The sequence below is a fragment of the Monodelphis domestica genome, chromosome 1 (genome assembly GCF_027887165.1).
Source record: "Monodelphis domestica isolate mMonDom1 chromosome 1, mMonDom1.pri, whole genome shotgun sequence".
NCBI classification, from domain to species: domain Eukaryota; kingdom Metazoa; phylum Chordata; class Mammalia; order Didelphimorphia; family Didelphidae; genus Monodelphis; species Monodelphis domestica.
In genome coordinates, this window is record NC_077227.1 from 273951798 (window position 1) to 275105230 (window position 1153433).

General features: G+C 36.7%; 10 protein-coding genes, 1 long non-coding RNA gene, 1 other non-coding gene and 2 pseudogenes across 51 annotated transcripts; 8 read left to right on the top strand and 6 right to left on the bottom strand.

Annotated features, from left to right (window-relative positions):
- Positions 1-53018: 53018 nt before the first annotated feature.
- LOC100010663 (twinfilin-1) lies at positions 53019-56071 on the bottom strand. Its single transcript, XM_016426873.2, has one exon. The coding sequence runs from the start codon at positions 55992-55994 to the stop codon at positions 54942-54944; it is 1053 nt and encodes a 350-aa protein (XP_016282359.1). The 5' UTR covers positions 55995-56071; the 3' UTR covers positions 53019-54941.
- A 140128-nt stretch (positions 56072-196199) lies between these two features.
- On the top strand, positions 196200-612973 carry SYNE2 (spectrin repeat containing nuclear envelope protein 2). Of its 8 annotated transcripts, XM_056810866.1 has the most exons (121): positions 196200-196694; positions 255184-255251; positions 259480-259610; positions 296273-296334; positions 297158-297253; positions 297354-297431; positions 297524-297616; positions 299040-299221; positions 300182-300378; positions 306122-306222; positions 308048-308149; positions 308745-308882; positions 315458-315622; positions 317720-317832; positions 318750-318912; positions 320318-320396; positions 322143-322330; positions 323107-323271; positions 323909-324061; positions 327306-327479; positions 330000-330158; positions 332378-332551; positions 337039-337173; positions 338529-338684; positions 343987-344204; positions 344560-344647; positions 345280-345389; positions 346925-347051; positions 348355-348512; positions 351168-351315; positions 351899-352509; positions 356523-356702; positions 357441-357591; positions 361331-361489; positions 361933-362094; positions 363739-363840; positions 365224-365424; positions 367226-367397; positions 368834-368946; positions 370957-371159; positions 372364-372480; positions 372590-372875; positions 374203-374354; positions 375206-375515; positions 378514-378678; positions 381215-381556; positions 382583-382717; positions 384943-385082; positions 387204-387354; positions 388658-388810; positions 401622-401777; positions 402748-403013; positions 406448-408548; positions 410704-411026; positions 413719-413863; positions 416060-416278; positions 421086-421351; positions 422029-422197; positions 427133-427288; positions 429632-429772; positions 434611-434793; positions 435225-435362; positions 439581-439769; positions 441167-441289; positions 441485-441667; positions 444616-444747; positions 450628-450807; positions 452034-452108; positions 453179-453289; positions 459780-459896; positions 469209-469439; positions 476729-476911; positions 479248-479373; positions 480867-480988; positions 484884-485022; positions 488319-488450; positions 489999-490151; positions 490257-490466; positions 491429-491530; positions 491653-491772; positions 495267-495467; positions 496795-496968; positions 501033-501164; positions 503840-504036; positions 508547-508679; positions 509359-509541; positions 509971-510117; positions 511998-512174; positions 514760-514915; positions 519077-519229; positions 528140-528310; positions 529039-529169; positions 530847-531051; positions 535646-535825; positions 536609-536728; positions 539264-539418; positions 539882-540026; positions 542537-542631; positions 545165-545399; positions 547336-547530; positions 555696-555821; positions 560096-560251; positions 565680-565838; positions 567761-567927; positions 580185-580347; positions 587091-587278; positions 588359-588509; positions 589510-589692; positions 591602-591739; positions 593302-593496; positions 594566-594848; positions 595430-595498; positions 596423-596562; positions 598864-598975; positions 601912-602123; positions 604202-604402; positions 606021-606155; positions 608395-608586; positions 610578-610667; positions 611287-611333; positions 611694-612973. In XM_056810866.1, exons 3-121 carry the CDS (start codon positions 259532-259534, stop codon positions 611923-611925), a joined length of 21321 nt encoding a protein of 7106 aa, XP_056666844.1. In that variant the 5' UTR covers positions 196200-196694; positions 255184-255251; positions 259480-259531; the 3' UTR covers positions 611926-612973. The 8 variants fall into 8 exon arrangements, with proteins under 8 accessions (XP_056666844.1, XP_056666849.1, XP_056666845.1 ...); XM_056810871.1 differs by lacking the exon at positions 604202-604402 and having other exon boundaries at positions 196457-196694; XM_056810867.1 differs by lacking the exon at positions 595430-595498 and having other exon boundaries at positions 196457-196694.
- On the top strand, positions 453810-453918 carry LOC130456695 (U6 spliceosomal RNA). Its single transcript, XR_008915744.1, has one exon. It is a non-coding gene; the product is annotated as a U6 spliceosomal RNA (small nuclear RNA).
- Positions 612974-617204: 4231 nt separating the features above from the next.
- Positions 617205-721023, bottom strand: ESR2 (estrogen receptor 2). 3 transcript variants are annotated; one of them, XM_001377800.4, is made up of 9 exons: positions 720038-721023; positions 697376-697858; positions 688832-689007; positions 683363-683479; positions 675844-676143; positions 654706-654844; positions 636020-636153; positions 628068-628248; positions 617205-626389 (listed from the first exon to the last, which is right to left on the bottom strand). In XM_001377800.4, the coding sequence occupies exons 2-9, from the start codon at positions 697807-697809 to the stop codon at positions 626197-626199; spliced, it is 1674 nt and encodes a 557-aa protein (XP_001377837.1). In that variant the 5' UTR covers positions 697810-697858; positions 720038-721023; the 3' UTR covers positions 617205-626196. The 3 variants fall into 3 exon arrangements, with proteins under 3 accessions (XP_001377837.1, XP_007473054.1, XP_056666852.1); XM_007472992.2 differs by having other exon boundaries at positions 688832-689010; positions 720038-721022; XM_056810874.1 differs by lacking the exon at positions 720038-721023 and having other exon boundaries at positions 688832-689010; positions 697376-700213.
- A 25485-nt stretch (positions 721024-746508) lies between these two features.
- On the bottom strand, positions 746509-808199 carry LOC100027601 (coiled-coil domain-containing protein 170-like). 5 transcript variants are annotated; one of them, XM_001377815.4, is made up of 10 exons: positions 807919-808198; positions 806138-806504; positions 793667-793795; positions 768177-768433; positions 766212-766356; positions 755851-756165; positions 754787-754987; positions 750703-750945; positions 749027-749245; positions 746509-746835 (listed from the first exon to the last, which is right to left on the bottom strand). In XM_001377815.4, exons 2-10 carry the CDS (start codon positions 806282-806284, stop codon positions 746659-746661), a joined length of 1833 nt encoding a protein of 610 aa, XP_001377852.2. In that variant the 5' UTR covers positions 806285-806504; positions 807919-808198; the 3' UTR covers positions 746509-746658. The 5 variants fall into 5 exon arrangements, with proteins under 5 accessions (XP_001377852.2, XP_056666856.1, XP_056666855.1 ...); XM_056810878.1 differs by lacking the exon at positions 754787-754987 and having other exon boundaries at positions 807919-808199; XM_056810877.1 differs by lacking the exon at positions 793667-793795.
- A 12932-nt stretch (positions 808200-821131) lies between these two features.
- LOC100027618 (purine nucleoside phosphorylase-like) lies at positions 821132-821999 on the top strand (annotated as a pseudogene).
- A 9878-nt stretch (positions 822000-831877) lies between these two features.
- MTHFD1 (methylenetetrahydrofolate dehydrogenase, cyclohydrolase and formyltetrahydrofolate synthetase 1) lies at positions 831878-912677 on the top strand. The gene is made up of 28 exons (XM_007473015.3): positions 831878-832454; positions 850746-850830; positions 852864-852923; positions 853576-853629; positions 856453-856589; positions 856699-856799; positions 866637-866773; positions 867388-867499; positions 870385-870512; positions 872842-872939; positions 873097-873270; positions 874620-874756; positions 879384-879430; positions 880144-880251; positions 880384-880458; positions 881856-881958; positions 887169-887245; positions 888038-888178; positions 891194-891262; positions 892060-892171; positions 894047-894186; positions 896447-896488; positions 898094-898194; positions 899733-899910; positions 906640-906747; positions 907463-907615; positions 912321-912414; positions 912526-912677. The coding sequence occupies exons 1-27, from the start codon at positions 832414-832416 to the stop codon at positions 912408-912410; spliced, it is 2808 nt and encodes a 935-aa protein (XP_007473077.1). The 5' UTR covers positions 831878-832413; the 3' UTR covers positions 912411-912414; positions 912526-912677.
- On the bottom strand, positions 840811-842096 carry LOC100027669 (heterogeneous nuclear ribonucleoprotein A1-like; annotated as a pseudogene).
- A 4325-nt stretch (positions 912678-917002) lies between the features above and the next one.
- AKAP5 (A-kinase anchoring protein 5) lies at positions 917003-936055 on the top strand. Its single transcript, XM_007473013.3, has 2 exons — positions 917003-917305; positions 926649-936055. Exon 2 carries the CDS (start codon positions 926985-926987, stop codon positions 928347-928349), a length of 1365 nt encoding a protein of 454 aa, XP_007473075.1. The 5' UTR covers positions 917003-917305; positions 926649-926984; the 3' UTR covers positions 928350-936055.
- Positions 936056-950085: 14030 nt separating this feature from the next.
- Positions 950086-976656, bottom strand: ZBTB25 (zinc finger and BTB domain containing 25). Of its 20 annotated transcripts, XM_056810890.1 has the most exons (8): positions 976326-976449; positions 973500-973617; positions 970781-970934; positions 968201-968301; positions 966738-966875; positions 960198-960377; positions 954926-955869; positions 950086-952417 (listed from the first exon to the last, which is right to left on the bottom strand). In XM_056810890.1, the coding sequence occupies exons 6-8, from the start codon at positions 960368-960370 to the stop codon at positions 952365-952367; spliced, it is 1170 nt and encodes a 389-aa protein (XP_056666868.1). In that variant the 5' UTR covers positions 960371-960377; positions 966738-966875; positions 968201-968301; positions 970781-970934; positions 973500-973617; positions 976326-976449; the 3' UTR covers positions 950086-952364. The 20 variants fall into 20 exon arrangements, 19 of the variants coding, with proteins under 19 accessions (XP_056666868.1, XP_056666869.1, XP_056666860.1 ...); XM_056810891.1 differs by lacking the exon at positions 968201-968301 and having other exon boundaries at positions 976349-976468; XM_056810882.1 differs by having other exon boundaries at positions 950086-955869; positions 976349-976468.
- Positions 976657-976682: 26 nt separating this feature from the next.
- On the top strand, positions 976683-1002967 carry ZBTB1 (zinc finger and BTB domain containing 1). 2 transcript variants are annotated; one of them, XM_056810880.1, is made up of 2 exons: positions 976683-976749; positions 999467-1002967. In XM_056810880.1, the coding sequence occupies exon 2, from the start codon at positions 999487-999489 to the stop codon at positions 1001626-1001628; it is 2142 nt and encodes a 713-aa protein (XP_056666858.1). In that variant the 5' UTR covers positions 976683-976749; positions 999467-999486; the 3' UTR covers positions 1001629-1002967. The 2 variants fall into 2 exon arrangements, with proteins under 2 accessions (XP_056666858.1, XP_001369529.1); XM_001369492.4 differs by lacking the exon at positions 976683-976749 and adding an exon at positions 977551-977886.
- A 16761-nt stretch (positions 1002968-1019728) lies between these two features.
- Positions 1019729-1022519, top strand: HSPA2 (heat shock protein family A (Hsp70) member 2). 2 transcript variants are annotated; one of them, XM_001369522.4, is made up of 2 exons: positions 1019729-1019997; positions 1020215-1022519. In XM_001369522.4, the coding sequence occupies exon 2, from the start codon at positions 1020220-1020222 to the stop codon at positions 1022125-1022127; it is 1908 nt and encodes a 635-aa protein (XP_001369559.1). In that variant the 5' UTR covers positions 1019729-1019997; positions 1020215-1020219; the 3' UTR covers positions 1022128-1022519. The 2 variants fall into 2 exon arrangements, with proteins under 2 accessions (XP_001369559.1, XP_016283569.1); XM_016428083.2 differs by having other exon boundaries at positions 1019842-1019997; positions 1020219-1022519.
- A 7649-nt stretch (positions 1022520-1030168) lies between these two features.
- On the top strand, positions 1030169-1058170 carry PPP1R36 (protein phosphatase 1 regulatory subunit 36). 6 transcript variants are annotated; one of them, XM_007473017.3, is made up of 12 exons: positions 1030169-1030511; positions 1031291-1031355; positions 1033447-1033515; positions 1040309-1040395; positions 1041928-1042025; positions 1042121-1042187; positions 1044081-1044179; positions 1051139-1051273; positions 1055176-1055218; positions 1055783-1055961; positions 1056055-1056246; positions 1057917-1058170. In XM_007473017.3, the coding sequence occupies exons 1-12, from the start codon at positions 1030341-1030343 to the stop codon at positions 1058101-1058103; spliced, it is 1392 nt and encodes a 463-aa protein (XP_007473079.1). In that variant the 5' UTR covers positions 1030169-1030340; the 3' UTR covers positions 1058104-1058170. The 6 variants fall into 6 exon arrangements, with proteins under 6 accessions (XP_007473079.1, XP_007473080.1, XP_001377999.2 ...); XM_007473019.3 differs by having other exon boundaries at positions 1030393-1030915; XM_007473018.3 differs by lacking the exon at positions 1051139-1051273.
- LOC130456324 (uncharacterized) lies at positions 1034336-1039872 on the bottom strand. The gene is made up of 3 exons (XR_008914997.1): positions 1039274-1039872; positions 1038330-1038414; positions 1034336-1037312 (listed from the first exon to the last, which is right to left on the bottom strand). It is a non-coding gene; the product is annotated as an uncharacterized LOC130456324 (long non-coding RNA).
- Positions 1058171-1153433: the final 95263 nt, after the last annotated feature.

A 1153433-nucleotide genomic window follows, 5' to 3' on the forward strand; every position in this document is an offset into this window, starting at 1 on the left:
TATTTCTGTTTGTGTCTGTAGAATTTCATTCTGGAGTATCTCCAATGCCTCTTGAACCACCTTTTCTGAAGCGTTTTACTTCATGGGATCCTATTATCTTTCCTTTTAACCCTTTGAAATCCATTTCTCCCATATTTGAAATGTATGTCAGACTATGCTCAGATTTCCTCCTTCTCTATTACAAATCATGAGTTTCAACTCACCAAGTCTCAAAAATAACTAGGAGGTCAAAATTTCTCCTTGTGTTAGGATGTCTAGTTCTTCTCTTTTGTTACCTAAACTTTGGACATTTTCATAGAATTACTTGAGACTGTGGATTTTACCATTGGTTCCTTTCTTAGATTTTGACTCTGTGAATTTCCAAGCCTAGTTATTAATATGGGAATTGGCTCTATATTGATCTTCAGAAGTAACATCAGGACTTTTGAAAGAAGTTTAGGGGACAAATAATGATTTCAGTTTGGAGATGTTGAGTATAAGATGTTTCATGTTAAACTGGACATCAACTAGATATTTAGTTTGAAATGTCCAATAGGTAGCTGGTGATAATAGAATAAAGCTTAGGAAAAAGATTATGGTATGAGAGAAATATAGATAGAAATCTCTATCACTACATCTATATCTCCAGTCATAGTTTTTCTCTATGGTGCAGATGTCCCATTTCATATAGCATTCCCTTCCTCTCCCTCAACCTCTTCCTCTTCCCCTTCCTTCCTTCCTTCCTTCCTTCCTTCCTTCCTTCCTTCCTTCCTTCCTTCCTTCTCCCTCCCTTTCTTTCTCTTTCTCTCTTTTCACATATACATACATATTTTCATATATATATATATACATATGTATATATATATATACCTATATACACATATATGTGCATATGTCTGGGGATCATCTGCATAGATGTAGATGGAGCTTTAAGATTTATAAATTGTTTTTCATATAGTAGCTCATTTAACCCTCACAACAGCCCTGTGATATAGGTGTTATTATAATCATTTTGCAATTATGAAAACTGGAAATGAGGATGAGAAAGTGACTTGCCCAGGGTCACAGAGCAAATAAGTGTCTGAAGGCAGAATTCAAACTTCAAGTCTTTCTCACTTCAAATCTAGCACACTATCCACAGTATTCATTTGAAAAATCTCACAAAGAAGGATGGTGGATTAGGAATAGTATTGTGTCATAAATCAGAGAAAAGCAATGGAGTATACAACCATTTAGAAAAATTCCTTATTCAGACATTAAAATAAGCAAAACCATTCCAAGGGCATTTAAGGGTGAAAATGGAAAGACAACAGACTGAAAAACATTTCCTTATCTGATCACAATCACCAATCATTTTACTTCTCCCTCTGCCTTCTAATCTCAAACCCTGTTCATCTGACACTCTGACATCCAGTTCCCCCACCCCTTCAATTATTTTCCAGGCTGCCAACCCTGCACTAACTATGTTCTCTACTCTTCACCATATTGACCCCTTTGGTGACTTCCCCCTGCCTTTCAGTTCTACACTATCTTCTTTGGTGTGCCTTGCCTCTCCTTATAGTACCTACCAACAATCTTGCCCTGCCTTCAGCCTTGGATCAGTCATTCATTACCTTTACTCCCACACACATCAATCAATCAAACATTTATTATGAATGATGTAGGAGAAAATTATGAAACTGTTTACTGGACCTACTACAAATTTATGTAATAAATCTTCAACTGGATCCTCACCAATGCAAGGAAATCCTTTTAAGCCTCCTTAATTAACTCTATCCCATTCACTTTTCATTCCTTCTTAAACTTCCCATGGATCTCCTTCTTCACAACCTTCTACTTGAGAACTTTGAATCATATTTTACTGAAAAAAAAAATGAGGTCATTCACTGACAACTCCCTTTTTTATTTCCTTTCTCATCTCACATCACCCAGATTCCTTTTACCACTATCTTAGCTTTCATCTCTGCCTCATATAATGAAGTAGTACTTCTCCTATCAAGGAAAACCTGTCTGTGTGTGCAGTTGAACCTATTCCAACTCATTTTCAACAGAAAATTTCCCCTTTTTATCATTTCTACTCTCTCACTTATCTTTACTCTTTCCTTGTGTATTGACTGCTTCTCTTATGCCTTCAAACTTGCCTTTATCTTCCCTACCCTGAAAAAATCCCCTTGCTTTATCCATTAATTTTTCACTAGGTATTATCTTATATCTCTCCTCCTTTTTTTTTGTGGCTTAACTCCTTGAAAAGGCCATCTGCATTAAGTGCTCCTACTCCCTTTCTTTTTATTCTGTTCTTAATTCTAAAAGTCTGGTTTCCCTCATCATCATTCAATTGAAACTGCTGTCTTTAAAATTACTAATGATCTCTCAATTGACAAATCTAATGACCTTCTCTTAGTCTTCATCCTTCTTGATCACTCTTTGGCCTTCAGCATACACTATCACCCTCTTCTTGATATTCTCTGTATGTTTTTGTGGCATTATTCTCTCCTGATTTTCCTCCTGTCTATCTGACTTGTCCTTCTTAGTCTCTTTTGTTGGATCCTCAATCAAGTCATGCTTGTTAACTTTCAATATGCCATAGGACTGTTTTCTTTTCTCTACTGTTTCACTTAGGAATCTCATTAGTTCTTAAGGATTCAAAGATTATTTCTATGCTGATGATTCTCAGATCTCCTTCTCCAGCCTTAATTTCCCTATGACTTCCAACCTTATACCTCCAACTGCCTATGTTAGAAGACATCTTGTGATGTCTCATAGAATTCTTGCACTCCAAAAATAAAACCATTATCTCCCTCCTAAACTCTCTCCTCTTCCTAATTTCCCAATTACTATTGAGAGTATTACCATCATCCAGTTCCCTAGTGTCATAATCTAGCTATCATCTCTGGCTCTACTCTCTCACCACACCTCCATCCAATCTGTTGAGAAGGCTTGTAAATTTTACTTTTGTAACCTCTCTCAATTTCCCCCCCCTTTTCTTCTCTAAAAATGCTACCACTTGGCAAAGAATTGGAAACTAAAGGGATATCCTTCAATTGGGGAATGGATGAACAAAATGTGGTGATAGAATACTTTTGTGCTATAAGGAATGGTGAACTGAATGATTTCAGAAAGAACTGGAAAGATCTATGTGAACTGATGCAGAGTGAGATAAGTAAAACCAAGAGAACATTATACACAGTAACATATTTTGGAATGATCAAATGTGATAGACTTTGCTTCTAACAGCAATATCATGATCCAGGACAATTCTGAGGGACTTATGAAAAAGAATGCTATCCAACTCATAGAGAAAGAACTATTGGGGCATAAATGTGGATGAAATAATATAATTTGTCACTTGTTTATATGGGTATATGATTTGGGGTTTTGGTTTTAAAAGATTCTTTACTTACAAAAATAAATAATATGGAAATATGTTTTGTTTGCTAATACATTTATAACCCAGTAGAATTTCTTGTCAACACTGAAATTTATGTGGAAATTTGTTATTAAAATAAAATAGAGATAAAATATAAAAAATAAAGTAAAATAAAAATGTTATCATTCTGGTGTAGGCCCTCTCTCAGCACGTTATGCTTGCCATAGGTTGATCTCCCTCCCACAAGACTCTCCATTCAGCTGTCAAATTGATCTTAAAATGCAGGTCTGACCCATGTTATTCCTCCCTATTCAATAAACTCTAGAGGATTCCTTTAACTTATATGACCAACTATCAAAACATTTATTAGCATTTAAGGACTTTCATAACCTAACTCCCTGTACACCTTTCAAGTGTTCTTACCTCCAACTTTAGGCATTTTCACTGTTTATCTCCCATGAATGGAATGTTCTCCTTTCTCATCTCTGCTTCCTGGATTCCCTAGCTAAAATCTTACTTTCAGCAATGTATTTTTGATTAATATATTATCTTTATGGTTGCCAGGTATTAATTCAAATCCCAATAAAAATACTCAAGTTAGTTTGGGAATTTTATGGTGGTTTAATTAATATAGAGGGAAGGAATTAAGAAGAAGAGAGAGGGAAAAGGGTATAAGATTTCTCTGGCCTAGCCTGAGCCAAGGGGAGTTCAGAAACCTTCCAGCCATGAGGCCTCCTCCGCAATGAGGAGCCTCCTAGGAGGATGGTGTTTTTAGGAAAGGTAAAAGAAAAAAAGGAATCAGCCTAAACTCCAAGAGAGCTCAGGGAAGACCCCTCACCTGAACCACGCTACTAAGCTTCTCCCAGTCACCACATCAAGGATGCTCACCACCAAACCTGGACAATAGCTACAGCCGCACCAACATGCCAAGATGCCCAGCACGCTGCCATCAGCCACCTCTCCACCAAAAAAAAAGCCAGAGAGAGGAAGTGATGCAAAATATATAGACCATTTTTTTACAACACTTCCTGTGTCTCACATGTACCAATGGTAGCTTAATCTTGACTTAAGACAGCCCAGGGGGTCTGTCAGTTGTTTCTGATTTGTTACTTGCTAGCACATGTCTGTCTTAGGCCATTCTTCTCAACACTTAATCCTTAAGTAGGGGTGTAGACAGTTCTGTTTGTTAGACTAAGCAGGGTAGAGTAAATCTAAAATTCACAATAAGAAGCCTTTTTTGATTTCCCCTTAATATTAGTGCCTTCTTTGATAAATTTCCAACTTATTCTGTATATAAGCTGTTAACATAGTTGTTTGTATATTGTCTCCCCCATTAGACCACGAGCTCCTTGTGAGCAGCTACTATCTTTTGCCTTTCTGTTGCATCCTCAGTGCTTAGGACAATGTCTGGCATATAGTAGGCATTTAGTACATTTAGTAAATGGTTGACTAAAAGAAAAATTGAAAAGATGTTTAACTATTTTTTTCATCAAAAACAATGGGACAAGGGTAATTGGGGGCGGGGAGCTCAGTGGATTGAGAGACAGACCTGGAGATGGGAGGTCCTGGGTTCAAATCTGGTCTCAGATACTTCCTAGCTATGCCTTGGAACCAATACACATTGATTCTAATATGGAAGGTCAGAATTAAAAATTTTAAAAAACCATAGAACTACCACACTAAGATCCTAAAATCAGAGTCTCAAATGTGCTTATAAGGGAGGGGGAAATGGCACTAAGGAGGATAAAGACAATAAAATCAGCCAGAGGGGACCAAGAGAAGGTCTATGCTGGAGGTAAAGCAATTCTGAGAATACAGAGGGACTAATATACAAAATAACTAAAGTAGGAAAGCATATTAAAGGCATGGAAAATTGTTACTCCTTATTAATAGCAAAAACAAACAAACCAAAAGACAATTAAGAAAACACCTATAACTACTGATCTATATGCCTAATCTCTCATCTATACAAAATTTTTATGAAAATTATCTAAATCAAAAGTAAGGGCATCCTTGATGAAGGGGAAAGAAATGGTAAGGAAAAAGAATTTTATCCTTACAACAATCCTATAAAATAGGTGATGTTGCTATCCCCATTTTACAGATGAGGAGACTGAGGCAGTCAGAGGTTAAATGATTTTCCCAGTCAGCTATCTAGTATCTGAAGTAGATTTAAACCCAGAGCTCTCAACCTATTTTGAGCAGGTTTTTGAAAACAATATTCAACACCTTTGCCACTTTATAACAAATTGAAAAAAGAGAATATTGTCATTGTGTTTGTTGTTTCAAGTGTATTTGATGTGACCAAGCAAAACACTTTAAAAATCTCTTTGTCAACAAGGTTTCTATTATCCCTACATCAAAATCATTGGATATTCTATGAAAGATACTGAATATACTAAAATGGAGATGCCTGCAAGTCAGAGATATGTAACTAAAGCTCAGGAAAACGATCCATGATTATGGTTTAAAAATAGCTGGATAGGGGGCAGCTGGGTAGCTCAGTGGATTGAGAACCAGGCCTAGAGATGGGAGGTCCTAGGTTCAAATCCGGCCTCAGCCACTTCCTAGCTGTGTGACCCTGGGCAAGTTGCTTGACCCCCATTGCCCAGCCCTTACCACTCTTCTGCCTTGGAGCCAATACACAGTATTGACTCCCAGACAGAAGGTAAGGGTTTTATAAAAAAAAAAAATAGCTGGATGATTTTGACAACGTATTTGATAGTACAGCTTTACAAAGTTGTTATGGAACAAAATTCATTCTCATTCATTAGATTTGATTATAGATCTGTTTGTTCATAGAATCTTATCTAACATAAATCTGGCTTGTACTTCCTTTTCATAAAATTAAACTCGTGTTCTAATTTACTGTCTTTCCTTAGATTATTCAACTTTGGAGACTTTTGTTCTTCAAATAATTAGTTTCCTTCTTGTCTTGTGGAAAATACTTCTTTTTTATAGATCTTTCAGGTACCCTAGATTTTTGACAGTTCAAGAATCCTCCCTGCTAAGAGAATTTCCTCCTAAGGAAATTATACCACAGCAATACTTAATGGGGTGGGTTGGAGGTAATAGTTATAATTTGTCAAAAATTAGTCATAAATTCTTCTGACCAGAGGTTGAGTGACTTCAATTCAGTGAACAAATCTTTCCCTTGATTTCACTGCTTTTCCCCTATAATTTGTCTATGGTTGTCTATATCAGAGGAACATGACAAGTCCCAAGATATATTACTACATTTTAGAGTTCTTCTTGGAATCAATTTCCTTGACTCACTCCTTACTTTGAATTTTTTATATTGCAATTTTCTTCCTTCTCAGAATCTAAGCTTTCAATGCATATTAACTAATTTTTCTTCTACTTTTCTCAGTGGATCATAAACCCTTGCTCCTTTCTGTAAAATATTCACTCAGTAAAAAAGTATTCACTGCTAAATGGCAGTAATTGTTGCCACTCAATGGGAAGTTCCCCCTTACTGATGCTAAGTCTGTCTTCTTTTGAACATATTTTATTTCTATGTTTGATAGAAATAGCATAACAGAATTGGTTCTCCACCCTGCAAGCAGCAGTTTTACTTGGTGTAGAATATGTAAATATGTAGGTATTAATAATAAGGATACAATGAATAATAATATGTAATAACACCTACAAACCCATTGCTCTCCTTGACCCTGAAAATCCCTCAGACAAAATCCAGACCCAACTGTTCTAGATATCTCTATAGCATGAGACCTCTCTTGAGAAGGCAAAAAGAGTGCAGCAACACCGTTATCAGGGGTTGTTTAATTCACACTTCCCTTTGGGACTGGTAATCAATTTTCTATATAGGACCTTTGAAATAAGAATATTGGTTCATCCATGACAAGCTAAAATGTTGGATCCATTGTTAACTAAAGGTCAGAGGAGTTGGAACTTCCTTGTTTCAACTGTCTGTTCCTTGTTGGGGATCTTCTACCTTGCCTGGCCACAGATAAACCTTCAAAGAATGAGTGGAATTGGTAGACAACTCCAGTAAGAAACCATCCCAATCCTTTTCACTATGACTTTGATCTTAACATTCTGCTGTCACTTCCTCTCTAAGCCCCCATTCTAAAGCCCTAGGGGTTCCTTCTAGCAGGGGAAAGGTTAGCTGCAAAGGCAGGAATGTTGTATTTCTCAAGCAACCCTTTTGTTCAATGCACTAGGCTAAATACCGAAATAAATCAAACATAGCCCTGCTCTCAAGGAATTTATCCATACTTCACTAGCCTTTTGGACCTTTGTACAAACTACAAATGATCAAAAGAGGCTGTAATATTCCATTCCAGGAAAAATTATTCTAAAGAGTGTCATAAATTGGCAATTATATGAAATTGAAATAGTACTTAAACACTGCAAGATGGCCTTAGGCACTTTAACTTCAGTATGAATCTGGTTCCAGAAAGTTGATTAAAAAGCCTTACCTAATTCTTATCAAACTTTAAACATATCTAGTAAAATATTTCTTGATAACAAGTTATCTTTTTGTTAATCTGATTCTATGTAATCTGACAAGCATTTGTTAAGCATCTACCAAGTATACTTCAATGGGTTAGAGATACAAACACAAATTTAAAAATAAACAAATGAACAAAATGGACAGAACTTTTGTCCTCAAGGAATTTACCTTTGGGGCGGAGGCCTGGAAGGGAGTAGAAGGGCTATAAATCTTTAAGAGTTTTTTTTGTTGCCAATGAGTATTTATTAATCATTTATTATATGCCAGGTATTATGCCCTAGACTAAATGTAATGAAAATTCGACAGTTTTCTAATACAAATGCTAAAAAAAAAATGGAGTCAAATTACTAAAAACTTACTAGGAAACTATTGAGTGTAAAGCTGTATAGACTTAGTTTTAAAGGAAATAAAAGGTTAAATAGGGTATAAATTCTACCTTTAAGTTATCTACAAGATCAAGACACTGGAGGAAAAGGAAGAAGGGAAGGATAAGTAAAATCTGGAGTCCAAACTGCTTTATTTCAATGCTGCCTGAGAGTTTTCTTTAATGGGCAGAGCAGAAATGTTTCTGAGCTTAAAATCAGTCAATCAGTTCATGAGCATTTATTAAGTTTATTATTTATTAATTATTATTCACCCCATTTATGATTTATTTATTGAGTTTATTATTAAGCTTATCACATGTCAGATAGTGTTAAACTGTGAGGATACAAAGAAAAGTAAAAAAGTCCCTGCCCTTCAGGCACTCATATTCCAATGGCAGAGCCAATATGCAAATTATTATATACTCTAGATATATACTGAGTAAAAGATGGGTAATCTAAGAAAGAAGGCACTAACTAGCAGAAGGGTTGGGGAAGGGCCTTCTGAAGTAGATTGGATTTGAGTTGTCTTGAAAGAAGTTAGGGAAGCAAGAAGTTGGAGATGAGGAAGTTTAGCATTCTGGTTATGAGGGAGAGTCTGCATAGGCATGGAGTCAGAGGTTAGGCTGTATGCAAGGAACAAGGCCAGCCTCCCAGGATTGTAGAATATGTTAAAGGAAATAAAATGGAGGAAATCTAGAAAGGTAGAAAGGGGCTAGGTTGTGAGTAGGTGTTTCCTTCTGTTCCAAATTCTTTAGGATAAGAAAGATAAGAAAGTCACAAGGGCAGTGGCTAGAGAGCCAGGCTTAGAGATTAAAGGTCTTAGATTCAAATCTGGATTCATAAACTTCCTAGCAGTGTGACCCTGGACAAATAGCCCTAATTGCCTAGCCCCTCACTGATTTTCTGCTTTGGAACCAATAATTCTAAGATGTAAGATAAGAGTTTTGGGTTGTTTTTTTTTAAAGATGTCCCACAAGTCAGTAGAAGTTCCAACAGATTTCAGAAACACCAACTCTCATAGATCTTTTACACCCCTAGTCCTTTGGATCAACCAAATTCTAAGACTCTTTTCTTTCTCTAAAATGAAAGCATCTAATTCTACATAAAATAAATACTTTTACTACTATTACTACTACTACTACATGGCACCCTTTTGTGACAAAGGCAATGAGATCCTCCAGGGTTACCTTCTACCACTTATATGACCTATAAACAACTCTGTGTTTGAGAAGATGCCTAATATAGGCAGCACTGGAGGAAGAATGTTATGTATAAAGAAAAGATGTAAAAATATGTCATTTTTAAAATAGGGCTATGATATCAAGGGAAGTTCATAGTAAGTATAATGATGTAAAACAGAAGTTGCATCCAGAACATCAGGACCACAACACTAACTTTAATACCTTTGATCAATCAGTGATACTCACCATAGATAACAAAGGCAGCTCTGAGGTCATAAACCAATTGTATGCAATCAATTGAGTTCTGAATTGATATAAAGACTTGCCTCACACTGGAACCCATTTCACGGTTCTCTAGCACACCAGCCAAATCCTCTCCTTCCCTAAGAGCTCTCTCAGAGGCAGGATACCTGATTCTTGCCCCTTTAAAGGACATTACTAAAGGATTGTGCCCTTCCTTAGGGACTGATTAAAAAGATTCTCTCCTTCACTTTATCCAGGGGCTCAGGATTGCCATCAAGTTAGCTAAAGGATTTCCTTTCTTTTATGTATTTTTATATCCCCCATGTAAAAAGACAATTTCACATCCTCACAATAGTGCCTCTCAACAATTCCACTACTAGCTTTCCCAAGCCCTTTCTAGGAGACATGTCTATTAAGGAGGATAGGAACCTTTTCTCTAGGATTTATAGAACCTTCTGAGGAAACAAAAGCCTTGAGGTACAGAAAACATCATAGAAGGGAATGAACAAAAATGGTTTGCAGGAAAATTGTCTGGGACTATGTCTAAAAATAGCCTTTTAGGTATATCTTTCTGGAGGCTAGAGTCCCCCAAACCCTGGAGTAGTATCCTCTTCTTTTTTATTATGCTAGTGTTGATTAATCCTAGATGCAACATCCAGAATATGTGATACCCAGTACTGACCATCAGGTTTAGGAAAATGGAGGTGTTGTTTTAAGTCTATTACAGAATTCAACCAATACCAGATCCCTCAGGGTGATATGGTAGATGGAAAGACCAGTGAGCATAATGGTAGTAGGCCTAAACTAGGTGGCACAGTGGATAGAATGTTGGTCCTAGAGTCAGAAACACTCATTTTCCTGAGTTCAGATCTGGCCTTAAGATACTTATTAGCTATATAAACCTGGGCAAGTCACTTAACCCAGTTTGCCTTAGTTTCCTCATCTTGTCAAATGAACTGGAGAAGAAAATAATAAACATTCCAGTTTCTTTGCCAAGAAAATCCTAAATGGGGTCATGAAGAATTGGACAAGACTAAATGACAACAGGCACAATTTCAGGCATACTTTATAGTAATAGGTATAATGATCAGAGGCAATGGTGTAGGCCCACTAAGAAGGATACATTTTTTTAAGAGAGTTGAAAATGGCTACTGCCATGGCAGATTTTAGGGAAACTGCAATGCTCTATCATGAATAAATATCAACAGAAATAAGAACAAGCCTCTTGCTCTCATATAGTGAAAGAGAGTCAATTTGAATAATTTGCCAATCATATACAAGGTCATGCCATATTGATCTTTAATAAATGACTTTGTTAGCAAATGTTGTATCACATATGTCTCATCATTAGTGAGAGGATCCCATAATCCTGCACTTAGTTCAATATAACATGATCCTTAAGTTCAGATTGGTAAGCAATCAATGCAGTGGGAAGAACTGGAAAATTCCCTCCATTGTTCCAGTTTCCAATGGAAAGAACCCTTGATTTTCTAACCCTATTCTTTTCAGACCTAATATCATTTCCCCATACCTAGGCTACCATTTACAAATCAACATAGATGAAAATTCTAGCTCTCTTATTACTCAAAGTCCTTTTACATGCCAATCATATCTGTATCTTGTAATTCTGCCCAGTTGGAGGACTTGCCAAGACTCTAAAGTCTAGACCTTAGGGTATTTCCTATTATTGCATTAATGGTGTAAGACCCTGACAAGATTATGACTTGTTCATGAAGTGTACTAACACTAAAGGGACACCTAAGAAACACAGTCTTGAATATAGCATTTCCATTTAACAATATGAGCCTCCTGTGTTCTACCCATTTTATTAGAGGGATCACCTTGTATCATACAACTCACAGTTAGCAACTTATGATGAAAGGCAATGGTATGAACCTCTACAATCCAGTAGTACTTAGGGCCCAGAAATAGTTTTTCGAAAGGGAAAGAAGGAGAAGATGCTTTGGGGGGCCTTAGGGTTCTGGAAGTCTAGCTGTTGTTTAATCTGGCAATCCTTTGTGCTTGCTAAAGGCTCCATTCAGCCTAGTCATTATGGACAAATATTCCTAGAAACACAGGCTCCATAGGTTCATAAGGATTCAGGAGAAGAGACTTAATAGCTTGTTTTCAATCCTTTTTTTTATTGAAATTTTTTAATTTAATTAATTAATTTAGAATATGTTTCCATGGTTACATGATTCATGTTCTTTACTTCCCCTCCCCTCCCCCTATAGGTGCCACACGATTCCTCTGGGTTTTATATGTATCATTGATCAAGATCCATTTCCCTACTATTGATAATTGCCCTATGGTGATCGTTTAGAGTCTACATCCCCAATCATATCCCCATTGACCCATGTGATCAGCTTGTTTTCAATCTTAAAGGTTTATGACCTATTCTGGGTCTCACTGAAAAGATGAACATGTGTGTGACATGGTAAAATGGAACCATCAAAATACCCATGTGAAGAATGTGGATAGAATGCAAAGAATTTAAGAAGCCTCTCAGATTCCTTTTTAAATTTGTGAGAGAGAGCAAGTATCACTCAATTGCTATGAACTATATCCAGAATCATCTGAGTTCTCCCCACTTGGTGTTCCCCTAAACATTACTAAGAGGGCTAAATCCAAAAAATTTGTTAGTATTGATCTTGTATTCCAAGTGTGACTTATAAATCATCCAATCTAGGCCTCTACCATTAATGATGGACCTGTTTGGCCTGTCAACTTGGGATTACAAGATGATACAATGGATATAGTGCCAAGCCTGGAGTCAGGAAGACTCTTCTTTATGAGTTCAAATATGACTTCAGACACTTCCTAGCTTCATGTTCCCAGTCCAGTTACTAGCCCAGTTTACTTCAGTTCCTTATTTATAAAATGGGCTGAAGAAGGAAATGGCAAACCATTCCAGTATCTTCACTAAGAAAACCCCAAAAGGAGTCAAGAAGAAAAGTGGTGAACATCAATGGTCTCAGGAAGTAGGGCTTCTTTCAGTAATCTATCTACCCAAATTTAGCAATTTCCCTTCCTTGCTGTGCCTCCTACTCTCCTGATTTTGCTATCATGACTCAGAAGCTTTTTCACCCTGGAAAATCCCTTCATCCCTTCTCCTATTGGTGAGTTCATTCCAGGGTCTCCATTTGGGTGATGAGCTGAGACTGGCCATGCTTCATTTCCCTTTACTTACACTTGAAGCCTATTCCTATTTGCATTGCCCTTTATACCTGTGCTACTTAGTAGTAAGTCCATAAACTGCTCCATCCACTCCCTGCAGGACATGATCCTTAAGAAACAAGAGTGCATTTGTCTGTCTCTAATTGTTGAATGCTTGGAAGAAAATTTATTTTTAAATTTCTGTATAATGGTGACCTACCTTTTGTAAAACTCTTAGTAAGAGTCAGGGAATGTTGGCTTATGCAATATTTTTCTTCTGGTCAGGCCACCTCTCTGGCTAATCCCATAAGGTCTGAGGGAGCTCTTTTATTATCTCATTGAGAGGTCCCCCCCCCCCCATGCAGTTAAAATCACTACAGCCAGATTATCAGACTCTCATATATCTTGTCATTCAGATCCAGAGAAAATCTATTTTCTTGTCTCTGCTTGGCCCTTCCCTAACTTTAACCACAAAATTAACCACCAAGGGGTCTAATTCTGCTGAATAACAGCAAATATTTGAGACTGGTCTTGTAATTCAGCCTCAGAATTAAAATTTGGTGAAAGATGCATGCACAATGAAATGCAATGAAAATCACTTTAGTTGTAATATAGGATTGAAAGATATGAAGTCAGCAAACTCTAGTTATCTCCCTCAATTCTAAATTTGCCATGACAACCATACTAGATCAATACCATATTCCACAGAACAGTGGAAATTTGAACAGACATCAGGATTTGGTTTTTTTATACCCCTAATCCTCTGGATTGTAAAAATGGAGACTTGAACCCGGGACTCCAATCCCCAGAAGTCCTTGCTCACTTCCCAGAATGCTTTGTAATCTCACTGAGATCCTGACCTGGGTGAGACAAAAAATTTCTATTTAAACTGGTTGTAAAGCCAACTGGCTCTCTTTCCTGTTTCCGCTTGCAAGCAGAGGGGTCTTTCATGCTGTCAGTGAGGTTGAATGGGCCTCTCGGCCCACCTAGACACGTGGTTTCTTACTTGTATTTTCTCTAATTCTTAATCTTAAATAAATCTCTAAAAATATAATACTTCTAGAAGAGAAACTAAATTTAACTGCTACAGGATAAACCAAATCCTGAGGATGACCTCCTTGTTTTCCTAAAGGGAAGTCATTTAGTCCATGTGAATAAATAAATGTTATTCCTACCACAAATAAAAAAAATTGAGATGAAGTAGTTTAAAGTAACTCATTCATACAACCAAGTCAGCAGTAAAACCAATAAGAGAACCATTAATAGTCCCTAAATCCACTACTCTTTACTAGACCATTATACCTCCTTTATATATGTTTTTGGTATATTAGGAGTAGGGTAGAGGATGGATGGTAGTAATAGAGTTGGAAATGGAGAATTTATCACTTACTACATTGTATTAAATATTCTGGTTATGTGTGGACATATACAAATGCATGTGCAACTTTTTATTATTTATTAGAAAACATGTAAAGTGCTTAGCACAGTGTTTGTCACATAGTAGATAATAAAAAAAAATGCTTGTTCTTTCTCGAATTCATTCTGTGTAGGTGGAAAATTTGCCACACCTGAGCTACATTCCCAGCATTTTTTTAAGTTATGTCCTCATTTTACATAAGGATGCTTGGGAAATAAATTTGGCTGAGACCCATGCTATAGGGTTCTCTTTTTTCAGAGCTTGTGTGAGTCTCTGGCTCTTTTATTCTGCTTACTTGAATGAAGAACTTGCTTTTTCTTTACTCTCTCTCTTTTATTTTATTATTAAAATTTCTATATATTTTTCAATACTAGTTATATTTATTTATTTTTACTCCTACAAAATTTTTGGCAGACCATGAAGTGATTAAGAACTAGAGGAACCAGATTTCTCCTCCTGCCGTAATTTTCCCTTTCCCCTCTCCCATCTCCCCTTTTCTTTCTCCCTTCTCCCTTCTCCCTCCAGAAAACACTTCAAAGCCTTCTCAGGCTCATTGCCTACACCTGCCCACCAGAAGAGAAGGGTAGCCAGGTCTCATCCTCACAGTGGCTGTTCCTGCTAACTCCTTCTGCTGTCACTGCTGCTTGCTGTTCCTGCTATTGGTAAGCTTTAAATTCCCTGCCCCAAACCCCAGCCCAGTGGAGGGGGATTCATTTTTCCTTTTCAGGGGGGTACTGGTCTTCTTTCCTAACAAGGTCCTGTTCTAAAAAACAAACAAACAAAAAACAAAACAAAACAAAAAAATCTACCCAGCTTCTTAAACTTCCTCTAGCAAAAACAAAAACAAAAACAAAAATCCAAACTCTTCCCACTCCATCTAAAAGGAGTCCTCATCCCTAAAACTAGCCCATAATCCTTAACTTAAGCCTTCTCACCCCTGCCAATAGAGGCTAATATTGAGCACTCAGTATTTTCCCCCCTTTTCTGCTGAACTGCAGTGCTACCTTTCTGCCAATAGAAGCTGCAGTGCTACTAAGGGGAACACCAATTAAAAATATATATATATATATATATATATATATATACATACATATATGTATATACATACATATAGCCATATCATTGTAGAGAATAAAAACAGAACAATATGATTGTTTCTCTACAAGAAAGTCTTTTGGCTTTTGTCAAATTGGAAACCATTAAGGTTTCTGAATGGCTCTTTTTCCAAATTCTGCTAGGAATTCTTTTCCTACTTACTAATATTGAGAAGCAAAAGGCTGAAAATCAAAAATTACAATAAAAAATACAAGCAGCAGTACAAATTCAATTAGAAAATTTCAAATGCTCTTTACATGATCCAATTGAAAAGGAGGATCCCAGTCAAATGTCTAATTCAAATTTTTACATGCCTGTTCCCAAACTACTCAGAGAGGAAAATCCCATTCCTTCTGAAATACAGATGAACTCTTCTCATATGTCTTGGATGGAAAACATCCTCTCTTGTTTTGAGCAACTCTTGGCTTAAATTCCCTCTTCTGCACCTTCTCTTGATGCCCCTTCCTGCCCTGTACCTTCTCCCACCCCACTACCAATCCCAATTCCCAAAAACCCTCGTACCCCTACCATACAGGTTCTTACTTGTACTAACTCAGTGTCCACATAGACACCTCCTAGAAAACCATAAGCACTGACTGATTCCTATGAATCCCTTTTCCCCTAAGAGAAGTGCCCACATTAGCACCAAATGAAAATGTCTTAACATTAAGACAACATAGACCTTGCATACCACAGAATATTAAAGAATTTAAACAAGATGTTCCCAGTTATGAAGATGAACCTATCCTTGTCACTAAAAAGATGGCTGATATATTCTTTCATTTTGATCTTTCTTATAAGGATGTTGAACAATTGCTCCATGCCTTTTTGACAGAATGTGAGAGGGATAAAATCATCTCACATGTTAATAAGGCCCAAGGGCACAATGTGCCACACTGGCCACCTGTAGATCCTCATATAACAATCACAATGAACATATGCAACTATGATGTGCTAGGGACATAATTTTAAAAGCAATGAGGGAGTGTTCAGAAAGACCTGATCGTTGGACTAAATTTGAATGTTTGAAACAATCTGATGATAAGACACCCTCCCAATTTGTGGATAGGCTCATTGAACTAGGAGGTAGGTACTTAGACCTTGAAATTTCTACAGAAAGTGGTATTAGACATATAAAAAGACATTTTGTAAACAATTGTTCCACAGTACTCCAAGATTATTTTAAAACAAATTACCCAAAGTGCCCTGAAATGGACATTGATGAGTTAAGGTGAACTGCTACTTATGTCTTCAAAGTGAATAAAGAAAAACAATAAAAGAAAAAACTAATGATCTACTAGAAAAGATCCAGAAAGAATTAAAATCTTTAACTGAAAGAATTGATAAACAAGAAAAATGGCACGATACTCAAACAATGCCACTTTCCCCTGTCCAAAAACCTAATTATCTATCACTTACCTGCCACTTCTGTGGAAAGAAGGTCCACATAATGATGGATTGTAGAAAGTTCTTCCAAGTAATCAAAAACAATAAAATGGAATAATAGATTTGGAAATTATAATAACAACAATGAGTTTAGAAATCATAATTTTATATCTGATAGCTTTTCTAGAAATTTAAATAAAATAACTGATAACTCAAGTTAAATGACCCCTCCACAGTATATTTTAAATGGAGCTTGTCCCTGAACTAATTGGGGTGCTAATGCCCCTCAGGGGAGAACCCAAGGAACTACCCAAAGATTATGAAGGTGTATGGTGGGGTGGATTGGGTTGGGACACAGGAATCAAAAGTTTTAACCTTTGATTTTCCAGACCCTGATGTCTTGCTACCCGCTATCCCTATTCACTGCATCCCCCGCCATAATGATGAGCCTCATGTGACTTTAAAAGTTGGTAACACTTATTATGACTGTCTTCTGGACACAGGAGCCTCAAGGTCTGTACTGAGGAGCACACCTGTTTCAGATTGCAATTCCATCGGCTCAATAAATGTAGTGGGGGTATCAGGTACACCCCTAAAGGCTCCAAATCTTTCCCCTAGGATAGTGTCTATGGGACCCTTGTCAGTGGAGTATTCTTTCCTCTTGATGCCTGGCTCCCCTATAAATCTTCTGGAAGAGATTTACTATGTAAACTGAGAGTGACAATAAATTACTCTCCCAATGTCTCTATCTCATTAGAGTTGCCAAAGGAAACCTTAACTTTGTTTCTGGTCCTTCTTTTGGACAATCAGGACATACAGGAACCTCTTACTTTTCAAATCCCAAATGATATACCTGAGCCTCTCTGGGCCACATCATCTTCTGATGTTGGCCTACTTAAATTTGCTGTCCCTGTCCAAATTCAAACAAAATATAGCCCATCTCCTTCAATTCCTCAGTATCCTCTCTCGAAGGAGGCAATTAAGGGCATTACACTGGTAATAAATTCTTTAATTGACCAAGGCATCATAATTCCCTGTAAATCTGAATAGAATACTCCAATCCTCCCTGTTAGGAAACCAAAATTGGGGCTTGATGGCAAGCATCTCTATTGGTTTGTCCAGGATTTTAGAGCAGTTAACAATCACATTATAAAGAGACACCTCAGGAGACCAAGCTATCACTCTTTGCAGATGATAAGATGGTTTACTTAAGGAATCCTAGAGAATCAACCAAAAAGTTACTTGAAATAATCAATAACTTTAGCAAAGTTGCAGGATACAAAATAAACCTGCATAAGTCATCAGCATTTCTATATACCTCTAACCCATTCCAGCAGCAAGAATTAGAAAGAGAAATTCCATTAAAAATTACCCTAGGGGGAAGCTGGGTAGCTCAGTGGATTAAGAGCCAGTCCTAGAGACGGGAGGTCCTAGGTTCAAATCTGGCCTCAGCCACTTCCTAGCTGTGTGACCCTGGGCAAGTCACTTGACCCCCATTGCCTAGCCCTTACCACTCTTCTGCCTTGGAGCCAATACACAGTACTGATGGAAGGTAAGGATTTAAAAAAAAATTACCCTAGACAATATAAAATACTTGGGAATCTATCTGCCGAGATAAACACAGGAACTATATGAACACAACTATGAAACACTTTCCACACAGTTAAAACTAGATCTAAACAATTGGAAAAACATTGATTGCTCATGGATGGGACAAGCTAACATAATAAAAATGACAATCCTACCCAAATTTAATTTACTTATTTAGTGCCATACCCATAAATAAGTCTAAAGCTTCCCGAGGTAGGAAGATAGAGGAAGGATAGAAGTTTTGGATACCACGAGCGGGATGGCGGAGCCAAATTATAGGTATGAGTTGGCAGGAATAGTATGACAAACCCAAAGACCCCAGCTTCTGGGACAAAAATCCATTATTTGATAAAAACTGCTGGGAAAATTGGAAGACAGTGTGGGAGAGATTAGGTTTGGATCAACACCTCACACCCTACACCAAGATAAATTCAGAATGGGTGAATGACTTGAACATAAAGAAGGAAACTATAAGTAAATTAGGTGAACACAGAATAGTATACATGTCAGACCTTTGGGAAGGGAAAAACTTTAAAACCAAGCAAGACATAGAAAGTCACAAAATGTAAAATAAATAATTTCGACTACATCAAATTAAAAAGCTTTTGTACAAACAAAACCAATATAACTAGAATTGGAAGGAAAGCAACGAATTGGGAAGCAATCTTCATGAAAACCTCTGACAAAGGCTTAATTGCTCAGATTTACAAAGAGCTAAATCAATTGTACAAAAAACCAATCCATTCTCCAATTGATAAATGGGCAAGGGACATGAATAGGCAGTTCTCAGCCAAAGAAATCAAAACTATTAATAAGCACATGAAAAAGTGTTCTACATCTCTTATAATCAGAGAGATGCAAATCAAAACAACTCTGAGGTATCACTTCACACCTAGCAGATTGGCTAACATGACAGCTATGGAAAGTAATGAATGCTGGAGGGGATGTGGCAAAGTAGGGACACTAATTCATTGCTGGTGGAGTTGTGAATTGATCCAAACATTCTGGAGGGCAATTTGGAACTATGCCTAAAGGGCGACAAAAAACTGTCTGCCCTTTGATCCAGCCATAGCACTGCTGAGTTTGTACCTCAAAGAGATAATAAGGAAAAAGACTTGTACAAGAATATTCATAGCTGTGCTCTTTGTGGTGGCAAAAAATTGGAAAATGAGGGGATGCCCTTCAATTGGAGAATGGCTGAACAAATTGTGGTATATGTTGGTGATGGAATACTATTGTGCTAAAAGGAAAAATAAAGTGGAGGAATTCCATGGAGACTGGAACAACCTCCAGGAAATGATGCAGAGCAAAAGGAGCAGAACCAGGAAAACATTGTACACTGAGACTGACACACAGTGTCACACAGACATACATTCGAAGGTAATGGACTTCTCCATTGGTGTCAATGCAGTGTCCCTGAAAAATCTGCAGGGATCTAAAAAACACTATCCACAAGCAGAGGATAAACTGTGGGAGTAAAAACACAGATGAAAAGCAACTGCTTGACTGCAGGGGCTGAGGGGATATGACTGAGGAGAGACTCCAAATGAACACTCTAATGCAGATACCAACAACATGGAAATGAGTTCGAATCAAGAACACATGTGATACCCAGTGAAATTTCACATCAGCTATGGGAGAGGTGGGTGGGGGGAGGGAAGAAAAGAAAATGATCTTTTTTCCAATGAATAATGTTTGGAAATGACCAAATAAAACAATGTTTAAAAAAAAATAAAGGAAAAAATAGTCTACAAAAAAAATAATAAATAAAGAGACACCTTGTAGTTTCCAACATAAACACTACTATTTCTTCTATTCCTAGCACAGCTATATACTTTACTAGAGTAGACTTGTGCTCCACTTTTTTTTCTCCTATACCCATACATGAAAATTCCAGGCATATCTTTGCTTTCACATGGAAGGGTTCCCATGGACTTGGACCTATCCACCCCAAGGTTTTGTGGACAGCCCTAAATACACAATTCTTAACTGCTGATTATGATGCCATTAAATTTAAAAACAGCCATTTAATAACAATATATGGACGATTTACTCCTGGCATCACCTAATGCTGAAGTATGCCAAGAGGACAGCAAACATCTCCTTTTGGAACTCCATAAGAGAGTCCACAAAGTCTCCAAAGACAAAGTTCAGTAGTCTCTCCCCAAAGTACAATATTTAGGTTTTATTTTAACTGCTTGGTGCTGTCTTATTTCTCCTAAACATATTGAAAGTATCCAAAAATTAAGTGCTCTTACTACTAAAAAGCAATTGAGGGTGATTCTTGGAGCAACAGGATTTTGTAGGCAGTGGATCCCTTACTATGGGGAAATCACTAAGCCCCTTGTATCATTCACAAAAACTTTGGTCCCTGAACCACTTAAATTTGAAAAGGAACATCTGACAGCTCTTTCAAATCCAAAACAACCTATCCTGTATGCCCCTGCTCTAGGCATCCCAAATTACAACAAACCATTCACCTTATATGTCCATGAACAGAGGGGTAGCTTCAGGTGTTCTAAATCAATTTTTAGGACATGTTCAATGCATGGTAACCTATTATTCTGTCCAGTTGGACCCAGTTGCTTCAGGAGCACCGCCATGTCTTAGGGGAGTAGCTGCCACAGCTCTGGTAGTAACCAAATCTGCTGATTTAGTAGTAGGATGCCCTCTAATCTTAATGTGCCCGTGTCAAGGCATTATTATTAAGACATAGGACACAAGTATTTACCAATCAAAGAATCATGAGATACAAAATAACCCCATTGAATAATGAACAAATTATCTTAAAATGCTGTGGAGTTCTTAATCCTGCAACCTTGCTCCCCAATTTGCCAACTTCCAGAGAACCATTTCATGATGGTACATTTAGGTATCCATTGCTGATAAACCTTGTAATGATTTATTGGACATTTTATTGGACAAATTATACTTTGGATAATTCAGAATTCATATTATTTACAGATAGTTCTTCATTTATGAAAGATGGCGTGTGCTATATAGGAGCTGTGGTAGTTACTGAATTTACCACTCTCTGGTCAGCTTCCTTACCCTCAAATATAATGCACAAGGTGCAGAACTCACAGCTCTAAAATACGCATGAGTCATTACAAAGGATAAGAGAGTCACGATTTACACGGACTCTCGTTATGCATTTGGCATATGTCACACCGTTGACCTGCTATGGCTTCAGAGGGGATTCTTAACATTAGCTGGAAAATGTATTGCCAATGCAGACCTTATTACGGACCTTCTTTTTGCCCTCCAGCTCCCTGAAGTCATAGCTGTTTTTCATTGCTCTGCCCACACATGTGGTACTGACACTGTCTCTAGGGTAAATGAATGAGCAGATGCAGCAGTGAAGCTAGTGGCTTTAGAAGGGCTAAGTTAATTTTGACCCTAACAGTTACTAATGATTTAGATCCATCCCTTTCCTAGAATGAAACGGAAATGGGAAAATGGGGAAAAAATTTTTAAGCCAAACAAATTAATGGAGTATAGGTATCATCAGAAAGCAAACCCCTATTCCCTAGAAATTTCTATAACCAAATTTGTCAATCTATCCATAAACATGGTCATTTCAGTACTCAAGGAATTGTAGACTGTTTAAAAAGTATGGATAGCACCTGCAATAACTATAATTGCCTCCAAAGTATGTACAGCTTATCCTAGCTGCCAGGCCTTTAATCAAAATGCCTTTTGAGGAAAAGTCTTTGGTGAATGCCCTCTCGCTTACACACCATTTGAACACTTACAAATTGATTTTATCTCTATGCCAAAATCTGGACAGTATAAATTTTGTTTAGTCATAGTTGATAAACTGACCAGGTGGCCTGAAGCATTTCCTAGTGCTTAGGTCCCATCTGCTTTTGTTACCAAAATTCTTTTGAAAGAAATTATTTTTTGTTTTGGCCTACCAGCACAAATTGATTCAGATAGAGGAACTCATTTTACAGATTTGGTCTTATCACAAATTTATTCATGTTTAGGATAACTCTTAAATTTCATATACCATCCCATCCCCAGAGTTCTGGCCAAGTCGAACGAATGAATAAAGAACTTAAAACTATGATTGGAAAATTGTGTACAGAGACTCATTTAAAATGGCCTGAAATTCTACCTCTGGCCCTATTTTATCTGAGAAGCAGATCCAGAGGTGATTTACACATCTCACCATTTGAGAAATGCTATTTAGACATCCACCTCTTCAGGCACAACCATTTACCCCTGCCTATACATCATTGTTAGGAAGGAATTCAACCATTGCTACACATATCAGACAATTACAAACTAAATTATGAGAAATCCATGACTGGAGCTGTTGTTTAAGCAGGCCCCATAGACTTCTTGTTTCATGATTTAAACCCCAGTGATAGCGTCTACATAAAGAATTTCAAATGTACTTTGTCAACTGAATCTGCTTATGATAGCCATTCCAAGTCCTATTGACTACACCAACAGTCATTAAAATTGGGGAGAGGGACTCATGGATTCATTGCAGCCATGTAAAACATGTACCTTCTGTTGATAATGAATAATTGACTGTATTAATTTTATTTGACTATTGATCGTAATAAGACTTCCCTATTGCTGGATCTGTATTATTTTGTTGCACTCAATTTAATCCTTCTATTTGAACAAATTGTCCTTATAGAACAATACATATATTACCTAAAAACTAAACAAACAAAAACCTATATTAGTAACTTATATTGACCTGATGTGCCTTTTATAACATTTTGTGCCTTCTGTAACTTTTTTAAATGTGTTATTGCTACTATACTTCCATTATTTTATCTACCTCATTTACACTCATACTCACACAATCATGGCAAGTTAAGGAGGAAATGAATCTTATTTTTCAGCAAGTAGCCTCTATATTTTACCTCTATAATTGTGAAATATATACAATTTTAAATATTTTTTTCATTATTGTTTTTCTTCCTGCATGTGCAATATAGGATTTAAATTTTTTCTCTAATTTTTTATATTGAAAGCACATGTAACCAATATTGAAAAGTTTTTTTTTTAACTGCTTTACTTTTTACAATAGAATAAGCTAAAGTGTTCATTTGCCTAGCATATAGATGCATACCCAAAAAACTTTGGACTTTCAACCTGCCACTAACTTATATCATGAGACTTTTGTTCAATGACTATGTCTGAATCAAGGAAAAAATGGACCACAAAGGAGCACAGAAATTGACGTGCAAAAGGCCACATAAGCTAAAAGATAAAAAACCAAACTAATCTAATGGGAATTGATGACATTCTGTGCAAAGAGAACAAGGACTTTATCATGTGTGAGACCAATCCTTTAATTGTTTTTTCACCATATTACCAAACAAGGCAGTCTTAATGATGCAAATAGACTCTAATGATAATTGTATTTGCATATTTGTAAATATTGAATTTATAGGTACAGTACTGTAAACCTTAAAATTTCTTAGACTTATAAATGTTGGAAATTTCCCCATTGGGAAATTTCACACTTGAAAAAATTTCCTACTGATAATAAGAACTCTATTGGAATGTGAAACTCCTTGGCATGGGAGGATCCTTCTCTTCCCTACTTAAGACTACTTTAGGACAGAAACCTTTTGCTAAACAATGGAAAGGGCTTTGACCTATGCTTAAGCATAGAACAGGAAGTTCTTTGAGTCATGATTGATTTTAGAATTGATACAATAGAGATACTTCGAATGACAGAACCAGGTCTTGGAAACTACAATCTCCACCCTACTCAGAGTAACTGGATTTAGGAAGGGCTGCAGCAAAGATCAAGATTTAATTATTTGAGAATATGACCTTCAACAGACATGTGCAAAGGGGACAGACCTCTGGGCAGTCCTGGGTTAAGCTAGAGCCACCATTGGCACAGGGGAGACATGGACAGTGATTGGTAGATTGAGAACCGAGGGGAGGGAACTTAGATTGTTTGCTTAAAGATAGCGGGGTCTGAGGTTTGAGAAGGAGATTTTTGCTCTGAAGGAGGTCTGAGAGGAGAGGTCCTGGAGGGAGAGTTCCTGGAGAGATTTTGAAGGAGGCTGTGGAAGGTGAACTCAGGAGGAGTCAGGAGGAGAATTATCTGGAAACATTTCTTGAAAGGAGGCTCTCTTGAATGTGGAGCCTGAGGTTGGCATGAGAAACCTTACCTAGAGAGATCTTGGGTGAGTGATAAAACCAACTGACTGATTTATCTCTTAGGACTGAGGTCTAGGCCTTATTGGCTTGAGGCCCTTCATTTTTATTCCTTTCTTACTTTCTCTCTTTTTCTATTGATTAATCAGTGTATTATAAATTAAATTTCTCTATAAAACCCAGTTGGCTTGGGTATATTCATAAATTGGGAATATATTCCCTGGCGACCATCTTATATTTATATAAACCCAAGACACAGTAGAAAACATATTTCAGCGGTCATAATTGTTATATATATTTCCCTTGCTCCCAAACATTTTAATTATCACAGTTTATGGCTCCTACTCTCTTATCTACAACAATTTAACGCTCAAAACTATTTTAAATCTAACAGTACCCACCTGTATTATTACTTGGTTCCTGACTTTTTGCTGGTAAGGAAATTACTTATTGAAATTTAGTTAAATTCAACAAACATTTCTCAAGCATGTCCAGTAAGTCAGTATAATGTCTGAATTCTCAAGAGCCAGTATTTCTTAATTCTTAAGTTAGTTTATTAATCAGTTGCTCAATAAAATCCAAACTAGCCAATAGCCTATCTCTATAACCCAATGAAGACCAAGGTGCTCAAGCAGAGGAAAAGGGGCAAAAGAGACCTTCATCAAATGAGAGCAGCTGGGCAAGAGAGATAGAGTCCCTGAGGGAAAGTCCAATATATACCCCTTGTGATGCCAATGCTCAAGCCCTCCCTAAGAATTCTCTGATTGAAAATTGTGATTGAGAAGGTAGACAACAAACCCTCCCCCATTACTTCATCATAGGAAGAGGACAGTCTTAAGGACATCAAAAAGTATTTTCCCCTCTACCAGGTGACTGGGTCACTGCAGTTCAGAATGGCAGCTAGGGCTAGCTGATTTCATCACCCAAGAGAGTTCTTGCTCACAGATAAACAAGGATCAGGCCACCACCCTGCCTGTAACAAAAGCCACTCCAGTGAATAGGTCTGGGAGTAAATTACTTTAACTTGGAAACTTCTAAATCTTCTGATCTTCTAAACCCCAGATTTAAGAAAGATCTTGTATAAAAAATATTACAGTTCAATATTAATTTTCCATACCACTGAGTGGGGATACAGTGACAGTAACAATAGTAGCTAACATTTATACTGTCTCATTTGATCCTCTCAACAATTCTATGAGGTAGATATAATCATTATCCCTATTTTGCAGAAGAGGTACTGAGGCAGTGAGAGGTCTAGTGACTTGTCCCGGGTCACTCAGGTAACAGACGTCTGTTTTGGGATTTAGCAACTTCCTGACTCCAAATTTAATACTCTATCTGTGATATTACTTAGTTACCTTATATTTTAAGGGGATGGGGGAAATTTTGTCCTGATAAGTAAAGAAAAATAACGTGAAATAAACTTCAACAAGATGTCAAACACTTGAGTAAGGTGGAGGGGTGGCAGGAACAGGTCTTTTGTGGGAGGTAAGACTCAAATTGGGTTTTGAAGAGAGTGATTCTAAGAGACAGAAATGAGGAGGTAATAGCAATTTTCAACTTAGAAAATAAATCCTTGAAAGAATTGAAATTATTGTATGAGGTTTATGCTATACAAAAAAAATTGCCTCAAAATGGCAAGTCCATCTTGTACAAAGATTGCAATAAAGATTCATGTTAAGGAGAATACTGAATTAATATTCTGATGTAGTGATGAATTTATACTGAGCATATACTGAGTCATGGCATATTACCCCTAGAAAAAAAATAGAAATGATCTACCCAATCCCATAACTATGATGTGTCACCACTCTCTTCAGTGGTGTACCCTATGACATTTTAGGGAAAGAGGATGATAATGTGCTAAGAAAGGTGCCATGAAAATGACAGGTGTTTTACGTATAAAAGAATATATATTATTTGTAACTGGAGTATTATAGGGGAGTAGCCCATATCATAAACATTCAGGAATGGACTGGCTGCATTTCCTTTGTAGTTTTGAAATAGTGCTTTAATTAGCAGGGTATTACGTTTGGATATTTTTCATCAGTCAACATAAGTAGGAGTAGGAATCCATTATTACAACCACATTCTCACGATGTTGAAATTATTATTAGGAGAGCCATTTGGAATTTGAAAAGAGAATTTGTCAGAATATCAAACCTATTCAATTCCTCCCTCACTTTTTGGTATTTTATGCCAACACAGAAAGGTTTTGCCATTATGAAATTATTCCACCAAACACAGAGGGCAACCTATTTGTGTTTTGTTTTTTGTTTTTATATTTTATTTGATCATTTCCAAGCATTATTCGTTAAAGACATAGATCATTTTCTTTTCCTCCCCCCCACCCCCCATAGCCAACGCATAAATCCACTGGGCATTACATGTTTTCTTGATTTGAACCCATTGCTATGTTGATAATATTTGCATTAGAGTGTTCATTTAGAGTCTCTCCTCTGTCATGTCCCCTCAACCGCTGTATTCAGGCAGTTGCTTTTCCTCGGTGTTTCTACTCCCATAGTTTATCCTTTGCTTATGAATAGTGTTTTTTTCTCCTAGATCCCTGCAGATTGTTCAAGGACATTACACTGCCACTAATGGAGAAGTCCATTACATTCGATTATACTACAGTGTATTAGTCTCTGTGTACAATGTTCTCCTGGTTCTGCTCCTCTCACTCTGCATCACTTCCTGGAGGTTGTTCCAGTCTCCATGGAACTCCTCCACTTTATTATTCCTTTTAGCACAATAGTATTCCATCTCCAACATATACCACAATTTGTTCAGCCATTCCCCAATTGATGGGCATCCCCTCATTTTCCAATTTTTGGCCACCACAAAGAGAGCAGCTATGAATATTTTTGTACAAGTCTTTTTGTCCATTATCTCTTTGGGGTACAAACCCAGCAGTGCTATGGCTGGATCAAAGGGTAGATATTCTTTTGTTGCCCTTTGGGCATAGTTCCAAATTGCCCTCCAGAATGGTTGGATCAGTTCACAACTCCACCAGCAATGAATTAATGTCCCTACTTTGCCACATCCCCTCCAGCATTCATTACTTTCCTTTGCTGTTATGTTAGCCAATCTGCTAGGTGTGAGGTGATACCTCAGAGTTGTTTTGATTTGCATCTCTCTGATTATAAGAGATTTAGAACACTTCTTCATGTGCTTATTAATAGTTTTGATTTCTTTATCTTAGAACTGCCTATCCATGTCCCTAGGGCAACCTATTTGTAAGGGCTAGGAAAAGCAGTCTCTTTTTGTTTTTATGTTTTTCTATTTCTCAATCTTTTATGATGTTTTGGCTTCTGACATTACCCTTCACTGAAACTGCCCTTTCCTTGCCAATTCTCTAGGGTATTTTATTATAACTAATGAAATTCTCTGGCAGTACTGTAAATTACATTTAAAAATTAGTTTACTAAAAGACAGCTCAAAGAAATCTAACTAGCTAGGGGACTCCCTCCATAGTCTGAACAGAAAACAAAGAATAGGAAGAATCCAACCTGGGAAAAAAGTGAGACCCAATTGTGAGCAGCTGGGCAGGACTGCTGGGTGACAGAGAGAGAGAGAGAGACAGAGAGAGAGAGAGAGACAGAGAGAGAGAGAGAGACAGAGAGAGAGAGAGAGAGAAGTGGGGGCAAAAGGGAACAACTTTCTCTGGTGCCCCTCTTATATACACCTTGTGACATCACTATCCAATCCCTCCCAGACATTTCTGATTGGAAAATAGTCACATAGGAAGTGGTACTCAGAGACCTCAACTCTCCCCTTATTGCTTCATCACAGGAAAGAGCTGGGCAATGTAAGGATACCAACAGACTAGGAAAGTGCCAACATACTCTACCACGTGGCCTGCCCACTGCATTCCAAAATGGCAGCTGCCTAGTGCATGCTTAAATCAGGATTTGAATGGCTGGCTCGTATTGCCTTTAACCCTCCCAACAAGGATCTAAACAAAAGAAAGGAAAACTCAACCTAGTTTCATAGCCTGGAGGAGAAACTTTGAAGCTTAGAATCAGAATGTTTCACCCTGATCCTGAGAGGAGGAGGCAAAGAAGAAAAAATAATTTTACAAAAATATCACAGTTCAATATTAATTTCCACATTATACTGTTTATCTTAAAACCATATAATTAGAGCCATGAGGGATTTTAGAGATTATTCTTTATTTTATAGATGAAGAAATTTGAGGCTTCATTAAGTAACAAGTTACATAATCAGTTAGTGTATGAAGTGGGAAGTGTTACAATTAAAAGAGTGGTTGCCATAAACTGTGACCGCGAAAATATGGCTTCAAGACTTTTAATTGCCCAAACTGTAAAGATAATTTTTAGTGTCTTAATTTTATATTAAAAATAAAGTGGTTGCCATGGGAAAAATTCCCAAATATGAAATACCCAAGTCAACTGGGTTTTATGGAGATTTTTAATTAATACAAATAAAGGAATTAAGGAAAAGGAGAGAGAATAAGAGAAATATAGTATGAAGGGTCTAGGCTAACATGGCCTAGGCCTTAGCCTTAAGAGAGAGACTAGTCAGTCTTTTATCAACTCACCACAAGATTTTGTTCCGAGCAAGATTCAGAGAGACCCTCCAGTTTAGCTCAGGAAGCTGAACTTAAGTTCAGCCACTGAGAGAGAGACCAGCCTCCAATTCAGCTCCAAAGCTGAATTTACTCAGAGAGGCCTAAACCCCTTCCTTTTAAAGAAAAATTTCTCCTATGTCACATTCCCTAAATTTCTACATCTACCAATCACAGTAGACGTTTTCCAAAGGACTGACCATTCTTAATTCACACCTGAGTAGACTAAAACTTTTGAGTAATTCACACCTGAGTAGACTAATCTTGTCTTTTGCAAGTTGCCTGATTAATTTGATCTTCATAGGTACTTAGCACCCCTTTGTATTAGATTTAAAAATAGACCTAGTTTAAGGGTTCTTGCTTCACTTTAAGTATGGGTTGGAGACTTTTCATTGTTCAATCAGGAGTTTACAACTTTATCTTCCCCTAAAGTATGCCTAAGTATGGGTGGAGTAATGTTAGAGTTCCCACCTACATTCCTGACTAAAGTCCCTTCATTGTTTTAAAATGGGGAATGGTCCTAACCAAATGTTCTAAGATAGAGTCTGAGAATTTTTAAGATTCACAAGTCTGAGAAATTTTAAGATTCACAGAAGTGAATCTAGGTCTTCCTAACACTAAGTCTTGCAACCAGTCTATTACAAGATGCTGACATTTAAAGAATGCTAAAATCATTTAATATATATTACTCCCATATAAGGCAGCTAGGTGACTCAGTAGATAGAGTACTAGGCCTGGAGTCAGGAAGGCCTGAGTTCAAATATTGTTTTGAGACACCTATCTGTGTGATCCTGGGTCAGTCAGTTGTTTGCCTCAATTTCTTCATCTGTCAAATGAGCTGGGTGAAGAAATGGCAAACCAGTCCAGTATCTTTGCCAAGAAAATCTCATGGACAGTATGGTTCATAGGGTCACACATAACTGAACAACAAAAACACCAGTACTCTCCCTTGGTTCTGACATCTCAGTCTCCCACCATTTCCCATTTCCTAAATTCTGTTGTACTCTAAGACTATTGGCTCTACCCCCCTTCCTTCTTCTCTCACTTGGTGACTTATTTACCTCCCAAAGAGTTTATCCATCTCTACTACCAGCTCTATAATTCCAGCCCTAGTCTCTCTCTTGAGATTGTTATGCATCTCCAATTGCCTGCTGAACATTTTGAGTTCAATGTCCCATAAATATTCCAAATTCAACATGTCAAAAACAGAACTCATTAGCTTTACCCTCAAACTCACACTTACCATTTCTTTTTTTTTTTTAAACCCTTACCTTCCATCTTGGAGTCAATACCATGTATTGGCTCCAAGGCAGAAGAGTGGTAAGGGTAGGCAATGGGGGTCAAGTGACTTGCCCAGGGTCACACAGCTGGGAAGTGTCTGAGGCCAGATTTGAACCTAGAACCTCCCGTCTCTAGGACTGACTCTCAATCCACTGAGCAAATGTACCACTATCACTCTCATCATCTAAATTTGCAACCTCTGTGTTATCTTCAATTCCATGCTCTCACTCATTGTACTTCTTATGAGTTGCTGAATCGTATCTATCTCCTTTATAATATTTGTCTTCTTTACTCAGGTATCTAGGGGCAGCTAGGTGGCACAGTGGATAGAGTGCCAGGCTTGGAGTCTAGAAATCTCATCTTCCTGACTCAAATCTGACCTCACATACTAACTAGCTGTATGACCCTGGGCAAGTCACTTGTTTGCCTCAGTTTACTCATCTATAAAATGAGCTGGAGAAGAAAGTGGCACATTGCTTCAGTGTCTTTGCCAAGAAAACTCCAAATGGGGTTAAGAATCAGACTTGGCTGGGAATGACTGGGCAATAACACCCACAAAGCCCCTGACTATTGCCTTTTTTCCTTTTCTTTTGTCTTCCCCTATTAGAGTGTAAACTTCTTGAGAATAGGTACTATCTTATTTTCTTGTATTTGCTTCTCCAGTGCATAACAGTACCTAAAACATAGTAAACCCCTAATGAATTCTTTGCCTATCCATCATCTTTCACATATTGCATTCCAATTTCCCAACTAGGCCTTGGCTATTCCCCATGTTTAGAATGCTTTCCTTCCTCATTTCTGCTGCGTTACCTTAAAAACTCAATTTATTTTATTTACTTATTTATTTTAAACCCTTATCTTCTGTCTTAGAATCAATACTGTATATTGGTTCCAAGGCAGAAGATTGGCGAGAGTTGTATAGTTGGAAAATATTGAACCTATGAACTATGAATTACATTCCCCAGAATTCCTTTTGCATCTCCCAGTATCCCTTTCCCTGAATCCTCACGTTTGCATGGTTACATGATTAGTTATAAGTTTGCTGTAACTCCTTCTCTTTCCTCTTTTCTTTCTTGTGGCTTAAGTTAACTCCTTTTTTACTCAATTTTTTTTATTTTAATAAATCTTATAAATATAATACTTGAGTTATTTTATATTAATTTTAATTCTCACAGTTAGGCAATGGGAATTAATTGACTTGCCCAGGGTCACATAGCTAGGAAGTGTCTAAGGCCAGATTTGAACCAAGCATCTCCTCTATCTACGCCTGGCTCTCAATCCATTGAGACACCTACCTGCCCCCAAAACTCAATTTAATATGGAAATGCTGATCTTATTTAGCATTTGTTACATTCAGAACTGAAAAATAAAATAACTTTAGGTAAGCACCATCTTCTCTATTAAATCCTTGTCTCTAGCTGCTAAGGCCTCATTTACAAAATTACTTTTTTCTTGATTTTGCAAATGCTTTTATATGTCCATAGTATCTCCATCCAATAGAATGTAAGCCCATTGAGGTCAGGAGGTGCTTCATTTCTGAATTTGTGTCCCCAGTTTGAGACATAAGAGATCTGTTTGAATTAAATTTAAAGGGTTATTCTGACAGGCTCACCTCATGAGGCAAGATGCCCTTGAGTCATGTGAGTGAATGCTGGGCAGCAGTTCAGGTCCTGACCAGTGGAAGTCCCCAAGGGAGATGTGTTTGGAAGTCAGGACTTGTACTGTGGACTTTCATGTCAGGGAGTCCCAGTAGAGTGATGTCATTGGCTTTACAAGAGGGGGTACCAAATTGTAGCTCATTCTTTTTTCCCTCTCAGGACTCTCTTGCTGGCTGGACATGCCATTTGCCTTTCTCTGGAGCCTAACACTCCACTTGAGCTTCAACTAGGAGCTGGATCTGGGGAAGCCTGGAGCAGCTTAGAGACTTTCTTTAGTTAATGAAACCTGGTGATCCTTCTCTATCTTTCTCTTTTACTATAGAATAAATAATTATAAATTAATATATAATATCTCCAGAGAGATTTTCATCAACAGATGAAACAGTGCTTAGTAAATGTTTTTTGAATGAACTTAATAGTGAATCAGATAATACATGTATGACCAAAATCAAATTGCTTACTATCTCTGAGACAGAGGAGGGAAGGAGACAATTTGGATCTTATAATTTTGGAAAATATGTTTTGGAAATTGTTATTACATGTAATTGGGAAAATAAAATATCTTTGAATAAAGAAAAAGAAGAAATGGTAAAAAAAAAAAGATAGTGAATCAGAGCATTGTGAGAACTTGAAGTTGTTAAATCCCTGATTATACTGCTAGATCAGAGATGGGATCTGAACCTCAGGTTAAGTCTGGGCCTAAAATGCTAACTCAAACCGTTCTGTCTCTTGGTTTGCTGTTGTCATTGTTAAATCCGTTGATGATCTATAGTTCTTAACAGCTGACAAATAGATTCCTTACAACTCTATGAGATACATAATGCAGATATTTATATTTCCTGTTTTATGAGTTAGCAAACTGAAGCTCAGATGGGGAAAGCTTCATTGTTGTAACCTGGATTCAAATCCAGGGCTTCCAGCGCCTAGTTCGGTGCTCTTTCTGCTTTACTACAGCAATGTAACTTGATCATAAATACTTCCATAATTTAGAATTGTTTCTATTAGCACTTAACATTTATTAAACATTAGTGAAGTACAGGGAAGAACATAAACCTCCATCATGTTCAAGCTAGATGAGTTTGCCATTTAAACAGCTCCCAGCTTTGAGAAATTGCTTGGTTTTCATGGTCTATGCTTCTTCAGAAGAGGCAATTTGTTATAACATGGGAGAAGAGAACAAATTATCCCCAAATAATCAGACCAAAGTAGATAGAGACTGAAGTCTCATCTTCCTGAGTTTTTGTCTGGCCTCAGACTCTTACTAGCATTGGGGCCCTGCGCAAGTTACTAAACCCTGTTTGTCTCAATTTCCTCATCTGTAAAATGAGCTGAAGAAGGAAATAACAAACCACTCCAGCATCTTTGCCAAGAAAACCCCAAATGGGGTCATGATGAGTGGGATACTACTGAACTACAACACACACACACACATACACACAGACAGACAGACAGACAGACAGACATATATGTTGTGGTTTGTCATTTTTTTTCAAAGAATATAAATATAAATATATTTACTTATTTAATTAAATATATTTTAGTGAGGCAGACTTGCACATAGTTGTCAACTCTTCCAGAGTTATCCAAGACTAGTGGCAAGAAAAATGTTAAATGCCTGGAGACGGTCCTATCTGATCACACTCTAAATGTTCCATAGTACCTGCTTCTACCACCTTCATGACTTTTGGAGGTGTTGACTTGGAAAAAACACAGAACTATTCAATAGTCAGAAAAATCATTCTTTAATCAAGGAAAAGGGGTTCAGTGTAATAGTAGACCTCCATTCAGAGCTGCATGCTAACAACCACACAGAGTGTGAGCATTGAACTCTGGATGCTCTGGACCTTGACCTCTGGGAGAGCCAACAAAGCTAGATTGACAACTCCAAAGAACAAAAGAATTTGGGGAACCTATATAGCATTTGGGGGAAATCTAGGGGCAGGGAAAGATGACTGACATTACTCTAGCTACAAAGAAAATGGGAGTGTTCAAACTAAACTGACAGAATACAATCAAGTTTGGGAAAAGAATCATAGCTAGAGGCTCGGATCTAAGGGAAGGGGCTGCTTATAGTGGATAATAAAAGGGTGGTCCCTGCCCAGGTGTGGGTCCTCTTGGGAAAGGGTCTCTAATACAATAGGGTTCATTATTCGATCTGAAACAGCTAGCCTGAGATTCCCTTCAGGGTGGATTCTCACAGAAACTGGGAACAAGTACAAACTTTGGGGTCTCCAATTTACAATCTAATCCTAAAATTTGGGGTTTATCAGATCTTACTAGGCTACAAGTTTGGGGTTTCTAAATTCTATGTTGACAGAGGAAATTGTTCTTATACTCCCATTCTGCCAGGCGAAGTCTTCACATACTTGGGGCAGCCATCCTCCTAACTGACCAATGGCTTTGAGGCCTGTCAGTTAATCTCAGTTTGGTTTAGCTCATCTGTTCAGATTATTTACCATGGTCTGGCTGCTGCTGTACACATTCATTACAGCTACTTGGAGCCACATGGAAGAGTTGAATGCCAGGTAGATACCAAAGGTGAATGGACAACCCTGAAAAAGACTCATCAAGATATAAAGTTCATCCTCCTTGAACTCTCATACACTCCCTCCTATATACAATAAACATTTATATGATAATTATCTAGGCAATATATACATATTAATTTTATTTCCTCACTGTAATCCGATAGATAAACACATCAAAGGCTAAGATCAAGTGTTTGCTTTTGGTAATTTAAGGCCAAAGACTGAAGAAAAAGAAAACTGTGTAAAGAAGGAGAATTAGGAAAGGATCTATCTCAAATTTCATCTCCAGAAGACTTTCATTGTTTACTCTTTCTGAATTCTTTAAAGGCTAAAGCAGCTTAATCTGTTTGATGTGGCTTTCTGTGAGTGCTATTAGAAAGCACCTCTTTGTTCTATATTTCCTCTCAGGATTTTCTTGTTTCTCTTCTTGTTGACTTTGCTGACTTAGTTTCTTTTTTTTATTCTTTATGGTTCCCTGCCTAGTTTTACAGAGCCTTCTTTGTTGGGCCCTATCCAACTCTGTGAAACATTATCCATTAAGAATCTTAGAGAAAGGTATTCTACCAGAGATGAAATAGAAATCACTTTTAAAAAGATTTTTTTAATGTACATATCGTTTTATCAAAATACCCAGGTAAATTCCTCCCTCCCCTTCATCCATTATACTTGTATATCTGAAACTACATCTTGTTTATTTCTGCTTATCAGTTCTTTCTCTGGAGGTAGACACTCACAAGTCATTCTTCAAACAATATTTCTGTTGCTGTATATTATGTTCTCTTGATTCTGCTCACTCCAGTCATCATAATTTCATGAAGGTCTTTCTCTGTTATTAAAAAATTAAATTGCTCATCATTTTTTAAAGGGCAGTATTCTATCACAAAATTGTAATGGTCTATTCATGTTTTTTGCCCATTTATCAATTGGGTGATGGTTTTTACTCCCATAAATATGCCAAAATTCTCTATATATTGTCAACGTGAAAATCTAGAAGTCCCCAATTTATTTAGTTGGGAGGTAGAACCCCAGGTTTTGACCTTGTCACAGGAGAGGCTTCCCCCTGAGGGAAGGTCCCACTTCACCAGACAATAGACATCCCCTTCAGCTTTAGCACAGTAGGTAGCACATCACTCTTGCAAGCTGAAGGTCCGGAGTTCCATCCAAGGAGGGTGTGATATGCTGGGAGAGGCTTCTGGAGACAAAAGAGCTACTTGACTTCTGATGTACCTCCCACCTAAAGTGGATGTCTATTGTCTGGCGAAGTGGGACCTTCCCTCAGGGGGAAAACTCTCCTGTAACAAGGTCAAAACCTGGAGTTCTACCCTCAAACTAGATAAACCGGGGACTTCTAGGTTTCCACATTGACAATATGAACACTTTTTTTTAACCAATCACTTTTAAGGCTCAATATTAAATGTTAGCAATCATTGTTAGTTCATTCAAGCCAGGGATTTGTGAATCGGAAAAAAAAAAGACTCCAAAAGGCAGGGACTGTTTGATTTATTACCTTTGTATCTCCAGGACTTAGCACAGTACCTTGTAATAATTTATTTAATAAATGTTTCATTGTTAAGTTGAATTGGGGACTTTAATGTTGCTTGTGCAGCTGGTTAATCTAAGAGCAAGAGAAAATCCTGGTTCAAGCTTCACCCTGGTCAATAAGGCAAACTCAGGAAAAGAAAATAAAAGGCTTTTATTGATCTTACCTAGACAGCAAGCATTTGTGTACCCAGTGGCAGGAGAGCCCCAGGGTGAGATGTCTGGAGAAGGAGGGGCTGTGAGGAAGATGCTGCTTAAACACTTAAACACTTAGAGAAATGACTGGGGGGAGCATTGTGGGAATATGGTGGAGTAGAGTCTGAAGCTTTCTTGCCCTTCTAAAACCCCCCACAAACAACCCAAAATAATTTTATAAAATTTAAAAACAGAGTGGAACTGAACAGTTAGGGATAACTAAAGAGACAGGTTTCTACAGAAATAGGTCCTAGGCAGGAACAGACCTGAGAGACTTCACAATGTTGCCCCAAGGGAAGGATTAGCAACCTCACCTTGCTTAATGAGTCAATGGAGCTCTCGAGGCCCCAGGATATCACTGGAATCAAAATCTAAAGGCATGGGGTCTAGTGAGCTGCTGTGTTAGCAATGATCTTTGGCTGAGGAGACTCTGGTTGGCATATACTGGGGAATAGAAGGAGTTGGATCCTACTGAGTCAGCAGGTACCATGCCCTAAGGGTGAGAACTCAAGCCTTATTGCCAATACATTGAGGGACTTTGGAGGCCCCCAAAACTCAGACTGGACACCTGCTTTGTCCAAGGCTGTGACCAGAATGAGGAAAGAGGTTTCACTGGTGAATGTGTTTGCTGAAGGATAGGACCCCCATCAGCTGTGGTTATCCCCAGGAAAATGGAGTCACTGGTTGTTGCCTCAGAGGGAGGTAGACAGGCTACTTGCAGTTGCACTAAGAACTTTCTGTGGGCTTTGGTTGGAGCACCTGAGATTAATCATGGACAGGGACTTGAGTGGGGGAACAGCAATTCCAGAGAACATTCAACTCTGGACTATAAAAACCACAATAACCAAATGGATTCTGAAAAAAAATAAGCACAAAAAAATTCTGAAACCTGAGATAACATACAATAACACAACTGGAAACCTGAGAATCAAGAAAAGAGCTAATAATTAAGTCTATTGTTCTGGTCACTAATATTTAAAAAAAATAAAAATGAGTAAGCAGAAGAGAAAGAACCCAATTATTGAAAGTAACAATGGGGACAGAGACCTTGGCTGAAACTCAGAGGACAGTGAAGTTAAAAAAACATCTACTTCTAAAGCAGCAAAGAAATACAATCAATGGCCACAAACTCAAAAAGAGCTTTTGAGAGAGCTTTGAAAAGACCCCAAAAACCAAATGAGAGAGGTGGAGAAAAATTTAGGAAAAAATAAGGCAATGCAAGAAAATTATGAAAGAAAGATCCCCAAATGGAAAAAGAGATCCAGAACTTATAGAAGAAAATAATGTATCAAGAATTAGGACAAGGAAAAGTTAACAATTTCCTAACACAACAAGAAATAATAAAGCAACATCAAAAGAACGAAATAATAGAAGAGAATATGAAACATCTTATAAAGAAAGTGGCCTGGAAAATAGATCAAGGAGAGGCAATATAAGAAGAGTTGGACTCCTGGTATGTTATGATCAAGAAAAAGAATTTAGACATCATAATACAAGAAATCATCAAGGAAAACCTCCCAGAAGTTCTAGAAACGAGAGTAAAATAGAAATGGAAAAATCCACCAATCTACACCTTAAAGAGACCCAATGATGAAAATGCATAATAACATCATTGCTTGATTCTATAGCCCCCAGGGGGTTAAGGAAAAATTACTATAAGCAGCAAGAAAAAAAATTAATATTGTGGAGCTACAGTTGGAACAATACAAGATAGCAGCTGCAATATTAAAAGAATGCAGGACATTGAACACAGCAATTTGCAGAGCAAAAGAACTGGGCTTACAAACAAGAATAACATATCTAGCAAAGATGGGCGATTATAAAAGGGAAAAAAATGAATAACAAACTAAAAAAGTTTGACTATTCCCGGAGAAAAACCCACAACTCAACAAGTATTATCTATTAGAAACTTACACAGGAAATGAGAGACTAATAATAAATAAACCAAAAGGTCAAATTGTTTGATTCTGGTATAGGAAAATGTCATCTATGGCTCCTGGGAATGGCATCATTGCCTGAGTATTTTGAAGGGATTGATATGGATGGAACCCTCAACATCTAGGTGAATTTAATAGAATGAGCTGCAATGGTAGACCAGGAGGACACAGGGTGGAATGGCTATCTCATGGAGGATGAATGAGTGGAGGAACTGCCTTGGAGAATGGGATGAGGGGCTGGAGGTCTGAGAGCCCCCAACACACCTGCATGAGATTAGCAGTAAAACAAAACATTAGCATATACATTAACCAAAAATTGTTTCTTGTGGGACAACAATGGCTTAGAGAGTATAAAAATTCTGTAAAAGTCTTACTTCAACACTCATACTATGGAGGTAATTCTGCCTCCCTGAAGAGTTGTGGCTCTGGAACAAAAGTTCCACTGGGTATGACCAACTTGGAAAGATTTATTTTGGAAAGAGAATGATCCTGGTAACAGATTGTCTCTGCTGCTAAGGACTAATTTAATAAAATATGGTCCTGGTAATAACTGGGAAACAGATTAAATTAAGTGTTGACAGGAATGTGGAAAAACAGGTTTAATATTACATTATTAGAGGAGTTGTGGATTTCTTTTTAGAAAATAAGATGGAAATTTTCATTAAGGGCTATAAAGCTATTCATGCTCATTGACTTAGAGATTCCATTATGAAGGTTAGGCCCTTGTAAGATTTAAATTAATGTCCAATAATTCCAAGTATTAATTTTATAAATTTTATTAATAATCACTTTAAGTAGAAGGAATAAAATCTAATTATCTAGCAAAAATAAACCACGTGAGTAAATTCTCCTGCCACTCACCCACCTCACACCACCTTCACAAAACTTGATTAGGAAAAGAGAGCCAGAGGCAGGGTTTTGTTAGTGCTAAACATGAGAAGCAACATGGAATTCTGAGAACTGAAGTCCAGAGGAATAGGTTCTAATTACATACCCTAAGGGCATTCTTGAGAGGGTAAAAAGTTGTGTGTATATGAAAGTGCTCATGGTAGCTTTGTTAAGACAAAATAACTAGAATTAACACAAATTAAATGAATGGAAGAAATGGTTAGATAGATTGTGATATTTGAGTATAATGGATTAATATTATGACAAATATTGGAAATGCAAAGAAAATAAGGGAAATATATGAAGAGATGAAAAGATAAGAGAATAAGAATAATACATACCATGATTATATTATAAAAACTAAGAGCCACAAAAAAAAAAAGTATCCAAATAAAACAAATTCAAAGGGAGCTCAAGAGCAGATGTCTATATTAATATACTTTTATTATTTACTTATTTTAACAAATTGTAAACAATATAAAGTTTGTGGTTTTGCACATAATTTTTAAAAATGCATTTGTTTAATTAAATTTTGTTTTTGTTGGTGGTGATGGTAGTAGTTGCTAAGTATATATTAAAAAAAGAAGAGAGAGAAAGAGAAATGCCTAGATGCAAGAATAAGGAAAATAGGGAAGCAAAAAGCAAACACTTCAAAGAAAAGGAAGAAGTTGGTGAGAAATATAGGGAACTCAAATTGTGGAAGTATGTCCTGGAGCAGGAACTCCTAAGCAATCATTAAGAAACTGAATTTGGCCAATCTTGCCCCCAGAAAACCAGATTAGGATTTAAAAAGATATGTGGCAAAAAAATTGGAAAAAAAGTAGAGAAGAGGTCAAAGAGAATCATGGCAGAGCTAATTCAAGAAAGACCTCGAGGTTGAGAAGATGACTGGCACCTGTGGTGGAATTTGCAAAGCAGGAAGAGAGTGAATCAGATTGAAATCATCCTCTCCTTAACTCTTGGCCACAAAAGACAGCAGATTGGACCGATCTTTCTAGGCTAGTGATGGAGGTTCACCCTCCATCTTGATTTCTAGAGTGACTTCCACTATGGTAATCCTTTTAATGCCTAACTGAATGCATCTTAGAGGCTGCTATGGTTCAGTTGATAGAGTACTGGGCCTGGAGTCAGGTAGTCATGAATTCAGATCCAGTCCCAGCCACTTCTATCAATGTGACCCTGGGCAAATCACTTAACCTCTGATTGCCTGAGAAAAGGATCCACTGAATCCGTTGGAGAAGGAAATGGCAAACCATTCCAGTATCCTTACCAAGAAAGCCCCAGGGAGAGCTATGGTTGTGAAGAGCTGGACACAATTGAAAAACAACAAGAGTGCATCTTAGAGCATATTTTAAAGGTGTGCTTGAGAATATGTCTACTCTATGATTACCATAATCTAATTTAAAAAAAAAAGCCATAACATGATACATTAGTGAGAGCTTCTTTACTCTTAACAACATATCAACATTTTCTACCAATTCACAAGATGACATATTCCAAAGAGTTGTTAACATCAGTCTTTATTGACAATAATGAGTTTCTGTAATAAAATGTCAGCCAGGAGGCAGTTGAGTAGCTCAGTGGATTGACAGCCAGGTCTAGAAATGGGAGATCCTGGATTCAAATCTGGCCTCAGACACTTCCTAACTGTGTCACCCTGGGCAAGTCACTTAACCTCCATTGCCTGGTCCTTATTGCTCTTCTGCCTTAGAACCAACACACAGTATTGATTCTAAGATGGAAGGTAAAGTTTTTTTTTTTAATTTTAAACATTATTTTATTTGGTCAATTTCAAACATAATTTCTAGGATACAAAAATCATTTTCTTTTCCTCTTTCCCCTCCCGCCACCCCTCCCATAGCCGGCACGAGACTCCACTGGGTATCACATGTGTCCTTGGTCTGAATCCATTTCCATGTTGTTGGTATTTGCACTGGGATGTTCATTTAGAGTCTATATCCCCAATCATATCCCCTTGGCCCCTGTAGTCAAGCAGTTGCCTTTCCTTGGTGTTTTTACTACCACAGTTTTTCCTCTGCATGTGGATAGTGTTTTTGAAGGTAAAGTTTTTTTTTTAATTAAAATAAATAAAAAATAAAATGTCAGACAAGGTGATCAAATACTGCCCAATTGGCAACCTGATTCAGGACAGGTAGGAGGTGATGGTAAGACAAGGAGCAACATTGTTGTGTATACAGTATATAACTACATATATATTTTAGACTCTTTCTAATTTTTAGAGACAGACCAAATGTGTGAAAGAAAATTCTCTTTTCTATTTCCTTTTGTGTGTTGTCTCTGCCTTTAGATTATAAGCTCCTTGAGGGCAGGGACTATATTTCTTTCTATTAATTGTGTCTCTAGTCCTTAGCACAGTACCTGGCAAATAATAGATACTTATACATGTTTATTGGATTGAAAAGTCCATTCTGTTTTTTGGTCTCTGACACATTCAGAAAGGAAAACCAAAAGGAAGAAGGCAGCCAGGAATTTGAGGTACAGAAACTCTCCTATCAGGCCATTGGAACAAACACATGCAACTAACTATTCACTCCTGCCAAGGAGTCACCATCCTCTGTACCCAAGGGGAGAATATTGCATTACTAGAATTATTCTTGAGCTGAGCTCAAATACATGTTGATTCTTACCATGTATTTTTATTGAAAATCACTACCAATTATTCCTTGATCTAGGAAATTGCCCAGGGCTTAGACTCCCTGCCTTTCTTCTCCCTGTTCCAGATAATGCAGGTCTACTCAGCTGCTTTTGGATCTATCTTTTTAGTTGCAAAGTGAAAGAGAGCTGAACTTATCTTGCAGCTTGCTTTTACATACCACAAGAAGACTCCTCTAATGAAAGTTGATCCCCTCTGTGCTCTGTTGGTAAGGCACAAGTGGGTGGGCATGCTCATATTACATGGGCATTTAATATTTAATTTTGATGAGTGATTGCTGGTATTAAAAACTGAGTGGATTTCACATGAAATTTCTTTATAAATATCGAACCTCTCTTTTTTAATGCCACAAAAGATCCATGATTTCTACCTTCCCTTCTATACCATGTTTTCTCATGTGTTGCAGTGGCCAAAGAAATTCAGTATACGGCAGCTGATGATGAGCCACTCTGAACTTAGCTACTAGCTAGGCTGATCCTGGGACATCAAGAATACAATCCAATCTGGGCCATACTGGAAGTCTTTCTAGTACAGTAAGATCTAATGTTAGAACATGCACTTTCATAGCATAAAGAACACAGAGTCATCTCTATGCCATGATGACTTAGCTTCAAAGTGAATTTTAAGGAGTAGTGAGTTTCTCTGGTAGAGTAAAATTAACTATAAAAATTTTGATTTGTACTCAAATTTTCAGGAATACATTTATTAACTAAAGAAAACTATGCTTATGGAAAAATTTCAAAATAAAAGTTTAAGAGAAGCATATTATCATAGGTTAATGCAGATGGCCCCCAAATTATGAATAGTTTCCATAGCAAATATTTATGTGTGTCAGTTGTTTAGAAATTGGAGTAGGAAGCAGCTAGATGGCTGGGTGATGAGCCAGGTCCAAAGATTGAAGGTCTTAAATTCAAATTTGGTCTCAGACACTTCCTAGCTGTGTGACCCTGGACAAGTCACTTAACCCCATTTGCCTAGTCCTTACTTTTCTTCTACTTTGGAACCAACACAGAATATTGATTATAAGATTCTAAGGTAAGAGTTAAAAAATAAAAGAAATTGAAGTATTTGCATTTCTCTGATTATAAGAGATTTATAGCACTTTTTCATGTGCTTATTAATTGTCTTGATTTAACTGAAAATTGCCTATTCATGTCCCTATTTATTAATTGAAGTATATTTTCTTATAGGAACAATATATAGAATGGCAGGATTTATTTGCAATAAAGTGATCATTTAAAGTCAACATCCCCCATCATGTCCCCATTGAACTATGTGATCAATCATATGTTTTTCTTCTGCATTTCTACTCCCACAGTTCTTTCTCTGGTGGGCATAGCATTCTTTCTCATAAGTTCCTCAGAATTGTCCTGGATCATAAAAGCAAAAGATTTTAAAAAATACTTCATCTTAACATTCATTTAAAATTTCTTTCAGTTCCCAGTTCTCTTCCTTCCTTCTGTCCCTCCATAAATCCTTGAGAAGGCAAAAAATATGATAGCCCTTATACATATGAAGTCATGCAAAACTCATTTACTTATTAACCATGTTACAAAAAGAAAAAGAAAAATCATGTAAGTGACAAAAAGGATGCTTCAATCTGCACTGTCACATTCATATTTAGTAACTGTATTTCCCTTCATTCTATTTTCTTCTCTTTATCCTTTCTTTTCCCCCCTATTGCTTCTGAAAAGTCTATTTTGCTTCTGACCATGCCCTTACTATCTCCATTGTTAATTTCCCCTACTCTTTAGAGTAGGGAAATTCTAGAGAAATGACTAAATAAGTAATTGGGGAAATAAATGACTCTGGGATATAATTATTCTTGGGCAGATGTCATTAGCCCTAATAAGACTTCTTTTTTCCCTTTCACTGACCTGTAAATAAATCTGTTCATTCTTTGAAGCTTGCAAACAATGTACTTGAAGAGAAATTAGTGACTTTACCCTTGGTGGTGTTAGATAGTAAAATGATCAGGTTATGTGGGATGGAAGCAATGAGCCAGAGAAGTGAGAAATCTCCCTTGTGGTGATCCCAAGCTTAGCAAAATGAGTACTATCCACAAATTATACCCAGATCTTTTGTGTCATTTGAGGATTGTCTTTGAAAAAGCATTTACTCTTGCATGTAAATTGAGTGGAAAAAGACATAAACTGCCCCAGTTGAGAAACTTGTTTTATAAAATATATTTTATTTCTCAAGTTGTTGTTCAGTCTTTCATTCAGGTACTGGAATAGTTTGTCATTTTCTTTTCTAGTAAATTAAGGCAAAGAGAGGTTAATTGATTTGCCCAGTCACACAGCTAGTAAGTGTCTGAGGCCAGATTTGAACTGAGGACTTCCTGACTTCAAGTCCAGTATTCTATCCTTTGAGCTATCTGCTGGCCTTATTGCTCAAATTAGATGCAACAATATAATGATTTACTTTAAAATTTTATATAACCATATCTTCTGGGAAAAACATAGGATTTGAACATTTTCGGTGTTTGTCTTTTTCTGAGTTAGAAGAAATTTGAATTAATGGAGATTTTCTACAAATATTATATATATTATATATATATATATAAAATCATCACAAATCAAGAAACATGGCATTCTTTTCTTTTAAAGCAAAATGCTTCCTTCATTACTGACAAATATTGTCAAAAAACCAACCTTGAATGATTTAGATATTGAAATCAAAATCAAAATCTTACTCTTTAAGACAATTGGCTAAGGTCCATCCAAGCCTCAAAGAAATGTGTACAAGGGCCAACCTTTCCTTTTCTACCTAGGAGAAAAACACTAGAGCAATATTTTTCACATTTTTTTCAGTCTGGGGATCATGGTGAGGATATGGGCTCTATCATCCATCTGTTCCTATTTACCATAGTTAAAAAAAACAACCCACTAACTGAGGGCAGTAGGATGGGCTAGTGTTTCAGTTCAAGTCTCCGTCTTACTTCACTTTCATTCTTGGCTACTTAAGTGTTATTTTATAACAAGGCAGACAGAGAGACAAGACCCAAGGTATGTGGTGGTGATTGTGTCAGAGAGAATAGGAGCAGAGACTGTATAGAAAATGTTTTCATATTCCATTTGGTGAATTTCTAACTATAGAATCACTCTCAGAAAATGGCTCTTTTCTCCTCATCCCACAATGCACCAACACATGCCATTCTTTCATTTTGGTCCAACCCCTCAAACATCTGAAAGACTCGTGCACTCTGCTAGTGAACCATGAATGTGAGAAATAAAGTTTTAGGCAAACTGGTAGAAACAATTTTAACCCCCGTTATTTTTTATGAACCTTAAGAGGTAAGGAAAACTACAGAATCCACTGTTTTTGGAAGCCTTTATCTTCATTCCTGCTTCACACTCTTTACTGGGACCAGAATAATTTTTTGTGGTCTCTGATCAGGCCATACTCATAATCAAAATGTCTTTCTTATTATAGCTTAGTCACTTTTCTGAACTATTCTTTGAGAGACCTGGAGCCCTCTGTCACCCAAACTATGTCTCTTTATCCTTGACATTCCTATGGTTCAAACTATTGACTTGGATATTGACCTTTATCCCTTGCCCAGCAATAATTCATTATCATGGATTTCTTGGGTCTTATCTCTCTGTCTGCCTTTCCTTCCTTTGTGGTATTTCTGTGGCTTTAGATTTATTGCTGTCTACCTGATTTTGACCTATTACCTGACTGTGTGTCCTGAGTTCAGATTTATTTTCAAGACCAGAGGTTCTTAACCATTTCATAGACAGACTCCTGTGGGAGAAGGTTTTTTTTCAGAATAATGTGTTTTTGTAAAATATCCCTAACCTTCCATGTTAGAATCAATACTGCATATTGGTTCCAAGGCAGAAAAGTGGTAAGGGCTAGGCAATGGGGGTATAATGACTTGGCCAGGGTCACATGGCTAAGAAGTGTCTGAGATTAGATTTGAACCCAGGACCTCCTGGCTCTCAATCTACTGAACCACCTCGCTACCCCCAAAATAATGCTTTTAAATGAATAGAATAAAATACATAATATCATAAAAGAAATCAATTGTATTGTCAGAACATTAAAATAAAAGCTCTTGGAATTGGGTTAAGAACTTCTGTGGTAAAAAGAAATAGTAGAAAGGAGTGTAAAAAAGCAATGGAAAATGAAACCATCAGCAAACATCATCTGCAATGGGGATAAGCTTTCCCATTAAGATCAGGAGTGAAACAAGGATGCCTATTATCACCTCTATTATTTAACATTGTACTAGAAACACTAGCAGTAGCAATTAGAGAAGAAAAAGAAATTGGAGGCATCAAAATAGGCAAGGAGGAGACCAAGCTATGACCCTTTGTGGATGATATGATGGTTTACTTAAAGAATCCTAGAGAATCAAACAAAAAGTTATTCGAAATAATCAACAACTTTAGCAAAGTTGCAGCATACAAAATAAACCCGCATAAGTCATCAGCATTTCTGTATGTCTCCAACCCATTTCAGCAGCAAGAATTAGAAAGAGAAATTCCATTTAAAATCACCCTAGACAATATAAAATACTTAGGAATCTATCTGCCAAGATAAACACAGGAACTATATGAACACAACTACAAAACACTCTCCACACAATTAAAACTAGATATAAACAATTGGAAAAACAGTAACTGCTCATGGGAAGGATGAATATAATAAAAATGACTATCCTACCCAAACTCATCTAACTATTTAGTGCCATACCCATGGAACTTCCAAAAAAATTTCTTTACTGATCTAGAAAAAACCATAACAAAGTTCATTTGGAAGAACAAAGGATCAAGGATATGCAGCGAAATAATGAAAAAAAAATATACAAAGGAAGGTGGCCTTGCAGTCCCAGATCTCAAACTATATTACAAAGCAGTGGTCATCAAAATAATTTGGTACTGGCTAAGAGACAGAAAGGAGGATCAGTGGAATAGACTTGGGGTAAATGATCTCAGTAAGAGTCTATGATAAGCCCAAAGATCCACTATTTGATAAAAACTGCTGGGAAAATTGGAAGACAGTATAGGAGAGATTAGGTTTGGATCAACATCTCACACCCTACACCAAGATAAACTCAGAATGGATGAATGACTTGAACATAAAGAAGGAAACTATAAGTAAATTAGGTGAACACAGAATAGTATACATGTAAGATCTTTGGGAAGGGAAAAATTTTAAAACCAAGCAAGAGTTAGAAAAAATCACAAAATGTAAAATCAAGAATTTTGATCACATTAAATTTAAAAGGTTTTGTACAAACAAAACCAGTGCAACTAAAATTAGAAGGGAAGCAAAAAATTGAGAAAAAATCTTCATAACAAAAACCTCTGACAAAGGTCTAATTACTCAAATTTATAAAGAGGTAAATCAATTGTACAAAAAAATCAAGTCATTCTCCAAATGATAAATGGGCAAGGGACATGAATAGGCAATTTTCAGTTAAAGAAATCAAAACTATTAAAAAGCACATGAAAAAGTGTTCTAAATCTCTTATAATCAGAGAGATGCAAATCAAAACAACTCTGAGGTATCACCTCACACCTAGCAGTTTGGCTAACATGACAGCAACAGAAGTAATGAATGCTGGAGGGGATGTGGCAAATTTGGGACATTAATTCATTGCTGGTGGAGTTGTGAACTGATCCAACCATTCTGGAGGGCAATTTGGAACTATGCCCAAAGAGTGCTAAAAGACTGTCTTCCCTTTGATCCAGGCATAGCACTGCTGGGTTTGTACCCCAAAGAGATAATAAGGAAAAAGACTTATACAGGAATATTCATAGCTGCGCTCTTTGTGGTGGCCAAAAATCGGAAAATGAGGGGATGCCCTCCAATTGGGGAATGGCTGAACAAATTGTGGTATCTGTTGGTGATGGAATGCTATTGTGCTCAAAGGAATAATCAACTGGAGGAATTCTATGGTGACTGGAACGACCTCCAGGAATTGATGCAGAGTGAAAGGAGCAGAACCAGGAGAACATTGTACACAGAGACTGATGCATTGTGGTACAATCAAATGTAATGGACTTCTCCATTAGTGGCAATTCAGTGATCCTGATTGACTTGGAAGGATCTAGGAGAAAGAACACTATCCATATTCATAGGAAAAACTGTGGGAGTAGAAACACCAAAGAAAAATAACTGCTTGATTTCATGGGTTGAGGGGGATATGACTTGGGATGTAGACCCTAAATGATCATCCTAGTACAAACATCAACAACATGGAAATAGGTTCTTATCAAGGACACATGTAATACCCAGTGCAATTGTGGGTTCGGCTAAGGGAAGGGTGGGAGGAGGGGAGGGATAGAATATGATTCTTGTAACCAAGGAATAATGTTTTAAATTGACTAAATAAAAAAATTTTAAAGCAATGGGAATATAAAAGAGAGGAGAAAAAAAATAGAAGAAGGGAAAGTGGTAGAGAAAGACAAAGGAATAGAAAAGGATCTGAGGAAAAACATGGCAAGAAGGAAGTGGAGATAGGAGGGGGTACCAAAGGAGAAAGAAAACAAGCATTTATCAAATACCTACTCTGTGCCCTTTGTTGTTCAGTTCATCATGTTTGACTTTTCAGGACCCCTTTTGGAGGTTTTCTTTTTTCTTTTTAGTTTTTAAAACGTTATTTTATTTGGTCATTTTCATACATTATTCATTGGAAACAAAGATCATTTTCTTTTCCTCCCCGCCAAACTCTCCCCCCCCTCCCACCACCTCTCCCCTAGTTGACCCACTATTCCTCTGGGTATCATAAGTGTCCTTGCTCTGAACCCATTTCCTTGTTGGTATTTGCATTAGAGTATTTAGAGTCTCTCCTTGATCATGTCCCCTCAACCTCTGTAGTCAAGCAGTTGCTTTTCCTTGGTGTTTTTACTCCCTCAGTTTGTCCTCTGCTTAAGGATAGTTTTTTTTTCTCATACATCCCTGCAGATTGTTCAGGGACATTGTAAAGCCATTAATGGAGAAGTCCATTACATTTCATTGTACCACAGTGTATCAGACTCTGTGTACAATGTTCTCCTGGTTCTGCTCCTCTCACTCAGCATCACTTCCTAGAGGTTGTTCCAATCTCCATAGAATTCCTCCACTTTATTATTCCTTTTAGCACAATAGTATTCCATTACCAACATATACCACAATTTGTTCAGCCATTCTCCAATTTAAAGGCATCCCTTCATTTTCCGATTTTTGGCCACCACAAAGAGCGCAGCTATGAATATTCCTGTCTTTTTCCTTATTATCTCTTTGGGGTACAAACCCAACAGTGCTATGCCTGGATCAAAGGGAAGACAGTCTTTTAGCACTCTTTGGGCATAGTTCCAAATTGCCCTCCAGAATGGTTGGATCAATTCACAACTCCACCAGCAATGAATTAATGTCCCTACTTTGCCACATCCCCTCCAGCATTCATTACTTCTGTTGCTGTCATGTTAGCCAAACTGCTAGGTGTGAGGTGATATCTCAGAGTTGTTTTGATTTGCATCTCTCTGATTATAAGAGATTTAGAACACTTTCTCATGTGCTTATTAATAGTTTTGATTTCTTTGGCTGAGAACTGCCTGTTCATATCCCTTGCCCATTTATCAATTGGAGAATGGCTTGATTTTTTGTACAATTGCTGTAGCTCTTTATAAATTTGAGTAATTAGACCTTTGTCAGAGGTTTTTGTTATGAAGATTGTTTCCTAATTTTTTGCTTCCCTTCTAATTTTAGTTACATTGGTTTTGTTTGTATAAAAACTTTTTAATTTGATGTAGTCAAAATTATTTATTTTGCATTTTGTGACTCTTTCTAAGTCTTGCTTGGTTTTAAAATCTTTCCCTTCCCAAAGATCTTACATGTATACTATTCTGTGTCCACCTAATTTACTTATAGTTTCCTTCTTTATATTCAAGTCATTCACCCATTCTGAGTTTATCTTGGTGTAGGGTGTAAGGTGTTCATGCAAACCTAATCTCTCCCATACTGTCTTCCAATTTTCCCAGCAGTTTTTATCAAATAGTGGATTTTTGTCCCAAAAGCTGGGGTCTTTGGGTTTGTTATAGACTGTCTTGCTGAGGTCATTTACCCCAAGTCTATTCCACTGATCCTCCTTTCTGTCTCTTTGCCAGTACCAAATTGTTTTGATGACTGCTGCTTTATAATATAGTCTGAGATTTGGGACTGCAAAGCCCCCTTCCTTTGTATTTTTTTTTCATTATTTCCCTGGATATCCTTGATCCTTTGTTCTTCCAAATGAACTTTGTTATGGTTTTTTCTAGATCAGTAAAGAAATTTTTTTGGAAGTTCCATGGGTATGGCACTAAATAGATGAGTTTGGGTAGGATGGTCATTTTTATTATATTGGCTCATCCTATCCATGAGCAATTAATGTTTTTCCAATTGTTTATATCTAGTTTTAATTGTGTGGAGAGTGTTTTGTAGTTGTGTTCATATAGTTCTTGTGTTTGTCTCGGCAGATAGATTCCTAAGTATTTTATTTTGTCTAGGGTGATTTTAAATGGAATTTCTCTTTCTAATTCTTGCTGCTGAACTGGGTTGGAGATATATAGAAATGCTGATGACTTATGTGGGTTTATTTTGTATGCTGCAACTTTGCTAAAGGTGTTGATTATTTCCATTAGCTTTTTGGTTGATTCTCTAGGATTCTTTAGGTAGACCATCATATCATCTGCAAAGAGTCATAGCTTGGTTTCCTCATTGCCTATTTTAATACCTTCAATTTCTTTTTCTTCTCTAATTGCTACTGCTAGTGTTTCTAGTACAATGTTAAATAATAGAGGTGATAATGGGCATCCTTGTTTCACTCCTGATCTTATTGGGAAGGCTTCGAGCAAATTGTTTGCTGATGATTTTAGGTATATACTGTTTATTATTTTTAGGAAAGGCCCTTCTAGTCCTATACTTTCTAGAGTTTTCAATAGGAATGGGTGTTGTGTTTTGTCAATGGCTTTTTCTGCATCTATTGAGATAATCATGTGATTTTTGTTGGTTTGCTTGTTTATATGGTCAATTATATGGATGGTTTTCCTAATATTGAACCATCCTTGCATTCCTGGTATGAATACTACCTGATCATAGTGGATAACCCTTGTGATGACTTGCTGGAGTCTTTTTGCTAGTATCCTATTTAAGATTTTTGCATCTATATTCATTAGGAAGATTGGTCTATAGTTTTCTTTCTCTGTTTTTAACCTGCCTGGCTTTGGGATCAGTACCATGTTTGTGTCGTAAAAAGAATTTGGTAGAATCACTTCTTGGCTTATTCTGTCAAATAGTTTATATAATATTGGGGTTATCTGTTCCTTGAATGTTTGATAGAATTCATTTGTGAATCCGTCTGGACGTGGGGATTTTTTCTTAGGGAATTCTTTGATGGCTTGTTCAATTTCTTTTTCTGATATGGGGTTGTTTAGGTAATTTGTTTCTTCTTCTTTTAGTCTAGGCTACTTATATTTTTGTAAGTATTCATCCATATCATTTAGATTGTCATATTTGTTGCCATATAATTAGGCATAGTAGTTTTTAATGATTGCTTTGATTTCCTCTTCATTAGAGGTGAGGTCTCCCTTTTCATCTTGGATACTATCGATTTGGTTTTTTTCTTTCCTTTTTTAATTAGACTGACTAGTACTTTGTCTATTTTATTTGTTTTTTCAAAGTACCAGCTTCTAGTCTTATTTATTAAATCAATTGTTCTTTGACTTTCAATTTTATTAATTTCTCCTTTGATTTTTAGGATTTCTAATTTAGTCTTCATCTAAGGATTTTTAATTTGTTCACTTTCTAGTTTTTTAATTTGCATGCCCAATTCATTGACCTCTGCCCTTCTTAATTTGTTTATGTATGAACTCAAGGACATAAATTTTCCCCTGAGTACTGCTTTGGCTGCATTCCATAGATTTTGAAAGGATGTCTCACCATTGTCATTTTCTTCAATGAAGTTATTAATTGTTTCTATGATTTGTTCTTTAGCCGGTTTTGGAGAATCATATTGTTTAATTTCCAATTAATTTTTGATTTATCTCTCCATGTACCCTTACTAATTATTATTTTTATTGTATTGTGGTTTGAGAAGGTTGCATTTCTTATTTCTGCCCTTTTGAACTTGTTTGCAATGATTTTGTGCCCTAATATATGGTTAATTTTTGTAAATGTACCATGTGCTGCCAAAAAGAAGGTGTATTCCTTTTTGTCCCTATTTATTTTTCTCCATATGTCTACTAACTCTAATTTTTCTAAGATTTCATTTGCTTTTTTGATTTATCTAGTTCAGATAGGGGAAGGTTCAGGTCTCCCACTAGTATAGTTTTTCTATCTATTTCATCCTTGAGTTCCTCTAGTTTCTCCTTTAGAAATTTGGATGCTCTGCCATTTGGTGCATACATGTTGAGTACTGATAATTCCTCATTGTCTATACTGCCTTTTATCAGGATGTAATTATCTTCCCTATCTCTTTTAACTAGATTTATTTTTCCTTTGCCTTTGTCAGATATCATGATTGCTACTCCTGCCTTCTTTTTATCAGTTGATGCCTAATAGATTTGGCTCCATCCTCTTACTTTCACCCTATGCGTATCTACCTTCCTCATGTGTGTTTCTTGTAGATAGCATATGGTAGGGTTTTGGATTCTAATCCACTCTGCTATTCGTTTGCGTTTTATGGGTGAGTTCATTCCATTCACATTCGGAGTTATGATTACTAGCTGTGTATTTCCCAGCATTTTGATTTCTACTCCTGGTCTTGCCTTTTCTTCTTTCACTATTTCCTTCTATACCAATGTTTGTTTATAGTCAGTCCCCATAGTTCCCCCCCCCTTATTTTACTTCCCTTTCTCCCCCCTCCCTTTTTATTCCCTCCCTCATTTCCCCCTGTAGTCTTTTTATGATTTCCCACCAACCCTCTCCCTCCCTTGTACTGCTTCCCTCCCCACCAGTCTGTTTGTTACCCTTCTACTCCCCTATAAGGCGCAAATCTATTCTCAGCCCAAATGGATTGGATTTTTCTTCCCTCCTTGGGTCAATTTTAACGAATGTAAGAGTTGAGTATTTCCTATCTCCAACCTCTTTTCCCTTCCAGTGTATCGATGTTCTCCCCCCTCCCGCCATGAGCTTCTTTTTGACATATAAATTTACCCCCTTTTGTTTCTTTTCCCATTTCTTTTAGTATTAACCTCTTTTTTTTCTTTTAGCTCTGGTCATACACACACACACACACATGTATATGTATTTATGCCTGCATATATCTATATACCTATTTATGCCTTGTCCTTTCATCCTATACAGTTTGTCACTGTTCCCTCTAAGTGTAATTTTTCTAGCTGCCCAGGTGATAGCAACAGTTTTTTTTTTTTATGAGAGAGGAAACGTTTTTATTGATATAAAAAGTACTTATAAAAATTTCACAAGAGGAATATAATTCTCTGCTGCTGTATAAATTCATTAGTTTTTTAAAAAAAATTTGTATTTTTGGTAAACTTCTACCTTAAACATACTAGAAGCCATCATTATGCTCTAGGATATATGCATTTAAAAATTTTCAACAATGACAACTAGAAAAAATTACCTTAAGACAAATTTATATCATATTCAAGAATATTCATTTACTTTCATGTAGGGTAAGTGGAATTTATTTTTTTTAATTCAGTGGAAGTCTTATTAATGACATTTTTAAATTTGCAAATCAAATTTAAAATTCATCTTTACTGTGTATAAACCAGTGTAGCATGAATGTAAATTATTTAGCATATTTAAGTATTATAAACTGAACTATTACCTGTAAACAAACAAAACTCCACAGACTGCCCTTTTAGTTTTTAAGTACTCAACTGGCCAGCCTATAAATTGTCTCTAAGACACCTTTCTCTACTGGGTCTCACTGCTGAAAAAAATGTGTGCAAAAAAGGGTTTAACTATGTGCAATAAAATTTAGATCCCTAGAAATGGAATGCTTTGCATTATATATGAAATGTGTATGCCTACTGATTGAAAATCCTGGCTCACTTCAGTTAGAAAATAACTGAATCCAACTGAAAATTATGGCTCTTGCAGCAATTTTTTAAACATATCAAATTCAAAACAATGTTCTAATTCCTTTCAAATTAAGCTCCAAAGTTCTAGAGTTGGAAATAAACTGCAAAATCATTAGCTGATAATTGTGTGTCTGTTTTAAACAAGATAGAGGACCAAGCAAATATGCTCAAATCAAACTTTTAAAAAGCTGACATATTGGAGTGTGCAAGTACTGTAGATAATAAATTAGAAAACAATTTGTTCAATAATTTTAAAATAATCAAATACTATGTTAAATTTAAAGCTTTTCTATAGATAAACTCAGTATTAGTGTTTTTTTCCCCAAAGTTTGGGCTTAAAATTTGCTATCTTCTTTGATTTAATCACATTAACTTTAAATTCAATATGGATTTTAATCATTTGGCTCCTTCCTGTAGCATAGAATAACTTGATCAGCTTGGGGGAAAAATTTTTTTTTTAATGTACCAAAATGGTTTAAACTTAACATTTCAAAACATAAGGAGAAATCATTCACTGCTGAAATTTACTAAATGATTTAAATTTTTCAGTCAATCAATCTGGTGCAAGAATAGTATTAACAAAGTACAAGTCAAGTAGAAATGTAAACTGTTACAAATTTCAAAGGATCATGAATGTATCCTAGATTTCTATAAGAGCTAATATTATTCCCCAAAGTGGATATATTTCTACCTATCAGGCACAAACCAATGTTTCCAAAAGAGTAAATAACTTTTTACTTAACAAATTCATTAATAGACATCTTCTCTGTCTTCTTTGTTTTTGTTTTTAAAAAATGACTCATATGGATGTTCAAATTGGGGTGGGAGAAGGGAGTATAGGCTATTTTGGAGGGAATGTTAGGAGAGGTTGGAAGTTGATTTTCTTTATATGTCACTAATAAGAATACACAGATTTAACCTACTTGTATGAAATTTCAAGCATTATAGAAAATGGAAAGACTAAATTGGGTGATGCTAATTAAGTGCTGATTGGAAATTCAATGTTCTAAAACTGAAATGCTACCATGTTTTTTAGATTTAGGTTGAAAAGAATAGAAATAATTCTTTTAGTTTGTCTTGCTGAAAATTAACAAGTAAGAGGTACTGTTATTTTTTTAATAATTTTTTTCTGAACATTTCACATTAGTATGCAATGATTTCAGTTCTCTGGTACTAAAAACTGGATTTTTAAAAAGCTGGTCTTGTAATACTTAGTATTACCAGGAATGTATTTCACTCAGTAGTAGCTTCAGTTTCAGCTGGACCCCTAATTAGTCTTCTAATTCCTCTTTTTCCTGCAGGACCTTTTGGTTTAGCAAAACTCTGCTTATGTGCATGTTGTTTTGGATGTACTTCTTCATAAAGGAAGTCTGCAGTTAATTCATCTCCATTATCTATTTCAATCTTTCTAATTATATCCATCTGTAGTTTTCTTTCTACAATTTCTAGCAGAGTACTTTTGCAGCTAGAATAAAGCATCCGTTCCTTTATGCTGCATGTGTACCCAGGCATTGAGTAAATAAAAACTATAGACTCCAAATAGTCTCCTTCATGGGAATGTTTATACAGAAAGAAATGATAACGTGCCGAGTCCTTTGGAATCCTTTTTGGCAAGTCTTTTAGCTCTGTATTTGTTGTGTTGGCCAAAATAATAACTTCATTTTTTATATCTATTTCCAACTGTACATAGTTGAGCTGTCTATTATTCAATTTTTCCAAAGCTTGAAGAGCTTCTCCAGCAATAGGGAATGCTACTCCTTGTAGTGTTTGATGCTTAGTGTCCACACCAACATCAGTTTGGACCTCATTAATTTTAATTTGCCGTAATTCTTCCTCAGCTGCAGTCAGTGGAGCTGGGGAGGACTGAGATATCAAATATTTTCTATATCCATTCAATGAAACATCTTCCTTCACTGTCCCAAATATTTCATCTTTAATATGACCACCTCCAAACTCCTTTTTCAGAGTTGCTCTGGTTGCTGCATACAACATTTTTTGACGAACGTGAGAATAGTCTGGTGACCATGCAATGAAGATCCACTCATATCCTTGTGCATTCTGAGAATCTAACCTGTACAATATGTAGCATGGTTGCTTCTCTTCTAATAGTGGTAGAATGAAAGTATCATAATCTTTATCCCAAGTCTCTGCAGGCTGACTAGAAGATCCAACTACAAGTTGTTCATCCTCAATTGAAATCTTTAGAAGTCTGTATTTCCCGTTTCTTGCTTTGGCAAAGATACCTTTGACTTCATCACTTGCTTGGATGCCAGTCTGGTGGGACATAGTGGCGAGGTCAGCCCCTGGCGCCCACCCTTTCGTGCTGTCTTGGGGATAACTAGCGGCCTCGGCTGGCGACTCCAGGAAGTCGATAGCAACAGTTTTTAAGAGTTACCAATGACCTCTTTTCTTATAGGGATACATATCATTTTAACTTATTGAGTCTCTTAAAAATTTGTTGTTGTTGTTGTTGTTGTTTCCCTCTTTTTTAATTACCTTTTGATGATTCTCTTGAGTTCTGTGTTTGGACATTAAATTTTCTGTTCAGGTCTGGTCTTTTATTTATGAATGCTTGGAATTCTTCTGTTGTGTTGAATGACCATACTTTCCCCTGTAAGAATATAGTCAGTTTTGATGGGTATTTTATTCTTGGTTGTAGACCTAGTTCCCTTGCTTTCCGGAATATCTTATTTCCATGCCTTCGGTCCTTCAGTGTGGATGCAGCCAGATCCTGTGTTAACCTCACCGTGTTTCTATGGTATCTGAATGGCTTCTTCTTGGCAGCTTGTAATATCTTTTCTTTCATCTGATTGTTTTTGAATTTGGCTATAACATTTCTTGGTGTTGTCAGTTGGGGATTAAATACAGGGGATGATCTGTGGATTCTTTCAATCTCCACTTTCCCCTCTTGTTCTAGGATCTTGGGACAGTTTTCCTGAATAATGTCCTCAAGTATTATGTCCAGGCTTTTTCTTTTGTCGTGGTCTTCTGGTAGTCCAATGATTCTTAAATTGTCTCTTCTTGAACAGTTTTCTAAATCGTCTGTTTTGTGAATGAGATGCTTCACATTTTCCTCAATTTTTTCATTCTTTTTGTTTTGTTTTATAGTGTCCTGCTGCCTTGTGAGGTCACTTAATTCCAGTTGTTGTATTCTGGTTCTTAAAGATTGGATTTCATCTTTGGCTTTTTGGTCATCCTTTTCCTTCTGGTCTAATTTTCTTTGAAGATCGTCTTTCATCCTCTTTACCTTGTCTTTCATCTCCTTTGCCTCATTTTCTAGCTGGTTGATTTTGGTTTTCAAGACACTATTTTCTCATTTTAGTTCAAGTGCCTCTGTTTCCAGATGACTTATCTTAATTTTTAAGTTCTTTTCCCAATTGTCTTCAGCTTCTCTTAGTTGTGTTTTGAGTTCTTCCACAGCCTGTATCCAGTTCGCTGGGATTTCTGATTTATCATTTGCTGATCTCTCCCCCTTTGTTCCATTTGCTGAGTAGAAGCTGTCTATTGTAGTTTCTTTCTTCTTTTTCTGTTGTTTGCTAAAATCCACCCCTTCTTTACTCCCCATATTTGTCTGTGCTCTTGTTCCTCTCATTTTTTTGTTTTGGGGGGGCTTCTATCAGTCTCCCCTCTTGGAGCTTTAACAGAAGATCTCTCGGTGTAGTCTCTGGGGGAAGGTTGTTGGGGGTTTGAGTTTCCCTGTCCTCTGGAGGCTTTCGATTGGCTTAAAGTCCAGCAGTCAATGAGGATGGGTGGGGAACCTGGGCTTCCCTGAGTTCTGGAAACTTTTGATGGTATTAAGTTCAGCTTAGTTGGGCTGGGTTTGCTCTGAGCCCTAATCTACCTGGAAGGCTGGAGCAAATATGGAGGATCTCCAAAGCTCTGGCCAGGCTGCCAGGTCTATGCTCTCTCTCTAGCTCCTTCCCTGCCGTCTGTGTTGACACTCTGAACTTGGCCAGCCCTGCTCTCAAGCTTTGCCCTTTAGACCAGCACCTTTGCCCACCCAGAAGTTCCCGCTGCTGCTGGAATCTCAGCTCTGTGGGTGGGAGGTGGGTTGGGTCCTGGGACCTTCCTTCTGTCTTCCCCTTAAACCCGAGTGCTCTCGGATTCTGGCTTTTCGGGGGGAGTACCTTTTGAATTAAGTCCAGCAGGAGGGTTCCTTGGCTCTGTCTTGTTGTTAAGTTTGGTTTTTCAGTCCCCTGGGAGCATTCAGTTTGTGATCAATAAGGAAGGGTTTTCAGAGTCTGAACTTCTGCTCCTTCTAGGCTGCCATCTTGACTCCACCTCCTGGAGGTTTTCTTGTAGAAGTACTAGAGTCATTTATAATTTCCTTCTCCAATTCATTTTACAGATAAGGGATACTGAGGCAAATAAGGTTAAGTGATTTGCCCAGAGTCACACCTCAGTAAGTTTCTGAGATCAAATTGGAACTCAGTTTTTCCTGACTCTAGACCTCCCCTATCTCTCTCTAGAATAATTGTGGTTTGGTCAAGTCTGATTCTTCATGACCCCCTGGGTAAAACGGTTCATGAGGTTTCCTGGGTAGAGACACTGGACTGATTTGCCATTTCCTTCTTTAGTGGATTAAAGCAAAAAGGGGTTTAGTGGCTTGCCCAGAGACATACAGGTAATAAGTGTATGAGGCTACATTGAACTCATGTCTTCCTGATTCTAAGTCCAGTGCTCTATCCATTGAGCCACCCAGCTGCTTCATTGTGTTTTTGTTGTTTTAGTTATTTTCAGTCCTTTATGAATCTTTATGACTTCTTTTGGGTATTTTCTTTGCCAAGGTACTAGAATGGTTTATCATTTCCTTTTCCAGATCATTTTATAAATGAGAGAACTGAGGCAAACAAGGTTAAATGACTTGCACAGGGTCATGAATCTAGTAAGTATCTGAAGTAGGATTCAAACTAATGTCTTACTGACTTTGGTTCTGGCATTCTATCTACTCCAATATCTAGTTTCCCAAGAGTAATGATAACAATAATTATAATTGACATTCATATAGCAGGTACTGCGTTAAGTGCTTTACAATTATTATCTCATTTGATCCTCACAACCCTAGGAGGTAGGTGCTATTAATATCTCCATTTCACAGTTGAGGAAATTGAAGCAAAGATCAAATGACTTTCCCAAGGCCACATAGTTTAGGAAGATTACTTTGATGCTTGAGTGGTGGATGGACAAGAGTGGGACAAAGCTTCAATTGGGGAAATCAACCAGCAGGCTATGGTAAAAGTCCAGGCATGAGTTAATGCATTAGCTCATTGTGTAACAGAGTGGTGGCTATGTCAGAAAAGAGAAAGGGAAATATTCTTCAGATGTTACAAAGGCAAAATTTATAGGTCTTTCCCTGGCAACAAATTGGATGTGGTTGGTTATGAGACCAACTTAACTTGGCAAACCCTGGGAAAGTTCTAAGCATATTATAAAGTCTAGAACCTTCAGAAAATGTATTTGCTTCAAGAAAATAAAAAGGTTTCTGTCAATGTTCCCATTTTTGTCTGACTTCTTATCCCTGTGAAAAATTCTATCCAAACTATAATAAAACTACTGAGGCAGAACTCTGAGCTAATAACCATTTATTAAAGAGATCTGGCCCCCTTTAATGAATGGGACCTAAAATCTTCCTGATTGTTTTAATATTCTTCCTTTCTATCTCTCCCCTTTTTTTCCTTCTCCCTCTATTTTATCTCTTTTACCTACTTTCCTCTAGATCCCTTCTTTCACCTAGATCATTATTCTCTTTCCCCCACCTCCCCAAGGATGTATGGAAAGTCAGGGAGGACTAATACCTCTGGTGTGTGAGCTTGCCCAGCTCTTTTAGGACTGTTCACTTACCTTTGGTGTTTATCTGTCATCCAACTCTCACCTTTGGCTCCAAGAAGCTGTAGCAGGTACAGTGGTCACGTCTTGGTCAAACCATCTCAGCAGATTAGCTAAACCAGGTTGAGGGTGACTAACAGGCTTTACACCCATTGGTGAGTTAGAATGATGTCTGCCCCAAGCAGGTAAAGACTTCCGACAGAATGGGCAGAAAAGAGCAATTGGATCCAATGGCAATGAAGGGGGCTGAAGAAGTCAAAGGGAGCACTTAGAGCTTGGTCCAACATTGAATAAGCCAAGGTATCTATTCACTGCATGCAGGGCCATTGCCAGTCACTTTGATGATTCGGGAAAAGAGAGTGAAACACAATTCTTTCTCATTAAAATCTGGTTCACAAGCAAGCCATCACTCATGATGCTTTTGTTTTTTTTAAAAATGAAGGATGAACAACAACAGCATCTCTATTATATTATTTCTCAGACCGGTTAATATGATATGCTTCAGACTTGCCTCTCTCTTTGATGGGATGTAGTGATAATAATAATACAGAAAAAGCCATGTTAATGAGGGGTAAGTTTACAAAATATTTCATTTTTTGGACTATTATGATAACAAGAACTCCTAGCCTTTAATCTGAGGAGCTTGGTTTCTAATCTATAATTCATGAGCTTGCAGTGGTGTTTTTCTCACTGATATCAGGTTGCAGCTTCAATTAACTTTTCCAAAAAGGTTTCTAGTTGGTGTACATAGTGAGAATAGTTAGTTCAAAGACAATCTCCCCTCCCCACCCCCAGGGCAAAATGAAATCATATTCATTTCCCTGGCACATTTAGTGTCATTAGGGAGAATGGGTTCAATCTTAGAGTAAAATGATGAGGTATGCATATAAGGATTACATGTGGCAAAAGAATAAGGTTTTGGTTATTCAAAGTCCTTTTCTCCTTTTATAGAGTCCTCATGAAATTCCTGTTGGTGTGATTCTTTGCTAGGTTCCAAGAATTGATGCCTTTGCTGTGTCATTAACCTGCATTTCCCTCTCCCTCTCACCCAAGAAAGGCAGCATAGGAGGGGCTTTACAATCCTTGAGCTACTTTTCTTCAATGTGTCTAGTCTGTCCTTGGTGTGTTAGCCTGATGGTCTTACCAAGGTCTCTCTGACAATGTGTACAGGATATGTAGATTCAAATTCCTTAAGCATGTATGTATAAGCCTCCTGCCAACCAAGCTGCATGATTTCAAACAACTAGGTAATAAAGGAAGCTTCTCGGAATGGATTCTGAGGTCTAGTCAAGGGATCGATATTACATATTGTTTTTAAAAAACATTAAAATAAAATAAAAACTCTAAGGTTCTACTCCTACCCCCTTGCTGAGAAAACTAATGTATTCTCAGAGCTTTTTATTTGTATTATTTTAGGAATCATAGTCACAGAAATTCTTTAAAATAGAAGAAAGTCATAAAGAAATGCACTAAACATTCCTATATGTAATCTTTACCTGATCTCTCCCTGCTTTCCACTTCCTCCCACACTTGCAGGTGATGGGAAAAGGGCAAAGATACTTTGGGGACTTGGTACTTTCATAGTTGGGGTTTTCTCTAGGGAATGTTGAGAAATGGGTCAGTTTCTCAATCTTCTTATCAGCTACTGAGGTTTTCAGAAGCTGCTGTGGCTCACTACCTGCTCCACATACTGAACTGGTTGCTCTGGTTTCCAGTCAGCTGCTACAGTTGCAACAATAGTAACAGCAGAAGGTACTGCTCCCTTAGAAGTTCTGCTTCTCACACAGGTCTCTCACAAGTTCAGATTCTTGGGGGAAATGGAAAAATCATTGGAATCTCTCTCTAATGCCTGTACCAAATTAAATGGTTGACAGCGAATCTCTTGTAACACCAAAGGAAGAAGAAAGCAGTGAATTCTAGGAACCTACATGCCAGCATCTAGTCTACCTGTTCTCTGGTGCCTCCCCAATCTGTTTCTCCTAGTCATAAATCTTTGGTGGTGAGGAATGAGGAAAAGGGTAATTGATATATAACAGTCACACCTTGTCCCCTTTAAATGATCATTTTCTTTATCCCTGGGCTCTAGGGAAAACTAACAATTCAAAGAGAGAATACTTAGAATAATCATTTTCCATCTTGACTTGTTGATATCACAAGATCTAGGTGGAACTTAAATATGAATTTCTCCATGAAGTTTCTTATCCTCAATTTGGAAGGGATTTTTCCATCTTCATATATATTTACCATATTTTAATTTGGTTTATATTTACCTCTGAAAATGCAATCACATTCAGTGGATTGTAAGATTCTTTTTTCTTTCTTTTTTTTTCCCATTTGAATTAGTTTATTTAGTCAATTTAGAACATTATTCCTCGGTTACAATAATCACATTATTTCCCTCCCTCCCCTCCACCCACACCCCTTCCCACAGCCCACCCACAATTTCATTGGGTATTACTTGTGTCCTTGATCAGAACCTATTTCCATGTTGTTGATGTTTGCACTAGGATGTTCATTTAGTCTACATCCCCAACCATATCCCTTTGATCCACATATTCAAGCAGTTGTTTTACTTTGGTGTTTTTACTCCCACGGTGTTTCTTCTGATTGTGGATAGTGGTTTTTCTCGTAGATTCCTCCTGGTTGTTCAGGATCACTGCATTGACACTAATGGAGAAGTCCATTACATTTGACTTTACCACAGCTCGTCCGTCACTGTGTATAATGTCTTCCTGGTTCTGCTCCTCTCACTCTGCATCAATTCCTGGAGGTTGTTCCAGTCACCATAGAATTCCTCCAGTTGATTATTCCTTTGAGCACAATAGTATTCCATCACCAACAGATACCACAATTTGTTCAGACATTCCCCAATTGATGGGCATCCCCTCATTTCCCAATTTTTGGCCACCACAAAGAGCACAGCTATGAATGTTTTTGTACATTTCTTTTTCTTCATTATCTCTTTGGTGTACAAACCCAGCAGTGCTATGCCTGGATCAAAGGGCAGACAGTCTTTTGTCGCCCTTTGGAAATAATTCCAAATTGCCCTCCAGAATGGTTGGATCAATTCACAACTCCACTAGCAGTGCATTAATGTCCCAAATTTGCCACATCCCCCTCCAGCATTCATTACTTCTGTTGCTGTCATGTTAGCCAAACTGCTAAGTGTGAGGTGATACCTCAGAGTTGTTTTGATTTGCATCTCTCTGATTATAAGAGATTTAGACCACTTTTTCATGTGCTTTTTAATAGTTTTGATTTCTTTAATTGAAAATTACCTATTGATGTCCCTTGCCCTTTTATCAATTGGAAAATGGCTTGATTTTTTGTACAATTGATTTAACTCTTTATAAATTTGAGTAGTTAGACCTTTGTCAGAGGTTTCTGTAATGAAGATTATTTCCCAATTTGTTGCTTCCCTTCTAATTTTGGATGCATTCGTTTTGTTTGTACAAAACCTTTTTAATTTGATGCAATCAAAATTCTTGATTTTACATTTTGTGATTTTTTCTAACTCTTGCTTGGTTTTAAAGTCTTTTCTTTCCCATAGATCTGACAAGTATACAATTCTGTGTTTGCCTAATTTGCTTATAGTTTCCTTCTTCATATTCAGGTCATTTACCCATTCTGAATTTATCTTGATGTAGGGTGTGAGATATTGATCCAAACCTAATCTCTCCCATACTGTCTTCCAATTTTCCAAGCAGTTTTTATAAAATAATGGGTTTTGGTCCCCAAAACTGGGATCTTTGGGCTTATCATAGACTGTCTTGCTGAGGTCATTCACCCGAAGTCTATTCCACTGATCCTCCCTTCTGTCTTTTAGCCAGTATCAAATTGTTTTGATGACCACTGCTTTATAGTATAGTTTGAGATCTGGGACTGCAAGTCCTCCTTCCTTTGCATTTTTTTTTCATGATTTCCCTGGATATCCTTGATCTTTTGTTCTTCCAAATGAACTTTGTTATGTTTTTTTTTTCTAATTCAGAAAAAATGTTTTTTTGGTAGTTCAATGGGTATGGCACTAAATAAGTAAATTAATTTGGGAAGGATTGTCATTTTTATTATGTTAGCTCATCCCACCCATGAGCAATTAATATTTTTTGAATTGTTTAGATCTAGTTTTAGTTGTGTGGAGAGTGTTTTGTAGTTGTGTTCATATAGTTCCTGTGTTTGTCTTGGCAGATAGATCCCTAAGTATTTTATATTTTCTAGGGTGATTTTAATTGGAATTTCTCTTTCTAATTCTTGTTGCTGAAATGGGTTGGAGATATACAGAAATGCTGATGACTTCTGTGGGTTTATTTTGTATCCTGAAACTTTGTAAAAATAGTTGATTATTTCAACTAGCTTTTTGGTTGATTCTCTAGGATTCTTTAGGTAGACCATCATATCATCTGCAAAGAGTCATAGCTTGGTCTCCTCATTGCCTATTTTAATACTTTCAATTTTTTTTTCTTCTCTAATTGCTACTGCTAGTGTTTTTAGTACAATGTTAAATAATAGAGGTGATAATGGGCATCCTTGTTTCACTCCTGATCTTATTGCGAAGGCTTCTAGTTTATCCGTATTGCAGATGATGTTTGCTGATGGTTTTAGATATATATGGTTTTATTATTTTTAGGAAAGGCCCTTCTATTCCTATAATTTCTAGTGTTTTCAGTAGAAATGGGTGTTGTATTTTATCAATGGCTTTTTCTGCATCTATTGAGATAATCATGTGATTTTTGTTGGTTTGCTTATTTATATGGTCAATTATGTGGTTGGTTTTCCTAATATTGAACCATCCTTGCATTCCTGGTATGAATACTACCTGATCATAGTGGATAACCCTTGTGATGACTTGCTGGAATCTTTTTGCTAATATCCTATTTAAGATTTTTGTATCTATATTCATTAAGGAGATTGGTCTATAGTTTTCTTTCTCTGTTTTTAACCTGCCTGGCTTTGGGATCAGTACCATATTTGTGTCATAAAATGAATTTGGTAGAACTCCTTTTTTCCTTATTCTGTCAAATAGTTTGTATAATATTGGGATTAGTTGTTTGGATGTTTCATAGAATTCATTTGTGAATCCATTAGGACCTTGGGATTTTTTCTTAGGGAGTTTTTTGATGGCTTCTTCAATTTCCTTTTCTGATATGGGGTTGTTTAGGTAATCTATTTCTTCCTCTGTTAGTCTAGGCAATTCATATTTTTGTAAGTATTCATCCATATCACCTAGATTTACATATTTGTTGCCATATAATTGGGCATAGTAGTTTTTAATGATTACCTTAATTTCCTCTTCATTAGAGGTGAAGTCTCCCTTTTCATCTTGGATACTGTCAATTTAGTTTTCTTTTTTCCTTTTTTTAATTAGACTGACTAGTACTTTGTCCATTTTATTTGTTTTTTCAAAGTACCAGCTTCTAGTCTTATTTATTAAATCAATTGTTCTTTGACTTTCAATTTTATTAATTTCTCCTTTGATTTTTAGGATCTCTAAATTAGTCTTCATCTGAGGATTTTTAATTTGTGTGCTTTCTAGTTTTTTTTTTTAATTTGCATGCCCAATTCATTGACCTCTGCCCTCCCTAATTTGTTAATATATGAACTCAAGGATATAAATTTCCCCCTGAGTACTCCTTTGGTTGCATCCCATAGGTTTTGAAAGGATGTCTCATCATTTTATTTTCTTCAATGAAGTTATTAATTGTTTCTATGATTTTTTCTTTAACTAACCGGTTTTGGAGAATCGTATTGTTTAATTTCCAATTAATTTTTGGTTTACCTCTCCATGTACCCTTATTAAATATTATTTTCATTGCATTGTGATCTGATAAGTTTGCATTTATTATTTCTGCTCTTTTGCACTTGTTTGCAATGTTTTTATGCCCTAATACATGGTCAATATTTGTGAATGTACCTTCTCTTACCTCTTTCTTATTTATTTTTTGGTTTGATTTATCTAGTTCAGATAGAGGAAGGTTCAGGTCTCCCACTAGTATAATTTTTCTATCTATTTCATCCTTGAGCTCCACTAGTTTCTCCTTTAGAAATTTGGATGCTCTGCCATTTGGTGCATACATGTTGAGTACTGATAATTCCTCATTGTCTATACTGCCTTTTATCAGGATGTAATTATCTTCCCTATCTCTTTTAACTAGATTTATTTTTCCTTTGCCTTTGTCAGATATCATGATTGTGACTCCTGCCTTTTTTTTTTATCAGTTGATGCCCAATAGATTTGGCTCCATCCTCTTACTTTCACCCTATGCGTATCTACCTTCCTCATGTGTGTTTCTTGTAGATAGCATATGGTAGGGTTTTGGATTCTAATCCACTCTGCTATTCGTTTGCGTTTTATGGGTGAGTTCATTCCATTCACATTCGGAGTTATGATTACTAGCTGTGTATTTCCCAGCATTTTGATTTCTACTCCTGGTCCTGCTTTTTCTTCTTTCACTATTTCCTTCTATACCAATGTTTGTTTTTATTCAATCCCCCTAGTTCCCACCCTTGTTTAACTTCCCCTTCTATTCCCCTCTCTTCTTATTCCCCACTCCTTATTTGCCTTGCAGTCTTTCTAAAACTACCCCTACCCTCTCCCTCCCTTGTACTGATTTCTTCCCCACCAGTCTGTTTGTTACCCTTCTACTCCCCTATAAGGCGCAAATCTATTCTCAGCCCTAATGGATTGGATTTTTCTTCCCTCCTTGGGTCAATTTTAATGAATGTAAGAGTTGAGTATTTCCTATCTCCAACCTCTTTTCCCTTCCAGTGTATTGATTTTCTCCCCCCTCCCACCATGAGCTTCTTTGTGACATATAAATGTACCCCCTTTTGTTTCTTTTCCCATTTCTTTTAGTATTAACCTCGTTTTTAGCTCTAGTTGTATATATATATATTTTTTTATATATGTATATATGCACATGTATATGCATTTATGCATACATATATTTATATACCTATTTATGACTTGTCATTTCGTCCTATACAGTTTGTCACGGTTCCCTCTATGTGTAATTCTTCTACCTGCCCAGTTGAAAATAACAATTTTTAAGAGTTACCAATGTCCTGTTTTCTTATAGGGATACATATAATTTTAACTTATTGAATCTCTTTAAAAAAGTGTTTTTATTTTGTTTTGCATTGTTTTTCTTTTTTCCCCCTCTCTTTAAATTACCTTTTGATGATTCTCTTGAGTTCTGTGCTTGGGCATCAAATTTTCTGTTCAGGTTTGGTCTTTTCTTTACAAATTTTTGGATTCTTCTATATGACCATACTTTCCCCTGTAAGAATATAGTCAGTTTTGCTGGGTAGTTGATTCTTGGTTGTAGACCTAGTTCCCTTGCTTTCTGGAATATCATATTCCATGCCTTTCGGTCCTTCAGTGTGGATGCAGCCAGATCCTGCATTATCCTCACTATGGTTCCTTGGTATCTGAATGACTTCTTCTTGGCAGCTTGTAATATCTTTTCCTTGGTCTGATAGTTCTTGAATTTGGCTATAACATTCCTTGGTGTTGTCAGTTGGGGATTAAGTACAGGAGGTGATCTGTGGATTCTTTCAATCTCCACTTTTCCCTCTTGTTCTAGAATATTGGGGCAGTTTTCTTTTCTTTTTTTGGGGGGGTATTTGACATTTTAATTTAATTAGTTAATTTAGAATATTTTCCATTGTTACAAGATTCATGTTCTTTCCCTCCCCTCCCCAATCATATCCCCATCGACCCATGTGATCAAACAGTTATTTTTCTTCTGTGTTTCTATTCCCACAGTTCTTTCTCTGGATGTGGACAGCATTCTTTCTCATAAGTCCCTCAAAATTGTCCTGGGTCATTGCATTGCTGCTAGTGGAAAAGTCCATTACATTCGATTGTATCACAGTGTATCAGTCTCTGTGTATAATGTTCTGGTTCTGCTCCTTTCACTCTGCATCAATTCCTGGAGGTCCTTCCAGTTCCCATGGAATTCCTCCAGTTCATCATTCCTTTCAACACAATAATATTACATCACCAACAGATACCACAATTTGTTCAGCCATTCCCGAGTCAAGAGACACTCCCTCATTTTCCAATTTTTTGCCACCACAAAGAGGGCAGCTATGAATATTTTTATACAGGTCTTTTTCCTTATTATCTCTTTTTTTCCCAGGTTTTTTTTAAAATTTTATAGTATTTTATTTGATCATTTCCACGCATTATTCATTAAAGACAAAGATCATTTTCTTTTCCTCGCCCCGACCCCCTGTAGCCGATGTGTGATTCCACTGGGTATCCCATGTGTTCTTGATTCAAACCCATTGCCATGTTGTTAATATTTGCATTAGAGTGTTCATTTAGAGTCTCTCCTCTGTCATGTTCCCTCAACCGCTGTAGTCAAGCAGTTACTTTTCCTCAGAGTTTCTAATCCCAGGGTTTGTCCTCTGCTTGTGGATAGTGTTTTTTCTCCTAGATCCCTGCAGATTGTTCAGGGACATTACACCGCCACTAATGGAGAAGTATTCAATCTGGCACTTAAAAATTATTAAAATATTTTACTTTTTTGTTTCCATATCTTGCTTTTAGATCTTTTAAAATAACATATTTTTATATGTAAACACTAATAATGCTTTACTGAGTTCATAAAACAGAATATTCTGGGCTCCCTCTGCTGGCACACCAGTTTTATTTTTTTTATTTTAGAATTTAAACAATAACAAAAAGCTCAGGATACAATTAAATCTCTCTCACATTACTCCATCCTCCAACTTCTCTGTTAAATTGATCTCTTTTTTTTCCTGTATGAAACCTTAATTCTCTTTATTCCACATACTCTAATTTCCGAACAAAATAAACATAGCCTATACTGCACAACACCCCAGTCTCCTGATCAGAGAAGGAGGAACAGGGACTCTTTAAGGTCTGCCCAATACACAGGAAAACGGAAGAAAAAAACCGGCTAGATATTGGTTGATGGATCCAAGCAGGACAAGGATTCTACTGCTGTAGTGAGAACATTGGAAACTATAAAGAAGCTCTGATGAGAGATTTGTCTATTCTGTCTCCTACATGCAGGATACATTTTCATCGCCCTCAAGTTGGGTAATCTTATCAGGAATAGCAGCACTGGGATCTTCTGCTGCCATTTCTTCTTCATGTATTCCAAGATCTAGCTTAATCTTAGGCCATCTAGGTGTTGACTGCCAGATCTGGGATCAGGATGACTCTTCTTCAGTTCAAATCTGTCCTGAGACACTAGCTTGTATGACTCTTGGCAAGTCATTTAACTCTATTTGCCTCAGTTTCCTCATATGTCAAATGAGCTGGAGAAGGAAATAGCAAACCACTCCCATATTTGGGTAACTAAGAGTCAGACATGACTTTAAAAGGACTGAAAGCTTAACCATGCAGCAAATTTTATTTCAGTGAATCTGAGGATCTTCAAGGGAGCAGCTAGAAGAGAGCAGAGCTATTTCAAAAGCAGCAACACTAGATCTTTCATAGCCTTGTTATTCTTGTAAGCTTCAGCCTTCTGGCTGAGAATCTTCATAGGTACTTCTAGCCATCATGTAACCTATTGTAGAGTGGTTTCTCAATACCTGAGCCTTCATGATGCATTCCATATTGACTCTTAATCATTATGTGCTAGTCACAATGCAACAAGGTGAAGACACCAGTTGATTAGAGATTATGACTTTCTAACCTTTTTATCCAGAGTTTCCTTAATTAGATTACACAAGTTCTCAAATTTTGCCTTGCTTTCCTCCATTTTTTTCTTTTTTTTTCTTTATCCTCTAAAAATTCTAACCCTTCCTTAATAACAGAGACTAGGTCTTCCCATCAAATTCCTTTAGGTGCTACACCTGGTACTAATCAATGGGCTCTGTCACATATACTAGTTCAAAACCACATTTCCATACCCATTCCATAATAGAAGCATTGGCCACCTGTTCTTTGCTCTCATCAGTGATATAGTAGATATATTTCTGGGTTTCTCGATATTATTCTAGGTATTATCCCAACTAGGAATTCATCTCATTTCCTGACCAAAATGTGTGATAATCTAACAGTTCAGAAAGATGGCACCTACTGGTTGAATCCTCATGTATTCCAAATTAAAGTTCTCAAAGATTTTTTTTTCGAATTCTCTTTGTTTTCTGCTAGTTCAGAAAAGAGCTCTAGACGCTTCATTTTTATTTTATTTTTTACATTTCAATATTAAATAATTGTTTTGTGATCCATGTCTCTCTTTCCCTCCTCTTTTCTCCCCCCTTCCCAATATGGAAAATAATATGATATAGATTATACCATGTGCTATCATATAATACATATTTCTATGTTCATCATATTGAAAAAGAAGACTCATATCACTTATATGAGAAAAAAACTCATGAAAGAGATAAAGTAAAAAAAAAGTGGTTTGCTTCAATCTGCATTCAGATTCCATCAGTTCCTTTTATAGAGGATAGCTTTTTTTTGTCATTAGTCTCTTGGAGTTGTCTTGAATCCTTGTTTTGCTGATAATAAAGTTATTCACAGTTGATTATTGTACATTATTCCTATTGCTGTATATAAAATGTTCTCCTGGTTCTGATCACTTTATTTTGCATCACTTCATAGAAGTCTTTCCAGGCTTTTTTTTTTTTTAATGATTGTCTTGTTCATCATTTTTCATAGCACTCATAGTATTCCATTACAACCATCTACCGTACTTTGTTTAGCCATTCCCATTCCACAACTGATGAACATCCCTTTAGTTTCCTATTCTTTGCCACCACAAAAAGATTTTCTCTAAATACTTTTGTACGAGTAGGCTCCTTTTCTCCTATCTTTGATCTCTTTGGGATATATACATAGTGGTAATATTGCTGGATCAAAGGGTATGCACAGTTTTATGGGCCTTTGGGCATGTTTCCAACTTGTTCTTCAGAATGGTTGTATCAGTGCACACTAGCAGAATATTAGTGTCTCAATTTTCCTATACCCCCCACAATATTTATCATGTTCCTTTTTTTGCCATATTAACCAATCAGATAGATATGAGATGGTGCCTCAAAGTTGTTTTAATATGCATTTCTCTAGTCAATAGTGATTTGGAGCATTTTTTCATATGACTAAAGATAGTTTTAATTTCTTTATCTGAGTACTTCCTATCTATATCTTTTGAACATGTATTAATTGAGGGAATAACTTGTATTCTTATAAATTTGACTCAAATTCTCTATATATTTGAGAAACAAGACCTTTGTCAGAGACACTTATAAATTTCTTTCCCCCGGATTTTTGTGTCCCTTTGAAACTTGGCTGTATTAGTTTTGTTTGTGCAAACCTCATTGATTTTATTTACTTAAAGTTATCTATTTTACAACTCGTAACATTTTCTCTGTCTTGTTTGGTCATAATTCTTTCCTTATCCATAGATCTGACAGATAAACTATTTTTGTATTCTCCTAATTTGTTTATTTTTTTTCTAAATCATGTATCTGTTTTGACTGTATTTTGATATATGGCATGAGATATTTGTCTATCCAGTTTCTGCCTAGTTTCTACCATACTCTTTTCTAATTTTCCCAACAGTTTTTGTTAAATAATGACTTCTTCTTCCAATAACTTAGATCTTTGAGGTTGTTAAACACTAGGTTACTATGGTAATTTATTACTGTATATTGAGTGCCTAATCTATACCATTGGTCTACTACTCTATTTCTCAGTCAATACCAGATCTTTTTCATAGTTGCTGTTTTATAATATAGTTTGAAATCTAGTACAGTTAGGCCACTTTCTTTCATATTTTTCCCCATTAATTCCCTTGATAATCTTTGCCTTTTGCTCTTCCAGATGAATTTTGTTTTTATCTTTTCCTAGCACTATGAAATAATTTTGGGTAGTTTTATTGGTATGGCATTGAATAGGTAAATTAATCTAGGTAGAATTACCATTTTTATTATATAGGTTCAACTTTACTCATGAGTAGGCTCTAGACACTTCCTTTTTTCCACTCAAACGCTTACGTTCTAACTTAGCACAGATACTATGTATTGATGTCAAGGCACAAGAGTGGTAAGGGATCAGCCATTAGGGTTAAGTGACTTACCCAAGGTTACACAGCTATATTTGAACCCATGGTCTTCCATCTATAGGTTTGATTCTCTATTCAGTGAGCCACCTAAATGCCCCACTCTAGGCATTTCGTGACAATATTCTTTTAGATGATTTTCAGGATCTTACTCTGCTGCAACATCTCTCTTGAAATGATCAGGAGCAGATCATCACAACTATACATACAGTTTAATGATCTTTTTGTTTTCTTTTTTTAAAACTTTCTTTTAAAATGCATTTGTTTGTTTGTTACATTAAAGTACAGAGGTATTTTCCTCCCTCCCACCCCTGCACTTGAGAAGGCATCATCTGAAAAAAAATATATAAATCACAGCTGAATTTTTTGTTGTTTAGTAATTTTAGATGTAGTATAGTATAGTGGTTGTCTCTCGGTGACCGAGAATGACTATTGTCTTTGTGCATTATCATCTATTGATGTACCCTCATGTGGCTTTGAAGTCCAAAGACTGAGGCACAGAGTTTGTGGCACATGGGGCATGGGACGCCAGTTGTTATGGGAGGTGCGGTTGTGGCCTGGTGTCAGCGTTCACGCGCAGCGGCAAGACGTCCACGTCGCTCATCTTCAAAGGTGATGGCGGCATGGCTAATGTGGGTTCACCAGCTGCTTCTGTCAGAGGCAGAGAGTTCTAGTTGCTTTGGTGTAATGCCAGCCGACTTCAAGTTTGACTTTAGCTGATCCTTGAATCTTTTCTTTGGTCGGCCTTGTTTCCTGAGTCCAGCTGACAGTTCACCATAGAATACCTGGCTTGGTATTCGCTGTGGGTCCATGCGGATGACGTGTCCAGACCATCGTAGCTTGGTTTTGAGGACCATGACTTCGATGCTGGTGGAGTTGGCTCTGTCGAGGACTTCCTGGTTGGTGATTCGGTCCTGCCATTGGATCCTCATGATTGACCGGAGGGAGCGTTGGTGGAATTGCTCCAGCCGTTTCATGTGCTTCTGGTACAGTGTCCATGTCTCACAACCGTACAGGAGCGAGCTGAGGACCACTGCGTTATACACTTTGAGCTTTGTCGTGGTGCTTACACCTCTGTGCTGGAGGACTTTGGAGCGCAGCCGCCCAAGTGCCTGGCTGGCCTTTTGGATCCTGGCATTAATCTCGTGGTCTAGGGTCCCCTCGTTGGCAATGGTGCTGCCCAGGTACTTGAAAGTGTTGACGTTAGAAAGCTGCGTGCTGTTGATTGTAATGCACGGCTGGTTAGTTGGCCTCCCTAGTGCAAGTTGGAACAGCACCTCTGTTTTATTGAGGCTGATAGTCAGGCCAAACAGTTTTGTTGCGGTGGAGAACCTGTCCACAATGGTTTGAAGATGATTTTCTTGGTGGGCCATGAGAGCACAGTCATCTGCAAAGAGAGCTTCCAGGATGAGTCTCTCTGTTGTCTTTGTTTTTGCAGTCAGGCGGCAAAGGTTGAATAGTGAGCCATCCAGTCAGTATTTGATGTAGATGCCCAGGTCTAGATCCATCACAGAATGTCGTAATACTTGGGTGAAAAATAGGTTGAATAGTACTGGAGCGAGGACACAGCTTTGTTTCATGCGATTGGAGATGTTGAAGCGATCAGAAGTCTCTCCACCAGATAGGACTTCCCCTGTCATGTCGACATGAAAGAGCTGGATCAGTTTGATGAATTTTGCTGGGCAACCAAGCTTGCTGAGGATCACCCACAATGCATCCCTGTTCACTGTGTCAAATGCCTTTGTCAGGTCTATGAAGACAATGTAGAGACTCAGGTTCTGCTCAAGGCATTTTTCCTGCATTTGCCTCACCATGAAGACCATGTCGATGGTACTGCGATCTGGTCGGAAGCCACATTGTGATTCAGGCAGGTTCTGCTCTGAAACAGATGACAGGAGTCTGTTGAGTATAACATGGGCGAGGATCTTTCCAGCAGTGGAGAGTAGTGAGATGCCTCTGTAGTTGTCACAGGCTGCTCATGAGCCTTTGTTCTTGTATAGGGCTATGATAGAGGCATCTCTGAGTTCTGGGGGCATGTCTTTCTCTTCCCATATGCTGGTCAGCACTATGTGGAATGCTTGGAGCGCCTTTCCATTTAAGGCCTTGTACACCTCGGTTGGGATCCCGTCTTTACCGGGTGCCTTGCCTGCACTCATTTGTTGAATGGCTTTTTGGACTTCCTCTATTGAAGGAGGGATGTCAAGTTGTTCAATGGTGCGGTTTTGGGGGATCTGGTCAAGGGTGCTTTGGTCGACTGAAGAGGGTTGGTTGAGAAGCTGACTGAAGTGTTCTTTCCACCTGTTGCTGATGCCTTTTTTATCTTTTATGAGAGTGTCACCGTCAGAGGATAGCAAGGGAGTGGTGGTGGGTTTTAATGGCCCATAGACAGTCTTGAGGGCACTGAAAAATTGTTTGTAGTTTTTCGTATCAACAAAACTCTGGATTTCTTCTGCCTTTTTTCCCCACCATCGGTCTTGCATCTTCCTGATCTCACACTGCACCATGGCTTGGAGAGACTTGAATCTGTCCTTTATAGGAGCAGAGTTTGGGTTATTTTGCCACTCCATAAAGGCTTTGTTCTTTTTGCTCGATAGGTTTTCAATAGCAGTGTTGTTCTCGTCGAACCAGTCCTGGTGGTTGCGTTGTTTGGGGCCTAGGACTGTCTTTGATGTTTCCTTCACTGCATCTCTGAACTGGTTCCATTTCTTGGTTGAGCTTCCAATGAGTGGTCCCTTGGCAGACAGCTTGTCGTCCAGGCAGGACTGGAATGTTTGCAAATAAGATGGATCTCTAAGAGAACTCGTTGTAAAATGCGCGAACTGTCTGGGCGCATTTTGGATGGCGAGGAGCAATGCGCATTTGAAGAGTCACTCTAACCAATTGGTGGTCTGTCCAGCATTCAGCTCCTCTCATGACTCTGGTGATCTTTACATCCTGGATGTCTTGCCGGCGTACAATGACGTAGTCAATGAGATGCCACTGTTTTGTTCGTGGGTGCATCCACGTTGTTTTATATTTGTTCGCCAATCTGAACACAGTGTTCGTGATAGTGAGTTCGAACTCTGAGCATTTGCTGAGTAGCATTAGGCCATTGTTGTTCATTTTGCCCACGCCGTGTTTGCCGAGCACTCTTTTCCATCTTTCATGGTCCTGGCCAACATGGGTGTTGACGTCTTCCAGTAGTATCAGCTTGTCATTTGTGGGCACTGAGGGCAGGACGGCACTCAGGTCAGAGTAGAACTGCTCAATGGTGTCCTTTGTGCTGGTCAGTGTTGGGGCATATGCGCTGATGATTGTGGCATACCGGTCTTTGCTGAGAGGCAAACGGGTCTTCATGAGCCTTTCGCTGATGCCCACAGGCAAGTCTGGCAGCTGTTTGAGCAAACTGGTCTTGATAGCCAGGCCAACACCGTGGATTCTGTCTTCATATGAGGCTCTACCTTTCCAGAAGAAGGTGTATCCAGTGGTGGGTTCACTGAGTGATCCCTCTTCTGGTAAGCCTGTTTCACTTAAGACTACGATGTCGATGTTATATTGCGCCAGTTCTTTACCGATTAAAGCTGTTCTTCTCTCAGGTCTTGGGGTATTCTCTCTGTCAAATAATGTCCTGATGTTCCATGCTCCTAGTAGGAGTTTCTTTATATTTTGTTTCTTTTGATTTTGACCTCTTAAAGGGATGACCCGCCAGCTGCGGTGTGCTGACCGGGTGTTTGTAGAGCAGGCAATGTTTGGGACACCTTTTCTAGTCCCCTCCCTTGATTAGGGTGAGCAGTGCTGTCCCAGAGAGGGCTGCTCAGTCGCCCAGGATGCTGTCAAACATCCCTGCTGCCCACAGGGCCGAGCGACCACTGGTCCGTGGGCCGCCTACGTGCAGGATCGTGACTACAACTGCCAGTGGTCACCTCCACCTGTTGCGTCACCACCCCCCCATCTCCGCAGGTCTTGAAGAGGGTGGACGGGGTCAAGATAGATGAGTGTGCACAAAGATACTTGTGCACACTCATCTATAATTTTAGATGTGTCCAACGCTTAAAGATCCCATTTGAAGTTTTCTTGGCAAATATGCTGGAGTGGTTTGGCATTTTCTTCTCCAGGTCATTTTATAGATATGGAAACTGAGACAAATAGGCCTAAGCAATTTGTCCAGGGTCACACAGTATCTGAGGTCAGATTTGTACTCAGGGCTTCCTGACTTCAAGTTCTATACACTGTGCCACCTAGGGTCCCCACAGATGAATTAATAACATTTATTAAGTTCCCACTATATGCCAGGCATTGTGCTAAGTGCTAGGGAAGCACATTCAAAAAAGGAAGGCAATCCCTACCTTCAAGAAGCTTTCAGGCTTAAAGAAGTTCAAAATGTGTGCTAGTAGGTACAAAATGAAAAAAATGTTTAAGATCTCAATTTTCTTGGACTTATGAAAAAGATGGCTATTCACCTCCAGAGAAAGAACTGTCAGAGTCAGAATGCAGATAGAAGCATATATTTTATCACTTGTTTATTTGGGTATCTGTTTTAGGGTTTTGGTTTTATAAGATTATTCACTCACAAAAACTATCAATATGGAAATATGTTTTGCGTGACAATACATGTATAATCCAAATCAAATTGTTTGCTAGCTCTGGAAGGGGGGAGGGAATAAGGGAGGGAGACAATTTGGATTATATAATTTTGGAAAACTCAAGTGGAAATTTATTATTTAAAAAATTGAAATAAATCTGGAACAAACAAACAAAAAAACAGAACTCAGTCCTCTTCCCTCTACTTAAATGGAGGTGTTTATGGCTCCTCTCTTCAATCAGAGGGGCAGAAGGTGCCTGTGAGGTAAGAGTGCAAAGACTGATTGGATCTTGCATGATGCTGAGATTTCCCCATGATGAGTTTACAAGGGGCGTGGTGGAGAACCCAAAGAAGTCTCAAGTGACTGCTGCCAGTGGAGTTACCATTCTATAATGCCAGTAGGAGTTCCAGTACCAGGAATCTCCTACACTTTGAAACCATAGTTCTAGACCTTTCCTTCATCTAAATTCTGCCTCCCCCAATAAATGAACTAGTACCCCTAACAAACCATATTCACAGATTGGAAGCTCCTCACCTCGTTCCTAATTTTTAAAACAGCTTTCTATTTTGCTACCTCTCTAAAAACAAAAACCTTGTAAGGCTCTCCGTTGACTGTAGGGAAAAAGTCAGAATTCTTTAGGCTGGCCCCAAGCCATGTTTCTTGCCTTATCTCTCATCATTCACCTGTAGAAGCATTCTGTTCCAATCAGACTAACCTACTCACTGTCCTTTAAACAGACAGAATTCTGATCTCTAGGCCTTTTTAGTCAAATTCCACCCTGTTCAATCTCTTCCTTGTTGCTCCCTAGATCACACTAGCCTGCAGTAATCCTTCACTCCTCAAAAATCACAGAACTAAGACTCTATAGCTGTACTACCAGTAATACCAAGAAGATTCACCTAGTTTAGTTCTTACCCAAAGTGTGATGACAGACTGTTTTTCTTTATGCTTTCTTTTGGGGTTCTCATTAGCTCTCAGGGATAGAGTTCTGTGATTCTGGTTTTGTTATCAAGACCCTGTAGGCATAGACCAATTGAGCACCTGGCAGCAAAGTCCTTCATTGAAAAATGATTTTTAATTTAATTTAATGAGAATTGTTAGGAATATAGACTAAAGGGGAAAGGTTTAGCTCAATAATGAACATTCCAAATTTAGCATAAACTAAGACCCAGAAAATATATCAGCAGATTCAAAGCTGAGTATTATATTAATCTATCAAAATGGTTACCATACAGAGAAAATAGAATCCTTAGCACAAATCCTGATAACCTAAGGCACATATTTTTTCCCCCAGAAAGAGGATGACAATGGATTAATAATTGATTCCTGTCCTAGGCCAAGTAGATATAAGATGCCTAAACTGTTATAGACAAGTTTCATAGTTAATAATATACTTTTGATTTTTCAAAGCAAAAAAAAAATCAAACATTGTTTTTTTTTCTTCAAGGCAATATGTTGACAGGAAAGAGAAAAAAAGTCCTTTCCTTAAGGGAGCTTAAAAGGGCAAAAAAAACCCAAACAAACATAACATGGCCACAGAGACATAAATACGGGGTAATTTAAGGTGAGAGAGAACATTAGCAACTGTAAGAAATCAGAAAGGGCTTCAAGCTGGAGTTGGTATATGAGTAAAGCCTTGAAGGACTCAGAAGTGGAGATGAGGAAAGAATGCAATTATAGGCTTGAGGGCACAGTCTGTGCTAATGTACAGAACCAGGAAATAGGCTATTTAATTTGAGGGAACAGCTAGTAGTTTAGTTTAGCTGAAAGGGAAGCCATGCGAAAGAAAAGCAATCTGGAGCCAAATTTGGGAATTGGGAGAAGAATGTGGGGTGCTTAACTGCCCGACTGAGGAATTTGTAGTTCCCTACAGATGATAGGGAAGCACACAGAAAGGTTTTGAGCAAGGTCCCACCTGAAGCTTTGGAGATAGAAGTGACTGGAAATAGAGGGAAACAGTTATTCTTTCTTGTTTATCGTCTGACTTCTTTTAGAATGAAACTTCTTTTTTTTGTCAATTCTTTAGCTTGTGAACTCATGTTAGTTATCATGCTGTTAGTGAAATAACTGATTTTTAAAAAAACCCTTACCTTTCGTCTTAAAATAGGTACTAGGTATTGATACCAAGGTGCAAGAGTGTTAAGGACTAGGCAATTGAGGTTAAGTGACTTGCCCAGGGTCACACAGCTAGGAAGTGCTTGAATTTAGGGCATCCTTTCTCCAGATCTGGCTATCTACTGAGACATTTAGCTACCCTAAATGATTGATTTTTTTTTTAAATCAATGGAGGTATTATTATGAATTTTGAGGTCTGACACAATAAACAAGAACTAGGATCTCATTTAATCTCTTTAAACTTAGAGATCTGGATCCTAAGGAAATTGGAGTGGGTCATTTTAGCTCTATAGAAGAGCTAAATGTGGGCTAGGAAATTGACTCTATGATCTGGCAGCAACTATAAAGAGTATTTTACTTACCAATACATTCGACAATTTTTAGACCATCTCTGGTTTATTTCCCACAGTAACCTCTTTTCATCCCACTTTCATAATATTCCTGACCCACAATAAAGAAACTACTTCTCAAATATGTTAGTCAACAAGTCAATGAACATTTATTAAGTAATTGCTATGTGCCAGGTACTGGGCTAATCACCAAGAGGCAGCTAGGTAGCCCAGTGAGTGGATAGAGCGCCAGGCCTGGAGACTGAAGGTCCAGGGTTCAAGTCTGTCCTAGCTGTTTGACCCTGGGCAAGCCACAACCCAGATTTCCTAGACCTAGCTGCTCTTCTATCTTAGAATGGATACCAAGACAGGAGGTAAAGGTTTAAACACACACACACACACACACACACACACACACACACACACACACACACACACACAAAGAAAACAAACAAACAAACAAACAAACTAACAAAAAAAACCAGTCTCTTCCTTTAAGGATCTTGTATTCTAATGGTGAAGACAACACATAAAATAGAATGTAGAATCAGAAGAGGAGATCTAAGGGAAGAAGGCGCCATCATGGGAAAAAACAGGAAAATGGTAGTGACATCCAGAGAATGGAACATAATTGGCTGAATTCCTTCCTCAGACTAGAAGTTCTTGAAAGAACTTACCAATGTTAGAAGAAAACTGCAAGAGGAGAGAACAGGAGCATAGATAGCAAAATTATAATATGAAATAAATATATTGTGTTTTATTATTATGAATAATTCCTTGATAAGCAAAACCCATGACAAGGAGTGAGGCATAAAGGAAGGATAGAGGCTGAATATGGGTCCAAGAAGATCTTGGTTCAAAGCCTGCCTCTGAAATGTAAGTATCTGACCATGGACAAATCACCAAAGCTCTCAAAAAGCCTCAGAAAATTCTCCAAGATTTAACAACTAAGTTGTGGTTGTAATATATGTTGCCATACCTTCAACAGAACCAGAGTTTGGTCCCCTGACTCTAAATCAAGATTCTTTTCACTATACCTTTGAGAAGGAACACTGTAGATATCTCCTACTAGTAATGGTAATTTTGTACATGAGAAAAATTCCTTGTGTTTGATTGTGGATGAAAAGATCAATATAATCCTGTTCATAGCAACTAGACAGGTTGCAAACACTTCTTTCAGGGAGTGTTGACTATCTGTATCTGTAGTTCTAATTCTTCCTGCCTGACGGTAAGATGTGTTACTTTTGTTGTTTTTTTAAGTTGTTTCAGTTGTGTTTTACTCTTTATGACCCTATTGGGAATTTTCTTGGCAAAGAGACTAGAGTGGTTTGCCATTTCCTTCTCTAGCTCATTTTATAGATGAAGAAACTCAAACAAATAGGGTTAAGTGACTTACCCAGAGTCACAGCTACTAAATGTCTATAGCTGGATTTAAATTCAGGTCTTCCTATCTCTTGGACCAGCACTCTGTCCACAGCATCACACACACACAAATTTGTTTTATTTTAATTCAGTCATGTTTGATTAAATTTAAAGCATGAACATAGAATGAGAAGTGATGACCACTGGCATAAGTATTTTTTAAAAAGCAATTTTGAAAAGTAACAATAATAGCATAACAATATCAATGATAATGCCTTATTTTTCCACAATTTGTAAAGTTCTAATTATGGAGATTGCTCAAAAGTTCTTTATGAACATCTTTATTAAATTATGGTAGATTCATTCACTCAACAAATATTCACTGATAGCCTACGGAATGGGAAACTTCTTGTACAAGGCACCAAAGGATATAAAAGAGGAATGGTATGACCTTTGGCATCCAGGAACTTATAATGCTCTTGTTAGGTAAGAGGTCTTTGGCCTTCAGGAACTTACAATACTCTTAATAGGTAAGAGGGAAGAACGTATTAGCATCTCATATCTGGTATGGCATTTTTAAGGGGAGAAATTAGTAAATAGAATAATGATAGGGAAATTTTGTCCTCAGTGACCACAGTGGGAAGAGGACTTGTAACTGATCAGAAAGGATAACATATAATTAATGACTTCAATGTTGCAATCTGAAATTCAACCCAGATTGCAAATGACAATTAAATAAAAAATTGGCAGGTCCTTGACAGAGCACTTATTTTCTTTTTGATGTTAGGTCCTGATAGCCTTTAGCCTCTTGTAATGCCAAAACTTTTAGCTATTCATAGGAATGGTTGCATAAATCCTGAGGTAACTATAACCTTTTAAAGATGTTTCTGATGATAGTTAGCAGGTGGGAGTCTCTGAACTCATTAACATGACAGCCTTTGTCCAACACTTAGCAATATATATTCCAGTTCATCTATGCAAGTCTGACGCAGAAATTCTAGGACAAGAGAAAGAAATGAATGCAGATCAAAGCATACTTTTAAAAAACTTTATTTTTCTTGTTTTTTTTTTGTCTGTGTTTTCTTTTACAACATGATTAATATAGAAATCTGTTTTTCATGACTGTACATCTATAATCTATATCAAATTGCTTGCCTTCTCAATGAGGGGAGAGGAGAAAGAAGAAGAGAATTTGGAAAACAAAAATTCAAAAATAAATGTTAAAATCATTTTTATGTAATTGGAAAAAAATTAATTATTTTAAAAAATAAATAAATTCAAATCAGTTCCTAAGAAAGAAAGAAATTCTAGGATGGATTTCCCTTGCCTTTGAAATCTTTAGGTCTCTTTGGTTCTCTGTCTCTTTTTATCAATGCTGCAGATCTGATTTTATTAGTGCAAGGAGTTCCCAGAAAGGAAACTTCCTTTATCAGTGCATATTGGCAACCTGTTCTGCAGCTTATAGTCTGGGAAGTTTGTCTGAGGCAATGAGAGGTTCAATGTCTTTTCTATGGAGCCAATATGTAGCATAGGCAATAGTTTAACCCAGGTCTTCTTGGCTTCAAGAAGAGCTCTTTGTCCATTATGCCCTCTTCCTCATACCTGAAATCTGCCAGCATTAGAAAAACATCAACTAGTTTAGAATAGTCATAATAAAGTTATTGATAACAAAATACAATTCTATTTTAGAAACTTGAAATAGTTATAAAAAGGGAAAAGGCAGAGCACTCTTTGTTGAGGGGAGGAGTTTATTATTGCAAAAGCTTTGGGCATCCCTAGTCATCTAGGTTCTCTGACTTCAGAATTGACCTTCACCTAGAATCAGGAAAGAATAATCACAAAAGAAGCTGGTACAATGCTTTTAGGGACACATGGGTTCACAACTGCTCGGAAAAATCTCAGTAAGAGTAAGATGAGAATATTGACTGAAATTAGATATCAATGCTGTGTCTATGTTTCTGTGACCATCTATCCTTTCCTCTCTCTATCCACCCTCATCAGAACAAATTAGAATATAGAAGAATAGAATCTAAAAGGTGGAAGGGACCTTGCTCAATTTTATTTGTTTTTTAGAATAGGAAACTGAGGTCCAAAATAATTTAGTGGCTTGCTGAAGATCACATAGCTATCTAGTCAGTGGGAGAAACTGGTAAGTCTCCCAACTTCACTGTTTTTTTTGTTTGTTTGTTTTGGCATCATACCACACTACTCATTGGCTAGAATTGGTTCAAGTCCATGGGTTTAGGGATGCAGTGTGAACCATGGACCATAAGAATATGGATATATTCAAGGAAAGTATGTTGTTGGAGGAGTCAGGTCCAGGAAAGGGAGAATGAGAAGAAATCTGAAAGGGATATTGAGCTAGGAGTGAATGAATGGTTGATATCTATGGGTACAGCATCATGAGAATGAGGTGAGCCGTTTAAGAAGGGATGGGGTCTTGGACAGGGGAACACTCTCTTACTGGAAGACCTTACCTAATCTGATTGTTTTCTCAAGACCAATTGCCACATCTTCATTCTGACCCCAGACCCTACCCAGCTACCAAGAGGAAAGCAAAGGGGCAGAGGAGATTGACAGGAGGGCAGAAGCGAAGATTTAAACCTTTTCTTCCATGCCTTTTGGGCTTTCTCCGGAGGGCAATATTCATATGTACTTCTCTTCCCTCCCTCCACCCCCTTCCAATTTGCCAATTGTACAAGAGAAGAGACAAGAAGAGTAAAGAGGGTGCTTGAAACTTTGGAGAGCTGTATAAAAACAAAGACAAGGACCTAAAACTCCTCAACTTGTAAAGACAAATAGATTATCACTAGATGTGGTATGGCTTCAGGCCCAAACAAGAATCCTAGCATCTCTAATTTCCGTGGTCCAACTCTATTTTATTGAAGCCAAAATATAGAGAAATTCATTCTCCTCTTTCTCCCAAGATTGTTTTTTTAAAATGAAAATGCATTTATTAAATGTTTGTATGTGGAAACATACTGTGCCAAACACTTAGTATCCAAAGACAGTCTAAGCTCTTGAGGAACTTACATTAAAAACATTGACAAACATAAACAATCATAATTATTTCCATATTCAAAGAAGAGCAGAAAAAGATTATACATAAAACCATGAATTTTCTGCTAGAGTACAGCTTGTTTTTCTTTTCACAGCATGTCACAAATTTAGCACTATAGCCCTAAAACTGTTCTGCTTGCTTGTCTCTTTCTGAAAGACAATGTAAAAAAAGTTTCATTGATGTTCTTTTTTTCTTTTCTGCTTATTTTGAGTATCATTGTTATTATCTCTGCAACTAACTCTCCCCTAAACTTGCAAACAAACAAACCCAGCAACAAAAACTTTTCTTTTGTAACAAATAAGCATAGTCAAATAAAATAAACATATACATTAGCCATAAACATATGTCTAATTCAGAACTACAGTTCATTACATCTGTGTCAAGAGGTGGGGAGCATAATTCATTTATCATTGGCCTTTTGGAGTAAAGAGGATCATATATTTAGATCACTCACTCCCAGCTCAGTATCCCTTTCAGATGTCTTCTCATTCTCCCTTTCTTGAACCTGACTCCTCCAACAACATACTTTCCTTGAATATATCCATCATTGGTCTTTTGGAGTAAAAAGGATCATAGATTTAGAGTTTTGAAAGACAGTTAGGTGCCAGAAAGCTCAATCACCTCATTTTTAAAGAGGGAAAACTGAGGTACCAAAAAGTTAAGTGACTTATCTAAGGTCACATAACTAATACAGCACCTGAAAAGAATTTGAACCCAGGTCTTCCTGACTCCAAGTCCATGGACCTATCCACTATGCTATGTAGCTCCATGGTTGTTTATTGCATTTCTCAGAATTCTTATTTCTTTCTCAGTTCTTTTCCTTTGTGATATGTGACAAGGAAATCACTTTAAAAGACTGATATTGCCATCCTTGTATAAACTGTTTCCCTAGTTCCACTTATATAACTCTGTGTCATTTCATACAAAACTTACCAAGTTTCTCTGAATCTCTCCCTTTCATAATGTCATAATGGCACAACAATATTTGAATATTCACATATAAAGTCTTCTATCCTCTCAGTCTTTGAATCTTTGTTTCTGTATAGTTCTTGTGAACAGCATATCTTTGGCTTTTACTTTCTTTTCCTGTTTTATGACTAAGTTACATTCCTTGCTATGTTGTTTCATTTCCTTCCATCTTATCTCCAAACATATTCCTTTATTTGTCCTTGACTTTCCTTTTTTACAAAGAGGGGAGTTAAAAAGAAATATGATCAACACTAAGTATACTCTATAATTGAAGTAATCTGTTCAAATTCCCCTTATCTTTTATGTATACCTTCATAACTGATTCTTACACTTTATTTACTCCTTTACAATCTACCTTTGAAGTTAAAAAAAATTGCAACTATTTCTGCCACTACCCTCTTTCTTTTTTTTCCCTTTAAATTTTTGGAAATTTTTATTTAAATAAATAAATAAGTTAATTTAGAATATTTTTCATGGTTACAAGATTCATGTTTTTCCCTTTCTCCCCCCAGCTTCACCCCCCCCCGAAGCCAACACACAATTCCACTGGGTTTTACATGTGTCATTGATCAAGAGCTATTTCGATATTATTGATATTTGTATTAGAGTCTACATCCCCAATTATATTCCCATCGAATCCTGTGATCAAACAGTTGTTTTTCTTCTGTGTTTCTACCTCCACAGTTCTTCCTCTGAATGTGTATAGAATTCTTTCTCATAAGTCCCTCAGCATTGTCCTGGATCATTGCATTTCTGCTAGTAGAGAAGTCCATTAAGTTCGACTGTGCCACAGTATATCAGTCTCTATGTACAATGTTCTCCTGGTTCTTCTCCTTTCACTCTGCATCAATTCCTGGAAGTCATTGCAGTTCACATAAAATTCCTCCAGTTGATTATTCCTTTGAGCACAATAGTATTCCATTACCAACATATACCACAATTTGTTCAGCCATTCCCCAATTAAAGGGCATCCCCTAATTTCCCAATTTTTTGCCATCACAAAGAAGGCAACTATGAATATTCTTGTACAAGTCTTTTCCCTTATTATTTCTTTGGCACTACCCTCTTTCTTAAATCACTATCTCCCCTTTCCTTGCCCCTGCATATTTCTCTGTTGAGTTTAATGTAGTCCTACATGTGTGTTCATCCCTTCTTTATCTGGTTGAGACAATAGTGGAGTTTGCAGGATGCTTACTCTACCCATTTATTTATTTATTTATGTTTTTTAAATATTATTCTTCTTGTATGCCTCAATGATGAGAACCAAATTCTTCCTTCCTTATTTTCCCCTTCCATATTTCTTTCTTTTCCTCTTTTCTTTCCTCCCCTAAAAACAACATAATAGAACAAAATCAGAAGTACGTCCTTTATTTATCTTATTTAACTCCTTCTGTGACTCTTGAAGATAGTAAAGTTCCAAAGAGACATTTTATGCAGTACATCATTATCATTTACTCCTTTCCAAGTGCTCAAATGTATTTGTTTCCCATTGCATTTTAGTTTCTACTCGGTCTCTGGTCTTTTTGTTAGAAATACCTAAAAGTTCTTATTTTACTAAAAATCAATTTTCTCTACCTACTCTCACCTGTTCCCCTTGATAGGAAGTAAAGTTATTGGTGACATTTGGCTTTTGCTTTTTTGGAATATCTAATTTCAATATTTTTGTTCCTTTGTTTTGGTTGTACCATAAATCTTGACTATGGTTCTTTGATGTTTGATTTTTTTTGGTCATTTGCAGCAATTTTTCTTTGATCTGGCAGCTCTGGGTTCTGGCTTTGACATTCCTGGCTGTCAACAATCTTGGGTCTCATTCTAGAGGTGATTGGTAGCTTCTTTTCAGTTTGTCAACTGGTTCTAATAGGCTATGAAGTATTCATTTATAATTTCTTGAAATATGCTGTGTTGTTGAACCCATGGAAACATGTTCAGGAGGGGGCTGTTCTCCTTCCCCTCTCCCCGATGCCTGAGGACATTTCTCACATCATCCACCCTTCTGCCCAGCAGCCCAATAGGAGCTCTTCCTCCTTCTCCTGTCTAGGGTAAGGAGGTAGCTGACATGCAAGTGAGGGTCAGAGTTTGGGCAATTGGCCTCTAAAAGATTCGCTATTCGATTTGGAACTACTCCCAAAAGGCTTTAAAAGACTGCCTGCCCTTTGATCCAGACATACAACTGCTGGGAATATAAGAGAATATAAGGAAAAATACTTGTACCAAAATATTCATAGCTGCCCTCTTTGTGATGGCAAAAAATTGGGAAATGAGGGGATGCCCTTCAATTGGGGAATGGCTGAACAAATTGTGGTATATGTTGGTAATGGAATACTATTGTGCTCAAAGGAATAATCAACTGGAGGAATGCCATGTGAATTGAAATAACCTCCAGGAATTGATGCATAGTGAAAGGAGCAGAACCAAGAGAACATTATACACAGACTGATACACTGTGACACAATCAAATGTAATGGACTTCTCTACTAGCAGTAATGCAATGATGCAGGACAGTCCTGAAGGACTTATGAGAAAGAACACTATCCACATCCAGAGAAAGAACTGTGGGAATAGAAACACAGAAGAAAAACAACTGTTTGATCACATGATTCGATAGGAATATGATTGGGGATGCAGACTCTAAATGATCACCCTAGTGCAAATATGAATGATATGGAAAATTGATCAGTGGCACATGTAAAACCCAGTGGAATTGGGGGTTGGCTATGGGAGGGGGCTGGGAGGAGAGGGAAAGAACTTGAATCATGTAACCATGGGAAAATATACTAATTTAATTAATTAAATGAACTTAAAAAATAAAAATAAAAAGTTCACCATAGCTGAAATATGGTAGGTGGGTTTTTTTGGTCTTCAGGGAGTCCTATAAGTTTTAAAAAAGCCAAACACCTTACTTTCTATCTTAGAAATCATCATCTTAGAAATCTATCTTAGAAATATCAATACTATTTTAAGGCAGAAGAGTGGTAAAGCTAGGCAATGTGGGTTAAATGACTTGCCCAGAATCAGACAGCTAAGAATTATCTGAGGCCAGATTTGAAAGCAGGTCTTTCTGACTCTAGGCCTGTTGCTCTATCCAGTGCTCTACCTATAAGTCTTAAATGATCTTTATTTAACCTATGATCCAGGTCAGGTTTTTTAAGAATAGCAATTATATTATTATATATTCTCCTATTTTTTCCCCATTCAGTTGGTTTTCTTTTAATATTATTGTTTCATGGAGTCACTGAGTCCTGTTCTAATTTTCAGGGAATCTGCTACTTGGATAAGATTTCCTACCTTCTGTTTCAAGCTATTTATTTTCTGTACAATTCATTCTTAAAGAATTCCAATTTTACTTATAATTTAATTTAAAACAACAACAAAGAAACCACTCATATCTTTTCTAGCCACAGTCTTCCCCACCCCTTCCTAAATATAGGGTCTATTTGTACTTGTGGAGTTCCACTCTTCATATTTTAACTCTTAGGGATCTCTAGATCTATACTATTTCCTCATTGTAGTCTGTGTCTTCCTCTGTTTACTCATATTTTCAGCTTTAGTTCCTGGTTTTGGACTTTGTGCCAAAGCCAAGCTCTATTTAGTCCTGTTACTCTTGGATGGATTGATGAGATCCTCTCTAGTCCTTATCTTAATGTCTTGGACTTTGGATCCTGAATTCCACCCTCCTAATATGTTTGCACTTAGATCATTGACCAGTTTCAAATTTCCCTTATTCATCTCAGGTCAGATTGCAGAAGTCTTTGAGCCCCCTTACAGAATCTCTGGGCTGAAAACTGCTGATTTCTGCCTACCTCCCTTTCCCTGAACTTCCCAGTGACTTTTGCAGGCTTATACTTCCCTCCCAGAGACTCTCTGGTTAAGAGTTTCCATTGCCAGAATCCTGCAGAGTTCAATTTCCTCTGGACAATGCCAGATCAGAGTGCTGGCAGACTTTTCTCCTATTTACTTGTACTCATGCTGGTAGGACCCCTCTCCCAATATCTATATACTACTGGTTATTTTTTGACTGTAGTCTTGGTATGGATGAAGAAATGTGTTGTTGATTTTTTAAAATTTCTTGATCTTTTTGTTTAATATGTCACCCTCTATAAATATTTTCCTGGAATGAATACATGTCATGTTTTGACTTCTCTCTGATCTTTCATATTACCATCTTGACCAGAAGTCTTCCCAAAGCTATTTTGTTCATTTTAGAAATGTAAATAATTCCTTTCATTTCACTTTTCCTAGAAAGACAGCCCCAAACTTCATAGATACCAAGCACTAGAGATTAAAGGAGGGAAAACAGGAATACAGCTGGATGGTTTCCATGGAATTGGCAGCTGTTTTTTTTTTTCACTCTGCTTTTTGGAAGATGCACAGACTCTGACGCCATATGTTAGTTTGCTCCGTTTATCCAAAGTTCAGTCCCAAAGAGATTTGAAATAGATCAAGCTCTGCTCTGTTCCAAGTCTCTCGAGACTTACACAGGTGGTATAAGTTTTGTGTGGGGAATTTCTGTTGTAGTTTTCTTTTTGGATTGTTATTATATTAGAAGTTCTCTCAGGGATCAAAAACATTTCATGTTAAAAATAAAATTGTTTACTGGAAAATAGCAAATGTTTATAAAAATAGTATAACATAAAAATGTTCATATTTTGAGTGCAAATTTTAAGTTGCTTCAAACTGATTTTATCCTCATTCTGTCTTCAGAAAAACACATACACACAATATAGGCAAAGGCATATAAGTTTATTTACACTAGTGATTCATCATTCATTCTTTCTATGGCTTCATTCTACAATGCAGCTGTTTCCTAAGATTGTGGCAAAGACACAAGGCTAAATGGAAATTTTTCACATCCACTGAAGTAAAGGATTTCGACCAGATCATCTCTAGGGTATCATTCAGTTTTAAATCATATCTCTATATAAAAGGAAAACTTTTCAAGAAAAGATCAATTATCTCTAGGTCATCCATGCCACTAATATTACAGCCACTAATATTGTTCAGGTTCTATCTTTCACCTAGGCTATTGCTATAGCTTTCTAATGAGTCTTCCCACCTGAATTCTCTCTCCCCTCTTAAACCCATCTTCTATACATCTGCCAAAGTGATCTGCCATAGTGCCAAAGCACAAGTTTGGCCATGTCATTTCCTTATTCAAGAAACTGACACGAGGTTCAGTGGATAGAGAACCAAGACTGGAGATGAGAGGTCTTGGATTCAAATTTGACTTCAGAGAATTCTTAGCTGGGTGACAAGCCATTTAACTCCAAATGCTTAGTGCTTACCACCTTTCTGCCTTGGAATCATTACTTAGTACTGATTCTAAGACTGAGGGTAAGGGTTTTAAAGGAAAAAAAAGAAATTGTTATGGTTCTTGAATTTATTATAAACACCCAGGGAGTTGATGATAAATGTTTAACAACTAAATTATATATCTGTGTGTGTATGTACATATATATATATATATATATACCATACTTTAAGTTTAATCTGAATTATTAACATTTTCTCTATCAATTTTATTTCTCCTCCTCCCCCCCTTTTTTTTACTGTTTTATAAAGCACACTTCCATATTGGTCATTGTTGTAAGGGCAAACTCTTACATAACCAAAACCCTAAAATAAAACCAAAAAGTATATTGATGTTAAAGATGATTGCAACAGTTCTTTCTCTGGAGGTGGAGGTGGATAGCATTCTCTGCATAAGTCTTTTAGTATTGTCCCAGATCATTGCACTGCTGAGAGTAGCCAAGTTTTCACAGGTAATCATTGTCCAATGCTGCAGTTTTTGTGACAATATTTTGCCAGTTCTACTTATTTTACTCTGCACCAGTTACTGCAGATCTTTCCATTTTTTTTCTGAAATCATCTTGCTTATCATTTCTTATAGCATAATAATATTCCATTACCAACATGTATCAAAATTTGTTTAATCATTCCCTAATTGATGGATATTCCTTTACTTTCCAATTCTTTGCCATCACAAAAAAAGCAGGTATAAATATTTTTTTGTACAAGTGAGTCCTTTCTCCTTTTTTATGTCTTTGGAATACAGACCCATTAGTGGCATTATCAGATCAAAGAGTATGCACAATTTTATAGCCCTTTGGGTATAGTTCCAAATTGTCCTCCAGAATAGTTGGATTAGTTCACATCACCAACAATGCATTAGTGTCCCAATTTTGCCACATGCCCTTTGACATTTACCACTTTCCTTCCCTACCACATTGGTCAATCTTATAGGTGTGACATGGTATCTCAGAGTTGTTTTAATTTGCATTTCTCTAATCAAGAGTAATTTGGAATATTTTTTCATATTATTATGATAGCTTTTATTTCTTCATGTAAAAATTGCTTAGAAATTAGACCTTTATCAGAGACATTTCATATAAAATTTTTCTTCCCTATTTGTTGTTTCTTTTCTAATTTTGGTTAGATTAGTTCTGTTTGTACAAGAGCTTTTTAATTTAATATAATCAAAATTATTAATTTTACATCTTACAGTACTATCTCTTGTTTGATCATAAATTCTTCCCTTCTTGAAAGATCTTCCAGGTAAACTATTTTGTATTTCCCCTAATTTAGTTATGGTTTCATTCTTTATAAATCATATATTCACTTTGACCTTATCTTGGTATAGGGAGTGAGATATTGGTCTATACATAGCTTCTGCTATACTGTTTTCTAATTTTCCCAGAAGTTTTTTTTTTTTAAACAGTGAGTTCTTATTCCAGAAACTTGGATCTTTGGGTTAATCAAACACTAGGTTGCTAAGGTCATTTACCCCTGCATATCGTGCATCTAATCCACTTGATTGATCTACCATTTTATTCTTTAGCCAGTACCAGATGTTCTGATGATTGCTGTTTTATAGTACAGTTTGAGAGCTGGTACTGCAAGGCCTCCTTCAGTCACATTTTTTTTTCCATTGGTTCCCTTGATAATCTTGATAATCTTCCAGATTAATTTTATTATTTTTTCTAGTTCTATAAAATAACTATTTGGTAGTTTGATTGGTATGACACTGAAGAAAATAACAACTTCTGGGGGCCGAGATGGCAGGTAGAACAGAGAAGCTCAAAGTCACCATGAGAATCCTCTCCAACCAATATTAAAATAATGCCACAAAACAAATACATGAGTGAAAGAACCAACAAGGAGACAGAGTGAAACAACTTTCAAGAAAAGTAAAATCTAAAAGGTAGGCAGAGAACATCTGGGGAATGGGGGTGAGAGGGAAACACAGTTAGCAGGAGGTTACAGCAAGGAGTGAAGAGCAAGCCACATAACTCCACCCCATTCCTGCTGTTCCAGGTTTAGAACCTAAGTCGAAGCCAACATCCAGATCCTGAGACCCTGCCTGGGCAAATAGAGGTGCAACCAACTCACAACCCTTAAAATTCCAAACCTGTGGTTAAGTCCAGAATCCCAGCCCAGGGTAGTCTGTGCTGAAGTGGGTGGATCTGTGTGGGACCAGAGTGAAGCCAGGGGTCCCATTCTGGACTTGTGGCAAGGACGTAGATTTAAGTTTGGGGTATTTGGTAAACCCAAAGGGGGTTCTGATTGGTTTTCCAAAAGCTGAGGGTAGAGCCCGAGGACTGGATAATCTACAGTTTGCCTGATAAGATCAAGTACACAGTGAGACTAAAAATTTCCATCTAAGCCTAAGTCTAGAATTTGAACAGTCCCTGACCTGATCAAGCATAGAATGAGACCAAAAGCTTTTGCCCAAGCCTGAGGCAAGACTTGAAGCTATTAGCATCTCAAAGGCTAATTGAATCCATAGTGGGAGGTGACCCTCAAAGCTCTCAGCCCACAGATCATCATACTATCTTGGAAGACTGAAACTGGCAGAAACCCAGAAATAAAGTTAAGGATAGAATCAAGGAAGGACTGAAGTTTAAGAATGGTAGCCTAACCACCCAGAGAACAGAGCCTACCTATAAAAAGGTATAAAAAATGAGCAGACAACAAAAAAAGAACCTAATTATAAAGAATTTTTATGTAAACAAAGAGCAAGATACAGACACAGAAGAGGGCAGTGAAAGCAAAGCAAAACAGATTACATAATATAAAGAATCATGAAAAATTATTATGGATAGGGAGGACAATGGTGACAGACAATGCTTAAACTTTAGTCTCATTGTAACTGGCTCAGAGAGGGAAGAACAAATATACTAATTGGGGTATAGAATTCTATCTTACCCTACAGAGAAGTAGAAGGGGAATAAGACAAGGGAAGGGCAGGTAATTGGAGGGAAAAGGAAGTTGGGGGTGTGATAGAAAGCAAAACACTGGTGAGGGGGGATGGAGTGAAAGGGAATACAGCAGGATCAAAAGGGGAAAATAAGTTGGAGGGTTAGTAATCATAATTGTGGATGTGAATGGGATGAACTCACCCAAAGAATGGAAGCAGATAGCAGAGTGGATTAAAAACCAGAATCCTATTATATGTTGTTTACAAGAAAAACATTTGAGGAAGGGTGACACACAATGATTAAAGGTAAAAGTCTGGAGCAAAATTTATTATGCATCACATAAAGAGAAAAAAGCAGGAGTAGCAATCATGATATCAGACAAAGCAAAAGTAAAAATTGATCTGATTAAACGAGATGAGGAAGGAAATTACATCTTGCTAAAATTTACTATAAACAATGAAGCAATATCAATATTAAACATTTATGCACAAAATAGTATAGCATCTATATTTTTAAAGAAGTAACTAAAGGAGCTTAAGAAGGAAATAGATAGTAAAATCATACTAGTGGGATTTTAGAAACTACTAGCAACAAGTAAGGAAAGTGAATGAAATATGAGAATAATATATAATTATATAACATATAATATAAAAGAGTTAATAGATATATGGAGAAAACTGAATAGGGATAAAAATGGTATGTCACTGACTAAATAAATTAATTTAGGTAGAGTCACCATTTTTATTATATTAGCTCAGCCTATCCATGGCAATTAACATTTTTCCAATTGTTTAGATCTAAATTTATTTGTGTGAAAGTGTTTTTTAATTGTGTTCATACAATTCCTGTGTTTGCCTTGACAAGTGGATCCCCAGGTATTTTATATTGTTTAGAGTAATTTTGAATGGAATTTCTCTTTCTAACTCTTGCTGCTGGACTTTGTTGCTGATATATAGAAATGCTAATGATTTATGTGAATTTATTTTGTATCCTGCAACTTTACTAAAGTTACTAATTATTTCAATTAATTTTTTAGTTGGTTCTCTAGGATTCTCTAAGTACACCATCATTTCATTGGAGAAGTGATAGTTTTTCATAGCCTACTTTAATTCCTTCAATTTCTTTATCATTAAGCTAGCATTTCTAATACAATATTAAATAATACTGGTGATAATGGGTATCCTTTCTTCACCCCTGACATTATTGGGAAGGCTTGTAACTTATTCATTTTGTAGATGAGACTTGTTGAAGGTTGTAGATCAATACTACTTATCATTTTAAGGAATGACCCATTCATTCCTATGCTTTCTAGTGTTTTTAATAGGAAAGGGAGTTGCATTTTGTCAAAAGCTTTTTCTGCATTTGTTGAGATAATCATGTGATTTCTGTTAGTTTCATTATTAATATGGTCAATCATGCTGATAATTTTCCTAATATTAAGCCAGCCCTGCATTCCCTGTATAAATACCACCTGGTCATAGAGAATGATCCTTGTGATATATTTCTCTGTTTTTGCTGGTATCTTATTTAAAACTTTTGCATCTATATTCATTAATAAAATTAGCCTATAACTTTCTCTGTTTTTGGTCTTCCTGGCTTAGGTATCATATTTGTTTCATAAGAAGAATTTGGTAAGCTTCCTTCTCTGTGTATTTCCCCAAATAGTTGATATAGTATTAGTATTAATTGTTCTTTAAATTTTTGATAGAATTCACTTGTGAATCCATCTGGCCCTGGAGGTTTTTTTCATAGGGAGTTCATTGATGGCTTCTTTAATTTCTTTTTCTGATATTGAATCATTTAAGGATTCTATTTCTCCTTTTGTTAATCTTGGCAATTTGTATTTTTATAAATATCCACTTCACTTAGATTTTCAGATTGTCATATAATTGGACAAAATAGACCTAACGATTGCTTTAATTTCCTCTTCATTGTGTATGAGTTCACCCTTTTAATTTTTTATACTGATTATTTGATTTTCTTCTTTCTTTTTTTTAGTCAAATTAACCAACATTCCATTTTATTTATCCCCCCTGCCCCATAAAACAAACTCATAGTCTTATTTACTTTTTTTTAAACCCTCACCTTCTATCTTAGGAGCAATACTACGTACTGGCTTCAAGGCAGAAGAGTGGTAAGGACTAGGCAATGGGGGTCAAGTGGCTTGCCTAGGGTACCATAGTTAGGGAGTCTCTGAGTCCAGATTTGAATCTTGGACCTCCTGTTTCTAAGCCTGAATCTCAACTTACTGACCCACCCATCTCCCCCCTACCTAGTCTTATTTATTAGTTCAATGGTTCTCTTGCTTTCAATTGTATTAATTTTCCCTTTAATTTTTAGGATTTCCAATTTAGTCCTTAAATAAGAATTTTTAATTTGTTCTTTTTTTAGTTTTGCATATCCAATTTATTGATCTGAATTTTCTCTATTTTATTCATGTACGTGTGTAGAGCTATCAATTTTCCCCATAGTGTTGCTTTGGCTCATCCTATAAATTTTGTATATGTTGTTTCCTCATTGTAATTCTCATTAATAAAATTATTGATTATTTCTATATTTTGTTCTTTGACCCACCTTTTTGTTAGCAATAGATTATTTAGTCCCCAATTAATATTTTTATTTATCTCTCCATGGAGCATTGTTGATCATAATTTTTTATTGTGTTATGGTCTGAAGAGAATGCATTTATTATTTCTGCTTATCTACATTTGGTTGTAAAATTTTTATACACTAATATATGGTCAGTTTTTGTGTAGGTGCCATGTACTGCTGAAAAGAAGGCATATTCCTTTCTATTCAATTCTCTCCAGAGATCTATTAGTTTTCTAAGATTTCATTCACTTCCTTTACTTCTTTTTTGTTTATTTTTTGGTTTGATTTATCTAGATCCAAAAGAGAGAAGTTAAGGGCCTCCATTAGTATAGTTTTACTGTCCATTTCTTCTTGAAGTGCATTTAATTTCTCCTTTAAAAATTTGGAGGCTATACCATTTGGTGCTTATATGTTTAGTATTGATATTACTTCATTGTTTATAGTACCTTTTAACAAGATGTAATTTCCTTCCTTATCTCTTTTAATAAAATCTATTTTTGCTTTACCTTTGTATGAGATCATGATTACTACTACTTTTTAAACTTTATATGATGTATAATAAATTCTGCTCCAGCCCCTTACTTTTACTCTGTGTGTGTCACCCTACCTAAAGTGTGTTTCTTGTAAACCTATAGTAAGATTCTGGTTTTTAATCTACTCTGCTATCTGCTTCCATTTTATGGGTGAGTTCATCCCATTCACATTCACAATTATGATTATCAATTGTGTATTCCCTCCATCTTGTTTTCCCCTTTTGATCCTGCTCTTTTCCTTTTATTCTGTTCGTCGTATTAGGGTTAAAAATTAAAGAGTTGAACTAAATATATAAAAATGTTGTCACCAGAAATTATCACTCAAATCAGAATGATTTTATAGCAATTTATTTATAAAATAGAAGGAAAGAGTGAAAGTAAGGAAATGAAAGAGAATATTTACTCCAGCCCAGTCCAAACCAGGCAGGGCTTCAGAGGCCCCAGCAAAGGGGACCCAGAGATAAATTAAACAAGGGTTTTAGCCATGAGACATTCTCCAAGATGAGGGACCTTTATAGAGGCTAGTACCTCCAGGAAAGCCAAGAAAGGGCTTCCAAGACAGAAGAGTGGTAAGGGCTAGGCAATGGGGGTTAAGTGATTTGCCCAGGGTCACACAGCTAGGAAGTATCTGAGGCTAGATTTGAACCTAGGACCTCCTGCCTCTAGGCCTGGCTCTCATCCTTTTTACTCACCCACATGGTAATTCTAAGGGAAAATCAAAGAGTAGTCTGAGGTCCCCAGCTGGAGCTCCTTCAGGGCCAAGTTTGAAGGTGAAAGAGCTGCTCACATGAAGTTCTTGACACTTTTAAAGACCAATCCTTTCATTACTTCCTATGCCTTCCTTCCACTTTACATAGAGCAGTTGCAGCTATAGTTTTTTTTTTTTTAACTCTTACCTTCCATCTTGGAATCAATACTGTGTATTGGTTCCAAGGCAGAAGAGTGGTAAGGGCTGGGCAATGGGGGTTAAGTGACTTGCCCAGGGTCACATAACTAGGAAGTGTCTGAGGCCAGATTTGAACCTAGGACCTCCCTTCTCTAGGCCTGACTCTCAATCCACTGAGCTACCCAGTTGCCCCTTGCAACTATAGTTTTGCTTAGGACTGCCCGGGGGCAGTCAGTGGGTTTTTGATTCATTATTCACTATGGCATACATAGGTCACAGACCTCCCCACTTAAGGATGTATATGCTTTTGGTGATTAAATCTAAAAAGGGTCAGGGAAGAGTTAATCCCATCTTCAAATTCCTCACTAGTGTTTTGCTTTTTATCTCCCTCAACTTCTCCTTCCCTTGTTTTATTCCCTTACTGCTTCTCTATTAGGGTAAGATAAGATTCTATACCCTAATGAGTGTGATTTTTATTTCTTCTCTGTGCCCATTATGATGAGAGTAGAGTTTAAGCATTGCCCATCACCACCCTCATCCTCCCCTCCACTGTAATAGTTTTTTATGTCTCTTTAGGTTAGATAATTTACCCCCATTCTATCCCCTCTCTTCCCTTTTCTCTCAGTGCAATCCTCTTTTTCAACCCCTTGATTTTTTTTTTTTTGCATATCAGATCATCCTAATCAATTTACAACCCACAGTTGCCTATGTAGAAAAACCAAGTATAATTTTTCAGGGGGAAAAAATTGTTATTCAGTAAAATAGAATATTTCCAAGCATTCCTGAGAAAAAGGCCAGACCTAAACAGAAAATCTGAAGTCCAAACACAAGACCAAAGAGAAGCTTAAAAAGGTAAATGAAAAAGAAAAAATTTAAGGGACTCGATAAGGTCAAACTGAAGAAAAACATGATTAATTATGTGGTTCAATAGGTATAAGATTGAGGATTTTGACTTTAAATGATCATTCTAGTGCAAATATTAATAATATGAAAATTGGTTTTGAATAATGATACATGTTTAACCCAGTGGAATTGCTAGTCAGCTTAGGGAGAGGGGTGGAAAGAGGAGAAGGAAAGAATATGAATCATGTAACCATGGAAAAATATTCAAAATAAACAAATAAATAAAATAAGGTCAAACTGTATGTACTCCTACATGGGAAGTGGATATTTGTGATTCTTAAAAATTCTTTTTAGTAGTAGAGACAGAGGGTGGGGAAGTAAACAAATTCTAATTTTTATAGAATCATTTCCTTCCATCAGCTTTTGAGCCTTCTTTTTCATTTGGTTCATTTCTTCTTGCATTGCATTCATTTCTGTTCCCCATTTTTTTCTGCCTCTCTTAATTGATTTTTGAAATCCTTTTTTGAGCTCTTCCAGAATATGAGTCTAATTCATATTTTTATTTTGGACTTTGTGTATTTGGCTTCACTTTCACTATCCCCTTCTTTGTCACCATAAAAATTCTCTATCTTTTTTTGTTTGTTTGTTTTGCTTTTGGTCACACTATAGGCTTGATCAGGCCAGGCAAACAGTACACAGCAGACTGCCCTGCCCTGGGGCTCTGTTCAGCTTTGACAAGGGTTAGCCAGTGTCCTTCAAGTCAGCATCCTGGGGATTGCTTCTGCCAGGGAAGGGGAGGGACAACTCTAGGTCTGACTTCCCCAAACTGGGATCTGTGTCCTTACCACAAGCCAGGACTGGCTGCTCACTCTGGGCCCACACAGATCAGGCTGGGCATCAGAGAGTTCCCTTGGAAATTTAAGGGGTGTACATCAAGTTGGACTGCTATTGGCCCAGGCAGGGTCTCAGGGTCTGGATGTTGGCTTAGACCCAGGTTCAGTGATGTCCCTCATTCACTTTTAAACAAAGGACAAACAATATAACATGGACTGAAGTGGGAGAACAATTAGTGTAGTGATTGAGGACATGTGTGGGAGGCATTATGTTGAGTGCTTAGATCTGAGAGCTGTTGCAGCTGCATATAGAGAGAATTAGCCTGATAGTGAGATTAGTGGTCAGGGAGAAAGAGTGAGATAAGAAGGACAGGAAAGGTTGAGGCCAGCATACCTGAGAAGGATAGAGCTGAAGAATCATGGCACCATGATTGGGGGCTATGATCTTTGTTTATTGTGACGAAGAGAAAGACTTTTATACAGATTAAAATATTAAGCATTATAACATTCTTGAGGGGGGGGAGTGTTACTTTCCCACAAGATGATATTTATGAAAACAACTTCACACATGAATGTTACCAGAGTTGCTATTACAGATATGAGCAAATTGAGAAACAGTGATTGCTAATCTGTTCTTAGGGAAAGGTAGGTTTGATTCTTTCAGTCATGATGTTACAAGGACTTCTTTGCTCTTCAGAGTGAGGGAGGACTCAAGGTTTAATGATGATCTTTCACTGAGAGCAGCAATGCATTTGTGTAAGAGATTGGGGCCCTGCCAGCAATTTCAGGCAAGCATGACTGCTTTACTCAGTGGGCCTCCCAGTGTAGGATCATGCAATAATCCCAGTGAGAAGTTATGATGGCTTTGACAAAGGTGTTAGCTTCCATTAAAGAGAAGGGGCAGTATTTAAAAGATGTTTCAAAGGTAGAAATGGCAAAGTTTGACAACTGTTTGGATATGTGGTTTAAGGAGATAAGAGGAGTCAAAGGATAAGGCTATAAACCTGGGACACTAGAAGAAAGGTGACACCTTTGACAGGAATGGGGAAGTTTTTTTGGGAGTAAAGTGGGGTTTAAGAATGAGATTTCTTTCTTTTGTTTTTTCTCTTTTCCTTCCTTCCTCCCTCCCTCCCTTCTTCCCTCCTTTCTTCTCTCTCTTCCTTTTCTTCTCTTCCTTTTCTTCTTTCTTTCTTTCTTTCTTTCTTTCTTTCTTTCTTTCTTTCTTTCTTTCTTTCTTTCTTTCTTTCTTTCTCACATTATATCAAATTTCCACAAAAAATTTCCTAAGTTATATGACTGCACTTATTTCCCTTCCTGCTTTCTCTTCCCCCTTTCAGTGCTAGCAGGCAATTTGATCTGGGTTATACATGTTTTGTAATAGATAATCTTGGAGGGGGTATATTAAATGGATAAATGATAACTAATGGATCAGGTAGTTGTCTTCTTTTGCCTACTCTCCTCCCTTTTATACCTCCCTTCCTCCCTCTTCCAATATCTCTTCCTTCCCTCTTCTTTTCAGTTTCCCTTTCCCCCTTCTTCTTTAGCCTCCTTCTAAGTCACTCAGGGTGAGCTATGATGTTTCAGAGGAAATACTCTTTTCTCTTCTTTATCTCAAGTAAGGGTTTATTGGGGAAAATGGGAAAGATGGAAGATGGAGGTAAGAGGGTTGAGGTTTTCCCTATTATCTACAGTGAGTCTTAGATTGGAGGATATTGAGAGAAATGGCAATTCAATCACTACCATGAAACAACAAGTCAGAGAGATATATGGACTATTGTTCTTCTTCTTCTGTCTTCAAATCAGTCAGGCCACCTCCAACTTGATTACCCCAAGTCCCAGAGATAAACCCAGCTTCTTTCTTCAAAGCCACCACCATCAGCCAAAAAGCCTTCAGCCAAATCCCCCCAAATCGGTCACCATTGGCTTGGCTCCAAACTGCATTTCCTGGTAACATTCCAAACAGAGTCTTCATTTGACTGACAGCTGACCCATGTCCAGCTTCTGTCCTCTGCATGCATGCCTCTTCCACTGTATTACCATGTAAAAACATAAGAAATTGATAAGTTTGAAAGAGGAATAGAACATGTTGAATTTGAGATATCTCTGAGATGTCTGATAGACAACTGGTGATGAAAATCTGTAGCTTAGGAAGTACACTAGGTTTTGATAGCTAGATCTGATAGTTATTTACACATAGATGAAAATTAAGTCCATAGAACCTAATGAGTTTGTTAAGAGAGATAGTGTACAAATGAGGGGGACAAGATAGAGCTTTATGAATGCCCAGTTAGGAAAAACCATATAATTTATGAACCAGCAAAATGGAATGAAAAGAAGCACTATAAAGTTTAAGAGAAAAAGCAGGAGAAAGTAGTATCAGTAATACCCAAAGGAAAGTATTTAGGAGAGGAGGATGGGTAATTGTTTTAAATGCAGCAGATAAATCAAGAAGGATGAAGACTGAGAAGACACTGTCAAGTTTGGCAATTAAGAGAAGAGTGATCATTTTATAGGGTGTAGAGATATAGGATGATAGCTTGAGAGCATCATAAGCTCTTGTGAAAAAAATTCTTAAGAATAAGAGGTAACTTGGGCATGTTTTAAGGAAGTAAGGAAGAAATCAGTAAATAGGGAATAATTGAAGACTAGAGAGAGACACCAATTAACATGCAGTTTCTTAGAGAAGATTAGATAGAAGAGATGGTATCAAATGTCTATCTAGTGAGGTTGGTCCTAGCAAGGAAAGGGGTCACCTCATTGTCAGAGACTGGAAAAAAAGAGAAGAAAATGGGGAATAATATCAAGTGGTTTTGTAATAAAGTGGAGGGTAGAAGAGGGAATATATTGTGAATGGCCTTAATTTTCTCACTAAAATTAAGGAATTAGTTCCTCAGCTAAGAGGAGGAGAAAATGTGGTAGACTTTAAGAAAGAAGAAATGGTATAGAATCATATATGTAGAGAGTGAGATAGGGAATAAATTAGGGAGGAATAAAAGGATTACCTTGCTGCAATGAAGGCTCAATTGGAGTTGGAGGAAATAAATTTATAATTTACCTAATCTGTGTAGTTGTATGACATTCTGCTAAGTGCAATATGAGTAGAAGAGGAGGAATCAAATGAAAATAATCCAGGACTGAGTTTTGGCAAGAGATGAGCAATAATAGAATGAAGAAATTAAGCCCCCAAGTTGAAAATAAAATAAAATTGAATTTATAAAATATCTGCAAATGGATGACACATATGATATTCTCCTTCAACATATTAAAGAGCTGTGGCTAGGTCTCTCACTTGATCATTCGAAGCTGTGTGGAATGTGATTTTCTCTAGTGAGGGTTGGATTGTGCAAGGGTTTTTAACAAAGTCAAGTTTTGTTGGGTACTCTGAGATGAGCTCATTTCAAGGCTGACATGAGTGAGTGAATGATGACAGTGTCCCAGGTCCTGGGCTTATATAAGTTACACACAGTTGACCAGTCTAGAGTGAAAGACTCTCTAACAGTATTCCTCTGGTATGGATTAAATACATCACTAGATATTCATAGTGCTTCTTTGTGGAATTTTGGAAAGAAACATGATTGGATCAGGTTATATTTGTTAAATCAGTGCATGATGATTTTTAACTTGTCTTAAAAAAAAAAAGAACCATGTATTTGGTATAAAGAAGAAGTTCCTTTTATTTTGCTAAAAGATATTTTCAGAAAAAAAAAGATACTGTAATTCTGGTGGTGGCCATATATTTTCAAGCTTATTAGTGTTGCAATACTTGTAAAGTGCTTTGTGAACTTTACATTCTTATGTAAATATTAGTAGTAATTATTATGTCATTCACAATCTTCATGTTGCTACTACGGGTAGGGAGCAGCTCATCATGTGTTGTGGGAAGGTCATAAAAAAATTGATGTTTGGATAAGGACAATGACTTGTGCAAGAGTTCCGTGACTGTTATCAGGTGTAGTATCAACAATGATCCTAGTAACCTGAGACAGTTCCTCATCAATATTTTCTAACAAGTTTTTCTTCTTCATGAATCATTTGTTATTTTGAATTAGAAAGTCCTGCTTGGTTATCTGAAATGAATGTTAAAGGTGTGGAAAGGAAAACTAAAGCAATTTCTGGACTTTCTGCCACTGAGTTGGAACTAACAATAGGTGGAATGTTAGAGAGAAGATACTGACAAGACTGACAGTTGGTGGGGGAAGGGGAAACTGGGAGTGGGAGTTGTTCTTGTGACTCTCTCACTTCCTAGACCTGGAACTGGAAGGAGCCTCTCTCCCTGTCTCTGGATAGAAGTGCCTTTATTCCTGAATTTCCCAACCTGGATCCCCGTGATCGTGTTCATTGGACAAAAGGACTTAAGGGAAGCAGTTTGGACTGTAAGGCTGGTCTTTGGGGGCATCAGCCCAAAAATACAGGCCCAACCAGCTCTGAAGGTCAGAAGTTTCTTCCTCTTGCTGTCTACTGCTAAGGCTTTAAACTTAAGAAAACTAGCACAGATTAGAATAGACAGGAATAACAGAAACCCTCCACCAGCCTATGAGGCCTGGCCTGAGGTTCAAAAGCTGAGAGAGACTCAAACCTCATCTAGGGAAATCCCTCTTCCCTCTTCCTTGATACTTCCTCAATCCAAACTTGTTATTAAAATTTATCTTTATTTGAATATTGCAGTCAGATAAGAGGATTAACATTTCAGGGGACATAGAGGGAATGGAACCTCAGGACAGCCATTCAACTATAAACGATCCTTATTGGACCCCTGCTGGGTGACCTTGGTCTGGGTGGAGGCTTGTCCCTCAGAAGGGTCTGTGCTTGCCTGCTTTGGGGTATCTGAAACATCAATCTATAGAGAAGAAGTCCCCTCAGGATGTCATAAGTGACCCATTTCTCAGGAACCCCATTTTTCAAAAATAGCCTCTCAGCAGAGGGCATCTCTCTCCTTTTTACCTCATCGGCAGCCATATTCCCTCTCTCCCTTCAACTCCTCATTTCCCTGTTATAAAACTTTTAGTATCCCCAGTTTTTCATATCCCACCTATTTTTCACTATAAATATGACAAAGGGCTCATTAGACATCTGAGGTTGTTTAAAAAACTCTGTTATATAATTGGAAATTAAAAAATATGATTTTCCCAAATCGGTTAGTTAAAGAACAAATCATAGAAACAATTAACAACTTCATTGAAGAAAATGACAATGATGAGGCATCCTTTCAAAATCTATGGGATGCAGCCAAAGCAGTACTCAAGAGGAAATTCATATTCTTGAGTTCATATATTAACATATTAGAGAGGTCAGAAGTCAATGAATTGGGCATGCAAATGAAAAAAAACTAGAAAGTGAACAAATTAAAAATCCTTAGATGAAGACTAAATTAGAGATCCTAAAAATCAAAGGAGAAATTAATAAAATTGAAAGTAAAAGAACTATTGAATTAATAAACAAGACTCGAAGCTGGTAATTTAAAAAAACAAATAAAATAGACAAAGTACTGGTCAGTCTAATTAAAAAAAGGAAAGAAGAAAACCAAATTGATAGTATCCAAGATGAAAAGGGAGACCTCACCTCTAATGAAGAGGAAATTAAAACCATCATTAAAATTATTAAAATTTATTATGCCCAATTATATGGCAATAAATATGGCAATCTAGGTGATTTGGATGAATATTTACAAAAACATAAATTGCCTAGACTAACTGAGTAAGAACTAGACTACCTAAACAACCACATATAGAAAAGGAAATTGAACAAGTCATCAAAGAACTCCCTAAGAAAAAATCCCCAGGTCCAGATGGATTCACAAATTAATTCTATCAAATATTCAAAGAAAAACTAATCCCAATATTATACAAACTATTTGACAGAATAAGCAAAGAAGGAGTTCTACCAACTTCCTTTTACGATACAAATATGGTACTGATTTCAAAGCCAGGCAAGTAAAAAACAGAGAAAGGAAACTATAGACCAATTTCCTTAATGAATATAAATGCAAAAATCTTAAATAGGATACTAGCAAAAAGACTCCAGCAAGTCACAAGAGTTATTCACTATGACAAGGTAGGATTCATACCAGGAATGCAAGGATGGTTCAATATTAGGAAAATCATCCACATAATTGACCATATTAACAAGCAAACTGACAAAAACAACATGATTATCTCAATAGATGCAGAAAAAGCCTTTGACAAAATACAATACTCATTTCTATTGAAAACACTAGAAAGCATAGGAATAGAAGGTCCTTTCCTAAAAATAATAAACAGTATATATCTAAAACCATCAGCAAACATCATCTGTAATGGGGTCAAACTAGAAGCCTTCCCAATAAGATCCAGAGTGAAACAGGGATACCCATTATCACCTCTATTATTTAACATTGTACTAGAAACACTAGCAGTAGCAATTAGAGAAGAAAAAGAAATTGAAGATATTAAAATAGGCAATGAGGAGACCAAGCTATCACTCTTTGCAGATGATATGATGGTCTACTTAAAGAATCCTAGAGAATCAACTAAAAAGTTGCAGGATACAAAATAAACCTACATAAATCATCACCATTTCTACATATTTCCAACACATCTCAGCAGCAAGAATTAGAAAGAGAAATTCCATTTAAAATCACCTTAGACAATATAAAATACTTAGGAATCTATCTGCCGAGACAAACACGGGAACTATATGAACACAACTACAAAACACTTTCCACACAATTAAAACTAAACAATTGGAAAAACATTAACTGCTCATGGTAGGATGAGCTAACATAATAAAAATGACCATTCTACCTAAACTTGTTTACTTATTTAGTGCCATACCCATTGAACTTCCAAAAATTTTTTTACTGAATTAGGAAAAAACCATAACAAAGTTCATTTGGAAGAACAAAAGATCAAGGATATCCAAGGAAATCTTGAAAAAAAAATGCAAAGGAAGGAGGCCTTGCAGTCCCAGATCTCAAACTATACTATAAAGCAGTGGTCATCAAAGCAATTTGGTACTGGCTAAGAGACAGAATGGAGGATCAGTGGAATAGACTTGGGGTGAGTGACCTCAGCAAAACAGTCTATGATAAGCTCAAAGATCCCAGCTTTTGGGACCAAAGCCCATTATTTGATAAAAACTGCTGGGAAAATTGGAAGACAGTATGGGAGAGATTGGGTTTGAATCAATATCTCATACCCTACACCAAGATAAACTCAGAATGGGTGAATGACTTGAAAATAAAGAAGGAAATTATAAGTAAATTAGGTGAACACAGAATAGTATACATGTCAGATCTTTGGAAAGGAAAGGCTTTAAAACCAAGCAAGAGCTAGGAAAAAATCACAAAATATAAAATCAATAATTTTGATTACATCAAATTAAAAAGTTTTTGTACAAACAAAACCAATGCAACCAAAATTAGAAGGGAAGCAACAAATTTGGAAACAATATTCATACCAAAAACATAAAAACTCTGTTATGATCTATTTTTCTCTGATCACCTGCTTAATTGATTCATCTCTAATTAACTGGTTATACCACTCTCCACAGCAGCTGTTCTAAACTTCCCATTCCTCCCCATGCTCTCCCAGCTTAGCCCATTTGCTCAGTTTTTTTTTCTCCACATGGGACAACATTTTCTTATTTTAATCACATATCATGATTCTGAATGGGTATGTATAAGTAAGCATTAATCAATGTAATTATGATTTGATTTAAAGAGGTCCGATAACAATAGTAGTGATAACATAACACATCCTAAAGAAAAAATATTGTAAAACTTTCTGATTTCACAATCTGCATTTTAGTATGAGTATTAAGACATAGTAGTGTTCAATTCAGGAAAGTACTGCAGAGTGTCATGCCACAATCAACTTGATTCAAAGAGGATCAGGACTTTTAGTTTTGTTAATCAAATGTCAGAATATATAATAGCTAATTGAGATGGATTTAAAAGTGATTTCACTGGAGAAGGGAGGTTCTAGGTTTAAATCTAGCCTCAGACACTTCCTAGTTGTGTGACTCTGGGCAAGTCACTTAACCCCCATTGCCTAGCCCTTCTCACCCTTCTGCCTTAGAACATATACACAGTATTGATTCTAAGATGGAAAGGAAGGTTAAAAATAATAATAAATAAAAAATGATTTCATTGTGGAAATTAGCATAATTGAGAAAAAAATCCAGATAATCTTCTCATTTGAAGTTACCTTGCCAGGCAATGACTTTGGCTTTAGGTAGGAATTCTTCCTAGTACTTTATCAGCTATTGTTGTTTGTACTAATGATTCCAAGTACTTGATAAACATAATTTTAAAATGTTTCACTTGTTCCTTCTCAAATCTTTCAACTTCCTTTCTCATCATTTTGGAGATTAGTTCAAAGTCTCTCTCCTTGCTGAACTTTGGCTTCCCACTCTCTGATTTCATTTTTTAGCCTGCTACATTTTATCTGGTTTGTTGGCAAGCACTATTTTTGCTTCTGCTTCATGTTTTTCCTGCCAAGTCACCTGAGCATCATCCCATTTCTGCCAATATTTCATCCAATGATCAAATACCATTTTTACTGTGGCAATAAGACAAATGTAGCCCCTAAGTAGTTCTGAAAACACCTAACTCTTCTCTCCTCTGCCTCCTCTTCATTTCACACCATTCAGGCATTTTCTTCCTTGAACTTCTCCTTCACTCCAATCCCTTCTCTTAGCCTAGGCAAATTCCTCAAAGGTACCCTAGGTCCTATGCCCTTGCCCTTCAATCTTCTCCAGCAAATTGGCCCTATTTTCAAATCCATTCTCTTTTTTTTCTCCAAAGTTATCTATATTGTTACATCTTTCAAAGATGTGTGGCTTTAATGTGTATGTAACTCATATTTGAAAAAATTTACTTAATCTCTTATGATTTTTCTTAGATCTTTTGGATGCCAGAAGAAAACAGTAAATTAGGGGGCAGCTGGGTAGCTCAGTGGATTGAGAGCCAGGCCTAGAGATATGAGGTCCTAGGTTCAAATCTAGCCTCAGACACTGCCTAGCTGTCTGACCCTGGGCAAGTCACTTAACCCCCATTGCCTAGTCCTTATCATGCCTTGGAGCCAATACACAGTATTGATTCTAAGGTGGAAGGTGAGTGCTTACAAAAATAATTAAATAAAAACAACAACAACAGTAAATAAAGCCAGGAATTCTATTCTACATTGAATGGAGATATTTTTTATTTTATTTATTTATTTAATTATTTTTTAAACATTATTTTATTTGGACATTTCCGAGCATTATTCATTGGAGACAAAGATAATTTTCTCCTCCCCACCCCTCCACCTATCCCATAGCCGACGCATGATTCCACTGGGTATCACAAGTGTTCTTGATTCGAACCCATTTCCATATTGTTGGTCTTTGCACCAGAGTATTCATTTAGAGTCTCTCCTCAGTCATATCCCCTCAACCCCTGCAGTCTAGCAGTTGCTTTTCCTCGGTGTTTTTACTTCCACAGTTTGTCCTCTGCTTGTGGATAGTGTTTTTTCTCCTAGATCCCTTCAGATTGTTCAGGGACATTGCATTGACACTAATGGAGAAGTCCATTACCTTTGATTGTACCACAGTGTGTCAGTCTCTGTGTACGATGTTTTCCTGGTTCTGCTTCTCTCGCTCTGCATCACTTCCTGGAGGTTGTTCCAGTCTCCATGGAATTCCTCCACTTTATTATTCCTTTTAGCACAATAGTATTCCATCACCAACATATACCACAATTTGTTCAGCCATTCCCCAATTGAAGGGCATCCCCCTCGTTCTCCAATTTTTGGCCACCACAAAGAACGCTGCTATGAATATTTTTGTACAGTCTTTTTCCTTATTATCTCTTTGGGGTACAAACCCAGCAGTGCTATGGCTGGATCATAGGGCAGACAGTCTTTTATCACCCTTTGGGCATAGTTCCAAATTGTCATCCAGAATGGTTGGATCAATTCATAACTCCACCAGCAATGAATTAGTGTCCCTACTTTGCCACATCCCCTCCAGCATTCATTACTTTCCTTTGCTGTCATGTTAGCCAATCTGCTAGGTGTGAGGTGATACCTCAGACTTGTTTTGATTTGCATCTCTCTGATTATAAGAGATTTAGAACACTTCTTCATGTGCTTATTAATAGTTTTGATTTCTTTGGCTGAGAACTGCCTGTTCCTTTCCCTTGCCCATTTATCAATTGGAGAATGGCTTGATTTTTTGTACAATTGCTGTAGCTCTTTGTAAATTTGAATAATTAAACCTTTGTCAGAGGTTTTTATGAAGATTGCTTCCCAATTTGTTGCTTTCCTTCTGATTTTGGTTACATTGGTTTTGTTTGTACAAAAGCCTTTTAATTTGATGTAGTCCAAATTATTTATTTTGCATTTTGTGACTCTTTCTATGTCTTGCTTGGTTTTAAAATATTTCCCTTCCCAAAGGTCTGACATGTATACTATTCTGTGTTCGCCTAATTTTCTTATAGTTTCCTTCTTTATGTTCAAGTCATTCACCCATTTTGAATTTATCTTGGTGTAGGGTGTGAGGTGTTGATCTAAACCTAATCTTTCCCACACTGTCCTCCAATTTTCCCAGCAATTTTAATGAAATAGTGGATTTTTCCCCCAAAAGCTGGGTTCTCTGGGTTTGTCATATACTGTCCTACTGAGGTCACTTACCCCGAGTCTCTTCCACTGATCCTCCTTTCTGTCTCTTAGCCAGTATCAAATTGTTTTGACGACCGCTGCTTTATAATATAGTCTGAGATCTGGGACTGCAAGGCCCCCTTCCTTTGTATTTTTTTTTCATTATTTCCCTGGATATCCTTGATCCTTTGTTCTTCCAAATGAACTTTGTTATGGATTTTTCTAAATCAGTAAAAAAATTTTTTGGAAGTTCAATGGGTATGGCACTAAATAAGTAAACAAGTTTGGGTAGGATGGTCATTTTTATTATGTTGGCTCGTCCTATCCATGAGCAGTTAATGTTTTTCCAATTGTTCAAGTCTAGTGTTAGTTGTGTGGAGAGTGTTTTGCAGTTGTGTTCATATAGTTCCTGTGTTTGTCTCGGGAGATAGATCCCTAAGTATTTTATTTTGTCTAAGATGATTTTGAATGGGATTTCTCTTTCTAGTTCTTGCTGCTGAGCTGTGTTGGAAATATATAGAAATGCTGATGACTTATGTGGGTTTATTTTGTATCCTGCAACTTTGCTAAAGTTGTTGATTATTTTGATTAGCTTTTTGTTTGAATCTCTAGGATTCTTTAAGTAGACCATCATATCATCTGCAAAGAGTGATAACTTGGTCTCTTCCTTGCCTATTTTAATGCCTTCAATTTCTTTTTCTTCTCTAATTGCTACTGCTAGTGTTTCTAGTACAATGTCAAATAATAGAGGTGATAATGGGCATCCTTGTTTCACTCCTGATCTTAATGGGAATGCATCTAGTTTATCCTCATTGGAGATGATATTAGTTGATGGTTTTAGATATATACTGTTTATTTTTTAGGAACGACCCTTCTATTCCTATGGAGATTTTTTAAAAGTTATTTGCCTTATGGACAGCACCAGAAGAAAGCCATAGGAAAAGAGAGAGAAAAATGTCTGACATCATTGAAAAACAACTTGGAAAATGAACTTTCAGCAGGAGTTTGTGGGGGAGTAGTGCAAACCATACAGAAAAGACTGCATTTGATCTGGGATCCTTCAGTGACCACTGGACTCCATGTTTCACCTTGGCCATCAGCCAGGAAGCAAGTTCCATCTGTGCAGAAGTCATGCTGGAAGGTTGCCTATAACCATGTGATGAAATCATTCCCTTTTTCCACTTTGATATTGAGGTAGTTACTCTTCTACAAATGGCCCTTGGGCACATCTCTTCAGATCTTAATGAAAATTGCTATAGCAACTAGACAGTTCACTAAGGGTGTGTGTGAGGGGGTTGGGGTTTGCCAATTTTTCTCCTTGATAAGTATACCCTAACTTATCCATCATCACATGGTCCTTTTGGGGTCACATGAAGTGGGGAAGATGAGAACTTTAATGGATGGAGTGGATCTAAACCAAATAAGTTATGATTTCCATATTTAATAGAACAGAAATATTTTATTCTAATAGAAATAGAAAAGTGGATTTCCTATTCTAGCCTAAAAGAAATCAGAACCCTAATTGAGACATTAAAGGAAAGGACAGGTTTAGGTTTTTAGCATACCATCTAGTGGCATAACCAAATATAGCACTCAGCAGTGAATCCTGCCCTTCCCATTGGCTTTTCTGTCCCTTTCCCAGTGTAAGGAGGAGTGCTCATATGGAAAACACCCCCTCTCTCCAACTTACAAATATCTACCTTGCCACCTTGTTGGAAGAGACCTTTTCAGGAATTTTGCTCTACTGAATAAGAAGCCTTGTATATAGTCAACAAATTATATGCACAGTGACATTGAAATTGAAATTGGTAGGCTCTGCCCTAAAGGAGATTTTATTCTACTACTGGATACAACATAATTTAAGGGAAACTACAAGGGGTCTTGGGAAAAATAAGAAATGATACAGCAGGAAAAAGCAAATAAGCCATGATTGCTGAGTGTGTTAGGGTCCGAATTGCAGACCACCCAAGGAGCACACGAAGACAATGCAATTCAAGCAAGGGAAAGCCTTTATTACTAGCAGACTATCACTAGCATGCTAGGGGAAAGCTCAGCCAAGCAGTTCCATCCTCCCAGAGTTGGGACCCTACATATATACCTCACAATATTACTTAATCTGGATGATTGTTTAAACCCTAGAGCACTTTATGGCTAGTTATTTCGCTGAAATGTTGCAACAGTCCTGAAACACCCTGCAGTCAGCTATCTGCTGAAATGTTTGCAACTGGGCAGTATAGCTGGAGGATGTGTTTATCATATGCGTTGGAGGTCCTGTGCCCTTTTTCCTTTACTTCAACTGAAAGGGATATGAACATGAGTGACATTAAATAAATCAGGAAAAATATAATGGAATCAGACTATGGAGGGCTAGTTTGATAAGTTTGCATTTTATAATAGAAACATAGAGAAATAGTGTGGATAAGAGAGATACAGACTGCAAAGCAAGGACTTACAAAGGATTTACAAGGAAACCTCATGCAGGAAGGAAATGGAACTTTGCTGGCAGCAGGGGATGGGACTAGAACCTCTAGCCAAGAAAAGCAGATGGACAGTTGGAAAAGGGTTCTTTTTCTTTTCTGAACTGAAAGGGAGAAGAGCAACTTGCTGAGTTTAACCTGCTGCAATCTCTCATTGATCTGAAGAAATCAGATTAGCCATCCTTCCTCAGTAGTAGTGGATAGAGTCTTTTTCCCTGTGGGGAAAATAAGAGACTATCCACCCAAGAAGATTTTCCATTGATATCTTCAATAGCTGTATCTCTCTATATTAGGAAATTACACCAGTCTGACTCTACAACGTCCTCAGGGACTCAGATTCCCAGGCCTGAGCTCTCAACACCTGAAGAGAATTTAGGTTGAAATAGAATTAGAAAAAAATTCCTATTTTCCCCTCTTCCCTAAACCTACCATTCCTGAAATCTCCAAACAATAAATAGATCTTATTAATTCAGAAGAACTGAATTATCTCATTCTTCTAATGTATTAAGGGGATCAAGATAATATCCATCCAGGGAAGAAAACAAAAACCAGAGACTGAAGGTAATTTCAGCTCTGGACATTGATCCAATCTCACCTTCTTTTATATAACTCTGCCTGGGAGAGGAAGTGGTGCTTCTATTTATCTGTTCCCTCCCTCTCTTAGACCTTTCAAGCTTTGGTTCCTGATCCCCAGATAGTGCACTAGTAGAGCTTTTCGAGGAGGGAACAGTCCTTTGCCCTCTCTATTTTCTCTCTTAGAAGTCTCATTTACTATGAGGGCTTCAATTACTACTTACATTAATTAGTGCAAACCTTTATTTCCAGTCCTGATCTCTGTTTAGAAACTTGAGAATTCCATTTCCAAATGCTTTAGAAGATTATCTGTTTGAAATCCCATTAGTATCACAAATGCTGCATGCCCAAAATCTTGTTTATTTTCTTTATCTATAATATTGCTTATCATTCTAATTTTACTGTTTCTATAGCTTAATTCACCTGTTCTCCTGTGTTTGTGACCTTGAGGTCATCTTTGCTTCTTCCCTTCTCTTCAGTTGCAATAATCCATTATAAATGCCTGTTAATACCATCTCCACTTTTCTAGAATTTGCGCCCTCTTCTCATTTTCCCAAGACCCCTTGTAGGCTCCTTCAAATTATGTTGTATCTAATGGTAGGATAAAAGCTCCTGTGCTCACTGTCACTATTATAAGTCCTCATTATATTTCTACCTGCTTGAACTATTGTAGTAATTACATTGTAAATCTTCCCATCTCCACTCTTTCTCCTCTGCAATCATCCTTCATGCCACTGCCAAAATCATCTTTCTCCTGTATAGCTCTACTCAAATTATTTTTCTGCTCAAAAACTTCAGTATTTTTCTTAGTGCTGCATGGCATCAAAGACCTCTTATGATTTAATACCTTCTTTCCTTAGTTCATATTTCTCTTTCTCTTTGCTATCCATTCCTGATAAATGATCTTCCTCTGCCCCTAAATATGAACTCTTAAAACCTCAGTGACATTGTTCATGATGTTCTCTATGCCTAGAATGTCTTCTTTTTCTGTTTTCATCTTTTAGTTCCTTCCCATTCTTTAAGGTTAACTTCAAATGCCACCTTTTCTGTGAAATCTTCCTTGATTTCCTAGTTGATAATAACCTTCTTCATGTCCCATCAATACATACATGCTAGACATCATTTTTTACATAATATTGTGTATTTTAACTGTGTGTATTGATGTTTCATTGCCCTAATAGATTAGAATCTTTGAAGGCAGGGATCGTATTATTTCTAATCATTTCAATCTTCATATCACCTTATATAGTTTTCAATAAACAGCAGATTTATAAGGTTAATTTTACATGAATCCACTTAATCATCTTATCCATGTCATATTCCATCTAGTCTTCAGCTATAATGTAGGTGAAATAGAATGAAGCAGGGAGTCAAGTGACCTGATATCTAGACCAGGTTCTCCCTGGTAAAGCGCCATGCAAATTTTGTGTCCATTTCATTTCTCTGGGTCTTCTTTATAAAATAAAAGTATTTTACTAGTTGACTCTAAAGACCTTTCAGATCTAAAATTCTGTGTTGTTTGTCCTTCATTTTCAAAGAGGATCAGTGACATCACAGGGCAATATCCTGACTTGTAAGTTAATTGGATGTAAATGAGGCAGAGTTTCATAAAGTCATCAGTCTCATTCTCCCTTCCAGAGTCACTAGAATCCAATGGCAAGACAGAAATCAGGCAACTAGTAATGTCTGGAGATGCAGTGATACATAACAAGCTCTAAGTGTTCCACAGTGCCTACGTCTTCTACCTTCCTATTGTAATGTAAGAACCCCCTGGATCTCTCTTTCTTACATTACACTATCTGTTGGAATTAATTGTTCTCATATGCCCATTCTGACATGAAAAATCTTCACACACCTAGAGTAGACCCTTCCCTGACTCACTGATGGTTTTGAGACCTGCCAATTACTTTCAACCTAGTTTATCCCATTTACTGAGATGGTTTACTAGGGAATGGCACTGTGCATCCTACAGTTTCTTGGAGACACAGGTGAGAGCTTGGTGGTAGGTGGTGTGACAGAGGTTGGCACTAGAGAAAAGTGCCAGGCTGAAGAGTATGTGAAATTGATCACCTTGACGGGAGAGGGGCCAGAGGAGTTTGGAATGTTGAGGAAAAGACTCTGGCTGAGAGAGTTGTTGCTCTCTCTCCGTCTTGAGACACCGAAGACAAAAGGTGGGACAAAGACTTTCTCCTGAGGGTTACCCACTTTTCCTGTTGGTGACTGGAAATCCTTCCCCCCAACACTTCCCAATTGAAGGGACTTTCTGAAGAGAAACCTGAGCAGATTTTACCTCAGCTCCTGTTGACCAGGGGTGAGTCAACCTGACATTCTCTCAGGGGACTTAGGCTGCCAAGTCCTGAGTTCCCCCCAAACTTGAGGAGGGAGGAGAAAGGGTTTAGACAGAGACAGGAACCCCTTTTCCCCACATTCCTTTTCCCATTCTTCCCTGCCTGTTATTCCTTTTGTATTACCTGATTGAGTTGACATTAAAAGTTATCTGTTCCCCAAGCTGAGTGTGAGTGAACAGATCAAAGGGAGACCCTTTGGTCTTGAGTAGTAGATGGGGGGACAAGAGTGAATTGGGGAGAGCAGCTTTAGCTAAGGAGGGAAGGCAGAAGGGGGAAAATCTTCAAACCCCCTCTCCTCTCTCTGAGTCAACCCTAAATATCAGCTATCTCCCCTGAACCCCACTTTGAGAAGGGGGGGTTTCCTCTCTTTTCCCCTCTCAATACTGAAAGTCTTAATCTTTTTTAATACAGTGGACACTAAAGGAGGAAAGCAGCCCTGAAAAGGGCTCATCAAGCCCTTATACCAGAAATACTAGTCTTCTCTGACCACCTCTTACATCCCTAAAATTCTATGACTACAACATATTTGAAGGTTATCATGTATATAAGTTTATGTGTATTTCATAGTGTTTAAAAGGAAAAAAAGTAACTACCTTATTCATTTTTTTTTCATTGTACAACTGTTGCATTTCAGCTACATTATGGTTAAATAAGATTTTATGCGTTGTCTTGAAACCTAACAACCATACATAAAAATGTTATTATGTATTAGGAAACATAAACAGAGTCACAAAGAAACTGGGATAGACATACTGTAAATGACAAGCTATCAATGATAAGCCTACAGTTATGCCCTGGGGGAAGAAAAGATATTATTTTTAGCAAAATATAAAATGCCATGGCAGAATTTTACTGATGCCAGTAGTTGTTAAAAGTAACCATATTGATGTAGTGGGTCAGAACAAACTACAGCATCATTCAAGGACATTTCATGGAATGAAGATGGTGAAGGAGTCCCTTGGGCTCAGGGAAGCTTTCATATCTGCTTTGTTATGAGATTCTCTTCCTTATCTCCTGCCTGAGTTTTGTGTAGCCTCTTCTGGAATCAATTGCAGATGTGTATGTGCAGGAAAGTGCATTTCTCTCTAGAGAAATTCCATTCATATCTTCTAGTAACATCTAGTCATCTCATAGCTAGATCACTGTGAGAATTCTCTTAAGATAACTGAATCCAAGTTCTATTGGCTAACATAACCTGGAAAGTGTATTCTCTGAGGCTTTGCTTCTCCTGTAGTTAAAAAGCAATTATAGGGGAAAGAATTTAGCTGTTGACATGGATTTTAAAAAGTTTAAATTTCCTTTTAAAAATTAAATAATTATTACAAATATTTATTTCTGTCTTACACTTTCCTCCCTACTGAACAATAAAAAGAAAAGTAAAATTCTATCAAATATGTACAATCTAATAAAACAAATTCTCACATTTGTAATTTCCTAATTATATGTCTATTTCTGCCCCCCCAATTTACTTTACAAACTATTGACTTACAACTCACCTTTTAGAATATGACCCAATTATAAATTGAGGTTGCCTATATGAGAATTTGACCTATATCAAAATTAAAAGCTTGCCCTAGACATGAACTTGGTGCCCCCTCCCTTTGTTTTGTAATATTTGTTCATAAATGACTGAAGTTATTTAATTGATCTGGAGATATTTCTTTCTGTTGTTTCACTTTTTATTTGTTTATATTTAAACTCTGAGTTTTCTTCTTCCTTAAATCTTTGATATTTTCAGTCTTTTTTTCCTCCTTATTTTACTTATCATTCACCTTCTGACTCTCTCATATGACTGTAGTTTCCTTGGGGCTGAATCTCAAAGTGTCTCAAAGTCCTACCACAAGGGGCAATTCATAATGCACCAGCCTAATTCTTTGCTCCAACCGACTTTTAGGTGGTCACAACTGTCCTTGTTTGGGTGCTCTGCTCTTTTCCTCATGTTTAAAGGAATGTAATATGATGTGTCCCACTTTCCTCTGTTCCTCAGTTCTCTGGCTTGGTACCAGCAGTTCTGAGCCTATTTTCCATGGTACTGGCAAATCAGAGCTTGCAGTATTAGTACTTTTGGGTTGTAGTCCCTGGAAATCTTTTACTTCTAGAGGGCTGTGGTCAAACTGGCTGTGAAGGCCGAAGAAAACTGTAGCCAGGAGTTGGCACCTTCATGGCACTGGAAAGAAGGATGGAAGAATGGGGCACAGAGTTGGATTTTAATGTAAACCTGTTAATCTCTGCCCCCTCCCCTCCCACTCCATCTCCCAGAGGAAAATTTTCCTTTTCATGGTTCCGTTTTTAAAATATACAAAGTAGCTCTTACTTTAGAATTTTATAGCAAAAGTCCACTAGATGTCACTATTGCATCTGAAACATTTCTTGTATCTAGCAAGAATTTGTATTGTGAAAAAAAACTTTTTAAAGTTTTTAAAACTTCCTCAAACCTCTTAATGGCTTATTCCTTCTTATGATACTAGAAGAAAGAGCAAGTTACCAAAGTTACCAAGTAGATGATTTTTTTAAAAACCCTTATGCTCTATCTTAAAATCAATACTGCGTATTGGTTCCAAGGCAGAAGAGTGGTAAGGGCTAAGCAATGGGGGTCAAGTGACTTGCCCAGGGTTACACAACTAGGAAGTATTTGAAGACAGATTTGACTCTAGGACTCCTATCTCTAAACCTGGATCTCAGTCCACTGAATCCCCTAGGTGATCATTTTTACAGGAAGTTTCACTGGTCTTTTTTTATTTTATAATATAATAATTTCCCATTATTTCTTTCCTTTCTTCATAAAATCCTCCCTTGACACACACACACATTATTCATGTGTGTGTATATAATGTATACATATGTTTATATGTATGTGCATGTACACATATACAGAGGAGAAAGAGAAGCAAAATTGACAAAACAATATCTGTGTTGTGAATGAAAAATTCTATATCTGAAGGACATCACCTTTCTAGGGAGAGAAGGAAAATGTATTTATTTTTTCTTCAGAAATATAGAAATGTAAATATAAAATATGCAAAATAAGCACAAGATAGTTTTGAGAAGGAGCTGGGATTGGAAAAGATTTCATGTAGAATTTAATGCTTGAGCTAAGACATGAAGGAAGTAAGGGATTTTACCAGGGAGAGGTAAGGAAGAAATGCATCTTATGCGGAGGTGATAATCATGCAAAGATGCAGTGATAAGAGACAGAGTCCCATGTGTGGGTAAAATCAATAAGGACAGAATGGCTAAACTATATAGTGGTAGAAAAGGAGTGATATATGATGGGGTAGCTAGGTAGTATAGTGGATAGAGTACCAGGCCTGAGTCAGAAGACCTGAATTCAAATCTGGCCTCAAATACTTCCTAGCTATGTGATACTGGGCAAGTCACTTAATCCTTTTGCTTCATTTCTTCATCTGTAAAATGAACCAGAGAAGGAAATGGCAAACTACTCCAGAATTTGTCAAGAAAACCCCAAATGGAGTCACAAAGAATTGGACATGACTAAATAACAACAAAATATATGATGAAGCTGGAAAGGTAAATAGAAACTAAACTTTTGACTTTTAAAAACCAAATGGAAGTGTTTTTAGTTTATCCTAGAAGCAATAGGGAGCCAATGGAGTTTATTGAGTAGGGGAACTACATGGCCAGACCTGCACTTAAGGAAAATCACTCTGACAGCTTTTTGGAGGATGGACAAGAAAGAAAATATTAATTAGAAGGCAAGAGGCAGAAGCAGAAGCAGAAGCAAAAGAAGCAGAAGAAGCAGAAGAAGCAGAAGAAGAAGCAGAAGCAGAAGAAGAAGAAGAAGAAGAAGCAGAAGAAGAAGAAGCAGAAGAAGAAGAAGAAGCAGAAGCAGAAGAAGCAGAAGAAGAAGCAGAAGAAGAAGAAGAAGAAGAAGAAGAAGAAGAAGAAGAAGAAGAAGAAGAAGCAGAAGAAGAAGCAGAAGAAGAAGAAGAAGAAGAAGAAGAAGAAGAAGAAGAAGAAGAAGAAGAAGAAGAAGCAGAAGAAGAAGCAGAAGAAGAAGCAGAAGAAGACGACGACAAGGCAAGGGGTAATGAAGGCTTGAACTAAGATCATGGCTTTGTGAGTAATGAGAAAGGGACATATTCAAGAGATATTGTAGAAGTAGAAACATCAAAATTTGGCAATCGATATGTCTATTGATTATGCATGAAGGGTTGAGAATAGCACTGAGTTTACAAATCTGAGAAATTGGAGGTATGATGGTACTCTTAACAGAAATAAAGAATTTCAGAAGATGACTTTTTTGTGGAAAGAAATAATGGTTTTGTTCAATTTGAATTTGAATTGATTATGGAACATTCCATTTGAAATATCCAATAAGTAGCTTATGATATGGGATGAGAGTTCATGTGAAAAGCCAAAACTGGATGTAAAGATCTGTTAGTTATCTGCAGAGAGATTATGAAGCCCATGGGAACCAGTGGGGTTGCCAAAAGAGAAGACATAGAGTAGAAAAGAGCTTATAACCAAGCACTGGGGTAGAGTCACAGTTAGAGGGAATATATGGATGATGATCCAACAACAGAGACTGAGACAGAACAGTTAAAAAGGAGGGACTTCAGGAGAGAGAAGTACCAGGAAAACCCAGGTAGTTGAGTATGGCTATGAAGAGAAAGTGATTAATAGTGTCAAAACTGCAGGAATTACAAGAAAAATGAGAACTAAGAAAAAAAACCCATTAGATTTTGTCATTGAGTAATTATTTTAATCATGTTTTCTAAAAAGAAAAAAAACTTCATAGAATGAGCAGAACATTCAACTAGCAAACATTCTAAACAACAAGAATGTGAGAAAGTGAAGTACAACTATCAAAAAAAAAGTACCGAAATTGGTTGTTTTACATATACATACATATTAAACACATACAGACTGACAGAAGACAGACAGAGATAGAGACAGAGAGAGATAGAGGAAGGAAGAGAGAGAGGTTATCTTTTTTTTTTTAAGATAAAAATGAATCATTAAGGAATAAAGAAAAGACCTAATGGGTCATTGTTTAAGTAAAATGAGGGAAAAAAGAGAAGGCAGAGGAACAGAATAGCAGCATCATGGACTCACCTATAGTTGAATCAATCAATATTTTTTTTTGTGGGACAGAACTGAGGGACAATGGAGAATGGGTGATACACCCTTGCTAACTCCATAAGTGAACAATAAACACCCTTGCTAACTCCATAAGTGAACAATATAGTTTTTGGTTTGTAGTCTCTTGGGCAAGGAGAAAGATGGGTCATAAGAGAATTGGAGAAGCAAGACAGCATAGAAAGTGTCTGGGAAACTGAAAAGGAGAGTCTCATCCCATCAGAGGGAAGAGATCCTAATGAAGGCCATTCTCAAGAATGAAGAGGTAGATGTCTGTAATGGGAGACTGGGACTGCATGGTAGGTTTACATTTGAAGTGAGTTGGTGCATTTGGAGAATACTTTCTCTGAGATAGTGTTGCTCCTCTAGGAAGAGCATCCTGTTTCAGGGAAAAGGATATGGGAGCTCATATGAGACAGTTGGCATGCAGATGATTGGTGGTGGAGACATAACTTCAGAGATGAAAATAGAGAGTTCACTTTGAAAAGACATTTGATGAAATTATTACAGTACCATGTTGCCCAATCTGGAAGATAAGTTTCTATTCCAAAATCATTCTTCTTGTCCAGTGTCATTGATATTTATAAAAAGTGAAAAAAGCTGGAGAAATGGGACAATGGGCAAGAACTAGAAAGGAAATAACATGGAAACTGTTAGGTAAGGAGAACTCAAATCTGGTGTGTCAAAAACTAACACTATGAGGAACACAGTGAAGCTTCCCAATCCAGCGAGAAGCCTTAAGGTAGGAAGATAGAGGAAGGATAGAAGTTCTGGATGCCGCGAGGGGGATGGCGGAGCCAAGTTAGAGATATGAGTTGGCAGGAATGAGTCAGAAATCCAGGCCTTATTAATTATCAAGGAGCCACAGCAAAAACTCCAATCAGTGGACTTCTCAGAAGGCTTATACCCATCCAAAGATCCAAATTTAATACCACACAGGTTGGAGACATGATAGAGAGAATAAAGTGCCTGGGCGAAAGCCAGGTCCCAGGTGGGAGAGGTAGATAAGGAAAGGAATTAAAGATGGAGCTTGGCCTCCAGCAAGGACAGAAATCAGTGAGAGCTGAGATCCAAGAGGAAGAGAGGGCAGAGCTTGCTGTGGCCCTGTATTTAATCTCTTTGATATGCAAATATACACAATATATAGGGATGATTATCATTGGTCAATGACAAGGTATAGGTGTGGTTTCTCTTAGCCAGGTGAACACAAAGAAACCTATTTTCCAGCCTAACCTGGGGGAAGCTGGGGTCAAGGGTCAGAGGCTTTCCCAGCCATGTGCAAGACTGAGCATGCTCTCTTCTAAGCCACTCTGTACATACTGTTTCCCTTGCCCATAGCTAGGGGTGGACTGCTACACACAGGGAGAATAAAGAAGGAAAAATATAGTTATATCTTATGAATCAGAAAATGAAATTTCAGAATAAACTAGAATAATAAAGAAAAATTTAGGCAAAAATAAAAGAAAATAATAAAAATAGAAAGTTGGAAGGGAGATTTTTAAACTAACCATTTACTGAAAAGAAAAGAAAAAGGGCAAAAATAGGGGAAAATAGATGAATAAATAAAAGAAAGAAAAAAGATAATGTCAGCAAATCTAAGAACTAGCCAAACAGAAGAATGAAAGGAAGAGAAATCCTTTGGGAATATATTAACATCAAAGTAGGTTGGAGGCAGCTAGGTGGTTCGGTGGATAGAGTGCTAGAACTGGAATTAGGGAGACTTGAGTTCAAATCTAGCCTCAACACTTCCTAGCAGTGTGACACTGGGCAAGTCACAAACTGTGTTATTTCACCAGAGAAGGAAATGGTAAACCACTGCATTAATTTTGCCAAGAAACCCTATGGACAGCTTTGGCATGGTTTGGTTCATGGGATCACTAAGAATCAGACATGACTGAATGACTGGACAACAATAAAGTTTAAACAAAATTAATTGCAATGGCAAAATTTTAAACAATATTAAAGAAACAAGTGGAGGAAAATGCAATCCCAGCACTTATAACTTTAAATGTGAATGTGGAGGCAGCTCTGTAGCACAGGGGATAGAACTTCAGGCCTAAAATCAAGAGGATCTGCATTCAAATTTGATCTCAGACACTTCTGAGCAATGGGACCCTGGGAAAGCCACTTAACTCCTATTGCTTAGCCCTTGCCTTTCTGTCTTAGCATTGATACTAAGACAGAAGCTAAAGGTTTAAAAAATGTGAGTATACTAAACAATCCAATGAAAAGAAGACAATAAAGTGACTAATAAAACCCAACAATCAGTTGTATTTTAAGAATGCCTCTGAGTAAAGACATATACAGAATCAAAATGAAAAGCTAAAAAAAATTTCTTATGTATCAGGGAATTACAAAAATCAGGAGTTGAAATCATGTGATCAGATAAGGCAAACATAGTTAATATTAATAGAAATGAACTTCTTTAAAAGACAGAGTACATAAATTTATAAATTTTTAAAAAATAAATTATAATAAAGATAAAGATAATAAAAATAATAGTAGGAAACTTTAATATTCCTCTTTCAGAGCTGGAAAAATCTAATAGACAAGGAATAATACTGAATTGAGAGTTTAGTGCTCAAAGATATGTCATCTTCTTAGTACAAACATAAAAGAATATACATATTTCTTAGTATCATTCTGTTTTTACAAAAATAGGCCATATATGAGGCCACATAAAATTATAAATAAATGTAAAAAACACAGAAATGTAAGGCATATCCTTTACAGACCATAATGCTATAAAAATAGTAGTGAATTAATGGACCACAAACAAAAAATACAACTCTAAAAGGGGGATGCAATAACAACATCCTGGCTAATAAGTGAGTGATAAAAGGGAGGGAGATCCTCTGTTGGTTGTTGATAGAGGAGTAATCAGGTATTTTAGGCAACCTGACTGGTTAGGGTGTTCCCTCTCAGAGACAGAGAGCAAGATGTCTCTGAGTTAGGCCAGAGCATTGTGGTGGGCAAACTATTGTAGTAATCTGAGACTGGATAGAGGATATCTCAGAAAAAAAGAAATAATTGATTGCCTAGGAAGTTTTGCTGGACCTAGCCTCTGCTACGAGGTCCTCTTCTGTACAGGAAGCTAAGAGAGAGAGAGAGAGAGAGAGAGAGAACAGTAATGGATGACCCAGGAGTTTAATGTAACCTGGCCTAAGAAAGCTCTCCCTCCAAGATAAAGCACCTCTACCCACCAACCTTCTTGAATCTTCTTTATTTAGATATGACTGCTTATTATTTAACAATAGATATTTATTTTGGATAGGACAACAAAGGTGAGGTTAGGAAAGAGGGTCAATAGGGTTTCTCTAGCTAAAACCACAGGCTGATGGTCCAATCAGCCCTTACAGGTCTTGAAATCACAAAGAGTCAGGATCAGTAAGGAGTCACAGTGGGCTTCAGATATGACAAGAAAATTCTTAGGATTGGGTTGTTTCAGTCCTGAAGTGGGGCTAGGAGCTGTTTTCTCTCCAGGGATCAAAACTGAACGGTTACAGAGTTTGTTACTCTCCCAGAAACCCTTGCTCCTGAATATTCCAAGTGTTCTTTCCTGTCATCTCTGCTTTTCTAGCATTCCATCTCGTCTCTGTGTAAAATCCTCTTTTTCATGGGTCAAAAGACAGATTATATAACTATATCAACTACAATGATTATGATGAAACAAGATACCAAAATTTGTGAATGAGCTTCTCAGAGGGAAAAATTAGGTTCCTGATAATATATACTTACAAAAAAGAAAAAAAGATAATAAGAAAACAAACAAATCCAAAATGAGCAGAAGAAATGAAATTTTAAAAATTAGAATATATAAGTTGGAAGATAACAGCCTATAGAAATGATAAAACAAAAAGGTAGTTATTTAAAAAGGTTAGCCAAATTAAATAACTTTTAGAATATGGTAATAAAAAATAAAAATAAAGTGAATAAAGTTTTTAAGTGAACAAGATAAAATTAGAACAGAACATTTTTTAAAATTATCACTTTTATTATAGACATTTTTATCACAAAATAGAGAATTTAAAAAAGATTGTCTACAAAATATAAACTATCCAGATTAATGGAACACCAAATAAAGTTCTCAAATAACCCAATTTCAAGAAAGGAAATTAAACTACTTGTAAAGGAACTACCAATGTGTGTGTGTGTGTGTGTGTGTGTGTGTGTGTGTGTGTGTGTGTGTGTGTGTGTGTGTGTTTGGATGACATCTAGATGAATTTACATGAAAATTATATCCAACTTTAAAAATTAATTAATATTTATAATTCATAAATTATTCTAAAAAACTGAGTTAGAAAGCATTCTTTCAAACTGAAAAAAACAAATGCAGTATATATATATTAAACCGAGAAAAGTTTAAAATGAAGGAGAATAATAGAACAATGTCATTAATGAATATTTAAATGGATCTATAACCTCAGTGATTTGGATGTTCTCTTTAATGATGCATATCATGAATTCTTTGGTCATGCTTTTCTATCCTGCACAAATTTTGACCATGTTTTCTCTAAAGTTCTTCTTGAGTGCCCACCCACTGTGTCAGAGTTCTTTCTCACTTTCTCCTAACATTCCATTAGTATCAGTGGAACACTGGCTCTCTAGGTGCCATCCGTCATTCTTGCCACAAAACCAATTATTTTTCTTCCTTTCATATTATTCCTTGATTATATTCAGAGTTATGTTGAGCCTTCCCACACATACAATGAACCTCTCCATTGCTCTTTGAATGATATTTGTATTGAATTTTATAGAAGTAATGGCCATATGATAGATAATACTGAAAGGCTAGTATTAGGTTTTTGTTTTCATGGAAAGCTTGTGGTGAGTAAAAGAGCTTTGCCAAAGCAATGCAACTGACCCTCTTTATCTTGTTCAACTCTAACTTGGTTCATTATCTGATTGTCCCAGAGACATATATGTTTGCATAAGCTCTGTTGAATGTCCACACCAATGGATGTATAAATCCGAGTTATAGATATCCTTTATGCAGTTGTCTTTCTTGTATGGATGACCAGACCAAACTCTTGTGATTACAAATCTCTTCCAGGACGCTCTGAAATTCCAAGTCTTGGCACAGTCAACACATTGTGACTCAAAAACAGGAGCATTTGATATAGAACCTCATCATCCCTGGTAATTCTACTTTCATCCTGAACTCTATGTTGGATCTATTCCACTAGAGTAGTAAATACCTTTGTGAAGCACATTTCTCCCTATATTTTGAGCGTCACTCAATATTTATTATCAGATGATCATTGAATAAAGTTGCCTCTGTTCCATTTTCCAAGGAATCTGGAATAACTTTATATATGTGTGTGTGAATCAACATTAGGAATACAGTTAACACACAGACTTGTAGCAGACAATTATGTTTTCATGATGTGAATAATATAGTGTGGTAATAATGGTTCTGAACTAAGGAACTTCTTGCTATTCTCCCCCCCCCCCCCCATTTTATAACCAGTTCTATATTCTTGATTTTGACTACTACCTCCAGAAACGATTTTCTGCAAAATGTTACCCTATTGGGACTCTTGGAGGTTGCTCAGATGGAAACAACCTGGTTAAGAAAAAAAGCTTCTCAGACATATTTGTCCAACAGATGCAAAGCTTATAAGTTGTTTGTCTTATTTCCTGCCAAACTGAAGACAAATACTAATAAACTTCAACTTATTTGTGTGTCTGACCAGTGAAATCTTTCTGATGATTGCAGTGCACCTTGTCAAACAACTGAAGTGCTCAGGCTAATAACATATCCTACTACTCCACTTCTTGAAATGTGATTTTCTTTTTTTGAGAATTACCATTTATTTTGATTTTAATATGTAACACAATAATATGTAATATGATACATATTTGTTATGAATATGCAATAAACTATAGTAAATGTGCTTATCCAAGAGAAACAAATTCTCACATTGGCTATGTTCAAAAATCTGTGTCTTGTTCTTTCTACTTCCTTCTTTCCTTCCTTCCTTCTCCCCAAGAAGGCAGATAATATGATATAGTGGAAATTTGTTTTTAAAAAGTTGATACAACAAAACTTTTAAAAATGCCTATTATGTGCTAGACTTGGAGAAAGATACAAAGATGACGTTACAGGAGAACTAGTAACTTTGCCAGTCCTTTCATGCTCTAATAAAATGTCATCAGTCTCCTGAACTGGAACAGACTACAGTAGACCAAGGGGACTAATATCAGAAAATATTTGGCATATGGACTTTGAAAGTGAAAGACAGAGACCAAGAGGCATAATGGCAACTGAGGCATGTGTGCCCCATAACTGTCACTCTTACATTTAAACAATCAGGTGATAATATATTGACATTAGACTCTGAAGCAGATCAGCCATGCCTTTTTTCAATGCTAGACTGAAGATGAAACAGAGTATCAACAGATACCAGAGTAAAAACCCCAGAACACTGAATAGTGATTCTGTGTTTCTATTTGCTCATGCAGGTCCAACCTGGGGAAATACCAGTCTTGCTCTAAAGGCAGATGTAGTATCCATTTTAAGAAGCCAAACTTCTCTTTGAGTTCTCTCTGCCTTCCCTGTGTTGTGACTGAAACACTGAAGAGAGAGGGAATAGACTCATTTCTAAAGGAGTTTTGACCTTTTACAGTGTCTGAGTAAAGGGATCGAATATAACATATAGTCTATATGACATGCTATAAATGTCACCATTATAAATGACTCAATTGTTTAAATTATGACTGAGCAAAGCAAAAGAAATGGATTACAGAAGGAGGATGGCTAAGTAGATGGTGGTCAAGACAAACATTGAATGAATGTTACTACTCGAATCTGGGAAGTAACAGTGACTTAGCAGTAGGAGTAGTTTTTTAAGAAGTTTCCCCCTATCCAGAGTGCAGACTATTCAGAAAGCCCAAACTGTACTTGTAAAAATAAAGAAGACCAAATTTTAATATAATTATATATACTATAATAAATAATATTGATTAAGATGCATATTTTAAATGTAGCAGGCACTTACTATTTAAGAGTGTCCTGCTCCGAACTTATAAAAATCATCCCCTAATGTATAAATTTTACATACCTCTGTTTCCTAATACAGATTTGCTTTTATATCTTACATTTGTATGAGGTTCTAAATTACTGTAATTTCAAAGTATTTTCACATTTTTTAAATTTTTGCCATGTTATAATGTGAAATTTTGGAATTGAAACTTACTTTGTTGGTCATTTAAACTAACTCCTGCATTTCACTGATGGGGAAACTGACATCCAGAAGTGCTAAAGAACTTATAGGTATTAGTGTCTCCATTTTCAGTAAGGAAATAGGGTGGCTAATGATACGGAAAATATTTGGATTATAGAAAAAGATTAAATTAGATGTATGTTCATGGAAACTAATGAAGAAAAATATTTCAAGAAGTAGGATTCCTATTTATAAGAAAGGTTGAAAAATGCCTAGCAGAATTATAGGATATTCTTAATTTATTTGGGAGTTGATTTTCTAGTTTAATTAACTAGGATCTCTGTACCTCTTTCTCTTTTCTCTGACTACTAGTGTTTTGTTCTTTTCTTCATTGTTCCTTTGCAAATATGGGGCATTAAAGGAGGTCAAATACAAATTGATGGAATTTACTGCTCATTTGCTTTGTCAAAGGTTTTATTGCTCTTTAGGGAGGGATAGAAGTTCAATCAGTTGGCTAAATGAGGGTTTGGGATTATCTGTGGATTTCAATTGCAGTATTTTACTTCTTAGTTACCAAGGTTGAGAGGTAGTAGAGTATTTAACTAGGTCAGGAAAAACCCAACCTTGATTTTTTGTTCTGATACTTGCTTGCTATATGATTCTGGAAAAATTCTTTATCTCCTTGGGGCTCAGTTGCCTTATCTGTAAAAGAGGAAAATGATATTTAGATTGCTTATTTTACAGTGTTGTTATGAGAAAAGAACTTTGCAAATTTTATAAAAACTAAAGTGATGAATTATTCACCACCCAGATACGTGAGTCTGTTGCTTTTGAAAATGATAGCCAAGAAGAAATATGACCTACATAAAATAGAAAGTTTTAAAATTGTTCCTCTAAAATAATAAACAACAATTCTGATATATCTCACACCTTGGTTGACTAAAATGGTTGGAGAAAATGACAAATGTCTGAGGGAATGTGAACATATGAGGATGCTAATGTACTGTTGGTAGAATTGTAAACAGATCCCAACCATTTTGGAGAGCAATGTGGAATTTTGCCTGAAGAATTCTATAAAATTATGTAAACCATTAGACCCATCAATAATACTATTGGGTCTGTTTCCCAAGGTGATCAGGGAAAAAAGAAAAAAGAACTTACATATTCTAAAATATTTATAGTAGTCATCTTTGTCAAAAAACTGCAAATTGGGGTGATGCCATCATTTGGTGAATAGCTAAAGAAGTTGTAGTTGTAGTACATGATTGTGATGGAATACTGATGTACCATAAGAAATAACAGGCAGGTTAATTTTTTTTTAAAAACATGGAAAGATCTACAGGAAATTATGAAAAACAAAACAAGTAGAACACAGAGAACTTTATATAGAACTACAGAAATAATGTGTGAAGAATAACTTGTGAATGACCACTTCCAGAGAAAGAACTGATAAATGGAAAATTGAAAGACTATATACCTATGTACATATATACATATATATATATTTGACAAGTTATGCCTTTTTTAGTGCTCGGAGAGGAGGGAGAGAGATAGCTGGGAATTTGAATGTCGCCACAAATAAATAAATATATTTTTAAAAATAATGAACGGTCTAGAAAGATAAGTGGGAGAAGGAAGCCCTGTGTTCCAATTTGCTTTGTAACATGGATTGCATGTACTTATATGTATGCTAAACTGGCATTTGACCTCTGTATTTCACAAAGATGCTTTCATTCAATTTGAGAATATAGTGGGTGCTTAATAAAGATATATTGAATTGGATACTTTTATTATTGTTCATTGTAATGTACAAACAATTTTTATAAGTTAATGTCTGTTTTTACTAATTTTGTCAGGCAGTGGGCTTTAGTGGAAAAAGCTTCAGATTTGGAGTCAGAAGAACTACATTCAAATCCTAATTCTGCTACTTACTATATGTATGCCATTTGACAAGTCATTTTACTACTCTGAGTCTCAGACTCCTCATTAGCAAAAGGAGGGGATAAGAGTAGATAATTTCTTTTTTTTTTAACATTATTTTATTTGGTCATTTCCAAACATTATTCTTTGGAAACAAACATCATTTTCTTCCCCCCCCCCCCACCTCTCCTATAGCTGGTGCATGATTCCACTGGGTATCACATGTGTTCTTGACTCGAACCCATTTCCGTGTTGTTGGTATTTGCTCTAGAGTGTTCATTTAGAGTCTCTCCTCAGTCATATCCCCTCCACCCCTGTAGTCAAGCAGTTGCTTTTCATCGGTGTTTTTACTCCCACAGTTTATCCTCTGCTTGTGGATAGTGTTTTTTAGATCCCTGCAGATTGTTCAGGGACATTGCATTGACACTAATGGAGAAGTCCATTACCTTTGATTGTACCACAATGTATCAGTCTCTGTGTATAATGATTTCCTGTTCTGCTCCTTTCACTCTGCATCACTTCCTGGAGGTTGTTCCATTCTCCATGGAATTCCTCCACTTTATTATTCCATTTAGCACAATAATATCCCATCACCAACATATACCACAATTTGTTCAGCCATTCCCCAATTGAAGGGCATCCCCTCATTTTCCAATTTTTGGCCACCACAAAGAGTGCAGCTATGAATATTTTTTTACAAGTCTTTTTCCTTATTATCTCTTTGGGGTACAAGCCCAGCAGTGCTATGGCTGGATCAAAGAGCAGACATTCTTTTATCGCCCTTTGGGCATAGTTCCAAATTGCTCTCCAGAATAGTTGGATCAATTCACAACTCCACCAGCAATGAATTAGTGTCCCTACTTTGCAGCATCCCCTCCAGCATTCATTACTTTCCATAGCTGTCATGTTAGCCAATCTGCTAGGTGTGAGGTGTAGAGTAGATAATTTCTAAGGACCTTTCTGAATAAAAATCTATGATTCTCTGGCTTATGCCAGTTTGCATTATATATTTCACTAAACTGAGCATAGAGCCGATGAAGAATTTGGAAAATGGAAACCATTTTGAATGTACAGCATATTATTACCTCTACCATGCTACTAGATAATTTAGTAATAATTTAATATTCTAAAGGTATGTTATTATTGTATATCCTTCCTACAAACAATTAGGGTTTCTTAGGAAGATTTTTCTTGTATGTATGAGTTATGAATACTAATTGATTCTTTTTAAAATGTTCATTGCAACTTGTAGATTGATTTTTTTGGAGGTTGAAATGATATTCAAACATTCTAATCAAACAGAAAGTTGGAGCAGGAAAATCAGAAGCAAACATCCAAATGTGAAAGGGATAACACAGAAGAAAGGAGATCTGGGGTACAAATATTTACAATAAAATATTGGCATAATGCTTTCCAGGGAACAAGGTATTTGAAATATTATAGGAGGAAACAATATTTTAAGCCTTTATCCTATTTCTCTGCTGACAACAGAGTTTTGTTTGTGCCCAGTTAAAATTATGTTCATTGGGGTTTTTTGACCCTTGCTTTCCATCTTAGAATTGATAGTAAGTATTGGTTTCAAAGCAGAAGAATGGTAAGGGCTAGTCAATTGGGGTTAAGTGGCTTGCCCAGCATCACATAGCTAGGAAGTGTCTGAGATCAAATTTGAACCCAGGACCTACCATCCCCAGGTCTCACCTTCTATCTACTGAACCACCTAACTGCCTCTGTCCATTGTTTTTTATGTTACCATGTGGGGTCAGATTTTCTTTAGCTTTAAATATAGTAGAGATGTTGATATTCATATTATTGTAATGGGAATTTTGGTTATCAGTAGTTTCAGATGTGAAAAGTATTTTTAAAAATACAAGTGAATGAGAAGTAAGTTCTAAACAGGAAAAGGATTGACCAAGCTAAAATGAAGTTCTGTATAAACTTAACTCAATAGATAGATATGAAGCATCCATTGCATGCTTTAAGTGTGCATGAACTATTCTTGGGCTGTGCTTTTATATATATAAGATGGAAGATTTGTTTTGGGGATCAAAAGAGAGACTAATTGTTTATGACAAGAAGGATACCATTTAATGAGCTTTTCTAACGAGGTCAGAATGGGAGAACTGACTAGGATAAAAATATAGGGTGTAGTAATTAACACAAAATAAGCATTCGATCAATACTTATTATATTGATCTTATCTGAAAATGATATAGGGAATCCAGCTACCTAAAGTTGTTATGTTGTAGAGTAATGGTGCCACAGTGGAAGAAAAAGATGGAAATGGATTCTAATCCTGACTCCATCCCTTTTTCTGTAAACAAGGAAGGAAGGAAGAAATGAAGGAAGGAAAGGGAAGGAAGGGAGGGAGGAAAGAAGCATTTATTAAATGCTTACTATAAGTCAAACACAGTAATAAGTACTAGAGATACACCTACAAACCAAAAGAAAGACAGTTCCTGTTGTTACAGAACTTACATTCTAATGAGGTAATACACAAAAAGGGATGGTTTTGAAGTAAAAAAACAAATCTCCCCAAAATGGAATTTCCAGTGGGAACTTACCAATGGGAGAAGGGGGGCAGATCTTGTAAAAGATGTTCCAGGATGAACAGGAAATTTGCTTCATTCTCCTGGGGAATTATTTTCTCATCTGTAAATTGTGGTTGTAGCTTAGTAAACTGGATGATCTTTAAGCACTAACATTCTATGATTCTAAATGCCTGAGTCCATGGCAGAGAGTATCCTTGGGGAGAGGCTATATGAAACTCCGAATAGAGTTAATAATAGATTAGAAAACAACAAGAGGGGAATTCAAATCCTACTCTAGTCTCTTGAGAGCTGTGTGACCCTACCCAAGTCACTTTATTTCTCTAAAAAAATTTTAAAAATGAAAAAAGCACCTATTTCATGAGTATGAGGACCAAATGAGATAATGTATGTGAAACTTCATAAAACTTAAAACATTTTATAAGTTTCAATTATTAAAATTATAATTGTCATTTCTCTATTACTCCTCATCTCATTAATTGCCAAGTCTTGTCAATTCTACATTCAGAACATATTGCTGAATAATCTGCTGCTTTCTTTCCACTCACATACTCATCACCTTATAACAGACTCTTATTATATCTTGCTTAAACTATGAGAATAGCTCCTCAGAGAGCTTCCTGATTCCAATCTGTCCTCTCTGTAATTCATCTCTACTTAGCTACTGAAATAATCTTCAAATTAAAATTTAACCATGTTAAAAATAATCTTCAGTAATTTCTGATTGTTTCCAGATAAAACAACAGCTCCTCCTTCTGGCATTTAAAGCCCTCTGAAAGAGTCTATTGTACCCTTCCAAATTTATTTTATATTACCATTCTTTATGGCCTTTATGTATTTCCTGTGGTCCCCAATTCCATTTCTAATTTCTATGGTTACAAGAATCATGTTCTTTCCCTCTCCTCCTTCCAAACACCCTCCCATAGCCGACATGCAATTCCATTGGATTTTACATGTGTCATTGATCAAGACCTATTTCCATATTATTGATATTTGCCCTAGGGTGATTGTTTAGAGTCTACATCCCCAGTCATATCCCTATTGAACCATGTGATTGAGCAGTTGTTTTTCTTCTGTGTTTCTAGTGAATGCGGATAGTGTTCTTTCTCATAAATCCCTCAGGATTATCCTTGGTCATTGCATTGCTGCTGGTAGAGAAGCCCATTCATTACATTTGATTGTACCACAGTGTATCAGCCTCTGTATACAATGTTCTACTGGTTCTTCTTTCACTCTGTATCAATTCCTGGAGGTTGTTCCAGAGAAATCAAGTTTTAAGTACTCCTTGTATACCCCAAACAAATGTAATCCCCTTGAGGGCAGTAAGGACAAGAACTATTTTAAAAAATTTCTTTGTATCCCTAGCACTTACCACTTAGTGGATACTTAATGAATATTGGTTGTTATGGAATATAAGATCTAACTCTTCTGAGAGTGTTTCTTCTGAAGAGTTATAGGGAAGATGCCATTTTTTTTAAAACTATAGACTCTTTTTAACCCTAGGAAAAGAAAAAGCTTATGCCAATCAAGTGATTGTTCAGAGGCTCCTCAGCTGATCTGTTATCTATTGTTCTTTTGTCCATCTGAGAAATGTAAGGTCTGACTGGAGAAGAACCATATCTCTGTATCCTACTATAGTCCATCCAAATAGGGGATATATTTCAACATCTTATAAATGAATTATTTTATTGGTAAAGGTAACTCCTTCCATGAAAGTAATTTAATTCATTATTTATAAAATGTCTAACTGAACAAGGGACAGCTAGATGGCACAGTAGTTAGGATACCGTGATTGGAATCAGGAAGATTCCTTTCCATGAATTTAAATCTGATCATAGACACTTACTAGCTGTGTGACTCTGGGTAAGCCACTTCACCCTGTTTACCTTAGTTTCCTTATCTGTCAAATAAGCTGGAGAAGGAAATGGCAAACCACCCCAGTACCTTTGCCCCCCCCCCAAAAAAAAACCCAAATGGGGTCACAAAAAGCCAAACAATTGAAAAATAACTAAACAACAAAACTGAAAAAGGCATTGTAGTAAGTAATGAGAAAGAAAGTTGAAAATGGATTTATTTCTTAGAGAGAACTCAAAGAACTTACAAACTACTGTGTCTGTGTGTAATCTGATAGGGATAAATTACAAAGCAAAATGTGCCAAAAGCAAAGTGTAACTCCAAAAGGAAAAAAAGAATTAATATACAATACTGTGTATTTATCCCAAGGCAGAAGAGCAGTAAGAGCTAGGCAATAGGGGTTAAGAGACTTGTCCAGGGTCATACAGCTATGAAGTGTCAGAGGTCAGATTTGAAACCAGAACCTCTCATCTCTGCGCCTGGCTCTCAATCCACTGAGTCACTGGGCTGCTCTCCAGAGGAAAATTTGAAGAAGAAGAGATAACCTATAGACAGAGAGTCCAGAAAAGTCTTTGTGGAAGGAGTAACATCTGGGAAAAAAAAGGTTTTGAGCAAATGTACCTGCTCAGATCAGAAAGGGGTCTTGTTCAGGAGTAGGGAATTGGCTTGTATTCTTAAAATGAGATGGGAGAGAATAGAACAAGAATAGGGAAAAGCTGGTGGTTTAGTTTGGCTAAAATGTAGGATTATGATAGTTTCACTAGCTATGTTTTATAAAATATTTTTTCCCTGTGTAGGATTAAAAATGAATCCATATCTATTCAGGATTGTCTTTTATATAAGGAAACTTGAAGAGCACTCCCACCTGTTTTCTTTCTCCTTTTTGGAATTATATAATTTTATTTATATTTTGATTTTTTAAAATAGGGCTTTACATATAAACTATTTGTGATTTTATTCACTTTTTATTTTATAATATACATGCACAATGGATGGGTCATATTTTTCTCCTTGCTTTAACTTCTCTGAATCCACAATCAAAAGAATAAAAGAAAGGAAGAAAGAAAGGAAGAAAGAAAGAAAGAAAGAAAGAAAGAAAGAAAGAAAGAAAGAAAGAAAGAAAGAAAGAAAGAAAGAAAGAAAGAAAGAAAGAAAGAAAGAAAGAAAGAAAGAAAGAAAGAAAGAAAGAAAGAAAGAAAGAAAGGAAGGAAGGAAGGAAGGAAGGAAGGAAGGAAGGAAGGAAGGAAGGAAGGAAGGAAGGAAGAAAGGAAGGAAGAAAGAAAGGAAGAAAGAAAGAAAGAAAGAAAGAAAGAAAGAGGAAAAAATAATTATTTCCAAAGTACAAGTTTGTCACATCTGATTTAGTTTACTTCTAACAGGAAGCTATGTGTTTGTTTTGAACTGATTTCAGCTTGTATTCCAGCAATGTTGAAGTTTGATCCCTTTTTTCCCCTGGAAGTCCTTCCCTTCTTATGTCCTGCTTAGAGTCTAAACAGACTTTATTGTATATTATTTTTACCAAATGACTTTATTACATATATTTTAAAAAAGGAACCTAAGTACTGACTATCAACTGTGGTTCTTTTGGGGGACTAGACTAAAAACTCACTTTTAATTTTTGACTTTACTATTATTCATTTTATGTTTGAAAACAGTCATTATCACAAGGCTTTGAAACCTTTAGCCTTTGGACCACATCTGATTCACAGATTGATTTCAGGAAATCAACAAAGAAGAACATTATTTTCTTTCTTTTCTCTGTTTAGGAATATATTTGGACAAGAAGGAATAAAACATTGGATAACATGAAATTTGATATAAAAGAAAAGTAAGAAGATAGTAAAAAAATTTCACTGCATCTCAGTAAGTTCAAATCACTAGGCCTGGCAAAATAGATCCTAAGGTATTAAAATAAATGACAGACTCATTATTGAGCTGCTATCAGTGATCCTTAAAACTTGAGAATGGAAGAGGTTCTACTGAACTGAAAAAGGCAAATTTAACCACTCTCAAATTGAGTCACCCATATGAACTTGAATTAAATTCTTGGTGAAATTCTAACATATTATTAAAGGAATACAATGTAAGTATTTAGAAAAGGTAGGCATTCTACCAAAGATATGACAAACTAAGGTAATTTTCTTTTTTTGACTGAAGAATTAGACTACCAGTCCAGGGGAATACTAGGGAATAGAAATAGCAGATCTATAGTTCTGTCAAGCATGTGAAAATGTCCTTTATAGTGTCATTGTGAACAAAATGGAGAGATTCCAGGATAATTGAACTGATTGATTTGGACTTTGTTGAATGACTAGGCACAAATATGAATGACTAAGTCAGGATTCAAAAGGCTAGAATGATGGACAAAATCTAATAAAATTAAATTTATAGAGATAAATATAAATTCTTGAAAATGGGTTAAAAAATCAACCCGACAAGTACAATTTTGGATTGTCATTCTTATTTTCTAATATTCAACCTATATAATTAAGGAGCAAAGTTTATTTTAAAATTGACATAGTTACCTGCAATACTTATGAACTAAACTTTATAACATCTACAGATCAATCAATTATTATACGGGAGGAAAGGGGACTAAATTGCAGAATGGGAGGACATGTAGACTCAGAGAGGGGAGGAAGAAAATAGAAGGAAATGTGTTATGTACCTTAATTAAATCAGTAGCAAACAATTAAGGAAGAATGACTCCTATGGTCTCTCACAAGAACAGAATAAATGAGGTGGTAAAGAGGATTGAAATAGGAGAAAAGTAAAGGGGAAACTTCATTCATTGGTGGAAGTGATTCTGCTAAAGAATGCTTCTATTAGGAAGAAAACAGCTATAATCTGTAGGGATTTGGCACAGAAGAGGGGCAACTATTTCTGAGAGAATCTTATACTTCCATGGATAAGTATCCTACTTCAACAGAAGGGGAATCAGTGCTCCTAGGGTCAGCTAATATTCATTATTGGATTGGGATCAGCCAACTTCAAAGAGTGAAGATCATGGAGTAGAGAGATTTCATAGCAAATGAGGGGGGAAAATTATCATCAATAGGGCAAGGGGTAATGATGAAATTAATAATTAGGACAGAAAAAAATCATTTTATGACAAAAATATAATCCTAAATATATGGCACAGGAAAACTATACATGGATATTATTAGAGTATGTAAATTCAAAAAATTTTAATAAAATCCTATAAAAAAAGACTATAGCAACTCATCTAAGAAATCATTAGGGCTAATTTGGATTGAAATAAGAGGTGCAAGAATTAGTCAAAAAATAAATATAATTAATCATGTTAAAAATGAAAACATCTAAAATCACATTATAATCATATCAATATATATATATTTAAAAATTTGACAAAATACAACATCAATTTCTACTAAGACAAATCAAAAACCAAAATCAAAAGCCTTCAAAGTATAATCAGTGGGGATCCTTTCAATAGAACCAAAAAAAACTGCCTAGAACTAAAAAGGAAACATATGCAATGAGGAAAACTATTAACTTTCATAATTAAATATAGGAGTCAAGCAAGGATGTCTACTCTTCTATTATTTATTATAATTCTAGAAATGTTGGCATTAGCAATAAGCAGAAGAGAAATTAAAGGAATAAACATAAAGAGAAGATAACACTATCCCTATTTTCTGTCATGATAGTTTACTTAAGAAAATCCCAAGGAATCATCAAAGACTAATTGAAACAAATAATAGTTTCAGCAATGCTATAGGCTACAAAAGAAAATTTAAAATAAAAAAACACATTTATACATAATAATAACAAAATCCAAGAGGCAATAATATAAAGAGAAATATCTTTTAAAATAACTACAAAATACATAAAATATTTGGAAGTCAATCTATCAAAGCACACAAAATAATTATATAAATTCAATCACCAAGTTCTCCTTAATGAAATAATGAAGAATAGAAATAACTGGAGGTGTATCCAGTACTCATGGATGGGCAATGAAACTATAATAAAATACTAATATTGTCAAACTTAATTTACTCCTTTAATGCTATTCCAATAAAAAAGAACTCAGTAAAATAATGAAATTCATTTGGGGAAACAAAAACTCTATAATGTCAATGGAAATAATGAAAAAAAGATAAGGATGAAAACGGAAAAGCATTTTCAAACCTCAGACTATATTATAAAATAGCAGAACAGAACATTTGTAACTGATAAGAAAATAAAGAAGTAGATCAATTAAATAATGAAGACCAAGGAGAATCTAACATTGGAATTAAATAATCTGGTGTTCCATAACCAGAAAAATACAAGTTCTGCAGGAAAGAATTTCCTATTCGATAAAAAGTGCTAGGAAAAGTAGAAAGCAGCCTGAAAATTTTGGTCTTTTACCCATTCCTTATACCATATTCCTCAAGAAGTTTAAAATGGAAATGTGATTCTAATATCAAAGATCATTCAATAAAAACATTATGAGTGAAGCAGATCATATACCACTCACAGCAGATATATTATTTTTTTGTAAAGATATTTCACTTTACTAATTACTGGAAATAAAAAATTTCCACAAAGCTTCTTGTTGTTAAATCAATCAAATTATCACCCTTCCTCTCTTCTCTCCTGCTTCCCAGATCTGATAAGTGTTTCCATCTGTGTTATACATATATTAACATGAAAAATACTTCCATATTGTCCATTTTATAATAGAATACTCATATAAAATTAAAACTCCAAAATAAAAACCCAAATAAACTAAAGTGAAAAATCATATGTTTTGATCTTCATTCCAACTCCAACAGTTCTTTGAGGTGCAATGTGTTCTTTGTCGTAAGTCCCTCAGAAATGGCCACACAGGAGATATATTCTTAATCAAATATGGGATAGGGACAATTACAAAAGATAAAATGAATAACTTTGATTATATGAAACAGAAAATCTGTTATCTAAATAAAATTAGTGCATCTAGAATTTGGAAAATAGTTTTATGGGGAAAATTTTCAGTTCAAATTTCTCATCTAAGAGTTCAAGATTCAAGATAAATAGATATTAAACATATATGAGCAAAATGTATGTGATTAAAATACAAGAATAAACAGTTCTCAAAAAAATTAAAAAACTATTATTAACCACATGGGAAAAAAGGTTCCAAATGTGTAATAAAAAGAAAAATGCAAAATAAAACAGCTTTGATATATTAATAGAATGAGTCCTATGAATGCCTACTGCACTTCTGTGGGATACAAGAATATGCCCATATTTGAAATATTTTCATTCTCTGTAATAAGATTTTAGGAGAGTTGTTGACAAGCAAGATGGTGAAAAGACCATGCCATAAAAGGATCATTAAGGAAGTAGGGATGTTTAGCTTAGAGAAAAAAAGGCTTTTGGCAATATGATTAATGAGGTAATCAAGCCTACTATGTGTTGAGCATTTTGATAGGTGCTGGGATACAAAAACAAAAATAAACTAATCCTTGCCACCAAGGAACTTACATTATATTGGAATGAGGGGGAGGCAAAATGTACACATTTAAATAAATATAATATATATAAAGTGATGGGGCGGGGGGGCATCTCACTAGCAACTCAGAGACCAGGAAGAGCAGAGGATATGAGCTTTGAAACAATCTTGGCATTCTAGAAGACAGAGGTGAAAAGGGAGAGCATTCCAGGCCAATGACCAAAGAGAAGAGATGGAAGGTTGTTTTTGTGGCCAGTTTGGAATGTAGAATATATGAAGGAGAGTTCAGGGAATAAACTTGGAAAGGTAAGCTGTAGCCAGATTTTGAATGGCTTTACATGCCAAATTGAAAAGTTTATAATTCTATCCTAGATGCAAAAAGAAGCCATTGAATATTTTTTAGCAGAGAAGTGACACATTCATTCTTATACTTTGGAAATTTGGCAGCTGTTTGGAGGATGGACTGAAGAGTGAAGAGCCCTTAGGCAGGGAGAAAATTAAGAGGCTATTGAAAAAGTTAAGGTGATATGTGATGAGGGCCTGAAGCAGAAGATGACTGTGTTCATAGAGACTTAATATTTCAGTGTTTTGTAGGTGGAATCAACATGACCTGACAAAAGATTGAGAAGGAAGAGAGAGGGAACATTTGAGGCTGAGTCACTGGAAAAATAGTGGCACCCTCAACAGAAACTGGCAAGTTAGGAAGATAGTTGGACTGTAGGGATGGAAGCATATTTAATACCTCCTTTCTATTTCTCTAGAAATATTAAGAAATTATTATTTTTCAAGGTTAAAAATTCTTTCTAGATGTATCTCCTTAAAAAGGTAGGTAATGGGAGAGGGGGAGCAGCTAGGTAGCTCAGTGGTTTAAAAGTCAGACCTAGAGATAGAGAGTCCTGGGTTCAAATTTGATCTCAAACACTTCTTAGCTCAGTTACCATGGGGAAGTCATTTAACCCCCACTGCCTAGCCCTCATTGCTCTTCTGTTTTGGAACCAATATACACTATTGATTCTAAGATGAAAGGTAAGATGAAAGTTTTTTTTTAAACTAAAATTAAAATTAAAAATAGGTAGGCAGTGGGTTAAGAACAAAAGGTTTTCCTAAGGAAATAGGATTAGAGGGGGGAACCAAAACTAAGAAGTAAAATTACCTTTTGTCTAGTTAAAATCATTGGTGAGCATAAGACTTATCTAAGAACTCTTTTTAATTCAGAAAAAAATTAAAATATTGGTCATTGGAAGGGGACTTTTTTCACTTGTTGAGGGGAATGATTAAAGAAGAAATTGATTAAAATTTTTCAGTCATGCCTGACTCTCCATGACCCTTTTAGAGTTTTCTTGGCAAAGATACTTATGCAGTTTGCTATTTCCTTCTCTAGCTCATTTTACAGATAAGGAACTGAGGCAAACAGGGTTAATTGACTTGTCCAGGGTCACATAGCTAGTAAGTGTCTGAGTTCAAGTTCTGAACTTAGGAAGATGAGTCCTCCTGATTCCCAAAAGCCCAGAACTCTATTCACTGCACCTTGTAACCGCCCTCTAGTTGAAGATTAAGTAACTACACATTGTTAATGACTTGTTCTAGAATGTTAACATAAAATTGTATTTTAGTATATTAAAACCTTTTCCTTGTTCAACATTTTTATAAATGCCACCGCAAATAATTTTAGAATAGAGAAGTGTCTGAGAGCATGGTATAGGGATGACTATGCAAGTATAAACATTTCTCTAATTAAGAAAAATGTTTCTGGAAGATTGCCTAAAATGCAGAATGAATTATTAACATTTTTCTAATATGTAGATGAAGGAATCCACAAAAAGAAAACATTGAACCTGTGTGAGTTGATAAGGTCACTGAAATATAGAATGTAGAGAGGAATGGGCCCAGGATTAGGTGGGTAGGATAAAGATCCAATAAAGGAGACAGAAGGAGTGGGTAGACTTGGAGGAGAACCAAGAGAGCATTGTTACAAAAATCCACAGAAGAGAGAGTATTCAGCAAGAAGGGTGATGAGCAATGTAAAATGTTAAAGGATTGAAAAAGAATAAGTTTTATCTCAGATATTTTATAGTTGTGTGACCCTGGGCAAAGCACTTAACCCTGCTTACCTAGCCTTTGCCCTTCTATCTTTGTTTTTTTTTTTAATTTTATTTAGTCATTTTAGAACATTATTCCTTGATTACAAGAATCATATTCTATTCCTCCCTCCCCTCCCCCCATCCCTTCCCATAGCCCGTGTGTAATTCCACTGGGTATCCTTGATCAGAACCCATTTACATGTTGTTGATTTTTGCACTAGGATGATCATTTAGAGTCTTGTGAATCTTAAAATTTATCATAATTGTGAATCTTAAAACTTCTCAGACTCTACCTTAGAACATTTGGTTAAGACCATTCCCCATTTTAAACAATGAAGTTACTTGATCAGGAATGTGAGAACTCTAACATTACTCCACCCATACTTAAGCACACTTTAGGGGAAGATAAAGTTGTGAACTCCTTACTGAACAATGAAAAGTACTCAACCCATTACATAAAGTGAAGCTAAAACCCTTAAGCTGGGTCTATTTTTAGATCTAATACAAAAAGGTGCTAAGTACCTATGAAGGTCAAATTAATCACTAAAAGTTCAAGCAAGCTTAGCAAGAGGTGTGAGGTTTTAGTCTACTCAGGTGTGAATTAAGAATAGTCAGTCCTTTGGAAAACGTCTACTGTGATTGGTAGATGTAAAAACTTAGGGGAGGTGACATAGGAGAAAATTCTCTTTAAAAGGAGGCCTTTCTGGTCTCTGAAGGTTATTCAGCTTTGGGGCTGAATTGGAGGCTGGTCTCTCTCTCTCGGTGGCTGAAATAAGTGCAGCTTGCCAAAGCTGAACTGGAGGGTCTCTCTGAACACTAGAATCTTGCTTGGGACAAATCTTGTGGTGAGTGGATTAAAAACTGACTGGTCTCTCTTAAAGCTCAGGCCTAGGCCCCTTTCCCATTATTTCCTCTTACTCTCTCCCCTTCCTTAATGCCTTATTTGTATTAATTAAAATCTCCATAAAAACCCAGCTGACTTGGGTATTTCATATTTGGGAATTTTCCCCATGGCGACCACTTTATTTTTAATATAAAATCAAGACACAAAAAATTATCTTTAGTTTTGGCAATTCAAGTCTTGAAACCATATTTTTGTGGTCACAGTTTAAGGCAACCACTCTTTTATTGGTAACAGTCTACATCTCCAATCATATTCCCTCTATCCATGTAATCAAGTAGTTGCTTTTCTTCTGTGTTTCTACTCCCACAGTTTTTCCTCTGAATGTGGATACTGTTCTTTCTCATAGATCCCTTCAGGTTGTTTAGGATCTCTGCATTGCCACTAATGGAGAAGTCCATTACATTCGATTGTACCACAGTGTATCAATCTCTGTGTACAATGTTCTCCTGGTTTTGCTCCTCTCACTCTGCATCAATTCCTGGAGGTTGACATGGGCATTGTATCCCCAGAAACTCAGACAAACTATTATCAGGGAAATTCCTTTGCTCCCTTACATCCTAGTGATTCCTAACCCCAAACATCTGATGACCCCTATAGGACCCTGAGATGATTATCCTCCTTTCATCCTCCTTTAGATTTAAGATGGACAGAGAGATGCACCTCTAGGCTACACATTGATACTATCGGGCTGTATCTCAGACATCTGTTCCCTAAAACTAAAGAATCTTTTATGAGGGTCATTCCCTATGTCTCCAGGCAGACCCCAGTCAGATAACCAATCCCCTGACTGAATGCCTGAGGGTTTACCACTCTAGAGTCACTTCCTCACCATGACACAGCATCCGTGTAAAGAGTATAAAATTCCCAGAATTGATGTTGTTAAGGGGACAGCTTTTCCATTCATGCTGTCTTCCCAAGGAACAACCTTCCATCTTGCTGTTCCACCTGTACTATCCTCCTGGCCATTCTCAACATTACTTTCTAAATTAATAAATTTCTCTTTTTGTTTTTAAGCTAAGTTTCAGAGTCTTGCATTCTTGCAAAAGATATCCTTCCTGAACCCCAGGGGTGCACCTTTTCACCCCCATAACAAGGTCATTCCAGTTCCCATGGAATTCCTCCACTTTATTATTCCTTTGAGCATAATAGTATTCCATCACCAACATATACCACAATTTGTTCAGCCATTCCCCAATTGAAGGGCATCCCCTCATTTTCCAATTTTTTGCCACCACAAAGAGCGCAGCTATGAATGTTCTTGTACAAGTCTTTTTCCTTATTATCTCTTTGCGATATAAACCCAGCAGTGCTATGGCTGGATCAAAGGGCAGACAGTCTTTTATCACCCTTTGGGCATAGCTCTAAATTGCCCTCCAGAATGGTTGGATCAATACACAACTCCACCAGCAATGCATTAATGTCCCAACATTGCCACATCCCCTCCAGCATTCATTACCTTCCTTTGCTGTCATGTTAGCCAAACTGCTAGGTGTGAGGTGATACCTCAGGGTTGTTTTGATTTTCATCTCTCTGATTATATATCTTAGAGTTTCTAAGACAGGAAGTAAGAAGGGTTTTTTAAATTTTTATTTTAATTTAAATTTTTATTTGGTCATTTCTAAACATTATTCATTGGAAACAAAGATAATTTTCTTTTCTTCCCTCCCCACCCTCCCACCACCTCTCCCATAGCCCACATGCGATTCCACTGGGTATCACAGTTTTGTTTTGTTTTTTTTTAAGAAAAGAAAAAGGATGAGTCTTGGGGGGGACATTGGATTTATCAATTAAGGGTTATTAGTTAACTTGGTAATTGGGCAGCTAGGAGGTTCAGTGGATAGAATTCTGGGGCTGGAAGTAAGGAAGATTTCAGTTAAAATCCTGTTTAACTATGTGACCCTGGGCAAGTAATTTAATCACTATTTGCCTCAGTTTTCTCAGTAAAAAGGGAATAATAATAGCACCTACCCAAAAGGATTGTCATGAGAATTAAATAAGGTAAATAATATTTATAAAGCACTGCACACTGCCTGGTGCATGTCATCAATGCTTGTTTCCTTCCTTCTTTTGGAGAGGAAAATTTCAATAGTGAAATTTCAATAGAAAATTGAAAATTTCAATAGATCAGAAGCTAGATTGCAAGGGAGAGAGACAAAAAGAAACGTAGATCAACAGTAAAGACTTTTCCCCCCACTGCAAAAGGGAGAAGAGTCAATAAATATTTATTAAGTGCTTACTATACGCCAGGAACTATGCTAAATTCAAGGGATACAAGAAAGGCAAAAATAGCCCCTGCTTTCAAGAGGCCTCTTTTCTAATGGAGGAGACTAAGTAACTGAGTATATACCAGATACATACAGATTAGATTGAAAGTAAGCTTGTCACACACACACACAAAGTGTCCTCACAATCTGATCTGTAAAATAGAAAGAGCTTTCTTGGAAGGCAGTGAATTCTCCTTTTCTAGAGGTCTTTGAACAGAGGCTGAAGGTCATTTATTGGATACATTTTAGAAGGAATTCTATTTACATATGGATTAGACCAAATCACCTATCAAGTTTCTTCCAACTTTGAGATTCTGTGATTTACTTAATCCTTGAAGCAATACTTCTCTAGCCATAGCAGGTTCAATTCAGAAAATAATTCATACAAAACTAACAAAATAGATAAACCATTGGTTAATATAATTTTAAAAAGAGAAGAAATATGATCAAAATAAATAATAAAAATGACATCAAAAATGAAAAAAGTAAATTTAGCACTAATGAAGATAAAATCAAAGTAATTATTAAGGTTATTTTGCTCAATTCTATGTTAAGAAATTTAACAATTTAAATGAAATGGAAGAATACTTACAAAAATATAAATTGTCTAGACTAATAGAGGAGGAAATAGAATATCTAAATATATTTTAGAAAAAGAAATTGAACAGGCTATAAGTGAACTGCCTAAGGGAAAAAAACACACATGAGGACCAGATGGAATTATAAGTGAATTTTATATTCAAATTTTACATTAAAACATTTAAAGATATTTTAATTTAATTTAATATTAATTCCAATATTAAATTATTTATTTATTCTTCTTTTTAAAAATTTTATTTAATTAGATGATTTAGAATATTTTTCCATGGTTACAAGACTCATATTCTTTCCCTCCTCTCTCCCAAACCCCTTCCCATATCTGACCTGCAATTCCACTGAGTTTAACATGTGTCAGTAATCAAGACCTATTTCCATATTATTAATATTTGTACTAGGGTAATATTTTAGAGTGTACTTTCCCAATCATATTTCCATTGACCCATGTGATCAAGCAGTTGTTTTTTTTTCGGTCTTTCTTTTCCCACAGTTCTTCCTCTGGATGTAGATAGCATTCTTTCTCATATGTCCCTCCAAATAGTTCTGGATCATTGCATTGCTACAAGTAGAGAAGTCAATTATATTCGATTTTACCACAGTGTATCAGTCTCTTTGTACATTATTCTTTTGGTTCTGCTCCTTTCACTCTGCATCAATTCCTAGAGGTCATCCCAGTTCACAAGGAATTCCTCCAGTTTACTATTCCTTTGGGCACAATAGTATTCCACAACCAACATATACCACAATTTGTTCAGCCATTCCCCAATTGGAGGGCATCCCCTAGTTTTCCAATTTTTTACCACCACAAAGAGCACAGTTATGAATATTCTTGTACTTCCCTATGATCTCTTTGGGGCACAAACCCAGCAGTGCTATGGCTGGATCAAAGGGCAGACAGTCTTTTAGTGTCCTTTGGCATAGTTCCAAATTGCCTTCCAGAATGGTTGGACCAATTCACAACTCCATCAGCAATGCATTAATGTCCCAATTTTGCCAGATCCCCTCCAGCATTCATTACTTTCCTTTGCTGTCATGTTAGCCAATCTGCTAGGTATGAGGTGATACTTCAGAGTTGTTTTGATTTGCATCTCTCTGATTATAAGAGATTTAGAACATTGTCTCATGTGCTTATTAATAGTTGTGATTTCTTTATCTGAAAATTGACTATTCATGTCCCTTGCCCATTTATCAATTAGGGAATGGCTTGACTTTTTGTACAATAGATTTAGCTTCTTATAAATTTGAGTGATTAGACCTTTGTCAGAGATTTTTGTTATAAAGATTGTTTCTCAATTTGTTGCTTCACTTCTAATTTTGGTTGCATTAGTTTTATTTGTACAAAAACTTTTTTAATTTGATGTAGTCAAAATTATTTATTTTACATTTTGTAATTTTTTCTAACTCTTGCTTGGTTTTAAAATCTTTCCTTTCCTGACAAGTATACTATTCTGTGTTCAACTAATTGACTTATAGTTTTTTCTTTATATTCAAGTCATTCACCCATTCTGAGTTTATCTTGGTGTAGGGCATGAGATGTTGATCCAACCCCAATCTCTCCCATACTGTCTTCCAATTTTCCCAGCAGTTTTTGTCAAATAGTGGATTTTGTCCCAAAAGATAAGATCTTTGGATTTATCATAGACTGTATTGTTGAGGTCACTTACCCCAAGTCTATTTCACTGATCCTCCTTTTCGTCTCTTAGCAAGTGTTAGATTTAAAATAGTTTTGAGCATTAAATAGTTGTAGATAAAAGAGAGTGGGAGCCATAAACTGTGATAATTAAAATGTTTGGGAGCAAGGGAAATATATATATCAATTATGACCACTGAAATATGTTTTCTACTGGGTCTTGGTTTTACATAAATATAAGATGGTCACCAGGGAATATATTCCCAATTTATGAATATACCCAAGCCAACTGGGTTTTATAGAGAAATTTAATTTATAATACACTGATTAATCAATAGAAAAAGAGAGAAAGTAAGAAAGGAATAAGAATGAATAAATCAGTCAGTTGGTTTTATCACTCACCCAAGATCTCTCTAGGAAAGGCTTCTCAGGCCAACCTCAGGCTCCACCTTCAAGAGAGCCTCCTTTCAAGAAATGTTTCCAGAGAATTCTCCTCCTTCAGAGCCAGCCTTCTCTCCTGGTCCTCCAACAGAGCAACCTCCTCAGTACTCCTTCAGAGCCACCTCCCTCAGAGCAAAACCTCCTCAACTTCCCCCTGTCCTCAGACCCTGCTATCTTTAAGGAAACCATTTAAGTCCCCTCCCCTCAGTTCTCACATCTACCAATCACTGTCCATGTCTCCCCTGTGCCAATGGTGGCTCTAGCTTAACCCAGGACCACCCAGAGGTCTGCCCCCCTTTGCACATGTCTGTTGAAGGTCATATTCTCAAATAATTAAATTTTGATCTATGCTGCAGCCCTTCCTAAATCCTGTTAGGCTGAGTAGGGTGGAGATTGTAAGTTCCAAGACCTGGTTCTGTCATTCCAAGTATCTCTAGTGTATCAATTCTAAAATCAATCATGACTCAAAGAACATCCTGTTCTATGCTTAAGCATAGGTCAAAGCCCTTTCCATTGTTTAGCAAAAGGTTTCTGTCCAAAAGTAGTCTTAAGTAGGGAGGAGAAGGACCCTCCCATGCCAAGGGTTTTCACATTCCAATAGAGTTCTTACTATCAGTAGGAAATTTTTTCCAAGTATGAAACTTCCCAATGGTGAAATTTCCAACATTCATAAGTCTAAGAAATTTTAAGGTTTACACAAGTACTATATTGTTTTGATGACCACTGCTTTATAGTATAGTTTGAGATCTGGTACTGGTGGGCCCCCTTCCTTCACATTTTTTTTCATTATTTCCCTGGATAACCTGGATTTTTGTTGTTCCAAATGAACTTTGTTATGGATTTTTCTAATTCAGTGAAAAAGTTTTTTGGTAGTTGGATGGGTATGGCACTAAATAAGAAAATAAGTTTGGGTAGGATTGTTATTTTTATTATGTTAGCTTGTCCTACCCATGAGCAATTAATGTTTTTCCAATTATTTAGATCTAGTTTTAATTGTGTGGAGAGTGTTTTGTAGTTGTGTTCATATATTTCCCGTGTTTGTCTTGGCAAATAGATTCCCAAGTATTTTATATTGTTTAGGATGATTTTAAAGGGAATTTCTCTTTCTAACTCTTGCTGCTGGGATGAATTGGAAGTATATAGAAATGCTGATGATTTATGTGGGTTAATTTTGTATCCTGCAACTTTGCTAAAGTTGTTGATTATTTCCACTAGCTTTTTAGTTGATTCTCTAGGATTCTTTAAGTAGACCATCATATAATCTGCAAAGAGTGATAACTTTGTCTCCTCATTGCCTATTTTAGTACCTAATTTCTTTTTCTTCTCTAATTGCTAATGCTAGTGTTTCTAGTACAATGTTAAATAATAGCAGTGATAATGGGCATCCTAGTTTCACTCCTGATCTTATTGGGAATGCTTCTAATTTATCCCCATTGCAGATGATGTTTGCTGATAGTTTTAGATATATACTGTTTATTATTTTTAGAAAAGACTCATCTATTCCTATACCTTCTAGTGTTTTCAATAGGAATGAGTGTTGTATTTTGTCAAAGGCTTTTTTCTACATCTATTGGGATAATCATGTGATTTTTGTTGGTTTTCTTGTTGATATGGTCAATTATGTAAATGGTTTTCCTAATATTAAACCATCCTTGCATTACTGGTATAAATTCCACCTGATCATAATGAATGATTCTTGTGATCACTCGGTAGAGTCTTTTTGCTAATATTCTATTTAAGATTTTTGCATCTATGTTCAGTAGGGAGATTAGTCTGTAGTTTTCTTTCTTTGTTTTTGATCTACCTGGCTTTGGAATCAGTACCATATTTGAGTCATAAAAGGAATTTGGTAGAACTCCTTCTTTGCTTATTATATCAAATAGTTTGTATAATACTGGGATTAGTTGTTCTTTGAATGTTTGATAGAATTTACTTGTGAATCCATCAGGCCCTGGGGATTTTTTTCTAGGGAGTTCTTTGATGGCTTATTCAATTTTTTTTTCTGATATGGGGTTATTTAAGTATTCTATTTTTCCTCTGTTAATCTAGGCGATTTATATTTTTGTAAGTATTCATCCATATCACCTAGATTGCCATATTTATTGCCATATACTTGGGCAAAGTAGTTTTTAATGATTGCTTTAGTTTCCTCTTCATTAGAGTTGAGGTCTCCCTTTTCATCTCTGATACTATTGATTTGGTTTTCCTCTTTCCTTTTTAAAATTAGATTGACCAGTACTTTCTCTATTTTATTTGTTTTTTTTCAAAGTACCAGTTTCTAGTCTTGTTTATTAATTCAATAGTTCTTTTACTTTTACTTTTATTAATTTCTCCTTTAATTTTTAGGATCTCTAATTTAGTTTTCATCTGGGGATTTTTAATTTGTTCACTTTTTAGTTTTTTAATTTGCATGCCCAATTCATTGACCTCTGCCCTCTCTAATTTGTTAATATATGAACTTGAGGATATAAATTTCCCCCTAAGTACTGCTTTGGCTGCATCTCATAGATTTTGAGAGGATGTCTCATCATTGTCATTTTCATCAATGAAATTATTGTTTCTATGATTTGTTCTTTAACTGATTTTGGACAATTGTATTATTTAATTTCCAATTAATTTTTGATTTGCCTCTACATTTACCCTTGCTAATTATTATTTTTATTGCATTGTGATCTGAAAAGGTTGCATTTAGTATTTCTGCTCTTTTGCACTTGTTTGCCATGTTTTTATGCCCTAGTACATGGTCAGTCTTTGTGAATATACCATGTGCTGCTAAAAAGAAGATGTATTCCTTTTTGTCCCTATTTATTTTTCTCCAAATATATTAACTCTAATTTTTCTAAGAATTCATTCACATCTCTTACCTCTTTCTTATTTTTTTTGTTTGATTTATCTAGATCTGATAGAGGAAGGTTCAGGTCTCCCACTAGTATAGTTTTACTATCTATTTCCTAGTTCAACTCCTCTAATTTCTCCTTTAGAAATTTGGATGCTATACCATTTGGTGCATACATATTTAGTACTGATATTTCATCATTGTCTATACTGCCTTTTATCAGTACGTAATTACCTTCCCTATCTCTTTTAATCAGATCTAATTTTATTTTGTCTTTGTCAGATATCATGATTGCAACTGCTGCCTTCTTGCCTTCTTTTTCTCATTTGAAGCCCAATAGATTTTGCTCTAGCCTTTCACCTTTAATCTTTGTGTGTCTATCTGCCTCATGTGTGTTTCTTGTTAACAACATATGGTAGGATTTTGGTTTCTAATCCACTCTGGTATTTGCATCCACTTTATGGGTGAGTTCATCCCATTCACATTCAAAGTTATGATTACTAACTGTGTATTCCCCAACATTTTGATTTTCTCTCCTTGTCCTGCCCTTTCCTCTTTCACTATTTCCTTCTACACCAGTGTTCTGTTTTAATCCATCCCCCTAATCCCCACCCTTATTTTACTTTCCTTTCTCCACTCTCCCTTCTTATTCCTCTCTTATTTTTCTTTTTGGGGTATTTTTAAGCTACCCTACACACTCTCCCTCTTTAGTATTGCTTCCCTCCCCACCCTCCCTTTCTGCCCCTCCCTTTTTATTCCCCTTTTATTTTTTATGGTCTATTAAATTCCCATTCATCTCTCTCCCCCCCTTTTAAACTCCCTGCCCCACTCCCTCACTTAGTTTTCCCCTCTCAATTTCCCTATAGGATAAGATAGAATTCAATGCACCAGGGATCTAGATGCTCTTCCCTCTTGGAATTGATTCCACTGAGAGTAAGGTTTGAGTATTACCTTTTAGCATTCTCTTTCTCTCCTTCTTATAGTTGTATTCACCTCCCCCTCCCATGTGCCTTTTTGTGTAGCATAGATTATCCTATTTTTCTTATTCCTTCAAGTTTTTCTTAGTGTCATCCTCCCTCCCCCACACCTTTCTTCTTTTTTTTAAATGACTTTAAACCACTTAGTACCCCAAACTCTATCTATGTATAATTCTTCTAACTACTATAATAGTGAATACAATTTTTGACAGTTACAAATAACATTTTTCCATATAGGAATACAAACAATTTAGCCATATTGAGGTGTGTAAAGAAAAAAAATAAGACTGCTCTCTATCTTATTTATGTTTTCGTGTTTCTCTTGCTTTTGTATTTCAATGTCAAATTTTCTGTTTAGTTCTGGTCTTTTCTTTACAAATATTTAGAAGTCTTTTATTTTGTTGAATGCCCATACTTTCCCCTGGACGTATAAGTCCATTTTGATGGGTAGGTGACCCTTGGTTGTAGGCCCATTTCTCTTGCCTTTCTGAATATAGTATTTCAAGCCTTGTGGTCTTTTAGTGTGGAGGTTGCCAGATCTTGTGTAACTCTGATTGGGGCTCCTTGATATCTGAATTATATCTTTCTGGCTTCTTGTAACATTTTCTCCTTAACTTGGAAACTCTTGAATTTGGCAATTACATTCCTGGGGGTTGACTTTTAAGGATTTAGTGTAGCAGGTGATCTATAGACTCTTTCAATGTCTATTTTGGCCTCTTGTTGCAGAACCTTTGGGGAGTTTTCTTGGATAATTTCTTTTTTTTTTTTTTACAAAGCAAAATATTATTTCTATAATTTTTACAAATATTACAAAGCACATTTTCCACAAATCTCTGTAAAGTAGGCAGTGCTAACATCTCATTTTTTTCTTTCTTTTTTTTTCACTTTAAACTGTATTTTATTTGGTCATTTCCAAACATTATTCATTGGAAACAAAGATCATTTTCTTTTCCTCCCCCCACACCCCTTCCCACCACCTCTCCCATAGCCAATGCACGATTCCACTGAGTATCACAAGTGTTCTTGGTTTGAACCCATTTCCATGTTGTTGGTATTTGCATTAGAGTGTTCATTTAGAGTATCTACTCAGTCATATCCCCTCAGCCCCTGGAGTCTAGCAGTTGCTTTTCCTCGGTGTTTTTACTTCCACAGTTTGTCCTCTGCTTGTGGATAGTGTTTTTTCTCCTAGATCCCTTCAGATTGTTCAGGGATATTGCATTGACACTAATGGAGAAGTCCATTACCTTCAATTGTACCACAGTGTATCAGTCTCTGTGTATAATGTTTTCCTGCTTCTGCTCCTTTCACTCTGCATCACTTCTTGGAGGTCGTTCCAGTCTCCATGGAATTCCTCTACTTTATTATTCCTTTTAGCACAATAGTATTCCATCACCAACATATACCACAATTTGTTCAGCCATTCCCCAATTGAAGGGCATCCCCCTCGTTTTCCAATTTTTGGCCACCACAAAGAGCGCAGCTATGAATATTCTTGTACAAGTCTTTTTCCTTATTATCTCTTTGGGGTACAAGCCCAGCAGTACTATGGCTGGATCATAGGGCAGACAGTCTTTTATCACCCTTTGGGCATAGTTCCAAATTGTCATCCAGAATGGTTGGATCAATTCATAACTCCACCAGCAATGAATTAGTGTCCCTACTTTGCCACATCCCCTCCAGCATTCATTACTTTCCTTTGCTGTCATGTTAGCCAATATGCTAGGTGTGAGGTGATACCTCAGAGTTGTTTTGATTTGCATCTCTCTGATTATAAGAGATTGAGAACACTTTCTCATGTGCTTATTAATAGTTTTGATTTCTTTGGCTGAGAACTGCCTGTTCATGTCCCTTGCCCATTTATCAATTGGAGAATGGCTTGATTTTTTGTACAATTGCTGTAGCTCTTTGTAAATTTGAGTAATTAAACCTTTGTCAGAGGTTTTTATGAAGATTGTTTCCCAATTTGTTGCTTCCCTTCTGATTTTAGTTACATTGGTTTTGTTTGTACAAAAACTTTTTAATTAGATGTATTCCAGATAATTTATTTTGCATTTTGTGACTCTTTCTAAGTCTTGCTTGGTTTTAAAGCCTCTCCCTTCCCAAAGCTCTGACATGTATACTATTCTGTGTTTACCCAATTTACTTATGGTTTCCTTCTTTATGTTCAAGTCATTCACCCATTTTGAATTTATCTTGGTGTAGGGTGTGAGGTGTTGATCTAAACCTAATCTTTCCCACACTGTCCTCCAATTTTCCCAGCAGTTTTTATGAAATAGTGGATTTTTGTCCCAAAAGCTGGGATCTTTGGGTTTGTCATATACTGTCTTGCTGAGGTCACTTACCCCGAGTCTATTCCACTGATCCTCCTTTCTGTCTCTTAGCCAGTACCAAATTGTTTTGATGACTGCTGCTTTATAATATAGTCTGAGATCTGGGACTGCAAGGCCCCCTTCCTTTGTATTTTTTTTTCATTATTTCCCTGGATATCCTTGATCCTTTGTTCTTCCAAATGAACTTTGTTATGGTTTTTTCTAGATCAATAAAGAAATTTTTTTGGAAGTTCCATGGGTATGGCACTAAATAGATAGATGAGTTTAGGTAGGATGGTCATTTTTTATTATATTGGCTCGTCCTATCCATGAGCAGTTAATGTTTTTCCAATTGCTCGGGTCTAGTTTTAGTTGTGTGGAGAGTGTTTTGTAGTTGTGTTCATAAAGTTCCTGTGTTTGTCTCGGGAGATAGATTCCTAGGTATTTTATTTTTGTCTAAGGTAATTTTGAATGGGATTTCTTTTTCTAGTTCTTGCTGCTGAGCTGTGTTGGAAATATATAGAAATGCTGATGACTTATGTGGGTTTATTTTGTATCCTGCAACTTTGCTAAAGTTGTTGATTATTTTGATTAGCTTTTTGGTTGAATCTCTAGGACTCTTTAAGTAGACCATCATGTCATCCGCAAAGAGTGATAACTTGGTCTCCTCCTTGTCTATTTTGATGCCTTCAATTTCTTTTTCTTCTCTAATTGCTACTGCTAGTGTTTCTAGTACAATGTCAAATAATAGAGGTGATAATGGGCATCCTTGTTTCACTCCTGATCTTAATGGGAATGCATCTAGTTTATCCCCATTGCAGATGATATTAGTTGATGGTTTTAGATATATACTGTTTATTATTTTTAGGAACGACCCTTCTATTCCTATGCTTTCTAGTGTTTTTAATAGGAATGGGTGTTGTATTTTATCAAAGGCTTTTTCTGCATCTATTGAAATAATCATGTGATTTTTGTTGGTTTGCTTGTTGATGTGGTCAATTATGTGGATGGTTTTCCTAATATTGAACCAGCTCTGCATCCCTGGTATAAATCTTACTTGATCATGGTGAATGATTCTTCTGATCACTTGCTGAAGTCTTTTTGCTAGTATCCTATTTAAGATTTTTGCATCTCTATTCATTAGGGAGATTGGTCTATAATTTTCTTTCTCTGTTTTTGGCCTGCCTGGTTTTGGAATTAGTACCATGTTTGTGTCATAAAAGGAATTTGGTCAAATAGTTTGTATAGTATTGGGGTTAGTTGTTCTCTGAATGTTTGATAGAATTCACTGGTGAATCCATCAGGCTCTGGGGATTTTTTCTTAGGAAGTTCTTTGATGGCCTGTTGGATTTCTGTTTCTGATATGGGATTATTTAAGAAATCTATTTCTTCTTCTGTTAGTCTAGGCAATTTATATTTTTGTAGATATTCATCCATATCACCTAGGTTGGTATATTTATTGTCATATAGTTGGGCAAAGTAGTTTTTAATGATTGCCTTAATTTCCTCTTCGTTGGAGGTGAGGTCCCCCTTTTCATCCTTGATGCTGTTAATTTGCCTTTCTTCTTTCCTTTTTTTAATTAGATTGACCAGTACTTTGTCTATTTTGTCTGTTTTTTCAAAGTACCAGCTTCTAGTCTTGTTTATTAGCTCAATAGTTCTATCACTTTCGATTTTATTAATTTCTCCCTTAATTTTTAGGATCTCTAGTTTGGTTTTCTTCTGGGGGTTTTTAATTGTTCATTCTCAAGATTTTTGATTTGCATTTCCAATTCATTGATCTCTGCCCTCCCTAATTTGTTAATATATGCACTCAGGGATATGAATTTTCCTCTAAGTACTGCTTTGGCTGCATCCCATAAGGTTTGAAAGGATGTCTCACCATTGTCATTTTCCTCAACGAAATTATTAATTGTTTCTATGATTTCTTCTCTAACTAACTGATTTTGGAGTATCATATTATTTAATTTCCAATTAGTTTTTGATTTGGCTCTCCATGTACCCTTTCCGATCAATATTTTTATTGCTTCATGATCTGAAAAGGTTGCATTTATTATTTCTGATTTTCTGCATTTGTGTGCCATGTTTCTGTGACCTAGTGTATGATCTATTTTTGTGAATGTGCCATGTGGGGCTGAGAAGAAGGTGTATTCTTTTTTGTCCCTATTTATTTTTCTCCATATGTCTATTAACTCTAATTTTTCTAAGATTTCATTCACCTCTTTTACCTCTTTCTTATTTATTTTTTGGTTTGATTTATCTAAATTTGATAGTGGTTGGTTCAAGTCTCCCACTAATATGGTTTTACTGTCTATTTCCTCCTTCAATTCTCCTAGTTTCTCCATTAAAAATTTGGATGCCATACCATTTGGTGAATACTCTTGGATAATTTCTTGTAGTATGATGTCAAGATTTCTGTTTGTTTATAGGTTTTCAGGTAGGCCCATGATTCTCAAATTATCTCTCCAAGATCTATTTTCAAGGTCAACCACCCCCTCAATGAGATATTTTGTGTTGCCTTCTAATTTGTCATTCTTTTGACTTTGCTTTATTAATTCTTGCTGTCTTGTGAGATCATTGGCTTCTACTTATCCAATTATAGTTTTTAATGACTGGTTTTCAGCTAAGATCTTTTGATTTTCCTTTATGGTTTGATCTATCCTGCTTTTCATGGCTTCCAGCAGGCCATTTCTAGTCTTCAATTTGTTTATTATTTCATTTGATTTCTGGGCTTCAATTTCGAAGTGGGAGATCCTGTCTTTACTGTTATTTTCTTTTTGAACTATTTCCCACTTTTCTTGACACATCTCTTCCATTTTTCTCACAATCTTGGATTGAATGTCTTGAAGATCTTGTGACCAATTTCCATTTTTTTCCCCAAAGGTTTGGGTGTATATAATTGTCATCTTCTGCTATGTCTTCTTTAGTTTGGGTTTTTCTGCATAAAAATTATCAAAGATTAACATTTTCTTCTTGGTGTGTGTGTGTGTGTGTGTGTGTGTGTGTGTTTGTAGATTTTAGTTCCCGGGAGTTGGTGGCCATTGCCTTGTTCCTTCCTGGTCAGATGTCTAAGTGAGGAATTTGGGTGAACTTTGTATTGGGCTCTGGAGAGGTTTTTGTCATGAAGATATTTTTCCCAGTCCTCAGCAGTGTCCAGCTGCTCTTACTGTCAGGTCCAGCCCCCAAGAACTCAAAAGATTTCCTCATAGAGGTCTGGGCGTGGAGTGTAGGCAAGTCTCTCTATTGAGAGCTGGACAAGTTTTTGCTCACAGGCTATTTTTCAGGTCTCTGTGGTGTTTTGCTTTGAGCCACTTCTCTCTGCTCAAGCTCTGCCCCCTATTTCCACATTTCCTCAGCCTCCTGGGATACCTAGCATTGCTGTTCTTACAGGCAGGTCCAGCCCCTGAGAACTTAAAGATTGCCTGGGAGAGGTCTGGCTGTGGAGTGTCGCTGGAGAGGTTTTTGCTCAAGGGTTTATTTTTGGTACTCTGGCATTTTGCTGTATGCTGCTCCCTTTCCCCAAGCTCTGCACCCTATCTCAATGTTTCCTCAGCCCTTCAGTGTTTTGAGTTTAGTTTCTCTTAGGGGTAAGTCTGTTTTGACCTCAGTCAGCCTCCTTCCTAGAACTTAGAAGTTTGTCTCATGCTTGCTGGGACTTTGGAAAGGTAGGTGAAGTGGGGGAGGGGTGATGAGCTTGCCCCTTGGTGGGGGAAATTTCTCCCCCTTTAAATGTGGAAATGCCCTAACTTTATGTACCTTCCATGCTGTGCCCTACCCTGGAACTCCTTTGCTCATTTTACTTTGTTTTTTTCATTTTGAGGCACTCTCTTGATTGGTGAAGAGGAGAAGAAGAGCTCTGCTTCTACTCTGGAGCCATCTTGACCTGGAAGTCATTAAATAAATGATTTATAACAAGTAGTCCTGCCAAACTCCTTTTGTAAAACAAATACGGTGTTAATACCTAAACCAGGAAGAGCCAAAAAAATTTTTACATCAATTTCCCTAATGAATATAGAAGAAAAATCCTAAATAAAATGTCAGGAGACTACAACAATATATCACAAAGATATACAGCATTAACAAGATTTATAACAGGTATGCAGGAATGGTTTATTATAAGTAAAACTAGTAACATTTCATCAATAAAAAGTACAAAAATCATATGATAATATTAATAGATGCAGAAAAAGCTTTTGACAAAATATAACATGTATTCTTATTATAAATTCTTGAAAGCATAGGTATAAATGTTTTTCCTTAGAATAATAAGAAATATATACTTATAACCATCAGCAAACATTTTCTGGAAGGGAGATAATTTAGCCTTCCCTATAAAATTAGAAGAAAAACAAGGATGCCCATTATTACCAGTATTATTTAATATTATATTCAAAATGCTAGTAACAATAAGAGAAAAAGAATTTGAGGGAATTAGAATAGGCAAAGAGGTAATAAAACTACCTTTTTCACAGATGATATGATGATATATACATAGAAAATCCTAAAGACTCAACTAAAAATTAGTTGAAACTATCAATAATTTTAGCAGTGTAGCAAGATATAGCTATCTTTTGCTATTAATTGCTATATTAATACTCACCTCAGAACCTAGTGGGAGTGTTATTTTCTTGTTCTTCCCTTCTCTTCTTTACCCACTTTTTCTATCTTTCTATTCTTAATCCTTCTCTAAATGCCTCTGTTTGCCCAGTGTTTCTATGTCCTCCCCTAACCTACTGCTTCCCTCTTTGAATCTCTTTCCATGTTTGTTCCTTTCCCTATTCTTTCTCTCTTTTCCCTTAACTCTACTCTAATTTTCCACTCTTTCCACTTTTACTGGTAAGAATAAGGAACAACTGTTTAAAAAAGTTATTTGTACCATTTTCATTTACTTTTTCTCCCTCACTAGATTATGGGCTCTTTGAAGCTTTAAAATGTCTTTCTTCGTCTTGGAAATTCCCATCACACATCTCACAGTGCCAGGCATCTGGAAGACACTCAGAAAACATTTTTTGATGATGCAATTTCCACTGAACTGCTTTAAAATTTAATTTTTTGAAAGTGAATTATAGAAAACATAATCTTTTCAGAACTTTTGAATGAATATATGTGTAAATGACAAAATTAGAACTGTTTTCATTGTGGGAGGCATTTTTAAAAATTCAAAGATATTTTATTTTCTCAATTACATGTAATAATCTTCAACATACATTTTTCAAAATTATAAGATTCAAGCTGTTTCTCTCCCTCCTTCCCCCCCCCCCCCACTCAGACACAATAAGCAATTTGATCCGGGCCTTATATGTATCATTGGCCAATGTTGTAAAAGGATGCTCATACAAAACCAAAATCCTCAAATAAAACCAAAATAAACTAATGTTAAAGTTAGTATGCTTTGATCTGCATTCAATTCCAACATTTCTTTCTCTGGAAGTGGATAACATTCCCTGTCATAAGTCCTTCAGAATTGTCCCAGATTATTGAGTTACTGAGAGTAGCCAAGTTTTCACAGTTGATCATCATTCAATATTGCTGTTACTGTGTACAATGTTCCCCTGGTTCTGTTAATTTTGCTCTGCATCAGTTCATGTAGATTTTTACAGCTTTTTTTCTGAAAATATTCATATCATTTCTAATACCATAATAGTATTTAATCACCAAACATGTACGATAATTTGTTTAGTCATTCCCCAAGTGATGGACATCCCCTCAATTTCCAATTTTTTTGCTACCACAAAAAGATCTGCTATAAATATTTTTGTAAAAGCAGGCCCTTCCCCGCTTTTTAGGATCTTTTTGGAATACAGACCCAATAGTGGTATTATAGGATCAAAGAGAATGCTCAATTTTATGGCCCTTTAGACATAGTTCCAAATTGCCCTACAGAACGGTTGGATAAGTTCACAATTTTACTAACAATGCATCAGCGTCCCAGTTTTGCCACATTCCCTCCAACATTTATAACTTGCCTTAACTGTCATATTGGCCAATCTGACACATGTGAGGTGGTACCTCAGGATTGTTTTCATTTGCATTTCTACAATTAAGAGTTATTTAGAACTTTTTTTCATGATTGTTGAGACTTTTGATTTCTTCATATGAAAATTGGTTGTTTATATCATCTGACCATTGGGGAATTGGCTTGTATTCATATAAATTTGACTTAGTTCTCTATAGATTGGAGAAATTTGACCTTTATCAGAACAATTGTAAGATTTAAAATAGTTGGAGCCTAAAACTGTTGTAGATAAAAGAGTGGGTGAGTAAATTGTGACCGCAGGAAATATGTTTTCGCTACAGTGTTTTGTTTAAAATCAAATATAAGGTGGTCGCCAGGGAAATATTCCCAATTATGAATATACCCAAGTCAACTAGGTTTTATAGAGACTTTAATTAATAATACAATGAGGAATTAAAGAAAGAGAGAAAGAGTAAGAAAGGAATAAGTATGAAGGGCCTTAAGCCAACATGGCCTAGACCTGAGTCTTAAGAGAGAGAGATCAGTCAGTCAGGCTTTTATCACTCACCACAAGGTCTGTCTAACCTAGTGACACCAGGCCAGCTCCGTCTCAGCTGACTTCACCAGCGAGAGTTCCAGCCAGAGTCCTCCTTAAAGAGTCTTCCAGCCAGAGACTGTTCCAAAGGGCCTCTCTCCAGAGCCTCCAGAGGGACAGAGTCCCCTCAGAGGAGCTCCAGCGAGACCTCCTTAGAGATGGTCCTCCAAGAGCTTCCCTTCTCCAGAGCCTCTCTCAAGAGATTCTTCCTAAGTGATCCTCATAAAAGCTTTCTCCAAAAGGATTCTCATAAGAGCTTTCTTCTCAAGAGATCCTTTTTCTTATATAGGGGGTTTTCTCCTATGTCACCTCCCCTAAGTTCTTCCATCTACCAATCACTGTAGATGTTTTCCAAAGGACAACCCATTCTAAAAACACTGCTGGGTCAACTAATCCCTTTAGGAGAAAACCTCTGAATAAGTTTTCACCTCTTTGCTTCTGGTAAGTTTACAAGTTGCCTGACCTTTAATAGGTACTTAGCACCCCATTGTATTAATTCTAAAAACAGGCATGGCTCAAAGAACTCCTTGCCTCATTATAAGTATGGGTCTAAGTACTTTCATTGTTTAGCAAGGAGTTTTCTCCCCTAAAGCAGTCTTAAGTATGGGTGGAGTAGAGGTCCTCCCATTTCTGATCCTACTAGAGTTCTCACTGTCAAAATGGGGAATGTTCCTAGTAGGGAATTGTTCCAATTGAGAATTCCCCAGTGGGGAAATTTTTAACATTCACAAGTCTGAGAAATTTCAAGATTTACACAGTTTGTTATAAAATTTTTTCCTAATTTGTTGTTTCTCTTCTAATCTTGGTTATGTTGATTCTGTTTATGCAGAAGCTTTTTAGTTTCATATATTGTATTCATATATATTATTATTGAATATTATATTGTTCATTTTACATCTTACTCTCTAACTCTTGTTTGTTCATAAATTCTTCTCTATAGATCTGTCAGGTAAACTATTCTATGTTCCCCTAATTTAGTTATGGTATCACTCTTTAAATCTAAATCATATAACCCATTTTGACCTTGTTTTGGTATAGGATTTGAGATTTTGGTCTACACCCAGTTTCTGCCATGGTTTTCTAATTTTCCCAGCATTTTTTGTTAAATATTGAGATCTCTTATCCATAGGTCTTTGGGTTTATCAAAAACACTAGGTTGCTAAGGTCCTTTACCCCTGTATATTATGTATCTAATCTATTTCATTGATTTACCATTCTATTTCTTAGCCATTATCAGACTGTTTTGATGACTTACTGCTTTATATATAGTCTGAGATCTGGCATGGCAAGGCCACCTTCCTTCAAAATTCTTGTCAGTAGTTCCATTGATATTTTGAACTTTTGTACTTCTAGATGAATTTTGTTATTATTTTTTCTAGTTTTATAAAAATTATTTGGTAGTTTCATCAATATGACATTGAATACATAAATTTATTTAGATAGGATTATCATTTTTATTATATTAGCTTGACCTACCTATGAGCAATTAATATTTTTCCAATTGTTTAGATCTGAGTTTGTCTGAAAAATGTTTTGTAATTTTGTTCATATAATTCCTGTGTTTGTTTTGGCAAGTAGATTCCGAGGTATTTTATATTAATATATACATATATATTTTTATATATACTTATGTATATGAACTTATTTTAAATGGAAATTCTCTTTCTATCTCTTGCTATTTAACTTTATTGGTAATATATACAAATAGTTATGTTTAATGAGGTTATTAGTTATTTCAACTAGTTTTCTAGGATTCTCTAATTATATCATCATATCTGCAAAGAATGATCATTTAATTTCCTCATTGTCTACTTTATTCCTTCAATTTCTTTTTCTTTCTCATTTCTAAATAGCATTTCTAATGCAATATTAAACAATAGTGGCGATAATGGGCATCCTTTCTTCACTTCTGTTCTTACTGGGATGGCTTCTAACATTCCCATTGTGGATTATACTTGATGATGGTTTAGTTAGATACTACTTATCATTTTAAGGAATGGCCTATTTATTCTTTTGTTTTCTAGTGTTTTGATTTTTTTTAACCCTTATCTTCTGTCTTGGAGCCAGTACTGGCTCCAAGACAGAAGAGCAGTAAGGGCTAGGCAATGGGGGTTAAGTGACTTGCCCAGGGTCACGCACCTGGGAAATGTCTGAGGCTAGATTTGAACCTAGGACCTCCCATCTCTAGGCCTGACTCTCAATTCACTGAGCCACCCAGCTGTCCCCTGCTTTCTAGTGTTTTTAATAGGAATGGGTATTATATTTTGTCAAAGGCTCTTTATGCATCTATTGAGATAATCATGTGATTTCTGTTAGTCTGATTATTGATATGGTCAATTATGTTGATAATTTCCCTAATACTAAACCAACCCTATATTCTTAGTATAAATCCTACCTTGTCATAGTGAATAATACTTGTGATATATTGCTGATCCATATATTGCACCTTGCTAGAATTTTATTTAAAATATTTTCCTCTAGACTCATTAATGAAATTGGACTATAATTTTCTTTCTCTGTTTGTTTCTCCTCCTGGCTTAGGTAACAGTGCCATATTTGTGCCCTAAAAATAATTTGATAGAATTCCTTCTCTATTTTCCCAAATAATTTATATAGTATTGGGATCAATTGTTCTTTAAAAGTTTGATGGAATTCATTTTTGAATTCATCTGGTCCTGGGGATTTTTTCCTTAGGGATTTTATTGATTGTTTATTCAATTTCTTTTTTCTCAGATGGGATTATTTAAGTATTGTATTTCCTGCATTAGAAAAATATGTGATCAATCATGTAGTTTGATAGGGATATGATTAGGGTTTTGATGTTAAAGGATCACTTTACTGGAGATATGAGTAACACAGAAATAGGTTTTGAACAATGATACATGTATAACCCAGTGAAACTACTTGTCAGATTTGGGAGGGAGGAGGGAAAAGTGTGTGTGTGTGTGTGTGTGTGTGTGTGTGTGTGTGTGTGTGTAGGGATCATGAATAATGTAATCATGAAAAATTTTCTAAGGAAAAAAGGGAAAAATAAAAATTAAAAAATTGAAAAGTATTGTATTTCATCTTTTGTTAATTTGTACAATTTTTATTTTGTAAATATTCATCCATTTCACTTAGATTAGCAGATTTATTGGCATATTGTTGGGCAAAATAGCTCCTAATTATTGCTTTAATTTCCTCTTCATTAGCAGTAAGTTCATCTTTTTCATTTTTTATACTGATTATTTGATTTTCTTCTTTTCTTTTTAAAATCAAATTAACCAATGCTTTACCCATTTCTTTTCACAAAACCAATTCCTAATCTTATTTATTAGTCCAATATTTCTCTTACTTTTAATGGTATTAATTTTTTAGGATTTCCCATTTATTCTTTAATTGGGGACTTTTAATTTGTTCTCTTTTCTAGTTTTCTTAGTTGCATGCCCAATTCTTTGATTTTTTCTCTGTTTTATTGTAAAAATTTAGTGATAAAATTTCCCCCTACATAATGCTTTGACTATGTCCCATAAATTTTGATATTTTGTCTCTTCATTGTCATTCTTTTTAATGAAATTATTGATTGTTTCTATAATGTTCTTTGACCCATCTGCTTTTTAGCTTTAGGTTATTAGTTTTCAATTTTTAGTTGTCTTTTCATGGTCCATTATTGGTTGACTATAATTTTTATTGCAATATGATCTTATTCCGCTTTTCTACTTTTCTGAATTGATTTTTGAAATCCTTCTTGAGTTTTTCCAGAGGCTGAAACCAGTTCATATTTTTCTTTGAACTTTTGCATATATTTTCTTTGCTTTCACTGCCCTTCTTTTGTGCTCATACCTTGCTCTTCTTTATTTCTATAAACATTTTCTATGTTTAGGATTTTTTTTTATGTCACCCACCCTTTTTCTTGACTTTCACTTTTATTTTAAAGGTGGGCTCTGTTCTTAGGGTAGAAGGGTATTTTTTTTTAAAAGTCAGTTTTTCCTTGCTGCTACCAGTAGCTCTATTTCTAGGTTTCTGCAAGTTTCAGTTCTTCTAAGGTGTTTTGATGGCCTTTGAAAGCTTTGAAAGCCATCTCCAACTGCTTATTCAATCACCTACTGGGACTGCTAAAGGCTTATGGAGCTCAGAGGACTATGAGCTACCCTGTGCTGGGACTTAAAGCCTAGACTAAGACTTGACCAGGGGCTTTTGTTCTTATTCTGAGCTTGATTAGATCAGGAACACTCTGGAGTGTCTTGCTCTGGGGTTTATAACTTCAGCTTGAGCTTGGGTAGGGGCTCTGAGCTCATATAGCCCAATCCCATTATAAGGATTGCCTTGTACTGGGGTTCAGGTCCTCACTGCTGAGGAAGGCATTAAAAAATCTATAGTTTAAATTATAGGAAGACTGAGAGAGCATTTTCTAAAACAAGTCAGTATTTCTAGAATCCCCTTTCTTTACTGGTCCTATTAAATATGAATAAATATATCTAATTGTAAGATATAGCTATTTGTTTGGCATTTCTTATTCCATGGATAATTTTTCCTTTTCAGACCACTGAATTTTGTGTGATTAGATAAAATATGGTTATTATTGTATTTATTTTGCTTTTATACCTGGCATTTAATTTGGTAATGAACACATTACTATTTTATAAATTGAATTAATAAATAAATTTCATAGAGCACACAACAAAAGTACTCCCCATATTTTCCCCCATAATATAGCTTCTGGAATATCCTAATCAGCTAAATAGCTATTATAATAATTTAAGATTCTTAGAACAGTAAAAGCCAAATGTTCTCAATGAAATTTTGATAGTTTGATTATGAATTAATTAGCCAGTGAAGGCCATAAGGAAATGTTAATAAACTCTTTTTTCACAAGTTAATAGAAAATATGTCAGATGAAGGAGTTACTGCTGCTGTGCACTAAGGATGAATTTAAGGGTTAAGGACAGATTTTTTTTTTTGGTTCTGCTAGTTCCCACTCTTCAAAGAACACCAGGGAAATAGCAATGCTATCCATGATGGTTTGTCCAACAGAGGGCAAAAATGATTCTTACTTGGAGGCCAAACATGGCTCCTTTAGATATTTAAAGAGGAATACACACACAGTCAGAATCACTAGTCTTGCATAGTTTATGGCCTCAGAATCCTTGGAGTCTCATAGATGGTTCAGAGGTAGTTTATAATTTTAAATTTAGTTAAGTAGATTAATAATAGTTTCAGTTCATCACCAGGTTGCTAAATGATACCTGAGTTATAGAATCATACATAGTTTTAGAGTTGGAAAGGGAATTTAAAAGTCATCTCCCTCATTTTGTAGATGAGGACCTAAGGTTCAGAAAGGTTATTGACTTTGCTCAAAGTCACATGGGTAATAAGAAACAGTACTGGATCTATGATTTTTTTAGTCAGGAAACTCCAGGTGAGAAAACTCCTCAGTGCTGACCTGTAACTGTTTTGTAATTTGTAGTTATGGATTGCAAAATGTCCTTTGACAGTTAGTTGAAGTCAATGGATCCTTTCTCAGAATAATGATTTTTAAATGTATACGATAAAATACATGGGATTACAAAGGAACCTAATTATATTGAAATATAGTTTTCAAAATAAGTTCACAGACTGCAGATTAAGAACCTCTGTTGCTAGAGGATTGCCTGGGGCACATTAAGTGACCCACTTAGTCAAATAGTATATATATATATATACATACACATATACACTATGTGTATATGTGTATGTATATATATAATATGTGTATATAATATATATATAAGAAGTGTGATTTGAACCCAAGACTTTCTGGCTAAAAAGCCTTACCATGTTTTGCCAAGGAACTCTTGAAACTTAAGAGTTCTTTGGTAAACTTGGCTCCTTTCCCAAGGACACTTATCATAATTGCTCACACATGACAGCAAGAGCATGCTCTCATTGAAATTATTTTGAGACTAGACATCTAGACTGTTCCTGCTTCTTTTGCTTTGTGTTTCTTTTCTTGAGTACAGGTGACCAAACAGGATTTCAGAATTTCTTCTGAAATTATAGCCTTAGAATATACTTCATGGACTCAAGAGGTATGGGCATTGTGGATCAGTTCTGGCACTTCTGACCTTTCAGAGGTACTGGTTCTCATGTTCTAATCCTAAGAAGCTACTGATGATGACTAGAATTGATGACTAACTACACTTTTGCCATGGACTGTGCTGCCCCACTAGCAACTTTATTAAAATTACCTCTGATGCCATCTCCAAAACATATAGCTATCTAACTCTAGATTTGTGGAAAGAAACTTTATTCACTAAGTCTCTCTATCAGAAATTTACCAACCATCTGGTAAAGATTCATACTTATGTGTAGGTCCAAAGGACCCAGGCAGCTGCTTGAGTATCACCTAGATTTTGGATTTGTTTATTCATTCCCATTTCTTAATATGATCATAGTGAGATTTCCATTTTTTGGGTTATGTTTCTGTTTTGTATTATTAAACAAATTGCATATTTAGTCATATGCTTTATTCTTGGTGTTAATTGTACCATAATACTCCATCTCATGTTGGTACCAAAATGTATTTAACTCTCCTATTGTTAGATATACCTGTTTCTTCCAGTTGTGTGTGTGTGTGTACACACACATGTGCATATGTTTTTAATAATTACATATAAAATTGGTACAAAAAATCTTTGAACAGAGAGTTCTGTTTTTTGATAACACAGGGAATGTTGACAAGAAGAGCATTATTTGATCAAGGGGTGTAATTATTTTGGTAATTTTTACTATAAATTGCTTGTATGGCTATAAGAATGTGATTGGCTGCAGAAAATTATCTGTGAAAGCCTGAATGCTCCCATACATTATTTTCATTCATTTCACTCATATATTTATAACCTTTGTATTTTTCTCATATCCATTTTGGGGTACTGAGGCGGTAGAGTTCAAATTTCACTATCATTACTCATGAGAAAAGATCACTTTACAAAATCCAGTAGATTTTTTTCCACTTGAAATCTGTTTGCTGTCCAGTTTAGCTGAGTTTCATGCCAAACTTTCTTCAGGGTTGTTTACTCCTCAGTTTTTGTTTGTTTGTTTGTTTGTTTTGCTGTTCTGTGACACTTGTAATTGTCAGTCATGGTCCTCCATAATATTTTGCAAATGAGCTTTTCTCTGAACAGATGTTCATACCCTTATATACCATCTCTCCATTTGACAAGGAGAGTAAATATCTGTTGGTTGAAGTTGTTTCTGGACTTTTTTTTTTACCTGTTTTAGAGGCATTTTAAAAAATCTGTTAAAATCATTAGAAATTACTTTGCCCAATTATATGGCAATAAATACACCAATTTAGGGGATATGGATGAATATATAAAAAAATACAAACTGCCTAGACTAACAGAAGAGGAAATAGAATTCTTAAATAATCCCATATCAGAAAATGAAATCCAACAAGCCATCAAAGAACTTCCCAAGAAAAAATCCCCAGGGCCTGATGGATTCACCAGTGAATTCTATCAAACATTCAGAGAACAGTTAATCCCAATACTATACAAACTATTTGACATAATAAGCAAAGAGGGAGTTCTACCAAACTCCTTTTACGACACAAACATGGTACTGATTCCAAAACCAGGCAGGTCAAAAACAGAGAAAGAAAACTATAGACCAATCTCCCTAATGAATATAGATGCAAAAATCTTAAATAGGATACTAGCAAAAAGACTCCAGCAAGTGATCAGAAGGATCATTCACCATGATCAAGTAGGATTTATACCAGGGATGCAGGGCTGGTTCAACATTAGGAAAACCATCGACATAATTGTCCACATCAACAAACAAACCAGCAAGAACCACATGATTATCTCAATAGACGCAGAAAAAGCATTTGATAAAATACAACACCCATTCCTATTAAAAACACTAGAAAGCATAGGAATAGAAGGGTCATTCCTAAAAATAATAAACAGTATATATCTAAAACCATCAACTAATATCATCTGCAATGGGGATAAACTAGACGCATTCCCAATAAGATCAGGAGTGAAACAAGGATGCCCATTATCACCTCTACTATTTGACATTGTACTAGAAACACAAGCAGTAGCAATTAGAGAAGAAAAAGAAATTGAAGGCATCAAAATAGACAAGGAGGAGACCAAGTTATCACTCTTTGCAGATGACATGATGGTCTACTTAAAGAATCCTAGAGATTCAACCAAAAAGCTAATTGAAATAATCAACAACTTTAGCAAAGTTGCAGGATACAAAATAAACCCACACAAATCATCAGCTTTTCTATATATCTCCAACACAGCTCAGCAGCAAGAACTAGAAAGAGAAATCCCATTCAAAATCACCTTAGACAAAATAAAATACCTAGGAATCTACCTCCCGAGACAAACACAGGAACTATATGAACACAACTACAAAACACTCTCCACACAACTAAAACTAGACCCGAGCAATTGGAAAAACATTAACTGCTCATGGATAGGACGAGCCAATATAATAAAAATGACCATCCTACCCAAACTTATTTATCTATTTAGTGCCATACCCATTGAACTACCAAAATACTTCTTCACTGATTTAGAAAAAACCATAACAAAGTTCATTTGGAAGAACAAAAGATCAAGGATATACAGGGAAATAATGAAAAAAAAAACACACATATGATGGGGGCCTTGCAGTCCCTGACCTTAAACTATATTACAAAGCAGCAGTCATCAAAACAATTTGGTACTGGCTAAGAAACAGAAAGGAAGATCAGTGGAATAGACTGGGGGAAAGTGACCTCAGCAAGACAGTATACGATAAACCCAAAGATCCCAGCTTTTGGGACAAAAATCCACTATTCAATAAAAACTGCTGGGAAAATTGGAAGACAGTGTAGGAGAGACTAAGAATAGATCAACACCTCACACCCTACACCAAGATAAATTCAAAATGGGTGAGTGACTTAAACATAAAGAAGGAAACCATAAGTAAATTGGGTAGACACAGAATAGTATACATGTCAGACCTTTGGGAGGGGAAAGACTTTAAAACCAAGCAAGACATAGAAAGAATCACAAAATGTAAAATAAATAATGTTGATTACATCAAACTAAAAAGCTTTTGCACAAACAAAACCAATGTAACTAAAACCAGAAGGGAAACAACAAATTGGGAAAAAAATCTTCATAAAAACCTCTGACAAAGGTTTAATTACTCAAATTTATAAAGAGCTAAATCAACTGTACAAAAAATCAAGCCATTCTCCAATTGATAAATGGGCAAGGGACATGGATAGGCAGTTCTCAGATAAAGAAATCAAAACTATTAATAAGCACATGAAGAAGTGTTCTAAATCTCTTATAATCAGAGAGATGCAAATCAAAACAACTCTGAGGTATCACCTCACACCTAGCAGATTGGCTAACATAACAGCAAAGGAAAGTAATGAATGCTGGAGGGGATGTGGCAAATAGGGACATTGATTCATTGCTGGTGGAGTTGTGAACTGATCCAACCATTCTGGAGGGCAATTTGGAACTATGCCCAAAGGGCGACAAAAGAATATCTACCCTTTGATCCAGCCATAGCACTGCTGGGTCTGTACCCCAAAGAGATAATGGACAAAAAGACTTGTACAAAAATATTCATAGCTGCGCTCTTTGTGGTGGCCAAAAACTGGAAAACGAAGGGATGCCCATCAATTGGGGAATGGCTGAACAAATTGTGGTATATGTTGGTGATGGAATACTATTGTGCTAAAAGGAATAATAAAGTGGAGGAATTCCATGGAGACTGGAACAACCTCCAGGAAGTGATGCAGAGCGAGAGGAGCAGAACCAGGAGAACATTGTACACAGAGACAAACACACTGTGGTATAATCGAATGTAATGGACTTTTCCATTAGTGGCGGTGTAATGTCCCTGAACAATTTGCAGAGATCTAGGAGAAAAAAACACTCTTCATCAGCAAAGGATAAACTATGGGAGTGGAAACACTGAGGAAAAGCAACTGCCTGAATACAGCGGTTGAGGGGACATGACAGAGGAGAGACTCTAAATGAACACTCTAATGCAAATATTATCAACATAGCAATGGGTTCAAATCAAAAAAACATGTAATGCCCAGTGGATTTACGCGTTGGCTATGGGGGGTGGGGGGGAGGAAAAGAAAATGATCTATGTCTTTAATGAATATTGCTTGGAAATGATCAAATAAAATATAAAAAAAAAATCTGTTAAACCTTGTAGAAAGAGGGAACTTCTTTACTTTCAGCCATTTCCAAATTTCAGTCAATAACTTCTTTAAACAGATTGAATTGGTGCTGTTGTGGTTATGTAACTTTACACTTTCTCAAATATAATTATCTTCTTTGACCTTTTCTCTCCAATACTGAAATGACTACTTTATCTATAACTAGTATTCTCCTAACTATATAGTCCATTTCTTTCTTTTTAAAAAAAACTTCAGGTATATTGATCTATTGTTCAGCACTGTTTCATTTATTACATTGAAGAGAATATGCATTTTTTGTTACCTCAGTCTTGGACTACTGCAATATTGTTGTTGAGTTGTTTCAATGGACTTTTCTTTGGGGTTTTCTTGGCAAAGATACAGTAATGGTCTGTCATTTCTTTTTTCCAGCTCATTTTACATGCGAGGAAACTGAGGCAAACAGGGTTAAATGACTTGCCCAAAGTCACAAAGTTCATAAGTGTTTGAGGTCTTCCTTACTGCTGAGTCAGATCTTCCTGACTTGAGGCCTGGCACTCTATCTACTATGCCTTTTCCTTGGTGTCCCTGTCTTGGATCTTTCCCCATCCTAATCTATCTTCAATTCACTGTCAAAGTAATTTTCTTAAAGCATGGATCTGACATTGTCATCCCTCAACTCAATAAATTCCAATTGTTCCTTTATACTCCTAGAATCAAATTTAAAATTCTGTTTGGTGTTCAAAATGTTTTATGATTTATCTTTACCTCTCTCCTACTTTCCATTTTTCTTAAATGTTAAACACCCCATATGACACTAACTCCTTAAATGAGACTATCTCTTGACTCCAGGCCTTTTCACTGGCTCTCCCTGATACTTGGAATGGTCTCCCTCCTCATCTTCATCTCCTGGTTTCCTTAGCTTCCTTCAAGTCCCTGCTAAAACCCTACCTTCTGTAGAAAGGCTTTGCTGATGTGCTTCAATTCTAGTATCTTCCTTCTGTTAATTACTTTCAATTTATCTTGTATATAGCTTATTTGTACTAGTTGTTTGCATTTTCTCCCCTGGGACGGAGTTACTTGAGAAAAGGTCTGTATTTTATCTTTTTTTTTTTATTCCTAGTGCGTAACAAAGTGGTTAGCACATAGAAGGTACTTAATAAACCTTCCATGTCTTCAGTCTTTTCCATTTTGTGATTCATAATCTTTATCCCCCACAGTCTTTTCCATCTTTCCCTTTTTTCTTTCCTTGCCTTGTAGCCACTGTAACAGAGGCTGGCACTGGAGAAAAAGTGCCAGACTGAAGAATATGTGAAATCAATCACCTCAATGGGGGAGGGGCCCCAGGAGGGAATCCTGAGGAGGAGAGACTCTGGCTTGGAGAACAGTGAGGATCTCTCAGTCTTGATAAACTGAAGGGAGAAGTTGGGAAAAAGACTTTCTCCTGAGGGTTACCCATTTTTCCTGCTGGTGATCTTTCCCCCAACACTTCCCAGTTGAAGGGACTTCTGAAGAGAAACCTGAGTAGGCTTTACCTCAGCTCCTGTTGCCCAGGGGAGAATCAAACTGACTTTCTCTCAGGGGGCTCAGGCTGCCAAGGCCTGAGTTCCCCCAAACTCAAGGAGGGAGGGGAAAGGGTTTAGATAGAGACAGGGACCCCTTCTCCCTACTTTCCTTTTCCCATTCTTCCCTGCCCATTATTCCTTTTGTATTACCTGATTGAGTTATCTGTTCCCCAATCTGAGTGTGAGTGAACGGATCAAGGGGAGACCTTTTGGTCTCGAGTAGTGGAGGGGGAACAAGAGGGACAAGAGCAATCTGGGGAGAGCAGTTTTAGCTAAGGAGGGAAGGCAGAAGGGGAAAAACCTTTGAATCCCCCTCCTCTCTCTGAGCCAACCCATTATATCTGCTGTCTCCCGTAAAACCCTGCCTTGTGTAAGGGGGGTTCTCCTCCCTTTCCCCCTCTCCATACTTCCAAGCTTCCCAGTGGGCACAAAACTTCCCTCTTTTATCTTTTTTTAAATACATTTGGCATCCTGGATTTAAAAGAACCACATTTATTTAAAAAAAAAAACGCTTTAGTGACTGTCATCAACTGTCATCAACTGTCAGTTGTGAAATTGTTGTCCATTACAACTCCTGAGGCTAGCAGCCTTTGTCACCGACTCTAGCAGTTTCCACACAGGATCAAAAACATCTTGATTACTGGTGGGGGGGGGGCAGAGAACAAGTCAGTTACCAACTGCCACTCTGGTTAGTTACAACACTGAGGGAGAGAGTCTATTGTAAAAGGGAAGTTGTACTAATGCTGTTAGCAATAGGATCTAGCCATCTTGGATCCTATCTAGCTAGAAGGAAAGCTTGTGGGGACTACAACCATTTTCTAACCATTAACTCCTGCCAGTTAGAACCTAGAAAAGATCTAATGGGAAACATGTTACAACTAATACTTTGGTCTTCTGGGCTCGAATAATTGTCATTTATTGGGGCTACTGTATCATTTATAATACAGTGGCAGGGATGATAGACAATGTTCTGAGGACATTAACCAATATGACTATGGAATGGACACAGTTGCCAATGAATTATCTAGATGTAAATTACCTCTGGCAAATCATATTCCAAGTCTATGTTGTGTTCTTGGTAGTGACTAACATCTTAAAAAATATCAAAGCTGGTACCAACCTGATTTTTCAAAAGAAAACTGTACATGCTCTAGTCATTGATAATAGATTAGAGACATTGTTTGGTCAGATCCCTACTATAACTGAGATGTACCAGGATTATATGCAGAGAGAACAAGGCATGGGGAAGGGAACTGACGAGGAGACTGGGGATGTGATGAGACAGACTAATAAGGATGATGTAATTACTAATACTAATACTGGGACACCATTAGGTGCAGTAGGGAGAAATGACCTTGCCAATAACATACAGGCACCAATCTGCTAACAATCTTGCAAATGCATCAAAGGCTCAAAAGATTATGCCTTTGCACAATGTAGCTAAGGTCACTGATAACTCTGGCATTTTACATGCAAAGGTTCATAAGTCAGTCACCACCCATGACTTAGAGTCTTTACATAAACATATACCTAAATTTTTATCAGAGCCTCATCTCACAATTAAAGAACTAAAGATAGCATTTCGCCTCTATGGATCAGATTTTGATGATATAGAAATTCTTTTATTTGAACTTTTTACACCCCAGGAACACAAAAATTTTATTGAGCAAACTAGAAAAGATTCTTCACTCACAAGCTGGCCAGAAGTTTTTGAGGATCTGAATTTTTCTAATCCAAGATCAATGGCTTTTCTAAGACAATGCCATGAGGATCTATTGCAGGGAATGAAGCAATTGTCAGAAAGACCAATGCATGGGGAAAATTTGACAGATTATCCCAAGACAAAAATGAACACCCAAGCAAATTTATTGATTGCCTTATTGAAAAAACTGAGGGACTGTTAGGTTTTAGCCTTGATTCAAAAGAATCAGAAGCACACACGAGGAGACAATTTCTTAAGGGCTGTGATAAGCACTTGAGAGATTTCTTCAGGAAGTATTGCCCTAAGTTTGACACCATCTCCCTTAATGAACTTAGAGACACTAACACCTATCTTCATGATAACAAAGTAGATCAAGAAACAGAAAAGAATGATCTAAAGAAAAAGCTACAAGAGACCTCTGAAATATTAAGGCAGAAAGAACTAGAGGAGGTTAAGAACCTGGTTACAATTAAGACATTTAACAGACAAGCCACACAGTATAGACAGACACCCTAAAGTCAACAGAGGGTGCAAAGAGATACCAGAACATGCTATTTGTGTTCTCTTCAAGGGCACTTAGTAAGAAACTGCCTGATGAAACATCACCATGAACAGGGCCAAAATAAGAGATATGGGAAAGGTCAAAATGCATATTATTAGGGAAAAGTATATAGTAACAAAAACTATGGGAGACAGGACTCTAATAGCAAGCAATATTGCTCTCACTGCAGACTTAGAGAACAGGAGACCCCATACCTTAAATCCATGGAAGCAGCAATAGCTTCTGGAGCAAAACCTCCTTATTCAGAAGTTTGATGCCAAGCTCTAGCATTATCTAGTAAAAAAGAGATGAATTTAGGAGGTACCTCAGGGAGGAAACATGAAGGCATAAGCATAAAGGGGAAAAAAGGAGATGGTAGAAAGGAAAATGAAAACTTTAAAATTTTAGTGGTGGAGAAACAGATAGTTGGTCAAGATGCCAAGGGAAGCAACTTAAGTACAAAACAAAAGTCTAGAATTGAGGTGGAGAATGAAATTGCACAGATAATAGCAGACATGGAACATGACATTTATGGTTCACAATACATGGGTACACAAAACTGCATGGAGAAAAGCAAGGAACAAATTAAATCCTTTTTGGAAAAATTTTTAGCTTGCAGAATGGATCTAGCCAGTGGAAAATCAAATGGGGCTAGCAAGTCTTTCAAACAGCAACTTATGTATCCAGACCATTCTGACAAAATAGCCAAATGAGACATTGTTACAAGAGACTTTGGAGCTGATACATTTGTACCTCTAAAAGGGGGAAAGAAAGGAAAATGAGGGGAGAACTAACTTAAATCCAAAAGCCAAAGACTTTTACCCATGAAATCCTATAACACTCAAAGATACCAGTCCTGGGGATGGGTTTAGCACAGATCAATATCAAACTTCCAATGACTTTATATTCCCTGAACCAGAGACTGCAAAACAATGTAAGGGAGTGGGAACAGAAAAGTCTTTGATAGAGAAACATCATCCAAACAGTTCTCAAACTGAAATTAATACAAACACAAACCTTTCCTCTGAGCAAGCTGTTAGCTCACAGAGAGCAGTGGTCCAAAGTGATACAGAGCTAGTTAATAATAGTGTATTGAATAGGGTTGGAATAACTAAAAAGGGAATGATAGATTGCACTATAACATCTACAAAACCTGAAACATCTACTAGTTATACAAGTGCATTACAAACCCTGGGGCAAGAAAGTAAAGATGATGATGGGAAACCTGTGCATGCAAACAACACAATAGCTACTTTACAATATGAGGCAGAGATACAGGAACCATATGTATGGATCAAAGTGGGAGAACAAAATTACAAGACTCTCATTGATACAGGGGCAGCCAAATCCATTTTAAAGTCATTCCCAGGGGGCCCCATGATAGAGGGTTTGGTTTCAGTGGTAGGTGCTATGGGACAGATAGAATGAGTCCTGCAATTGAAATCTAAGATGGTAACGTTAGGTCCACTTTCCATTGACCATACATTCCTTCTTTTTTTTTTTTAAATTATATTTTATTTGATCATTTCCAAGCATTATTCATTAAAGACATAGATCATTTTCTTTTCCTCCCCCCCACCCCCCATAGCCAACGCGTAAATCCACTGGGCATTACATGTTTTCTTGATTTGAACCCATTGCTATGTTGATAATATTTGCATTAGAGTGTTCATTTAGAGTCTCTCCTCTGTCATGTCCCCTCAACCGCTGTATTCAGGCAGTTGCTTTTCCTCAGTGTTTCCACTCCCATAGTTTATCCTTTGCTGATGAAGAGTGTTTTTTTCTCCTAGATCTCTGCAAATTGTTCAGGGACATTACACCGCCACTAATGGAGAAGTCCATTACGTTCGATTATACCACAGTGTGTTTGTCTCTGTGTACAATGTTCTCCTGGTTCTGCTCCTCTCGCTCTGCATCACTTCCTGGAGGTTGTTCCAGTCTCCATGGAATTCCTCCACTTTATTATTCCTTTTAGCACAATAGTATTCCATCACCAACATATACCACAATTTGTTCAGCCATTCCCCAATTGATGGGCATCCCTTCGTTTTCCAGTTTTTGGCCACCACAAAGAGCGCAGCTATGAATATTTTTGTACAAATCTTTTTGTCCATTATCTCTTTGGGGTACAGACCCAGCAGTGCTATGGCTGGATCAAAGGGTAGATATTCTTTTGTCGCCCTTTGGGCATAGTTCCAAATTGCCCTCCAGAATGGTTGGATCAGTTCACAACTCCACCAGCAATGAATCAATGTCCCTATTTGCCACATCCCCTCCAGCATTCATTACTTTCCTTTGCTGTTATGTTAGCCAATCTGCTAGGTGTGAGGTGATACCTCAGAGTTGTTTTGATTTGCATCTCTCTGATTATAAGAGATTTAGAACACTTCTTCATGTGCTTATTAATAGTTTTGATTTCTTTATCTGAGAACTGCCTATCCATGTCCCTTGCCCATTTATCAATTGGAGAATGGCTTGATTTTTTGTACAGTTGATTTAGCTCTTTATAAATTTGAGTAATTAAACCTTTGTCAGAGATTTCTATGAAGATTTTTTCCCAATTTGTTGTTTCCCTTCTGATTTTAGTTACATTGGTTTTGTTTGTACAAAAGCTTTTTAGTTTGATGTAATCAACATTATTTATTTTACATTTTGTGATTCTTTCTATGTCTTGCTTGGTTTTAAAGCCTTTCCCCTCCCAAAGGTCTGACATGTATACGATTCTGTGTTTACCCAATTTACTTATGGTTTCCTTCTTTATGTTTAAGTCACTCACCCATTTTGAATTTATCTTGGTGTAGGGTGTGAGGTGTTGATCTATTCTTAGTCTCTCCTACACTGTCTTCCAATTTTCCCAGCAGTTTTTATTGAATAGTGGATTTTTGTCCCAAAAGCTGGGATCTTTGAGTTTATCATATACTGTCTTGCTGAGGTCACTTTCCCCCAGTCTATTCCACTGATCTTCCTTTCTGTTTCTTAGCCAGTACCAAATTGTTTTGATGACTGCTGCTTTGTAATATAGTTTAAGGTCAGGGACTGCAAGGCCCCCATCATATGTGTGTTTTTTTTTTCATTATTTCCCTGTATATCCTTGATCTTTTGTTCTTCCAAATGAACTTTGTTATGGTTTTTTCTAAATCAGTGAAGAAGTATTTTGGTAGTTCAATGGGTATGGCACTAAATAGATAAATAAGTTTGGGTAGGATGGTCATTTTTATTATATTGGCTCGTCCTATCCATGAGCAGTTAATGTTTTTCCAATTGCTCGGGTCTAGTTTTAGTTGTGTGGAGAGTGTTTTGTAGTTGTGTTCATATAGTTCCTGTGTTTGTCTCGGGAGGTAGATTCCTAGGTATTTTATTTTGTCTAAGGTGATTTTGAATGGGATTTCTCTTTCTAGTTCTTGCTGCTGAGCTGTGTTGGAGATATATAGAAAAGCTGATGATTTGTGTGGGTTTATTTTGTATCCTGCAACTTTGCTAAAGTTGTTGATTATTTCAATTAGCTTTTTGGTTGAATCTCTAGGATTCTTTAAGTAGACCATCATGTCATCTGCAAAGAGTGATAACATGGTCTCCTCCTTGTCTATTTTGATGCCTTCAATTTCTTTTTCTTCTCTAATTGCTACTGCTTGTGTTTCTAGTACAATGTCAAATAGTAGAGGTGATAATGGGCATCCTTGTTTCACTCCTGATCTTATTGGGAATGCGTCTAGTTTATCCCCATTGCAGATGATATTAGCTGATGGTTTTAGATATATACTGTTTATTATTTTTAGGAATGACCCTTCTATTCCTATGCTTTCTAGTGTTTTTAATAGGAATGGGTGTTGTATTTTATCAAATGCTTTTTCTGCGTCTATTGAGATAATCATGTGGTTCTTGCTGGTTTGTTTGTTGATGTGGTCAATTATGTGGATGGTTTTCCTAATGTTGAACCAGCCCTGCATCCCTGGTATAAATCCTACTTGATCATGGTGAATGATCCTTCTGATCACTTGCTGGAGTCTTTTTGCTAGTATCCTATTTAAGATTTTTGCATCTATATTCATTAGGGAGATTGGTCTATAGTTTTCTTTCTCTGTTTTTGACCTGCCTGGTTTTGGAATCAGTACCATGTTTGTGTCGTAAAAGGAGTTTGGTAGAACTCCCTCTTTGCTTATTATGTCAAATAGTTTGTATAGTATTGGGATTAACTGTTCTCTGAATGTTTGATAGAATTCACTGGTGAATCCATCAGGCCCTGGGGATTTTTTCTTAGGAAGTTCTTTGATGGCTTGTTGGATTTAATTTTCTGATATGGGATTATTTAAGAATTCTATTTCCTCTTCTGTTAGTCTAGGCAGTTTGTATTTTTGTATATATTCATCCATTTCTCCTAAGTTGGTGTATTTATTGCCATATAATTGGGCAAAGTAATTTCTAATGATTGCCTTAATTTCCTCTTCATCGGAGGTGCTGTCCTCCTTTTCATCTTTAATACTGTGAATTTGCTTTTCTTCCTTCCTTTTTTTAATTAGATTGACCAGTACTTTGTCTATTTTGTTTGTTTTTTCAAAGTACCAGCTTTTTGTCTTATTTATTAAATCAATAGTTCTATCACTTTCGATTTTATTAATTTCTCCCTTAATTTTTAGGATTTCTAGTTTGGTTTTCTGCTGGGGGGTTTTAATTTGATCGCTTTCAAGTTTTTTCATTTGCATTTCCAATTGATTGATCTCTGCTCTCCCTAGTTTGTTAATATAAGCATTCAGGGATATGAATTTACCTCTGATTACCACTTTGGCTGCATCCCAAAAGGTTTGAAAGGATGTCTCGCCATTGTCATTTTCCTCGATGAAATTATTAATTGTTTCTATGATTTCTTCTTTAACTAAACGGTTTTGGAGTATCATATTGTTTAATTTCCAATTGGTTTTAGATTTGGTTTTCCATGTACCATTACTAATCATTATTTTTATTGCCTTGTGATCTGAGAAGGCTGCATTCATTATTTCTGCTTTTCTGCATTTGTGTGCCATGTTTCTGTGACCTAATGTATGGTCAGTTTTTGTGAATGTGCCATGTGGTGCTGAAAAGAAGGTGTATTCCTTTTTATCCCTATTTATTTTTCTCCATATGTCTATTAATTCTGATTTTTCTAAGATTTCATTCACTTCTTTTACCTCTTTCATATTTATTTTTTGATTTGATTTATCTAAATTTGATAATGGTTGCTTTAAGTCTCCCACTAATATGGTTTTACTGTCTATTTCTTCCTTCAATTCTCCTAGTTTCTCCATTAGAAATTTGGGTGCTATATTATTTGGTGCATACATGTTGATTAATGATATTTCCTCATTGTCTAAAGTCCCTTTTAACAAAATATAATTACCTTCCCTATCCCTTTTGATCAGGTCTATTTTTGCTTTGGCTTTATCAGATATCATGATTACCACTCCTGCATTCTTTCTGTCAGTTGAGGCCCAGAAGGTCTTACTCCATCCTTTAATTCTGACCTTGTGGGTGTCAACCCGCCTCATGTGTGTTTCTTGAAGACAACATATGGTAGGGTTTTGGATTCTAATCCATTCTGCTATTCGTCTATGTTTTATGGGTGAGTTCATCCCATTCACGTTCAAATTTATGATTGTCATTTGTGGACTCCCTGGCATTTTGATATCCTTCCCTAATTCTAACCTTTTCTTCTTCGGCTCTACCTTTTAGTCCAGTGATTTACTTTGAATTAGTCCCCCTTGTCCCCTCCCTTGATGTTTCCCTTTTTAGTCCCTCACTTTTTGTTCCCTCCCCTCCCCCCTCTCTTTCCCTCCCTTTTTGTTTTCCCTCTCCCCCTCCACCCCTTGGTTTTCCCTTCTCCCTACCCTTGTTGGGTAAGATAGAATTCAAGATCCCAATGGATCTGGATGTTTTTCCCACTCAGAGTTGATTTCCCTGAGATTAAGGTTTAAGTAAAAAACCCTTTCTTCCTCTCCTTCTTACAGGAGTTTTCTTCCCCTCCCCTTCCCATGTGAATCTTTGTGTGAGAACCATTATTCTATTTGATCTTTCTTTACCCCCTATTTATACATTACATTTTACCCACATGTTAGTATACATAGATTGATAGAGATGTAGTCCTTATAGAAGAGAGTTTGAGTAAAAGAAGAAGATAACATTTTTCCCCTTTCCTTAATATTTACCTTTTCAGGTATTCCTTGCTCTTTGTTTTTCGGTATCAAACTTTCCACAGAGCTCTGGACTTTTCTTTGCAAAAAGTTGGAAGTCTTCTATTTTGTTGAATTCCCATACTTTCCCTTGGAAGTATATAGTCAGTTTTGCTGGGTAGCTGATTCTTGGTTGAAGACCCAGCTCTCTTGCCTCTGAAGATCATGTTCCATGCCTTACGATCATTCAGAGTAGAACTTGCAAGGTCTTGTGTGACTCTGATTGGCATTCCTTTATATCTAAATTGTCTTTTTCTGGCTTCCTGTAGGATTTTTTCTTTTGTTTGAGAGCTTTGGAATTTGGCAATTACATTCCTGGGAGTTGTCTTTTGGGGGTTTAGTGTAGAAGGTGTTCTGTGAGCTCTGTCAGTGGCTGTATTACCCCCTTGTTCTAGAATCTCTGGGCAATTTTCTTTGATTATATCTTGTATCACGATGTCGAGTTTGGTGTTTATTTCTGGCTTTTCTGGAAGTCCAATTATTCTTAAATTATCTCTTCTCCCTCTATTTTCCAGATCTGTCACCTTGTCGGTGAAATATTTTATGTTCTCTTCTAATTTCTTGGTATTTTGGCTTTGCTTTATTAATTATTGCTCTTTTACACGATCGTTGTCTTCCAGCTGCCTGATTCTGGCCTTTAAAGCCTGGTTTTCCTTTTCACTTTGGTCAAACTGGTTTTGTAGATGCGTGAATTTCTTTTGCATTATTTCCCACTTTTCCTCCCAGAAGGCTTCCATCTTTTTGGTCATTTCTGATTCAAATTCTTCATGTGTTTGTGGAGAGTTTCCATTTCCTTTGGAAGGTTTTGGAGCATTTTCTTGTGCATCGTCTTCTATCTCCTCTGTATTTTGTATTTTGGTTCCATAGAATGTGTCCAAAGTTGCCCCTTTCTTCTTATTTTTCTTGGGATTTTGGGGCTTCTGTGCTTCTGTGGAGTTTGCCATCTCTGAATGGGGAGGATTAGCTTTTCTTATCTCTGTCTGGTGTTCAGAGGCTTTAGTCCTGGGCAGATTGTTGGTTCTATGAGCTTTCCCTGGGTTAAATTGAGTATGCCTTCCGGCAATGACTTTCACTGGAACTGGAATGGAGGGGTCGGACCAGGGGGCCACACTCTCCCCTCGCTCTATCTGCTTCCCTGCTGCTAAGGTGCCCCCTCGACTGGACTGGGTCGGGTTGCTTTTTGGAAGTTGCCTTCAGAATAGCTGTCCCTGAGGCTGTTTTGTTGGCCCTGAGGGTTGCTGTTGTTTTCAACGACCCTGCTCTCTGCTGGGGAAGGAGTTGCGGCTTCCCGGAGCTCCAAGGGCAGTGACTTTCACTGAGACTTGGATAGCAGGATCCAGCCCTTGAGGCTATCTTGCCCACCCTGAGGGTTGCTGTTGTTTCAGACTACCCTGCTCTCTGAGCAGGGCGGGGCCACGGCTTCCCAGAGCCTTGGACTCTGCGCTCTTACCCCTTAGGTCCAAGTGATCTCGGGTTCTGGCTTTTGAGGGGGGCCATACCTTATGAGTCAGGTCCAGGTCCAGGAGGAGGATTCCCAGGGTCTATGCTGTTGATTGTTTTGAATTTTGGCGCCTTAGGAGCTTATAGTTTGAGATCGGTCGGGAAGGGTTTTCCGGAGATCTGAACTTTAGCTTTCTCTAAGCCGCCATCTTGACCGGAAGTCCCCATACATTCCTTCTAATACCAGGGTGTCCAGACAACCTTTTGGGACATGATTTTCTTTGTAAAATTGGGACAACTTTACAATGTGAGCAATAAGGGAACATATACCTCCATTTACCAAAACAATCCCTGAAACATTATCCTCTATTATTTTGGGGACAGATTTGATATGATCACTGATCAGCAGCAGGCTATCACATCTCTTTAGGACATTCCTACAGATATTCCACAGGGTGTATGGACAGCACATAAGAATGATGTGGGAATGATTAAATCAGTACAACCAGTAAAGATAGAAGTCAAAGACTATATACCTCTGAAGATCCCTTAGTATAAGCTCAGCAAAGAAGCTGAAGAAGGCATAACACCTATTATCAACAGCTTGCTGGAGCAGTGCATATTGAGACACACAGTGTCAGAATATAATAGCCCAATACTAGCTATTAAAAAAGAGCAAGCCAAATTCTGATGGTACAGTAAATTGGTGATTTGTGCAGGATCTCAGAGCAATCAATAATATAATCAAGAAAACCCATACCACCACACCATCTCCCAATGACATTATTTCTGAGATTCCTAGCAATGCATTATGGTATACCATATTGATTTAAGCAATGCATATTTTAAAGTTCCTCTCCATCCCAATAGTCAAAATATATTTGCATTCTTGTAGAAGAAAAATAAGCTCTGCTGGACTCATTTAGTGCAGGGCTGTTGTGAGAGTGCATTGATTTTCTGCCAGCTGCTGAAAAGAGACCTAAAAAATATAGAATTCAAACACAGCAAGCTAGTGCATTATGTGGATGATCTACTTCTGGCATCCCCTGATGCAAAAACATGCCTAGAAGATTCAAAGAGGCTGCTAATAGTATTGTATAAAAGAGGACATAAGGTCTCAAAAACAAAGTTGCAATGGATTCTCCCCAAAAGTCGAGTACCTAGGTTTTATCCTGGAAAAGGGTACCAGGAAAATGTCCAGTAAGAGAATAGAGGATATACAGAAACTAGGTATTCCACGTATAAAAAGACAACTTAGGGCATTCCTGGGCACTACTGGGTTCTCATGTCATTATATCTCAGGATATTCACATCTTTCCAAATGTCTCACAGATCTGACAAAAGATAAGATTGAGGAGACATTGAAGCTCACAAAAGAATATCTACGTGCTCTGTCCACTTTAAAACAAGCTATCCTAACAGCTCCAGCCCTTGGCATTCCAAATTATAAAAAAGATTTTCTTCTATATGTCCATGAGGCTAAGGGTATAGCTTCTGGAGTGCTAGCCCAATATCTAGGATTGAGTTTGAGACCTATTGCATATTACAGTACAATTTTGGACCCGGTGGCAAAATGCACCTGGTGCATTGTCCGTGCAGTGTTGCTGCTGCTGCCCTCATGGATAAAAAAGCTAATTAATTAGTGCTGGGATACAAGCTCCATGTTTACTATGCACACCAGATAGAAAATTGCTAAAATCACAGAGTAGGCAATCATTTACATATGCAAGGCTTTCTCAGAATGAAGTCATTTTGCTGGCAAATGACAATTTGCCAATTTGTTTTAACATAGATGTGCACCATTGAATCCAGCCACATTAATCCCCAACCTACCATTGGGAGAAAAGCCCATACATGATTTCATATAGACTGTAGAAACAGTACATAGAACCAGAGAAGATCTGAAGGACACACCATACTACCTTCAGATATATTTGGATGGTTCTTTATATGTCTTCAAAGGCAAAAGAATCACAGGGGCTGCAGTTGTGATGGGGGACAGGACCTCTGGCATGCATCATTACCTAGTCATGCCAGTGTGCTCAAGGAGCCGAGCTCAGAGCCCTCATAGAAGAGCTGGTGCAATCTAAAGGCAAAATGGTGAATATATATCAGGATTCAACTTATGCCTTTGGAATTTTATTTGCCACAGTACAAACTTAGAAGAATAGGGGATTTGTCACAATATCTGGAAAAAGGATAGCATATGAGAACCTCATAAACCAACTCTTAGAAGCAGTGAACTTGCCAAAGGAAGTGGCAGTGATCCATTGCAAGGCTCACTCCTCTGGCAAGGATGAGATATCCCTAGGAAATCACAGGTCAGATGTAACAGCAAGATTCACAGTCAGATTTGGTCATATCCGTGTTCTGAATTTCTCTCTAAAACAAGCATACTGCCAAGAGGAGATCCAGTAATGGCAAGAACATCTAGGGGCCAAATTAGTCAAAGGAATCTGTCAAAATTAGTCAAAGGAAGGAAGCCCATCTTGGCCAAAAGGCTGTACCAACATCTATGCAATATGATTCACTCCAGAGGTCATTATGGAGCGCAATCCATGCTGGATTAGGTCTGCTGGTTTTGGGAAGCTCCAAGGATATCAACAACTGCTATAAGAGTGTGTCAGACTTATGACATCTGTAGAAAGTTTAATCAAGGTCATTTCAAATGCAAGGCATTGGGAGGACGGCCCCTAGCTTATATGCCTTTTCAGTGTCTGCAAATTGATTTTATTAACATGCCTTGGGACAGGGGATATAAATATGTTTTAGTCATAGTGGACAGACTCACTCAGTGGACAGAAGCATATCCATCAAAGAAAAACAACACTGGCATGTTATTGAAAACATTGCTTAAAGAAATGGTTCCTAAATACAGCATTCCAGATGCCATAGACAGACAGGGGAAGTCACTTTACATCTAGCATTTTACAACAAGTGTATGTCTCTGGGAATAAAGGGTAATTTCCATAATGCATATGGACAACAAAGTTCAGGACAGGTAGAAAGAATGAATAAGGAGTTAAAAACCATGATAGATAAACTCTGTGCCCAAACTCATCTTAAATGGACAGAGGTTCTTCCACTTGCACTGTTCTATCTGAGGACAAAACCCAGAGGAGACTTACATATTTCTATGATAATTTGTTTAGAACTTGTAAAGATTTTTTATAGTATTTTTCTGCATCTTTCTCTGCAATGGATATTGACAAATAAATTGGAATTATTTTCACAAAATTTTGTCTATGTTTATCTCACCCAAATAGTCTATAAAATAATGTTTCTTGTTACTGTGATCCACACAATGAAAAATAGTCATATGTAAGTGATATTATTTACCCCTTTGAGAAAAACCTGTAACCTCACAACTGTCCTTCCATTTGTAGGCAATTTCTTTTTTTTTATATACACTGAAAAGGCAGAGATGTATATGATGTGTCAACCTGTTGATCCAGGAGACTTTGGTATAGTGATAGAGCAGAGGATTTGGCATTCAAATGCCACAGAAGGGAGACATTCAAATCTTTCTTCAGACTCTTAAAAGGTATAGAACCTTTGGCAAGTCATACAATATTTCTCAGCCTCATTTTCTTAATCTATTCAATAGAGATAATAATAGCACCTATTTCTCAGGTTTGTTGTAATGATAAAACTCTCTCTCCCTCTCTCTCTCTCTCTCTCTCTCTCTCTCTCTCTCTCTCTCTCTCTCTCTCTCTCTCTCTCTTTCTCTCTCTCTCCATATATATATATATATATATTGCTTTGCAAATCTCAAAAGTTCTATATAGATGTTAATTTTTATAAGACAAATATCATACAGGACATGTCAGCAGTTAAATCAACATTCTAGATTAAGAACTGCAAGATTTTTAGTGCTCTCTCCCCATACTTGAACCACTGTACCTATTGCTTGCATAAGTGGAACTAGTTTTTAGGACTCAAAGCCCTTTTGTATTTTTGCACATTTTGGGTTTTTTATGACAAAATATTTTGACACTTGGTACTTGACCCTCTGGTGATGAATATCTCTGAATTTAGCAAGACTAGTCCTTATCTCTTGACAGAATCATAATTAAAGCATTTCTAACTGGTAGGATCTGACACGTCAGGGGGACTTTCATACCATAATGAAATACTAGAGTGATACTTTTGAGGAGTATATTTTGATTTTGTGTTGCATGAGTTACTATGACTTGATAATAAGTCACCCAATTGCCAATTTATCGATAATGAGCTTTTCCATACTTAGCTAGATTAGTCATAGGCTCATAGATTTAGATCTGAAAGGGAGAATAGATAGGTTATCTAATCCAAAGCTTTCATTTTATTAGTGAGGAAATGGAGACCCAGTCAAGTGAGATGAGTTGTTAAGGTCACATAGGTAATAAATATCAGGATTTGAATCCAGGTCCTGTGACTCTAAATATAGCACCCTGAGAATTGCAATACTTTGCTTCCTTTGTCTTGAACAACATACAAAGTTTGTCTTTTGAACCTTACTCAAAGCTTTCCAGTTTGGTAGAATGTGTCAGAACATGAATTTGCCTGGCATAGCCTCAAGAATCCAACATCACTTCCCACATAAAGATGAAGTATCTGAAAAAAGACTTTTGTGGAGTTATTATCCTGTAATCGTATGACTGGAAAATGAAATAAGCTTGTTTTCTACTAAGAAGCAGAAATGACTACTGCATATCATCATCAGTGTTACACTTGTAAAGGCATTTTTTTTTTTAAGAAATTGGGCAAAACTAAGGTCAATAGAGGCAAAAATAGAGGCATTGAAAGAGTTGCCTTTTCAGATGCAAAGGAAGCATTACATATTTTGGAAGGGATTTGAGGCTTGAAAATCTAAACTCCCCCCCCAAAACCCACAAAGGCAGTGAACTTGACCTCCAAGGCACAGATTGAATATCAAAGGCACAGAATGCACTACAACACCTTGATCCCTAGCCAGTCATTTGCATAAAACTTCAACAGGAAGCTGGGAAATATAATTTGCTGATCTTCACAAGTAAAGGTAGGGACCCTCATTGAGGGAACCTATTTTGGAAGAGGAAGAATTATTAATTAGGAGAGACTAGACCTCTACTAACTCTTTCTTAGAGGTGACAAGCTTCAGGTCCTGGAAGCGTCAAAGAGGAGTGGGATCTGCCAATTCTAAGAGTCATTGTCTTTGCTGAAAGAACACAACTAGTCTCTGGCTGAAAAGATGTCCAGTGTTGGCATCATTCCCTGCAAGATTCAAGCACAGATAAGCTACCTGTCCAGTAGAGATGATATGTTGTGAGAAGAACTAGTCCTGCCTACCAGGACTACTATTCATCACTGACACCAAGGCAAACTTTGAGGAATCTCCAGAGAGGGGAAAAAAAGTATTGCAGCCTTGCTGTTCCAACTTGGGAGTTACTTTAGTCATGCAATGTATTGCCCACATGGCAGTGTACTATAGTGAGGCGCTGCCTTACTACCATTGTGCTTTTGTGCCTACTTTCTCCTATCCAACAGAAGGAAGAGATGGCCCCTACTCTTTAAAAACTTATATCTATCCCCAAGAGAAGGAAATATTTAATTTAAAAGTTGATTTAACCTTTGCTTAGGGGATTATTGCTATAAGGATTTCCCAGCATTTACTAGTAATATGATGATAGGTCTACATGATGTAAAATAATGATTATCATGTTTTCTTAGATGGGAATAAAGATCAATGAGTTCCAGTGTCAAAAGTGAATGAATACACACTAAGACAATCAGTAGCCTCATAGTAACTCTGATTTATTCTTCTTTCCCACTCTTTTGAAAACCCATTTGCTACTGGGTAAAAGAGTATGGAATGATATAGGAATATAGGATATTGGGAAAAGAGTACTGACTCAAAAGATTTGGTGAAGTTCAAGTGCTGGTTTTACCATTTATTTTGTGACTTTAGGCAAGTCACTTGCTCTTTCTTTCATTTTCCTAATAAAGTGGGGGTAACAAATGAGGATAATAATTCCGTACTACTTGTATGGAGCCAGTGGCTCTGTGGAGAGAGCTGGAGTCAGAAGGACTCATTTTTTTTAATTCAAATGTGGCTTCAGACACTTACTATCAGGGACACTATGTGACCCTGGGGAGGTGTCTTAATACTTTTTGCTTCAGTTTTTTCAATTTTAAAAGTGGTCTGGATACGGAAATGGAAAACCACTCCAGTATCTTTGCCAAGAAAACCCTAAATGGGGTCATGAAGAGTTGTACATGACTGAAAACAACTGAACAACAACAATTATTTATCTCACCTGGTTTGTGAAGATCCCATGAAATAATATGTGTAAAGTACTTTAAACTAATAAATGCAAAATAAATATGTGCTACTTTATTATTATGGTACTAGAAGATATGGTATCACTGGAAGAAATTCCTAGCCTTTTAGGGTTTTTCTTTTACTCTAAGGCATTCAATAAATATTTATTAAGTATCCTACTATGTATTAGGCACTAGCTAAATGCTGCGCATTGTCACAAGAACTACCACTGATAAATAATGCAAGTCTAAACCAGGTTGATGATAGCCTGTGAAGGAAAATGATACCATTACTATTCTTTCTGAATTAAAACAATAACATACAAATATATTTTATGAGATACAGTTATATTCTAATCCAATGATAGCAAACATTTTAGAACTCAGGTGTGCATGGAGAAGGGGAAGGCCAACCTTACATCCCTCTGACTTTTTAGTAATGAATTCTGGCAAACTCTGTGCTGGGGTGAAGGCATGTGTACCCATGGAGATGGATCTGAATGACCCCTCTGGCTCATGTGCCATAAGTTCACCACCATGATTTGAATTTGTCATATCCTGTACCATATAAACAAAGCTGAATTATAGGCTCACCCATCATCAATAGAGCATACATTTTGAATTATTTTTTCAGTATTACTCTTTTTGTTACAAGACAGTTGCGAAAATTGTTTGGACATTTGGTTAAGTTTAAGGGTGCAAAATACAGGCATGATTTTTTCTTTTAGTTGTTAAGTGAACCATAGATAAATCTGTGGTAATAATTTACATATGTATATATGAATATATGTATATATACACAATACACATATGTGAAAAGAATATTCTGTTTTGACTCACAGGATCAGAATTTGAGCCCTTACCTTCACCTTCCATCTTGGAATCAATACTGTGTATTAGTTCCAAAGCAGAAGAGTGGTAAAGACTAGGCAATGGGGGTCAAGTGACTTGCCCAGAGTCACACAGCTGGGAAGTATCTGAATTCAAATTTGAAACCAGGACCTCCCATCTCTAGGCCTGGCTCTCAATCTACTGAGTTATCCAGCTGCCCCCTTAGTTTTCTTAATTATAAAACAGGCATAATAAAACATGCTTTACCCACTTTTTAGGGATGTTAAAATATCATATCATCATAATAATACATGCAAAATGCATCATAAATCTTAATTATAAGAATGTTAACAATAGACTGTTTCTTCTACCAATTATCAGTTCGATTCAATTCAACAAAAATGTATAAAGCACTTTTAGCAGGATGAGCTGACTATTACTCCTGGAGATCTGGGTGATGAGACAAGCATTTTAGTTGTTTGGTAAGGGACATGTATGACATAGTCTAATAGGACCCCTTCCATTCAAACAGAGCAGGTTCAGATTCTCTGCCTGTTTCTTGGTAACTTCAAGGTAGCTATTTTGGGGGAAGAGGGCTTTGTGCCTCTGACCTCTGGTTATCTATCACTCATTTCTGGATTGGGTTCCCTGAGAGGCTGCTGCTCTAACATTCCAAGATATGCAACAGTGGTAAGAGGCTCTTCAACTTCTCTCTTCTTTTTGAATTAGAAGCATGATGACATCTCTGAGTTGTCTAAAAGTTCGAGTGTGTGTTTGTGTATGTGTGATGGCTTCTGTCCTATATCCCACCACCTTGTCACAAGCTCTGAGCACATGTCCTGCTTGGGATAGAACTTCTTTTTTATGCCTCTTTTTCCTTTGTACAGGGCTTTGTGAGACCTCAGAAGGACCGGGGCCCTATGGCCACAATATATCCCATTAGTAAGGTCACCGCTGTAGCACCTCCTCACCCCTACAATGACACTAGCACTGTTCATCTTTTGGGGTGGATGTTGCTCCACTGGTGTCAAGGCTATTGGTGGCCGATGAGCACCTAGTTCATAATAATAATAATAATAATAATAATAATCTGTTTGGGGTTGCCACCCTGAACATCTTTGCTTTAGTTTGATAGGATATAGTGGCTTCCTGATAAAAGCAGACTGATAGCTCTTTAATGATAGCCATTATACTCAGCTAACAAAAACTGCCCTAAGGGACCCTAGGTTAAGACTATCTTATTCTTTTTTTTTTTTAATTTCTAGTTTGGACAGAGATTGAAGCCATCTGTTACAGATCACTGGCTGGTTTAAGGTAAGACATTTCCAAGATCCCTTCTGGATTAGCATGTCAGAACAAAAAGTAAGGAGTCATAGTTAACTGCTCACCTATCAATCAATTAATGAGTACTTACAATGTGCCAGACACTGTGCTAGGTGCTGGGGGTACACATTCAAAGAATGAAACCATATCTGCTTACATAGGACTGGGATAGATAATAAATAAATGGCATAAATATAGAGGTAACAAATACCAAGAAGTACCTGGAGTAAGAATGACTTGAGTTCAACTCCAGCCTCAGATACTTTCTAGTTCTGTGACCTTGGGCAAGTCACCTAACCTCAAATTGCCTGACAAAAAGATCTAAAGAAGAAGGAAATGGCAAACCATCCTAGGATCTTAGCAGAGAAAGCCCCATTGATAGCTATAATCCATGGGGTCACAAAGGATCAGACATACCTGAACCAATGAACAATAACAATAATACATCCAAATATATGAAGTAGTTAAATATAAGGTAGTTAGGAAGTGAGGGTGGTAGCAATTGGGGGGAATCAGGAAGGTATCATACAGAAGGTGATGCTTTAGCTGTACCTTAAAGGAAGAGAGGGACTCTGTGACATGGAAGTAAGGAGGGAGCTCATTCCAGGGAAGAGTCAATAACAACCGGTGCAAAGGAAGAGAGAAGAAAAATCATTTATGAGGAACAGAGAGGGAAGTGTGACTGGATCACAGAATGAAGGAGGGGACAGATGATGTTTAATGAGACTGGGAAAGGTAGGAGCCAAGGTAGTATAGGGCTTTAAGAGCTAAACAGAGGAGTTTATATTTTATCTTGGAAAAAAATTGACACCACTGGCGGGTCACTGGTCAGGTTTTCATTTAAGGAAATAATTTAAGAGTAAGGAGACTCCTGAGGCAGGGAGACCAATTGGAGGTTGTTATAATAGTCTGCTTGAGAGATAATAAGGGCCTGAACTAAGGTGGTTGCTGTGAAAATGTTAAGAGGTTGGATGGAAGAGGTATTATGAAGGTAGACATTTCAAGATGAGGTAAGAAAAAGGCTTTTAAAAGAATGTCAAGATTTTGAACCTGATACCCTAGAAGAATAGTCTTTAATAGAAATAGGGAAGTTTGTAAGAGAAAAGGGTTTAGAGAGAAAAATGAGTAGAGCTTGGGGCATTCTGAGTACATGATATCTCTAGAAGATTCAGGTTAAAATAAATAATAAGCAATTGGTGATGTGGGCCTGAAGCTCAAAGTAGAGATTGGGTCTTGACAGCCTTAGTTCTTGCCTTTATTATATGTATCTTTCAGCAACAAAGTCCTATTAATTTGGTGGTATATTTTTGTCTAGCAAAAAACCTCATTATCTTTGCATGTTCTCTTATCAGTAAAGAATTTTCAGTCTCAGTAAATTTCATGGTTTGGTAGGAGTAGCATCTGTTTCATGGACGATAGTCTAATTTTTCCCAAAAGGCAAATAAATTGGCCTCTGGATTTATTAGGTCCAGGGGAATAAGACTCAAACTATTGGCAGAGCTTCTTGTTGAGGGGCTCATTATGCTTGACATTCCTTTTTAACTGGACATGTCAGGCAAATACATGGGCAGAGAACATATGTACCCACTTAATCAAGATTGGCCCATCTGAATCAATGTCATGTAGTTGTAGAATATTCCTTCTATTGTTAAATGAAGAAAGAACTAGATGGCAAGGTAGATAGATAGAATGCTTAACTTGGGCCAGAATCCAAGTTCAAATCTGGCCTCAGACAATACTAGCTAGATAACCCTGGGTAAGTCACTAAAGCTACTTTTTGGGGTTAATAATAATATCTATGTCCCAGAGGGTTGAGAGGATAAAATGAGATATTTGTAAAGTTCTTTGCAAACTCAATAATCCTATGTAGACGCAAGTTATTATTATTATTAAGAAATAGTTTGGAAAGTAATAATTCAACTGTTATCCTAAGTGATATCATTTGATAGAGAAACTGAGAAGACAAGGGAGATAGTTTGAGAGAAATTGTGGAGAAAAACAAAAAGTAGATGAAGAAAACCTCTTTCCTGTTAGAAGTCTTTTAACTTTTATCTTATGAAAAAGGATGAAAAGAATTCTTCAGTAGAGACTTGTTATCTTGAGTGAATTGAATGATAGGATTTCATTTTTAGAAGTCAGATTCTGTTATAATGGTTTGAGGTGACTTTAGTGTGATCTTTCTTATAGCTAAAATATAAATAATTATGGGCTTTTGTTACTATTGATTACTTTATAAATATAAGTAATAACTTTAATCTTGATTTAAATCTTGGAAATTAGGTATTTTTCTATCTCTTTTAAAGGAAAGAGGCTTTTCCAATTAAAACTTATATGAGATTTTAAGCTTAATTGATTAATTAATGAAAAATGCTTAATTAATCATAATTTAGTAATTGATCAGGAAATATACAAATGTACTCTTGGATTACCCAGGAATTAGGATGATTAGAATGAAAATGAGGTTAGGAGTTATAGCAGACAGAGTTAAATAATAGTAATGTAAATGTAAATTGAGTGTTACATAAGTAATCCTTTCAGATAGGAGTAATGTTTTCAACCCTTTGGGCAAGGGTTAAGCTATTTCTTTTCCTTAAGAAGTAATAAAACTCTTGTTGAGATTTGATTGGTTCAGGAGACTGGAACAGGTTATTGGTGTGTCTTCCTGCTTGTCTAATTACAAAAGGCCATGAGCTCCAGTCCCATTTTTGAAACATTTTACTATGGAATGACAGCATGAATAACAGGGAAGCTAAACTCAGCTGAATCAATGTGGTGTTTTGATTAAATAACCTTGATGATTGTCCTTCCTCTCCCATGGCTAAGTAAATCTTTTATTAACTATTGAGTCTTAGTTATTTCTAGTATCAGACCTAAGCTACTAAACACCTGGCCTAAGTCAGGCCCAACCCACAACATCTTCTTTTTGTTAAATGTTAGATGGCATATTTTTGTTAAAAGTCTAGATCTTTATTTCATTCTGATCCCTATTCTGAACTACTGGTCAGATCTGTTTTCTTTTAAGACCTAGGTCAAATTCCACATTTCCCCCTCATTTTTCCTTCTTTCTTCAAAGAATGGAGAAAGGTGAATGTTAGAAAAGAACTCTCTTTGGGATAGCCAAGCTTTATCATTTTATAGCATTCAATTTTATTTTTATTGTTCTTTCTATTTTATAATGTTGTAGTCATTGCACATATAATTTTCCTGATTTTACTTTTTTTTAAACCCTTACCTTCTGTCTTAGAATCTGTGTATTGGTTCCAAGGCAGAAGAGTGGTAAGGACCAAGGCAATGGAGGGTTAAATGACTTGCCCAGGGTTGCACAGCTACGAAGTGTCTGAGGGCAGATTTGAACCCAAGACCTCCTATTTCTGGGCTTGGCTCTCAATTCACTGAGCTACCCAAGTGCCCCCAGTTTTGAATTAGTTCCTAACAGTTTAGCATTTTCTCTGATTTGCTCTCCAGTGATTGACCTTCAAGTTCAAGAGTATATCCTGTGGGGCCATTCTCCTTTTGTTTCTTCTTAAAATTTTAACAATTATTTATCTATGGCAGGGATGGTGAACTTTTTAGAAATGGAGTGCCAGGCCCCATTTCCACCCCAACCCTCGGACCAAGTGCTGTGCTCTTCTCTCCCACCTCCTCAGAGACTTCATGCCATGCTCCTCTCTCACACCAAGTTCAGGGCACCCCCCCTTTACCCCACACAGGGGAGGAAGGGAGCACTCCCATTGGGCTATTGGGTGGTTGAAGTGAGTCTTTATCAGATAAACCTGCTTATAATTTTTTAATATTACTTCATTGTCTATTTTTTATACTTAACATTTTAAATTAAAAACATTTAACAAAATGTAGTTTCCCCAATTATCTCTTTTAATTAGGTCTATTTTTGCTTTTGTTTTGTCTGAGATCTTGATTACTGCCCCTGGCTTTTTTTAGTTCAGTTGAAGCATATGAAACTCTACTGCAGTCCTTTATTTTAACTCTATTCATCTGTCCATTTCAAGTGAGTCTCTTGTAAATATTATTGTTAGGTTCTGGTTTTAAATTTGTTCTTCTATCTACTTCCATTTTATGTTTGAGCTCATTGTATTCACATTCACACTTATGATTACTGGATATTTCCCTCCACTGAATTATCATCATCATCATCATCATCATCATCTTCTTCTTTCTCTTCCTCCTCTTGCTCCTCCTCCTCCTCCTCTCTCTTAATCCTGTTCCTCTTCAAAAGTCTATTTTGCTTCAAATCAATGCCTCCCTTAATCATCAGTCCTTTAAAAAAATCATCCTCCTTCCCTTTCTCTTATTCTTTCCCCCTCCTATTTCCTTATTGGGTAAATTACTTTTCTATGCATCATTAAGTGTGCATATATAGGGTGTATCTAGATGGCTCGATTGATTGAAATCCAGGCCCAGAGTTGGGGGAAGGGGGTTATGGGTTTAAATCTAGCCTCAGACACTTCCTAGCTATGTGACTCTGGGCAAGTCACTTAACCCCCATTGCCTAGCCTTATTGTTCTTCTGCCTTAGAATCAAACCAATTCTAAGACAGAGGGTAAATGTGTATAAAAGTGTGGATATAAAATCTTACTTCTTTGAATCAATTCTGAGAGACTGAAGTGTAAGCATTGTCTTATATTCCCTGAATTTTCCTGTCATTGTAAAAGATCTTCCTTGTTTACCTCTTTTACATGAGAAAACTTTCCCCATTCTCCCTTCTCTTTTCCCTGTTCTCCCAAAGCATCCTTCTTTCTCCCCTCTTAATTTTTCTTGGAGATTATTTGAACATAATCCAGTCACTCCCATGTCTTCTGTATATGCAAATTCATTTCAGCTGCCTTAGGAATAATAAAGTTCTTGGGAGCTATATTTATCATCTTTGAATACAGGAATATAAACAGTTTATTGAGACCCTTATGATTACTCTTTTATATATACCCTTTTAAGATTCTCTTGAGTTTTCTGTTTGAATGTCAAGTTTTCTATTCAGCTTTGATCTTTTCATCAAGAATATTTGAAAGATCTCTATTTCATGAAATATCTATTTCTCCTCTTGAAGGATTATACCAAGTTTTGCTGGATAGGTGATTCTTGGTTGTAATTTTAGTTCTTTTGCCTTCTGCAATGTCATATTCCAAGTCTTCTCCTTTAACATGGAAGTTGCTAAATCTTGAATGATTCTGACTCCACAATATTTGAATTATTTCTTTCTGGTTGCTTGAAGTATTTTTACTTTGACCTGGAATTTGGCTATAAATTGTTATTGTTAAAACATTGTCATTATTATTATATCTAGCTGTTCTGTGAGTTACTAGATTAGCTTGAAAGTGCCTGATTTTTAAATTCAATTGGACTAAACTAATTTGGTCAGCTTGATGGTCTCTCTGTCTCTATTTCTCTCAGTTATAGGTTATTTTGATTCAATTAATCATAATTTATAAAGTACCTATTATGTATGGGAAAATGTCCTTGGCACTTGAGGGGATATAAAGTTTGCAAAATATAACAATAATAACTTACATTTAAATACTACTTTAAGGTTTGTAAACTTTACTAATAATAATTCTGTGAAGAAGCAGTATCAAAATTTAACAGGTTAACAGCTGAGATTTGAACCTGGGTTTTAATAATTTAACCCAGTGATCTTTTCAATATCCTAAATACACATTCTCTGTCCTTATATGACTTAAATTCTATCATAGAAATAAGACATATAACTGTAGTACTGTTTTAGAAAGGTTATGGGATAAACTGTTATGTGAGGTGTGAGGGGAAAAATTATTACTGTGAGAGGGAGAATCAGAGAAGGTTTTCATGTAGGACAGAGTGTTTGAGATGGAATTTAAAGGATGGATATGAAATCCACAGGCAAAGAGGGGAAAAGAAGATTTTTCAGGCATAGGAAACATGGACAAAAGTCTAGACACAAGAAATAGAAGATATGTTCCTGGGACACAGAGTAGTTCTGTTTAGCTAAGATATATTGTAAAAATCATATGAAGCAGTGCTATATCACGGAGAACTTTGAATAACAAAGAAATGTGAACTTTTCTCAGTGGCAAAGTGACCTCCTACCTTTTGAAGACTTTTGAGCACTGCAAGGACCTGACCAAATTAATGCAGAAGAAAAATTCTTTGACCAGTCCCATGAGGGATTATTGTATAGAAGAAAATGCAAGTAGTATGAGTCCATTAGAGCTTACAATATGAAGTGGTGATGAGGTCTTGATATCAGTCAAATGAGAGAGAGAGAGAGAGAGAGATACAGAGAGAGAGAGAGAGAGAGAGAGAGACAGAGAGAAAAAAAGGGGGGGAACTAGATGTGATAAATGTTCTTCTCTCTTGTCCCACTTATATCAAGAACTCATCATCACTTCATATTGTAACCTCTAATGTGCTGATATTAGATTGCTTGAGAGCAGGGTCTACTTTGCTATTTTTTTTTGCATCTCCAGAATTTAGTATAATGCCTGGCATACAGTAGGTGCTAATAAATGTTATTGACTGATTAGATAGGAGAGGTGAGGGAACAAGAGGAGAAAAAGAGAGCCCCAGAGTTATTATCATACCAGACTGGAAGAATGGTAGTATCATAGATACTAACAGTAAAATCAATAAGTAGGTTTGGGATGAGCAGTAAAAATGATTTTGGAAGTGGCAAAATTTGAGGGACATATGGAACATTTCTAGTTGAAGAGTTAAGATGCAGTGGAACTAAATCCAGAATAAGAAGTTCTAACTGAATACTCAGTATTTCAAATGAGATAATATTTATAAAACCAGTCAATCAGAAAAGCATATTTGGAACATAGTAGACAATATATACATGCTTAAGTATGTAAACTAACTCCAAAAATTCATGTCAAAAACTCTTCAAAAGAAAACCTTGCTGAATAGTTGCATGAGTTGGTATAGTAAAAAAAAAAAAGTCAGTATTTGGTAGCCAATCTTCTGCTGAAGAGCCTCTTTAAAATTGGAAAGGAGGGTTCCTCAAGCCCCTAAGAGCACATGATATGTTGACCTAGGTCAGTGATGGTGAACCTTTTAGAGACAGTGACTGGTCCCTCTGGCTTTGAACTCTGATGGGAACTGCAGGTGTGCCCACAGAGAGGGCTCTGTGTGCTCTTTTTGGAACATGTGCGATAGGTTTGTCATCACTGACCTAGGTGGTACCTGCAAGACCTTGTACTCTCTTGGCATAGCCTCTGAGCACTGAGGGCCACTTCTCTGAAATTATGTGTTTGTTGTAGAATGACTTGAGTTTAAGAATTAGGTAATAAAAGACAAAACTTTGCACCAGAAGCCAGAGTTGTTTAATATCAGTGTTTGTTTATGTAGAAATCTAGATACTGTGTATCAATACAATATCTTTCTATAATGCTGTTCAGAGTGTTTTACAATTGTGTTTTATTGGTAGGAGGAACCTTATAGGGAAGGGAAAACTGGGAAGCAATTATCACCATCAGAGAGACAGAGTGACTTGATCTAAAACCGAATGATATTGCATCAAGAAAAGGGGCAGGAGTCCCCAAGTGTCAACTCTTAGTCTTTTTTTTTTTTTTTAGTCCAGGAGAGTTCAGTAAACTCCAAGGAGTGGACTCCCTGAAATAAGCCCTATCCGCGGGCCTAGGGTGCTTTTGGTTATATTAGGGGACACAGTTTGCTGGCAAGGCTCACATGTACCCCAGGCCCTTCCACTTACTCTGGGGCTTGACAGAACTGCAGTTTTGACTAAACGTAAAGTTGTCCCCATCTCCGGCGAGCTGCAGAGCTGGAGTTTCTTCTTCGGAAGTCCTGACGCCCTGAGCTTAGGAGTGAGCAGCCATGGGGCGCTCCGCCTCCCAGCTCCCTACGGACATGCTCTAAAGTGGACAGGGAGGGTGGTGCTGGCAGCGGCTCTAAGAACAGGAGTCTAGGCAGCCCGGGGCTGGCGGGCTGGCGGGCGGGGAAGGCGTGGGGCGTGGTTTACCGCTTTCCGAGCGCCAAGGAGCGGAGCGGGCAGTGTAGCGCCGAGCGCCTCGACCGACTGCACAGAAAAAACAAATGAGAGAAAGGGAAAGCTCGAGCCCGGGAGAAAGAAGAAAGGGGTGCTCAGAGCTGTTGCAGCGCCTCCAGCCCCGCGCCCTTCGGCTGGGCGACGGACTGGTGAGTGTGGCCGCACTGGCTCTCCAAGCCTCTGAGCGTTGCGCCGCGGGTTTGTGGCGGGGAGAGAGGGGAGGAGAAAAGGAGGGGGGGGGGGCGGGCGAGTGCTAGGGATGGAAATCTTCCTGAGCCCCGGGAGGAGGAAGAAGATGGGGGGAGATGAAGAAGAGGGAAGGCATAGTAGACCAAGCAAGGACTACGGGGCTGGCCTAGAGGCTGCGGGAAAGTTTGCCTGGGGGAACAGAGCAGGATATACTGGGGGCGCAGCAAAGTTGTCAGCGGGCGGAGCGCGCAGGGGTTTGGAACGAGCGCCCGGGCTTGGCGTTTGTCTCTGTTTCTTTGTGTCACCTTTGGGCCGCCTGCCCGCCTACCTCGGAAAAGGGGTAGCCTCGGTGGGGCTCAACCCATAGCTACCACCAACCTGGAGCTTAGACTTTCAGCCTCAGGTTCAAGCTTTTTCCTTCCTCTTCATTCCCCTCCACACTTCCCCCCCCCCCCCCCCCCCAACCCCAAAGCTCTCTTGTATTAGCCGATTGTTATCGTTCCTCTCGTCATGCCTGGGCGGGAAAGAATTTGAACACTGCGTGCAATACAGCTTTTGGGAAAAGCTGCAGAGAGATTGCAAAATCCCGGGCGAGGAGCTATGTCCGCCTCTGGGTACCAGGATGGGGTGGGATGGGGGCAGTTTAGATTCCCAGGAGGTGGGTGGGTGGGGGAGGTGTAGGTGGGTAGGAGGCTGGAGCTGGTAGCAAATCCATCTCCGCGTCGGTGGCTGGTAATACAGCGCGGATTATAATTCCATTTTGATTGCTTCGGGTCTTTGTTGTCTGAAATTGTCTTTGCGTTCTGATTGTAACACCTTCTTGGGGCAGGTTGTTTTTTTCCTTTAAATAAAAATGGGGGGCGCACGAAAGGTTTTGGAAATCAGATCTTGTTGCCCAGAACAAGGTTGGAGATCTTATTTTAGTGAAGCCAGAAAAGTACAATGTGGTTTTTGGCTTTGTGATCGGTTATTATTTCTTTTAAGTTATTTTTTTCCTCTCCTCCCTTCCCTTCCCTTCCCCCCCCCCCCTCTTCCTTTTCTTGAACGGGAGCGTCTGAGATACTAGGAGATGCAGCTAATACAACAATCAGCAAGTCATAACCAAGACAGGATAGTTCATTCCAGCCCTTCAACTAGATTACTTTATGTCGTACCTTTTCTACCATCGAAGTTTGACTTCATGCTAGGTGTCGTATGTTTCTCTGAGCACAGCGCTAAAGGGCATCATTGCCTAACTCCTGTGGTCATGCTGGGTTCTTGATTAGGTTCAGTTAACTCCATGAAAATTTTAGGAGTGGGAAGTGTAATTAGACATACTCTACCTTTCCTACCCAACCCTTAACATTAAGGCAGTTCCGACAGGGACATTTTAAGTGATCTAGGATGGGTGTTCAACTCCCCTCTTCCCCCACATAACAATTCTTGTGCGTTTATAGTTTTAATGCATGACTTCTTCACTGATTTCTCTACAGTAAAACAGCAGAAGGCTTCTCATTAGCTTTTCTTAATATATTTTCAGAGAAGCTACTCATTGGGAAGGGTTTGAACAAGTGGAATCATGTGTGTATGAGTAATATTTTTGCTGTGAATGGCAGAGACTGTCTCTAGTATGTACCATTTAATCCAAAAAGCATTTATTAAAAGTACACACTATAGGCTAGGCAGACCTGGGGTTGCTATCCCTCTAACCTGTATCCAAGGTTTAGTCCCTATCCTCTGTTCACTTTGTTGGATCTGGAGATACAAAGACAAATGAAATCCCCTGGTCCCTCAAGGAACTTCCATTCTACTGGGTTGATGGCACATGTAAATATTAGACTAGGGATAGGGGCTGGACCTGTGATTTCATTGGTTTAGGAAACTCCCTCTATCAGGTGAGAAAATTCCCTTTACCCTTGGTGATTTGCATCTGCTCTGCCTGCAATTTATAGTCTTATCCATTTGCCTAAGGCACTGGGATCTTTGTCTTCCCCACATTCACACATGCTCAGTGTTTGTCAGTCTCCACACTTGAACCCTGGTTTTCCTGATTTTGAGCCCAACTTTCTTTTACCAGGCCCAGCTACCACTTAAATATAAGCTTATATATAATAATTGGAGGAGGAGGAGGAAGACAGTAATAACAATTTAGGAGATCAGGAAAGGCTTACTGTAGCAGATGGTAAGTGAGCTGAGCCTTGAAGAAAACTAGGGATTCTGGGAGTTAGAAATTAGAAGAGATTGCATTCTAGTTCTGGAGAAGATAATTGTCTTTTAAGTATTTGAGGGCTGTCATTTTTTAATGTGTTAGATTTATTTTATTTGGTTTAATAAGGCAAGACCAGAAGAAACAATGGGAAGAAATTGCAGAGGCAAATTTATGGTTGATGTAAGTAAAAACTTACTAGCAATTAGAGCTGTCCGAAGTGGAATGGATTGTTGTCCTTGGTGGTGGTGGTAGTCTGCCTCCTACTTGGGGGTCTTTAATCAGAGCCTGTAGTACCACTTTTGGGGTATATGTATAGTGGGGATTTCTTTATGTATGGGCTAGACTAGGTGGCCATTGAAGTCCCACTTAATTTTGAAATTCTATGATTATATGTAGAATAAGGTGGTTGGCTTAGACCATCCCTAACGTTGCTTTTCTCTCCAAATCTGAGGATTTTTGTGAACTCAGAGATCCAGCAAGACATTTGTTTAATTTAAATATTGAAAAAAATGTGATTTGAATGGTATGGGTTTGTGCTTGTAAACTCAGATTTATGTTTTTGATGTTGCTTTAAAACTCATTAAATAGACTACCCACTTAAGAAATGTCAAGAATATTTGTACAGATTAATGCAATTTGAGACAAATTTGAAGAACTCAAGTTCTCTGTACTCATTTTAGATTTTTGCCACACAGAACTAAAGGTGTCTGTGTAATATAAAACTCAGTTGCTGTAAATCATTATGTGGCATATCCCTGTCATGTTTTAAATGTTTTGGGATAGTCCAAAGGTAGGCCTGGGAGTGCAAACCAATTGTTTTGCATATTCCTTTTTTATTAGTCATATGAGGTATTAAGATATAAATTTTAAAATTTCTTAAAACCTCTCATAAACAAAAACAAGGTTTTGATTTTCTAAAGTGACTATATTAAAATTGTTGCAAAAAATTTAACTCCATTCAACAAAACATTTATTTAGGACTTAGAGTGTTGCATGAATTACTTGGGGGGCAGAGTAAAATCATAAGCTTTGTTAATTTACACAATGTACTCTGTTTAGCAGGGGAAAAAAGAGAAATGAACCCAGAGTCAGGAAGACTTGAGTCCAAATCCAAACTAAGACACTTCCTAGTTGTATGATATCAGGAAAGTCACTTAATTACTGTTCATATTTTCCTTCATTTTCCATTTCCTCATCTGTCATATCTCCCAGGATTTTTGTGAGGGTAAAATGATATGATGTTCATAAAGTGCTTGGCAGAACTTTAAACAATGTATAAATGCTAGTTTCTTATAATAGCTTGATAAACTTTCAATATTTAACAAATACTTTATCTACACTTGTACATGATTTAGCATTGAGGTCACAAGATTTTGACTCATGATTTTTAATCCTTCATCACTTAATCAGATTTTATTCACTTTAGATATTAAGTGTACCTTTGAAGAACCATTTTTCTAGGTCTAGCTTGATTATACATTTTTATTATACATTTTTTAAAAACCTTATTGGTTCTAAGGCAGAAGAGTGGTAAGGGCTAGAAAGTGGAAGTTAAGTGACTTATTCAGGGTCACACAAATAGGAAATATCTGAGGCCATATTTGAACCTAGGACTTCCTGTCTCTAGGTCTAGTTCCTATCCACTGAGCTACTCAGCTGCCTCCTGATTGGAGCCTTAAGCAGATTGTTTGACATCATTTCCAAAAATGACTGGATTTGAACTCAGAAAGATAAATCTTCCTGACTTCAGGCCTAGCATTCTATCAAATGCACAATGCACACCAGCCCCCAAATGTAAATCTGGTCATTCCTCATCTATTTGTGAATTATGGCCCTTATTGGTACCAAGTGAGAAAAGTAAAATCATCCCACCTGAGATGATGAGCAAAAAAGGCACTATATGGTACAATGGATAAAGAGACCTAACTCCTCAGTGTTCAGAAGATTACTTTCTGGCATATATTGAATGTTTGACCCTAAGAAAGTCACCTAACCTCCCCCTGACACAGTCAACTCAATGGCTATAAATTGGGAGGCAAATGGAGTTCATTGGTAAAAGAATTTCCTTACAAAATTAAAATAAAATCACAGATCTTGTCCAAAAACAGTAACAAGGTTAACAATAAACCTTATATAATCCAGAAAAATATTGAAGTTGTATTATTACTACATTCCTTAAAAATGAATCTGCCAAACTTTCAAAAAGAAGGACATCATTTCAGAATAAAGACATTTAAAAATATGATTAAAATATATCTTCTGCAAACTTTGTGTTTTGCCTCTTTTTCTATCTTTGGTACTTAACACAATGCCTGGCACACAGCCAGGTACACTAAATGTCTTTTGATTAACTCCGTAAATTTAAAAATTCTATAGCTATTTGCAATAACTTGCTCTCTTTCCCCTAGCCTTTGTATTAGAATAGAGACCAAAGGGGAAGAAATCAAACCTATGCTGACCTTTTCATTGATCTTTCATCCTAATATTTCAAAAGTATTTTATCTTTTTAGTGATTTTAGAAGGTAAATATTCTACCTTTACTTGATGGTGATTGCTCAGGAAATTTTTCTGTAGGTTCAGATATACTTTATTTGTTGGTGTCATTTAGTCATTTCAGTCATACCACACTTTTCATGACTCTGTTTGGGGTTTTCTTGGCAAAGATACTGGAATGGTTTGCCATTTTCTTCTCCAGTTTATTTTGGAGATGAAGAAACTGAGCCAAATGAGACTAAATGACTTTCCCAGAGTCACAGAGCTAATAAAATCATAGAAATCCCAGGTCTATTGATCAACTTGGTTCCATAGATTTTTAACCTTTTATATTGCTTCCAATTCATCAATGAACATTTAAATATGTTACATGTACATATAAAATGCATAACTAGGAGATAATAAGATAAATATTGATAGAGAATCATTGATCATCAGAATTGAAGGGTAATTTAAAGATCATCTAGTCCATCTATTTTATTTTATAGATGAATGAGAGTAACTCAGTTAGGTGGCTTAGTGGATAGAACTCTTGGCCTGGAGTCAGGAATACCTGGTTTCAATCCAACTTCAGTCACTTATTAACTGAGTGTCTTTGGACAAGACACTTAATCTCTATTTACCTCAGTTTCTTCAGTTGTAAAAATAGAAATAATAATAGGACTTTCATCCCCGGGTTTTTGTGAGGATCAATCAAATATTTACAAAGTGCTTAGCACAGTGCCTGAAAAATAGGAGATACTTATAAATGCTTTTTTTCTCCTTTTTAAAGATTAGAGAGAGGATTCATCCAGGGTGAAGCAACTAGGCCTGGTTGGGACTCAAACTCAGGTCTTCTGACATCCAAATTTAGTGTTTTTCTCCCTAGTATACTTTGTTGTGTTTCTCATATGTAAAAGCAGGACATTGGACTACATGTTTTCTGTGTTCCTTTACAACTTTAAAGATTTTACTGTCTTAGAAATGTGATGGTTTATATTGTTGCACGAAGCCATTGGTTAGTATTAATGATTCATCAGATGATTGCATTAATTGTGATATGAATATAAACATAGATGTCAAAATAGTGGTATTATATGCTGGGGTTAAAACAATGTAAATATGTAATGTAAAATGTTATTTTTTATATTATAATGTTAAATGTAGATTTTTAAAGTGTAATTGGAATATGTTCCTGAGATATAAAGATATTATACAAATAAAATTGAAATATGATATTTCAAAATTTCCCCACAAAGTGGAGGCAAAGGTCATATGGAAACTTATTTACCTAGTGTACAGGTAAGGACAAAGAAAGACTACAAAACCACAAGTAGATAGTTGTCAGTGTGAGTTGATGAAGAACATTTTAAGTAATGACCTTCTTAAATTATATATTGTCATATTCTATTTATATTATTTTCATGACAAAAATGCTGGGGTTTATAAAAGCCATATTTAATTTGTGTAGACAGATATATTAATATGTAGCATATTTTAAATCATTATGAAAAGGATAGATCCCAAAGAGAAAGTTGAAAAGTTTCTAGGAAGTATCAAATGGGTCTTGACAGCGGAACTAGAATTCTTCCTCTCCTTATCTCCCTCCACCTGGCTTCTTTCATGTCTCAGCTAAAATCCTACCTTCTATAGATAGGAAGCATCTCTTAGTCTCCTTGAATGCTAGTGTTTTCTCTCTGAGAATATCTTAAATTTACTTTTATGATTTGTCCTTAGCTCTTTGAATGTTGCCTTCTCTTATTAAATTATAAACTTTAGGGCAAGGGCTATATTGCCTTTCTTTGGTATCTCCAGCACTTAACAGAGTGCCTGGCTTAATAAGTACTTGCTATTTTGACTTGAATTGCTACTAGTTGTTGGGGGAGGTTAGTCACAAGGTTTAATCAACAAGTATTTTTGAACTAGCTTTTAGTTATTTACATTTTTGAATCTCATTATTGTATTTTAAAAGTCATAGTGTTGCAATTAAAAATGAACTCCTTTGGAGATTTGTAATAATAACTCATGTCTGTCTGTGACAAATCATGTGATCTTTTCTCAGTCCCCATCCTTCTTGATTTCTTGCATTTGACATTATCAGTCATGTCTTTTCCTTGATATTCTCTCCTCTCTTTGGATTTTTGTGATACCACTGTCTCTTCTTTGCTCTCCTACCTGTCTGCCTGGTTTTTCTCAAGCTCTTTTGCTGGATCATCAACCATGCCATACTCAGTTTGCATAGGTGTAATCCCAGGACCATATTCTGAATCTTTACTTCTTCTTTTTTTCTATAATCTAAGCATCTACATCACCTCACATGGGTTTAGTTACTTCTGTGTAGATCACATCTAGATCTATATAAATCATTCTTTTTTAAAGAAAATTCTTGTCCTTTGTCTTAGACAACAAAGGCTAAGCAACTGAGGTTAAGTGTCTTGTCCCAAGGTCACACAGCTAAGAGGTTTCTGAGGCTAGATTTGAACCTAGGTCTGGTGCTCTATCCACTGTGCTACCTTGCTGCCCCCTATATAATCCTTAGTCTTACTTTTGAATGTCTTGCATCCCAGCTGCTTATTGAGCATCTGGAACTGAATGCTCTGTGAACATTTCTAGTTCAATAAGTCTAATTGTCTTAACACTACCACCCCCCCCCCAATGAATTTCCCCCTCTTCCTAACTTCCCTATTTCTGTTGAGGATATCACCATTGTTCCAATTATCTAAGTTCACAACATAGGAGTCATTGATTTTTTTTCACTCTTTCACCTTGGACATTCAATCATTTTGTCAGTGCCATCAATTTGATCTCCACAGTATATTTCAAGTCTGTTCCCTTATCTCCAGCTCTACTTACCTCTAACACACAATGGTTAGTCTTACTGTCTCTACTGCCATCCTGCCAATCCTGTACATAGCTGTCAAATGGATATTCTTAAATTACAGGTTTGACAATGGCACTATAATTTGCAGGAATGACTTCTTTAGGTCTATAGGATAAAATATACTGTCCAATTTAAGTCCTTTACAGTATGTTTCCAGTCCACCTTCCCAGGATTACTGTGCATTACTCTCTTTCACACTTCTTTCAGTCTAAATGGCATAGTTAAGTCAAGTTAACAAGTGTTTAAAATCGTTTCTCTTTTCCTCCAATTACATGTAAGTACAAATTTTAGCATTTGCTTTTTTCAAATTTGAGTTCCAAATTCTCTTCCTCCCTTCTTCCTTGAGAAGGAAAGCAATTTGATTTAGGTTATACATGCATAGTCATGCCAAACATATTTCCATATTATTCATGTTGTCAAAGAAAACACAGATCAGGGGGCAGCTGGGTGGCTCAGTGGATTTAGAACCAGACATAGAGATGGGAGGTTGTAGGCTCAATTCTGGTCTCAGACACTTCCCAGCTGTGTGACCCTGGACAAGTCACTTAACCCCCATTGCCTAGCCCTTACCATTCGTCTGCCTTAGAACATTGGTTCTAAGATGGAAGGTAAGAGTTTCAAAAAAAAGAAAGAAAAAGAAACACAGCCCAAAAAAACAAAAATAAAGTAAGTTTTTAAAAAGTATGCTTTGGTCTGCATTCAAACTTCATCAATTTTTTTCTGTAGAGGTGGATAGGATTTTTCTTCATGAGTACTTTGAAATTTTCTTACATCATTGTATTGCCAAGAATAGGTAAGTCATTCACAATTGATCATAGTATAATATTGCTGTTACTGTGCAAAATGTTCTCCTTGTTCTGCTCACTTCACTTTGCATTAGTTCATGGAAGTTTACAGATATTTCTGAAAGCATCATTTCTTATAGCACATTAGTATTCCATCACAACCATATACTACAACTTGTTTAGCCATTTTCCAATTAATGGGTTGTCCCTCAATTTCCCATTTTTATCACCACTATAAAGAGCTGCTATAAACGTTTTGTGCATATAGGCTCTTTTCTTATCTCTATGGAATATAGAGCTACTAATGCTATTGCTGGGTTAAAGGGGTATGTCCTTTGGGCATAATTCCATATTATTCTCCAAAATGGTAGGATCAGTTCACAAATCCATAGTGTTTTACTGTCCCAATTTCTCCATATCCCTTTATTAAGCCTATACTGTGTACCAAGTACTGGATATTATACATTACACCATGCCTGGAATTCATTCTCTCTTTTTCCTCACTTTGGTTTTACCTAATTTCTAGTTTTCTTCAAAGCTCAATTCAAGTATAACTCTCCAACAGAAAGCCTCTATTAATTCCCCTCCAGTTCCCAGTTCCCTTTTCTCCCAGAAATTACTTTGTTTCTACTGTGAAGATATTTTGTATTGACTTCTGTGTACATGTTGTTTTTCTGCAACAAAATATAAGCTTCTTGAGGAAAGGTATTTACATTTTTGAATCTCATTATTGTATTTTAGAAATCATAGTGTTGCAATTAAAAATGAACTCCTTTGGAGATTTGTAATAATAACTCATGTCTGTCTGTTAAGCGACAAATCATGTGACCTTTTCTCAGTCCTCATCCTTCTTGATTTCTTGCATTTGACATTATCAATCATGTCTTTTCCTCGATATTCTCTCCTCTCTTTGGATTTTTGTGATACCACTGTCTCTTCTTTGCTCTCCTACTTGTCTGCCTGGTTTTTCTCAAGCTCTTTTGCTGGATCATCAACCATGTCATACTCAGTTTGCATAGGTGTAATCCCAGGACCATATTCTGAATCCTTAATTTTCTATAATCTTCTTCTAAGTATCTACATTTTGTTTAGCTGGGTGCCTTGTATGCAGTGAGTGCTTAATATTTATTAAGCTTGTTAAATGAATTAAAAAGCACAAGGTTAAGTGAATCTTTTCTTCAGGGCTCTGGAAGATATGTTGTATCCTGATACCCTCATTTATATAAATTTAAAAATCTCAACTAAGTTTTAAAATGTGAATTTAAAATGTTTTTCATATTCATACTAATACCAAAAATCATGAAGAGCTGCTTAGCATTACCAAAATACTGTATCTAGGCTATTCCCCCCCCCCCCCCATAATAATGATGGCTTCCAGGTCTCCATTTTCAACTTAGAATATGGGGAAGTTAGGTGAAGACCTTACAAGTCCCTTCTAGCATAGAAACCACACATGCTTCAAGGGGATTTATTTGATTAGTTTGGCAGTATTAGCATGGTGAGGAACATTCATTCACCCACAAAAAATAACCAAAGTGGTGTGATAAATTAGATCTGTTACAAGAAAAGTGATTAAAACAAAAATCCCAAATCAGATTTACTAGAAGAGATTGATGCCTTGTGTCTCTTGTATTGCTTCTAACATTTTTTTGGGTAGGAGTCATTCTCCTTATCTAGCTTTAAAAAATGGCCTGCTAATAAATTATTAGAATTTAGGTAACAGTTAAATTGATAAACAATATTTAATCTAGTTTGTTATCTATTTAGTTTCTTGGTTATGTTAAGAAAATCCTACATACTGCAAAGAATTGTAGTCTTTGATAGCTTCTGTTTTAGAAGTTTTAGAGTATGCCTGAACTTTCTGTGAGTCATCACACTGTATCTCTATTTGCCAGATTGTTTTTCTTAGCAACTGCAGCACCATTTCAGGTCTGGACAGTGAAAGTATTTGTAGAAATGATCCAAGACATTGTTTCAGTTTGTTTGTTTGGTACACCTTAAAGCAATGGCTTATTTAGGGCCAAAATACTGTTTTCAAAATGTTCTAAAAAAGTTTATGAGTGTACTAAGCTGATAGAATGATCCATTATGAACTTTCTACCTATCTAATCTCTATGTATGTATGCATGTATATGTGTGTGCATGCATATGTGTGTGTGTGAGAGAGAGAGACATAGAGAGAAAGGGGAGAGAAAGAGAGACAGACAGACAGACAGACAGATAGACAGACAGACAGAGAGAGAGAGAGAGAGAGAGAGAGAGAGAGAGAGAGAGAGAGAGAGGAAGAGGGAGGGGAGGGAGAGGGAGGGAAGGAGGGAGAGAAGAGCCATTATTCAGAATAGACTCCAATAAAACCTGCTTGGACTTGCTGTTCTGTGGCTGGTACAGAATTATACCATCTTTCAAGGTTGGAAAGGGTAAAGTTCTTTTACTCAGAGTTCTAGTTCTGGCTTATTCATCTTCTATTATATATTCCTATGTAGGAAGTGCTCTGAAAAGGGTATAGTTCTCAAAGATTAATTATATTCCAAGAAAAGGCTTTAGAATTTATATAATGATTACATTAAAAAAATTTTAACATTCAGGGATTATTTATAAATATTAATTATCCTGAAGTACATTAGTCAGTTTATAGTTTGGTGGGTGACACTGAACTATGTTAATTTAAAGGAAGATTAGGGAAGGGAGAATTGTCAAAATTGTAATGTACTTGGACTGATGTAGTTACTTTTATCAACTGTTATAAGGGACTATTAGCCACTGAAAAAAATTTAAACATTTATGTTGCTTATAGTTTTTTTCCCCCACAGTATACTAGGTAACAGTGGTTTATGCAAAGATATAAACCTATTTTAGAGGGCTTATCCATATATTCCAGAGGATGTTTGATATTATTTTAAAATTCAACTTAGTTTCAGGGCCCTCAATATTTTATCTTTACTTATCATTAACCTTTTTTCTTTTATGATGAGAGACTCTCTTTCCCCTTATTTCTCCTTTCTCTTAATCTCCAATTCTTCTAGGCTATGAGCTCCTATTGTACATCTTCCTACCATGAGAATAGGATAGTTCTACCATAGAATAGGATTGTGGTTGGTCTGCTGAGTTGATGATGGGCCTCATCTGACTTCCAAAGTCTGTTTCCTATATAATGTACCTACTAGGTATTAGAACAGTTTAAAAAAAATTCCCCCTTTACTTATGATCATCATATATAGAATTGCTCAGTTGGAAGAGATTCTTCAAGTTATCTAGTAGAACCACTATCCAATTCAGTCCAATAAATTTTTATTAAGAACTCACTGCCGTGCTCTCAGGAAACAAATATTGTACTTGACCCAGGGGATACAGTGATAAAAATGAAATTCCTTTCCCTCAAGAAGTTTATATTTTAATGTAGGAGGAAGGAAAAACATGAAGGGAAGTAATGGTAACATATAAACTCCAAGGCATAGAACAAGCTCCTGTTCAGTGTTCAGCCTGAAGAGAATAAATATTTATTAGGTGCCTACTCTGTGCCAGGATCTGTGCTAAGTGCTTTGCAAATTGTAGCTCATTTGATAGTAGACACTTAATAAATGCTAGTTTGCTGCACATAAATTTGTGCAAAAGTAGAATTGGTTGCTTTGAGATGCCAGTGGTTTGGCCCTCATTGAATGTCTTCAAACAAAGAATGCTTGAAGCAGGTTGACCACTTTACAGGGATATTTTGAAAGGGGCTCTTTAGGTATGGGTTGGACGAGATGGACTTTGACTCTTCTTACTCTCAGATGCTATGATTCTGTGGGCTTCAAATGTCAGGCCAAACAATTGCATTTTTTCCTACTAGCAAAGTGGAATTTTAAAGTGAGGGAATGGCAAGACTAGACCTGTGCATTAGGAAGATGCTTTTACTAGCTGAATGAGGGTGGAGTGGAATAGAGGAGAGCTTGGGAAGCAGGAAGAAAGCTCTTATAATAGTTCAGGTTAGAAGGGATTGAGGAACTGAAGTCTTGAGAGTCGACTGTGAATGGAGAGGAGTTTTCATAGGTGGTTTAGGGAAGAAGATGATGAGGTCAGACAGTTTGGAACATGTTGAGTTTGAGATACCATCAGTATAACCAAGTGCAGATCAATGATGATAGATATAGAGCTGAAGGGACTTCAGAGGTAATCTTGGACAAACCCCTCATTTTACAGATGAGGAAACTGATTAGAGAACTAGGGAGAGATATATAAATTTTGAGAGTCACCTGCATAGAGATCATAACTGGACCTCTGAGGGAACAAAATCCCCAAAGGAAAAGAAAATGTAAAGAAAGAGTAGCAAAAAAGGATCAGGACAGATCATTATTGGGCATCAAGGTAAGGAGCAGAACCAATCATAAAACTGAGAAGGATCTGTCAAGATAAAAGGACAACTAGAAGAGAATAGTGTCATGGAAGCTGGGGGAGAAGATTATATCCAGGAGGCAGTGTTGAAAGTTCTCAAAAATGTCTTTTCTAGGGGATGGGATGGGGTGTAGCCTGAGAATGGGATTAAATGGGAAAAAACTGTTAAGAAGTTTTTGCAGCTGTACTATTTGCAATTCCAAAAACTAAATGAGACCTAATGTCGCACAATGAGGGTCACAGTTAATTAAGTTGTCATACATTATTATTATAAAATATTAAGATATAATTAATATCAACATGTATGAAGAATATAGAGAAATCCAGAAAAATCTCTATAGTGCAGAGTGAAAAGAACAGAATCATAAGGATAGAATATACATTTATTATGACCACTTAAAATGAAAAGTGAATGGGAATGATGGGTAAAACAAGGAAACTTAATGGAAATTTGGAGACTGTAACTGAAAAGTTATAACATTTTAGTCATATTGATTTAATTAAATTTGAAACAAGTTCAGTTGGTTATATTAATGTTTAATTTAAGAAGTTTTTTTGGTTATTATGAATTTAGTCTTCAACAGACATGAATTTCAATATTCAAAGATGAATCCTCTCCTGAAAGACTATATGTGCAGCATATTGAAGTAAGAGAGCCTCACTTCTAAATAGATGTTATAGGGCCTGGCCAACTGACTGCCACCTGATTCATTTCTTTTATTTACTTTTATTGTTCCAAGTTCTAGAGTGATCTAGGGATGTTCGGATAATTTATTTCTAATGAATAAAATTACAATCTTTCTCATTAATTAATTAGCTTGATCCCCCATATAAATTAATTAATTATATTTTTAACTGGAGAAATCTCATTTCCCATGAGTATTTTTCTTTCTTTCTCTATAATTATTATAATTTCAGATATATATTATTCACAAATAAAAGCTAATAAAGCAAAATACATATAACTATATAACAATATAACATTTATGTATTGAATGACCTCAGATCCTCAATATAGCATCAGATTCATCTCTGTTTCTTAAGGAATTCAGTCTTACACTGTTTAGTTTTTTCCCAGATATTGATTAAATTCTCCAAAAAAATCTTCTTCATATTTTCCCTCAAGATAAGAGTTAAATTCAGCTTTCTATGAAATAAGCAAGTTCTTTCTGTCTTTTATTTCATAGGCACAATAAATAGAATGCATGGTATTGTTTATCAGGTGAGAAAACTTATTGCTAAGGGCTGAAGATTGTGAGTCGTTAGGACAGTAAGAATAACAGTGAAAAGGAAAAGAGAGAAAAGATATGATTTGAGGGAATGTCAGGGTCATGAGGAAAGATAATCATATTTGTGGGCTTACTGAAAATATAGATCCTTTTCTACAATATTCTTTGCATTCCCTGGTTTCCATGTGGACAAACAGCATGGTCTTGATGGCTCCTGGCAGTGAGACTTCAGTCCTTCACTTTTCTATTTGCTTTTTTTGTTCAGTAATTTCAGTGGTGTTCAACTCTTCTGGTGCCATTTGGGGTTTCTTGGCAAAGCTCCTCAAGTAGTTTGCCATTTCCTTCTTCAAATCATTTGACAGATGAGGAAACTGAGGCAAATAGAGTTAAGTGACTTGTCCAGGATCACACAGCTAGTAAGTGTCTCAGGCCAAATTCAAACTCAGGAAGATGAATCTTTCCAACTCCAAGCTTAAGACTTTTATCTCCTGAGCCACCTAGCTTCCCTTTCTATTTATTAGCTATTTGGTATAGAATAAGTCATAACCTCTTTCTAAATCTCTGTAATATGGGGATAATAATATTTATACCACCTTCCTTTACAGGTTATTTGTGAAGAAAGGGCTTTGTAAAGAGTTAATTCTCATATAACTAGGAACTCCTATTACAAAGCAATTTGTGTATTACAGCTGATTTAAATCTTTACTACAATCACAGTAAATTAAGTAATACAAATATTATTATCCCCATTTTATAAATGAGAAAATTGAATTTCAGAGAAGTTAAGGGATTCCTAAGATCATAAGATCAAACGGTTTAGTGTTGTAATGAACCTTCAAGATTATCTAGTCCATTGTCCTCAGTTTATAAATCTTGTGGCCCAAAGACATGACTAGAGATTTGATGAAGGTCACATAGGTGTTAAGTAACAAAGCTGGAATTTAAATCTCAGGCTCTCTGATTCTAAATCCAACATTCTTTGCCCAGGAGGTAGCTTGGTAGGTCAGGACCTGGAAATAGGAATGTCTGAGTTCAATTCCAACCCCAGACACTTATTATCTGTGTGACCTTGGGCATATCATTTAAGCTCTGTTTGCTTCAGTTTTCTTATCTGTAAAACAAGCATAATAATATTACCCATATCCCAGAGTTATTATGGGGATAAAATAAGATACTTGTAAAATGCACTTTGCAAACCTTAAAGCACTATAGAAACACTAACATGCATACACATGTATGTGTATATATCTATATATATACCTACAGTTATCTATCTACCTACTTACTTATTTATCTATATCTATACCATGCTTGTGTGTGTGTGTGTGTGTAAATCACTCAACTAGGAAGTGATATGGCAGCTAGGTGGTATAAGTGAATAGAGTGCCAGACCTGGAGTCAGGAAGACCTGAATTCAAATCCAGCCTCAGATATTTACTAGCTGTCTAGTATGATGTGTGATCCTGAGTAAGTCACTTAACCCTATTTTCCTCAGCTTCCTCATCTGTCAAATGAGCTGGAGAAGAAAATAGCAAACTGTTCCAGTAGCTTTGCCAAAAAAACCCCAAATGGGTCATGAAGAGTCCGATACTACTGAAACATCCAAAAAACAAGGAAGTGATAGAATAGTGACTTATAAATTCAGATTATCTGATTCCATATTGGTATTGTATAATGTCAGAGTTTGAAAAATTTGCTTCAAACTCAGTAGTTAGTGCAAAAATTAAGGAGGGAGTCATATTTTTATACTTATAAGTCAATCAACTAGAATTTATTAAGAGTCTATCTACTATGGGAGGCAGCTAGGTGGCTCAGTGAATTGAGAGCCAGGCCTGGAGTCAGGAGATCCTGGGTTCAAATATGACCTCAGACACTTCCTAGCTGGTTGACCCTGGAGAAGTCACTTAACCCCAATTGCCTAGCCCTTACTACTCTTCTGAATGAGAACCAGTTGGTTTTCAGACAAGATAAGGGTTAAAAATAAAGAGTACTATGTGCTGGGCACCGCTAAGTCCCTAAGGATACAAGAAAGGCAAATGATAGTCTCTGCTCTTAAGGAGCCTGTGGTTTAATGGAGGAGACAACATATAAATAACTATGTACAATCAGGCTGTATACATTATAGATTTAGGGTATTATCATAAGGAATGTGTTAAGATAAAGACAGAAGGAAAGGGGTTTTCCTATGAAAAGCAAAGCAAATGTGGCATGAAGAGGGAATATATTGACACATAACACCTCAGTTCCCAATTTTGAGTCATCTCAGATTAAGACCTCCTCAGTTTTCTAGAAAGGTATTGAAGCTATCTAGAAATCTATTGAACCATACTGTGGCACACTTCTCTATAGCAATGATTCAGTAGATTGGAATGGGATCAAATATGATATTTGTCAGGAGACTGATTAAGAAGTAGCCCTTTCAATAAATTTTACTAAGTAAAATAAAATGAGAGAAATGTGATGGTAACTCATTTCAATTCAATTCACCAAAAATATACTAAATGTATTCTTTCAAAATACCAAGGGCAGTGCTAAGTGCAAGGGATAAAGAGATGAAAGCCTTATGATACCCAACCTTTCTATTTGTTTATATTGTAGTGGGTGGAATGTACTATTTATTCACTATAAGTCAAGGTAATAGCAGTGTCAGTGTGTTTTTGTCTGTTTATTTGCTTGTTTTTAAGATAAGAGTGACCTGTGAATGATTGTAGGTGAAGGAGAAAACTCTGGTAGAGAAGGAAAGATTTAAAAGTTAATAAAGAGGGAGAATGCTTTATGTATAATGGTCCTACAAGAGGTAAGAGGTAATTGGATGGTGTGGCTTAGGGATTTTTTCTAGCAATACTTGATAGCCCCAGAGAGCAATGGGAGAAAATAAATAATGGGAGTTAGCAGAGTGGTAAAGTAGAAGGTTGGGCATGGCAGAATGTATAGGTTATGAAACCTAAGGTGTAATTGTCTAGTTTTGTTTCTTTTACTTCTGTAATATATTTAGCATTGAACCTTTCTCCACTTTCACCTTAAGCAGTCTAGTTCAAGTCCTTACCTTTTCTTACCTAGATTATTATTATTTTTTTGCCTAGATTATTTTAACAGCCTTCAACTGTTATTTCTTGCTATCCATCCTCCCATTGTTGCCCAAGTAATTTTCCTAATCATTCTAATCACTCTTTCATTAATAAATCCTATGTAGTTTCTCAATTAAGATATACATTCCTGTCCCTAGAATCCAGGGTCCACCTTTTTCACATTCAGGAAGATGACTTGGTCTAAATGTATTTTATACTTCTTGTCACATATTAAACATCCTAGCCAAATTAATCTCTTGTTACATCTATTTATTGAAGTTCCTCCCTTCCTTCTAGATGGAATTCAAATACCATCTTTTTTGACAAGCTTCCTTGTCCCAAGGGCCCTTCCTCCACCCACCAAAGTGTTTCATGCATCCTTGAGTTTTTTCTCCTTCCTCCTGTAAGATTTAAATTAATATCCAATAACTCAAAGTATTATGTTTTATAAGATTTATTAATAATCACTTGAAGTAGAAGAAATAAAAGAACAAAAGTAAAATCCTGAGTAAAGAAAGCTTTCCTAGCCACATTTGTGGGAAAAGAGAGAGGGGGTGGGGTCACGCAAAAATTTTATCTCCAAAACATAAGGATGTAACTTGAGAATGAAAGTAGGATGTTGGGAGAGAGTGTCTTGGGGTTCAAATTCTAATTATACCCTTTATTATAATTATAATTATATTATTTATTATATACCTTTTTCTTTCCTTCCTTCCTTCCTTCCTTCCTTCCTTCCTTCCTTCCTTCCTTCCTTTCTTCCTTCCTTCCTTCCTTCCTTCCTTCCTTCCTTCCTTCCTTCCTTCCTTCCTTCCTTCCTTCCTTCCTTCCTTCCTTCCCTCTCTCCATTCTCCCCTTTCTCCCATTAGATTGTGAGCTACTTGAGGGCAGGGAATACTTTCTGCCTCTTTTGTATCCCTAGTGCTTAATATAGTACTTGGCACATAGTAGGTGCCAACTAACATTGTCTCAGTAACTTTATTACCCACCACAATTTTCTCCATCTCATCATCTCCCTTTGATAACTCCAACTCAAGTAATATCAATGGATCCAATACCTTGATACTACATATTTCAGAAGTTTTAAAAACTATTTGAAAATGGCTTGAGAGGAAAGGGTTTACATATTTGTAATATGTGTTACTGGGAGATGTTGAAGAAGAGTCAAAAATTATATTGTGGGAAGTGTTTTCATAAAGTGCTTTTTGGTAGAAGCAATATTTTATTTTATCCCTGCCCCATGCAAGTTAGCCTAGTTTTTCCTTAAAAGGTATACTGAAATTATCCTTGAGATTTGATTGACACAAGGGACTATTGTGAACATTTTGTGAGGAAATGTTTGAAAAACAAAAACATTCTCAGGTGGACCTTTCTGGGAAACTTGGGCAAGGGAATGTCTTTCAGCTTTTCTCAATTCACATCTTTGTTGAATATCCTTCTCCTGCTATGGTCAAGTAAATCTTATTTTATAAACTGTTGAGTGATTTATAAATCTCTCATTTCATTCTAGTATCAAACATAAACTACCAGGAAACTGGACTGAATCATGTCTGTCCCCAGACAAATTTCTTGTTAAAAAATTTCAATCAAATGATTAGCATTCAGTTATCAAGAGTCAAGAAGATGGAAGTTGTTTTTAAGTTATTTTAAGTCTTATACATATTTTGTCTTGTTATCAACAATTTTGACTAGATCAAGTCCTACAGTGGAAATGGTACAGAACTTAGTGTACAATGATGTCTCATATTCTTTCTCTGAAACACTTGCTTCATATCAAGTTTTGAATGTGTGTCTTCAAAGTTGGCAAATACTGTTATCTCTAGGGAATATACAAAAGAAATATAAAAAATTCACTTCCTTCTAATCTGGTTAGAATCTTTTGATTTATGGAAATTAAATAGAAATTAAATTGGATCCAGTGTTGCTTAGGCTTGCACTAGATCAAGAGGGGAGGGGAAAGGAGAGAATATTCATTAAAAGTCCTGTTGCCTTTAAGCACTTTACAAAGTTTATCTCATTTGATCCTCCCAACAGTCCTGAGAGGTAGATCCTATTATTAACCCCACTTTACAGATGAGAAAAATGAGACTGATGGAGGTTAAGTGACTTGCCTAGGGAAACCCAGCTAGTATCTGAAACTGAATTTGGACCCAGGTCTTCCTGACTCTGGATCTAGCTCTCTAACCACAGAGGCCACATCCTGGACATCCATTTTGCTATTTTTTTTTCTTTTTAGCAATCAAATCTTTAAAAAAAATTTTTAATGGAATTAAACTCCTTTGCTCTGCTGCTTTTTTCAATGTACTGTACTCAATCAATTTAACACCTGTTGAAGAAATTCATAGTTGGCCACCACTCTAAAAAAGTAACCTTTCAAATCCCAAACCAGTGGATCATTTCTCCACCCCAAGAAAACAATTCTGATTCTAATGTCTCTTGTTAAGATAAGACAAAGTGTCAGGTGTTTAATGGAATCTGTCCACTTAAGATTCCAACTAAAGAGCTATGATTCCTCTTTCTTCTTAAGAAAGATAAAAGAGAAACACAAAACTCAGAAAATAAGTAACAAAGAACAAAATAGTTACTAGGTGACTTGAACCTTAAAAAAATCTCCTTAAGCAAATGTTTCCTCAGCATATCGGTGTGAGGATTCACAATCAAAAACATAGAATTTAAAAAATTTCTTCTCTTTTGTCTTAGCCAAATCTGTTGCTAGATTTATAAAAATCCATAACTTAATTGAAAAAAAAATTTCTTAAGCATTTATTCACTCAATACATCTGTGCTGGCCCATTTTCATTTTGTATTTGATGATTGAAAGGGGAAAATGCTACATTCTCTAAGAAATGACTAGGCTATTAATACATGATAGTCTATAAGAAGTTTAGGAAGTTGATTACTAATTAACATGAATTTATAAATAACAAATTCTCATCCTGGTCACTAACATAGGCAAATTGTATGACATGGAGCAAGTCACTAATGTCCCAGTGTGGTCATCCTATAAAGCCACTTGGAAATATAACTAGATAAAATATTATATCCTTATTTGGGCTACTTAATTATTTTCCATGAGTATGACTGTGCTTCTGAGAGGTTGTCAATCTTTTCATACTGTGTTCCCCTAGTCAAAAGGAGGTAAGAGGTAAACAAGTATGTTAAAAAATATCAATAAATCACCACATTTGAAGGGGAGAATTAAAAATGCATTTATATAATAATTGACAGTAATTGGATTATTAGTATCTTTTTGGACATATATAGGAATATATGTTAACAAGGAGAATAATAATTATGTGTATATAATAATATTTGGGATTCAACCATGGTAGTAGATAAAAGGATGTAAGATCTATCTCATTTTAAGCCCTATCTCTGACACCTACATACCCATGGAAGAATTTGAACCTGACTCTGAGGTTTCTTTGGTCCTCCCAACAGGATAGTACTCTATCTCTTATATCAGCTGGTCTCTCCATCAATTAATATTCTTCTGTTTTAGGACATATTATGAATGAAAGTAAAAAAGTAATTTTCTGGTATTTTAAATGGCATTCCAGCTACTGCTGCCATGGTGGTTTTCAAAGGTACAGTGGAGAAAATCTTCATTTGATTTCCTTTTGACGTTTGTAAATGCCAGTTTTTGGAGGTGGTTATTGCTCTCAACATGGCCATCCAATGCAGCTGAGGAAGTCTCCAGGTGTAACGATTTTTCGTGCCACTGAACCCAGGCTCCCAACGCCAAGACAGTGGGACTGTCTCTGTGCATCGACTTTTCCACTTAAATCTCCTTCACGCACAAGTGTCTTTGTGCACACTCATCTATACACAATAGATGAAAATGCACAAAGACAATCTTCATCCTTGGTTACAGAGAGACTACTTCTAACTATTGCTTTCATAGGCTTCCTGACTGTAAGGATGAAAAGAAACCTGATGCTTTGCTTCAGCAAGCTTGCAGTCATTGTGGTAGAGATATAAAGTGTGGTGGAGTCAGCTTGAAGAGTGGATTGTTAGTTTTTCAATGTGAGGACTTACACCTTGGAAATTGACTAAGGCTATGAAGCAGAACTCGGTTTATTGTTTTGTTGATTGACTAGACTTAAGAAAGTGAAGGAGAATAAGTTAATAATGCAGATTAATGCCATGACACTTAAAAAAAACTCAGAACATTTGTTAAACATTTACCAGTACATTCTCATTTGTATTATAGTTATTTGTCAAAAGTGCATAGGGTAGATTTGGGAGGGATGACTTTTTACTAGTTGGGATTAATAAAGGCTTTATGCAAGAAGTATCTGATTGAAAGTTTAAAGGATTGCAACTTGTAGCCCTGGATATGAGTGTTCTTTTAAAAAAAGAACCAAATTGAAGGGCCATCTCAAATGCTTGTTTCTCACTGGTGAACAGAATTTGAGAACTGAACTAATTATGTGGATAATCAATCCTAGATTATTCAGTTAGTTGTTAGTTTTGTTGTTAGTTTTTGAGATTAAGTCAGAAAAAGCATATTCAAGGGAACTCCATCCTTTTTTTTTTTTGCTGTATGGATATCTGTTCGTCCCTAGGATTTTGTTGTTGCTTTTCCTTGCTTTTTGAAGAGTACCAATGAAATCACATGGTGAAGTCTTGATTTACTGTGAATTAGGTTTAAGTGAGGCACAAAGTCATCAGGACTTTCCTTTTGGATTATCTATCCCAAATAATCCCAATTGCACTGAAATGAGACCTTCCTATTAAGAATATTTTCCTAGTTTAAGCCTAGTTTTATTCTTATTTTCTTCTCTTTCAATCAAGCACATATAGAGAGTTGTTCATCCTTCATCACCAAAGACCAATAACATCAGGAGTGAGTCTTGACTTGCCAGTGAATTAATTGAATTTAAGTGAGACAAAGTTGCACAAAGTTGTCAATCTCATTCTCTCTTCCAGAGTTAGAAAATCCAGTGACAAAAGTTAGGTCACACTCATGGGCTGGAAAGAATCCCATGTGGATTAGGAGAGTCTGAGGTCAAATCCCAGCTCTGACACTTCTCAGCCATAATTTCACCTCACATATAAAATTAGGGGGAAGGACAAGATCATCCCTAAAGCCACTTCCTGCTCTGACATTCCATGATTTGTATATAAAGTGTTGGAAATTTGTTCTTTTTAAAAAAAATGAAAACTCCTCTCCAAAAGAAAACATTTACTAAAAGATAAAAGTCGTTATACTTTTAGTCACTGGGAGATAAGATTGTTGCTACCCCAAGACTCTTTTCTTCCTCATAATCCCTAGGCATTATCTTCTACTTTGAAAACCTTTAGTTACCAGCCATCCCAGCTCGCTTCAGTTAGTGAACAGGTCATATTGTTTATCGCTCCCTTGCTCTCTACCCCTCCCCCTCCTTGTCTCTTTTGTTGTTGGGAACCCACTGGGGCCAGTAATTTTCAAGGATATTGCTTGTGGAAAAACAAATCTTTGATTCTGGGGAGAATCTCTAACCCATCTGAGATTACTTGGCTAAAAAAGTCCTTGTTTCAACTAGGCTGTAGCAGTTTTTCTCTTTGAAAAAAAAAAAAAAGCCAGAATGCTGTTTAGAAGAACGATACTTTTATAGAGGATGAAAATATTTCGAGTTTATTTTCCATAATAGTACTTTTAGAAGAGGAAAATCAGAGGAATTTGACTGGAAAATCCCAAAGGATGAACAAACATTTTTCTAAATAAAATTGCAACCCAAAAATATGTTTGAAGCAAGCAAGCAAGCAAGCAAGCAGGGTTTAACTGTTTATCTTAATTTTTAACTGCTAAGATAAGTGAATGGGGCCACATTTGTCCAGGATTTCTACCCTCTCCTGCCAAATACAATTATATTTTTGATTTAGAAAATAAAGCAACAAAGGGGAAAATAATAAAAGATATTTTTATTGTTTTGCTAGGCTATGGGGGAGGGGGAAGGAGGAGGAGGAGGAGGAGCAAATTCAAAGTCCTTAGAGATTATTTCCCAGTTATTTTTCAGGTGTCATTCATATTCGGTTTTAACCTCCTTTATCCTGACTTAGTTTAAAAGCGACTTTTCAGTCCTCTGGCTGCTTACTCTAAGGACTTTATTAGTCTGCATAATAAAGGAGTATGGTTTCATTTTTTAAATACAGTATTTTTCATATTGAGAATTTTCTTGTGGCAACCAATCTATTTTGCTATTGAGAAAAATGTGTAAACTAGGGCTAATATGGTTCTCTTCTTTTGGGAAGGAGTTTTAAGTAAAGATATAGTTGAAAGCTCTTTACAGATGGAAAGGTCTCTTTAAATGTTCACGAATAACAATGATCTACATTGTAGGGCTTTCTTCCAACCCTATCACTTCCTCCTTCTAAGGGGAAATAGTCCCTGGGTGTGGGACCTCTCATGGTGTTTCTGGCCCAGGCATTCAAGCTGCCTCCTCTTTCGGTGGAATTACAGATCTTTCTGGGACTGGACACAATGGAACTGTTGAAGTGAAAATACTTTTGATTGATTTCATTCTAACTAAAAGAACGACAAAAATAATGAGGGTAAGAAACTCATATCAGTGGTATCCAACAGCTGGAAAAACAATAACAAAAGGCTCTAAAGTCCAGAACAACAAAGGAGGAAAAAAAAAAGACCAAAATTTATAGTAAATTTCCTTTCTGAGGAATTTTTTTTAGCATGTGGATTTTATGCAAATGTTTTTGAGAGATTAGTGTGTGTACCGAATAATATGACTTGGCCTATTTGGTAATAGAATAACCCCAAATCCCCTTGAGGGTAGTGAATCCTACAGACCAATCACACTCTCACTAGTAGTCTTCATCTTTCTCCCTTTCCCCCTGCGTAATAGCTAATATTCACATAGCACTTTAAGGTTTGCAAAAGTGCTTAATATATGTTATCTTACATATTTTATCTATATATAAATATCAGATCATTGTGAGAGAGAGAAAGCTGCCCAGGGACTAAAGTGTCTTTGCTAGGGGATGCATCCCTATCTCATTTTTGGAAGACACTGGGCACAAGATTGTCCTAGGTTAAACTAAGGTAGATCTAGAGGACCTCCCATTGTTTTATCTTCTGTTCATCTTTTCATCTTCATTTTGGCCCCCAAAATGATATAGAACATTCCTGGTTTAGGAATTTAGAATTAGTAGGTCATTTATTTATGAGTCTCTTCTCCCTTTTTCATATAAGAATTCAAATACAAAATTTTTTTAACAGTTCCCTGTTTTATCTTTATACATCAAAATCAAGTTAATATTCAGTGTCATTAACATAAATTCTCCGTGAGGAAGTCATTCATTATATTTCAGACTATCCTACCTTAAATATTTCTGTGCAAAAGAATAGCAGAGATCAGTGGTTCTGACCTGAACTGGTAACAGATTATGCTGTCAAAGATAATGGGTATGTGGCAAAAATTTATTAGCTGAGATACAAAGAATAACAACCAAGCCTCCAAGCCAAAAAGAAAGGCTTATTGAGCGAGGACCAGTCTCGCAATAAAGCCAGACTCCTTTTAGCAACTAAAGACCTAGAACCTTGAGAGCAGACCCCTTATATAGCCCTTTTGAGCCAGAGCTATGAATAGATCATAACCTTTATATGCCAAGCCAAGAATGGATCAGAACCCTTATATATAGGGAGGAGGAGTCAGAAGTGATATCAGAAATACAATGGGATTCCACACATGGTTTTTGAGCTATACCGAAGACTCAGGTCCTGGCCCATTAGCTGTGACACAGGTCCTTTGACCCAATGTGAATGAGATCAAAAGTTAAATCATGGGAGGAGGAGGGACAGTATCAGAATAGACTATATGAAATATTATAGAATCATATGGGGTCATGGGGATTTCACATTCATAGGCATGTGCAGATGCCTGGAACTACCTTGATTATATTGAAACTAGAAATCTGCTAAACCCTTGGATAATCCAAGACCCATTCCTCTGCTATAGCTCCTTCAAGTCTGACCTGGTTTAGAACCTGGAAATATGTAAGAGCCAATGCAACTTTGCCAGCCAAGAACAAAAAGTAGGGCAACTTCCTTTAGTGCAGTAGACTAATGCTCATAGGAAACACAGTGACAATTGGTCATACATTGAACTTTTTGTTGTTGTTATTATTGTTTTTTGTCCAGACATAATTTTATTAGCATGGGGATATGGAATGTCTTGTGAGGGAATTTCTGACCAAGCAGATAGGCAACTGCTCTGCAATTTGTAGTTTTCTAGAATTGAAGACACATATATTAAGTGGCTTGCTCATGATCTTACAACTGGTTATTTTTCAGAAGCTTGAACCTGGATCTTTGTGACTCTAAGGCCAAGACTCTGTCTACTATACCACAGAACTTTTTTTATTGAATGGTGGGGAATTACATTTGATTGTTAAGCAGTCTCTGGGGGATACCCAGTGTCACTATATGTGTTCGCTTGATACATAATATCCAGCCTTTAGAAATATTATGCTTTATCTAGAGATTTTAGATGGGTTTATGGAATTTCTGTATGTCAGTTTGATAACAGTGATGCTTTTAATTCTTTCAGTTTTTATTCTGTTCTTTTAGACTTCCTTGGCTATTATCTTTGATTAAAGAAGCCTAGAAGATAAACTGGTATTTAATGACTTGTCTTTGACTACTAATAAAATTAGTGCCAGGAAAAAAGAGTTAAAACACTTTCCTGAATACTCAACTATTTAGTTTAAAGAACCATGTGGCTATGGATTAATATTGACTAAGGAATAGGGTTAGATTGTTCATGGCTGAAATTAGTGTTCATACCTGGTCTGAATGAATCCGGTCTGAAGAATAAATAACTGTAATTATTAAATTAAATTAAAATTGACCCCGAGGTCAAGGACATTACATTCTCCTTTGGAAATGGGGGGAACAAAATATCTAGATAGATAAATACAAAGTACTTTATACAAATACAAAATATCAAAAGCAGCTTTTGAAGGAGTTTGGTGATAGTGTGGTGAATGCTAACAGCAGAGAGGTTCAGGACAGGCCTCAGGTAGGAGGTTGTAGGAATCTAAAATCTTTGAGTTAGCTTGTGGAAACCAACAAAGATGTCCACAACCATGGAAGGCACGCTTTTGCTGAGATCTCTAGCAGTCAGCACCAAGCAGTTTCTAGCCATACGGCTGTGGCAGCTGCTAAAAATGGAATTGTAGATTCATTCCAAGAAAGACTCCCCAGGGGCAGAGTGTACAAGGGGAGGGGACAGACAGAATGGGGAAAAAAGTCAGTGTGACGAAGGTTGCAAACTGTACAGAGAGGGATGTTGATAAGCTAAAAGCTTAAGAAGATTTTTCCACACAGAAGCCAACTACTTACACTTGGGTAGCTCCAGAAATAAGGAGGAATTTACTAAGACTTTTCTTGTGATAGACAATTTGTAAAACCTTCAGCATTGAAGCTCTTTTACCTCTTTGTAAAATAAAAAGAACTCAGTGCTGGGAACAATCAAGACAATGTTTTAAGTCAAAGGGAAAAATTATCTAGATAAATTAGCTCATTTACCTACAGGATTAAGTCCCCAATATAGCCATCAGAATGCAAGTAGACACAGTTTCTTTTGATAGGGATGAGGTGAGAGGTAGGAAGCCATAACTCACTGCATGTGATTTAAAATGCAATATCAGATTAAGTGCTTCAAACCACTTGAGAAAGCAGTAGAGGCAAATACAGAGAAGCCATAGAGATCTGTGTAGGGGCAGAAATATGACTGCTCATTACTAGTCAGCAGAACTTGGGGGACTGTAAAATAAGGAACTCAAAACCCTGAGGGAATTGACGATTCATTTTTAATTTTTTTCAATAACCACAAACCACACACTTAAGGGGCAATATTTTATTTCATGTTTTTTCCCCTTGCTATATAGATGATACATTTCTAAATTTACATTACAGTTTTTCCTTTGAGTAGCCTATATATAGATATATATCACAAAGGATACCATGAAGGTTTTTAAAAGTTTGTATTAAATACTTTTAGGAGAATTAAAAAAAATTTATCCTAGTATTTCTTGTGGGAACTCTTTATTAGAGCTGTTCTAATCTATTGCATTTTTTGAGGGATTATTTATGGAAGAAGAAATTGACCTCCTCTGTGGCTGATGTTGTATTGATTAATTTCTCCAAGGAATTAGAATGAAAATATGAATTCATTTCTGACTTAAATGAATGGGATTGCATCATTCGACAATTTATTGCTTTATTCCCTGCCTGCAATCTGTACTGGGATTCCATTGTTTATCTATAATGGGGGAAACACTGGCTCCTCACAACCTTCATACTGTGATAATGGAGAAGTGTAAGAGAATGTTAACACCTTTCATTTGCAAGATGACTGAGAGTTATCAATAGAAAACAATGACCTTACAATGACTGGAAAGTCTGATTATCTATGGAACTATTGGTTTAATGTCTGTTAACATAGTCATATAAAACATAGGGTACTATGAAGATTTTTTTCTTCCTTCTTAAAAATAAAGTTTAAATGTAATTCCTAACATTGGAATTAGATTTGGAAGAGATGTTTTTCAGGCAGGATACAATTAAAAGCCAGTTTTCATGGGGAAGAACAAGAGCAAATTACCTAAGATTGCAATGAAGTATTTTAGAATTACATTAAAGTATTTGGTATTTTAAAAAATAAAAGTAATTAAAAGTAAAACTTGTAAGGGAAATTTAAGCCATTAGAACTGGAAGGGAAATTAGAAATTAACTTAAAAGTTAGAACCTAGAAAGGGAGAAAACTAAGCCTAAATAAATTAATTTCATAAAGAGCTATTTGGATAGCTCTGGGCAATGCAAAGAGAACTGGCTCTGGAACAGAGTGTGGACTTGAATCTGGCCTCTGATGCTTCCTATTTCTGTGGAGTTGCTAATCACTTAGCTTCCCTGACCCTCAGTTTCACTGTTTTTATAAAGTGAGGGAAATGGACAAATCTGTTCTGTGTTCACTTCCAACTCTAACTCAGTGATGCAGGGGAAATACAGCTGTTTACTTAGTTATGGAGTTTTGTCAAGCATACTATAGCAAAATGCCTGTTATTCAGGATGGATTCCGAAATAGAAGTTGAAGAAAAGAGGCCATATGGAGCTTAATCATAGATTTAGAGAAGGAAGGAAAATCAGATGCCTCATGTAACAAATAAAGAAACCAGAGAAATGAAGTGAACTTTCTCCATGTCACACCAGTTGTAAATTGAAAATGCCAGAATCGCTGATTCCAAATCCTAAGCTCTTCCCTTGGTACCATCCTAAGTCTTTCTAAAATACAACAGAACACAGATTCAGTGATATTGAAAATATACAATAAGAGCTATTCCCCAGTTGATAAGTGGTTAAAGGTATAAACAGATACTTTTCAAAGGAAAAAAATCCAAGCTATCAAAAGCTATAAGAGAAAAAAAATGCTTACAACCACTAATAATTAGAGAAATGCAAGTTAAAGCAGCTTTGAAGTCTTACCTGATACTTATCAGATTGGAAAAGATAACAAAAAACAATGACAACTATTAACACGCCTTTGGAAAAATAGTCACATTAATGCACTGTTGGTGGAGCCGTAAATTGGTATAACCATTTTGGAAAGTGATTTGGAACTCTTCCTCCACAGTCACTGACTTGCCTATACACTTTGACCCAGAAATATTTGGATAGACTTTTTTGAACTGATGCTCAAAAATATTAAGGAAAACAATTTACACAGTAACAACATTATAAAACCAAATAACTTTTAAACACTTAAAATCTCTGATCAGTGCAATGTCCAACATGATTCTACAGTAGTGGTGTTTGATTCAAATAGAATGGGATTGTTGATGCAGAAAACCAAAAATTAATATGACCTATCTTGTATTATATTTTATTTATTTTGTTAAACATTTCCTAATTATAATTTAATTTGGTTCACAGCCTCAAATTTGAAACTTCTTTCTAGAAGGTTGATAATGATTTATACTACTTATCTCCTAACAAAGAAGTGATAGTCTCAATAATCAGACTGAGATCTATACATCATACTATTGCTATTATTATAAAATTAACAATAATAACTAGCATTTATATAGTTCTTTAAGCTTGGCAAAGCATGTCACAAATATTATCTAATTTTATTCTTATGACAACCCTGGGAGGTAAGTGCTACTTTTATTCCCATTTTATAGTGGAAGAAACTGGAGTAGACTGAGGAAAAGACTTGCTCAGGGTCATTCAACTACTAAGTCTCTTAGGTCACATTAGAACTCAGCTCTTCTTGACTCCAGGTCTAGCATTTTATCCATGGTACCATCTACTGGACTTTCAAACATAACTAGTATTGGAATGTGTTTTGCTTGAGTATGGCCAATTGTTAAAAGGATTTTGTTTTTCCTTCCCTTTTTTTTTTTAAATTGAGAATTGAGGAGAGAAAATAAATGACTGTTAATAGAAAAAAAGAAAGAAAGAAAGAAAATATAATAGCCCAGAAATTCAAATCATAACAGACTTCACAATTCAGTTTTTCCCTAGCCTTAGGTTGGGCAAGAGAAACTGCAGAACCTCAAAAAGTAGTCAAGGAAATCCAATCAATGAATCATATTGGCACCAAAGGGAGTGTAAAAGGAGGGCATTGTGGAATTTACAACCAGGGAAATAATTAGAGTACTCATGTGTGAATAATCCTGGCATGGATCTGGAGATGGGGATACAATTCCACTTAAAAACAGTTCTCAAAGAATGAAGATTTTAGGTAAGAAAATTGAAATCTAGTGAGATTGAATGATTTGTCCAAAGTCACACAGTAAATTGGTGTTAGAGATAGGACTAGGCTTCAGCTCTTTAAATCCCGTGATTACTAGATGTCAAGCACTTTCCTAAATGCTGTAGATACAAAAAAAAAAGTAAAATAATGTTTACTACCAATTTTTGCTTTTTTGCATTTTCTTTTGCATTTATAAGGCAATATGTACACAAAGACCATATATTTATATTTTATACAAAGTTATTTCATGGAGCACTAGCAGCTGAGGGAATTATGAAAGACTTCACTTAGAAAGTGGCAATAAGATGAACCCTAAAGGAAATTGAGGATTTTAAGAGGAAGAAATGTGCCTCAATGATAATGTCATCTCCAAAAGATGTAGGAAGTAACCAGGTTAACTGCTTCTGAGCTTGTCTGACCAAAAAATAAGATTACTGGAAGATGACAGGAATCTTAGGGGTAAATATCTGCTCCATCATAAATTTCATAATATTGGAGAAGGTAAATTACGCTTAATCTGACACACATCTTAGATTTTGGGACAACTGATTTAGAAAGGTTCAGAGAAAAGATAAATAATATCCAATGACTTATTTTTTGAAAAGAAAGTCAGCTCAAGAATAGCTAGCATTTATACAGTGCTTTAATATTTGCAAAGCACTTTACAAACACCATCTCATTTAATACCCACAACATATATTTTTATTTATTTTGTATTTATAATGTGTACATATTGCTATGTCTCTTCTCTCCACAGCAGAATATATGATCCTTGAGGGAAGAGACTTTTTGGTTTTTGTCTTTGTATTCCCTAGATCAGATCCTGGTGCACAAAAGGAATTTAATAAAAGCTTGTTGATTGATTTGATAATATAAACTTGTAGTAAACCCAGTTAGTCTGCTGATGTGTAGCAAACCCAGAACAATCCATTGCATTCCCATGAGGGTAAAGAAAACTAAAATGATGAGGAAGAACTGAAGATTTTTTTACATTATTTTCTTTTTAAAAATTAACAATCAGTTATTTCCCCTTCCAAATTTCCAAATTTAAAAGAAAACAAAATTGAAAACATTTAACATGTTAAATACACATAGTCAAGCAAAACAAAATCTCATAATGTCCTTGTCCAAAAGTATTGATTGATTACCTCTTTTTCTGGAAATATGGAGTAAAGGTAAATATCAGTACTCTGGAATTGTGGTTGGTCATTGCATTAATTAATAATCTTGAGCCTTTAAAATTGTCTTTATAGTGTTGTTACTGTATAAATTGTTCTTATGACTCAGTTCACTTTACTCTTCATCAGTTCATACAAATCTTTCCACTTTTCTCCAAAACGGTCCCTTTCATCATTTTTTATAGCACAATGTTATTCCATTACTTTTATCTATGTAATTTGTTTTTATAATTTTCCAGTTGTATGCATCCCATAGTTTCCAGTTCTTTGCCAGAACAAAAAGAGCTGCTACAGACATTTTTATACATGAGTTTCCTTTTTCTTTGACTTCTGAGGTATAGACCTAATCAAGTGATTAACAGATTCATGACTTTTTGGTCATAGTTTCAAAATATTTTCTGGAATAGACATATCAATTCACAGGTTCATAAAGAATACATTAATATGCCTATTTTCCCCAAAGGCCTCCAACATTTATTTCCCTTTTTTGTCATGATTTCCACTCTGATGGGTATGATAGGACCTCGTTGCTGCTTTAATATGCTTTTTCCTAATTATTAGTGATTTGAAGCTCTTTTTTTCTTATGGCCATTGATAGTTTGGATATTGTCCTTTGAGAACTAGCTGTTCATATCCTTTGACCAATGATTAATTGTGAAATATCTATTAAGCTTTTACATTTGAATTTTTCCTTATCTTTCTTATAAATGAGATCTTTATCAGAAAAATTAGTATAAAATTCCTCTCCCCTACACTCAGTAAATTGTTCCCCTTCTAATCTTAACTGAATTGGTTTTGTTGGTGTGAAAACTTTATAATTTCATGTAATCTTGTCTGCTTTATATTCTGTGCTCATTTCTGTCCCTTGTTTGGTCATGATATCCTGTCACTGGATAAAACTTGAAAAGAAAACAAAGAGCAGGTATAATGCACTGAGAGTACAGAGAATGGAGGTCAGTGAGGATGGAAATAGTTTACAAAAGAGTGAGAGAAGTAGTAGGCTAGACTTTTGTGATCAAAGAGGGGAAAAAAGTTTTGATCATGAGTTAGAACACTTTAAAATAATGATGAGATCACTCCTGTATGTGGCTAAAGTGGAGTGAAGGTAAAGGGAATGGGTGTTAAGGATGTTGTTAACATGGAAAGTTAGAGTGTTTAAAAAGATATCAACGTGCTGGGAAAATTGGAAGACAGTATGGGAGAGATTAGATTTGGATCAACATCTCACACCCTACACCAAGATAAACTCAGAATGGGTGAATGACTTGAATATAAAGAAGGAAACTATAAGTAAATTAGGTGAGCACATAATAGTATACATGTCAGATCTTTGGGAAAGGAAAGATTTTAAGACCAAGCAAGAGTTAGAAAAAAAAATCACAAAATGTAAAATAAATAATTTTGATTATATTAAATTAGAAAGGTTTTGTACCAACAAGACCAATGCAACCAAAATTAGAAGGGAAGCAACAAATTGGGAAAAATCTTCAAAACAAAAACCTCTGACAAAGATCTAATTACTCAAATTTATAAAAAGCTAAATCAATTGTACAAAAAATCAAGTCATTTTCCAATTGATAAATGGGCAAGGGACATGAATAGGTAATTTTCAGATAAATAAATCAAAACTATTAATGAGCACATGAAAAAATGTTCTAAATCTCTTATAATCAGAGAGATGCAAATCAAAACAATTCTGAGGTATCACCTCATACCTAGCAGATTGGCTAACATGACAGCAAAGTAAAGTAATGAATGCTGGAGGGGATGTGGCAAAGTTGGGACATTAATGCACTGCTGGTGGAGTTGTGAATTGATCCAGTCTTTCTGGAGGGCATTTTGGAACTATTTCCAAAGGGCGCTAAAAGACTATCTGTCCTTTGATCCAGCTATAGCACTGCTGGGTTTGTACCCCAAAGAGATAATAAGGAAAAAGACATGTACAAGAATATTCATAGCTACACTCTTTGTGGTGGCAAAAAATTGGAAAATGAGGGAATGCCCTTTAATTGGGGACTGGCTGAACAAATTGTGGTATATATTGGTGATATACTGGAAGAATACCATGGGAACTGGAATGACCTCCAGGAATTGATGCAGAGTGAAAGGAGCAGAACCAGGAGAACATTGTACACAGAGACAGATATACTGGCACAATCGAATATAACGGACTTCTCCATTAGTGGCAATGCAGTGATCCTGAACAACTCAGAGGAACACTATCCACATCCAGAGGAAAAACAATGGGAGCAGAAACACAGAAGAAAAACAACTACTTGATTACATGGGTCGAGTGGGATATGATTGGGGATGTAGACTCTAAATGATCCTTCTAGTGCAAACATCAACAATATGGAAATAGGTTCTGATCAAAGATACATGTATTACCCAGTGGAATTGCGCATTGGCTATTGGAAGGGGTGGGGAGAGGGGAGGGAGGGAATGAATAACCAAGGAATAATGTTCTAAATTGACTAAATAAAATTAAAAAAAAGTTATCAATGGATCTAATTTTGAAATCCACCAATATGAGGGAAAGAGTTAGGAAAAAGAGGAAAATGATGAAGAGGGTTCTGAAATCCTTGAGGAAGGAGGGGAAGTGACTTAAATATTAGTAGTGAAATAAATATAGATGATCTGTTGAAACTATTTTTGGTTGTGGTAAATGGGTACTCTGGCAATGACTAGAGAGATACTAGGGGAAACCCTGAGTGCCTAGTTACAATGGAGATAGAAGTATGTCTTCAGAGAGAGAGAGATAGGGAGATAGAGAATTGCTGCTCGAGGGGTTACTTTGGGGTACACTATGGGGTTGCCTATTGATCACTATGAATTGTTAATAGATCAAGATTATTTCCTATCCTTCCTCCTCCCTTCACCTCCCAGTTTCCACCCATGGCCTTCTGCCTCCCTTTCTCAACCCCCCCCCCCCTGTCTTAGTCAACCACCTTCTAAGGGGAACTATGAGATTTCAGAGAAATATTCTTTACTCTTCTTTTCTCAAGTAAAGGGGTTTATTGGTAACAACAGGTATGAGGTGAGAGCGATGAGGTTTGTCCCTAATCTACAAGGAAGGGTTATGAAGGTTTTATGAAATGTCAGTCTTGTCACAACTGTGACTCAGGGACAGTCAGAGAAATGGAGGACAACTGTTAAATCTTCTTTCTTCTTCCAATTACACAAAGCCACCAACAAAAGTAAATTTCTTTTCAGAACCCCCCCCCCCAGGAGGACCCCAAGGTCCTTCAACTTAGGACAGATGAAGCCAGCCACCCTTGGTCAGTAACCCCCAGAGAAGAAGTTTTTTCAGTTCATCTTCCCTGGCCAGCTCCAAATGCCTTTTCTGGGAACATTCTGTTTTGGAATGAACACCTTGATTGACAGATCAGGTCCTTTACTTTGGTTTGCATGCTTGTCTTGTTTTGTAAATCCTCTCTTCATGCCTCTTCCACAGTAGATAACTGCAAACATTATCTGATATCTAAGGCAATACAAACAATTGTAGTGAACCTCAAGAGAGGAGAGGTTACGAAATGATAGTAGCTGATAGAGGATCAGAAAGTTGCAGTGAGAAGCTAGGAATATGCCTTTTTATCCATTGGGGCCTGAGAGAAGAAACTTTTGTTACTGGAGAGAATTGTCATACATTCCCTACCTTTGGAAGAAGGCTAGAATCCATGATTGCAAGAAATTGAAGAAGTATGAGAGGAAGAAATATAAGATGAAGGAAATTTTAACAATGGAGTGGAGTTTCTAGGAGCTGGAAGAAAGAATAGGTAAAAAGAGACTTGGGAAGGGTAAAGGTAAAGTGAATGGAGATTGGGAAATAGAATGTTTCCCCTGGAAAGCAGGAGATTGAGGCTTTTTCTTGAAATAGCCTGGGACTTAGAATAACAAGGCATATGAATCACAGAGAATCAGAGATCAAGAGGTGGGAGGTTGCCTTCCCTAGATAGGGGCTGTAGTACCATTTGTTTTGGGTTGTTGAGATTAAGGATAGCATGCTAATGAAAGGCAGTATGTCTCTTGGCCAGGGAAGATGGGAAGCAAGGTCAGAATCTGGGTCAATAAATACTTGATGATAAGTTCCCCAGAGGTCTGACTGAATTCTCATTCCTTTGTTTGATTTCAGTAAGGCAGGGGATGTTGCAGTTAGATTTCCTGCACATGCACCAAGTTTATGGCTCCTGGACTATGGCTTATACCTGGATGAGTTCCTGCTGGCAATAGTTCTGGTGTCTTAGAATCCAGAGGGTACTGTCCCTGGTAGCTAGAGGTCTTATGTCTGGGTGTTTGATCACTATGGAAAGCTGAGACTCAGATGATTTTCTAAGATGTTTGGTGAAGCAGGGAGGAGTCTAAAGAATCTTTTCCTGGGGTAGAGATTGTGTTTCCAAACAGGGCAGGAGACTCAGGATTTCAATGTAGCCCTTGGGTATTCTGGAGTGAGAGACTGAAGCATCAATAATCAAATAGAGCAGAGGAGTCATGTAGCCTCCATAGAGTTCTAGAGCCTTCTAAAACCTATCCCAATAGAGGAATCTATAGCACTACTTCCACAGGACCAGTGATAGAGAAGCAAGCACTAGGTGCTCAGATAGGAACTTTGTTAATGGAACATCTTGCCTGGGTTTTGGATGATAAGTGGAGGGTTATGGTGTTGTGATGACACAAGGTGAGTAGATACTGCTTCCAAAGAGGGCAATAAGTCTTATCATTCCAATTTTTCCCTTCTGGTATTTTCCTTTATAAACTGCCTTCTCCTAATCATCATTTCTCAATCTCATGCTCTCTTCTTCTGTTAAAAATTCCTTGTTGTCTGATAATCAGAGAGATGGAAATCAAAACAACTCTGAGGTATCACCTCACACCTAGCAGATTGGCTAACATGACAGCAAAGGAAAGTAATGAATGCTGGAGGGGATGTGGCAAAGTTGGGACATTAATGCATTGCTAGTGGAGTTGTGAATTGATCCAACCATTCTGGAGGGCAATTTGGAACTATGCCCAAAGGGCAATAAAAGACTGTCTGCCCTTTGATCCAGCCATAACACTGCTGGGTTTGCACCCCAAAGAGATAATAAGGAAAAAGACTTGCACAAGAATATTCATAGCTGTGCTCTTTGTGGTGGCCAAAAATTGGAAAATGAGGGGATGCCCTTCAATTGGGGAATGGCTGAACAAATTGTGGCATCTGTTGGTGATGGAATACTATTGTGGTCAAAGGAATAATAAAGTGGAGGAATTCCATGTGAACTGGAATGACCTCCAGGAAGTGATGCAGAGCGAAAGGAGCAGATCCAGGAGAACATTGTACACAGAGACTGATACACTGTGGTACAGTAGAACATAATGGACTTCTCCATTAGTGGCAATGCAGTGATCATGAACAACCTGAAGGGATCTATGAGAAAGAACACTATCCACATTCAGAGGAAGAATTGTGGGAGTAGAAACAGAAGAAAAAACAACTGCTTAATGACATGGGTCAAAGGGGATATGATTGGGGATGTAGACCCTAAATGCTCATCCTAGTGCAAACATCAACAATATGGAAATAAGTTCTGATCAAGGACACATGTAATACCCAGTGTAATTGTGTGTCGGCTATGGGAGGGGTGGGGGAGGAGAGGGAGGAATAGAAAATGATTTTTGTAACCAAGGAATAATGTTTGAAATTGACCAAATTAAAAAAATAATGTCTAAAAAAATTCCTTGTTGTTATAGGCCAGGATATTGGGAAACCAGGAAGATAGGAGTGTGGCTTCTCTCCAACTCTTTGTCACTCCCTCTGACCCTGTGACTCCTCCTTCCCCACTTCCACAACATCAGTCCAGATTACTAGTGGACATCAAAACTGTGGAATAGAGATCTAGACAGTTTGTTTTAATTTTGCTCCAAGTTGGATTGGTCTGGTACTCAACTGTGGACCATTTGGGCAAGAAGATAAAAGCAATTTTTGGGACTTTGGCAAAGGGCTCCTGGACTACAAGGAATCTTTTTTGCCAGGAGCTTTTATTTTTTAAATAATCTTCTTTAATTGCTTTTTACAAGCTTAAGAATTGCTTCTACCTGGGAGTATTAGAATGTTTTTAGATAAAGGACTATTTTTTTGAACTCGACTTTGAGTGATCCATTGAATCATATAGTGAAGTGAACACTTGCTTCACACCTTTTCCCATACCTGGAAAAGACCTAGACTATCTTGCCTCCATCTCCATCTAGAAAGCAGCATATTATGATGAGAGGAGCATTGGATTTGAATTGGAAAACAGACTTATCTAGAATGCAGCCATCCTAGCTGATTCAAGACAAATGAGTCGTTAACAACATTGTTGGGTTCATTTCATTATTTTTTCAACCATAACCTTTAAAATTCGAGGTTACTTAAATGCTAGTATGTTTCTTTTTATTTCAAGAGAAAACTTAGAAACAATCAAAATCTCAGAAAGAATAAGATAAAAGTAAGATTCTTAATTCATTTTATCCATGTCCCAGGTAGAATAAGCTAACATTAAGGTTCTTAATTCATTTTATCTATGTCGCTTCTTTTATTTAACTTGGTATTATAATGCACAAAATTTGGTTCTCCATTGTGTGCTATTGGTACTGATTTTGTGGGCAGAATTTCATTGTTCCTTTTTGACTACAACTAAATTTAGTTTACAAATAGAATATGACATAATCAGCATTCCAAGAACTCCCATTTGCCCATGAATCTCTGTGGGCAGTTTTTGGCCTTTGATATTTAGAATGAGACTTGTTTTGACAAACTTTTTCTCTTTTCAACAAATCCTACTCAACTGATCCTTGAATAACTGAATTAAACTTAAATGAGAGTAAATGAAGTAGAATTTATTCTGCTATGTATGGTGTGTGTGTGTGGTAGCGGGGATTGTGTAAATTCTCAGTTATTCAGGGACTGATTATCCATTTCCTTAACTTTATGTACTTTAGTTTTTCTTGCCTCCTGCCTTTTGTCTATTTTGTTACTCGAGTTTTTGAAAAAGAAATGAGAGATATAGCTTAATACACAGTATTTCTTAATCTGCAATGAAATGGACAAATCTAACTGAATCTTGGTGTAGCTGCTTGATGTTTATTTCAAGCATGGAGCTATTGTCTCATTAAAACAATATATTATCTTGTCTCTTCTTCAGCTATAACCTTAACATCTCCCATATTGCTGCCCTCCTTGACTTCATGACTTCCAAAAATGTTTTATCTTGCAGGATGACATTAACTCTAAACCCTACCCCTAAAACCCCATCTCTCCCTCTAATTGGTGAAGGTGAAAGGTGGACATTGGAGATCTTCCACAATTTAAGAAGGTACCCAGGGCATTGACCTTATATTTTCCCAAACAGCTCCAGGATTTGATTCCATCATGCCCTTGTACTGGGTATCTTTCTTTCTACCCCCTTCCATGATTTTCTGCTTCTTTTTTATATGTTACCTCCTCCCATTAGATTGTAAGTTCCTTGAGGCTAAGGACTGTCATATCTTTGTGTCCTCAGTGCTCAGTTCAGTGCCTGTGCTTAACAATTTTTAAAATTAACTTATAGAAAGTATTAAATTTCACTTAATTTTGTTGTTTGTTTACATTGCTGTGGTCATTGTATATTTTATTTTTATTTTTCTGCTTCATCAGTTCATATGAATTCTCCCATGCTTTTCTGAATTCTTCATATTTTTATGTAGCATGGTAATAATCCATTATATTCAGGTATCATAATTTGTTTAGATACTCCCCAAGCTGAAATAATGATGATTCCCTTATGCTGGATATAGTGATACCTAATATCTTTTCTGTAATGTCTTTACAATGAAGTTGTCATAGTTCATTGGACATTTGGACAACCAACTCTGGGAGAAATAAGGATATAGGTGGAATGAAAATGGAGGAGGGGGAGGGGGAGGTTAGAAGTCAGAATATAGCCGTAACATTCTAATTAAATATATGTATATAATTATAATTTTAATTGACATTAATTTATTCCTGTTCATGTATCCCTCAGTAAAAGATTAGCTTCTTGAGGCAGGAATTATTTTGTTTTTATCTTTTTTTTTTAAATCTGTATCCTTAGTGATTAGCACATAGAATATACTTCAAATTTTGTTGAGTTGAATTTGTAAGTATTAGTGATAATTCCCTTAATAATTAATGGAAGTATTTTTTTTAACCCTTACATTGTCTTAATATCAATTCTAAGACAGAATGGCAAGGAGTAAGCAATCAGGGTTAAGAAACTTGCCCTGGGTCACACAACTAGGAAGCGTCTGAGGCCAGATTGGAACCCAGGTCCTCCTGAATCCAGGTCTGGTTCTCTATCCACTATGTGACCTAGCTGCCCCATGGATGGGTTTTAAAAAACATTTTAAAGTGCTGATTATGTGCAAGACACTTTACTTAGTGCTGGTGACATAAATGGAAAGGTTAGATAGTCCCTGCTCTCAAGGAATTCACATTCTAATAAGGGAGACAGATATGGAAAATTTCAGCGGCAAGCTAATTGGAAAGGCCCCATGGTCTTTGAGTTTTACATAGCAATGACTTTTCTTTAATGTCTTTTCCATTGATAAAATCATCATTTGACAGTGCTAAGGACTTGGTGAAAACTTTCTTTTCTAGGTTTTCAGTGACTGTACCCACTATTGCTTTTGCTATGGGAGAAATTCCCAGGATGTTGAGTGTATACACTTGGCTGGAAGCATTGCTACTTCCAGTGTTCTTTAGTTTAGGGTGCAACCTTAATGTCTTCTTTGATGTCTAAGAGCAGGTGGTTGTCAATATAGTAGTAGTGGTTTGATTTGCCTGGCACACCTTCTCCCTTTCTTTGTCCCAAAGAGTGCCTTGCTGCTTCAGCTAGGCAGACTTGCCTGCCCTGTATGTGACAGGTGGAGAGAAGGGCTGCTTCCTTATTGATTGAATTTGCTTCCCCTGATGTTGACTGTGAGGGATGGGATGGAAGTAGGACTAGTGGTTGAGGGTGTTGCCACTGGCAGGGCTGTGCTTATATTCCTGTTGGTAGCATTTGGTCAATGTAAGTTGTTAGTTGTGGTAAGGAAGGTGATCCCTTTCTCCACAATGATTTCTCCCTTCAATGATGGCTTGCTTTATATACTCAGACCTTGAGGTAAAAGACAAATGATGAAAAAAAGCCCCCTTTTTTTCTTAGAGGCTTGTCTCCTATTCAAGTCCTGCTCTTTTACTCTATGTCCCTCAAAGTTTTGTCCTGAGTCCTCTTCTGTTATATTTTCTTTTGGAGATCTTATTAGCTCCCATTGGTTCAGTTGTTTCTAGCAGATGACTCTGAGATTTATTTATACAACCCTCACTTCTCTTTTGAACTCCAGTCTTGTATCACCATTTGCCTTTTTTGTTTCTCAAACTAGATATTCCATAAACATTTAAATTCAATCTTCATGTTCAAAACTAAACTTAGTATCTTTTCCCTGCAAACCTTCTCCTCTTTCAAAGTTACCTGTTACTGTTAAGGGAATCCGAATCCATGCTCAGAACCTCCGTGTCATCACCTGTGCTTCAATTCACTCCTCCACATACCCAATCTATTTCTAAACTGTACCATTTCTATTTTTTCAAAAATTCTTGTAGGCATCTCGTCTCCACTCACATAGTCATTTGACTCATTATTTCACACTTCTTCTTATTTCACAGCTTTCTGGCTGGTTTCCTTATCTCAAAGCTCTCCTTACTTTGGGGCATTCTTTACTTAACTGCCAAAATGATTTTCATAAGGCACAGGTCTGACCATGTCACCCCTCTACTCAATAAAGGACAGTGACTTCCTATTACCTTCTGGCATTTAAAATCCTTCAAAACTCTGCCCCTTTATTTCTTTCCAGTACTGTTATATTTTATGTTGCTCTACATATTTTATGATCCAGGAATGCTTTCTACTCCTTAAACAGCTGGTCTCTGTTTTTCATACTCCTGGAATGTTCTTCCTTCTTACTGATGCCTATTGGCTTCCTTGAAGAGTCAGCTCAAATCCTACTTTTTAACAGGAAGTTTTGATGGTCCTTCCCACCACTAGTACATCATTCCTCCAGGATAGTCCTTCATCTACTTTGTTTATATCTTTTTTTGGATCAAACATTCATTAGAAACAAAGATCATTTTCTTTTTCTCCCTCCCCCTCCCAGCACTCCTCCCAATGGCGATGTGTGATTCCTCTGGGTATCACAAGTGTCTTCAGTCCAAACTCTTTTCCATGTTGTGGTATTTGCATTAAGGCGTTCATTTAGAGTCTCTCCTCAATCATATCCCCTCAACCCCTGTAGTCAAGCTGTTGCCTTTCCTCGGTGTTTCTACTCCCACTCTTTGTTCTCTGCTTGAGGGTAGTGTTTTTCTCTCCTTGATCCCTGCAGATTGTTCAGGGACATTGCATTGCCACTAATGAAAAAGTCCATTACATTCGATTGTAACACAGTGTATCAGTCTCTGTGTACAATGTTCTCCTGGTTCTGCTCCTTTCGCTCTGCATCACTTCCTGGAGGTTGTTCCAGTTCCCATGGAATTCCTCCACTTTATTATTCCTTTGACCACAATAGTATTCCATCACCAACAGATGCCACAATTTGTTCAGCCATTCCCCAATTGAAGGGCATCCCCTCATTTTCCAATTTTTGGCCACCACAAAGAGCACAGCTATGAATATTCTTGTACATGTCTTTTTCCTTATTATCTCTTTGGGGTACAAACCTAGCAGTGCTATGGCTGGATCAAAGGGTAGACAGTCTTTTAGCGCCCTTTGTAAATAGTTCCAAATTGCCCTCCAGAAAGGTTGGATCAATTCACAACTCCACCAGCAGTGCATTAATGTCTCAACTTTGCCACATCCCCTCCAGCATTCATTACTTTACTTTGCTGTCATGTTAGCCAATCTACTAGGTGGTACCTCAGAGTTGTTTTGATTTCTATTTCTCTGATTATCAGAGATTTAGAACACTTTTTCATGTGCTTATTAATAGTTTTGATTTCTTTAACTGAAAACTGTCTATTCATGTCCCTTGCCCATTTATCAATTGGAAAATGGCTTGATTTTTTGTACAATTGATTTAGCTCTTTATAAATTTGAGTAATTAGACCTTTGTCAGAGGTTTTTTGTTATGAAGATTGTTTCCCAGTTTGTTGCTTCCCTTCTAATTTTGGATGCATTAGTTTTGTTTGTACAAAACCTTTTTAATTTGATGCATCAAAATTGTTTATTTTACATTTTGTGACTCTTTCTGTGTCTTGCTTGGTTTTAAAGTCTTTCCCTTCTGAAAGGTCTGACATGTATACTATTCTGTGTTCACCTAATTTACTTATAGTTTCCTTCTTTATGTTCAAGTCATTCACCCGTTCTGAGTTTATCTTGGTGTAGGGTGTGAGGTGTTGATCCAAACCTAATCTCTCCCACACTGTCTTCCAGTTTTCCTAGCAGTTTTTGTCAAATAGTGGATTTTTGTCCCAAAAGCTGGGGTCTTTGGGTTTGTCATAGACTGTCTTGCTGTGGTCATTTACCACAAGCCTATTCCACTGATCCTCCTTTCTGTCTCTTAGCCAGTACCAAATTGTTTTGATGACCACTACTTTATAATATAGTTTGAGATCTGGGACTGCAAGGCCCCCTTCCTTTGTATTTTTTTTTATTATTTCCCTGGATATCTTTGATCCTTTGTTCTTCCAAATGAACTTTATTATGGTTTTTTCTAATTCAGTAAAAAAATTTTTTGGAAGTTCAATGGGTATGGCACTGAATAGATAGATAAGTTTGGGTAGGATGTTCATTTTTATTATATTGGCTTGTCTTACCCATGAGCAGTTAATGTTTTTCCAATTGCTCAAGTCTAGTTTTAGTTGTGTGGAGAGTGTTTTGTAGTTGTGTTCATATAGTTCCTGTGTTTGTCTCGGGAGATAGATTCCTAGGTATTTTATTTTGTCTAAGGTGATTTTGAATGGGATTTTTCTTTCTAATTCTTGCTGATGAGCACTGTTAGAAATATATATAAATGCTGATGACTTATGTGGATTTATTTTGTATTCTGCAACTTTGCTAAAGTTGTTGATTATTTCCACTAGCTTTTTTGTTGATTCTCTAGGATTCTTTAAGTAGATCATTATATCATCTGGAAAGAGTGATAACTTGGTCTCCTCCTTGTCTATTTTGATGCCTTCAATTTCTTTTTCTTCTCTAATTGCTAATGCTAGTGTTTCTAGTACAATGTCAAATAATAGAGGTTATAATGGGCATCCTTGTTTCACTCCTGATCTTATTGGGAATGCATCTAGTTTATCCCCATTGCAGATGATATTAGTTGATGGTTTTAGATATATACTGTTTATTATTTTTAGGAATGACCCTTCTATTCCTATGCTTTCTAGTGTTTTTAATAGGAATGGGTGTTATATTTTATCAAAGGCTTTTTCTGCATCTATTGAGATAATCATTTGATTTTTGTTGATTTGCTTGTTGATATGGTCAATTATGTGGATGGTTTTCCTAATATTGAACCAGCCCTGCATTCCTGGTATAAATCCTACTTGATTATAGTGGATGACCCTACTGATCATTTGCTGAAGTCTTTTTCATAGTATACTGTTTAAGATTTCTGCATCTATGTTCATTAGGGAGATTGGTCTATAGTTTTCTTTTTCCATTTTTGACCTGCCTGGCTTTGGAATCAGTACCATGTTTGTGTCATAAAAGGAATTTGGTAGAACTCCCTCTTTGCTTATTATGTCAAATAGTTTGTATAGTATTGGGGTTAGCTGTTCCTTGAATGTTTGATAGAATTCACTTGTGAATCCATCAGGCCCTGAAGATTTTTTCTTAGGGAGTTCCTTGATGGCCTGTTGGATTTCTTTTTCTGATATGGGATTATATACGAATTCTATTTCTTCTTCTGTTAGTCTAGGCAATTTATATTTTTGTAAATATTCATCCATATCACCTAGATTAGCATATTTATTGCCATATAATTGGGCAAAGAAGTTTTTAATAATTGCCTTAATTTCCTCTTCATTGGAGGTAAGGTCCCCCTTTTCATCTATGATACCCACTTCATGTGTGTTTCTTGAAGACAACTTATGGTAGGGTTTTGGATTCTAATCCACTGTGTTATTCGTCTATGTTTTATGGGTGAGTTCATCCCATTCACATTCAATGTTATGATTGTCATTTATGAATTCCCCAGCATTTTGATATCCTCCCCTGATTCTGACCTTTCTTCTTTTGCTATAACCTTTAAAACCAGTGGTTTACTTTAAATCAGTCCTCCTAGTCCCCTCCCTTGTTATGCTTCCCTTTCTGGCCCCTCCCTTTTTGTTCCCTTCCCCTCCTCCCTCTCCTTTCCTCCTTTTTTGTACTCCCTCACCCCCAGCCCCCCTTAGTTTTCCCTTCTCCTTTACCCTGTTGGATAAGATAGAATTCAAGATCCCAATGGATCTAGATGCTCTTCCCTCTCAGAGTTGACTTCATTGAGTGTAAGGTTTAAGTAATGCCAATTAGCACTCTTTTCCTCTCCTTCTTATAAGAGAATTCTTCCCCTCCCCTTCCCGTGTGTATCTTTGTGTGACATAGATTATTCTATTTAATTTATTTCTATTTCTTCAAGTATGTCTTAGTACCATCATTGATCCCCCCTCCCTTTTTCTTTCTTTTTGTTTTTCACCCCTCCAAATCATGTCAATGCCCCGATCTTTCCCTATGAGTGATTCTTCTGATTACTCTCTTAATGCATACAAATTTTGAAAGTTACACATGTGTATATGTTAGTACATATAATTCGGTCTAATTGTAGCCCTTATAGAAGAGAGTTTGAATAAAAGAAAAAAAAACACTTTTCTCCTTTTCCCTTTCTTTCATATTTACCTTTTCATGTTCCTCTTACTCTTTGTGTTTGGATGTCAAACTTTCCACTGAGTTCTGGTCTTTTCTATGAAAATACTTGGAAATCTTCAATTTTGTTGAATGCCCATACTTTCCCTTGGAAGTATATAGTCAGTTTTGATGGGTAGCTGATTCTTGGTTGAAGACCCAGTTTTCTTGCCTTTCTGAATATCATGTTCCAGACTTTGCGGTCTCTTAGCGTGTTCACTGCTAGGTCTTGTGTAATCATTATTGGCACTCCTCTATATTTGAAGTTTCCTTTCTTAGCTTCTTGTAAGATTTTCTCCTTAGCTTCAAAGCTCTTGAATTTGTCAATTACATTCCTGGGGGTTGTCTTTTGGGGATTTAGTATAGAGTATGTTCTATAAACCCTTTCTATTTCTATTTTTCCCCCTTGCTTGAGAACATCAGGGCAATTTTCTTCGATGGTTTTTTTGTAGTATGGCATCAAGATTTTTGTTTATCTCTGGTTTTTCAGGTAGACCAATGATTCTCAAGTTGTCTCTCCTTCCTCTGTTTTCCTGGTCTGTCATCTTGTTAGTGAGATATTTTATGTTTTCTTCTAATACATAAATTTTTTGAGTTTGCTTTATTAATTCTTGCTGTTTTGCAAGATCATTGTCTTCCAGTTGCTTGATTCTGATCTTTAAGGACTGATTTTGCTTTTCAGTTTCATCTGCCCTTCTGTTTGAGGCTTCCAGCTGTTTTTACAATTGTGATTTCTTGTCTGTCAGGCTGTTGACCTCTTTCTGAAAATTTTCCCCCATTTTTCTTGCCAGAAGGTTTCCATCTTTTGGATAAGCTCCATTTTGAGTTCTTCCAGAGCTTGTGGATAATTTCCATTTTGGGGGGGGGGGCATGTTTCTGATTTTGTTAGAATTTCATCTTCTTTTTCCTCTGTAGCCTGGTTTTTCCCTCCATAAAAGTTTTCAATAGTCACCTTTTTCCCTTTCTTCTTGGAGGGTTGATCTTGGACAGTATGAGCCATCCCTTTGGTGGGTTTCCTTTTTCCTTTTTAGTCAGAGGTCTGAGTGAGATGGGCGAGATTTCTTTGTTGCTGTGGCCTACTGGAGAGTCCCTCCGTTCTTCCAAGGATGGTTTTTATGCTCTTTTGTGGTAGTATATTTTGTTTGGTGCTGGGCGAGAGGAAGCAATTCGCGTCTAGATTGCAGCCATGTTTACCTGGAAGTCTTCTTCAACATGCCTCAGTGACTCGACTCTTCACAAACCGGTAACTCGCCAGTGGGAAACTCCCTAGTAAACCCTACTACCCAAGGTTGAAAATAGAGACTGGCTAGGTAGGAGTCTTCAAATCCTAACACCTCTTCCAGATATGGTAATCCCAAATAAAGAGGACTATCTAAGTAGCAATAAGGAGAGATTTTGTTCAGGGTTGGGAGAACTGCAGTTCCAAGTCTCCACAGAGTATAGGAGTGCAGGAGTCTACTTTGTATATATCTTGAACATGATGTAGTTTGAATGTTGCCCCTCCCATTAGAATGTGAACTCATTGAGAGTGGGGATTTATATATATATATATATATATATATATATATATATATATATATATATATATATATATATATATATATATATACATACGTATGTGTGTGTGTGTATGTATATGTGTGTGTATGTATATGTGTATATATATATATATATTCTTTTTTTTTTTTTACTTTCTGGCCTAAGGAGAGAGCAATATGATTTTACCCTGTATTCTTACTTCAATATCCTCAGCACTTAGCTTAGTGCCTGGCACAAGAAAAATGCTTCTTGGGTACTTATTCACTGAATGACAGAATGACTCTTCCTAAAACTGAAGACTGACCATTTGACTACCATGCTCAAAAAATTCCATGGTTTCCTATAGCTTTTAGGATAAGACTTCAGCTTGACATTTAAAAGCTCTTGAGAATCTGTCTCCAATTTACCTTTGCAAGATTCTCCAGTACCTGGCACAGGGCTTGTAAATAGCTGAGAGTTCCTAAATGCTTTGGATATTGAATTAGATTTTTGCTCAGTTTCCAAGCTTTCAGCTACAAATAGGAGAGGATTCTAAAATTGGGCTTTATGATGATGAGGTTCCAAGGTAGTTTAACAATACAGCATCATGGGGTTAGTGCTGGAAAAGACTTAGAACATCTAATCCAACACACTGATTTTTCAGATAAAGAAAATGAGACTGGAGAGGTTAGGTGATTTACTCATGGTCATATGGTTAGTAAATGCTGGGGGTCAGGATTTGAACTCAGATCCTTTGGCTCCAAATCTAATACTCTTTCTATTTATCTATAGTATATATAAATAACCTTAGAGAGTCCTACTAAGTAACTAGTTGAGTATGCTGACGTGTGGACTTATAATTTATATTATAGGTTTATATTTACAGCAGCCCTCTTAATAGCAAATAAAAAAGTTTTCATGTAATAGAAATATGTTAGATATATTATAAAAATTAAATCATTTTTGGCAAAGTATTTGTATGATTTTGAGGAGGTTTCAAAAATTGCCCAATTATATGAATATAATTCTGGTCATCCATTGTTATTAGAATATATATATGCTCCAACTCGTATAGAAGTTATCATATTTGAACTGATCCTTTTATAGTATACATTTCAGACCAAGGTGGACATCTTTGGCCATTGAACTGAGCAATCACCTGGCACATTAGGACTTGATTCAATTCAATAAACATGATGCTATAATATGCTCCTAGATATCTAATAGAGTATCCTCCTGATTTATGAATTATAATTTTAAACAATTTTAAATTTAATCTGACTAAAAGACTCAAGATAGGGTGGGGTTATACTGATAAATGTTTAAAAACTGTCTCTAGGAAAAAAATACTTCATGATACACTTTTAAGTTTAATCTATATTATTAACATTTTCTCCCTACCTTTGAGTCTAGAAAATAAGAAAAAACAAATAAAGCCAAACCAACCAACTCCTGATTTGTAGGATTTGCCAGTTTCTAAGGTAGAAATAGTCACTCAGTTCTGATGGACCCCCATACATACAATGTACAATGAAGAAAGAGCTCTTCTTATCCTAAAGGAAATTACAGTGAATAACGGATAAAGTTGAGAACACTCAAATCACCACAATGAAAATAGCATTTAATAAGAGTAAGAGAAAGATACAAAATACTAAGCCAATGGAGAAGCAGGGAAGATAAAATCCATATCAATGGTCTTGTGAACATAAATTTCTTACTAATTTAGTGAGTAGAATAACTGACAACAGAGCAAGAAGAAAACTTCTCTATCCACTCTAGTGCTAAATTTTAAAAGGTGGTAGGGTGATTAAACTTTCAGTGTAAGTGGATTCTATTTATAGAATTATATCATTTTAGGGCTGGAAGGGTCCTTTGAGCCATCTAGCTTAATGTCCTCATTCTAAAGTAAAGCACAGAGAAGTTGTGATTTTTCCAGGGTTAGGTAGCCAGTTAGTTGTAGAACTTGGATCCGAATTTTGGTCTTCTGGCTCCCAGACCAGATATGACCAATGTGTGGAATTGCCTAGCTTGTCTATGCTTATTTGTTACAAGGGAGGGCATCATTCCCTGCCCCCCATCTATAAAATGGGGATAATAATAATAACACCTGTCTCCCAGGGTTGTTGTTGGGTTCAAATGAAATATTTGTAAAGCACTTGGCACAGTTCCTGCCACATAGTAAGTATTTAGTAAATGTCTGTTTCCTTCCCCTTGCTTGTTTAATTTTTTAGGTTCTTAAAAAACTGTAATAGAGATGAGAGGTTTCATATAAAAGCCTTTGTTTCTGTCCTTTTATAAGGAAATGTTCATTTATGTTGAGCTTATAACAATAAAAATTATAACAAAAATTATAACAATAAAAACAACAAAAAAAGAAAATCAGGATGTTCAAAATGGCAGTGTTGGAATGGATGTGCAAAAGTGGGAACACTAATACACTGTCGGTGGAATTGTGAATTGATCCAACCAATTTTGGAGAATAATCTGGAATTATGTCAAAAGTGTTACAAATTGTGTATAACTTTTGACCCAGCAATACTATTATTAGGTTTGTTTTCAAGGATGATAAGGGAAAAATGAAAAAAGAAAGGGAAAATGTTCTATAATATTTATAGCAGTTCTCTTTGTGATGTCAAAGACCTGGAAATTGAGGGGATATCCATCAATTGGGAAAAGGCTAAACAAGTTATGGCATATAACTCTGATGGAATACTACTGTGCTATAATAAATGATAAGCAGATTAATTAAAAAAAACCATGGAATTATATAAAATCATGAAGAGTGAGATAAGCAGAACCAAGAGAACATTATATACAGCAGCAGAAATATTGTTTGAAAATTGAGTTGTGTATGTTCACCTGCAGAGAAAGAACTGATGAATAGAAATAAATAATTCACAGTTTTATATATACATATATCTTTTAATCAAATTGATGCCTTCTCTAATTGGGGAACAGGAAGGAGATCCCTGGGAATTTAAATGTAACAAACTAAGTAAAAAAAAAAGAAAAGATGCAAATTTAAGGAACTGATCTACTCTCTGTCACTGTGAAATATTCAATTTATGAATACGAGATATTTCTTCTGTCCTAAATTTTCTGAATAATTGGGCAAATGCTCCTTCAATTTGAATGGAACAATTATCTAGTTCTAAATTTCAAGTAATAGCCATCCATCTACCTATAATTAATATAAATAGTGTTTATAGCACATGCAAACCCAACTGATAGAATACTTACATGCAAAAAAATAAAGTGAATTTTTGGTCTTGCTTTACAGCCACTTGGGTCTAAATCTTGTGGTTCAATGGATTTAACATTGGCATTAAGAGTTAGAGCTTACAGTTAGAATCATGTCTCTACCACCTATTTAAGTTGCTTACCTTTTTTGACCCTCAGTTTTATTATCTGTAAGAAGGTTGCACAGGATGAACCCACAAATTCCCTTCTACCTTTAAACTAATGATCTGTTATCTGTGATACTTTTCTGGTCCTGACAAATGAAACATATGTAATCAATACCCAAGAATTGTGGTCAGCTGATTCTGAGTGGTCTATGGTCTCTAAGGCTAGCACCATTTTATACATAGTTGGGAATTGGAAGCTAGAGGATTTGCCAAATGCAAGAATCTTTGGTAATCAGACATCATCCCCCTCATCCTCATCTTCTCAATATACCAATTAAAAGTAGACTAGATAAGGATAAACATGAGGGTTAGAAGAATTACATTTCTGTGTCAGGGGATGCTCCCATGGGATAATCAGTCATCCTGGCTCCTTATATGCACACTTCTTCTGAGAAGGGGTCTAATCTAATCTGCCTCAATCAGCTGGGAAGGGGGCAACTCATTTATGCCCTGAATAGTGATTCATAGATTGAATAGACTGATTTGTACAGTATGCCCCACCTTTTCCAGTCAATTTTTCCAGCTTGGATTCTTCTGGTCTTAATTGTAGGGAACTGAAAATTGTTCCTTTCATGTGAATGATAAGCCTTGTAGCATTTAGGCAACAAGAAGTATAAAAAGTATTTTGTCTGGAATTAGCATCACATCTATATAGACTATGGGTATCCATGTAATATGCTTATCCTATATAATGATGATAAAGTAAACTCCACAGATCAAATTTGCTGCCAAATTAAACTTGGAGCTAGTCAGTCATCACAATACAAAACCATTTTCTGTTTGAAAAGGTAGATAATGGTGATTAACTCTGTAAAGTCAGTATCATTTGCTTAAGAGGGAAAATGGATTCTGAACCAAACATCAGCCCCAAGTCAAATGACTCTGAACAGGTGATAGAGCCTCCAATGTTGCCTTCACCATGGGCCAAGAAGAAAAACAACCACTATGAATTTGCCTACTTTTCATAGCATACCACCTCCTCAACTCCTGTTATAATTGGCAAATGTTTCCTCAGATAAATAGCCCATTTGTGAAAAAAAGATTCCAACAACCATAAAATGCTTTTTTGGCTGTTAAAAGATGTTTTCTGGCAAGCATATCATGGTAAGAAATGTTTCATTTGAATGTTCTGCTGGAAGTGATAATGTGCTTTGATTTTGTCAGGATAGCACATGCTTCTTCAGTGAGGAAATGTTACCCAATAGAAACATTTAAAAAATGTTGGTATGCTTACATTCCTTAAGAAATTTTGGCAAAACAATACTTCTGTGATTAGGGTGCAGTCTCATAGCTATTTTTATGAAGCATCTCTTAATCTCCCTTGCATAGAATTTTGCTAGTGTGAACCTTTACTACCTTTACACTATTTGTAAAATGTTATAGCCTCACCCCAATCCTGCAGACATAACAAAATCTCATTTTTTCAGATTGGTACCAGTAAAATGCTCTAAAGAATGATTATCAGGATAAGTAGAAATTGGAATTTTATCTTTAGAAGCTACTATAAAATCCAGTAAGGAATACTTACTAGCTGTGTGACCCTGGACAAGTCATTGAACCTTCTTGGATTTAGTTTCCTTATCTGTAAAATGAGCTGGAGAAGGAAATGGTAAACCACTCCAGAGTCTTTGCCAAGAAAACCCCAAATGGGGTCACAAATTGGACACAACTGAAAAATGACTGAACAAAAAGAATAAATTATTGTTATGAAGCAAATAGCCAATGTAGTCATTTCTTAAAACAATTCTCAGTGATTTACAGATGATGTGGCAGCATTCCTACAACTTGGTATCTGCAGTTGAGCATAGAGTTCATTGGCCTCTTCAAGCTCCTTGATTTCCATGATTTCCATGTTCCTTCACAGTTAGGAGCATGATACTGATAGGGATGTTATAAAGGTGTCTATTAGATATGCTTAATTCAATTCAACAAATATTTATTTGTTGAGCCTATTTTGTGCAAAGTACTTTATAAACTGCAACACTATACAAATATGTACTATGACAGTTATAGCAGAGTGAGAAGTGTGCTAGACCTCAAGGTAGGAGAGACCTGAATTGAAATCCCACAGTCATCATCTCACAGTTGAGGGATTTTAGACCAGTCAATTAAGCTCTTGGTTCATAAGCATTTTCTTCAATCTGTAAAACAGGGATAGGGCTAGTGTGAGGCACAAAAGAGATAATTGTTTGCTAAGTGCTTTATAAATGCCAGCTTTTATTATTTTATGAGTTGCTAGTATTACTTTTTTTTTTGCCAAGCTCACCAGTTTAATGCAGCAAAATCTCATTTTAAAGGACTTCTTACCTGGCAAGAAGATGCTAAGGCACAGAGAATTGCTACTGTTGAGGGCATTGTAGGCAGATTTGAGGAAAACAGAGTTGGTAGCACAGTGGATTGAGTACTTGGCATGAAGTCAGAAAGACCTGATTTCAAATCTGGTCTGAGATATTTGTTGGCTGTATAATCCTGGGCAAGTCACTTAACTGTTGGCCTCAGTTTCCTTAACTATAAAATGAGATGGAGAAGAAAATGGCAAACCACCCGAGTACTTTTGCCAAGAAAACCCCAAATGGGGTCACAAAGAGTTGGACACAACTGAACCAACTGAACAACAGGAGCAATGTGGACAGTATATTAGGAAGGCTTTGCTTTATTTATTTTTTAAATTGAAAAATTTCATTTCATTAACTAATTATTTTTCCATAGTTATATGATTCATGTTCTTTTCCTTCCCTCCTCGAGCACCCCCACACCCCAGATGACGTGCAGTTCCACTGGGTTTTACATGTATCATTGATCAAGACCTATTTCCATATTATTGATAATTGCATCAGGGTGATTGCTTAGGCTCTACATCCCCAATCATATCCCATCGACCCATGTGATCAAGCAGTTGTTTTTCTTCTTTGTTTCTACTCCCACAGTTCTTTCTCTGAATGTGGATAGTGTTCTTTCTCATAAGTCCTTAAGAATTGTCCTGGATCATTGCATTGCTACTAGTAGAGAAGTTCATTATATTCGATTGTACCACAGTGTATCTGTCTCTGTGTACATTCTTTTTCTGCTCCTCTAACTCTGCATCAATTCCTGGAGGTCATTCCAGTTCACATGGAATTCCTCCACTTTATTATTCCTTTGGGCACAATAGTATTCCATCACCAACAGATACCACAATTTATTCAGCCATTCCCCAATTGAAGGACATCCCCTCATTTTCCAATTTTTTTTTTGCCACCACAAAATGCGCAACTATAAATATTTTTGTACAGGTCTTTTTCTTTATTATCTCTTTGGAGTACAAACCCAGCAGTGCTATGGCCAGATCAAAGGGCAGACAGTCTTTTATCGCCCTTTGGGCATAGTTCCAAATTGCCCTCCAGAATGGTTGGATTAATTCACAATTCCACTAGCAATGTATTAATATCCCAATTTTGCAACATCCCCTCCAACATTCATTACTTTCCTTTGCTGCCATGTTAGCTAGGAAGGCCTAGATTTAAATCACCATGGCTGCTTGTTAGCTGTGTGACGGTGAGTAACCACCTCTCTGAGCCCGTTTCCTCTCTTTGTAAAATGGAATCTATCATAACTTTAGTATTTATTTCATAGAGTTGTTGTAAAACTCAAGTGAAATAATATATAGAAGTGTTTTGCTAACTTAAGATATTTTTTTTAACAAAATGACAGCAAATAACATCTGTTTTTTATATGAGTTTTAAACTGTATCTTAAGATGATATCTTGTAAAAACTACAATTTCAACATGGAATGATTTTTATTGTTTGTGTAAAAAAATCTTTGGGCCAGAAAATGTTTCTCTAAGCCTTCCTGATTCACCAGTGTCATGGTTTTTGTCCTATAGGAGGGCAGTCCTCTGAATATCATCTTTCATTGTCTGTGTTGTCTTCTGCTTCCAGGCTGTTCAGGGTTGGTGGAGAAAATTCCATAGTTTGGAGATGAATATGAATTGATGAATATCAAATAAGGCAGAACCAAGAAGAAGATATACACAATAACTACAAAAATGTAAATGACAAGATCACTACGATGAAATGACCTTTGAGTAATTGTAAAATCAATGAAGACCTTAGGGATTAGATAATAAATCTTCTTCAAAATACAGTGGTAGGGACCTATGAGGTTAAAATATTTTAAAGATTGTTATAATCTCTTTATTAGAATTTTAAAAATCATTAAAGTCATTTGTTGTTACATTACATGAATTTCTTCATATGTTCTCTTCCCTTCACAATCCAGTGAACAATCCCTTGCAACAAATTAAAGAAAAACGAACAAAACAAAGGCAGCTTCCCAAAACCAAACAACATATCAATCATGTCTTGACAGTATATGCAATATCCTCACCCATAGTACTCTACTACTTGGATGAAGGGAGAGAGGTGGATTTTTTCAATTCTTTTCTCTAGGCAAATTTGGAAGTATTATTATGCAAAGTTAATTTTTTCGTCTGTTTTTATTGTAATCCTGGTTCTGGTTATTTTACTCCATATCAGTTCTTATATGTCTTTATGAGATGCCTTTGCTTAATTACTTAATTATCTTCATCACAAATGATAGTTCAGTCAAAAGGATGAGTGGGAAATGAACGTGAAATAGAGGCAAAAAGGCGTCATTAGATGTTGATTAAAAAAATGAGTCAACTGCTTGTTGAATGCCTTTTTTATGTTTATGCTATTTAACTTCAGATGTCCCCCATTATTGCTGACAGTCCTTTTTTTATTATCTCTGAACTCACTATTCTACTTTCCAAAGACTCTCAGATCTTTTCTGCCATCTCCAGACTTCCACCTTTCACTATGCAGAAGTTTTTGCTTAATTGACACTCTCCTATCTTAAAATTGCTTCCTTTGCCATCAACTCTATAAACTCTTTTTACATAACACACCTCTCTCTTGCATCTTCAACCTTTTTTATTCATTTATCTTCACATATTTCTTCCATCTAGGCATTTTATAACTGCATATTGAATTAAACTGGAAAACCTTTGCCTTTTCCCACCTATTCATTTGAGCTGTTGTATTCTTTGTCTTACTTTCCAGACTTCTTGACACAAAAGTATTTGCCCTTGTTTCTTTGCTTTTTCTTCGGCCATTACTTAACTCTTTGTCTTCTAGTTTCCATTATTATCATGAAAGAGCTACTTTTTCAAAGAAATCCATAAGCACCTGATCACAAAATCCACTGAGCCTTTCTCCCTTCTTATCTTTCTTAATCTCTTTGTACCATTTGTCACAATTGGCTACTCCTATATTGATATTTTATTTTTCTGGGTTTTTCCAATCCGGGTTTCTCTTTGTTCTATTTCTTTGCTGATATTTTTACTACTATTGCTGCCACTATTTTCTCTTCCCACCTTCTTTTCACCTTTCTCCTTTTACTGTTTCATTTGGTTGCACTACATTTAACCATCAACTATTATGTGAATGACTCCCAAATCTTTCTTTTCAGAACTGAACCCCTGGCCTGAATTCCAGACCTGTATTTTGAAATATCTTTTGGGTATGGCCATCTGAAGATTCAGATGGCACCACAAACTCGTGTCCTAGGCACTATCATCATCCTTCTTTCCTGAGGAACAAAGCAGGGCAATGCTAGATTGAGTACAACTCAGGAATAGTTTGGTTAAAGAAGGTTCTAATTATTTGAGAAAAATCTCTGTGGTTAGTGTTAGATTTCAGGATTGTTGTGAGGATCAAGTGAGATAACATATGTTAAGAGTTTTGAAAACCTTAAAATACTATATAAAGGTTATTATTACTATTATTATTAAAGGTAATACCACTTAACAGCCAGATTGTACAACATACCCACTATTTGGTTAACTAATTAAGTTATAGTTTACTTTTCTGTAGGTTGTTATTGCCTTCAGGTGTACAAACTTTTATACATATCTACAATATACTTTAAAAATTTATATAGATAAATTAACTGTATCATTCATGTTTCTATTTGTCAGCTATTTTTCTGGAGGTAGATATTTACAAGCTATTCTTCAAACATTAATTCTGTAGTTGTAGTTGATATTCTCTTTGTTCTCTAAATTTTGCTTTCCATAATTTCATGTAACTCTTTAAATGTTTTAAAAAATTTACTTGCTAATCCTTTCTTATGGTGCAGTAGTATTTCATCACAATCATATGCCACAAGTTGTTTAGCCATTCACAAGTCATGAACTAAGGTCATGCCCTCAGTTTCCAGTTCTTTGTTACCACAGAGAGCTGTCATAAATAATTTAGAACATGTAGGTACTTTTCCTTTTTCCCTGATCACCTTGGGAAACAGACCTAACAGTGGCATTGCTAGGTTTAAGGCTATATACAGTTTTATAACTTTGGGCAAAATTCCAGATTGCTCTCCAAAATTGGATTGGTTCACAGTTCCACCAACATTATATTGCTGTCTCCCACAATGTGCTTTTAAAAATTATGTGCCTCTATTAACTTTTACATTTACATGTGTTATTTTACTGTCATGTAAAATATTTTAGCACATTTAGCAAAATGCCATTTTCTTATTTAAAGATATGATTCAGAGTTGTTAAGAGATCTTTATTGTTTACCTGGCAGAGTCAGATATATTTTGGTGGGTCATTGAAAAAAATTTTAAATGTGTTATTGGTGTTTCATGACTAATTCACTAAGAGTAGATCTATAAATAATAATTAGAGAAAATAGGGAAGTGTTAGGATTTGGGATTGCTCTTTCTCAGGATAATCTCACATTCAGGGCAGCTACTAATTTGTTCTGTCTCACTCCTGTCAGATTTCAGATGGCCAGTTAGCACCACTTCCTGAATGCCTTTGCCCTGGTTTTTACTTAGATCTCTGCTATGACCACTAGACTTTGTCAGTTTCTATCTTTGCTTGTCTGTTATGTTATTCAACTTGTCTGGTCTACAGCAATTCTGTGGCCATGGCAGGTACCATAAGCATCAGGTGGTAGAGGGTCATCTGCTCCAAGAAGGGCTTCTGGCTTCAAATGCTCTCCTTATGGCTACATGGAGAGAACAGAATTAAATAGGGGACAGAAAGTTACTTCTAGGGCAAAAAGAAAAGGAACTCATGGATTCTGGGAAATATATAGTTGCAAGGGTGTGCTGGAGCAAGCTTCTGAGTAAATTTCTAGTGTGAGCATTTATACCTCAGAAATCAGCAAACACCACAAATCAAGGGTTGAGCTATTGTTTTATTGATTGTATCAACTTAAGAAAGTAACAGAAAAATATTAATAATGCAGATAATCTCAAAAGTGTATCATGGGTACATTTCACCTCTGGGTGGGTTAGTTGTTAAACATTTACCAGCACTCCCTTGGTTATGCCTCCTAGATTTCTGTGGCCTTCCTGATTTATTTTCTCCAGTCAGCTTCTGGGAGGCATTAGAAATTCCTGTAACAGTCATATGTCTTCTAAGAGTAAACATATGACTTGAAAGAGCCAGGATTTCAGAAAGTTATTAGCTGCCTCTTTCATAGATTGTATGAATTTACATTAAAGGTTGAGGATATGGATGTTTACAATGTTCTTGACATAGTTCTAAAAGATTTACCTCCCCCTTAATCTGGGCCCCTAAGTGTAAATGATAATCTCCCTCTAGAAACACTTTGTTATTAACTTTGAATTGCTTAGAAGGCCTCACAAAAGAGGCTTTTTTAACATATATTTTCTCACTAGCTGTTTAACTATGAAATACATATTCTAGGTATTATTATTTCCATTTCCCAGGTGGGGGAAACTAGCATAGAGAATTAAGTGACTTGCCTTCCTTTGGTTCCACAGGTAATACATGTCAGAAAAGAGATCTAAACCCAAATCTTCCTTAATGAGTCCAACATTCTATATATTTTGCCTTGTGGCTTATAGTTACAAGTTAAAACTCCTTTACATTTACCTTTGTTTATTTAGTAAGCATGTTACAAAATTCCATTGTCAAATGGTGCTTTGTTTTAAAAATAAGCCTTATTGCCTTTTTTTACATCATAATTTCATTCAATATCCTTTTTTCCCTTCTCAGAGAGTCACCCTATATAAGATACTTTGAGTTTAAATATGAAAAAAAATCTACATAATTTGGTAGTTCCTGCATGTGCTTAAATACTAAAAGTAGCAGAGGCAGCATAGTAGAGGGGGAACTGGGCTGGATTTGGAGTCAAAGGATCTTGGATCAAATAAGGGCTCAGACATTTACTACTACTGGTCTGGGTCTCTGAGATATGCTCACATATGTTAACCATTTCTCTGAAAAACAAATGTATACAAGCTTCCTTTTAAGTCTGAGATCCATTATTAACACTTTATCCACTACTTTAAACAAATAGTTAAAATAAATCAAGCCCTGATTAATAGCATCATCTGATTTCTGAGGTGCAAATACCCACACTAAATATTTAATAGCTGGCTTTAACAAAAAAACAAATTACAATCATGGGATGACACTGTTTCTTATCAATAAAATAAGGGAGTTGGACCGGATGGTAACTGAGATAACTTCTAGTATCAAATCCTGTGATTCTTTGGTATCTTAAAATTATTTACTCCAATCATCAGAAACAATAATAATTTTCCCTTTTTATAAAAATGTTTCTTTATATTAAATCTGCTGCATAACTAACATTTTAAAGCTCTTTACCCATTAGCTTTTTTGAGCCTTATACTATTTAGATATGCATTTTCATTTCTTCTTCTTTATAGATCAGAACGCTGAGATTCAGAGAAATAAAAAGGCTTGCCTAGTGTCCCACAGCTAGTAAGTGCCTGAGGTAAGTGTTGAACCTATTTCATTTTGATTTCTAATAAAGTGTTTCTTACCATTACAATATACTGCATATAGATATTCATAGACTGAATATTACAAACTATACATATTGTTTTCCTGGAAAAATTAAACGAAATTCTTTGGGCAGGAAAAAAATATAAAAATAAATAATTGTTGGATATATTTCTACAAGTATACCTTCCTACTTTCTTAATTAATATAATTTGGCCTCTTGTTTGCTCAAAGTTAGAATGTTATGATGACAAAATCATAGAATTTTAGAGTTTGGGAGGGACGCTAATGGATATCTAGTCTAATCCTTACCCAAAAAGAGTTCCAAAGGCTTGATCTAGAATCCCAATTTTACTGCCTAATTGTGATTTGACCTTGGGCAAATCATTTAATCTTTCTGAACTTCATTTTCCTCATCTGTACTATCTACCTCTCAGGGTTGTTATATGGCTCAAATAGAGAGCTATGAAAACTATAAAAATGTAAGTTATTTTTATAATCATCAGGTTTGTTTTTTTTTATGATCTAACACAGTACAGAAGTACAGTAATGCCTTCAGAAGTTTTTGAGAGTCGTATTATTGTTTGTTCCTACACCAAATGGGCTTAGCTTTTCTATGGTTTGAGCTCTTAGTTCGGCTTTGTTGTTGTTGTTGTTGTTGTTGTGCTTGGCAACTGTAGCAAGATTTAGAACAGCCCTAAGGGAATGCTTGGAATGGTCCCTAATAATTTTGTTAAAAAATTATTAGAAAAAAATCATAAAAGAACATCTAGAAATGGTTTGCACAAGTATCTCAAACTTTTTGTTTTGAGACCCTTCTGAGTATATCAAAGTTAATAGCAATATGTTGCTAGGACAAGTTTATTGTTTATTTTTAGGGGCCCTGGCTAAGGGGAGAGAAACCCTTTAGAAATTCCTGGTTGATCATAAATAACAGTGATACTGTAGAAAAGTAGGAAAATCAACAAGGACAACCTTTCAATGAATGAAACTATAATTGCTTAAAACCCTTTAAATTATCATATTAAAGAATGTCTGAATAACATCAAAAGAGAATGTCTTCTGATTTTTTGCTCATCTCTGTTAATCATCTTTTGAGTACAAAATATGTGATCTTTATTTCCACACACAGTATTTTTTCCCTAATACTTCTAGATGGTGATGGTTAGCTTTTACTAACAAAATGTTGCTCTCAAAATTTTTTTTTCCTAGCAATCCTTGAGAAACTCAAACTTTTAGGTATTAGGTCAGTCTTTACACTTTGTCACCTTCATTATGAAAATTAAAACAGTTCAACTAGCTGCAAAGTTCCTGTATTTTTCCTACATTTTTGAACTTAAAGAATAGATATATTCCAATTATAATCCCAAATGATATTTGAGAATTTATCTGTAAAAGCAGAAAATATAGGAAAACATGTTTCCAGAAATGATCACCAATCCATCAGAATCATATTATATAAGCTTTCAAAGTTCAGAAGGCTATTAAACATATTTTATTTTCCACAGATTCTGTTAAACACAACTGTGCAAATTAACTCTTGATCTTTACCATCTAACATGGTCAACTCTCAGTTAACTGCCTGAATATTGTCCTCTCCTTGTTTTAAACAATAGGATATGTTAACTGCAAGATCTATTGTAATTCAAAATCTACAGTCTATGGCAACTTGGTATATTATGGTGAACTTTTATTTTAAAAAGAGAAGTCAAGCTGTCAGAGCCCTCTTTTACTCTGAGTAAATAGAGGGAAATCATTATTTCTATATAAGGAAGCAGCCCCCATTATTCTTCACTGTTAGAATGGCATTTCTCTAAGGACAGGCAGAGCACTAGTAATTAGGATAGTCCTTTGGGGATTTTAGCTGATTAGAGTACCCCAATGACTAATGCCAATTGCCTGGTTCAACCTTCCACTTCTCCATATGCCTTCCTCTTTCTACTGTCCTTTTAGTCTATTTACACTTTTGGGAAATCTCACAAAGTTTTCAATTGCTATCTTCTACCGGTTTTCTGTTGACCTTATGAGGCTTTCAAATTCTTTGGAGATGTCAATTCATTCCTTCACCTCCATTCCAAACCAGAAACAATTATTATGAAGAAATAGCAAGTCATCAAATATAGTCTGATCAGCTATTAGATCTTCATTTCTCTGCAGCATGACTTTTAGATAAATAATTCCACTAAGGTTGAGATCCGGACCACTTCCAGGTGGTTTCATCTATTTACAGTTTGCTCTTGCTTTTGGCATTTTTCTCATTAAGAATTGTTTTCTAATTATCTTATTATTTTGTGCTAATAGAATTCCATTGGTTAGGTTTAAGAAGCAAAAAGTTCCTAAGCATATTACTTTAAAAATGAAGTCATGTTATTTTTAAGCCAAAATATGTTTTTTTGCTGTCTTAATACTTAAAGAAGTTTGCATTTGTGTTTTGCATTTCACACAGAAAAATGAGTTTTACTCTATCACCAGCAAACTATAAGCCATGCTGAGAAAGGTTTCTTGATACTGTGAGAAACAATATCAGTAGATTTTTCTCTACTATTGTTAATTTCTTATTTAAAAAAAGATGAAGCACAAATCAAATGAAAACCTTTCCTCTAGATTATTTCTTTACATTGTTTTAAATAACTTAGGATAAAAGGTTGGAAGTAGCATTCTTGTCCAGAGCTTACTTATAATGATATGCTAGCCCAGTAATGGTATGGTGAATGCCTATAGGTCTTTCTACTGAGGCTGGTACATTGCTTGAGTTTTGGAGTTCTGAGCTGCAGTAGGTCTAAAGATGACCAAATGTCCACACTAAGTTTGGCACCAATATAGCAAGCTCCTGGCATAGAGAGGGCACTAAATTGTTTAAGGAAGGGCAAAATGATCCTGGACAGGATTGGAGCAGGTCAAAGCTTCTATGCTAATCAGTAAGCAATGGAATTGAACAATGAATATAATAGTCACTGAACTTTCTGCCTGGGTAAGACAGAGAAACCCAGTCTCAAAACAAACCAAACAACTAATAGTATACTTCTTTCTTTTCTTTTTTTTTTAAACCCTTACCTTCTGTCTTGGAGCCGCCAAGGCAGAAGAGTGGTAAGGACTAGGCAATGGAGGTTAAGTGACTTGCCCAGGGTCACACAGCTAGGAAGTGGCTGAGGTCAGATTTGAACCTAGGATCTCCTGTCTCTGGACCTGGTTCTCAATCCACTGAGCTATCCAGCTGCCCCCTATACTTCTTTCTTAAAGTGAAATTTCAATGGCAAATGATCTTTTATAATAGAAGCATTTGATATCAAGGACTATTAAACAGTGTATTAATGATTACTTCTAACTTATATTGATAAACATAAAGATATACCATTTAAACATTCAATTTAAATACTGCTGAAGTGAAATAAAATACTTCATCAAATTTATGAAGTGCTTTTGCTAGTAATTTGGATTTTTAGCATCTTCTTCCACTACATCAAAAGTTAGAAAACAAAATAACATTTTTTCTCTGTTCTTCCGTATTCAATTATGTTCATTAAACACTTTTTAACCAAGCATTGTGTAACCAGGTGGGGTGCCAGGCATTGTGTTGTCATTAATACAAAGACAAAAATGAAAATAGTCCCTGCTCTCAGCATTCTGTACCTGTTTGTTAAAGACCTTGGTATATGTGCTGCTGAAGTGAGAGCACTGTTAAAGACCTTGGAAAAAGGATAAAAGATAATGGAAAGACAGAGTAGAACCATTTTGGCTGAAATATTGTTACTTTCATTTCTCAAGTTCTCCAGGCTTTGCTTCTGCTGTTTCCTGTGCATTATAACAGCTATTGAACAAGAAACAAATTCATTGAGATAAATGTAGCCAAAATAGCTAAAGAAATTATCAGCTGATGTCAACCTCACTTCCTCCGGTAAACCTACTTGCATCTTTGTAATTGCTGGGGTTTCCTTCTCATGACAAGTAGTTTCAGAATCTCCATTCTAGTTCTTTTGGGAATTCTGCCAGCAGTTCCAGAGAACATGAATAGAGTCATAGGGCAAAAACTGGATTATTATTTTAAAAAGAAGGCGTAGCCACTTTCCACCTATAAACTAAGGAAACACCTTAAAAGAAAAAAATGTGTTTCTTTAAGACAAGAGGCTTTTCTCTTACTTATTTGGTAGTGCATATTTTTTACTAGACATTCCAAACTGTGATGTTATTAATGTGCTTTTTTCCCCACCCCTTTTTTTCAGCTTGCTTTTTTTAACTGAGGAAGATATGATATAATCTCCATAGAGTTAAAGAATGGCATCTGGGCCTATGCCTCCTACCAAAGATGAACAACTTTCCTCTGGCATTGATGATCTTCATTTTTCATTACAAGGTAAATTAAATGGGTATTTGATGAATTTGTTTTAGCCAGTGAACCCCAGGAAGCTATTCTTTTCTATTCAGAAGTTCTGTTGATTACTGTCTCTATGTTGAATATTGTCTCTACTTTTGAGATTATAGTTTGCCCTATGATAAAAATTTAAAACATGTATGTTAGGTTTATTATTTATGAAACAGTTGATGAGAAAAATAGGGAGTGGACAAGAGAAGCTAAAAATCTTTTAGTATATTGCATGTAGTTGATTAACTATTTTTTTAAGTCAAACAGGAAAAGTTTGGTGCTTATAGTTTCCTTGTCTTTTTTTTGTGTGTGATGTTCTTTTCTTTCTTTTTCTCATTCTTAAAGCCTTATCTCCCCATCTGTCTCTATATAAATATACTTTGGTCAGTTTAATAAAAACACAGACTTATTCCATCTTGACAACCTGAGCATTTAAAAATCACTAGGACTTTATGCAAAGTGGATTTCTAGAGATTTGTTTTGTCTTTTGTACTGTACCTTGGCAGTATTGGTAAGGTTCATGTTTGGTTTTGAGAACTCAATAGCTGGAATCACTGTCCTTGTTTTGCTTCCTTGTTAACTACCTGTTTGATCCTGTATTTCTTTAACATGAAGAGGTCAGACAGAAATGTTAGATTGTGTGGATAAAGCACATCTTAGAGTTGGGAAACAAAATGGTATCTAGTATAGAAGAAATTAATTTATAGGACTTTTCATACTCTAGGAGTTTTTAACCTGGGGTTCATGAATTTGTTATAAAACTATTTGATAATTATTGCAATATACTTGTTTACTTTTTAATACTGTTGATTTTATTTTATGCCTTTAAAAATATTGTTCTAAGAAGGCTTAACTAGACTTTTCTTTTTTTTTAAACTCTTACTTTCTGTTAGAAACAACTCTAAGACAGAAGGGCAAGGGCTAGGCAAACAGAGTTATGTGATTTGCCCAGGGTCACACAGCTAAGAAAGGTCTGAGATCACATTTTAACCCAGATCTTCCTAACTCTATGATACTAAAAAAGGTTAAGAACTTTTGCTCTCATTTTCCTTTTTTTGATGGTGAATTTTACACACACTGATTTATTTTTAAAATTGTTGTTTCAAAAGTTGATAATCAATATCCACTTAGGAGATGCTTATAGCATATGCACAATGACCCCAAAAATATGGATTCCAAGTTACTGACAGTAAGAATGAAGAAAATGAGTATTTTTCTTATTTTTTACCCCCGTTGGACATTTCTTTTGATTAACCCAGATATTTACCTTAAAGTGGAAAGGCCAATGAATGCTTAGCAACTAGTTATTTTGATGCAAAGCTGTGGTGTCTTGTAAATTACTGTTTGCATAGAGCAATGCGATATATAGGCAGTTAAGATGTATGGTTACAGAATTGGATAGAGATTAATTAAATTTTTTTTGATAATTCAATCCACACAGGATTATATTTAGAAACAGAATCCAGCTTCTATCTTAATTGAAAGATAGCAGAATTTAATGAAGATAGTGGTTATGCACCTCTTTGATCATCTTTAATTATAGCCGCCTCTTGGATTTTAATGCAATGTGGGGCAGTAACTCATGTAACAGAATGTATTAAGCCAAGCGAAGATTTACAATATATTTCCTAATCCCAAAGCATTTCCAATGAATGTTTTAGGAACACTTTCTGTAATTCTCAAAAATAGTTAAGATTGAAGATCCTAGAGAATGGGGGTGGTCAGATCAAGTCTTCAGGTGCCATTTGTGGTAGCCAGTCCTGTACTAGGAGCATAAGCCAGTTTTATTAAAAATAGTTTCTTTACATTTGAGATTCCAGATCTATTCCAGCATTTGAATAATTACTAATTAAACTGAGAGAAATGATTTCTAAATTTGCCACTGCTTACTTTTCTATTAAAATTTGAAAAAAATTACAAGTTTATACTCATCAAAAGGACATGTGTAGCGAATAAGGCTAAATGATATTAATATGCAGGAAGGTTAGCAGTAGTTCACAGAACAAGATTTATAGAGTTCAGCTTATTCCTAGTGAATATTTGGTTAGCTCTATGTCTTTTATTTATCTATAAGTATAATTAGATCATTGTTTGGTGGTAGGAAACCATAAAAAGGGCAAAGCATTTTTTTTTTGTCAAAGTCATAAACTTGTTTATTCCCCCCCTCAACACACATAGATTTTTAAAATTAATGTTTCATTTAAAACAATCAATACAAATCAATTTTTCCAGTCTCACTACACTATCCCATTGAGGAGAAAAGGTCTTTAAATGTTTTGAATCACATAAGCATAGTCAAACAAAACGAATTCCTTCATTGGCTATGGAAAAAAAAACAAAACCAAAACAACTCATTCTTTGTCAGATAGTGCATAGCATGCTTCATCATCAACCTTCTGGCATCATGGATGGTCATTCTATTGATCAGCAAAGCTGTTTATCTTTACAGCTCTGTTTTTATTGTTTAAAATTTTTATCTGGCTTTGCTCATTCCATTTTTCATCATTTTATAAAAGTCCTTGATGTTGTTATGATTAAATTTTTTTCCTGGTTATGCTTTCTTCACTTGGCATCAATATATGCAAGTCTTTCTGTGATTCTTTAAATAACTTATTTCCTTATTTCTTACAGTCTAAAAGTACTGTGCCACATATGCCAAAAATAAATAGAATTTTTATACATTTAGGGTCTTTCTCTCTTTATTTCATCTCTTTTGGGCATAAGTTTAGCAGTAATAATTAGTTTTACCTATTACTTTAAATGGATAAAAAGGCATGTACGGGTTAGCAACTCTTCGTGTATAATTCCAAATTGCTTTCCAGAATGGTTGTTCCCATCCAGGGGTCCTCCAATAGTGTATCATATTTGGTAGTTTTTTCTTACCTCATAGGTGTTGTCCCTCAGTCATGTACCCTTCAGTCATCTTCTGATGGTGAATAGACAGAGACAATTAGGTGGCACATTGGATAAAGTTCTGGACTTGGAGTCATTAAGATGTGATTTCAAATTGGTCTCAAACATCAACTAGCTATGTGGTCTAGTGCGGATCAACTTTTGTCTCAGTTTCCTCAAGTATAAAATGGGAATGATACTAGCACCTACTTTCCAGGATCCTTACAAAGATCAAATGAAATAATATTTGTAAAACTCTTAGCATAGTGCCTGGTGCATAGAAGGTGCTTAATTATTGTGCCCTTCTGTCCTCCCTATGCCTTGGCTATCTCATCCCCTTCTGTGGCTTTAAAGATTATTCCTTTTCAAAGGACCCTCACATCTCTCTCTATATGTAGCACTAAGGCTTACAACTGTCTTTTGGACATTTCCACCTACCTGTCTCATTATCATTTAAATACATACTTCCAAAGCTTAGCAGTTGATCTTTTCCCCAAATCTGCTATTTCTCCTCCTTATTTCTATTAGTATTACTCTCATTTATTTGATCACTGGTGTATAAAGTCTTCTCATCTTTGAATCTTCTTTTTCCCTTACCTCTTTTATGTAATCAGTGGTCACATCATGTGTGTGCATGCATACGTTCAGTTGTTTCAGTTGTTTCGGACTCTTTGTGACCCCATTTGGGGTTTTCTTGGCAAAGATACTTTGCCATTTTCTTCTTTGGCTCATTTTACAGATGAGAACTAAGGCAAACAGTGTTAAATGACTTGTCCAGATTCACAGAGCTAGTAAGTATTTGAGGTTTGATTTAAACTCAAGAACATGAACCTTCCTAATTCCAAGCCCAGTGTTCTAACCATTGCACCCAATTTATGGAGTAACATTTATTAAATGTTCATTTATGGAGCACCTACTATGTCTAGTATACTATATTCTAGGTGCTGGTGGAGTTAAAAAACAAAAGATAAAAGTTTAGGTGATTCATCCATATCATCTTAGAGATTTTAAGTACAAAATTATATAAGGCAAATGCAGAAGATAGGTACAAAAAGTGCTAAAGTCTGAGGGGGAAAGAGGCATTACTGACTAGGGTTTAAGATATAACTTCATAATAGAGTCCACAGACTTTTAAAAAAATTCTGACAGTCATGTCAATATAATCAGTTTGTTTTGTAGAAATATATATTTTGTTTTATACATTTAAAAGCCTTATTCTGGGGAGGTATCCATAGCCTGTATTGGAATGTCAAAGGGGCCCAATGCATTGTCAAAAATGTTAAGAATCCCTGATTAAAGGGGCTACTTGGAGGGGGGTGACATTTAAGCTGTACATTAAAGCAGAGATGTCAAACATGCAGACTGTAGTCTCTAAGTGAGACCTGAGCCAAAGGAAAATCTCTTTTGGAGATAACATTACATTTTAAAAACTAAGTCAATATGTGGCCTCCAGGAATCCTTGATGTGTAGTTTAGTGGCCCCTATTTCTATTTGAGTTTTACCTCATTGCAAAATTATTGTTGATCTGGGTCTAACTATGTTGACACATAGCATATGATCAGCAAAATTTTTTCCATATAACTCTGTGGATGAGGAAATAACATTACTCGGAGGGTAGAATGAAAGCTTAGCCATAAAATGAATTATTCTCCCCATCACTACAGAATTTTAGAGTTGGAACAAACCTTTGGGGCTACCGTGTTACAACTCATCCTCAAAATATACCTAAATGGTTCATAAGTCCATAATGTACCTAACAAATGTTCCAAAAATTCTCTACTTAAAAACTTCTAGTGAAGGAAAAATTAACATTTTCTGAGGCAATTCATTCCACTTTTGGATGTTGTTAGAAAGTTTTCTTGACATCAAACCTCAATTTGCCTCTTTATAACTTCCACCCATTGTTCCTGGTTTTGCCCTGTGCAGGCAAACAGTTCACTCTTTCTTCCCTATAATAGCTCTTAAAACATCTTAGAAAAGGTATCTTGGAGTTTTCTTTTCTGCAGGCTAAACTTTCTGGTTTTTTTCCATCTATTCTCCTATGACATAGTCATAATGCCCTTCACAACTGTCAAAGGACTCCTTCAGAGGGACACAGGATGAATACTGATTACATCCTAGTGATATATAAGTACCAAGACTGATTAAGTCTTGCAAGATGATTGAGTTTCCCAATGACAAGTTACTTGGGGCAGGAAGGCATGATGGAGAAATCTAAAGAAATTCAAAAGCAGTGTAGCTGGTGGGAAGAGTGCCTAGAACATAGTGGTGCTAATTAAATACTTATTGACTGACTGAGAAGAATGTTTACAGGCCTCCTCATTCCTAAAAGGAATGCCTCTTTTTAATGATCTCTTAAGATTACATTAGATTTTTGGCTGTCACATCACACTGCTAACTCTCCTTGGGCTTACAGTCCACTAAAACCCCCAGGTATTTTTAGACTAACTGTTCCCTAACCATCTCCTCCATCCCATATTAAATAAATTGATTTTTTAAAAGGCATTTGTAAGACTTTATAATTATATCCATGGAATTTTCTTTTTAGATTTATCCCAATGTTCTATTGTTTTTCTGGATCTTGACTTGCCATTCAAAGTGTTAACTTCTGTTCTCAATTTTGTGTCATTTGTAAATTGGATAAGCTTACTCTCTATGCCTTTATCACAGTTATTAACAGAAATGTTAAACAACACAGGACCAAATACCAATACATGAGGTACTCCATTGGTGACCTTTTGCCAAAGTGACTTAACAATTATTCCTTGATTAGGACCAATTCAACTAGGTCCCATCCATCTAATTTTATTATTTAAACCACATATAGACATATAAGAATAATATATACTTTGCCAAATGTTTTGTTAAAATCTAGGTAAAGTATATCTATAGCAATCCTTTAATCCACTACTTTAATAATCCTGTCAAAAAGGAAATAAAATTAGTCTGGCATGACCTGTCCAAGATGAAGCCAAACTGGCTTTGTAATTAGCACTTCCTCTGCTAGGTGAACCATTAATGAATACTTTTAGAATTTTCCCAGGAATTGAAGTCAAGTTATTAGGATTAGGATTTACAGATTCTATATTATTCATTTTTTTGGAAAACAGGGACTAAATTTTCCATTCTTGAAACTTGTGGTATCCTTCCATTTTCTATGATCTTTAGATATCTCTGGCCATATTTTGGCAGTCACAATTACCAGTTCTTTCCATGTTCAAGGATATGGTTCGTCTTTGTAGTATTCATCAAGGACAAATAGGTGATGTCTTACTACTTATTTATTGTGTCAACTTTCTAGTAGTCATGACTGTACATCTCTGCTGCACTTAATCCAATGCATGAGGAAATCAAGACATCTCCCTATAATGTCAGTAGTCCTCTTTGAAAATGAAGTTGAACAAGAACAACAAGAAGTCATGGGCTTTGAATGGTACATGCATGGGAATGGGTTTATGGGGCTCTTCCAGGAAGCATGCTCTAGAGCTCTCCTTGGAACTGTTGGGTATTACAAAGTTAGACGTGCCTTTCATTTTGGGATCACTGTTCTGTTACCTATGCTCAGAGAAGGAATTCCTAAATGGAAAAACATTGAGGAGCTCCAAGACTCAGACTTAGTTCACTTAGTTTGATCTAGGTTCCATGTAGAAATAGCCACCAGTGGATGAAAAGATCATTTCTCTTCTGGCATTTTAAATATCCTCTAAGATGATTTCTATGCAGGAAGAGAAAAGAAGAAGAAGGCATGGTGCTCCATATTAAAGATTCACTGAACTGGGGCAGCTGGCTGGCTCAATGGATAGTCTTCCATTCAAATCTGGCCTCAGACACTTCCTAGCTGGTTGACCCTGGACAGGTCACTTATCACCCATTGCCGAGCCCTTACTACTCATCTATCTTGGAATTGATACTTAGCATTGATTTTAAGACAGAAGGTAAGGGTTAAAAAAATATCCACTCAATCAATGGCTCTTCCTGCTCAGTGGCCAATATTTGACATCTCACTGATCACATCTCATTGATAAGGGTCCCTGCAATATCTAGTCACACTTGCCCTTGGAGTCCCTAGAAATTTCTAGGGGAGTTTATTTCATGCTCTCTTGCATGACCTCTATAGACTGTTTGGCCCTTTCTAGTACAAAGATCATTCTTCACAACAGAGAAAATCAAATCAGATCAGATTTGTGCAATTTAGCCTTCTTTCTGTTGCTAGTAGTTATCATCATCCCATCTGCTTTATGAAGTGTCCTCTCTTCTGTCATCCTGTCACTTTCCTCCAATATAGTTTAAAAATCCCATCTCTTTCTTGTTGCCCTTTGCTTGCCTCGGCTCAGCATTCCTGATACCAATTTTATAGGATGGTGCAGTGCTCGTATAGTCACCGTTTTATCTGCATTTGCTTCTATCTTCTATTCTCAACTTTTAAGAACTTGAGGCTGGTTGGTGAGTTCCTTGTGAATCCACATTGGTCTTCCCTTAAAAGTAAAAGATAGTAGTATGGTAGTTGGAAGGCCATAAGCTATTTTCTTTCATTTTTTAAAAACCCTTACCTTTTGTCTTAGAATCAATGCCATGTATTGGTTCCCAGGCAGATGAGCAGTAAGGACTAGATAATGGGGATTAAGTGACTTGCCAAAGGTCATATAGCTAGGAAGTATCTGAAGTCATATTTGAACCTAGGTTTGGCTCTCAATCCAATCACAAAAAAAACATTCTGTATACTCAAAGGTCAAGCTTTTGATCAGGTCTTCATGACCTACTCTATCAGTATTTTTAAAAATACAGAAAAAATAAAAAATTTTTAAGAGCTAATCTTCTTACCTCTCTCAAATGGAGCTAGCCCTGTTTGCATTCATTTTAATGATAGCCTGACATTGAAAGTGGAAACTTATCTCTTATCTAAATTGTCACACCCAAAGATGAATCCGCCCTGATTTGGCACAACACACCTGGAAAAATAAAGGAATGTCTGACTTAAAAATAGTGATTCATCTCCCTGATGAATGATGAAAATTGCTATGAGGCCTAGAAGAAATTAGGGTAGCCTGAGAAACAAAGTTAAAGTGATAAAACTCAGGTAGCAAATCGAGAAATAATTACTTATACTTTTGCCTTTCCTTTAGCTTCATTTTTCATTGAATTTTCATGTGAGAAAATGTGAGTTGGGGAGAAAATTCTGAATGCTTTTCTTTAGCTAGATATTTGGTATCTTCTCCAAGGAGAAAAGCATTATAGTCAAAAGTTGAAAGGGATGACATTGATGCTCATGAATGAGTCAGTATATTTCTGGCCAAATATAGGTTCTTTTATCATCTGGTGATTTTTTTAAAAAATAAAAAAATTACAATGACCATGCCCCATTTTTAAGTAAGCCTGATATATGAAAATGATATACAAAATAACAGTTCCCTAATTTATTTACTTGACAAAATAAATCTTTGGTTTATAAAAAAAAGTATTGGTGATATGATTCACTGAAAGAGTCCTTGTAGTGCATTTTAACAATTAATTTTTTAAAATTAGCTTACACTGGATTTCTTGGGAATGTATAAATTATATAAAATAACAAGATAACTGGAATTTGTAAGGCTTTTATTTTAAACTGGTATAAAACATATAGACAGTGTCAAAATTTGTTTTGTGCCAACTAGTCAGTTTGGTTCAATTGAACTATTTAATATACATGTAAGTGCCAACATTATGAAGAATATAGTAGACTAGGGGATAAACAAAGAGGGGATGTGGGTGTATGCATTTGTTTGTGTTCATTCATTTTTAAGTTGTCTGACTTCATGACCCCATCTAAGGTTTTCTTGAAAAATATATTAGAAGAAGTTTACCATTGCCTTCTCTAGCTTGTTTTTACAGATGAGAAAACTAAGGCGAACAAGATTAAGTGACTTGTCCAGGGTCACATAGCTAGGAAGGATCTGAGGCTGGATTTGAACTTGGGAAGATGAATTTTCCTGACTCCAGGTCTGGTGCTCTATACCACACATCCCTGCCCTACTGTATTTTTCAGTCCAAAAGGAGACTGTGACACTTAAATAAATAAGTGTAGTACAAAATAATAGGTAATGGATGCAAAAGGAGAGACACAATGACAAAGTAGCTTTGGAATCAGGAAATTTGGATTTAGGTTCTGCCTCTGAAATATATTTGTGATCAGAGAGAGATACAACTTTGTGCCTCCAGGAAGTTCTCTAAAATTGTAAATCACATATGAATTATAATAATGATGATGATGACAATAATAGGTAGCATTTATGTACTTAAATATGCCAGGGACCATGTTAAGCACTTTACCAATCTGTTTTTAAACCCTTACCTCCCGTCTAAGAATGAATACTGTGTATTGGTTCCAAGGCAGAAGAGTGGTAAGGGCTAGGCAATGGGGGTCAAGTGACTTGCCCAGGGTCATATAGCAGAAGGATCTGAGGCTTCATTTTTCATTGAATTTTTCATGTGAGAAAATGTGTGTTGGGGAGAAAATTCTGAGTGCTTTAGCTAGATATTTGGTATCTTCTCCAAGGAGAAAAGCATTATAGGCAAAAGTGCTTTATAGGAAGTGCTTTACCAATATTATTTCATTTGATCCTTAGTCTGTGAGAATTAGAGCAGAGACCAAAGACATTTCAGGTCCCAATTCTTCAATACCATATCCCTCCCAAAATGCATAAGAAAAGTAAAAGCAAAATGATGGATGAGGGAGAATGAAGTCATGAAAAAGAGGAATGAAAAAAGGGTCATCACTGTGTAAGAGAGGAAAGTAGACTTCTTGAGGTGGTAGCATTTAAAGGACAGGTAGGGGACAGCAGGCAGGAATATCTCACAAATTCTTCCTTTTTTGGAGGTTTATTAATTTACCTCTGCAAACTGGAAGTGATTACTAAAAGACATTATCATAATTATTGGATAGAATTTAGGTGTCTCCCAAAGAGGCTATTTGCTCTCTCTCTTTTTTTTTTTTTAAACCCTTACCTTCCGTCTTGGAGTCAATACTGTGTATTGGCTCCAAGGCAGAAGAGTGGTAAGGGCTAGGCAATGGGGGTCAAGTGACTTGCCCAGGGTCACACAGCTGGGAAGTGGCTGAAGCCAGATTTGAACCTAGGACCTCCCGTCTCTAGGACTGGTTCTCAATCCACTGTGCTACCCAGCTGCCCCCTATTTGCTCTCTTTTTAATGTTAGAATAAAGTCTTATATCTACAGCTCCTAACTTTAAAATGCCTAATTTCTTCTCTTGCTGGGACTCTTAACCCCTGACAGAATCCACTCTCCCCTTGCTCTGGGACCTATTATCAAGGAGGGTAGAGCTTCTTTTAGATAATAAGATTGTCCAGAAATGGATGAAAGTTAATAGTTGTGAAAAGTAGTTACATCTTAGGCCAATTGCTTTGGTTGAGGAAGGGGAAGAGATTTCCTTCCATGATCTGTAATCCCATAATTTAACAATTGATTTGGGTTGAAAATGATTTAAGGAAATATTCATTTTAAAATTATTACTAATGAGATTTAGATTAAAAGATTACTTCTTCCTAACATTTATCTCAGGACTTAGGACATAGGATTTTGAATTTGAGGGGGGTCGCTAGGGAGGTAGATAATTTTTTAGCAAGGAACACAGTCTAGGATAGTAGGAGTGGGTAGGATATTATAATGGGAGATTTAGAATAGCAAGAGACACCGGAACACCTGGGAACTTGGAAAAAAGGCACATAGAGGTGAAAAGGGGGTGGAGAAAGGAATGGGGAAAGATGCCAAAGACATATTTCATCTATTTCAAAATATTGCCTCTAGGAAAGGTAGGGGAGCCTCCTCTTCCTAATATTCTTCCTGTTGCTCATCATCTTACTTCTTGTATTGTTGTCTCAGGAGGTAGAACTTAGATGATTATTATTAATATGATAGTTCTTTTATATTTTGGATTAAATAGGATTTTGAAGACTGGATGATTAGGGAACTAACATTATTTAAATGGAGGAATGAAGCCTAGGTTCCAAATAACTGACAACAATTAAAACTTTGTTTTTGTTTGAGTCTTTTGTTTATTTTTTTTTACTGATTTGTTGGTAGAGATTGGGTCTCTCTAACTCACCCAAGTTGGAAATACAGCTGCCATTCATAGGCTAGAATTATCCCATTGCTTATAGGCATCATCCCGCTTTGGCTAGCCTGATGTCCCTCTGTTCCTGAGGGCTCACCACATTGATGCCAGATTTGTTACAGACATCTCAGCTTTATTGCAGTTCAGAAATCTTATGGTCAAGCAGTCAACCAATCTCAGCTGCCTTCAGTAGCATGGACTACCAGCATATGCCACCACACTCAGTATGATTGAACTTTTGTAACATGATCATTACCTGGATATGCTCACTTTGGAAAAACAGGACTCAAGCAAGCATCATTATTTAGTTATTGGTTATCAAATTAAAGTTTTTACCATGTTATTTTAAAAATTATTTTATTTTTTAACAACAAAAATTTGCCTTCTCTCCCTCCTACCTCTTCACAGTAAATGAGAAAGAAAAAAGAACCATTCCATTATAAACATTTATAGACTAGCAAAAAAAATTCCCACACTGCCCATGGCCAGAAAAATATGTCTAATCTTCACCTATTTTTCAGAATATGGGTAGCATATTTCATCATGAATCCTCTGGAGTCATGGTTGGTCATTTTTTTAATCAGATTTCATAAGTTTTTAAAATTATTTTTATATTGTTATAGAAATCATTTCCCTCATTATTCTCACCTAGTTTATATGAATATTCCTGAGTTTCTCAGAAACCAATGCCTTTATCATTTTTTCCAGAATTTTTTTTTTTGGTCAAGGAAATTTACTACAACGATTCTTAAATTATCTCCCTCAAATCTGTTTTCCAAGTCAGTTTTTGTTATGAAATACTTTACATTTCATTCTTTTATTTTTTGAGTCTTTTGATTTTATTTGAGTAACATGATGTTTCATGGAGTCATTGACTTCATGTTAGTCCATCCTAATTTTCAGAGGGCTTGTTACTTGGGTAAAGTTTTTTATTTTTATGGTGTCAAGCTATTAATTCCTTTCTCAATTCTTCCTTCCATAGCACTGATTTATTTTCCAATTTTTTTCTCCAGTGCCCTCATCTCATTTATAAGTTTTTTCAAACTCTTATTTCATTTCTTCCAGGAATCATGGTTTAATTTATGTCCAAGATCTGTTTTTCTTCAAGACTTTGCTTGTAGATGTTTTGGAGACAGTTTCTTCTTCTGGAGTTTTCCATACTAGCTTTTTATGATGGGTTTCTTTTTTGTTTATTTGCTCATTCTTTCAACTGTGTTTTATGATTTTGGACTTGATATTTGGGCCAGGCTTTATGCATTTCTGGATGGAAAGTGTGCTCTGGTCCTGTTGTTGCTTTCTTGGAGTATTGAGTGTTGAATTATTCTAGGGTCTCAGGGGCAGTTTAAGGTACTCAATAGTGGTTGAATCCAGGGCAAAGTCCAATTTGGGGCCTTCCTTTCTAAGCTTTGAAAGTTACTGCCTTGGGTTTAATATGAATAACATACCTCTGGGCTTGCCCAGTTAGAGACCTAATAGGTGTGGAGAAGAAAGAAGTTATAAGAGACTGTTGCTGGACTCAGATACTTTTAGCCAACTGGAAAGTTCTGCTACTTAAGAATAATATAACTGAAGACTCCTCTTTGGTCTGGCATTCTTGCCATCATTATTCCACTGTGGGCTTCAAGTTATGCTGGGACCAGGAACTGAGACCCTACTCCATTCCTCTGTTCACAACCAACCAACCAACCAACCAATCAATCAACCAATCAATCAGCCAATTAATTCACATTTATTAGATGCTTGCTATATGCCAGACACTGTGCCAAGTGCTGGATATACAAAAGGAGGCAAAAGATGATTCCAGCCTTCAAGGAGTTTACAATCTAATTGGGAAGACAACATGTAAACAAATACATAGAAAGTACATCATATATGGGATAAAGAAGAAATAATTAATAGAGGAAAGATTATGGAATTAGGAGGGCTAGGGGAAGGGTTTCTGTAGAAGGTAAGGTTTTAGATGGAACTTAAAGGAAACTATGGAGGTCAGTAATTGGAGAGGAGGAGGGAGAGCATCCCAGGCATGAAGAATAGCCAGAGAAAATGCCTGAAACTGAGAGATGGAGTATGTCATTTGTGGAACATCCAGAAGACTAGTGTCACTGGATCAAAGAGTATTTATCAGGGAATAAAGTATAAGGATATCTGAAAGGAAGGATAGGGTTACATTATGGAGAGTGGTGAATGCCAAGGAGAAATGATATGATTGGACCTGTGCTTTAGGAAAATCACTTTCATAGCTCAATGGAAGATAGGTTGGAGTGGAGAAGAGATGAGGCAGGGGGACCCACTGGCAGGTTAGTTCAATAATCCAGGTGTGAGGTGATGAGAGCCTGCACTTTAGTGGTAGTGGTGTTAAAAGAGAGAAGGGGGTGTATCTGAGAGATGTTGCAAAAGTGAAATCTGCAAATCTTAGCAACAACTTAGATATGGAGAGTGAGAAATAGTTGAAGGGTCCATGATGACTCTTAGATTGAAAGCCTGAGAAACTAGAAGGATGATATTCCTTTCTACATTTAAAGGGAAGGTCAAGGATGAGGTCAGAGTTAGAGATATTAAGTTCTATTTTGGACATGTTGAATTTAAGATGTCTATTGGACACCCAGTTCGATATTTCTGAAAGGTAGTTGGAGATGCAAGATTGGAAGTGAGCTGCTGCTTTCTTTTGAACTTGCTCATTGTTTTGTCTGCAACTTGCACCCCAGATTACTCCTCATCCTGGGATGCCACCCTTGGGCACAGAGAATCCCTCCTTTGTCAGCCCTGGATCTGTGACCTGAAACTAGGTAGTGAGCAGCAGAATGGCCAGTTGGCATCTGTTGTTGAGAACTGACCCAGGTTTGCTGTATTCAGAATCTCTTTTTGTCCTGGTGCCTCTCCCTGTTTTGGGGAGAGGAATGGAATGCTATGTGTGGTCATTCCTGGCCATACGCTATCCTCAGTGCCATAGACCTATCTGTCTCCATATACCCACTGGGGCTGGAAAAATGACTTCTTTTGATTTTTGTCTTGGATTTCATGATTAGGATGGGAGCGTGGGATGAGTTGTACTCTACCATCTTGGCTCCTCTCACTTTTAATTGTTAACATCTTGTGCTTCTGTTTTGCTTTTAGTATTTTGAGTGTGGTTATATGACCAATGTGTGGACTTTCTGGATAGCCAGCTATATGGTTCCAGATTACTCTTGGGTTGATCATGTTATTCATGAATTATCAGTCAATCAGTCATCTGATATTTATTAAGCAACTACTATGTGACAGGCAATGTGCTTCATGGCAGAACACAAAGAAAAAAGTGAAATATTCCCCACCCTTAGGGGCTTATATTCTATCATGTAAATGATACACATCAATGGATAGAGTGTTGGCTTTGGAGTCAGGAATACCTGAATCCTACCTCAGATACATATTAGCCAGGAAGTCCTAGAGAAGGCCCTTAATTAATCTCTCTCAGCCTTCATTTCCTCCTCTATAAAGTGGGAATCATAATATCACCTACCTGATAGGGTTGCTATGAGGACTGTAGTAGATGACATAAATAAAGCACTTTGCAAACCTTAAGGTGCTATATAAATACAACTAGGTAGTACAGTGATTAGAGTGTCAGACCTGGAGTCTGGAAGGCTCATCTTCGTGAGTTTGAATCTGGTCTCAGATACTTAGCTGTGTAACCCTGGGAAAGTCTCTTAATCCTATTTGCCTCAGTTTCCTCATCTGTACAATGAGCTGGAGAAGGAAATGGCAAGCCACTCCAGTATCTTTGCCAAAAAACGAAACAAAAACAAAAACGCTAATGGGGTTACAAAGAGATGGACACCACTGAAATGACTGAACAACAACAGCACATATGAAAGAATATACAACTAATATTGAAACTCCAGTTCTTTCTTCTTTTTAATTTTGATCTGGGAACATTTCAGTCTCATTAGAGGGGAAATAAGAGCAGCTAAAATTCAATTTAGTCTATTTTGTACTTCTGATAAAATATTTGGTGAGGACAGGTTTAAAATTTCTTGGTTAAAAAATGAAGTATTTGCATTCACTCTGGCAACCATTTATGTCTGTTGTTAATAACAATACTTCATAGACATTATGTATATACATAAGCTTCATGATACACACACACAATTATCTTATTTGATCAACCAAAGGTTGGTAACTTTCAGAAGTAGTGTGGGAACCTTCCAGGGATTCCCTCTGGCACAGTGGGTGGGTGACTGTCTCTTCTGAGCATGTGGAGATCCTGCCTAACCAGCTCATCTAAGCCAACTGAAAGTATTCTCTTAAGTAACAAGCTTCCAGCAGCCCAATATATCAAGTCCAAACTCCCAGGGCATAGCAGATGGTTGGAGAGAATAATGGGTGGCAGGGGATGCTTTCCCCTGCATAGCTGACTTGCTTGGCCACCACATGTGGCATTTGTAGCATAGACTATGATCTACAACAAACCACTCAGAGTTGGTTGTTCTTTGTAATCTTTTCTTACCTAGTCTGATGCGAAAGGGAGAGGATATATTCAGAGTGCATTTAAGCATAACTGATGCATAGCCAGTTGGTTTCTGGTTATAAGGGAGTGTTTAACTAACCAATGGAAGCAGTCTTTCTGTGGGAGAAAGAAAACAAAGTGAAATCACCCTGGTTGTAGCTCTATTGTAGGATTATTAACAACTCATTTGTTTATAGCAGCCTTCCCCTGAGAGTCTGTTTTGAGAATACTTAAAAGGATGGGGAAATCTGCTTTATAATTCAAATGCATACTACTTAGAATTAATTTGTTTGAAGTAAATTTTCATAAATAAAATACTTTTTGAAAGAATATTCTCCCCACCCAAACTTCCTTCAGCTAATAGAAAGTTAAAAACATGATGCTGTATATACCTGTACCTTTTTGCCAGGTAAATGACTATTGAATAGAAATAGTCTGAGAAGCTTGATTCATTTCTAGAAATTTTATAGAACAGCTTTTAAGGCATTTAAAAACATTTAGGACTTCATTTATGTTTCAAATTTTGTCCTCCCCTCTTGTTCACAAAAATATTGTCAATAAACACTATTTGATATTTTTTATCTTAAAAAATCCTGTAAGTCAATAATTTTCAACAGTAGCATTTTGAATACATTGTTGTCATTTAGAGGACACAGCTACCAGGAAGAACTTGTATCCTATTACTTCTGCCACCACTCCAAGAGTTTCCTTTCATGAGATCCTGCCAAAAATGCTAGTGAATGATTAACAGACTACAGGAACCTGTCTCTAAAGCCATGTTGGGCCTAATTACTGTGCAATTTCAAACAATGCTTGTATGTTTTATTTAGTAGTGTTATCTTCTAGATGACATTTTAGGATAATTAAAAAAAATGCTTCTCTTTCTATGTAGATAATAGCATTGCTCTGAGGGGCTCAATAGTGAAACATGGGTCATTGTAGAGAAGTTATTACTACATATGTAATTCATGTATTATTCACTGAGTATTTACCTGAAGGAAATGATATAATTTGTGTATTTGAATACTTTCTTTTGCCATATTTGCTATTTTTCATATTTTTATGTTGAAGTGGTGTATGTGTCATTTTGGCAGGACTAAAAGAAATGGCAATATGAACAAGTCAGAGTAAAATCAGAAGTGAAAATGACCCAGAATGAGATTTAATGTTCCTTACATAATAAAAAAAGTTCTTAGCATAGCAGAATCCTATATGTGTCTTTGTTAATGCCATAATCAGCCCATGGCAAAGGGACATTGATCTCCGGAAGGACATGCTTCTTCCCCACTGCATAAGTTGTCCCCATATCTTCCCTCTCAGGTACAATGCAGTAGTCGCTGACCCTGGAAGCCAGAATCCCTGACTTCTACCCCTGGCTACCATTGTAGTGATAACATTTTTCTTCTAAGTCCTCTTCTATTCAGACTTTTTGGGGAATGGGCTACCAGCTCTGCCCCTCTGCCTGATCCCAAATGTTTTTTTTTCCAGTTTAAGGAGTTCTTAAGTTTCAATACCTTACCTATAAGTTACACCCCAAAATTACAGAAAAACTCAATTGCTATATAAAAAAATACTCCTGGAGTATAGAATAATTAAAGCATAGAATTGCCTGTTTTGTTCATTTACAAACAATCCATACTTTGAAAGAAACCCAGAATGGTGAGCAATAGAAATGCTCACTTTGTGGTTATACCTTACTATTGAATAAATTAAAAAGCAAACAAATGACTTAACAATAAGGAAAGGACCCTAGAGCCTAGAGCTAGTAGTGTGAGTTGGCAGTGACAGAAATGTGAGTCATATGGGATAGGAATATGGCTTTTTTTTTCCCCCCTAGAGGTACTGAGATAGATGTGACAATTACTTATAGTTACCAAAGAGAAGTCTGTGAAAGAGAAAGGGGGTAAATAAAAGGCTTTTGTTTGGAATTCCCACCCATTTGGCAGAAGTATGCCTTTCCCTAAGGTTGCAACAAGAGATTCTCAGCAGGTGTAACTGGGATGAAAAGGAGGATAAGAAGGACATAGGCTGAATAAATGGCCTCCACCCCCCAACCCCCAGTGCTGGCTATTTAATTAGTCAGAAGAAACATAAATCTTTCCAGACACCCTTTAGATTTATTTACCTAGTTATTGAAATATTTTATATATATATATATTCTATTTTCAAGAAGTGGCAGCCATATGGTGCAGTGGTTATAGAGTGCCAAACTTGGAGTCAGAATGATTCATCTTCTTGAGTTCAAATGTGATCTCAGACTCTTACAAGCTGTGTGACTTTGGCCAAGTCACTTAACTCCATTTACCACAGTTTCCTCATCTGTAAAAATGAGCTAGAGAAGGAAATGGCAAACTACTCCAGAATCTTTGTTAAGAAAAGACCAAATGGGGTCATAAATTGTCAGGCATGACTGAAAAATGACAGAACAAAACAATACATTTCCAGGAAAGATATAGAGTGGCCTTTTGGATATTTGAATGATTTTGTTCAAATCAAAGTACTGAACTTTGATTGTAAATTGACTTATATAGTGTGTTCTGTTGACATTAAATTCTCCATATCTTTATGATATTATTATACTTTTGATTGACATTTATTACTGTTTTCTTTAAAAGTTTATTATACTTGATTGAGATAAATATATTTTTTCTTCACTGATAATATGTTATTTTTCACATATACTAATAGATTTGAAAGCAATAGCTCCATAAGTATATTTTCAGTGAAGTAGTTAAAGGGAAACATACTTTTTTTTTCCAGATCGGATTTCTACTTTGGGCTTGGGAAATTTGACTCTATTCTTGCCATTTTTGGGTAGCTTGCGTTATTCTGGGTCAGTAACATTTAGAAAACCAGGGCAAGATAAATCCAGGGTCATTTAGCATCCTGTTAAAGTGAGTTAACAAAGAATCCATTCATCTTCCTATGAAATAGAAAGTCCTGTGTAATTAATCACATGAGAGATATGGGACTTTCTAAACTTTTTTTGTTGTAATTCATTGTGCCTTGAAAGTAGTATAATATGGACAAGTCCACACACTCTAAATACTTTCTGAATGAAAATGTAGGCATTAGTAGACACATTTATAGCTGCATGGTTAGTGTACAGTGTAGTTTAATGCACAAAACAACATTGATGAATCTAACTATGGGAACTATAAGAGAACTTCTAAAACTGATTTTGTTACATATGGGTCCTAAATGTGGGACGTTATATAGCATATTTTAACAGTACTGAACCAAGTCAGGAGAATAGGGTTAGAGTTTTTATTCTGCCATTTAAGAGCTGTTTGACAGTTCTGGCAACAATATATTACTATGCTTTTCTTTCTACAATTGCTAGTTTCTCCTCCAAATGGAAATATTCCAGTGGCAAATGATATTTTAAAACCATTTAAATTCATCATTTTTTTTACTAATTTACTGGATATAAGTAAAACCCAAAATATTTTGGTGTGCATTTCTCAGATTATTAGTGATTTGAGGCAGTATTTTACGTGGTTATTAGAAGTTTGCAATACTTCTTTTGATGAGTATTGGCTTATATTTTGGAAAGAATGGCTCTTGGTTTTATATATTTGTGTTTGTTCCCTACATATCTTACCTATCAGACCATTATCAGGCATATTTAATGCAAAGATATTTTTCCAATTAAAAGTATGTTTTCTTGTTCTTGTTCTATTGACTTCATTTGTGTAAAATCTTTTCCATTTCAAGTAGTCAAAATGATGTATTTTGTTTTCTGTGATAGTTTCTATCATTCATTTGGCTAATAATCCACTTTTCCCACATAATTATGAAAAGTTCCTGAATAGATTCTCTTCTAATTTATGTGTATATATAAGTATGTTATATGAATATACATTTGTTGTTATTGTTATTTAGTCATTCACTTGTATCTGACTTTATGATTCTGAGGATCATAATGTCCATTGAGTTATCTTGGTGAAGAGTACTTCTGGAATGGTTTGATATTTCCTTCTCTGGTGGATTAAGTAACTTGCCCAGGGTCACACAACCAAGCACTGGAAGCTGGGTTTGAACTCATGCCTTCTTGAGCATATAGTGTTCTATCTACTGAACTAACCTACCTGCCTCATGTACATGCATAAATATTTATAATATATTAATAAAAATGCAAGGTAGTTTGGAGAAGGCACTAGCTGCTAAGGGTACTAGGAATGATTTCCTAGTCTGAGGTGCTATTTGACCTTAGCTTTGAGGTAGAAGGCTAGGCTGAGAAAAGAGTGCATTTCAGGCATGGCAATTATATATCATGTATGAGAGAAACAGTAAAAAGCATAGTATGGCTGGGCCATAAAATATATGAAGGGGAAGTAATGTATAAAAGTGAAAAAATAAGATAGGAAGGAATGTGTAGGGCTTTAAATTCTAGAAAGAGCTTTACTTGGATACTAGAGTTGATAGGAAGCTACTGGAGTTTATTGAGTAAAGAAGTGAGATAGTCAAACCTATATTTTGGGTTCATCACATTGGTAGTTAATGTGGAGGTTAGATTGGAGAGGAGGAAACACTGGAGGCAGGTAGCCCAACTAGGATGCTATTGAAATAGTCCAGGAAAGAAATGAAGAAATCATAAACTTGAGTGGAGTTGTGAATTGATCCAACCATTCTGGAGGGCAATTTGGAACTATGTCCAAAGGGTGCTAAAAGACTGTCTGCCCTTTGATCCAGCCATAGCACTGCTGGGTTTGTACCCCAAAGAGATAATAAGGAAAAAAGACTTGTACAAGAATATTCATAGCAGCACTCTTTGTAGTGGCAAAAAATTGGAAAATGAGGGGATGCCTTTCAATTGGGGAATGGCTGAACAAATTTTGTGGTATATGTTGGTGATGGAATACTATTGTGCTCAAAGGAATAATAAAGTGGAGGAATTCCATGTGAACTGGAACAACCTCCAGGAAGTGATGCAGAGTGAAAGGAGCAGAACTAGGAGAACGTTATTCACAAAGACTGATACACTGTGGCACAATTGAATGTAATGGACTTTTTTTTTTTAAAACCCTTACCTTCTGTCTTGGAATTAATACTATGTATTGGTTCCAAGGCAGAAGAGTGGTAAGGGATAGGCAATGGGGGTTAAGTGACTTGCCCAGGGTCAAACAGCTGAGAAGTGTCTGAGGCCAGATTTGAATTTAGGACCTCCCATCTCTAGGCCTGGCTCTCAATCCATTGAGCTACCCAGCTACTCCCTTAATTCGACTTCTCTACTAGCAGCAGTGCAATGATCCAGGACAATTCTGACAGACTTATGAGAAAGAACACTATCCACATCCAGAGAAAGAATTGAGGGAACAGAAACACAGAAGAAAAACAACTACTTGATTAATGGGTCAATGGGGATATGATTGGGATTATAAACCCTAAATGATCACCCTAGTGCAAATATCAATACTATGGAAATAGGTCTTGACCAATGACACATGTAAAACCCAGTGGAATTGTGTGTCGGCTATGGGAGGGAGTTTGGGGGAAGGGAGGGAAAGAACATGATTTTTGTAATTCTTGAAAAATACTCTAAATTAATCAATTAAATAAAATTTTTTTAAAAACCTAAAAATTTTCAAAAAAACGCCCCACCACCACCACCACCACCACCACCAAAAACAAATACCCAATGTGGGAAGCAGCTACATGGCTCAGTGGATTAAGAACCAAGCCTGAAGATGAGAGGTCCTGACCTCAAATGTGGCCTCAGACACTTCCTAATTGTGTGATCCCATTGCCTAGCCCTTATCCCTCTTCTGCCTTGGAACCAATATACAGTATTGATTTTAATATGTAAGGTAAGGGCTACACACACACACACACACACACACACAAAACCAGGCATGGGTGGTTGCCAGAGTTTTTGTCTATCATCATAAACTGTTACATACATTTATCCCATGAAGGAGGGTACTCAGGAAGCAACCACCATGAATGCATCTGGGCTGCTTTTGGCTAACATCTGGCAAAGTCAGACCCTTGTCTTCCTTCTGGCTTATCATTTCCTTAGGAAGCAGGGTTGCGGTTGTAGCAAATATCCCATCAGTTCTGGTTACCAGCATCCTGCAACCTACTGTAAGTGCCGGAAGAGATGAGTGGGAGGAAATTGACATTTAGGAATCAGACAAGCCCTATCAAATTGCCCACTGAACTTCCTATTTGACTAATGCAAGATGGACATTGGGTACATTTTAGAGCTAACGCTTAGTTGAGAAATGGGTTGGAGACTTGATGTCTCTAAGGTTTTATCTTTCTCTAACTAAACATGTTTTCTATCTTTTTCTTCCTTGTAGTGAGTGGGAAACCTCACTTTACAGATGGCAAGGTGCACATTTGGAAAGTGGAAGGCTCCCCAACTAATGTTCCATCCTTTAAAGCCCAGATGAAATTATCTCTTCAATAAAACTTCCCTAGAACAACCTCATTCAATCAGAATCTTCTCCCTTTCACCCTCACATAGAATGATGTACATTATTTTTATTATGGTTATTTTTGTATATCATGATCCCACTTTTAGAACTTTTAGAGATCTCTATGAAGGAAGAATTGGGTCTTGTCTAAACCTTGCATCTTCCTCAGCAACCATCACAATCTATTCTTTTTTTTTTTAAACCCTTACCTTCCATTTTAGAATTAATACTAGGTATTGGTTCTAAGACAGAAGAGTGGTAAGGGCTAGGCAATAGGGGTTAAGTGACTTGCTCAGGGTCACACAGCTGGAAAGTGTTTGAGGCCAGATTTGAACCTAGGACCTTACATCTCTAGGCCTGGCTCTCAATCCACTGAACTACCCAGCTGCCCCCCATCTCTTCTTTATAATAAAGACTCAATAATAAATGTACTTTAGAGAATCTAATTTGAAATTCCAGCTTTACTTCATATGTGTTGCTTGTGTGACCTTGAGCAAATCATTAGTCTTTCATTTCCTCACTTGTTGAGAGGTTGGATTAGATGACTTTTGAAGCCTGTTCTAGGGCTAAATCTCATGCCTCTATCTATAATCCTACATATTGAATTGAAAACACATATTTTAACAGAGACGGGTGACCTCAGATGATTCAGAACAAGATGCAGAAAGGGAAAGAGAAAATAGAACTCTCGATACTAGTTAAGCATTTTATCTCTATTATGTGATCCTTCTCAAATGCTAGAAATATGAGCTTTCCTTGCTCATAAAGCCAGGAGCAATGTTCCATTGAGGATCAAAACAAAGCCTCAGTGTACAAAATCTACAGGGTAATAAAAGGGTGTGGTTCACTCAGGTTATAACTTGAACTAGCCAGATTTCATTACTAATGCTTGAAGTCATAATTGTTTGCTTATGTGTTGTTTGTTTGTAAAACAAGCCTTATTATTAAGTATCTGAAAGTAATTGGAAAAAATCTGTCCAAAATTGCAGTGAATAAGATAGTTAAGATCATTTCTGTAGCTTAAACATAGAAGCAATGTCCTTCAGCTAAAGAAACGACCTTAATTCCTCAGTTCTTCATATAGGACTCTCTTATTTGACTAAATACTTGCCCTTCTCACAATCTTGTAGCAGATTTCTGATAGGCAAAAAAATTTGAGTCTTAAAAGAACCACATCATTTTTAATACTATCCCTTCGATTGTACTTCCTCTTGTAACACAAGTTAAGCAAAACAAACTAGCACTCAATTTATGTCTAAAAGACTAGGCTTCATTCTTCACCTGTATTATATAAGTTTTCTACAAAGAAGGAGGCTTTTCATCAGACCCCTGAAGCCAATATTGATCATTGCATTGATCTGAGTTCTGATGTCTTTTTAGTGTTTCTTTTTTTGAGTGTGGGGAAGGAAGTAGTGGGAGCTATTTCTAAATCATTAAGCATAGCTGGCTCTATTGACCTTTTACTGCTCCACCATCTTACAGGAAGAATTTATTTGACTTATTTATTCAATTTTGTTTACAAAAAATTCCCCCTCCTTTTTTTGAGCTACCATTTAAAAATATATAAAAATATTCTATGTAATATAACCAGTTGGCTTTTCCTGTTTATCTTTCCTGACTTTGTTGTTATTACTTGCTTGCATTCTCAGAAGGAGCTATGAGAAAAGACACTGAATTATATTTAGTTCAGTGGTTAATAGCTAGCAAAATGTTTCAGTGAGGAGAAAGTTTGTGATCCGGGCTAAAATAAAACTTTGGATTACTTTTAAAATAGTTTCCCATACCCCTCCTGTCTTCGGTTCTTGAAAGCTGGCACCTAGGGCATGATCTTGGGGTTTCTTTAGTAGGTGTATGTCCTTTTATTCTTGTAATTCTAGCAGAAAAAGGAAGAGGCAGAAGAAACTACCCTGTTTCCAGCTGAGTGATCTGAGATGTTATTCTGCTACCGCCAAAGTACTGGCATCTCCATATGAATGTTATAGTGTTGCTCCTTAGGGATGATATATTCTGTGTGACTTGGCAAGTGAGGAAGTTAGTTCCCTTAGTATCGCGTTGTTTTGTACACTAAAGAAAAGACACTAGAAACATAATGATAACAGTAGATAGTATTTACATAGCACTTTAAAGGTTTCCAAAGTGCTTTACAAATAGTGTCTCATTTTATGTTCACAATCCTAGGAGGTAAGGGCCATTATTACCTCCTTTTTTATAGGTGAGGGAAGTGAGGCAAATAGAAGTTAAATGACTTGCTAAAGATCATACAGCTAGTGCCTAAGATTTTATCTGAACTCATTTTCTTGATTTCAGGTCCAGCATTCTACCCAGTGCATCCTAGGATTCAGAGTGGGAAAAAACCTAGCCAACCCCTCTAATTTTGTATGTGAGGAAACAGACTCAGAGACAGAAAATAGATTGTCCTTGATAAAAAATGGTACATGACAGGATCAGGACATTAACCTGGGACATATTCAGTCAAGAACTATTTAAATAATGTTTTTTTCTGCTACAGAAAACTGACAGGGATTTAATTTTCTTTTATAATATTAGTAAGTTTGATTATTGCTGTCAAATATATTTAAAATTAATTTACTCATCCATACATCCGTTTGCTCAATTATTCAAACAATATTTATTGAGCTCCCATTATATGCAATGTATTATTCTAGATATGGGGAATTGCAAAGATGAATGACATCTCTCTGCCCTCAAGATGCTTTTGTTGTTCAGTCATTTTCAGTTATTAACAATTCTTTGTGACCCTCTTTGGGGTTTTTGTGGTAAAGATCCTGAAGTGGTTTGCCATTTCCTTCTCCAGCTTATTTTACAGATGAAAAAACAGAGACAAATAGAGTTAAGTGACTTGGCTATGGACCCACTACTAGTTAGTGAGGCCAGATTTGAACTCAAGAAAATGAGTCTTCTTGACTCTCAAATAGTACTCTCTCCATTGTACCAGTTAGCTTTGCCAAAAAATTTAGTCTACTAAAAGAGGTAAGACATATGAATATTTTATAATTTAAGGTAGAGTGTGATAATAGGAAGTGTGGTACAAAAGAGGAAAAGGGACAAAGAGGGTGGGGCTTGGAGTCAGAGATCCCAAGTTCAAATCATGGTTCTGCTGTTTGCTACTTGTGTGACTTTTGAACAAATTACTTAATCTTTTTAAGCCTCACTTTACTTATCTGTAAAATGGAGTTGGATTACCTCTAAGGTTCCTTCTAGCTTTAAATCTAATGATTTAGACATTCTACAAAATGCCACAAGCAAGGATTACAATTCAGAAGTGATTACTTATGATTATGGGCTGACTAGGAAAGATTTTATTAATGATAGTTTACTTTGAACTGGTCTTTGAAGGATGAGGAAAATTTGGATAGGACTAGAGAAGAGTAGTCTAGCTTTATGGAATATCATGAACAACAATTGAGAGATGAATACATTCATGTCATAGAGAACAGCTCACATTAATTGGAGTGTGTGAGAAATGTAAGTATGGTGGAGGAGTGAGAAAAGTTATTTGGGATTAGATTAAAGGAGGGTCTTGGATGCAAAGCTGCAGAATTTTTACTTTACTTGGCAGTAAGAAGTTTTAGGAAGATTAAACTAAGGGGAATGAGAGGAGGGAAAGGGAGATAACAGGGAGAGAGATTAGGAAGTTGGAGGCCAGGAGCCTGGTTAGATTTGCAGCATACCAGGAATTAGTATAGGGGCAGTAGGGGTGGAAAAGGGAATAAAAATCCACAGTCAAGGGAATGAAAGTCCATCTGTAATATTTTTAATAGCCTACAGTCTTCATAATGCCTTGTTGTGAAAATGTTTTGCCATATAAATTAAATGGAAACTTATGAATTCTTTGTACCAAAACAACTATTCTGGTCTGGAACTCCACTGCTAGTATTGTTTTTTTGGAGTCAAAACAAAGATAATAGTTTCTCTGCTGTTGGATCTTGGTGGCACCATTGAGTAAGAAGCATTTTGTCCCACACTGGAGTCCACACCCTGAACTCAAATGGCTTTTAAGTGCCCTTCAAGCTATGTGTTCTGGTTGCTAGCTCTCAAAGGGAAGTTTGAGTCACAAGGAACTCAGGGATTAAATGAGATTTTTTCAGTAATAATGCCTAGATTAAATGCCCTTTGTTCCATGCATTGTACCTTGAAAATTACATTGTTCTTCAAAATGACAAATCACATAATTTTCTTGATTGAAAATTGGGAACACATAGGTAGGCCTAAATAAATACCCACAAAGTATGATTTTACTTTTTATTTCTCTTCCCTACACAGTATTAAAAATTAGGATATTAGGGAGATGACTCCCATTTTGTTTGTTTTTTTCCTGGTGTCATATAGAAATGCATAAAAACAATTGGGTCCTTTCTTATCTGATTTCCCTTTTGACTTCCCCACTTTCTTCTTATTAGAATACATTATGCTTTTCAATGCTAGGAAGAGGTAACAGAAGAAAGCTACCTAGTAGTGTTGCCCTTGGGAACTTTCTGTGGCTCTCTTTGTAGAATATTTTGTTTATTCCATTTAGAGTATAGGTCATAAAATGTTTGTGGATTTGAGCATTTAAAGAGCTGTGAACGGTAGCTAATAAGGTAATCAACATCTTAAAGAATAGAAAATTATAATTGATACCACCTATCATTGCATTTATGATATAAAATATAAATTATATTACATATGAGATATATTATTGTTAAAGTGGGCACAAAACACATATGCAGTATCTTCAGATGATATTTATGGCTTCAGGAAATCTTGAAGCAATATAGAGAAAATTAAACCTTTTGTCATACACTCTGTATGTTAGTGGTGTGTGTGTGTGTGTGTGTGTGCGCGTGTGCGTGCGCAAAAATGAGAGGCATCATGGCCTAAAGGATTATAGTGAATAGTGTAAAGATAATTTTATCATTGTGACCTAAAATATTTTTAATTATTGGTCACAAAGAGATATCCCAAATAGTAAAATACCCAAGTCAGATGGAAATTATGGTGATTTAAATTAATATAGAGAGAAAGTATTAAGGAGAAAAAAGAGACAGAGAGGAAAGAGTTAATTTAAACTGTTCCAGCTTAGGCAGAGCCAGGCAGGAGTTAAAGGCCCTGGCCAAAGGGGCCTCCCCAGAGTGCTAAGAGAAAAGGAAGTCAGTCTTATCACTCCTCACGTGACCGTCTCAAGGAAGGTGTCCGAGGGAGCTACTCCAGGCTTGAGTTCCAGGATCGAACTAGCACCCAGGACTGCTCACAGGAAGTTACCAGCCAGATCCACCTCTCTGGGGAAAGAGAGCGAAGAGAGGAAGTGTCTCGCCCTCTACAGACAGTTTTACGTCACTTTCCTGCATCTCATCTGTACCAATGGTAGTTTAGCTTGACTTAGGACAGTCTAGGGGTCTATATAGGAGCATCACTTTCTCTCTTCATTCTCTTTCCCCGGAGAGGTGGATCTGGCTGGTGACTTCCTGTGAGCAGGCCTGGGCACCAGTTTGATCCTGGAACTCAAGCCTGGAGTAGCTCCCTCAGATAGCTTCATTGAGACAGTCATGTGGTGAGTGATAAGACTGACTTCCCTTTCCCTTGGCGCTCAGGGGAGGCCCCCTTGGCCAAGGCCTTTAACTCCTTCCTGGCTCAGTCTGAACCGGAGCAGTTTAAATTAACTCTTTACTCTCTCTTTCTCTCTTCTTAATTCTTTCCAGCTGACTTGGGTATTTTACTATTTGGGATATCCCATGGCGACCAATAATTAAATATAGTTTAGGTCACAATGCTAAAATTATCCTTGCAATAGGGAGTTCCTCTGACATACTGGCTACATGACCTTGGACAAGTCATTTATACTCTCAATGACTCAGTCTCTAAGAGTATACTTAACTAAACAGATGCATATGCATATAAGAGTTCCTTGAGTTCCTCACTGGGAACTAGCTCTCTGTGGTGATAACATTAATCTGCCTTAAAAATATATATACACTTATGGAATAGCCATATACCCACATATATATACATGTATATATACATATACATGTATATATACATATATATACATACACACACACATTTGTCCAAACCTGTTATTGTATCAGTGTAGGGAACTCTCAGTGCAAAAAATCTCTCTGTAGCCAAGTTACTATAAATCTTAGAAAGTGAGTTGTCTGTGGCACTGAGAGCTTAAGTGACTTGCCCACACACAGTCTCATAGCTAGTAGATAGGATTCTGAGGATCCAGGATTCAGAAGACTCTCGATTCAGAAAAATCTAACTTCATATCTCACTAACTGTTTGACCTTGGGCAGTTCACTTAACCTTTTTAGTTCTCAGTTTTCTCATCTGTAAAATGAGGGGGATGGATCAGTGATGATGAACCTTTTAGAGATGGCATGCTTCCTCCCCCCCCCCCAAACTGAATGCTATGCCCATGCCCCTTCAGAGACTGCATGCTGTGTCCCCCTCCAAAATTATCAGGCATACCCCTTCTTCCCCACTTACCCCACTCCGGGGAGGGAGAAAGTGCTCCCACTGGGCTGATGGGCAGAGGAGCAGGTGAAATGAGGAATGTCCTCAGGGAGTATAGAGAGAGGGAGGGGAAGAGCCTGAGCGCTCTGTTCCTCTTCAGCTCTACTGTCTGTCTTTCCCCCAATGTCCTCCCATTGAGCTGCTGGGCAGAGGGGTGGGGATGTGAAAAAATGTTGTCAGATACATTGGAGAGGGGGAGAGGAGCAGCTCTTCCTGAGTCACTCTGCCTTTCTAGTAACCAACTTGGGGTGGGGTGGGGCGGCTGCCATTGTGTGTCCACGGAGAGCACTCTACATGCCATCTTTGGTACCCATGCCATAGGTTTGCCATCACTGGACTAGATAGACTCTGAGATTCCTGTTGGTTCTAGATTTGCAAGCCTTGTCACTGGCAAGAGAAGAAGTCAGATCTTCCTGACTCAAAATTGACTCATTCTACCTTGCTGCCTCTCATAAATATTTTAGGTTAACATCAACATTTTCTTGCTGGATACCTAAACATACCTTATAGAACACATAAAATCACATTATGTAGAGAGTTAGAAGGGACCAGGACAACTTAAAATAGAAAATATATAAAGTATATTACATATTACATAATAATTATTATATCATTATTAGAGCGAGTGAAAACACACATGCAATATCTCCAGATGATATTTAGATGGTTTAGTGCAACTTTCTCCATTAAAAAATGTGGAAACTGAGTCCTAGAGAGCTTATTTTATCTAAAGTCACATTGGTAGTGAATAGCATAGGTGGGCTTCAAATCCAGCTTTTCTCACTCTACACAGACCAATTTTCTCTAATCCCTTTACTCCATCAGTCTACTTTAATAATATTGCAGATACTGCAACTATCAAATTATCAGTAAATATTAGGTTATCAGTGGTTTAGCCAGACTCTTTGTGTGTGTGTTTTTAAAAAGACTTGGACTAGTTCAGTTCCTATTATTAGGCTTTTTGTGTTTAGCATGAGAGATTAAGTGAAAGTATTCCCTGAAAGAGCATCATGTCTTAGCAGAAAATAGTACAAAATTAATTCTAAAGTCACTACCCACTCTAACTTTCTGTGACTACATGATTCCATAGTTGACTTCTGTGAATAGACATTGGATACAGGAACATTCACTCTAAGGCAGAAGTTCTTAATTTTTGAGTGTGCATGGAGGGCCCCTTTGGCAAACTAGGAAATGGAAATCAATTATTTTTATCAAATTATTATAATACAGATTATTGAATCATTAAAACTTGCTCATGGGCCCAAAGTTAAGAACTCCTATTCCATGCAGATAAAAGCATGTAATTTTTCATTTTAGCTTGCATCATTTTTTGTTTTGAGGTTTTTCTCTATGATTATTCTCTTACAAAAATGATCAATATGGAAATATGTTTTGCATTGTAATACATGTACAACCCAGATCAAATTGCTTGCAAGCTCTGGGAGGGTAAGAGAAAGGAGAGAGTTAAGTAATTTAGATTATATAACTTTGGAAAACTTATGTGGAAATTTGTTACTACATGTAATTAGTAAAATAAAATATCTTTATAATAAAAAGAACAACTATTCCAAGTCAATAGGTACTTTTTGTTGTATGTTTTATGCTTCATTTCTCTTATTTATCAACTCTGATGACATCTCATATCCCTCAAGGTCATTTAACACAGTGTCATTTGTTCTGTTATTCCCTCTGGCCTCCTACCCTCTTTCAAAGTGTTGTTTGTGTCTGCTAGGAAGAGTAGTATTACTAATGAGATTCCACCTACCCATTCCTAAATTCTATTTATTCAGAATTGAATGAGGTATCCTTTGAACTATATGGAACCATCTTGGGGACAAGAAAGAAGTTATTCCTTTCTTTAACTTTTAATTTTATCATTGTAATTTTTTTAATACTTCAAGGAATTTTTGTTATTTTGTTATGGGTTATTCCTTCAATGATGCAGTCTAAAATCTCACTTTTGAGCCTTTTTCAAGAACTTAATGAGTTTCTGTGACCAAACAAAATGATCACTTGCTAACTAGCCATTTGTTGATGAATGTACATGTACTTACTTTGCCTGGTCCTGGAATGACAGACATACAATCCATTTCCTGTCTGTATTTAAAGTCTTTCCAATTGGGTAGGACCTGCTAGAGCTTGTTCTCTTCTGGTATTACTTTTGAGGACCCAGTGTTATCTTCATAGAGAAACCTTAGGGAAAGGCTAGTTTTTCAAATTATAACTTTGAAGCAGGGTAATAATTAATAGATTTCCCCCTACTTTTAGCCTTAGCTTTAGTTAATATAATTCCATTATATGACTTCATCTTGAAAACATGTAATAAAAAGAAAAACACTTTCTCTCCATTGTTAGGAGAATAATGTTCCTACTGACTGAGGAAAGCAATGAGTCCCCAGTGTGTGGTTTAGTACTTGTATGGAGATATAGAAAAAAGACTGTCAAATACCCCCAAAGACATAAATCTAATAGTCTAAATTATGGAACCAGATTGTCATGCTACATAATTACTTACATTCTCTTAATGGACTTAATTATGGATAAGGTCATTCACATTTGATATAAGAAAGGTGATATTCTTCATATTGCTTGTTACATGGATACCTAAATTAATTTAATCATGTTACTTAAAAAAAGTAAAAGAAATACAAAAGTATCAGAATAGGTTAAATTCATATTAAATTTAATAATTTGCATTGTAAATGTAATACATGGTAAATACTAAAATCCTGTTGAATCAATTTATGATTCAAAATTGTTGAATAAAATGTTGAATCATTTATTAAGTATTTACTGTATCTTATGCTAAATGCCAAGCATTAGAGATACAAAGACAAAAGGAAAATAGTAGGGGGCAGCTAGGTGGCTCAGTGGATTGAAAGCCAGACAGAAGTCTTAGGTTCAAATTTGAACTCAGACACTTCCTAACTGTAACCCTGGTGAGTCACTTAACCCCTGTTGCCTAGTCCATACCACTATTCTGCTTTGGAACCAATACACAGTATTGATTTTAAGATGGAAGGTAAGGGTAAAAAAAGAAATAGCCCCTGCCCTCAAGGAGCTTACCTTCTGTTATGGAAGACAAGCTATATATGTATAGCTGTATACTTATTCTATATAAAATGAATGGTATTCAATTCAAGTAACTTTGAGACACAGGAAATTAATAGCTGGGAATATTTTTTAAAATTATGTATAGAGTAGCACTTGTGTTCAGTTTTGAAGAAAACCAGAGCTTCTAAGAGGTGGCAATGAGGAGAAAGAGCATTCTAGGAACTGCATTCTAGTACATAAGAGGACTACCAGTGTGGAGGCATAGAGATGAGAGATGAATGTCATGTAGACATGTCTGAGACAATCTTAATTCTTAGTTCAGTTTTGATGCTGAGACAAAAAATGATGCACTCTAAAGCCACTGAACAGTTAACAAAAGGAGATTTACACTGACCTAATACTGCAAGTTTATGCAATAAAAGATAAGGTGACAATTAGCTATTCTGGTTGAGATATAGTTCAGGTCCATATTTAATCTTGACTGGTCAGTAAAGCAGGAGATGTTGAATTAGGTGGTTTTCAGAAATTCAAATGAGAAGAACCTCAATTCTACATGGATGGGACTTAAAAAAATGTCCTTAGGTGACTAGGAAGCTGCCAAGGGAATCAGGAGCCAATCAAATTCCAGGGATAATTTTGTTGCCATTTAGGGAAAGCAAAACTCTATGTTGGGGAAAAAGAAATCTTCATTCTACTACAGTGCAGAAAAAGACTCATATGGCTTGACAATAGAGGACATGGAGTGGAGCAGTGTGTAAGAAGCCTGGAAAGGTGGTAAAATAGTAGTAGTAGTAGTAGTAGTAGTAGTAGTAGTAGTAGTAGTAGTAGTAGTAGTAGTAGTAGTAGTAGTAGTAGTAGTAGTAGAAGTTAAATTTTATATGGGGCAGGTAGGTGGCATGGTGAATAAGGTGTCATGCCTGACATCAGAAAGACTCATTTCCCTGAGTTCAAATTTGACTTCAGACACTAACTGGTTATCTGACCCTGGGCAGGTCACTTAATTATTTTCCTCAGTTTCCTCATCTGTAAAATGAGCTAGAGAAGGAATGGCAAACTACTTTAATAACTTTGCCATGAAAACCCCAAATGGGACTACAAAGGGTCTGACACGACTGGACAACATTTAAATACTTATTGCTAGGTGCCAGGCTTTGTGCTAAGCATTTTACAATTATGAGCTCATTTAATTCTCATAACATCCCTGAGAGATAGGTGCCATTATATCCCCATATGAACTAACGATAATAATAACTTATATTTATATGATGCTTTCAAGGTTCCAGGCACTCTGATAAACACAGTAAATTATTATCTTATTTGATCCTCACAACAACTTTGGAAGGTAGTAGATGCTCTTATTATCCCCATTTCACAGCTGAGGAAACCAAGACAAATTGAAGTTAAGTGACTTGTCCTGGGTCTGGAGTTAGAAAGTATTTGAGGGGGGCAGCTAGGTGGGTCAGACTAGAAATAAGAGGTCCTGCATTCAAACCTAGCCTCAGCTATTTCCTAGCTGTGTGACCATGGGCAAGTCAATCACTTAACTTTTATTGTCTAGCCCTTGCCACTCTTCTGCCTTGGAATCAATACAGTGTTGATTCTAAGATAGAAGGTAAAAGTTAAAGAAAAAAGAAAAATGTATCCAAGGCTTTATTTGAATCCAGGCCTTTGGAAGAAAGGGGGGAAAGATTTAAATGTTAAATAGATGAATTAATTTTTGATCTAAGAGATAATAAGGACCAACTAGTGTGTATTGGAAGAGGCAGCTATGTTCAACATGATCAGACCTGTGCTTTAGGAAAATCTATTTCTTACTGAGTGGAAAAAGAACCTAGAGATAGCAAGACTGTATCTGAGAGGGTCTAAACTATGATGGGTGGCATTATGAATATAGATGAAGGGATATATGGAAGAGGTATTAAGGAAAAACCCAAACTAAGATTTTGTAACCAATAATTTACGAGGATTGCATAAGAATAAGATAACTAGCACAAGAGCAGAGATGCATATCTTCTTGATTGGACGCGCCGTGGTACATTTGACTGTAACAGGAAAGTTCAGAAGAGGGATTGGTTTGGGGAAGAGCATGTTGAGTTTGAGATACATACAGGACATCCAATTCAAAATGTCTAATAATTCATGATGCAGGACTGGAGTGCGTGTACTTTTCAGTATACTCTTCTCCTACCCCTTCCACATACATCCCTCTCCATAATCCCTTGCTGCTTTCTAGTACAGGGACAAGAATCTATCTCCCAAAGTGTTCTAAAAGCCTTAATTTATAAAACTGTATTTGGTTGTTTCTACTGGAATCTTGTTCTTTGATATACCTAGACCCAAAGATGTGATAATTCCTTCAACCAGTCTCAATATATTTCATCACTGTATTTTATCTAATGGTCCTTCACTTTTCCAAACAGGCTTATATCTATGATTGATTGATTGATTATTTATTAGAAGCATCTAGGAATTATTAAAACCAGTTTACATATTGATTGATTAATACTATAATTCAGTTAAAGAGATTTTTTACCTGATGAAGGTATTAGAGCTAGTTATAATATTTGGAGTTGAGGTCTGTGAGACCCTCCTCTTATAGTAATAATTTTTACTTAAAATATTTACATAGCTATTGATAGCTTGGATTTAACTTTGAGAACTGCCTGTTTGCATTCTTTGACATTCATCAACTAGGGAGTCATTCTTGTTTCTATACAGTTGTATCAATTCCTTATATATTTTGGATATCAAGCCTTTATCAGAAAAACTTGGGGAAAAGACTTTTTCCCCAGTTAGTTTCCTTTCTTAGTGTCCCCACTCCACACTTTACTAAGAAAATGATGAAAGAGAAGGAATATAATTATCACTAGTGGTTTTTTTAGATCTGAGGTAATGTACTTTGGTTCCACTGACCCTCCTCTTTTCCTCTTGATTATCATTGGTTCCTGCCAATTCTTTTTTTCCTTTTACTTTGCCCATCTGACCTCACTCTTGGAAGCTGGTTTGTTTTGCTTACAACTATTCCCTACCTGATGTTACCTTTCCTCTTAATGCTAACTTTTCCTACTTGACTATTTCCCTGTCTAGTTTGATGTATTACTATGCCAAAATCTTGTTGATGTGTATGTGTATGTGTGTAAATATGCATTCAACCTCTTTTTGTATGTTTCAAATAAGATTGAGGTTGATCCTGTTCACCTCAATCCTTCTCTGCTTGCTGCTATTATTTGTATATATCTGATAATGAGAAGTAAGTCCTACCTCCTTTTCCCTCATTTTTACACTAGTGTATTCCTCTTATCCCTTACTTTTCTGATTCTAACACTTCTGTTTATCCTCTTAAATAATCAACCTATTTTTAGATACCATATTTCTTATTTAACTCCTTTAGGGTCCTTTGAAAACAAAGTTCTGAAGAAACACGTGTTTCTTCTCTTCCCATTAGAATGTTTGTTAGCAACATTGTCTGAACCTTTCCAATTATTAATAAAAATATCTTTCTCATTTCTCTTTACACTTGTGTTTGCATTTCAAAATTTCTATTTAAACTTTGCTCTTTTGTTCAAGAATGCTTGAAAATCTTGATTAAATTTCAGAAAAGTTTCATTCCCCCCTATAGGCTTATACTCAGCTTCTTGCTTGTAAACTTGTAAATTTCTTGCCTTTTGGAATACTGTATTAATTTTTTATTATTTATAGTGCTTGCTGCCAAGTTTTATGTGATCTTTACTGTGGATCCAAATACTGTGGTATTTGAAGTCTTTCTTTTTGTCTACTTTTGCAGAATTTTTTATTTTTATTTTCTTACCTAGAGCCTCTAGACTTTGGTTAGAACATTCCTGTTACTTTTTCTTTTAGGGTTTTAGGAAATGGATAGTGGATTGGTTCTAGTTTCACTTTGCCCTTTGGTAATAATAAATCTTCATAATTTTAGTTTATTAAGGCTTAAATTAGTTCTCTTTGACCTGTTTTCTAGGTGAATTTAAAAAAATTGTAGATACCTTACCTTTTATTTTATTTTTTCAATCTTTTTGTTTTGTCTCATGGTGCCATTGATTTCTCTTGTCTGTTCTAATAATCACAAAGTTTATTTCTTGGGTAAGGTTTGCTTCTTTCTTTTCTAAGCTATTTGTTTTCTTTCTATACCCAAATTATATGGTTGCCTCTGCTTGGCTTTGACCCAGATCATCTGGGTTCCTGTAGTTGCATCTACCTCCTGGGTTGTCTCTATGCTAGTAGACTTTAGGTATCCCTGGATCTTTGAGATTCACAGCTCTGGATCTTTAGGCTCCTCTGTAATATCTGAAAACAAAAAGAAATAGTCCTTGGAACCTCTGTCACTTACTAGTCCAGAACTGCTTATTGCCATTCCCTGAATGGCTAATGTCATTCTAGCACTGATCATTGCTTTTGCCAGTCACTTTCAAGACTCTAATTGTGGATTTGTGATCACCCTAGAGCTTTATGACAGGATTGTCTGCACTTATTACCTTTATTTACAGAACCTCGTTAACTATAGGTATTTCTGGACTGCCTTTTTTATACTGGGAGGCTTCCATCAATGTTAGCTTTCTGATGGGTATTCTTTTGCAATTGCCCATGGCCTTCTGACTGCCTTTTTGTTCAGTTATTGTGTGGATGAAGTCTCTTCGTATAGTTTCTCATTGGATTTCTTGATTCTAATTGAGGATGGTATTGCTTTTAGGTTTTTTCTACATTAGGTGTGTAGGAGCTGGTGTGTCAACTTCCATTCAGACAGCCATCTTATCTGAACAAATATTAAATTCTTGATATTTAAAAATTGAAAAGTTGTGTTAAATAAAATATTTTTTCATGTTGTTCAGTTAATCAAATTCTATTCATAGAGTCATGTTCTCTGTGAGAAATTGTGAGTAGATAGAAATAAAAAATTTTAATTGCTACTATTCCATGAATATCTTTATAAAAACCATTATTATCACAAAATCTTGATTTTCTTAAACAGTTATTTTTTTCTGAAAATCATTCACTATCTTTCTGAAATACTTTCTTTGTCCTTTTTACGATCAGGCAAAATCCAAAAGTGGCATGACTTTGAAGCTTTAGAGTAGTTAAAAAGTGTATAGACTGGCTTTGTGGAAATTTTAGTAAGTTTACAATTCACTTTTTATTTGCTGCTTTTTTTCTTTTAACTTATAGCTGAACAAGAGTACACCCAGAAGAAAACCTTTACCTGCTGGATAAATTCACAATTGGCAAAGGTGAGCAATAAAAGACAAAATAAATTGAATCCTGAAGGGCTTTTTGTGTTTTATCATCCTGTTTTTCCTGTGAACAAGATTTCTAAAAACTGATTGGATGACAGGTTGTGGCATGCTTTTGTTTGACAAAAGGTGCTGAAGTGACTATGACAGAGATCTTTTATCAACGTTTCTGCTTCTCTTTTTAGCACAAGAGGAAAGTGATTCATGATCAGATTGAGGGAGGAGGAGTTGGGAAAGGAGAGAGGACAGAGTGTAGAACACTTACCCTACTATTTGTGAAAGAATAAAGAAAAAAAAATCTAGAATCCAATTTATAACTGGAAAAAATCTTTTAAGGCATTTTCCTGGCCATTTGGCCCTGACAAATAGTGACATTAAAAATGTTTTAAGTTGTAGTTTTTTTCCCCTCTTGATCCCATTATAGTAAAATGGAATGCAGATTTTCTACATGCCACTTTCTCCCTGTGTACCTATCTTGTGTTATTATTCTAATTCCAAAAGGAGTTTGGAAGCACTGCATAGCATTCTTTTTTCATGAATATATGAATAAAGATGACTCTCTTGGTATTTATTGGCACAAAAGTGTATATTTTTCACCCTAGTCAATGCAAGCTCTATTCCTGAAAGGAGTTTCTTTATTCAATTTGTTACCTTCTCTTGTATTGAAACTTTTTTTAAAAAACTAAAATAAGTAGAAAATGATTCCTTATTAAATAGCTACTTAATTTCTACCACCCCCACCCCCTGTCTCAGATTCTGAAAGATGTTCATTTTCAAACTGAAAAATTCAAGTAACCATTTTCCAAATCTTGTTTTTCAGCACAACCCTCCCTCAGTCATAACAGATCTTTTCACAGATATTAAAAAGGGACAGGTTCTTCTGGATCTTTTGGAAGTACTTTCAGGCCAACAATTGGTAAGGTTTTCAATAGTAACTGAAATTTTTTAGTTGACAATTTTTTTCAAGACAGAACATTTTTCATATTTGTGAATGTCATTTCCTTTGAAACTGACAGGCTCGAGAGAAAGGATCTAATACCTTTCAATGCAGAAGCAACATAGAACATGCTTTGACATTTTTGAAGAAACAATCAGTGAGTGTAAATTTTAAATAAAACATAATAATAGGAAGAATTCATGCTGGGGGATATTTTTTCTCTTTTAACCTGTGCTCCTCTTTTTCCAGATCAAGCTCATAAATATTCATGTGACTGATATTGCAGAAGGAAATCCATCTATTATTCTTGGTCTAATTTGGACTATTATATTACACTTTCATGTAAGTACTTTGGTTGTATGGAACAATACATCTCCCTTCAATAATAGCTTTTACGAAATAAAATAAAAAGAATCTGAATCTTTACTAGTCAAACTCCTGAAAACATACTATGAAGTCCTCACACTTAAGCAATGGTGTAATAAATATTTTAAAGTTACTAATAATAACAATAATATCTATAGTAATTTTGTTTGTTTTTCAGTCATTTCAGGCATGTCCATCTCTTTGTGACCCCATTTGAAGTTTTCTTGGCAAAGATACTAGAAGGGTTTGCCTATTCTTCTCCAGTTCATTTTATAGAGGATGAAACTGAGGCAAACAGGGTTAAGTAACTTGCCCAGGATCACACAGGCTAGGGAGTATCTGATGCCAGTTTTGAAATCATGAAGATAAATTGTTCTTACTTCAGGACTACCATACTATCCACTATCCACTTAGCTGCCCAATAACAACAATAAATAGCCATTTATGTAATATTAGGTTCATATCAACTCAATGATTCTAAGGTAGGAGTTAATTAAAAACACTATAAATATTATGATACATATATTTAATAATGTTGGGCACAAAGCCCCACAAAGATCTTTAAGCTAGAGCAGGATTTCTTATTCTAGGGTCTAAACTAGACCCATTTGGAAATAGGATCTGTACATAGATTTCAGGAAGTCCATGAAAATGGATAAGACAAAAATTATTTTATTTTAGTATAATTTTGGCTTCCTTTATAATTCTTTGAATTCTATCTATGCATTCTGAGAACGAATTCGTATACTTCACAAGACTGCCAAAGTGGTCCATGACATAAAAAAAATTTAGAAGAGAAGTTGATGCTTAGTTTATGATAGACCTAATGAATTTGCTTGACTTAATTCCTCTGCAACTTCTCTAAAGTGAATGAGATTAGTAATTTCCTGGTGATTCTAGAATAGAGATAAACCATGTCTGCTCTGGAAAGAAATAAATAAACAGAGAGCACCTCCTGGCCCTGCTTGAGCTTTCTAATACATTTTCCCATTATCTGGCTCACTCTAGATATGTTATTTTCAGTCATTTCAGCTGTGCTTGATTCTTCATCACACTATTTAAGGTTTTCTTGGCAAAGATACTAGAGTGATTTGCTATTTCCTTCTCCAGGTCATTTAACAGATGAGGAAACTAAAGCAAACAGCATTAAGTGACTTGTCTAGGGTCACACAGTTAGGAAAGATCTGTGGCTGGATTTGAACTCTGGTCTTCCTGACTCTAGATCTAGTGCTCTATCTACCTACCTTCTCTTGATGTAAAGTTGATTTTATAACACTCTTCTGTTTCTCCCAGTTTACAATTGTCAGCCCATTTGTTCCTTGGACAAAAATAACATTAAGCCCTTACTAGGTGAAGACAGAGATTAATTGCTATTAACCTTACTTTCTCCATTCCTTAGATTGAAGAAGTGGCTTGGACTCTTTCTTGCAATTACAATCAACCTTCTTTGGATTGTGTGAGTGTTGTGGACTTGTCTCCAGCTTCAGGTCCTCCACCTAAGAAACGCTCCAAAGCACAGGCTAGATGGAAGATGTCAGCCAAGAAGGCCCTTCTTTTATGGGCCCAGGAACAATGTGCCATGTAAGTTGTTTTCCATCATCTGGCATAATTGATGTGGCTCCTGGTCCAAGCTCAACCTTATTTCCAGGTTGAAGTGTGAAGATGACTAAGAACATCCTTTATGGAGGTAGAGTCTTCTGTCTTGTAATGAGAATGTTCTTGGCTTTTCTTTTATCGACCATACTGCCCTTCAGTCTGTGCTTGGGGTGCCTTGTTTCTTTCTTGATGAGTGGAAGAAATTAGGTGGCAGTCTTTACACTTTGTCCTAGTGAATTTGGACTAGAATTATACAAGAAGAGGCTGGTCTTTCCCTAAAAGGTAAGGAACCTTCCTCAAGGACTCAAACTAGGTTTCCTAGATTCCTGGGTCTTCCTGGTGGTCTCGATTCCAGTTTGACCATGGCTTCCTGGTCTCCTCAGGACATCAATAGAATTGGGGACCCCATCTAGAATTGGGGTCTTTCATTCTTAGGTTTTGTCTTACCAGCCATAACATCTGTTTCAACTGAGCAAATTATTTCTATATGGTGGTGTTATATCATTGGTGAGCATCCTTTCTGTGTTATGGTTAAGTAAACCTCCTTTTATTACTTATTGAGTCACCAACAAGTACTGCATTTAGTTTAAATATTGGGACTTATACTACAAGGAGATTGGCCTGAGTAAGACCCATCCTACAACAGAATTTTGCGTGCATTCCTTGAGAGCAGGGATTATCTTTTGCCTCTTTCTGCCTTTCCAGCCCTTAGCAAAGTATCTGGCACACATTAGGGACTTAATAAATATTTATTGGTTGTTGATTGATCCTGAGCCTCACCCAACTTCTTACCTGGATTGAGAAAGCCCAAATAGAGATGATTTATAATATTCTGTGAATAATAAATAATGATTCATTTTATTTACTGTTGATTAGAATGGGAAAGTTTCTGATAAAGGTTTGTTAAAATCCTTTTTTTTGTATTTTCTTTTCTATTTGTGATAGGCATGGATCTGTGAATGTTACAGATTTTAAATCAAGCTGGAGGAATGGTATGGCTTTTTTGGCTGTCATTCATGCTGTGAGACCAGACCTAATTGATATGGACAGTGTAAAGGATAGATCCAGCAAAGACAATCTAAAAGAAGCATTCAGGATTGCAGAACTTGAACTAAACATTCCTAGACTGTTGGATCCAGAAGGTAAATGATCTCTCTCTTCTTTATCATCCTATAATTCTTTTTTAATAACTTTTAAAAATTGAAGCATAAAGCTAATTTTATGAAATCCTTACTCATGGTACAGAGACTCCATATACCTACATAGATGATACCCCTTCCATATTTTAGTTGACAGTCTTCATGAATGGCATAGACAAGTCATTCATAATTTAAGAGAAATAGCAGGAATAATATTTATGAAAGCTAGGATGATTCACTTGAACTGTTTATTGATGTTCATAATATAAGCCAGTAAGTAGTCCCATGGGTTTTAACAAAACAAAAACAAAAACAACAGGGGGCAGCAGGGTGACTCAGTGGATTGAGGGCCAGGCCTGGAGATGGGAGGTCCTGGGTTCAAATCTGTTCCCAGACACTTCCTAGGATTGCCTAGCCTTTACTGCTCTTCTGCCTTAGAACCAATACAAAATATTGGTTCATTGGTTAACCCCCCCACGCACAAGAAAAAATCCCAATAATCTTTACCTTTTATCTTAATATCAATTCAAAGGCAGAAGAGTGTCAAGGGTTAGGTAATTGGGGTTAAGTGACTTGCCTAGGTTCACACAGGTAGGATGTATCTGAGGCCAGACTTGAACCCAGACCTGACTCCAGGCCTGGTGCACTATCTACTGTGCTGCCTACTACCCCTATCATGTGCTTTCAAACTTCAATAATTTTAGGGTCTTATAACTAGAGTTCTTTTCTAATTAACTCATCATGCTATGGAAGGGGCTCTAGTTTCTTGAAACAAAGAGCAAAGAGTAGTTGTTCGTGGTTCAATGCCAATCTTCCAAGACATTTGCATTGTAATACCTGAGATTTGCTCTTGTCCTTGTACTGTTTAACTTTTTTCTCATTGTCTTTCATATTGGATAGACGACATGCTTTTTGAATTTGGAAATGACTCAAAATTAGGAGGGATAGTTATCACACTGGGTAAGTGGGTCAAGATCCAAAAGCTCCTAATGGTCAAGAGCAGTGATGGCAAACCTTTTAGCAACTGAGTGCCCAAATTGTATCCCCATGTGGCATGTGAACTTCCTGCCTTACTCCAGACAGGGGAGGGAGGAAGAATTCCAATTGGGCTTCTGGGCAGAGGAGTGGGTTATGTGAGAATCGTCTTGAGGGGAACATGTGGAGAGAGGGAAGGAAGCAGCCCCCTCTGGCATTCTTCAGCACATATGCCATGGATTCGCCAGCATAGGTCTAGAGAGAGCAAAGCTCTCAAAAACATAGCTTGTGAACTACATGAAGCCCACAACATTCCTGAGTATGGTTTGACCCAGATTAAAATATATTTGGGAAATATTTTATAAAACAAATAAAAATATAATAAATCATGGATAATAGTATTATATAGTTTTCTAAGTGAGTATGTTCCCTGTAGGAATCCTTATGTATGGCTTAATGGCCTCTGTTTCTATTTGAATTAGATACCACTGCTTTAGGGCATTGGTCTGAGTCTTATAAGATGGAATTCAATATTGATAAATGGAAAATCCTACACATAAATGCAAAAAAGCCAACTTCACAAGTACATGAGTGGGGAGGCATACCTAGTGTTTTGTGACAGGATTGGTGCAGACCAGGCCAGTCCAGAGAGTTAGGCTCAGGACTGGAATTCAATGAAACATTTTTGAAACACATTATAAATAAAAATGACTTTTATAACAAAGAAATAAAAGTAGGTACAGCACGCTCCTTTCAACTTTGAATTCTCTTGGGCATCTATGCTGGCTTCGGAAGCAATTCCACAAGGCAGTTAGAAATCTGCTATACTCAAGGACATGAACTCCTTGTAGGTAGAACTTTTTAATACCCATATTATTCTGGACCAGCCAAATCCCAAGGACAGCTTTCTTGCCTTATTAATGGGACCATTCTAATTATATAAAAATAAATGTTATTCCTACAAATTATGGTTGAACAGGGAGCTGAATTCTGGAGAAGCTTTGACTAGATGCATGGATTCCAAGCTCAGTATGAGTCGTCATTGTGAGGTGTCAGTTTCATTTGTTTGCCATCTTTTCCAATCTGATGGGTGGAAGGTGAAACCTTAGGGCCATGTTATTCATAAAATTTTGACACCATGTTGGTGAATAATTCATCTAATCAATTAGTTTATCAATATATCTACACAGAGATGATAATTAAACCCCTGGAAGCTAATGAAGTTATATAGAACAGGCAAAGACAGAAGAGACACAGAGCCTTGGTATATACATACACACAGTTTAGTGATGTATTATGGATAATATTCTAGCAAAGGAAAGTAAGGAATGGTCAGGCAAGAGGAGAAGAACTAAGAGAAAGCATTATCCTTAAAACAGAAAGGAAACGATGGTCAACAGTATCAAATACAGAGGTCAATATGGATAAAAATTGAGATAAAAGCTTCATATCTAACAAGAGAGCATTGGTAATTTTAGAGAGAAGCGTCTTTGTTAAGTGATGAATATGGAAGATTGCAAGGGAATGAGAAATAAGTGGGATGAGAGGAAGTGGAGACAATGAGCATATACAGCTTTTTCTAAGAGTTTGGCTATGAAAGAGAAGAGAACTACAAGATGAGAAATTAAAGGTATGGAAGAGTCTAGGAAAATTTTAAAGGTTAGAGGAGCCATGCATTTTGTAGGCTTAGGCTTAAATCAGTTTTAATGATTTCTCTACCTAGATTTACACAGTAAATGTAATATGGGAATAAAGTGGAATCCAGATTCTAGGGATATACATTCAACTCTGTTATTGGTCATCTGTGAAACCCTGGAAAATGATCTATTTTTTACTTCATTTTCTATCTTTGCCATTTTCAATGTCCTGTTCAGGGGATAGTGTTTCTTTTTATCCATTTTATTGACTCTTTTACAATCTACTATTTAGTATTTTAAGCACAAATTTTCTTCTAAGTGATATATTTTTTCTTCTTTTATCTCATTGTTTTCTCTCTTCTGCTCTTCCTCTTCTGGCCTGTCTTCCTTTCCTTTTCTTTATGTTTCTCTCTTTTTTCTGTCTAATTCCTCATTTCTATTGCTTGTTTGCCACAGTCTGGCTCCCTAAATCTTCAATAGCATAAAACAATTTAATATTTTTGTATCTTAAGACAATTAAGAAACTAATGAAATAGTCTAATAGAGGTAATTTTCTCATTGTGTGAATGATAGTCCTTGGTTTACTACAATGAACACAGTGTGAGGACCAGTTAATTCAGTCATTTGAAATGCAACATTAGTTACTGATGTAATCTAAATACCATAGTCATTTGAGAATGTATGAGTCATCTCTTGACTTAAATAATTTTGTAAGTTTGTTGACATGTCTACTTGCATATATCATTTGTAGTTTCAAAAAGGGGTAAACTTGTGAAACTGTTATAATTATTTATCTCTGAGATCTAGCTATTTTTCATTAATTAGTATGCTCCAATTATGTGAAGCTGGATTATTGTTTTTTTTTTCTTATAATCTCTGATGGTTCTTTTGACAGCTTATCCTGGGATATTGAAAGATTACTTATGATTTATTCATTATTTCCCACAATTTTATCTTTATAGTATGGATTGAGTTCTAGTTTATTTCATTTGATTGAAATGTCTAAGCTGGACAGGATAGCTTCAGAGGCCTCTTCTAGCTGAGGATGAATGAATGAATGAATGAATGAATGAATGAAAATAATAACCAGTATTTATATAGTGCTTTAACATGTGTAAAACTTTTCATGAACATTAGCTCACCTTATCCTCACAACAATAGGTAGTAAAGAAGCCTATACTCTTTTTTTTTGGAGGAGACAAGCATGTATAGGATGCTTCTAGCTCCAGGATATAGGGAAAGGCCCAGGAGTTCTTAGGAATGTTGTAGGTTCTGTTATTCTGTAACCATGGTCATTATAATTTTTAAAAAAATCTTTTAAGTATGTTTTGACAGTTTTCTAATCATATTATGGCACATATATAAATGCCCAAATACTTTTATCCTTATCTTGAGTAAGATTCTAAGGCTCTCATTCTCCTGATATCTACATAGAAGTCCCTGGGCTCAGTCCCCCACCTTATTTCTAGGTGGAAAGCATTTATTCCTGATACTGCTTACACTATTAGACATAGGGCACATTCTTGATCTGGCAGAAGGGGTGATATCTCCTGTGGGAGATTCCATGTAGGATGTGGAAGAGGAATCTGGGTTCACTATAGATTCTACCACATATAGTTGTTCCCCTGAAGGAATTTGTATTAGTTGTAAATTGGCTCTGCATGCTTAAAAGATATCTGCTCTGTGGACAAAAATAGAATTTGCTTCTTCAGTAGTGAAAATTTTGTGACTCAAAACCATTGGCTGCCTAATATGTCTAGGATATAATCCTGCAAGCCAGCTTCTTATACAACATTGTGCAGTAGATAGAGCTTGTTTTAGGTACCTTCTCAGCCTTTTCTCTCTCTCTTCTCTACCCTCTGTTTTCCCTTTAAGGACTAAATAGTCTCTTAATGGCTTTTTATTGGTCAAGCCTTTCCTGCTATTCCTGGTGTCCCTTACTTTGACTACTTCTCCTACATCTTCCATTCAAAATCTTCTCTCATTTTGCTTTCATATTGTAAGGGATCTGGCTACCTAATTCATATTAGGAAGTTAATGACACTTACTGGCTTACTATAATATTATACAGTTTAGAATTGGGAGAGTTTTCATATATTTTCTATTCAAATTCTTATTTTACAGATGAGGAAAAAACTAAGACCGATAGAAATCGATTGCCCATTCTCTAGATTGTATGTGTTTTAACTGAGTGTAACACAAAAAATCTCTGTGGAATTTGAGGCTTTGATGGAACTTTCTTAAACATCCATAAAAATCATGCTAAAAGAGTGTTATTTACAGCTTGGAGCCCAAGCAACCAGAGAGCTCCAGCAGTTTTCATGAAAACAGGCACATCCAAACATTTTATGTTCCTTCCAGATACTAGCATAATACTTAGGAAAATTAATATATTTTATCAAGACCACTGAACATAGATGCAAAAGAAATAGTGAGTTCGGACAGAGTAACATTTGATTTCTCTACTTTGCAACTAACCTAATGGCTACTTTGGCATGCTATTTCCCTAGTTTTTTGTTGTTTGGGAATAACTGAGCAATGGTAAATTTAAGCTTGAGCTGTTTCCAAATCATTATAAATTCAAAATTAGTGAAGTTCAAAGGAACATGTTTTTAACAATTCCAATTTCCTACTTCCTGGTTTCCTAGCCCCTGCAAGCCAAGAAAGTCTTTGCCTTCTGCCACTCTTGGCTCTTCTCTCCTATTTCTAGCATAGAACATCTAGTATGGGCAGCCAGCCAGAGACTCTTAGGGTGAAGAATATTTTGGGATTATTGTTGAGATTGCTTTGTAGCATAATATAGTCTAGTGAATGAATTGTTGTTAAGCACAAATCTGATGACTATATTTTTGTTGATGATCACTTAAAATATTTTTTCTTTATTATTAATTTAAAAAATTTTTGAGTTCTAAATTCTTACCCTCCCTCATAATCCTCTCTTACCCATTGAGAAGATAAGCAATATGACATCAATTATACATATGAAATCATGCAAAACATTTCCATATTAGCAGAAAGCAAAACTGAAAAAAATTATATTTCAATTTGTACTCAGAATTGTCTTATGACCATAATAAGTTTTATGCTCAAACTGGAAACTGATAAAAGAACTTACGGTATTATCTGTGTTACAGATGTTGATGTTATCAACCCAGATGAAAAATCAATCATGACCTATGTGGCCCAGTTTCTACAGTATTCCAAAGATTTGCCTGTGGCTGGAGATGAAGTTCGGGTAGTTGTCTGTCCTGTCATTGAAGTTAATTTTATTCTCTACTTATATAGTTCTTTCAAATGAAAAAAAAAAACACCTTTTCTTTGTCATTCTGGCATCAAGTTGTCATGAAAATTATCAGAATACTATTATTTAATAATTTCATCTTTTCTTTTGTCACACTTGTCATTCAGATGCATAATTGGGAGGTTGAAACTTCATAGGTCTAAAAGAAGTGTACACTGAGGCTTCCTCCATTCTTTCCTTGGTTTCTTTTTAAATCAGGAAATTTTAACCTTCATTCTGAAGACTTGGGAAAGAAATATATTTTTAGAACAATTTAATTGTAATTGGTTTCCTTTATAATTCTTTAGATTTAATTTTTGCATTAAAATATTATTCAGAGAAGGAGTTCATAGTTTTTACCAGATTGTCAAAGGATAAGTGAGACATTTAAGAACTCTCCACTTATGTAAATAAACTTATGATTCCCCCCTCCCCAAAATAGTCATCTTCTTTATTTTGAAACTTAGCCTTAGCTTATTTTTAGTCAGTCACCATTTTGTAGATATTAAGCCAGAGGCTTACTGAATGTGGTAGAAAGATGAATTCACTCTGTAGTTGAATTCAACTATTTCTGACCTGGTGGAGAGCTACTATCTCCTTGATTTCTTAGTTAACTTTTTAGAAACAAAATTTGGGTGAAGAAACAAGATTTAATTATTCATGTTGCAGAATGGAATGAGAGAATATTACTTTGGCTTAATAGGAAAAAAATCTGTATTATAGAGATTAAATGTTAGGAAAGTGAAAAATAAATTTTAATTTTGCTGATGTTGCCAAAATGTGGATTTTGTGTTTGGACGCAAGCAAATGTACCATCTTTAAGATAATCAAAATATCCAAGCTAGTTCATATCACTTGGTACTGTGATATGATAGCATTGTGTTTGGGATTCCTAAATTGTTCAATCAGTAAACCAGTTAATAGAATTTAAAGGCATTGGGGATGAGAATGAGAATAATTTCTACTCTCAAGGAACTTATGTGGAGGGAGTTGTCAAATACTTATATGATTATTTAGAGAAGAGAGCACCAGATGTTCAAAAAGAGGACATGATTAAGAAGGCAATATGCTTGGAAACAGAAATGGAAATGGAATCAAAGGCTCTTTAGAAGGGTTAGCTTTGGTAGAGAGGAGGTCCATCTCATTATCAGAGCCTGGAGGAAAGTGTCCAAGGGTAGGGGGTTCAAAAAGGGGAGAATAGGGAATTTATGGTAAATTCCATTAGTTTTCCCAATAAAGTAAAAGTTGAAAAGAATTATAACAACTGATACAGAGTGAATTCTGTATTTATCATAATGGTAATTTCTTATTTATTAAGCCAGGCCCTGAGTTTCATTTTCTAGTCAATGAGCACTTCCAATTCTTTGCTATCACAAAAAGTGCTGCTAAGAATATTTTAATGTACATGGAAATTTCTTTCTTATTAATGGCTTCCTCAGGGTGTAAGTCTAGCAGTGGAAGCTCTAGGTTAAAAGAATGGACATTTTAATTTTAGTGACTTATTTGTATAATTCCAAAATACTTTTCACAACAGTTATACTAATTTAAATTTCCACCAACAGTGTACTAGTGTGCCATAAACTCTCTAACACTGATTATTCTTATCTTTTTACATCTTTGCTGAGTTGTTTTGATTTGCATTCCTTTTATTATTAGTCATTTGAAATATTTTTAAAAATATGGTTGTTAACAATTTGGCGTGCGTTTGAGACTATCATCTATCTAATGACTGGCCATTCAGTAACCGTTATATTTTTCTTCTTGTTGTTCTCACCATTAGGAAAAGGTGAAAGATGCCACAGTCTGGCTGATTTCACAAGAAGAAAAGTTGCATAAGTTACAGATGGAATCAGAAAAGGAGACATACTTTAAAAAATCTCAAGTAAGTGTGAAAGTTATTGACTCAAATAGCACTATGTTTGATTCACAGAGTACTTTTTAGCTATCCTTGAGGAAGGTTACTATGTGAGCATATTTATATATATTTATAAAGTAAAATCGTTTAACTATAAAATTCTCTTCTGGTTTTAAGAGTTCTCTTTCCTCAGAAGAACATTGCATAATTGATCACTAAACACTGATGAAGGGCCTATAAGGCTAAAAAGATTATTAGAAACAATAATGAGATCATTACATATTCCATAGATCCTCATTTTATTTCTCTTCTTCTTGCATATTGAGGTGGCTTTATTCCCATTCTACTAGAAATGCCACAGCACTGATACAGTAATATGTAGCTCAGGTATATTTATCTTTATGACATCCTCAACATATATGTCACCATCATTAGTATCCATGACTCTAGGGTGGAGTGAGAAGAAGCATCTGGGTAAGTGAAAGAAGACTAAATTTAAGATCATTATATTAGTGAACTTCTTTCTAGTCAGAATGGATTTCATAAAGAACATACAAACAACAATATTTAGCTGAGATTTATAAAGGATACACTTTAAATTGCCTCTTCATTCAAATTGTAGGGCATGAGAGCTTTTGTGGAGTCATTCAATGAAGAAAAAAAAGCCTTTTTGGATGTGCTGTCCTTAAAAAGGAATGTGGTTGGGTTGGTGGATGATCAATCTCGATTACGACAAGCATGGGATAAGCTCACTAATCAGGTGACTTCTATTATTATTGATTTTAGAAGCTCTACTTGATTTTGTTTGGGTTGGGCAAGGCTTTGTCTTTAGTGAATGACCCTTTTTTTTTGACTTATGTTAGATTTCCATGGAAAAAATCCCTAACCAGAAGGGAAAACAACCAGCAGGTTTGAACATATGATGTTAAAACAAGTGGAACAATGAAAGTATGTGGTGCCTAAAATCTTCATATTCCAACTTTTCTTATCCTTGGAGATCCATTATGATTTTCCATTATCCTAAAGACTTTGATTTTTGTCTTTGTGCCTCCAATATCTAGTGCAGTACCTGGCACATTATAGGTGCTTAAGATATACTCATTGATTAGTAATATATATTTGTTGATTGGTTGGCATTACAGATGAAATTATGGAGATAATTGTTCAGTGATCCACTGAATACTGCCTTCAAATGAGGTATGAAACAGGGAGACTTTTTTTTTTACTTAGGTGACTAGATGGCTTACTAGTTTCATAGATTTACACAAAGTTCAATAACGAGTTACTCCAAAAACTCCTTTCTTAGATTACATTGCACTAACCAAACCTGGAACAACATGAACAGTGAAAAACATTTGTTAAGAGCTTGTTTTATATATATATAAATATAAATATATATTATATTTTATATATTTTATATATAAATTTATATATATATATATAATTTGTTCCAGGCACGATACAAACTGCTTTTTTCAAATATCATCTCATTTGATCCTTACCACAATTGTGGAAGGTAGATACTATTATTATACCTACTTTACAGTTGAAGAAACGAAAGTGGACATAAATTAAGTGGCCTGCCTAGGACCATGCAACTGATGAAGTTCTGAGACTGTTTCCTGAGCCTGAGTCTTTTTGACTCTAGGCTTAGCATTTTCTCCACCAAATCATGTAGCAAGCTACCAATTCTACTCAATTCCCATTCCAGTAGAAAACCAAAGTGCATGAAAAAGTAATTGCATGTGGAAATGGGGAGCAGTCTGTTGAATTAATAAACATCAGTGCTTCTAAAATTAAATGCTTTGAGAGGATTGGACTTTAGTTGCTGACTTTTGATAGTATTTTCAATAATTTCATCATCACTTATTCACCCCCAAATCTCTCTCTTTAAAATCATTGTTGTCATAGTGAGACTCTGTGGTCATGAAATATGGGACATTGTGATCTCAAAAGAATTAAAGTTATAAAAAGCCCAAGGAACGTGGGAAGGTCAATTTTGGGCATAAATAGTTTGAAGCTTCTTACCACTGATTATTTGCACCAAAGAAATAGCATTAAAGACTTAATTGATAGCAAGTGTAACTAAACCAGCAGGTGGGTTGGCTGGGTAATGAGAATGAGAGACATTACAATGTACTGAACATAAATTCACGATTTCTTGATGATTCAAGGTCAGCATTATGAACAGTATTATAACGTTGTATAATGCAATGATGCCTTCAGGGCTACTGGTTGTATTGGCCTTAGTTTTTTCTTTCACTTATTATCCCCAGGTTACTACAATATTTTAGTTGTTAATGTTATTTTCTTTTCACATTTTGAATGCCTCCATTTTCATCTTAATGTTTTTATGGCCATACCTTTTTCTGGGGAGGCTGTGAAGCCATTTGGATCTCATTTTCTCTTCCACAGTGCTGCCAAGTCATTTTCCTAAAGCAGAGATCTGACTCTTCTACTCAATAAACTCAATGGCTTCCTAGTGTCTTTGGAATCAAATATATAAAATCTTCTGTTTATCTTTTAAAGACTTTTAAAACCTTGCCCAAACTATCTTAATACCTTCATTTATTCATTACTCCTCCTCCTATAGCCTGTAATACAGCTAATCTGGTTTCCTCTCCATTTCTCATACATGACAATACTTCTCCCATCTCTGTGTCTTTTGCTTACTGTCTCTCATGCCTGAGATGTATTCTTTCACTTCTGCCTCATAAAATCCTACTTTTCCTTTAAGATATTGCTCAAATTACTTTCTTTTACCTGTAGTCTTTCCTGATCTCTTTAACTTCTAATGCTCTCCTTCTCAAACTACCTTTTGTCAAATGACATTGTATTTATTTGTGTGTATTCTACATGGTTTTTGTATGTTTGTGTGTGTGTGTGTTTATAGATAGCCACATGTGAATGAATATCTCTTATCTGTTTCTATCATCCATTTCATCTATCTGTCTCTCTCTCTGTGTCTGTCATCTTTGTTGCCTCTCTTAAAAGCTTTTTTTAATCTGGAGTGTTTTATTGATTGTATTTGTATACAATGTATACCTAGTGCCAGACAATTGGTAGTTACATAATACTTTTGGATTTTTTTATATGGTGTAAAATATTGATACAAGTATAATTTCTGCTAAACTGTTTTCACAACAGTTTTTGCCAAAATGAAAATAACCTTATGCTAACAAAATCATAGATTAAGTCCCTATCTCTGTCACTATCTCAGAGAGCTTGGTTGATTTCTACTTATAATATATTTTGAGATCTAATAATGCTTTCTCTCCTCTTTTCTTCTTTTTCTTAATATTTCTCTTGTGATTAGTCTAGACACTTTGTTCCTCCAGATGGATTTTGTTATTATTTTTCTGAACTCTAGAAAGTAACCCCTTGGCAGTTTGATTGGTATGGCATTATATCTGTAAATTATTTTTGGTGATATCATCACTTTATCATTTTATTGACATGGTCCTATTATGAACATTTAGTATTGGTCCAGTTTTTTGTCTTCCATTATGTGGGTAAAGAGGGTTTTATAGTTGTAAACATATATTCATGAGTATCTTCTCTTCAGCTTTTTTATGATATTTAATTATTTTGAATGGGATTTTTTTCTCCTAACTCCTCTTGCTGGATTTTGTTACTAACAGGTCAAAATTGTCTCCATTTGCTACTGCTAGTTCTCTCTGGCTATCTTTTGTTATTTTCCTTCTATAGCCTTATAACCTCCTGCCCAAATCTATTCCTGGTTGTAATTCAGAGTGAAACTAAGGTTAAATAAAACAGAACGACCTACATTTGAGAAATTAACTTTGTGATAGCTATTTTTGTTGGGGTCAGATAAATTTTCACTTATTTTTTATTTATTTTTGGGTTCCAAAATATTCCAAAAGTTTGAGATTGTTGGAAGTCTATGAGGCTAATGGAGTATAATCTATATCTTATTTATTCATTTATTTTAGGGAAGAGGAGACAGAGGAGATGTTTTCTTTTTCCTTTTGACCAGGAATAAATGAGAATTGACTATAATATTTATTTTTATTTTTTCAGCATATGATCCTTGCAAACAGCCATTTTCCTTTTCTGTGAAAAGAAGGAATTGGGTTAACCTCAAGGGTCCCTTTCCATTTTCTATGGTTCTCACTGGAGTTTGGAGGGTTTGGAACTCTGATTGTATTACAGGCTTTCTGGATGGTGTGAATAAATAATTGACTCTCTTGGGATCAATCTGTTTTCTAGGGATGTTGGGATAAAATGTAATGCAAATTACTGTTGTAGTAAAAATGAGTTGTGCATTCTAATAATCAAAAAGAATAAAACTGTACTTTTGTTTTAGCAGAAACAGCATGGGTGGGAAAAAAGACTGAATGAGTTAGAAGACCCGAATTAACTAGTTTTGTAAATTGGAGCAAATGACTTCCCCTTTCTGGGACTCAATTTCCTCATTTAGAAATTGAGAATGTCGAACTAGATGACCTCCAGTATCTTTTGTCAGTTCTAAGCTTCTAAGACTGTAAAACTATAGGTTGTGCCCCCACCCCCAAGAAATAGATGTTGACACTGGACTTCAAAGTAATGGCAGATTTTCTTTCACAATCATTAATTTTAGAATCTTCAGTTTTGATCTTTCAGTAGAAGTCTTCTTTCTCACCATTAGTCTAGTCAATAGTCCAAAATTTCTGGATTACCTAGCTCTTTCAGGTGAGTAAATCATTTCTTTGTAATCATGGACTTTTAAAGGTAGCTCATTCATGACACTGGAATGTTATTTATTAAATCTGCTAAGTGCTAACTCAGTTGCTAACAAACTAAGGTCCCTTTCAAAGTGCAAAAGATAGCTCTATCCAATAAAATAGCTAGAATTTTTACCAAGGTTTAAGGTTTACCAAGCATTTTGTTTATGTTTTCTCATTTAATATTTGTAATACCTTTGTGAGTTAAATATCATTATTATAAATATTTTACATATGAGGAAAGTGAGATCAAGAGAAAGTAAATGCCTTATCCAAGATCAAACAGCTGGTAAATGAGGTTGTGTACAAATGTTTTCCTGACCCCAAAAACTTGCACCCTACCCATTTATCAGTCAGTCAGTTGATAAATATTTATTAATCATGTGCCAGGTACTATATTTATTAATCATGTGCCAGGTTCTATGTGAATGCTTATTGACTATTGGCTGACTATCTAGTGTGCCATCTAAGTTCATGCATCCTCTTGAAATTGCCAAAATATTCTTCCAAAAGCATGAATCATTGTAATTTCCTCCTCAATAATCATTGGTGGTTCCCATTTGTATCTAAAAAATATCAGCTCAACAATTTTGCCTCAATTTACCTTTATAGTTCAGTCATTTTTCAGTCATTTCCAAATCTTTGTGACCCCATTTGGGGTTTCCTTGGCAGAAATACTGGAGTAGTTTGCCATTTTCTTCTCCAGTTCATTTTCTAGATAAGGAGACGGAGGCAAAAATGATTAAGTGACTTGCCCAGAGTCACACATCCAATAAATATCTGATGCTAGAATTGAACCCAGAAAGATGAAACTTCCTGACTCCAGGACTGGCACCCTATCCATTGTTAAGTATCTTCTCCAATCTGTGCAGCAGCCAAACTGACATACTTTTTGTTTCTATAAGTTAGCATCTTCTCACCTTCTTCTGTACTGTTGTACAAGTGAGTTGTTTCCTGTGCCTGATTACTCATTACCTCAATGTCTTAGAATCTTTCATTTCATTTTTGCTTATCTCAGATATTGCTTCCTATAGAGAGCTCCTCCTGTCTCCCTTAATTGTTACTTCTCTGTACCACCTAAAACAATTTTTTATTTACTTTTTTTGTCGATGATGTGTTTTCCTGGTAGAATGTAAGCTTCCTGAGAAGTAGGATGATTTTTGGTGGGAGGGGGTTTGTTTTATGTTTCCATTATCTAAGACAGTGCTTTGTATATTGTGGGTATAAAAACATGCTCAATAAAACTTATGAATAAGTGTATGAACTAAATGAATGAAAAAGCATTTATATCTGGTCCATTGTGTTGCTCCAATACTTTTTACAACTCTGAAATGATACATATTGTTTCTAGAAATTCACTGAAGAATACGTGATCCTTGTTAGGTTTTCCCAATGAGAAAAATGGGAAGTTGAAATCATTATCCAGAAGTTCGACTTTTCCTTGGGTCTTGGAGACCTGATTATAGATTTAGGGCTGGAAAGGATCTGATTGTTGTTATTGTTCATTTCTTTCAGTCATATATGACTTTGTGACCCCATTTGGGGTTTTCTTGGCAAAAATATTGGAATAATTCTCCATTTCCTTTTTCAGCTCTTTTTTATGAATAAAGAAACTGGGGAAAGCAAGGTTAAGTGACTTCTGCAGTCACACAGCTAGTAAATTTTTTAGTTCAGATTTGGACTCAGATCTTTCTGACTATCCACTGTGCCATCTAGCTGCCTTTAAGAAGGAATCTTAAGAGACCATCATGTCCAACTCTGATTTTACTGAGGCAGCTGGGAGATGCAGTTGATAGTCAGTAAGGTCTGAGTTCTAATCCTACTTCAGACAATTACTAGGTGTATGACCCTGGGCAAGTCACTCTGCCTCTGAGCCTCAGTTTGTTTTTCTATAAAATGGGAATAATAATAGCACCTATCTTCTAGGACATTGTGAAGATTGAATAAGATAACATGTGATATGCTATATAAATCCAAATATTATTATTTTTATTTACAAATGAAGAAATTCTGAGGCAGGATTGAAGCCCAGGTCTTCCTGACTTTAAGTTCAGTTATTTGCCAGTTTTGATAATTGAATCAAAATTTAAAAGATCAATAAAAACATAGAATTGTGCAGAATACTGGTAGAAAATATTCAAGTTAAATCATCAATTTGAACAAGTTGTAGCATATGATTGTGATGGAACTATGGCATAAGAAACAGTGAGTGGGTTAATTTAGAAAAACATGGCAAGACCTACATGAAAGTGAAATGAGCAGAACCAAGAGAACATTATATATAGCAACAGAAATATTGTTTGAAGAATGGCTTGTGTATGCCCATCTCCAGAGAAAGAATTCATAAATAAAAATAAGTGGCATAGTTTTATACATACATTTATCTTTTTGTCAAATTATGCTTTCTCTAGTATGGGGAAGGGAGGGAGGTTAGGTGATACCTAGGAATTTTAACGGAATAAGCAAACTAAATAATTAAATTTTAAAAGTCATTAATAAAATCACATTTGAATTGCCTTTCAGAAATTCCTTACATGTTCTACATGTTCATTCTCATCAAATAGTTGACAGTAGAACACCAAATACTGAATAATTTTATTTTCTCTTTAAGATTAATGAATGGACTGCAAAGCTGGACCAAATCCTACCCCCACCCCTGGATCAAATTGAAGTCTGGCTCCAGGAAATAGAACATCTTATAGCAGAGGATTTACCAGATTCCCAGAATTACAATCAAACTATGGCTCTGATCAAAGAACGAATCTCTTCATTTAAGGTTCGTAAGGAAAAAGAGAAAGGAAAGGAATATTTTAGAGACATTGTTCTTGAGTATAACTTTATCCTAAGAGGGGAGTGTACTATTCAAGGTGATCTTTTATGATGATTGGGTCCATTTCTTCTGGGAGATAGTGAACTATTTATCCTAGGGTCATATTGAGAGTTTGTATTGAGAGTACTGATTGAACCCTCTTTTTTGGGGGATTGGATATTGGGAGCAAGGAGAGGGGTATAGCTGAAAAATTCCCATCCAAATATGGATCGTAGTCATAGAAGTGGATACTGAAGTCTAGATCCAGGCAAGTGAGAGGCTGGGTGAAGTAGTGGATAGAACATTGAACTTGGAGTTAAGAAGGTATAGTTATTCAGTTATTTTCAGTAATGTCTAACTCCATTTGGAAGTTTTTTGACAGGGATACTGGAGTGATTTACTATTTTCTTCCCCAGCTCAGTTGACAGATGAGGAAACTGAGGCAAACAGTCAAGTGCCTAGGGTTTCACAGCTAAGAAGTATCTGAGGCATGGCACTCTATTGTACCACTTAGTTTTCTTGGCTTTAAGAAGCCCTGGGTTCAACTATGTCTTCAGACACTAGTTGTGATTCCTAGGAAAGCAATTTTACCTTTCTAGCCTCAGTTTTCTCATTTGTAAAATGAGGGTTATAAACTCAATGATCTCTAATATTACTTTAAGTTCTAAAGCTATCTTCCTCCGAGTTGTGGAATTCATGTTGAAGAGGCAGAATGCAATGTCTTAAGTGGAAGCCAAATCATAACAAGAACTTATGTCAGAGCCTGAGAGGGGACTACCAAGAAGCGAAAGTCAGGGACTGTATTATTTGGTGCTGGGCAAGTAGCCTCCTGGTCAGTTTAGTTTTTTGTACTAATTTGGACTGTGAGTGCACACATATGCAACTGACTCTGATAATCATAAAACCATCTCACTCAGCAGATGGGTTAAACCAAGTTGAGGGTAACCAAAAATTAAGGGGATGTCTACCCCAAATGTATGAAGACTTCCTCTGGTGGAATGGGCAAATGAGAACAATTTATTCCAACCACCATGAAGGCAGCTAAAGCAGGATCTATGGAGTGCTTAAAACTTGGTCAGCCATTGAACATGTCAAATTCATCCATTGCATCCTGGGCCATTTTCAGTTGTCCTGACTTTTGTCATGTCACTGGACTTTTGATGACTTTGGAAGAGAGAGTGAGATGGACAACTTTGTGCAACTTTGCCTAACTTAAGTCACATTTATACACAGTTTTAAGACATCACTGTGATGTTATTGGTCCTCTGTGAAGCGAAGGATGAGCAATGATAGATGAAGAAAATTAGTCTTGGAAAGGATAAATGTCTTGACCAGGACTGGACAGCTAGTATCTGAACCTAGTTCTTCATGACTCCAGGTTTCACACTATGAAGTAGGCTACCAGTTTGTTGCTGACACTCTTAATATCCCTAGCATTGATGGAAGCCAAGGGGCATCAGTTAATACAATTCGAAAGATGGCCTAGGAAGCAGCACTTATTGAACAGGAGGGTATATTTAAGTTTGAATTAAGGGGGAAAAATTCCAGGGAAGATTAAACATTTATAAAGACTAAATAATATCTTATGTTTTCAAGGTATTCTTTTAGAATCAGAAAAATTTAATAAGATAACACCTAAAATGTTATGAAAATATTTTAGTATCATATAAATGCTAGTTATTACTTTATTATTATGAGGTATATACATTTATTATTAAAATTTTACTATAGTAAGTTTTTAGCATTTGGATCTTTGTTAAAATAAAAAGCATATCAGAAAATTTCTGTCAGAAAGGGAACTTATGTTTTCATCAAAGAAAAAAATGTTTTGATTTATTATAGAATTTCTCAGTTTTCATCACTTGTGATTGAATTCAACTGAATTAAGATGAAAATATTTATTTGCAAGACTTTACTTTCACTTTTCAGACTCTGTAGTAGCCAAAAGAGAAGCTTTAATGGTTATCTGGATATGATGTCATGTTTCCTGGAAGTGAGATTAAGTCTTCAGTTACAGTTTCTGGCTGCCAGTCTTGGTTCATACTATACTCATTCTCTTTGCAGAGTCTGATGGATGAGTTTGATCGTCACCTGAGCAGTCTCTTGAAATTTGAGAATAAAGATGAACAACACATGCCAATGGTCCCACCTGATAAACTGGAGGAAATGAGAAGAAGGTTGTAGGAATTCTAGCATTCCACATCTGGTGTTATTATTTATGAACCTTTGGGCTAGCAAGGGCTTAGGGGTTGTGGAGAAAGCTTAGATAGATTAATTTGGGTTCAGTTTCTGACAAGTGTAGCTTGGAAAATTATGTAGAGTTGGCTCTGAGGCTATTTAAAAGAAACTACTTTAGAGATTTTGTAAATTTGGTCCTATGCCATACCAATACATGTCCTTGAATCTCTTCAGCTGATATGAATTCATTACATTACATTTGTTTTTTCTACATATTAAAAAGCTTACACATGTTAATAAGTCTAGCATTGATTCTATAATTATTTTCATATGCCAGATATTCACATTCTGGCAAGTGAATATTTGACATTTTTCTATATTTACTATAGCTTGTATGCACATATGTCCATAATACCACATAATACCATAACTTGCTGTAGTAAATTGAAAGCCCCTTGAGGGCACATACTATCTTTTGCTTCTAAAAATATATATAAATATATCCCATATAGTATAATGTCTAGTATATAGTAGTCACTTAATAAATATTTATTGACTGAATGACATTTTTCCAATTTTTTTCCCCAAATATAGTCAAATGTTTCAAAGATAATTTTTCATTAGAATATGTTTTAGCCAAAGTGAATGTTTCTTTAGAAAACATTCTATGGCAGATACTTTGGCTTGGAAATATTTCCTTCATTTTCTGGCAGTAGGGATGATTCTTGTAACATTTAAAATATTTTTATACTACAATTTTTCATCATTCAGATGGGAGCTCATACCTCTGGGATTTAAGTGCAATAGATTTTAAAAAAAGAAATAGCTAGTGGTTTGAAGGTTGCTTTTTGTCGATAGATATTTCACTATGCCAGGAATATTAAAAGTAAAATTTAAAGACTGTCTTGTTTTCCAGATTCCATAATATTATGGGGACCAACTTCATTGGACTTTTAGAGTTTCACTACTATTTGTGCTCTGTCTTGGGTTTAATAGAGGAAGTAAAATCAAAATTGAATCTCTGGAATATCAAATATGGGACTCGGGAATCTGTGGAACTACTGTTGGGAGATTGGCATGTAAGTTAAATTGTATGTTCTCTTAGTGCATTTTCATTTTTGATAACCTTATTGACAGAAGTTAGCATTAGTTTTTTGAGTTCTATCTTATTCATCTAGGAATTGTTTTTGTTCCATTGTTTAGAATAGATACTTCTACAGAGGATAAACTGAATTGGGTAAAACATTATTGTGACCCCCCCCCCTTGATATTCCTTAGATTTTGTCTTTTTTGCCTTCTTCATAACCAACTTATATCATCCTGGATTCTTTTCCTGTATCTTCAATCCTTAATTTATTAATGTTTGTCTTTAATTGTCTTGAACTTACCATTGCTCGTAAATAAATCCACTCTTTAGGAGCAATGATCTGAATAATGCATATTCAAATCTGTACTATATCTTCTTGGGCCATTAACACAAATATGTTGAAAGTTTTTAGGTCTTGTTTGTATATGAACTGACTGCCATATCTTCCACCTTCAATTGCTTCAGAAGGCTGGCTGTGGTTTGGTCTGCTTCCATTATGACCCCAGTCCTGAAATATGGATTCTATGATAATGGAATTTACATATGTTGGAAATTGTGATAACTTTGATTAGTGATTATTTAAATTTTTTTTCTAGATTCATAAGCATGATATCCATTTTAAGGCACTATTATTATAAGTAACTAAATGGCATAGTGGATATATAATATTCTACTTTAGAGTCAGGAATTTTGTTGTTAAGTAGTTTCAATCACATCCATCTCTTTGTGATCCCATTTGGGTTTTCTTGACAAAGGTACTAGAGTGATTTGTCATTTCCTTCTCTGGCTCATTTTATAGATAAGGAAACTGAGCCAACCAAGGTTAAGTGACTTAGGCTCACACCAAGCCATCATTTAATCCTTCTTAGCCTTATTTTCCACACTTGGAAAAATATAGATAAAATTGTATCCACCTCACATGGTTATTGTGAGGATCAAGTGAAATAATATGGTAAAACATTATCTATCTACTGCTAACTCAGTAATATTTTTCTAAATGAAGTATAAAAATAAGACATTTGTAAGGTGAGGAGAATTTGAAATGACTGGAAATTTGTCAGCATTTAGCATTTATGTTTATAAAACACTGTAGTTGCTTCTTCCTGACAAGTTTAAAAATTATTTTCCCCAGTAAATCAAGACCAGCAAGTATTAGAAATAATTAAATAAATAATAAAAAATGGTATTGTCTTAGTCTTTAGTTAGGCTTCTATCATCTTCCACTATCTCAAATCAGAGTTTTATTTATGCAGATATCATCATATATTTTTGTCAGCAGAATTTTATTCATTTAGGTACAAAATATATTCAAATTTGTGTCATTTTCTCTTTCTTGTCCATTTTATTTAAACATTTTCATTTATGTAAATCTTTTTTCTTCTTTCATGTGTGGGCAGAAATTTATTGAAGAAAAAGAATTCCTAATTCAGCTTGAGAGTTCTTTTAAAACATGTGAAACAATGATCAAGAATTTAGGTAAGAATATAAATAATAGCTTTCTTTGATTTTTAATATTATTAATGTATTTTGTTTTTTACATTACACTTTCCCCAATATGCCCACTATTGAATCTTTCATCATAAGAAAGGAAAAAAAAACAAGAAAGTAAAGTAATTAACAAAGCATTTGTAACATTCTGTACCTGTAATTTTCTGCCTCTTTACCAAGAGGAGGGACCTGTATTCACTATTATCTGTAGCCATAATTGGCCACTATAGTTAGTCAGAGGGTACCTATCTTCCATATTATTATATTATATTATATTATATTATATTATATTATATTATATTATATTATATTATATTATATTATATTATATTATATTATATTATATTATATTATATTATATTATATTATATTATATCATATCATATTATATTATGTTATGTTATGTTACGTTACATTACGTTACGTTACGTTACGTTATATTATGAGATGAGATTGTATTGTATTGTGTTGTGTTATATGATATATGATATGATATTATATTACTGCAGTTACTGTATATATATATTTTCTCCTATAAATATGGAATTTTAAATTATATTTCAAGGCAACTAAACTGCTTACCTCGTGATGGCACGACTGGGCATCTACTTGAAGAAAGTAAAACACAGGAAAAAAGGGACCAAAACATGATAAAATATTCCTAACACCATTCATTCTTTGTAGAATGATAAAGCAATTTCCCTTCAGCTGGGGAATGGCTAAATATAGCTATCATAAATAAATGAAATGGGATATTATTGTACAATAAGAAATTATCAATATGAGAAATTTTATAAGAAATATGGAAAGATTTGTATCACTGATACAGAGCAAAATAAGCAGAACCAAAATAGCAATTTACACAATTATTCATTGAAAATAAAAAGTTTTCTAAGAAGGAAGTATCTACAATTTTGAGAAACTGAAAAAAAATTAAGCCCCCCCCAAAACAAATGAAATATACCTCCTCCATTATAGTAGAGAGGTAGGTTGCAACTAATACAAAATACAATATATGCTGTCATGACATTGTTTTATTGGCTATTATTGATTGTATGGTTTTTTTAAAAAAATCATAGTGGAAGGCTTAGTCTGGAAGAAAATGTGGATGGAAAATGATTATGCAATAAAGGAAGACAATAATGAAATGAATTTTAAAAATGAAATATTTTATTCATGTCTTCTTTTATCTTAAAATGCTCCACTGAAGGGCTACCACAATGCTGCATTGTGGAGTTAGATGACTGAGTTTTTGAAGGCTAAACAAGAGCAAGCTGTGGCAGGTCCTAACAAGCTAGAAAAACTCTGAATATGGGCCATGCGTGTTCTGTGTTCCCAGCCAAATAAAATTCACAGAGGCTTATCACTAGGTTGGCCACAGAATTATGATTTTTTTATGTATAGCAAGTCTTGAAAGTTATTAAGTTAGAGAAGATTTATGATCTAAGTTGGTAGGCAAACTCACATAGATGAACTGACACATCCTGAATGGATTATATATTTAACTAAAAAATACTTTTAAGTTTCCTTTATACACTGGGAAGTTTTGTGTGCATATATAATATGCATATATATACATATCATAAATATAAAAGTAAAAATATTATCTGTTTAATATTATCATAATATTAAATTTTTCCTTTGCTGCACTTGAACAAATGTGTTCAATTAAAGTCTTTTAGTCACATTATGATAATGTTTTCTAAGATTCTTTTCTTTTGTTAAATATTATAGCTGGAGATCCTCAGAACATTAGCAAACAGTTTAAGATGGTGGAATCTCAGATTTCTATGTGTAAAAAATGCATGTATAATATAAAAACTACCCTGCAAAAAGTTCTGTCATCTTGGACTACATATACAGAAAACCTTCATTCACTCAAGACTTGGTTAGAAGAATCAAGAAAAGAACATCCAAAGCAGGTATATTTTCTTTCTTGACTGAAGGTTTTTTGCTTTTATTAGTTGTAGTTATCTATCCATCAGGTCCATCAGGTATGATTTGCCAACTTACAAATATTCCTACCTCACTGCTTGTTATGGTGATTAGAATTCTACAGTTAGGAATTTTTTCTTTGGGGTCCTGATCACTTTCCCTTTTCCAGTAATCTCCTATTAAAATGTAAATAACTCTGGAAGGAAAAATACCTTAAAGAAATAGTACCTTAGAAGTAATTATCAGATGCTTTCTAACAGTTTCATCTAGCTAAGTCCAAGACCTTCTGACAATGACAGATAGGCAAGCCACAACTGAGAAGGGAGAGAAGAATGATGAATGGGAAGCTGGGACTGTACTGAAGAAAAATTTCTTCTACTTTCTAGCCTTTTTTCCCCCTACGTAGTTCAGTGGATAGAGTTCTGGATTTCACTTTAGGAAGACCCAAGTTCAAATTACATCTCAGTCACTTACCTAACTTTGTGTCTTCAGGCAAGTCACCCAAGTTCTCTTAGGTTCATTTTCCTCATTTGTAAAATAGGGATAATAATACCACTTACCTACTGGGGTTTGGAAGAGAAAAAAAAAGCTAATATTTGTAAAGTGCTTTGCAAACTTAATATACTGTATAAATGCTAGCTATTATTATAATTATTATTACTATTAATATTTAAGTTGGTTGCTTTGCAAAATTTAAAGTACTCTAGCTATTGGTTATCAGAAGGCCAAAGATCATTTCATTCAATTCTTTTATGTTTTGCAGGTTCCTTTTGAGACACTAGCAAGTTGGAATTCAGTACTTACTACTATAAATGAGGTTGGAAAGTTTTTAATTGATGTTAGTAACCAACAGGTTGGATCGTCTATTAATAAGGAACTGAAAAGACTTAATAAAAGATGGGCAAAATTCATTAAGAAAACTCAATTCGTAAGTCATGAAACCATTTTGTTTTGTTACAATTTTTGCTGAAATTATTTCTATCCTTTCCTATGCTCATTTCCTTGCTCCTTTCTGAATATTTTCTTTTTTCTTCTATTTGCTATTACAACACAAAATCGTCTGAGATGATAGTGTTAAGTCTGCAAAACGTAGAGCCATTAAAAAAATATTTCCTTTCCATTGCCTACCATATTCAATCACTTGTCTTGTCCTCTGGATTCTATCTTCATAGTAACTCATTCATTCTTTCTTCTTCTTCACTTATACTAACCTCCATCCTAGTTTGAATCCTCATCATTTTTCACCAAACTATTGTAATAAAATCCTAACTAGCTTATTAGATAACTTGAAATTATTATATTTAATGAATCCCCAGCATCTCTCCACTCCAGGGGAGCTTTCAATATGCCTATCTACATTATATATATGTATATATATAATTTTTACTTTTCAAAAACTATTAGTAGTTCTCCTTGTTTATAAAAACCATTACTAAATAAGTTAGAATGTGAAAAACTTTTTTGCATATGCGAAGACATAATTTTTAAGTTTTTTTGTTTTTACAAATTTATTAGTTAAAAAATACAATTAAGTTGAAATAATTATACCATTAATTTTTTAATAGGAGATGAAACTGCTTTTTACTCAAGAACAGGAACAATCCGGTCTTGATGGCACTGCAAATAATAAGCTATCTTTAGAAAAAAACTCAGCTTCCTATAATGGTTCAACAGATATTTCAGCTGAAGCCCTTAGGAAGCACATTCAGCATTTAGAGGTAAGTTACAAGATTTTTTAAAATGCCTTTCAGAGCATATAGGTTCAATTTAGGTAAAGAAAAGACTTTTTATGAGTGTCATAAAATTGAAGTTTTTATTATTAGCAATGATGATGACGATGATGATAAAATAACAAGCAATATGACTATGTGAAATCAAAAAACCTGGAATCAAAACCTACCTCTGACATAAACTATCTTTGTGATGCTGGGCAAGTTATTTGACTTGGGGTGAGTTAGTTGTCTAAGCAGTTCCCAAAGTGTAAAACTTTTAAAAAATCCTTACCTTCTGTCTTAGTATGAATTTTAAGATAGAAAAGTATCAAGGGCTACGCAATTGGGGTTAAGTGATTTGCCCAGGGTTGCACTAGCTAGGAAGTGTGTGAGGACAGATTGGAACCCAGGTTCCCCCAACTCCAGTCCTGGTGCTTTATCCATTATGTTACCTAGCTGCCTCTCAAAGTGTATAAATTGTAAAGTAGATGCCAAGAGAATTTCTTCCCTAGGAACTTCTCTATTCCATGAAATCACCAGTCTATTCAAATTATAATAATAATCACTTCTGCTTTTTTCCTTTGAAAAATATTGTTGGTTATCTTATGGGTATATGTGGGGAAGATCAGATACAATTTAAAACAAATAGGTCCATGGAAAGATATTGTGTCATTCAGTCAACTGGTGTTTGGGTAAAATCTTTTCTGCCACTGGGAGTTTTGAATGAGGATGACATTTCTCACTGGAGTTGGAATCTAACTGATGGAAAGATCTAAGATCTGCCCTGCTCTAAGGAAGAAGGAGAATTAATATGATATTTATGGAAAAGGGAAATCCCGAGAATGTCAACAGATAACTCCAGAGACAAGGGATTAAATTTAAAGAGTTGAAGAATGTGAAATCAGGTCCAGAATCATCATGGAATAGTCAGCAATAGCTGGAAGGTTTCAAGTCCCTGAAGCCTGCAGACTTTTCTTATCTATCGTCTTTCCCTCTCTCTGCCTGTTAATCCCCTGCAGCAATACCCATAGTGAGAGTGCTCTTCATTACCTCTGTTACTAAGGTCTTGTTTGGTTTTACAGACACTAAGCTATTGATTGCTATTATACTCTAATTATTACTAATGAATGGAAACTTACTGAGTGGCCTGAGGTAAGCTGTGTTGTCACAGATTCTTAGCCTGTGAAATGAGAATAATAATGCTAGCCCTATATACCTCCCTCATAGCTTAGTGAGAGAAAGAAATGAGGTAATTGAAATAAAAATGTCTAAAGGAGTAAAATGTGTCCAGGAAACAGTAAACATTTTTTCAGTATACTATAGTACTTCCAAAAAAAATGTGATTGAGACCCATCCAAACCTTAGTAGTAAATTCTATGAATTACTCTGGTCAAATCAAAATTTTAATAAAGTTTCTGGTGTTCTGATGACACTATTCTTGAAATTAGCTAGTTTGGACTTCAGGCAAAGTCTCTTGTTGAGCCTCTACCCCAAACCTTTTTTGCTTGAATGGTGGTGGTGGTGTTCTTCAGTTGTGCCTGATTCTTTCATGACTGCATTTGAAGTTTTCTTGGCAAAGACACTGGAGTGCTGCTTCTTTCTCTAGCTCTTTTGACATAGGAAGAATTGACGCTAACAAGATTAAGTGATTTGCCCAGGGTTTACAACTAGTAAGTGTCTTCAGCTAGATTTGAACTCAGGAAGATGTCTTCTTGACTTCAGGCTCAGCATTCTCTCACTGTGCCTCCTAGTTGCTCTGAAACTGCCAGAACTTGAGTTCAGTTAGAGTGGCCTTAATCACTTGAGTGACCTTAAGCAAGTCTGGGCATTTATTGTCTCATCTGCAACAAGCGATATCATTCAATTTCTCCTTCCCACCTTACAGATTTCTTGTAAAGGGTTGAGTGCTTTGTAGATGTGTAACATTTAAGAACCCAGGTCACCTTAATGCCAGTATTATCCAAGTTCACATAGGATCATCACCAAGTATTTGACTCTATAGGCAAACTTTCTTCAACTTAGTCTTTGCAATGTATCTCCTCTAGGACACTGTTGAATACTTCTGCCTGTTTTATACTTCAGCTGATGTATTAGTGATTCATTGAATGTAATTATCTGTGTGGATCTATCTTTCGCGAAGTCATGCATAATTTTGTTTTATACACAAGAGACAGTTTGTTGAAAGATTATTTTAATGGTACACCTGATTGCCTGAGGATTTATATACCAAGAGCATGTGATTAGAGTAGAAAACACATTAGAAATGATTGCACAAATATTAATAATATGGAAATAGGTTTTGAAAATGATACATGTAAAACCCAGTAGAATTGCTTATTGGCTATGGGAGAGAGGAGAGGAGGAAAAGAATATGAATCACGTAATCATGGGAAAATATCATAAATTAATTAATTAAATAAATAGATTTAAAGAGAAGAAATGATTGTACAAAAAAAGTGCTCCTTCCATACATCTGGCCTCTAGACTCAAGTTAAATCATAGAACAAAGTACAGATTTCTGTTTAACATAGTGATACATTTTCTAAATATTTTGTTATTCAGCTCTAAATAAGTTTAGTAGGAGATTATGTAAATAAAATATAATTATCGTTTTTTGTAAATATGGCTTTTTGGAAAGCAACTTCATAACCATAGTGGAAGTAGAAATCATTAATTAGCCAGGGAATTGATTAAGCCCCGTGTTTTTCCAATGTACTAACTACAAGTATGTGCTTACTATGTATCAAATACAGTGTTAAGTGCTGAGAATACAAATACCATGCCCTCAAGGAGATTATATTCTCACAGGAGAAGAAACACATAAAAGGAAACTGAAGGAGGAATGGGGTGTATGAGGGGGGAGAGATGAAGGTACCTGACCCAGAACCATGGTAGAGAAAGTCTAATGAGCCAAGAGCTCAAGTAGCCTGGAGAAGAAGGAAGACGTGACTGGTTTGGGCATCTTCCTTAAAATGAAGGTTCTGGAAAGAACCAACCAATCAGAGGGAGAGGCCAAGATGAGGAGGGTTTTGGGACAATGTAGAAAAAGAGTGGGAGAGGAATAAAGATGTAGTTAATCTGGATGACCTTAAAATGGAGGTTCTGTAAAGAATCAGCCACTCAGTCGTGAATAATGATTTTTTTGGCCAACTTTTAAAAAGAAAGTTTAAGAAATAACTTAAATAATAAGCATAAAAAGGATAATTCTGAGATCACTACTTTTTTTCATACTCATGCTTATATGTTGTAGACTGGAAAAGAAAATGAGGCTGTAATTAAAGAGTCCACAGAGATCCTGCAAATGCTTGAAGAAATGGAAGAATTCATTGATCAAGTGGCAACCTGGGAAACAGAAATCAGACCTGTTCTGGATTTTATCAAACAGCAAGGTTATGTGGAAGCTACCATGGAAGAATCTTTGCAGGTAAAAATATAGAAAAGCAAAATGCCAATTTTACAACTGTGATCTTATATTTCAACTTAGATCAGTGAATATAAAGGAGATTCTAAGAAACTTGTTTTTCATAGCCAATATCATGCTGTGGTTAGAATATTTACTGCCTACTGTGGGCCCAAGAAAGCTGCCAAATCTATTTGATTTTAATTTTGTCATTGGCTTATTTTATGGCCCTGAGATAGGGAAGTGCTTCCTTTGGAAGCCTTTTCTAAAAGGATGAATTCCCATGTGGGATGATTGATTGGTTATGCTCCTTTCTACCTACAGGGGGAACTACTAGAAGTAGGCAAAAAGTTCTCTAAAGTAGACATCAAACTCTAGCCCTGTGGCTAGATTAAAATATAATTGGCTGTGCTGTTAGGTGGCTCAGTGGATAGAGAGTCAGGCTTGAAGATGGAAAGTCCTGGGTTTGAATGTGGTCTGAGACATTTCCAACTGTATCACCCTGGGCAAGTTTTTTTTTTTTTTTGCCTAGCCCTAACTGCTCTTTTGCCTTGGAACCCATGCTGATTCTAAGACAGCAGGAAAGGTTTTTTAAAAAAATGAAAAATATTTTTAAAAATAACACAATGTAGAAAATGTTAATTTGTGGTTTTCTAAGTTAATAATGAAGCTTTTGGGGCTCTGTTTCTATTTGAGTTTGATGCCATTGCTTTAAAGGATATCTTAAAATTGTTTTTTTTTGTTGTTGTTTTGTTTTGAGGAGTGGGGATTGGATAAGGAGTCTGGGTCTCTTATCCATACTGAAGTACATTGACCACTCACGGGTTAAATCCTATTACTGATTAGCATGGAAATTTTGACCACCTTCATTTTTGCTTGGGCCATTTCTTCCCTTTGTAGGCAGCCTGGTGGCACTTCATTCCCTGAGGTCCACCATATTGGTGTTGAACTAATGTTGGAAACCAATTGACTTTTGCCCTCCTAAAGCTGAGAACTCTCAAGCTTGTGATGTACCAACCCAAGCTTCCCTATTCACAGGGATTGTAGATGCCCAACCACCATGTGCTTGGGATCTTTAAGATTGTAAAGATGAACTCATTGAAACTCTTCATTTTATAGAGGAAGAAACAGTCTCAATGATACTAAGTGATTTGCTCTAGGTTAGCAGAAAGATTTAAATCCAGTTCCTTTTAAATATAAATTTAATGCTTTTTCAATTACTTCAGGCTGCCCCCTTTTACCAATCTGTAAAATGGAGTAGTGATATGGTGCTTATTAGTAATGAGTAGAACTGAAATTATCTTCCTTAGTATCACAGACTATTATGCATCACCTTGTCTGACCAGTGCCTTTGGTTTTGAATTTGTTTTCCTATCTAAGGAATGGAGATGAATTAGAAAAAAAAATGGTATCCATGCAGGAGTGCAATGAGGATGAGTAGGTCTAGTTTCCTATTGTATTTGGAAGTGCTATTTGTGAATTTAAAGCATTGTCAACTGTGTATGGAAAACTTAGCCATGGATTTGATACCTAACCAATTCTGGGGAACCCTACTGCTATTGGTAGAGGAGCATAATCCCTTTTCCCCTTGGGAATCAGTTCTGCCTTTATTTCTAAGTAATGAACACATTGAGAAGCAGGGAAGTGAATAGTGGATGTTTTAGTATGCTGCAGTAGCTATTGCACTTAGCTCTCTTGGGGAAGAAGTAAAATTGAAACTTTAAGTTTGTTTCAGCTAACTCATAAAACCATTGAGGTATGAGTTTTGACAACATGGAAAATTTCTACAATACGAATAATCCCTTTGCAAATACCCATTTCTTAATTTTTATATTCAATCTATCTGTCTTTTCTATGGTAAATATGGGGAGAATTTGTATAGCTTTGAGAACTGTAGTCTGAAAAAGTCACTAAACTTCTATGAACCCTAGTTTTCTTGTCTGAAAAATGAGTGGATTGGACTAGCTGGGCTCTCAGGTCTTTCAGCCCTAGCATCTATAACCATGTCACTAACTACCTGTGTGACCATAGTCAAGTCCCTTTACTTGTTTGGGACCTGGTTTCTAAAGTTAAGAGACCATGAGTTTCTAAAATTAGTTTTAGCCTTAAATCACTGATTCTAGAATTAATGTTGATGATTTATCTTTTAAGTAACATTATTTTACTTGTAATTAGTACCATATTGATATATCTATATTATAAAATATATAATTTTGAGTTGATATATCATTAAAAGGATCAGGATGTTTCTCAGAACCAGAATAATACAGATCTATTTTATAAAGATATCTTTAAACATATTCCTAATTATTAATGAATAATTCCTTCTTATAAAGTAGTATATGGTATTTGCATAAGATGAATTTGTGTTAAGACTATATATTTAGGCTTTCATAAACTAGAAAATGTAAAGGATATTCAGAACATTTATTATGTAAACCTTTACCATTTTGGATTTTAGATTCATCTTTTATGGCTTTGGATTAGAATGATTTTAATTCAGATTAATGTTGAACATAACCATGCTGTCATTTGTTTTGATAGAACCTGATTGCCCGAGGATCTAAGTACCAAGAGCTCGTGACTAGGAAAGAAAATGCACTAGAAATAATAGCAAAAAATATTTTAAGCCAGGTGCAACTCCAGCATTTCCATACATCTGGACTCCAGACACAGATAAAAGAAGCAAAAGATAAAGTTCAGGTCTCTAATATAGTACATTTTCTAACTATATTATCTTTAGCTCTTAATGGTATGAAAAAGAAGATGCCACCATTCCTTTAAAATTCTATGCATAATATTATTTTCACATTATAGTTTGTTTAAATAATTATTGCTTTGTTACATAAAATATATTAAAATCTATATAAGAGAGTGAGCTACTATTTGAAAGAAATTTTAATTGAACCAGTAAATTTAACCAGTTTGTATGTCATTTCTCCTGAGAGATTGTCAGCTCGTCAAGAACAGAGATTCTAAAAAATCCTTTTTAGTATATTCAGTCTTTAGAAAAGTACCTGGCACAATACCAGTTACAAATCACCTGATTTCCCTGGACTTCTAATTCCTCATTTGCAAACTTAGGAGGACCATAGTTCTAGAGCTGGAAAAGACCTCAGAGGCTATCCAGTCCAAACCCCCTGTTTTACAAATGAGGAAACTGAGACCCAAAGAGGAGGGTAAGTGACTTGCCCATGGTCATCTACTCAGTATCTGAGGTAAGATTTGAATATAGGGCAATTCTGTGGTGCAATAGATAGAATTCTGTGCCTGGAGACAGTAAGATTCATTTTCCTGAGTTCAAGTTTTGCTCTCAGACAAAGAGAAAGAAATGGCAAATTACTCCAAGATCTGTGCCAAGAAAACCCCTAAATGGGGTGATAAAAATCAAACACAACTAAAAAGACTAAACAACAACTAGTACTGAAACTAAAATCAGTGCTCTCCACCCCCACCCCACTCCCATGCTAGACTCTAATCTTCATGGTGTGGACTAACTCTAAACCTCCATTTCCCCCATGTTCCTATGTTTCCCTTGTCTACTATAAACCCTAACCTGTTGAAGTTCCCCCTTTACTTTAAGCCAGTTCAGAAGCTATTTCCTCCAAAAAGTACCACTCTCGGTACCCATTCTTCCTCAAATTTTTGCTGGTATTTAGGTTGTGGATCTCTTGTATCTCCTCTCCCTCTCTCCTTTATAGGTTAGTTATTTGTGGACTTATTGTTCTCTCTCACCATTAGGTTGTAAGCTCTTATATTATCCACCTTTGTAACACTAATGCCTATCATTGTGACTTGCACAGTTTTTGGCCTCTGATTTCATTAAGTAGAAATTCTCTCAACTGATGCAGATTGGCATTGTTTATAATATATAGTCATCACTTGCCTGGAGTATGAAGAGTTTAAGTAACTTGCTAGTGGTCACAAGGGTAGGGTATATGAGAGGCAGAACTTGAAGCCAAGACTTCCAGACTCTAAAGCTGAACCTGAATACATTCCATCAAACCTCCTTTCACTGTGCAGCTGGCCATTAATTAAACATTAATAAGAACCTGCTATGCGCCAGGTACTGTCCAAGAACAGAATATAGAATAAGATCTTGTTTTGTACAAATTCAGCACACTCAAATTCAGTTATATGCAACTGGCAATAAAAAAAAGGAAAGGCAGGAAAATATGTACAATACAAATTTTTGCTTATGTACTCAAGTAGAATGTAAAGTCTTGAAAAAGTTTGCCCAGTGATGCTCACTCTCACAGTCAGAAGCATTAGTATGAGTCATTAAATCATTTTTTTGCCAAACAGTTTCCAAATCAGACTTTGTCCAGAGTTTTCACTTGTAAATAGTCACACCCATGTCAGAGTAGGACTTCTCTTTGTTTCATTAATGCCAGTTGGTTGTTAATAGTGGTCTCAAAGTACAAGAGTAGTGAAGCTGGTGGCTCTGATAACCCCAAGAAAAGTAAAGTGCCCAAGTATGTTTGCATAAGAAATGCTTATTAAATAATGAGATTTGCTATTCTAGACAATTTTCAACTTACATGAAAGATCTTTATTGGTTGCATTAAATGAGGTCTTGGTGTACGAAGAACAGTAATGAAAGTCTCTTCTTGAGGAGCTAGCTTATAATCTATTAAAGAGGAAAACATGTAAACAATAGTGTACTGTAAGCAATGGACAGAGTAAATTGGAAATAATCAACATAGATAAATCACTAGAATTAAGAGGTTTGGGGGGAAAAAGGAGAGATTTTAACTGGTATATGAAGGAAGCCAAAATAGATACTTTTGTTGAATTGATTGTGCTGAGTCCTGGAAAAGATATAAAGTTTAGATGAAAAACTTGTTCTCTTTGTTTTCTTTGTGAACCCTTTAAGAAAATGGGTGAAATGGGAATAATTTTTAAATGTTTTTTTTCCACAGAATAACATGGCAGAGCTAGATGCTGTCTTACAAGCCTCATATGAGACTTCCCTAGAAATAGATGTTAGGGCTAAGTTTGAAAAGTCACAGAAGGAACTTGAATCAGATATTACAAAGGCTCAGCAACTCCTTAGATCAAAAGGAAATCCTGGTAACCTGGTTTCACAAAAAAAGGTGGGAATTTATTACCATAACTTGCAGAATATTTATTGGTATTCATTTTTCTCAGAAATTAAGATACAATAAAACCTTATGTTATTGTGCCATTATATTATTTTAACCTCTTGGAGTTTTCCAGAATCCTTCTTTCTTCCCACCCCATTAAATTTCATTTTATTTGATTATGTCTAATTGAATAGGATTGAAATTCTTCTGGATCCTGATTGTATAAACAAATATTAGTTTTTCCTTGCCTTGCTCATGGTCATCCACAAATTCAATGAGTATATGATCTATGCCATATTAAATTATTTGCAAAACTGCTAAACTTCATAGATCTAAGGAGAGATTCTTGGGTTATTCCATTAAAGAGTTCCCTTCCAACTTACAGGTGTATGTTAATAATTGTTTCTTATGTCTAGGGTGAATTTCTTTCTGAACAGTAGATAAAGTGGCTTATAACTACATTTATTTAAAAAATTTTAAACAATAATTTTTTTAAGTTTTAAAAATTTAGATTTTAATGTAACCCTTTAAAAATATTGAGTGGAGCAATGGAAAATAGCAGTGGAATAGCATTCAGAAATCAGGCAACCTGACCCATAGTCTTAGTCCTATCTTGAAATTGACTATTTGACCATGGGCAGGTCACTTCATTGTGCTTTATTTCCCTCATTTGTGAAACAGACATAATAGGATGAACTTTTAGAGCTGGAAGTCCATTTAGTCCACTAACTTCATTTTTGTGGATATTAAAATTGAGGTCCAAAGGTAAAGTGACTTGTTCAAGGCCATATAGGTAATAAGTAGAGATGATATTCTCTTTCCTACCTAACTCACAAGATTATTGTGATACTCCAATGTGGTAGTGATTGTGAACATGCTTTATAAATGTGGTAAGAGTTATTATTCAATCACATTAAGGAGAGCCACTTAAAATGTCATTCTTGCACTTCAATTATGATTTCCTTTATTAGTAATAAATGATTTTTATATAAAAGCTTCCAGAGGCCACATTTAAAGGCTTGAAAAGCTTAAAAAAGATTTTTATATTTTATCCTAGACTTAATTTGGAGTTTATTGGTTATTGAGTAGGGGAGGCATGTAGTCACACCTGTAATTTAAGAAGATAACTTTAGCTCCTAGATGAAGGATTGAGTGGAATGGGGAGAGACTTGTTTAGGGAGATAACCACAATGCTATTGGAGTAGTCTAGGCATGAAGTGATGAGGGTCTGTAGCAGGGTAGTGGTTGTTTAAGAGGAGAGAAAGGAACCTATCTGAAAGACATCACAAAGGAAGAAATGACAGGAGGTGGCAATAGACTGGATATGTGGGATGAGAGAAAATGATGAGTTGAGAATGACACTTAGATTACAAGCATGGGTGATTGGTTATGATTATGCCATCAAAAATAATTGGGAAGTTAAGTTTAGTTATTTTTAAAAAACCTTACCTTCTGTCTTATAATCAATACTATGTATTGCTTCCAAGTTAGAAGATCAGTAAGGGCTAGGCAATAGAAGTTAAATGACTTACCCATGGTCACACAGCCAGGAAGTGTCTGAGGTCAGATTTGAACCCAGGACCTCTCATCTCTAAGCCTGGCTCTCAATCCACTTAGTATCTTAGCTGCCCCTGTAATTGGAAAATTTAGGAGAGGAAAGGGTTTAGTAGGAAAGACCATGAGTTCAGCTTTGAAATTTTGAATTTAAGATGTATATAGGCTGTCTAATAGGCCATTGGAGATGGGAGAATGGAGATCAGGAGATATATTTAGAACTGAATAAATAGAACTGAGAAAATCTGCATAAAGATGAGAGTTGACTCCATTATCAGAGCTGATGATAACAACAAGTGAAATAGTATAAAAAGAGAAGAGAAGCAAGCCAGGACAGACCCTTAGGAATTACCTACTGTTTCCATGATCTGGATAGAGATCCAATAAGGGAAACTGAAAAGGAGCAGTAGATATAGGGGGAGAATTAGGAGAAAGCAATGTCACAAAAAGCTACAGAGGAGAGAATATCTAGAAGAAGAGTGTGATTGACAGTGTGTGGCTTCAGAGAGATCCAGAAGCAGGAGGACTGAGAAAAGACCATTAGATTTAGCAATTAAGATATCATTGGTAACTTTAAAGAGAATAATTGCAGTTGAATGAGATTTAGAAGCCATATTACAGAAAATTTAGAAGAGAATGAGAAGAGAGAGAGTAGAGGCAGTGATTTCAGAGAGTATTATCAATTAGTTTAGCCACAAAATGGAGATGATATACAGATAAAAGCTAGTGATGATAGATGGATTGAACGAGGGTTGGTTTTTTTATTTTTTTTGAGATGCATGAGAAATGAATGAGTTTGTAAGCCACAGGAAAATCGCCTGTAGAAAGAGAGGAATTGAAGATTAATGAGAGAATGGGGATAGCAGAAGGGAGTAATTTGATGGAAAAGACAGGATGGAATGGGATCAATGGTGCATGTAGAATGGCTTGCCTTAAAAAGGAGGACCACCTCTTCCCATGTGATAATGGCAGAAGACATCTGGGTGATGTGAGATGGGTTTTGGAGAATTGGAGCTCTCAGCTAATGGCCTCCAATTTTTCAGTAAAGTATCAGGTTAGGTTATCAATTGAGAAGATATGGAAAGGAGGAATCATGGCAGGTTTGAGGGAAATTGAAAAGACTTGGAATAGCTGCTATGATGAATCAAGGAGTGTATCAATTAGTGAAGATTATCTTGTTGCAATGAGGGCACAGGTAGAATTCTGTAACAAATTTATGCTGAATCCAGTTTTAGTATAGTTTCATGATTTTTCTCTAGTTTATTTCAATAGCACATGAATAATAGCAAATAGAAGTGGATAGTGGAAGTAGTCCAGTTTGAGATGGGCAAGGCATGACTGGGAAAAAAATTCAGGAAGCAAGAGACACTAGTATAGAGGGTTCACCATGGTGAAGGGAAGAGAGTATTGCCACTCTAGGAGTAATGACCTGGGAAAGTACTGAGGCATGAGAGGATTAGAAGCCATGGTAAAGACTAATAATAGATTTGAGAGTAATGAAATAGGGGGAGGAGATAGAATGAAAAAATTATGATAAGATAAAGAAAATTTTAAGTTCATGAGCAGAGAAATGGCATACTTGTGGATTATGACAAGTTCAGGGATATGGCCATCTATATGGATAGCTGAGAAGGAGTAGAAAAATAGGAATTGGAAATGAGTAAGTTGAGGAAGTAAGAAATTAGGATGTTTGAGGGAATATCCACATGTATGTTGAAGTCTCTTTGTATGAAGGCCAGATTTGGGGTAGATAGAGAGCCTGAATTAATGTCTGAACTCAATGAGAAAGGAAAGAATCAGCAGATCAGAACTCCAGAATTGTAATTGGATGAATACCGATTGAATGAACCACAAAGGAAGAGAGGTCACTGAATAATGGTAGTATTGGGAGAATCCAGAAGTGTCAGTGGAAAGCAAGGACTAAGATATTCCCTCACTAGACAATGTTTAATATCTAGTGACAATGAGGAAAAATGTGAGTGGAAAATAGGAAGATAAGGGTAATATGTGGAAGAAATAGCCCAAATTAAAAATTAGATTATATTGGCATTGTATTGCCTGTCTGAACTCTCTATTAGTGTAACTGCCACTAAACCAGTCCTCCATTCATTTATTCATAATTTCAAAAGCTTAGAGAATATTATCTGATGCCTTTCCCATCCCTTTCTTTTCTCTGATATAATATCACAGTTATATGTTTAATTTTCCACAGGGTTCTTAAAATTCATTTCTTTGAATGTTATGATGTCCCTTAGTATTTTTCCTGTTTCCTAACTATATCATTTTAGTAGAGAAATGAGTATTTTGTAGAAAGAACCTCCTCTAGCCTCATGAGATATAATACTGGCTTCTCTTTACAAAGAGAAGTATTCATATAATTCTTCCAACATGCTACAGGTAACATCCTCTGACAGTCTTCTTGAATTTAAGTACTGACTTTTCTAAAAACAGTAGATATTGATAGCAGAATGGCTTTTTATGTTAATGTCATTATTAATTTATTTTAATTTTTTAACAAATCCTTACATTCTGCCTTAGAATCAATAATGCATATTGAGGGAATAATGCATATTGATTCTAAGGCAGAAGAGGCTAGGCAATGGGGGTTAAGTGACTTGCTCAGGGTCACATCTCTGGCCTGGCTCTCAAACCACTGAGGCACCCAGCTGCTCCCAATTTTAATTTTCAAAAGAAATTTCTAACTATGAATTTAACATTGTCAATATGAGGATTTAAAATACAAAGAAAAAGCTTTTTTATATACAATTTGTTTTTATTAAATTTGGCACATTTGTAAAAAAATTTCCTTTTTATTTGTATTCCTTTCAAGGTATCTTTTTATTTTCTTTTTTTGTTCTATGGTTTAATGCTTTATTGATGCTTTTTTATTTCTTTTGCATGTAATGTGGTTTTCATGTATTTGTTATATGCTTTATTTATAGGATATTCTAGCCATTTTAAACAGTAAAAACTTGGACAAGTTTTTGAAAACTGCTGAACAACTAAAAAATATTGTACCTCCTGATGAAAAACTATCATTAGAACAAATAAGCAGAGAACTCTCTAAAGAATGGGAGGTGAGATATCCATAAGATATGTCATTACATTGGCCAAAATCACATTTTTTTCATTTTTTTTAAATAAAAGGAAAATATCGACATCATTTGATATGGAATTATGTGTAGTCCTTCCTAAAGAAATGGGGATGTTTTTACTTTAGCCACCTCTTAGCCCTATGATAATCATGATAGGTTTCTTTTTAATTTGTACTAGATGAAAATAGTTTAAATGTTTTTAGTGTCTGGGATTCATTTATTCATTCATTAATAAGTTTTTATTGAATGACTAAAATTTTCAATTATGTAATTAAGGTTGCTTGGAGAAATATTAAGAATCTAAGATATATAGACTATACCACTCTGGTGGCAGAAAGTGAAGAAGAATTAAGAAGCCTCTGATGAGGTAAAAGAGGAGACTAAAAACTAGTTTGAAGCTTAACATAAAAACACCCCCAAGATCCTGAGCAACTGACCCCATCACTCCCTGGCAAATAGGAGAAGAAATGGAAGCCTTGTACTTAAAGATCACTGCAGATGGCAAGTGCAGTAATGAAATTAGTTATTCCTTGGAAGGAAAGGTCTGGCAAATCTGCATAGCTTACTAAAAAGCAGAGACATCGCTTTGCCTATAATGGTCCATATAGTCAAAGTTATGGTTTTCTAGAAGCAATGTATGGCTCTTAGAGTTGGACTCTAAGGAAAGTTAAATACTGCAGAATCAATGCTTTCAAATGGTGCTGGAGAGGACTTTTGATAGTCTTTGGATATCAAGGAGATCAAATCAGGAGATCATCAGTACATAAAGAAATTAAGTCCATTCTCGGGAAGGTCAAGTACTGAAGATGAAGCTTAAATACCTTGGCTACATAATGAGAAGGCAGGATTCATTGGGAAAAGACTCCAATGCTGGGAAAGATGGAAGGCAAAAGAAGAAGGGAATGGCAGAGGATAAGTTGGATAGTGTCATAGAAGCAACAAGTATGAGCTTGGACAGACTTTGGGATATATTAGAGGATAGAAGAGATTGGCATGTTATGGTCTACAAGGGTCACAATCAGACACAACTAAACAAAAATTGTGCTGTGTTATAGAAAATACCAAGAAGAATTAGCCCCTTATCTGTCCTTGAAGAGCTTACAACACAGGAGGGGAGACAAGGCATGTCCACAGATAACTATATTATGGGTTAGAATGTAAAGGTGAAAATATTAAAGCTACAAAGATCTCAACGAGTTCAGAGGAGGGAGATGTCACTTCTAGCTAGAGGAAGGGATCCTGGAGGGAGAGATTACACTCTAGCTGACCTTTATTAAAGTAGAAATTTGATGAATGGAGCTGACGGAAAGAAGAATAACTTTTATTTTATTTTTCAGGTCCTTCATCAAGAAATATGTTTATATATTTATCGAATAAAAATTGAAATTGAAAAAAGACTTACTGAAAATATATCAAAACTTGAAAAGCAACTAAATAAAGAAAAAAAATTACTCAGTAAAGGGAAGACCAAAGGACTCATTGAGGAACATGAGGTAAACTTATTCCTATTTACCTTGTCTAGTACTTTATTTACTTTAAAAAAAATAGAATTTATTTACAAGTTTCTCACCCCTTCTTTTGCTTCCCTGCATTATAGAAAGTATCTTCCAGGAGACAGATATGTATATGTAGAGTGTATCTTTCATGTTTCCATTTTTCAGTTTATTCTCTGGATGTGACAGTCACAAGTTATACTTCTAAGCATTAAATCTGTAGCTGTATGTAATGCTCTCTAGGTTCTACTTATTTCAGTGTTCATTATCCCATGTAGTTCTTTCCACAGTTAAAAAAAATTAGCCTGCTCATCCTTTCTTATGTTGCATGATTGATTCTTTCTTAAATATTTTAATTGTGTCTGAGCTCATACCTTGACATGTTAACTTCCTTTCTGGGCATGGTTATCCATTCAGATTTATTCCTCTATAATTAATGGCATTAATTTGGATTAAACAATCTTAAGGAAATCACTTCCAAATATGTCTTTCTGTGAGTTTATCATTTCCATTGTGGAAATCTGCCACTGCACAGAATTGTCTAATTTATTTGTAATGAAAATTCATTCAGTAAATAATATTTAGCTTCTCTTGGTTTACTAGCTATGTAGGAGTTAGAATGCTTGTTATTGTTTTTGAAGTAGACACCGTGACCTTTGAATGATTTAAGTGTCCAAGGAAAACATGATGTGCTTCACTGGTAGGCTTTTACTGATTAAGCACACCGGACTTGGCCTTGAAATATTTGTGAAGAAAAGCATGTCAGGACAAAGTTTCAAACAAGTCAGGCTGAACAAACTTTTTAAAAACTACTCCCCATCTCAAGGATCATTTCTTTGAATTCCTACAATGTTAATCTAGTGTCAGTTTTGAATTTTCCCCATGGCCCTTTCATTGAATGGGCCACTGCATATAGAGATAGTGGCACACATTAAGTTATTTTATTTTGAAGAAACAAGGGTCCTCAAACATATTTTTTTTAACCCATTCCTTTTGACTTAGTATTCATTCTAATACAGAAGAGCAACAAGGACTAGGCAATTGGGGTTAAATGACTTGCCTTACACAGTTAGGAAGTGTCTCAGGCCAGATTTGAACCCAGATCCTCCCCATACCAAGCTTGGTACTCTAGCCACTGCATTACCTAGCTGCCCTCGGCATCTAGTGTTTATACTTTCAAAATCCTCTAATGTTATGGGAAGTAACTGATGATAAGAACTGCCAGTACACCAGCAGCTAATTGATGCCAAGATTTTTTTTTTAAGGTTCTAAGTAATGATAACATCGTGGAATTCAAGAGCTGAAAGGGCTATCAGAAATCACTTAGTATAGACTATACCTGACCAAGAATCTCCTCTTATAACATGGAGCTTACATTACAGGAGATAACATATACAAATACAAGAATATACAAAATATAAACAAAGGAATGCAAGTTAATTTCGGAGGGAAACATAAAAGCTAGTGGGGTTGAGAAAGGTTCTAGAGTGGCCCCTGGGCCCAACTTTTCAAGAAAGCAGGGATTCTAAGAAGTTTAGGGGAGGAGAGAGTAAATCCAGACCTGTGGCAGAGACTATATAAAAGCAGAAGGATGGGAGAGGAAGGGTCATGAGTGAAGAACAGCAAGAAGACTATTTTGATTGGAGTGTAGAGTGTCTGAAGGGGAGTAATGTGTGATAAAGCTGGAAAAAAGATATTAGAGTTAGATTTTGAAGGCCTTTAAAAACCAAACAAGTGAGTTTGTGTTTGATTCTAGGAATGACAGGGAGACACTGGGGTTTGTTGAGTAAGGGAATGACATGGTTAACTAATGCTCTGGCTAATCCCTTTGGCATGTGTGGAGGATGGATTGGTGAGGGGAGAAAAAAGACCAGATAAAGGCCAATACTTCTTTGACATTGTTTCCAATCTTTTTATCATCACGCAATCAGTCTAGTTTAGGGCCCACATCATCTCTTGCCCAAATTATTACAAAAGCCTACTACAAGACTTTTGGGTGCCCAGGCTCTCTCCCAAACCACCTCCAGTTTCCTTAACTCAATTTCTATACAACTACCAAATTGGTATGTCTAAAGTATGGGGTCTACCTATATCACTTCTTTGCTCAGGACACTTCTGTGGCCCCCAGGTGCTTCTAGAATAAACTCCAAATGCTTCTGGCACTTAAAACTCTTTGAAATCTGGCTCTCACCTTCTAGAGACTCCTTACTCAGGCTCATGCATTCTGCATTCCAGCCAAACTGTACAAAACTTAGTTGTACCCAAGAACATCATTCCCTCTTCTTGTTTTTGCAAAGGACAGCTCCATGCTTGAGATGCTGTCACTCTTTACTTCTACCATTTGCATTCCCTTGTTCCTTAAAAAACTCAGTTCAAGTGCTACTTTCTACAAGAAACCTTTTGGAGCTCCCAAGCTTCTAGATCCCTTCCCCTGGTCCACCATTGTTTTATATTTACTTGTGATTATATGTGCCTGTTGTACATTCCAAGTAGAATGTGAGCTCATTCTCAGCCCCTCATCATTGCAACCATGGGAGGTAGGTACTATTATTAGCCCCATTTTACAGATAAAGAAACTGAGGCACATAGATGTTGGACAACTTACCCAGCATCACATAACTATTAAGGGGGAAGGGCTGTTTTGTTCTGTTTTTCTTTTTATTGCTCACACCAAGCATACTGGCACATAGTAGGAGCTTAACAAATGTTGAGGTGAAATAAATGAACTCATTATTCTTATTCTCTTTAGAATTCATTCTAGCTTGTTTTTAATTCATTCTTTTTCACTCATATCCAACTTTTCATGACCCCATTTGAAATTTTCTTGAGAAAAATAATACTGTAGTGGGTTTGCCATTTCCTACTGTCAGAGTTAAAATAGTTGGTTTCATAAACTGTAGTGATTAAAAGAGTGGAAGATATAAATTGTAGCACATATAAGAGTGGATGTAAATTGTGACCACAGAAAATATGTTTTCACTACAGTGTCTTGTTTTTAAAATCAATACAAGGTGGTCGCCAGGGAAATATTCCCAATTATGAAATATACCCAAGTCAACTGGGTTTTATAGAGATTTTAATTAATACAATGAGGAATTAAGAAAGAGAGAAAGAGTAAGAAAGGAATAAGTATGAAGGGCCTTAAGCCAACATGGCCTAGACCTGAGTCTTAAGAGACAGAGATCAGTCAGTTCTTAATCACTCACCACAAGATCTGTCCAAGCAAGAATATAGACACCAGTTCAGCCAGCCATCCTTCTCCAGAGAGGGATTCTTCTGATTGTCCTCAAGAGACTGTCCCAAGAGCCTGTTTCCAGAGCTCTCTCCCAACAGTCTCCAATGGAGAATGGTCTTAACCTAACCTTATGAAGTAGGGTCTGGGAATTTTTTAAGGTTTACAATCCTAACCTTATGAAGTAGGGTTTGAGAATTTTTAAGGTTCACAATACTCCAAATCACTTTCCAAATGAGAAAACTGAGGCAAACAATGCTAAGTGGCTTCTCTAGGTCATACAGCTAGTAAGTGTCTGAAGTCATGTTTGAATTCACAAAGGTGAATCTTCCTGACTCTGGACCTGGCCCTCTATCCAGTGCATCATCTAACTGCCCACTCTAAATTATATATGTATTTTTTTAATGTGTCACTTTTGCTTCTGGAGGCAGTTGAACAGTTAGGGGAGAGACTGAGATGTTGGAGGCAGCTAGGTGGTGGTGCAGTAGATATAGAAGATTGGATTTGGAGTCAGGGAGACCCCAGTTCAAATCCAGCCTGAGACACTTCCTCACCATGTGAACCTGGGCAAGTGACCTAACTAAGCTCTTTTTGCTTCAGTGTCATTATCTGCAACAGGAGTAAATTATAGCACCTACTGCTGAGAGTTCTTGTGCAAATCAAGTAAGATAATATTTGCAAAGCATTTTGTAAACCTTAAAGAGCTATGTAAATGCTAGCTGTTCTTACATTCAAAAGTCCCTTGATGTCTTCATAATACAACAGCATTCCCCCCTCTCTTTCTTTGCCAACGGTGGGGAATATAATTGTAGAATACTGCCTATACTCATGCACAGCTAAGTGGAGCAGTGCATTGAAGGATGGACTAGTAATCAGGACAGACCTTAATTCAAATCCAGCCTCAGACACTTAATAGTTGTGTGATGCTGGGTAAGTTGTCTAACATCTATGTGCCTTAGTTTCTTTATCTGTAAAATGGGGCTAATAATAGTACCTACCTCCCATGGTTGCAATGATGATCAATTGAGATTATAAATGTTTCTAACTTTAGTTTTTAATTTTCACTTCCAAATTCTCTCCCTCTATCCACATCTTCCTCTACCCATTAGGAAAAGAGATAGGAAACAAACAAATAAACAAAATATATATGTAGATAGATATATATGGTTATGAGGAACACATTTCCACATTACCCATGTTTTGAAAAAAAAGCAAGAAAAATAAGTGAAAAACACATCCTTCAATTTGCATTCAGAGTTCTTCATTTCTTTCTCTGGAGATGGATAGCATTTTTCATTATGAATCCTTTTGGAATGCCATGAATCATTATGTTAATCAGAGTAGCCAAGCCTTTCACACTTGATTATTATTACAATATTGCCTTTACTATGTAAAATGTTCTTCTGGTTCTGTTCACTTCACTTTGCATCAGTGTCTTATTAGGTTTATGAAATAATAAATGTAAAGTACTTTGTAAATCTTAATGCTGCCTCTTATATTATGAAACTTAGATTATGTGTGTTTAATTTTTTATTATGTAATTTAAATTTTTTTATCCTTTTTCTAAGAATATTTTCTCCTTCTCATTTCCCTTTTACATGCTCTTTAAAAAAAGTGTTTACATTAAAACACCCAGTTAACTCCCTCCCTCCCCTATAAGGTATCATTTGATGAAAAAGATATATGTATATGTAAAACTGTCTCATTTCTATTCATCAGTTCTTTCTCTGGGAGATGGACATACACAAATCATTCTTCAAACAATATTTCTGTTGCTGTATATAATGTTCTCTTGGTTCTGCTTGTTTAACTTCATGATGAACTGCTTTATTTCTCTCTCTATTCTTTGTTCCCAGGGATGGGTTGCTGGGTAAGGGAGGAAGGACACATTTAGATCGTAATATGATATAAAAACAAGAGTATCAGTAAAAATTAAACGTTTCTAAAATTAGATAATAACTTCTCATCATTATGAACATCCATTAGTTTCTAATCATTATGGGGGAAAATCGTGTCAACTCATGTCAACTCACAATGAATGCTTGTCTGCTGTTTTATTTCTTTAATTAGGCATGCTTTTTCGATGAAGGGAGCCTGTGTCAGCTGGATCTCCACATGGAAGCCTTGAGGGAGTTGAGTGAAGAGTTGACTTCAGAAGAAAGTCGACAAGAAATAAGGAAAACAATTATAGATTATGGACAAAGACAAAATGAAATTAAGAATGCTGCTTCTGAGATTTATATGATGCTCAAGGCTGTTAATGAAAACACTCAGATGCCTCGAAAAAAGTTGGTATTTTATAAGAACATGAGGAATTCCAGGGAAAATCTTTATAAAAATTGTTGGCAAAAAAAGTCATATAGTATTTGACGTTGATAGTATTGCTTTGAGCAGTTAGGTGATTCAGAGGATAGAGAGCCAGGCTTGGAGACAGGAGGACCTGGGAGCAAATTTGACTTTGGACTCTTGCTAGCTGTGTGACCCTGGCAGAGTAACCTCAGTTGCTTAGCTCTCACCACACTTCTGCCTTAGAACCAATCCAAGGCAGAAGGCAAGGATTAAAAAAAAAGAAAGAATGTTGCTTTTTTGGAGGTTTGGGTTTTATAATCACTCTTTTCGGTGGAAATTTTTATTCCTTCCTAGGAAACCCCTAAGTACATCTGAAAATGGTGGAAGAGATGCTGGGAAGATGGTACAGCCTTCTGAACCAAATGATGCTACTTCTGAAGAGGTATGATTTGGATGATGATGATGATGATGATGATACCAAAGTTTACATGTGTTTTCTCATCTGATTTTCACAATAATCCTTTAAAGTAGATACTGTTATATTTACCTAATTTGTTATTTGCTATTTACTTAATTTATTATTTAAAGTTATTAAAATGAGGGTAATAATAGTACCTACCTCCTAGGATTGTTGCAAGGATGAAATGAAAATAATTCTAAAGTTCATAGCACAATGCCTGGAACCTAGTAAGTGCTATATAAATGTTAGCTATTATACAAATCTTAGTTATTATTTATTAAGCTGAGGCTAATCTGTGAGGACCAAAGTGAGATGATATTTGTGAAGTACCCAGCAAACCTTGAAGTATTTATAGAAATTCCAGCTGTTCTTATTTTCCCTTCCTGGTCACAGGCACAAGGCTGGGGGGGGGGGTTCCTTCAGTTTGCTGAGTCCCCAGTTATAGCCAGATGTGCTCTCTGCTACTGGAGAATGAAGTCTCAGCTGCCAACGCTGAACGATGTTACTGTACCTCCTGGTTGGCATAAAGAATCAGTAACTGGTCCAGGCGATGTTTTTAGAAGATGACTGGTATTTGGGTAAGGCTGTGTTGAATGTTTTTCCTTTTTGCTTAGGCTTCTGGATCCGTTAACTTTGACTTAGAATACTTCAGCATACTAAAGCATCACAAAGAAGAAAGGGGGACAGAGGATGGCAATGTACCTTTTAAGAATTTACTGGAGAGGTAAATTATTTTAAATAAACTGCCTATTTTAGAGGTAGTGAGATATACTGGAGTCAGGAAGACCTGAATTCAAATTTGGTCTCTGACTCTTCCTGGATGTATGACCCTCAATAAGTCACTTAACTCTGGTCTGCCTCAGTTTCCTCATCTATAAAATTGATATAATGATATCATCTGTTAACTTGGAAATAAATACAGAACTTCCAAGTAGTCAGAAAACCCACTTTTTAGTCAAAATAAAGGGATAGGCTTATTAATCTGGGTACCACGCAGAGTCATAAATCAAATTCCATACAGAGCCAAAGGCTCTGATACTCTGGGAATCGTATCCCTGGGAGAAGACACAGCTCTTAGTGCCAACTCCTCCTTGGGAGATAACACCATACTAAATGTTAACTCTAAAGAGATGCTGAACCTGAGAGTCTCTGTATACCTTTGGGAAGCCTACAGAGACTAACAACAAACAGGTGTGTAAACCTAACATTCAGCATCTATGGCATTAAAAAATGGTTGGCTATCACAAATTAAAGATAAAGTTCAAATTCAGGAGCTGGGCTTCCTCAAAGGAAACTTCCAACCAACAGAGAAGCCTCCATAACAAAAAGGTGCTTAACATTTAAATCAAAATAGGTGTGCTTAGTACTGGAGTTTCTCAAAAGTAAAGGGAAACTGAGTCATTCAAAAAATTGACATCGACACATCTCTCTCCCAGGCTTGTTGTTAGGATCAAATGAGGCAATATTTGCAAAGCACTTAGCTCATTGCTTGCCTTAAGAAACATTCTGACCACTGTGGAAACAAATACATTAGAAAAATATATGATTGGTCATGTAGTTCGATAGAGATATGATTGGGGTTTTGATGTTAAAAGATCACTCTATTTCAACTATGAATAACATGGAAATAGGTTTTCAACAATGATACATGTATAACCCAGTGGAACTGCTTGTCAGCTTCAGGAGTGGGGAAGAAAGAGCAGGGAGATGGAGGGATCATGAATCATGTAACCCTGGGAAAATATTCTAAATTTAAAAAAGCAGGAAAAAAAGAAACTTTCTGACCTATTTAAAAGCACTGGTTTTGGGGGCAGCTGGGTGACTCAGTGGATTGAGAGCCAGATTTAGACAGGAGGTCCTAGGGTCAAATATGACCTCAGACACTTCCTAATTGTGTGACTCTGGGCAAGTCACTTAACTCTCATTGCTTACCCCTTACTGCTCTTCTGCCTTAGAACCAATACACAGTATTAATTCTAAGATGGAAGGTAAGGGTTTAAAAATAATAATAAAAGCACGTATTTTGAGCAAGAGATTAATTGCAAAAGCTTTATATCTTAATGTGCTTTTATTTTGCTTTATTCATAAGTTTGTAAGTGGTCCATTTCCTCTAACAAATAACTCTCAGTTTATATATGGGATTTCTTTATGTGTAATTGAAAGTGACATTCATCTTAAGCTGTGTCTGTGTGTGTTCATTAGCCTCAGTAAAAATCAAAATCACTTCTCTCTTCATTAATGTCAATTCTTCTTTCCTAGATATGATGCACAGAGAGATAATCTAGAGTTGCAGTTACAAAGCAACAAAGTCAGAGTTCTTTCTGAGTTTCCTAGTGAAAAAGAAAGGAGCATCTCTTGCTTAAAAGATAAATTGACAGATTTACAGGTAAATAGTTGGGATCAGTATCTCCTTCTGTCCCCTTTTTGGTAGGGAAAAGAAACTCCCATTGTCCTTGATTATAGACTTGGAGGATTCCATGTGAACTTCCTCTGTTTGGTGAAGGGTTGACTGATTTCTCCAAATATTTACCCACGTGATAATGTGTCTTCTTGTACTATATTTATTATGTGATCTTATATCTCAAAATGAGTTGTGGTCAAGGGCAGTAGCCAGAAGGAATTTCAAGATAAAAATTTGTGGGTCCTAATGACTCAGATAGTTTTTAATTTATTGGTAACTTGAAGTTACATGTGAGAAGCAAGGTTAACAGGATTATTTAAGAAATGTGTAACACATTAGTTCATAAACTCCCTGAGAGCAGGAAGAGTTTTTACTTTTCTTTGTCTCTAGCATTTAGCACTTAGCTCTGGAGTAAAGTAAGTTTTAAAATAAATGCTTGTTGACTATATTGGAAAAGGAGGTGGCCAAATATGGTTATTTCTTTTGTCATGATTTGCTTATTTATTACTAGGAAGAAGGGAAATAGAGAGAAAAAGGGGAAAGGGGAAGGAAAGGATGAGAGAAATAGAGAAAGAAAGAAAGGGATAGAGAGATGGAAGGAGAGAGGGAAGCGCAGAAAAGGAGAGAGAAGGAGAGCATATAGACATGAGGGTGCTGGTAAATGTTTAACAACTAAATCTCAAAAGAAAAAAAAATCTCATACAACAAATTTTAACATTTTCTTTATCACTTTCTTAAATCTAGACAATTAAAAAAAATTAAGCCTTGATTTTGTAGTATGTAGATGTAGATGATCCAACTGAAAACTGAACAGTTGACTGTCATCAGACAGTTTGATCTGGCTTCAGCACACTCCTGAATATAGTTAGCATTTACAAACTAATTTCATTCATTTGTCACCTGTTTCACATCTGTTTCAGTATAATCTAAGTTCCTATTAGTTGAGACTATATAGACTTACTTTTTTTAAAGGGCAAAAAAAGACTATTGATGCAAATACTAATATTTTCAAATCATGTCCCTTGTCTCAAGTTCAAGAAAAAGGTGTATACACCTGGAAAGACATATCATTTACTACTTTTGTATTATAGAGAGCAAAATTTATCCTATTTTCACTGAAATATAACTCACTTATAAATGTGTTGGGAAATCTTTAAGTCATTATTCCTGTACATTTTGCTAACTTTGACACTGTGCCCAATTAGTAAAATATGAAATTTTGTAATGTGGGATTATAATTATGCCTTTATAAAAATATATCCTAAATCAATTTTTTATTCTACTTCAGGTTTTAAAAAATGAAACTGATTCTTGCTGGACAGAGTTTGAAATTACTTCATCAAATTTGGAAAAGATTGTGAAGGACCCAGAAAGATCTACTCTTTCTCAAACAAGGGAAAAATTAAAGCGAAAAGAAGAAGAGCTTCAAGTGATTCTAAGCAAAAGGTACAAGGAACAATAAATCTTCTGAACACATGATAATTTTGAATTATGATTATGACTATTATATGACTACTGTTAACAGCAAAAGTATACAGTTTCTGAATTATAATGAACCTAATGAAAGAAGCCATCTTAACCAAGTTATGATTGTATTTTGTAAACTACAAGTATCTGTATAGAACAGTAAATAATTTTTTTCTGGCATTGTTCAAGAGTGAATAGTATTTAAAATTTCTGTCAAGAACCTTATTTTCTTTTTTATCCATTAATTCAAGTCAATTAGAATATATTAAGCACCCATCGATGCCTAGGCATTGATGGGACATAGATGAAAAACAAGCTACTTCTTTTTGAGCTCTCAAGGAGTTTAAATTCTCCATGGGGATCAGAGTATACAAATAGGTTAGTAAATTGTTGTTGCACAGTGTGATCGCTTTTGGAGTTTTCTTTGTAATGATACTGGAGTGGTTTGTTATGTGCTCCTCTAGGTCATTTTACAAATGAGGAAGCTGAGACAAACAAGATTAAGTGTCTTGTCCAAGGTCACATAGCTAGGAAGTATCTGAATACAGATTTGAACTCATTAAGATAAGTTGTCCTGATTCCAAGCCCAGAGCTCTATCTATTGTGTCATTTAGCTTCCCATGAATTTGTAATTCCAAGATAATTATTCCAGACATAAGGAACAGTGTGCAAAAGCATGGAGACAAGACATTGAATTTTATGTTTGGGTGGTATCATTTGATGAGATCACAGAGTGTATGAAGAGAATAAGTGTGAAATAAGCCTGGAAAAGTAGGTATTATGAAGGAACTTAAATGCCAGAGGAGGAATTTGCATTTCTTTCTAAAGACAGCATGGAGCTATTAGAATTCTTTAAATATGAAAGTGATGGCCTGACTTATGTTTTAGGGATATGATTTTTGCTAATATGTGGAGACACTTAAAGCAGGGAGATCATCAGAAAGCTCTAGTCTTGCTAAGAGTTGATGAGTATTCAAACTAGTTTTATGGCTATATGAGTGGAGAGGAGACATACACAAGTGATACTATGGGTGGTAGAAAAATCAGAAGTTGGTATGAGGAGTTGGGCGAGAGTGAAGCAGGGAGCATGATTCCAAAGTGGTGCCCTTATGCTAGAGTAAGGTCTTTGAAGAGACTGTCATCTACAACTGGGTGTTGGGAGTGGAGGTAGGAGATTAAGGAGGAAAAAATAAAGTTTTGGAATGACTTTTGGTTATCATGATAGGATTAGGTTATGCTCATCATAATCTATTTAAAATGGCAGGACAATAAATGATGGCAAGGATGTGGCAAAAGTGGGACACTAATACATTGCTGGTGGAGTTGTGAATTGATCCAACCATTCTGGAAGGCAATTTGGAACTATGCACAGGGGGCTTTAAATGACTGCCTTCCCTTTGATCCAGCCATACCACTGCTTAGTCTATATCCTAAAGAGATAATAAGGAAAAAGACTTGTACAAAAATATTCATAGCTGCTCTCTTTGTGGTGGCAAAAAAAAAATGGAAAATGAGGGGATGCCCTTCGATTGCAGAATGGCTGAGCAAATTGTGGTATCTGCTGGTGATGGGATACTATTGTGCTCAAAGGAATAAAAAACTGGGGGAATTCCATGTGCACTAGAAAGACCTCCAGGAATTGATGCAGTGAAAGGAGCAGAACCAGGAGAACCTTATACACAGACTGATACACTGTGGCACAATCAAACATAATAGACTTTTCTACTAGCAGCAATGAAATGATCCAGGACAATTCTGAGGGACTTATGAGAAAGAATGCTATTCACATTCAGAGAAAGAACTGTGGGAGAAGAAATACAGAAGAAAAACAACTGCTTGATCACATGGTTCGATGGGGATATGGTTGGGGATGTAGATTCTAAATGATCACTCTATTACAAATATTAATAATCTGGAAATCAGTCTTAATGATACATATAAAATTCAGTTGAATTGCTTGTTGGCTATGGGAGGGGGCAAGAAGAGGGGAGGGAAAGAATATGAATCATGTAATCAAGGAAAAATTTTCTTAATTAAATACAATTTTAAAAATAAAATAAAATGGCAGGACAGTGTAAAATGCTTTTTAGAAAGCTTTCCACCCCAATGGTTAAAATAATTTTTTTAAATTTCTAGGTAAATCTGACATTCTAGAGAGCATAGGCAGGAACAAATAAGATTCCAAGTTAGTCTTCCCTTTGCTTCTTGTATTAGCCGCAGTAAGTTTTTCTTAGTATCTTGCTTCTGGCTCCTTTTTATTCTTTGAACTTTTCTATATACAAAGACTTTAGACTCCTGCTTATGGTACCCTGACAATGCTTTAGATATTAGAAATTAAGTCTATTCAAAATTATTTATTGTCTGAGTATTAGGAATAATGTAATGTATAATGGACTCTCTGTATATTATAGGCAAAAGTATACTCTTTGATCAGTTAATAAAAAGTCAGATCTTTAAGGGCAGGGACTTTTTTAGTTTGCCTTTATAAACTATTACCTAGCATAGAGCCCTTCCCCAAAGTAGGCACTTAAATGTTTGTGGAATTAAATTAAACTGAAACCGTCGTAGCATTATTTTCAAAGAGAGACTTACTATTGTGGTTCTCTCTTATCCCTGTGTTTCCTTTTCACATAGGATGAAATCCTTAGAAGCTGCATTGAGAATTGTTTTACCAGTAGAAAAAGAAGCTTTTCTCCTTGTTGACTCAGAACAATTCCTCCATAAAATAAACATACAAGAATTTAATCTAGCTGGTGTTGATGATGTCTACCAAAATCTAAAGGTAAAAAAGAAAAGTTTTCTTAGAGTTTATTTATAAAAGAGTGACCTTTTCTGGTAGATTTATAGATATTGACATGGTCTTTTGCCCTTCTTTGTATCTTCAGTACTTAGCATGGGACCTGGTACATAGCAGAAGCTTGATAAATACTTGCTGACATTAGCATCATAAAATCCTGAACACGTTGGCTTAGTACTTTTTTTTTTTGCCTTTTTATTCTTTGACTTATCTAAATTCTTCTAAATCTCATTTTATCTTAAATGGTGGTGTTTTATTTTGGTGGGGAGAAGAGGACTGGGAGGAGAGAAGAAGAAAAGGAAATTGCTCTGTAGTTAATGAGAGTCCCAAACATTTAAGCTATATTGCTTTTTACATTATTGATGTATTGACTTTCTTTCTACTAAGACTATTGGAGAGGTTACCACATGACCAAATTAGAACAATCCATTTAGTCTACTCTCTCAGCTTTGTTTAAATTCTGGAGTATTTTTCTGGTCCAAACCTAGTTGCATAATTTGGATTGTTTTATTACATGTCACTTGTCTTTCTTTGCCTATGTCCTAAGATATTTTTATTCTTATTTCAGGATATCCAGAGGTGCATAGTGAAACAAATTGAATTATGTAATAACTTGGAACCATCAGGCAGTAGTGCATTAAACGAATTTAACTGGATCGATCTTGATGCAATTCAGAGCATTATAGTAAAATATAGAGCACAATTTGAAGAAATGAACATCAAAATGCAGAACAGTGAAATGGCTATTAAAGCTCTTGAAGACTTTTTGGCCTTACTGAGAAAAGTTAAACTTTCTCTTCAATCCACAACTGATTTTTCAACATCAGACATACCTGAGATGCAAGAAAACAGCTGGACAATAGAAGACGTGCAGAAAAAAATTTCACTAATGAAAGAGGAAGCTAAGTGTTTGGATCAGCGTATGAAAATGCTTGACATAAGCTTAAAAGATGCTGAGCAAGGTGAAGATACTTGCTGTGAAAAACTTGTTGAAGTTTTCTCAAAAATGATAGATGAGACACATGGTCATAATGAACATGAGGATTTCACTGAACAAGTCCAGTTACAAGAAGTTTTTGTTGCCAAAAATACTGATGTTCTTAAAAATATTAAATATATTCAGGACCAGATTAATAAAATTGGCTTGAAAGATCCAACAATTCCAGCAGTAAAACAGAGGTGAGTGGAAACCTATTCGAATCTAAAAAAACCTTGAAGGCTGATGGTTTAACACAAAGAGTATGGAACTGTAGAATTAGAACATGTAGATTCAGGTCTCAGTTCTGAAACTTACAACTGTATGACTGAAACTAAGTTATTGTCTCTGAACACCAGATTTTTCATCATCAAAAGGGGGTAAGAATATTTGTATTATCTACCTAATAGGGATGTAGTGAGGGAAGTGTTTAGTGAGCTTTAAAATACTATGTTTTATGTGTGTATGCATATATGTGTGTTATCTTGTAAGTATTCTCAAATAGCTATTGGCTTTATTTTTTAAAAATTTTACCAGGAATAAGAATCATCAATAAATATAAATGACTTCATATGCAAAAAGGACTAGAAAAAGAGAATAAAATATGAAACCATGAATCTACTATACACAACTTGTTTCTTTAATGTATATATATATATGTGTATGTATATATTTATTTAATGTGCATATGTACACACAAATATACATACTATACCAATATCCTATTTATTGTACTGGTGCCAAAATTGCCTTGCTTGTCTCTGTCTACTTCTGAACTATTTTCAATGGATTTTAAATGTTTCATTGGTGTAAATTTCTTTCATTTTTTCTTTTTGTCTTCTTACTCTCACTTCCTCTCCAACACTCCTCTGATATACAATTAAAAGCCCTCCTTTATGACAAATAGGTTTGTTCAAATAAAACAAATTTGTATTGTGTTGAAAATTCACCAGTCAACCATTTCTTCTCCACCAAGAGATTGTAATAATGTCTTCTGGAGACATCGTTAGTTATTACATTGATCAGAGTTTTTCATTCTTTCAAAATTGTTCATATAGTGTTTTAATAGTTATATTACTAGTTCTATTATAGATATAGATCTCTTAGTTGTTCTCTCTTTGCTCTCAATTATTTCATACAAGTCTTCCTATGTTTTGTTGAATTCATGCCTTTCATAATTTCTTTTGATGCAATAATGTTCTACAAAAATAACCCAATTTATTTTCTAATCTTTTGCTCTAACAAGAAAAAATTCAGTTATTTTTGTACACATGGTCCTTTTCCAATATCTTTGATATTTTTGTTTACCAGGATTATCACTAAGTTAAAGCATATGCACAGTCTTTGTGATTGTACTTTTCAAAATCATTGAACCACTTCATAGCTCTACCACATTGTACCAGTTTGTCTGAGTCTCTCATAACCCCTTCAGTAATTGCCATTTAAAAATTTTTTCAACTTTGCCAATTGCATAACTGAGACAGAGCCTCAGAGTTGTTTGTTATTCACATTTCTTTTATTTTAAGGAATTTTTTTCATATAAGTCTTGATAGGTTAAACTTAAGATCTGCAACTTCTTATCTTTTGACCATTTTTTGGCTATCTGCGATACTATAAATATTCTCCCTTAGTAAATCATTTTTCTTTTTTTTTCTGACTTACATTGCTTTTGGTTTTTTCAAAAATGTTTCAATTTGCATGTGACAAAAGTTGCCCGTTTTATCTCCTATGATCTTCTCCTTTGGCCCTAACCTCCTTTTTTATGCAGAATAATAAAACTTTTTTTCTCCTATTCTCTTCTAATTTATTAAATGATCTTTTATATTTGGGTCATGTATCTATCCATCTGGAGCTTTTTGTGCCATATGTTGTGAAATGTTGATCTAAGCCTAATTTTTCACTATTCTCTATTTTTCCCTTTTTTAGAGTTGAATTTCATTTATTACAAAATAATTGATTAAATCTATCTAGTCAAAAAATTTTAATGAATGTTTAAGAAAATTGACATGTAATAAAATATACTGGAAAAATAACTAATTTGAATCTGGTTATTTTTTAGTATATTTTTATTACATGTCAATTTTCTTAAACATTCATTTAAAAAATTTTTTTGAGTTGCAAATTCTCTTCTTCCCTCCCCCTCCTTGAGAAGACAGATAGTTTGATATTGATTACATATATGAAGTCATGCAAAGCATATTTCCATATCAGCCATGTTGCCAAAGAAAAAACAGACCAAAAAAAGGAGAAAAATAAAGAAAATAAAAGGCATGATTCATAATGCATGCAGAGGATCATCAGTTTTCTCTCTAGAGGTGGATGGCATTTTTCATCATGGATCCTTTGGAATTGTCTTGATTAGAATAGCTAAGTTTTTCACAATTGATCATATTTAGAGTGTAGTCTCTTACTGTGTACAGTGTTCTGGTACTGCTCACTTCACTTCGCATGAGTTCATATTAATCTTCCCATGTTTTTTCTTAATTCATCTTCTTGTCATTCCATATAGCACAATAATATTCGATCACAATCATATACCTCAATTGATGGACATCCCTAAGTGTCCAATTCTTTTCTACCATAAAAAGAGCTGCTATAAATATTTTGTACAAATAGGTCTTTTTCTCTTTTCTTTGATCTCTTTGCAATATAACTCTAGCAGTGGTATTGTTGGAACAAAGGATATGCATAGTTTTATAGCCCTTTGGGCAGAATGAGATTAAACTAAATCATTGTTAATAATACTAACTTATCATCATAGCATACATGTATTTAGCCCTTTAAAGCTTACAAAACACTCATTTTGTAATATACACCTAATCTCATTTTATTTGAATTGGTGCTTCTGTCACCAGCATCTAGTCCCACCAGTGGTGTTTCATGTATATGGGCTCTGGGCCAGCCTCTATCCTCATGTCACAGAAATCTCTGCAACTACATAAGTTTGAAATAGAAGAATGCCTCTGACCTTTTGTTGGATATGCCACTCAATTTGATGTTATTACTTTAAAATTGTTTGGAGGGGAATTTGGGGAACTTGGCTTAATGATTTCTCTACTCTGTCATCTTCTTGAATTTAGTTATAATTTTAAACTGTGTCCATATATCCATTCCTGTTAACTACTTCACAATATATGCTGTCTCTCCTTGTCCATTTTTACATTAAATTTCATTTTTTTAATGAACAAAAAATTTTTCTCTCTGGCACATCTCTTGCCATTCCCAAAATAGAATGGGAAAAAAAAACCTCTTGTAACAAATATCCATAGTCAAGCAAAAAAAAATTCTTTTATTATTCATGCCAAGTTTTTATCTTTTGGTTTACTGAACATTTTGCATCTGTGCTTGGTTGTTTTTTTATCTTGTTTTCCTAATCTATTTTATTGATCAACTTTTCCATTTTTAAACCAGTACTAAATAGTTTTGATGATTATTGCTTTGTATAAATAGTCTGAGATCTGTTGTATTAGACCCTTCCTGTTCTATCTCAAACAATTATTCTAATTGAAATTATTGACCTTTTATTTGTTAGAGGAATTCTGTTAGTGTTTTGAAGAGGTCTATAGAATAATCCTTTAATAGTGTGATTCTATAAATTATTATGATTTTGTTACCTTAATTCTTTATTATAATTTTTATTATATTAACATGCCCCAACTATGATCTGCTCATTCCAATCCAGTTATTTGGTAAAGAGTATTTTGTAGTCACTTATATATAATTTTTGCATATGTTTTAGACTCCTCAGTATTGAGGATATATATCGTACAGTATACATCTGTAGTAAGTTGGGGTGGAACAGAACCTATTTCTGCTGGGTTTTATTGGTAATAAGCAGAAAGTTTGATGATTTGTGTGAGCTTATTTTATATCTACAAATTATTAAAATGATCAATTATTTCTTTAATCATAGTTTAATATCTAAATAAGTGGATAGAACACTATGACTGGAGTCAGAAAGACCTGAGTTGAAATTCTACCTCAGATACTTGTTAGCTATGTGACCCTGAACAATTGCTTCATCTCTGCTTGCCTCAGTTTACTTAAGTGTAAAAGGGATGTAATGATTTCAAGAACCTCACACGGTTTCTGTGAAGATTAAATGAGATTATATTTGTAAAGCCCTAGTATACACTATGTCTAACATATAGTAGTACTATATAAATGCATCCTTTCTCCCTTCCCTAATCAGTAACAACTTTCTTTCATTACTAAGGATAAAATCATTAACAAAACTGGAGAAGGATTTGGATTACTATGCAGAGGAGATAAACTACCTCAAAAAAATGGCCAGTTCTCTTCCAGAGTTAAAAGATGGAAAAGGAGAAACCCCAAGTCAACAATGCCAAGAGACAACATGTTTATGGGAAGATGTAAAATCCTCTCTCGAAGAATGGTAATGCAAGAGTACCCTTCCAAAACAGAAAATATAAATAACCTCACCCCCATAAAATTATGTTTGAACATGGATCTTACCAAAGAACATCCATAATGCACAAAACTGATAATGAGTTTTATTGCAGAAATTCTTTGAGAATCTAAATTAGCTAAAACTAGATTGTTTCATCTTTTGGAAATGACTGGACCTGAGTAGAATAATTATAGCCACAATACCACAACACTGTTTGGGATAATTACAATTTAAAGAAATGAAAGCATACTCTTAATGAAACATTTCAGAAGTAACATCCTTTGGCAGCCCATGTGTCTTGCTATATAATTTAGCAAAATATGATTACTAAACACACCTTTTTCTCTGTGAGCTAATAGGAAGTTAATCCTGTGAGTAATGCTGAGAATTTATCATTTTTTAGAGAGCTTGTATTTTGGATAGAAAATGTAATCAGATTTATCCTCTGGTGTTTCTCCTTGAAGTTAATAGCAAATGATCATCATCACCTGTATGATTCCTCTGGCAAAAATGTCAGTGAAATGGTTCATTTTGGAATGTTATGCAAATACAATTACAGTGATTTTTAGGTTAAGTTGGTAGAACTTAATATGGTGGAGCTATTTGAACAGGAAAATTTCTTTTTACTGAGTAGCTCTTAATTAATGGTTGGGCATTTGCAAAGGGAGAATTATAGCTTGTTAATAAAAATGTACCTTAGTATAAATGCTTTCTCTTTCACAGCCTTGAGCAATGCCAAAGAGCAATGGATCTCTTGAAGCAATACCACAATTGCAAAAGTATTTTGACCTCTTTGATACACAAAGAAGAAAGTGTGATCTCATTGCAGGCTTCTTATATGGGAAAGGAGAATCTGAAGAGGAGAATAGCAAAGGTGAGCTCCTAAAGAATGACTGATCATATTAATTTTTGCAAGCTGACCAAGGATAGCCTTTTCTTCTTAAATCAGGGGGCATTACTTTGCCAAATTTCTCCTCATTTTCTTTGCTTTTCTTTGCATTTTTATGTAAAAATAATCAAAATGAAAATGGACACTGACAGAGAATATTAAACTGTTAGTACAAGGGAAAGGGGGACCCCAGAGGATGAGATGGATAGTGTCATGGAAAGAAGAACATGAACTTGGACAGAATTAGATAGATAATGGAGGGTAGAAGTACCGTACTTGGAGTGCTATGTATGGTCTATAGGGCCATGAAGAATCTGACATGTCTAAACACAAGAGTGTTATAAAGAGTAAAGAGCACATTTAATGTCCCAAAGACAAGAGAGGTGCTTGATAAGTTCTTACTAAATGAATATAGCTCAATGGTATCATTTTAGGATCTTTGGCTTTGGGAATGTTATTAATGAAGATATTTGTAGGATCTCCAAATATTATTAACTTTGTAGGTAGGGTTTGAAAATGAAATCCCAGTAGAACCCTTGGTTTATGGGAAAGAACACAGAACTTGGAATCAGAAGCCCAGAGTTCTGATCCTGTTTCTGTAAGCTTGCTGTCAGGATGACCTTTAGCAAGTGATTTACTTAAGCTTTCTGATCCTTAATTCTTCTATCTCTAAAATGGAAATAATAATACTTGTAAATTTCAACTCATGGCATTATTGTGAGTCTCTAGGGTAGTGCTGGTGAACCTATGTTATGCATGCCACAGTGTGCCAAAGGGGGCTGCTCCTTTCCCCCACTCCATGAATGCCTGAGGACATTTCTCACATGACCCACCCCTCTGCCCAGGAGCCCAATGGGAGTGCTTCCTCCCTCCCCTGTCTGGGATAAGTGGGAGATGGGGCTCCAATGGGACATGAAGGTTGTAGTTTGGGTACTAGGTCTCTAAAAGATTAGCTATCACTGCTCTAGGGTGTGGTTGTGATTTTGTGATTTATAAATTGATCTCAAGCATAAGTTATGACTATATCTATTGGCTTTGGTTCTTTAAATGAAGGAAATAATGCAGTACTATCCTGTGGTTTCTTTGTTTATGTGTAGGTGAGGTCACTGGAGATGATTGCTAATCAGCAGCCAAAAGCAATAGAGTGAAAGTTATTTCCCACTTGGATCTTGATTTCACCTTGTTCCAATTTAGGGATTGTAGTTTTTGACTAAGAAAAGTTCTAAAAACCCAGGTCGAACCAACATCTTCTTGGGGACATCTGTGGTTTGGAAGACTTTTAGAGGTCTAGGATGCCTCTAAAGTTGTTCTGGGTATGTGAGCCATTTCATGATGGATAACATCACTCCTCTTACCTCCTTAAGATCAAAGTCATTTCTATATTGATCCGGCTCTGATCCTCACCCACCCCCAGTTCCCAAATGTGGCCTGTAATATTAAGTAACTACCATCAAATTTTTCAAAGAGCAAAAAAAATAAGGATAAAAATATTTATCAACCCTGAATAATTCGGGGTTTATATTTTGCAATGATTTACTTCAACTTCATCTCTTAAGTCTACCTCTAATAACTATGGATGTTTATAGCCTCATTTTTATACTATGAGGAAAACATTATGGAGCATAGTTTTGCACGGCAGAGTATAATTTACGTAATATAAAACTACATAATAGCCTACAGTTTTTCATCCACAATCCTTTCTGATCTTTGTGTAAAAAATCATTTACATTGGTATTAAAAGTTCATCATAAGAAGAAAACTTATATTAAAAATAATGCCGTAGAAATTTAAAATGGGATAAAATGGGAATTTCCTTGACTGTTTAGTGTTATATGCCTGGAATCTATTCTCCTCCCTTCCCTCAATTTGCCTATATAGTTCTTATCTATTTTCAAATTTCCTCTGTTAATTCTTTCCCCATTTGGAAAGGATTTTTCCTTTCAAGGATCTTCAGTAGGACTTTATTTCTACTGTTCTTCTTAATTATTATCATTTCTTACATATTGATATTTATTTGTGTTTTGTATCTCCTACATTCTGATGAGGTTCTTGGCTCCATTCTGGAGGTCTTTCCTCTCCAGTGCTGTCTTGTCCTGACTTCTCTCTTCTCTCCCTTTCTCTTTCCTTCCTTTCCTCTCTTCTCTATTCCTATTTTTGCTCCTTCTCTTCCTTTCTATCCCTCCTCTCCTTCTGTGCCTATCACATATCACATAGGCACTTACTGAAAGGTAAAACCTTATTTAAGGATACTTTAAAAATGAAATAGAATCTGTAAACCTCTTTTAAAACTTAATAAATTTCTGGCTTCTATTATTGGCGATATTTCTTTTTTTAAATTAAAAGATATTTTATGTTCCTAATTATATACATGTAATAACAATTTTCAACATACATTTTCTGAAATAAAAAAGATTCAAACTGCCTTCCTCCTTTTCTTCCCTCTCCCCCCTTAGAGAGGGTAAGCAATTTGATCTGGGTTATACATGTATTATCTTGCAAAACATCCTTCCCTGTTGGTCATTGTTGTAAGAGAATAGTCTCATGGAAATTGGTGATATTTCTAACCCTCCACAGCACTGCAATGCAAGTGTTATTATTAACTTGTGTAGATTTGGGTATTCAATTCTATTGAATGGCATTTTTTCTCAGAAACCCCCCACCAAGTTTTCTTAATTTTTTTGAAAAACTTTTTATTTAATCTTAGGATAAGTCAAACATCATTTTAAATATAAGCCCAGAAAATGACTAGATTATCATGCTGGTTTGCACCAATGTGACTGAAAGTTGATATTACTGTGAACTTCTAGTCTTTAGAATCTTAGAAAGAGTGTTTGCTGGTTCAGAATACCAAATTCTTAATCTCATTGAGAGAAAGAAGAGCAAAAGAAATACTAGAAAGAGAGCCAGGAGATTAGCAAACCGTAGGAAATGTCAGAACAAGCCTTTTTTGGCATTATGTAAGATTTTCATTCATTGCAAAACAAAAAGTGCAATTCTTTCCTCTCTTTAAAAGTTCTTTATCTTTTTTAGCCATCCTTTTCTCTTAGGAATTGACTATGCTTATCAAAAAATAGGCTCCATTGTCTATAGAAAATGTTATTTGTTTTGGTCAGGTTATAGGCACTAGGTGTCAGTATTTTCTAGCTTTACATATTGGTAACCTGTGAGATTGTTGGATTGAATGGAACAATTCCCTGAGTGTATTGAATTTACTAGTGTGTTTGTTTTGCTTTTTAGGCTCTTAATGGCCTCTTTCTGGTAAAAGTTATGTACCTTACTCCCTAAGTTATTTTCTATTTTGTAGAAGTTAAGAAAAATCCTGGGAGGATTTGTATTTCTTACCTAGATTGCCAGGAAGATGAGATGTCAATCATTTTTGGTGTTACTGATTTTTTTCTTAGACAAGAATAATAGTTTTATAAAAATTACAACTATCCATCAGGCACAGCAAAGAGAAGTTTGAGGTTGGGCTAGAATTACGTTTATTATAAATGATATATCCGTCATTTAAGATATCTGATGAATTTTAGAATGATGGGCAGAATCTTTACCATTCAGTGTTATAACAAGTTGAAATTCCATTACTACATTTAAGGCTATGAATAATACTTTCATGATGTTGCTTTTATTTTACCAGCTGATAAATGTGTTAAAAGGTATAATTGAAGGTTATGATAATCTTTCACATATGGCCTTTAAAAATGTGTTTGTCTTTTTTTTTTAGATTGAAGTAGTCAGAGAGGAATTTAATGAACATTCAGAAGATGTAGAAAAAATAAACCAAATCTGCAAAAATTTGCAGTTCCAGCTAAACAAAATGATAACCTTTGAGGAGCCTCCCTTTGAGAAAGAAGCTAATGTTATTGTGGACAGATGGCTTGATGTATGTGATTAGTATTTGTGAATTCTACTTCGCTGTATTATTTCAATTTTCTTGAAACTATTATTATTTAGAATAAATTGAACGTTATACCACTTCTACTAGAATAATAGAATATTACATATATGGAGGTTAATGAAATAAAATTGAGGGTATTCATATATATATTTATAGAGTTTAAAACTAATGTCTTTTTTATACTTATTAAATTATGTTCAGCTGCATTGAAATTCATTTCAATTCTAGCAAATCAGCCACAATTTTTTTCTTACAGAAATGACTGAAGAAAAAAAATCAAGCAGATAATTTTATGCATAAATAAAATAAATTATTTGAAGAGTGAAGATAATCCCAAGGTGTTATTTTAAAATATTGTTCTGACTAAAATGATGTTTTTCCTGTTGTTTCATTACTGAAAATATTATTTTGTGTTTGATTTCTGGCAGATAAATGAAAAGACAGAAAACTATTATGATAATCTGGTCAGGGCTCTAGCCTTGTGGGACAAACTTCTTAATTTAACAAGTATAATTGATGAGTGGATTGAAAAAGTGCTTAGAAAAGTTGAAGTCCACAAGCTGAATGATGCAGAAAGAACACAGGTGCAGGTAACTATATAGAAATAAGAAAAGGCTATTTGTGAGATGAACTTAAAGCAAGATATAACATGTAAGCTATCGGTGTGAAAAATGAATTTTTGTAACAACAATTTTTATATTTGCTTTGCTTTATCTCCATGGTGAGATGGAAAACTATTAGGAAATCATTTATTTCCTTGATGACCCCCTATGTGGATACTAACATAGAAGAGGTGTGGTTAGGAGGAGAAATCAAGATTTATTTATTTTTAAATAATATTTTATTTGATCATTTCCAAGAATTATTCATTAAAGACAAAGATCATTTTCTTTTCCTCCCCCCCCACACCCCATAGCCGACGTGTGATTCCACTGGGTATCACATGTGTTCTTGATTTGAACCCATTGCCATGTTGTTAGTATTTGCATTAGAGTGTTCGTTTAGAGTCTCTCCTCTGTCATGTCCCCTCAACCGCTGTAGTCAGGCAGTTGCTTTTCCTCGGTGTTTCTACTCCCACAGTTTGTCCTCTGCTTATGGATAGCGTTTTTTCTCCTAGATCCCTGCAGATTGTTCAGGGACATTACACCGCCACTAATGGAGAAGTCCATTACATTCAATTGTGCCATAGTGTATCAGTCTCTGTGTACAATGTTCTCCTGGTTCTGCATCACTTCCTGGAGGTCGTTCCAGTCTCCATGGAATTCCTCTACTTTATTATTCCTTTTAGCACAATAGTATTCCATCACTAACATATACCACAATTTGTTCAGCCATTCCCCAATTGATGAGGAAATCAAGATTTATTAATCCCCAATTGTGGGGTAGGACCTGTGCTCATGTGCTTTACAAATATTATTTCATTTGATCTGTAAAGAATCCACCAGAGACAAGTTTTGTAATCATGGTGTGACACAGCTAGAACTTTCTATGAATGGGACATGGGTTTTTTGGGGGGCAGCATAAACAAAACATTTCCTCAACAGACCATGAGATTTAAAATTTGAAGGTCAAAAGAATTAAGTATCTGAGAGCATCCAAGGCTTAATCTTTTGCATTAAAACTTAGAATTGGGCACAAAAATTTTTGGTGTGATAAAGTTTTAAAAATATATCACAAGAAAATAATCATTTAGCTTTTTGGATTTAAATGATTTAGAAACAGGGGTGTTAACTTTCCCCTCATATATATTATATTTATTTAAAGTCATATACATGATTGGTTAAGTATTGTAGTCTATTAACATACACACACTCTTTTGCCAGCAAATGCTTTGAGAAATATGTACATATTTTCTAAGTTAAAAGTCATAATCCAATTCTTCTCTACTTTAATGGCACCTAGGTAGTATAATGTATATACTGCTGGACCTGGATACACAAAGACCTGAGTTCAAATGTGATCTCAGACACTTATTACGTGACCCTGAACAAGTCATTTGACCTCTGGCTGCCTGTTTTCTCATAAGTAAAATGAGGATAATAATAGCACTTGCTTCCCATGGTTAGTGTTAGGACTAAGTACAATAATATTTGCAAAGCACTTTGCAAACCTTAAAGTGTCCAATAAATGCTATGTGTTATTATTGTTGACAATTGCTACCGAATTTTGGAAGATATGAATAAAATTCAAAAGAAGGAAGGTTAATACCACTATTTCTTTAAATTGTGTTTTAGGAAGAGCTAAAAATCCAAGAGCAGAACAGTGCCAAATTTGGAGCAAGGTTAGTTGAAATAGAAGAATTTCTTCAAATCAGTGAACCACCTCTCGAATTACAGGTAAGATAATTATTGTTTAGAAGTCTTAAACATGTATCTGCTACATCGGTATTTATAAATTTTTTTCTTATGATACATATCTTTTCTCTTTATAAAAAAGAACATAAACTGGAATTATTGTAATATGCCTTTTATCAGATGATAAAAAATGTTGAAAATATATTCTCTTTCATCAAGCACATTATTTTCTGTGATTGCACTTTTTAAAATTCTAAAGTCAGGGATTTTTTTCAGTGCCCCTTGTGTGGAAGGGGAAGTAAAATTATAACATAATTTTATAACAGTAATAGTTAATATTTTAATAATGCTTCTGTAAGGTTTAAGGTGTTATATTATTTTATTCTCCCAGCAGGTAGATAGATACTACAGATATTACTATTGTATCTTCATCTTATAACTTCCTTTGAAAATTTGGGTAACTGCTCCAAATCCAAACCTCTTTTCATTACTCTGTTTAGAGGCTGCTATATGATGCAATTCAAGGAACACTTGAGTCAGTGAGATCTAAGTACAAATTGTTCCTCAGACACTGGCTGTGTGGTCTTGGATAACTCGCTTCACCTCTTCTTGCCTCAGTTGCATCATCTGTAAGATGAAGATAATTGTTCTTACCTCCAAGGATTTTTCTGAAGCTCAATGAAATATTTTTAAAGTATCATGCAAGACTTAAAGTACTGTTTAAATGCTACCTATTATCACGTCGTTTTTTATTTAAAATAAATAGCAATTCACATAGAGGAAGTATTTGGAAGTTTACAAAGCATCTCCCTCAAAACAACTTAATGAAATAGCATAAACATTTTGATCTCATTTTAAATGGAAAAAATCCAAACAAACAAGACAGGGAGAAATGAAGTGACCTATCCAAGATAATGCTGGTTTTTTCCTAACTCTGACTATTACTATTGCTTCCATAGACAGCTTTATAAAGCCTCTCCTAGAAGTCACTATACTAGAATTTCTATTTGGATAAAAGATTAGTTTGATCCATTTGGTTTTCTACTTTTTCAAGAAAAATTGTATAATTCTATTTGTCCAAATGAGAATGTTGATGAGGGTATCTCAGGTAGTGGTCTAGATAAAACTAATCCTTAAGTAAATGTTTCATGCATAAGAAAGAATTAAAATGAGCTGTTCAGAGAAAGAAATGGTTAGGATGTTACTTTATGAATTTTTTTTCTTTTTAAAGGATATCATTTTGGGAGGCTGTGTCTGTGAAGAAGAAAAATTGAGACTTTGGTGGGGGGGTAATAAGATCTAATTTTGAAGACGTATTTAAATCACTTCATAATGAAAATCTTAATTCATTCCATAATAATGCCATTGCCATGAAATATAGTTGGAAAAATACTTTCTATTACTTGATGTTTTTCTTAATTTCAGGTCATCAAGTCATCTCTTTTGAACAGAATAGAACAAATAAAAATGCATTTAATGGATAAATCCACTCTGAGTGAAGTCAATGGGAGTACAGCTGAGCTAAAAGAAGATCTTGACCAGGCCAAGACACAGATTGGAATGACTGAATCTCTCTTAAAAGCCCTGTCTCCTTCTGACAGTTTGGAAATCTTTACAAAATTGGAGGTACTGTCAACTTTACCTCTTCTATAATTCAGACTCATTTTTGCAGTTAGTCTTGGTCTATTTAGATTAATTAAAATTGATAGGAGGAAAATACCAAAGGTCACTGGAAAGATGAGAAAAATATTTCATGCATATGGAGTGTTTTCACCTTCAAATTGTTTTACAGATGTTAACTAATTATTGCATCTTAAATTCCCTCAACTTTAGATATTTGTCAGCATTGATAAATCAATCCAACAATAAAATTTTTTAAAAGCAATTGAAATTCATCTTTTTTGCATCTATTGAGCTTTTTTCTAAGATCTCTCAATAAACGAATTAATGGATGGCAATGCATTTCTTAAACACTTGCTATGTTCAAGGTACTGTGCTAAATACTGGGGATACAATTATAAACATGAAACCTCTTCCCTCCCCAATTTTTTTCAGCTTCTTTTTATATATTGTCTTCCCTCATTAGAGCATGAGCTCTTTGAGGGCAGAGATTGTCATATGCCTACCTTTGAATCCTCAGTACTTAATCTGGCATGAAAGGAGGTGCTTAATAAGTGTTTATCAGCTCTTACTCTGAAAAATCCTTGCATTTAAGTCTCTTACATTTAGAGAGAGAGAGAGAGAGAGAGAGAGAGAGAGAGAGAGAGAGAGAGAGAGAGAGAGAGAGAGAGAGAGAGAGAGAGGGAAGGAGAAAGGGAGAGGGAGAGAGAGAGAGAGGGAGGGAGGGAGGGAGGGAGGGGAGAGAGAGAGAGAGAGAGAGAGAGGGAGGGAGGGAGGGAGAAAGGGAGAGAGAGAGAGAGAGCGAGAGAGAGAGAGAGAGAGAGAGAGAGAGAGAGAGAGAGGGAGGGAGGGAGGGAGAAAGGGAGAGAGAGAGAGAGAGAGAGAGAGAGAGAGAGAGAGAGAGAGAGAGAGAGAGAGAGAGAGAGAGAGAGAGAGAGAGAGAGAGGGAGGGAGGGAGAAAGAGAGAGAGCAAGAAATGGAGAGAGAGAGAGAGAGGGAGAGAGAGAGAGAGGGAGAAAGGGAGAGGGAGAGGGAGAGAGAGGGAGAAAGGGAAAGGGAGAGGGAGAGAAAGAGGGAGAGAGAGAGAGAGAGACAAAAGATTCAGGAAAATTGTGATCACGGAAAGGAGTTGAGGGCTAGATATTTGGTGAAATGACAGCTAGGTGGCTCAATAGCATGCTGGGCCTGAAGTAAACTCATCTTCCTGAGTTCAAATCTGGCCTCAGATACTTACTAGTACTGTGGACAAGTCACTTAATCCCATTTGCCTCAGCTCCTCATCTGTAAAATGAGCTGGGAAGGGAAATGGCAAACTGTATCAATATTTTTGCCAAGAAAACCCCAAATAGCATGATGAAGATTCACACGTGACTCAAAAATGAATGAACAACAGCAAAACCAGTGACCTGATTTGTAAGGCATTGCCATGTCTTTTCCAAAACAAATGGCAGTATTAGTTTGATTACTATATTCAGAGCAAAAGAAAAAGTAGAGGGTATGATTGTCAGGATGGAATGTGAAGCATGGTCTGGGACCTGGTAGGTATGATGGACTAGTAGGACAGTTTATATTTACTTATTTATCAGTCAAAACAGCTCAGCCACAGAGCAAGTGTTCCAAAACTAATAGGATAAACTCTCCAGGGACTGAGGATATGGTTTCTGTAAGTACAGCCTGAAGGACATTGTTCCAGGGAGGGAGAATTGGGAGAAAGGGCAAGACACATGGCAAGATAGCTTATGTGAACTGTTGGATAGAAGGTGTAGCCTAGTCTGAGATCTGTCTGTCTTTCTGTCTATCTTCCTAGGAAATACAGCAGCAAATTCTCCAGCAAAAACATAATATGATACTACTTGAAAATCAAATAGGTTGTCTGACTCCTGAACTCTCTGAACTGAAGAAGCAATATGAAAGTATCAATGATTTATTTAGTACTAAAAAACGTACTTTGCAAGACCACTTTTCCAATCTGTTGAATGGTGAGCAAAACAATAATAATGCAATAACGTTTATGTAATGCTTTGAGGTTTTCAAAGTGCTTTAATTACATATACTGCCACATTTGATGCTTAAATTAACATTTTACAGATCAAGAAATTGAGGTTGAGCCCAAGGTCACAATTGAAGTATCTGAGGTCAAATTAAAAAATCATGTATTCCTGACTCCCAAGTCATATTCTACCCTGTGCACCACTTAACTACTTAGGGATCTAAAATTTTTTTATTCAGCTTTGGTACATCTTAATGTATGTCTTATAATTTAAATGGATTTAAGACAGACATTTAAATGGAATGTCTGTCTTAAAGAGAGTCATCCAAAATACCCAAGACTGAGGTGATCATTTTATTCTTTGGGGAAAATGTGCTTGAGAATTTACTACATTGCTTAGTAGTTGGTGTTTTAATCCTTGTTCAGTCTTTAACTAGCAGTGTGATCTTGGATAAATCACTGCATGAAGCTACTATATCCTCAGAGGCAGCTAGGTGGAGCAATGGATAGAATGTTGTCACTGAAGTCAGGAGTCCCTGAATTCACATCCAGTCTGGAATACTAGCTGTGTGACCATGGGCAAGTCACTTAACCCTTTCCCCTTCAATTTCCTCATCTGTCAAATGAACTAGAAGAAAATGGCAAACTACTCTAGTATCTTTGTCAAGAAAACCCCCAAAAAGGATCACAAAGAGTCGAACATGACTGAAAATGATTAAGCAACACTTATTTCTTCATGTCTAAAATGAAAAAGTTCTATTAGGTAATTAATGATCCTTCTACCCATAATCTTCTGGCTTGTTAGACATATAACATGACCTTTCCATTCAATAATATAAGAATCATAGCATTTAAAACCCATATGCATATAAAGCTGTGTTCAGTGGATCTTATAGATTGCACCATGATCATCACACTTTAGCCATGATGTTTTAGTTCGGTTGGATGATTAAAGATTTTGGCAGAGAGGGACAGAGATAGAGACTCAACCTGTGGATTCATTGTTAAGAGGAATTTCAAGTAAAGGATCTCCTTCACCCAAGGGACCCCAGATGTCCTCAGTTGGCAACAAATCTTTTCAGTGAATGTGCTCAGGATGTGCTCAGTGCTCAGGATAATACAAAATTTAAAAAAGATGCTGTAAAGTATGATTTGTATTTGAAAGTTTTTTACACAATTGTTTTAGTCTCTTACCCTATCCAACTGCTTAGAAAAATCTCTTCATTATAACTCACAGGAGATAGAAACATACAGAGATAATTATAATATATAATAATGCATTATGAGTATATAGAATCCTTCGACAAGTTCTGTTTGTACCATTAGACTGGGAAGTATGGTTCATGTTCATGGTAACAATTAATATTAATTACTTCTTGCATATATATGTATATGTGAAGTAAAAATTTAAATGTCTTTCTGCAGATCAGTGTAAAAAATTTGATGATTGGTTCAGCAACATTCAATTGACCCTTAAGGAGTGTTTTGAGTCACCAGAAACCAAAAAGTGTATGGAAGAAAAGCTCCAGAAACTTAATGTAAGGCATGAGTCTTTTTTGGGGGGGAGGTGCAAAATGATGGAGAGAAAGGTGAAAGACTTCTATGCTAGGTATAAGCAGATAGGGGTAAGAAATATGGTACTTTCCCTAACCTGCTAAATGAAGAACCTTAAAAAAAATCCCCCATAACCCTGACAGAGTAAGACTAGCAGTAATAATCCAAAGTCTGTTTTTCCTTCTGAGAGGCAGTTTGAATATTAACCAGTCACTAGTTTCTCCTTGCATCTCTCTATCATGAGTTAATATCAGTCCTGAACCTTGACTGACACCCAAAGACCAAACTCCTTTAGTCTTGCTTGACCCAGATAAGAACTTTAGTAAAACACATCCCACTTCTCCCATATTGGACACCTAACTTTATTCAGGTCTCTAGAGGACTACCCTAAGTGTATCCATCTTTTTGGAGCACCCCCCTACTATGTGAGTAAACTTACCCTCAATAAAGGTCTTGTCTTGTGTGACATTTGGGGTTTGTTCTGTGGTGCAGCTATCCAAGGCTGTAACAGGTGGTTAAACATACCTAATTAACCAGTCTTTGACTTGTAGAATATTGAAAGCAAGGACTGAATCAGGAACCATGTGCTTTGATGCCATGCCCCCCTCCTTTCTGACAAAAGAACTGAGTTCCATAAGGGTTTTCCCCCTGACATTTTAAGTGACAGAGAGAGAAGATTACTGCCTTTCTCTTTAGGGGACTCTTCTATTCCACACTTTCCGGGTCTCTATTAAGACAATAGGCTGGTGGTGATTTCAAGTCAATCAAGCAAAAACTATTTATTTCTCACCTGTTATGTATTAGGCTCTGTGCTAGGAGCTAGAGATAGCAGTATGAAAGGTAAAAAACCCCTATGCATACTTAGCTTATATTGTAATATTTTGACATTTTTTGATCCCATCAATTACTCCCTAAAGGGTAGATTCCACTCTACCCTCCCTCCCCCCAACCAGGTACTTAAATATAGATTCAGTCCCAAACATGGAGGTATCAGATTTGCTTTCTACAGGTACAAATAAATGTCTGAGCCCTCTCTATGAATGTCATGAGCTACCACTTCAATTTGGTTTTGATTATTTTGTTGGGTAGGTCAAGGTATTCTAGGATTTTAAAATTGGGGTACATTGTAGAGGTTCTAAATCACTCTAACTCCTTTGAAAGATTATACTCCATAACTTCTTGTCTTATCTCCATGCCCAATGGCCATTTTTCTTCCCTAACTGGTTAAATTTTTAAAAATTAAAGTTGGAAGAAATTATTTTAGACAATAAGGATGAAGTTATAAAAACACATAATGTCATCGACTCATGATTTTTCCTGGGTGGGTTGGCTGTATTACAGATTACATTTGACAAATGATGCTTTCATATTTCTCAAGAGCACTTGAGGCACTCTGCTTAATTATCTGCCTCAGTAATATCTTACTTGTGAGCTTCTTTTATTGAAGTAATCTATTTTAGAATCTGCAATGGCATGTCATCTGCACCTCAACACTTGAAATCCAAACACTTAACCACAATATCTGCTCTAAGGAAAGTTTTATAGAAAAGAGCATTAATTAATTTTACACACTGACATATTTTCTAGAATGTCAGAAATGCGAACCCATGGTGAATTATTAGTATAAGAAACCCCCTATATCTAAGTAGAAGTGTCATTTTAATTATTTACCATTTTCAAGTATTAGCATCTCTGCCATACTCTGTTATGTAAAAAAGAAAGAAGTATAATTATAATATAGTGGCCTCTTTGGAGATGGTTCTCATCTATGGACTGTCCAAGGAATAATGATTTGCCAGGGGAATGAAAGAGGAATAAATACATAAGCAATTTCTCTCTCTCTCTCTCTCTCTCTCTCTCTCTCTCTCTCTCTCTCTCTCTCTCTCTCTCTCTCTCTCTCTCTCTCTCTCTCTCTCTTTCCCCTTCCCCCTCTCTTTTCCTCTCTCCCTTTCCCTCCTTCCTTTCCCCTTCCCATACTTTGTGTCTTTTTTAAGGATTCCCTGACCTTTGAGGGAAAAACCAAGGACATACAAGAAGTACAAACTGCATTGAATAATGTAAAAAGGCACCTGCCCAAGGCAAGTGTCAAAAGACTGAGTAACTGGATTGTGGCCCGGGAATTGGAATTACAGAAGATGAAGTTTTCATGTCAGATGCAAGCCAAACAACTTCATGATTGCTTACAACAGTTACTTAGGTAGTAAAAGAAGTTTGTTTCTTTGTGTGTGTTATGATTATATAACTGATATTATTTAATCATTCTCATTTAGATGCCCTCTAACAACATAGTAATTCATAGGGTCAGCCGAGATGTACAGAGACCACGTGATAGGAAAAAAAAAACACAACCCACAGTCCAAAAACTGTTCTTTTTAAACTGGAGGCTGACTCTGAGATATTATGGCAATTTGGAAGTTCCCTTATCATTAAAGAGTAATTCATATGCTGAGAAGCTTGATACCTAAACCTTTTGGAGATGCATAGCTGCTCATGTTCACCAGGCAACTCATTTATTAATTCCTAATACATTCTTCATTGTCACTTTATATTGTAAATACATGACAAAAATGGCTACCTCAGCTGTCAATGTTGACTTTTATTGAAAGTTTTTATTTTACTTCTTTTAAAAAGAACTTATTGGTGGGACAACTAGATGGCTCAGTAGATTGAGAGCCAGACCTACAGACAGGATGTTCTGAGTTCAACTGGCCTCATACCCTTCTTTAGCTGTATAACCGGCCCATCTTGCTCTAAGCCTGTGATGGTGAACTTATTGCACATGTGCCAGAGATGGCATTCAGAGCAAGCACTTTTTGTGAGTACGTGTTTCCCCCAGTTTGTTACTAGTAAGGCAGAGGGACTCTGGCAAAGATGATCCCTTCCCCTTCTGTACTATGCCTGATGACACTCTTTCATATCACTCAACCCTCCACCCAGCAGCCCAGTAGGAATGCTTCCTTCCTCTACTATGCTGGGTGAAGGGTCCAGGGAACAGAGTGTGGTCTCCAAAAGGTTCACTATCACTGTTCTAAAGCTTAGCATTAATTAATTTTAAATTAATTTATATATAATAATTTATATATATAGACATATATATAATTTAATTAATTAATATTAGTATTAATTCTAAGAGAGAAGGTAAGGACCAAAAAAAAGCTTTTGAAATTTCACTTCCATCCTTTTATAATGTATCTATTTGATGCTAATTGTTTTTAATACAATACAACACAGCTCATTATTCAGGTTCCATTTGGCTTCAATTTAAAATAGTTTTCTCCCTAAATCTACTTGTGGGAAGTCTATGACATAGCTTAGCCATACTTTTGGTGTCATGTCATCATTTAAAAAGAGGTTCCATTGACTTTGAAATTCTAGCAACTTAGATATACTTTTCATTTTAGACTTCAGGAGGACTACATCAACTTGAGTAAATGGCTAATGAATCAAGAAGAGAAATGGAAGGAGATTGGAGTAGAAAAAGAGCCAGATTTTTTCTGCCAAGCATTAACTAGAAAAAGGTAACCCTGTATTTTAAAAAAATCAAATATCATGCCTTTAAAATTTTTTCCAGTGGCAGTGGTATAAAAGATGCTATAAACTTAATTTTTTGTGTTTGAAATTTTCCAGGCAACTATTTGAGTCTTTAGCAGAGTTAAACAACTCACTGAAGAAATTTGGACTTACTAGAGAAGAAATAGTGATAGAATCAACTAATTTGATTGAGAAATATGAAACATTTTTAACACAAGTATGTGAAAAAGGAAATCATCAGTCACCTGCTGCTGTAGACCAGAGTTTTGAGGATCTTGTACATGATGTATTTTCTTGGATAATGGGGATTAAAGAGTCACTCATGGTTTTGAATTCAACTGAAGGCAAAATGCCACTTGAAGAAAGGATCCAGAAAATAAAGGTACTCCACTTAGCTAGGGCCTTTGGAAGCTCCTAGGAAACTCACATTTGAAGAAGCTTCACAAGAAGGTTCCAAAAAGATGGTTAAAGAGCTTACAAAATAGTCTTGAGAAAATGTTAAGGGAATTTACTTCATTAAGCCTGTTGAGTAGAAAGCCATAAAGTGTGTTATAATGTCTTCAAGTCTAGGAATAGAACTGCCTCTTTTAAAGAGGATAGAGACCAGTAAGAACTCAATAATTATAAATGAACTTAATCTCCATTGTGTGTAATTTTGATTAGGGAAAGGAATTTTTTTGAGTGGATAGAGATCTTCATTGAAGGGCTTGCTGAGGGAAATTTGTACTTGTGCAAACTAGGTTGCAAAGTGAATTTGAAGCAAGAAGAACTCAATTCAAATTCTGCCTCAGACACTTAGTAGCTGAAGATCCCTCAGCAAGTCCCTTAACTTTTGCCTGCTTCAGTTTTCTCATCTATAAAATGTGGATAATAATACTGCCCACCTCCCAGGATTGTTGTGATGATGAAGTAAGACAATATTTCTAAAGTACTTTTTGCAAACCCAAAGCACTATAGAAAATGAGCTAGTATTATTTGTCTATTAATGTTTACTAAATACCAAAGAGAAGAGCAATATAAAAATTTCCAGAGATCTCACTGTCTCTTGGCCAAGAGAAAAATGTGTGAACCCAGGTAACATAAAAATACATATGTATACAAAACAATTATAGTTAGATATGACAAATTTGGTTAAGCATTTCAGAAGAGGATAGGATGAAGAAGAGTCGGGAAGACTGATGAGAATTACCGAAATGATTGGAACTAAATGACTTCAGTCTGAAAAGAATTTCTGAAAGAGTTTTGAGCAGTTTCCATGCATCAGAGCAGGAAAAAACTTGATTTAGCAGGATGTGCTGGGAACAAGGGATAAATGAATTGTGGATTGGATCAGACAGAGGAAGATTATATTTGGGAAGTTTTATACATGTTTTAGGTTATTTATATTATTTACTCAGGTCTAGAATTTGGCAGAGTAGAGCCATTTTGGTTCCAATAATTTTAGCAGTTCTCATTATCCTTTCTCCACTCTTCTTCATCCTATTCTTTTCTGCAATCCTTAGCTAAATTTATCATTGCATCCAACTATAGTTCTTTTGCATATGCATATATTTTGGCAATTGAATATATTCAAAATGAAAATTTTTTCTGATATTTAGTTAAATGTTAGAAAGATCCTTGGTATAAAAATGTGGGGACCAAATGATCAAAAAAGAAAAAATAAATGACATTATGTTGTGCTTTTACTTATTTGTTTGTTTACGTTTTAGGAAATCATTTTACTTAAACCTGAAGGGGATATGAAAATACAAAATATCATGAGTTTGGGAGAGACTGGCAAGGCATCTCTGGTTCAGGATACTCTTTCTGATATCAAGAATCAGTGGGACCACACTATTCATTTAGCCAATACATATCTGAGGTAAAAGAAATACATTTATTGTCATCATCGTTTCCCTGTATCAAATAACAAATTGTAAAAAGTATAATATAACTGTCATTCATGACTTTTGATATTGATTATCCGCAGAATTAATAGGCCATTAATTTGAGGACACCAACAAGAGCCTGAGGGAAGAGTAAAACTTTATCTATATCAGGCATTAGAAATCTTTCCCACAATTTAATAATATTTAATTGAAGTGGTATGTCATCAGTAGGATAATTATAACAAACCTATCTTCTCCCTTATCCAACCACCCACCCCCAGCTAAATAATACTCTTTACTTTTCTTATAGAGTTGGTTAATATAGAAGGAAACACAATAGATATTTCATGTAAAAGTTTTGGTAAATATTGTTTGATAAAAATATTTGAAAACTGAATTTCAGTGAAGTGTTTTTTTTTATGATTCCCACATTCTTAGTTTCAAGTGATGTTATTAGTAATGAGATTCACTTTTCATTTGAAATGCTGAGATTTTTAGTTTCTGACATGCCTTTTGGCTATCAGAAAAAAAGAACAAAATCTGTTTATTAAATTTAATGTACTTATGTATTCTGGCCAATTGAAAAGCAAATTGCAGAGTTTATAGTAATAAGTTTAACCACTTTATGACAAATACTATTATTAAAGTACTATAAATCATTTCCTTTTGGAGTCTGGTATAAATGCTGTCATTTGAGGAAAATGTAAATGTTATAATACCTGGAATATCTCTGAGAATAAGAAGTTATTTTTTTTATATCTTATAGTCTGATATATGTACATATAAAATTCAGAGTATCACTTTGTCAGATATCTAATCAGTATAATTTTCTGTTAAAATTTAGCCATCAGGAAAAGATTCAGCTTGAAGGAGAAAAGTATTTGCAAAGCAAAGATGACTTACGACTAATGCTTACTGAATTAAAGAAGAAACAAGAATCAGGTTTTGCTTTGCAGAATGGCTTACAAGGAAAGAAAGCTCAGTTGAAAATATATAAGAAATTCCTACAGAAAGCAGAAGACTTGACATCCTTGCTTAATGAGTTAAAAACTCAAGGAAATTACCTCTTGGAGTGCACGAAAAACCCCAAATTCAGTGAAGAAAAATGGCTAGAAATCAAGCATCTCCACGAAAGCCTCCTTCACCAATTACAGGTCAAAATAATGAAATTGTATTTCTTAAGGACATTCACTTTTCAACAAGGTCTTTATAAGTCATAGTTTTTGGTGACACCAAATAAGCAAAGAGTTACTTGACTGTTATTTAGAGGCAAGTGCTCACTTATGGAGTATAAAAAAACAATTCAGTTGTTTATTTCTACTCAAAGAACCATTGTATACTAAGGAACCAAGTTTGAAGATGATGGTGGTATTTCCTTTTACATACTTTCCATTACCATTGTTAACTATAGAAGTTGGTATTTATTAAGCCACAAAATGCACAAAACAATCCCAGAGCTTTGTGTATGTAGCTGGGTAGCTGACATCGTACCCTTTTGTGTCCTCAAATGCTCCCTCTCTGAGTTGGAATTTTTTGCAAATACTCTGCAGTGAAGATGTCAGAAGGAAAAACAGTTGGCTTTTTGTGAGGCAAGAGCTATGTTCCCCGAAGGGAATAGGAGAGTGCATGAGATCTTTCTCTCTCTCTCTCTCTCTCTCTTCTCTCTCTCTCTCTCTCTCTCTCTCTCTCTCTCTCTCTCTCTCTCTCTCTCTTTCTCTCTCTCTCTCTCTCTCTTTCTCTCTCAGAGTGTAGAGTGATATCCAATTAATTATGTGAGACCTCTGGTTTTACCAGATAACAGAAGGAAAGAAGTCATGAATTTAGTTAGACACAAGTTAGGTTGGAAGGAGATTAGTTTCAAGGTGGCTATTTTCTCCATCTTTTACCAGAATCCTTCTCAAAGGTCTCATTCAGCCTGTGGGACCTCAGAGGTCCCATCAAACTGGAAAGTCTTTAAGTATGGTTACAATAATTGGCTTGTTTAGATCACCCAGCTAAAGACAGAGAAGTTCATCACCAAGGGAATGAGTTAGAGGGTCATAAACTCTAGAAAATGTTGATGTTTAGTTGTTTCAGTCATGTCTGACTCTTTATGACCCCATTTATGATTTTCTTGGCAAAAATACTGGAGTGGTTTGCCATTTTGTTCTCTCAGATGGCAAATAATGCCACTGAGGCAAACAGTTAAGTGACTTGCCCAGAATCATAGAGCCAGTTAAGTGTGTAAGGCCAGATTTGAACTCTGGAAGATGAGTCTTCCTCAATATAGGGTTAGCATTCTTTCCACTGTACCACATAGCTGCTAAAGAAGTTATGTCAAAACATTAATGAATTGTAAGGGAATGCTTTTACTGATAAAACCACAGATTCTTGAACACAGATCCTATTAAGCACTTTCCCCCCAAAATGTGTGTGTATGTGTGTACCCATATATACATATATATTTATACATATAATATACTGTATATATTACACGCATAAAACTGCAAGAGATATATGTTTATATAATACAATATAATATATGTTTATATAATACAAATATAACATATGTTTATATATATCTGTAACTCTTGCAATTAGAGAAATTCTCATTAATTTTCTGTTGGATTGGGATTACTTCTTCCTCACAACTAGATTGGGAATTTGTTTTGTATGAAAAAGACTCTTGGATTATTACTACCACCCCAGGATTATAAATCTAGAGTTGGAAGGGACCTCAGACCATCTTATTTTTTTAAACCGTACCTTCCATCTTTGGTTCTGAGGCAGAAGAGCAGTAAGGGGTAAGCAATGGAGGTTAAGTGACTTGCTCAGGGTCACACATCTAGGAAGTGTCTGAGGTCAGATTTCAACCTAGGGACCTCCCATCTCTAGGCCTGGCTGTCAATACACTGAGTCACGGAGCTGCTCAGACCATCTTGTTTAAGCACCTCATTTTTAAGGTAAGGAAATTAAGGTCCAAAGAGATTAAGTGATTTGTTCAAGGTCTAGAAAGTAATAAAGATAAGAAGTGGAAATTGAAATCAGGATACCCCCACTCCTCCGAAGCAAATTCTCTGTCCAATGTACTATAAAACCTCCCTTCTTTTCGAACAAGAGTTAACAGTAAAATCAGATTTCATGTAACCAAATGTAAAGCTGGAGAGTTGATTACCCAATTTGTAACTATTGTTTCTTCTTAAACATCTATCAGCTACATTTATTTCAGTAAAGAAATGAAGAAAAATGATCAGAAAATATAGCATAAATTAGTGCAATAAAAGATGTTAAGATTTACTTTAGAGATAATACAGATAAGAAACTAAAGCCCAGAGAGGAGCTTGTCCAAGGTCACATGGCTGGTTATCAGCTGAAATTCAGACATTTTCTTAAAGGAAAAGGATTGGAAAAGCACTTTCTAAGCTCAAGAGGTTTGATTTTTTTTTTTTAGTCTTTAGTCACAAGGAGATACTAACCGTGACAATTTATTATGCCTTATTCTTATGTGTAGATGTCATATAAATGATTTATTCTCATTTTTTTGTTTAAAAATATTTTAATACAGGTATCCCTTCCACATTGCAGGGGTTAGGGGTGCAGTGCTCCTATAATCTGAAAAATCCATGTAAAATTTGTTTTCTGTTCTTTTCACAAACTTTAACTTTTTTACTTATTTTAACTTTTAAAAAGATATTGTGTTGTATTAAAAGATAATGATGGTGATGTTACATAATACCATGCTTTGAGTTGCAATATCTGCTGGCCTTCCTGTGTCATCTGTGACTTCCACAAAACTATCCAAAAATTCCTATTGAATTTCTTATGTTGCCTGTAATATAGTGAAACCATAGCAGGGAATGTTGCAATGTGGAAGGGATTTTGTATTTTATTTTTTGTTAATTCCATGTAAAAACAATTTTTAATATGCTTTAAAATTTTTTTGAACCAAAGTCTCTCCCTCCCACTCTTCCCTGTAGGCTTTCCGAGACTGTAAGCCATCTGATACAGATTTTACATGTACTATAATGTAAAACATTTTTTCATATTAGTTGTATTGTAGAATCTATTCTCATTTTTATATAAATCTCTATAAGTTTATGAACTGTAAAATGGCATTTGAAGTAGGAAAGTAGGGGAAAGCTACATTAACTTTTAAAATGATTCTATTTCTAGGATTCAGTGAGTAAATTAGAAGGTCATGTTCAAGAACACCAGTTGTACCAGGACTTGGTTGCAGACTTGAATACCACATTGGAAAATTTCTATCAGAAATTCCTCGGTTTCCCTGATAACCTGGTAGATGAAAAGGCAGCAGAGGAAAAGATGTTAACATTGCAGGTATGATGCATCTTAAAAAAAAAAAAAAGACCTGTCTAATTCTGTCTAATTATTTCTCATACATAGGAGGGGAAAGAATCTTTCAGGGGAAGTGATTGTATTTTTTTCATATTTATTTTAGGGGTCTAAGAAGCAGGGAAACTTTTCCCCTAACCCTCCAAGGATTTGACTAATTTTGATAAATGTTTATTAGGAATATATTCTAAGAACATATCCTCATTTGCAACCAGGGCTGTCCATCTGAGATCTCTCTTTTTCAGTCATTTATATATTGTCTACTACCTCATCAGAAACATTCTTGAGTGCCTACTATGTGCAAAGTACTTGAGGTTAGGGATGCAAAGAAATAGCATATGTTTGATATTTGTTAAATTAATATAAATGAACAAATTTAAAAGTGACATTTATTGTTTACTCTGTGTCAAACACACCTTTTCATACTCTAATTAGAGGGGATAATTCATAAAAAAAAGATTAGCTCTCAAAAAGATGGAAAAGTCTTGAACTGGAATCTGGAAGACGGAGAAGCAGGGCAGATAGTAAAGCCTATAGCACCAAAGGAGGGAATGGCAGGACAAATGGTAAGATTCTTCCATTCACTATAAGGATTGGAGTTGAAGCTGTTTCTCATCTGAACTGTGGGAACAGAATTTTTTTAATTTAATATTTTATTTTTCCGTGTAATAATAATCATTTATATCTGTTTTCTAAAATTGTAATATCCAAATTGTGCTTTTCCTTTCTTTCCCCACCCTCTCCCTGAGACTGTAAGCAAGTTGATTTGGATTACACGTGTATAATCATGCAAAACATATTTCCATATTGGTCTTGTTGTGAGAGAATACTCATAGAAATCAAAACTTGTGGGAATAGTCTTTTTTTTTTACATCATTTTATTTCATTTTTTAAGAATATTTTTTCCATGGTAACCTGATTCATGTTCTCTTCCTTCCCTCTTCCCTTCCCCCTGCTCCTGGAGCTGACAAGCAATTCCACTGGTTTATACATGTCTTATTACTGAAAACCTATTTCCATATTATTCATATTTGTATTAGAGTAATCTTTAAAAAACCACAACCCCGAATCATGTACCCATATAACCAAGTGATAAATCATGCTTTTCTTCTGCATTTCTACTCCCATAGTTCATTCTCTAGATGTGGATAGAATTTTTTTTCATGAATTCAATGGGATTATTCTTGATCATTGCACTACTATTAGTAGCAGAGTCTATTACATTTGATTGTCCAACAATATTTCAGTTACTGTGTACAATGTTCTCCTGGTTCTGCTCATTTCACTCTACATCAGTTCCTGGAGGTCTTTCTAGTTCATATAGAAATCCTCCAGTTCATCATTCCTTATAGCACAGTAGTATTCCATCACCATCATATACCACAATTTGTTCAGCCATTCCCAAATCAAGGAATTTCAAAAACTTCAAAAAAATTTCAATTTTTTCCACAACAAAAAGCACAATTATCAATATTTTTGTACAAACATTTTTAAAATCTCTTTGGGATACAAACCCAGTAATGCTATAACTGGATCAAAGAGCATGCAAATGTTTAAAGGCCTTTGGGCATAATTCCAAATTGCCTTCAAGAATGGATCAAAGATCATTTCAGAACTCCTGTGGGAACAGTCTTAATAAATACTGCATTGACCAGTCAGGGGAAGGTGATATGGGGAAAAAGAGCACCCCTATGATAAAACAGTTCTCAATGGGATAACAATCTGTTTGAGGCAGGATTATGCATATAAGTTGTCTTTTGTTATTGAGACTAGTAGATGATCAGGCTATTAATAAAGGCTAGATATGTTTTAAAGTTTAATCTCTTTAAATTATACCCTTAGGGGGGGTAGGTGGCTCAGTGTATAGAGTGCCAGTCCTGGAAACAGGATGTCCTGGGTTCAAATGTGACCTCACACATTTCCTAGCTGTGTGACTCTAGGCAAGTGACTTAACCCCAGTTACCTAGCCCTTACCACTCTTCTGCCTTGGAACAGATACTTGTTATACTGAGTATGACAGAAGTATTTTTTTAAAAAATAGACTGAACTTTTAGTAAGTATAGTTGTATCCCCAGTTCTCTGTAGGTCCCAAGCTTCTTATATTTTGAATACTTTCTCACGTACAGAACCACATCTTCACCCATTTTTGTGTGATATTTTTTAGAAGTCAAAAACATCAGATGGACAGCCTATCAATTCTGTTCTTTGTGTGATCTTGTTCCTACTACACCTTTAATAAATATTGCTTCATTTGGTTGTTTTTGAGCTTGTGTCACTTTAGAGGACGCTTGTGACAAAAATCTAGTCTTTTGTTGAAAATGACCTTGAGAATGCCGTCTGGTGTTCTTCCAGAGCCATTTGATTTTTTCCCCCTGAGTTTGTAGTTTGTGACTCAAGTTAACAGGTTTTCCATTTTTCCTACCATCAAGGTAGTGTAGTCTGTCACAGCTAATGTCAATTAACACTTGTGATAATCAAATTGAAATACTTTCATGACAGCTTTTTTTTCTCCCACTCTTAGGAACTAGAAGCTCTTCTTAATCTAAAGGGTGATACGTTAGAGAAGATTTTAGTTTTAGCTGAGTCTATCAAACAAAACTCCTCTTCCGTGGGACAGAAGACCATTAAAGATGAAACAGATTCACTTAAGTATAAATACAAAAATTTGGAAAATAGACTTGAGTCTGTTAAGGAGGAGACTGAGAACAGTTTCAACAGCATCCTCAAATCAAAATCTGAAATAAAGAAGAAAGAAGAAACAGCTATGAAAAAAAGAGAGGAGCAAGTATCTTCTGATACTCAGGATTCCATTCATGAGTCTATCACAGTGGAAAAGTTGAAGGAAAGAGGGGAAGTCAAGAAGGTAAATATTTATGATTTCACTTTCCACAATAAAGAGAGTGAGAATGCAGAAGTGTTCGGCTCTTAAAATATGATTATAACTAAAATTTTCCAGTTTCATATCAAAACTTTAATATACTCTTTATGGATAAAGCCTATTTTGAGATAAAATCTTTCAAAACTTCTCATGATTGAATATTCTTGTTGCTAGAATAAGTCTGTGGAACTTATAGTTATCAATTTAGGCTTATTCTATCTGATATTCAATTAGAATTAGTTCTGTACCAAATTCATAAAGATAAATTAGAAGAGGTAAGAGAAAAGAAAATGATATATTTGACCTGCTTTCTTATAAAAGAAATCTCATCTTTAATTTTTTAGTGATTTTGTAATAATAAAGGAAAAGGGTGCCTGTTTACAAAGACTTCCAACCATTTCTTCTTATTATGTTAATCTCATAATGTTAAGTACTTTTTTAAAAAATGAACTTATAATTCCATGTATAGTACTACTAGTGGAAAAATTTATTTCACCAATGCCTAATGGCAGTCTCTACAACTCATAGTCTTAGAGCAATGATGTCAGATTCAGATAGAATGGGATCTCTGTGTGCCACATATTGATGTAGAAGACCACAAAATTATCAAATGTGTTATGTTGTATTTTTATTTATTCTGTTAACGATTTCCCAATTGCATTTTAATCTTGTATACAACACTAAAGTGTCTTGGCCATGTGGATGAGTTTGACACCTCTGTCTTAGAGAACCACTTGGGGCACTGAAGGATTATGCTTATGGTCCTACAGCCAGTAAATGTCAGAGGTGAAACTTGAACACAGTTCCTGTTGACTCTGAATCCAGCTCTCTAACCACACTGCCTCCCACTGCACATAAAAATTCTAAACCCCTTTGCCAGATAGGATCTCTATATTCAGTTAACTGATTTTTTTCTAGGGAAAAGATTAGGAAATATATTTTGTTTTTTAAAAATTCACTCTAGCAAAATAGATGGATTTCCCTTTGACTTTCTCAATGTTTTCTTAAAAGGTTGGAGAATTAAATGGAAAGAACATGAATAAAAAACAGCCCATGATACCTCATATGAAAGATAGTCTGTTATTATCAGACTGCTCTCCACAGCCTCCCATCCAGGGGAATATTGGAGAAAGTCAAACTGTTCAGGTAGGAATAATGATTATTTTATAGAGTAATTTTCCAATATGAACTCACTAAAGCTTACAATTCCTGTGTTTTCTTCTTGGGACAGAAATACTCACATGAAATAAGGGGAAAATGGAAAGTTTAATTATCTCAACAGAGAAATTTTGATAGAAATGTATAAAGCAAAGAGGGAGAGAATGGACATTTATATGGCACCTACTATGTGCTAAGCACTTGGACCTCACAACAATTCTGTGTGGTAGGTCTCCATTTTACAGAGGAGGAAACAGAGATAGAGTTTAAGTGACTTGCTCAGGGACACACAGCTATTCAGTGTCTGTGGAAAGATTTCAACTCGGGTCTTCCTGACTCCAAACCCAGTCCTCTATCCACTGTGTCATCTTCCTGTTTCAGGAATAAATAGAAAGAGCAAGGGAGTATCTGGTCAGTCAAGTGAAAAATGAGTTCACTGGCATTGTAATTCTTTAAAATCTCACCAATATAAGAAAATATTGATAAGTAAATACCACCATAGAGGATGAGGTCAATACTGGGCAAACCTCTTTAGGATGTATATATTGGGGAAACTCTTTTGGGAATGATCAGAGGAATTTGAAGGATTATGAAAAAAGATGAGAAATAAGCCAAGTGCTTTTTGTGAAGATATTGGAGAGTGAACATTTGTGAAAAAGAGTGATGTGATAAAAATTCCTAGTCTTTTTGTTTCTCTTAAAAAGAATGCGTTTTAAAGCTCAGTAACATTATTAACTTTCAAACTGATAACTAGAATCATTATAATATTAACTTAACTCAACAACATTTTGTAGCCAGGGGATTACCGTGGAAAGATAGATAGATAGATAGATAGATAGATAGATAGATAATCTTTCATCTCTAACAGTTATGAATTGAATGAATAATTTTGAAAATAAGAAAAATTAATGAATGAAGAAATGAGGATATTATTGTATTTTAGTATAAGGAAGTTTATAAATTTGCATTTATATGATGACTTAGACAATAAGCTTTGTAACTTTTTTTTTTCAATTGCCTAAACTGTAGAAAACAAAGCTATCCTCCTCTATAAAGTCTCTTCTGGCAGTCATACTTTAAAAAGCAGGTGTCCTATTTTGGTAGTAATTTTTAAGGTATAGTCAATGAGATATTGATGTATTTGTGGATCTATGTGTCTATGTGGTGTTACAAACACATTCCATTTGTGATTCTATTCATATCTCCTAAAGATTCAATATAAATACATTCATGCCTGCCCACCCTTTATACTCTTATCTATGTCCTCCCATAATTTTTTCCCAGAGTCCCATATATTATACACATGCACATAAGCAGGTAACATGGCAAGGTGGATAGGGAGCAGATCTTGGAGGCCAGAACTTTATCAAGTCTCGGTGCCCCCAAACAACTCTCTAAGATTCTAAATTACACATTAGTTGTAATTTAGTAAAATAATTGATCAGTCCCCTTGCTATGTACCAGGCATCATCCTAAGCATTGAGATACAAAGAAAACAAAGAAACAAGTCCCACCCTCAAGGACCTTACATTCTATAGGGCAGATGCATAAAGAAATAGATAGCAGCTATATACAAAGTAATTGTGGGAGGAGGGGAAAGGTAGCATCTGAACTACGAAGGAAATTGGGAATTCTATGATGTAGATCAGGTTGGATATCGTACTGGCACCTCAAACTTAACATGTCCAAACTGAGCTTTTCAGGATCAAGACTAAGAGATCATAAAGGCTAAGAAGTCCAACCTCCATTATAGGAATGAAGAAACTGAGTCCTAGAGAAGTTTCCTGTGGTTTTATATCTTCACTGATTGTTGTGGAAAAGGCAATTTGTACATTCAAGATTTTTTATCTATAAATTAATAAAACTTCTTAAGGTAGAATTATAAATGGAAAAATTACTAGACTCTAAATTTAATATATAATATTAAGTATTTGAGAATCTTAGTTTACAAAAAAATCTATACATTATGAAATAGTTTGAACATTTGCTACTTAAATGCTCCTTAAATCCTCCATCCAATTCTGTATATATTTCCAAAGTTTTCCTGTTTTGTCATCATCAGATAGTTTTTTGCAATTTTGTGCTGAAATAACCAAATCAATTTATTTGTAATTTGTCTTGATCATCTGACATTAAACCATGCATCAGTATTCATTTTATTTTGCTATTGTTGCCTTGTTTCACCTGTCTTGTTACCCTTTAAAATTTTACAGGCTGAAGTATCATCAAAACAAGAACATCTGGAGACCATTGACACTAAACCTAATCCCTTTGAGAAAAATTCAGTGCCTGAGAGCATAGAATTGCTTAAGGTCAGAGAAAAGTCTGATGTGGTACTTGTAGCTCACAAAAGGTAAGTCATGGCTGGAAACTTATTTATATGGTGATTTCATGTAAGTAGGGCTCCTTATTGTATTTCTTAAATATTTAACAAAAACTTTTTTTAGTTGCAAATTATCTGCCTCTCCACCCTTCCTCTCTAAGTGAAAAGGCAAGAATGTGATATCTATTATACAAATGAAGTTATGCAAAATATTTTCTTTATTAGCTGGGCTCATATTATGTTCTCATATTGACAGTGTCTCAAAAATGTCACTTCAATTCAATAAACATTTATTAAGCCCCTATTGTTTACAAAGGACTGTGGTAAGTACTATCACAAATAAAATATTTAAGAAAAAATCCTTGCAGTCATGGAGCGTTTAGTTTAATAAAGAGAGATTAAACATCCACAGTCAAGTATAATACACAAAAAATACATATTAAGGGAACTAGAGAAAGATACAAACAAAGCCTTAGGAGAGAGACATTACCAATCAGTAAGATCAGAAAAAAAGTTTCATATAGCATTTAAGTTACAATTTCAAGTAAGGGTAAATATTAAATCGGTAGACTGGGTCCACCAATATTTTTCTGGCCAAGGTTTTAGGTGTGTCCCTGAGAGACTTGGTTTTGTCTAGTACTATTACCCACAAATTCTCATCTGATATACTCCATAAAATCAATTACTGGTCAGAGATCATTTGTCAATACAATTGTCAATAACAATTAACTTGTCAGATTTTTAAAAGAAATATTTACTGAGAATTTGGTTCAGAAATATCCTCCTTTAAGTTTGAAATCACTATTTCATAAGTATATACAGATGTGAGATGCAAATGGTTAGATCTAAATGCTTAGAGAACACATGTGGTCAAAGTAACTCAAATCTCCTGGTTATTGGACATCTTTTTCTACCTTCTCATATTTTCATAAGTTCCCACTAGGTATCTATTCGGTGTCTAGGAATTCTTCATACTTAGTTTATACATTTGGCTAATTTTGCATCTCAAAGATATCTAGGCATGGAACATCATGTTGGTTTCATTAATTGATATTGTTGACATATTAAATACCCCTGTTACATCTAAGTCAAGGAAACAAGACAGCACAGAGTGTGAATCTACTTACAGATAATGATTGTTCCTGTTTTGATTGTTGGACCTTAAATGGTAGGCATATGAGTTTGAATTTTACCTTGTACAAAATCAGGAGTGACTAAAAATTTCTGAGCAAAATAAAGATGTTCCTTGATTAATACATAAAGAGTATTATCTTCAGGTGTTATGAAGGATGGATTAGAAAGGGAACAAAAATATAAGTAGAAAGATCTATAATACTGGATAAGGAGAGGCAGTCATTAGTTAGGAAGGGGAAGATGGGACAAGTTGGAAATCATATTAATAATACTGAGGTGAATTTAATTGAAAATAATTATCCTTCAAAACTACATTTCTGAAATCACCTTTATAATGAAACCTTTTTATAAAGTTGTTGTTCCTTTATTTATGAATAATTTTGACACCAAAGGACAAAACTAACACCATGAATTAAAGTTTAATTGAATTTTAATTATACTAGGCTATAGTATGTTTTCAAATGTGCATTAGCAATTCCAGATCACTTTAATGCATTTGGTTAAAACATATATTTAAGGTGTTGAAACCCAGAAAACATCAGGAAGTCAGGAAAAGTAGTTCCTAATGAAAGAAATAACTGCTTTACATTGATTTAAGATTGCTTAAGGTAGAGTCTTCAGCCAGATATGTCATTGTCATTGTCATGTCATTGTGGGGACAGCTGGGTAACTCAGTGGATTGAGAGCCAGGCATAGAGATGGGAGGTCCTGGGTTCAAATCTGGCCTCAGATACTTCCCAGCTGTGTGACCCTGGGCACATGACCCCCATTGCCTAGCTCTTACCACTCTTTTGCCTTGGAACCAATACACTACAAGAGGGAAGGTAAGGGTATAAAAAAATAAAATGTCATTGTGAGGAACATTATTTTGCATATTCTATATTACAGTTTTAAATTATCCAACAGCTAAATGTCACTCGCTTGTATTTTTCTAAAGATGGAAGCAATTTTAATATTTAGTTATTTCAACTGTGGCTCACTAATATGAACATCTCTCCTGATTTTTATGGTTTCTAGTCAGCGGGAATCTGCAACAAATAATTTGAAGAATGACCAGACAAATGATCAAATCTCACATATTACAAATGTTATTCAAGAAAAGCTGATAACAAACCAGAAATCTTTGGAAGATTTAGAGACTAAAGATCCACTAACAACTGAAGAACAAGTGAGTACATTTACATGTTTTCTAAAAAAAAATGAACTTATAATTCAGCATTCATGTTTATAATCCTTGATTCAGAATTACATTTTTAGATTTGAAACTATATAGTTTGGGCAAACTATAAAATTTTAGTATAGGTACCCACCCTCAAAGGGACTTTTGATATTGACATGGCAACAAGACTTTGTGAAAAGAGAAGTAGAATTAGAACCTAGGCAGGACTGGGTTCTAATCTTGTCTTAGAGAAAGTATCCCTATTAATGTTTAAAACTTTTGAGATACTTTATATAATACATTAATACATTTTATTTTATTCAGTTCAGACCTATGATGTAATCAAATTGAGTAATTCCTAGTTTTGAAACACTTTCTGCAGATCACTAACTGATCTGTAAAATAACTTTAGGCAGTAACTGCTAGGGAATTGAGAGAATGATAAACTTAGAGCAAAAAGGAATTTTGGAGGCCATCTTGTCCAACTACCTCATGTCATAGATGAGGAAAATTTTATTTTCCCAAGGTAACACAGTCTTTATATGTCAGTGGCAGGACATAAATCCAGGTATTCTTAACTCCAAGAAAAGATCATCCGTGACAGCTTGCAAGCATCTAAGCCAGATCAATTTTACATATGCGTCATTGTAGTAATTCACTGTATAAAGTCTATCCTAAAGATGTGAATGGGGAAGATTTGTAGTGGAAGATTTGTTTATATTTGGCTTTCTTCTGTTCTTTGTTTCTTTGCTTTTTAAGCATTGAGGGCAATGTTAAAGAATTCACAAAAATGTATAGGGTCTGTGAGAAGGGAAGAGGCAGCCATATTCCTTTGCCTTGTTCATTGTTGAGAATGTTTATTTGAAAGGATTTCTAAAAATCTAGAACTATAGACTCTGGAATAATTAGCACCAGCAATAATTAGCACCATTGCCAAAGCTACTTTCTTTTCTCCTTCTTTCCTTATGAAATACCTTCAAAATGGTAAAAAACATAAACTGCCTATTTTCTATCATTGTATGGTATTTTGAAGGAATTAAAGGTTGGGAATAGAGGGAAAGTAATCCATTTCTGGTCCATTGTTGTTTTTTTTTAATTTTAGAGTAAAATTACAGTTGGCATCTCTAGAATTATTTTTCTTGACCTATCCTTCCCATTTTTCAACTTACATGGCATAATTGCTTTTTGCTTTTTATGTGTAATTACATATTTAATTTCCTTGTCATAGAGTATAATTATCAGTCAGAGTGTCTGAATCTTTTTTTATTCTTTTAAACTGTTTTTCTGAACATTTGCCATTGTGATATTTCAGGTGGCATCCTTGGAAAAATCCATGGACATAAATGATCAGGCCTACAAGAGGATTGTACAAGACTTCCAACTGTGGTTGAGTAGCAAGGAACAACTCCTGGATTTTATAAAACAAGGAGAGCCAGTTACTGAAAAAACACTTTCAATTTTTGAGGTAAACTAATAGTATTTTGAGTGTATGTTCATATGCATTGGCAATTCTAGAAATATATTTGATAGTAAAAGAAACAGTTGGCCTGTATCCTAATCATGTAGCTCAACCATTTGCATTTTGTACTTCTTCCTGACACTTTACTTATGTCTTCTCCCTTGTCTCAAGCTTTTTCAAGATGTGTAGAAAGACAGAATGAATGATGCAAGGTATAGTTGAGTAGCTTGAGCCCAAGGCACAGCATAATGTTGTTTGTGGGCACAGTGTTGATACAGATGCAGTTGACATTCTTGCCCCAAGTTCTTAAAATAATTATGGTGTAGCATTTTAGAGTTAATGAGAAACTTAGACATTACTTAAACCAATTTAATTTTATAGATTAGGAAACAAGCCCAGAGATGTTGTCACAGACATGAGACTTAAACTTGGCCTTCCCCAGCTTCCTTTCCAGTGCTCATTTCTTTATTCCCATTGATAATTTCTTGAGAAATTTTGTTTTCTGAAAAGGAGGGAAGAAAATATGGCTGTGTTTTTAAATGTTTAACAATTGGATCCCCTAAAATGTGCGATACATGTTTAAGTTTAATCTGCATTATTAAAATTTTGTCCATCAATTTATATCTAGACAATCAAATGAACAATAAATCAATTACTGATTTGTATATTTGCCAATTTCTGACATGTAAGAAAGTGCTCATGTTGAAATTTTAACGATCTACACTCATGAACCAGTACCAGCTGGTTCTAATGTACTGCTGGGAAAAGAGATCCTACAGTACCAAGTAGTTCACTCATCCTCAACTTAAACAACTAGATATCAATGGGTACTTCTGTGTAGAATTAATTTATTCATGTGTAATTACTGACTTTCACATTGTTAAATCATAGAAGAAAATGAAATTACCAATTTTAATAACTTTCTGAGTGGGAAGATGAAAAAAAATAGGAGGCACAAAAATGAAACTCCAATCCTAATTTAATCAACTAGTCATTGCTTTAAGTCACAAGAGAAATTTCTTTAAATAATTATTATAATGAATTACAGGTTTTCTTGCATTTTAGGGAAGCTATTGTCTTTCATCAGAATAAGTGGTGCAATATGTAGGAAACAAAGACAAGGGCCCAATCTGAGTTGAACCCTCCCCAGAATCTTATAATATATGTAAATCATATTCTGTAGTTGAAAACATCAAAGAAAATTAAAATTTATGAAGAATGCCAGCTGTTAATGTAACTAAACTACACTTTGGTAGAGGTAATGAGAGAATAAGTTATAAAAAACTGCTTTTCTTTTGTTTTTAAAGTTTATGACAGTATTGTGTATTCAACTGTACAAAACCTATGCTTTCAACATCATGTTTCTAGAAATTAATTTATAGAATCCTCTGGGGAATTTTGAAGACTTGGAAAAGTTGTTGAAGTTCAAAATTGTTGTACGTTTTATTTCTTCCTCTTGGTATGGGAAAAATGGAAAATTGATTCCTATAGCCCAAAATTGGCATATATTAAAAAAAAAAACCCTTACCTTCTGTCTTAGAATCAATACTGTGTATTGATTCCAAGGCAGAAGAGTGGTAAGGGCTAGGCAATGGGGGTCAAGTGACCTGCCCAGGGTCACACAGCTGGGAAGTGTCTGAGGCCAGATTTGAACCCAAGATCTCCTGTCTCAAGGCCTGGCTTTAAATCCACTGAACTACCCAGCTGCCCCCAATATAGGCATATCTTAAAGGCTTTTGGTCAGAATAATTTATTATGTACCTTTTTCCTTTACAAGAATCTCACAGGTAATTTGATGGAATATCAAAGTTTATTATTTCCTATTGGCCAATTTTAAGAGTTGCTGCTAGTTTGGGCCATTAACCAATGATTGTCTCTTTGAGGAACTTCAAGAGAAAGGGATTTTCTATCAATAAATCATATACACACACACGAATGTACTCACACATAAAATGCACACACATGTATGTATACATGTACATGTCCACACACACAAATATGACATTCACAGGAACTTGGAAATATGTATGCATCCTAACCTTTCAGTAGGGGAGGGGGAAGCATTTGAAGCTGAGCCTAATGCCGTTACATATGACAACAGTTTTGTCTGAGGAAATTCTTTAACAAAAAGTCAGGTAATCATTTGTGCAGTTTATTTCACAATTCTTTTTTTTTAATTTTATAATATTTAATTTGATCACTTCCAAGCATTATTCATTAAAGACAAAGATCATTTTCTTTTCATCCCCCCCACCTCCCATAGCCAATGTGTGATTCCACTGTGTTCCACATGTGTTCTTGATTCAAACCCATTGCCATGTTGTTAGTATTTGCATTAGAGTGTTCGTTTAGAGTATTTCCTCTGTCATGACCCCTCAACCGCTGTAGTCAGGCAGTTGCTTTTCCTCGGTGTTTCTACTCCCACAGTTTGTCCTCTGCTTATGAATAGTGTTTTTTCTCCTAGATCCCTGCAGATTGTTCAGGGACATTACACCGCCACTAATGGAGAAGTCCATTACATTCAATTGTGCCATAGTGTATCAGTCTCTGTGTACAATGTTCTCCTGGTTCTGCTCCTCTCGCTCTGCATCACTTCCTGGAGGTCGTTCCAGTCTCCATGGAATTCCTCCACTTTATTATTCCTTTTTGCACAATAGTATTCCATCACCAACATATACCACAATTTGTTCAGCCATTCCCCAATTGATGGGCATCCCCTCGTTTTCCAATTTTTGGCCACCACAAAGAGCACAGCTATGAATATTCTTGTACAAGTCTTTTTCTCCATTAACTCTTTGGGGTACAAACTCAGCAGTGGTATGGCTGGATCAAAGGGTAGACATTCTTTTATCGCCCTTTGGGCATAGTTCCAAATTGCCCTGCAGAATGGTTGGATCAGTTCACAACTCCACCAGCAATGAATTAAAGTCCCTACTTTGCCACATCCCCTCCAGCATTCATTACTTTCCTTTGCTATCATGTTAGCCAATCTGCTAGGTGTGAGGTAATACCTCAGAGTTGTTTTGATTTGCATCTCTCTGATTATAAGAGATTTAGAACACTTCTTCATGTGCTTGTTAATAGTTTTGATTTCTTTATCTGAGAACTGCCTATCCATGTCCCTTGCCCATTTATCAATTGGAGAATGGCTTGGTTTTTTGTCCAATTGATTTAGCTCTTTATAAATTTGAGTAATTAAACCTTTGTCAGGTTTCTATGAAGATTTTTTCCCAATTTGTTGTTTCCCTTCTGATTTTAGTTACATTGGTTTTGTTTGTACAAAAGGTTTTTAATTTGATGTAGTCAAAATTATTTATTTTACATTTTGTGATTCTTTCTATGTCTTGCTTGGTTTTAAAGTCTTTCCCCTCCCAAAGGTCTGACATGTATACTATTCTGTGTTTACCCAATTTACTTATGGTTTCCTTCTTTATGTTTAAGTCATTCACCCATTTTGAATTTATCTTGGTGTAGGGTGTGAGGTGTTGATCTATTCCTAATCTCTCCCACACTGTCTTCTAATTTTCCCAGCAATTTTTATCGAATAGTGGATTTTTGTCCCAAAAGCTGGGATCTTTGGGTTTATCATATACTGTCTTGCTGAGGTCGCTTGCCCCCAGTCTATTCCACTGATCCTCCTTTCTGTCTCTTAACCAGTTCCAAATTGTTTTGATGACTGCTGCTTTGTAATATAGTTTGAGGTCTGGGACTGCAAGGCCCCCATCATTTGTGTTTTTTTTCATTATTTCCCTGGATATCCTTGATCTTTTGTTATTCCAAATGAACTTTGTTATGGTTTTTTCTAAATCAGTAAAGAAAATTTTTGGGAGTTCAATGGGTATGGCACTAAATAGATAAATAAGTTTGGGTAGGATGGTCATTTTTATTATATTGGCTCGTCCTATCCATGAGCAGTTAATGTTTTTCCAGTTGCTCAAGTCTAGTTTATTTGTGTGGCGAGTGTTTTGTAGTTGTGTTCATATAGTTCCTGTGTTTGTCTTGGGAGATAGATTCCTAGGTATTTTATTTTGTCTAAGGTGATTTTGAATGGGATTTCTCTTTCTAGTTTTTGCTGCTGAGCTGTGTTGGAGATATATAGAAATGCTGATGACTTATGTGGGTTTATTTTGTATCCTGCAACTTTGCTAAAGTTGTTGATTATTTCAATTAGCTTTTTGGTTGAATCTCTAGGATTCTTTAAGTAGACCATCATGTCATCTGCAAAGAGTGATAACTTGGTCTCCTCCTTGCCTATTTTGATGGCTTCAATTTCTTTTTCTTCTCTAATTGCTACTGCTAGTGTTTCTAGTACAGTGTCAAATAGTAGAGGTGATAATGGGCATCCTTGTTTCACTCCTGATCTTATTGGGAATGCATCTAGTTTATCCCCATTGCAGATGATATTAGCTGATGGTTTTAGATATATACTGTTTATTATTTTTAGGAACGACCCTTCTATTCCTATGCTTTCTAGTGTTTTTAATAGGAATGGGTGTTGTATTTTATCAAATGCTTTTTCTGCGTCTATTGAGATAATCATGTGGTTCTTGTTGGTTTGCTTATGGATGTGGTCAATTATGTGGATGGTTTTCCTAATATTGAACCAGCTCTGCATCCGTGGTATAAATCCTACTTGATCATGGTGGATGACTCTTCTAATCACTTGCTGGAGTCTTTTTGCTAGTATCCTATTTAAGATTTTTGCATCTATATTCATTAGGGAGATTGGTCTATAGTTTTCTTTCTCTGTTTTTGACCTGCCTGGTTTTGGAATCAGTACCATGTTTGTGTCATAAAAGGAGTTTGGTAGAACTCCCTCTTTGCTTATTATGTCAAATAGTTTGTATAGTATTGGGATTAACTGTTCTCTGAATGTTTGATAGAATTCACTGGTGAATCCATCAGGCCCTGGGGATTTTTTCTTAGGAAGTTCTTTGATGGCTTGTTGGATTTCATTTTCTGATATGGGATTATTTAAGAATTCTATTTCTTCTTCTGTTAGTCTAGGCAGTTTGTATTTTTGTATATATTCATCCATATCACCTAAATTGGTGTATTTATTGCCATATAATTGGGCAAAGTAATTTTTAATGATTGCCTTAATTTCCTCTTCATCGGAGGTGATGTCCCCCTTTTCATCTTTGATGCTGTTAATTTGCTTTTCTTCTTTCCTTTTTTTAACTAGATTGACCAGTACTTTGCCTATTTTGTTTGTTTTTTCAAAGTACCAACTTCTTGTCTTATTTATTAAATCAATAGTTCTATCACTTTTTATTTTATTAATTTCTCCCTTAATTTTTAGGATTTCTAGTTTGGTTTTCTGCTAGGGGTTTTTAATTTGATCACTTTCGAGTTTTTTTATTTGCATTTCCAATTGATTGATCTCTGCTCTCCCTTGTTTGTTCATATATGCACTCAGGGATATGAATTTACCTCTGATTACTGCTTTGGTTGCATCCCAAAGGGTTTGAAAGGATGTCTCGCCATTGTCATTTTCCTCAATGAAATAATTAATTGTTTCTATGATTTTGTCTCTAACTAAATGATTTTGGAGTATCATATTGTTTAATTTCCAATTAGTTTTTGATTTGGTTTTCCATGTACCATTACTGATCATTATTTTAATTGCCTTGTGATCTAAAAAGGCTGCATTTATTATTTCTGCTTTTCTGCATTTGTGTGCCATATTTCTGTGACCTAATGTATGGTCAATCTTTGTGAATGTGCCATGTGGTGCTGAGAAGAAGGTGTATTCCTTTTTTATCCCTATTTATTTTTCTCCATATGTCTATTAATTCTAATTTTTCTAAGATTTCATTCACTTCTTTTATCTCTTTCTTATTTATTTTTTTATTTGATTTATCTAAATTTGATAATGGTTGGTTCAAGTCTCCCACTAATATGGTTTTACTGTCTATTTCTTCCTTCAATTCTCCTAGTTTCTCCATTAGAAATTTGGGTGCTATATTATTTGGTGCATACATGTTGATTAGTGATATTTCCTCATTATCTAAAGTCCCTTTTAACAAAATATAATTACCTTCCCTATCCCTTTTGATCAGGTCTATTTTTGCTTTGGCTTTATCAGATATCATGATTACCACTCCTGCCTTCTTTCTGTCAGTTGAGGCCCAGAAGGTCTTACTCCATCCTTTAATTCTGACCTTGTGGGTGTCAACCCGCCTCATGTGTGTTTCTTGAAGACAACATATGGTAGGGTTTTGGATTCTAATCCATTCTGCTATTCGTCTACGTTTTATGGGTGTTCATCCCATTCACGTTCAAAGTAATGACTGTCACTTGTGGACTCCCTGGCATTTTGATATCCTTCCCTAATTCTAACCTTTCTTCTTCAGCTCTACCTTTTAGTCCAGTGATTTACTTTAAATCAGTCCCCCTTGTCCCCTCCCTTGATATGTTTCCCTTTCTAGTCCCTCCCTTTTTGTTCCTTCCCTCTCCCCCCTCTTCTTCCCTCTCTTTTTTGTGTTCCCTCCCCCCACCCCCCCTTGGTTTTCCCTTATCCCTTTCCTTTTTGGGTAAGATAGAATTCAAGATCCCAATGGATCTGGATGTTCTTCCCTCTCAGAGTTGATTTCCCTGAGAGTAAGGTTTAAGTAAAAACTCTCTTCCTCTCCTTCTTATAGGAGTTTTCTTCCCCTCCCCTTCCCATGTGAATCTTTGTGTGAGAAAGATTATTCTAATTGGTCTTTCTTTTCCCCTTATTTACACATTGCATTTTCCCCACATGTTAATATACATAGATTGATATAAATGTAGTCCTTATAGAAGAGAGTTTGAATAAAAGAAAAAGATAACATTTTTCTCCTTTTCCCTTTCCTTCGTATTTACCTTTTCAGGTATTCCATGCTCTTTGTTTTTCGATATCAAACTTTCCACAGAGCTCTGGTCTTTTCTTTGCAAAAACTTGGAAATCTTCTATTTTGTTGAATGCCTATATTTTCCCTTGGAAGTATATAGTCAATTTTGATGGATAGCTGATTCTTGGTTGAAGGCCCAGCTCTCTTGCCTTTCTGAAAATCATGTTCCATGCCTTACGGTCATTCAGAGTGGAACTTGCAAGGTCTTGTGTGACCCTGATTGGCATTCCTTTATATCTAAATTGTCTTTTTCTGGCTTCTTGTAAGATTTTTTCTTTTGCTTGAAAGCTTTAGAATTTGGCAATTACATTCCTGGGAGTTGTCTTTTGGGGATTTAGTGTAGAGGGTGTTCTGTGAACTCTTTCCGTGCTTGTATTGCCCTCTTGTTCTAGGATCTCTGGGTAATTTTCTTTGATTATATCTTGTATTACGATGTTGAGTTTGCTGTTTATTTCTGGCTTTTCTGGTAGTCCAATTATTCTTAAATTGTCTCTTCTCCCTCTATTTTCCAAGTCTATGACCTTGTCAGTGAGATATTTTATGTTCTCTTCTAATTTCTTGGTCTTTCGGCTTTGCTTTATTAATTCTTGCTCATTGTCTTCGAGTTGCCTAATTCTGACCTTTAAAGCCTGGTTTTCCTTTTCACTTTGGTCAAACTGGTTTTGTAGAGACGTGAATTTCTTTTGCATTATTTCCCACTATTCCTCCCAGAAGGCTTCCATCTTTTTGATCCTTTCTGATTCAAATTCTTCATGGGTTTGTGGAGAGTTTCCATTTCCTTTGGAAGGTTTCGAAGCATTTGCTTGAGTTTTCTCTTCTATCTCCTCTGTATTTTGTATTGTTGCTCCATAAAATGTGTCCAAAGTCGCCCCCTTCTTCTTGTTTTTCTTGGAGTTTTGAGGCTTTTGTGCTTCTGTGGAGTTTGCCATCTCTATCTGAGTGGGGAGGTCTAGCTTTTCTCATCTCTGTCTGGTGTTCAGAGGTTTTAGCCCTAGGCAAATTGTCCGTTCTTCTCAGCTGTTCTGTCTTCCCGGGGAGGCCAGGAATTGCTGGTGTTTCCATGTTACTGCCCTCCTCAGTTCCCTCCCGATGCTTCTTCGTTGCCTTACTTCCACGCTATGAGCCTGGCTCGGCACTCTCCGTGAGGTGTTTTAATGCCTTTGCTGGCCAGAAGAGCCTGCACTCTGAGGGGGGAAGGGCCGCGGCTTCCCTGAGCTCCGAGGGCTCCTGATAGAATTAACTTTCACTGGGATGAACTGAATAAGCCCTGAGGCAGGGACCTTCCGTGAGACTCGGATGGAAGGATCCAGCCAGGGGGAGACAGGTTCCCCTGTCTCTCTGTTTCCCTGCTGTCTGTGTTGGGTAATCCCTCGACTGAGTCAGGTTGTTTTCAGGAAGCGGACTTCAGAATAGCCGGCCCTGAGGCTCTGAGGTTCCCTCTGCTGCCTCAGACTCAGTGCTCTGGGTTGGGGGGATGGGTCCTGGGACCTTCCTGCTGCCTACCCCTTAGGTCCGAGTGATCTCGGGTTCTGGCTTTTGGGGGGGGGGCATACCTTTTGACCCAGGTCCAGGAGGAGGGTTCCTGGGGTCTATGCTGTTGTTCGTTTTGAATTTCGGTGCCCTAAGAGCATATAGTTTGAGTTCAGTAAGGAAGGGTTTCCGGAGATCTGAACTTTAGCTTTTTCTAAGCCGCCATCTTGACCGGAAGTCTCCTATTTCACAATTCTTGTAACAGCAGCTGTGGTCAAATAAGAGTATCAATAATTCTATCATTGACTTCCAGTGATATCAGTCAGTTCAAGATTTTAAAAAATAGGAAAGTATCTAAAATATTGAATTATCAACTAAGGACTTCAACTTGTGAGCAGCATAACATAATGGGGGGGACATTGGATTTGGTGTTAAGCATATTTTGGGTACCTTTGAACAAACTGTTTTGACAATTTGAGCCTTAGTCTTTTTCTTCTATAAAATGAGAGTAATGGACTACATAACCCCTAGATTGCTGGATGGCACAATGGCTAGAATGTCAGGAAGAATTGGGTTCAATGTGGCCTCAGATTCTTTTTTAGCCATGGGACCCTGGGCATTTTAAGATGACATTTAATCTTTGTCTGCCCTCGTTTCCTTGCCTGTAAAATGGGGTGATACTAGAAGCTACTTACCTATCTTGGTTGTTGTGAGGATAAAATAAGATAATATCAGTAAAGTGCTTAGCAAAATAGATAGAAAGTATTAAGTATTAGGCACTTAAATGGTGACCATTGACTAAAAAATCCCCAATATCAGGTTATATTTTATTCTAGTCCCAAATTATTTTTCATTTTATTTCATGAGAAATGCTTCTTAATGGTCCTTGATCGATTTAAGAAGATGGAGGTAACAAGTATTTTTTGGTTTTGAAGCCCCACTTGATCATAAAAAGAAGATAAAAAGAACTCATCTGACTAGGTTTCTTTTCTTTTCTCTACTGTGATTTACATTCCACAAGATAGTGTTATTTTCCTGCTTTTTCTTTAATAACTTATTGAGTTAAAAAAAATAAAAAAAAATAACTTATTGAGTTTTTCATATAGTTCAATTCTATAACTCCCAAGAGTCTCTTAAGATGGAGACTGATGTTGGGATCTAAATTGATAAAATTGTTAGTCTAGTGTGACTAGAGAAAAAAGATGAAAAGAAAAATAGATATTTGATTTCTTTTGTTGGAAATACTTTATTTCTGGTAGAAGGAAAAATGTGAGAGTAATGTTAATGAAATACTTATTAAGAATTTACAGAGTCAGGGCATCATGGGAGCCTATTCCAAACTGACAAAAACATTGACAACTTTCAAGAATATTGGTTGTCTCTTTTAAAAAGTATTCAGTTAGTTAAATTATAAGCTCAGAGAATAATATAGTTTGGAAGATGCCTGGAAAATGAGTTTGTTATATAAAATTTATGGAGATTACTATTCATGGAGGGCACAAGTGCAAGGGAAAATATGTATACCATTCCCAAAGGCATCGATGCTTTTGGAGAGGTGCAAAATTAAAGAATTTTCACAGTCAAAAGGGAAAAAAAGCAGAAATAAAAGACTTATTTTAAATTTTAAAGGTTCATATGAGGCAATATGATTGATATTTCTTGGAAAGGTGAGAACACAACTTTTGGAAAGGAAGCCATTAATAATAAGTTTTTAAAACTGGGTGGTATTAAAAATTGCATCCTGTAACTACTGTGACAGATATACATAAATTGTACATACATACTCATACATACACACATACCTGTGTATGACCAAAAATCCTTTCATAACAAATAGACTTATTGTGATTAGAAATGATAATTTATGTTAGTTTGAAGGTGTTTTCCTGAATTACTGACAACAGTTATAGAGGTCATATATTTATCTTATACATATTTGTTTGCATTGCACCCTGTTAGACTGTGAGCTTCTTGAGGAAAAAGACTGTCTTTGCCTATCTTTTTTTTTAAATCCCAGCATGTAGTAGGCGCTTAATAGATGTTTATAGATTAGCATATGCACCAGATACTTGATTATTTCAAACATGTGTCATAGAGACAATAAGAAACATTTGTAGATTAGTAAATTGAGGCACTTACCAATGGCAGATCAGGGCTTTGGGGAGAGAGGATACAGGGGAAGCACCACAACTAGACTGCAACTCTTTGAAGGGGCAAGTAGATACTATCCAGTACTAAAAATGACCCAAGACTCATAATTTTTTAAATCCCCCAAACACTGGTAAGTTAAAAACAAATGGGACTGTTCTTTTCTCTTTTCAACACATAGCCTTGTATAATTTCTGTTCCTTGACTGTTGGCCTTGATAGTAATTTTAACTTTGATGTTACTTGAATAAAAAAGTCAAGATGCCAAGCATCTTGACTTTTTCCCTGCTACTGGCACTTGATGACTCTGGAGGAAAGGATGAGGCTGATGCCTTTGTGCAACTCTGTTTCACAGAAATCTAATTCATGTGCAAGTCAAAACATCACCATTGTGATGTCATTGGACCTCTTTGAAAACAAAGCATGAATAACAGCAACAACATCAATTCAAAAGTGTAATGCTGAAGTAGCCACTGTACAATTTGTCTTTTTCTCAGGAATGGTCCTTTTGATAAACATTTCATTGTAACTTCCATAAGAACTCTTTTTTTTTTGAGGAATAATTATACTATAAAGCTAAGTTTCCATAACACTTATAATTATTTTAGTCACAAATTATGTGGCACCTCGTAAAGAAAAAAAACTTCTCTTTTTCTTGGAGATAATGTTTTATTCCCAGGTTTCAGTAAAAATAAGAGTAACCTGAGATAGGTTTTATATTTGTTTAAAAAATTAAACAAATGAGAGTAAAACTTAAAATTGGATGCTTTAAAAAATGGTGCCCATTTATGATGTATCTTGGACATAGAAACTAGCCTAAATTCTTTGATGAAATATTTTAGGAATGAAGATTGGACCAATGAGGAAATTCCCTCTACCAATACCAGTCTGAATATTCTTTGCAACTTATTACTTTAAAGAGTTGCCTAAAGCATTGAGATACTTTAAGTGACTTGTCCAGGTTCACACAGCTACTGTCTGAAGCTGTATTTGAAATTAGGAAGATGAATCTTTCGAATTCCAGGCCCAATTCTCTATCCATTGTGCAACCTAGGTTCCCTGACCGCTGCCTGAATTCTTGCTGCTGCTGAATGGTTAATGATAGAAGTTATTATTCAGTGTGACATTACAAAGTCACAGTTACATTCATTAATTTGTATATCTTACTAAATTTTATAATACATCTGTTTGCAACATACTGTGCTGACTGTTACAATATATAGTTAGTTGTATACTTTGTAACTTTTTGTTTTCTCTAACCTATTTTTCCTCCCTTAGAAGTGCAGGTGCTTCCCATTATGTTGTTAAATTAATTAATTCTATAATCATTTATTAAGTACCTAATATGCACAAAGCAATTGTGATAGGTACTGGGAAAATACAAAGATAAAAAAGATATGTTTCTTGCCTTTTATATCTAGTACACTTTAAAATTTTTTTTTAATTTTTAAATATTTTCCACATTTACATAATCATTTTCCCTCCCTCCACTCTTCCGTCCCCCTTCCTGGAGCTGACAAGCAGTTTCACTCAGTTATACATGTATTATCATTTGATACCTATTTCCATATTATTTATTTTTGTAATAGAGTAATCGTTTAAAACCAAAACCTCAAATCATATGCCCATGTGGACAAGTGATAAATTATATGCTTTTCTTCTGTGTTTCTACTCCCACATTACTTTCTCTCAATGTAGATAGCATTCTTTCTCATAAGTCTCTTGGGATTGTCTTGGATCATTGCATTGCTGCTAGCAGCAAAGTCAATTACATTTGATTGTTCCACAATGTTTCAGTTTCTGTGTACAATGCTCTTGGTTATGCTCATTTTATTCCACATCAGTTCATAGAGGTGTTCCCAGATCATATAGAAATTAGACAGCTCATTATTCCTTATAACCCAATAGTATTCCATCACCATCACATACCATAATTTGTTCAGCTATTCCCAATAGAGGGATACCCCCCCCCAATTTTCCCATTGTTTGTCACCATAAAGAGTATGCCTATAAATATACTCTTTATGTCACCATAAAGAGTAAACCTAGCAGTGGTATTGCTGATATATCCTAAATACTCTTAACAGAAAGAATTGATATATTTTCCAGAAGGTCAATCAGTAATTCTTTTGTGCAAACTGGGTAAAGAAAAAAAACGTGACTCACTGAATAATCTGCATCGGCTACAAACACCTAGTTTTCCTTATCCTGTTATGTTATCATTCAAATAATAAAATAAGCATAGTTTGAATATTTTAATAAAAATAAGTGTTGGATTTCATATGTAAAGCACTGAATGATTTATATTTTTTATGTTTTCAGAATTCAAGTTTAGAAATGCTTTTGTCAAAACAACTTTCTCCTGAAGCTCAAGAAAGCATGAAAAACATTGAAGATGAGCAGAGAGTCAATGAACTGCAAAATCAACCTTTAGATTTGGATATTATTTCAGCAAATGAACAATTAAAGGAGATAGAGGTATGGAAATATGAAGAACGCTGACTACATGATTACATCATTTATCTTGTACAATACAATATATGTTAATCATTCAAAATACTTGCATAAAGTGAAAAGTCTTATTTAACCTTTGCCTGATGATCAATTTTGTAAATATATAATTAGGTACAAATCAGTACGTTGTGTAAATCTGCGTGTATTTTTTTGAAAGAAAGATACTGCTAATGACTATCAGGTGGCTTTTTCTTTCAGTAAAATCCTAAAAACAGATTCATTTGGCGACAAAGCCCAGGTATACTGACCTGTATCATTCCTTTTTTTCTGTGTCATTTTCTTTTTGGTCTTGAAAAATGCCATTTATGCCATTTAATTGTAAGTAGGACTAGGTTCTTAGTCATTGTTTTATTTTCCTTATAATTCTATAAGGTATTGTGTAAACCTAGCCTGGGTTGTTGTTGCTATTTAGTCAAGTGAAAGTGAATAATGCTGACATTTGAACAAGGCTTATATAATTCGGAATATATATGAGAGATATGGAAAGTTTGTGTTGGGTTAGTAAACGCAGAAGAGAGCTTTGTTTAAGCAATCTATTGGCATACAATAAAAATAGAATGCAAAAAAAATAAAAATAAAAATAGAATGTGAATTCCTTGATGGCAGAGACTGGTTTTTTTTTTCTGTTTGTAGCCCAAGTGCCTAAATCCAGAGATTAGCACATAATCTCTACATAGTATACATTTAATAAGTTTTGCTTCTTGAATTCAATAGTTAACACTATACCAGCAATCTCATGTAGATTCTACTCATAAAAGAGAAGCCATTTAAAATGCCAATTACCTTAGTTGTCCTATGCTTGATTAATAGAATTAATGAAATAACATCTAAAACCATTTGCAACCTCTCAGACAAAATGATTAGTACTTGCCAGTTGCCCATATATTTGTATGAGGAGTGTAATTATTTGCTTGTTTCTTTGATTTGAAACTAGGTGTTATATAGGCAACTGGAAGCAAAGAAAGCAAATATTGGATCTCAAGAACCCATCATGTTACCCCATAACACAGAAACCAGTGCCTTAAATGTCAAAAATATACAACATTCAGAAAACCAATTGGACAGACTACTTCAGGCACTGGTTACCTTGAAGGAGGATAAGGAAAGACAATACTGTCTTATCAAAGATTTTCAGGACCACCTCTTGGCTATTAAATCATCAGTGAAAGCATTATCAATGGAAAAAGAAAACACAAAGGCGTAAGTTCAAGAGCCCAGAATAGGCTTCCTTTTTAATCTAAACCTATCCTTTGGTACTTTGTAAAGTTTCTTTTTTTAAGGTATTCTGTATTCTATATTATTCTCTATTCAGTGGTTTCTGCTGGAAGTTTTGTGGGGAAAATGACCTCCATTATTCTTTCATAGGAGTCTGACAAAAGAGGAGAAAAAGAGAAAACAAGAGAGACAGCGACAGACAGAATGACAGAGAGATGATATTTGGTCTTTTAGGTCTCTTTGCATAGTCTGCATAGGTCCCTTGCTGGTCTGAAAGAGGGTTTCATACAGTTTGTTTGTTTGTTAACTCCAGGAAGTTAAGTTACATGGCAACATTGTATAAACAAATGTCCAACCCACGTCCCCCACACAAATCATCTTTAAAAAGTGTTGAACAAAAATCAACTTAGTTTTAAATTATTTTATGCATTTTTATTTTTATTAAACTTCCTACTTTTGTTGTGGTTGTGGAACATAAAATGTAGGCTCATGACCAAGGAAAGCACTTTAAGGAAAATTTTTTGAGACAAAAGTTAATGTTACTTTTAAATTTTTGAGCATATTTTACAAACTAGCCCATGAAATAAAGAATTAAAGCCACAAAAACATAAGAATTATTTTTTAATTCTCTAAAATTATTCATTCAACACTGATTTCCAAGATAATAGTAATGAGTCTAATTTAAAACATAGATCATTAGAATGGCTTTAATGCATGAAAGGAAACTTCAGGGGCTTAATTTTTCCATTCTACATCTTCCCTGCTATGACTTGATTCATATTGCAAAGATATATTGTAGTATGTATTTTTTAAATTGATAGTACCGTTCATGTTGAAAATTATGATTAAATGGGATTTTGGTAATAATATATGAACTACTGACTATAATGACTAACACTTATTCTTACGGCTAAGAAGGGGAGGAAAGGGAATAAGTATTTAGATAGTGTCTTACTTTGTGCCAGGCACTGGGCTAAGTGTCTTTTACAAATGTTATTAATCTCATTTGATCTTTGAAATAGCCTTAGGAGGTACATGTTATTATCCCCATTAAATTTGATGAGTCTATGGCAGACAGGTTAAAAAGATTTGCCCTGTGTCACACTGCCAATAAGTGGCTTAGGGTAAATTTGAACTCAGGTCTTCCTGATTCCAGGACCAGCATTCTTTCTACTTTGCTACCAACTGGATCTAGAAGAGTTTAGATTTGAAGAAAACTCTTTTGGATCTTCTCTCTCTACTCCCTTTCCCAAGTGATCTTATTAGCTCCCATGGGCTCAGTTATGATCTCCATGCAAAGAACTTCCCAGATTTATGTATATATATATATATATATATATATATTCAGCCCTAATTTCTTGCCTGAATTCCAGGCCTGCACCACCAATTAGCTAATATATGTTTTTAAATGGATATCTTATAGACATCTTAAAGTAAATATGTTCAAAACAGAATGCATTTTCTTCTCCCTAAAACCACTCATCATCCTAACTTCTGATTTTTGATGATGACTACTCTTTTTCATTCTACTCAGGTTTGTGGTTTCTGCCATCTTTATCTTTATTCTCTCATGTCCCATATCCAACCAGTTGCTAAGTCTTATCAACTCCACCTTTAAAACATTTGCCCATCCTCTTTCTCTTATTCATTCAGACCTGTGAGAAGTGAGAAGTCTAAGCCTCTCACTTAGACTATTGCAACCAATTCCTAATTGGATTCCCTACCTCCAATTTCTCCTCTACCCAATCTATATTCCACAAAAGATGCACAGTTCTGACCATAAAACTCTTCTTCTCATGAAACTCCAGTGTCCTATTATGTCCTAAATATTTAAAATGATGACAATAATAGTTATAATTCATGTAGCACCTACTACATGCTTTATATTAAGTGCTTTTTAAAATTGTCTTGTTTTATCCTCTTGACAATCCTGGGAAGTAGATAGGTGCTATTGTTATCTCCATTTTACAGGTGAGAAAACTGAGGCAAACAGGTTAAATTACTTGCCTGAGGTCACATAGATTATAAATTTCTTAAGTTGGAAATTTAACTTAAGACATGAGTCTTTCTTACTCTAGAACCTGTATTCAATCCATTGTACTACCTAGGGGTCTCCTCAGTCTAGCATTAAATATCTTCATAATCTAGCTCTAGGCTTTCATTCCAGACTTTTGTCACCGTATTCCTTTTTGTGAAGCATTAGTTTAGCCAAGATACCCTACTTGTTGTCCTTTACACATGAGACTCCATCTCTCCTTTTCATGTCTTTGCCTTCTATTTCCTTTTCTTTGAAGGTACTTTGTTTCTCTCTCCTTCTTAGATTCCCTTTTTCCTTAAAAAAATTAGTTTAAGCACCTTTTTGTAAGAGGACTTTTGAAATCTTTTTTCCCTCCTCTCAGAATTCCCTTGTATTTGTTTCATTTATTTATTGAATCCATTAGATTGTGCAATGGATGGAATGCCAGGCCCAGAGACAAGAAGAGCTGTGATCAAATCAATCCTCAAACATGTACTAGTTGTGTGACCCTGGACAAGTCACTTAATCTCTTTGCCTTCCTTTCCTTATCTGTAAAATGAAGAGAACAATACATGGTTTTTGTGAGGATCTGAGATAATAATTATAAACTACTTAGCCCTTTAAAGTGCCTGACACATAGTAAATACTATTTAAATGTTAACTATAATTATTATTACATATTATATTATATGAAATCAGTGGTTTCACATTGGCTCAGATCAGGAATGACATCTTACATTTTACATATATATGGATATATATTATTTCCTCCTGTATAATGTAAGTTTCTTTTCTTTTTTTTTTAAACCCTTACCTTCTGTCTTGGAGTCAATACTGTGTATTGGTTCCAAGGCAGAAGAATGGTAAGGGCTAGGCAATGGGGGTTAAGTGACTGGCCCACAGTCACACAGCTGGGAAGTATCTGAGGCCAGATTTGAACCTAGAACCTCCCATCTAGGCCTGGCTCTCAATCCACTGAGATACCCAGCTGCCCCTGTAAGTTTCTTGAATGGAGAGACTGAATAGTTTTTGTCTGGCATATAGTAAGTGTTTAATAAATATTTATTGATTTGTTGATTGATTAAAGACACTAGAAAAGAAGCTGTCTTGTCTGTATCCACCAAAAAATAAGGTCTACCTGTATTCTGTGGAACAATTCAAAGACAGTAATTCTATGTGTTAGTGAAGTCATTGGTAGGACAGCAGTTTATGGAGGATAAAGCTTGAATTATCTGTCTGAGTCAAAAGTTATGTTCCCTCACTTTTATTTGACAGTAGTTGGGGATAGATGGAAGGAGCTAACCAACCAGAAGAGATGAACCACACACTCATGTAGCAACTTGTACCCCTTTGTTGTGCAATCCATGTTAATGACCCAAATCATATATATATTTTTTGACAGTGCATCTATGGAAAGCAAACAGCAGCTGAAGAAACTAGAAAAATGTCTGGAGTCAATACATAAGGAGAAAGATTCCTTAAGCAAACTTAAGGAAGAACAGGAGAACTTATCAAGTCACCTAAGTGAAATGGACAAGAAGTTAGCAGAAAAACAAGTTAAGCAACTTGAGCTTTGTTGGGAACAAGTAGAACAGTGGATTCAAAAAAAATATTCTCAACAAGGTGCTGAATGGGATGAATTTCAGTGTCTGATGAATAAGATCCAAGACATGGAGAATTCACTGCAAGATCATCATCAGCAGCAGCAGTTAAAGTTGAATTCTCCACCAGAGCTAGAGGAACATAAAGATCTGATGTTCTTAGCCACAAAGCTCAACATCATAAAGAATAACTTTTCTCTTTTAAGGGGGAGAGTTGAGCATCAGATGAAAAGAATTTGGGGAAAGAAAGAAAAGAAGAAATTGGAAACCGCAATCAGTAATTTACAAGAACAGCTAGAAGAACTGGAGCCTCTAACAAAGGAAAAGTACAGCCAGATGAAGAATTGCAAGATCATGAAAAAGATTCAAGAGGCTATGCTGTGGGTTAATAATTTATTAATTGGCCTGGATCAGACAGCTGCACTTCTTCCAGATAATATTGTGTCACAGATCAAAAAACACAAGATGGTGCATAATGAGGTTCTAGATAAACAGCCAATTATAGAGTCTTTGATTGAGGAAACTAAAGGTGTCATTCCTGATCTTGATCAATGTGAAGCCACTGACTTAAATACTTTTTTAGATGAATTGCAAAGCTTAAACCAGGCACTTGTTTCAAAATGCACTGAAATAGCTGAGCAATTGGAGACCAGACTGGAGGAGAGAAGCACATTTTTTGAGAAACTGGGAAAAGTGCAGAGTTCTCTCCAGGGAAAGGAAGTATTGATCACCCCTGAGATCAAAACAGCTTCTTCAAAGGAGGACCTGGACCAATACCTTGTTACTTTGAATGATACTCAGAAGGAACTACAGAACACTGACAGGCTCATCTCAACCCATTTCCAGGAGGCCACAGATTTCTCTAAGTGTTTAAATATATTTGAACAAATATTTCTCATTGATCAATTAAGAAACCTTAAGAACAAAGCCAGGTGGACACAAAGATTAATGCAGAATAAGCATCATGAAGTTAGAAAAAAGTTAGATATCTACACTGAATTTTTTGAAAAAACAGACATGTTGCAGCAAGAGTTAAGCCAGATACGTAATCATGCACTGCTACTGAACAGAAAACCAAATCATGGAACTAAGGAAGAAATCTGTGAGCTCAGAGAAAGAACCTCTGTTCTTCAATCTAATATTATACAAATAATGAAACACAAAGATATTTTTGAATCCCTTGGACTCAACTGGGACAGTTCACACCTTGACAAAGTACAGGCAGAGTTACTTAAAATAATAACAGAACTTGAGGAAAAGACCAAACAATTAGAGAGAGTCAATATAGAAAATGTAAAGCTTCAGACATCACTAAATGAACTGCAAATGGTAACTTTGCAAATTAAGAAAGAACTTGCTGAAATAGTAAATGACACCAGTTTTTCTCCAGAAAGCAGGCTACTTAGTGCCCAGATTTTGAGTCAAAGAATTGAAAAAGCCACATATTTATGCCAAGAAACCATAGATCTGTTAAGTGCCAATGAAACCAATAAGGAATCTTTCAAACAGGAGATACCACAAATAAGGCTCCTTGCAGAAGAAAATAACAAGCTGCACAAATTTCTTCAAAATGTAGTTGAAAATTTCCAACCTCGATCTGTCGGTGAAAAGGATTTTAGAGACCAACTGGAATGTGCATTGCTTGTTCTAACAGAAGTTAATTTTCAGTTACAACAGCCATTAGAAGTAGGGTTGGAAATAAAACACATTCAAGAGGAAAAGGATAATTGTGAAGCTCTTCAGAAAAGAGTTAAGGCTGAGCTTTGCCAGATTAAAGCTATCACTGTCAAAGAATATCCAAGGCAAGAAGATAATTCTCACGAAACCAGGGATTTGGAATCAAAAGTGAATGAACTTGAAGATCTTCAACTACAATTTGACAAAGGCTTTGCTTTACGCATGGTATGTTTTTCCATATAGTAGCTTATTGTATTTTGCTAGGTGTAGTATGGTGATGATAGTTCTTTGTTTTATCTTTTAGGAAGACTGACCTCCCTTATAAAGAGAAGGTGCAATGGCTAAAGGAAGATCAATGGATTGAATTAGGATAGCATCTTTCCTCCCTTGCCTCCTTAACAACTAGATGGCTCAGGGGATAGAGCATAGACCTGGAGTCAGGAAAACCCTGAATTTAAATCTAGTCTCAAACAGTTAATAGCTGTGTGATCCTGGGCAAGTCACTTAACCTTTATGTGTCTCAATCCATTGGAAAAGGAAATGGCAAATCAATCCAATATCTTTGCCAAGAAACCCAACATACCATATGGTCCATGGGGTTTTGAAGAGTTGGACACAATTGAAAAAGAACACATCCCTCTCTCCCCCTTTTAAATCTCAATAAGTTGAATTTTAGGTTAACTTAATTACAATTTTTCAACTAGTTATCCAAAATGAGTTTCCAAATTAATCCTGGCAAAACAAATAATCTTCACTGGTTCTATATTCTGATAGAGTATTCACATCAAGCTTTAAGAAAGATAAATAAATAAGTCAAAATTCCTACCCTCGGCAAGCATCCAAATCAGTAAGACGAAATGAGGATCAGAATAATAACAACTCAAATTTATTTTGGCTCTGGCACTTGACAAAGTGTTTTCATTCTCATGATTTCCCCCTTCTAATTATACTGTGTTTACCTATCTAAATTCTGTGCCTCTCCTCAGTATTCACCCCCTAATATTTACCTAAAATTGTGCTAGGTGCATAGTTTGTTGTTCAGATAATAAGACTCAAGTGTCAGTTCTTCCGTCTGAGACTTAGTAGGTTGTTGTTGTTCAGTCATGTCCAACTCTTCAAAACTCCTTTTTGGGGTTTTCTTGGCAAAGATACTGGAGTAGTTTGCTTCCTTCTCCATTGCACATAATAAGTATTTTTAAATGCCTGCTGAATTGCAGAGAATGAAATAACCCAGTAAACCCAGTAAAGGAGGAAGTGAAAGTATTAGAATCATTCTCATTTTACATATGTGGAAACTGAGACTTAGAACTAATGTGGCATTCAGAAGGTATGACAACCAGTAAGTGACAGATGCAGGGATTGGTCTGCTCACAAAGGTCTTCTGACTATGTATCTTTTACTCTTTCTGGTATATCTTGCTGCATGTATACAGACATATATGTGTATATATATATATATATGTATATATATATATAATATAGATTACTGCAAATAGAAAAAAAGAGATAAAATATTATGAGGTTAGAGGTATAGCAAATCAATTTCAACTGAGGAATTTGGGGAAGACTTCATGAAATAGCTCAAATTTGAAGTGGGCCTTGGAGAATGGAGAGGATATTATCAAAAAGAGGGGCAGCAAAGAGAGCACTCCAGGCAAATGCACAATGTAGTTGCCAAATTGAGTTGTTGAGTTAAATACATTTAATTAATTAGAGTAAGGAGGATTTTGCTTTTGGGTTGAATTTTTTTAAGAGCAGTGAATACAAATGAGGAAATTATTTAATTATCCAAGTTCATAAATCCTTTATTCAGTTCAACATTGAATACATAAAAAATTAAAAATGCATCTTTATGTACATGTTAGGTTATCAAATCAGATTCATTGTTGGAAAATTTGTTTCTGGAAACACTGAGATGCTTTCTTGAACAGTCCATTGTTGTACAAATGACCGTTGTAAATTCCATAAGACACAGTTATTGCTAAATATACTGGAAATACAGCATATAGTCTGTAAGCTTAAAGGAAAGATGATGTCAATCATGAATGGAATATTAGAATGTTTAATACTCAGTAGTCTCTTAGTCTGCTATACACTAGCTTTGTGATATTGGTGTAACAACTTAACCCTCCTGAGAATTCTATTTTCTTCACTTATAAAACTTAGAAAATAATAAGTGAGATCATGGATATAACAATTATGAAGCCAGGTAATTCTATGTCAATGTAATCTGATGGGCTATGTTAAGATATTAGAGAAAGGAACGATCTTATTTTTGGTGTGTGTGTAGTAACTTGCTGTTAGCATTAAAATCCATTTGCTATTCAAATCTAAAATGTTTTATAATTTTATTTTTTCAAATGATTTGTTATATCTTCTAGAATATCCTGGATGAGGCCTTGGAGAACATGAAACATTTCAATAAAGCAGTCACAAGAGCAGTTGGACTCATTAATTCATTTAAAACCAAAGTTAATTCACATAAAATAGATCTTGATAATCTAGGGGAATCTCAACAGTTGACTGACTGGAAACAAGAGGAGTTTAAGGCCTTGATTGTGGACTTAAAAAACCTCACCTCAAAGCTGGAAAACATAACTGGTCCCAAAGACAAAGTACAGCTTGAACATGTATTGTGTGAAATTATCAACAGTTATTCTTTGATCAAGGAATCAGCTGAAACAAAGAAAGCTGACTTAGAGAGGTAGGTCTCAAAGAGACCAATTGGTTGTTTTTCTTTTTCTTATCATTTTTTAAAAACTCTTAAATCCTATTGGTTCCAAGGCAGAAGAACAATAAAGGCGAGGTGATTGGGGTTAAGTGACTTGCCCAGGGTTACACAGCTAGGGAAGTGTCTGAAGCAGATATGAACCCAAGACCTCCCCTCTCTAGACTCTCAATCTGATCTCTAGGCTGCCTCTGGTTTCCTTACACCTGAAAGGGACCTTGAACCATCAGCCCAGATCTCTTATTTTACTGATGTGGAAACTGAGGTTCAAAGAGTCACTTAACAACAATATAGGAAACAGTTAATAAGTACTTATTATGTGTCAGGGAGAATGGCTGGAGATGTCATAAAAGTATAATAGAAACCTAGAACTGAGTAAAACCAGGCTAACACTTTGCCTGGCAACATATAGGTAATAAGTGGAAGAACCAGGATTGGAATCTTAGTCCTGTTACTAAGATGTCTCTTTCCACTATATTGTGCTCTCTTTAATCATTTTCTTTCATTCTTTTAGGCAAAAATAGAAATAATAATTGACTTTGTTTGCATCTAATACTTATCAGTTAAGATGCTGACCACTTCTACTCTTGGTATTTTCATATCCTGAACTTTGCCATTAAGAAAATGTATATATATATATATATATTATATATATATATACTATATATATATATTATAAAAATGGGAGCTGTTATCATTGTAACTCTCAACTGATCTTACTTAACTTTGGGAGGAGGTTTTTTCATTACATTTGAGATGTGTGTCTGCTGTTACAGCATCAGGAATATTGAAATAAGTATTGTAAGAAACCACTAGTATAACCTGTATCAGACTATTTACTGTCTCAGAGTGGAACAGTAGGGATGGAGGGAAAGAATTTGAATCACAAAATGTCAAAAAAAATGATCAAAAGTTGTTTCTACATGTAACTCGAAAAAAGTTAAAGAAAAAACCTCATGGAGGTAATGTTGAGAAGAAGTCTCAGGATTCAGTGCAAGAAAGAAAATTATTTCAGCAAAATTTTCTAAAACAGTAAATTTATTATTTTAAATATTCAAAAATATTGAATGATTTGTAACCAGCAGACTTGGGGGTCCAATCTTGGTTCTGCTACTTACTACTTTGCTAAATAAATTCCTTTCTGTGAATATTAAATTCCAAATTTGTAAAATAAAAGAATTTATCTAGATAAGGGTTTCTTAATGTGGAGTCTATAAATTTAAATAATATTTTAAAACTTTAAACTTAAAAATTGTCAAAACTATTTAAATATGGACTCATCGGACCATAAGTGAGGATCCCTGGCTTAGAAAACCACATATCGGCATTATCTGTGTTTTATTTTTTTTATTGTTGTGATAAATATTTCCCAGTGATATTTTAATCTGATTTGGGCTCCACTTGAGAGTATTGTGGACCACATGTGACCCATGAGCCATATGTTTGATACCTGTGCTTGGGGTTACATGATCTCTTAAAATGTTTTCCGGTTCCAAATACTTTAATTCTTCATGGAAAGCATTATGTAAACATGCTGAGCTTTTATGAATAATCTCTACCATAGAAAAATGCTGTGTCTTGTTTATTTTTACTTCATCTATATGCCAGTACCCTTGAGATAGTACAATCTTTCCCAATCTAAAAGTTTTGGGATTGGGGCTTAATAATTTCTCTATGATATATAAATTTCTTCCCACACCAGCTCCAATTTACCTCACCAAGCTTATGGCTAATTATTCTCTTTCACATACTTTATGTGCAGCCAGAAAGGCTTCCTTATTGCTCTTCCTACCTGACAGTTCATCTCGTCTCTGTTTCTTTGAACAAGTTTCCTGCCCTGCCTGGATTGTTCTCCCTCCTTATCCATACCTCTTGGAACCCTGAATTCCTCCATAGCTCAGCTTAATGTATCATTTACTATAGAACTCTGTCTCAATTCCCCAGTTGCTCTTGCCCTCCTTCCCAGAAATGGTTCTTCATTTACTTAACATATTTTTAAAATTTACTTATCTGTGTACTTGTTATTCCTCCCACTCTTAATTAAATGCAAGCTTCTTAAGGGCAGAATTTATTTCATTTTTTCTTCATGTCCCCTGTATCTAATATTTGATTGACATTTAGCAAATTCTTGTTGAAAATGACTGAATGGTTGGTATTTCTTGGCTTGCTCCATAGCAAATTAAAGACAGTATTTCAGGAACTAAACAAATATGTTGTGAATTTATGTATAATTGCATACACATATATTTAATGAGTAACAAAAACTTATAGAAGCAGCGTGTAATAAAGTCAGACTTTAGGATGGCTAAGAATAGTTCAAATGGACTATGTAGGATCACAGAACTATCGAATTTTAAAGTTTGAAAGAAACTTTGAGATCAAGTAGTTACATGACAAACCACAAGAGGTGGTTGAAAGAATTTGGGTACACCAGAGTATTTATTTAACATCATTGTTAAAAATGACCAAGGGTGGGGGAAGTAGGGATTCTTATCACATAAAATTAGTCGCTGAATTTTTTTTTGGAGACATACTTCCTCAAGTGCTATAGAATGGACCCCATAACTCTTAGAGGAGATTTGAATTGCCAAGTTTTTGGTCATTCAGTGTTCCAAAATCTTTCTTTTCAGTCTAATGAACTCATTTTCTTTACCAATTATGTGTTTAGGTGCCTAAAGAGCTATGAAGGCTTTAATAAAACCAAACAAAAAATTTGTGCCATCTTGAACAAAGTGGAAGGGGGACTTCAGCAATCTATTTCTCAAGAGGCAATGTCTTACAGAGAAGCTTTGGAGCGCTTGGAACAGAGCAAGGTAAATTGGATTCTGAAGTATCTAGTGTGTATATATGACAAAGACTAGGGTGGGTGAATGAAGCTCATGCTAAAATGTTTTTCACACAAATAAAGGTAGATCTAAATAATTAGAGAGATTTTAATTGTTCATGGATACAGTGAACTAATAATTATAATAATTAATAAAGGCTAACATTTATACCAGGCTTATGATATATCAGGATATATATAAGTGCTTTTTACCATTATCTCATTTCATCCTTACAACAACCTCTGGAGAGAGGTGCTATTATCATCCCCATTTTACAGATCAAGAAACTGAGACAGAGGTTAAATGAATTGCTTAGGATTACAGAACTAATAAGTATGTCTGAAGCCAGATTTTAACTTGGGTTTTCTGACTCTTGACCTGATGTTCTATGCATTGTACCACTTACTTTAATCTGATGATGAGAAATAGAAAGTAGTTATTATACTGCAACTTGAATACGGTCCATTTGGATTTTTTTTTAAATGATGACTTGTGTTTTTTTTTCTATTAAAAACACTTTTTAGCAATGGATCTTATCTTTATATAATAGTTATTTTTGGAAAGATACACTCCCTTTCCAGATTAATGGCTCCCTTGTGAAAAAAGAAAAAAATCAAGTAAAAACATCTGCTACAGCGATTACTTCTGAAAGTATATGCAAAATTCTATCCTACTAGTTCTTTTCCTTTCTGAAGTATAAATATATTATCTCATTTTCCAGAATCATCAATTTTTTTCAGTTACTCAACATTTTTTAGTAATGTTTTAATATCTACATTATTGTAATCCTTTATAAATTGCTCTTTTGGTACTAATTATTTCACTTTGCATAAGTTCTTACACCCTCTCCATGTTTCTCTGAATTCCTTATGTTTGTCATTCCTTGCTGCACAATAATAGTCCCTTTGGTTCATAATCCCACACATAATGTCTTCAGCCATTTTTCAAATATTTGGACATCTAATTTGTTTTCAATTCTTTGATGCAACAAAGAATGCTGCAAGGAATATCTTGAAATGTAGGTAGTGAGAGAGGTAGACATATAACATTTGCTTCTGTCTGACTTCTTTGGGATATTGTGTGTACACAAATATATAGAAATTAATAAGTAGTTATATATCATATAATTATATGTGTAATTAATGTATATATTTATTCATGTGCATTTGCTACATAGGTCTATCTTGATTCCCCCATTACTATTACCCTCCCTCCCAGAAATGAGTTGGCATTTTTTTATATGTTTTTCAAATTGCTTGTCTGTTCTGTACATATTATTTCCCCCATTCTCACTGAATACAAGTTTCTTGAGGGCAGGAATTATTAAATATACATACACATGTATGCAATAATGAGAAATAAAATATTAAAGAAATAATGTAATAAAGTCAGAGCTTCAGTATGATTGGAAACCATAGAACTATAGAATTGTAAAGCTAAAAATGAACCTTGAAATCAAGTAGATATATAACATACACATACATACACACATAAATTTAGCCTTTGTTTCCTGTCTTTGGCTTCCTCAGGTTATAAACATTTATACATAAATAAATATATGTAAATTATGTATGTGAGTATGTAAAAATGTTTACTGAAATTATATGTATATATAAATGTTTATACATATATACACACCTACCTCATAGGGAGGTCAAATGGTATAAACAGCTTAGTCACCTTTCTTACCTAATTTAAAATATATATCCCAAACAAGTTATAGTTTTGCCATCAGTGTGTTAGTTTTCTTCTCTTCCCATTCCTTCAATTGGTTGTCCATATCACTCTCAATCCCTGAGATTTCTTCAGTGTTCAGGAGAAGCCTGTGCTCTGCCCTTGCATGGTCTTTTGGGTTTATGTTCATAGCGACCTATTTAGTCCCTTATGATCCCTAACCCCAGTGCCTTGCCCTATCCAGTTAAGCTTCATTAGACATAGCATAAATGATCCTGAATGATCAAAAATGGAATTTGAGGGTTTGGTCCTTTGCCTTTATCACAGAAATTGTTCTTTAATTTATATTGAACTATAGATGCTTGTGTGGACCATATAACTGATCCTATAATATATAGGAAATATTTAAATAATAGTTTTCATTGTGCTCCAATTTGCTTTCAATATTAACTATAAATTAATGGAGAAAACTGTCACCAAGATCTCCCCCATCTTTTTTTTTTCTTTAAGAATTTTGTGTCAGATCTTGTATCAACTCAGGAAGAACTAACAAAGCTACGACAAGACTTCAGATGTTTGAGATTTATGTGCACAGAAAATGACAGCATATGTCTACTCAAAACTGTGTCAGCCCTGTGGGAGAGATGGCTGAGTTTGTTTGAGAATGCTAGAGAATGGGAAATGTTCTGTGAAGAGCTGAAACAAGACTGGAAATTTGTCAGTGAAGAAGTGAGTGTTACTGTAAATTATATTGGTACTAAGAGTATATGCTGAAAATGTTTCTTTATTTGAATTTTGTTTCTGTATACTATATCTTTTAGCTATTCTTTCTCCATATCCACTTGCTTATGTCACATTTACATATGTCTTTACATAATAGCTGAAATTTATATTGGGCAAAAAGTTTTATAAATATCTAATGTAATCCTCACAACCCTGAAAAGTAGATGCAGTTGGATCCCCATTTTACAGATGAAGAAATTGAGGCATAGAGAGGATTAAGGGACCTGGCCCAACAACACACAGCTACTGTGTTTTGTTTTGTTTTTTAATTTTAGTTTCCCTGACTCCAAGTCTTGCCCTCTATCCACTGTGCTACCTATTGTATATTAATATATGTATATATCATATACATATGAGCATATCATACACATATATGCAGTCTGAGTACTCTTACAAAAACACTTAATGGACTTTCTAATTTTTTTAATTGTTTACATTATGTATTACATCAGAGATTCAACATAGTGTAATGGGCAACTCTTTTAATATATTTTACTGCTTGTCTATATTCAAACCGTTTCTAGGTTATTAAAACCTGCACCAGCTATAACCGACAATCACTTCCACACTTATAATGATGGATAGTGAGAACAAAGAATGAAAATTTTGTATTATGGATAGTAAATAGCAAGAATTTTTTAAAAGATTCAAAGTAGCACAAGCATTTTCTGTTTCTCCTGACAATTATTAATTTCTAGAGGATTATGCCTCTATCACATTGGATTTGGTGACCTCTGTAAACAAATATCCTTCATATAAAGTGAATTTTTGTTCACATTTAATCATATTTTGTTGGTATTCAAGAGGTCAATTTTTCTATGCTTTTGAATAAAAGCTAATGGAGTTTTACAGAATACATTCCTAGATCTAATTTTTAGCTAATTTTCTTTTCATTCTAGGGTTTTAACATTATCTAGTTTGTACTCTCATTATGTAATGAATAATTTCTATTTTCCCCCTAAAGTTTCCTCCCTTATTTTCTAAGTCCTAACAAGATTGTAATATCAACTGGACTAAATTGCTTTGGCAATATATGTACCTTGTTCTCCATAAGTCCTTAGGTTAATGGCAAATATTTCTGCCCATATCCCTCAGTCTCTCAATATAATGAGGAGGGTGATTTTGAAATATTCTTTTACAAAAACTATGGATGGATTTGCTTATTTTTCATGTTCTTGGCCCTCTTCTCCCTCAAATCATGTAATCCTGCATGTGATGTAGTCCAGATAATAGGACAAATGTCCTTAGGCTGCTGTGTTTTTATAAGGCAAATCCTTTCATACAAACTGCAGTTACCTATTTCAGAATTCCCAAGCCAGTCTTCATTTATTTATTTTCAAAAAGGCACTGATTAAGTGTTTCTTATGTGCTAAACCCCATACTGGGCCACGAGGGAAATATAAGAATGACGTAGAATTTACTGAGGGAAATAAAATTTATACTGTTAAGAATAATACAAAATTTTAGAAAACAATGCTAATTTCTTAAAGGGGAGCAATTATATTTGGCTGGGTGAATCAAGAGTTGTGGAATGGATGGCAGAGATATTTTAATTCCTCAAAAAGGAATAGTAATTCAACAAACAGAGATGGTACTGAGAATATTCTAAGGAATAACAAAAGGTAAACGATAGAGGTGTAGAACTTGGTAGACTAGAAAGTTGTCCAATTTATATAGAGTACAGGGAAATGTATGATGGAGAATAGTACACGATAAGACTGGTAAAGTAGACTGTGTAGGCTCTTAAATTAAGAAATTTGGACTTCATTAGATATGTAGTTGAAAAGCTCAGATTTTTTAATCAATTAACTGATGTAATCAGGGTTGTATGTTAGGAAGCTTAAATTTTATCAGGGTATTTAGAAAGGAAATAACTAGAGGATGAGAATTGCTTAGAAGTCCTTTGTATGGTCCAGGTGAGAAGCGATATGAGTCTAGATAAAAAGAGAGTCTTCATGCCACAATAAAGTAAGTAATGAGAGATTCCATGGAGGGTTGGAGCAACCTTTCTCCCCATACTTACTTTTAAATTATATACTTGTCAATCCTAAAGTAAGAATCACCAGTTTTCCAGGTTGGAGGTGATAGGAAAGAGTACCTTGAGACAGCCACCTTACATCAAAGGTCTTTTCCTTTGTCTTTGTGAGTGGAGGCTGATTTGTTTATCTGACACAGAGGTGAACAGATTTGGGGGACTGAATCACACTTACCAAGTTTATAAATGATGTGTGATATGTCAGTTATTCATTCATTTACAAGATAGCTACTGAATCTACTTTTGAATTTTTATACAATGTTTCCTTTAGGGATAAATAGGATTACTTACTCTCAGACTGCTAGGCTTTCTTTTTTTTATAGTTTCTTATTTGCCTCTGTGGAGCAGCTGGGTGGAACACCAGGTGGTATAGTGCCCAATCTGGAGTTAGGGAGACTCATTTTCCTGAGTTTGAATCTGATCTCAGACTTAATAGCTATGTGGCTTAGAGCAAACCACCTAAGTATTTTTGACATGAAAACCTTAAGTGGGTTCACAAAGAGTAAGACATTATTGGAAACTGAGGAATAATAACAAATTGCCTTTGTAGCTGTTGGCAGCCATTTTTTCACTAGAATTAGTATACTTACCACCTTCTAGCAGTTAAGGTTCCCCATCCTTTTTCTTTCATCTCCCCCCCACTTCTCATTTGCTGAACATCCAGATAGCTCAATTTATTAGACTTCTTATACTTGTATGCTAAATATGAGTCTATGCAAATATCTCATACCTCATATACCAATAAGGTCTAAATAATGTATGATTTAAATATAATTATGTGTTATAAAAATTAGACAACAGAAAGACATCTCCTTTACAAATATATGAGATGATAGGGGAGTTCTAAACCAAACAATGGATAGAGGGTATCATATAGACAGAGTAGGCAATTTTGATTGCATAAAATTAAAGTTTTGCAAGAGCTGCTGGGAAAAAAGAAAATGTCAAATAAATTCTTTTGGTATCATATATCTTAGGTAAATATACCTTTGTAGCATTTATCTTAGATAAAAATATGATATCCAAGCTACATAGAGAACAGAGACATATATAACAGATAAGTAATCAGAGGGTAGGAATAAGTGGTTTTCAGAATAAGAATTTTGAACTGTCACCAATCATATGAAAAATAATACAAATCACTAATAATAATAGGCATTTAAAATTAAAAGAATTCTTGAGATTTTACCTCACATTCATCAAATTGACAATTGCCAAAAGATAGAAAGAATCAATGTTCGAAATGTTTTAGGAAGGCACATATATTATTTGCCTCTGAAGAAAACACTATATTAAAACTCATTGTGGTTAGTCAACATCTTGCAAATTAATAATTGGCCTTATGGTTTATAGAAATCATTTTGAATTCTGTGGGACAACTCACTAAGCCCTTTATATTCTTTGACTCAGCATTCCCATGATTAGTCACGTGGTGCAAGTAGATCACATATATACAAAAAATATTCATTGCAACAATCTTTCTGGTAGTAAAAAAATGGTGAAACAAAGCAAATGTCATTAATTGGAAGAATAACCATATTCTAGCAATATATTATTGCCTCATGTAAGGAAGGATACTTCAAAATATCTATATAATTTCTTCATAGTTAATACATAAAGAGCGGAAGTTACGTTTGTAATTTTACTTTACAAATTTTCATTTTAATCAACAATTCAGTGTTCCAAGTCTTAGTGCAGTCTTAAACTTTAGTAGCTTAAAAAACCAAAATGACCATTTAGCCAAAATAGCCATTTTTAAATCTTCAGTAAGACTTTGGGGATAAATTCACACAATATATTAATTTTTGGGGGGGAAGATGTTCTGGGTCTTTTGAAAACTAATGTGGACAAATAGCTAAATCAAAGTTTCTTCTGTTAATTTGGAAAATCAGAATGCAGTCAGCAAGGAATTGTATATACTCTTGATGTCTGATATGACTTTTCCAAAATAAGGAATTATTAAAAATAGCCTGTGTTTGCTGGGTTTGTACCCCAAAGAGATAATAAGGAAAAAGACTTGTACAAGAATATTCATAGCTGTACTCTTTGTGGTGGCCAAAAATTGGAAAACGAGGGGATGCCCATCAATTGGGTAATGGCTGAACAAATTGTGGTATATGTTGGTGATGGAATACTATTGTGCTAAAAGGAGTAATAAAGTGGAGGAATTCCATGGAGACTGGAACAACCTCCAGGAAGTGATGCAGAGCGAAAGGAGCAAAACCAGGAAAACATTGTACACAGAGACTGATACATTGTGGTACAATCGAAGGTGATGGACTTCTCCATTAGTGGCAATGCAATGTCCCTGAACAATCTGCAGGGATCTAAAAAATACTATCCACAATCAGAGGATAAACTGGGAGTAAAAACACCGATGAAAAGCAACTGCTTGACTACAGGGGTTAAGGGGATATGACTGAGGAGAGACTCTAAATGAACACTCTAATGCAAATACCAACAACAGAGAAATGGGTTCGAGTCAAGAACACATGTGATAACCAGTGGAATCGTGCATTGGCTATGGGAGAGGGAAAGGTGGTGGGAGGGGGGGCAGGGAGGAAAAGAAAATGATCTTTGTTTCCAGTGAATAATGTTTGGAAATGACCAAATAAAATAATGTTTAAAAAAAAATAGCCTGTGTTATTATGACCACCAGAATGATTTATTTGGTCGACAAAACCCACATCTTAATCCTTATTCACCTTATTGTCCTAGATTGAACGGGAAGCAATTATTTTAGATAATCTTCAAGAAGAATTCCCTGAGAGTACCAAGCCAAAAGAAGCAGCCACCAACAAGGAACTTTCTGAAGCTCTTGAATGTTTCTGTCAATATGAGGAGAACTTGGAGAGGGAACAACTGCTATTTACATTACTTCTCCACCGGATAAAGAATATCCTGAGTGTTCCTGAAAGTTTAGAAATAACTGAATCTGTTCCAGTATTGCAAGAGATTAGGTCCATGCAAGATCGATGTACCAAGTAAGATCCAGTTACCTAAGACATAATGAAGTAACAATGTTTTCAAATTGTGTATTTTAGATGTTGAATTGAATTAAATTTAAACTACCTTAATAATGTAATGATAGGTTAGAACCAATTCTCAATAGTGTAGATAAAACTGAATCATCAGTGAGTGAGTGACATGTAAGAGATGGTAAAGACTAATGCTACATTTGGAGGGAAAATACCCTGGTATTGCTCTGAGTGCAGGATCTGCGAGTTTTGTCTAGTGGACACATCCTGTTTAAAAGGAAATAGGGATGAAGGATAGGGGATTTTCTTTCTAAAGGTGACTTACCTAATTTGACTTAGTATACATCCTCAAGTCATCGTTTGTAGCAGGTTCCAGGCTTGCTAGAATTCCATGGTGAAAAAAGGAAAGAGAAATTATATAGCTAGAGTATAGAAAATGGAAAAGAAAAAATACTTGAGAATGATTTTGTTTGGATTACTATCCATAATGATGATATATATGTATATTAATATACACTATTTATATATGTATACTAATATACATATATATCTTTATTTAGAAAAAAGGTCACTGTGGGTAAGAAGTTGGTAGTTTGTTGATTGTTCAAGTAAAACATTATTTGAAAGAAAGGATAAGGAAAACTACTTAAGCTCTCTTTGAAACTGTTTTTCATATGTTTTAGGCTCTCTCAGAAAGTTCAAGGAAATAAAGAATTGATACAGTTAGAGATTGAAGAGAGAAATAACATCAGTAAAGAAATAATGTCTTTGAAAAATTCATTGGAAAAAATGACAGCCACTTTCCGTGATATGCCATTAGAAGAACACCCAGAAAAGGAAGATCATATGGAGGTTAGTAATAGGTTATTCATTGGCAGTGTGATTTCATTTGCAAGAGGCAAGTGCTTTATTCTGGTGAAAGAATCTGTAAGTGTGCATTGTATGCAGTGGTGTGTGGGTAAATGTTTAATATCTGGTTCCTAGAAATAATTTTATGCATGACACACTTTTAAGTTTAATCTGTACTATTAGTATTCTCCATCATTTTCTGAAATATAAATAATCAACAAAAAATAAATCAAGCTCTGTTTTGTAGAGTTTACCAGTTTCCATGGTATAAATGCTTACACTGAAAATTAACAGTCAGCCTGGTTCAAACTGGCTTTAGCATAGCCTTGGATATATGATGAATATATTTTGGTATGCATGAATATCTATGTAGCTTGCCACTTATGAACTGTGGTAAATGAGGTGTAAGAGAACTTATTTGTTAAAGTGGGAGACAGGAGTAACTATAACCAATAAGACTATATGATTTTCACCTTGATTAGAATGAAAAGGAATTTGGGAGAACATGTGAGTTCCTACATTGATGCTCCTCATTTCCTCAACACATTTCTATCTTTATTTTCATCTTCTCTTGCCTTTTGGTCTTTGAGAAAGAGCTGTATAATTATATCCTAGCAGAAAAGATAAAACATACAAATAGCTATAATACAAGCCAGAGATGATTAGTGCCATATGAATGGCACAGGCAAATTGCTGTAGGAGTTCAGAGGAGGGAGAAATAATCTGGGGCTGCATTGTGGAGAAGGTGGTATTTGAACCAATCTGGAAGAGTGGCTGGAATTTCTATAGGTTGAAAAGGTGGGGAAGATGAGATCAGACATAAGGGAATGAATAGCACAGATATAAAATAAGGGAATTGCTAGTCTTCCGTTTTCCTTTTTTTGGGAACTAGTGGGAAAAATATGTTCACTTCATATATTTGATATGAAGAGTTTATTAAGGACCTTATAGAATATTCTCTAGGCCAAATTACCTTTGAGTTTTGTTTGTTTCTTTTTTATTATTTGCTCAGTTTACTATTTTCTAAGCCCTTCATCTTTTTTTTTTGGTTGTTTCTTCTTAAGATTCTAAGTTCTATATATTTCCTTTTCATTCTTTCTTTACTAAATTCCACCCACCCTAAGTAATACTGTGTATTCCCACTCCCTCATAGAGTGTAGACAGGAATTCAAGACAGATTCTTGTATTTCTAAGCTGGTTTACAATATTTCAGGCATAGAAGTAGACTGTTCCTATAATATCTAGTTCACTAAGAAAAGTATTTTATTGTATTTACATTTTGTATGGTGTGCATTTATTTATCTAATTCATGTTTTTTCCTCAATAATAAAATATAAGGTCTTTGAAGGATGGGACTGCTTTTTTTTTTTATCCCAGCCTAGCATAGTTCCTTGGATATAGTAGGCATTTAATAAATTATATAAATTGAATTGAAATTAATATAGACCCTTGAAGGGAATACTGCAGTTATATTGTTAATACCCTCCAGTTGTGTCTATTGTACAGGATAATGCCCTTTGAATTTCAAGATAGCCCTCCTTTTATTTTGTCTCTTTTTGATTCCCTTTCCCATTTCCTACAATAGTTGTTCCAAATCTTTATGTGTCCTCAAAACCCTACCTGCAACCCACCTTTCTCTCCTATTTGTAGTTGATGCTACTGATTTCTATTTTACAGAGACTTCATTTTTCTATTTCTGTTTTCTGCATATTCATCATAATTTATGACAAATAATATTCCTTAACATTTCACAACATATGCCATAATTTGTTCAGCCACTCTCCAATGAGTGAATACCTATTTTGTTTCCAAACTCTGCATTTCAAAAACTAAACTCATCATGTTTGCCCAAAATTGACCCTTCTCCTAACTTCCTCATTTCTGTTAATGCCATATCTTTTAATCTTACTCCACTACAAGAGGGTAATTTTGTATCTCCTCCTAGCTCAGTTGATAAAGTAATAAGAAGTAACCAAGTATTTCCATGTTAACAAAGTGTTCAATACTCTTATCATCTCTTTAAGAAATATTAACACCTCTCAGAATCAGAAGGGAGCAATGCCATTAGGCAAGGGAAAAAACTGGCTATGTTATTGTAGATGTTTAACTTAACTTTAGAGACAGTTTAGCAATCTGAGGGCACTGGAGAGAGAACTAGCAACTGGGAAAGAATGATTCTTCCAATTTTGATGAGGAGAGATTTGGGGTGCTCTCCTCTACTTCCCATTGGTCATGTCCTCTAGCCTTGGAGGTACTTACCTGGAGGGAGACACCTCATACAATAGTCTGTCATTTTGACAGTCATTTCAAGAGAGTTTGGTACACAGGTGAGGAAACAGACCCTAGGCAATTTACAACTCTTTGCCTTTAAAAAGAAATATATACTCTATCAGTTATTGTCAATGAATAAAATGACATACATAGGATTACAAAGGAAACCATTTATCTTGCATACTATTATCCAAAAATTTTTTAAAACTCATAGACCCCATGTTAACAGTTCCTGCTATAAATAGACATGAATACAGAAAGGCAGCCCACTTAAGGCTAGAAATGGCTGCAGAAGCCTAACCCCTGTAGATCTATCTCAAGACTCAAGAAAACTAGCCTGGCAATTGAGAGTTGGGCTATAGAGAAGGGATTTGGAGATCCCATAGTTTCAGAGTTGTAAGTTCTCTTGGCCTTATTATGACTACGTACCAGCTTTACTATCTTTACATTCTATTTGCGTATATTCTTCCCAACATATTATGTGTATTTGGGGAAAAGTGCACTGTACATTATTGGGGTTGGGAGAATATTTTTATAACTTATGTTTCTACTTTGCCCTTGTTAAGAGCTAATTGTGCCTTCCAACTTATTATGAACAAGAAACACTATCTATAGTACTAAGAACCTAAATCTTTAGGGTACCATAGAACCTGTGGCATTAGCAGATGCCCACAGGATGGTTCAACCCACCAATACAAGTTGCCAGTGTATCCCTACAGAGGGTATTGTACCACCATTCTCTGCAAAACTTTATTATCATTATTTTTTTTAAAACCCTAACCTTCCATCTTAAAATCAATACTCAGTATTGGTTCTAAGGCAGAAGAGTAATAAGGACTAAGTAATGGAGGTTAAATGAATTGTCCAGGGTCACACAACTAGGAAGTATCTGGGGTCACATTTGAACCTAGGACCTCCCATCTTTAGGCCTGGCTCTCAATCCACTGAGCCACCCAGCTGCCCCCAATTACTTCTTTTCTAAAGGTGTTCTGTATTCTATAGATGGCTTAAGGATTTGTATGTAATAAAAAAGAACACATCTCAAAATAGGTTTCATCGGTGAATCAGACCTATTATCTTTATCCTATGATAATTAGCAAATACTATATTTGGACATCAAGACAACTTGTATATACTAGATCTGTTCTAATGGCCATGAAGGTGGCTGAAGCAGGCACTGTCAGACAGTGAAGATGCCGAGGTCATCTACTACATCCTGGGCCATCACCTGTTGTCCTTTTTGTGTTGAGTTGGATAATTCTGAAAGAGAGAATGAAGCTGATGACTTTGTGCAATTCTGCCTCACTTAAATCCAATTCACACTCAAGTCAAAACATTACTCATGATGTCCCTGATTCTCTTAAAAAACAATGAACAAACAACAACACACCTATATTAGACTCCGTTTTTTTTTTTCCCAGCTAGCTGTGGAACATAGTATCTTATATCAAATATGGGACTGCCCACACAATGAGGTTCCCTTAGGAACTAATTTCTTTAGCCACTGGAAATACAGATACAATGGTACCTCTCTCTGAGTCAGAAGAGTTGTCTCTTCTAGAAACTATCTCCAATCAGTTTTTCAGATGCATTCAAAAGTTGTATGTTGTTTGTAACCAGAGATGTTTTGTTACAATATATTGGGAGAGGAAACTTGATTTCACTTATTCAAGGGATCATTATGGGAAAAGCATCAATGTGAACTCTGAATGAAGATTACGTAATTATGTGGGCATCTTAGACCCCCAAGCCCTAACTTTGTCTGAATTACCAGGATAATTACATAACTTTCTACTTAACTTTGCTTGTATAAAGTTGGCTGGTACTAAAGATAAAAGATGAGGGCTTGGTAGTCCAAAGCAAAAAAGTAACTCAGTGATAGATCATCACAAAGAATCATTATGTAATTGTAATTCAGAGTAATGCCTTGGTCCATTAAGAAGATTAATAACTAATTCTTCCTCAAATAGTAACTATCAGAAAAGGCCACTGTAAAGATATAAAGTATTTTTCCACCTGATCTTCAGGAAAGTTTCCCAAACAAATGAGTTTCTCTTTTATAATTACTGCAAGGCGAACTTAGATCAGATTTTCTTTCTAGGCCACAACCAATAGACTGTTTGTTCAAGTTGCTTTTATCTCTTAAAACCCACATTCTTCCTGGGGAACTGGAACCCTTGGTTTTGAAAGAAGCTGGGCTCACTGTGCTGTATAATTACATGAAAGCAGACACTTTTGCTTCAAGCTTCCAACTTTTAGGGGCCTTGCATCATTGTTATGATAATGTAGGAAGAAGAATAAATGGCAACAAGTTAATAAAAACTTCTGAAAACTTTTACTCTGAACAGGTTTTTATATTGGGAATGCTACAGAGATAAAGCTAAATCACAGAAGCACTTTGGAAGTGCAGAGATGTTGTAATGTCTTTTTACAACAATGGGTTGACATTATGAAGTGATATCAAGTTTAATTCTTACCAATTGAAAGGCATCATCTGACTAAACTGAGCATCTCTCAGGTTTAATCTGCTTGTATGAATAGAGGAGTTTTGTCATGCAAACGCTGCTCATTTAAATCATAAGGATGTGCTCGGAAACTGCTTTCAGTTTTAGAGTTAAACTTTTCCTGTGTCTTGTTAGTACTGAAAACCCTCTTTAATGTTTTAAGGCTCTTCAGAAAATAATTGACAAAGAGAAGCTAGCTCTTGAGAATATTATGGAAAAACTCCGAATCAAGTACTCTGAGATGTATACCATAGTTCCTGCAGAGATTGAGTGCCAGATGGAAGAATGCAAAAAAGCTTTAGAAGACATAGATGAGAAGGTAATGATGTTTGTGGCAGCATTGTTCATTCCTGTGGTTTATCTCTCATTTATGCAATAGAGGAAGCAATGTGCCTTTCAATAAAAATATAATTGGGTTCACATTTTCATTTTAGTTGCCTTTTCATTCACGTATATATGCTTTTTTATGGTTTAGCTTAGTGAAAATTTTGTGATTGGAAACTGAACTCTAAAACAGCTTCAAATGACAGAAATAAGAGGCCAAAATAATCTGTACATTTCAGACCTTATTTAGAATTCTTCTAATTAGCATGAGGTACAATTTCATTATCCTTTATAGTAGACCTGAATCATAGATTTTTTTTGTCTTAAAACATGTTTGCTCTTTACTTCTTGGAGCAATTCAAGTTCTGAAAACAGAATATCACAGTAGATTTGAACACATCTTACACCTGAAGGCAGATAGGAAGACAAGAAGATGAGTTATTGAGGGAAAGTTTTAGAGGGAAGAATAAAGAAAGTCAGAGTTCATTTTATTGTGATTTTTTTTTAAAAGGCAACCCAAACCCAAAGATGAAATGTTTATAGGTTACTTCTGTCCTTCCTGCTTCCCCTCTTTTATAATTTAGTCCCGGTCTCTCAGCATTCTATTATTGATTTCAGATATCCCTAAAATTGCAATTTGATAAATAAAACATTTCTTAATGTCAAAAATTAAGCTTAATTGATGGATTTAGTCATTGATATTTCTATATAACACATGCATTCGGTATCATATTTATGCTAAGGAAGCATGAACATGTAACAAGTATTACTGATAGGAATATTACATCCATAATGCCAAGACTATTTGTCTTAGTGTTCTTAGATATTAATTATGTAAGTTACAATTTTATTTTCTACTAGTGTGCATTCAGCAGCAAACCATATCACTTTGTCCCAAAAGATCTTTGAGTAGTTTCTAAAATATCAGGGACTATTGATTTCTTTATAACAGCATATCTTTATCTGCAGAGATTGAGTGCCAGATGGAAGAATGCAAAAAAAAAAAGCTTTAGAAGACATAGATGAGAAGTTGATAATATTTGTGACAGCATTGCTCATTCCTGTTGTTTATCTCTCATTTATGCAACAGAGGAATACAGGTCAAACTGAATGTTACTCTATTGTAAACAGCATATAGAATCTTTTAGAGAAGTCACAAACTCTCTAGAGTCTATAACGTCTGGGCCTTTGAAAAATTTCGCTTGTAATTTAGATCAGAGGTACAATTTGTAAGAGATAACAGCTAACAGTTATCATCTGACAGTAGATACTGTAGCATTCCATATAATTCAAATTGTTTTTTTGTGTTTCTTAAATCATGATTTTTTGCACCTCATCAAGTGGTACACATAGGTGAATTACCTGTACAAAGTACCCCCTCAAAACAATCAAAACTATTCTTTATCAAGTAGAATTTTTTTTCTAATAAAACTGGAAGCTGATATTAATATTTCAGTCTGGTGGGAAGTACCTAGGATCAGATCAGAGTGTTCTAGTTCCTAGTTCTATTATTAATCTTCTTTATGACCTAAGGCAAGTCATTTATCCTCTCTGTACCTCAGTTTCCTTTTATGTAAAATGCTTGTAAGAGAATGTTGTGGGGCTCAAAGGAGAAATTGAAATTTTTAATTTTCAAATAAAAAAATACTAGATATAAGTAAGATATTATCATCACCATCATTTGTTTTAATGATCACATCAGACACCTATCAGTGTAATTTTCAAAAAGAATGAATACTTATGGGGTACTGAAGCAGCACATTTGTCATTAATCTACAAGAGACAAGTTATTTTCTTTAAGGAATCATTCAGGTAGAAATCATGCTGCTCAATGACTAGGCTTTGATTATTGTGAAGAAAAACACTAAAAATATTAAGCAGCATATATTTTCAAGTGTCCTCTAGTTCAAGACGATATTGTTTCAGCCAAATGAATATTAGGGTTGAAATTACCTTTTCTTTGGCTTGCTTAGTTTTATTAGAAATGGTGAACTTGTGTGCTTAGCCAAGATAACAAGTCATAAATAATTTATTCTTAAGTTCACAGTATAAGGTAAGCCGTATCCTTTGGCCAATATTTCAGATATACTAAATAATACATACCTTTTGTGGCATTTGGCATGAATGTGAATAGTCAGTTTAGCAGAGAAAAATTGCTATTCAACACCAAATACACCACATTAGTATCCATGTCTCACATGAGGGTGTCAGAAGTTCTTGAGGGATTATTCAGAATGAATTTGTGTCCCACCTCCAGATTAGCCTTTGTCATGGAGTAAATGAATGGGATGTTGAATAATCTCTAGAAGTTGAATAAGCCTCTCTCTTTTTATAACAGATTAGAAATGAAGTCTTGAAGAGTTCACCTTCTTATATGATGAGAGAAAAAATAGAAGAAATTAATCATGGGCTTCAGAATGTTGAAAAGATGTTACAACAGAAAAGCAAAAATATTGAGCAAGCTCAAGAAATTCAAAAGGTAATGTTCTCTCATTCTTCCTTCTCAGGCAGGAATTTTGATAACTTTGACCTGTACTTCACAATTTGAATCATTCAGGAGATACTTGGTCTCCAGTGTATGTTTTGATCTATCCTCAGGTAATGAAATATTAGGCACCTTATGTGGGCACAGACACTGGGCCCAATTCACCAAGCATGGGTTTGCTGGAACTATGGCAGCAGTAGAAACTTGTAATGGTGAATAAAGCTTCCCTATTAGAAATAAAGATTATATATTTTTTCATGACTATTAAGATCCATCCAATCATTAATTTGACATTTTGTGGTTGACATTTTGTGGAAGCTTAAAAACAAAAAGGAAAGCAAGCTTCTCATAGCAAAGAGGATTCAATAGATTATGAAAGATATTTTCTTTCTTCTTCTAATTCCTTAAAGAATTCTTTTTTTATTTTATTTTTTTATTTCTTTATTATTTCTTTATTTCTTTATTTTTATTTATTTTTAATTTAATTTAATTTAAATTTATAAATAATATATTTATATTTATATATATATATATAATAAAATTTAATTTCTTTAATTCTTCTTCTAATTCCTAAAAGAGCAGGAAAATGTCAAAAAGTTCAAATGTAATTCCATTTTCAACTGAAATAGTATCAAGGGTACGCTAGAGCCAGTTCTAACCTGATTACAAAAGCTGATTATTTAATATTCACTGTAAGCATTTACACATTAGAAACTATTGTTTTGTTGATTGCTTAGACTTAACAAAATATTAATAATGCAAATAAAACTTAAAGTTGAACATACATTCCTACCTACTCCTCAGCCCTATTGTTAAATATTTATCAGTACAACCCAATATTGCTCTATAAACATTTTGTGAACCCTGCAGGAGTGAAGTAAGAAGCCTCAGGGAATGATGCCATCACCAGATTGGAGGCCTGGTGACTCTAGGCTAATAATAATAATAACTGTAATAATCTATATAACTTACATTTACATAGCAATCTAAGTTTTGCAAAGTCCTTTAAAATCCATTTTCTTATTTGAGCCTTGTCACGTCTCTGGACAATATCCTTGTTAAAACCTACCATCTCCACAGCATTAGAAAGCATCTTAGAGTATATCCAATCCAACCTAATCCTGGAAAAAGATTTCCTCTTCATCATACTAGGCATGTGTTTACTTGTTTAAGTAAGGGAGAACTCACTACCTTATGAAACAGCCTATCACTTTTGGTTTGCATTTTTTTTAAGTTTTAAATTTATTTTTAAAAAACGTTCCCCCCAATTACATATAATAACAATTTTCAACATACATTTTCCAAAATTATGGGATTAGAATTGTCTCCCTCCCTTTTCTTCCCTCTCCCCACCCTGAGATGGTAAGCAATTTAATTTAGGTTTTACATGTATGATCAGACAAAACATTTCCATATTAGTTATTGTGAGAGGATATATCATCTTATCATTTTTGACTAGCTCTAATTGTTAAGTAGCCCAAATGAGCTCCTTTGCATCTTTTATCCACTACTGCTACTTCTGCCTTTTGGGACCAAACAGAACAATTTGAATCCTCTTCTTTCTACTTCCATACTCCCTGGAAAAACCTCTACCTTATTGCTTTTCCTAAAACAAGGCATCTAGATTGAAATACAATAATCTAGATGGATCTGAACAAGACGAATTACTGTGGGACTATGTTCTGCCTGTTCATATTATATTGGGAATATTGCATTTAGTTTGGGGATGCCACATTTTAGAAAGAATGTTGTGTATGGTCTTGAGAATTCATGTCTAAATTCCCAAAGTGCACATGGAATGTGAAAAGCAGTTTTAATAATTTTAGAGGATTTTATTTCACATTAATTAGGTGATGCATTGGAAGAAAAAGTCTCAAGGTATTTCTATGCAGGTAAACCCAATTTAGTCAGTTTTCATATAGACAAGTTTCCTAGAGATTACCACATTTAGATAACACAAAACAAAATGATTAAAGATTTTGCCTTCAAATTCCCAGATATGTCCACATGCCCAGATATAATCAGAAGAAACCTCAGAAATCAATCTAGTCCAACCAATAACTGAATAGGGATCTCTTTTTCCTTTTCTAACATGCCCAATTCATCCATTTGAAGCCTCTGATTAACAGGGAACTCATTACTTCCCAAAGTTATACAATTCACTTTTTTTAATGGCTCTGATAATTAGGCTTCCTTTTATGAACTGATAGCTGCCTCTATGAAACTTTCAGCCATTGCTATTAGTTCTCTTTTCAGGGACCACTTGAAACAAGTTCATATCTCAGAATCACAGAATTTCAGGGTTGGAAGTCATTTTATTGGCCATTTAATCAAAGCTATGCCAAAAAGAATCCATAACTTTAAAATATCTGACAAATGAGCAGATATGTTCTTCTTGGATGCCTTTAATGATAGGTAATGTCAGGATCTTGGGAGCTTATAAATATTTATTGATTGATTCATTGACTAAATAATTCTATTTTACTTTGGAACAACTTTAATTGTTTAAAAACAAACAAACATTATCTAATACCTTAGTTCTAAGTATTCTAAGAAAGAAGAGCAAGAAGCAGGAGACAGTTGGGATTAAGTGACTTCCGCAGTGTCATATAGCTAGGAAGTATCTGAAGGACAGGCTTGCTACCCCTGAACAACTTTAATTGTTAAAGAGTTTCTCTTGTTTTGAAGTTTAAATTTGCCTCTTTGCAACTCCCAACCATTGTTCCTAATTAAGTCTCTGGAATGAAATTGGATAGGTCCAATTCTTCTTTCATGTGACAGATCTTAAAATATTTGAGAGGGTAGGTAGATTGCTCAGTGGATTAAGAACCAGACCTAGAGATGGGAGGTCCTGGGTTCAAATTTGACCTCAGACACTTCTTAGTTGGGTTATCCTGGGCAAGTTACTTAACCCCCCCCCTTTTCTACGCCCTTACTGCTCTTCTGTCTTGGAACCAATATACAGATGGAAGGTAAAGAGTTTTTTTTTTTTAATAATTGAAATTACTAATTATAGCACCCTCTTCCCAAGTTGTTGCTTTTTCAGGCAAAGCAATACCCCTTCCTCCAACATTTCCTCATATAACAAATTTAAGGTTGTTGCAATCTTGGTTTAGCCTATGCACATTTCTTAGCTTTTCAAATGTCCCTTTAAAAAACTTCCCACTAAAAAAATTCTGAACTTCACAAACACAAAATAAGATGAGCATTTCCATATACAAAGTGAATGGTAAAAAGAGAATTATACATGATGATAAGAATTTGCACCATGGGCAGCTTGTTTTTCTCTCCCAGTATGCAAAAAATTCAATGTGTTATTTTCAAAACTGCCCTGCTTGTTTGTGTTTTCTACTAACTTTCCTTCTGTTCTCTTCTTTAGATTTAAAGAAATTTTTTTTGGTAAACCTTATGCTAGCCTCTTCCTCTAACTGCTCCCTTCTCAAATTGAAAGAACCAAAACTTTTATATAAAGTATGACTGTAGCGATGCCCTTCTTAGACATGATAGAATGCATATCGTATTTCAATTGTAGTCTGATCAAAGAAGAGTAATCAGGAATTATATCTGCCTGATTCCTGGAAACAATGCCTTTTTTAATGCAGTTCAAGAATACATTTTTTTGCTGGGGGGTTGGGGAAGAAAGGAGAAGCTGCCATACTATTCACTGAACTGAAACATTATCTACTAAGACCCTCAAATCCTTTTCAAACTGCTAATTATTTCTCTGTGTCTAATATTTGTGAAAATATTTTCTTGAGCCCAAATAAAGACTTTGTATTTATCTCTAATGAATTTCATTTTCTCAGATTCACCCACTACAAAGATTATTTTGACCCTGACCGTTTTATCCAGTGTGTTAACTTTCTTTCTAACTTTGTGTCAGATTCAAATATAAGTACATTGTATACAAATATACACATATATAAGAATATAAATATGTTAATATACCATTATATTTCTTTGCAATACATAAATATATAAACATATTAATAAGTATATCATTATATTTTTAAATATGATTTTAAACATGATTTTTTAAAAAATTCCTTTGTGATAAAAATGTTAAATAAAACAGTCAAGTAATGATTATACTTGTTCTTCATATCAGACTCCCTACCATAGGGCATTGAACCATTAATGACTATTCCTTGCATCTCCACATTCAAGTAATTCTGAATTCATTTAATTGCATTCATCTTAATTCATCTCTGTCTCTGTGTGTTTTCTAAAGAATCATAGCAGATATATTTCATCAAGTGCTTTCCTAAAATGTGAATAAATAATATCTATAGCATTCTCTGATCTTCAGTTAACCTAACAAAGAAAGGAAGTAAGAGTAGCCTGATGCCCCTTGTTTTTCTAGACTTCCAGTCCCTTTAATTGTTCTTTCTAGAATTTTTCAAGAAATCTAAATCAAATTCACTGACTTATAGTTTACATGTTCTCTTGACTTCCTTTACAGTAATATAGAGAAATTTACCTTTTTTCCAGTCAAATTTCTATTTCATATCCTATCCTTCAGATATTTGAAGATAGCTATTATGTCTCTGGGGCATCTAGGTGGGCTAAAGGATAGTTATGGGCCAGGAAACAAGAAGACTCATCATCCTGGGCTCAAAACTGGTTTCAGATACTCACTAGCTGTATGACTCTGGGTAAGTCACTCCTATTTGTTTCAGTTTCCTTATCCACCAAATGAGCCATAAAAGGAAATAGCAAACCACTTCGGTGTCTTTGCCAAGAAAACTTCAAATGAAGTCATCAAGTGTTGTACATAACTGAAATGATTGAATGACAAAACATTTTGACTTACTTCTGATTTCCTTCTACAGAAAATGTGGGATGAACTAGACCTCTGGCATTGCAAATTAAATGAACTAGATTCTGAAGTCCAAGATATAGTTGAACAGGACCCAGGACAGGCACAAGAATGGATGGATAATTTAATGGTTCCTTTTCAACAATACCAACAAGTGTCACAGAGAGCAGAGCACAGAACTTCACAGTTAAATAAGGTGAGCCTATGATACCTAGATAGCAGAAGACTATGATGACCTGTAGTGCCAAAAAAGCAGATTACTTTTTTAGAATTTCTTAACCTTTAAAAAAATGATTTTGATTCTTTTTTTCCAAAATAATTGATTTCCCTTGGAATCCTATGCATTTTTTCATATGTTCAGGAACTAAGAAGGTTCATAAGGCTTCATCAAACATGTCAAAATGGAATCCATGACACACATAAAAATTATGAAGCCTAGTTTTACAGAAAACCAAAATTCCTAGATTTAAATTTTTAATTATTCATTTTTGTATTAATATAGTTACCCAAATAAAAGAAATGGATCTGTATACCTATCTTATTCTGATTAATCCTCAATTTTGAATTATTAACATTTTATTAAAATAAAAAATATATTTTAAAAATATTATAATGTTCTTTTCCCAGGCCATACTTAAAATGGAAGAATATAATGACTTCTTAAGGAATACTGAGACTTGGATAGAAAATACCAGTAGTTTGCTAGCTGGTCCTACTGACTATAGTTCTTCAAAGGCCCTGAGTCACCATGCTAATACTCTTCAGGTAGGTCTATGTTTTTATGAGTCTCACTGAACCAAAATACATAAGTGGTGTAGATGCATACAGGAAGAAATGCACTGGTATAAGAAATTTTCACATTCCTGTCTATTACTGGAACAGAATTCCAAGTCTGGAAATTCATATAACTGTCATCTAGTAAATATATTTCCTTCCTTCTATATTGGAAAAAATATACAGCCTGTAAAGAAATATTATTTTATAGAATTTAATTTTACAATTACTTCCAAAGAAAAGCATGATGAATTTGTAAGCAAAATGTTGCCTTTGGAATTGATCATATTTTTTCATAACTTGATTTATCTCTCTTCTTCCCAATTGCAGTTTCTTTTAGCATGTTGGTCCAATGATTGTCATTCCACAGGATCCTTCTATAAATGTCAGTTTCTTCCTTCTCAGTTCAGTAGTTCATTGTCCAGTACATAAGTGGGTTTACCAAATTAGGAGACAAAGATGATGTCTGTTCTGGTACAAGTCTGAACAACCAGTATCACATTGTCTGTTCCACAAGGGAATGGATGATGCTTGCTGTTTTTGTGCTGCCTTCTGCTGACACAATTGTAAAACTACCATTAATACCATTCAGGAAAAAATTTTTTGAGGAAAAATTCTAAATTAGTCTCTAGTCTTGTTTAAAGAGAGAATTAAAGAGAAAAAGGAGAAAGAGGCATGTGATAAAAGATAGGATTCCTGAAATTCACCCAAAGTTCAAAAAGCCCTTCTAATGGAGTTATTCCTGAGAATTTTACCCCTGGGAAATCTCCTCCCTCCCCTATAAAACTACTGCATAGTTTACAGAAAAAAGTAGTTATATTCTTTTCGGTTTTGTTTTTTGTATGGAGAACATAGAAATAATCATCCTAATTTTTTGCATTATAATATGCTGAATTAAGAAATGATATCTTTAAAACTATGTTTTTCAAACTTGGTTCATAACTTCCTTCTGTTTACATTTGCAAAAGAAAGTTCCAAAGGTATAAAGTTGAACCAATACATATTTTGAATGTAATTAAGGCAAATTTGTTCAGAAATCTCTCTTGTTTTTCATGTAAAGCTTTAAGAAACCTAGACTAACAAGTATTATTTGTGTAGCACTTTAGCATACACACACATACTCACATAAACATATGTATATCTTGGAGCCAATACACAGTATTGACTCCAAGACAGAAGGTAAGGGTTTTAAAAAAAAAATATGTATACATACTTACATATGCACATATGTATAAAATAGGAATAATAATACTTGTAATACCTACTTCACAGAATAGTTATAAAAGTATGTTTTATATACTATATATGCACAATATAGAATGTATTTTTATTATTCATATTGAATTATTAACTGTTGGACTATCTAAGCTGTGTGATCCTTTCCAGCTTTCAAATTTCATGGTTCTGTGGTTTGTACTACTGTTAGTTAGTTAGTACTTAAATAATAAACTTATATTTTGAGGGAAAGAAAGAAAGAAAGAAAGAAAGAAAGAAAGAAAGAAAGAAAGAAAGAAAGAAAGAAAGAAAGAAAGAAAGAAAGAAAGAAAGAAAGAAAGAAAGAAAGAAAGAAAGAAAGAAAGAAAGAAAGAAAGAAAGAGAGAAAGAGAGAAAGAAAGAAAGAAAGAAAGAGAGAAAGAGAGAGAAAGAAAGGAGGGAGGAAGGAAGGAAGGAAGGAAGGAAGGAAGGAAGGAAGGAAGGAAGGAAGGAAGGAAGGAAGTTAGGTAGAGATAGATTTTAATTATTAAAATTAGATTTAATATATAATTATTTGACTTAGAATACATATATACTATAATAGTAGGAGATAGACATTAGAAAGATGATTATCCTCATTTTTCCAAGTGAGATAGCTGAGGCTCTGAGGTTAAGAGACTTATCTATGGTTACACCAAGTGTGGAGCTAGAATTTGAACTTATGCCTTTACTACCTCCAAGTCCTATATGTGTATTAGCCGAACCTTATCCCAGAGCACTGATCTGTTGCTTTATAATTGGGCATCATATTCCAGATAGCATGGATAAAATAACTCTGTCCTGATCAATTTATCAGAGCCTGATACCTAGTACAGGTTACACAGTATTCACAAAAGGGAAAGAAAAACATAACACCTACAGTGGCAGGTGTGATATATTTTAAATCCTGCCATTTCCTTTAAATACTAATGATTATGGTATTTTACTTTGCATACAATTATAGATTTAGAGATGTAAGGAACCTTCAGAGTCATCTCATCCAAACTTAACTCATTTTTCAACTTAATAAATTGAGGCCCAAAATGTTTAGTGACTTGCCCATAGTCACAAAGGTACTAAATGATAGAGATATGATTTTAACTAAGATTGTCCAACTTAAATCTAGCATTCTTATTATTGGACCATACTTCTAATAATTTGTGGTTTCTAAATGCTTCTTTCACGAACTGTGGAAATGGAAATGCATTAGAAAAATATGTGATTGACCACATAGTGTGATAGGAATATGATTGGGGTTTTGATATTAAAAGTTCACTCTACTGCAAATATGAATAACATGGAAATAGGTTTTGAACAATGATTCATGTGTAAGCCAGTGGAATTGCTTGTTGAATTCAGAAGGTAGGGAGGAGAGAGAGAGACAGAGAGAGAGAGAGAGAGAGAGAGAGAGAGAGAGAGAGAGAGTATGTTTATTTCAATCATGCAACATGTAACCATGGAAAAATATTCTAAAAAATTAAAATTAAAAAAAATGCTTCTTTCACAAAATCCCTAGGAGAAAGCATCATGTGAGTGCCTATACACTGGTTTCTATAGAACATATAACATTGGTATTCAATTCAATTAAACAAATGATTACTAATATTCAAGGCAATGGAGGAGGTATTCATGATTGAAAGATAAACTAAGATAAATATGGCACCAACCTAACTTTCAAAGAGCTTATAATTAAATGGGCTGACCTCTCTCTATTGGGCTCTGTTTATAGGTGGGAACTTCCTCTCTGCTTCCGTGATGTTGACAGTTGCATCTGTAGGGGTAGCCCAATGGTTCCATTAGCAGTTCCATCATAGGGACCTATCAAAGTGGACCTCTGGTGCTATCTGTGTGTTATCAGCATCTGACAACCATAGTATTCTTATAATTCAAAGTTATAATTTGTAGGATAATATAGATTTGCATAATTTATAATATTTAGATTCATTTTTGTGAGTATTTTTCAGAGCTCTATTTTAGTAGAATAAACTGATGAAAGGATATATTAATAGCTTGAATTTCTCGAAGATAATTTGAAGTATTAGGAATTGTTAAATTTGTACATTAATTTACTTTCATGAATTACAAAAATAAAAACATATGAGAATGCACATCTAACAATAAAAAGTTGCAATTGTTTTGTTAGTTGTTTTGAAGGAAGAGTAAAAGATTTTATTTGATATATTATCCATTCAATATTTTATTTTATTATTGTTGATATTGTTGTTGTTTTCCCTTTTTTAAAAAAATGCCCAAGAAGATGTTAATGCCCAAGAAGATGTTAAGATTGATGACCTTTCTCTTATAAATATCTCCTCTAAGCTAACAATGCAGATATCAATAGAACCATCAAAGCAGTTACAAAGAACAACATGTCTTTAATAAGAACACGGAAGATAATGCTCTCATGGCCATCACACAGAGTTATACCATACAACACCACACAATCAAGTCTTGAGACATTGGGAACAGTGTCCCTGGGAAAAAACTACCACTACTGGGAATTTCCATCCTTCTAAAGAACTTAGGATTCTATTTATAACTAAGGAAATATAGAGAAACAGCTGAATAATTACATTGAGGCTTGGGAAAGAGGTTGTGTAGCCTGAGGCAAAGGTATTTGGGAGCCGCCTAAATGCAATAAGAGAAACTAAGAAACCAAAAAAGGGCATTTAAGACTTGACTACCTCTACTACTCCTATTTAGGGTGCTCAATGGGTGCTTGATAGCCTGTTGTTCAGTCTTGGAATTTCTTGAAGGAAAGTTTCCATGGGACAAAGGTAAATTTTGGGTTTCATAAAACAAGTTTGACATAGGCTATTTGTCCAGTGCTTTCACTGTAGAGCTAAAAATGATCATTGAAAGTATATGTCACATGGTTTAAAATGTAGCAAATTCTAATCTCTGATGTATACTAGTAAATTGATATTTTTTATCTTTTTGATATTTATCTTTTCTTTTCTCATATTCATTTTATAGATGGCTTTGGAAGATTCAGAACAAAAGCAAAATCTTCTTCATTTGGTTTATTCTGACTTAGAAGAGTTTTCAGCAATCTTTGAAACAGATGACTTTGCACCAATTAAGTTAAACCAGCTAAGTGCTAGAGTCACAAATCTGCAGCAAAAAATAATAGCAAGTCTTCCACAAATCCAGCACATGGCTGATGTAAGTTTTCTTGCAGTATTACTTTGTTATTTTAATTTACATTTATTTTTTTTACTAAAGAATACCTACATCTACATCCCTTTATTATTAACATAGACATCTCTCAATTGTCTACTGTCAGACTATTTGTATTGTGATAATTTTCAGTCTTTGGCAAATTTTACTTTCAGTTTCTTATTGATTAAAATTAATTAGAGTAAAGATTGTTTACACTATATAATAGTTCTTAGTTATTTATCTTTCCCTTTATATCATGTAGCCCAGAAAAATGACCTTTCAAACTAAAATATACTCAATTTTTAAAAATTATCCTTACCTTCTGTCTTAGAATCAGGACTAAGTATTAGTTCCAAGGCCAAAGAATGGTAAAGGCTAGACAATTTGAAGTTAAGTGACCTGCCCAGGGTAACATAGAAAGTGTGTGAGTCTGGATTTGAACCTAGGCCTGTCTTTAGCCCTGGCTTCTTATCCATTGAATCTCTTAGCTGCCCCTAAAGCATATACTTTCGATGGAGTTGTATTAGACGTCTGGTTCTTTGTAGTCCCATTTGGAGTTTTCATGATAAAGGTAGCTAAGTGGCATGCCATCTCCTTCTCCAGCTCATTTTACAAATGGGGAAACTGAAGCAGAGTTAAGTGACTTGACCAGGGTCACATAGCTAGTAGATTTCTGAGACCAGATTTGAGATCAGGTAGATGAGCCTCCTTAACTCCAGCCCAGGCATAAATTCTATCTACTGTGCCACTTAGCTGCCCTAAATGATATACTGTTGTTGTTCAGTAACTTTTTTTTTTAAACCCTTACCTTCCGTCTTGGAGTCAATACTGGGTATTGGCTCCAAGGCAGAAGAGTGGTAAGGGCTAGGCAAGGGGGGTCAAGTGACTTGCCCAGGGTCACACAGCTGAGAAGTGTCTGAGGCCAGATTTGAACCTAAGACCTCCCGTCTCTAGGCCTGGCTCTCAATCCACTGAGCTACCCAGCTGCCCCCATTCAGTAACTTTTTAATGATATCTGACCCTTCATGATTCTGTATGGGGTTTTCATGACAAAACCACTAAACTGGTTTACCATTTCCTTTTCCTGTTCATTTTACAAATGAGGAAATTGAGGCAAACAAAGTTAAGTGACTTGCTCAGGGTCACCTGGCTAGACATGTCTGACACTGGATTTGAACCTGAAAAGATGCATCTTCCTGGCTCTAGACCCAGCACTCTATCCTCTGTGTACCACCTATCTGCCTTAGTGGCCCACATTTCTATTTGATTTCGGTTTTACTACAATACATCATGTTATCTCCTGAGAACTCAACCACTAAAAATAAATCATATTCCTATATGTGATTAACATGCAATGAAACAGAAATCAGCTTTTATTTAAATTGCTTTTTAAATTCTAGGAGGTGATTGCTATCGAAAATGAAGTAAAATCAATAGAGAAGAAGGTTTCAAAAATCAAAGCTATCTTGTTTTCCAAAGAAATATTTGATTTTTCTCCCGAGGAACATCTTAAGCATGGAGAAGTAAGCATGGATTGTTTTTTAATATATTTTAATGATTGTTTTTGACCAGTCAGGCAGTAGCAATCTGAGGAAACATCTTAAAATACCCAAGTATTATTTCCAGTGTTAAACAATAGAATTTATTATTTTCAGTAATTAAGCTTTGCAATTACTTTTTCTTTCAAATTTACAACATTTTGGCACCTTTTACTTTAGGTCATACTTGACAACATAAAGCCCATGAAGAAGGCAATTGCTGAGATAGAGTCTTATCAAGTGGTTCTGAGGTTACCTGAAACGGGAATGAAATCTTTGCCAGTATTTGAAAGGACAAACCAGCTTTTACAAGATGTGAAAATGTTAGAGAAGGCGACCCATGAAAAAAATGAAATATTGAAGGTGAGTGATTTATACTGACTTAAAATGTAGTGGGTAGAAATGTTCATAAAAACACTTGCTATTTCCATTTTCATTTTTAAGAGGGGAAAGTACAACTGTTTATGGCTGCAATTTGTTGCCTCCTAGTTAGATGGAACAATAGATAGAGTTTTGGACCTAGAGTCAGGAAGAACAAGTGAGAATTATGTTTTTGACTTACACAGCAGTGGGTCATTCTTCAAAATTTGAAGGGCACTAATTCCATGAATAGAAATTTTTGAGTTCAACAGTTTAATTTCTTTAATTAAACTTTAATTTTTTAATTAAACCCATCTTTACAGATTTTATTCTTTTTTAACATCATTTTAAAAATATATATATTCCAAATTTTCTCTGTCCCTCACTCCCTCAAACCCCTCCTCTCTCCTTGAGATGGTGAGCAATCTGATATAGATTTTACATGTACACATTGTGAAACATTTTTTCACATTAGTCATTTTGTAGAAGAGATGATACATTTTTTAAAAAAGAAAAAAGTATACATGCAGATTCTATCAGTTTTTTCTCATAAGATGAATGGTATTTTTATCATGATTCTCCAGGATTGTCTTGAGATAATTACTCAGACAAACTAGGTCATTCACAGTTGTTGATCAAAAAATATTGCTGTTACTCTATACAATTTTCTTCTAGTTCTGCTCACTTCATTTTGAATCAGTTTATGCAAATCTTTCCAGGTTTTTCCAGAATCTTCCTGCTTGTCATTTTTTACAACACAATAATACTCCATTTTAATCATCTACCACAGCTTGTTCAATTATTCCCCACTTGATAGACAATTCTTCCATTTCTAATTCTTTGCCACTACAAAAAGAACTGCCATAAATATTTTTCTACACATATGTATGTCCTTTTCCCTTTGTTTTTAATCTCTTTAGGATGCAGGCTTGGTAATTGCATTACTAGATCAAAGATCTGTATGCACCGTTTTAGAGCTCTTTGTGCAAAGTTCCAAATTGTTCCTCAGAATGGTTGGATCAGATCATAGCTCCCCCCACACAGTATCCCAGTTTTCCTCATCCCCTTCAACATTTATCATATTCTTTTTCTGTCATCTTGGCCAGTCTAATAGGCATAGATAGTATCTCAGACTTATTTTAATTTGCATTTCTCTAATCAAATGTAATTTAGAGCATTTTTGCAGATGACTATAGATAAGCTTTGATTTTTTCATCTCTAAACTACATGTTCATATCCTTTGACCATTTATCTGTTGCAAAATGACATTCTTATACATTTGACTCAATTCTCTATATATTTGAGAAATAAGAACTTTATCAGAGATATTATAAAAAATTTCCCATTTTCCTTCTAATCCTGAATACATTGATTTTGTTTGTACAGAGGCCTTTAATTTAATATAATCAAAATGATCAATTTTACATACTATACTGCTCTTTATCTCGTTTTTTCATAAATTCTTTCCCACTGCCCATAGACCTGACAGGTAAACTATTCCATGCTCCCCTGATTTGCTTATGGTATCACCCTTTATGTCTGAATCACAGATGTATGTTGACTGGATCTCGGTATACAGTGTGAGATGTTGGTCTTTCCCCAGTCTCTGTCATACGGTTTTCCAATTTTTCCAGAAGTTTTTGTCAAATAATGAATTATCACCAAAGCTTGAATCTTTTGATTTACCAAGCATTAATTTACAGTGGTCTTTTATGCTTGGGTTTGTATATCTAATCTATTCCACTGATCCACTATTCCTTAGCCAGTATCAGATTGTTTTGATGATTACTGCTATGAGTTGACCTTTTTAATGCCTCTGGTGATTGAGAAGCCTTGTCAGAAGCAATATTCTGCTTTCTAGAACCCCAGTTGAAACTGAGGCACTTTATTGGACCAATTTTGAGGAGGAAGAAGGCTGTTATTATAGTAACTTTGACTACCACCTATTGCATGCTATCTCTCAAGGAGAGCAGAGACTTTAAGGATGCTAGAAGCCATGGTATAGTCTTACTAGCACTCATAGGTGGCAATAAGTTACCTCCTTTTCAACTCCCTGTTTAGAAGCTACACCCAAATTTTCACATGGGATATATCTATATTTTTTCTTTAAGATTACTTAATTTTTTCATCATATTTTGGCCACGTGGATATGCAAGTTAACTCTGCCAGTTCTAGGCTATAGCCACTTGGCCATAAAATGTACCTTAACTTTGACTATTCCTCCCCCTTTAGTGTGAATATAATACTTCTAGGAGCAAGTCATATCTATATCTATATCTTATTCTTTTAAGGGAATTATGGGCAAAATTATAAATTTGACCTCTCAGTAATGTCATAGGCAGCTATGTGGCAGAGTACATAGAGTGCTAAACCTGGAGACTCATCTTCCTGAGTTCAAATTTAGTTTCAGACTCTCTGTGACCCTGGGCAAGTCATTTAACCCATTTGCCTCAGTTTCCTCATCTGTAAAATGAGCTGGGGACAGAAAGGGCAAACCCCTCCAATTTCTTTGCCAAGAAGATCTCAAATTGGCTCACAAAGAATCAGACATAACTGAAAAATGACTAAACAAATCAGTACTATCATAGTTTATTAAGCTAATCCTAAAACGATGTTATGCAGAAATTCTTTAAAAATTTCTCTATTTATTCATCAAAGGCATCAAAAGAATCAGGCACAAGAGTATCAGATGCTGTGTGTGCATGTGTGTGTGTGTGTCTGTGTTAGTTTATGTGTCACTGCTTTCCATCAAATAAATGAAAAAAGTCTACACGCAGGAATTTTCACAAAACTTCTAACAGGAAGATGCCAGCAGATAGTATTGGGTCCCAGCTGCCTGACCGGTCAGAATCAAGAAATGAAGCTTGATTGTCAAGTGTTCTGCTTTGGTAAAGTAATAGAAGAAATCCAAAGTCAGGTTTGTAAATCAAGTGATGTTTTTCTTTCTATAGCTTGTCATGAAACAGACTGGTGAATGTGACCAAGAAATAGAAAAGTTGAAGTACCTCTTAAAGAATTATTCAACTGAATTATCTCCTGAAAACTTTTCTCCAGACCAAGCCACCACTTTGCCTCATGTACAGGTGAGTTTCATTTCTTCTTTGAGTACCCATTATAGGTGACAGGTAATGTGAGGTGCTATTTTATTTCCTTTGTAGTTAGTCCTTTTAACTATTGTGTATTTGCTACACTTATTTCCTGCCCATTCCCATTTTCTGAAGTGACTCATAACTACTTGAGCTAAACAATCCTAAATTCCCCAAATTCCTAAAACAAAAAGAGAACAATAGCCCCCAGTGCTTAAGGTATGAGGAAGCAGGAAATGTGCTATAGCAAAATATATTGGACAAATCAGACTGTCCACTTCAGGCCTGATCTGCCTTGAGATGTCCAGTTTAGCCCTTTTCATTCCTTCCAATAGGACAGGAATAGACATGTAAGACAGCTACAACCTAGAAAGGTCTCCAGGTGTCTACTTTCATCTAGGTCTACATTTGTAAGACTGGCCCCAAAATATGGTAGCTGAGGAATTTATTTCAGGTGAGATACCTAGGGGACTACAATTAAAAAAGAAGATTCTCATCATAATAAATATTTTTATGATGAAAAGGTCTAAATCACAAAGCTCTTCACATGTGAAAGTAGGTAGCCCATCAAAGAATGCTTTCCTTGACCTAGTTGTGCTTAATTACTTCTGTTAAATGATTCTATAAATGTGCTTTCTTTGTCCCTTACTCATGTTACCAATCATTCCCTCCAATAAAAAACTTGACTATGTGCTGGGTGCACTGTTTGCTGAGAACTGAGCCCTTACTATTAGTACTGTCTTTGCCCTATTATCAATTTGCAATTAGCAGTGGCAGCAGTAGTAATAAGACCATAAAAATAAACATTGAATAGTATTATTTCAGAAATGAAAGGTATCTCAGTAATCATGTCATGAAACCTGGTCATTTCCCAAGTGGGGAAAAAAAAAACTTCTGAACAAGTAAATGAGTTACCTAAGGTTAGGACCTTTTTTTGGCCAGCCAAGAGACTCTGGATAAAGTGCTGGGCTTGAAGTCAAGAAGACTCTTGTTTCTTAGTTTAAATCCAGACACTTACCAACTCTCTGACCCTGAGCAAGTCACTTATTCCTCTTTGCCTCGGTTTCCTTATCTGTCAACTGAGCTGGAGAAAGAAATGGCAGGTCACTCCAATAACTTTGCCAAAAAGCAAAACAAACTACAAATGCAGTCAGGAAGAGTTAAACATGACTGAAAATGACTGAACCACAAAGGGACATATTTGGAACTAAAATCCAAGAGTCTTGATTTCTGAACTCAGGATTATTCCTCTTTTACCTTTATAAAATGTATGTGTATATGTGTTTTGTAAAGGATCTTTATATTTGACTCTCATAGCAATATCTATGAAGTGTATAGGTCAGGTATCAGTATTTCCATTTTGTAGTTAGTCCTAGATGCAGTACCAGAGTCATAGATTTGGATAGATCTTTATAGATCATCAAAGTCTAACCCCCTCTTTTTCACAATGAAGAAACTAAGACTCAGAGAGGTTAAGTGCCTTGTCTGTGATTGCACAGAGAGTAAGTTTCAAAAGCAGAGTTTGAACTCAGGTCCCCAAATCCAAAACCTGTTCTCTTTCCACCTAACCACACCCACTCCAATAGTCTTTAACTTCTGCACAATACTTCCTATTCTTTATTCCAAACATCCTAAATACTGCTCCCTGAAAAGCCCCCAACAATAGAAGATCCTTCTTAGATTCTCAAACCACCCATCTAAACTAAGCATATAAAAGATCTTGGAAGATAGAAAGTAAGGGGGGGAGGAGCTGGAATAGAAGGAGTGATTTAATCTTGATACATTTAATTATTGTACTACATTGAAAGTATCTATGTTTATTTGCAAAGTGATGCTTAAACTACCATTCTCAGGTCCCATGTGGATCTTTCAATGTCTGAATCTTTATTTCAGTATTTTAATTTCTATTATTAAGTAGGCAACAAGGTGGCACAGCAGATAGAGCTGTGCCTGAAGTCAGGAATTGGATCCAGGCTGATCTCAGAAATGTATTAACTACGTAACTCTGGGCAAGTCATTTAACCCCTATCTTCCTCAGTTTCTTCAACTCTAAAATGAGAATAATAATAGCACCTACCTCCTGGGATTGTTGTGAGGATCAAATGAGAGAACATTTATAAAGTACAGCAAATAGAACAGAGCAGGCACTTAATAAATGCTCATTTCCTCCCTACCTTCTCTCCTTCCTACTTCCAGAATCATACAATTATGAACACAAAGTCAAGAGAGGCTAGACCTTGTCTTTGTTTCATCTTTATGATTAAGAACAGGTTTTTAATAATGGTCTTCTAAATAATACTTTTAATGAATTTCTGGTAAAAGTAATCAAAGTAATTTCAAATGCCACATGACATTCCTCCAAAAAGATTTTCTATCTCCCCCTTAATAAATCTTCTTCATAACATTTCTTCCCCTTTCTCTCTTTTTCCTCCTGTCTTTCTATTGAGTGAAATAGATTTTTGAATCCAAACATATCTGGGTATGTGTAGTCTTCTTTCTTTTGGCCAGTTCAGGTGAGAATGATGTTCAATGGTCAACCACTCTGCCTACCCACTTCTCCTTGTTTATATGGATATCTACTTGTGCACTCTGATTATGTAGAATAGTCTCCAAGTACCTTCTTTTCCTTTCTCCTCTAGTGTTTTCTCCATCTTTTCCAATTCTTTTTTTTTAGATCAACACATAAAAGAATCCCTCTGGGCATTATTAGACAAATTAGATTTCCTCTATGACCCCTAATAATGATAGGGTTCAGAGGGGACACATTTATCATCTCCCCATATTTGAATGCAAGCAATTATTTATCATTGTTTAGTTCTTTATCATTGTTTGTTCTCTTTTACCTCTTTAGGCTTCTCTTCACTTTTGTATTGGAATTTCAAATATTCACAGGTTTGGAAGTACTCTATTTAAGATACATTTATTCCCCTATAGGTTATACTCAGTTTTCTAGGCAAGTTATTCTTGGCTACAGGCCCATATCCTTTGCATTCTGGAATATTGTATTCCAAATTCTCTGCTGCTTTATACTAGTGGTTGCTAAATCGTGTGTGATTTTGACTATGGCTCATTGGTACTTGAATTCTTTCTTTCCGGCTGTTTGCAGTATTTTTTCTTTGACCTGGAAGCTTTGGGTTTTGGATATAATATTCCTGAGAAAATTCATTTTGGGGTTTATTTCAAAAAGAAACTTGTAGATTCTTTCTATTTCCACTTTGCCCTCTGATTCTAAGAGATCTGGACAGTTTTCTTTTCAAGATTTGTTGAAATAGATGCCTGGGCTCTTTTCGATTATGATATTCAAAAAATCCAATGACTTTTAATTTTTTCTCCTTTATGTTTTGTCCAGTTAAGTTTTTGCTGTGAGATTATTCATTATAGGTAATGTGTAATATATTACTCATATTTTTGCTTTGAGATACATATATTTATAATAAAGCATATTACATATAATTATATTTTATTATTTATATGTTTATACTTTAAGTTTTTCAAGCTGTTGACACTGATTTTAATTTCCTTTTTAATTCTTTCATCCATAGTTCTTAATTCTTTTCCAATTTTCCTTCAAACATTCTCATTCCAGTCTTAAAAATATTTTTAGCTCTTTTCTTTAAATTTTTACTCCGTCTCTTCCAGGAATTTTTAAAGTTCAGTTTTTGTTCAAGCTTTGTTTTTCTCTGAGGCTAATGCTTTCTCTGAGGCTAATGCTCTGAGGTAAATGCTTTAGTCATTCTCTTCTATTTTAACGTCTTAAATCCCACCACCAGGATTGCTTGCTTTGATAGGGTTTGTTTTGTGGGGACTTTTTTGCCCATTCTTTCAAACAACTTCCTAACTTTGGGCTTGATGTCAATACTGGGTTCTGCCCTACCTCTGGAGGGAAGGTCTGGGTTAATCCTGTTACTTCTTTTTGGGGTTATTGAATGTGGTATTATTCTCAGATTTCAGAGACAGGCTGAGGACTTGCAAGCTTTCAGTTGCTTCCCCCATGGGGGATCTGATCCAGGGGAAAGTCTGATTGCTACCCCATACCTTTCCCCCACCCCTAGTCTAAGTTCTACAAGTTTCTGATCTGACTTTGAGTCTGTGCAAGAATAGACTGACTACTCCTACACTCCACCCCAGCTAGATGGAAATCTCCATTCATCCAATATGGCAGAATTATAGGCTCCACTTTGGTCTGGGTTTCTTGCCCTGCCTATTCCTCAGCAGACTAGGATAGATGCTGAAAGTGCAACTCCACTCTGAGCTTGGGGATATATACCACTGTTGGCTTTTGAGCTTAGTCCTTTCTAGGTATACCACCCAGGGCGTTCCTATCTGAGAAAGACAGTGCCACTGTAAGGTCCTGCCAGTGCAGATTTCCTTCTCATTCTGTGCTGAATTTGCGACCTAGAATTGGTTTGTGAGCCACAAAGCTGTCAGTTGGTACCTGTCCCTGTTTCAGTTTCCATGGGTCTGGAGGTATCCCAGTATGGGTCTGAGACCACATTTTATTCTTGTGTACAGCCTTTCTCTGGGTACTAAAGTGCTTTACTTACCACATGCTCCTGCTCTCAACATTACCCTCAAGATCTATTGACCTATTTATCTCTCTGTGTTGAACTGGGTCAGACAAAGGGACTCACTGTGATTTTTTTTTTATTTCTCCATGAGAATTCAGTCTGGTATATTTTATAAATCCATTGGAAGGAGTTGTGGATGGGATTTGTTGTGCTTCCTTTTGCTCCGCCACCTTGGTTCTGCCCTCTTCACTTACACCTAATACAATCCCTGCTTCCTTTAATGTACAGTTCATGTGCCATTTTCTAACTGTTCCCTCTCCCCCCTCATTGTGCCTCATCCCTCAGCTCCAAATTAGTTTGTATTTATTCTGGGATTTGTATGTATTTATCTGTAACCCATGCTATTTCATCCCAGGAGTACATAAGGATTTAGGGTGGAAAGGACCTTAGAGGTCATGCAGTCCAACTTCCCATTTTATAGATGAGGAAAATGAGACCCATAGAAGTGAAGTGACTTAATGAAGGTCACACAGGTAAGAAGTGCCAGAGGTGAACTTGAATAATTCATGTCCTCTGAATCCAGAGTTCAGTTCTCTTTCCTTCATACCATATAGTAGTACTCAATATGTTTTTGCTGAATTTAATTGAATTGAAAGTCTATTTCCTTTAAGTGTTCATGAGAGTCGGTTTTTTAAAAATAAGAAAAACTTTTATCACTCTATTGCAAATATGCATAATATGTAAGTAGATTTTGAACAATGATACATATTTAACCCAGTGGAATTGCTTGCCAGCTCCGAGAGGGGAGAGGGAAAAGAGGTAGGAAAGAACATGAATCATGTAACCATGGGAAAATAGTCTAAATAAATAAACTAATTAAAAAACACTTTTTTTTTTGTTTCTTAGACTTGTGTGAGTTTACTTTCCTTTGTGTTAGGCTAAACAAAGAGAAGATCTATAAGGTCTTCCAACAGTCTTTGGGCAATTTAAAGCTTTAATAGCTTAAAATCTTAAGCACTCTGTGTTCTCCTTGTATCATAACAGAGTTCAGAACTAGTAATAGATCAGATAATTATAGCCTCTTTCCCTGGTCACCAAGATAGTGAGATAGCTTTGTGTCATAGAACTTGAAGGCTGGCTTTGGAGCCCAAGGATCTGGATTCCAATCCTGGATCTTCTACCTGTATGACCCCCAAACCTCAGTTTTCTTATATAAAATGAAAGGCTTGAACTTGATGCCCCCACAGGCCTTTCTCAGCTGAAAATCCTTAATCATACTAATTGATTCCTAATTAAATAACAGTGAAAACTGTAACTAAGAGTTTCCACTCTTGATAAAATAATGTAATCTTTTTTTTTTCCCACACAGAGAGAAATAGACAGTATAAAAGAACAGATCCTGAATTTGAATCAGAAAAAAGAAGACTTGTTGATGGGCTTGAAGACAACAGTCTTGGCTCTCCATCAGCGTTTGCAGCAAGAAAAACAAGAGTTAGAAAAGGAAACAGAGGAATCTGGATTGGCTGAGAGAGATGTTTCTGAATGGAAAGTATGTATGACCTCAGTAGCAATCACAGACCAAAAAGTATATACTATAGCAAAATTCTTTGTCCCAATGAATAGAACACTGGACTTGGAATCTAGGAATATCTAAGTTCAAATCTGGCCTCAAACACTTACTTTGTGACCTCGGTAATTCACTCAACTTCTGTCTGTCTCAGTTTCCTCAGAATCATAATAGCCTCTCAAATAAGATCTTACATGTAAAAATGCTCAGGATGGTGCCTGACATATAATATATGCCTAGTAAATGCTTGTTTCCTTCTCTTTTGTGTTAGATCCTAATGAAAATTATGAATGACTAAAACATAAGCTAAGGTCCTAGCCTTCAGGGAACTCTTGGTTTAGTAGGGAAATTATGACATGTCCATTTATGAGTCACTAAAGGGTATCCCAAAATTTAAATGTAGTTTTGAACTTTAAAAGCTTTAAAAAATGTTTTTAAAGACAACCAAAACTAGTTTTAAGCTATTAAAGCTTAAATTGAACTAAAGTTTAAAACCTACTAACACTATGAGGGATACCCTATATTTAAAAAATAATAATTTGGGGCCACATTTCACATGAAGGTTAAAAGTGCCAGGAGATAAGAAATAGGAAGAGCCATCAAATTAATTTTTTCAACTAACCTGAAATTCTTTATTTTTGCCAGTGCTCTGGAATAATATTTTTTTTTACTAAAAGGAATCACTAAGCCAGAGATTGCTTATAAACATTAAAAAAAAAAAACAGCTCTTAGGGTGTGTTAGTTCTGGACTTGCCCCAAAATTGTTTCGCATAGTTTGCTAATGAGGTGCTTGTGAAATTCCTGCACTATGCAGGCAGCAGCCACCCTTTGAAGTCCCCACCTCCTCCTCAAAGGACAGCCCTATTTCAGTCTGTGGGAAGTATGGTAAAGTACCTTCCTGACCCTGATGTTCCCAGGGTGATGAGGCAGGAAGATAGAAGAATCAACACAACTGAAGTGTATCTAGGTTTGGGCGCAAACAACATCTCAGTAATTTAGTCAAGCAAACCCAACCAAACTACAGTATGCATGCAGAGCCTAGAGAAATAGGTGTGGAATCCAGTGTGGGTGACAAAGGACTTAAGAAATCTGTGACTGGGATAAAAAGTAAGTTTCAAAAATAGCGTCACAAAAATGTGGAAAGGAGTGGTTGGGTGTGATGTTGTGAGGTAACCTGACTGGATCTGTTTTTGTACTACAACTTTCAGCTGAAAAGGAAAGGATCCATGTCTCTTCCACCATCAATTGTTGAAGAGGTAGAAGAAAGTTCGCTGAAAAGTGAAGTAAGGAAAATTTTTTTTTCTTTATTGTCAAAATTTATTTATCTGAATCTCTAAAAGAAAAAAAAATTAAGTGAAAAATTTGAAAATGAAAATAAACATGGAGAATTTTTAAAAATTAATTTTGCTCTGTTAGAAGGTTTGAAGCAATTATAATTTGGTTTTGCCTTTACCCAAAGTACAACTTAATCTACCCCAAAATATCAGAGATCTGTTGGAAACAATGCTGTTTGTGGCAGTTTAAAAGAAAATATTGAAATATCATGCAGTTTTTAAAATATGGTAATTATTGCTTCAAGTTTAATTTTTGAAACTGTTGAATTCATCTTAGTCTAAAGCAGTGCCACCTGGGACTGGAATAGCAGTGTTAAAAAGTAATACTACTAATTCTTACCAATACCATTATATCTCATGGAATAAGAATTTACAGATGTAATTTATGAAATACGTTTCAATTTCACTCATAAAAAAACCAGGATTACAATGGGTCCTTTGAAAAAAAGTAAAGAAAATGCAGTAATGAATAGTTTGTATATCTCTTATACTACTGCTAAGAGGTTTAATGCTTATTTTGTAGTCTGTTAAACTGGTCCAGGGTCATTCAAAATGGGCCTAATTCTTTAGCGTCTCTGGGAAGTTGAGACCCCTAAGTAGAAAGGAAATCAGTGTAAAAAATTGGGGAACCCCAAATTTCTATCCTCTTTCCACCAGAAAACAGATCTTTGCTGTTTTGTGAGAGGGAAGGGTGTGAGTTGGTAAATTTAGAGACAAGATAACAGCAGCCAAAAATAACAGTTGGTTCTTTAAGTCTGATATTTTTAAAAGATGCAGTTTCGGATTAAATTTTCCAATGTTTCAGATGTTTCCCCAATATTTATCCTAAGATTTTAATTGGTATACAACTGTGTGAAAAAGGAGAAAAGAAAGCAAAAAATTGGAAGATAAGGGGGAAAAAAGCCACAAAGAGAGAGCCTGATAATGTAAAGAAATCTAGTTTGAAGGAAGCGGGGTGAGGGCTTTGATGGAAAGATCTGTTCTCTTTGCTAATGTCAATTCAATAAATGCTATTCTAGAATGGAGATGAGAGAACAGAGTCAGCTTCTAGTCCTTGGTCAATACAGTGGGGAAATGAGAGAAACAAAGAAGAAGACAGAGCCTCCTCTTCCTCAGGAACACTTATACAGGTACTCATTACTTATATTGCATTTCTAGCTTTCTGTGTTTAACTTAGAAATTTTTGCTTTCCCATTTTTTTTTCTGATTTTCTGTCAGCCACTCCTATATATTTAAAATATCTACTTCACAAGCCAGTTGGGAAAGAAAAATAAGAAACCTTAGGTGAGTGCATGCTTTTTTTCTCTTAGGAAGTATAGTGAAAGTACATCAACTAAGAATTTAACATTTGAGCACTGCATACTTTTGTCCATAAGGAAATATTACTATTACTTCACATTTTTAAATTTGAGCATAAAGGAATAATTTGGATAATTAAAATGTGGTCAGCTTTTAGAAGATTTGATTTAAGAAAATTCAAACATAGAAAGCCCTATCCTACTAAAAGTATTTTCTCAAGTCATATGTGACCTAATCAGTAAACCCAATGTTCTTTTCTTCATCCTCATATTCCTTGTTGATATCTCTGTAGAATTTACATTCCTTCCTCTCTTGGGTCCCTTGATTTCCATGAAACTCTATCCTCTTGTAATTACTTTGGTGGTGAATGAATATATACGAAAACTGGAATGATACAGAGATCATTGTATGGCCCCTGTGTTAGGATGACAAGTAAATTTGTGAAAACATTCTCTATAAAAGAAAAAAAAGAAAAGGGAAATTGTACTGTTTTCCTCCTAATTATTAACTTTATAATTTCTTCTTTCTGTTTCCTCTCACTGGCTTCTCTTCCTCTTTCTGCCCTCTGGATGTAAGTGTTCTTCTAAAGGTTTTGTCTTCACTGTCTTCTATTCGTATGCTATGTTCTTGAGTTCTCATTCTTGATATCTTGTCATTCACTTTTACCTTCACCTATATCATATATAGCAAAATGAGGTAGTATAGTAAATAGGCTATTTGATTTGGAGCTGAAAAGAGCTGAATTCAACTCCTGCTTCACATCCTTACTAACCAAGTGATCCTGGGCAAGTTAATGAATCTCTTTCTCACTCTCAGTTTCCCTTATCTTTAAAATGGAAATAACCTACCTCCCAAGGTTGTGGTAAAGTACTTTTCAAAACAAAGCTGTATATCAAGCAGTTACCAAAGTTACTGATCTCAGGACCCTTTTATACTCTTATACTCTTTTTATACTCTTAAAGAGTTTTTGTCTATATGGGTTATATCTATTAATATTTATCATATCACAAATTAAAATAGACAAAAATTTTAAATTATTAGTTTATTAAAAAGTAATATTAATAAACCCAATATATGTCAGTGCATATAATATACATAATTAGTATGTAAATATATATTTATATAAAGCACTTAAGTACATTTTACATAAATAAAATTGTTTACATAAAATACATAAGCATATATTTATAAATATGTGAATAATTTTCTACAAATATATAAATATTTAAATCCACACATTTATAAGATACAAAGCATATTCCATATATAAATTTATAGACATTTATTTATGTATAATACATAATTATATCTAAATATGAATACATAGATTATAATATGCCATATACAAATAACATTTTTACAAAACAATAACTTTTCCAAAACCCAAAAAACTTAGTGAGGCATGATTTAATTATTTTCTCAAGTCTCTTTAATCTAAGACAGCTTAATTTAATTGAAGATGGCTTAATTGAAGACACCTGGATTCTCTTATCTGCTTCTGTATTCAATGTATTATGATATATTGTTTGGGTTTAAGTAGTGTGGGGAAAGTAAATCTAGCCTTATGCAGATATGTCATTGGAAAAAGGAAGAGAATTTTAATGGTCAAAGAACATATTATTATGCAATTAATTTGACCTCATAGCCCATGAAAGGGTCTCAAGGACTACGAGGAGTTCCCCCAACTGTACTTTAAGAACTGCTGCTCTCTCTTAAGAGTTAGGTATTATTATTATCAGCTCTATGCATATGAATCCAAAATATATATACGTGTGTATACACAAATGTGTGCATACACACATACATATGTATATATTCTCTATATATAATATTTCTAGAGAAAGTATTCTGACCTCTTCTTCCCCAAGTATCCCTCCCTCAAGTCTAATATATCCAAAACTGTAATCATCAGATTCTCACCCAAATTACCTCTTCTTGATTTTCTAATCTCTATTAATAGCAGCACTGTGGTTCTCATCATCCAAGTTTAAGATCTTGGAATCATTCTTTATTCTTCTAAGACATATCTAACTCATCACTAAGTCTTACTAATTCCACCTCTGTAAAGCTCTTTCCTATGTGTCACCTCCTGTTCATTTCTGCTGCTGCCCCCTTAAGACAGATCCTCCTTACTGCTTGCATGGAAGTACTGCATACAATAACCTCCTCTAACTGATCTCCTTAACTCCCAAATCTCCAAGTTAATCCATTTTACCCTACTGCCATTTCCTGAAACAGAGCTCTGATCATGTCATTCTTTTTCTTAAAATTTTTGAATAGCTCTCCATTGTCTTTTCAAGTAAAAGCCCAATTTCCATAGCCTAGGATTTAAGATATTCCACAATTTGGTCCCAACCACATAATCAAACAATTCCCCCACTATTCTATCAATTCACATGATGCTAAAATTAGACTACTCACTGACCCCACTCCCAAATCTGTGACTTCCTATCTCTATATCCTTATTCTTTTTATTCCTGCAGCTGGAAATGCCCTCCATCTTTGCCTATCAAAATCATATTTATCTGACTCGGGGTACCATGTCCTCTGTGAATCCTTTCTTTCTGTCTTAGTTGGAAGTGATATTTTTCTATTCTGCATCATTTCTCTTCAAGATTGTTTACATATCCTATTATTTCATTCTTTCAGGTAGACTGTATATTTCATTAGGGTCTCTCTCTCCCAATAGATCCTAGAGTTCTGGGAAGTCAGAAATTGTCTTGGTCATCTTTATTGTTCCAACAATGTCCAGCACAGTGCCATACACAGTAGTGCATTTATCAACTTTAGCTTAATGAATGAATGATTTACAGAAGTTCAAATTTCACTACAAGAACACAAGTGTTGGCTTAAGACAGAAATAGATATCCATAGTCAGAGTCCCCATTTATTCTTATTTACTTTCTCTGGTAGTGAATTGGGAAGAGAAAAATAAAAACAATTTGAAGAAGAATGCTTTAAAAAACATTAGGAAAAAAAGAAACAGACTTAACACACTGAATTTGATTAAATGATGCCCTCTGTTGAAGATCTGGAATTAATTCATTTAATTAAAACTTTCTGGGCTAAGCTAACTTAGCTATATATTCCCAAGATGAATTTTTGATGATGCATCCATGACTTAGCCATCCTCAGCCAAAGCATCAAACATTCATTATGAAGCACAGATGTAAAAGCAAACCCGATTAGGTTACATAAGAGATAACATGGTAGACTAGAAAGATGTGGGTTTAGGATACTTGAGTTCTAATCCCAACTCTGCTTCTGCTTGCCCATGTGACCTTGGACAATTCAATTAAGCATTTATTCAATGCCTGCCACACAAAAGGCACAGTGACACAAATGGGGAGGGGAGGAATACAGTCCCTCCCCCTTAGCTTTCTTGATAGAATTTAATACATGTGCAAATAAGTAAATACAAGACAATTTGAGGAAAGAGAAAGCAGGTCAGGCAAGGCTTTATGGAGGAGGTGATCCCCAGTGAGCCATGAAGTACTGTGAGTGACAGAGATAAGGAGGGAGTGCATTCCAGGCATGACAAGGGAATGTGAAAAGGTTTGAGGACAGGAATGCCAGGTTTAGGCAATGGCTAGTAGTTGAGTTTAGAATGTGTAATTCATGAAAAGGAGAGGGGACATTCAGCTGAAAAAAGATATGTGGGAGCCAAATTCTGGAGGGCTACAAATGCTTGGTGTAAAAGTTTGCATATTAATATAGAGGGTGTAGGAATACATTGAAAGATTCTAAGGAGTGGTATGGTCAGATCCATAATTAAAGAGGGCAACTAGATAGCACAATGGATAGAGTGCTAGGCCTAGAGTCAGGAAGACCAGAGTTCAAATCCAGTCCCAGACAATTGCTAGCTGTGTAACCTTGGGCAAGTCACTTAACCCTGTTTGCCTCAGTTTCTTCATTTGTCAAATGAACTGGAGAAGGCCATGGTTAACCACTCCAGTATCTTGCCAAGAAAACCCCAAATTATGTTTGAAATGTCAAATGTGACTGAAACAACTGAACAACAACATAATTAAAGAAAATTACTTTGGCTACTGTGTGAGAAATGAGAAAATGGTCCAGATGAGGGATGATGAGATCCTGAACTATGATGGTGGCCATATGAATCATAAGAGAGGGAACAAATGCAAAAAGTGCTATGGAGATCAAATCAAAATTTGGAAACTGATCAGATATAGGGGATGAGGGAGAAGAAACTAGTTCAAGCAATAAGCATTTATTAAGTCCTAAGTCCAGGTCCTATGCTGTGTTGTAGATACAAAAAATACTAAAGTAACCACTGTCTTCAAATAGATCATATTTAAACAAGAGAAACAACATATAAATAGTTAAGTAAAGAAAAGATAAATAATAGAGGAGATAAAAGGTAATTTATGTGGGAAAGGCAATAGCAGTAAGGGAACCTGGGAAAGACCTGCAGATGGTGGCAAGTGTTGAAGGAAGCCAGGGAAACCAAGAGCCAAAGATGAAGAAGCAGAACATTTCAGGTATGAAGGACAGCCATTACAGAAAAAGAGAGATGGGAAATAGAAAGTCATGTTTGGAAACCTACATGTAGACCAGTTTCACTCAATTATAGAATACATGGAGAAGAATAAAACATAAAACAAGGAAGATAGGAAGGGGCCAGGTAATAAAAAATATTAAATGCCAAACAAGGAAGTTTATATTTGATCCTAGATAGGGAGCCACTGGAGCTCATTGATCAGAAAAATATAGTTAGAACTAGGCTTTAGAAAAATCTCATTAGCAGCTGAGTGGAAGACAGATTGGAAAGGAAAGAAACTTGGGACAATGAGACCAATTCATATGCTACTGTAAAAGCCAAGGTGAGAGATACTGAAAGCCTGAACTCAAGAAGTAGCTGTATGTGTAGACAAAAAAAAAAGACATATACCATCATTGTTGTAAAGATAGAAATGAAGGACTTCAAAGTGAAGCTATTTAAATGAGTATTGGGTGACAAGGAGGATGATGGTGCCCTAGATAGAAACTGAGAAGTTTAGAAGAGAAGCAGCTGGGGGGTGGGGAGGAAAGTGATGGCGAGTTCTTCTTTAACCATATTGAGTTTGAAATGTCAGTGAGATATCCAGTTAGAGATATTTAGCAAGTAGTTGGCAACGGGAGCCTGGAGTTCATGAAAGAGATTAAGGATAGATATGTGGATTGAGCGGTCCTCTGTGATGGTAATTGAGCTCATGGGAACAGATGAGATTACCAAGGAAGAAAAGCAGCCAAGGAATGAAGGTTGAAGAAGAGTGCTTTTGAATATATGTGCTTAGTGGGAAGGGGAAAGATGATTACCAACAAAGAAGATAGAGGAGTGTTAGGACTTAAGAGAAGTGCTAAGAAAAGTACCAGAAGAGAGCAGTGTCACGGCAGCTAAAGAGAATATGTTGTAAGAAGGAATGGTCAAGAGTGTCCGAAATAGCAGGGAATTGATTAGGATGAGGATTATCTTAACAATTAAGAGATTGCTAATAACTTGATAAAGTAGTTTCATGAGAGTGGTGGGACAAGGAGCAGATTGCAAGGTGTTAAGGAGTAGGTGTTAAGGCATGAGAGGTAATGTTAGTCTTTCCAAGAGGTTGGCAGTAAAAGGGAAAAAAGATACAGAATAGAGGAGTCAAGCAAAGAGGTTTTATTTGCTTGTTTGTTTTTAAGGACAGAGATGATCTGAGCATGTTTGTATATAGGAAGGAAGCACCTAGATCAGGGGAAATTGAAGATGAGAAGAAGACAGAAGAATTAGAGGAGAAATCTTTTCAAGAATATGAGAGGATTAAGATTACTGGAGCACAAAAACCATTACCTCTTCCCTTACATCTAGAGCAAAATAGAAGAGTGTGATCATGTAGGCAGGTTTTGAAGAGTAGAAAAGGAGAAATGAGGGAGACAAGTCAATATCTTTGGACTTTAATTTTCTCATTTTGAAAATGGAGGGTCTCGATTTCATCATCTTTAATTTTTTTTTTATCTTTTAATTCTAAAATTCAAGGATTATGAGGGTTGTAAAACCAACTAACTCAATTAGAACTGGCACTGACCAAAGTAGAACTTTTCTCCCAAGATCTTTACTAGGTCCTCAAATAAAGATAGAAAAGCTTTTGAACTCCTTTTAGTAAGTCTAAACCTATTGAAAGCATTAAATATTATTTTTCTTGAATAACCATTCTTTCCCAAATGGATGTCAGGTTTCTGAATATCTCTTCACCCACAATGGTTGTAGAACATGTAGACACAGAAAATATGTGGTGATGGATGGCTCCATGGGGATTTTTGTATTTTTTAATCTTCTTGTTACAGGAGGTAGATGGGCGAATAAGCACATATGATGGGCATGATACACAAATGTTTGCTCTGAATCCATTGAAGAATGAGCAAGACCTAGGTTCATCTTCAACCCATATCCAGCAAGAAGTGGTGAGTTTGTTTTTGTAATGGTTTAATGACCTGAATATAAGGCACTGTGCCCAGGTGCTCTGTGATAATCTGTACAATCTGAAAACTCTTTGAACTTTTACATAGCAATCTTTTCCATATATATATGCAAGCCTGGAAGATTTTTATCATAACAGTGTTACAAATGAAGTAATTGAAATAGACAAGTGAAGTGATTTGCCATGATATTGCTAGCAGTTAGGAGATGATGTTTTTTTCTACCAAATGTTAACTTTCAAGTAATCTTCTATGTCACTGTATATAGTAATACTAAAAATGTGTTCCAAAATAGTTCTCTGTTCATGGATTACCCTCTCATTGTTTTACATATATCATTTTTTTACTCTAGATAGACTGCTAGGTGCCTCAAAGTAGGGACAATATCCTATATTTCTTTTATATTCCCAAAGAACTTTAAATAATATTGTGTATTTGTAGGGGTGTCATATTAATCATCAGACAAAAACAGTCTCACCCAAGCTTAGTCAGACTCAGTCAAGCTACAAGCATCCATTCATTCAATACATGATATGCCACAGGCACTGTGCTAGGTCCTGGGATTACAAAGACAAAAGTGCAGCAGTCCTTGGCCTCAAGGAACTTACATTCAACTAAGGCTGTGATGGTGAACCTATGACACACTTGTCAGCACTGACATGTGTAGCCATTTTCAATGACGTGCAGCCACATGTGGGCTCAGCACACCTCGCAACCCAGGAGCCGGCTGGGGAGCTGCGCACCCGCAGCCATGATCGTGGCCATGCCCCGGCCCACACCTGCTCCACACCAGGTGATTGGGGTGCATGGGCCTCCTGTGGGGGCAGGGAGGAGGAGCTCACCCTCAAAGGAGTGCATGCTGGCAGGCAGGCTAACTGGTGGCAGCTGCTGCTCTTACAGCACCCCTGAGCAAGTCAACTGGAGAGGGGGGGAAGGGGCCAGGCCAAGTGGATGGAAAACTGGATGGGGCTCTGGCCCACGTGCAAGGGAGGAGTGCCTGGAACCCATTACCAGACACTTTTAGCACCCTGAAAAATATAGCAATGACTTTTACTCACAATTTTTCCCTCTACATACTTTTGTTAGACCTTATTCTCAGCATTAATCAAAACCAACAAAACAAACAGATTGACAGATGAAGTTAATAGTGCTTGCTTGGGCTTGAAGTGTTCACAATGCCAACCTTCAATTGAAGATTTAGCCAATGAAATTCAGCAACAAAAAAAGTCACTAATAGACAGGTTAGTTAAAGAATTCCCCCTCCACCTCATCTATCTTAGTTCACAGCACCCCATACAATTTAAATAATATCAAGACCAACAAAAGAAACTGATGACAGATGAACAAAGAAGCCACGAAGCAAATAAATTAAATAATTAGTTTTTGGTTTATTAAATAAAGTTATATGTTACAATTATACATTTTTGTTATTTAAACTATAAATAGTGTGAAATTATGTTTTTTTTTTCTCTAAGTGACACACCACTCAAGTTATGCTTGGTTTTGTGGTGAATTTTGACACACCAAGTTCAAAGGGTTGCCCATCACTGAACTATGGATAAAGCTTTGTTGGTTTAGTTAGAACAATTTACTTAGGTAGTACTAGCAATCGTGAAAGAAGCTATAAATCAGTAGATTGGTCTTACCTTTCCTAGTGGCAATATTTCGAATGATTTGGTTTACAAGGTTTACAAGATTAAGGTCAAAAGTTGGGAAAGAGTGCAAAGCCTGGAGTCAGGAAGACTCATCTTCATGTGTTCAAAACTGCATCAGACACTTAGCTGAGTGACCCTGGGCGAACCACTTAACACTATTTACCTCAGTTTCCTTATCTATAAAATGAGCCAGAGAAGGAAATGGCAAATAACTCTAGTATCTTCATCAAGAAAACCCCAAGTGGGATCAGGAAGGATTGGTTATGAATAAAAATGACTGAACAACAAAAATGTTGGGAGAAGGAATATCAGAGGGAATGTCTGTGACTAGCCTGGTTGTCCGGGTGGATGCCTAAAAGAGATAAAGTAGAATCTGACAATATCATACAGTATCAGGAGCTACTCAGAAGAAAGACTGAGGTGAAGTAATACTCATTTGTCATACATCCACAAAGTTTCATGTCAATCTATTGAGAGCTATGACAATATTTTATATCAAGAGTTTTCAACCAATGACATGAGTTACCAAGTAGCATCTGAGGCAAGTATTGGAGAAATTTTACCATTATATATATATATATATATATATATATATATATATATTACTCATAACTCTCTCTTTCTCCTCCTTATGCTCTTCTCTCTCATGTTGCATTCATATTTGATCATTTTATTCCTCTCCCTTTGTTCCTGCTCTACTACCTTTGCTTTAGGTCAGCCTGTGGCCTATGTGGGCATTGTTTATTTCCTCGAGTAGAGTTCCACCCTTCCTTAGTTATTAACTTTAGGTCTGCAATTTTCTTTCTTGCATGAATAAATTACTTACAATGTTTAACCAAGGGAAAAAACCCAAAACAGACATAACCTCATTGATGACTCATCCAAAATATCAGTCTTCACATTAATTCAGGAGAGTTTTGTCCATATGGATTTTTTTCTGTGATGGGTGAAAACAGATGGAGTAATATATGGATATTTTCTCCTGAAAGAATAATTGTTACACTGAAAATATCTGAGAACTATGGCTCTGTATGATCATGGTGACCAACTATAGCTGAAAGAAATGGTTAAATATGAATCATTCCATGTCAATATTTTAGATGGTTAGAGTCACAGATCCTTACACCTGGAAGGGCCATCAGTTATCCTGTTATCTTACACATGAAATAACTGAAATCTGTAAAGCAGAGTTCACTTGAACTGCTACTTGGTGACAAAGACACGACCAGAGTTTCCAGTCTTTAGATTCCTTCCTAAATTTGTTATTTCTACCATACTACCCTGGAAACCCAGCCTGTCTGCATGTCTCCTTAATTACTTAGCAGCCTTTTAGCCACTTCACCTTTCAGTTTGCACATTCTTTTAAGGGTATGAAAGGAAAATTTTTATAGTTCAGGCATTTTTGAATTGTGTCCAACTCTTTATAAACCCATTTGGGGTTTTCTTGGCAAAAATACTCGAGTGGCTTGCTATTTCCTTCTCTGGCTCATTTTATAGAAGAAACTGAGGCAGTCATGGTTAAGTGACTTGCCCAGGTTTATCCAGGTAGTAAATCTGAGGCCAGATAAATATGAATCTTCCTGACTCCAGGACCAGCACTCTTATTTTCTGCTCCATGTTGCTGCCCATTAAAAGGAAAAAAAGAGAAATAAAACCATTCCTGCCTGCTACTTAGTAGAAGCTTTAAAAAAGGGTGGGGGGAGGTTGGGGGTTAGGTTATTGACAAAATGAGAATTTTCCTTCTTTTCTATGGATTTCTGTGACCCATATTGTTATTGAAAATGAGTATACAATTATAATAGAATGTGAAGACCAAGATATTAATGAAGTTGTTCATTATTTTAGACCTTTACTTTCCATCTTGAAATAAATACTGTGACAATACACTGAGCCACCCAGTTGCCCCCTGAAATTCATTTTAACTCTCTAAGATTTATGTTACTATTCAAATATACATATACATACACACACACACACACACACACACACACACATTGTGACACTGTGCCCCCTGCCTGCCTAGAAAGAGTTACGAATAACCCCAAAATTGTGGGAAATGAAAGGATGGTGGTATCCTCAACAAAAATGGGAAATTTTGGATGAGGGATGGGCTTTTTTGAAGAAAAGTTCATTTGTTCTATAAATTACTAACAGTATTATGAACCTGCAATTCAGGAGAGACATTAGGTATGGGTGAATATATTTGGGAATCATATACATGGTGATAATTAAACTCATGGGAGCAGATGATGTCATCAAGGGAAGGAATACAGAGATAAGAGGCGGACACCTATGCTTACTAAGCAGGAAATGAATATTTTATCCAGGGATACATAAGAGTGAATGGTCAAAAAGATAAGAAGGTTACCAGAAGTGAGTGATTTTATAGATACCCAAGGAAGAAACAATATCTTGAAGAAGGAGGTGATTAATGGTGTCATGGGCATCAAAAATATCTAGTAGGAAAAGACTATCCATCAGACTTAGCAGTTCAGGGACTATATCTTTTGAAAGAATAATTTCAGTAGAATGACTGGGTCAGAAGATGAATTGTAAAGGATGATAGGTTGCTAGGAGGAAATACCAGAGTAGATGGGATGGATAAGGAAGTAGTCAGCAGACCTTTGTGCACTTTTTTCAGAGATAGAAGACAAGCAGTATGAAATATTGCACATACTGTCAGTTATGGTCGATATTGCGCTGGATTGATATATAGGGGAGAAATCTAGCTAGAAATGAAGATGTATAAAAATAAAAAATGTCAAAAATAATTTTTAAAAGAAAAAAAGCAAATAGTGGGAACAAATGACTAGGATTTTGGCAGTAGGAGGGAAAATAGGATGAGGCAGGGTTGAGTGAAGGTATTTTAAGGATAGAAAAGACATAAACATGTTTATAGGCAGCAGAGAGTTAGTGAATAGAGAGATATAAGAGATAGTGGAGAGAAAGAGGGAAAGATAAAGGGACAAATGTGTCTGACAGATACAGGAAAGCATGACGAGTAAAGAGGTGGGTCAGTTTTTCCTCAGATAGTTGCTAAGAAAGAGAGAATGGGAAGAGGTCAAGTAGTGGGATTTTAAGGTATGCACTAGTGATGAAGAGGGGAAAAATAACTATTTTTCTGTGAAATAAGTGGTGATAATTTCAGCAGAAAAGGGAGAATAACATAGGGCAGAGGTACCAAACATGCTGCCTGAATGCCTTAAAAATGTATTAAAATGAAATATTTAACAAAACAAAAATACAAGAAAATATAGATAACATTTTAAAACTAAGTCAATATGCACAGTCTGTAGGAATCCTTACATATAAAATTAATGATTCCCCTTTCTGTGTTTGGACACCACTGGTATAAGGAGTTTGAAGAGTCAAGAGAAAGTAAAACCCCAGAGTTCTCAAACTCATATTGTCAAGTATCTTTGATATCAGTGGTTGCCAAGCAAGATCTGTGCTCGGGAAAGAAAGAACAAGAAGGTGACCAGAAACTCAAACTCACTTAAGCAAGCCCATGTTTTAACTGTCATGTATTAGAGTTGAGGATTGCCATTGTGGCTATGTGAGGAATGTAGAGAATTTCCCTTGCAAAACGACCAAGGGAGATCTGGCACCAAAGTACCACACTCAAAAGGAGAAAGAAATGTTTCTGCTTGATTCTTCCTCTAGCCCAGTAGGTGGATAGTTGTTCTTCCAATCGTCATTCATACAAATCTGATACAACCTGTAAGGGTTAAAAATTAATGGTTGGACTAAATATATAAGAGCGTGGTCATCAAAATTAATATATCTCAAGTCAGAATGACTTTTTAGGGTAGTTTAATTACAAAAGGAGAAAGAGTGAAAGTAAGGAAATAAAAGAGAGTAGATAATTAGTAGATGATTTGTCACCCACTATCGCACACATAGGTCACAGACCTCCCCATACTTAAGGATAAGTGGGATGTATAAGATTCTGGTGATTAAATCTAAAAATGGGGAGGGGGGAGAGTTAATTCCATCTTCACAAACCCCAGTCACAAGGACCAAAGAATTACTTATATGATACATGTCCTTTAGAAAAGGTCCTAAGTACATGATCTTCTTGAGGTAATCAGAACACTTTTCCAGCTCTATGAGAGAGTGAAGCTTGATAGTCAATTAAAGAAGAATAAAAAGATTCAGCAATGAGGGCTTGATTGAGATCAAATAAAATCAGCTTGTATTGGATCCATTCTCATGATTGCATAACTTTCTCAGGGGCATCATTCCAGTAGAATGAGAGGGAGTGAATGGTGAAGGTAGCATAAGTTTGGATTTTAGCATACTGTGAGTGACAGTAGGACAAGGTACAAGGTATTCCTGGGTATGAGAGTGTATATTTGAAGTAGCTGACCATAGGTTTAAGACTATGCAGAGCTGATGGAATAAGAATAGAGAAGGGTGGAGGAATTGGCCATAACCATGAGGAAGGAGAATAGATTTTGTAAGAGTGAACCAAAACAAGAAATAGTAGGTAGGTGTCATTATGATCAGAGAGTAATTTCAGAGTTCAACATAATGGAGACAGCAGACTTATGAGTAAGATCTAAGAGTGACCATATCTATTACTGGATGAGATGGAGTGAAGATACAGTTTACAAAAATCGAGTAGGTCTAAAGCTGAGAGGCTAGGATGTTTTAGGGAAGATCTCACATATAACCACCGGGTTTGGAGTAGAAAGAATTATCAGCCAAATACCAAATTTCTTAAGAAAGGAAGGAGAGTTAACTGCAGGTCTATAATTGTGACAAGGATATGTATGGGTCAAGTGATATAAATGGATAGACTATGTTTTGAAAGAGTGAGAGTAGTAAAGGAATGGTCTCTAGGTGACACTAAGGTACTAGAAGTATTTTCAAGTATATCAGAGAAATGTCACCCAGTACAAAATGATCAGGAATGAATCACACTCAGGATATTCCTACACATGGAAAAACCATTCTGCTTTTAGTCTCCAAGTTCCTCTATTGCTTTTGGCTTCCTTAATTTAAGGATCTCTGGGTGTCTGATGGATGTGAGTCCCCCTTTAGTAGACCATCTACTCCCTTAAACTCCTTAAAACTTGATATTTCATGTAACAGCAGATGATAAATGCGGTTATTGAATCTCTGTGGGCTAGATTGAAATCACGTTTGGTAATGGCACTATAGTTTCCTGCCAAGATGTCAGGGAATGAGAAAATATACAATAAATGATACAGCCATTTTTCTCCCAATTGCTTAAATGGTGTATTAATACACAAATCAAGTATCATGATATTTATATAGGCAGGTTTAGACAAACTATTAAAATTATGTGGAAAAGTTGCCTTTTTGTTCATTTAGTTCCTATTACATTCTATGATTAAAATAATGAAAATGTGGTTTCTCTTTTGAGGCAGGTAGATGGGGTCAACCTTTCATTTGACTTGTTCCTATATTTAATTTTATCATACTGAGTGGTAAATTGTTCCAAGGATATATTTGTGTATTTTCTTTCTCATGATAACATTGTATCCTTAATATCATTAACTAATTAGATCAAACCCCCATCAAGTCCATTAAATATAAACTTAGTATAATATATATAATATAATAAATTATTAAATATAAATAGTAATTATTCAGGTACATTATTAATAAAATAAGTGATAACATAAACATAGTAAGTATTTATTGAGGCTATGAATAAGATCACAGAGTGATCTCCAACCTTCACACGAACAGTAAATGACTTCATGTTTGGAAACAGTCCCCAACTATTCATTTTCTCTGAGGGTACCTGTAAAGAGTCTTCTCAAAAGTCTTGTTTACAGAGGCAGCAAGGTATCACAGTGGATACAGCACCAGGCCTGGAGTTTGGAGGACCTGGGTTCAAATTTGACCTCAGAATGTCCTACCTGGGTGATCCTAGATAAGACACTTAACCCCAAATGCTAGCCCTTATTATTCTTTTGCCTTGAAATCAATAATTAGTATCAATTCTAAGAGAGAAGATAAGGTTGTTTGTTTGTTTTAGTTTGTCAAATAAAGGTGACAACAGTTTCATCAGAATGGAAGATTTTTCCATATTTTTTTCTGTTTTTTTCCATATTCTTTGCAGACATGACAGGAAAAGAGTTTCTTCATAAGAGTGTCTTTATAAGACACAAGTTTTACAAAAAACAACACACACACAAAACATAGATCCCTAACACAATAGGCAGGAACATTTTGTCACATGATGTTTTTCAACTATAATTCTTCTGCCAACTCAAACTGCCTTCTCCACAACATTGTGCTTGACTGGTAAATCTATAGGAACAGTGTCTATGTAGTCTCTTTGGAAGAGCTGTGTGAAACATGTTTTCATTTTAAAACAATGTTTCTTAACCTTTTTTATACTCTGGATCCTTTGGGCAGTTGATGTAGGCTATAGACCAGAGTTTTTAGCATACTATAGCCCAAGGGTCAAATCTTGCGAGATAGCTTTCTTTCTATAGCCTGTGGAGCTAGAATGGCTTTTTACATTAAAAAAAAATGTTTTTTAATGTAAAAAACATTCTTAGTTCCTGGGTTATACAAAAGCAGACTGCCACCTGGGGTGGTGTGGGAGAGTTTGCAGACTCCAAAATCCTCAGAATGTTTTTTAAATTAGTAAAATCATAGGATAACAAAGAAAACCACTTCTATCAGAATCATTATCAAAATATTATAAAGAATCAAGTTCCAGACCCCAATTTAACTCCTAATCTAAAAAAATATAGACTCCCTCACAATTAAGATGAGTCAGTATTATAGCAGAAAACTACATATCTTAGGTAATTTTATTATTTTAAAGCAAACATTTAATATAATTATTAAAGCACTTTCCATTGGTAACTGAAACAACTTTTTCCCATGGGTAATTCATGCAGTAATTTCTGTGTGGAAATGTTACATACACTTCTTCTCTTTAATATAACTATCAATTTAGCTGAGGAAGGAAGAGGAGAGATGGAACATCAGGTTCTCCATAATGGGATAAAAGACTATATTCAAGATGTTTGAATGAAGATGTTCAGATTATATTTAACATTTAGCAGCTGAACCACATATAAAGTATATGAAAAAATTTCCCCAATTTTTGGAACATATATTTTCATTAGCTAGATGTCAGTTATAGCAAAGACTGTGTATTCTTTTTGGGAAAGGATACATAATGGCAATGTCAACATTGCTCAATCATGCCATAAAACTTTTAAATACTTTCCATTACCTTGAAATGAAGCGTATGTGTGTGCATGCGCACACACGCATTCTCATTCTCTCTTTCTCTCTCTCTCTCTCTCTCTCTCACACACACACACATCTCCTGGGATTTGATGTTTAATGAACTGTGAGCCAGTTTACTTCCTTGGTGCACAGGAATACTGCACCTGTGCAGGTGCAAACTGACTGCTTGGAAACCTGTTGCTAGATCACGTGGTTTTTGGCTTGTGCGTGTGTGTGTTGGGGCAGGAGGGTATATGTGTATGTAAGTGAAGGTTTTTTCATTTTTGTTTTTCTGCATTCAGAGTGTTGTTTTGTTTGGGAAACGTGGCAAGGTTTGTGCATTTTGCAGTTTAAATTTTCAAAACTTTGGATTCAGAGCCTTCTCTTGCTTATATATCCTTTGAATTTGCTTCAGGGTGACACACCTTCCATTGGAGTCCCTTTTCAGAGCTCTGGAGAAGAACAAGGATCTTTGGAGGAAATCGTGGCGAGTTCCAGGCCAGAGTCTGTGGAGATCCTTCATGTCTGCCAGAAACAGGTGGCTGAGCTGGAGCTGTGGCTTGACAAAGCTAACCTCTCATTCAGAGCTGAAACTTTAAACCCAGAAATGCAGCAGATGGTGGAACAGGAGCTAGCTGGTTGTCAGGTAAACTCATGGTCAAAGTTCACCTGTACACCAATCACCTTTCTGGGTGCGATGAGGTTCTCTTAAAGCTACAGTGCACTTTTACAATTACTCTTCCTTCTCTTCACCTTACATAGAGTTCAATTGATAATAATATGTTGGGGTTTTTTTAACCCTTACCTTTCATCTTAGAATCAAAACCATGTACTGATTCCCAGGAAAAAGAATGTAAGGACTGGAAATTAGGGGTTAAGTGATATGCCCAGGGTTGCATAATGTTTTAGTTTGAATATTGGCTTGTATATTCTGAAATTTTTCTATTAGGAATTTAAATATTTAGTCATCTAAAATACAACTTTTTCCAGGATTAGAAAGGGAAAAATAGAACATGCAAATTCTGTATTGTCTTTCTTCATATAGGACATGCTATATAATTTGTGCTATAATATAATCTAGCATGTACTTTCTAATTGAGCCATTCTAGAAGAATCATCAATTTTGAGACCTAGAAACTGTATAAAATACAATGCAGTGTTATATAGTAGAAAGACCAATTTTACCAAAGATATAGAGCCCTGAAGCAATTAACTTCAATTCTAATTTCCTCAACTGTCAAATTTGGAAGTCATCCGAGGTCCCTTTGAAGTTTGTAATTCAAATAGTTGCAATATTGCCAAAGGGAATTATTACCATTTGGTTTATAATAAGTTACCTAGAGATTTGGGGGGCTAAAAATCACTTTGTTCAGTTGTATCCAACTCTTCATTTGGGGTTTTCTTGGCAAAAATACTGGAATTGTTTGTCATTTCACAGATGAGGAAACTGAAGCAAAGAAGGTTAAGTGACTTGCTTTGGGTCACCCAGCTAGTAAAGTGTCTGCAGTCAAATTGGAACACAGGTCTTCTTAAATCCAGGGCTGGTGCTCTATCCATTGGTCTATCCTACTTTCTGAAAAAAGATTGTTTAGTATGTTTCATATTCTCTAATGTGCCTTTTGAGTTTTAATATAGCAGAGGTGATGTAGTATAATTGAAAGAGTCCTCAACTCTTAAAACTGATATTCCTATCCTTGCTCTGCTCCTCCATAGCCATGTGACCTTAGATAACATCACTTTGAGCCTCAGTTTAATCATCTTAAAAAAAAACAAAACAGGAGGGGGCAGCTGAGTGGCTCAGTGGATTGAGAGTCAGCCCTAGAGATGGGAGGTCCTGGGTTCAAATGTGACCTCAAACACTTACTAGCTTTGTAGTCCTGGGCAAGTCAGTTAACCCCCATTGCCCAGCCCTTACCACTCTTCTGGCTTGGAACCAATACATAATATTGATTCTAAGAGAGAAAGTAAGGATTTAAAAAGCAAACTAACAACAACAACAAAAATAAAACAAGAATAATAACACTACTTCCTAAGATTTGAAATTTCAATGAGAACTACATGATAATATATCAGTATACTCCTACTTAACATTATGAATTGTCCCCAGGAAAATGCAGTGTTTGGCAAAAATGTTCTAATGGTCCAACAATTTGTACTCTGGAAAATGTGTTATAGATGAACTGATGAATGAATAATGTTACAATGCTGTTTTACAAATTTATGGTGAGATTTGTTTATTTGGTTAAAGTATAATGATAATAGAGAACATTTATACAGTGCTCTACAACATCATCTCATTTGATCCTCACAATAACTCTAGGAGGTAAGTGCTATTTTGATTGCCATTTTACAGATAGGCAAACCAAGGCAGAGGTTAAGTGACTTGTCCAGGGTCACACCACTAGTAAGTAGCTAAAACTGCATTTCAACTCTAATTTTCTTGACTCCACCACTAGTGCTCTATTGACTGCCCCACCTAGCTGCCTAGTAAATTAATCATATGGCATAGAATTCAAAGTCAAGAAGATACTAATTAAAATCCTATCTCACATATTTACTAGCTTTATGGCCCTGGACAATTCATTTAACCTATATGAGCCTCAGTTTCTTTATCTGTAAAATCGCAATCATAAAAACTTCATCATTAAATGGTGATAGTAATAGCATCTGGGGCAATTAGGTGACACAGGAGTATGGAGTATGGAGCCTGAAGTCAGCAAATCACATCTTCCTGAAGTCAAATCTGGCCTCAGACATTTACTAGCATGTGACTCCAGGCAAGTCACTTAACCCTGTTTCCTTCACTTTCCTCATCTGTCAAATCATCTGAAAAAGACATGGCAAATCATTCTAGTGGCTTTGCCAAGAAAACCCCAAATGGGGTCACAAAGAGTCAGAAATGATTTAAATGACTGAACAAGAGGTATTTACTATACCTGCCTCACAAGTTGATTTTAGGAATTACTTGAAACATGTAAGCAGACTCTAGAGCACTCTATAGTTGCTATTATTAAGTGACATTGGTAAAAACAAACTTATGTTAAGTGTGCCTACATGCATGTTTGCTTTGTAAAATTCTCTCTACATATAAGGGATTATTAATAATACCTCTCTGCGAAACCAGTGCTTTTCAAAGACAAATTTTAGTGAAATTCATATGATATCTTCTGTTTGGTATATTCTAAACCTTATTCCTTATTCTAACCTTATTCTAAACCTTATATCTAAACCTTATTCTAGAGGATCTAAGAAAGTATGTGTGTAAGTGAAAAGGGAAAGTACACTCGTGTGTACATGTAATATAGTACAGAATAGAAAGAGAAATATTATCGGCAGTAGTTAGAAGCAAAATAGATTTTGACATTCATTTTACACAAAAGAAAAATGAAGGGTTGATGAACATTATTTTACTCCATGGCCCAACTTTTAAAATGTTAGGTTTTCAACTATTTTGATTCCTTTGTACTGACATTTAAAATTATAGGACTCCAATCAACAACTGAGCTCAAAACCTACCTCAGACACTTACTAATTCTGTGACCGTAGGCAAGTTATTTAACCCCCTTAAGTTCAGTGTCCTAATCTATCTTTCAGCATTTAACACACTGCCTGACATCTAGTAGGTCCTTAATAAATTCTACTTAGATGACTAGGTAACTAATGGATAATGTGAGGATAATAGCAGCATCTACCTTATAGATTGTTCTATGGATCAAATGTGGTCATTTGCATAAAGTTGTCAAGTCAATAAACATTTATTAAGTACCTGTTTATTGAATTATCTGTGTGCCTGGTATCAGGCTATATGTTACAGGATGTGCAAATGGACCCAGGAGTGCAAGAAAATGGCAAAAATAGTCTTCCCTACACTTCACAATCTAATAGGGGATTTGACATATAAACTACTATGTACAAATAAGCTAGATACAGAATAAACTGGAGATCCCAGAAGAAAAACTATACCATTACAGGAGGTTAGGAAAGCCTTTTTGAAAGTAAGATTTTAGCTCAGTCTTGAAAGAAGCCAGGAGACAGAGATGAGGAGAGAGACCCATGACATTGGGGATGGATAGTGATAATGCATAATCAGATCAAATGTCTTGTGCAAGGAACAGCAAGGAGCTGAGAAAAGAAGAAGGGTTTTATATGAAAGATGTTGCAAAGGTAAAATCTGGAGGACTAGGCAACAGATTGGATATGTGGTGTGGGAGGGAAGTGGTTAAGAATGAGGAGTAAGGAATGATACCTTGGTTGTGCACCTGGGTGACTAAGAATTAGGAATTCTTATTAGGAATAATAAATCATTAGGAAATGGGGAGGGTTTAGGATAAAAGATAATGAGCTAAGTTTTGGATGTAGTTTTAACTTTTTAAACTACAAAGTACTACATAGTTATATATTATTATTGTTGATGGGATAATATTCATTATTTCTAAGACTGGCTTTTGAGCACATATTGAATGCCAGAAGGACCCATTGCAGAACAAAGAAAAATGTAAGAGAACATTACCTCTATCCTATTAGCAGTTTGCATTTTAATTGAAATAAAATGGACGAATAGAAACTGCTTCTTTGTCCTCCTTTCTAATTGGCCCGAGAATGGATATGATGAGATATTAGGGTATCATGGTACTTCATACTCCATTTCCATTTTGAGGGATGGAAAATAACTTGACAGATAGTGAATTTGTGGAATGTAACTGGTTCACAAGGGAAATTAAAGCAAAGCACAAAATATAGTATTAAGTGGAATGGGCAGACTGAACCAATAGATAATGGGGGGGGGGTCACAAAAATTCAGAGGCTGAATGGCTTCTCTTTCCTTTAGAAGAGCAGAAGTGGTTTCCCTTTCCTGTAGAAAATGGTAGAAGTGGTTTCTCTTTCCTATAGAAGGATGGTAGAAATTATTTCCTTTTCCTACAGAAGGATTCAATTTTTAATCTTTTCTGCCCTGCTTATGAATAATAAGCATCTTCAATTCAATCAGCATTGACTTGGGGATAAAATCTATTATAATCCCCTTATTTTACAGATGAGATAACTGAGGCATAAAGACCTTAAATGACTATCAAATAGATTGTAACAGAAACCAGAAACTAGGGCTGAGAAGTTTTTACTACAGTGAAGAAGTCATCCCATTGTGTAAAGAAAAATAATTACTTTATTGGTATATGGAGGTTTCTCCCTTTTTTACTTCTACAATTGTCATAAATTACAAGCAAAACCAAAAAAAACCCTTTGTGCCAAAGCAAATATGTTTTGTGGGTGAAAGAACATTTTATTTTCATCTAAAGTAGTAGGAGCTGTCTTCCTGAACATTTAGAACTGGCCCCTTCATAAAATTTTAGTGCAAAGTTAGATGTAAGAGACAGTCAAGACATCCTTCTCTTGATTTGTCACTATAACATGGGACCCAGAGTGACCTCTGATATGTAAAATAGATGCCCTGGAGGGGGATCTAGGGCAACCTATGGGGCCATTCTAATGTGTAGTTCAGCTGACTACATAAACAAAAAGACCCTCCTGACTTGAGACATGGCTCTTTTTCTACTGTGCCACCTAATTCCCCTAATACAACTACTTTTATATGAAGTACTCAAAAAGGAGTCCAAAAATCTGACAAATTAAATACAATAAACACTTATTATCCATATAATTATAGACCATGTTGGTCTACACTATAACACGGTAGTCACTATAACTGGACTTCTGTAGGCTGTGTATTGCATTTTGGGGCACAAATGATAACTACTGGAATTTGTAAAGCAACCACATGGCTATGTTCTCCTCTCAATGTGTTGATGTTATATACCCTGGAGCATAACTAGTTGGCATGGCTGCTTGGTTTCCCGGGCCCCAGGAGGTTATAAACCTGATCCTTTGAGTAGAAATACAATGACGCTAAATCACTAGGAGACTAACCAAGCTGGGTTATTTTTAGAGCTGTGTGTTCTGACCTTATGTCATCAGAAAAAGTACATCAGTTTTCTAATCTTTTTTTTTCCTTAGGGTCTGGTATTTTGAGGATTTGTTTTGTCTGCATGAGAAAAGGTTGATGATGAGAAAGAACCTTCCTAACAGCTTTGAAGGATGCTGTATGGGAAATAGCTGCTCCTTAGTCTTGTTTCTAAATGCTTTAATTAGAGCAGGAGGGATTTAGATTAGATTCAGGAGGGCAGGTTTAAAAAAAGCACTATTAAAAATAATAATAGTTAACACTTTATATATAGCACTTATTATGTGCCAGGCACCATGGTAAATGTTTTATAATTATTATCTTATTTGATTCTCACAACAACCCAGTGAGATAGGGGCTATTATTATCCCCACTTTGCAGAGAGACAATGTGTGTGTGAAGCACGAGGGGCAAACAGAGGCTAAGTGACTTTGTCCAGGGTCATAAAAATAGAAAGCAATGGTGGTCAAATTTGAACTCAGATCTTCTTGACTCCCAGTTCAGTGCTCTATCCATTGTGAAACCTAGCTTCCCCTACTGTGCCACTTAGCTACATTATCCTGGATGAGTCACTTGAGCCGTTCTCAGTCTCAGTTTCCTCATCTATAAAATGAGAGGTTGGTTGAGATTATCTCTGAGGTCCCATCTGGTTCTAGTTTTTGTAAAACTGATTTTTGAGAGCTACTAGAAAATCAGTGGTATTTGAGAGACCTCCCTTTGAAGTTCAAGGAAAAGACAATTGTTTTGGGGAGCTGATCTTAGGGCAGTCTTGTCAGAAGCAGAGGAATGGATAAGAAGATTTCTTGAGGCTCTTTATATATTCGTCCATTTTTAAATGTGTTCAAATAAAGCCAGTGAACCTGAGCTATTTTCTGGGAAGAGAGATGGAACTTAGTGTAAAAGCTAAATATTTTGTTTTGTTGTTTCTTGATATCTCATGAAATCATTAGCTTCTAATTGCCCAATTCTAAATTTTAAAGACTGAGTTTCTTCCATGACCTTCCATGATCCTTCTTTTTTCCATTGGGTCCATTCTACTTGCCATGGTACTCTTTCTTCATTTAATTTTTTTGGTCCCATTTTCCAGTAGGTTGGTTCTGATTTTTAAAAAACTTGTTTCTTTATTAACTATTTGTGCCTCTTTTTTCCATTCAACCAATTTTGCTTTTTAAGCTGTTATTTTCTTTTTGCATTACTTTTATTACTTTTTCCCATTTTTCTTGAACCTCTTATTTAATTTTTTAATTCCTTTTTGAGTTCTTCCAAATTCCTGTTCCTCAGCTACTGTTTTGTTTTGTTTTTATTTTTTGGAGATTTTGCATGTGTTTGCTTGGATCTCACCATCTCCTTTTGCTTCTGTTCTTTGCTCTTTTTCCCCCTTAGAAATTTTTGAAGGTAAAGATTTTGTTGTTGTTGTTGGCTGCTGTTTGTCCATTTTCTGGCCAGTGTATTGGATAATCTGCATGTTACTGGCCATTTCTATCTTAGCTTCTGGATCACAGGGTTTCTACTGAGGGGCTATCTTAACTGCTTCCAAGGAGACTTGAGAGTGCCCTCTAGCACTATGAAACTCTGAGCTTCATTGTTCCGGGTGGGTGTGAGGTGCTCTTTTGTTGGTGTAGCCCATAATCCTGGATTGCAAAGTGGCCTATGCCCTGGTTCTGAGTTTGGTGCAGTGGGGGGTGGGGGTGGGGGTGAGGAGGTGACCCGCCTGCCCTTTCCGGTTTGCAGTTTTGCTTCTGGTTCCCCCTTATTCTGTGGAAATGCACTCTCTCTGCCTACTTTTCACATTGTATTTAGTGGGAGAGCCCCCTCACTCAGCCTGTTTTGACTCTTGACTTTCTGTGAGGTGCCTTTTAAAGATCAATTTGGAAGGTATTCAGAGTGGTTTCAGGCTTTTACTGCTACTAAGTCACCATTTTGCCCCCCCCCCTTAAAATCTAAAGATGAGAATAATCAACATTTTTTTTTCTTCCCAGGCCATGTTAACAGAGATTGAACACAAGGTTTCTTCCTTATTGGAGAATTGCAAAGATCAAAGTCTAGGAGATAGTGGACGTATGCAACAAGAGGCAGAAATGCTTTCCTTGAAACTAAAAGCTGTGAAGTATAATTTGGAAAAAGTCCAAGTAATGCTTCAGGACAAATACAGTGATGAGAAGGTAAAATAGATATGACTTCATTGATATCCACAAATGATAGGCCCATCAGAAAAAAAAAAACACAAACCCACTGATTTATGTTGTTTGGATTCAATGAAGGAATAGATTCCCTTAGAACTCCAAGTATTAAGTATGAATGAGAATATTGACTATTAAGGTTAATTTTTTTGTGCTGATCCAGTTTCTTTTTTTCAACTTATCAATAATGTTTCTTTTTCCTCAATTACATGTAAAAAGTAATTTTAAACATTTAAGTTTTCTCAATTTGGAGTTTCAAATTATTTTCTCCCTTCCCTCCCCTCCTGCTCCCTCTCTTCTGCCAGAGGGTAAGCAATCTGATATAGATTTTGCATGTGCAATCATATAAAACATTTTTCCATATTAGTCATTTTGTGGAAGAAAACTCAAACATAGTTTAGTTTTGCAATGCAGTTTTTCTTCAGTGTTTTTTGCTCATAATTATTCATAGCAAAGTCTGTCTTAAATGAAGTCTTTTCTTCGATTGAACCAAGTTATAACAACATTGGCAATAAAGTGATATTGAATTTGTCAGATTCAACAATTTTGTCTGTTTCCCATAGTACTTGTATAATTTGCTTCTAAATGTTACTAACACAAAGTATACTTGTGATAAAACAGCTTGCTCTACTTTTAAATATTCACATGTATCAACTACTTTGGGAGTATTAATAATACAGTATAAGTCTAGGCATATACAGTCCAAAACAATACTTTTGTGCCTTTTGAATTCATTTCACCAAAATGCAATTCAGAGAGAGAGAGAGAGAGAGAGAGAGAGAGAGAGAGAGAGAGAGAGAGAGAGAGAGAGAGAGAGAGAGAGAGAGATCTCCATTGTACCAAGCTGACCCTCAGGGTTTCTCATCATGGGATCATACCCAGATGACATCCTTTAGTTCTTCTATTAGGGACTTTTTACTTACAGTCATTTTTTGGTTTTAGATCTCCTTGGGTCCCACTCCCTTCACATGTAGAAACTGTAGGAAAGTAATCATCTTGGCATTCAGATATTGAATCTGATCAGACCAGAACTATGATTCTCCTGCAAGGGAGTGGTACTAGCACCTGGAGCTGGTCCCTCCTGCATGGAAACTCCATGTCCCTTACCTCAAAGCTCACATTCTCCTTTTTTTTAACATTTAAATGCTATTGTATTTTTTTCTCAATTACACCCAAACAAAAATTTTTAACATTTGCCCTTTCAAAATTGAGTTCCAAATTGCCTCTCTTCCTTCTTCCTTAAGAAGGTAAGCAATTTGGGGGCAGCTGGGTAGCTCAGTGGATTGAGAGCCAGGCCTAGAGATGGGAGGTCCTAGGTTCAAATCTGGCCTCAGACACTTCCCAGCTGTGTGACCCTGGGCAAGTCACTTGACCCCCATTGCCTAGCCCTTACCACTCTTCTGCCTTGGAGCCAATACACAGTATTGATTCCAAGATGGAAGGTAAGGGTTTTATTTAAAAAAAAAAAGAAGAAGAAGAAGAAGAAGGTAAGCAATTTGATGTAGATTATATGCATCCAGTTATGCCCAACATTTCCATATTAACCATTGGGCATATTCTCTCATACAAATTCATTCTTTTTAAATCCCTTTCTATAGTATGACCTTGAGCAAGTCACTTAATCTAAAATGAGGATAAGAACAGCACCTACCTTAACAGGGTTGTGGTGAGACTCATAATGTAAATAAAGCACTTTGCCAATGTTTAAAGTATGCTTTTCTTATTAACATTAGCTCTTCTTATTAGTATTTATCACAACCCCTTGCATATATACAGCCTGATAAGGCCCATTTCCACGATCAGATTTTTGATACCAGCCATGAAGATTCTTGTCAATACTTCTTAAAAGGGCCTGGGACATAACTGGCCATATTTTATAGATACACAGCTGTACCTTGCCTGCCATCAACCCTAGAATCTTAACACCTGCCCTCAAAGAGCTCCAAGTCTAATGTTATAGGGTTTATGGTCTATCTGCTAAGCTTCTTTCTTTTTCCAACCTTATTATTTTCTGATTTGTCTTCATGGTAAATTTAAATTCATAAACAGTGCTTTATTGGTGATTTTATACTTCTTTTTTCTCTCTTTTGGATTTAATAGAAAAAAAGACAACTTCTTGTTCTCAGATTTTCATTCTGATAAATTAGGTAGGAGAGAGAATTTAGTCATCATTTTGCTGAATGGGATGCATTTTTTTGATGCTATGAAATAATCATATTAAATTGGAGTGACAAAAAATACAGTAGTTTAATTCCATTATTGAGTCAAAATGAAGTGATTCATTCTGTGTAAGAGAATAATTTGCTATTTTTTTACAGCGAAGTAACAATCTGAAGAAACCTTCAGAGGATCAGAAAATCCAGCAGTCAGACAGATCTCCTCTATTTGAACCTATTGTGTTTGAAAGCCCAATGTTTGGCCGACAAAAAGGTTTCCAGCAAAAGGTAATGTTAACCCTGTAAAGATTAAAATTTAGGGGAGACTGGGGAGACTGAGACAGGTGAGGCAGGTAGAAATTAGTTTCTCTCTGCAAGAAGTATTATATTTTTTAGAGGTTTATTAAAGGTTAAAGATTAAAGAATATACAAGTAAGAAACATGTGCCTAGGCCAGAGGCCTAGACAAAATAACCTCACATTACAAGAGACGCGCCTGCTCCAAAACGGAAGTCCAAAAAGAGCCAAGAGAGAGAGCCCTCAAAAGCCTTTGAATCAGCTTAAATACCTTCTTGATCTCCGCCCAGGTGAGATTACAAGGCATTCTGGAGAAGTGGAGCAAAGGCTTGTGGGGATTGTAGTCCTGTATTCGAGTCTATTTTTTACAACCCTTGCACAAAATAATGAAGCACAAAAATAATCATTTCCACGTGGAATGGTCCTTTACTCTTAAATATGAAGCTGGTATTAGAATGTTTAATTCTGTGACTTGAGAAGGAAAGTGGGATCTATTTGCATATGTGCCTAGAGATAGATCGTTGGTCCTGGAGTCAGGAAGACCTGAGTTCAGTCCTCAGATACTAGCTGTGTGACCCTGAACTAGTCACCTAACCACTGTATGCCTCAGCTTCCTCATTTATAAAATTAGGATAATAAACACCCCCTCCAGGATTATTGTGAAAATCAAACAACATAACATTTGTCAAGTTCTTCAAAAACCTTTAAAGCTTTATTTGTTGTTCAATTATTCTAGTCATGACCATCTCTTCCTGATCCCATCTGAGTTGTTTGTTTTTTTCAAATAAACTGTAGCGGTTTGTCATTTCCTTCTTCAGATCATTTTATAGATGAGGAAACTGAGGCAAACAGAATGAAGTGTCTTTCCCAGGGTCACATGTGTCTTGAGGCCAGATTTGAACTCAGGAAGATGAGTCTTCTTAACTCTGAGCCTAGTACTTTATCCATTGTATCACCTAGTTACCCCTAGTGCACCATATATAAAGGCTATTTTTAAAATTATTATTCTGTATCATGGCAAATAGCTTCAGCTACATCTTTCATAGAATCTATTATTCTTATTGATATTGTTTCTTTGTAATCTGGTTACTGTGCCACTGAATGCAAACTGAACTAATATCTCTCATGAGAACTTTTTTCAAAGTAGCTATTTTATTTCTCTCCTATCGGTATTGGATTGGTTAAAAAGAATACTTCATTAATCATCTATCTGCTATTTCAGAAATATGATTGGGACAATAGTGGACATGTGTATTTCAGCAGGATCTTCTAGGGCTTATGGTGAGGAAATCTTCATAGATAATGAGCTAATTCATGACTAACTTAAGAGTAACAACTTTTGAGTAACAAAACTGAAAACTCAGCATTGGTTCATAATTTTACTATCCCAGCATCATCAATGAGAAATATAAAGGAAAAGAGCCCCCTGTAGATACAATCACATTTATAATTGATGTGAATGTTTTCATCTTTGTTCATTCCTAGGTCTTGGAGTTAAATCCAGAGGAACAGAAGGATCTTATCAAGTTCATTGAAATTCATGCTGAGAAAATGTGGCATCAGAAGGACCAACGGGATGACAATAAAACCCAGGAATCAGTTGTAAGGTAAAGTTTAAAAATTATTGGATATAAACTAACAACGACAAAAAAAGATAAAGCCAATTTTTGGTGGGACTTTGGGCAAACAGAGTGCTTTTGTTTATCATTGATCACTTTTTAAATTGATGCAGTCTTTCTAGAAAAGAACCTGGTAGTGTGCAACAAGAATCATGAAATTAGTCAGACGTTTTGGCTCTGGACCCGTGATTTCATTGTTGTAGGATGCTACACTTATCAACATCAGCAATTTCTTCATTGATGCTCATCAACAATTTCTATGATAGTTGCCTTAAAAAGTTGTTTTGGGCAGTGATAAGTTAAGTGACTTAACCAGGATTATATAATATGTGTGAGAAGCAAGACTTGAACCCGGATCTTAATGACTTCAAATCTAGTAAGACATAATGGTCTAATAAATAGGGCATTCGATTTCTAATCAGAAAGACTTGGATTCAAATCCTACCTGAGAAACTTTATATTTGTGTACCAGTAGGCAAAGAGATTATCTTCTCACCATCCCCACCTCCATCATTTGTTTGGACTCTCGCCTTTTTATTTTCTTGAACCCCCTCTCCCATTTCTTTTGAATACCTCCCTTTAGCTTAGGTGACCTAAAGAAAGGTAGCACAGGTGTCTCTGTCTTTGATATGGAGCCAGTGATATTTCTATCACCTACTCATTTCTTTGGTTTAATAATATTGGCCAGCTGATTTTGTGTGTAGCATGTTTATAAATAAAACAAAGTGGGCTCTTTTGTATTTATAGTGGGGGGATTTAAACAGGATAAAGCATATCCTTATTGGGACTTTGGCACACAAGTACATTTTCATATTATTGATCACTATTTAAATTGATGCAATCTTTCTAAAAAATGTTACATTTAAAAGAGTGGATGCCATAAACTGTTATAATTAAAATAGTTATGATCATAAAATGTGGTGATTAAAAGAGTTAAAATGGTTGATGTTGTAAACTGTAATGAGTAAAATAGTGGAAGATATAAATTATAGTAGATATAAGAGTGGGTGAGTAAATTTGTGACCGCAGAAAATGTTTTCACTACAGGGTCTTGTTTTAAATCAAATATAAGGTGGTCGCCAGGGAAATATTCCCAATTATGAATATAACCAAGTCAACTGGGTTTTGTAGAGACTTTAATTAATACAAATGAGGAATTAAAGAAAAGAGAGAAAGAGAAAAAAAGGAAATAAGTATGAAGGGCCTTAAGCCAACATGGCCTAGACCTGAGTCTTAAGAGAGAGAGATCAGTCAGTCAGTCTTTTATCACTCACCACAAGGTCTGTCTAAGCAAGGATTCTAGTGACAGAGTCTCCTCAGAGAGAGTTCCAGCCAGAGTCCTCCTCAAAGAGCCTTCCAGCCAGAGACTGTTTCAAAGAGCCTCTCTCAAGAGCCTCCAGAGGGACAGAGTCCCCTCAGAGGAGCTCCAGTGAGACCTCCTTAGAGATTGTCCTCCAAGAGCTTCCCTTCTCCAGAGCTTCTCTCAAGAGATTCTCCAAAAGGATTCTCCTCAAGCGATCCTCATAAGAGATTCTGCTTTTTCTTATATAGGGGGTTTTCTTCTATGTCACCTCCCCTAAGTTCTTCCATCTACCAATCACAGTAGATAGACGTTTTCCAAAGGACAGCCCATTCTAAAAACACTGCTCGGTCGACTAATCCCTTTAGTAAGTTTGTACCAGAGAAAACTTCTGAATAAGTTTTCACCTCTTTGTTCCTGGCAAGTTTACAAGTTGCCTGACCTTTGATAGGTACTTAGCACCCCATTGTATTAATTCTAAAAATAGGCATGGCTTAAAGAACTTTTTGCCTCATTATAAGTGTGGGTTAAAGTACTTTCATTGTTTAGCAAGGAGTTCTCTCCCCCAGAGCAGTCCCAAGTATGGGTGGAGCAGAGGTCCTCCCATTTCTGATCCAAGTAGAGTTCTCACTGTCAAAATGTGGAATGTTCCCAGTAGGGAATTGTTCCAATTTAGAACTCCCCGATGGGGAAATTTTTAACATTCACAAGTCTGAGAAATTTCAAGATTTACAATAAGCAGCTGCTGACATACAAGAGTCACTAAATTAGCCATACCTTTTGGCTAATCAGTAAAATGAAAGGTTGAACTTGATGCTTCTAAGGTCAGTCTCTATGATTTTCAAACCAACACCTCACACTATCGATTGTCCTCTTATTGAGAATATATCCCAATATAGTGATTTTTTAAAAACCCTTACTTTCTGACTTAATAACAACTATATGATAGAAGGACAAGGAACTAAACAAATAGGGTTAAGTGACTTGCCTAGGGTCACAGAGCTAGAAAGTGTCTGACACCAGATTTGGACCCAAGTCTTCCTGACTCCAGGTCTGGCACTTTATCCAATGTACCATCTTGTTGCTGGGAATATATATATATATGTTATCATCCTCAGAATATTTGAAGTATTATTATACAAAAAAATAGAGATTCCTCTTGCTCTGCTTGTCCCATAGGGCAGAAATCCAGGCAAGGGTTAAAAGCTAGTATCAGAGACAGAGAACTTGACCTTTCTGACCTTTTCATTTTATAGATGAAGATTTGAAGACCCAGAAAGGTTAGATGATTTGCCCAAGTTCCCACACCTATTACATGGCATAACTAAGTTTGAAATTCAGACCCTCTGACTCTAAGTCTAGCCATCATGCCACAACAACCAACCAGAATAACAGATTTCCACTCAACATAAGGAAAATAAAATTTTTTAATCTGGTAATAATTGAAGCTATTAAAAAAATAGAATGAACTATCCTAAGGAATAGTAAATCCCTGTTACTTGAAATGGTTAAGAAGAAGCTGAGCAGGTTTTAGATAGGATTCATTATTTAAATAGGGACTGAGGTAAATTGGAAGCTCTTGAAAACAAAGACACTGATTTTTATCTTTGTACTGTGAGATGCAGCAATTTCATATCTGAATGTATTATAAGAACCCAAAGGTGTATTGGTAGTGATTCTTCCATTAACAGTGTACCAATTAAAATATGTCTTTATGTTCTTGATTCGTGTGGCACGTGATGTTTTTAAAAGACGAACAGAACCTAATGGATTCTGTAAATACATCAATAAAATGGAAATTTACTAATCTCACAGAGTTGATGTGAGGAAAGTGTTTTGCACATCTGAAAGGGCCACTTGAGTTATTATTGCAACAGTTAGCACAATGCTGCCTGGTAGTAAGTGGCTGGTAAATATTATTTATTTATTTAAATTTTAAAAAATTTTGTTTTAATAGCAAATTTCCATGTAAGTTTTCCAACATTATATGATCCATATTGTCTCCCTTCCTTCTTTCCTTCTCTCCCTCCTGGAGCTGACAAGCAGTTTAATCAGATTATACATGTATTATCATGTAAAATATGGTAAATATTTTTAAATTGATAATATGCATAAGTTTATTCTAGCATATTCTAATATTGAAGCCTTTTTTTCCTAAGAAGTGAATCAGTATGTTCCCAGTGACTGCGATCTAAGTCCAGGAATAGGATAGCTCATTTTTTTAAATAGGAGTCACTTTTATTTGACATTAAGAAATAAAAAAAAATGTTTCCAATGTTCTGTTTTGCTCAAAATATGCTTTAAAATGTTTCCCCAAAATGCCTTTCAAGATTGTCCCAGTCCCAGATCCATATCTGGCCCAACAGATCATTCATAGTGATAGCTTATTTAAGATGAAGCACAAAATAAACAAAATAAATTTGTTGAATGGTAAGTTGCATAACTATGGTAATAGCTTGTATTGCGAAAGCACCTTGGGTTTTTTCTTCAAATATTCCTTTGAGCAAAATGACTTTAAAAATAATGTGTCATCATAAAACTTTACATGCCAATTGTTTTCCTACTTTGTCCCTTTTTTAAAAGCCCTGGAGCATCTCACTCTAGAAATGGATCCCTAGAGTCATTCCTACCATCTCAGGAACAAAGTGAAGACAAATGGTACTATTTGCTTCAAGAGCTATCAAAGGAGAAGCTCCCTTCACCTCAGCTTGCAGATGATCAGGTCAGTCTGAACCCCAAACCCAATGTGGCACATGTCATGATCTGGGAGCTACCTTTCCAAAGTAAATTATTTCCTTTTGATTTTTAAAAAATATTTTTAAATTTTTATTATGTATTTATTTTTAACATTTTTTCTCTTCAAATTTTGAGTTCCAAATTCTCTCCCATAATCTCACACTGAGAAGACACACTAGCAATCATTATGATATCAATTGTACATGTGAATCCATATTTTTTTTAAAAGCAAGAAAAATAGAGTGAGAAAATTAGAGTTCACTTTACCCTTGAGTAGTTCATCAGTGACCTTTCTGAAGAGGTGGAGAAGATATATATATATATATATATATTTTTTTTTTTAACCCTTACCTTCCATCTTGGAATCAATACTGTGTATTGGTTCCAAGGCAGAAGAGTGGTAAGGGCTAGGCAATGGGGGTCAAGTGACTTGCCCAGGGTCACACAGCTAGGAAGTGGCTGAGGTCAGATTTGAACCTAGGACCTTCCGTCTCTAGGCCTGACTCTCAATCCACTGAGTTACCCAGCTGCCCCCAAGAATATTTTTATCATCATTAGTCCTCTGAAATTCTCTTGGATCATTGTATTGATCAGAGTAGCCAAGTCATTCAAAGTTGATCATCTTGTAGTATTGCTATTATAGTGTACAATGTTCTCCTGAAAAGAAAAGTTATCGAATTACTAATTCTTGAGTTGTTCTTTATAATCTTCCAATTTAAATGTGAATCTTTGTCAGGAATTTATTCCTATCCTAGAGGCACCGCACCAACTCCAACTGTAACTAGTTTTGACTTAAGTTACCATAAGTAACTAGGAGTGTCATATATTTTCACTTCATATAATGTAATATAGCTAAAAGGTCCTGATGAAGTTGTTGGGTTTTTTTAAACCTTACCTTCCATTTTAGAATCAATATTGTGCATTATTCCCAAGGCAGAAGAGTAGTAAGGGCTAGGCAGTGAGGGTTAAGTGACTTGCCCAGGGTCACATGGCTAAGAAAGTGTCTAAGGCCAAATTTGAATCCAAGACTTGTCTCTTTTTTTTTCCCTTAAACATTATTTTATTTGGTCAATTTCAAACATTATTTCTTGGATACAAAAATCATTTTCTTTTCCTCCCTCCCCTGACTTCCTGTCTCTTACTCCACTGAACAATCTAATATTTGTTTAATATTTAATATTTAAAACATTCTTTTTGGGGGAAGGGAGGAGGCAGCTAGGTGGTTCAGTGGATTGAGAGCCAGGTTTAAAGATGATAGTCTTGGGTTCAAAATTGGCCTCAGATAGTTCTTAGCTATATAACCCTGGGCAAGTCACTTGACCCCCACTGCCTAGCCCTTACCACTCTTCTGCCTTGGAACCAATATACTGTACTGATTCTAAGATGGAAGTAAGGGTTTAAAAAAACAACTTCAATACACTGATTGCATTACATGGGAATGAAAAAGAACTTTCTTACACATAAAAAGCTCTAAGTCAGAAGTGTCAGAAATAAGACAAAGTAATAGTCTGTCTCTACTGTCATCCACAGTTTGCTATGGCCATTGCAAATTCCATTGTCTGGTTTTCCATGACAGCCTCTGTTGGATTCCTTCCCAAATATTCTTTCTCTTCAAAATCTTTGATTCAAGCCAGACTTGTTAAAAAATGAGGCTTAGTTTCTTCCTGTTACAAGACCTAATATATGTTTTTCACTTTTCTAGAGCCAAACGTCTCAGTGTTCACTGCCCCTATTCCTCAGATTCTGATTCTGTTTTTAGGGACATTTTCCCATTTGGAGAACATTTAACACTGGAAATAAATCTAATTTTTCTCCCTCCACAACGTATGGTGGTGTTTTATTTTTATACCATATAGTAAAATATGGAGAACTATTTTTTTACACAATATAGTAAAATACAGAGAACTTAAAAGAATAAAAAAGCAGCATTTCAGATAGAAAGCTGCCCTCAATCAGCGAAATCAAGATTCAGGTCCTCCCTTTAAAACATCCTATGTACCTCTATAAACAGGTACCTATCTGGATCAGTTTAGGATGTCCCCTAGGAATGTCTTTGAGTGATAAAATCATAGAAAAGGACCAAAGCAATTTCCTTCCTCAAAATAAGGTAGAATCTGAGGAAAGGAGCTATTTCATTTTTGTTATTTTTTATTCTCAGTGCCTAGCATAATGCCTTACACATGCTAAGCGCTTATTAAATGTTTATTTGAATTGAATCAGGCATCTGTCAACATAAATGATTAAGAAGTTGCTAAGTGGCACAGTGAATAGTGTGTAAGACCTGGGTTCAAATCTGACCTCAAGATACTTCTTAGCTAGGTGACCCTGAAAGAGTCACTTAACCCTATATGTCTTAAAGTTATCATTAAGATAGAAAGTAAGAATTTTTTAAAAATATGAATAATTTACTTTCCCAATGAGACTCATCACCATCATCTTAAAGAAACATAGAAACACTAAAGAAAGTCTATTCATAATAACTTTAAAATGCTCTTAAAAATAGTTGAGAAAGGGGGCAGCTGAGTAGCTCAGTAGATTGAGTCAGGCCTAGAGACGGGAGGTCCTAGGTTCAAATCTGGCCTCAGACACTTCCCAGCTGTGTGACCCTAGGCAAGTCACTTGACCCCCATTGCCTAGCCCTTACCACTCTTCTGCCTTGGAACCAATACACAGTATTGACTCCAAGATGGAAGGTAAGGGTTTAAAAAAATGGTTGAGAAGTGGCCTTAAAACCAGTGTTCTTATCCAGATAAAAAATTGGAGAGAATCAACCATCTGTTGTCAAAAATTAAGATTTTACACTTAATTTTTTTAAAATAGTTATTACATTAGAAATTATGCTTAAGAAAAAATATAGTCATCATGCTGTATTGCTTCTAACTATAAATGTATATATACATAAACATATATATATTTATACACAAACATAATATAGGTGTATATGTATTGTGTGTTGTTTGGTCATTCAGTTGTGTCTAACTATCCATATCCCCATGGACCATAGTATACCAGACCTTTCTGTCCTCTGCTGTCTCTCAAAGTCTGTCCAAGTTCATGTTCATTGTTTCCATGACTCAATCTGTCCATTTCATGCCCTGCCGTACCCTTCTTTTGCCTTCAATCTTCCCCAACATCAGTCTTTTCCAGTGAGTCCTGTCTTCTCATCATGTGGCCAAAGAATTTAAGCTTCAGCTTCAGTTTCCAACCTTCCAGTAAATAGTATATGTCCGCATATATACCTACGTGTATTTGTATGTGTATGTATACCATGTTTCTTTACAGATTGCTGTAAATGTGAATTTTCTCCCAATGGTACCTATGCATAATGTTAGATCTCCAACAGTTGAGGAATTGAAAACTTATACTTCTCAGCTTGAGGACTTAAGCCAAGAAGCAAATGTTTTTCACACCCAGGTAAACATTGCATGATGCACCTTCACAAAATTAGACATGAGATGGAATGTTTTGAACACTAATGAATAGGATTCCTTCCTCATGGGATGGAAAGCAAGCTTTTGACCACAGGGCAGGAGAACAGGAGATGGGGTAGGGTGGTGGAAGAATGGAACTGAAAACTCTAACAGTTAATGATTACAGATCATTTGAAGCACTGTTCTCTATCTCTCTTTCTCTCTCTTTATCATCTATCTTCCTATCTCTCTTATCTCTATCTATCTATTAATTTATCTATGTATCTTCCTGTCTTTCTATCCAGGTATCTATTATCTATCTTTTTATCCATCTATCATCCTATCTATCTATTTTCCTATCACTATCTTCTTATCTTTCTCATATCTTATCTATCCAGCTATCATCTATCTTCTATCGTATTGCTCTCTTATTTCTATCTCTCTATCCATCTACCTACTTATCTGTCTGTCTGTCATCTTTCAGTTCTATCACATATCTTCCTATCTATCTTCCTATCTCTATCCATCTACCCATCCACCTGCCCACCCGCCCACCCGCCCATCTACCCATCTACCCATCTACCCATCTATCCATCCATCCATCCATCTACCCACCCACTCACCCACCTACCCATCTGCCTACCTATCTACCTGTCTATCTATCTATCTATCTATCTACCTATCTACACACAATTGGTAGATAAAAAAACTGGTCCCTTTCAATGTCACTGAGACAAGATATATTGTCTGCTTCTTACTAACATACATATTTACAAATTATCCTTCTATTAATCCTTCTGCTTATCAAGCTTTTAACTTGATCTCACCCATATAAAAATTTGTGCATGTTTTGGGGAAATACATGGTTAATTTCTATTAAGTCTAACACTTAAGTCTTAGATTTAACTTGCAGCAGCTGGGTTGTGCAATGGATAGAGCACTAGGTCTGGAATCTAGAAGATTTGAGTTCAAATCCCCACCTCAAACACTTACTAGTTATTGTAAACTTTGGCAAGTCACTTAAGCCTCTCTGTACTGACTCTGTGATTATAGGCAAGTCACCCAACTTTCAATTCTCTAGCAGCTCACTAAGACTATCATTTACAAAGAAGATGTCATTTTAAATTGGTAGCGATAATTTAATGACTATTAAACAACTCTGTACCATTGAAAGCACAGGTTCAGACGTGATTCCTTAGCCCCTGCCTTGTCATTGTTATTGTTCAGTTGTTTCCATTGTGTCTGAGTCCTTGTGACCACATTTGGGTTTTTCTTGGAAAAATACTAGAGTGGTTTGCCATTTCCTTCTCCAGCTCATATGACAGATGAAGAAACTAAGGCAAATAGGATTAAGTAACTTGCCCAGAGTCCTACAGGTCTGAAGCTAGATTTGCATTCAGGTCTACCTGATTCCAGACCTGGCCCTTTATCCACTGCACTATCTTGCTGCACTGCCTAGCCACTATCTAATGTTTACTTATTTCCTTAAATTTCCCTCCAATTTAAAACATACACTAATTTTATTCCTTGTTTTTTCCTTCTTTTGATTCAGGAAAACCCAACAAGTGAACCCTCTCTAAATCTAGATAAAAAAATATTTGATCTCCTTCTGAGTATTAGTCAATGTTTGAGCAATATGGAAGGAATGCTACAGACTTCTGGCCTCTCTAGAGAGGATGCTGCAATACAGCAGGTCCACTATGAGGTTAGTTCTTTCTCTGTATCATATATGATTGTCATCATACCTCCTCAAAAGGCTTGGCAAACTTGGTAGGCAGATGCCTTTCAGTGATTCCTTTCCACCTTGCAGATGCTGTCTCTAGAACTACAAAAACTTCACTCATCTATAACTAACAAAAAAGAAGATCTTTTGAAACTGATAAGCCACTCTGGAAAGAACTCCAGTGTATTCTTTGAGTGCTTTAAAAACCTGCAAACACGACTTGAGGAAACTCGGACTGCAGCTGCTTCCAGAAGTCAATCCATGAAATCTGGGATAGACCATAATAGTGATTATCAGGTACGCTTCATTAATTCATTCAACAAACATTTTGTTAAGAGTCTATTAGAAAAATACTGAGCTAGGAGTCAAGGTGAGATATAAGCTGTGATCCCATGGATAAAACACAAGCCCCTATCCTATGCAGTTTTTTATATTATAGGGGAAGAAAGGAAAAATAAAACTCTAATTGAGATGTGTCAGGATAAGTGAGCTCCAAGGAGGAAAGTCAGTAGCTATAGAGAGATCAAAATAGACTTTATGACACTTCCCAGTTGTATGACCCTGAGCAAGTCACTTAACCCCAAATATCTAGCCTTTACCACTCTTCTGACTTGGAATCAATTACTTAATTGGAAGGTAAGGATTGAAAGAGAAAGAGAGAGAGAGAGAGAGAGAGAGAGAGAGAGAGAGAGAGAGAGAGAGAGAGAGAGAGAGAGAGAAGAAAGAACGAACGAAAGAATGAAAGGTTTTATGAAGGAAGTAGCCTTTGAGTGGTATTTGGCTTTAAAGAACAGATAGGAATTTAGCAAGTGAAATGCAGAATAGAGAACATTCTAGAAATTTGAAGTGGCATAGCCAAAGAAGAGGTGGGAAAATAAAGAACAACATATTTGGGAACTTAAAATATATCCAGGAAATCAGTATAAAATATAGACGATGAAATGATTTCAATTTAACAACAGATGCTTTAAACCACACCATATCTCACTTGAATTTGAGCTAGTGAAACTTTTCCAAGTTATAATTGTTTAAAAGTGTGTGAGATTACCAAGGGGGAATTATGACAATTTCTTCCACGAAGGTCTTGAAAGTAGATTTAAGTGAGATAGTATTTGACAAGAGCATAGATTTGGTGAATTAAACTGGATTAGTTTTGTTCCATCTCAATTATTCTGCAATTTAAATATTTGTTGTGCTAACATCACTCTTACCCCTAAGGTGCACTAATTATTTCCTACAAATACCTTCTTTTCTCACAGAGTCAATTAAGGCAATTATATGATCAACTAATTGAGAAAAAATCCTCAATGCAACACTCCTTGAATGAAATTAGTAACCAAAGTATTGGTGAACAGCTCCAGGTAATCTCAAAGTATAATCAAGCTACCCTAATCCTGGACCTATATCTTAGTCTCTGGGTCCATACTGATTTAAATTCAATTCTTAGAAAAAATGCTTCAATATTCTGTTATCTTTCCATCAGAAAGCAGATTCATATGCTGTAAAACTTCAAGACTATGAGGTCCAGGTAGCAAAACTGAGAGATGAAGGGGAAAGGCTTTACTTACCTTATGTTTTAATTCAAGAAGTATACAAATTAGAGGTGAGTATTCCAAGAGAAAAGTGCACAGATTGAGTCTGCTACTAATTGATGCTATATAAACCTCAGCTAGGTGTCCCTAACCTTGAATGGCAAACTTTTACTTCATCTCTAATTTCCTATCATTCATCATCTTATCTTCACATCCTATTCCCGTCATCCATTCCAAACTTTTCTTTTTTCCCTCAAGTTCTACCTTGATTCCCAATTCTACCTTAATGCCCTCTCTCCCCTTCCCCGTTTTTCTCTTTCCCTCCCTTCCCTCTAGCTCTCTCTATCTCTCATTTTCATTACATCAGATATTTCAATTCCTCATTTATCAACCCTTTTTACTCTGCCCCTGATACCCTTTTCTACAACATGCTTATCATTCTTTTGTCCCTACCAAGCCCTCAATTTCTATCAGCCTTCATCTTTTCATTTTTGGAGCTGTAGAAATAACGATCTGTACTTGCTATCCCTATTTTTCACTTGCAATCTTCAACCTCCCACAATTTGACTTTTACCTCTGCCACTCTACTGAAATTTTTCTCCGAGGTTTCCATTATAATCCTTTTAAAGTTTTCATTTTTTCCCAAATAAGAAAACAGTAGCTTTTCCTCATTCCTCATCCTCTTTGATCTTTCTGAAGTAATTAATACTTCTACATTATTTTCCTCCTTCTGGGCAGCTTCTGTTCCTTTGACTTTTTGTGATATCTACCACTTCCCAGTTCCCCTCCAACCTATCTGACCTCTCCTTTTAAAGTCATTCTCCTCCTAGATACAGATGTTCATGAAGATTCTGTCCTTAGCTTTCTTTTTTCTCTCTTATATTTATTTCATCTTCTTTGAAAATCTTATCCATTTCCATGAATTCAATCATCATGTTTATGGAGATGATGACCATATCTACATATCCGGTTGCAACCCTCTCCTTCCCTTACTTCCTGAGGGGGTCAGTTCTGTATTTTTATCTCCGTTTGACCACACCTCCACATGGATGTTCTCCTAGCTTCTCAAACTCAATATGTTCAGAACTGAAATCATCAAATCATCTTTCTATCCTGCCCTTCTTTCCAATTTCTGATTCTATTCATGGAGCCTCCACCTTCCTGTTCAGCCAGACTTAAAATTTTGGAACTATCTCTAACTCTTCTGTCTTCCTCACCATGATTCCCATTCAAACTATTGCCAGTTCCTATCAATGTCCTATCAACATGCATAATATTTCATGTCCACCCCTTCCTTTTCATTTCCAATGTCTCCACTCCTGTTTAAACTTTTACTACTGTTGCTAAATCATTTCAGGTGTGTCCAATTCTTTGTGACCCCTTTTGTGGTTTCCTTGGCAGACACTAAACTAGTTTGCATTTCCTCCTCCATTTTACAGATGAGGGAAATGAAGGAAACAGGGTTAAGTGACTTGAACAAGGTCACATAGTAAGTGTCTGAGGCCAAATTCAAACTGAGGTCCTCCTAACTCCAGCCTAGAGCTCTGTCCATTGTACCATATACCTGCCCCCTTTACTACTATTTGTCTTTATAGTATTTTAAGAGTTTCTTAATTAGCCTCCTTTTCTCCCAAATAACCCTTGATCTTATCCATCCATTTACCAAATTAACTTTTTAAAAACCCTTACTTTATGTCTTAGAAAGAACTTTAATACAGAAGAGTAAGGACTAGGTAAACAGCATTAAGTGACTTGCATAGGGTCACACAGCTAGGAAATATCTAAGATCATATTTTAATCTCCTGACTTCAGGCCTGGTGCTCTATCTATTAAGCCTCCTAGCTGTCCCATCAAATTAATTTTCTTAATATATGTAAGGTCAAAGTATATCATTCTGCTCAAAAATCTTCAGTGGCTCTCCATTGTGTCTAAAGTGAAATACATACTCTTCAGCCTGGCATTTACAGTCTCTCTTGGCCTTCCGCCAACCTTCTCTTCCACCATTATTTTACTTCATTTCTCCAGCCCCACCACAGCAGACAGAGCTTAATTTTTAAAAAAACTCAGTTTATTTAATAAATAATTTAATGATAATATATATAAATATATAAAACAATAAATAATAAATAATTTTTTTAAATCTCACTGAAATTAAAAAAAAAACCAACATTATTTCAGGCAGATCCTTTGCATGGGATAAACTTTATTCCTTATGTTACAACACCTGTATTATTCTCTAGCTGCTTGCCAACTTTGGCCAACTCATTTAACTTGTCTTTGGGCCTCAGTTAAGTCATCTATTAACTGAAGAGATTGGACTCATAAGACACTAAACTCCCTTCCAGTTTTAAATCTACGATTCTATTAATCTTTATCTCACTTTAAGCTATATCTCTGAAATCCAAATCCTGCCTTCACAGAAAGGATTCTTAACCTGAGGTCTGTGAACTTGTGTGTTAAAAATATTTTGATAATTGTATTTCCATATAATTGTTTTCCTTTTTAATCCTATGTCTTTTATTTCATGTATTTAAAAACGTTACTCTGAGAAGGGGCCCCTAATTTTTACCTATCTTCCCAAGGAATGTATGACACACACAAAAACATTAATGAGTTCTTGAGTTAGCTTGACCCCAGACAATCACCCTCTATTTATTTAAACCTGTGAATTTTAGTTTGGGCCATGTTATCATCCTCTTTTCTGTGCTTCTTGGGCTTGTTAATTGCTGTTAATAATCAAGTCTAGTGAATCAGTCATTATCCACCTAACCACATCTTATATTCCCGCCACTAATAACTTTCTCTCTTTTCATATATATATGGCTACTCGAAGCTTGGAACATTTCCACTCCATATCCCTGCCAGTGCCTGGCATATAAAGACATTTAATAAATGTCATTTGGCTGAATATTGAAATCCTTCTCTTCCTTCCTTAGGTGCTACCCCCTCCATTAAACTTTACCTGATCCTTTCAGCTAAAAGAATATATCTCTCCCTCCTAAAATTTGTAATGACATTTTTGTCTGGATCTCTCTTTTGCCCCTATCACATTTTACCTTTGTGGTACTTATTTGGTTATGGATCTTATTCATACATGCCCTAGATCCACTAGATTTTAATTTTTTGATGACTGGCAGTATTACTTTTGATATTATATCTCTATCAGCTAAGCAGCTCACTAAGCACATAATAGATTTTTCATAAATATTCATTAAATTGAATAAGAATCTGTAGTTAAAGGCTCTCGAGTTGGCTTTTGGTGGTTTTATTTTGTTGTGTTTTTAAAATAATTAAATTAGAAAGGTTGAAGACATGAGTAGAACCAAGAAAACATTGTATATAGCTATAGAATTAATGTTTGAAGAATAAGTTGTTATTGCCCACCTCTAGAGAATGAATTGAAAGACAGAAACACAAAAGACACAATCTATACATGCATATCTTTTTGTTGGGTGATACTTTCTATAATGCAGGGAAGGAAGAGAAGGATTAATATACATGGGAATAATTTCTGATAAATAAAAACATTTTTAAGTGGTTGAAGACATCTGATTTATCTTTTTAGGATATCCTTGATGACATGTGGGGACTTCTAAGAGCCAAACATGCTGAACTCAACAGCCCTTTCATCAGTGAAAGCCAACAGGAAGGGTTATTGCGAGGATTGGTAGAGCTTTTGACTATTGGAAAAGAAAAGCTTGGTCAAGACCAACGACAGCAAATCAAAAGTAAATGTTCTTTACAGGCTCAACTGCAAAACCACAAGGTAAGACTGTGAAAGTAATTCTGAAGTTAACTAGGTAGTACTGTGGACAGAGGGCCAGACCTGGAGTCAGGAGAACCTGGATTAAAATTGGCCACAGACACTTCATAGCTGTGTAACTCTGAGCGAGTCACAACCCCAGTTGCCTAGACCATACTGCTCTTCTGCCTATTGATTCCAAGACAAAAGATAAGGGTTTAAAAAACAAAACAAAAAGAAAGCAATTTTGACTATATCTTTTTATCATATACCAAATGAATATATTTTTTAAAATTGAAAACCTGTATTTGTATACAAAGCATTCATTTTCCTGAATATATCTGAAGTGTAGATTTTTTTCTTTAGTATATATCATTCATATTAGATACACACACACACACAGAGCCATTTTGTTGGTTCAAGAACTTGACAGAATTAAGACTAAGAAAATTCTTCTATCTAGTCTTAATATGAATTTGGGCCAATTTATTCATTTTTTTAATCTTGAAAATAACCTAGCTCCATTATAACCGCCACTCTAACTCAGCCCAACACTATGGATATTCAAAAGAGAACTTTATTTAGAACAGTTAGTTATGTTTACCTGCAGAAATATGGTGCTCTGTCGAAATGTGGTGGGCATCTTACATAGCAAGTACAATTAATATCCTAGTTAGACCTCATTTTTATTTTCATATTGTTGAATAAGCTCAAGAATTTAATTCAGTAGATTTTTAAAAAACTCTTACATTTCATCTTAGAATCAATATTGTATATTGGTTCTAAGTCAAAAGAGCAGTAAGGGCTAGACAGTTGGGATTAAGTGACTTGCCCAGGGTCACACAAGAATTGTCTGAGACAGTATTTGAACCCAAGACCTCACGTCTCTAGGTCTAGCTATCAATCCACTGAGCTACCTAGCTGCTCCCTCAATAGTCTATTAATTAAACATTATGTGGAAGGCGCTGTGCTACTAGGTCTTGGAATACAAAGATAACCATGACATAGGATACAAGGACTTTACAGTATAATTGAAAGGAAAGACATCGCTACAGTTGACAAGAGTATAATAAAGATTAAGGTAAGAGCAAAGGAGAGGTTCAGACAAAGTGATATTAAAAATTGGAAAAGGTAATTAGGAAAAATAAAACATTTTTGAATAAAAAGTATTGAAGGGCTAGAAATTACTTTCAAATGGGAAATGGAGTCACAAACTCTGAGGACCCTTTTCATGAAAATGGAAACTGTAGCTACATATGGCAAAGGCATCTGAATGTGAGTGCGTCCTATAAGTAAGGGGGGGGGGGCAGAAGAAACTTTCTTAAAAAACAAAACATTTTGCTTTTTACAGGGTTTTTTCCAGAAGCTTGTTGCTGACGTCTTTCTAATCCAAGCATACTCTAAAAAAGCACTGCCCCCTTTGTTACAAAATAAAGAGAAATTTTGGACAGATATGGTAAAAGAAGTAAAACTGCTGGAGCAGCATGCTTGCCAATATGGCATGAAACTGGAGAATTTGTTGCAGGTATGATTTTAAATAACAATGAATCAATAAATAAGACTCATTTGAGCCTATCTTCAAAATGCTTTTTTAAATAATTAAAATATATAATTACATAATCATTAATAATGTGACTGATTTTATATTGCAGTAACTGAGTACTATTTATTAAAACATGGTAATGGCAACATTTCATAACAGTGTTTTTATCAAATCTATGGAAGAATGAGGCAGTGGACTTTGGAGCCAGGAAGACTTCAGTACAAATTCTGTTTTGCCATATAGTGACTGTGACATGCTGGGACATTCACTTAACCTTTCTCAGGACTCTTTAAGTAACTCTTTAAAGAGGGAGTTTACTCATCAAATCAAATTACCTCATCTACCAATGAAATCAAAGGCCTAATCCCTATGCCCATAAAAATGAAAAACTACCCTATTCATTTCCCCTAATATTGAGCCTGGAAAGACCAATTTTATATCAGATTCCTCATCAAAAGGGAAAACAAACGAATTTTGTCAGTAGACAACCATTAAAAATTAGCAAAGAATAAGAACTCAAAATCTCGAGTGTTCTTTCAACCCTCAGTGCTACCTGTCCACTTTCACTGTACCTCAGCTTCTTCATCTACAAATTGGGAATGAGATACACCATCTTATTATCTTCTCAATTTGTGTTTAGTAAACAAAATGAAGTCTTCAAATTATATTGGGTCATTTTTCAAGAAAATATTCATTAGGTCTCTTCCAAATCATAGCTCAGTTTTCTGGATCTTTAGGAAAGGAGGTTTAAATGTAAAGTTGTTATTAGAATTAACATAGTTTTCAGAAAATATATAGAATTACTGTCAAGATTCTGTGATTTTTGTTGGTGTGGGAACATGACACAGATCATAGCCTATTTACAACTTGACAGGCAAAACTTAGAAAGTTGTTTAAGGCTCAGAGATGTTAAATGACTCACTGGCATTCACCCAACTGGTGTCATGGACCATGGATATGAAACCAAGTCTTCCTTATTCTAATTCCAGCAATCATTGTGCTTTTTTTAATTTGGATTTTGCACAAGATATTCTTTATGATTCTGACAAATTCCTTTGCTGAGCTTAGTCTCCCTACTTGATGTCTCATTTAATTTATTCTTACAATTTTACTCATTTCTAAATGACTGTAATCATAATTTGAACTCTATCATCTCAGTATACAATGTGAATGTCAAGGACATGACTATTAAAGTGTAATCAATTTCATTTTTGTGATATTATTGACCATGTTCAGAGTCTTCTGATTCTCTCTTGAAAGCAAGTATTAATTATATATAGCATATGAGGTTTCTGAGTAATCCATAAACATTTGAACTCATGTGTCTTTATAGAGAATCATATTTTTCAATATGTTTTTCCCAGTCCTCTTATATACCACCTTCTCAGTAGCATATATTGAATTACCTCAGAGAATCTTGTCAGGTGCCTCATTGAATTTTACTACTTTATTTTCTGCAAATAATATAAGCAAAAAATTTTTTTCTTTATAGTAGTCTTGCTTTTTTTCTTTTTACTTCTGTCCTTTATGATTATTGCAAGGTAAGATGACTAAGTATCCCTCAAAATGTTTCTTATTGGTTGGGGCAGGCAGATGATGAAGCAACTCCATCAACTTCTTTATTTCAACAGATATTCCATAAGTTTCTACTTCTCTAAGACAAATCTGTAAGCCAGATAGCTGCAACTTCCTCAAACCTGATTTCATTTATTATAATAATAATATTAATATCTCTGTTAGCATATGCTAACAATATTAATAATGCTCCCCAACAATTTTTTTGCCTGCTTGTTGGTTACTGAACAAAGATTTCTCACTTAAATTAAATTTGTTAACAAATAACCTAAAATTTATGTAATTCTGCTCTCTCCCTATTTTACCATCATCAATATGGAGTTAGAAGGACCACATGAGACTGAAAGTACTTTTGTAATTTTCTGTGTTTCCTAGAATGCCATGGCCAGAGAATTCATCAACTAGTATAGTAGCAAGTCTGCTGTTAACAAACCTCAGCACTTATCTAGACTGATATTATCCTTGAAACCATAGCAGAAAAATTTCTAGTTTTATCAAACCATTCAAAGCTTGTATCTTCTTGAGTAGCCTTTAATTAATAGGGCCACAGATCAACTCGGTGACTCAGTGGGTAGAGTTCCAGTCTTGGAGACAAGAAAACCTGGGTTCAAATCTGGCCTCAGACATTTCCGAACTGTGTGATATTAGACAAGGCATTCTATCCTGTTTGCATTGCCCTTGCCCTTCTGTCTTAAGAGTTGTTATTAAGACAGAAAGTAAGCATTTAAAAAATTTGTAGGGCCATCTGCCATGGCATAAAAAGACATTTGGGGGGGAGTATTGATACAAGGCATTGGAGGTTTATAGACAAAAAAAAGAGAACATGCCTGCCTCAAGGAGCATGTTCATTAGGGAACTAGCATAAACTAAGAATTTGTATTACTTCCTATAAGTAATCAGTTGCCACTAGAGCTTTTTGAACTGGAGGTAGCATGAATTGACCTATCCTTTAAGGGTTTTATGTTACCGGCTGCATAGAGGATTGGTTGGAAAGGAAATAAACAAATCAGGGAACCCAATTTGGTGATGGCTTCAATAAAGACTGAAAGAGGTGATAACAGCTTTCTTCTAGGCTGGTGGCAAAATTAGAAGAACGGGGATAGATATAAGAAGTTAAACAAAACATTTATATTAGGGCATAAAAAATAAAAACATACAAAATTTCTTCTAGGATATGTCATAGCCCTTGCAAAATTCATTTCAAATTTCTGCATCTCTGCATCTGCATCTCCCATGTTCTGTGATGAGAATTTTTGTTAAGAATTGTCTCTAGTAGCATTTTGGAGCCTTAACAACTAAAAAAAAGATTAAATTATATTCTATAAGTTAGATCTACTAAGTCAGAAAAGAGAAAATATTGTAAAAGTATTTTCTTTAAGAGGACTTAGGTATGTGACCCTGGGCAAGTCACTTAACCTGCTATTCATTTCCTAGCCCCTCTGCTTTTCTGCCTTGGAACCAAAACAAAAAACAAAGGACTTGGGTTGAAATAGAAAAATGAGGGAATAGCACTTTCTGCTAATCGTATCTCATTCACTAAAGGGATAATTACCACTCAATGAATTGAGAGAAAGTATCAAAAATATGAGAATTGATGATCTTGTACTCCAAGAATTTTTGCCTTTTTTTATATTCATTTGTGGCAGGTCATTGGGAATATGGTCCTCTAATTCTTTCCCTTCTCCCAAATATGCTATGTTTAAAATTTTCATATCTCTAAGATGAGTTCAAAAGTTTTTCCTTATCCCTTAATACAAGGTGTCCCATTCATCCAACCTTTCTATCTGTGCTTATGAAACTTAGCAGCTTGTCATTCCCCCACTCAACCCCAATCAAAGTTTAATTAGGAAGCAGTAAAAAAAAAAGTGACATGGCACATCCTGCTGATTAGTAGCAGAAATCAGTTGTTAAAAGTTGTCCTTTTTGGGGGCAGCTCAGTGGATTGAGAGCTGGTCCTAGGTTCAAATCTGGCCTCAGACACTTCCCAGCTGTGTGACCCTGGGCAAGTCACTTGACCCCCATTGCCTAGCCCTTACCATTCTTCTGCCTTGGAGCTAATACACAGTAAAAAAAAAAAAGTCCTTTTCTTTGAAATATGATGAGCTTAAAATTTTTCTCTCTGAAATGAGTTCAAAAGTTTCTTTTGATCTCTTAATGTAGGGGTGAATTCTAAAGGTGTTACGTCACTTTGGTAATATTATTCTCTGTACAACAAAACAATTATAACCAATATAGAGATTTAAACTTGTTTCATTCTTAAAAAAAAAAAAACACAGCCCCAGGAGCAGTTAAATTATCTTCTTTTTTTTTAAGCATTTATAGGAATTCAATGCTTTCTTTATACTGGCCAAAGCTGATTTTGACTTCTTTGGTCTTTTTTTAATTTGTATTCCAAAACTGATTTTCTTATTAGTCTGATAACTTTCTGAGAAAAAGACTCTTACTGATTTTGGCTTTTATTGATTCTCTAGAAATGGAAAGAATTTGATGAAAACTATGAATCCCTTGAAAAAGACCTGGAAATTCTTGGATCTTCCCTGCCTTCTACCAGTTTAGTGGAAGAGACAGAGGAACGATTAATGGAAAGGATTTCATTTTATCAGGTAATTTTTTTTTCTGCTTACATTTTCAAAAAGAAAAGTTCATTCTCTCATTTTTGCAAAGTGGCTTCATTTTAAAGATTGTTTTGAATTGACCAGGACTGGTCATTGGATCATTTGGATTTAGAATTGTGGGTCATACCATGCACTCAGAAAATATAACTGTCTATTGTTACAACCTCTCTAGACTTCACTTGGCTGATACATTAAATGAAGAGATTGATGTAGATTGTCTTTTTAAATCTCTTCTAGTTCTAAATCTCATTTTATAGCAAAATCCTGATAGAAATTTGCAAAGGAATAGGCAAGTGCTTGTGCCTTGTCATTTGATACTAATATAAGAAGATATAAAACACTAACCACTTTTAATTTTTAGCCAGCCATGTTCAAATATTTAAATTACATTGTGTCTGAGTTTAAATTACATTATCTGGGAAAAGAATGAAAGACTAAGGATTTATAAAAATGTATTAAAAAATTCTTTGGGCACCTTGTTACTAGTAGTATACCAAACATTTTAGTCATATAAATTTACTGAAACAAGAGCTTACTTGAAAGCACACAAGCTTTAGAAATTTATTTCTGTTTACCTTAAAATTCTCATTTGTACCTAAGCAGTGATACTTGGTGGTAGTTATCAAATACCCTTTTTAAGCTAAAAGGAGATTTTCTGCCAGCATAGATTAGAAAATAAAAGCAAGACATATTTGGCAGGGTTGCTTTGCCAAAGATGCAGATTTCCAGAAAGAACATTTGTGCAATGACAGAACCTTATAAGGCTTAGATTGCTTAGAAATCTAGCAGTTGGTCTCTGTTACATTTCCAGGTTTATTACATTGTTGCTGATTTTAAATTAAACCTGATCCCTTGAGCTAGGTCAGTTAGCTCAGGATCTAGGGAGCTATCATTCAGGGAACTATAAGACATCATTTGACAAAAATTGTATAAAATTGTAGCTTTAATAAAAATTTTAAAAAGCAAAAAACAGAGACTTCCTTTAAAGAACTCGCATTCTCATGGGGAAAACAACATGTAAGTATCTAAATACTTTAAATATATATATATAGGTGTTATATTGTAAGCTCATTGATAGCAGGAACTGTCTTTTGCCTCTTTTTGGAGCCCCTATGCTTAGCACAGTGCCTGGAAGCATAGACACTCAATAAATGATTGATTGAAACAGAGTAGCTAAAGTTACTCTCAGGCTTTTAATTTAGCCTTGAAGGAAACTAGAGAAACCAAGAAGAAGAATTGAGGGGCCAGAAAATTCCATATATGGAGGAAAACAGGTTCAAAGGTAGGAAGACAGGAGCACAGTATTAAAGAAAACGAAGTATAGCCGATTAGCTCCAGAGACAGCCACATATTCTTTCTCACTTACTCATATATGCAAGTGAGCAAAAGTTAAAAATGACCATCAGTTTGTTGTTAAACCTGTTCTACAATGTAATACATTCACCACCATTTTCCTTTTTCGAGTGTCTGTTTATTGTTTTTGTACTTTTCCCAATTCTTCTGGCCTCATCTGCATTTATGGACTAAACTCTTTCTTCTCCCTTTATCTAGATCTCAAAACTGTTTCTGGTTATCCTTGATTCCCTCCTTTCTCTCTAGTAGAAAGGGGACCTTGTAGAACACTACAAATACCTTTTATCCCATCCACTCAAATGTTCCCCAACATATTGTGTCATATTCAACTCCCCTTCCCCAATAGTCCCTTCTCTCTCTAACCTTCCCCTTTCTACTGGTTCCTTTGTTTCTTCCAGTAGATATATTTCCTTTATCTTTAAAACAAACAACAACCCTCACCTGAACCTACAGCTCATTTCCTATATCTATATTCCTATCTCGCCTCCAGCTATTTTCCTATATCTAATCTCTATTTCAGAGTCATACTATTAGGAAACAGATTACCTTCCTTGCCATTATTTCTCCTCTCAATCACTTCTCAATCCTTTGTTACCTGGCACAGTACTGTAAATATTATTACTTATAATATGTATAGATTATTGCATGAAAGTTCTGCTATAACCTATATCATACTGTTTACCACCTTGAGAGAAGGGGTGAAAGGAGGGAAAGAATCTGAAATGCCAAATTTCAGGAAACAATTGTCAAAAATTATTTCTACATGTAATTGAAAAAAAATTAATTTGTTACTATGGAAACTGAAACACTGATTTCATTGGTGCAAATTTAAGAAATTCCTAAATCAGAAAACTCCCTTTATCAATGAAAGTTGGTACTTTCTCAGGAATTTATTTAGGGAATTGCTTAGAGGAGTGAGATGTTAAGTGATCTGGCTAGAATCCATCAGTACATAAAAGGCAGGATTTGAACCCAGGTTTTCCTGATTCCATGGCCAGTTCTCTATAACACTTTGTATCTCCCTAGTACTTATGTAAAAGAAATTATATTCTAGTTGAGATTTTTCAGAATATTTGCTCACAATCATATTTCCCCTATCAAGCAAAAATGAATTATCCTTTTTCTCTCCTTGCCTATCTTCTCCCACATCTTGCTTTGCCTGCTGTTTGTAATCTATTGTTCTTAACTCTTTGAGCAAAAGGAAGAGGCTTTATCCTTTTTCTGAATCCCATAGAATGCTGATAATTCAGTAGCTGCTCAATAAATGATCATCAATTGACTTATTGATCCTGTAACCTTACTTTTCTTAGCAAATCAAAAGGAATATAGATGAAAAACACACCAAACTTTACCAAACTACAAATGAAGGCAAACACCTCACCACTGCTGTGAATTGTCCTGAGCTGGATAGCCAGATTTCAAAACTAGAAGAACAATGGTTGGCTTTAAACAAAAAAGTTGACCATGAGCTACACAGACTTCAAACCCTTCTCAAACATCTGGTCAGGTATGCTTTTGTAAAGATTCATTGGTTTTAAAAGCTATCTGGGATGAAGGTGTCCCAGAAATTCTACTACTCTCAAATTTTTCTCTGTCCTATATTTTTTTCAAATTTTCTTTGGTATCATAAAGCTGTCATGTCATTCTCAAAAGTTCATTATCATTTTTTTTATCACTTGTATGGAGGCGTTAGTCACTTTAATTTAAGAAAATGCTCCAGTGTCATTGGAATGAGGAATCTAATCAACAAAGAAACATTATGAAAGGACAAAAAAAAAATAAAGCTATCATGTACTACTCATAGCAATGAGTCATTGGGGTAAGCCAGGATCTAGGAGATTGTTATTTTCTAGACATCAAGAGTACTTTGTTATACTGTATGTATATGTTTTGAAATATTACCTTTGAAGACTATCATTTTACTCTTAATCTCTGTTGAGATAAAGTTGGTAAGTGTGGGTCCCATTTGCAAAGTCTCTAGCCACCTTTACCTTTGGCTCAGAATGAGAGCAGAACCTTACAATCAGGCCTTATGAGCTTTCTGGATAGGCTGTTTAATTGTTTTCTATGAAATCCTCTTGGTCACTAGATATATGGTTTTCTTGAGGCTTCCTCAAGGAATAAGCCCAGGGGAGTCCCCTGAGGGAAATGGTTTACTTTAATTCAAGGTTCTTGTCTGTAGTATTTATCTTTTCTTGGTTAACTAGGGTCTTTCCCTTGATACTTCAAACTTTGCCCCATTTCTTGTTTTTTTTTTTACTTTGATTTTAGTTTTTTCAACTGACAAAAACTTGTTTTCTCTCTCTCATTTCCTATTTCCTCCATTGGAAAATAAATAATATAAAAAATTCTAAAAATTCTAAAAAAAAATTCTAAATCAGCTGTGTCCAAAAATAAATCTCAATCTGTGTTCTGAGTGTGCCACTTCTCTTGACAGGACCTCTAATGAATGTGTTTTATCATCAATTCTCTGGAATTGTGATTGGTCTTTGAAGTCATCAGAGGAGTTTTTAATCCTTTTAAAGTCATTTGTCTTTACATTCTTCTCTTTATACTACAAATTATTCTCTTGGTTCTGCTCATTTCACTCTGTATCAGTTCCTATGAATCTCCCTGGGTTTCTTTCAAACCATCCTCTTCATCATGTCTTATAGCACAATGGTATTCCATTCAATTCATATATGTTAATGGTGGACCTAATGCCAGCATTCTGTTAGTTCAGGTTTGATGTTGGAATGAAATGAGGCACTAATAGGGCATTGAACATTTAACAAAAAAAAGGGGGGGGCTATTTTTGCCTCAACATATGCAAGATATGCAAGAAGTTCAGTGGAATGTAATTTCTCTGGATGCAGCCCCTCTCATCTCCATATGGAAACTATTCTAGTCAGCAGGTTAGGATATGGTGATTCATGGGGACCACTAATCTAGAGGGGCCCCAACTCCGTGAGGGTGGTGGTTTTTGTGCCCTTAGGTAGCCAGGAAGTTGTATCAAGGGATGGCAGTCAAGCACTTTCCAGGAGTAGCTTTATTACCTTTTAGGAAAAACATCCCAGTTTAAGGGAAACTGGAAGCTCCTGGTTCTATCACAATATAACAACATTTGTTCATCAGTTCCTTAATTGATGACAACCCCTTTAATTTCCAGCTCTTACTACCACAAAAAGATATAAATGGGGTTTTTTTGCACATTTAGGTCTATTTCCTTTCTTTGATCTCTTGAGATCCTATAGTGCTATCACTGGGTCAGAGGGTATGTAAAGGTGAAGATCTTTTGGGACATAGTTACAAATAGCTTGTGTTTATTTGTATTTATCTGTTACTGAGTTAGAGCATTTTACATAGCTACCTATAACCAATATTTCATCCTTTGACCATTTGTCACTTGAGAAATCATTTTATTTTTATAAATTTGAATGAATTCTTTAAATATCTTGGAAAAGAGACCCTCATCAGAGAAATATGCAAAAAAGAATTTTTTCTGTTATCTTTTTACCTTCTAATTTTAACTGCATTTGGTTTTGTTTGTATTAAATCTTTTTTTTAATTTTATGGAGTCAAAATTATCCATTTTACCTTCTGTTATCCTCTCTATCCTTATTAGTTTTTGAGCTCTTCCATTACTCCATTTCTTTTAAACCAGCAGTCTATATCCTGAAGCTTATAGGACTAGAATGAAGATGTATAGTAGCCTTTATCTTCAGTTATGGAGACAATTTCTCCCCCCCTCTAAACTTTTTCCAAACCATCCCTTGAAAACACAAACACTCAGAAAGGATAAGACAGATTGATCCTCTTCGTGATGGTGTGGAACATTTTCTTTATAGAATCAGGCCACTTTACTCTTCTCAAATATACATTCCTGAGTGAAAGGAGGTAAAGAGAGTATAAGGTTTTTGTATATATTCATTCAACAAGCATTCATTGCACCTTAAACCTTTAAAAGAAAAAAACCTGTTACATGTAGAACCATTATCTAATAGAAACTAGAATATGTGCTTTCTCATAGCAGAATTGTAGGTACTCTCTCTTCTCTTTCCTATTTGCCTCATCTTATAAACAATCACATATTTCCGTTACAAAGGCTCTCACCCTAAATTCTCTTAACATGTGCCTTAGATATAAACTTTATAGACATATTACTATATTTCTACATCCCTCTTATTATAACTAGCCTGCAAAATGGCAATCAAATCATTTGCCTGATTGATATATTAATATATGTAGAGGAAGAAGGAAAATAATCTAGATTATTGGTTCATTTTATCCCATTCTGCTCATCTCCTGCCTACATTTATTCTAGCTTGTTATCAGCCTTTTAGCCAGATGTTGAAAAGATCATAAAGGTGGACACAGTCATTCAATGACCAAGATGTTTATTACATATATATATATGTATATATATATGTATGTATGTATGTATATTAACCCTCACATATCCTGCCAGGATATGGCCTGTAAAATCAATTTCATATAGCATGTTAGTGGAACTGACCTTCTCTATTACTTTCTAAATTCTGGGTAGAATTTGATCCAAGATAATTAGCCCAGTTGATAAGTCTACAAACTTCCTCATCCAAAAAACTAAACAAAATAATAAATGATTTTAAATAGCTTTAAATAACATATGCATTAAACCCTTCTGAATAATTAATCTGTGCCTTTATTAAGTGCTAACTATATTCTAAGAACCTTGATAATGCTAGGGATACAAGGAAAGGCAAAACTATCCCTACCATCATGGGATTTACATTCTAATGAGATAGAGAACATATAAATAAATATACAAAGTATATACAGAGCAGCTGGAATGTAACCTTAGAGGGGAAGCCTCTCATAGCTGGAAGGTCTGGGGAAAATCTCCAACAGAAGGTCATACTTTTGGCTAAATCTTAAAGGAAGCAAAGGATTCTAAGAGGTTGAGGTGAGAGAGAGCCTTTTAGACTAGGGACAAATTAATGCAAAGGTATGGGATAAGAGATGGATAGGACTGTGGCTAAAATGTGGAGTGAGGAGAGGACTAAATTGTATTAAGACTAGAAAAGTAGGAAAGGGTCAACTTTGAAGAGCTTTAAATGCCAATTAAAGAATTTCATATTTCATCATGGAGTCACTGAAGTGATTCTTTGACTGGGTCCTTCCCAATAAGCTGATTCCCAGCCACACTACTCCCTTACTCAGTGTGGTGTGCCCACTACCCAACTAAAGCCATCCATACATAGCCTCTGCCTCCCTGGAAGAAAGGATTTCAGATATGTTCCACCATGTCCAGCTCAGATGTATTTTTTATAATACAGACCAATCCTTTATCTTCTCAGTTAAATTACATATGAATGCTCAGTTACAGATCAGTTACCTAACTGAAGTTTTTCCCTCACACTGAAATAATAGATCTGTACGCCTCTAAAAACTTTATCATTTGGTTCTAATTTTAATATCTGCATATTCATTGTTAGGAAAATGGATTTCTATTAATGTAGGATCACTAATTACTATGCCTTTCAACAGATACTCCATCACATATATTTAAGAAATAAAAAGAATGTTTCTAGCCTCATCTTTTTTCTTAGTTCTTGTAATCAAGTTACAAGAGTGTGTACTGGACAGCTAAGTGGGTTACTGGATTGAGAGTCAAACATAGGGACTGGAGATCCTGTATTCAAATATGGTCTCAGACATCTCCTAGCTATGTGAACCTGGAAAAGTCATTTAATCCTCATTGCCTAGCCATTACTGTACTTCTACCTTGGAATCTACACACAGTATTAATTCTAAGATGGAAGATAAGAGTTTAAAAAAAAAAGGATCACATTCCCAGCCATATTTGGGATGGTGACCATAATTCACCAGATGAAGGGGAAGAGTGAGGGAATAAAGCTGTATTCTATGAAGATCTCTTCTCTAAATAGTAGAAATTAATATAATGGCATATAGTAGCATAAGAGGACATCATACTTGTGATTTGTTATGATACTGGACTATGTTCTGTCCCCCACCCATTTTGGTATTTTTTATAGCTATAACAAGGACTCAGATGAATTAACCAGGTGGTTGGAATCTGCTCAGCAAACTCTGAATTATTGGAAGGAACAATCTCTTAATGTATCTCAAGACTTGGATACAATTAGGAGCAACATAAACAACTTCTTTGTAAGTTATACAAGAATATCTTTAGTATTTATTTGAAAAGCTGTTTAGAGAGCAGACCCTTGAGTCAAGAGGATGAAAGTCCCATCTCTGTCTCCTGGCTTTGTTACCCTGGGCACAACCCTCAGTGTCTCAGACAACTTTCTAAATTGAATTACATTTGCTGATCTATATGCTTTTCCTCATTGGAAGTTCCCTGAGTGGACAAAATCACTGATGAGGGCCACATACCTAGAGAGTATCCAAATTTCACCAAGAAAAAAAAAAACTCAGTAAAAAGGCAATCAATTCACTCCCTCATCCTATGTAAGAAAAAATAAATATTCTGAGAGCTAAATTTGAAAATAAAGACAGGAGGTTCTGGGTTCAAATGTGGCCTCAGACATTTTATGACCCTGGGCAAGCCACTTACCCTTAATTGCTAAGCTCTTACTGCTCTTCTGCCTTGGAATCAATACTTAGTATTGAATATAAGATGATATAAGGGTTGCTTTTTTTAATGAGTTCTTCGTAAAGCTTGCAAAATGATATGAATGCTCTGAGAAAATGAATTTCATTTCAAAAATATTTTTTGAGGCCAGCAACAAATACTTTTTCAATATTAGTCTCCATATCAGCCAAGTTTAGTAAAAGTTAATCATAGTTCTAAGGGATTAATTGTTGTAAAATTTGCATCCCTCAGGAATTTTCAAAGGAAGTGGATGAAAAATCTTCCTTGAAGACTTCTGTGATCAGCACAGGAAACCAGCTTCTTCACTTGAAAGAAGCTGATACTGCCACATTAAGATCTTCTTTAGCACAGTTTGAGCAAAAATGGGCAACACTGATCACTCAGCTTCCAGATATCCAAGAAAAACTCCATCAGGTAAATAGCTATCAAAGAACCCAGTAAACATCCCCAAACTCTCAATTCTCAGCTTACAACTTTTTCAAAGTCAATTCTATGATTCAGTGATTGGCATTATTGTTTTCTACTTTTCTCTAATAGCACCAATGAATGCAAGTCTTAATTACCAGACACTCCTCCATTGGGATCATTCTTAGAAAAGAAATGGGACTTTAATTACTCTATTTCCCAGTTTACTTATGCCACTCTCATACTTTATACAGAAGGTCATCTCCATTGTTTTTTGCATTGCTTATTTTTTGAGCTTGAGTACTGAGTTTGTTTGTGAGAGTAACCTGCATAATTATGGAGTGAGACCTTTTTACAAACCAGATATCATCTTTAGTGTTGCCCTGATTCATGCTGTTAACTGGAAGTAATTAAATGGAAATCATTTTGTCCTTGCAGCTTCAAATGGAGAAATTGCCATCCCGTCAGGCAATCACTGAAATGATTAACTGGATGGACAGCATAGAACAGCAGATAGCAGACGAGGCCACTTTGGATTCACAAAGTTCTGTATCTCAAGTGAAAAATCTTCTTCAGAAGTACAAGGTAAAACAATAAGAAGGGCTAAGAAGTTTTGGAACAAAAGTGAAAAAATCCTTAGGGAAATATGGAAACTATGTGACAGCAAAATTGGACTGAATTTAGTACAAGAAAAAAAATGAGCTATATTAAAACAGTAACTGATTCTCTCCCTCATCCTATGTAAGAAAATATAAATATACTCCAAGAGCCACATTTGAAAATAGGGCACGTAGCTAGTGCAGTGGATACAGTGCTAGGCCTGTCAATAAGTCAAAAAGATCCGAGTTCAAATGTGACCTCAGCCACTTACTAGCTGTGTGACTTTGGGCAAATCACTTAACCCTATTTGCTGTAGTTCTTGATTTCTAAAATGAGCTGGAGAAGAAAATGGCAACCCACTCCAGTATCTTTGCCAAGAAAACCCCAAATGAGGTCACAAAGAGTTGGACATGACTGAAAAATGACTGAACACCCAGATGTGAAGATGGTCTTCTTACTGCTTTTTATGTTTCCCCAGTACCATTTTGTTTTGTTTTTTAATTTCTGTCTGTATCCCTTTCTCCTCACACTATGTGCTTAGTACACAGAAGGTACTTAATAAAGGAATGATAATTTATTGATTGATCTTTAAGTCTACAATTGATAAATAATAATAGCACAAAGTATCATTTTGTTTAGTTGTGTCTGACTCTTTGTGACCCCAATTGGGGTTTTCCTGGCAAAGATGCTATAGGAGCTTACCATTTCTCCAATCACTTTACAGATAAGAAACTGAGGCAAACAGAGCTAAATAATTTGTCCAATGTTAATGATACTCAACTAATAAATGTCTGAGGCCAAATTTGAACTCAGGAAGATGAATCTTCCTAGAACTAGTACTCTGTCCCCTGTGCCACCTAGCTTCCCAATGTCCCTCTATTGTCCCATAGTGTTCATTTGCTAGCAGGAACTTTTAAAAAATGCCCAATTGTATATCTCTAGGGAAATGATATGTATACATTTAAATATAAAAATATATGCAAAATAATTTCTAGTTAGAAGGCACTAACTATCTCCAGGAAAGACCAAGATAGGTTTCCTGTAGAGGGTGGCATTTGAGCTGAGCTTTGAAGAAGCTAGGGATTCTAAAAAGCAAAGATAACTTCTAGGATTTGTAGGTTTTTTGAGTTTCTGTTCTCTAAGCCATTTATGTCCTGAGTTGGTACATAGCAGGCCTTTGCTGCCCTAGTGGGTGGAGGGAAGATTTATCGGCCAGTGACAAGGTAACATGAGACTTTCTTTAAATGTTCAATCATTAAGCAAGAGGGGGGTAGTTTAATCTAAAGTGACTTCCTAACCCAAAACATCCTTCACTAACTACAATTCCCTTACATATATTTTTCCCTCCATTAGACAATAAACTCCTAGAAGAAAAAACTGCCTCTCTTATGTGTTTGTATCCCAAGTGCAATGCATATGGTCAGACTTTATTAAATGATTTTTCATTCATACATCTATATAAAAGAAATTCCAAAGGGCTACATTCCTCACCCCTTCCTCAGATCCCAGTAAATCAAAATTCCAAGAGTTCTATAGATGGGAATGGGCCACGCCCAAAGAATTTTTCCAGGCAGCTGCGGAAAGGAATAGGTTTTCTGAATCTGCCTCAGTTATATATATAGCACTGCAATGATGACCCTAAGAAATAATAAAGCTTCAGAATCAGCTGTAAGTCCCAGGACAGAATGCCAAATTGGGCTTCTGGTTAGAGAGTACTTCATTAAAAACTTCTTTATGCCCCCTTGAGGACACTGAATTGCAAATCCATCTTAATGACCTTCATTCAAATTCATTTAAGTGTCCCTGTCGACCAGTCCCTCTAACACACTTAGGTTACTTGTTCTGTTCATGTTTTCTTTTTTCAGGAATCCAGGATGGAAATGAATTATAAGCAGTGGATAGTTGATTTTGTCAACCAGTCACTTCTACAGCTAAGCACCAGCGATGTAGAAAGTAAACGTTATGAAAGAACTGAATTTGCAGAACGCCTTGGAGAGATGAATCGTCAGTGGCACAAGTTACATGGGACACTAAACAGAAAGGTCTGCTCCTTTTTTTTCCTGTTTTCCTGGTTTTAGTTTGTGCTTTTGTGTTGGAACTTTTAAAGTATTATATATGTACCTACATATATATATATATATATATATATGATATGATGTTCCAAAAATCTTAGGGTGCTACTGAGTTTTAGTACCATTAATCGTTTAAAACTGCATTGATTTCTAACTCCATACATATGTGCATATATATACATAAATGTGTATGCATGCATGTTTTCATATATGTGTATATTTTTATTTATATAAAATGGAGACCTCGAGCACAATGGGTGAACCCCTCGTGGTAAATTTTGGGGAGAAAATAGATAAGAATCACAGAGAGCAAGCAGGCATGAATAAGTTGAAATATATAGGTTGAGTATATACAATCTTCAAATAGATCTCAGATCTTGTTGATTCTGGAGTTTCCTCCAAGAATGCAGATGACATCCTCATCTATGACATTGTGTAACCCATCCATGCCTGCCCATCTTCTGTAACTCTTGTTCACATCCTCCAAGGTATGATGATGGATATTTGCTTCTCTCGTTAAGTCATCACAAAAGGTCCATCCAATGAGGAAGATTGGGGGCTTCCCTCACATTTTCTTGACACCGAGAAAATATCAATAGAGCACGTGGGCTTCATTTTCAGTATACATCTAGATCTCTAATATAAATAAATATATGTACTTCCAGATATAATATATACACTAAATATATCAAAATGTGACATCTAAATACAATATATGTAGCATATTGTATATATATATAGTATCAGACAGTAATATGTCTTTCTTTATATAACAGGATATCCTCAAAGTTGTACTGTTTTAACTTTTGAGAGAGACACACACACAAAGTGCATATATATGCATATATATACCTATATAGAAAATGTGTGTGTATATATATATGTTATATACATGTATTTTATATTATACAAAGGCAAGACATATTAGAATCTAGTGATTAATGGAATTTTAAACTATTAAAATTTAAAACTGTACTGTCTTTGGGGATACCGTGGTAGACATTGACTGAAAATATTACAAAAACCTGGATCTATGATATCAGTTCAGAAGACTTTACTGGACAATCAAATAAAAAGAATCTAGAATTTTTAGATTTTATTTATTTAAGTTTACAAATATAGGTGTTCCAATCTCAATTGTTCTTTGAAGTATGCACTCTAATATATGTAGCTAAATATACTTATAGTTATCCAGTTCTTTAAAAACATATTCAAGTAGCTAAATTATGATTATGTTTACTCTCTGAAGTAAAATCCTTCAGTTTTCCCAGAGTAGTATACATAGGAATTTGTACTTAAAGTTAGAAGAGATCTCTTGGACTTTTATATCAATTCCTTCATTTTGCAGATGGGGAAACTGAGTTCCAGCATGGTTAAGTGACCTTCCCAGGACATGCCTAATATCCTAGGAAATTTTTGGTGTTTGTTTTTTGAGTCTTGTTATTAAAGGATGAGAGAGTGAGTGAAGACAGCATTGAATACTGGATAGAGAACTGGCTTAGTAAGATCCAGGTTCAATCCTAGCCTCTAACAATACTGACTTTGTGACTCTGAGCAAGTCACTTATCCTTTAAGGGCTTTAAAGGCAAGACTTAAGTGCAGAGAAAATGCCAAAAAATTTTTTTTAAATTGGAGTGTTCTTATATAAATAAAATTACAGGTCCAGTCCCTATCCCTATCTCCAGTAAAGAACAAGAAAAAAAATCTAATTAGGTTAAAAAAACAACAGGAAAAATAAATTCAAGATAATGAAATGTTCTATATGGATGATTTATGGTTACTGCCATTTCCTGTGAGAGTAAATATAATTTTATGTAAACCTCCACAATGTGAGCATAATTGCCCTCTCCTCTCCCCTGCCCAGAGGTATATAATTTGTTAATGAAGTATCATTCTGGTGATCTGGAGAGGTTGATAATACCATACCCATAGTAGGAAGATTCTAGAGGAAGAAATTTATAAAGTTTTGCATGAACTAGAAAGATAGTAAAAAATAAATTGCCCCTTGAGGATTAGCTAGGCAGATAGAGCACCAGGCCTAGAGTTGGGAGCACATGGGTTCAAATCTGGCCTTAGACATATCCTATCTGTGTGACCCTGGCCTGGGCAAGTCACTTAACCCTGATTGCTTATCTCCTACCATTCTTCTAAGACAGCAGGTAGAGGCTTAAATAAAAATATTCCCTTAGAGGATGTTTGATTTTGTCAGTATAAGTGCTCCCTTGGAACCTATCCAGATAAGAACCTCTCCATATTTTCTCATTTTGAACAATTACTTTTAAAAAAGAGTAAAAACTGTGTTTTTAAGTTATTATATAGCTTCAATAATAATTGCCAATCTAACTAGTCAACAGTTTAATTTTTATTTTAAATGTTAGTCTTTAATGAGACTCGATATGTTTTCCTTTTTATTAATTTTTTTCAAGAATTGTTAAGAAATCATAGATTTAAGGTAAAGTATTAGAAATGTAACAGAAAAAAGTGCTCTAAAAACTCATGTAATGATGTAATTCATTCATGTTTAGTACATTTGATTGAAGATCTATATTTTGCAGATTCAACATTTAGAACAACTCCTAGAGTCTATCACTGAGAGTGAAAACAAAATACAGACTTTGAGGAGTTGGATGGAAGCCCAAGGAGAGAGACTGAAAGCACTACAAAAACCTGGAAGTGTGATATCAGTGAGGAGGACTCTGCTGGACTGTCAGGTAAAAGAATCTAGCGTTTATAACATTTTTTTTGTTGTTCACTTATTTCAGCCTTGTCCAACTCTTTGAGATCCTATTGGGGGTTTTCATTGCAAAGATACTACAGTGGTTTGCCATTCCCTTCCCCAGCTTATTTTACAGATGAGGAAACTGAGGCAAATAGGGTTGAGTGAGTAACTTGCCCAGGGTCACACAGCTAGTAAGTATCTGGGACTGGATTTGAACTCACAAAAATAAAGTCTTCCTGACTCCAGGCTCATCACTATCCCTTGCACATCTAGCTGCCCTTGTTTAGCGCCTCCTTGATTTAAGTATTTCACAAATCTGTTTTTAGTTTTGTAGGGTCTATTCATTTTTAGAGGTAGGGGAAGTTCAAATGTAGATAATCGTGTCTCTACTTTCATCTGTGTGTATAATGTATACTACATAAGAAAATTAAATTATGTGTGTATATGTATACACACCCACATATATATAGTTATTACAGTGAAAACAGCATTTGAGGGCAGGAAGGGAATTGGAGAATAAAAACATTCATATGTACATTATTATGTACATAGGAATAAATATTATATTTGGTATGTATAAAATAGCTAGCATTTCTATGGTGCCTTTAGACTCTCAAAGAATTTTATATAAAATGTCTCATTTGAGCCTTACACAGTACTAGAGATGGACTCCACAAGTTTTATTCTCCATATTTGCAAAGGAAGACGGAGATCAGAGCACTTAAGTTACTTACACAAGGTTTTAGATATTTACTGCCCTGTTGAAGATAGGATTCAAACTCAAGTTTTTTAACTCTAAATCTTCTTTTCTTTTCCCTACATTCAGTTGCCTAAATAGTTAGGTAATTATATGTGTGTATGAGGGGGAGTTTATTTTATATCCATATTAGCATTTCTTCATTTGATGAATTTGGGGGAGAATGTTTTTTTAGTTTTTTTGTCACTGGAAGCTTTTGAGGATATTTGAGCTTTATTTAAGCAAAAAATTTGTAGAGGTAAGTATAGTCAACCACCAATTATTTGTACTTATTTCTCATTTGGCTTATCTTATAATTACAAAATTACTGTAAAATTATTTTTCAGGTCTTTCTCTTTCTGAGTCTCACCAGAGAAAGAGAGAATTTTCTTCCAACTGGTGTTTATTGTGATGAAAAAGAGATGTTTTCTACTGAGTTCCTATCACATTTAGAACAGAATTCCAACAGCTTCAGTCCTGAGGGATTTTGATGTATTCCTTTCTTATGCATTACATCTACTATTGGCAATCTTCAAATTATGATAATACTGTGAATAATGATGGGCAAAATTTTTGAGCTCTTAATGATAATTACTTGTTAGTAAAATGGAAATTCTATTAAGAACACTAACTTCTATTCATAGTGAATAATTTTTGCATTATTAGCTAGTTATGTGACAAGTCCGTTGTTATGTTGTCTTTCTTTCCCACAAAGGCAATTTTACCTTTCTCTTTTGCAGCAATAGCCAAAGATATGAACATGGACATTCACCAATCTCACTAATTATTCCAGCTAGATATTTTCAGACCAAATGAATTTATTATACTCCCTCTTCCCCTAGAGAGTTGAACAAACTAAAATTTGCAAAGACTTAGATCACTGATGATAATTTCAGATTTAGGGAAAATCCTAGATGATTACACAATGGCCAAGCATGAAATAAGGGAAAACTGGAAGAGATGGCATGGAGAATGTTCTCTTTAAGTCTCTGTCTCCCTAAAGTATCACTTATAGCTTTAAATTATAATCTATTATATACCTGTTGTACAGGGTCTGTAGACCATAAACAATACTAAGAATTTTGAGATACCCTGTCATTCATCATGACAGCTGCAGAGAAATTTGGTAGTTTAAAAGTATCACAGACTTTTCCCTTTTTCTGGATTAATAGCTTTTATTATGCCCTTTTACAAAACATCAGGACCGTTTCTCAAAATATCCTTTTCTCTATTAAATTCTTCCTTCTAACAAAGAAAAATTTTATCAAAATCCAAGTGACAAAGCAGCCATATCTGATAGAATGTTCAGTATTCCACAGCCATAATTCCCAACATCTCTAACAAAAGGAAAGAAAATTGTTTCTACCACTTTTCTTTGAAACTAAGCATGGTCACTGCAATTCATTTGAGTTAAACACCATTTTAGTGTTGTTTTCATGCATGTTATTATATACAATGTATATATGCTGTTTTTTTTTTTTAATTTAGATGAGGGAAACTTATTTGAATTGTTGTTGTTGTTCAGCCATTCCTGACTCTTTGTGATTCCTTTTGGAGTTTTCTTAGCAAAGATATTGAAGTGGTTTGCCATTTCCTTCTCTAGCTCATTTTACAGATGAGGAAACTGAGACAAACAGGGTTAAGTGACTTGCCTAGGGTCACACAGCTAGTAAGTATCTTCATGACTCAATTAGCTATTCTATCCATTGTGCCACCTAGCTGTCCCATTTGAAGAGGTACAGCATGATTTTTCTTAGAAAAATAAATATAGGTGGCATAGCATACCCGAGAGACTTTATATACATAAAACACTCCTTTGCATTACACAAACTAAAACCTCTTATATAGAAAATCAGACTTGAAGAGAATGAAGACACACAAAGGAGAAATAAATAGATTTTCAAAGGAAAGAGAGTAAATTTTGAAAACTACAATGATATTTCACTTTAATAACTATAACATTCTCAAAAAGCAATACTAACAACATGTTATTATGGAAACTGGTTTTCACAATTCCTTAAGATCAGTTTTTACCTTTATTTTTCCTCTTTAAAATGTTCGTTTTCTTTTATTACCATGGTGACAGAATCGAAGCCTTATGTCACTTCTTCAGCTCTTCTTGTGTTGTTTATTCCCTGCTGTTTTCTGCTAATAACAGTTCATCTTCATTGAGTAGCTCTCCTCTTAACAGTTTCCCTGAAGTATGGGGAAAACATGCCAACTTGTTAGTAAATAAGTGTTTCAAAGATTTCTAAACAGCTGGGTCTTTGGGGGAGGGAAGCAACTAGTTTTTATCATTTCAAAGCAGAAGGAAAGTCAAGAATTGTTTTTACTAAAAGTACTCCAAGCTTTTATCCTGTAATATATAGAAAAAGGCAAGTTGTTTGAAATTCCAAGATGATGATAGGAAATATGGTTAAACTTAAAATGATAAACACATATTTCAAGATGGAAAAGAGTGGTTTAAAGGATTAAATTAAGGATAAGTGTCTGAAGAACCTGTGTGCCATTAGCATAGGTAGCAGCAACTGGCTTCTTTAATCAAATGTTCAGAAAAGTGATTTAGATGCTTGAGGTGCCAATAAATTAAGCTATAAAAACAAAACCTCAGTTGTTGTTGCTGAGCAAATGAACAACTTACCCTTTTTCTATATAGTTTTGCAACCTGCTAGTGATGTTGACATACCTGCTTTCAAAGACTACTTGCTCTTTCCCAGGTTGAAAAATTCTACCTCTCTTTAATTTAATATTCGAGAATAAGTTATGTTAGGAAACCTGTGTGTAAACAAATGACTGTGAAAAGGTACAAAGAGACCTCATTTTATTGCCTAGGGAATATGAGGCAATTGGATAACTCACTGGACAGAGTGTTGTTCCAGACTGAAGACTAGAAGTTCTGAATCCAATTCTGGCTCAGTCACTGTCCCTGGGCAAGTCATTTAACCTCAGTATGCCTCAGTTTCTTCATTTGTAAAATGGTGATAGTGATAGCATCTACCCACCAAGGTTGTCATGAGGATAAAATGAAATTAATATTTCTAAAGCTCTTTACAAATCTTAAAGCACTACATAATGCTATTTATGATCATTATTCCATTAAAATAATCTTTTACTAATAATAGATATAAACAATAGACATAAACAATCTAGAGTAATTGGTTTGAATCTATTCTGAAATCTAGGGGCAAAGAGGTTCAGTTAAACTTTGTGCATAATTTGATTTATGCTGTATTATAAACTATATTTTTGTGTAAAACTCACAAATTTCTTAATAATGGAATATATACCAGAGGTTCACTAAGCTCTCTGGAATAGACTTGCAAAGAGGATTCCTCTGTCCTTTGTACCTTTAATAACACTTTGGAATGCTATGCAGCTAAGTACTATATATATATATATTTTTTTTTCCTTTTCTAGGACCTAGAAAATCACCTTACAACTAAATCCAGAGCACTAGATGATCTAAAACAAAATTATATGGCTTTGGAAAGTGGCCCAATGCCAGTGTTACAGGACACCATTTCTGGAATCAATGATTTATATCAAATGAGGAACAACATTGTCAATCAGGTAGTAGAATATATTTGAAATGTCTCTTCTTCCATGTATCCTTTCTTCCCATTCTTCCATCCACTAATGGAGAATCATTCCATGCCATATACTTTTCAGTAGCTGAAGGACATGTTGCTAAAGGCCTCTCAGTTGTGTTTTAGGAGCAAAAGTCAATTATTAAGTACAATGTTTGTTTCAAGAAGCCTAACATATATGCTGCCCCTAATCGTATCCCTGTTTAAATTTTACTTCTGGCTGCATCTTCTGGCTAATCATAAATCATTAGTTTCATCACTGAAGACATATGCCAAACTCTCAGTGGCTTTTGTGGAAGAGAATTTGGGGCTTCTTCATCAGAGTGGGTGTCTTACACCATCTGTCTACATCAAAAAGAAGCATTCTTCAGTGATTCCACAAACAAATGTATTAACACTAGTCTCAAAGAATATTTTTAATGGCATGATAATACTTGCTTTCTCCTCTACTAGAAAATCCCACTTCTTTCTATCCATCTTAACTATAACAAAATAAGTTCTGAACCATCCAACCCTGTTCTTTCCCATAACGTGACAGAATTTGGATATGGCTGTAGGATCATAGATCCAGAGTTGGAAATTATCTCCGAAGCCATCTAGTCCAACCCTTTTATTTTATGGAAAAGGAATCTGAAACCTAGGGATGTTGATGCATATTATTGTAAATGTAACATTCACATTTGAACTTAAAACATTCTTTTCATTTAACTTTGGGAAGAAATTGAGTAAGCCACTTTTCTGGAATTATTTAGAGCCTCATTTTAAATTTTGTTTTCAAGATCCTGACTATAAGGCTATATGATTTAATCTAAAAATTGTAATACTATCAGTAGCCACATTCCAAAATATTGATTTTCATTTTGATACAAAAGTAATAATAATTATACTTCAACTTTTGGAATGCCCTGTAGTACACACATTTCTAATGTTTTTAATTATTCAATTTGATCCCAATTGGTTGTTACATTTGCAATATCAGACTCTGTATAATAGCTCATTATATGTAAGTTCTTCAAATAATTTAAAAGAGTGAATGCGTGAAAACACATTTAGAGCCAAAATCCCAAATTAAAATCATAATTACACTGATGTGAAAGATTAGTATGCTTTGATCTGTGTCTGACTCCAAAAGTTCTTTGGAAGTGAATACTATTCTGTGTTCACAAGTCTTTCAAGATTACCCCAGATTATTGCAATGCTGAGAACAGTCAAGTTTTCACAGTTGATCATAGTACAATATTGCTGTATACAATGTATATTGCACTGTGTACAGTGTTCTCCAAGTTCTGCTTATTTCACTCAGCATCAGCTCCTGCAAATCTTTTTGGCTCTTTCTAAAATCATCTCACTTACCATTTCTTATAGTACAATAGTATTCTGTCTCCAAATTTTACCACAATTTGTTCAGCCTTTCCCCAACTGATCCCCTCAATTACCAATTTTTCCTACTACAAAAAGTGCTGCTATAAATATTTTTGTACAAATAAATTCTTTCCTCTCTTTTATTATCTCATTGAAATACAAACACAATTGTGATATTACAGGATCAAAGGATATGCATTAATTTATAGCTTAGGCATAGTTCCAAAATGCCCTCTAAAATGATTAGATCATTTCACAAATCTACCAATAATACATTTCTGTCCCAATTTTGCCACACACACCCCCAATATTATAACTTTCCTTAACTGTCATATTGGCCATTGTGATAGGTATGAGGTGGTACCTGAGCTTTGTTTTTATTTGCATTTCCCTAATTAAGAGTGATTTAGAACATTTTTCATATGATTATTGATGACTTTGATTTCTTTATCTGAAAATTGCTTGTTCATATTCTATGACCATTTGATATTTGGGGAATGGCATGCATTCTCATAAATTTGACTAAGTTCTCTTTAAATTTAAGAAATTGGATCTTTATTAGAAGAATTTGTTTTAAAAATTTTCCCTAGTTTGTTTTAATCTTGGTTACATTACTTTTCTTTGTACAAAAGCTTTTTAATGTAACATAATCAAAACGATTAATTTTATATCTTCTAATGTTCTCTGTCTCTAGTTTGGTCATAAATTCTTCTGTTCTCCAAAAATCTGCCAGGTAAACTATTCTGTGTTCCCCTAATTTAGTTATGGTATCATTCTTTATATCTAAATCATATATCCATTTTGACCATGTCTTAGAATAGGGTGTGAAGTAGTGATCTATAACTAATTTCTGCAATACTGTTTTCCAATTTTCCCAGCAATTTTTTAAAAACAGTGAGTTCTTACTCCAAAAGCTGGAATCTTTGTGTTTATCAAACACTAGATTACTAAGGCTATTTACCCTGTATATTCTCTATTTAATCTATTCCATTGCTCTACCATTCTATTTCATAGCCAGTACCAAATTGTTGTGGTGACTAGGGCTTTATAGTGGTTTAAGATCTGGTACTGCTAGGTCACCTTCCTTCCATTTTTTTTCATTAGTTCCCTTAATATTCTTGACCTTTTGTTCTTCCAGATGAATTTTGTTATTATCCTTTCTAGTTCTTTAAAATAATTATTTGGTAGCTTGCTTGGTATGTTATTAAATAAATTAATTAATTTAGGTATAATTGTCATTTTTATCATATTAACTCAGCCTACCCATGAACAATTAATATTTTTCCAATTGTGCAGATATTATTTTATTTGTGTGAGAAGTGTTTTGTAATTGTGTTCAGATCATTTCTTGCTTTGTCATGGCAACTAAATTCCCAAGTATTTTATATAGTCTAGAGTTACTGTAAATGTAATTTCTCAGTCAAGATGGTGGCATAGAAGTAGCAAAAGTTCAGACCTCTGAAAACCCTTCCTTACCAATCACAAACTGAATGCTCCAAGGGTACTGAAAATCAAACCTAACAACAAGACAGGGCCAAGGAACCCTCCTACTGGACTCAATCCAAAAGATACACCCCACCACCACCACCAAAAGCAGGAATTTGAGAACACTCAGGTTCAAGGGAAAGGCAAAAAGAAGGTCCCAGGACCTCTTCCCCCCTACATAGAGTGCTAAGCCTCTAGTGGCAGCAGGAACCTCTGGGCAGGCAAAGGCGCTTGTATGGAGGGTGTACCTTATGGGCAGGGCTGTTCTGGGCCCAGAGCATCGAACACAGGTGGTGGGGAAGGAGCTGGAGAGGGACCAAAAAGCAGACAGCCTGGTCAGAGCAGCTGAGACTCTCCATATTGCTCCAGCCTTCCAGGAGGTTTTGGCCTCACGGCCAATCCAGACCAACCTAGCTGAACTTAATCCCATCAAAAGTCTTCAGAGGTCAGGGAATCTCAAACTCCAATACCCCTCCCCCACAGACCGCACCAAGAGATCTTCTGTCAAAGCTCCAAGAGGGGAAACTGATAGAAAACACCAAAAACAAAAAAATGAGAGGAGCGAGAGCACAGACAAAAAAGGGGACTAAAGAAGGGGGGTAAATATGAGCAAAACAGAAAAAGAAGAAAGAAATTACAATAGACAGCTTCTATACAGGGAACGAACAAAGAGCAAACAGAACAGAGGAGGAGGGATCAGCAAACAATAAATCAGCAATCCCAGCAAATTGGATACAGGCTTTGGAATAATTCAAAATGCAAATCAAAACACAATTAAGAGAGGCTGAAGACAATTGGGAAAAGAACTTAAAAACTAAATAAGTCATCTGGAAACAGAAAATAGTATCTTGAAAGCCAAAATCAACCAGCTTGAAAATGAGGCAAAGCAGAAGAAAGATGAGGCAAAGGAGATGAGGAAAAGAGGATGAAAGATGACCTCCAAAGAAAAATCAGACCTGAAGGAGAAGGATGAACAAAAAGCCAGGGATGAAATCCAGTCCTTAAAAAGCATAATACAACTAGAATTAAGTGAGCTCACAAGGCAACAGGACACTATAAAACAAAATCAAAAGAATGAAAAAATTGAGGAAAATATGAAGCATCTCATTCACAAAACAGAAGATTTTAAAAATCATTTGAGGAGAGACAATTTAAGAATCATTGGTCTACCAGAAGACCATGACAAAAGAAAAAGCCTGGACATAATACTACAGGAAATCATTCAAGAAAATTGTCCCGATATTCTAGAACAAGAGGGAAAAGTGGAGATTGAAAGGATCCACAGATCACCTCCTGTACTTAATCTCCAATTGACAACACCAAGGAATGTTATAGCCAAATTCAAGAACCATCAGACCATGGAAAAGATATTACAAGCTGCCAAGAAGAAGTCTTTAAGATACCATGGAACCACCGTGAGGATAACACAGGATCTGGCTGCATCCAAACTGAAGGACCAAAAGGCATGGAATATGATATTTCAGAAAGCAAAGGAACTAGGTCTACAACCAAGAATCAACTACCCAACAAAACTGACTATATTCTTTCAGGGGAAAGTATGGTCATTCAACAAAATAGAAGAATTCCAAGAATTCATAAAGAAAAGACCAGACCTGAACAGAAAATTTGATGTCCAAACACAGAACTCAAGAGAATCATCAAAAGGTAATATAAAAAGAGGGGAAAAAGAAAAAAACAACAACATTTTTTAAAGAGACTCAATAAGTTAAAATGATATGTATCCCTATAAGAAAAGAGATCATTGGTAACTCTTAAAAACTGTTATTATCACCTGGGCAGCTAGAAGAATTATACTTAGAGGGAACAGTGACAAACTGTTTAGGATGAAATAACAAGACATAAATGGGTATATATGTATACATATATATGCATAAATACATATACATGTGTGTATATATATATATATATATATATACACCTAGACCTAAAAAAAGAGGTTAATACTAAAAGAATGTCACAAAGAAGCTCATGGTGGGAGGGGAAAAAATCAATACACTGGAAAGGTAAAGAGGTCGGAGAAAGGAAATACTCAACTCTTACGTGCATTGAAATTGACCCAAAGAGGGAAGAACAATCCAATCCATTGGGGCAGAGAATAGATTCCCACCTCATAGGGGAGTAAAAGGGTAATAAATGGACTGGTGGGGAAGGAAGCAGTATAAGGGAGGAAGAGGGTGGGGGGGATAGTTTTTAAAAAACTGCAAAGAAAATAAGGGGGGGAATAAGAAGGGAGAGGGTAGAAAGGGAAGTAAAATAAGGGTGGGAACTAGGGGGACTGATTAAAAACAAACATTGGTGTAGAAGGAAATAGTGAAAGAAGAAAAGGCAGGACTAGGAGTAGAAATCAGAATGCTGGGAAATACACAGCTGGTAATCATAACTCTGAATGTGAATGGAATGAACTCACCCATAAATAAACTCACCCATAAAATAGCAGAGTGGATTAGAATCCAAAACCCTACCATATGCTGTCTACAAGAAACACACATGAGGAAGGTAGATACACATAGGGTGAAAGTAAGAGGATGGAGCCAAATCTATTGGGCATCAACTGATAAAAAGACATTAATGCCTTGCTGGTGAAGTTGTGAATTGATCCAACCATTCTGCAGGGCAATTTGGAACTATGCCCAAAGGGCGCTAAAAGACTGTCTGCCCTTTGACCCAGCCATAGCACTGCTGGGTTTGTACCCCAAAGAGATAATAAGAAAAGGCATGTACAAAAATAAAATATTCATTGCTGCGCTCTTTGTGGTTCCAAAAAATTGGAAAATGAAGGGATGCCCTTCAATTAGGGAATGGCTGAACAAATTGTGGTATCTGTTGGTGATGGAATACTATTGTGCTCAAAGGAATAATAAAGTGGAGGAATTTCATGGGGACTGTAACAACCTCCAGGAATTGATGCAGAGTGAGAGGAGCAGAACCAGGAAGACATTATACACAGTGACGGACACGCTGTGGTAAAGTCAAATGTAATGGACTTCTCCATTAGTGGCAATGCAGTGATCCTGAACAACTTGGAGGAATTTATGAGGAAAACCACTATCCACATTCAGAGGAAACACTATGGGAGTAAAAACACCAAAGAAAAACAACTGCTTGAATACATGGGTCTAAGGGATATGGTTGGGGATATAGACTCTAAATGAGCATCCAAATGCAAACAGCGTGGAAATAGGTTCTGATCAAGGACACAAGTAATACCCAATGAAATTGTGTGTCGGCTGCAGAAAAGGTGGGTGGAGGGAAGGGAGGGAAATAAAGTGTCTATTGTAACCAAAAAATAAATTAAATTAAAATTAAAAAATAATAAATAAATAAATGTATTTTCTCATTCTATATTTTGCTCCTGAACTTTGTTGGTAATATATAGAAATTCTGATGATTTTTGTGAATTTACTTTGTATCTTGCAACTTTACTAAAGTTATTCATTATTTCAACTAGGTCTGTTTTTTTTTCAATGAGATATTTCAAATTTTTGTCTCTTTTTCCTTCTGATTTTGTTTTGTTATTTCTTCATGTCTCATGAAATCATTAGCTTCTAGTTGCCTGTTCTAATTTTTAAGCAATGATTTCTTCCCTTCCCTTCCCTTTTTTGAACCTCTTTTTTTTTAATTTGGTCAATTCTGCTGTTATTTTCTTTTTGAATTACTTTCATTTCTCTTCCCCATTTTTCCTCTGCCTCTCTTAACTGAATTTTAAAATCCTTTTTGAGCTCTTTCAGAACCTATAACCAGTTCATATTTTTCTTTGAAGATTTATGTGTGTTTGCTTTGCTTTCACTATCCCCTTCTGTGTCTGTGCCTTGCTCTTTTTTTGACTCCATGAAAATTTTCTATGGTTAGGTATTTTTTTGATGTTTACTCATTTTTCCAGTCTTTTTCTTGACTTTCACTTTTATCTTAAAGGTAGGCTCTGTTCTCAGGATAGAGAGGACACTCTCAAATTTCAGTTCTTCCTTAATGCTCTCCTTAGCTGTATTTCTGTGTTTCTGGAAGCTTTAGTTCTTCCAAGGTGGTACGATGGCCTTTGGGCTAGGAGCTCTGAAAACCACCTCCCACTGCTGATCCAGTTACCCCTTAGAACTGCTAATGGCTCAAAGAGCTCAGAGCACTATGAACTATCCTATCCTAGGACTCAAAGACTACCCTCAGGCTTAGGCAGAGGTTTTTGGTTTCACCTGGAGCCTAATCAGATCAGGCACACTTTAGACTTCCTTGCTCTGGGGCTTGCAACTTTGCCTTGAGTTTTGATAAGGGATAGCTGGGTTTGGGCTTACATAGGCTAACACCTTCTTCAGACTGTCTTGCACTGGGGCTCAGGGCCTTGCTTTGGGCTTACACAGACCAGGTATGCCACACAAACTTTCAGAGTGTACTGCAGGTTTGGGCTCAAGCTTGGGACTTTATGGGGGGTGGGGGGGTGTTGCACTGCTTAGGCAAGGTCTCAGAGTTTGACATTGGCTTAGTTCCATATTCAGAACCTGGAAGAGTAGATGTGGGCTCCTTTTGGCTGTCACCCTTGATGTAGCCTCCTTGTGGTGGTGCTCTCCTCTCACCCCAGTGAATCAGACCCTTTCTACCTACCTTTCAAAATTGTTCTCTGCATGAAAATTCACTCTACCTCCTTATTGGCTCTTTCACTCCAGTGTTAATTTTGAAACATTATTTTAAGGTTGGTTGGAGAATATTCCCATGGTGGTTTAAACTCTCCCTGCTTCTACTCCTCCATCTTAGCTCTGCCTTCATAGTGATTCATCCCAATAAACATTTTTTCAAAAATAGGTATACAAGATGGGCTAAGGTAAATTTGCATTCACTAAGTTACCAATTGAGACCACTTAAACCCTGGATGGGATTTCAAAGACTGAATTGATTATTGTTGTTATTGTTATTGCCTAAACAGAGTCACACAGGAAGGGTCCAAAGCAGGATTTGATCCACCTAGCTGCCCAGATTACCTCACAAAGATTTGTAATTCATTGTTGTGGTTATCCCTCTAAAACTATGTTGGCAAAGATATGGCATGTGTTCCCAGCATGCCAGAGGAGGCTGCTCCATTCCCCCTCTCCACCATGCCTGAGAACATTTTTTTGCATGCCCTGCCCTTCTGTTCAGCAGACCAGTGCAAGCAATTCCTCCCTCAGCTCTCTGGGATAATGTGGGGGGCTCACTGGCAGCTTGAAGATGCAGTTTAGACATGTAATTCTAAAAGGCTTGCCAGTGCTTCTCTAAATATTGATCAAAACCATTCTAGGCTTCAGTAGATTGTTTTGTGTTGCTGGTGGCTAGCCTTTTAATAATGTCTAGTAGTTAGACTAGTCTTTAAATAATAATCTATTTCCCAACCCATACTCAAGAAGTTTTCTAGTTTGGTGGTATATACCCCAACTTTCAAGAATTCAGTGTCACCATGATGAGGCATTGTAGTAATATGATGCTAGAAGATATTTTAGATAATTTTTTGTACTTGCCATACTTTGCAACTCTAAAGTAGTATATAACTATGAACAATTTAATTGTTATCATAATTGTTGTTTACTTGTTTTCAGTTGAGTTTGACTCTCTGTGACTCCTTTGGGGGTTTTCTTAGTAAATATACTGGAGTGGTTTGTTGTTTCCTTCTTCAGTTCATTTTACAGATGAAGAAACTGAGACAAACATGATTAAGTAACTTGCCCAGGATCACATAGCTAATATCTGAGGCTGCATTTGAGCTCAAATCTTTCTCATTCCACCTTAGCATCACACCACATAGCTGCCTACTATAATAATTGGTCATCCCAATTTCATCTCCTTATGTTTAATCTGACCACAACACCCCAGGGACTGTATTTGGATATCCCAGTGCCAGTGTCTTATTCCCTCTTAGTACTTATCCTGTCATATTATCCACATAAGCACTTTATACAAGGATAAGTCCCAAAGTTGCTGCAACTTTAAGAGTATAAGCCTGGGGAAAAAATGTAATGAGAGAATGTGAATCTCCTTCTAAATCAACCTGTTTCTTCCTTTCCCATAGGTCAACCAACTCAAAACCTCCATGCAATCAGTGTTACATCAGGAAAAAGGTTATGATAAACTCTTTGAGGAAGTGAATATGATGACAATACGATTCTGGTACTGTGTGGAACACAGCAAGCCTGATGTATATTCTCTGGAAGCTTTGAGGTGTCAGGTGAAGAACCTTCAGGTAAATATGTACAACAAGTTAGAGAAACAAAATTCAGGAAAGGAAAAAAAACAAATCTTAGATATAATCCCTTTTGTATAAATAACTTCCTGTAAACATTTAATTAATTATCAGTATGAGTAGTTTAATCAAGTTATTGATGTTAGCATTTAAAAATTTACACAGTTATTTAAACTTATTCCAACATGGAAGGGATAGTATTGATTTGATTACTATATCTAGAACATGAGTAGAAAAGAGAAATAGTAGGGACTATGGCTTGAATGGATGGGATGTTAGTTATGACACATTATCTAGAGGCCTGAGACTAATAGTACATAAAATAGTGGTTGAAAATCAGAGTCAAAAAGACCTGAATCTTGATCTTCCTCTGATATGTGCTAACTTGTGTTCAGAGTCAAGTTAATCAATCTATGTTCTAGGTAGTATTGATAAATAAATAATGGATCATTATAAGTGGAGATAGTCTATATGCCAGAAGTTCTTTGCCTTGGCATTTCACAAAATAAATCAATTATAAAGGGAAATTTCCTTACAATGAGTAACAGTCAAAAAGTTAGAGTGGGATGTTTCAAGCAATATTCATAACTAGGTTTTCCTAATTGTTTACTAATTTTAGTCTTTAAATTTTTTTTACTAGTGTTTGAAGCCAATTATATGGGCAAATTGCTCTTTAGACTAGTAGATCAAAATATGTTTAAATTCCTATTTATGATACATTTTCTTAGTTTCTTCAAGATGAAGCAGAAAGCAGTGAAGGAAATTGGAGCGAACTCCAGGATGCAATTAATAAACTCAAAGACTATTGTCCTTCAGTTACTGAGATAATTAAACAGAAGTATCAAGAAGCACGTACAAGGTACATTTCAGATAACTACAATGTGTGTCTCTAATTTACTAGCTCATACATGAGGTCATGTGGACAATACAGCAATGCCTTATGGCCATTTTATGGCTATCACACTTAATCAGACATTTTCTAAAATGACTGATTTTCAATCTTCTGATCTCTTTTGTTCTCAAGAAACTTTCCCCCAAAATAAAATGTAATGTTATCGAAGATATAGTCTATCTTCTAGTAATTTCAAGTAAAATAGATATTGCTCTAATCAATCCAGAATGAGGAAAGCAAACAGAGAAATTTTATTTTTATTTTAATTATTTTAAAATCTGAGACCTAATACAAAGAACATTTCCATATGCAAAAATAGAACAAAGGATTGCTTATATATGAAAGCACAAATCTCTATTTTATGCATGGTTTATTTTTTCCTTTATTAAATTCAACATATTACTTTTAAATCTGCCCTCTTTGTGTTTCCTCTGGAATTTTCTTCTGTTCTCTTCTGTGAATTTCTCTAAATGGCCTTTTCTTTCTCTTTTCCCCCCAAGGCAATCTTATGACTAATTCTACTCTTCTTACCAACTACCAAATCTCAATTAAAAAAAAATATTTGTAATGACTATTCATAGTCAAGCAAAATAAATTCCCACCTTGACCTCATCCCAAAATGTATTTCTCATTCTTTACCTTAAGTACATTACCTCTATCAGGAGGTGGGTAGCCTACTTCATCACTGGTCCTCAGGAATTATGGTTGGTCATTGAATTGAAAACAATTCTTAATTCTTTCAAAGCTGCTTTACCATGTTGTTGTTGTTGTATAAATTTTTCTCTGAGCTGTGTTCACTTCACTCTGCATCAGCTCAGTTTCTCAAAAAGAAGAATTTATTTTTCATCAATTTTTTAACACAATACTCTTCTATTATGTTTATACATCATAAGTTGCTCAGCCTTTCCCCATTTGAAGAGGTTATGCCACAGCCCTCAACTCTTATTTTCCAATTTTTTACTTTAACTAAAAGAATTGCTTCAATAATTCATACATGGTCTTCGATCTCTTCCTGGGATATAGACCTACTAAGGTTATCCCTAGGCCAAAATGTTTGCACATTTAGTGACTTCTTAGGCATAGTTTCAAAGAATGATTGGACCAATTCATTTCTCTACCAATAGTACCTTAGTGTGCTGGTCTTCCCAGAGTCTCTCCAACATTTATCTCTTTCCTTTTTCCTCATCCTTGCAAATCTGATGGGTGTGAATTAAAACCTCAGAGAAATTTGAATCTGAATTTCTCAGTGATTTGGAGCATTTTTTGATATGGTCATTAGATAGGCTTGGATTTCTTCCTTTAAGAACTGCCTATGTGTATCCTTTGACCATTTATCTTTGGGGGAATGACTTTTGTTTTTGAATCAGTTATCTTGAATATCAGACTCTTATCAAAAAGGTTTCCTAAAGACATTTTCAAAAGATACTGGTTAGCCTTCTCATTTATCTTTTGGGGACATATAGGTTTATCTTCTAAATTAATAATTCAGGAATTGGGACTAATTAAAGAATCCTCAGTTACATTTGGCATTCAGTTATACCATTATTGAAATAACATTTATTCTATTTTCCACTTTCAGTTGGAGAATCTGGATTATGGAAAATGAAATGTTAAAGGACTTGTCATGTATCTGTTTGTTGACAGGTGGACTCAAGTGAATCATGAAGTTGCAGAACAGTTACAGTCAGCCCAAAGTATGCTACAACTTTGGGAGTCTTACACTGTTGCTCATACTGAAGCAACAGCAAAGCTGGATCAACTTGAAGAGAAGTTGAAACACATTTTAACCATCAATATGTCTGGAGACAACCTGACTGAGATCTTAATCCAGGCACTGAAGGATGCAGAGGCAAGTACAAAGTCCCTTCCCTTCCTCTTGCTTGATCATGAGCAGAAGAACCCTATAATTTATTCTCTTCCATTGACTTAACATTTAATAATATCTGCAGAGATCTCCATTTCTTTATTTGAAGAGGTCAAACTGGGTAATTTTAAAGTATCCTTGTTATCCTAACTATATTGTAAAACTTTGGACTAAAAAGATATGTGGTTGTTTTGTTTTGTTTTTTTAAATCTTTACCTTCTGTCTTTGAATCAATACTTAGTATTGGTTCCAAAGCAGAAAAGTGGTAAGGGCTAGACAGTGGGGATTAAGTGACTTGCTCAGGGTCATACAGCTGGGAAGTGTCTGAGGCCAGTTTTGAACCTAAGACTTCCCATCTCTAGGCTTAGCTCTCAATTCACTGAGCTACCCAGCTGCCCCCTGACTTTCTGTCTTAGCATTGTTACAGTAGGAGTAAAAATGAATAAATACTCCTGGTATTTAAAAATGTATAGGATTTTAATAATAATCAAAAGAGAGGGAAAAGAAAAAGGATTCTTTCAGTCAAGTGAGCAGAGCAAAGAGAACCAGAGACCCATACCTGCAGCACTTTACCAAAAGCACAAGCTCCCAAAAAAGAGCCCCGGAGCATGGGTCTCAGCCAAATTTATCTCCTAAGTATCTTTACATAAAATGAGGACATAACTTAAAAGGATGCTGGGAGTGTAGCTCAAGTATGGCAAATTTTCCACCTGCACATTAATAAGACAGAAAGTAGGAGTTTTGAAAAAAAAAATTTTTAATTTTAAAGTATAAGGGACTATCTTCCTTCCTTCAAGAAGCTTCTAATCTTCTTGACAAAGTAATATATATATATACTAATATTAATAATAAAGTAGAAATAATAAATATAAATAACAATAAATTAAATAATTAAAATGTATGTGCTAATAAATTTTATATATATATGAATATGTGTGTATATTTATATATATTATATTCACATACTAACACAAGACAGTTTTACTAGTGTGTGCCCAAGAAGTTGCCATATACAGATAATACAGGGGTGATTAGAAACAGATCTAATGAGAAAAAACTTCATGAAGAAAGGAAGCTGTAGGTTAGGAAGGATGACAGTAATAGGAGATCAAGAATGCTACTTCCAATATCCACCAATGGAGCAAAACAATAGCAGATGATACAAGATCTGTAATTAACTAAGCTTTCAGTCCAAAGAATCTTGAAAACTCATCACAAAACATAGTAAATCTTAATTTTACCCCTCATTGTCAGAAAATTTTGAATTCCTAAACCACTAAGACTCATTTGAAAAACAAAAAAGGCAAATTCACTAGGAGGTACAATTCCAGTGGCCAATTATGCAGAAGGAGAACACATCTCATCCATGCAGACATAGGCAGATAAAGCCAGAAGGGCCAGTTTCAAGCAGACCAATTATATCTAGGTGGATAGGAAAAAGAAAAAGCAAATCATTTGATAGTTCTTTCATAGGATTGACATTCATCTCATGCTGTTTGTGTAAATCAGGTAGTCTGGTAGCACAGTGGGTAGACATGGAATCGAGAAGCCTGAACTTGACTCCCATCACTGATATGGAATAGCCATATGACTCAGTGTAAGTCACTTACCCTCCATCTGCTATAAAATGAAGATAGTGATTGCATTTACCTCAAAGGATAGTTGTGAGAATCGAATTAGATAATATATGGAAAAAACATGTTACAAACATATCCATATAAATGCTACCTATCTTCATTGCCATTGTCATCATCTATTCCGGTATAAGCAGCCACAATGTCATCATTTTCTCTGGTTCTTAATGAGCAAGGACAGCTAAGTGACTCTGGATACCTTGCCTGTCCTGAAGTCAAGAAAACTCACTTTCCTGAGTTCAAATCTAGCCTCAGACACTTGTTAGCTGTGTCATCTTGGACAGGTTACTTAATCCTGTTTGCTTCATTTACCTCATTTATAAAATGAGTTAGAGAAGGAAATGACAAATTACTCCATGATCTTTGCCCAGAAAATGCTAGAAGGGGTCATGAAGAGTTAGACACAGTTGAAATAACCAAACAGTGATGACATTCAATGAGCCAGCTAAATTCATTGGGATAGGACTACAATAGCAAATATAGTGTGAAAAAGAAATTTTTCTCATATTTCTTTTATCCCCACTGACAGAGTCCAGTCTCTTTTTGTTCTTCACATTAATACCCAGTAACTAGACTCTAGACTTACTTGACAGCACCATGCTTTTATGAATGTCTCTGTTTAGAAACCAAATTGTAGCAAAACAAATTGATCCTAGACATGGAAGAATAGGTGTCAATTCCTCTGATCAGTTCTATGATTTTTAATTTCATAAGTTTAATTTAGAAAATAATTTCTACTGATTTTTTTATTTCAAAAGTGTTAAATTGACCTTATAACCTATTTAGATACTTCAAGCACCTTCAAGCCTGATATAGTCCCATGTTCCCTCTGGGAGATCTTTTAATAATGATTTGATATAGTTTTGAAACCCTGTGATTCTCTTGGGATCTCAACTCACTATTTTAAATATTCAGAAGTTTTGTACTATAAATACTGTATTGCAGTGTAAATATTCAGAAGCCCTAGAGAAACTGAGGTCTGAGAAGTTAAATTAGGTACCCATGCTCACATAGATTTTAAGTGAAAAATCCTGGTTTGGAAAAATGGAAGACTGGATCTAAATAATGAAAGATGAGTAGTATTCAAAGAGTGGTATGTCGTTTTTGAGGTTTAGTGGAAGATATAAGAATCAGATTTTTGTTTTCTCAGCATCAGGTCGATAAAATTTTTTCCACTTTTGTTTCATTTTTTAAAAAGTATTACCTTTTATTAATGCATTTTTCTAAATAGTTATTTGTATAATCTCCCATATTCTGATATTGAACTCTCCTTTATAATACAGAAAAATTGTTCAGCAAAAACAATCTCTGCAGAGGGCAACCTTAATTCATAGTATATGCAACACTCTTCCTCCATGACCTTTTACTTCTCTGCCAAAAAGAGAAAGATATAACAAAGTTTTTTTAAAATTCCTACTGTATGTAACATCCTTCATTACAGTACTAATCCAGTGCCACATCAATATTTAGACATTATCCTAAATTTTCTGCTTTTGCCTACAGAACACAAATCCTCAGACAACTATGTGGTGCAGTGTTTAGAGTGCTGAGCCTAGTCAGGAATATTTTTCTTTGTGAGTTTAAATCTAACCTCAGGCACTTATCAGCTATATGACCCTGGGCAAATCACTTAACCCTATTTGCCTAAGTTTCCTCATCTGTAAAATGAGCTAGAGAAAAAAAATTACAAACTGCTCCAGTGTCTGTGTGAAGAAGAACCCAAATGGGATTTCAGAGAGTGGACACAACTAGAAATGATGGAATAACAGCAACACTACTGGAACTGAAAGAGTTTAGAGTATGAGCTAGTGATCAACAATTTATTATTTGTCCAAGCTCCAAATGATCAGAAGCTCATCACCAGGTTGGCCTCAAAGCAATATTTTTCTGGTCACAGTAAATTGTAGAGTTGCTGAAGGAAATTCCCATATCAATAAAATGACAAATCCTTAAAGTAATGAACTATGTTCAAAGCATTCTGCAAAGTTCACTTAACATGAATTATAAAGTTAGAGGTGATCATGGAGTGTTGACATGATTGAAAGACCTAACTCTTTTGCAATGTCTCAATCCTAAAGTGCAGTGTCTAGACTGTATAGGACATGCTAGAGGAATCAGTGAAGTGTTAAACCTTTGTTTTTGATAGTTAATGTGGGTTTGTGACTTTGTTAATATAAACTCTAGTTTTGAGAACATTGTGACTTTGCACACTGCACAGTGTTATATTTTCTTCTGTAGCTTGCTCTAAAATTTTGTAATTATTAGCAAAGAATGCTTGGATAGTTGAATACATTTCAAATTCACTTGAATTGTTATGAAGCTTCACAGATATCATTATCTCCAACCTCATAGATGCTATTTAAATGAAAAACAAATCTAGTTGAGTTCTGGCCCAAATTTTGTCTCTCTGATTAGAAAGCTTAGACTAGAGATCTTTCCCCACTGATTAAATCCTGCAGGCTTTATTAAAGTAACGCACTTGTCCAAAGTTTCCAATATAGAATACTTTCCAAAGGTATCCTAAACCAACTTTTCCTTCCAACTGGTGGGACTGTGCAGGCATTTGGTATGCTTCTATTTATATCAAAATGCCTCAGTGGTGTAGAAGGTTACACTGACCATTGAGGTAATAATGTTAAAATCAGGGTTATAAAATGCTCAGAATATAAAATGCAGAAAAATCCATTCATGCAGCCTCTAATTTCTATGAGCTAAAAGCCTCTACTGTCTTAGTCTGAAGAAGGATTTGGTTATTGTTTGATTCAGAATAAGTGATTTCACCACAAATCTTTTAACTGAGCCACCTGCTAGACCACATACTGAGTGAAACTTAGCTGCATGGGTTATTATGGCTTACATTATTAAAAAAAAAAGACAAACTTCAGTGTAAAATGTTAGTTGATAATAGGGGGAAAATTGTTGTTTTTCAACATTCTTCTTTTCAGAACTTGCAAAATGAGCTACAGAACATAAAAGAAACCTTTCTTCAGAATTCAGCAGTCATTGAACCAAACCTAGAGCAAGCAGGTCCTGTCAAGCAAGACGTTCTTTCTAATCAGTCTTCTTCACTTCAGAGGATTTCTTACTTGGAAAAAATGCTGCTTATGAAGTCAAATGAGTTTGAGGTACAGCTCGAATTAATTTTTAGTTTGGTCTTGATCTTGTGATCTCAAATGCAGTTGGGGGGATCCCTCTATCCCTGAACTCAGTTCCAAATGAATTTTTATAAAGCTAAGCCAAATTTATTTCCTATATGGCACTTGCATATTTTATGGAAAGTTTGTTCATTTCATTACATGTGATGATTTATAAGTCAGCACATTATCCTGAATAAGTTATTCCAGGTTTACTATTGTTTTAAAAAGTATGTTCATTGAATTGTGCATAAATTACCTGGTGTTTTCTTTATTCACTTGTTGGCAGCCCCTTAGTGGTAATTGTGCATGCAGAGAGCAAAAATAAGTTTATGCCAGGACACATAGCTCCCTGTAGTCACACTTGAGGGAGCAGATTAATTGCACCTCTCTTGGTCCATTCTATTCACCATAAGCCAAGGATAATTGCCAAATGCAAAGATATAGACTAGTTAAGTATTTAATATCACTAAGTATCTAAAATCACCATCTGCTTTTTAAACATGTTTATTATATCTTTATACATCAAAATATGTTTGATACCTTGATACAGATCATCTTCCTTTCTATATTATTTGTGTACAGTATGTATATATAATTATTTCTGGAAACAGAGTATGATATAGTTATTAAATAATTAAATTCTATTAAATATATTAAATAATATATGGTTATTGAATATATAAACAATCAAAGATAATACTTAATACTTTACTTTTTCTTCTCATTACATATGTACCTAAGTTTCTGATGAAAATATATCTCTTGTTTTAGCATGTTCTTTCCCAGCTGAAGGATTTCAGGCATCAACTAGAATCTTTGGAAGATAGTATCAAGCATTCAGTACAGAGTTGGGATTTACAGGGAAGAGAAGATGATCCAGAACGCTTCCTGGTACAGTCAAATCTGATATATTTCTAAGGACTTGGAACAGGATAAGGAGTTTGTTTGTACAGCTAGTTGAATGGCTAGTTTGTATGGCATTGTAGGGCTGGTATACAAAAAATGACAACTATTGAGTCTAGCCATTTATAAGTTATTCCTACACAATTTTCTTTAAAGCCTAAATTGAACTATGATTAGAACTCAAAACTTTTGAATTGATCTCTCCTAGAATTGTAAAACTGAAAATATGAGATAGCCGAGTCCTGCTTAGTACAAATAATGACTCCCCTGAGGTAGTCACATGTATTCACATTCACACTATTTGAAATTAAAATTATGTAAAATATGATCATTCCGTACTTGAACCAAATTTTACCAATTTAAGGAAATAGACTGACATGTTAGAATGATTTTCAACAAAGCCTAAGAAAATAGTAATTAATCATTAATCATCAGTCACTCAACAAATTTATTGGGAATATCCATTACCAAACCATTTTGGATAACAAAATGGAAACTGGTGAAAAAAACTGAGGAATATTACTGCTAAGCTATTTCTTATAGTACATTGAGGTCCCCTGAAGGGGTCATATTATTTAAATTCTACCTGTATATTTCTCCTGGGATAGAACCAATACATTAATTCAGTTTGGCAGAAGAGACCATATACTTCACTGATAGCCCTCCTCTAAAAAGAATAAGGGAAAGGTACAGCTCTCTCAGCTCTTCACCAGCAAGCCTTGGTCTTTAAAATTATAATGTTTAGGTTGGTTTTGCTTTTGTTCTTTCTTTTCGTATCCTTGTAATGGCTGTGTTTCTTTTGTTGGTCTGACTTAATTCCTTCTGTATAACTTCCAACATGAACTACTGGGGACTGGTAAGTTCCTGAATTTTCAACAGTTCAAGATTCTGCCTCCTCAAATTATTTTTGGAAGCAAAATTTGCTGAAAATCATTTTAAGATGTATTAGTCTGTTTCACTACTTTGATCATTGTTCTGTTAACAAACTTAATTAAAACTTTGGATGGGGATTCAGCCTCTGGAATTCAGCCCTAGGTCATAATTTTAAACCTGGATCTTTGTTGAAGAAAATATAGAATGGAGGGAGTATAAATGGCATGGTGGAAAAGAGTGCCACATTGGAAGTCAGAGGATCTATGTTTAAATCTTGGTTCTACTGGATGATTTTCAACATCTCTTCCAAATCCCTCCCTCCTTCCTTCCTTTCCTCCCTCCTTCCTTTCTTCCATTCCTCCTTCCTTCCTTCCTTCCTTCCTTCCTTCTTTCCTTCCCTCCTTCTTTCCTTCCCTCTTTCCTTCCTTCATTCCTTCCTTCCCTCCTTCCTTCCTTCTTTCCTTCCATCTTTCCTTCCTCTCTTCCTTCCTTCCTTCATTCCTTCCTTCCTTCCTTCTTTCCTTCCATCTTTCCTTCCTCTCTTCCTTCATTCCTTCACTCCTTTCTTTCTTCCTTCTTCCCTTCCTCCCTCCCTTCTTTCCTTCCATCTTCCAGGTTGGAAATGTAGCAGCCACTCATGGGCCCAATCTTACTGATAATCAGTATGAGATTTGATTTGCTCCATTTCTGATTTGGACCCTTTCACTCCTCTTAAGCAGCCTGGTGGCCTTCCAATCCCAGAAGCTCACCAAATTCATTAAATATTTGTCATAAACACTGGATCAGCTTTTATCCTTACTGCAGCTCAAGACTCCCAAGTTCAGGCCATCCTCCAGCCTCAGCCTCCCCAGTAGCAGGGATAATGGGCATATGCCATCAGACAGTTATTATCTTTTCCAACATTTCCTTCATCCTGTGTTTACTGGGCAAGCTGTCCTGGCCACTTCAGGATGGTTATAATGTAGAATACATGGGGTTTTATGTGTGACTTCTTTCTCTCACTCTCAATTGAAGCACGTTGCTGGTAACAATGCTCATTCCACTCTCGGACCACATGAATTTGTTGCTAAATATTTTTTCAGTGACTTGAGAATCAGGAAGCTTGGGATTGGAGACTCTGGCAAGACTCTGAACCTCTCTGAGCCTGTTGTCTCATCTATAAAAAGGCAGGAGTCTGTCTAGATCAGAGGTGTCAAATACATGGCCTGGTGCATAGAGCCCAAAGCAGATTAAAATGTAATTGGGAGAGGAAGCTAAGTAGAACCCCAGATAGAGTACCAGGCCTGTATGACCCCAGGCAAGTCACTTAGCCTCAACCGCCTAGCCCTTGCTATTCTTATGTCTTAAAATTGATACTTAATGTCCTTTATAAGACAGAAGGAAAAGGCTTTAAAAAAATAATTGGAAATATTTAATAAAATAAATTAACTTTAACTAAACATAAAAAAGTTAATATATAGGTTTGTTAGTCAATAGGCAGCCTTCAAGGATCCTTGTGTATGATTTAGTGTTCCTAGTTGATTTTGATGCCACTGGTTTAGGTAATAGCTAAAATTCTTTGGGCTCTAAAATTCTAAAACCTCTAAATTCTGATCAAGAAGAAAAAAAATTCTGAAATTTAATTGTGGTTTTTCTCTCCTCTTTGAACAGAATCATATGTTAGAACTAACAGCACTGTCACCTGACATGGAACATTTGAATGAAGTGAGCTTCAAATTGCCGCTTAGTGACATAGATATAAAGACACTACAAAATCTGAATCGAAAGTGGAGTCAGGCAGCTGCCACAGCTCTGGAAAAGTGCAGGTTAGAAAATCACATCCAGACCTTATTATGTCCCTCAAGAAAAAATTGATGCCTAGAGATGTGAGGTCCTGGGTTCAAATCTGTCCTCAGACACTTCCCAGCTGTGTGACTCTGGGCAAGTCACTTAACCCCCATGGCCTAGCCTTTTCCACTCTTCTGCCTTGGAACCAATACACCGTATTGATTCTGTAAGGATTAAGAACAATTGAGCCAGCTAGTATTGTCAGTGAGGATCAGCTAATCGGGTTCCTTAATCTCCTCCTCCTATTGTAAAAATAAACTACCATAAATTCCATTTTACTTCAGTAATTCATTTTTGGGATTTAGAAATTAAATCCCTGGTGACCAATTAAATATTCAATCCAACCATAAAATTAACAATTCCAAGACGGAAAGTAAAAAGGTGAGAAAAAATTGATGGCCATAATTTGTGACATCCTTTCTGTATCAACCTAACTTATAGTGAACTTCAAGGAACTGGATCCAATGAAAAATTCCTTCACAAATGTGAAAATTGGATACAATTTTTGGAGAAGATAGAAAAGTGCCTGAAAATGAACCTGGCTGGCAGACTTGAGGATCTTTTAGAGCAACAGAAAACATTTGAGGTAAGGTCAGCAAACCTCTTTACCTCCCATATCCTACCCAAAAAAAGGGATAATTTTCAGAGGCAAAATATCTCAAAACTAGACAAGACATTTCATTCTTTCACTATAGTATATATCTTGGGATCAAATCTACATTATTGTTGTACTTCATTCATTTCAGATATTTCTGACTTCTGTGACCCCATTTGGAGTTTTCTTGACAATGATATTGGTTTGCCGTTTCCTTCTCCAGTTCATTTTACAGATAAGGAAACTGGAGCAAACAGGGTTAAGGGACTTGCATAGGATCACACAGCTAGTAAACTTCTGAGGTCATATTTGAACTCAGGTCTTCCTGCCTCAAGACAAGAAGCTCTTATCTACTGGGTATCCCAAATCCACATTAGACAAGTAGAAAATGGCCTTACCTGGAAGAGATTCCCAATGCCATATTTTTTTCTAGTTGTTTAAATGCTGGAACTCATTCTAGGTCTTCTTGCAAAGGATCAATGTGACCACAAAAGTTTTGCAAACACATTAAGTGAGCCTTTTTTGCAAAGTTTAAATAGTGCTTAAGGGAACTCAGCCTTCCATTTTGGATTTAATTTTGGCAGAAGTAAAATAATTTGCATTTTTCCAGTTACAAACATCCATCAAAATATTGAGGAACCTGGACTAAATTTCCATACCATGAGCTTGAGAAAACCATCCCTTGTACTGTGGATGTAAAGATAAATCACATTCAGACATCCAAAATTCAAGCAACCCAAATTTGTCCGTGCAAAAGAGTGTGGTTCAAGCTTGGTAGCATTTATTTTTTCAGTTTAATTTTTTAAATTAGTGGACTTTTAAAAGTTTTTTAAATTTAAGTTTAATTTTTAATAGCTAAAATTGTGAACTCTAAAATTAAGAAGATCACCAAATTAGAAATTTTTAAAATCCCAATTGTATGTAGATGTATTAGGGAAACTTTGCATTGGAACATATTTATTTGCTAACATTATACTGGATTTTTGGTTTGTTGGGTTTTTTTTTAGTGATGGTGAGAATTTTTTTCAATTAAATTTACTAAATATCTTTAAAGTAGAATTATTTTACACTGTAAAGGAACATATAAATGCTAGCTATTATCATTATTGGAACAGCTAAGTGGTACAGTGCCAGCCTAAGAATCAGGAGTAACTGAATTTAAATCTGGGTTCAGACTAACTATATGATCCTGGCAAGCCACCTAACCCTGTTTGTCTCAGTTTTCTAATCTGTAAAATGAACTGGAGAAGGAAGTGGCAAACTACTCCAGTATCTTTGCTAAGAAAACCTCTAATGGCATCACAAAGAGTCAGATACCACTAAAAACAAGTATCATTAGCATTTGCTCTTATTATATATAATTATATATTTTATTTACATATATTATATATAAATGAAAAAAAAATGGCCAGGGGATTCCTGAGCCAGTTTCTTCTCCTATGTAACTTGGTTGGCCCCAGATTCCCTGGTAACAGCTTCTTAATCCAGGTCCTAACCTCTTGTTGTTTGCTGCCACTCACACTTGATGGGTGCCCAAGATTACACAGGTCTTTTTTCTACACCCTGATGACTGATTGACAAGACACATTTCCACCTAGAGATGAGCTAGGGCACATCCAAAGAATCTCATTGCCAATGTTTGCTTGTTTTGCAAATCCTTGCTGTGTTAAAGCAAGCCTCTTCCTTTGTTAAATGTTCAGTGACTTGCTAGTGCTTCATTACTTCCCAGTTCTGAACCTCAGTCAAGAAGATGCAGGCTTTTGAGCTGAGCCTATGACATGGAGGATAGAATTTTTGGTGGTAAACAGATTTTTTTTTTAAATGACACCCCGGGTCTTTAAAGAAACCTATAAAGATTATAAATGTATATGAGTAATTAACTTCCCTCTGGCTAGAGAAGCAGACCTGGAGATGGGAGGGCCTGGGTTCAAATTTGACCTCAGGCATTTTTTAGCTCTGTGACCCTGGGCAAGTCACTTAACCCCAGTTGTCTAGCTCTTGTCATTCTTCTGCATTGGAAATTTACTAGTTTCAATTCTAAGATAGAAGTTAAGAGTTAAAACAAACATGTTAACAACAAGTATAATGGGTAGATACAGCTAACAGCAAGATGAATAATTAAGGTATATCAATGTGATTGAACACTTGTGGTGTTAAAAGGAAAAAAGGACAGAAATAAAGCATACAAAGAAATATGGAAAAACGTTTTGTAAATAATTAATGTAAGTAGAGCTAAATTAGACCAGCACACACATTGATTGACCGTATTATCAAAAACATTAGCAACAAAACAAGCAGATAAAGCAGTTTTCTAATAACAAATGCATTCTTTTCCTTTAGTCTAAATAAAAATGTAAATTGTTCAGAATTCATGTATTTATTTAATATTTTTTACTTTAGAATATCAGATGAATAATTAACATTTTCTAATTATTAAATAAAACACAGATCTAAGTTAGCAAAATGAATTGTGTTTATTTCATATTTTGAAATACTTACAGATGCTACAAGCTGAGATTTCTGTAAATCAGCCAATTGCTGATTATTTTGTCACCCAGTCACTCCAGCTTCTGGATACTCCAGAAATAGAGAAGAGGTAAGATGCTTCTTGTTCTCTTGGGATGGTAATTCAGCAGGTAAAGGGCTTCCACTGAAGTGAATCCTAATGAAGTCAATGTCTATAAACATCATGTTAGGAAGGGCTCTGTTGGAGTGGGTGACATAGTTCTAAATATATGCAAAGTTGGGTTCTCCTTATTTACTTGTAATTGTTAAAGCTTCTAAAACACTTTTCAAAAAGGTATGTGGGGTGTCTGTTTTTATGATAGATAATCAGTTCTGTGGAACCTGAGTTTTACCTATTAAAAAATCTTCTTTTCTGAGGTTTTTCCTCCAGCATTATCTTTATGCAATACTACATATAGCTAATAAAAACCAGATAGAGTCCTTCAGTGCCACATATGATGGGAGTCCCCCTAATTCATCCTGCTTAGAGCATGTACCTTAAAGAATGCATGAAGGTACACTGAGTCCTACAGGCCACCTTTGGATATATAAGTTTCTGTTGCTTAAGGACTTTGGGATGACACAGGACTTTTTCAGTTGCCATGGTAGGCATACCATAGAATAGAAGCTATATCAGAGGATTAGCCACTGACCCCAAAATGATATTCATCAGTAGATTTTAAAAATATAAATTAGGGGGCAGCTGGGTAGCTCAGTGGATTGAGAGCCAAGCCTAGAGATGGGAGGTCCTGGGTTCAAATCTAGCCTCAGACACTTCCCAGCTGTGTGACCCTGGGCAAGTCACTTAATCCCCATTGCCTAGCCCTTATCAGTCTTCTGCCTTGGAACCAATACACAGTATTGATTCCAAGACAGAAGATAAGGGGTTTTAAAAATAAATAAATAAATTGCATGCTTTTTTTCTTCTCTCTGCTCATTTTCTGAGACTATGGAGACTCTTTGAAACTCTCCTTTGGACATCAAGGGAGGGGTTTCCTACTGGATCTCCAATAACTTCAAACTTCTCAACACCATGAGGTAGTTGGAAGACTAAAAGCATTCATCTCAGAACTATTATTTAGTCACCTGTGCTCTGGGAAAGAAACACAAAACAGAAGATTCAGTCAAATTCCTGATATCTAGCCGTGTAGTCATTCCTGTGTGGTCAGTTGCCATTGCTGCCAAGGGGAGAAAAAGAAATCTGACCCCACCTCCTCTCATAAATCAGAGAGATTTATCAGAGAGTCCAGATATTTTCCATAACCAATTTTCTTTCATCCTCCCCTGTTTACTAGTACTACTACTACTACTACTACTACTACTGCTGCTGCTGCTGCTATCAGAGGATTACTCTGTCACCCTCAAGTCTTTCAGTATTGAACACATATTTCCCCAGAAGTGGCCAGGACAGCTCAGAATATTTCATGGAGTATATTTTAGGGGGGGGGGGGAATCATAAAGGCTTCCCTAATTTCCCCTTCCCCAATATACATGTAGTTAGAACTATAGGACTTAAGACTCCTTTACAGGTCAAATAGCCAAAACCTTTGTCTTGATTAAACTTTATATTTTAATCACCCTGGCATTTAACAATCTATTATTTTAAAAGGCCCTATAACAATGGTACCCTTGATCGCCTTGGGAATCCATCCTAGTGTTGACACCTGACTATTGGGTTCTTCCTTTTAGTTAACATTATATTAATTTCTCATGTTGAAGTTAAAGCCCATTTCCTCTTCACCTGCCTTCTGAGAAGGAAGGAAATAATCATTTCTACATTATTGTCATCTGTGAGCATTTTCTTCTGCTGACTAAATCTTGGTCCCTTTAATTTCTACTTTGCTTATTTTTTCCCCCTTTTGAATATCTTTGTAGCTTTCTTTGAACCCTGTCGAAGAGAAATTGTTAAATTTTACAGTAAATCACATTCCTTTCTAACTCAACAAATAAATTCAAACTTGTACCAGTATTAATTTTTTTAAACCTGGTCAGGAGGATTAACCAAGATGTATTCTTTTCCATGATAAGGAAAAGTCATCTTCCATCACGGAATATGTTATTTAAAAGAAATTGAAATAGTAGAACTGCGGGAAGCACAATCTTGATGTTTTTGTACAATGGATAGCCCTCTCAAGTAATCAACCACATTACAGGATGCCTGCCTGTTCATCAGGATTCCATTCAGCTTATTTATAATTGTGATAATCATTCATGGGTTGGCAAACTGTGTTTTCAAGCAGCTTTTGTTTGGGGGAATGTTTGTCACTATGTTGGCGCAATACCAAGATAAACCCAAACACTTCTTCCTATTCGTTTTTTAAAATTTTATTTGATGCTAAGATTTTTCAAATTTATATAAATAAAATAGAGGTAGTATTCTCTAATGGTTAGAGTGTTTGACTTATGATGACGAACACCTGGTTTCTAATCTCATTTTTGACCCTATGTGGCTCAAGCAACTCCCTGGGACTTAAAAAGTCAGACTTGTTATGATCTTTGCCAATACAAATAATGTACCCAGGCTTCCACTATCATGCTGTTATTGGTTGTCCTTCCAGTGGGGAAATCAGGTCCAGTCAAAATATATCGTAATAATACCCAATAAACATTTTGTTTTTCCTAAGAACGGAATTTGTTATGAAACTCACAATGTTGAAAGAGCAGTGGCAAGATGCTACCCAAAGGGCTCAACAGAGGAAGAACACCATCAATGAGCGGGTGAAAGAATGGCAACGCTTCAATGCTTCTCTACAGAATGTGATCCATTTCCTTACTGATACCGACCATTTCCTGTCTGCAATTAAGAGCCGAGATTGTTATAGTCTTTGCCAAATTAGAAGTCTTATTCATGATCTCAAGGTATTGCTGATAACAATAACTATGGAGTGTATTTTAGGGGCAATGACAGATTTGGGTTTTCAATTTAGGATTTTCTTTGAACTGCAATTGGGATTTGCTTTTTGTAAGCTTGTTTTAATTGTTTTCCCCCCCATTTCAAATATCCCAAGCAACAAAGTAAGCTATGGTTAAACAAGAAGAAAAATGGGTTGTTGTTTTTGAATTGAACAAAATGCTGTAATAGAATCCTTTAAAAGTCAATCCAGAGGTTCAGCCATGTGACTCAGTGACTAGAGAGGTAGGAGACAGGAAGTCCTATGTTCAGATCTGTCCCCAGACACTTTCTAGCTATGTGACCTTGGGCAAGTCACTTAACCTTATTTGCCTAGCCCTTACAGTTCTTCTGCCTTGGAACTGATAACTTGGTATCAGTTCTAAGTCAGAAAGTAAGGATTAAAAAAAAGTCTACCCAATATTTGCACCATGAAAAGCTAAACAAGATCTTTTATTAAACAAAAAAAGATTATTGACTAGGTCATGTTTAGGTCATGTTTCATAGAAACTAATCAACAAGTTGAAAAGCATTTATTTAGTATGTGCCAGGCACTATTTAAAGTGTTGGGAACACAAAGAAAAGAAGAAAATAGTTTCAGCTCTCAAAACAATTCCAGAACTTTATGCATAAATATGTTTTTAGACTTGTAATACTATATTTAGCCTATACTCTTCTACTGTTCAACATACCCTTAGGGTTTTTTTTTTCCTTTCTCTATTTCAGGTAAATTATCTTAAGTTATTAAACATGACTTTTTGTGTTAGAAGAAAGCTACCACTAAAATAATAATAATAATAACCACAGTTCATTAGAATCTCTGATCCTATGTCTAAGGTGCTACATTTCCAATAACTCCTTAACTGAATAACCTTCTAAATCTTCATTTAATGAAGGCTATTTCTAATTTGTCTGGATTTTCTTTGAACTGCATTTGGGATTTGCTTTTTGTAAGCTTGTTTTTAGTCCTCAGAGTTTAACATAATGCCTGGCACATAGCATTTAATAATCTTTGTTGCCTGCCTATCTAATCTGCCTGGTCAAATCTTATATTGAAATGAAAAGAATTCCTGTAAGGGGTACACTCGTGGGAGTTTGCTTCCTACTTGGTTACATATATAAACCATGACTGTGATGAGGAAATGTAATATTCACACACAATTTAGTCTTTTCCTCTCCCTGTCTCCTACATATTTGTATTATTAAAAATTAAGCATAGTTCAACAAGGAAGATACTCAAACTTTCATATTCTGGGCATAGCATAATTCTAAATGAGGGATTTCCAAGCTTTTTGTTCTAAGGACTCCTTTACAATTTGTAAAAGCTATTGAGGACTCCTCTATATTCTTAGAAATTATTGAAGACTTAAAGTGCTTTTGTTTATATGGGTTATAGCTATTGATTTTTATCATATTAGGAAATTAGCCTGACACATTCTTAAACTATTAATTCATTTAAAATAACAATAATAAATCATTATATATTAAAAATAACATTTTAATGAAAAATAATTCTATTTTCCATAACAAAAATTTAGTGAGAAGAGTGGCACTGTTTGATGTTTTGTTTTGTTTTTTTCAAATCTAAATCAGATAGAATACAACTGTCTGGGTTGTATGACAACTGACATTAAGTCTGGGTTAATAGAAGACAGTTGAATTCTATCTGATTCTACTTTTAATATAACAGATTGTTGTGGTTGGAGCACATGAAGAAATTCTGTCCTCACATTGATATTTAGTAGGGGGAAAAAAAGATAAATATTTGAATAGGAAAACAACTCTAGAATTATCATGAAAATAGTTTTGACCTCAGAGACCTCTTGAACTCAGGAACCCCCAGAGATCTGGGAACCACATCCGGAGATTCATTGACATAAGCAAATCCTTTTTCTTGTTTTTTAGAACAAAGAAGTACTTCTTCAGAGACAGCAAACTACCTGTACACTCATCTTGGAAGCAGGGAGAAAGTTATTGATGATAGCTGATCCAGAGACCAAGGATTCCATTGATAGGAAAACCAGGGAATTGCAGGATACCTGGAAGAATAGCCAATTTCAAGTAGCTGAAATAACCAAACAATTCCAAAGCACTATTGAGGTAAACAGCCCTGTTATTTTTTAAATCTACAATATTCAAGCACATTTCATTTCCTCTTTGCTCTTTGATATCATAGGAAATTTATACTTTGGATCAATGACTTCATAAATATGGTTGGTTATTCTTTCTACAATTTCAGATTCTAATGCCTCTCCCATTCTCTGTGTCTCCTTTGTATATGACTTTCACAGAGGATCTACCTAAATGCACTTGAGACCTTCCTCTTGTTCCTTTTGTTTCTCAGGGTACTTGTTCATCTGTCTTCTTGCCTCTGAATCTTGTTATATGACTCAGCCATCTTTTTTTGTTACATGACTCAAAAATTTCTTTAGTAAATCATTTTTGGTATTGTATTTCATCTTTTAGATGGCTATTTCACATAGCTCTTTGGCATATTTGTTATTTAATTCTTCCAGGATTATGGTGTCTTATGATATAGTTTTATATAGTAGTAGTCTCTCTGTGATCGAGAATGACTATTGACTTTGTGCAGTTTCATCTACGGTGTACCCTCATGTGGCTTTGAAGTCCAAAGGCTGAGGCGCAGAGTTTGTGGCACATGGGGCATGGGACGCCAGTTGTTACGGGAGGTGCGGCTGTGGCCTGGTGTCGGCGTTCACGCGCAGCAGCAAGACATCGACGTCGCTCATCTTCAAAGGTGGCGGCGGCGTGGTTAATGTGGGTTCGCCAGCTGCTTCTGTCAGAGGCAGCGAGTTCTAGTTGCTTTGGTGTGATGCCAGCCCACTTCAAGTTGGACTTTAGCTGATCCTTGAATCTTTTCTTTGGTCGGCCTTGTTTCCTGAGTCCAGCTGACAGTTCACCATAGAATACCTGTCTTGGTATTCGCTGTGGGTCCATGCAGATGACGTGTCCAGACCATCGTAGCTGGGTTTTGAGGACCAGGACTTCAATGCTGGTGGAGTTGGCTCTGTCGAGGACTTCCTGGTTGGTGATTTGGTCCTGCCATCGGATCCTCATGATTGACCGGAGGGAGTGTTGATGGAATTGCTCCAGCTGTTTCATGTGCTTCCAGTACAGTGTCCATGTCTCACAACCATACAGGAGCGAGCTGAGGACCACTGCGTTATACACTTTGAGCTTCGTCACAGTGCTCACACCGCTGTGTTGGAGGACTTTGGAGTGCAGCCGCCCAAGTGCCTGGCTGGCCTTTTGGATCCTGGCATTAATCTCGTGGTCTAGGGACCCGTCGTTGGCAATGGTGCTGCCCAGGTACTTGAAAGTGTTGACGTTGGAAAGCTGCGTGCCGTCGATTATAATGCACGGCTGGTTAGTTGGCCTCCCTGCTGCAGGTTGGAAGAGCACCTCTGTTTTGCTGAGGCTGATAGTCAGGCCAAACAGTTTTGTTGCGGTGGAGAACCTGTCCACAATGGTTTGGAGATGATTTTCTTGGTGGGCCATGAGAGCACAGTCTTGGTGGGCAAAGAGAGCTTCCAGGATGAGTCTCTCTGTTGTCTTTGTTTTTGCAGTCAGGCAGCGAAGGTCAAATAGTGAGCCATCCAGTTGGTATTTGATGTAGATGCCCAGGTCTAGATCCATCACAGCATGTCGTAATACCTGGGTGAAAAATAGGTTGAATAGTACCAGAGTGAGGACACAGCCTTGTTTCATGCCATTGGAGATGTTGAAGCGATTGGAAGTCTCTCCACCAGATAGGACTTCCCCTGTCATGTCAACATGAAAGAGTTGGATCAGTTTGACAAATTTTGCTGGGCAACCAAGCTTGCTAAGGATCACCCACAATGCGTCCCTGTTCATTGTGTTGACTGCCTTCGTCAGGTCTATGAAGACAATGTAGAGACTCAGGTTCTGCTCAAGGCATTTTTCCTGCATTTGCCTCACCGTGAAGACCATGTCGATGGTGCTGCAATCTGATCGGAAGCCACATTGTGATTCAGGCAGGTTCTGCTCTGAAACAGATGACAGGAGTCTGTTGAGTATAACACGGGCGAGGATCTTTCCAGCAGTGGAGAGTAGTGAGATGCCTCTGTAGTTGTCACAGGCTGCTCGTGCGCCTTTGTTCTTGTATAGGGCTACGATGGAGGCATCTCTGAGTTCTGGGGGCATGTCTTCCTCTTCCCATATGCTGGTCAGTACTATGTAGAATGCCTGGAGCACCTTTCCATTTAAGGGCTTGTACACCTTGGTTAGGATCCCATCTTTACTGGGTGCCTTGCCTGCACTCATTTGTTTAATGGCTTTTTGGACTTCCTCTATTGAAGGAGGGACATCAAGTTGTTCAATGGAGCGGTTTTTGGGGGATCTGGTCAAGGGCGCTTTGGTCGACTGAAGAGGGTCGGTTGAGAAGCTGACTGAAGTGTTCATTCCACCTGTTGCTGATGCCTTTTTTATCTTTTATGAGAGTGTCACTGTCAGAGGATAGCAAGGGAGTGGTGGTGGGTTTTGATGGCCCATAGACAGTCTTGAGGGCACTGAAAAATTGTGGTTTTTCATATTAGCAAACCGCTGGATTTCTTCTGCCTTTTTTTCCCACCATTGGTCTTGCATCTTCCTGATCTCACGCTGCACTGTGGCTTGGAGAGACTTGAATCTGTCCTTTTTAGGAGCAGAATTTGGCTTATTTTGCCACTCCATAAAGGCTTTGTTCTTCTTGCTCAATAGGTCTTCAATAGCAGTGTTGGTCTCGTTGAACCAGTCCTGGTGGTTGCGTTGTTCTGGGCCTAGGACTGCCTTTGATGTTTCCTTCACTGCGTCTCTGAACTGGTTCCATTTCTCAGTTGAGCTTCCAGTGAGTGGTCCCTTGGCAGACAGCTTGTTGTCCAGGCAGGACTGGAATGTTTGCAAATAAGATGGATCTCTAAGACGACTCACGTTGTAAAATGCACAAACTGTCTGGGCGTGTTTTGGATGGCAAGGCGCAATGCGCATTTGAAGAGTCGCTCTAACCAATCAGTGGTCTGTCCAGCATTCAGCTCCTCTCATGGCTCTGGTGATCTTTACATCCTGGATGTCTCGCCGGCGTACAATGATATAGTCAATGAGATGCCACTGTTTTGATCTTGGGTGCATCCACGTTGTTTTATATTTGTTCGACATTCTGAACACAGTGTTCGTGATGGTGAGTTCAAACTCTGAGCATTTGCTGAGTAGCAGTAGGCCGTTGTTGTTCATTTTGCCCATGCCGTGTTTGCCGAGCACTCCTTTCCATCTTTCATGGTCCTGGCCAACACGGGCATTGAAGTCTCCCAGTAGTATCAGCTTGTCATTTGTGGGCACTGAGTGCAGGATGGCACTCAGGTCAGAGTAGAACTGCTCGATGTTCTCCTCTGTGCTGGTCAGTGTTGGGGCATATGCGCTGATGATTGTGGCATACCGGTCTTTGCTGAGAGGCAAACGGATCTTCATGAGCCTCTCGCTGATGCCCACAGGCAAGTCTGGCAGCTGTTTGAGCAAACTGGTCTTGATGGCCAGGCCAACACCGTGAATTCTGTCTTCATTTGAGGCTCTACCTTTCCAGAAGAAAGTATATCCCGTGGTGGGTTCGCTGAGTGATCCCTCTTCTGGTAAGCGTGTTTCACTTAAGGCTGCGATGTCGATGTTATATCGCGCCAGTTCTTTACTGATTAGAGCTGTTCTTCTCTCAGGTCTTGGAGTATTCTCTCTGTCAAGTAATGTCCTGATGTTCCATGCTCCTAGTAGGAGTTTCTTTCAGGAGATGAGCTTTTATAACTGAGCATTTGAGGGAATTTACCAGTGCTTTCAATCTATTCTAATCTCAATTCTTGTCACACAAATTTATCCAAGATAAACACACCAGTTATTTATCCAAAATTAATTTAAAAGAAGACCTGCCCATTCAGATTTTAATAGCTGTGTGTCACTACATGTGCTAAAATGCAATTTTTAATTCAACTTGTTTATCTAATATGAATGGCTAGAAAAATCTCAATAATAATGGCTAGTATTCATATATTGCTTTAAGATTTGCAGAGGGATTTATAATTATTATCTCATTTCATATTATTGTGAATTTCACCAAGAAGGCTTTGTAGTGTTCTAAGTTTTGATTCCATTAGGCCAGTGTCTTCTGTGAATAGGAACATTTGGAGAACTTCAGTGTTAATAGGACAGTTTCCTTTCTTTTTCATCTTTATACTGAAAGGGACTTTGCCTAATAAAAATACCTTTTGCAAATGATTTTGAGATTTATTGAACAAAGTTATTTCAATATTGATGGGACAGTTCACTTTTTATGTCATTCTTACAATGGGAGGGACTTTCCCTAATAAAAATACCTTTTGCAAATAATTTTGAGACTTATTGAACAAAGTTATTTCAATGTTAATAGGCTAGTTTGTTTTTGATCTAGTCCTTTCACTGGGAGGGGTACCCCCCAATAAAAATACTATTTGTGAATATTTTGAGACTTATTCAACAAAATTTTTTTTAGTTACATTTCTGTGATGAAGTTTTGAATGATTTCATTGAATGTATGCGAGACATCTTGTCTGATGAGAGAGAAGCTGTATTTTGATCTACCAAAACAAATTCTTTCTTGAAATTAATGAATTGGAATATTATAACCCCTCCCTACTTTAAAGTCAGTTGTATAACTATAAAGAAGTGGTATGTTACAGAAAAATGATATCAAAAGCCTCTTTTTTTGTCTCATTTTCATAAAGGATGCTCTTAATACATCATTCTCATAAGAAATTTAGAGGTTAAGAGGGCCGGATAAATAGATCTGAGAATCATTCAAATAGAGACGATAATTGAATCTGTGGAAGATAATGAGATCAACAAGGGAAATTGTATTGAGGAAGAGAAAAAAGATGACCCAAGACAGAGCCTCGAAAAATGACCTCTATTTACTTTTCCTTTATGTACTTAGGGGTACTTATGGCATTAGGTATTTGTATATTTAGTATCTGTGTTGCCTAAGAAAAGCTTATTTCCCTAGTTATGCTAATTTATCCCTTTTGAAAGAGTCATAACTCATTTATTTCTTTAACCTATGGCTATTTTTACTGTTACATTGCTAAAGGTCATACTTTTTTCAGTTTGCACAAGGTAGAATAAATTTTTCTCTAGTTCCTCATTTTAACCCTGTGAATTCTTGTGTTCCAAGTATATTTCTTGAGAATAACAATATGATAATAATATGATTATTATTAGATTCTGATTTCTGATTCATTCTGGTACCCCCTTCTGTTTTATGGATGCATTAATCCTATCCACATTCATGATTATGTAGATATTTTATATATTTTTCCTCTCTCCTGCTTCCTTTTGCAATTAAGAATGTGGAAAAATAGAAGCAACTGATCAACATTTGATGTGTTATGTCCCTTCTTTATGAACCCAGGCCCTTTTCTAGTTCTTTTTACTTGTTCACGCTTTATAATTCCTTCTTTATGTTATATCCTAAGAATTTTATTTGCTAGTGACTATTCTCTCCTTAACTCTGAACTTCCTATAATCTCTCACTTACCCTGCCTATTGTCCAGTAGAGTTTAATGTATATTAACACCAAACTCTTTGTGTATTATCACTCCTCCTTTTTCCATTCCTAATACCTTCATGATTGTAGACTTATTCTTGAGCAGTCATATATGTAAAATTGTGAATTTCTTCTTCCTCCATTTTTCTGTAGTGTATTTATTTTTCTCTCCCTTTTATTTCTACTTTTAAAATGAACAAAACAAAATCCTTAGTCTCTTCATCTTTTGAGTTCAAATATGACTTGGGGCAAGTCACTTATCCCTGTTAGCCTCATTTATAAAATGAACTGGGAAATGAATGGCAAACTACTCTCTTTGTCAAGAAAATCCCAAATGGGGTCATGAAGAGTTGGACATTACTGAAACGACTGAACAGATAGAGTTTTCTAAACACACACTCACACACTATACATTTAAAGACATTATTCTGGTTCAGCCAGATAGTTCAGGCTATAGAGAGCCAACCCTGGAGACAGAAGGTCCTGGGTTCAAATCTAGTCTCAGACACTTCCTAGCTTTGTGATTCTGGACAAGTCACTTAATCCCCATTGCCAGCCCTTATCACTCTTCCGCCTTGGAAGTAATACTTAGTATTGATTCTAAGACAGAAGGTAAGGGTGTTTAAAAAAAAAACAAACACATATTATTTTGAGTAATGAGAGGTCAATAAATTTCACCAGTAAGGTCCATGGTACAAAAAACTCATTTAAGAACTCCTCTGTGGTTTCTTCCTTATTGTTACCCTCTGAGGTCTACCAGGCTTTTTGAGTTCTTATGTCTTTTACATTTTCTACATCTTTTCCCTTAGATTAGATGACCTCAAAGTTTCCTTCCAGCACTAGCTAAATCTATGATCCATGGATGTCAAGTTGCCAGCTGTCTGTCATCTTTCAAGTATACCTGTCTAGACCATCGTCTTACTTTGCTTTCTTTTTTACTATGTGTTTGGAAATCAGATAATTGATTCTCATAGAATTGTTTACAAATAATCAAATAGCCTCTGAGTAAAGGGCTTGAATGGAGGTCTCCAGTGATCACAGTACAAGTGGTAAAGGGGGGGAAAAGCCTTGATTCTATAATCAGAAGACCCAAGTTCAAATTTCACCTCTGACTTGTAATAACATCTCTGTTAACTTAGGCATTGTCACCTCCCTTGGCCTCACTTTCCTTAGCTATAAAAAGAAGTTAGAATTTAAACTATTGCTTTGGCTCTATGAACCCGTAACATTACTTTTGTGTTTTATTTTGTTATAATTCTGTTTTGAAGCATTTTCTTCTCCTCTTTTAGTTCTCTGCTGTGTTTCTGATATTTAAATTTCCATTTTTCTGAGTTCTAGATAGGAAATGTTTTTACTTTTATTAATTTATTTATTTGTTGGTTACATTAAAATCCCCAGGTATCTTCCTCCTTCCCTTTCTCCCTCCCTCCCTTGTGCTAGAGAAAGAAATGCTTTTATTTGACTGTATTGTTTAACCACATTTTATCAGTATTTTACACTTTCATTAAATATGTTACTTTTACATGTCAGGCAACTCGGTAGTAGAAACATATTCTTCTCATCCATCTGTTGAAATTCTACCTTCAACAAATGTTTGTGGCCCAATTCAGGTGCATTGTTCACTAAATCTTCCCTAAGACACCCTCCCCCAACTGAAGTAACCTGCCTGTCCTCAAATTTCTTATAATATATCCTGGACCTCCCTCCCCATAGCCATATTACTGTCTTCCTTGAATCAATCATATCTCTCCTGTATTTGTATACTGTATTGTATGGTGTTATGTTATATCATCACATTATATTACATTATATTATATGTATTTTATATTGCAAACTCAGTCGTATCTCCTTTGGATCTAGATGGCACAATGGATAGAGTTCTAGAATTGCAACCAGAAAGATCTAATTTCAAATCTTGCCTCAGACATTTAGTAGCTGTGTGATCCTGGGCAAGTTACAACTTCTCATAGCCTCAGTAAAATGGGGATAATAATGGCACCTACCACACAGGGTCATTGTGAGGGTTAAATGAAAGTGCTTTGCAAACCTTAAAGCTAGATGCAAATGCTAGCTATTATTATTACTCATTATTATTAGATCTCCCCTCCCTGACACACCTTCTTATGCAAAGAAAAGATTTAAATGCTTATTAAAGATACTAAAATTAGAAATCATTTTGGGCCATTAGAATGACTAAATAACTATTGGTAAATCAATCATCAAGCATGATTGGTGTTGTTTAGTCATTTTCAGTATTATGTCTTCTGTGACCCCTTTTGGAGTTTTCTTGGCAAAGACACTGGGTTGCCATTTCCTTATCTGGCTCATTTTACAGATGAGGAAATTGAGGCAAAGAGATAAATGATTTGCCCAGGGTCACACAGATAGAGATCTGGCACAGAGGCCAGATTTGAACACGGGTTTTCTTGGCTCCAAGTTCTATGCTATAACCACTGTACCACCTAGCTGCATTTATTAAGCACTTACTGTGTGCTGGCTGCCATTTAACCCAATGTATGTAATTCACAAATGGTCTTAGTTCCTTTCTTTACATGATACTTTAAGATGAAGAACTGGGATTCTGTGTGTTTTGTAAAACACTTTTAATACGAAAAAGCACAGAATGAATGAATTTACTCATTAACTAGGCTATTCATGATCTTTCTTTACAATGTTTTTCAAACAGACCTGGGATCGATGTGAAAAGCAAATCAAGGAGTTGGAAAGCAGGCTGCATACTTTAAAGGCAAAAATTAAAGATCCTCTCCCAGAACCATATGAGGAGCTCTATAAAGAAAAGGAACTGATTAAGGTATTGAAATATGAGCCATTTTACAAAATAATTTCTTAGATGTTCTCTAAGTCTTTGAGATGCTTGATTCTGCCCTCCTGTTTTCTCCAGTCCAGCTGACAAATTCCCTATTTTATTGAGAAATACTCATCATCCAGTCTCACATGAAACTCTGATCTCTGTAGAAACCAAAATTTTAATGTTTTTTCAGATAAAGGTGTAGAAATGACAATTTTTAAGAGCAAAAATTAACTTTTAATAACCCTGAGGATTTCGGCATTTTGTTCAACTAATCCCAAAGCAAAAAGAGTCCCTGAGCTTACTCTGAAAGTTATTAATTTATCACAAACCTTGACTCTAAAGTAAAAAAGAGAAAAGGGACATTTTAGATGATTTTTTTCTTCAAGAGGCCAGAATTTATTTTTTCTCTTGAGCAAATTTCTTTCACAAAACTAACCAGACTGGATTCACCAGACTTGATCTCAATGACAAAAATTCTAGGACAAACAGTTTTTTGATATGGAGACTGAGAAGGTAGAATCCTGTGGGTAGAAAAATGGACCAGTTGGAATGAAGTTTCCTATCAGTCATTTGATATGCAGTAGAAACTGATAATCACTTAAAAAACACACACAACACATTCCTTCTATCCAATTTCTCAGTTGTGTAGTGAAACCAAATTGAAAGGGTTCCTAAACTATGTGAGTGGCTTCAGACCAAACAATGACAGGAAAATAAGAACCATAGCATCTGTCATACTTTGGATCTCTCTGGTTAAATTTAGATATAAATAAGAGAAAACTGGAAGGCATTTAGTTAGTAAGACTTCTGCAGAAGAGCAATTTCAGTGAGAATAAAAAGTCCTAGATTTCTGTTTTCACAGTGCCACAATTCCATAGCTTTCGGTTGTTGAACTGGAAAAAACACAGAACTATTAAATAGTAAGAAAAACCACGTCTTTAATCAGGAGATTAGTTGGGTACTTTCCTCAAGGCATCCACACTGGCTATCTACACCTAGGAGTGCCAACTGTGCTAGATTGACAGCTCTGAGGAATAAAAGAATTTGGGGAACTTATATACCTTTTAAGGGAACTGAATACTGGAAAGTATAGTTGATTGGCTTTACATTGGCTACAAAGAAAATGTGGAGTCCTAGACAGGATTATCTGGTTGAGGCTGATGTTTTACAATGGACACAAAATGGAAAGATCCAGCCAAGGGCTGGGCTATCTTGGAAAAGGACTTTGACACAAAGGGAGAAACTACTGGGACCAAAAGAAAGATACTTTACACCTGATTAAGATTGCTAGCTCCACCTAAAGTACTGTAAGGTTAATTGCTAATCTGAAATTTGTGAAGTTGGGCTTTCCCTCCTGAGAAATTCTCATGTGGCAAGGTCAACCTTGAGGTCTTCAACTTTCAAACTAATTGAACTTGGGAGGCTTTCAGATACCATATGGCTACAAGTTTGGGGGTTTCTATAGTCTACTTGGACACTGTGTTTGCTAAGACACTTAAGGCAGAAGGAAGTGAAAAGGATCAAATAAGAACCTTTGAATTTTACCTTGAACTTTATATTGTTAGGGTCCTGGGCAATTTGAAACCTTTCTTCCTGTCATGAGGATAAATTCAGTAAATTCAAGAATCTACATGTATGATCCAAAATAATTTTTTCTAAATACCAGCCCTTTTCCCCTCAGTGGTGCTTACCATATATGTGCAGCATTCACAGATTAAAGTAGAGCTGATTATAAAGATGTTGCCAAAGAAGGCATTGAATTTATTATTCCCCCCCTCCCAGTGTTGTGGTTCTTTGAATTATCCATGCCCCTTTCATTAGGATGGATAATAGGGTAAAAATTTTTAATTTTCTGATTTTTAAAAAAAATAACCCTTGTTCAGTCTTACATTGTATTGGTTTTAAGGCAGAAGAATGGTAAAGGCTAAGCAATTGGGATTAAGTGCTTTGCCAGGAGTCACACAGCTAGGAAGTATTTGAGGTCAAATTTGAACCCAGAACTTCCTGTCTCCAAGCCTGGCTCTCTATCCACTGAGCCACCAAGATGCCCCCTCCTGATTGTTTTTTTAATGAATCCCTAAAATCAATCAATAACAAATATTTATTAAGCATCTTCTATGTGCAAGCACTAAGGGCAAAAGATAGTTGCTGCCTTCAAGGAGCTCACAGTCTAACAAGGAAGGCTAATGCAAACAAATGTATACAAACCACAGCCTAGCAAACCAACAGTTTCTTTAAACTGGGCCTCCTATAAATAGATATATGAAGACATCTCCCTAAGCAGGATGTGAACACCTCTAATTGCTGGATAGAATTTGTATTTGTTTTTTTACTTGCCTTTCTTAGGAAATGATGTTGCTGCTTTGGTGCTCAACCCACCTTCCTCTCAATGGTTGAAAAAATTTGAGCACATTTTGAAGTATTCAGGAAATAAAAGGTGCTAAGAGGGCAGCTAGGTGGCTCAGTGGACCATGAGCCAGGCCTAGAGATGGGAGGCGCTGGGTTCAGATATGACCTCTGACATGTCCTTGCTGTGTGACCCTGGGCAGGTCACTGAATTAGAAAGAAATAAAGGAAGGAGTAATCTAGTAAAAAAAAGTTTTCATTGTACTTTTCCTAATGAAAGATGTGATTAAATATTTCCATGCTCTCTAAAAGCTTCCCAAACTGACAGTCTTTTTTTTTTGTCCAGACAAACTGGTCATTTCTTTTCACTTAATAGGGATCTCCCATAAGGAAACTCATTATTAACAGATCTTGAAGCCATTTTTTAATTTATAAGTTTTGACAATTGCCTGGGGCCCTGAAAAGTGACTTGCCCAGTCACACAGTTTATGTGTCTGAGGCAGAACTTGAACTAGATCTTATTTCAAAAGCTACTTCTATTAACTAAACCAAGCTAACCTTCCTTTAATTGTATGCAAAATTCTTCTTGATTGGATATAGCTAAACATCCCTTTTAAGTTTTGCCTACTAGCAGCTTTCTCTTTTTTGTTGGTATCCTACTCTTTGCAGTTGGGATTTTATTTTTTGACAGAGATACTGGAAAGCTTTGCTATTTTCTTCTCTAGCTCATTTAAGAAAACTGAGGTAAACAGAGTTACTGTGGCTTATCTGGAGTCACACAGTAAGTATCCGAGACCAGATTTGAACCCTGGTCCTCCTTACTTCAAGGCCTGCACTCTACTGCACCACCTGGCTCCCCTCAGTTTTCCCTTTATGGATATAAATAATGCTTTGCTTTCTTTAAAATTTCAGTTGACAGATATGAATCGAGCTCTATAAAATGTGAAAAACAAACTTTGGGTATTTCAGCCAGTTTGGCCAGTTTCAGTTTCCTTGTGAAAGAATCTGTCTTGATTATTTCATAGAAAGTAAAAAAATTTCTTCTTGACAAACATTGCATTATTAATATAACTAGGTGGCACAGAGGCTAGAGCACTGGATTTGGTATCATTTTAAAAGCTGAGTTCAAATCCTGCCTGATTAGCACTAAATGTCTCTCTGAGTCCATTTCGTCAGATGTGAAAATGGGGATAAATAACAGGGTTGTTGTGAGGGCCAAAGACATTTTTAAAGAAATTTTACCAACCTTTGTATCTATATAAATGCCTTCTTTTTAATAACCAATGCCTATTTTTCTCCAGACCTGTCAACAGGTAAATGATAAGCTACTGTTTTCTTTTCCATTCTGAACTTTGATATTAATCAAAACAAAGAGATCACTCTAAAAATAAGGGGATCGAGTTAGCTTCTTTCTTTGGCTATGGTAACCAGTAGCAACAGTATATCTGCAATTCTAAAGAATGGGAAGCCACACTTTCTAACAAAATCCTTACAATGTGACAAAGGCCAAGAACTAGTGTTTTTAATCGGACAGATCTTTAAAGATGTTATTTCCTGTAATAAAACTAAACTCATGCTAGGCTTTTACGTTGCCTTAAGCCCCAACTGCCCCTCATCTATTCCAGAAGGATTAAAAACTCAGAGAAAGGAGAATTGTCCACCCAAGAAGGTACAAAAAGGCCAGGCAACAGGAAATCATGGCTTCTGCTCTGGCTGAATTCCTTAGCCTTACTGCTCCCTCCCCCTTTCCTGGTCTCCCCTCCCCCAAATCCAATCAAAGGATTAGCCTACAGGTTTGGAAAAGACCGTACTTGGGGCTGAAGATTTTTTTCCCTTCCCTCCCTCCTTCCCTCCCCCCTCCTCCTCCTTCTCCTCCTCCTCCTCCTCCTCCTCCTCCTCACCACCACCTCTCTTGTGTTTAAATGCAGGAACTGGAGAAATCCTTGTCAAACTGGGCTCAGAACTTGAAGGAACTTAATATCATGAAGGCAGACTTAACCCGGTACATTCTTGTGGAAGATGTGATGGTTTTGAAGGAACAAATAGACCATTTGCACAGACAATGGGAGGAGCTCTGTTTAAGAGTAAGTCACTTCCCTACAGGGGCATCCGGGTTCTGGACGTTTTGAAATGTCTCCTAAAGTCAGGCCAAGTCGAAAGAAGCTTCATTTCTTTGGTTCAGGAAAAGAATAGACGGGCTGTTGTTTCTTGAGAGGGGAGTTTGGTAAAGTTGACCCTTTGTCTGGAAGGCTGCCGGCTGAAGCTTTGCTCCCTCCTAACGATCTCATAGAAAATTACTTGGGGGAATGCACCAGTAGGAAGCCATGGGTAGGTGATTGCTCTATCTGGAGAGTTCAACAAGAAAAATGTGGAAATTTTCTAATGGGGTAATAAGGAAAAAGATCCTTGTTTTACAGGAGAGAGTCCAGGCCGATTCCCTTGAACAGAGAAGATGAGTTTTACTCAGTTATATAAAACTATGGAGCCACTAGGAAAGTTTTAAATTAATATACGATTGTGTGGTATCAATTTAAAAAAAAACAAAACCTTTTGAGAAGAAATGTGGAAAGCTGTTTTTAATACATCTGAGTGCCTAACCTCCACTTATTAATGAGATTCCTAAGGTTATTAGCATATTGCATCTGTTTGTCATTTAGTCAGATTTGGAAGGGATTAAAGGAACCAAATACACTTAAAGGTTTTATTTTAAGAATGAGTAAGTATACTAATGGAATAAAAACCTTCTTTCGCTTGTTCTGTGGATTAGACAGATAGTATTTAAATCTAAAAATTATTTTGTCTGAATTTCCATAGGGGAAGAAAGATTTATTATAACCTGTGTAATAATTCTATAATATTTCTATAACATGATATAGAAATATTATAAAGATGATATAGAAATATAAGGATATTTATATTTAACCTTCAAAGACTAAAATCATGAATTATTTTCGGTTTCTTGTTTTGCTTTGAAAACTAATCTTAGTGATTTGAGGTTTGAACTTTTCATTGGAACTAGATTTTAATTGTATTTAAAGAGTAAATATTTTTAATTCTGTAAAGATAATTTTTAAGATGCTTGCCTATTGTAGCAAAGAAGAAATCTGAAAACTAGGTGTCCTAATACTGCTATTGGTAATGGAATCAGCCCCCCATAATTGAACAGATGTGTTCGCTGGATGGTTCTCAGATTTATTCTGCAAAATACAAAGATTTATAATTAAATAGTCATTGGTAAATTCATGTACCTAAGATTCTGGAATAAAAGTCATGTCTTTTAGAAACAAAATTTCTAGGAAGCCTTTTATTATTTTTATTATTATTATTAAAGCCAGGCTTACCTCATCAAAAAGGCATAGGACTTTATGGAGTCTTGTGGTCATAATTTTAAATTACCTTTGCTTTCTAGGACTTAAAATTAACATTGCCTTTAAAGCCCTTAATAATCTTACTCCAACTCCAATTTAGACTTTTCTAAACTGACTTCTTATTATTCCTTTTCCCTTACCCCAAGATTCCAGTCAAACTGATTTATTTGTTTTATCCAAAACAAATCATTCCATCATCTGCCATCTTCATGCCTGTTTATGTACATTTTATCCCCTCTCCTCCCAGCTTCCCAGGACAGATACCATTTAAGAGTTTTTTTGTCACCAGAGTTGTAGGAATTTAGTTGCTTGTTGAATTAAGTGACCTATGTATACATCAAATAATGTGTGCTAGCTGCCCAGCTCAAAAGCTGAGTCTAGGGAAGGTTACTTGGGCTTTCTTTGATCATAAATACTTTAGCTTATTTGATCTCTTTAAACTTGGACCTGAATATCAATAATATGGGAATAGGTCTTGATCAATGACACATGTAAAACCCAGTGGAATTGTGCATTGGCTTTTGGAGGGGGTTAGGAGGAGGAGAGGGAAAGAACATGAATCATGTAACCCTAGAAAATTTTTCTTAATTAATCAATTAAATAAAATAAAAAAATAAAATAAAAAAACTTGAACCTGCCTTTAGAAAGCTATAGATTATATAACTACCTCCATTTTATGGAAATGAAATTTCTTCTCCTCTGGGATTAGTATTTGCCCTGGTTAGAAGATGGCTTTCCCAGTCTTTAATTTTTCTATTCAGACTAACATTCCCAGATAATTGTTATAAAGTACAAGGCTGACAGTGTCACACATACACCCTCATATGCACATACTGACACATACATACACACACACACACACACACACACACACACTGAATTGCTTCTTATTGTATAGAGCAGGAGTCCCCAAACTTTTTACACAGGGGGCCAGTTCACTGTCCTGAGACCATTGGAGGGCTGGACTATTAAAAAAAAAAAACATGAACAAAACCCTATGCACACTGCACATATCTTATTTTAAAGTTAAAAAAAAAGAACAAATGCAATATTTAAAATAAAGAATAAGTAAATTTAAATCAACAAACTGACAAGTATTTCAATGGGAACTATGGGCATGCTTTTGGCTGATGAGCGGGTTCCATATTTGTCACTGCTAGCTGTAACAAGTTTCAGAAGTGCTGTGGTGGCCAGATAAATGGCCTCGGGGCCACATGTGGCCCGAGGGCTATAGTTTGGGGACCCCTGGTATAGAGGATTAAATAAAAAGTTCTTGGTGTGTATTTAATGCTCTTCATAACCAGATTCCTACTTTTCCAGTCTCCCTATACTTTACTTGGGACAGCTAGGTGGCACAGTGGATAAAGTGCCACACCTGGAATCAGGACTCTCACTCATCTTCCTGAGTTCAAATCTGGCCCCAGATACTAGCCCTGTGACCTTAGGCAAGTCACTTAACCCTTTTTGTCTCAGTTCCTCATATAAAATGAACTGAATTTAAAAATAGCCAACCACTCCAGTATCTTTGCCAAGAAAACCCCAAATGGGATCAGGAAGGGTCAGACATGACTAAAACAACTGAACACACTATACTACACTCAGTACATCTACAGTGCATCAGTACTGATATACTTTCTTTTCCACTTACCAGACATTCCATCTCCTATATACTCCTTTTGTACCTTTGAACTGACTGTCTCCTCCATGACTGTCATGCTTTCCCTCCTTACCTCTTAGTTTCCCTATGTTCCTACAAGTCTCAGTTCAAATACCATCTGTTGTTTCCTCTTCTCCTAGCTATTAGTTTCTTCTCTGAGACTGCCTTCCATCTATTCTGCATATTTACACACTATAAATATATACAATTAATTTATATTTTTTCTTCTCCATCATTAAGTGAACTCCTTGAGTGCAGGGACTGGTTTTTTTTCTTTGTATATGTAATTTAGTGCATCATAAGAATTTAATAAATATTTTTTATTGACTAATTGATGAATAAGCAGTTCTAGGGCATCTGGGTGGCTCAGTGGATTGAGACCCAGGCCTGGAGATGGGATGTCCTGGGTTCAAATCCAGCTTCAGATACTTGCTAGCTATGTGACTGGACAAATCAATGAACCCCATTTGCCTCAGTATTTACTGAGTTGAATACTAAGTTTATGCATAGAACAGACTCATTATAAAATTTAACCTTTTGACATGCTGTTTCTTTTTTTTACTATAAATTTTCTGAGTTTACAAGCACTGTTTTGTTTTTTGTGTACTCCATAATACCTAACACATGCTGCACACATTATATGTACCCATCAAATATTTATGAAAATGAAATAATAGTTGCTATTTTTTAAGGACTTTATGATTCACAAAGCACTTTACAAATGCATAACCCTGTGAGGTAGGTGATACAGGTTATCATCTTCATTATGCAGATGCAAAAACTAGAGCTCAAAGATTGAGGTCCCCCGGACAATATACTATATACTAAAAGTATGAAAAACAGAAAATTTTATCTGCTCAGAGGCAGTTAGGTATCTCAGAGAGACAGGTCTGGAAAAAGGAGGTCCACCTTCTTAGCTGAATGACCCTGGGCAAGTCACCTAACCCCCATTGCTCTGGCCTTAAGTACTCTTCTGCCTTGGAACCAGTATTTATTATTGATTCTAGGACAGAAAGGAAGGGTGAAAAAAATGTTTTTTATCTGTTTACAAAATTTCATTGTACCATTATATGTAACTAGGAAAAATTAAAAACAACTTTTAAACATCCAATGAGAGAGGAATAGTTACCAGTATTTAAGTGTCTGTTTGCCGGTCATTGTACTCAATGCTGGAGATACAAAGATTTAAAAAAAAAAAAGATACACTACCTTCCCTCAAGGAGTTTACATTCTGGGAGCAACTGTGACAAAATATACATAGAAAAATCAAGTTACAGTGAAATAAATATACAAAGTAGCATTCAGGAGATAGGTATATTATAGAACATTACTAAAAATGATTTAAACATTTTGATGCAATTTAGATGGACAAGGCCAGAATTTGAGTTAAGAAGGTACTTCTCAATCTTCAGTATATTGCTTGAAAGAAAATTCTTCATCTTCCATACAAGGAAGGAATGTCCACTACTCTAACATTTGGGGATAGGAATCCTTTAAGGAAGGGGAGCCAATATCTCTAATGGCAGCCCATTACCCTGTTGGACAACTCAATTTGTTGAGGCATTTTGCCTTTTTGAAACCCTCTGGTTCTGAGTTCCAAACAGGATAAGCCTAATCATTCCTTTATATGACAGCCTTTCAAAATACAAGTCTGAAGAAAAGCAAACCAAAAAATCTGGAAAATCTCTATGGAAAAAATCAAATGGAAAGAGAAGAACTAGAAATATATAACTTTACTGTAAAAGAAGCAAATGAGAACAGGCAAACAATCTTAATGGAGATTTTAGAGAAAGTCACTAAAAAGTTAATACTTTGTGTTGAAATTAAATTAAGTGTAAATTTAATGAAATGATTGTATTGATGTTATGTTTTTATAAAATACCTGAATTTCTTAGAGAAAATATTTGAAAGTGAATATTAGCACACTCCCTTATTTGAGAAGCTTAAATCTTTAGACTTTAAAGACCCACGCAAGTTGGAGGAATTCTAGTAAAAAACAACAAACTTGGGGTGGGGGAAATGGGAGAGATTTGGCCAATTCTCAATATACTCAATACTATTTTAGCTTTTCAGTATCTTCAGGGACTATAATTATAAGAAAATGCAAATTGTTTACTAACCTAGATGCTTTGTCAATTAAATTTCATTTGCAAACAAATTCTAAAGGATTACTTTTTACCACATTTTTCAGAGAGCTGTTAACCCTGTTAACAGGGTTAACTGTTAAATTCTCTAGTTTTAAAAGGGAAAGTACAAAACCTTAGATCTATAGGGACAGGTTTTTTTTTGATGGTTGAACCATATGTTTACAGTCACTTTCTCATCCTCTGGAAGTCTCACAAACCATTGAGTGAACTCTCATTGAATCTAACTATCATTTTTTAAAAATAGATCTTTCTTTTCTTGCTCATATTCTACATTTGAATGTTCTTGGTTATCTAGTTTCCTTTTTTGGAACTTGCTGCTCTATAACATTTTCATCTTCAGGTCTCACTACGTAAACAAGAGATTGAGGAGAGACTCAATTCCTGGATTGTGTTCAATGAAAAGAATAAAGACTTATGTGCATGGCTGGTTCAGATGGAAAACAAAGTTCTACAAACAGCAGACATTAGTATTGAAGAAATGATTGAAAGATTACAGAAGGTAAGCTAGGATGTGAATTTGGATTTCTCAATTTTAACTTTTTGTAGAGTGTCTCTGAAAGCCAGATTAGATAGCAAATTAAGTATTTATTAAGTTCTTCCTCTGTACCAGGCAATCTGATAAGTACTAGTGATACAAAGAAAATACAGTAGGTCTAAGGAAGAAAAGAACATGAAAATAACTTTGTATACAAACAAGATATACACAGAATAAATTGGGGACAGTTTCAGAGGGAAAACACTAGCATTACCAGCAATAGGGAGAATCTGAAAAGGTTTCTTCCAGAAAGTGAAACATGAAAGAAATCAGGAAATATTTAATCTTTGAATTGGGAGGTTTGACACAAGAAATATTACTTTCTAGAGATAAAACTGTAATCTGTTAGGTACGTTTTTAGTTAGATGGGTAGTAGATTGAACAAAAGCTGCTAAAAAATTTTTTTCTGTAATTTTAGAGGTACAGAGCTAGGTTGGGTGAAGACAGTTTCATAGGAAAGACCAGAATCATCTATCTATATATCATGTGTATATGTATAGATATAGATATAGATATATCTCATTTGTAAATTCTAAAGGATTATATTTTACCAAATTTTTCAGTGTCAATCTAATTCTCTAATGTTATAAAAAGGAAAGTACAGAAATTACATATATAGGTAGATGATTCTGATGTTTCCTAGTTATTGCTACTTTTTCTTTTTCTTTTCTTTCTTTTTTATTTTTTTAGCTAGAGGGGCCATATGTATGGGGGCTGGTCAGCTTTGTCTGAATTAGTACCAGATGGTCTTGAAGCCAGGGAATCCATGAGGTAAAAACAGTCCCAGGATTTTAGGATCATAGATCAAAAGTTGGAAAGTACCCTGCAAGCCATCTAATCAAACCCCTCGCCCCTTTTTTTACAGATGAGGACACTGAGAGCCAGAAAAATATTCCAACTGGAATCTACAAGTTCAGTGTTCTTTTATTTTATTGTGTTCAAGTTAATAAAATTGTTTTCACCTGTCCATACAATTCTTGGACGACAGAAGTAAAAGACCACTTGAACTTGGAAATGATGAGGTCACATTCCTGCTAAATGCTACATAGTCAAACCTTCAATCACATCAGACATTGATTTTGTGTTAATTTAGCTATAACATACATTTTGATTTGGTTGTGTTTAATATTCAATTTGGTAGGTAATAAGCCTACTATGGGTGAGATACTTTTCTAGCTGACTGGGATTTAAAGACAAAAGAAAAGAAAATTATTGGATGAAAAAGCATTATTATATATGCAAAGGGATATCATGAAAATAGTAAGGCAGTTCCTCTATCAAAAAGTACAGTGGTAAAGCAGGTAGAAATGAATTCTGACCAGTGCTTCTTCCACTGATTATTTCTAATGCAATGCCCTCATGTAGTTTACATCCTTTCTAGATTTTGGGTTTATATTTTCTAATCCCAGATTTGATTAGAAGAATAGCAAAGTTTCATAGTTCCTTACATTAATTTCAAATTGTTGGAAGCCTAAAGAATTAAAACAACATACTAATGTGCATTGCCGTTTTTGTTTAAGTATCAGATATGACTTACTATATGTGACTCTGGGCAAGCCTTTAAACCTCTGTTTGTCCAGTTTACTCATATTTAAAATTTTCTGGAGAAGGAAAAGGCAAACCACTGCAGATTCTTTGCCAAGAAAACCCCAAATGGGGTCACAAAGAGTTGGACATGACTGAAAAATAACTGAAAAGCAACAAAATAACTTTCACAGAAATATTTTGAGTACAAGATTGTTACGTAGCAAAAAAGAAATTATTGAAACCAGTGATTGTGACTTCCTGTCAGAGGTGAAGGGGAACTTTTATTACTCTTTTATAGTTTTCAAAAAAAAGTATCTTTGCAGTATTACTACAAGCTGCTATTTTGGTGTCTTTGTCAGGACTGTATGGAAGAAATCAACCTGTTTAGTGAAAACAAACTTCATTTGAAGCAAATGGGTGATCAGTTGATCAAAGCCAGCAATAAGACTAGAGTTGCTGAAATAGATGATAAGCTCAGCAAAATTAATGATCGCTGGCAACATCTATTTGATGTCATTGGATCAAGGTAAGCAAATGTCTAAAATTGCTTCTGATTTTGAAAACTGATTTTCTTCTAGAAATTTTTATGTAAAAAACATTCATCACCTCGTATTTTTAAATACTTTCATCCTTCTAACTAAACTTTAAAGATCTATCTAAATGTGTGCTATTGTTACATGTTTGTTGGTAATAATAAGTAAGAATGTGACAGAGGCAGGAAAATTCCATTAGCCATTATGCCTAAAATCCTCCTGTTCAGTTGTATTGGGAAGATTTTTAGCAGTTTTTTAAATAGGCAAGAAGGTGGTGCAGTGCTTAGACTTGGAGTTAGGAAGACCTGAGTTTGAATTCTGCCCAACACCCTTAACTAACTGGATGACTTTGAACAAATCACATAACCATTCTGTGCCTTAGTTTCCTCATCTGTAAAATGTGGATCAAGTAAGATAACATGTAAAAATCTCTGCATATCTCTCAAGGTCTATATAAATACAATGATGATGATGGACTAGAAACAAAACAAGACTAACTAATGATGAATTGTTAACTAACATGAGACGAGCATTAGTAAGAGAACACTTAGCTTCCCTTGGAGAAGTCACCTCCAGTCACTAGACACAAATGAACACTTGTGTTCAACTAGGGAAAGAATTGGCAGCTGTGACTATTAAATCACTGTTTAGTGACCTCTGAAAGATTTTGGAGAACCAGAAAGATAAAAGAATAATATAGATAGGAAAAAATGACCAGATTTTCCCAAAAAGGCAGTGAATAAAGTTTGCAAATTATAAACCAGTGATCCTGATTTAAATTCCTAGCAAAATTCTAGAATGCATTATTAAAGGGATGGCTATTAAACTTTTCAAAAAGGAAACAGTGTACATAAAGAATGATAATATTTTCTTTTGGGTCACACCAGGCTAAAATGACTGACTGCCTTTTTAAAAAACCCTTACCTTCTGTCTTAGAATTAATACTGTGTATTAGTTCTAAGGCAGAAGAATGGTATGGACTAGGCAATGGGAGGTTAAGTGACTTGCCCAGGGTCACCCAGCTAGGAAGTGTCTGAGGTCAAATTTGAACCCAGGACCTTCCATCTCTGGACCTGGCTCTCAATCCACTGAGCCACACCTCTGCCTCCTCACTGCTTTTTTTTTTTTTGATAGAACTTGTAGACTCAGAGGATGATATCCACATAATAATGATAATATTAAAAATGGACATTATTATACTTTAAAGTCATATATTATCTCATTTGTTCTTTAAAATAACCTAACGAGGGGGGTAGCTGGGTGCATCAGGGTGATGTCAGTGTCAAAAGTTAAATTAAAATTTACTAAGGATCAATTAATAGGTATTTATGAAGCTGCTGCTTTGTGCTAGGCATTGTGCCAAGTGCTGTAGATACAAAGATAAAAATAAAACAAGGATCATTGAAATGGAGATAAACATAAAGCTTTACGCTTGGCTTAAAAAAATTGGAAAGGTTAGGTGGCACAATGTATAGAATGCCAGATCTGAAGTTGGAAGGATTTGGATTCAAATGTTGCCTCAGACACTTACTAATATGACCCTGAGCAAGTCACTTAGTCTCATTTCCCTTGCTCTTGCTTTTCTGTCTTACTAGGTCAGAAAGTAAGGGTTTTTTAAAATGAATCAATTTCATGATACCCAATGGAATTGCTCATTGGCTACAGGGGAGGGGAGGGAGGGAGGGAGGGAAAGAACATGAATCATGATACCATGGGAAAAAATATTCTAAATTAATTATTTTTTTAAATCAATTTCAAAAGTACAAGATAAAGGACATAGGGTTAGGTAGCAGTTCTTCTGGGGGGAGGGAAGATGATACAGATTACAAGCTCAAGAGTGTGTTAGAAAGTAAATGTTCCATTTAAGGCTACATTAGAAAGAACTATTGTTCAGGACTAGTAAAGGGAATATTTCTCTTTATTTTGCCTTCATCTAACTACATCTACAATATGTTCATTTGGACATAATACCTTTTTAAAATAACATTGATATTTTGGGAGAATGCCCAGAAGATGGTAACTCGAAGGACCATGAAATCATGCTATACATATGAGGATTTTTTTTTTTTACATTTACCTGGGAAAGAGAAGACATAGAACAAGACAAGCATTTGAAGACCCTTAAATGGTAGAGAGATTAAACTTTGACCCAGGCAGGCAAAAATAGGAACTGTAGTTTCAGAGAGGAGTATTTAGGCTTGATTTAATCAAAAAATGCCTAACAATTATATCTCCAAAAGGAGAATTGGCTGCCTTAAGGGGGTAAGGGTTTCCCTTTGTTAGAAATCCTTTAACAAAGATAGATGAAGATTGGGGCAGTTAGGTGGCGCAATAGATAATGCTTCCAGGCCCAGCACTCAGTCTTAAATTTAAATCTGGCCTCAGACACTTGCTACCTATATGACCCAGATCAAATCACTTAATCCTGCTTGTCTCAGTTTCCTTATCCGTAGAATGAACTCAAGAACAAAGTAGCAAACTCCAGTATCTGCCAAGATCTCCAATGAGGTCATGAAGAGCTGGACTAAAGCAACTAAACAACAGGTGACCATTATTAGGGTACATTGTAGAGAGGATTCTTGTTCAGGAATGAGTTAAAATAGATGGTCTCAGAGATCTCTCTGACCCAAGAGTGTGATTCTATGAAATCATGTCAAATTTGTAACTCCCCTCACATTATATTTTATTGGGAACTTTTCCTTGGACCTACGATGTTGAATGAGTAGTGTCTGCCATGAAGGTCATCCTCATTAACCAGTGTGCCTCCTGGGCATCTGACTCTTACCAGTATGTTAATCATGGAAAAAGGTGTTGAAGCTTACAAAGGTCAAAGCCCAAGTCATTTAAAAAGTAAGATTTTAGATGGTCAGTAATAGATTCAAAATGTCTATATTATGATCAATTTTCACTTATTTGAAGCTCATCATTCAGCATAATGCCTAACCAGGTTCTTTGCTTAGAGAAGGCCATGTGATGATACCTTTGGCCATAAAGTCACAGATTCTGCATTCTAATCTTGCCTCTTCTATTTTCTATCTGTGTTTCTGGGCAAGTCAGATCTTCTGTCTTTCTTCATCTGTAAAATGAGGAAATTGGACCAGATGACCTCTTGAGATCCTTACAGCTATAAATCAATGATTTTAGTATCTTTCTCTGGCTCGCAGCCTTCATTAAGAGACATTAAAGGAGGAGGAAAAAGTATAATTATGTGACTTATTCTGTCAAAAATTGTGTTCTTTAGGAAGGAGAGTTGTTAAAACTATTAGCTAAAATAAGGAATTGAGTTTATTTATGGATTTCATTTTATCAATATTCTAACTCTTCATTATTTTCAAGCATGAGAGGCAGCAGAGTATATGGGAAAGAGGGCTGAAGCAAAGGTCTGGAAGGACCATAGTCTGAAGGAAGCGGAAGGACATTAAGATCAAAACCAAATTACAGATTATTCCTTGTTCATAAACTCTCAACCTCCTTTTGGGGGTCGTTATTTTTAAAATTTTATTTATTTAGAATATTTTTCCATAGCTACATGATTCATGTTCTTTCCCTCCCCACTTCCTGAGCCAATGAGCCACTGGGTTATACATATATCATTGTTCAAAACCTGTTTCCATATTATTAATATTTGCAATAGAGTGATCATTTAAAGTAAAAATTGTGGGGCTTTATTTTTAAAACATTCCAGTTTTATTCAACTTTAAGATAGACTATATCTTGGGAATTATAATTTTTGAAGAACAAATTAATACAATACCGGTATTGATGTTAATAATGGGAGATTCAAAGTCAGGTGTTTGTGCTAGAATTCACATTTCTGAACTTTTCAGCAGAATTCCCAAGACCTGCTGGAAAAAAATGGCCAGCCAGCTTCATTTTTACAAAAATACAAGAGGGCAGCTGGGTAGCTCAGTGGATTGAGAGCCAAGTCTAGAGAGGGGAGGTCCTAGGTTCAAATCTAGCCTCAGACACTTCCCAGCTGTGTGACCCTGGGCAAGTCACTTAACCCCCATTGCCTAGCCCTTACCACTCTTCTGCCTTAGAACCAATACACAATATTGATTCCAAGATGGAAGGTAAGGGTTATGTAAAAAAAATGTACATGTGAGATGGACCTTTCCATATGTACATTGTCTAAGACTCCCAGAGAGGTAGTAGGATGAATTTCAGAAAGTCTTTAAAACAGTATTTTTCAAAATTATTGATCAGTCATAATTATCAAAACTGTGCTTATATGAAGTGAAAATTAAATAAGGAAGGTTTTGTTCTTTCTTTTGTGTCCATCTTTTCAGAGGTGATGCCTTTGGAAAATTGATTCAAGAAAAATGTAAGAGAAAGACACAGCTAAATTATCAAGGAGGTTTTTTTTTTTTTTCCCCAGCTGTCAGTCTATGACAACCCACTAAGTTTTGTAAGAAACTTTCCTACTTTTTTCTTTGGTTCTTAACTTCTCTTAAAAAAAATAAAAAGAACTGGTACATTAAGATCATGACTTCTCTTTGTAATTACTACACAAAATCACAAAAGGGAGTTTTTCCAGACATTTTTGTCACAATCTATGTTAATTAAGGTTTATATCTCAAGTGATAGCCAAAATTTGATCAGGTCATCTGACCTATTTCTAATGCATCTATCACTACACCACATGTTTTTTAGAATTTCTTCTATAGAAGAAGATAAGAATTTCCTCTTTTTAGAAAAATTCTCTTGAGCAGAATGGTAGATGGAGAAAATTTTCCTAGTTGCTAGTGCGAAGCAATGGAGTATAGTGGGTAAATTGATCATAAAGCCTGGGTTCAACTTGTGACTCTCTTACTTGCTTTCTTATATATGTAAGTTCAAGAAAGACTAGTACCTTTGGCATGAAATCTCTGGGCTTCAGTTTCCTTCTCTGTAAACTGACTGGATACAATGATCTCTAAGATCCATTCCAGCTCTAAAATCTGTGATCCTGAGAAAGGATTTTAGAAATCATTAAATATACTCCCCTCATTTGATAGCTAGGAAACTAAAATCCAGCATGGGTAGCCAGAGGCAGAGGCAGGATTTGAATCCTTCCCTTTTAGATCTAAATCCTGTAATCCTTTTATGCTATAATATAGAGTAACTTCAAAGCCAGTGTAGGAACTAATGCATAATTTCCTCTGGAAGGGGAATGTGAGAGTAAGGAATACTCAATTATTACTTTTTTTTTAAAATAGGCTTAAGTATTTTTAAATTTTATTTGAATTTTAAATTAAGTGACCTTGGGCATTTTTTTCTCATCATCAGTTAGTATTGATATTAGGAAGTCTTCCTTCATATGCCCCAAATTTGAACTTTGTTTTCTTTGTAGCTAGGCTCTGTTTAAACTACCTCATAAATAACCCATTTGCTGCCACCCTTGAGATAACACTGTGTCCTCAGCATTGCAATCTCTAGCACCAGAACAAAGACCGTGGGCAAGAGAAATAGCTTAAGATTCTTGGGTGTTAGAAGGAGAGAAAACTGAGATTAAAAGTCACACTTAAATGGAGAACAAGATTTCTTTCTTTCCCTGTGGCTTGTCACCCTGTGCTCGTATGGATTCATCAGTTCCCTGTTAAGGAGCATTTGGGAGGACCGCAGAGATTTTCGCTTCTATGGAAGATGCTGAGAGCAGTGAATAAATAGGACGTTGGGGGAGGAGGGGCTTCCTCTTCCCTAAGTGAGGTGGATGGATATACAGGCATTAACAAAGAGATTTCCATTATGACCTACGGAATGATTTTTTTTCCCCTCATAAATAGTAAGTGCTATTTCGATCATCAGCTCCATCTGTGGATGACCATGGCATGTTTGGGGACGGTGAATAGGAATTAACCAGTTCAGGAGTACAGCAATGCAAGTGTGTTCGGCATTTGGGGGGTGGGGGGTGGGGAGAGTGGAAGGGGGATGGGCACTGCAATGACTGTCTCTGTGCCTTTGCGCGTGTGTGGCTGGCGTGTGGCTACGGGGTCTGCCTTTGACAAGTGGTGAGAATAGATGAAGCTGAATGGAAACCCTTATGTTATTGCATAAACACTATTGTGAGGCCTTTAACTTACCGTAAGAGTGATGCCAGTGTCACATAACGGGGCAGGCTTCAAGCTTCTAGAGTAAATAAATGTCTTAATACAAGAGCTCAGCTCTTCCTTGGGAAGTCATCATGATACAAAATTAGTTCAGTATTCTTTTTGGCAACTAGTAACTTCCTTCTGGATTAATTCAACCAAAAATTAACATTAAACCTGTGCTCTTAAATTTGTGGACCTTTCACTAAATCTCAGTAATTTTATGATTAATTTGTTGACCAAGGATTTTATAATATGGATTTAAAAACCTTTAACTTGCAGAGAAAAAGACTAAACAGTACATTTATTAGTTGTACATTTCTTTAGCTTTTAAACATTTTAAAAGCACATTTTAAATTTAAAGCATATTTTTAGTATTAAAATTAAAGTAGCTGGTATTTAATGCTGCACAATTAAGTAGCTGGCACATAGTAAATATTTAATAAATATTTGTTGATTTAAACAAATATCACTGATGATTTTGCCAGATTTTTGTGTTTGAGAAAGATGTTGATATTTTCAGGAGGACAGAGGGGAAAAGTCTGTTCAAAGACCTAGCTTCTTTTCTACATATGGCCCTACTGATATTCCTTTAGCCCTGACCTTCAGCAAATGAGCTTTACTATTCTGATTGTCTCTGAATGAGCACTCTTATATTTTGCTCAGCTTTGTGGTTTGATTACCTTGTTCATGGAATTTGGGATCAGCTCACCTACTTCTCATTTGTGATAGGAAATATGTTGTTTTTCCCAAGGCTGTTTTTCTCTTTTGCACACCCAAGTTTGGGATTCTTCTCTTCTTCTAGGGCTACAAATTGATGATGATGAACATTTTTATTTTTTAAATGTGATTTACTAATCAGTGGTTAAGCAAGGACAGAAATTGAGAGCCTTATCTCTCTCCTTAACTGGTTGATATGAGGTTGCATCTCATGCCATCATTTTAATTTCTGAAGAAGTTTCAGAGTTACCAGAACTTTGCCTTATTTTATTTTTAAGAACAAAATTAAACATTCTACTGAAGCTTGTTTAAAAATATTATTTTGACCTCTGTAAAAATACAGTAATTATTAGCTTTAAAATTTGGGGTAGAAAATTGATACAAAATAAATAAAGTCCTATAATAAAACTTTTCAGTGGTTTGTGAAGTTCATTTTAATATTTCTAGGAGAAATATTTAGAACATGGTATTATTGATGTACAATTTGCTAAAAGTTACTATACATTGTCCAGATGTAGAATTTCTCTTTTTTTTTAAGTGCTGAATGTTAAAGAGGAGACTGGATAACTCCTTGTTATAGAAGGGATTATTATGCAGGTGTGAACTAAATTGGATGACCTTTGAGGTCCTTTCCAATGCAGTGTGATCTTCATGAAAATATGAAATATTTGCTTTTTGAAATAATATGGTGGAAACAGTTTAATTTAACAAAGTCTGGTAGTGGGATTTCTCTAAGAAACGAGAAATGCAAGAATCCTTGTAGGTCGATTAATCCATTCTACAGATGAGGAAACTGAGATTCATTTAGGCAAAGTGACTCACTTCAGACTCAATGATCACATTTTCTACACTCAAATCTTTTTTTCCTAGAAATCTGATATTGTAATCAACTGTGTCTATAGGAATTCTTCAGTTATCTTCCTTTTAAGACATTGACTGACCATTTACAGGCCCCTTTGTCCTCAGCATAATTGCTATATTCAGCCTTAGTATGTCAAATATGTTGAATGCTCTTCTTTTTTATCAAAAATTATAGATGAGTTGATCCAGAAAGTAAGCTGAATCACTTTCTTTGTAAACTTTGTAATCTAAGTACCTAGTTTTATACCAACCCTTCCTCCCAAAACAAACAAGATCCTTAAAACACCACTGGCTTTTTGTTTGCCTTCTCTGAAGTGTTCTAGGGTCAAAAGAATTGCTCTTACAACCTTATGTCTCCCACCAGGGTGCATATAGCATACCTGACCACCTGGGGTTCTTAGGGCAACCCCTTTGTGAGCCCTGACTTTTTATAGCTGGACTTGCCATTCAACATAGCATGTGTGGCTTGTTCCTTTGGACATATAGATTCTTTTGTTGTCTTTCTTGTTTTCTTGCTCATTTTAATTTTTCATTCTATCCTTCCTCATTACAATGACAAAAACTCCCAATTTCTTGTGAATGAACATTGGGCTAAATAGCTAAAGGAAGCAGAGGGTGCAGCTGTGCAGGATCTTTGGGGAGGGAAGGGGTGGGATTCCTGCCTTTCTTCTTTCCCTTCTGCACTCAAGCTGTTGATTCCTTGCTGGCTAGCTCCTTCCAGGATAGCAGCTGCTGTGTGTTGTTTATCTAAAGACTACATGTTCCACAATGCAGTTCACACCAGGCAGCTGGAGCTAGCCTGGTATTCTTTCTGATTACAATATAGCCAGTTAAAGCAAAACATTTGGAATGAATTGGACCCTCGTTAAGGTCCAGAATTTTTCCAAGGCTAGATCTAGAATTCTCTGTAGAGCATGTTTAATTTTCAAAAATTTCAATGTATCTTGAAAGTCATTATCTCCATTGCATGAGGAATTGGCATGCCTTCATTAAAAGGACTATCCAGGAATGATGGAATCTTTTGGTTTTGTTTTTTTTTTTATTTCCAAGTAGTAAACATTTACCACCTTTCCCTCTCAATCTGCTCCCCCCAATTTAAAACAAAAAATTTTAAAAACCCTCTGTCCCTGACATTTATGACTAAGTAAAACAGATTTCCACACTGGCTATGTCTCCCACCCCCAATGTATGTGTGTAATTCTGAAGCCCTCATTTCTTTAACAGGAGGTTTCATCAATAATTTTCTGTAATTGTGGTTGATCATCACACTGATCAGAGTTCCGAAGTTTTTCAGTTATTTGTCTTCCATATATTATTGTAAATATTATTCTCTTAATTCTCTTATTAGTCTTTGCAAGTTTCTCTGAAATTATCCCCTCCATCATTTTATACAACATAATAATATTCCAACACATGTATATACCATAACTTAGTTCAGCCATTCCCTAATCAATACATACCCTCTCAGAAACCCATTTTTGCCACCTCTAAAAGAGCTATAAATATATTTGTACATTCTTAGTCACATTTGCTTTTTTTAGTACTAATCCCTCCTATTTCCCTGTTGAATGAAATGTATTCGTGTCCACATTCTGTGTACATTTTCTCCTTTGACCAGTTCAGATCAGAGTGGGATTGTCAGCTACTCTCCCTGCCACCTTCTTCCATGTTTAATAGACTTCTACTTGTACATTTCTATTATGTAAAATAATTGTTCCTAATCTTCCTTTCTCTCCTCATATATTCATCTTCCTCTCTTCCCATTCTTCTAAGATCATCATGCCATAACACTCCCAGACCTTCTGTCTAATTAGACTCCATCTGCTATCTCAATGATGATAGGATTCAGAGAGTACACATATATCATTTCCTTATAGTAGAACATAAGTTTACATTCTATTACCGTGTAACCCTTTTAAACTTCCAATTTTCTGTGCACCTCTAGACTTGCTTCAAAATGGTGGTGGCTATGAAATCATGCATGATTTTAGATGTGGCTAACACTGACTGTAGCTCCTCAGTACAAAAATCCTTTCTGACTGAAGTACTTTTTCTTTGGCATAGAAGATTTGAATTTTTGCTGTGATGTTTCTAAAAGTGTTGATTGGGGGTTGCTTTCAGCTGGTGAATGGAATTTTTTTTCTATTTCCACTGACCTTTTTTTATACAAGATCTGGAAAGATATCTTTTATGATTTCTTGAAATATGACTAAGCTCTTTTGGGGGTCATTTTTAGGTCATCCAGATTTCTTTCCTTAATCTGTCTTCCAGATTGGTAGATTTTGCTATGAAATACCTTATATTTTCTTTTTTTTTTCAGGCTTTTGATTTTGTTTTACCATTTCATAATGTCTCATTGAGTCTTTGACTTCTATTTGGACCACTGCAATTTTTAGGGAGTTTGTTACTAGGGCAAAGTTTTATATTTCTTGTGCCAAGTTGTTAATTCTCTTCCAATTCTTTCTTCCATAGCTCACATTTCTCTTCCAGTTTTTTCCTCCAATGCTCTCATTTCATTTAAAGAAAAATTTTAATTCATTAATTCTTGTTTCATCTCTTTCAGGAATTCTATTTGAATTTGTGTTCAATCTATGTTTTTCTTTGAGGTTTTGTTTATAGCTGTTTTTGAAATCATTCTCTTCTTCTGTATTTGTGTCTTTAGTATAATAGCTTTCCACATTGGGATTCTTAATTTGTTTTTTTCAGCATATTTCCTGATTTTGTATATGATATTAGGCCAGGTAGGCTCTGAATTTTTCTAGAGGGAATGTTTGGGCTGGTCTCTTGATGCTTTCTTGAGGGGTTAAATGTTGTGCTATTCCAGGCTCAAAGGGAATATGCTCAGGTTGGGTACCTGCAAATTCTCAGTGCTCCTAAAGTGTTAAATAAACATTTTACAATTAGTATTTCATCTAGTCCTCACAACAACTGCAGGGGATAGGTAGATGCTATTATCTTCATTTTAGAGATGCAGAAAGTAAGGCAAATAGAGGTTAAGTGAATTTCCCATGGTCACACTGCTAGTAAGTATCCTGAGGTCAGATGTGAACTCAAATCTTCCTGACTCCAAGCCTGCATTCTATCCACTTTGCTCTCTAGTTGTCCCAGAGAAGAAGATATCTGAAAGAGAGAAATCCAATTACCTCATTTTATAGAGGAGGAAAGAGGCCCAGAGAAGTAAAGCAACTTGCCTAGTTAAAACAGTTAGGTAATGAGAGAGCCAAATTGATTTTCAGTTCAGTCAGTTTTTGCACTCATTGGGATTCCTTTAAAACTATAATAAAGGGATTGGATATCAATCATGTGGTATAATAGCTTTTTTTTTTGCTTTTTTTTTTTCATTACAAGAGGGACTGGAAACCTAAGTAAAAGCCTTTTTTTTTCTTTAGCCCATTGTCATTACGTTGCATCTTCTTTATAACAGTAATGTAACCAGGCAACACCATGCCACTCAAATTGTGAAATCAGGGCAGTGGGTGATCTGAAATCCCTGAGCCTCTAGATTGATTCTTTCTTTTCCCATTCTTAAAAGGCATACTATAATAGAACATTTCATGAAAGCATGTTATTGAAGAAGATTTGGAATCCATTGGCTGGGAAACTTTATATTTCAAAAGACAGTTGCATTATTTTTCCCTTTCATTGGTTACTAGTTTCTGTGGAAAATAAATTAAGATGTACCAGTATCTTCACTGAATATGCTAAAATCATACATGTTTTTCTAGATTGCCATCAACTGATTTGTGCCCTGTAGGATGGGAAATAGCATAGAAGGCAGAACCACACTTGGCTTGTGAATGCTTTTTGCTTTTCTGGCTAATGTAGATGATGCATGATAATGGGACTACTCGGGATGCTTCTGCAGCTGCAGTATACTTGGTACCATAAGACTCAACATGAGGGTGCCCAATGCTTTGCTATTTAAAGGTTTATTCTTAAAACTCAAAAGAAGAGAGCTTTGCACAGAGCCAATAAAGTTTATCCGAAGCATAATTATTGCAATTACAACAATAAAAACTCAAAAGAAGAGAGATTGAGTGGGTCAAATCCTTTTAAATAGGCTCATTATTCCTCAAGCCCCTTTTGGTGTTTTGTTAATAGCAACCCCAATGGAGAAAACCAACCACAATTTATAACAATAATCAACAATTACAGGTGGGAGGTGATAAGCAGAGATATGGGATGGTGGAGAGACGTATTAGAAAAGGTCAGAAAGAAAGAATCTGAGGAGAATCGCATCTTATTTCTTCTTCTGGACTGCTATGACCACCAAAATGACATTGTTTGTCCCTAGATGACTTCTCTCTGTGAATCATAGGATTCCACAATTATTTGCATTCTGTGCTAGCTCTCACCTACTAGAATTTTAATGACTAAATTGTTTCTTTTATCACATTTCTTGTCCAATGGACTGTTGAACTGCAGCTACTGAAGTGACTATTTGATACCCAGGAACTCATTAATTAAAACAACAGTATCTGGCCAAGAGGATGCTAAGACTTCTTTTAACCTCTAAAGCTTCAACGGGCACATTCCCTCCATCACTAAATGTTGGGGCTTTTTTTTTTATGTCGCCTCTTTTTTTCTGCAAATACATTTAGGGTGAAGAAGCTGAAGGAGACCTTTGCTTTTATACAACAATTAGACAAAAACATGAGCAACCTTCGCAGCTGGTTGGCTCGTATTGAGTCTGAGCTTTCTAAACCTGTTGTTTATGACATCTGTGATGATCAAGAAATCCAGAAGAGACTTGCTGAACAGCAGGTGGGAAAACTGAAAATTAACGCATAGTTCCTTTAAATTTTGTTTCAAATTATTTACATCTTTTAGATAATACTAGAATGTTCATATATTATGTGATGCTTTCTTTCCAGAGAAAACTAACAACATATGCTCACACGTGTTTAAACCACTCTATTACCAGGGTGCAAGTTTCTCTCATCCACAGTTTCTTCTGTTAAAATTCCAAACTGTATTCTGTAAAAATACAAAACTTGATTTTTGTAGTAGATAAAGGATTGGGAACAAAATCACTTTGGAAGCCTTTGAATGTAACGAGCCTTTTTATTTCTTCTAACAAACCTTCCTTGGGCCTTTAGTGACATTTGGACACATTCTGAATTGGCTCTGCTGAAAGTGGCTAGAAATACTTTTGGACCAATAGCCATTAAGGGCTTTGGTTTGTATCTTTTATATGTTTCTTTAAGCCAATCTTACAACTTGAAAAACCTACCTACTAGCCCATCATGCTACTAACTGACTCTTCACAAAATTACATGCTTTCAATCACTGCTGTGGGACTGTAGATTTAGAACTAAAAGAGTCTTTGGTAGGTGATTAAAGGTAGTCCTTTAAAAGGAAACAAAAGTGAGGCCAGGTGAGGTTAATTGATTTACCCAAGGTTAAACAAGTAGCAAGTAACAGAGGTGAGATTTGAGCCCAGATCTTCAGACACCTGAAGCCAGTATACTTACCAACCAATTTCATCTTTCCTCTTCCTTGGGGAAGTAAGGTTGGTTTTTTTTGTTTGTTTGTTGGTTTGGTTTTTTAAAATTTAAATGATTTTCTTTAATTCTATTTTCTTTAGCTCTATAGATTGATTTGAAATGACAAAAATAAAATATGATTACTGGGGGCATCTAGGTGCTTCAGTGGATAGAATTCTAGGCCAACAGTTGAGAGGACTGGGGTTCTAATGTGGCCTCAGACATTTCCTAGCTGTGTGTCTCTGGGCAAATTACTTAATCCCATTTGCCTAGCCCTTGCCATTTGTTCTTAAGAGTTGTTACTAGGACAGAAAGTAAGGATTTATTTTATATATTTATAAAATATGGTTGCTCTTGGATAAGCACTGATATTCATCACTGTATTAAAATCTTTACCAAATATCACTTCACAAAAGCATTAGTAGTTTCCTCTCACTGGCCAGTCAATACCCCAGGAATACTGTGCTCAGACTTCCAGAGTACTTAATGACAGAGGTGAGAGCTTAAGTAGATCAGGTCTTTATGTACCAAATCGTGGCAGAAAATGAGACATCTGTGAGTAATTATCATTAATTTTACTTGAGTGCTAATAAGTTAAATCTTATGTATCCTGTATCATTGCTCATAAAAATAATCTCTATGGGCTTAGGAGGGTTTCCATTACTAATACAATTGCCTGGTTTTTGTTTTTGTTTTTGTTGTTGTTGTTGTTGTTGTTTGTACACACTTTATAAAAGATATTAAGGCATGATGAAAAGGATGCTGGGTTCAGAGCCAAGGAAACCTGAATTCAGATCAAAGTACTGAAACTTACTGTCTTGGTGACCAAGGCAGGGCTCTCTGGGCTCAACTATAAACAAAAAAAAAGAGATTAGAGTAGATGTGCTTTCTAATTCTAATTCTAAACCTATTAGGACCCAATTTGGGTCATTTATTAGCACTCAGGAGTTGTTTTGCTTTTCTCTACTGACTCTTTTGCAAATAAATTTGAACGTTTTTTCATTTGACTGTTAAATGATGATTATAAATAATTTACCAAATGGCCTAATACAAAGTTAAATACACATTATGAAATACTTTTAAATTTTAATGTTCTTTGAAGTTTGAATTGACCCTTTTGGGTGACTATCTCTCCTTAATGTAACTGTCTGCTGCATTACAACTAGTTTGTTTCATTTGAAATGTTCTGAGAGTATATTAATAGATGTAACCTTGCAAATAACCATTTACCTTCAAGTGAATAACTAATTATATCAGGTGTTTAATTTTTATTATCTCTGCCTCCTAAAAGGAAGACCAGCAGACTAGCTATAAATTGAGTTTTTGTCATTTCCCCTCAACAATTTATAAGGTAAAACCTGATTTATATGATGTAATCTTTTGGAGACATTTGAACCGACTATTATGCTGTTGACCTGTTTGCTCTTGAAAAAAAATACAGATATCCCTTCCACATCGCAACTTTCCCTATCCTGGTTTTGATATATCATGAATGAGCATAAGAAATTAAATGGGAATATTTGGGGAGTTTTGCAGAAGCTGTAGACAACACACAAAGGCTAGCATATGACACAGAAAAAGTTTAGAAACTTGGAAATGCATAAAATATATGTAGAGTATTATAAAAGAACAACATAATTTATCTTTTCATACAATAAATGTATATAATTTCTTTTTTCAGAGTTAAAATAATTAAAAAGTTTGTGAAAAGAATGAAAAGTTTTACATTCATTTTCCAGATCCAAAATGGTGTGCCACTATCCCCCACAATGTGGGATACCTATAGTATAGGGTCAGCTGACTCAAAAAATAGAGATCCAGGTCTGAAGACAAGAAGCCCTAGGTTCAAATCTAGCCTCAGAGACTTCCTAGCTAGTTGATCCTGGGTAAGTCATTAAACACCAGTTGCCTATCCTTTACTGATCTTCTGCCTTAAAATGAATATTTAGTATTGATTCTAAGACAGAAGGTAAGACATGAGTGGTTTGGTAGTAGAATTCTCACCTGCTAGAAGGTAAGGATATTTTTAAAATTATATTTAATTAGTCCATTTAGAATATTTTCCCTTGGTTACAAGAATCATATTCTTTCCCTCCCCTCTTCCTTCCCCTTCCCGTAGTTGACGCACAATTCCCCTGGGTTAGAAGGCAAGGATTTTTTTTTAATAAAAGAAATAGTATAAAACCTGAAGCTGGCTCACCTATTGACCCATTTTAAGATCATATGATCACAGATTTAGAGATGGAAGGAACTTTACAGGTCCTCCAATCCAGTGCCTTCGTTTCCACATGAGGAAATGAAAGACAAGGAGAAATTAAACTGATTTGAATCACACAGAGGAAATAAGAATTAGGAATTTGAAACCTGCTCTACCTCAATATTATCCACTATACCTCCCTGAAGTCTCATACCTCTATAGCCAAAAATTAAAGAATTGGTTTTCAATGCTAATATCAATATAACGAGTTAGAACTTTCTTAAGAAACTTTAGGATTTACTGTAAAAAATAATTTTTCATGTGTTCCTGACAGGCTAAAGTCATGGCCTTGTCCTCAGTGCTGAAAATTGAAATGGAGGGCACCAAGGAATTATTTATGAGAATATTCATTTATATTACAGCTATTCTAAAATATCCTTACATAACAAATTACATAATAAAAGATGCTGCATTGTTGCTTTCAAAAACAATAAGTAGTACAGACCCTTATTTACCAAAGAAATGTCCTCCACTCCAGATTTCAACCCCTAATGCTGACTGGCTCACTTCTAAGCCTATTCCAAGCAATCACTATAGAGATGAGAATGACTTTATGATTAAAGAGATCCTTTTGGTATTTCAGTAACTAAACCTTAGAAGGGAATGGGATCACAATGGACCTACTTTACATTAATTTTCTTTCATTAATGAATAGTGTTGTGGTGAGGTTCTAACATACTATTGACTATGGAAATAGCAAAAAGATCATTTTAAGTTTTATGATCTAAAATATGAAGTGCTTTGGGTGATTCATATTTGTATCTTGTCTGCCTAGCTCCCTTTTCTCTTTTATTTCCTTCCACTATAATTCTTTCTGACTAGCTTATTTTCTCTAGTTTCATATTAATCCTTGAACTGATCTCTCAGACTGGCTAATCTCCTCCCCTTCTCTTCTCATCATGTAATTGCCTATAAAAATACACTGTCACACATGACTAGATCAGAAAAACAGAATGAACAAGATGCCATTTCAGAAATCGTATGCAAAAGGCTTCATTTATTTATTTATTTGTTTGTTTGTTTTTCGTGGCTTACGCTGAGACTTCTAGACCTAATCTGCTCTTGGTTCCAAAGTTGTAGTTCTGAAGCAGATTTTTGCATAAAATTAAGGGAGTTCGGATTGGCAGGATGTGATGGTACTGATAATATTGAGCTTATTTTAGTAAGTTTACTAAAAATTAGAGCTTGGATTGTTTTAATAATGTCATCTAATTGATTCTTACATGTTTCAAGGTAAATATTCCATGGCACAACATCCAGTACAGCATCCAAAATTTCATCTTTATGATAAAAACAAAAATACCATTTAAAAAAATGTCTAAATTCTATTTTGTAAAGATTTAGGTGTTTTTGTTCCACTCATGTTCTGTGTTCCTTGTCATGTACTAGGTACCTCAATTTGCATTTTGCTATTGATTTACCTGACATAATTTATAACTGCAGAAGGGTTCTTAAAAATTAACTCTGAGATGAATCCACAAATTGTATCCCTCAAATGAACCTGCCACAGGACTTTCTACCCTTGCTGTGTGAATTAGATTCATGCCAAGTTTTCAAGAAAAACTGCCAACAGAACTCATAAGCAGTAGACTTAACACATCATGTTTTAAAATATCTTGACGAAGGAAAGTTCTGTGCATCATCGGCATGATATTGGCAAATTTAAAAAGAGCTGTGACCTGGCAAAGACTTTGTGAAATTAGAATAACTTTTCTTAGTCTCTTCTAACCCACACAGCTAGAATGTTTAACAAATGCTGGGAAATATTAGCCTGTATCTTTTCCAGATGATTTAGTCAATTTATTCCTTTTGATAAATAATCACAATTGTACTTGGATCATATTTTTACACTGATTTCTTGCTTTACTTTTTAAGGGGGGAAAGGAACAGGTTGAGTATTTTTAACATGTAAGGATCTGCATTTACAGACACAAATGACTTTTTTCTTAATAGACTTTATTATGTCATTCCACCTTCTATAATATTCTATTATCTCTACAAGAAGTCAGTTTATATTAGCAAACAAATTCAAAAGTAAAATAGCCTCTTTCTCACCACCCTTTCATCCAATCAGTCATGGTTGTTAAGTCTAGTTGAATCTGTTTTTTCATCTCTCACATCCATTCCCCACATATAACTACCATCCTAGCTCATCCCCTCCCAAGTTGGATCATTTCTTATAATTACTATCTATCCCTGTGTCTCCTCTCTCTCTCTCTCTCTCTTCAACTCATTTTTCCTACAGTTGACTAAACAGTTTTCCAAAGAGATTATTCTGATAATGAACAATTGAATGAACACTGAATTTGGAGTCATCGTCCTAACATTAAATAAATCCTAAAAAAATCCTGCTACTGCCATACTATCTGTATGGCCTTAAGCAAATCATTAACTTCTCTCATGGACCTCAGTTTTATCATCTAAAAAATGGAAGTGGATTATGTTCAGTTCAGTCATTTCAGTTGTATCTGACTTAATGACCCCATTTGGGGTTTTCCTGGCAGAGGTACTAGAGTGGTTTGCCATTTCCTTCTCCAGCTCATTTTATAGATGAAGAAACTGATGTAAACAAAGATAAGTGACTTGCCCAAGGACACATAGCTTAGTAAGTGTCTGAAGCCAGATTTGAATTCAGGTCTTCTTGTCTCTAGTTCTGGCACTCAATCCACTATACAATCTAGCTTCTTGTATGGTCCCTTCAAATCTATGATGCTAAATCTCTCTCCTGCTCAGAACTTGCACTAGTTTCTCATTTTCAGGCTGAACTTATATTTTTATTGTACAGACAGACATTTAAGACCCTCGATAATCTAGGTCCAACGTAAGCTCTCCAGTTTTACTACCTTACATGCACTCTTCCTTTAAACCAGATTGGACCATTTGCTTTTCCCTGAATTCACCATGCTTGGCATCTGTCATTTACCGTCATCTGTGCCTAAAATCAGCTCCCTCCTCATCTTTGGCTTTCTGATTCCTCCAATCTGACTCAAGGGTCATCTTCGTGACTACTTGCCCTGGTTGAATCCTTCACCACCACATCCCACTCCAGTACAAACTATTGTCATTCTCACCGTGCTCTGATTTGTCCAATTTCTCCTTTGCTCTGTTTGTTGACTGCTCTTTGATGTTTATGCGTTCATGTTCTCTTCTTCTCCCTCTCCACTCCCTGCCCCAATAGATCTAAAGTAAGTGTCTTAAGAGTAAGGACTGTTTTTGTTTTCAACTCTATATCACTAAGGCCTTGATTTTTTTTTCAAACCAGACCAGTGATCTCATTGGTGTAGGTAATTCCCAGCCAAAGCTTAACCTTAATAGATAACACTAAAGGAGTTCCCTTAATCAATGGGTGTCAATACTTGCTCTGCAATTTTAAGTCTTTGAGAATTGATTACCTAAGACACTGAGAGGTTAATTAACTTACCTGTGGTCACACATCCTGAATGTGTCAAAGGCAAGACGTGAAGTTGGATTGCTATACCCAATTCTATTCCAATTCCTGGGATAACACAGAGCACTGCACAAGCTTAAAGGTTGCTTTAAAGTCTGGGAACCAAAAGAATTTCCATAGTCTGAGAAAGACATGTTGTTCTATAAGGGGTACCCACACTCTCCCCTTTACCTCTCATCACCAGCATCAGTGAAAGAACAGCTGCCAAGAAGAAATCTACCAGAGGATTATGTACCCATGCCAGAGGAGTAGGGATAGAGATGTGTTTTGTTGTAAATCTCTAAATGATTTATTTTTCTTTCTTTCACATTGTCAGGACCTACAACGAGACATTGAACAGCACAGTGCCGGGGTAGAGTCTGTATTTAATATATGTGATGTCCTGTTACATGATTCTGATGCTTGTGCCAATGAGACAGAGTGTGATTCAATACAACAGACAACCAGAAGCCTAGACAGACGGTGGCGAAATATTTGTGCCATGTCAATGGAGCGGCGAATGAAGTAAGAATTTTGAAAATATTCCTTGGTTGTTTTATGTCTAGTGAACCAGATACTCTTCCAAAGTTCTCCTTGCTGCCCAGAGGGCCTGGAAGAGTTTGTATCTCATACTTCACTCCTAGTATGTGAATTAGTACAGAGGAAATAGAAACCAATGTATATGTATATGTGGAATATTTATTAAGAAATACAGGGTCAAGAAGAAAATTCTTTAATCTTCTTTTTGAGAAATCACATCCAGGAACCTAGATTTCATTCCTTTATATAGTTTGGGGAAAAGACACTGGTGACTGAGTATAATTTCAGCTCCAGCATTGACTTTAGACAATTCAAACTGTACCTTATTTATGTCTCTGTAGGTTACAGGTAGTATAAGTGAAGTGTTCAGAACTCTTCAGAAGAAAGAATATAAGCTCCTTGAGGGCTGTGGACATTTAATTTTTGTCTTTGTATCCCTAGCACAGTGTCTGGCACCTTATAAGGACTGGCTAGAAGGACCAGGTACTTCAATTGACAGAAAATTTTTATTTTAATTTTACTTTGAACTAAAAAATTTTGTCTTTATTTTTTCTTTATGAATTTAAACAATATGCACTGAAGCAATTGGCACAATTTGGTCCTTCAGAGTGTTCTTAAATTCTGACCCTTCAAATGTTAATAATTGCTTGTTTGCTTTATGGCCTGAATGAAAGGCATGCTAAATTTGGGATACTATGAGTAGCAAACTTTTATGGCATAGATGTTGTCCCCCAAAATAAGTGGAGGTCCATGGGATGTGGAAGTAAGCCTAAGCTAAGAGAAAAAGAGTATTCCAGCACAAGACATTGAAAGAAGGACCTGCTTTGTTTTTTTTTTTTTATTTTTGAAATTCTTTTGTTGCCCTTCATTTTTCTATTTTTTTGTCATTTTCCTAAAACCGACACATTGAGCTCTTCCTCATAACAAAAGGAAAACCCGCCAATACAGCTGTGTCCAGGAGGCAACCTTATTCCACCCACCTTTCAATCTAGAGGAAGAAACCTATCAATTCTCCAGGACTTATATTGAACAACTTTCTTTAAAGAACTGCTTTCATTCCACTAGGATTGAAGAAACATGGCGACTCTGGCAGAAATTTCTGGATGATTATTCCCGCTTTGAAGATTGGTTGAAGTCAGCAGAGAAGACAGCAGCCCACCCAAATTCATCGGAGGTGTTGTACACAAATGCTAAGGAAGAACTAAAGAAGTTTGAGGTAGAAACCTTCTCTTATTTTAAAAAATTGTTTAAATTTTATTTTCCAAACCACTTTCTCCTCCCTTCCCTAACTGAGAAAGCAAGAAAAGCAAAATCCCTGTTACAATATATACAACATATGTGTGTGTGTGTGACAGAGAGAGAGAGAGAGAGAGAGAGAGAGAGAGAGAGAGGGAGAGAGGGAGAGGGAGAATGAATGAATGTCTTTACTCTGAGTCCATGAGTTTGTCACCTCTCTGTCTGGAGATATGTAACAGAATTCATATTGAGTCCTCTACAAATCTGGTTGTGTTTGATCATTATATAGTGATAGTTCCTAAGTCTTTTGCAGTTGTTCATCTTTGCAATTTTGCTATTATTGTGTAAATTGTTTTCCTGGTTCTGCTCACTGAACTCTGTTATCAGGTCATACAAGTCTTGTGTTTTTCTAAAACCACTCTCCTCACCATTTTTGTAGCACAATAGTATATTCCATTACATCTATATACCATACATAACCTATTCATTCCCTAGTTGGTGGGCAACCCCCAGCTTGTTTTGACCCACTTTTTAGTCGTGATGTAGTTATCAAGCCTGAATAGAGTTCTCAAAAGCTAGCAGGACTTTTTCCAAGCCTCTCATCATTTCTTATATGTATGATCTCATAGTATGGTAGTGACCTGGAAGCTAACTTCTAACGTTTGGCATAGGCAAGAGGGCAGTCCCAGATTGGACAAACCTGTTGTATAAATCATCCACAAAGTATCAGGAGTTTGGAAAGAATACATATTTATTGGGAAGGACCACAACAAACATTTGCTACCAAAAGTACTCCCCTCCGGTTTATTTTTCCAAATGTCCTGCTAGTTTGATATAAAACTATCTTTCAAGGGCATTCATATCGTGCCCTTTGTTTTGATTTTCTAACTGGAAAAAAATCATCCAAAATGGCAATTTTTCTTGCTCAATATGGAAAGTTTTTTGAGGCAAGTCTGACCAATATCCCATGTGCAATACAGGCTTTTCAATGGCAGATTCACGAGAGACTTACTCAGCTGGAGCTAATCAATAAACAATACAGGCGACTTGCTAGAGAGAACCGCACAGACACTGCTAGCAAGCTGAAACAGATGGTGCATGAAGGCAATCAGCGTTGGGACAACCTCCAAAAACGAGTCACAGCTATTCTTCGGAGGCTCAAGGTAACCATAAAATCATTTGTGTCTTTAAATAGTGAGAACAACAGGAAAAATGATAGATTTATGGTCTATTGGACAACCAGCAGAAGTCAAAAAGTCTAAGCAAGGGTTTACATGTTCTTAAAAGGACCTATACATTTTAGAAACTCAAAATGTTAAACATATTTGTTCACATGTAATTGAGAAAAAATAAAAATTGAATGTAAAATAAAGTTCAGATTCTAGAAAAAAAGATATTTATATTTTTTTAAATGACCTACACATTCCCTATCCTTTATTCTTATATTTAAACTGCAACCATTCCTTTTTTTCCCTATGTGTTTAAGATTTATGGAATGCTTTCAGATTTGCAAAGCATTTAATGCATTATCTTATTTGATCCTTACAATGGCCCAGTGAGTTAGGTGCTCTTAATTATCCCCATTTTAAAGATGAGGAAACCAAAATGCACAGACGTATAAGTGACTTGCATGTGGTCACCACGCTAGTAGGTATCTGAGGTGAGATTTGTTTTTTATTTTGTTTTATTGTTTTTAAACCCTTACCTTCCGTCTTAGAATCAATACTGCGTATTGGTTCCAGGACAGAAGAGTGGTAAGGGCTAGGCAATGGAGGGTAAGTGACTTGCCCAGGGTCACTGTCACAGCTAGAAAGTGTCTAAGGTCAAATTCGAACCCAGGACCTCCCATCTCTAGGCCTGACTCTCAATCCACTGAGCCACCCAGCTGGCCCCTGAGGGGAGATTTAAACTAGAGTCTTTCTATCTTCAAGTACAGAATTCCATCCACTTTTCCACTTAGCTAATACTTGGGGTATCTGTGTCAGATATACCCATAGTGACTAGAGAATTTAGTTCCCTCTGTTGTCTGGAACATACGCATTGCTTTATCTAAGGTATTTCCAGAATGTAACTACTGTACATCTACTTATATACTTCTTTGATTTTTTTGCATTAAGTGATGTGCTTTCCAGAAATCATTGACACAATGGCCACCTGTAAATCATAAAAGGTTATGGAACATTTACTTTTTTAATCTAACAAAGTAATTATCTTGTTTCAGAATTTACTTCTTTTGTATTTTAAGAATATTCATTTTCAACCTTTATCATTCAGAAATTTTAGTATGTGGGAGTTTGCAAGTGTGACAAGTTTTTGTAGAACAGTCATCTTTCTGCTTCTGTTTCTAAAGCATAATTTTACCAAAACATTTATGGGAAGATGAGAATCTGTCCTTTTTACCTTTCTCCAGAAGAAGGCTAAAAGCTCTACCTTGTAACCATTCCATTTTCAACATATTACCTTCAATCCATGCTAATTCCATTATTACTATTGAAAATCTTTATTATAAAATTATTTAACTTACAACTGCATATATATGAGCTTCTCTGTCCTTGTTAATTGAGTAAACATTTTTAATATTTACATTTTTCCTCTTTTTCTCTGAGAATATATATTCAAAATTAGAATAGTGAAAATATCCAGGGAACCAGACATCCAACAGAAAATCCTAAAGCAATCATTTAGCAAAAAAAAACCACTCCTCATCAGTTAAATGAAGAGAATTGTTTTGGGTGGTCTCTAAAGCCTTTCCCAATTCTAAATTCTGGTATTATCTAGCTCAACTCTCTCTTTTTACTATAAGAAACCAGAAAAGGAAAAATTATGAAATCATCAATTTGATGCTGCAAGGGAACTTGGAGGTCATCAAACCCTTCTTCCCCCTCATTTAAGAGTTGAGGAAATTTGCCCTAGGATTAAAGCTCAGCCCCCTATTTTCCCAAGTGGATAATCTTTTACTTTGCTTCTCTTTCTACCATCATCCTTCAAAGGCAGAATTAGAATATGGATCAAAGATACTCTGAATCCTAGCTAAGTAGTTAAAACATATCCTTTTGCTCTTGTATTATGTAGCATTTTACCAACCAGAGGGAAGAATTTGAAGGAACCCGGGAGAGCATTCTCGTGTGGCTCACTGAAATGGACCTGCAGTTGACAAATGTGGAGCATTTCTCTGAGAGCGACGTGGATGACAAAATGCGCCAGCTGCATGTAAGCATTCTTTGTGAGCATGTCCCTGAAGCAAGCAGAGACCCCCTGGGCCAATCAGCATGTCAGGAAATGAGCTCAGATCAAATTGTAAGAATCCAGACTCCTCCCAACGCTGCTGAGTTACCATCGTCAGGAAGCTGTTTTCTGCAATCTGAGAATTAATTATAATATGGCAGTTATTGGGGTTTTTTGTTTTGTTTTTCCCCTGGTCACACAGAAGGATGGGAAGGAACCAGATCTGTGATTGCTTCCATGTAGGACATTTCTGATCAGGAAACAGGCTCTCCACTGTTTTAGGTTGAGAGGTACCTAGGACCCTGAGTAGTTAAGTGACTTAACCAGGGGCATATAGCCTATATAAGTCAGAAGCAGAGCTTAATTCAGGTCTTTCTGACTCCAAGACTGTTATGCCAAGGATGCCTCATACCACCTTTATTAAATATTGTTATTCAGTCATTCAAAATACCAATAGTGTCCTTGGGATTTTCTTGGCAAAGATACTGAAGTGGTTTGTCATTTCCTTCTCTACTGGATTAAAGGCAAACAGGGGTTAAGTGATTTTCCAGGGCCACATAGTTAAGTGTCTGAGACTAGATTTGAACTCAGAGCTTCCTAACTCCAAGCCCAGGACTATCCACTGATCCATCTAGCTCCTCCTTATTAGATATTAGAAAAGGCTAAATAGTGAGATTTCCCACACACTAAATAAAACCATTACACATGTGAACCATTGAAACAAGGTCAAGAATGAAGGTCCACTAACAACATAATATAAGCAAATAGCTTCTACCTTCATGTGATTAAGATGAATAACTCTCCTAAACACAGTATCTAGTCAGACATGACAAGTTTTCAGAAAGTTTTTCAATTGAAAAATTCCTAGGTGTGGATAAAAATGAATTGCTTTTTTAAAAGCAAAGGCGTGGGTGGGAGTGGGATTTTACTTTAAATTTTAAAAAAATTACAAGTATCTCTCCCTTCCCTCTCTCCTTTCCAATTAAGCAATTAAAAAAGAAAATATAACTCTCATAATAGATATGCCTAGTCTAATCAAACAAATCCCCACAATAGTCTTTATTCAAAAAATATATGACCCAATCTGCTTTTTACATCCATCACCCCTTGGGAAGAAAGTTGGCCATGTTCTTCATCTTTAGCCCTGTGGAATCATGGAGTCATTGATGAAGGGACACGTCCTATTTTTTTTTTTAAACCCTTACTTTCTGTCTTAATAAAACTCTAAGGCAGAAGGGTAAGGGCTAGGCAATTGGGGTTAAGTGACTTACCCAGGGTTACACAGCCAGAAAGTATCTGAGGCCAGATTTGAACCCAGGTTCTCCTGACTCCATTCCTGGCACACTATCCACTGTGCCACCTAGCTGCCCACAAAAGGCATATTTTAGCAGAAAATGGCAAACTTTTAACTATGGGCCTAATTAAGAAAGTGAATAGATCAATAACAAGTGGGTTAAAGAAAAAGTTTTTATTCTTCAGGGAGGAAAGTTCATCATAAGTCTCCATTGGAAAGTATTTTAAGCAGTCCTTTCTCATATTCTAAACAGGGTTTCCAACAGGAAATTACATTAAATACCAACAAAATTGACCAGTTAATTGTATTTGGAGAGCAGTTGATTCAGAAGAGTGAGCCTATGGATGCTGTACTGATTGAAGATGAGTTAGAAGAACTCCACCGGTACTGCCAAGAAGTGTTTGGCCGAGTGGCCCGATTTCACCGGCGGCTGACCTCTCACAATCCAGTAAGAGAAACACATGCTAGGGATGCACCTTCTACAAAAGATTTGAGATTCACTCAGTTTTGTTTGTTTGGGGTCTCATGAGTAGGAAATAGATCTCAAAGTATCAGTCTGTTTAGGAGTCCACATTTGGTGAGAAATTCTGGTTTCTATTTTATTATAGTTCTGCAAAGAATTGCCCTTCCCACCATACCCTGCACACCACTCCAAGTATAAAGTTATTTTCTAATGGGCAAATGATGGAAAAGTGGCATTTGTGAAGTCTGTGGAAAACGCTATATTTTTTTGTTCAATGCCATAAAGATTTTATTGTCTTTCATCTAGAAGATATTTAATAGTTGTTTAAACAAAACACTATATCCTTTGAGTGTAGTTGCCCCTGAATCTGGGCACGTGTAAACAAACACCCAGAATCAGTTCATGATGATTTTTTTCCTTCTCACTCCCAGTAAACAGAAAATATTTGTCATTTAGTTTATCTTAATTGCTGGTATATGTACTTTTGGCATTTCCTGGTACTTTGCTGTCTTTTGGAATAACTGCTTTTGGCCAAGAGCATCAGTTTGTAAAAACAGCTTCAATCCCATCTTAGTCAATCATTTTTTTAATCCATTTTTTTTCTTTTTGCAAGTGGCAGTTGAGTATTACATAAAGGTGTCTATTTAATTTTGGTGCACTGAAAGCATTATTTAATGATGACCATTTAAAAGTATGATTGAGCACTTTTATTTCATTCCAAAGTAGACATCTCTGGACAGTTACTTCCTCCCCATCTCTTTAAGTGTATCTACCATAATTACCCCACAATTTCACCTATTTTAAAATCTGGCATCTTCTGTCATTTCCCTCCTATGATTCAACTTTCATGTTATATAACCAAGAGAATTAAAAGACAATGGACTTATTACTCAAATAGTAAAATAAATACTGCAAAGAGAGTTTTCCTGGTTACAATCAGACTTGAGTGAGCATTCTACAATAGGCAGTCTTCCCCTCCGTGCCCAAAGGTTTCATCTCTCCATATTTTTCTTCAGCTTGATTTATTTCATCTTTAAAATTGTCTATTCTTTAGGGATTGGAAGATGAAAAAGAAGCCTCTGAAAATGAAACAGATGTGGAAGATTCAAGAGAAATACAAACTGACTCTTGGCATAAAAAGGAGGTGAACGAGGGACCATCATCCCCGCAATCCCTTTGTCATCTTATGCCTCCTCCACTGGGTCATGAGCGATCAGGTTGTGAGACCCCTGTCAGTGTGGACTCGATTCCACTTGAATGGGATCACACGGGCGATGTGGGAGGGTCCTCCTCTCATGAAGATGATGAAGAAGGACCATATTACAGTGCCGTGTCAGGTAAAGCCCATACTTCTTGAGAGAAGGTTTCCCCTAGGGTTCCTGGAACTTAGAGATTTGCTTGGATTTTTTTTTTAAGATAGCCAGCTGACATTGCCAACTCTTTAATTATCCAGTTGCTAATTTTCTAATTTATGGATTATCTAGCTTTTTTTTACCATTTCACTTCAGTCCTGTCTGCTCATCCACATTATTGCTATTTCCTTGATTTTTTTTTTACACCCATTACTTGGAGGATGGTAGGGGAAAGAATTAAAAAGTAAAAACTCAAACCCATCCATACAGAAACTCACTTGCCCATTGGTAACTAACTCTACTTTGGGAAGAAGTTGAAGCTTTTGGCTGAAATGAGATTCTTGGGTTTTTCTGTCAGTTTCATTTATTTGCCCCAACCCAATTCCCCCATTTCCATGGATAATTAAGAGTTGGCGTTTAACACTGACTTTTAAAAAAAATATCCTTTAATAAATAAAAGTACAGAAATGATGGCTTTCACCTCTCAACTCCCAACAATTCTGTTATTTTAAATAGTCAACCTGAGTGTTTTATCCAGTGAGGAAAATGACATTGTTCTTTTTCAGATATAGAAATCACTGAAAATCCTGAGGCATATCTTAAAATGACCACAAAAACTTTGAAAGCATCTTCTGGTAGGCCTCTGCCAATGCATGTGTCTCAACATGGCAACATTCCTGTGGCGCACGCTATGTTCCGTTCCTAAACTTCTATCACATGTCATGTCTGACTTCTTGCCTTTTTGTTGACATCATGTCCTTGGATCATGGTGTATTTATGCTGCAGTACTACTCACATCTACTCATGCACATTAGAAAATCTTAGAAAAATATACAGAATGACGTTCAATACCATGCATATTTCACGCCAGGGGTCTGTGCAAATCAGACTTTACCTTCCAGGGGCAGGTGGAGGGGGTTTCCTTCACTTCATCCTAGTGATCTGAAGTCTAAGCTTTTTTTTTCCCCATGGTGGTTTGGTTTAAAACTATTTTCTTGCTTATGGTGATCTCCTGGGAAAAAGAGTTGGAGTTGGATAGAAGGTGCTAAAATTTACTTAAACACAAGCAACACTACTTCTCTTTGACCGTGAAAGTTGTGATGTCCCCTACTAGGTCTGCAGTATTCACCAGAGCCATCGGCAAACCCTTTTGATGTCTCCAGCCAGAGTTTGGCATTCATTACTCCTTTGCCACTTGAAAGACCACATATACACCCATCACTTTAGTTCAACCGTCATTACAGGCTCATATCATGACTGGAGACCACCCCAACTTCTATAAGTACCAGCCTCGACAGCAGCAGATTTTATGTTCCGTCCCATCCTGACAACATCCTGTGAAAACAATGTGCCACAGCTGCATGACTCATCTCATTCCCATGTGTGGGACACTACTGACCTTTTGCAAACATGCATGCTTTGCAAGGAAAGCTGCAGAACTCATTTTATGCCATAACTCAATGTCATGTTACTCACAATGCTTTTTTTTGAGGGGGGTGTAATTTTTTGTCACATCTGCAGTGGGATAGATGGGAGTATATCACTCCTGTTTGTTTCAGGTAAATCCATTTCTGAAGCCCATTCATGGCATACTCCTGACAGCCCTACCCATCCAAAGCATCACTACAAACAAACCGAAGTTGAGAGGAATGTGCTGCCGATCACTCCAGAGACAAGCACCCCATATAAGCCAGAATATGTAAGTCTCTTCTTTGCTTCTATAGCTCTAGATTCGGGATAGCAATAAAAATGACGATGGTTGTTTGCAGTAACATTAGTGATGATAGGTTGTACTCTGAATACTCACATGCAGAGCCTGTGTGCAGAGTTGTCCTTCCATGGGTGGTTTATGCTGTGTGTGCCATTACCCACATCATGCCAAAAAGTCACCTTTAGAGCCAAAAGCAAACATCTTCTAGGTTAGGAGCACAATCTATAGCCAAAAGACAGTTATTCTAACCAGTCCGTTTGTGACTCAAACCTCAGATGCTGGCCTCCTCCTTCACATCATGTTGAGCAACTATGAAATCTACCTGGCCCAGAAAATATTAATAATGATAAATAGAGAGGCAGCTAAATAGCATAGCGGATATAACACTAGGCATGGAGTCTGGAGGACCTGGCTTCAAATCTGGCTTCAGATACCTCCTACCAGCATGACCCTGGTGAAGTTACTTAACCTCAACTGCCTAGCCCTTACTGCTCTTCTGGCTTAAAATTAATGCTAAACCCCAATCATTAAGAGCTTTAAAAATAATAATTAAGTACAGCTAATATATCTCTATTATCCAGGTCAATGGAAGGAGCTAAGATAGGTAGAATTCAAAACAATATATGATCCCCAGAGACCTTAGAAAATTTGGTGGATTTATATTATTAATTACCTCTTTTGGGGGTTAATATTAAATTGAGTCTATGTACGTTGAGCAGACAATAGGGAATGGGGGAGGTAGCACGGGAGAATTAGAAGTGATTATTTGGGGGATCCAGCCATAAGATCCAAGATGAGTTTTCAAATCCTGGAGCCCATGCCCATACTTATTAGCCATCTGAGGAAGTAACTTGGTTTCTGCAAGGCTCTATTTCTATAATTCTATATCTATAAATGAGAGTAGCAGTACTTTCACTTACCTACTCTACTTCCAAAGGCTGTCATGAAGAAACACTTTATGGAGCTGAAAGTTCTATCAAATTGAGAGTTGGTGGCTTTAAAAATATTCCATTTGACTGTTGCTTTTGGGGGAGTTTCTTGTTGAGGAACTAAAAGCAGTTGACATAGTTGCCTCCCTAGTCCCCAAACTTCCATCTTTGTGGATTGGTAAACAGTTTCAATGTACTTAGTCAAACCCAGCTTATTCCTGCTGTATGATCAAGGGCAATTCTTTCTAATCTACTGAAACTTCTTTTATTACCCCATCAATTGATCGAGGCCAGGGGGAGGTTAACCATTTTTGCATCATGGAACCCCTTGGCAGTCTGGTGAAACCTATGGAGCCCTTCTCAAATCATGTTGTTAAATGCTTAAAATAAACCACATAGGATTGCAAAGGAAACTAATTATATCAAAATAAAGTTGATATCTTTTTTTTTTAAGTTACTAGACCTCAGATTAAGAATCCCTCATATATAGCCATCAAGAAATGACTATGTGGAGAAACATATCTTTATCTAAACCTTGGGATAGAGCCTTTTGCTTAAAGACAAATTATCTCTGTGCTCTGGCTTCTGTGGGCAATTCAGTATGTGACTACATGTGGCCAGTTTCAAGAGCTGAGTCCTTTAATTGCCATTCTAAAAGAACTTTTATCTGTCACCTTGTCTAAAGAGCAGTCCAAAGAAATCAAACTCTCGTGACTTTTCTTTAAGCCTGCATATAGGCCATGTGGATCCTAGCCTGATAAAGCCTAAAAGGGGCATTATATTTAGAAATGGCCAGATCAGCTCTGTGATTGCAGGGAAAAAAATCCATATGTGCAATGAAAATAAACATTTGGTAATGAATGATACTGGGAAACTGATTTGTACTCTGTATGTTTCTAATTCCCGGTGATAATAATGCCAACCACCTCTACAGAGTGACTGGGAGGGATAACTAAAAAAAATTGTAAAACACTGTGAAAATGTAAAAGTGCTAACACAATAATAAGCTGGTAAGCACAATGATCGTTTTCAACCTTTTTTTTTTTAATTTTGCATGGTACATTTATGAAGAAAGTTAGGAAGCATGCCAAATAAATTGACCATTTTATTGCATCAGCATCCTCTCATCCGCTTCCTGCTTTACCTACATATAAATGCCAAGGCTTTACTTCTACCATCAGCTCTGCCTGCACATAAACCAATGCAATGCTACATGTGTATAAATGCATCTATATTATAAGAAAGCTGCTCTTGAGAGAAACGGGATTAATGATTTCTAATCCATTGATATGTATTAATTATTTTTTAATAGATAATTTGTGGACAAATTGTGGATAACTTAAATACTAAATCATTGTAGGTTAAACAACTTATACCTCCTGGCATTGATGGTGTGGACGATGGGAGAGAAGGGTCCAGAATGCTGAATGCCGGTGAGCAGAAAGGTCTTACAGAGACAGAACAACAAGCAGGTAGAGCTGAACCGGATCTATATGGATCTTTTACCTTTTTGTTTGTCTTATTTTTGCTGTTTATTTATTGATGGTATTGTTCCATCAGTCATTTCTGTTTTTGGGTTGTTTTTTTTTTTAAGCCTTTTGTCTTGTCTTAATTCTAAGTCAGAAGATCAATAAGAGTTAGGCAGCAGATGATTGGGATTAAGACTTTCCCAGGGTCACACAGCTAGGGAAGTGTCTGAGGCCAGATTTGAACCAGGTCCTTCTGTCTCCAGGCTTGGAATTCTATCCACATTACTACCTAGCTGCCCCCACCCTTTTTTTTAAACCCTTACTTTCTGTCTTAGCATCAATTTTAAGATGGACGAACAGAAATCAGTCATTTCTGCATATACCCTAGCCCCACTCTGGCTTCCCTTTAAACAAAGATTTAAAAAGAAAACAATTCAACAAAGCCAAAGGGCAGAACTAACACATCTGTCCATGTCTGCAATATTTCCCATGCATAATATTTCTCCCATGTCTACAGTGAAGAGTAAGAAGGTTGAATGTTCTTTTCTGGGGTTCAGCTTGGTTAGTATATTTACACAGGGCTCAATTTGGTTTTATTGTTCTTTCTATTTACAATTTTGTAGCCATTATGTTTTTCCTAATATTACTAACTTCATTGTATCACTTTCTATAAGTCTACTTTTCTTTCAGTTCTTCATAATTGTGTTTTTTATGATTCAGTAATTATATTATTAAAGGGCAGCAAGGTGGCACAGTGGACTGAGCCCTGGGCTTGGAATCAAGAAGACTCCTCTTCCTGAGTTCAAATCTAGTCTCAGACATTTACTGGACAAGTCACTTAACCCTGTTTGCCTCAGTTTCCTCATCTGTCACATAAACTTGAGAAGGAAATGGCAAACCAGTCTAGTATCTTTGCCAAGTAAATACCAACTACCAACTAGATTGTTGTTACTGTCTAGTTATGAGTGGTTGAACACAACTGAAAATAACTAGACAGCAACACAATCTAGTATTCCATTCTTGTACCATAATTTGTTTACCATTCAATGAACAGACATTAATAAACTGCCTACTATGTGCCAGACACTGTACTAAGCTCAGGGGGAAAAGGTAAAAGCAGCCCTTACTTTCAAAGAGTGTGTGTTTAGCTATTTATTCTGTAAACAATGAGCACCTGCTTTGTTTCTTGTTATTTGTCAACACAAAGTATAATGTGATTAATATTTTTTGATGCATATAGGACTTTTCTTTTGGGCTCTGTAGGGCATATGCTTAGCAATAGACTGGCAAAATCTACTCTGGCAAAAAAATAAATAAATAAATAAAGATATATATATATATAATTTTTTTAGGTATTTAAAAAAATAATTCTGTATCACTTTCCAGAATGGTTATGCCTTTCCATAACTCCTCTACCATTGACTGTTTCTATCTAGGTTTTCTTTAAAGGTTACTGATAATGTTATTTAAGTGATTACCAATACTTGGCAAAACATTAAATGAAAGACTTGTTGACCATAATTCCTTTGAAACCTCTTCTTTCTTCCTCAGCTTATTATTTCTGGCAGCAGTACTAGCATGCTGAGAACACTGAAAAAAAAACCCATCATTTTTCCTTCTTTCTCTCATCTCCCATATCCAGTTGGCCTGTAGATTCAATCTGTGCAATATTCCTCTGTAAAGAAGTACTTAACCTAAGACCCAAAGATAGATTTTAAGAGGCCTCTAAACTTGTTTGGGGTATAGTGGAGATTACATATTTATTTTAATGTAATTGGGTTTTTTTATAATACCACACATTTTATTTTATGCTTTTAAAAACAATTCTGAGAGGGGTTCGTATGCTTCACAAATCTGTCAAAAGCAGTCAATGATAACAAAAGATTAAGAAACCCTGTTCTAGCAACTTTATTAGCAGGACTGTGTATTATTGACCTTTTCCCCCCTCAGGGCATTGCACATAGTAGATATTTTATAAATGTTTTTTAAAACCCTACCTTCTGTCTTAGAATGGAAACTAAGGAAGGTATTTTGAGTTTTAGAGAGTGACAAGAGTAAAGGCTTATAAATTAGGAAAGCAGGGACTAAGAAGTATAGTTTTACTAAATTACAAGATTATAAAGAGAAATTCTAACCAAAACATTAAGTGTGTGTGTGTGTGTGTGTGTGTGTGTGTATACATATATATATATATATATATATTAATTAATACCAAGTTGAGAAACTTGGACTTGATACTGGAAACTCTCTATAAATAGAAGGCTTTTAAACAGTGAAGTAATTTGATTGAACTGCACATTAGGAAAATTAATCTGAAGGGAAATGACTTATCCAAAATCCTACAGCAGAGCGGGGCTTCAAACCCAGGATTCCTTTCAGCCTTAATTTATTTGAAGACTGATTTGGAGACAGGAAGAGATGAGAATCAAGGAGACTAGTTAGGAGGTTACTGAAATAGTTAGGACAAGATAATGCTTTACTTATGGTGGTAATAATAGGAATTCACTCATTCATTTAAAAAATGCTATAGAGACAGCTAAGTGACTCACATGGATAGAGAGCCAGGCTTGGAGAGAGGAGTTCCTTGGTTCAAATCTGGCTTCAGACATTTCCTAGCTGTGTGACCTTAGGCAAGTGTACTTAACCCCATTATCTGCCTTAGAAGCACTAGTCAGTATTGATTCTAAGGCAGAAAGAAAGGGAGGGAGGGAGGAAAGGAGGAGGGAAGATATGGAGATAGGGAGGAAGGGAGGAAAATTTCTATCAAATTTCCACCCCTTTAAAAACATAGTTCTACCTGGACTGTAATACCCAGTTCCTAATGGATGGGGCACAGAATCAGACTCAAGACCATGATGACTGTAAGAGTCACATCATGTAGGTCTGATGCATGTTTTGTTTGTTCTTTATGCATTTTGCTGGCTTACTTGTCATTTCAGGGGTCTTTGACAGTTGGAAGCTCATTCAAGCCCAAGATCTTCGCAATAAACTTAGAACAAAGCACAACCTGCAGCAATGGCAGCAGCTGGACTCAGATATCAATGATGTCACCCTTTGGCTGAAAGGAACTGAAGCTGAACTGGAAGATTTAGAGATGGCAAAGCCTGCAGCTGACATCCAGGAAACAGAGCTCAGAGTGAAGAAATTAAAAGTAAGTTAGCTAGGTTAGAGGGAAGAGTGGTCTGAATTTGCTTTACTTCTGGAGAATGAATATGGACAATGCATATTTATTTTTTTGACTGCTCCTCTCTAGCAAACAATAATAATAGTTCATGTTTCCATGGCCCTTTAAAGTTTCCAAGGGCACTCTCCTCCACAATAACAGTTTTGTGAGCTAGATAGCACAAGGATTATTCCAATTTTACAGATGAGCAAATAAGTATCTGAGCCCCTGGCATCCTAACAAGTTCTAATGCTAGCACTCATTCTGCTACATTAATAAATTTATTAATATTCTATATGTGCTTGATACCTCTTATAGGCATTTTCATTTCAATAGTTTGACAGTATTAAAAAGGCAAGATTTTTTAGAAGCTATTGTGAGGCCAGTTCATTAATGTTCTATTGTCCAATCTTAGATTTACAGCTGAGGGGACCAGGGAGGTATTCAATTCTAGTCCTCATTTGAAAGGTGAAGTTACTAAGGCTCTGAGAAGAAGTGAATTGCTCAAGGACATACAGGTAGTAAACAGCAGAGCTGGATTCAAACCCAAGGTCCCTTCTAGTTCTAAATGATGTGCTTTAATTTTCCATAACTTTATGTGAATTTATGGCTGAGGAGTGGTTTTCTCTTTATTAAAATTTTTATGTTAATAATAAATTTCCACATAAGTATTCCAAAGTAATATAATCGCCCTCCCTTCTTTCCTCCCACTCCTAGATCTGACAAACAATTCAGTCTGGGTTATACTTATCACGCAAAACATTTCCATATTATTCATTTTTGTGAGCAAATAATCTTATAGAACCAAAACCCCAAATCATATACCTATATAAATAAGTGATAAATAATATGTTTTCCTCTGCATTTCTACTCCAATAGAGTACTCCAATAAATACTCTACTTCTTTCTCTGGAGGTGATAGCATTCTTTTTCATAATCCCTCAGAATTGTCCAGCATCGTTGTATTGCTGTTAGTAGCTAAGTCTGTCACATTTGATCATTCCACAATATTGCAGTTAATGTGTATATAATGTTTTCCTGGTTCTGCTTTTTTTTACTCTACATCAGTTCATGTAGGACTTTCCAGCTGCTATGGAAATCATCCAATTCATCATTCCTTATAGCACAATAATATTCTATCACCATCAGATACCACAATTTGTTCAGTCATTCCCCAATTAAGAGACATCTTTTTAGTTTCCAATCCTTTGCCACCACAGAAAACACAGCTATAAATATTTTTGTACAAACAGGTCCTTTCCCATTTTTTTTCATCTCTTTGGGATACAGACCCGGTATAGTGAGGAGTGGTGTTTTCTATATGACATGATAATATCTTATAGGTCTAATAAAACTCTCTTTTATATATGGTTAAATTATGGAGAATCCTATTTATATGGAGTAAGGTGATTCCTCATAAATATAGCAAAAATGGCTTTTTGAGTGGTTAAGTAATGGAGTTCTCTATTTACAAGAAGTATGGAGATATTATAGGTCAAGTAAAAAAATGGCTTTTTATATGGTTAAGCATTAAAGTTCCTTATTTACATGAAGTAAATTGTTGAGTTGTGTTTAGTAAAAATGTCATATAAGAATATTTCATAGGTGTAGTTAAAATGTCATATATAGTTAAATATTGGTTAAGTGAAATGAGGGGAGAATTTTGCATAGATCTTTAACAAATGGTTGTTTGTCTGTAATGCTTTCTATCTGTTTGGAAAAGTTCTTTAAGGGCATCTCAGGGGGAAAGCATAGCTAGAGGTCAGCTTAATCTATTATTACTAACTCCCCTTAAGGCCTGGGAGAGCCTCATTTACATGTGAGCTCCCACTGGCTGGAGATCTTTGCCCATTTTAGTGACCTCTCCGGGCTTGCTGATCACCTGACTGTTTTCAGCCAGTCCTGAGGGAGCTAGTAGTGCCCATTTCTGTCTATATCAGGGTGGGGGTGAGGGATTTGGCAGATTGCTTTCCTAATAACTTTCAAAGAGAGCACCAGCACCAATTTTTTCCCACAGGGCCCTAAACTGTTCATTTCTTTACTCCTTCTCACCTTTCCACTGTTAGGATATACTAAAAGCCTTTGATAATTACAAGGCATTAGTGGTCTCCATCAACTTGAGCAGCAAGAAATTCCAGCAACCAGATAATACTGAATCAAAAGAACTCCAGAACAGACTCCGGCAGCTGAATTTGCTCTGGGAAAAGGCAAATCATTTGTTGGACAGCTGGAGAGAAAGCTTGCAGCATTCCCTCATGCAATGCCAGGTACACTGACCATCTGTGAGGTCCCCAGGACCTTCTGTGCGGTGGTTATGTTTTCTCACACAAGTGCATGGCTTACAAGGCTATTTATTGAGCAGGTTTTTTAAGCATTTCAGCAGTTGAGGAGCTCAAAGTAAAGGCTTGGTGTGTTTGGGACCATGATGTGCTCCGGGAGTCCCCAACAAAGTCATGGCCAGATTCTAAAGGAACTGGGGGCTTCACCCAGCCCAAGGGAGAGGGTTCAATGCCCTCATTTTCCCTAGTAGGTTAATTTAGTAATTCCCACCTGACTCTTGCTCACCTCAGATCAGAGGATTGCCATTGACGTACTAGAAAGAACCCTGAATTTAAAGGCTGGAGAACTGCAGGCAAATCCCAGCTTTACTGTTTACTAGCTGCACAGCCATGGACGAGTCACTTGAAGCCTTTTGAATATCTTTTCTCAATTGTTTTTAGATAATCTGTTAGGCTTCATAACCACTGCTGGCAGATCTGCTCCTATGGCCACGTTGACCAGATTTTTTTTTTAACCCACATGGAAAATTTGTTTACTAGTTGGGAGCTTTATTATTTCTTCCCATTGGAGAATTCAGTAGTCACTGTCACACTTTAATTGGAAATACTAGACTTTTAAAGTTGAGAATACTATTATTCTCAGAATCAGTTCTCCTCACCTCCTTGCTTTTCTTCTCCCCACTCCTACCACTTTGCTTTTCTTGCTTTCTGGACTGGGCCATTTGATTTGAATTTGCTTTTTCTTTTTTAATTGCAAAAGACAATTTAAAAAGCCAATAAAGTATCTCACATTCTTCTTGTAGAAAAGATGAAGAGATGTAGCCCAAGACAATAATATAATTAAATTCATTTGGAACTGATAGAATCATCACACTGAGTTGTTATTGGTTCAGTGTCAACTTTGCAGGAGTTCTTCAGTAGTGAACCTTAAAGAGCTGTGCTTGGCCTTATCCTGTTTAATTTTTTTAATGACTGGAATAAAGGTATAGATGGCATTGCTAATCAAATCTGCAGATGTGTTTGCAAGAGCTAATGCTCTGGAGGACAGAGGCCAGGATCACCAAAGCATTCCTTGGACCAGAATATATTAACCAGATCTAAGACAATGAAATTCAGTACTAGGTGGAAAGATGATTTCAAATACTTGAAAGATATCCTAAGGAAAAAGGATTAGACTTCTTCTTTTTGACCTCAGAGACAAAAGTTACAAGGAAACAAATTTAGTCCTGATGCCATAAGGCAAAGCTTCCTAAAAGCCAACAATGAATTGGGCATGGAAAGTTTCCAAGCCAAAGGCTAGAATGACTATTTGTGGGGATCCTGTTTTTTGTGTAATATGGACTGGCTGCTGAGAGTCCTGCTTTTAAATACTGTGAGAATGACTGATAGAAATAAATGTATATTAAAATAATATAAGAAGATATCAATTCCCACTAGATTTTAGTTTATGTTTTTATATATGTGTGTATATGTATATATATATATATTTCCTTACATTCATGTGCCAAGATTTGTTAAGCCCTTCATTCTCTATCGGTCTGTCTGCTTTGTGTTCAGTCGCAATGGAAAGGGATTTATTCACCTCTTTGGTTATTTTTACTCCTAGGACTTTCATCAATTGAGTCAATCCCTCCTATTGTGGCTAGCAAGTGCAGAAAACCGAAGATGTACGGTCCAAGCCCAAGTCATGGATTCAAACGCAGATCCCCATACCATCCTGGAGTGCCAGAAAGAGTTGATGGTACCCTTTTTTTCCTTTTATTTTTCTTTTTGAAGTTAACAACCTAACAGTGAAATGTTAAATTAAACTACTAAATTTAATAGTAAGTATTTACATTTTTTATTATTAAATTTCAACATATAAAGTATACTAAGCCTTTTTTTCTGCCAGGATTTTTTTTTCCATTCAGTCTCTTACTTTTCCACATATCTAACCTCCATTCTCCTGGTTCTACTTTTTTTCACTCACTTTATATTATTTCTTTAAAATCTTTTCAGATTTCTTTGTATTCTTCATGCTTTGCTACTTTGTAGTATTCTGTGACATGAATGTACATTGAACCATTCCCTTATCATGGGGCATTTAAAATTTGGTAGAAAAGCTAACAATGCTTTTTCTGCTTGGATCTGGTCATTAACCTGGTTCTGGGTAGTCTGCCAAAAACCATGACGGTAAAGCAGAAATTGTTCATATTTGGTTATTGTTGCTTAAGGGGTCCTCACATGAAAAGGCTGGGCTGCTTTCCAGACTCTCCCAGCAGGCTTTGGGTTGCCCTAAGATCATCACTTTATGGTACAATGCTCCTTTCTCTAGACTGTACTGACTTGACCTTCATTCCTAAAAGAGTCTGATAGGCTATAATAAGTCTAGCAGAGCTAGATGAATGTCCCTGTTCTAACCCCCAAGATGCTTAGAAGCAGAGGAATAATAGATGCATATTTCATAGGTTTTCCTGCTCGTCACTCAAAACACACACACACCACTTGTTTTAACCCTCTGATCAGTGTTCCAATTCAGGAAATGTATATTAATCATCTGCTATGTAAAAGGAACCAAGATGTTAGCAAGATGATTTGAATAGAAACAGGATTTCAGTTTGTGTTTCTTTCAGATATTGCTAATTCAGCAGCAAATTTGAGGTTGGTGTCATTGTGGCTTTGGAGCTTGAGATCAGTACTAGATGGACCAGTTCCTGTAGGACAGAGACTGTACAGTTTTCCCTCCAGCTTTCCAGCCAAGCAGCCTTCAGTTTTAATTTGCATCATCACTCAGTCAGAAAGCTGGTTCCCAAAAACTCTCTTGGCCTCTGAATAATTCACTAACAAAAGACTGAGAATGAAGTCTTTCACTTACACATTTCAGTTGCAATCAAGGAGGCCCACGGTGAAATTTTAAACTTTAATTTTTTTTAAGATGGCTTACTATTTTTGAATCTTCTCCATGAAACTAAGCAGTTATTCTTGCAGTCAAACCAGCTGTATGGATTCTCCTCTATTTCTCTTGAATGTGTTACATTTATCTCCTATTTCAAGATCTCCATTTACTATCTCTGAGCTTTATATAATTTTATAAGGCTCTTTAGGGTAAAAAGTACCAAAAATAAAATGGCTCCTACCACTTAAGAAAATTACATTCTTAAAGCAGCCAGATAGAAAAATTGCCTGCCTACCTATTTGCTTGAGGGAAGAAGGTTTAAGAAATTTAGAATAGGGACAGCTAAGAGGCACAGTGACACAATGCCAGACCTGGAGTTGGAAAGACTTGGGTTCAAGTCTGGATTCAGACACCTCCCAGCTGTGTGACTCTGAGCAATTCATATTAACTTTGTCTAGCCCTTGCCCTTCTGTCTTAGGGTTGTTACTAAGACAGAAAGTAAGGGTTTTCTAAAAAAGAAACTCAAAAGTTCAATATTTATATTATGTCCAAGAACATGCATGTGTATGCACACTCAAAAACCAAAATTAGTACATTAATTCAGTTCAAACATTTATGACTGATGTTTAAGACATTAGAGTTATACATTAGGTTATACTTAAAATGATTTGAAGTATTTTTTTATCACACTATTTTGGGAAATAATATGGCTCTATGATTTTTTTTCCTTAGTAGACCCTCTCTCCAAATTCCCATTAGAAAGCTTTTTCCATTCAATCTCTCTCACTTTTCCACACATCTAATCCCATTTTCCTAGTTCTTTTTTTCATTCACTTTACATTATTTCTTAAAGGTCTTTTCAGATTTCTTTCTATTCTTCATGCTTATTGGTTTTCATTACTTTATATGTATACAAATGTACATTGAACCATTACCCTATCATGGGGCATTTATTTGGTGGTACATGCAGGAAACAATAGCAAAGACTATATAAATTTTAGCCAGATGACCTGTGGCAGCCTCTCTTGTCCCACTCTTCCTTTCTGGGACTCTCAGTCAGATAAACTTCTCTTCTTTACATTTTTCAATTTTTGTTTATTTTTAGCAACTAGAAAAGGAACTATTGGAACACCAACATCAAGTAAGCTCTCTTCAGGAGATCTCAAAGTACCTCCTTGCTAAGGGAGATGAAGATAACTATATTGAAGCTGATGAAAAGGTTCATGTCATTGGGAAGAAACTCAATCAGCTGCTGGACCAAGTTGCCCAAGATTTAGAATCTTTGCAGGATAGCCAGGTGAGCCAACTTATTCAATTAAAAAAAATACAATACAATATATAAAGATTCAAAAATAAATTGTGCCTTATTATTATTATGTGCAAAATGAAACTTGGGTATTTAAAAAACAACGATACAACCCAATATTATCATTCTATGGAAGGAAATCAGAAAAGGGAACCATAACTGACAACAGTCTTCATGATAAAGGTAATTAATCTGATTCTGAGTCTTCTGGTGCCCAGGTCACTTTCAGTGCTTTTGGTTCTGCCCTCCTCCATACCATTTGGGCATAATTCTAATAATAGGTCACAGTTAGAGCACGTGATGCTTTATAAACACTTTCTTCACAACACAAGGAAGAGAGAAGGAAAGAGGCACTGTGTAAGTGTTGGTCTCCTTTTTATCAAGAACTGAATTAAAGCTTCAAGATTAAATGACTAGACTGCTGTTGCTCCTACAACTAGTAAATTCTAGAGCCTGGATTTGATCCCTAAACTCATCACTTTGCCATCTGGGGCACTTCTCACTATGCTGCAGTTGCTCCTTCTTATGGTATGGCAAAGCAATAGAAATCTGTTGATGGTCGGAGAACATGCCAGGTGGCCTATTTGTGCAGGCTGTGTGGCAGAGGGATTTGAACGAAGGGGGTGGGTTATGCAGCAGTCATGCTGTTGCTCCCAGGGAAAAACAAACTCTTTTGGGGGCTCTCAGATTCACTTCCAAGATAGCGTCTATGTCTGTGCCTATAATAATGGGTACGTGATGTCTACTATCTCTATTCATAATAAGCTGGTGTTTATTTATATGGCACTTTAAAGCTTGCAGAGCACTTCACATCAACCCTGTGAAATAAGAACCATTGTTGACCTCATTTTACAAATAGGGAAACAGAGGCAGAATTTGATCTTGCCAGCTTCCATGCCTAACACTCTCTTCACTGTGCTACCGAGCTATCTCATGAATAGCTGCTTTGGTACTAAAATTGCTTTTTTAAAAGAGAAAGAAGGATTTGGGGGAAATGGCAGCAGGGGCTCAGGAATAAAGCAGTGAAAAGAAAAATGATACTGCTTAGGAAATCTTCTGAAATATTTAATCCAAATTAAAGTCTCTGTCTCTCTCTCTGTCTCTCTCCTCAAACTACCATGTATACATCTTTATTTCTCAGAAGCTAGAATGAAACGAGATGGTAGTTTATATAATAGCAAGTCTCATAGTTAAATTTAAAGAATGTGGGGCTGTTTTTATTTCTTGAGATCCAGTCCAAACTACCAATCATGGATACATGCAGTAATAGGCTTTACTATTAATTTAGTTTAATTTTTTACAATTAATTCTAGCTTCTGAGAAATAAATTAGGATACACAGTAGTTTCAGGAAAATTAGCTCTGCCCCATATGTAGGGCTAGCACTGTTTTGTACTCAAGAGGCAAAGGAACATATCCTTTTTACCAAAAAAGAATAGTAGACTTCTTTTTGGAGTTGAGTTATACTTATGAATTGTGATGAATGGTGATTTACATTTACATTCCTAAAGAGCACTTTCAGCTTTGCAGAGTGGGCGATCATCACACTTCCAAGCATAACTTATAGGTGAGGATTTCATGATTTATAATTAGAAGAGATGATGATGATCCAGTCACATAACTAGTGAGAGATGACATCCCAACTGTTGTATCAACATCGAAAAAATTAGAATGAAGACCTTTTTAGAACATTTAGAATGTCCTCTGTGGATTTATGAAAAGAAACTGAGAAAAGTGGAATATAAGAAGGTATAAGAGAGTTAAAGTCCATATCAATGGAGGAAGGGTATGCTTACACCCATGAGAGCATGGCTCCATTGAAGCAATTCTGCATTCTTTGTAGCTCAGGATGAAGAAGATTGCAAACTTTTGTGCTCTGAGAATGCTCTGGGCATTTGCTTGGCATTTGTCCTGGGCTCACACTTTTCTTTGTTGAAATTTGCTTGAGGTTCTTTCCACTTAATCTTCGTTTATGGGTTTCAGGATGTGGATACATCATTGTTATCTTTTGATGAAGTAGACAGTGGTGGCCATCATCTATCATCAACATCTATGTCTGCCGCAGGAGAGAAGGTGAAAAAAACTTTTTCTTTAATAAGGGAATTTGCATTATTAGAAAATATTACTCTGATGACAGAACCCCAGGACTCACTAAGACATCTACACAAGTTCCATGAAATGGTCATTATTACAACCCAGTGCCACTTGTTTGGCATATGCTACTGAGAAAGTAAAAATATAATTTAAAAAAAGTAAAAAATAAACACATCTTCTGATCAAATTAGCAGTTTTCTCTACTCAATCCCTAACCTTACTTGGGGGTTAGGGTTAGCAGGAGGCTTTTGAAGATTTTTTGAAGACTAATTGAAATACTCAAGCATATTGAATGCATTTCCAGGTGGAATTTTATCCAAAAATGAAAACAAAGTTTTTGCTATTTCCCACCTATTTTTATTGATGCCTTTTATCTTTACATTACACCTAATTCTAGGGTGAAAAATAAAAAAATATATTCTTCCCCTCCCACCAAATTGAATTCCTTTCCCTATTGAGTGAGAGAAAACTAATCATAGGTTTGCCCCCATTTCAAATCCCATAGCAGTAATGACTGAAACTGCAGTTCCTTAACTGCCCCTAGTCTGTGCTTGACTGAAGTGTCTTCATACTAATTAGATCCTTTTCATCTCAATAGGTTGGAGAAGAGAGAAACACAGAAGGAAAGAGCAAGAAAAATAGCAGGTAACATGATCTCATTCTCATTATTGACATGGGCACATTATTTGTCACATTCTTTTCTCTGCCCCTCAATAATTGTCAATGAAAATATTGCTGCTTCTGTATGATTTTTGACATTGTTTCTAATTCTTTGGAAATTGAGGATCTATTTCTGTTCTTAGCATTCATTTTTTCCTTTGGATGGAATTCTCTGATTCCAATCTCATTAAAATGGCTAAGTAGGAATTCATATGACTGATACATATGAGTCGGGAACTTTAAAGAAAAACAAAAAAACTTTCAGAACTTGGCATTTGGGGAGAGGGATAAGAGAGTTCTGCTCTTTGAACCTTATTACTATCAGTTATCGTCTTTTCTTTACAGAGTGGGACAGCTCTCTGACCCTGGCTCAACTTCAACCAGCTCTGGATCCCGCTCCTTTCTTTACCGGGTGTTTAGAGCAGCCCTGCCACTCCAATTATTTTTCCTTCTCTTACTGCTTCTGGCTTGCATGATCCCCTCTTCAGAGGAAGACTATAGTTGTACCCAAGCCAACAATTTTGCTCGATCATTTTATCCTATGCTGAGGTACACCAATGGGCCCCCACCAACATAGAGTGGGTGCATCCTATACCAACACAGTCAGCATGGGTGCTCAAGCCTTGGGCTCCTAGAGCTTGCAATCCCAATGTAAGTAGCTTTTCCATTTAGTCACCATCAGCTGAGGCTCACATGCCATGAATTGGAATCTGCCTCTTGAGGGAATGCTAGAACCACCATGGCTTGAATAGATGTGTGGTGGGTGGCAAGTGATGTACAGTCCAAAGGTGTTATGTTATAAGACATTCTTCCAATAGGGTGAGGACCTGGTCAGACCTCAGAGCACCAGTTGCTCTGTGAAAGACCTGAGTTGCTTTGCAAACCTCATTTGTTTCTGGCCACACTTAGCCTTTTAAAACCATGTGCAGAAGAGCCTAGCATTTTTGTGGATGCTGCCTCCTAATGTCCCAAACTCATCAAACGGGTTTACAGAAGGGAAAATCAGTTATCCCACATAGCCAACAGTTACTGAACAGTAGTATTCACTACAGTCTTGCAGTACAAGTAAGTAGCTTAGGGAATAAAATTTCCCTTCATGGTTCAAAACCTCTGCGAGAAACTGGTAGTAGACACAATCACTTTTGAAATGTTTAGCACAGAATTGCTGGATAATACAGAATACATGAAATTCAATATTAGTCAGTTTTAAATGTAAAGTGTCTTGTATTTGTCTGCTAAGTCTGCCCTTTTTATATGTAGCTGGAAAAGTTTTTTAAAAATTATTCTATTGCATGGATGTGGTTTTTTATTGTGCATATTTTTGAAATTATTTCTCTGAATCACTGTATGAATACAAATGAAGAATGTAAACTTCAATTTTTTAAAATCTGAGCTTTAGATTGAGTTTTTGACTAATGTACAGTAAATGCCAAAAGACAGACTGATATGTTTTTTATAAGTTAACTTTATAAGACTTTTCACACTTTATAAAAGTGGTGCTGCAGGTTTTTTGTTAAACTGTATAGTCAGGTGGGTTGGTACAGAAACACGAAGCTAGTTGTGGCATGTACTCTTCCAATGTGGTGTTGTTTTTCTCATTAAAAAGAAATCTGCTCTCTTTGCAATGTGGAATTTTGTAACTTGAAGCTTCTGATCCGGGATTGAGTCCTTCACAGAGTGAAAGCTCAGTCTGTTCTAAATGCTGACCAGCCTATGGTGTGATTACAATGGCTCCCTTTCAGTGATGCAATGGATCCAGGTTCTTGCTGGTTATGACCCACACACCCCTCTCATCCTTTTCTAGTCTTGTTCATGTCTTTCTGGGGCACTGGAGTCATCAAACCAAAGAAATGACAGCAGCGGACACAAATATATACATTTAAAGTGCCAACACTGTCTAAAAATTATGATCTCTTAGTACATTCTATTCTTCTTGGCTACCATTCCAACATCCTCACTATTGCCATGGAAAGAGGCTACATATAACTGAGATCCTTTTTTTTCCTATGGCTAAAGCAGGTTCTTCTGCTCCCCAAACTTGAGCCAGGTGGCCCTCCAACAGCAAGGTCCCAATGAGAGGCTTTTCCGATTTGGGTCAAATCTAGCCTCAGACACTTGCTAGCTATGTGACCCTGGGCAAGTCACTTAACCCTGTCTGCCTTGGTTTCCTTATCTGTACAGGAACTGAAGGAGGCCAACTATTCTAGCATCTTGGCCAAGAAAACCCTAAATGGGATCATGAGTCAGACACAACTGAAACAACTAAAGAGCATCAGCTAGCCTACACAATGTCAGAGACTTTCTTTCATCATTCTAAAAATAGCAGAAATACACTCATTCAACTAGTATGTGTTTATTGACTTCGGAGTGTTGGCATAGCACTACATTAGGCTCTCAGAGGACTCCTTAGGGAGGGAGGCAAGATGGAAATGCAAAGTTGTTACTTAAAGCAATGCAATTCAAAGAAGATGGTAGCATAATTGAGACCTGGGTAATCTTGGGCAAGTCACCACCTCCCTGAGCCTCAGTTTCCTCATCAATAAAGGGGAAAAAAAGCTATCCCTACACCCTCAGTCCTTTTGTGAGGAAAGTGCTTCATTTAAATCTAAAAGCACTACAGAAGTGTGTGCCTGGTGTTGTTGGAATAAAGCAGGACTTGAAGTGGATGAAGGATGGTTCTTAAAGGTAGGTTTATAGAAACAGAAAAGAAAAAAAGGCTCTTTTCCAAAAGTTTTGTCACTTTTACATAGTGATAAAAGAATGACAGTAGCCTAGCATAACTGGGGCAATTGGATAGCTCAACAGATTGAGAGCCAGGTCCAGAGATGGGAGGTCCTAGGTTCAAATCTGGCCTCAGACACTTCCTAGCTTTATGACCCTGTGCAAGTCACTTAACCCCCATTGCCTAGCCCTTACCACTCTTCTGCCTTAGAACCAATACCTAGTACTGATTCTGAGGCAGAAAGTAAGGGTTTAAGAAAAATTGGCTGGTGTTATATTTAATTATAAGAATTAAACACAGGAGAGTCTCCATTTTTGTTAGTGACGTTTACTATCTTTTAGCCCTTTGGGGAGTCAATAACTCAAGTAATTTCAGGTGAAATCTATTAACTACTTTTAATAACACTCATCTATCAGACAAGGATTTATCTGGATAACACTTTAGTTGAAGAAACCAGAGGTGAGCTGAAAGCCAACTTGAACCATCGAGCCAATTGATAATTTTTCAATGTGGGCATCCACTCCTTGGAAACTGGCAAATGCCACCTGTCGGGATTTGATTTATCATTTTGTTGATTATCTAAACTAACATTTTCTTGATCACTTTCTTAGTAGGGGAAGGAGCTAAGGCCTACTATGTGCCAGGCACTGTGTTCATTTTAATCATGCAGATTAGACTTATGTCTGTTATGCATGTCTCCCCCCAGAGCTAGTGCTTAAACATTTACCAGAACACAACTGACTGATATAATACCATACTTGCAAAGAAGAATTAACTTGATAATTTTTGTCATTCAGTTTTTTTCAGGTGTGTCCAACTCTTCCATGACCCCATTTGGGCAAAGATACTGGAGTGGTTTGCCATTTCCTTTTCAAACTCATTTTACAGATAAGGAAACTGAGTTAAACAGGGTGATGTGACTTGTCCAGGGACACACAGATAGCAAGGATCTGGGATCAGATTTGACCTCCAGAAGATGAGTCTTCCTGACACTGAGCTTGGCACTCTATCCACTACACCACTTAGCTGCCACAACTCTGTAATAGTGCAAGAGAATAATTTCAGTCTTGTTTCCTGAGACCTTTTTGCCAGGCAAAGGATTCAAGAGAATAAATACCTCTCAAGAAATACCTTTTCCTCTCCATTTTGGGATCGTGCCAACAGAATATTTAATTTCTCATTGGAATCTCAGTATTTTCACAGCCTGAGCTTTGTCAGCCCATAGGAATCAAAGTCCCCATTTCAAATGTCCATCTAACTGAAATCGGTTGAGCTGCTAACATGAGAGGACAGCTGCCATTAAGCAGCTTATATAAGGTTGAAGATTTGAAGAGTGCTAAAAGGGCCAAAGAAAATTTCAGTCTGCAATTTACCCTCATTACATACAGTTTTATCAAAATTGCTTGCTGAAGTGATGTGATAGGATAAAAAAAGTGCTTTTACCAAAAGTCTCAAAATGGTCCCCCAAAAATTCAGTACTGTCTCAAGTTACTTTTTTTATTCTTTAAAATCATCTTTTATTCACCGATGATTATGATAACTCAAGAAACTTTAAAGTCTAAAGCCCAGACTGGTCATTTTCTCATACACAAACACATTTTTTTTTTAAATCACAGTGGAAACTGATCTCATTCTTACCTCGTTATTACCATGGAAAACTGGAAGCCTCCATCTTCTCTATTACAATTGTGCTGAAGCCATACCTCTCTATTTAGAAATTGTTCCATCTTACAATCATGTTATGGTTTCCAAGTTATTTAATGGAGGACTTACCACTGGGCATAGGTAAGAAAGAGTGAGTTGGGAAATAATGAGCCTGGGGGAAAGGTCCCCCATAATCACAATTGTCTTCAAAATTCACTTCAAGACCTGGCCTACTGGCATGCTGTGTGGGTGGTAGTTCACAGATTGAGTTGAAAGTAAAGGAAAACAAAGGTTCGGTGCTTGGTTTATGACATTACGGTCATTTCACATTCCTACTACTTACAATGAAGACCATTGGTTTTCAGGTATCTATGAATGGATCATCCGGGTGAGTTGATTAGCTCTTTGGAAAAGGCATTGCCATATTGGATTCAAATCCCAGTTCGGTAAAGTCTCAGTCTCTCTGGGCCTCAATTTACTCATCTGTAAAATGATGTTGTTAGATAGTTTCTATAGTAGGTCTAAATAGATGAGCCTTTTCTATTATAGCTTTGCTATTCAAGCAGGAAGAGATTAGAAGGTTTCCAAAAGTTTTGTCTCTGTCCCATAGTGATAAAAGAAAATGACAGTAGCATGGCATAACTCATTAAGAGGGGAGGGAGGTATGTGTGTACAACTGAATGCCAAAACCAAATATTGTTTATTTGTAGATTTCTCCACCTCTTTTCCCCCTCTCTTAATGTGTCGATTATACTCTGCTTTTCCAAGTTTTCAGGCCATCAAGTCCAGTAATGCCAGTTGATGTGGTGTGTAAACCCTGGTACTAGTTTGAGGAAGAAACATAGTCGTTCCCCTCGTATAATAAATTCTTAAGGACTTTTAGGCCAATTATTGATGGTCATCATAGGGCTGTGTGTCTTTTGCAGCTGCTGGCCAAACACATAAATAAAGCATCATTTATATGGCATCAGAGCTACCTTCAAAAGGAATCAGGGTGATGTCTAAATGCTCTGAATGTCTCCCCCCTGCCCCCATGCTGAATTTTCTTTCTTTTTTCTTTTTTTGTTCTTCAAACTAGGTGTCCCTGTTCACCTAAGTGGAAGTACAATGACCACTCCAAGACCTGATCCCTGCAAATTTGCAAGGGAGCTTTGCCCTGCTCCATTCCCAATCTGAGCCCATTCTCCTTTCTTTAAGCAGCTTGGTAGAGGGTCCTCCATCCAGCCACCCACCAAGACACACACACACCCTTTCCTTCCCAATGAATCACCCTTTTGGTGCCAGCCTTAGTATGGACGCCCACTTGGTGCTGGCCCTATTGCAGCACAGAAATGAACTCGCACCATCCACCAGCCTCATCCTCCCCAATAGCAGGAATAACAGATGTGGTAATACGCCCAACCTGAATTTGCTGAACTGGAAATTGTCAGCTTAAAAACTCCCACCATTCTCCCCCCCACCCCCACCAAAAAATTTTAAAAAGTCAAGTATGAAAAACATTTTATTTAACTTCTATGATACCATGCCTCATTTCATAACAGCAACACATTCAAAAGAACACAGAAAGGAAATAATACTGTCCACAGGAAGGGGAGGCAGAAAACAATCACTGACTTTCATACAACAGAATAATCAAATTCATGTTTAAAGAAGGTTCAAGCTTAAAAGTTTTGGTGGAGATAAATATCAATCACTTCTTGAAATGTACAAAAGCAGAAACAAAGCATTCGCCTGAAAGGTCTGCACAACTAAAAATGATGACAATCAATCAATAAACATCAAGTGCCTACTGTGTGCCAGGCATTGTGCTACATGCTGGCAAGATAAAACCACTCATCTTGGACTCATTCAGATACTCACAGGTACTATCATAATAGTTTTGAAAAAAGGCAAACCACCTACCATAGGGGGAAATCCTAGGGCACTTGGAAGTCCCTAGTCAAAGGCTAATGATGACAGATTTTTGTCATTCCTACAAATAAGCAAGCTGTGAACAAAGATAGCATCATACAAGATGGCCTGGGATTTGACGGGGAACATGGCATATGGGACCTGAAGAAGCCTGGATCGAAAGGCAGAGAACACTTACTCAGTGGGATAGAAGCTGAGCTCCAAAGGAATTGAGGATTCCAACATTTCTTTAAGATTAAAAAGGGAAAACATGGTATATAACTATACATTATATGCTGGCATTAAACCTAATTCCATAGAAAGGGAATGACAAAACAAACATGAACCTTCTAAAAATTAGTCAAGAATTTTAATTAGACAACCTGCCAGTGATTATACTATTCACCTAAATGGAAGCTATTTCCCTAGTCATGGAGAGTTTGAACCCATTTCTCACACACAACCCTTCATCCTCAGTCTTCATACATTTGCACTGGCTGTCCCTCATCCCTAGCATGCTCGCCTTCCTCACAGAATCCTCATCATTATACAATTTGGGGCCTCATCTTCTAGAAACCTTTCCAGATTCCCCCAATGGTTTAATGTCTTTTGCCAAACTACCTTGTGTTTTCATGGTTTCCATTTGTTTTTACTAACTTTGTATTTATACTGTGTGTGATTTTTTTTAACCCTTGCCTTCCATCTTGGATTGGTTCTAAGGCAGAAGAGTGGTAAGGGCTAGGCAATGGGGGTTAGGTGACTTGCCCAGGATCACACAGCTGGGAAGTGTCTGAGGTCACATTTTAACCCAGGATCTTATGTCTCTAGGCATGGCTAGAGATCATCCACTGAGATACCCAGCTGCTCCCATGTGATTTTTTTTTAAAGTAATTCTACCCCCACCCCCCAATTAGAATGTTGGGTCAGCGTGAGAAATAATGTGAGTTCACTGTTTCATTCTTTGTACTTATATTTTCTGTGGCTAGCAAGTGCATGAAACATGGTAGGTATTGAGATCACCTGGCAGAGAAAAGATGGAGGGAAGACACACTCTATCCGCCCAGGATAGGAAGACAAGCACCATTTTTCTTTCCTATTTCTTCATTCCTTCCAGTGAAGGGCTCACACCCCCTTCCCAGATAACAGGGATAAGAACATGTGAGAGGCAATAGGAGGGCAAATTACTGATCTAAGTAGAGACGGAGGGCGCAATTAGCCAAGCATTCCTGTATGGTACTAAAATACAGCTCAAGTAATAGAATCTCAGAAGCAAGTGGCAATGTCCTGTGTTAAGAAGAATGACTTGGGAGTCAATGTATTTAGGACGAAATTCTGCCACTAGCCAGCTACCTAAACTCATTCCCTTAGCTTTTGTTTCTTTATCTTTTGGATAAAGTTGTTCCCATCTGTTGGATGCGAAGTTGGATGACACGACCATTGGGGTCTCTTCCACCTCAATCACTCAATAATTCTAATCTCTAGCAGATCACTCACAAGCCCAATTTGATATTACATTCTAAGCATACCAACCGTATCCAATTTTAGAATTCACTATCGTTCTAGTTCAGAATCTAGGGGGGCAAAGTGGCCCAGGGGATGGAGTACTGAGCTTGGAGTCAGAAAAAGCCAAGTTCAAATATTGTCTCAAACACGTTCTGTTGAGCCTGGCCAGTTCACTTAACCTTTCTAGGGTTCAATTTCTTCATCTCTAAAATGGATTGAATTCAATGGCCCTGAAAGTCTCTTCCAGCTTTAAGTCTATGAGCCTACAGCTAAGGGCTTATTTATTTTTTACCTAATTGTTCACATTTTTTCTTTCTTTGTAGAAGTATCTTGTAGTTTGTAGATGTGCCTAATGCTTATAGGCCAAAAAAAAAATTAAAATTAAGAAAAAAGGAAAATAGAATGTGATGGCCCAAGGGGGCACCTTGAATGTGAAACATGACATATACATAGGTTCAAAAGCAAGCTTTTAAAAGCTGCAAATCTAAAATTGCTTGTATCTGGCTAAAAGTGATGAACATTTAAAACATATAAGTTGGCTTTCTTTTTTTTTTTAATTAAAACACTGGGTATTTTAAAAATTAAATTATATCTATAATAATATTATATTTTATGAGGTTGATTAAGGATCGTTAGAAATCAAAGAACAAAAAGGATACAAAGTAAAAACCACGTGCCCATGACTGATTAGGCCATTTAAAAGCTTACCTCTATACTTGCTACATCATTTGCAAAGGAAGAGAGCGTGGGAGGCCTTACTGCCAATTAAATACCAATTGTGATCTCGCCAACATGGAGACTCAAGAGAGATTATAGGGAATTCTGGGAAATACCAAGGACTTCTGGGGAATGAAGTCTAGGGTTCAATATCTCCATTTATACAGTATCCATTTTCAACAATTTGATGTCACCTTCTAGTGAATCATCAGGTTAATGGAATTAGGATCAAGGTAGAAAGATTAGTCCAGGTAAAAAATTGATAATAAATTCCATCAATTGGAAATCAGGCACAAGTCCAAAAATGTATATTAGTGACATACAAACTTGGTTCTTAAATACAATATCTGATTAGTACAGGAAATCAATGTAAACGAAAGGATGACTCAAAAGAGTCAAATGGTCCAGCAGCTGGCATTGGTAAAATGCTGGGGAGCAGCTTGATTGTTTTTTTAAAGGCTCCTTAGCTATTCCATAATTGCTAAAATGTCAGCTTTAGTTGCCTTACCAAAGCCCTTTTCCCTCTAAGATTAGTAGCAATGCATAAATACCTTTTTTTAAAAACTCACTGAAAGCTAGTTTTGTCATTGGGTTTGTTAGGAAATTTTGGAGTTCAGGAAGTAAGATTTTTTGTATTTTGGGTGAGTTGGGTTTTGGGGGGTTTTTTTTAACTAAAGAGAAAATTATGAATAAGAAAAAGCGAATGCCAGAAGAACAAGGTGGCCAATCTTTTAAAATTCTATGATTAGAGTTCAGTTTTTCAAGAGAGAAAAATCCTGAGTTTCTCCAAGATTTCTTCTATATAAAAGGGGATTAGAACTGGACTTATAACCACTAAAATTTGGAACTCCAAGATAAGAGAATTCAACCAATGTTGGCAACTTCTCTGCAATTTACAGTCTTAGGTGCCTAGAGTGCTGAGAAGTCATCCCTTGCCAAGGGTCAGGACTTGACCCTAGTGTTTCCTGACCTCAAAGCCACCTCTCTACTATGCCACACAGACTCTAGTTGTATAAAAACATTATACAAATAGCAATTAGGTGGCCATTAACAGTTGTTTGGTTTTTTTTTAATCCTTAATTCCTGTCTTAGAATTGATACTAAGTTAACAGTTTCAAGGCAGAAGAGCAGACTAGGCAGGTGGTGTTGCCCAGGGTCTCACAAAGCTGGAAGTTTCTATGGCCAGAATTGAATTCAGGATCTCTTGTCTCCAGGCCTGGCATTTTATCCACAGAGTCACCTAGCTGCCCCCCATTAATGACTTTAACTGATAGATTTAGGAGTAAACAATGAGATGTAGGAAAAAATTAAAATTATTGTTTTTTCCTAATAGGCAAGAATTTGCCCAGTGCCTATCTCTGAGCTACTCCAGCTCCTTAAACAGACTTGTTTCAGAGAATTAAACCACTATGCTCCCACAATGAATTAGGTTGGGTTTATTTTTCTTCCCTTTCATTTTTGTAAAGGAGAATGTAAATTAAATTTCTCAAGAGTTAGATAGACTTTTTGTCCCAAAACTTCTCAGTATTACTAATATTCATTTTAATTATTCAATCAATATTAATTGAGTGCCTACAGAGTGGCTGGCCCCTTTATTAGCCATTATAATATTCTTAGAATTATATCTGTCTCTTCTCCCTCAAGGGTATTTTTCCCTCAAATTAGAACTTCAGTTTCTTTGAGGAAGAATTCAATTCAACAAATATCTCTTTTATGTCCCTACTAGGTGCCATGGATTGTGCTGAGCACAATGGTCTAATAGGTGTCAAACACACGACTTGCAGCTCACGACACTCCTGAGTGCAATTCAAACCAGATTACTATGTAATTGGGAAATATTTAACAAAATAAATTAAAACATTATAAAACAAATAAAATTAATGTGAGGTTTTAAAAGTCAATATGTACCCTACAGGGCTCCTTACGGATGGTACAGTAGCTCCTATTCCTATTTCAGTTTGACACCATTGATGAAGATTATACCTAAATAAGAAAGAGTAGAAGAGAAATACTGTCGGATTGAGTCACAAAGAAAAGAGACAGGTGACTCCTATTCAAAAGTTCTTTAAGGCCAGGATTTTTCAGAGCTGTTTCTCATGATTTTCTTCTTCCTTCTCCCACCTTGGCTACATACTCCAACCAATTTCCTATGAAAAGTAAAACTGAGAATTCCCGCAGAAGGCTCAGTGATGCCAGTACTACCTCAAGTACTCACTGACAGCCAGGATTTTATGAATTCTATGTAAATGATAATTTGTGGAAAGGTTAGTATTCTGTGAGCTGCAAAAATATTCAAGGTTATAATAACAATTTGTTATTTGAAAGGTGACCTTAGAAGCCACTGCCCTATCCTTCTACCTCTTTGTCCTCTAAAGGGGTGGAGAGAAATATTTTTTTAATAAAGCATATGGGGGGTGGGGAAGCTAGGTGGTTCAGTAAATAGGCTGCCTGGCCTCAGCCATTTTTTACTTGTGTGACCTTGGCATTTAACTTTGCCTCAGTTTCCTCATCTGTCAAATGAGGTGGAGGAAATGGCAAACCACTATGGCATCTTTAACAAGAAAACCCCAAATAGGGTCACAAAGAGTGGGACAAGACTAAATGACTCAACGACAATTATCTGATAACTATTATGGTATCCAAAAAGACACTGATACTTCCTTAGAGCTGTAATCTCATCACCTGTGATCAATGAGGGTATTCCTAGGCTCGGTGGTGCTAGAATCTCTCCACCAGTACTCATCACATGACCTCTCAGAGCTAGAAGGGATCTTATAGATCATAGAGGAGGAAATTAAGGTCCGGAGAGGGAAAGTAGTCACTGGCTAAGTAGTGACAGGTCTAGGGCTCAAGCCTGACTCTGAATCCAGCACCTTTCCTGTAATGACAACATTTCCCCCTCTTTCTTTGCACCTTAACCCCACACTTCACTCCTTCAGGCTTTGCTCTCCTTTAGGGACCAGGCTTACTGTTCTATATTTAGAAGATTCCAAGGTGGTTTCCCATTGGGGAATGGGAGGGGACACTTCCTTTATGTAGTTCGCTAGAATTCCATGAGAAGTTTATTACTTTGACTTAATGTCAGGAGACCCAGAGAATGAGTCACATTTTAGTAAAAAGGAGTCCTGATCCTCGATTTTCTCAACTGTAAATTTAAGATGGCCTTAGCAATCAGCTCCAGTCTCTGAGCTGTTAGACTAGATGGCCACAGGTTTCTTCAAGCCCTAGCACTTGAGATGGGACTTCATTTATGCTTCTTTCATTGTACTTGTCACAAAATCTTTATTTTCTAAAAGCTCTAAAGGAACAAATATCTGGGTTCTGCATAGAGTGACAAACATTCCATCAAGTTACTGAGGAATTGTTGGGTTTTCCCTATGTGTAGTGATAGATATTAACTCCAGCAGGGGGAGATGCCACCCCAAGAAAAGAACTGCCCTGCTGGTAAGCTCTGAAATGATCCTCTGAGTCTCCAAAATTACATTCACTTCTGCTCTATAGGAGATCCTGGCAAGAGCACAAGGCATTGACTCATCAAAAGCGCTTTTCAGTCTCTTCAGGATACAAATTCACTGGCTTTACGATTCAGCTGTGACTCCTTTGAACGTGCTTGACTATTTTCTGGTCCCACTCCTATTCTCAATTCCAAGCAGTAGGTGGAGTGGGAGAAATCATTAAAAACTATTTACAGAAGATCCCTGGCATAAGCCCACCTATATAAATCCCAAGGTGTTCTTGCTATCAATGAATTGTTTCTGGAATGCATTAGCTAAAGGAAAGATGGTTAGCTTTATTTCCCAAGAGCAAAATGTTGAATTAATCCCACATCACGGAAATGTAAGCACTTTCCAAAGATGCGACCACCAACTTCACCAAATACGATGACTCCCAAAACACACAGATCTCAATTTATCCATTCAGAGTTTTCCTAGAAAGTATACATATTTAGGTGTTTGTAAATTAGCTTACACAGAAGTTTCAGGACTGTCTTCCATTAATTATATAGTAAATTGGATTTAGGGGCTGCTAATCATTTGTTTCATTCCCCAACCCTACTGCATTACCTGTAAATTATTGAATGCTATATAAGCAAACAGCTGAATTAGAGTCGCTCTCATTTAAAAGAATGCTCTTGAAGTGAAGAATCCTTTCATGGTGCAACTAATTATGCCCTCAAGTCCATCAGACCATATGCTGTTACAAAATTTAGGGTTGAAGAAGACTGTATGAGATTGGCAAATATTCGTCAGCGTAGGAGTCTCTGCAAGGTACTGTCCATTTTGTTTTTAGAAATTCATCACTGTAAGCATAAAAGACTAAAAGCAATCAGACCATCCCACCCAGGATCCTCCAATAGAAATAGTTTAAGGACTGGGTGGGAAGTGGTTGGTCTTTTCCTTAAAGCAATTCACTCTCTCCTGGGCTCTGGGAAAACTTAAAAGTCTGGTAAAAGATTTACCACAATTTTGGACCATCAACTGAATTTGTCAACTCTTCATATGACTCTACAACACTCCCATGACAAACCCACATTTCTTTGTTTGTTAACTTTTTGAAACCAACTTTGTTTCACACATGGATGGTTTACAACTTGGCTCCTCCTGTCTCCCGCTGAGGACTCTAGGAGCCCAAAGAAGCTGGAGAATTGGGGAGGCTGGGAGGAACACAAGGGAAAGACCAAAGATTTGAGGGAAGCTAGCTCACCCTTTCACATGGGTCACAGTGGGCCTACCAAATGTCCAGCAGCATCGGCCCACTCTTAATTCCATATCCTACTCCCAGTAATTTCTTTACAACTCTGCCTCATAACCCTGACCCCAAACTTTGCCCATAAAACCTACTAAGAAGAGAGCGAATAAAAGCCCAGTCAAATGAGCTAAATAGTTTTTATGCTTGTTACATTATATAAACATCAGAATGAACATGGTTCTTGGATAGTAAAAAATATCACATTGTTTCCAACAATCAGAGAATAAAAACACAACCAAAAATAATGGGCTTGCCTAGCAGTAATTTGCAGGTCATCGCAAAGCATGGAAAAGGTTTTGACCTCACTAGTGAAATGCTAGAGTTATATATACATCAACTGTATGTAATGCCTAAATTAGTGCAGCCACTAGACAAGCTGGAGATGGGGTATACTAGAAAATTTGAACTCCATCTCCCAGAATTCTCTCCTCATCCCAAAATTCCTTTTCCCTTTCTGTTTATGTGTGTTCTTGCATTGTTGTATATAAGTTTTTGTAACTCCTCCCTAGGAGTTTCTAATTATACAGGGGTTGGGGGAAAGCTCTCATTTCTGGTTCTTCCTACAGTCTCAAACACACCCAGAGACCTCTGTGCTCGCTAAAGTGCACACAGATAGAGGTGAACTCAGGAGATTTGGCCAGAGCATTGTTGTCTTTGATGACCACTTGTCAGGAATGTTATAGGAGGGATTCCTGGCTAGAAGGTCTAGGATCATGTAATCCAATTCCATCATTTTGTAGACTGTGTCTGAGGCCTAGCAGGATGAAATAACATTAAATTCCATTCATCATCCCAGGCTCCTAACTGAGAACTTTCTCTCTACACTATAATGCTCGCAATAAGGTTTTTATAGTAGGCGACCAACTCTTGTGGTCCCTTCCAACTATGGGATATTCTCATTTTATCTATTTTCCCACCTTCTTCCCCAACACTCATCATAAAACTATAATGCATTTTATTCTAATTTTTAAACCCTTACCATCTGTCTTAGAATCAATATTAAATATCCATTCCAAGGCAGAAGAGCAGAAGGGGCTAGGTAATTGGGATCAAGGGAGACAGCTAGGACACCTCTGAGGCCAGGCTTGAACCTAGGACTTCCCATCTCTAGTCTTGGTTATCTATCCACTGAGCCACCAAGATGTCCCTAAGCATTTTTTTAAAACCTCGCCTAGCTTAAAACCAATACTGTATATTGGTGCCAAAGCAGAAGAGCAGTAAGGGCTAGGCAATGGAGGTTCAAGTGACTTGCCCAGGGTCACACAGCTAGACTCAACATTTATTTTTACAGAGGGCAGAAGGTGCCAAGATTCCAAGAGCAATAAACTCTTTGTATCTCTGTTCACTACTTAACAACAAAGGAGAAAATGGTTTTCTTATCCCCAGCCCTAAAAATCACAGTTGTGCTCATAAAGAGGTCATCAGTGTCCCATGGCGAGCACTGAGTCTGCAACCATGAAAGCCAATGGAAGTCTTACATCCACTGGGAAGAGCTTCATTTCCTTCATTTCCCAAGAGCTTCTCAAGATGCCCAACAACCCAGGAAGGATTTTCCTTTGGCTCAGGTGTCAGTCACTCCTGTGCATCTCAATTCCGGCTCAACTCCTCCTGGGGAAGAAGAGATCACTGAGGCAGCAAGTCCTGAGGGCTCCTCTCCTTGCTCTCGCTCTGCTCTGCAGGGCCATACTCGGACACGGAGACGGATGACTTTTTATATCCCCTCAATGTGTGGGCATTCAGCATCTCCAGGAGAAGGTCATAGACAGGGACCACATTTTTGCATTTCATGCTGAGCAGATGTTCCATACCTTTGTTACTGTGGGGGAGAGGCACAAAAAAAAAAAAAGAACAAATCTAGGATTCTAGGAAAGGAATATATCAATGCTTGTGAAATTACAGAGGAAAGGAGTGATGGAATCCTGTTTCTTTGCCTCTTGTCCCTCGGTATTGTCTATGTCCAAATCTTTGACTTAAAGAATTTTCAGGACAGACTCTATGTTTGTTTTATTGTTTTATATCAGGTACCAGTAAAGTGAATGCAAATACATGACCAACTCAAAATATTTATCATCATCATCCTGTTGCAAATAATAAGCAACTGCTTATTATATATATATATATATATATATATATATATATATATAGTCCTCTGATATAAACTTTTCCCCTAGCTAGTTTGACTTCAGGTAAATCTAGGCATCAGCTTTCTCATATGTAAAATGAGAGAGTTTTAATTAGATGATCTCTAAAGTCCCTTGCCAGCTTTAATATTCTATGAATCTATGTTCTTTTAATGTAATCATTGTGTTTGCTTACCTAAAAGACACCACAACAACATGGGCCTTTCTCAACATCCGCAATCATGACACTTTAATTGTATTTCTTTTTTTTTTCTTTCCCTGGTCTGTTCCACACAACTGGTCACTCACTACTCTTAGATCACTTTCCTCCAATGATCTCAATAGTCATCCTTTGCTGTCCCCCAATTCTCTACCTCTTGCTCTTCCTTTGGAAGTAATAATCAAACCAGCATTGCCATTACTAATGGAAAAGAAGTGACAGTCCACTATGGAGTGGAAAACTCCCTTCCCAGGCCACTGTTGTTGGGCTTTTTCCCATTGGAAGGTAAGCTCCTTGAGGGCAACACTTACTTCTCCTTTGCATTTGTGTGCCCCAGGCCTAACAGTAAGTAGTAAACTCTCATTAAATGCTTGTTGATTCATTGCAGCTACATTGATGAAGGAGAAAATAGATTTCTCCAAATAGAGGAATCCAGAAAATATCTTCCTCCAAATCTCATGGCTTCAGAGGAGTCGCTTACCTTGGAGATGATAGGGTGAGATAGATTCAGTCTTCTTCTGGCAGAGGTTCTGAATCTAGGGCCTGGGAATTTTTTTTATAACTACATTTCCCTGTTATTGGTTTCCTTTGTAATCCTATGATTTTATTTCATGCATTTAAACAAACTATTCATAGACTTCACCAGGCTGATGGAAGGGTCCATGACCCACACCCGCAAGGTTAAGAGCCCCTGCTGAAGGGCTCTGTTGTGAGTGGAACATGAATCTCTAACAAAGAAAAGGTTTAGGGCTACTGGAGTCAGACTCAGAGAGCTGCATGGAGACCACCAGCACCTTAACATCATTGGTTAGAAATCTAGCAGAACACCTTCCCATTTAGGGCATCTTTCTTCCTTTCATTGAAATTTCAAAATTAAAATAATTGAAATTAAGTTAAGTTGAAGTTTACACAATCACAGAATTACAAAATGTTAATTCTGGAAAAAAATCTTTGGCCAAACTCTTCATTTTACAGCTGAAGAAACTGAGACCCTGAGAGAATAAGTGGGTTCCTGAAGGTCACACAATTTGTAAGAGGCAGGACTGAGATCTGAACTTTCGTTATTATTTTTTAACCTCAGAATCCAATGCTTTCTGGTGACACCTCACCGCCCCCTCCACAGTCCATTAAAACATTTGCCACCACATGTGTACCTTGCGTGCCTGACATGAGAAAGAAGCATCAGAAGGTTAGCCAGACGTATGGACTGCTGCTGGGAAGAGATTCCACTCTTTGCGATAACCCACACCAGTGCGTCTGTCACAGCATTAAGCAGGTGATGTAATTTCCTGCTGCTCTCCGGTTCTTCAGTTGCTGCTGCTAAAGGGAACATACCTAGGCAAAGACAAAAACCAGAATGCAATTTTTGCCTTGAAAGGGAAGAGGCAGGAGGAAACCCTGCTCTCAGCAAGCCAGTGGGCATCGCTTCTCCAGCAAGAAGACCACAATTGCTTTGAGTTGTTCTAATAGTTTGCTGGGCCCAAATCTGAAAAGTAGTGTTTGGATTTTGGGCAGTTATTTAGGCATCTCCCTAGTCTTCTACCTTTAGTCATTAAGTCACAATGATCCCAGAGGAATGTGTCATTCTTCAAAGATATGCTAGATGCCCAGGGAGAGGGAGGGAAAGAAGGGAGAGAGAAGAGAGGGAGGAGAGAAGGGTGTGTGTGTGTGTGTGTGTGTGTGTGTGTGTGTGACAGAGACAGAGACAGAGACAGAGACAGAGAGACAGAGAGAGAGAGGACAGAGCGGCAGAGAGAGGTAGAGAGGGAGGTAGAGGAAGAAGAGAGAGACAGAGTGAGGGAGACAGACAGAGATAGCCAGGGAGTCAGAGACAGAGCGAGAGAAGGATAGAGGGCAGGAGGGAGGGGAAGAGAGAGGTTAGGGTTGGGGGTGGGAGAGGGAAATAGAAAGAAAGAGGGGGGGGTCTTCACATTACCCCGAAAAATGCCTATTTCTACTAACATAGGCAGAATAAGTCTTTGATAAAATTCATCATCAATTTATGTCAAAATGCTGAGAAAGAGTAAAGAGGGATTTTGTCTCAATAAAACAAAAATTAGCCAAGAGTCAAAACAAAACCTGCAATGGAGTAACATTAGAATCACTCCTGCTAAAAACACACTAAAATCAAAGGGTTTTATTTTGTAGAGCTGGATCAGGATATTTTTAAACCTTTACTTTCAGAAAGTACCATCTTGGAATCAATACTGTACATTGGTTCCAAGACCAAAGAGCAGTGAGGGCCAGGCAAGGGGGTTAAGTTGTTGTTGTTGGGTTCATTTTTTTTTAACCCTTGCCTTCTGTCTCAGAATCACTACTGCATGGAAGGGCTGGGCAATGGCTCTCAGTCCATTGAACCACACAGCTGCCCCCAATTGCTGTTTTAACCAAACAAGGATCATCTGATCACAAAAGAAACAACAGACAATTTCAATTAAACACAAGCACTGGTGCAGTGAGAATTCAAAGGGAAACCATAAACTTTGGAAAAAAATATTTGTGACAAAGAAAAAAACATTTCTCTAAGAAGGTGATTTTCAACATGTGTGTATAACTGACATAAATACATAGGAAGAAGAGCCATTCTCCAGTAGATACATGATCAATTGGCATTTTCAAAAAGAAAAAATTTAAGCTGCCTTTAAAGCACAGATCGCCAAATAAGAGAAATGCAAATTAAAACAACACTCAGGGTCTGCCTCATACTCATCAGATTGACAAAGATAAAAATGGAGCCAAACACTAGTATTGGACATTTCACAAGGAGGTAACTCCTTCCAAGCAGATTATCAACTACAAGTCATAGGGGGCAGGGGGAATTTGTCCAGTGTCCAGTGTCACATAGTCAATGTTCTTCCACACTGTAGGCTTGAAACAACGTCTTGATGCTTCTAAGACCTGCTCTCTATTCACCATGCAGCACAGCTACTCATGGGGGAAAGATAAAGGAGGGATTAACACTGGAAATAAGAAGATCAAAGTATTATTTGCTGATGACATGATAGCATCTGGAAAATCCAATTTCCCTCTAGCAAAAAAAAAAAAAGGACAATAAATGAGGTAGGCACGGGTAGCCTAAAGAAGAAACTTGGGGTGGGAGATTAGAATTGTTTTCAAATATTTAAAGTATTGTCATATGGAAGGAGAATTAGACTGGTCTTATTTGGCTTCAGAAGGCAATAGGTATCATGCACAATGAGTGGAAGTTGAAAAAGGTGCCATGAAAGGTGGTGAAATCTTCCCTCAATGGAGGTGTCCAATCAGAGGCCATGATAAGCTCTTGCCTGGAAAGTTGGTCCCTTCCAAATCTCCATGTCTGTGATTCTGTGATTTGTGTAGGACCCTGTGAAAGACTGTTGGAGGTGCAAAGACCCAAATAATTACCTTTGAGGGGATAATTACTTCCCCTTTTCTCAGATGAAGAAATTCAGGCAGAAAAATTAAGAACCTCACTCAAGTTTTCAAAGCTAGTGAATAAGGATCTTCTCAATCAAAATCCATGGTTCTTTTTTTGCTTAACTACATAGGATACATCTAATGACAGGATTTCCTGGCACTGGTGGTTGTCCAATAGCAAACATTCCTTTGGAAAGATAAAACTTTTGGCATCTCTCACTGAATCCTTAATAACTACCTAGGGATAAGACCAGCTTTCCTCAATGATGAGAAAGATGCTCCAACAGCTATTCAATCTCAACCTTTTGGAGGCAGCTAGGTAGTACAATGGATAACGCCTGAGCCTGGAGTCAGGAAGATCCAACTCTAGGTCTGGCCTCAGATGTTAGCTCTGTGACCCTGGACAAGTCTCTTAACTACTGTTTGCCTCAGTTTCATCATCTATAAAATAGGGTTAATGAGAACATCTTCTTTCCAGGGTTGTTGGGAGGATCGAATGAGATTAGCACAGTGCCTAGCACATAGTAAACACTATATAAATGCTAACTATTTTTATTATCCCCCATCAATGTCATTAGGAGATATTCTCAAAAAAGATATATTCAAAGATATATTCTATATATATATATACATATATATATATATATATATATATTCTAGACAAAAGAATGTCCCTAAGTAACAGATCCACCTCATTTTCCACACAGCAAGGTTAGAGGTCAGCTAACATCCATTAAATGACAACTATCAAAAGAATACACACACACAAAAATAAAAAATAAAAAGAGAACACCCTCCTTCCTACTTCTCTTCTTACTGGAAACTGAAAATTATTATAAGATCTAGAATTCTTTTTTTTTTAACTCTTACCTTCCCTCTTGGAATCAATACTATGTAATGGTTCCAAGGCAGAAGAGTGGTAAGGGCTAGGCAATGGGGGTTAAGTGACTTGCCCAGGGTCACACAGCTGAAAAGTGTCTGAGGCCAGATTTGAACCTAGGACTTCTCATCTTTAGGCCTGACTCTCAATCCACTGAGCCACCCAGCTGCCCCCAAGATCTAGAATTCTTAAAAAAAAAAATTGATAGGAAATCCTATAATTTGCAAAGGAGTGCCAAAGAAGCCCAGTAGATAGAGAGCTGGGTCCAGAATCAGGAAGACTCATCTTTATGAGTTCCAATTCAGTCTCAGACACTTACTAATTTTGTGACCCTGGACAAGTCACTTAACCCTGTTTGCCTCTGTTTCCCCATCTGTAACATAAGCTGGAAATGGAAATGGCAAATCATTATGGTATCTTGGCTAAGAAAACCCCAAAGGGGACACAAAGAGTCAGACATGACTGAACAACTGAACAACAATAATAACATGCAAAGTATACTGCGAACTAGCATTACTATTCTGTTAGTTAAAAGAGAAATGAAACTTTTCTGGAGTTTTAAGTCCTAATAGTGTGGTCACACTGCATTTTTCAGGTCTTCAGCTCCCTAGGGCTTTCTCAACCTCTCCACATCCCCTCTTCCAGCTTCATGAGTTGTCAGGATCTGCTCTCCTCCTTGAGTAAAATAGAATGCGGATAAGTTTGCTCCTTTCTCGTGGGCATAGCATGGTCAGTCTTTGCCAAGTCAATGCCAAGCTCCCCTTCCTTCTCTACACATCCTAAAAAGATAATAGCTAGCATGCACATGCTGCTTTAAGATAGATCTATATATAATTTAATCCTCACAACAAGTCTTGGAGGTAGAGGTTATTATTGAAAAAGCAGATTGGTAGATAATGAAATTATCCAGAGAAATAAAATTCTACTTCAGAATAGCATCAGCAAACTTTAAAAAAATAGCATTGTGGGGGCAGTTAGGCAGCTCAGGGGAGAGAAAGCCAGGTCTGGAGATGGGTGGTTCTGGGTTCAAAGCTGGATTCGGGCACTACCTAGTTGTGTGACCCTGGGCAAGTCACTTACCCCCTTTGCCTAGCTCTTACTGCTCTTCTCCCTTGAAACCAACATACATTATTGATTCTAAGATAGAAGGTAAGGTGTTTTTGTTTTTAATAAACAAATAAATAAATAAGAAACAAGTGTTATGGTTAGCAAAAAAAAAAAGACTTTCTTAAAAGGAGGGGGAAGAGCCCTACACTGTATTTGTCTTAAATACACTCATATGGTTGGTTCCAAGAGGTCCTCTAGATTTTCTGAATGAGTTCAGATTCGGCTGATGGAACATGCTATCTCCAATCCAATCTTGTTCCTTCATACAGTTCTTTTTTTTCAGGTTTTCAGTAATAGCATACGATGCACTCAAGACTGAATGATTCTAAAAAGGTCTTGCCAATAAGGCAACATGTTATGAATAATTTTTATAATTTTTAAAAGCCTTTTAAAAACTTTGGCTTTTTGCCAACTGCCTCCTAAGAAGCATTTTGCAACATTGAAATGAGCTTTAAGTTATTTCTGAAGATGAATTAAAAAAATAAATCCCATGCTAGGAGGTAAATGTATTTTTCCAACCACTTCTAACCATCCCTGTCTCCAAGATAGCAGATGTCCCTGTGGCATAATGGCTCATAATCAGGTCCAAATAGAAGGCCCCCAAAATATAGTTTTTCCCCCAAGAAGTAATTCCAAAGGTTTTGGATTAAGATTTCCTGCACACATCAATTACAGCCAGGATAGATTTAAGAGGTACTTTCCTTGCATTCAGAAAGGAAAATGACAAATCTAGTCTTTGGCAAAGTATGGAAAATAATCACCATAAAAGACAAGGAAAATCTTTCCTCAAAAGATCCGAGCATTTTCCAGCTCTTTTTCTAAATTGGATTTTACCCAAATCTCTACTTTCCCCCCATTGTTTCTATCCTATCCATTCTATTCTCTACTCAGAACTAAACTACATACAAGCAGGGCCAACATGAGGTCAGTTATTAACCTGAATTAGAGAATGTCCTCTCTGGCTTTTTCTCATCTCCTCTTTTTCTTTTTCATTTTTTTAAACCCTTGTTTTCCATCCTAGTAACAAGTTTAAGACAGAAAGGCAGATGGAGTTCAATGACTTGTGCAGGGTCACAATTAGGAAATGTCTGGGGTCAAATTTGAACCCAGGACCTCCCACCTCTAGGCCTGCTCTCTATGCACTGAGCCATCTAGCTGCCCCTTGAATCCTCTTTTCATTCTTTTCCCAGTGTGCTTACGTTGCCCCCACCCCCAACTACTTACTCTCCTGTCACACTCAGACCAATCTCTGGGTTTCACCTTCATCTAAATATCTGTCCTCTGATCTTGTTAAGAGACTGAAAATGAACTGAATAAAATCTATATTTAAAATATATATAAAATGAACTCACGAAAAAAAGATGAGAAAGCACTCTAGTATTGTTGACACAAAAACCTCAAATAGGGTCACAAAGAGTCGGAGGCAACCAAAAACAACTGAACAGAGTATGGGAAAGGAAGAGAAGTTTAAGAAGTCTGGAAAGAGGGAAAGGGGCTAGTTTGGGAAGGTTTTAAATGCAAAGCAGAGGATTTTATATTTTACCTTGAAGATCATAGCGTCACTGGACTTTATTGAGTTGGGGCAGGGTTGACATGATCAGACCTGTGCTTCGCAGAAATCACTTTGGCAACTTAATGGATAGAGTGGAAAGAAATTTGAGGCAGGGGAATTAAACAGAAGGCTATTTCAATAGTACAGGGGAGAGGAAGCCAAGTGGCTCAATAGAAAGTCAAGCCTGAAGACAGGAGTCCTGAGTTCAAATGTGATCTCAGACACTGCCTAGCTGTATCACCCTGGGCAAGTCACTTAACTCCAGTTGCTTAGCTCTTACTACTCTTTTGCCTTAAGAGCCAAAATTTAGGATCTGTTCTAAGACAGAAAGTTAAAAAAAATGAGTAGAGAGAGAGAGATAAAAAAGAACTGTCAAGAGTGGTGGCTTTGTGAACAGAGAGAACAGCACATTAAAAAAGGACATAGTTTGAAGATTAAAAATGAGACTTGGCAAAAGATTAGAAATGTCCAGTGAATGTGAGTGAGCAATTGAGGATAATACTGAGGTTACACGCCTGGGCAGCAGGGAGGCTAGTCTTGCCTGTTAGAGAAAAAGCATGTGCAGAATGAATGAATTTCCTAAAAATGGTGGCAGGCAATAGAAAGAATGGCAGACATGGGCAGGTGTCTTTGAGGAAGCAGGAAGAGTGTCTTAGAGCTGAGTAGGTGGCAATAGTTAGGATAGGAACACAAACATTTTGAATACATATATTTGTGTATATTAAAAGCAAATGTCATTGATGGGTTAGAAAAATGGTCTGGAAGTTACAACATGGCACAAGTTTTCCATCAGCCTCTCTTATTGGTCCTATGACTGGGAAGCTTTGGAAATAAGAGCCTTGAGGGCATAAAGGACATGGTGATTGTTATTGTTGTTGTTCAATTGTTTCAGTTGTGTCCAAATAATTGTGATCTCATTTAGGGTTTTCTTGGCAAAGTTAGCAGAGTAGTTTGCCATTTTTTTCTCTAGTGGATTAAGGCAAACCAGGATTAAGTGACTTGCCCAGGGTCACAAGGCTAATAAACATCTAAGGCCAGATTTGAACTCAGGTTTTCCTAACTCCAATCCTAGTGGCCATCTAGCTGCCCTGTATCCTCAGAGGATTTCAGTTAAATCAAAGAAAGGAATATTGGTTGAAGAATTCAAAATATAAGTAGATTTCATTTACCAATAGAAGGGAGGGGCAATGAGGTAGCTATAATTCTAAACTGTGTAACCATGGGCAAGTCACTTACCCTCAGTTGCCTAGCCTTTATTGCTCTTCTACCTTGGAAACATTCAAATACTAATTCCAAAACAAAAAGTATGGGTTTAAGGAAAAAAATGGGTGAAACTCCAGAGCATAGTGAAATGGGTTATACACTATAAACATGTAAAAGGTAGTAACACAGGATGATTGGGAATAAGGAGTCAGTACAGACAGGATTGACATGAGCTCCCTAAACTTCAACATTAAAGATAGATGAAGTCTAGAGCCAAGAAGACAGAGCTCAAATCTGGCCTCTTTGGACCCATCCTATCTGTGTTACCCTAGGCAAGTCACTTGACCTTTACCTGTCTTTTCTATATATCAATGTGTCTAAATATAGAGATGGACGTAGATATTATCTATAAAACACATAATAAACACACCTGTCTATATAGCACCTATCTATATAGATAAATATAGATAGATATTATCTATAAAGTAAATAATAATAGCACCTACCTTGCAAGGTGATTGTGAGGATAATATGATTTATAAAGCATTTTGCAAATCTTCAAGTGTTATTTAAATGCTAGCTACTATTATTATTTTCTTCTTATATTCAATAGATAACATAAAATATGTAGTCATATAAAAATAAAGTATATGCAAAATGAACAAAACCACAAACAATATCTTCTCTAGATTTTGTCTTGCTCCCAGCACCTAAGACCAATTGATACCAAAAAGCTGCACTTAATTAACATTTGCTGGAGTTAGTTGAACTTCAGATCAATTTATCTTCGTAATTAGAAACTGAGAAGAACCAGAAAGGAATCCATTAAAACACTGGTATGTCAGGAATCCCTGAAAAGGTTTTCCTTTTAATAAAAGCGGAGACATTTTGATGCTCTCCGACTCTTCTGGCTCTGGCAATATTCATTCTGGGGGAGAAATGCCAAACACAGCTGTGTGTTTACTCACTGGAATTCAGGAGAATCATAGCCTTGACACAGAGATACTCCTTGTGTTGGAGTTTCAACTCTCGGAACCTTGAAGTCGTCGCCAGGAGCATGTCAAAGATTTCCAAAATCCCTTCGACACATTTGCCCTCATCCCTGCAAAAGAACATTTGGAAAGTTACCAAACATGTTCCATAGAACTTTTTAACAGTACCAGAATCAGTGGCAAATGTAGAGTCTGCAACAAATCCATGCTGTTTTAGACAACTTTCATGGGGAAGGGGAAGTTATCTATTTGGATGAGCTGGAATTGTACTAAAAATCTCAGTTGTTTAAGGAATTCCTTGTACATTTTTTCCTGAGGAAAATAAATTACTTAAACATGTTTGTGTTGAAGGAAGTCTCTATATCTCCAAGAACAAGAAAAGCCAGCTCACATCAAAACTAAGCCAATAGAATAGACTGGGGGAAAAGAAAAGAAATCTGGGCAGAAGGCAAGTAGTAATGGACAAGTAGCTGCCTCTACCTCCTAATAAGGGTTATTTTCATTTGGAGACAGCCCTAATCATCATGAAGTTTTCCTGTTTTGAAGCCTCAATTTGTCTCTTTGTAACTTCTCCCCATTGCTTCTTCTTTAGCACTCTGGGGCCAAACAAAACAGAACTAACCTCTCCCATATCTTACCTCACCATTCAAAGACAGCTTTTATTGTCAACAACAAGCATTTATTAAGCTCCTACAGCTATGCCAATCACTGTGCGAAGTCCTACAGATCCAAGGAAAGGCAAAAAACATATGTCCCCTCAAGGAGCTTACATTCTAATAAAAAAAAAAAACATGCCCAAAAAAACCCCCTATGTAAAACAAGATATATACAGGATAAATTTGAGATCATCTCAAAGGGAAGACGCTAGTGTTGTTTCCCTCTTCCCCAGCCCCACCAGTCTTCTCTTTTCCACATTAAACATTACTGGTTTGTTCAACAGATATTCCTTTGCCAAGGCCCCTTGCCTTCAGGGGCCCTCAACATCCTCGTCATATCCCCTCTCCCAATCTCCCTGTCAGTGTTAACATTCTATGATTTTCTTTCCTGTCACTGAAATCTAAAACAGCAGACATTAGTTTTTCCCTTTGAAATATCCTTTGAGGCACTCAGATAAAAGCTGTGATGGATATATTCATGTCTGGGCTAATTATCTCAATTGGTTAGAAAAGATGTTGGTGTGACCAAAATTGGGAATTAGTCCTTATAGTCAGAAGCAGAGTGAGAGCCATCCTGTTGATGATCTACATTCCTAAACTAGGCCAACCTTTGAAAATAGATGCAGAATACAGAAAATACAGACTATAAAAGAGTTGGCCTGGTTTCACTTCCACTAGAAAAATATCTGTAATTCTTCTATGGGAAGGCATTTTTGAGACTAGAGGAAATGGCTTTGGAGTCAGGATATGAATCCAGTTCTTCTGACCAAATGCCTTGCCAAAGAAAAGCTATGGACATACAAAGCCAACACAGAGATCTTTCTATAAAGATCTACCACTAGACAGTCTCTTTTCCAAGATAATATTTTATTTTTCCCCACTTACATGTAATAATAATTTTTAACATTTGTTTTCCAGAATTTTGAGTTCTAAGTTTTCTCCATCCCTCTCTCCCCTCCCTTCTCCCTGAGATAACAGTTAGCTTGATCTAGGTTATACATGTGCAATGCATGTGATAACACAAAACATATCTCCCCATTGGTCATGCTGCAGCCCGAGGCGGTCTTGACATTACTAGATACAAGATCAGAAGGTCCAGGGCAAAAGGGGCCTGAGGATGAACACTACCTTGACTCTGAGGGTCCCCCCCCATGCAATATCCACCAAGCTCACTTTCCTATAGATGATTTTCAATCATTTGGAAATTGTATTTTACTCTGACTTTTCACATTTATGCAATACTTGAAGATTTACAAAAGGCCTTTCTGACAACAACCCAAATAGTGAGTGAAGTTTTGAGACCTTAAAAATGGTCAATTCTTGCATAAATAATAAATGTCAGAGCCAAGATTTGAATGCACTTTGTTCCTAACTTCAACTCTTTCCATTATATTGCACTGACTCAAAGGCAATCCTACCACTCTCATCTTCCAGGGAAAGTTGACTTGAAATTGTCCTTTATCTTATAGTTCACTAACACCTTCTTTCTGTACAACAAAACAGTGGGGCTCCTTCAAACTCAATCTTTACCTTAGTTAGCCCCATAAAAGACTGGGAGGTGGGCATGTGAACAGAATTGCTCTTTCTTTTCAAAGTTGCTAATGATAGTGAAATGTTGCTATTCAGTCATTTTCATCATATCTGAGTCTTCATGGCCCAATTTGGAATTTTCTTGGCAAAGAACTAGAGTGGTTTGTCATTTTTGTCTCCAGCTCATTTGACAGATGAGGAAACTGAGGCAAACAGGGTTAAGTGTCACCTAGCAAGTAAGTGTCTGAGGCAGGAAGATGAATGTTCCTGACTCCAGGCCCAGCATCCTATCCACTATGCTACCTGGCTATCCCAGATAGTTAGATACAATCATATACATCTGGAAAAGTTCATTTAATCCAAAGTCCTAATTTCATCATGAAGACTTTAAAGGCCATGGAGGTAAACTGAATTATTTTTCATTCAACTATTAAGTAATCTAATGGGACTAGAACTCAAGTCTTGCATCTCCCAGTTGGGTGTTCATTGTCCTACAATATGCTTTTATAAAGTCTTTTCATGGATTTATTTCAAAATCCTGTTATATCTTATTATCCTTGAGCACCTTATCACCTCATTCTGTAACATAGTATGCAGAACATGCCTACCATAGGTCTGATTATTTCCTTTTCAGCAGATATGACACCCAAGAATTTCATTTTAAAGGGCTGCAAGGTTAGAATATTTTTACTCATTTCACGGCTGCCAAAACCAATACATTTCTAGCAAACAAATTGGGGTGATACTGTACAATACCTCTAAAATGACCCTCTAATAAAGTTTTAATAGAAGATTAAACACATAAAACAGTTGGGGAAAGGGCCTTTGAAAGAGAAAATTAGTGGAATTTATTCCCATTTAATTCTTAACTATTGATTGATAATGAATAGTGAGTATGAAATTAGGGAAGTATTGGGACATCTGAACTTACAGTAAGGAGAATTAGTTTTAAATGTTAAAGCATTAGAATTCAGTGTGTCAATCAAAGCAATGCTCTGACAGTTCACTTCTGCCCTGATGTGTCATATAAACATATGCAAAATGAAACTCATCCCAAAGTGTAGGATGGTTGTTGGTTGATATCGACAACACTATCAGAGAACAAAATACTAAGATCCAAACACTAAAAGAGAAGCTTTTATCTGGGTGTGTAGTGTTTTGGATCTACAAATAAAATCTCTCTGGAAACTTCTATATGCATTCAGAGCCTGCAATTAATCAAATTCTCCCTCTCCCCGTTGTGGAACTATTTTCTCTTGGAATTTTTGAGAATTTATATAAGGACCTTTTCCTCTTTCTTTTATTTCTCTTGGATATCAGCCAAAAAAGTAATCCAGAGTGAGAGGATAGGCACAGTTTTGAGCCATTTTGTTTTTTGGAATGGTTGGACCAATGCATAGCCACATCAATAATATGCCTGTTTTCCTGCCATCCTTCCAACATTTGTCATTTTCCATTTTTGTCCCCTTTGTTCAGAGTGAAGTGAGTAGAACCAGGAACAGGAGGACTATATATATAACATAAATATTGTGAAAACAATTCCAAAAATAATTCCATTGTGTCAGAATTCTGACACAATGACCAATTCCAAAGGACCAAAGATGAAGATTGCTGCCCAACTTCTAACAGAGAATGAATATATTAAAATCCAGAAAGAGAAATATTTTCGTATGTGACCAAGGTAGAAACACATTTTGCTTGACTTAGTTTATATTTTACAAGGGCTTTGTACTCTCTCTCTCTCTCTCTCTCTCTCTCTCTCTCTCTCTCTCTCTCTCTCTCTCTCTCTCTTCTCTCTCTCTCTCTCTCAAACACACACACATACACACAGATATGAGAAGGCTAAAAAAAAGATAATTGAAAAATAAATAACAATCTAACACCACTCAAGAGTATAATAAGGAGAAATGAAGTAATCTATAAGGATGCTCTCTGGCTATCTTAGAGGAAAAATACCACAAAGCTACTTGTTCAAATGTACACTCAATATTTTTTAAATGATCTCATATCCCTCTATAAATGCTCTTACCTGAATAGATGTAGAAGGAAGGAAGGAGGAGAAAAAATATTTATACAGTGCTACTATGTCTCAGACAGTGTACTAAATATTTTTTTTATAATTATGTCATTCATACTCAAAATAACTGCAAGGTAGATGCGATTGTTAGCTCCATTTTATAGTTGAAGAAACAGAGTAACAGGTTAAATGACTTGCTCAGGGGCACATAGCTAGCAAGTGACTGAGGTTGGATTTGAATTCAGGTCTTTCTAACTCCAGAGCTCTATTTGCTGAAGCACCAGCTCTAAAAATTGTACTAGGGGGAAGCTGGGTAGCTTAGTGGATTGAGAGCCAGGCCTAGAGACAGGAGGTGCTAGGTTCAAATCTGGCCTCAGACACTTTCCAGCTGTGTGACCCTGGGCAAGTCACTTTACCCCCATTGCCTAGCCCTTACCACTCTTCTGCCTTGGAACCAATACACAGTATTGACTCCAAGACGGAAGGTAAGTGTTTAAAAATAAAATAAAATAAAATAAGAATTGTACTAGTAATTCTACTTCAAGACATGAATTGATGGAATAGAGTCAAGATGATGGAGTAGCAGCTTGGAAAGCTAGAACCTCTTTAAGATTCCTCTCAAACCAACCTTAAAATAGTTCCTCAAAATGAATACTGGAGTGACAGAACCAACATGGGGAAGGAGTAAAGTAATTATCCTGCAGAAAACTTGGAAGGTAGGCAGAGAGGTTCTATTTCACTGGAGTTAGAGGGGAGTCAGAAGTAAAGCCAGTCACTGAGGAGTACAAGCACCTATTGCTCAAAGTTCCAAACTGGGGCACAAGCCAACTTCGAGACCCCAAGACCCTGCCTAAGCCAACAGCAGAGCATGCCATGTTCACACCTTGAAGTCCCAAACCCTGGCACAAATGTGTAGTGAGGTTCTAAGCCCTGGCACAAGGCAATCTGTAGCACCTGGCCTGTTCAAACCTAAGGGGAGGCCCAAAGCCCCTGTCCAAGCCTGTGGGGAGGCTCTGAGCCCTGACCAAGCTGACAGTAAAGATCCAAACCATAGCCCAAACCCTGCCTGGCTGGTGCTAGCCTAAGAGAAGATCCAGAGCCCTGATTAAGCCTGCATTGATGCCCTAAGCCCCAGGATATGGCTTTCTTCAGCATGCCTGGCTGGTATAGGCCCAGGGAGAAGTTCAGAGCCCCTTCCCAAGTCTCCATGGAGGCCCCAAGACCTAACATCAGATAGCTCACAGTCTTCTGCCATCGGCATTTCCTAGAGGAGATTTAATCAACAATGGATATTGGCTTTCAGAGCTCTCAGCCCAAAGTCATACCACATAGGAAGAAGTGAAACTTGCAGAAAACCAGATAGAACTGAGGGTATCAGCAAGTAAAAACTAAAATTTAAGTGTGTACTCTATACCCTGAGAAGAGAGACCACCTTTAAGATAAAAGTAAAAGTAAAAACAAAAACAAAAGACTGGGAAAATTAGCAAATAGCAAAACAAAACAAAACAAAAAAGCAAACAAAAAACCCCACCTAACCAGAGAAAATTTTCATGGAAACAAAGAAAAGCAAGGCACAGACTCAAGTAGGGACAGTGAGATCAAAGTGGCTACAAGCAAAACTTTAATGAACAATGGAAATTGGTCTCCGGCTTTGGAAGAGCTCAAAAAGGAATTCAAAAATCAAATAAGAGAGGTAGAAGAAAAATGAGGAAGAGAAATGAAAGTAATGCAAAAAATAATAACAGCTTAAAAAGCAGAATTTGCCAAATTAAAAAAGAGGCACAAAAATCTAATGAAGAAAGGAGCTTCATAAAAAGTAGAATTGACCAAATGGAAAAGGAGGTTCAAAAGGTCATGGGGGGGGAGCATGCTTTATAAAAATAGAATTGGGCAAATAGAAATTTATGACTTCATGAGACATCAAGAAATAATCAAACTTTAAAAATAGAAGAAAATATGAAATATCTCATTGAAAAAAAATTGACCTGGAAAGCAGATCCAGGAGAGACAATCTGGACTACCTGAAAGTCATGACAAAAAAAAAAGATCCTAGGCATTATATTACAAGAAATTACCAAAGCAAACTGCCCTGATATTCTTGAACAAGAGGCTAAAATAGAAATCCAAGGAATCAACTAATTGTTTCCTAAAATAAATCCCTAAATGACAACTCACAGGTATATTATAGCCAGGACAGCAGCTTCGACAGGCCAGCTAAACCTTGTGAGGGTAGCCATCGGGTCGTAGACCCCTGGTGAACTAAGGCTTTGCTCACCCAGCATGTGAAGGCTGCTTTGGCCGAACAGACGGAAGAAACCAACAAGAAGGTTCAACGGCTGAGATGGCAGTGCAGCAAAGCACTGTGGAGTGCTCAGGCCGTGTTGAAGCACAAAAGACAACACGGCCATCCAATGCAGCTGAGGAAGTCTCCAGGTGTAGCAACTTTTCGTGCCACTGGACCCAGGCTTCCAACGCCGAGAGAGTGGAACTGTCTCTCTGCATTGACTTTTCCACTTAAATCTCCTTCATGTATAAGTGTCTTTGTGCACACTCATCTATCATAGATGAAAATGCACAAAGACAATCATCATCCTCAGTTACCAAGAGACTACTACTACATTCAAGAGCTGCCAGGGCAAAGAGAAAATACTGCAAACTGGCAGAAAGAAACAGTTCCAATCTCATGGATCCACAGTCAGGACTGCACAGGAATTAATACAACTTCTACATTAAAGGTTTGAAAGACTTGAAATATGATACTCAGGAAGGCAAAGGAACTAGATTTACAATCCACAATCACCTATCCATCAAAACTGACTACATTCTTTCAAGGTAAAAAATGGTCATTTAATAAAATAGAAGATTTCCAAGTATTCCTGAAGAAAAGACCAGCCCTAAACAGAAATTTTAATGTCCAAATATAAGATTTAAGAGAAGCCTAAAAAAAAAGAGAGAGATTAAAAAAAGAAAAAAATTAAGGGATTCAATAAGGCCAAACTGTTAATATTCCTATGTGGGAAAATGATATTTATAACTCAGTTTTTTATCATCAGCAGAGCAGTGAAAAGCAGTATTGTACAAAGAGGGTGGTAAGGGCATAAGCTATTTAATATGGCATGGTATGCCAAAAAAAGAAAAACGAAAAAAAAAACAAGGGGTGAAAAATAGCATTGCACTGAGAGAAAAGTAAAATGGGATAAATTATATTACCTAAAGAGATACAAAAAAAAAACCATAACAGTGGAAGAGAGGATAAGGAGACACAGAGAAAGACAGACAGACAGAGACAGAGTCAGAGACTAATTGATTTCAGCCTAACTAGAACTGATTCATTTGGATGGCTAAAGCAGTGAGGATTGCCATAGACCAAGGGCCATGCCTGGACAGCTCAGAGAGCCAAATTCTCATCCCCTGTCTCAATCACAAGTATGGAAGCTAAGAGAGCAGGACTGTTTCCCAACTGGATTTAAGAACCCTCTCCTTGACCACTGGCTTTCAAACATCATGCCATCTGCCCTTTCATGGTGGGTGACATTACATTGGTTCCCTCATGTTCACTAGGGTTACCCATGCTGACACTGATTCTGCCACACTTTCACTCACACTGAACCCAGGAGATGCCAGGAGATGCCAGCTTATGACATGTTACTCTATGATGCCCATTATTCTGAGGGATGGGGGTATTTTACTTCACACATTATGTACATACCATACAGTGCTGAAAAGAAGTTATATTCCTTTTTATCCCCATTCAATAATCTCTAGAGATCCATTAAATCTAATGTTTCAAAAATGTCATTGACTTCCGTTATTTCTTTCTTCTTTATTTTTTGGTTAGGCTTATCTAGTTCTGAGAGGGGAAGGTTGAGGTCCTCCCCACTAGTATAGTTTTTACTGTTTATTTCCTCCTTAAGTTCATTTAATTTCTCCTAAAAAAATATGGAGGCTATGCTATTTGGAATATATATGTTAATTATTAACATATTCATTTTCTATAGTACCTTTTATCAAGATGTAATTTCCTACCTTATCTCTTTTAATTATATCTACTTTTGCTTTAACTTTGTCTGAGATCATGATTGCTACTTCTGCTTTTTTTTAACCTCAGTTGAATCCCAATAGATTCTGCTCTATCCCCTTATCTTTACTTTGTGTGTGTCTAACTGGATCAAATGTGATTCTGGTAAATAACTGTTAATTTTATGGTTGGGCTGAATATTTAATTGGTCGCCAGGGATTTAATTTCTAAATCCCAAAAATGAATTACTGAAGTCAAATGGAATTTATGGTAGTTTATTTTAACAATGGAGGGAAGATATTAATAAATATTAAGTTTTTTGTATCTCTTTAGGTGATATTATTTACCCCATTTTTTTTATTTTTGCCCCCATGCAAAAATCCTAAATGAAATGCAAGCAAAGATGAGATTTATACCAGGAATGCAAGGCTTATTTATTATTAAGAAAATATTAATATAAGGAAAACTATCAGTATAATTGACCATATCAATAACAAAACTAAAAGGAATCACATAATTATCTCAATAGATGCAGAAAAAAACTGACAAAATGCCATACTCATTCCCATTAAAAACACTAGAAGGGGGGGGGGGCAGCTGGGTAGCTCAGTGGATTGAGAGCCAGGCCCAGAGATGGGAGGCCCTGGGTTCAAATCTGAACTTAGATACTTCCTATCTGTGTGACCCTGGGCAAGTCACTTGACCCCCATTGCCTAGCCCTTACTACTCTTCTGCCTTGGAACCAATACACAGTATTGATTCTAAGACAGAAGGTAAGTATTTTAAGAAAAAAAAAAACATACTAGAATACATGGGGATAAATGGGCCTTTCCTTAAATTAATAAGTAATATCTATCTAAAACCATCAGCAAGTCTCATCTGTGGTAGGGATAAGTTAGCAGCCTTCCCAATAAGATCAGAGGTAAAGCAAGAATGTCCATTATCACCACTATTATTTAATATTGTACTAGAAATGCTAGCTTTAGCAATAAGAAGAGAAAAGGAATGGAAGGAACTAAAGTACGCAATGAGAAAACTAAATAATAACTCTTTGCAGATAATATGATGATATCCTTAAAGAATTCTAGATAATCAACTAAAAATCTGACTGAAATAATAACTTTAGCAAAGTTGCAGGCTACAAAATAAACCCACATAAGCCATCAGCATTAGTATATATTACCCATAAAGTCCATGGCAAGAGACAGAAAGAGAATTTCCATTTAAAGCAACTATGGACAATTTTAAATACTTGGAAATCTATTTGCTAAGACAAATACAGAAATTATATGAACACAATTACAAAATACTTTTCACACTAATAAAGTTAGATCTAAACAATTGGAAAATCCTTAATTGCTCATGTATAGGCCAAGCTAATCTAATAAAAATGATAATTCAATCTAAATTAATTTACTTATTCAGTGCCATAACAATAAAAGTATCAAAAAACTATTTTATGTCATTAGGAAAAATATTAACAAAATTCATCTGGAAGAACAGAAGATCAAGAATGTCAAGGGAATTAATGAAAAAAATAAGTGAAGGACGGTGGCCTAGTGGTACCAGATCTCAAACTGTACTTTAAAGTAGTAATCATCAAAACAATCTGCTATTTGCTAAGAAATAGATGGGTGGATCAATGGGATAGATTATGGTTAAATGACCTCAGCAATTTAGTGTTTGATAAACCCAAAGATCACAGCTTTTGTGATAAGAACTCACTAGTTGACAAAAACTGTTGGGAAAACTAAAAGACAGTATGTCAGAGGCAAGGTATGGACCACTATCTTACACCCTATACCAAGATAAGATCAAAATAGATTAATTATTTAGACATAAATGGTGATACTATAAGTAAATTAGGGGAACATAGAATAGTTTACTTATCGTAGCTATGGAGAATAGAAGGATCTATGACCAAATAAGAGATAGAGAACATTATAAGATATAAAATGAATAATTTTGATTAAATTAAGTTAAAATGGTTTTGAACAAACAAAACCAATGTAACTAATATTAGAAGGAAAACAATTAAGAAAAATTTTATAACAATTTTTTCTCATAAAGGTCTCATTTCTAAAATAAAGAACTAAGTCAAATTTATAAGAATACAAGTCATTCCCCAATTGATAAATGGTCAAAGAATATGAATGAGCAGTTTTCAGATGAAGAAATCAAAGCTATCAATAATCATATAAAAATGTTCTAAATCCCTCTTGATTAGAGAAATGTAAAGCAAAACAATTCTGAAGTACCACCTCAAACCTATTGGACTGGCCAATATGATAGTAAAAGGAAAGTGATAAATGTTGGAGGGAATATGGCAAAATTAGAACATTAATGTATTGCTAGTGGAGTTGAGAATTGATCCAACCCTTCTGGTGGACAATTGGGAACTATGCCCAAAGGGCTATGAAACAATGCATAGCCTTTGATCTAGTAATACCACTACAAGACGCCTGTATCTCAAAGAGATTTTTCTTTTAAAGGGTGTGGGGGGAGGCCCTACTTGTACAACAAAATTTTAGCAGCTCTTTTTGTGATGGCAAAGAATTGGAAATTGAAGGAATGTCCATCAATTGGGGTATATGATGATGATAAAGTACTGTGCTTTAAGAAAAAATAAGCAAGATGATTTCAGAAAGAGCTCAAAAGGTCTACATGAACTGATGTGAAGTGAAATAAGCAGAACCAGGAAAAACATTGTATCTGATAATAGCAATGTTATGATGTGTGATCAACTGTGACAGACTTCACTACTTTCAGCAATACAATGATCCCTGACAATTCTGAGGAACTTAAGACAAAGAATGCTACCCACCTCTAAAGCAAGTTGTAATGCAGATCAAAGTATGCAATTTTTCACTTTCATCTATGTGAGGTTTTGGTTTTATATGATTCTTTTCTCATAAAAATGAACACTATATGTGTTTTGCATAATACATGAATATCCCAGATTGAATTGCTTGCCAGCTCCAGGAAGGGGATTGGGAAAGGAGGAAGGAAGACAATTTAATCATATTACTTCAGAAAACTTATGTGAATATTTGTTATTAAATATAATTGGTAAAATTAAATATCTTTACAAATTAATTTTTTAAAACACATAAATTGTTGATAAAATTGTGATTTACACAAACACACAAGCTTAACTGTCTTTGTTGAATCACCTGGATTCAAATCTTGGCTCTGCTATTTACTACTTATCTAATCCTGGGCAAGTGACTCAAATTCCCTGAACCCCACTTTCCTCTGATATAAAATAAGTGTGTTGAATTAGATAATTTTTGGCAGCTCTAAATTGATTGTTTTAAGTGATGTGTCGAAGATCACAAAGATAATAAAGTTAGCTGGAGTTCAGCTAGCCCAGGTTATAATAAAAAGTTCTAGTTGTAATTAAGTGAGTAATCTGGAGCTCAACTTCCAGAGAAGACTTTCAGAAATATATATAGGTCTAGGGATGGCTAGGTAGGACAGTAGAGAGAGCAATAGCCCTGAAGATGGTCCTGGGTTCAAATGTAACCTTAGATACTTCCTGGATGTGTGACCCTAGGCAAGTCACTTAACCCCAAATACCTAGCCCTTATGACTCTTCTGTCCTAAAAAACAGAAGGTATGGATTTAAAAATGAAATTTATGTAGTTATAGATATATAGTTGTATATCCACTTGTTCCTAAAAGGACAAACTGCCTTACCAGAAACAAGTTAAGAAAACTGGCCTTCCTAACCACCTTTCAGCAGATTCCATTTCTTTCTTCTTTCATCTTAGCAAGCATAAAGAGAGGACATTGTAAGCTGCTTCAAGTCTTAATGCCCTCAAGCAAGATACCATACTTAAGAGTCATTACCTAGACAGGTGCATCCCCATGTTAAGCATACTTGATTTGAAAATGAGGGCTTTTAAAAAGGATAATGGCTGTCTATTCACTTTGCAAAGCAAATGAAAATTCTCTTCCTCTGAAAAGTAAACTGCCCTTTAAAAAGGGGGAGGGGTGTGGGGTTTTAGATACACAGAGCATTAGCAGGAATAGACTTTCTGTATAACATGAGGTAAAATGAGGAGGCACTAAATATGGATGTAGGATTGATTAAAAGGCCAAAATCCAAAAGATAACAATGCAGCTGCTGGAACTTCATATCAGAGAGTATCATATAAGGTATTGTCTGAATGCATGCACAAAGATGGCAGACTTCTCTCTTCAATCACAAATTTAGCAATGAAAGGGACCTTAGAGATGATATAATTCAATTCTCTCCTCTCCCCCCATTTTTCATTTGAGGAAATTGAGATTCAAATGTAATTGACATGTCCAAAATCATGTGCCCAAGGTAGGATTTGAACCAAGATCTTTTGATTCTAAATTCAGCATCCTTTTCACTAGAACTCAATGCTCCTCAAATAATTGGATATTTTGTATTTTCTAAATATTTTGCAAAAGTAATATGGATTTTTCTAGGCATTCTGGTATATGCCTGTAATCCCAGCTATTGGAGATGCTGAGACTGATGGATCTCTTGGGCTCTGGAGTTCTGAGCTTCAGTAGACTGTCAATCAGTTGCCCAAATGAAGTATGACATTAATATTGGAATCAAAAAGGCCTATGCAGAAAAATATAGTAAGTCAAATCACAGTGAGAACAGACTGGTATATATTTTTGAGGACAGCTAGGTGACTCAGTGGATTGAGAGCCAGGCCTAGAGATGGGAGGGCCTGGATTCAAATGTGACCTCAGATATTTCTTAGTTGTGTGACCTGGACAAGTCACATAACCCCCATGTCCCAGCTATTCTTCCTTGGAACCAATACTTAGTATTGATTCTGCCAGAAAGTAAGGGTTTAAAATACATACATGCACAAAAGTAATATCGATTTAAAAACCAGAAATGTGGAACAGGAAGAGTCCTTAGTCATCTTGTTGCCACATTGATGCAGATAAGAAAGATGAGGCCCAGAGAGGTGAATCAATTTATCCATGTAGCATACCAGGCATGTTAGCATCTTGGAAATATGATTGACGTATTGACATTGTATCCTATGTATTAATTTACCAGACTCATGATTAGATCACTTAATGATCATTGTATGGAAAGCGATGGTCCAAAGGACTGGCGCAAAGGACAGGTGAATTCCTGGGCGGGCCACAGTGTCCTAGCTCACGCCTTGTCCGACCACATTCCTTTACAAAGCACATGTTGGATTAATCTCCTCCTCTTTGATTTCATGATTATCAATTCAACCAATGTCAAAACCTAAGTCATGTCACGTATTCATTAATTGCCTCCCACTTCACATTCCTAAAATCTCCAATAAAAGTTGGGGAACATGTGCAAGCCTCCCTCTTACATCTCTTGCCTTGCCTCTCTTGCACTTGCTCTCCCTCTTGCCTCTTACACTCTTGATCTTGGTCTTGCCTATATTGCTCCTCATGTCTGATTGCCCCGAATATTTCACATTAATCTTTTGATCATCTGGTCCATGGAACATATCCCAGAGTTCTTGTCTCCCCACATGTTCTCTCATTTCTCATTAACAGAGCTCGCAACTCCCCATGTGTTTTAACTTGTGGTCTCTGAGTCTTTATTCCTGCATCTCTCCCTCTAACTGCCTTATCTATTCAGCCATATTCCTCTAACCTCCGTTCTCCTTCTCAGGTCACCACCCACAGGTTCATTATATAGGAAATGCTAGTGGTTCCTATATTCCAGGGTCAAACAAAATACATAAATGGCAGACTGAAGAGTATTCTGACTCTAAGTAAAATGCTTTTTTCCCATTACACCACATTTTTAATCTTTAAAAAACGACTTTTTACTAACTCCTATCACTACCATTTTATGATTACAACAGGTTAAAGTGGTTCCCGTGGCAGATGGAATGCAATCTTTACCTAGTTTCCTCTGCTGAGGAAAGGCAAAGGCCACAAAGACAAAGCACCTAATTCTATTGCAGTTTTGCCTAGGATCTAGCCTTCTCTTATGCTAGGTTGTAACAGGACCAGGACCTAACAAGCCAAGCGTTTCCCCACAATATGGGTTAGGTTCACTCCTCCTCCTTCCTTCCTGAGACAAGGATCCCTAAATATAGGTAAAACAGTCATAGATCCCCTCTTTCCTTGATCTGACTTCTTGGTCTCTATTGTTGGTTCAATCATTTCAGTCGTGTCCTACTCTCAGTGAACTCATTTGGGGTTTTATTGGTAAAAATACTAGAGAGGTTTGCCATTTCCTTCTCCAGCTCATTTTGCAGGTAAGGAAACTGAGGCAAATGGGATTAAGGGATTTTCCCAGGGTCACACAGCTAATAAGTATCTAAGGTCAGATTTGAACTCACAAATATGAATCTTCCTGATTCTGGGTCTGGCACTCTACTCACTGGACCACCTACCTGCAGGATGACTTCTTGGTCACCTATGAGCATAAATAATCCCACTCTCAGTCTTTCTGACTTGGTGGATTTCTGAAGACCACTCAAATCACCACATCCTTCACCATAACTGTCCTGATGACCATGTAGAGACCAGAGGATCAGAATTCAACAAGTATCATTATATCCTTGTTGCATATCCTTGCTATATTAGCAAACCTCCTTAGGCTAACTTTTCAAAGACTTGCAAGTACCTTCTTTCATTCCATTTTTGAACATGAATCAAAAGAATGTGTGGGCATTGGAGAGTCCTTTGGCACAGATACAATGAGAAATGTTCAGTAGGGGACTTAAAAAAGATCGCATTATACTATGTCACAAGGTGATATGATAATAGGAAACAAGGGGCTTCTGAAGTGCACCATGAAAAGGATAGAGGACTTCCAGCAAGGGTCTGGGGACCCCTCAAATGTACCTATACCTCCAGAGCCCCAAAGTGATTATAGTCCTAATTATGGCAGAGAAGGGGGAGGAAGATTTAATTTAAATATCTAGGAGAGAGGCTTTGGTCTTCTGGGGCACAGCATAAGAGCCCTGGGTGCCTCTGAGGAGAGGAATACTAGAAAGATAGGAGAGGCACATAAGTGGTACAGTGGATAGAGTGCCAGGTCTGAAGTCAGGAAGACTCCTCTTCCTGAGTTTGACTTTAGCTTCAGATACTTCCTAGCTGTGTGACCCTGGGCAAGTCTCTTAACCCTGTTTGTCTCAGTTTCCTCATCTGTAAAATAGGATAGAAAAGGAAATGGCAAACCATTTCAGTATCTCTGCCAAGAAAAACCCAAATGGAGTCATGAAAGAGTTGGACACAACTAAAACAACTAAACAACAACAACAACAAAAGGAGAGGACCAAGGGTAGTGAAGAAAATCTGCCTATTTTGTGGAGTTTACATAGACTTCCAATGGTGGTACTAAAAACTGTGAGCGGCAACTGATACCATTCCACATGCTGCCTATACCTAGAACTTATACCAAGAACTGTAGCATATGCAATGGCCTGATAAATCATCTTGGCAAGTGATCTAAAGCAGGGTGAGGGTAACCTTTGGGCCATAAACCCATCAGTAAATTAGGGATATGTTTATCCTAAGCATGTGAAGACTCCTCTCTGTAGAATGGGCAGATGAGAACAATTTGTTCCAGTGGTCATGAAGGTGGCTAAAGCGGGTGCTGTGAAGTGCTCAGAGCTTGGTCTGACATGGAAGATGCCAAGGTCATCCACTGCATCCTGGCCCTCACTGGTCATCCAAACTTTTGTCTTGCCACTGGACTTGGATGACTCTAGAAAAGAGTATGAGGTTGACAACTATGGGCAACTCTACTTCAATAAAATCTAATTGGTGTACAAGTCAAGATACCACCCCATGATGCCATTGGTCCTCTTTGAAAACAAAGGGGGGGAAAACAACAGCTATAAACATTCTTTGCATAAATCTTTGTTTATACTCTAAAACTGTGAAGTGACAAGGCAGTTCTGAGATGGAAACACTAATCACACTGTGATTTTTAGAATTTCTCCATTTTGCTTAGTCTAGCACCCAGGAATGTACACACCCATACTACACTGGCATGTGTTAGCAAGTGACAAATCAGAAACAACTGACTTTCCCCTGGGCTGTCCTAAACCAAGCGTGAGCCACCATTGGCACATGTGAGATGGAGGAAGTGATGTAGAGAACAGCCTTTGGAGTTCTCATCACTTCCTGTGAGGAGGCTGGGCGCCAGTTCGATCCTGGAACTTGAGCCTGAAGGAGCTCCCTCAGACAGCTTCCTTGAGATGGTCACGTGGTGAGTGATAAGACTGACTCCCCTTTCCCTTGGCTCTCAGGGGAGGCCCCCTTGGCCAAGGCCTTGAACTCCTGCCTGGCTCAGCCTGAACCGGAGCAGTTTAAATTAACTCTTTTTCCTCTCTCTCTCTCTCTCCTTCCTAATTTCTTTCTCCTATTGTAATTAAATCACCATAAAATTCCATTCTGACTTGAGTGTTTCATTTGGGATTTAAGAAATTAAATCCCTGGTGACTAATAATTTTTACATTCAGTCTCAACCCTAAATTTAACCTTTACAACACCACATAAAGTGTTTACGTGGAATTAGTGAAACGTCAACCCCTGGGACTGCAGACTCAGCTAAACTAAAAGTATAGAGTCTTACAATAGTAAGTGATGCCATTTATATTTAGCTCTATGCTAAGCAGCCCACAGATGCCTCAGATATATTAGGATTAAACTATTCAATAACTGGAAAAAATTTTTTCCAATTGATCCCATCAAGGGTTTTGCTTGTTTGCCTAACTCATATATTTAGGGCTAATTAGAATTTAGAATCGGTAAAAGTGCCCACTGAACACCAAAGTACTACACATAGTATGGTCCAATAGTACGGTCAATAGCCTGGGAGCCAGCAGACTTAAGTTTTATTGTGGGCTCTGCTCTTACTACTATAACCTTGTTTTCAAGTAATCCTTTAAGTTTGTGAAAGAGTTTGCCTCATAATAATTCTATGAAGTCGGTAGTGTAAACATTATGATCCCCATTTTCCTGATGGGGAAATGGAGGCATGGAACAATTAAGTGATTTCTCAGGGTCTCACAGCTAGCATGTGAACCCTGTGAGATTCAGGTTTATATCGCCTCTCCCAATTCTGATCAACACAATGACCAACCGTGCATGATTCCATGGGATTCATGAGAAAACAGCCTACCTACCTCCTGCTGGAGCAATGACAGATTCTGAGTACAGATGGAGCCTTTCTTTCTTTTTTATTTGGACTTGGTTGATATAGGAATTTGTTTTGCTATTCATGTTTGTGACAGAGGTTTTGTTTTTCTTGCTTTCTGGTGTATGTAGGGGATGGGGAAGAAAATGGAGATCTTTGTGAAAGGAAAAGAAAATTTAATCTTTTTTAAACCCTTACCTTCTGTCTTACAACCAATTGTATTGGTTCTAAGGCTGAAGAGCAGTAAGGGTATTAAGTATTATGGGTTAAGTGACTTGCTCAGGGTCACACAAGTAGGAAGTGTCTGAGACTAGATTTGAACCTAGGACCTCCAATCTCTAGGCCTGTCTCTCAATCCACTGAGCCACCTAGCTGCTCCCAAACTGAATTTTTTTTAAGTGTCTCCTGGGTTCAGTTCCCATGACTTCTAGTACATCATTCTGTCACCCACTTCTAAAGAGTTCTGTGACACTGAACAAGTCACTTAACCTCTGTGAGTCTCTGCAAAATGAGGAATTTGTACTAGATGATTTCAAAGGGTACTTTCAGCTCTAAAATCCAATGATTTTTTAAATCAGCCAAATACTACATTTCCTGAAATGCAAATCAACCTTTAGGTATTTATAATTATTATTCTGAACAAGAACAAAAATAATAATAATTTACCCAAACAATGCTTGACTTACACACTGAACATTGAGGCAACTACTCTTCATGGTACACAAATCAATTTCTGAATGTTTCTTATTAGAATTATTAACAAGAACAATAATAATTTCCCCAAAACATTCCCTGAGTATCCGGGCAACTAAGGCCTTCCTACCTTCCCCCAACTCACCCTCGACCAATTTATAGTAATTAAGTAACAGGTGGGAAGAATAAACAAGTGACCTGCATAGGAGGTAAGGCTGAAAACCATTTTTATTAAAGGAAAAAATGCAAATGGGCCTAAACATTGAATCAATCCCATATGTCACAAATACAATTTACTTTTATTTTTTTAATTTATTTATATTTATTTAATATTTAATACTCAATTGGTCAAACTTGGGAAAATTTGGCCACTATATCATCACGTAATCTAATAACATGATTTTTCAAAACAGTTCTTGGAAACTTGTGACAATGTTCTCTGAGCCTAGAGTTCTTGACCCAGTGAAGGGGCTTATGACATTAGCATCATCTAATTGCCCTTTCAGGTGTGAGATTTTAATTGCAGGGCTAGTAGCTGGATTTCCATTCACTAAGTGCTACAGACAGATCTAAGTCAGAAGAGACAATTTATATTTTTCTCACCTGTCCAGAACAAGGTCTGGTGCAAAGATGAGTTTGCCAGGATGATCAATTGACCGCCACATCAGCCCCACCATTAACACTTCCATCCAACAGCTCTCTAAGAGTCTCACTTGGTCATAAAGGCTGAGCTCCACGAAGCCTGGCAGAAACAAAAGGATAAATGTCAGGCATGTCCACACACTGCTCCATCTCCCAATTTTTTCTTTTTGCAAAGGCAAGAAAAATAAGAGCTAAGAAAACACTTCACAGGCAATACAGGAAAGCAATCGATATTTATGAAATGAGGAACTAAATCTCAGCCAAAGAAGAACAATGTGAGTCAAAGACAGATGAGCAGCTCATGTTTTCCTGTCCTCCAAGTACAAAAGTGATTTTGTTTAGAATGAGAATTGGCTCCCACCCTGACTCTTATCTCTTGAACTCCTAAGGGAAACTGAGGAAGAGCAGAGACAAGAAACCACAACGCATCCTCATTAATTTTACACTTGTTTCCTTTGAACTGTCAAGAATTTCAAAACAATAACATTCAGTGAGCTCCCACCATGAGCAGAACGTTCTAGAAGTGGCATAGAACTAGAAATGGGGATGATGGATAGAGTAGAGAATAAGCATTTATATAACACCTATTAACATAAGCACTATGTTAAGCACCTTACAAATAATATAGTGGCCAAATATTTGCAAAGTTTGACTAACAGAGTATTAAGTATGAAAGTAAATTGTTATTGTGTGAAATGTGTGATTGATTCAATGTTTAGGTCTATTGAAATTTTTTAATAATAAAAATTGTTTTCAGCCATGCCTCCCAATTAAGTCATGTGCTTATTCTTTTTACCTGCTTAATTGCCTAAATTGATTGGGGATGGGGTTGAGGAAAACATAGATATTTGTTGTTGTTCTTTTGAGTCTGACTATTCATGATCTCATTTAGAATCTTCTTGGCAAAAATGCTGGAGTGACTTGCCATTTCCTTCTCAAGCTCATTTTACAGATGAGGAAACTGAGGTAAACATGGTTAAGTGACTTGCCCAGGGTCACACTCTAGTAAGTGTCTGGAGCTGGATTTGAATTTGGATCTTCCTGACTCCAGGTCTGGTGCTTGTGTCACCTACCTGCCCTGGAGATATACCAGGGATATTTTCATGGAGGCAAGAGAGGGCAGGAATGGATAAGCCCTTAGCCGTGGTTAAAAAGTTAGCAAATGGCAAAGCTGGGATCTGAATCCACCTTCTCCAGTTCAAAAGGAAAGACCAAGAAAGGAAGGAAGAGTCCAGGTGGGAGTCTATTTTGTCATAGAAAAGAAGGGCTTTACTTATTCTGCTGGGCTCTAAAGATCTAAAGGAGGAGAAACAGGTAGAAATTACATACCCAGTGATTTAGGCACAGAAAGAAAAAAACAAAAATTAAAAATCTTCCTAACAATTCAAGTTATATTAAATAGGGTAGGACTGTCTCTAGAGGTAGTGAGCTCTCTGTCCCTGTGTCTTCCAGCAAAAGCTCAATGACTTCTTGTTAGGCGAGCTGTTGAAGTGATTATTATTAAGTATGAGTTAGACCTCTGAATTCTTTTTCCAACTCAAGGAACCTCCAAACCAAGATGAAGTCTTTAACAGAGAACTTGAATAAAGACTTACAGGGATGGGGGGGGGGTACAGAGAATAAAAGGAGTTGAAAGTGGATTTCAGTTGGAAAAATGGCATATTTTATAAACTATTATATAGAGGGGAGTCTAGTACATGATGAACTGGAGGGGAGGATTAGCGATAAAGCAAAACCAGATTTCTATTGGAGCATAAATTCTTCCCTGGACCAATCAGTTGTACCTACATCTTAGCAACATAATCTCCTAGACAGAAACTTTGAAGGGAGATCAAAGGAATGAACCTAGCAGCCTAACTACATGTAACAGTATATTATTTGCAAAGCCACATGTTACATAGTTAAAGTACTTTGTAAACTCGGCTAACAGTTACATTATTGTTATTTTACTAGTAGTAGTAGTAATAGTAGTATCCCATTTGATCATCACAACAGCTCTGTGAGGTAGGTACCATTTTTATCTTCCTTTTACAGATAAGGAAACTTGGGCTGAGAGAGATTGCCCATGGACCCATAACTATTAACTGTCTGAGGCAGGATTTGAACTCAGATCTTCCCCACTTCAAGTTTAGGGCTCTATCCCTAGGGATGCAATCACCCAAGAAGAGGGAGGACAGCAAGATGACTCACTGGATAGAGCCGGGCCTGAAGTCAGGAAGCCCTATGTTCAAATTTAACCTCAAACACTACATGACATTGACTAAGTCCCCTAACCTCTATTGGCCTCAATTTCCTCATCTGCAAAAAATGGGGATAATAATAGCACCTGCTTCCCAGGGTTGTTGTGAGCATCCAATGAGATAATAATTGTAATGTGCTTAGCACAGTGCCTGACACAGAATGAACCTGTATAAATGTTATTGTTATTATTATTATTATTATTATTATTATTATTATTATTACTACTAGGGCTGGGGCAGAAAGCAAGGCGCAGGGACTGGCATGTATGACTGGGCAGGAAGACTCCTCCCAAGGATGAAATACTTTCTCCTATTATACATATCAACACACTGTGATAAAACCAAGGTAGCTGTATGTTAGCTGTTTGCTAGGCTCAGACCATGCTTTGGGTCAGCCAGATTACCATTTGGTGGCCGCCCAGGTCTCTGATATGCAGTGATGGGTAGATACTTCAGCCCATCATGCAACAGTTAAGAGTTACGACTTTGGTTTTTTAAATGTCTTACACTGAGAAAGAAACAGGCATTTTGGGGATGTGGATTTTCATTCCAAATTCATCTTAACTATGCCTATTTATTACATTTACTTTTCTTTTTCTCAATGGAAAGTGGGGTGTATGTGGAGAAGATAAGAACATGGATTTTTGTTACTAGAAAAAATTATAGTAATTTTTTTAAAAAGTCTTATACCAGCACATCTATGTATAGTTGTGCCCTCCCCTCCCCCACCTGTTAGGATTTGAATCCGACCAGCTAGACAGCCAGTATTCTTAAAGAGATTTCCCCTACAGACCTACTGCAGTATTTGGAGGTTCCATCATTAAAGTCTTTTTTAGCCTGGATTTTGTTGTTGATGTTTCTGTTCAGCAGTGTCTGACTCAGTGATTGCATTTGGGGTTTTCTGGGCTAAGATATTAGAGTGGTTTGCCACTCCTTCTCCAGCTCATCTTATAGATGAGGACACTGGACTAAATAGGGTAAAGTGACTTGCCCAGGGTCACACAGCTAATAAGTATCTGTGGTCACACTTGATATCAGGTCTCCCTGATTCTATCCACTACACGTAGCTTGTCCCTTGGGCCAGATAGTATTACTAAATCATAGGGTAGTTCTTAAGAAAGTTCTTAATACCATAGTGTTACTATATTTGAGAACTACTGTATTATGGCATACTAATTTCTGGTATGTTTTATAACATAATGCCAGGCATGGCAGATATGGTAAACTAGAGGATGGAGGAGAGGCAAGGCAAGAAGAGAAAAAGAGAAAATAAGGAATCCAAAGTAGCTATTTTAACAGTACCTGAAGAGAGGAGTATGAAATGATTCACAAAAGTTAGACTGAAACAAAAACTGTAGAGAGCCCAAAATGCTGGGGAAAGGAGCATTGTTTTTGTAGGAATGAGAAACCACTGAAATGAGAGAGTGATGTGGTCAGACCTGCATATTGGAAAGACGAATGGGACTTAACAGTTCTAAACAATGCAAGATTCCAAAGGGCTGATAACAAATCCTACTATCTGCCTCCTGATTGACATGGTGGACTCAGGGTATTTTTGGTCATAGTCAATGGGGGAATTTTTTATTTGCCAATAGATATTTGTTACATAGGAGGTAAAATTAAATGAAAATGATGCGTTTTTCAGGTAAGAGGCAGCTAAAAGGCTCAGTAGATGGATTGCTGGATCAAGAGTCAGGAAGACCTGAGTTCAAATTCAGCCTCAGGCATTTTCTAGCTGTGTGACCCTGGACAAGTCGCTTAACCCTGTTTGTCTTTATCCACTGGAGAAAGAAATGGCAAATTACTCTGCCAAGAAAATGCCATAATAAGGCTATGAAGAATTGGACTTGAATGAACAACAACAACAATTACTCAGGTAAATGGACTAGAGAAAGAAAAGATCAGAGACAAGAAACTAGTAAGGGGATCATTATGATAATCCAGGCAAGGTGATATGAGATGACCTAGAAATTCAAACTCTTCTGATTTTGATATATTGGTTACTAGGGGACAAAGAGAGAGACTGGTGCCTTCTTGGACCTCTTGACAAAGATACTGACTGCCTATTTCCCAGATGAACTGTCTGGCCTTACAGAGAAGGATGTGTGGAAAATATTCACCCAGAATAGAAAAGAAACAACATATGAGATACTATCTCAAAAGAAGTTTTGGAAAGAGAAATGACACAATCTGGCTAGTGATTGGGTGAAGTGATGTTGGGAGTAGCAGGATTAAGGGGAAAGAAAAAGGAAATCACTCCAAGTCTCAGGACTTCTTAAACTCTCATTCAGGGATACAGTAGGACCTAGTCTTATGTGAACTCAGCACGCGCAAATTCAGGTATATGCAACTGGCAATCAAAAAAAAAAAATAAAGGCAGAAAAATACGTACATAAAATATAATTACATGTTAAATCCCCACCATTCATTTCCCCAAGCAGCGTAATGTGTCTCCGTAGCTTACCCAGTCATGCTCATTCCTGCCCTGAAAAGCAGTAGTGTGGGCCATTACGTTGTTTTGCTCCAAACATTCACTCCTGCTTTGTCTAGAGTTCTAGCTTGTAACAAATCATGATGTCAGAGCAGTGCATCTCTTTGTTTCATTAACACTGTTTAATTATTAATAATGGCCCCAGAGTATAAAAATAGTGATGCTGGTGATTCTCATATGCCTAAGGAATGTCAGAAAATGCCTAGGGTTTGTTCAGATAAGAAATACTCATTAAGTAATGGGGTTCACTATTATACCAGGAATCTTGGAACATATCGGTCATGTAAAGCAAGGTCCTTCCTTATAGATATGTCTGAAAAAAGAAAAGAATTCATAAGGTGCTGTCGAGAAAACAGTTGTTATTATCTTTGTAAGAGAGTTAGTTATCCTCTCATTTCTTCAGTTCTTTCTGGGATTTTTTTAAACCCTTACCTTCTACCTTAGAATCAATACTATATACTGGTTCCAAGGCAGAAGAGCAGTAAGGGCTAGGCAATGGGGGTTAAGTGACTTGCTCAGGGTCACACAGCTAGGAAGTGTCTCAGGCCATATTTGAACCTAGGATGTCCCATTTCTAGTCCTGGCTCTCACATCACTAAGCTACCCAGCTGCCCCCTAGTTCTCTCCATTTTAAAGAATTCAAGCAGTCATACAGTCTGAAGTGTGAGTTTCCCAAAGACACTTTCAGAATAGGAGAACCTAAACCCAGACACTCAAGGAAAGCCAATCAGCAAATGGAAATCTCAGAGTGTCAACCACAAAGAATTCTTGCCATATTTCCTTGCTCTCCCTTCTTCCAGTGTTATTGCTTTCCCAACATTAATATAATTACTAAAAACTATCTTAGAAATTCAGTTCCTTCTGATTTTCATATACTATTTACTGGGAAGCTAAGTCTAAGATGACTGGTACCCACTACTCTTTTTTTTATACCCTTGCCTTCTGAGTTATAATCAGTTCTGTGTATTTGATTCTAAGGCAAAAAAATGTGGGCCAAGTGACCAGGGATACACAGCTAGGAAGTGTCTGAGGCCAGACTTGAACTCCTGTCTTTAGGCCTAGCTCTCACTCCACCGAGCCACCTAACTGCCCCCCACTGGTACCCTTCTTAGACATAACAACAAAAGATGATTGCTTCCTTCTCTACAAAAGATGATAGAGTCTGTGGAAAATATTGACATTTCCCGCCCTGGATACTTGAAAATTTGATAATACAAAAAACCCACTTTAAAGTGAAATAGAATGAATGGAAAAAATCTCTGGCTAGATAGTATAGAGAATTTAGGCATGACTTAAGCACTAATGAAACCTGTTGTCTCAATGTACGGAGTATGAGTAGGAAATAAGAGAACCACTCATTGAGTGATTATTATATAGCAGGGATTTGGGGGAGGGTAGGAGTTAGAATACATAGCTACCAAGTTCCAACTCTAAAATTGAACTCGGTGAGATGAAACTCAGACCTGGAATATAGCTAAAAGGAACAAATCTAAATGGTTTAACAGTGAATACCCAAAAGGATATACTTAAGTAAGGAAATCCATGAACCAAAGGGAACAAATGTTCTCGAGAACATTTGGTTCAGGGTCAATGGAATACTGAGCCAGAATGAGGAAGCAAATTATAAGCAAAGAGAATGTAAATCTAGCACCGAGATCAAATTTCAACTATCCACACATCTGCTGGTAGCCTCTCAGCTAAAAGGATAGTGAAGTGACTAGTAAATTCTTGACTTTTCATAATGACAATATCATTTTTCAAAAGGAGGAAATGATGAGGCAACCTGATTCTGAACAAAAAACGATAAATTACCTTTTGAATTTAAGTGACAGAAACCTTGCGATGAAATGATCTCTCCATATGGCAGACTTCAAAAAATTTCGAAAAAGGGATGGGTCAGATCCTATTGTAAATGCTACACTGAAAGTCAGACCAGAAAGAATAAGGTGGTCTTTAAACAAAATTCTAGCAACACAAATAACAAGAATTCTAATTGGAAGAAAAATAGAGTGATGAAAATGATGATAACAAATATTAATAGCTGGCATTTATATAACACTTTAAGTTTTGCAAAGAGCTTTATATATGTTTTCTTATTTGATCCTCAGTATATAAATGAATGTGGAAGAAATCCGATGCACTGAGATTTTAAAATGATACCACAAATGGAATTGGGCCTGAGGACAAATACAAAAGAGAGACCCAGAACTGTTGAAAGTGGGGTCAGGAATACCTAAAACTCAGAAAGAACTAAGGTTGGTGATGAACACTAAAGACCAGAGAAAGTATTTTATTTTTTAAACCCATGTTAGGGGCAAAAAGATCAAAAAGGAATGAAAGGAAGAGAATAAGCATTTAGCACCTACTATGTGCTAAGCACTTTAGGGGTGGCAAGTAGGAAGACCCAAGTTCAAATCCTGGCCTCAGACATTTACTAGGTATGTTACCCCTGGCAAGTTTGACCTCTGTTTGCCTCAGTTTTCTTATTTGTAAAATGGGGGATAATAATAGTAATTGCTTCCCAAGACTGTTGTGAGAATGGGATAACAACAGTAAAGTGTTTAGTGTAGTACCTGGCACATAGTAAATGCTAAATGAGTGTTCACTATTATTATTACTTTACAAATATCATTTCATTTGATCTTCTCAATAACTTTGAAGTAGGTGCTGTTATTATCCTCATTTTACAATTAAGGAAACTAGGGCAAACAGAGGGTAAGTGATTTACCCAAGGTCACACAGCTAATACATGTCTTAAGGCTGGATTTGAACTCAGGTCTTCAACTCCAATTCCAGTGCTTTATCCCAGGCATCACCTGGGTGCCTCAATAGGACCATGGCTGATGTAAGTGGAATGATAATAATGGAAAATACAAAAAAGGAAGGACTTCATTCTACCATGGAAAGAACAAATAGGGAAAAAATACTAACAATTATGTCTTTGTCCAAGGGTAGAATGGGCTCCACTGTGGTTTGCCCAACCTTACAGGTCTTTAAGCAGAGGCTGTGTGAATAATCAATCAAAAAACATTTAGGAGGACAGCTAAGTGGCTCAGTGGATTAAGAGCCAAACCTAGAGATGGGAGGTCCTGGGTTCAAAACTGGCCTCAGACACTTCCTAGATATGGGAACCCTGTGCAAGTCACTTAACCCCCAATGCCTAGCCCTTATTGCTCTTCTGCCTCAGAACCAACACACGCAGTATTGATTCTACGATGGAAATAAGGATTTTTTAAAGCATTGAAGTACTTAACTATGTATCAGATATTGCCAATTACTTGTATACAAGAAAAGTAAAAAACACAATATTAAAGGAGCTTATATTTTGTTTATGTATTTTTTAATTTAAAATTTTTTGTTTCCCTCTCTCCCTTCCTATACTAGAAAAGGCATCATTTGACAAAAAGATGTATGTATATTTAAAATTATGTTTACTTATTTCTACTTATAAGTTCTTTCTCTGGAGGTGGACATAAGCAAGTCATTCTTCAAATAATATTTCTGTTGCTATATATAATGTTTTCTTGGTTTTGATTATTATACTCTTCATAATTTCAGGTAGGTCTTTCCATGTTTTTTAAAAAATTAAATCTGGTCTTCATTTCTTATGGTACAGTGGTATTCCACCACAATCATATGCCACAACTTGTTTAGACATTCCCCAATTGATGGGTTTCCCCTTGATTTCCAGTTCACCACAAAGAGAACTGCTATAAATGTTTTAAATAGGTTCTTCTTCTTTTTTCCTAATCATCTTAGGAAATAAACCTAATAGAGGTATTGCTGGGTCAAAAGATATACAGTTTTATAACTTTGGGGGCATAATTCCATATTATTCTTCAAAATGGTTGGATCAGTTCACAGTTCCACCAACAATGTATTAGTGTTCTCATTATTCAACATCTCCAACATTTGTCATTTTAGCCAATTTGGTAGTTGTGAGATGACACCTCAGAGTTGTTTTCATTTGTTTTCTCTAATCAATTTAGAGAATTTTTTCATAAGATTATATATAGCTTAGATTTTTTTTATCTAAAAACTCTATTATCTCTTTTTTTATTCATCAGTTGGGGAATAGTTCACAAAATGACAAAATTCTTTACATAGTTTAGATATGAAACCTCTTCCCAAGAAACTCACATTTTAATGGTGAAACAACATTTAAGTATCTGGGTATGTGCAAGAAATGCACAAAGTGGAAAATAATCTCAAAAGAGATTAGTACCTGGCAGAATCAAGAAAGGCTTCTTGTGTGAGGCAGGATTTTAGCTGAGACTTTGAAGAAGTCTCAAGGAAACTAGGAAGCAGAAGCAAGGAGTAAGAGCATCTTAATCAGAAGGAATAGATACTTCCAAGACTTGAAGACAGAGAGATGGAGGATAGTGTTACTTGATAGGAATGGTAAATAGGCCAGTCTAACCAGATCATAGATGATGAGAAAGGAAGTAAAATATAAGAATATTTGAAAAGTAGGAAAAGGCCAAAATATTAAGAATATTAAATGACAAACTGAGGACTTTACATTTGATCCTGGAGGTAATAAGAAGACAGGACTTTATTGAATAAAGGTTGACATGGGCACACATTCTTTAGGAAAATCACTTTGACCACTAAGACCAGTAAAGACTGGTGGGAGGAGAAACTTGAGACAGGAAGACAAAATGGAAATCTATTGCAATAGCCAAGGCAAGAGGTGATAAGAGCCTAGGGTAATGGCGGTGTGAGTGAAGGGTAGGGGCCATATAAGACTCATGAGAATTTAAAAAAATGAGATTTAGCAGCAGATTGATCAAGAGTAAGGAACTGAGGGTGATACCAACATTCCAAGCCTAGGTGAATGGTAGGATGATTGTACCCTCAACAGTAATAGAGAAGTTCAGAAAAAGAAAGGATATTGGGGGAAAGACAATGAGCTTTACTCTGGACACATTAGGTTTGAGTTGCACATGTGTGTGCACACACATACCTATATATATACATTGTAGCCATATTAATGTATATGTTATCATTGCTGACATGCAGGTATACATATATGTATTTGTATATATTCTCATATATATAAGAATCTACAGGAGGTGTGAGTATAGGCAGCACTAGCTAGGGAGAGACTGATGAGTCAAGATGATAAGGGAAGCAATCACTGGAAAAGATAGGAGAGTTTAAAGGAGTTGGTCTTGGCAAGGAGAAAGTCCACCTCTTTATCTGAGATCAGAGTAAAGGAGAATATAGTGGGAAAAGATTATCTAAATAATACAAAGGGGGGGGGAAAGGAGGAGCTTTCCAAAAATACCTGCCCCCCCTTTTTTAGTGAAGGAGAAGGTGAGTGTCAGCAAGTGAGGGTAAAAGACTCTGGGTAAAAAGTAAAAATGGGCAAATAACTGAAAAAAAATCATCTTAATGCTAACTTTAGTTGCTTTTTGTGTGGAATACAAAAGTCAAAGAAAGCATTTCCACTTTAAATGGTCATTGTAACTTTTATTTTTTTAAGAAGAGTGAAATGACTTTGTAAATAAAAACCATCCTTTGAGAGACAGAGAAAGATATGGAAGCAGAAAGAGGAGAGGGGGAAGAGAGAGAGAGAGAGAGAGAGAGAGAGAGAGAGAGAGAGAGAGAGAGAGAGAGAGAGAGAGAGACAGACAGACAGACAGACAGACAGACAGACAGACAGACAGACAGAGACAGACAGAGAGAGACAGACAGAGAGAGAGAGACAGACAGAGAGAGACAGAGAGAGAGAAGAGGATATTAATTATGAAGCAGTCATTGAAGAGGTCCCAGTGAAAAGGATGACTATATTTGGAGGATGAGTGAATGGCAGTAAAGGAGGACCAGGTGGGAATGATATCAGTAGCCAGGGGCTCAGAATGAGCATGCTAACCATTAACCAGGGAATGTGGATAGAGTATCATTTGCTTGCAGGGACCTACTCAAAGTCTTCCCTTGAGGTCCAGCTTCTTGGTAGATGGTGATATTTGTGATGTCCTAGAGTTCTACCTTATAGCAGGTAGGAGAGAGGAGTCATGGGAGCCTCATCAGGAAGTGCCATTCCCCAGGTGGTAGAAGGTAGCAAAGATCTTATTGTAGGGGAGGCTGACACCTGAGAGCCCTAGAAGCCAGAAAGTGGAGTGCAAATTCTTGTTCCCTCACAGACCTCTAACGCTGGCCAGGACTGGGGGTAAGGAAGGCAGAAGAGGAAGGAGATGAGCATTTATATAATGCCTACTATATATTACAGATTCTGTGCTAAGGACTTCTGACAAATACTATCTCATTTGATCTTCATAACAACCCTAAGCGGTAAGTGCTATTATTATCCCCATTTTATAGTTAAGGAAACTGAGGTGACTTGCCCAAAGTTAGATAACTAATAAATGTCTGAAACTGGATTTGAACTCAGTCTTCCTGATGCCAGGTCCAATGTTCTATCCACTGGGCAAGCAGCTGCTAATAGTTGAAGAGGACCCTGGAAAGGTTGAAAGTCAAAATCTTGAGCTAGGGCTGGTGTTTGAGTTCAGGAGTGCTCAAGAAGGCCCTGGGGCTGGGGCAATAGATGCCTAGAAAAATGTGTCAGGTTCTTATTCCTGTGTAAACCAGAAAGTAGGAGAAGGTCCTAGGGCAAGGATAATTACAGAAACCTAGAGGAAGATAAGGAACCTGGAGAAAGGAAGAGATTGAAAATGAATGAGAAAAAAGAAATGAATGTAGAACCAGAGTCATGGAGGAAATGGAAAAGAATGTAATCAAGGTGAAGGATGGGGGCCTAGCAGTACTAAATGTTAAATCGTACTATAAAAAAGTGGTCATCAAAACACTATGGTACTGGCTAAGAGATGGAAGGATGGATCAATGGAATAGACTAGGGGTAAATGACCTCAGCAAGATAGTGTTTGATAAACCCAAAGATCTCAGCTTTTGGGACAAGAACTCACTATTTGACAAAAACTGTTGGGAAAATTGGGAAATGGCATGGGAAAAATTGGGTTTAGATCAACATCTTACACCCTATACCAAGAGAACTTCCAAATGGGTAAATGACTTAAATATAAAGAATGAAATCATAAATAAATCAGGTGAACATGGATTAGTATACCTGTCAGATCAGTGGGAAAGGAAGGAATTTAAGACCAAGCAAGAGATAGAGAACACTACAAAATGCAAAATGAATGACTTTGATTATATCAAATTAAAAAGGTTTTTGAACAAACAAAACCAATAACCAAAATTAGAAGGAAAGCAACAAACTAGGAGAGCATTTTTATAACAAAACTCCCTGACAAAGGTTTAATTTACCAAATATATAGGGAACTAAGTGAAATTTTAAAAAAATCATCATTCCCCAACTGACAAATGGTCAAGGGACATGAATAGGCAGTTTTTACATGAAGAAATCAAAACTATAAATAAGAACATGAAAAAAAGTGTTCTAAATCTCTTATAATTAGAGATTAATGCAAATCAAAACAACTCTGAGGTATCACCTCACACCTAACAGATTGGCTAACATGACAAGCAAAGAAAAGTAATGAATGCTGGAGGGGATGTGGCAAAGTCAGGACATTAATACATTGCTTGTGAAGTTGTGAACTGATCTAACCATTCTGGAGGGCAATTTGGAACTATACCCAAAGGGCGCTAAAAGACTGTCTGCCCTTTGATCCAGCCATAGCACTGCTGGGTTTGTACCCCAAAGAGATAATAAGAAAAAAGACATGTACAAGAATATTCATAGCTTTGCTCTTTGTGGTAGCAAAAAATTGGAAAATGAAGGGATGCCCTTCAATTGAGGAATGGCTGAACAAATTGTGGTATATGTTGGCGATAGAATACTATTGTGCTAAAAGGAATAATAAACTGGAAGAATTCCATGTGAACAGACCTCCAGGAATTGATTCATAGTGAAAGGAACAGAATCAGGAGAACATTGTACACAGAGACTGATACACTGTGGTACAATCAAATGTAATGGACTTCTCCATTAGTGGCAATGCAGTGATGCTGAACAACTTGGAGGGATCTATGAGAAAGAACACTATCCACATTCAGAGAAAGAACTGTGGGAGTAGAAACACAGAAGAAAAACATATGATTGATCATATGGTTTGATGGGGATATGATTAGGGTTTTGGTATTAAAAGATCACTCTACTACAAATACAAATAACATGTAAATAGGCTTTGAACAATGCTGAGACATTGAATTAACATAGGCAAAGAGGATGGCTGTGGAACTGGAGACAAGGAGAGAGGGAAAGGCAGTTTCTGTCACCTGTCAACAATGTGACCTTTGCCAAATCTCTTGACTGCCTGTCTTCACCTCCTATCCCTTCAAAGTAGCAATAAGAACACCTTTCTATACAATCTCACAGGATTGTTACAATCCAGTGAGTTGGCACCTATGAAAGTATTTCAAAAAACAAAACAAAAAAATCCATACAAGTATAAATTACTCTTATTAATGGTCAAAATACACACCCAGAGAAAGAAACAGTTTTGACAAAAACTTTTATTTCGGACTAATAAAAGATGCTACCTGTTTTGCCTCCATTGCTCTCACTTTTTCTCTTACCTTAAGAATAAAAAGAAAAAAAAACCTTTTCTTTAAATTAAGGTTTCCTCTATGACTGTTGTGACTGTAACTGATCAGACCCCAGTGATAACAATCCAACAATAGGAGAAAAGTATAAAAGTCCATTTCATCAGTTTGTATTCAAGGAAAATCATGCAAGAATGGTTCAAAAATGAATAAGTAGTTTCAAATGGACAAAAATAACATTTTAAAGAAAAAATTCCCAGAGGGAATCTGTGGAAACCTTGGCATTTTTCTTTATACCTCTGACAAATGCTATTTTTCCCATGCATGGGGAAGAAAACAGAAAGAAACCATTTCTTTTCACCTCTAGTTAAAGTAGCCAGATGAGTACTTGTAAGAGAATACAGGTTCCCTTCTCCAATTGTAAGAGGCATTTTCACAAATTGGAATAAGTTTAGCTGCTGCTCATTGTACCACTGTTAAAGATTAATCTGTCAGATCTTAAAACTTTTCTACAAAGGGAAATGGGAATCCTGTTCTGCTTTTAAATGAAATCTCTCCCCACCCCTCAAAAAAAAAACAAAACCCAACACTTTACTTATTCTTTCTTCTGAATTTTTCTTTAGATGCTGATAATTCCCTGTCTGGGATTTTCTTTTTGTTTAAATAAAAATGCAGAAAATTTAAATTTAACTATACATCAATGAATCTATAATGTCATGAATGTGCATCCATTTGCAGAGATCATGGACCATCTATACTTGCTCATTCTGTACAATTTGGGGCTGTGTCTTTCTAGAAATTCTCCATGGGGGTCTATTTGATATGCTGGAAGCCTTATTTCTTTTAGGATACGGGGTCAACAGTTTTCCAACTTCCCTATTTCTGTTGATGCCAGCCTCCTTGCAGTCACAGAGTTATCCTCAGTCTTGGAGTTATCCTTTGATATTTCCCTTCCTTCACCCCTGATATTCACTTATCTTCAAGGTCTTATTGGTTTTATCACTACATTACATCCTGTATTCACTCATATGCCAACTCAGTTCAAGTCCTCAACCCATCTTCCCTTGACAATGGAAGTAGCCTAATTGGTCCCCTGCCTCCAGTTGTCTCCCTTTTCTAACCACCCTTTATACAGTTTTCAAAATGACATTCCTAAAGCACAGATTTGACCATATAACTCCCCAGCTCTATTTACTCTCTTTTGCCTCCAAGATCAGTCAATCAACTAGTAATTATGAAGCCCCTACTACATACCAGACACTGTGAAAAGTATAAATTCTTTGGTTAAACATTCAAGAACATTTATGATCTGGCTACAGACCACTTTTCCAAGCTCATTGCATATTAATTATTAATTATTATTATCTTTTACACATAGAATATTCTAGCCAGAAGGGCAAGTGGCACATTGGAGAGCATTAGGCCTGGAGATGGAAGGACCTGGGTTCAAATCTGAATTGGAATATTTCCTAGCTATGTAATGCAGGGTAAGTCACTTAACCCAGTTTGTCTAGCCCTTGCCCTTCTGTCTTAGTATTGTTACTCAAATAGAATGTAAGAATTTTTAAAAAAATATTTAAAATAAATAAGTTTTATTTATTTATAAATATTTATAAATTCATAAATAAAATAAAATGAATTTTAAAAAACCCAGTTTGAACCATCTGCCATTTTCCCCCATAAACTACCTTTTCTCTCCCAAATAGGAATCATTGTATGATCTTATGTCTTGTATGAATTCCCTCCAATACCAGGAATGCATCCCCTCCCCACTCACCTTTTAGAATTCCCTATTTTCCTTGAAGGCTCAGTTCAAGGGCTATATCCTATAAGACATATCTCAATTCCTCATTCCCAAATTGCTATAATCTCCCCCCCCCACCTCACCCAAGATGGGTTTTCTTTTACCTTGTATATAATTTGTATTTATTCATTTATTTACATGTTTTTCCCAATAGAATATAAGCTCCTTGAGCCCTCAAGTATTTGTACCACCAGTGCCTAGCATAGTGCATAGCACAGAGTGAGCATTTAATAAATACTTGCTAGTTGCAATGCAATAATCCAGGACAATTCAGAGGGATTTATGAGAAAGAATACTACTCACATTCAGAGAAAGAACTGTGGAAGTGGAAACACAGAAGTAAAACAATTGCTTGATTACGTGGGTCAATGGGGATAGAATTGGGGATATAGACTCTATAACCCTAGTGCAAATATCACTAATATGTAAATAGGTCTTGATCAATGACAAATGTAAAAAAAAAAAACCCAGGGGAATTGCTCGTTGGGTACAGGAAGGGGCTAGGAGGAGAGGAGGGAAAGAACATGAATCTTGTAACCATGGGAAAATATTCTAAATTAATTAAATAAACATTTTCAAATAAAAAATAAATATTTGCTAGTTGGTTACCACAATGGTACTGAATTACCCATCTTTTCTCCCTCCCTCTTATTAAATGACTTGCCCACTTCCTTTCCAGTCAGACATATCCTTGATGATGTCTTTTATACCACTTCTCATATGCAAGACATTGTTAGTAATGGATTGTACCCACCATGTTCTCTGGGTGAGTCATAATTATAATTCTGAGTTTTACATGATTCATAACCATATAGCATCACCAGGAAGAAGACTGGATTTAGAGAAATTCACTTTTTTAGCCTCAAGCAACTTAGGATCATTAAAAACACTGTGGAATATCCTAAATGTAATCAAACACAACCTTCTCTTCCTGTTTGGTTACAAATCCAGCTTACCACCCATAGGTACTGACTGACCAAGATGTCCTCATCCACTAAGTGAGTGAAATTTGCTCTCGAGGATTTCTTTTTAATTGCCTGTTGCAAACCCACAGAGAATATATTATGAATCAAGGCATTTTTACATCAACTTATTTTAATCTTCTTAATGGAATTAATTATTTTCTCTATGTTTAGGAAATATCTAGCTATATTTCCAGGTGAAGAAAAGTTGAGTACTTGGGTTAAAAAAAATCAACCAGACAAAGGATGGGAGAGATGTCACTAGAAAGCAATCCACATTTTTAAAAAATCAGAGGCATTTTAATATCTCAGTATGAGTCACTAGCATGATGAAGCAGACAAAAAATATAAGCATGACTAAGAATGAAGGATAAAAAGGTATAAGTGGGTTTCGTGCTAAATGGATAGAGTGAGTGGCCATAGCCAAAAGGGCAGAGATTAGTTGATGTATCAGTTCTTAACCAAGATATAATGTTACTGGCTTCATTAAAACCAGAGACGAGAACCAGTACATTAAATTAAATTGGAAAAGAAATATGCATTATAGTCTTGACGACCAAAGTATGTTAGCAATGGTATCCATTGGTCCAGACCTCTAAAGTTTGCAAAGCACTTTGCAGATATGACTTCCTATACGGTCCCAAACAATCCTGCGGGGTAGATGCTTTCAGTATTACCTCCACCTTAGAAATGATGAAAGCTCAAGTGATTGACCCTGTAAATCAGCAAACAGGTATGCCGATCATGAACTGAACTCAAGATTTCTTGACTCCATGGCTAGTACTATGCCAAAGCCAAAATCAAAATTTTAAATTTAAAGCACTTACTCATGTTAGCATTAGCACTGGGTAACAACAAAGCTTTTGAATACCCAGAAGAAACATTTCTTTGTAAAGGATAGGATCAAAACTAAATTTGGAGAAAACATCCTCAAAGTAATGAATTGAGAGTGGACAGATCAGTTAATTTTCCAAAAACTATTCTCTGACTTAGTATCAATTCTAAGAGAGAAAAAGCATTAAAGGCAAAGGAATTGGGATTAAGTGAGTTTCCTGGGGTCATTCACTTAGGAAGTGTTCACACACTGGAGGCCAGGTCCTCCAGACTCTACAACTGGCACTCTACCCATTGTGCTACCCAGCTGCCCCAGGCCACTGGATTTAAATCCCAGCTGTACTAACTCAGTGTCCTTGGGCAAGTCTGAGTGTCAGTTTACTCATTTGTTACATGAAAATATCAGATAAAAGAATCTTTATGTTTGCTTTTGAACTTAAAACTATGATTTTATCAATAATCTGTATGAGACCAAAGTACATCCAAACTAAACAATCATAGAGGGATGGATTGAGAGCCAGGCCTAGAGAGGGAAAGTCCTGGGTTTAAATTTGACCTCAGACACTTCCTAGCTATGTGACCTTGGGCAAATCTCTTAACTTCCATTGCCTGGCCTCACTGCTCTTCTGCCTTGGAGCCAATACACAGTATTGATTCTAAGAAGGAAGGTAAGAGTTTAAAAAGACTTTTAAAATAAATAATTATAGATTCTCAGACTCTCCTGTCAAATTTGTAAAGAAACATTTACTAAACAATTTGCAAATGATGCTACTACTACTAGGGTGACATAACTAGGAAGTATCTGAGGCCAGATTTGAATCTAGAACCTCCCATCTCTTGGCTTGGCTCTCAATCCACTTGAATCACCTAGCTGTCACCAAATCCTACATCCTTTAAATCTAACTACAAGGTTTATTGCTAATTAGAGGCAGTTAGTTGGTGCAATAGTTAGTTGGTGCAAGAGCATAATTCAGAAGACTTGAGTTCAAATCTGACATATATGTATCTACATGTGTATATATAAGTATATGTATGCATATAGCATATGTGAATATATATGTACATGTACTTTTTACAAAGTAACTAATGATAATCTTTTGATATGAGCAATATATATACATAAAAATAGAGACTGATACAAAACAATAAATGACAAGATTTGGTAAACCATAAAATCCTATGTAAAAGTTAGCTTATTATTATTACTACTACTATTATTATAATTTGGCTCTCATTTTCATATTTGATAGGGTTAAGATAGAAATGTACCTGGCACTAGTAGTTACTCTGCTACTGTTTTTTTATGCTTTATCGTCTATTAGACTATTATACAGATGGTGAAAAATAAATTAACCAAAAGATGCATTTTGCTCTTATATTCTCTGCATCTTTCAGTCAATTATGTGACTAAATAAATGGTCTTCTATACATTTTTAAAGATTAGCCCTAAAAAATTGGAAAATGAGGGGATGCCCTCCGATTGGGGAATGTCTGAACAAATTGTGGTATATGTTGGTGATGGAATACTATTATACTCAAAGGAATAATAAACTGGAGGAATTCCATGTGAACTGGAATGACCTCTAGGAATTGATACAAAGTAAAAGGAGCATAACCAGGATAACATTGGACACAGAGACTGATAACACTGTGGCACAATCGAATGTAATGGATTTCTCTACTAGAAGCAATGCAATGATACAGAATTATTCAGAGGGACTTATGAGAAAGAACACTATCTACATTGAGAAAGAACTGTGGGAGTAGAAACACAGAAGAAAAACAACTGCTTGATCACATGGGTTGATGAGGATAGGATTGGGGATGTAGTCCCTAAATAATCACCCTAATGCAAACATCAACAACATGAAAATAGGTTTTGATCAAGGACACATGTAAAAACCCAGTGGAATTACACATCAGTTACAGGAGAGGGTGATGAAGAGGAGGGAGAGAACATGAATATTGTAACCATGGAAAAATATTCTAAAACAACTAATTAAATACATTTTAAAAATAAATAAATTAAATAAAGGCTAGCCCATTCCCTTCTCATACTTTTATCAAGGATTTCCCTGCAAGTGTACAATTTTTTCTCATAAAGATGTTATAGAGAGATGAAAAAGGAAAAAGAAATGGAAAAGGGAAACATATGGAATCAGTAGCTTATAAAAAAAGAAAACTTTTTTTAAACCCTTATCTTCTGCCTTAGAATTGATACTAACTATTGGTTCTAAGACAGAAGAGCAATAAAGACTAGCAATGGGATTTAAGTGACTTGCCCAGGGTCACAGTGTCTGAGTGTGTCTGAAGTCATATTTGAGCCCAGAATCTCACATTTCCTGGTCTGATTCTCTAACCAAACAGCCACATAGTTGCTGCTACTGATATTTTATTGACTGGATTTTTCCTAAAGCTCAAAACTTCTGAATATAATTGGCCTAGTACTGTTATTGTCCTAGCCCTCCTATTCTTTTTTCCTTATCGTTAATGTATAAATGCAGACATTCCCCTATCATTGATGGAGAAGAAATGTGTTACAAGACTACTAAAGTATTTTTCCATTTTTCATCTGTTTGTTGTCCTTCCAGCTATAACCTTAAGTGTTCTTACATATTAGGAATGATATCCTAACCCCTGTCCCCATGCAAGTTAGGTTAATTTTTTCCCTAAAAGGAACCGAAGTCATCCTAGAGACGTGGTTGGTTCAGGGAACTAAAGGCTCAGATTATTGATAATAGCACTTTCTAGTTATCTAAGTACAGAACAGTCATGAGGAAACTCCAGGGGCTCATTGAGGTTCAGTTGGTAGATCCCAATGCAACTCAGGCAAGAGAGCCTTCCTCAAATGAATCAATTTGAGATGTCCTCAGTGTCTATCCTTGTTAAACATCCTCTTGCCATAACTAAATGAATCTCCTTTTGTTAACTGCTGAGTGGTGTACTGTATCCCTTTCCTGAGTTATTAGGCTCAACCCAAAACAATTAGTATGATATTGCAAGATTGAAATATGATGACCTCAAAATGGAGGAAAATGAGTCCAGATTGGTCTTTATGCTTTTGCTAGTACTTCTAGAAATACCTCTGGAGATGGTGGTTGCTTACTATGGGGTATCCCCTACTCCTGGGAAATTTAACTACTTTTGGCCATTCACCAAGAAGAAACTGGGAAGACAGTTCTATGAGGTATTTTACAATGGAAGAAGTAGGCTCAAAAACAGTAAAAGACTGATGGTCCCATAACTTATTTGCCTTGGTTTCCTCATCTGGAATCCAGCCTTACTGATTCTAAGTCCAATGTGACCATACTTTCTCCCAAGTTACCAGCAACATAAATTCAAAATATTTAAAGAGAATCTTCTCCCTCTCTGTTAGCTCTTTCCCATTTCCCTGTAACCATGCTCAGATCTTTCTCATCCTAAAAAACAAAACAAAACAAAACAAAATCTTCTTCCCTTTACCCTGATATTCCCAGGTTTTAGTTCTATTTCTCTGTTCCTATTATCTTGAATATACATTAAGATAAATAATAGTCATTGGCATCTCTGAAATATTCAAACATTATGAATGGCATGCCTTTTGTTTGGTGATTATCTCTAAGTGGGTTTGTATAAAAAAGTTTATTCAAATGAATTTGTTCTCAAAAAATTTTTCACAAAGAATTTTTTTAACATTTCACATAAAACCTGGTTTATTTTTTTTTACTTTAGCATTTGAAGGTTATATTAAGACTAGTAAAGGCAATTTTTTGGACTGAGTCTCTGATATAGGGAATTCCCTACAATATATGCCCTTTCATTGCTATAGAGAACTCTCAAATAGGAAATTCCCTTTACCTGTGTTGGATACCTGATCTGTAATTTATAGTCTATGAGAGCTACCTGGATCATTGCTAGGTTTGCCTAAAGTCATACAACCTATATGTGTCAGGGGTGGTATCTGAACCCATATCTCCTAGTTCTGAGGCTGGCTCTCTATATGGTATCAATGCTGCTGGCATGCCACCTAGTTCCAGGGGCACAGATGGCATTCAACCACATAAGACTGAACAATAATGGGTCTATGACATTTTAGACTCCTCCAACAGGACCATGCTAGCCGTTTTCTTTGCCTACTTCTGAATAAAAATGAATATATTCATATTTGACTCAGGTTTGCAATGACTATAGAATGTGTCCTGAAAGTCTCAACAGACCTACAAACCAATGACAAAATTAAGACCCCAAAACTCCTACCAGGAATTTTCTTGGCCCATCCAATCATGTGAACCAATTCCTTGTCAGCAAGCTTGGTCAATGACATCATCATGGAAGCTTCGGTAAATGGCTTGTTGGGGCGACTCACAAATACATTAGGTGGTTCTGCTTCCAGTAGAGATAGCACAAACTGCTCAGGGCTCAGCACATTCATCAGCAGCTCTTTCACTCGAGTTACATTTTCACTGTTTTTCTTTGCTTTGCTAAGACAAGTCATTTGCTCATCTGTGTTCCTCTGCCTTCGGATAACTCGATACCCACAACGTTCTCTCCGGGAACCTAAGGGTGGGGAGAAAGGGAAATATTATTTGTGTTCTCTCTATTTCTCCTGCCAATCCTTAGCATTTCCTGTGCCCCCAGGTTGGTGAGACAGAAGTCAGTTGTCTGGAAAAATGAATCATATTATACATGTAAAACAAAATACATAATAAACATTTATGCATAGAATAGTATATATACTGAAAATCATTGTTCTCTAATATGCATATTATTACACATATACTATTTAATGTAATATTATCCATATATGTTATAATATCATATCTCTATATAATTTACATGGTAATTCAGTCTCTAGAATTTAAATTGTTTTGCTTGTGACTATTAACTATTTTGTTCTGTTACAACTTTTCAAGGAGGTAAGAAAAAGGAAGGGGGAAAATATACCAGAGAAGGAATGGGGAAGAAGCAGGAAGAACTTGCTATTTTAACATAAATGGAGTCTTATGCTGGTCTTATTATCTAAGTTCTCTCCACCTTGCTCTCTCCTTTGGGAGCTTCCTTTCTTGTTTTTCTCTGTTCCAGGTCTCTCGACTCTCTACTCCCAATAGAGGTTTGTATTAGTTTAAAATTGGGGATAAATCAGAGCTAGGGAGGTTGGAAGGATCATTTTATTTTTAAAACTTTGGCAAGATGGGATAGGAATGAGAGATTATTCCTTCCTCAATTCTGTCCTCCCATCTCCTCTCTCCCCTTTTCCACCTATTCCTTGTTGAGTTTAATAATAATAACAATAGCTAGCATTTACATGGATCTTACTATATACCAGATATGGTGCAAAGAACTTTACAATTATTATCTCCTTTGATCCTCACCACAACCCTGAGAGGTAGGTGCTATTATTATCCTCATTTTACAGTTGAGGAAACTGAGGCAAACAGGGTTAAGTGACTTGCCCAGGGACATACAACTAGGAAGGATCTAAGATCATTGCACTTTAATCTTCCTAACTCCAGACCCAGAGCTCCAGCCACCGTACCACCTACATGCTTCAAGCTCTGTGTTTGTGTTCAACTCTCCTTTACCCAGCTCAGATAAGAATGAGGTTCTCTCTTTGTGTTCTCCTCTGTATTCTCATTCACTCCAATTATATGAAAATTATATATTCCCCCTGCTTCTTCCCCATTTTTTCTCTGGTGTATTTTTTCCCTCCCCTTCTTAACTTTTTCTAAAATTGGAATCAAAGAACAAATCCACACTTTCTACTCGTGTGACCTTAAGGAAGTCCCTTAATCTCTTTTGACCTTAGTTAGATCATCAGCAAAATGAGGGGGTTGGTCAATATGATCTATAAAGTTCCTTCCAGGTCTAAATCTATGACCTATGATACTCCTTCCAGAGTCTAGATTAAAGCTAGCTAGTTTTTAATGGAATCAGAGTCACGCCTAAGAACAAACAGTTGTGAGAAGGCCAAAAGGCAGGTAAAGGAGCAAATCTGTATTATGTGGTGTTGAGAACCAAGAGGTAAATAATCCAACCTAAGTGGGAATCAGTGACAGAATAGAGAAGAGTTCAACTAAAAATGCACTTATACTAAGAAAGATAAAAAGGTTCCAGAGGACAAAGTTCTGAAGAGCATCATCTTGGAAAGATAAATTTAGAACTCTAAGTACAAAAAATGGAGAAAGTACTTTGAAAAGTATAACACATTGGGGAGCAGCTAGGTAGCTCAGTGGGTAGAGAGCCAGGCCTAGAGATGGGAGGTCCTGGGTTTAAATCTGACACTTTCTAGCTCTGTGACCCTGGGCAAGTCATTTAATCCCCATCACCTGGTCCTTACTGCTCTTCTTTCTTGGATCCAATACACAGTATTGATTCTAAGACAGAAGCTAAGAGTTTGTTGTTTGTTTGTTTTTTTTAAGAAAAAAAAAGAAAAGTATAAAGTCTCAGGGCAGCTAGATGGCTCAGTGGATAGACAGCCAGACATGAGGACAGGAGATCCTGAGTTCAAATCTGGCCTCAGACACTTCCTAGCTGTGTGACTCTGAGCAAGTCACTTAACTCCAATTGCCTAGCCCTTACTGTTCATTTGCCTTAGAAATAATACTTAGTACCAATTCTAAGACAGAAGGTAAGGATTTAAAAAAGAGAGAAAAGTATAAATAAGAGAGGCCCAGCACTCTATCTTCTGTGATTCCTAGATACCCATTCTTAAAGCAGGGTTGGGGGGCAGTGAATTCTAGGCACATAATTCTATGTTTATGTTCAGAGATAATTATATTCAGATAAAAAACAATAGCTAGCATTTATATACTACATTCAGTTTTCAAAGAGCTTTACCGATATTTTATCCTCACAACAACTCATAAGCACTATTTTATAGATGAAGGAAACTGAGGCAGAAGCTAAGCACCTTCCTGGGATCAGCTTAGAGCTGCCTGACTCCAGGTCCCATTGGCAAGAGTTCAGGGAAAATCTGGCTGGTGAGTTTGGCTAGAAAGTAGAGTGGGTGAAAGGGAGAAATGTGAAATGAGGCTGAAAGGATACTTTGGAGTTAGATTGCAGAGAGTTCTAAGTGCCTGACTGAATTGTTTGTGTTTTATTCTAGAAGTATAGATTAGGTAAAATGGGAGGAGAGGGAAATAATATAGTCAGACTGTTGCCTTAGGACTACAATACTTCAAGCAATCTTATTTTGGCAGCTGTGTGGAGGGTGTATTGGGGGGGGGGGGGAGACTAGAAGCCAGAAAACCATTAGTAGGCTAGTTTGACTTTGAAAAGAAAGAGAAATAGTCTACTAGTTAGAGGGAATAGCAGACCTTAGGGGAGATTTTTATGAGTTTGCTCCTTTTTTTAAATGATTAAGATCCGAGCATTTTTATAGACAGAGAAAGAAAGAAAGAAAGAAAGAAAGAAAGAAAGAAAGAAAGAAAGAAAGAAAGAAAGAAAGAAAGAAAGAAAGAAAGAAAGAAAGAAAGAAAGAAAGAAAGAAAGAAAGAAAGAAAGAAAGAAAGAAAGAAAGAAAGAAAGAAAGAAAGAAAACACAAGAGGGAGGAAAGATGATTACTATTAACAAGGCCAAGCAGGAGGCTGGAAAATATATGATCAAAGGCACATGTGCAAGCATTAGCCTTGGCAGGGAGGAGGGGATACTCGTTCAGGGACGAGGGCAAGAAGATAATGAAAAATTCTGAAGCTGAAAGAAAGGAAACTAAGGGAGTTCATATTGGTTGATCAGTGGTCTTGGTATCAAGAAGACTTGGGTTTAAACTCCACTTCTCATCATACCAGCCATATTAGCATAGGTCAATTACTTAATCTCTCTAAGTCTTTTTCCTAATCTGTAAAAAAAAAAAAGAGATAATAATACTTATTGTACCTATTTCAAGTGTTGTGAGAATAAAATGAGATAATTTATATAAAGGACTTTGCAAACAAGGAAGATGTAATAAGTATCGATTACTGTGATTATATGATATATTATATATAGTAGTAGTATTTACTATATCACGTATTATATAATTATATAGCACATATAGTAAATATATAGTATTATATAGGATATATAGTATATATAGTATATATAGAAGCTTAACAGACACTAGAGATCAATGTTCAGCCCCTTCATTTCAGATTTTTCCAACACTGTGAATCTGTTACACTAGAAATTAAAATCTTCTTCTAAAGTATATTTACTTATACCAAAAAAGAAACTTCATTAATAAAGAATCTAGTTACAGAAACCTGCCTTAGAGAGTTGTTGAGAGGATCCTATTAAGATAACTACTTTTTGTGTATTTCTGGCACTTGTCTGTCTGATACCATAGTATTCCATTTATTTCAGAGTACTACAGTTAATTTAATTATCTTCTTTTTGTTGAGAATTTCATTTGCTTCCAAGTTTCTCCTTAGACACTTCCAATCTGTGGGTTCCTGGGCAAATCACTTAACCTCCAATAGCCTGACAAAAGGATCCACTGGAGAAAGAAATAGCAAACAACTCCAGTATCCTTGCCATGTAAAACTCATGGATAGCTATGGTCATAAAGAATCAGACACAAATGAATGACTAAACAACAAGAAGTTTCTTCAGTAGCAAAGACGCTTGGTACTAACTAACCACCATGCCTGGCTTAGGCTTTGTTTTTTACAACATTCTCATTTTTGGTGCAATACTGCTGAGGTCTTAAACTGTCAGATCAGTCTCTTCTCAGTTCGGACACAAAGGAGTACCAAAGTGATCCTTTTATTCGCTTTCTACCCTGGTGTTATTCTTCCATGAGTTCAGATTTTCTCTTCTGAACTGCTTTCCCATATCACCTCCACCTGAAAAGGAACAGCGTGTCTAAAATCAAACTGAGTGTTCCTCTTAAGTCCCTGCCACTCTTCCAGGCACCTGGGTTTGTAAGCTTGGCATGATCATTGATCCTGGCCTCTCCCTCATTGCCTATATCCAAGCAATCTCCAGGTCTTGTCCATTTTCTCTCCATGACATTGCTCACATACCCCTCCTCTTGTTCATATAGTTGCCCTCACCATCATTAGATTGTAAATTCCTTGAGGTCAGGAATTGTCATTTGCTTTTCCTTGTGTCCCCAGCTCTTAGTACAGTGCCTGACATATAGTAGGCATTTCATAAAGGCTTCTTGATTGGATGACACCAGACTACTCTAATAGCCTCATCATTGATCTCCCTGCCTCAAGTCTTTCTCCTTCATCAATCCATCTTCTACACTACAACAAAATAACCTTAAAATTAAATTAAATTCTTTTAAATTTATTTAATTTAATTTAAAATTCAATTAAGTTAAATTAAAGTTCTGACAATTTCATTCTTCCTCTTGAAAATATTCCATTGAGGAGGCAGCCAGGTAGCCCAGTGGACTGAGAGCCAGGCCTGGAGACAGGAGGTCCTGGGTTCAAATCTTGCCTCAGACACGTCCCAGCTGTATAACCCTGGGCAAGTCACTTAACCCCCATTGCCTAGCCCTTACCACTCTTGTGCCTTGGAGCCAATACACAGTATTGACTCCAAGACAAAAGGTAAAGGTTTTAAAATTATAAAGAAGAAGAAGAAAATATTCCATTGACCCAAGGATAAATATGAAGTCTTTAGTTTGCATTTAAACCCTTCCACTACTTTAACTGAGCTTTCCAGAATGGATTTAGAGTCAGAAAGATCTGAGTTCAAGTTCTACCTCTGACATATACTTTTGGACCACAAGGAAATCACTTAATATGTATCATCACCTCCTGCTGGACTGCTCCTGTAGTCTGATGGTTGCTCTTCCTTATCTGGAATCTCTCTGCATTTCAGTTCACTCAGCCTAGACTGACCATGTGTCACCTTTCTGTTTAATCCCTTCCAGTGGCTCCCTATTGCCTCCATTATCAAATATAAAATCCACCACTTGATTTATAAAGTCCTCCATAACTTGATACCTTCCTACCCTTTCTGTCTTTTTGCATTTTATATGCTCTGATATTTAGCAACTTTGGTGTCCCTCAGGATTCTATCTCCAGACTCTGAACATTTTCACTGGCTGTCCCCCATGTCTGGAACCCTCTCCCTTCTCATCTTTACATCCCAGGTTCTCCAGCTTCTTTCAATTACCAGTTGACATCCCTTTAAAAAAAAACTTTATTTTCTGTCTTAGTAACAACTCCAATACAGAAGGGCAAGGGCTAGGCAAAGTGTTAAATAACTTTCCCAGGGTCACACAATCTGAGGCCAAATTTGAATTCAGGACTTTCCCATTCTAGGCCTGGCACTCTATCCATTGTGCTACCTAACTTTCCCTGATGTTCCACCGTCTTCAAGAAGCCTATTCAAATCCTCCTTAATCTTAGTGCCTTCCCTCTGTGACTATCTGCAATCTATCCTGTCTATATGTTGTTTGTACATAATTTTTTATCTGTCTACTTCTCCATTAGACTAGGAACTCCTTGAGAGCAGAGACTATAATTTGATTTTCTTTGTATCCTCAGCTCTAAGCATAGTGTGTCACATAGTAGCTGCTTAATTATCTCAAGTTAATTAGCTTAGCCTCAGTTTCCTCATTTGAATATCTGTAGTATCAACCACAGAGCACTGTTGTGAGGTTCAAAGAAGAAACATGAAATGTTTTGAAATTTTAAAGTCCTATATAAATGTCCATTATAATGAGAATTCGTACATTCTGCTGTGGCCAAAAGGGGCTACTAGCTACTTTCAGAATGAAATACCTCCTCTATTGCCTCCACACATTTGTACTAATTGTCTTCCACGCATGGAATATATCTTCACCTCATTTCTACTTCTGAAAATCTGTGAGTTTCCCTAATTCTACCGAGTTGGCCTTAAATTACCTCCTCTGATTCATATTTGTATACATATCATATTTGTATTTTTGTATACATATCATTATCATCCTTCCATCCCCACCTGACAACAGAGAGCATCTAGCCCAGTGCTTTGCAACTAATAAACGTTTCACTAAATTTGCATAGCTAATCCAGCCTCAGACACTTACTACCTGTGTGACACTGAACAAGTTACTTAAATTCCATTTGTCTTAATCCTCTGGAGAAGAAAATGGCAAACCACACGAGAGTGTTTTCCAAGAAAACTCCACGGGCAGTACAGTCCACAGAGACATGGAGAGTCAGACACAACGGAATAGCAACATGCAGGGGTGGGTGAGAAAGGAAGGAAAGGAACATTATTTTCAAGAAGAAATTCTAAATCCTTTGTTGATGTTCAAGACAAAGAGTACCTTCTTTCATCAGACTCACATCAAAACATGTTTAATTCCTTCACAGTCCTCCCTACCTTTGCCATCTTAGGCTTGGCCAAAATCCTGCCAAATCATGGAACAGCTAATCAAAACCTTTCTAGATTCTTAACAATCAATGGAGCCTACCTTCCTTTTCTCCATTCTCCATCACCCATGTCCACTTATGATAAATTTTAGGTTTCACTATAAGTTGAATTCAGTTATTTGTACTTAATATCATAGACTACAATTAACTGGTGAATTTTCATTGATCATTGATCAACTTATGATTTCATTAAAAGTTGAATTTAGTTACCTACAGTATAGAAATAATATAGTTAATTATATGGTTATATAGTATATAATTATATATTCTTATGGAATAGGTAATTATATTAGATGATATAATAATATATTCTTATATATGATTATATGCATATTAGAGATATAATAGCATGAAATAATATAGTTTATGAAAAAACCCTAGGTGAACAGAATACCATAAACAAGGAATGCAAGCTCACCACATTTCATCATTCCAACTTCATAACATTTCCGAAGTCTACAGGCCTGGCAACTTTTGCGTCGATTCTTGTCAATTGTGCACTGATTTGTAGCTGGACAAATATAATCATTATGTCCTATTAAAAAATCCGGAAAGAAAGAAAATTAAAATTAAAATAAAAAACAGAAAGAAGTAAGTTTATGGTTATAATATTTTGTTTATTCACCTTCTGGTGAATAACACCAGTAATTCAGCATAGCCTTTGCTCTCTCTTCCAGCCAAGTAAAAGGCCAAAAGCCTTCTGGCATCTTTGGCATGTGGATGAAGGAAAAACCATGTGATATCATTGAAGTAAAAGAAAAACATGTAGGTTCAAAGATCAAGAATATTTAAAATATCCTGAAGTTCTTGGCTGTAAGTAAACTGACTTAAAATTTCCCATTCCCTGACTCTGCATTCTTACTTTTATTCTGAAAAAAATGGGTACCATCAGGAATCTCTCTTAAGCCTATTCATACATGGAACTAAACTGAGAGAGCCATCAAGTTGTACACCTACATGCTTAGCTTTCTTCCCTACTTTTTCAATATAAAATAAATATATATGTAGGTGTGTGTGTGCATGTATGTGTAGAGAGCTCACAGTGGTCAGATAAAGGGTTTAAAAAAGGTCAAATAATTTCTACAATCTTAATGAAAACTAAGTCAAGAAACTGGATGTCTCAAATGAAAAGTTTGACAAATAAACTGTTTCTGCTGAAAGAATCTCCAACTTTTTCAGAGTGCTCTTTTTGAATTTTGAATATATTATATCATAAATAGTGGTTAGGTTTCCCAACCAGGCAACAGAGCCATAATAAACCCTACATGTCCATTAAATGGAATATTAGTAGGACTATTTCAACTACATCTAACTATCTTTATAGCATAGTTTCTATGGGTCAATAAGCATTTATCCAGTACCCACTATATGCCAAGCATGGTGCTAAGTGCCAGAGATTCAAAGAAAGGTAAAAGACAGTCATCCCTGACTCAAAGAGCTCACAGTCAAATTGGGGAGATATTGTGCAAAAAACCATGTACAAGGGGCAGCTAGGCAACATAGTGGATAGAGCACTTCCTGAAGTCAGGAAGACCTTGGTTGAAATCTGGTCTCAAATGCTTCCTAGCAGTGTGACCCTGGGCAAGTCACTTATCCCAATTGCCTAGTGTTCATCTTAAGAGAGAAGGTAGAGGTTAAAAAAATAAAAAGAAGCAAGAAAAAAGCCACTTTCACTGGATTACAGAGTATATGGGAGGTTAGAGGAGAGTGAATAAGGTTTAAAGAGAACAGAAATATATGAAGCCAACTCATGAAGGGCTTTGAATGTCAAACAAAGGGCTTTATAGTTAGTCCTAGAGCTCACTGAAGTTTATGGAGTAGTGGAGTGACAAAGTCAGATCTGTACTTTAAGACGATCCACTTTGAAAAATATTTATAGCTATACTTTTTGTGGTGGCAAAGAATTGGAAACTAAAAAGATATCTTTTAATTGGGGAATGGCTGAACAAATTGTGGTATACAACAGTGATGGAATACCAGTGTGTTGTAAGGAATGATGAACACAATAATTTCAGAAAGATTTGGAAAGACCTGCATGAACTGGTGCAGAGTAAAATAAGCAGAACCAGGAGAAATGTTGTGGGACAATCAAATGTGACAGACTTTGCTATTTACAGTGATATAATTGTCCAGGACAATTTTGAGGTATTTATGAAAAAGAATTCTATCCACTTCTAGAGAAAGAACTATTGGAATAGGAATACAGATGAAAACATATGATTTATCACTTGTTTATTTGGGTATAGGATTTAGGGTTTTGGTTTTACTTACAAAAATGAATAATATGAAAATGTATTTTGAGTGATAATACAGTGGAATTGCTTGTCAACCCTGGGAGGGAGGAGGGAAGAAGAGAGGGAAACAACATGAATCACATAACTTTGGAAAAATATATGTGGAAATTTGTTATTAAAAATAAAATGAAAATAAAACTTAAAAAAAAAGATCCACTTTGACAGCTCAGTGGAAGATGGGCTGGAATGAGTAGAGACTTGTGGCAGGGAAACCAACCAGCAAACTATCAACAATAGTCCAGACGTGAGCTGATGGACGCCTGCCCTAGGGGGGTGGCAGTGTCAGAGAAGAAGAGTGGGAAAGAGATGGAGCAAGATGAAATCAACAGCCCTTTGCAAAATTAGATGTGGGGATGAGAAAGGGTGCCATGGAGGTGAGCCGTGATTGGGAGTCTAAAGATCAGGAAGTTGGTGGTGTCCTCAATAGTAAAAGGAAAGTTAAGAAGAGGGGAGAGTTTAGGGGCAGGGATAGGTAATGAGTTAAAATTATTAAATGAACAAGTTTATAGGGAAAAAAATAGTATCAAAAGACAGGTGACCAGGATGGTGAGGAGACTGGAAGCCTACTTGTTAATTGAAAAAATAATTTAATAAAAAACTAATTTAAAATGATAAGTCATTTGGTTTGAGATGTCCAGTTCTGCCAGGGGCAGACTATATATATATATATATATATATATATATATATATATATATATATAATATTACATGCATATATATGTAAATTTCTTCTTTCCCATTAGATAGTGAGCCTCTTGAAGGTTGGGATTCTTTTTAGCCTTTTTTTTTTTGGTGTATCCCCAGCATTTAACTCGCTGATTGGCATATAGTAGGCTTTTAATAAATGTTTCTTGACTTGTTTTCTCTGCATAAAGAAAGATATCAGTCTAACAATCTAGGACAGTCCTTCCCTTTAATTCAGCTATGTTCCCTAAAAAGAAATTCAATAGGAAGATTTTTATTGTAGCAATTTATTTTTCCTTTAAAATATTAAATCATATTATCACTATGAAACATTTATTTCGAGTGCAAAATTTTCCCATATGTTACTTCAGACACAGGATTTTAGAACTGGAAGAGACACTAGAGGAGCATCTAGGTGGCTCAGTAGAGAGAGTAACAAGCCTGAAGATGGGGGGGGGGGAGGTGGTTCTGGTTCGAATTTGGTGTCAGATACTTCCAAGCTGTGTGACCCTGGCAAGTCATTTACCCCAGGTGCCCAACCTTGATCCCTCTTCTGCCTTGGTTCTAAGACTTAATATCAATTCTGAGACAGAAGATAAGAATTCTGGGTATTTTATAATTATACAGTCTAATATATCAATCTTCTGAATCATCTTTCTCTGGCTTTACATCAAACCAGAGAAAGAAAAGAAAGAAGAGAAAGATGGAATGAATCTTATACCTTCTTATTTAGTGTCCTTCCCTCTTTATTCCACTTCTGTCTTTACAAATATCTACTTTGTGGGGTCATTTAGGTGGCTCAATGGATTGAGAGTCAGGCCTAGAAACAGAGGGTCCTGGGTTCAAATGTGAACTCAAATACTTCCTATCTGTGTGACCCTAGACAAGTCACTTAATTCACAGTGCTTAGTCTTTACTGTTCTTCTGTCTTGGATCACAGAATGATTCAAAGACAAAAGCTAAGAGCTTTTAAAAAAGGGAAAAAAAGAAAAAATATAAAACATAGGGGCAGCTAGGTGACTCATTGAATAGAAAGCCAAGCCAGGAGATAGGAGGTCCTAGTTTCAAATATGACCTTGGACACATGTGTGACCCCAGGCAAGTCACTTAACTCCCTTTGCCTAGCCTTTACCACTCATCTGCCTTGGAACCAATTCACAGTATTGATTTCAAGATGGAAGGTAAAGGTTCTTAAAAATTAATAAATTTAAATTAAAAAAATAAAAGCACTACAACTTTTTAAATACCCTACATAGATGTGAGTTATTTCTCAGAGAAGGTAAAGGAAAAAAGGAATAGATAGATGATCAAAGAAATGAATATCATTTAAATTTGAATTACAAATGATAGAGGTAGCTCTAGATTTTGAGGAAAAGAAAAAAATGGTCTCAAAAACAAGCAGAGGGGGGAAGCTGGGTAGCTCAGTGGATTGAGAGCCAGGCCTAGAGACAGGAGGTGCTAGATTCAAATGTGACCTCAGACACTTCCTAGCTGTGTGACCCTGGGCAAGTCACTTGACCCTCATTGCCTAGCCCTTACCACTCTTCTGTCTTGGAACCAATACACAGTATTGATTCCAAGAAGGAAGGTAAGAGTTAAAAAAAAAAAACAAGCAGAAAGGTTGGAAGTAAATAATAAAGAAAGAAATAGCAAAAGGTAGCCTACAAAATAGGACAAAAAATGTCTAGTCCAATTATAAAAATATTTCATATGGTTAAATATTTTCCTTTTAAGGCATTGAATGCTTCTCTATTTCTTTTGTTCTTTCAAAAATATTTTTTATTTTGTACCACAATTACATATAAAAAACATGTTTTGTTTTTTTAATGTTGGATCCCAAATTCTTTCCCTCCATCCTTTCCTTCCTCCCTCTCTGAGATAATAAGTAATTGGATATAGATTTTACAGGAATTGCTACCCTGTTTACTGGAAAGATTGACTGCATCTCCAAAAAGATGAGTATTTCCCCTTCGCTATTCCATTAAGATCTGATCTATGTTAATTATCTTTGTTAATTATTCTAAATAATGTTTCAAGGAAAAGCATGCCATGTAATCAGTCCTCCTGGCCTTGTTCTGATCTTCTGGGCTTCAAAATCATGCCTCTATTGTTTCATTCTGGAATTTCATTCAATGGCTGGAGCACTCTGAAATGTCCACTCACCTCTGTGACCTGTTTGCCATGGAATATTCCTCTTTTAAGGCTCACCCCAACCCTCCTATTGCTTAGTTCCTTCTAAAGCCTCCATTTGGTGACAGAGTCAGGCTGGCCAGCGTTCATTACCCTCCTGGCCCTGTTCTGATATTATGTGTAACTGATATGTTCAAAATCACACCTTTTCACCAATTATGTTCTCCCTCTGCCACCCCACTGACTCCACCTTTTCAACTCCTTTGGCATGCCATTTTCCTACATTAGGATATAGAATATAGATATTGAGGACAGGAAATATTTTTCTATAGCTTTATATTTGTATTCCCAGTGCTTACCACAGTTACCTGGCATATAGCACTTAATAAATGCTTGTTTCCTTCCTTACTTCCTTAAATCAGAGCTTCTCAAAGAAAATGAACCTAATTGAGTTTGACTGAGACTTGAAATAATAATTTTCATAAATTATATTTAACTTTCCCATGATAAAAAAGAAATTCTATCAATGCCATGTCTCTGTTATGAGAATAAAAATTGGAAATATCTTTCATCTTTCACACTAACAAGGTTTCATTACTTAACATAATAACTTTGGCCAGCCTGAAAGACTAGTAAACTCCACCTCTTGCTACTTATTTCTTGGCCATGCAGATCCAGTTGAAAGATTTTATGAAGTCCCCTCTGCAAAGATGTTTATAATAAACTCTGGAAAAACAAAATTAAAACAACCAAAAACACAACTAAAGACGCTTTCATACCTTGAATGCTCCTTTTAAAGAATGCCTTACATCCTTCACACGACCACACACCATAATGGTAACCAGAGGCATAATCGCTGCAGACAGCACAGAAGTGGGCATCCCTCTTTGAGCCCGGGCTATTGATAATGGGGCTGTTACAACTGTTTCCATTAACTTTTCTTTTCAGTGTCTCTCTACTTACAAAGAAAATATTTATTAGTAAATAAAAGGAAACAAAAGAAAAATATGAAAGACAAAAAGGCAGACATCACAAGCATTCATTGCCAATTTATGTGACTTTTTCTCTTTTTCCTTTATTCTTAAGAGGGGGGTGGATCACTTTGATGACTGTAACATAGGTTTCAGTTAATATGACATATAGGTGGACCGCAAAATTGACTGTACTATTGGAGCAGTCAAAATCCAAAGGGTTTTTACCAACTGACTTATATTGTGAAGATACAGCATTAACAATCATATTGAGTAGCTTTCACTGTACCATTGCATAAAACAGTCTAGGCAAAAGATAAAAACCAAACAAGTATCCTGTACACCACATTTTCAGAGCTGGTATTATCTACAGAAGTTATTTTGCTACAGTGATTTCAAGGGAAGCTGAAAAAGTCCTTTACATACATAACCTGCAAAAATCTCATTACTCCTTTATAATGCCTAGAATTCCCTTTAATAGACAAAGGCTTTCATTTTATAACTACAGGCTTTAAATAATGATAACTTCAGGAAAGGTTTACAATGGTTTAAATTATAGATTAACACAGTATACTAGAATTGTCATCAGAAAATCTAGTTCAAATCCTAGTTTTGATACTTCTTTCCTATGTGATCGTGTTCAAAGAACTTAATCTCTCTAAGTCTCAGTTTAGCTATAAAATAAGGATAATAGGCAGAGGTATTCTGGAGTCACCTTAGATTGGTTCATAATAACCAGGGGGTAGATTTTCAGTGTCAGCATTTGCATCTAGACTGTCTAGACTTAAGAAAGTAATGGAAGGGTGGCTAGTTATGTGACTTAACCTCTACTGCCTAGCCCTTCCTGCTCTTCTGTCTTAGAATGACAGAAGGTAAGAGAGGAAGGTAAGAAGAAAGAAAGAAAGAAAGAAAGAAAGAAAGAAAGAAAGAAAGAAAGAAAGAAAGAAAGAAAGAAAGAAAGAAAGAAAGAAAGAAAGGAAGGAAGGAAGGAAGGAAGGAAGGAAGGAAGGAAGGAAGGAAGGAAGGAAGGAAGGAAGGAAGGAAGGAAGGAAGGAAGGAAGGAAGGAAGGAAGGAAGGAAGGAAGGAAGGAAAGAAAAAGAAAGTAGAAGGGAGGGATGAAGGAAGGGAGGAAGGAGAGAAGGAGAGAGGGAGGAAGGGAGAAAAGGGATAGAGAGGGAGGGAGGAAGGAAGGGAAATTATAATACAAATTGAACAAAGTATTAGGTGCATTTTGTTTGTTTGTTTGTTTGGAGAGCCAGTTGTTAAATGTTTAGCAGCACACTGCTGATAACACTATTTGCACTGATAAAGTCATGGGATTATTGTGAGTAAAATATTTGGTAAACCTCAAAAAGCTATATCAATTGACTTCTTTTTACTATGTATGTAAAACATAAGGTCCATAGGGACAAGGGCTGTTTGTTTTTTTTGTTGTTGTTTTTTGCTTTACTTTTATACCCCAGAACAATGCCTCACTATAACCAATATTTAACTTGGAAAGACATCAGTCAGAGGTGTTTAATTGAAAAGATTTAAAGAAGCCGTAGACTCTGATCTAATTCTCTAAATCACAGTGTAGGACCTTCCAATGAATCTGAAATCCCATCATTATCCTTTCAATGTTTTCCCCCAGCTATAGGATAGAACATCTATAAATGCTAAAAGAAAAAAAAATCACTAAAAATACATGCGTATCTCTCGGCTTTATTACATAAGTGAAGGCTGGACACTGAATATGGCATCAGATTTTTTTAAGTTTAGTTTTATGGAATTTATTTCCCTTTCTTGATACTTTTTAATAAGGGATAACTCTCTGAGATGAGAGAAATCTAATAAATAATAGAGATGACATAAAAAGATACCTGTGAATAATTAATTATAAAATTATTTATATATATATGTTTGTTATTACTAATTAGTTAATTAAAAGATATGTATAAAAGTTCCAAAATGGAGAGAATAAAAAGACTTTTAAATCTCTTCTTTTTTATTATAATACATTTCAAAGCCCACAATGGCAAAAATGCCAGGATTGTTTTTTCCCTATTCACACCATCACTTTAAGGGTCTGAAAAAGATAACTTTGGAATATGATAATGGCATCCAAAGCAAAATACTTCAAGGGATTGAGGATTTCACTGATGTGGGTAATTCCTCCACTAAACCTGAAGGTCCCTTATCTTCTGTATCTTACTCTAAATGTTCCCAAGTGACCCTGCCTAAGATAGGAACTTTCACTTTTATTTTGTCTTAATAATTTTTATTGATGACTTTTGGTTTTGCATCATCTTTATTTCTGTATATATTATCCTCCCCTACCCACCCCAACAAGCCAAATTTGTATTTATTAATATATGTATATATGCACATATATCTACATCAATATCTCTATATATCTGTGTATATATGTATATATGTATATATGTGTATGTGTATGCATATACATTTATACATGCACACATATACATATATACAAAGGAAAAACCAGTTTAAGAAAACACAACACTGATCTAATAGTACATACAATATGCCATACATATAAACCTATTTTTCCAGAGGAGAGGTATATTTTCTTACCTTCTCCAGGAATAAGGCCGATAAGGTACCACCTCACATCTGTCAGATTGGCCAATGTGACAGCAAAGGAAAATGATCAGTGTTGGAGAAGATGTGGCAAAATTGGGACACTAATGCATTGCTGGTGGAATTGTGAACTGCTCCAACCATTCTGGAGGGCAGTTGGGAACTATGCCCAAAGGGCTATAAAACAATGTATACCCTTTGATCCAACAATACTACTACAACATCTATATCCCAAATAGATAAAAAGAAAAAAAGTAAAGGACTTACTTGTACAAAAATATTTAGAGCAATGGCTGAACAAATTGTGGTAAATGATGGTGATGGAATACTATTGTGCTGTATGAAATGAACAGGATGACTTCAGAAAGAACTGGAAAGACCTATATGAGTTGATAAAGAATGAAATAAGCAGAACCAGAAAACACTGTATCCAGTAATAGCAATACTGTGGAATGAATGACTGTGATAGAATTTGCTACTCTTAGCAATACCCGATGATCCAGGACAACTCTGAGGGATTTATGACAAAGAATCCTATCCTCCTCCAGAGAAAGAATTATTGGAGTCAGAATACGGATCAAAGTGTGCAATTTTTCACTTTAGTTAATTGAGTTTTTGCTTTGGGGTTTTGGTTTTATATGATTGTACTTTTTACAAAAATATCTATGTGGAAATATGTTTTGTATGAAAACACATGTATATACCAGATCAAACTGTTTGCCAGCTCTGGGAGGAGGGAAGGAAGAGAGACAATTTGGATCAAAAAACTTTGGAAAACATGTATAAATTTGTTATTACATGTAATTGATAAAAAATACCTTTATAATTTTTTTAAAAGTTTTAAAGGAATACGTGTGGTCACTATAATGACAACATTCCATTTCTTTCTGTTGTAATTCCTTCTACAAGGTCCCTCATTTTCTTTGGAATCTGACTCTTAATGCCAGTTCTGCTTCAGACTGGGAATTCTGACTTCAAGGAATGGAAGGAGGAAACAAAGACCTCCATCTTGCCTTTGACATTTTGGGACAGGCTCGGGCCACACAAATCACTTCAATTTGCCTAAGGAAGGGAAGCAAGACTATATTCATGAATGTCTTGTAATTTTGTGATTTTTGTACCACTGTTTCTCAAGCATATCAAACCTTTTTCTTTCTCTCCAATTTTTCTTCCTTAACTTTATTCTAAATATATATATATATATATCTTTATATTGTGAAAAAAATTATAGCCACTGTTCATATTGTTTTCCTGATTCTCTTTACTTCACTCTATTCTATATCAGTTAATTTAAGTCTTCCCAGCCTTCTCTGGATTCTTTGTGCTTATCTTTTCTTATGGTGTAGTAATATTCCATCACATTCATGTACCATAATTTGTTCAATGATTCCTCAGTCAGCAGGTGTCTGTTTTGTTTCCATTTTCATGCTGCCTTAAAAAGTGCTACTTTGAATATTTTAGGCTTATATAGGACTCTGACTTCCTCAAGTCACAGACATTTTCTATTTGTGTACATTTGTAGGAGTTTGTCACAAACTTTTGTTTATTTATTGTTTCTATTGTTCTTACCAAGCCATCAAAGGAATTGCTTTTGCTATGAGCTACTTGTGTCTACTGACACTGTATCAGGGCTCATGTACTATTAGTTTAGGAGAACCACAGGATTACTCCTAAAACCCAAAGTGGCAGACACAGCTTGTGGATATAATCTGGGAATGTAAATTGAGGGAGCATCCCAGAAAGAGTGCTATACAGACCACACAATGAACTAGAATATATAAGAATAAAAGCCATTCCCTAATAGGTAAGAGGTTAAAAAAAAATTTGAACAAGGATTTTTCAAAAGAAGAAATGCAAGCTGTTATCATCCATTTGAAAATTATCTATTTTATCTTTTGTCATCAGGAATCTTGGTTAGATAAATGTATAGGAATGTCACATCTACATGGGGAGACAGCCATAAGCACTTACAAAGTTGTAACTGATAGAAGAAATATATTCGCCTATACTTGAATGTCTCAGAATCATTAAAACTTGAGGGAAGCTTCAATACTTCTGTATGATATCTAAATAAATAGACCTTCACCTGTTTTTATAAGTCTACAGTATTATTTTGGTCCAGAGGTTCATGGTAAAATAAAAATTTTCCCTCTCTCAATCTTCATGCCTAATATTTCATTGAAGTCATACTTTTACTATAATTGTTGCTATGGAAATAAAGGTTCATGAATACCAAGTTACAATTTCATTACAAGCTGAAGCCAAAGGACCCAAGCTGAGAAGGAAACAGCTCTGTTGCAAACTCAAAAATCTTCATCAGGAGAAAAATGACTTGCATCTAATCTTTGCTCTTTGAAAGCAATAACCATAACAGAGACCTCAATTTTAGCCTGGAATGCTAATTTTAATTAAGACTCATATATTGTGAGTCTGTCTTATTTAATTGCTTTTCCTTGAGGAGATTTCTAAAGCAAATAAAATCTGAAGGTTTAAATGTGAAAAAGTCGATCCAACATTTAATTTATCTACACAGTTGCATGTTGGGCTGATAAAGTGATTTGAATTGACTTAACTACTTATAACTACCTCTCTGTTTCGATTAGAGATGCAAGTAAATCACTTTATCTCTCAGGAGCAACACTGATTGAAATATACAGACAGACATTTGCCTCATTCAGTAGTTTCAGTGCGATATAAACAACCAGATAAAGTCATTTGTGCTGAGAAAAAAATTAAAATAACTACAGAATCTAAATTAATTAAGTTAGCTATTGGCAATGTACAAGTTCATAGACTTATAACTGGAAGAACCCTCACAGACCATCTACATCTCCTTTATGAGCAAACTGATTCACAGAGAAGTTACATGTCTTATCCAAAGTCATTCAAGTAGCAAGGGGCAGACCTGGAATTTGAACCTAAATCCTTTTATCCAAAATCTAGCTCTCTTACCCTTGTGCTATGCTTCCTCCAAGTAATAAATTATTTTTTATTTTACTTTGTACAATACACAGTGCCTTTCCTGTGTGGGAATTCCTAATCCATCTATTGCTTATAGTCTAAAAGTTTGCCGAAAGCACACAGCTGTTAAATATAAAGAAAGAATCTTTAGTCCAAATTTACTCTATCTACTTTACCATGTGGCCTGTGTCCAAAAAAAAATTTAGAAAGGAAAAATAAAGCCTGATTTTTTCACCTTTCCCACTAGAATGAAAGATGGAATTCATATATCACTGTCACTTTCAGTGGAAATATAATTCCAAATACTGAAGCATTATGGAGATAATTGGCCTGCCTAATTAACATAGGAATACCAGTGATGCATAGCTTTTGAGTTTAAAAAATAAAAGGAAATCATAATTCATAGCACTATCTTTTAACAAGTCTTTAACAGAAGTGAATGTTTTGGGGGAGAAACAATCAGCTAGACATCTAAAGCAATGTTCCTCGCACTGAGAGCAGAGGGGCAGGAATCTCAAGGGCATTTCAGAGATCAGAGAAACCAGAATTACAGGAATTTAAATATTCTTTTGGTGGTGGTAGCTGTGTGTGTTCATATATACCACACAAACCATTCTTGGCTCACTGGATCCAAGCTTGCCTAGTTCTCATTTGCAGGCTTTACCTTCCAATACGATGCTAAAAGAAGACAATGCTATGGATCTCCAAGAAGCTATTTGGAGGTGATAGGAGTGATATCCGTAAGACCAATGACAGTCTTACAGTTACAAGTTGTGTTTGGGGGACTCATGTGATAAATTTGCCATGAAAATCTAACAACCAACAACCAAGTCTAAATTCAGTGGCATCAAACTAAATAGAAATAGATTCCTTTGGGCCTCATGTTGACTTCGAAAACCACAAACTAACATTATTTTTGTTGGATTGAGGCAGCCAGATGGCACAATGAATGGTGCTGAGCCTGAAATCAGGAAAACCTGAGTCCAAATCTGTCCTCAAATACTTATTACATGTGTAACCCTGGAGAAGTCATTTAACTATGTGGGTCTTAGTTTCCTCATCTGTAACATGAGCTAGAGAAGGAAATGGCAAACCAATCCAGTATCTTTGCCAAGAAAACCCCAAATGAAATCACAAAGAGTCAGGCACAACTGAACACCAACAAATGTAGTGTTGTATTTTTATTTATTTTGGTAAACATTTTGTGGGCCTCACAGTAGCCCTCTGGTGATGAACTTGACACTTCCTGATAAATGATAAACTTTAAATTACATATGAAAGCTGAAATAATAATACTTATAAGAAACAAGAGTTTTCAGTCTAAAGGACTAGAGATAGGTTGTTCAGTTTACAGCAGAATATGATGGTTCATAACATATTTCCAATCAGAAGAGGCCTGGCATGGTTTTACAGAGTTCCTCCCTTTCAGATAACATAGTCAAAGGACAACCATGTCAAAAAAAGGGAAAAAAATCAACCAGCCCAAGAGGGAGAATCAGGCAGGAAAAAAAACCACTGAAAAAACATATACCATATGAGAGATACTATATAATATTGATTTTACTCTTATTTTCCAGTGGAAGGAATTAAGGCTCTGAAGGGTTCATGCATGGGGAACAGGTAGGAGGCCCAATGGATTGAAGACAAGGCCCAGAGATGGAAGGTTTTGGGTTCAAATAGGACCTCACATACTTCTTAGCTATGTGATCCCTATGTCAGTCACTTAATTCCCATTGCCTAGCCCTTTCCACTTTTCTGCTTTAGAACCAATACACAATATTGAGTCTAAGATGGAGGGTAAGGGTTGCAAAAAATGAAAGTTAAAAATTAAAAAAAGAAAAAGAGTTATTGTATATCAAAAAATTACAAGTACTATATTATGAAAAAAGACTAACTCATGATTATGCAGCTTTTTCTTAAGGTACTTTTCTCGACATAATAATGTATTTAATACATATACACATTATTTATATGTATTATATGTGTATATTATATATGATGGCTATTACATAATATAAACAACTATGAAATAATTATATACTATATAAGGTCATATATAATACATATACATATATATGTATAAATTAATATATATATGTACACACACTGTTTTAATGAGAGTTCACTGCCTAGAAAGTTAATATATACTATTGAAATTAGCCATAAAAGCATTTATTGGCTACCAACTATGTGCTCAATACTCTACTAGAGATATGGAATAAAAAGAATATGTTCTTGTACTTTAAAAAAATCTATAGTCCAGGGGGCAGCAAGGTGGCTCAGTGGATATAGAGCCAGACCCAGAGATGGAAGGTCCTGGGTTCAAATTTGAACTCAGACACTTCCTGGTTGTATGACCCTGGGCAAGTCACTGAATCCCCATTGCCCAGCCCTTATCCGTCTTTTGACTTGGAACCAATACACAGTATTAATTCCAAGATGGAAGGTAAGGGCTTAAAAAAACCCAACAACAACAAAAAAACCCTACCGTCCAGTAGAAGAGACAAGACAAATACATAAAATAATAGTACATAGTAAATAATATGTAATTGAGTGCTAAATTGTATCACAAATACTTTGTTAGTTTAAAGGAAAGGGAGGTTAAATCAATGAGATTTAATAGAAGTAATAAAGAGTAGAGCTAGTTCTGGAAAGATAGCTTTAATGTATATAGGAAGAAAAGAAAAAGATCACTCCATGTACCCCTGAAATTTTTTAAATATGTAAAATAAAATGCCTTATGTTCACTAAAACAGTCATATAAAATAATACCAAAGACTACAAGTCAGAAGCAAGAGTAGACTTACTTGTTCCCAGGCAAAACATGTTCCACTGATCTAGCTTCACACCAGGGGCCTTTTTGGGGTTCTGCATACAAGAGTGATGACTGGCAGTGCAGTGTTATAGGAGAGAGATGTCCAGGAGTTGGCCACAATATATTGGGGCTGGTTGTCTGTCTCACGGCTCCACCTTCTGAGTCATTGGCATTACTGGGAATGCTATAGTTCATCACAGTGGGACTATAGAAGGCCATCGCTGAATATTCATGGCGGCCTTCCACATAAGATGAAGGAATATAAAGGGGACTATGTTCCAGTGGCAGGACAGCTTGGCTACAGTTGTAGGGAGCAGGAGAACTAAGACCAGATGGTGAGCTTTTGATTTCGGCTTTGTTACATCCAATATCTTGAATGGGGAGCAGCTGAGAAAACTCCTTGTGAGAAGATGCACAAAGAGACATTATGATGCCAAATGTCTCTTACTCAAACACTTATCAGCAGGAATTTCAGCTAGAAAAACAAATACAGCATGATGCATTAGAGCTGATATTTCTAATTTAGGCATAATTACTAAGGAGATGAGAAATAAGACCTTTGATGAAACATTAAAATAACTAGAATAATTTAATCTGTAGATAAGTCTGACCACTTGCCATTTTGACTATAAAAACAGAAGAAGGAAAAAAGTTTCAAATGCCAAGGAGGGTTGCTAACCAGCAAACATGAACACCTACTATATGCACTAGACTGAGAATATAAAGATATAAAAAAACACTACCTGAAAATTAATATTCTACCATCTACCTGAAGGAGATAGGCCCCCAACTCCATTTCTACTCTCTCTCTCTTTTTATCCTCTTTATCCTCTTATTCCTTTATCCTCTTATTCCAGTTAATTGAAAATCTCAAAATCTGAAGCAGGTTTAGAAAGATTTTATGGAGTTATTAGATGAAAGAGAGAGCCAGAAAAAACGGCATTCAAATGAGGACATAAGGACATTTGACTGACCAAAATTGGCAGTAGGTAGTTTCCAAGAAGGGCACTTTGAGACATATATCAGCAAATATAAATATTTTATCTAATTTGGGGAACCCAACACACAAGCTTTGGGTGGAATATAGGCAGAAAAGAAAACGATCACTCCATGTACCCCTGAACAAGCCCTGGGTAGACCCAAAACAAGCACTGGGTAGGATCTAAGCATCCATTAACAGCCATAGGTTTCCCTGGAGCATCACTGAGGTCAGTCTGACCTCTATGGTAAGCTTTTGGGTTAGACCATTTTCTAATACAAAGCTAGATTTAAAACAATATAATAATTAATACAGTTTTCAGAACAAAATAGTATTTTTCCCATACCCCCTCAAACTACTGTCACATATCTCTCATTCTATATACTGACAAATTTTTAGAAAAAAATAGTATTTTCTTGGTCTTCCTGTTTTCCTATCCACTCACTCTTTAAAACTCTGCAATATGACTCTTATCACTGCAACCATTCTGAAATAACTCTCACCAGCATCATCCATTATCTCCAAGGCCATTGGCCTTCTCTCAGATCTCCCCTTCTTTGAGTCTTCTGTGGCATTCAACTTTATAGCCCTTTCCACTTTGTTACCTTGGCTCCATGACAATGTTCTTTCCTAATTTCCTCTCATCACATCTTAAAGTGTAAGGGTCTTCCACCACTCTGTCCTGTTTTCTCAATCCATTCTCTTCCTTGGTGATCTCTTCTACTCCTAGGATTTCAGGTATTGCCTCCTATGAAGATGACTCTCAAATATATTGTCTCCATCCACAATATCACCTCAGAATTCTAATCCTGAATTTTCAACCACCTGCTAGGTATCTCCATCATGATACTTTGCAGGGTCACAAATTTAACATGTCCATATCTGAACTCATTGTTTGTTTAAAAAAAAAAAAAGCAAAAGCAAATAAAAACCCTACACCACTGCCTATCTTCTTCAATTTCTTCTGATCTTCTTACCATTGTCTAGGTTCAGAACTTGAGAATCATCTTGAATTCATCCTTCTCCACCCAAATCAAATCATTTGCAATTATTGGCGATTCCATCTCCAAAATGTATTTCTAGAATCTATCAACTCAATTGGACGATTGTAATAATCTAACTGACCTCCCTACGTTGACTTCATTCTTTTACACTGCTACTGGAGAATTCTTCCTAGTGCACAGATCTGATTATACTACTTATTCAAAACCCTTTAGTAGCTTTATAGCAGTTCTCCAAGAAAGCTGAGCACAACAAACATTAACAAAATGACAAAGAACTAAAGATCTAACTGCTATAAAGTATAAAGAAATAGGGGAATTTCACAGTGGAAAATACATGATTTCTTGGCCATAGTCAGCTGCCTTATATATGTTCAAAATGACTGCTTCCCCTAGAAGCGAATGAAAAGAAGACACACTCATAAGGAAATCTAGAAAACAGAATGATTTCTTTAGTGGAGAGCAATTGGTAGATCAACACTGGCAGAAAGAGAAACAATTTTATCACTGGAGTATACTATATAGCACCTGGACTTAAAAGAAAATAAATGAGTTGGGAAAACAGATTTGCAAGCCTGTCATGGAGGCATGATATGGTAGTGATGGGAATTTCAATGACCTAATAATCTGCTGGAGTTCTCTTTATAGATAGAAAAGAAGCATCACAACTAATAAATTGTTTAGCTTGACTCAATGATAATCTCAACCTTCAAAAAATCGAAGCATAGAGAGGAGAACTGCTACTCTAGATGTAGAGGAACTGGTTGCTGATGAAGAAATTATGTGAAATCTTGTGGAGACAACCAGAAAAATTAGGAAAAAGTAAAAAGACTGAAAAAAGAAGAAAATGTAAGATATCGTATCAATGACCAAAAACCAATGACCTGAAAAAAAGTCAATAAAAAATCATTTTACAATTACTGGGGGGGGGGGGGGGAGGTGGGGAGGGACAAGTGCTTTGAGGGTTTGGCTTAGAGGTGGAAGAGCTTGGATTCAAATCTGAGCTCAGACATTTCCTAGCTGTGTAATCCTGGACAAATCACTTAATCCCTATTGCAGGGGTCCCCAAACTTTTTACACAGGGGGCCAGTTTACTGTCGCTCAGACTGTTGGAGGGCTGGACTATAAAAACCTAACCTTAACCCTAACCAGGCAGCAGTATACACAATGCAAAATCCCCTCCCTCAGATCGCAGCTCACCATGCTGAGTCTTCCAGTGTGCAGTCACATAATCCTTTGCTCAGCACCTCCTTCTAAGGCATCACGCAAAGGATTATGTCACAGGAAGTAGCACTGTATGTGAGTGACCCTGCACTTTGTGGTGCTACCACATATAGTGTTCCTCTCACTGACCACCAATGAAAGGGGTGCCCCTTCCAGAAGTGTGGTGGGGGCCAGATACATGGCCTCATGTGGTAGTTTGGGGACCCCTGCCCTATTGCCCAGCCCTTAACATTCTTTTGCTTTGGAACTAATATACAGTACTGATCCTAAAATGTAAGGGTAAAAAATAATCACTGGACTCCCCAAAAACTATGACCAAGGAAAACTGGAAAGCACATTTTGAAAAAACACAAAAAAGAATTATGCAGATCCCCATACCTAAATCAGCATAAAAAAAAAAAATCTCAAATAATCATCAAAAAATCTCATGGAGAAAGTACAGTTAGCAAGTTCTTCCCTACCCAAACTAAAAGAGCTTATAGTCAATAGGAAAAGAGACTGTAAGCAAAACTAGAACCCATATTAGACAAACAAGGCAGCTTCATAGTGAGACCAGGGATGGGCAGGAAATACATGTAGCTGACAGGGCTCTGAGTCTAGAGGTAGCCAGAGCAGAGGGCCCCACTAAGAAATCTCCAACATGGCTGAAAACCCAGAAGGGGTAGATTTGAAGGTGCCAGGAGCAGCTGTAATCTGTATGGGCATAGCAGCACCCAGACTAAGAAATCCCAAGGTGCTGAGGTTCCTAATCCTTTGTCTTCAGATACCATAAAGAGCCCTGAATATTATGCATTCTGACTAAGCATTTCAGAGAAATCCAACTCCAGGAAGTAGAGAACAGCACAGGAACTAAGGTCCCAAGGGTAAAACCAAGCAGGTACTACTATTCTCATCCAATAATATAGTAGGAGGCAGTGCCTGGCCCTGGTCCCAGCTAAGGCTAAAGAAATAAGTAAACCAAAGAAAGTATCCACCACTATAAAGAATTATTGTACACCTACTGATACCTCAAAATCTAACCCAGAAGGAGAGAGTATCATCATAATAACTGCAAACAGAAACCTAAAGGAAAAAAATGGATTTTCCACAGGGATAAGATGAATATCTAGAATTTAAAAAAGATTAAAAAATCAAGGAAAAGTTCTAGTAAAAATGGGAGAATAAATAAGTTAGATTAGAGAGTAGTAAACCATACCCCAGTGGTACTCACTGAAATTTAATGACCAAACATAAAACAACAATAATATGTCAAGAAATATTAGAACAGGGGACAGCTAAGTGGCTCAGTGGATTGAGAACCAGATCTAGAATTGGGAGATCCTGGGTTCAAATATGACCTCAAGCACTTTCTAGGTGTGTGAAACTGGGCAAGTCACTTAACCCCCAATTGCCTAGCCCTTACTACTCATCTGCCTTAGAACCAATACACAGTATTGATTCTGAAAAATAAGATAAGGCTTTTAAAGAGAAAACTAACCTGTAACAAATTAAGAAGAGATAACCAAAGAAGTATTAGATTCTTCAAAACCCATGATTTTTTTAAAAAGCCTAACTATATCACAAGAAATTTTAAATGAAAACTAATCAGATTAATTAGCCCAGAGATCAAGTGAAGATACAAAGAATCCACCAATCACTTTCTGAAAGTAATACCTAAAAGAAAAACATCCTAGGAGTGGTCAAAATCCAGAGCTTCCACAGAAAAAGAAAAAAAATCAAACATTGGAAAGAATGAATTCAATTTCCAAGGAACCACAATCAACAGGTTCATTTCATAACTGGAAGCTTCTACTGTAAAAAAAGAAAAACATTTAGAATATAATATTCTAAATAGAGAAAAAAAAGAGTATAACAAAATGATTTATCCTTGAGAGCCAAATATAATCCTACAAGGGAAAAAATATAATTTCACTAGAGGACTTTCAAGCATTTCTGATGAAAGAATTTAGCTAAGTAGGAACTATGAAATATAAACATAAGCTTCAAGAAAAACACAATAAGGTAAGTTTATTTGAGCAATTTGGTGTATGATGATGCAGTACTGACATTCTAATAGGGAAAGAAGAAATGGGTCCCTTCAGAACTTCAGTTTCTTCAAATGGAATAGAACAGGAAGTTCTTAACCTTTTCTGTGACATTTATCAACCTGAATAAACTTTTGGTATTCATCTCAGAATAATGTTTTTAAATACATCAGATAAAATAAATAGAATTGATTACAAAAGAAACCATTTAGGGTGAAATAAATTCATCAAAATATTTTTTTAAAACAAGTTCATTAACTCCAGGCTAAGGAGTTACAAATAAAACTTCTATGCTACTAGATTTAAGAAAAGAATAAGAAGAGAAGGTAAAAGGAATACATGAGTGTAAAAAGCTAGAAGGGATTGGAACTTGGTACTTCTCAAAAAGTGGATATGTGAGAAGAGTATGAAACATGGCAGAAGAGGTGAGAGGAACAAGAATCAAATATCAGAAGAATTTCATTCATCTGAAATAGACAAAGGAGGACTGAATACACAAACATACATATAAACAGATGTAGCAACACATAAAATTAAATGGGGAAACAAGCAGGGATGAGGGAACAGATTAAGAGGGAGAATAACACTGGAAAGTAAATATTTACAAAAAAGAAAAGTTCCAATCCCAAAGAGGAGACTAAAAGAAGAAAAAAGCAAAGAACTAGGTTCTGAGTGATGATATCATTTGCAAAATGGCTGAACAAACTGTGACATGCAAATATAATAATATATTATTAACTCATAAGAATTAATGAAAGAAACTATTTTAGAGAATTCTGGGTAGTATGAACTAGTGCACTGTGAAATGACCAAAATGAGGAGAATATTATATACAAGGATAAGAACAATATAAAAAAGAGCAACTTAAATAAAACTAAAAACTGTGATCAAAGCAATAACCAATCATAATATAGGACTATGAAGAAGCATGTTACCTACTCCCACACTCCCCTCGCATACACACACAAGTGAAAAAAATCAAAGGCCAGAAAAAATATTTCTGGACATAGTTACTGGGTGTATTTATTTTGATTGACTATTTTCATTTTGTTTTAAGCAATTTTTCTCCTCTTTTAAATTAGACATGATAAGGAGAGGTGCAAAAGAAGAGTTAACAAAAATAAGGCTGAATGTGGTCAGAAGGATCATTTGAACAACTTTTAAAATGCACTAAGAACACAAAGAAGCTTAGGTAAGCAAAGTAGTTTTAAAAATAATATATAATTTCTTATTTTTAAAAAATACTATGTAATGCAGACTATTTCATACTCAGTTCTTTTGTGTGTGCTCTGCTTAGTATGTGGAAATTTTCATTTGGGGGAAGGGATGGTGTTTAAGTTCAGAATTGAAATTTAAAATTTTTTAAAAAAAGAAGAGGAGAAATGCCCAGATCTATGTGAATTAGAGGACAAAATGAAAATAGAATTAACTAGTCACTTGCTTAAAGAATCTCCAAACTGAAAAAAAAAAAAAACTTCGAGAGGTCATAGCCAAAACACAGAACTTACAATTCAAAGAAAATATTTCACATAGGCAGAAACAGAATCATATAAAACACTCCTACACGCAATTCTTTCTCAAAGGCTTGGCTAAAGCTATTTCCATAACTATGCTGAACCAACTCTAGAATGCTGGGTTACAAGCTGGTTTAGTATTTTGTCCAAGTCCTCAGAATGTGACCCAGTCTCCTCAACCAACACTGTGTTTTTGTTGTTAAAACCCTTACCTTCCTTCTTGGAGTCAATACTGTGTATTGGCTCCAAGGCAGAAGAGTGGCAAGGGCTAGGCAATGGGGGTCAAGTGACTTGCACAGGGTCACACAGCTGGGAAGTGTCTGAGGCCAGATTTGAACCTAGGACCTCCCGTCTCTAGGCCTGGCTCTCAATCCACTGAGCTACCCAGCTGCCCTAATACACTTCCTCTGTAACATCATTTCATCCAACTGTTTTCACTGCTTCCAAACTGACTAAGGACTTTTATCAACTAGTTTGGTGCTTCTGTTGATTGATGAATTCACTGAAGTTATTCTCATCTAATAAGGGTATCTAAACTAGAACATTTGGGTAGTAATTTAAGTGGGATGGAATTATTGATTCAATCACCTCCCAACCCTTAGATTCATTCCTCACCACCCCCACTACTATAAAGTTTGTTACTCTCAGGAAATCTATTTAAGAGCATTTGGCAAAACCCATAATCTCAAATCTTGGATAGCTCTATAGCAACTTGGAAAGGTTCAACATCCTTCTTAAATGTTTTCTTCAGTGCTTTGTACTAAACATTCTCAGGAAAAGTCTATGTGGCATAGTGCATAATCAGATTTGATAATTAACTTTTTCCATACTTCAATCCTTTCACAAAGTTTTAGTGTACCAATTTCTTGTCTTGGTACTTAAAAACAATAAATAAAAGGAGAAAGAAAAAAGGGAGAAAACAATCAAGTCTCCCTTTTCAGAGGGGATGTCCAGACCCTACAAAGTTCTTCAAAGCATATGGGGCTCTCCCCACAACAATTAGGAATGTGAGATCGACATCACTCCATAGTAGGAATAGTAGTATCCAACCCCCTGCCTTCATGCAAGTTAGACTGTTGTTCAGTCATTTTTCAGTCGTGTTTGACCCTCTTCATGACCCCATTTAGGGTTTTCTTGGCAAAAATATTAGGGTGGTTTGCCATTTCCTCCCCCAGCTCATTTTACAGATGAGGAAATGGAGGCATGCAGAGTTATGCGACTTGCCCAGGGTCACACAGCTAGTGTCTGAGACCAGATCTGAACTCAGGAAAATGAGTCTTCCTATCTCCAGGACCAGCACTCTCTCCATTGTACCACATAGCTGCCCAAAGAAAAATCTAGCAAGGCACTAAATTGAAGAGGAAAAATAACAAAAATGTTTAACCAAGCAAGACTAATATAATAGAAAAGAATCAAAATTATAAAAGGCTTTCTTTGTCTTAACAAGAAATCTTTTTAAATAGAAAATTTTCAACCAAGGATGAGAATTCAAAGCCTCTCTGCACAACTGTCCTTTGAAGGGACGAGTACAAGTAAGGATACAGAGAGCAGTGAAAAGTAGCATTTAAATTTGTAACTTGAAATGACACTTCTCATTACCTAGTTGAAGAGTGAACACAAAATTTAAGATGTTATATTCATCTCTCTAGGAGACAGGATCAATCATATCACTCATTTTCACCTTGAGGAGAAATTTTCCTTCTCAGCACAGCAATACAGAAATGATCTAATTTGAAAATATAGAGTTCCAAAAAGAGAGTGCTATGATTAATAGTTAATAAACAAAAGCTGCCACACCAACTTGACTGATAAAATTGTGATTTTTATACACATACAACTTAGTATCAGATTTGGAGTTAGACAACTTTTCAACAAACAAAATTTCTGTGAATTCTACATATTCATCTTTTCTATAGTGCAATATTGCATTATATTCATATACTATAATTTGTTTAGTCATCTTCCAATTGATGAAATTTGCTTTTTTTCTTCTAGTTCTTTTCTACTTCAAAAAGTGACACTATAAATGTGGATTCTATATATGGGAACTTTATCTTTGACAACCATGGGGGTAAACATCTAGTAAGAATATTATTGGGAAAATTTATAATTTAATGACTTTTTAGTATTACTGAAAAATTATTTTCTAGAATACTCAGACCCAATCACAGCTCTGCTGAGGTATGTTAGTAGACTTTTTACACATATGTCTTCAAACATTGACTGTTTTTGTTTTTGTCAGTCTGATGGGTATGAAGTAAAACCTCAAGGTTGTTTTGATTTACATTTCTTATTAGTGATTTGGGCATTTTTCTATTGTTGATACAAGCATTTTCTATTATAGATGCAAGAATCAATATTTCACATTTAGAAAATTACCTTTATTTAGTAATTGATCACTTATCTATTGGGGGAATAGCTCTTGTTCATATATATTTTATCATTTATTTATATATTTTAGGTATCCTTTTATATCTGATAGCAGAGATACTTTCAGAAAAAAATTCCAAATTATTGTTTTCCTTTCTAATTCTAACTGCATTAATTTTATTTGTGTTAAACTTTCCAATTTATGTCAAAGTTATCCATTTTATCTTTTATATAGTGAGGATTTCCCATCACTGGAAATCTTCAAGCAAAAATTGAATGTTAAGAACATTGTGCATTCATGCTTTGTGTATGCATTGGCCTGGGTGACCTTGAGTCCTTTCCAACTTTTGGATTTTATGTCTAAGTTTTCAGGTATTTTTTCTTTCAAATAAGAAAGGAGAAAGGAACAATAGCTTCCTGCCCCTGCACACAAAGAGGGTTATCTGCCAATATCTTTTATTTTTGTATATGTAATGAGGACCTGGAACATGCACAGAGCATCTCTAATGTTACTCACCATATGAAAGAGGCTAAGGAGCCTGCTTCTGGAATAGTCTTGATTATGTTTAATAGAAGTAAATAACTTGGAAAGACATGAGCATAAAGCATAAATAGACATTTTATTACTTAAGTCTGCTAACCATATGGATAAAAGAAACCTTTTCAAATAACTATAAAGCCAAAACTGAAAAGTACCTTTCATGGCACTAGCAAGCAAAACCTCAGTCATTTTTCTTTGGCTACTCTCTTTTGGTTTGACAACCAATGAGAGATGATATTTTGACAGGAGAGACCCTGGGATTTTTCCCTTTGAGGCTGACATATGACCTAAGAAATGGGCATTTGTTCATTTCCATTTTAGATAAAGGGACTGGTGATTCATATTTTGTTAATTTTTAAAGTTCAAAAAAAGCAAGCTTCTGGGAATTCCAGGGTGCCCAAGTCCCAAAGTCTAGGGACTTGCAAGGAGTAAACCAGCTCTGGGATAATCGCAAGCATTTATCTGTCAGTCATGCCACATATGGACACAAACTTGGGGGGTCAATGTCATACTGTGAAAGAATTCTTTACTCTGTTGTCTATCTTGAGTTTAACACTAACTTAAGTACTCATACTTAGTACCTCACTAGACTGGAGACAGGATTAACTCTCCTTTGTCTACCTTTTGATTGAACCAACAAAAAGCTTGAACTAGATGGATGAGTTCGCAAGTCTCTTACTAAAATGGAACTCCACAACTCCAGAAACTTGTGAATCCTATGATCAGAGTTGACACCTTGAGAGGCCTTTGATAAGAGTTGACACCATCAGCACTATAAAAGCAAGCCCCAAACTCCCTCAGAGCAGATTGTCTTTGAGAAGATAGTTTGAAGAGAATGTCTTCTGGAGATCATCTTCAAAGGAGCTTTGCTGGAGACCTAGGCTTGGATCGGGGGCTTGGAGCTTAGCTTCTACTTGGACTCTGACTCCTGGACTACTTTGTGGGGTGAAAGGCTGACAGCTTTCCTAGTTTCTGGAGTGACTAACTTCCATCTTGGAGAAGGCCTGGTGGTTATTCACTACCAGCCTTCCTGGTTGAGAGCTAATTAATCTCTGCCTGGATTAAGATAGATAACCTCTCTAACCTCTTCATATTTCTCTACTTTATTGTTTCCTCTCCATTTTGTAAATATTTGTAAATAAATTTCTGACTCAAGATATAATAAATATTGGTGACCACATAATTTCATAAAAGTATTGTCCAACCAATAACTATAACCGTTATATTTAAAGAATTCAAATAAGTCTGAACATATTCTCTAGAAACCAGGTGAAATGGGGAGAATGTGATCCTGAAGTGTTAGAGAAATATTTGTATAGAGAGAATCTATTCCCAATGTTTTTCCACATTTACCACTTTGTCTAAGGATTTTCACAGCAAACTCATAGGACACAACTATGGTCCCCAGCATCCTTCACAAGGCAAATTGCTGGATAGGGTTTTCCAAATTTACTTAATAAGGTAATGATCATTTACTCTGTGACAAGCCCTATGCTAAACCATTGAGCCAATTAACTGTTGGCTCTGGAAGGCAGGATACCTCCACTGGTCAGCAACATGGGACATACCTGAACATCCTCATTTTGAGGGTTAATTATCCTGCAAATGTAACTTTCTTTTATTAAATCAGCAATGTCTAAACTCTTTGATCCTTTTTCTTCTATGCTAACAATCCTTTCCTTCTGCCTAAAGACATTTCCATCCCATTCCCCTAAAACACGCACCTGTGTTTGCCTTCTGTGGGGCATGATGGGGGCATTCAAGGGGAAATCTTTCTGTATATATAAGATTATACAAAGTGTTCTAAAGTGCTGGCTGATATTCCAGTGAGAAATGAAAGTCTTTGTGCCTGAACAGTAAGACGACACAGAATTACCATGGACAAGATAAGTACATGGTTATCCTCAGAGATATAGATATAGATACAGAGCTACCTCTGTCATTTCTCCAGTTGTCTACTTACTTTAATATACTTCACTCCCTCCTTTTTCCCACCTCCATCCCTGCCACATACATTTCCCTTTTCAGGTTACCTGCTACAAAATAATATTAGGAAAACAGTTAAATATTTAAAATAATGAAAGGGCAATACTTAGCCTGAAGTCCTTGGTCATACCTGAGTTAAAAAGCTTGTTAGTAATTAATCAGAATCCTAATCAGAAACCCTGGCACAGCTAAGTGGCACAGTGGGATAGATACAGTGCCAGACCTGGAGTCAGGAAGACATCTTCCAGAGTTCAAATCTGGCCTCAGAAAATTGCTAGCTGCATGACTCTAGTTAAGTCATTTAGTTCTATTTGCCTCAATTTCCTCATCCATAAAATGAGCTGAAGAAGGAAATGGCAAACTACTCCAGTAATCTTTGCCAAGAAAACCCCAAACCCCCCCCCCCAAATCAGTAGAGATTGTCTACACCAAGGACGTTGAACTCAAATAAAACAGGGTTCAATTAAACTGCATATAAGATGCCTGCCAGCTATAAGTTGACTTAGAAAATCATGTATTAGTATTATCCATGTTTTATTGTATTTTTATTTACTTCTTTAAATACTTCCCAAATACATTTTAATATGGTCCAGGTTGCACTCAGGAGTACTGTATAGTGACACCCAGCCACATGCTCGACACCTCTGTTCTGCACCAATAAAATCATTCTTCTTTTATATGAGAATCTTTCATATCTACCTATCAAATCCAAATGGCTTCTACTAGAAAAATATGGCTAAAAATGGGGAGGAGGAGATAATCAAAAATTTTTGCTGAATCATTATCCTCCAACCACAGATAAGCAAAAAATCGGTACCTATTAAATGAAATTGAAAGAGGATTTGGAGAAAAAGCACTTTGTTCAAATTCTAGCTATCTTTCTTAATACTCATGTGACCTTGGTTGCTCAATTTTCTTATCTATAAATTTGGACTGACTGACCTCTAAGCCTCCTTCAAACTCTTCAAATTGTTATCTATGTTCCTTTTCTCTAAAGTAGTTGATAGATTGGAAACCATTGCCAATTAAATAGTTAGAAATAAAGAAAGCTGCCTCATTTGACAAAGAGCAACTAGCTCCCACACACCTTCTCCAGCAAAAACGTGAAATTCACCTTGGATCAAACAGTGATGAAATGTTTGTGGTTCAGTTGTTTGAGTCCTATCTGACTCTTCATGACCCCATTTTGGGTTAAGATCAAGAAATACAATGGTGTTATTCCAGGAATGCAACTATAAATATAATTGACCATATTACTTAGGAGAACAAAATAATTATGTAATTTATCAAAAGAAAAAAGGTGTTTTGGAAAAATACACCATCAATTTCTTATTTTAAAAATATGAGAGAGAGACAGAGAAATATGGGGAACCTTCCTTAGCATAGTAGGTAGGTAGTTAAATAGTAGTGGTTTCAAAAGTAGGTCAATTTTATTGGAAAAGTAATGGTGGGAGACTCAATCAGGTGGAGCAGATATAGTTACAGATAGAGAGAGAGACAGAGAGAGATCTCATTACTGGTATTATGATATACAAAACAAATATAAATTAAAGGTGATGAATTTCTTATTATTTCAGATATTTGAGGAATTTGAGAAATGGGGAATAGCTTTTCTTATGTACAGTTATGATAATATTCTTTTTGTTATTTATTGTTCCTATTATAGAGAATAGATATTGACCATATATACACAGGAACTTTAAATTTGTGTTATCTGCCATGTTCATATTGATACTACTCATTTAAATCAGAAAGTATCATATAGGGGGCAGCTCAGTGGATTGAGAGTCAGACCCAGAGACAGGAGGTCCTGGGTTCAAATCTAATCTCAGACACTTCCCAGTTGTGTGACCCTGGGCAAGTCACTTAACCCCCATTGCCTAGCCCTTACCACTCTTCTGCCTTAGAACCAATACCCAGTACTGATTCTAAGATGGAAGGTAAGGGTTAAAAAAGAAAAAAAGAAAGTATCATATAACCATAGGAATAGTTGTGCCACCATTAGGACAGATGCACAGGCTACTGTAACCTTCTGGTATAAGTTTCTTGCCCTCAACCCACAGAAACCTCTTCAAAGAAAAAAAAAAACAAAAACTGCTATTCTGACTTTTAAGTCTGGCCCTTTAAGAAACTCCACCCCGCCCTTGGAGTGAGCAGTAGTAGCTGGCGGACTATGACTTTTGCTATTCCAAGATGGCTACCCTTCCCCCAGTCAGCTCTAACTATAAGGTTCTTTTTTTTTTTTTTTTAATAAAACCCTTACCTATTGGTTCCAAGGCAGAAGAGCAGTAAGGGCTAGGCAATGGGGTTTAGTGACTTGCCCAGGGTCACACAGCTGGGACGTGTCTGAGACTGTAACGTTCTAGCCTTGCTGGCTTCGCCACCTGTAAAAAACAAGGGAGGGTAGGATGGTTGTCTCACTGGAAGGAAGTAATCACCAGTGAAACAGCAGAGTGAACCAAGTGGTGAGGGAAGATATGGAGATTGAGGTGAATCCTGTTGATGGAGGGAAGAATAGCAAGATCTCTCCCTCCCTAGGCGAAATGAAGCAGGAGTTAGAGGTTACCTCTAGAGAGAAATAAAGGCGACTTTCTCTCTCCTTTCTCAAGGGCTATTTTAACAGACTATATCCTTGAGCACTAATGAGAGCACAAGCTTCGGGAAAAAGTTGACACTTCCGCTGCCAGCAGTTTCTGAGGAAGGCTTCTATTTGTCTTCCTCAGTGGAGTTGTGTGGCAGGCTTGGTCTGGGTTTGTCCCAGAAAGAGGCAGGACTCGATTTTTGAGTCTTGCCTCCAATCACCCAACCTCCCTCCCAGTTATAGAGGGAATCCAAACCCCAAATCATACTTGAATACTAAGGTTTTAATTGAGGGAGAGGGTAATGGGTTGAAGGAGGAAGGGAAAAGGTTGCCCTGTCAGGTTGTACACACAGTAGCTGTTCAAGAAGCTGCCTCCTGCCAGGGGCCACAAATGCCTCAGCCCCTTTGCACAAACTGACTGCTCTTTCTAACTCTATGCAATTTGTTATCCTAAAAGCTGAATCATAAAACAGTTTAGGGAAGGCAAGGGGAGACCAAGAGGAGCCAGGAGGCTGGCTCTGACTTTGAGAGAGTCCAAGCCAAAGACTTCTTCTGGGTCAGTGATTCTTGATGGCAGGTGAAGGAAAACAGCAGAAAGACATCTTTGTAGGAAACAGCTTTGGGATCAAAGGCAGAAAATCAAGGTCTTCTCGTACCTTTGGGGGGGGGGGGGAGGGAGGAAGGGTCCCCCAGCCACCACTCAGAAACTGAACCTGTTAGCTTCCAGTCCTGAGTTAGAAGACCTGGGGCTCACCATAATCGTCCTCAGCCAATTCCTCTCCCACAATCCTTTGCTGTCCAAACTGTCACCTCAATGCCTGTCAGTAAAAATGTAGGATTCCAACAAAGATCCCCTTGCCATCCTTACATGAGGTAAAAATCATCATGCTGTTAAAATATTTTATGCCTATGTTTCAAAAAACAATACAATAAGCATTTATTAAATGCCTATTATGGCAGCAGCTAGATGGGTCAGTGGATAGAGAAAGAGGCAGAAGATGTGAAGCACTACAGTTAAATCTAACTTCAGACACTTCCAAGATATGTGATCCTGGGCAAGTCACTTAATCCCAATTGTGTGGCCCTTACCACTAAAATTAGGAATAGTTGTGCCTAACCCTAGCTCCTTCTGCCTTGGAAGTAAAACCTAGTATAGACTATAAGACAGAAAAGGTTAAAAAAAAAACCCAACCTATTATGTGTCAGGTACTGTGCAATACAGATTATAAAAAGAAAACAGTTCCTTCCCTCAAGAAGCTTACAGTCTACTAGGGGACGCCAACACATAAGAGAAAGCTGTGGAAAAGAGAAGATTTTGAGAAGAGGGGCAGAATGAGGGGGAAGGTGAATCCCTAGGAGTGCAGCTGGTCAGAAAAATAAATTGGCTAGACTTCTCAGTCCTCTTTAAACAGAGAGTTTGGGAGAAGCTCTTTCCTCTGTCCTCCAGCCTACCAATCAGAGTCATAGAAGCTACAAAGGGTACTGATGAGATGTGAGTAGCAAAGTGATACAATCTCTATGAAAATATTATGGATGTATGTCTAAATCTAAGAGTCACCATTATGTGTAATGGGCATAGAGCTTTTTCTGATAAAATTCATGGTATAGCAAAGATATCAGTTATTACCACTATTTGATAGTGTTACAAATACTAGTTATACTCTAAGACAAGAAAATGAAGTTGAGAAAATAATCAGAGGCAAACAAGAAACAAAACAAGAACTATTGATTTTTTTTCTGATGATATTATGGTGTGGAGACCTTGAGAGTTCTCTAAAAATTAATTTAATAACTTCAGCAACATTGCAGGATATAAAATAGTCAATATCACTGTATATTACCAACAAAACCCAGCACTAAAAAAAAAATAAAGTGCATTTAAAATAACTATGGCAATTATATAAGACTTGGGAGTCTACCTACCAATATACAAAAAGGAACTTATATGAGTAAAAATACCAAACACTCTTTATAGGAATAAATATAGATCTAGATAATTAGAGCAATGATACCAGTTCTATATCCCAAAAGAAATCTAGGAAAAGGATCTATATGTGCCAAAATATTATGGAAGTTTTTTATAGTGGCAAAAAACTACAAACTGAAGGAGTACTCATCAATTTGGAAATGACTGAACAAATGATGGCATATCGATGTGATATAATACTATTGCTGTATAAGAAATGATCTGGAAAAACATGTTGAATATGTGAAGAAGAACCAGCAAAATAATCTATACTATAACAATATGAAGTTGAAGAATTTTCAAAGACTTAAAAACCTCTGATTAATTTGATGATCAATCATTATCCCAGAGAACTAATTATGAAGAATGTTACTCACCTCCTGAAAAAGAGGTAATAAGTCTAAATATAAAGGATGAGATGCACAATCTTGGACGTGATCAATATGTGATTTTTTTGCTTGATCGTTCATATTTGTTACAAGCATTTTGCTTTTTTCTTTTCTTTTTTTTTCTTTTCCAGATTGGGGAGGGGTATAAGGTGAATGAATCAGAAAGAAAATAAAAGCTTGTAAATGAAAAAAATTTTCATTAAAAATATATTATAAAAAAATAACCTTAGTAAGGATTTTTTTCACCCTAGCACTGCACATCATTAACCAGAAGCCCAAGGGCAATGGGAAAGGGGAAAACCAACAAAGCAAATATCAACAAAGGCAAATAAGCTAGGAGCCTTTTGGCATGACCCTCCGAGACACAAGTATCCTGTTGGTTTCTGACTCCAAGGCAGCGTTAATGAAGATTTCTCATGGAAAATATCACCAGGGTCATGGCCAATGACATGGTTTTACAACCAAGAATAGATTTACCTTGAAAAGTTTATTATAATCCTATAGGGGTTAGGATGAAAGGAGAACTTTTAATGGAGCAGAGGACCTTGAAGTATTCCTGCTAAAAAACAATTAGAGTCAAGTAGGAACTTTGAAAGTCCAAAGAAATCCAAAAAGGTCAGGCAAAGAGCATTTATTAAGTGCCTACTACATCCCAAGCATTGTGCTAAAATCCGGAAAGACAATGGCAAAAGATAATCCCTGCTCTTAAAGAGTCCATCCCTTATTCCAAATTTCAATGGTTCTCTATTACCTCCCTAATCAAATATAAAATTCCCTATTTGGCTCTTAAAAATCAATAGCCTAGCTCATTTCAATCTTTATTTCCCTCCAGGAATTCAATGATTCAGCTATACTGGACTTCTTGCTAATTTTCACCCACAACATTCCCATCTTTCAACTTTTCACTTGCTATTCCCATGCTTGGTACACTCTTTCTCCTCATCTCAGTCTCCTAGCTCCTCTGGCTTCCTTCAAGACTCTCCTCCATCTCTGTCTCTCCTTTCCTATCCTTCTTCTCTCCCCACCTCCAAACATTTACAGATTTTCCCACCTTGTAACACAAAGTAAAACTATTAAGTAAATTAACAGTGGCCTCCATTAACATATGCAACATCCCTCTTCTATAGTACCCCAATCTCTCATTTTAATTGTTTTTTTTTAATTAACAGAAGAGTATTTTCTCTTCTTGCCATCACCCACCCCACTGAAGAAAAAAGAAAATCTAATTCCTTGTAAATGTATAGTCAAATAAAACAAATTTCCCTATTGACTATATACAAAAATACATATGTCTCATTCTGCAACCTAAACCCTCTCTTGTCAGGAGATGAATGGTATGCTCCATTAGCAATTCTCTGGAATCATGGAGAGTTATATAGTTCTTAAACATTTCAAAGTTGTTTGTCTTACAATGTTGTTATTGTATAAATTGTCCTCCTGGATCTACTCATTTCATTCTGCATCAGTTTATAAAAGTCCTCAAAATTGTTCCTTTTTTTTTGATGTTGTTGTTCTCCTGGTTCTGCTCACTTCATTCTACATCAGTGCATATAAATTTTCTCATGTCTCTTTGAAATCATCTATTTCCTTATTTCTTATAGCCCAATTCAATCACATTCATTTACCCTAACTTACTCAGCCATTTCTTAGTTGACAGGCATTCCTTTAGTTTCAAATTCTTGCTTGGCAAAAAAAAAAAAAAAGCCATCAAAAATATATTTATACCTATAGGACCTTTTCCTATTTTTTAAAAAATCACTTTTGGGTAAAGGCTCAGTGGTAGAATACCTGTTTAGCAACTTTTTGTTTATATTTACAAAATGTTTTCCAAAATGCTTTTAGCCATTCACAAGTCCATTAACAGTACATCCATATGCAATATAGTTCTATTCCACTAGCCCCTCAGACATTTTCTTTTTTCACCATCTTTGCCATTCAGATTAGTATTTTTCACATGACTATAGATTGTCTGGATTTCTTCATTTGAGAACTGCCTTCTCATATCCTTAGACCACTTATCAGATGGCTTATCACTTATCAAATGGCTCATATTCTTATACATTTTAATCAGTAACTTTTATCTTAGAAATGAGAACTTTTTCAGAGAAACATGTAAAGATTTTTTCCCCCCTGTTGGTTGTTCCACTCTTAATTTTAGCTTTAGTGGACTTGTCTATGCAAAATCTTTTTAATTTTATGCTATTCAATGGAAAGAATATCAGATTTGGAAATGGGAGAACCTGGTTTCAAATTTGACCTCAGAAACTTCCTAGCTTTTTTACCTTGGGCAAGTCACATAACCCCACTTGCCTAGCCTATGTAAACCAAATTATTCATTTTATCTGTTTTGACATGAACTCTTCTTCCATCTATACATAATATTTTCCATGTTTCTCTAATTTGTTAATGAAATTACCTTTTATATTTAGATCACAGATCCATTTGTTATGGTATTGCCCTAAGTTGCTTTTCTTCTATACTTCTGATTTTCCTAGTAGTTCCAGTTCTCCTTCTTAGTCTCCTCTTGCCAATTTAACAATTGTCTTCCCTCTTACTTCCCATTAACTCTGTATGGTATATAATTGTTTACATGTTATCTCTTCCATTATAATAAGCTCCTTGAGGGCAGGGACCATGTTTTCCTTTTATCTCCAGCCTGGCATATAATAGGATTAATGAATGCAGACTGACTGACAAATGTATTTCATTTTCACCAGCAAATGGGCAAGAAGAAGAATCTTGATGTCCAAGACTTGGGGAATTCCAAGGTCCAGGGCTATTATCTGTCCAATTCAGCTCTGGTATTATGTATTCTCTACCTCAGATAGATAGAAAATAATCATTCTCTAGCCTTTTCTGTAAGTGTCATCTTTCTTGCTTTCTGTGTCTGTGCCTCATTCAATTCCTTTCCCCAAGAAATTATCCAAATGAATGAGTGGCTATGAAAAATGCTCATTCTTCTCTCTACTGGAGCCTCTGTCTCTTCCCCTTGTTATGCCAGAGCACACTGTCTAACTGGATGGCAAAATGAACTCTTTAAAATTCCCTTCTAGCCCCATCTTTGACAGAAGAACACACATACTCTGTTTCTCAGCATAGTTTCATCTAGTTATGATGACAACATATAAGTAATCTTTCTATGTGACCCTGTTTTCTTCTGCCTTCAATTATAATTACACCTCCAGTTCCAAAGCTATACCCTTGAACTTCAACTGAACAGTCAAGACACCAGCTAGTAATCCCTCTTGACTAGTTAACTGGATTCTTTTTAAGCTTCTGGGCAAATCCAAGTTACTTTCATATCCAGTAAATTTGGGAAAGAAAGGGTTAGCCTTTATCTTAAAAATCAATGCTCTTAGTTTTTACCTCACAAAGGAAATGTAAATTTGAATCATATTATTGAATTACACATGAACATATGTGAATGCATACATATGTAAGTATTCTCATATATGTTTGAAAATATCTGAATACCCTACAGAACTTTCTTCTCTTTCTCCACACTCCTGATTTGTCCCTGGGAAGGCATCAGATGGCTGAATGGGAATGTATACGAGTTATCAGCAGCCTGGGATGAGTATATATGAGTGAGTTCTTAATTGAATGTCTGTGTATGGATATCTGGACCTGCTTTCACTTCTTTTCTGGGGTAAGCAGTAGGGAGAGTATATCAAGGATTCTTAGCTGTGAGCTTTTTAAAAATACAGATTTTAATAGCTTTATTCCAGTAGAATAGGTTTCCTTTGTAATCCTATATTTTGTTATACACTGAAAAAATATTATCTTGAGAAGGGATCAATGAGCTTTACCAGACTACCAAAGGGAACCATGGTACACAGAAAGGTTAAAAATCCAGACTATTTACTTTCCTGTCCCTTTCACTCTTACTTGCTTTGACCCTGGTCCTGGAGTCTCTTGGGATGCTGAAGTAAACAGAGCCTACCCAGTTTGACTGTCCTGAGTCTCTGTGCTTGACTCAGGGCTTCATAGATGAATATTCTCACATTTCCTTTTTGTGGTATTTTAGATAAACATTTCTCCTGTCATTCTCGCTACATGAAAATAACTTGGATTTGCATAAACACCTTTACAAGAAACTAATAATGCAGTCCAAATAAAAACATAATGGATTCTTTTAAATTATATGCAAAATCCTCCAAATCTGTGCTCTGTATGATGGCCCCTGGTTCTCAAAGTACCACTCATAATTCCAAGCACAAGTGCAATGAAGAAAATGGGGTGAATATGAATAAAAAATTGAGACTGACATAAATTTATATTTATATACTTAATACCTAAGTAGTTCCAAAACATACCCATCATTTACTTTAACACCGGACTTCCCCATTAAAAGTTGTCTTTTTTTTACCTCTCTGCCCTCTACTATTCAACTAAATACAAATTCAGGAAGCTTTCTTTATATCAGACAATTAACTTTTAAGACACTAAGACTAGGGTAGGATTACAGAAATCAGGCAACAACTAAAGGTATAGTATTTTAACTCAGGAAGATTAATGATTTAAACAAATATAACTTAATTTAATGAGTTATGAGAAATTATTGCTCCAATAGGAATTTTCAAATAACAATGCCTTTAATGCTAAGTGCCATTTTCCTATAATATTATTAATGGCTTAAACATTTTCCCAAAATTCATAGTATTAAACATTAATGACTTAAACATTTTCTCAAAAATTCATAATATTAAAACCTAAAATATTACATTCAACAAGGGAAAAAAAGCATTTTCTCTTGAGAAAGCAGCACTAGAAATTACAGGCTTAGGATAAGTGTAATAAAGCTGGGGAGAGGCATTTTTTCCAACTAAAAGTTCCTCTGAGAGCCTGACCAAGTCCAAATGCTTGTGTTTATAACACCTGTTGATGCACTAGGTATATAACTTTCTCCTTTCTTTTTTTCATCATCTAGATTCTAGGAACAGCACAGACCTTTTTTCAGAAAAAGACAGGATAATGAGAACAGCTATTAGTATCTTTATAACCAAAGAACACTTAGAAGATTAAAGTCATTAGTGCCTGCCATGTGCCAGGCACTGTGCTAAGCACTGATAAGAAAGCAAGACTATCCCTACTCAGAGCTTAGAAGCTCAATAAATGTACAGTTAACCTCAAATCAAGCATTCCCTTCACTACTTCTATCCCCATCAAATATACACAGCATAGAAACAGACACTTAAAGGGACTTAACAATAGTAACAATTTCTCCAAAAGAAACCTTCTCAGGTTCCTAATTAAGATAGATACATTTCTATCTATAAATACATACATGTATCCATATATGTATGTGTGTATATACAAATATATACACAAATATAACTATATATGTATATATAACTAAAACCAAGTTATTAAACCACACAGTAGCAATATAAACAAAGCTTCTTAGAAAATACACCATTTGGCTATACTGGATTCTGATTTTCTCTTCTCAAAAGAAAAAAAAGAGCTCATTAGAAATCTCATTTTCATTTTCCAAGAAATTAAATATTTATTCATTTGAATGAAATCCTTACTCTGTCCATTTCAGTCTGCCACTAAGAATTGGACCACTAATAAATTCTGATTTTTTTCTAAAGCTTGTCTGACTTCTCAACAAGTAAAACCAACTGGGTCTTGCCCAAACCACTCAGAATAAAGTGCCTTGCACATGAAATATCCCTAATTGATAATTCAGGGAGAAAAACTGCCAGCTGACCCTACTTCCTCATCCCCAGTTTTTTAAAAAGTTGCATTTTTTTTTCAATCTTAAATCAAGTGGAGAATCTCTGAAGAAGACACTTTCAAAGAAAAACTAGAATTTCTAAAAAAAGCATTTTGGGGTTCACCAGTCAACACAAAACAGTCCATACTTCACAGACAACAAACACATTAACTTTTCTATGCCCCAAATGAAAATGTTGAGGAATACCATAATTGCAGTAGCTATTAGTTTCCAAAACGTTTTTGGGGTGTTTTGGGTTGTTGTTGCTGCTGTTCTCTGGATATCAGTGCCTCTCCACTCCTGAATTTCTAAAATTAATCCAATTAAGTAAGATATTGAATCAAATGTTGTACCTACCTGACTGGAAAAGAATCAGCTTCTTCAGAACAGTCTAGCCAGGCTAAGCATGCACATGGTTGTCTTGAAAGAATTCTCGGTGCTCTAGGAATCCTACTGTCCCCAAAGGTGGCTCTCTACCTCAGGAGAGCTTCCTTCCAGCTACCAAGACGGTGGGAAGTGTCCAATCCCCGCAAGCACACGCTAGTACAATGGCAGCTTTTACTAGGCAACTAGACGCCAAATCTATTACACCTACGGCGGACCCTCTCTGCTGCCTGTCTTCCCCAAGAGGAAGATAGAGTTCCTTCCTCCTCCTGACTGCTAGGATAAGTTTCAAAAGCAACTCATTCAGAGTAAGGGGCAGCTTTCGTTTTCTCGAGCATCCAAGTGGTTTAAAAAAAAAGTCAAGAAAGCCTGAGGAAGAAAAACGAGATCACGAATGATTCACCTGCTGTCAGTCATCGCCCCCTCTCCCCACGTCCATCCCACCTTCCTTTTGCAGATAATAGCGAGGGGGAATTACACTGACGCTCCCAAACGACCAAGCCTACGGTTTCTCCCCTGGAATTCTTCGTTCTGAACCGAAACTCTAAAAAGAGGCACAGTCATTTGGGTGACCCCAGGACGACTCAGCTGCTCCCCTTTAGCCACCTCCAATAGTCCTAGGGGGAAGAGGTGGCTAGAGGGGAGCTGCGGAGTTGAGATTTGTGGGGGGTGAAAAACACTGTTTCTGGCTCCTGCTAAAAACTAGAAAGTGATGGCAGAAGCATTTTCCCAGGGCCCAATTCCCTACAACAAAAAATAGACTAATAGGTACTTTTGAAGGATACACCTGAGGGGGCTGAGGCTACTCCCAGCACCCAGGCACCTGAAATATAGATTTAGAAAGGAGCAGAGGAGCACTTATCAGTTACAGGAGGCTCAAAGAGCAGGCCAGCCATTCTAGATTGAAACTATATAGCAGTCATGCAACTGACCCTACTGTTCTCTCTGGATAGACTGATACTGCTTAAAGCTGCCCCAGTCCATTTACTTATAAGGGAATAATTCCCTTCCCCTCCTTGAGACCCTCCAGGGTGGGAGCTGCTGCCCCCTTGTGGCATTTTAGATTACACCCCCACCCTACCACCACCACCCCCCCAAAAAAAGCACAAAATTTGTTCATCTATGAAGGGTAAGGAGGATGGCAATGGCAGTGTCTCAGATCCAACTGATCAGATCTGTTAAAATACTTGACTCCTTTAATCATATCATGCTAGAGGGGTCTTTGAAGTCATCTAGTTCAACAGCTTTGTTTTACATTTAAAGAAACTGAGGCCTACCTAGGTTAGGTGACTTTTCCAACATGGCAAAAGGAGCAGAGCTAAGAATCAGATCCATGTACTTCTTTTTCCAGATCTAAAGTTCTTTCCACTATAGTTTGAAAAAATGCAGTTGTTTGTATTCCCCAAAAGCAAATGACTAGGGGGCAGCTGGGTAGCTCAGCGAATTGATGGCCAGACCTAGATATAGGAGGTCCTAGGTTCAAATATGACCTCAGACACTTCCTAGCTGTGTTACCCTGGAGAAGTCACTTAACCCCCATTGCCTAGCCACTCAATGCACTCTTACTACTCAATACATAGTATTGGTTTCATGGCAGAAATTAAGGGTTTTTAAAAAAAAGCAAATAACTATGCATTTATTTATTTATGGATTTATAGTCAGAGAATCTGAATTTAATTCTCATTTCTTCTGTGTGACCATGCACAAGTCAATTAATTTCCCTGAATTTCAATTTTGTTATCTATAAAATGAAGAGGTTGGACTAAATGGTTTTAATGGTCCTTTCCAGTTCTAAATCTGGGCAAATTTCTATGCAGAATTGGAGAGGGGCAGCTAGGTAGCTTGGTGGATAGAGTACTAGACCTGGGATTTGGAGGGTCTGGATTCAAATTTGGCCTATGACACACTTCCTGGCTGTGTGACCTTGGGCAAGTCACTTCTCCCCGTTTGCCTAACCCTTGCCCTTCTAAAGCAGAAAGTAAGGGTTTAAAGGGAGAAAAAAGATAAAGGAAAAGGCCTCCATCCCAAGCACCTTTGTGAAGGAGGGATAAATGTTCCCAAGCATAAATATCAGAAAGTATCAGACCTATGGTCCATCTGTTTGCAACCCCAAACTGCTTTCAGAGGGACTAATGGTTGTTTAACAGTTGTCTTCTCTGCTGCCAAACTCAGCAACCTGACAGAAGCTCTAGCTCTGGAGACAGGATACCTTGCTGCACAGTTTGCTTGCTGCTCAAGAATAAAGTCAACCTGCTTTGCCAGAGAAAAAGTCTTGTAATTAATTCAATTCAAAACTGCCATTACCTGCTATGCTACATACAGACTTACCTACTTTATAATGTCTCAAAGGGTTTAAATTTTTCCTATCGTAAAATGAAAGGAATCATACCCCTTGTTGTACCCAATTAGGCATCCATTAGAAAGCATCTGATTTCCCTTAACATGGAACAATTATCTATGAATCTATCTAAGCCCCTTTGTTGTTGTTCAATCGTGTCCAGCTCTTTGTGACCCTTTTGGAGATTTTCTCGGGAAAGATGCTGAAGTTCTTTTTCATTTCCTTCTCCAGATTATTTGACAGATGAGGAAACTGAGGCAAACAGGGTTAAATGACTTGCTCAGACCAACAAGTGTATTAAGGCCAGATTTGAACTCAAGAGATGTCTTTCTGGCTCCAGGCCCAGCACTATCCACTGAACCACCTAGCTCCAAGTCCTATCTTAAGTAAACATATACATTTAGAAAAATTCATCCATCTCTTGGTGTAAAGTTTCCAATGTTCTATACTTGACACAGAGAAGTCCTTCTTTTCCCTGGATTCATTTCTACATTTATTAAGTTCCAACTACATTCAGGACCCTGAGAGAGATAGGATAGGGTTACTATCCTCAAAGAGCATAGTAATAAAGTAATAAACCTAGTAATAAAGATAAATTTGAATTTCGTATGTACCTGGAAAAGCCCACGGTATTATGAGAATGTGGAGAAGGACACCGAGGCAGTAAAGCACAGAACTTATTTGGACATTGAGTAGTCTGTTTTGGCTGAAATGCATGATATATGTGTAAGAGTAATATGAGAAAAGCTTAGGAAGATAGGTTGACTAATATGGCAGCTATGGGAGTAGAAAGAAGAGATGTGTACAAGTGATAAATCCTTTCATCAAGAAATCCATAAACTTGGGGGCAGCTGGATAGCTCAGTGGATTGAGAGCCAGGCCTAGAGATGGGAGGTCCTGGGTTCAAATCTGACCTCAGCCACTTCCCAGCTGTGTGACCCTGGGCAAGTCACTTGACCCCCATTGCCCAGCCCTTACCACTCTTCTGTCTTGGAACCAATACACAGTATTGACTCCAAGACAAAAGGTAAGGGTGTAAAAAAAAATCCATAAACTTTTACTAAGATCCTAAAAGAAAGTTAGGTTGGAGCCAAGGGATACAGGGCCTTCAGTGACAAGACCAGAGGATCTGGGTTTGTTAGCTAATAATAGTTAGCTTTTGATAGTTTTTTGTTAGTTCATTTTGAATGGCTTAATGGCATACTAGAACGCTAGAACTGGAGTCAGACTTGGTTTTGATGCCTGGCACATCTTTTGAGAGCCTCAGTTTCTTCACTTATAAAATGGGGATAATTCTTATACTATCTACCTCACAAGGTGGTTATGAGTAAAATCTTTTGCCAAACTGAAAGCATTCTACAAATATGAATTTGTTTTTTTGAGTGGGAGAGAATCGTGATCAGTGTGTTGAAGCCAGTTCATACTGGAGTGTCAAATTTTCAGTGTCGGCATTTACACCCTAGAAATCAGCAAATGCAGCCAATCAGGGTTTGATTTATTGCTTAGTTGATTGTCTAGGCTTAGGAAACTGCAGGTGAGTGAGGGGAATGCCGACTCCAGGCATGTGAAGACTTTCTCCAGCAGAACAGGCAGATAAGAACAATTTGTTCCAATGACTATGACGGCAGGTACTGCCTGCTGACTACAAAGCAATGCCATATGGTAGAAAATGCACTGGCCTGGTCAAAAGACCCAGCTTCAATTTATAGGCCTGTCACACACTAGTTGGGATACCTTGGATGAATAACTTAATGTTTCTGGGCCTCAGTGTTCTTATCTGTAAAATGGAAATAATGCTTGCCCTGCTCTGCCTTAAAGGGCTATGGAGGAGTTAAAGCAATTAGTAAATATAGTTTATTAGTAGTATAAAAAGTTCAAATCCAGACTTAGATACTTACTATGCCACCTGAGCAAATCACTTAACCCTGTTTGCTTGGTTTCTTCATCTGTATAATGTCCTGGAGAAGGAAATGGCATACCCCTCCAGTATTTTTACCAAGAAAACCCCAAATGGGGTCATGAAGAGTCAATCATGACTGAACAGCAAAACAAATATATAAAGCACTTCATAAATATGTTTTTTTTAATGTTAGCTATTATGAGCAAAATAAGAGAATGAAATTGTGATCAAAAGAGCATTTGGAAATGAGATTCAAATTTTGGCTGTGTGACTTTGGATAAGTCATTCATCTTCTATAGGCCTCAGTTTGCTTATCTGTAAAATGAGGGCATTGGACTAAATGTTCTCTAAGGTTCCATCTAGATCCAAGTCTTATGAAAGATTTCCCAGAAAGAGCATTCTTGATGCCAGAAAAGAAGATGTGATCCTTTATATGATCACAACTTTGCCATTTTGCCCAAGGCCAACACCACGTATAGGAGGTCATTACTATCCAAGAGAATTCAAATGCCTCACTAACTCAAAGCTATTTGTGGGGGGGGGGGGGGTTGTGTTTTTTTAATAGTATAATTCATTTATACAGACACCCCTCCATTTGGTTTCATGTATTTACAGACTTTCCCACTGCAGAATATATAAGCTGTGATTAAATTTTTAGTCAGGCTGCACTGTACTTGTGTGTGTGTGTGTGTGTGTGTGTGTGTGTGTGTGTGTGTTTGGCAGATGGAAAACAAAACTCTAATGACTTCTTCTGATAATATCCTGAAAACATTTTGGGAAGACTTGACAAGCTTTTACTCCTAGTCAATTTTGTCAAGATTTCATTCTTCATGTCACTTCTTTCCCCATATTCATTTTTTATTCATTATTCTTAACATCTTTCAAATAAAGTTCAATTCCGTCTAGCCCTCTTCAACATGCTTTAAATCCCTTTGGTTTGTCCTTGATACTTTCTTCTTTCACATTCTGGCAAAGACCAGCTATTTTACTTTAAGACAAAACCACTCCTCTTTTTCCTTTTTGGATCAAAGCTATTTTTTAAAAAATCAGGAGCTCTCTAGGCCTGCTATAGGAATGAGATCTACCTATAAAGGAAAGTCTAACACTGACAGAGGCCCTGCCCAGCCTAGCAAATAAGTATTCAAGTCTTAAGTCCAAGAAGAACAATCCACTGGGGCTGCCAAATTTGCATTGACCTTGACCACTTTTATGAGTGACAAATAACCAGGATGAAAATCAAAGCTTGGCTTCCACCCCTTCCCTTTCTGTAGTTGCCTCCCTGATTCTGACACTACCACTCCAGGTGCCCTTGCTCACCTGCTGCCTCTAGCCTGCTTCAAGCATCCTACTCAAGCACCAAGGATAGAAAGCCAGGCCTGAAGTCAGGGAGACTCATTAAATGTGGCCTCAGATACTTACTGATTTTGTGACCTTTGCCAAATCACTTGACTCTGTTTGCCTCAGTTTCTTTATCTGTAAAATTAACTGGAGAAAGAAGTAGCAAACCACTCTAGTATCTTTACCAAGAAAATGCTAACTGGGGTCCCAAAGAGTCTGATATGACTGAACAACAGTAAAAAGTCTGCCTTCCCTGTGCTTCAAAATAATGTCTCCTCCACCTCTGCCCCACTGAAAACTTCATTCCTTCAGTGACATCAGAGAACTATGTGAAAAATGGACTATGAGACCTGGCTCCACAGCTTACCAGCTGTGTGACCTTGGACTATTCATGGGACTTCTTTGAAGCAGTCTATAAAGGGATAGGAATAACATCTGCCCTTACTACCTTCAGAGTCGTTGTTTAAAGGTCATAGGAGATATTAAAAACTCATTTGTAAGCTGCATAGCAGGACATACAAATGGAAGTTATTTTTTTCAAATCAATTCAACAAATGTTTGTTGAACTCTATTGTGTACAAGAGCCTGTGCCTAGGCCTGAGGGACTTACAAGGACTCATGTCAATCCCTTCCCTCCATGTCTAGGAACTTATGCCTAGTAGTAGGGAATAAGACCTTAAAAGAGAGGAAAGTGAATCCCAGGAGAAACCTAAAGGCTAGAGGACCCAAAGGAGTAAGGAAATGCTCGTGATTTGACCTTAGAAGATGATAGGAGAGATGACAATTTAACCCAAAGGCACAAATCACCAATATTCAACAACCTGCCATAAAGGTAAGATTGGAGGGGGGAGGGAAGTGAGGCAGAAGAACAAGGAATCTTCCCTCCAAATAAACACCTGAATACTCTGCCATGCCAAGAGGAAAACCATGCCAACAACTAATATGTCCCCCTTCTAGTCATCTTCTTCTCCTATGATCCCCCAAATCCCTAAAAGAACTTAAACCTCTATTTGGAGAAGACAGATTCACGGAGAGCTTCCAAATTCCTCTCTCCTGAATCCAGAGAGGAAGGTGGGGAGAAGAGATCCACATTGAATGAATGAATCAATAGAATTAAAAGACTTGGATTTCAGCCTCTAACCTCACCACCAGCCACCTATGTGATATAATCCTTTAACTACCCTATGCCTCAGTTTCTCTATCTTTAAAATGGAAATGAGGAGCAGCTGGGTAGATCAGTGGCCTAACCACTCTTCTGCCTTGAAATTGGTTCCAAGATGGAAAATAAGATCTTTAAAAAAAAGTGACAGGGGGCAACTGGATAGCTCAGTGGACTGAGAGCCAGAGATGGAAGGTCCAGGGTTCAAATCTGGTCTCAGACACTTCCCAGCTGTGTGACCCTGGGCAAGTCACTGAACCCCCATTACCTAGCTCTTACTGCTCTTCTGCTTTGGAACCAATACACAGTATTGCTTCCAAGATGGAAGGTAAGGGTTTAAAAAAAAAAGTGACAGACAGCAACGTAGGTACATTTAAACAGGCATGGAAGCCTTATGGTTCAAAGGAAGAAGCTCTGGTGCTAGAATTCTAAAGATGCGCTAGCAGGCTTGAGGAGAATGAAGGAAATAAACTCTGAAAGCCATCCCAGTCATTAGCAAATATCTGTCCAGAATCTACTATGTACAAGATACTGTACCAAGTCAGTGGGCCACTGCCTAGTCCATCTCTACCTAAGGCCTATTCTGTGACCGAGGGCCGTCAGTCACTAAGCAGTTGTTTTGCCAGCAGGGTCAGTTCAGCTAGGGCAGTTTCCTAGAGTGCTGTGGAGTTTCACACTCACACACACACAAAATGTGTCCCATACATGAGAACAGGCTGTTCTTTTTTAAACACCTTCGAAAGCCATGAAACCTGTTTAATAAGCTGTGAAACACTCACTCCAGGAAAGATTAAAAAAGAGACAATGTGGCACACATCATTTTGACTTACTCTATTGCTCCAAGGGAAAATGGTAACTCTTGCAGGTTCTGGCTTCCTCTTCCTTCATTGTGCCCCAAAATAAGTAGACATAAAACTCTTCCAAGGACAGTTAATACCATCCTTAAAAAATAACTATCTAGATCTGTTAGGGTTGTTAGTATAGACTTTAAAGCTGGAAGAGATCTTCAAAATCAGATAGTTCTGACCTCTCTACTTTATAGGTGAAAAAAACTGAGGCCCAAAGAGAATAAGTGAATTGGTTTAGATCAGAAGACAAGTAGTAGACCCAAGAGCCAAACCCAGATCCCTTAGCTCCAGGGCTAGTGATCTTTCCACTGAGATAATCTTTGTGGAGTGTTTTGAAAACTTTAAACCACTATGTAATGCTATCATCATCATCATTGACATCATATAATAAGCTCCACAAATGAATTGGCAGGAAGCCTACCCACAAGAATAGGAAGACTTCGCCTGGCAGATTGAGCATATGAGAACAATTTTTTTTCCAATGGCCATGACGATGGCTGAACCAGGAACTGTGAAGGGTATAGAGCTTGGTCAGACTTTGAAGATGCCAAGGTCATGCCTGGTCTTCCCGACATTTGCCTTGCCACTAGACTTTGATGACTCTGGATGAGGGGATGAGGGTGAGGATTTTGGGTAACTCTGCCTCACTTAAATACAAATCATGAGCAAGTTAATACATGACTCCATGAGTCACTGGTCTTCCCCAAAAACAAAAGATGAACAACAGAAATAAGCTATCATGCCACAGAGCCTCCATTAATAGTTCTTACCTGGAACAAGCACCACCAAAAGCACCAAGATCAATGAGTTTAAAAGTACTACCAAATCAACTTTTTAAAACCTATTCAATTAAGAATTAGGGGAGAAAGCTCAGAATTTGTGACATAGAAAACCACAAGCTACTAGGAAGGCTACCATTGGGGCAGGTAGGGAGCAGAATCAGGCAAGGAAAGATCATACCTTATATATATGGCCACCAAAAGTTTCCATCTGGTAGCTTCCTGTTTTTATAACCCAAGCCCAAAGCCCATTGATATTGGACTCTCCTAGTTGTAGGAGATCAATGCCCCACACTTGTGTGAGGGACAGAGGTTAAGTCAATGAAAGCAGAAGAAAAGAGAGTTCTAAGCTCGTTAAGTCCCTTCAGTTTCTTCCATCTTTGGGTGCTTTTGGCTTCTTGCTCTGATAGAAGATAGAGAATGCCAACCCTGTTCTGCTGAAGAAAAAAACTCTGAGAAGAGGCTGACGAGTACTCAGAGAAGCCCAGGCTACACAAATAATCCTCATCAAAACTAGGTTCTAAGTTTAGTTGTTTCAACTTGCTCTGTTGTTTCTTCAAAAACCAACAGCAGAAGGGACTCCATTCCCAACACCCTAAGACCATTTTGGCAAACTTATGGCACATGTGCAGGAATATGCCAGAAGGGGCTTCTCTTCTCCTCCTCTCCACAAGAACCTGAGGACATTTCTCACATGACCCACCCCTCTGCCCAGCAGTCTAATGGGAATGTTTCTTCCCTCTCCTGTCTGGGGTAAAGCAGGGGGCTCATATATGATATAGGGTTACAGTCTGGGCACTTGGTTTCTAGAAGGTTCACCATCACTGGCCAAGGACCTACCTTAGTTGCCATGTCCTAGTTATGATTCTGATTGCTGATATTGGAATTGTTAAGGAAAGAGTATGTCTAGAACTTTGGGGCTTTTGTTGACTGATTCATAAAATCTAATATGACATTGGAAGAAGTTTTAGAGATGATCTAATATAATAATCTCATTTCACTAAGTCTCAGAAACAGTAAGTTGACTTAAGGGCACATAACTAGTATTAGGCATAGGTGTAAAGATGGCCCTTGCTTCTTATTCCAGTCCTGGTAGTGGCATTCATTTTTTTCAAAAGAAATTAAAAACAAGGTTCTTATTATACTGCTTGATTAAAAGGTCCAAGACAGAAAGGAATAAGGTCAATCCTCAGCCTCATGTAGTTGGAAGAAAGTTAGAACCATGTTCCAACAGGCCATGTGACCTTGAGATAGACCCCTTCAAACTTATAAAAGAGCTGTGATTTCATCAGTATGGGAAAGTCCTGGTGAGGGAAATTTCTAGCTGTGTGACCCTGGGCAAATGACTTTACCACCATCATCTAGCCCTTACCTCTCTCCTGCCTTAGAACCAATACACAGTACTGATATTAAGATGGAAGGTAAAAGTTTAAAAAAAAGAAAAACATGAAAAGACTTGCACAAAATAACAGAGTGAAATGAATAGAACTAAGAGAATGTTGTATACAAAAACAACAATATTCTTCAAGCAGATTTTTAACACACACAATCTGTTTAATAACTGTGAGTGAGTGAGCTATTTTCAGTAATATAAATATCAAATCAACTGCAAAAAATTTATGAAGAAAAGTGCTATCCATCTCCAGAAAGAACTGACAGAAGTATATATTGTATGGTTTTACATATATAATAAAAATGTCATATTATTATTATATATGTGTTAGATAAATATTTGGCCCTCTCTATGTGGGGTAGGGAGGGAAGAAGGGAGACAACTCAGAACTTAAAATGTAACCAAAATTAATAAAATTAAATTCAAAAATTAAAAGTGAACAAAAATAAAGAAATAACTGAAGTTGTGTAACCATTGTGCCTTAAGAGAATATAAAAATTTTGCTGGTCAATTTACCCGTGGACCTAGATTATTGATTATTTTAAAACAAATAGTATGGAGAATTGCTATTCCCTGAAAGCAGTGATCCATGCTATTCCTTACTGAGCCAGATGCGACAAGCAACAGAAGATACAAAAATGAATCCAAAAATGCAGTCAGAAAAAGAAGAAAGAACTGAAGAATCGTTGGCTGTGGCATCAAATTGTAATGTACAATTTCATAAATCTTTCAAACGTATTCTAAAAAGGTAGCTCTCTAACCTCCTTTGGAATAAGATAACATAAAATAACAGGGCATGCAGAGTATCATACTCCTAGTAATGAGACCAAATAAAGATTGATATATATGCAGACATGATTTAAGAGACCAAGAATGCTAAAAAGATTATACAATTTTCCTTGAAACTACAGTGTTAAAAGAAAATAGTGGATAATTTTTTTTTATTTTCCACTGTAAAGTAGTTGATATTTCGATGCCTCTGATGCATACATCAGACTTTTATTTGTGTGAGTCCCCACAAAGACTGATTGTAAGCAACACATTATTTATAGAGAGTTGCCTGAGGCTCAGAGAAATTACTTTGCTTACCCAAGTTCACACAGCCAATAAGTGTCAGAGGTAGAACTTGAATTCAGCTCTTCCTAAAGCATTATGATCTACTTTGCAGTTGAACTCTCCAATCTATATTCTCTCCCTTAAGTGAAGGTGGGAAAACGGCTAGGTAAGACTTACTACACAGGAAAAATTTATGATAGAAAAGGCACTCAAGGGTTGATTTTTAAAAGATATTTCAGTGTCAAACAGCTAGTTTCTTCCATGGTTAGAGAGCAGGCCTGGAGATGGGAGGTACCTAGACAAGTCACTTACCTCCTGTTTTCTAGCCCTTACCACTCTTCTAAGACAGAAGGTAAGGATTTTTAAAAATTAAAAAAGCTATTTCAGGGTAGCATCTGCCGCCACATCTATACACACACACAAAGGTTCAAAGTTAACTTTATGAATGAGGATGCACTTGTAGCTTCACAGCTCATAAGGTAAACATCTTTATCAAGCATCTGGAGGACAAATTAGTTCAAATTAAAAAAAAACATTCAATTAGGAAGCATAATAATTAAAGTGACATACATTGCATGCATACATTGAATACTTTCTCCTAAGTGTTACCACATCAGTAGAGAAAGGGAAAGCACCCATCTAGAGAGCCAAGTGATCAGAGAGCATGAAAGAGAGAGAAAACATACAATCTATGTGCATACAAGAACATAGCAGAAGCCAAGTCACCTGGCTTGTAGAAAGCACATGCATATAGACATATATAGCTTGAGTGCATATGTAGTTAAGGCAAATTACAGCTCCAATGTTATGGCGCCAGGGTCTTCTGGTGATATCACCATTTCTCTTTCTTGCACTCTACCACATAGCACATCTCTATTCTTCATCATGGCATCACTTATTGGCCTCTTGGATGCCAAACAAGTCTGTCCTACCATTTTCTGGGTCTTAGATATTTAGTTTCTTCACAATCAACTCTTTGCTACCATCTTTTGGGTGCAATGGCTAGAAAACTTCTTCCTGTCAGGGAGACTTACAGTCCTTTGATAGCTAAGGATTAGGAGCCATCATAGTGCAGTAGACAGAGTATCAGGCCCATAGTCAGGAAGACTTGTCCTCCTGAGTTCAAATCTGGCCTCAGACACTTACTAGCTATTGTGACCTTGGGCAAGTCACTTAACCCTGTTTGCCTCAGTTTCCTCCTCTATAAAGTGAGCTGGAGAAGGAAATAATAAACAGCTACAGTATCTTTGCCAAGAAACCGCCACATGAGGTCATGAAGAGTCAGATATGGCTAAAAGAATTCTGCAGTGTAAGAGAGATATATATGATTGAAAGGACTAAAAATCCCCAGCTGTAAATAAATGCCTCATAATTAGTATATACAATAATTCTATAGGTATTCAGAAGAAGGAGAGTTTATTTCTAAGGTATTTTCAAAGTACTCAAACAATTTAAGTGCTCTTCTCTAGATGGCTGGATTTCAGGTTTTAAAAGTATTCTCTCACCCAGTGGAATTGCGCATTGGCTACAGGAAGGGGTGGTAGGAGGGGAGGGAAAGAATATAATTCTTGTAACCAAGGGAAAATGATCTAAATTGACGAATTAAATAAAATTTTAAAAAATAAAAAGTATTTTCTCTTTTGATACCTAGTTTTTGGATTGTCTTCAAGTTATTACTTCTAACTAGAAGACCCAGGTTTCTAAGTCTTTTCTACTTAGGCCATTTATTCTTCTCCTCTGGTTTATTCTGACCTTGTTATTTTATTGTTGTTTAGTCATGTCTAACTCCTTCATGATCCTTTTGAGGGCTTGCTTAACAATGATACTGGAATCATTTCCCTTTTCCAGCACATTTGACAGATGAGAAAACTGAGGCAAACAGAGTTAAGTGACTTGCCCAGGGTAAGTGGAGGTCAGATTTGAACTCAAATCTTCCTGACTCAAGGATCTGCACTCTATCCACTGTTGCCTTATTCTGATCTAGCCAGTATCTAAAGTAAAGAGAATAAGGTTTAGTCTGTTATGACTATCAAAAGTATCATAGGGTAATGAGAAAGAAAATACATCTGCTTTTTATAAAAGGTATCATGGAAAATTAATATTGTGAAATATTGTGAAATCCCGGTTTCTTTCCTGAGGGTATGAAAATAGGTTAGGATCTTTCATCTCTGTTAAGGATTAAGGGAAGACAGCAAGCTCTGAGCAGCCATGTTGAACTCCATGCAGCTGAACAGGTGACATTTTCCTTGTATGCAAAAAGACCCAACTCTCTCTGTAATGAAGTTCTGAGGGAGTAGTTGAGATCTCTAAGTCCACTTCCTCAGGGGCTACTTACTAATCTGAGATGTCTTGAGCTGTCAAGGAAAGGAGCTGAGTTGTACTTTCACAAGAGGAGATCAGTCTCTTTACCATCTTTTTTTTTTTTTGCCCTGCTAGATTGGGGAGAAAATCAACTGACCATGTTAGGTTGTCTTGACTGGTTAATTAGCAAATAATTTTAAAATTAAGAAAAAGAACCTCCAGAGAATTTCAATTGTTACAGTAGGTCCAAAAAAATGAGATGGGGGAGCTAAGTGGCTCAGTGGATAGAGCGTCAGACCTGGAATTGGAAGGACCTGGGTTAAATCTGGCCTCAGAAACTGCCTAGATACTTGACTCTAGGCAAGTTACTTAACACTGTTTGCCTAGCCCTTGCCCTTCTCTCTTAGAGTTGTTACTAAGAGATAAAGTCAGGATTTGAAAAGAAAAGAAAAATTAAAGAAGAAAAAAGAAAAATTAGAGCAAGCATGTCATGATCTGGTTTCAAGTCCTGCTTCTAACACACTAGCTATGTGACCTTGGGCAAGTCACTTCATGCCCCAGGAAGTCTGAGACTCTATTCCTACAACAACTGCCCAATCCAAGTCTTCTTCACCTCTTGCTCTCATAGCCTCCTAATTAAACTTCCTGGATGCAGTTCCTCCTTTCTCCAATCCACAGAGCTGTCAAATAGATATTCCTAAAGCCTAGACCAAAATATGTCACTCCTCTTCTCAAGAAACTGCAAGAGCTCTCCAATGACTCTAGAATAAATAGAAACTCTTCTGTTTGGTATTTAAAGTTCTACAGAATCCAACTTAGCCTACTTTGCCAGGCATGTGATACATTATTCCTCTTCATTCCAGTCAAGCTATCCTCCTACTCATGCACAAGATTCCATCTCCTATTTCCTTGCTTTTGCACAGATTGTCTCTCATGCCTGGAATGCTTTAATTTTCGTCTCTAGCCCACTGACTCCCTTGCTCAAGCTTCAAGAATCAGCTCTACAGTCAACTTCTTCAAGAGCCCTTTACTGACTTCCCTGTTGTTAAGGTCTCTTCTCTGTGCATTTATAATATATGATATGATACCACCAGGGGAGATGCCAGGGAAGTGTCTTCTCCTAAAAGTATCTCTGGCATCTGCTACATAAGTGAACTGGGCATACATCAAAGCCTGTAACATATATGTATATATATATATACACTGTTGCATTCATTGTTGTTCAGCCATTTTCAGTTGTGTCCAACTCTTCATTACCCCTTAGCAAAGATAATGGAGTAGTTTGATATTTCCTTCTCCAACTCATTTTACAGATGAAGAAACTGAGACAAACAGGGTCTTATCCAGACTTATCCAGAGTCATACTAGTATCTGAGAATTCAAACTCAGGAGGCTGAGTCTTCCTGATTCCAGGCTCTGAACTCTCCCCACTGAACCACCTATATACTGAATTTACTTATCTGTGAAGATTTCTCTCCCAATGAGAACATAATCTCCTTGAGATCAAGGATTATCTTCCTTTTGTATTTGTATCCCCAGTTCCTAGAACAACAACAAAAAATTGAAGATAAATTACTCCCTGGTCTAAAGGACAAGAAGAATGACAGATTTTACAAGGATATGTAGGACAAGTAAAGAATTATTTTCCCAGAGGTGTCAAAAACATGAAAAACTCCCTAGTGGGGAATGAACAAATTAAAATATAATTGGAATATATTTAACAAAATAAAAATACAACATAGATAATGTTAATTTATGGTTTTCTAAGTCAATATATGGTCTACAAAGGTAATTTTGATTTGAATTTGATACTATCACTTTAAACTATTAGGTGTTGATTCCCTGAAGATCGACCAGGAGGCAATTTTTAAAAATATTTTTGATACTGTCTCTAGAATCTTGTTTGTTCCTGTTAGCTGAAATCTGGGATAAAACAAGGAGAGGATTCTTCTACAAAAAAAAGTCCAAGACCACTCCTGCATTTAAATTCAATATACAATGTCTTCATTGGAATTAAACTTCCAGATTGTAAGGTAGCTCTATTATGGACTCAAAATAGTAAGTGCCACGTGTGGCAGTATTTAGAGCTAAGATCTAAGACTCAGTATCTCTCTTTAATATGCTTCATTAATGGCTTTTGTCTTTACACCATTTCCCTCTAGATTAAAATCTCTTTTGTGAAAAAGAATAATAATTAAACAAAAACATCTGATACAGAGACTATGCTTGACAATATGTACAACATTCCAATCCAGCAACTCACTGCCTCCTTCTTCATGGGAAGAAGTCTATTTCATGATCTCGCTTCAAGGCTTTCATTAGATATTACTTAGAGTTCATTTCAGAGATACATTTCTTCAGTTTTCATTTTCATTATTGTAGTGATTGTGTAGGTTATTCCCTTGCTTCTATTCGTTTTGTCCAGCAACATTTCCTAGGAATCTTCCTATGCTTCCCCAAATTCCTCATGTGCAATGATATTCAATTACATTCACAGGTTAGTATTCACAGTGATTCCCCCATCAATGGGCAATTGTTTTATTTCATATTCTTTGCTTCCACAGAGTACTGCCATGAAGACGTTGGCATATATTGGACCTTTGCCTCAATACTTTTTTTTTTTAATTTTAGGGCTTAGCCTATTGACTAACATGTACATTTGAATAGTAACTCCGTTTTTCTGTCTTTTGGCCACAATTAAGCATATTGTATAATGGAGTCGATCTATAGTACTCAATGGAATCATGTCTCCCTCTAGTGGTTGGCCATTCAAAGAAGATCTAGACATTTTTTCATGGGTGTTTTTCTACATAGGATGCTTGAATTATGAAATCATAATCATTAAATTTAAATGTCCTAAATCATAAATATAAATGGTGAGATCCACTGACCATCAGGACTGATAATCCTATGCTTATTGTTTTGAGTTCTATCCCAAGAATTCAACCATACTCTTATCCCTTAAATGGTCCAGTGTATTCCAATCTTTGGTATTGGTTCTATAGGCCATTCAATGTCTGTTTTCATAGCTTTATTACAGTAGCCATATAGCATCTTTTTACATCATATGTTGGCTCCAAAATATGTGCCATGCCTGCCTTTAACATAAAAATGCTACATTTAATATTGCACAATGTTTGGGCTTCCTTTGTTGAATATTCTAGAGATTCCCATGGAATCCAGGGAAGTTTCCTTGCCTTGCTTCTAAGGCTCCCCATCCATAGTTGGACTAACTTAAAAGAGGAATAAGAGGAGGGATGTGAATTGTCCATCAGTTAACACTGTCTATTGAAGCCTATTTAGGATATTATGCCTGTCCAGAGCCCAAATGGTTTGTGCTTTATTTTCATCCATGAGAAAAAAAATCAGCTTCCTCAAGTTGTTGTTTGGCTCCAAGGCAGAAGAGTGGTAAGGGCTAGGCAATGGGGGTCAAGTGACTTGCCCAGGGTCACACAGCTAGGAAGTGGCTGAGGTCAGATTTGAACCTAGGACCTCCCATCTCTAGCCTGGTTCTCAATCCACTGAGCTACCCAGCTACCCAGCTGCCCCCTCTCAAGTTGTTTTAAAGTGAAAAAACTTTCAGTTCTTTTGTGTGCCTATTTTTTTTTTTGGCTTGCATTCTTTCCTTCTTTTCCCTCCTCTCCCCAAGAAAGACCAGTCCAAGGGAAAGTTGACTTTCCAATACTCTCAGTCTTCCTATATTATAGGAATATGGCTAAATATACTTGTATATGAACATGTTATCTTCCCTGACAAAATGTAAACTCCATCATGGCAGGGACTGATTGATTTTCATCTCTCTAACTAAAGCACCTAGAACAGTGCCTGGCACATAGTGGGAGCTTGATAAACTTTTGTTAATTCACTTCCTGGTAGAGTCCTTGTCACTGACATCAGCTATATGTCATTGCTTTTTCTCAAGTGGGCAGTGTTCATTTTAAAATAATTTCTAAGCAAATGAGTATATACAAAGTTACAGTGTTGAAATTACTTAAGAGAACAAACACTAGCAAGATCTTTAATGGATCTAGAACCATGCAATTTTAGGACATTAATATCAAATTAAGAGCAGAATATGTATTCATAGGAAGGATAAATACTGAAGCTGAAGTTTAACTACTACTTTGACTAGACAATGAGAAGTCAGGACTCATTGGAAAAGACCTTGATGTTAAGAAAGGCTGAAGGCAAGGCAAAAGGAGAAGATGATGGCAGAGGATGAGATGGATAGTGTCGTGGAAGCAACATGAGCTTGGCCAGATTTTGAAAGATAATGGATACTAGAAGGGCCTGCCATGCTGCATCAGCTGACTGAACAACCAAGCAACAATAAGGATATATATGTGTACTGTCTAAATATATTAAAAAGTGACTTGTAATTGGCATGACCAGATGTCTAAGATTTGATCCATCTTTGTGGAGAGAAAAAGAACCATATTAGCTAGTACCAACCAGGAACCTAGGTAGGGGAAAGGGCAAGCAGGATGCAAGAACCACCATAGTTACTTGGCAGTATCTCCTATATTTTCCAAAAGGGGTTTCAGGTCAGAAATACCACCTCTCAAAACACTCTAGTGGTCCAAGCATGGATTCAGAATGAAAGTCATTTATTTCCCTGATTGCTCCAAGGTGAGATATCACTTAATCTTCACTTACCAGATTAAAATATATTATAAAATAGTTAGTAAACCTTTTTATAAAAAAAAAAACTCAGCAAATGAAAGTCAGAAAAGTTATCAGATCAAAATACAATCTTTCCTCACTGTATCATGGTTCAGTTATTGCAGCTTCACTGTATCATGGTTGTTTTTTTTTTTATCTAATTCTGTATCACAGAGTTTTTGCTATATCCTGGGATTTTGGAGAGGAATACCATACTATACACAATGGAAATGCAGTACACCACTACCATTTAAGCAAGTTTGCCAATATGAGATTGTACATGGCACACTATTGGCTGATGGGATGAAAGGCAACCAACCCCGGCTCTGTATTCTTCAGACATCCTGGGTGCTGATTGGCTCAGTGACTGTACTTTGCAGATTTTCACCTAACCTGAGGGTCTCTGGAATATAAATCCCACAATAGGTAAGGGAGAATACATCTAAGAATACATAATAGAATTGAAGCTCTCGGACTGGGAACAAGATAAAACATATTAACTCAAATAAAGAGAGAGGGAATAATCTCCCCAAGGGGAATATACTCTCTGCAATTTCTAGGGCTACAGGTACTGAAGTTCAGGGACATAATGGAGGAATGGCTCCCTCTACATATCTGCCATTTAAACAACCACATCTTGCTTATCTCTCAATTAATTTCCCTAGAAGTTTTCTTTCAAAAAATGTTCCAGAGGCAGCTAGATATCACAGTAGATACAGTGACAAGCCTGGAGTCAGGAGCCCCTACGTTCCAATCTGGTCTCAGACATTACCTAGCTATGTGACCCTGAATAAGTCATTTAACCCTGTTTGCCTACCCCTTGCCATTCTGTCTTAGAGTTGATGCTAAAACAGAAAGTAAGGGTTCAAAAAACACCCCACAAAACCACTATATGTATCCAATTTCCTTACACAGGTATATATCTTCATATTCAGCATTATCTTAGCTAATTGGGAATCACACACACAGTGTAGTATTTTGAGTGCATAGAGTTATGTCTCAGAAAAAATGGCCACCTGCTGGATAGGGAGTAGATACTGAACTAAAATTTATAATGATTTTAAATTAATCATATTTTATTGTCCTAAGATTGCATATAATGGAAGTCTCAGCCCAAATAAAATTAACAGAATAAAAACATACCAATTGCTTAGAGGAGCAGTTAAGTGGCTCAATGAATGGAGCAGAGGGCTTGGATTCAGAAAGACAAAAGTCTAAATCCAACACCAGATACTTACTGTGTGACCCTGGGCAAATCACTTAACTTGTCTGCCTCAGTTTCCTGTAAAATGAGGATAAAATAGCACCTAGTTTTCGGAAGTGTTAGGAGAATCAAATGAGCTAATAACTGTAAAGCACTTAGCATAATATCTGGAGTGTCATGAGTGCTTTATAAATGATTGCTATTATTACTATCATCAGTGTTTATCTGCAAATCAAGGATCCAGGACAACCCAAGAGACTCAAGATGAAAAAGGCTATCTACTGCCAAAAAGCAACAGATGGAGTCTGGATGCAGACATACCATTCTTCATTTCATTTCCTCCATGAATTTTTCTCTGTTATAAATGATATGTATCTTCTTTCACAACATCATGGACATGGAAATATGTGTTCTTTGATAATACATGTACAATATATATCATGTTATGTGCCATCTTGGGAAGTGGATAGGGGTGAGAAGGAAGGAGAGAATATGGATTACAAAATGTCAGAAAACAATTATTAAAAATTATATATATTTAAGGAAATAAGTCTTGATCAATGAAACATGTAAAACCCAGCAGAATTACACATCACCTAAGGGTGTAGGGGGGAGAACATGAATTATGTAACCATGGAAAAATATTCTTAATTAATTAATTAAAATTTTCAATTAAAAATTATATAGATGTGTAGAAAAATAAAATTTTTATTAGAATGGGAGGGCTACATCTGGTAATTATTGTAAATAAAATAAAGGCAACAATAAATTTTATTTATAAGTAAAATAATAAAAGATAAAAGGAGACTGGGAAAAAAATTATTACCACTGTTTTGGGGAATGAAGAAGAGAGGAATGATAGTCAAAAGTCACTTTTTTCTCCTTCCCTCTTAATTCTTTCTTATCTATCTTATCTCATCTGGTCTGTTTATACCAAATCTCCCTGTTGATAAAGTGTGGGGACACTCAGTAGCTTCAACCAAGAAGTAGGTTTGGTGAGGGTTACATTGGACACCTGAGCTTTTCATCTACCACTGGCATTGGGATTGAATGGAAGATAGATAACAACTGCCATATGATCTTTCCCTTACCTCTAAAGTGAAATTTCCTTACCTCTGAAATTGAAAGAAAATATGAAATACAAAGTCTGCTTTTTTTTAAAGTCTTATCTTTCATGTTTGAATCAATACTGTATATTGGTTCCAAAGCAGAACAGGAAGGACTAAGCAATTGAGGTTAAATGACTTGCCCAGGGTCACATAGCTAGGAAATGTCTGAAGCCAGATTTGAACTTAGATTTTCCCTCCTCTTCAGGCCTGAAGACCACCTTTCAATAACTGTGATACTCTTCCCTCACTTTCTCCCCTCCTTCTTCTTGTTCCATCACAAAACCTATGACCTCTTCAGTTTGTTCTTTTCTGCTTTAAGCAGAACTTCTCAAAAAAAAAAAACACTCAGCTAAAGGGATTTGTGCTCGATCTTAATTAACTATGCTGTTGGTTGCTGTCTCATATACAGTTATCCAATGTTCTGATATAACTCCTTGTATAAGCTCTTCTTTCAATTTATGAGTCATCAGATACAGGAATTTCGCCTATGAGGAATGACCTAGAGAATGGAATCAATTCCATTTGAAGAAAGGGGCAGATTTCACCTTTGTAGTAAATAAGGTTCTTCTCCTTTCCACCGCAGTTTTGGAGCAGTTGAATGGCGGATTAGAGTTCTAGGTTTGTTGTGGTTGTTGTGGTTTGTACAAGAAAATGTTAAATTTTAATTCATAGGTTAGAAAATAAAGATGAAGATTTTTTTCTTTCAGTTTCAGAGACACCCTGAAATCAATGCTGGGAGATTGTGGACCCAAAGTTAAGACCCCTGATTTAAAGGGAAAGATAAAAACAGAGACAAGCCCAGACAGGGTTATCTTTTGGAGAGGTTGAAGGGGAAGATTAAGAACTAGTTTAATCAGTTTGTCTTAGTCTCCAGTTAAATGTAATTAGCATTTATATGAATGGAGATTATCTAGCTCATTATTTAATAGAAAGAGAACTTTTCCAAATGGCTTCACAAAATAATTGGAGAATTATTATACAGTGATAGGTCCTCATTTGGGACTTCATAGTAATTATTGGGAATACCCCTGCAGATACTACAGATTCTAAATTTGGCCAGTTTTAGTTTAATGTGATAATTGAGCAAAGGTACCTTGGGAATTTGTTTCAAAGATTCTTCTTCAAAAAGGAAAGGATGGAACAGCTGGGTAGCTCAGTGGATTGAGCCAGTCCCGGTTCAAATCTGGCCTCAGACACTTCCTAGCTGTGCAACCCTGGACAAGTCACTTAACCCCCATTGCCTAGCCCTTATCACTGTTCTGCCTTAGAACCAATATATAATAATATAGCCCTTACTGATCTTCTCTTGCAATGGATTATTTATTATTGGTTCTAAGGTAGAAGGATAAGGGTTTAAAAAAATAAACAAAAAAGGAAAGGAACACGTACCAAAACATTTAAAGTAGCACTTTTTGGGGGGTGGCAAAGAATTAGAAATTGAGAGGATATTCATCAATTGGGGGATAACTGAACAAGCCTTTGGTATAAGGGGAATAATTTCAAAAAGACTTGGAAAGAACTATGTGAACTGATGCAAAATGAAGTGAACAGAAGCAGGAGACCTTTACACATAGCAATACTGGAAGAATGATCAACTGTGAAAGATTTAGCTACTCTGATCATTACAATGATCCAAGATAATCCCGAAGGGCACATGATAAAAAATGGTATCTGCTTCTAGAGAGAGAACTGATGAACTCTAAGCACAGGCTGAAGCAAACTTTTTTCACTTTATTTTTCTTGAGGAAAGAAAGGGGAGGGGGGAAAGGGAATGGGGAGAACATGACTAATACAGAAATGGTTCGCATTATTCCATAAGTATAATTGATGCCTTTAGTGCTTGCTTTCCCAGTAGGTAAGGGAGGGAAAGAATTTGGAACTCAAAAAAATTGTTCAAGAATGTTAAAAAATAATTTTTTAAAGATAAAAATCCTTCAGTTTTTATATTCATTCAAAAACTTTTCATGATAAACTTTACTAACCTCTTCACAGGTATCCTTATCCCAAAGATGAAATGGTACCATATCATCAGAGGCAGCTGGGTAGCACAGTACATAGAGCATGGGAAGTGGACCCAGGAAGTCTTGAGTTCCGATTCTGCTTCAGACATTACTTGTGGAAGCCTGGGCAAGTCACTTAGAAGTTCTGTGATTTCGCATCCTCACGGAGTTAATAATAGCACCTACCTTTGTGAGGACTGAATGACTTAACACATGGAAAGCGCTTTGCATGTCTTAAAGCACTGCATAAATGCTAACTATTATTGCTCCAGCTCAACTGTGTTATATTTCTGAGATCCCCGAAGGATTTTTACATTCACTAGCTTCAGGAGGTCTGAACACAGCAGTTTGAATCACGTTATTATATCTTTCCTGAGCTTTTCCTCTCCTCCAAAGTCCCCATTAGATACAGTGCAAATGGCATATTGATTTCAAGCTCTCATTTACAGCACATTCAAAATACTTAACAATACAATCTGTCTGACCTACTAGTGCCTTCTGTTCCTGGTCATTCTCTGTCAATTACTAATGCACCCTCCCAGTAAATGGAGCCTTTTTTTTATGAGATTTTACTCACTCTTCCCCCACATTTATACCAACTTACAGATGGATTTGGAAATCAAGGAGGGGAAAAGAACATTGGTTTAGGTGATTTTTTCTTTTGTGTTATCAGGGGGAAATACTTACCTAAACCAATGTTCTTTGGGACTCCATTTGACAAAGACTCTGGAGTGATTTGCCTTTTCCTTCTCCAGCTCATTTTACAGATGAGGAAACTGAGGCTAACAGGGTTAAGTGATTTTCCCAGAGTCACACAGCTAGTACAGTGTGTCAAGGCCAGACATGAATTCAGGTCTTCCTGATTCCAGGCCTGGTAATCTATTTACTGTGCCACCTAGCTGATGGGATTAAATGATGCTCCAGAAAAATCACTTTACTTTGATTTATGGGGAAAAGGTGACAAATTAGGGGGGGGGGGACAAAGAAATTTGAACTGCAATTCAGATTTGGGCTTTTTTTTATATTCTTAGAAATCTATTATTTGATTTGTAGTCAATAAAGCAACCTTGCCAAGACAATTACAAAATATATTCACAATAGTTCTTCCTCACTTGTACAATTTCTGCCTGTTCATTCCACACTACCCATTGTCATAGCCTGACAAAGAGCTAGAACTAGAGTGAGGTGATGAGGATTCTGCCTCATGTACAAAAATTTAGTAGCCACTAAGTTTTAAGGCCATTGGTGGAACAGCGAAAAGAACACTGGGCCTGGGATTGGAAGATCTGAGTTCAAATCCAGTCCTAGACACTCCCTGTAGGACTGTGGTCATGTCATTTACCCTCTGACTGCCTCAGTTTCCTTGACTGAAAAATATAAGGATTGAATTAGATATTTGTATAAAAGCACTTAGCACAATTCTTGGCACATAGTGGGTGTTTAATAAATGCTTATTCTAAATAAAGTGGAGAAGTTCCATGGAGACTGGAACAACCTCCAGGAAGTGATGCAGAGCGAGAGGAGCAGAACCAGGAGAACATTGTACACAGAGACTAATACACTGTGGTATAATCGAACGTAATGGACTTCTCCATTAGGGGCGGTGTAATGTCCCTGAACAACTTGCAGGGATCCAGGAGAAAAAAACACCATTCATAAGCAAAGGATAAACTATGGGAGTGGAAACACCGAGAAAAAGCAACTGCCTGAATACAGAGGTTGAGGGGACATGACAGAGGATAGACTTTAAATGAACACTCTAATGCAAATACTATCAACAAAGCAATGGGTTCAAATCAAGAAAACATCTAATGCCCAGTGGACTTACGCGTCGGCTATGGGGGGTGGGGGGGAGGAAAAGAAAATGATCTATGTCTTTAACGAATAATGCTTGGAAATGATCAAATAAAATATATTAAAAAAAAAAAAAGAAAATTCTCAGATCCAAAAAGAAGAAATCTAGAGGATATTTCAATTGGAAAGAACACAATAAAGAATGAATAGATGTGATGAAAAAAATAAATAAATGCTTATTCTAGGAAGTAGCTTGGTGTCACAGTGGATAGAACACCAGGATTAGAATTGATTCAAATCTGGTCTCAAATACTTCCTAACTGTATGACCCTGGGTAAGTCATTTAACCCTGTTTGCTTAGCCCTTACCTTTCTGTCTTAGAGTTGTTACTAAGATATAAAGGGTTATAAAAAAAATAAAAATAAAATAATAAATGGTTATTCCTACCCTGCATCCCCAGTAGGCCCTTCCAGTCTTTCAGAAGCATAGAAAAACCAGCATCATTATTATTAGATCTTTTACCTATTAGATGTTTTTTACCGAAGGCAGGCTCTCTTTACTCTGAGTTTTTTCTCACTCACTCCTTAATCTCATGGCAACCTTTTCAGTAATATCAGAGGAAGCTTTAGTATTAATTCTCTTGCTGCAAAAATTGATGCTTATAGTTACCACAACTGGTGGCATCATTTCTAAATGGAATGTTTTTGAAGGCCATCCAGAAAAACAATGCAGTTGCCTTTAGACTCACTAACTCAAAGAATTTGTCTAATTGGAAATCAGACTGATTCTGCCTCCCAGAGAGAATAAAGAACACTATTAACTTTGAACACTTGAGTGGGTTCTTTTGCTTTTAAAATTTTCATCTGTGAAACTTATGATTCATTATATTTATTGGAATAATATTTAAGGCTAAAATATCTGCCTGGAGCCAAAGATAAGTGAGACTGAAAACTTTCTGTAAGGAGTTAAACTATTTTGAAATGAAGGTATTAAATATGTTTACTTTTTAATCTCTGAATTCTATCTGTTCATTAAGACACAGATATATAAAACTGTAGCAAATATTTCTGGATCCTGGAGATAGTCTGTTCCAAGTCAGCACTTTAAATCTCCTTTCTAACATACACATGTTCAGTTCGTGCTGTGTATTTTTGATCATTCCATGTGATTCGGGCTCTAATTTGATAAATGGATTCCTCTGACAGGAAAATGGTCTCACTGCAATAGTGACATTTTATCTTGTCAAAAAATGATTAGGCCACAACACCTTAATAAGACACAAATGACACAATAACACCACAATTTGAGGATGAATAAAGTTACTCAAAATAACATTCAATTACTTGGGAAACTTCTGATTTTGTAGGTGGGTGGTTCTTAATTCCTTCTTGAATGAGTAATCAAGAAGATTGTTTTCTTCCATTTGCTATTCCTCTAAGGTCTAGTCTATTTTAACCCCCCAACCCCATGGATTCTCTAGAACTAAGTCATACAAGACCATCTAGAATGATTACAGCCAGAAGCTTACCATGGGTCTTACTTGATTTCTACCTGACTTTTTAAATAAATACTTTTTAAAATTCTTACCCTCTGACAAAACCTGGTATCATGAAAAGAGGGCTATATTTGAGGGTAGAGGACTGGGACAATGAATCCCAACTCTGTAATGTATTAGCCTTGGACATGTCACTGAACTTTTCTGAATCCCAATTTTCTCCTCTGTAAAATGAAGAGTTTTGGTTTTATGGTCTTTGAAATCTTCTCCAGCCCCAAATCCAAGGACTCTAGGCTTTATTCTTGACATTACATATGACTTGAATAAACATATGATAGTTTGGGGGGAAAAAATATTACCCTCTCTTAGAATCAATGCTAAATATCCATTGCAAGAGAAGATCAGTAAGGGCCGGGCGATTGGAATCAAGTGTATTGACCAGAGATTCATACAGCTAGGAAGTCATCTGAGGCCAGATTCAAACCTAGGACCTCCGGTCTCCAGGGCTGTCACTCTATCCACTGAGCCTCTTAGCTGGCCATATAAAAATAGTATTTTATTTTCACAACAACTCTACAAAATGGGTGTTATTCCTTCCTTCCCATTTTAGAGTTGAAGAAATTGAAAAAAGTCAGTGTAGCTTACAAGTATCCCCTAAATGCCCTGGAACTTTTAACTATATGTTAAAAAATCTAGCTATGAAAAAAATAATCTATATACAAAGAGGACAATGAAATATTACAGAACAAATGTCCCATTTTACAACAGTATTGTGTGTAGTAGAATAAGAGTTGACCTTGAAGACAGAAAGACCTATGATCAAATCCTGACTCTTCCACGTGCCAGCTATGTTACTCTCAGAACCCCAAGGCACTAAGATGATAAGGTACAGGCTAAAATATAAATATAAACCAATACTATAAATTACACAATTGCTGATATGCAATAGTGGTGTTCCCACACTGATGAAATCTCAAATAAATTACAAATGACAAGTCAAGAATAAACCATCACAAAAGCAGCAAGGAACAAGGTGAATGAATAAGAGAAAAAAACCAGTGACAAACATTCCAGAAAGTGAAAATGCCGAATGTATTTTATTCATTCTCTAGACATCTTCCACAGGTCTTACATTCAAAATGTCACAGAAAACATTCTGTGGTCTGATTGGTAGCGATGAAGAAAAAAAAAAAAGAAGCCAAATGTCTTTTTTTTTGGTCATTCATTCTCCTGGACAGTCTTACAATCGCTAGAAATCTTTGATCTGCTGCTAGATGCAGTTAAAGAATCTTCATAAGCTTGTATGATGGGCTTGAGTTGATTAATGATATCCTTGTCTGGAATTTTGATGTTAAAGCCCATCATCTTCATAACAGATTCTCTAAATTCTATGAGCTATGAGAGGAGGAAAAAAGTCACACACACACACACACACAAGAAAAAGTAACATCAGTGGCACAGGATATTTTACATTAGTTTGTTTACTACATTCTCCATACTAGTATTAGCCATAGCCCTAATAGTATCACTTTTTTTTAAATGGATAATTGTAACAGAATCAAACCAGTCATTGGGTTTTTTATTTTTAAATTAAAACCCTGACCTTCTGTCTTACAATCAACACTAAGTATCAGTTCTAAGGTAAAAGAGTTGTAAGAGCTAGGTAATTGGGGTTAAGTGACTTACCTAGGGTCATACAGCTAGGAAGTGTGTTCTCCTGACTCCAAGTCTGGCACACTATCCACTGTGACACCTAGCTGTCCCATCAAAGCAGATTTTTAAATAATTTCCTATAAAAGTGTTCTTTTTGAGTATGAAAAGTCTCCATAAAATGATACTGAATTTTCAAATATATTTGTTAATATCTAATTCAAAATTTATTAGGCATTTACCTCCAAATACCTAATTGCATTATTTTTACTAGAGTAAATATAGTCTGACCCAAAGGTTTTAGTGCAATTTTAAGCTTTAGTAATAAATAATAATAAAATCTTATGAAAATTTAACACTAGCATGTCAAGACAACTTTGGATTTCATACCAACGGATCTACTTTGGAACCTCTGAACTGTTTCTCTTTAATGTTATGGGTGGAGTCCTCCCTCCCTTGATGGGAGATGATGTAGAGGTGCTATGCCACTGATCTATGGATCAAATGGAGACTTCTGACAAGAAGATCCACCTCTAATCCAGACTAGGGTTGGAGTCCCCCAGATCAGAGGGGCCCAGAAAAGGTACATCACCAGGGGCGTACGCTGGACTAGGGAAAGGAAGTAGCTCTTTTTTGCCTCAGAACTATGGAGAGAGAAGGTAGCTAGCTAGGAGAGTGCCAGCATGGGTGAGCACTGACTAGGGAAGCCCTGGCACACACACACACACACAGTTAGACTCTGGGCTTCCCAGAAGAGCACCAGACAACTTGCTCTCTGGCCATGGAGCTGGTCCAGTCAGCTGGAGGAAGAACCTTGCAAAAGGAATAGCTGGTCACATGTTACTGGTGCCTTTTCTTTCTTTGGCCACTTTTTATTATTTACTAAATAATTACAAATTAAAATACAGTCTCCTGAGAATTTTAATCTTAACAAGTTTTAATACTTTTAAACCATACTCAGACTTTTGGTCCTTATGGAGTTTATAGGACAGTAGAGGCTACATGAAACATGCAAAACCAACTATAATCTAATTCTTTATCAAGTTCTGTTGAGTCTAGCCTCACAATTTCCTTTGCATCCTCTTCACTATATTCATGTAAACACCACTTTTATTTAGCCCACCGTCATCATCTCTTAATTTTCAATACTATAATAGATTCTAAATTGGGCTTCTTGCTTCCATTTCCTCCCTCTTCCAATTTACCTTTGACATAAGTACCAAAATAAGTCTTCATAAGGCCAAGAACTGTCCCTATCAATCCCACATTCAAAAATCATCAGCTTCCTTATTGCCTCCCAGCCTGGAATATATCCACTCCTAGCTCCCTCCTATTGGGAATATATCCCATCCAGCTTCACACCTAGTATAGAAATGAGAAATTCAGCTGATGTAGTACTTCCTATAAAAAAAACTTGTTCCCATTTCTTAATACACTCTCTCTTCCAGTTGTCTTATATTTGCTCATCTATCCACATGAGATATCTCCCTGGTAAAATGTAATTTGACCACAGAAAGTGCTTGATAAATTTGTGTTCAATAGCATATACTCTGTAGAACATAATAAGTGCATAAGAACACATAATATAATAAAGCATTTTTCTTTCATCACTGTTGTATTTATTCAAGTAAAAACTATGGCCACAGAGTGGTGTGCCTAACAAATTTTGAATTCAATATTAAGAAGCATATTCAAATACATAACATCATTTTCATATGAGAACAAAACAATTTTCTAGAAAATGCAGTCATATGAGAAGTAAAGAATCCCTGACTAAAAAATAAAAAGGGATTTCCACAGTAATTGGAGACTTCAACTCGCTAAGCAACAAATATAAGAGACTGACTTTTACATGAAATGATGCTAAATTTCAAACAGCCCTTTAGACATTCTTCTTTTTAAAAATGGTTTTCATTAGGAAGAAGAAAAAAAGTACCTGTTTTTCTCGTTTTACTACTTCTTCAAGTGTTTTTTTGACTGTGTATAACTCATTAGTGACAGCTTCTAGCATCTGGTAGGCTTTTTCTTTGTCCTCTTTGGCTTCCAGCTCAGTAAAGTCTAATGTTGTTTTCAAATTCTTTACTTTTTTAGTTGACTTCTCCTTAATCGTTTCAGCCTTTTTTAAAGATTTTTGTAACTTTTCAATGGTTTTGTCCTGTGGGGGTAGGGATAGAATAATTACCACTCAGACAGAATAACTACATGATAGACAAGTTCATGTATCTTCCCCCCAAAATGCTGGGCAAATATAAAAGGGGAGGAAGGGAAAAAATATTTATTAAGTGTCTAATAAGAAGGACATCTAGGTGGCTCAATGGATTTAGAGCCAGGCCTAGAATTGGAGGACCTGTGTTCAAATCTAGTCTCAGATACATCCTAGTTTGGTAACCCTGGACAATTAGGACAACTCCTAATCCCAAATGCCTGGTCTTTATGGATCCTCTGCCTTAGTGTTAATTCTAAGACAAAAACGTAAGGTTTTGTTTTTAAGTGTCTACTAAGAGCAAGACACTGACGTAAGCGCTTTATAAATGTCATCTCATTTGGTCTTCACAACCATCCTAGAAAGTAGGTGTGAATATTGTCCCCATTTTACAGTAAAGGAAACTGAGGCAAGCAGAAGTTAGTGCCAAGGACAGCACAGTTAGTAAAGACTGGATTTCAACTGAGGTCTGGCTCCAGGGGCTAAACTCTATCCATTGCTCCATCTAGTTGCTCACAATCAAGAAAGAAAAAGACAATCACAAATATCATCACTACTGACAATAACAAAAATGGTTGTTAAAGAGTCTACTTCCAGTCAGGAAAAGTATGCAGGGCATTGTGTCCCATACCCAAAATTCAATATAAGTATAAAATGAGGTCTCAGCTTCAAGGATTTTTTAGTCTGTTTCAGCCACACAGAGAAACAAGAAGGAAAGTCTAGCCAGAATGTGGGCCAGTAAACTAGTAAAAAAAAATTTTAATCTTTACCTTCCATCTTAGTGTCAATACTATGTACAGAAGAATGGCAAGGGTTAAGCAATTGGGGGTTAAGTGACTTGCTCAGGGTCACATAGCTAGGAAATACCTGATTTGACCCCAGACATGTCTCTATGTCTGGCTCTCACTCCACTGCATCACTTAGCAAATTTCATTGGCTGATCCATAAGTGTATAATAAGATCCATTAGTCATATAGAACCTTATATTTGTTATCTACTTTAAGCCTTACGACACTATTAGATAAACAGTATAGGTGTGGTTCCCCTGTTTTTCAGATGAGGGAACTGAGGCTCAGAGCCTTTTCTAGCTGGTCATTCAAACACAAGAGTGCTGACTAGCTTTCTATGAATTGTGCCAACTGTCTGAATTGAACAGGAGAATCTGATTTAATATAGAAGTTGACATGGGGAACTGTACAACTGGGATACTCAGAGGAGAACTTAGAGGGGATCCAAAGGAAAACAAAAGATATAGAATTTAGAAAATAATAGTTTGGAAATTTTTCTTTAAAGGAGGGGAATAAAAGGAGACCTGGTTTGTTTTTTAATGAAATTGAGTCGTTTCATTAAGTAAGAAACACGAAAATCCAGGTGGAGTTTCTGAAGCAACCTCACTTATCTCAACTTACTTTAAGGTCACTGACTCTTGTCAGTTGTGTTTTCATGTTTTGATTTGACAATTTCATTTCACTGAGATCTTTCTGAAGTTTCTCCACTTTTTCCTCCAGTCTTAGACTTGTTGGGATCTGCAAACTCTGTTCAATATTCCACAGAATATTTTCTCTTTTTTCTTTCTCTAATTGCCTGAATTTCATTTCCAACTCTTCTGACTGGGAAGTTTTCAATTCATTGTTTTCCCTTTGAGTATATTCCTACATTGAAAAAGAAGTTTGTTTTTTAGTGTCTTAAAATAGTTATTGTTTCTAGGGTTACCCATACTGGAACCGTAGTTGATTAGTAAGTCATTCTTTTAACTGGGAGTTAAATTCATTAACATTAATACAACCAGTACCCACTTAGTTCCAGATTTGTCTCACCTGCCTGGGTTTCCATTTCTTCATTTCTAATATGAGAATCATAATCCAGGATTATTGTGAGGATCATATTTGACAGTATATTAATGTGTTTTAGAACAGAAAAGCCAGATTTTCATCTAAGCTATAGCTTGTTATTGTTTTAGGTTCTGTTTGTAAAAGGCACCTAGTTATTGATATCATATCATTAACTTGAAACAAACCTTTGGTTTGGTTGGAACGAGGTGTTATGTTGTTTCCAACTACACTTCATTTGACCATAGAAGCAATGCTTTTATTACTATTATTATTAAATTTTATTATTGGTGCAGAGTGGGATAGTGGAAAGAGCCCTAGATTTGGAAGAGAATCTGAGTTCAAATTATGGTTTTCACTACTTGCAAGACTGTAGTTCTTTCAATTTGATCACTATGTCAAAGACAGAATCAAGGAATCAAAACTAGACCCGGCTCATGAGTCCAGGCTCTGTCTGGGCTTAAATGGATGAGATACAGTCTAGAAAACATCACAAATCATTTTCTTTTTGGCTCAGGTTGCCTCTCTCCAGTATTGCCCCCAAGGAAATCTTAGGATGGTATTTGAACATAACACACATCTAGGTCTCCACAGATGTGAATAATGGCACTCAAGATAAGAAGCATGTATTTTAGGCATAAGATAACCTTTATTCTACCTCTCAGAAAACATAGAAAAGACTTATTTTGTTGTTCAGTTGTTTCAGTTCTGTCCAACTCTTTGTGCCCCTATTTGGGGTTTTCTTGGCAAAGATACTAGAGTCTTTTGCCATTTCCATCTTCAGCTCACTTGACAGATGAGGAAACTGAGGCAAACAGGGTTACATGCTCAGGTTCATAAAGCTGTAAAATGTCTGAGGCAAGATTTGAACTCAGATCTTCCCTACTCCAGGTCGAGAATTCTATCCATAATGCCAGGTAGCTGCCCTAGAAAGGACTCATAGTAGTCCATAAACAAATTCTACAATTTTCCTCTCTCTCTGATTTTTCCCCAGGCTTGAAATATCCTCTAGATTCATAAAAGAGAATCCTTGTAATGGATTCCCTGTGAGAAGAAATTAACCTGAAATTACTAGTGATGGAATATACTAACATTCCTCTTTTACCCCCAGAAACCCATAGTGAACTTCATAATTATGGCACTACCTGAGGGCTTGACTCTCTCGGATGGGGCTCCTAGACAGACACAACTGCATTGACTATAAAATCAATGTCAATATTAGGGGACAAAATTCATGTCTTTTGCTCTCCCATATTGTGGTATAGATTTTCCACTGCTGCCATGTGTATGACTCTCCTTTCATATCTAAGGCCAGGAAATCACTTCTCTTGATAAAAATCTGGATTGTGGAATCATGGTGCCCAGAAGATTCCTTTTCCTCTCTTATACCTTCTCAAACCACATGATTGAGAGCCCAAGGAGCTATCATGTGCCTTTGCCCTGTGAAAGCAATCACTGGATTCCTGGGGCAATATTGATATCTCCTCCCTCCCCACCTTTAACCCCTCATTGGCCACCAAGAGGACTCAGGTTCTCTCTGTTATGCTGAGCTATTCTCTGGAAAAGGGGAGGGGGGAGAAAAAAATTGAAAACTTCCTTTTTAAACCCTTACCTTCCATCTTGGAGTCAATACTGTGTATTGGTTCCAAGGCAGAAGAGTGGTAAGGGCTAGGCAATGGGGGTCAAGTGACTTGCCCAGGGTCACACCGCTGGGAAGTGACTGAGGCCAGATTTGAACCTAGAACCTCCCATCTCTAGGCCTGGCTCTCAATCCACTGAGCCACCCAGCTGCCCCCTGCCCAATACTTCCTTTAAAGACCAGCACAATGGGATCCCCTTGGAACTCTGACTCCTGATTGGCGAGCAACCAGTTCTCTCAAGTTGACTCTAGAAAAATCAAACTGCTAGATACCACTAAAAGGTTGTCAGTGGGAATACTCAGACCCTCCATAAAAATATAATCAGCCCCAAAGGCCTCCCAGAGATAGCTGGCATTCATATAGTGTTTTAAGATAAGAGCTATACATATATTACTTTAAGTACCAAAAAATAGTACAAATGTTTACTTATGTAACCATCCTAGAAAGGACACTAAAATCATTATTTTTGATAAAAGTCTTTGTTGATTCTGAGTCCAATTGATTTTGGTAGAGGAGAGAGAGAAAGGAAGAAGAAAATGTTATATATTATATATACACATATGTTATATATATATATAATATACATATTATACATAATACACATATATCTATAATGCATACAAAGACATAATATGTATATTATAGGTTTATAATACACAGACTTGTGTGCTATGTATATATACATGTGTGTTTATCATATGTGTGTACGTATAGTATACATATCTTATATGTATATATGAACATGCTTTAAATGTGTGTGTAAATGTGACACATATACATATTCCTAAAATGCAGTGGGAGCTAGCTTCCATTTGCAACAAAATTAAAACTTTTAGATGAGAGTTCACATTCAAAAAACATTTTTTTCTAACCTATAAAACTAAAAATTTTCAAACCAGATCATCTGATTTCTAAAATATTAATTACTCTGGATTAGTTTTCATTACACACTTTGGTTGTTTAAAAAGTAAATTCACCAAGTTTATTGCCATTGAGTTCCCCACTGGAGATCAAGCTTTCAATGGCACCAATTTTGTTCCATTTGCATGGAAAGGCCATTGGCTCATTCGAGTGTCGATGACTCTGTTACAGAGTAAGATTTTATCATCCCCATTGTACAGATGAGTAAACAAACACTGAGAGCTAAAGGTGTTTACTCAAGGTCACCTAACAACCAGTGCATGGAATCCAAATTCAAATTTCATCCTAAGTCTCTGGTTATATTTCATCGTGCTGCCTCTCTTGAATGGAATGAACAACAGCAAGGCAAAGTGGATGACTTATAATTTCTGTGACTGCCCTGTGCCTGGCTGGAGGCAATCCCTCATGTGTTAGCTGGGGGAACCTGCTTCTAGGCATAATGTAGTAGAGGGCCCAGAGAAGCAGGCTCACTAAACATCCACCAAGAAACTGCATCAGGCAGAGTACATTGTGCATGCTCCTGGACTGCCCATCAATTCACCAGGAATACTTTCTGCTCAAAAACGTCTCTCCTGTCTAGTGTCACTATCTGAAATTCCACCATTAGTTATTCTTAAAGGAATTTCTTTTAAAATTACATTAACAGGGGTAGCTGGGTAGCTCAGTGGATTGAAAGCCAGGCCTAGAGATGGGAGGTCCTAGGTTCAAATCTGGCCTCAGACACTTCCCAGCTGTGTGACCTTGAGCAAGTCACTTGACCCCCATTGCCTAGCCCTTACCGCTCTTCTGCCTTGGAACCAATACATAGTATTGATTCCAAGATGGCAGGAAAGGGTTTAAAAATTACGCTAACAACTACATGATAAATTTCCTCCTTTCAAAAATCAAATAAGTTTATAATGAGGGAGAGAATGGACTCTTAAATTCTGCATAAAATTAAGGGCATAGGCACTAACCAGTTTGTTGTCCCTTCCCACTCCACCCTCCAAAAAGTTAAGAATGCTAATAATAATATTATTTTTATACAAAATTGAGAATTGAGGCTATTAATATGATTTTTAACATATGAATTTCCCCTGTCAGATACTTCAAGGAAACCTTACTTTCTTCTTTTCTAAATCCCATCTCTCTTGAAAGGAATCATGAGTGGTTGTTTTCTCTTCAGAGAGCTTCAGGGATTTCTTTTGCTCCAAAAACCTTTCCTCAGCTTGGGATGAATTACACAAAGCTTCTTGGTAAAGCTGATGCAGATGCTCAATCTGCTGAGTTAGTAACCCGATCTCTTCCTGAAGGATATCAGTTCTCTGCAAGTAAATTACAAAAGTGGAATTTGTCTCGATATCTCATATTTGCTACTTACTTTCATGCAAATCCAGTTATTATGTAGAAATATATACATATATATAATTCCATTATGCTGACTCAAAATAAATTCAAAGGCAAGACTTTCCCTCAAGGAAATCTGCCATGTAGATCATTGGTTGAAATGAATAGGAAAGAAGGGAGGTTGATATACAAAAATGGAACACTTTAGTTTTAACTTAATAATGGAATCATCTAATAAATTTTCAGGACACCAGAAAACCCTTCCCAATGAAAGGAGCTAGAATATGAGGCAAAAACTATTTTTTATGTCAAAGACTTCTGCAACATACATTCAATCTAAAATCAACATCCATATTTGTGTGAATGAGAGGTGGAGAAAGAGATAGTTTTTGGTGTGAAGATTTCAGGGTTCTGAGTTATCTGCATTTGGCTATTGATGCAACTATTCTGATGAAATTTAGAAACTGGTTTGGCTTTTTATCAAAGCCTTATTGATACCTCTTTGGTTTTATATATGATAAATGAATCTACAGTTTGAAAATCATCACATATTCACTAGATATACTTCCAGGTGGCTGTAGGTGATCTCCCTTAGAAGTGATACAAGCAACATTATTGGGTTTTAACAAATGTAAACATCCTGAAATGAGAGATAGTAAAGCTGACCTTACAGATTTTTCCTCTTTCCCTTGCGCACTGTTGTGAAATCTCAATAGCAGAAATGAGCTTATGCTTTAAAATGAAGGATAAGCATTGCTTAAAATAGTAATCATTTAGAAACCAATTTAGACCTTACGGGCAGAAAATTTTCAAATGATAATGTCTCTGCTGGTATACTCACATATTTCCAAGATTGTTCATTAGTACTGATTTCTTGTATCCTTTCCTTCACAGCATCCTCTGTAGGTGGTACATTTACATTGGTGTTGCTTAGAAGAATAGCAAGTTGATTGATAAAACTCTGATACTGGTTCTGAGTAGTTTTAGCTTCCCAGTTGAGGGCGATTGGGATTTGGTCTATTGTAGAAATTTGTTTTTCCTTGTGGATCAAATCATGTTGACATTTATCCCAAGCCTTCTGCCCATCTCTCAGTCTCTCTAAGAGAAATAGGTTTTCTCTTTCCAAACTCTTGGCCAGGTTAGCTTCATCCCTGTCCTAAACATGCCAATATTAACAATTATTAACATTAAATTTCTGACTTTCAAACAGAATTATTTCAAAGTCATTCTATTACTCTCTTTAAGGTTAAATAATATGTTTGTAATTTCTCTTTCATTGATTAATTTAATGTTTATTTTTATTTAATTATCTCTTTAATATTTATTTAGTATCTCTTTATCTCTTCTTCTGAATAGAAATATAGTCATAGGCCATGCATAAAGAGTTGGCAGAATTTTCATTTTTAGAGCTGGAAGGGATCTTAGATTTCATCAAATCCAATCCCTTAATTTTAGAGATGAATAATTGGAGGCCCAGAGCAGGTGAGTAGGAAAAACACTAGACTGTGAGTCAAGAGTCTTGATTCTAGGACCTCCTGTCACCTGCCTTAAACAAATCATTTAATCTCCATACTTTTATGCATCTATAAAATGGTAATAAGAATGCTTGTGCTGTAATCTTCATCACATTACTCTAATGGTACAATGATATAATACACATATTAGACCACCATAGTCTCTAAAGCTCTGAAATAAAGGACCATTCAAAGGGCAATGGAGATGAGTATCTGTGGGTATGTGGGCCTGCTGCACATTACAAACAAGGAATTGTGAAGGAGAAGCCAAGTAAAGGACACTGTTAAGGAAATATATAAACAAAAAATAAGATGGACTGGTTGTATGACAAGAATGAAGAATATCTTACAGATAACTAAATGGCATCCTCTATTGATATCCTCATAACATTTGGAGACTCACTTGAGTTTTACCAAATCCTCCTCCAAACAACATTAAAATAACACCTCAAAATTAACTCTGGAGCAGCAGAGCCATTAAAAAGGTAGGAAGAAACAGTTTTCACACCCAAGACAGTTTAGAAGGTTGGCAAGAAACCTCTCTAACTAGGGTGAGGATGGAGCACATTTCAACACAGCATCAGACTATTCAAGAATTGGTGGCTTATGAAACTCTAGCTCACACATGGTAAGCAGGTCAGACAAATGAAAAGAAAAAAAAAAGATTACAGGAAACCCTTCAAAGGAAGAGGGCAGTATTGGTAACCATGGTCTTGGACAAAGTAAAATTAAAGATAGACTTATTTAAAAGAGATAAGATGGGAAACTACATTTTGCTCAAATGTACCATAGACAATGAAGTAATCGGAAAAGATTTTACAGCAAGTTTCTCTGAAAAAGGACTCATTTCTCAAACATATAACATATTTATAAGAATAAATTGCCATTTCCCAACTGATAAATGGCCAAAGGATATGAACAAGCAGTTTTCAAAAGAAATCAAAGCTATCAATAATCATATGAAAAAACATTCTGAATTACTAATAGTTACTAATAATTAGAGAAATTCACACCTATCAGAAATGGCAAATGTTGGAGAGGATGTAGAAAAAAATAGGTATACTAATGAAGTATGGGAGTTCTAAACTGGTTCAACCATTCTGAAGAGCAATCTGGAACTATACCCAAAGGACTATAAAACTGTGCATACCCTTTGATTGAGCAACACAACTACTAGGACACTACCCCAAGAGAACAAGGAAATAGGAAAAAGTTTTATTTTACAAAAAATATTTATAACAGCTCTTTTTATGGCAGCAAAGAACTGAAGATTGAGGGAATATTCATCAATTGGGGTATGTCTGAACAAGTTGTGGCATATCATTGTGACAGATTACTATTATGCTATAAGAAATAATGAGGGAAGCATCTAAGTGGCGTAGTGGTTAGAGAGCCAAGCCTGGAGTTGGGAGGGTCTTAGTTCAAATCAGGCCTCAGACACTTTCTAGCTGTATGACCCTGTGCAAATCATTTAACATCCATTGCCTAGCCCTTACTGCTTTTCTGCCTTGGAAGCAATACATAGTATGGATTCTAAAATGGAAGGTAAGGTATTTTTTTTTAATTTTTAAAATTTAAAATAATTAGGAAAAATTGGTGGCAGGATGTTTTTAGAAGAAGAAAAAATCATTGCAATACCAATAGAAACTGATGAGAGTAGGGCAGCTAGGTGGCTCAGTAGATTGAGAGCCAGGCCTAGAGACAGGATGTCCTGTATTCAACAGAAAGGTACTCTCTACGTGACTCTGGAAAAGTCAGTTAAACCCCATTGCCTTGCCCTTAGAATTCTCTTTTGCCTTAGAACCAATGCATAATATTGATTCTAAAATGGAAGGTAAGAGTTAAAAGAAAAGAAAAAAGAAGAACCAAGAGATTTTTGTGTAATAACAGCAATGTGCAATAAGAGCAATGTTGTAATAATGATCAACTTTCAAAGACTTGCCTACTCTGATCAATACAACAATCCAAGGCAATTCCAAAGGACTTATGCTTTAAAAAATGCTATTTACCTTGAGAGAGAACTGATCTCTTTTTCTCAGTTCATTTTGGTTTTTTATTGTTGTTGTTGTTTTGTGACATGGTTCATATAGAAATGTTTTGCATGATTTTACATTTATAATTGCTATATTGTTTGCCTTCTAAGTGTCCCCTCAGTGGGGGAGTGATAGTTAGGAAGGACACTCAATAAAGTTCCAAGTCCCAGCCCAAGCCAGAAATAAGGTACAGAATCCTACTGGGAGGCAGCCTGTACTGTGTGCCTGATCCATGTAAGCCCAGAGTGAGGCCAGGAGTCCCAGGCCAAGGTTATACTGAGGACATGAATCTCAATTTGAGGCAGTCTGAGGGAAACTCCTGGTCTGTGTAAAACCAGAACTAATTCCCCTCCCATTCCCACCACAAGAAAATCCCTAGGGTGCTGGCCTGTGGGAGCCCTGACCAACCTAGCCCTTACCAAAGTTCAAGTTAGAGCCCCTGATCAGGGCAGTCCACCTTATCCCTGATGTGATCAAGTCCAGAGTAAGACCAAAACCCCTCACCCAAGCCTTAGACTAAACTTTAAGTCCTTGCATAGGATATCTCACAGTGCTCTGAACTCTGCAAGCCATCAGCAATCTCAGGGGGTGATTGAATCAGCAGTGGGAGATGGCTTTCAGACTTCTCAGTCCACAGGCCATCATATCACCTTGGAAGAACTGAAGCTTGCAGAACCAGAAATAGATTTAAGGGTAGCTCTATCAAGGAAGAATGGAAATGTAAGAGAGTGCCCTCTCTAACCTGAAAACAGAGACCATCTTTAAGATAAAATTGAAAGTCAAGAAAAAGGTTAGGGAAATGACAAACATTTTTTAAAAACCTAACAAACCATAGAAAATTTTATAGAGACAAAGAGACTTAGAAGGAGATAGTGAAAGCAAAATGAACGCATGCAAAGATTCAAAAAAAATATAAAAACTGACCTCAGATTCTGGAAAAGCTCAAAAAGGATTTCAAAAATCAAATAAGAGAGGCAAAGGAAAAATGGGGAAGAGAAATGAAAACAATGCAAAAAGAAATGAATCAAATGAAATAAAATGTTCAAAAGCTCATGGAAAAAATTTCTTAAAAATTATAATCGGGCAATTAAAAGCTAATTACTTAATGAGACATGAAGAAACATAAACAAAAGAATGGGGGGGGGGGAACAGAAGAAAGTGTGAAATATCTCATTTAAAAAACAACTGACCTGGAAAATAGATCCAAAATAGACAATTTAAGAATTATTGGACTACCTGAAAGCCATGATCAAAAAAAAAAAAACCATAATACATAATACAAAGCCACCCTAATATTCTTGAACAAGAGAATTAAGTAGAAATTGAAAGAATCCATAGATCACCTCCAGAAAGAAATCCCCAAATCACAACTTCCAAGAATATTATAGTTAAATTCAAGAGCCTCCAAGCCAAGAACAAAATACTATCAACAGCCAGAAAGAAATAATTCAAATGCCATGGAGTTACAGTCAAGATTACACAGGACTTTAGCAGTCTCCATGTTAAAGGATGAGTAGGTATGGAATATGATATTCTAGAAGACTAAAGATCTAGGTATACAACCCAGAATCACATATTCAACAAAAATGAATGTATTCTTTCAGGGGGGGAAATGATCATTTTATATAATAGAAGATTTCCAAGCATTCCTGATGAAAAGACCAGTCCTTAACAAAAAACTATGTCTAAACAAGACCCAAGAGAAACCTAAAAATGTAAATAAGAAAGAGTCATTTTAAGGGGCTCAATAAGGTCAAACTGTATGTATGCCTACATGGAAAGAGGATATTTGTAATTCTTTAAAATTTTTATCATCATTAGGACAAAGGATATGGGAGTAAACTGATTAGGATGACGCAATATTAATATATATGTCAAAAGGATAAAGAAAAGGATTGCACTGAGATAAAAGGGAAAGGAGATGTGGAATGGGGTAAATTATCTCACCTAAAAAGGCGTGAAAAATTATTACAGTGGAGGGAAGGATAAAGGCTATTATAGGCAATGCTTAAACCTCAATTTCATTGTAACTGGCTCAGAGAGGGAATTACAACCATATTCATCTGGATTTAGAATACTATCTGACCCTATAGAGAAGTAAGAGGTGAATAAGACAAAGAAGGGGGCGGTGATAGAAGGGAGGGAGAAGATGGAGGGGATGGTAATATGAGCTCATCCATAAAATGGAAACAGGTAGCAGAGTGGATTAAAAACTAGAATCCTACTATATGTTGTTTACAAGAGATACATTTGAGGCAGGGAGACACACAGAGTAAAAGCAGAATTTGAAGTAAAAAAGCAGGAGTAGTAATCATGATCTCAGACAAAGCTGAAGCAAAAGCAGATCTGATTAAAAGAGATAAGGAAGAAAATTACATCTTACTAAAAAGTATCATAAATAATGAAGTAATATCAGTACTAAATATATATGCACCAAATGGTATAATCTCCAAATTTTTAAAGGAGAAATTGAATGAATTTCAGAAGGCAATAGACAGTAAAACTATACTAGTGAGGGACCTCAATTTCCCCCTTTCAGATCTAGATAAATCAAACCAAAAAATAAATAAGAGATAAGTAAAGGAAGTGAATGAAATCTTACACAATTTAAAACTAATAGACTTCTGGAGAGAATTAAATGGAAAGAGAAAGGAATATAATTTCTTTTCAGCAGTACATAGCTCCTACACAAAAACTGAACATGTATTGGGTCACAAAAACTTCACAACCAAGTGCAGAAAGGCAGAAATAATGCATGCATCCTTTACAAATAATAACAAAATAAAAATTATAATCAATAAGGGTTCATGGAAAGACAAATCAAAAATTAATGGGAAACTAAATAATCTAATGCTAAAAAAGGGTGGGTCAAAGAACAAATCATAGAAACAATAAATATGATTCACAAGCATACAACATATAAAAATTTATGGGATATAACTAAAATGGTATTTAGGGGGAAATTTACATCTCTAAACATGTGAATAAAATAAAGAAACTACAGATTAATGAATTGGGCAAGCCACTCAGAAAAATTAGAAAAAAAATTGACAAATTAAAGACCGAATTGGAAATCCTAAAAATTAAAGGAGAAATTAATAAAATTCAAAGTAAGAGAACCATTGAACTAATAAATAAGACTAGGAGTTGGTTTTATGTAAAAACAAATAAAACAGATAGCACATTGGTTAATTTGATTTTTAAAAGGAAAGAAGAAAATAAAATAATCAATATCAAAAGTGGAAAAAGTGAACTCATCACCAATGAAGAGGAAATGAAAGCAATCATTAGGAACTATTTTGTACAATTATGTAGCAGACCAGGCATGTTAGCATCTGGGAAGTATGATTGATGTATTGATATTGTATCATATATATTCATTTGCCAGATACATGGTCAGATCAGTTAATGATCATTGTATAGACAGTCCAGAGGGCATGAGAATTCCTGAGCCACCACAGAAACGGCATTCCTTTGAAAGGCACATGTCAGGTTAATCGCCACCTCTTTGATCTTGTCATTGTCAATTCAACCAATATTAAGACCCCATGTTACGTATTCATTGATCACCTCCCAATCCACATTCCTAAAACCTCCAATAAATACTGGGGAAGAAGCACTAATTTCTCTCTTACTTCCCTGGATCTTCTGACTTCTCTGTCCTATCTTTTCCTGCTGATCTTTATCTTTCTTCGTGATGCCGTCGCCCCCATGCTTCCTATTAATACTCAGACTCTCTTGTCTATAGAAGGCATCAAGGAGTTCTTACTCCCCATGTGTTTTCTTATTTCTCATGTTTCCCTTTAAATTATTATCCAAGGGAAAACATTAAGGAGATAGCACCTCTCTCCATATTTTTTAACCTTTTGTCTTGGAGTCTTTATTATTCACCTATTTTCTTTAGTCTCCCTTCTCCTTCTCACGTTATTACCCATAGGTAAAACTATATAACAACCGCAGGACAGGTCGTTATAAATTATATGCCAACACATCTGATAGTTTAAGTAAAATGGATGAATATTTTAAAAAATACATATTGCTCAGATTAACAAAAGAGGAAATAGAATACTTAAATAATCCCATCTCAAAAAAAAAAAACAAAGAAAGAAACTGAACACAATATCAGTGAACTCCCTAAGAAAAAATCCCCAGGGACAGATAGATTCACAAGCAAATTCTTTGATCCCAATATACATAAACTGTTTGGGAAAATAAACCAAGAATAAATCCTAACAAATTCCTTTTAGGACACAAATATGGTAATTACCTAATTAAAGAAGAGCAAAAACAGAAAAAGAAAATTATAGACCAATGTCATTAATATATATAGATGAAAAAATTTTAAGTAAAAGACTAGCAAGGAGAATACAGCCATATATCATAAAGATCATTCACTATGACCAGCTGGGATTTATACCAGAAATTCTGGGCTGGCTTAATAGTTAAAAAAACCAACAGCATAATTGACCACAATAACCAAACTAACAGAAATCACATGATTATCTCAAGAAATGCAAAAAAAGTGTTCAACAAATTAGAACATCCATTCCTTATTAGAAACACTAGCAAGCACAGGAACAAATGGGCCATTCCTTAAAATGATAGCTACCTAAAACCATCAGCAAGTATCATCTGCAATGGGAATTAGTTAGAAGTTTTCCCAATAAGATCAAAAGTGAAGCAAGGATGCCCATTATCAACATTATTATTTAATATTGTATTAGAATGCTAGCAGTAGTAATTAGAGAAGAAAAAGAAATTGAAGGGATCAAAGTAAGCAATGAGGAAATCACTCTTTGCAGATGATATGATGGCATACTTACTGCTAGAAAAACAACTAAAAAACTAGGTGAGATACTTTGGCAAATTTGCAGGATATAAAATAATAAATCCACATAAATCATATCAGCATTTATATACATCACCAACAAAGTTCAGAGCCACAAGATAGAGAAATTCCATTTAAAATAACTCTAGACAATATAAAATTCTGTGGAATCTACTTTCCAAGACAAATCCAAAAATTATATGATCACAATTACAAAACACTTTTTCACACAAATAAAGTTAGATCTAAACAATTGGAAAAAATATTAACTGCTCATGGATAGGCTGAGTTAATATAATAAAAATTACAATCTACCTAAATTAACTTACTTAATCAATGCCATCAACCAAACTATCAAATAATTATTTTATTGAACTAGAAGAAATCATAACAAAATTCATCTGGAAGAACAAAACATCAAGAATATCAAAGGAACCAATGAAAATAAATGTGAAGGAAGTGGCCTAGCAGTACCAGATCTCAAACTATACTATAAAGCAGCAAACATCAAAACAGTCTGGTACTAAGAAATAGAATGGTAGATCAATGGAGTAGATTAGATACACAGTATACAGGGGTAAATGATCTTAACAGCCTATTGTTTGATAAATGCAAAGACACCATTTTAGGAATAAGAGAGCTCACTCTTTAATAAAAACTCCTGTGAAAATTGAAAAATAATAGGCAGAAATTATCTATAGTCCAATATCTCACACCCTATACCAAGATATGGTCAAAATGGGTATATTATTTAGATATAGAGTGGTGCCCCTTAACTAAATTAGGGAAACAGAGTAGTTTACCTGGCAGATCTTTGGAGAAGGAAAGAATTTATGACCAAAGAAGAGATAGAGAACATTACAAAATGTAAAATTAATAATTCTGACTATATTAAATTAAAAAGATTTTTGCACAAAGATTAGAAGGAAAACAACAAATTGGGGAAATTTTTTCATAACAAACATCTCTGATAAAGGTTTAATTTCTCAAATTTATAGAGAACTAAGTCAAATTTATAAGAATACAAGCCATTCCCCAATTGACAATAATCAAAGGATATGAAAAAGCAATTTTCAGATGAAGAAATCAAAGCCATTAGTAATCATATGAAAATGCTCTACTTCATTCTTAATTAGAGAAATGCAAATTAAAACAATGCTGAGGTACCACCTCACACCTATCATATTGTACAATATAGCAGTAAAGGAAAGCGATAAATGTTGAAGGAGATGAGGCAAAATTTGGACACTAATGCATTGTTGGTGGAGTTGTGAACTGATCCAACCATTCTGGAGTGCAATTTGGAGCTCTGCCCAAAGGGCTAAAAAACAGTGCATATCCTTTGATTCTGTAATACTACTACTGAATCTGTATCCCAAAAAGATAAATTTCAAAAAGAGAAAAGGATCTACTTATACAGAAATATTTATAGCAGCTCTTTTTGTGGTGACAAAGAATTGGAAATTATGGAGATGTCTATCAATTGGGGAATGGCTGAACAAATTGTGGTACATATTGGTGATGGAATACTATTGTGCTATATATAAGAAATGATAAGCAAGATGATTTCAGAAAAAGCTGGGAAGATCTGCAAGAACTGTGCCGAGTGAAATAAGCAGAACTGGGAGAACATTGTACACAATGAAAATAATTGTACTGTGACAGAGGCTCTTCAGCCTGGCACTTTTTTTTTAGTGCCAGCCTCTGTCACAGTACTATATGATCATCTATGAAAACTTGGCTACTCTCAGCAATGTAATGATCTGGAACAATCCTGAAAGATTAGTGATGGGGAATGCTATTCACCTCTAGAGAAAGAATTGTTGGAGTCCTCTTTCAAAGTAGTGTGTTTATGGCTTTATTTGGCCAGGGTTGGTTATGTTTGAGAGTGCTCTATGACAATGACCAATATGGAAGTGTGTTTTGCATGACAATAAATATAAAATTTTAAATTAAAAAATATTTTTAAAAAAGGAAATGGAATTAGTTGTAAGGGATTTCATTGTACTGTTGTTTAAATGATTCCCCAAACCACTTCATGATGACAACAATGAAGAGAATAAAAATATTTGAACTGTAAAACTGATTTTTCATCTACTACCTCATTTATAGCAACCCTTTATCAAAGAAGTACAAGCATTTTTATTCTAATTTTCCATATAAGTAAATTATGATTGAAATTAACTGACTTGATATGGGCAGATAATATAGTTATTTAAGAACCGAAACTATAATTGAAGTCTCCTAACTCCCAAAACTTATTTCAGTAAGCCCACTCCCCCTTTGATGTGATTCTGCCTTATTACCATAGGAGAATGCCATAGGATGGTTTTTAACTCACTCCCCCCCCCCCCCAGATTCAATTAATTCCTTTGACACTAGAAAAGAAATTCTAAGTGCCCAAATTATGGTAAGGAACATGTGAGAACCAATAATCAGCTACCATGAGTAGCTAGATTGCTCAATGGATTGAGAGCCAGGTCTGGAGAAGAGAGGTCTAGGTTCAGATTTGACCTCAAATATTTCCTGGCTGTATGACTGTGGGCAAGTCACTTAATTCCCACTGCCTAGCCCTACTGCTCTTCCATCTTGAAACTAGTTCAGTCTTGATTCTAAGATGGAGGGGAAAGGTTTGATGAAGGTTTGTTTGGTTCGGGGGTTTTTTAATAGTCAGCTACTTGTGTGCTTCATTAGAAAAAGATGGACTAGCATAAGGGTCTTTGCACATTTGTTCAGTTTCCTTCAGAACTAGTCCACTAGAAATAGGATAGAAAAAAGAAAAATATGGGAGAATAACATAAATTAATCATAAGTAAAATAATCTTACCTTCATCACTAAAACCTGTAAAGGATCATCTTGTCCTTTCATATCTAGATTCATAAAAGAAGCTAATTTCTGTGTGGTATCCACCAACTTTTTCTCCAAGCTGGCTGCTTTTTGCTCTGCCTTTTCTCTTTCAACCAGCTGTATTCTGTGTAGATGAAATTAACAAGTCTTAATGGTATATATTTCTTATATGCTAAATGAAATAAATTACTTTCTCCAAAGTAGGACATTTCCATAAGAGGAATATAGATTCTTTGCTATGTAAACAGTTGAAAAATTAACCATGTGTGCAGAGAAGCTAGGAATAGCATAGGAAACACAGAGAAAAAAGATGTCCAATATAATCCTCTACAAGTAAGATAGCATAATATCTGTGTGTGTATGTGCGAATAGATGGAGAGGGATGGAAAATTAATAATATTAGCTAACCTTTATAGAGTGCTTTAAGGTTTACAAAAAAACTTTACAAATATCTCATTTTATCTTCACAAAACAACCCTGGGAGGTAGGTACTTATTATTATTCCCATTGTATAGATGAGGAAACTGAGGCACTGAGCAATAAGACTCTAGCCTTCTCAGTAGCAGCAGTGGACTGCATCCATAAAGCTAACCTTCCATTCTTTATATACTCAAACTCTGGTCTACATATTATCATCATGAACAACCAGGGGCCAACTTCTAACCATTCCTATTCCACCAATCCTTTCTTATGGCTCCAGGAAGGCAATCTACTTTTCAGCCAGTTCTGTGCCTTGAGTTGTTATGTCTTCAAAAATCTATCCCCCAGAATCTCCTCTACAAGAACCTCTGCTAGTCACTCTCTTCCCCATTTAAACTCTGACAGACTCCCTAAAGAAAAACAATTCATTTAACACAGACACAGAGAGCACCCTTGAGCTCTTGGTGAAAAAAAGTGAGTAGTAACTCACTTTCTACCTTTTTTTTCTTTTAATTTAAAATTTATATTTTAACTATATATATATATATATATATATATATATATTTATATATTTATATTTTAACTAACTAGAGGGGCTACACAATTCCAGATATGGCACTCAGGCAAATGACAAGCTACTAGAAAATGTGTTTTACTTTCAAGTGATGACTTACATGATATGTTACCTTTAATCAGTTCTACTTTTGGACTGTCACTCTTGTTTCAGACAGTGTCTCAACAACCAGACAAAATCATCTCTTTTCCCCTCCCACTGACCTTTAAGCTTATATTGATCTCTTAATCCTGATAAAAGTTTGGTTCCCAACTCAATTTTGGGCTCCTTTATTTTCTCTTCTGAAACAGTTTGGCAAATGCAAGTCTCAGAAGAAAAATCTGATTGTTGGATGGTCTGACAATAAGCAATTTGGAATTAGAAATAGGATACTGACACAATTCAAGTAACTGATTTGGACAGAATGATTTGTGGGTCTCCTCTTCCCTGAGTCTTAGGACTTCCTCAAGTAAGTAACCAGGGCTATATAATCCATACACATCTCTCTCAAAATCACAGAGAGAGAGAGAGAGAGAGAGAGAGAGAGAGAGAGAGAGAGAGAAATGATCATGGTTCTTCTTTATCCTAGCAGCAGCCTGGGTTCAGTTTCAAATCTTTTATACACAAGAAATGGAATAAATGTTTTACCTAACACTAAATTCAAAAGTGTATGTAATTTGACCTGATTTAAACTTTATGATTGTTAGTAAGTATGAGGATCTTATGAAATTAGTAAGCTGATGATGAAGCCTGTTTTGTAGAATCATGGAATTTTTAGAGATAGAAGAGACTTTAAAGTTCAATTCTCTCCTCTTACAGATAAGGAAATTTGAGTTCAGGGAGAGGAAATGGATTGCCTAAGGTCATCAAGCAAGTCAGTAGCAGGACCAAGACTCCAGGTCTTTTCCATGTTGTCCAGTAAAATTGTTAATGTATCATTCAATGTGTATACAAATTAGAAAACACCCTACCTTAGACGGTTTTCAAGTTCTACAACTCTTTCACTTAAGTCCCAGTTGCCTTTTTCAAGGTTCTGAATGCTGGCATTTTTCAAAGTCTTTATTCTGGTGGCTGAAGCATTGATTTCCTCTAGATCCCTTATATGATCTTTCAGGGACAGAATCTGGGAAGATTGTCTGGCATTATTTTCCTTGTAATTTTCTAGTTCGAATTTCATCTCTTGCAAGGAGGATTCTTTTGTGAGGATCCTGTTTTGAAGATTCCTTACCTATGTAGGAAGAGAAAATATAAAGATAGTATTAGCCTTAATACCAGAAAACTTTTAATAGTCTCCATTTGTAACTTTTAGAAATTCATGAGCAGAGAGATGTTTGTTAACAAAAATTAAACCTCCCTACATTAAAATTAAAAATGTAATGAGATCTATATATACATATATAAATACATATTAACCTTTAGTTTCCATCTTAGAATCAATACTGTGTATTGGTTCCAAGGCAGAAGAGCAGTAAGGGCTAGGAAATCGGAGTTAAGTGACTTGCCCAGGGTCACAGCTAGGAAGTATCTAAATTCAGATTTGAACCCAGGATCTCCTGTCTCTAGACCTGGATCTCTATCCAGTGAGCCACCTAGCTGCCCCCAGTAAATGATATTTCAAAAATAAAATCAGGGCATTCAGTGAGTCAATATCATTAGTGAAGTTATTCATGTTAACAAACACTAATACTACTTAGTGTGAACTAACCAGATTTCAATGGGCAGCCAGATGGCACAGTGGATAGCACTCTCAGCCAGGAATCAGGAAGACTTATTTTCCTGTGTTCAAATTAGGCCTCCAACCCTTACTGGCTGTGTGATACTGGGTAAATCACTTAACCCTGTTTTCCTCAGTTTCCTCATCTATAAAATGAGCTGGAGAAGGAAATGACAAAGCACTCTAGTATCTTTGCCAAGAAAACCCCAAATGAAGGGTTGGAGATGACTAAAAATGACAAACAATAATACTATTTGGGAATTTAGTGTTAAATGGCACTTAACACTTCTAGCATTGAAGTCCATAGCTTCTTTATCTAAGAGAGTCAATATTGAAGGGTTCCCTGGTTTAAGGAAGAAACAGAAAGAAATTACCTTTACCAAGGAGGATTAATACCTAATAAAATTTCTGCAACTCTACCTCACTTAAATCCAATTCATATGCAAATCAAGACATCATTCCATGATATAATGCCATTGAAGGACCAACAACATTAGTCAGCCGTGAATTTCCTATATCCCTCCTCTCCCTTAGATATTTCTCACTAGATCCTTCTTCCTTTTCAAACTTCTCTTTCTTCCCCTTCCCTCCTTTTCCTACCCAATAAAAGTAAGTTTCTTCTTCTCTCTCTCTCTCTTTAAAATACATGATTTAGTCTTTTCAGAGAAAGGTACCTCAGCTTCCCCCAATTAATTTCCTCTTCTATGGCCACCCCATCACCACCTACCTTTTTTTTTATTTTAGCCCCTAATCACACCCCACATTGAATAACAGAAGGACGTCCCTTCCTACTAGCATTGTCCTCTCTTGGCCCAGGTACAAGACTCGCCAAGTTCATTCTCTATGAATGGTATTAATAGATCTTGAGAGTTGGTCATTTTTCTCAAACCACACTTGAAAAGATTATTAGAACTTATCTTTGAGGAAAATTTTGACATCTCTACTTCCCTGTATCTGAGCAAATGAAGAAAGTCCTCTAAATGAAGGAAAATTGAGCTACCATTGCATTTAGTTGGTCCTTAACTATGAAACCTTAATCTAATTTTCCAGTTCAAATTTCTTTATTAGGATGAGTATGATCTTGAGAACTAGTAAGAGAGGAGAAAGAAAGACAAATTTACTTTTACTTGACATTGTGAAAGGACATTTGCTTTATAACCAGAAAAAGGTCAGGAACATTTTGTTACTGGAAGAAATTGCATCAATTACAAGCATTGTAATGCCTAACAGGAAAGGCCACCTGAGGACTGGGAGCTTTGAGCTAAAGATTTTTACTTTTAGAATGCTTTCAGGGAAAGAATAAGGAGGGTGCCTATTCTGTCTTAGAAATCTAGTAGAAAAATAAAATGACCTAAAAACTTCTATGTGGTTATGATATGCACCAAACAGATTTTATGTTAATATTCTATCAACATAAGAAAAAGTGGCATTTGCATAATACTTAAACTTTGCAAAACACTTTATATACCTCCTCTCACAGGACTCTCCTGGGAAATAACTATAGTCATTATCATCCCCATTTTATAGATAAGGAAACTGAAGGTATAAGTTGTTTAGGTGGCATGCCAATGGTCACACAGCTATGCATCAGTGACAGGATTTGAACCCAGGTCTTCTACCTACTCTACCATGCTTTCTTAACCTATTAAAGAAAGTTTATGGAGAAGAAAGAATTGTGTATGTACTCTAGGAATTTATAATCCAAAAGATCTGAAAACATTTAATATATTTCCCTAAATCAATTTACAAAGGTATCTTTCCCTGAAAAATACTTAGCGCAAGTGCTTCTTAGGGATCACCTACAATGGCACACCCTTGTAGAATATTGGAACAAGAACAAGAGATATGCATTCAGAGAGTTAAATGAGAGTTATAATTACAATCTGACCAGGAAAGAACATGCCTATTCCTATGGAAATCACCATAAAGTTCAACTTTGTCACAACTAGTCATATCTTTGAGCTCTAACATGTATACAACATACAATATTTTAAGTGCCTTACAAATACAATGTGAGCCCAAAGTTATGCTTTGAGACCTCATTTTTCTCTTACCTTGCCATAAGAGGGGTGTCCAACACTTCTCAACTCTAGGCATTGTAATTAAAAATATGCCCTGATACCTTTATCAGATAAGAATTTCTTCTTGATTGAGTTACAGAATCAATCAAAGATGTAAACTTAGTGTGAATAATGCCTATTGAATCCATCATAGGGATAGAGTTGTTACAAATTCAGTGAAACCAGATAAACTAGACAAGAAATGTTTTAATTGGTTGTAGAAAATCAACCTGCCTCTGTGGGGTTTTGATAATAAATTAATTAATTAAACATTTAAAAAGTTAAATCAGAGACTTCTGTGTAAGCATGGCAGCAGTCTAGACAAGGGAAGCTTCCTCTCCTCAACTGATTTAGACTACCTCAAAAGACCCAAAAAAACCAAATTCATAAGAATGAAGGGATTCTAAAGTAGGGCACAGAATTGAAGGTATGTGGGATTTGGGCATTTCCACACTATAAGGAGATGAAAAAGCTCCCACCCAAATGTGAGCTGATCTACCCTCCCCCACCCCATCTATGGAACCAGAGTCAGAACCAGAACACACCAGGATCAGCGAGTGAGCAAGGGGCACCTCTAGAGTGAGCAAGGGGCACCTCTAGAGTAAGTAAGGGACACCTCTACGTCTTCGGAGCTGACTAACCACCAAGGACATACCCCTGAGAGCAGCTACACCTGAAACCCTGGCAGTTTGGGGGGTGCAGACCACGGGCACTCCCTGGAAGGTGGTGTGGCCCAGGGAAGGGCAGCAAACAGCTAAAGCTGCAGAAATTTGAGAGCAAATTGTGCCCAGGAGCCTCAAACTCCCTCCACCAAAAAAAAAAAAGGCATTGACCCTGGAAAATTTTTATGGAGGAAACACCCAGGTTACAGAGGAAATACAGGAGGAAATTCAAATAAACCCAAAACCTTATTAAAAAATGGAAATTGTCCACAAGATCTTGAAGAATTCATATTGGAGCTTCTCAAAAAGATGGAAGCCTGCTGGCAAGAAAAGTGGGAAATAGTTCAAAGAGAAAATAAGTCTGAAGGACAAGAACACCCAATTGGAGAAACAGCTGGAAGCCACGAAAAGCAGGACAGACAAAACCGAAAAGGAAAATCAAAAGATTAAAGCAGAAAACCAAAAGATCACACAAGACCTGGCAGCTTCCACACTAAAGGACTGCAAGGCCTAGAACATGATATTCAGAAAGGCAAGAGAATTGGGTCTTCAACCAAGAATCACCTATCCATCAAAACTGACTATATACTTCCAGGGGAAAGAATTCATTCATTGTCATTCAATGTCATTCAAGTCATTCAATGAAATAGAATATTTCCAAGTATTTGTAAAGAAAAGACCAGAACTAAGTGGAAAGTTGGATATCCAAATACAAAGATCAAGAGAAACATGAAAAGGTAAATAATAGAGGGAAAAGAGGGGAAATGGTTTTTTTTTATTCAAATTCTCTTCTTTAAGGACTACAATTAGATCAAATTATATGTGTGTGTGTGCATATATATACTAATATATGAGGAAAATGTTATTTGTGACTCTCATAAATTATATTCATCATTATTGTAATTAGAAGAATCATACACAGGAAGATATTGGGGCATTCAGGGCTATAACCTAATATGCAAAAAAAAGAAAAAGGAAGGGGGGAATCAAAGATGCCACCAAGAGATACTTGAAGAAATAAAATAAATTGGATAATCTTTATCACACAAAGATACACATGGGAAGGGGGGGGAAGAATACTCTTATAAGAAGGAGAGAGAGTGCTAATAAGTAATACTTAAACCTTACTCTCAGTGAAATCAATTCAGAGAGGGAAGAGCATTTAGATCCATTGGGATCTTGAATTCTATATTATCCTACAGGATAAATGAGAAGGGAAACCTAAGGAGTGGGAGGGGGAGGGAGTACAAACAGGGAAGGAAGGAGGGGGAAACTTAACAGACCCTAAAAAAACAAGAAGCAAAGAAAAAAGGGAGGGACCAGAAAGGGAAGCATATTAAGGGAGGGGATTAGGGGGATTGACTAAAAGGAAACCACTGGTTTAAAAGGATATAACAAAATAAGAAAGGACAGAACTAGGAGAGGATATCAAAATGCTAGGGAATTCACAAATGACAATCATAACTTTGAATGTGAATGGGATAAACTCACCCATAAAACGTAGACAAATAGGAGGGTGGATTATCCAAAATCCTACCATATGTTGTCTACAAGAAACACACCTGAGGTGGGTAGATACTCACAAGGTCAGAATTAAAGGTTGGAGCAAGACCTATTGGGCTTCAACTGATAGAAAGAAGGAAGGAGTTGCAATCATGATATCTGACAAAGCCAAAGTAAAAATAGATCGGATTAAAAGGGATAGGGAAGGTAAATACATCCTGATAAAAGACAATGAGGAAATATCACTAATCAACATGTATGCACCAAATGGTATAGCATGCAAATTTCTAAAGGAGAAACTAGTAGAATTGAAGGAGGTAATAGATAGTAAAACTATACTAGTGGGAGACCTGAACCTACCACTATCAAATTTAGATAAATCAAATCAAAAAATAAATAAGAGGTAAAAAATGTGAATGAAATCTTAGAAAAATTAGAGTTAACAGATATATGGAGAAAAATAAATAGGGATAAAAAGGAATACACCTTCTTTTCAGCAGCACATGGTATATTCACAAAGATTGACCGTGTACTAGGTCATAAAAACATGGCAAACAAATGCAGAAAAGCAGAAATAACAAATGCAACCTTTTCAGATCATAAGGCAATAAAAATAATGATCACTAAGGGTACATGGAGAGCCAAATCAAAAATTAAACTCTATGGGATGCAGTCAAAGCAGTACTCAGGGGAAAATTGATATCCTTGAGTTCATATATTAACAAATTAGAGAGGGCAGAGGTCAATGAATTGGACATGCAAATCAAAAAACTTGAAAGCAAACAAATTAAAAAACCCCAGAAGAAAACTAAATTAGAGATCCTAAAAATTAAGGGAGAAATTAATAAAATCAAAAGTGATAGAACTATTGAACTAATAAATAAGACTAGAAGCTGGTATTTTGAAAAAAAAACAAACAAAATAGACAAAGTACTGGTCAATCTAATTTTAAAAAAGGAAAGAAGAAAACCAAATTAACAGTATCATAGATGAAAAGGGAGAGCTCACCTCCAATGAAGAGGAAATTAAGGAAATCATTAAAAACTATTTCATCTAATTATATAGCAATAAATATGTCAATCCAGGTGATATGAAGGAATATTTACAAAAATATAAATTGCCTAGATTAACAGAAGAAGAAATAGAATTCTTAAATAATCCCATATCAGAAAAAGAAATTGAACAGGCCATCAAAGAACTCCCTAAGAAAAAATCCCCAGGGCCTGATGGATTCACAAGTGAATTCTATCAAACATTCAAAGAACAGCTAATCCCAATGCTATACAAACTATTTGACATAATAAACAAAGAGGGAGTTCTACCAAATTCCTTTTATGACACAAATATGGTACTGATTCCAATGCCAGGCAGATCAAAAAGAGAGAAAGAAAACTCCAAAAACCAATCTCCTTAATGAACATAGATGCAAAAATCTTAAATAGGATACTAGCAAAGAGACTCCAGCAAGTGATCAGGAGGGTTAATCACTATGATCAGATGGGATTTATACCAGGAATGCAAGGATGGATCAATATCAGGAAAACCATCCACATAATTGACCATATCAACAAGCAAATCAACAAAAATCACATGATTATCTCAATAGACGCAGAAAGGTTTTGTACAAACAAATCCAATGTAACCAAAATTAGAAGGGAAATAAACTGGGAAAAAATCTTCATAACAAAAACCTCTGACAAGGATCTAATTACTCAAACGTACAAAGAGCTAAACCAATTGTACAAAAAAGCAAGCCATTCTCCAATTGATAAATGGACAAGGGACATGAATAGGCAATTTTCAAAGAAATCAAAACCATTAATAAGCACATGAAAAAGTGCTCTAAATCTCTAATAATCAGAGAGATGCAAATCAAAACAACTCTGAGGTACCACCTCACACCTAGCAGATTGGCTAACATGACAGCAAAGGAAAGTAATAATGAATGCTGGAGGGGATGTGGCAAAGTAGGGACATTAATGCATGGTGGAGTTGTGAATTGATCCAACCATTCTGGAGGGCAATTTGGAACTATGCCCAAAGGGCACTAAAAGACTGTCTGCTCTTTGACCCAGCCATAGCACTGCTGGGTTTGTACCCCAAAGAGATAATAAGGAAAAAGACATGTATAAGAATATTCATAGCTGGACTCTTTGTGGTGGCAAAAAATTGGAAAATGAGAGGATGCCCTTCAACTGGGGAATGGCTGAACAAATTGTGGTATCTGTTCATAATGGAATACTATTGTGCTCAAAGGAATAATGAAGTGGAGGAATTCCATGGGAACTGGAACAACCTCCAGGAAGTGATTCAGAGCAAAAGGAGCAGAGCCAGGAGAACATTGTACACAGAGATGGATACACTGTGGTACAATCAAATGTAATGGACTTCTCCATTAGTGACAATGCAGTGATCCAAAACAACTTGGAGGAATCTATGAGAAAGAAGACTATCCACATTCAGAGGGAAAACTGTGGAAGTAAAAACACCAAAGAAAAATAGCTGCTTGATTACATGGGTCAAGGGGATATGGCAGGGGATGTAGACTCTAAATGAACATCCTAATGCAAACACCAACAACATGGAAGTGGGTTCTGATCAAGGACACATGTAATTCCCAGTGGAATTGTGTGTCGGCTATGGGAGGGATGAGGAGGGGAAGAAGGAATAGAAAATGATTTTTATAACAAAGAAATAATGTTTGAAATTGACCAAATTTAAAAAAAAAAAGCTAAATCAGAATTCAACATTCCCAGTATCAGGCCACATTGGTGATCAAAAAGTTTTGCTTGATCTCTTGTCAGGGCTCTTGGAGGGGAAGGGAGATGGAGACCAGAGGGTACCCTTGTTAGTTCCAAAAGAATGGAGGAGATGGATGGACTTTCTTATTGTGGTTGGTGGTCATATCCCCAGACAACAGGGACTGATGGCTGCATCAAACATTAGGAGCCAAGGACAAAGTAGACACAGCAAGGAAAGATAATCTTAGGTCTCTACATGGGCACTGACCCCTAGAACCCAGCAGAGACCCAAACCCACCAAAGGGGAGTTTCAGGAGGACTGCACAAAGGGAGAAAATTCACCAGGGACTATGTTACCCACCCCTTTGTCATGTGTTCTTTAAGTTTGAACCCACTTTTCCCTGGGCTTCATATATGTTTATGGGGAAATGACCTGGCTTTTTGCAGTAGGATGGTTTTGTACCAACTGTTCTTACTATATAGCACTTTAATAAATATAACTTTCTCTAAATGAATTAACTCTGGCTAATTGATAATTAACAGGAGAAGCACACTGGAAGGGAGCAATCATATTACAAAACCATCCCATTGGAGTTACTCTTAGGACCCTAGGAGAAAATTAGTTTACCGCCCTTTGGGGACCTACATAAGAAGGAGTTAGAACAGTGAGTCTGGCAACATAGCAAAGGCAGAGAAGCTACATTGCTATAGTATTGATGAAAGCTATTCAAAGATAGAGCACCATAGTTGTATCCTGGCCATGCCTCATTTTATGGATGTACATTACCAACATAGCTTCCATTCCACAATGGCACCAGTATTATCATCAAGCTTTCCTTAAGGACATATTGGTCCTGTGGTTTCTGTTTTTAATAATCCTTTTTGTTCATGACAGTGATATTTTTGTAATTCTGAAGTTCTGTAACCCTCCTTCATGGTTTTAAATGTTTCAGAGTTCCTAATTTTATTTTAATTAATTAATTACCATAGCATTTATATTTATAAATAATAATTTAATTAATAATTAGTTAATAATTATTAAGAAGTTTTTATGTTTGATCTGAACTTGATAGAATGGATGCAGGTTAATACCTAACATATACCATTTGGACTAAGGTAGACAAGTTCAGGTATTCTTTTTTATTTTAAACCCTTACCTTCTATTTAGAATAAATACTACATATTGGTTCCAAGGAAGAGAGGTAAGGACTAGGCAATGGGGGTTAAGTGACTTGCCCAGCATCGCACAGCTAGGAAGTGTCTGCAATAAGATTTGAACCAGGGTTTCCAACTCAGGGCCTGAAATTCAGTTCTTCTGAAGAATTCAGCTAATAAGGGAACAAATTGTCCAACTGTTTGATTATTTTTTTAACAATTTAACAAAAAAAAATTATTTTTTATTTGGTCATTTCCAAACATTATTCATTGGAAACAAAGATCATTTTCTTTTCTTCCCTCTCCCCCCCCCCCACCTCTCCCATAGCCGACGTGCGATTTCACTGGGTATCACATGTGTTCTTGATTCCAACCCATTTCCATGTTGTTGGTATCTGCATTAGAGTGTTCATTTAGAGTCTCTCCTCAGTCATATCCCCTCCACCCCTGCAGTCAAGCAGTTGCTTTTCATCGGTGTTTTTACTCCCACAGTTTATCCTCTGCTTGTGGATAGTGTTTTTTAGATCCCTGCAGATTGTTCAGGGACACTGCATTGACACCAATGGAGAGGTCCATTACCTTCAATTGTACCACAGTGTGTTTGTCTCTGTGTACAATGTTCTCCTGGTTCTGCTCCTCTTGTTCTGCATCACTTCCAGGAGGTTGTTCCAGGCTCCATGGAATTCCCCCACTTTATCATTCCTTTGAGCACAATAGTATTCCATCACCAACATATACCACAATTTTTTCAGCCATTCCCCAATTGAAGGGCATCCCCTCATTTTCCAATTTTTGGCCACCACAAAGAGCACAGCTATAAATATTCTTGTACAAGTCTTTTTCCTTATTATCTCTTTGGGGTACAAACCTAGCAGTGCTATGGCTGGATCAAAGGGCAGACAGTCTCTTATCACCCTTTGGGCATAGTTCCAAATTGTCCTCCAGAATGGTTGGATCAATTCACAACTCCACCAGCAATGAATTAATGTCCCTACTTTGCCACATCCCCTCCAGCATTCATTACTTTCCTTTGCTGTCATGTTAGCAAATCTGCTAGGTGTGAGGTTGATTATTTTTTTAAACTACTTAGAGATTTGGGGATTTAAGTTTAAGCCTGTCATGACCAAAATTTCCTCAAAATAGACCCTAGTGCAATGATGGTGAATCTACGGTAAACAATGGCACACAGAGTGCTTTCTGTGGGCACTCAGCCACCCTCCCCCACCAAAATTTCATTACTAGATAGGCAGAGAGACTCAGGTGGAGCTTTTCTCCTCCCCCTCTGCACCCTACCTGATGACATTTTTTCACATCCTCTGCCCCTCTGCCCAGCAGTCCAATGGGAGCCCACAGGAGGTAAGGTTGGTGGCTCATAGGCTGCAGAGCTGGAGGGGAGCAAAATGTTCATACTCCCTCCCCCTCTCTACATGTGCCTCTCATCACCTGCCCCTCTGCTCAGCAGTCCAATGGGAGTGCTTTCTCCTTCTCCTGAGTGGGGTAAGGAGGGAGCACAGCATGTGGTCTCTGGGGTGGGGGGCAGGGCATTTGTTGGGGGGGCAGGGCCCAACACTCCATCTCTAAAAGGTTCTCCATCACTGTCCTAGAGATATCTAATAATAATGATGATGATAATTACCATTTATATAATAATTTAAGGTTTGCAAAGCACTTTGCCAAATATTAATATATTTTATCCACACAACAATTCTGAGAGGAAGCTGCTATTATTTCCCCCATTTTACAAATGAGGAAACTGAGACAAACAAAAGTTAAATGACTCGTCCAGGGACAAAAGATAGTAAGCTTGTGAGACTACTTCAGTTCAGGTTTTCCTGACCCCCAAAACAGGATTTTATTTACTGAGTCTCAATTATCTAGTTGTTTCTTGCACTCCATCCCCCCACAGGGGGACGTGGCAGCTCTCTTGACTATCATTCTCTTAAATGTATTGTCTTCCCCACTAGAATGTAAACTCCTTGAATGTTATGCTTGTTTTTATTTCTATCCCCCGTGCCTAGCATTTAATAAATGATTTTTCGTTTCTTCCATTACTACATTTCACCATTTTGTGAAACAATACAATTTTATTTTTCATCATTCTTCCCCATTTTATAAACTCTAAAATGGTATTGCATGTGTCTGCAATAAGTTTTTTTAACCCCTAAAAAAGGAACAGTTCCAAGGCACAATAGAGGTAAGGGCTAGGTAGTGGGGTTAAATGACTTGCCCAGAGTCACACAGGTAGGAAGTGTCTGAGGCCAAATTCAAACCCAAGATCTTCCACCTCCAGGCCTGACTCTCCATCCACTGGGCCACCTAGTTGCCCCTGCAATTTGTTTCTTACTGGTAAAGAGATGAAGTATTTGCTCTCTGTGATGGTATCTGGACTCTTTTGGTTTCTTGCTTAGGATAGTTGTTTTGCATTATGTTGTCTCTAAGCAATGGTAATAAAGTCAATGCCATCTCTTATTTTCAGATTTGATAGCTTGTTTAAACAAATTCTCGTCTTTATCCTTTCTCCTGATTTTGTATTGACTTTGCTTTTGCTCTAAACAATCAATGTTATGACTAAACATAGATAGCTGATTTGAAATAGTTCCTAAATTGGTAACCAGACATTGCCTGTGCATTTATCTTAATTATATCTTTAATCCGTTTTGGATTTTCCAGTCAAAATCAGGAAGGAAAAGACTAAAAAAGAGTAAGGCTCTTTATAAACCCCAAAACAAAGAAATACTGAGAAGAAAAGCAGCTTTTAAAAATACTCCTACAATATGAATAGGCAATTTTCAGATAAAGAAATCAAAACTATTAATAAGCATGTGAAAAAGTGTTCTAAATCTCTTATAATCAGAGAGATGCAAATCAAAACAACTCTGAGGTATCACCTCACACCCAGCAGATTGGCTAACATGACAGCAATGGAAAGTAATAAATGCTGGAGGGGATGTGGCAAAGTTGGGACATTAATTCTTTGCTGGTGGAGTTGTGAATTGATCCAACCATTCTGGAGTGCAATTTGGAACTGTGCCCAAAGGGTGCTAAAAAAACTGCCTGCCCTTTGATCCAGTCATAGAACTGCTGGGTTTAAACCCCAAAGAGATAATAAGGAAAAAGACTTGTACAAGAATATTCATAGCTGTGCTCTTTGTGGTGGCCAAAAATTGGAAAATGAGGGGATGCCCTTCAATTGGGGAATGACTGAACAAATTGTGGTATATGTTGGTGATGGAATACTATTGTGCTCAAAGGAATGATAAAGTGGGGGAATTCCATGGAGACTGGAACAACCTCCTGGAAGTGATGCAGAGTGAAAGGAGCAGAACCAGGAGAACACTGTACACAGAGACTGATACACTGTGGCATGATCAAATGTAATGGACTTCTCCATTAGTGGCAATGCAGTGATCCTGAACAACCCAGAGGGATCTACAAGAAAGAACACTATCTACATTCAGAGGAAAAACTGTGGGAGTAGAAACACAGAAGAAAAACAAGTGCTTGATTACATGGGTCGATGGGGATATGATTGGGGATATAGACTCTAAATAAGCATCCTAGTGCAAATATCAACAACATGGAAATAGATTCTGATCAAGGATGCATGTAAAACCCAGTGGAATTGTGCATGGGCTACGGGAAGGGTGGGGGGAGAGGAGGGGAAGAATATGATTCTTGTAACCAAGGAATAATGTTCTAAATTGACTAAATAAAAAAATTTAAATACCCCTACAAAAGAATAAAAATCAAACAAAACTGAAAAATGGGGAGGGGGCTGATACAGCTTTTTTAATGGAGCCATGGAAACAACTAAAATGATAGAAAGAAAAAAATAGATGGAGAAAGAACTAAAACACAATAATCCAAGACTTTAAATGGATACATTATTCATTTAAGTAAATTAACCCAAAATTAACACTGAAAAGAAAATCTGAAGACCAAATTAAAGAAGTGCTTGTAAAAATCAAAAGTCATGAGAATTACTGAAGTTAAAAATAAAGATTTTTGGAAAAATTACAAAGAAATATTCAACCTTAGTCAGTTTCTCAAATTAGTAAAGTGAGTTTGCTCTGCTGACATGGGTATGGAGTCCTCCAAAATGTTCAATTTGGGACCTAATGACCCTGTCAAATACCACTCAATATGTCATTCAAAGGAGTCTGATATTGATTTTGCATTCATTTAAAAAAATATAAAATACCATGGAACTACAATCAGGATCACGCAGAACCCACTGGCTTCTACATTAAAGGATCAGAAGGCATGGAATATGATATTGAGGAAGGTGGAAGATCTGGGTTTGCAACCCAGAGTCACCTCTCCAGCAAAATTTAGTATATTCTTTCAGGGAGAAAAAATGATCATTCAAGAAAATAGAAGATTTCAACAAGCATTTAAGTGTCTGATACATGTCAATAATTGTGCTGAGTGCTGAAGCTACAAAAATAAAAAATAATCCATTCCTGTAAGGATTTTACATTCTACTGGATTTTTCATGATGTTATCTAAACCAAAATAAGATTATAAAAAAACCAAATTATAATTATGCTCCATAAAATTACACAGATTATAGCAGGATAGTATAGAGGCATTACTTTATATCATATCACATTATTTTATATTATTACATTTATTTTACTTTGTTATACCATCTAATAAACTTATTTATTTTCTTATTTTTTAAACCCTTACTTGCCATCTTAGAATCAATCATGAATATTGGTTCCAAGGCAAAGGATTTGTAAGGGCTATATAATGGGGATTAAGTGACTTGCCTAGGGTTACACAGCCAGGAAGTATCTGAGATCACATTTGAACCCAGGACCTCCTATTTCTGGGCCTGACTCTCTACCACCTAGCTATCCTATCCTCTTTTAAATTAAAAAAAAAAAACAACCTTACCTTCTTTCTTACTATCAATTTTAAAAAAGAAAAGCAGCAAGGACTAGGCAATTGGGGTAAAGTTCAGGGTCACACAGTTAGGAAGTATCTAGAGGTGTGCTTTGAACCCAGCTTCTCTCGACTCCAGACCTGTCATTCTATCCTTTGTCCTACCTAGCTATGCCCCAATAAATTAAGAACTTATTATGTGCCAGGCACTGTACAAACCACTGGTGATACAATTAATAAAAAGAAAAGCATACCCTGCCTTCAAGGAACTCACCATCTAAAGGAGTTAACACCACACAAAAGGCAGGAAAGCAGAGGGTTAAGATGGGACACTAGGGGTTATTTTGTGAGGTATTTTATCCATGAAGTTGAAATCAGGAGAAGCAGCAGTTGCAAAATTAGAGCTGAGAAGCCAGTCTCTATTCTCTTTAAAGGAAGGCACTGGGAGGAGTTTGGTACTCTGCCCTTCAGTCTTCCAACCAGAAGGGAGAAGTGGCTGAGGGAGATGGAATCCATCAAGGCTTGAGTTAGCAGCATAGTGATGAGTTTAGAAGTGATGATCTTATCCTGGGAAGGGTATTTGGTTCCATGGCATTGATACTGTCGATGTAGGGTAGAAGATGCACAGTACTCTATCCATAGTATCAAAGTATCTTCTGCCTTCTTGTTCTTCATTAGTTTTGACCTGTCTACACAAGCTACAATCCTATTCTTGACAGTGACTAAACAATCACATTTGCTACATCTTTTAGCTCCTTGGGTTGCAGCCTGTCTGAACCTAGTGACTTGAACTCCTCAATAGCAACTTTGTATGGCCTCTTCCTATTTATCTTTGATTTCCCCCTTATTGGCCATTCTTGGTCTTTTCTATATCAAAAGATTATTCTCCAAGGTTTTGCTTCAAGAAGCAAAAATCAAACAGAGTCATAGAACTAGATGGGATCTCAAAGACCAACATCCTTTTTTTTTACAAATAAGGAAATTGAGGCCCAGAAATAGTAAGTGACTTATCCAAGGTCCTATAATTAGTCAATGTCAGAGGTAGGATAGGACTCAGGGGTGTGTTGGAACTTTGAGAGCCTGCTGTTAAGTTTTCAATGTGTCCACTTAAACTTTGGAAATCATCAAATGCTACAAATCAGAATTTGAATTATAGTTTTTAAAAAAGTTTTAAGTTTAATAAAGTTTAAGAAGTTTTAAGAAAGAAAAAGTTTTAATAATATCAGTTGAACTTAAAAGTACATTGAATCCAGGCCTGGAGATAAGAAGACTTGAGTTCAAATGTGGATTCAGACTCTGCCTAGCTCTGTGACCTTGGGCAAGTCACTTAACCCCAACTGCCTAACCTTTACAATTCACTGATTCTAAGACTAAAGGTAAGGATGTTTTTTTAAGTTTACTGGAAAAATATTTTTGGGAGGGAGAGCTCGTTAAACATTTACCACTGAGATGAGAAGCCAGGCTCTCTGACTCCAGAGCCAGTACCTTTCCTCTGTCCGACAAAATCTTCTCCCTTTTCCTCATCTATCATTGCCCCATCCAACCCACACAGTATTTCTTCCTTCTTTGTCATCCTCTCTGTCCACTGTAGTTTAAAAATTTTTTGGTTTTGATTTTTGTTGTTCCTAGGTTTCTTTTCCCATCTCAGTTCATTCATAGCTTTAGCACTCTGTACACTTTTCTTTTTAGGTCATGCCATGCTTTTGTAAGCCTTTGCTTCTGTTTTCCATAGCAGAACAGTCTTAGCACCTTCTATCATCATCAGTGAGAAACAGAAGAGGTCTCACATAGTAATGAAGGCCATTCTGTTTCTTTATCTGTTCCCATAGGTTGCCATGATCAAAAAGTGAAACATTTCCTAGTGATAAATCTCTTCTTAAGTAAGTTGATCTTCAAAGAACAGATGCAGCCTTTTGCTGGACTTATTATAAAAATCCACCTATCTAAAGTGGGAAAACAAAATAAATGAAAAATGTGTATTGTCCAAATTGTGATCTATAGACAGGGAACCCACTGAGTTAAATCATCGGTTCTAAAATATTTCCTAAACTCCAGTCCTACTGCCAACTGTGTTTTGGACAGTTCCACCTAGAGGTTCCATTTTCATCTCAAGCACAACAATATCCAAATGTATATCCCCCCTCCAAAACATGTCCCTCCTTCAAAATTACTTCTGCTGAAGGTATTACCATTCTCCCAATCACTGAAGTTTGTAATCTTGGAGTCATGTTTTACTGTCCTCTCTCCCTCAGCTCCATATCAATTCATTTGACAAATATTTTTGGTTCTGCCTTCATGACATCATTTACATCTGTCCCCTTTCTCTTCACTCACATGAATACTGCTTAGTTAAGGGTCTTAGTTAAGCTGCTCACCTCATCTCATCTCCCTGGACCTCCTAAAAGTCTCCTAATTGGTGTGTCTATATCCAGCCTCTTCCCTCTCTAAGGCATCCACTACAGGGTTGCCAAAACAGTATTTCCTTTAAAAAATAAAACTCTTACCTTCTATCTTAGAATTGATCAATTCTAAGGCAGAAGAAGGACTAAGTAATTTGAGTTAAGTGACTTGCCCAGGGTCACACAGCTAGGAAGAGTATGAGGTCAGAATTGAACCCAGGACCTCCTGTTTTCAGAACTAGCACTCTTCCATGTTGCTCCCTAGCTATCCCCAAAACATTTCAAAAAACGCAAATATAATTGTGTCACTCCTCTACTCAAAAATCTTCAGTGACTGACTCCCTGTCTTTAGGGTAAAGTAATGACGTTTTATATAGTATTCTGAAATTTGAAAATCATTGTAAATATTTTATCTCCTTTGAGTCTCATAACAACCCTATGAAAAGTATTTATAGGTAATGAATGGGTATCATTATCCCCCATTGTACAAATGAGGAAACTGAAACTCAGAGGGTTTAAGTGACTCATCCATAGTGATACAACTAAGTAACAGAGGTAGGATTCATACCTAGTTCTTCCTGTCTCCCAGTTTAATGTCCTATCAACTATATCATATTGCCTTTTGCTACAAATTTCTCATCCTCCTATTTAAAATTTTCCACAACCAGATCCAATCTAGCTAGTATTGCAGAATTACTTTAGACTATATATCTCTCCCTCTCCTCTCATGCATTATACTTTCCAGTCAAACTGGCCTATTAGCTGTTTCCTAAATTTGACACTGAATTCCCTCCTCCATGTTATTTCCAAGATGCCTTTTACTGTATGCCTGAACCATATCTCCTCCCCCCTACCCCCCCCTCTCTCAGAGGACTGAGAGTCAGGCCCAAATATGGGAGGGGCCTGGGTTCAAATCTGGCCTCAGGCACTTCCTAGCTGTGTGACCATGGGCAAGTCATTAAACCCCCATTGCCTAGCCCTTACTGCTCTTTTGCCTTAGAACCAATACCCAGTATTGACAGAAGGTAAAGGTTTAAAAAAAAATTTTAAGAATTCCTAGTTTCCTTCAAGATTTATCTCAAGTGCCACCTTCTATGTGAAGTCTTTCTTGATCTACTCCTACTTCCCCTTGCTAGTAACATTTGTTCTCCAAATTACTTTACAGATACTTATTTGGGTATGTGTATCCTGCAATAGAACAGAACAGAAGTGCCTTGAGGACAAGGAGAGTTTCATTCTTGTCTTTGTATCTGTTAAAGATAGATGTTAGATCTACTACAATGCCTGACACATACTAGGTGCTTAATAAATGTACAATGAATCGAAATTTAATATTTCATGGTTACTAGTGTAGCTCTTGAGTTTTCGGTTTTTGTTATTCCTTGATCTCATCACAGTACTAATGCTTCTCCTTTTCCTGCTCTACATGCATAATGATGTCTTTCCTGATATGTTACACACACAAGCCATTATTAGTAACACACTACAAATGATATTACTTACATCTACCATGTATCTTTCCATTGTTCTTTGAGATGTCCACAATTTTAATTTTTCCAAGATTGTAGTGCTCCATGGTTTATGGCCATAGAACATCACTGGGAAGAATAGTAGTTTTAAAAAAAAAGATGAACTTTTGTAACAATGAGCTTAGGATCATTAAGAGCACTATGTAGTTTCCCCATGTTTTCTAGCCTGATCTCTTCCTTTAGTCTTCATTCCCAGCTCATTGCTTGCTTGTAGAATCTATATGAGATTCAGAATTTTATGAAATGTGCAAGGAGAGAAGTAACATAAGGCTGAAAATTTAGGGTGGTGCCAGATCATGGAGGGTCTTAAAAGCTAGGAAAAGGTGTCTGACCTTAGGGAAACGCTGATGGTTTTTGAGAAGCATGGAATAAGCAGATTTATGAGGCAAAGAAGACTTCTGGCAAAAGTATGAATTGGAGATAAGAAAGGGGGAAATTTGAAGTTGGGAGACCTGTTAAAAGGATATTTTACTTGTCTAGGCAGATAGTCATGAGGGTCTTCACCAGAATGGAGGTAATAGAAATAGAGAGAATGGCAATGGATGTGTGTGAAAAGTGTGTTACATAGTTTTCCATCATCAAGAGAAGCAGCTTCTACCAAGATGGGGCAGGTCATCTTCACCAACTGCCAACCAACTGCCACCTCCAAGGCAAGCAAGCCATCCTAGCTAAAGCAGCAAGGCACTTGGAGAAAGAGAAGGTGGCATGTGCCAAAGGAATCAAGCTAACATCAGCACCTCAACCACTACCTCCCCTGAGACTCAGATGAAGACAGCCCAAGACCCTGAACCTAGGAGCAATAAGAGCATCATTGTCCCCTAGAACACTCTGTTCCTGCTTCTAATAGGTCCTGAAGTCATAAATGAGAAGAGCATTCATTGTACAGAAAGGGCCCACCTTCCTCACCATCACCAACAGCTGACCAACTGCCACTGATGGACTGGTAAGCCCAAGAACCCAGAGAGTGGAAACACTCCTTAGACCAACCAGTCATACTTCCAATCCGGCCCTTGAAGCCATCATCCCAGGAAGCAACCCAGGAAGAAGATGGGATCTCTCAACTACTTCTTCAAGTCGTAAGCCCCCTCTTTCTCAGTAATCACAATTACTTAAAACTCAGAAAAGAAAGTGCTCCCCACCTAAGATCTTTACACTGTCAAATGATTAAACATTATAAATGAACATGAATGAATCCATGAAAATAACATTACAGAAGATGTATTATTGTATGCTTTGCCACTGCCCACATAGGCCCTAAACAAGACAAGTCAATAAGCATTTAATTTACAGCTACAACGTATATGTGTTATCTCTCCTATTCGAATGTGAGTTCCTTGAGAAGATGGACTATCTGCCTTTCTATTTGTATCCCCAACACTTAGTACAGCTTTGCACATAAATTTTTAATAAATTTTTTTTAATAAATGCTTTTTCATTCATTCAAATGAGAACTGAGAGGGAAGGAAGAGTCAAAGCAAGTGAGGTTTTGAATACAGGAAACAAGGAGGAAGCTAATGCAAGTAGAGTTAAAACTTGGAAGATTTATGCCCTTGGCAAGTATCTCAAAGAGTGCCCTCAGTTAAGGGAAGAGAGGAATATACCATCTCAATAGAGGGACACAGACCCAGGATATCATCCTAAAGCTGATGCTGAAAAATCCAACTATTCAGGAGAGGGAGCATATTCCAGCCTGTCACCTGACATTTTTTTAAACCCTTACCTTCCATCTGAGAATCAATACTGTGTATTGGTTGCAAGGCAGGGCTAGGCAATTGGAGTAGTGACTTGCCCAGAGTCACATAGATAGGAAGTGACTGAGGGCAAATTTGAACCCAAGATCTTTGGTCTCCAGAACTGACTGTATCCACCTAGCTGCTTTCTCTGCCTTATTTTTATTAACCAGGTACTAAACTGTATTGTTTCTAGCTGCAGAAACACAGCAAGTGCTTTCAGTACACTAAATTTAGTGCCCTTCAAGGGACATGAATAGGTAATTTTCAGATAAAGAAATCAAAAACTATTAATAAGCACATGAAGAAGTGTTCTAAATCTCTTATAATCAGAGAGATGCAAATCAAAACAACTCTGAGGTATCACCTCACACCTAGCAGATCGGCTAACATGAAAGCAAAGGAAAGTAATAAATGTTGGAGGGGATGTGGCAAAGTGGGGACACTAATTCATTGCTGGTGGAGTTGTGAATTGATCCAACCATTCTGGAGGGCAATTTGGAACTATGCCCAAAGGGCGCTAAAAGACTGCCCTCTGATCCAGCCATAGCACTGCTGGGTTTGTACCCCAAAGAGATAATAAGGAAAAATACATGTACAAAAATATTTATAGCCATGCTCTTTGTAGTGGCAAAAAATTGGAAAATGAGGGGATGTCCTTCAATTGGCAAATGACTAAACAAATTGTGGTATATGTTGGTGATGGAATACTACTGTGCTCAAAGAAATTATGAACTGGAGGCATTTCATGTGAACTGGAAAGACCTCCAGGAATTGATGCAGAGTGAAAGGAGAAGAACCAGGAGAACCTTATACACAGAGAGGATACACTGTGGCACAATCCAATGGAATGGGCTTCTCTACTAGCAGCAATGCAATGATCCAGGACAATTCTGAGGGACTTATGAGAAAGAACACTATCCACATTCAGAGAAAGAACTGTGGGAGTAGAAACAACTGCTTGATCACATGGATGGGGATATGATTGGTGATGTAGACTCTAAATGATCACCCTGGTGCAATCATCAATAATAGGGAAATAGGTCTTGATAAATGACATATGTAAAACCCAGTGGAATTGCTCATGGGCTATGGGAGGGGGTTGGGGAAGCGGAAGGAAAGAACATGAATCTTGTAACCATGGAAAACCATTCTAAATTAATTATTAAATAAAATTTTCCAATTAAAAAAATCATTGAAGCCAAGTGGATAAATTTTTGCCAAAGAAAAGAGCATATTTTTTAAAATGGCATTAAAGCTGAACCTTGAGGAATAATCACCTAAAGAAATCAAGAAAAAACAAGAGCTAGTGAAGGAGATTAGAGAAAGAGAAGCAGGAAGAAAAGTAGGAGGAGAATAAGGAATGTGTGATTTTTAATGAATTATGGGAAGAGAGAGTATTCAGTAGGATAGTGTGGTCAATTAACTCAAAAGTTGATGAGTATTCACAAATAAAGAAAACTTTTTTGGAAAATGTCACTCCATTTGTCAGTTAGAAAGGACCCCCTTTGGTGACTTTTGAGAGAAAGCAATTTCTGTCAACTAAATTAGAAGTTAGATTGCAAAATTATTACCCTGACTAATCTTTTCCAGAAGTTTCACTAGACACTTTAAAGAACCCTCCAAAATCAAAATCAACACTTTTTTAAAAAATTCTTTGAAAAATTTATAGAAGTTAGTCATTCCACTTTTAATACCAATTAATACAATCACTGACAAGAAGATTTTAGAGACTACGTTACATTTGGACATCCTTCTGACCCTTTGCAAACAGGTATACCCAAAAGAGAAGGGAAATTTTTCTTAAATACTTAAAAAGAGCTTATATTAGAAAGTGGGCACTTTTCTGGAAATGTGTCTATATATATATATAATTTTATTAATCAAGAAACATTGATTGTGTCAACCATCTAACCTTGGAAGATCAATAATCCATTGATTTTTTTTTTTTACAATAAAATCTGTGTTGCCTTCACCCATGTTTTCCACTGCTATACTCATCTATCACTCTTCTTTTAATCAGTGTTAAGGAAGAAATGACTAGGTAGCCCAAGGAGGGCTTAGAGATGGGAGGTTGTGGGTTCAAATTTGACTTCTGACACTTACTAGCTGTGTGATCCTTGATAAGTCACTTAACTCCACTTACTTTGCCTTTAGAGTTCTTCTACCTTAGAATTAATACAGAAGTTAAGAGTTGTTTTGGGGGGAGCATCTCGGTAGCTCAGTGGATTGAGAGTCAGGCCTAGAGACAGGAGGTCCTAAGTTAAAATTTGACCTCAGACACTTCCTAGCTGTGTGACCCTGAGCAAATCACTTAACCCCCATTGCCTAGCCCTTACTGCTCCTTTTGCCTTGGAAGCCTTGGAACCAATACACAGTATTGATTCTAAGACAGAAGGTAAGGGTTTAAAAAAAAAGTTTTCTTAATTAAAATTTTTCAAAAATAAGTTATGGAAGAATAATCATCTGTCTTCATGACTCAAAATTTCCCTATAAATGGTTGCTTCAATGAAAATCAAATAAAAATTGCTTTAAATGAGAGTACATTGTATTTCTCTGAGGTCTGATAGTATATTGCCATTCATACAAGCCAAATTTCTTTATGATTCTTGGTTTTAAGGCATTTTAGTGGTGCTTTTTAAAAATTTTAAATGTTTCCTGGTAGCATATAAACCCCCTTGTGGCATTATACCAGCACTGTTGCTAAGAGATGACAGTCACCAACCAAAAGTCCAGAGTATACTCTCTTACCCCATAACTTTCCCCAAAGACACTGTTTGCTTAATTTTTCCACAGTTCACAGTGGCTCGTTTGCTAAGTTCCAGAAATACATTTGATTAATTTCAGGAAAAATAAAAATTTTAAGGGCATCCAAAGAGAAGAGTAAGTTGGTTTGCAAGAAAATGTAATTTGTGATGATTAGGGTTAAGAGAAAAGGGAAAAGATGATTCATCTTGGAGATCAAATAGTATTAAAAGCATAAGAGTTGAAGATAATTTTAAAAATAATTTCAGTGCAATAAAACAAAAAAGGAGGTCATTTAAAAATCTTGATTTAACTAAATCGAGCCAATTGAAAGTTTCCACTTGGACTCTTTCAATTTCATCTACTGGCTCACATGAGATAGTTTTGAGATGGTTTAATTTTTAATTTATCATTATCAATTTCTTTTCTGAATATGTCCCGCCTCTCTCTCCATATTTGTTGGGCATTTTGTCATTAAAACTATTTAAAGGGGGCAGCCAGGTAGCTCAGTAAATTGAGAGCCAGGCCTAGAGACAGGAGGTCCTAGTTCAAATCTGGCCTCAGACACTTCCCAGCTTTGTGACCCTGGGCAAGTCACTTAACCCCCATTGCCTAGCCCTTATTGATATTCTGCCTTGGAACCAATATACAGTATTGACTCCAAGACAGAAGGTAAAGGTTTATAAAAAAAAAACTATTTAAAAAGAAAAAATAAAATAGCTCAAACAAATAATCTTATTAGCCAGGTTTGATATATGCAACCCTATGGTCTTCATCCTTCTCTGCAATGAAGAAAGGGAGGAGCAATTTCTCAATTTTTCTTTGGCGATTAGCTAGGTCATGATAATTACACAATATTCAGTTTTATTTTATTTCTGCATACATTGTTGCAGTCATGTATATTGTTTTCCTGGTTCTGCTTACTTCATGCTGTGTCACTTCATTTAAGTCTTCTTATGTGGACATGAAATCTTTATATTTCTTGTTTCTTATGCATTCCATTTAGCCATTCTTCAAATGATGAATATCTACTTTATTTCCAGTTCTACATACTACCACCAAAAAAGGTTCTTCCATAAATATTTTGGCATTTTTAGAACCTCTCTTTGATTTCATTCTCCTTGAAATATATGCACAGGTATTCAATTGTTATTCTTGAACTGCTGTTTTTCAGTCATTTCTGACTCTTCAAGAGTCTTCAAGAACCATTTGAAGTTCTCTTGGCAAAGATACTGAAGTGGTTTACCATTTCTTTCTCCGGCTCATCTTGCAGATGAGGAAACAGAGGCAAATAAGGTGAAGTAACTTGCCTGATCTGATGTTGGGTTTGAATTCAGGTCTTCTTAACTCCAGACCTGGCACTCTCTCCACTTTACTACCTCGCTGCCCTAACATTAAGATTAGTTGGAAAACTAGACTTCTACTCACATAGGTAGGGAACCTAGGAAAAGTGATCTTCTTTCTCTTCCTTTTTTCCCCTTCTTTAAAAGGGGGAGAAGAATCTCTAACTCTCCACTCACCTCACCAAGTGGGAGTGAAGGTAGATTAATAATTACAGAGTAGGGGGGAAGTTGAGTGGTTCAGTTGATTGAGAGTCAGGCCCAGAGATGGGAGGTCCTGGGTTCAAATCTGGCCTCAGACACTTCCCAGTTGTGTGATCCTGGGCAAGTCACTTAACCCCCATTGCCTAGCCCTTACCACTCTTCTGCCTTAGAACCAATACACAGTATTGATTCTAAGACAGAAGGTATGGGTTTGTTTGTTTTTTTTAATTAGAGTATTGTTGACCCTACAGAAACTCCACTGGTATTGATAACAACCAGAAAGGAAGAGACTAGGAAGATTGTTGTTGTTCAGTCTTTTCAGTCATCTGACTCTTTGTGACCCCATTTGGGGTTTTCTCAGCAAAGACGCTATAGTGGTTTGCCATTTTCTTCTCCAGATCATTTCACAGATGAAGAAACTGAGTCAAACAGGGTTGACTTGTCCAAAGTGACACAGTTAGCAAGAGTCAGAGGCCAGATCTGAACTCAGGAAAATGACTCATCCTGATCCCAGATCTGGCGCCCTATCCACTGTACCACCTAGCTACCCAGGTATTAGCTATCTATTTGCAAATTGGCATTAATTAACTTTCTAACAGCAGCCCCTATGTTTATACAATATGGAACAAGAGGCACTTCCAGAGGTTTTTGCTGGTGTTTTTTTTTCCTTTCTTTTTTTTTCTTAAAACTCTGCCTTCTGTCTTAGAATCAAACCTAAGTATTGGTTCCAAGGCAGAAGAGAGTTAAGGGTTAGGCAGCTAGGAAGTGTCTGAGACCACATTTGAACCCAAATCCTTTCAATTCCAAACCTGACTATCCACTGAGCCACCTCACTATCCCAGTGTTGTTTTTCAAACTGCTGATATCACCATTTCATCTAATGAAGCATTCGCCGATGCCAGTAGATGATTAATATACACTGGAAATTCCCCCCTTTCCAGGGGGAAGTAGAACAAAGGGTTAATCTATGATCTTCTCTTCAGCCAGTTACTTTGTTCAGATTGGTGAGGAGAGGCTGGCTATGGAGTCAGAAATTGTGCCACCTCTAACACATACCAGTTGTGTAATCATGGGCAATTCGCTTAACCTTTCTTGAGACCGAGTTTCCTCATGTGTTAAAAGAGGGTAATAGTATCTTTAATATCTACCTTACAAAGTTGTAGTAGGGCTACATACTGGCTGTCTCCAAAGTTTTTAAAATAGTTTTTAGATGATCTCCCTAGTGCAATTATCAATAATATGGAAATATGGAAATGTAAACCCCAGTGGAATTGTGTCAGCTACAGGGGAGGGAGGGAAAGAACATGAATCATGGAACCATGGGAAAATATTCTAAATTAATTTAATTAATTAAATAAAAATTTTCAATTAAAAATAGCTTTTAGGACACCCTATAAAATCAAAGTCCTATATCATTGTCAGTTATTTTTATTTGATTCACACGTGCCAAGAAGCAGCTTGCTCATACTCCCTCCAGTAGTTGGCATTCTGCCTAAAGACCTTCTTTCCATTCAAAAAATTCAGAGCCTCCCTTTGGGGGAGAAAGAGATATTTGGGTCTTATGGAAAGCATGGTCCTCTAGAGGGTATGTTGCCAGCAGCATGGTAAAAAAAAATTTATATATATATATATATATATATATATATATATATATATATATATATATATATATATATATATATATATATACACACACACACACACACATACATACACACATATATTAGTATCAACACATATTTACTGAGGAAGAATCCCCCTGAAAACTGTTTGCAAATGATCCACACACCTCTGTCTGAAGAGTCTTGTTTTTCACCAGCAGGCCTGCATAGTCAGTATGGATTTGGTCAGCTCCCCTCTTGGAGGATAGCATATGGTCTGGAGAGAAAACTGCTTCAAGAGGTGGGTCAAAAGTAGCCTGAAAAGTGAAATTGCAACCTAAGCATTTGAGCCTTTAACACCAGCCTTATGGATAAAACTAAAAATTTACCATCCCACCAGTCTCTCAAGAAGAAAATAAGGAACCTCAATATTCTTCCCTACTAGTCTGGCACACAGCCCTACCATGACTCCCAGCCAGGGGTCTTTCTCTTCTTTCTGAGAAACCATATTTAACATTTCTCCTGTGTGTATGTAGCTGTTTGCCAGTGGTCTTCCACATTAGAATATCAACTGCATGAGGACGGGGGTCTTTTGCCTTTCTTTGAATCCACCATGTTTAGCATAGTCACTGGCGTATATATTGTTATTGCTCAGTCCTTTCATTCATTTCTAAATCTTTGTGATCCTATTCGGGAATTTCTCAATGATGTTACTAGAGGGAATTGACAGTTTCTTCTCCAGCTCAGTTTGCAGATGAAGAAACTGAGGCAAATGGACAAACAGCTAATAAGTGTATGAAGACAGATTTGAACTCAGGACAAGGAGGCTTCCTGACTCCAGGCCCAGAACTCTATCCACTGTACCACCTAGCTGCCCTGACTGGCACATACTCAGAACCTAAATGTTATCTAATTTAACTTGGCCTACAAGGGATGCTATCTACTTAGATGGATATGTGGTATTCAAAGACCATGAAAATTGATATTAAAACATTGAGGAAAATTTGTCTAACATCCAGTAAAAGTTTTGCAGTAACTTTCAGCTGCAGTAGGTCACCAAAAGGAGATGTCTTATTATTTTGGTACTAGGTAGAACCCATTTAATAAATCAGAGAGGACCTTAGGGAAAGAAACATGAGAGTTTGTGAGAAAATTGAGGCCCAGAGGCGTGAAGTTACATGTAGTAGCTTACTCATTTTCTTCGGCCCTCATCTAATTTTGTTAGAAACTCGTATATTATAATTCAAGGTTATCATCATCATCATCATCACCATCACCATTGTTATGAGCTATAGTTTTCTCTAAGGTGCAGATTTTTTTTCTTTATTACAAGAGCTCCCCCTAATGGTAATCAGGAGAAAGAGTCATTTTTAAACTGAGTTAAATTAAACTTTCTGAGTGAAAGTTAATGAAACTAAAAAATAATGGGAAAAACATCTTCTGTCCTTTCAATAATCATAAGGAAACCCTACACCAAGATAAACTCAGAATGGATGAATGACCTAAATATAAAGAAGGAAACTATAAGTAAATTATGTGAACACAGAATAGTATACTTGTCAGATCTTTGAGAAAGGAAAGACTTTAAAACCCAGCAAGAGCTAGAAAAAAATCACAAAATGTAAAATCAATAATTTTGATTACATCAAATTAAAAATGTTTTGCACAAACAAAACTAATGCATCCAAAATTAGAAGGGAAGCAACAAATTGGGAAACAATCTTCATAACAAAAACATCTGACAAAGGTCTAATTACTCAAATTTACAAAGAACTAAACCAGTTGTACAAAAAATCAAGCCATTCTCCAATTGATAAATGGGCAGGTGACATGAATAGGCAATTTTCAGTTAAAGAAATCAAAACTATTAATAAGCACCTGAAGAAGTGCTCTAAATCTCTTATAATCAGAGAGATGCAAATCAAAACAACTCTGAGGTATCACCTCAAACCTAGCAGATTGGCTAACATGACAGCAATGGAAAGTAATGAATGCTGGGGGGGCGGGTGGCAAAGTCACATCAATGCTTTGCTGGTGGAGTTGTTAATTGATCCAACCACTCTGGAGGGCAATTTGGAACTATGCCCAGAGGGCAATAAAAGACTGTCTGCTCTTTGATCCAGCCATAGCACTGCTGGGTTTGTACCCCAAAGAGATAATAAGGAAAAAGACATGTATAAGAATATTCATAGCTGCACTCTTTGTGATGGCAAAAAATTGGAAAATGAGAGGATGCCCTTCAACTGGGGAATGGCTGAACAAATTGTGGTATCTGTTCATAATGGAATACTATTGTGCTCAAAGGAATAATAAAGTGGAGGAATTCCATGTGAACTGGAACAACCTCCAGGAAGTGATGCAGAGTGAGAGGAGCAGAACCAGGAAAACCTTCTACACAGAAATGGATACACTGTGGTACAATCAAATGTAATGGACTTCTCCATTAGTGGCAATGCAGTGATCCTGAACAACTTGGAGAAGTCTATGAGAAAAACCACTATTCACATTCAGAGGAAAAACTGTAGGAGTAGAAACACAGAAGAAAAACAACTGCTTGAATACATGGGTGGAGGGGATATGACTGGGGATGTAGACTCTAAATGAACATCCTAATGCAAACAACAACATGGAAATAGGTTCTGATTAAGGACACAAGTAATAATACCCAATGAAATTGTGGGAAGGGTGGGCGGAGGGGAGGGAGGGAAATAATGTGATTATTGTAACCAAGGAATAATATTCTAAATTGACTAAATAAACTAATTCAAATGGGGGGAAAATAAATATGTATGCTTTGAGAAAATTAAAAAATAAATAAACTGTATATCACCCCCCCAAAATAAAAAAATAACCATAAGGAAAAGATGAATTGTCCATGTAAAATTTGATGCCATAAGAATTTCAAAGCACAAAATATATTTCCCATAGTTAACGGTTTTCAACTAAGAAAAATCTTAGTTCTAGAGAACAGATTATTCCAAAAGCAGAATATAGATTGCATTTTCAAATTAGGTTGCAGTAATGGTTGATTTTCCTTTAATGATTTTGTTTGTTACAAAAGGAGGCAGGGCAGAGGCTGGTAGATGGCTCCATGGATTGAGAGCTAGGCAATTGGAATTAAGTGACTTGCCCAGAGTCCCACAGCCAGAAAGTGTCTGAGGGCAAATTTGAATCCAGGATCTTCAGTCTCTAGTTCTGGTACTCAATACACTGTGCTATGAAACTGCCCCTGGTGTATTACTTTTCAATGAGAAACATAACTGCCAGAGGATTGGGTATTTATATTGCCTCAGTAACAGTAATAGTAATAGTAATAGTAATAGTAATAGTAATAGTAATAGTAATAGTAATAGTAATAGTAATCCTTGTTTGAAAACCTGACCCTAATACTTTCTAATAGCATGACCACAGGCAATTCACTTAATCTCTTAAGATCAGTTTCTTCATGCATGTCCTTTGATCCAGCAATACCATTCCTGGGTTTGTATGCCAAAGAGATAAAAAAATGGGAAAGGTTCTGTTTGTACAAAAATATTTATAGCTGTGCTTTTTGTGGTTGCAAAAAATTGGAAAATGAAGGGGTGTCCCTCGATTGGGGAGTGGCTGAACAAATTGTGGCATATGTTGGTGATGGAATACTATTGTACTATAAGGAATGATGAAGCAAATGTTTTCTTTAAGAAATGAAAAAACCTCTATGAAATTATGTGGAGTGAAATGAGCAAAACCAGAACATAATACACAGTAACTGAAACATTGTGGGACAATCAAATGTAATGGACTTTGCAACTATAAATAATGCAATGATCCAGGACAATCAAGGGATTTATGAGAGAGAATAGTATCCATATCTAGAGAAAAGCTATGGGAGTAGAAATCCAGAAGAAAACATTGTTTATCACTTGTTTATATGGGTATATGATGGGGGGTGAAAAGATTACATTACAAAAAAAAATATGGAAATAGGATTTAAGTGATAATATGTAACCCAGTGAAATAGCTGATCAGCTTGGAGATGGGGGAGGGAAGAGGGGGAAGGAGACAACAAGAATCATGTAACCATGGGAAATTTTTAAAAAAATTTAAAAAAATCAGATGACCTGGGGAAAAAAAAGATCAGTTTCTTCAGGATTATTGCATCATAAAATTTAAGACTTCAGCATAATTCTCAATAAAAATTAAGTGGTTCCCTATCAATTCTAGGATCAAATATAAAATCTTCTATTTGCCATTCAAAATCTTTCAAAACTGGCTGCTGCTTACACACCTTTCTAGTCTTCTGACACCTTACCCACACCCTTGATCTTTCCTCCCTATACTCTGGAATCCAGTGGCATTGGTCTCCTGTTATTCCTCAAACAAGAAACTCCATCTCTCAGTTCCAGGCATTTTCACTGATTGTACCCCATGCCTGGAATGCTTCCCCCTCCTCATTTCCATTTCCTCACTTCTTGGCATCCTCCAAGCCCCACCTAAAACCCCATCACCAATAGGAAGACTTTCCTATAATTTCCTTTATTCTACCACTTTTTTTCTGTTGATTATTTACAATTTACCCAGAATGTAATTTGTATATTACTAGTTTTTATAGCAATCTGAGCTCCTATATAATTAATATTTGGAACCCCAAAATAAAATTAGATTGATCAAGAAAGGAAAAAAAATAGAAATCAGAATAAATGAAATTGAATGCTCTCATGGAATACTTCATCAAGTGCAGCTAAGGTGGTGCAGTGGATAAATGCCAGGCCTGAAGTCAGGAAGACTTCCTTTCCTGAGTTCAAATCTGGCCTCAGACACTTATAAGCACTGGACACTGGGCAAGTCACTTAATCACATTTGCCTTAGTTTCTTTGTCTGCTTCACTTCATCAAACATCACAGTATCTTTACCATAAAGAATTGGACATGACTGAAAAATGACTAAACAACATCAAGATATGAGAGCTATTGAAAAGTCATTCTCCAGGCTAGAGGCAGCTAAGTGGCAAAAGGGTGGTACATCTGGAGTCAAGAAGATCCGAGCTAAATTATTCACTGTGTGACCCTGGACAAGTCATTTGAACTTCATTTGCCTCGATGTTCTCAACTGTAAAAAGGGGCCCCTCTACCTTTCAGAATTTTGAGGATCAAATAAGATAATATTTGTATAGCACTTAGCACAGTGCGTGTATAAACTAATTGATGCCTAATTTCCTCCTCTATTTCCTAGGTATGTACTTTACCTGGCAAGTGGGTTTTATATTCATGTTAGCTGATCAGGATGCTGTGCTAGAGAAATATTCATCAATTATTGTGGAATTATGGATTATTAGAGCTAGAAGAGACCTTAGAAATCACATAGTCCAACCCTCTTGTCAAGCAAATAAAGAAACTAAGACAAGAGCCTATCCTGTTATGAGGATGAAATGAGATAATATTTATAAACTGCTTAACACAATGTATGACAAACAGGAGGCACTATGTAAATACTAGCCATCATCATCATCATGAATATTATTAATCCTATACACCCATAAGGATTGCCACTATTACATAGATAGCACAAGAATAGCATCCAGATCTTATGACTCCCAAGATCTTAATATCACAATAGACATTTCCATTCTGGCAGTCCTTGCCTTTACCATTTTTTAACTTTTTATTTCTAATTTTCATATATACTTTGCCAAGCTTACAGCTTATTTTATATTATTTTTCAAATTGATTGCTTTTTCCCCACACCTTTACCTTCTGTCTTAGTATCAATTCTAAGGAGAAGAGTAACAAAGGATAGGCAACTGGGGTTAAGTGACTTGTCCAGAGTCACATAGCTAGTTGGTGTCTGAGGCTAGATTTGCACCCTGGTTCTCCCAACTCCAAACCTGGCTCTCTATCCACTGTGCTACCTAGCTACCCCTAAACTGATTGCTCTTCAGGAATTAGGAAATTGTGGGGAAATTTAATTCAAAGTCATAGTAGCTGAGTTCTACCTGTGTGACCTCAGGAAGTCACAACTCATCTGGGCTTCTATTTCCTCACTTGTAAAACGTAAGAGTTGAATCAAAGAAGCCCTGATGATCTATTAGGTTCTAAATCTGTAATCTTGAGATCTTGAGATCCTAAAAGGAGCTCACTAATTATATTCACTTGAATCAAAGAAGAATGTCTTCCCCTGACTCAGATCATTTTAGGATGATCTATTAGCCTCAATCATCCATTACTGCATTAAATGGGCATATTATCCGAGGATTACTTGTCAGAAATGTCAGAAAAGATCTCAAAAAAGATATATACAACTGGAAAAGTAGGTAGACTGTTCAAGTTACAAAAGCTAGGGATGGCAAATGGATAGCCCACACAGTCCATTGCTATCTAGGTAAAATCTAAGAGGCCTAGATGTTCGGAGCACATTGGGCAGATCATCTGTGTAGAATCTGTAAGACAACAAAGACAAGAATCACATCTATTGATACAGTGGGTATTCCCTCTCTTCACCACAGGAGGGAGTACTCACATGTATGAAACTACAAATCTATCAATGTATTGGATTAAAGAGGCAGGATGATAGGGTAGAAAAAGCACTTAAAAATGGAAAATTTGAATTCATATTTTGGCTATGTGATCTTAGGTAACCTCTAAATTTCCTTTTTGTTGGGTCTCTGACTCTTCATGACATCATTTGGAATTTTCTCAACACTGAAGTAGTTTGCCATTTCCTTATCCAGCTCATTTTACAGATTAGGAAACTGAGGCAAACAGAGTTAAGTGACTTGCCAAGAGTCACACAGCTATTAAGTGTCTGAATCCAGATTTGACCTCAGAAAGATCAGCTTATAAATTTTAGTTTCCTCATATGTGAAATGGAAATAATAATACTTCCAATGAAAGTATACAGTGGAGTAAAGAAGCATTGAAGGATTAGGAATCATTAAGCATTGTCCCAGCTTTCAAATAGAAAAAGGCAAGAGGATAAATACTTGAAACTAAGTACTAAAAGTTTGAAATCAGTTTTTAGGGAAAAATTGAGAATAAATTATCAAAGAAAACTTTGTAAGAACTCTGAAAAGAAAGCAGTGATTACTACAAGCCAGCATTAAGACTAAGGTCTTTCCTACTTGTACAAAAATATTTGTAGCAGCTCCTTTTGGAGTGGCAAAGAATTGGAAATTAAGGGATGTTCATCCATTGAGGAATTGCTGAAAAAACTTTAGTACATGTTGGTGACAGAATACTATTGTTCTGTAAGAAATGATAAGATGACTTCAGAAAGAGCTGGGAAGATCTGTAGGAACTGATGCAGAGTGAAATAAGCAGAACTGGGGGTACATTGTATATAATAACAGCAATATTGTTCGATGATTATCTGTGAAAGCTTGGCTACTCTCAGCAATGCAATGATCTGGGAAAATCCTGAAAGACTTATGATGGAGAACGCTATCCACCTCCAGAGAAAGAACTGTTGGATTCATCTTTCACATTAGTGTATTTTTTGCTTAATTTGGTCACATGACTTCGCTCTTATGACAATGAACAATATGCAATTGTTTTGCATGAAAACAAAAATTAAAATTTTCTAAAAGATTAAGGCCTTCAAGATTAGGTTGGATGTTTACCACTGGAACATGAGCCTTCATTTGTCTTCTCTACTGGCCCAAGCCCATTCTAGAATCCATCCTACACAGCCAGTGGGTCACCTTCACATTTTTGCCTTTCCTCTTTCACCTCTGTGAAGATTGGATTTAGCCATCTTCTGATTGTAACAATGAAGATACTTAGCTCTTTCTTTATTGTGAAGATAAAATTGTAATCTCTGATTGTAACAATGAAGGTACTTAGTTCTTCCTTTATAGTGAAGCTAGAAGTGTAAGCTACAATCTATTTTTAGATTTTTAACTACAAAAAGGTGTTAAGTAACTACAAAAGGTGAACTCAACAAAACAGGATTTAAGTAAACCAAAAAGATAAAATCTAACCAAAGAAGGTGAGAACTAAAGAATGGGCAGTCCTGGAGAAAAGCATCTACTGTGATTGGTAGACATGAAAATTTAGAGGTGGTGCCACAAGAGAAAAAGGTCTTTAAATAGAGGGGGGAAAGACTTAAGTGACAGTCAGTGACACAGGCTTGGAGTGAAGGATGGAGGAGCAACTGGAAGACCGACACCCAGACTTCTTTTAGACTGTCACCAATGGTGAGTGAAAGGCTGACAGTGACTTAGCCTTATCTGGAGGTTTCTCTCTCTCTCTCTCTCTCTCTCTCTCTCTCTCTCTCTCTCTCTCTCTCTCTCTCTCTCTCTCTCTCTCTCTCTCTCTCTTCCTTAATTTCTTCTCTCTATATTAATTAAATCACCATAATTCCCAGCTGACTTGAGTATTTTATTATTTGGGAATTTTCCCTGGTGACCAATTATTTAAATTTTAAGTCACAAAGCTCAAATTATCTTTACACATTATCACCTGACCTACTTGTATAGTTTCAGTACCACTAGGTCTTGCTATTTTCCCCGACTCCTCACTCTCCTGAATCTTTAGGACATCTAACAGCTGAACTTCCTGTATTGTCTATCCCCAGTTAAAGCATGAGCTCCTTGAGATGAAATACTATTTCCATTTTTTCTGTTTGTATCCCCAGGACTTACACAGTGCTTGATTTTATAACTTTTTTAAATTAAATCACTTGGAGCTGTTGAAGAAGGTTTTCTGTTCAAATATGGGCTAGATTACATGTTATCCCTTAATTAACCCCACATACCCACCCTTTTTTTAAATTTTATTTAGTCAACTTAGAACATTATTCCTTGATTACAAGAATTACATTATTTCCCTTGCTCCCCTCCCCCCACCCTTCCTGCAGCAGATGCACAATTTCATTGGGTATTACATGTGTCCTTGATCAGAACCTATTTCCATATTGTTGGCCACACACCCACCTTTAAGGAGATAGGATAAAAAGATGTGATGTGGGTGGGGGTACAGCTAGGCAGCTCAGTGGATTAAGAGTCAGGCCTAGAGACAGGAGGTCCTGGGCTCAAATTTGGCCTTGGACACTTTCTAGCTGTGTGTGTGGCCCTGGGCAAGTCACTCAATCTCCATTGTCTAGCCCTTACAATTCTTCTGCCTTGGAACCAATATTCAATATTGATTCTAAGACATAAGGTAAGGGTTTAAAAAAAAACAAAGAATATGATGTGATTAGGTGGAAAGAGAGGCATTATGGTATACTATATTAATTGAATGCTCAACTTGGAATCAGGAAGATAACAAAATAAGGAGATTAGATTCAATTTCCAATGCCCCTTCCTACTCTAAATATCTATGAGCCTAAGGGTAAAATCAATGAAGTAATGTCAATTATAGAGACACCTAGAAAGAAATATTACAGGACTCTATCCTTGGCTCTGTTCTGATAAACATTTTTATCAATGATAAGTATAAGACCACAATTGGAATGCTTAATAAAATATGTGAATAACATAAAACTGAGAGGGATGGCTAGCATATTATATTATAGAACTGGTTTACTCAATGACCTCTTATCATCCTATAGTATAGTATAGAAAAATTACAGGAAAAAAAGTCTAATCCTATTCCCAGGGAACTGATGAGGAAACAATTTCACTCTGTGAAAAACACAGATCCAGATTTTTGAAAATACTGTTAGCCACAATTCCTACATTACTTTGTTTAGGTCATTTTCTCCCCTTTGTTGTAAGAAAGGATGCTGATGGTAGTGGATAATAGAAATTGCAATTTTTTTAAAATGCTGTTTTTTAAAAGCCTCAATAAATATTTTAAATAAACAAGTACAGGGTGTTGAAGGAGGCATGTCTAGAAAGGAGATTATATGAAAAAATACTCAGAGGTTTTCATGGATTGCAAGCTCAATATAAGTAAACATTATGACAGCATGCAAAAATGTTCCTTTTTAAATCTTATGCTATCCTTTTTAGTGACATCTATATATAGGTATTAATAACAATACTTTGCTTCTCTCAGAAGCATTTATACTAAAAAAAAAGGTTTCAGCTCTTTTCCCAAATTAGATGGCAATGGTACCCTAGAAGACTTGATCACCATGGATCTCTGGCACTGTGGATTGTGGATGAGGGGAAATATTTATGGTATCCCTTTAAAATTTATACAATTTCCTACCCTATCTATTCATAATTATCCTGGTTATTTAACTATAGTTACCTCAGGGGAAATCATGAAATTAACCATAAAAATGTCACTTTTATTTACTTTAATTTATCACTGTTAGTGGGATTAGGGTAGTTAGGAAAGAAGATGAAAAGATTTCTGGAAATCCATCAGTTGTTTCCCTTCCCCTACAAATGAAGCAGTCACTGATGTAGAAATGAGACAATGTCATCATTTTGGGGTATATGTGTGTGTTTTGTGTATTTGGTCACCAATGAGAGGTTACTTAAGGTGGAATTAACTGATCAAGGAGCAGTGAAGGAAAAAGTAGAAATATGGCATAGGCATGAAGCTTCTTATGGAAAGGAGGAGATAGTGAAAAAGCATTGGACTTGATTGACACTATTTACCAACCGGCACCTTCAATTTTCTGTTGGTGAATCAGGGCAAGGCTGAGAGTGAGAGGAGGAAAAGCACACAATTTACTTTTCATAAATGAAGGATGTTCACAAATTAGATATCTATATATTAGGGAATATATGTACTGTGTTTTATTTCAAAAAACCTAAACATCTGTATCCCTTTCCCGGTAATTGATGAGACTATGGATGCTGTTCTTCCAGTTTGCTCTTTCTACTGAAAGACATGTATAGGATTTCAGAATTTTATATCTCACAGGAATATTTTTTAAAAGGCTTTTCTGTTAGCCTTTTTACAACTTACCAGTGGCCAAACTGGTCCAAGACCAGGTTCTAATTCCCTTCAGCCCCTCATATACACATAGAACCTATAGCACCCACCACCACCACCAAAGGAATCTCATTCTTTCAGGAAAAGAGATCAAGATAAGTTCACCCTGAACCACCATTAACAACCCTCATCACCAACAAGACATAAATAAATCATACCATCATTGATGGAGTGTATAATGCCCAGATGGGCCAAACTGCTTCAGCACTATAGCTAGCAACTATACAATTGCTGGTGGGTAATGTCATTAACCAAAGGAATTTCCAAATATTTCATTTTAAAAGTCTTAAGTATCATGACTATAAATTGTGTGATCCTAAGGAAAGTCGTCTATGCTAGATACTAAATTGTCATTACTTAAAGCAACAGAATGTATACTTTCATCTTGAGTTTCTTTTCCTTAGAAAACTGGAAATAAGTTGTAATTGCAGTTATGAATTTTAAACCTAGAAACTAATCTTTTCTCCTGAAATTACTTTATTTGGTTAATTGCCTATTTAAGAAAGAAAGGAAAGAAATAAAGGAGGCAAAGAAAAAAGTGAAGGGGGAGGGAGGGAAGGGAAGGGAAGGAAGGAAGAAAGGAAGGGGAAAGAAATATTTGGTGACATCTGAATAGTAGAGCTTTATGGAATCTTAAGAGATTACTATTTTGTGGACAAAGGAACAGACCCAGAAAGGTGAACTGATCTCAAAGTCACACAATAGCAAAACTGAGATTTGATAAAAAGGTCTCCTGAAACTAACTGGATAGTGCTCTTTCCACTATACTCTGCTGCCTCTAAATGAAGAACCACCCAAAAATATTGAGTTAGAAAGAACTTAAAAAAAAAAACTTGAAAAAGTATTAAGTCTAATTCCTATCTCTAGCATGAATTTCTTCTATAATACTCTTGTCAAAGGGTCATTGATGCTTTGTTTGAAGAGTTCCAGCAGAAGAAAGCTCACTACTTCAAAGATATTCCACTTTTCTTTTGAAAAGCTCTAATTGTCAAGAAGTTTCTCTTCATATTGAAGTCAAAAATATGTCTTCATGTATATTCCTAATACAATTCTTTTTCAGGGGGCAAGGAATGAAATGTGTATGCTATTTCTTCCTAGTAAGTTGTATTAATACTAAATATTATCTCTTATAGAATAATTTTAGACTAGATAATAGAAGTAGAACATTTTAGATTGATATAAAAATTTTTAAGGTATACATACATACAGTATCTCTAATTAGATAGGTAGGACTGACATTGGCCTTACCATAACTAGGGAGAAGAATAGAATTGACATTTTCTGCCTTTTTACCTTCTTTTTCCCCTCAATCTTTTGTCTAAGAGGACATTTTTTATTAAGTTCTAAACTATTCCATTTAGAATATGAGCCATAAAGATATATTGATCAGGTGAATGAGTCAATATTAACTGACTATTACTTCTACAGTTAGAAGCAGTCATAAAGTACATCATAAGTACTGAAAGAAAATTAATTCTGCTTTAACATTATTGGAAGAAAATAGTTCATTATTAATTGCTTTAGAATTATTAACAATGAAGCCAAAGAATATACTGGGGGAGAGTTTCATAGAATTTTAACTCTACCATTTCCTAATAAGCATAAGAAAAGGTATTTGTGAAACATATAACATATAGTCTCTTCAGTTATGGGAAGATGAACATCCAACAAACTTTTTTTCCCTTTTTTCAATGAGAACATAGATTAAAACCCCAAACAAGTTTGCAGAAAACTATTGTACAATGTTATATCTTGGGTGTGGAAAGTAAGTGGAAAAAAATGTTAGAATACCTGTCCCACCCCTGGGTTGTTTTTCCGAGATGTATAAGATGATGGATGCCTGACTTTCGATGACATGGTCTCTTGTAGCCCTTTGCTTCGGCTAGCAACAGACCTTCCTGAATCTGATTGGCTTAAAAACTGGAAAGGATCTGCCATTGCAGAGGTAGAGGAAGCATGAAATAGATCTTCTGGTAATACAGTTGGTTCTTTGAGGAGCCAATATATGTATCAGTGATGAGGGCCACAAGGCCCACCTAGAGTCAACAGCAACGTTTTCAGAGAGGTTCCACTGCAGTCTTTTTCACTATTTAGCAAATTCTCTCCAGTTGGACTCTGTTACGTGTGTTGCTTGAAGCCAAGGAGGTGGACTTCATTTCTAAAGAAATCATCAAAACACTGTGTTTAGATTATAACTGTTGCAGTAACTTGTATGTGTATACACACTCACACGCATATGCATATATATATAATATGTAAGATATATGTATACATACTGTACCACCTTGCTACTCAGATACATAATTCTATATACATATATAACATAAATGAATTCTATATTAAATTATCATATTAATGTATCCAATTGAGTAGTATTGGCCTCTATAGTTAAAAACAAATGATATCTGAAAGAAATTAACATCAGTCATTTCCATCTTCACCTTAATTAATCAGCTCCTATGAACAAAGACTTGCCAGCAATGTAAAATTTGCTGAGTGAGAAGGTAAAAAGTGTAATCCAATAATTTGGGGGTTTGTTTAGGAGCGCAGACTTGGATATTGGATAGAATATTTGTGTTCCTTTGATGGAATTGACCTTGAATAGAGCAAAATAGTGAATTAAGCAGGCAAGGTATCCCTAGGAAATCTGGTGCTGTAATTAAAATGTATGACTTTGGTATCCTCTCATTTCTTTTTTTAGCATTCTCCCCTGGGGTATCTAGTGTCCCAAATGCCCTCAGTCCTTATTGCTTGACCCCATTTTGTCCAAAACATCTCTCTTCCAACCTTTACCTAAAGCCTTTTTCAATCCCAAATATTCTAACAGATCTCTGCTCTATCCTAGAGAAATGCTAGACCAATTTGCTCTGTTAAGCTAATAGCTATTAATGTAATAGTGTTCTTGGCTTAAGGAGTTTGAAAGATGAATTCAATGGGGATGATTCCAGTACAGTTTAGTTAGGAATAAATAGATTAAGACATTTGGGGTCTTCTGGTGCTTGTCCCTCAAATATAGATTCCATAATAATAAGAATAAGAATACTTTTCTACTATGTCATCTTTTTGCTGTTCACAAAATCTCTTCATGGATATTATTGACTTACCTTATTTGATCCTCATCATAATGCTATGAGATAGAGAAGGAAGGTATTGTTACCCTCATCTTTCAACTGAAGAAACTGAGGTTCAAAGTATAACATTTGTCCAAAGTTGTATACCACATAGGCCCTTTCTTACTCTGACTTTGCTTAAGCTGCTTCTATAGATGGATATGTATTCTTTCAAGACATTTCTTTTCATTTTTCTATGCTCCCATTTTATGAATTTTTTGTTCAATAAAGACAATCTTTTCTTAATGAGAGTTTCATTGATTTTGCTTTTGAGAAAAATCCAGATGCAAACATATTATGTATCCTAAAATACATGAAATATGTCATTAAAGTTTCAATGTAACTTGATTGTCCTATTTGGCAGGTTTTAGTATTGCCCCCCCCCCAAAAAAAACGAGCTCTAAAATGTATTAACTGAATGGTTTTGAAATATAATGTCTATAATATAGTAGTGGGACTTACCATTTATAAGGACTATAAAACAGGAAGCTGCTTGGAGATCAGATCCACCCTCCTGTGATTTTGATGGCTATATGTCTTTCACTTCTACCTTTTGCCAAAGGAGTCTTACAAATGCTTTCAAGACTTGAAAGTAGAAGGATATGATGTATTACACTTCCTCTAGAAGATAGTTGAAGTCAGTTTTTACCATATTGGTTAAATAGAAAAATGTAAATCTAAGACCAATCCCAAGAAGGGTCCTGTATCTTGTAAAATGGCTGCATTGCTTTGCCTATAGAATGTTAGCCCTTCAGATAAATGGTTACTGAACGATGACATCACAAAGGATCTGACACTTGCTGTGATCTCAACTGAGTTCATTTCAACAAGTACTTATTATTAGCCTAGCCTATGGCTAAGGATACAGAATTGAGTAAAACTTTAAAGATCTGGATTCAAATTATTACTCATTACATGTGTGGATATGAACAAATCATTTCATCTGTTTCTTTCACCTGAAGTTTCTTTATGAGTATAGAGGAGAATGAATTTGAAGGTCCTTCTAGTTTCAAGTTCTATACTTAACTACCCTTGCCCACAAGAGGCTTCCAGTCAAGTAAGAGGGAATAACATAAATACACAAATGGCTATAACACATAAGTGCCAAAGAGAATTGAAGACAGAAGTATCATCAGAGAAGAGAGGAATCCCTTGATTGGATCAAGGAAGTCTTCATGGAGGAAGTAGAACTTGAACTTGAACCTTGAAAGATGGAAGAATATCAGTCAGATATAATGATTTTTCATGTAGTCAAATTAAAACCTTAAGTAGTTTCAATAGTTTCTAAAAAAATATATCAAACTGATCCCATTAAAAATCAAAATACAAGAAAAGGTGAAAATTGTGTTTGGGATCTTTTTGCCTTCTAAAAATTATTTTTTATTAGAAAAAATAAACAAAAAACCTAAGCCTTCAATGCAACAGCATAAAAATAGTTGTAAAAGGTTGAACTTGAACACTTACCTTTTCATTATTTACCAAATGACAAAAGAAATGAAGAGTGCCTAAATTAACAAGTAAACACAAACATTATCCATTGTATTTGAGAATTTTGAAGCTGTTTGGTTTTTTTTTTTTAACTTAGTTGACAGTAATGTACAATTACTTTTTTTGGTGTTTTTTTTTGGGGGGGAAAGAGGGATCTGAGCCCAAGAGAGATAAGTAGGCTTTTCTGCTGTCGACATGGAATCTAGAAACCCCCAACTTGTAGCCTAGATCTGATGTTTTGGGACTAGCTTATAAATTAGAGACCCCAAAGTTTGCACTTGTTTCCTGTTCTTATGAGAATCCACCCTGAAGGGAATCTCAGGCTAGCAGTTTCACACTAATAATACACCAAAGGTAACTGACAATCCTAGTTAGGTGAGGCTAAATTTGAACATTCCCATTTCCTTGTGGCTATGGTAATGTCAATCATCTTTCCCTGCCCCTGGATCCTACAAAGAGTATCTAGGTTCTCCAAATTCTTTTGTTCCTTGAGGTTGTCAATCTAGTGTGGTTGGCTCTCCCAGGGGTCAGTGACCAGAGCAACCAGAGTTTCAGGGCTCTGCATGGGTGTGTAGCATGCAACTGTGTGGAGGCCTTGAGGCGAGCTCTGTACCCCTTTCCTTGATTAAACAGTGGTCTATTTAATAGTTTGGGCTTTGTCCCAGTTAACACCTCATTCTCTGTGGCTCCATCTGCTTTCAATTTGGAAAATCTCTTGAAGATTAGATATGGCTTGTGTCTAGGTATTCCAAAAATGGACTAAATGGGGTATTCAAGGTATTCAAAGTGTGAAATAGATACCAAGTATACGACAACTATTTCTTTCCTCCACCACAAAGGAATGCTTAAAAAACAAAACAAGATTTGATCACATAATTTAATGGGGATATGATTGGGGATATAGGCTAAAGGAGCACCCTAGTGCAAATATTAATAATATGGAAATCATTGACACATGTGAAACCCAGTGGAATTGCTCGTTGGCTACAGGAGATGGGTAGGAAGAGGGGGGGGAAAGAACATGATTTATGTAACTATGGAAAAATATTCTAAATTAATTAAACTTTAAAAATAAAAAAAAGATCCAAAATTAAGCTTTTGAGTTGTCATTGCCATTCTACCTTTCTTCATAATTCTTTTCCATTAATTCTCTTTTATGCTAACTCTTAATTTGTTTATTCATATCTTGAATTCATATTTCTATTTTGAGATTCATACCATACTACCATACTATCCCAGCCAAGCCATTAACATTGCCAACTTGAAATTTGGAGACCCTAAATCTGCCCCTTTCCTGATTAAAGACTTGGTTTTTCTGACTACTTTAGAAGTTTTGTGTTGTTTCTAAGTTAACAACATTAAACACCTTTCCAATGGTTTAGATTTGGCTTCATTTTTGTAAAGGTGTTTATGTAAGCACATTGTATCTCTCTGTAGATTGATTTCCAAATATTTAGTAATAGTTTTTAACTTGCTACTTTGCTGAAGCTGTTTATTAGTCCATTTAGGGTTTTTTGTTGTTGCTTCTCTTGTGTTTTCCATATAAATATCCTATCACCTGCAGAGATATTTTAATCTCTTCTTTCCCAGTGTTTAATTCATGCAATTTCTTTTTCTGGTTTTATTGTTATAGTTAAAGGTAACATTTCTAGAGTTGTGTCAACAAGGGTGAGAGTGGAATCCTTGCTTTACTCTTGATCATTAGGGGGAATTTCTAATTGTTTTTGCATGACAAATTTTTTTTGTCATTTTTATTTTTATATACATTTTTTAATACATTTTTATATACAAATATTTATATATATGTAAAGAAAATCCTTTAAAAATATCCTTTCATTTATATATTTTTAGTAGTTTTAACATAAATAAACACTTTTATTTTAGTGAGGTTTTTTCTTTATTAATATAATCACTGGACTTTATTTACATTCATTATCAGTGAACCATTTACTAATAAATTATTTTTATACCACTAGAATATATCCACCTTGATCAAAACGAGTAACCTTTTTGACACATTGCTATAATTTATTTATTTAAAATCCATCTCTAGGTTTGGCTCTTAATCTACTGAATTACCTAACTGCCCCCTATAATTTATTTGTAATCGCTTTTCATTAATGTTTATTAGTGTTATGATCTATAGGAATTTTTTTACTTTGCCTTATCCCACCCTGAATTGGGCCTCTGGACTGTTACTTATTTCATAAAAGGAGTAGAATGATTTTCTGAACTGGGTCTGACTCAAACAAGTCACCTAGTCATTCCTGTTGTCAACTTGGAAAAACACAGAACCATTAAAGTAGTCATAAAGCCAAATCTTTAATCTGGACAAGAGACAGTGCTCAAGATTCAGCTGCCACACAGAGTCAAGCACTTAATAGCACACAAAGCCAAAGCTCTGGGACTCTTGGAACAGTGCCTCTGGGAAAATGCACAACCAGGGATATTTTTCCAAAGAATAATAGAACATAGGGGTCTTATATGCCTTTTGGGGAATTAAAGACTGGAGAGTAAGATTGATTAGCTTTACAATGGCCTCAAGGAAATGAGGAGTCCAGAGCTGGAATATCAGGGAGAGGCTGATGCTTTACAATGGATACAAAAGAAAGATAATAGCCAGGGGCTAGGATACCTGGGAGAGAATTTCTAGGATTAAAAGGGGTACTTAAGATTTGATTATCTACTTATCCCTTTAGAGACCTAGGTTCAAATCTGGCCTCAGACACTTCCCAGGTGTGTGGCCCTGGGCAAGACACTTAACCCCCATTGCCTAGCCCTTATCTCTCTTCTGTATTGGAACCAATACACAGTATTCCAAGACTGAAGGTAAAGTTTGTTTGTTTGATAAAAATAAAAAAATAAAGTTTATTGTTCATTTAGAATCCAGGTCCTCTGGGACTCCCCTTAAGGCAAGTTTCCAAGGGACAGGAGCAAAATTGGGAGTTCCAAAAACACAGTTGACAGTGTTCAATTCTGGACTCTGTTAAGAGAAGATATATTTAGCCATAGGAAAAAAATATATATATTTAACAAAGATAAATACTTGGGAGATAGCTATGTGGACCAGTAAATTGTGAGTCAGACCTAGAGATAGGAGGTCCTGGATTCAAATTTGAACTCAGACCTATCCTAGTTGTGTGACCCTAGGCAAGTCAAGAGAGAGAGAGAGAGAGAGAGACAGAGAGAGAGAGAGACAGAGACAGAGAGACAGAGAGACAGAGAGACAGAGAGACAGAGAGACAGAGAGACAGAGAGACAGAGAGACAGAGAGACAGCTATGCAACAAAGCATTCCTGATGCCTCTCAAGAATACTCAGTATAGCAGGAAGTAATGGCAATAGCCCGAGCCTTTAGTCCTTGGAGCCAATGAATAAAGTCTCAAGAATGGTTTTGATGTATTTTAAGGAAACACTAGCCTAACTTGAATAGAGGTGTGGGTAGGATATTAGATATTACTCCTATCACAGAAGCTCTCTTTATTTATTTTTGAAACCAGGAATGTGCTGGAAAATATTTAACTGGTTCTCTAGAAAAAAAAATGCACACAGCATACTTTTAAGTTTACTCTGCATTATTAGTATTTTCTCCATTAAGTCTAGATAATTAACAAAACAATAAAAAATTGATTTATAGCATTTTCCAACTTCCAAGATGTAAATGCTTACACTGAAAATTTAATAATTAGCTTTCGAGGCTGAGTTGAGCTGGCTTTATCACATGCCTGAAGAGAATTATTTCTTCCTTAAATATTTAATTATATTTACTAACAAATCCATCTGATCCTGATCCTTTCTTCTGTGTCAGTTCAACTAGGCTTTGTTCAAATTTTCTTTTTGAGATAAGGTTGTCTGCATTATATGTTCCTTGCTTTGACAATTTAGGAAGTTTAGGATTTAGGATAGTGGGAAGATGGAAGAGTAGGGTGGGAAGTTTTTTTGTCCTAAAACTTCCCACAAATAACCAAAAATAACTAAAAACCATTAAAAGCAGCAAAAACAGATACAAGTCCAAAATGTAACTGAACAGCTAAGGACAACTAGGCAGAAAGGTTTCTAACTTCCCTGGCCTCAGTCCCACCAGAAAAAAATCAGAGAGAATCCACAAAACAAGCTGAAGGGCAAGATTAGCTACCTCACCTTTTGTGCCCAGGGTGAGGAGCCTTCAACCCAAGAATACCACTGAAATATGAGTCCAGAGACAGACGGCCCAAGAATAGCTGTGTTTGCTGCAGCTTGGCTCAAGATACCTGACTGGCCCACTGTTGGGGGACTGAAGGAGTGGATGAATGCCACGCCCTAAATGACAGGAACTCGATCCTCATTGCTAACAAATGAGGGACTTTGGAAACCTGAAGAATGAGGTCTGGGCACTTGCACTGTCCCAGCTGCAGCGGTACAAGAGAAGTGGAAGAGTAAAGGAGTGTCTACCAGTGAGTTTGTTTGCTGAGAGACTGGGGCCCATCTGCCGTGGTCACTCCCAGTAGAATGATTGTTGCCACAGTCGGGGGGGGGGGGGGGGGGGGGTAGGGCGAGGAGGCCGACTGGCTGCAGTAGCAGAACTGCCTGAGAGCTCTGGTTGGAGTACCTGAGGTCAATCACTGACTGGGGCTTTAGCCAGGGACTGAGAATATATTTGACTCAGGACTGTAATAAATAGGAACCAGGAAAAACACACACACAAGAAAATCCTGAAACCTGAGATAATGTGTGTCAACAAAATAGGAACTCTGGGACTGCAGCAAAAAAGACAACAATTAAGTCTATTGACCTGACCACTAAAATTTAATAAATAAAATGAAAAAGCAAAGGGGAAAAGAACCCAATTATTGATAGTGTTAACTGAGAGAAAAAAAACTATTAAATAGTTAGAAAAACCACTCTTTAATCAAGGAAAGGGGTACAGTGCTCTCCTTAAGGTCTCCACACAGAGCTGTGTGCTACACACCCACACAGAGCCTACACTAGAGACTCTGGTTGCTCTGGTCACTGACCCCTGGGAGAGCCAACCATCCTAGATTGACAACCTCAAGGAACAAAAGAATTTGGAGAACCTAGATACTATTTGGGGGATCCAGGGGCAGGGAAAAATGATTGACATTACTATAGCTACAAGGAAATGAGAATGTTCAAACTATACTGACAGGATACAATCAAGCTTGGAAAAGGAATCAACTAGAGGCTGAGGTGTAAGGGAAGGGGCTACTTACAATGGATACTAAAAGGATAGTGCCTGCCCAGGTGTGAGTCTTCCTGGGAAAGGGTCTCTGATACAATGGGGAAGGCTACCTAAGACAAGAGTGCTTAGCATTTGATTAGCCCCACCTGACTGTGATTGTCATTTACCTCAGGTCTATTATTCAGTGTGAAACTACTAGCCTGAGATTCCCCTCAGGGTGGATTCTCATAGGACCATGGAACAAGTACAAACTTTGGGGTCTCCAATTTAAAAGCTAGTCCTAAAACTTGAGGTTCATCAGATCTTACTAGGTCACAAGTTGGAAGTTTCTGGATTCCACATTGACAATAGCTATTATGGGGATAGAGAAGATTAAGGTGCAAATTTAGAGGACAGTTAAGTAAAAAACACTCTTCAAAAACAGTAAAGAAATGCAATAAGTGGCCACAAACTCAACAAGATCTTGTGGAGATATTAAAAAAGAACTCAAAATGAGGGGCAGATGGATAGCTCAGTGGATTGAGAGCCAGGCCTAGAGATGGGAGGTCCTACGTTCAAATATGGCCTCAGACACTTCCCATCTGTGTGACCCTGGACAAGTCATTTAACTCCCATTGCCTAGCCCTTACCACTCTTCTGCTTTGGAACCAATACACAGTATTGATTCCAAGATGAAAAGTAAGGGTTTAAAAAAAAAAAAGAACTCAAAAGCCAAATGAGAGAGGTGGAGGAAAAATTGGGGGGGGGGGGGGAGATTAAGAGCACTATAATAAAATCAAGAAAATTATGAAAGAAAGACCACCCAAAAGGAAAAACAGATTTAGAAATTTATGGAAGAAAATAATGAACTAGAACTAGAATTGGACAAGGAAAAGCTAGTGAAATCAAAAATAATAAAGCAAAATCAAAAGAATGAAATAATAGAAGAGAATATGAAACATTTTATTGACATGGGCACTGTACCCCAGAAACCCAGGCGAACTATTGTCAAGGAACTCCCTTGTTTTTTTTCTGACTCTAAGACTAAAAACACCCAATGACCCCACCTAGGGTCCTGAGATGACTATCTTCCTTTGATCATCCTCTAGATGGTCAGAAAGATGCACCTTCAGACCACACCTCAATCCTATCAGACATCTTTTTGTCCCCTAAAACTAAGGAATCTTTATGTCCCCAGGCAGATTCCAGTATGATCACCCCACCTCATGCCTGAGTGACTAACTGTTGTGAAGAATGTATAAAATCCCCAGAACTGATGTCATCAGGAGGAACAGCCTTTCCTTTCATGCTGTCCTCCCAGGGAACTGCTCCCCATCTTGCTGTTCTACCTTGCTATCCTCCTGGCCACTCTCAACATTACTTTCTAAATTAATAAATATCTTTTGTTTTTAAGCTAAATTTTGGAGTCATTGCATGCTTGCAAAAGGCATCCTTCCTGAACCCAAAGGGGTATCCTTCCATGCCCATACCATTATCACAAAAACAATTGACTTGGAAAATAGATCAAGGAGAAACAATATAAGAATAGTTGGACTCTCAGAAAGTTAAATTTTTTTAAAGAGTTTATTCCAAGAAATCATTAAAGAAAAGTGCCCAGGAATTTTAGAAACAAAGAGTAAAATAGAAATTGAAATAATATACCAATCACTACCTAGAAGAGATCCAAAGATGAAAATTAACAACATTGCTCAATTCTACGGTCTTCAGGTTAAAGAGAAAATACTACAAGCACAAGAAAACTATTTAAATATTGTATAGCTATAATCAGAATAACATAATTTAGCAGTCATAACATTAAAAGAATGCAGGACATGGAACACAGAATTTTGCAGAGCAAGAGAACTGGGTTTACAACCAAGAAAAACATATCCACCAAAGATGAGCATAATTATAAAAGGGGGAGGGATATTTAATAAATTAAAGGAGTTTCAACTATTCCTGGAGAAAAATCCAGAACTCAGCAGAAAATTTGATCTATAAGAAACACATAAAGGTAATGAAAGACCAATCATAAACAAACCAAAAGGTCAAATTGTTTGATTCTAGTTTGAGAAAATGTCATCTATGGCCCCTGGGAATAGCATCATTGCCAGGTTACTTTGAAGAGGTAAGTATGGATGGAAGACTTGAGTTCAAGAGAATGTAATATAATGAGCTGAAATGGGAGTGGAATAGACCAGCAGGCAGGTAGAGTGGAATGGCTATCTCATCAGTGTGTGGAAGACTGGGAGTACTAGAACCCAACTCTCATCTGACTAGGGATAAAGAAAGAACAATAGACACAATTAGAAGGGTAAAAGTGTTCTTAATGTACAGAGAAATAGGAGTAAAGGGGGTTGGGATAAGGGAAGGATAGGGAAGAGAAAGAAGGACAAGGGGATAAGAAAAGGAAATGAAGGCAGAGATACCTAGAGGGCAATACATATCAAAAGATAGGGGGTTAAAGTGAAAGGATTAGGAGAGCACAGTTGAGGGATAAATTAGAGATTTGGGGAAAGTGGATGGAATAAAAAATAAAAGATAAGGAGCAAGAGATAAGGGAGTGATCTTTGGAAAGGTAAATCAATTTGGAACTAAGAGGGCAAGAGGGAGGATTTGGGGGAAGGGATGTGAATAGGAAAGGTATTGGTCAAAGGAACCTGGACAACTGAGGAGGGATATGGCAGAAAGAAAGGAGGACAAACATTGAGGAGGAACAGAGTAGATGGGAATGCACAACTAATAACTATGACATTGATGTAATGGGATGAATTCATATAATCAGAGAAAATGGATAGCTGCAAAGATAAAAACAAAAAACAAAAAACAGGGCCTGACAATGTGGTGTTTACAAGAAACACACTGAAAATGAGAAACAGAGTGAAGGTGAGTGGCTGGAGCAGAATATAATATGCCTCAGCTCATCCACAGAAGGCAGGGGTAGCAGTTGTGATCTCTAACAGAGTTGGGCTAAAATGGATATACAGTGATCCCTCACCTATTGTGGGAATTACACTCCAGATTCTGATAGATGAAAATCCCCGAAGTAGCAGGAGAACAGACGAATGCTACAGTCACTGAGTCAATCAGTGCCCTGGATACAGAACACAGTGCTGGTGAAGGGCACCCATGGGTCCCCAGCTGTTGGTTATGAGTTAGTTCAATCCACACTCCCACCCCACTCCAGGAACATCATCTGTCTCAATTCAACTGGGCTTGGGGACAGAAGAGGTGGTCTGATGAGCCCCTGCTAGGATCCCTTCTCCATTTGTTCTTGCCCTAGCCTGGCTGTGTGTCCATAGGCCTCATTCCTCCTCAAGGTGAACTCATGTCTCTCCCTCTCTCCCTCTCCCACCCCAAAAATGGGGGAGATTGAACTCCAGGTGCTAGGGTTCTAGGGCTCAGTCCTCCAGTCAGTGTTCTGTCCACCAAGACCCCCTTCCTACTCCCAAGCTTGAATCCATCTCAGAGGTTTGGATAGAAAGGTGGTCCCTCCTGTGCTCCCAGGTCCTGTTATTCAGTCCTGCTGTCCAAAGCACCTTACCTAGGCTCAGCTTCTCTCTTGGTTGGGTCTTGGGTAGGGGGAGAGTTGCTGTTGGATTTTTCATAAATAAAATTTTCAATAAACTGGTGGTTTCTTACAAAAAAAAAATAATCCTGGGGTATAGTGAAAATTCCACGATATAGAATTACATATATATATATATAAACAATGAGTTGCAATAAGTGAACCACAATATAGGGAGGGATGACTGTAATTGGAAGAGATGACCAGGTTAACTATATTATGGGGGGAAGTTACTATGGATAATAAAACATTGTCAATATTGGACCTGTATGCACCAAGTCTTATAGCACCCAGATTTTTAAGGGAAAAACTAAATGAGATACAGATGGAAATAGATAACAAAATAATAATAGCAGCAGACATTAATCTTTCTCTCTCAAAACTAGATAAATCTAGCCAAAAAATAAAGAAAGAAGTTAAGATGATGAATAGAACCTTAGATAAGATAAATAAGATAGATATCTGGAAAGTCCCCACACATCTGCATAATGTTAGTTAAGATCTAAGACTGAGCATACACATAATCCAAAAATAATTTCTGGTGGAGCAATGGCTTAGAGAGTATAAATATTTTGCAAAAGTCTTACTTCAATAGTCATACTATGAAGTTAATCCTGCACCCCTGAGGAGTTGTGCACTGGAACAAAAGTTTCACTGTGTATGCCCAAGTTAGAAAGATTTGTTTTGGAAAGAGTATGGTCCTGGCAACAGATTGTGTCTGTTGCCTAAGGTCCAATCTAGCAAAACATGGCCCTGGTAATATATTTTAACTAAGAACCAGAAGGGTGAAAGTTATCAAATTAAATGCTGATAGGAACATGAAGAAACATACCAAATATTAAATTACTAGAGCACCTGTGAATTTTTTTAAACGAGATAGAATTATACATTAAAAGTTGTAAAGCTGTTCATGCTTATTGACCTAGGGATCTCATTACTCAGAGTAAAACTTAAGGGCATTTTTCAGAGGGTAAAAAGGCTGTGTTTGTATGAAAATATTCAGGGAAGTTTTGTTTATCATGAAAAAATAATTCAAAATAACACAAATTCAATGAATGGGAGAAATGGCTGAATAGATTGTGATATTTAAATGTAATGGATTGTATCAAGATATTGAAGTAAAAAATATTGAAAATATAAAGAAAATAAAGGAAATATATAAAGAGATGAAAAGAGAATAAAAATAATACATACTATGGTTACATAAAAAAGTCAAAAATCAAGAGAAAAAAATCCAGATAAAACAAATTCAAAGGGAACTCAAAAGCAGAGGATGTTTATATTAGCTTACATATTTTTTAATAAATTGTAACCAATGTGGAGTTTATGGTCTTGTACAAAATCTTTTTAATGCATTTGTTTTTCTTGGTGGCATAATAAAAAAAATTTTTTAAGGAAATTACTTTAGAGAAGATGCTTTAAAAATAATTTTTTTTTAACTTGGGAGGTTTTCTATTTTTGTTAGAACTTCATTTAAAAATATTCCATTTTGCCATAATGGTTTTAATTTTCTTTATTTCCTCTTCTTTTTAGTTTTATAATTTGGTTTTCTTCACTCTTGTTTTGACTAAATTGGAAAACTGTTCATCAGTTCTTTTGAAAAAAAAAATTGGAGCGGGGGAATGGCAGTTGAGTAGCTCAGTGGATTAAGAGCCAGGCCTAGAAAAGGGAAGTTCTAAGTTCAAATTTGGCCTCAGACATTTCCTATCTGCATAACCCTGGACAATTCACTTAAACCCCATTGCCTAGCCCTTACTACTCTTCTGCCTTAGAACCTTTTTTTTAGAACACTTACCTTGGAACCAATTGATTCCGAGGCAGAAGGTAAGAGTTTAAAAAAACAAAAGTTATTTCATTTTATTTATTCAATGTTTTGTATGATAATACATGTATAACCCAGATTGGATTGCTTGCCAGCTCCAGGAAGGGAGATAATTTGGATTATATAACTTCAGAAAACTTATATGGAAATTTGTTATTAAATTTTTTATATGCTATATATAAATATAAATTTTACTTATTCATTATACTTACCATACTGGGGACAATACTTCAAGTGATCCTAGGGATATGTGACTAGAATAGCACTCAGTGTTATATCTCCTTGAACTATCTGGCAAAAAAACAATTTGAGCTAAAGTGAATGTATAAACCAGGTTTAGCAATTCCCAAACCTGTCTTGATCTCATTTACTCTGCTCAAGACAAGTTTCTATATCTCTTTAACTGTCTCTTTTTCCAAGTTTCTGCCTACAATCTAAGAGAAACAACATTTCTCTTACAATTTATTTGCCTCATTTCTGCCCCCATCTCAGTTTCTTCTTCTCAGAGTGACCTGAAAGAATTATTCACTCAAGTACAAACTAAAGCAGATTTTCAGAAGATAGACTGAAAATAAAAAGTACAGTGTTAAAATTCCAGGAGAATCAATGTTTGCAGAAAATGAAATCTTAACTCCAACATTCTTTTCTACATTCTACCTTTTGCTGCTGCCATAGATCAGAAGTTTTTAAACTGGGATCATTAATTTGTTTCTTTTTAAAAATTTCAATAACTGTATTTAAATATAATTGGTTCCCTGTTTAATCCTTTCAGTTTTATTTTATGCATTTAAAAATACTATTCCTATAGAGGGATTCATTGGCATTAACAGACTGCCTAAGGGTCCAGGACACAACCAAAGAGAAAAAACCCTGCCCTAGGAACAAGGGGACCCCAAAAACATAGGTAGAGAAATATTCCACAAGCATTTTTAGTCTCAAAGATAAAGGAGATTGGATGAACTTTCTAGACTCCTTCAATTTGCTGCTTAAATAAGGGTTATCACTTGAACACCTAAGCCACCCTCCTGGGAAGATTCTAGCTTGAGTCCTGTTGATTACTTCTTTCCTCTCCACTTTTTCTGGTATTTCTGTTCATTGTATTGTATTGTTACTCTTTTTAAAGTACTTCTAAGTTTTGTGACATTGTAGCTTCCTTTACATTTATCCTGAGCTATTCTACTCTCATTTCCTATTCTTTGGCATCTCAAAATACAGGAAATGCAGAATAAAAACAAGTACTAACTAAATGTGGGAGGATGATTCAGCAAAGTGTTGGTAAATTATCCTCAGACTTTTGTTGTTGTTTTCAGTTGTTTATAACACCTTTAACTTTCAAATGTCTCTTTTTGTGTTTGCATTGGGATAATTTGTTGCTTTTCTGATTTGTTCAATTATATATTTAGTTAAGTTGTCATCTCTTTCACTTTTAAAAATATAAACAGTCAGAATACAAATCTGCCTCATAGGAAAACTTTAGTAGCAATCCATCAAATTTGTTATCTAAAAGTGCTACTGTCATTATGATGTACTTTTTGTTGTCTTTATGATTTGTTTTAAAAACTATTTTATTGGGAGCTTAGTAGGGCGGAGCTGAGGAGAGTAGGCAGAAGCCCAGTGGAGCAGGACACCACTAGGGAGCCATGGAGAATGAGTAAAAGTATGAGGATTATAAGAAAACAGCTGCGTGGCTTTTATCCCATAATGAACATCGGCCCCAAATAGCAGTGATCTGAGGTTCTGGATTGGGGGATTTGGTAAATAGAGTGTCCCAACTGCAGGCCTTTGACTACAGTGAGATACCCAACTTCCGTCAGAGCACAGTACCAGGTCATGCAGGGCGATTGGTATTTGGATACTTAAATGACAAATGCTGTGTGATGATGTAGGGTCTATTCCACGTGTATGGAGTCTATGCACTCTTGAAGGTGGCATTCCCTGTGAGGGTTTTCCACCTTATGAATGTGCATGCGTTAATTGCCACCAATGCTGCTGGTGGACTGAACCCTGAATATGAAGTTGGGGATGTTATGCTGACCCGAGATCATATCAACTTGGCAGGTCTCAGTGACCAAAATCCACTCAGAAGACCCAATGATAAAAGATTTGGAGAAAGGTTTCCTCCCATGTCTAATGCTGATGATCGAATTTTGAAGGCCCATGACATATGGAAACAAATGGATCAAGAACGACCACTTCATGAAGGAACATATGTTATGGTGGGAGGCCCCAGCTTTGAAACCATGCAGAGTGTCAGTTTCTGCAGAAAATAGGGGCTGATGCTGTGGGCATGAGCACGGTGCCAGAAGTGATAGTGGCTATCCTTCATTGTGGCCTTCGGGTCTTTGGATTCTCCCTTGTTAGAACAAATCAATCTTGGACTACGAAACCCATGAGACTGCCAATCATAAAGAGGTACTGATAGCTGGGCAGGAGGCTATCAAGAAGTTGGAACAATTTGTCTGTATTCTTGTGGAAACCATTCAGCCACCATCAGAAAAGACTTTTTGACCTCTCCTTCCCTGCTGTCTACTTTCCATTCCAGATAGTGGCCAGCTTCTAATCCTTGCTGAGCCACTTAGCTCCCTCCCCTAAGGTGTTGGTAGAAGAACTGGGTATTTCATCTCTTTGGAATATCTACTTATCCTATTAGACCTCTGCTCCCTCCCCCCCCCCCATGTTATCTAATTCTCTTTTTTATTCCTTTGGTGCCTTCCTGGATCATTCCATTGTAACTCCTAACCCACAGCCAACATTCTTCATTCCACCTCTAATGGATGTGAGGATTAAGCCCACATTGCACTAAAGCTGCTGCTAATATTTTGAAAGGACTACTACTCATATTCCCTGGGGCATATTCTCTGCCATGCTATGACTTCTGAGACTTTGGTCCCAGACCAGTATGTTTTACACATTTTCCTATGCAGGAATAAAAAGATAGCCAGACAGAACGGTTTCTGCTTTTCTGTGCAGGGTGGGGATAAATATAATTTAAGCTCCAAGAATTTGTATCAAAATATGGATTGAGGCATGATGATGACAGAGGGGTAGCCTGCTTTCTCAGTTAATAGTGTGTTTCAGTGCTTGTATATTAGTAAATTGTGCTCAGGACATTAATAGGCAAGACAAGGAGCTATGTAATGTAGGGCTTCTTTTTAATGTGTAGACACATTAAGTGCCACTGTTAGGTGTTTTCAGAGAGAGATAAGATAGTTCTATCATCCAAAAACATTTGGTTGGTAGAGGGATGTGAGAGACATACACAATACCATAGAATATAGTGCAACATTTAAGAGCCAGGGGAAAAAAGTTGAAAAGTTATTTAGGCAATTTATCAACAGAAAAAAGGAATTCAAAGTCCCACAGGAAATTACCATTCCAGGTGTAGGAACCAAGAACACATACTAAGAAGAGGGATCAGAGGAATTATCTTCTTTCTTAGGATTCCTCAAGGAGGAGGATAGTGTGGATAAGGCTAATGGGTCTTAAATGCCTGGTTAAGGAATGTGGGTTAAATATTTTCAGAGAGGGAGACAGATGAGCAGAGTTGTAGGGAATAATAGTGCATTAGGAGGGTGACTACTAGCAGCATCCCCAAAGTAGAACAGAGTATCAGTTTAAAAACTTGGAGAATAGTCCAACTCGTGGCCTGAACTAAACTGGTATCAGTATTAATGGAAAAGAGTAATACATTCAAGAGATGGTAAAGGTAGAAGACTTGGCAGCTGATTTGGGAGGTTGGGAGAAAGTTAAAAATGATCCCAAAGATTCTGGCCTTTAGTTGGGAAATAATGGTGCTATTAAATGGAAATTTGGAAGAAAGGTGAATTTTATGGGGAAAAGGAATGAATTGTTTTCAATTTGTCTATGATGTCTAGTTGTAGCTGTATAGCAAGCAGATAAGAGCTTTATACAGGGAATGGTCAGAACTGGAGATAGATTTGTGATACATTTGTATAGGCCAATTGTTCTGGGAATGCACTGACAAACCAAGGAGGGATCTTATGAAGATTTTTTTTCCCCTTTGTCAGAAAGGTTCATGGGGTGGAGGTAGGGCAAGGATAGAACCAAGTTAATAATTAAGGGGTGGGAGATAGTCATAGGGGTGAGATTTTGCCTAAAGGTAAGGATTAGGAGTTAGAAAAGTCACATTCAGTTTGGCAATTAGGAAGTCTGGAAACTTTAAAGAATAGTTTCAGAAAGAATGAGTAGCAGCCATCAGATTGCAGGGGTTTGGGTAAACAAGTAGTCAGGAAGTAACTAAATTAACCAATGAACTAGGGTTTTCCTATATGTATAGTATTGTGACTACTAGGATAAAACAAAGGAAATAGTGTTTCCCTGACAGCCCTTTCCTCCAGGACAAGTAGCCCTTTCACACTACCTTATGGTAGGTTAGATCCTCTACTCTGTGTACCTCAGGTTCTGTGAGATTTAAAATGGTTGAGGTCTTAAACTGTAGTGATTAAAATAGTGGAAGATATAAATTGTGATAGATATAAGAGAGGGTGAGTAAATTTGACCGCAGAAAATGTTTCTCTACAGTGTCTTGTTTTAAATTAAATATAAGGTGGTCGCCAGGGAATATATTCCCAATTATGAATATGCCCAAGTCAACTGGGTTTTATAGAGAATTTTAATTAATAATACAATGAGTAATCAAAGAAAGAGAGAGAGAGTAAGAAAGGAATAAGTATGAAGGGCCTCAAGCCAATATGGCCTAGACCTGAGTCTTAAGAGAGAAATCAGTCAGTTTTTTAACACTCACCACAAGATCTGTCTAAGCAAGGATTCTAGTGACACCAGGCCAGCATCATCTCAGCTGCTTTCACCAGCTCCCTCCTCCATCTAAATGTTTCAGAATCAGTCTTCCTCAAAATGAGTTCTCCTCAATCTGAATGTTTCAGAATGACTTCCAGCTCTTCTCTGAGCTGTTATTTTTAAGGGCAAAATCTCCTATGTCACCTCCCCTAAGTTCTTCCATCTACCAATCACTGTAGATGTTTTCCAAAAGACAGCCCATTTTGAATTCACAGCTGAGTATATTAATCTCTTTAGAAAGTCAGAAAAAAATGCTGCTGTGTCGACTACTTTCATTAAGAGAAAACCTCTGAGTAAGTTTTCACCTTTTAGGTCTAAGTAGTTATGTATACTTTTATGCCAAAGGGGACTGCCCCCTAACGGCTTTTTGTCAATGTGTTCAGAAATTATTGGTTTTATTCTTTTTTCTCTTATCCTCACACTATTGTAATCTTTTAAGTTTATTATGTTTTTATGATCCTTTTGGGGAAAAATTAATTTTTCCACAAATGATCACACGGGGGGGGGGGGGGGGATGTAAAAAATAGACTCGAATACAGGACTACAATCCCCATGAGCCTTTGCTCCACTTCCCCAGAATGCCTTGTAATCTCACCTGGGCCGAGATCGAGAAGATATTTAAGCAAAGGCTTTTGAAGGGCTCGGGCTTTTTGGACTTCCATTTTGGGAGCAGAGGCGTCTCTTCCATGATGTGAGGTTATTTTGTCTAGGCCTCTGGCCTAGGCACATGTTTCTTACTTGTATATTCTTAATCTTTAACCTTTAATAAACCTCTAAAAAATATATATTCCTTGCAGAGAGAAACTAATTTCTAATTGCCTCAGTCTCCCCCTCTCCCCTAAATTTTAATCTTTACAGTTTACAAGTTGCCCCACCTTTATAGGCACCTAGCATCCCATTGTATCAATTCCAAAAACAGCCATGGCTCAAAGAACTCCTTTCCTTTATAAGTATGGTTTTCAAGTACTTTCATTGTTTAATAAGGAGTTTTCTGACCTAAAGCATTCTTAAGTATGGGTGGAATAGAGGTCCTCCCATAGCAAGGAGTTTTCTCCCCTAAAGCAGTCCCAAGTAGGGATGGGGTAGAGATCCTCCCATAGCAAGGAGTTTTCATATTCAAGTAGAGTTCTCACTATCTGGTAGGGAATTATTTCAAGTAGGGAATTGGAGGATTCCTCAATGTGGAGTAAAATTTTTAACATTCATAAGTCTGTGAAATTTTAAGGTTTACAGTTCCTAGCCAGTGCCTTATGCTCTGACCCCTTTATCTAGAAAAACACACTTTTCCCAGCTAGCTATTAACAGGAGGAAATGGTTTTATTTCTAATGGGAAATTTCACAAATTAATGGTAGGTCTGTATAGGAGGCAATATTCTGGGCTGGACTCCTCACCAAGTCTATCAGGATGTCTCTGACTTTCTTACTTAGCTATGCCTAGCACCCAGGTAGCCTATGCCATGTTGTCACACTTCATGGCACCACCTCATTAAAACAGTTGTTTCATATAATCTGCCATTAGCGTCTGCTTTTACTTTGGATAGAAACAGCAATTCTGGACTGAGACTACCTTCTGCATTTCTCTTTTTAAGATAAGCACCCAACTGTAACTTCTTTATATTAATTGGAGAAAAAGCTCTATTTTAGGATCCCTATTAGGGTGGATAAAATTAAAGAGCTGGATTTGGTCCAGGAATTTACAAGCTTCTTCTGTATCTTTTAGTACCATGGTTCAGCTCATTGGTAGCACTAAAAAGTTGGAACCACAAAACCCAAGAATTAAGGGCCCAAGAGTGTCTGGTGACTTATCAGGACTAAACAGAATTATTAGCAAATATAATTTACAATATTTGGTGGGAAGACAGGTCAAATAGAGATTCACAGATTTCCTATTTACAAAGCTCATGTAGGATTTGTACTCTATTTGGTAGTATGTTGAACACTGGAGTAAGATGACTACTCAATTTTACTTTGATTTGAAAGAAGTTGAGTGATTTTGTCGTGTCCCAGCAATGTAAAAATTAACCTTGGGAGAGATTTATAGTTAAATTTCATGCCCTTTCTCTCACTATTTATTCCCTTTGCTTTATAGTCCTGGGAAACAATTCCTCTCTCCTTTTTATCCTGTTTAACCTCTTTTAAAAAATGCTTTAAAAAAAAGACCACTAATATATGAACTTTCTCTCCTTGATTCTTGAATAATAGCCCTTTGTACTTGATTTAATGTTTCTATATATTCTATTTTCACTATAGTTACATTTACATTTTGTGTATATTTCATATCCTAAATGAGTATATACTATGAGAATAATTGCCTTAATTGCATTTTATCTATCACCTAGTTTAATAAATGGTCACTAAATGACTGGAAAATCTTAGTAACTCAAATTTCTAATAGTGCTTAATTTCTCACACCAATCAATGAATTCTGTGTGCATTTTTTTCATTAAAAAAACCATTTTATTATTTAACTAATCTCCTTGCTCCCATACTTCAGTAGTTCTGTTTATTCAGGTTGACATAACTTTTGTACATAAAGTAAATCTATATGATTTTTTCCTTTCTATATTTACTTGGAAATTCTATGTGCACTAAAGCATGACCAATTTTTGTTAAAAAATCCTAGGTTTGTAAAGAAAATATGTTGTTTAATATTTCTATTCAGTTCTTTCCATCTATCAAACCAGTGTCTTTTTCAATTCTGTTCAACTTCTTAGACTTCATTTGTCTTTTTGTTGGACTTGTCCAATTCTGAGAGAGGAGAGTTAAATTTTTTTCCACAACTATAAGACTGCAAGTTCAATATGAATCATTCATAAAATACTGTAGCCAATAATCCTAATGAAATCTTTTTTTTCCTCTTTCTTTTTTAAATTTTTTTAAACATTATTTTATTTGGTCATTTTCATACATTGTTCATTGGAAACAGATCATTTTATTTTCCTCCTCCCCGACCCCCCCCCCCCTTCCCTAGCCGAGGCGTGATTCGTCTGGGTATCACGCGTCCTTGCTCTGAACCCATTTCCTTGTTGTTGGTATTTGCATTAGGGTGCTCATTTAGCGTCTTTCCTCGATCATGTCCCCTCAACCTCTGTAGTCAAGCAGTTGCTTTTCCTCGGTGTTTTTACTCCCTCAGCTTGTCCTCTGCTTGAAGATAGGTTTTTTTTTTCTTTCTCGTAGATCACTGCAGGTTGTTCAGGGAATCCTAATGAAATCTTAGGCTATATTTAATGTCCAGGACTAAGAACCTAAGATTGCTGGCACAATCTGCCTTAGGCAGCTCACAGTTTAAGTATCATATTAATTCTGGGTGCCACATTTTGGGAAGAATATTGATAAGTAGAATGTGTCCAAATGAAGACAAATAAGATTGTGAAGAGCTTCAAGATCATGGCTTGTTAAGACTAGTTGAAAGATCTGTAGAAAAGAGAAGATCCATGACATTATATACAAGGAAATCATCACAGTAAGGTACTTCAGCAGTTTACTCAAGGTCACTTGATCTTAGGATGTTTAGCCAGGAAAAGAGCTAAGTTCGTATTTAGCATTAGTATATTAGTATAGTGATATTATTTGTGCATGTGTGATGCATGATACTGGCTATCATCAGTATTAACTGGGAAAAAACACAGAACTATTAAATAGTTAGAAAAACCACTCTTCAATCAAGGAAAGGGGGTATAGTGCTCTCCTCAAGGCCTTCACACAGAGCTGTGCACTATACACCCAAGTCCCAAGACTGGTTGCTCTGGTCATTGACCCCTGGGAGAGCCAACTGTGCTAGATTGACAACTTCAATGAGGAAATGAATTTGGAGAACCTAGATACCTTTTGGGAAACCGAGGGACAGGGAAATACGATTGATATGACATTACCATGTTTACAAGGAAATGGGAGTATTAAAACTAGCTGACAGGCTACAAGCAGGCTTGGGAAAGAGACCACAGCAGAGTTAGCCAGAGGTTGGGGTGTCAGGTAGTGACCCAATTATAATAAAATCCATAAGCAGACCCCGATGGAAAACAAAAACATGTCAAGGTCCCAGCAGCAGTATGTACCAGATAAGGACTTGGGGGCCATACATGCTGATGGGTATTTAAACCTTTACATGCACAAATTACAATTGGAACTCCCATGCTGAGCTCCCCTGCTGAGCACCAGATCAATAAATGACCCTTTTGCTTAATTGCATTTTCTATTGGTCTTCTGTGGTGGTGGGCGAAAGCCCGGATCCTAACATTTATTGTGACACAATGTGAGAAGAGACAGAAAAACCTGTGTTCAAATTATGCCTTAGACTCTTAAAAAAAATACCTTACCTTCTGTCTTAGAATTAATGTTAAGTACTGGTTCCAAGGTCAAAGAGAGGTAGGGGCTAGGCAACTTGGCTTAAGTGACTTGCCCTGGGGTCACACAGTTAGAAAGTGGCTAAAGTCAAGTTTGAACCCAAGACCTCCCTTCTCTAGCCCTGGCTCTCTATCCATTGAGTTACCTAGCTGCCCCATCTTAAGACACTTACTATTTTAGTTGGCTAAGTTAACCTCTCTCAGTGTCAGCTTCATCTTGTGTAAAATGGGGCTAATAAAACCAAGCTCACTAAGTTATTGTGAAGTTTAGATGGGATGATAAACATAAAACCACTTTGCAAAGCTTAAGGTATTACATAATAAATTAGTTGTTATTTGCTATTTATTATATATGTTTATTACATTATAGTTATTATTTGTGGTATCTTTAAAAAATTTAAAAATGAAATTATTTTTCCTGTTTAACAATATTGTATATTTTAGCTTCTAGTTTTTTGAAATTATAATTGCTACCCCTGAATTTTGAGGATCAGCTCAGATAGAATACATTTTATTCCATTCTCTCACTTTCAATCAGTATATATCTCTTTGCTTTAGGTTTGTTTCTTTTATGCAGTTTCTTACTGAATCATCTTTTAAAAATCCATTCCTATTCTCTTCAACTTGCATGACAAAATAAGCCTATATTTGTGAATGTAAATATTTTATACCTATATGTATCTATATGATTATGACTCTAAAATTTACAACCATATTAATCATTTTACTATTCTTTTGGTGCCTTAAACATCGATCTTTGATTTTGCTGAAATTACATTTTCTAAGCTAGGGCTGCTAGGTGGCACAGTGGACAAAACTCCCTGCCTGGAGTCAGAAAGATCTGAATTCAAAATGGCCTCAGATATTTACTATGTGACTCTGGGCAAGTCACTTAACTCTGTAAAATGAAATTGAAAAGGAAATGGCAAACCATTCTAGCATCTTTGCCAAAAAGCTCCAAATGGGGTCATTAAAAGTAGGACACATGTAACAACAAAGCTTCCCATTCCATCAACACCACCCCTTCCTTCAAAGAGTTATGTAATTTGAGGAACTATCCAAATCACTCTTACTTCATCAATTGCTTGGATTTCATCTTTAGTACCTATACTCAAGGTATAATAATTCTTTCTTTTCCCCTTTTCAACCACTTTCCAAGATCATCTGTTATTTTTTAATCCATCTTCCAGGGTCATCAGTTCTTTTTTAATATCCTGTGAAGTACTGCAAATCAATTTCTCATTAATTATTCAGTAAGCATTGATTGTCTGCTAAGTACTAGGGACAGAAATGCAAAGACTATATTTACTCTCAAGGAGTTTATATTCTAATAAGGCACATATAGAATGGTGCAGAATAAATATTAAATATTTAAAAGAACAAATACAAAGTAGTTAAATATGAAATAGTTAGGAAGACAAGGTACTAACATTTGTGGTTCTTGTTCTCTCTTGAATGGAGAGAAGGACTCTATGAATAATAATTTAAGAAGGACTGCATACTAGGAAATGGTTATGGCTAGAGTCACTTCGACGAGAAATGGAATATTATGTATAAGGGGCCATTCTGGATGGATTGCAGAGTGTGGTTTGGGGAGAAATGGACAACTCGAATAGAAATACAGGTTGGGGCCAGATTGTGAAAGTCTATAAAAGCTAGACCAAGGAGTTCACGTTTTATCCTAGTCAACCTTGAAAACACAGAATCACTAAAGTATTTAAAAAGAACAAGTCTTTAATCAGGACAAAGGAGACAGAGTTCTTATGGCCACCACACAAAGTCATACCCAACACCCAGCTAGGCTCTGAGACTCTGGGAACAATGTCTCTAAGAAAATGCTATGGTTTTATTTTATACTTGATCTTAGCCAAAAGGCCAAGAAGTGATTATTGTTTTATTTTATTCTTAGCACTAGAAGGACTCAACTATAAGGACCAAATTTTTGCATCAATTGATTGTTTATTTGGGAATTGTGTTTATTTCTTTCCCTAGATCTTTCTGCCTTATGTAAAATTCATTGAATAATACTCAAATGAAAATTTTGTCTGCCTCCATAACTTTCCTATTTCAATGAAGGCTGTGTGGCTACTACTAGGCATGGATGGGAGATTGAACTATAAGATTCAGTGAAATGAAAAAAAAAACAACTCCTCTATTATTTCCCAAAATCCCAAAAATTATATCCCAAAATAATGATTTTAAGTGAAAACTACTATTAATTTCCTGAAAATATTTTAAGCAGTTTTGTGGAAATTTCCCAAAAAGCATAGAAGTGTTTTATAGATAACATCTTATTAACAATAATAGAATTTTAGCTGGAATAACTTTAGAGACAATATAGGCAAGTTCTCTAATTTTATATATGGAAACATAAAGCCCAGTATGGCTTTGAGATTGAGCAAGGAATTATTCAATACCATATTTGGGTGCACTTTATAGTGACTACCATTAAAAAAGATTCTATAATAAAATTTAAAGGTTCATCACTCTCTCCCATTACTTTGCACCAAATTCATTCATTGAATGCCCTATTTCCAAAGGACCTTAAAGATAAATGATCAAAACCTTCATTTTACTTATGAGGAAACCGAAGCTCCACTGCTTCCTAGTCCAAGGATACGCAAGAAGACCTGGATTCCAACTCACTCTTACTCCAAATCTACCTCCTATTATCAAATAATGTTATTAAGTGCTCGATTTGGAATCCAGAAGAATTGGATATGCATCACAGAAGTGATGGGTATGCATTTATTAAGCTTGCTCCTTCCCTGGAAGGGAACCTGTGATAGATGCCCCAGCAGTCTCAATTGGATTCCTAATCCGTAAAACAGAGATAACTTCTACGTCGTTAGTTAATAATATATCAAGTTGTTTTTTTTTTTCCTAATTGCTCTTAATCTGGATTGGAGGGTGGTGGAAGTGGTGTGTATAAATCATGAGACTTACATAAGTCAGGAGACTGAAGTTTGTAGAATCAAAGTACCTGATTGATTTGTTTACTTAAGGGGAAAAAAACAGCATTATTCTTTTACTAATGATACATAAGAAAAAGCCTGAACAACACTGAACATATCTTTGTGCCAATTACGAGGTGCACAATATGGTTCATTGCAACACTTCCGACCAAGGTGAACACAGAGTTCATCTGGGTTTAACAGAGCGGCTTCTGAAAGTTAAAAGGAGGCGTGAAGGTTCCTGTTTGTCCCTTCAGGGCTTCCGTAGTTGAGCGGGCAAAGCCAGCCTCAGAAGGAGGTTTGCCAGGAATTAGTTTAGCGGGCTGAAGGGCCAGACCTCTCGCCTCCTTCCCCCGGATATACGGATGCACGCAAAACACACGCGCCACCCGCGGTTCGAGGGAGAAGGTTCCCCTCCGAGGCCGGGGCCACGCCTTCCCTTCGCCTCCCCTCTCCTACGTTCCTTGATTGGCTAGAATCGAGGGCTGCTTGAACACACACAGGCGCTCAGAGTCCTTTTCCCTCCGCCTCCCGTTGTAAAGGCGTGTTCTGAAACCGAGGATCTCCCGAGCTAATCACTAGTGGTTTCTTCTCTCTCGTCTTCTTCCTCTCCCCCTACTCTTCCTCCTTCCCGCCTAAGGCTCTAGAGTTACCGCGCGCGGAACCCACCTAGATTCGGCGCCTGCGCAGTAGTTACCGAGTGTCTTGGTGGCCAGCACGTGGGGCCTATTAGCCTTACGCCGCACCAGGGTGTCTTGCTGCTGGAGGACTGTGGGAAGCGAAGAGAACTGTAGGCAGAGAAGAGCCATGGCACCGGCAGAAATTCTCAGCGGGAAGGTGGTCTCAGCGTAAGCAACAAGTCCTTACAACTTGGGGGGCAGGGTTAGACTTTGGGTTTGGAGGACCCACACTTCATTCATGGGGCCCACCCTTTACTCCTTTTTGAATGTTGCACAGAGAGAGGGAGTGAAAGAAAGCAGAGTTGTCTAGGGCAGAGCTAAGGATCGCATAGGAACATGAAAGGGGATGCACTCTGTTCTAGAGGTGGTCCTGATCCTAGAGGAGGGTTCAAGTTCGTGGCAAGGCTTCTCCAAAGAACCTGCCATCTCCGAAGGCTGTAGGACATTCCCTCGTTGGCTTGGGACTTGGGCTCCCCTCTTCTTTAATATATCTTCGTAAGATATGAGGATCGTCATATTGTTTGGAATTCTGGCAGTGTTCTGAGATGATCTGGAATCTAGAAGATATTACCATTTGCTTAGGAAGAAAGAAAAAATTGATTTCCACTTTCTCCCACCCCTAGTACTGAAAACTGGTAAATGGGCTATTTTCGTTGTTGCTGACTTTGAGAACCTTTCTGGGACTGGGGAATTGACAAAACTTAACATGCCCCAGAAATACAGTTGGTGACTGTGATTGTCAGAAACTTCTCTGGGAAAGTGCCTTATATTTCTCTTCCATGGAGAGAGAGATTCTAAATTCCCCGAGGATTGATTTGGTGGGTAGAGTGTTTTAATGAATTATTGTAGATGTGAAGGTTGTGAGTAAAGGAACAAAGTTCTATTCGGATCCTGCTTCCGGAACCCTTGACCTTGTCTGTCACTTAATAACTGATTCGATTTAAGTAGGAAAGTCCTGTGAAAGCTGTACTGTCCCTTAGTGCACAAAGAAGGTATTGACTCATAGCATAGATGCTCCTAAGCCATATTTTGGGGGTTTAGAAATGAGAAACGTAAACTGAATAGTATTAGAGGTTGCCCCTTAGGGTGAAGACATTTTAGTTTCTTTGATCAAAAACTTGGTAGAGTTAGGGGAAGGGACTTAGTGGGTGGCTGAATGAATAATTGCTGCCTTCTAGTGTAATGGGAAACTACTTGAGATTATTTTTTTCTTTTCTCATATACATTTTTGTTTAATGTTCAGTCGTTTTTTTGATTCTGGGCTGACTTTTTGCCAAGGCCAAGATACTGGAGTGGTTTGTCATTTCCTTCTCCAGCTCATTTTACAGATGAAAATGAGGCAAACGACATTAAGTGATTTGCCCAGGTTCACAAAATTTGTAATTGTCTGAGGCTGGATTTGAACTCACATATTCCTGACCAGACCAGGTGCTCTATCCACTGTTCCTTTTAGCTGCCTCCTCTTAATGTACATATTAAGCACATAATGAAAGCTTGTTGAACTGAATTCAAGTATTTGAAAGGTTGTGTTGTGGAAGGGTTTTAGGTTGTTGCTTGGTTCTAAAAAGAAATAATAGATCAATAGCCAACTCTCTTTTCACTTATGATACAGTCTCTTTCACATAATAGGTACTTTGTAACTATTTATTAAACTGAACTAAGCTAGTTTGCTTTTTGCTACTTATAACTGTCAACATGGAATCTAGAAACCCCCCAACTTGTAGCCTAGTAAGATCAGATGAACCCCAAGTTTTAGGACTAGCTTGTAAGTTGGAGACCCCAAAGCTTGTACTTGTTCCCTGTTCCCTTGAGAATTCACCCTGAGGGGAATCCTAGGTTAGCAGTTTCAGACTGAATAATGGACCCTAAAGTAAAAGACAAGACACTTGAGGTGGAGGTTAAACCCAAGCCCAGTGACTCTTCTTATCTCCAGAAGCCTCTCCCAGTCTATTACACCCTCCTTTCAAGGATCGAACTGGGGACCTTCAGCTTATGAGACTGACACCCCACCTACTGCACTAAAGAGTCATTGAAGGGCTGGACTATAAAAAAACTGAACAAATCTGTATTCCGCTGTCTGGGATAGCAGAGGCTGCAGCGCTGGCTGTGATGGGCTTGTCACACCTTGCACAGGCCCATCACTGCCACCGCTATACCGGGCAGCAGTATACACAGTGTGGAATCCCCTCCCCCAGATTGCCACTCACCATGCTTACTCCATTGTGCAGCCACATAATCCTTTGCCCAGCACCTCATTCTCATTCAGTTCCTCTCAGAACAAGGTGTCACACAAAGGATTATGTCACAGGAAGTAGTACTGTATGTGAGCAACGCTGTGCTTTGCTATGCCTCCACATATAGTGCTCCTCTCACTGACTACCCATGATGGAGGTGCCCCTTCCCGAAGTGCAGTGGGGGCCGGATAAATGGCTTCGGGGGACTGCAGTTTGGGGACTAAGATATATTATAGTATAATATATTTGAGAAAACTGAAGCAGACTTAGGTTAAGTGATTTGCCCAGTCTCACAGCTAGTGTCTTGAGACTTGATTTGAACTCAAATTTTCCTGACTCCAGGCCCAGTGCTATATCTACTTTGTTATCTAGCAACATCAAAGGTTGAATCAAAAAAACAAAATCCAGAGAGCACTTATAGTTTGGTAATTCTTGGTGCTTTATAGATAAATTATGGGCTGTTAACAACAATAATACCTGTCTTCAACCCTGTTATAGTCAGAGATAAGATGTGCAGGTGGTGTGAGCTTTCACTCTAAAGTTGATTCATTAATTTATATTTCATAGTCTTCAAAGCTGTTCCTTAAGATACCCAGATAGTCTTTCTTTTCACTGGAGAGATTTATTTAAAAATCACTTGGAGGTCCTTGAATGAAAGGATGTTGTAAGTCAGAATGTGAAATATTAGTGTATCTGACCTTATTAGGCATTCACCTTAGGTTTACATGTGTTGTCAGAGAATTTACACATTGCTGTCAACTGTAGTGATTTGATGTTATAAAATGCTTTTCTCACAACAGACTTTTAAAGTAGATTAATGTAAGTAATATCTCCATTTTAGAGATGAAAAACATTGCACAAGGAAAATATTTCATTAATTAGCCATTCTTTATTTTTTGATCAATATACTTTGGTTTTGCTTTAAAATTAGTGAAGCAGACTAACAGGCCACTTTCTTCTACAAGGAGTTAGTTTGGTAAATTTCTTTAGTTTACTTTGGTAAAGTGAAAAATATTCATGCTTCAATGAATACCATGTGATGTCACAGTCAATGGCTTGCATTTATGTTTTATCATATTTTATGGTGAAATATTTTCAGGCAAAATTGGATCATGGAAGCAAACATCAGTGGCAAAAAGTTAGAGTGAACAAGAGATTCCTAGAATTTTAGTCAGGGAAGGAACATTAAAGGTCATCTAGTGCAAGGTTCTTCTTTTTTAGATCTAGTAACTAAGACCCAAGGAATGAAATGAATTGTAAGTCACACAGCAAATTAGTGAGAATAAAAGCTAAGACTGAGAATCTCAAATGTTCTATCTCTTATGTTAACTACAAAAAGTTTATCTTTTGTAGGTACTATATAATCAAGGTAATTTGTACTGTAAACAAAGCCATATAATATCCTTTTTTTTTTTAAATAAGGAAAATAAATTTCTAAGTTAGTAGCCTTTTATGATCAGGCCTGTAGTTTGGCCTTGGAAAATTCTTTTGGAATTTAGTATATCATGAAATCAAAGTAGTCATTTGTACCTTTGAGAAAGAATCAGTAAATTTTATTGTATTTCAGGCAGGAGAATTGAATCATTAAATTATAGAATGCCAGTGTCGAAGTTGGGGTGGAAAGTTTCAAATAATTGTTTGGAGGTTTTTTTTTTTTTTGCATTTTTAGTGGAAATGTTTGTTTGTGTTTTTAATTTAACAAGAGTGACCACACAAAGTAGTATTATTTACTTGTGTAACCTCTTAGTTTCTCTATTATGTAAATTATGAAAATACTATACTCTTGGGTTTTTCCCCCTCATGGCAGCCTAAAAAAAACAAAACAAAACAACAGATTGAAAAGAGTTAGAATCTGCAACAAATTCCCTAAAAATTGATTGTAATGTATCTGAGGTCCTACTTTTAAAACAAGTATTTACATAATCCTTACTGAGAACATAATTACTTTAATTTCTTATCTAGATTTACTGACTTGTGAAGAAAATTTTCCTAATAATTAGAACCTTCTAAAAATAGAATGTCCAGGTTGTAGTGAATTCCTCAGGACTAGTGCCTGTAAGTGAGTTTTAGACACAGTAAACAACAAATGGTAAAGTTGATTAATTATAATACATATTACTCCTTTATGTTACTCCTCCATATTAACTTTGCCTAAATGTAATCTGTCCTGCCCATTTGCAGTCAGACCAACAAAACTGGCTAAAAAAATGGAGAAAAACTAAATTCCAAATTCATGAAAGTCAAGTTTCAGTTGGCTAATATCCATTTGACTGGAATAAAAAAAAAATTCTGCCATTGACACATTGAATTGTTGTTTCAATGGTTGGTTAAGCTTTTGACCAAGAAGAGAGTGCCCCTAACCAGGGCCAATAAAAATATTTGTCTTAATCCAGGTAATCTGGTCAAGAGAACTTTAAATTGAAAATGGAAGGAGAGAAAATTGCTTAACTACAGCTACCAAGTTTCTTATCATAGAGAGTAACAGGTACAACACCATAAGAAGAAAAGCAAAAAGAGGGTCAGCAACTCATGGAACACAGCATTCAAGAAGAGAGCCAGGAGTAAAAACCTATAGCTTTCAGATGTCTTGTATAGATACATAAGTATGGGTAATAAACAGGATGAACTAGAAAGCCTAATGCTGAGAGGCGAATATGATCACATAGGCATAACTGAGATATGTTGAGATGAGATATATAACTGGAGTTTGGACCTGGAAGAACAAAACTTGTTCAAAATAAAGATAAAAGGGGTTGTGGAATAGCATTTTATATTAGAAAGATATACTCATGAGTCATAGAGCAACTAGACAAGGAAATAGAATAGAAAACATTTGATTACAGAAAGTGTCTAAGGCCTGTGATTTGGTGCATTTGACATAATATTCCCCTGCCTTGAACTCTTTAATTTTTAATTATCTTTTTTTATATCACTTTTATTTTCCAGAATATCCTTCATTGAAAACATGTAATTTATCACTTGTTTATATGGATATGTGATTTGGGGTTTTAAAGGATTGCTCTTTTGCAAAATTGAATAATATAGAAATGGGTTCAAGTGATTATATATATATATATATATATATATATATATATATATGTATGTATGTATAACCCAGTGGAATTGCTTATCAACTCTGGGAGGAGGGAGGGATGAGGGAAGGGAGAAAACATGAATCATGTAACCATGGAAAAAATTTGAAAATAATTTTTTTTAAAAATCCTTCATTAATTGACAATAAATAAGCATTTATTTTTTTTTTAAAAAACTCCTCCTTTCTGTCTTAGAATCATAACTATGTATTGGTTCCAAGGCAGAAGAGCAGTAAGGGCTAGGCAATGGGGCTTTAAGTGGCTTGACCAGGGTCACACAGTTAGGAAGTGTCTGAGGTCACATTTGAATGTAGGATCTCCCATCTCTAGACCTGACTCTTCAATCCACTGAGCCACTTGGCTGCCCTCAGATGAGCATTTATTAAGTGCCTGGGTGGCCTAATGGATAGCAATGCTGGTCTTAGAGTCAGGAAGACTCATCTTCCTAGGTTCAAGTCTGGCCTAAGACACTAGCTGTGCTACCCTGGACACTTAATCCTGTTTGCCTAAGTTTCCTCATCTATAAAATGAGCTGGAGAAGGAAATGGCAAACCACTCCAGTATTTTTGTCAAGAAAGCCACAAATGATATTACAGAGAGTCAGACATGACTGAAAAAAATGAGCAAAATGTGCAAAGCACTGTACTAGGTGCTTGGGATCCAAGAACAAAAGTAAAACTAGTTCTTGCCCTCAAGAAACTTAAATTCAAATCTAGGGAGCCAACATGTACATACATACTTAGATACTAAGTAGACAGAAGGTAATATGAGATGGGAAGGTACTAGCAGCTAGGAGGTTTTGGAAAGGGTGTCTTGTAGAAGGTGGTACTTGAATTGAACCTTGAGAGAAAGGCCAGGCCTAAGACACTTCATGTGACCCTGGGCAAGTCATTCAGTCCTAATTCCTAGCCTTACCTCTCTTCTGCCTTGGAACCAATACCTAGTATCAATTCTAAGGCAGAAGATAAGAGTTTTAAAATAAATAAAATGGTTATGAACTCAGTTTGGGACATACTAAGGATGTCTACAGGACATATTGTTTGAGATGTGAGACTGAAGGTTAATAGAGAAGCTAGGTGTGGATAAATTGATTCGAGAACATCAGCTTGGCGATAATTTAATCATTGAGAGCTGATGAGATTACCAAATGAGATAGTATGGAGAGAAGAGGGCCCAAGAAAAGCTCTATGGGAAACCCAGAGGTTAGTAAATGTGACTTGGATACAGATCCACAAAAGGAGTCAGAGAAAGATTAGACAGACAGGTAGGAGGAAAACCAGGAAAGAACTGTGTCCAGAAAATCTAGAAAGAAAAGTATCAAGGGAGGTTATCAGAATGCAGAGAGATTAAGAAGATGGAAAGATGAGGATTGAGAAAAGGCCATTGGGTGTGGCTGAAAAGGGACTGCCGACAGCTTCCAAGCAATGATGAGAATAGAGATCAGATTGTACAGACTTGAGAAGGAAGATTTGAGAAGGAAGAGGAAGCAGCTATGTAGATAACTTTCTCAGGAGTTTTTATCTGCAAAAGGCAGGAAAGTTAGGATATAAGCAGGAACAAAAGGATTAAGTGAGGGATTTTGTGTATGGGGGAGATATGGGCATGTTTGTAGGCTGTAGGAAAGCAACCAGTATGTATATAAGGAGAGATTAAGAATAAGTGAGAGAATGGGGATGATTGAGCAGGGCAATCTGAGATGAGATATAATGAGGTCACCTGGCATGTAGAGGAGTTAGCCTTGGCAAGAAAAGCCACCCCTACTTGTGAATCAGGTAGAGGAGATAGTGACAAAAAGCACCTTATGAAATTGAGGGGAGCTGTTGGTGAAAGGTTCCCATTGTTTATTTGTTTTGTTTGTTTTTCAGTAAAATATAAGCAAGGTTTTCAGCTGAGAGGGTAGGGAGGGTTGCCATGGGAAATTTTAGGGGGGGGGGGGAATGAAAAGGTTTAGAAGAGCTTCTGTGTACAGTGGGAGTGAGGATTACCCAGGAGCAGGGAGAACGCAGCTGACATGTTAATAAGTGTGGTCTTAGTGCATTAAGGAATAAAATAGCCTATACAGGCTTTACTATTAAAATCAAATTAGTGTTATTAACTGACCAAAGAAGTCATGGATCTTAAGATCATAGATCTAATGCTGGGTAGGGAATTCAAAGTTCATCTTGTCCCAATCCCTCATTTTTTGGTCAAGAAACTCAGGCCTAGGGAGGTCTTGGGTACTTGCCCAGGTTTATACAATTAGTATCAGCCATGGGCTTTGAATCCTGGTCCTGACTCTGCAGCCAAGGGTTTTTTCCTACATAGTCACCCTGAATAATAGGAACAGGGTTCCTCACATCTTCACCTTTCACATTTTCATATTTTCAATCCTGCATCAGCACTCCACTAGTTGATTTATAAGGTTACTAACCTCAGGTAATTAACCTCCTTAGAAAAGAAAAATAAGATTTGATACCATTAACAATCATCACTTAGCCATTATCAATAATTCCCAGATGCTGAATACATTTTGTGGTCATCATAAAGGGCAATTTAAAACAGTTTCTTTTGATTCTTAGTGTCATATATAGAAAGGTACAATTTTCATGAGTGTTACCTAATGATAGGAGTGTACCTTCTTTTGTATCATGGATCTCTTTGGCAGTCTGGTGAAGCCAGTGGACCCCTTTCCCCCCACATTTATAACTGATAAAAAATTTTAATTTCAAATGGAGATTAGTGAAAGTAAAGTTGCAATTTTTTCCCCATCCAAGTTCATGACACATGGACTCCAAGTTAAAAGCCTTTGTACTGGATGTTCTGTCATGTCCCAGTGGGTTTTGTCCATTTTCCTACTGCTCCAAGGATGCCAACAGTGGACATGGTAATAGATTGGTTTTCAGTACCAGGGTAGAAAGTATCCATTTGTAAGAAATGGAGGAAGTCAATTTTTTTATCATAAGCTTTAGCTAACCAAATGGTAAGATTCTTAGACTTCCTCCTGGGATTATTCCAAAGCAGTGCCTAGAATCTAGATAGTACATAGTCCTTAGGGAAGAATATATAGTCTGGTCAATCTTGCATTTCAGAGAGAGTTTTATTAAAGGGGAGAGGACAAGGGAAGAAATAGCTTGTGTCCCAAATCACCAGTGGATAATTCTGTACTGGAGATGCCCCACAACTCAAAGGGCTTAGAGGCATTTCTTTTTTTTAAGACACATTTATTCAGCGTCATAATCAGACTATTACATTTAGTAATCAACAGCATGGGTGCAAAAAAAAGTCTACATTAAAACCCTTTGTTGGAATGTTTTACACTTTCCACAGAACAGAAACTAAAATAACCTGTTATACAATTAATTGCAACTACAGTCCTGGTGGGGTTTTTTTGCCCTTACACAAAAAGTATTGTCTAAAACATGTCTTGTAGCAGCTAGGCCCTGCCACTACTATGCTTGGCTGAGTTCACACATCTGTTGTAACCTATAGCTTCCCTGTCACTTCTCTGGCTCTCCTCTCCTGCTAAGCTTTGTTTCCTAACAGTAATTAAAATGTTCTGCCACTGCCATAACTACTGTTACTAATGGAACCATTATAGCCACCTTGGTTATGTGGTTTGGCAAAGTACTGGCCCCCACCATAAGGGCCCAAGCTCCGGCTTCCAAAATTTCCTCCCTTTGTGGGACCAGTTTGAAGACTGATTGTTGTAGTTGCCAAAATCATTGTAGCTTCCACCACCTCCAAAGTTGTGTCCATCATTTCCAAATCCAAAATTGTAGCCATCTCCACTTCCACCATCTCCGCCACCACCATGATTGCCACCAAAACCACCTCTACCAGTGAAGTTCCCACCATGACCAAAGTTACCATTTCCACCAAAGCCACCTCCATGGCCACTACCAAAGTTTCCAGAACCACTTCGGCCTCTCTGACTAGAAGAAGCACTGGCCATTTCTTGCTTTGACAAGGCTTTCCATACTTCACAGTTGTGGCCATTCACAGTATGGTATTTTTGAATGACTACCTTGTCCACAGAATCATGGTCATCAAATGTTACAAAAGCAAAGCCCCTCTTCTTGTCACTGCCTCTGTCAGTCATAATTTCAATCACTTGGATTTTTCCATATTATTCAAAGTAGTCTCTTAAGTGATGCTCCTTGGTGTCTTCTTTGATGCCCCCCACAAAAATCTTTTTCACAGTTAAGTGGACACCTGACCTTTGGGAATCCTCCCTGGAAACAGCTCTTTTTGGTTCAATGATTCTGCCATTGACATTGTGAAGCCTGGCATTCATTGCTGTATTGACCTCTTCCACTACGGCATAGGTAACAAAGCCGAAGCCCCTGGACTGCTTGGTATTGGGATCCCTCATCACCACACAGTCTGTAAGTGTACCCCATTGCTCGAAACAGCTCCAGAGACTCGTCTGTCATCTCGAAGCTCAGACCTCCAATGAAGAACTTCCACAATTGCTCAGGCTCCTTGGGGGTCTCTGACTTTGACATGGCTAAAACAGTGGCAGACCCTGCAGCAACCCTTCTCCAACAGGGTCAAGGACAGTAAGGGGCTGGCTAACTAGCATACCCAGTGGCATTCCTTAAAAGCAAGATTTTCTATAAGCTTGAGAACTGAGGGTAGGAGCCCTTGCCCTAGACACAGGGCAGGACACCTTTATGGAAGAGTATAAAATAAAAAGAAAGGGAAAGAAATAAGCATTTCTATAATGTCTGCTTTTTGCTGACTAATTGTAAGCATTTTATAAATATTATCTCATTTGATCCTCACAACAATCTTATGAGGCAAGTGGTGTTACTATGCTCATTTCACAATTGAGGAAACTGAGGAAAACTGGTTAAGTGACTTGCCCAAAGTCATACAGCTGGTAAGTATCTGTGGTCAAATTTGAACTTGGGTCTTCCTGACTCAAGGCCCAGCTTGAGTATACTGTATCCCCTAGCTGCCTCCAAATACTGAGGCAAATAACAAACAAGAAGTGGGTAGCTTAAATTGACCAATCTTAGAAGGAGAGATCAGATAAGCCATAAAGAGTTGCCCTGCAAAAGGACACCAATCCAGAAATCAGATCTACCAAACTTTTAAGTACAAACAATTCTTATGTTGTTTTTTTTTAAAACTCTCTCTTATTAAATATACTAAATATTGGTTCTAAGTTAAGTTGTTTGGGTCATAACCCAAGACCTCCAGTCTCTAGGACTGACTATTTACTAAGCCACAAAATTTGAAACAATAACAACAAAATATAGGTTATCCATCTCCTTCTACTAGGCAAATATTAATTTCCTAAAGTGAAGAAAGAAAAAGCCAAGAGAAAATTATAGACCATTATGGTATCATTAATGCATATTGATTTTTAGAAATATTGCTATATTCATGAAAAAAAGTCATGAGCAAGTAGGATTTATGAATAGAATGTAAGAAGGGTTTCATTCTGCAGGGAGGGGGTATAGGAGGCGAGGAAATTTAGTGAAATAAATCTCAACACCAAGAGAAAAAACAAGACTACCTGAATTTATCACTAGAGAGAAAGTCAGTGATAAACTATAGTAAATATTCTTGTTAAAAAATTTTAACATAAGAAAATAACACTCCCATAATATCATATAAGTACCTATTAGAAAAAAGTCAATTTTATATACATATGAGAAACACTAGAAGCATTTCCATTAAAAGCAAAAACTAAACAAGATTGACCACTCTTGCCAATCCTTTTTAAAGTGGCTTTAGAAATCTTAGCAGGAATGCCTGAAAAAGAAATCAAAGGAATAAGCATTTACAGTGAAGCTGTTAAAATGTCTGTAGATGATGTTTATATTCCTAAATCAAGAGTTAATAATGGAAATAATTGCTTCAGTAAAGAATGATAGGTATATAAAGTAAACCACAAAAATTCTGCATTTCTTTACACACCACTAAGAAACTGGAGAAACTGATAGAGAACTATCTTTTACAGTAACCATAAAATGTGTCAAGTATTTGTACATTAATGTATCTGGACAAGAAAGTCAGTGTAGCTAGAGAGAAGTTGTAAGGTCAAGAAGATTTGAATCCAAATACTGCCTTTGATACATAGGCCAGGTGACCACCAAGTAAACGTAATACTAACTCTTTGCAGCAGGAAACCCTCTAAGGCTTCTAAGTTGCAAATTAGTAGGTCATCTGCAGTGGAGGAAATTTTCTCACTGGGAGTCCCTCTCTCCAGTGCAATCATTGATTTGATCAACCAAAAAACTACTCATCGACATGCAGTTATGGATTGGGAGAGAGGAAACAACTGTTACTTTTTTTTTTTTAAAGAAAATTGTATTTAGTCAATTTAGAACATTATTCTTTGGTTACAAGAATCATATTCTTTCCCTCCCTCCCCTCTTCCCACCCCTTCCCATAACTGACAAGCAATTCCACTGGGTTTTACATGTGTCTTTGATCAGAACCTATTTCCATGTTGTTGATGTTTGCACTAGGTTGTTATTTAGAGTCTACATCCCCACTCATATCCCTATTGACCCATGTAATCAAGCAGTTGTTTTTCTTTGGTGTTTCTACCGCCATAGTTTTTCCTCTGCATGTGGATAAGTGTTCTTTCTCATAGATCCCTCTGGATTGTTCAGGATCACTGCATTGCCACTAATGGAGAAGCCCATTACATTCGGTTGTACCACAGTGTTATCAGTCTCTGTGTACAATGTTCTCCTGGTTCTTCTCCTTTCACTCTGCATCAATTCCTAGAGGTCATTCCAGTTCACATTGAATTCCTCCAGTTCCTTTGAGCACAATAGTATTCATTCACCAAAATATACCACAATTTGTTCAGTCATTCCCCAATTGCAGGGCATCTTGAAATGTTATATTTTTTAAATATATGCATAAGACCTTTGCAAACAGAACTCTAAAGTGATTTTTACAGATCAAGGAAGAACTGAAAAAAATTAGAGAGATATCTTTCTGCTTGTAGTTTGTGAGCACAACACATGTACCTACATACAAACAAGAATCAATGTGGCATACTGGATACTGAACAGACTTCAAAATCAGATCTGTCTTCAAGCCAAATTGTATTGTAATACATATTAGCTCTTAAAAGTCTTCCAGAGTTCTCTGAATTCAATTTTTTTTCCCTTTGGCACAATATATTTTTAAAATGTTTTAAAAATGGGGGCAGCTGGGTAGCTCAGTGGATTGAGAGCCAGTCCTAGAGATGGGAGGTCCTAGGTTCAAATCTGGCCTCCGACACTTCCCAACTGTGTGACCCTGGGCAAGTCACTTGACCCCCATTGCCTAGCCCTTACCACTCTTCTGCCTTGGAGCCAATACACAGTATTGACTCCAAGACAGAAGGTAAAGGTTTAAAAAAAATGTTTTAAAAATATCTTTATTTTGAACTTAAACATAACAAATATGAATTTCTTTATACAAAAGGAAAAAAGGATTCTAAAACAAATTCTGTTACAATTTAAGCGTTTGTTAAATCTAACATGATAGTAATAGAATTGCATCTCTTAGTCTGATTTCCTTCTACTCTTCTTTCTATTTCCTGCTGAGTATTTTATTTTTTTTCAGTAACTGCCTCATGTTTTATTGTATTCCCCATAATTCTTGCCAAAGTATTGGGCATGATAATTATTCAGTTTTCTGTTTCTTAATTGTCATTGATCAACTTTGGAGAACATTAACTTTTTATTTTATTTATTGTCATGCAAAACACACTTCCATATTGGCCATTGTTATAAGAGCAAACCTCCAAATAAAACTAAAGATGTGAAAGACAGTTCTAACAATTCTTTCTCTGGAAGTGGATAGCATTCCCCATCATGTCTTTCAGTATTGTCCTAGATCCTTAAATTGCTGAGGGTCCTGCTGAGTATTTTTTCTAAATGTTTATGCCCTTTTCTTTTTTCCATCTTCATCTACATAATAATTTTCCCTTTTCTACAACTCTGCTCTCAAATTCCTTACAACAAATAAGCATACTTTTTATATATAATATAGGCTTGTAATTATTTTATTTGCTTAATACATAATCAATACACACTTTGACAGTGCCTGAAAAGTTATGTCTCATTCTTTACCTGTATTCCATCACCAATCTTAATCATCATTCTTCTGAAGTCATGATTGGTCACACAATTCAATATTCTGTTAAATTCATATACCACAATTTTTTCAGCCATTTCCCAGGTCATAGGGACCAACTTTCCATCTAGTTCTTTGCTCATACAAAAATTGCGGCTCTAAATGTTTTTTACTGCAAACCTAACAGCCACCTGAAAAGAAAATTCAGATTTACTTACTGATAGTGGCATGCTAATCAAGACACCTTGAAAATACCATCTCATATCTTCTGCTTGGCAAATATAATGAAAGCTGGTGGAGAAATGTGGAGATTTTATAATATAAATTTGGATGGGTCCATGTCCTGGTGCAAACATCTTGTAGAACAATATGTAATCACTAAACTGATCATGCCTTTTAAACAAGTGACCATTTATTGTTTACCAAGTGTCAAATACTGTACTAAGTGTGGAGATAAAGACAAAAAACCTGAAATAAACTTTTCCCTCAACTTAAATTTAATGGGAAGCTCGGAATGTGCACTTATAATTACAGATTAGGGCAAGGCTAGAGATTATAATAATTAAATATTTGGTTTGACAAAAGTAATAATGGTTAAAAAAAAGAATTATGGTTGCTGTTTATACAAATTAAAGTTAAAATATGAGTCAGTAGGCTGAAACTATCACCCAGCTAAAAATACCCTAAATCCTAATCCCAGTGCTTCCAGACCACAAATGCGAATCCAAATCTCACCAGTCCACCATGGTGTCATGCCAACAAACAAAAATCAATGCAACATAGGGCAGTCTCTCATGCCAAGGAGGCAGGAGTCTAAGTGTCCCTCTTCAGCCCAAGTCTCCAATTTGGGAAGCCAGAATCCAAAGTCCAGATCAGGAAGCTGAAATCCGAAGGGCCAAAAGATGCTGAAAACCACCCAGAACCTTCAATGCATAGGAGGCCAAGACCATCAAGAATCCTATTAGAGCTCATGCTCCGGAAACTAAGAACCACCAAGAACGAAGCTCCAAATCTCTCTCAGACTCCCACTTATGTACAATTTCCTCCACCCATCAACTCTCCTCACATCTCAGAAATCAATCACATTCCGGGGGTGTGGGGGGGAGCAGTGCTTGTGGCCTTTTAGGGCGAGAACTTTCTTTGTTAGCAACTTACTGAGTGTTAAGTAGGGGTACTTTTAAGTTCTTGATTGATTAACTTAAAATAGACAAAGAAAATAAAAAAAATTCCCTTTCACAAGATTAGAACTATGATTTCATTGATAAAGAGAACTTACTCCTCAGTGAGGAAACTCTTTCTCTGCTATTTGTCTTAGTTTCCTAGGGCACTGAGAATTTAAATAACTTGCTCAGGGTCACACAGCCAATTTTGTGTATCAGTGGCAGAGACTGAATCCAAGACTTCCTGACTTTGAGGCCAATTCTCAGATTTTTGTGTAGTAGGAAATGTAGTTTCCAGGTATAGTGAATAGTCAGTGGAAATATACCACCCAAAAAGGTTATGTCCATTAATTCCCCCAATTGATAATTATTCCTTATGACAACTTTCTCTATGAGTTTAATTGAGAAAAAGAAATGAGATATAGGACTTGATTTTTTTAAATCATAAAAGAAAATCAATTTTATCACAAAATTTGAGAGTTGGAAGGGGTCTCAGTGGTCATCTAATCCAACTTGTACAAAAATATTCTTCACTGTGACTATTCTAATTATTAGAAAGAGCTGTTTGCACACCTTAGTTCAACCATTTCATTCGTCTGTCTGAACCCTTTGTTTTGCTCCTAATTCTGCTCCTCAAAGCCAAACTGAATGAGTCTAACTCTTCTTTCACATGAGAGTCCTTCAGATACTTGAAGAGAGCTATCACTTTTCCCCTGCATCTTCTCTTTTCCAAAGTAAATATTCCTAATTCTTTCAGTAAATTCTCAAATGACATGGTCTCAAGATCCTTTACCATCTTTGTTGCCCTCTTCTAGACACTGGCCAGCTTATCTTTTTTTTTAAAATAAATTTCAATCTTGAACTGAACATAATGCTCTAAGTTGTGATCTATTGGAGGCAAAGTACATCTCCCTATTCTTAGAAGCTATCCCCTCCTAATACAGTCTAAAATCACATTAGCTTTTTTTTGGCCATCACAACTACTTCCTAAACATTTCCCGCTTTGTTCATATTTCCTTATTCTTGCCGCATCTCATTGGGAAGCTGATTTTTATGTGTACCCAAGTGCAGGACTTTACATTATCCCTATTGAATTTCTTTTTGTTAGATTTAATCCATTTCTTTGGTCTATTAAGATCCTTTTGGATCCTGATTCTGTCACCCACTTTTGTTAGATGTCTCCCTAGTTTTGTGTTATTTGCAAATTGATGGTTGTATCACCTACAAGCCTTTATACATGTTATTTATTTTAAGAAAAAAAGTTAACCAGCACAGGGCAAAGCACAAATCCCTGGTGCACTTCACTGAGGACTCCTGCCATTCAACCTTAATAGCTACTCTTATAAACTTGGCCATCCAAGCAGTTATGAATCCATCTAATTGTGTTATCCCCTAGTCAAAAAAGGGAAATCAAAGTAAACTGACATGCCTAATTTTTTTCCTTGTGACTTTTTAAATTATGAACTTGACAAACAAAAATAGGAACATTTTCATATACAAAGAACAAAAAAGGATTTTATATGAAACTGAATGTTCTATTATGTTGACATGCCTAATTTTTGAAAACGTTCCTCACTTCCCAAGGACATTTGTCCTTTTCCAGTCTTGTTTTTGTGCTGTTTCAAGTATTTATAGTGGACCTATAATCATATCTACCTGTTCTTCCAGGAATATCATTAATTCATATGGGCCAGGTGACTTGGATCTATCAAGTGTGTAGCTAAATGCTTTCTCTCTCCTTACTTATTTTGGGCATGTGACAAGGAAATCACTTTAAAAGACCGATATATATTAATTTAAGGTTGCCAAGGAATTCAGCTATGTAATTCCTAAATGAAAACTCAAGTCAGCAGTCAACCTTTTATGGAGTTTTTAATTACAAACAGGAGGAAGAAAGGTATTAGAGAGAGAGAGAGAGAGAGAGAGAGAGAGAGAGAGAGAGAAAGGGGAGAGAAGGGAATAGGGCTTAAATACCCCCTCTGTTTAGGCTGGGTCAAAAGACCCAAGCCCTTAGATAGCTGAGGCAAAGAAAAGAGATCAGTCCCTATCACTCACGTGACCAAAATGGAGAAACACTCAGGGGCCTCCACCTCCAGCCTCCTTCAGAGCAAGCTTCTCAGAGCACCACCTCTCAGAGCAAAACCTCTTGAACCCCTCCAGTCCTCAGACCCCGCTATCTTTAAGGAAACCATCTAAGTTCCCTCCCCTCAGTTCTCACATCTACCAATCACTGTCCATGTCTTCCCTGTGCCAATGGTGGCTCTAGCTTAACCCAGGACCGCCCAGAGGTCTGCCCCTTTGCACATGTCTGTTGACGGTCATATTCTCAAATAATTAAATCTTGATCCTTGCTGCAGCCCTTCCTAATCCTTTTACTCTGAGTAGGGTGGAGATTGTAGTTTCAAGACCTGGTTCTGTCATTCCAAGTATCTCTATTGTATCAATTCTAAAATCAATCATGACTCAAAGAACTTCCTGTTCTATGCTTAAGCATAGGTCAAAGCCCTTTCCATTGTTTAGCAAAAGGTTTCTGTCCTAAAGTAGTCTTAGGTAGGGAGGAGAAGTATGAAATTTTCCAATGGTGAAATTTCCAACATTCATAAGTCTAAGAAATTTTAAGATTTACAGGCATCAGCTTCCTGTTTGTCATTATAGTGCAATTGAAAGGGAAAAAATGGAAACAAAATGAGAATGAGCAACATGAGCAACTCTTATCTGCCATCATGCCATTTATACCAAGCAAAGGTCTTCTGCCTTCTTTAGTCCTCCTTTTTCTTCCTGTAAAGGTTTTTTTAAAAAAATCCCATTTTGTTACCCTTAGTTTCCCTTGCCTGCTTCAACTCATTCTGAGCTTTAGTACTCCTCATACTTTTTACTTCTCTCTATATTCATCTTTTTTCCTTATCTTTTTCTTTTCTACATTTCTTTCACAGCTAAGCTGGTCAATGAATTTCCTAAGCATCTTCATTGGTCAAATTTCATTTTTCTTCCTTATTGGAATTATTTCTCTTTGTGGCTTTAGAATGACATTTTTGAGCATTTCCCATTCTCTCTAGTCTTTTCTTCTATAACAGTTTTTAGTCCATGAGAATTTAACTATCTTTCCCCCTAAACCCTTTGAAATATTCTTTGCCAAATCTAGGGTATATATCAGACTATGCCCAGATTTCCTTTCCTTCTCTGTAACAAATTCTAGTAGGAACAATCATTTAATTGCAGATTCTCAACATCATTTTTATATTCATAGTTACTACATTTGAAATAACCATCAGTAGAAATAACTTATGTGACAATGACTGGAGAATAGCAGAATAAATAAAATATATTAATGTAATATAATAATATGGAGCCTTAAAAGGATAAATATGCAGAATATAAGGAAATAAAGAACTACCTCTATAAACTAATGCCAAGTGATTGGCCAAACTAGTATTGGATCCATAATGACTGCAACTGTATAAAAATGAAAGACAAAGCCAGAGATATCAGACCTTGAAACATCTCTAAGAGGACATAAAACAAAAACAGTTTTACTTATTTGTTAATTCTAGTGTCTCTAGTACTTGGAACATGTGGCATTTTAATTGCGAAATGTCTTTATTTGTTTTAAGGTCAGCTTTTCTTCTTAACTAGCCAGTGCAAGAAAGCTTAAACACTGAAACAATGCCTGGGGCCCAAATTTATCCTAAAGTGAGTTTTTGCCTAGGTGCATATTCTTTGTGTTTCATTCTTACCTTTGTTATGAATTTTCCATTGTCCTGTAATTCCAAAAACAGTGCAGGGAGACTCCTCTCCCTATAATTTTTTTTAGTTTTAATTTCAGGCAGAAAAATACATCTTAATTTTGTAGGTTGTGAGTTCTGATCAATACTTAAGGGACTAATCTTTTATTTTTCTCCCTAGGAAAGTAAGAGAGAGACTGAAGAGCCAAGTTATTGAAATGAATGAGCAAGTCCCAGGTTTCAAACCAGGCCTGGCAATTTTACAGGTATAGTGATGACTTTATAATTTGACCCATAGGAAATGAGCAGTTTTCATTTGAAACATTCTGTAGAATTATAATATTACCTCACCACACACTATGCATACTTTGAATTTCCAGATACATTATTCTACTCCTTGTGAAGCCTTTGCTAGGCATGGATGCTATATAGCATAATTTTCTTCCATTCCTATTATCTTGCCATTGTTGCTATTTGTGGCAAATTATTCCCCATTAGAAAGGTTGGGGTTGCTAAAAAAGAAAGACAATTTGATGGCCTGTGGTTATATTCTTGGTACATATTCTCTGCTGTACTTTTTTGTTTTGTTTTTTACTTTTCCACAAATTGTTGAGTGAGAATCAAAGGTATGATATAAAACTGTGCTTAGAACACTCAAGGACTGATTATTTCTTGGTTTACTTGCAGAGGTTTATTTAAAAAAGAAAGCATATGTTGCAGTCAGGAAATTTAAGTTCCCATAACACTATTTCAACAGTACTTTGTTTAAAGGGCATTTATCTGATCCTTCTCTCCCTTATTTGGATAGGTTAACCTCCAATGTTTTCATTAAGCAAAAAACATTCTTTTCACTTGGCTGCTTTGCAGGTATTTATCAGAAAGCACATTTGTGATGGATTTATCCTAGATATTTGACTCTCCTAACACACAGATCATTGTAATATAGACTGTGATTAGACAATGAATTGGGGAAATAAGATCAATTAGTTGTTTTTGAAAACAATACTTGTCTTTGATATATATCTATATATCTATCTATATATACATATATACATATACATATGTATATGTATATATATGTATATGTGTATATATATATATATATCTTGAATGACCTAATCTGTGCCTATTTCACAGGCAGGTAAGTGTGAAAATAACTGCTTGATAGTAATGTTGAGTCTGAATGGACAGATGACTTATAATGAAATGGGAAGTATTTATTAGTAATACTGGAATATTTAATTCATTTACAATCAGTAATATCAAATTTGGATTTTATTATGCATTTATGCATTATCCAGGGAATAAGATTGTTGTAAAACTCAAGGACAATTTCTTGCTATCATGTTTTGATGAGAGAAATGCCTTGCATATGATATGGATATTTGAATAAAGCTGCCTTTTTACAATGTACCTGATCCTTGTATAAAACATAATTTCTATGGAGACATAATTCCTGGGTTTCAAAAAGAAAACTTAAAAATAAACTTTTAAGGGGGGCAGCTGGGTAACTCAGTGGATTGAGAGCCAGGCCTAGAGATGGGAGGTCCTAGGTTCAAATCTGGCCTCAGCCACTTCTCAGCTGTGTGACCCTGGGCAAGTCACTTAACCCCCATTGCCTAGCCCTTACCACTCTTCTGTCTTGGAACCAATACACAGTATTGATTCCAAGAAGGAAGGTAAGGGTAAGGGCATATCTTAGGGTATTAGTGCATTAGTGTTCAAAGAATTTCAACCCAAGTTTCACCCTTCAGACATGGGTATACCAAGTAGAGGTTCCTGCCACCATGAACTCAGAGGCACTTGGGATGAATTCCTCCTTAATCCAGCTCTGGATTCCCATCATTCTTGTTTTGAGTTTCCTCTTCCAAGGCACTCTCGAAGTGTGAGGGTCACATCCCCTCTAAGCTGAGCCACTCTCCCTACTTCCAGGGTCTGCAGTTGGAGGGTTTCAGACTTCAACTCTGAGCCTGCTATTTGTGGTATTCCTCACTGGCTAAGAGTACTTCGACCAGAGCTAAGACTTCTTCCTCTTGAGATCTAGGGGCATTGGACTTTTAATCCAGTTTGCTGTTTGTATTGTCTTTTGTTTACTCAGATTTTAGGCTATTAAGTGTATCTAATGGTTTCCAAAGGTTAAGTATTTCTGGGTTAAATTTTTCTAGCTGCATTAGGCAAATTCCCAAAAGTTAACTATAATATGGTTATTTCATTAAAAAAAACACTATTTTATCAAAAGTAAAACTTAATGACTTTTCTTTATATCATACCTCATTATCTGTGTGTTTGTTTGTTCTAGGTTGGAGATAGAGATGATTCAAATCTTTATATAAATATGAAGCTAAAAGCTGCTGAGGAGGTAAAATCTAAGCTGGCAGTACTAGTTAGCACAATGATCCCATCACCACACCTTTCCCTTATAATTCTCCTGCCTTTATCCTAATTTGACTTATTTTGCAAATTAGAAATAAGTGACTTCTCACTAGAGCCTCTATCTTTTATTTACATGCTCTGCTTCTTAAACAGAAAGCTCAAACAGAAAAATTAAAGAAATACAACAAATCTGAAATACTGTGGGGAAATAAATAAATGGATAATTGTATGGCAGTGGTTCTCAAACTTTTTGATCTTGGAACTTCTTTACACTCTTAAAAATGATTGAGGACCCCATCCAAAGAGCTTCAGTTTATATGGACTGTATCCTATCACTATTTTTCATTTTAGAAATTAAAGGTTTTAGTATTATGAAAATAGTTTTAGCTTTTGTACTCTCTTGAAAGGGTCTTGGGGATCCCCAGGGAATCACTTCATTGGCCACACTAAGAATCACACTAGGGATTCTGAGACAGACTCCTTTTGGACAGGAATTTAATGAAAATTTTTTTTTAACCTTCTAACCCTTTAACCTGTGTTTAGTCATCTGTGTCTAAAAAATAGATCCCTATCTCTTGGTCCTCCCACTTTTCCTAGCTAGTTAATTCATTTAACATTTTACATTTTCCTTCTTACAGATTGGAATTAGAGCCACACATATTAAGCTACCCAGAACTTCAACTGAGGCAGAGGTAAGCTGTTAGGCTCATGTGGAACAAGCCTTTTCATGATTCCATTTCATGATTATGACTTACTGACATTTTCAGGGCTGAGGTGTACATATATATGTATGTGATGGTATGTATGTGTACATACCCATATAAAAAGACTGCTCTATATTCAAGAATGCCTTACTTCAAGGGAAGGGACCCAGATTAAATGGTTTTATCCTGTAATACAAGTGATTCAATATTGAACACACATCTGTTAAGTGTCTGCTGTGTTTAGAGTATTGTCTTAGAAACCAAGGGAGATGCAAAGAATAAAACATACCTGATCCCTGTTCTTAATGTAGGTGGATATGGCAGGTGGATATCACATAAAATAACTCTAGTACATAAGAAAAGGTGCAAAGAACTTAGTTCTGCATAACAGGCTCTACATATGAAGTGATATAAAAAACTTAACATCTATATTGCATCCATTATTTCTCATAAATGTCTTCTCCTTTACTGTCAAGGGATCACTGCCTTATTTCAACCCTCATAGTTAGAGTATAGAATGTCTTCTTAATTGTACCAGTGTCCATTCTTTTTTCCCTTCTCTTAATTCATCCTCTTTACTTCTTAAAACACAGGTCACTTCCCTGTTCAAGAAGCTTCTTTTTCTCTCCAGACCCTAGAATAAAACATAGACTCCTCTGTTTGGCATTTAAAGCTCTTTATAATCAAACCTTAGCTAACTTTTCCAGACTGATTTGCTATTCCTCCCTTCATCTAGTCTGTATTCTAACCAAACTTGCCTACTTTCCTATTTCTCACACGACTATCCAGTCTCCTTACCTTTGCACAGGCTCCTTGAATCCATTTCCTTCTCACCTCTCCTACCTTTTAGAATCTCAAGTTTTCCTTTAAAATCTAGCTCAAAATCTGGCCCCAGACACTTCCTAGCTGTGTGACCCTGGGCAAGTCACTTGACCCCCATTTCCTAGCCCTTATCACTCTTCTGCCTTAGAACTAATACACAGTATTGAGTCTTAAGATGGAAGGTAAGGTTTTAAAAATAAACAAACAAACAAATAAATAAAGCTTAGCTCAAATGCTATTCCATTTCCATGTATCCATAGATCATGAGGCCTTTTCTGATCACCCTGACTGTTAATAACCCCTCCCCCCCAAACTGCCTTGTCTCTTTTATATACTTGTGTGTGTGTGTGTATGTATACATATATATATATGGTTTTCTATAGAATGTAAGCTCTTTGAGGACAGAAATTTTTTTTTTGCCTTTATAACTATTTTGCTTTTAGTAGTTTTTTTAAAACCCTACCTTCCATCTTAGAATCAGTAGTAAGTATCATCTACAAGGCAGAAGAGTGGTAAGGTCTGGGTAGTGGGGGTTAAGTGACTTGCCCCGGGTCACCCAGCTAGGAAGTGTCTAGGGTCATATTTGAATCCAGGACCTCCCTCCTGTCTTTGGACCTGGCTCTTTTATTTATGGTATCATCTCTCTTATAGGTTCTTAGAAAATGCTTGTTAATTGTTTGATTGTAGGCATTTAATAAATGTGTATTTAATTGATTCACAAACAAAAGCATTCCAATAGTATATAAAAAGTAAGTGTAAGGGCTAGAAAATGTGTATTTTTTAAATAAAAGTTTGGACTGGATTATTTAATAGTAGAGTCGCTAGGACTTTAATTAATTCCAAAGAGACTTATTTAACAATTTATAAAATATAGAGTGAAAGTAAGAAAATTAGAGAGAGGATAGGGTAAGATAGCTAGCCTAAGCACTAAGTATTTTGCTCCAGCCCTGGCTCAACCCAGCCAGGACTAGTTAGTCTTTAGCCAGAGGGGCCTCAGCCTTGAGCCAAGGATCTGGGGATGCAGGAAGCCTCTCTCAAGAGGGTAGATGTCTCCTGAGGCTAGTCCCTTCAAAAAATCCAAGGAAAGGGAGTCAGCCTTTCACTCACCATGTGTCAGTCAGTACAAAGAGAAGTCTGAGATCTCAAGACCAAGCTCCTCCAAAGTCAAGTTGAAGACTGAAGAGAGTGAAGAGCCCCTTCACAGGAAGAGCTTGGCATTTTTAAAGACTGTTTTTTTCATCACTTCCTGTGACTTCCTCCACTTTGATGTGTACCAATTACATCTAAAACTTTGCTTAGGACTTCCCAGAGGCAGTCAGTTGATTCTGATTCATCACCCACTATCACACACGTGGGTCACAGATCTCCCCCACTCAAGTGCGAGTGGAGTGTATATGCCTTTGGTGATTAAATCTAAAAATGGGCAGGGGAGAGTTAATCTTCGCATAAGGCTTATGATAGAGTCCTAAATGACTAAGTAAAGGGACAGACTGAGAAATAGAGCAGCATATTGAATAGAGAATCAGCCTCTTGCCCATTCCAAGAGTCAAGTCTTACCATCTTATGACTGGGCAAATTACTTAACCTGTCAGTGTTCCAGGTAACCCTCTAGTGCTATATATTGTAGGAGTTACCTTCTTCTGTCTAATGATCTGCATAGGAATTTCTTCACTGAGAATGCCTTACAACAATGAAATCACAGACCCGGAGCATTTTCCCCAAGAGATTCCCATGACTCCTCTCTCATCCCCCAGTAAGCCATTTAAAAAAATACTACCTCAATATACTTCTCTACTACTGAGATATTATTGGGGGGGTTGATCTAACAGTTAAGATATATGCAGGACCTATATCACTATATCATAGTGAGTTTTTTCTTTCAACTCTCTGAATTATAATTCTTAGAGGGAAAATGAGACTGAATATGTTTTGCCTTATAATATTCTTCATTTCTAACCTCTAACTTTAAATTTTTAACTTTGTTTTTAGGTTTTAAAGTATATCACATCTTTGAATGAAGATCCTACTATACATGGAGTCCTGGTCCAGTTACCTTTAGACTCAGAGAAGACCATTAATGTTGAATTGGTGACAAATACTATTGCTCCTGAAAAGGATGTGGATGGGTGTGTTTGACTTTTTGAGTCACTTGTATCTTTAGAATATCATGCCAATGTTTAAAACAATTCAAAACTTAATTCCTTTTTCTTATTGATTTTGCCTTCAATGTTTCAGATTGAATAGCATCAGTGCTGGGAAGCTTGCTAGAGGTGATTTAGGAGACTGTTTCATTCCCTGTACACCTAAAGGATGCTTGGAACTTATCAAAGAGACAGGTAAGGCTAGTTTTTCAGAGCCTCCCTTTTTTAAAGGTCTTTAATGTTTATAATTTCTGTTCATTAGTTTCACATAAAACAGCAAGCATTTACTAAGGACCTATTCTGCCTTGGGCATTACTAGATACTAGGGAGCTACAAAGTATATAAAACAACTTCCTCAAACTTGTATTATAACCGTTAGAAATATGTCTGTTTATGACAAGTTAATTAAAAATCCTCAGTTTTGCTTTTTAGTGTAATGAAAATTTAAATTTAGTTTTCTATAATTTCTCTTTTTTTGTCTCCTTTCATCAATCAGCAAGCATTTTTTTAAAGAACTCTTACAATCTTAGAATTGATACTATTAATAGTATCAGGTTCAAAGGAAGAATTGCAGAAAGGGCTAGACAATTGGGGTCAAGTGCCAAGGTCTTCCCGAGTTCAGACCTGGCTCTTTATCCACTGAGCCACCTAATTGCCCCTGTCAACACACATTTATTAAGCATTTACTATGTGTTAGACTTTGATAATTGCTGGGTAATACAGAGCAAGGCAAAAAATAGTACCTGGCCTCAAGAAATGTACATTCTAAAGAGGGAGTCAACATGTAATTAACTACATATATACATATATAGAATAAGTGGGAGGTAATTTCTGAGGGAACGTCTTTAGCAGCTGTAATATTTATAGGGAAAATGTGTTGAGAATTGAAGAACAGGGGATACTGAAGGTTTTGTAATGGGGAATGGAGGAGTTGAAGGGAGAGAGGGAATATGGCTGCCGGTGAGGTAAAAGGAGAGAGATGCCCCCTGCCAAGAGGGTATTTTTGAAAAATGGGGCTCCTGAGAAATGGGCCACTTATAATAATCTGAGGGGATGTCTTCTCTATGGAGTGATGTTGAAGATACCACAGAGCAGGTAAGCACAAACCCTCCTGAGGAACAAGCCTCCCCCCAGACCAGGGTTACCCAGCAGGGGTCCAATAAGGACTGTTTATAATTGAATGGCTGTCCTGAGGTTCAGCACCCTCTATGTCCCCTAAAATTATAGTCCTCTTCTATGACTGTGGTTATTTAAATAAAGATAAATTTTAATAACAAGTTTGGATTGGGGAGGTATCAGGGAAGAGGGAATCGGGATTTCCCTAGATGAGGTTTGAGTCTTTCCTGGCTGACGCCCCTAAAGACTAGCCTTATACTTCAAACTGCTTCCCTTAAGAGTCCTTTTGTCTGATGACACGATCACAGGGATCCAGGTGGAGCACACAATTGGGAAAATCAGGAATAGAGGCACTTCTATCCAGAGACAGGGAGAGAGGCTCCTTCCAGGGCCAGGGCCAGGAAGAGAGAATGTCAGGAGACCAACTGCCATTCTTGTCAATATCTTCTCTCTAACATTCCAACTGCTGTTTATTCCACCTGATTGGCAGAAAGTCCAAAGCTTGCTTTAGTTTTCCTTTCCACAATCATCCCCTTATTTTTGTTGTGACCTTCCCAAGGTCACTTTTTATTATAGTTACCAATCTACTAAATCTAGTTTCTAGTTCCCCCAAAATAATTAACTTCCCTCAATTACTCTTAGTGCTATTCTATGCTGATTATCTGCTCTAAGGAATTCTATGCAGGAAAGTTTGGGTAAGGGTAGTTTTAGGGTTTTACAATAAATTTAGTACAACAAATATTTGAAAAAAACCATTACAAAGAAATTTGAATCTTAGTTAAACTAAAACAGTTTTCCTATTTTATATAGCTATTATTATTTGCAAACTATTTTATCTCTATATTTTTCCATTAAACACAATTTCAGCATCAGCTTTACAATAAACAATTAAAAGTTTACTATCTGCAAGTCTATTCCTATGTATAACTGTCTATGCTATGTTTAACATAACTTACTCCTAATCCATTCCCTATTTATTATAACTATTCTCTAAGTTCCTAGTCTAATCTATAACCTAATCTTATGTACAACATATATAAATGCTATGCTAAATATTTACACTCTATCACTATGTTACCAACCTAATTATAGTATATACATTATTTATAGAGATTATTTACACATAATACAATAATATACATTATTCCACATCCTGATGTCAAATAGAAATATCTATTGATCTTTTCTATTTGCCTAAGACCTTATGGCACTAACTATATACATATTTACATTTTGCATAAATACAATTTCAGACACTTGTTAATTTAAACAAGGTCTCCCAATATGTCAGTTTATGATTTTGTGTTTTGTGTCTAATGGTGGTGTGTTGAATTAATACTTATCAAGTTTCTTCAGATTTCCACTTCTCGTGTTGACAGACGGATCTCTTCTTTCAAGTTTTTTAGTGATGTATATGTGAAATTAATTTTGTTTTATTATCATTTGACACACTCAGTCTTACATATAAGTCCCATTTTTAGTTTGTCCTTTTCTTGTATTAACAAATTTACAAAGTTCAAAGTGTTAGCTGGCCATTTCAGCTTTTTCTCTTTGTTTCTTTTCTCTAGCAGCTTTTCTTCATTCTTTTCCTCTGGGCTAGTTTAAAATCTTTTCCGCAGGGATGCTTTTCCTCTGGGTTGCTTTTCCACTGGGATGCTTTTTCCTCTGGGCTGGAAAGTTGTCTTCTTGCTGTGGGATGCTTGACTGCTGGGATCTTGTTGTCTCAAACATTATGTGTCACTATTGTTTCTCTGTGGTGTACTTTTTGATATTAATCAGTTTTTGTTTTCATTTCTCAGCACTAGCTTTTGTCTAATTATCTTCTATGTCTGTTCCGGTGAGGTTGACTTTTTCTGCTTTTATGTGGGAACAGTGGAACCATAAGTCTTTCTCCACACATCTGAGGGAACTGGGAAAAATTGCCTACAGATGAGATTTGAACTGAGTCTCAGGGAGTTCTTTGAGAGCTTGTTCAATTTCTTTTTCTCATATGGGGTTATTTAGGTTTCCTATTTCTTCTTCTGTTAATCTAGGCAATTTATATTTTTGTAAATATTCATCAATGTCACCAAGATAGTCATATTTATTGCCATATAATTAGGTATAAGTTTTTAGTGATTGCCTTAATTTCCTCTTCTTTAGAGGCAAGGTCTCCCTTTTCACCTTTGATACTGTTAATTTGGTTTTCTTCTTTCCTTTTTAAAATTAGATTGACCAGGACTTTCTCTATTTTTTTTGGTTTTTCAAAGTACCAGCTTCTAGTTTTATTTATTAAACCAATAGTTCTTTGACTTTGCAATTTTATTAATTTCTCATTTGATTTTTAGGATCTCTTAGTTTTCATCTGAGGAATTTTAATTTGTTCACTTTCTAGTTTTTTAATTTGCATGCCCAATTTATTGACCTGCCCTCCCTAATTTGTAATATATGAACTCAAGGATATAAATTTCCCCCTAAGTACTGCTTTGGCTGCATCCCATAGATTTTGAAAGGAAGTATCTTCATTGTCATTTTCTTCAATGAAATTATTGTTTCTATGATTTGTTCTTTAACCAATTTTAATATTATTTAATTTCCAATTAATTTTTGATTTGCCTCTCCATATACCCTTACTAATTATTATTTTCATTGCATTGTGATCTGAAAATGTTACATTTATTATTTCTGCTGTTTTGCACTTTTTTCAATGTTTTTATGCCCTAGTGCATGGTCAATCTTTGTGAATGTATCATGTGCTGCTGAAAAGAAGGTGTATTCTTTTTTGTCCCTATTTATTTTTCTCTACATATGTATTAACTCTTAATTTTTCTAAGATTTAATTCACTTCTCTTACCTTTCTTATTTATTCTTTGGTTCGATTTATCTAGTTCTGATAGAAGAATGTTCAGGTCTCCCACTAGTATAGTTTTCTATTTCATCCTTTAGCTCCACTAGTTTCTCCTTTAGAAATTTGGATGCTATGCCACTTGGTGCATACATGTTAAGTACTGATTTCCTCATTGTCTATACTGCCTTTTATCAGGATGCAATTACCTTCCCTATCTGTTTTGACTAGATCTATTTTTACTTTGGCTTTGTCAGATATCATGTTTGTGACTCTTGTCTTCTTTTTCTCAGTTGATGCCCAATAGATTTGGCTCCATCCACTTACTTTTACCCTGTGTGTGTGTCTTACCTTCCTCATGTGTATTTCTTGTAGATAACATATGGTAGAATTTTGGTTTATAATCCATTCTGCTATTTGCTTGCGTTTTATGGGTGAGTTCATTCCATTCACATTCAGAGTTATTACCAGTTGTGTATTTCCCAACATTTTGATTTCTACTCCTAGCCCTTCCTTTTCTTCTTTCACTATTTCCTTCTACACCAGTGTTTTGTTTTTAATCAGTCTCCCTAATTCCCACCCTTATTTTACTTCCCTTTCTACCCCCTGCCCCTTCTTATTCCCCTCTTATTTTCTTTACAGTCTTTTTAAACTACCCCCCCCATCCTCTCCCTCCCTTGTACTATTTCCATTTGTTACCCTTCTACTTCTCTGTAGGGCACAAATCAGTTCTCTGCCTCAATGGATTTGATTGTTCTTCCCTCTTTGAGTCAATGTCAATGGACATAAGAATTGAGTATTTCCCATCTCCAACCTTTTTACCCTTTCAGTGTATTGGTGTTCTCCCCCACTCCCACCATGTTCTTTATCAAGATGTTTCTGAGTTCGTTCTTTCCTAGCACAGCAGAGCTAGATCCAGAGAGCAAGATCTCAGTTTGTCTGTCTCTTCAGAAGCCAGAGGCCAACTGCCAGAACACTGCCTGCTCTCTCCTCTCTTCAAAGTTCCAAGCTCATGCACAGACCTCTCTCTTGCCACATCCACTCAGCAGTTTTAGAGATACCTTTCCAAAATTCCTTATCTTATCAAACCTAATCGATATCTATTTTCTATTTCATTCCTATGATCCACCTTTGAGCAAAGTGTGGGATGCTTTGTTAAAAGCATTCCTCACTATTGCTCACACCTAAATATGCTATTTCCCCATTTCCCATCTTATACTATTATCGTATTCTATCAAAAAATAACAAACAAAATTCCTTATATTAATCTTAGGTTATCCTATTCTTACTCAGTTCCTATCTATATTCTAGAGTTATTAGTAAGAGAAAAGATTACAATAAACAGAAAAAAATCAAACGGAACATACTTAAAATCACTTGCAAACATGCAAAATGAAAATATTACAAATATAGAAATTCAAAAAAGCAAACATTTGCAAGAATACAATAATGAAATCTAAAATGCAAACTTTTCAAAAAATAATTACAAAGAACAAACTTGCATTCTAATGCTAATACATAAAACAAAGCTATCTAAAACAATGATCTTAGAAAAATCTTGTAAACTTTGAAAAGAATATAAAGTTACAGAAAACCAATGTAGCTTCTGCTTTTACAAAAAAGTATCTAAATATGCAAAAATTTATGCAAACTGCATCTTTAAAAAATCGTATTTGAACAAGTCAAAACTTTTTCTATGCTAAAACCTTATCCTGTTCTAATAAGGAAACTAAAAATTCTACACAAAACTGAATCTACTATTCTAATCCTTGCAACACTTCAACTTCCCACAAATATACAGAAATCTGTACATATTCACATGTATGTACAGTTATTTTGTACATATATACAAATATTCACAGATCTGTACAAAATTTTACAGTATTTATAAATTTTCCTATTCTATGTACCTAGTATATTACAAAGTATGTACAATATATATTTACAAACTATTTACATTGTGCATATATTAGGAAGATAGATTTCCCCCCTTTGAAACTATCAAAAATCATATAGATTTTCATTTTTAAATACATTTTTGTGTTCTCTGATGTTATCTCATTGGAACATAAAATTCCAAATGAGGTAAGACCTCATGAATCTATTGTATACATTTATTATACTTTTCTTCCATGGTGATTTATGTGTATCCATTTATTGCTATGAATACCATCACCTGGTTAAGATTTTGCAACAGTTTGTGATACATGTGTCCTAAATGTGTGTGTTACATGTAAATAAATACTTGCCAGATCTTCACAATCACCTCTTCTGTTCCTATTTTCTGTCTCTGCCCTCTATCTTCATGCTCCCATGGTGCTGTAATATGTAGTATTATTTGTAACTATAGTGAAAATGTGCAGTGTTACAGTGACACAGAATTCTTACAGTTTATGTCCATAAACAGTCGGCCTTCCTCTTCTGTGTTGGATTCTTGTGCAAAATCTTTGTTAACTGTAATCTGGAACTACAAAAGGTCAAGAATATCAAAGAAATTAATGAAAAAAAATGTGAAGAAAGGTGACTTAGCAGTACCAGCTCTCAAACTGTCCTATAAGGTAGTAATCATCAAAACAGTCTGTTTTTTCTGTCCCATTCCATTTTGGAGGTAAATTCCTTCTGCAGTGAGCCAGCCAGCAGCCGCTACACAAAAGGGAATATTTATCTGGTTATGATTTGAGGAGAACAGAAGCTGGAGGGATGTTTAGGGAAACTGAGGTAGACACATACACAGATCAGATAGCAGGGAGGAACCGCACAGAAGAGCTCCTGTTATCTTTCTTTGTAGGGATACAATGCAGAAAGATAAAAATAATCAGCAATATGTGAATCCGGTATGAGGATAGCAATCAGTTGAGAAATAACCTCTGACAGATTGAGAGTTTATGCTCTGAGTGCGGTTTGCACTGGCCTGAGGTCAGGTGAGAAGGAAGGAAAGATTAAAGAAAGAAGATCTTGAGGGAAAACAATGGGGCTCCATAGAGGGAGCTATTCCTGGCATGCAGCCAAGTTCCAAGTAAGAGAAAAGAAAGGTAAGAGAGGGCCGGTCTGGCAGTTCCTCTGTTTTTTATTAGGATAATGAGGTAAGAGGTACGTAATATATATGCAATAGCACACAGTGGATTGCCATTGGTTCAAATGTAAATTACGACAAGTTCCAGGGGTGGAGTATTCTAACCAGGTGAAGACAAAGAAGCCTGGATTCACCCAGAATGTTAAGAATCCTGAGATCAAAGGTCAAGACCTTTACTGCCATGCGCAGGTCTGACCATGCGTTTCTTAATACAATTTCATAGATCAAACATCTACCTTAAACATACACATGTGTGGACTGTTACACCTTCAAATTCACAGTTAAGATTTATATCTTTTCATCTTGTGTTGTCATTTTTAGTCTCACTTTGCTCCCATTCATATGGAGTTTGCCTGAGACTTGTGAACTGTAAATTTAATGACCCAGTTTTGTTCCGTTGATATTCTTCTCCTTGTTCAGTTCCTGATCCCATGTTTTTGATCCCATCTTATTCTTCTCTCCATGTTTTACTTATGACTTACTCCTTACCTATTTTGCCTTCCCTCTTAAAATCTCTTTTGTCTTGTTCCTCTCCCCTCCTATTTTCCTATTTTAATGTGTTTTTACATTAAAATATATTCTTTATATGTGGAGGTACGATTCTGTGGACCACCTTTCATCATTTCTGATGAAAGTGACACTGATAGGATGCCTGTTCCAGGGAGAGCAGTAGTAGGGACTTTTTTTTTTTGTGATTCAATGCTGTTGGTCTTATGCACCTCTATTATATATTACATTATATATTATGTGCCTCTATTTTATATATATTTGTACCTCTATACCTTTTCTCTTTTTGTATATTCCAGTATAGTGTGTATCCCCAATATAGTCCCCTGTCCTTTATTTTTTTTCTCCTGATACAGTAAAAACATTCTGTTATTTTACCTTTATCATTCCTAAGGACTTTAGAATTCCAAAAGTGATTTGTTTCTTAACATCTTATTAGCATACATAACCAGTTCATCCCCTAATTAAACAAATGTGTGTGTCCTTTTTCTGTGTCTCTCTTGATTCTTATGTTTCCATTTCAGATTATCTACTCAAATCTATCTACTTATAAATTCTTGGAAATCCTCTTTCATGGAAGTTAAATTTTTTTCACTGTAAGATGATACTCTGTTTAGCCAAATAATTTATTATTCAATATGGGCCTCTGTCTTTTGTTTTTTGTAATATCATTCCAAACTTTCTTCTTCAAAATGGTAGATGCCAAATCTTGAATGATCTTTACAATTGGTCTCTGGGCTTTGAACTCTTCCTTTTTTGGCTATTTATAATATTTATGCTGTCATTGTTGGCGCTTTCTTTTAGGAGGTGATTGGTAGATTCTTTCTATTTTCATTTTTCTTCCTGGGTCTAAGCATTCTCAGCGGTTTTTATTTATAATTTCTTGATATAGGGCAGCTAGGCTTTTTGGAGAGAGTCAAAACTTTTCAGAAAGTCTTGATAATTTAACATGAACTCTGACCTATTTTCCTGACCAATTGTTATAATATTCAGTTTTTTGTTGTTTATTTTTTATGTTTTAATTTTTCTTGTTTCATTGAGTCATTTTCTGTTTGACTTTTTCTAATTTACAAGGCATTCAGTTCTTGGATGAGAGTTTTCCATCTGGTCTTTTAAGGTGATTATTTGCTCTTTGTTGCAAGGGCTCTCTCTTCCTCAGGCCTAATACCTCAAACACCACCTCCACCCAACCCCCCCAACCACCACCACCACTAGCATCTTTTGTCTCTGTCCAAGGTATTTCCTCATAGTGTTGTTTTTATTGGTTTGCTCATATTGATTGTCTTGGGGTCCAGGGTGGGGGTTGGGCAACCTATGCTTCCCTCAGACACTGCTCTTGTACTCCTAAAGGGAGTGGTCAGACCTCAGTGGGTTCCATGTACAACAAACAGGATTAGGACATTCCCTCAAGGGATTTCAGTATTGCTCTAGCATTGGGTTTTGATTAGATCTACCTCCTTGACCTCAGAGTTCTTAGGCCCTTGTGTCAGGCCCCTTTTCCTTCCTCCTTGCTAATAGACCCAGGAACTGCTGGAGCACTCCCACTGAAGCTGCTACAAAGACTTCCTGACCTCCCCAGGGCTCTGGACTGTTCCCCTGCCTTAGGTAGTGCTACTGCTGTTCTCACACTGGGTTTCTACCTGTGGGGTATGGGGTTGCCCCCAACCACTAGGTTTAAGTGGCCCCTCCCAGACAGAGGCTGGACTCTTCACTTTCCAGGGCCTGCTTTGTACTACTCTCTTGACCTATCCCAATTGGTCTATTTCAAGGTTCCTACAGGACCTTGTCAGTGGGCATCTTTCATTTTAGGGGGATATCAATTAGGGGGTTTGGGCTCCTGTGAGTCATTTCTCCTTCCAGGTCTAAGTTTTCTCCTCTGCAAAATGGTGCTAGACTAGATCTAAGATAACTTCTAGCTCTAAATTTCTGTGGTCTTGAGGCCCATCTAATTTTTCCAGCCCCAACTTCTGCCCAGACCCCCAGCTGTAAGAGAAATGTGGGCAAGGAGAAATCTTAACATTCTTCCAATGTATTGTTTTCTTGAACTCAGGGAAAATAAAATTAGACAACCATTAATGTAATCTCTCCTTTCTCTACAACCTGTTCTCCCCTCCTCCTGCCCTTTGTTGCTTATAACTATTTCTTATAATTTAATCTGGTACCCTCTACCATACTGCTGTTTAGCTATGTGTCAATTTTTTTTTTCATGTTGTGTGGGTTTTCTTCCCACTCTGCTATGACTCAGTAAATGAATTTCGCTTAAGCTGCTTTCAAAAACCCACAGCAAGAAGGAACACATGTCCAAGTCTCAATTTTTTACTCAAACTTAAAACCAGAGAATTTCCACCCAAGAATGGAATGAGGTAAAGAAACTTGCAAAGGTTTTGGCTTATGAGAGAAGTCCATGTGTGTGTTCACTCATTCCCTTTGATCCCATTAAGAGATGGGCAGCATCATGAACAAAAATACCTCATGCCTCTGTGTTTCAGATTGATTCTGAGGTTTCTTTCAGGAATACAGATTGCTGGTAGGCATGCTGTAGTGGTTGGACGCAGCAAGATTGTTGGTGCACCAATGCATGACTTGCTTCTGTGGAACAATGCCACAGTGACCACATGCCACTCAAAGACTGTCCAGTTATCTGAGGAGGTAAGATATTTAGGAAATAGGGTATGCTTAAGATTTATCACTGTTAGCTGACCAGAGGTATGCTTTGTCAGTAGGTTTAGGAGATTGGGATGTCACAAAATAGCACTTGGATATTGACAGTTTATTTTCTGACTATGCTGAAATTCTTAGCATAGGACAGGCCTAGATTCTAATGCCTTTGTGATCATAGGCAAGTGTCTAAATCAAGATGTTCAGCCAGATTTCGTATTCATAAGATGAGGCAAATACTTCCCTTTAAAGAAATATGTCCTGTGGAATTGAAGGAGACAGTATCAGAAATAGCTTTACTTGGGATTTTTAATAATGTCTTTGGCTCATTTGAAAGTCTTCCTCTCTACTCCTTCACAACCCCACCAACTTTCTTTTACAATATCTACAAAAAAAGTGATTATATCCTTATTTTATAGGTGGGGAGATTGAGAGGCTAAGTGACTTATAAAGTTTGCTTGATGTAGTTTAGAGAAAAGAAAAAGAAGGTTCCTAATGTTATCTTTCCATTCCAATACCCTTTCCACTTCTAGATTTTACTTCTAGTATCTGTTTGTATTTACTGGTATGATGGGGGGGGGGGGGGTCTCTTCCTCTTTTGACAGGTGAATAAAGCCGATATCCTTGTGGTTGCAACAGGACAACCTGAAATGGTGAAGGGAGAATGGATTAAACCTGGAGCTATAGTAATAGACTGTGGAATCAACCATGTTCCAGGTTAGTGCTCCAGTTGTTATTTTTGGAAGAGTTGGGGAGAGTAGAAGAAGCTCTTTTCTTCTTGGAAATAAGTCAGAAATGCACATGTTGAATGGAGAGGTGAAAATTTGGGCTGTATATGGACCTTAACATGGTGGGGAATGTGGGGAATAAAGATGTGATTTTTGATGACATTGATGAAATCTAGTTTATTGAATAAATATACAGTGTAGCCTCTAGGCTTTGTTTCAAGACTTAAAGTGAGGGATAATTTTCTTTTCCCCTTCTAGTCTTAAATATGAGGTACAGTTATTAAATTGCTAGGAAAATTAGTCACTGTCAAGTTTTCACCATATTTAATCTCCCTCCCACTCTCTCACCATGCTTTTAAGCAGTAACTCATAATTGATAGCTCGTTTTTCCTGCAGTGCAATTATCTAATGGGTTATAAAGAAATTGCTCTCCTACAACTCATCACTTTCACTGCTTCCTGATGACATTGGATTTCTTCTCTTTAAGACTTTATATCCTCTATATAACAAGATTTCAGCCCTTACCATTCTTTACCTTTGTCCTTTGTGAGATGCAGGCAGAGGGTATAAGAAAGTTAATAGATGATGGCCAGTTATTCCTGCAGGTTGTCATAGAATGTTTACTAGAACTTGAAGCTTTTATTAGCCTTCCCTACAAGCTGCCTTTCTCAGAGAACATGTATAAATAAAATAAAAACATCTTTCTTACTATTATTCCTCTGTGTATTGCTATTGCCAATGCAGAACATATAAACACATGGTCCTCTGTAAAGATGGTTCTCGTGTTCCATGAAAAAGATAGAATCAAAAAAAAGAAAAGAAAAAGATTGAAAACAAAACATGACACAACAATAGCAGAGGGAATGAGCCCAAAGGCCAAACTTTCCAAATGTTGATTTTAGATAAATCCTTGTCCCCTGCAAAGTGATGCTCATGCCTTGGTTATTATTTTCATTTTTATCACTTTTGTTGTACATTCAAGGGATAAAATAATCCATCCTACCAGAAACCCATGGGGACTGTGTCAATTAAAAGTGGAAGAGAGTGATTGGATTAGTGAGAAGAATGGAGATTATGCCATATGAGAATCATCTGAGGGAACTGAGAAGTTGTATCCTGTAAAAGAGAAGTTTTAGAGGGAACATGGGGGCATTTTCCAAATTGTTGCAGGAAGAGGGATTAGACGTCCTTTGTTTTAACTGCAATGGGCAAAACTAGGACCTATAGTTAGAAGGTTCAGTTCCATGTAGAAAAATATGTCCTAACAACATGGGCTGTCTAAAAGTGAAACAGGTGGTCTCCTTGTTGAAAGGTTGTGAGTTTCCTCTTATTGAATTTTTAAGCAAAGGCTAGAGGACTGTTTGTTGGAGCCATTGAAAAAGGGATTCTTCATTATGTGGCTTTTGGATTAAATAGCCTTTTGAGAACTTTTCTAACCTTTAGAGCCTAGGATTCTGTGCAAGCTTCCACCTCTTTAGAGGCCATATTGTTCATACCTTTCCATTACTAAGGCAAAGAGAAAGAAGACTGTCATAAAATTTAGCTATCTAGGAGTAAAACTTGGTGGTTTTGGAAATTGCTGAGTGATTACTATGCGGGATGCTATTAGTGAAAACAAGGTGATGGTTTGCAAGACTACCTTATTGTTGGACTAAATCTGAGAGTACAGAAAAAGAAACTTGAAATGAGCCCAAAAGCTAAGCTGTAGCAATAGTTGAATCTAATATAAAGCTTTCAGAGGAGTTTTGTGTATTTTTAGCTGTTCTATAAGTTGAGGAACATCATTATCAACATCGCTTACATTTGCATAGAATCTTATACCTTTCAAAGCACTCACTTACATGATCTCATTTAATCCTAGAACACTCAGTAAGTTTGGTGGAGGAAGTGGCATTTTCCAACATTATAGAGGAGATGGTTTTTAAAGGCAAAACTTGGATCAGGGCCTATGTCTCTTAATTCCTAATTCAATGTTCTTCCCAGTATAACCTTCTTTACCCCTGGAAAAATGAAAGCAGAGAAAAATGATGACTGAAATAAGGTTACATGCAGAGGTTGAAAGGTCCCATTCACAATAGAATTCCAGATTTTGGCTCTGAACCTTAGAGCTACAAAGTCTAGACCTCCTTCCCCTTTCCTAGGAGAAGCAGTGAAACTGAGTGTGGGAGGTTCTTTATGTGAGGGAGTATATGGTGTATCCTTTGTTTTTGTTCTCCCAAATAACTATTCTTTGCTAGTAAGATTTGTAGTTGTTCTTGGCATCCTTTTGAGGGAAGCGTAATTACATTCTTTGCCTTTTGCACACATTTATGAAGCTGCTCATCTTTAGAATTGGATGTTGAATTGTTCCTCAGCTCATGCAGGGAGCTTACAGAATGCTGACAGTTGCTGTAGAAACGGGATCTGGCAGCTGTGACAGGGTTCAGGCTTTGTGCCCCTAAAAACTCCCTTTGTGGGGCTTGGTAAATTAACATTTTAAGAAGGGTTCATTATGGAACTGTTAATTGGCATAAAGAATAAGGAACAGCTTCAGTTTTCTTTAATGCCTGGTGTGAGGCAAAAGGATTTTGTGTTAGTTTATAAAACCCTAAGTATTTTATTACATCTTTTTCTTCTTTTTGTTTTTGTTTTATTTTAATAATTTAACAACTACCATTTATCTTAATTTTTGAAGAGAAAAAGGGAATTATATCTGTAGGAGCCAACATCTTAAGTTTCTAGTTAAAACTCTCAGATAACTGTCCCTTCAGCAGATACTACAGGAAGCACCGAATTAGCAAAAACATTGGATGAAGAGCTGAACAGTCCATGAAAAGTTGATTGGTATTTCCTGTATCTATAAGGATTTTTCTGTTTTTAAAAATTATTCTATAGATAGTACAAAACCTAACGGGAAAAAAGTTGTGGGGGACGTGGCTTATAATGAAGCAAAAGAGAGAGCTTCCTACATCACCCCAGTGCCTGGTGGAGTTGGACCCATGACTGTGGCAATGTTAATGCAGGTACTCTTATTTAAAAAAAAAAAAAGTAACAATAATTAATTTTGCAACTTTGTAGTCTTAAAGAATTGCCTGGAGAACAGTTGAGAAGTTGTTACTAGCCCACAATCATGTTGCAAGTCTATGGCTAGAATCTGGACTTGAATCCAATTTTTCCTGCCTCCAAAGCCAGCTCTATCAATATTAAATCATGACTGCCTCTCAATCAAAAGCTGACCACAGTAATAACACTGGTTGTAATTTATATAGTACTTTAAGGCTTACAGTGCAGTTTACATATATTATCTCATTTAATCCTGATGACCCTGTGAAGCAGGAGCCCAAGTATATTAACCCCTTTATACAGTTGAAGAAACTGAGGCTCAGAAAGGTTATATGGCTCAAGTGGAGTCATAGAACTACTAAGTATTAGAAAAAAAGATTCAGTCTTGGACTGCCTCTGACTCTTCATTGTGAGAATGTTTTAAATATACTGTATATTAATTCATATTTCAGGACCCTGGGTTAGAAAAGCATCAGTCAGTTCCTGTGTCAGGGTCCTGGTTTAGAGGGATTCCTTCCAGTCTATTGACTTTTGCATTTTCTTTGTTCTTGGAAACTCCTAGGAATGTGTCTTCTCCCCCTCCCCTCCCCCAAAAACCTTAGTTAAGTGATAACAGTTCTTTCTCCCTATGTGACCCCATTACCTATGGGGTAGGGAGGGGTTGAGAATCTTGATGAACAACCTTCTCATTAACTGTTTGCCAGTCAGAGATATCTTGGGCTGTCCTAGAGAAGAGCTGAATAATGAGCTCCCAAATTGGATTTATAGCTCTGCCTTAAAGGACCTTTGGGGTCTTTGGTCATTGAGGAGGCCACCGACCTCTAAATCTACTGGTTATGTGCTAGGCTAATGACAGTACTGTCATAGAAATTGCCTTGTTCTATCTTTCTACTCTCTTCTTGAGGAGAAAATGGGCAGTTTTATTATAGATAAGGAAACTGAGTGAAAAACTCAATGGTTTACCCTAGGATCCGTGAGTGAGAGGACTGGCATTATAATTCAGATTTCATAACATTTACTTAGTCCACTGTTTTTCCACATGACTGTGTGTGTATATCTTGAAGCTAGTTCCTGTTGCTTTTTCAAAGATACTGGATGTCCCAAAAGTCTTAGTAAGCTTAATTTTAAATGTAATGGCTTAAAGAATTTATAGGAATAGGCAGTAGTAGATAGTAAGATTGAATAATAATGAAAGGTAACTGCCATACAACCATTTGAACACCTTTAAAAAAAGCATCATGTATAGTGTAGAATCAGGAATCAGGAGACATGGGTTCAAATGTCACCTCTAGACAATTAATAACTGTGATTATCAAGTTACTTAACCTCTATGAGCCTCAGTTTCCTCATCTGTATGATGGGAGTTATGATATCTGTATCACCTATTTCCCAATGCCGTTGTGAGGGACAAAATGAGATACTTTTGTTTCATTACTACAACAGATTTATGATCTCTTCCTATAGCTAATCCCTCTGACAATGACTTTCACAGCCCATCCATGCCTCCCTATCTTGCTCAATTCATACTTGTATACTTGAAGAAATTTGCATCTGGAGGCCTCCTATTTTATGATAATAGATATGAAAAGTACTTGTAAAAATTAAAATGCTGCATATGTCAGTTATCATTATTACTCAAAGATGCCTTTGAAATTTTTTGAGTGTTGTTTGCCTTTATTACAGGCTTTCCCTCATGCATGTGTTTGTGGTAGAGTATACCAGCAGACAGCATCCCTTGTCAGTTAAAAAGATTGTACCATTTCACTCCATTGATATCTTTAGCTTTGTTCTATAGGACCTTGCTTTGTAGGGTGTGTGCTATCACCTAAAATAGCAACACGTACAAGATTTTAAAAAATACATAATTTGACTGCTGCCACAAAATTATAGTATCTCACATTCAACAGATGAGTTTAGGGAAAGGTAGGAAAATGTTTTTTATTATTTAAGAGAGAATATTTAAATTTTTCAGAATAGCATGATGTTTAAGAAGGGAACATAGGACAATGTAAGTATTGCTACACTCAATCTAATCTATATTTTAAATGATAAACTATGTAATAGGTTCATAGTTTTGTATATAATTGCCTTTTTCTGTCTTGTATATGGAAATGTTCATGTTTTTTATTTCCTTGTTCGTAATTTAAAAAGAAAAAATATATGTATACACACACATACATACACTTTCTGAAAGATGTGCCTGAAAAGGGAAAAAAAAGATCAAAGTAGATAATTATTTCCTTTTGTAAGATTATGTTAATCTTTTGTGTGTGTGTGTTTTTATTTTAGAGCACAGTAGAAAGTGCTAAGCATTTCCTTGAGAAATGTGTGCCAGGAAAGTGGAACATGCAGTATAACCATCTTAGCCTCAAGACTCCTGTTCCAAGGTAATTTTAGTGCTGACATTAGAACTGCCTGTCCTGAAATATGTAATTTGTATATGTTTATGGTATTTCTAGAAGCAACTTTACTCTAAGGGGAACAGTATTTATTAAATTGACTGAATAAAGCCCTACATAAAATTTTCTTCACATTTCTTTAAAGTGACATTGAAATATCACGTTCTTGCATACCAAAGCCTATTGGTCACCTTGCTAAAGAAATTGGCTTGCTCTCTGAAGAAGTGGAATTGTATGGTCAGACAAAAGCCAAGGTTCTGCTGTCCACCTTGGATCGCCTAAAACACCAGCCTGATGGAAAATATGTGGTTGTAACAGGGTATGTTTTTATGATACATATTACCAAGTTGATTAATAACCCCAAATTTAACCAGTTTTTTTTGTCTTTTTATCATGAACATATCATTGACTCATTCTTTTCTTTTTTAATCCACATTCTCACTCTCCTCTGCCCCTCCCAAATGAAAACCCTCATAAGGAAATAGTATAGGTGAGCAAAAAAAAAATTTTCTCTTGTCAGTCGTATCGGAAAATATAAGCGTCATTTTGCACCTACAATCCATTACTTCTCTTCCAAAAAAGTTGGGAAGTATGTTTCATATAACCAGTCTTCTGGAGTCATATTGGTCTTTGCATTGTTCAAAGCCCTTAAAACTTTCAAAACTGCTGTCCTTTACATTGTTATAGTCATTGTCTAAATTGTTCTCCTGGTTCTACTCACTGCATTTAGCATTAGTTCATACAAGTCTTCTCAGATTTCTCTGAATCAACCCCTCTTGTTATTTCTCACAATGCAACATACATACATAAGGATTTGTACTACTATTTTTGAAGTAATAGGTCTCTGCTTTGTCTCAAATGATGCTCTGAGTATTTTTGTACTCATAAACATCTTTTTCCTCTATCTTTGATCTTTCTGGATTATATTCCTAATAATGTTATTGTTACTGCCAGAGGATCTGCACAGTTTTTTAATGAGAGTCAGCATTTTAGAGCTAATGAGACTAGTTCCTGCTACCATTTCTAGTGCAGCACAAATTTCCTGGTATGTATGACATAGAGGGAAAGATGCATTATTTTTCAAGTTAATTCACTTGTCTTCATTTTATAGCTAGTGAAATTTCTCTAGGGAGATGAAGTGAATTGTAGAGTCAGGTCTAGAATGTAGGTCTCTCAGCTTCCATTCAAGGCTTTTTACATTATACTGTAGTAAGAGGAACATAGAGGGTAAGTGGGAAAACAATGCTTGTTATCTAATTTGAGGCCCAACCAATTTCCTGGACTAACAAATGGACAAATTTAAACCTCTCCCCCTCCCCCATTGTAATTCCTGCTTAGTTAAGAATGGAAATAAAGTAGGACATAAATTTAGTTTCATAGTATCAGATCCCTAAAAATAATAGAAATTATGCCATTTCAGGCATGTCTTTCTAAGGTTTTTTATAATGGTGGAGTAAGAGTATGGTAGAATTTGTGACACGGAGGGTCTTGGTGCCAATAGATGAGGTTTCTGTTCACCATTTATTCTAATTATATGACTGCACTAGGTGGTTCTTTTTTTGTTCTAAGGCAATTACTAAAGTTTCAGTAAAAGATTGGATGAAATCCAAGTGCTGTAAATAAGTTGGGTTTTTTTGCTTTTCTCTGTTTTTCATTTTTATATTGAAGAATAACCCCTACACCTCTGGGAGAAGGGAAGAGTACAACCACAATAGGGCTGGTCCAAGCTCTGGGAGCACATCTTCACCATAATGTTTTTGCTTGTGTTCGACAGCCATCACAGGGCCCAACCTTTGGAATAAAAGGTATTCACTAGTCTTTGATCTTATGGTCAATGAGAACCTTCCCATGGAGTTTCCTTTCCTGTAGTAAAACCCTTAGATTCTGGCTATGATCAGATTATTAAATTGTAAAGTACCCTTTATAACAGTCCAGATTTTAAAATTATTTCAATTATACATTAAATTTACTAACTTCTAATAATGGAAATGTAAGGTATCTTCTTCTGATGGTTAAAGGAGTAGCAGGATAATATGATTAATCAATTCTGTTAATTTGCTTCAGATGTAATTTGGGTGGAGGTTCATGACCAGAATCTTGACCAGATCTTCACTAGAATCAGTCGTATTCCTCATTTGCTTTGCAGTTGGTATTACAAAAAGAGCTGATATTCTGTTTTTATTATATGATATCTTATTGTTCAAATAACGTCAGCCATGTCTGAAAAAAGACAAATGTTCAAAAGACAAATGATACTATTTTATATACCTATATATGTTACATAAATATGATATGCTTCTAAAGTGTTACAAAGTACTTTCCTCATAGGACTTTTTTGAGCTAGATAGCATCATTATCCCCATTTTATAGATAAGGAAACAGATTCAGACATTTGTTTGTTTTACATAATTAAAAGTATCATAATATTTTTATTATTTATTGTTTATTTTTTATTAGTAATATTAATGATAATAGTAATAATAATAATGCTGGTTATAATACCAGCAGTTGAACTATGGTCCCCAAGTCCAGAGTCTGTTGCTCTTTCCATGATATCTTATTACCTTGGTTACTTGTCACTTATCTCTAGTAAATGAAACTGAACCCTAATGCAAGATTTGTACCCTCCTTTTAAAAACCTCCTTCAACACAATTGGTATATACTTCTAATTCTTATGAAAAGAACAGAATCCTTTTACCTTCAACTTAAAATTGGTTTTTAATAAGCTCTCATTAATAACTAATAAACTTTCATCCTTGCTTATATGATAGTCCATTTACTATAACAATTCTTATTAACACTATTCAATGCTCTTCCTATTAGTCTGTTTACCTTGCAATTCTGCCTTTAGCTTATCTTAACCTTTCCTTAAAAGCATCAACTAATATAATTTGGAAAAAATTAATCTTCTTTCTAAGCCTGTGCACCTTCCTATATGATTTCTCATACCAATTTATCACCTTTTCAATGATCAATGACAGCCCTATTTTAGATATTTCTTCTTAGATGAGATCCATAGTATATCACAGTAGTTTGCCTTTCTTGCACTTTCATTGATTCTAATTTTGAGATCTTTGGATCCAAGAAAAAATAAAGCAGTAGCAACATCTCATAAAAGATTCTCTCCCATGTTGGTATATTTAGAAAATGTTTTCTTTATATTCCTATATCCCTTTCTAACATCATTTTGGCATTTGTGAGACTAGAACCAACTTTTTTCATCATTTATTTGTTTGTTTGTTTATTTATCAAACATTTATTTATTGTTTACTTAAAATTTTTTTTAAATATATTTCAACACCCAAATTACTTTTTAATGGTTCAGGTCAAAGTTCCATTTGCAAATTCTAAAATTCTAAAAAAATTTTTATTTGAAAATTTTTACTTAATTTATTTAGAATATTTTTCCATAGTTACATAATTCATGTTCTTTCCCTGCCCTCCACCCACCCCTTTCCATAGCCAACGAGCAGTTCCATTGGATTCTACAGGTGTCATTGATCAAGACCTATTTCCATATTATTAGTATTTGCACTAGTGATCATTTAGAGTCTACATTCCCAATCATATCCCCATCAACTCATGTGATCAAGCAGTTGTTTTTCTTCTGTGTTTCTACTCCCATGGTTCTTTCTGTGGATGTGGAGAGCATTCTCTCTCATAGATCCCTCGTAATTGTCCTGGGTTATTGCACTGCTGCCAGTAGAGAAATCCATTACAGTCTATTGTGCCAGTGTATCCATCTCTGTGTATAATAAGGTTCTACTGGTTCTGCTCCTTTTACTCTGCATCAATTCCTGGGCGTACCAATTCACATGGAATTCCTCCAGTTCATTATTTTTTTTTTGGCACAATAGTATTCCATCATCAACAGATACTACAATTTGTTCAGCCATTCCCCAATTGAAAGGGCATCCTCTCGTTTTCCAATTTTTTTTGCCACCACAAAGCATGGCTATAAATATTTTTTGTATGTCTTTTTCCTTATTATCTCTTTGGGATATAAACCCAGCAAAGGTTTATATCCCAAAGTGGCTGAATCAAAGGACAGACAATCTTTTAAAGACCTTTGGGCATAGTTCCAAATTGCCATCCAGAATGGTTGTATCAATTCACAACTCCACCAGCAATGCATTAATGTCCCAATTTTGCCTCATCCCCTCCAGCATTTATTACTTTCCTTTGCTGTCATGTTAGCCAATCTGCTAGGTGTGAAGTGGTATCTCAGAGTTGTTTTGATTTTAATTTCTCTAATTATAAGAGATTTAGAACATTTTTTCATGTTTGTGAAGAGCCAGGCAACATTGTCAAGGTGCCTTAATGAAACACAAGAAAAATGTAACTTGGAAATTGAGAAGAATTCCAATTCTGGTCTGCTTTAAGTTACCCTCTAACCCTGTACCTTGCTATGAAATGTTTTGTTACGCATCTCCTAAGTAATTGTGATTGATTGTGAAAGTTGATCAAAAGCAACAATGATTCTCCTAGCTGGTCATCCCACAGGTCATGGGGAACTAACCTCCAGATCACTTTGTCTATATCATTCATCTCCATCACGAATATTTCTGTTGTAGCAACATGGTAAAAGATCACAGAATGTTGATTAAATGATTTGTTAATGTGTGACATATCCAGTTATCTGTAGAAGATCGTGTATGTTGAAAAATAATCGTGTGCCAGAAAAGCATGTACTCACCGAAGCTATATAATAAACGCAAACTCTGTGTCAAGGCACAACAGCTGTCTGATGCCTAAGCACAGGTCTGAGCACTCAATTGTCTCTCACCTCTTTGTTATTCACCTGACTGTTCCACCTAGACAGAAGGACCCTCAACTCTGAGAGACCACAGGCTCGGCTCTCAAAATGTGTGCTTATTGTTAGTTTTGATTTCTTTTTCTGAAAATTGCCTTTTGATGTCCTTTGCCCATTTATCAATTGGAGAATGACTTGCTTTTTAGTACAATTGATTTAGCTCCTTATAAATTTGAGTAATTAGACCTTTGTCAGAGGTTTTTGTTCTAAATATTTTCCCCCAATTTGTTGCTTCCCTTCTAATTTTGATTGCATTGGTTTTGTTTGTAAACAAAAAAAACATTTTTTAATTTAATGTAATCAGTATTATTTATTTTACATTTTGTAATATCTTCTATCTCTTTTTGGGTCTTAAAATCTTTCCTTTCCCATAGATCCGACAGGTATACTCTTCTATGTTCACCTTATTTACTTACAGTTTCCTTGCTTATATTCAAGTTATTCACCCATTCTGAATTTATCTTGGTGTAGGGTGTGAGATGGTGATCTAAACCTAATCTCTCCCATACTGTTTTCCAATTTTCCCAGCAATTTTTTTTAAATAGTGGATTTTTGGCCCCCAAAGCTGTGCTCTTTGGGTTTATCATAGACTGTCTTGCTGAGGTCACTTACCCCAAGACTATTCCACTGATCCTCTCTTTTGTTTCTTAACCAGTACTGTATTGTTTTGATAATCCCTGCTTTATATTAGATTAAGATCTGGTACTGCTAGGCCAACTTTTTTTATTTTAACCACTTTTGATGTATGATTTTAGAAATCTTTTATACGATTCCCTGTCTCTTTTATGTTTTTAAATAAACAGGAACTTTAAAACCTTCAGCAAGCTGTTGTTATATAACAACTTAAGTTATTCCCTCTCAATGAAAGGGATCCTCTTGTATTGTTTTTGTCCCATTGTCCTTGTATTTCTGAATAAATTTTAATCTTACAAATTCTGCTTTCTTCATACCAATTCCTTTTTTTTTTAACCTGTACCTTCTGACTTAGAGTCACTACTGTATATTGGTTCCAAGGCAGAAGAGCAGTAAGGGCTAGTCAATGGGGATTATTAAGTAACTTGCCCAAAGTCACACAGCTCGGAAGTGTCTGAGGCCAGATTTGAACCTAGGACCTCCCATCTTTAGGCCTGGCTCTCAATCTACTGAACCACCCAAGGGGGGGGGGGGAAAACATTGGTGTATTTTCTTGTGGAATTATTTATCAGATTTAAAAATTTAGCATTAAAGGGGACCTTGTAGAACATCTATTCTTCAACATTTATTTTACAGTTGAGGAAACTGAGGACCAGAGAGAGTAAGGAGCTCTTAACTAAATGCTTATCTTTTGAATAGGACTTAGTGTTTCTCAAAATTGAGACTATTGGGAAACACATTTCCAATGGAAATGACACTATTTTTTTACTTTTCTCACTCAACTTTATTCACTGTAATAAAGATCTTTATTTTAATATTTCTTAAGTAGAAAGCAAATATAATCTTAAATAGATTTCTCCTGGCCATTTCAAAAAATCCACAACTGTCTTAATTGATTATAAAAATGTTCAATTTCTTCTGATTTTGTAGAGAAATTTCAGTGTAGCTACTAATTAGATCATCTAATTTCTGGTTCAATTTTTAGGTGGAGCTGCAGGAGGGGGCTATTCTCAGGTTGTTCCAATGGAAGAGGTAATTTTCATTTTTCTTAGTTTTCTAACACTAAAGCCTTTTTACTTGGCAGGTAATTTCTTTCTGTTAGTATGTGAGCAATTTGCTACTCAATAAAGCATCTTGAAAACAGATACTTCTTATTTTGTCAACTTGTTTGGAAATTTCATTCATATGCCTGTCCATTAAGGTTATGAATGTTTTTTGCCTAAACATTAATTTTTTTAAGTTTCTAAGTTGTGGTGAGTGAATTGGAGCATGAGATTAAAAAGGAACTCACACATGTAAGAGGATATCAAAGCTTAGAGAATTTAAAAGTGTTATGAGTCAAGCAAATAAGGTAGGGTTCATAAATATATATGGGGTGTGCTAAAATATAACTACATAGTAAAATACAAACAACAGCTTTTTTACTTACCTATGAGATGTGAGAGACAAATGAAGTTGATTTTTAAAATGATCTTCTTGTTTTAGCCAAGGACAGCACATGTCTTTTCTGGGCTCTAGACCATGTTAAGGAAAGTCACATTGACCATCTTGGGGGGAGGTTCTTTTGTTAGCAGGTTACTGATTTTTTTTTTTCAAAAATTGAATAGGATATTTTCCCTATAAGTAGGCTATTGTTAATACTCTACCCGCTTTAGCATAATATTTGGTTCAGTTGCCACAGACTATAGAAAGGATGGGAAGCTGGAAAACTATGATGTGAAGAAAAAAAATTTTTTTTTTTATAGTTCAACCTCCATCTCACTGGTGACATCCATGCCATTACTGCAGCTAATAATTTGGTTGCTGCTGCTATTGATGCCCGCATATTCCATGAAATGACACAGACAGACAAGGTATGGTAGAACATTTGGAAAATAAAACCTTCCACAAAGAAACTAAAGATTACTTGAATTTGAAGTATTATGATATAGTTTTGGTAATGATGATTTTTTTTTGCTTTTTAAAAGTTGTTTCTTTTCTTTAAGGCTCTCTTTAATCGCCTGGTACCTTCAGTCAATGGAGTGCGGAAGTTCTCAGATATTCAAGTCCGTAGACTGAGGGTAAATTTTCATTTTGTGATTTGAAGGAATTATTTTGGGGTGAGGAAAGGAAATAAAGCTAATATTGGCCTATTGTTGAGTCATGCCACTTCTACAACTGGAGTTCCAAAGACCTCATTTTACTTAAATGATGCTGTAACAGGGATTGTTATAAACTGTTAATGATTTCAGCCACAAATTTCAAGCATCCAATTCTCAGTTAAAATATAAATAATTTATGAACAATCCAACCAAAAGGAGATTATATATAGTAAGAAGAATAATGCTTTAGAGTTAGAGCATTTTTTACTTTTTCACTGTTCTCACATCTTTTTAAATTTTATTTTGCCTTCACAACCATCTATCAAGATAAGTATTTTCCCAATTTTACAAAAGTGGAAACCAAGGCACCAAAAAAATGAAGTGTATTATTTAAGATTACAACAAATTGAAGTCAGGGCCTGCACTTAGATTTCCTGAGCCCTAACCCATTGTATTTTCTACCAGAGGCAACCTCTGAAACCTCCCAGTCATATCATTTATTTGGATGCTTTTTTTACATTTCTTAGCATGTCTGTCACCTGTGGTCACAGAGTCATAGATCTAGCTAGAGCTAAAAGAAACCAGAGAGGAGACTGAGTTCAAACTTCTCTTATTAGGAATGAGGAATCTGAGGGATGGTAAGTGATTTGCCCAAGATTGAATCACTAGTAAGCAATAGAACCAATACAAAGTTTTAGTATTAATGTCTCATCCTAGTTGAGGGACTTAATATGGATATTGCCATGTCGGCAGCAAAATTCAGTGGCAAAATTTGCATTTTAGATATTGTGAAATAAAAAGAATAGAAGGTAATTTTGCCAAAGAAAGTTTAAGTTCTGTCTGGAATTAGATCAAAGGAAAATAAATTCTTTATGTTTTTCAAAACAAACAGGCATGCCTCTTAGACTCTCCTAACTGTGGGAAGGAGGCAACAGGTTGAAGCTGGTTTGTTGAAATGATCCCTGCCCAATTAAAAAACTTGGCAAATAAGTTGTCCTTTCAAAGGCAAATTGCTTGTCCTGTCAACATGCACACACACACATACACACATAATGACATACATGGATGTACCTCCCTTCCCCTCATCCAAGGCCTTCAAATACAAACATGTTGACAGGACAAGCAATTTGCCTTTGAAAGGACAACTTATTTGCCAAGTTTTTTAATTGGGCAGGGATCATTTCAACAAACCAGCTTGTTTTTCCCAGATGTTAACAATCCAGTATAATAATGAGAGCAGAACTGGCCTTCTAGAATTCCACTGGCTTTTCTTGAAGTGTCATAGAATTATTACTCCCATTTGTTGACTTTACTTAAAAGCACTTAATTTCCAAGGAAATAATATTTTCTTCATATTTTTCTTCCTATATGTTTAGAGACTAGGAATTGAGAAAGATGATCCTACCACCTTAACAGATGAAGAAATAAATAGATTTGTGAGATTGGATATCGATCCAGAATCCATAACTTGGCAAAGAGGTATCAGAATGATAAACCTAGTTCATATTATTTCCATGTCAGCCAATAAAAGTCAGTATGTGCACAATGAAATTTAAGATGTTCCTTTGAAGAAGGGTCAAAGCTAAGATGGAGGAGAAGGTGCCTCAAAATGAATTTTGTAGTAATATAACCCACAAAAATATAGGGTGAAATAATTTTTCAAGTCAAAACAAATTATAAGACTGTCACAAAAGATCTAGTGTACCAGGCTGGAAGTGGAGGGCAAAGCAACACACCAAGGCAGGCCCCACCACAGCAACAGGCCTTGGGGGCAGCTAAATCAGCAGCAAAGGCTTCATGAGCTCTCAGCCACAGAATATTCAGATAGCAGTCCTGGGGTGCAGTCTCAGGATGAGAAGGACCACTAGTACACACTGTTGCTTACAGGCACAGGGGAGTAGGGGATCCCGTGGGGAAAAGAGTGCTTGTGGTTTCTCACAGACCAGAGTTGAGGCTGGGGGACTATCAAATACATCTCTCCATATATCATGCCACTTTTGGAAGAACCGAAAGCAGATAATTCCCAGATCCAGCTTGAAAGGCAGCTGCATAAAGAACCTGATACTTGGGACAGTGCTCCCTTCACTATAGTTATAGAGCCAACTCTAGCAATTTTTTAAACTAAAAAAGAAAAAAGAAAGGAAAGAAAAAGGCTGGAGAAAGAACAAACAAAAATAAACAACATAAAAAGTAATTTTGGTGATAAGGAAGACCAAAATACAAACTCAGAAGAAGGCAACCAAGTTAGTAATACTACTGCATCCAAATCCTCCAAGAAAAATATCAATTGTTTTTATTATGCCCAAAAATAACAAAATGAAGGAGCTCAAGAAAGATATCTAAAATCAAATAAGAGAGGTAGAAAAAAAACTGGGGGGGGGGGGAATGAAAAGCAATACTGGAAAATCATGAAAAAAAGAGTCAACAGCTTGGAAAAGGAGTCACAAAAAAGTACTTAAGAAATGAATATCTTAAAAACAGGATAGGCCAATTGGTAAATGAGGAACAAAAATCCAAAGAGAAAAATTGCTTTAAAAGCTGAATTAGCCAACTGGAAAAAGTTAATACAAAAATGCACTGAAGAGAAAGACTATCCTAAAAGGAAGAATTGGCTATATAGGAAAAGAGGTGCAAAAATTCACTGAGAAAAGAATTATTTCAAAAGTGAAACTAGCCAAATGGGAAAAGATGTACAAAAGTTATGCCTTAAAAATTAGAAATGGACACAAAAAACAAGTCAAAGTCAAAATAATAAAAAGATAGGAAAAATTGTGAAATATCTCATTGGAAAAACAACTGACTAGAAAAGTAAGTCCAGGAGAAATCATATAATAATTGTTGGACTACCTAAAAACCATGATCAAAAAAAGAGTTTAAACATCATCTTTCAAGAAATTCTCAAGGAAAACTGCCCTAATATTCTAGAACCAGAGGGTAAAACAGAAATTGAAAGAATCCACCAATCGCTTCCTTAAAGAGATCCCAAAAGGATAACTCCCAGGAGGGAATAATATACCCAAATCACAGAATCCCAGGTCAAGAAGAAAATATTACAAGCAGCCAAAAAAAGAAACAATTCAGATATTGTAGAGCCACAGTAGATATAACCCAAGATTTAGCAGCTTCTACATTAAAGGATCAGAGGTTCTAGCATTATAGGATCAGAGAGAAAAGAAGCTAAGGCTTCAACTAAGAATCACCCAGCAAAACTGAGCATAATCCTTCAGGGAAAAAAAGAAGAGGGGGGAATTCAATGAAATAGAGGACTTTCAAACATTCTTGGCAAAAAGATTACAGCCAAATGGAAAATATGGCTCTCAAATACAAGACTCGAGAAGCATAAAAAGGTAAACAAGAAAGAGAACACCAAAGACATTCGATAAGGTTAAACTATTTATGTCCTTAGATGGGAAGATGATTCTTCTAACTCCTAAGAACTTTATTATTATTAGGGCAGTTAGAAGGAATTCATGTAGAGTATGAATTCAATATGATAGGGTGATATAAAAAATTAAGGGATCAAAAAGAAGAATGCATTGGGAGGAGGGGGAAAGGAAAAAGTAGAATTAGATGAATTATTGCCCATAAAAGAGGCATGAAAGAGCTTTTATGGTGGAGGGGAAGAATTGGGAGGTGAGAAGGGAGCACATGAACCTCATTCTCATCAGAGTTGACTCAATGAGGGAAGAACATTCACAATCATTTGGTTATAGAAATCTGTCTTACTCAGCAGTAAAGTAGGAAGGAAATGGGGATAAGTGAAGGGAGTGGGGCTGATAGAAAAGAGGACAAATTGGGGATATGTGATGGTCAGAAACTAAACAGAGGGAAATAGGATGGAGAGTAATACACAGTAATCCTATGGTGTAAAATTTTTTTACAAGTTTCAAAAGGGGCATTTCTTTTTTTTTTTAAACCCTTACCTTCCGTCTTAGAGTCAATACTGTGTATTGGCTCCAAGGCAGAAGAGTGGTAAGGGCTAGGCAATGGGGGTCAAGTGACTTGCCCAGAGTCACACAGCTAGGAAGTGGCTGAGGCCGGATTTGAACCTAGGACCTCCCGTCTCTAGGCCTGGTTCTCAATCCACTGAGCTACCCAGCTGCCCCCAAAAGGGGCATTTCTTAAATACGGAGAGAAACCATGTCATGCTCCAATTGATAAATGTTCAAATGATCTGAACAAAGTAATTAAAACTCTATAGTCTTGCAAAAAAAATGCTCTAAATGGCTATTAAAGAAATGCAAATTAAAACAACTTGGAGGTACCGCCCTACATCTCTCAGATTGATTATTATGACAAAAGGAAAATGACAGAACTTGTAGAGAATGTGGGACAATTTAGACACTAATGTATTGTTGGGGGAGTTGTGAACTGATTCAGACATTCTGGAGAGTAATTTGGACCTATACCCAAAGCTTTAAAACAGTACATGCCCTTTGACCCAATAATACCATTACTAGGTTTGTATCCCAAAAGAGATAAATAAGGAAAAATACAAGAACCTACATGTACAAATATATTTAAAGCAGGTTTTTGTGGGGGGCAAAGAATTGGAAGTGAGAGGATACCCATCAATTGGGGAATGGTTGTGTAAGTTATAGTATGTGAGTATAATGAAATTCTATTGTGCTATAAGAAATGATGAGCCGGAAGAGCTCAGAAAAACCTGGAAAGATTTATACAAATTTAAGCAGGGTGAAATAAGAACCAGAAGAATATTGTACACAGTGACAAGAATACTGTACAATGAACAACTGTGAATAATTTAGTTATTCTCAGCAATACAGTGATCCAAAACTCTCCTAAAGAATTCATGATAAAAATCTCCATCTGCTTCCAGAAAAAGAACTGAGGGAGTCTGAATCCAGCCCAAAGCAAACTTTTTCCACTTTATTTCTGGTTATTTTGGGGGTTCAATTTTCCTTCCACAAAAGGATTACTATAGAAAAAATGTTTTATATGCTTGCACATGTAAAATCTATGAGACTGTTCATAATCCTAGCAGGGGGGTAGGGATGACACAGGAGGGAGGGAGAGAATTTGAGACTCAAAATTTTTGGAGACTTTTTATATGTAATTGAGGGAAAAATTAAAAACATTTTTTTTTAAAGATGTTCCTTTGAACTTTATGTCAGTAACAGCCAGCATAAACATTGCAAGGCTCAAATAGTTATGTATGTTGTCCTAACTTGACTGGTTCTTGTTAATCAGTTGTAATCAAGAAATACTTTGTTGGAATGGTTGAGTATTCTTATATGCCAGATGTTCCATGTGAATTGAATGAATTTCTAGGAGTAATTTTCTACATAAATATAAGATACTTGTCAATTTCAGTTTTTTGTAAATGGTATAAATTGTTCATACAATAAAGGTCAGTTATAAATGAAGGGCTGGCAAGGTAATGTCAGATTTTTCTCAGAACTCAAATCTGGTATAAATTATTTTATTTAGTAATTATCTTAATGTGCCTAATCATTTATATCTCATTTTATTCAACTATATTACCAAAACTGAGGTAGTCTTCAAGTCTTAAATTCTAGTTCCTTAGTAACTCAGTGAATGAATGCAAAATATGCCAGTTATGGTGTGTTTCCCAACTTCCTCCATATGGCCTTAATTTTGTATGCAAAATTACCATGACCTAGAATTTTCTTTGATACATAAGCCAGTGTCCATTTCTGCTGCTCTCTGACACCCTCGGGAAATTTTTCTTTTAGTCATGACTTTTTTATACACTTATACCAAAATCATTGACTTTTTATTATTGTTGTTGTCTCAGTGATTACTGCTAGTTAATGGCAATTAATGTGTTATTTTAATGTCAAAAACAGCATTGCATAGTTCTTTCCACTAGAATAACTTTGAACAGATGGCACTATGACTCATCTTTACAAGAAATATTCTGAGAATTACTTATGAAATTTTAGTTTCCCATTCACTTTATTTCTCTGCTTTATGTGTAATTCATACTTTCTATCTTAAAAGTAGAGATAGAGAAGGATTTGAACACATGATAGAACTCACTAGTCCCATTGCTTACTATGTTTGATTAAGAGAAAAATTAAAATTCATAGATACAAGCCTCCTTTCTTCTTACCCAAATCTGACCGGATGCATTGATAATTCCCATATCGTTATAGAGCATGTTACTCAAATTATGCTCGAGGCCTCTAAAAGCTGACACACATTCATTCCAAAATACATTCATTTTTACCCTATTTATGAACTTCTATAACTTCACAATGTTCCAGAAACCAACCAGCCATTACAGATTAGCAGAATAAATGTTATACTTTTGAAAAAGGTAGTCTAACATCAGTTTCGCATTAAATGTGTGATATATTTGGGGAATGCATAAATAAAATCAATTTCCTATAAAATATTTAATAAAAAGAATTGTTTCCTAAAGGGGCCAAATCTTTTTTTGGGGGGGGGGATCAAATCTTAATTCTCATTAGCTAAATGAAACAAATTATACCATCTTCCTTAGCATTTTGAATTTTATTACTTGAATATGATTTATTTCTGATTTCTTATTTCATGTTCTCTGCATTCCCAACGGGCCATTAATTATTGATTAGATATTATTCATTTTTCATTATGAAGTTTAAATGACATCTTAAAGATATAATTCTTATATTTGATTTTTTTAAATAGCCCTTTTTCCATGTCTTCCTTTACTTTGGTAGTGCTAGATACCAATGACAGATTCCTGAGAAAAATCACAATTGGTCAGTCACCAACTGAGAAAGGACATGAGCGAACGGTAACTTTTTTCTTTTTTTACTTCAAGTAAAAAAACTTTTGTTAATTAAGCCCTCTTTCCCTTCCTTTCTGTCCCTTCCCCCTTATACCTATCCATGTTTAAACAAATGTTTCTTTTGCCTTCTCACTTTTAAAATGAAAGTGAGTAGGTGTGTGTGTGGCAGGGAGCTCTGACAGCCTTTGCAAGGAATTTCCATTTGCCACCTGAAAATTTTTTCCTAGGATATTTGCATGAAGATGGATAATCTCAAGTGAATATATTTGCATGTCAATTGGTTGTAACTAACTTTTAAAATTTTGTTGTATATTCCATCAAATTAGAGAGCTTCAGGACCTATAATTAAGTGGACACATCGTTTTCTGTAACAGTTTCTTCTGTGAGTCTCTTTTTGCTAGGGAAGTCATAACTTCTCACAGATGATCAGTGTTTACTGCATGAAAAAAAATTTAACATCTTTAGAATTAATACAGCATTTTAAAAGAGCTAGAATAAAAACTAGCTTTAATATGCACCTCATTGGCACCAAGCAATCATTCCACTAGCATTTCAAAACTTCCTTTCATGCAGCTGGTTATGTTATGTGTTTTTTGGTCTCCCCTGTTAAATACAGTGTTTTTCATAGTATCATTTTGTCAGTAGGCTCTCTTTTTTTAAAGTATTCCTCTAGAAATACAATCCCTGTTACTTGGACTAGAGAGCTAGAGAGTCATTTTATTTTTATTGTTGACTTTTTCCCTAATGTATTTGGCCATTTTATTAATATTAATAAATCATTATTTCCCTCTACAATAGACTCAATTTGACATCTCTGTGGCTAGTGAAATCATGGCAGTTTTGGCACTCACCAGTAGTCTAGAAGATATGAGAGAGAGACTGGGCAAGATGGTGGTGGCAAGTAGTAAGAAGGGAGAGCCAATCAGTACTGAAGATTTGGTAAGGTGGATTTTTAATTCTTGAAGTCCAAAAAGATTTTGTCTCTAATATATTGATACATTCCATCTTTTGAGTTCTTTCAACCTGTTTCCACTATACATGTTTTATAATTTCATTTTTATACTGGTAATAACTTTGAGATAGATACTGTAAGTGGTTTTACTATGGATAAAGATATTAAGGCCTAGAATTGTTTTAGGTCACTTGCCTGAAATGATCATCCTAGAAAACCAAAGAATTGGATTCTCTTTCTAGATTCTTTTTCAGCTTTACTGGGTCTCAGTTATTTCAGCTATTCTACATATGGCTCCTTGGCACTGGCTGTCTCTAATGCCTGGAAAGTACTCCTTCCTCAACTCTTCCTCATAGAATCCAAGGATGCCTTCAAGAAGAAGCTTAAGGAGTAGCTAGGTTATGAAACAGGCCCAGAGATGGGGAGCCCTAGGTTCAAATGTGGCCTCAGACAGTTTCTAACTGTGTGACAATTATACATAATATATAGAGAGTGAAAATGTTTATATTTTTAACAATTGTATATGTATAGATTATTTAAATATTGATATTTCTAAACATTAAATACAAAATATATTGGGATCAGATTATGAAAGGTTTTTAAAGCTAAACAAATTTATATTTTAGCCTAGAGGCAATAGGAATCATTGAGGTTTATTGAGTTATTCAGTTAAGGATATGAGATAGTCAGATAAGCACTTGAGGGAAATTAACAGCAATATGGAGGATGAACTGACGTGGGGAGCAACTTGAGGCAGAGAGACCAATTAGGAAGCTATTGCAGTAACTTAGATGAAAGGACTAAACTAAGCATATAGCAATGAGAAGAGAGAGTAGCAGGATTAAAATATATTATGGAATGGAACCAGGAGGATTCAGCTACTGGGTTGGCTATGTGGAGTGAGAGAGAATGAACAGTCTAGGATAATGCCAAAAATAATTGATTTACATGCTACTTTAATGAGTTAAGTATAATACCAAATCTGTGAACACAGGAGTGTGGAAGGAGGTGGTACCTCTGACAGAAAGAAAAGGGAAAAGATAATGAGTTCTGTCTGTTGGACATATTCCTGTGACATTCCATTTAAAATGTCTGTTGGTCAGTTAGTGCCAATTGAAGCTTAGAGAAAAGCCTGGGGCTGGTAGATACCAGTGAGTGGTTAGGAGAGATACTTTTTAAAATCCATTTCAGTGATGCAGTCCCTGAAGGGTCATAGAGAGAGGAGTGGGTGCCTTAAAGGAAGTATGAAGATGCCCACAGGGGGTACAATGTGGAAATGAACCAGTAAATAAGACTTAGAAGAATAGATAAAGAAGAGAGAAAAGTGTCACAAAAGCTCAAGAGAGTATCCAGTAAGAACAGCAGACTGCTTAGCAGTGTCATGTGCAACAGAGAGGCTAACGAGGATGAGAATCAAGAAACATCAAATTTGGCAGCTGAGAGATAACTTTGGAATAAGCATTTTCAGTGGGGATGAAGTAGAAACCAGATGGCAAAAGATAAAGGAGTGTGAGGTGAGGAAGCAGAAGTAGTGAGTATAGAGCATTTTCTAGAATTTTGGCTGGAAAGAAAGAGGAGAGATAAAGGATAATAACTTGGAAAAGATGGTAGAGTTTGGTAATGGGTTTTTAAGGATGAAGAGACTTAAATATGTTTGAAGACAGTAGGGAAATAAGTGGATAGGAAAAAGTAGAAGATTTGAGAGAGAGAGGGGATGATTCAAGTTGAAATCTGCTGGAGAAGTCTAGAAGAGATGATGTCAGTGACCTTGGCAAGAATATGGACTTATATATATCCTAGTCTTCTCCAGATGCTTGTCTCTTCTCTTTTTCCTCCTTTGATGTATTTTCTGCTTCCTCATGCAGCACCTCAAGGAATGTGAAATTAAGTTGAAGTATGGTGACTTCTCTGGCATTTATAAAAGAAAAGAGTTTGAAATCTGGGCAGATCTTTTCTATTTTTACCCCTTTTTTGCTAACCTTCCATTTCCATACTCTCAAGGTGATTTGGCAAAATTGGGGTCTCACAAACTTTTTGTAAACTTATTTTCCCTTCTACATCTCATTCTTTTGGGAGATAATACTGCTTATAATTTTCCAGCCTCTGTTATCTAGATGCTGCAAACTAATTTTTATAAACTATGTTTCATAACCTCTGATCTTGGCTTGGTTAGGAATTCTTCCCTCAAATTATAACTGAAATAGATCTTCTACTGTTCTATTTTTTTATTTCTATAATTCATTTGTGTATTCATTTCTTTATATTGAGTGCTATTTTCCAACACATTTTTCACCCCCTTTCTCTATATTCACCTTTGCATTGAAATAAATGAGCATTCAAAAGTGTTGATTTAATTTTGTGGATCTTAGTAAGTTATTTTGGTGTTACATTTTGTCTTTTTTTTTAAGTAATGTTGATATCTTTTGTTTTTATGTTACAGATGTTACTCTTGATTAAATTCTTCTTACAATTCCTCCACATTCTTATTGTTTGTGCAGGTGTTGGCACATAATTGGCAATTATCTTTGGTCTGATCCTGAACATTTTTTTTTGAGTCTTACAATCCAAAATATCCAAGAATACTATGGCTTTTGGATAATTCAAGGATTATTACCTTCATGCTATAATGTAGTATCAGAGCAGGAATTTGTTAGAGAAAGCAAATATTAATTACTCTTCACAAGTGAAAGGAAAGAAAGTTTCTTTTCTTCAAACCAATGTGGGAACAATTCTCACATATGTAGGTAAAAGCTTTTGATTGAGAGGCTTATTAGTCACCCTTGCTTCCTGAGGTTCATTTCTCAAGGACAGATGCTTTTCTAAAAGTCCACTTAAATGTTATTTATGTCTATGTAACCTTACTAAGAGAACAGTGGTAATTTCATCACGTATCTAGGTTAACTTTTAAAGTGGTGTGATTTACTTGAAACTGCTGAAATATGTTCATGTTTTCTGAAAGAGGGGAATTGCTAAATGCTCATACTGTATATTTGTGCTTATAGGGAGTCAGTGGTGCGTTGACAGTGCTGATGAAGGATGCAGTCAAACCCAATCTCATGCAAACATTAGAGGTGAGCCTGGCAGTTTTTAATCATCCATGAAATGGCTTTATCACTAGATAAAACCTATGTGAAGCAGATAAGTCTTCTCTAAAGAGAGAGTCTACTAGCTTGTAACTAATTTTCTATCCCCCAACTGAATCATATGTTTTTTCTCAAGTTTTTCATCACCTACAAAATGGAAATCAATTTAGCAAATATCTATTAAGAACCAGCTGTATTCAAGAACTATACTAAACCCTGGGAATATGGAAGACAAAAGTGAAGAAATCCACTCCCTAAGGGGCTTACCTTCTATTGGTAATCTCACACTATTGGATCGAGAAGTTTAAAAGTAAATCTTGGTATAAAAGTAGTACTAGGAGGCAGCTGGGTAGCTCAGTGGATTGAGAGTTAGGAGGTCCTAGGTTCAAATCTGGCCTCAGATACTTCCGAGCTATATGACCCTGGGCAAGTCACTTAACCCCCATTGCCTAGCCCTTACCATTCTTCTGCTTTGGAACCAATACACAGAATTAATTTCAAGATGGAAGGTAAGGGATTTAAAAAATAATAATGATAAAAGTAGTACTAAACAGTTCCCCTCTGAGAGTCAATTTTTCCTGGTTCTCCTTTAGAGTTGGTTGAGGCATTAGACTTCTAAATACTATCTAGCCATGTCCCTTTTTCTCGATAAGGAAACAGGCCCAGAGAGGCTGTGTGACTTCCCCTTATTTGTCCGGGTTGCCAGCAGCAGAGTAGCAGAGCAAGTTCTCATCTCAAAGTTGGAGTTAGAAGTACATCTCATTGTTATGTCTTAATTTCCACAGGGGACCCCAGTATTCGTTCATGCCGGACCATTTGCCAATATTGCACATGGAAACTCCTCAATCATAGCTGACAGGATTGCACTGAAGCTTGTTGGTCCTGAAGGGTTTGTCGGTGAGTTTGTTGAATTTTCAGAATAGAAAAGGCAAGCCGCCCTAGCTTTTTTTTTTTTTAACATTATTTTATTTGGTCATTTTCATACACTATTCATTGGAAACATAGATCATTTTCTTTTCCTCTCCTCCCTCCTCCCGCCACCCCTCCCCTAGCCAACGTGCGATTCCACTGGGTATCACATGTGTCCTTGCTCTGAACCCATTTCCTTATTGGTATTTGCATTAGGATGCTCATTTAGAGTCTCTCCTCAATCATATCCCCTCCACCCCTGTAGTCAAACAATTGCTTTTCCTCGTTGTTTTTACTCCCACAGTTTGTCCTCTGCTTGAGGATAGTTTTGTTTTGTTTTTTTCTCATAGATCCCTGCAGATTGTTCAGGGACATTGCATTGCCACTAATGGAGAAGTCCATTACGTTCGATTGAACCACAGTGTATCAGTCTCTGTGTACAATGTTCTCCTGGTTCTGCTCCTCTCACTCTGCATCACTTCCTGGAGGTTGTTCCAGTCTCCATGGAATTCCTCCACTTTATTATTCCTTTTAGCACAATAGTATTCCATCACCAACATATACCACAATTTGTTCAGCCATTCCCCAATTGAGGGGCATCCCCTCATTTTCCAATTTTTTGCCACCACAAAGAGCGCAGCTATGAATATTCTTGTACAAGTCTTTTTCCTTATTATCTCTTTGGGGTACAAAACCAGCAGTGCTATGGCTGGATCAAAGGGCAGACAGTCTTTTATCAACCTTTGGGCTTAGTTCCAAATTGCCCTCCAGAATGGTTGGATCAATTCACAACTCCACTAGCAATGCATTAATGTCCCAACTTTGCCACATCCCCTCCAGCATTCATTACTTTCCTTTGATGTCATGTTAGCCAATCTGCTAGGTGTGAGGTGATACCTCAGAGTTGTTTTGATTTGCATCTCTCTGATTATAAGAGATTTAGAACATTTTTGCATGTGCTTATTAATAGTTTTGATTTCTTTAACTTAAAACTGCCTATTCGTGTCCCTTGCCCATTTTTCAACTGGGGAATGGCTTAATTTTTTGTACAACTGGTTTAACTCTTTATAAATTTGAATAATTAGACCTTTGTCAGAGGTTTTTCTTATGAAGATTGTTTCCCAATTTGTTGCCTCCCTTCTAATTTTAGTTACATTGGTTTTGTTTGTACAGAAACTTTTTAATTTGATGTAGTCAAAATTATTTATTGTACATTTTGTGACTCTTTCTGTGTTTTGCTTGGTTTTAAAATCTTTCCCTTCCCAAAGGCCTGACATGTATACTATTCTGTGTTTGCCTAATTTGCTTATAGTTTCCTTCTTTATATTCAAGTCATTTACCCATTCTGAGTTTATCTTGGTGTAGGGTGTGAGATGGTGATCTAAACCTAATCTCTCCCACACTGTCTTCCAATTTTCCCAGCAGTTTTTATCAAATAGTGGATTTTTGTCCCAAAAGCTGTGCTCTTTGGGTTTATCATAGACTGTCTTGCTGAGGTCACTTACCCCAAGTCTATTCCACTGATCCTCTTTTCTGTCTCTTAGCCAGTACCAAATTGTTTTGATGACCGCTGCTTTGTAATATAGTTTGAGGTCTGCGACTGCAAGGCCGCCTTCCTTTGTATTTTTTTCATGATTTCCCTGGATATCCTTGATCCTTTGTTCTTCCAAATGAACTTTGTTATGGTTTTCTCTAAGTCAGTAAAAAAGTTTTTTGGAAGTTCAATGGGTATGACACTAAATAGATAGATAAGTTTGGGTAGGATGGTCATTTTTATAATATTAGCTCGTCCCACCAACCTAGCTTTTTGAGTTTGTTATAAACTAAGCTACAGTAGGAAAGTTTTCTCTTGCCTTTTTTCAGTGACTGAAGCAGGATTTGGAGCCGACATTGGAATGGAGAAGTTTTTTAACATCAAATGCCGATATTCTGGTCTCCGTCCTCATGTAGTAGTACTTGTTGCCACTGTTAGAGCTCTTAAAATGCACGGAGGAGGCCCCACAGTAAGTACTGAGATCCAGCCTTGTTAATTATGAATCATTTGTTTAGCAAACACTTAAGAGCCTACTATGTACAGAGTATTTTTTCACTAATAAGTGCTACAGGTGATGCACAATACACAGAATCATTGTAAGATAAAGCAGTAGGAGGGTACTGCCCATTTTTGGTTGAAAGTTTTTCTTACCAAGCCCTCATAATGAATTGTCTGAGAGCAACAACATCTAAGTAAATGAAAGAGTTTGCTTAGGAGCTGCTGGGCATTTTCCAACTCTGTGCATACATATAAGTTTGTGAGCACACATCCCCAGCCTCAATCCCCATTAGTAATAGTGTATAAGGGATCAAGTGCAAGAGAAAATAGCACTATCTTAAATGGGACATAGCTTATTTAATTCCAAAGGAACTTTTTTCTCTCCCTAGTTAATGATTTGCAAAGAAATGGATGTTTTCATTAAACTGTTTCTTTAATGAAATGGGAGAGATGGAGAAAATGACCAGAAATAAACTGGGACTAGTATTCACATAAAGAACAAACAGAACTAGTGAGACTTTCATAGAAAAAAAATTTTGGCCATAAACAGAACCCTATATTCAGACAAGTGAAAGGATGGAGATGACAAAAAAAAAGATACCTTGATAGTACAAAGTGCCTTATGAAAAATATTTAACAAGGAAATCTCATTAACTAAAGTTGGATGACCTCAAAGGTGATTGTGAGAAATTTATCCAATATCTTAATTGATAGTATTTGAATCTGACTTCATAGTCAGATTTTTTTCCCAGGAAATTTTTCCTAGGCTAATCTTTCCAAATCCAAAGACTGATTCTCTAGCCTAATGATTTGGTGTAGTCCTATGCTCACCCTTAAGACAATGAAATCCCTCTTTTATGCCCAGGCTATTCTCCTTGATTCAATTTTCTCAATAGCTGATAGGTACTAGTAGCAGACCTGTGATCCAAAGGTTCCTTGAAAGTTTTATGAAAGAAATATGAGGAAGAAGGTTTAATGAGAAACAGACAGGCCTAGGACTCAGTGGAACCTGGGTTCAAATCTGGCCTCAGACACTTCCTACCTCCAGTGTGGCTCTGGGCAAATCACTTAACCCCATTTGCCTAACCTTTTGTCTTGTTTCGATTCCAAGAGAGAAGGTAAGGGTTTTTAAAATAAAAGTCTCCCTATCTCAAGTCTCTCCTTATTCCATTCCAGTCCATCGTCCACTCAGTTTTCAAACTGATTTTCCAAAAGGCTAAGGCATTACCATGTCACCACTCCCACATACGTGCCTTCTCAGTAAACTAGTGGTTCCTTATCACCTCCAGCATCAAATATAAAATCTTCTGCTTGGTATCATAAGCCCCAAATAACTTGATTTCTTCCTACCTTTCTAGTGTTCTTGTTTCTTTTCTTTCTCCCCTCTGTCCTACCATATCCATGGCAATTCAATAACACTGGGCTCCTTGCTGTTCTCACACAAGATGCCCCATCTTCCAGCTTTTTCATTAGCTGTTCTCTGTCTAAAATTCTCTCCTAAATTCTGCTTTTCCCTTCCCTGATTTCCTTCAAGTCCCAACAAAAATCCTACTTTTTGCCAGAAGCTTTTATTGATTCCTCCCTTACTGCTAATGCTTTCCCTCTTGTTTGGGCATAGTTGTCTGCAATTATGTCTTCCCCGTTAAACTCTGAGCTTCTTGAGAGCTCTGTCTTTGTCTCTCCAGTGCTTAGCACAGTGCTGGTACATGGTGTAGACTTATTAAATGCTTACTGACTTGTGGGCTTGACAAGAAAATAAGCATAAGACAGAATTTTAGAATTTAGTTATGCATCTTTAGAGGCTACAATCAGATAATTCTTTTTACATACCAAAATGTAATAAAAATCCAAAGAAAGCAAAGCAATTGTATCTTGATACAGTGTGTTGGTGATACTGTTAGGATGCTTCTTGTATAAGATCAATTGTTCTGTTAAGAAAATAAACATTTTGATCATTTAGATTTGGAACTTAATCTTTGACTAGAAGTTCCCTGTAGACAATGAAGACAACCCTCCCCCCCCCCCAAACACATGTAATTATTTTGGTGGAGATACTAATCATACTTGATAGTAAATAAATGTGAATGCCAATAAATATTTTTGAATTGAGAAATATGTGTCCTCAGGAAAAAGGCCTAGATCCAAATTAAAAGCTAAAATAAAATCACATTTTGGAAATGCCTATTTACTGATATTTGATTTTTCTTTCTCTCCCCCTTCCCTCCATCTAGGTCACTGCTGGAGTACCTCTACCAAAGGATTACATAGAAGAGGTAATCTTAAGCATGAATCCTAGACTACCTGTTTCTGGAAAAAATATGAGGTCAGATGGCTGAAGTTTAAATCCCAGCTCTGGCACTTAAATAGCCACAAAACTGTGAGCTAGTTACTTTACATCTCAGAGCCTCAGGTTGCCCCTCTGTAAAATGGTAATAGTAATTACATTGTTTTGAAGCCATAAAATGCCATAAAAATTTGAATAATATTATTATTTTTTCGTGTGTGTCAGTGGCTTTGAATGTATGAGTTACCTGTTGTGGTCCTTCTTCATTCGATGTGTGGGCTGGTTTAAAGTGGAGCCCATTAAAAATGTTGACTCTTAATATATATACACTCCATATTGTCCATATATTCCTCTGTAGATTTGAATTTAAAAAAGAAAAATTGACATTTTTTTTTAAAAATCCATCATGATTAGTTTCCTCAAAATTATTTCCATTTGTAATAATAAGGAGGCCTTCTTGCTGCTCCTCATTGCCAAAGAAGTATGTGTAGCAGAAGCCTGACTACAGTTTATATTTATGTTAGCCACTTGCCTCTCAAAGAAAAAAATTTTTTTTCAGAAGCATGCTGGAATGTTTGTTTAGAAGTAGTTTATGTGAGAGATCAGAAGTCAGCTGCTGTCACAGATCTTCAGTTCTTGCACTCTAATCTAACTACTTAATTTTGCATCCTTATTCCATTTAAAATGTTTGGAAATAGGCCATTATCTGTTGCAACTGAGGGTCATTCTTATAAGCTTAAATTTGCCTTTTGTGGTTATTTTGTAAATAAGAAGTATAGGAGGTAAATTTATGCCCTCCTGCCTCTCTACAGATTTCTTTCCTCATTTAGAATGACCACACTGGCCAATTCAATTTATGTCTTCATTTGCAAAACATTACATTCAAATCTTCATTCTCAGTCAATCTTGACAAACTGAGTGCTCATATGTTAAAGGGAAGAAATATTCCAGCCAAAATTTGAATTTTTTTTGTTCCTTTTAAATTGTTGTCATTAAGTACGAGAAACATTCTTAAGAAATGGAAACAAGATATTGAGAATTTGTTGGACAAATTTTCTAACTAGTATCAGACTATGTTACTATCATCCAAGTCACTCTAAGAGACCTATGGTGGACGTTCGTTTAAAAGGAAAAGCACATATAATTTCTTCAGGAAACCAAATGTTATAATTGTCCATCTCATCTGTGTGTGTGTGTGTGTGTGTGTGTGTGTGTGTGTGTGTGCGCGCGCGCACTCGCCTGCCCCCAAGCATACATATCTTTCTAAACCAGAAGGAGGAAAGTCCAAATAATAATATATTCAAGTATTTCAAGGAAGAAAGTTTGAGTTTTCATTTAATATTATGAATTTATGTTAAACTCATCCCAGAATGTTTAAGACCAGTTGAAACTAAGAATAAAGGCATTTGGGTGTAAATTGCACAAACCCATTTGTTATTTTCTTTGTCAATTATCAGAGTGACTTGCTTTATATCTGGGGTCGTAATGGGACACTTTTACTGCTACCTCAACAGTACTTTTGTTGCCTTCATAAGACATTACGCTTTTTCTTACTACTTTCTTACTTTTCATTACAACTTTTTTCTTTTTACAGAACTTGAAACTGGTGGAAAAAGGCTTCTGCAATTTGGGCAAACAAATCCAAAATGCCAGGATGTTTGGTATTCCAGTAGTAGTAGCTATCAATACATTCAAGTAAGTGGAAAGAGAAGTCAATAAAGAAAGAGATAGTTGTATACAAGTATAATCCCAGCTACCAGGGAGGATGAGGCTAGCAGATCTCTTGCTCAGGAGTGAGCTGCAATGGGCTAAGTCAATGTCTACACTTAAGTTAGGTGAATATGGTAAGCCTTAGGAGCCAAGTGCTACTGGGTTGCTTTAGGAAGGTTGAACTGGAACAGGTCAAAGCTCCCGTGCTGATCAGTAGTGGGATCTGGCTTGTGATTAGTCCCTGCACACCCAGCCTGGCTGGCTGACTGGGGAAACCTAGATTTTTTAACTTGCCCTAAAATGTAATTGAGGTATTTTGTATGATTGTAAAATGAAGATGATGATACTTAAGACAGGAATACTTATACTTACTCAAGAGGGCACTCAGTAATAAATCTTAAAGCATTGTACAAAGTTATTATTATTGGGTCAATTATCATATTTTGAGGGATTCTTATTGGAAGTTTTATTGTATTCCTAGAAGGAACTGACTGCTTTTTTTTAGGTACAAATGCTCATTTCGGAGTGACCAAATTTAATGATGGAATATGTCTTCAGAAGGGATACAGTGCCTTAGGTCACGCTGGGTTATTGAAATGTCTTGGCCAAAACCAATTTTTATTTTGCCACAAAGTCAAACATAATAGCTTCCCAAATGAAAGAGGAATTAAAGGCATGAGTATAGAAAACTTGACCCTAGTGTTTAGCAGAGAATGAACAACCTACCTTAAAAATATGTGAATTAAATTACATCTTGTTTCTATATGAGTTCCTATCACCAGGCTCCAGGGATGGAGGGATTTGCTTCTTTTGTTGGCGTTATACAGAACATTTCCTCTGGCAGAGCTAAACTTCTCTCAGTAAATGGAAAAGATGAAGTCTATTGTCTTAACTAAAGCTCCAAGATAGAATTTAGCTATAAAACTCTCTTTTTATTAGTGATGTGGAGGTAGGAGTGATGTTCCCATGTTATAACCGAACTATCAGAACCCTGATAAGTCTTTAAATAAATATGTAAGTGCTGATGCTATGCCTAGTACAAGAGGTCCTTTCCAGCACTATGTCTGCTATGTGATTTTCTGTCTTATAATTTGTCATTCTATTTCACAAAAGGTATTTCGCTTTTTTGTCATCTCCAAGTGTGTCATAGTCTCTTATGTTTAATAGCAATTAATCCCTTTTAATAATTTACATCTAATCACTTAACTCCATTGTCTGACCCATATCACTCTTCTGCCTTGGGGCCAATACACAGTATTCATTCCAAGACAGAAGGTAAAGGGTTTCTAAAAAATAAATAGTTTATATCTAATAGTCAGTCTATCACCAAGCTTATAAAGTGCATACTCCATGCTGGGGGCAATGCCAAGCACTGGGAATACAAATAGAAGTAAAAAAGAAAGACCAACTTGCTCTCAAGGAGCTTACATCTTCAAGTGTAGCCAAAAGGATAACTGAATTAAGACATCCTTAATCATGTTGAACACGGATCTGTGTGGTAATACTGAATGCTGCCTTTACAGGACTGATACTGAAGCAGAAGTGGAGCTGGTTGCTCGTTTGGCTAAGGAAACCGGAGCCTTTGATGCAGTGAAGTGCACTCACTGGGCAGAAGGAGGGAAAGGGGCTACTGCCCTTGCTCATGCAGTCCAGAGAGCATCACAGGCACCAAGTCACTTCCAGCTCCTCTATGACGTGGAGGTGAGTGGGGTCTCTTTGTGATCGACTAACCAACTGGACTCTGCCCTGGGCACTCTTCTATTCTCTGTGTTCTCACTTGGTGACTTTATCACCTCCCAAGAATTTAATTATTATTTCATTGTTATGCAGATGACTCACAAAAGTGTTAAAAAGTATTGTGCTACTGGTGCTAAATTCATACCATGATTTCCCATGTAGACCAGTTTATTCCTTGTTCCCTGAGAACAGACGACACTGACTCCCAGCTAGTTGTATTGTGAATGTATTCTTCTATTCAGATGAAGGAGAATAGGAAGAGACTAGACGAATCAGATCATCTCCATCCCAGCTACTAGAATAGTAACTCACAGAAGCCATCAGGTCAGTCTGGGGTGTACCACTAAAGGGCAGTATACTATTTACAAAGTCCATTGCGGTAGGGGTCCTCTCTTACAGAGTCACGTTTAGAGTTCATTCTTTTATGCTTCGTAAGATCTTTGGACCTAAGAGGTCATATACACTGGCAGACAGAATGAGAGCAGCAATACCCTAATAGGTTCAACTTGAAGAATGGACAGCCCCTTTCTTACCACCACTCTCTGATTTATCTATCTCAAGAGTTCATTGAGACCTTCAGGTGCAAAACAGAATTGCCTCCACAGAATTTGATCACTTTTGACATTAGTGAGTAAATTAAATTCTTTCAGGTCCAGCAACCGTGTTCTTATAGAATTAACACTATAATGAAATAAGCTTAATTCACAGAGTGATTTGTTTTGTTTGTTTTAAATCCTATGTTCCAGATGTTTTGGAATATTATCAGGCATAAAACAAGATTAATAATTAGCACCTTGGTTTGAAATATAAGAATGATGTTAAAACATCATATTTTTTCTATGGGTTTTTGGGTGTTCACCTATGGGTGTTGGTGTTCATTTTTGATACCATGGACTTTGAAGTATGATACTTGTATAGGGCATTTTGGTGAAAAGAATCATTTTGTTGAGAGTTGAGAAATTCCCTATTCATATACCCTTTTTCTTCTGAGACGTTGAATTCAGTAATCAACATCTTCTACATCAAGAAACTTCATTAAGCTAATAGAATAGTCATTGAAAAGATAGTGTTGTAAGTGTGGCTATGGAGTGAAGGGAATGACAAGAATCCATCAGCTTTTCAACTTTTAAGTAACTGATTTTTTTCCCCTAAATCTTCCAAAAACATATGAATCTCAGGCTTTCTTTTTCTTTTCTTTTTTTTTTAAGCCTTACTTTCTCTCTTAGTAACAATTCTTAAGACAGAAGGGCAAGTGTCAGAGAAAAGGGTCACTTTTTGGCTAGATCACAGAAGATGGAAGTAGGGAATAATATCCAGGGAAGGCTGGAAAGGTGGGTTTGGCCAGATTTGGTAGGATTTTTCAAAAAACCCTTACCTTCTGTCTTCGAATCAATACCATGTATTGGTTTCAAGGCAGAAGAACAATAAGGGCTAAGTATTAGGGGTGACTTGCCTGGAATCACACAGGTAGAAAGTGTCTGAATCCCCATTTGAACCTAGTACTGCCTATCTCTAGATACTGCTCTCAGTCCACAAGCTATCTAGCTGCCCCTTGGTAGGATTGAAAAAGCTAAACAGAGAAGTTTATATTTTATGTTCACTTTGGTATAGTGGGAAAGAGCACTGGATTTGAAATCAGAAAAACTGCGGTTCAAGCCTAAATTCTGCCAAGTGACCATGGACAAAAAAAATTAATCCCTCTGTGGTTCTATGCCTTCATCTGCCACATGAGAGGGATGAACTAATTAACCTCTAAGGCTAATTTGTAATCTTATGAAAACATTAAGGGACAGCAAAGTAGCACAGTGGATAGAGTACCAGGCCTGCATTTGGGAGAACCTGGGTTCAAACTTGACCTTAAACAAAGTAGTGAGGATCAATTGAAAGTTTTGTATTTTTATTTTCTTTAATCAGCAAAGCAACAGATTCAGAGATATCCTTTAGACAGATAACTCTGGGACTAGTGTATAAGATGAATTAAAGTGGTAGGTAGAGATTAGAAACTATTTGCAAGAACCTAGTTGAGAAGAAATGAGGGCCTGAATTAGGATAATAGTCATGTGGATGAAAAAGAGACCTTCACTTGAAAGGCATGGCAGAGATGGAATCAACAAGACTTTAGTGACTAATTGAATGTGGGGGTTGAGAAGGAAGGAGTGAAAATAACTGAGAAATCTCTCCTGGGCAACTAGGAGATTGTCATTAAGCAGAGGTAAGAAAAAAATTGGAGGAGGATCAAGGTTTATAGAGAAGATTATTTTAGTTTAAAATCTGTTAAACTTGATATACTTCAGGCAGTGAAGCTGTCCATTGGGCAACTTTGGACTGATTCTCAGGACTTAAACATATTTGGGCATATTTCACATAGAAAGTGAATTAAAGATGTGGGAACTAAAGATGTGGGAACAGGTGCATTCAATGAAAGAGAAAAAACAAGGAAATCAATGAAAAGGCTTATGTCAGAAGAATAAATTCTAGGTCAAATGAAATAAAACAATATTTATTAAACTCCTACTATATTCCAGGAACTATGCTAAGCATTGGGGATACAAAAAATGATCACACCAGTCTTTGCTCTTAAGGAAGTCTTGTAGTCTTATAGCAGAGGCAGTGTGCAAGTGATCATCATGTACAAATGAGATGTATCAAAGAGGGGAAGGTGCCAGAATAGAGGAGGATTGGGAAAGACTTTGCAGAAGTTTGGATTTTAGTTGGGATTTGAAGGAAACCAGGAGACATATGAGGAGGGAGAGAATTCGGGGGGTGGGGAGGGCGGCAGCAAAAATGCCGAGAGTTGAGGGTCAATGGTACAGTGATTTGAGAGATAGACCTAGAGTCCAAGGTCTCAAATTTGGCCTCAGGCATGTTGTAGCTATGTGACCCTGGGCAAGTCACTTAACCCCCATTGTCTACCTTACAGTTCTTCTGCCTTAAAACAAATAAATAGTAGGTAGAGGTGATTATGTGTGTGTGTGTGTGTGTGTGTGTGTGTGTGTGTGTGTGTGTGTGTGTGTGTGTGTGTGTGTGTAATTATTTTGGTATAATCTGGATATAATTTTTGAAAAATTAAGAAAATGCAAAATAATATAAAAATTGAGATTATCATGGTGAGGACATAGAATACGGTTCAAAGTTTTCATGCTTGCATTATTTGAACAAGTAACTAACAATGAAAATGAAAAATAGGTATCCAGAATGAAATGAATGGCAATCATAGAAGTTTAACTATACTAAATCCGCTTCCACATTAGAAATACCAAAAGAATCCAGTAAATACCTTTTGTCAGTACATATTTGGCTGCTATAGCAAGTGAGGAAGTGTGGCAGCACTAGTTTAGGATGAAAACACTAGTTTCAGTTAGTAAACTTTTTTGTAAAATTTAACAAGGAATCATGATGGGCAAAATTACTTCATATTGTCTCAGAACCACAGAATATTGTCTCAGAAAGCACAGAAAAGCTGTGAAAAGTTAAACCAGCTTAATTAAAGTTTTTTTTTTTTTAAAAGACAACTAGGTAATACAACCAGGCATGGAATCAGATGGTCTTTGGTTCAAATTTGGCCTCAAACACTTATTAGCTTTTTTTTTTTTTACAGTTTAAACATTCTCTTATTTGGTCATTTTCAAACATTATTCCTTGGAAACAAAGATCATTTTCTTTTCCTCCCTCCCCCCACCCCTCCCATAGCCGACGCACAATTCCACTGGGTATCACATGTGTCCTTGATTCGAACCCATTTCCACGTTATTGGTATTTGCATTAGAGTGTTCATTTAGCGTCTCTCCTCAGTCATATCCCCTCCACCCCTGTAGTCAAACAGTTGCTTTTCTTCGGTGTTTTTACTCCCACAATTTGTCGTTTGCTTGTGGATAGTGTTTTTTCTCCTAGATCCCTGCAGAATGTTCAGGGACTTTGACATTGGCATTTGGCATTGACACTAATGGAGAAGTCCATTACGTTCAATTGTACCACAGTGTATCAGTCTCTGTGTACAATGTTCTCCTGGTTCTGCTCCTTTTGCTCTGCATTACTCCCTGGAGGTTGTTCCAGTCTCCATGGAATTCCTCCACTTTATTATTCCTTTTAGCACAATAGTATTCCATCACCAACATATACCACAGTTTGTTCAGCCATTCCCCAATTGAAGGGCATCCCATCGTTTTCCAATTTTTGGCCACCACAAAGAGTGCAGCTATGAATATTCTTGCACAAGTCTTTTTCCTTATTATCTCTTTGGGGTACAAATCCAGCAGTGCTATGGCTGGATCAAAGGGCAGATAGTCTTTTAGCACCCTTTGGAAATAGTTCCAAATTGTCCTCCAGAATGGTTGGATCAACTCACAACTCCACCAGCAATGAATTAATGTCCCTACTTTGCCACATCCCCTCCAGCAGTCATTACTTTCCTTTGATGTCATGTTAGCCAATCTGCTAGGTGTGAGGTGATACCTCAGAGTTGTTTTGATTTGCATCTCTCTGAGAGGTGATTATTTTTTAATGCCCAGAGTCAACAGATAAAAATGTCTTGTAGAAGGAACAGCAAAGAGGTCAGCTCAATCACAAAATATGAGAGGGTGTTTTAAAGCATATGAAAACTGGAAAGGTAGGAAGAAGTTAGATTAGGGAGGGCTTTGAATGCCAAATAGAAGATCTTTATATTTGATCTTGGAAGTGAAAGGGAGCCAACATTTTGTTGAATGAGGAGAGTAAGAGGAGTGACATGTGTAGACTGATGCTTTAGGAAGATCATTTTGACTAAAGTGAAAAGAGATCTGAGGCAGGAACACCCAACCAGAAGGCTACTCCAGTGGTCTAGGCACGAAGAGCCTACATCAGAATGTTGGCAATCAGAGGAAAGAAGGATATGTGTACAAGAGATGTTACAAGTGTCAAAATAAACAGACCTTGGCAACAGATTGGATTTGAAGGCTAAAAGGCAGGAGTCTTCGGTTAAGAAGGTGGCAAGAGAGGGGAGCATGGAAAAGTAAAAAGTATGGAAAAGCCACCATGGTGAGTGAATCCTTAGGGATAAAGGATAATAAAAATATTGTCTTGGTGCTGTGAGGACTAAGTTGAAATTATGTAACCTAAGTGTGTTTCATGATTTTTCTCCAGCTCCATTCAGTAGCATGTGAATAAGAGAGAAGGCAGTGGATAGTAGGAATAATCCAAGGCTGAGACATTTGTCAGGGCAAAATCAGCAATTAGATTAGGGAACAAGGACCTCCAGAGAACACAGTAGTATAGAATGGAACTGGTTCACCAAGGGGTCATGATGGAGAAGGAAGAAAAGTGTAGCCAGCAATGGAGGTAATGTCCTGGGGAGAAGAGTAAAGATGAAGAGGATTGGGGTTACCTGGGAAAGGTAAAATGACAACAGATGTGATTTGATAAGATAAAGGCATTTCAAATTTTGGAAACAAGAAAGAGGAACAGTTGTAGGTAAGGGCAGGATCAAGATCCCTATGTGTGGATGAAGTAGGAAATGAGGGAGTTAAGGAGCTGAGAAGTTAAGAAAGTGTCCTTATTTACACCAAAATTTCCTAATATAAAGGTAGGAGAGAAAGACTGAGCCAGGTGCTTAACTTATTGAACAAAGAAGGTGAATGTCCTAGAGATCAGATAATAGCCCCCAGAATCTTGATGTGGCGATAAATATGGATTGAGAAAACCTCAGAGACATTGGTAGCAATGGTGGAAAAGGGGTATACATGAAAATGCAGCTGGAAAATATGGCCAGGAGTATCTGTGCCCTCAGGAGGGAACCAGATCTTGGGGAGGGATAGAAGATAAAAAGAGTGGGACAGGAAAGGTTTTAAAATAAAAAGCAAGTTGACTTATGGAGCAAGTATTTGAGATGGGACATGGAGAGTGGGGGGGGGGTTGGGTTTGAGGAGAATTAGGAATAAGCTAGAGGTCAACTGAGGGTCAGAATAGTGAGGGAGATGAATCATTTCAATGGGGATGGCATGGTAGAATGGAGTTTGTTAATCATTGAGGAATAAGTTCAAGTAGGTTGTTAATATCCCCAGGGGTTTAGTCTCCACATGTGTAACTGGAAAAGGGAGGAATTATTGGGAGGAAGGTACAAATTTAGGCAAATTACATAGAGGGAGTATAATGGATGGCAGTAGGTAAGAGAACAGCCTAAAGGAGCATGAGAATGAGAGAAAATGGTCTTACCTACTCAGGCAAGATCCTGAAATTTTACTTAATAAAAATCAAGAAGATACAGATGATTGGTTTTTTTTGTTTGTTTTAATTTTTGGCAGTGCCTTCTGGGAGCTTTTTACACAAGAGACATTTTCTCCAATATAGCTTACCCTCATCCCATAGAACCCTTCTAAGAAAGAATTTTTTTTAAACTAGTTAAAACAAAACCATTACATTCATATGCAACATTTGGTACTCATAGTCTTCTATCACTTATGAGAGGAGAAAGCCATGTTTCTTCTCCTGCTCCGTTGGGCACTTTCTATGCCATCTACAGTGCTTGTGATTCCTATATTCAGCATCAAAAGAAATGTCTGTAATTGTAGAACAGCATTTGGAAAATCTGACATATCTGGAAAATAGAAATATTTTGTGCCTTATTCTCTCCCCCATATGTGAATATTCTTATAAGTGACTGCATGACAATCATTCACTTGTCTCTCTCTCTCCTTCTCCACCAATACACCCACCCTTCAGCTCCCTGTTATAGACAAGATCAGGAGAATTGCACAGAAAATCTATGGAGCAGATGACATTGAATTACTGCCAGAGGCTCAGCATAAAGTTGAGGTCTATACAAAGCAGGTAGGAGTTTATGGTTTTTATTTTTCTCTACTATTTTAATGAGAAAACAGAAAGAACAGCACTGAAGTAGGAAATTCTGTTTCCATTTTTACCAGTATCTATAAGACTTGGGGCAAATTGCAATTTTCCTGGGCCTCAGTTTTTTCACCTATGAAATGAGGGATTTGGATGAGATCATCTCTGAGCCTTCCCTCCTTCTTCCTCTGCTTAAGTCCCCCATCCCTTGGCCAATTCTGCCCTGAAATGTCTTCCTTCAGAAAAGTATTATGCTTTCATTGAATGTTAGTTCAGATTTTCTCATGTTGGGCATGCTGCATATTACGGATGTGTGTCAGAAAAATATGGAAAGCATTGGTAAAATGTTGTATCTTTTGCCTTATCAATACAGCTGCTCCATACTATATTATTTATATCCGTGAAATACTGGAAGCAAAAATCTTCAGCTGTGCTTTAGATTTTTAAATGTTTTAATCTCTCATCCAACTAGTACCTGAGATATTTTTAGTCTTTGATAGCTAAACAGAAGATACTTGACATTGAGGTGGAAGTTATTTCTGTCCTGTTTAGATGAGTACAAAAGAAATTAAAGTCTTTTGGCTTTATAAAGAAATGTAAGGAACAGTACAATGACAATGTTCAAATGATTGTTTTGTTCAGTTAATATAAATATTTCCTTTCTTGGTTATTCCTTCCCACTTTCCTCCCTGCTTTCTAGGGATTTGGAAACCTACCCATCTGCATGGCTAAAACACATCTGTCCTTATCTCATAACCCAGAGAAGAAAGGTGTGCCCATGGGTTTTGTTCTTCCAATTCGCGACATCCGGGCCAGTGTTGGTGCTGGATTTTTGTACCCTTTGGTGGGGACGGTAAGTGCTGCACAGAGAACTATCCTTGGTATGTTGTTCATAATTATACTTCCTATTTTAAGTTCATTACTAGAGTCACCAGTAAGTGGCTAAATGAACAAAAACATTGTTCCCAAAGGAGAAAATTGGAGTTGGACCTATCAGAATGATTAATCCTGCTGAGGTGCACTGTTTGGTGTCATTTAAGTATGATGCAAGTACTGCTCTGGTGAATAATAACCAGGGGTGTGTTTCCAGTTTTCCCACTTCTATTGTGACTTTGATTGAGTTCAGGATGGGCCTTGTTCAGAGAAGAAGTAGGTGTAATACATTATTTAGGGGCACTGGGAAAGGCTCTATTTCCTACTCCTACCCCCTATCCATATCCCTCAGAGTTTCATGGCAGGTGTCTGAAATTCTACCATTAGAACTTTATTCCTTTGGATTAAGGAATTGTCCCTGTTGAAATGTAGATACCCCAGGAGGGAGAAGACATTAAAATAGTCATTTAGATTTTAGTGTATTTTCTTCGTTCTTTCTAACTTGGAAGCTAACTGAGAACATTTACAAAAGGGATTAGGGAATGAGGGGGGGAAAGGCTACTTCATACCCAGTCCCAATTTGCAGTTTTGTCTCAAGCTAACTTTTTAAAAATTTTCCCTTTCTGTGTCCTAGTGTCTGATATTTGTCTGATAGTTGAATATACTACCTCTAGGCACCAGATTTCATTTCTTTGAAACATTTACAAAAGCTGTACAAAAAAGTTGATATATTTAAATCAACTTACCATGTAGGTGAAAGGTAACAAGTTACTGTGTTTTAGAAGACAAATAAATGTTTAAACAGAAGAGGTAATTGAAATTTTTATATTGGTATGTCTTATAATGTTCAGTGTTAATTCTCTCTCCTGGAATTGACAAGCCCATTTTAAGGACTTGAGCCAATTAACTGAATTAACAAATAAAAATGATATTAAGTTATCATTTTAAAATAAAACAGTTATATTTGAATTGCTCACAATCATTTCTGATTATATCCTTCCATTTTACCACCCAGTAAGCTATTCCTTGTGGCAAAAAAAAAATTAAGGAGGAAAAAAAGCAGGCTATTAAAATCAACCAACATATTAACTGTTTCTGACAATATATGCAGTTGCAATGAAAAGAAAGAAATGCATTTACTCAGTTTTCTTCTGGATCAAGCCTTATCATTACAATTACATAGCATTTAGGTTGTAGATTGTTCTTTCCATTTATATTGTGGTCATTATATGTATTGTTTTCCTGCTTTGTCTTACTTTTCTCTCTTCATTAGTTCATTCAAGGTTCCCTTGATTCTGTGAAATTTTTACACTTGACCTTTCTTATTGTATAATAGTGTTATGTTACATTCATTGACACTGCTTGTTTAGACACTTCTCAAGCTATGAGGAATGTGTCCAGGTCTTTTGCTACTACAGAAAAAGTTGCTATGAATATTGGGACATATTTAGGGAATTTTTTTCTGCCTTGACCTTGGAGTATATACCTAGCAGTAGGACAGTGATGGCAAACCTTTTAGACACCAATTACCCAAACTACAAACTGCATGGAGAAGGGAAGGGGAGCATCTCTGCCCCATGTCCCTCTAGCTTTCTAGTAACAAATTCTGGTGAACTCTGGGCTAGGGTGACAGTGCTCTGAGTGCCTCCCTCGTGTGCTATAGGTTCACCAACATGGCAGTAGGATATATAGATCAAGAGGTATGAATGTTTTGTTCATTCTTTACTAATCCCACATCCATCATACAACCATCTTTTAAAGTAAGAATATTAAATAGCCAGGACCTTCAGCACGATATTTTTCCCTTTTAAGTAACTCAGTGTTTAGTAGCTATGAAAATATTACAACTCTATTATTCTGCATTGATAGAATAAAATAGAAATATAAGTGGAGAATTAAAGATACAGACAAGAAATAAAAGAAATAACCCAGCAAAAAGAGCCTACTTTCCAGATAAGAAAAAGAAGCAATACTCTGCTCAAATTTGCCATTTGGCCTATATATCTAAGTCAGTGGAACTATAGCAATGCACTTTAAAACATTAACTGGAAACTTTTCATCTGTTTGGACACATGTAGATTCATCAATAATTTTGATTCCAAAATTGACGTGTGTACAGTAGTTAGCAACAACTCAGAGAATTCCATTATTGAATTTGCCTATCACCCAGGAAGACTTCCTGAAAATACCAGATAACAGACTTCCCAGAAAAGGTTCTTCCAGCCATTGTGGTTCTCTGAGCAGCAGTTGGCTATGACCTCTATCAGAACTCTTGTTCTTTATTCTACAGATTGATAACTTTTTACCAGATGATATCTTGGAGACCTTGCAAAGTCCTGTAGATTATTTTAACTTTTATACTGTTATATTCATATACTGTTATATTCATATGAGGTGTTCACTATTAGTTTTACTTTTTTAATATCTTTGTCTTTCCTGTTTTTTTTTAATATAATTAGTAGATCTTTACAACTTTATTTTCTGATTGGTCCTGTTCCACCCCTCCCCCCCACTCCCTGTTCCCTACCCACCTTCTCCTTAAACTCCAACTTATTCTCTTTTCAACTTCTGCTCAGAGCATTTAGCACCAGATTCTAACTTTATAGATCTCCTAAATCCCTAGATTGTGTTTCAGGAATTGCTGACTAGTATAGTTGATCCCATTAGGACCCAATTAATTCAAATAATGCATCCCATGCAGTGGTTGCATTGTTTGAATTGGCACTGCATATTTCTGTTGGGTTAGAACCAATTACCGTATTTTATAACTTGGAAGAGTACAAATTCAAATACATGTGACCACTTCATAGGATTCATTATTTGCACTAATCAGGACCTAGCTGTGCCTAGAAATGTCAACATTAGGTGATACGATTTCAAAACTGCATTGTATTACAGAAGATCCTTCAATTGATCAGTTTTTCAAAATTTCACCTCAAATGCCTTGTTTTCAAACTACGTTTAAGTAGCACTTGCATCTTTTTTAAAATAAAAATGTACTGTGCAAAAGTTGTTTTTAAGCTATTTTGATTTGTACTTAACCTGATTTCCCTGTCTACTCCCTCCCCCCAAAAGTATTACTACTAGGAAGTAAAAGCAAAGGCTTCAGTGATTTAATAATGCATTTATTTTATAGCTTCTCTTCAGTTTTTGGAAGTCTAAATTGAACTAATAAGAACATTGACAGTAAAAACTATGTTCTCTAAAAAGCACTTTTTGCTTAAGTACACATGAGTCATGAAGAATTGCTACCTAAGTATATATTTAGTTTTGGAAGTAAATTACTGAGTCTGCTTTCTGAGACTAATCCATTCTTTAAAACAACAACAAAAAAGAACAACAACCCTTACCCATCTCATTTTACTTTGTCTAAAAGCAAGCAAGATAATTGAACCCTTTTACACTTTGTACTTACTCTTGTTGAGCAGATTTCTTTGTTCATCTACCTGTTAGAAACCAGTACATGGGACAATTTCATGAATCAGGTTCTTAAGTTTGGCTGAAATGGCTGTCTTTCTTACAGGTCTGCTATTAATTGGGCTGATTACAAGAATTACAAATTGAGCTTTCAGCCTTTTTTTTTTAAATAGAAGGCAAAATTGGCAAAAAAAGACAAAAGATGTAGCTAGTTGATGATGGAGGCATTTCTGGAAGACACACTACTATCCTGTTGTGTGTGGTCTTATTCTCAAAAACAGCTTAGAATTATATAGAAAAAAATGACTAAAATATCCATTCCCAGACACATTCCCCCTCCTGAGCATATACTCCAGGGAAGTCAAAGACCAAAAGAAACGTCCCCTATATACCAAAATATTCATAACTGTACTTCTTGTGATGACAAAGACCTGGGAACAAAAACTGTATTGATTAGGGAATGGCTAAATACTAGGATATGTGAATGTAATGGAAGATTATCGTGCCAAAAGAAGTGACATATAAGAAGAGCTTCAAATAAACCAAAGCAGAGAAAAGGTAAACAAAGGCAGGAAAACAATAAATACATTGACTGCAATGGCATAAATTGAAAGAACAGTAAAGTGAAATTGAATACTTGGACCTAGAGAAGGTAAGAAAATAAACCTCCCTCCTTTCATTGATAAAGGAGTAGAGGACTATATGGTTATTAAAGATTGCATATGTTGTCATATGTAAGTGATGTATTAGTTTGTTTCACTGAATTATTTTAATTTTTTTCATCTTTGTTTCAAGACAATGTTTTCAGGGTAGGAGTAGGCCAGTGAATATATTCAGAAATTAATGTATTATAAAAGCAAAAGGCATTACTAAAACTATTCAAGTAGCCAAAAATAATGCAAGAAGTCAGCATAGTGTTGTAGAAAGGACATTGCACTAAAAGTACTGAAACCAAAATCACAATCCTGGCTTTTACTAACTAGTTGCATAACCTTAGAGAGATTACTAACCCTCCAGGTTCCTCATTTATAAAAAATAAGGCATTGGACTTGATGAACTTTAAGATTATTTCAAGCTCTGATCTGTGATTCTATGATGTTTACGTGGCAAGTGGCAAGTTCCATAACTATACATTTCTACTCCCTTAACTGACAATGAGAAAAATGACCATATGACTTTGTTCTTTGGTTTCGTTCTATGTGAGGAAGGTAGAGGGAAGATTATTAGGGTTATAATTTTCATTTTTGCAATTCCACTTTGTTGTTTAGATGAGCACAATGCCTGGTCTCCCAACTCGGCCCTGCTTCTATGACATTGACTTAGATCCTGTATCAGAACAAGTGAATGGATTGTTCTGAATTGGTAAGTTGTACTCAAGGAGGAGCATTTTTATGAAAATTCTCGAACATAAAATTAAGCATTAAAATTAATTGTAATGTTCAGCATTGGTTTAATTTCTCTTTTCTTCTCCAGATTTAAGTGTATCTGCCAGGAACTACTTTGGAAGTTTACCCAGAAGCCTGGATTTGTAGTGTCATTACATTATCATGTGTAGATTTGTTTTAAATCATGGAAGACTTTATAGGTCCTTAAGCAATTCAATTGAATAAAATAATTTAAATACATTTAATGTTATTACTTGTATTTAATTTCAACATCTCTTTCCCCTTCTATCCCTTACCTTTTCCTGATATAGAATTACTACCACCTTTGCTATATGTTTAATGTGCCTACTTCTACTATTACTTTAATATCCCCCACTGAATAGGTTACAGAACAGGATTTCAATAAGGGTAAGATTCTAAGTATTTAGTGCCCAAAACTTGTCTCATAATTGAGATAGTAAAAGTAGAAAGGACCTTTGAGATCATCTGACCCAATACTTTCATTTTGCAAATGAGGAAATAGAGGCTCCAAGAGATGACATGGTCATCATAGAGATGGTCTGATCACACATAGAGCTAAGGGCAAAACCAGCACTAGAACTTGGGTCTCTTGAGTCCAAGGTTCTTTCCGTCATAGCACATGTTTCCAGAGGCATTCTTGGCTCTAAAGAAGAAGGTTTTCTCCCTCAGTTTTTCCACAGCTTTTCATCTCTCTCAAAATCAGTGACTCTGAAGTTGTCGGATGTGCTAAATAATTCCTGAGGCAGTTCATTTGGGGTTGGTTTATCTGTGGAAGTTTGGTTAGGTTTGGTTCACAATGTTGGAGCTATCTTCTGTGGCTTATTCTCCCTCACCTAATCTATCCAATATGTTGCCAACCTGAACCTTATTTCAGATCCTCTTGTCACTTCTACTTCCACCACATCTCATGAGTCTCCTTTCCAACCTCATGGCCAACACCTCTGTTGAGGCCCTTTTCATCTCTTAGCTGGACTACTACAATATCCTAATTGGTATCTCTATCATCTCTTTCCTCTCCGTATCATTTTCCACACAATTGCCAAGCACAGATTTCACTATATCATTCTCTGAGAAGCTCCAACAGTTCCTTCTTGCTTCTAGGATAAAATACAAACTCCTCTCTGACATAACCCTTTACAACCTGATCCTAGCCTACCTTTTCAGACAACTACACCTAGTCAAATTGACCTCGATGTTCCTTTCACCGAACATTCCCATTTCCTATTTTGCCTTTTCAAAGACTGCCTTCCATTCCTGGAATGCATCCTTCATTTCCACATCTTTTGTTCATTCATTTCAATTGTGTCCTATTCTTTCATGACCCCATTTGGAATTCTTGGCAGTGATCCTGAGAGTGATTTGCCATTCCTCCAGCTCATTTTACAGATGAGGAAACTTGAAGCAAAACAGGGTTAAAGTGACTTGCCTAAGATCACACAGGTAGTGTCTGAGGCCAGATTTGAACTCAGAAAGTTTTCTTCCTGATTGTAGGCTGGACACTAGTTAGTCTGCCACATCTTAGATTCCTAATCGGAAAAAACCAACAAGAAGGTTCAACAGCTGAGATGGCAATACAGCAAGGCACAGTGGAGTGCTTAGGACATGTTGGAGCACAAAAGACAACACGGCCATCCAATGCAGCTGAGGAAGTCTCCAGGTGTAATGACCTTTCGTGCCACTGGACCCAGGCTTCCAACGCCGAGAGAGTGGGACTGTCTCTGTGCATCGACTTTTCCACTTAAATCTTCATGCACAAGTGTCTTTGTGCACACATGCACAAAGACAATCGTCATTCTCAGCTTCTGAGACTACTACCAATTTCCTTTGAAACGCAGCTCAAGCCCCATCTCCTATAAAAAGCCTTTTTGACTACCATGCTAACCCCTGGTTATTACTGGCCCCTCTGTATTTCTTTTGTATATGATATATTTTCTGTGTACTTATGTTTTATTTTTATTACTCAAATAGAATATAAATGCCTTTGGGGCAGGAACTGTTTAATTTTTGTTTGTAGTTCCAGTGCATTGGCATAGTACTTGGTACATAAACATTTTATAAATGCTTGTTGATTGATAGATTGAATTCAGATAGGCAGTGAATCAGATCCAGAATTCATTAGATCAGATTTGATTACATGTGAGAAATTGTGCAGTGCTTTTAATGACCCCAAGCTTCTTCCTGAAATGTCTTTTTTAAATTAATATCTGCTATGATTCTGTATGCCTGTGAGTCATAATATATTATAATCTTTGAAGAATTAGTTGCAAACCAACCAGAGTTTAATGGAAAGGTACCTGGCAGTCATGAGTGGGCAGCAACATGTTGCTAATGAAAAATTGCAAGCCAAAAAAAAACATAGGATAGCACCCCAGAAGTACCTGAAAGTCATGTAATAAGAGCTTAGTATAACTAATGGACAACTCCCATATTCTCTTGCTCATGCTTTCCCTTTCCCCATGAAGAATTTATGGAATGATATGGACAATAGCTATACAGGATGAGGGCGTGAATGATTTGCCATCTGTACTGTTGGAGAAAAAAAAATATTCATTTGGATGAAATCATAGATCCATCCAAGAAAGGACTAAGAAAATATAATGGGGAACTACTGTTTATAAATCAAGAGAATAAATTAACTGCTTCTGCCCTTCAACTACCACATGAAGGTTATCCTTTCATCATCTTGTGCCAAATGTGGGAGCCTCCTGTTCTAAGAACAGGTGTCTGAAAAGGTGGGTACCATTCTGAGCCCCTAAACTTTAGTGTAAGCTGTTCCCTTGGGGGGAGAGGATGGTAGAGTCAGGAGTACTATCTCATTCAGGGACAGAAAAAATGGAGACACCACCCTACCCTCCAGGAAGTTGCAGGGAAATCCATGGCTGGGACTGGGGGGGTGAGTTCCAAAGGCAAGAAATCTTCATTTGATAGCATTCTATTTTAATGAATTATTCTTGCTAACTAGGCAAGTAAACATTGTCAGCAACCACAAGTTTTGGATGGCCCTGGGCGAAAGCCTCAGCTGCTTTCCCTAGCTACAGCTAGTTCTATTTTCTTCCCCCACTTTCCACTCAATGGGGTGACTAGCTTTCTTTATAAAGCCATAGAGCCCTATAGAACAAGGTCTATGTCTTATACCTCATTTAAGTACCAGAACCCAACATAGGACATGCCCTACAAGGTAGCTTAGGAAAGGTTTGTAGCTCCCCTTCTACTAAATGATAGTGAGAATGAGGCTTGAATGTTGGGAATGGGTGGCCTGTGAAAACTATAGAAGACCCTTTAGAGCATGTTTTTTCTTATCTCCATCCCATTAGCCAAAACAAAAATGAGAATTGATGCTCAAAGCCCCAGGGTGCTTCAGCTTTTCAGGAAGCTCTTACTGCACTTGGGGTAGTGAGAAGTGGGATGCTCTTGGAGCCAGGAGATAGGGTTCCAATAGTAGCCTTCCTTCTCAGAGCACTCACTCCATCTCTCCTCCCTTTGCCCTGGCCATGCTGCCTGCCTGAATTGTGCTGCTTCCTCACCTCTGCCCTCTTTAAAACTCAGTTCAGGCACCATCTTCTGCATGAAATCTTTTCTGATAGCCAAGTCCTGAATGCTAGACTGTCTTGCCTCTCAAACTACCCTATATTTTAAGACTTTGAACATATTTGCATTTGTGCTCTGCATATAAAAAAATGTACTTGCATTGCAAGTCGGGAATGGTTCATTCTTTGTGCTTGTATCTACATCAATCACCTAGCCTAGTACCTGGCACATAATAAATGCTTACTAAATAGTGGTTGATTGATTGGTTAGTTGTCTGCCAGCAGATGAATAAGGCACGAATTGATTCTCTGTAGCCTACAACTACCTTCATGATTATATTAGTACAGTCCGTTTTCCGGCTGGGCTCTCCATTTCTTACTAAGTCACATGCTCTTGCGGCTATAGGACCTTCTCCCCTTCCCCCTCCCCATTAAGTGCCAGACGCCAGTGTAAATCCATCACCCAGTCTCATCTCACCTTCCTGCCACACCTTTCCTTAGTCTTCCATCTCACCTTTGGAGAGTCGATATGGAGAGGAGCAATAAATTCAGCCTCCTCCTAGAAGGGTCTTTTCCATTTCTTTGTTGTGAGTGGCATTTTTATGCTCTCTGGGAGGCCCTCTTTCCACGTCCCTCTAGTGTCTGCTGTCTCCCCTTTAGATGCCCCGAATGTCAGTCCCACTAGTGTGAAGAGGTGACTTCTTAGTGCAGGGAAAGAGCTCCCGCCCCCACTTTTTCCCCATTCTCAGTCTCCTCCCCATCTCCATCCCCATCCCCATCCTCAACTTCATCACCACCCAGCACTCCCTTGACTCCCCCGCTGCCAGACCTGGTCCCAGCCCCCTAGACACAAGCTCTCCCACCCTCTAGCGTTCCTCCCTCCCTCGTCCTACTCGCCTCCCGTTAGCTCTGCTGCCTCTACACTTGAGGCTGCCGCCCCCTCCAAATGGGCAGGCTCCCCATCTATTGGTGCTGCCTCCTGCCAGTCTGCTTGGGCTAGCTCCGCGGCAGTGAGCTGGGGAAGGGGCGTAACCCAATTTCGAGCTGCACAGCTGTCTAGGGCTGCAAGACGGGAGCGGTAGGTTCAGCTTCCCGCTCCCAAGGAGCTGGGACTTGAGAGACGTCCGTAGTCCGGCAGAGGCGAAAGGTGTGAACCGCAAGGTGTCTGGAAGCTTCTCCCCGCGCTCCCGAGAGCGGCAAGATCCTGGAGTTTGCAGGGCCAGCAGGCAATCTGGACGTGGAGACTGTGTGTGTGTGCCCCCACCAGGAGCTCGTCAGGTCCTGATGAGTTTGCAGAGAACCATGGCCATCCTTGGGTAGGTAAGTAAGGAGCTAAGGGCACTGAAGGTTTCAGGGACCAAAAGGGTGGCAAAAAAAATACATGTGACTGCCGTCTTGTGGAAGATGGAGTGGGTGGGGAGTTCTACTTCCCAGACTCTCTAGAGTTAATGGAGAACGTGGTGAAATAGCCCTAGGGAACCCCCCCCCCCCCCTCGTTCCAGGTCTCATACACTAGGTCGGGCTGTAGGGTTAAGGGTAAATTCTCTCCTACCGTCGTCTTTTGTCCCAGATTGCCGGACCTGGCTCCATCTTATCACAGCTTTGGAGAACCTTTGCAAAGCCTGTTTGATTAGGATTCTCTCGACCCCAGCCCTCTCTTTAGGAAATCTGTAACAGTCATTGTGGTTAGTTTTTAGTGGAGTGTTGGATTAGCTTTGAGATTCATTAATTTACTGCGTTGTGCTGTAGCCCATTTTAAAAAGTGTATTCTATTTTATATGTAGTTGTTTTTTTTAATTCGTGTTTTCAGGTGGGGCTTATTAGAACTGAGAAAATATAATCACATTAGTAATAAATTCATTTTGATCAGATTTCAATTAGAATTTAGTAGCATCTGAGGGGAACACCTGTTACGGTATATTGTAAGATGTTTCTTGTATTTGTTGGATGGAGTTTTGGGCCCTCTGTTCTGACTTTGGAAGGTCCAAGTTGAAATCCTTCCTACCTCTAAATTCATGATCCTATAAATGCTTCATAGTTTTCTTTTTACAATCCAAGAGGTTAGTTTTAAGTTGCCTTTTAATCATGGTTTCACCATTTTTCCCCTGTGGGTCAGTAAGGTTCCATCTGAAAGGGGAAAAAAAAAGGAAAACATTTTGTGCTCTCTTTGTTTGAAGGAAGTAAAGAGATTGGGGGAGGGTGGGGTGGGGGGTGGGGACGTGAGGTTGTAACTAGTGCAAGTGTGAACACTATTTCTTCCAGACAGTGTATGGAAAACAAAGCTCCCATAAGAAACAATGTGATAGAGTAGTTTCAGCCCTGGGCTAAGAGTCAGGTGATTTCCTGGCTGTGTACCTAACTAGCTTTGTGACTTTAAACAAGCTATAGAAGTATACACCTAGAATCAAAGGGGATCACAGACAACCACTACCCTAAGGTTATCAAGAGTAGGATTTGAATCCAAGTCCTCTGACCTAGAGCCTTTGGGACTCTATTCACTGGACCATGGTTTCATCTGTGAAATGATCTCTAAATGACCTCTAAGGTCACTTGCTAGTTCAGATTTTTTGTGGTTCTACAAAAGCTGCTGATAAACTGATTATCTGAAGAAAAAATAAAGAAATGGCAGTCAGCAGGCTGACCAGAATGAATGGTAAGAAAGCCAGAAAGCTGTAGGATCTTCCTTCATGCTTCCTTCCTTCTGCACCTTCCACTGGTTTCTCATGTATGTAGTGCACTCACTGTACAAGGGAAGGAAGATTGCTTCCAGTGGGAAGGCATAGCTTGCAAGGCTATTCTCTTTTTTTTTTTTTTAAGTTTAAAAGAAATGAACAATATGTAGTAGAGTGGAAAGCATATTAGATTTGGACCGACAATGCTTGGGTTAGATCCTCCCTATATAGAATGTGTGTGTGTGTGTGTGTGTGTATATATATATGTGTGTATATATATATATATACACACATGCATATATGTATACATGCATGTGTATGTTTTCCTACATCATTGTTTACATGTCTTTCTCACTAGACTGTGAGCTCCTTGAAAGCCAGTACTGAATTTCAGATTGGGGGGCTGGTTTTTGTGGGGTTTTTTAGCATGGGGGGATGGGAGTTGGTTTTTTCTTTATATCCCTAGCTCTTAAGAGCACAGTGCTGAGCACAAAAATTGGCATTTAATAAATCCTCACTGACTGCTTATGTGACTTGAGGCGAGACAATTAAAACAATCTGAAGTTTCCTCCTCTGTAAAATGAGGGGGTTGATCTCTAAGGACTCTTCTAGCTAGAAATTCATGATCACATGAGAATTCTTTTTTTTTTTTAATCCTTACCTTCTGTCTTAGAAGCTATACTAAGTATCAGATCCAAGGCAGAAGAGCAGTAAAGGCTAAGCAATTGGAATTATGTGACTTGTCCAGGGTCTCACACCTAGGAAGTATCTGAGGTTCCATTTCAAATGGTTCAAATGGAAGGCCAGGTCTTCCTGACTTGCAGCCTGTCTCTCTATCCACTGAACCACCTGACTGCTACAAGCATTCTTTTCAAATTTCTTTAAAAATTATGATTTTACTAATGGATTAGGATTGAACCTATGCTTTTAGCATTTAAAGGAACTCCTGGATAGGGAAACATTACCAATGCAGGTAACATTTCATTTGTAAATTATGAGGTTATTTAGCACAATGGCCTCCCAATTTTTATTGCTCATACACCCCTATCAGCAAAATATTTTTAATGTTCTCCCAATATATGTATATTTATTTATTCATAAACTATGTACATGTATTATTGCAGTGGTAATTGTATATTATTAAAATATACAAATAATAGATATTCTTAAAGAATGAGATAAAGATTAAATAATATTTGATCCTAGAGCTGTGTTGGCAAACCCATGGCACACATGCCAGAGGTGGCTGCTCCCCTTCCCCTCTCCACACACACCTGAGGACATTTCTACCATCACGCATGCTTCTGTCCAGCAGCCCAATGAGAGTGCTTCTTCCCTCCCCTCTCTGGGTAAAAGGGTGGCTCACATGTGACATGAGAATACAGTTTGGGTTCTCAGTCTCTAAAAGGTTCGCCATCACTGTCCTAAAGTCAATAGGGAGCCATTGATGTAAACCATTGCTTTAGGAAAATCACTTTAGTATAATTAGAGAGAAAATAATATATTAATTAGTAAAAAAAAGAAAAACATCATTTTAGCAGCTAATTGGAGAACAGATTAAAGGGGAGAAAGTTGAGGCAGGGAAATCTATGAAAACAAGTCAGGCCAGAGGTGCTGACAGTCTAAACTAAGATGATGGCTGTGTAAGTAGAGAGGACAAATGTGAGAGATGCTGTAGGGGTGAACAGGACAAGCTGTAGAAATTGATTGGATATGTAGGATGAGGGAGAGTGAGAAGTCAAAAGAGATTGTTAGAGTTGTACCAAATATGACACTGAAGATAACCACTTGGGTGCCAGGAAAAAGGGTGGTGCCCTTGATAGAATTATGGAAGCTTTATATCTATTGAAATTTATGATACATTTTGCAATCCATCTAGACCACCCCATCCAAGTGGGATTCACTCTGTCCTACTCAAAATGAAAAAAGGGCAGGGTTGATTTCCTGAAGCCATGGAGTAGAGATGGCTACTGCAGCTAGGGGATGACCTGGGGTGTAGAAAATGAGTATGTGGGGGAGTTTTCCCAATAGAACCTGAGGTGCCAAGTAGCAGTATAACCATCCTGAAGGACCAACACCAAGGAGGAAAATAGGGAGATTGGGAACTCACCCAGGGGAGGGAGGGGACAAAGTAAATGGAAGCTTGGAAGATAAGGGTAGGTATGGTTGTATGGGGGCAAACTTCATGATGAACCATCATTGAGAATGTGGAATGAGATCTATTTTTCTGCCCTCCAATTGATTACCCATTCCTTGGGGACAAGCCAAGTCTTCTGGTTGGAACCCACTGATTGAAGGTTAAGGAACTTTCCAAAGGAACATTTCTGTTTTGTATCACCTTCCAAATCTCTCTGACATTTCACTACTTCTGGTTTGCTTTATATATGTGTTTGTGTATATATACATACATGTATATGCATATACCTGTCTAGCTTTCCATATTTCTTTGAATGCTTCATATTTCTAATTTTTACAGCATCACAATATTCTATTTATAATTAATATGCCATATACACATGATTCATTCCGCTTTCAGCCTTTGAATATATATCTTTACATTTTTTCTGTTATGAATAGAGCAGCAATAAGTATTTGTGTACAAATGGGTCTTTTTAATGCTGTTTTTTGTAGGCAGTTAGGTAGCAGGATGGATAGAGCATTGGACTTGGAGTAGGAAGACTTGAATTCAAATATGGCCCCAGAAACTTACCAGCTATTTAACTCTGGGCAAGTCAATTGATCTCTATTTGCCTGAATTTCCTCATCTATAAAATGAGGATAATAATAGCACCTGTCTCCCAGCGTTATTGTGAAGTTAAAATGAAATATTTTCAAAATACTTTGCAAACCTTAAAGTGCTACATAAATACTAATGACTTATTATTGGGGGCAGGAGAGTGGATACAATCTTAGCATTCGAATTCTGGGTCAATCGGTTTTGTGATTCATTACTTCTTTTTTTAACCTCTTACCTTCTGTCTTGGAATTAATACTAATTATTGATTCCAAGGCAGAAAAGTGGTAAGGGCTAAGCAATGGGGGTTCAGTGATTTGCCCAGGATCACACAGCTAGGAAGTGTCTGAGGCCAATTTGAACCTAGGATGTCCCATCTCCAGGTCTGAATCTTTCCACTGAGCCACTCAGCTGCCCCAGATTCATTACATATCACTCTCCAAAATATTGGCACCTGCTTCAATCATAGAAACAATATATTAGAAAGCCTGTTTCCCTTCAGTTGATAGGTCAAATCAACACCATTTTTTTGTTTTGTTTTGTTTACACCTTTACCTTCTGCCTCAGTATCAATTCTAAGACAGAAGAGTGGCAAGGGCTAGGCAATGGAAATTAAGTGACTTGGCCAGCTAGGAAGTGTCTGAATCCAGATTTGAACCCAGGATCTCCCATCTCTAGGCCCTGCTATGAGACAGAACCTGAGCTACTTAGCTGCACCTAAGCATTTTTTAAGGGTATGCTAAATGCCACACATTGTGATAATTCCTGGAGATACAAAGAAAGACAAAAAAGCAGCTCCTGCCTTCTAGGAGTTCATATTCTAATGGGAGAGACCATGCAGAGGACTATACAAACCAAGTAAAGATGGAATAATGTGGGGGGGTGATCTCAGAGAGATGGTATTAGCATTAAGGGGGATTGGGAGAGATGGGATATTTGCTGGGGCTTGAAGAAAGCCAGGAGATGGAAATGAGGGAGAGAATTTCAGACTTGCCAGTGAACCTGCCTGAGTTTGGAGATGGAATGTCTTAGGTGAGGAAGAGCAAGGAGGCCAGTGTCACTGGATCATAGGGTACATGGAGGGGAAGGAAGTGTAAGAAGACTGTAAAAGTAAGAAGGGGCCAGGTTTGAAGGGCTTCAAAGCCAAACCGCCAAAACACTAGGGGCAGCCATAGGTGGCATAGTAGATAGAGTGCCAGATCTAGAGATGGGAGGTCCTGGGTTCAAATGTAGCCTCAGACACTTCCTAGCTGTGTGATCCTGTCACTTAAGTCACTTAACCCCCATTGCCAGCCCTTATTGCTCCTTTGCCTTAGAATCAAGACTTATTATTGATAATATGGGCTATTTTTAAATTAAATTTTAAAAATTCAAGTAGAGGATTTTATATTTGATCTGGGAAATAATAGGGAGACACATAGAGAATTTACTGAGAAAGGAGGTAACATGGCCAAGCCTGCATTTAGAAAGGTCACTCTGCTAGCTGTATAGAAGATAGAGCAGTCTAGAGAAAGACTTAAGATGGAGAAACCATCCAGAAGCTTATTTAGATAGTCTAGCTGATAGGAATCTGCACCAGGGTGGTAACAAAGTCAGAGGTGAGACTATACAAGAGATGCCACAAAGTAGAATCCACAAGCTTATGTTTTTTTCAAACAAGGCAAGGTTCAGAGGATGGGTGGGAGAGTAGGAGCCAAGAAAGTTTTTGAAGGGAAGAAAAGGTTATGGGACATGGAATTGGTTAGGGATTTATTAGTATGAGAAGACTGCCTTGCCACAGTGAGGGCTCAGTTAGTTTAAGTTAGGGGCAGCTAGGTGGTACAGTAGATACTAGAGCTCCGGTCCTGGAGTCAGGAACACAGAGTTCAAGTCCAGCCTCAGATACTATCTGCGTAGCACTGGGCCACTCATTTAATCCTGTTTACCTCAGTTTCCTCATCTGTCAATTGAGCTAGAGACAGAAATGGCAAAACTACTCCAGTATCTTTGCCATGAAAATCCCAAAGGAGAGTCATGAAGAGTCTGAAACAACAGCAGCAACACACTAGGCAGCTCCTGAATGTTGTGATTTATTTTTTGGCTATCTTTGTTACACCATCTTAAGATTTCCTTTATTTGCATTTCTTCTATAATCATTCTAGAATCAATGATGTCTGTCAGTGTGGTAGTGTAGTATCTTTATTCATAGGTTTTTCAGAAGTAGCATAGTAAGAGTAGAAATAGCATTAGACTTGTAGTCATAAGATTTGGACTTGGATTATACTTAGAGTCATAAGATGTTGAGGCACCACAGTGGATAGAATGCCTGTCCTGGTGTCAGGAAGACTCCTCTTCCTGAGTTCAAATCTTGCCTCAGATACTTATTAGCTATATGATCCTGGGCAAGTCACTTAACCCTGTTTGCCCCAGTTTCCTCAACAGCAAACCACTTTAGTATCTGCCAAGAAAACCCCAAATGGAGTCACAAAGAGGTGGATACAATTGAACAACAATAACGTAAGAGTTAGTTTGATTTCCAACAAGAATGATGATGGCTGAACTCCTCAGCCTTAGTTTTCTCACCTGTAAAATGTAGATAATACTATTTGACTCATAAGAAGGTTATTTTAAAAAAAGCTACAAAATGTATTTTTCTTTCATTTTTACCCTCTTTATTTAATAGCCTACATTTAAGTAGTGCCTTAAAGTTAACAAAAGGCTTTAAATAAACTATTTAACTTGATCCTTGCCACAGCCCTGTGAGGTAAAGGCTATCCTTATTCCATTCTGCAGTTTAGTAAGCTGAGACTAAAAGAAGATCATATAGCTGACATGAGTGTCTGAGGGACAGGATTCCAATCTTGACTCTAACTGCAGTGCTCTGTTCATATCCCAACACTTATAGCTACTTAGCATGCACACTAAAGTGTTAGCCATTCAAAACTGGCCATATCATCATGATTTTATTTCAGAAGCCATAGTCTTCAAAATACTTAACTTCCATAGCCTCACTTTTAGATCTGCTCAAAAAAACTTCTGGTACACTGAACTCACAATGAATAAGAGACTCAGTGAGCAATTTGATGATACTCAAAGCCTTCTGAGAGAGTGAAATGATATCATAGCCCAAATGCAATTCTGGCTTTCATAATTTGGCATTAGAATTAGAAAAACAATGTAAAATTTCCTTATTTGGGACCTACCAGGGCTGTTTACCACAGATGGGGAGTATTTGATTAAGGCAAGTATTTACCTGCATCATAGAATCCCTTAATCTGGTCATGCAAATAACATTTTATCAACAAGAGATTTATATTGACATCTTCCAAGAAGAGGCCCCTTGTCTGTTGTGTTCTCATTAACTAAAATTCTTAGGAAATTTGATGAACTATTATCTCATACTTTCTTTACTATTGCCATACTTTTCTCATGGAGTGGGTGTAACTTTTAAATGTCCTGTGTCTGGTGCATTATTTCAGCAGATGGCTTTCAAAAGAGCATCAGAACCAAACTTTAAAATGCTGGCAACAAAATAGAAATTAAAAAACCCAACCCATTTATACCCAGAAAGAGAAAGTCAAAGAGGTAGTCAAAATAGCCCACTTTTAAAGAATGTATTTTCCCAATTATTGATGGCTATTTTATGATTACTCTATAATAGAAGTAGCCCCAAGCGAGCACATGAGATTTTTACCAACAGAGTTACTACAATTTAATTCCTTTAAACAGGCCATTTTCCTTATTAATGCCTAGAACCTAGTTAGAACTTCATTATACTCTAGATTAGAGACATTTATATCATGTATGTATATATATATATAAATATATATATATATATAGTGAAGATTAAATTAACTCTCCCCTGCCCATTTTTAAATTTAATCACTAGAAGTATATATACCCCACTTACACTTGAGTGGGGGAGGTCTGTAACCCATGTGTGGGATAGTGGGTAACAAATCAAAATTGACTGACTTCCCCCTGGGCAGTCCTAAGCAAAGCTTTAGCTGTAATTGGTCCATGTAAAATGGAAGGAAGTCACAGGAAGTGATGAAAAGAAATGGTTTTTAAAAATGCCAAGAACTTCCTGTGAAGAAGTCTTTAGATGTTTCATCTTTAACTTGACCTTGGAGGAGCTCTGGCTGAGGACCTCAGACTGCTTCTATTTTCTTTAGAACTACCACATGGGGTGAGTGAAAAAAGACCTACTCCGTTCCTGAATTTTCTAAAGAGACTAGCCTCAGGAGAGGCCTCCCCTCTTGAGAAAGGTTTCCTGCATCCCCAGGTCCTTGGCTCAAGGCTGAGGCCCCTCTGGCTAAGGACTAATTAGCCCTGCCTGGATTGATCCAGGAGCCAAAGCAAAATATTTAGTGCTTAGGCTATATATCTTACCATATTCTCTCTCTCTGATTTTCTTACTTTTGCTCTTTCTATATTTTATAAATAAATTGCTAAAAAATAATTTTGGAATTGATTAAAATTCCTAGCGACCCTACTCTTGAATAATCCAGTCTAATCTTTTATAAATAACCCCTTACATTTTCTCCCTCATAATACACACAACATATAAACATATTTATATACATTATATATTTACATATTACTTATAGATATTATTTATGTACTTTTATATTTGTAGATATTTTTATATATTCATAGATTAATAGATATTATTTATATTTTATATATTTATAGATGTTTATAGATATTATTTTAATATTTATAGATATTATAGGTTTTATATACTTATAGATATGTGTATATGTAATTTATATTTTATAGATATTATTTTGGCATATTTACATTATTTATATATTATTTCTATTTTATGATAGAAAAGTTTAATTTTTCTAGGTACACACACTTAAAACAAAGCAGGAATGGGGAATTAGAAGAAATGGAAGAATTTTAATTTCCTTTAAAAGTAGTTCTTCCCCCTAGAGGAAAATGAGACCTTTATGACTTCCATTAGGGAACATGCATTTTATACAGAAATGAGTCTGATGATGCTATCTTTCCTATATGTCTATCTGTATCAGTCTCATGAAAATTGCATAAATAATTAGGATAAAATCACCACTCATTACTAAATTTTGTAGAACATATTAAGAGGAATTTTTTTAAGACGAGGGAGAAAAAAGTTGTGGCAAAAGCAAGGCCAGTTTGTTTTTATTTTGCTATCACTGCCATCAGCTTTCACCATAGAAACATATGGTGGAAAAATAGAAGCATCTACAGAAAAAAGTGAAATGAAATATGACTTTCTCTTCCTTTTCAGGTTGATCATCCCACTACAGAAGAGTATTCTTTAAAAAAAAAAGAAACAAACAAACAAAGAAACTGAACTACAAAAGGGCTTTCTTTCATGGAGAAAGTAGAGGAACTGCAAACCAGAGAGGACTTGGATGTTTTTTATCCAGAAAGAGTCACCAAAAATATCTTTGTGGAAGAAGGGTACTCACAAAAAGAATAACACACACACACACACACACACACACACACACACACAGAGAAAAGCCCACTGCCCTTTGGGATGAAATTTTTATCAACTGTCTTTCCATAAACGACAATAAAAGGAGAGCCAATTTTGTTTTCCAGAGACTGAAAGAGTGTAATGCAAAGTATGGAGACCACAGTGGCAAAAATTCAAATAGAGAGTAAGGATGAGAAGGAATCTGTAGAGATAAGTCCTCAGGCCGAGGAGCAGGTTGAAAAAGCATCCATGATTTGTTTTAAAAGAAGAAGGAAATCCGTCAAAGCTTTGAAGTCAAAGAATTGTTCTGAAAGAGATCACCCAGCAGCCCATCATCCAGGTCCGTGCAGTGCCAAGGATCACACAGAAGTGGAAGCTTCAGATCAGTTTCAGTCAGCAGGGGGGACCTGGGCATCAATCCGACGCCTCATCACTCGACAGAAAAGGTCAAAATCTTCAAAGAAACAAGTCCCCTTAGATGCTAAAGCAGATCCTATAGAAAACACTGAGGACACCAAACCTGTTAAGAAAAAGACGCGCTCCAAAATGAAAATCCCCTGCATAAAACTTTCTAGACGGAAGAAAAAATGTAGCCATTCCCAAATGACTGAAGAATCTGAATGCAATCTGAAAGTTAAGGAAGTTACAGACAGCTTAGATACAAAGATTCAAACTGGTCAGGATGATACAGCAGTAAAGGATAAATTAATTACAGACATAAGTGGAGGTAGCATCCAGGGAGACAATGTAATTGTGCCCCAGGTTAGTAACATCAGCTCTTCTGGGGAGAATGTGGCTTCCATAGAACTTGGAGCTGATAATGAACCTAGCACCATTCATACTGCAGCATTAATCCTTGAAAAAACTATTGAGAAGATGGAAGAGAAACAGGTTGTAAACCTTCATCAAGAAAGCATCCCCGAGGCTTCGGAAGTGGGACACCAGCTCCCTCAGGAGACAACAGAGATCGATGATGCTGTGGCACCCGATGAAATCCCCCCAGAGACACCTGCAACTCCTGAGACACAGATCATGGAAGAAACATCTAACAGTGTCATAGAACAGGAACCAAAAGAGAAAGAACATGAAAATGGAGAAAGTGGTTTAGAAAAGAATGAGTCAAATGACACCACAGTATGCTTCAGCAAATCAGATTTCAACGAAACTGCAATGGGCACAAAGATGCCCCAATTGGAAGAAAGCAAAAGGATGGAGCCAATTGCCATTATTGTAACAGACACTGAAGTCAGTGAATTTGATGTAACGAAATCAAAAAATGTCCCTAAAAAGTTCTTAATATCAGTCGAAAATGAGCAAAGTGAGCCATTCTCTAATGCTCTGTCATCCACAGGGGTTAATGATTTTGAGGGCAGAACTTCTGAGCAGTATGAGAAGCTTTTAATGGAAACTGCTTCCTCACTTGTCAAGAATGCCATTCAGTTGTCTGTAGAACAACTGGTGAATGAAATGGATTCTGATGATAACAAAAGAAACAATCTTATATAAAAGACCAGAATTTTAGCACATGTTTTCTTTTCGTGGAAACCTAATGAAGAATTATTTTACATGTTATGATACCTTTAATTCAGATGACTCATTATGGATAAATTCCCAGGCTCCAAACTCAACAGCACCCATTCTTGTCAAGTTGAGATGAGAATCTGACCCAGAAATGTACCATATTGCTCCTTAATGTTCTTTGATGACAGGACCTTGTTTCATAAAGCAATTTAGTTGTGCACATACATCAAGCTTACATTTGGTTTCAAAGACTTTTTTTTTTTTTACAATTCAATTTTGTTGTTCTAATTGTGAATAAGGTGAGCTAGTTTTGTAGATGCGTGAATTACTGTGATTGAGTTAGTTAGCCAATGGTCTTACTTCAGAATCATGTGCCATATTGCATTTTCTTAATTTCAGTGGCATATGTGTATGTTCACAAAACGCAGTTTTAATTAAGAAGAAGCAGTTTTCTAGTCTTGATTCATCTAAGCTATTGGAAAAAATTGCCTAAAATGTCTTCAGATAGCTTGGCAGCTGTAAACATCTACCTTAACTTCTCCTTTTTTTCCTCTAATCAATGCCCTTGTTCCTCCTTTTCTAGAAGAGACATCCTTGATGGGAGGAATAGGGAGAATAGTGAAGTATCTTTACTTATTGCATCACCACACCTTCTTAGGTCCTAGACCTAAGTGATGATGAAACCTATTCCTTTCAGAAATCACTCTGGAATTGGCCACTTGTGGTTCTACCTCCCTCTAGTACAGAAAGCTGAAAGAAAATGAGCTCCAAAGCTTAAAACCCTCTGAAGGGCTCAGCCATTTTCATTTTGGGACAGTGTCAGTCAAATTGGGCCAAAACACCCAGTTACTTATTATCTCCTTTGTTAAAATAGCAATGTTGTTTCCAAAAAAATCATGGCAAACTGTTCTGGTGTTTGCAGAAATAATTTTTACTTAAGCGAGTCAGCAGCTTCATGATAGAGAAAGATGGATAAAGCATTTTCCATATCCTATTCAGAGAACAAGAACTTTTTTTTTCCTTCTTTCCAAATATAGCTATACTGATATGGAAAAAGATCTGTATAACAAATTAAAAGGAAGTTGGCGGTTTTGTTTTGTTTTTTCTTAAAGAGAGGGAAAATAAATACATTATTACCTTTTGTCAGTGGTAAGAGTTAAACCAAATAATTGATATGATTGGCAGAATTTAGACTATCTTGAAAGGAGCACTGTGCCACAATTATTCAGGTATAATTTAGGAGAGAGGCCTTGTTAATTGCATTTCATTCTGTTGTGAAGAAGGGGAGAGAAGAGAGGCTCATGGTTTCTGTTCTTATTAGTGATTGCCTTTCTAGCTCAGAGGGAATAATTTTGCTGCTTCCATGTCTAACCAGAACAAATGCCCACAATGTTTCATAAGACTACCTCATAGGTCAGTATTTGGGTCCCAAAGCTTGATTTTGGCAAGCTTCAAATAGGGTGTTCCTGAAGGTAATGAAAAGCTTTGACTGGATTTGTAAGGTATAAGAGAGTTTCATGTCAGAAAGAAAAAAAATGAGTCATCTAGGCAATTAGAAATTAGTACTTGGTTGTGTGAATTCTCATATTTTAAGGGTCATATACCTGTGAAATCCATTTTTGTTCTACTCCCTATACACAGTTGCAGCAGAGAAAATTCTTTACCCTGAAATGGGAAAAATAAACCAATTGATAGGCATGACAAGCAAGAATTTTAATTCGAATATAAAAGGGCAAAGTTGCTCCCCTAGATTTATGTGTCCTTTGTTACTTCCAAATAGGGAAAATATATTAGCATTTTCTCGTGCAAATATGTCATTTACAGTTGTCTTCAAGGCTTATTTTTTATTTTAAAAACCCTTACCTTCTGTCTTAGAATCAATACTAAGTATTGGTGCCAAGGGAGAAGAGTGACAAGGGTTAGGCAACTGGGGGCAAGTGACTTGGCCAAGGTCAGGCAGCTAGGAAGCGTCTGAAGTTACATTTGAACCTAGGACCTTCCATCTCTGGGCCTGGCTTTCTATCCACTGAGGCACCTATCTGCCCCAGTGTATACTTTTAGGGAACACGAGGAAAGACCCCAAAGTCAGATTCTTAAAACTGTATAGATTTTACTTTTTAAAAAATCACTTTGGTCAGTTATCTTGATTATAGTATCTCTAATTCACTCTATCTGGTGCTAACAGATTTGGATGTTTTTTATAACTACCAGCAAATACTGTGCCATATTTATGAAGTAAAGAATTAAAAAACCCTTATGTACATCCTTATGTACTTTCATTTCATGAAGGATTCAGTATCCATTTATTGCAAATGCCTTTGTGCCAATGGACTTATTTTAATTTTAAATAATTATTCAAAGAGCATCAAAGATAGAGCTTTTACTAACCACTGAAAATGTTTTGAAAGGAGTGCCATACCATTAAGCAAGCAAAATTTACAATATAAATTTTATGTTGTACCAATAGCACATGAACATAATATTATCCACTAAATGCAGAAAATGACTTTTAAACTAGCTCTATCAATTGCTATTGGTTTTTCACCAGTTTAATATCAGTAATTAGCATATTACATTGGATTACTTTTACAATGAGATATATCGTTGGTTGCTTACATACTAAATTCATTCTTCCATTATCCTGTTGTTAAGTGATTATCTAATGAAATTAAATAGTACTCCAGTCAGAAAAATTAGTCCAAATGTAGATTGATTGATTCTATTCAGTTACAGACTTACAGCTTGATGTGTCTTCTAATGAGTTGTTCAAATCATTTTATTATGCTGGAATTTAGGGGATATCAGTTGGGGTTTAGAAATCTTTGTGTCAAAGATTTCCTTCAGGAATCATGATTGTTTTAAAACTAGAAGAAATGTGAAGTTTTCTTTATTCTAATCCCAGTTCATTTGTTAATATCACTGAAATAACCAACCAGTAGATAGTGTAAGGAGAAAATGTTTATTTTCATACAATTACTGATTTGCAAATGCCAATCTTCAAATATGCCTGCTTGGGCTAGGAGTCAGAGTTTCACTTTGATCTCCAAATTTGGTTAGCCACAGTGGTTTACCATGGGTTCATTTTTTAAAAAACTCTGTCCCTGCTCTTGCATTGAGAGCATCAGTTATCAGGTTTCAGTCTCCTGAATATCAAAATTCCCCTCTGTTTTATGCACATTATTCCCTTAGCATTTTCTCAAAGCTCTTTACAAGATATAAAAATAGCACCCACTAACATTTAAGTAAAGGTGACAGGAAACAAAAGAACCTTCAAACAGAAAGTGTTCTCTGGCACCACCACCCCCTCTTCAAAGAATAATAAGCATATGGCAGAAATTTCTGCCTGTGTGATATGGGCTAGAGAGCTACACACACATTATCTTTTGAGGTGATCACTGCAGCACTGATCACCAACTTATGTCAACTATGTTAATTAAGTCTACTTAATGGGGTCATGGGATTTTTCTAATTAATCAACATATGTTCCTGGTAAACAGGATTATTGTCTAGTCTGGGCTCCTGAGTGCAACACAGTGTTACTCTTAAACAGTTTGCTTTAATTTTTTTTTCCCTATTGGCTCCTTCTTAACAATTCAGGACTCATTACCATTAAAAAATCAGTTAACATCTGATTTTGCTAGGAACCAAAGTAGAATACTGACTTTACAATAGTTCATGACCTTTAGGATTCCCTGGTTTCAGATACCCAATTTCATAGGGATTATCTATAGTTTTGTCTGATGCTGAATGTATTTTTCTTTTTTGCTAAAGATCTTTGGTTTTAGAATTCATGGGATAGAAACCCTCTAAGACAGGGAAACAGGGACTCTGAACCTGCGGCTTATGAACTTAAAAAAAAAAATCTTTTGACAAATAAGGTCAATAGAGTTGATTTGCTTTATAATCCTATATATTTTCTTTTATGCATTTAAAGACGTTATTCTGAGAAGGGAGTGGGGGTCCATAGGTTTTACTTGATTGCTAAAGGAATCCATATTATGAAAAAGGTTAATAATCTCCTTAGAGAATCTTACGTTTCATTTTGTAATGATATTCTAATTTACTGTGTAACTTGGGTTTTGAAGGCTGCATTGGAGTGTATGCCTTTTTTTTTTTTAGTTTGCATTTCCATTTGAAGGGTATTTAATTAATTTTTTAAAACCACTTGTTCACATTAAAAACATTTTGTGAGAGCCTACCGACTGAGCTCCTCATCCCCCACAATTTGGTAGACTTGACTTATGACTCTCAACCTTCAAGGAACCCTGCAGGTTCAAATAAGATTCTGCCATAATACAACAAAAAACCTAGGACCACTCCTTTCTGGGCACACCTTGGTTTGATTTCCAGACTTTGAACCTCACTTTTTCTTTAAACTAAAGTTTTTTAGAACTTAAAAAAAGAGGATTGTATATAAAGCTATAAATCTCTATTCCATACTGCTTTATATTTTTAAAATATGTAAAAAATTCAAAGTTGTCCTATTTGTCTATGTTCCTTCTGAATATTCCTCTCTTCTTTTCTATGAATTTTAAAAAATATATATATCTATAACCCCCTTTTATTGGCATCCCAATTAGTAGCCTTCCTGTGTTCCCCAAATCCTTCCCAATTAAAAATAGGGGAAGAAAGAAACTTTGTAACAAATTCATGTAGTCAAGCAAAACAATGCCACACAACAGATATGTCCAAAATTTTTCAGAGTTGTTTTTTTCTTTTTCAATGTTATTTTAAAAATTATTCTCCTGGTTCTGCTTATCAGTTGATAGGTCTTGCCTTAATTAGCAATTCTTTGCCCCCCCCCCCCAACTCCCTTTCTTGACCCACCCTTTCCAGTTAAAGTTTGTTTTATTTTAATTATTTCTTCCCTGGTGTTATCCTCTCTCTTAAATCTACCCTTTTCTATCGTCATTAGTTCCCTTTTTTAGTTTAATATATTTTCTGTGTTTGTGTGTGTGTGTGTGTGTGTGAGAGAGAGACAGACAGACAGCACAGACAGACAGACAGACAGAGCCAAGTACATTTTTGCCTGGTTCAAATAAAAGTGAAGTTCACTGCTACCTGCTCATTCCACCCCTTCCTCCATGTTTGTATATTCTTCTTGTGCTCCAACACTTTCTTCTTTCTCTGGATATTAGTATACCTTTGACTCTCTTTTCTTTTCCTTTCTAAGATGGTCAGAACAGAATCTATCTATCCCCTGGGTCCACTCAACACCTTTCAAGGACATTCAAGATCTGGAAGAAACTTGTTTCTTCTTCCCCATTATATTGGCCTTTCCAGGCATGTATTGGCTCATGTGTTAGCATTTCAGAATTCTTACTCAGCTCTGGTAGCATGAGGAATACTTAGAAGTCCTCTACACCATTAACAATCAATTTCCCCCCTTCAAGATTATACATAGTTTTTATAACATAAGTTCTACCTGATTAAAAGTTATCATCCTTTGCTTTTTAAAATACTGTGCTCTAAGATATCTTTTCACTTATAATAGAAGTTGCTAGGACCTACCTATGTGATCATCACTTTGGTACACTGGTATCTGAATGTTTTCTTTATAATTGCTTGCCATATTTTGTCTTTGACATGGGAATAATGGATTTTGCCTCTGAAATTCCCATGTATTTTGAATTTAGGATATTATTTTCTTTCAATAAGCAATTGGTGGATTTTCATTTTCTCTCTCTCAACTTTGCCCTCTGGTTCTAACAGATTAGGAAATTTTCATTTATGATTTCTTGAAATATAGTGTACAGATTGTTGTAAATGGTTTTTAAGAAGTCTGATGATTCTTAAAATAGCTATCCTTGACTTATTTTCCAGGTCAATTGCGTTTGATGGTGAATAGCTTACATTTTCCTCTATTTTTTTAATGGCACCATTTTGTTCTAATATTTCTTGTAATTTCATAGTATTCTTGATTTTTTGTAGTCTATTCAAATTTTCAAGAATATACTATTTGAGTAAGATTTACCACTTTCTGTTCTACGTTATTTATTCCTCCTTGCAATTCTTTCCTCCAGAACTTTGATCTCTTGCCTCATTTCTTCTGGGTATTCATTTAGTTTTTGTTGAAGACTGATTTTTTTTTTGTCCTTTGAATCTCTGCTTACAGTTGTTGTGGAGTAATTTTCTTATTCCAGGTTGAATATTTTACAATCTCTGAACCTAATAACAATTGATAGTAGTCAGTGTATTCTCATGTTTACTCATATCTTCAGCCTTAGGCCCTAAATTGGGGCTTTGTGCCAGGGCCAGGCTGTGTCCCCCACTACTTCTAGGTGGGGTATTTGGCCTTTTGGTCTTGACCTGAGTCACTACAGCTCCTGAAATGAACTCCACCTCCCAAGATATGTCTATGCTAATACATTCCGTGGATTTTTAGGCCCCCTCCTGGATCTTTGAGATTTCCGTATTCTGGATCATCAGGGCTGTTCTATAGAAAGACTATAGATGATGTAGAAGGCTAGGGCCCTCAAAGTACGTGAGCCAATCTGACTGTATTCCAGGGAGACCTATGAGTATTTCTTGTAGGAGAGCTCTCGACTCTTGCTGTCTCTGGATCCAGAGCCTTGCAGGCTGTTGGTTTCTCTGGTCTATCCTTAGATGTGCTGGGAAGGTTATTTCTTGCTTGGCTTTGGTACAGGCTCTTTTTACAGGGCCCCTTTCTCATTGCCTATGGACTTCTGGCTGACTTTTTAATTCTGGGGTGGATTCAGTCATTTACTGTAGTTTCTCAGTGGATTTCTTGATCATTATTCAGTCTGGTGCTATCTTTTAAGTTTTTGCTGAAATAGTTAAGTAGGAGCTGGAATACCTGCATTTGTTTAAGCAAGCCATCTTGGCTGTCCTTGACGATTCACTTTTATAAATGAGACTATTTCATAGAGAAGTTCTCATGTAGTAACTGAAATTTTTTAAGGGTCAGCAGAGAGCACGGAGTCAGAAGCCCTAAATTCAAATCTCTACCAGATTAGATGTTGGACAAATCTTTGTCTCTCTGCGCCATTGTTTATTCATTTAGAAAATAAGAAGGGATTGGAATAGGTAGCCTCTAAGATCCTTCTCAACTCTAAAGGGCTATGAGCCTATGGCAGGGGTCCTTAACCTCAGTTAAGATTGATTTTATGGTGTCCATGAACTTGGATGGGGGAAAAAAATCTTTATTTTCATGAACCTTTGGTTTTCTTTATAATCCTATGTAGTTTTATTTTATATGTTTAAAAACATTTTTCTGAGGAGTCCACAGACTTCGCAATAATGCCAAAGGGGTCTATGACACACACAAAAGTTTAAGAACCCCTGTTGTATGTCTATGATTCTATTATCAAATGGAAGTATTATTAAGTATAATTAATTCTGCCCTGACCTAGCCAGAACTAAGTAAATCTGAAAGTATATTGAGCTTTAAACAGCTCCATGATGTATTCATTTTGAATTTGTGAACAGGTGCAGGAACAAAATTCAATGCTACATATATTTATAGTAGTACTTTGTCTTGAAAATGTTAAGTAGAAGAGATATTACAAAAGTTCAAGTTGCATTTGTGATTCTCATTAAAATGGCTATAGAGTTATATTTCTGTAGAACAGAAACTACTGTCAAAGAAATTGTGATGGAAAAAAGATGTCTTAAACTGAATTAATATGTATAAATTACTAATACAGATTAAATATGCTCTATCGGGTCCATGTCGTCTTTTGCAGAATGTGTCTGATCTATCTCTTATATGTGAAACATGAATACATTATGTTTCTTTCCTACGCACAGAAAGCTCATTAAACTACTAAACATAGCTCAGCTAAAAAACCTCATTTTTCCTTTAGGCTTTTGATTGGGCAAAAAACCAAAAGAGGCCAATCACTGCATTACATCACAGCCCTCTCTTATTACCACATATGCTTTATTTAAAGTGAGTATGCCTCTGGTAAAGGATAGCAACACTTAAAAAACCCAGAGGAGATACGAGTGAATTTCACATATGCCACTGGGCAGCTGGAGGACAATTAGGACTTTGGTGGAACCAATTCCAGCTGGATTGCAGTTGTTGATTTTTTAAAGAGGCTCATTTGCTTTCCTTAATGTTTTACCATTTTTACTTCACTGTTTTCATTCATCACAATTTTTTATCATCTTAAAAGCTTTATTTTTTTTGACAGTTACAGATATGAAAAAATGCCTCTTTCAGAGTTTTGAAGGTTACTGGCTGACAAATTATGTGATATTTGCTTGAGATTGAGGTAAGCACTAATCTATCCCCTGCAATTACTTAAAAAGTTAACTCACTCTATTTCTTCTTAAGCACAATAAGAATCATGATACTCAAATAGAACCTCCATGTATAACACTCTTTAGGGGGTATTTATGCCTATGCCTATATCTTTCAAGAGACATTTAATAAGGTTCTTATCAGTTGCCTTATCATAAGGTTTTGCCAGTACCACTGGATTCATAATAGACCAAATGAAGCCAAATCCTGCTCTGAAGTAAAAATAATGATAATAGTAATAGTAATAATAATAATGATGGGTAGCATTAATATAGCACTTTAAGGTTTGAAAAGCACTTTACATACATTATCTCATTTGATCCTCATGATAACCCTAGGAGGTAGGTGCTAGTATTAGGATCCCAATTTTACATATGAGGAAACTGAGGCAGAGAGGTTAAATGACTTGCCCTGGGTCACACAGCTAGGTAATATCAGAGGCCAGATTTGAAACAAGGTGTTCCTGATTTCAATGTCTACGTAGCAGCCTCAGTTTATATATCTTGCACAAGGCACTATATTTTATATATATATACTCTCCTGACTCTCCCCAATGGTGCCTTGTTCCTTCAAATGGGCTGGGCTGTTTGGCTGCCTGGTTGGTGGCAATTCATTGGTAGGTGGTGATGGTGGTGGTGGTAGTTGGCAGCTGTTTCATCACAAAGATTGCTTCCCTCCATGACTGCCAGTTTGGAAGCAGAGCCAATCCTTTGTGGGGGACAAAGAGTGGGGAAAGGGGCACTGCTCTTCCCAAGGCTATCTCCACTGGGCTCTGAGGGGAAATAGGTGGTCAAGGGAGTAGTCATGCTAATCACAGTCTTCTCTCTTCAGCCATGATCAAGGAGAGAAACACTACGGGAACATTCATCTTGACTAGATGTCCATCTCCAGTGTGAATTTCTCTTTGGTATCCAAAAGGGTGCTACATATGCACGTGAGCCTTCTATTCCATTCTACATTACTCATATGGTCCTTCTGGTCCAAATGTGGCTTAATAGTTGAAGTATAGAAGAATATCACTTATATAGGACTATACTTGCTAGCTTATAACTTGAAGGTAACAGTGCTTTGGAAAGGCTTGGTTTCTATCATTGCAAGGATGCTTCCTGCAGTGGGGCTTGTTGGAGCCCCTCTAACTGAATTTTCATGACCAAAAATGGCCCCAAATTACCTAGCAGCTCACTTTCTAGTGATGTCTCTCCAAATTCTACTAGGCTTTTAAGTCTGAGGAGAGAACTAGCCCATTATAAGATTTGGAAGAGCTTTGCCCTCCACCAGAGTAGCCTTTGAAAATGCCAGACTCCCTCCACATCCTGCTGAAAAATCAGGATAGGAAAGAGCAATACTCCAATGGACAGATTGGAACAAATGGGAAAATGGCAACAACCTTCAGCTCTAAACAAGCACAATGAAACCAACTACATGCAACAAATGAGTCCAAATCCACCAAATGAAAATATAAGCTACAAGTTTAGAGGAGGCAGAATTTTATTTTTCCAAATTATAGGAGCAGCTAGAAGAAACACTTCCCCCCAACCCATAAAGAGCTATCTAAAATGAGATGAGGAGGAGGAAGGGGATAGGTAAGTGGCTCAGTAGATTGAGAGTCAGGCCCAGAGACAAGAGGTCCTGAGTTCAAATATGACCTCTGACACTTCCTAACCCTGGGCAAAGCAATTAATCTCCATTGCCTATCCCTTACCACTCTTTTGTTTTAGAATCAATTTTGATTCTAAGATGGAAGGTAAGGGTTTCTTTTTTTTTTTTTTAGTTAGATTAGGTTATCCCAAGCAACTGCAAAGAAGGAAGTCATGTTTGTAATTAAACACAAAGTCACTAGGGTGGGGGTGATCTTAATCTAACTCCTCAATAATGAGGCATTCTTTTCATTTTAGGAACAGCCTAAGGCTATATATACATCATTCAGAAATTTACATCTCTTAAGGTTTTCTTTTTCTTTTTTTAAATTTTATTATTTTTTTTAAAACCCTTACCTTCCATCTTGGAATCAATACCATGCAAGGCAATGGGGGTTAAGTGACTTGCCCAGGGTCACACAGCTGGGAAGTGTCTGAGGCCAAATTTTAACCTAGGAGCTCCCATCTCTAGGCCTGGCTCTCAATCCACTGAGCTACCCAGCTGCCCCCAAGGTTTCTTTTTTAAATAGCTCACTGTCATTGTGACCCTTTCCCCATGGTTCCCTAGTATCCCTAGTGGAGAGGAAAAACATGGGTAGCAATGGCATCCTCCCTTTCCTACAATCACCAGGCACTTTGATGTCAGCTCTTCTGTGCCCCCCACCCCCATCTCAAGGTTTCAGGAAAATGAAGAGTGGCTGGGGAAGGCTAGCCTATTTTTTAGTATTATATGTAGAAATGAAAAGGGGAAGTTGGAAATAAATGCCTGCTTTTCCCACGAGTTCTAGTACTGGATATTTTATTTATTTTATATAGAAAAGCTTTTAAGTAGCCCTTCCTTTTTAAAATAAAAAAGTGGAAAATATGAAACATGTAATTAGACATTACTATATATGACCTATTGCTATATATATATTTTATACATATTACTATATGTATTTTGCATACCTTGCCAGAAGGCACCAATGTTTATATATATCTATATTTAAATATGAAAAGCTTTTATGTAGCCCTTTTTAAAATGAAAAAAGTACAAAATATGACACACAATTAGATATTATATATATTTTTATGTATAATTTTCATACTTTGCCATAAGGCACTACTATGTGTGCATACATATATATTTAAATATGAAAAGCTTTTAAATAGCTCTTTTTAAATAAAAGGGGTGAAATATGAAGTGTAATTAGACATTATATAACATATAATTTGCATTCCTTGCCATAAGGCAGCACTGTGTATATGCATATATTTATAAATATGAAAAGCTTTAACATATACATTTTTTAAATGAAAGAGCATAAAATATGAAACATATAAGACATTATTATGGAAATTATTCAGTTATGAAACATATACCACCACCTCCCTTGCCCCTAGATCTCACTGCCAAAATCCTTGAAAGGGCACATACATTCTCCATTACAGCCACCATAGTCTGAAAGATCTTTCATTGGAGTCTTTAATCCCCCTCCAGGAGTCACACTTTTTTTTTGCCTTTTTTTCTTGTTTGTTTATTTGTTTGTTTTTTGCTGCATTACACTGTCAATAAATTGATCCTATTTTTCAAGTCATCAATTTAATGAAATACAGACATCTTGAACTAATGCTTCCAAGAAACTGACAAAATACAGAGATTTCGAATACTGGTTAATCTTGTTTTTTGGTAACTTGCTAAACTTTGTGAAGTCATCTCTTAAAGAAGGGTTCAAAGTACCCACACTACTGTGTTAATAACACCAAAGGTTGGGGGAAGATAGGTGGCTCAAGAAATAGAGAACCAGTCCTGGAGACAGGAAATTCTGGGTTCAAATCTAGCCTCTGACACTTTGTAGGTGTTTGACCCTGTGCAAGTCACTTAACCCCCATTACGTATCCCTTCTTGCTCTTCTGCTTTGGAACTGACCCTTAGTCTTGATTGTAAGACAGAAGGTAAAGGTTGTTTGCTTTTTTTAAACCACCCGCAAAGGTTTCTTTTGCCAATTCAAGGTCAGCCTTGTTCCTGTAATTTCTTTAGCTTTAGTTTATCTGCTAATTCTTCTGGTGTAAGCTTTTTAGATTCTTCAGACTCTTCTAACCTCTTCTTAATTTCATTTTGTCTCTTCTGTGGCCATTTTTTTTCTCTTTCATTTCCTCTGCGACTTTCTTTTCTTCTGAAACTTTAGTTTCTGGGTTTACCTCCGTCTGCTTTTTTTTTCTCTCTTCATCATCGTCATCCCGGTTTTTCTTATCATTGTCATGCTCTACGGGTGCGAGGGGGAAGAGAGCCACATTAGGGGCCAGTCCTGTACTAATTCGGTAGGCGCCAAAAGCCACAGAGAAGCCTTTCTCCCCTCACGTCACCCCGCCCCCAGCACGTCCCCCGCACGTCCCCCTTCTGTACGAGTATTTCTTACTGAAAGATGAAAGAGACTCAGAGCTCGGAAAACCGTATGGTGGGGATGAAGTGTGGGCTACGTATATGCAAGAAGGGATTCTTCTCATCCGGGCTCCCTGGTGGTGCTGACCAATCTGGAGATCCATTAGAAAAGACATCTACAGGCAGCTTTTAATCTACTGGTAGGAGATCGCCGCTTATCGGAGAAAAGGGTGAGGAACAAGAGTTAATTGAGCACTTTGCCTGTGCCATGTGGCTAGATAGTGCCGTGGATGGAGTGCTGGGCTCACAAGCGGGAAAACCCCACTTCCGGGGTTCAAGTCTAGCCTCAGAAACTTCCCAGCTGCGTGACTCTGGGCAAGTAATTTATTTAATTCTGTTTGCTTCAGTTTCCACATCCCTAAAATGAGCTGGAGAAGGAAATAGTAAACCACTCCAGTATCTGTGCCAAGAAAACTCCAAACCGGGTCCTGAAGAATCGAACAGGGCTGAACCGAATCAGGCGCTGTTCTAAGAGCTTTAAAAATACCTTGTTTTTCCGAAACTTGATCACATGGGTCAAAAGGATATGGTTGGGGATGTAGACTCTAAACAATCACCCTAGTGCAAACATCAACAACATGGAAATAGGTCTTGATCAAGGACACATGTAAAACCCAGTGGAATTGCATGTTGGCCACGGGAAGGGGGGGGGGAGAATATGATTCTTGTAACTAAGGAATAATGTTTGAAATTGGCCAAATAAAATTTTAAATCTTGTTTTTTTAAGCTCTGCTCTCTAAATGGGAGGAAGAAGTAGATGCGCACTTAGGTGGAAAATTTAAAATTGGACTTGTTTCCCTGCTTAATGGATTACTACAGGTCCTCTGCTTATTTTCTCATGGCCACAAGCACTTACTAACAGATAATTAAAGTATGAATATAATGATTTTGCTAAAAATATACATATATTTAAAATATAGAAATATATATTTTACATATAATACAATATGTTGTGTTGCTATAAATATAATACATAAACTATATTTATATATTTTATACTTTATAGAAATTTACTTATTATGCATCATATATGTCCTATTTATTTCTATATTATGTGTGTATATATATACACACACATATATATATAATCTCATTTGATCCTCACAACCACCCCAGAGGTTATAATTAATTTATAATTGTTAGAAATATAATAGATAATATATTAATATGTAAAATATAATATATTATAACTGTTATAATTAATCTTATAGTATTTTTCCAAAGATGTAGGGAGGACTGGTTCATCCTCTAAATCAAGTCATCCATAGGCAGCTACATGGCTCAGGAGATTAAAGATAGTGTTAGTCCTGGACCTGAGAGGACATGGGTTCAAATCTGACCTCAGACACTTCCTAGTTGTGTGATCCTGGGCAAATTCCTTAATCCTGTTTGCTTAGCTCCTGCTCACCTGTCTTAGAGATCTGACTAAGATAAAATGCAAGGGTTTATTTGTTTTTTTTTAATTACTTATTAAACATGTGATAGACCCAGGAGACCACCCACAAGAAGATGACATGAAATGTCCCACTCTTTCAAAAGCCATTTCACCCTTGCCCTCAACACATAGAGAAAGACAGTGGATCTTATGAGTGGAACCTCGTAGCAGAAGTGGTCACAGGAGACACCAGCTCTGTCTGGTCAGGCTGGCCGAATGCCACTTTGTGGGAAGAGTAGTGGCTATTTCATGTTTAGCTCTTCCTGGCCCCATTTGGGGGTTTTCTTGGAAAAGATACTGGAGTGGTTTGCCATTTCCTTCTCTAGCTCCTTTGACAGATGAGGAAACAGAGGCAGAACTAAGTGACTTGTACAGGGTCGGTCGGCTAGTAAGTGTCTGAAGTCAGATTTGAACTCAGGAAGATAACTAACTCCAGGAGGGGCATTCTATTCACTGGGCCACCTAGTACATGCTCCACCATATTGCTCATCAAACCTCTGCAGGTGACAGTGTTTCTGATAGTCAATAGTCATTTTCACTGAACATTTTTTAGCCTTGTCCAAAGATGTTAGGGGAACTGGTTCATCCTCTAAATTAAGTCATCCATGTGGCAGCTAGGTGGTTCAGTGGATAGAGTCCTGGAGTGACGAGGATCTGGGTTAGAATCTAGATTCAGATTTTTTCCTATTTGGGTAACCCTAGGCAAGCCATTTAAGCCCACTGATTGGTGAATCAAGGCCCATGGAATCAGACTCGCTGAGCCACAACAAATAATGCATTTAACTAGGAACTGGAACACTTCTAAATCTGGAGATGCCAGGGGACGACGTTGCCTTGGTTCCAAACCTATGCAAAATAAAGCAAGTGCTAAAGTCAGGTGCTAAGCCAAAAATAATAACGAAACCGAGTTTATGAACATTAAATTGACACGAGCTAAATTGTGGCATATTTTTTCCATGTGAGGTTTGACATAAATGATTGAGTGTTGCCACCTTCTGGCCAAACAAGCATTAGCACCAAAGTACTTGATAAAATGATTTTCCGGTAACAAGAGGAGGGAAGAAACATGCACTTAATTAAAATATTAATTTTTTTACATTTTAAAAAGTGTTTTTAAACTCTTACCTTCTGTCTTAGAATCAATACTAATTATCGGTTCCTGGGCAGAAAAGCAGTAAGGGCTAGGCAATTAGAAATTAGTGACTCACCCAGGGTCACCTCTGAAGTCACATTTGAACCCAAGCCCACCCATAACTAGGGCTAGGGTTCTATCCACTGGGCCATCCACCTGCCTTGAAAATGAGCATTTATTAAGTACTGTTAGGTGCCAGGCACTGTCCAAAGCACTTTACAAATATTATTTCATTTGATCTTTTAAACAACCCCATGAGTTTAGGTGCTATTAAGATCCTCGTTTTACAGCTAAGGAGACTTGCTAGAAGTATTTGAAATTTAAAACTGATTAGGTTTTCCTGTCTCCTCACCCAGCCCTCTCTCAGTTCAAGTCAGTAAACATCTCTCATGTGGCAGCGAGGTGGTATAGTGGTTAGACTCCTCATCCTGGGTTCAAATCCAGCCTCAGACATTTATTATTGGGGCAACCCTGGGCAAGTCACTTACCCCTGTTTGCCCCAGTTTCCTCATCTCTCAAATGAGCCAGAGAAGGAAATGGCAAAAACCCCTCCAGTATCTCTACCAAGAAAATCTCAAGTTGGGTCACCAAGAGTCACAAAAGGTTGAAAAGACTAAACAACAAACATTTATTTATGCCTCCGCTGTACTGTGCTAAGCTCTGGAGATGCAAGAAGGGACAAAAGACAGTTCCTGTTCTCAACAAGTTTAGTACCATCTAGTTGCAAGAATTTGGATCAATTTATTTTCCTCTCAACATAGGAAAATTCTAAGGTATATTTTATATATAAATATAGGATTTATACATATAGTAAGGAATAAATATTTTATATACTTTATATTGTTAAGGGTTAATTTTGGTAGGAGTTTGACAAAAGTGAGGAGAGTTTAATAAAAACACTGTTTAATTTAGAAGTTCAGATAGAAAATAGAAAGGAGGAAAGTAAGATTATTTCTCTAACATTTTATTACTATGCCTAAAATCTAAACCCTATCTAAAATTTCTAAAAAACAACCCTATTTTTATATTTATATTTTATATAATTGTCTTCTGAGGTCAGGTTCTTCTGCCCGGCAGTACCAGACCTAAATAGCTACATTGTCTCCCTAGAAATTTATTCCCTACCTAAGCTAATCAATAAACATTATTCAATTACAATCTCCTTAAATCCATTTCTCTATTCCAACTGTCAGTCGTAAAACTGCCTGTCACAGAGACACAGACAGAGCTCCAGCTCTCTAGGGAATTCCGAGGCAAAAGAATCCCTCAAACTCTCAACTGTCTCTCCTTATTATAACTTCCTCATCTTCTAGGTCAGTGATGAGCAACCTTTTGAGCTTGGTGTGTCAAAATTCGCTAAAAATTTGGGCATAACTCGGGTGGTGTGTCACTTTGAGAGAAAAATGCCCTTCTCGGCATGCGGCCCCATACTTCTCATGTCATTGAAAATGGCTATGTGTGTCAGTGCTGACACAGGTGTCATAGGTTTGCCATCATGGTACCTAGGTAATGGAATCTTCTGCTCTCTCTCAAAGTAGCCTCTCAGTTCTTGGCTCTTCGAAGTCTTTTGCTCTTAAAGAGATAGAGGGAGATTTAGAAAATCCCTTTAACAATATATAAATATAGCATTTTATATGTATGTGCATATATATAGGAAGAAATAAATGAATATTTCATATACTTTTACATAAATATAGCAGTTTTACATATAGGAAGGAATGAATATTTTGTATATGTTATATATAAATATAGGATTTATATATATAAATACATATATAGGAAAGAATAAATATTGTATATACCTTATATATAAATGTAGGATTTATATATATATATCAATTTTTATATATAAATATAAATAGGAAGGAGTAAAGAATGCTTTAAAAATGAAGTGTTTCATTTTTTAAAGGCTTAATAAAGAGAAATAGGACTAATAAATCATTGAGACTAATAGTTTAAGTGAAAAGGCATTGCATATAGGGATGCTTTTTTTTTAAAAGCCTTATCTTCTGTCTTAGTAACAATTCTAAGAGTGGCAAGGGATAGGCAATGGAATTAATGATTTGTTTATGGTCATAGCTAGAAAGTGTTTGAGGCCCCATTTAAACCTAGGTCCTCCTAATTGCAGGCCCAGTGCTCTATCTGTTGTTCTACCTAGCCGCCCCTAAGCAATTTTTTTTAAATCCACATATCTTTAATATTTCAACTGATATTTCTAGCAGCCCAACATAAAAAGCCACATCATGTAATTTAGCTGAACTACTTTGAAGACTTCAAGTTGCAGGTAAGCTTAAAACAGCGATGGCAAACCTATGGCACAGGTGCCAATGATGGCATGTAGACCCCCCTCCCTCCCCCAAAGTTCATTACTATAAAGGCAGAGGGATTCCAGTGGAGCTGCTCCCCTCCCCCTCTCCACCATGCCTGATGACATTTTTTTCACATCCGCTGCCTCTCTGCCCAGTGGCCCAATGGGAGTCCTTCCCTCCCTTATGTGGGGAAGAGGAGGTGGGATGTGTCCAGCACCTGGTCTTTGTAGGGGGGGGGGCTGGCACTTTTTTGGGCGGTGACCGGCACAGCACTTGGTCTGGAGTGGGGCGTGCACTCAATCTCTAAAAGTTTCGCCATCACTGGCATAAAACATTCATGAACCCACTTCTCCTTCCTGAGTAAATTAGAAAAATCAGCATTCCTTTGCTGAAGCTTCCGCAGAAATTGTTTGCATTTCCACTTATTGCAAAAAATTTCCAGCCATTGCAAAAATCCTATTTTTGGAAGGACAGGATTAATGGTTATTTTAATTTAATTAAATGGTAAATTTAACTTTAATTTATTAATTAAATTTTTAAAAATTTAATTTCACAAAATTTAATTCCATAAAAATAAATTGAATTAACTAATTTAAATTTAATTAAAATTTTTAAAATGGTATATTAAATGGTTAATTTAATTTATTACTACCTTACAACCACACATCTCTCTAGCTAGGAAGTGGCTCTGACCATATTTGAACCTTCTGTCTCTAGGCCTGGTTCCCTATCCACTGATCCACTTAGCTGCACCCAAAGGCTTTTTACCATCCTTGTCTAGGGGATAGTAGGGAGCAGACCAGAGGAACTTTTTTTAAAAACCTTTACCTTGGGGGCAGCTGGATGGCTCAGTGGACAGGAGGTCCTAGGTTCAAATTTGGCCTCAGACACTTTCTAGCTGTGTGACCCTAGGCAAGTCATTTAACCCCCACTGCCTAGTCCTTAGTGCTCTTCTGCCTTAGAACCGATACACAGTATTGATTCTAAGACTTAAGGTAAGGATTTTTATTTAAAAAAACAGAACAAAACAAAGCAAAAAACTTTATCTTCCCTCTTAGAATTAGTACTGTGTATTGGTTCTAAGGTACCCTTTTCAGAATGAAATTTAATCTTTTATTAAAATCTCAGCTCACAAAAGAAGTTCCTTCAAAATATGAGAGAATGTTATATTCAAACTATGAAAGACCTACTTATTCTCTGAAATGCAGGGATCCTCGACAATCCCAGAGATTAATGGTGAAAAATGCCATCTTCCTTCAGAGAAAGAACTGATAGCATCCGATTGCAGACTAAAACATACTACAATTCACTTTTTTTTCTTTTATTTTCTTTGTAGTCTCTTCTACAAAATGACTAATAGGGGAAAATATTTTACCCAATTGCACAGGAAAAATCTATGTCAGATTGCTTACTGTTTCAGGAAAATTTTAGAACACTAAAAATAAATGAATGTAAGATAATTGTTCTTACATTTAACTGATGAAAAATATTGTGTTTTTTTTTTAAAGGAATGTCTATTAAGCTTGTAGAAAGAAGCTAATTTATCAAAATTCATGCCCTGGATGGTATGTGTTTGTTTTCAGTCAACAATCAGTCAAAACATGTTTAAGTACTTAACTATTGGCCAGGTACTGTGCTAAACATTAAAGACATAAATAATAAACAAAGAAAAATAAAGGAAAAAATATGGGCCCTGAAAAAAGTTTGGAGAGACTGTGAAGCCTGGTGGCTAAAAGTGCTGGTCATGGGTCTTCCAATGACATCTCCTGCCCTAGACTTTGTGATTCATGGGGAAAATGACTGAAATCTCTAGGCTTCCTGTAAATCCTTAAGACTGATTAACTAAATTATAGGCAAACTGAACTTTTAAGTTTTGTTTCTTTTTAAATGCTACCAAAATTCTCTCGCTGCTTATCATCTCTAAATAACTGGTTTGAAATTAGCACAGTTCAAATGTCCAGAGAACACGACAACAGATTTGGCTGGAAGATAAATGGGACAAAAATTCCAAAGCTCAAGGCTGTGCTTTTGTGGGTTTCACCTTATAACCACGATAATACAGAAAAGAAATTGCTTGTCTTGTCATTTTAACCCATTCACTATGAGGATTATTCCACATTAGTCCCCTTTACACACTTTATAGTTTGGGCTAAAGTGACCTTCTTGCCAATCCTAGATGCCTTAAACTGCTCCCTCCTTTCTACTTCCAAAAATTTCTAACTTTTCTAAAAAAAAAAAAATTCCAACAACCCTTATCTTCTGTCTTTGAATCAATACTGTGTATCAGTTCCAAAGCAGAAGAGCAGTAAAAACTAGGCAATTGGGTTAAGTGACTTGCCCAGGGTCACACAGCTGAGAAGTATCTCAAGCCAGATTTGACCCCAGGACCTCCTGTCTCACCTGGCTTTTAATTCACTGAGCCACCTAGCTGCACCCAAAGGCTTTGGCTGTCCTTGTCTGTGGGTTGTAGGGAGCAGACCATAGGGACTTTTTTTTTTTAAACCCTTACCTTCCATATTAGAATCAATCTTGTGTATTGGTTCCAAGGCAGAATAGCAATAAGGCCAGGCAATGGGGGTTAAGCGACTTGCCTAGGAATACACTGCTAGGAAGTGTCTGAGGCCAGATTTGAGATTTTATTTTATGTATTTTAAAATTATCATTATTTATTAAATTTAATTAAGATAAAGATTTAAATCCCATCTCTAGGCCTGACTTTCAATCCACTGAGCTACCTCAATGCCCCCAATGACATCAAATTTCTCAAGATTTACCTTCTCCGTTTCTTCTGGCTAATTAATATAGTTAATATACTTATAAAATATTGCATACATTTATTGTATATTTTATCTATTATGTTTACATATAAGATATTATATTAATTTACATATGTATATTGCATATTTTGATAATATATAAATTTATATATTACATAATTATATAAAATAAGCCCAATATAGTATATGTAATAAAATATAAATAATATATTGATACATAATGCATTGATATATTTACTATATATAAAATAGTTAATAAATTAATATAAATTCATTTTAATGTGCTTTGCAGATAATTTTTTAAAAATAAGTTGAAGGTTTGTGACCACCTTGCGTTGAATAAGTCAGCACCATTTTTCCAATGGTGTGTCCTCACATGGTATCTCTGGGTCACAATTTGGTCATTCTCATGACATTTCAAACTTTTTTATTATTACCATATCTGTTATGGTGATTTGTGATTAGTAACCTTCAATGTTACTATTGTAACTGTTTTGGGGGTGCCACAAACCACACCCATACAGGTTGGCCAACTTAGTGGCTATGTTCTGACTGCTCCACAAACAGGTCATTTCCCTTCCTTCCTCATTCCCTGAGACACAACAATATTAAAGATTACATAAACTTATCTGATAAAACAGTGGCAGGGTTTCAGATTGGCTCCAATTTTAAAAGAATAATTCTGCTCTGGGTAAAATGAAATCAAACAGCATCACCTACTAACAGAGAAATCTTTCATGAAAGAAAGAGTCAATGAATGCAGCAAACTTCATTGTTTTCTTATTTTAAGAAACTTAATTATCTCAGCCTTCAGCAGATATCAACTTGGAGGCAAGATGCTCCACTAGCAAAAAAAAAAAAAGATTAAAATTCAATGAAGGCTCAGAAAAAGGTTGGCATTCTTTTGGCAATAAAAAAATATATATATATATATATATGTATACTTTTGAAAATTTTATTTAGTCAATTTAGAACATTATTCCTTGGTTACAAGAATCATATTCTTTCCCTCCCCTCCCACCCCACCCTTCCCATAGCCGATGTGCAATTCCACTGGGTTTTACATGTGTAAACCAAAACCGATTTCCATGTTGTTGATGTTTAGCAATAAAATATTTTTAATTAAGGTTGTTTTCTGAGACATTTTTATAGTATTGAATATTTAATTAGACTACAGTAGAGTAGAAGAGTAAAAATTTTACTGGGAAACCAAAAAATTCACGTGACTTGCTTTGTTGTGATATTTGCTTTACTGTAGTGGTCTGGAACTGAAACTAAGCTATCTCTGAGGTTTGTTTGTATTATTAAATTTAATTCATAATCTCAAATTAAAAATCAACTGAGTGATTGGGAGAAGTAACCAAGGGTAGTAGGAGAAGGGAGAGGTATTCTGGGAATGAAAAATTAATTTCATATAACTTCATGTGGGTCATAAAGTAGAAGGAATATCATTTAAAAAACCTCTGTATTGGGATTAAAAGTATTTATCAATTCACATGAAAGAGAGGATTCCCTCCGAGAGCCCAACAACTTCAGTTTCAGAGCTGAACCATCAACAGCGTCAATAAGGAAATGCAACAGATCTCTTGCCCAACTTTTTCACTTCTGCATATATTGATGGTATGTAAAATAAATGGAATATTTTTTAATAAACAACTTTATTAGCATATTATAAACCATCCTTTCCCCAAATATTTCACAAATCTAATGTTTGTAGAAATAAGCACAAACAACCAGTACTTTAAATTGTCACACAAATTTATTTTTTCTTGATAAAATACATTAAAATACATCCCTTTCAGTCCAATCAAAAGATGACACAGCATTTTATTTTTAAAGGAACAAGTCTTTTAAACATTTTAAATTCATTATAAATTGAGCTGCATACTTTGTCATACAATGAAATAGTGTATTTATTCTTGGTCTTGGTCTCATCTATTTGCTGTGCATTACCTGTCATTTGAAAGCTCTTACAGGGGCTTTATTTTTTTTAACTATTTAAATTTTATAATCCAAGTATTTTTTAAATACTTACAATTGATATTTGATCCAACTGACAAAACCGTAGGCACATAACTGAGATGAATCAACAATAGGAAAAATGTGGCTCTCTCAGTGTCAGCTTAAGTGTGCAAGATGTGTCTTAGACACATAATAAGTTAAAGCACAATGGATTAAAGTCTTGAAAAATCATGGGCTTGGCTTTTCTGGTACTTAAAAGATTTCATCTTGGGAGAGGAGAGTTAGGGAAGAAGGCGGACACCTTGACCACAGTTTTCCAAAACAGTTCAACTGTACAAACAGAGATTTATATCACAGAATAATCATTTATGGATTTGGGTAGGAAGAATTTTAAAGTCAATGGTCATAAGAAAATACTATACAGCTACATTTACATTTGAAAACATACAAGGACGCAACAACTAAACTAGATGGGGTTTTTTGTACTTTTCACACAGCCTGTATTTTGATCTAAATTACTATCAAAAACAAGACTTGGTCTTCAGTTTCAGCATCAAGAACTTGCCTAAACAAAAAGGCTTTAACTGAAACAGTATCATCCCAAGACTATGACATTTCCTTTAACCTTGTTTAAGGTCTTGCTTCCAACAGCGTGGTTTAAAAAGGACGTGAATGGTTATGTTTCATTATCCCTTTTTCCTTTTCTGTGTGTATTACCTAAAAAAACAAAGGGCTTTCCTTTCCCTGTTCAGCAAACAATGTTTTTGCAGGAGCTGAAGTTAGCTGATTTTTAATGATGCTGGAACACGAATATCTCAGACTAAAACTGATTGCGCGTTTAAATTTTAATATTCATGGAGTATCTATCCTAAGCCTCAGATCTTAGGAATTAACTCCTCCACCTTGATACCCCCGTAAAAGGAAGCAGTTAAAAGGTTAGAGAATTTCTGTGTCTAAGGCATTCTAGCATGAATGGCCTGAAATACTGAAGTTCCATGTTAGACAACACATGGGTCCCTTGCATGTGGGACTAATATATATATATAACATATTATAGATCATAAAATATATTAAGACTGAGCACTCTTGACCACTTTGACATTAATCCTCTGTGAGGTAAGTATCCCTCTGATCCACTTAAAGCCAGGAAAACAGAAGATCAAAGCAAGAAATAAACATCCGGACAATTATAAAAACACCAAGTTTTTAGTCTCTTTGTAAGGCAGACTAAATAACTTTCTCTGAATACTGACAAAATCCATAGTAACAATTAGACACAATCTACCTGATTAAAGAAACAAAACAGAACGCTGTTCTATCACAAGCAACGTTGTTAAAAAAGCATAGCATGTTCTGGAATCTGGGTCCCCAGCAGTCTGACTCAAGCTGGCAGATAAGAAATGCGCAACAAGGAACCCACTAGATTTCAGGTCTGGAAAAAGGCAGGGAAGATTTCTAAAGATGACTCCTATAGGACATCTGTGGATTGTATTTGTTTAATAATGTGGTCATGCTTATTACCAGAGAGGCAGAATGGACTGTCAGAAAGCTCCGGTTCAAACCCAGACCCTGACATTTATTGGCTATGGCCACAGGCAGCCGTCAAAGGCTCTAAGTAAATCACAGATAAGTTGCTATCTGAACTCAGCAGTTTCCTATACTAATAAATTAAAGCCATAAAAACACCTCCATTTACAAAGAAGTACACATTCTGAAGAACTCAAAACTCATTAATGATTTGATTAATCAATCAATTAATAATTCATTCCTACAGCATCCCTGTAAATGAGGCTGAAATTATACCCCTATGTTGAAGAAGACAAAATCAAATCTCAGATTATTTTGCTGAGATAATTGTTTTTAGAGTCTTTCTTTTCCAGTCTTTGTGTCTATTAGGACAATACCAGACTTAGAACATCACGGCAGGCACGCAGAAGGTGCTTTAACAGAAGCTTGCTAAATGAATGAACAAAGGAATGCATGTATGTATGTAGGAATAAATGAACGACTGAAGGCTGGGTTCAGTCCCCACACCACCACCACTTGACCTCTGGGATTCAGGTTTTGGGGTTTTTTCTGTAAAATGGAGTTAGTAGTGCTTTTCCACTTCCTAAAACAGAGAGATAGCATGAGGATTAAGGAACGCCCATTTTACATGAACTTTATAACTTCCTAATAAAGGAGCTATAGAAATAATATAGACTATATGCTTATTTTGCATTTTAGCCAACCAATATTTTTCTTAAAACTGTCCAGACAAATCAGAATAAACTTTGTTCAATCAGTATTCTTCAATCTGTGATCTCTCGGAGGCAAGAGTAGGATGTCTGACAGCCCTCCCCATATATCCTCATTCTTCCTTCCCCTGACTATACCCAACAAACACAAAAACCTAACGCCCACTATTTAACTATCTACTTCCTGTTGAGTAACCTTCAAAAGTGATAGAATTCATATAAGGGAAAATTACAGTTCAAGTTCATTCTTAAAGGGAAGTATTACATTTTAATTTAGAGTATAAACTATTTAAAAATAAATTATGAACATTTTTCTGGCGAAATACAGCCAGTTGTGGCTTATGGCCTAATTGGAATGAAAGAATGACATTAAAGTTATGAAATTACTTTGTTTAATACCCCAAGCAGCAATCCTACCACAACCAATGTCTGGCGGGAGACATTTGGCCACAGTTCCCTGTGTATCAACCCTAAGCCCAGATAGGACTTTTTGTCAGAAGGCTCACTAGCCTTTTTTTATTCAGCATTCAAGAAAAGTTTATTCTCTTCAACTTAAATGCTTTCCCTGAAATATCATCTGTGTCAGTACTAGTTGGAAGAGTTTCTCAAGTTCCTCCTTAAATGAAAGGCAGGCAAGGATAATGGTAGACTCAGGAAACAACATGATGTAATAAATAAGCTTAAATAAGTCTATTATTTTCTTATATTTCAGTTTTAATTATAAGTCACTACCAAGAAAAATTCTGCTTTAGAACAACCTTCTTCTGTTTTGAAATTCTGAGTGTTGTAACATGTTTTAAAATAGAAGAAATAAGTTAACTTTATCCTTTGGCATTCTAATAACTGAAGTCTACGAGACCAGTCAGAGGAGCAAAATGAATCATCTCCTCCATAGTTCTGTTTTAGTCTTGGGAAGAGTACTATCTAGAATGAGAGTTACATTAACCTATGAATGGGAGGGTTTTAGACACAGAACCTGAAATACTATATTTAGTTCCTCACTGTTGGGATAGTTGGCAGCTAAATAGCACAGTGGATGAAGCATTGGGCTTGGAATCAGGAAATCTCATTTTCTGGAGTTCAAATCAGGCCTCAGACCCTTACTAGCTTTGTTTTGTGACCCTGGGCAAGTCACTTCACCCTGATTGCCTAAGCTATAAAATGTCTATAAAATAAGCTGGAGAATATCGTGGAGGAAACAGCTCTAGTATTTTGTCAAGAAAACTCCAAATGGGGTCACAGTCAGACATGACCGAAACAACTAAATAACAATAAGAACTGAAAACACAAAAATTAATATTATCTTTGTTGTATAGGTGACAATTCTGAGACTAAGGGAAAATGGCTCACATTTATTATGCTTTAATCTTTATAGACTATGTTTTATAAAGGACAGGGAGTTTTAAAAAAGTAATTTAAGGGGGCAGCTGGGTTGCTCAGTGGATTGAGAGCCAGGCCTAGAGATGACAGGTCCTAGGTTCAAATCTGGCCTCAGACACTTCCCAGCTGTGTGACCTTGGGCAAATCACTTGACCCCCATTGCCTAGCCCTTATCACTCTTCTGTCTTGGAGCCATACCCAGTATTGATTCCAAGATGGAAGGTAAGGGCTTAAAAAAATAATTTAAAAACCGTACTCATGACTAATGAAGGTTACATTTCAGTACTCAATTCTGCTATTTTATACTTACTATGTTTATTTAATAATTACTTATTTTCTATCTAATGAAAACATTATGGAATATTATTTGTAGGGTAGATTGTGGTTTATATGAGATATTGACCAAGAGTGATGCTCTGGAATATCCTTTTATAACAGAACTGATCCACTTCAAATTCCATAGGGCAATTAAAAAAATTCTACATTCTGGAATAACTTAGGTGACCATCTACAAATAAACTCCTAAATTGTTTCACTATTTTAGCCATATTCTAAGGAATTATCAAGTGAATTAATGGAAAGTTTGCCTTTTAATTAGTCCTTTTGATGTACTGTTGGTGATGGTGGTTTCAAATTATTCTTACCACTCTGGAGATGCAATCTCTTGGCTTTTAAAATCTTGGATGACAGGGTAAACGATCCAGTCATACCTAAAGGGGCATGAGAGTTGGAATTGCAAATAAAAACTACTATATAAATTTGTTTTGTTTTGTTTTCAAAACCAGTGGTATTATCGTAGAGGAAAAGTAGCTACTCTACCAGGATGGTGTCCACATTTTCTTGTGTGAGATCAGACTCTAAAGTACATGATGAATCTAAACGGTCTTGAGACAAGCCAGAACTTTTCAGAGGGCCCTCAGACCAGCTGTCGCAATATGGCTGAAATCTCGGGGCCACTGTATTCCCAAAACCTGGACACCGGTTATATTTATAATGTTTACCTTTATGTGTGTACATGTGTTCCAGCAACTGGCTCTTCCGGAGAAACTTATGACCACAGACAGTACAGCCGATTTTTCTTTTTCTTGAAAAGGAAAAGTTACAGTTTAATTCCACTGGCTCTGTGTCTTTGGAGATCAGAGACAGCTGACTGATCTGCAAGGGCTCCATGGTGCCACGGTTCAGGTGGTCTGGCTGCTGCTCGTTTTCTTTGACGAGGAAGGTATTGAGACGGTGGCACTCGAGAGCCTCACTGCTTTCGCCGATTGGATGGACCTCCCCGAGGTCATTACTCTCCAGGATGGAGGCTGGGACCCCGAAAGGAAGAGACCCTGATACATGAGTGTGGAGGTGTTCTCTTAAGTTACCACGTGAATCAAAACGTTCCCCGCAGTAATGGCACAAGTGAATTTTGATGCCACTTTCAGTAAAAGTTGGACCTGTGACCTCTGAAGACGGTGAGGGGTGGCTCTGGGAGACAACAGATTCAGGGTCGCATCTCTCCTGCTTGATAGACACTGGAGGTTTCTGGAGTTCATCCATTGCCTGGGAGGAGGTGTGGGATATCTGCTGGTCTGGAGTGCCATCATCTAGACCGATAGCGAGAGAGAGCTGCAACTGTGGATGGTCACCCTGGGCAATGTTTCTGTTCCCATTGCTATTGGAAGGGTTTTCTTTCATCTCCAGTCCTTCCTTGGTGGTGGTTTTCTGTGTGGTTGAGATCTGAATCCCATACAAATTAGAAGATTGCACAGTCTCTGGAGAAAATACTTGGTTCATTTCTGTGGCAATGTGAGAAAGGTAATCTGCATGAAGAAATCGAATCCCTTCTTCCAAACGACCGTGATCCACAGTCTGCTTTGGCCCTTTCCCAGTGTACATAATATGTAACAAATAGCTGAATATATCAGGTTGGATGTCAGTTGGTTGTATTTTTATGCATTCACTGTTTTAAAAAAACCACCAAAATACAAAATTGAATTTGTCAAAGTAGACAACTGTTCTTTCCCCATATAATAAGTTACTTTGATAAAGTAGCATGATATTAAGCTAAAAGTACTTCTTTATAATCATAGTAAACCTGGGAATGTCACTGAAGAGAGTAACCTGAATTTATACTTATCGTTTTCAGGTCCCAATGGCAATTGTTTAATTATTCAGTGTCACTGTCATACTTCTGATTCTAAAAATTCAAAATTGAAGGTAGAATATACAGATGGAAAATGGAAATTTTTTATATTTAAATATTTATAACTATATTGTATTAACATTTCTATTTTAACATAATAGTTTAACAATGTATTATATATAACAACACTCATGTTTACTATAACTACTTATTGCATTTTAATGCATAATTATTAAGTCATAACATTAATTTTATTTTAATATAATAAAATAATACTTATATTTATAACTATATTATACTAAAATACTAGTTGATTTCTACCTACCTAAGATGTATTTTTTGCATGCTTTTTTTGGTCAGACTTGTGATTTAATTGATATAGGGGATACTCCCAGGAAATTCCCTTGACCAATAAATATCTAGAAATAGCTCTATAGCTAAAGTCTTTGGGGTACTTAGATGTTAAGCAACTGTATGGGGTTACACAGCCAGAACGTGACAAAGGTCTGGATCCAGGTTTACCTGACTCCAGAGGCTAGCTTTCCAGCTATCACCCATACTAATACCCTGCTCAGATAGAAGGTAAACTAGCTACTGAACAAACAAATGTATACAGTTATAATGACTTACAATAAGGACTTTCAAAAATCTTTGTAGGTAAATTAGCATTCAAGTACTAGTGAGATACATAAAACCTGTGGGCAATGGTCTAATTCCATCCCCAACTGAAATATTATCAATAAAGGAAACAGGCTAGAGCCAGCCAAGGACTTCCTTTTGGTCTTCATGAATTCCCTACTTATTTCTAGAGTTGATTGTCCTCGAGTAGGTGTTTATGTACACTATGTATTAGCATGCTGTCATGCTCCTGGGTTCCTGGTCTCTGCAAGATCCAGCCCAACTCACAGAGCCCATTCCAGCTTTGGTCTACCTCTAGCCAGACGGCCTACTGTTTTTAGTCAGTTTTTAGGCCAGTTATAAGAGTTCCTTTATTCAGTGGAACTAATGATTTCATTGAGATGGGTGCTCCCTGAATTAATACAATTATGACCCATTGACAACCGATTCAATGAAGAACTTACTTATCTTCCCATAAATTCTCTGTAGAAGATCAACCCAACACAGCGAAAGCCTTTCACTTTTAACATTTTATAGGTTCTAGTACAGGATCAAACCACTCATCTCTGCTGCCTGACTGCCCTGCCTTCATATGCTTTGACACCACTAAATTCTATTAATTGAAATTTGCTAATTAAACAATACAATATCTTAACAGTCTTACAAACTCTCCCAGGATTTTTAGAAATTGGAACGAAAAGAACAGAATCAATACTGGCAAGACAGCTTTGAAAGATATTGGTTAATCAATAGCAATCTCTCTCTCACACACACACACACAATATTTAAATATATATAAATGGTAAGGTCACAAATATATACACACATAAGTGTGTATGTGTATATATGTATGAGTATATATAAAAGAGGGAGGGAGGGAGGAAGGGAGGGAAGGAGACAAAGAGGGAAAAAGAAAAGCAAGCTAAAAACAACAGAGTCCGACAGCTTCATGTATAACCCTCTTTTTCTGTTTTAATGTAAGCTATTAAAACTTAAAATCATACTAAGATTTTTGAGATATCCTGGAAATGGAAATGTATTTGTGTTTAAGTTTGGAATAAAAATAGATTTAAAAAAAGAACACCAATGGACTATGATCAAGGCCAGATTTGTTTTCTTAAAAAATGAATCAATGTCAAAGATACATTTGATATCCAATAGGATAAAGTATGCTTTCATGATGAAGAATAAAAAAATCTTGTGAAAATTGAAGGTCTTACTTCTAAAGTAAAAAAGGCATTCTATTCCAGACAACGATCAAATCAGCTAATAATAAGGATTCTGTCTGCAACAGGAAGGATGAGTACTGGGCTTGGAGTCAGACTTCAAATCCTAGCTCTGCCACTTACTACCCATGTGATCCTGGGCAAATTATTTCCCATTCTGAACCTTCATGAGAGTGTTTGATCTCTTTAGTCCTTTCCAGCTTAAATCTAAGAGTATATGATTTTAATACTATGAAATTTATTCTAAATTTCACACATGGTTTCTATACTCTTTAAATATATTGTCAAACTGGGATGAATTTAAATCACTAGTTAAATGACTTGTCCAGGGTCATATAGTTGGTGTACATCGGGGTTACATCCAGATTTTCAACTCTTTGGATTTTATAAGAACTTTCCTCCCTCCTTCATTTCTCACTGAAGCTTAAAATCAAATCCACATCCTTTTTTTGAGAAATGTGTATGTACTTATATTTGTCTGTATGTAGAAATACATATAAAACATACATTTGCACACATGTGTGTATACATGTTGCTAAGTCACTTCAGTCATGTCCAAGCTATTCCTGACCCAGTTTGGAGTTTCTTGGCAAAGATGCTGAAGTGGTTTGCCATTTTCTATTCTAGCTCATGTTACAGCTGAGGAAATGGGCAAAGTTAAGTAAATTGCACAGGGTCACACAGCTAGTAAATATCTGAGGTCAGACTTAAGTCTTCCTGACTCCATGCCTGGTGCTCTATCCATTGGGATACCTCTCAACCCTATATATTCACATCTATGTGCGGATATGCATGAAAAACCTGGACTCTGAAGCAAAGCTTATTTGTAATTATAGAGAATGATTGCTACATGAGTTACTCAATTTCTTTATTTCCTTGGGAGTCATTCTTCACATTTTACTGGTGAGAAAACCAATATATACTTATTATTTAATAGACATGCTAGAAGAACCAGAGGTAGCATATATGAAGGGTTTTAAGCTCCCATTAAAAGCTGTCATCTAAATTCAGTGTTATCCAGCAATACAATGATCCAGGACAATTCTGAGGGACTTATGAAAAAGAATGCTATTCACCTCTAGAAAAAGAACTGTGGGAGGAGAAATGCAGATGAAAAAATATGATTTATCCTTTATTTATCTGGAAATATTATTTGGGTTTTATAAGATTATTCACTTACAAAAATGAATGATATGGAAATATGTTTTGCATGATAATATGTATATGTTTGTCAACTCGGGTGGGGAGAAAGGGCAGGGAGACAACATGAATCTTGTAACTTTGGAAAACTTACATGTAAATTTGTTATTGGAATAAAATAAAGATAAAACTAAAAAAATTTTAAGTCAATTAAAAACTTAAATCTGAAAGTCTTAAATAAACTCAGTGTTATCATAACCACTATAACTGTATTATATAACATAGTAAATAGTAAAACTCAAAAGGCATGTCTATATTAGACTCAATGGGGTAGTAAAGGAATCATAGTTTAGTTAATGAATATATATTTTTTAAAAAAGATGATTTTTTTAAATCCTTACTTTCTATCTGAGAATCAAGACTGTGTATTGGTTCCAAGCCAGAAGAGTGGTAAGGGCTAGACAATGGGGGTTAAGTGACTTGTAGAGTCACACAGCGGGTAAGTATCTGAGGTCAGATTTTGACCTCAATCCAATGAGCCACTTAAAAAGATTTTTCTTTAAAATGATTATAATCTAGTTTTACTAAATAAGGCAGTCCTACTTCAAGGTTCACATTATAAGGTACAATATTATAATGGAAATTTAGTGATTTCTAGTATTAAAAAAATTCTGATTTTCAAAAATATATTCTTACCTGTAGAGTATATATGATAATACACACTTTCTTCCTTTTGGTCGAGGGATGGTCAACTAAAGGTAGGAAATATGACCCCTACCTTCACATACATTTACTGTGATGAGTAATATTTTATAATTTATTTCCTCTTTGCTAAAAGGGGAAGTCCTAGAGGCGTATAAGGCTTAAAGGAAGTGACTATAGGGGGCAGCTGGGTGGCTCAGTGGATTGAGAGCCAGGCCTAGAGATGGGAGGTCCTAGGTTCAAATCTGGCCTCAGACACTTCCCAGCTGTGTGACCTTGGGCAAGTCACTTAACCCCCAGTGCCTAGGCCTTACTATTCTTCTGCCTTGGAGGCAATACACAGTATTGACTCCAAGATAGAAGGTAGGGGTTTAAAAAAAAAAGGGAAGTGACTTGTCTTTAAAAAAAAACAACTCAGAAAGTATCAATGAATAAATACACAATCACTTGTATCCTTACCTAGTTTGGTGAATGAATATCATCTTGAAATAGTTAGAAAAAGCAGCAAGCACTGCTCGATGGGCTTTAAAGTAAACATCTCCAATGGCAACTGTACAATCACAGAGAAAACCAAATTCTCGCTGCATATTCAACTGCTGCAGGAGGACAAGGCTATGGCTGGCAGTATCCATGGTGTCTCTGAGAGGGAAAAAGGATGACATATATGTGGATGCTTAACAGAATAAGCCATATTTTCACACAACTCACTTTATTTCCCCTGGAGGGATTACAAGAAATAGAGCAAAATTTAAACATTTTCCTCTCCAAAAATGCAAATCTTCAAAATTGCTCAATACTGTGGCACAACTGGGCAATGTTAAAATTTTGCTAGTACAAACTATTTTTAAAATGTTCCTGATATGAAATTACAGCAGCCTTAATTGAAATTATATTTTAAAAAAGGGAGAAATATCAGTCTTTCTACTGCCACTTTTCTACCTACTTCTTCCCATTCCCCCAAATAACCCTTTTTCCTATTTCATCTCTTCCCCATTGTTTTTATCAAAACACATTTATTAAACACAAAATTTCACATGGCACTATGGAAAACACTGCATAATCAATGCAATAGAGACCAAATTGATCCCTGTTCTTTAAGAGGCTCAAGTCAAGCTGTGTTTACAGATTCCATTTAACTAAAACAATATTTATTCTATTTAAAGTAAATTAAAGATTCATTGATTTAATAAGCATTTACAAGTAGATAAAAATATGAAACATTTTCCTCCCCTCAAGAAGCTTGCATTAATTTGGTGGGGAGGGGACAGAAGAGATACACACTTGAAAAGTAGAAAAGAAACATATATATATATATACACACATGTGTGTATACAAATATAAACATATATGACATAATATAGTTTCTGAGGGAAGAGGTTACAAGCAAGTAGAGAATTCAAGATAGGCTTCCTATTTTAGACTGGAAGGAAGATATTTTTAGGCAGAATAGCTAATACTATTATTAGGAATATAGAATGTAGTGAATGGAAAATAAGTGGCAGAAACATAAGAGCATTGTAGAGAGTAATATGTAATAAGCCTGGAAAGATAAGCTAAAGCCACATAATAAATAAATGGCTTTATAATTCAAATGGGACTACTAGGTCATACAAGAGTAAACATTTTCTTCATTTTCTCTCTTAACTGAAAAAAAGGATTGTGTGTTAAAAGTAGGGAAATAGCTAAAATCACAGGATGAGAAAGCAAGATGACCATGGGAGATTCTTAATCTTTAAGGTCATCACTGAGCAGTACTTCCTCACCAGTTACCACACTATGAGGAGGGCACACAACACCTGATTTTTTTACAAAGGGATTATTCTGAATAGATTCTGCAAGAAACTCATTTTACTGCAATAAGAAGCAGACATTAACTTCAATCCAACTACACAGGAAGAGGTTGAGACACTGTTGTATTCCAGCCCACAAGAGTATCCTGACCATCAAAAAGAGAGGAATTAGAAAGAGAATTCAAGAGAAATATAAGGGGGGAAAAAGTTAAAGTCATTTCAAGAGGAAGAAAATTCATTTTGAAAAGAGGAAAACAAGTGGTCAGCTCCGCAAAGAAAATATAAAATTAGAAGTATTCATACTAAAACCTTAAAAAGATTACAAACTTCTCAAAGTAAATATTACAAGACAAAAGGAACAACTAATCCCTGACAAAAGAAAGCTCCCTTGAAAGGGAGCATGAAACCACAACAAGATGTTCCAGAATGGTTCAAAAGATGAATGGAAACCATAAGAAAAATCAGAGAGGAATAAATGTCAGAATTTATGGCTTACACAGAAGGAATAATTAGCAGAATGGAAAAATTGAGTCTCTCTCAAGAAGTAAAAGAGAGAACACCCCCATCATCATCCTTCCCACTCAAAAGACCAACAAGAATCATCTTTTATCTGGAAGACCCAGCAGAAGTCCTTCTTCCATTGACCTCCACTCATATCATTTCCAACTCTTTCACTCGGACTGTACCTTCTAGCCTTTGTCTCACAAAGCCACACTATAAGGACAATAAAACAAGAATCCATAAGAGTACAATAATAAAAAAAATGAGTTAAGTGCTTCCATATGATCCAGAATTTCACAAAAAGAAAGCCAGAAGCTAGCAATAGGTGAAAAGAGGGGACACACTTGGGAAGCCAGTAAAAACCCCAATATATAAACCTGAAGCTTCTGATATGGGGAGAGAGGTCAAAGGAGAGATAATATAAGTAAATCCCAAAGATAATGAAGAAATACTATTAAAGGACTCCTAGGAAGTAAACCCAAGCAAAGAGAGCAACTCCACAAGTCAAAATAGAACTATATAGGGGGGAAAAAGCCTTAGCCATGAATATTATATGAATGGCTAGAAGAAATTAAGCAAAGAACAACAAGAAAAAGAAATTAAAATCAAAATAAGAACTTTAAAAGAAAAAATGGGAAAATTGTGTGATGGTAGCAATATTCTGATGCCTCACCCAATGCAGGATGGGCTAGTTTTTTCCTTTAAAAAAGGGGGGGAATGAAATTGTTTCCTAGATTTAATTAGCTAAGAGGACTTGGGTTACACCCAATGAAGTAAGTGGATGGTGGTTGAATATAAAATTCAGGATTCACATCCCCATGAAAGGCTGTTTCAAATTACTAACATGCAAATCAAAGCAACATTTTATTCTGCAAACTGGCATAGCTGATCAAAAGATGTCAGTAGTCAGTGTTAGAGAAACTGTAGATTGATAGCCAGTTAGTTCTTCATTCTTAGTGGTACTGTGAAAAGTGACTAAAATGTCCATAAGAATAAAGTCCCAATATTCACTAAAAATTTATAGTAGTACTTTCTGTAATAGCAAAAATTTGGAAACAAAGTAGATGTCCATCAATTGAGGAATGGTTAAATAAATTGTAGAATATTCACATAATAGGATATTACTGTGCTGTAAGAAAGAATAAATATAGAAGTAGAAGAAAATTAAATACATGACAACAATGTAAATAGAAACACCAAATACAAAAAAATCAAGATGAATATTACATAAAATTATAAAGATCTAGCAGAACTCAAGTGAAAAGATACGTAGAACACTTTTTTGTGTGTAAACATAACTTTTATTTATTTTAAAATATTTTTCCATTTTTACATGATTAATTTTCTCTCCTTCCCCTCTTCCCTCCCCCTCCAGGTGCTGACAAGCAAGGTCACTGGGTTATACATGTGTTATCACTTGAAACCTATCAAATGACAAGATTTGAGTGGCATCCCTAAACCACTCCTTTGCAGTGGTAAAAAGTCCATAAGTGTAAGACATTACATCTATTTTTAGGCTTTTTCAATACATTTATCAGTTAGCCTGAATTTTTTTCTTTTTAAAATTTCTTTTAAAAATACTGTTTGCTATATGGGATAACTTTCTAAGGGAGTAGGGGAGAATACTGGAGATAACTATGATTATGTGAAAAACAAGATATCAATAAAAAGAATATTTTTGAGTCTGGGCCAGAGGAGCTGCTCCCTAATCAAAGACCACAGCATTACTAAAACCAGCAGAACAAAGATGCACTCAACTGCATCAAGGTTATATCCCCATTGAACATCTATTTACTGCCCTCAATGTCCTCTGAACATCCTTTCCCTTCTATGGCTAAGTAAACCTTCTGTTAACTGTTAGATTGACTACAAGCATCTCATTTCATTTAAATCTTAAACCTATAATACCAGCCAGCCTATACTATGTTTGGACTACTACAGAGAAAAAGCATAGAACAGAAAGTAGAAAACCTTACTCTGGTTTGGACCTCCTTAAAAAATAAACAAAAATATCACAACTCCATAAGATAATGAGAAATATTAGAATAAAATCAAAAGATTAAAAAGAGAAGAAAATGTCATATGCCTACTAGCCAAAAGAATATCTCAGAAAATGGTTCAAGGAAAGATAATTTAAAATTATTAGACTCCCTGAAAAACATGATCAAATAAATTGGATAAAGAAAAAATAGAACAAATTTAAACAATCATCATCTGAAAGAAAATTCTATCTGAAAACACCCAGGAATGTCACACCCAGAAAGGGTCAAAAATTAAGAAACCAAAGTCAGGTTCACAGAAGTCTAGGCTGAAACTATGATATAGAAGAAAAATCCTGAAGATGGTATTTCAAAAGGCAAACTATATAGGCTTACAACCATGAATGTTACCCTGTCACTTTGGTGTGTATAATATTACAGGAGAAAAAAAAATTCTACCTTTGGTAGAATAAAGGGCTTACAAGCATTCCTGATAAAAAGATTAGAGCTGGGGGCAGCTCAGTGGCACAGTGGCTTGAGTGCCAGCCCTAGAAATGGAAGATCCTGGGTTCAAATCTTCACTCAGACACTTCCTAGTTATGTGACCCTAGGCAGGTCACTTAACCTGCCCTTGCCTAGCCCTTACCACTCTTCTGCCTTGGAATTAATACACAGTATGGATTCTAAGATGGAAGGCAAGAGTTTAAAAAAACAAAGGAAGAAAAGATTGGAACTGGGCAGAAGGAAGCTTGGAATATGACATTCCAAAAGGCAAAATGGATAAAGACTTACATATTATATTATATTTATTTATTATAATATACAACTTAATATAAACCTACTGGGGAAAAGTATTCATGAAATAGAAGATTCAAGGAAAGGATAGGGAAGGTTTAAGAAGCAGGACAGGATACATGAACAAGTAGTTATAAACAAAAAAAACCAGCACCTGGGAGGGAAGCAAGAAAGCCACCAATGAGTTAAAATGAATAGGGAATCCAGTAATCAGAAATAAAAATCTTTGTAGCAAGTTTCTCTAAAAAGAAAACCCTCATATTCATGATAGATAAGGAACAGATTCAAATTTGTAAGTGCAAAAACTATATTCAGGATTTTTTCAATATATTAATCAGTTGGGCTAAATTTTTCCTTTTCTACTTCTTCAAAAAATAGTATTTGTTATATGGGATAGCTTTCTGAGGGGTAGTGGGTAGGGGAGGATACTTGAGACAAAATATGATTGTCACTAAACTGTTCATGCCTTCAGACCTAGAAAAAGCACTACTAGGCAATTATCTTAAAGAGATCAAAGAAATAAAATAACCCATATATAAAAAATATTTATTTTATTTTTTTGTGAAATGGCAAAGAAGTAAAAATTAAGAGAACACCCATTAATTGGGGAACAGCTAAACAAATTTATATTATATGAATCTAATGTAATAAGATTATCATAACATATTATGAAAGGATGGTTTCAGAGAAACCTGATAAGATTTGTATAAATTGATGCAGAGCGAAGTAGGTGAATCAAGGAGAACTAATATTATAAAAAATAACTTTAAAAGACTTGAGAACTCTAATTAATACAATGATTAATTAATATTCCAGAAAGCTGATGATGGAGCATACTACCCACCTTTTGGTAGAGAGGTGATGGATACAAGATGCAGAATAAGAGAGATATTTTTGGACACTGTCAATATAGTAATTTGTCTTGTTTTATTATGAATATTGTTACAAAGGTTTTATTTATTTTTGTCTTCCAATGGGGAAGAGGTGAAAGGATAAGGATGACAGAGATAGGTAGGTAGGAAGGAAGAAAGGAAGGAAGGAGGAAGGAGGGAAGGAAGGAAAGAAGGAAGGAGGGAGGGAATGGAGGAAAGAAGGAGGGGAGAAAGGGAAGAAGAAAGGAAAGGAGGGAGGGAAGGAGGTCATTGTGGCATCTCTGAAAAAACAATTGAAGATAAAAGAAAGCCAAAATAGACAAGCAGGAAAACTTTAAAAGCCTTCATGTCCTTTGATGAAATGATACCACTACTAGGCTTAGACCACCAAAAAAATAATAAAAAAAAAAGAAAGGACTCATATGAACAATATCTATAGCAGTTCTTTTTTTTTTTACTATAGCAAAGAAGTGTAAATAAAGAGGGTACCGCTCAATTGGGGAATAACTATCCAAATTATGGTATATGAATGTAGTGGGAAATTATCAGGACATAAGAAACAACAAATAAGATAAGATTCAGAGAAAACTGAGAGAGCTTGTACAAATATATAAAATAAAATGAGCAGAAGTAGGATAATTTATACAGGTATAGGACTGTAAAGGAAAATAATGATACAACAATGAAATGACCAATCATGACTTCAGAAGACTGGGGATGATTTCTATTTCCCACCTCTTGGCAGAGGTAATGGACTACTAATGCAAAATGTGACACAAGTTTTCAGCTCTAGACAATGTTTAGATTTTTATTTTGGTGAACTATGCTTGTTTGTTATATAGAAGGGAATTTTTTTCAGGGGAGAGGGAAGAGTTTTGGAAGGAGTGGGAAGATGATAATTACATCCCCTTCCCCCCAAAAGAAAATATTATCAATAAACAGTTTAAAAAATATAAGAAGACAACAGAACAAGTTTCAGAGGTAGATACACACAAGCAAGACACTGTTGGAAATTTAATATATACTTGATGAGAAGTTGGTCATCAATCTCACTCTCTTTACCAGTCATCGAAGTCCAATTGCAAGACAAAAATGAGGATAGCTGGGGATGGATGGCCTCTTCCCTGTCTGACCAAGCTTAGGTGCTCCACAGCGCCAGCTTCAGCCTCCTTCGTAGCCATTGGAACAAACTGTGCTCATCTGCCAGGAGAAGTTTTCACACGTTTGGAGTAGAAAACCTCCTAACTCACCCACAGGTTTGAGGTCTGTCTAAACCCCTCAACCTGGCTTAGCCTTCCTGCTGAGACAGTTTTTTAAAAAATAGTATTAATTTTTCTCCAATTACATGTAAAAACAGTTTTCAACATTTTAAAAGAACTAAGTCTCCAATTCTCACTCTCCCTCCCTCCTCACCTTTCCCAATAATAAGCAATCAGCTATAGATTTTACATGTGCTATCACATAAAACATTTTTCTATATTAATCCTTTTGTGAAAGGAAATTCAAACAAAAAATTGGCAAAGTGGAAAAAAGTTTGCTTTGGTCTGGAATGAGATCAGTTTTTTTCTCTGGAAGCAGATGGTTTTTTTTAAAAAATTTAAGTCCTTTGGGATAGTTTTGGATCACTGTACAGTATTGCTGTCACTGTGTACAATATTCTGGTTCTACTTACTTCACTCTGCTTCAGTTCATAGAAGTCTTTCTAGGTTTTTCTGAGCTCCTCCGGCTCATCATTTCTTACAGTGCAGTAATATTCCATTATAGTCAAATATGATAACTTACTCCTGCTGAGACAGTTTTGCCAGGGTTTTTATGAATGCTGCACATGTACAGTACAGCTTCTTGGAGCCCCAGGAGAGTTGAGCACCAGGCAGGCACCGAAGGTGGATGAGCAGCCCTGAAAAGGGCTCCCTCAGCAAGCAGAAGGTGTTGGTCCTCCCTGAACCCCTGATATGCCCCGCAAGATGAAGGAGGCATGCTTAGACAGTAGTCTGTCTCTAAAAGATCCGGGAGGGGGTGCTACTTAGCTGCAAACTTAATATTTGTTTGGCACTGTGATGTGCAACCAAAACAAAACAAAACAAATGAGATCTTGGTAAGACAGAGCTTCCAGCAGTTGGGAAGTGATAGAACCTTTCTGTTCCCTCACTTAATCAGATTGCAGCTGGAATGCTAAACATTAGTCTAGGAAGAATACTGCTAGGTGGGGAGCTGGCAGAGGTCAGCCAGGATAGCTCTTCTGATAAGTTGAAGGAAACAAGAGTGTTTAGCCTGGAAAAGATTCAAGAAGGACATGATTAACTCTCTTCGATGAACTGAATGGCTATCATGGGGGAAAGGGATCAGACCTGTTCTATCCGGCTACAGAGGGCAGAGCTTCTACTGGTGGAAGTTGCTAAGAAAGTCTGATGTTGGGGAAAACTTCCTAATAATCAGAGCTATCTAAGAGTGGAATGGGTGGCTGCTACTCGTTATTAGTTTCTCTTCACTGAAAGTCTTCAAGGAGGGGCAAGATATTAACTTACTAGATGGCCCCTGGAGTCTCTTCCAATTCTTGCATTTGACACTACTGATTTAATGCAATGGAATATTGTTGTGCTGACAAAAATAACATATAGGAGGAATTCTGAAATATGAGAAGACATATATAAACTGATGAATAATAAAAAGCAGAGAAAAGAGCATATTTTATACAATGACTATAATAAGGAGAAGCAATAACACTTTAAAAAAGCATTTGAAATATGATGAACTACAATGAGCTAGATCCCAGAGATTCCTAATAAGGAATCAGTGTCCTGGGTGGAGGGATGGTAACAATGGAAAAGGCAAAATTAGAATAAAATTTTTATTTAAAAATTAAAATATAATTTATTTAGTCTTGCCAATAGTGAAAAATCAAAAAGTAAATATTTTTATAGTTCCCACAATGAATTCCATAGCTGCTGAATTCAATGGAACTAAGGAATAGTGACCTAAAAAAGCATAATAGGTTTGGTTTTCTTTTTCTGTTACATCTCCCTTGATTATTATTTACTTAATTATCATATTAAGTAGCAGCTTCTGGAAAATATAAAGAGGAGAAACCACTACTAAAGTACATAATTTTCTAAAACTATTTTTCATTAGAACTTCCAACATATGCCTGGATTGATCTTTCTCAATACAAACAACATTCTGCAGAGCTAATGAAATCAAATACTATTAAAGATTATAAAAGAAACATAAATGTATCTGTCTAAAAGTTGCTATTATTTGCTTCCAGAACAGGTTTTCTAAGGATGGGCCACAGACAGCATGGTTCCAATGTAGTGCTTTTAAGAATAACTATTGTTGGGGTCAGCTGGGTGACTCAGTGGATTGAGAGCCAGAAGATCCTGGGTTCAAATCTTCACTCAGACACTTCCTTGCCCTGAACAAGCCACTTAACCCCTCCCCCCTTACCTAGCACTTACTGCTCTTCTGACTTGGAACCAATACACAGTATGATTCTAAAATGGAACATAAAAGGTTTTTTTTAAAAAAAGAATAGCTATAGTTGGATACCATTTTTCAATGTATTATTTTCACCAATATCTTTAACTTACAGTGATAGATTTTCTGTGTATCTGTGTATGTGTATATAAAAGCCGCAAAAGATAGATTTGACAATATAACTAGTAGAAATCTGAAATGAGCTGTCAAATCTAAGAAAAAACGGTTTACTGAACAAATGATAACATATCTTTTTATAATGATTACAAACATGAGAGACAGAACTATAATACTGGAGGACATTTTGAAATGCTTGTTCTATTGTTTGGGTTTAGTTTTGCAAGTTTGTGTAGATATATATTTGGTCTAGATTCATGATTTTATTGGTTTAAAGAACTCCCAAGGTAGATACTCTCTCCAGTGATAAAGATATGCACCTCTACCTTCTAGACTTAGGAGTTTCTTAAGGGCAGTGATCTCAGTAACAGATGCTGTAGTCTGATCCCATTTTTTTTTTATAAATCCTTACCTTCTGTCTTGGAATCAATACTGTGTATTGGCTCCAAGGCAGAAGAATAGTAAGGGCTAGGCAATGGGGGTTAAGTGACTTGCCCAGGGTCACATAGCTGGGAAGTGTCTGAGGCCAGATTTGAACCTAGGACCTCCCATCTCTAGGCCTGACTCTCAATGCACTGAGCCACCCAGTTGCCCCCTCTGATCCCAATTTTATCACACATTCATTGGGTCCCTCAAGGCAGTTATAAACTAACCTGTTAGCCAGACAGTTACATTAGTAGCTATAAAAGTGTTAGTGGGAAAATCCACTCCTCATTTATCCCCATGGTCCCATTCCTAGCTTTTATAGGCTAAACACACTAGGTGCCTTTTAGGAGTTCTGTGCTCTGAGACAGTGAATATGAACCCTGTCTACCCCGACTTTTTACTTGGGGCAGCTCAAGGTAAGTTTCATATAATAAGTTGGCATGGATCACAGCAAATCTTATTATCTTTCTTTAATTTAAAAAAAAAAACCTTTATCTTCTGTCTTAGAATTATTACTAAGTATTAGTTCCAGGTCAGGAGAACAGTAAGAGCTACATAATGTGGGTTGAGTCACTTGCTCAGGGTCATATAAGCTAAAAATAGTCTGAGGTCACATTTGAACCCTGGACTTCCCTTCTCTGAACCGTCTAGCTGCCCCCTACCCCAATTATGTCATTTTTCTCCCCTAAACCCATCTATTTTCTAAATTTTTTTAATACTGTCAAAAGTACCACCAATAGAGGTTCACAACTTCACTGTGCCATCTTTAACTCCCCACTCTCTCATCCTAAATCAGTTTCCTTATCTTTCTCTTGAATACATGTCCCCTTCTCTCTATTCCCATAGCTACCACTGTAGTTCAGGCCCTCATCGCCTCTTCCCTGGATTATTGCAACAGTCCCCTATGGAATCTCTCTGCCTCAAGTCTCTCCCCTCCCCAATCCATCCAATCTAAGTTTCCAAGTGATTTTTCTATAGCTATAACCTTGTAACTCTCATAAATAAAGTCTATTGACTCCTTATTAGTTCTAGGATTAACAATCATTTTATATTTAACTTATCCATTAAAAATTTCATAGTAGGAATACCTGCTCAGAAATGTTTTCTGAAAGTAGAGCAAAGCTTGGAGACTACTGCTTTAGGATTCTGTGAGGTTAAGTGACTTTATTTATCCATCCATCCATCCATCCATTTATCTACTGAGATAGTCTTCAAGTGATGTTAACATGTCAACATGAAATACTACAATGTTAAAGAAAATTGTGGACTGACCAAACTGCAATGGAAAGATGTCTGGTGAGAATAAGTATAGAAGGAGCACTCTCATCAGTGTAATCTACTAGAGAATTAACCACATTAAATGTGATAATAATTTTTGTATGTATTTACTTCTTTGGCTACCTTTTTTCTTTCTTTTTCAAAACTATAAGATGGATACAAATATCTATGATAGCATAACTTGAGTTCTCTTTTTTGAATCTTTGTTATATCATCTCCACCAAGGCCAAGGAGATACAATATCCATAACGGGTACTTTCAAAGAATAATTTGTTATAATCAGAATCTTTCTTTCTGCCACTGACTTCCTTAGACTTTTTAACATTCTTCAAATATGAGAAATAAAGGATTGGACAACCTATTGCACAATAAAACATAAATATATCAAGTTATTTCTGTCAAGTTAAGTGAAATTTGTCCTATAGATAATATTTTGTTGGCCTGAATACTTAGACCTGAAGATTCTTTTGGATAAGAGTAATGCTGATGTGCTCCCTGAAAAAACCTTGGGTAGGGATACAAACCTAATATTAAGTTATTAGTGAGAAGCCTTCAAAATCAATCATGGTTTATGTGAGCCCAGAGCTTTAAGATATGAGCCACAGGTCATATTTATATTTATTCCCCAATACACTACAAATTCCCTTAAGAAAGGAATGTTCATTTTTGTTTTTTTTATTCTCTACTCATAGAACAATGCTTTGCATATAGTAGATGTTTAATGTTTGATGAACTAGATTCTCCCTTAGGTTCCTGCTGGACATAAGACTGTTACAGAGGACCATTACACATTTTCTGAGCTATAAATATACAAAAATAAAAAGGTCAACAAATTTAAAATGTCTGACATAATAATAGTTTTGCATTTATATATTGATTTATACTTTTCAAAGAGTTTTCATATGTCTTAATGTGGGGTACTCACAGAAACATGTGAGGAATATTACCAAAATAATCTATACATAAAATATGAGGCACTACAGAAATCAGTTTATTCTGGAACACTCAAGAAGGCAGAGGAGGATGTAGGTACTTGGTTCAGCATTTCTATTTCTAATATGCCGGATATAGGTAAACTATGTCAGATGAAAGCAAAATATAATAAAAATATTAAAAATAGTATAAACTCTAAATTCTAAAACATAAAGATCAGTCCCTTGTAAACTGATTATATAAAAGAATATTATGATTTTGAGAAATTTTTTCCAAGTAAATATTGGTGAAAAAATTCTAACTCCCTATACTTATATTCACATTATCTGACTCCAAGGCAAAAATCTAAAGACTAAAATAAAACCAGTATTCAAAGCTTACTATAGGAATTCCCTTTCCTATTAAAAAATTTTAGAATACTGAGGGACAGGGCAGGAGAGATGAGAGGATAAGAAGCTCCAGATAACTTTAAATGAGCAGGAAAATTCTGACTTGGCAACTCCTAGATGTTGATGTTCAGTTCTTTGCATCTATCACCCAGTTCCTAGGACACTTGGTAAAACCCTTAAAGTAGGTCAAAAAAGAAGAATGTTAACACTAAGGCAGTTAGGTGGTACAGTCAATAAAGCACTAGGCTTGGAATCAGAAAGACTCATTTTCTTGAGTTCAAATCCAGTGTCTGACACTTACCAGCTGCATGACCCAAGGCAACATATTTAACCCTATATGCTGTAGTTCCTCATCTGTCAAATGAACTGGAGAAGGAAATGACAAACCATTTTAGTATCTTTGCCAAAAAATTCCCCAATGACAATCCTTAAAGACTTATGACGGAGAATGCTATCTACCTCTAGAGAAAGAACTATTGGAGTAATCTTATAAATGTACCAGTGTATTTATGGTTACATTTTGGGGTTTTGGTTATGTATGAGTTTGCTCTTGCAACAATGACCAGTATGGAAGTATGTTTGGCATGACAATAAAAATAAAATTTAAATTAAAAAAAACTCCACCAAGTAGGTCATGACTGAACAACATTAGAGCAAAATATAAACAGGCCTAACACTCCTTCCCCCTCATTTCTATCTCATGGCTTCCCTGACTTCATTCAGGTTTCAGCTAAATTTCTACCCTTTTTTTTTTTAAAGCTTTCCTTCTGTCTTAGTATCAATTCTAAGACAGAAGAGTGGCAAGGACTAGGCAATCAGGGTTAAGTGACTTGCTTGAGGACATACAGCTAAGATGTGTGAGGTCAGATCTGAATCTACATCCTCCCCATTCCAAACCTATTGCTCTATCTACTGAGCCATCTAGCTGCCCCTAAATTTCCAAGCCTTTCTGAGTCTTCTTAATGCTTGTGCCTAGCTCTGCTAATTTATCTCCAGTGCAGTGTGCAGAGTGTGTTTGTACATAGTTGTTTCCATATTGTCTTGCCCATTAGGCTGTAAGCTCTTTTAGAGAGGGATTGTCCTTTTCTTTGTCATCAGCACTCAGAATACTGAATGGTACACAGTAGGCACTTAATAAATGCTAATTAATTGGCTGACTAAAAACACCAGCAACCTTCAGGTGAAATGACAAGGGAAAAAAAGATACTTTTTTATGTAGTTAGAAAATAGAACTATTCTTTTTTTGGTGGGGTAGGGGTGGAGGATCTGTGATTTCATCATCCAGGTGTAGAAGATCCCTTCGCAGATGCAGATCAGCAACTTATCTGCAAAATATAACAACCTGTTCATAATCACACAACTAATATATTAGAAGCAGGCATTAAACCCAGTTCTTCCTGATTCTATGATAGGTTTCTCTATTTATTATGCCAAAGTACCCTTCTTTTATTACTCATGAATAGAAAATAAGATCATAGGTATTTAAATAAAAAAGAGAAATTTAAGAAAACAGCAATGTAAACTATAAAGCCACACCCATAGCACAATGCTAGAGTCAAATAAAAGGATCTGATGTGAATTGAGGCTTCTTCCTCAGTCCAACTATATGCTATACCAAGAAGTCATTACACTTTAGGGCTAAAAAAAGACACTGTACTTAAGTGCTCTGAGTTTTCTTCTTATAATAATATTAATTATTATGTGCACAACATCATAAATCAACTCATTATTACTGAAAGCAAATCAATTGTAGAGAGTTTATAGAATGATTATAGGAACTAAAAGACAGGATGTTTAATTATAAGCAACACAAAAGAAAAAAATAATTCAACCAATAATTGCACCTTCTTTTCCTTCCCCACTTTCAGTAATGGAGCAAGCAAGGAAGATTACATTTTCTACTATAATTTTTTGGGGTTTTGTTTTTCCTGAAATGAGAAGAAATAACCTTGTTCTCAAAGATTTCAGTTGGAAGCAATAGAAAGCCCCTAACTCTTTTCTGGACCTAATCCATTTTATAAAATGGATGAATTTTTCATTAGCAAATGTGATACCTCCAAGTCACATTGGATCAATTCAGTACATAATAACAAGGAAAGTATTAAGTAACACTTCCCAGCAGAGCCCTGACCAGGACTTTTTTTTTTTTTAATGGCTCAGACACTTGGGCCCCTCCTCCCATCTAGACAGCCTGACTCCTTTAGCATCCCCCAACTCCAGAGCTGGGATAGGGAGAGTGCCACTCCACTTTTCAAGGGCAATAAGAGTCCTGAAACCACAGGCGCCAATAACCCCTCACAGGCCTCTTCCCCCAGTCTTCCTTCCTGGTCCCAAAGAGGGAGGGAGGAGACAGCAACTGCCTCCCCATAAATAATGCACATTCAAATAGGACCTGTCCTAGACCAAATGGTGAAGCTGGCAAAGCTGTAACCATCCATCCCTCCTACCAGGGACATTCAGGCTCTAAGAACTAGCCCTCAAGAAGCCCAGAAACATCCCTCCACAAGCCTTCCCTTTCTCATTCATTCATTCAACAAATATTCACTGATTTGGAATACTTCAAAGAGAAGCCAATTGTGGCCTTAAAACAAAAATCCAAGGGGTGGCTAGGGGGTTAGGTGGATAGTGAGCCAGGTCTGGAGACTAGGAGATCCTGGGTTCAAATATGCCTGAAGATATTGCCTAGCTGGGTGATTTTGGACATTTATTTAACCTTACCACTCTTCTGACTTGGAACCCATACTTAGTATGATTCTTAGGCAAAAGGGAAATGGAGAGAGAGACAGTCAGAGAAAAGCCGGGGGAATAAGGGAAAAGGCCTTCTAGGTGGCTCTGTAAGTAAAAATCCCATAGGGAGGGAGGGAGGGAGGGAGGGAGGGAGGGAGGGAGGGAGGGAGGGAGAGAGAGAGAGAGAGAGAGAGAGAGAGAGAGAGAGAGAGAGAGAGAGAGAGAGAGAGAGAGAGAGAGAGAGAGAGAGAGAGAGAGAGAGAGAGAGAGAGAGAGAGAGAGAGAGAGAGAGAGAGAGAGAGAGAGAGAGAAAGTTATGTAGAGGAAAAAAAAACAGAAGTCACTATACTGTCGTGTAGCCTTGGGTAATATGCTTAATTATGGTCTCTGGGCCTCAGTTTCCTCAATTGAGGGGGTTGGCCCTCGTGGTCTAGAAGTTGCCTTCCAGGTCCAATATTGTAAACTGTACTTTTGACACTTGAGAAATTCCTGTGGAAGAGAAGGAAGGGACTTAAGCGACTTTCGAAGACTTAGTGACCTAATCTACATGGAATATTTGGAAAGGATGGGCAAGCTATATGGGCCTTGGTGAGTGATGATGACACCTGTAAATAAATAGTGCCAAAGAAAAGCAACGACAGGTGGAAAGTAAAGGTACTTGATAGGAGACTAAACTTGGTATAAGGTGATGACAATAAACTAATGAAATAAGTCATTGGGAAGAACTTCGTGCTTCAGGAATTGTTCGACCTCAAATTGAGCAGTTATAGTGAGGGGGTGTGGGGCTAAATGTCAGAAAACAAAATAGCCCTTTGATTCCGTATACTGGGAATAGATCACAGGCAGGTGGAACTTGGAGGAGGGGGTAGGTTTTGCAATCCATCCCAGAAGCAAGCAACCTGTTCTCCAGGTCTCCATCTCCTGGATATTCAGATTCACACTCATGACACTCCACCCCCACCCCCCGCCCCGAGGCAAAGGGAGCCTAAGCAGAATCTTGAGGACTGCCTCACTTGGGGCCGACAGAGAAGCTCTAGATTCTGGTGAGAGGCAGCTGTCCCTTTAAGGTAGCCGTCTCCAGGCCGCCCTCATTCCACGATGGTGGCAGCACCATCCCGGGCCGAATGCACCCACCACCGCGGCCCCCAAGGGCACCAACCCTTACCACCCAGAGATGGGGAAGGAGGGGGAGGGCAGGTCCTGCGCATCCTGGCCCCGGAGGGCGCTTCGGGTTGCCATTTTCCTCCTCCCTTTTTTTTGCACGTCCAAACTGAAGCAAAACAAAACAAAACACCAAAAAACCCACCCACTCTCCCCGGAGCTACTTGCATCTGTCTCGCGACGGGTGCTGGGAGCTTGCAAGCCTCCGCGGAGTGGCTCACGCCCGGAGTCTGCAATCGGAACGGAGAAACCCAAAAGGGTTATGGAGGTGCATCCCTTACCCAGGTGCCGCCGCGGCACTGCCCGCTGCTCGTGGGGGAGGGGTCTGGAAAGAGGGAAGGGGGAGGGGCGGGGGGGGAGTTTCAGCCTCCTCGCTGGGGACCTGGCAGCGGCTCGCGCGCTCACCCAGCGGCCCCGGGTCTCGCGCGGCTTCACGCTCTACTCCACCCCCCCCTCCCGTCAGAGATGGCCCACGTGACCACGCGCGTGGTGGCAGTGGGGGAAATGAGGGACTCGAAAATGAGGGCATGCGTGCGTACCGTACGCGCGCAGGTGGACGGACTGGCCAGGTTCAGCTTTTATTTGCTTTGCTTAGCTTTGGCCGGTCCCAAAATATAGGGATCGGGTTGGGGTATTTGTAGGCTGGCGGGTTACACGCTTAACGAGCGTACGCACGTAGTGGCCCTTTTCCTTTACTTTTATTAATAATAGTGTAATAAAAAGCACTAGTTTCCCTGCGGAGATAAAGGGGTCGGTGAAGACCAACTATGCAGAGCTCCTGGTTAAGAGAAGAATTGGGGTTCGGGGGTGGAGTCTCTTACTAAGGAGACTCAGAGCCTTGATATATCTCGACTCCAGAGCAATGTTGGTCAGGGTGGAGCACGAAAGGGTTGAGTTGCCCCGGTTCAACAGGCTGTCGAAGCCAAAAGAGATGGGGATTGTCAGAAGAACTAGAATTTAAGACTAGAGTCTTTGAGACCCGGCTCCAACCGAATTAGAAATACTTATACAGCGCCAGCGCTATTGAATCGGAGATGCCGAGAAAAGTCCTCCTATTTGAACCTCACACGTCAGAAATCTTTAACGTGTGGGACCCGGGGGTGGGGGAAAAAAACAGCATCCGGACCCCGAGGGAGTTGGGAACCCCAGCCTAATTCCCCTATGCAGCCTTAAAAAAAAAAAATCCTCTAAGGGAGAATCCCGGGGGTTATCCTTCCCACCCCTGCTAGAAGTTTGTGAAAACCCTTCCAGTACGGATAGTGTCAGGCCCGACGCAGAAACTTGTTGCAGCCCCACAAGCTGCCGCGAGTGCCCTTAGGAACGAGCGAACGAGTGACTGAGGAGGGAGTGGGTGGGCGGGAGGGGAGGAAGGGAGGGAGGGGAAAGCTGGCGGACGCCGCCGCCGCCGCAGCCGCCAGCGAACGGGTGGGCAGACCCTGAGTCGCCGCGTAAGCGGGGCCGGCTCAGTGCGGTACAGCAGGCGCGGCTGTGCGGCAGCGGAAGTCCTTTGTTGCAGCGCAGTCCCTGGCAGAGCAGGATCTGAGCTCGGGGAGCAGCTGGAGCCCAGGGTGCCTTCGTCACTGCTTCCGAGGCTTTATTTTCTTTTTTGCCCCTTCGCCCTTTCTCCGCTCCGCCACGCGCAGTTTTACCTTAAAAGTCCACTGAGCCTCCCCCACCCCCCGCAGCCCCAGGTCCTGCGGTGGCCGGTGAGTAGATTCCAGCCAAGAGAAGGGGGGAGGGGAGGGACTGACGGGACGGGACGTTCGCACAACTTTGCGGCGCAGCTTTGGCCTGGCCGAGGGCGAGGGCCCGGGAGGAGCGCGAGGACGCGCGGCCGGCGTTGGGACTGGGACCCGGGCGCCACCAGTCTTCCCTTTGGGCCTCCGGGGCCGGGAGGGCTGCGCCCATACTAGCCGAGGAGCCCGAGCCCGCTGGCCTCTGTGCGAACGAATTCCGAAATTACTTCTTTTCTTTATTTCTCTTTTATTTGCTTTCTTGGCGGGAGGCCTTAGGGTTCAGTTTGATTGACGTGTTCGGAGCCCGCTCCTCGCCCCGCCACGGGTTAGGGGGAACGCGAGGGTTGGGGGAGGAGGAAATGTCCCGAAGCCCAAACTGACTCTTGCTGGGCTGGCGGGGAAAGACGTGCAGACGGTGGGCATTCCTTGCTATGCTGCCACCCACCCACGTCCTCCGGCCCGCAGCACCACATGCTGTTATATGTGCATTGGAAACTGCGTGGGTTAGTAGTTTGGACCGTGTTAACTGGAAAAAAAAATACCTTCCGCTTTCAACCAACTACAAAAATGGTTAGCGCGGGACCGCCCAAAATATTAAGCCTTGGGTTCGATTTCTGCCCCTCCCATCATTATCTCCTAAATGTCAGTCAGTCGAAGGGGGAAAAAAGAATTCCGAACCGAGAATGAGAAGGGAACCCTCCTACCCCCATTATTGAAATAGTGCTTTGTTTTAGAATGTATGGTATAGGTAAATTCATAATTTAATGACATGGGTCGAGTCTTAAACGTGGCAACTTGACTCAGCCTTATCCGTTTGTCAGAAGTGTAATGCTACACTGCAGGAAGCTTGCACCAATGTGTGGACTGGGTCTGGGAGAGACTAACTTTGGGTGGGTTCCAGAAGGTTTTGTGGTGTCTTGGAATCGATTTCTTAAGCCAAAGTTGACATATTCTTGAGATTTTTTTAGGAATTCAGTTGCCACTGTGGAAGATCTTTGGGACATAACCTCAGCCTCAGGGATTAGTAGCATAGCAGACTTAGATTGTTTTGTGTAAGTAGGACAGTGTCATTTGGGGCCAAAGATGGAGATACTTGTGAGGAAATGGGGAAAGCTGAGACAAAAAGTCAAAAGTTGGGGGCTGCTATCGAGTTTTCAGAATCTTTAAAGTTGTTTTTTAAATCTCCTGCCCCAGCATAAATGCTGGAAAGGTCATAGGCTACAATACTTGATTTGGCATAACTTGTCATTTTGGTTTTCTCTTTTCTTTGGTAACCAGTTAGGAGACAGTCTACTCATTTTTAAATAAGAAGATGAAACTGAAGCCCGGGATAGGTGGTTTGCCAAAAGTCAAACATAAAAAGTTAGTAACAGACCTCAGTGCTATGTTTACATTCATGTTTGTTCAGTCCACCAGCACATGAATTCTTTACCTAGACGATGACATCATGGCGAACATATTTCTAGTTCAACTACCTTTGCTAGTACTCTTGCCACCCTCTTAACATAATAGTTTTGTGGGGAGTCCAAGGGCTGCCCACACGAAACACACGAAAGGGAAATCATACCTTAACTGAGGCCTTGTACTATGTTAAAGCAGGAAATCAAATATTTTACCCACAGAACTTGAATACAAAGGTGACCTGACTCCTCATCACTGCTGTGTTCAGTTTTGGTTAAGGGGCTTTCCCAAAGGTTGAGAAGCAAAGCATTATGGTATAATAGGTTGTGATTCTCAGTAGATTTTGGTACTGCCAGAATCCTACCCCCAGAGCCCTATATTCCTTTATGTACTATTCAAAATGTGATTTGCATTATATTTATGGATAGGTCTCATCATTTCTAATGGTAGTATAAACTCCATCAGGTGATCTTGTTTACTCTTTTCTCCCTCTGGGCCTCCTAGCACAATGTCTGACACAAAGTGCCTAATAAATTCTCCCTTCTTAATCTATCTTGTGTCTTGATTTCACTTTCATTAAGAAAGTTAGAATAATGTTAGTGTTCCTGATGTTCCCTTCCCCTCCCCCAGGCTAGGAGAGATTTGGTCCTTAAACCCAAAACTATCTTCCTTTTTCTCACCACCCTTATCTATTTTGAATTGAAGGAGAAGCAGATGCAGTTATGTAGGACTTTTCTCTTTGGAAGTGCTAGGTCTCTTTTCCTACCATTTTATACTGATAACTAAAAGAGATTGTTTATCTAATTTTCTATTTGGTAATTGAAAAGGCACAGTTAATATTAGACAAACAAATCCTCTGAATTACATTGTTTTCCAGTGTGACATGTACTTAGTGAGGGGACCACAATTGGGGGTCTTTTGTAATCAAAGCTGGTCTTTCCACCCCCAATCTGCCTCTATTGCTAATACTAGAATGATCTAGCACAGATCTGCCCATGGTACTCTTCTTTTCCAAAATCTTCAGTCTCCCTACTTAGGTTCCAGGCCCTACAGCCCTACATAATCTAACGCCTCCTTACCTGATTTGTAAAATAACACCAAGTAATTAGTATTAGGGGATATGCCTACTTTGAAGACCAAAACATTCAGGCATAATGACCACAACACTCTCTTCCTCATGTCAAGGTATCTTGAAAGCCTAATAATTACAAGGTTTCTTGAAATCATGTACTAAGAGGAAAAAATTCTTAAGGTGGGGATTAGTAACTGATAAGTTTCAAGAGGGAGGAGGGCAGAACTGACCCAAAACTGTATATTGGGATATAAGTAACTCACCCAGATGAGACTTCTAGATACACTGAACTTTTTGGCCTATAGCATTCTATTTATTAAAAACCAAGGTGATTTGGTAGGGAAGAGCACTGTATTTAAAGTTAAAAGTTTCAGGATAGAAGGGTTCAAATATTAGGTATGAAACTTACCAGTTGATTAGCCTTGGGCACCTTTCTGGAAGGTAGTGTCCTCATCTCTGAAATAGGGTTGGACTAGTGAACAGAAATGTGACTTTATAGGTCACATAAAAGTACAGCATTACTTATTTCAAGTCAAATCTCTGTTAAGCACCTCTGCTATGTCAAGAGAACAATGAAGATATTTTGCATAGGATTCAAAATGTTACCTAGAAGGATAATTGTAAGCAAATTTCATATTTGTCATCTGTGTACAGTGTACTTATTAGTTTACAGATTAACTGATCTGTCTTATTCATTCAGAAAATGTAGGTGAGGGTAGTCTCTGCCTTCCTGAAGTTTAAAATCTCCTAGAACGATGAAACAAACATAACTACACTATACAATATTAGATGATAAATGCATCATAAAATTGATATTGTGGTAGCAGGAGGAGAATGTCAGTCATTGGTGTCCAGGGGGAGTCATGGAATGATTCATAACAGAGGTGACATTTTTCCATTGGGGTTTAAAAGATGGACAGAAATTTAACAGACATAGGGAAATAATGTGAGCAAAGAAATATAAGAAGCAGTGTTGTATTCAGATATTGGGCTTGAAGAACACGGTTGTTGTTCAGTCGTGCCTGACTCTTCTTGATCCCATTTGGGTTTTCTTGGCAAAGATAATGGAATGGTTTGCCATTTCCTTCTCCAGCTCATTTTACAGATGAGGAAAACTGAAACATCTAGGAAGTGATTGGGGCAGGAAGAACTACCTAGATTCAGACCCCATGCTTCAAGTATTTCTCTTTCAGCCTCAAGTTTCCCCATCTGTAAGTGGTGATAATAGTAGCATGATCTCACTGGGTTGTTGTATTAAATGAGATGTCTGTAAAATACTTTGTAAAATTGAAAGCCCTATACAAATGTGACCTATTATGGTGCTGGGAAAGAACAGAGTGTAATTCATTTAGATTGGAGCATATTAATAACAATTAACATTACCATCTCATTTAATCTTTACGCCCATTCTATGAGATAGGTACTACTGATATGGGGAAGAGAATAATAAGAGAAAAGCTTGGAAAGGTAAGGAGGTGTTAGATTGTGTAGGGCCTGGAACCTAAGTAGGGAGACTGAAGATTTTGGAAAAGAGGAGTACCATGGGCAGATCTGTGCTAGATCATTCTAGTATTAGCAATAGAGGCAGATTGGGGGTGGAAAGACCAGCTTTGAGCATAGCTGGTTGGGAATGAGCCTGTAAATAACTAGGGTAGTAGCAGTGGGAATTGGGTGGGAGAAGGGAGAGATGTTGTGGTGGGGAAAACCTTGGAACTCAATCATTTGGCCTCTGACCTGCACAGATGCAGAGTATTAGGGGGAGGTATATTATGAGTTAGCAATGAAAGTGAACAGATGGGCCAAGAAGATGGAGTATCAATGAAGTGCACCTGAAAAACAGAGCAGACTAACAGCTCCTTACAAAGATCTTGGAAGACAGCTCAGGCCCCAGATCTTAATGCCATTCCTCCCCCAAATTACCGTGTTTGCTTTATATATAGCCTGCACGTAAGTCTTGCCCTATAGATCCTTAAGCTGCTCGAAGGGAGGGGCTTTTTAATTTTTGGCTTTGCATCCTCAAAACCCAGCATAACATCTGGGTCACAGTAGCAGCTTAATAAATGTTTGTTGATTGAGAAGATATGAGCAGCAATAGCTATGAGTCCTGGGTACTTAATTTTGCTTAACTAGATACTTGTTATATGTGAGTTCTAGAAGGATTTGGAGTTAAAACTTAATTGAAAATAAAGATGGAAATAAATGATAGAAAAAATATATACCTGATTGCCTTTCCTCTTCTATATACAACAGGAAAGGCAATCAGGTATATATCAGGTCTTCTTTGGGCTTGAAACAAGGCTTTAATACTTTGCTGAATCTGTGATCTCATCAACGTAGGCATTTCCCAGAACAGTGGCGAATACAACCCATTCATATCTTCTTAGATTGTATGACTGGTCCTCGCCCACCCCTGGGGAGGAGGGTGCAAAGGGACTTTCCTCTGTTGTTGTATATTCTGGAAATCCTGCTGAATCTTGAGGGCTGACCACCAGTCTCAAAATATGATGACCTTTTTGGCTATACTCTGACAATCTCCTTAACTCCCCTCATTATATGCAGTGCTACAGCATTCTCACACCCGTAGTACTTTCCTCTCCTGCTCTTCTATCCTTGTTCTTTTGATGTGACTAACTGAAGACTATATTATTCTATGATTTGTAGCAATTTGGCATCACTGGGATATTGATATCTAAAAGATGGGTCTTTCTCGCAAAGAGAAGTTCAGGGTCATTAAAAGCACTGCCATTTGCCAAATACAATTCAGCCTGCTCTCTTCTTATTATTCATTTCTGGGCCTGGTCTGTCTTGTCGACAACATCTGTTCAAGATATATATACTAATGGACTAGCTACATGGGCTGTCTATCTCTGAGTAGTTAACAAATAGAGTAAGATCTTGTTTTCTCTGCATGTTCCTGCTGGTATGACTGTTAAGAGGTAGTGTACTGTAGAATATTGTTTGCAGCCTGTTCTTTTTCTCATAATGAAGAAGGCCCTTCATTATTCTCATAATGATTTCGTAGAAGAAAAATAATGTGGGTTGTTATGTTTAAATAGATATAAAAATTTAGTTATGTGATCCTTTAAGTTAATAGATTTATATTTTATTCTGGGCTTTTCTGTTTCATTTCATTGAATATTAATTAGGGTCCACATACTGTGAAATGTCCTACAACCTAGAGTTGAACATGAAAAAAACCACATGTGAGAAAACATTGTAACCACAAAATCGGAGGGGGGGTAGAAATGAATAATTCAATAAAATTATAACTAAAATATTAGCTGACTGAGGAATGCTAAAGGGGAGAGCCTGAGCCACTCTAAAAGCAGGGAAGAAATGTCTCTCAGGACTGAGTCCATAGGAACAGAGTAATTGTGGGCATTTAGAAGTCCCCTGGGCCAAAGGTACATAAAGAGATATTTCCTGTGTCCTTTTATGGAGGGAGGGGAAAGCTAGAATGTACTGTCGTTTTGTGAAGGGGTCATTTGTGCTTTTTTAATGAAGAAACTAAGATGTAAAGAAACTAAAATAAATTGCTCTTGGTCACACATGGTTACAAACAATCAGAAAACAAGTCTCCCAACTCAGTCGTGCTTTCTACCACAATCAATTAACAAGCAATGATTAAACACCTTCCTTTATGCTACTCACCTTCCTAGGCTCTGAGGACTCAACTGTAAAAAAAAAAAACACTGTCCAAGTTGATTGCATTCTTTTGGGGTAGGGAACACATTTATATATGTATGAACAAAATAGTTGTGTGTTGGCACCCCCATTAGATTATGAGATTCTCAAAAGCAGGGATTGTCTTTTTGTGGCCTTTCTTTGTATCCCCAGGACTTACCATGGTGCCTGGCACAGTCAGTGCTTAATAAATGCTCCTTAACTTCCTGCTTAAATACATGGGAGTTAAAGGGAATAGGCATAGAGGCAACTAGGTGACTCAATGGATAGAGAGCTAGGTCTGGAGACGGTAGGTCCTGGGTTCAAATGTGGCCTCAGATACTTCCCAGCTGTGTGACCCTGGGCAAGTCACTTAACCCCCATTACCCAGCCCATACCACTTTTCTGTCTTAGATCCAATACTTAGTTTTGATTCTAAGACATAGAGTAAGGTTTTTTAAAGGGTGGAAATGGCATTAGCAGCTGGAAAATCAAGAAAGGTTTAATATAGAAGATAGTTTTTTGAAGGTAGTTCCTTTATTTTCCCCAAAAGATTCTGCCTTCTCTCCCTCCTACCTCCTTCTTACTTTACCTCCCCTTGTTAAACACACACACAAATAGGTGTGTGTCTGTATGTCTGTGTCTCATTCTTCACTCTGAGCTCTTCACCTCTCCATTTGGGAGTATGTTGGTCATTGCATTGATCAGAGTTGTTTACAATATTGTTGTTATTTGTATACATTGTTCTCAGGAAATGAGGAAATTCTGTGAGATGGTGGTGAGAAAGAAGTACATCCCAAGCATGGGGTGGGACCAGTGCAGTGCAGTGGAGACAGGAAATGGAATATCATAGATTGGGGAACAGAGAGAAGGGCAAAAATACTACCGAGCCATAATCGGTTCTGAGAGGCAGCATGAAGTGACATTTGCTCAGGGTTTGGAATTTGAAAATAAGAATTCAAGTTAAGACTTTACCAGCCACTAACTGTAACTCTGGAAAAGCCATTTACTTTCACCATAATCTGTTTCCTCCTCTACTAAAAATAAATAAATATATGTAAGCCTTGCATCCAGAATGTATCACAAAGTTCAAACACTTGAAAACAACTAGAGGTCCCTATCAGAATCTCTAAAAGAACTTTTTTTGCTCTGATTTAGGTAGATATAATAATAAGTTTGGCTCCCCCACCCACCCATTCTACCAACAGACTATAGAAGCAAATTATAATAGAAACATTGATAGAGTGAGAACCTGAAAAAGAAGGAAAGGCTAAAAATAATATAAAAAGTAAAAACAACTCCCATGACATCATTCAGTGTATACTCTTAGGAAGGCAAGGGAGAAGATGACCAAAGTGGTTAAAGTTTGGCATTAAAAAGATGCTGGGTAAGCAAGGTGTTGTGATATTAATGCTACTGCTACTGTTAATTCTTCTCAAAAGTCCTACACCAGTGCCTCAGCAAGTGACCCAGAGCAGACCCTTCTTTCTCAATGGCCATGACCGCAAAGCAGAAGTTCTGGTCAGTCTTGTCCAGCTGGTAGGACTCAAATAGTAGCTTGGAGAGCCTGATCTCCCCATCTGACAAGATAACACAGAAATGCTTTAAGGTAACTCTGACGTGTTCTGTATTTGACAATGACCTTTTCAGTTACAAAAACTCATGAAGTTTTTCCTACTAAGGCAACATTTTTTGGAATGAATATTCAGCCTGAAGTATAACTACTCTAAATAATAATAGCCAACATTTATGTAGAGTCTTAAGGATTGCAAAGTAATTTACCAAACATTATCTCATTTTGTACTTATGATGATCCTGGTAAGGGGAGTGGTAATATCCTCATTTTACATGTTAGGAAACTCAGGCAAAATGGCTTGCCCAGTGTCACAGAGTTAGTATCTGATACTGAGTCTTTCTGACTCAAGTACAGCGCTCTGTTGCACTACAGAGCTGACTCTTCATCTACATATATTTTTTGAAAAATTTATTTAATTAATTTAGAATTTTTTTCCATGGTTACAATATTCGTGTTCTTTCCCTGCCCTCTCCCAACCCCGCTCCCGTAGCCTCTTTGTCTATATTTGATGCATCCTTGACCTTTTCTCCTGAAGACTCATAGCACAGATTCAAATCCATCTTTGGCTGCCCCCGTCCTTCCCCAAATACTCCAAGGGAGGGAATCTTGGGCCGCCAAACAGACTGTGGTTCTTTTGTCCTGACTCTTGACATTACCTAGATAAAAGTGGATCATCAGTGATCCCAGCCTCTCCGTACATGGCCAGCCTTTCCAGGCATCTCATTTTCTAATGACCTCCTCCTCCTCCTGAGTCCACTGTTGCCTGTAGCTATCCGCCGTGTGCCCTTCCATTGCCTTCTGGGTCACCAATAACTTTAATCCTTCTGAAATTTTTGTATTCCGTGACTTACAACTATACGGCATTGACAGAAGAATATTGCTATTTATTTTTTAAGCCCTTGACTCCAAGGCATAAGAGTGGTAAGGGCTAGGCAATAAGGGTTAAGTGACTTACCCAGGGTCACACAGCTGGGAAGTGTCTGAGGCCAGATTTGAACCAAGGACCTCCTGTCTCTAGGCCTGGCTCTCAAACCACTGGGCTACCCAGCTGCCCCCAAGAATAATGCTATTTTTAAAAAAAGATCTTTGTTTCAGGAAGAAATATTATAAGCATTGCCCCGTTTCCCACTAGTCCACTCTCCATTTCCTGTGTAACTCTGGGCCCAGCTCTCTGTGCAGTTTCAGTGTCCAAGATACATGTATGCGTATAAACAAATCCATGTGTGCGTTGTGTGTGTATATATGAGTGTATATCTCTTACTCTCCATATACTTGGTGGTAGGCTGGCTTGGAAATCTAAAAGGTCTGAGGTTGTTTCTCAGACCTAGATGGCTTTCTTACAAATGAATTTTATGATTAAGGAATATTCTATATTGTCGAACTCAGAGCCTGATACAATTTCTCTAATCATATAGCTAGACCAGAGATGGAAATCAGTGATCAGCCACTTATTAGTGTGGGTATCCCTTCCATTCTTGAACATCACAACTCATTTCCTATCTTCTCATTCTCTACTAATCTTGTTCATATCCTTCTATAAATCTTGTGAAAAGAATCTGCCTGATGCAAAAAAGGCTGTCGTCTTTGTCTTTTAATACTTCATGGGCTAGCTATAGGTTAGTCCTCCCAGGAGCTGCATGATCACTCCACTTTCCTTTCCACTCATTTATGCCCTTGATAAAAGTCTTTTATGCCTTTTTTGTTTGTTTTTAAGTTATCATGGTGATCTACTGCACCCTTACACTTACTTTGCAGGCCCTTTGGGCCAACTAATAAACACTTTTGGAGGGTTGTAATATTATTTGCAAACATAGAGTATCACCAGGAAAATATTTTACTTCCAAAAAATGGATTTTGGTGGCAGGAAGAAGCTTAAAATCATGAAAAGTACTGTACAATTTCCTAAATAAGTTCCAAACCATTCTCTCATTTAATTCTGGGCAGAGTTCATTTCTCTTGTACAACCACACAGTTTAAATGGTGAATTATTCCCTACTGTGTCTGGCACAAAATGAGCTCAATGCTTGTTGACTGCACTAGAGGCAGTGTTGGCAAGTGTGTAGAGCATATCCTTTAGAGTCAAAAGGACTTGAGTTTACATCATGCCTCAGACACTTAGCATGGGGACACAAAATAGATCTGTGTTAAAAATGAAGCTCTCAAACTACATGGGAGATTATGGAGGTAGGGAAGGGGGCAAGGACCTCATAGTTATCACCTAACTTTCCTCAGCCTCAGTTTCCTCATCTATAAAGTATGGATAGCCTTTTCACTGCTCTTATAAAGTATTGGGATACATGCATAAAAAAAAATAGACAGTATCTCTCTAATTCAGGGATCCCTAACCCTCTCTTTGTGTAGCATGACCTCCTTGGCAGTCTGGTGAAAAACCTGTAAAGCATTACTCATAATGTTTTTAATTGCCCAAAATAAAAAAAAATTTCAAAATCAATTATGTTGGAAATATAATTATTAAAACATTTTTTAAAACTTCATTGGACCTAGGTTAAGAACCTCTGCTCTGGCTAAATCTGTGATGTACATACACACTGATATAAAACTAAGCATAGAAATATATAACAGAATATGTTTCTAAAACTCCATTGAAACTCAGAAGGACTTCAGTTGAATTACCTCAAACATAGAATTGGGAGTTGAATAATTTTCATACCAACATCTAAAATTTGGAAAATACTTTCAGAGACCATCTAGTCCAACATATACTGACCAAGAATTGCAGTTACATAATTGATCAGTGGTTATCCAGCCTCTGCTAGAAGACAGCTAATAAAATGACACCGATGCAGTCTGTTCCACTTCTGGACAGCCTTTGATTGTTAAAAAATCTTGACAACAAGGAAAAAATCTGACCCTGCAGCTTCTAATTATTGGTCCTATTTCTGCCCTCTGGGAGCTTTTAGAACAAATATAATTCCTCTTCCACACAATAGCCTTTAAGATACTTAATGACCCAATAAGTTTCTTCTTCAAGCTCAACAACCCAATTCTTTTAAAAATAAAAAAAAAATTTTAAACCCTTGCCTTCTCTCAGCAATTTGAACTCAAATCATCCTGACTCCAAGCCTGGTGCTTTATCCACTGTGCTACCTACCTGTCCCATCCCCAGTTCTTTTGACTGCTCTATAGATGGTTCCAGTCTCTGGGCACACATTAGTTTGTTCATATTCTTCTTAAAATAGATCACTCTTAACTATACACATTTTTCCAGTGGTGGTCTGTCCAGGCCAAAATATACAGTGGGATTAACACTATTTTTAGGGTTGCCCAGTCTTTTTTTTTTTGGCTAGTATTAACACCTTGTGTAAATCTTTCTCTGCTGTCTGTCCTACAATGCAAGTAGCTAGGTTATACCCTATAAGAAAAAAACTGCTCCAAAAACAGATAAATTATAGGGTTGCTATTTGTATTACTAAATAACCTACTACAGAAAAATCCCCTTATGTAGTAGTAGGGGAAGCCACCCTAATGTTTGTTTTTACACAAAACCATTCTTAGACTGAGAGCTGGGAGACAGAATTCAAAGCCATATTGTATTGCCTGTTGAGGATTAATCAAGAGATTATCACATACCGTGAAAATTAGTAAAACTGACAGAAGCTGGAACAGCCCGTGTTGGAGGGGTTGGGGGGGGGGAGGGAGGTGATGATCGCTTCAGCGATTCAGGTGTGATCCAGCTTCTGGTTATAGTTTGGGAGTTATTCTAGAAAAGTGATCAAAACTATCTAAAGGCCAGCAATCCCACTATTAGAGTCTCTTTGTGATAACAAAGAACTGGCAGATGCCCACTGATTGGGGAATGGCTGGGGGAAAAACAACCCACTACGGAGTAAGAATGGAATGGAATATTATGTAGTAAGTGTAGTAAGAAATGACAAATAAGGAATTGGGAAAAGCTTGGGCTCACTGAGTCAACCGAAGGAACTTCTAAAGATGGGAACCAGACTTGCAGATGAAGACAATCCCTCTAAGGCAGCTCAGAACCTTTTCTACACCAAGCCTGGTGCTTTATCCACTGTGCTACCTACCTGTCCCATCCCCAGTTCTTTTGACTGCTCTATAGATGGTTCCAGTCTCTGGGCACACATTAGTTTGTTCACATTCTTAAAATAGATCACTCATAACTATACACATTATTGGGGAAATACATAAAGCAGTGAGAAGTTAAGTGACTTGCCCAGGATCACCCAGCTAGTATATGTCAGAGGTAGGACCTGGGTAGTTAGGTGATACAGTGGATATAGCACACTAGACTTGGATTCAGGAAGACTCATTTTCATAAGTTCAAATATGACCTCAGACACTAGTTTTGTGACCCTGGCAAAGTCACTTAACCCTGTTTGCCTCAGTTTCCTGATCTGTAAAATGAGCTGAAGGAGGAAATTGCACACTACTCCAAGGTCTTTGCCCAAAAAACCAAATGGGGTCACAAATGACTGAATAATAATATATAGCTCCTCTTTTGTGCCAGGCATTGTGTCAAGTACTTTACAAATATCTTATTTCACATTGTTCACAATAACCTTGGGAGATCATTATCCCTATTTTGCAGTGAGAAAACTGAGACAAATCAGTGACTTGCCCAGGGTCACCCAACTAATAAGTGTCTGAAACTGGGTTTGATCTGGCCTTCCTGACTTTCCCTAACAGCACCACCCAGCTGCTTCAGAGCCAGCTCTCTGTGCTCTCTGCCACACTTCTCAAGCTGATGCAGAGCAAGAAAAGAGAGTTAACTGAGGTAGTTTTATGAGTTTCATAGTTATACACTTTGGTTACAAAAAAAAGTAAATAAAAAGATCGTTAAACATATGATACCAGTGGAATCACACGTCGGCCACGGGGGGTGGGAGGGAGGAAAAGAAAATGATCTTTGTCTTTAATGAAAAATGCATGGAAATGATCAAATAAAACACTATAAAATTAAAAAAAAAAAAAGAACTAGGGATGGGATTTAACTGGTTTGCCTAGGGTCACACAACTAGGGAAGGGATCAGATTTGAACCCAGGACCTCCTATCTCCAGGCCTAGCTGCTCTCATTATTATTAATTTTATTATATTATTACTACTACTACTCTCTTATTCTCTTCTTTCAAATATTATTATTTGATTGTTATTATATATCTATTCTCATTCTTTTTTCCTTTTCAATGAGGTTGACATAGAAATCCCAGGTCAAATTGATATCCTGCTATTATTCTTTTTTTTCATTTAATGTTCTGAGGACTATTGTACAGATGGTTAACAAAACTGATTTTTGTATTTGAATAAAAGTTCTGGCATGTAAAAAAAAAAAGATCGTTAAAAGCCAAAGTCTGAGAACCTTTTGTTAAAAACTGATAAAGACCCCAGTAATAGATAATGAAGCACACCCTCTCTCCTAACAGAAAAGAAGCATCACTAGGACAAAATGTCATACCCTGTCAGGTGTTTTTATTAATGGGGGTGGGGTATTTATATTAAAAGGCTTAATCTAGAAAAGGAGAAACGTGATAAAAAATTCAGATAAACATTTCTGAAATAATATCTGTAGAAATGATTAATGTAGGAAAATGTTATTATAGAATTCCTCTTTGTAGCTATTTATGTCATCACCTCCAATTTCTTATCTTTGATATTTCAACTCCCCCAATCTCTACAGTAATTTTGGCACTTTATTGCCTTCTATTGTTTCTACTCCAAAAACCTGAAGATATTAATCTCTCACCTACTCTCTATTTAGATAACATACAAGGGACATTTCAAAATGTTTTCAGCTGAGAACATGGGAACTCAAGATAAACCCATTAAAAGTTAAAAGGGGCCAGGCCAGCTGGGTGGCTCAGCAGATAGAGGACGGATAGAATGGACTTACCAGGAGGTTGTAGATTTACTCACACTGGAAATCTTCATGCAGAAGCTGGGTGACTTTGTTGGCAGTGTTGTAGAAGAGATTCCAATTCTGCCATGGATTATACTAATTGACTTCAGAGATACCTTCCCAATTCTGATTTTGGTCATTTTAGACATATATATTATATAAACCTTAATCCTCAGAATTCCCAAGGTACCAAGGACCTCAGTGGCCATGTAGTTTAACTCCTGCCTTAAAAAGCAATTTCTCTATAACATATCTATATATATTACAGCTGATTCCCCCTTTCCTTGGGCCTTTTCTTCTAAACGTTCTCATTTCCTTCAATAGATTTACCATCCCTGTATACTCTGGCTTATTGATGTCCTTCCCAAAACATGGAAACCTAAGCTTAAATATGGTCTTCCAGATGTGATCTGACTAGAGCAGAATCACACCTGGAGGGTATTGACTAGTGTGAGGTAGGAGGTGAGTAGCAAGTAATAAACATTTTTTAAGTCATCTCAACTCTGAAAAGTTAGACTGGATTTTGAAAATGGTCAACAGAAAGGCTTGTAAAATGAAATGAAAATCAGTTGTTTTAGTGGCATCACACCCTAGAACACTACAAAAGTCCCTCAGTTAAATCCACTACAATACCAGAGAGGTTTCATCTCTCACAGCAGAAACAAAGTGGATGAAAAATATAGTGGCTTGTATGGGTGAGGTGTAGCTAGCCTGTTGAGTTCATCAATATTTATTTTCTAGACAGGCTAAGCAGATGAACCTAAAATGAACCTAAAAAGTAGAGAGATAGTATTTTGGACATTTTCACACCACCAGTCTCTTGATGTCTGATTGTAATCCAAATTGCATACAATGCAAAAAGATCCATGGAAAACTGGTTAATAGACATAATTAGGGTGTAGTTGCTGCTAACAATGACCGTGCAAAAAGTGGCATGAAAGACATGATTCAGGACAGGTACATGGAAGAAGTACAAAAATGTGAAATAATAAATGCACAGCCTAAGAGGTAACCCCACCATGTTGAAAGAATAAGAGGAAGGCTTCTACTTAATGGAAAAACATAGACAAGGACTATATGGGGTGAGATAGTAAGAAGGAATCATAAAATTTAGAACTAGAAAGAATCCTCTCAGTCATGATTTGATTTGATTTATTTTTATTTTTAAACCCTTACCTTCCGTCCTGGAATCAATACTGTGTATGTAGGGCTAGGCAATGGGGGCTAAGTGACTTGCCCAGGGTCACATAGCTGGGAAGTGTCTGAAGTCAAATTTGAATTTAGGACCTCCCATCTCTAGGCCTGGCTCTCAATCCATTGAGCCACCCAGCTGCCCCGCAGTCATGATTTTATATGCAAAAGATCCAAGGCCCAGACAGGTTAATTGACTTGCCCAGAGTCAGATTGGCAAGCAGATTTGGGTTTTTAATCCAGATACTCTTAACTGCAAATTCTGCAATATTCCCACTGACATCATTAATGAAACCATAAGTCTCTTCAAGTTTGATGAATAGTACAAATACTGTACAAAAACCATTGGAAATTAGGAGTCCCAGACTTACCCACTAACTGTGCTGTGACTGTGGCAAATTCTTTTACCTTTTTCTTCTTTATTTTTTAAATGGGAAGGTTGGACTAGATGATCTCTTAAATATTTTCCAGGCTTAAAATTCTATAAATATATATGTGTGTGTAAACTTTAGTTTAAAAATGATCTTATTTTAATTTAAGCTGCCTTCTTGGAAAACTGCCAGGGAAAGTGTTCACATAGCCACCAGGGGGACTCCTCAGCATGCGTGGATAGTTGCCTATCTAGACACAAGAAACAATGAGTGCTTTGAACGGAATTTTGATGTTTATGTGTTCAGCTTTAGCTCCATTGCTTCTCTGTCTCTAGCAAACCAGTTTTGCTAGTAAGGTAATTGGTACTGTGAACTGAACTAAAGTAACTTCTCATATTTTATTCATGTAAACAGAAATAGTTAGAGTATAAAGCACTTTTATTTTGAACTTTTCAAGAAACTTGATTACAACATAAAGTCTGTAGTCTTTTGATAATTTGTTGGGTGTGATCTATACTTTTTTAAAAAGTACTTGAGGTAAAAACTGGCTTATTAAATTTGAATTTGGGTAAAATTTGTTTAATAAAATGAATTTTTATAAAAGTTACTATCAAGAGGTAATAACACTTAAGTCTGACAGGAATTTATTCAATAATAGCATTGCTCTAATTAAAAAGTATAATCGATATAAAAGTTCAGTTAATAGTAAAACAATATTCAAAATAGTCTTTGTGAGACCAGATCTGCCAGCTCCCTATATACAATTTGTACTGCATTATCTTTAAATTAATATTTAATAATATTTAACAAATTAATTAATAAATTAATATACCATATAATACCAAAATAATATACCATACTAATACCAATAACCCAGACATAGTTTTTGTTCAAATAGATGTCCTGAATGACAAAAGCACAAGAACAGGAGAAGGATGGAAATACTATATTTACTGCAAACAATCTGTATTTTCATCATAGGATCATAAGCTAGAGAACATTAGATGTCATCTCTTAACTCCCTCATTTTTGCAAAAGAGGAAACTGAAGCACCAGTACAGTAGGATGGGGTGACTTGTCCAAGATTACGCAGGGCGGCAGTACATCGCAGAACTGGAATTTGAATGTAGGTCTTTGAACTTCAAATCCAGCACTCTTTGCATTGAAGTATACTCCTTCCATTAAAGATACTTCTAGGTCACTGTAGAGTGAATCCTTCCTCACCTTGGAGATATTTTAATAAATTTCCGTAATCCAGGCCCACACATTCCAGCTCAGTAGGGCCCTGTCAGTACTTTTCCTCTGCACACCTATATACTTAGAGCCCCCAGAGGCACCTCCATATAAGAGTAAAATATCAAAGAAAGATTTTAGTAAGTAAAAATACCCCACACATACACAAGCACAGTTTGCGTCAGTTCACGTAGATGTGCATTCTCCCAAAATGACAGTTGTTTTTATAATACCTAAATTTGGGAGTACAATGAGAAAGGGCCTTAAGAATTACTGCAACAACTCAAATTTATAATTTATGATTTACAGAGTACTTTTACTAGAACCTTCAGTTATCTACCTAAGGCTCAGAGAGGAATTGAATAGGGATTTAGGAACTATTGGGTGGGATGGAGTTTTTATCAGTTACAATTGTGACATTAATAGAAATGTAGATGTCATACATATAAAAATTAGGATTCAAAGAGCACAAAATCTTGCTTATTAGCTTTCCAGGTTCTCAAAACTCCACCCCCCACCCCCCAGTATTTAGGCAAAATATTCACAAGGGAGAAAATTTATTACAAAAATTTAAGATAAAAAAGTTTTAACAAATCAAATTCCTATCACAAGAAGGCTTTTAAATTTGAATCATTATTGTTCCATGGACATGGTGTTTTTAAAGATAATAGAGTGATTTGCTATTTTTTTTTTCTCCAGTGGATCACCTTTCTGTCAATGGATCCTTGAGGCATAAAGAGATTAAGTGACTTATGTAGGGTCACACAACTAGGAAGTATATTTTGGGAAATCAAGTCCTTCTGGGTCCCCATGCACTAGCTGCCGCAAGTACTTGAATAATACTTAGTTTTTGGAGATGTAAACAAATACAAATACATGTTTAAACTCAGAGAAGAAACCCAAAGGAAAAATATTCCATTAGGCTCTCTGACTAAAGAGGAAATGCCTGGAAACAAGAGGTTCCACTCCTTTTGACCTAGCATGGGTTAAATGCCACCCAGCATGGTGTAGTCGAAAAGGCAGGAGATTTGGAATCAGAGGACATCCATTAAATACTAGCTACACCAGGCACTTCGAGGTAACTGTGGAGAACTCACTTTTGGTCCACATTACTTGTAAAATGAAAGTATTTGAAACACATGATTTCCAAGGTCCAGCTTTTAAACTCTCAGAATTAAAAGAGACTTTAAGGGTCACATAATCCAATCCCTACATAAAGCATGAATTTCTCTCATAATATCTATGGGATAAATAGTTAGAATGTAGTAGGTCTGTTCTATGATAAAGGAAAAATGTATTCAGTTGCAGACTTTAAGAACTTGGGGTTTGAGACAAGTAGAAGGGGCAGTTTACTTGGAGTTAGGAAAGACCTGTGTTCCAGTAATACCTCTGACATTTATTAGCCAAGTCCCTCTTATAGTAGTAGTACCACCCCACAAGGTTGTTATTGGAATCAAATGAGAAAGCACATGCATCCGCACAGCTAGGTGGTTCAATGGATAGAGAACCAGGCCTGGAGACAGGAGGTCCTGGGTTCAAATTTGGTCTCAGACACTTCCCAGCTGTGTGATCCCAGACAAGTCACTTAACCACAATTGCCTAGTCCTTAGTGCTCTTCTACCTTGAAATTTTTACTTGGTATCAATCCCAAGAGAAGGAAATAAAAGAAAGTACATGCATCATTTGACAAATCTTAAAGCTCTGTACTAGCTTTGAATATTATCTTATGTGATCTAACTATGTAAACAGATCAATGTGGTGTATAGTTAAGAAATTCTTGAACCCCTAAAACTACATTACCCAAAATGCCTTTCTGCATTACCCAGAATCCTTTTCCTGTGTCTTTGCATTTAAGTGATTGTATTAAGTTTTCTGTGACTCCTCCCTCTCTTCTTCCTTGTGGCTGAGTTAGGTGGAAGTTTTATTTTAGTTGTTATTAATAAATCTTATAAATATAATACTTGAGTTATTGTATATTTTAAAATCCACAGTGGACATCTTGAGACCCAGTCTAAGAAAAAATCATAGTTGACCTGCCTGAAGAAGTTATTTATAAGGCTTAGGAAAATGTTGAATAATATTAGTCTAAGGCAAATGTATTGATATCATTATGATATTTTACATGTCATCAAGGTAACTTCTGTTGAGTCTAAGGACTTTTAAAATTATGATTCTTTACACAATGCACCATATAAAGTGAATAATTTATTACAATTGTGTCCAAATATAAATCAATCTTGCACATAAAATAATGTAGCATACATATTTATAATCTAAATAACCACAATCATATTAAGGCCTTGGATGGATTTGAATGGGGTTATGGAGTTTTTCAAAATGAGGAATATTTTCTCTTCATCTATGCTTCTTGGAATATCTAGTTTCCTTCAAAGTTCAGCTCATGTGGCACTTCTTACATAAAGGCTTCTTCTGATTTCCAACAGCTATTAATGCCCTTCCTTACCTTGTATTATGTAAATACTGATATATGTACATATTGTCTCCTTGAAAATAGACTTTAGTTTTTGTATTTATCTCCAGTACTTACCCTAGTGGTTGTTGATTAGGTTGATAAACTTTATAGAATAAAAAATTCCTTAGGATCAAATAGCATGATTATTCTATCTCAGCCCTTCCAAAAGCAGTCGTTCAACATTTTAAGCTCTGAACTATTTTTTCCTACTTGCATTCTTTTCTTCTTGTGATGTTTGCTACCTCATCTGAGGTTTGCCAGCCATGTTACTTTTTTGTATCCTCCTACAACTTCTAATTAAGTGCTAGTTGGTACTGAATGCTTTTTGAAATTACATGCCTTTTGTAATCAGTTGTCAGCTACAAAGTTGCTTATTGCTCATAAAAGTAGGTTGAGAATTACTTAACACATTTACACAAAGCTAGATTATAGTTATTTCTAAAGTGGACTTTAGGTTAACATTAAAAATCACATGGGGGAGAGAGGGGTAAGGTGTCAGCTAGGTGGCTCAGTGGATAGAGAACCAGGTTTAGAGACAAGAGGTCCAATGTAGCCTCAGACATATCCGTGTTGGGTGACCCTGGGTAAGTCACTTAACCCCCATTGCCTAGCTCTGACTGCCTTTCTGCCTTAGAAGTGATACATAGTATTGATTCTAAGACAGAAGATATGGGTTTTTTTAATTACTTTTTTTTTATTTAAATGTGAAGGTTATTACAGGTATACTTATTACACTAGCCTACCATCTGTATCATATTTTTAATGTTTTAACATTAATTTATTTCCCTTAAAAAAAAAACCAAACTTTCATCTAAGAGGGGGAACATTAGAGCTTTAAATGTGTGGTTGACTTTTTTGTTTGTTTTAGAGACTGCATCTCCCTATCTCTACCAGTAGTAAGTGCCCGTGGCCACTCGTGGGCTAACCATCTTAGTGCTTTGGCCAGTTCTGTTTTCAACCTGGGCCCATTTACCCCTCTTTAAATGGACTCTGTCCAGCCCCTGCTAACAAGGGCTCATCCTATTGGTGCCAGATTTAATATTGACACTTGATAATTTTTCACCCATTACTTCTCAGAATTCAGACTCAAATGATTCAACTAGCTTCAGAATTCTTAGCAACAGAGAGATTATAGGTGTGTATCACCAGGATGAGCTTTTAAATATCTTTTCAAGCCTGGAATATATTGTACCTGAAAGCTACTATACTCTGATATCAATTTGTTATAAATTGGCCTTAGGTTTGAACCTTATTAAGAATATTTTAATACGTAAGTGCATCTGTTATCCCGCTGATGTAGAGAACAGCCCCTCAGTAGCCTGCTATCTTGTGTGATCCTTGTTCTCACAAAGAGAGTCTATACTTAACGATACTGGAAGTTTTCCTGTAACCCTTTTTACATTTTGAAGGTACCACTGGAGCACTCAGGATGTTCATTGTCCCTAACTGGCAAAATACCTATAAATTATACCTTTATTCAGAAATGACATTTTGACATAATTTTTAGCAAGTTGGCCAAGGTCTGAAATAGGTTAAAATACTGCAAAATTAAGTCAATTGAAGTTTTAGTGAGAAAGTAAACTTGAAAAATTATGGTTGTACCTAGTTTGAACTATTGTTCATGTGACTTTTTTTTAATAAAGACTGTTTAAGTTGAATGTAGTAGGTTCAGACATTTTAGATAATGCAAATTAAATTTTGACTTGATAGAAACAGAAGAAAAACAACTGCTTGATCTCAAGGGTCAATGGGGATATGATTGGGGATATAGACTCTAAATGATCATCCTAGTGCAAATATCAATACTAGGGAAATAGGTCTTGATCAGTGACACATGTAAAAATCGGTGGAATTGCGAGTCAGCTATGGGAGGGGGTGGGGGGATGGGAAAGAACTTGAATCATGTAACCATGGAAAATTTTTCTAAATGAATTAAATAAAAATTTTCAATAAAAACACAAAAAAATAAAATAAAAAATACAATTTGACTTGAAACCAAAAATTATATCTTAACTTTATAGGTTTGCATAAGAATGAAAGTCTCTGAAACTTTGGGAATTTTCCTCTTCATTTAAAATCAAATCTGCACTAAAGCTACCTCCTATCTCCAAGATTAGCCATCTTCTTCCAGAAGCCTTGCTTCTTTATCTTTGAAGAGTATATACATAATACATTCCTTCAGAGAATCAAACTTTGTTCATTTGTGGGGGAAATGGCACCAAACTATAACAGTCAAAACCATACTATCTGCTTGGGACAACTAACTAACCATTTACTTTGGGTCACTTCGTTTATTTAAATTACTGTTATTTTCACTTTGTGGTCTTTTTAACCTTCAGAAGCAAATGTCTTTTCTGGTCTTTTTTAATTCTTCTAAAATGTATTTTTATTTTCCCCATATATTTCTAATAAAGTCCAAATAACATTGGTTTTTAGGGTGTGGGCATGGAGGTTCTATACACATTTCTTATATATACAAAACCTGAAACAAATCTTAGTATCTGAAACAAATAAGGGGATAGTCTTCATTATCTAAGCAGTTTCTAAAGTATGTCACATTCTTTTATTTAGGATGAGATATTTCTAATTTGATTATAATAAAAAAGTCAAATTAGTCCAATTTTCATTAAAATTATACTTTTATAGTTTTTTTTCCTGTTACATTTTCTGATCTCAATATCTTTTTTTTTGTAGGTCCATAATTAAAGTAGAAGATGGCAAGGCCCAGCCACAGCAGCTACGTCCTTCAGCAGCTAAACAACCAAAGGGAATGGGGTTTTCTCTGTGACTGTTGTATTGCAATTGATGACATTTACTTTCAAGCACACAAAGCAGTTCTAGCTGCTTGCAGCTCTTATTTTAGGATGTTTTTCATGAACCATCAGCACACTACTGCTCAACTGAATCTTAGCAACATGAAAATTAGTGCTGAATGCTTTGATCTAATTTTGCAATTTATGTATTTAGGAAAAATTATGACAGCTCCTGCCAATTTTGAGCAGTTTAAGGTGGCAATGAACTACTTACAGCTATACAATGTTCCTGACTGTTTAGAAGACATACAGGATGCAGACTGTTCTAGTTCAAAATGTTCGTCTTCTGCTTCCAGCAATCACAATAACAAAATGATATTTGGAGTACGAATGTATGATGACACCATAGCAAGAAATGGCAGTGATGCAAACAGGTGGTGTGTAGAGCCAAGTTCAACTGTCAATACATCACAAAATAAAGAGCCTGATGAAGAATCTTTACAGTTAGGCAGCTTTCCAGAACAGTTATTTGATGTTTGTAAGAAAAGCTCTGTGTCCAAATTATCCAACCCAAAGGATCGTGTGTCGCGGCGCTTTGGAAGGAGCTTTACCTGCGACAGCTGCGGATTTGGTTTTAGCTGTGAAAAGTTATTAGATGAGCATGTGTTAACCTGCACTAATAGACATTCATATCAAAACACAAGGGCATATCACAGGATAATAGATGTTAGAGATGGAAAAGACAATAATACCAAAACTGACTCTTGTGAAAAGGATTCTTCCAAACCATTTTCTGCACAAATAGACAAATATAGAGGGGACACAACCCAAACCACCAGTGATTCATCATCAGCCACTGGAAACAGAAAAAGCAGTACAATAGAGTCTGAAATAGCTGGTGAAGAAAAGAGTAGAGCTGCCGAGAGAAAAAGAATCATCATCAAGATGGAGCCAGAAGATCATCCTAAGGATGAATTCAAAGACTTCAATGTTATTAAAGTTTCTGATAAAGATTGCAATGAATCCACTGACAATGATGAATTAGAAGATGAACCTGAAGAGCCATTTTATAGGTATTACATCGAGGAAGAGGTCAACATGAAGAAAAATGCTAGGAAACTTTTAAAACCTCGGATGTCTGTGAACACAGATGAAAGAAACAGTTTGGAAAATGCAAGACACCCTAACAAGGATAGTCCTGTACAAGGAGATACTGAAGGTGCATCATGCGAACTGTGTGGACAAACTATAACTGAAGAAGATCTGTCATCTCATTATTTATCAAAACACATAGAAAATATCTGTGCTTGTGGGAAATGTGGTCAAATATTAGTCAAAGGTAGGCAACTTCAAGAACATGCACAAAGATGTGGAGAACCCCAAGACTTGACAGTAAATGGGTTAGGAAACAGTGAAGAAAAAATGGACATGGAAGAAAATCCTGATGAGCAGTCTGAAATAAGAGACATGTTTGTTGAAATGTTAGATGATTTCAGGGACAATCATTTCCAAATTAATAGTCTCCCCCAAAAGCAATTATATAAACATTCTGCGTGTCCTTTTCGATGTCCTAATTGTGGTCAGCGTTTTGAAAATGAAAACTTAGTGGTTGAGCATATGTCCAGTTGCCTAGACCAAGACATGTTTAAGAATGCCATTATAGAAGAGAATGAAAGAGATCATAGAAGAAAACACTTCTGCAATCTTTGTGGAAAGGGATTTTATCAGCGTTGTCACTTAAGGGAACACTATACAGTCCATACTAAGGAAAAACAATTTGTCTGTCAGACCTGTGGAAAACAGTTTTTAAGAGAACGCCAGTTGCGACTTCATAATGACATGCACAAAGGCATGGCCAGGTATGTCTGTTCCATTTGTGATCAAGGAAACTTCCGAAAACATGACCACGTACGGCATATGATTTCTCACTTATCTTCCGGGGAGACTATATGCCAGGTCTGCTTTCAGATATTTCCAAATAATGAACAGTTGGAACAGCACATGGATGTTCATCTATACACATGTGGAATATGTGGAGCAAAGTTTAATTTACGAAAAGATATGCGATCTCATTATAATGCCAAGCATCTGAAAAGAACATAAGTGATTTCTACTGTAAGAGTATTAACTTGACAGCAAACAAAACACCAAAGCAAGGAATATGATATATTAGAATTTGATTTTATAAAATGAATTGTTGGGGAAAAGCATATTTTATGGCCTTTTTACCTTTTTTAGTACCTTTGTTTAGAATCATTAAGCATATACTTATCATTTTTACTGTTATTTTTACTGTTATTAATAGAAATTCTTTTTAGTTTTTTCCTTAGCTATAATTAAAATTACTTTTAAACATAGACTTAAAAAGCACAATGTTATCCCTTCAATGACTTATTAAACTCATAGTTCCATATCAATAAGATGATGATTTCACTATTTTCCATGTGTTTTTCCTTAAGAATTATCTTGTGAAATTTTAACTAGAACATGAATGGATATCCTTGACTTTTTTTTTATTTTTAAAAAAGGAAATCAGTTCTGAGAAACTAGTCACTTTATTTGTAACTGTTCTGTCAATATAGCAGTGACTTAATTATTGTTCTTATCATTAATGAAGTCCAGATTCTGAAGTTGACAAGGATATCAGATTATTAGGTAGATTGATTGAATTAAATCTAACCTTATAATTTACATGTAGGCTTGAGACCATACACTGAAAAAGCCAAAAGAAGTGAAAAAAGTGACACCGGAGTGAATTTCATTTTAAAAATACACTGAATAAAGAAACAAATTACTTTATTACACTTGAGAGATCAAAGGGGATAAACCAACCAGTTCTAAGATACAAATTTTAAAATGATACTGATATTATATCTTTAATATTCAAATTTGTCAAATCAAAAATATTCTAAATTCCAAACTACTTTAATTTGGTAACATATTGCTTATAAATGGACTTTAATAACATTATCATCTAATTAGCCAAAGGAAAATGATTTTTTTGTCTTTAAAATCATATAGTTTTGAAACTGATTTTTAAAAGATTTTTAGCTAAACCACTGTATATTAATAAAACTAATCAAAATAAAGAAACCAGTTCTAAATATTGTTATTCTATAAAAGCACAATGCTTGGAGAGCAAATACTAGTGTGTTTATTATATAACTTTGGAGAAGACATGGGGCAGATATTAGTTTTTAATCATGCTATTTCTCTGTAACAGGCTTGTATAATTTTTGACAATACCAAATATATGCATATGTGTACACATCTGTGTGTATATATATACATATATCTGTATCTATAAAACAATGTGGTTCAGAGTATAACCTGAAGTGTATTATGATTCGTCAAATCAGTATTATTGTTAGATGCTAAAGCAGGGTCTATTTAATTACATGTGAGCTAAGATATTGACATAAAATTTATCTATCAAACATTATGTAAGCTGTCATGTGATTTTTAAGAACAGATTTATTGCCTAGACCCATTTAAATGCATAGTACAAATGGATGGTGAAAAATGATGTTTTTAAAATAGCATTTTATATTCTTTAAATATTATTTTGTGGACATGAACATTAGTTTTCAAAACCATTGTTTCACAACGAAATTTTAAGGTCCATAAGTCATGCTGTTGTGTACATTTTGCTAACAAACAAAAAGGGAACTCCCAGAGAACTGAGACGCTAACACAAGCTTGGTTGAAAGAGAAGTATTGTAGTGCACATTGTGAGCTAAGATATTTGCAATGCTGTGGAGAGGTGCCAAATAACACAGAAGACAAAGCAGAACTAGAGCAACATGATAAGAATTGTTTTAATGATGTAATAAGCAACAACAAAAAAATCTAGAAGAAAGCAAATAAGAATCCTAGAAAGAAGGAAAAATCTCATGGATATGATAGAAAACATTCAGAGGGGGCAGCTGGGTAGCTCAGTGGACTGAGAGCCAGGCCTAGAGATGAGAGGTCCTAGGTTCAAATCTGGCCTTAGACACTTCCCAGCTGTGTGACCCTGGGCAAGTCACTTGACCCCCATTGCCTACCCTTACCAAACTCTTCTGCCTTGGAACCAATACACAGTATTGATTCCAAGATGGAAGGTAAGGGTTTAAAAAAAAAAAGAAAGAAAACATTCAGAAAAAAGACTTGGCATTGATTTTCAAATTAGAATATTGATTTCTTGTGGCATAGAATATTACTCAGGTAAAACCATTTAATGTTTGGGAAATAACATTTTGAAAATACAAATTAAAAATAATAGGAATATAAAGTTACAATTGGAAATCTGAAGGGCAATTAAAAGTTTTATGACAGAGATGGGAGGTCCTAGGTAAAAGTGTTATGACAAATACAGGCACCTGGCAATAGTTTTTCAAATTAGGTAAGGTAGCAGCAGACAAAATCAAAATTTCAGAATTGTGATTATTGTATACTATTAAATGTGATTTTTCCTTGAGATAACTTTATCTTACAGTGCCTTAAATAGAAGTAGGTGCTTTATAAATACATTATTGAATAAGGAAGGAGGCAACACAGTACAATACAGATTGCAATCTAAATCATTTGGATTTGGAGTTAGAAGACCTGAATTCAGTTCCCCTCCTCTCTGAGCAACATTAACTTAGTCACAACCCCTTTTGACTTCCTATCATCATCAGTAAAGAGGTTAGATTGGAATGGTCTCAAAGGTCACTTCTATCTCTAGACTATCTCCATGAATGAGTGCATTTCCCATGGGTCATCTGTCTTGTATTGCTCTTTCCACCACCATAGAAAGGGTCTGCAGTCTTTTTTGGAAAGCACGACTTCCATTCAGGTAGCAGAGTTCAGTTTAGAATAATTTGGTGTGCTAGCCAGGGACTGACCTAGTAAATAGCAATGATAAAGGTTTAATTACTTATGAAACAAAAATGTCCCTAGGTGAAGAGGCTGAATGGATGCTCATTTAAATGCTGTCTCCCTTCCCTCCCCACCCTCCCCACCCTGCATTTTGTGCAACACACTTGTTTCTGTTCCTACTGTGAAACTAACGTAATAGCCATTAGAGGCTCTTAAAAGTAGAAGATGCCCAGGAAGACAAAGTGTTAGGTGACAGGATGAGGGAGGGAGTATTTCTATGTATGGATGGCTGCAGCGTGTCATTTGTAGGGGAGGAAGAGAAGAAAACTAGTCAGTGCTCACATACCTGAATCCACTTCTCTCTTGCTTCTTATACTCTGAATCAGGGACATTCAGCCCCTTAGTGTACTTACAACCATAAGGAGATGCATCAGGGAGCGTCAGCCTAAGATTGTTGTAATTGTTGGATCATTTAGTCATTTCTGACTCACCCTGTGGACCGTACCAATATCCAGGCAGTTCTCTTGGCAGAGATGCTGAAGTGGTTTGCCGTTTCCTTCTAGCCCAGGGTCACGCAGCTAGGAAGTATCTGAGGCCAGATTTGAATCCAGGTTCCATTTCTTTTAGACAGTCACTGAGGCATGAACTTGACTCTTGAATTTCTTCTTTGGATACTCTCCTTACTTACCAAAGTCCTTTCTAAACTATCAAGCCGAATCCTGCAAATGATGTAACCAGGGCAGAAAACTGTCACCTTCTGAGGCCTTGTATTAGCTTATTTGGCTGGAATGAATGTTACTGAGGCATAGAACTTGTTTAACCTTCTTCACCTTATGTTTCAGTTAAAAAAATAAACTTTATAAGTAAAGAACTTGACATTTTCTCTCTCTAATTTTAGGTTCAACCCAATATTTTAGCCTGTTTAAGGCTACTTTCTTTAAAATCCTGACTGTCATCCAGTGTGTTTACTATCCTTCCCAGTCCTATATCATCTGAAATGATGCTGTTTATACTTTCTTCCAGAACATGGATAAAAATGTTAAATTACATAGACTCGAGGCCCAGACCAAGAGGCTCTGCATTAGGAACCTTGCTCCAACTTGATATCAAGCCATTAATGAACCCTTCTCTGGATAGTTATTCCACCTGTCAAAAAAAGAAGAAACTTCACTATTGTCTATCCCACAGCTCTCTCTTGCTTACAGATTCTGTTTATATTCTTTGCTGAGATCTGTTTAAATTGAACTTAAAACATTTCTGCAATATACTAGTAGTAAATAGTCTGGCATAACTTGTTCCAATGCTTTGTGCATACTACTTATGTTTATAGGTGTTAAGAACCCTCCTTTAATAATATTTTCTAGAATTCTGCCAGAAATTGATCAGGCTTACCAGCCTACTTTTTTTTTAACCCCTTGCCTTCCATCAGTACTGTGTATTGGTTCCATGGCAGAAGAGTGGTAAGGGCTAGGAAATGGGGGTTAAGTGACTTGCCCAGGGTCACACAGCTAGGAAGTGGCTGAGGCCAGATTTGAACCTAGGACCTCCCATCTCTAGGCCTGGCTCTTAATCCATTGAGCCACCAACCCATTGACACTTTTTTGAAAATCTGAATAACAACCTTCCATTCCATGATGTATCTTTTTATTTTTTTTCAAACTCTCACTTTCTGTGTTAGTAACCACTCTAAGATGGGAAGAGCAAGGCCTAGGCAAACAGAATTAAGTGACTGCCCAGGGTCACAAAGTTAGGACACGTCTGAGGCCAGATTTGAACCCAAGTTTTTCTGACACCAGGCCTGATGCACTATCCCTAGCTGTTTCCCTAGCTGCCCCTCTCCAGGATCTTTCAAAGAAAACGGACTGGTTCAGCAGTCACGTTCTCCAGTTCCTCCATTACACTTTGAAATTATTTTTCTAGGCCTCATGGCTTAATATCAAAAGCACTAGATGCACTTTTATTTACCTTGGGATTCAACATCCTTTTTAGTCTAACGATCATTCTTTGATAGAGAAAATAAAAATGAGTCCAATAGTTGTGCCTTATTTCAGAGCCATAGTTATTGTCCTAGTTAGGGTAGCTTAGTTTATTTTTACTTTTTCATTTTTATTTTTTAAAGACCCTTACCATCTGTCTTAGAATTAATACTGTGTATTGGTTCTAAGGCAGAAGAGTGGTAAGGGCTAGGCAGTGGGGGTCAAGTGACTTGCCCAGGGTCATACAGCTGGGAAGTGTCTGAGACCAGATTTGAACCCAGGATCTCCCATCTCTAGGTCTGGCTCTCAATCCACTGAGCCATCCAGCCGTCCCCTTTGTTTTCATTTTTAAATTATCAACCAGAACATCATCAACAAAATGAAGATACCTCTACTATGTAGCTTTTTAAGAATATATATTAAATCTCACATTTTTGCCCAGCTTTTCTGTGATAGAGTAAGGTTTTTATAAAGGACTTTTAAACGCCCTTTTTGTTTTACCTAGTGTTTATAATATTTTATGATATGCTTCACGCTGTTCTATGGGCCATGTCACACATACTCATCTGTACTAAAAACAGAAAGACAGTTCATTCACATTGGTCTTTTTTAGACAATTCCCTTTTCCCTTCTTATTGGAATTTATAGATCTGTTGGAAATTCCCAACAATTAAAGCACTGGATAGAGGTAATAAAAAGACATTGGTAAACTAGTCATGATTAATGCCTTAATTCTAAATTTATGTAAAAGTCAAAGATAAAGTCAGACTGCTAAAAAGTTAAATGTGTATATTTACATGCATCCTTTTACGTTTTTGTGGCTATAGAAAATCTTGCTATATATCCCTTAGTTCTACTTAAGTTCTCTAATAATAAGAAAAGTATTACTCTTGCCCCATCTTTTCTTATTCTGCTTCCTTAATTTGTCAGAGGAAATGCTAATGAATACCATGCAAGCCCCCTAGTAAATTCCAGGACAGCCTAACTTTAGGGACTAATTCTTATTGTCTTATTGCCCAAAATGGGATAGAAATGGAATGGAGCTTTAAGAAATTTGGGCAAATTGAATTAACTGCTCACTGGACTTTGCAACTGTTGTTTCCTGTAAAATCTTATTGATTTCCTCTCCCTGACCCATACTTCCCAAGAAATATATTCATAGTCTTACAGCAGAATCAAAGGAAAGAAAGTGGGAGCAGCTGGGTAGCTCAGTGGATTGAGAGCCAGACCTAGGTTCAAATCTGGCCTCAGACACTTCCGAGCTGTGTGGCCCTGGGCAAAGTCACTTGACCCCCATTGCCTAGCCCTTACCACTCTTCTGCCTTGGAACCAATACATCGTAATGATTTGAATATGGAAGGTGAGGGTTTTAAAAGAATCAAGGGAAAGAACAGTGGGTTTGGAGTCAGGAAGACCTAGATTCAAATTCTACCTCTTTATTCTTGGGACCTCCATTGCCTCATCTGTAAAATAAAGGGTTGATCTAAGTGGCTTCGGTAATCCTTTCTGGCTCCAAATCTGTTTTTCCTTGTCCTTACCCATGTTTTCCATGTGATTTCTAAGTCTGTATGTGGAATCCAGGATTAAAAATCTCTGCTCCCTTCGGTGCTATAAGGCAAATGCACAGAAAGAGTGCTGTGACAGACTAGGATTGAAAAGCCCTAGCTCTACAACTGACTGTGTTACCTTGCGTAACATTTGACCTTTGGTCCTCATTTGGCAGCTTGGAATCAAAAGACCTGAATTAAATCCAACCTCAGACAAGCCATTGTGATCCTGGGCAAGTCACTTCATTTCAGTTTGCCTCAGTTTCCTCATCTGTAAAATGAGAATAATAATAGCACCCACCTTATGTAATATTTAATAATAAAGGTAATAAATAATATTAAAGATGAAACTGAAAGAACAACAGATAAAAAATGGGAAATCTTCTACGGAACACCTATTTCCATCCATGACACTGGAGATGCCACATTTAGACTAATGCTAACAGGGATATACAGAAACTCATGGCACCAAAAAAGAAGGAAAGGACTTCTAGACCAGTTACAGAGGAATTCTACCTAAATACAAAACAGTTTTGAGTTTAGATGGACTCTGATAGCTGAAACAGGATACTGAATGCTTGGGGAGGGAAGGTATTAGGGTTGCTGAAAAAAAGATAAAATGTCAATAATTACTCACCTGCATGTCTCTAAAAATAATGAGAGTAAAGTACATATTTGGACATCCTTGATTAGGGTATGAGAAGGGGAAAGTGAGGCTTTTGGAACTTCTATAGCAGATCATACTTTATGGTAATACAAAATGACAGAAAGAAGCAGAGAATGCATGATCTCACAGTGCTTCCTTGTTTGCTGACTATACAAAAGCCTTTGATGCAGCAGAGCAAATGCTGCCTTGAAAGTTCTCTTCCCTGCATACATTCAAATCATGCAAAATTCCTTGACAAATAAAGTAGCAGATAACTTTGTCCAATAACCCTCCACTTAAAGACATTGTCAATCAATGAATAAGACTTAGAGATGTATTTTTTTTCCCATTTGAATTTATTTAGTCAACTTAGAACATTATTCCTTGGTTACAATAATCACATTATTTCCCTCCCTCCACCTACCCTTCCCCGTAGCCAATGCGCAATTCTGCTGGGTTTTACATGTGTCCTTGATCAGAACCCATTTCCATGTTGTTGATGTTTGCACTAGGGTGTTCCTTTAGAGTCTACATCCCCAGCCACATCCCTTCGTAGAGATGTGTTTTTGCCACATGTGTTTGCTGCTCTCTTGAACAATATGCAACACTAAATCCAAACTGGACAGCAGTTCTCTTTCGATGAAGAAGTCCTTCAAAGGCACCCGTGTGCACAAGATATTATGTTAATTCTGTCATGCTTCAGACTATTCAGAGTCTCCTAAAGGAGTTCCAAATTCAAAAGTGTTTGGCCTGGAAAATACAAGTAGATGAAGAATGCCTGTTGTCTAGCCTGTGATACATACTATTACACATATATTGGACAGACACTAGATGGACAAGGAAATAAAGGACAGCAGGCTAGACGTTGCATTTCCAAAATTGTTCAGTGCTTTAAAATAGAAGACCTAGGGGGCAGCTGGGTAGCTCAGTGGACTGAGAGCCAGGCCTAGAGATGGGAGGTCCTGGGTTCTAATCTGGCCTCAGACATTTCCTAGCTGTGTGACTCTGGGCAAGTCACTTGACCCTCATTGCCTAGCCCTTACCACTCTTCTGCCTTGGAACCAATATCAAGTTGTGGGTCACCCAAAGAGTAATGGAGGAATGCACAGTGAGCATTAAAGGCAACAACACATTACCAATGAAGAATCACATACAAGAAAAGAAATCATATATAAGAAACAGCATAAAAGGTATTATCAGAGAAACAGAAAAGGTAGTTGGCCAGTCATGGAGTGAGAGCAAGCCCACATGGACAGTTCCATGACCACCCATTCTTTGTCAAGAGATCAAACATATTGGATGGATCTTTTGTGAAATGTTTATGAGAGAACATGGATGAGAGTCACATGTTAGGTTTTATATGATAACACATGTATAACCCAAATCAAATATTTACCATCTTTGGGAAGGGGGAGTGAGGGAGATGATTTGGATCTTATAGCTTCACAAAACTTATGTTGAAAATTACTACATATATTTAGTGAAATAAATTATCTTTAAGAAAGTCACATAAGAAGGTATGAATGGGTGATGATTTGTACCACTGAAGGGAATATTCATGTGAAATCACAAATGTAATTAGAATTGAAAAAATGAATTGTTAATCATGAACAATATTTTATAGATATGTCAGTGACTTAGTACTACCCTTTTCTCATTTTAACTAAACCAGAATCCTAAATAGCAGCATGTGGTCAGCAATTGGGACAGATATAGATATATAGACATGGATACACACACACACACATATAATATACATATAGTCAAATAGATGTGTTGTTTGGTCCCCTCCCTGTGAATCTCACTCTGATTATCATATGCCAATGATCATCTCTTCCAATTCCAACATCCCAGTCATCTCTTACGACCTACTTACTGATGCCCCCTTTGTATCCTCTTTCCACTAAATGTCCTTTATAATTGTCTCGTGCTCAAGTATACTAAGTGATTCCATACTTTTTGCAATAAATTATTATTAGGAAAGAATAATAAGGCTGTATTTGATGGTTCTGCCCTAAACTGCTAAATGCAATAAAAAAAAAAAAGCAAAACAGCCACTGCCCTGAGAACTAAATATAAAAGGTACCTATGGGTCAGTAACTAAACTAACGAGAACTTGTTTTCACCAGAAATAATGCAGAATGAGAGATTAGGTTAAGAAATGTGTTACATCTGTCATAGGATCATAGAATTAGGCTTGAAAGAAACCAGAGTTCATCTAGTCCAACTCCTTCATTTTATAAATGAGGCAAGTGACATACTTAAGGTAGAGTCAAGATTTGAATGAAAATCCTCAGACTGAATCCATCCTTCTTACCACTACACAATGCTGTCTTCTTAAATGACAACAGCAGTATCCAAATGACATCTTGGGTGTCTCAATCATCTATTTTGTTTCTGGTTTCCATAGCTGATTATACATGGCTACAAACCATGCATCAGTACCAAGTCCTGTCAAGGTTTAATGCCATTCTTGATGCCTGATGCTAGGACCTGGTCCAAATGAAATCATAGGCTTGGTTTTCTTCAACATTTTAAAAAGTAGATAAGCCCTAAAAAAGATAGGTCCTATCCTCATCATCTTGAGAGCTACCTAAATATTCATCTTACCTCCTATAAAGTATATTTGCTTTGGCGTATTTATTTAAGAGCTATGGTAATAAACACTTTACAAATAACCTTGAGAAAGGAATTAAAATTTGAAAGTCAAACACCACTCTTTCAAGTAGCAAAAATTATGTTTTTATTTCTAGCCATAGATTTTTAAAAAGATATTTCATTTTCCCAATTACATGTAATAACAATCTTCAACATACAATTTCCAAAATTCCAAGATCCAAATTGTCTTTTTCCCTCTCTTCTCTCCTCCCTCCCAGAAATAGTAAGCAATTTGATGTGGATTATTGTACATGTATTATCATGCAAAAAATACTTCCATACTGGTCATTGTTGTAAGAGAATACTCATATAAAACCAGTCACTCCCCGGAAAAAAACACAAATAAACTAAAGTGAAAAATAATATGCTTTGATCTGCATCTGATTCCAACAGTTCTTTCTCTGGGGATGGATAGCATTCTTTGGTGTAAGGATTTCAAAATTGTCCTGGATCATCATATTGCTGAGGGTAACTAAGTTAGGTGTAGCTTTTCAGGTGTTGCAGTGCCTCTGGATTTTTTTAAGTGATAAAATATTAACCAGAAGTATTATGTTTTGTGATTTTGAGCAGTCAATTTATAATATTTTTCTTGAGTTCTGTATTTTTATGTATGGCAGTGATGAAATAGCATCATCTAACTTCTGGAGGACTGAAAGTTCTGATTTTGGAAAGCACACAAGGAAGAATCAAATCAACACAAAATTAAGTCCAAGTAGAAACCAACTGTAAAGTGGCACCATCTTCTTTGACTTTTTGAAAGACTTCAGTATCCCCAAAAGTTCTAGATGCAAAATACCAAAATAAATCAGCAAAGACCATATAACATTTTTGGTTAAGATAAAACTAAAATATCATATGCATTATCCCAAAGGATCTTGTGTAAAATCAAAGTAACAAATATGTATTGTGTTAAACTAATAATTTCCTGAGTTATAATTTGCATTTTATGAAATTGTTAAGATGATTAATAAAAGGGAAAAAAGCAGTCCTCCCTGAAATCTATAATCCAGACCAATGGTATCAAAATAACAACAACAAAAAAATAGAGGCCACTAAATTACATAGAAAGACCCCTTGTAGGCCACATATTTATTTGGAAAACCAAAAATTAACATTTTTTATGTTTTATTGTATATTTAATTTATTTTGTTAAAAATTTCCCAGGTACATTTAATCTGGTTCTAGATACTGTAGGGAGTGTTATGGGATGCATGAAATATGTGTTTTGACATTTCTGATCTAGACTATAAGCAAAAACCAAGATTAAGTATTCTTTGGTGTAAGGATTTCAAAATTGTCCTGGATCATTGTATTGCTGAGGGTAAATAAGTTAGGTGTAACTAATATTCATATTAGGAAAAATTCATTGATTCACCATGATTTGACATTGTCCTCTCCTTTTCCTTCTAGAGAAGGGGCATAAATTTCTGGTTAAACTACAAAAATCACTTTTTATGTGTTTACTAGAACAAAAATGGTGTTACCTTTAATTATTGCTTTAAAGTCATTTGACTAGACAATTAAGAGTATTAGATGTTTATTCTAAGACATGGATTGAATTTAGTAGCATGAGCTAATAGAAGTATTCTTTTTTCCCTTTGTAGTGAAGCTAACTGTAAGTGAATATACCTTTCCTATACTGGAAAGAGTTCTAAATTTGGGATCTGATGATTTTGATTCAGATCTTAGCTCTGCTATGTGTGACTTTGAGCAAGTCACTTTGCCTTTCTGAAATTCAATTTTTTATCTGTAAAATAAGGGCAATAACACTTTTAGTCCCTACTTCATTGTGTTATGAAGACCAAATGGAATAATATATATATTTTGTAAACCTTAAAGGACTTGATGAAGATTAGCTATTTGTTGTTGCTGTTGTTCCAGTCTTATGTTTTCAGATATGGCGACTTCCACAGATGAAACTCCATCCACCCATGGAGATCAGCAGATATTTTGAAGCATGGAGTAATAGGAGAGTTGCCTGGGCCCCTGAGTGCTTAAGCAACTGATCCAGGCTCACACTGACAGTGTACACCAAAGGTGAGAAGGCTTCAGTGCAGGTCTTCCCACCTCTCAGGCTGCCTCTCATAGCATCTAAAATGGTCAGATTTAGGACACTTATTATGAGTTCTACTCGAATTCTTCATCCTGGTGCGGTGGTGATACTAGGTGTCAAAGGCATAGACATCACCAGTCCTCTTGACTTTTGTTTTTCCACTAGACTTCAATGACTGGAAGAGAGAGTGAGTTCTATGATTTTGTGCAACTCAGCCTCACTTAAGTCCAATTTATGCAGAAAAAATTAAGGATTCACATTAGGATCAGATTTAGTGTGTAAACCACTTTGCAAACCTTCAGTTGCTATATAAATACTAACTATTGTCATTATCATCATCATCATCATTATTATGGATTAGTAAGCTGAATTTGTAGACAGGACTAGATGATCTCTATGGTCTCCTCTAGCTGTAAAGTAGAACCCCATGATGGCAGGATAGTGCCTTGTTGACTAGTTGACCAAAAGGGTCAAGACTATAGAGGAAAATGTGACCCGAACAGGACTGATGGAATGGGAGGAGGGAGAAAAAGACAGGAGTTCAGTGACAACAACAAGCAAGCAGACTGAGTCTATAAGAAGGGTAGCAAGACAAAAGATTGATGTGAGAGGAGAAAGGGGGCAGAGGATTACTTTTTTTCCCCTATTATGACCACCCAATAGGAAAAATTGAGAACCATACAGCAATAAAAATTAAAGATCAGTGCTCGCTTCAGCAGCACATATACTAAAATTGGAACGATTCAGAGAAGATGTCTGCAAAATGACAATCTATAAGAAATTCAGGAAAATATAATGCATCATGAAGAAAACTGATTACTCTCTTTAGGATACAGGATGAGAATTTTAATGCTTGGTTACAAATTACTAATGTACAGGACATTAATAAAATTGCTCTTTCCAAAGAAAAAATAAAGATCAACATTCTGTCTTTAGGAGAATTTTTTGTTTGATTTTTTTAAAAGTAAAATTGTTTTACACCTAAGAATGAAGAAACAAAAACTTTTTTTAATAAATACAATGAATAGTAAATTTCAACATATGTTTCTCTTATGGGAAATTTAGGGACAGGAAGAGGAGGAGATGCATGGGCTGCCTACTCTTAGATTCCTACCTTATTTAAAAAGTCCAACTTAAATGTGACTTTCTCCAAGAATCCTTTTTTCCCCATCTCCAAGCTGGTACCTTTCCTATTTTGGCAAAGCACTTTGTATGAACCTTTGACACTTCTTTTTTTAATTTTAATTGTCTGAGTGCCATATTCCTCTATCAGTCTACAAGCTCCATGAAGGCAGGGAATATGTTTTATAGAAACTTTGAATCCTCCCCTGCACTTGTCATGTCAGGGGCTTAATAAATATTGGATGGAGTGAACTTGTTTATTATTTCATTAGATATACAAATTCTACAAGGTAAGTAAATAGTACATTTACTATTGTCTGCTTTTTACAGATGAGGAAACTGGAGCTCAAAGAGGTTAAATGTCTGACTTGTCAGGGATAGAATTCCAAGCTATCCAGTCCATCATTCTCCTGTTTGCATTTGCCAATCCAACACTCCTTTTACTCGTGACCTCATTCACACAAAGAATTAAGGAGACTAGGAGACAGAGAAAGACAAAAGAGAGAAAGAGGCAATAGATTATAGGGCCTTGGTCACACCAAGGTTCATAGTGCAATCCCTTCTGCTCTCTAAATAATAAATCAAATGAGATATTTGTAAACCACTTAGCGTAGTGCCTGCAGGTACTACTATACAAATCCTAGTTATTGTTATATTATTATTTTTTTAAACCTTTACTTTCTGTCTTAGAATCATTATTGTGTATTGGTTCCAAGGTAGAAGTGGTAAGGGCTAGGCAACTGAAATTAAGTGACTTGCCCAGGGTCACACAGCTAGGAAATGTCTGAGGTCAAATTTGAACCCAGGATTTCCCATTTCCAGGCCTGGCTCTCAATCCATTGAGCCACCCAGCTGCCTCCTATTACAATTATTATTAAATTGAACATTATTCATAGTCTTCTTTGTGCACTTAATTTGGAGGTACTTTGAATAGGGAAGGAAGGAACAGCAGGCCAGCCAGGGTAGAGAGATTACAGCAAGTTATGCTGAAGAGTAGATTAAAATCAGGCAGGGACTAGAATTTTATTATGTAGTTTATGCTCCAAAGGAATTTAAGATATCTAAAAAAAGTACAGTTTATTTAAAATATACATACTATGTAAAAGAAAAAGCAAGCTGTAATAAGATTTGCAATTTTCTGTTCACTTTCATTGGTATTTTTTAAGTTCACAATAAAAAAGTTTAAAAATTTTAAAATAAATGTGCATATTATCATAATATCTTTGGCCATAGCACAAAACAAAGATATAACTAAAATAAAAGCTCAAGTTTCAGATTATAGATTAGAGGGCTGTCTATTAAAGAATATTAGTCAGAGGACTTTAGTTGGATAAACCTATAAAAATACAATTCATATTCTGAATGCATTTAGTATTAAGGTTGGTTACTTTACCTATGTGGTCAAAATAGCCACAAATGAAATTCTTCTACCATGGATATAATGTAATTTTAAAAAATCTTAGTTGACATTAAAATTGAGGTGCCCCAAATTTAATAATTTAAAGTTTATTTTTAAATGATCAATAATTAATATGCTCAGGTAAAATAAAATGTTTCACAGGCATCCAAAGGACTATTTTAGTACTGATTTATGTTGTGAAGTTGATTTTATAATTATTCTTGAAACTGAAATGTCTAATCAGTACAATGTTATCAAAATGTTCTTTTCTATAGCAGAGTTCTTTTCCAAAGTGCTAACAATCTTTTAAAGAGAATAATTAATATAAATGTAGTATTTCATTTCCTACCCAGATGTACACCCTGGGCTTCTTTATCCTGCCCTAAGAATCTCTTTCTCCTGGAAGATCACTTCAACTCTGGAACTCACAGCTCATCAGGACTCTCCCCTATGGGACTCCTCCCTCCAATGGGAGAGTGGAGAACTCTCAGAACTTCCATTTAAGGGGTGCAAGCAGGCCAGCCCTATCCCTTCATTTCCCAGCTGGCTGCAATCTTCTGGACTTTCTCCATTACCACCTTCCATTTACCTCCTCTCCTTTTCATATTCCTTTTATATGTTGTTTTCCCATAGTAAAACATAAGTTCCTTGAGGTCAGGGACTGTCTTTTGCCATTCTGTGTATTCCTAGCACTTAACACAATGCTTGGTGAGTGGTAGGCTCTTAATAAATGTTTACCATTCAATAATACTATTCCTGCCCCCAGAGGCCTACTATTGCAAAAGTTCTTTACAGCCCAAATTTTACTCTGTCAAAAGTTTAGGTTGCCATCTCAAGTATGAAACAATTAACTTTATTGTGTAGAATACTAATGCAAAGAAAAAGGTCAATATACTAATTAATATATTAACTAATAAATTTAAATGTATCAACATTAATAATACATTAATATAAGTCCAATGTTCTAATTTAACAATCTAAAATACTAAACCTAAGAAAAAGACATGGACAATAAAAACAGAAGCTTGTTATTGTGGCTTCAGAAAAGTGTTAAAGATGTTTGAGGTGGTCATATTATACCTCCTCTGTGTTATCTATGAGAGTTGTATCCAGTAGCTATATGAAAAATCCCTTTTATTTCTAGTTCTATGTACTATAGAATGATTTTTGCTAGAGGTAAGTGTGGATGCCAAATAGGCATCACAGCATTCTATAGAGAGCAGGCCTTGCAAGTCAGGAAGACAAGTTCAACTTTTACTTTTTGGCTTATTGGTTGTGTAGCTTGGGCAAATCACTTAACCTGGGCCCAAAGGCAACTCTCGCTGACTAAATTGCCCAGCAGGTGTCAATCTGCCTTGATAGAGGGGAGTTTCTTCTCAGGGAGCTCATCAGAACGCATCCAAAACTGTGGATGAGCCCCACCTGAATATCAAAGAAGTGAGCAAGCTTTTTATGAGGCTTACCATCCTTTCAAACAAGTTATTTATGGTTGTGACAAAACGTTTCTCTGTGTTATGTTCTATAACAATTTCTATTGGTGCATTCATTACTGCTTTTGACTTCTCCCCTCTCATTAACTGAAAGGTAAAAATATGTGCTCTCATAAAAATAAGTGAAAAAAAAAGGTGGGTATCAAGCTCTTCATACTCACTATTTAGAAACAGTAAACTTGTAGATACTTGTCAGTGTTATCATTCTTTTGCCCTCTTTAATGTTTGTTTCTCCCGTTTTTGCTTCAAATCCCTTGAGAGAGAAGGTTGGAATCCCAAGAACTGCTGTTTGTGGTTTTAAAAAGACTAAGTCAGAAAATTAGAATGACTAGTGAAATGAGTTTAAGTTGGAAGCTGCCATAATCAGGGAAGGGAAACCTCAAATTCTTGGTGCCTGACTTTTCGGGAAACAGTTTTTACTCCTCCCAGGTGTGTTATATACCAAACATTTCTCAATCAGAACTCTGGGATTCTAATGTCTCCCCTTGCTTCTACCACTGAGATACAAATGGCCACAGGATTTAGAGCTGACAAGGACTTCAGAGATCTAGCTTCCTTGATTTACAGATGAGGAAAGTGAGGCCCAGAGAAATGAAATTATCTTGCTCAAGGTCACATAAAGGAATAAATAGTAAAACAGTTAAGCTTGTCTTTGTTTCACTACAGCAGTTATTGATTAAACCTAATAGTGTAATCAGATCAACAAAAAAAAGAAAAATAGGGTGTTCAACCAGTTGATACATTGTGTAAAAAGAAGTTAACTTTAGATGTATTTAGAGTCACCTTGAGATGACTGTGTAGTGTGGTTTGAGACCGAGGCAGAATCTGAGACGGGAGAAGAAGAGACTTTACAGCAAACACTTACAGCGCCTACTGTAAGTAACTGAAAATACGGGCAGCAGGAGAAAGGATGGAACAGGGTTGGAGATTAAAGGAAAAAATCAAATTCAAGGCCGAAAAAGTGGTTTATTTCGCGCTCCTAAATTGAATTATTGACTCCCTGATATTGCACAAGACCCTCCATCTGCTCATTCACTGCATTTTCAGTGGCTGCCTCCCTCTCTCTACATCTCATACCTGGTATTTTAGCTTCAAGACCCATTTCTGCAAGAAACCTTTGTCGGGGTTCCCCACAATGCTAGTTTCTTCCCTCTGGGATTACTTCCAATTCACACTATATAAATAATGTACCTCCATAATTGTTTATGTTTTATCACCCCTACTAGAATGCAAGCCCCTTGAGGGTCAATTTTTGTCTTTCTCTGAATCTCCAAAGCTTAGGATAGGGCCTGGCAGGAAGGAAGAGCTTGCTCAATAAATGCCTAATGACTACCGATTTTTGTTTGTAAAAAGTCACTTTGCAAGTGAAACGATCTCCAGCCAGCCAGCAAGCCAGCGGTAGGCTTTGTAAAGCAGGAGCCCTTTTTCAGCCCCGAAGCCTTTATTTTCCCTTCCTCGGAAAGACAATGTAAGAGAAGCCGGGTTGCTGGGGAAACTTGATTCCCCACTGGCCTTTTAGGGCTCATGTTTTAAAGACCATTAACTATTTAAGAGCAGTTGTGAGGTGCTGCACAGAAAGGTCACAAGGCTTAGACTGTCCAGGCGTAAGTATTTTCATTTTTTAAAGCCCTTAACTCTCTTTTTCCCTAGGAAGCTCGGTCCCTTTAGATGCTCAGAGTCTTGGAGCAGGAAGGGATGAAGTAATTGAATCTTACAACACCCTTTCCCTCACCCACTTGACAAATGGGAAAATTGAATCCTAGAGAAGTTGTGACCTAAGGTTTGAACCCAGATTCTCTTATTCCAGATCCAAAGCCTAACAAGGGAAAGGAGGAATCTTTGGGCAAGTCTCTCAACCTATTAAACCCAGTTTCCTAATAAAACGGGTGTAATAGCATCTATTTCATAAGGTTGTCGAGAGGATAAAAATGGGAGAGTTGTAAAAGCCCTTTGCAAACCTTAAAAGTGCAATATAAAGCAATCGATAACTAATAAGAGCCATCAGTATTATTGTCAACACGTCGCCTCTCCGGGGTAGATGGAAGCCAGGGGCATTAGGGAAGGGGAATGGGACATGCCCGGATCCTGGGTGCTATATCACCCCTTGGAGCTGCAGCGATTTTCCACAGGCACCAAATAAGGGTCACCAGCACCCTGCGCGTCCCCGCAAGCTCCTCCGAGCGCGCGCTCCCTGCGTGCTTAACCGTGACATCTGCCACTGAACTCAAACTTTCCAGAAGCACGACGGACGTGGCAGTAAATAACCCACACCGCCCCCGAGGCTCTCCCCGTTTCTGCTCGTCCGCTCCAGTCTTCCGCGTCTCCGCCCCACCTCGGTTTCTCCTTCCCCCAAACTCCTACTCCTCTCCTAGCGACCCCAGGTCCAGGCAGCCGCCCGTGGGTACCGAGCTCTGCTCACTCGCTGCGCCCCCTGCCAATCAAACGAGCGTCAGACGATCCCGCCTTTGGTACACTCGGAAGGCGGTGGAAAAGTCCGAGGAGTGTAGACGGACGGGTCACGAGCCCAACGCCCCCCAGACCCGTCCGGACTTCGCGAGACGCGGACGCCCAGACTCGTAGGGGAGGGCTGGGCGCGGGGGGGCGGGGGATCATTTGCATAACGGACGCCTTCCTGCCTTCTCGCGCCGGCTCAGGTCCCGCCCCACGCCCTGCTTGAAATCTGTTGGGCCACCGGCCCATCACTCCGGCCGAGGAAAGCCTGTGGCACCGGCTGGAAGGGTTTGTGCGGGCGGGCCCGGGAGTAGATTGGTCCTGGTGGTTTCCAGAGGCAGTGGGAGGTGGTTATAAAAGCGGAGTCCACGGTGGGGGGTGCGACCCGGAGAGTCGAGGTGTGGGGCGGGACAGAGGGGAACCTAGCTGCTGACCGTTGACGCCGCGGTTTCTCAACGCCTGCTTTCTTTCCTCCCTTCCTCTCGTACTCTTTGCTTTCTTTCAGTCAGGATGTCTGCGCGGGGCCCCGCCATCGGGATCGACCTGGGCACCACTTACTCGTGCGTGGGCGTTTTCCAGCACGGGAAAGTGGAGATCATCGCCAACGACCAGGGCAACCGCACCACCCCGAGCTATGTGGCCTTCACAGATACCGAGCGCCTCATCGGCGACGCCGCCAAGAACCAGGTGGCCATGAACCCCACCAATACCATCTTCGACGCCAAGAGGCTAATCGGGCGCAAGTTTGAAGACGCGACGGTGCAGTCGGACATGAAACACTGGCCGTTCCGGGTGGTGAGTGAGGGCGGGAAGCCGAAAGTGCAGGTGGAGTACAAGGGGGAGATTAAGACCTTTTTCCCGGAGGAGATCTCTTCCATGGTCCTGACCAAGATGAAGGAGATCGCCGAGGCTTATCTGGGGGGGAAGGTGCAAAGCGCCGTCATCACGGTCCCGGCCTACTTCAACGACTCCCAGCGCCAGGCCACTAAGGACGCCGGTACCATCACCGGCCTTAATGTCCTGAGAATCATCAACGAGCCCACGGCCGCGGCCATTGCCTACGGCCTGGACAAAAAAGGGAGCGCAGGGGGAGAAAAGAACGTACTGATCTTTGACCTCGGGGGTGGGACCTTCGATGTGTCCATCCTCACCATCGAGGACGGCATCTTCGAGGTGAAGTCGACAGCCGGCGACACCCACCTGGGTGGGGAGGACTTTGACAACCGCATGGTGAGCCACCTGGCTGAAGAGTTCAAGCGCAAGCACAAGAAAGACATCGGCCCCAACAAGCGAGCGGTCCGGCGCCTCCGCACCGCTTGTGAACGGGCTAAACGCACACTGAGCTCCTCCACTCAAGCCAGCATTGAAATCGACTCACTCTATGAGGGCGTGGACTTCTACACCTCTATCACCCGAGCCCGGTTCGAGGAGCTCAATGCCGACCTCTTCCGCGGGACTCTGGAGCCAGTGGAGAAAGCTCTTCGAGATGCCAAACTAGACAAGGGACAGATCCAGGAGATTGTGCTGGTGGGTGGTTCTACTCGTATCCCCAAGATCCAAAAGCTGCTGCAAGATTTCTTCAATGGCAAGGAGCTTAACAAGAGCATAAACCCTGATGAGGCTGTAGCATATGGAGCGGCTGTTCAAGCAGCGATTCTTATCGGAGACAAATCTGAGAATGTGCAGGACCTCCTGCTGCTTGATGTTACTCCGCTGTCTTTGGGTATTGAAACCGCAGGTGGAGTGATGACTCCCCTGATTAAGAGAAACACCACTATTCCCACTAAGCAGACCCAAACCTTCACAACTTACTCCGACAACCAGAGCAGTGTCTTAGTGCAGGTGTACGAGGGAGAAAGGGCAATGACCAAGGACAATAACCTGCTCGGCAAGTTCGACCTCACAGGTATCCCTCCTGCTCCCCGTGGGGTGCCCCAAATCGAGGTAACTTTTGACATAGACGCCAATGGCATCCTCAATGTGACTGCAGCAGACAAAAGCACCGGCAAAGAAAACAAAATTACCATAACTAATGACAAAGGCCGTCTAAGTAAGGACGATATCGACCGGATGGTACAAGAGGCAGAAAGGTACAAGTCAGAAGATGAAGCAAATCGTGATAGAGTTGCTGCTAAAAACGCAGTGGAGTCATATACCTATAACATAAAGCAGACAGTAGAAGACGAGAAACTGAGGGGCAAGATAAGCGAACAGGACAAGAACAAGATCCTGGACAAGTGTCAAGAGGTGATAAGCTGGCTAGACCGAAACCAAATGGCAGAAAAAGATGAGTTTGAACATAAGCAGAGAGAGCTTGAAAGAGTCTGCAATCCCATCATCAGCAAACTTTACCAAGGAGGACCGGGTGGAGGCGGTTCAGGTGCCTCTGGGGGACCAACCATTGAAGAAGTGGACTAAAACATGCACTCCCAGTCATCAGCAAACCTTTACCATTCTCTACACGTTATTATTTTTTTTCGTTTATACTTTAAAGTGTCAGTGTGCCAAGTACAAAGTTTATTGAAGAAAATCTTAGCCTGCTGTATGCATATGAAAACAAAGGTACAACAACTTAGTTTAGTAAAGGTTAGTTCTAAAGATTGTTTATTTAAAAAAAAAAACTAATGTTCAGGGTTTGTCTTTAATGCATTTTGTGTGTTTGCTAACTTGAGCATTTTTTGTTAACACTTAAAGTTTGTGCATGAAGATTTTGTTTGAGGAGGAAAAAAAAACACCTATAGGAAAAAAAAAACCGTTTTCCCACCTGTCCTATGGAAGCTTTGGTAACAATAAAATATTGAGAAGCTTAATCTGCTTATTTTTTATGTACTAGTGTTTTTAAGATTCGATTCGTGGCTTTAAAAATAAGTTTAACAAATCTATGAGAACAATTTGCAATAATCTTAATGAGTGCTTAAATCATTAGATACTTAGTTGACAGATTGTCATTGTAAAAAGCAAAATTGGTCTCAAAATGACTGGTGCTTTCAAATATTTACTTGATTTTGCTGTCTTATAAACCACAAATCTAATAGAAGTTTTTTGGTTACTCTTAAAGACATCAAAACTTGATATTGTAGGGATAGACAGATAGAAGATAGGATAAAGAGAACTGAACTTTAAATAAATGTGTCTATGTATGTAACTTGGAGTTGCATTGTAAAGTCTGACAATCTGCATAGCTGATAGACTAAGTTCTCCAAAGAGAAGACTGGGGAAATGTCCTCAGTATATAAATCTAGAGGGGGCTTTTGGATGCTCTCTTAAGAACTAATAATACATAAGAGTAAAATAAGCACACTGCCTTTGGAAGGGAATAGAAACCAGTAGCAGAAACAAATTATTTCTTTAATGTGTGAATACACAAAACTTGGACCAGCACACTTATCTGAACTGGCAGTAATGGATTAAAACCATGACTTCTAACATTCAAGTATACCAAATTTAGTAAAAATCTGGGAAGGATGAGGAAAAAGAGGGGAAGGAAGTTGACTTCTCCTGTATAGGAATTCCTGACCTTTTTGTGGCAGATTTCATAGAGATCATAAATCTAGAGTTAGAAGTGATGCTAATCCATCTAGTCCAATCTCACTATAGTCAGGAAACTGAGGTCCAGTGGAGTAATGACTTGTCCAAGTCCAATGACTTGTTAAAATGTTGGAGGGCTATCTATTTACTACAACTCTTAAAATAGGGTAGAGTAAAAACTATATGCTCTATTATAAATCATGCATAATTAAAGTGATATCCTTATAAAATTAAGAGATCTCTATTCCCTTTTAGCACCAACAAGACTACATAATTTGTTATTTAAAACTACATATATCATTTTTATGTTTAATGTTTCTCTAAGGACGACAGAAGTCCTTAAAACGTACACAGGAAACTGGTTCAAGAAGCCCAGAATTATAGAGGTAAGATCACTATAACTTTTCCAAAATTTAATAACATTCAACACTTGGGCTTTATAGGCTATTCTTTCATATGGGAGAGGGAGGGGATTGGGAAGCTATTTGCTGCTACATAAAATTACATTTAAGTTTCTCAGGCATTTGACTTTCTCCTTAAAAGAGGAAAAACAATATTGAGAAATCAAAGCTGTGTCAGGGGAAATGGTTAACCCAATCTTTTCTTCCTAATTTTTAGACAGACTTTTTTTGTTTTCAATATGAGTTAGCTTCAGAAGGAATATGTAAATCTGATGTTCCTTTAAAGTCCATCATCATAGTCAGTAGAAATTAAAGAGTCTTAGAAGTACTATAGTCCACAGATGAGGAAACTGATGATATCCAAAAGGCAAATCACTTTTTGATTTGCCCAACAACACAACACTACTGTCAGAGTTGGAACCCTAGACCTCAGTCTCTAGAGTTCAAGTGTACTTTCCCCTCAACTCTCTCATGTTACATGTTAAATGATAGAACAAGGGATAGCATCTATCCAGTTTTAAAATCAGCACAGGAACACAAGGTTTTTGTCAGTGACCATATATCTTATCTATTCTTTATATATTTTAAGATTCCTTAAAAAAATTTAATTTTGGTGAAATGCAAATAATTGATGTCATTTCTCTTCAGAAAAACTCTTAAGACATCTGAAAATCATTACTCCATTTAGGAGAGCTAGTGTCAATTCAGTGGAATGACTTCATATGTGAGAAAGGCATTTGAATGATTAGATAGCACCATATAAAAAATCCCCAAAACTGCCCAGAAGCTAAATGAGCTGGGTGAATAGTGATCTTCCTAAAGGGAAAAAAAATACAGAATTCTTGTTGTTATTGATGTAATCATAGGTCTTCTTTTTAAAAAAAAAGTGTTTGCATTTTAGGCTCTTTTTTTTTTGGTGTTTTATGTTCACTTTTTATTCAGTCTATTTAAAAACTTAGTGTAGTATTCAGTATAAGGATGGTTGTCTTAAATCTTATCTAAAGGCATTTATCTTAATACTTTATATAAAGGTTTTTATACTGAAGGGCCAAAAGAATCTTAAGGCAAGTTATCAAGGATACTAGTATTCTTACATTCTACAACTTTAAAAAAGATCTGTAAAATGTGCCTCTTGTTCTATTTCTGCTTTAACCTGAGTTTGAGTTTTAGCCAGGACATTTGTTAAACTCTGATTATGAGTAAATTCTTTAGACCTATTTCCTCACCTATAAAATGGGATTACTAATACTTGTGATACTAATCTTGGAGAGTTCTGGAAAAAAAATAACATCTATACATCTTACGACACTATATAAGTTGGAACTGATATCATTTGTATTTTGCCAAACAGATTTAGGGATATTAATTTAGAGTTTTGAGAACATCTTGAAGATATATGATATAAGGTGAAAAGCTAAGACACAAACTTAAAGAAAAAGCTGGTTTCTTGCAGCTATTTAACCTGAAAATTAAATGCAATGAACACAGGGCAGTGATGGTGAACCTATGGCACTGGTGCCACAGATGGCATGCAGAGCACTCTCTGTGGGCACTCATGCTCCCCCCCACCATTTCATTACTAGAAAGGCAGAGGGACTTGAGCAGAGCTCCTCCCCTCCCCCTGTCCACTGTACCTGATGGTGTCTTTTCACATCCCCTGCCCCTTTGCCTAGCACCCCAATGGGAGCACATTCTCCCTCCCCTTTATAGGGTAAAGGAAGGGCAGGGTGAGTCTGGCACTCTGTCTGGGGGGTGGGGTGACACTCTCTCTAAAAGATTCACCATCACTGCAGTAGGGAGCAGCTAACTTCCCTTTTGTTTTCCACGGGGGATATTTCCACTAAGTAAATTACTAAGGAAAGTCACCAAAATAACCCGTTTCCATCACAAAGTTTGTAATGGCAAACCAAAGTTTTCCCTAGCCTTAATCTTAGTAGTTTTGAGAGGCAGTGAAAGTATACCAAGGGGAAGGCAGTTCACATTTCTAATCCTTTTGCAAAGGCTCACAACAGCCCTGTGAGCATATATTCCTATTGTGCGGAGGATGAAAAGGGTGAAATAACTTGCCCAGGGTCATGTAACTAGTAGGTATCAGAGCTAGCATTTGAAGCCAGAGCTCCTAAATCCATCACTCTAAACTATGCCATATTGCCTCCCATATATTAAAATACAGTCTCAGTGATATATTTCTCTGTGGCGGGGATGGGGGAAATAATCCAAAACTAGAAGGATAGACAATTATGTTTAAGAAAGGTTGGTGCAAGTATCCTATAGAATGATCAAGGGAAACTAAAGATTATGAAATGAGCATATTGAAATACCCTATACTTAGTACCACAGACCACATGCAAACTGTCTTCACTTTGTGTAGCTCCCTATTAGCTTATGGTAAAAGATTTGTCTTAGAACATTATACTTTTAATGTATATTTTTCTAAGGGTAGTGATGATCTTTTATACTCTTTAAGATTTTGGCTGAAGATGAAGATCTCCGAGAACAACAAATTTGGGCCCAGCAACGTTTTCTCTTATTTCATGATACATATATAGGTATTGCATAAAGAAGGTCATAGTAGCTGTGGAGTCAAAATAGTATTCACAAATTTTAACTTCTATAAAGGAGTAAACGGTCCCAATGAATGGATTAGGGATACCAATCATATAATTTTAAATTTGGGTCATTGGTAGCTTGAGAAATTGGGAAAGTTATCTTGATCATAGATTGATGTTCTGTGGCTTTTTCCAGTGCAAGTCCTATAAACTGTTTATCTGTTCTAAAATTGTGATTTTGTAAGTATTCTGATACTTACCATCAACCTCTTGAGAAACAAATTGGAGCTGAATTCAGTGATCCTATATTAGCAGTTCTAAATTTTTTAGTCAGCATATATATATTTAATAGCATGAAAAGCTACTAAGGATGACCCTCAGTCTCCCTGATCTTTGATTTCTTCATGTACTGTATTGGATGAAAGGTTAGTCCTCTCTCTTCAAAGCTCTAAATGATATACTTCTGGTTTAGGTTGGGCAACAGTAACATTACAAACACATATTTGCTTTCCCTGTAATCATCTTGCTAATGTGGGTGGAATATTTTAAAGGGCTATACTCAGAACCACTTCAATTGAATAAAGAATCATTTCTTAGGGAAAAAAAACAAAACATGGAAATAAGGCTAAATCTTTTCAGACTCTGGCCTTTATCTTTGCAAGGTAAAGTTTGGTAATTTGGAAAATTTGTGGAAATCTAAGTTATACATTCTATATATGTATTTGTTGTGCTGGCTTTTTGCAGATAGCAGATAAAGTTCTTGACCATATAACACCCACCCATTCACCCCTAATAGGGACTAGGTTTTCCAACCCTGGAGAATTGATTTTACAGGGTAACTAAAAGTAAAACTTCCTTGAATTTAGCATTGTTGTTGTTTAGTTGAATCCAACTCTTTGTGACCCTGTGGGCTGTAGCACACTAATATTGTTCATGGGGTTTTCTTGGCAAAGACACTGGAATGGTTTGCCATTTCCTTCTTCAGAATTTGGCATTACTTTTAACATGTTAAAAAGAAGTATAATTTTAAGTGAACTAATAATTATTCTCAGTATATGCAGAGAATTCTAAAATTACAAAAGTTAACTGCATGTATTTAAGACCATGATATATAAATGTATGTATAATTTATGCATAAAACAGGATAAATTCAAATTCTATTCCTAACAATGAAGCTGGGGAAGTTACTATTAAGATATTCCTGGAAAAATCAATGCTTTACATTATATTTAGATCATCCACAAGAAGTCTTGCTAATTTAGAGCATTAATAGGTATGTTATGGTAAGGACAGGTAGAACAGTGGGTAAGGTTACTGGATTGGAAGTCAGGAAGATCAGAGTTCAAATCCCATCTCAGATATTAGCTGTGTGACTAAATAAGCAAGCCACTCTAACTCAATTTTCTCATCTGTAAAGAGGGAATGACAGCAGAAACCTCCCAATTTTCTTTTGAGGATAAAATGAGATTGCCTCTAACTTCTTAATAATGGTCTTGTTTTTTCTCCTAACACACTTTAAGAAAACTCAAACTGTAAAAAAAAAAATATTTTAATAAAGATTCTGCTTTATTAAATCATTGTCCTTTATACTCACCCCAGTCCTAGGTGTTGTGGGGATAAACCAGTGTAAGAAATAGCAAGTTCCTTTAGAGTATTTAAAATCCTTGAACTTACACAAATTTTACTTGTACTTTTACTCAAGAATACATCTGTTGTGCCAAGTTACAAGTAAATATGGCATTGGAGATGCTTAGTCTTTATATAGCTATTGATTTATTTGTATCTACCCAAATTTCCTCATCACCGGCTGCAGAAGCATGGGACAGGTTTTTGTGAAAGATGTTAAAAATACATCCTGAAAGTAAGAGGTCACCTGAATTGAGATTATGAAGATGCTGAATATTTGTTTACCTATAAGTAGTGAGGTCTTTCTGCTTTGATAGATGTCTTAATTCACCCCATGATCTCCTTAACCATTGGTCAGTCTGCCCTAAACAGCTCCTGGATAAACTACTTCCTCAAAATTCATCTCTAAAACAAAAGGCACTAATTCAATAATGAATTGGATGAATTTCCTGTAGCCTCTAGGGAAGACTCAGTACCTTTCCCCATTTAGTTAGAGAGCCTCAAAAAGGGGTAGGCTTTAGACAGAGGGGTTTATCCAGGAGTAAAAAATCAAAGTTAACCTAGTACAGTACAGGGAATACTTTTGTATATTAGTGATCAGACTATCTCTCGTTCTACCTACCTTGTGCTTTTTCCATGACTAATTTGCTCCAGAAAGTCTGTATGAATACTTATGTACACACACAACCTGGCTAGGTAATGGTGGGAGGAGCAGAGCATGCAACTAACATATATGGATTTCTATTTATCTTGATTTACAATTCAAAATTAATCTTCCTAACTGTAAACCAACTCCCAGAAGTTTGAAAGGGATTTTTGTACATTAAAAAAATTAATATGGGAAGTAAGGAAAATAGTATGTCTAACCTAGGGACAAAGGAATGAGCAGTGCTGAGTCTCCCATTCAAATCCTGCCTTTGTGTAACCTTGAGCAAGCCCCTTAATCTATTTAGGCCTCTGTTTACTCCTGTAAAATAAGAGTTTGGATCAGATGGTCTTTGAAGTCCTGTCTGGATCTACTTGTATAAGGATCCTTTGAACTAAAATTTGATTTAGAGCAGCTTAAGAGAAGACAGAAAATAATATTGATTTTCTGGATGGCAACAAGTGGAAATGTTAACAATCAAGCTGATTAAACTAATAATCATCTTAAACTTTCTCCAAACCATATATACATTAGAGAAATAGACATAATTCAAAAGTCAAGTCTAATGGGCTTTTATTAGATTTATAACAAGATCTTTTGCTGACAGCTAAAGGTGGGCCCTCCGAATAATTAAAAATTAGAAGTCGACACCTAATCAGAAAATGCATGGATAAATTCAGCTCTAAACCACCTTAGAATATCATCTCATGATATTTTGGTCTAGTGAAATAGAGTCCCAAAGCTAAGTCCTGTTCTATATAAAGTTAGAATGTCTGGTCTGAGACATAAATACCTATATCCCTTGGAATGTACCATTATCTGGAAAAAAGATTTAAGGGATTTTCTTTGTAGGGCTAGCGCAGCAATTATGTACGAATTCTAGTTCTCTATTTTTCCTAGACGCCAAAACGTAGAAAAGTAATGGAAATGTTTACATTTCAAGATGAAGACAGCCCTATAGGCAGCTGAACTCCAAAAAGGCTTCATTTGAAATCCTCTATGGTATATTGTCTCGTAGTTCTGTGCACTTAATCTGGTGGTTGTGGAGAAGGGGTTTAAAGGAGGGGAAGGACCTTTAAAAACACAGAATATGTTATTTACAAAGCACCAGCACACACTCCTTTTCAAACTTTATGACAACACCGCGAGCTGGGCGAGCTCTAAAGTGTTATCCCAGTTTTAGAGATGGGCAAACTACCATCTCCGGGAGGTGAGTAAAGGACAGTGCCCGGCAGTAGCTGGTCGAGGTTGAAGATAGAATCTAGAGGAGGCATTCTCTGAACCAGCAGATCATGATGGTGCTCTCTGTGACGACTCGCCACCCCACGCCTACTATAAGCAACGGAGGCCAGAGCACCGTCCTGAGACATGGAGTTAGAGAGCGAGGACTCCGAAAGTTCTTTAGATAGTGATAAAGTGGCTTTTGCAGCGGTGGCTGCCAAGGCGGCGGCGGCAGTCGCCGCCATACCTATTTCCCGGCTGCGGCCTTGCATCCACCAGACATTCCGCCAGAAGAGCCAAAATATCGGCCATGGGCGGAAGTGCTGGTCGTTCAAGCACGCAGTGTTGGCGGCTACCAAAAGCCACAGCCATCACATCTTGGAAAGCTTCTTGCCCAGCCAGCACGTCCTGCCCCGACTGGTGCTGGACAGAAAAAAGAGTGAGCGCGGGGGGCGGAGACGTCCAGGCACGTCCCGAACATCCGAGTCCGGCTCGAGAAAGGGGCGGTTGAACGTTTTGAAGGCAAGTGCGATACCAATCCCCCGACCCCGGCTTTTCACTCCCTTTCCTAGTGCAGCAGCAAGGCAGTGAGAGGAGAAGGAAGAGGCGGAGGCAGAGGCAGAGGCAGAGGCAGAGGTAGAGGAACGCCCGCCCCTTCGGATGCCGGCGCCCCGGCCTCGCGCACTTTGCTGTGGAGCTGTCTGCAGAGATTCCCTCAGTTGCGAGGTAAAAAGTGTCAGCCTCGCCGCTGGGACTGCTGTGCGCCTCCACAGACGAAGCACCCGATTGGACGAGGGAGCCGCAAGGAGATCCGAGAGCGGATTGGCTACAGTAGGTGGAAGAGACTTTGCATTCGTCTGCTGCCCACAAGGGCGGGAGTTAGGGGCATGGGAGTTGGGCGGTGCCTTTACCTAAAAAATAGGGGTGGGGGCATTATGTCCCTTACGCATCTGATCCAGCGTCTGTTTCGTCATCTCGAGTTTGTGTGCTCAAAAGTTTTCTGTCTGGGAAACTCTTAAACCTTTGGAGGGCGACACCTCTGATTCAGTGCTGAGCCCTCAAGCAAAAACAAGATAACATTCGAAGGGATCAAATGTCTGTAAAATTGCATGGACTCTCTGGGAGCGAGCTTGAGTAGTACCCGCGACAGTGGGGTTTAGGATGGTTTCAGTTGCCTTAATCTTTTCATTCGGAGATATTCCAGGGTAATGACCTCGATCTACAGTGACGTCAGGGTAGGCTCTTCCTTTAAGGAAAATCTTATATCTGAGTAGAATGGCTACCAGGTCGTCCTTTTGACATTATTAAATAGATCCCAGAGTCCAAAAACAGTGGCAAATTGTGACCTTTAGGCTCTCCATAGAAAAGTATAGACATATCCCTTCCCCAAAACTCCAACCAGGGAAGTATTGAAAGCACAAGTTCAAAAAGGGAAGGGGGTGGGGTTGTACTTTTGTGGAAGCAAGTTGAATTAAGCTTCTTCCTAGATCTTCATTTAAGGAATCACCAGAGAAGAGTAAAGATGAAGATACTTGGGATTTCATCGAGACTTATACCGATAAGTGATACTTTTAATAATTCATTTTTTGCCACTGTCTTTTGCTTTTCAGCCTTCATCCCCACCCCTAGGGAGATGGTACTGGGATCATGAAACCAATACTCTTAAATTAAAAAGGTAAAAAAAAAGTGAAATACTCTTAATGTTCAAAAAAGCTAATTAGTTCTTACTGAAAATTTGTTGAAGTTGTCAAAAGAATGTCTAGAAATAGCTTTGTTTCCAGAATGTTAGTTACTTAATGTGTATACTTACATAGAATATTGAACTTTATAATTAATGACATAAGGGTTTTTTTCCCTCCAGATTGTCATTTACAGAATTAACAATATGATAATTTAGAGCAATAGGTTCTTCTTAGAAAGACTTTTACATCTTATAAAGTGCTTTTCTCAGAACAACCCTGTGAAATAGAATAAATATTATTTTGCCATTCTACAGATCATAAAATTGAGTCTCAAAGTTGAAGTGAGTTTCCCAGGGTAACTAGTAAGGGATGGAATAGGGACTCCTACCAAATCTGATTTTCAGCCCAGTGATCTTTCCTCTATACTCTTTCCACTGCTCAGATAGTTTAAATATTTTATATAATATCCATATCAAATAGCCTAAGTAGTTATTTGATTACTTTTCCTCTTCGTTAACTTCCCAAAAATATGGCATTGTATTTAGCTTAGCTTTTAATGAATAAATGTCTTCTATATATAAGGTCTCATATGTCAATATATAATAGTTTTTATAACGATCTTAGATAATATTTAAGAGATCTTTCATTGTAATAGGAAAACACAGCTTCATCTACCTTCTTCACAAATGAAGAATGTAGTTACAGATGATGAAAATAAACATTCATTGGCATATGATTTGTGTAACAAACTGATACCATTTAAAAGATTGGCATCATTTTTATTACAAACCAAACATTTGTGAATTTTAAACCTTAAAGAATAATTCTAGCAATTCATGAGCCTAAATCAATAGTTTTTTTGCTCATTCCCACATTATGTATCCCAGAAACTTCTATTTAGTAATTTATAAAATATCAGACCCTGTGTTTGTAATCACTAAGACCCCAAACTATCAGGGAAAAGGTTAAGAGAGTTGTAGGTTTTTGAACCAAATAGTCATGGTAATTAATACACATAGATAGAGAGGAAACAGTGGAGTGAGAAGTGAGTGAGAAGTGAGAAGTGAGAAGTGAGAAGTGAGAAGGCCTGGGTTTGAGGTACTCTTCTTTCCCCAACCCCTAACCACCACTTACTTGCCTTTGAAAATAGCCAATGAATAAATGACTATTTAACCAATGTGTGGCATCTGTCTCACAGGGTTGTTGTATCAACATATGTATTTAAAAAATCACTTTATAATCGAAAAAGACTAGAATTATTGGAGCAGCTAGATTCACAATGGATAGAGTAATGGGCCTGGAGTCAGGAAGCCCAGAGTTCAAATTCAGCCTCAGACAGTAAATCAGATATATGATTCCAGGCAAGTCACTTAACCCTGTTTGCCTCAGTTTCCTAATCTGTAAAATGAGCTGGACAAGGAAATAGCAAACTACTCCATTTTCTTTGCCAAGAAAAGGTGATTTAAAGGGATCATGAAGAGTCAAATATGACTGAAAATGCCAGGACAACAACAAATATAAAAAATTCTATGTTAATTTTTTTTCAATTTTCTGGAATTTTCCCATCCATGTCCTCTCTCTTCCCCCTTCCCCAAGACAGCAGGTAATAAATAGGTTGTACAGGTATTATCATACAAAAATATTTCCATATTCATCATGTTGTGAAAGAAAATACATATTGCTTGCACTAGAGAAAAATTAATGGAGGAAATAAAGTCAAGAATGCCTCAGTCTATATAGACAGACTAGGTCACCTCTTTCTATGGTGCTGGATATCCTTTTTTTTTGTCATGAATTGTCCAGATTGTCCTGGATCCTAACATTGCTGATAATCATACATTATTGATCATATAGTTCATAATTTTTGCTGTTACTGTGTACAACGTTCTCCTGGTTCTGCTCACTTCACTTTGCATCATTTTATATGTTCCAATTTTTTGGTGATTGTTTTGTTTCTCATTTCTTATGGTACAATAGTAAATAAATATAATTATTATTATGACATAGTAATAAGAAAAGGCTTGAGAATTTGTATGCTGATGAACGTTACTGACACATTAACCTAAACCTTCTTATACTTTAAGACTATCTCAGATTTCCCTGTGTGAGAATAAAATTGGACCACATCTTTCCTTTCACTTAAAAAAGCTTCAGTAAGTAAAACCATTTTTTATTTGCAATATCATCCAAATAGTTTGAAATACTGATTTAAAGATATTCCTAAGCCAATGTTTAACCTTCAAGCATTCTTTTAATTACCAAAATGAAAGGCATCCATTTCACCCCTTGAAAGGGTTTCAAGTAATGGTCAATGATACACTAGTACTAGAGTGAGGGGAAAAGTACCTTTGTAGCTTTTGTGCCACATGTAATGCTTGAATATTGATGGAATGGCAGATACTTTTTCTTTAAGTTCAAACATATCATGTCCCAGATGAAAACATAAGCATTGAGATATTCTGAATACCCCTCTTAACTTATAAACAAATAGGGCGCTGATCTGTGCCTGAGATACCGTGCACTTTGAAATCCTACCCAGGCCAACCCCCTGGCAAGGAGAGAAGGGGTAGGTTTTATAACTTAGGGCCAGGGTGGCCTCAGAGACAGTGGTAGGCACAAGATTCCTAGAACAGAGTAACTACCAGCATCAGGCATCACAAAGGCTGCCCAACCCTTCATATACACCAGTTTGTCAGCAGATAATACCTCTGGTCAAAGTTCTGTCTGTGCTTAAGGTATGAAGAATATGAAGGAATATCAAGGTGCTTGTAATCTACTTGGAGATAAAAATACATTTAGAATATAATTATTAGATAAGATACAGATAAAAATACAACATATTGTTTTGTGGGCTGGGGAGGAAGTTAGACCATGTTTGTAGAGTAGGTGGGACTTGAGTAAGGTCTTCAGAGACAACTTAGATTTAAATGGATGATAGACATTTTGTTTATATATTTATTTTATGTTAACAAATCCAATTTTTTTATTTTAAATTTAATTTAAAAATTTTTCCCATGTTACATGATTCATGTTGTCTCCCTCCCCTTGTCGCTCTCCCCTCCCAGAGTTGACAAGCAATTCCACTGGGTTATACATATATTAGATAATCGGCATTTAAAATTGAGAATAGAGTGTGGAGGCATGGGTAAGAAAAGGATATGTGGGAATGTGAAAGATGTGTTTTGAGGACAATGAATGGATGAGGTATTGCTATTTAGTTCTGTCTGATTCTTTATGACTCCTCCACTTGGAGTTTTCTTGTCAGAGATACTAGAGTAGTTTGCTATTTCCTTCTCAAACTCATTTTATAGATAAGGAAACTGAGGCAAATAAGGTTAAGTGACTTGCACAGTGTCACACAGCTCTTACATCTCTGAAGCTGGATTTGAACTCAGGAAATGAGTTATGTGCCACATAACTGCCAATAAATAGTCTAGTCTAGTTAGAAAAGGGATTGTACGTAGAACTGTGGAAGAGACTAGAAACTAGAAATGTTAGTTGGAGGAGTTTATATAAGGCTTTGGATGCTACCTTGAATGGCTAAGTATTCTACAAGTATCCTAAAGGTGTATCCCTAATCAACTATCTTGGTTTTTATAATTTGGGGTGACATTTTTGTCAAAAATAGATGAGCTGGCTTAGTTATGCAAGGAATAGCCCCAAACTTTGGCCAAAAGCACAAATCCTAATTATGGCTCAGATAATTTCCTATTTGAAAATTTCCAAGATTCCTTTTCTTCTGTTTCTGTGGAAGAGGCATGAAGAAAGAGAGGATTTACAAGACAAGACAAGCATGCAAACCAAAGTAAAGGACTTGATCTGTCAATCAAGGTGAAGATGGTATCTTAACATGGACAAGTAAGATGTGGACACTGAGTCAGTGGTTATGAACACCTTAGCTACAAATCCAGAAACCTGTTTGTGCTGTGGGACTGATTGAAGGCACACATCCTACTGATGGTGCAGGGGGACATGCCAACTTATTCCCTGAAGAAAATAATAAAATTGAGGGAAAGATTCTTATCTCTACCCAGTCAAATGAGAATGGAGATAAACATAAATCTCAGACTAGTGGTAGAGTAGGATCTATGATTTTTAGCAGTATAGAAGATCTGCAAGAAGAAACTTGCCTTGTAAATCCTCTCTTTATGCCTCTTTCACAGTTTCTCAGAATAATTTCTTAGTTTTTCTGGAGTATCCATTTGCCCCATAAAGTTGTTGTCACAGGCTGTATTGGCAAACCTATGGCACCTGTGCCAGAGGGGGCTGCTCCCTACCCCTCTCCACAAGCTCCTGAGGATATTTCTTACATGATCTGGCCCTCTGCCCAGCAGCCCAATGGGAGTGCTTCTTTCCTCCCCTGTCTGGGGTAAGAGGGGAGAGGGAGCTCATGCCATGGGAGGGTTTCAATTTGGGCACTCCCTCTCTAAAAGGTTCACCATCACTGAGTCTAAAGTTTTATCTTATGTTAATCACAAATTTAGACTTGAAAGAGACCTTGAAAAGTCTTTTGTTGGACCTTCCCATTTTAGAGATAAGGAAAAGGAGTCCCAAAGAAGTGATTTGCCTAAGACCACTTAGGCAAGGAAATGATAGAGCTGGTATCTGAATCCAGGTTTTCTAATGTGTTCTACTGAATCATTGCAGCCTACAAAAAACAATTGATAAGTTTACCCTTAGGCTGTGTCCAAGTTCTTGGCTAGCCTCAATTTAGTAGCCCTCATCTTCACATAGTATCTGTCAACAAGCCTGTCTCTTACTACTTTAATGAACACTTCTACCAATTTAACATTAAGCATCAGAAGGAAAGAAAGGAAAGAAAGGAACAGAAGGGTTTTAGGTCTTTAGCTAGAATCTCTGCTGAGACTAGGACATTTGCTTAGGGGCAAATGGCCTGGGTTAACCCAGGACCCTACTTTAAATCTTCCAAAGCCCCATGTGTTACCAGTTTTTCATACTGATCAAAATAAAGGCAACAGCTAGTAAAACTGTATGAAGAACCTGAGGTGATGCAAACCAAGGACTTATTTGAGCTATAATATAATGAAATATAGGACATCTCTTGCCTTTAGTTGGGACTGGGGGGTGGTGGTGGAACATAATGATTATGATGCAGTATCAGGAAAATATGAAGAATGCTGGGTCCTAACATAATGCTAACTGTGGGAAAGATTGGATTCCATGAGTATCACCAGAACAAAGGGAAAATGGTGTTGTTTTCTCAATATCTTTGAATACCAGCAACATGATACAATGGGAAGACCTTCAATATCTGGAAGGTAGGATGTAAGCTGCTTGAGAGCAGGGGCAGGGGAAAGAGCACTGAACCTGGAGTCATAGGATTTGCGTTCAAATCATACAGTTCTTCCATTTTACTGCCTTTGTGACTTTGGGCAAGTCACTTAACTCTCTGGGCCTCAGTTTCTTCTGTACAATGGAACTAGACTAGATGATTTTATTCTATTGATTTGATCCTATCATCTCTCTCTCTCTCTTTCTCTTTTTTTCTCCCTCTCTCTCTCCACATATATATATTATATCTATGTAGATATATCTATGTAGATATACAATATGTAACACATTTATTACTTTTGCTTTCATTTTTGTATGTCCAGCACCTACCATAATGCCTGGCATAAAGCAGGCACTTGATAAATATTTGTTGAACTGAATTACTTATTAACCTTGTGAACCACCAGCAAATCCCTTAACTTTTCTGTCTCTTTTTTTCCATCTGTAAAATGGACATAATTATAGAATACCTACTTCTCTCACCAATGTTTCTCAGAGATTCCAAACAGATGTTATTTTAGGTGAGCTTCTGTTGAGATTCCATGATCTGAGGCAGAGCAGAGTGCCAGATAAATTCTGATAGGTGTGACCAGAGAATGTCCACTGAGGGCCGAGTTCCATGATTCCCAGGAACAAATCATTTAAGAGGGATGCCCAGCTGACATGGGGAACAAAAGGAAAGATAAGACTTCTGTAGTGGAAAACCAGAATTTCATATGTTAGGTAGGGAGCCCTTGAAAGTTAACAAAGCCAAATGAGAGAAATGGGGATCTCTTAGGGCAGCATTAAGTCCCAGAAACTACAGATTGGACAAAAGATCTGACATTGAGGAGAAGCAGAATGGCCAGGGAGCCATTGCTCCATTATGCTTTTAAAGGGCCAGTGAACTAGAACCAGATACCAAGCAATTAGAAATGGATAAATTACAAACTTCCTCTATCCATGTTGAGCAAATGGATGGATTCCTTCTTTTAAAAGTGACAAGATAGAGATAGAGTAGGCAAATAATGGCCCAAGGAAATCGCCTACTCAGACCCAATAAATCTAGGAATGCTCTGTTCTTTAGAAGATCTTAACCTTGGGTCAGTTTGCCCTAAACAACCCCTGGATAAACGACTTCCTCCAAATTCAACTCCATAACAAAAGGCACTAATTCAGTAATGAATTGGATGAATTTCCTATGGCTTCTAGCTCAAGAATGAGGGCTAGAAACTGAGAGGAGTTGGTAAATGTTTTGCAAAAATGTATGCACAACATATTTTTAAGCTTAATTTGCATTACAAACATTTTTTTCCAGTTTTAAGACTAGACAACAAACCAAACCAAATAAATCAAGCCCTGATTGGCAGTGGTTGTAGATTGATGAGGTATAAATGCTCACAATGAAAATTAACATTTAGTTTTCAAAAACCCAGCTGACTCCATCATACTCCTGATAAAATTGAGCAGAAAGTATCTTTACAGAGAAACAATAGAAAGTATCTCACTTTAGGACATTTAGTACCAAAAGTGCCAAGCCTTGAAACATCACTTAACACCTAATTATCTGAATTTCTCCATCCATGAAAGGAAGGGACAGTATGGTCTAATGGTTTGGGATCCCTGAGGACCCTCTTCCAAAATCCTATGACTATGAGTAAATCCAGAGCCACTACCCAAGAAATTCTGGACTTACTCTTTTAGCGTTCTCGTGAATCAGTCTGGAATAATTTTGTACAATAAACCGGAATGATGTGGGATCCTGGATTTCATTGGCCAAGCTGAAAAGTAGAAGTTGGAAGAACATATAGCATTTTTCCATCATTTATGGCCCCAAATACATATAATTCTCAAAGAGTAAGGTTTTATTAAGACTGGTGTCCAGAAAACCTAGAAAAGAAAATAATAATATAAACAGTTGAATTCTGGTGAAAAGTCAACTACATACTATGAAGTATCAAGGAAAGAGCTGCAAACACCATCATAGGTTTTCACTTAGGATTCCTGTAAAGAATGTTCACTTGTTTTCTAATTATGTCTGACTCCTAAGTGACCCCATTTGGAGTTTCCTTGGCAAAAATATTGGACCAATTTGCCATTTCCTTTTCCATCCCATTTTACAGCTATGGAAACTGAGGCAAACAAGATTAAGCAACTTGCTTAGGATTGCACAACTAGTAAGAATCTTAGGTCAGATTTGAATTCAGATCCTCCTGACTCCAGGGCTAGTACTTTATCCATTACATCACCTAGAGTATTTAAATAGGCAGAAGTTTGTTGGTTTTCATAGCATAATTCTTAAAATTTTAAATCTCTGGAGATTTGGGTATTCTGTGAAGGACTACATTCTCTTGGTGGAATAATAAGGATTCCCATGTTTGCTGCCCAAAGAGAAAGAAAGCTTTGTACAAGGGGGGAAAGCATGGGAATTACAGTTCAGTAGTAGTCCACATGAAATGAAAAATGTAGAAAATCCCTTTTCTAGATGACATCTTGTCCAAATTGCCCAGTCATGCCATGTCCTCTAATCCAATGGGTTTTGGTAAAGGCCCCTGAAAGAAGAGATTTCTCCTCTGACCAATTCTTTCAACTGGGAAGGAGTATTGCTTTAAGGCAGTTTCTTTGTGGGATAATATGTACCTCAGCAATCTTTCAAAGGAAGATAACCGGAGCTCTTATCTGAACACAGTGGGTATGAGGTTCTTCATAAATGATATCCTTGTATAGAAAACAAATCAACAGGGAAAATGTACTTAATCCTATCTTCTGTTCCTGCATCTGGATTTAGGCCTCACAGAGAGAGGTGTGAGATTGAGTTTCTGGGCTACTTTGTGACTCAACATGGCATTCAACCAAGCTCAGAAAAGCCAAAGCCATAACAGATCTTAAGCCCCCACAGGATACAAAACAACTCTATCAGGTAGATACAGAAAACCCATCATTTAATAAGGAGAGTCTAGAGTTCTCTTTGTTCTCTACAGTCCTGCTGCCAGTTACTAAAGGAATGAATCCTTCTTCCCCAAAGGGTTAGGATGAGGCTTGTTCCAGAGACCATTGTCTCACCAAAAATGTCGTACAAGTGCCTCCTGCCCAGACTGTTGTTGACTATGAAATGACAAGGAAGACTAGAGAGGTTGATAACTGAGGTTGACATAAACATATGGAAGACCTGGAATTTCACTGTCAACAATCTTTGCATGGAATGAATGACAAAGCAGAGGCTCATGATGTCACTTCTCTTGATATTCTGAAAGTAACTGTTCTGCAAGATTCTCAGTGGGTGGTTGTATCTCACTGTTAAGGTCTTAAGTATTCACTTAAGGTACGAGTTATACTGTTAATGGGACCTTGTTAATAGGGACCTAAACTGTGACCTTGGTATTACAGGCATATCCCACCAGAGTTCATTAATTCCTAGAAACCACATGGACCTCTAGAAAACCTTAGAGAAGAAAAAAAGAGCATTTCCAACTAGGCCAACCCTCCCTCCCCCAGCCTTTTCCTTTAATTTCCACCATTGCCCACTATAAGGTTACAATGGAGTTTGGTTAGCATGAATTAACACAAGTTAAGGAGAAATGATGTTAGGCCAATGTTATGCATGATAAACTGTACAAACATTTTTCCCCTACAAGAAAAATGTATTGTTTGCTTAATAACTATCATCTTTTACAGCCCTATGCCTCTAGCAGAAATCAAAGAGAAGCCCAAGAGGGGCAAAATAATTCACTTCGCTGAAAATGATGGCACAACCTCAGAAAGGTACTTTATTTCATTTTACAATTAGAACATTTCTCTAGTAACTTTTAGAATTATTTTAAATCCTTGCAAGTTCAAGAAAGTATTATCTCTATCACCACTGGCATAAAAGTACCAAAGAATTAACATTTACCATTTATTTAAATTTGTCAGGGCAATTAATGGAGGAAGCCCATAATGAAAATTGGCTAATGGGGGCTGCTGTTGAGATTTTCCATTCTTAAAAAATATTGACAACCAGTTATCAACTTTTAAAATATAAATTAGTGAGTGCTTTAGGTATCAGATGGGTTCAAGTGAACCTAAGTTCAAGTATCAAGACTGAGTTCAAGTGGTGGGGAGGTGGGATACTGTCCCAAGCTTCAGGCTTCTTTGCCTTGCTGTTTTCACAGTTTGTTTTCAGGGCCTGTTAATTTTCAGTGCTTCTAAGGTAGAGTGAGCCTGGGAGAGTTATGCTCACTGCTCTGCCTAGGAAGAGCTCCTGCTCCCTTGTGACTGCAAGCACTCCTCTCCACCTTGAACTGGATAATGGGCAGTGGCACTGAGTCCTTTGACTAATGTGTGCCCAGGATTTCCCTGTAATCTTTCTGAATAGTTGTCCAATCTCCTTGCTGCTGTAGCTTATAAGACTGACAGCTGGTGCTGCTACTATGTGCACTCCAGGCCAGCCCCTACCCCAATGTTATAGACCTCTCCTGCCAACCTCTTAAATTGTCTTATATTAGAAAAATATATCACCTCAAATTTTTTTGGCTATCTTGCTCCAGAATTTGATTTGGTGCATTTTAAAAGTTGTTTGGAGGAGAATATTGGGAGAGTTCACCTGAAATATTCCCTCTACTCCACCATATTTATTGACTCTTCAGAACACTCTAACTTATAACCTAAACTCTGTGTACCTTGTTTTCATTGTTTTTAGAGGCATAGTGAAAAGAGATTTAGACTTGGAGTCAAGGAGACCTGGATTCAGATCCTGGCTCTGACACTATTTGAACTTGGGAAAATCACTTCTCTCTGAATCCATCTGCAAAATAGGGGTGATAAAACTTGTACTTCCTGCTTCACAGGGTTGTTATCAAGAAAGTAACTTGTAAGTCTTAAAGGGTCATATAAATGTGAGATTATTATTACTGTTCACTTCTGCTCTGGATTTAGTTTTTTTAAGTTATGTTTAATACTTAACTGATCTCTAGAAATAGTCAGAGGAACAAAGATGATGTTGATGGTGGTGGTGATGACAATGATGGATCTGTCCTAAAGGAATTCTAGTTCTCCAGAAAGACTGGATAGAAGATATAGCACAAATCCAAAGATTACGGAATTTGTGTGGTATTCAGGACCTGAAGAAGGCTCTAGAGTATCCTATATGGAAGCTGGACTAGTCCTGTTATTTTCCTTGTTGTCCTTCAGTTATGAAGCTAACCAACCACACACACACACAAGGCTCATCACTATTTACTCACACCTCTATATTTTTTCAGGACAGTTTCAGTACAGTTAAAACATTTCTAAATACTTACATTGACTATTACTAGGCTGTCTGAGAAAAGATTTGCTAAAAGAGATGTGAAATCAACCAGAGGAACTGATAAAAGAAGAAAGAATGACAAAGTTACCCTGGATGATGTTAAATGTGAGTAAACATCTTTGCCTCTTTCATCTTTGTAGCTATTTCCTAGAACACAGCTTTTTGTCTGGTCTTCAGCTTTTCCTCTTCTTCATTTTCAGATGTTGCCTTGTTTTTATTACAAGACACTGAAATGCAGCGGATCTATTCCTTTACAACATTTATGAAGTATGTGGTAATGTCTGGAATAATCCATATAGATAAGTAATGGAAAGGTTCATGTAAAAGGAAATGGTGCTTGGGGAAGAGGTTGGACTCTTGATGACTTCTAAGGTCCCTTTGAGCTCTAAATCTATGATCCTATGATTTTTGAAGGGAGAGCTAACTGTCTCCTTATAATTTGGGCCCAATAGCTCCTGTGATGTCTAGAGAAAGAAGATACTGAAAATCGAAAATAAGATTTCTGTTACTGTAAATTCTGATTATTTGAAAAGGAATGTTTACAGAATATTAGAATATGTTGCTAAGGTACCATAAAAGATTCTTTTTAAACATGATGCTTGCTTCTGCTAATGCCAGAGGAGACCTAACTGCTAAACATCTTTGCTTATTGAGGATCAGGGTCCTTGCATGTTGACTACACAATAAAAGTTTATTTGAAGGTCTACCTAAATGTAAATTGTATTTACACTTTACATAAGGAAATGTTCTCTACTGACAATTCCCTCCCCCAACTACCTCCCATAATATAAGTAAAATAAAGTGATTAATAGGACAATGCATTAGACAACAAAGGTGAAAGGAGCTTAATGCATTGAAAAGATGGTTCTGCTGGAAATCAGTAGAGCTAGATGCGAATTTTGCCACCAGCACTTAGGAGCTGTGATACTTGGATAAGCAACTGAATCCCTAAGAATCTCACTTTTCTTCTATTTTCAATGGTGATATTTGTACTTCCTATCTATCTCACAGAGTTGTTTAGAGGGAAACACCTTTCTTAATCTTAAAGTGATAAATAAATGAGTATTAGTATTGTATGGGATGAAATTGTGTATTATCCTCCAGCATACATTAATTAGCATTGGTAATCATAGATTGGCAACTTCCTATTGAAAATTAGTGAAAATTCAGAAAATTGCTGACTGTCTCCTTTTTCTCTCTCCATAGCATAAATACTTTTCAGGCATTTGAAATTCAGAAAATTGCATTTGAAAAACACTCCCCAGTTGCAGTTGCCTTGATGAACTGTTGATTTTACATTGACTAAATGGTAGAGGGACATTTTGGACATTATTATTTGCTCTCCAGAATTTCGAGTTGTGCCACATAGGCCTTAATTATGTTTGTGGTATAGGTCCCTGGACCTGGAGTGAGGAAGACCTAGATCAAAAACCACCTTCACCAATATGTGACCCTGGGCAAGTCACTTAAACTCTTTTGACCTCAGTTTCCTCTTCTTTATAATAAAAGGGGTTGAATTTGATGCCTTTTATCTAAGGTCCTTTCTGATCTAAGTCTTTGATCCTGTAACTGTTTTAATAAATATGAAGTTTGTATTTTTTGTTCTTGCTTAGTATTGAAGAACTTGACATATACATCTTTGATTATATGGCAAAATGGTAGGATACACATTTGAAATTCAGTCAAGGGAAGAAAAATCAGAAATCTGAAAAAGGATATATTGCGGATCATGGATTAAATTGATTTATAAAAAGACTAATGAGGGAGACTTCAAATAATTTAACATTTGGTACCTCTTCTCAAAAATGTTTTGCTTTATAAACCTATATTGTCTACCATTATTGAATATAAGATAACAAGAGATAAATTAGTCACAGCTGACAGAGTACTAGGACTGGAGTTAGGAAGTCCTGGATTTAAATCCTACTCCCAATACTTATTAGTTATATATAACCCTACCCAAGTGATTATACTCATAAAATCTACTTTACAGACCGTGATATCAGTCTGCACTAAAAATAGGTCAATGACATGGGTTCTTTTTGTGCCTATATTTCTTATCCATGTTGCACCCATGTTGTATCCTAGCCATAGGTTTTATCATTAGGAATTTGTGTACCCAAAATGCTTGACAGTGGTCATTTTTTATTTCCTCTGTAGGAATAAGAGTCTTGATGATTTCCTCATGGCCTTGTTATACTACTTATCTCATTATCTGGAAAAACTTTCATTGGAAAAGAAACCCAAAACCTACATGGCGTAAGTGGAAATGAATCTATTTCTTCCTTGCTATTGCCCTAAATTAATCTTCATAGAACGTGGAGAGTGCTTATATTATAAATGGGTCAATTTAAAACATGGGGGAACCATGTGAATCTTAAGACAGTTAATAATTGAGAGGGGCAGTTTGTCAACAAACAGCACTACCTACCCTAAGTCTGCTGGGATTTATTTGTTTATTTAGGTTTTCTTTTTCCAAGCAACTACCTTCAGAAAACTCTCTCTAAAGGATTTATAAACTGCATAAAAAGCCTGCCAAGATACTTAAAGATGAATAGCCATAGCAAAAAATAACATTCTGAGCCAAAAAAAATATTTGTTACTTCTCAGGATACTTAATACCAAACCAATGACCACTTTAGGCAGTGTACTTAATGTTGTGTTCCATGAGTTAAGACATGTTGTAACGAGGAGAATTAAAGCCAGCAATTCCACCGTTTGGCCCTGAGACCTTGAGCCAGAGTCTCCTTGCCAGACTAATGATGTTTGTGTTCTAGGAGACTTGGGTGTGCTCACTTCCTAGATGCAAAATGCTTTGACAGTGTAAAACTTTTGCATGCCTTTTAAGGAATTTAAAAAAGCATTTATTGATAACTAAATGTGGAACTGAGGAAAGATTTGTAAAGGATAAGATTAATAAATAATTTCTGAATGCAGTTCCAATTAAAGTACTTCAAATATGCAACTCATTTGAGGATTATATTTCATGTCAATGTAGTCAGAACTGATGCAGATATAACAAGTAGAATTATCCCATAAAGAGCTAAAGTCAGCCACTATGCTGTTGAGTTGATTTTTTTTGGATGTCTTCAGAGAAATAATGCATGTTTTTAAAAATTATTCTGACAAGTTGATTTTTTGGATATATTCAGAGAAGTAATGCATTTTTAAAAAATTATTATATGTTTCTAATTATATTTGGATATTGTTTTAAATCATTACTTTTTAAACCTTTCCCTTCCATCTTAGAATCAATTCTGTATATTGATTCCAAAGCAGTAAGGACTAGGCAATGGGGGTTAAATGACTTGTCCAGGATCACATGGCTAGGAAGTGTCTGAAGCCAGATTTAAAGACAGGATCCTTTGCCTCTGGGCCTGTCTCTTAATCCACTGAGCCCCCTAATAATCATTTTCTGATATTTTGCAATTTATGTTCTCTCCCTCTTTCCCTTCCCCTACCCCCTTCTCAAGATGGCAGGTAATATAAGTTATATATGTGTTATCATATAATACATATTTCCACATTCATTATCTTGTGAAAGAAAAATCACATCACTTATATAAGAAAAATCTCATGAAGGAAATAAAGTGAAAAATAATATGCTTTCATCTGTATTCAGATTCTATCAGTTCCTTCTGAGGTGGTGGATAGTCTTTTTTATCATGAGTCCCTTGGAGTTGTCTTGGATCCTTGCATTGCTGATAATGGTTAAGCCATTCACAGAAGATCATTGTACTTTATTATTACTGTGTACATTGTTCTTCTTGTTCTGCTCACTTCATTCTGCATTACTTCATGCTTCTTTCCAGGTTTTTTGTGATTGTCCTGTTTGTCATTTCTTATGGCACAATAGTATTCCATCAAAATCATATACCACAACTCGTTCAGCCATTCCCCAATTGATGGACTTCCCCATAGTTTCCAGTTCTTTGCTAGCACACACACACTATTTTTATACAAATATTTTTTAACAAGTAGGTTCTAGCTTTGATTTCTTTTGGAATACAGACATAGGAGTGGTAATGCTGAATCAAAGGGTATGCACAGTCTCTCCCCCCTTCTCCCTTAAAACCCTTATCTTCCATCTTGGAATTAATTCTGTATATTAGTTCCAAGGTAGAACGGTAAGTGCTAGGCTATAGGTGTTAAGTGACTTGCCCAGGGTCACACAGTTAGGGAATGTCTGAAACCAGATTTGAGCCCAGGACCTCTTCTCTCTATACCTGACTCTCAATTTACTGAGCCACTCAATGTCCCCAAGGTATGCACGGTTTTAAAAGCCTTTGGACATGATTCCAAATTGCTCTCCAGAATGGCTGGATTAGTTCACAGTGTGAGCAGCATTGTATTAGTGTCCCAATTTTCCCAAATCTTCTTCAATATTTATCATTTTCCTTTTTTTTTTGTCATATTAGCTAGTTTCATAGGTATGATGTGATGGTATCTCAGAGTTATTTTACTTTGCATTCTCTAATAGTGGTTTGGAGCATTTTTTATATGACTAAAGATAGTTTAATTTCTTTAGTTGAGAACTGCTTGTTCATATTGTTTGGCCATTTATCATTTGGGGAGTAACTGGTAGTCTTATAAATTTGACTCCATTCTCTTTATATTTAGGAAATGAGGCCATTGTCAGAGACATGTGCTATAAAATGTTTTTTCAGGTTTTTTGTTTCCCTTCTGATCTTGGTTACATTGGTTTTGTATGTGCATAAACTTTTAATCTTAATGTAGTCGAAGGAATCTATTTTACATTTCATAATGCTCTCTCTGTCTTATTTTGTAATAAATTTCCCCATATAGGTAAATGATTTTGTGCTTCCTTAATTTTTTTATGGTATTACCCTTTATTTCCAAAACCTGTATTCATTTTTATTTTATCTTGTATCATGTGAGATATTGGTCTATGCTTAGTTTCTGCCATATTGTTTTTGAGTTTTCCCAGCAGTTTTTGTTAAATAGTGAGTTCTTCCAAAAATTGGATCTTTGGATTTGCCAAGTACTAGGTTATAATGGTAATTTACTACTGTGTGTTGAGTGCTTAATCTATTCCATTGATCAACTATTCTATTTCTTAGACCACCCCAGAGTGTTTTGATGACTTCTGCTTTATAATACAGTTTGAGATCTGGTACAGCTAGACACCACTTCCTTGATATTTTGTCCATCAATTCTCTTCATATTCTTGGTCTTTTGTTCTTCCAGATGAGTCTTATTTTTTCTAATGATGAAATAATCATTTTGCTATTTCAATTTATATGACACTGAATAGGTAAATTAATTTAGGTAGAATTGTCATTTATTATATTGGTTCAGCCTAACCACAAGCAATTAATATTTTTCTAGTCATTTAGAATTGACTTTATTTGTATGAAAACTCTCTTGTAATTGTGTTCACATAGTTCCTAGGGAGAAATTAGGCATGTTTTGAAATTGACACTGATATGCTGACTTTGCTCATAGAATTGGAAACTTATCCTGGTTCAGGTGTTCTTAACCCTGGGGTCCAGGTACTTGTTCTTTGTTTTGTTTTTTAAACATATTTTGATAACTGTATTTACCATAATTGGTTTCCTTTATAATCTTATGTATTTTGTTCATTTATAAATATTATTCTATGAAGGAGTTCTTAGGCTTCACCAGATTGCCAGGGAGGGTTGTGACAAAAAAAAAAAAGCTTAAGGATCCCCTTTCTTGATGTAAGAATTACTTCTTCATCACTCTTGACAATCAGATAAATAAACTCTTCATAACTTTAAGTGATAAGGGACTAAAGTATCTTATTAAATGATAGTACAGAATTTTTTTAGACATTCCTCAGTGCTTGAAAGTAAGAACTTCATGGTCTATTCATGGATCTTAGCTCTGATTTCTTAATATCATAAAACGAGTTTAATCTTTCTTCTGTATAAACTTTGCAAATATATGAAGACAGTTATTATGTCCTGTCATGTCCATAATGATATCTCTCTGCTAAGCTACATATTTCCAATTCCTTTGGCCATACTTTCCATGAAATGGCCATGAGTTTGTCAATGTCCCTCTTGACATGTGGCACCCACAGTCCTGTGACCAACCAATGTGTTTGACCAACAAAGAGGAGTCTTAGGCAGTATTAGTGCCCTTGATCTACACACTGCTTTTATTCATGAATTATTGTTCAGTCATTTCACTGCCATCCAACTCTTTGTGACCCCATTTTTCTTGGCAGAGATACTGGAGTGGTTTGCCATTTCTTTCTCCAGCTTATTTTAAAGATGATGAAAGTGGGGCAAACAGGGTGACACAGATAGTGTCTGAGGACAGATTTTAACTATGCCTAATTCTCTATTCGTTGTGTCACTTAGCTGCCTTAAGCTCAGTTGGTCATATTGGATTAATTTAAGTCAACTAAAACTGCTTCTTTTTCACATGAGCTACTATTTGTGTGTCATATACTTATCAACTAATTTTTTAGCAAAAGTACCCAGACTTCATTTTTCTCTGTTCAATTTCATCTTCTTATTTTTTCATATGTCTATGCTGTGAAAATGTTTTGTGGGTCTTGATTCTAGTATTTCAACTTAATTATCTATACCAGTTTTGTGTCATCCCAAGATGTAAATTAACTTGGCAATATGGCCCAATGAGTATATTGAATTAGGGAGTCAGAAGCCCCCAGGTTTGAATTGTTTTACTACCCATATGACCTTGGGCAAATCACTTAACAATTGAAGCTCTAGTTTCCTTTCCTATAAAATGAAAGGGTTAAATTAGAGGTAAGAATATTGTATTTGTCATCAGAGGACCTGAGGTCAAATTTTGTTCTCATCACTTATCTTGCCTACAAATCATCATCAATCAATCATCAGTCATTCAGATTGTTGGGTTGACTATGAACTTACCCAACCATACTTTGATCTAACCCATAGTTCTTCATTTTATTCACAAGGATATCATGTGGGACATCTTTGTCACATGCCTTGATGAAGTCTGTAATATGTCTAATACATTTTCTGATCTATCCAATTAATAGATAAAGGTGAAGTAGGTGATTTTTACTTTCTGTTTTAGAACTAATTCTACATATGCATTTCAAGACAGAAGAGCAGTAAGGGCAAGGTCATTGGGGTTAAAAGACTTTCCTGGGGTCACATAGCTAGGAAGTGTCTGAGGCCAGATTTTAACCCAGGAACCTCTGCTTATTTTACTCTTCATTGGTTACAACAGATCTTTTCTGGATTTCCTTTCATCTTAACTCTTTTCTTCTCTTACCTCTTCCACCATTAGCAATTACTGAAACCTGACTCCCTCTGCCCACCCTCCTATATGACACAGCCTCTGTTGACTTTCCAGAACTGGCTATTTCCTCACTCACTCTCCTTGACTCACTCTTTCAGGCAGGTGGGGGGTTGGAATGCTCCTTGCTCTCCACTGCCACTTCCAGGCTCCTTCCCTACCTCTATCATTCAGTAACTTTTCCTCCTTTGAGGTTCATACCATTCATCTCTACCATCCAATCAAAATCCTGGAAGCAACTGTTTATAGACTCCAGGCTACTCCCCTCTCTTTTTCCTTCCTCTCCCAACTGCTGCCCTCACTCAACCCTGAAGCCTATTCACTTCCCACTGTCATACCCTCAATCTTGCTATTTACCCCCAAATGTACAATCTCCATATTCAAGAATATGAATATATTCTTCTACTCAAAACCTACTCCTCTCCTGACCTTCCCAGGCTACTCCTTGCCAAGAACTCTTCAATGCTGTGACAGTGTCCATGACATGGTTGTTTCATGAACAAGACACTCTATCTCTCAACTCTTTAAGCATTTTCTCTGGCTATTTTCCAGGCCTGAAATGCTCTCTCTCTCTTTAATCTCTGCCTCCTGGTTTTCCTGACTTTAAGACCCAACTTAAAATCCTGTTTTCTACAGGAAACCTTTCCCGCATCCCTCTTAATTCTAGTGCCTTTCCTCTGGATTATTCCCTATTTGTCTTTTACTTAACTTGTTTTGTATATAGTTGTTTCCTTTTTGTCTCTCTTTTTAGATTGTGAGCTCTTTGAGGGCAGGGAACTTCTTTTTCCTCTTGGCATATCCCCAGTGCTTAGCACAGTACCTGCAAAATAATAGGGGCTTAATAAATGTTTATTGACAGACTTTCCTCATGTAGACACCTATGAATCCTTTGAACTATAAGAATCTATGATAATATTTGTAGCACCTTCCTATGAAATTATTGTAAGTGTTATTAATTACAATTACAGATATCCCTTCCACATCATAGGTTAGGGGAGTGGTGCCCCCTCAAGCTAGAAAATCCATATACAATTTTTTGGCTTTTGTATTCTTTTTGCAAACTTTAACTTTATATGAATTTTAACTTTAGAAAAGAAATTGAATATATTTATGGAATTAAAAGATGTTTAAATTATGCATTTCTATATATATATGTTTTATGCATTTCTGAACTTCTAAGCTTTTTCTGTCTTTGATGACCTTTGCCTGTCATCTGCAGCTTCTGCAAAACTTCCAAATTTCTATAAAATTTCTTCTGCTGACCCATGATATATTGAAACCACAATGGGAAAGTCACAAGGTGGAAGAGATACCCATAATTATTATTATATGAAGTTATTTATTTATTTAAGTTTAATTAATTAATTAAGACTATTTACCCTTGTTTACATGATTCATGTCCCCCCCCCCCCCCAGAGCCGATGAGCAATTCCACTGGGTTTTACATGTATCATTGTTCAAAACCTATTTCCATATTATTAATATTTGCAATAGAGTGATCATTTAAAATCAACATCCCCAATCATATGCCCATTAAATCATATGATCGATCATGTTTTTCTTCTGTGTTTCTACTCCCACAGTTCTTTCTCTGGATGTGGATAGCGTTCTTTCTCATAAGTTCCTCTGGATTATCCTGGATCATTGCCTTGCTGCTAGTAGAAAAGTCTATTACATCCGATTGTGCCATAATGCATCAGTCTCTGTGTACATTGTTCTCCTGGTTCTTCTCCTTTCGCTCTGCATCAGTTCCTAGAGGCCTTTCCAGTTCACATGGAATTCCTTATATGGAGTTATTTAAACATTGGAAAACTATTTCTTTCAAAATAGCCTACAACTTAGGCTTAATTAGCCTATTAGGTAAATGATAATTCAGATTGGCTATAATTCTTATCAATTAGAGAGTTTTAACTATAACCTTTTTTTCCCCCCCTCAGGAGTCATTTAGAGAAAAAAGAGATGGAATTAGTTATTGAAAGGTTAGAAGAATCCCAGAAATACCTTGCCCAGAAGTATTGTCTCCTTGTTTTAGGTTTGGGAATGCCTGATAAGCATCACATGGCCTGTGGAAAGTAAGTAAATACATTTTAAAAAATTAGGTATTTTTGGAATTTTAAAGGCCTTAGAAGTCCTTAGAGATCATTCCAGTCCAAACTTTTCATTTTACGGATAAAGAAACTGAGGTCCAGGGGATAATTGAGTTGCTCAAGGTCATACAGGTAATAAATATGGGTACCAGGCTGCAAATCCAGGTCTCCTTCTGACTCTAGTTCCAGAGGTCCTTTTATACTTCCATTCTTCTCAGTGACCTCCATGTTGTGAAATCAAAGGCTGTAATTCCATGTTCTCAACCCATGTTTTTTTTTTAACTTAAATATTTTATTGAAATTTTAACATTGAACATTAACAGTCAAATGAACTTGCTAGAAAATATTTACACTTAAATTCATTCCTAGCATAAAGTTTAACAATTTTTAAAGTCATTCCCTTAAGTCCACATTGGGATTTGCACATTCATTCTTATTCATTTTTCCTCTTATATATTGGCCCAGATTTTTAGAGATAGCTAGCTGTCAACAGAATTTCCTACCTGGGAAGTCCCATTATTTAGAGGACACTACTTCCCACAGTACTTAATGTTCTTACTTCCTAGAGACCAGCTCATTTCTTGGAAAGAGTAGGAGCCCCATACAATGGTGTCTGCCTTCCATGTAATTAGTTGATGTCAGTATATTATTATTAATTCAAGTTTCACACAATGTGAATAAGTGAACATCACTAGGAGTTCTTTTTCAAGCCTATCTTCTGACTTTTCTTCCCTTCTAATAGGCACAATTTTGATTTTGGGCTGGCCCTTCTTTTGCCATTATTCATCCTCTTTGAGGCTGAATTTGAGATTCCACAGAAATTTTGGTTGAAACTAGTAATTTGGGGGATGTTAATTTTGTGCTTTCATGTCTTTCTAGAAGAAGGGGGTCTGGCTTTTCTTGTTTTAAGGCTCTGTATTCTTGGTTTCACAGAGGTTTTGATGATTTCTTTTTAAGTGTTTTTCTTTGTTTTTAGGAAAATGTATTTGTGTTTTCTAAGCAAAACTAAAAACTCCATAGCATATGCAGCCTTGTTGGGTCAGCTGAGCTGAACCTGATGACCACACTCTGTGCCTCACTCTTTGGATAAGGAAGATCATTGATGGCTGGGGCTTTAAGGGAAAAAAAAACATTAAGTCAGCCCCTAGTTGTCTATGATGTTTACTTTAACCTGATTATATCTGGAAAGAATTATTTTGATGAGATAAAGCTGGAAATCACATAAGGAGAGTGGCCTAGGCCCTGAATCCCTTATAGATGGATAGCCCTGGGCCTCACACTTTCCTTGGGATAGTCCTAAATTAGAACATTTGTGGGCAATAGTCTGATGAAGGACAAAAGAAGGACTCTTCAAAAAGCACTGAAGCCTAAGGAACTTGAGGGAGAGGGAGAGAGGAAGGGAGAGATGGGGGAGGGAGGGAGACAGGGAGACAGAGAGAGACGGGCCTGGTAGAGAAGAAATAGAAATTTGTGTGTCCCAAGGCTTGGTTGGTTTTTGTTTGCTTGGTTTTTTGTTTTGTTTTTTTAAAGGAAGCCATTCTCTTCTTTGCTGTTACAGTCATTGTTTCCAGGCTTTAAACAGATGCTAATGCTTCTCTACATGTTTTGGGAATGGGCAAAACTAGGTCATCTAAAATAAGGACTGCTCTAAACTGGTTCCCAGAACACAAGTGGACATTGCTTTCCTAAACCATAGTTTGATTTGTTTCTCCCCTGCCACCCACCCCTCCACCCTTAACCCTTCCCCCCACTCAAACTCTCTCCACCCCTGCCCCTCTACATTTTGCATGCTTGCCCCTGTGGGCTCTGGTTTCAGCTGGCAGAGGAAGTGGAAGTGCTGAAATGCCACACGATAACCTTGGTTGGGGGGTGGTTTTTGACTGTACCAAAGAAATTCTGATTATTATTTATTTGCTACCCCAGAGAAATTCTGGTGTGTCCAGTTTTTTGTTTTGTTTGTTTTGCCAGTAAAACATTTCAGAAAAATTTCATTTTCTCTCCTTTAAAGACTTGGAGCTTGCTTTAGGACTGAGATTTGATCTATATAAGTTAGTCTAACAAAAAATCAGAAGCATATTAGAAGGAAATGAGTACCTTATAAATTATGCCTTTCTCATCAATCCTAATCATTGACCTGCAATATGTTTTGGTGCTGACAGTGATTGGGTTTAGACCCTTAAGATCCAATCTAGCTGTGTGACCCTGGGTCACACTTAACCTCCATTGCCCAACTCTTACCACTCTTCTTCTTTAGAACCAGTAATAGTATTAATTCTAAAATAGAAGGTAAGAGTTGTTATTTTTTAAAAGATTCATTGTAGGAAGTAAACTATTTCTGGTTGAAGAGGTTCTAAAGGATTCAGGGTAATTCCTAGGGATGCTGGTTCAATACCTGGGCCAACCCAGAGGTTGTCACAATAAGGAAACAACAAGGGTTATTCCAGAGATCCTGGACCTAATGAAATATTCAGATCTAGCACAGGGTAGATTCCAACCCAAGATCAGTCTCCAGATAACCTGGGTTTGGTCTCTGCTTCCTTAGACTACCAATAGCCTGAATCTGCTTCTTTGAAGCTGGGCCAGAATCTAGTGGACCTTCAGGAATGAGGGTAGCAAGATGAACTTCAATGGAGGCTCTCATATAGCTCATGTAGCTCCATTTGCCTCAAAAGGGACTTTTTATTGCAAAGATTCCTGGGCAAATCTTGCCTAAATAGGACAGAATATGTTTTCTTGATTAATTCAGGTGACAGAAGGTTCTATCAACGTCAGTTTCATGCACTGAAAGTGAATATTGTGTTTCCTGTTCAGTTTCTCTTTTCATGACCCACCACTGTCACAGCTTGTACTTTACTATGTCCCTTTTAACCCCTAACTCTCTATCTCCAATTCCTCCAAATATTTTCCAATCCTGATAACTCATTAATTTTTTTTTTTAAACCCTTACATTTGGTCCTAGTAACAGTTCTAAGATAGAAGGGCAAAGGCCAAGTACATGGGGTTAAGTGACTCCGAGGTCACAAAGGAAGTGTCTGAGCTCAAATTTGAACCCAGGACCTCCCTTTTCTAGGCCTGATTTTCAATCCACTGAGCCACCCAGCTGACCCCTGGGCAAATCATTTACCTTCCATTGCTTGCACAGGGGTCCCCAAACTTTTTACACAGGGGGCCAGTTCACTGTCTCTCAGAAGTTGGAGGGCCAGACCTAACTCTAACCCTAAATTCGTGCAGTATACACAGTGTGGAATCCCCTCCTCCAGATAGCCGCTCACCATGCTAACATCTTCCATTGTGCAGCCACATAATCCTTTGTGCAGCTCCTCATTCAGAACAAGGTGCCACGCAAAGGATTATGTCACTGGAAGTAGTACTGTATGTGAGTGACATTGTGCAGCGCTGCCACATACAGTGCTCCTCTCACTGACCACCAGTGAAAGAGGTGCCCCTTTGGGAAGTGCAGTGGGGGCTGGATACATGGTGTCAGGAAGCTGCATGTGGCTTGTGGGTTGTAGTTTGGGGACTCTAGGCTTAGCCCTTTACTCCTCTTTTGCCCTAGATCCAATCCACAATATTGATTCTAAAATAGAAGATCAGGGTTTGTATTGCTAAGGTGGTGATAAATTTTGTTGTTTCTGCCTCTTTGAGCCCTTGATCACTTCAGTCTTAGTTAAAAATCTGAGCTCAAACAATTTTATGGTCTTTATTTGACTGGAAATATGCTGAGAAGAGACCAAGTTTCCTGAGGAAAGAGTCCTTTAGAAGGAATGACTTCACTGTTCAGATTAGTTTCTGATATTGTTTTGCCACCATTATCTTCTTTTTTTTTGTTCTGAGTGTCAAAGAATATAACTGCTGATATTAACCATTGGCTTTTCTTTATGTTTCAGGGAAAAAGTTTCAGATACACAAAAAGACTGGAAGTTCTTTGAGGTAAGAAAGGCTCAATGATAGAATTTTCCTCTGACCAGATTTCTCTCAGTACTTTAAGGATCCATGCATTCATGGGATAAATTCTTCCTTTACCAATGCAGTCATGTCTCTCTGGCTTGTTACATGAGGAAAATTTTTAATGGGGGAATATGAGAAAGATGAAACTTAAAGTCATATTTAAAATATTTTTTCAGTGCTTTATGAACTGCATGTATGCAAACATAACTTCAAAACAAGTGTTAATTTTCATAGAGTACTGCATAATCTGATAATCTAATGGGCTTTCTTTTTTTGTTTTTAAATACTTACTTTCTATCTTAGAATCAATACTAAGTATCAATTCCAAGGTAGAAGAGTAAGGGCCAGGAGGCAATTAGGGTTAGCCACATCTAGAAAGTATCTGAGGGCAGATTTGAACCCAGGGCCTCTTGTCTCCTGGCCTGGCTCTTTATCCACTGAGCCACCTAACTGCCCTGTCTAATGGATTTTCTGCCACACATAATTTTTTTTTTTGACACAATAATTGAATCACAGCTCTGAGTTGTCTCTCCTTTTTCATCATAGGCTTTCTTCACCTTCTGTACATATGTAGCTTGGGTAGTATTCCGACGACAGTACCTATTAGAGATTGATGAAGAAATAGGTAGGCTTTTCCGTACTAATATGTTCAATAGTGCAAGGAGGAGGCGGGAGGAAGAAGAATCTGGTCAGGAAAAGAGAAGAATGAATTTTGTGCAATTTAGGTATGGCCTTTTTGATTTTTCCCTGGTTATAAGAAAGTTAATCACAAAACAAGACAACCAAACTGGTTTCCTTTGTTGTTGTTTTTTCTGAAGGAGGATGATGGCCAAGCGTCCAGCAATAAAAACAACTGTTCATATGCGCTCTCCGGCCTTATCTACTCTTCTGCCCTCCCCTAAAGAACATGCTCAGAATCTCTTTGAGAAGAGCAGGGGCCAAATGGGGGTCCCCATCCAGACATCCAACCAAAAAGAATTGGTCACCTATGAGTCAGTTGCCATGCCAATGTAAGTGACTGTCATGATTGATGTGGGATGGACCAAAGAAAAGGGGTAGTTTAATATGTTGGTTGTGACTTAGGTACACTCCCTTTATTGCAATCCATTTAATTCTAATTCAAGAAACATTTAGAAATTAGCTACTGATTTGCAGAGTTTAGAATTGGGCATGCTACAAAATTTTACAAAACTTTCTGTTTAGTAAGTTTAGTAAGAGGACAAGACACGAATGCAGGTAACTATAAAACAAAGGCTCAGTGAGAGAGCCAAGAGCCAGATCTGGAGACAGGAGGCCTTTTGTTCAAATCTGGTGTTAGATCCTTACTAGCCTGTGCGATGGTGGGCAAGTAACAACTCCAGTTGCTTAGCCCTTATCACTCTTTTGCCTTGGAACCAATATTTAGAATAAATTCTAAGACAAAAGGTAAGGGTTTAAAAAAAAGAAAAACAAAACAAAATCATTATGTGATAAGTGTATCAGGAAGCTGAAAAACAATGTTATGTGAGGACTGAGGAGCTGAGTAGAAGATCAGGCAACCTCGTATCTGAGTGGTTAATGTGACCAAAAAGAAAAATGACAAATATTGGCAGGGATGTGGGAATATTGGGACACTAATGTACTGTTGATAGAATTGTGAACTGATACAACCATTCTGGAGAGCAATATGGAACCAGGCTCAAAGGGCCATAAGACTATATATCCCCTTTGACCCAGCAATATCACTCCTGGGTTTATATCCCAAAGAGATCAGAGATAGAGGAAAAGGACCTACTTGTGCAAAAATATTTATAGCAGCTCTTTTTGTAGTGGCAAAGAACTAGAAACTGAGGGGGGTGTCCATCAATTGAGGAATGGCTGAACAAGCTGCTGTATATGTGGAAAACTTATGCCTTAAGAAATGATGAGTCCAGAAAAATCTGGGAAGACTTATATGAACTGTTGCAAAGTTGTTGCAGAACCAGAAAAAGTGTATACTGTAACAAATATTGTAGAGTGATCAAGTGTGAAAAAATGAATTATTATCAGCAAAATAAGTTTCCAAGATAACATCAAGGGACTCATTATTAAAAAAAAAATGCTAGCCATAGCCAAAGAGGAACTGTTGGACTCTGATCACAGATCAAAGTATACCGTCCTTCATTTTATTTCCTTCATGAATTTTGTTATTATATATGTGATATGTATCTTCAGTTACAACATGGGGATTATGGAAATACATATTGCATGAAAGTCCTGGTATAACCTATTCACAGACTATTCATTGCTTCCCTGTGTAGGGTGAAGGAGAGAGAGAATCTGAATTGTAGAATTTCAGAAAACAGTTGTTAAAACTTATTTCTACATATAATTGAAAAACATTTAGTTAAAACAAAAAGGTCAGGCAAGAACTCTGTAGTATATATAGCAATACTTGTCAGCCTGGATTCACTGGCCTGAAAGAAATTAGATTTAGCTACAAAGAAATCAGGCTGAAGGCAAAAAGATTTTAGGAATTCAGTTCCTAGTGCATATGTAAAGGAGTTGATCTTTCACAGAGAGAATCAGAGAAAAAAGGCTGAATAACTAGATGTTAACCTAACAGTAACAAAATGTGGCCATGCCTGGTGATCCCTTTATGCGGTACAAATTATGTGGTACAAAACAGCTTCAACTTCTAAAATCGTTCTTTTCCCCACAGAGTTGGCATCTTGGGAGAGCCTCGGAGCATGTTCGACACCTCCACTCTTCTTCCTAATGAACAAGAGCAGGCCTCAGAGCCTTCAAAGAGAAATGCTTCCTTGATAAGTGAAAATAATGCTAGGGTCCAAGAGACCCTGGAGTTGGCGATGAAGATGCTAGCCCCTGTGGGAGTATTGATTAAGTAACGTCTTCTGTTCCTTTCTATAATTCAGTTCCAGTAGAAGTAAACTATTTTAATTTGCTACCTTTAAACATGTGATTTTTATGTTGTCTCCTTATTTTTGTAATCTTCTAACTTCAGAATTTGTTTTGTTTTGAACCTTACCGAATGCCTAAGAACTACAGTGCATGAGTTAGAGCTTTGAAGAATGGGCCAGAGAAAGAAAGCAAATTTTTGACTGGAAGAACAAATTGCTTATCATCTCTGGGTGGGGATAGGGAAGGGGAGGTATGGAGATGATTTAGATCCTTATAATTTCAGAAAACATATATTGAAAATTATTACAGGTCATTAAGATATCTTTTATATAACATAAATATTAAAAAATAAAAACAAGTCATATAAGAAATTACTGGGAACTATAGAATCAGCATTCCTATTAAGAGGAAACATAGTGGAGTTCAGGAGACACAAACAATGAGAAATAAAATTCTAAGAATAAAAAGGAATACATCTGACTAAACTAATATCTAATTAGCACTCGGATTTTTCTTAAAAAATAGCTTTTCTTGGTGGCAGCTGGGTAGCTCAGGAGAGCTAGGCCTAGAGCCAGGCCTAGAGACAGGAGGTCCTGAGTTCAAATCTGGCCTTGGATACTTCCTAGCTGTGTGACCCTGGGCAAGTCACTGAACCCTCATTGCCTAGCCCTTACCACTTCTGCCTTAGAACCAATACATAGTATTGATACTAAGGTGGAAGGTATGGGTTAAAAAAAATAGCTTCTCTTTCATCTAAATGTTGTTAGATTATGAATTGAACTTTAAAAAGACAGTGGAAAAAAAGATGGATGTATATTTGGAAAAATGTCATGTATTTGAACAGTCCTAGGGTTTTGAATAAACTATTATATATTTCACTACCTATATGTTTATTCCAGAATGGTAATGCTCTACTTTCCTAATGCTCTAAAGAATACGATCTACTGTATTTAATTGACTATATTCAGTACTGTGGTTAGATTTTTTTTTCTTTAAGGATCACTAATTAGAATACAAACTGCCGATTACTGATCTGAAAAATCCTTCTTTTCCTGGAAAAGGGCCTTAGGAGGGCAGGTAGCTTATTGAAATGAAATTGAGATTGGATTCACAAGACAACAATTCAAATTCTTACACTTTCATTTATGAACTCTGTGATTCAGAGCTTAGCCTTCACTGACTTCTGGTCCCTCCTCTGTCAAATGGGAGGGTTGGATGAGATCCATGATCCTCTGAAGTAGCTAAAGCAGTTGGGATTGCATTCCGGTGTTAGCAAATTTATACCAAAGCTTCACAAAACTTCAATTAGATAATATTTAACATGACTATGTACTAGGCACTGTTTTGCAATTATTATCTCATTTGATCCTCACAACAACGGTGGGAGGTAGGTATTATTATTATTATTATTATTATTATTATTATTATTATCCCCTTTTGACAAATAAGGCAAACACCAATCTCTGCCCTCAAGGAGCTCAAAGTCTAAGGGAAGACCACATGCAAACAACTATGTACAAAGAAGATATAGACATTGGAGATCATCCAAGAAGCTACTAAGATGAAGGAGAGTTGTTAAGTAAGTTCCGGGCATCGAAAGGGTGTGCAAGAAGGCTGGAGGGAGTAGCTGGGTGGCTCAGAGGATAAAGATCCAAGTCTGAAGACAGGAAGTCCTGGGTTCAAATTTGATCTCAGACACATCCTAGCTGGGTGACCCTGGGCAAGTCACTTGACCCCCATTGCCTAGCCCTTACTGCTCTTCTGCCTTGGAACCAATACACAGTATTGACTCCAAGACGGAAGGTAAGGATTGGGGAAAAAAAGAGACTGGAAATGTGTAAGAAGACTGGAAAGGTAGGAAGGGCCCAAGTTATGAAGGTCTTTAAAAGTCACAGGAAGTGAAGGTAGAAGCCAGACAGGATAGAGGAAATGCAAGAGCTTTTAAGCCTCAGAAGATAGAAGTCTGGGTGTGCCAGTGCTGGTTGTGACTGCAAGGCAAGATGCTGCAGACCCAAACTGAATATAATTATGAGGAGTTGTAACCTTAACTGGCTCATTGTACCACTCCCTCGCCTCCCCCCACCCCTTTACACCTGAAGAGGCACCTGCCTGGGCAGAATATGCTGTCATGTTGGGAGGGGGTGAAGAGCTGCCATTTATCTCCTGCTTTAAGGTTGCAAAGTGCTTTATAATTATCTTGTTTGATCTCACAGTAACCCTGTGAGGTAGGAGCTATTATATATGCATTTTATAGATGGGGAAACTGGGGCAGATATAAATTAAATGATTTGCCCAGGGTCAGGGAGCTAGTAAGGGTCTGAGGTTGGGTTTGAACTCACTGTATACCTCTTAGCTACCTCTTCACTTCCCTCTCCCTCCTCTCATTGCTGCCTGAGGAATTGATAGTATTCACCCTTAAATCTGGTTTATTTGCTTTTTGTATTTTTATAATGTTTCTTTTTTAATTATTTTTTATTTTTTAAATTTTTATTTGGTCATTTCCAAACATTATTCATGGGAAACAAAGATCATTTTCTTTTCTTCCTTCCCCACCCCTCCCACCACCTCTCCCATAGCCCATGCGAGATTCCACTGGGTATCACATGTGTTCTTGATTCAAACCCATTTCCATGTTACTGGTATTTGCATTAGAGTGTTCATTTAGAGTCTCTCCTCAGTCACATCCCCTCCACCCCTGTAGTCAAGCAGTTGCTTTTCATCGGTGTTTTTACTCCCACAGTTTATCCTCTGCTTGTGGATAGTGTTTTTTAGATCCCTGCAGATTGTTCAGGGACACTGCATTGCCACTAATGGAGAAGTCCATTATGTTCGATTGTACCACAGTGTATCAATCTCTGTGTACAATGTTCTCCTGGTTCTGCTCCTCTCGCTCTGCATCACTTCCTGGAGGTTGTTCCAGACTCCATGGAATTCCTCCACTTTATTATTCCTTTTAGCACAATAGTATTTCCATCACGAACATATACCACAATTTGTTCAGCCATTCCCCAATTGAAGGGCATCCCATCGTTTTCCAATTTTTGGCCACCACAAAGAGCGCAGCTATGAATATTCTTGCACAAGTCTTTTTCCTTATTATCTCTTTGGGGTACAGACCCAGCAGAGCTATGGCTGGATCAAAGGGCAGACAGTCTTTTATCACCCTTTGGGCATAGTTCCAAATTGCCCTCCAGAATGGTTGGATCAATTCACAACTCCACCAGCAATGAATTAGTGTCCCTACTTTGCCACATCCCCTCCAGCATTCATTACTTTCCTTTGCTGTCATGTTAGCCAATCTGCTAGGTGTGAGGTGATACCTCAGAGTTGTTTTGATTTGCATCTCTCTGATTATAAGAGATGTAGAGCACTTTCTCATGTGCTTATTAATAGTTTTGATTTCTTTCGCTGAGAACTGCCTGTTCATGTCCCTAGCCCATTTATCAATTGGAGAATGGCTTGATTTTTTGTACAATTAATTTAGCTCTTTGTACATTTGAGTAATTAAACCTTTGTCAGAGGTTTTTATGAAGATTGTTTCCCAATTTGTTGCTACCCTTCTGATTTTGGTTACATTGTTTTTGTTTGTACAAAAACTTTTTAATTTGATGTATTCCAGATTATTTATTTTGCATTTTGTAACTCTTTCTAATTCTTGCTTGGTTTTGAAGTCTTTCCCTTCCCAAAGGTCTGACATGTGTACTATTCTGTGTTCGCCTAATTTTCTTATAGTTTCCTTCTTTATGTTCAAGTCATTCACCCATTTTGAATTTATCTTGGTGTAGGGTGTGAGGTGTTGATCTAAGCCTAATCTTTCCCACACTGTCCTCCAATTTTCCCAGCAGTTTTTATGAAATAGTGGATTTTTGTCCCAAAAGCTGGGATCTTTGGGTTTGTCATGTACTGTCTTGCTGAGGTTGCTTGCCCCCAGTCTATTCCACTGATCCTCCTTTCTGTCTCTTAGCCAGTACCAAATTGTTTTGATGACTGCTGCTTTGTAATATAGTTTGAGATCTGGGACTGCAAGGCCCCCTTCCTTTGTATTTTTTTTCATTATTTCCCTGGATATCCTTGATCTTTTGTTCTTCCAAATGAACTTTGTTATGGTTTTTTCTAAATCAGTAAAAAATTTTTTTGGAAGTTCCATGGGTATGGCACTAAATAGATAGATGAGTTTGGGTAGGATGGTCATTTTTATTATTTGTGGAGGAGTCTGTATTCCCTCAGAATCAGACTGTCCTAGGGTGAACCTATTTAGAACTCAGCAAATGGGCTCTGAATTTTTGATTCGCTGATGTGGTTGTATCCTTTACTACCCTTCATTTAAATCCGAAAAAGGAGTTCACACTTCAGAAAGGAATGATCAGAGGAGATCCCATCTTTGCAGTTACTTTATACTTTGTGATTACATTCTGAGATTTATGGGCTGGGGGGAGGGGGAGGGTTGGTAAAAAATCAACCCCCTTCCTGTTTTTGCAAATGTGTACAATGATTTGGGAGCTGCTAAAATGACGGCTGCCCCTCATCTGCTTATACTATTTATCTCACAGGGTTTTGTAAAGCTCAAATATTATAAGCAAAATGCTATCTAAGGGTAGCAAAGTAGTCTAGAGTCAGGACGACCTGGGTTCAAATGTGGCCTCAGACACTTTCTAGCTATGTGACCCTAGGAAGTCATTTATTTACGGTTGCTTAGTTCTTACTGCTCTTCTGCCTTAGAATGGGTACTAAGTCAGAAAGGTAAGGGTTTTTAAGTACTATATAAATAGCAGCAGCAGCAGCAGCAGCAGTAGTAGTAGTAGTAGTAATCATCATCATCATTGTTAGCAAAAGCAGAACTTTGTGGGACTAGCTACTCAACTACCCTGTGCTTCTAAAAAATGCCTTGGGGCAGTAGATTGGTGCTTGTCCTGGAGCCAGGAGGACTCAGGTTCAAATCTGGCCTTGGACACTTCCTAGCTGTGTGACTCTGGGCAAATCACTTAAACTCTGTTTGCCTCAGTTTCCTTATCTGTAAAATGAGCCAGAGAAGGAAATGGCAGACCACTCTAGTATCTTTTGCCAAGAAAACCCCAAAAGTCATTTCTTTTGAAACGACTAAACAACAAAAAACCTTTGGGAAAATGAGAGGCAGTATTGTGTAGTGAACATAGAGCCAGATTCATAATCAGGAATCCTGACTTGAATTGATACTATTTTTGTGATCCTGGGCAGATCATTTAATAATGGGCACTATTTAATATCCTTTACACAGGCACACATTCCAAACACCCCACCAGATTTCTATCTCATACCTTGCCTTCCTTGTCTGAGAGAATTTGCCCTAAAATGAACATGGGTTTGAAAGTTTTCAGTACCTTGATTTATATAGTTGCACTGTCTTTGTACCCTGCCTTTCCACTGTTTCTCTGCTTTTCATAAACTATGGAAGAAATGCCTGCAGAGAAGGTATAACAGCATAAACATGGTGAATTCCAGAATTTAAATAAGCTTCAGATATTTGAGCCAAACTTGTGCTTAAGAATGCTGCCCTTTCTCCTGTATTTAGAATAAATTAAACTTTGGTTTTCTTCCAAGAGGTGAATAGCTGCCAAGAACAAACTTTTCTCAAGATTTAGATGTGAAATTCTGATTGTTTCTTTAGAACTCGCCAACCCCCAAACTCTCTCTAATCAATGCTCTCTAGAGCAAGGAAATAATCTATAAAAATGAGCTCACCAACCTGAACTCCCTGGAGTTGGCCTCTGTGAGAAAAGAGATTTAAAGAAAGAGAAGTTAAAGTTATTTAGCTTTCTTCAGTGGACAGGATGATGGAATTGAGAACAACAGGTTTATTGAAGTGGGTAGATGATACTCACCTAGGTGTGGTTGCTCAGCATTTTAAAAGAAAGGGTCAGATCTCCAAGTGGCCTTATCCAATGTGAGAAACCCTCTAAAAACCTTAGATAGAGGATAGATGCTAATCAGGTGTACCAGTACTTCAGAAAAAGATGACTCCAAGTAGGCCATAAACTGAATATTGACTGACCATGTTTTTGTTGTTCTTTTTTTAAAATCAGGTCTGATTCTTTGTGACCTCATTTGGAGTTTTCTTGGTAGAGATAATGGAGTGATTTGCCGTTTCTTTCTCTAGCTCATTTTACAGATGAGGAAACTGAGGGAAACTTACCCAGTTACTGCACAACTAGTGTTTAAGGCCAGATTTGAACTAAGATCTTCCTGACTCTTGGCTCAGCATTCTATTCAAACTTTACCACCTAGCTGCTTGGCAGTATAGAACTGATTTAAATCAAAACATGCTTTTATTTTATTTTGCTATTATTATTAATATATTCTATATATAATTAATTATTTATATACAAGTAATTAAACTAATTATTTCCATTTACCAATCTTATCTCTTTGAGGAGGGCAATTAATCACAACATGATTTTAGGATTTTAGAATATGATGGGCAAAAACTTCAAATTCTCTGGTTAAGTGATTTGTCCAAGCTCACATAGCTAGTACATAGCTCTTCTAACACCTCATCCCCTTCCTGTGGCTTTGTTCAGGACCTTTTTGGAGTGGTATCCATTTGGGGTCTTCATAAGATTTGTCAAATAATATGTTCAGGGAAATTAAAATGCCAGTAGCTCATGGGATTAAAAAAACAGTCTATATGAAGAAATGTCAATTGTTTCCTTTACAAAAGAAAATTACAATGTGGCTTAATAGCCATCTTAAGGTATTCAAGGCATGATTATATTTGTTTACTACTTTAAAATGACTAAATTCTCATTGACACATTGACACCCATCATTCTGGCTCCTTTCTACCTTTCAAATTTTATTTCCCATTGCTGGATATCCTATAGGGAAAGAGAAGAGGGAAGAAAATGGGCATTTCTATAATGCTGCTGTGTTCCAGGTACTGTGCTAAGCCGATTTACAAAGTATCTCATCTGATCCTCACTGCAAAGTATTATCCTCTTTTTACAGATGAGGAAACTGAGACAAACATAAATGACTTGCCTGGGAACACTTTGTTAATAAGTGTCTTAAAGGCTTATTTTACTTATAGGCTGGATTTGAACTCAAGTCTTCTTGATTTGAGGCCCTAAACTTTATCTACTGTGCCATTAGCTTGAGACATCTTAAACTCTGCATGCCCAGAACAAAATTCATTATTTTTCACTCAAAGACTATCCCCTCTTCCCTGTCCCTATGGAGGATACCACCATTCATACAGGTTTGCAACCCCAGAGTCATCTCTAACTTGGATTTTTTCTCCCCCAAGGGTTGGATTGCTGTTTATCATATTTTCAGCATGAACATTTACCCTAGTTCTGAACAGAACCCACTGATGGGCAATGGAGAGTATTTATTGGGAAATTAGAATTTATTGGGAAAGTTCTTGGCCTTCTATAAGAGAGGAGAGGTATTTGAGAGAGTTCCAGAAGTGTTGAGTATCCAAAACTCAACCAGGATGCTTGGTCATACCCTGAGCATGATGGTCCATGGAGTCAAAACCAAGTTTAACCATTAATAGAAAATGGAGGTAATATCTCCTATGTGCAGTCTCTTTCTCTGTGCTCACAAGGTTCTTATCCCTGCCCACCTAGACTATCAGCTCCTCATGGTTAGGAACATGAGACTCCTATAACCAGTCCAGCCACGTCACTGCTTTGCTCTTAAAAGTTCCAAGGTCTCCCTGTTGTCTCTAGGACCCTCTTTTGGCATTTGAAGCCTTTTATGATCTGTCTCTAAGCCTAGTTTTTTTCCAGGCTGTTTATTTTCTTTTTTTTTAGTTAAAATATTTTTTCTCAATTACACGTAATAGTGATTTTCACCATACATTTTCCAAAATTATAAGCTCCAAACTGTCTCCTTTCTTCCCTTGTCTCCCCCCACTCAGAGACAGTAAGCAGTTTGATCTGGGCCACACATGTATTATCATGCAAAACACTTCCACATTGGTCTTTGTTATAAGAGCACACTCATAGGAAACCCAAACCCCAAAATAAAACTGTAAACACACTGATATGAATGATAAGGAGTGCTGTGATCAAATGAGATAATAGTAGTAAAATAAGTACAAACATTAGTTTGGATTTTTAAAAATCCTTTCCTTCTATCTAAGAATCAATACTAAATATGGGTTCCAAGGCAGAAGAGTGGTAGAGATAGGCAACTAGGCTTAAGTGACTTAAGTGACTTAAGTCACACAGCTATAAAGTGTCTGAGGTCAAATTTGAACCCAGGTCCTCTTGACTCCAGATTTGGCACTGAAGCCACTGAGCCACCTAGTTACCCTAACAGTAGTTATTCTTTTTCTTATTCTCATCATCACAACATCATCTTGTCTGGGTGAGAAAAGAAAGGATTTGATTATGGATTCTAGCCTCATTTTTTTTTTTAGAGGGACAGAAGGGGGATGGGAATAAGTATTTCTATAGCTCCCACTGTGCCCCAGGCTCCTACAGTCCAATGTTCTTTCCCCAGCATCACATTAATCAATCACCTGCTTTTTCCAAAGCTTCAGTAAGTTTCCCTTGCAGACTGGGTCCCTGATGCCTCCAGCCATGCTCCTAACCTGGCTTCCCTCTTGGCCAGTTGGTGGGTACTCTGAAAATGCCAGCCACACTCAGCGTTATAATTAGTAAGCAAAACATTCAGTCGGGGAGGCTAGTATGTTGTTGGAGACATTAGGTTTCAGAGCAAAATATAAAGGAGTTTAAAGATTGCCTATTGCCCCTGGTTTCTACATCACATGTATTTTTCTTGGGACATGGTTGTAGGAGGTTTGCATTTGCGGGCAATTTAGAAATGATTAATCATTTCAAATGTTAACCGGATGATGGCTCTGGATCATTTCCTGGCTCTGTGACAGCGTTATTTTGACTTGCTGCTACTCCATAAGAAATTATTGGGGTAGAGGAGGGTGAGAACTCAGTTTCTTTTTTTTCTGTATCAGTTTGAGCCAAATGTATTTATTCTATTGTTCTAGTGTAAAAATCTGAATTTCATAATTTGCCCTACCAGATGTATGAAGCCTCACCTTTTTACATCAAAGTAAGATTTTCCTTAGCGCTTTGAAACCCTCACGTGAATTTAAACATGTAAGCATTACTAGGGTCCCAGCTTTGGAGGAAGAAGAGAACTCATGATCATGTTTTATTTTTATTTTAAAAATATATTTAATTAATTGATTTAGAATATTTTTCCTTGGTTACGTGATTCATATTCTTTCTCTTCCCTCCTCTCACCCCTCTCCCGTAGCCAATGAGCAATTCTACTGGGTTTAAATGTATCATTGATCACCACCCATTTCCATATTATTAATATTTGCAGTAGAGTTTGTGATCATGTTTTAAAATAATTAAATAAAATACGAAATTTCAGTTAGAGGTTAGTGAAAATGAAAATGTCATTCTTTTGCCAACCAATTTCACAGAACTGCTGAAATCTATAAATCCCTTCAATCCTAGGTTAAGAACCTTTGTTCTACCCGAGTATTTATATCCATTTCCTGAGATGTAGACAGAAGGTAAAGGTTTAAAAAAAAAAAGCAGTGTGAGGGAGGATAGGTGATACAATGGATAAAATGCCAGGCCTGGACATAGGAGGTCCTGCGTTCAAATTTGACCTCATTCATTTCCTATCTGGGTGACCTTGGACAAGTCACTTAACCCTCATTTCTTAGCCTTTTTCACTCTTCTGTCTTAGAACTAGTACTAAGATAGAAGATAAAAGTTTAAAGAAAAAAAAAGGTAGGTAGTATGGTAAGTGGATGGGGTATTAGAACTGGAGTCAAAGAACTTGGGTTTGAATCCTGCCTCCTATTTACTACCTGAATGACTTTGATTAAGTTACTGAATGTCTCTGAACCCTCTCCTCTATTCCTCATTTGTAAAACAAATAGACCAATGAACCTCTAAGTTCCTTTTCAGCCTTGATACTATGATCCTTGCCTTGGGCAAGGTCTTCTATTAATAATAAACCAATTAGAATTTGCATTTCCAATTTCAGATTTCCAGTGCAATAGCTAAAGACTGGCAGGAATTCGATTTGCCTTTTGTTATTGTTCAGTCATTTTTCAGTCATGCCTAATTCTTCATGACCCCATTTGGGGTTTTCTTGGCAAAGATCCTAGAGTGGTCTGCCATTTGCTTCTCTAGCTCAGCTCATTTTTTACAGATGGGGAAACTGAGGCGAATGGGGTTAAGCAACTTGCCCAGGGTCATGTAGCTAGTAAGGATCTGAGGTTGCATTTGAACCCAGGATCTCTTGTGTCCAGACCTGGCATTCTATCCATTGTGTCACCTAACCTCCCTCACACTCCTTTTTTTTTTTTAACCACTTACCTTCTGTCTACATCTCCACTCAGCTGCCCCCCCCCCCATTTGACTACCCTGTTGTCCCTTTATGACAAGCCTAGTGAGGGAGGTAGTATATAGTATTATCATCCTCTTTTTATGGATGAGGAAATGGAGCCTCAGAAAGGTTAACTGAATTTCTAAATGTCACACAGTGAGTAAAGGGCAGAGTTAGGATTCAAACCCAGGGCTTTTGTCTTTTAAACCTAAATTCATTTCCATGATACCAGAGAAATACATGGAAGAAAGAGGATTCTTTTTTTTTTATTTATTTGAAAATTTTTATTTAATTGATTAATTTAGAATATTTTTTCATGGTTACAAGATTCATTTTCTTCCCCTCTCCTCCCACCCCCCTCCCGTAATCAACATGCAGTTCCACTGGGTTTTTTTGTCCTTGATCAAGACATTTCCATATTATTGATATTTGTACCAGGTGTGTACCAGGGTGATCATTTACAGTCTCCTTTCCCAGTCATATCCCCATCAACCCATGTGATCAAGCAGTTGTTTTTCTTGTGTTTCTACTCCCACAGTTCTTCCTCTGAACGTGGAGTGTTCTTTCTCATGAATCCTTCAGAATTGTCCTGAATTATTGAAGTTAAATTACATTTGATTGTGCCACAGTGTATCAGTCTCTGTGTATAAAGTTCTCCTGGTTCTGCTCCTTTCACTCTGCATCACTTCCTGGAGGTCATTCCAAAGAAAGAGAATTCTTTTTTTTTTTTTAAACCCTTACCTTCCATCTTGGAGTCAATATTGTGTATTGGCTCCAAGGCAGAAGAGTGGTAAGGGCTAGGCAATGGGGGTCAAGTGACTTGCCCAGGGTCACACAGCTGGGAAGTGTCTGAGGCAAGATTTGAACCTAGGACCTCCCGTCTCTAGGACTGGCTCTCAATTCACTGAGCTACCCAGCTGCCCCAAGAAAGAGGATTCTAAGAGTTAAGGCTGCAAGCAAATCAAGCCCAGCCATGTCTGAATTTTCTATTAGTGCTTTGAAATCTGCAGGTGAGTAAAGAAATCAAAACTATTAATAAGCACATGAAAAAGTGTTCTAAATCTCTTATAATCAGAGAGATGCAAATCAAAATAACTCTGCTGGTATCACCTCACACCTAGCAGATTGGCTAACATGACAGCAAAGGAAAGTAAGGAATGCTGGAGGGGATGTGGCAAAGCAGGGACACTAATTCATTGCTGGTGGAGTTGTGAATTGATCCAACCATTCTGGAGGACAATTTGGAACTATGCCCAAAGGGCAATAAAAGACTGCCCTTTGATCCAGCCATAGCACTGCTGGGTTTGTACCCCAAAGAGATAATAAGGAAAAAGACTTGTACAAGAATATTCATAGCTGCACTCTTTGTGGTGGCAAAAAATTGGAAAATGAGGGGATGCCCTTCAATTGGGGAATGGCTGAACAAATTGTGGTATATGTTGGTGATGGAATACTATTGTGCTCAAAGGAATAATAAAGTGAAGGAATTCCATGGAGTCTGGAACGACCTCCAGGAAGTGATGCAGAGCGAAAGGAGCAGAACCAGGAAAACATTGTACACAGAGACTGATACACTGTGGCACAATCGAATGTAATGGACTTCTCTGGAAGCAGTAATGCAGTGATCCAGGGACAATCCTGAGGGACTTATGAGAAAGAACACTATCCACATCCAGAGAAAGAACTGTGGAAGTAGAAACTCAAAAGAAAAACATATGACATCACTTCTCACATGTATATATGGGTATGTGAGTTGAGGTTTAGGCTTTAAAAAATCACTATATAGCAAAAATGAATAATATAAAAATAGGTTATCAAGTGATAACATTTGTACAACCCAGTGAAATTGTTTGTCGGCTTGGGGAAGGGGAGGGAAGAGTGGAGGGAAAGAAAATGAATCATGTAAATATGGAAAAATATTTTAAAATTTTAAAAATTAAAAAAAAAAGAAATCTGTAGGTGATAAGCTTTTCAGGGTAGAAATATGTACCAGATTTTAAAAAGAAATAAAATTTATAAGCTTTTCCCCCTAAAACTTTTACTATCTTTCCCTCTCTTTTTGTTACTCCTATTTTAACAAATCAATTCTTTGTTGATGTTTTGTGAGTCTGTCTGCTTTCATGGGAAGAAAGGCTCATAGGGAGCCAGGCCCTTTGAAAGATATGAGTTCCCTTGGAGTGGAAGCAAATGAGAAACTTCCAGTTGGTCTTTATTTATTCCCTCTCTGGTGTTTCTTTATATAACAAGAAAACTGTGTGTTCTTTAAACCTGGTGAATAATACTACATAAATAAACCCCTCCTAGTATTTGCAGTTAGCACATTCAGCCTGTGCTGAGTTAAAGGCCAGGATTACTGGGGCTGGTCATATTTACCTTGGAGGCTCTGACACCAAGAGCAAGTGAACTGAGGGATGTTCTTACTGCCACAAACACACGGTCTCTAGTAGCAGCAAGCAACACAAACAATCCTGGCCTGAGCTATGCAGGCACGAAGAAAGTAAGTTAAGAGCTCCAGCCCCCAGGTTGCTGTAACCATGTGAGTATGCAACCATGGTTCAGTTTCAAGAATGACATAATTTCTTTAAAAAAAAATAAACGAATTTAAAAGCAGATATTACCGATCAGTTGTGACAAAACACCTATTCAATGGCAACAAATCCATGCAGAAGTAATAAGAATTTGTATCAAAACATCATTGGTCTGAAAATGTCATTCGTCCAGCTATTCATTTCTAATGTGCCAACCTGCCCAAATGGGAAGTGTGGCCTGGCTTATTTCCACTGGGGCTTAGCTCAGTCAGGTATTTCATGCAGCTAGACGATATATAAGGACACACAGCAGAAACTACTAGAGAAAAAGGATAGTTAGTTTCCTTCCACACATGGATGACACTTAGATATAATAAATAGTTTTGCTGTTGTGCAATGTGTACATACGTAGCTGTCTTTGCTGTGACAAAAGGCCAGGCAGGATTTAGATCATTCTTGGGCGCTGATTCCACTGGACCAAAATATCTTGACCTTTGGTGAGAAACAAATGCAATAGTACTTAACAAATCATTTTTAAAAATCTCTCAGCAATAGCTAAAAATTATATTATTGATGTCCTGGATCAGGTATGAACTTGATGTAACCAATGTAACCTGTGGATCAGAATTGGAGTTCAATCTCACACAAATTGGGATCAACTTTAGTGTCTTTTTTTTTTAAACCCTTACCTTCTGTCTTAGAATTAATACTATGTATTGGTTCCAAGGCAGAAGAGTGGTAAGGGCTAGGCAATGGGGGTTAAGTGACTTACCCAGGGTCATAGCTAGGAAGTGTCTGAGGCCAGACTTGAACCCAGGACCTCCCATCTCTGGACCTGACTCTCAATCCACCGAACTATCCAGCTGCCCCCACCAAACAATTTTAAAATAACTCAAAACAAATTCTGAATCAACAAAAGGATGGAGTGAAACAATTTTATTGTCATAGGCAACTTGGAAGGTGGGCAGGAAAAGTCTGTCTCACTGGAATGTGAATGGAGTCCAATTCAGTTCAAGTAGAACTCCAGCAAATCCACAACAGGCTTTGAGGACAATGGAATCAGAGATAGTAAAGGCAGTTTCTAGAGCTCTCAGCCCACAAATGGTAAGAAAGTTGAACAATTGGACAGGAAATTTTTTGCTGGCACTAGTACAGGTTTCTGTTGCATTACCCATATACAATTTTGGGTCATAGTCCCAAAATGAGGTAGACCACTAGTGGGAGCAGAGACCCTAGTCACAGATTCGGGGCAGAAAAGAGTGTTTGTGGTCAGACCACAGAGCAGTCCAGGAAAGTAGTGATCACATCTCTACTGAAATCATACCTTGTAAGAAGTGAAAATTTTCAGAACTACCCATGAAAATAGCAGAAGAAATCTGAAGCTTGGGTCAGTGCCTCCTCCAGTCTGGCAGTAGAGCCCAATTTTAACATATAGTTCAAAGTCAAGAAATAGTTTGGAAAAATTACCAAACAATAAAAAAAAAGAACCTGATCACAGGAAATTACTATAGTGACAAAAATAAACTTAGAAGACAACAAAGTTAAACTAGCTACATCCAAAGCTTCAAAGAAAAATGTAAACTAGTCTCAGGCTCAAAAAGAATTCCCAAAAGAGCTCAAAAAGGATTTTAAAAGAACCAAATAAGAGATGAAGTGGAAAAATTGGGAAAAGAGATGAAAATGGTCAAAAAAAATCATGAAAAAGAGTTAACAGCTTTTAAAGGTGTATACATTGACAGAGGCACAGAGGGTATAAGTTGACTACAATGGGATAATATCTAAAAAATTAAAATTAAGGGATAAGAAAGAGGGATATATTGGAAGAAGAGAGAAACATGTATAATAGGGTGAGTAAATGATCTTATATAAAAGTTTTGAAAGTTTTACAGTGAAGGGGAAGAGGTGGGGTGGACAATACTTGAACCTTACTCTCTTCAGAATTGGTTCAAAAAGAGAATAACATACTTAGTCATTTGTATCTAGAAATCTATCTTACTCTCTATGGAAGTAGGAAGGGAAGGAGATAAAGGAAGGCTGACAGAAGGAAGGGAAGATTTGGGAAAGTGGGGTCACAAGGAAAACCCTTTTGTGAAGGGACAGAAAAGAAAGGAGAGAGAGAGAGAGAGAGAGAGAGAGAGAGAGAGAGAGAGAGAGAGAGAGAGAGAGAGAGAGAGAGAGAGAGATTTGTGAAGAATTTCTGGTCCTTTAGAGGATGCTTTTGCATAGAAAAATGGGGAACATTCTGCTAATGTTAATCTAAAAGTTTCTGTCTTTCCTGAAAGACATCATTAGCACTCCAGCTTGAAAGAGTTCCCAGTCAAATTGAGACTGGAGGTGATGGAGACTATAGCTGCCCAAAGAAGAGCAAACCTAGAGAGTTCAATGGATGGACCCATCCAATAAAGATCCTGTACCCTTCAAGGAACCTACCAGCAGCTAAAGAACCTGCCAAGTTCACCCTGGCATTAGATCAACTTATTTAGTACACACACCATGTCTTCCAAGGAACAAACCCAGGTGACTGACCAGATGAAATGCTGTCACTTATAAGAAACAAGCCCAAGTGCTCATAACAATAATAATAACACCTGGTATTTATATAAGGCTTGAAGGTTTGTGAAGTACTTTACAAGTATCTTATTTTATCATCACAATATCCCTGCAAGGGAGGTACTCTTATTATCCCCATTTTACAGATGAGGAAATTGAGGCTGAGAATGGGTAAGTAACAAGCCTATGGTCACACAGATAGTAAAAGACCAGAACCATTCCAACCACTGTGTTACCTAGAACTTTGAATAGAATTCCTAAGCTAGACTATGGACCTAAATTGAAAGCACCAAAAATTTCCTGTGGTATAGTGAAAAAGAGTTCTGGACTTGGACTTAGAAGAACTGAGTTTGAATCCCAACTATACTATTAGCACCAAAGAGAAGGCAACACAGATATACTGCTAGTATACTGGCATTTTCACCCACAATATAAACAGAATATTTAAGGAGTATCAAAATAATGCAAACACCAACTGGTTTATTTTGAAACTAGCTCCCACCATTTTGTGAATACAGAGTGCTCAAGTGTCAAGCAAAAGAGGAATCAGATTATGGGGTTCTTGTGGCAGCAAGGTGGTAGGTACCATGGATAGAGTGATGGGCTTGGACTCAAAAAGAACTGATTTCAAATTCTGTTTCACACATTTACTAATTGTGTAAACTGAAGCAAATCACTTAATCTCCATCTGCCACAATTTTCCCAGTTGTAAAATGGGGATAATAACAGCACCTTCCTCACTGAGCTATTATGAGGATCAAATGAGATATTATTTCTAAGGCACTTAGCACAGAGCCTGGCACATAGGAGGTACTGAATAAATGTTTATTCCCTTTCTCTTAGGTGTTTGCCATTTTCTGTATGTGTTGGTGTGCTCTCCTCATATCTTTGGATAGAAGCATCTAGTAGAACAGTTGGTACAAAAGAGGGGAATATGGTGGATATAATTTAGTTAGATTTTAATCAAGCTTTAATACCATATCTTATATTGTTTGATTGATTGGTTGGTTGTTGCCCTTCGTTCCTGAAGACCAAAATGACCATTACTGGTGATGTCTTTTGACATGCATAAATTGGATTTAAGTGAGGCTGAGTTGCACAGAATCATAGACCTCACTCTCTCTTCCAGAGTCATCGAAGTCTAGTGGAAAGACAAAAATTAAGATGCCTGGTGATGTCTGGGGATGCAATGGATGATTTAATGTCAAACCAAGCTCTAAACACTCCACAGAGCTCACAGTTGCTACCTTCCTGGTCTTGGAACAAATTGTTCTCATCTGCCTATTGTGCTGGGGGCAGTCTTTACATTTCTGGGGTAGACACTTCCCCAACTCACCAATGGGTGTGAGGCCTGTAGGCCACCCTCAATCTGGTTTAGCCCATCTGTTGAAAGTATTTTTTGGGGTACAGCTACTGAGCATGTTACAGCTTCTTGGAGACAGAGGAGAGAGCAAGCTGGTAGCAAGTGAACACCAAAGGTTGATAAGCAACCAGAGGTACTCATCTTCCCTAAACACTTCATAGAGAAGATGGAAAAATATGGATTAAGTAATAATATAAACAGATGGATTCAGAACTAGCTCAACATGCTTAACTTTGTGCTAATTAACAATTTTTATCCATGACTTGAAAAAAGGCATAGGTGACATGCTCATTATTTTTGCAGAGGGCACAAAGCGAAGAAGATAACATAAACACAGTGGTGGACCGAGTCAGGCTCCAAAATGATTTTAGACTAGAGGATGGACTGGATTTAAAAAGATGAAATTTAATATGGAAAAATGTAAAGTTTTATACTTGTATGTAAAAAAGCCCTCCAAGTCAGGGATAAATAAATATTGATTGTTCTGAAAAATATTCTGGGGACTTTAGTGAATTTCAAGCTTAATATGAATCAGCAGTATGATGTGGTAGCCAAAAAACTGAGGGTGGATCTTGGGTTGCATTAAGAGAAACAAAACTTCCAGGAACAGATGAGTGACATTGCCACTATACTCTTGTCCGACCCCATCTGGAAGGTCGTGTTTAGTTTTGGGCACCATAGTTTGAAAAAAAATATTGAAAAACTGGCTTTGAGAAGTTCGGGCACCAGGATGATGAAGGACCTTGAGTCCATACCAGGTGAAAATCAGTTGAAGTGACTGGGCAAGTTCCTATAGTAGAGAAGACTGGGAATGAGGGGGTCAGGCTGGGGTGGATGAGGAAGGAAAGGCATGATAATGTCTCCCAGAAAGGTTGTCCTGAGAAGGAGGGATTCAATTTATTGTATTTGCCTCCTGAGGGCAGTTCCAGGAGCAGTGGGTAGATGTTACAAAGAGGCCACTTTAGACTTGAAGTCAGGAACAACTTTCTAACAATTAGAGCTGTCCAAAAGTGGAATGATAAGCCTCAAAAAGTGGGGGATTCCCTCTCCTTGGAGGTCTTCAAGTAGAGGACTTGTCAGATTTAGTATAGTAAGGATTCTTTTTCTACATGGGTTACCTATTGATGTCCAGGTGGTTCAATGGCTAGAGCTTTGGGCTTGGAATCAGAAAGTTTCATTTTCATGAGTTCAAACATAGCTTCAGACAATTGGTAGTTATAGAACCCAGGAAAACTCACTTAATCTTTTTTTTTTTTGCCTCAGTTTCCTCATTTATAAAATGATCTGGAAAAGGAAATGGCAAACCACTCCAGTGTCTTTGCCAAGAAAACCACCCACCCCCCTTGACTCTCCACTATTCCAAAATGGTCTTTGAGATGGGGCAATTTGAGGATGCTGAAGATGGTTCAGAAACTTCAGGACATTTTCCTCCTTGTGAGCTGGGCCAGGAGGCTCCCCTTTGGCCTTATTCCCTTTCCATTACATTCTCTCATGCTCGCTTGTGAGGTGTGTGATATTGAAATCACTTTTAAAAGACTGATATATATTAATTTAAGGTTGCCAAGGATTTTATTTATGAAAATCCTAAATGAAACACTAAAGTCAGAATGGAGTTTTATGGTAGTTTAATCACAATGGGAGTAAGAAAGAAGGAGAGGGAGAGAAGGAAAGAAGGGGACAAGGAAAGAGGTTAACTCAACCTTCTGGCAGAGCCAGAGGGAGGTTAGGCCTTGGAAGGCCAAGGTAGAGAAGGGAATCAGTCCTTCACTCATGTGACTGATCTGAAGGAAAGCTGCCTGCGGGTCTCCTCCCTGCTTGAGCTCCTAGAACGAACTGGGGCCTAGCCCTGTCCACAGGAAGTGAGCGAACTCCAAAAGCTGTTTTCTACCTCACTTCCTGCACCTCATGCGTGCCAATGGTGGCTCAAACTTGGCTTAGGACAGCCCAGGTGGGCAGTTAGTTATTTCTGATATGTCAATGACTAGCACATGACCCTGTAGTGTGGGTGTGCACAATTTTGGGTGCTAGACCAAGCAAGATGGAGGTGAAATTATGAAAAAATCATCCATTAGATACATTCACTAAGTGCTACAAATGTCATTAGGAGGCAGCAGGTAGGTGGGACTTTACACTGGGGGAAGGTGTTGGGACAGAGCCTGAAAGCTGCTGCATTTCACAGACTATTGTGTTTAAGAAGGGAAATGAAGCCTTTCTCTCCAGTCTTCTTTTGGATTATATTGGCACAATCTTGCCTGGAACGAGGGAGGACTCTGTGGGATTAGTGGAGGTGGAAGGATCCTGGAGGGTGATTTTTTTTTTCCCTTAAAAATAAGTTGAAAAATTGGAAGAGAAAAAGAGTTGAACATGACTGCAATGACCGAACAAAGAAAACTAACTCTTCAGTTCTGTTTTTCTGCTTAGGATGTAAATTCAAGTTGTTCTGGAGGTCTGGGTATAATTAAAATCATTTGAAAGTAGTCTGTGCTTATTTTACCTTCAGATTAGGCAGAAATTGCAAACCTTTTAGGCCTGTTGAAAAATGAAAAAAAGAAAAAGAAAAAAGAAAAATGAAAAAATCATCCATTAGATACATTCACTAAGTGCTACAAATGTCATTAGGAGGCAGCATGGTCTATTAGAGTGCTCTCTGTGATATCTGGAAAACTAAGTTCAAATCCTGTCCCTGAAACTTCTTGGCTATTTAGCCATCATGAATAGCCATGTTATGAGGCCCACGTTCAGAACATTTTGTAAACTCTTGAGCACTCTGCAAATATGAGTTGTTGTTGTTGTTGTTGTTGTTGTTGTTATTGGTTCTTCTCACACTACTGTTCTACCTTTTCAAGTTTTGAATTTCACTCATTTTTGTTTCCCCAGGTGTTCCTAGCTTGCCAGTGCCAAGACACTTGTGCCTGCTGAGGCCTGTCTTCTCTGGTCTGAGTCCCTCCCAGTGCTTTTAGCATGAACCTCTAGAAAATCTCTTCCTCATTGTGCATGTGTAAGGAGGGGATAGAGGGGAGTGGTGCATGGAGCAATACACATTTTCCCCAAAGAATGGAAAATTCCGTGTTATTGCTTCTGGGGGTAGTTTTATGATACTCCTCCCAACTGGTGTGTGTGAGGGGGGAGATAGGATTTTCTTATTAATATCCATGCATTTAATACTTCCCAGAACTGAGTTTGTAGAATTCATTCTGAACTTTTTCCTAGGTATTAGCTTTAGCTCCTGAAATCATCAGGAGTTCATCCTCCAGGCTCTGCTTATATTGTATATTAGGGAAGTCTATTGCTGCAGGATAGCTGCCCTCCTTTAGGCAGTTAGGCAGAGAAGTAAATAGAGAACTAGGACTGGAGTCAGGAAGACTCATCTTCCTGAGTTCAAATCTGAACCCAGACATTTAGTAGCTGTGTGACTCTGGGCAAGTCACTTAACCCTATTTGCTTCAATTCTTCATCAAAAAATGAGCTAGAGGGCAGCTGGGTAGCTCAGGGGATTGAGAACCAGGCCTAGAGGCAGGAGGCCCTAGGTTCAAATCTGGCCTCAGATACTTCCCAGCTGTAAGACCCTGAGCAAGTCACTTAACCCCCATTGCCTAGCCCTTACTGCTCTTCTGCCTTGTATTGCAGAAAGATGCCAGAAAACTTACACTACATCAAGAAGATCCACAATGAACTTTGGGTGTGGTTGATTGAACTGAAGTTTGACTGAACATTTATTTGAATGTATACTCTTATGCCAAGAGGGGACTGCCACCTAATTGGTTTTTGTCAATGTGCCCAGCAAGCATTGGTTTTGCTGTCTGTCTTTCTTCTATTTCCTTCTTCTATCTATTGTAATTTCCTCTTAGAAGGTGAAATTATGTATGCACCTGCAGTTAGAAAATTTGGAAGTGCAGGATGATTATGTTTAGTGATCAATTGGGGAGACTTGTCTCCCAATCATCATCAGGGGGGATTGTGAACTTTAGATTACTCTACCCTACTTAGTCTAACAAAAACAGGAATGTCTACACCCATATTTAAGGATTAAGTATTTAGGAGGATGGCCTATGACCAGCATGTGCTAGGAAATGACAAATCAGAAACAACTGACAGACCCCTGGGCTGTCCTAAGTTAAGCTTAAGCTACCATTGGTACATGTGAGACACAGGAAAGTGATGTAAAAACCATCTATATGTTTCGCGTCACTTCCTCTCTCCGGCCTCTTTTCACATAGAGGTGGCTCTGGCGGTAGCTTGCTGAGTGTTTCAGCATTTTGGCATGGTGGCTCATATTGTCTGGGGTTGGCGGTGAGTTTTCCTTGACACTATACTGGGAGAAGCTTAGTAGCCTAGTTCAGGTGAGGCATCTTCACTGAGCTCTCTAGGGGTTTAGGCTGGTTCTTTTCTCCTTTACCTTCCAAACACTATCCTCTTAGAAAAGCCTCTAATCTTCTTCAAAGACCTCGTGGCAGAAGTCTTTGAGCTTCCCTTGGCACAGGCCATGTGGGAGAAATCCTATATCCTCCTATATTCCTCCCCTCTATAGTAATTAAAATCACCATAAATTTCCAAACTTACTTGGTATTTTATTTGGGATTTTCTCTGGTGACCAAATTAATTTAGATTAGGTCACAACCCTAAAATTATCCTTACACTTGGAACCAATATACAGTATTGATTCTAAGATGGAAGGTAAAGGTTTAAAAAAAATGAGCTAGAGAAAGAAATGGCAAATCATTCCATTGATTTGCCAAGAAAACCCCAAATGGGATCATAAAAAGTCAGACATTACTAAGACAACATTAACAACCATCCTTTGAGATAGTGAAACATTAAAATAAATTGGCTTAGAAGTTTTTATTATATTGCACATATTTCTGGTTTAATTAGCAAAACCTTCACAGAAGTGGGGCTGATAAGATTTTGGGGCTGCTCACTTAGGGACTTTTCAACCTCTAGGCCTTTAGCTCTTCAAAGGCTCCTTTAGCGCATCCACATCCCTATGTGGTACTCACTTAGAAACAACCCAGGAATGATTGCTGACCTTCTATAATAAACTCAAGTATAGCCATGTGCAGATCAACAATGGAAAGAACCAAAAGTAATTTTTGACTCCATCTCTTTGTTCCAATCCAACCCCCCAAAGTGCATATTAGTTGCCTACTATGTGTAAGCCACTGTACTAAGTTCTGTAAATAAAGACAAAAAAAAATATTTCTATGCCTGCTCTCGAGAAGCTCCATAAACTCCAGTGACTCAGGGATCAATACAAACCCTTCTGTCTGGCATTCAAAGCCCTCCCCAACCTGGCTCTAACTTGCACTTTCAGGCTTATTACATGTAACTTCTCTTCAACCATTAGATATTTCCTGCTTCTATCTCTGTGCCTTAGATTGCATATGTACACCTTTTGGAACCCCTAAATTCCTTCCAAACCCAATTTTGGCACCACCTCTTATCTGGGGACTTTCTTGTCTCCCTCCTCCCAGTTACTAGTGCCTACCTACATTCCACCCGATTAATTACCTTTCATTTATTTTGTATATACTTAGATATGTACCTGTTATCTCCCCTGATGGAATAAAAGCTCATTGAGAATAAGGAGAGTTCCATATTTGTTTATATCTCTAGTTCCTAGCACTGTGCTCAGTATGGTGTAATGAATGCCTGGTGATTGATTGTTTCTACTAGAGGGCTATAACATGTGAACAAATAAATACAGAGAGGATCATTAGAGGAAGACAGGGTGAATAATAACAGTTAAGGGCATCAGGGTTCCAAGAGGCAGAGATGAAGAGGGCATGGTGTTCAGACGTGGGGAACACACTCCATGAGGAAGGTGTTTGTACATGGAAACCAAGAGAGTTCCCATCATTTGGGGAATGGCTTAACAAAGTATGGCAGATAGGTTTAATGGAATAGCAAAAGAAACGATGCTATCATTTATGATGCTATACATTGTGTCAAAAGAAATGATAAGAGGTCTCAGAGAAACCTGGGAAGATTTGTATGAACTGATGCAGTGAAGTGAGCAGAACCAGAAAAACACTGCACAAAAGCAACAATTTTGTAAAGACAAGCAATTTTAAAAGATTTAGGGGGGTAACTAGGTGGATCAATGGATTGAGAGCCAAGCCTAGAGACAGGAGGTCCTGGTTTAGAATTTGACCTCTGAAAGAGTTAAATTAATTTGTAAAACTTACAAGTATAATTTTATAAAGTTTATTATCTGACAAAATAGAGCCACGTGACTAAGTTTTTGTAGCAGTCCGCACCTATCTATGGACAAGGGAAATAGTTGAAATGTAAAGATTGTATTAGAAGAGAGCATGCTCAGTCTTGCGCATGGCTAGTAAAGCCTGTTGACCCTTGATCCCAGCTTCCCCCAGGTTAGGCGCAAAATCAGGTTTCTTTGTGATCACCTGGCTAAGAAAGACCACACCTATACCTTGTCGTTAACCAATGATAATCATCTCTCTGTATTGTGTACATTTGCATCTCAATGGTAATAAATAAGAGCCCCACAGTAGGCCAGCCCTCTTTGCTGCCTCACCTCTCACCTATGTCTGTCTTTCCTGGAGCTTGGCCTCCAGCCAAGCTCCATCTTTAACTTCCTCCCTCTCTATCTCTCTCTCTTGGATCTCATGCCTTGCCTAACTCTGTCTCTCTCTCTCCCCTTCTCTTCTCTCTCACCTGGGACCTGGCCTTAGGCCAGGCACCTTTCTTTTCCAATGCTAATATCTAGCCCTTTCTAATTCATTCTATTATCCACACTTTATTCTCTCAGCTAAGTTCTATCATGTCTCTGACCTGTGTGGTGTAATTTTGGATTACTGGATGGATCTTGCCTTTGAGTTGTCCAGAGATCAGAGTTGTCTGTGGGCTCCATTGAAATCAATACAGCCTGGTTTCTGACTCAATTCTGTCATCTCCTACCTGGCTCCATCATGCCCCCTGCGGAATCCAATCTACTATCCTTTCTTTCTCTCTTCTTGAGGCATTTGCAGAGACTGTCTCAGTTTTTCTACCTGTTCCACCAAAGCCTTGACAAGAAGGAAAGAGAGCAAGAGACAGAACTCTATACAATTTATATCCTGACGTATATATTATATATGTCAGCACGTAACAACAGGAAGTGAGTGGAGTGCTGGGAATCATAGTTTTTCTGGGGATCATAGTTTTTAGGGTAACAGATTCAAATTACACACCTCAAACCCTTCCTAGTTGTGTGACCCTGGGCAAATCACATGATTCCCTTTTGCCTAGCCCTTCTTGCTCTTCTGCCTTGGAACCAAAACACAGTATTGATTCTAAGATGGAAAGTTAAAAAAAAAAAGACTTGGGAATTTTGATCAGAGCAATGACCAGCCACACTTCCAGAGGACCACTGATGAGCCAAGCTACCCACCATCTCTTACCAGAGATGTAATTGAAACCACCCCCCCCTCTTTTTTTAAACCCTTGCCTTCTGTCTTGGAATCAATACTGTGCATTGGTTCCAAGGCAGAAGTAGTAAGGGCTAGGCAACAGGGGTTAAGTGACTTGCCCAGTGTCACATGGCTAGGAAGTGGCTGAGGCCAGATTTGAACCCAGGACCTCCCATCTCTAAGCCTTATTCTCAATCCACTGAGCCACCCAGCTGCCCCCCTCCCCTTCTTTTAGGCAGTGGGATTCATTGATTCGTTGTGTTGAATGAGGCATATGTTTTTGGACACGGACAATGTGGAAATTTGTTTTGTTTGACTGCATATTTGTTTAATAGTTTTGCTTTTCTTTTCTTTCCTTCATAATTGGGGATGGGAAAAAAGAATATTAATGATTGTTCATTGAAATTTGTGCATTGGGTAGAATTCTGGCCCTGTAATCAGGAAGACCTGAGTTCAGATCCTGCTTCCATCACTGTATGACCTTGGGAAAGTCACTTATAGTTCCTTCAATTATAAAACAAGGATAATAAGAACACTTATTGGCACAATATCTGGTACGTAATTGATGTCATATAAATGCATATTGTTATTATCTTTTAATTCTTATTGAGTTTTCTGATCAAAGTATATGTTCCACAAGTTCTGTTATTGCCATTTTGTTCAGTTGTTCTTATGAGTGTGGAGAAGGGTATCAGTTTTCCATGGCAGAGAGTAGCAAAAGGTTAAGGTAGTACAAATAGAGGCTTTTGTAATTGAAATTTCCCTGAAATTCCTATATATATACCTCTTCCAGCTCCATCAGAAACTGAAGTAATATGGGCAATTGAGTGGCTATTTAGGATATGAGGAAGAGTGATAGCATCTTCAGATACCTTCACACGCCAACACATTCCTGTTACTAGTATTATGTATGTGGACTTCCTGTATTTCACTATTAATCTGCTTTTCTATAGCTTAACCTTTTCTCCATTAAAAATGATATTTTCATTGCAGTCAAAGCCCAGTTGAAGGACTTTTATTTGCAGTGACTCATTCTGTGTTTCCAGACCATAATATTTGGCCTCATTCCAACTTCACCCTATCTAGGGTGTGATTAAGAGAACTTGGCATTACTGCCCCTTCCAGAGCAGTCATCATGGGAAACTTGTGGGGTGAAACCTAAAGAAGACCCTGACTCAGAGTCAGCAGCATCTGCTTACAAGATGCAGATGGCACCCTGTCCCCTGTGCCTAGAGTAGCTATCATGTTGTTTTAGTCCCATTTCCTAACAGTGGGGTGTATGGGGTGTTCAGGGAGGGGTAGTATCTCTGGTATGGAGGGCTTGTCGTGCCCTCCTAGGGCAGCTCTCCAGCCTCTGACCCTCACCTGACACCCAGCTCTCACTTGTGGCTCTCAGTAGCTGCTAGCGTGTGGCAGCGGCTACACCCCAGGCAACAGCTTCGACAGGCCGGCTAAACCTTGTGAGGGTAGCCATCGGGTCGTCGTGGACCCCTGGTGAACCAGGGCTTTGCTCACCCAGCATGTGAAGACTGTTTCGGCGGAACAGGCGGAAGCAACCAATAAGAAAGTTCAATGGCTGAGATGGCGACGCAGCAAAGCACTGTGGAATGCTTAGGGCGTGTTGGAGCATAAAGGACAACATGGCCATCCAATGTAGCTGAGGAAGTCTCCAGGTGTAACAATTTTTCGTGCCAATGGACCCAGGCTTCCAATGCCGAGAGAGTGGGGGTGTATCTGTGCATCGGCTTTTCCACTTAAATCTCCTTCACGCACAAGTATCTTTATGCACACTCATCTATCCTAACCCGTCCACCCTCTTCAAGACTTGCAGCGATGGGGGAGTGGTGACGCAACAGGTGGAGGTGACCACTGGCAGTTGTAGTCATGTAGTCACTGGTAGTTGTAGTGCACGTAGGTGGCCCACAGACCAGTGGTCGCTCAGCCCTGTAGAGCAGCAGGGACGTTTGGCAGCATCCTGGGCGACTGAGCAGCCCTCTCTAGGACAGCACTGCTCACCCTAATCAAGGGAGGGGACTAGAAAAGGTGTCCCAAACATTGCCTGCCCTACAAACACCCGGTCAGCACACCACAGCTGGTGGGTCATCCCTTTAAGCGGTCGAAATCAAAGGAAACAAAATACAAAGAAACTCCTACTAGGAGCATGGAACATCAGGACATTACTTGACAGAGAGAATACTCCAAGACCTGAGAGAAGAACAGCTCTAATCGGTAAAGAACTGGCGTGATATAACATCGACATCGCATCATTAAGTGAAACACGCTTACCAGAAGAGGGATCACTCAGCGAACCCACCACTGGATACACCTTCTTCTGGAAAGGTAGAGCCTCAAATGAAGACAGAATCCATGGTGTTGGCCTGGCCATCAAGACCAGTTTGCTCAAACAGCTGCCAGACTTGCCTGTGGGCATCAGCGAGAGGCTCATGAAGATCCGTTTACCTCTCAGCAAAGACTGGTATGCCACAATCATCAGTGCATATGCCCCAACACCGACCAGCACAGAGGAGACCATCGAGCAGTTCTACTCTGACCTGGGTGCCGTCCTGCACTCAGTGCCCACAAATGACAAGCTGTTACTACTGGGAGACTTCAATGCCCGCGTTGGCCAGGACCATGAAAGATGGAAAGGAGTGCTCGGCAAACACGGCGTGGGCAAAATGAACAAAAACGGCCTACTGCTACTCAGCAAATGCTCAGAGTTCGAACTCACCATCACGAACACTGTGTTCAGAATGGCGAACAAATATAAAACAACGTGGATGCACCCACGAACAAAACAGTGGCATCTCATTGACTACATCATTATACGCCGGCGAGACATCCAGGATGTAAAGATCACCAGAGCCATGAGAGGAGCTAAATGCTGGACAGACCACCGATTGGTTAGAGCGACTCTTCAAATGTGCATTGTGCCTCGCCATCCAAAATGTGCCCAGACAGTTCACGCATTTTACAATGTGAGTCGTCTTAGAGATCCATCTTATTTGCAAACATTCCAGTCCTGCCTGGACGACAAGCTGTCCTGTCAAGGGACCACTCACTGGAAGCTCAACCGAGAAATGGAACCAGTTCAGAGACGCAGTGAAGGAAACATCAAAGGCAGTCCTAGGCTCCAAACAACACAACCACCAGGACTGGTTCGAGGAGAACAACACTGCTATTGAAGACCTATTGAGCAAAAAGAACAAAGCCTTTATGGAGTGGCAAAATAACCTAAACTCTGCTCCTGAAAAGGACAGATTCAAGTCTCTCCAAGCCACAGCGCACTGTGAGATCAGGAAGATGCAAGACCGATGGTGGGGAAAAAAGGCAGAAGAAATCCAGTGTTTTGCTGATACGAAAAACTACAAACAATTTTTCAGTGCCCTCAAGACTATCTATGGGCCATTAAAACCCACCACCACTCCCTTGCTATCCTCTGACGGTGACACTCTCATAAAAGATAAAAAAGGCATTAGCAACAGGTGGAAAGAACACTTCAGTCAGCTTCTCAACCGACCCTCTTCAGTCAACCAAAGCACCCTTGACCAGATCCCCCCAAACCGCACCATTGAACAACTTGACATCCCTCCTTCAAAAGAGGAAGTCCAAAAAGCCATTCAACAAATGAGTGCAGGCAAGGCACCTGGTAAAGACAGGATCCCAACCGAGGTGTACAAGGCCTTAAATGGAAAGGTGCTCCAGGCATTCCACATAGTGCTGACCAGCATATGGGAAGAGGAAGACATGCCCCCAGAACTCAGAGATGCCTCCATCATAGCCCTATACAAGAACAAAGGCTCAAGAGCAGCCTGTGACAACTACAGAGGCATCTCACTACTCTCCACTGCCAGAAAGATCCTCGCCCGTGTTATACTCAACAGACTCCTATCATCTGTTTCAGAGCAGAACCTGCCTGAATCACAATGTGGCTTCCGACCAGATCGTAGCACCATCGACATGGTCTTCACGGTGAGGCAAATGCAGGAAAAATGCCTTGAGCAGAACCTGAGTCTCTACATTATCTTCATAGACCTAACAAAGGCATTTGACACAGTGAACAGGGACGCATTGTGGGTGATCCTTAGCAAGCTTGGCTGCCCAGCAAAATTCATCAAACTGATCCAGCTCTTTCATATCAACATGACAGGGGAAGTCCTATCTGGTGGAGAGATGTTCGATCACTTCAGCATCTCCAATGGCATGAAACAAGGCTGTGTACTCGCTCTGGTACTATTCAACCTATTTTTCACCCAGGTATTACGACATGCTGTGATGGATCTAAATCTGGGCGTCTACATCAAATACCGACTGGATGGCTCACTATTTGACCTTCGCCACCTGACTGCAAAAACAAAGACAACAGAGAGACTCATCCTGGAAGCTCTCTTTGCAGATGACTGTGCTCTCATGGCCCACCAAGAAAATCATCTTCAAACCATTGTGGACAGGTTCTCTACCGCAACAAAACTGTTTGGCCTGACTATCAGCCTCAGCAAAACAGAGGTGCTATTCCAACCTGCACCAGGGAGGCCAACTAACCAGCTGTGCATTACTATCAACGGCACACAGCTTTCTAATGTCAACACTTTCAAGTACCTGGGCAGCACCATCGCCAACGACGGGTCCCTAGACCACGAGATTAATGCCAGGATCCAAAAGGCCAGCCAGGCCCTCGGGCGGCTGCACTCCAAAGTCCTCCAACACAGCGGTGTGAGCACTGCAATGGAGCTCAAAGTGTACAACGCAGTGGTCCTCAGCTCGCTCCTGTATGGCTGCGAGACATGGACACTGTACCGAAAGCACATGAAACGGCTGGAGCAATTCCACCAACGCTCTCTCCGGCCAATCATGAGGATCCGATGGCAGGACTGAATCACCAATCAGGAAGTCTTCGACAGAGCCAACTCCACCAGCATCGAAGTTATGGTCCTTAAAACCCAGCTATGATGGTCTGGATACGTCATCCACATGGACCCACAGCGAATACCAAGACAGGTATTCTATGGTGAACTGTCAGCTGGACTCAGGAAACAAGGCCAACCAAAGAAAAGATTCAAGGATCAGCTAAAGTCCAACTTGAAGTGGGCTGGCATTACACCAAAGCAACTAGAACTCGCTGCCTCTGACAGAAGCAGCTGTTGAACCCACATTAACCATGCCGCCGCCACCTTTGAAGACGAGCAACGTCGACGTCTTGCTGCTGCGCGTGAACGCCGACACCAGGCCACAGCCGCACCTCCCGTAACAACTGGCGTCCCATGCCCCATGTGCCACAAACTGTGCGCCTCAGCCTTTGGACTCCAAAGCCACATGAGGGTACATCAGTAGATGATAATGCACAAAGACAATTGTCATTCTTGGACACCCAGAGACTATTACTACTCCTAACAGATCCCAACACAAATAGAGAATCTGAGAACCTCTAAATAAATACCAGCTCCTGACCCATAATTTTTGTGCTATAGAGTAAGGCCTAGATTCAAATCCCATTTTTGTTCCTAACACCATGTGTGTTACTGAGTCATGACTCTTCTCTGGGTCTCAGTTTCCTCATCTCCAGACTTCCCCACTATAGAGGTACTTGGGACAAATTAGGCTCACTGAGCAAAAGCAGCCAGAAAAGGCATGCCTGTAAATTCAAGATTCTTGGCAAGGCCAGTCTCACAGCTACAGCTGTTCTTTAGGCTATAACTTAGATAAAAAAGGATTCCTCCCCCAATGTGGACATCATCAAACCTTAGGTCTTTCCTCATTCTGAAGAGTAAAGAAGTCTGTGTAATATTATGACTGAAAGTACCAAATCTTCCTTTCCCTAAATTACACAGGATAAATTAGCTGTTACTCTTTTTCAGTTTGCTGACGTTTGTATAGCAACTTGGTAACATTCTTGTGTGAAGTCATTTCATAAACAATATTCTATGGGAAAGGAACCCCCCTCCCCCCAAAGAATGAGGTAGTGCTTAGCATTTTATTCTCTATAAAAGTCTTTCTTTTTTTTGGCACAATAAACGGTGTTCATGGACATCATGCCTCCTCATCTGGCCCTTGCTTTGTTATCTCTTCATTCTCTCTCTCTCTCTCTCTCTCTCTCTCTCTCTCTCTCTCTCTCTCTCTCTCTCTCTCTCTCTCTCTCTATCTCTCTCTCTTGCTTCCTCTCTCTCTCTGTCTGTGTCTGTCTGTCTGTGTCTCTCTCTGTCTCTCTCCCTCTATCCCTCTCTTTTTCTCTGTCTGTCTGTCTCTGTCTGTGTCTCTGTCTGTTTCTGTCTCTCTCCCTCCCTCTCTCTCTGTCTCTCAACCTCTTTTCTCAACAACGAAACCCCGGCACTCCTCTCCCAGTGCCCCAGCACCCCACTTTGTCTCAATTGTCATCTCACCCTAGAAGCTCCCTCATCATCTGTGACCTTCCCACCCCGGAATACTTCTGTAAGCCCTGCAATGGGAGAAGTTCAATTGATGCATTCTTCCAGGAACCTGCATTTTGAGGGAAAGTCCCAGGCTGGCCATTCTTCATTCCTCTCCCAGCTCTGCTTCTGACTCTCTGGACTTAGTCACCATGTCCCTTTGTGGGTACTATTTCCCCTACCCCATTTTTAGCTCACTTTTATGTATCTTCTCTTATTAGAATATTACTTGAGGACACAGATTAGGGCAGCGAGGTGGCACCAAGCTTGGAATCAGGATGATTGAAAAAAGACTACTCTAATTGATGACTCTATTGCAAATATTAATAATATGGAAATAGGTCTTGATCAATGATACATGTAAAAGCCAGTGGAATTACTCATTGGCTCCAGGAGGGGAAAGGGGGGGGGGGGGAAGAACATGAATCATGTAACCATGGAAAAATATTCTAATCTAATTAAGTAAATTTTCAAAAAGAAAAAAGACTACACAACAAAGAGGACAGAGATTATCTTTCTTCTTGTTTGGGTCTGTTTCCCCAGTACTTGGAATGGTGCCTGGCTTATGGAGTAAGAGGTTACTCTTAAAATGAGGGAAACAGATGAGATCCTCCAAGGTCTTGAAGAGATTCTAAGGTTTCTTCAAGCTCTAACTTGAGGATTCTCTGATCTTAGTCATTTTCAGTGACTACTAAGTTCATCTACTACAGGCTTTAAGTCGGACCTTCACTTTCAGATATCCGTTGCAGTTATGTTTTATTATGGTTTGGGGAAAGTATGTTTTTGTATTGTTATATCTGACTCTTTGTGACCCCATTTGGGATTTTCTTGCCAAAGGTACTGGAGTGGTTGCCATTTCCTTCTACAGCTCATTTTATAGATGAGGAAACAGAGGCACACAGGGTTAAAGTGACTTCCCCAGAGTCACACAGCTAGGAAGTGTTTGAGGCCAGATTTGAACTCAGGAAGACAAACATTCCTGATTCTAATCCCAGGACCTTATCCACTGTCCCATATAGCTGTTCTCTGTTATTCCCATTCCTCTGTGAGTAGTAACTCTTCACCCCAGTGTTGGGCAAATGGAGACGGCAAAGAATAAGTAAGAAACACAGTTTAGGAGCCACTTCCTTTGGTCTTCACTCCTTTTATTCCCAGGCAAATGAAATTAGACTCTTGTTTGCTGACTGACATTTGGCAGTTAAAGTTTTCACTTCTAACCAGCAATTGTTTTCAATCAACAAGCATTTACTGTTGTTACTAAGTGCCTAGTCTTATGTTAGATGCTACTTAGAGAGATAAAGTAGAACTCCATCTTGATTCTCATTAACTAACTAATTAACTTATAAAGAAATAGCCATAAAAGAGATAAGAGATCAGGTGCAGTAAAAGACAGGTCACAAGGTAATATTTGATTAGATAGGAAGCTAAAAGGCTATAAGATGCCATAGAAGTTCAAAGCAGAGATCGATCTGTGATCTTGAAGAAGAAGGGATTTTTTTGTGCATAGTCTTGGAGGACTGATGAGACTTAGATGGCCAAGTTGAGGAGAGATGGAAAAGATGTCACAAAGCATTTAAATTAGAGTAGGATACACTCTAATAAATCAATACATCTATGTTTCCCTTGTTTCCCTAGCCTCCTATTTGCCTTCATTTGAGTTGAACAAAGTGAGAGAATCTGATTTTTGAGAGGAACCACAAATCAGTGGCACTTAGAATAATCTGAATCTTAGTCCTAATCAAAGGTAGTTAGGTGGTATAGTATAAGTCTGTGTTGGTGAACCTACACATGCCAGAGCATGCTGGAGGGGGCTGCTCCCCTCCCCCTCTCCATGTGCACCTGAGGATATTTCTCCCATCACTGGCCCCTCTGCCCATTCATCCAATTGGAACTCTTCCTTCCTCCCCTGTGTGGGCTAAGGCTGGGGATTCACATGTGGTGTGAGGGTTGTAGTTTAGGCACTTGGTCTCTAAGGTCTCTAAAAGATTCATCATCACTGTTATAGGTATGTAAAAATGGAGATTTGAACTCTGGACTTCAGTCCCCAGAAGTCTTTGGCCACTTCCCAGAATGCTTTGTAACCTCACCTGAATTCCCACCTGGACCGAGAACAGAAATAGTTTTTAAAGGGTCTCTACCTACTGCTCACTCTTTCTGCTTCCACATCTATCCTTGCTCTAGTTCCCGAGATGCTCTCAAATCTCACTGAGATTTCCACCTGGGTGAGATCAAAATTTCTATTTAAGTGGCTGTAAAAGCCTACTGAGCTCTTCCTACTTCCGCTTCCAAGCAGATGTGTCTCTCATGATGTAAATGAAATTGAATGGGCCTTTTGGCCCTCCTAGGCACGTGCTTTCTTACTTGTATTTTCTTAAATTTCTTAATCTTCAATAAACCTCGAAAAAATATAGTACCTTTAGCAGTAAAACTAATTTTAAATATAACAGGTGGTATCGGGAAGAACTGAACTCAAATCTGGTGGCAGACACTAGCTATGTGACCTGAGCAAGTCACATTGCTTCAATTTTCTAATCTGTAAAATGAGCATAATGATAGCGCCTATCTACTGTGAATTTTAGATTACTCCACCCTACTTAGTCTAACAAAATCAGGAATGTCTATACCCATACTTAAGAATTAAGTATTTAGGAGGATGGTCTATGAAAGACATGTGCTAGCAAATGACAAATCAGGAACAACTGACAGACATCTGGGCTGTCCTAAGTCAAGCCTAAGATATTATTGGTACATGTGAGATGCAGGAAAGTGATGTAAAACCATCTATATATTTCACATCACTTCCTCTCTCCAGCCTTTCTGACGGTGGAGAGGTGGCTGGCGGCAGCTTGCTGAGCGTGTTGGCATCTTGGTGTGACAGCTGCTATTGTCTGGGTTTAGCAGTGAGTTTTCCTTGATACTCTACTGGAGGAAGCCTAGTAACCTAGTTCAGTGAGGCTCTTCTCTGAGATCTCTCGGAGTTTAGGCTGATTTTTCTCTCCTTTACCTTCCAAACACTATCCTCTTAGAGAAAGCCTCTAATCTTCAAGGACCTCGTGGCGGAGGACTTTGAACTCACCTGTCATAGGCCAGGTGGGAGAAATCCTATACCTTTCCCTCTCTCTTCTCCTTGATTTCTTCCCTATATATTGATTAAACCACCATATATTTCCAAACTGACTTGGGTATTTTATTTGGGATATCCCCTAGCTACCAAAAATCAAATTTAGATTAGGTCACAACCCTAAATTATCCTTATAGTCTATATATAGGCATATAGGCTATATATAGTCTATATAGGCAACCACAAAGGGATGACGAGGACCCTCAAATTTCTGTGAAATTTATTACTTGCTGAAGTTAGTCAGTCTTTTAAACAGCTAACTCTAATTCAAAACACAGCTGCTAGAGCAGGTGAGTATAAAACATTTTTTCTCTCTCTTTTCTCCTTAATTTGAATTGAAAACAGCCATATTTTTTTAAAAACTTAAAAGTGGCAGGACTGGGGAAGCTATTTATCTATGAATCCCCTTTCTCTCAGGGAACAAACAATCCAATTAGGCAGCCCTCACTGACAATACTGCCTAAATTGCTCTTAATTAACACTGAGAGAAACCTGAAGAAAGTTTTGGCCTTGTCCTGCTCCCCACATATTTTGTGAGGCCTGCTAGGGAAATAACTACAAAATATATATATAAAAATGAATACTACATTCTCTGACATTTATATGGTGGTTGAAGAATTAGGGCCATTAAGGAATTCAGGATACCTCCAATTTCTTATGTTATTAGGTAATGTCATTTTTGTACTCCTCAATACTGTGTTAAGAAATGCTAACATAAAAAATTTGAAGCTGAAATGCAGAAAAACACACAAAAATCTGAAGCTAAAATTCAGGAAACCATTCAAAAATCTGAAGCTAAAATACAGGAATTTATGCAAAAATTTGAAGCAGAAAATCATTTAAAAAATGTGAAGATAAAACACAGGAAAACATAAAAAATTTTGAGGCTAAAATACATGAGAACATACAAACCCAATTGGATAATTTAAAATGCTTCTTACAGGATCAATTGGCAAATATCCACCCCACCAAAAACAGGTCTGAACCTGACAAACCTGTTTCTGAACCTCTAAATGAGGAAGTTCCCTTCCCCGAAATGAAGATGGAAAACACCTTCCCTATAGCTCAGCTAACAGACTGGTTCTCTCATGGTCTGCAAATCTTGGCTGAATTTATATGAATTTACAAGAAATATTTCCACATATGAACAAGATCCCTTTCTGGTAACAAAAAACAAGACAGACATATTTTTTCAATATAATCAATCCTTCTTACATTGAAAACTTGCTACAGGCTTTTTTAAATGAATGTGAGAAAAATAAAATAATTGCTCATGTCAATAAAACCCGGGGGCTCAATGCAGCACACTGGCCATGTCAGGATCCTGAATGGGACTATAACAACTCAGGATTATTTACAGCTATACCATTGTAGGGAGGCCATCTTAACAGCAATGAGAGAGTCCATATAAGTGGACAGAATTCAAAAGAATTAAACAAAATGAGGAAGAGACACCCTCCAGATTCAAGGACAGAATAATTGAGTTTGGGGGTTGATACCTGGATTTTGACCTTTCTAAAGAAAATTGCATAAGACAAGTTATAAGGCACTTTGTCAATAACTCTTGCAAAGTGATTAGGGATTATTTTAGAACACATTGCCCAAGATGGCTGGAGATGAACCTTGAAGAATTGCGGAAAACAGCTCTATATGTTTCAAAGGGAAACAAAGAAAAGGAGGAAGAGAATAATGATCTCATGGAGAAAATGGAGAAACAATTGACATATTTAACAGATAAGATGGCTAAACTGGAAAGAGGGCATGATACTCAACCAATGGCATTTGCCCCTCTCCAGGAATCTAATTATCGACCCATTACCTGCCAATTCTGTGAGAAGAAGGGCCACAGAATGAGAGTGTAGAACTTTATTCAAGGCAATAAGAAGGAATATGCAGTTTAATAACAACTACAGAAGTGATAATTATAGAAATAACTATGATAATGATAATGGAAACCACAACTTTAGGAATGATAACTATAGGAATAGATATTGGGAACATTATAACTCAAACCAAATGACTCCACAACAATATAACTTAAGTGGTGCTCATCCAAAAAGTACTCAGGGTGCTAATGCCCCTCAGGGGGGTGCCCTTCAGGGGGGTGCCCAAGGAACTCCTCAAATACTATGAAGGTGTTGGGGGTGGGGCTGGGACTCAGGAATCAGAGGATACAACCTTTGATTTTCCGGACCCTGATGTCCTACTACCTGTTGTTCCTATCCACTACCCATCCCCCCCCCATACTGATGAGTCCCATGTTACCTTAAAGGTGGGTAACACCTATTATGATTGTCTTCTAGACACTGGAGCTTCCAAGTCTGTATTAAAGAGTTTTTATATTGCTATTCTATTGGCTCAGATAATGTAATGGGAGTGTCAGGGATACCCCAAAGAGCTTAAAAGCTTTCCCCTAGAATGGTATCTGTAGGACCTCTAGAACATTCCTTCCTTTTGATGCCTGACTCCCTTTTAAATTTGCTGGGGAGGGACCTTCTATGCAAACTCAGAGCCACAATAACTTGCTCCCCAGATGGTTCCTTATCATTGGAAGTACTTGAGGAATCTTTAAAATTACTCCCTGTAAGGGGTGGAGGGGATATGATTGAGGAGAGACTCTAAATGAACACTCTAATGCAAATACCAACAACATGGAAATGGGTTCGAATCAAGAACACATGTGATACCCAGTGGAATCACACGTCAGCTATGGGAGAGGTGGCAGGAGGGGGGGAGGGAAGAAAAGAAAATGATCTTTGTTTCCAATGAATAATGTCTGGAAATGACCAAATAAAATAATGTTAAAAAAATAAAAATAAAAATAAATAAAATTTTAAAAAATAAATAAATAAAATAAAATTACTCCCTGTACTTCTCTCAGAGAGTCAGGAGGGGAAAGAGCATCCCACCTTTATAATACCTGCAGATATACCGGAATCTCTTTGGGCCACATCTTCTTCCGATGTAGGCTTACTTAAATCAGTTGTTCCTATGCAGATTAAAACTAAATCTAACCCACCTCCTTCCATTCTTCAGTATCCCCTCTCAAAAGAGGCAATTGAGGGTATTACCCCAGTAATAAACTCATTAATTGACCAGGGAATAATAATCCCTTGTAAATCTGATTACAATTTGCCCATCCTGCCCATTAAAAAAACAAAAATAGGGCCCAATGACAAATACCTCTATAGATTCGTACAGGATCTGAGGGCTGTGAACAACCACATTATAAAGAGACACTCTGTAGTTTCCAACATACATATGATTATTTCTTCTATTCCTAGCACAGCTACATACTTTACAGTAGTAGACTTGTGCTCAGCCTTTTTTTCCATACCCATACATGAGAACTCCAGGCATATCTTTGCTTTCACCTGGAAGGGCTCTAACTATTCATGGAGTCATCTGTCATAAGGGTTCGTGGAAAACCCAAGTTTATTTGCACAAATTTTGAGCCAAGACACAGATAATATAACATTTAAAAATAGTTAATTAATCAAATAAGTAGATGATCTACTCTTGGCCTCAACAGATGCAGAAGCATGTCAGGAAGATAGTAAACACCTTCTTTTGGAACTACACAAAAGAGGGCATAAGATCTTGAAGAATAAAGTTCAGTGGTGTATCCCTAAAGTAGAATATTTGGGGTTCATCCTGACCATGGGTGCCTGCTCCATTTCTCCCAAATGAATTGAAAATATTCAAAATTTAAGCACTCCTACCACTAAGAAACAGTTGAGAGCAATTTTAGGAGCAACAGGGTTTTGTAGACAATGGATTCCTTGCTATAGGGAAATTACTAAACCCCTTATAGAACTAATAAGGGATTCGGTCCCTGAACCCCTCAAATTAGAGCCAGAATACCTGTCAGCTCTACAGGATCTAAAACAGGCTATCCTGTCTGCCCCTGCTCTAGGCATCCCAGATTGCATTTACTTTGTATGTACGTGAGTGAAGAGGGTAGCTTCAGGTGTTTTAATTCAGACTTTGGGACCTTTTCAGAGCCCAATTGCTTATTATTCTGCCCAACTGGACCCAGTAGCATCAGGAGCACTACCATGTCTTAGAGGGAGTAGCTGCTACAGCCTTACTAGTGACAGAAACTGTTGATCTAGTATTGGGATGCCCATTAACAATTATGTGCCCACATGAGGTAGAAGCATTGTTGCTAAGGCATAGAACATAGGCATTCTCGGATCAGCAAATTACAAAATATGAAATAACCTTGTTAAACAGTGAAAACATTACCTTGAAATGCTGTACAACCCTTAACTAACCCTGCCATCTTGCTTCCAGACTTACCAACTTCAGGAGAACCATTATGAAATACTAGTGTCTATGGCAGAAAAACTTCGAGATAATCTCTTGGACACTCCCTTAGACAATCCAGTTCTGGTCTTATTTACTGATGGTTCCTCTTTTATGAGGGATGTCATACGCTACACTGGAGCTGCTGTAGTTACAGAATTTCCACTGAGTGTCAGCTTCACTGTTCTCTAATATTAGTGCTCAAGGAGCAGAACTCATAGCTCCGAAACATGCCCGTATAATTACCAAGGATAAAAAGGCAACAATTTATATGGTTTCTAGATATGCTTTTGGCATTTGTCACTCAGTTGGGATGCTATGACTTCAGTGAGGATTTGTAACCTCAGTTGGAAAATCTATAGCTTATGCAGAAATTATTAATGAAGTTCTTTCTGATCTCCAGCTGCCTGAAGTTCTGCCCATACAGGTGGCACTGACCTTGTCTCTAGGGGAAATGATTGAGCAGATGCTGCTGCAAAGCTAGCAGCCATAGAAGGGCCTGAATTAATTTTAACATTAACAATGTTAAACTGATGACTTAAATTTATTACTCTCCTATAATGAAAAGGAAGCATAAAAATGGAAGCAAAAATTCAAAGCAAAACAGATTAATGGAGTATGGGTGTCATCTGAAGAAAAACCCCTGCTCCCTAGAAGTTTCTATCACCAAATTTGCCAATCTATTCATAAAAATGGTCACTTTGGTACCCAGGGCATCGTGGATTCTGTTAAGAGAGTATGGATAGCCCCTGGTATAACTACCATAGCCTCTAAAGTGTGTACAGCCTGCTCTTCCTGTCAAGCATATAACCAACACACCTTTCATGCCAAAGCCTTTGGTGGGCGTCCTCTGGCTTACACACCTTTTGAGCACCTACAGATAGATTTCATAACAATACCAAAGGCTGGATATTATAAATTTTGTCTAGTCATAGTAGATCAACTGACCAGATGGCCAGAAGCATTTCCTGCAACCCAAGCCACAGTGGCTTTTGTTGCTAAGGTGCTTTTAAAAGAAATTATTCCTTGCTTTGGCCTGCCAGCATGTATTGATTCAGAGAGAGGAAGTCATTTTAATGATTCTGTCCTAAATCAGATATATTCTTGCTTGGGGATAACTCCCAAATTTCATGTACCATATCATCCCCAGAGCTCAGGTCAAATTGAAAGAATGAACAAAGAACTTAAAACTATGATTGGCAAATTATGCACTGAGACACATTTTAAATGGCTTGAAATTCTCCCTCTCCCTATTTTATCTTAGAAGCAGGCCTAGAGGAGACCTACACATCTCACCATTTGAGATGCTTTTTGGACATCCACCTATACAGGTTAAGCCTTTCTCCCTTGCATATACATCACTATTAGGGGGAGATACTACTATTGATTCCTATATACAGGAATTACAGCACAGACTGTGTGAACTCCATGAATTCTGAGCTGCAGTACAAGCTGGACCACTAGACTTTTCACTTTATGACCTGAACCCAGGAGACAAGGTGTATATTAAGAATTTACAGCGTACTGGAGCAATTTAGGCTTCCTGGGAAGGGCCATTCCAAATATTGTTGACTGCTCCAACATGTATAAAGATTGGAGAAAAGGACTCTTGGATTCATTGCTCACATGTAAAGAGAGCATCTTCTAATGAGACTGATTGACTGTATCCTATCACATGCATTGGAGATAATAATCCATAGACAAGTGGATGTTTTTTTTTATAACACATTGAATTCCTGAATTTTTTCTCTTTTCTCTTTTTCCTTATTTTTATTATTGCTTTTCTTTTATTTGGATTAGAATATTTGATTTTTCTCCTTTTTTCTCATTTCTTATACTAAAGGTACATACAATTAATATTATTTTTTCTGCAGTAATATAAGTTTTATATATATGTATATATATATATACTTGCTATAATATCAATGTGTACCCAAAAGCTTTAAACTGTGGGAACCTGCCATTTATTGATAAAATGTTATGGGACTGTGATTAATGTTTGTGACTGATTCTAGGAAATGGGATAAAAACAAGGAGCACAGACTTAACCTGAATAGTGCCAAAAAGAACACACAGGAAAAATTAGTGTGAGACTCGAGTTTGTGAAGCTTGACATATGTTAAGTTGTAGGACTTCCTTGTATCTACACTCTTTGTGAAGTACTCAGACAAATACCAAAGTTTGACTATCATCCTGGCTCCCCATATCCCTGAGAATGACAAAAAAATCAGACCAGGGAATGACACTTCCCTATCAAAATAAAATTCTAGTTCTTTTTCTTCTTATAGTATGGCAATTTCCTGTAGTCTTGGCTGCAAATGGGTAAGTTAAACATTACTGCATTCTGTCCTACAGACTTGTGGGATAGAAATTTATTGAACCTTAATACAAGGGCCTATTATAAATTTTTCTTGCTTACTCAACATTTTATTATACATAGATTTGGGTATTTTTATTCTGATTTTGAATTTTTTTTTCTTTCTACCAAAAGTTTAACTTTCTTCCATTTTTTCTTTCTCTTTATATTTTTTCTTTTTTTTGTTTTTCTCTTTTTTTGATAATTGACTCATACACTCCCATAACTCAACATTGCATCCTGAGCTGAACTGGATGTGTTTTAACACCCACTTCAGGGGGGGATTGTATTTTATTAAAAATCCAAGATTTTGAAATTTTGTTCAAGAAAAGATCTTCAAGGAAGAAGTTTGCTAACACCTAAATACAGAGAATGAACTGTTGCAGAAAGATGCCAGAAAACCTACAATACATCAAGAAGATCCAGAATGAACTTTGGGTGTGGTTGATTGAACAGAAGTTTGATTGAACATTTATTTGAATGTATACTCCTATGCCAAAAGGGGACTGCCCCCAATTGGTTTTTGTCAATGTGCCCAGCAAACATTGGTTTTGCTGTCTGTCTTTCTTCTATTTCCATCTTCTATCTAACTATTATAATTTCCTCTTAGAAGGTAAAATTGTATATGCTCCTGCAGTTAGAAAATTTGAAGGTGCAGGATGATTATGTTTAGTGATCAATTGGGGAGACTCATCTCCCAATCATCACCAGGGGGGATTGTGAACTTCAGATTACTCCACCCTATTTAGTCTTAGTAGGCACTTAAAAATGACTGTTGACTTGATTTGGCATCTGACTGACCTACAGTCAACATAGCATTGTGGAACGTTAGAGCTGGCATGTAAACTGGGTCAACATTCTCATTTTATAGGTGAGTCCTCAAGACTCAAAATGGAGAAATGAGAAATCTGCTACAAAGCTGTCCATGGTACCATAATTTTTTAAAAAAATTATCTACACAAAAGAAAGGTTTTAAAAGCAACATCCAAAAAGTGAATGCAAGCATCTTTGGAAATGAAATCTATAGTGAGGCATTTTGTAGACTGTTCATCAGATATAGGTTGGACTAGAAGACCCTTAAGCTTCTTTCAATTCTAAGACTGAGAATATAACTATTTAGAGAAATCACTGAGCTGCAAGGAAATCTGGTCTCTGGTCCTCGCTCTAACTCATTTAAGGAGTTTACATTCTTATGAAGGATATAACATGATTATAAACAAAATGTAATAAAAATAAATATACATGGGGAAGTGGATAGAGTACCAAGTCTGGAGTCAGTAGGACTTGGGTTCAAATATGGCCTTGGACTCTATCTAGCTCTGTGACCCTGGGCAAGTCATTTAACCCTCACTGCCTAGCCTTTACCACTCCTAACCTTGGAACTGATACTTGTATTGATTCTAAGACAAAAGGTAAGGATTAAATAAATAATTACACAAACAAAAAAATACAAGAGAATTGGGGATGGGAATGTTAAGTACTCACAGGTAGTCCTTGACAGAACTAAGTTTTTTTTAAATTTTATTTAATTAATTAATTAAGAGAATTTTCTCATGGTTACATGATTCATGTTCTTTCCCTCTCCTCCTCCCACTCCTCTCTCTCTCTCTCTCTCTCTCTCTCTCTCTCTCTCTCTCTCTCTCTCTCTCTCTCTCTCGCTCTCGCTCTCTTTCTCTCTCTCTCTCTCTTAAATAAACTCTTACCTTCTATCTTGAATCAATACTATGTATTGGTTCCAAGGCAGAAGAGTGTTAAGGGCTAGGCAATGGGGGTCAAGTGACTTGCCCAGGGTCACAGAGCTGGGCAGTGTCTGAGGTCAGATTTGAACCTAGGACCTCCTGTCTCTAGGCCTGACTCTTAATCCACTGAGCAATCCAGCTGCCCCCACTCCCCTCTCTTAGCTAACTTGCAATTCCACTGGGTTTTACATGTGTCATTGATCAAGACCTATTTCCATATTATTGATATTTGCATTAGGATGATCAAAGAACTAAGTTTTGTATAATTGAAAATCTATTACCCTAAAAAAGAACTACATTTCCTGGGAGCCCACTGACTTCCTGTCCTTACATACTTCCTGTAGACAGAGGATATTAGCAAGTGGGCGGTCCTCTTGGGCCTCTTTGGCATGATGACATCAAGCTTGGTGGGGGTGGTAAGCTAAGCACCGGGATTTTAAATGGGTTGATCAGCCATGGGAATGTGGTCTTTATTTTGAATCCTCTTTATTCCTTGATTTCTAATGATCATTAATAAACCTCCTAAAATATATTTTCATTATTGAGGTCTAATTTTAATTTTTACAATTTTGAAAGATACTAAGTAGTGCATTCCAAGAACTAAGGGAAAGCCTCAATAAAGGCACAGAGAGGGGAGACTGGAATGTGGTGTGTGAGGAATAGCAAGACGCCCAGCTTGATTCCATCAAAGAATGTATGAAGGGAAGAATGTATGATAATGCTGGAAAAGAAGGTTGGAACCAAGTTGTGAATGGTTTTAGATGCTAAAGAGATTTATATTTGATCAGAGAGCAGTGGTTTGTGTCATGGACCCCTTTGGCAATCTGATAAAACTCCTCAAACTGTTTTAAATGAATAAAATAAAGTACATAAGAGAGACAGTGAGGTGGTTCAGTGGATAAGAGAAGGATTTGGAATCAGGAAGAGTTGCATTCTAATTGGGTGACCCTGGGCAAGTCACTAAACTTCTATCTGCCTTAGCTCCCTCATCTGTAAAATGGGAATAATAAAAATATTTACCTTTGAAGGTTGTTGTAAGAATCAAATGAGATGACACTTGTAAGTGCTTTGTAAATCTTGAGGGGCTATACTAAAGTATTCATACCAGTATTATTATCTAGCACTTAGCATAGTACTTGTTCCACATCAGGTACTTAATAAATGTTTATTGGTTGATAATTCCCTTGTTTTACAATTGAGGAGTCTCAGGGGGCCCTATGCCCATGCATAGTTAAAAGATTTGTCCGTGATCACACAGATACTAAGTGTCAAGGGCAGAATTTGGTCATAAGGCCTCTAACTTCCACTGGGGTTCAAGAGAAATAAATCCTCCTTTATATTTTATGAGAAAAAACTGTTATTTTTAACAAAATAAAGTCAAAGGCTTATAGTTGTCAACAGAAAATTGATATACCTTATTGTGTTATTATTATCCCCATTTTATATATGGGAAAACTGAAGCTCACAGAAATTAAATGCTTTGTCATTGGTCACAGAACTAATAAGGATCAGAGTCAAAATTCAAATTCAGGTCTTTCCTGTTTCAAATCCTGGGCATTTTCTAACATGCCACAATGTTAATTAACATGTAGATTTATGAAGTAGAAAAAGGTTTTGCTGTGACAGTAAAGATGCCAGCAGAGACACCCTCTCTGGTGTTTTTGTCACCTTCTTGAGACTTATCAAAGTTTCAAGATAAATTACATGGCAAGATGGAGTCCATTCTAGAAATTGGAGGGACCAATGAAAAAGGGTGTGTATTTATAAAACACGATAATCTCCAAATGAGAATATGACAGATATGAAAAGTTATATCATAAACAAATTAATAAGTGAGGAAGAAATTACCTTTTAGATCTGTTGATAAGGGAAGCTTTCATGACTAAACAAGAGATAAAAAGGATTACATAGGATAAAATTTTGATCACATACTTTCCTTTTAAACCCTTACCTTTTGTCTTATAATCAGTTTTGCGAATTGGTTCCAAGGCAGAAGAGCAGTAATTGGGCAATTGGGGTTAAGTGACTTGTCCAGGGTCACACAGTTAGGAAGTATTTGAGGTCACATTTGAACCCAAGTCCTCCCAACTCCAGACCCGGTGCTCTCTCCTCTGAACCATCTAGCTGCCCTTGATTAAGTAAACTTTAAAAAGTATTTTGCACAAACAAAAAGTGCAGTTAAGATTAGAAGAGAAACACCTGGGGAAAAATCTTTGTAGCAAATTTCTTTGATAAAGGTCTTATTTCTAAAATATATAAGAAACACACTTAAATGTGTAAGAGTAAGATTCCCCTCCCCAAATAAGATATGGTCAAAGGATATAAACAGGCAGTTTTTTTTTCAGATTTTTGGAAATTTTTATTTAATTAATTAATTTAGAAGAAACACATCAATAACCATATAAATAAATCCTCCAAATTACTAATAATTCAGGGAAATGCAAATAAAGCAGCTTTGACATTTTGCTTTATATCCATAAGAATGACAAAGATGACAAAAAAAGCAAAATGATAGATATTGGAGGAATTGTAGGAAAGCAGGCACATTAACGCAGAGTTGGTGGAAACCAGTTAATTATTGGTCTATCCACGAAGGAAAATAATTTCAAGAGTTACTAAACTGTAACGTGGCCTAGCAAAACCACGAGTAGACCCATACCCCAAAAGAAGAAAAGGCACCATATGTACAAAAATATTTATTGCAGCAATTTTTTTGTGATGACAAAGAACTGAAAACTAAAAGAGTACCCAACCCTTGAGGAATGGCTGAACAAATTACAGAATATGAATATAATGAAATAAATATTATGTGATTTAAAAAAAAAAAGAAATTTCAGAGGAATCTGGGAAGTACCAAAATCCAGTGTAAGACCTGGGTATCATGGAGAGGCAATGATGCCTGCCCTCTGAGATGAGGAAGAAGTGTGCCATTCACTCCAACCCAGATATGAGTTGGAGGGCTCTCCCTTGAAAGGGGAAATAGAGAAAGTCTCCCAATTGCTTGAGCAGACATTTTTGGATATTACCTCAGCATTACCACATGGGCAATATATATGGTGCTGTGCAGAGAGGACTAACTTCTCTGGTGTGAGGGCTTGCTGAGCTCTTCTCAGGGTTGCTCTTCTGCTTTTGATGTCCACCTTTCACTCATGTACTTCACCTGAAGCTCCAAGAAGCCGAGGGATGCTCAGCAGCTACATCCTGGTAAAGCTATCTGGGCAGATGAGATAAACCAGGCTGAGGGTAACTGACAGCCCTCAATCTATTGGTGTGTTAAGGAGATGTCTACTCCAAGCATGTGGAGATTTCCACCATCAGAATGGGCAGATGAGGACAATTTGTTCCAATAGCCACAAAAGCGGTGCTGCAGAATATCTAGAGCTTAGTCAAACATAGAAGATGACAGAGTCATCCAGTGCATCCCATGCATTTGCCAGTTGTTCTGACTTTTGTTCTGCCACTGGGCTTGGATGACTCTGGAAGAGAGAGTGAAGCCAATGACTGTGCAACTCTACCTCATTTAAAACCCAGCTCACAGGCAAGTTGAAGAACAAACAACAACAGCTGATGGGAAGACAGATCCAACAATGTGGCAAACAGCCCACAAGGCACACTGCCCAGGCTCCTGACTAACACAGGTAGCAACAGAAAGAAGAAAGGCAATTAAAACAACTCTGAGATACCACCTCACACCTATCAGATATGTAAAAAAAAAAAAGGAAAATGGTAAATGGTAGATGCTGGAGGGGATATGGGGAAATTGAAACACTGAAATACTATTGGTGGAAATGTGAACTAATACAACCATTCTGGAGGGTGATTTGGAACCATTCCCAAAGGGTCAAAAAACTGTATAACTTTTGACTCTAAAATACCACTATTCAGTCTGTATCTCAAAGAGATCATAGAGAAAACAAAAGAACCTAGATGCACAAAAATAGTTATAGCAGCTCTTCTCTATGTGGTGGCATTCCCATCGGGGAATGCGTGAACAAGTTGTGGTATGTGGGTGTAATGGAATATTATTGTGTCATAAGAAAAGACAAATGGGATGATTTCAGAAAAAAACTTGAAATGACTTGTATGAACTGATGTAAAGCAAAGTGAGCAGAACCAGGAGAACATTGTATGCAATAACAGAAATATTATGATCAACCATGATAGACTAAATTATTATCAGCACTGCAAGCATCCAAGAAAACCCCAAGGGACTGATGAAAAATGCTAGCCACAGCCATTGAAACAACCATCACACCTTTTCTTTTTTTCTTTTTTTTTAAACCCTTACCTTCTGTCTTGAAGTCAATACTATGTATTGGCTCCAAGGCAGAAGAGTGGTAAGGGCTAGGCAATGGGGGTCAAGTGACTTGCCCAGGGTCACACAGCTGGGAAGTGTCTGAGGCCAGATTTGAACCTAGGACCTCCCATCTCTAGGCCTGGCTCTCAATCCACTGAGCTACCCAGCTGCCCCCCATCACACCATTTCTTGCCTTAGTTCTTTCACGAGTTTTTTTCTTACTTGTGCAACACATGCCTTCTTTCACAATGTGAGCAATCTGGAAATTTGTTTTGCATGACGACACTGGAATAACCTATATTAGATTGTTTACCATCTGGGGAGGGGAAAGAAGATGAGGGAAGGAGAGAATTTGGATTGCAAAAGGTTAGAAAGTGATTGTTAAAAAATTGTTTCTACATGTAATTGAAGAAAAATAAAAGGAATAGAAAGTGAGAAAAGTAGAAAGACTGGAGACTTCAAGAACTAAAAAAGGCAGCCTGGGGCAGCAGCAGCAGTGAAGTTAACTTCTGAGATGAGGTGCAGGTGAAGAGCTTCAGTGAGTCATAGGTTTGGAGATGGAACTTCAGCAAATTTTAGGTCTGAAAGCAGAGCTTCAGCAAATGATAGCTTAGGATATAAACGGCTTCTTAGAGAGGAGCTACATCTGCAACTTTACTGGAATGTGAGCTTCCCCAAAAGGAATTTGTTCATTTTCTCTATTGATGTGTAAGCCTGTAGGAGCTTCTCATTTGCTCATGGGAGTAAAAAATAATCCTACTGAGTTGTTTTTTGCTTTTCATTTTTCAAAAAATGTTTTACTAGGATGATTCTTAAAGTCAGCTAGATGGTTCAATGCCTAGTGTCAGTCTTAGAGTCAGGAAGACTCATCTTCCTGAGTTCAAATGTAATGTGGACTCAGACACTTCTTAGCTGTGTGACCCTGGGCAAGTCACTTAACCCTATTGGCCTCAGTTACTCATCTGTAAAAATGTGCCAGGAAAGAAAATGGCAAACCACTCTAACATCTTTGCCAAGAAAACTCCAAATAGGGTCATGAAAAGTTGGACACGATAGAAATGACTGAACAACAAAAGAATGCTTCTAAAATGCTTTGCTCTATTGGTTTGGGGTTCCTGTTTGATTTGCACTGAATAAGTGTCCAAGCCATATATAGCTTTCACACTGAATCCTAATACTGTGGGGACTCCAAGGTCGATCTGAACAACTGTTACATATAAAATGCAGAGATTTCTCTAGATGACCTTTTCTATCTTTCTATCCTGTTATTCCCAGGTTAAAAAATATGAAAAATATCCTTTTCAGGTGCAGCAATTCTCAAAGCCAGTTTTTAGAAATCTCTATCTTTCTGTCATGTTTATCCCTTAGAGAGTCTGAGTGATGGAAAATGGTTTATTCTTCTTAGTGGGACTGTAATTTATCCCCATACAATTAAATATGTAGATGGAAATAGAATGCTTATCTCTTGAGCAACAAAGAGATGGAACCAACAGATTCCAATTTTCTTTCACGATGATTTGAAATAAAGATAAGCAAACTGGGACAAGAAGCTGCAAAGGGCATCTTATGTATAATGTATTCAGAATAGGTATAAGGTAGAGGCCTCCCCAGTATGGGGAAAAAATGTCTCCAGAATACCCTTCCCTCACCTTCTCACCCTATTTCTTTTGTCGTTGTTGTTTAGTTGTGTCAGACTCTTCATAACTCAATGGAATTTTCTTGGGTTTTCTTGGAGGTTTCTTGGCAAAGATTAGTATCTTTTTTTTTTTGCCATTTCCTTTTACAGATGATTTGGGAAAGTGAGGCAAACAGAGTTACACAGCAAGGAAGTATCTGAGGCCAGATTTGAACTCAAGAAGATGAATCTTCCAGACTTCAGACCCAGTGCTCTATCTACTGTGCTGTCCATAAGTAAAAAAAGAGAAGATAACGAAAGTGATCCCATGTTTGGTTTGCTTAGCAAAAATACTGGAGTGGTTTGCTATTTCCTTGTCCAGTGGATTAAAGCAAACAAAAGTTAAGAAACTTGCCCAGAGTCACGTAGCTAATAAGTGTCTGTGGTTGGATTTCAACAGAGGTCTTTGCGACTGCAAGCCCAGCACTCTATCCACTGAGCTATCTAGCTGCCTTGCATCTCATTTCTGGGAATAAAGCTTTTCATTCTACAGCTTTTGTTATTCCACATCTCCAATTGCCTAAGTACAGAGAACACCTGCTATGGAAACACCTTGCACAAATGCTGACTAGTAACTTTCTGAAATTTATAGTTGTGGAGAGTTCCCTGGGGGCACAAAGGCGTCGTGACTTGCCTATGATCACACGGCTAGTATAGGAGAGATTGAACTTGAACCAAGATCTTTCTGACTCCAAGGCCAGCTCTGTATCCCCTCTACCATATGGCCTGTCATTCTACAACCTGAGTTTCTTAAGTACTCCAATGACCTATGGTTTTGTCAGCGCGGGAACTCTTCTACCAATGTAGATCTCCATCCTTCTGTGGCTAAAGAGATGATTTTCGTGAGTGGCTATGACTAAACCAATTAATTGATCAATATTTAGGCACCTACTATGTGCCAGGCATTGTGTTATGTGTTTAAGCACTAGGGATTTTAAAAAAGAGGCAAAAGATAGTCCCTGACTTTAAGCAGTTCACAATCTAGTGGAGGAGATAAACAAGTAAATATATACAAATTATACAAATATATAGTTTATGTGGGCAGTCAAGTGGCGTCGTGGATAGAGCACCAAGCCTAGAGTCAGGAAGACTCATTTTACTGAATTAAAATCTGACCTCAGGCACTTACTTGTGTGACCCTAAGCAAGTCACTTAACCCTGTTTGCCTCAGTTTCTGAAATCATCTGTTAAATGAGCTGGAGAAGGAAATAGAAAACGAATCTAGTAACTTTGTGAAGAAAACCCCCAATGGGGTCACCAAGAGTCAGAAATGACTAAAAAAATGACTGAACAACAATAAAGCTGTATACAGGATAAATAGCAAATAATTAACAGAGGTAAGGCACTAAAATTAATTCTGCATCACTGTAGAAAATACGACTTTTGCTCAGAACTTAGCTAGGTCTGTCCACCAATAAAAAAGCACATAGTCTGTTGCTACTGTCAAGCCTTTCCACTGTGAGTGGGACCTGCTTGAACTTAGACTCTATTGTTATGGACTTTAAGATTTGGATAACCTCTATGCCATGATGACACATCAGTATAGGACTAGAGTCTATATCTCTTTTGTATATATTCCATTTAGGGCAAGAGTTACATCTCTTTTATATATATTGCATTTAGGATGATAGTCTACGTCTCATATATATGTATATATATATATTTCCATTAAAATGGAAACAGGCAAGGGAGGAGAGATATTTTAATATGTGCTAAAGTCCAATATCAATATGAGATAATTTCCTCAATACAGAGAAGAAGGAGCAATAGGTTTCTGGGAAATTAAAGGGGAAACTAGCAGGTGCCAAAGATAAACCTTGCCTCTTTCATGATTTTATATTTGCAATCATCCTGATGGATACTTTCTGGAGACTGGAATAAGTCAGTCAATAAACAAACAGTTGAATGGCTCTGAGAACAGAATACTTGTCTGTAATAAATCTCGGGGGAAAGCTCCCAAGGAAGAAATTATACCAAAGGAAAGACATTTTCTCAAGACATCAAAGGTTCCTAAATTTTGCCTTAGTCATTACTGAAATACTTGGGAGAGAACTGGGAACACTCAAAACTATTCTAACTGCATCCAAGATGTAGTGTTAACTGTGTAGAGAGGAATTTAATGCTCCATTTCACTATAGCTGGTACTCTGGCAAAAATGCATGGCAGCAAGATATTTATTTATTAACAGAGTTTAATTTATTCAAAGTTTATCCAGTTCTGAAGCAAAATCCATTTTACTTAAACCATGAGGAATTAGCCAGTGATGAGACCATCGGTGAGTCATCTTTCCCCCCTGGGGTTTATTTTCCTCTCCTATAATATGAGGAGTTTGGATCTGCATTTCTGGTGTCTCTTCTATCTCTGAGGTTCTGTGAAACACATATATGGGGAACAATTTGGGTATGAGTTCAAGAATTCAAGGCAAAAGTTGACAATTTTACCTTGCTCCTATGATATTCCTAAGTAAAACTATAGGTAAGCTGTCTGGATGGCACTGGTGCTAGCTGCCAGGGACTACAACTTACTCATCCCAAACCATCTTGAGCTAGTTTAGGGAACTTCCCACTAGGAGGAAAGCAAGGTTAGTAAAAAAAACAACAACAACAACAAACAAACAAACAAAACCCAAACAACCAGATCTAGCCTGAAGGACCCTTGTTAATCTATCTGAATGCATGTACTGTTTGACTCCTGAGGGGGCTGATACAGCTTTGAGCCTATGAGCTAACTCATAATAGACTGTTGTATTTACCCAGTGGGGAAAAGGCTGTCTAGCTCAGTGGAGAAGAAGCAGATAGCTGACCAAGAGATGATGTGGGACAGCAGCAAGGGCTCTAGAGCCATGGTGGTAAAGAGGTGATCTGGCTGATTGGGAATCTTGGGAACCTCAGTTGCCCAGGCTAGGTATGTTTCTTCTTCTCTTTTGAGTGGTAGTAGAGGAATCTGCAGGAGTGTGTATTTATACATGCATATATGTGTGTGTGCGCAGCGTGAGATCAGGAAGATGCAAGACCGATGGTGGGAAAAAAAGGCAGAAGAAATCCAGCATTTTGCTACAAACAATTTTTCAGTGCCCTCAAGACTGTCTATGGGCCATTAAAACCCACCACCACTCCCTTGCTATCCTCTGACGGTGACACTCTCATAAAAGATAAAAAAGGCATCAGCAACAGGTGGAAAGAACACTTCAGTCAGCTTCTCAACCGACCCTCTTCAGTCAACCAAAGCACCCTTGACCAGATCCCCCCAAACCGCACCATTGAACAACTTGACGTCCCTCCTTCAAAAGAGGAAGTCCAAAAAGCCATTCAACAAATGAGTGCAGGCAAGGCACCTGGTAAAGACGGGATCCCAACCGAGGTATACAAGGCCTTAAATGGAAAGGCGCTCCAGGCATTCCACATAGTGCTGACCAGCATATGGGAAGAGGAAGACATGCCCCCAGAACTCAGAGATGCCTCCATCATAGCCCTATACAAGAACAAAGGCTCAAGAGCAGCCTGTGACAACTACAGAGGCATCTCACTACTCTCCACTGCCAGAAAGATCCTCGCCCGTGTTATACTCAACAGACTCCTATCATCTGTTTCAGAGCAGAACCTGCCTGAATCACAATGTGGCTTCCGACCAGATCGTAGCACCATCGACATGGTCTTCACGGTGAGGCAAATGCAGGAAAAATGCCTTGAGCAGAACCTGAGTCTCTACATTGTCTTCATAGACCTAACAAAGGCATTTGACACAGTGAACAGGGACGCATTGTGGGTGATCCTTAGCAAGCTTGGCTGCCCAGCAAAATTCATCAAACTGATCCAGCTCTTTCATGTCGACATGACAGGGGAAGTCCTATCTGGTGGAGAGATGTTCGATCGTTTCAACATCTCCAATGGCATGAAACAAGGCTGTGTCCTCGCTCCGGTACTATTCAACCTATTTTTCACCCAAGTATTACGACATGCTGTGATGGATCTAGACCTGGGTGTCTACATCAAATACTGACTGGATGGCTCACTATTCAACCTTTGCCGCCTGACTGCAAAAGCAAAGACAACAGAGACACTCATCCTGGAAGCTCTCTTTGCAGATGACTTTGCTCTCATGGCCCAACAAGAAAATCATCTCCAAACCATTGTGGACAGGTTCTCCACCGCAACAAAACTGTTTGGCCTGACTATCAGCCTCAGCAAAACAGAGGTGCTGTTCCAACCTGCATCAGGGAGGCCAACTAACCAGCCATGCATTACAATCGACGGCTCGCAGCTTTCTAACGTCAACACTTTCAAGTACCTGGGCAGCACCATTGTCAACGACGGGTCCCTGGACCACGAGATTAATGCCAGGATCCAAAAGGCCAGCCAGGCCCTCGGGCGGCTGCACTCCAAAGTCCTCCAACACAGCGGTGTGAGCACTGCGACGAAGCTCAAAGTGTACAACGCAGTGGTCCTCAGCTCGCTCCTGTACGGTTGCAAGACATGGACACTGTACCGGAAGCACATGAAACGGCTGGAACAATTCCACCAATGCTCTCTCCAGTCAATCATGAGGATCCGATGGCAGGACCAAATTACCAACCAGGAAGTCTTCGACAGAGCCAACTCCACCAGCATCAAAGTCATGGTCCTCAAAACCCAGCTACGATGGTTTGGACACGTCATCTGCATGGACCCACAGTGAATACCAAGACAGGTATTCTATGGTGAACTGTCAGCTGGACTCAGGAAACAAGGATCAGCTAAAGTCCAACTTGAAGTGGGCTGGCATTACACCAAAGCAACTAGAACTCGCTGCCTCTGACAGAAGCAGCTGGCAAACCCACATTAACCATGCCGCCATCACCTTTGAAGATGAATGACATCGACGTCTTGCTGCTGCGCGTGAACGCCGACACCAGGCCACAACCACACCTCTCGTAACAACTGGCGTCCCATGCCCCATGTGCCACAAACTTTGCGCCTCAGCCTTTGGACTCCAAAGCCACATGAGGGTACACAGTAGATGAAACTGCACAAAGACAATAGTCATTCTCGGTCACCAAGAGACTACCACTATACTGTTTTTGTGTTTATATGTATATATGTGTGTGAATATATAAGGGAAAGGGAATGGAATACTCCTTATTCTTTACCTTGTTGTTCTGTTTCATTTAATCTCTTTGCTTTGAATTAATATATTGAGATAAAATGGATGAAGAGTTGTAAATTGTACTTTTAAATAGATACTGACTTAGAGTAGATTGAACTTGAGAATAGCTTTCAGGACACTCATGGTATTGGAAGTGGGAAGCTTATAGATATGCATGCAAGTCATATGTATGCATGTTATATGTATGCACACATGTGTTTTAAATATATATCAACATGTATGTATATGACTTTGGGTAGAGTACATTTATCTGTATGCCACAGATAAGCTCATGGTTCACCACACTTGCTCTTAATCCTCATCACAGATCAGCAAGATATCAGTCTCAGTTTGCAGACTTACATAACTGGCTCCCCTGACTTGGACCCTCTAGTACTATTTTCTTCCTCTTGAACTATGACTCAGGTAAATCTTAGGAGTGTCATTTTGCAAGCCTGGGCCGTTCCACTGATTCACTAGGCTATTCAACCCTGAAATCTGCCCCTAGGGACCAAAGAGTATGGGATAGGGCTGAGTGGGAGCCAGGACAGAGAAAAAGGAGATAATTCTAGAAAACGAAATTCTGGGACCCTAAATACAAAATTCAGAAGGGGTTTCTTTGTCTCTTGTTGTTGGTTCATAGGGATCTGGTATGTGTAAGGAAAAATGGCAAAATGTAAATGAAGTCAAACCAGAAAAAGAGTGAGGAAGATACAGTCCTCATTCACTGATTTCTGTTGTTTTTTTTTTCATAGATCTTGATACAGGTACTCCTTCCACATTGGACGCAGCATCCCATGATCTGGAAAAATCCAAGTAAAAGTTTTTTGTCCCTCCTTTTATTCCAGAGAAGTCTGAATTTATTTTTATGGGGTGTTTCCAGTATTTTCTTGCAAAATTTTGGCAAATTATTTGGTCATAGGCTATATAGTTTCTAAACCTTTTCTGTTTTGTCTGTTGGCCTTCAGATGTAGTCTGGGGCTACCACAAAACTCCCCCCCAATTCTCATTTCATTTCTTATGCCAACCATATCAAAATTATAATGAGGAAAATCATGATGTGGAGGGATAACTATATTGTCTGAGTTTCCCCTGCATTGTAGGGATGATTGAAGAGCTGGATGTTAAAAAAAAAAGTCAAAAATGTCCAAAATTTTAAACTATGTAGTTGGGGTCTAGGCAAATGGTGGAAAGGAGCTTTTGAGAGAGTAGATTCAGAAAGATTTGGCAATGACCTTCAGAAATGGGGAGGATCGTCCAAGGTAGGCATGGGTGAGCTCTGCTTTGTGAGCACCTCAGGAACTCACTAACTTCAAAGGTCAGGCTCTCAGACTGAAGCAAGCACACACTTGAAGCTCTGAATCACCCTCACTACTTCTCTCTCTCTGTCTCCCTCTCCCTCTCTCTCTCTCTCTCTCTCTCTCTCTCTCTCTCTCTCTCTCTCTCTCTCTCTCTCTCTCTCTCATTCTCTCTCTCTCATTCTCTCTCTGTGTCTCTCTGTCTCTCTCTCCCTCTCCCTCTCGCTTTCTCTCTCTCCCTCTCTCTCTCCCCCCACCTGAACCCCTCTCTCTCTCTCAGGAAAAGAATACTTTATTTGGAATGATTCACTTAACAGCTTATAAATCCAGGGGCACATAAAACAGACTTAGAGAGTAACTACAGAAATCCAAAGAGTTTCAGAAGACATAAATAAAATAAACCATCTCAAACATTCCCATCCAGAGGGTAGTGTGCAGCCTGGAAACTTAACCTCAGAAGGGAACATTTAAAATGTGAAGTCAACTCTCTCTCCACAGAGGAACTCCCTCTTTCCATATGCCGACACTAACAGAAATCTGATAGATAATTCAAACCTAATTTCATGAAAAGAACTGTTCTTCCTCTGCTAGGCAAAAGAAGCAAATCTTGACATTTTCAATGCTATTAATGAACTTTTGGTTAAAGCTGTATATCAGTAAATCACCAGCTAGTACTGAAAAAAAGAAAAATAGAATTTAAAAGCTCCCTCCTCTCAAATCTCTAATAATTTGGAGTACAAAGCTAGATAACTTCCATAAAGACACTTTTGACAGCATTATTGTATTATTTAATGAGACAATAGGCAATCCTATGAATCAATCAATCAATAAAACATTGGCCAAGTGTCTATAATGTGCCAAGTACTGTGCTAAACTCTGAGGATACAAAAAGGAGCAAAAGGCAATCCCTGCTCTTTTTCCTTTTAACTCTTGGCCATATTTCCTCCCACAAATGTTCTTTAGACTAAAACTAAGGCTTTAAATGTTCTCATTCCACAAGGAATCTTTCATATGGTTGTTAAGCTAATATAAGATTACTTAGTTGCAACCACAGAGAGAAAAACCTTCTGATTATTCATGATAAGCAACATGTCATAGATCTCGATGAATGCTGATCAAATGCATTTACCTTATCCGTGCACAAAAATAAAAATGAAATATGATTTCCCTTAGATGGTGATGTCTTTCAGATCCTCCCGTAGACAAGATATTATGTTGATAGCATCAAATTCCAGATCATTACAGGATCTTTTTCATGGGTGCCATGATTATTCAAAAGAGATCAATATAATAATAACAATTTATATATATGTATCTATAATGAACTGGATGAAAAGGACCTTTTGTTTAGATTGTCATGAAGTTGGAGGACCAGTCATCTGACTTAGAACATCAGTACAGATCTCTATTATGGGAATTTTATAAGGACAATAGATTGCACCCAGAATTGAGTGAAAGGAAGAGTTCAGACTGGGCTACATTTGAGAAATAGCACAGTGTGTTTAAGGATTTTAATTTGTACATTGTTCTGAGACTTATTTTTTCAACACAAATGTAGTCCTGGTGATGATGTGCTATCCTAGATCTCCAAAAACCACAATCTCCAAGGAATCAGTTATGAATGACTTAATAGACAATGGAAAATAATAAGAATAGTTGGCATTTGTCTGATGCAAAGTGTTTTATAAACATTATCTCCTTTAATCTTCACATCAAGCCTGGGAACCAGGTGCTATTAATCCTCATTTTATAGATTAAAAAATTGGGGTTGAGATATTAAATGACTTACCCAGAATCCATAGCTAGTGTGTGAGAATGGGTTTGAACTCAGGTTTTCCTGATTCCAGAACAAAAACTCTATTCATCATGCCTTGGAGAGATGCATCATGAATAAATGAAGCTGCTTTTTACAGCACCACCACATATAGTGCTCCTCTCATTGACCACCAATGAAAGAGGTGCCCCTTCCAGAAGTGCAGTGGGGGCTGGATAAATGGCCTCAGGGGGTCACATGTGGCCCGTGGGCTGTAGTTTGGGGACCCCTGGGCTAGAGGTTATATAGCATCTACAGAGGCAGTGGCCAGCTTGCATCACTCCACTATGGTTGTGGGAGATGGGCTAGGAATGGGCTCAGAGGGCCCTGCTATATTTGGGATCCATGTGTGCATATAGGCTGCAACATATTTCCAGAGATGCTCTGTGCTTAAGGAGTGGTCTTAGGGATATCACTGAGGAAGTGTACAATCAGGAAAGGACATGGGTCGATTATGTAGTGAGAACAAGAGAGGAAAGATGGAGAACTTGAGTACTTCACTTCTTGTTAGAAATAAAAAAGGATCAAGGGAGGACTTTCAACATGATGGGTGGATGCTTTGTGAGAAATCTATGGAAGAATATGTATAAAAATAAAATGTGATGAAAAGGCATGGATGGGTTGCAATCTATACCAATGGAAAGAATATCCAAATAGATAGGATCACAGATTCAGTGAAATTTAATTTATTCTGTCTATAGCTTGTTTACACATATTTTTTTGCATGTTGTCTCCTCCATTTAGACTGTGAGCTCTTTAAAACTCAAAGACCTTTCTTTGCCTTCCTAGCATTAGCACAGTTTCTTGCCAGGAGCCATCAAAGACCATGCTGTTTGACACAGTTCATGTGAAAATGGGGAACTGCAAAGCAGCCTCCAGGAAGGATGGAAACACCCACTGAAACTAAGTGACTTTCCTTACTATCATTCACTTATTATTGGAATTGCTATGATTATTATTCTTACTTAGCCCCAGGAAAAATAGATGAGAGCAACATGCTTGTAGGGTTAATACAGATGTCCCACTCTGTCCCCCTAGGATATTACCAGGAGAGCCCACTTACAAAATTAAACCTAAGGGTTCTTATATACCCTCTTAGATAGGACCCTCTTGTCTAGGCATAAAAACTTCTGGCAAATCTATGCTCTGAATTCCCCAACCTATATCTGGGTCATGTTGATTCTATCCTCTGATCCTGCACTTAGCAACAATGTTTTGTTGACTATCTCCCTAGGCTTCCTTTCTGTTGTTAGGTTTCATGGAAACATGTATGTTGAGAATGAAACTGTATGAATTTTAAAACTACTCCACCCTAATCAGACTGTACTTTAGAAGATCTGATTTAGCTATTTCCTGATCAGTAACAATGGAGATACTTGGTTTAACAGAATCAGGTCTTGGGAACTCTACATTTCTTCATCCTACTCAGTTTAACAAAGTCAGGATGCCTGTACCATACTCAAAGATTTAATTATCTGAGGAAATGGCCTTTAACAGACATGTGCAGAAAAAGGGGACAGACCCCTGGGCTGTCCTAAGTCAAGCTAAGCTATCATTGGTACAGATGAGACACAGGAAAGTGACGTAAAACCATCTATATAAGGCATGTCACTGGCTCTCTTTGCCCTCTTTCCCTGGAGAGGCAACTCTGGCTGGCAGCATGCTAGGCGTTCCAACATCTTGGAGTGGTGGCAGTTATTTGTCTGGGTTTGGCGGTGAGTTTGCCCTTGAGCTGATTCAGGTTCAGGCATCTTGGCTGAGCCCTTTTGGAGTTCAGGCTGATTCCTTCCTCTTTTACACTCCAAAACCTTACTTTCTAGATCTCCTAATCTTCCCACCTGGTACTAGCCAGGCGGGAGAAATCCTATTCCCTTTCCTTCTTCCTTCTTCTTAATCTCCTCCACTATATCAATTAAATCATCATAAAATTTCCAGCTGACTTGGGTATTTTATTATTTGGAATTTTCCCTGGCGACCAATTAAATTTAGATTTTAAGTCACAAGACTAAAATTATCCTTTACATGTGTGCCAAGTAGATGTATGATTATGAGGGTATAAAATAAAGCCAGGCCTCAGCTGAGGCAGAGCAGTTTATCCTGTGAAACCTGTGCTGTGGGTTGAATGGGAAAGCTGTGTCCCATCTATCATTTCACTAACACCATCCTACCTCCAAGACCCCATCCCCTGTGGGAGGCTGGCCCACCCCACAGCAGTTTCTGATACAGTAAGTGCTTTAAAAATGTTTATTGATTGACTAACTGACAATATGAGTAACAGAATTCCATCCTTTACCCTGCCCCCAAATGTGCTCTATATAATACAAGGATCAGGTATGAGATGTTTCCTCCACCAAAGAAACTACATAAGACGCAAAAGATTCAAAAGCATATAATGAACAAACACAGAAGTATAAATGCACATTAGAGGGCTGCAGTCAGTCAGAAAGCTCTTTGCTGAACAGGGATTTTGCATTCACCTCAGTCCTGCCCTGCCTGTGAAATTCATGGCAATTATCATTGAAGGTTTCTTTGGTCCCAGTAGATAAGAGTTCTCCTGGCCCTTCTAGAGGAATCATATATAAAGGCTGATAGTCTTGGTTAAGCTCTGGAGTTGAGACTGTTAAAAATTCCTTAAAGGAAAAAAGGGTCCATGAGAATAAGTTTTTAGTTCATTCCCAGAAAGTCTTCTTCCTTATATGTTCATTGAATTTAAAGCAAAAAAAGAGCCTTTCAGCACTTCAAATTTAATCCTCTCATTTGACACCTTCTTTTGGAGGGGAGGCTCTAGAACAAATTATGACATATGAGCACCTTGGAATATTATTGTGCTGCAAGAAATGAAAAAAGGGATAGATTCAGAACAACCTAGGAGGATAATGTCTGAACTGATGTAGACTGTGGAATTATTGTGAATAGGACCTGAAAAACAATTTATATAAGGTGATATAAAAATAAAAAGAAATTTCAGATCATGTAATCTAGCCTCCTCATTTTATTTATTTTGAAAAGTTTTCTTCTTTTTCTTATTGTGAATTCACCAAATGTCAACAAACATGAAGTTACTATACAACAACAATTTAAAAAGTCCGCATATGAATCTCCATTATGAAGGGTGTATTTCAAAATCAGAATGGTAGTTCCTGTTTCTGTCCTCTTTTGAACTTCCTTTTGTTTACTTATGTTAATTTTAAGAATGATTCAGAGATGTAATTTTCTTCCTTTTTAAAGTGTCATTATCATTCCTCTTCCATTTCTCCTACCTAATAAAATAAAATAAAATAAAATTCCTTCATAGAGTATCAAGAAACTCATTGGCTAATGAAGGTTCAGTCTTAGATTTACCCTTGGTTCTCTTCCTCTTACCCATGCTGACCCTTACTTGTAAAAAATAAATACTATATAGTCACACAAAACAGATCCACACATTGGTCAAGTCTGAAAATGTATATCTCAGTCTATATCTCTAGTTTATCACTTTTGTGCCCAGAGGTGGGAAGTATGATTCATGGCCAATCTTCTGTAATCATGATTAGTTATTGTATTCATCATAGATCTGGGAGACATCTTATCTAGCAGTTGGATGGGAGCTTCTTCTAGAGGCATTCTTGCAAAAGAGAAAAAGGGCATTTCTCTCCTCTTCCTCATCTTTCCCAAAACAGGCCACATGGATTGGAAGGGAAGTATTAGACCAAGAAACATTGAATCCAGAAGGGAGTTGAGATATCCACTTCAGGAAGACACAGACAGAGATTGTCACATGAAAGAAGAAATAGCTCTGGAGTGAATGGTACCCTGAAAACCAGAATGAGGACTCTATGAAGAGAGAAAGAATTTCTAGTCTCTATAATACCAGCAGCTATGAGTTGCCTATGTAACATGTATCTAATATATGTTCCTCTATCAGTGTTCTCTAAGTATGATCCCACTCTTCTGGATCTGTGGGAGAGTGTGGGGAAAACATTTTGTAACTACTGTTCTTTCTAAATCATTTGAATAAATATCTTTGAGAAGAACTAATTAAGTGTATTATCTGATTATTAATGGGAAGCATACCAGTGGGGGCTCATAAACTAAAGTACATAAAGTGACCCCCCCAAGGATTGTCCTTAGAAAATGAGATAACAATGAACTTGGGTGGGGGTGTCAATTTGTGAAACTCTATTGCAAATTGAAGGAATAGCCCTGGGATGGAGGAAGGAAGAAGTTTGCTATAAATGTTATAAAGCAGAATTTTCATTTTGGGGGATGGAAGGAAGGGAGTTTTAGGAGGGAATGAGAGGGAATAGAGATAAAATAAGGAAGAATGGAGAGGAGAAAAAAAAGAAAAGAAAGTAAAAATGCCAATGAAACTTTAAGGAATATATGCAGAAAAAGGCGGGAGGAAGATCAGAAAAGTGTTCACATAAGCAGGAAAATGTTGGAACTATCATGGTAAAAGTATACTTTAAAAATCTGTGTAATAAAGTTTCATGGTGTCACATTTAATCATCTTTTCCTGTTCTGTTTTATATAAGGAAATCTTATTTGTAGATGTTTGTCAAGTTTGAAATAAAAAATATAATGAAAATGGAATAAGATATTAATAGCTTATATTTATGTGTCAGGGTTTGAAAAGTGACATAGATATTTTCTCATTTGATCTTCACCATCATCCTGTTATTATTAACCCCTTTTTATAGATGAAGAAATATCTAGAAATGTATACATAAATATATAAGTATATATAAAATAAATATAAATGTAATTTTATTAATATAATCTTTCTTGAGAGAGTTTCTGTTTATGGAATGGAACAGACTTTCCTCACACCAAATTCAGTATTCCATTTACTATGCAATACAACTTTCAGAAAAAAGAACTACTTTCTTTTTCAAAAACCTCTGCCCTCTTCTCTGAGGCTTCCCAGTTTCCTCTGGTTCTACTGCTAAAGAATTCTTAAATTCAAGAGCAGTATGATTTGAGAACTGCCACAAGCAAGCATTATTTTGAATAATGGGAATATTTGACAGAGAAGTTTTGATGAAGGATGAGAGAAGCTGGGAAAGGTCAAGCATATTGAGTTTTTCTGGAGAGGAGGCATTAGTGGAAATACTGTTGTGGGAAGCCAGGAAGCAAGCGGCACGAAGGTGTTAGGAATAGTCCTCTTGACAATTAGGAGAAAGGATGTGCTAAAATTAGTTGCTATCCTCATTTGGTTTGGGGCTGCTCTGCTTTTTTTTTTTGTTTTAATATGAGATTTTTATCAGTAAAAGGAACTCCCCAATATGGCCACTCCTTCTATAGTTGTTGCAGATCTTCAACTCTACTGTAATTTATAATTTTAGAAAGTGGCCCTTTTAGAAAGAATGATTTGTCCCTGTGTGTAAAAAATGAAACTAGAATCCAGATCCTCCTAAGTCTTTTGCCTTATAGTCCTTATAGTTCTTGCTTAAATTAAATCAGTTTTCCCTAGGCAAAACTATGAAGCTGGAAAAATGTGTACTCTACAATCTCTTATTGCCTTTCAGAGTCTTTCCTCATCCTGGAACCTTTGCCCTCCTCCCTCAACCTTTTTGAGTCCTATTCTCATGAAACTTTATTCTTCATTTGGTGAGAAAATTGTTGAGAAACTGAAGGGATTAAGAAGGCAAATGATTAATTGTGGGAACTGAGTGAACAGTACTGACTCCATTTTGTGACTTAATTCTGGGGCTAGCTTAGTTCCCTTTCTATTCAGTTATGGACCTCATCCAAATTCTGTCCTGTGAGAAAATTTTATTTAATTGTGGGAATTGGGAGAAAACTTTATTGCATCATTGGAACCTAACCCTGTGTGGCTGGGAACCTGGGAGCCACTTGTACCTGCTCTTTAGAGACCCTTAATCAAGGACCAGACACACAGTCAGATCCCAAGACTAATGTAATTTTATTACAAAAAATGAATAATATAGAAATAGGATTTGAGTGATACTATATGTATAACCCAGTGAAATTGCTTGTCAACTCTGGGAATGGGGAGGGAAGAGAAGAGGGAGACAACAAGAATCCTGTAACCATGGAAAAATTTTAAAAATATAATTTAATTTTTTTAAAAGGACTGATGTAAGGAGTTTCCTCATAATTGCACATCTCAAGCAACTCATATGTGTTATCTGAAAGCTGGTCCCATACTGATTAATCAATTATTGTTTCCATGTTCTTTTGTTTTCAGACACTTGGGGAAGAGTAAGATACCTCTTTTCCCTAATTCAGAGAATTGTACCTGTTTATTCTCCCCCCCCCCCAACTTGGAAAGTCCCCAATCTTTTATCCAAGCATAAATCAGATGACCTAATGTTATATTGTTTCCTTGTAATTAATTCATCTTAATTGATTAATATTTTTATAAAAATCTGTCACCTCTTATATTCAGAGTCCAGCCCTAAACTGAGGAAGAGGCTGGTTCCTGATTTGTTAGACAACTGGCATGCATTGCTTAATAAACTGATATGCTCAGAAGATTAAGCCTTTATTTGCAATCATTTCATCTTTTGTTAGTTACAATTCCCAGGCATCATTGGAAAATGAATCCTTGATGAGATAGTTGGTAAGATCTGAAGGTGTTCCCTTCCCCACCAGGGCCCTCAATTTAGTTGATGACTCCTGAATGCCTAAAAGCCAACAAGATTCTTCCTTCCTTCCTCCCTCCCTCCCTCTATCCTTTCCTTTCTCCCTCCCTTCTTCCCTCCCTCCCTCCCTCTTCCCTCCCTCCCTCCCTCCCTCCCTTCCTTCCTTCCTTCCTTCCTTCCTTCCTTCCTTCTTCCTTCCTTCCTTCCTTCCTTCCTTCCTTCCTTCCTTCCTTCCTTCCTTCCTTCCTTCCTTCCTTCCTTCCTTCCTTCCTTCCTTCCTTCCTTCCTTCCTTCCTTCCTTCCTTCCTTCCTTCCTTCCTTCCTTCCTTCCTTCCTTCCTTCCTTTCTTCCTTCCTTCCTTCCTTCCTTCCTTCCTTCCTTCCTTCCTTCCTTCCTTCCTTCCTTTGAAAATTAAGTATAGATATAAGAAAATTAGAAAAAGGAAGGCACAGGAATTTGATACTAAGACCAAAACTTGTATTACTGTGGGATAAGGAAGTAAAGGTTCTGTTTCCATGAACAGTTATCACCCCTGGAGAGCTGAGACAGTATAGAGAATAGTGCCACTTAGTGGATGTTTCTGAGAATAGCACCCAGAAAATTCCCAGACAAGTCTTTATATATATAAAGTTAAAATCAAACACTAAGCCTTCCTAGTTTCCCAGGTCAGTTGGACTAGAGTCTGCCCTCTTACTGGAACTGAAAAAAAGAAACCAAAGTGACGAAAAGTTCTCTGGGGAAGATTTCACACCACAATAGAAATTTTCCAAATTTCTTTTTTTAAATGGTGGTCAAAGTGGAATTTTGCACTGGCTACCGGAGGAGGGTGGGAGGAGGGTAGGGAAAGAGCATAAATCATGTAACCATGGAAACATTATCTTAATTAATCAATAAAATAAAATAAAATGGTGGTCATAATATATGATGTCCCTATATGGACATCTTTGATTTAGGGGAAATGGAGAAATCAGACCTTTTACATTTTAACCATTAAAGACAAGTCAATATTAAACCAGTCAGGGGCAGCTAGATGGCCCAGTGGTTAGAGAGCCAGATGGGAGGACCTAAGCTCAAATCTATTCTCAGACACTTCTTAGCTGTGTGACCCTGGGCAAAATGTTTAACCCCCTCTGGCTAGCCCTTATTGCTCTTCTGCCTTGGAACCAATATGGTACTAATTCTAAGATGGAAAGTAAGGCGTTGGTTTTTTTTTTAATACATTCATTTTTCTCTTATTTGCTACAGAGTATTAGGTAGTTAAAATTAAAAAATTAGTGTAGTTGTCACTGCAATTTCCCAGCCAAATTCAAATGTATGCAGTTCCCTTCATCCATTCATTGATGTCTCAATTACTTCTGGCAGTTATATATATATATATATATATATATATATATATATATATATATATATATATATATTTAACTACCTGAGATAATCCATTTCTGGTTCTGCTCTCCTGCTATTTACTCTAGTGTCTGTAGCATTTCCCTCTCCCTATCCTCATCAATAGCAAATTTTCTTCTTCTTTTTTTCCCCTTAAAGTAGCCAAACAAACAGGGCCAATTGTAATGAAGACAGCAATAAACACTTGGAGTTAAGAATGAGATGCCACTTCAATTCTTTTAGGAGAAAGGGTGGATGCTAGTGGGTACAAAATAAGGCAATGGTTCCTATGTTAGCTGGTGCTTGTTTCCCTTTTTTCTCAATAGAATTTATGCACCTTCAGATTGCTATCCAGAACATTTCCCTTGTATAGGTTTCCCTTCCACAAATTACTTTCCTCAGAGTTTCAATATGTCATGTGTTGGATTAAGCAGGAATTTTGGGGGGAGTTTTGTGGAAGCCATAGATGATACACAAAGGCTAGCATATAACAGAAAAAGTTTAGAAACTCTGAGATGCATAAAATATATAAATAGTATTGTATATCAGCTTATTTTATCTTTTAATACCACAAATATTCACAATTTCTTTTTTTAAAGTTAAAAAGTAAAAAAATCAAAGTTTGTAAAAAGAACTCAAAAGCTATCAGACATCTTACAAAAACTAGAAATATGGAGATGGATTAAAAAGTTTAGTAACTTATAAATGCATATAAGGTATTGTAAATACCCCATAAAAGAAAAAAGACAAAATTCAGACTTCTTCTCTGCTTTGAAAGGAGGGCCAAAAACATTTACCAAGTTTTTCTAGATTGTAGGGCACTATATCCCCAGTCCCTCTTGATGTAGAAGGAAGGCCTGTATTAAATTAACAGAGAAATAGAGGAAGTCTTCCTCCTGTCACTAACTGGGTGAGTTTCATATTTATTAGAAAAATAAGATGAAGGTTGTTACCTAAATCCTTTGTCCCAGTAGCATTTTGAAGCCTTTGATTTTTTTCCCTTAATATTTCTTAAATTAAGTAAAGAAATGTCCACTGGAGAAAAGAGAATATGTACCTATGGCATACAACAACAAAATCCTATCTTTTGTTTCTAAAGAGGACCAATGGCATATTTAAGTGAGACAGTTGTGCAAATTCGCCAATCTCACTCTTCCTTCCAGAGTCATAGAGTCTAGTGGCAAGACAAAATTCATGATGATTGGTGATGGCCTAGAATGCAATGGATGACATTGGCATCCTCCATGCCTGACCAAGCTCTAAGCCCTTCATAGCACCTGCTTCAGCTACCTTCATGCCCATCTGCCCATTCTGCTGGGGGAAATCTTCATATGCTTCTTATATGATATATGCTATCCTGAATGGTTCATTTCTCTATATTAAATGTTATCTTCTTAGGAATGCAACAAAACTGAGGAATGAAAAAAGGTAGATCTCTGCAGGCCCATGAAGGAAGGAATGTGGCATGAAGTAGGACACTTTTCAATGTTATTCTTCGTCAATTCTCATCTATTTAAAGCCAAACTGTTCTTCTCCTTAGCATATCATTTTCATTTGTAAGTCAAATTTTGTTTTCGAAATGAAGGCCCTGGGCCATGCCAGAAGGGTATATTTTTCAAATCTTGCTTAGTTTATAAATACTTGGTCCAATTCTCTTCTGGAACAAGGTCTTCTTTTAAAATGCAAATTCGTTTTCCTTTATTCCCTACCTTCCTCCTCTCCTTGACTATACAATAACCTTGGGTCAGCAAGTTTATCGGTTCTGTTTTCTCTCATCCCAAAGAAAGTGAGAGCATGAGCTTTTGGGGAGAGAAAATGGAGAGACAGACAGACAGACAGACAGACAGAAGAGACAGAGACAGAGAGACAGACACAGACACAGACACAGAGAGACAGAGAGAGACAGACACAGAGAGACAGAGACAGAGTGATAGAGAGAGACAGACAGAGAGAGAGAGAGAGAGATAGACAGACAGACAGACAGAGAGAGACAGACAGAGAGAGAGAGACAGAGAGAAACCAGAAGAATTGAAAGAGCACAAGGTTTCAGGGCAGTATGGAAAATTCCCCAAAGAAATTCCAGCTACTTCACCACATCAACCATGAAGGACATCTCTGAAGGATTTCCCCAAGCATCTCTCTTTGTCTGTGTTCTGTTCAGTACTTTTTATCAGTGACTCATATAAAGATATAGATGCCGTACTTTTCAAATCTGTAGTTTATATGAAGCTGGGATGATAAAATCAAGATAAAAAAATAATGGGGAAAGCCGAATAGGCAAGAATTTTCATTGAATCGAATAAGATTAATTTCAATTAGAATCTTCTTGGGTTTGAAAAAAAATCAGTATGTATTAGTGTAGGATGAGGAAGATAGGGAGAGAGAACAGTTCATGCTCTCAATATCTATCAATAATGTGGGATGGCAGCCAGAAAGGCAATGGGAAGTTAAGTTGCCATAAAAGAAGTAATAGTCCCTTCTTCCTCGTTCCTGAGCAGAGTACATCTGAATTAGTTTATTTATTCCAATTTAGGAAAGATATTAATAAACTGGAGTACAAACTAGTAAGGTAATCAGAAGGTGAGGAGGATTCAAAACTGTGCCTCACTAGTACTAGTTGAAGGATTTGGAAATATTTATTTCTGTCCCATTCCATTCCATAAGCATTTATTAATAGCCATATGCAAGGTGCTGGGAACACAGATAAAAATTTAAGTCTTTGGAGAAGAGAGGAACCAGGAGGGACATAATAGTTGTCAAATATTTCAATAATTGGCTTATGGTAGAAGATTCAGACTTTTTTTTTCAGATTATGGAACAATAAACAGTGGATGGAAGTTACTGAGAGTCCAATTTCAAATTGATATCAGAAAAAATTTCCCAGCAATTGGAGTTATACAAAAGGATGGTGGGCCACCTTTGGAAATAATGAGTTCTCTATCAGTAAAAGTCTTCAAATGGAGTCTTTGTAAAAATGGAAATTTAATCTCTAATAATAAAAATATTATATTTTTGTGAGGTTTATTAAAGATCATTAGAAATCAAGGAATAAAGAGGATACAAAATAAAAACCACATGCCAATGGTTGGTTAGTCATTTTCAAAATTTCCCCATCTTACTACCATCACTGCTGTTGCTACATCATATCAAAAAGAGTGGAGGAGCCTCAATGCCCACTCCCTTTATCCTCTGTCTACAGGAAGTACGTAATGACAAGATGTCAGTGGGCTCTCAGGATATGTAGTTCTTTTTTAGGACAACAGATTTTCAATTATACATTCTGGATGACCATTTGTCAAGAGATCGGTGTACAAGTAGGGTCAGCTAGGCACAGTCAGGAAGTCAGGAAGATTCATCTTCCTGAGTCCAAATCTGACCTTAGACGCTAGCTGTGTGACTCTGGGCAAGTCACTTAATTCTGTCTCAGTTTCCTCCTCTTTAAAATGAGATGAAGAAGGAAATGGCAAACCACTCCAGTATCTTTGCCAAGAAAATCCCAAATGGGGTCATGAACAGTTCTTCTAACTCTGACTCCATGATTCTTTTACTCTTTTCAGGGATCAATTACTCGATGACTTTAGAGATTCATTTCAGTGCTGAGATTCCAAGATCTCAGGTAAAGAGATCGACTTAACATCGACTTGGGCATCAGGGTGGTAATAGTCGTCTACACAGATGTTGGTTGAATTCATGAGTAGATGGGATTCAACCTCCTGGTAGAAGTCTTCAAGTGGAAGTTGCATGGCCAGTTGTCAGCGGGTATTATTAAGATTCTACTTCAGTCTTTAAGTCTAAAAATCCTCTCCAATTCTGAACATCTAAGATTCTTGGAAGAGAAATCTGGGATGGCTTGAGGGGGTTGTTTTGCTATTATTCTGGAGTTTGCCTAGAATGCCCAGAGGATGTTTTCTCTGCTGGGTTAGGGCTCATCCTCTGGGGATGAGATAGCCTCAGGCTCTGTTTCCTGGAATCTCTGTGCTAAATGCTTAGAATTCCCTTAGGCTGCTCCCTCCTGGGTTAGGCTCAGGCAGCCAGCCAGCCAAGGGTTTGAGAAAGGCTTGGAGTAAACTCAGGTGCTCTCTGGCTTGGGCAGGGCATGACACACTGGACCATCCGGGACCCTGTAGCTCTGTATAACCCAAAACTTCCTACAGCAACCAGCCTGGAGAAACCTTGAGTTGGGCTGGGTTTGGGTGCTTCTGAGGTCGGGCAGGAAATGTTGGAACTGCCCCCCACTCCCCCCATTTTATCTTGGCTTTCAATCATCTGAGCCTTGTCTATCTCAGGATCTCCAAAGGACTCTGGGGGTCCCTCTGGAGATTCCTGGGCTGTATGGGGAATCTAGTGTTGATTATTGTAGTCATTAAGTAGAGTTTTGTTTATTTGTTTCTCCTTATTTAACTGTATTAGCTAAGTGAAGTGGGAAAGATTAGTGTGAAGATGGGATTAACTCTCCCATTAACTCACTTTTAGCACTTGGTGTCCCTGGGTGAGAGAATAATTTATAATAACAACAACATTGCAAAGACAAACAACTTTGAAAGACTTGGGAATTCTGATCAATGCAATGACCATATTTGGCCCAAGGAAGGGGGATCTGGGATATTTGGTATCCTAGCACCACTTTCTTCATCTTCGGAATTCTCCTCTACCAAGTTTATTTTTCAGTGAATGAAAATTCCCTTTTCCTTTTCCCTTTCCCTCCTTGCCCCACTGAAAAAGAAGGAAAGCACAAGCTTTTGGGGAAAAACCTGTAGTCAAGCAGAAAAAAAAAATTCCCACAAACATGTCTCAATTTGAACTCTTGAGTCCATTACTACTCTGATAGGAGATAAGTCGCATATTTCATCAGGAGTCTTCTGGAATCTTTTTTGATTGCTGATCATCATGATTCCTAAGTCTTCTGAAGTTATTTGTAATGTTATAATTATAAATTGTTCTCCTGATCCTGCTCTAATACAGTTAAATATGCAGAAACAAACTAATGACTTCAATAATGTAAAAGAAAATGATATAAAAAGGAACCTAAACCCTGTCTCAGAGAGAAGGTAATGAATCATTCCTTCTCTTTAGCCCAGAGGTAAGGGTCTATGGGTATAGCACAACCCATATATTATTAGATATAATCACTGTCTCCCTTGTTGTTGCTACAAAGGAAGGTTCAGGTAGGGGAACTATAGATAGTAATTATTGTAATTCCTAGTCAGTCATGCTGGTTCTTCCTGAGCCCATTTGGAATTTTCTAGGCAAAAGTATTGAAGTGTTTTGCCTTTCTTCTCCAGCCCATTTTACAGATGAAGAAACTGAGGCAGAGAGGGTTAAATGACTTGCCTAGTCACATAGCTAGTAAGTGTCGGAGCTCAGATTTGAACTCAGGAAGATGAGTCTTCTTGATTCTATACCTGGCACCCATACCTTGCCCAATTTTTGTAGTATAAAAAGGAAAAAAAGAATGATAAAAATTAGTCTTAAAAAATGTCAGGAGTGCTTAAATTTGGAATGAAGTAAGGTCGATGAGTAAAACCAAAGAAAAGAAAAAGAGGGGTGTTTGTTTGTTTGTTTTTAGCCAATATCCAGGAAAAAAGAAGATCAAAGAAAGTTTAGGACTGCTGCTCAGGGTGGATGGGACAATGAAAAAAACAGTGGGGAGCAAGCAGAACTATTCAATGTATTTTCTTTCTGTTTTCCCTGGTAAGGAAAATGATTGGGAAATTGGAAAAAGAATAGCAAAAAGGATTAATAGGAAGTTGAAATCCCAGATAAGACAGGAAAGAATAAGAACACCTAAGTGACCCCTGATGAGTTTAAATATCAAGGACCAAACCACCTATATCCCAAAGTACTGAAAGAACTGGCAAATGTAATCCCATAGCCACTGTCAGTGATCTTTGAAAAGCCACGAGCAATGAGTGAAATAGTGTAGAAAACTGGAGAGGAAAAATGTTCCCCCCTTCTTTTTTTTTTTTTAAGGGAAGAGGGTGATATCTGAAAGTTACAGGCCAGTGAAATTGATTTCAGTTCATGACAAAATTCTCAAAGGGATGGTTAATGAATATATAGAAAAGGAAATAGAGTAGGTCATACTGTGGCAGTTAGGTAGCACAGTGGATAGAGTGCCAGACCCAGAGTCAGGAGGACCTGGGGTTCAAGTTTGGTCTCAGACCCTTCTTAGCTGTATGACCCTGGGCAAGTCATTTAACCCCAATTGCCTAGCCCTTACCACTCTTGTCTTAGAATTGATACTAAGGCAGAAGGTAATGTTTTTAGAAAATACAACTAGATAGCATTTATCTGAAAATTAATCTGGAATCTTTAATATAGCCCATCATGTAAATCAGGTGTCATTTGGCTATCAAAAACAAACAAACAAACAAAAACAAACCTCAAGGAAGTTTTAGGCTTCAGTTAAAGTAGGTGTGCCCAGTAATTGAAAGATGATAATCCCACCACACTCTTCTCTAGCTTCTTGGAACCATAGTTTCTGAAAGACAGTGATAAGCTGGAGAGTGATTAGGAGACAACCAAGATAAATCAGAGAATGTCCAGTGGCAACCAGGGTGGTAAAAGGCTTTTAGCCTATGTGACGTGTAGATAGGGCGAAGGAACTGGGATTGTTTTGCTTGAAGGGGAAAAGACCTGATATCTTCAGCTTTTTGAAGGATCACCAATGCAGAAGTAGAGTTACATCTGGCTATGGCCAAAAAAGCCAGAACCGAGAGAATGATTGGAAGTTGCAGAGACAAATCTAGGTTTGATAAAAGGAAAAGCTTCATAACCAACAGAGCTTTCAGCTAATGGCATGGTCTGCCTCTTGAGGTAAGTCTTGAAGCTAAATGACCTTTTTTTACCCCCGTTGTTGCCTTTCCTATAACTTAGCACAGGTTTTGCTATCTAAAGATATTAATACATAATTAATTATTAATAATAAAGAACTGAATTAAAATGAATTTAAAATTATTAAAATTATTGACAATAATTAATGGATAATTTAATAATTATCAATCATATGTGATAAATAAAAATTATATTATATATAATTATATAATTTAATACATAAAATACAGTTTTAACAGCAGAAATTCCCCACACTGGGATGAAAATTTCCAACTTACTAAGAGTAGGAAATGCTTAGCCTAGTGGCTGACATGTAGTTGACAATAAATGCTAGTTGACTGACGGACTGTCAGGGGTATTGGAGATTCTTGTTCATAATGGGCTGGATTAGCCGGCTTCTGAGATTCTGTAATTCCATAATTCTGTGAAGTCTATGACATAGAAAGTAGAAAACATATTAGTAACTAATTCAGCAAAACTGAATTGAGCACCTACTGGGCACACAAGGATTGCTTTCTTTCAGTCATTTTTCAGTCATATGACTTTTCTTGTCAACATCCTGGAGTGATTGTTTTGCCCTTTCCCTGTTTCAGTTCATTTTATAGATGAGAACCCTGAGGCAAATAGGGTTAAGCGACTTGCCCCAGTTCACACAGCTAGTAAGTGTCCAAGGTGGGATGTGAACCCAGGAAGAGGAGTTTTCCAGAATCCAGGCTGGGCACTCTATCCACTGAGCCACCTAGCTATCCTGCCTAAGGATTACATTTGGGCAAAAATGATCGGAAATCCCCCGGGGTGTTTTTAAAAAATATATTTTTGAAGTTTAGACCTTTTTAGAGAACTTAGAGAAGACCTGTCAGTAGAGTTAGAATAAGAATCATGGAATGTTTAACTTCAAAGAAATGTTAGAACTAATCTAGTTAAACCCTGTCATAAGTACGGTAAGAAAGTTTCAATCCAAGTTCAATATTTATTCAGTATCAAATCATTCATACTTCATATAAAAGCTCAGGATGTGGAAAAAGCACCGGTAAGCATTCCATTCTGTTCTCTCATCTGTGAAATCACTTGGATGATAAATCTCGTAAGTATGCAAAGTTTATGAAAAGTTTCCATCTTAAGGCAGTTTTAACAACAGAAATTCCCCACACTGGGGAGAAAATGTCTAACTTACTAAGAATAGGAAATGCTTTTTGGTTCAAAGTAAAAATCGATGCTAGAAGTATAATCACCATTGAAATAGTCTCTGTTTTAGGGCAAAGGAAAAAGAAATAAAAGGGGTATTTTTTTTAAAGGTTGTGTAACACCCAGAATTTTAACCAATGAATAAAATGAAGCCATTTCCCCAAGCAGAGCATTATTTATTTATATGCAATCTTTTAATAGAGGATGGGTCAATCTCTAGTGTCTCAACGTGGACAGATATTCAGTGAAATCTGACTCAGTTGTTTTTTTCTTTTTTAAACCCTTACCTTCCATCTTGGAATCAATACTGAATATTGGTTCCAATGCAGAAGAGCGGAAAGGGCTAGGCAATGGAAGTTAAGTGACTTGCCCAGGGTCACACAGTTGGGAAGTGTCTGAGGCCAGATTTGAACCTAGGACCTCCCATCTCTAGGCCTGGCTCTCAATCCACTGAGCTACCCAGCTGCCCCAACCCTCAGTTGTTTTTTTAATAAGGAAATGTGCCTTCCTTCTGTTTGTACTGATAGTACATCATTTGGACCTCCCCCGGCAGTCCGGATTGAGTGATATTTTAATGAAGAAATGAGCTTAGATCTCAGCTCCTCTCCAGTTACTTCATCTATAGCTTCGAGATACCTCGGCTGACCCATCCCTCTCTGGTGTTCACTTTTGGATAAACAGAGGAGGGGTCCCTGCCCAAGTAAGTGCCTTGGAAGCCTAGGAATCACTTACTCCCTTGAGAAATTACCTGACCTTCAAAGACCAGAATTTGAGGGAATGATTGGATTTATAGAAATATTGCTAATAAATATTATAATCCAACATTAATTTTCTTTAGTGGCATTATTTTTGTTGATGCCTTTTGTTTTTCCACGATATTCATTTCTAAACATAACCCTATCCTTCCCTAGTGAGCCGCTAGTCCTTGTAACAAATATTTTATTTATTTTTTAAATTTATTTTTATTTTTCCCCATTTGAATTAGTTTATTTAGTCAATTTAGAACATTATTCCTTGGTTACAATAATCACATTATTTCTCTCCCTCCCCTCCACCCATCCATCCCGCAGTCAACTTGCAATTTCATTGGGTATTACTTGTGTCCTTGATCAGAACCTATTTCCATGTTGTTGATGTTTGCACTAGGATTTGCATTTAGTCTACATCCCCAACCACATCCCTTCGATCCATGTATTCAAGCAGTTGCCTTGTAACAAATATTTTAAAAGAAAACGAAAAAAAGCAATTCAGCAAAATTAAACCAACCTATCAACCATGTCTGCTGGTATAGACAGTAGTTTTGTATGTCCCAATCCCCCATATCTTCAATGAAGAAGGGGGTATGTTTTCTCAACTCTTCTCAGGAGACAAATTTGGTTATCATAATTTAATGTCACTTTATATTTCTTTGGGTTTTCATTGTTGTAGTCATTTAGTATATTGTTTTCCTGGTTCTACTTTCTTCATTCTGTCTTAGATCATGTTTTGTCAAACTCTGGGTTTTTCATATTTACTCTTTCTAAAACATAGTAATATTTCATTTCATTAATATACTATAATCTGTTAGCCATCCCCAATTGATGGGCACATACTTTGTTTCAAATTCTTTTTTAGCATAAAAAGTGTTGTTATTTTGGTATAGCTGGGAGTTTTTGACTTATCTTTGACTTCCTTCCGGTGTATACTTGGGTTAAAGAATACTGGAATTTTAGTAATGTTTTTAACATAAATTTTGAATTGCTTTCCATAAGGGAGTAGGACCGATTCATGGCTCTATGAATAGTGCATTAATGTGCATGATTTCTCATAACCATTTCAATATTATGTCCACATTTCAGAAGGGAGGGGGGTAGAAAGGGAAGTATAAGGGGGACTAATTTAAAGTAAATCACTGGACTAAAAGGTAGAGCTGAAGAAGAAAGGTTAGAACCAGGGAAGGATATCAAAATGCCAGGGAGTCCACAAGTGACAGTCATAACTTTGAACATGAATGGGATGAACTCACCCATAAAACGTAGACGAATAGCAGAATGGATTAGAATCCAAAACCCTACCATATGTTGTCTTCAAGAAACACACATGAGGCGGGTAGACACCCACAAGGTCAGAATTAAAGGATGGAGTAAGACCTTCTGGGCCTCAACTGACAGAAAGAAGGCAGGAGTGGTAATCATGATATCTGATAAAGCCAAAGCAAAAATAGACCTGATCAAAAGGGATAGGGAAGGTAATTATATTTTGTTAAAAGGGACTTTAGATAATGAGGAAATATCACTAATCAACATGTATGCACCAAATAATATAGCACCCAAATTTCTAATGGAGAAACTAGGAGAATTGAAGGAAGAAATAGACAGTAAAACCATATTAGTGGGAGATTTGAACCAACCATTATCAAATTTAGATAAATCAAATAAAAAAATAAATAAGAAAGAGGTAAAAGAAGTGAATGAAATCTTAGAAAAATTAGAATTAATAGATATATGGAGAAAAATAAATAGGGATGAAAAGGAATACACCTTCTTCTCAGCACCGCATGGCACATTCACAAAGATTGACCATACATTAGGTCACAGAAACATGGCACACAAATGCAGAAAAGCAGAAATAATAAATGCAGCCTTTTCAGATCACAAGGCAATACAAATAATGATCAGTAATGGTACATGGAAAACCAAATCAAAAACTAATTGGAAATTAAACAATATGATACTCCAAAATCATTTAGTTAGAGAAGAAATCATAGAAACAATTAATAATTTCATCGAGGAAAATGACAATGGCGAGACATCCTTTCAAACCTTTTGGGATGCAGCCAAAGAGGTAATCAGGGTAAATTCATATCCCTGAGTGCATATATTAACAAACTAGGGAGAGCAGAGATTAATCAATTGGAAATGCAAATAAAAAAACTCAAAAGCAACCAAATTAAACCCCCCCAGCAGAAAACCAAACTAGAAATCCTAAAAATTAAGGGAGAAATTAATAAAATCGAAAGTGATAGAACTTTTGATTTAATAAATAAGACAAGAAGCTGGTACTTTGAAAAAATAAACAAAATAGACAAAGTACTGGTCAATCTAATTAAAAAAAGGAAGGAAGAAAAGCAAATTAACAGCATCAAAGATAAAAAGGGGGACATCACCTCTGATGAAGAGGAAATTAAGGCAATCATTAAAAATTACTTTGCCCAATTATATGGCAATAAATACACCAAGTTAAGTGATATGGATGAATATATACAAAAATACAAACTGCCTAGACTAACAGAAGAAGAAATAGAATTCTTAAATAATCCCATATCAGAAACAGAAATCCAACAGGCCATCAAAGAACTCCCTAAGAAAAAATCCCCAGGGCCCGACGGATTCACAAGTGAATTCTATCAAACATTCAGAGAACAGTTAATCCCAATACTATACAAACTATTTGACATAATAAGCAAAGAGGGAGTTCTACCAAATCCTTTTATGACACAAACATGGTACTGATTCCAAAACCAGGCAGGTCAAAAACAGAGAAAGAAAAATATAGACCAATATCCCTAATGAATATAGATGCAAAAATCTTAAATAGGATACTAGCAAAAAGACTCTAGCAAGTGATCAGAAGGGTCATCCACCATGATCAAGTAGGATTTATACCAGGGATGCAGGGCTGGTTCAATATTAGGAAAACCATCCACATAATTGACCACATCAACAAGCAAACCAACAAGAACCACATGATTATCTCAATAGACGCAGAAAAAGCCTTTGATAAAATACAACACCCATTCCTATTAAAAACACTAGAAAGCATAGGAATAGAAGTGTCATTCCTAAAAATAATAAACAGTATATATCTAAAACCATCAGCTAATATCATCTGCAATGGGGATAAACTAGATGCATTCCCAATAAGATCAGGAGTGAAATAAGGATGCCCATTATGACCTCTACTATTTGACATTGTACTAGAAACACTAGCAGTAGCAATTAGAGAAGAAAAAGAAATTGAAGGCATCAAAATAGGCAAGGAGGAGACCAAGTTATCACTCTTTGCAGATGACATGATGGTCTACTTAAAGAATCCTAGAGATTCAACCAAAAGCTAATTGAAATAATCAACAACTTTAGCAAAGTTGCAGGATACAAAATAAACCCACATAAGTCATCAGCATTTCTATATATCTCCAACACAGCTCAGCAGCAAAAACTAGAAAGAGAAATCCCATTCAAAATCACCTTAGACAAAATAAAATACCTAGGAATCTGTCTCCCAAGACAAACATAGGAACTATATGAACACAACTACAAAACGCTCACCACACAACTAAAACTAGACTTGAACAATTGGAAAAACATTAACTGCTCATGGATAGGACGAGCCAATATAATAAAAATGACCATCCTACCCAAAATTATTTATCTATTTAGTGCCATACCCATGGAACTCTCAAAAAATTTCTTTAATGATTTAGAAAAAAACCATAACAAAGTTCATTTGGAATAACAAAAGATCAAGGATATCCAGGGAAATAATGAAAAAAAAAACACAAATGAGGGGGGCCTTGCAGTCCCAGACCTCAAACTATATTACAAAGCAGGAGTCATCAAAACAATTTGGTACTGGCTAAGAGACGGAAAGGAGGATCAGTGGAATAGACTGGGGGCAAGCAACCTCAGCAAGACAGTATACGATAAACCCAAAGATCCCAGCTTTTGGGACAAAAATCCACTATTCGATAAAAAATGCTGGGAAAATTGGAAGACAGTGTGGGAGAGATTAGGAATAGATCAACACCTTACACCCTACACCAAGATAAATTCAAAATGGGTGAATGACTTAAACATAAAGAAGGAACCCATAAGTAAATTGGGTAAACACAGAATAGTATACATGTCAGACCTTTGGGAGGGGAAAGACTTTAAAACCAAGCAAGACATAGAAAGAATCACAAAATGTAAAATAAATAATTTCGACTACATCAAATTAAAAAGCTTTTGTACAAACAAAGCCAATGCAACTAAAATCAGAAGGAAAACAACACATTGGGAAAAAAATCTTCATAAAAACCTCTGACAAAGGTTTAATTACTCAAATTTATAAAGAGCTAAATCAATTGTACAAAAAATCAAGCTATTCTCCAATTGATAAATGGGCAAGGGACATGGATAGGCAGTTTTCAGATAAAGAAATCAAAACTATTAACAAGCACATGAAAAAGTGCTCTACATCTCTTATAATCAGAGAGATGCAAATCAAAACAACTCTGAAGTATCACCTCACACCTAGCAGATTGGCTAACATGACAGCAAAGGAAAGTAATGAATGCTGGAGGGGATGTGGCAAAGTAGGGACACTAATTCATTGCTCGTGGAGTTGTGAACGGATCCAACCATTCTGGAGGGCAATTTGGAACTATGTCCAAAGGGCGATAAAAGACTGTCTACCCTTTGATCCATAGCATTGCTGGGTCTGTACCCCAAAGAGATAATGGACAAAAAGACTTGTACAAAAATATTCATAGCTGCGCTCTTTGTGGTGGCCAAAAATTGGAAAACGAGGGGGATGACCATCAATTGGGGAATGGCTGAGCAAATTGTGGTATATGTTGGTGATGGAATACTATTGTGCTCAAAGGAATAATAAAGTGGAGGAATTCCATGGAGTCTGGAACAACCTCCAGGAAGTGATGCAGAGCAAGAGGAGCAGAACCAGGAGAACATTGTACACAGAGACAAACACACTGTGGAATAATCGAACGTAATGGACTTCTCCATTAGTGGCGGTGTAATGTCCCTGAACAATCTGCAGGGATCTAGGAGAAAAAACACTATCCGCAAGCAGAGGACAAACTGTGGGAGTAGAAACACTTAGGAAAAGCAACTGCCTGACTACAGAGGTTGAGGGGACATGACAGAGGACTTTAAACAAACACTCCAATGCAAATATTAACAACATGGCAATGGGTTCGAATCAAGAACACATGTGATACCCAGTGGAATCACGCATCGGCTACGGGGTTGGGGATGGGAGGAAAAGAAAATGATCTTTGTCTTTAATGAATAATGCATAGAAATGATCAAATAAAATATTATAAAATTTAAAAAGAAAGAAAGAAAGAAAATCCATATGTAATCAAGGAAAAGAAATTCCTATGTTAGCTATGTCCCTTGTACAAAAAAAAAATAAGGGACACATAAAACAAATTCACACATTGGATTTGAAATATCTGAAACATGATGTCTAAAAATACATCTTATTTGGCAACTCTAATCTTCTCTGTCAAGAGATCGGAAATTTGAATTATCTGTATTCTTTATCATGATTGATTAAAGGTCATAAGTCTTTCATAGCTGTTTTCCTTAACAATGTTGTAGTCTTTTTGCTTCACTCTGAATCAATTAATAAAACACCTTTTAGGATTCTCTGAATTCATTTTCTTTGTTGTTTCTTACAGTACAATAATATTACACTATATTTATATATACAATTTGTTTAGCCCTTCCCCAACTTATGAGGAATTTTGATTAAAAAAACTATTAAAATGTTTTTTAATTAAAAAATTTTAAGTTTAAAAAACAATTTATTTCTAGTTCTTCACTTCCTCCCAAATACTGCTATAAATATTTTAGTACATATTATCCTTTTCTTCTTTCTATGATCTTTTTGTGTTATATGTCTATTAGTTGAATCACCATTACAGAATTACAGAAGGGGTTGCATAGTTTAGTGACTTTGAGGGTACAGTTCCAAAATCTTTCCTTTTCATTTTTTCTTTCTGTATCCTTTTTTTTTCCAGACAGCAAAAATCTTTCTATACCTTCCAATTGAAACTAAATCCCCATAACAAACATGTATAATCAATCAAATTAAATTTCCTCATCAAGCATGTTTCAATCTATATTTTGAGGCTATCACCTCTCTATCTTTTGTAATGAGTCCATTGGAACTACGATTGGTCATGATGCTCATCAGAGTTCCTTAGTCATTAAAAGTTGTTTTCTTTACAGTATTGTTGTTATTGCCTAAATTGTTCTCTTGGTTCTATTAGCATCTTCAGGGTTGTTTAAATTCACATTTTTCTCCTTAGTGATTTAGAGCATTTTTTTCACCTAATTATTGATAACTTACTTTTTTTGAGAATTGTCTGTTTGGTTGTTGTTTTTTTTTTTACAATTTACAATTAGACAATGACTCTCATCCTTAAATATTAGTACCAGTTTTTATAAATCTTGGATTTCAGACCTTTGTCAAAGAAATTTGTTACAAGATTTCTTCTAGTTGATTGTCTCCCTTCTAATTATATTGGGTAATTTGTGCAAAACCTCTTTAATTGTATATAAACAGAACATTGTATTACTATGTTTATTTCTATATGTTGTATACCTATTATGTTCCACTGATCAAACAGATATTTTTAAACTAATAACAAATAGTTTTGATGATTACTGCTTTGAAGTTTAGTTTGAGGTATGATACTGCTAAGCCCTTGTCTTAGCACTTTTTTTTCATTTTCTTGATATTCTTGATCTTTTGTTACTCCAGATGAATTTATTATTATTTTTTTTAGCTCTCCAATAATTTTTTGGTAGTTTGGTTCAGGACTGAAATGGTACAGAACACTCATATCCTGTAGTTATTAAAAAACAAACACCTTACCTTCTGTCTAAGAATTGATACTATCAGTTCCAAGGCAGAAAAGTAGTAAAGGCTAGGCAATGGGGGCACCCAGCTAAGAAGTCATATTTGAACCCAGGACCTCCAGACCTGATGTTCTATCCTCTGAGATACCTAGCTTCTATTCCATAGTTATTTTTAATAGAATTATTCTTTCTCTCTTACTATTGGATTTTTCTGGCAATATACAAAAATACTGATGATTTATGTGGACTTATAATTTGCTAAAATTATTAATTACTTTAACTTTTTATTTTACTCTGGAATCTCTAACTAGACCCTCATATCATCTACAAAAAACAATAGTTTTTTTTCCTATCCTTGTTTTATTTCTTTTGCTTTATATCTTTAGCATACATTTCTAAAATTATGTTTAATAATGGTATTAGTAGATATCCTTTTGCTAGGGTCAGTTGAGTAGCTCAGTGGATTGAGAGCCAGGCCTAGAGATGGGAGGTCCTGGGTTCAAATGTGACCTCAGACACTTCCCAGCTGTGTGACCCTGGGCAAGTCACTTAACGCCCATTGCCTAGCCCTTACCACTCTTCTGCCTTGGAACCAATATACAATATTGATTCTAAGAAGGCAAGCAAGGATTTAAAAAAATAGCCTTTAACCCTAACCTTATTTGAAAAGTCAATTTTTTTTCCCTGCCTTATCTTTCTCTGGTTAAGTATTAAGGCCATATTTGTATCATAAAGAATCCTTTTCCTATTTTTCTAGGAAGTTTCTATAATCTTAGAATTGATTATTCTTTAATGCTTGATATAATTTACTTATAAATCCATCTAGTTCTGGGTTGGGCTTCCCCACCCCGCTTTAGCAAGTGTTCAATTTCTTTTTCTGATATAGGGTTATTTGATTGATTTCTTGTTCTGTTAAGCTGGATAATTTACATTTTTGTATGTGTTCATCCATTTCATCTAAGTCATCACTTTTGTTGGCATAGTTTCTTTTATTCCACTTTCATTAGGGCCCTTTTTGAGTCCTTGGACCAGTAGCTTTCTCAATTCCTTTCAGAAACATGCATGCCTTTGGAAAGGCTGCAATAGACACTTGAGGCCACCAGGGGGCGCTCAGTCTGTCAATGCCTAAACCTCTCACCTACAAGACAACTTTGGCAGTGCTGCTAAGCAGCCCGCCCACACTCCTAGAGGCTGGATCCAGAAATTAGCTAGGGCATGCAATAAAATAATATTCTATATTCATATAATATATTGATATTTATACTGTTGTTATTCAGTCGTTGCTTCAGCAGTGTCGATCCTTTGTGGTCCCATTTGACATTTTCTTGGCAAAGATACTGGAGTGGTTTGCTATTTCCTTCTCCAGCTCATTTTACAGATGAGGAAACGGAGGCAAACTCTTGCCCTGATGACAAGCTAGTAAGTGTCTAAGGCCACATTTTCTTCCTGACTCCAGGTGTAGTTCAAAACCTTGGAGGCTGGATCCAGAATTATGCGGGGGTGGTGGTGGTGTGTGAAATAAAATAATGTGCTCTTTCTCTCTCATTCTCTCTCCCCTTTCTTTGTTTTTCTCTCTCTCTGCCTCTCTCTCTCTCCTTCCCCCCTCTCTCTGTCTCTTTCTCTCTTTCTCTGTCTCTCTTTCCCTCTCTCTGTCTGTCTTTCTCCCTCTCTCTCCCCCCCCCCCCCGTCTCTCTCTCGCCCCTTTTCTCCCCACTCTCTTCTCTTTCCCTCCCTCTCCCTCTCTGTCTCTTCCTCCCTCTATATATTTATATTTTATATATTACACACATTAATTGTAAGACATGGGAAACACTGGCACAGGACTGTCCTGCAAAGCATGCCCACATCAAAGAAGTCACTGCGTTCTATAAGCAAAACAGAATTGAAGTAGCTCTAAAGAAATCTGAAATGAGAAAACTTAGAGACAGACATCTCCATCCCAAATGTTCACATGGGCTATTGGTGCCTGATCTGTGGCAGAGCCTTCTGAGTTCATATTAGTCTGATCAGTCACAGACAGATACACTGTTTATTGACCCCAACATAATGTCACTTTCTTGTCAAGCGAAGGACAACAATCTATATAGATATAAATATATACATACATATATTTAATATCTACATTTTGAAGACAATTCTAAAACCCCAACCCCATCTTGCTTTCCTGTTTTGCATCACAATCACGGGCTCCAGGCAGTCAAACTATCATGATCATATAGTTTATTGACCACAGCAAAAGTGGAATAAGGTGGGTTAAGCATTTCTATGTAGAGCATCTGCCTTTTGTCATCTCTCAAGCCTCCTTCTACTTGCTTGTTCCCCAGATCTTCAGCTAAAGGTTGATGTGATTTCTGAGCCATTCACATCCACAGATTATGGAGAAGGAAATAGAGGGATGGTATGTGTCTGAGACCTCAGATCTGAATGAAGGTCAACAGCAAGAGAAAGCAGGGCAAGCGTGTCGGGAGAAATCAATCTTTTGTTCTTACTCCTAATTTGATGAGATTTAGTCTTCAGGCTCAGTCACCAAACTGCTAGTCTCCAGTCTCAGGAGATGGACCTACTACTTTTCTATCCTTCCTCATGCATTGGTACTCACCTCTGCTTCAAGAATGGAGTCACCTGCTATGGAAGGAGCAATATCCTTCCCCTGCCCTCAAGAAAATTGGGCTAGTTTTTCCTGAAAAGATATTAAGAGTGAAGCTGGGTGGCTCAGTGGATGGAGAGCCAGGTCTAGACTTAGGAGGTCCAGGGTTCAAATCCTACCTCAGACACTTCCTGGCTGTGTGACCCTGGGCAAGTCACTTAACTCTCATTGTCTAGCCCTTAATAGTCTTCTGCCTTAGAACCAATACACAGTATTTATTCCAAGACAGAAGGTAATGGTTGAAAAAAAAAAGATTTTGAGAGCATCCTAGAAACTTGGTTGCTTCAGGGAACTAAAGGCTCAGGTAGTTGACATTACTCAAGTACAAAGCAGGCACGAGGAGCTCTCTGGTAGAAAATGATGAGCAATTCAGGCACAGGAGTGTCACTCACCTGAATCAACTCTACGTGTCCTCCAGACGTATCTTGGTTGAATATCCTTTCCCTGTTAAGTAAATACCTTTTTGTTTGCTATTGAACGGTCCACAAGTGTCTCATTTTGTTCCCATGTTGAACATAAACCAGAAGGGTAGTCTTTGTCTGAACCAGCCCAGAACACCTGCACAGGCTGCTCTCTAGAAGTCTGGCTCACCATCTTCTTGAGTATCAGACCACAGTAATGGCAGAACACAGTCCCAGTCCTGCCCCGTCCAGTCCATGTCATGGCAGACTGGCAGTTCCAATTCAATACTGCTCACAGCTCTTGAGCACCTTCATATCAACTAGCAACTCTGCATCTCAAAAAGGAAGAAGGGATGATCAATTTTGTAGGTCAACGTGGATTTACCACCTCTCTACCCTGTTGTGTGGCTTACTGACTGCTATGAGAGAATAATCTAAGAGATTCCTAGTGAGGGGGAAAGGGCAACCAGCTTCTTGTATATACCAGGATTATCAGAAACCACATTGCTTATCTCCCTCTCCCCGAGTCATCACTAACTGGGACCCAGAGGAAGATAATAATTCAGATAGATAAGAGGACAAGACATGGGCATGGATTACATTGATAAATAGCTTAACAGATGTTCTGACCAGCCTCCAGCCCACGCACTATAGGTTCTCAGCAGCTGCAATTTTCTAATCCTTCCTGGAGCATTCCCATTTCCTGCTGTGAAACAGGGATGCTTTTCTCATTAGGCTCTGTTTTTCAGCCTTCAGCCTGGATTCTCCATTTTAGGTAACAGTTTATAGTGCTACAAATCTCTGAAAAGAAATGGTCCCATGTGATGTATTATTGGAATTTCCTGGGAAATATTGTGAGATTTCATGACAAGGAATTACCTGCAGGTCCAGAATTCAAACACATTCTACAGTTTTCAGATGCATTAGAGGACTCCCATTTTGACTGCAAAATATAATGGTGTGTGTGTGTGTGTGTGGGTGCTGTGTTGCATTCCATATGGGAAATCCATTGGTTAAAAAAATGTGAGAAAAAGGGAGTAAGAGAAAGGGGGAAAGGGGGAGGGAGGGAAGGAGAGAGAGAGAGAGAGAGAGAGAGAGAGAGAGAGAGAGAGAGAGAGAGAGAGAGAGAGAGAATGAAGAAATTCTTCCTAAAGAAGGTTCAGTCTGTACTCTCTGAGTGAATTTTTAAGTAATTTCTGAACTCTAGAGTAAACAAGATATTGTTTTAAAAATAGCCATAATGGGATTCATGCATCTAAGCTCTGACTGATACTAACAGTCATGTGACTATAATTTCCAAGGCAAAAATTAGGACAGACAAGGATAGTCTTTTTTTTTTTTTAGTGTTTGACTGATTCCTTTTGTTTTTACATCATAGCTATTTCTGGATACATTCTTCTTGCTGTTCCCCAACCTACAATGAGCTCTCCTTTATAATAAAGAAAAAGTCGTTAAGCCAAACCAACTGACACACAATGACTACATCTGGCAAGGCATACATCATATATGTGTAGTTCGTGTCTTTCTACCAAAAAGGAGAGATGTTCACTTACTAATGCCTTATATCCTAATGCCAAGGTTGTTCATTACAGTTACTCGGAATTTAACTTCATTTTAGAAGAAAAATATGCTTTTGACAAAGAAGTGATCAAAGTTTTCTTAACTTTCTTGAACTGGGGATTGTCCCAGAAAAACTGGGGGCACATGGTAACTAACAGATATTTGAGAGTGAGATTTAGGCACTAGGCAAAACTACTGAAAATATTAAGATGGACAATGAATTTATGGGGATTTAAAAAGAAAGAGATCTTCTAGAAGTAAATCTACTGTTAAGTGTTGGGATCCATTCAATCAAAGATCAGTTGATCCATACCACTTAAAGTACAGCAACACCATTGAAGATATTAAGATCAACAAAGAATCTATGGGGATTTAAAAAGAAACAAAAGAAACAACACATTTTATGACATAATAGAATACCATTGGGCTATATGGACCATTTTGGAAAAATTTGAGAAGATTTGTATGAACTGATGCAGAGTCAAGTGAGCCGAACCAGAAGAACCAAACCACGAACATCATCATCATAATAATAATATAAAGACAAACAACTTTGAAAGCCTCAATGAAAGACTAAAAGATCAATGCATTGATCAACTGTGATTTTAGTGGACTCATGTTGAAGCATGCTACCTATCTCTTGGTAAAGGTGATCAATTCAAGATGAAAATGAGATATAAATTTTTTTCACTTGTGACCAGTGAGGGAATTTGTTTTGTTGGACTCTCCATATTATGTTCTAAAGGTTTTGGGTGGAGATGAGAAGAAAAGAAAATAGATTTTTGTTCAAAATTTTAAAGTAATAAAATGACAGTGGTAAGAACTGTTGTCTTTGGCTTTGACTAGGACTCCTAGATTAAAGAGCTGAGCTGTGAAAGAAAAAAAAAACCAGAAATGAGCTCGGGCTGAACAATTAGTGTTTCCTCTTCCACATGTTGAAACCAGTTTCTATCTCTTCCTGAACAGCCCACTAACTGATTATAACTCTTTCCTCCTTGTGTTACTGAAAGGCATAACTCTAGATCAGAAAAGGTTCTGAGACCAACAGAAAAGCATCCAATTCCTAGAGGTCAGAAACACCATTATTTCCCTTATTTCTTAGACTCCAAAAGGCAATGGGGAGAAAGATTTACTGTGTTTTAGAGTGTAGAGCTAGTCATAGATTCACTAAAATGTCATCTGATTTTTTCCTATACCTGGAAAAAATTCTCTACAACACATGTAATATTAATCATAATATCATTAATCATAATATTTACATAGTACTTTTAAAGTTTGCAAAGTCCTTTACAAATATTATCTCATTTGGTCCTTACAATAACCCTATGAGGTAGGTGTAATTTATCCCCATTTTACAAATGAAGAAACTGAGGCAGACCAAGACCAAGTGACTTGCTCAGGATCACACAAAATAATATTGGGTTTCAGAATGGAGTGATGGAGTGATGGAGTGAAGGTGGCAAGCACTTCACTGCACCAGCTCCCCTTATAACAATCATGTATGGCATGTGAGGAAGGCAAATGGCACCTGGCACATTTACAATGGAATATTGAAAGCTGAATAGAATTGGCACAACAATTGCTGGCCATTCCTGAGTTTATCAAGGAGATAGCCCAGGTATCCCTGATACACAGCGGAATTACTGACCTTGTCTTTTTCTCTGACTGAGATTAATCAAGAGTAGTTCACTTGGAACTGGAACAACCTCCAGGAATTGATGCAGGGTGAAAGGAGCAGAACCAGGAGAGCAATGTACATAGAGACTGATACACTATGGTACAACTAGCAGCAATGCAATGATCCAGGACAATTTTGAGGGACTTATGAGAAAGAACACTATCCACATCCAGAGAAAGAACTGTGGGAGTAGAAACACAGAAGAAAAACAACTGCTTGATCACATGGTTTGATCACATGATTGGAGATGGAGACTCTAAATGATCACCCTAGTGCAAATATTAATAATGTGGAAATAGATCTTGATCAATGACACATGTAAAACCCAGTGGAATTGCGTGTCAGTCATGGGGGGGAGGGAAGGAGGGATAGGAAAGAACATGATTCTTGTAACCATGGAAAAATATTCTTAATTAATTAATTAAATAAACTTAAAAAAAAAGAGTAGTTCACTTGTAACAAGAAAAAAAAGTCTTTCCTCATGCCACCATGAGATCTAAAGGAAGCTTCCCTTTCTTAGAAAACTGACATATGCCACTAAGTATGCCACCTTTTAATACTGTCTAAGTTAATCTCTTTTTGTTAGTCATTAGATGGTCTATACAAGTATCTCATTCATTCCACTGGATCACTGGATCAGCCTGAGTTAATCCTACACCACAAGAGTTAAGATTCAAACATAGTTGGTTTTTTTCCTGATTGGCATGTTAGCCACATGGGCACTATTTAACCTTATTAATTATGGAGGTTCATTCTTTCTTTCAGGCACTGAATAGCTTCATTGCTTAATAACTTGAGCCAAGTGATTCATCCCAATTAAAATGACCATCATTGTATTTTGTTGCATGCTGGAAGCAGAAACACTTCAATGACATGTGAAATTCAAATCACCTGTGTTCCCAGGTTTCTCATGGATTGTAGAGTGTCAAGTTAAGTAAGTGAAGCCTCTAAGCTTCCTGGATATTTCTATATATTATGTATCTTGAATAATACAAATATTTTGACTGGAGACATCAAGAAGCGATAAGGTGGTTTGAGACTATCCCTGAAATAATCCTTCTTAGTAATAGGAAAATTGTCTCTGATTACTTCAAGGATGATCTTCTGATTACATAAGACCTTCTTATATCAAAAGAACTGAAAGGACTTTGTTTGGAGTTCTGAAAAAGGATAGCTTGGAGAAAACTCTCAAGTCCAACACTAACTAGGGAAGAGGATCCCCGGGACACAGAGAGAAGTGTCTAGTCAGAGTTAACCTAGAAATATAATCTGAACTCGAATTGAACATGTAGATAATTGCCAGAGAACTATAAAATCATAGCATTTCAATACTACCAGGGTACTTAGAGCTCAATGCATCCTGCTCCCTGGTTTTACAAATGTAGAAACTGAGGTTCAAAAAGATCAATAAAGTTGCTTAAGATCCAGTTCTCCCCTTTTTTTTTTAAGAGGACCAATGATATTATGGGGGGATGTCCTTACTTGTTCATGAATTCTATTTAAGTGAGGCAGAGTTGCACAAAGTCATCAGCCTCACTCTCTCTTCCAAATTTATTGAAATTCAGTGGCAGCTCAAAAATCAAGATGACTGGTGAAGGCCATGGATGAAGGGGATGGCCTGGGCATCTTTGATGTTTGACCACACTCTAAGTGCTCCACAGTGTCTGCTTCCACCACCTTCATGGCCATTGGAACAAATTGCCCTCATCAGCCCTTCAGCCAGGGGAAGTCTTCACATTCTTGGGTTAAATATCTCCCTAAATCACCAACAGGTTTAAGGTCTGTTGGTTATTCTCAACCTGGTTTAGCCCATCTGCTGCAATAGTTTTCCTGGAGTGTAGCAGTTGTATGTGCTATACCTTCTTGGAGCCATGGGTGAAAGTTGGGTGAAAGTTGGACACCAAGGTAGATGAACAGCCCTGAAAAAGGCTGAACAAGCTAGTCCTACCTGACTACCCCATACACACCCAAATCCAATATGTAGTAAATAGCAGAATTGGGATTTGATATGCTTCTCCTCTGTCCACTCTTGGCTTCTGTCTATGATCCAGCTTTCTTTGCTGTATCATCATCCATCCTTTGCCCCCTAAGTTTGATTATTGCTCAAGATTCTAACCTGGGTCCTCTCCCTCCCTCTCCATCTCATCAATTTCCCTTGGTTCCATCATTACCATTAACAGCAGCAACAGCAACGACAAGATTATAACAATAGTTGACAAGAGAATGCCGGAGTGATTTCGTTATTTTTTGGTGATATTCTAAATAAGAAAAAAGGGGGGAAAAGGAGGAAGGAAGAGAAGAGACAGTGTCTCTAACCTGCCACTGGAACATCTGGAACAGAGAAGGAAAGGTTAAAAAAGGATTAGGTAAGAAAAAGAGGAGGCATTATATGCTCTTTAGCCTTTATAGAGAGAGGTCTTTGAAAACCTCCAGAGGAGAAAGAAGACTCTGTGTAGGACACCTATCTTTAAATCCTGGGGGAGAATCTGTCTTAGGAATGGTCATCCTCAAACTTCTGGCCTGTCTCTTGTTCTCATTTCTTGGAGACAAAATAACTCTAATCAATTATTTCAGTTATCTGCTAACAACTTATTGTTGCATAATTCAAAAGCAGCACAGGAAGCTTTTCTAGATAAAATGGCAGAAACTTGTCTCCTCCCCCACAAAAAAGAAACAGACAAAATCATCCTGAATTCAACTGATTCTACATACAATCCATTTGGGTATTTTTGTATTTGATGAGGCTCTATTCTATCATTTTTGTCAATACATTCAAGTAGTGTTGTGTTTTTTTCAAAACTCTTACCTTCTGTCTTAGAATCAATACTGTGTATTACTCCAAGGCAGAAGAGAGGGGGTAAGGGCTAGGTAATAGGAGATAAGTGACCTACCTAGGGTCACACAGGGAGGAAGTATCTGAGGCTAGATTTGAACCCAGGGCCTCATCTCTAGGCCTGGTTCTCAATCCACTGAGTCACTGAGCTGCCCTCACATTCAAGCAGTTTTGTATTAAATTCAGCACATTATACTCTTCCTGTATTGTCCCTCTCTTTGAGTGTTCAAATGACAATTTTAGCTCTGAAAGATATAGTTTTGGGCATACAGAGTGAGAAAGTGGAGCATTAGCTAGTGGTGTGACTTTGCACACAAATCTGTCTTCCATCAGTAAATTGGTTATTAGGATTTCTTCCCACTTTTAATTAATATTAACAAAATTAACAAGTACAAACAATTGGATCTTGGGTAACTTTCTTAACCTTTCTGTACCTCAACTTCTACATTTGTAAATTATGGTATTAAATGTTTAATTAACCAGAAAAGAGGAATTTAGGTTCTAGGAGGACATTCTGTTTTGTTTCCTACTCTTACTATATTTAATATATTCAGGGCTAAGCATACTATCCCAGTCCCATGCAGGTCTTATGTTTTGTTTGTTTTTAAAAGAGGCTATTCAAGTTAGCATGATGGTGCTTTTGAAAATCTGAGGTTCTCTAGGAGCACAAGAAGCAAAAATAAACAAATAGTATTTAGGGGTAGATAGGTGGTCAGTGGATAGAGTATTGGGCCTGGAGACAGGAAGACTCATTTTTCCAAGACACTGACAATTCACTTAGCCTTCTTTGTCTCAGTTTCCTCATCTGTCAAATGAGACAGAAAAGGAAATGGCAAACCTCTCCAGTATCTTTGCCAAGAAAACCCCCAAAGAGCCCATGAACTAGAATAGGATTGAAACAACTGAACAACAATAAAGAAACAAATGAATAAATTATATAAACAAATAAATAAATGCCCTGGGTAAGTCCTTCTACCTCAGCTTCCTCTTCCATAAAATGATTTAAATTAACTCTGTATCATCACTTAAGTGTCCTGCAGTTCTAACATTTTCAATATACTATAGTCAATGGTGTGCCATATTTGGAGTCAAAAGAACTAGATTTACAATCATAGAAGCATAGATTTCAATCTAGAAGGATTTTTAGGGATAATCTAGTTTTAGCTCCCCCATTTTATAGATGAGAAAATTGAGACTAAGAAAAATTAATTGAATATTATAGGGAGTATGTATCAGAGCTGGCAAAATCAGGCTCTCTTAGTATATGCTTTGTTATTCATGAGCATTATGATTTTGATCAAGTTCCTTTTTTTTTTTTAAACTCCCCTGGGCCTCAGTTCCTACATCTGTAATATGAGGGGCTGGATGTGGGAGTAGATGATCTCTAAGATCACTTCTAGTTCTAACAGTCTATGATCTAATCAATAAACACGGAATTATCTTGGTCCATAGCTTCAGAGTCGCCCTTAATCCCTAGAAAATGTGAAGTGAATGCAGTCTAAATTCATTAGGGTACAACAGGCTTTCTTCTTTTGAGCATATTCAAGTGCTCTTGACAGTTTGGTTTAACACCTGGAATTTTCACCCTGGGCTTTGTTCACAAATCTGACTTGTCTGGAAGCAAATATTTTCATGTCTATGAGCAACTTGTCTGAAGTGGGAAGAGAGAGAGAGAGAGTGAGAGCGAGAGTGAGCGAGAGAGAGACAGAGGCAGAAACAGAGAGAAAGGCAGAGAGAGACAGAGACAGAGATAGAGACAGACAGACAGAGACAGAGAAAGAGAGAGAGACAAAGTCAGAGAGAGAGACACACACACACACACACACACACACAGATTGAGACACAGACAGACACAGAGAGAGAAATCCTTAGAGAAATTATAGATGGTAGCTAGGTGGCATAGAGGATAGAACACCAAGCTTGGAGTTGGGAGTTCCTGGGTTCAAATGTGACCTCAGATACTTCTTATCTCTGTGACCCTGGGCAAGTCACTTAACACCAAAAGTGTTTTTTTTTTTTTTAAGAGAGAGAGAAAAATTATATAAAACAAACCTAGAGGGGGTAGCTAGGTGACTCAGTGGATTGAGGACTAGACCTAGAGAAAAGAGGTTCAAATCTGGCCTCAGATACTTCCTGGTGTTAGGATCCCGGGCAAATCACTTAATTCCAACCTCCCCCCCACCCCCGCCTAGTCATTAATACTCTATCTTACATTACTATCTGTTTCAAGGCAGAAGAGCAGTAAGGGCTAGGCAATTGAGGTTAAGTAACTTGCCCAGGGTCACACAGCTGGGAAGTATGTGAGGACAGATTTAAATCTACCAGCCTCTTGTCTCCAGGCCTGGTTCTCAATCCACTGATCTGTCTACCTGTCCCGTTTTATTTACTTAGTACTGAGGGGCATAATTATATGATGGACTTAGAATATTGTGAGTCTACTATTTGGTTTCACTACCTTAGCCTCTCCCCACTGTGATCCATCCTTTTTTTTTTTTAAGTTCATTTATTTATTTAAGAGTATTTTTCCATGGTTACATGATTCATGTTCCTTCCCTCCCCTCCTCCCACCCCCCCTCCCATCTGTAACCAATGAGCAATTTCACTGGGTTTTATATGTGTCACTGAAGTGATCCATCCTTAATACAGTACAGGTATGACTATATCACTCTCCTTTCTTAATAAACTCATTATGGCTCCCATTTACCTAAAGGATCAAGTATACATTTCATCATCTGTCATTTAAAACTTTCCACAACTTGTCCCCATCCCCATTTTAGTCTTCTTAAATATTACTCTGTTCTATTCACTCTACTATCCAGTTACTAAATTTTGGGCTATCTTTAATGATAATTTTGTCCTTTAAATGTTGAGGAACTGATTAAGGGAAAATTCTAGACCAAACTGCTTCTTACTAAGGATGAGGACTTGGTTTTGGCAGTGGAAACAATGGGAACCTTGGAAGAGTAAGTGACCAACCACTTCAACTACTTCGTGTTAGAATTCAAGAAAGAGGAGAGAAAAACCAAATTTTAAGTCTGACATGTACTCTAGATTTTTGGAGAGCAGATTTCAAAGATTTCAGAGGAATAATAGGTAGGATATTGTGAACTAAAATTCAGTAGGTGAAGCAAGATCAGGAAGGATGGGAAACTCAAAAATTCTAAAGACAGGATGGGAAATAATCCCACTGGTGAGGACAAAAGGAATTTGTAGGTAGAGAAACTCATCAACAGATGATCAAACATCCTACTTAGATTTTTAAAGATATATACATACACTATTTACATATATATATGTGTATACATATATGCATATATATGTGACTTTCATGCATTCTATGAGGGTTTTGAAGATGGAAAAGAAAGGAAGAGATACTTTCCTTTTCTGGTCCCCTCCCTTGGAATGTGGGCATTATTAACCTGGTTCATTCTCTTTCTTTTCCCAGTGGTCAGTGTCTATTCTGCAGAGTTTTCTCTGTGCATGCATGGGGGGAGCAATGGAAAAGGAAATTTCATCTGAGAATTCAACCTCCTCCCAAATAACAATAGTAATTGACTCAATTTCGCCTAAGGACAAAACCCCCAACATTCCACAGAACCCTGAATCCAACTTTACCTACTTTGTGACAATTATTCAAAATACATTAAATCAAGAGCAGTTAGGTAGCACAGTGGGTAGAACATGAGATTTGACGTTGGGAGAACCTGGGATCAAATATAGCCTCAGACACTTCCTAGCTCTGTGTCCCTGGGCAAGTCACTTAAACCCATTTGCCTAGCCCTTAATACTCTTCTGTCTTAGAACAGATACTAAAGATAGAAAGTAAAGGTATAAAAAAAACAGAAAAATTGTTATCATTAAATTTCTCTCTCTTTTTTTTTTTTTACAATAAGTTCCCAACCAGGCTAGAATTCTGGTACTTTGGAATACTGGTTTGAATCTCTGATAATTTTCTCTCTGTCCTCCCTTTCTCATATCATAGAGCACCCAACCAGGAAGTTAGATCAATTCTTTTTCAGACAGATGAAAGTTTACCAACAATTGGACATTCTTTATGCTCTCAGTGGAAGAAGGTAACAGCTACCACTGTGGATTCTAATTATACACAATGCCAACCATAGTCGGCTACCATTCTTCACTCTGTTTCCCTCGCACATATCTCTCCTCTTTGCTTTGACTTCACCTCCATTTCAATACTAGGCTCAGCCTCTCCTTGAAACCCAGTGGGTCAGTTCACAGGGGGCTGTTATGGTAGCCACAGTATCACTATCCTTTGTGTGAAGATTGGATTTAGCTATTTCCTGTTTGTAACAATGGAGATACTTAGTTTAACAAAATCAGGAATGTTTTGGGAACTCTAAATTACTCCACCCTACTTAGACTATACTTTATGCGAAGATAAAGTTGTAATCTCCTGATTGAACAATGAAGGTACTTAGTTCTCACCTTATAGTGAAGCTATAACTTTGATTTTTAGATCTTAATACAAAAAGGTGTTAAGTAACTATAAAGGTTAAATTAATCACAAAAAAGGTCAAGTAACTAACAAAAGGTGAACTTAACAAAGAAGTATTAAGTAACTCAAAAGATATAATCAAATCAAAGAAGATGAGAACTAAAAGTACGGCAGTCCTGGAGAAAAGCTTTTGATATGATTGGTAGACATGAAAATTTAGAGAAAGAGACACAAGGGTGAAAGGTATCTATTTATATATTTGGGATTTTTGCTCTCTCTGGCACCTTATTGGTGATGGAGAGTTAGCAAGAGCAGCGTGCTGAGCCTTCTGGCATCTTAGCATGGCTACAAGCTATTTGTCCAGTTCGGTGGTGAGTTTCTGACTGAATTTCCTCCTTTATCTTTCCAACTTTGTCCCCTTAGAAGCCTCTAATCTTTTTCAGAGACATAGAGGCGGGAATTTTAAACTCCCCCTGGCACAGGCCAGGCAGGAGAAATCCTATATCCTCTTCCCTCCTTCTCCTTAAATTCCTTCCCTCTATATAAATTAAATTATCATAAATTTCCAGACTGAGTTGGGTATTTTATTTGGGATTTTCCCCGGCGACCAATTAAATCTAGATTTTAAGTTACAACCCTAAAATTATCTTGACATTTGTTACTGCACATCTTCCCCTGAGAGCATCTCATTTTGTTACCCAGGACAGGAAGTTATGACATAATTTATTTGGAATTACTTAAAAAAAACCAATACAACTCTTACTTTCTGTCTTAGAATTAATAATAAGTATGGGTTCCAAGGTGGAAGAGCAATAAAGACTAGGCAATGGGAGTTAAGTGACTTGCCCCAAACAACTAGGAAGTGTCGAGGGTCAGATTTGAACCCAGGACCTGGCACTCTATCTACTGAACCATCTAGCTATGCCAAGGAACTACATTTTCCAGAAACTAAAAAAAAAAAATCTATGTTCTAAGAACTTTGCCTCTGTCTGTAGAGACTCCAAGGAACCTTGCTGCATATGGAAAACTGACAGTGAAAGCAAATAACAGAATGAAGACAAAAGTGTGGCATGGTTGCCAAACCTCAAAATGTTGAGGACCACAAAAAGGTGGGGGTTTTTCAACTTTCATGGAGGAAAAAATGAAAGAATAAAAGGTGACTTTTTAAGGATAAATGAGATAACCAACAATAGAGAGAAGACAGATTTTCCCAACTCTTCATCCTGCTTTTTTTTTCTGTCAAGAAGGGTCATTTTGGACTGGAAAAGACTGATGGGAAGATGCTACCCAAGATAAGTAGGAAGAGAGCAAAACAGCACTTAAATGCCCTTGATGAGTTCAAGTTAACCAGGCACAAATTAACCATATCCTTGAGTACTGATGTAATTGTTGAGCCACTCAAGAAGCATTTTTAAAAAATCATATTATATTTCCCCCCACTTACATGTAAAAACAATTTTTAACATTTATTTTTAAAAGCTTTGAGCTCCACATTCCCTGCATTCTTTTCTCCCTTCCCAAAAGGGCAAGCACCTGATATAAAATTTACAGGTGCAATAAAAAAGCATTTATTAAGCACTTATTTTATGCCAGATGATCAAACTTACTTGTCTCCTGAGAAACCTGTATATGGGCCAAGAAACAGCAGTGAGAACTGAATATCATTGGTTCAAGATTGGGAAAGGAGTATGATGGGGCTATATATTGTCACCTTATTTATTTATTTATTCATTCATTTATTTATTTATTTATTTATTTATTTATTCATTCATTCATTTATTCATT

Bases quoted from the DNA above. Each gene is read 5' to 3' on its own strand.
- LOC100010663 (XM_016426873.2), bottom strand. From the start codon at position 55,994: ATGTCCCACCAGACTGGCATCCAAGCAAGTGATGAAGTCAAAGGTATC.
- SYNE2 (XM_056810866.1), top strand. From the start codon at position 259,532: ATGGCATCTGGGCCTATGCCTCCTACCAAAGATGAACAACTTTCCTCT. The intron at 560,252-565,679 runs GTAAGTCACTTC...TTTCATCTTCAG, and splicing joins GGGAGGAGCTCTGTTTAAGA to GTCTCACTACGTAAACAAGA. The intron at 595,499-596,422 runs GTAGGCCTCTGC...TGTTTGTTTCAG, and splicing joins AACTTTGAAAGCATCTTCTG to GTAAATCCATTTCTGAAGCC.
- ESR2 (XM_007472992.2), bottom strand. From the start codon at position 697,809: ATGTCTCTTTGTGCATCTTCTCACAAGGAGTTTTCTCAGCTGCTCCCC. The intron at 689,011-697,375 runs GTAAGTCTACTC...TTTCTTTGTAAG, and splicing joins CATGTTTTGCCTGGGAACAA to TAGAGAGACACTGAAAAGAA. The intron at 654,845-675,843 runs GTAGGAGTTTTG...TGTTTCTGCCAG, and splicing joins ATGGGCCAAGAAAATTCCTG to GCTTCGTGGAGCTCAGCCTT.
- LOC100027601 (XM_001377815.4), bottom strand. From the start codon at position 806,284: ATGGCAGATCCTTTCCAGTTTTTAAGCCAATCAGATTCAGGAAGGTCT. The intron at 793,796-806,137 runs GTATTCTAACAT...TTCACTTTTCAG, and splicing joins ACAACCCAGGGGTGGGACAG to GCTACTTTTGACCCACCTCT. The intron at 749,246-750,702 runs GTAAGTTGAGAT...CTACCCCCACAG, and splicing joins CAAGAGTCAGTGACCTTAAA to GACAAAACCATTGAAAAGTT.
- MTHFD1 (XM_007473015.3), top strand. From the start codon at position 832,414: ATGGCACCGGCAGAAATTCTCAGCGGGAAGGTGGTCTCAGC. The intron at 852,924-853,575 runs GTAAAATCTAAG...TCCTTCTTACAG, and splicing joins AGCTAAAAGCTGCTGAGGAG to ATTGGAATTAGAGCCACACA. The intron at 906,748-907,462 runs GTAGGAGTTTAT...CCTGCTTTCTAG, and splicing joins TTGAGGTCTATACAAAGCAG to GGATTTGGAAACCTACCCAT.
- AKAP5 (XM_007473013.3), top strand. From the start codon at position 926,985: ATGCAAAGTATGGAGACCACAGTGGCAAAAATTCAAATAGAGAGTAAG.
- ZBTB25 (XM_007472996.3), bottom strand. From the start codon at position 960,370: ATGGATACTGCCAGCCATAGCCTTGTCCTCCTGCAGCAGTTGAATATG. The intron at 955,870-960,197 runs GTAAGGATACAA...TTTTTAAAACAG, and splicing joins ATATTCATTCACCAAACTAG to TGAATGCATAAAAATACAAC.
- ZBTB1 (XM_056810880.1), top strand. From the start codon at position 999,487: ATGGCAAGGCCCAGCCACAGCAGCTACGTCCTTCAGCAGCTAAACAAC.
- HSPA2 (XM_001369522.4), top strand. From the start codon at position 1,020,220: ATGTCTGCGCGGGGCCCCGCCATCGGGATCGACCTGGGCACCACTTAC.
- PPP1R36 (XM_007473017.3), top strand. From the start codon at position 1,030,341: ATGCCGGCGCCCCGGCCTCGCGCACTTTGCTGTGGAGCTGTCTGCAGA. The intron at 1,030,512-1,031,290 runs GTAGGTGGAAGA...TTTGCTTTTCAG, and splicing joins CCGAGAGCGGATTGGCTACA to CCTTCATCCCCACCCCTAGG. The intron at 1,042,026-1,042,120 runs GTGAGTAAACAT...CTTCATTTTCAG, and splicing joins TACCCTGGATGATGTTAAAT to ATGTTGCCTTGTTTTTATTA.